The sequence below is a fragment of the Podarcis muralis genome, chromosome 5, assembly GCF_964188315.1.
Source record: "Podarcis muralis chromosome 5, rPodMur119.hap1.1, whole genome shotgun sequence".
NCBI lineage: Eukaryota > Metazoa > Chordata > Lepidosauria > Squamata > Lacertidae > Podarcis > Podarcis muralis.
In genome coordinates, this window is record NC_135659.1 from 33,879,738 (window position 1) to 35,033,170 (window position 1,153,433).

The following is a 1,153,433-nucleotide window of genomic DNA, read 5'->3' on the forward strand; positions in this document are numbered from 1 at the left end:
AGGGAAGTAATTAAACTCACTGGAAGACATCAATTCTACACTGTACTCCCCTTAATTATTGTGGTTGTGAAATTTAATTGATGAATATTGCCTTTGCCCTTTTCCTTCCTTTTAGATGAACAACGTGGTTATAGAACAATCCAGACCCCCAACCCATCATGCTAGAGGGGTTTGGGATGTGACAGAAGTGTCCCTCTGCCCATCCAAGCCTGGTTCCACCATCCTTCTCCACTGGGGAAGACCTGCTGGTGTGGAGCACCCCAGTTCATCCACCCAAATTGTGGGCAGTGAGAATCTACTGTGGGCAGCATCTCTACCACCAGTAGCCAGGGGAAACTTCCAAAACTGGGTTTCTGTAGTATTATAGACAAACGAACTTCCAGGCAGGATAATAAACCTCAAAACTGGGTTTTTGAAATTGGGTTTCTGTGCTGGGGAAGGGGGTGTCTGGGCCAGGACAGGATTTCCTGGATCCTGTGCCAACCTGGCTACCATCTTGTGACAGAATTAGGCCCAACCCAGGCCTCTTTGTTGCACCAGGCTGGGATATATATGGCACAGTGAAAGGCATTTTCCCCTAAGTCATTGCTGGGAGTGGTGATGATGTTGCATTCTAGGTCTTCTTTGGAAACAATGAAAAACACACTTAGAATTGATCAACCCATGATTACATGTTCAGGTATATATATCTCAGCATGTAATCTGTGGGTGATACAGAAATCCCTGTTCAAAAACAAAAGTGTCATTGAGCTGCTTCATTTTTGCAAGTTATGATGTTTAGGTTGTTGGGGAAGGCAGGTTTGATTATTGTGTGATCACTTGTGCTTAAACTGATAATCACATATATACTTTTTATTGAAGTGTGTTGCCTGCTAAATTGCCTTGAAACTTTGGTGTAAGGCAATCAATGATTTTGCTTCCTTTTAGAACTGAAAGGCAGGGTTGGGCGCAGAACCTTGTTGATTGTACAGTTGGTGACAAAGAGTCCTTGAAGTTCCTTACCTGACTGCGCTTGGTGTTAAGAACTCTCGTCTCTCAGCTGGTTTAGATTAACAAAGAATTACAGCTCACTTCAATGCAATTAGATCTAATGAGGTACATATGGAAACAACTGGGGCTACCTTGTAACCACATTATATAGACTCTGCTAGTTGGCATTTTAATCAATTGGTTTGACCTCTTCTAGCTTATACATACACAAGAGGAGGAGTTCAAAGCCATACTACCTAGTTACTTGATTAGATGGAGAGAGAAAAAGGCATTAGCCTTTGGATTAACCACCAATAGACACTTGAGCAGAATGGTTTTGTAAAAGGAAAGGGAAAAGGGAAAAGAAGGGAAGGGAAGGGAAGCCTTGCCTTAATGGCTTTGTAGCATTCAATGATATCAGAAGTGTAGTTAAAGCAATGTGTAAAACAGTTGCTTTCCGTACCCTCTGAGACCTTCTCCTTTCCATTCTATCATAGAGTTACTACACAAATTAAGCAGGGGTTGCGTTTCACCAGAAGCAGAGCACAGGGGTGTCAGTTTACCTTGGAGTAATGGAACTGTAACTCAGACTCCAGTGAGATTTCTGAGACTAAGCAGGCTCCATCCAGGAGAGTTGGCCTGTCTAACTGCATTTGAGTTTTGTATTAGAGCAAAGAAGGTGAAAATGTGGGGGGGAGGGAGCAATAATGTACATTATGGAGCTAACTTCATGAAAGATTATTGTATGCATGAACCCGAATCAAAGCCTTACTCACAATACACCCACTGAAGTCAAATAACTTAATTTAGCCATTATTGACTTTAGTCTATTGATTGCAATGGTCCACTCTGAGTATGACTTAGGCCACAACCTCACTATAAATTTTAAACACTATGATGCCATGCTAACAATGGCTCTCCTCAAGATTGCTATGGGTGCTGAGAGTTGTTAGGAGACCCCATTCCTCTCACAGAGCTACAATTCCCAGAGTGGTGTAACAATCAATTCCTCTTTTCAGGGAACTCTGGGAACTGCAGCTCTTCAGGGAGACTGCAAACAACTCTCAGCTCCCATAACACTTCCCAGGAATCTTTGGGCAAAGCCATGACTGTCAAAGTGCTTTAAATTTATAGTGCAGGTGTGGCCTTAGTTAATGATTGTCCATTGATTTGAATGGGTCGATTCTGAGTACGACTTAGTCAAATACAGCTCACACTCTCCTATGAAGCGGTTTATTCTACAGGACATGGAAGAATTTATCATGCCATAGGTCAGAACATAGGAAGCTGCCTTTTCAAAGTATTTGCCCATCTGGCTCACTACTCTGACTCACAACAACTGGGTGGGAATCTGGGCAGAGGTTTCCTAACTCTTAAGATGGGAACATAGGAAGCTGCCTCCTATCAGACAGGCTGTTTGTCCATCTAGTCTGGTATTGTCTGTTCTCCCTGGAGTCTCATTCAGTGGTCTTTCCTATCATCTGCTAACTTATCCTACTAACGGGCTACCAGGGAATGAACTTGGGAACTTCTGCATGCAAAGTGTGTGCTCTGCCTCTGGGTTGCATAATTCAAGTACAACCAAGGCTAAAATAAAAAAATCTGCATTTGAAGGTGAGTTTCCAAATGAGTCTTTCCCAGAAGAATATTTTTTTCCATACTAGGTCTTGAGAGAGGAGATGACTCAAATGTACATTTTAACAGGAATTGGTTTTAGATTCCTGGCCCTGAGTCACAATAAAGAACAATGTCTTCTTCCTAACCGGCTACACAAAATATAAACTTCCTTCTATTTATGAGCCCTTAAAAAAAAAAAAAGATTAATATCCCTTTGTGTCTTAAGAACAAGTTGTGACTTACATGCAACGGCCTTCAATCAAGCGGATAAGAGGACCACAATATTCCCAAGTCATTGTTTGAGTGGGTCAGACTGTGTTCACATAGCTATATTTATTCCATTTCATTTTATTAAAAAGCAAGCACATGTCTCATTTTATATATATCAAGTTGCTTTTGTAAATTCTTTTGCAAATATGTTAGATGTGAACTTGATCAGATGGGTTAAAAAAAATCAGCTGCCAGATATATGGCAAATGCAGGTGGGAAATGCAAGGTTGGGTTGCAATTTAGAGAAAAATCCAAGCCCAAGGTCCTCTGGGATGGGGGAGGCGTTAAAATAGGTGCGTCTCCAGCTGATCTGGCTGAGCAAGAGCTCAGCTGGAACTGCATTAACTGAACTTCCCCCATCTCCACACAGCTGGAGAGAGACACCAAGACAAGTCCCCAAAATTGGGCTTTCCAGAGGTGCGGAATGAGTGGGACAGGGCAGGGAAGATTCATTCCTTTTCCCAACTCTTTTCAGCTCAGTCCCATGGACTAGCAGCCCAGTGGGAAAAGGGTGGTGTAAGTCAAACTATTTTAAAGGCTTGTTCTCCCTCTGCTGGACTTGGACCTGGAAGGAGTTTAGAACAGAGATAAATTACCCCAGCATAATTTTCCACGGCATAAATTACACTAGCTTCCTATAGCTGGGATTGCTTTGTTAGAAGGTAATGCATTAGACAATGCTTCAGAACCTTCTATTTCAGTGGGACTTGGACAGAGTACCATGAACCCTCAACTGAAATAAACAGGTGGTGCTTGGGGAATACAGGCCTTACTTCTCAGTGCAGTAGCATTGACTTATTTGTATATTGTATTTGCTCTCGCATCACCTGCGGGTGAATTACAACTCACCGTTGACCACTGCTGTAATTTAGTTATTGTACTGTACTGTATTTGAAACCGAAAAGTGTGTGAGCACATTAAATAGATATGACATTTATGTGAATGAGAACATCCAGAGTTCAGTTAAAATATTTTTATGAGAGCCATAAACCTTCAGGCTTCAGGATACAAGCCAACTTTTTTTTCTGATGACCTAAGAAGAACCATTTCCTTTTTATACTCATGTTGGAGATAGGATGAGGAATGCACACCTCTGTATCCCTGTATTCACAATTTGCATTTTCTACAACCGGAAACCAAAATTCTGCACTGAAAATTGATGCATGGTCATTTTGTTTTCTTAAGTCGCTAAAGCAGCATAGAACTGATGAACGCACTGGGTGGAATTCAATATTGCTGTTGATAAACAGCATTGCTGTTTATCAGATGGAATATACTCCCTCTCCAATTCCCACCCCCATGTGCTGTTCTGTGGGTTTTCCTGACCTGTACCCGGTTCTTTTCTTTCTTTCTTTCTTTCTTTCTTTCTTTCTTTCTTTCTTTCTGGAAGTATTTCTTATGAACTTTTACAAAAAATATTCTGCATTTATTTCATTAAAAAGCAAAAATACGTCACTTTAAAAAAACAGCTGTCCAAGTGCATGTTAGGTAGGTTATCTGCTACCCTAATTCTTGCTTTTAAAAGTGAAGCTCAGCTGAGGACATTGTGGGGTTTTCAGGAAGCGTGGGCGCCCAGCAAGGCAGAATAATACGGACCAACAGAGTGAATGAAATGAAGTGCATGCACAAAGTCCCCCAGCCACCTCGAAAATAAAGTAAACACAACAGAAACCCAGCACCCATCTCATGAACACTGAAATTGCCCCTACCATTTGATAATCTTCAAAGGTAATTCCTTTTCTCATTCATTGATGGAGAACAGCGGGGGGGGGGGGGCATGGAAGGAATTTGTCTTAGTGCTAGCAATAACTACAAGCTTTATAAACTCATTTTGAAATAAAAATTGACACTCCGTTCTGTATTATTCTCAAACAACCATGCCTTCTTCAACCTAGTGACCTCCAAATGTTTTTGACAGGAATGATGGGAGATGAAGTCCAAAAATCTGGAGGGCACTAGAAAGATGTTCTGTACAATATTTAGAGCCCTTATCTAAAGTGAGCTGGGATCAGCTGCTGTTTTAAAATACAAATTAAAATGCAACCAACATTACCTAGAACTTAAAAACAATAATTCTTGGCTTTCTTCAGTAATGCTCTAGCTGAATACCAACTCAAGCTGAGACTAAACCCATCACTTGTATGGACCCTTATATGATCTTATCTTCTTATATATGAATTGTTTATTAAACAAGTTTTCTTACCCTATTGGCTGCATGTTATATACAATAAACAAGTATATGAAATCAGTGTTCTGTAACTGCAGATGTTGAATAAAGATTGGACCGGATTCCGTATGAATTAGACTAGATTACTTGATTCAAATAGGGAGACTGATTGGAATTTGAAGTAATTTCCTTCTTTTTTAGGAGGGAAAGGAGTCAAATACCATCTGTTTCCTGGTACACAATAGCCATGAAGGCACTGAGAAGACAAACATTTAATAACTTCCTTTAAAAATATTTCTGGGTGGGGTGGGGGGAGAATCCTTCCAGCACAGTAGCCATTTATCACAGAAATAACCTGCAATCTGTGTAGAACTCTACCAAAATATTAACAAATATTTCTGGAGTAAAATTTAACTCCTTCGGTTTCAGGGTCATAATTATGAAGCTTAAGATCTAAATAGACTTTGCAGGGAATGCTTGAAGGCTACTGACCCTTGTCATCCTACTTTTTCTCAGTAGCATCTATTTAAAGATATGTATCATAATCAGTATTTCAACACAGGCCCCATAATGCCAAGTTAGATCTTTAGAAAGCTTATGTTTTGAACAAAATGTACTGGGGGGAAATCTGCTTTCAGTTCCTTCATAGTTTGCTAGAAACTAAATCAATTAATGCAGGACAGAAGAAATCATCAGCTGAAGTTCTTGTGGAGCTCAGTATGTCCCTAAAGAGTGAAGTGTTTCAAATTTTATTGATAAACTAGGATACCTGATTTGTTTCAAATCACTATACTTTATTCAGTCATTGTCAGTCTACACATCATGCTCACTCTGTGAAGGCTACTCAAAGCATCTCCTGGGAAGTCACTGCTTCACACAACAGCTGTAAAGCATAGAGCAACACGGCGTGTGGATCAACCAAACAGATGGAGTTTCCCCATTCTAAGCAGCCACAAAGAAAATTCCCTTTGTGTTGTGGATATGTGCAGTGTTAAATAGGGTGAGTTACATGTCTAACTGGCCCACATATTGCGGCCACTGCATGAAGCAGTAACCACGCTGCAGCTGTTTCAAGTCGTCTCCTCCTTGGTTTGATTTAGGGTGATGGCTTTTTCATCAGCTGGCTTCTGCTACCAACCAGAGAGGGGAGCTGGCCTTATAAGCTCACTCCACCCTCTAAATGTTGCAGTTTCATCTCTGCTGCACTCATCCTCTCTCCCTATGCAGTATGGGCCCTGCTAGTCACCTGTTCAAGGGGCTAAGTAGAAATTTTGTTGGGAACCATGTCAAGTGGCCTTGGACTCTTCTTTTTTGCTTACTTCATACTGCTGGGAATCTTGTTTAGAAAAGGTAAAGGATCCCTGGAAGGTTAAGTCCAGTCAAATGTGACTATGGGGTGTGGTGCTCATCTCGCTTCCAGGCCAATAGAGCTGGCATTTGTCAACAGACAGCTTTCCGGGTCATGTGGCCAGCATGACTAAATGGCTTCTAGCACAACAGAACACCATGACGGAAGCCAGAGCACACAGAAATGCCATTTACCTTCCCACTGCAGCGGTAACTATTTATCTACTTGCACTGGTGTGCTTTTGAACTGCTAGGTTGGCAGGAGCTGGGACAGAACAACGGGACCTCACTCCGTCATGGGGATTCAAACCGCCAACCTTCTGATCGGCAAGCCCAAGAGGCTCAGTGGTCCTGGGGTGAACACCAAACTGCAAAGCCCCAGTAAGTATGCCAAAAACAGATTCCCAGGGTGTTTGGCACAAGGAGGAAGCATTCCTTCCAATCCTTTCCTCCAACAACACAGGCAAAGCCTGTCAACCTGTCCATGACTCATGAGGGAATTTAACCTTCAACTAGGAAGCTTCCCTACCCAGGCTATATTTTGATTTGGTTAACTAGGTTGTTGCTTTGCAGATCCTCAAGTTTTGTTGTATTTCAATAAATGTAACAAATTGCTGCAAATTGCTGGGTGCATTGGCCATGCGTATTCACATCTGGCTCTAAAGCCAGATCTAGTCACTTCAAGGTGAGTGTACTGGATGCAAAAATGTGTCTTCACTGGAATTTGCATATGCATTGGCTGTCCTAGGATACCCCCCTGATGAATCAGGATGACTCTGATTCTGCCTCCTTTCCAAGCAAGAGTAAGGGAGGGAAAAACTGTTGTCAAAATGATACAATTAACATGCTTTCAAACTCATTTATCAAAGGCAACTAATGAACTCGTTTGCTTCATTTTTTATTACATTTAATACAGCAGTGTGATTTTCTCACCAATCTAAACACTTCATTCAGGATCCTGACCTATAATACCATGAGTAAACAATACGAATGATGATGGATGAAAACTATCGTAATTATCTTGTTATCTGAAACTCATAATTTTGCTGATATACTTTGTCTTTGGAACAAATCATTGCAAACTAATACATCAGGAACATGTGCTGGGTAGTTTGATTCCAAACCAATTAGAGGAAAAAGCACAAAATAGCACATTACAATAAAAATATGACATGTCGTTTTCCTAGAGGAGATATTCAGTTTTTTGTTTTGAACAAATCCCTGAAAAGCTTTAGGGTTCTTAGGATACCAAGAGTCGATTTTGTGTTTTCCCCCATAGGGAATCTTAATTCAGATTCAACAAAACACTGAAAGAGGGAGCGCTTAGAGCTGTGTAGCTCCCTCATAGCTTCTTTGCATCAACGTGAGATCCCAGGTGGACAGAAGGAAGATGTAGTAAATAAAACGTGCTGTCTTGCAAATGAGAAGTAAGACAAACCAGTTAACATTTCTATACATTGTTTTGCAAAATAAGAAGGATTTATGCAGACTTTCATTGTTGTTGAGGAAGTCTCTAAATCTATCAGATATAGTATACTGTATAGTAGCAACAGGCCCATATAAAATACATAGCTGTAAATCCGACTTTTACATTTTTACAAATAATAAAAAGGAAGTAAAAGTAAACTTCAGCCAGTGTGGTGTAGTGGTTAAGAGCAGTGGACTCGTAATCTGGTGAACCGGGTTCAATTCCCCACTCCTCCACATGCAGCTGCTGGGTGACCTTGGGCCAGACACACTTCTCTGAAGTCTCTCAGCCTCACTCCCCTCACAGAGTGTTTGTTGTGGGGGAGGAAGGGAAAGGAAATTGTTAGCCACTTTGAGACTCCTTAGGGTAGTGATAAAGCAGGATATCAAATCCAAACTCTTCAACTGAAGTTGGTTCTTTCCCCCCTCTTCTTTCTATTTATTCAGAATAATTTAGATAAATAAGGATTGATAATTCATATAAGGGCCACTGCTGCAGCTGTATAGTCGCAGCTCTGTCTTCTCCATACTCTTCAGAGTGGGATGGACCTGCAGAAGCACCTGTGATGACAGTTGGAGCAAGTTAGGGCCGCAGTTGGGGATTATCCAATCTTCTTTCTTCTCTTCCTATCCATTTCATCAGCTGCCCTTGTTTATTACCCTGACAGTGTTAATGGACATTCTTTTCTGTGGTCAGTGATATATGAAAAAGGAATATACTCTATACCACACATGACTGGTGTTAGCTTGATTATTCCTAATTAGACTCAGGTGTAGTCATTCCCAGTACAACTGCACACCAACATTTCAGCCAAAGCGAATGTGGGGGTTCCTCTGTAGGCAAAACCTATACAGGTATTTTAAGACTAGGAAAATATCACCACAGGAAAGGAACTCACATTCAGCTGTGTGAATTGGGCCCCCATAGGCATCACCTATACAGTGGTACCTCGGGTTAAGTACTTAATTTGTTCTGGAGGTCCGTTCTTAACCTGAAACTGTTCTTAACCTGAAGCACCACTTTAGCTAATGGGGCCTCCTGCTGCCCCCACGCCGCCGGAGCACGATTTCTGTTCTCATCCTGAAGCAAAGTTCTTAACCCGAGGTACTATTTCTGGGTTAGCACAGTCTGTAACCTGAAGCATATGTAACCCGAGGTACCTCTGTACCTTTGGAGATGCTGAAATTATAAAATATGTGCATGTTACTTCTAATTTTGTGAAGAATTTCATGGACCACTCAAGTAGGTCTTTGGTTACCTGTGGGTCCTCCACCCTCCGTAAATGTAAACAGCAACACCAGTGCATCATCTAACAGTGATTAAAAGTGCCATTTCCATGTCACTACCTGGATCGCAAAAGCCAATGTAATATTCCTCTTTAATGTATTCAATCCCATTCTAAACATTGACAAAGGTACTAAGACATGAGCTTGCAACATGTGTCTAATAGAGTTTCACGGCAGCTGAATGAGAGATTTTGAAATCATGCGCATTACCTTCCTTTTATTCCTTAAAGCCTTTTGGATACTCTCTAAGTCTCCCACCTGAAGTATTTAATCTGTTGAAATGGAAATTGTAATGACGACAGATATGCAGGATTCTGACTTCCTTGCTGTGAGGGGGGAGGAATAAAAATGAGCAGGGGGCTGGGGAGAAAGCTCTTGTTTTAAGCATGCCCAGCATTTTAGTAACCTTTGGAGATAATGGTGTGCAAGGCGTTGGTTGTTCCTAACAGTACCAGAATGATAAGTAAGAATTAGTATGTGGAGAGGACCTGCTGCCTGACCCTTAAAATGCGATCCCATTAGATAACGTCGCATGGCAGGTTGCTATAAAAGGCTAGACAGTGGCTTCTTTCTGTGCAGGAGTTGGAGTCATTTTTATTCCCGATGATAGCTCTTCCTCAACTTGCCAAATGGTCAGAATTTATCATCTTTAAACATTTCTTAGAGTTTACACTAGGAAAAAAGCCCCTCTCTCTAAAAAATTAAATGGGCAATCAAAGGTTCTGTGGAGATGACAGCTTCTCAAAGGCTTGGAAGCATGATTGGAGAGCTATTACTGCCACTGTACATACATTCAGTGCGGGTGAAGATAGGCTTGTCACCAGTGCTGTTGTCATCTATCGGCTTGCATCTAGGGATGTCTTGTGTGAGGGTAAAAGCACCTCTGCTTCTGCAAGACAGTTTCTGGCCCCAGTTCAGAGTACTGGTTTTACCTTAAATGGCTCAGGATTGCAATACCTCCATGACCTTCTCTCCCCATGTGAATTGAAGTGGGCTCTGCAATTGTAATCTGAGGCCCTTCTTCATGGACCACCACTGTGAGAAGTCCGCTCACCTTCCCCGGTGGGCGGTATTGCGGCCGGGTATCCAGGACCTCTCAGTGATCTAGCTGGGGGGCAGAGGGATGCCGCCCCCATCACACTGACTCCCTGTTGTCCAATTTGTACTTCTGAAACTTTTGCAATGCAGTTCTCCAGAAAGTAACGTGTGCAAAGATGAATAGGCTAGGTTAAATATGCCTAATAACGCATGACATAATGGAAAATTGCCTGCAGAAATGTACAAATTAGGTAAAGCTGCATACAAAAAAATTGTTGGGTTTTTAAAAAATAAATTCACAGTAAAATGCTGGTGAATTTTCACAACAATTTGAAGTTCAGAGATGTGCAAATATTGAAGGATGGCTGTACTTCAGTTCTCATATTGTTTCAGAAAGTGTGAATTAGGTATGATTGCCTATAGATACTCTCTGAATCAAATTTCTCCTCCAACCTTAATACTCTCACACACAGGGACCATAGTCTTTCATTTCAGAAAGTGAACTCTAGTCAGTGAAAGTCTATGTTATGATGAATCTGTTTGACTTTAAGGTGCTTTAATACAGTTTGTTGGTTTTTTTGCAATGGATAAACCCTCAGGAAAATACTAAAGGATGGCCTGCAATAATTCACAAAGTGTTTTTTTTTTAAGAAGCAATTCTACAAAAATACTGTAAACAATTTTTTTTTAAAAAAATCCATCGTATTTTTTTCTCATTATTCCTTTTTTAATCTATGCATAATAGGCTACAATAATCCCATCACCAAGCATTTCTATATGTAACTGGATTTTTTCTTTTTTCTTTTCTAACTTCCTACATTCTGGGACCAATGGGCCATTTAGCCATTGTGTTAATAACTTCCTCTGGCACCTGCAAATTTCATCTTATCGCTGAATCATGTAATTTGGAGAGAAAATTTCACAGGAGAATAACTAACAGAAGATTTTTAACTTGACATATATAAATATATTGTTTTACTAATCCTGAGTGTGCCTCACCTACTTGAAACAATGCCTGCTGGCGACTCAATAATTCTTCTGTGTGGAACAAGAAACCCATTTAAATATATAAAACTAAATCACAACCTATCATGCATGTGATAAGTGAAACAGAAAGTGTATGCTACATACTGTACCACTAGCCTAAGGAGGCCAAGTTGTCTGATCTTTTAAGCTGAAGAACCTCATGCTGTTCAGATTCGTTTTTGCCTGCTCTGCATATCTCTGCTTAAGCACATTCACAGTGCTACCCTATGCTGGTAAGGGCCCATCCCTTCATAGGAAATGGTTCTTAGCATATACCAGAGCAGCCCTCACTCTAAGTAGGCACTATCATGGGAAGCAGCCACTGAGTCAGGTCAGGAAGACCAAGACATCAGTGCCTCATTTGCTTTGCATATGGTGCTGCTTTGAATTCTGCAGCCAAAACCAACTCTTGTGGCCTCTCATTCTGGGGTTATATAGTGTTCTGACACAGACTATGATGAAGACAAGGTGCAAGTCATTTTCCACAGGGCCGTGCTTTTGGTATGCCCATTCCCTTTAATCACAATTGGAGCTCCTTTTTGTGATTCCACACACACTCTCTATAATCCATATTATAGTTTTAGAGGTTCACAATTAATGGGACTTGTGATGCCCTGGATTCTATTATGATATCATTGCCTGCCTATAACAAGAAAAACACTTTTCATGGTAAGAAACCATGTGACTGGCCCTACCCACATGGTTTTCCAGGCCTTTTAGCATTACAGTAGCACATGGAGTGCTAATCTTGTGGGGAAACGGCTCATATTATGTATGAGAATGTCTCCCAAGATGTTGTCTCACTCTGAGAGCAAGCCAAGGAAAACATAGACGCCATTAAAATATGACTGCAGCATATGACAAACAAATTGTCCAGAGACCAATGAGTTCCAAGAAGTTGTCAATATGGAAGGACGAGTCCCTCATATAAGCTTCAAAAGGCTCATCTTGTGTAACGGCCAGATGGGATATCAGGCGAAAATCCAAAAGGAACTGTTTGGATTGTGGCTAGTTGTGTTCAGTTTCAGGGTGGCAATTTTTTTTCCTTCAGGATCTCAGGGATCCTCTAAGTGTTGGGAAAGAATCCCAAAAGTTTTGGCTTGAGAAATTAATTTGGGGAAAGGAGCTGGTTTGATGAACAGGTTGCCAAGTGGCATATTAGAAAGGGACTTGGTCCATCTGCAGCCTTACTTGGCAACAGGCACCACAGAACATTGAATGGCCATAAGGACCACTCTCTTCAAAAGGAGAGTCAAAGTCATCTGGGTGGAGTGGGTGGAATCTGGAAGCAATGATGGCTCCACTCCTGTCAGTCTGAGTGGATGATGAGTGACTGCAGGGCTTTTCTGCCACCAGTTGCACAACATAAAAATTTTATACACTGTGGTTAGTGGCTAAAACCATCACTCTGAGAAATGTTCCTTGTGACTCAAGTAAGCTATGAGTTACAATCCATGCTTCCCAGAAAGCCACATAGCCATAACTCTCAAGTACGATGCCCTTCACTATGATGGATACTCTACATTTCATTTTCATATTTTAAAGAAGACTTGCCTGTTCTCATTGGCATTGCCTGCACATAACTCTCCGTACTTGGAATGCAGGTGGGACTCTCCAAAAGTAAGATTTCCTCTGTGCAGAGTGATAGATGAGAAAGAGACCTGCAGTTCATCTCTAATCCAGAACTGATATCACGCATTCAGGATTCATCATGTAATAGCTGGATGTGTGAAATAGTTATTTTATTTTTTTATCGCAGTTATATCCCATCAGTACTCTAGCTTTACTCCAAGGAGCTCAAATTGGCTTCCCTCATGACAAGTTATTCTCACAACAAACCTCTGAGGTAGGTTAGGTTGAAAGACAGAGGGTTGGCCTAAGGTCACTCAGTGAGTTTTGTGGCTTCATGGGTCTTCCTGGTCCCAGCCTGACACTGCACAAGAATCTTTAACTGATTATGGTTCGTCACTTACTGCTGCCTCAACTGATCATGCTAATTTATTTCTGTCATTCTAAGTTGCTTTAAACTATCTTTAATATTGTGTTTTAATGTTGAAACCTGCCCTGGGACCTTAGGGTGAAGGCAGGTAACAGCAGCAGCAACAACAACAACAGCAACAACAACAACAACTGGCAGATCTCAAAACTGTAACTGAGAGGACAGGGGTTCATGCTGCCCAAAGCTGACAATGATAACTTCTGCTCCCACCAAAGCAGGGAATAAGTCTGTATCTTATTTCCTTAAGTCACCTCCTTCTATCTCAATAGAATTCAGAGCAATCTAGAATTCTTCATGTGAATTAGAGAACCATTTTGACACATGCATTCAATTGCTAATTCGGTATCCGTTTATGGAAATCAAAGCCACAAAATGCACCCAATCTGGACTTTAAATGCAGTTTAGAATCAGATCATGAGAGCAGTGGGTGTATAATAGTGTTTTCTGCCTCTTTCCATGCAAGGTTAATAATAAAATTCCATCAACAAAAATGCCTTTCATTTTAACAGGCTGTGCAAAGGCCTTCCTGTGTTCCTTCAATCTCCAAAATGCTAGAAGAAATTAGAGGTGCTAAGGGCCACACCCGTAACAAATATGATTTTTAGGCAATATTGATATGGTGCAGTATACTATCCTGTGGTTCTATTCAGATTCACCACTCCCTTGGAGCTCAATAACAGACACAGGGAGACTATGCAACTGAAGCTATCGCACAACAGAGCTAGCTTTCCATGTTACTAATACCCAGCAAGTACCCAATACTATAGCAGATCTTAATCCCATGGCAGTCACTTAGCAGCTTTCATTAGCAGCTTTTAGAAGGACCTGAAGTTCTTAGCAGCCTTGGAGACTGTTGGATTAGTTGCAGTTGTTTTAATTTTTGTATTATTTTAATCTGATGTCTGCTCCTCCTGGCCTCCTTCGGAAGGAGGAGCTGGATAAAAATCCAATGGATTACTATTATTTATCATTATTATTTTCACCCACATTTTTAAGACTGGGAGGGGCCTGAAGCAGAGAGACCTTCTTGGTTCAAGATAGGATTTGAACTGGAGACGACTGCCTGTTTCAAACCGAGCCATTCCCTTACGCCAGCCCCTTCGTATGATTAAAGGAAAGGATTCTCAAATGTACTGCACATTGGCAACATTGGCAAGGTCTTCCAGAGTCTCTCAAATGTTCAGTAGACTTAAGATTCAAGATACGCACACAATCAAAGACGACAAACAGCAATGCAGTCCCTTTCCTATGCCAAGCCATAGATATGCTTGAACAATCGTCAGGTTGTGTTCATGGATTTGTAGTAAAAGGTGAAATAGATCTGGAGTTAAAGTGATGACTTAATTAATACTGACTAATTGCAGCTTTCTGTGTAGCACAAGTTCGGGGGCATTGGATCAAAAAGAATGACTTGTCTGTTTCTGTTAGTCAGGAGAGCCCTGTGATCTTTCACCAATAAAGGTTTTGGATTGCGTTCAGTGCATTCCGACCCAACGTGCATTGTTTCTTTTATTCATCCTTTCAATTTGGGAAACTAAATATTCTTGGCTTCCCAGTTCCTTAAAAATTGGCACTTCTCTCTAATGTCGTGTCTCATAAAACATAGGCAAATAAAATCATTCCCATGAAGAGCTACAAAGGTGCAGGGAGGTTTTAGAGGGGAAACAAATTATACTAGGCTGCAGACTTCACTTGAGGTAGAAAAATGCCAGCCTATATAATGCAGTGCATCTGATTGATTTTACCTAGTGATGACTGTTTTAAAAAGAAGTAAACATGGAAGTGTGTACAAAGGAGCATAGAGAGATCCCTTTTACTCTTATCATTGGTCTGCCAAGTTCAGTGCTGTCCAGTCTGGCTAGCAGCTGCCCTTTAAGTACTGAGACAAATATTTTTGCCAATCTTTTCTTCCTTAGATGATGGAGATGTCAAAGAATGACTGAGGAGAGGCAAGGCACAAACCCTACTGCTGGTCAATGGACCCTCCCAGATGCCTGAATCCAGATGCTTCCCCTTCCTACCATGCAGAGAGGTTTACTATGATCTTTATAACAGGATCCAAAACTCAGTACTTTGGTCTTATGGTAAAGATAAAGTGTTTTATATGCGTTATAACACTGTGACACCAGATGGCGCTGTGGAGTCCAGCCCTTCTCCAACAGGATTTCCCTGTATGAAGTTTACAACGCATTTAACTGAATCACTTCTTTGATGTGTCTAGATCCGGCCATAGTGGCTGCTGAGACTTGTGCAGAAGACATTTCAGACAATGCAGTCCCATGGGAAAACTGTCCCATGTGCAATTTCCAAAGTTACTGTGTAATGGGCAGAACGGGGGAAGTGACAATCTGAATCAAGCCAAGGTTTCTTCGCTTCGTAAGGCAGCAGAGAACTTTCAATGGGCGATACTAAATGATGGAAATAGGCTGCACCAAGATTTATAGGTTTGACTCATGAGCTTGAAACAGTGGCGTAGCGTGGGGGGTGCAGGGGGGGCCGGCCGCACCGGGCACAACATCTGGGGTTAGGGCAAATCCACAGGTTAGGGGGCGCAAATCCACGGGTTAGGGGGCGCAAATCCATGGGTTAGGGGGCGCAAATTACTTGCCTTGCCCCGGGTGCTGACAATCCATGCTACGCCACTGGCTTGAAACACTGAGCTTCTTTTTTAAAAGCTGTAGGAATGCCACCAACTTGTTACCATGCTCTCTAAAAAAACCCTCAAAGAAAATAATAACTTTTGAGTCTTTGAGTCTTTGGTCATGTCTGTAATCCTGTTTGGCCAAGATGAGATGTTGCTCTTACTCAGAGCTGCTCCCCTTTCTTTCCCTTCCTGACCAACCTCTGACAGATGGGTGCAACATTTGAAAAGCATCAAATTCATATAGGCCCAGGTTGCCTATCCCATGATTTTACCAGGGATATGGAGAGTTTTTTTATTTATTTTGGGACTATTATTTAGGCAGCTATTAAAAACTGGTTTGTTTGTTTTTTAAGAAAGCTTTCCTTGCGGTGTGGTCCCTGGTCATTTTATAACGCATTAACTGTAGAAATGGCTTTTAGTTTACCAAGTCTGTTTTTTCTAATTTTATGTCCAGTGCTTCAGTAGCTTCTGGCTGTGAAACGGTTTGCAAATCTCCAAAATAAATAATAAATAATAGTCCTGAACAAGCACCCTACCCCAACCCCCAGTTACACTCGAATGGTACTCACACCTCTCATATTCAGTCCCCAGAAGTATCTCTCATGTTTTTAAGGCTGAATTTCACACACACACACAATTTCTTTAAATATTTTCACTCATGCCCCCTTCTTATATATCATTGCTACTTCCTCCCCCCCCCCTTTTTTTCTACACATCTTTGCTCTGCCAATACAGTGGCACCTCGGGTTAAGTACTTAATTCGTTCCTGAGGTCCGTTCTTAACCTGAAGCACCACTTTAGCTAATGGGGCCTCCTGCTGTTGCTGCGCCTCCGGAGCACAATTTGTGTTCTCATCCTGAAGCAAAGTTCTTAAACTGAAGCACTATTTCTGGGTTAGCGGAGTCTGTAACCTGAAGCGTATGTAACAACCCGAGCTAACACTGTAGTTTCCTCTTTGCTAACCATGGCTTCCTTCCTTCCTTCCTCTTCCTTCCTTTCTCTAGTTCTCTAGAACTCCTGACATCTGTGGGAACTCTCCTTGCAAGTGTTTAAAGAGTCTTTGAAAACCTGCCTCTTTCCCCAAGTCTTTGACCTATAATCTCCTTCCCCTTACATCTCTTTTTGTCCGCTCCCCTTTCCTTGAGGTCTTGTCTTTCTTTTTAAGACTGTGAGCCTGAAGGCCAAACTTGTTCTTTTAAAGCATCAACCATTCTACAATGCCTAGATTTTGAACAGAACTAAGAGGATCTTCCCTCTTCTATGGCTTTATCAGTCCTGTAGTTCTCTCTTGTCTGAGTTTCAGTTCAGCTAGTATTAATCCCATGGTTATGTCATGAAATTCTACTCAATATTGATCCAGAGTAGAACTGCGACGTATAGTTAGCAGAGTAAAAACTTAAACACGTTGCAGGATTCCCCAAAAATAGACCAGAGGCAATTAATATTTCATCCAGCAGAGCTTTAATTCTACTGAAGACAAATGAGCATAATGGTCACAAATCCAATACATTCAGGACTGGCACTGTCCATAAGAAATCCAGTTGCAGCAGACTTAACTTAAAACTTACAATAACTTATAATGAGTCTAAACCTTAACAATATGCATACTATGTGCAGAACACCACACCAGAAGGAAAAGAAAGATAGAAAGAGAAAGTGAAACCCAGGCTCCTTCTGGCCTTACTTTTATAATCAGCATGACCTTGACAGAAGAAATAAGAGCACCAGTTTAAGCCAACTGTACTCAGCTTCTCTGAAGGAATAACCCAAACATCATGAACCTTCTGCTTGTTTCTTTCACACAGAGAAGCTTCCAGAACCCTCCTGAATTAATTAGAATATCTCTACACATCAGATCAATACTTTCTGTACTAAGATATGCAAACTGACAGGCTAAGATGTGCCATTTGTTTCAGCCTTTACTTCCTTGCACCAATTTGCACCTCTCTCTCTCTCTCTCTGAGTTACCATGTATGCAATCATAAACCACTGATAAAACAAGTGATTATATACCCAAGTCTATCAAATTTCTTTTAGGATGGTGCTACCTATTGGCAGTAAAATTACCTATGACTAGTAGCCATGGTGGCTGTGTTTTGTAGGAGGCAGTATGCTCCTACATACCAGTTGCTGGGATTTCCAAGTGAGGAGAGGCTTCACAGAGTCACAGAATTGTGGAGTTGGAAGGGACACCATACAAAAATAATATTGATGCGGCCAGGTGTCCAACAAATTTCACTTCTCTACAAATGGCTGCTATCAATGCTTAAAATGCTATTCACACATTTCTTCATCTCAGTTGGCAGACAAACTTTCACCACACATTAGAATCCATTGGACTAAGCAAATCCACTGTGTGAGTTGGTCATCTGTAGTGAACCAGTGTAAGGGCAGGACTCTTCACAAATGTTGAGTCCTACCCCTTCCCCCATTGTCTATGTTGCTGTTGTACTACTGTTGTTGAACAGACATAGAAAAAATCATTTAAATAATTTGGCACCATTTCATTGAAAAACTTTCAACACCCATATGAACTTGCCTGGGCCTTAAATTTGACTCTCTGATTTGCCACGAAAGACCCAATTGGAAGCTCTTGAACCCAGAGCCTTCTCAGCGGTGGCTCCACACCTACAGAAATCCCATTCCAGATACCATCATCAGATACCCTCCCTTTCATTGCTCTTAAGCAGGTTCTACATACTTATTCCTGGTTTGTTTATTTTGCATTTAACATATTTTGTGAAGACACTATCCTAAAAAAGTCAGACACATTAATTAGAAGTCAGACACTTTAAATAAATAAATAAGTAAATTTTCTTTAAAAGTCACAATACTTGAACAACCGTCTATCTGCTAAACTTCTTGTGAGCTGCTTCAAATCCTATATTTATCTGAACTTGCAGTTCAGCTTTCCGACAATTGACAACAATCCCGGTTTAATAAGATTAGATTTCCCCCACACACCGAAGTTCATCTTTTTGCTTTGTGGAATCTTCTGATAAAACTAAGACATCAAATCAAGGAGAATGAGTAATAGAAAATCCCATGAGCTCTCACGAGATTATTCTTTTTCTTGAAAGGTGACTATGTCAGTTTCGGTCCACCTTCTTTGTATAGTTGGGCAACTTTAAAAAGTTGAACTATAAAGGCAAGATGTATCATTTCATAATTTGGTGAAGATGCAGTTGTGTGGGAGGAGGGGGAATGGAGGAAAATGCCGTACACTGTTGCACGCGAGAAAATCTAATATTTGCAGGTTAACATGGATAAAGAGATATTGCAGGTATGTGTCTGTCATAGACCACTTTTGAGACTGCTGTACAATTGCCATTTGAGATCAGCCTTGCCTCTGAAGTTTCAAAAAAGAGCAAAGACTTTCATGACCACCAAAGATGTACCAGTCGCTTTTGATTATTGAAATTACAGAAAGCTGCAAAGGCTGATATTGAGAGCAGCTGATTTCCTGTAGAAAGGATAGATAGAACCAGGAGTCTTATTTCTCCAACCCAAGTTCAAAGATATCTGTGACATTGTGTAATACACTCGGGGCTCCTTACATAGTTGGATTAAAAGTGATGTAGGCTGTTCCGTAGCCATCCCTTCTCTAAAATCAAACACCCTGCACAGTACTTCTCCTCACATTTTTCCAGGTCAGCCCTTCATCTCTTCTTCTGGGGGGAAAGTTGCTGCAAACTTGTAAAAAGGAACACGTTCCTCACTTAACTTGGGCTGCAGTGCTCAGGACTCGACTGGTGTTTTGTTTTCTCCACCAACTTCAGTCAGTGATGAGGAGTGACATTACGGAACAATACAGGGTGATGATGTACTGGAGTGACAACGTAAGTTGCAGGGGAAATGGGGGGGGGGAATGACAAGAGACTGAACACAGCAACTCAATATCTCATTCTGTGCTCAGAGCCGCCGGACTAGGTTTCAGCGCTGCAGTGCTACTAGATACTTGCCCCAATAGAGCTCCCTTGCTCTGCCACGTAAAATAATAAACATTATAATGGAACATGGAATATTTTCTGCAGAGGAAACATTGCAAACAAATTGCACAACTGTGGATGTAAAACTGTAATTGCAGATTTGGGACATAAGTGTTTCTATGGCTGTGGATCTGTGCTATTTTCTCTACCTTGGCTGGGCTATCTACACTCAAAACCTCAAAGAGATGGAGTAATAGCCTAAATCAGTGTTTCCCAGACTTGGGTCTCCAGTTATTGTTGGACTACAACTCCCACCATCCCCAGCTTGCAGGACCAGTGGTCAGGGATGATGGGAGTTGTAGTCCAACAACATCTGGAGACCCAAGTTTGGGAAACACTGGCCTAAATCCTTCTTCACCAACCAGGTTCCTTCCAGATGTTTTAGACTACAACTCCCATCAGTCCTAGCCAATGCAACTATGTTGGCTGGGGTTGTTGAGAGTTGTAATCTAAAACATCTGGAGAACCCTAGGCTGGTCCAAATGGTATCCAAAGTTAGGCCCATAACTCTTTATATTGTAAATGTCTGTCACTGTGATATATCAGATCAGAAAAAAATCAGATACCGATATTACTGAACAGCATACAACAATGAAAACAAGGAGGATGTGAATTATGAAATTGATGCTTAATCTGTGTTGATCTGAGATGGAGCACAGTGAACTGGTAAGGTGGCAGCATGGTAGAAACATAAAAATAAATATGCAGATATGAGCAAGGAAAGTCTCTGCAGGCTTGGAGGGCTAAGAAAGTGTGAGATGACATCATCCAGATGTTCCACATATGTAAACTACAGAAACTAAAATCAAAAGGAGCCTCTCTTGCTACAACAGCTAATAACTGTCTGAAAGGAATTTATAAAGAGGGGAGGGACCATGTCATCTCTCTCTCTCCCCCCTCTCTCCCAATTCCATATGGAAGATGTGAATAAACAGTTTCCAAACCATGAAATGTCTTCAGCAATCTCAAAGCAGGAAAAAAAGAGAGAGGTTCATCTGAATAATGAAATATAGCAATGCTATGCTCCTAAAGAAAAACAACAACTCTCGCTTCTTGGGAATTACCACCCTCCTTTTTGTTTGTTTCAAATGCAAATGTTTTATTTTTTGTTTGGATTACATCCAGATATCCTGGAGCAAGGTTGAGGATTATGAGGGCTGGTTTTCTGCCCACAATCCTCCGGATGCGCCACCTCTAGATCCATAACATTCCAGCATAAACAAGGCTTATAATCACAAAGCCAAGCCATATGAACACATGTACCTTTTTAAAAAAACTCTACTGCATGAGACCCTGCCAATTGCACAAAATCCCTAACTTTAATGAAATATCTTGATTTGCTGGACATCTATCGAAGCTGCTAGTTCACCAGCGGTAGAGCAAATACATTTTAATACACCTGATATGCCTGTGGCATTTGGTTTATCACATTGCATCCCAACATACCTCCATTTACAGAAGCTTATGTTTTCATTTAGATGAAATTTACCATTCTCATATACAACTCAGGGCACCATGGCAGGTGGCCATTGTAGGTTGATGCCAGGAGACAGGAGAGACACTTCAACAGCATAGCATTCCCCCTGCCCGTTTAGTCCAATGTTGTCTCTTTTTTTCTGGCACCTGCTCTCCAAGATCTTCAGTGAGGATCTGCTACCTCATCTTATTAGCTATAGATGCCAAGGATTGAACATACTTTTAGAGCAGTTGCCACATACCTACAAATGAGCAGAATAAAACTGCATAATACTTGAAGATTACATTTGTGTAATACATTTCTTGTATTTATTTTTTTCATGTCCTACAGCTATCGCTATGTTTCCCGTATGACTGTCTTGAAACAGACAATATCCAGTGTGTTAGTTCCCTCTACAGCTTCTAGGAGCACCTAGGTCAGCCGGTCCAGAAACCAAAACCAGCACTGCAGAGTCTAACAGTGCCGACAACGTTAAGCCGCCTCAATCAGATGCTGACAAATCCAAACAGTCGGGCAAATCCATTGTTTTAAATTTTTGTTTTGCTTTTGGGATTGTAGTTCCATTTGTGTTTCACAAGCTGGTCTCTGACCGTAATAAATTTCATGTCATGTCAGTGTGTTAGTTTTGGAAAAGCAAATTTTATATTAAATACATTGGTTTATAACATCCTCCTGTTCTGGTTTCAGAAGCAGAAATGCAGCAAAACTGAACAGCATGCCTGGCAATCAGGAAGTTTAGAACCTGTGGGGAAATCTTGGCTGTTTCAAAAAGTTAATGACCTTAATATCTATGTAAAGGAAATTGCACCAAAAAGAACCCCAGTCTCCCTTCACACTATCATCCAGGAAACTCTGGTTTATTTTGGACAGATTCAAAGCTCTGCAGACATAATTGAGCACTGAACTTGTGGTTTTCAGACCAGAAGTGTTACCGACCCTGTTCTTAACCTACTAAGCCAGGACTTCCCAAAGTTTTGTAAGCTGAACCCAACCTCAGGAGAATGTAGCCAGTCGTGTTTCACCTTCAGCAGATCTGAGGGCAAAACTCTTCCCATATGTTAGAAATGTTTCCCTGGAAAATGTCTCCTTCCAATTCTGCTGCAAGAGATTACATCTAAGTGCTGGAGGTTAGGAACATGGAAACACTTGGTAGTATAGTAGAATAGCAGAAATTCGCCAAATCTGAACAGGAAATAAACCAATAATGCCAATCGCCTAACATCAGAGAGATTCAAGGAAGAGTGGAAATCTATAGTCCTTTTCAGGCGCTATGCTAATGGTTAATTACCTCATAAAGGAAGCTGTGGCAATGAGTGCCTTAAATGTACTATAACCTCCACCACATTTCCTGTCACCTTCCAGAAGATCCAAGACAACTGACTGCGGCAAAGGGGCTCTTGTAGGCATAGAATCTCCTCACACATTTGGAACCCCGTAAAATTAAGGTTCCTGCTGTGGAACTATCCATTCTTTCACTTGCCTCACACCCCAGTTGTCAGGAAGAATAACCGAGTGAGTCAGAACTCAGATTTCTCTTCGCTTTCTGTTGACCTTTCTTCTTTCAGCTATGACCAATCTAATACTTTAAATGCCAACATGGTAAATGACCAATGTTGGCAGAAAGGTTAGCATTCTTCTGAAGTGAGTTTTAAAGATAGTTTTTTTAAAAAAAACCACAGCAACATACAAACAAAAAGGTACTATATGATCTAGACTAGAAATACATTTGTACACTTTGTTTCTTTGGTAGTTGTCGTTTTAAAAAAATGATATGGCCCTTAGCATAGCAATATACTAACTCTGATTCCCATTATTGACCCACCTTTGCAAGCATTTGCTAACCATAGGTGGTCACAGGCGTTGCTGCTCTTAAGCAAAAATGGCTCAAGCTGATATCATATACGATGATGCTAGGAACCTTATTTGTTGGTTCAGAAATAGCCTGCAGAGATAGGGAAAAGGAAGAGTAGGTAGATCATTGGATTGGTGCTTATGAGAAATGGTTGGAAAATAAGGAGGGGAAATTACGGAAGATAATTAAATTAACATTTCTTCCGCATTCTGCAGCCTCCCCAGCTGCCCACACTTCCTGATCCGAAAAAGCCATGAGAGGAGTTACCAGTCCTGCTCCCCACACTTTAATTGTAGTGGGAGGGAAGCACTTGGGATGGCTGTAGGCTGCAAACCACAGAAGAGAGGATTCAGAGATGAAAAGAAAGGACACTCACTAATATCTCTCTGCCACCTCAAAAGTAAGGTAAGAATGATTACCCTGCACTGCCTCAACATTTTCTCTTCACTTTGATGAATTTCTAACACGACCTCTTTTTGCATTAACCGTTGATAAATTTTTGGCATAGCACTAATCTAAACATTTTTTTAAAGAGCCATTGAGAAATATGCGAAATATACTCTAATGGATTCTGGATTACAGTGTGAAAGTTAAGGAGAAACACACACAGAGAGAAACAAATAACCCTGTTCTGATTTATTTCGTGGATCTGACAACACAACCAAATCTCTTGCCACTTAGCTCGGACTGAGGTAGAAAAAAGGGTTAGAATCTCTCTCTCTGTAAGACTGCTGAACCTGAATCTAAGGCTGCCACGTTTTCCTTGAATTTTATTACCTATTTATTAGTCTGTCATTTACAAAATGCATACTCTGCCTTTCAGGATTTCTGCTCCCAGGGTGTCTACCAAATAACAATGAATAATTAAAAACAATAAAACAGCATATCAAAACAACTGCTAAAAAAAAATATGTCAAAGCCAGCAGGGGCAAGAAAAACATTAGAGCCACAGGAGAGTACCACATTCATGTGACGTTTTAAAAGACTGCTGAAGTGCAGCATACTGAAACAGTTGTGATTCTTCCCAAATTCTTTTGCTCCACTCCCTTCCTGTCTAGGCAATGTGGAATATTCCCAAGAGAGCTGTGTCGCAAAAGTACCGATGTGTGTTTTTCTGCATATGTAAATTGAATCGGAGTACTGATTCACCTTTCCCGTTTTGCACTGGCAGAATTCTGGAAACTGGCTGATCCCAGCAATTGTGCAAACTCTGAGGAGAAAGGTAATAATAATAATAATAATAATAATAATAATAATAATAATAATAATAATAATAAATTATTTGTACCCCGCCCATCTGGCTGGGTTTCCCCAGCCACTCTGGGCGGCTTCCACAAAGGCCAAAAATACACTAATATGTCATACATTAAAAACTTCCTTAAGATGTCTTCTGAATGTCAGGTAGTTGTTTATTTCCTTGACATCTGATGGGAGGGCGTTCCATAGGGCGGGCGCCACTATCGAGAAGGCCCTCTGCCTGGTTCCCTGTAGCTTTGCTTCTCACAATGAGGGAACCGCCAGAAGGCCCTCAGCGTGTGCGCACACCTGTAAGCCGCTGCTGCCAGCTCAGATCTTGCCTGACTTCTCTGCTGCCCGCCCTGCCCTGCCTCATCCTTGTTCAGAAGAGCACAGTGTCACTGCAATGATGTCATGGCTCCCCCTCCTCCTCGGCCACCAACATAAGATGTGATATGATAGCCATCTTCAAATATCCAAAGGGCTGTTACATGGAAGGTGGAGCAAGCTTGTTTCCTTCTTCTCCAGAAGGGTAGGGCCCAAACCAATGGATTCAAATTACAAGAAAGGAGATTCTAAATAAACATTAGGAATAACTTTCTAGCAGTAAGAGCTGTTCAACAGTGCAATAGGCTGCTTTGAAAGATAGGTTCATCAGAGGGTTTCAAACAGAGGTTGGATGGCCATCTGTCAGGAATTCTTCAGTTGCAATTCCCGCATTGCAAGTGTCAGACTAGATTACCATTGGGATCCCTTCCAGCACTACAGTTCTGTGCAATTGTGGAACATGCCTCATGCAAACTGGAGAGCTGGCTGCATCAGGCGACATGGCTAAAAGGCCTCCCAAGACAGGCATAGCCTTTTTGAACAACCAAAAAGTTACAGGGTTTTCAAATCTGCAACCCTCATACTTCTCACATTACCATAAGGAGACTATAAAAGCTCAGCTAAACTCTATGCAAAATGCTTGGCTCATTATTCTGAAAATACCGTACAATGCGCTGTGCAAAAGGGAGAACCCAGATCCAAATTGTGTAGGAACAATCATTTCCTTCTTCCGGCACAATGGGAGAATGCTTACATAACATGCTAATTTAACTTAATATCATAATATATACATGCATTTGCTGTGGTGCCTTATAAGTGGATAGTTTCAGTCTCCTGGTGTACCATTTGCATTTCACCTACACTCCACTTAAATGCCAGTATTTTAATGGGAACGTTTCCTTGTCTCTTTCTCTCTCCCAGCCCCCCCCCCATTGCTCTCCAAAAAAATAAAGATTCCAATTCATACACAGTTTAGAGTAGCCTTAATGCTAATCTAGTTTGACAAATCTTCATGTCAGCCTCAACTGTGAATGGCCAAAGGCCAAGCGATTGTCAAATGGATTTTGGCACTGGATTAAAAATTAAATCTATTTTATTTCCTTTCTCTTATGCCAGACATACCCCCCCCCCCCTCACATTGCTTTTGAATGCTACAGAGCACAGACACAGCTTGGTACTACAAAGTGCTGTTTTGCTGGGGTTTGGAGGGTGGGTGTGATGGTATGTGTGGAGAAAATCTCTTTAAAAGCCTTTCTGCAGATCTTTGTTTGAAAACACTTTTTTTTTTTGTCTGTGTGTGGAAGAAATATGCCTTTTCCTGAATTATGAACAATGCCTGCATTTGTTCCACTTCTTTCTCTTTTTGAGACTTTTAGAAGTACGCTTAATTCTAGATTTAAGAGGAGGGGTGAGAACATCCCTGTTGGCTTTTCAAGGTATTTCATTTACTATTCCATTGTGAATTCCTTAGCAACACAAAGTGGGAGCAACATTGGCAACCACGGGAGGCTGCATCTTTCTAGATCAACGTCTGTGGATCATATGCAGGAATGTTCTGCAAAGTTCACAAATGCATTTTAATACAAGGAGACACTGAAGGGGGGCGGGGAGTAAGAGGAATTCAGCTGAATTATCTCTTGCACAGGAAACAGGCAACTTGGATCCCGAGCAGAAATTGGCCAATTAAACCCGAATGACCAATGGAAGTGGAAATGTCTTTCATTTTAGGAAGGGATATAAAACATATCTGCAAGATGTATTTACTCTTACAGGAAGGAAAACCAGAAATTAAATCTGTCACTAAAGCCTGGAGGGGAGGGAATTGATCTCTCCAAATCGGAATGAACAGAAATTTGCATTCTGGAATGATGACTTCCATGTCAAAGCAATCGGGGGCTTTCAACAGTAGCTACCCAGCCAGCAGTGGTGACTCAGAGTTGAAAGGTTATAAGCCACCTGCAATTTTTTAATCTATATAGTTCAGTGGTAGAGTACATCCTTTTCATCTCAGGTGCTGACCCGGGCATCTGTGACAAAAAAGTTGGTTTTGCTGGACAGGTTGGAACAAGTGTTTCTGTTTCCTTTCTTTCCCTGCCAGCAAATGGTTAATGAATGGCAGCCTCTGATTAGCCATGGTTCCAGGAGGGAGAGGATTTGAGGAGAGACAGTTAATTAAGGAGTGGCGCTGTGGTCTAAACCACAGAGCCTAAGGCTTGCCAATCAGAAGGTCGGCGGTTCAAATCCCCACGACAGGGTGAGCTCCCGTTGCTCGGTCCCAGCTCCTGCCAACCTAGCAGTTCAAAAGCAGTTCGAAAGCGTTTTCGTGCACTGTTCTGGTTCACCAGAAGTGGCTTAGTCATGCTGGCCACATGAACCGGAAGCTGTCTGCCGACAAACGCCGGCTCCCTCAGCCAGTAAAGCGAGAGGAGCACCGCAAACCCAGTGTCCATGACTAGACCTAATGGTCAGGGGTCCCTTTACCTTTACCTAAGGAGTTAAAGGGGGTAAGGGAGTTAAGAGGGTTGGAATTGAGGTTGGAGAGGTTGGGAGATAGGTAGGGAGACAGGTTGAGGTATAAAGAGTGAATGGGAGAAAGAGTTGGTTCTGAGGAAAAACAACTTCCACTCTGAGCGTATTGTGAAGGACTGAATGTGGTGTCCTGTAGGAGGAATAGACCAGAATTTTACTGGGAGGCAGAGGTTGAGCCAGGAGAAGTAGGAGCTGGAAAGGAACAGCCTACTTTGGACTCAAATCTATTCTGGAGGGGATAGATTCTTCTGAGGAAAAGAAGAATCTCCCAAACCCAGTGAAGGGAGTGGGTGTGGAGAGCCCTTTGGTCTATTACCTAAAGTACCTCAGGAGAAGGATTGTTAAATGGGGTGGATAAATGAAAGAAAGTATCACCTTATAAAGGAACCAAACCTATAATGCCAAAAACAACTGAGGCTGAATTAAAGTAAAATCACACTGTATTCTTGAAGTAACCTAAATTTAATCCATTTGTGTTATATACTATCTTGCCTTAAATAAATATTTATTGTTTATTTAAAGAAAACCTGTCTGAGACTCCAACTTACTACTTATCCCCTCACAAAGGTCCCTCGCAGGATACTCTGGGCTAGAATTTTAAGAGGAAAGGAAAGGAAATATTTGGGTAAAGAGATGTTCAGTGAGGTGGGGGCAATTTATCTGAGTGAGAGAGGGCCCAATGGCATGAAAGGAAAAAGTGCCACCACGCCTGTCGCAGCATCTTCCATTTTTTTAAATGGAATAGATAGACGGTTAGTCATATTATAGTAAATCAGTGAGTATGAACCATTTTGCAGCATGATTTAGTGGATTAGGCACCCGTTTTTAAAGCTTCAGCTTTTACTATGATTAATTTTAGTGACAGTAGCTGCATTCACATGGAATAATAATCCAGAGTTTCTGGATTATCAGGATTTATGGTGAACGAGTGGGGAGTGCCTGCCGATGCCCAAGAATATGAAGAACTCAAAACATTGTGTAGTTTGTGAGTTGGGGGGCTGTGTGCACACACTGGCATGGACACACCGACCCAGGGCTCCAATTTCACCCAGGAAACACCTGACCCACCCCAAATCAATTTGCGTGTCTGTGTGTGCATGCACTAATGTTTACCTATGGTTTATTTGGTCCACCATCTTGATTCAAAATGGCGCCTGGCATCCAAACATAGATGAGGGTCACCACCTCTCCCTAGGGAGTCCTCATGCTGAGTTGGGTGACAATATATTCAGAGGCATACAAATTAGTGCAGCTCACACCTTGGGCAATGGTATCTTCAGAGCCAAGTGCAAAGTCACACTTTGCAGTTCTCCAGCAAAGCAATATTGACAAAAATGCATATACTAGGGCAAAGTCTGCATCTAAATTCATGTATGTGTGGAAATAGCATGCAAGAAATATGTATATTAGGAAAATTGGATACATAAATGTGTTTTTATGAGAAATGTGCACTAAAATGTTGCTTAATTTTCAGAATGTGCATTTTTGGGGGTGGGGTGGGGGGGGACACCCTGTGTAGAAATGTGGAGAACTGAAGGTTGGATAAATGAGGATCAGAAGATCCAGAATTAGCAGATTTCCTGATCCTTACTATGCTGTCTCTTCCCTGCCCATATCAGTATATTGTGACTGTCCACTACTGCACTTTGCAGTACAGTATTGTATTGAAGGGACATCTTGTTCACAAGCACAATATGGCCAATAATGGCATTGTGCAGGCAACTGTCAGGAACCCCTTTTTTAACCCTGATCCTAGACGCTCAAGAGTAATGTTTCCAAGTCCTACGTTTTGCATGCAAAATGTTAGCAAAAATTGTATAGCAAATCAGAACCTGAGCCAACCTTTACCTTTTACAAGACTCTCAAGGCATTCAAAATGCCATCAGGCTTCTCAAAATTTCACAAACAACTCTCCTGTTTTCTGAAGATCACATCTTTCATGTAGGTCGCGGTTTAATTTGAATGGCTCAAGCAACCTATAAAACACAGTTAAGACGTGCTATTGTTATAAATCTTGACAACACTAAGATATGTAACCTTTACTTTTATTTTTTACTGCTTGTACAAATTGAAAAACTTTATTCAAATGTCAAATTCTCCAAACAAACCCTTGCAAGGAAAGCCAAGATATACCACTGAATGACACCCAATACAGAAATGATATTTAAACTTTCTTCCTTATAGAAGGGTTATCATAGTAGCTAAGAGAGAGCAATTAAGGATATAAGATGGCCAATTCTGAAAATACACACAGTAATGGAACATTTGGGCTTATTGTTCATTTTGCTTTTCAGTTTGTAATCCATATTAAAAATAAAACCCAATGAAGGTACGTTATCTTAATGCCTGCATTTAAACAGCAGCCTATTTCCATTTCCCCGATGTTTCACTAACTGTTAATGTCCACATCCAGGAAAAGAAACCTGTTCCCAAATAACACAGAAAAGAGTACTAACCTTATGCTATATTCTATCATATTTCAAGAAGAGGCTTTTATATATCAAGAGAAAGCTCGAATATAATGCAGAAATTAACAGTTAGGGAAGTGTCATGGAAATGGGGGGGGGGGACAGATTTGTGAATGCAGCCAGTATGTCTATTAACTCAAATTACATTCCTGGATTCATGTTGCAATTCAGGAATAGCCAACATGATGCTATTGGACTACAACTCCCATCATGCATGGAGAGTGGCAACTCAAAAATGGGCCTTTTCTGCAGTGGCCTCCCACTTGTGGAATGATCTCCCCAGGGAGGTTCAGCTGGCGCCTTCATTATACACCTTTAGGTGCCAGGCAAAAACATTCGTCTTTAACCATGCCTTTGGCTGATTGACATCCCATGGCCATTTAAAAGGTGTTGTGGAAGGGAAGATTGCTGATTTGCCTTCTTTTTGTTATGCATTTTGTGTTTTTGTTATACTGTAATTCAGTGTGGCGAACAGCCCTGAGAACTATGGACATATGGTGGTATACAAATTTAATTAATAATAATAGCATGGACACAGTCATAACAAATATCTGAAACTAGTCCTGAACAAAGGAGGTACTTTTAGAAATGATCGAAAAATGCTAAGTAACTGGTTCAAACCCTACTGCTATTTCAAGTTTAGTTGTGTGATGTAGCTATTGTGGATTATCCATTTTGGGGAAACGTTTTTTTAAGAAGAAGAAGAAGAAGAAGAAGAAGAAGAAGAAGAAGAAGAAGAAGAAGAGGACAAGCACATCTATATATCTATATCTCTAGTTGTTTTGATTTGTACTTAAGTACTTTGAAGTCATCGCTTAATTTTCTTTCTCCTGCTCTGTTTCTGACCGGTTCTGGAAAGAGAGGCTCTCCAAGAACGATCAAAGTGGAAGCAAGCATGCGAGCACATTTCTGAAACGACAGCACTAGGCAGAAGCTCTGCCACCTAAATGAAATATGTATTTTGAGACACTCTGCAGCGTCCGTTCCTTTCCAATAAATTCTTCCAAAAATCTGCTCTCGGTTAATGTGAAAGCCTCTCGAGGGAAGCTCGAAATGGGAGCATCAGCTGGATTCAGCAATGGTGTCCAAACAAACATTTGTCTACTAACCGTGCTAGTACACAATAGCTTTTTAAAAATACTAAACTCCATTTAGACGCCATGGGAGAGAGTACCTGCTTGCTAGCCAAGTGGGATATTATAAGCTTTCCTCACTGTCAGTATTACTAAGCCATAAATAATATTTAACTCAAAGTCCATCCTCAAGCCTACTGGGTTTTTGTTCCCATCCAAGTCTGGCACAGTTCAGCGTGCCTGGCAATGTCTGCTCAAGCTAGGGCAAGCTCCAGAACAGCAGAAGAGGTTGCAGGTCAAGGCTGTGATTCACTGGCAGCGTTGAGAGAAGCTGCTCTCTCCTCGCTTGCCTCCATTATGGCTGGCACTGGCTCCCGCCATCTATCGTTATTTCCATGCGCCCTAGGCTCATTCGAGATGTACAATATCTGCAAGGGGATTCATGTTTCTTTCTACTGCAAGCTAAACAACAGGATGCCTTGCTGACTCAAATCCAATTGTTACCATGGCCTGCACTGAAAACGGCCTTGTTCCAGGAGAGCCCGAGCAAAACCTGTACCAGAGAGGAAGAAATGTTGGGAAATGCATGATTTTCTTCATTTGTTGATGGAACAATTTTGTATTATTATTATTTTAGAATGAATTGATTTTAAAATGTATTTTAATTAATTAATTGTGATTTTATGCAAACTGTGTTACTTTTACTGTTGTTAGCCGCTCTGAGCCCAGCTTCAGCTGGGGAGGGTGGGATATACATAAAATTATTTTATTATTTTTATTTTTATTATTTTATTATTAGAACATCTGAGATATAAAACTCAGATCAAACAGTTTGGTTGCGCTCTTATACCCTACTCAACAGTCTGCTGCTGCCAATTCAAGGGCCAGTTCATTTTAGTGAATGCATGGAACCGAAGAACCTAACCAACACTCACCCTAAATCTTAGTCCCACTCAGGTGGCTGCATATGTGTTCTCTGGCCAGGATTGCAACAGTTGTGCCAAGAGGCGGGTGGCCCCTGGGCCAATCCTAAGGGCATAATATGCCCCTATTGTTCCCCTGCCCCAGGCCATTGGTTGCAGCTGAAATGTGTACAGAAATGACAGATAGCAATGTGTCCTATGCCCATTCATAAAAATGCAAGGACCCATTGAGGCTAGTAGGAGGCCAACAGTGTGTGGAACCAGAGTCAATGAGAAATGGAACTACCTGAATCTAGTTTTGCCACCATCCTCCTCCTTGCTGAGCTCAACAATGATAACACAGGCTGAGTACCTGTGTTGTAAACAAGAAGGCAGGCAGGTGGGGGTCTGCTAGTGAGGAAATGTAGGTTGGTGGGGCAGTACCACATGCAGTCTACTAGCCCATTCTCCACTCCCTGCACTTCTGAAAGGGTCTTGCATGCACATAACTTTGCATCCAGTTTAATAAATGATACAGCACAGGCAAATAGCAAATGCAGTCCTTAAATCCCAAAAAATGAATTATTTACTGCTCAAAATAATAAGCAATTAATTTGTGGGTTTTTTGGGAGGGTCTTTGTTTACTCGCTAGCTTTATATTAGCATTTATCTGTTAAAAAAATCAAGCTCCATTATCAGAGACAGACAGAATTTGTTTGGCATGTGCATCATTTTCAAGCTCCTGTGGAAAAGTTCACTGTGGCCTTTATTCAGATTTAATTACCACAGCTCAGGAGTAATACCTCGTTTTATTGCACTAAAGCAACCTTAACACTAGATGTAAATTTGGTATGATAACAGTGTGTACCTGGCTGTTTTAATTAATCTATCTAACCTGAACATGCTGCTTCAAATCTATAATGATCAATCTTTGAACTACCCCTAGAATGCTCATAATCATAGGCTGCTCCGCCACATGAATGTGTTTTCTATTGGAGATAGACAAAATACTAAAACATGCATTGGCCCAGGTGGGTATATCCAGCTCCTGGAGACACCATACTAAGTTTAACTGGGTTCATGCCGTAAATAACTTACTAGGGATCAATATGTGCAGCATGCTGCAGATGAAAATTAAATAGAAGATTAATATCACCCTTTATAATAGCTACGGTTTCTTCTGTTTGGAATTCACCACCTGCAGTTTGAATGTATGTGTCTGATTTCCTCCCAAGCCAATGTAGCTGTATTTGAAAGCCCCTTCTCAAGGCTTCGCCAACCAGCATCAACACCACCACCCTGGTCAAGCTGTAAAGCCAAAATCAGAAACCTCAGGTGCACAGTGTTACGTTTTAAAATAAGCTTCATAACTGCAACACAATAAATGAAAACAAAAAAAAATTCCTTCCAGTAGCACCTTAAAGACCAACTAAGTTAGTTCTTGGTATGAGCTTTTGTGTGCATGCACACTTCTTCAGATACACTGAAGAGTTTGCATGCACACGAAAGTGTGCATGCACACGAAAGCTCATACCAAGAACTAACTTAGTTGGTCTTTAAGGTGCTACTGGAAGGAATTTTTTTTTGTTTTGACTATGGCAGACCAACACGGCTACCTATCTGTAACAATAAATGAAAGAAGTAATAAAAATAAGGTGAAAAATCTATACGAATAGGTCATGCAATGGATGTGCCTGCTTCTGTAAAAAGGTAAAGGGACACCTGGCAGTTAAGTCCAGTCATGAACAACTCTGGGGTTGTGGTGCTCATCTTGCTTTACAGGCTGAGGGAGCCGGCGTTTGTCTGCAAGCAGTTTTTCCAGGTCATGTGGCCAGCATGACTAAGCCGTTTCTGGCACAATGGAATACCAACACCAGAGCAGCGCACATTTACCTTCCCACCGGAGTGGTACCTATTCATTTACTTCCACTTTTGGCGTGCTTTTGAACTGCTAGGTTGGCAGGAGCTGGGACCGAGCAATGGGAGCTCACTCTGTCGCGGGGATTTGAACCACCGACCTTTTGATCGGCAAGCCCAAGGCTCAGTGGTTTAGACCACAGCGCCCCCCCCCCCGTGTCCCTTGGTGGCTCCTGTATGCAACCACAAATCCACAAACACATTGTGGAGCACCTGAGTGAAGCTTGCAGATCATTGGTGCTCCCTGGACCATAGTTTGGGGACCCATTACCCCTGCAGTGCCACAATCAGCCAAGCAGGAAATAATGCTATATGCCCAGAACAGATAACTCACAATAGTGAGCAAGGCCACAGACTACAAGACAAGTCACACATGCACTCCAAGCAGTGGCAGAGCTTCATGCTCCAGCACCGGGGGCAAAGAGCAGACGGGGCGTGACTGGTGCATGCCCCAGGGGTGTGGTGTGCATCCTGGGGGCATGGCGTGCTGCACAGAGGGGCGTGGTGCGCCGCTTGTGGGGGCGTGGCGCCCAGTGCAGGGGGGCAGCCACGATGGCACCCCACTGGGATCGTGGTGCTGGGGGCAGTGCATTCCCCCCGCCCCCCTCTTCCTCCGCCAGTGACTCCAAGATGCAAGATGAATGCAAATACACTTCTTCCCTTATACACACAACATGAATAAAAGTTTAAGTTTTATCTTCCAAGTCAATAACATGGGTTGTTCATCCTCAGTAACAAAAGGTTTGGGCCATCTAAATTAAAATGTATTGCAATAGGTTTTTCAAGCTTTGTGATTTCAGAAATGGAGTACAAAGTTTTATGCCTAATGCTCCACCCCCAAGAGTTGGTGCGCCTGGCTGAACACCTCTATATGTCTCTGCGCATGTACAAGCTTTCGTGCGGGTGTAAACTTGTAGTTCTGTGCAGCTCAGCTGCTGTGTACACAGACTATACATTCGTTGAACCCTGCATGTGAATAACTGTACAAGTGTACTGCCCAACTATTTGTGTACATTTGTGAACAGATTGTACACTGAAATGCGCGAACATATCTCTCCAGAAGATGTGAGTGAATGAGTGCTCCTATTTGATGGCCTTTTCACAACACCTTGAAAAAGCTTCCTTTCATTGCTTTCCAACATATTTAGACAGCAACATGAAGAACCTGCCTGCGTTGTGAATCAAGGTGACATCTAAGCAGACCTTATTTTGCATCTCTGACAAATTAAATAACTTCATAGCAGCCTCTCTCATTCTAGTGAGTGATAAATAAATTGAACAAAAGTACTTTAATGATATTGATTTTTTCTGGCACTTCACTAATTACCTTTCTCTGCTCCTGTATGTTTCAGTCAGTTTTGTGATAACCTCTTCTCTCCCTCTCTCTCTCTCTCAAGCAGATATCTCAACCTGCTACTGCACACTTTCCACATTGCCTAAGCTACTTGATTGGAGGGATGGTATATCAATTTTGCAAATGATTCCTGTAAGTAGTGATTTTGGAAGATGTACATGCTGGAATTAATCCCACACAGACTTTCAAATTTTAACTAGCTATGACAACCTCAATCATTTACCGCATGTCAGCTAAGTAATAATAATAATAAATGACTGTAAATGTTTGATCCCCATTTTATATTTTCAGCTGATAAATGCCTCAATATTTTCAGTAGTGAGAAATGAGTATTGCAAAACACTTGGTTTTTGCAGCAACCCCAGCTGTAAATTAAGGGAAGTGGAGGTTCAGCCATCCTAAACAGTAACTTCTTCCTTCCTTCCCTTCTTCCATTCTTTGCTTCAGAGACAAAGATCAATGGGCGGAAAGCATTGTATAACTCTCATGGGCCATATAATTTATAACATGGTAACACAGTGCATACAGTCCTTGTTGTCATGGCTCCCTCTGCACTGATTTATACCATGAGTGGGAGGCACTTGAGGAATGGGAGGAAGGACAGGATGAGACCATGCAGCAGGACCCTCTTGACAAAGCCCCCTCCTTCCACCTGATGAGGTGGGAGAGTCTGGAGCTGCTCCTGCTCCTGGGACCTTCCACATGCACAATTCTATCATTGAGCTATAACACTTCCCTATAGCACAGCCTTCCCTCCACTGATTTTTGTTCTGCCACTGCTGCAGCAATTGTGCTGTCAGCCCGACCACTACTTTGCACCCTCTGCAATGCACAAGACTTTGCATTGTTCTGAGACACGATCGATGGTGGTGGAGATATATCCTCTCGGCAAGTTCAGCCCAGCTCTAATTTCCCTGGTCGGCACCAGTGTTATTTCAGAAGGCTCCAGGTGATCTTAGTGAAGGCTTGAGGTTCATTGGGACCATGTGGTCCTTCAGGAACACAGATCTCAATCAACAAATGTCAGCACCTGTGTTTTGACTTGTGCCCAGATGTGAAGCAGCAGCCAAAGAAACAGCTGGGGAACTAGAAAAATGTGTTCCCAATGGCCTTTTCCAGCTGGTTGCCTAGGTGCAGCAGAGTGGACTACCTGATTCCCAAACAGTCTCCAAAAGTAAGAGCAGGAAACTCTCCATTTACACACAGGGGTTACATTCTGAACCCCTGCATGCATATGCAAAATTGTGTAAATTCAGGAGTCACCTGTATCAGCTCAGCGGATGTGCGGGGAAGAACCTTCCCCATCTGTCAACTGCATGAGAACCACACTGTCCTTCTGCTCACATGCACAAGAAAAGGGACAGCCCTCGGGGAGGGCTCCTCCCTGCCCATCAGCTGTGCTGGTCCACAGAGCCGCACTGTTCTTCTCGCGCATGCATGTGAGCAGAGGGACAACCTGACTATCACACAGCTAATGGTTGAGGAAGCGGCTGCTGCTGCTGCACTGCCCCGCATGTCAGCTGTTAGGCAGCGAGGCCTCCTGCTTGCAAAGAGACCCTCCCCAGAGCCTCAAGAGGACATCCTCTGTGGTCTCTTGGAAGGATTTTTTCGCTAGCCAGGATTCCACTCCAAGGTGCTCCCCATTTCCAGGACATTTCTGGGATCCCAGCACTGCACGTTTGCATGGTTGCACACAAACAGAGGGAATGTAACCGGGGAGTTGCCTGTACTGTTACAAAATAACTGGGTGGGAACTGATGCTGGAAATTTCTTCTTTCTTAAATGTCACCTCTGGATAAAAGTCAGTTTTTGGTATGATATAATTTGTTTTTTTTAATTGCACCCACATACAATCCAACATACAGGGACACGGGTGGCACTGTGGTCTAAACCACTGAGCCTAGGGCTTGCCGATCGGAAGGTTGGCAGTTCGAATCTCCGCGACGGGGTGAGCTCCCGTTGCTCGGTCCCTGCTCCTGCCAACCTAGCAGTTTGAAAGCACGTCAAAGTGCAAGTAGATAAATAGGCACTGCTCTGGCAGGAAGGTAAACAGTGTTTCTATGCGCTGCTCTGGTTTCTCCAGAAGTGGCTTAGTCATGCTGGCCACATGACCCGGAAAAACTGTCTGCGGACAAACGTTGGCTCCCTCGGCCAGTAAAGTGAGATGAGCGCCGCAACCCCAGAGTCGTTTCTGACTGGACTTAACTGTCAGGGGTCCTTTACCTTTACCTTTTACTGTCCAACATTTCTCCAATGAAAATAGGGACATCCCATTCCATAATGATAATTTTACTATTTATATGCCACACATCTTAGTGGGTTGCCCCAGCCACTCTGCTCAGCTTCCAACAAATATAAAAACATAATAAAACATTAAACATTTTTTTTATAAAAAAAACCACAACACTTCCCTATACAGAATTGCCTTCAGACAGCTCGGGAGTCGAATAACTCCATACCCTCAAACATTTCTCCAATGAAAATAGGGACATCCTAAGGAAAAGTGGGACATTCCAGGATCAAATCAGAAACTAGGATGGTTTCTCTAAATCAGGGATGTCCCTGGAAAATAGGGATGCTTGGAGGGTCTACACCCATGGCTTCCTATAACTGCTCCAGTTCTTTCCTTCTATAATCTACTGTTGTTCTTGAATAGTTAAAACAAAAAACTAAAAACCACTAGCTACTACTTCCTGTAACTGCTTCAGAACTCTACAGTTTCCTCCCCTAAACTTGCAATTCTGGAGATCTTCAACTTTTCATCTGATATCACAAGATGTCCCACTTAATTGTACCTCACCACCTAGAAAATACATTTCCTTGTTGACTGACAGGCCCTGAAAGATTGTCACTTATAAAGTGCATCACTAGCATTTCCTGAGCTTGACAGGATACACAATTTGCGAATGCTGTAGTGTGTGTTTTTCTATTGTAGAAGCAGCACGGAAGTGGCACTTTGCTTTTATCAAATAAGAGCAAGGGACGCAGTGAATGTTCTTCAGTTGGATTAGATCTGCACCTGCGGTATTTGAAAGATCATCTTGTATGCACCCACATCAGGAAGGACAAAGTATTTAAGGGGGGAAATGTGTAAGGGCCGCTTTTCCCACTACAAACATAATTTGACTTATCAACTGAGCGGAAGTAAGGCAGTGTAGACTAAAGGTTTTAGCAAAAGTAGATGTATTTCCCCTCCTGCTATTAAAATATACATTGACTTGCATCCTAAGGGAAGGGAACTTATGGAGGTTTATCAAATAAAAGTTGCACATCCCATCTTCCCCTCTGCATCCTGCAAAGTGTCTTTGAAACACCCTAATGTGCCCTGGTGTATGGGACAATTCAGTAAATATTGGGGAAATTGCCTAAAATCTGATTGGATGTGTGATTAAGCCACTATTACTAGGAAGCAGAAACGCAACCTATTTTTTTAAAAAATGTGCTGAAACAGCAGCTGCTGGGGACTTTTGACCCCTGGAAACAACCCCCAAAGGTATTCTTTTCAGGGAACATTTTCCAACCTAGACAACCTCCTTCTGCACCAAAATGTTCTGCTGGCGTATATTCTGCTCAGCTTTCATACCGACCAAATCTCTTGGCCACGGCTGGGGCATCAATACAGTTTGATGTGAGCATATCCTCCAACATTTCTTTGATGAAAATAGGGATATCCTATTCAATCATCATCATCATCAGTGCTCCCCCCCCCCCAGAAAAATGGGTGCAGGTACTCACCATGAAGTTGTGCCACACTTTTTAACAATGAAAAAAGAGGTGCCAGAACTCACCATGAAGTTGTTACAGTAAGTGCCACACTTTTTAACAACAAAACGAGGTGCTGGTACTGTGTACCTTTGAATACCCCCTGGAGAAAACGCACACACTGATAATAATAAAACTCCACCCATCTGACTGGGTTGCCCCAGCCGCTCTGGGTGGCTTACAACATATAAAAATAGAATAAAACATTAAACGTTAAAAAGTTCCCTATACAGGGCTGCCTTCAGGTGTCTTCTAAAGGTTGTATCGTTACTTATTTCCTTGGCTCAAGAGTCTCATAACTCCATACCCTCTAACATTTCTCCAATGTAATGATAATATGGACAGATTAGCTACATACAAAAGAATTGCTTGTTGATGCAAAATAAGAATGGATAAATACGAAGAATTTTGGAACGAATATCTAAGTGACAAGGTGGATAACAGTGGGAAATAGAGTGGGGAGAGCATGGTGATAAACAAGGAGCAGGCATAGGGATATTACTGAATCTAACTTTGTGTTGTCAATTTGTGTTATTATTGTTATTATGGTTTTTTGTTGTATGTGTCTTGGTTTTTATACTGATTGGAAAAAGTGAATAAAAAGGGGGGGGGGAAGAGTCTCATAACTGCATACCCTCTAACATGTCCTAAGGACATTCTGGGATCAAATCAGAAACCATGATGGCTTCTGTAAATCCGAGACTGTCCCTGGAAAATAGGAACATTTGGAGGGTCTGTGTTCTTGAGGCCTTTTGACCTTTATAAGGAAAGCAATTAATAAAAGCATCCTTTATTCTGGAAAGCAATGAAAAAGCAGCAAATTCCTCGCATGTGACAACTCCTATGTCATATGTTGCATATCACTATTCCAACTGCATAAGCAAGGAATGGTAGATGCAAAAAGCCTTAGATCACACCCACACCCATGCATTTAAAGCACTTCAGGTGCAGATTGAAAAGAGAACTTAGCATTTGAGTTTGTTACTTAGATTTGTTTTTCACATTTCAGCCTGTTCTACTTCAGCTTTAATAAGCATATCTCTTCCATGTGTTATAGGGAAGGGGGGGGATTGGCTTCCTATGATAACATATGGTCCAAATGTTCATTATATTTCAGATCAGCTAATTTGAGCAGGCCTGTCACTCCAAAGTGTGAAGTGTTTGGGGATATCGACTTCATACTGAACTTTAAGGAAAATTAATAATATTTCATGCCCCGGGAGATTATTATCTTCACTCCTGGCATTCTTCTTATGTCTAGGGTGGAAGCTTAACTATCAGAGTTACTGTTTATCAGCATTTCAGTACCCTTCTTGAAAGATATTCCATCTGTCTATAAAATATTACTAGTAGATCGCAGAGTTACGAGCTCTATTTGCTTATAAGTTATTTGGATACTAATATTCCTGCCTTCGTGTCTGTAAACTTTCATATGCCCATCAGTGATATAACTCAAAACATTTCCCGCTATCTGAGGGTGGGGGGTGGAATTCAGCTGAAAAGTACATTGGGAGACTAGACCTCCTCCTTTCAAAATATATTATCTGGCTTCAGTTTTCTGGGTTACTTATTAAGAACCCTACTCTTTACTTTTACAGAACTGAGGCCCTCTTTTTCTTTTCAAAATAAAAGCTCTTGGCGAACTCACATGGGAACAGATCAATCATCCCCTTATTCTGGATTGAGAGAATGAATGAGACGACAAGCTTACGCTATAGGTACTAAACGGACTGGCTAATCCCTTGCCAATGAAAGTTAGCTCACAAATTTCATTCCATCTCATTTGTTTGTGTTCTAGTTGCCTGGATATTGATAATAATAATAATAATAATAATAATAATAATAATAATAATGCTTCCCCACCCATCTGACTTGGTTCCCCCAGCCACTCTGGGTGGCTTCCAGCATATACAAAATAATAATAAAACATTAAACATTAAAAAAATTCCTGATAAAGGGCTGCCTTCAGATGTCTTCCAAAAGTTGTATAGTTATTTATTTCCTTGACATCTGGTGGGAAGCCACTCCACAGAGAGGACGCCACTACTGAGAAGGCCCTCTGTCTGGTTCCACGTACACTTCATTTCTTGCAGCGAGGGAATTAGCAGAAGGCCCTTGGATCTAGATCTCAGTGTCTGGGCTGAACGACAGGAATGGAGACACTTCTTATGTGGCGAACCTGCATTGGATTTTGCTGCTATTTATTCTTTCTGCTTCTCAAAGACAAACGTGGGTGCAGGGCAGACTACAGAGTAAGGGGCCTTGCAAGCAGATTTACTGTTTTAAAAAGGTATGTGTTTATATCAAAATGTGATTGGATCTTTAAGGTTGTATCTAAGGTTGCATGAGTGGAGTTCCCTACCCGCAGCGCCCCACCCCTCTGGCTCTGGAGTGCCCCCCCAACCCTCTGGAGCAAATTTTAAGTGCAATGGTGTTCTTCTGCCAGTTGCTCGCCTGGAGCAAGGAAGGGAAAGCCATGGCCCTACAAATGTTATTGGACTCCAACTCCCAGAAGACCCAGCCAGCAGGGCCATGGGTTCCACATCTCTTATTTATAGCTCTGTGGAAAACGTATATAACTTAAGCCTGCTAATAAATTCCTTATAAAGAACCATAATTTCACTTCTTTTTATAGTAGCCTGGTGAAAATAGCATAAGCTTGAGATTGATCCCCTGCCGAAATAAAGATCCAGAAAGATACACACGTAGGGATAATATATGTATAAATGGGATTAATTTTGAAGATTGAAGCGTAATATATTGATAGAAGAATACGCTGCATTTTCAGACGTTATGTCCTGTTTAAAACTTGGTATAGTTGGCTCAGAATATGGAAGTCACCATCTAGTTACATCCCTCTTTAAATCCAGGGCCTTACTCTTTCATCTCACTCCATCCCTTCCAGCATTCGCAGAACAGGACTTATTTATAGGATGAAGTCTTCTTTCAGGTCCAGATGTCAGCCTGATGGGATGTTCAGCAACAATGAAAATGTCTTTCTGAAGAGACGTTTTCACTTGAGTTAGCAGGACCAAGATCCCGAAGAACCTGGCTTTAGATCCATAGCTGCCAGCTTCCTAAACCTGCCTGCTTCCTGAACCACAGCTCTTCTGGAACCTTCTTTCATCAGCTGCTGCTGTATCTTATGACCCCCTCCACCTCATACACTTTCTGCAGTTTATTTCTCTGGCACCCTTAGTAGTGAAAGGTGGGATTGAAATGACACAAATCATCATTAGGATGAGGTGGATTTGCCTCAGCCCGTTTCTGAAGAACATCTTCTCCTCTGGATGCTGAGTGTGACAGTTCTGTGGCCTGGGTACGCCGATCAGTATGGTCTTGACATTCTGACTCATAAGAAAGGCACCATCCTAAGAACCTTATTCCATTCCTTTGCTGCATCCCACCTTTTGGCAATATGGGCTTTGCCCATACTCAGTAGACTGAGTTGGAATTTTTTGGGTGCCCTCAGTTGGCATTTAGGGCACCTTTTCCCCCTGTTTCATGCTGTTCTGAGTTTTGATTTGACTCTCTCTTAAGGTGGTGGGCTGTTAACTGGTAATTGTTTTATTGGCTGGCATTTTCTGTGGGCAGGTAAGAGGCCTGTGCATGGAGCCAAGGTTAAGCACCTTGACACTGGGCAGTGAAGGGCATGTGACCTACCACCTTCACCTGCCAACCAGTTTGGCAGGACCTTGGGTTTGTGTTCTTAGGATCTCTCCTGTGCATTCTGCTAAATGGTGCAGATCAGGAGTGCAGTGCACAGGTATGGAACCTATACCCTGCTCCCCTAGCTGGAGAAGGGAATCTTGCCTCCCACTGTATGATGATGATGATGATAATAATAATAATAATAATAATAATAATAATAATAATAATAATTTATTATTTATACCCCGCCCATCTCTGGGCGGCTTCCATAGAAACCAAAAATACAGTAAAATATCACATGTTAAAAACTTCCCTGAACAGGGCTGCCTTAAGATGTCTTCTGAATGTCAGGTAGTTGTTTATCGCTTTGACATCTGCTGGAAGGGCGTTCTACAGGGCGGGCGCCACTACCGAGAAGGCCCTCTGCCTGGTTCCCTGTAGCTTTGCTTCTCGCAATGAGGGAACCACCAGAAGGCCCTCGGCGCTGGACCTCAGCGTCCGGGCAGAATGATGGGGGTGGAGACGCTCCTTCAGGTATACTGGACCGAGGCCGTTTAGGGCTTTAAAGGTCAGCACCAACACTTTGAATTGTGCTCGGAAACGTACTGGGAGCCAATGATAGCTGTGATGCAAACAAATTGGGTCACTTTGCCCTGGGTGGGAAAAAGGATGCTCCCTTTTGGTTTGGCATTGGCACACCTGCCCACGTATTAGATCTAGGATGACTGGCTGTGAATCCTTATTGCTATATTAATAAAAATAATCTTAATTCCAAATTGCCTATCTCCCAAGCTTTCTTTTGGGTGTTAATAAGTAATAACTATAACAATCAGTCCCAAACCCTGAAATTAAAACGAGCTCTTATGTAGCAGTCTTTTAACTATAACTAAATGGCAACTTGGTTTAACAGCTCTTTTGAACTGTGAGTACGTATAAAGCATTAATTAATTTAGCCTTGTTGTGTGCTCAGAGGGTGCTACTTAAAAATATACGATAGCCTGGAGAAGGGATTATGTGCTAGCTCTATTGTTTTCTGTCTCCTGCAGGAAACCAAAATGGGTGACCTTGTGGCTCTCTTGCAGGGATCTGGGAACTAAAGGAAGATCAAGTGATTACTGGACTGATGACCTAGCTTCCAGCTCACACTATTAAGTGCCTCAGCTGTCCCTTAACAAGGATGCATTCAGAACCGCTTTACAATGGTGCTATTGATTTTCACGACTAAGTCTTTTTAAAAGCTGGAATATAAAGAAACTTTAATGATTCATATGCTTATAAAAATGAATCTGGGGGAAAAAACTTGCTCTCCTGCTGGATCGTTTTCTAAAGTGTCGGAGAACAGTAATATTGACAGTCAAAGGTACCTGGAGCGACAGGAAAAAGAGAAAAGGGAGGTTTCCATCATCTTCCGCAGTCTAGCAGCCAACTGTTCTAGTTTATGTAAATATTAGGGTCCGCTCTTTTCAGTTGATCTTAAAATGGGGTAACTCTTTGTGCTTTGATATTTCCCATTCTTTATCTCCTCAAGAAGTTGCATAAGATGTTTCCATCTGTGTTCAACAGAGAAAGCTGAAACTATTTTTCAGCTTTGAACTGCTTTGAACCCTTATTGACTGAATTGATATTTTGGTTGCAAGAAAGCATGTTCTCCTTCATGGAGAGCATGTGTTGCGGTGGGGTCTGCTGAGCCACCCCTCTGTTACCAGGCAGGGTCTCTAAAGATGGCCTGGGGCAGTGATTGGTTCACTGGGTTGCTGGGGTAAATGTTGCAATTTTGGTGGGAGGGGTAAAATGTTTAAATATTCTGCACACAGCCTGGAGCTTTCTCTTTGCTGCGTGCAACGGATCACCCGCCCACCCGCCCTTGAGTAAGGGGTTGTTGCATTGACCTTGCTATGCCTGTCATGGGGTCGTCTGCCGTTGGGGCAGGGGCCTGGTAGGAATTTTGTCCATCTGGCAGATTGCCTGGGCTATTTGGTTTTTGCCTACTGCGTAGCAAATCGTCACAACTTGTAAGGTTGCGGTTAGGCATTGGTTATAAATTGGTGGAGGAGGGGTTAGGATAGGCTGGGCCTGCCCCTCCATGGTTGCTGCGGAAAGGGAATTCCGTTAAAGGAATCCTGGGGCTTGCCATCTTTTTGTCCAATCCCTGGAATGGGACTAGGGCCGGCAAGCCTTCGGGGAGCAGGCGGGTGAGAATTGAGGGTCTGTGACTCAGCTCCATTTCTCCCCGACTTGCTTCCCCCCGCACTGTCTTTCGGTGGTGCCCGGAAGTCAGTTCTGTCCCCAGGCGGGGGGACAGATAGTCTTAACCAATGCCTAAACAACCACTCACGGTTTTGTATTCAAATAAAGTTGTGGCCAAAATTATGCCAAAAACCTTAAACAAAATTTAAGTGTGTGTTGTGAGTTATTTGGGGGGTGGCTTGGGGACCTTGACACGCAAGCAGAACACCTGTTGGGATATGGTGGCTTCTGATGAAGAAGATCTGCACTGGCTATGACTTCTAAGGTTCGGCCAGAGTGAGGCAGCACTTTTGGGCAGCTGATTTTTAGCACCATGAAAGGGCAGCAGATTGTTAACTATTCCATTTATTAACACTGTATTTTACTGCCAAAGAGAGGGAAAGCCACTTGTTGGAGCTGTGTTCCTCGACTTGGATGGGAGGGAATGCTATTTGTTGCTTTGCTTTGGGCAGGTAAATGTCTTGGGTCAGCCATCCCTGGCAAGACGAGGAAATAAGGAATAACCTCATTGTGGTGCAGTAACCATATGTCTAAAAAGCAGGGTTCCTGTGGTCTATAAAGGCTCTCAGAGAAGATAGATGCACACTGCTTGTCGAATAAGGATTGAATGCCATAGAATTTTTCCACTAATTGCCAATACCACTTGACAGCAGCTTGTAGGGGAAATGGAGACCATCAAATTTACAGTGGGGGCGGGGCGGGGAGGGAATCTTACCAATCTAATATGGAACTTGGGGAAGTTAGCAGATAATTTTACAGTCACATTGGCCAACATATTTTGACACATTCCAGTGGCTTGTGAATTATCAGCAAGCAGATACAAGAGCAGATTTTTCATAGTGACTCATACCTTGCATGCATATATATACACACACACACACACACACACACACACACACATACATAGATGAGCTTCCAAAAGTTCCTCAATAATTATCCCGTGCATTTGGCTTAATCCCAGTGTTTTGAATCTTCACTGGATCCATTATGAGCAACAGTACTAAAAAATAGTTATCCTCTTTATTATCAAACAGTTAAGATCAGGCATAGGCAAACTCAGCCCTCCAGATGTTTTGGGACTACAACTCCCATGATCCCTAGCTAACAGGACCGGTAGTCAGGGATGATGGGAATTGTAGTCCCAAAACATCTGGAGAGCCGAGTTTGCCTATACCTGGTTAAGATGCTCACATCGTGGATGAACTAAACCTTGGTTAAGTTTTCCCAGAGCCAATACTTGAAAAGTGAATGCCTAAATGGAGGTCGAACCAACCTCAGCCTAATGGCTATTTATATAATGGAAAGGAGATGTTGGCTTATATATGAGTAGAGCTGGAACTCCACAAAGAGTTGAATAATTATAATTATTACGCATTATTAGAAAAAGAGGTGAGGGCACCAAACTTAGTGGCAGAATTTGTGCTTTGAATGCGCAAGGACTGGGTTTAAAACCAAGAGACCAGCTCAGGCAAAAGCTCTTCCATGAGCCCTGGGAGACACACTCTTGACAGCACAGACAGCATTCAGCTGGATAAGCGAATGTTATGACTTGTATAAAGCAGTTTCAGAAGTTTGCATCAAGTATCTTAGGCCTGGTAGAAACAACTAGCAGTACACAGCAAATATATATCCAGACACAGCCATTCTTCTCTCCACTAAAGCAAAGGCTGCCTTCTGAATAGTTCATAATTGCAGGGGGGAAAGTAACTTTGTCAATTCTAAAATGAATTGGTTTTCCATTCCCCTCTTTGTAACTTTATGTACATATGGAGCCAAGTTAATAAAGTTGTTGGAAACTTACATCTTGCCTGTGACTTTATATGACAGATGCATCTTTGTCTCAATACAGTGTATCTATGCTTGTGAACACACACAAAGAGAGATACACCATCTAAAAGGAAAAAGCAGTAACTTATGATATAGGGAAAAAATACTTCCCCCCCATTAAGACTCCTTTGTTGCTTTCCAACAACTATGGGGGGGGCGGGGGCAGCCTTACCAACTGCAGCTGGTCTCAACTTCCAGATGAATAGCCTAGCCAGCTGCAAAATCATGACTTCATCTGGTTTCCAGTCTTGCATAAGACTGAGGTTCTTGTTAGGAGACTGTATTTTATCCATTAAGCTTTTTAATATATAAATTTAAAAATAAACCCCCAATATATCAGCACTATATGAATCCTTGTTGCCAAGTTTATTACTCAAAGCATTTGCTTTTTCAGAATGCCTTTAATTAAAAAAGAGAGGAGGGGATTTATTTATTTTTTGGCAAATGTAGGATGCTTCTATAACATGGATTTGAAAAGGACTTTAAGTAGGAAGGAGCGTCAAGAGTGCCAAGCAGCTATCAAAGTATTACAGGTGGGTGAATAATGCACTTTATACTCTATATTTATCATTACACTTTGAAATGATTGACAGACTTAATCAGTTTATGGGGAAATAAACAAGTAGATGCAAGACATATGTTCTCCATGAACATGAGCGTTGTTAGATACGATGGTTTCAGCAAGGTGTTCAAAGCAGCCTGGGCTCTTCTTAACTTTATTTTTATTTTTATTAACTTTATTTTTCAGTTTCTAAAAACAGAGCAACTCATTGACCGATTTACACTGCAGTCCTAAGCATGTGTACTCAATGGGACTGTCCCCCAGGTAAATGGGAATAGGATTGCAACATTAGGCTCTGGAGTAAGTTCGATTGAATTTGTAGGGTTGCCATATATCTGTAATTTCCCGAATATATCCGGAATACTGCCATCAAAAGCAGTGTCCAGGTGGAAATCGCAAAAATGTCCAACAAAATCTGGACATATGGCAACCCATGCTGGCAGTGTCATTTTCGGCGATTTTCCTTAAGAATAGCTTCATTTTATTTTCCTTTTTGCAAATTTGCCAAAAAAAGCTCAACAACTTTTCTGATCAGAATTTCACTGTTTGAAATATGACAACCCTAGAATTCACTGATCCTTACACCTGAGTAGACATATGTAATATTGCTCTGTTAAGCTGTAAATATTTACCTGGAACATATATTTGTGGACATTTCACATCGGAATATATGCTCATACAATCAGGAAGACCTCCCTGCAAAATAAAATAAATGCTCAGCATGGTTGGCAACAAAGATAGGATGAACTCTTCCACTTGACTTGCCAGTTTGGTTTGTGCAAGCATTTTTTTTTCCTTTGGGGGAGCATTCAGACAGGTGGCCCCTGCCTCATACCTCAGGAAGACCAGTCCTAGAAAGCCTTTAGCACTTGATCCTGCTGAATATAGAAAAATGGGCCTGTGAACTATGTCAACCCAACAGATGCTCAATATAGACAATGGTGGCTGGTACCTATGGGACTGGTAGGCCAACAGTAGATGGAGCCAGAGCCAAGTACAGGCAGAGCCAGCAAATACTAGTTTTTGTGCCCATCTTCCTCCCAGCTAAGTTCTACAAGGGCAACACCGAGGAGGAAGTTGACAAGCAGTGGCATTGCCTGGAAGGGTTATAAGAAGATTTAATAGCCCCCCCCCCCCGAAAAATCCTACAGTTCTCCCATTACTACACCATGTTTTGTGTACTTTTGAAAGCGGAGAATGTGAATATTATTTCTTCTTCCTAATATCGGGCAGCAGTTGAAGAGTGGATAATTTTACCATTGGTGGCCTTCCGTTTTTTGGTTGCTCATTACTTCCACCATTTGATTGAGTGAAGTAGGGGCCAAGTTTACAAGATGGTGTCAAGAACACCAGAGTCACAAAAGCACAGCTGTGATTATGAGCTAGCCCTCAGTGAAACCCACAATGAAGCACATACAGTGGTACCTCAGGTTACATACGCTTCAGGTTACATACACTTCAGGTTACAGACTCCGCTAACCCAGAAATAGTTAAGAACTTTGCTTCAGGATGAGAACAGAAATCACGTGTCAGCAGCAGGAGGCCCCATTAGCTAAAGTGGTGCTTCAGGTTAAGAACAGTTTCAGGTTAAGAACAGACCTCCGGAACGAATTAAGTATGTAACCAGAGGTACCACTGTATTTGTTTAGAATTGGCGCAAAGGAGATCAAGGGGGCTCAAATAGCCTATATTCTAATAAAGTGGATTCTCCTGTCATTCACTTGTCACTGTGAGTAATGAAATAATTTGTTATTAAAGATAGATACGGAACAAGCCATGAAATCCAAATGTGGGCTTTCATTTTACAGCATTTGAAATCTGAATAGGGTGTGCGTAGATTCCTTGCTGGTGCAGTTCTACTCTCAAAATCTAAACCCTTTCTAGACTAAACTGTACTAAAAGATATTTGGGCCATATGGTATCACGAGGAATATATGTCCCTAGGACTTAATTATTATTTTATATGTGCTCTTTTATATATCAGCTGCCCAACAGATATATGGCATCTTTAGTGCAATCAGATCTCTTTCTTTTAATGGACTTGTTACCAAGATAAGTACTTTGCAGTGCTCTAAATTCTGGCAGTGGGTTTCAAATAATCATTAAGGGAGCAGTGAAACAATATAATCAAGCAGATTTTAGAGGACTTAAAGGTAGAAAATGTTGGAATAGTAAAACTCATTGAATTGGGGATGAAGTTTCATTTGTGTGAATATGTAGTTAAGACTTACAGTCCAATTATTCTTAAATGGGGCAATGTAGTCTGATCTAATCTTATCTATCATGTAAAACCATAAATCTGCATCTGTTAAGCTTACAGTAACTTATTCCGCCTTATTTGCTTTGATTCCAGTCCACAAGAAGTAGAAAAGGAACAAACAAACAAAAACACCTCTGAAATCACAGGAGGGGCTTCGGTGTATATAAAATAACTGCTCAGGCTACTGCAGAACTTAGTTTTAAACTGATAGATGGAATTATGGATGCAGACATTGCAGTTATTCCTGAAAATCATAGCATAACAATGTGCAAAACTGTGTCTAATGCAAATTAATGCGATGTTATGTACCCTGGTGGTAAAATATTAAAGAAACCGACTTGAAGGGCAAAGCAACCCAGCAAATGGACTATGAACTATGCATAAAGTTAATGATGGAGTTTGTCTCAAATGCACTGTGCAGTACAAAATAACAACATTGGTACATTAACTCTGCAGGCATGTGATGAAGGCTCCATGGCATCACGTGCTCTCTAATTGCAAATGTTGTCTAAAAGAAATTCACCCATGTAGGAATAGCTGAAAAGGTGACTGTTTTGGAACGAAGCAACCAGAATGGAATTCTGTAGCCCCTTGGTAAAAGAAATTAAAAAGGCAATTTACATAACCGGCTTCATTCACTGAAACAACAGAAATTGCTCTCCTGGTGGTTGGAGATTTTTTTGCACTTAAGATGCCAATTCAGCACCGTTGAGTCATAAGGCGTTTAGGTGCAGACCAAATTTCCCAGTGTGATGCCTCCTTGGACTGCTGACAGCCAATTCCTGATTGGGGCCTTCAAAATAACATTATGATTGTGTGGTTGGCCATCATATGATCCATATAATCATGTGGTTTGGCTCACATGCAGCCCAAATCTTTCATCTGAGTTTAGTCTTTACTTTTGTACAACTATTTACTACTGACCAGGAATGGGGATTTTAAAGGGAAAGAAAAGGCTCCAATTTTACTAATAAAGCAGAGGCTGAATAGTGGTGCCTTCATAAAATCTGGTTAATGCAATTTTACCAGAAAAGAAATAAATGCATTTTGCTAACTTATAAATTCAAGCAGAAAGAAAGAAAGAAAGAAAGAAAGAAAGAAAGAAAGAAAGAAAGAAAGAAAGAAAGAAAGCTCAATGGGACTTAACAATGTCTGTCAAGGGAAAGTAAACATCTGAAATAATCAAAATGCCAATTATTTGTAACAGTTTTAATGATAGCAAAATTTACAAACATGAACATTAAACTTTCAGGAAGAACTCCTAATTGGTATTGTTTTTGTTCACCAAATTGATCTATTAATCCCACAAGTATTAGCATAGGTATGATGATATTATGGCTCATTGATTTACAACACAACTTGATAAAGATTTTAGAAAGAATGCTACTTGCATGTTTATGTAGACCAGGTATAGTAAATGGGCTCCCTTCTGACGTTGTTCCCATCACCCCCAGCCTGCATGGCCAATGGTCAGGGATAATGGGAGTTGTAGTTCAACAGCATCTGGAAGGCCACTCCTGATTTAGACTATGCTGCCAGGGTTCAAAATGTGTTGTGTAATTATTTCAAAATGAGACTTTACAACATGATTGATGAGGGCAGTCAGGAATGCTAGCATTTGTTCAGTACTGAAAGACTGTATGGAACATTACAATTGATTGCTGTGGTTTCTAAATAATATTTTAGTAACAAAATCAGGAGAGGTGGGACAACCAAGTTGGGCCACTTTCTACTGAGCCTTCTAGCCACCAAGAACAGCCAATAGTCCTGATGTATCCAACCACAAATAATGAAACATCCAGAAGGTACAAATCTATGATGTATGGCACGGTCAGAAACTCATTCCGTTTTTTTGTTTCGTAAGCTCAATGAAAAAAGTTCCCTGCATATGCAGGCAAAAGGTTTCCTGCATGTGTAATTATTCCATTGTGATCAAATCAGATTGTGTCAAATGTTTTGGATCTGGGAAAAGAGAAGATTACCATGGAAACTAAAGCTGTTGACTGATTGATATAATGGTGCATCTAAGAGAGACTGTTGTACAAATTTACTTTCTTTGTACACAGAGAAAAGGGAGCAAAGAATCCATTGCTATGAGCTTATCTGATTATGTTTTCTCCTGCAGCCTCCAGAGTACCTTGAAGGATTCGAGATAGTCCACAGGTATTGTGTTTGCCTTTAATCTTCTGAAGCATATGGATCAGAAACCTGATAATTGCAGTATTATGAATTTTGTAACTAATACTGTGGTTGTGCTTTTTCCTCCACATGGTAGAGATTGCAGAATGCCACCTGACTTAGGGGCACAGCAGCCCTCCCAGGCTTACCTGGACAAGGCTGGGGTGGCACTGAGATTTAGCCCACTGCCGATCCAATGTTCCTGCCAGTGAACATTGTGAATGGCCTGAATCTCACTACTGCCTGCTCCACCCCACCTAGCCCCATTGAGGTAGGAAGCAGTAATAATGTGGTCAGGCGGGAAGCTGCATGGTCATACCCTCCAACATTTCTCCAAAGAAAATAGGGACGTCCCATTCCATAAAGCTAATTTTACTATTTATATCCCACACATCTTACTGGGTTGCCCCAGACACTCATGAAACTCTACTCAATATTGATCCAGTATTGAAGATCCATTATTGGCTAAAGCTTATTTTCTTCCCGGTTGGGCTGGCACCTTTAACCTTATTAGATACCTACCAATCCAGATGGAAAGCTACACTGCTGGGAAAACTTAAAGGCTTGGGGATCCCACAGCAGACCCTGATAGCGACAGGCTTCGAGAAAGCTAGGACTACAATTCGCCAGCGTATCTGGGACGTAGAATTACAATGCCACATGAGCGAAATGATCAAACATCCAGCAATAAGGGACCATGGGAGAGGTTTCTCTCCAGCTAACTATCTGTCAGGTCTTCAGGTACCCAAATACAGACGGTCTTTTACCCTCGCCAGATTTAACGTTCTCCCTTCTGCCTTACTTCAGGGCAGATTTGAGGGTAAACCATACACAGCACGGGTCTGTCCTTGTGGCTCGTTGGAAGTTGAAACTGCTTCACATGTATTATTACGTTGTCGTCTTTATGAGGATATACGTTTGACTTTTATCACACCTGTTTTGCATAAGTCCAGGAAAGAATCGGAATACCATAGTTTAAAACTACTGCTAGAGGACAAGAATCCCAAGACTACATTAAATGTAGCTAAATTCTGTGCGTCTGCAATCAATCGCAGGAAGCAAGTGGTATCCCATAATGACCAAACCCCTAAATGTTAATTACAGGGGGCACGCTAACAATTAATTTTAATTTTTATATTTAAATCCTTGTTATATTCATATTGTCCCTTGTATTTCTGATATTTTTTATGATCTGTGATATTGTGTGTGTTGACGCTGGTCTGTGACCGTATTAATAAATTCATTCAATATTGATCCAGAGCAGAACTCCAATGTATAGTTAGCAGAATACCAACATAAACACATTGCAGGATTCCCCAAAAATAGACCAGAGGCAATTGTATTTCATCCAGCAGAGCTTTACTACTACTGAAGGCAAATGAGCATAATGGTCACAAATCCAATACATTCAGGATTGGCACTGCCATTAGAAACCCAGTTGCAGCAGACTTAACTTAAACTTACACTAACTTATACTAAGTCCAAACCTTAACACTATGCATACTATGTGCAGAGCACCACACCAGAAGGAAAAGAGATAGAAAGAGAAAGTGAAACCCAGGCTCCTTCTGGCCTTACTTTTATAGTCAGCATGACCTTGACAGAAGAGATAAGAGAACCAGTTTAAGCCAGCTGTACTCAGCTTCTCTGAAAGAATAACCTAAACATCATGAACCTTCTGCTTGTTTCTTTCACACAGAGAAGCTTCCAGAACCCTCTTGAATTAGTTAGAATAGGAAAGATCTCTACACATCAGATGAATACTTTTTGTACTAAGATATGCAAACTTATGTTTTCGAGGTTACCAGCATGAGTCTGACCAAACTGCGGGAAGTAGTGGAGGACAGAGGTGCCTGGCGTGCTCTGGTCCATGGGGTCACGAAGAGTCGGACACGACTAAACGACTAAACAACAACAACACATGCAAACTGACAATAAAAACATAATAAAACATTAAATATTTAATAAAACTTCCCTATACAGAATTGCCTTCAGATGGCTCGGGGGTCAGATAACTCCATACCCTCCAACATTTCTCCAATGAAAATAGGGTAGATTCTGGGATCAAATCAGAAACTGGGACGGCTTCTCTAAATCAGGGACATCCCTGGAAATCAGGGACACTTGGAGGGTCTGCATGGTTTCAGTTCAGCACACGCTCCTTGCCCTATCGCCCCTTCCTGTGATTGGGGAAGGAGTATTGCTCTGGGATAAGGGGGGCTTAATCCACCTATACAAGAGAAGCAGGTTCATCATGACTGTATGGAAAAGTATTGTTCCAGTGCCAAAGTACAACCCTTCTGGGACTCATTTTTTTCAAGAACCGTACGATTGCTGCCTTCCCCCAGATGTCACTTATACATTTATTTGAAACTGGAGTTGTACCTATGCACGGAAGAGAGATGGTGCCCCATTTATTACTGGCCTCCAGGGCTATTATCACCAGGCACTGGAAATGTTTAAATGGAGCTACCCTCTTAGTACAACAAAGTGTGGGAGACAACCATATTGGGGGGAAATTACTTGTAGATTAAAAGTAGCAAGAGGACAAAACAAAAACAAATTCTCTGTAATAAGGCATGATTTTATTATGTAAAGGATGGCGATTTGCACAATTTGAACCCCCATCCAGCATTCAGAAGTCTATGGTTGCTTTTAGGAAATTATAGATAACAACCTTTCCTATATGCTCTGTATTTACACCAACGTAGACCTTCTTTTCTATTTACTGTGAAGAAATGTATAAATAAGCTACTAATTGATACCCTTCCCCTCCCCATCCTGGCCTTTTATTTGTTTATTGCATAATTACATATTATATAGTTTGTAACTAAGTGCCTTTAATATTTTTGTAAACCACGTTGTATGATTATTTTGAAACTCTGTACCTTTTAAAATCAATACATGCTTCTTTATCAAGAAGTAAGACTCCAAGTGCTTACCACAGGAGGCAGCATCCATCTCCATGACTGTAGCTGCAGATACAGTCATGGAAATGGTGGCTCATTCTCTGCACATATATATAGTCCTATACTAGCTGTGGCTGTTCCATTATAGGCAGCAGAACTCTGGGACAACGAAATGACTGCAGTGGTATCGAGGAGCATAGATTATGAACCAAACTAGTGGGCCACACGAAATATCTCTGAAATTTGAAAATCTCTGGAGAGCAAATTTGACCCTGACACGGCTTGGAGTGCTAATAAAATAACACCTGACCCAGAGGTTTTGCAGAACCCGAGAAAGCATTTTATAGCTACCTGAACTTATCTTCAATTAAATGCTATTCCAGAGATGGGATTACTGAGAGTGCCAAAGATGTAAGCTGTGCAAATACACTTGATAGGTTCCCACATTATCTGGTGCACATTGTGAGTGGCTCATCCCAGTTACAGATGTTCACACAGATCACTCTGCCGAAAGTTGCCTTTCCTTTAGAAGAGGATATATGTAAACACAGGTTTACCCAAACTGATGATTTAAATGTAGTACTGCATACCCATCCGTGTGTTGCTAAGGAAAAGAGAGTAGGTTGAGATGCCTAAAATGTTAACTGCCTTGGCCCCAAACAGCACATCCCTGATGATTCAGTGACCATCACCCAGGGTCTCATTCTGCATGAAATTCAACATGGAGTGACAAGATTCTTTGTGGGGAAGACGAATGTGAAGTCAGACAAGAAGCCGTCCCAAGTTCTATTCCAAAATGAGCAAAGTAATTAAACAAAACAAGTTCAATGGTGGGACAGATTTTCATGTATAGTTCAAAGATTTTTTTAAAAAAACTCATTTTGGGAACTATGGTCAAACAAACTAGTTCATCCCAAGTACTGGTTTGGATACAAATCGCCCACCTAGCCTAGTTTGGTTTCCTTGTAGTTTATACTGCTTTTATACTTCCAGATAACCTTAGTCTGTTGGAGTCTGTTGTCATTTTGCATTTGGTTCCAAGACGGCTTCCTCCAACCTGAAACGGAACTTATTTTCCTTTCAGCATGTTTGCCCCCCCTACCCCCGGCAACTTAATCTAAATGCAGAAGTCTCAAAGTATGGAATGGTTTGTTGTGTGTGGGAAGAACATGACACTTCAATTTTTGTTATTTTTGTCAGCGGACTTTCCCCCCCCATAGCTTAACTGCAAATAAAAGTATTGTTTGTTTCATACTAGCTGCAGTGGAAATAATAGTATGTAATGTTGCAACATACAGAAAGTGACAGTAGGTGGTGAGCAGCCTGTAACCTAGGTAACAAAATCTCTCCCCCCCCCCTTTTATTTGTGCACCGTGTTTGAGGGAAAGAACTGTACGTAGAACACATGTTTTGCATCCAAGAGGTTCCAAGTTCAGTCCTTGACATTTCCAGGTAGGGCTGGGGGGAAACTGCTGGACAGCCACTCCCAACTGGTTTCAACCATACTGAACTAGGTGAGCTTACTATCTGACTCAGCCCCGCGCTTGGGGGGAGGGGCAAGACCGCAACCCCCTCTCTTCCCCCATGGGGTCAGAAATGGCTTTGCCAAACTCATCAGATCTTAGGGAAGGCTTTGTAGCGCCTATTAAGGGTTGCAATTTTATTTTATTTTTAAAATAACTTTTATTAAGGTTTATAGAGAAAAATGCAAAGCTTAATATCCCCTTTTTTTAAACAACCCAAGACTTTTATCTAGATACAATAAAAACACAAAAAGGAGGGAGAGAAAGAAATAGAAAAAGAAATAAAAGAAAAATAGAAACAAGGTTAAAAGAGATAGAAAAATAAGATTCAGAAAGTAAAGAACTTCCGATTCTTCATCTGTCTGCTGTATAAAAACAATATTCACTTCGTCCAATCCAACATAACACCCAGCAAAGCCACTTTCTATAAATAAACATTATCTTCTATCCTCAAATCCAGATATCATTTTTTTCTTTTTCATGCAAAAAGTCCACAAGAGGTTCCCAATTTCTAACAAATGTTAACAATGACTTTTCTCTGATTAAACATGTCAATTTCATCATCTCAGCTAAGTCCGTCAGGGGCTGCAATCTTAAGTTCTGCTCTTCACATTTCTACATCAGTTCGTACTTTTTTCCTTTAGCAAACACCTCATGAAAGTCAGCACTTTCCTGTGTGTTTCTCCTTTTTGTGTATTGTTTCTGGGAGCGGCAATTAGATAGGTTTGCATTATAACATCACTCAAGGTGGACTTCTTGCCCGCCGCTGCATGCGCCAAACATGTGCCTGGGGCAGGGAAGCTGTTGTGTTTTTCAGTTGTGTTTTGTTGGCGTAGAATTAGAAGCTGCTTCTGACGGTTCCTTCTGGCCACCTGAGTTTCCAAATACAGTGGTACCTCGGGTTAAGAACTAAATTCGTTCTGGAGGTCCGTTCTTAACCTGAAACTGTTCTTAACCTGATGTAACACTTTAGCTAATGGGGCCTCCCGCTGCCGCCGCACGATTTCTGTTCTCATCCTGAAGCAAAGTTCTTAACCCGAGGTACTATTTCTGGATTAGTGGAGTCTGTAACTTGAAGCGTCTGTAACCTGAAGCATCTGTAACCCGATGTACCACTGTATTTGATAAAACATAGGAACATAGAAGCTCTCTTCGAAGGCCCATTTAGTCCAGCATCCTTGTCTCACAGTGGTCAACCACATACAGTAGCCAACCAGTTGTCCATGGGAAGCCCACAAGCGGAATCTGAGCATGACAGCAACCTCCCTACTTCCAACAGTGGAAATGGAATGTAGACATCATGGCTGATAGCCATTGAAAGGTTTATACGCCATGGATTTGTCTAATTCCCCTTTGCGGCACCACTTGTAGTACAACCCTCTCCCAGGCAGCAAGTACTAATAGGTGTAACAGAACAAACTCAAACAGACAACGATCTGGATTAAAAATGGCCACAACTTTATTGGCTACAGGTGTAGGTCAAATTTTGGCTCAGGCATTGGGTGCATATCCATTCCAGCCTCCAGCTGGAGAACTGAAGCTGCATCAGGGTCATGTGGGCTTCCCCCAAGATGTTGATCTATGGAGGTGGCCATCCTAAAGTCACTGCTGGAAGTTCTATGGCCTGTCTGCCTCCCTCTTGGTTTCTAGACAGAGACTTCCACTGAGACTCCTATAACGGGGTACCGTGTATATCTCTCTGGTTCAGGACATAATGCCCAGCCAGGCGGCAAGGCATTGCCCTACAGTGGGGCCCCTGATTGGCCCATTTTTATCTTGATTTTCTGGCTGGGGATCCTGCTCAATTCTGGCCAGGGAGTTCCCTTAATGGCTAACCAACACGTGACTTCAGCTGCTGGGGATGGTTGATGGGTCGGAGGTCCACAACTGCTGCCCATCTAAGAAGAGTGAGCAGCCATTCTTTTGTGTGTCCCGAATCAGAATGATGGCACTACCCAGAAAAGTTGCGCTTGAACACAATTTGCAGCAAAGAAGAGTGCTGTAAGAACTGTGGCCTTAATTGTGTGTTTGGGCCCAGTGGCTTTTCAAGAAACACCTACCTTTTTCTAGACTGCCGTGTTGTGACCGGAACCCAAAAACTACTGGCACTCGTGCATTTCATTAGGACAGCGCCAAAAATAAGTGGAGATGTTTTCCAAATCACAGCTAGTCTTGACTGAGCTGTGCATTAACCTGTCAACATAAATGCTTTGACACATTTAAAACACAGCCATTACCTAGAGAAACCCAAGCCCTACAAGACATGACTCAAATGTGAACATATAGCATTTCCCCACACTTAATGCGTGTATTTTACCAAAATGTTCTGCTAAGAAATATCTAAAATCATTTTAGATTCTACACATCTGTACTAATTTCCCCAAACGGTCCAGTTTTCGACTGGCTAGCAACCCGCTTCAGACAGGACAAAACGAACTGTGATTTTGGAAAAAAACAAAACAAAACCCTTTCATAGCCGATCAGCAGAAATGATCTCTTCCTTCTTTCAGAGTCAATTATGTGTCTTTCATTACCTTACCCCATATGTTTCTGACTTCAGTCAATAAGTTACTCAGAGCAGACGGTATTACTAAATGATATGTAAATGTTAGAGCTGCAGTACGTTAGATCCAAAGTCTGGCGAACAAGGCTCTGTTTTGTTCACCTAAACAAATCCAGGCTCATATCTATAGGGGGTTATGGTTTGGATCAGACTTACTATTTAAGACGGGGAGGGAGGGGGAAATCCTTCCTGTCTGTTCCTGAAGAATGACTCCCAGCCAGCCACCTGAATTCTGGAATGGCTACAAACACGAGGTAGTAAATGATCCGGCAACATTCAGGATTGCTACATGTCAACATGTCATTATAAGTACCACTCAACCATTCTACTACGTTGTTGGACGTTATTGTTGTTGTTTTTCCCCTATGTATAAAGCATTTCACTGTGGACTGCACATTTAATACTGATTTCACAGTTGACACAAGGCAGAGCACAGCTATTTTGTCATAAAATTGCACATATTTTAAAAATATTATGCCTTGAAAAGTATTTTAAGTGCCTCTTTATAGATTTACATTATTTGCTCCAAGTTCGTACTGGGGATGGGGGTGATGTTTGCATAACAAGGGGGAGACATGAAAATCGAGGGCGGCTGGGGGCCTGAGTGTTATTAGTACATAATTCCTCACCCCCTGACACACATGCTAAATCACAGCATTTGACAAAGGAAACATTTAACCTGCCTTATTTTGCTATTTTTTTCATACTACAAGTGATCGCCATACGTTTGAGTCCCATTTCCCCCCTCCCTGTTTGCGGAGAAATGTAGTGGAAAATCTGGGCCTTGGGTAGGTGGCATTTATTGTTTTTGTGTAAAGCTCTGAGAACAAATTAATGTTCTCTTTAAACGTATATATGTGTTAATTCATAACGAGAGGGAGTCTCAGTTTTGTGAGGGTTGTTACTGTCTAGGCAAAACAGAATTCGTTTCTCAGCACCACAGGTTAGAAGGGGGAGGGGGAGAGACAATCTTCCAATTTAATATCTTTCTTTAAAAAAGGAGACTAGGAGAAAGAGCTCACCTCTCTCTTAGTTCTGTCAGTTGCAAGTCTCACCTCACCAGCCCACTGCCATAGGCTAATAGCCTGGAACAAAGCTCATACTCAGAAATGTCAAACATAATGAAAAAAGGAAAATCAGAAGAGGGGAAAGTTGACCATGGGTGCTCCTCTGGGGCCTAGTCTTGCATGCTCTACAGGTCTATGTACAGCAGCCACACCTCAGCCTGGCGAGCCGTAGTGCTACCGGATGCAACCGAGGTGCCATCCATCAAAAGGAAACCTCCTGATAAACAGACGAGTGTCAATGCTTTTTGCTAGCCTGAGATAACAGTTTTATTATTGAAACTCAGCTGGAAACCTTGCCTTGCCTTCCCTCAACAGACCAAAACAGGGAAAAAAGGCTGAAAGATGGGGACTGGCTATTATTATTATTATTAAGTTTTTTGCAGCAGCTAATATCACTCATGCCCCCTACCTGATTTGAATAATAGTAATGGGCATGATAATAATAACCGGGTTGGGGAGGGATGACGACTCTGTGCATGTAAGACAGGCAATGTGGTAGTCATGATGGGGCAAGGAAAGAAAGATTAGACAGCAAAGGGGGATTGTTATAGCAGCGGAGACCAGGAAGGAGAGAGAGAGAGAGAGGTTAGTTTTTTGCCGTAGAAGTGCAGGCCATTTCCCCTAATGTAATGTTTACAGGACTGCAGTCAAGACTCCAACCTCAGTGAATTGCAGGGGGTTGGATTAGATGACCCTCAGACACCTTCCACCTTTACAGTTATGTGATTCATGTGTTCCTAGTGTTCATTGTTTTCATAAGCATACACTACATATTTTTATGTTATTACCCTCCCAAAATATGCATTTCATGATTGGAAAAATGCAACTGAACGAATGAATAAATATAAGCAAGCCTACGCAGATGTGTAAATTTGACATCTATTTTAATGCATGATTTTATTTTATTGTTACATTTTTTAAGACTAACTTATTTTTAACATCTGATTTTATCGGTGATTTTCATGTATATTTTAAGCTGTATGTAAACTGCTTAGACGTTTTGATGATTAAGCAATATGCACATCTTGACAGATCAATAAATAAACAAAACCTGCAGAATTCAGAGCCATTTGAAAGGATAGCTGCAGTTTGGTTCCCTCTAGCTCCCTACATTCAGCCTAATTCATGCATTACTTCTGACCTCAGCTATGTTCTTCTGTTTAAATCTATTTTCAAGAACCCAAGGTTGCAGCCCAATGACAAACACTCACAGATTGCTTATAGTGCAAGTATGATGATCAAGAAAGAGGTACTAGGTTGCCCAGGATTTCTGTGGGACCCTTAAAACAATTCTTCATTTTGGACTACCTGAAGAAGAAGAAAAAATTTAGACCAGTGTGCTGCTGCTACTCTGGGGTAATCCCATTGAAAGCAGTGAGCTCTCCATGAATGAAACAGTTTTATAAGTTGCAATTGGCATCCCTTAAGGCAGGCATTCTCAAGCTGCCTAGATCTCCATGCAATGCAATAAAAATTAAAATAAAAATAAAATTGTATCACCTGTAATTCCCTTATTTTCTCACAATCAGTTGCCTAAATTCCCATTATTTGAGCAATTTGGTCCACATTTTGGGGTCTCATTATAGTTATGGTTCTTTAAGTAGACAGCCTTATTTAAAATTATAGACTCATCCCGGAAAGTATATTTTATTTCATATCTAATAATTAAATCACTAGGGTCAATGAGCCCCAGTCAATTTCAGGTCATTATTAAGCGTTCCTTGGATACTTCATGGAGACAGCTGGAAGTGTAATCAGTATCATTTATCAGTAACCCAGTTAGCGGCTGGCTCGTTTCCCTTATTTTGCGCTTTTGGTGGTGTGTGTCCTTGTCCTTAAACAAAAAAAAGGGAAAAGGGCAAAGGGAAATACTCTTGGTCAAATCCTGATAAATCAATAACATAATGCAGTTAGTTACACTTACTTAGTGCACTTAATACAAAGAGCTGGTAAGAGTTTCCTTGTATTTACTTCTTTATTCCCACATCAGCTGTTAAAGAACATTCTCATTTTCCACATCAAAGCCACAGGAGCCATTTCATAGTACAAACCCAGCAGAGTGAACGCCAAAAGACTGAAGTGAATAAGCATCCAAGTGGTGCTTGTTTAGCTTGCCCATAGGATTTACATTTACATTTACCCTATTGAAGGTCCTCGAATAATTTAACTGCTCCCCCACCACCGCACTGCAGAAAAGAAAGCCTATTCTGTTTCTTGCCTCTTGAAATTGAACGTCCAAAACAACTTTCCCTGAATTAAGTAGCATTCCGTGTGCGGTAGAATAATCAGGCAAATGGCAAACTTTAAAGGACATGGATATTTTTTTGATGATAAAATGACATCAACGGGGCCTAAAAACAAGATTCCAGAAACGAAGGCTTCTGAAGCAAGTATGTGGAACAAGACATGAAGGGAGTCCCCATTGAACTGGAATACTTAAATTGGAGAGGCAACACAATCCAAACTGTTGGACTGGGACCTGAAAAGGTCTAGAATTGATATATGTGATCATATCAAGTGTCAGGGAGTTTACAGATGTCAGGAGAAAATCCAATGCTAAATCTATTCATGAGTTTAACACGAGACTATGTGGTGGGATGAGGAAATTCAGGTCTGAGAACCAATTGCAGCCCTCCGGCCTCTTTGTGTGGTCCCTGACACCCTATCCAAGACCTACCCCCTTCCCAGCCATATTGCTCACCAGTCCTGGTTTTCACACACACACACACACACACACACACACACACACACCTTGAGTATTTTGCCTTGCTGGAATCACAGAATTGTAGAGATGGAAGGGACTCAAAGGGTCATCTACTGACAGGAACAGGCCAGCAATAAACCACACGGAGTAAGTGAAGAAACAAGGCCTGCTCAGGAGGGAAGGCCCAGTGAATACAGCAATTCTTCTTGGTAGATCTTGGCCATATGAGGCAGTTGGGGGAGACTAAAGGCCTCCATCTTCCCATAGCTACCTAAGCCTTCTCCTCTCCCGGGTCTTTCCCAAGCAATCAGAGACTCTGCTTTTGTGCCTATCTTTGCTGATCCCTCTTCATACCTCTTCTGGTTATGAAAGACTGGGGGGAAGAGGAGCTTGTCACAGCAGGAGGGGCTTCTTCACCAGCCTGACTCATCTCTGCCTCTTGGCCTCCCTCCTCTCCTGCTTCTGCTTCGGACTGTGGACCACTCATTCTTTGCAGATAGCTGCATAAAGAAGTCCCTGCTGGTCTTTGTTTTATACACCAAGCCTTAATGCCTCCAATTCCAAATATAATCAAAATCTTGAGATCTTGTTGAACCAGGGATGGGGAACTTTTAATATTTTATATGTCACCAGACTACAGTGCTGATCATTGCTGATCATTGGGCATGCCAGCTAATGCTGGTGGAACTTCTGGTTCAGTAACATCTACCTCAGCAACAGGCTATGGGTTCTCTTTCCATGGCTTAAACAGTACAGTGGTGCCTCGCAAGACGAAATTAATTCGTTCCGCAAGTTTTTTCTTCTTGCGAGTTTTTCGTCTTGCAATGCACGGTTTCCCATAGGAATGCATTGAAAATCAATTAATGCGTTCCTAGGGAAACCGACTTCAGACCAGGTCCGGGGACAGTCTGTCCCCCGACCTCTTCTGAAGGCTGGGGGGGGGGACAAGGGCTTTTCTTCCCACCCCCAGCATTTTAAAAAACCCCGGGACAGCGGAGGGCTTCTCCGCTGTCCGGGGCGATCTTAAAATGCTGGCGGGCGGCATTTTAAAATCGCCCCGGACAGCGGAGGACTTCTCCGCTGTCCGGGGCGATTTAAAAGCCCCTGGGAAGGCAGGCAGGGAGGACAAAGACATTTGCCCCCCGCCCTCCTTCAGAAGAGGTCCAGGACCTCTTCTGAAGGCTGGCGGGGGCGAAAGTCTTTGCTCCCCCCCGCCTGCCTTCAAAAGCTGTCCGGCCAAGGCTTCGCGGACCTCTCCGCAAGCAGCGGCAGCGCTGCCGCTGCTTGCGGTGAGTTGCCGGCATGCCGAAGCCTGCGCGCGCTGAGATCCGCGCGCCCAGGCTTTGCGGACCTCTCCTGCCTTCAAAAGCCGTCCGTGATAGCGGGAAGCGCTTCCCTGCTATCCCGGACTGCTTTTAAAATGCTGGCGGTGGGGAGCAAAGCCTTTCGGCCCCCGCCAGCCTTCCTGGACCTCTTCTGAAGGCCGGAGGGGGGGGAAAGGCTTTGCTCCCCACCGCTAGCATTTAAAAGAGGTCCCCGGAGATTTCCCTATGGGCTTTCGTCTTGCGAAGCAAGCCCATAGGGAAATTCGTTTTGCGAAGCACCTCCAAAACGGAAAACCCTTTCGTCTAGCGGGTTTTCCGTCTTGCGAGGCGTTCGTCTTGCAGGGTACCACTGTATTTGGAAACACTGCTGAGACAATGAGCAAGCTAAAGCTATATACAGTGGCACAACATTTCGTCTAGCCGGTGGTGAAACATTTTCCCTTTCAGAAAAGAGAGTCCATTTCTTCCCCCTTGCTTTTTAAAATTTTGTCACAGTGTGGTCCCAGCTGCGGCACTACTCATTTGGTGAAATAACCGCCTGGCTCACCAAGTATGTATTTAAAACTCGTCTCTTTCCTTAGCTGTTTCTACATCCTGCCTCAGCATGGAGCAAATGCTATTAAATGCAACATTCTTGCATTGAAAACCATTTTCTGCTGTCTAAATAGGGCCTGAAGCATAAAGGTTTTGACTCCCCAGTGACCATTGCATTTGTTACTGGGGTTTGCCATGATTTTCTCCATCCCCTCCTTGAATATTGTTCTAACCTGCATACCAAGGTTCCTTTTCAAAGTTAACAATTGCACATCACAGTAGCATTTTTGTTTTTGCTTCCCCACTTTGATATTGGCAGGAGTCTATTCAAAGAAATGCTCTATAGCCTTCATTAGGAGAGTATGATACTCAGAGACTCTGGGCATGCAGCCAGGGGGAATCAATTGGTGAGAAATATTCAAAGCTAAAAGTGCAACCATCTCTTTTACATCAACATATGCCGGGGAAGGCAGCTGAAACCTACAGCTCCGAGGGATGGGATCTAAGTTTGTTACAGTCTCTCCTTATTTCCCAAAGTTCAAAATACCTGGTTTTCTTTTTTTTTATGCCACATTTTTTAACTGAGTTGATAAGACATACTAAGCCCCCTTTTCAAAGTGCTTGTGTAAAGTGTGTCTTTGGGGTTGAAAAGTTGGTGAATCATCTGCGGGAGCGACAGAAAGGATAGCAAGGCAGTCAGTGCAGAGGTGGGTTGTGCTCAGTGATGGAAAGAAATGTCAATTTTGGTTCTTGGGTTCTTTTCCAGTCTTAAATTTAGTTTTCCACATTTTGCAGAAATTTATAAAATTTATTTCATATGCAGTTTCAACTATTGTGCACATTTCTGCGAGCAGTTTTCCCTAATATAATGCATTTCTGCTTAGTTACACTAATAACATTTTTTGGACACTTTCTCCTAATATATGTAGTTTTCGAAACTCAATTCAGTTGGAGAACTGCATTGCAATGTTCAGAGAAGTGTGAATTTCGAAGGCTGTGTTAAGGTTTGTGTATTGTTTTGAAAAGTGTGGAATTGATAGATTCAGCATTAAATGTATGCTAAATTGTATTTCTCCTCCATCTGTAGCGGTGCCATAAATAGGGAGGGAGGAGAAATTGAATTCCATACACATTTAAAGGCAAATGTAACTAATTGGCACTTTCCAAAACAATATATGAACCATAAGGCAGCCATCCTTTGAAATTTTCAATTTTGAATCTTGCAACACAGTTGTCCAGCCAGCCAAGTAATGTGTACCAAAAATGCACATAATAAGGTAAGGTGTGCAGTAAAATGCATATATTAGTGAAGACAGCATACAAAAATATATTAGAGGAAATTAGACTTTACCAAAAAAAAATCTAGTGGGTTAAATTGCCTGCAGAAAGGTGTTAATGCATGGTAAATTGCTGATGAATTTTCATGAGGATTCTTAAAAGCAAATTCACAAACTGTTGTGGAAATATGTATAACTGAATTTAAGTCTAGAAAAGTGAGAAACAGAAACTGAAATTGACAGACTCACCCATGCCTTGCTGTGAATGCATTTATTCAGAAGGAAGTCCCCTGGGGTTTAGTGGGGCTTAATGATATAGAAAAGGGGGGAAATAGGGGGGCACAGCTTCAGGACTTTTTGGAAAGCAGTAGCAGCCATACCTAATTAAAATCTTTCTTCCACTACTGCCCACAAGCTGGTAGTCACCACTGAAAGGAAGCCCTTTGGCACTGGCCGGTATGTGCCAACAACAGACAGAAGTCTCCACACTGGAGAGCCAGTGTGGTGTAGTGGTTAAGAGCAGTGGACTCGTAATCTGGCGAACTGGGTTTGATTCCCCGTTCCTCCATATGCAGCTGCTGCGTGGCCTTGGGCCAGTCACACTTCTTTGAAGTTTCTCAGCCTCACTCACCTCACAGAGTGTTTGTTGTGGGGAAGGAAGGGAAAGGAGATTGTTAGCCGCTTTGAGACTCCTTAGGGTAGTGATAAAGTGGGATATCAAATCCAAACTCTTCATCTTCATCATCAGTTTGAATTCTGAGAACCAGATTCCTTGAGTGGTTTGATATACCCATTGATACAATAGCCCATGAGGCTGCAACCAAAGAGAATGTTCTTTTCCCAGGGTTATTGTTTTGAATTCTGTGCACAGCTGACTGTGCCTCATTTAGATCTTCCAATATAAACACAATATTTGGATTGCTTTCAAAGTAATAATGCCCCAAAGCTAAATTTAATATAGAAAACAGTGTTGTGTGCAAGTCAGTGCAAGAAGCTAGAAAATGTTTATTGCTTGGCGGAACGGCCAGAGGTTGCCAGATCAATGTTCCCCCCTATTCTGCTGGGTCAGTAGTAGTCTGTTGAGTGTCATTTTAAAGCTCTGTCATGCAAGGAGCACACTGCAGCATTCATCCTTTTATGAGTGACACAGTGCCTGTGAGGAATGATGAGCCTCATACAAACACATTTAATGGGCAGGGATTAAAGCTCTTTGAATGGAAATGGAAAACTGAGTAAGAGCATTTAGACCGGTGTTTGCAAATGCTTGCAAGGGTGTTCAGGGCCTATCAAAGCATCAGGGAAGTGCAGATCTAGAGTTTACAAGGCAGAGATTAATTCCAGAAAACGCTGCTAGACAATAAGTTTTTATAAGTGATGGTCAATAGACTGAAGCTGAATCCTGCTAAGGCAAAGACACTATACGTGGTTCCTAAGTCGTCACATTAGGAAGAGTGCTTGCATTAGTGTGAGCCTTATAACAACTACTTTGTAAGAATGTCAGCGCTGAACAGAGGTTGTTGGACGTTGTGCTAGAAATGGGTCAAGAAAAGTGCTGGAAACATCTAGAACTAACCGTTTCAGCAGAAAGTAATACATGCTTTGTACACTCCCCTGCTGTATGTCAGGCTTCATTTTGTGCACACTGCTTTGGGTACTTCTAAAATACTGGGTACTTCCCAGAATTATAGAAGCAATTCTGGTTTCTGATTGGATCCCGGGGTGTCCTGCTTTGGCTCCCATGAGATTGTGTTCTCCCACCAGTCACGTGACTTGTGCAAGAGCATGGCCCCAAAAGATGTGTATCCCGATTTTCCTCTTTGTCATGTTGAAGGGTGTGTAGGTGCTATATTTCTCATGGGAAAATGAATGAAAAATGAAGACAGAGAAAAGAAAGGTGATTGAAACTGACTGTTCTAGTTATCTGCTAAATGCCAGAGAACCCAGTCTCGCATCACCAACCCCACTTCACTAACTCATATTACTGCATTCCTTTTACAAATATTTTCTGGGCAGAATGCTTTACTCCCCTTAGTTACAGAACCAGGCTGGTATTGGCCTTTTGCAATTGTAATATAAGGTTTATAACTGTAGTGGTCTCTAGTCTGCAGAGCTTATGCCACAATGACTGCTCTCCACATTAAATGGAAGGTGCCCTTTGCGTGCACTCATGCAGCACCCCCAATCCTACATGACTCTCGGTAGAGCACTTAATAATAATAATAATAATAATAATAATAATAATAATAATAATTTATACCCTGCCCATCTGGCTGAGTTTCCCCAGCCACTCTGGGCGGCTCCCAAACAAGTTGTCTTTTAAAGATAGGATAGCTGCTTATTTCCTTCACATCTGAAGGGAGGGTGTTCCACAGGGTGGGCACCACTACCGAGAAGGCCCTCTGTCTGGTTCCCTGTAACCTCACTTCTCGCAATGAGGGAACCACCAGAAGGCCCTCGGCGCTGGATCGATGGGGGTGGAGACGCTCCTTCAAGTATACAGGACCAAGGCCGTTTAGGGCTTTAAAGGTCAGCACCAACACTTTGAATTGTGCTCAGAAACGTACTGGGAGCCAATGCAGATTTCTCAGAACCGGTGTTATGTGGAACAAGCTGAGATCTTACACATCCCTACACTGTGGAGGTGGAATTTTCCACTCATGGGAACTTAGGGTGCAAACCACAGCTTTAGTTTGCTCTCTCCTTTGTTCATTATGTATTTCAAAAGAACACATTCTGTACTTCTAAAGTAGCTACACCAAGTATTGAAGATGTGCGTGCTTGACACAACTCTGCCAGTTCATACATTATTGAAAACAACAGCTATTCAATAACTCAGTTGCCAGTAGCTTACTTTTTGCCTGGCCTGATTAACCCTTTCTTCTATTAAACAAGGGCTTACCCACCAGTCCACAAAGTGATAGACAAAGATAGAAGCATTAGTGCCAGAGACGACTGTGATTAAAGAAGTAGAAGATGAAAGGCCTTTCTTGATGCAAGAGAAGGAGAGTGGAAGTGCCCCTTATTATGCCTGCAGTCAATGCCAGGAGGAAAGGAATAGGAGACTCATAGAATTTCAGAGTAGAAAGGGACCATGAGGATCATCTAGTTCAACCCCCTGCAATGCAGGAATCTCTGGCTCAACATGGGGCTCAAACACAGGACCCTCAGATTAAGGGTCTCATGCTCTACTGACTGAGCTATAGCTGATATCAGCCATGTTCTAAAGCAACAGATGAAGTGGTAAAACTGTTTGGTCATTGTACAATTTCAGTTTGCAGGTGTGGGATCCCATGACTGAATGCCCTTTCATATCAAAAAGAAAAGAAAGCTAACGTTGCTAGACTCCTATTGTCTTGGATATGCTAGTTTCAAATGTACAGGATTTCTCCCCAAGAGATTATTCATCCCCATGTGCTCTCTGTTCAACCAGCTGGTTGACCTAGGCATGGCTGACTCTCCTAAGATCTGGCTTGGACTTTTCCCGAGTTCCCCACCCACCACCACCAAAAGTTAAATATCGAAAAACCCACAAAAGTAACTGAATGCTAGATGCTTTTGAATTATGGTGTTGGAGGAGACTCTTGAGAGTCCCATGGACTGCAAGAAGATCAAACCTCTCCATTCTTAAGGAAATCAGCCCTTAGTGCTCACTGGAAGGACAGATCGTGAAGCTGAGGCTCCAATATTTTGGCCACCTCATGAGAAGAGAAGAGTCCCTGGAAAAGACCCTGATGTTGGGAAAGGTGGAGGGCACAAGGAGAAGGGGATGACAGAGGACGAGATGGTTGGACAGTGTTTTCGAAGCTACCAGCATGAGTTTGACCAAACTGCAGGAGGAAGTGAAAGACAGGAGTGCCTGGCTTGCTCTGGTCCATGGGGTCACAAAGAGTCGGACACGACTAAATGACTAGACAACAACATCCTATAGCCCCCAAATCTATCCCTGCCATGACCAACAACTAAACATGCTCCCTCCTTTCCTTCTTTTCCTTCCTTCCCCTTCCACTTTATTTTCTTAGAAGTAGCAACAAGATCAGAGTGGCAAAAGGGATTCCCCGCTCCTTCTGTCTCTTTCCCTCTCTCCTTTCAATCACCATCCAAAGTAATACTAGATGCGAGTACACTCTGGCTACTCAGGACCCTGTGAACAAATTGCAGATCCCAGCATGGACTAGAGCAGGATCTAGCATCACGCCTTCCTCCAAGTTGTCCTCCTTGTCCTCCAGTTTTAAATCACCCTACTATCATAACCTCTGTCTTGTCTGGATTAAGTACCACTAGCTTCCCATATCTAACCTGTAACCATCTCCAAGCATCCTAGGTCTAAACCGCTGTTCCTGAGGTGGGTGCACGTAACAAATAGGGCTGATACCGCATTCCTTAATGCCAAACGATCTCTCTCGGCTATTAAATATAGATAGTTAAAATGCACTGGAGAGAAGAAAGACTCTTGCAGTACCTCAAAGTTCATTCAGCCATGCACTTTGGCATCAAGGAGTCAAGTAAAAATAGGATTGCTCCCACTCTGGCCCTCCAATACCCATTGATCTCAGGTGACAGAGAAGAATTTGTTGGTCTTTGCTGCTAAATGTCTTCAAGAGGTGTAGAAGAATGAGCGGCAGTTCACTCTCTCTTTCCTAGATGAAGATTGCTGAGCAGGCAATCAAGATGGTTTCAGTCCCAAAACCTTCCCTAAATTCTGATTAGCATGTGTCCATAACTTCCGTCTCACCCAAGGATACCTGAAGGTGCCACATCACTGGCCTCTCTGGGTTGGTTGGTTGGTTGGTTGGTTTGTTTGTTTTTGACCCCAGAAGGAAGATGTGAAATTACCCTGCTTTATTTAAGTCAGTAGGTCACACGAGAGCTATTTTTAAAAGAGAAATGGTTGGATCACAGCTTCCTTTAAATTACCAGCAAGTGCCCCTTCCTCCAGTGACTTATTTACCCAGGCTGTTAACAACAAATTCAACTTAGCCTGAGTTGTTTTAACAAGCAGCCATGGCATTGTTAAAACAACTCAGCCTAAGTTGAATTGCTGTTAACAGCCGTGGTAAATATCCATCACTAAAAGAAGGAGACTTTCCAAGGCAAGGATAGAGGCAGCAAGGGGTGGGTTTCAAATATTCAAGGATTTTGTCCACATAGCCTCCAGCAACAACAATTTAAATGTATCCTGAGGACACAAAACAGAACAAGCAAACGTTTTGGAATCCTTACTTGATCTGCAAAAACTGAGGAATCCATGTTGAAATGTCTGCAAGATTTTATCTGCAAAATGTTTAGCAACTTAGTCATGGGGGTGGGTCATGGGGGACATAAATTTCTGAAACTGGGGTGAAACTACCCTTTCACATTAAAAAAATAAAACCTTTCCTAGATAGCATCCAGCAGATATTATCTAGGGGAGGAAACAATGGATTCTTCGTTGCTCACATTATGTTTAAAATGAATGCAAAACAGCATTTGTTTAAACTGTTTTGGACAGATTCAGTCTTATTTTCTCTCCATCAGCAATCAAGCTTTTTCTGCTTGGCATCTTCCTATTCCATAGCTGTGGCATAAAACAAGTAGAAACCTGGGCCTGCTGCCTGAGGAAAGAGTGCTTAAGTGAGATTAGCCTGGACAGTTTGGACATTCTATTAACCACCCCTGATGGTGTTTCCTGCTTGGCAGGGGGTTGGACTCGATGGCCCTTGTGGTCTCTTCCAACTCTATGATTCTATGATTCTATGATTCTATTCCTCTGAAGTAACACAGGAATGGACTTCCATGAAGCTGTGCTCACCCCATCATTTCCTGACTAGAACTGTGAACAAACAGCATCTCAAAAATATCCACCCGATTTGTCAGCAGAGAAACTGAGGGGACCATTTCTCTGAATTTCTCCTTGGTGTGCAAAGAAGAATTTCTCCAAAAGTTTCTGAGGGCTGGGGCTCACCATCAGCAATGGCAGTAGAATAGCTTCTTTCATTATTCTCAAGGGCTTCCTGCTCCTCTGACCAGAAATGACAGTGGCAGCAGCAAACAGCACAGCACCCTAACCGCCATTTTGTATCTTCCACAATCCCTTGGATTTAGCACTATGTGGCGGGGGGGAAGGGGGTAAGATGGCAGCCACCACACATAAAGCAGTGGAGAATATTAAGATAAGTAGTCTCCTTTTTTTTCCCTAAGGGGAGGGAACAAAGAACAAATGTTTTCTAAGAAATGTTGGCTCAGCTCCTGCCCCAACAAAGCCAGAGAAGAATTGCTTGGTGTTCTTGAGTGTGGTGAAAATGTGATTCCCCTGAGGTAGAAGGTGTCTGGGGTCCTTGCACATTTAGCTTGGTAAAATAGCAGCTAACACCAAGAAAGGTCCTTGATTAATTTCCTCCTAACTGAAATTTACGGGCCTCCTCTTCTAAGCCTCGGGTTGAGACTAGATTTGCGTGCACATAGCTGAACTTTAAATGAAAATCCCCCTTCAATCACCCTTTAAGATGGCGGTTATTAAGATCCAGCTGCTATGTAGTGAGAATGCATCATCGCTGCTGCTACTGCTGCTTTGTTTTTTTACACGAATCACCTTGAACAACGAATAACAGTTGTTATGATAATGCCACAGACACAGCGGCATAAGCCAAAGGGCAACACAGGAAAATAACAATGTAACAGTGAATGTAAAGTGACATCCTTGATGCCCACACAAAGATTTTGTTTTCGTCTGGCTTCGTCTTGTACAGAAGTTTAAGGGCAACTTTCTCCTCCTCCTCCAAGATGTTTGAGGTGCAAATACAAGACAGCTGTGAAATCAGCTGGACCACTTGGGTACCCAGAGATAGTCATATGCTCGAAGCCCACAGCCGAGCCAAGCTATAGATGAAACAACACCTTACTCCACAAGCAGTCTCCTTGATGTCAGCAAAATTACTCATAGAATAATTCTCTGGCTCGTTGTTACGAGCTGGAGGAATATAAAAAAATCTGTTCCAAGGCTGAGGTAAGGTGAGGGCATAACAGGAGCAACAAAGGTATAACATGGCTTCTGAATGCAAAATTCACATCTTTAGATAAGCATCATTGTTCACACAGCAACGTGTCATTATAATTTGTACTGTGAGAAACAGGAAAAGTATGAACACAAATGGTTTCATTTATAAAACAGACATGAGCCTTCTTCAGGCATTCAGAGAAAATCTGGGGTTAAAGAGGAAACGTACAAGATTAAAGAGTAAAGGGGTTGGGGTGCACATCCCTGCCACAACCTTTCTATGTACGCAACTGGGGCATAAGGGACACAAGAGGACACAGTCCCATTTTTTTCTCCCAGGCATTGTATGCATTGCAATCCCACTGCTTGCCATTCATACCACTGGGCAAAGCTTGACAAAAAAATATCCTGGGCCGAGGGAAGAATCTCACCATTACTACTCACGTACAAAATGAACCCATAGTTTGCATTTCTGAGCTGGGGGAAAAATACAAAAATAGATTCCCATATCTGGTACACTGCTATACAGTACATGCAATACATATGTACTCTGGGTGTAAACCCAAGTGAGACGATGCACAATTTATTTAATTACTTAATGCAAGTCAGCGTATGATCCGAGTTTCAAAATTGCGCCTTAATACTGTGATGCTAAGAATGGATGCACATTTTCAGTCAACAGAACAGTTTGGAAAATTGGCAAACCCTCTCTCAAAGAAAACAAAGCCTCACATCAGGCAGAACTGAAGCAATTTAGTTGTTTATTTGTGTTGATCTGACTCCGTTAGAATCCTAAAATTATCATGCATGGGGTTGCCAACTATTTGAGAACATGCAGTTGTTATTCTGTTTTCTGCTAACAAGTTAACAAATCAATAATTGCTTAAATTGAACAATAGTTACAAAAAACTTAATACAGGTTTTTTGGGAGATACGGAGGCAAGTGGAATATAATTGATTAAAACAGCCCTGTCTAACTTGTCACCGAACAACCAGGAATAAGGACCCAGCAAGACATTGACAACCCCTTTATTTCTGAAGTCACAAGTACACATAAAACTGCCTTATACTGAAACAGACTACAGCCCCAGATGGGCAACAAGCAACAGTCATTATACTGAACCCATAAAATCTAATATGCATGACTGATAAACTGTGTTCAGCCTGATGGGTCATGGGTTGTTCGAGCTTGCGAAAAATAAAGCCTAAAATTAGAATATGCCCCCACCCATTAAAACTGGCTGATTAATCTTCCAAATAAACTGATTAAAATATACGTATAGTTAATTAGTTCTTTAAAAAAAATCATGCAAGCAATATCTGTGCTTCTTAATAACATTTGGTTTTTCCTGTGCTACAGTTGGTCCCAAACCAGACTATGTCTTATACTGATATTCATAGACTAGTAAATTGTTCAATAGGAACAAAACAGGAAATGCTTAATTGCCCATGTATTTCGAAGACCTGACAGTCAGTGTGGTATAATGGTTTGATAGCTGGACTAGTGGTTAGAGTGTTGGAGACCAGAGTTCAGTGGATGAGCTTGGGCCAGTCACTATTCTTCAGTGAAGAAGGCGGAGAACTGGGTATGCCACCTTGAGTTCTTTTGACAAAAAGATGGGCTACAAATACAATATAGAAATATTATCACACTATATGAAGGCTGGATGCGGGTGGCGCTGTGGGTTAAACCACAGAGCCTAGGACTTGCCGATCGGAAGGTCGGCGGTTCAAATCCCCGTGACAGGGTGAGCTCCTGTTGCTCGGTCCCTGCTCCTGCCAACCTAGCAGATCGAAAGCACATCAAAGTGCAAGTAGATAAATAGGTACCGCTCCGGCGGGAAGGTAAACGGCGTTTCCGTGCGCTGCTCTGCTTCGCCAGAAGCGGCTTAGTCATGCTGGCCACATGACCTGGAAGCTGTACGCCGGCTCCCTCGGCCTATAGAGCGAGATGAGCGCCACAACCCCAGAGTCGGCCACGACTGGGCCTAATGGTCAGGGGTCCCTTTACCTTTTTATATGAAGGCTTTCTGAATAGTTTGAGCATATTACACCAATCCTGGCCCGACTGTGCTGGCTGCCAGTTTGGGGGCTCAATTCAAAATGCTGCTTTTGATCTATAAAGTCTTAAATGGCTCAGGACCGCAATACCTCAAGGACCACCTCTCCACATATAAACTGTCCCAGACTCTGTCTTCATCATCTGAGGCCCTTCTTTGTGTGCCTGTTCCACATGGCAACACAAGAACAGGACTTCTCTGTAGTGGCTCCCTGTTTGTGGAATGCTCTCCCCAGGGAGGTTCGCTTGGCACCTTCACTATTTTAGATGCCAATCAAAAATGCTCCTCTTAAAGCAGACTTTCAACTGATTAATATTCTACAGGCTTTTAAATGTGTCTGTGGGGAGGGGGGCTTATTGTTTCACTGTTTTGTTTTACTTATTTACTTGTTTTTATCCTGTATTTTATTCTGTGAACCATCCTGAGATCTTATGACGAAGGGCGGTATATAAGTCTAATAAATTAAAAATACATAAATTGTTCATCTGAAGACATGCGTTGGGTCCTTTTAAAAACATGACTGTCACATCCTAGTTCTTGCATTTCAAACACTGACATTTAAGTGAAACATAAACACTTTGCATTACACTGAAATATCATGTATGTTGCTACTAAATATTAAATCATTGATACACAAGAGGTATTTCCATTCTGAACTAAACATTTATTTACTGCGAGAAGACAAAGGGAACAGATTCTGATGTATTGTCATATTGCACACCAAGTGCTTTGTGTGCACGTGTGTGAGAAAGAGGAAGAATCTAGAGAGCTGTAAACACAATTCTAGAGTCTCTTTCATGAATACTATTCTCCCACAATTGTACCAGCACTCTTAGAAAGACTTCAACCCATAGGCTTTGGTGAAACGAAGAAGGCATACAGTGGAAGGACAAGTACATTCCTGTGATAATTGAGCAGATCTGTGTGTGCTACCACTAGAGAAACGTCCCTTCTAATAGCAGGAGGAAACCACAGCACATCAATGATGAGACCTGCTGTGAAAATGACCCAAAGACCTTGGCCTAGTTTTACAGTGAATCAAACAAGAGATGTTAATGGCAACCAGCTTTCCCAAAGTGAGGAGGACGAGGAGGAGAGGAGGAGGAGGAGAAACCTGTGGTAACATCTGGAGAGCCACAGATTCCCTATCCGTAGCATATAAACTAGAGAACTTCAAAAGACATATTGCACTGAGTAATAATAGTGGTAGTTAAGGCAGAACTGAAAAGAACTGAATAAGAATGTGTTTACCGTATTTTTACCTGACTACTGGTCCTGCTAACTAGTGATGATGGGAGTTGTAGTCCAGCAAAAGCTGAAGACCCAAGTTTGGGAAATCCTGGGGTACCCTCTTCATGATGGGGTGCTTCTTCATGCTTCCAATGAAAGAGCCAGCATCTCAGTCACTTGGAGTCCTACTTACATGTGGATATTTGTATGCCAGGATGCATGTAGCAAATGAGTGTTCACAGATGTCAACTCCTAGGGGCCGAGGCAGTTTTGGCACCTCCAATGCTTTTTGAAGGGGCTGGCCCACCTCAATTTTCAGAGGGTGTTCAGCTCCACCCCTTGGCCCCTCACAACATTGTGTTGGGCCCCCTCAATCCTCTGAAGAACCTGGCACCTCTGTGTGTATTTCAATGCATGGATAAAGGGGGTGCTGCTTGTCAGCACCCAGAAAGTTCACTGGAGTAAGTCCTAATGTGTCAGATTTAGAGATTTTCATACTCACTAACTAGGATAGTTCTGTAATGTTGTATTATGGTAGGCAGTACTTCTTCAACACCCACTGAACACCTGTGCATTATTTCCAAACTGTGAAGACGGTTAGATCAGGGTAAAAGGAACTGAGGTGTAGATTTTTCAACTTGCGTAGCAAAATCTAAAGCTTAATGGCCAGGCCTAGTGCCTGGTGTCCAACATGGCAGAAACCTTCACTCTATCTTTCTCCTATGACATTTGAGGAAGACATGGTTACGATTTCCCCCCTTCTCTATCCCCATGATAAGAGGATGGTATCTGTTTAATAGCCCCTCCTGTGTTGCATATATTGACTTCCCTCAAAAAAACCCTTGTTATAAATGTCTTGGCAGTATTCCTCTGAACCGGAAGGTACATATCCATGGGGCAACTTTTCTTTATGAAGATGTTGTCACCACTAAGGGGTGGGGGGTGGGGGAGTTTGTGAATTGCTGTTCTCTTGTGAATTATCTCCAAGGAATGTACTGACAGGCTCTGTTTACTGAGGATCTCAATTTCCAGCCCTCTGAAGTGGTGGGTCAGATGAAACTGATTATTGCCATCCCCAGAATGATGACTCTCAATAACTCAGCAGCTTCACGGAACACCTTCCATTTAACCCCAAATGAAATTTATGAAGTTTGTGCAGCTGCTGGTGTGCTGACTGAGTCACTTCCTCATTATTAAAAGTGTGCTTTTCTAATCTTGCCTCAACTTGGTTCTCTATTTAAAAATGAAAATCAATATTCATGGCACAGAAAGCTTCTTCTTCTTCTTTTTCCTGCTCTGTTTTAAATGCCCAGTAAGGCTTCCCATCCTTTCCAGTGCATATTGTAAACAGCATGGGCAAGAGGCAGCCAACATTGTAAGTACTTTTGAGTCCAATTCGACAGGAAATACTTACACATTCTCTTAAATTGCCCATTAATCTGAATGTAACTTTAATTTTGGCTGGTGGAAGCCCACTGTTTTCCCCACAAACCTTCGTTGAAAGGAAGAACGTAGACATGATCCCGTCCATTTTGCAGAGGCATTGCTAGCTACTTAAAGGAGTTAGGCTATAGGCTCATGACACAAATCTGAATAGGATAATTGTTAGGTATCAGTGCCTGTAGGAAATTAAGACGATGGTGTTGAGTGGGGTTTCTCCAGTACTGAGCTTTGTGGTGCACCTCACTACCATATCTATCTAATTATCTATTTTGGCAGCCTCATACTTGGCATTGCTCATTAATTTGTAAAAAAATATAAAACCAAGAAAATCAGCACAGTTTTGAAGTAGGTGCTTAAAACCAGTGCAGTTTTGAAAGGTTCAGTCGGCCATCTTGATTCAAAATGGTGTCCAATGGTATCCAAACATAGATGAAAACCTGCTCTTCAATCTTAGGAACCATCATGCTAAATTTGGTGACGGTATCTTCACAGGTGACCAAATCGGTGCAGTTTGGAATGGTTTCACCCACCACCTTCACAACCTTTTTTTATGGAACGTTTTTGCCTGGTGCCTAAAGGTGTATAATGAAGGCGCCAGGCGAACTTCCCAGGGGAGAGCATTCCACAGATGGGGAGACACTGCAGAGAAGACCCGTTCTCGTGTTGCCACCCTCTGGACCTCTTGAAGAGGAGGCACACAAAGAAGGGGCTCAGAAGATGATCTCAGGGTCTGGGTAGGTTCATATGGAAAGAGGCAGTCCTTGAGGTATTGCGATCCTGAGCCGTTTAAGGCTATATATATATATATATATATATATATATATATATATATATGACAAAACAACAACAACCCCAAACCCACTTCACTACTAACTGGCAGATTTTACTTGGCTGGAATGCCTGCTATAACACTAATTAAAGAGAAAGAGATGAGTAGCACTTATCTTTGGTAGACAAGATAATAGTCATTGTAGAATTTCCCTCTTAATACATTATTGAGGTAATTGCTGAAGTAATATCTCGGGAGTAGAATAATGGGAAATTCAGACTTCAGAATATGTGAGACATCTTGCAAAAAATTAATAATGCTTATATACTGGTCATGATAGTATCCTCCTTACCCCACCCCAACATTCTAGACAATGGATCCTTTCAAAAAAAAATTACATGAAATAATGAATGAACACCCTCTGTAAAATGGTCAGTGAACTATTCTGTACTATACTCAGCTGTGATATTGCTATAGACAACTGGTTAATAGGGAAAACCGTTACAATCAGGAAAGCAAGGCTACTCCCTGTGTCTGTCTGAATGGAGAAGTTGGGAGGGGAGAGAAATAATTGCATTCGTTATTGTTCCCAACTTGTGGCTACGTGAATATTTCACAGAGTTACTTCAACAATAGACTCACTGAACAAAACAAGGTTGCAATAGTGTCGAAGGGATGCAAATCCATGGGTGCCATTTCAGGCTTTGGGGTGGTGGTAAAAAAATATTTCATTCAGTGGGGTGAGGGAAAAATTGAATGGAAGATTCCGTTGTTAAAAGCCTTGTAGCTCAGTTGGTTAAAGCATGGTGCTGATAATGCCAAGGTCCCTGTATGGGACAGCTGCATATTCCTGCATTGCAGGGACTTAGGCTAGATGTTCCTCAGGTTTCCTTCCAACTCTATGATCCTATGACTTGTGGAACACATGTAGAGGTGCTCTGGGTGGTGTTTAATCTTTTAAATTTCTTCCAGTTATAATTGCCAGCCTTAGGACTTGTTTTGAGTCCTTGTAATTCTGCGGAGTTGTGTGAATTACTGACCTGAGGTGAGAAACCTTCCTCAACGCGGTGTAACTTTGCAGCGTGAATTCATGGAGGGTATGTCTATCCATGGCTACTAGCCATGATGGTTACACTCTGCCTCCACAGTTGGAGATAGGATACTCCTGGATACTGGTTGCTGGAAACGACAGGAGGGGATGAGGGCTCTGCTTCTGAGGTGCTGCTTGTAGGTTTCCCAGTGGTGTCTGGCCGAGAATAAGATGCTGGACTTGAGAGGCCATTGGCCTGATGCAGCAGTCTCTTCTGATGTTTGCTTTATGAAGGCATACGTGTGTCTTTTTATATTACCTTTCTCCACATACTAGACCTTCAGATGTTATGGTTTAGGCACGTTTGCTTTCGGGATGTGCATCACATCTGATGAATCCCAAGGCAAAGAAGGATGCCTCAGAATTATGTTGGGTTTATTAGAGGTGAAGCAGGACACAACATGATCTCGGAAACAGATGGTGGTATCTCGGCAACCCAGTCCTCAAAATAATGCTACAGACAAGTGTCTGATGAAAAATGGTGTTGAGTTTTCCATAATGCCAGTGTGGGAAGAGGCAGGACAGGAAAGCAAAACCAGAGTAGGGGGAGGGTACAGTGGAAACACCCTCATTGTGGCTGCCGAGTCTCGCTTGTAACCAAAGGGAATGACTCTTCAATCTCAATGCATTAGATGAGGGATCAACTTCTGAAATTTGGCAGTCTTTCTTTCCTCATAAAGGACCGTGCCTGTAAATCGGGAAAAATTGCCAAAACAGGGAAAAGTGGTTCCCTTTTTAAAATGAAGGAATAATTTTAATAATAAAACTTTAAAGTAAAAAAATAAAAAAAATATCTGCCTGTAATTTAGTGAGCTTTATCCATTATGAAGGGGCCAATACACCTGCTCATTTCATCCAATTCTGTCAAAAGAAAAAAGTTATAACCAGTGCTTTTTTTCTAGAAAAAGAGGTGCTGGAACTCACCGTTAACTTCTCCCTTGTCTTCTATGGGGCCCACCTGAGAGGTGCCAGAACTGAGTTCTGGTGAGATCCGGCTGGGGGTGGGGGGAGCCCTAGTTATAACAATTCTATTTGTTTCCCAAAATGAAATAATGAGCCAAACTGGGCAGCATCCAAAGGACTTTGGACTAATGTGGGCTTCTCTCCAAAGTATGGAATTGGAATCTAAATCTTTGTGGTTGATGTGCATCCCTGCTTACTAACACACTTACCTAATATTCTGGAAGCACTAATAGCTAAATTTCGTTGGATACATTTGAAAAGTTCACAAAATACAATTGCTTCATCCAAGGAAACAAAGATAATTGTAGCTTGTTTATAATTCACTAATGGACATTTAAAACGTGTTGATGATTAAAACTTGGATGAAATGATATCCTTATCTGCTTTGATATTGTGTTATAGTGCACAGTTAAAATGTAGGCTAAGTTTCACAGTTTCCTGCCAGATAAAATAAATTAGACAGTGTTAGGCTCAGAACCATTTTGAGAATAGCATCCCTTTAAAACCCCTGTTAGTAGACCGTGGGATTAAAGGACTGTAATAGGATCAATGCCACAGAGCTCCACAAAGAAACAGAATGATGGGGAAAGGAGCAAGGAACTCTATACAAAAAAAGATAAGAGAGGTATGTATGGATAATAAGATTGTGATGATGGCTGATATAACCTGCCCATAATACTAATGTGAAAAATCTCCCATAGGAAAAAAATAATAATAGCTGTTACAATTTTCTGCTTCCAGGATCTTATTAGGAGCAAGTGAAATGGAAGCTTGGACATTGCACGGCTAATACAAATGCTAGCATCACTAAACAAAGAAGATTAGATATTCTCAACAGCATGAGAGTAAAACAATGACACATTTCCATATTAACATAAGCAAAAGCAAGCAAGCAAAAGTATCGTATATAGGAGGGAACAAGAGTAATTTTGTTTTGTGCATAGTTTAACTTTTTTTCTTACATTTTTTTTTAAAACCAGCCATATCCCTAAAATACTAGGTTCTCTCAGAGAAACAAATATTCCTTTGCAAAGACCAGAGTTCACGCTCTTCCTAAAACCAGGGGATCCAGCTGGTGGAGTGGAATTTCATCTCCCTCACGAGCCAAGTTTGCCAGGCGAGAGGGGCCAGATAAGGATCCAATTGCGAGGGCCAAAGCTCAACCTTCAAAGTGCTGACAATCAACTGATTCTCAGAGTCTGCAAAGCCCAGTCCACAAAGCTTCACAAGAGCTCACAGATGGGCAGGGTATAAATACTAAAATCATCATCATCATCATCATCCGTACTCCCCACCCTGCCCCCTGCATTTTATCTTTTCAAACTTTTTGAGTTTTGTAGCAAACTTCCCGGTGTAACTTGTCTAACTGAAACTGAAACTAGTTAGGACATAACAGAGGAATGGAAAATCTGTGGCCCTTGATATTGATTTATTTATTTTTACTACAGTTGTATGCTACCTTTATCTTCCAAGGATCCTAAGGTGGTGCACATGGTTTGCTCCCATTTCATCCTCACAACAGCACTGTGAGGTAGGTTAGGCTAACAGATGGTGACTGGCCCAAGTTCACCCAGTGAGCTTCATGACCAAGTGGGGATTCAAACACTGATCTCCAAGCTCCATGCTGGCTGAAGCTGGTGGGACTGATTCCCTGATTCCCCATCTCTAATGTGACATCCCACTTAGGCCCTTCTGACTGTGTGTGTGTGTGTGTGTGTGTGTGTGTGTGTGTGTGTGTGTTTTAAGTAAGCTGAATAGCTTCATCTCTGGATAGCTTCATCTCATTTTTGTGACCACAGTGGGCAGGCAGCCTTGTGGTATTATAAATATCTGTATCTGTTAGGAATAATACGCACTCATATGAAAGTCAATATGACATGAAAAGGGAATGATGAAAATAGAACAGGCATGCTGCAAAGTAGAATTAATCGTTCCGTTCCAAATGTCACACCTCAGTGTCATCTAAAGAAATTTAGCAATCTTATCTACAGGCACATCTTCCTCAAATGCCTGCTAATATAAGCCTATCATTTTGCCTTCACCTTTTTGAGCAGAGTCTTGAGGAAACATGTCTCGAAAATGCTGGCACTTATCAAAACACCGTGATGTGGGTGACTCACTGCTGCACATGCAAGAGACACCTTCATATTCAAATGGCAGCGGTGGCGAGAAATATCAAATCACTTATTTCAGAAGTCCCCCTGAAACCATTCAAAACAGCGCTGGAGTCTGCTGATCTAATTTTCTGGCTCCGGAGTTATTCTCTTTCCAAACGTGATTTTGGACGTAGGATCAGAATGATAAAATCCTCAGTGGCCCAGCATAAATTAATTTAACATAATAATAGATCCGAACATTCTGCGTTGTTAAAACTCATTTGTTAACAAATGATAAATCTGTGACTGAAAATTAAACATTACCTGCAGCCGACCTTCTTAACTCCTGCCAGTTCGATGGAACGTTTTCCTTGTGCTATAAACCCTGACTATGAGATTTGTAATAAACTGCTTTATTTCACTGTTACGAGGTCAGGAAGTATTAAGCTCAGTCAGAGGTGCAATGACATATAAATAATAAGGAAAAAAGAACCCTTTAGAAATAAGCCAAACGTCTTAACGGTAGGAGAAGAGGCTTGAGGGGAAATAAAGATGTTGGTCAGAAAAAAGGGCATTATTCCCTCATTGCTCTTCTGATCTTAAGGCACAAGATAGCAAAACCATAGGATCATAGGAAACTGACTTATGCAGTCAGGCTAGTGGTCCTTCTAGCCCAGTATTGTCTTTAGTGACTGGTGGTGCTTCTCCAGGGCTTCAAGGCAGGAATGTCTACAGAGCTACTTTCAGATATTTGCGATTGAACTTGAGACTTTCTGCATGCTTACCAGATGCCCTGCCAATGAACTATGGTCCCTGCTCATCACCTGGCATTTTCATTTACATCACCATTGTCATAGTTTTTAAATTAATTTAAATAGCCTATATTTAGGTCAATTCTGTACTCAGGGCAGCTGTCTACCAGCTCCATCTGGTACGCAGGCTGAGACTCTACCTGCCCACACCTAAGAAACCAGAGGCCTTCCTTTTGGGCATTGTTGGCCAAATGGTGCCAAGAAAGGACAGAACTTTCTTTATGTACGCAGTAACAGCAGCAAGAATACTTATCGCAAAGCACTGGAAGACACAAGATTTGCCCACTCTGGAAGAATGGCAGATGCAACTGATAGACTATATAGAATTGGCAGAAATGACTGGCAGAATCCGAGACCTGGGAGAAGAGCTAGTGGAAGAGGACTGGAAGAAATTTAAAGACTACTTGCAAAAGCATTGCAAATTGTATGAATGTTAGAATGATGCGGGATATAAAGATAATATGGTATTAGTGATATAGTTGAAAGGAGTATGTAAAAAATGGTTTACAGAACAAAGGTGAAGTCAGAATAATATTATGTCAAACTTAAATAAAATGAAAAATGGGGAAAAATTGGAGGCATAATAGTTGAAATGTATAATATGAAATAAGATTTGAAAGAAGGTGAGGCATTGCTGAATAAGATTGTGTAAAAAGGAACACAGAAAAGGGAGATGCGAGGGAGTCTGGAAGGAGGATTATGAGAACAATATCTAAGAAATTGGTTTCTTATGTCTTTTTTATGTCTTTTTTCTTTTGCTTTTTATGATGGGTTTTCTATTGTGCTTTTCTGTTTTTTGGATTGATTGTGATGGTGTTTTTTCTTTTTTCTTATCCTGTTTTGTGAAGTTTGTTTTATTGTTTAAAACTTTAATAAATATCTTTTTTTTTTAAAAAAAGAGAGACTCTACCTGCCCACAGACTGTCTCGCCAGAGTGGTGCATGCTGTGGTTATCTCCTGCTTGGACTACTGCAATGCACTCTACGTGGGGCTACCTTTGAAGGTGACCCAGAAACTACAACTAATCCAGAATGCGGCAGCTAGACTGGTGACGGGGCAGCCGCCGAGACCACATAACACCGGTCTTGAAAGACCTACATTGGCTCCCGATACATTTCCGAGCACAACTCAAAGTGTTGGTGCTGACCTTTAAAGCCCTAAACGGCCTTGGCCCAGTATACCTGAAGGAGCATCTCTACCCCCATCATTCTGCCCAGATGCTGAGGTCCAGCGCCAAGGGCCTTCTGGCAGTTCCCTCACTGCGAGAAGCAAAGCTGCGGGGAACCAGGCAGAGGGCCTTCTCAGTAGTGGCACCCACCCTGTGGAACACCCTCCATCAGATGTCAAAGACCTACCTGACATTTAGAAGACATCTAAAACTTTCAGGAAAGTTTTTAATGTGTGACATTTTAATGTATTTTAAATCTTTGTTGGAAGCCACCCAGAGTGGCTGGGGAAACCCAGCCAGATGTGCGGGGTACAAATAAATTATTATTATTATTATTATTATTATTATTATTATTATTATTATTATTAACTATCCCGGACTCTGCATTCATCATCTGAAAACGTTCCTCTTCAACCAGGCCTTTGGCTGATTAATATCCTACAGCCTTTTAAATGTACCTGTGGGAAGGAGAGGTTATTGTTTGGGTTTAATTGTTTTACTTGTGTTTTATCTTATATTTTATTCTGTGATATTTTGACGAAGGGTCAGATGTAAATTTAATAAAACAAACAAATAATATACTTTTTGGAAGAAAAGCAATGACAAACCTAGACAGCATCTTAAAAAGCAGAGACATCACCTTGCCAACAAAGCTCCATATAGTTAAAGCTATGGTTTTCCCAGTAGTGATGTATGGAAGTGAGAGCTGGACCATAAAGAAGGCTGATCACCGAAGAATTGATGCTTTTGAATTATGGTGTTGGAGGAGACTCTTGAGAGTCCCATGGACTGCAAGAAGATCAAACCTATCCATTCTTAAGGAAATCAGCCCTGAGTGCTCACTGGAAGGACAGATCGTGAAGCTGAGGCTCCAATACTTTGGCCACCTCATGAGAAGAGAAGACTCCCTGGAAAAGACCCTGATGTTGGGAAAGATGGAGGGCACAAGGAGAAGGGGACAACAGAGGATGAGATGATTGGACAGTGTTCTTGAAGCTACCAGCATGAGTCTGACCAAACTGCGGGAGGCAGTGGAAGACAGGAGTGCCTGGCGTGCTCTGGTCCATGGGGTCACGAAGAGTCAGACACAACTAAACGACTAAACAACAACAACAACCTGCCAAAATGCCTTCCAACCGGTTTACAATTATATCATCAATACGTAACTGCAATACACAATACACCACTTCCTTCAGAGCATTACAAATATCCATGGGAGAATGGATATATGTGTGTGTCCATGGAGCTCAATATTGTCTACCTGGACTGGCAGAGTTTCAGCTAAGGCTCTCTACAAGCTTTATCTGGAGATGCCAAAGATAGATCGCAGAGGCCTCTTCATTCCGGTGTGTGGGTTCTGAGTGGATAGGAGATGCCAGCATGGGTTATTATATCAAGGAGCACACCTTCACTGGACACCTTTTGCTACTCGTCAGTCCTGCACCTGCACAGCGCTCAGCTAATAGCTCCCAGGTCTCTTGCGATGCTATCTGAAAAGCATACTTAGTCTCCTTCTTTGTGCATCAGCATTCAGGAGAGGATGCTGGTGTCCTCCGGTTGAATGGTCTCGTGAGTCACTGCTATATTAGAGATGCAGAAGTGATTGTGAGAAGGGGCCCTTTCACACTGGAAGTATTTAATTTATTTAATTTAATTTAGCACCTAATGATTGCAGCCCAACTAGGTTCTGTATAGTATTTATTTAGCTGCCTGAATAAATCATTCTGCACATCCTCATAGTCTTTGTCCAGTGTAATTTGAAATGTGTAACCTATTAAATTAAATTCGGAGAGTGTGCGGTGCAAGTTCTTTAGACGGCCATCAATAAACGACATTAGAACAACCTCAGTGCTGTTGGAGAGTTGTTGTTTTTCTCGAGCAAGAAATCATCAGCTTGTAGAATTACTCATTATAATCCTATTTGTGTTTATTAAAGATCACCAGAAGCACTCACAAAAATATCTCAACTAATAGCTGAATGCTGCTTGCAAAAGCCTTTGTCTTGCAGCCAAATCTCATAAACATGGTATTATTAGTATTGACCATTAATTTGTACTGCATCAATTGAATTCTGCAGTAGCTTAGAGATAATATTAAACTTCCCTTAGGCAAGACCTATAAGCAGACAATTATATCCACTTCATATGCATAATTGATGTTGTGTATGCAATAACAAAGAATGAAATTATTAAAACAGGCTGAGAACAACAGCTGATAAGAGGGTGGTTTCTTCTCCTTTTCACTCATTTATACTGGTTCCAAAAAAACTCAGCTAATGGATGCTACAAGGATTAGCTGGGCTCCTTTCCCCTTCTTTTTGCATCAGAATTTGTTCTTTTCCTTTCTTCAGAGTTGATTGCCATGGTGACATTACCCAGCGCTTGATCACAGTCAGCACAGAGCTCTATCATTCCTGTAGTAGCCAGCTGAGGACTGAGATGCTTGTGCCAAAATTTCCTTTCAGGAATGGATACCTACGTACTAAATATATACATCTCTTGTCAGATTGGAAGGGTTACATGTGTGAAATTTGGCACACATCTCTTTAAAAGGCTGTGAAGTGGTAGCCATGGAAGAATAACCCTCCCACTATGACGCTTCTGTAATGGACAAATGCTTAATTTTATATATGTGCGCCCATCAGAGTGGGTGAGAGGTATATGTATGTTTTAAACTCACATTGTAAATTGGCCATGACTGTTCAGGGACGTCAGAAATCCATCCTCTGCCACAGTCTACTGAAACACTAGTGCTAGCCTTTGATAAAGGGCACCATTAGATCTAAATGGGGCGTCCTTATTGCCAAAGATCTGCTTTCTCTTTGTGAAGACTGACTCAAATACAGTGTTCCAGAAATATCAGGTTGAAACCGTGATAGTTAAGTAATATTTATTACTTAAAACACACACATGGAAAATGAACACTGGAGAACATCCAAAATCAGGCAGAGGGCAGAAATATTTTTTTCTGCAGAGGGCAGAAAAAGAGCAGCACACTAAACTCTAGAAGCATGCATTGGTTTGGTGTGGAGACTGAATGACAAGGCAAATCAGGTTGTTTTAGGGAATCTTCTCACCCCCAATCAAAGTGCTATGTCAATAAACATCCCGACTTGAATCAGGGGCCTCACAAAGCCACAGAGTGTTGTTTCTGTACTGCAGGATATAAATAAATACAAACACAGCAATATATAATATCTCTGTGTTTCTCGAGGTCCATGGCCTTTGCAAGAAATGAGACTGTCAGACATGTTGCCTGCAAAGCACTGAATAGCTCTGGATATTTTGTAGCTGAGGATTTCTCTCTCTCTCTCTCTCTCTCTCTCCCTCTCTCTCTCTCTCTCTCTCTCTCTCTCTCTCTCCGTGTGTGTGTGTGTGTCACATATAACAAAAATTTATATACCCCAAAGATATAGAGTATGGGCAGAAGAAAAGCAAATATATAACAAGTTGTGCTACAGCTAGGAGAAATTATCTAACCAAAGTTTATACATAGCTGACTGTAGAGAAGAATATTCATTATTTCAAGGTTAGTATGGCTGAAATCCTAGATGCACTGACCAAGCAGTAAGCCCCATAGAACTAAATGGGACTTACTTCTGAGTATTTCTGTAGCAGGACTTCTTTATGTTGTTATGATCCAAATATACTCACTGCCCTTTCTGCTTCTGTGGGTTCCCCCCCCCCCCCGCCGCCCAAATTTATTGAAAAAACCTAGAAACTAGACGCTCTCTTATGCCATCATAATTTGAATACTACACATTTCTTCTTTGACACTAACCTTCGTTTCCCGCTGCAATCCTCACTCTCACGCAGAGCTTATGTGCAAATTTACTTATATCCTTGCCTTAGTGGCATGATTTCTTCATTCCTGCTGGCATAGTGTTTATTTAAAGGCTTTTTTTTTTTTACATGGTGGCATTTGAAGAACGTCCTCCTCTACCTTCTGACCCTGAACCCAGCCATTCTGCACATTTACAAAGGGCACATTTACACACAAAAGGCATCGCCACCTGGAATGGTTTATACTGCGAGCGGATCCAGAGTTAAATAGACAAGACATGTAAAATGTGTTGAAATACACCTACCTTTATCAACACAACTTCTGTAGGAAGAATGCACAGTGAGGGGTGATAATCTCAATAGGGGTGCCTTAAGTGAGCCTAAAAGGTCAGTGGGGGCATGTCTTGTGCTTATAAACTCTACAGCTACACCCACCAACACAGATGCTAACGTCTTCCCTGCACCAACGTGTCTGGCCAGCTACAAATGGTACTTCCAGGCCCCAGCATTACATAACCAGAGGGGACAATATTGCCTGAAAAAAGTGTAGCATATAGCTCAGAACCTTATCATATATTTTGTTTAATGAGATAAAAATGTATACATGCACAAATGAATGAAAGGCATCTGGAATCATGTCAAGTCCAGAAATGTGAAAACAGATCGATGCTATTTATTTCATTAATTTATAAAATGTTTCCCCTTCATGGATCACTGCCTTATCATGGCGAAGGGGCTTGAATATCTCCAAGAAGCTATGAGCTATGCCATGCAGGGCCACCCAAGATGGACAGGTCATAGCTGAGAGTTTAGACCAAATGTGATCCACATGGAGAAGGAACTGGTAAACCACTGCAGTATTTTGCCAAGAAAACTCCATGGACATAAAAAAGGAGAAGCTTTGAGAAGAAAGAGAAAGTTTCCAAGGCATGCTCTGATTCATTGGGTCACGGAGAGTCGAACATGACTAAGAAGACTAAACAACAACATATAAAATGTTTAAACACTTCACCATTCAAAAATAGGGTAGTGGTGTACGAATAAAGAATTGAAAACCATCTACAAACTTAAAACAATAATAGATTAAATCCATCTATATAAACAAGCAGGTTAAAGTTTGTAAGAAAAATCTTAAAGAGGTACCCAAATGAACAAATTGTTAGTGCCATCCTAATTTCCAGGGGTGGGGGGTGGGGAGTGTACATTTTAAAGTGTGAGTGTAACCACACTAAAAGTGCTGTCCTGGATACTCAATAAACAAAATTCTGGAGTGCTTCGTGGTCTATTGGATAAGAAGGTCCTACCCCCCCTTTGTTGTTTTTTACAGCTGCTGTTAAACCTTAAAATTCATACCATCACCTGATCTCAATAATTAAAAAATAAGTAATTGTGGTGATCCTAAGCATGCCTTCTTGTCCTTGCTTAGTTTGTAATTGTTTAAAGAATTTGCATCCCAAAAAAGGGGAGCTGGGCTTTTGTTTCATGATAAAATATGCAAAAAGAAGAAAATAAAAGTGACTCTTTTCTTTATAATTAGGGACTTTCAAAATGTTCACTCTTACCAAATGGGAGCACTAATGGGAATATAGGGCCCTTCCTGTATCAGTAGGCTACAGTGACAACCTATACCTTGATGTTACCTAATGAGAGCAGGAAAATTCTTTTTGGACTAAGCAGCTATTTTCCTTCCCGATAATTAGCACTGGATCCAAATTTGGATGAGTACTTTCATGCCGAGCCAGCATCTGGTGTCCCAAACCAAAACCTCGATGATGATGCTCCATATGGGATAAGCCATAGGGGACCTTTTTAGCAGAGGTTTTCACTAGCTAAATGAAAGATTTAGGATTTAATTTCGCTTCAAAGGAGAGACGCCGACAGGAGCACAGCCTTCCCTTATGCCCGTTGGCTGACAACAAAATGTTCATCAGATCAGTGAGGTTCAGAGCGAAGGAAGAATGAGCTCTGGCCTGAACTTCTGCTGGGATGTTGTTGTTGTTTGGTGTTCTAAAAGGAAGGTGCTTGGAACTGCCAGCGAATGGGTGGCGGTGTTGTCATTGGGACAGATAAGAGACAAATGCACTGAAGCATGAAAAAAGACAAAGAATCAGAAGGAAATCAATAAAACATAGGAAGCTGCCTGATAGTTAGACCCTCCATTCCTAATTTCTTTTTAAATGCAAATCCAAGCCACACATTTAATGTAACATGTAGTTTGGCCCAGCTAGCACTGGATGAAAACAGTCATTCATTAACTCATGCTCAAAGAGGTGCAATCATGCAGAGTCCCTGGCTGCCACAGGGTATACAGGTCATGTCGTGCATGTGGCCTTTAGCGGTCTGGTTGATGGAACAGCATCTTCACAACCCATCCCAAGACTTGCCTTTGATGAGGGTCAATTGCACAGTGCTAGAGCACATGGTTTCCATTTTAAAAAGTACAGTGATCGATTCCTGGCAAGCATGGGTAAAAATATCTGAGGTCATAGGGTTGTGGACCTTCCAGGGATGCCATTGACTAGACAAAAAAGTGGCATAGCCACCCTGTTCACCTTGCTTTCATGCCGAGTTCTTAATAACTAGTAAGTGTGGAGAGCTTAATTGACGGTGACAGGAATGAGACACTGGGTTTGATTTATAGGCATCATAACTGTGAGAAGGGAAAGGCGGGGTGGGGGTGGACAAAGGCATGGCCAGGAGGGCTAGAGCCCTCTTGGGAGAGTGATGAGTCAAGCCCTATTGACACATTACTCACATGTAGGTTGCTTGTTTGTGAAAAGGTGGTTCTGTCCCTGACATCTCATCCCTGGTCTACCACCAGTTCCTGATGTTTCACCTTGAGCATGGACCTAGGCAAAGAAACAGCCATGCATGAACAGCTGCTTGCATGTTTGGGTTCCTTTTCATACATATGTGCTCAGTGCAGGGATACTGGAGACAGAGATAGTTCAGATATGCAGGTATGAAAAGGAGATGCAGCCCATTGGTAGACCATGTGCTTTGCAGGCTGAAAGTCCCATGTACCATTTCCAGCATCCTCAAGTAGAACTTGGAAGAGAGACTTTTTCTGCAGAGTCACGAGTAGATCCCAGATTATGGTTATTTCTCTTGTGAATGTTCTGCTTGCAAGTCACGTTGGATGAACTCAGCACCTCTTCCCATTTTGGATTAAAGGTTTTAAAGTGAAATTGGTGGGGTTTTCACCTGGGACTTTAGATTGAGGGTCATTATTTTGTTCTGGGGTTTGTTTTGTTTGTTTGTTTGTTTTTGCAGCTAACTTTTTCCCAACTGTTTACCATCAATGTTAGCGTTTGATAACTTTCAGGAATGGGCAAGCGAAGACATCATAACACCAGGGACTTCGTCAAATGGTCAGGGGTAGGAGCTGAACTAACTAGAGATGGAAAAAATATCCAGAATGCTGAAACAGAATTTCTGGAGAATAAACTGGCTCTCTCTCTCTCTCTCTCTCTCTCTCTCTCTGCCTCAAATGCTTTCATAATCTCTCACAGTAAAAGCCTGTATTTTCAGCACAAACCAGATTCATCCAAAAGCCAACCAGGTAGTGGAGCAGGCTCCAATCTGAGCAAGCTTCCTGTGGAGATAATCAATAATACAAGGGCCTCCTAGAGATCACATTGATATACAAATTAACAATGCTTAAGAACTTGCCTACACAGAATGTTAAGCAGTCAATCACCCTGTGTTTTCAGTAATAGGGCTTACTTAAAAGTTAAGCCCAGTTGGTTATCCTTTTGTTGAATTCTTAGGAGTTAACTACATGTGGTGCTCCGTTGTTTTTTTAAAAAGGAAAGTCAGTAAGAGGAAATTAAAGCACACAGAGATATCCAATCCTTTCCACATCTGCTGCTTGGCTACCCCAACTTTCATCCCCTCTATGCATTTTCTTCCTTTGGCATTCAAAATACAGTGGTGGGAGGGATTGGGGAGCAGAGAATTTTTGAGCAGAAAAGGGTTAAGCACTAAATTGCCACTTCTTCTAGCTACTTTAAAGGAGAAAGAGAGAAAGAGAGAGAATCAAATATTTGATTTGAACATGTAGGATTTATTCCTGAAACCACTCACTCTGAATTAGTCATAGGAACATAAGAAGTGTCTTGCTGGACCACTCCAAAGGCCCACCTAGTCCAGTTCTCACAATGGCCAACCAGATGCCCATGGGAAGACTACAAGCAAGAGATGAGCACAACAACACTCTCACCAGCTGTGTTTCCCAGCAACTGGTAATCAAATGCATACTGCCCCGGACATCAGAGGTAGTCCCAAACGAATAAATATTATTTCCACAGGAAATAACTCTACAGGTGCTTTAGGGATTTGACTGCAGCTATAGACAGGACAATGCATGCATTGTGGCAAAAACATATTTAAATTTCATGCCAAGCTTGCCCATATTCTTCAGGTAGCCTTTACAAATGGAAATGAAATGAACTAGAAATGTGCCTTCAAAAACACAAACAGTGTGCAGGCTAGCAGATAATTTCAAAATATATACAGCTGTGTTTACATATCATAATATCAAGGGCTTAGAAAGTGACCATTATTGTCTCATTGCCTGTTTGCCCAACACAGGGTGCTGAAATTCATAGATCTAGAGATGTACCCCATCTCTAGATATACTAAAAATCAACAAAACTGCCTTGTTGTGGCATCTTAAAAACTAACAAATTTGATTATGATATGAGATTTCATGGACTACAGTTAACTTCATGAGCTGCCATAACACAGTTTGTTAGTCTTTAATATGACACTAACTAGGCTCTTGGCTGATTTTGCTGTGAAAGACTAAAAAGGCTATCCCTCTGGAAATTTGAGTATGCCCAAGTCACCCAAGTAATGTTGAATGGCTCCCTTTTGTAACAGAGCTGGTGTGAGTAAATTGCTGCCGTGTGTTAGATCCCTTTCGGGACAAAATTATTGATGTCAAAATGTCTCTTTCCAATAGTTCAGTGTTATAGTAGTTTTGTCCTCTTCTTATGTGTATAAGCTATTCAGAAAGAGCTGGTTGCTGTAGCATCTCAGGGGCAGTGGTGCTGAATGTCCAACCATGACTGAGAGCCCAAGGTTCAAGTTCCCACATGGGCATGAAACACATTGAGTCTAGCCCACCTCAAAGGGCTGTTATGAAGATAAAACAGATGAAGAGAACCATATAAATCACACTGAGCTCTTTAGAGAAAATGTGCAGTACCGTATAATTATTAAGGTAAGGGTAAAGGACTCCTGGGTGGTTAAGTCCAGTCAAACTTGACTATGGGTTATGGCACTCATCTTGTATCAGGCTGAGGGAGCTGGCGTTTGTCTGCAGACAGCTTTCTGGATCATGTGGCCAGCATGACTAAACTGCTTCCGGCGCAACTGGACACTGGGATGAGTGCCAGAGCGCACGGATACACCATTTACCTTCCCGCTACAGCAGTACATCAGATTGTCCTTCTCAGTGGAAAACGTACTTTTCAGTTTTACTCATCTTTCCATCCCAGATCTAGCTCTGACGTCGTGGAGGTCAGTGATTATTCCCCACAAACACATTCGAATTTCTCAGGGGCTTTTCTTCCTCTTCAGTGGTGCATAGTAGTTGCAGCTTTTATACTTTGGACTTACTCCTCCACTGACTCATTCTGCTAAGCAGGCAGGTAGGTATCTTTGAGTTGTCCTCCAGGATCAGAAAAGGATCTTAGAATTCCTGGTATTGGCAGTTTGAAGCACTGTAACATGACTCACTAGTGTTGTGTGCCATTATTTTTTAGTCTGTGTTTGTACGCTACCCTGTATTCCCTCATATCTGCTCCTGGCCAGCACTGGGTGTGAGATTTCTCCACTTTCAAGTGGGGTTCTTCTCAGAGAGCTGACACAGAGGGCCCAGCACAGACCAGGGGATTTAGAAAGCCAATATGCCGTTTAATAATCTAAAATGTTGCTTACTCCTCTGCATTTTAGAGTTGTACGGAGTAATAGTTATGTTGCAGGAGAGCCATCAAGGCCAGTCAGCTAAACCCAGCTGCTGTAGACGATACAGCAGGCAGTCCTCCCCTCTGGTATGTTTATGTGGCTGTAAGCTTTATATGCCGGAAATAAAAATGGGAAACACAGCCAGTGCAAATCACCCAGCATGGTTGCCATTGATCCCCCTGGACAAAGGCATTGATCAACAGTGCTATTTGTTCCTACAATATGTCAGGCTATATGTAGATTTGTTTTTCAAGAGTACACACTAGCGAAACACATTACAACAGATGAATGACTACACAGCCATCATCACAGTATGAGCAGTAGGAAAGCTCTCACTTCAAACAAAGGCAATTACTAATGTTAATTATATTCATTCCTCTTTACCAAACTTAAATTTCAGCGTTTTTTGTGTGCAGTGCTGGGTTTAGGGTATGTTGTTGTTGGGGTGTGATGTGTTGGCTGCTTTGGAAGTATCACCCAGAGTAAGAAAGGGGTGTCATATATTCTGTTGACGGGAGGGGGGAATAAATAAATAAAATATATTCTGTTGACAAGCTGCTCCATTGCCATTTGCCAAATCCTTAATTGTCAAAATGTAAATGAAGATGATTGTGTAACACTTGCTGCTACACCGAGGACTGAAAGTGTACCTTTCACAGTTAAAGATAGACACTTGTGCTTAAGCTCAAATGTATAAAAATTCTATTACCCCATATCACTTCAGTGCACATGAAAGTATTCAAAGCCAATTATGTGACAGTTATGTCAGAGACTTTTGAAACTTGCTCCTGTTATCAGTGACACGAGGAGATACCTTTAGCTTTAATGCAATGAAGGCTTATCGAGAAGAATATATGTTTAAAAAATGATGCTGAACAACTCCATGTTAGATGAGGTCAGGCTGAATTTCTGCAAACTGCATTTCTCAATCCCATATAAGTGCAAGATGCTTTGTGGCTCAATATGTTCCCTAAGACCTTGATGTGGTCATCTTGGGTCTTTCTGAAGCATGGCACTCAACATCTTGGGGCGAGCTTTTTCCAACACAGGATTGGATTGGAAATGAGCTGAGCTATTTTGCCCAAAATTGAGAACTACTGCTGAAGGGAGCAAATGAACCACACCAGGGTTTCCCTTCCAGAGGCAGTTTCCACAGACTCATCCATTCAAAGCAGGTGGGAAACAGACTCACGTCACTAACTGCCCCCAGTTAAATATAGCAGACTCGCCTCATGGTACACCAATTGAATGAATGCCTAAAATTTACCACAGACGATCTGGTGGGACGCAGGTGGCACTGTGGGTTAAACCACAGAGCCTAGGACTTGCTGATCAGAAGGTTGGCAGTTCGAATCCCTGTGACAGGGTGAGCTCCCGTTGCTCGGTCCCTGCTCCTGCCAACCTAGCAGTTCGAAAGCATGTCAAAGTGCGAGTAGATAAATAGGTACCGCTCCAGTGGGAAGTTAAACGGTGTTTCCGTGTGCTGCTGTGGTTCGCCAGAAGCGGCTTAGTCATGCTGGCCACATGACCCGGAAGTTGTACACCAGCTCCCTCGGCCAATAAAGCGAGATGAGCGCCGCAACCCCAGAGTTGGCCACGACTAGACCTAATGGTCAGGGGTCCCTTTACCTATCTGGTGGGGGGGGTGTTGTGTGAGGGAAACTGTGAGTCTCAGGCAAGAGCTAATCAAACAAGGAAAGTTTAATTTACAAAACAACAACAACAACCCAAAAAAACAAAGTTGGGTTAGTAGATGTGTTCTTTTTGGTAGACGTTAACTTATTCTTATACTTAACCTAAATACAAGGATATCACAGGCTGAAACACAGCAATACACACACAGTATCTCTTAAGCTCCCTTTACTCAAAATCAGTTGTTACACTTCATTTCTGTTTCTCCTTTCTAGCTCCTTATGCTTAGTTTGGGCAGTTGCTTCAGGTCAACGCTTTTAACACGGTTTGTTAATTTGGTTCACAAGCAAAGGGACACTTTCTGTCAGTTGCCCACTCTTTTAAACAATTCCACTCCTGAGGTATTCTAATTAGTATAACAGACTAATTATAGTGGTAAGCAAAAAGTGTTGGCTTTTAATCTGAGCCAGAGAAGAATTCAGGAGCTTCTAGTTCAGCCAGAGAAGAATTCAGGAGCTTCCTGTTCAACTTCTTTGAACAGGACATTTCTAAGCCTCCAAAGCTCATTTCTTCACTTTAGCCCATAAAACTTCAACACTGGCTTTGTGTAAGATGGTAGTACCCACATGGGACCAGTCTTGGATAAAAGATGTGTGGATGCCGATAAAGATTTTAAATATTTCAGTGGTGCCTTCACAGGGTTAAGATGAATTTACTCAGCTAGTCTCCATCTCCTGAGGTATGTAACTAATCAGGCTCAGGTTCAGCGCATTGGCCAGGGCTTTTAACCAGACCTTTAATGGAACTGCTTTCTTCTCCAGAGCAATGATGCGCTTGCACGTACAGGTACCTGAAGGTAGCCAGAGGAAGAATAAAGACAACAGAAAGATACAAGTGAAGAAGTCTCTGTTTCTGGGGATGGGAGACTCAGCACAGAAAAGAGGTGTTTAGCTCCTCCCCCTCTGTCAAGGTGTAGTGGAAAAGGGAGTAGCTTGTGAACCTGAGGGACAGACAGTCATATTTCATTAGTTACTACAGTGAACTAAATACAAAAAAGAGAGGTTAGCTATTGTCAAAGAGTCAAGGTAGATTATAAAAGGACAGCGCCTGAGGTAAAAAGGGCTTAAAATAATTCTTTCTTTTTTTACAAAGGAGAAGCTATAGAATAAAACTTTTTTTATCTGAAAAGAAAGGAATGAAGATACAGTTTTTTCCCCTCTTTTTTTAGGCCAATGAAAAGGCTACAGACATTCTTCCTTTGAAAAATAATGGAAATGGAAGATCGAGGAACTTCAGGGTAAAGTGGGACCTCGGTTTACAAACTTAATCCGTTCTGGAAGCCCATTCTTAAACCAAAGCCGTTCTTAAACCGAGGAGCCCTTTCCCTAATGAGGCCTCCCACCACCGGTGCTCTTCCATGTTCGGCTTCCATTCGTAGACCGAGGTAAAGTTCGCTAACTGGAACACCTAATTCTGGTTTTGCAGAGTTCGTATACCAAATAGTTCATTAACAGGGCTGTTCTTAAACTGAGGTACCACTGTATTTTAATGCACATACAGCAGCAGCAACAGTCCACACATGCACTAAGGAAAAGCAGAACATTCAGAGCAATGCTGTGCCAATAATTTCACCTGCATTTTTTTTCAGCCATTCTCCACCAATCAATCCAAAAATAAAATGGGTTCAAAATCCAGTCCATTACCAAGGCAAGACAATGGTTCAGTACATCCACTGCCATATCTGCAGATGTAAAGGGGAGGTGGAGCTGTGTGTCATCAGCATACTGCTACATACACCAAAACTCCCCTTCCTGGTCACTAGGAAAGAAATCATTGCTGCCATGTACACACAAATATAAAAACCATTATGGGTCATGAGTTGTTGAGTTCATAAGTGGCTTGGTGCTGTGGGTTATCATTGGTATCGTTATTATAGGCATTGCTGTATTTCTTTTTAATGGGGAAGCATAATTTGGCTGTGAGTCCAGATTGTACACCTTGGAGGATTACCTGCATCTTGGGACATGACCCAGGATATTCAGGATACCTGAATCTAGAACCAGGATATCTGGTTTCCTCATAGCCTTGTAGGCAAGAAATGCTGGTGAAGTTCTTCTTAGAGAGAACAATTGCAGCGGCCTTTAGGAGAACTACCTGTCCCATGCTTCAACAGGTGTATTGGTACCCGTGCACCAGAGGAGCAACAGAGATGGAGGGAGGTTTAACATGAAATGGAGGTGGAATGTGTCTTGTGGGACAGAACTTCCAGGGACGAGTTTCAAGGACTGGCAGAAATGGAGGGGAACATTTCTCTGAGTCCTTAGATTGGCCCCTGGATTGGTTTGGAAAACCAATCCATGTTCTTCTGGACACGCCCCCCCCCCCCCCGCACCCGAATCATTTCAATCATTTCTGAGTTAATCAAAGATCATTCAGAAGAGCCTGCCCATCTTAGCGACACACCAGCATCCCTTTGGGGAAATAAAACGGTGTGTTGAGAGCACTGAGCTCATTCTAATGAGTCAGCAGAAATTGCTCCTAGTCAGATCTACCATCTAATTTCCCACAAGCTGATGATATACGGGCGGAAAATGAAATGAGGTAGGTAGCATCTGCTTTCTCCTCTCTTGTGAGGAGCCAGAAACTGCTGCACATCACCTGCAGCACTACCTGCCTGCCAACATCCTCTGATCATATATCATCACCTTGTTCCCCACATTTGGGGAGAAGTATCTGGGTTTGTGCCACACTTACAGCACAACCCTATGCATGCTTCCAAAGACGTCAACCCCGCTGTGTTCAATGGCTTAGTCGCATGAATATGTGCATTGAATTGCAGCCTTAAGCAAATAATTTGGCATGCAGAAAACAGTTATAGTAAAGGTAATTTACTAGTGATATGCTTTTGCTGATATTCATTTCTTACCCATGGTCAATGCATCTTGTTATATATTTTTTTTTAAAGAAGGGGGGGCATGCCCTCTCCTTCACCTGAAAATCAGTTTCATATAAATTATATTTCATTTTAATTTAATTACAAAACCTGAGTGTACCATATTGAACATTTATGATCTATGATACACATGTTTCTGCAGAACTAAAGAGAGAGACTATTAAATGCTTGGTCACCTTCAATAAGTGTTATTATCAATTATATCCTTAATTATTATGATCTGTCAGGGTAAGTTCTAAGAGTGAGTACAAGGCAGGGTTGAAGGGTTACGTTTCTGTGTCATTAATTTGAAACTTGAGCAAATGAGAAAGTGTTTGGGAAACGGCTCTTTTATTCTGCCTTTTCCTTTTAAAATGATTAATCTGAAAAGATTGCCAGGGTGGGAGATGGAGAGAGAAGGTGAAAATGGCCCAGTGCATAGTGCTAGATATTAGAATCATCAGCCTGGCTGAACTTCTGGCTACAAATAAACTCATACAATAAATATAGGCATAAATATTTGGCATTTAGACTAATAATAATAATAATACTTTTATTATTTATATGTTGCCAATCTAACTCAGTTGGCCCAGCCACTCTGCATGGCTCCCAACAAAATATTAGAAACACAATAAAACAGTAACCATTAGAAGCTTACCTCTTCAGGGCTGCTTTCAGATGTCTTCTAAAAGTCTGGTAGTTGTTTTTCTCTTTGACATCTGGTGGGAGGGCGTTCCACAGGGCGGGCACCACTACCGAGAAGGCCCTCTGCCTGGTTCCTTGTAGCTTTGCTTCTCGCAGTGAGGGAACTGCCAGAAGGCCCTTGGAGCTGGACCTCAGCGTCCGGGCAGAACGATGGGGGTGGAGGCGCTCCTTCAGGTATACTGGGCCAAGGCGGTTTAGGGCTTTAAGGGTCAACACCAACACTTTGAATTGTGGTTGGAAATGCACTGGGAGCCAATGTAGTCTTTCAAGACCTGTGTTATGTGGTCCCAAAGCCTGCTCCCAGTCTGGCAGCCATATTCTGGATTAGTTGTAGTTTCTGAGTCACCTTCAGAGGTAGCTTCCCTGTAGAGTGCATAGCAGCAGTCCAAGCAGGAGATAAGTGTTCCTGCAGTTACCACCAGATATCTCTGGGATGCTCACAAGTAGGAGCACTTTCCCAGTCATGCTCACAGCACATTACCACCCACAAGCCCCACATAAGAGAGACCACAACCCATTTATAGTCATGGGGGCATACCATACCACTCATGCATACACGCTTAAGACACACAAAGAGCGAACACTGAGAAACAGAGCCATAAGAGCCATTTACAATCTCCAGTTTCAGAGACAGTACAGTTGAATCTCAACTTACACAGGGGTTATTTTCTGAGGGTAGCGCATAAAGCCAAAATTGTGTATAGTCACAACACACTCTCCCTGCACCTCCAAATGCTCTCCCAAGGTAAGTTCAATGACAAATGGAATTGCTGATCTTTTATTTTCTAGATGCCATTTTATGTTTTTTGGCCAGGTGCATAAAAATGGAATTTTCACAAGTTAAATGTGTGCAAGTTATGAGTTACCTGCATGCCCCTCAATAAGAGTTACTGGGGAGACTATGATTGTCCTCATGTCCCTCTTATGGGCTTCTTATAGGCATCTACTTGGTCTCTGTGGAAGCAGGATGCTGAACTAAATGGACCTTTGTTCTGACCCAGCAGTTCTTCTATTCTTAAAATGCTATATAGATACTCTGTGTTTTTATTACCCGTGAATCACCAATTCACATTTCTGTGGGATTATGCAAGCTATCAAGACACAAAGGACTGTTCATTACACAGGCTGAAGATCAAATTATGAATTTCAATAAGGCAATGAAAATCCACCGCTTATATACATGTATATAGGTTTGCCTGCATTTCTTCTCCCCGCTTAATTCCAAAAACTAATCTGACAAATACTGTGTATCCTTGACTCATACTTGGAAAGATCTGTGTTTCCATGCAAGGTTTGGAGGAATGCTTCCCCCCTCCTCTGTCTGCATTATGCAGGTTTGCTGACATTATTAGCTAGCTCAGTGAATCTCTGACACCATAATGCATGACGACATAGTTGTTTCAATCCATGCTTAATGATAATTGAATTATCAAACCTGAACGTACCATACTGAGCATTTAAAATTATCATGTTTCTTTGAGAGGAAGAGAGAAAAGCTATTAAATGCTTGGTCACTTTCAATAAGTGCTATTATCAATTACTGCAAGGGATTATTATTATTATTTGTCAAGATCTGTGCTGTGAATAGAAAGTCTTCATGATATTCTTATATATACACATATTAAAGTATATGAAAATGTAGCTGAGAATGCAGGACCTTATTTTCAAATATTTATAACTCAAATCTTCCTGTTAAAAATAAATAATAAATCCATTTTTTTATCTATAAGCTGGCAGACTGGAAAAAAGTATTTAAAAATGTTTTGAAATCAGTGAACTTGCAAGCCTCCCATAACAAATAACCCCAATACTTTAGGGGTTTTGAGCCAGATTATAACATACATTCCAGTGGGAGAGGGGGTTGTATTTCCAGGATCCTAAAAAGTTTATCTATGCATAATGTTACATAGAAACTACTGCACACCTTGGGGCCCTTCTGTTTCTTCTGAATGAACTTATTTTAAATTGTACAGCTGCTAGGATCATAACTCTCCATCAATTTAGAGACTGCTTCGCGGCATTGAAGGGGTGTACCAGGTGAACCTGGTTTTTAAAATGGCAAGAACACCAAAGCAAGCAATGTCTTGCTGCTCCCCAATTTCAGGGATGCTCAGAGTACAGGTGCTTCTCTAGTCTAGACCTTCTTATTAAGCCTCCATCCATCTTTCATAGCACCGAAGTGGTCACAAGGCTATGTGTGGTCTTTATTGAACATTCGTAATGATTTGTGTATGGGTCAGCAATACAAGTGGGACGCGGGTGGCGCTGTGGGTTAAATCACAGAGCCTAGGACTTGCCGATCAGAAGGTCGGCGGTTCGAATCCCCGTGACGGGGTGAGCTCCTGTTGCTCAGTCCCTGTTCCTGCCAACCTAGCAGTTCGAAAGCACATTAAGTGCAAGTAGATAAATAGGTACCGCTCTGGCGGGAAGGTAAATGGCATTTCCGTGCGCTGCTCTGGTTCGCCAGAAGCGGCTTAGTCATGCTGGCCACATGACCCGGAAGCTGTATGCCGGCTCCCTCGGCCAATAAAGCGAGATGAGCGCCGCAACCCCAGAGTTGGCCACGACTGGACCAAATGGTCAGGGGTCCCTTTACCTTTACCAGTAATACAACAATGCACGTTCGTCTTAACTGGCTTGTGAGGTTGCTTGCACTATTAATCGTTTGTTCGTTCCACACTTTTTAGTGTATTTCCTCATCACTTCCCTAAGCAAATGAAGTCTCATTGTAGGTTTTTTAAAAACGTTTGAAAGTGTGACTGAGTGCTGTAATATACTTCAGTTAGGCAAACTTACATTTCCAGTGCAAAACGTTGTTTGGTAAAGTTTCAGAAATTGACGACAACGGGTTGAGCACAACAATGTAGAATATAGTGGTAGTTCAGTTGGATTCTTTCCATGTTAAAGTCAGTAATGTCTACATAACACTTTTTTCATGGAAGTTTTAAGGCCTAGACACACCTTCAGTGAATTTTTAGATATTCACCTAGCCAATGGCATAAAAACTGCATAAGCCGGAGAAACATAATATAGAGAGCCGTGCTCCCCTGCAATTTTTTTTTTGCAACACCATAAAAAGAACTGCTTCAGGTTTATTATTTTACTTTTCTTAGCCTGAATACGGAAGAATTTGGAGTTATTTTCCCTCTCTGTGTGGTGCATCCCACCACATAGTGAAGGCATGCTTACAGAGAAGGTTAGCCCATCTATTTTTAATAGTGTGACTCCGCTACTTTGAGAGCAAAAAGCAAGCCTGAGGCTGCATTTCACTGATGCTGTAAACAGAGAAGTTATAATTCCCATATATCTGTCTTAGGGGTGGAGCATCATGCGGAGAAAAAAGCAAGTTTTTCCATTGCAAAGCCACCCCAAGATATCTGAGAACTTGAGGGTTGAGTTCAGTTCCTCTTCCATTTTCATAGTCCTAGCCATGGGCTTTGTCAATAGTGAAACAGTAAAATGTGACTCGGGGATACACTGAACTGACTTATGCACAACACTTTACTTGAATTCAGTGGAACTTACACCCAGGTATGAGTCACACCTGGCCTGGTAGGACAGGACCCTGACTGACTCCAGCTGAAGAGGCCAGAGACCATGACTGGATCTAAACACGTCAAGGAAGTGATTCAGTTAAATGCGCTGTAAACTCATACAAGGAAATCCAGTAGGGAAAGATGGGACTCCACAGTGCCATCTGGTGTCACAGTGTTATATCACATACACAACACATACACTCTGAAACACTTTTTCTTTACTAATATACCTGAGTCCCATCTTGGCTGTCTCTTAGGTCATTGAGCCTGAGCTTCCACAACCACCAGCCACCATGAACCACCATTGGCAGGACTGGTAGCAACAGCAGCAGGTATGTTTCATGCTTAATATTTTATTTTCTTGCAAATTGTGCTGTTTTTAATGTGCATTCTATATTTGACTTTCTCTAATAATGTTTTCTTTTGAAAATTTTCAGATGTTGTTGTTGTTAAGTTTGCTGTGTTAAATGTGTATTCTGTAGTTGACCTGTATGTAATGTTTTATTCTGAAAACTTTAAGATAATATTTTAGTTTCCTGTTAATTATGTTGCTTTGAATGTATACCTTATATTTGACTTTCTTCAGTAATGTTTTATTTGGGGTTGTTTCAATGTGTTTCAATATTCTTAAAAATATAAAGAGGCATGGAAATGAAGTGAATATTATTAAAAATAATATAATACAGTGAATAAGTTTGGCATCCAGATGCAATGTAGATAGCACTTATATCTTCTTATCATATGTGCTACAGAACTCGAGGTGCCTTTCTGGTACTATTTATCCACACACATCCTTGAACAAGATGCTTTAATTTTCACCCAACTTTTTTAACCTCTTCCCAGAAATCAAGTGGTGGGAGGAGTAGAATACATAGGCATGTGTCAATATTCTGAAACCTTTTTTAATAATATAATTTTATTAATCTAGGTTTTCAAGATAGCCTACAAAAGAGAATAATAATAATAATAATAATAATAATAATAATAATAATAATATACCCCGCCCATCTGGCTGGGTTTCCCCAGCCATAAAACAAACATAAAACAGATCAAAAACATCAGAAACAAAAGCAGTTATGGTGAAACTTATTTGTGGTTCGAGGACCCGATCCCCGCATAGTGGAATGAAAACACAAGGACACGTGATATAAGGTTAATGGGCAAGAAAAGGCCACAACTTTATTGATTACAGCAAGTGAAAAGGTATTGGCTTAGGCATTGGATTACGTCAACTGACTCCACCCCCTCAGAGAGGGGTGAGTCTAAAACAGGGGGGTTTATTCACCAGTAGGTGGAGCCTGTTGATGCTAATCGAACTATAAGCTCTCCCCTGATGTCACCGAGGGTCGTGCCATGGCCACCCGCCACGCAGGCATCGGACAGAATACACGACCGCCAGATTCCTTTAATGGAATACCCAAAAATTGAAGGCATAGGCGATGGCCACACCTAGCCCTTCGACACACCACAACACATTATTCCAGTGCCTAACCTACCCACCAATACCACGAAAGTTGTGACGATTGCTACGAGGTAGGCGAAAAAACCAAAAAGCCTAATGCCAAATGGGAAAATTCCTACCAGGCCCCCCGAACAACCAGGGCGACCAACCTAAGGTCCATAGCAAGGCCAAAAGAAAACTGAAACCCTGCTCTAAGGGAGTGGAGGGTGGGTGACTCGCGACGGGACAACAAAAAGTGAGGGCTGGAGGCTGGCGCAATTTAGGCTGCTGTACACGCCCCCTTGAAGGCTCCTGGTTGGGTGTCTAGCCGTGGACACCAGCCAGGTGAGTGGGAGGCAGGGGGAAAACGCCCCCTGCTTGGGGCGGAGTCCGGCCCCAGCCCACAACCACTCCCCTCTCTTGCAGGAGGAGAGTCTTTATTGACAAGCAGCCCTTCTGCCTGTATCCAAACTCAGCTCTCAAAATGTGGATCTTTCCATAGCCCAAAGAGCACCATCAGTCCACAAAAGGAAACATCACTTGGCTTAACCCCAAAGTGTACAGAAAGGGGGGGAGGGCTAGGGGGGAAGCTACAGAGGTGTTTTGCGGGGGGTAGAGACTCAAAATAGCCTATAAAGGACTGAGTTGAAGCTGGATAACACTGTTCAGAAATGCTCACCAGCAGTGCTTTTGGGGAGGGGGAAAAAGGTGTCGGTACTCACCATAAAGTTGTTACACCATAAAGTGCCACACTTTTAACATTTGGTGGGGAATGTTGCCAGCACTGTGTACCCTTGAGTAGCGCCCCCACACACACCCAGCGCTGTTCACCAGATTAAGAGAATTCTTCCCAGAAAGTGCTTTGAAATGGCCCAGAACTTCCCCCTCCTCCCAGGTAAGCCTCCTCTCGCCGTGCTGTACTTCATGAGCTGTACAATATTTCACATCACCTTTGGTTCGCCGCAGGCATGGTTGTGATGACTTGCTTGTACTTACTTGTGCAGCTACAGGGCTGGGTTCATCGCTCGGTGATATAGCACCGTGAAACACGGTTCATTTTAAATCAAGCCATGGAATCGAGCTATCAGGTTGTAGCCTCCTTTGGGGTCGGTGACCCACTCTAATGGGTTTTTTTGTTTTTTGTTTTTGTTTTTTTACATCTGTAAGGTTTCGTTGTGTCATTCAATATATCTTATGGAGGAAAAGGGGAAGCAGGCCTTTGTCCATTATGGCCCAGGAAGTGCCTGGTTTATGAAGTGCTAACTTCTGATCCCACCTGCTTCCCACGTTCATGCCACTGCTTAGCCACAGAACACGCCGTTCGTTTCCCCTCTTTTCTCAGTCAAGTGGAGTGCCTGAATGCTTTTGTGAGCTAAACAACATTATGTTTAATTAGAATAATAGCCTGCTATACGATTAGTGAGGCAGGGACTTGAATGAGGCTTTAGTCTACAGGAGGACCTCTGGGTCAATATCGCAGCGATCACCGCAAATCTCTGCGTTTCTGCTGTGTGGTAAACACAATGCTTTGTCCTGTTTAATCAGTGGAAATGCTTCACACTGTGGTTATTTGCTGAAGTTCTGGGAAATAGGCTGTCTCCCCAAGGAGCTTTTCTCAAACTTGATGAGAGTTGTTTTTTTGTTTTGTCCAAACCCGGCTGGACAAGGGTTTAGTTTCATTTAGAAAATCAGGCAAGTAATTAAAATATTGTGAAATTGTATTTGAAGTTAACTCTGCTCTGCAGCTAATACAAAAGTGGAGAGGCGGGGAGACGCTGAATGTTTGTTAAAGGCCAGCAGAGTCCTTTTGTGCACTCTTTCTGAAGGGAGATGGCAAAACACAGTCACTCAGGCTCAAACAGCACATAATGTATGGAGCGCCATGGTTCTTCCCTTTGCATCTTTAACCCCTTGCGGACTGTGCACAGTTTTAATCTAAGCGAAGGTGTAGTGAGAAGAGGTTGCTTAATCCACACACACACACACAGACACACACCCAGAGGGTGAATCTGTCAATGTCACTTTCTCTCGGTTTCTCATTTTCCAGCCTTAACTTCACTGCTCATCTCCGCCTCAGTTTTTTCTTTTCTTTTCTTTTCTTTTCTTTGCTTTTCTTTTCTTTTCTTTTCTTTTCTTTTCTTTTCTTTTCTTTTCTTTTCTTTTCTTTTCTTTTCAAGGTACCCATTCAAATTCATCAGCATTCTAATGCTCGCTTCACCCTTACGCACCCACTTTTTGGGAAGCAGTTTTCCCTAGTATGCACATCACCTGGCTGGACAATCGTTTTGCCAATTCGGGAGAAGTGCCACTTTTGAAGGATGGCTGTGTGTCGGTTCGTGCCTTCTTTTTAGAAAGTACGAGTTAGGTAGGTTTAGTAAAAGGTAAAGGTACCCCTGCCCATACGGGCCAGTCTTGCCAGACTCTAGGGTTGTGCGCTCATCTCACTCTAGAGGCCGGGAGCCAGCGCTGTCCGCAGACACTTCCGGGTCACGTGGCCACCATGACGAAGCTGCTCTGGCGAACCAGCACCAGAGCAGCACACGGAAACGCCGTTTACCTTCCCGCTATAAAGCGGTACCTATTTATCTACTTGCACTTAAGGGTGCTTTCAAACTGCTAGGTGGGCAGGAGCTGGGACCGAACGACGGGAGCTCACCCCGCCGCGGGGATTCGAACTGCCGACCATGCGATCGGCAAGTCCTAGGCGCTGAGGTTTTACCCACAGCGCCACCCGCGTCCCTTGTTAGGTAGGTTTATAAATACTTAAATATTTAATTAAATAAAGAAATGCCAGGGCTCTCCCGTCAGGGGAGACAGCATGGGATTACAATAAACAACAGTCTGACCTTGTCGAAGGCAGTTTACCATGAAGCAAGGGACTCCACGTAACTTGCTACTTGAGCATAAGCGTGAGGGCTGTGAGACAGGAAGTCCCCACCCCAAATCTCACCTCATACATAAACGGAGTAGATGGCCTTAGGCATGCCTGTTATTTTATTCTCTCTCAGACACTCAGCTTGAAATTTGAGGGTGTTATTAATACCAGCCCTTCTTTGCTGATGGTTTCGTTAACTCTTCCTGCTTCTTCTGCTGCTGCTGCTGCAATGTATGCGAGGTGCTTTGAGCACTTAGGAAAAGCTCTGTATACAAGCATTATAATGGCAAAGATTATAAAATACTTCTAAAAATGTCTGGAAATCTTATTTGTGTGCAAGTGTTTTCCCTCTTCTGGGTGCCTCCTTGTAGTGTCGGAACTTGTTTTAAACATATGTTGCACACACACGAAAGTTGAATATCGGAGGCTATGTAGACCACATTTCAAATTGAAGTGAATGTGACACATGAGTTATTGCATACATTGCTGTAACAACAGCATTACCATCCAGAATGGACAAATGCCTTGAATACACTACACAGGAACTCAAGATTGTTTGTTTGCAATTTAGAAAGCCCGGCTTGAACTCCAAACACTCGAGTGAAATGGCTTGTAACTGTACAGTGATGTCCTGGGGTGGGGCTTCAGGGAATTGTTTCTTCAAATTCTGTCTCCAAACAATTTTCCTTTTTGCAAAATCCTTATTATTTTTGCATGCCATAAAGTCCTAGATGAGCATTTGGAGAGCAAATATTTTTGCCCTCAGGACAAATGCAATTGCTGCATGCTTGTTCATGGCATTCATATGTGATAAACCACTTGATTTCCTTCTGCTGTATCTTCTAGCATAGGATATAATTAGAAGACATGATATAATATAGCAGAATATGTTTTATAACATCGTATGATGTTATAACAACACTGCATCTTTCTCTTGCCATAAACATTTAAATTCTCTTTTCTTCTCATATACACTCGCACACTGTTTCAGAAGGAAGGCTCATTATATTTTTCAAGGACAAAGTTGATGTATCCAAGCCCAAGGGCATTTGATAAACATTTGCCCAATGCTGTCAGTGTGCTCTTTGACAGTAGTGGTGTGAAAGCACAATTCTGAATGTGTTAGTGTTGCATGGAATGTTGTCTTCTCTTTCCCCATTCATTTGTAGTGGTGCCCACCCTGTGGAATGTGCTCCCATCAGATGTCAAAGAAATAAACAACTACCTGACATTTAGAAGACATCTGAAGGCAGCCCAGTTTAGAAAAGTTTTTAATGACTGATATTTTAATGTATTTTTAATCTTTTGTTGGAAGCCACCCAGAGTGGCTGGGGAAACCCAGCCAGATGGGCGGGTATAAATAAATTGTTGTTGTTGTTGTTGTTGTTGTTGTTGTTGTTGTTGTTGTTGTTGTTGTTATCCCTGGCATCCGGAGCTGATCTCAAGTTAAATACAAAGTTTGCATTTGGAGTGGTAAAATAATGGTAGCTTACCATTACCAAGACAGATAATATTGAACTAAGTGGAATATGATCAACATAAGACAATGTATTTCTTCTTTCAGTAGGAGGAAGTGGCAGTATGGTACACCATTCTGTGCCAAGTTCAAAATATTGTCTTAGGCCACATTCACACCATACATTTAAAACACTATACCACTTTGAACAGTCATGGCTTACCCCAAAGAATTCTGGAAGCTACAGTTTGTTAAAGGTGCTGAAGGTCGTTAGGAAATCCCTATTTCCTTTACAGAGGTCCAATTCCTAGAGATCCCTGAGAAGAGCAATTATTAAACCACACTGGGAATTAAGGCTTTGTGAGGGGAATAGGGGTCTACTAACAACTCGGGAAAAGACCCTGATGTTGGGAAAGATGGAGGGCACAAGGAGAAGGGGATGACAGAGGACGAGATGGTTGGGTAGTGTTCTCGAAGCTACCAGCATGAGTTTGACCAAACTGCGGGAGGCAGTGGAAGACAGGAGTGCCTGGGGTGCTTTGGTCCATGGGGTCACAAAGAGTCAGACACGACTAAACGACTAAACAACAACAACAACTCACAACATTCATAACCTTTTACAGCTCCCAGAATTCTTTGGGGGAAGCCATGACTGTTTAATGTGGTGTCATAGCACTTTAAACGAATGGTTTAAATGTGGACTTAATCAGGAGAAAGTAATAACCCCACTGGATTCAAGAACGTGTACTGTGATCTTTTTCATACAAGGTTCCAGTGATTTATTCACATGACAGACACACATACACCTTTTAAGATTATACACCTTTCTAAAACTATACAATAATAATAATAATTAGGGCTGTATTGCAGCGATCTATGCAGATCTCAAAATGTTGCCTCCGCACATACATGGGCAAATTATTTGGTGTGCTCCAATATCTTATTTATGGGGACTCAGGTAGCGCTGTGGTCTAAACCACTGAGCCTCTTGGGCTTGCCGATCAGAAGGTCGGCAGTTCGAATCCCCATGACGGGGTGAGCTCCCGTTGCTCTGTCCCTGCTCCTGCCAACCTAGCAGTTCGAAAGCACGTCAAAGTGCAAGTAGATAAAAACATATCGCTCCAGTGGGAAAGTAAATGGCATTTCCGTGTGCTGCTCTGGTTTCAGTGTTCCATTGCGCCAGAAGCAGCTTAGTCATGCTGGCCACATGACCCGGAAAAACCGCTTGCGGACAAGCGCTGGTTCCTTCAGGCTGTAAAGCGAGATGAGCGCTGCAACCCCAGAGTCGTCTGTGACTGGACTTAACTGCCAGGGGTCCTTTACCTGTACCTTTTTAATATCTTCTTTTAGAGTAGCTTGAGTTGTATTTGTCATGAAGTTTCATTGCGTGTAACAAAACTTGAAACTAAATCCCCTGGAATAAAACTTGAAACTAAACCCAGCAGGCACCCTGATACATAAATACAGTGGTAACTCAGGTTAAGTACTTAATTCGTTCCGGAGGTCTGTACTTAACCTGAAACTGTTCATAACCTGAAGCACCACTTTAGCTAATGGGTCCTCCTGCTGCTGCCACACTGCCGGAGCCCGATTTCTGTTCTCATCCTGAAGCAAAGTTCTTAACCTGAAGCACTATTTCTGGGTTAGCTGAGTCTGTAACCTGAAGCGTATGTAACCCGAGGTACCACTATAGTAATGGGTCTTTGACCACCACAATCCCAGACCACACCACTGCTGGGTCGCCGTGTGGAGCCCCTACCCTGCTACATGCTGAACTGGGAGAAGGTGTGCTTATTTCTCAACTGCACAAACTGGAACTCCACCCTTAGTGAGTATCTGGACTGATCTATAGCGACACCGAAGGCTATCCAAATAACTTTTCCAGTATGCATTATTGAACACAGGGCTCCGTGATCCAAATTTTGGAAATTAACTGCTGATGGCAACATTAGCCTTCCCAGCCATTTGTAACCCATATTTCAATGGTCCTTCCATCATTGATCCGATACACACTTACAATCATTTCCACACAGACACACACACACACACAACAGTGTACTGTTTGCTAAAAGATCATCCTTCCTTCCAGACACGTCACTCATTCTGGATTTTTAGAATTCAGTTAGGGCATAAACAAAGATAGTGGGGAAATAGCCAAATAGATCAGTTTACAATAAATGATCTGCTGGAAGTTGGGGAATGGACAAATATCCAAAAAAAGCAGGCATTTAAGTTACAAACTTGCCCCAGGCAGGTCTAACATGCATGCTGAGTCACTGCGACTATCATAAACACCACACCACAGGAAACCACTAACACTACGCATGACCAAAAAAAGCGTCTTGTCTTTCCAACATTCTCAGTATAATTGCTCTAATGAACTCACACAGCATTAGGAAAGTTTCCAGCATACAGTAGTAATTCACTATTAAAAACAACTAGCCACATACAATAGGGCCCTGTGTTTTCATGCTATTAGGAAAGCATTTCATCACAACCTGGGCAGCGATACAGTATGGAGTAAATGACAGGCACATGCAGGTGGAAAACTATCTACAGTCAGCCATAAAACATGACATAACTCTTGTCAGAGACAGATTAAGACCACAAGGTCTACTTCATCCAGAATTCTAGGTCTCCCTGAAGGATTAGTCACCTAGTTTTAAGGAAAGCCATTTGGCAAGTCTTTTTGGGTTAAAGGCTGTTTCTGAACGTTTCAGCATTGCTGCTTTTCTAGAAAAAAAAAAAGGTGATTTAACTAGACATTTGGCTGGATATACGTTCATAATAAGAGGTGGAACCAACACCAAACTCCAAGTTTATAAATCTAATTTGAATTATCCTTACTGTCTGCTTACACCCACACTAAACATCTAAAAGGGATGCGGGTGGTGCTGTGGTCTAAACCACAGAGCCTAGGGCTTGCCAATCAGAAGGCTGGTGGTTCGAATCCCCATGATGTGGTGAGCGCCTGTTGCTCAGTCCCTGGTCCTGCCCACCTAGCAGTTCAAAAGCACGTCAAAGTGCAAGTAGATAAATAGGTATCGCTCTGGTAGGAAGGTAAACAGCTTTTCCGTGTGCTGCTCTGGTTTTGCCAGAAGCAGCTTAGCCATGCTGGCCACATGACCCAGAAGCTGTCTGCGGACAAACGACGGTTCCCTTCGCCTATAGAGCAAAATGAGCATGCAACCCCAGAGTCGTCTGCGACTGGACCTAATGCTCAGGGGTACCTTTACCTTTAAACATCTAAAGCACCCTCATACCACTTTAGCAGTGATTGCTTCCCCCAATCTTTCCTGCGAACTTTAACACTAAAAATTGCAGTTCTGCCCTAAGAAACTCCAGCTCCCGGGATTCTCTCATGGCAACCAACACTATTAAAGTGGTATAAGAGTGCATCCTGTGAATCTTGTCTTTCAGTAGTTTTTCTTCTGCTGCTGCAGTCTTTCACTGAATCGAAGGGTTGTGGTTTTAAATGCTCACTTTAACTTCTGAGAAAATGGCAATAATGCCTTCAATTGTTTCAGCCTTTGTTTTACAGATCAGCCTACAAATCTGATGAGTCTGTCATGAATTTTAAAGTAAGTCTTCCCTCACTCAGGTTTCACCTCTGCACAACTGACGGTGTAAACTATTATTGTAGGCAGTAACTTTGCTACCTGAAAGTGGATATAGTTCTCAAGTCAAAGGAAATGGAAAGAGAGGAAAGTAAGCAAAGATGAATCCCCAACACTTGCTCCTATTCCTGTCCAAGTTGGCCTGTTTTCCTTCCCAACTCCCACAGGGTCATCTACCACCAACTATCCTGTGGAATATCTCTTAGGAGAAAGAGAGAGACAAGCAAAGATAGCATTGTAGCAGTGGTAGACAGCAGACCCTCCAAGTGTCCCTGTTTTCCAGAGATGTCCCTGATTTAGATAAGCCAGAAGGTCCCACTTTTCCTTATGATGTCCCTGTTTTCATTGGAGAAATGTTGGAGGGTATGGAGTTATCCAATCTCTGAGCTGTCTGAAGGCAATTCTGTATAGGGAAGCTTTTTAATGGTTAGCATTTTATTATGTTTTTATATATGTTGGAGTAGCGGGGGCAACCCAGTAAGATGCATGGGGTATGAATAGTAAAATTATCATCATGGAATGGGGCATCCCTATTTTCATCAGAGAAATGTTGGAGGGTATGAGACAGAATTGTGTCTCCCGACAGCTCAGTCCCTGCTGCTAACCCAGGATGGCAGGGGCAGAAGTGGTGGGGAGGTCAGCATGGTGCAAACACAGTCACAGGAGCACTGGATTGGCTCCGCCAGCTCATAGTTCACTTCTCTCTTCTAAGGCCCCAACAAACTGAGCACAAGGGAGCCAACCAGGGCAGTGGGCAAGTCTCAACCCAGCCACCTCCATCATGTCCTCAGCTAGACAATTCTGTCTGATAACTCAGGCCAAGAAGCCCCTCGTTGCTTCAGCTAATATAATGCCATATGCAAGGCACAACACAAATACCTCTTAACTGCACATCACTGTCCAATTTTATAATAAACTTTGGAATCTTTATATATAAATTCCAGATTTGTTATACATTTATCTTTGAACTTTGACTTCCTGCTTTCCCCTCTGTGCTGTTCTTAATCCCATCCTGCTTACATACTAATAAATGTTTCACCTAAGACATATCTTCTATTTCGTATATTATCAGTTCTCTACGGCTGCTCGTATTTCAAATCTCGCTCGCGGCTTCATCTGATTATGATATTTTTCCAGATATTCCAAAAAGTGCTTCCATTCTTCCATGAATAGTCCATCATTTTGGTTTCTTATTTTTGCAGTTAGTTTCGTCAGCTTCACATAGTCCATTAGCTTTAAAATCCATTCTTCTTTGGTTGGTGTTTTCTCTTCTTTCCAGGTCTACATGTACATGTGTGAGATTGCCACACGTCACTGTTAAAAGGGAAGGGGTTTGGCTCTGTAGGAGAACCTATGCTATGCATGCAAAAGCTCCCAAATTCAATTCCAGGCATCTCCAGACAGGGCTGGAGGAGACCTGTATCAGAATCCTGGGCTAGACAATCCAATGAACTGGTGCTGTATAAATCTGCTGCCTATTGTACCTATGTTCCACATGTCAGTTGAAGAGGCAGCTATAATATACATCTGCTGTTCAAAATACCTTTCTATGTTTTCAATCAATGGGTGAAGGCAAGTAGGATGACACCGGTGTTTCCTCCCCGACTACTCTATCCCAAGCTCTGCACGTTGACCAGAACCTAGCAACAGAGCCTGAATGCATAAAGCTTTTGCCTGCCTAGGTCCTGTCCTTGTGATTAAGTATCCTGTTGGGTCCCTAGGTCCCAATTCACATACAGTTTTACTCATGGGAGTCTATTTTTCTGTTTCAGCCAACATGCAAAAGTTGAGGTCAGGCCTTGCAAGGTCAGGGAATGGGGGCATGTGCATGAACCCAAGTGAACAAGAGAAAAGGAATATTGGCTAATTCTGAGCATTGCAGAACCTTTCCCCTCCGTTTTATTTTTGGCATAGCTGCCAGTAGAGCACTTTGCGGCCTTAGAAGAAGCACTCTGGAGCGCAGTGGCCTTAAGCTGGTATCTTAATTCATCCTTATAGCCAGCCATTTGTCAGGCTTACATACCTTTGTCATAAGTATTAAAAAACCAACGGAAAGCAAAGCACTCTCCACTGCTTTGTGTCTCTTTTTACTTCAAATGTTAGTTTAATATGATCCAGCTTCCTCTAAAAAGACCGTTGAGGATTCTGCCATTAGATAAATGGCCATCATCAATTTATGCAGTAAGTGGAACAATTGATCTCCGAGGTAGCAGTAAATCACCGCCTGTATACCAAAGATAATATATGTTTATTTGGTCTCCTCTCCTCTCCTCTCTTACAGACTCCCTGTGACAACAGGGCTGGATTAATCATTATACTATAGACGCAATAGTGTTGATACACCTGCTGTGAGGAAATTATCTGGGAGCATTCTGGCATGAAGAGGTGTGCATGTTGCACCTTGTAAAATTCTCCACAGACTTGACCATGGTAGTGAGGAGCACATCAGTTTCCTTTAGAGGACAAGAACAGGAGCCACCTGTTGTGGTTGTTACACTTAGACACCTGTAGAGTTCAACACTTATCGTCGGCTGTTACATTTTACTTTGCTATTCCAGAATCAGGATGATAATAATAGATTTGGAGAGCTACAAAACACCCTTTTACTGTAGGCTCCCTACTGCGTTATGGGGTGGAATACAATCTTCCTTTTGCAGGTGTGAAAAATATTGAACAGTGAGGAAACTTTTCACTTTTACCTCTCCACTGTACTTTCTTACACAATTTGTGTTAGGGCCAATGGAGGCTTTCCTTCTGGGGCTGAGAGCAGGTGATTTTCACCTGGATCCCAAAGCATCTCCCCCGCATACTGTGCACAGTATTCTGGTTCGTCAGAAGCGGCTTAGTAATGCTGGCCACATGACCCGGAAGATGTATACCAGCTCCCTCGGCCAATAAAGTGAGATGAGCGCCGCAACCCCAGAGTCGGGCACAACTGGACCTAATGGTCAGGGGTCCTTTTACCTTTACCTAAAAAGTAAGTGCATTAATTGAATTCCATGCAAGTAATATAACCAGTAGTTTTGTCTATGCTTGAGTAAGGTGTGGCTGTGGTCTGCTATAAAGTCATTGTAGGGGTATAGTAAGATGCCTTATGAATCACTGGTCTATCTAGCTCACTGTTTTCTACACTGATCAGCAGTGGCTGTCTTGGTTTTCAGAAAGCTCTTTCCTGGCCCTCCCTTGAGATGTCAGGGATCAAACCTTGGACCAGCATACAAAGTGGATGTAATGCAGCAGTATCGAATAGTATTTTTGTTTTTAAAAAATACATTTATCATTTACTTTTCATCCATGTTGAAACCACTGTGGCATACGAAGAGTACCCAGCTCTTGTGTTCCTTTGTTTTGATTTATTCTTGCTGAAATAGTGACAACTGTTAAGTCTAATCTGTTTTAACAGTAGTCTCTACAGTAAAGGGGACACAATGAAGAAATGAAATAAATAGTTGCAGTGTGGAATCGTACCATTGCAGAGTTGGAAGGGGCATCCTGAGTTAGGGTGTTGATATTTAAACAAGGCCGATTACAAACTGTTCATTCTCAGTGGCTAAAAGTATTGCAGAAGCAGGAAGCTATCCTGGACCTTTCCCGGATCGTCTGCTTTTTGTATTTATTTATTCAAACGATGTTAATTTAAATTCATTTTGCAGACCAACCACACATATTTTTCTTCTTCTTCCTATAATACAGTTTAGATTTTCTTAGTGCTGGATATATGTGAATTAACATATAAATTTGCTTTTATTGATGGACTGGGACAGTGAAAACACACCATTACTGTTGCAAAAGATCCTCTGGAACCTAGAGAACTTCTATATGTTAAAGAATTAGTATGACAATCATTGCACATTTATTTGCAGCAGGAATATGCCTCAGTTTCTGGAAGGTGCAGCTATGGTTCCTAAAACTTCTGTCATCTCTTCCTTCTTATTCTTCCTTTTGTCTGTAGGTGAAGGTAAAAGCTGGTTATGTTTCCATCATGAGCTCACTTCAAAGAATCAAAATAAATAGAGGCGAAATGGAATTATGCCATGTGGATCTTATTAAATTTTGCAGCTGGAATTTTAATTGATCCCTGGCAGTAGCTTGAAACTGAACTCAGATTTCATAGCTTTAACCATCATGGCATAAAGCTGATGTGATAATTTTTTTTCCGGCTTCCTGAATGTTGAGAAATGAAACTTTCTAACTTTCACATTCACTTTCTTCCATGCCTCTCTCCCCAAATACCAATATTCAAGGGGTTGACGTATATTTTCAGAATCAAATAAAGACTAGACAATACAAAACACTTGTCCAGTTCACATGTAATGAGAAACCATAGTTTTCTGTTACGTGAATAGTGTACTTTCAGACTGATTTGCTGAAATGTTCAAGCTCGTGTGTGCCAACATCCTTCTCTTTTGCACACCAGAGTAAGATATTGGAAGCTTCCCCTTTCACAGTTAGGTTACTCACTGTTCCCTGTGACATTGAGCTCAGGTGACTGTAATTTGCTCTAAAATGTGGTTTTAGAATTTAACTTGGCTTGTTTTCATTGATCATCGTTTTAACAAACCACAGTTTCCTGGTTTTGAATGTCATATGAAACTGTGGTTTGTTTAAAATCAAAATACAAAACATCCTACCTTGTTATAAGAATAAGTGGAAAGGGAGAGGAAGCTTCTGGACCTGAAGCTTGACACATATAAGTATGCATCTAAACCAGTAGGATCACACCCATTAGCTGTGCCTTCCCCCACTTGTGTTTAGCATAACAGGACATTGTTCCCAGTTTTGTGTATCCAGACCTTATGAATGTGCAATTTGAATGTGCATTGACTCTATGCAGCTGTTATGCTGAATACATGAGAGGGGGGCAGAGGAAGCAAGTATGTGTGCTCAGTCTACACACAGCTCCTGTTTTTGTTGTTGTTGTTGCTGCTGCTGCTACTTGCAGTTATATTCCAGTGCTTGCTTTTCCACTACACACAGTTTCCCATTAAGCTGATGCTTCTTTCCTCTTTTAATAGCCACTTCCCCCCGTTAATCTTCATTTCTCTTCAACTTGCATAGTTATATTTAAGTTTTTTACATAGAATTTACATTCCAAGAGTTGTCGTTTTTTCACTTTTGGTACTGTATTAAGCAGCCACATCAATTTATCAGCATTTTGTCTTGGGAGCCCTTGACATGAATATACACAGAAAAGTGCTAGAAAACATAGCAGAAAAATGTTTGTTGGAACTGGTTGCATTTAGTTTCTCTGCGTGTCCTTAAGAGGAACATAATTATCAACCAGAATTTGCACATTTTCAATCATTTGCTGCTGCCACCGTCCTGCTATCACTTTGAGAAATGAGGAGAAATGAGTTGTGTCATTGATATTGACAGTATCAGTCACAGGACTGTCATCAAATTAAGAAGGACCATCTTCAAGAATGAACGATCCATGGCTGTCGATGTTCACTCTGCTTCTCCACATTTCACTATGACAAAGTGTCTCGTTGGACAGGCTAAAGTGGCATGGAATTATCTCTCCTGCGTTGGTCACCATCGAATAATTCATGATGAAATATCTGCTGAAAAAAACAGACTGACAGGCTATAATGGGAGATGTGATGAGATTTTCTCTTCCTAAATTAATTTATGTGTGCTTGTTGTCTTAACAGCTCCTAATGTGTAACCTGTACCCGCCATATACACAAGTTTCTATGTTACAGTGGTACCTTGGGTTAAGAACTTAATTCATTCTGGAGGTCTGTTCTTAACCTGAGGTACCACTTTAGGTAATGGGGCCTCCCGCCGCCGCACGATTTCCGTTCTCATCCTGAAGCAAAGTTCTTAATCCAAGGTACTATTTCTGGGTTAGCGGAGTCTAACCTGAAGCGTCTGTAACCTGAAGCGTCTGTAACCCAAGGTACCACTGTGCTGTTATCAAATTTAGTCTTAATTCCTAGAAGGCACATATAAACTCATTACCTTTGACACCTGTGATGTATATTTTTTAGGAGCCAAACCTTCTTGGAATTGTAAGTTTTTTGAACTGTTGCAATGTTGAATTTTAAGTTGTTGTAACCTACTCTGGGATATTAAGGTGATGGTGATGATTTACAAAAATTGCAGATGGTCATGTTGGTCTAGTAAAAAAAAAAAAGACAAGAGTAGTATCATGCTACCTTGATGAAAATCACACTACCCACACCAAACACCCAATGCACATTAAAAGCATATGACTTCCTGCAAAGAATCCTGGCTATGCTCTTGTTCTTGCATCCAAGCAAAAGTTTCCCAGGGTTGGCTGTTTCTTAGTGCTTTTTCTTGTTCTAAGTTGGCTCAAGCTCGAGTGCTAAAGGTCAAAGAAAATCCAAATCATTTCCACACACACCCTCCAAAGTCATTACATGGTATAATTAATATTATTAATAAATGGTCTGTGGCTTCAGCATTACTACCTCTAAGAATCCAAAGGACTGATATCTTGTGAGAGGGAACATACCTCCCCTGGCCAATTCTAAATTGGATTATTGCAACACATATTCAAATACTCTTGAAGATACATTTTTGCCTCAGCCTTCAGCCAAAACGTCTCCCAGGATGCCTCCAGATGACCTGTTTATTGTGCCTGCATTCTGATTTGTTTGCACAAAGTTGTCACAGAGGTTACACAGTATCCACTGTTTACTGAGCATTCATCCTTGTTTGTTTTTAAGGGGACTATGCAATTTCCCACCAACTGAGTGTCAACTCACATTTTCTAGTGTGCTTTTCTTCATTTTCCTTACAATAAAAAAATCTCTTTTTTTAAGATAGACCTGTTGCCCAAGAGTCCCTGAGTACTTTAATCCGCTTTAATTGCACAAACCTAAATTTGCTGCTGGGACGCGGGTGGCGCTGTGGGTTAAACCATAGAGCCTAGGACTTGCCGATCAGAAGGTCGGTGGTTTGAATCCCCGTGACGGGGTAAGCTCCCGTTGCTCGGTCCCTGCTCCTGCCAACCTAGCAGTTCGAAAGCATGCCAAAGTGCGAGTAGATAAATAGGTACTGCTTTGGCGGGAAGGTAAACAGCGTTTCCGTGCGCTGCTCTGGTTCTCCAGAAGCGGCTTAGTCATGCTGGTCACATGACCCAGAAGCTGTACGCCGGCTCCCTCAGCCAATAAAGCAAGATGAGCGCCGCAACCCCAGAGTCGGTCACGACTGGACCTAATGGTCAGGGGTCCCTTTACCTTTACTTTAAATTTGCTGCTATGTGAATGAACCCCCTATGCAAAATAGAGATGGTCTGGACAGGATTCTGGATAAAAGTTTATAACAGATCAATAAAGCCAAGGCTTACAAAGTAAGAGACACAACAGCAAAGGGGAAAGGGTCTGAGGATCTGTTGTCTGTATTCCTGCCTTAGGAATCAGCAGGGCACAAGTGGTAGTTCTTATAGAATGAGCAACTGGAATAGCAATGGCTCAAGAGAGAAGGAACCCTAATTTGTTTCAGAGAGTCGGGGGACATTCCAGAACAAGTGATGCAGCAGGAATGGGTAATCAGCAAAATAATAATAATAAAAAAATCACTTCCCCTGCCCTTCTGATAATGAAGGACTGTGCTTGATCAAAACCTCTCCTCTGAATAGGACTACTTCTAGTTATGGAAGGTCAGAATTAGGTACCAGTGACAGGAACGAAGGCCTTCTTATCATTCTTGACAGGGTGAATGCATTATTCAAATGACAAAATCTCTATTGACATCTATAATTTGGGGTAACACTCCCAGGGACAGTCTTAACCAGTTTCACCTGTTGCTCATTTGTAATAAATAATGGCCAAGAGCAAACAATTTAAGATATTCCAGCAGAGTTTTAACTGTGCTGTGATATCTAATAGATCTAATAGGTCAAAGGCTTTACTGAAATATTTAACTTTCCGGGAATCTGAAATCAGAATGTGGCAGTTTTAGGCTTTATAAAAATGGAGCTGACCCTTTTAACTAATTTACTTGTACTCTAGAGAAGGCTGTGAAATGTACACAAAGCATAATTCCTGTGGAAGGAGAGTGCTGTGCGTGATGATATGCCTGTTTGGGGAACACAAGACATTGTTAAAGTATCTCATTATCTGGGCATTTGTCATTTACCAGATTTTTACAGTTAGCTTCAAAGAAGGAGTAAACCCAGATCTAAGCTACAGGTTTTCCAGGAGCTCTCTATCAGGAACTTTATATCTCGGGGCCTTTAGCTAGTAATCTCTGCATGACCACGAAGGCTGAAATAAAGCCAGATTCTCTGGCTCACAATATAATATGTGACTAACTATATTTTAAATCTTTTATTCTGTTTTTAAGCCCTTTATGTCACTGGCACTTCAGAGGATTCCGCCGCCGTGTGTTTTGGAACTGGCGACGGAACAAAAACCACCTCTCAAATTCTGAACGTCTTTCAACTAAAATAAAACGGATCCCTAATCTGACCCAAATTCATTCAAGAGGTCAAGGTAGGGAGGGTTTGGGCTCGCAATGTTCATTTACGGTTTGCATTCCAAATGTCGTCTCCTCTGAGCAATCATTTAAACAGCATTTAAGCATGAAGCAAAGCCTTGATCACTTCCAGATAGCAGGCTGAAAAGAAAAGACCACCTGTTCATAATGCAGTTACCTGACAAATCCATAGCATTCAACACTTTTGTCTTCCATCCATCAGCCAGTCTCTCAAGAGCTTTTTGATTGTGCTGTGCAAATGCAAAGCCATAAAGACTTTCCCTCGCATCTCCAGACTGTCTGAGCAGCATAATGTTTAACAGACAGAGATTATGCTTCCTTCAATATTTATTTTAGATTCCAGCACAGAAATATATACCATTAAACAAGGACAGAAAAGCACCAGAGGTATAGTAAGATATTGCCACTCTCCTTCAGTATATTCCTTTTCAATATAATATGTTAAAAACAAATCACACCAGTAACAGGGTTGCTGGACTGATGCACTTACTGCCTTTGGGAATATATTCTGTTGTAGGCTAACTCTCAGTGAACATAGGTGAGCATAGAGCAAACCTTCACAAAGAATTACACTGGGATATCTTGTGTGTATTCTTCAACGTACCAGGAATCAAATCACTTTCCCAGAAAAGAAGAAACAAAATCTGCTTTTGATGGCATGAAAGAATATAATTTATTAATATGGTTCTACCAAACTTCTCTTCTAGAGTACAATATTAACTTTTGAAGATGATTTTACACAGCAAATTTGCTGGATCTCTGTTGCATGTTCCTTTGGAAATGTAGCACTGAGAGGGTTTGTGAGGTCCTGCTTTGGGTACAAAAGCTACATGAGTAAGAACTGCTATGGAGAGAGGCAGGATCCTTCCATCAGTTTTCCTGAGGGTATGGAATGAAACACACCCCCCCCACTATCAACAGTCCTGGTTTATAATTTCCCCTGTCTATTGACCAAAAGATAGGTGAAATCAGGGATCTCTCCTCCATTTCCCCTGATGTCTTGACCCCACTCTCCTGTTTAACTGCTGTGCTCTTTTACAGAGATTGTTCATTATATTGCATATTTTTTATCACGGACATTTGTATTTTAATGTTTTGATGAGATGGCTGTATTGTGTGTTCTCATTATGGTGCATTTTTAATTTTTCTGTATTTTAACAATATTGTACAATTGGCTTTCATGTTTTGTAAATGGCTTAAAAGTCATATTGACATTAAGCAGTATTTACACTAGTTAATTAAAAATGATACTTCTTTTGTGTGATATCTTGAGCATATGGAAAGGCTGCTAATTCATCGCTTTAATTAACAGGTAAATGTACAAACTGTAAAAAAATATATAAGGGCATGCAGTGGTTATGTGCCAAGCAGTGCACAATCGCAGACATGGCGTCCTTTTCAAATGCTAATGAATTTTCAGACATTGACTGTGTAAAGTGAGCCCTGAAATGAAAGCTTTAAAAGGCAGTCAGGGTGCAATATTAGCCACTCTAGAGCTATGGAAGAAGCACAAAATGCCCTTTCTGGTGATCTTAGTGATATGGGAACAGCCATCGCGGCTGCTCCCATATCACTAACGCTGTGTGTGCCCTACTTGTTGTCACCAAGCTTTCATCTATACTAACAACTTTAGTGCTTCACTATGAGCTAAGGCACTTTGTATGTCTGAATGGTGGGGACCAGGAATCCTAAAACAAGTTTCCTGAAATCATCTGGACATACCATTAGGAACTCAAAGCACAGGATGACAAACAACACACCTTTTAACTTGAATGGACTCTGGCGCTTCTACTATATCATTCTTCGTTTATTCTGTCTGATGTCTCCACCTTCTGCCTTTCATCCCACAAATGTATGATTGAGAAGATATTCGCATACAAGTAGAGTTGCCACTGACATTTTGCCCAGTATAAAAATTTTAAGGAAACCAAGAAGTTCCTCTTCCAGAAAAACAACCAAAATGGAAGCCCAATGAAATTTATTGAGTGGGTATACCTCCCGCAATTTTCACTGGATTTCGCTTACAATGAAGTTCATAGTGAATTTGGTGCCCCACTCCCCCTGACAAAATACCTGATGAATTTCAAGAGAAGCTTATGGTCTGCAAAATCTCCTAGGATGGTTGTTTTGGTATACAGGAGAAATCTAGAATTGACTCTTTGCAGCTGAAACTAACTATGGTGACCCTGTGTCCTCTGTTTGAATGAGATATCTATTTTTAATATATATATTCATTAAAGATTTATTGGTTTACAAAAGTATATGCAATGTCTCTTTTTTTCAAGTTACATTTTCTACAGATCAGTTTCATTTCTTGAGACGTTAGTGTTATTTGAAGGAAAGTTGGAAGATAAAGCACCATAAAGTTAAGAGCTGGGCCTTTGAACCTGCCAATCAACAACTAGAACCCAACAAAAAACTGAACAGGCATACGGGTCACCCGGTTGCAGTCACTGTGGTGAGATGTATTTCTGTTGTAAAAATCAGGTATTTCTCCATTTGGAAATAGACCTATACATTAGCACAGTGTTTCCCAACCTTGGGCCTCCAGCTGTTTTTGGACTACAACTCCCATCATCCCTAGCTAGCAAGACCAGTGGTCAGGGATGATGGGAATTGTAGTTCAAAAACAGCTGGAGGCCGAAGGTTGGGAAACACTGCATTAGCATATGTAAATTTATTCAAATTTCTGCTGGAGTGTGTGACAGATATCCTCTTGATAATGCAAAAGTGACCATCCTAAAATAGCCATCCTAAAACTGACCTTGGAAGATGGGCTTCAACGTTTCGCTCTATACAAAACAACAGTTACCCATTGTTTTTTCCACAGGCATTTTTTCCGAGGTAATTTTGGAGATAGCAGAACTAACAAATCAGAAGGCCTCAAGTTCAGATGGAAAAGCTGACATGGCATTTGTGAATATACTTCTTTGCTAAGATGATTGACAGTATGCCTGTTATGTGCATAAAATCACCTATTTCTATAAATGCTGACTTAGTTGTCAGGAGCAGTTTTGCCATTCTTTTTTTGCCTTGCGTCATGTAAGATTCCTTTAAACAACTTTATAAACACACACACCAAAAAAATAAATAAAACCCCAGCCATAATCCATTTGATTTTCTTTCTTCCCAAGGGGACATCTTTTGACAGATGATAAATAGCAACTGCTGACAATCATCAATGTGAAGCTATCACGCTTTTACATTAAATACAAAAACAGAGTTGTGAAGTCACTGGGGATGAGACTTTTGACACATAAGAGACAAATATATAATCCACAGAACTAAATCACTGTTGGGATCTAAGCAACTACAACAAAGCACAGCTGCTTTTAGAATCTCACAAAGTCAAACTAAAGCTAACTTTGATATTTGGAATCTTATGCATGATCTTGTCCAGTATTCCATGCTGTCAAATCATAAGCATGCCAATAAATACACATGTCTTCTGAGGTGGCTTTTATTTTTTATTTTTTGGCATTTAACTTGGGTAGAAGGACTTTTCCATAAATTGTCTTAGAGTCAACAGAAGAGACCCAGGCATATGAAGATGACTCTTTTTGCCTTCCTTAACAATTAGTAAATTTGCAGAACACGCTTTCAGACTTCCAAATGCACCTTTCATTCTCATTGGCAAAAGGATGATGTTGGAAAATGAAATGGGAAAATATTCCCCATGCAATGGAAGCAGGTAGAGGGATGTCAAATCCAGAATAGGATTTCAGTGGGCTTCTGACATGTAGCCCATTGTGCTCCCAATCTGGATTGGGGGTCCCACCCCAGCTGAATAAAAAATGGTCATCACATCTAGTTTGGTGCTGGAATTATCACTCAAAATGCAACTTGACATTCTGGACGCACTGCCAGATAGATGATCCACAACAATGTCTCTAATGGCTCCAGCCACCTGTTTTGGCTGAGTGATAGGACCATCTTTCACCAACAGCTGACCACCAACAGCACTGGTCAAGTGAAGAAGAAATTGATTATTCAACATGAAAGGAGGAGGCATGTTCTGTTCAAAGTTCTATGACCATTTGTTTATTTAGATCGCAATTGTACATTTACAGCCAATGTATATCTCCTTTTTGAGTTCAACACTGACATTATCTGCCTTTGGGGGGGGATAGTCTGCCCTTGTAGTTTCAATTATAACTTCTGAAATATTTTGCCATTTTTAAATTATTGTTATTTTGCAATTTTATTTGTTTTTAAATGAATACATTAAACATTTATCCAGCAGTACATCTAATAGTGTTTGTTTTATCCATTGACTCTAGATATTAAACTTACACGTTCAACATTCAAACATATTACTGAACATAACCTCTTCATTGAGGGGTTGGTATAACAGGGTCTTGATTTTGGCCATTAACATAGTTAAAGAAAGCGGTCCATGTTTTTTGGAAGGTGTCTCTATTCGTTATACCTTTAATTGCCCTCCTGCATCTGGTAAGATGCTCAGACATGGCTGCATAGCAGATATTATTTTCCCATATGTTCAGGGGTATTTCACTCTGGTTCTTCCATTGTTGTGCTATCGCTAATCATGCTGCAGTCTGTAAGAAGCCTACTAGTTCTCTGTGGGGCACCATCGTAGGAAGAAATCCTGGTTTAAGACAGGACTGACCTTAATAATTAAAACGACAGAAACTATATTTGGACATAGACTTGGTTTCCGCCATTTTTATTATTAAGACCAGTCCTATCTTAAACTGGGATTTCTTCCTACTATTGCACCTGAGAGGTCATCAGCTGCTCATTGCTCTCTATTTATGTGCACAATGTAAGAGAGCAAGTAAAGTATTTGAACCAGATGTAAATTGATACCAAGAGTTGGTTGCCTGTAGTTCTGACCAGAGTTTGGGGCTGATTCAAAAGTTTGAACTTCTCAACAAATCAAGCTTGTATATCATTGTTAGAGACTGTTCAATAGCTGCGCTTTATAACCCATTAGGGCTAGGTCCATAGATGAAAAAAACAAAACCCTGATACTGATGGCCAGAATTCTATCTAGATTTGAATTTACTTCTTGTGCCAAATTAAGGTAGGAGCCATAGAGTTGCATTAGAGCATTTGTTTTGGATGTATAAAGTTACAGGTTCAACTCCTCCAGCCTCTAGTAAAAGGCACTCAGGCAAGAAAACTGAGAAGGTTGTCTGCTTGAGACTTCAAAGCACATGGAGAAATTTGAAATAATCAGATAGGTTGTTGGTTGATCTTATTATCAGAAATGGAACTTTTTATTTATTTATTCAAAATATGTGGGGTATGAGTGTGACAAGGTGCAGCACCCATACTCCTGTCTTCTACCAAGTGTGTGCCTTAGCCTGTTTTTGACTCTCACCCCCATGCAGCACAGAAAATTCTCCCTTCCTTATGCAGCAACTTGTCTCCCCGGTAGAGGAGCCACTTTGGATTGCTGGGGGCTTGTCATTTTTGTAATGTTCCCTGACCCTAACAGCAATAAAAAATAGAAAATTAGTAGAGGATGCAGAAGGGTTCTAGTCAAACTACTGCCGGCTAGTTCTTTTCTAAAATAGACATAATATTCATTCATTCAAATCAAATTTAAATTTTATTCCTACATTGGATTCTCCATTATCAGTTAAACATTAATTACGACAATAATTTTCAGAAGCAGGTATAACTTTCTTGCTTGTGAAAAGATCAAACTCTGAAATACTGGTGTCCATCCCTTGAATCTCAGCAATTACTTTAATGCAAGGTGTAACCCTATATTATTATTATTATTATTATTATTATTATTATTATTATTATTATTATTAATACTCTGTCCATCTGACTGGGTTTCTCAGACACTCCAGGAGGCTCCCAACAGAATAATAACAATAATAACAATAATATAAAAAGAAATAAAACATCAGACATTAGAAACTTCCCTAAACAGGGATACCTTCAGATAGTTGTTTATTTCCTTGATATCAGATGGGAGGGCGTTCCACAGGGCAGGCACCACAACCGAGAAGGCCCTCTGCCTCGTTTCCCTGTAACCTCACTTCTTGCAGTGAGGGAACCGCCAAAAGGCCCTTGATGGGGGTGGAGATGCTGAGGCCATTTAGGGCTTTAAAGGTCAGCACCAACACTTTGAATTGTGCTTGGAAACATATTGGGAGCCAATGTAGGTCTTTCAGGACCAGTGTTATATGGTCTATGGCCACTCCCAGTCATCAGTCTAGCTGCCACATTCAGTTCACAGACAACTTCCTGCTATTAAATCCCAGTGTGGGGCTGAAATTGGAGGGTGGTGGGAGTGCTTCATTAACACTTTTGCCAGTGATAATTAATGCTCCCTGTTTCGTCCATTTTTGAGGGACTAGAATGAGATGAGGCTAACATGTTTACCAATCAGTCACAATGTCACATAGTCGCTCAGATTTGTCTTCAATGTTACTGAGGACCAATTCAGTTCAGAGTGAGACCAATGCTTCCTGAATCACACTGCCCTCACTCTGAACTAGATTCACGTGTGCTCATTGAGATCACCATCTCATTGGGTACATAGTGCCCTAACTTCATTACATTCTCCATACATTTTACAGTTTAGAATGTTTTATTGAGCACAGTTCTGAAAGTCTTTGGGCTAACAGTCTGGATATAGAACCGTGTAATAGATAAATAGCTCTTCGTTAACTGGGTTAGCTCCAAGAACAAGAACGCAGTAACAACAGCAGTTATGAAGAGGAATGAAAAGGGCATATTTAAGGGTTGTTGGTTTTCAAGGAACATCTTGCAGCTCTCCCAAAGCAATTTTTTCTCCCCCAAAAATGAAAAGGATGAATCTATAAATGTATAGCCTATTAAATTATGACCCTCCCTTACTTCTGCTTTCCCGACTTCAAAGCTCCATTCATCTTTTGCTTCCAGTAAATGCAGACCATCATACGTTAAATAGTTTTAACACACCAAATCTTTGCTTCCTTTGCCATATCCCTATTCATTATTGTGCTTTAATTTAGACAGGCTGTAGGATTATTTTTGGTCCCTCATCTCATTACCTTTTATTTCTTTGCATGGAAATGCATAAACTACTTAGCATCCCTTAAGCTTAATTCTATCCACATCATTATGACTTTGTTTGCTCTGCTCCTCCGTATTTACTACCTCTCAGTTCTGTGCCATCAGCAGATTTAGTCTTTTCAAAAAAAGATGTCCTTCGCAAGGTCACTGCTGCACAAGCCAAATCAGAAGAATCCATGTGTGAACAATTGTAATACTTCACCATATAGTCAAAGGGCATGCTGGCATGTAAGTTTCCTTATGTGCCCTTTAGAAATAAACCAGAAATGCAGGCAGCATCACTAGAAAATAGTGGGTATGTCTTTTCCAGGACTAGAGTCAGGAGTTGGCTTTGTAGCGCGTCTTCTGAGGTTTATATCCCATTAGGGGCTCCAGGGCAATTCCCAAGAGCAAGGATGAGGAACCTGTGGTACATATATTTCTGGACTACAGCTCCCATAATTCTTGACCATCAAGCCATGCTGGCCAGGGTAGGTGGTAGCTGAAGTCCAGCAACATCTTGAGAACCAGGGGTCCCCTTCTGCTGCACAGCCTCCTCAGGCTGTTGCTTCTCTTCATTGCTGTTGCTTCCAGTGTGGTGTAATGGTTAAGAGCGGTAGACTCGTAATCTGGTGAAACGGGTTTGCGGCTCTGCTCCTCCACATGCAGCTGCTGGGTGACCTTGGGCTAGTCATACTTCTTTGAAGTCTCTCAGCTCCACTCACCTCACAGAGTGTTTGTTGTGGGGAATGAAGGGAAAGGAGAATGTTAGCCGCTTTGAGACTCCTTCGGGTAGTGGTAAAGCGGGATATCAAATCCAAACTCTTCTTCTTCTTCTTCTTCTTCTTCTTCTTCTTCTTCTTCTTCTTCTTCTTCTTCTTCTTCCGGTTCTCCTGTCCTCTATGAGCAAGCAAGCAAAGAGTGGGCTGAGAAGCAGAAAGAGGAACTTCTGCATGCCTTGTCCTCTCTCTCTTGGTCTCAGAGGTGGTGCCAATGAGGCCCAGAGGGAAAGGCAAGGGAACGAGCAGAAGAAACAGTGGGAATGTTGGGGAAAGCGCCACTTCAAGAGGGGACACACTGAGTGCATCTGACTGAAGGACCCCTCAGAAGCTGGACTTGGCATTTAACAACCCCAGACCAACAGCCCTTGCACAGGTGGTACACCCCATGGCGATTGCATAATGTCAGAGCCATGGGACATCAATGTAGCCTCAGGCCTTCCCATCCCATCCTTGTCAACAACCCATGAGAACTTATCGGATTGCACAAACTGAATCAGTATATCTAAACCTTCTGCTGGTGCACCTCATCTGGGACAAGTGTAGGCAAGAGGCTGAGATATTACTTCCCAGGATACACATTCATATTTACAGCTTAAGGATGGCTGCAAAAGATTGAGCTGCCTGTGACAGCCAGAAGGCTGGAACATATGGCTGGGAGCAAATGAACATTTATATGCTGAACAAGGGACTTACCTAAGAGGTGCTGCCATTCCCAGAGGCTACCAAAGAAGGGCATTGATCTTTTGTAAATGTTTCTATGTTAATTCACCCAGATGGATGCAAACTTAAAATGGCCCTTTGCTCAGCACATAATGCTGAACCTCAGAAGCAAAATAGGCTTCTGCAAACTGGAGATGACGTCCCATTGCTGTGAAGCTGTGATTTATTTGTTTTACCATCATTGTGCAGGTGTACTTCACTATACAAAAAGTGCATTAGCATGGTGGGGGATCATACCTGCTGGGTGAAGAGGGCAAACCTAGAAGACCCATAGGAAGAATGCATGCGGTCCCAGGGTTCAATAATTAAATCTCCAGTTAAAGGGTGTTAGATCATTGGTGATGTGAAAAACCTACACATGAAACTTCAGAATGCTGCTGCCAGAGTAGGCCAGTCTTCTTCAGCCTTGTGTCCCCAGATGCTGCTTCACTACAACTCCCATCATCCCTGACTGTTGACTAAGCTGGCCGGGGATGATGGGAGTTGTAGTCCAACACCACCTGGGGACACAATGGTGCAGAAGTCTGGCATAGACAATATTGGATTATATGGAAAGGAGCAATGGTCAGACTCAATAGTAGGCATGTCAAACATTCACAAGGCACCGCCGGGGTTTTGTGCAGTGCAGTATAACCATTCAGTCTTTGCAATGAAGAGAATCATCTTCTGTGCAGCAATAAAGTGGAGGATTCTTACACAAAGAGTGATAAGCTGCTGAGGAATGAAAGCAGGAGAATAAATTTGGCATATCCATCTCCATGCATATGCGCTTATGCATAGAGTAGGCAGACAAGGAAAGAGACAGTGTGGCTATGGAGGGACAGCAGGAGGTTCATTTAGCTAAAAGCAAAATGAATTCTTTGCCTAAGCGTTCCCAAAAGAAGGGGAAGACAACATTCCAGAGATTGCAATACATTCTCCTTGGGGAAATGTGAAATGTTAAAAGGTTTTACCATCATACTAGAGCAGATAATTAGGCAATTATGACTATTAACTTTGACAGAGCACCGGGCTTAAATGCATTACATGCCAGCATTCTGAAGGAAATATCAAGGGAAATAGTAAAAATCTTGGGTGAATAATTCCATGAGCTCCTTTATGACAAGTTAGCACCAGAGGACTAAATGGTGTGAAAATAATACCCTCATTTGGGAAAGGAGCCAAGAACGATCCTGGGAAGAAACTATTGGCCAGTAATCCTCAACTTGGCATTAATTATTCCAAACATCTCTAAGAAACATGGTTGAAAATAATTAACACAAGGGAACTGAGCAAAGCACAATCAGCATAAAGCAACATTAACCTTCGTGTCTCAGCCTTAACTCTGGCTCCGCCCTGCAGTCCTTGGTAGTAGTTGTATGGCGGGATATGCGCTTCAGAAATAAATATAATTTTTTATAAGGAACAAAGGAAACTGCTGTATAATGAGTCAGTTCATTCATTAGCTCAGCATTGTCTGGCTCTAGTATTCAATGATTGGCAGCAGCTCTACAAGGTTCAGGCAGGAAACATGCCCAGCCCTACTTGGAGATGCTGGGGACTGAACATGTGACCTTTTACATGCAAAGGAGATACTCTACCACTGAGTTGCAGAAGACCTAGAACTGCAAGGCAGAGAACTAATGCAAGGGTGGCAACTCTTTGCGGTGCCGGATTCAGTATTACTGGGGCTATGGTGGAGTAAGGTAGAAGAAGAAGGGTGCAACTGGCAACAGCTCCGGGATAAATCCATACCTACAAAGGATGTTCATGATCTGGATTTAGAAGCCATTTCTATCAAGAACACTGGGGCATGGGTGAAGGGAGCTGCAAAAGAACTGGGATGGTATGAGACTAGAATGGCCAATGTCTAGCAGTGAGTTCAAGGAGCTGTGAGCATGCCCAAATCTAGCAAGGATCCATAAGGTGCTGGGAGCCCACATATTATCAATAACAATAAGAAAGTATCCAGCCCACATCACTGCCTTGCTATGTAGGATACATAAGAATAGCCTTGCTGGATCCATTCAGTGGCTCATCCTGTTCTCACAGTGGACAACCAGATGCCCTGGGGAAACTTGCAAGTTCATTGCTACTAGTGGAATAGGAACACCTTGGATGTAGGAGGTTTTCTGCTTTCCAGTAGAGGCAGTTGAAGACAGTTGTGGACACCCGAGACAGAAGTTTCTAATGGTGCCCCATGGTTGTAAAACTATTATAATAAATGAGGTAACTCACAACTGTATGACCTCCAGTGGTACCCTCCAAATCAGAGGCCTAAGGCGGGCTATCTTATCGTGCCTAATGGTAGGACCAGTCCTGTCTCAGGAGGGATTGAAGTAAGCACATGCACTCCTTAGCCATCCTTTATCCATTCTTAGGGAGAATGGCTGAAAATGAGCAGAAAAAGAGTGGATTTGGATACCCTGCATGAACATTGTAGGTTGAACCACAACACACATTTTAACTATTCATATATGCTTTCTTTCCCCTTATATTGCCTCATAAGGATGATCTTGATTAATTTCAAAGAGTAGAAAGTATACATTTCTCATACCATGATAGAGCCCTCGCACAGTATATCAAATGTTTGCTGTGATCTTCCTAACACTTTGCACATCCCTGCTCTAGAATAGCTTTTCCTATGCACAGTGAAGAATGCCCTCCCTGTTGAGATCAGGAAAGCATCAACTACAGGATGTTTTCACCATCAATTGAAAATTGTTCACAGAGGCTTTCCCTGGCCTTCACATTGGGATGATTTTATTGATAAGGATTTTTTAATGATTTATTATCGTGTGAACCATTTTGGCATTTCCTTCTGAATATGAAGAGTACAGAAATAATTTAATAAAATAAAAGAAATAGGGTAAAGGTTGTTCAGTCAAAATGGCAGTGGTTTGTTTCTCATCTTCTCTGATTGACTTGGGGAAGGGGGAGGAAATGGTCCAAATTCAGGGCTTTGCATGTTTAAGTAACTGTTGATATTGATAAGACATCGGAAATATTCTCCATACAAGTTCAAAAGGACTTGGTACCAGAGGCGCCAAGTTCCGCCCAACATTGGGGGACTTGTTACATGTGTGTGATATCACATGTATGACACACACATATGACATGTGTTGGATGGAGAGTGCAAAGCCTGGCCCCTCAAGGTTGGTGGGGGGAGGGCTCAGCCTCGTCCCCACATACTTTGCACCATAGAGATTGTGCCTACGCTTGGCATCCCAGTGCCACATATCATACCCTCAGATTCATAGAGCAGAAAGTGATCAGTTGCTACTGGTCACAATGGCTGTGCTTTACCTCCATGGTCCGAAATAGTAATGTTTCTGAATGCCAGTTGTTGGCAATCACAGGAGGAGGGAATATGGCTTGAGGGTCTCCCATAGGCTTGGCCTCTATGAAAGCAGGATGCTAAACTAGAGGGGTCATTGGCCTGATCCAGTGGCCTCTTCTTTCATTCTTATATTTGTTGCCAATTCTATCTGCAATTCCCCTTCAATTTTTCTGGACACACTGCAGAGAAATAATCTATTAATGATGGTGGCACTGTGGTCTAAGCCACTGAGCCTAGGACTTGCCGATCAGAAGGTCAGCGGTTCGAATCCCTGCGATGGGGTGAGCTCCCATTGTTTGGTCCCAGCTTCTGCCACTGCTGTCTGAAAGCATGCCAGTCCAAGTAGATCAATAGGTACCATTCCTGCAGGAAGGTAAAGGGCATTTCCATGCACTGTTCTGGTTTCGCCAGAAGCGGCTTAGTCCTGCTGGCCACATGACCCTGGAAAACTGTCTGCGGACAGCGGACAAACGTTGGCTCTCTCAGCCAGTAAAGCAAGATGAATGCAACAACCCCAGAGTCATTCGTGACTGGACTTAACTGTCAGGGGTCCTTTACCTTTACCTTTTAGCACCTTTTTATTTGAAGCATTTTTTAAAAAAAGCTTTAGAACATAAAGGTAAAGGTAAAGGGACCCCTGACCATTAGGTCCAGTCGTGGCCGACTCTGGGGTTGCAGCGCTCATCTCGCTTTATTGGCCAAGGGAGCTGGCGTACAGCTTCCGGGTCATGTGGCCAGCATGACTAAGCCGCTTCTGGCGAACCAGAGCAGCACATGGAAATGCCGTTTACCTTCCCGACGGAGTGGTACTTATTTATCTACTTGCACTTTGATGTGCTTTCAAACTGCTAGGTTGGCAGGAGCAGGGACTGAGCAACGGGAGCTCACTCCGTAGCGGGGATTTGAACCGCTGACCTTCTGATTGGCAAGTATTAGGCTCTATGGTTTAACCCACAGCACCACCCGTGACCCCCATTAAAACATAGGCCTTCCAAATAGCTAGGCAGTGACATCTCTCCATTTTCTATAGGCTCAATAGTATTTAAAACATGGGTTGTAACCCTGGTTTCAGTATATGCGGTCGCTATTGACAATGAAACAAAACACCAACTTTGGAATGCAGGACTGTGTTATGGAGTTATTTAAATGAGGCAAATGTTGACTGAGCAGTGAGCTACGTGAATAGTACCGTCTCATTCCAAGGTGAGGAAAGCACGTTTTTACAAGTTTCTGATGAAGCCAATCATTTTTTCTTTTCACCTTGAGTTTTCCTGAGGAAATGAAAAAGCATTCAGTTTTCACAGTTGAAAGAGAATTATTTTTGCATGGAAATATTTGTAAGGTGCAAATCAATTTTTGGACAGCTGTACATAACACACACAACAGAGCCAGCGATTTTTCAGCTAGCTGCATCCAAAGTGCACAGATGTTTTGGGGGCATTTTAGCATGAAACTCAGGGGAAGAAAACATGCACACAGAGAGAAGGGGGGAGATTCATATATATTTAAGTGGCCATAAGTCAAGCCTGTGTGAGCAAAGAGGGAATTTGATTCTGAGGACGTATTAATAAGACGAAATGGCAATCAGTTCTTCCCCCAAAATATTTGGCACAGTTGCAGATTTAGCCATGGAATTTGAGTAAAAATACTCTGTAACGGTGATGCCAATCATGTGAAGAAGATGGGTGGTGGTGTAGATCAATTGTGTGATGTGTATCTCTCAAAACGTTTAGAATGTGCCCCTTTTGGTCTTTCCAAACTTTCTCTCCTTTCTGTGACCAGACTCCCTACCAGTATCACTACAACCCCATGCTAATATCTGATGGCCGAGTGGGTAATTTCTCACATGCAGTTTCCCAGGGTATGAAGACACACAATGCAACCATCTTTATGAAGCTAAGCAGGTTGGGGTCCAGTCAATGGCTGGATGGGAAACTACTCTGAGTTCCACGGTGGGACAAAAGATGGGTTATAAATGCAGGAGAGAGAAAGAGAGAGATAAGAATATGAATAGCTATGCTGCAGATGACAGATACATGAGCAATACCCCTCCACTCTTCTAAGTCTATTCTAACTCACTTGCTCTTCAACAATGCCTACCAGAATGCATTAGACATAAGAATATCTATGCTGGATCAGATCAAGGGTCCATACAATCCAGCATCCTATTTCAGTTGTGACCAGCAAGATGCTCTTGGGTTTCCTTCAACCTGGTCTTGAAGGTGAGATGTCTCCCTTTTATGTCTTCAGCATCTGAAGTGTAGAAGTGTGCTAAAATATGGACACTGACATCAAAGACAGGGGCTAATACTGAGTCAGACCACTGGTCCATCTAGCTGAATATTGTCTACACTATGTGACAGAGGTTCTTCAGCATTTCAGGAAGGATATTCTAGCTGGAGATGCTGGGGATTGGAAGGAGGACCTTCTGCATGCAAATCAGATGTTCTACCACTTTGTTCCTTCCCCCAGTCGTCGTTTGTGGAGTCTCAAGCCACAATTTGAGCACCTATATATAAATTACAGTAAGAACTGTAAACATAAAGGACCTTTATGATTCAGGGCTGGGTTCTGCTTTTGGATTTCCCCACATCTTATGGATGATTCATTTATTTATACCCTGCCATGTCCCCATATGTCCCAATACTGATGATATGTTGACAGCACTGTACAAACGTATCTCTAGGTATGGACAATCCATTTCTGAAGAAGAAAACCAGCATCTGATGCACTTTACAGTTCACTAGTGTAACCTTAGACAGATCATTATCCTGTACCACATTTGCTACCTTCCTTGTGGAAGGGGTGTTTTGAACTGGGGAAGAGAAAGGGATGTATCAGTATTAAGTATTTATTATGTTGCTGTGTGGTTGTTAGTAAGCAAAGGAGAGAAAGAGAAAGAGAGAAGGAAAGGAAGAAAAACCAGCAAAACCTCTGGTAATCTATGAGTTACTATATGTTTATAAAATGATTTTTTTCTGTTCTGAGACATGCTGTTAAAACAAAATACTTACATAAATATCTGAACCTCATTCTTAGGGTAAATAATATACTATGGCAACAACTTCATTTAGCTCTTCTCTTGCTTCCAGAAGCTTGGCTAATCAGGGCCTCAGCTCTTGCTTAGCATTCACATTTCTTTCTTAGAAACAAGCATATTTTATTTACTGTATTCATTTCAGCTTTAGAAATGAGCTCCAACACTGCAACAGTGTGAATATGCCACAAATCTTAATGAATAAGCTCAGCGGTCCTTGCCACCTAATCTTCTATTCCAAAATTAAGGACCATCATTTCTGCTAATGGCACTACAACTTTACATATCTTTCTTGTTCCCCAAAAAGTCCACAGAGAATATGTATGTCTTCTAAAAAATTCTGCATAATCAGCTGGTTTCAATAGGCTTACCAGCTCACAACCCTCAAGTTTCAGGGTAAAATGATTGAATAGTCTATATTTCGTTTGATTTTATTTACAATACTTGTATCCAGGGCTTTTTTTCAGCAGGAACTCACCATAACTCAGTTCTGGCACCTCTCAGGTGGGTACCATCACCATTATAAGAGAACGGGGGGGGGGGCATTCATTGTGAGTTCCAGCACCTGTTTTTAAAGAAAAATAGCACTGCTTGTATCCCTTCTCTCCCCACACTGAGATGGCTTACAATAATTAAACTACATGTCTCTGGAGGAAGGCCCATAGCTCAGTAGTAGAATGACTGCAGAACTTCCATGTTCAGTCTCTGAAATCTCCAAGTTGAGCTATGAGAGACTGAAACACTGGAGACCTACTGCCAGCCACTGTAGAAAACACTAGGCTAGATGGATCAATGGGTGTGATTCAGTATAAAGCAGCTTCCTTTATCCTGATTTAGTTCCTTGCACAAACATTTTTTTGTGGATCCGTATCTTGGCAAGTAGAGGGGATTGGGCCTGCCACCACAAACATGATTCTTCTCTCCATGCATAGTGAAAAATGACACTGAACACACATTGAAGGTGACTGTCCATTAAACATCCAACTAGAGATGGAAAAATTCCCCTTGTATTGAACTGCAAAGGACTAAAAATTATAACTTGGTCAAATGTGATTTGTAGAGAAATTTAGACCACTTAAGGTCAATGATCTAAAGATACCATTGCGTTGTATTTATTATTACCCAACTTTGCAGTAAAAAGTATGGGATTGGAGAAGATTATAACAGTTGAATGAGAAACTTGTAGCGGCACGGGGCTACACCAAGAGGTTTTTCTGCCTGAGGAAAAACAAAATGGCGCCAACCCATTCTGCATACAAAATCTGACAGGACTGATATTTGAATCTTATTTCAACCCTGACAGTTGAGCAACATCATCCACTGTAGCAGACTAGTTTAGGGAGCAGGGTATGTCACATGGCACATGGCGCTCAACAGCTTTGACCTCTATCATCTCCCACAGCTAGTCAACTTCACTCTTACTAATGGTAGGGCTGTCCTGGAGTGACAGAAGGTGAACTCTTGCCTTGCCCTCCCTAAAAATATCAAGGAATATGCTTGCTGCTAGATGAATGTTCTTGATACCACATGTCATCCTCAAAGCCACCTATGAGGTGAAATGGGAGAGATGAGGGGATATGGGATATGGGAGAAGAAGGCAAGAGTAGGAACAAAGAGCTCTAACGACAAAACACTGTCAGCTTGGAACCACTGCATTTGACAGCACATATGACAGCCTTGCTAAATTCTATTAACCTGTTTGTTCAGGAGAAATAATTTTGGTATGACAGATGAAGAAAAAATTATTATATTTTTCACACTCATCCATCATCCTGCTAAAGTGGATTTGTGGCCAAGCAAATTTTTATAACAATTTTACTACATTTCTCTCCTTTACTTTGAAACTGCCTTGGTCTTTGTTCACTCTCTCGCTCTCTTTTTATAGCCACAAACCATCCCCCCCCCAACTCAAATATCTATAGCATCTCTATTTAATTGTCTCTTTCTCCTAGCTGTGTTGTCGTCTTATTATTTTTTCATAACTCTGCCTTACTATGGGGAGATACTTTCAAGTAAGTAGTCCCTCTTTTTTTTTATCTGAAGGGAGGGAAATGCCTTGCATATGTCAGACACATACAAGCCAAGAAGGCCACCTGGACATATATATTAAAGGCGAATTTTAATCAGTTATCATAAACAAGTGTAACATCCTATCTTATGTCACTACTCCCCCCCCCCCTTTCTGAAGAGAGCTTCTAAGACTACTTATGCAAGCATGAATGTATGCAATGTTGTTGGCAAGCTTAGATTTCCCCAAGGGAGTCGATGAAAAATGAAGGTGTCTCATTTTTTCATTGTTTTCCCTATTGAAAAATCCTAGCCTAGAGTCCATTATCAGTTGTTGGATGAAATAAGTGATGTAGAAGACTTTAGTTGATTATATCTGTCCTTGCCATTAGTTGTCTTTGTAACATCAGGGATAGAATAATGAATGTCCTTAAGAATCCAGGGTCTGTCCAAGAAAATATAAATGCATTTTCAAAAAAAGAAAAAAAGAAAAAGGAGAAGTAAATTTCCATCTAACATTGTTAGATTGTTCCTGCATTAAAATGTGTCAGCTGAAAGAGATGCTTAGGTGCGGTAATAATATATATGCCACTCTAAAGCCATCTGCAAATTAATCATGAATCACCAATTTATCTGTTTCTTGGGTCTCCAACTCGTTAATTATTTTCCCCAAGAAATATGTAGGTCACTTCCTCACTGCCTTTTATTATTACTATTCTAACAATAGCATAGTGATAGTTGTCTGGAGAAGATGAAAAACAATGAGAGAAAATGAGTGAGAAACATTAAAACCTAGAGGGCAGATATGGGGGAGAGTTATAGATTCGGAAGTTTTTGATGTGCCAGTCAGAATGGAAGTGCTACATCCTGCAGCAAACAATGAAACTATGCAAGCAAGAGGGAAATATATCCTTTTAAGATATATCTGGCAATAGTGCATATGTGAAATAGCCACACACACACACACACATGCACACACAAATAGACAGTAAGAATTTAATTAAACTTAATAAGAAAGACTGTGACTTATGGATAAATAAAATGAAATCCTTTGGGAAAGAGTAAATAAAACAGACTACACACTGAACTTAAAGCAAACTTTTCAGACCAGAACTATTCTGAGGAAAGAGAGGCAGAAATAACACTGCCTCTGATAATTAAGCAAAAGCAAGCAACACTTAAACTCGAAACAGCAACAGCAGCAAGATTCAGCAAAATGAATAAATGGAAAAAGACCGTGTTGAAAAAATTAAGGGTTGGAATAAAGAATTAAGAGGGGGAAAGAAGCAACAATTAATATATATATATATTCCATGCCAAAAAAAAAAAAAAACCCCACAAGATTAAATTTAAAGGAATAAATGCAGAGTGGATTGAATTAAGGGTTGATAGGTAACATATTGGGTTAGAATGAGGTGGAACACACTAGTGAAAAGAAAGCCTTCAAAGAGAACTCTTTTTGCATGTCGAGGTCCCCAGGTCCACCCCAATAACTCACACATCACACAGAAATTTTTGTTTAAGATTTTTGGCATAATTTTGGCCACAACTTTATTAAAATACAAATTTGTGAGTGGTTGCATAGGCATTGGTTGCGACTATCTGCCCCCACCATGGGGGACAGACTGACATTCCGCACAATGCGAAAGTCAGAATAGGGGAATACACTTCGGGGTTACGCAGAGCAGGGAACCTGCCCTCACCCCAAATGCAACCAGGAGCTCATTGCTATGGCCCGAGCCCCCTTGACAGAGTGGACAAGCAATAGTTAGCTCCCAATTCCTTTAATGGAATCCCTTGTAGCAGCAGCATTAGAGGGGCAGGCACAGCCAATCCATGCCCCTCAACCAACCAAACCATAAACCAATGCCTAACCGCGAACCTTACAAGTTGTGACGATTTGCTACGCAGTAGGCAAAAACCAAATGGCCCCAGCCAATCAGCCAGATGGACAAAATTCCTACCAGGCCCCCCGCTCCAAAGCAGACGACCCCATGACAGGCACAGGAAGGTCAAAGCGAACAACCCTATTCTAGGGAGGGAGGGAAGGGCAATCCGATGCACGGGCGAAAAAAGGAAGCCCTAACCACGTGCAAGGAGTTTTAGTATTTCTGGCTGTCAATCAATAAATGGCAACATTAACTTCTTCCCAACAACAAGGGAAGCCCCAATCACATCAGTGGCCAACGATCAATTAGCCCGCCCACCAACTTTGGAGTGTCCTGGCGGCCCCCACCACAACACGTGCTCTCCATGAAGGAGAACACGCTTTAACAATGTGACTCCTCAGGAACAAAACTAGCAAAAAGCAAGAAAGCATGTGAAATCAAAGCTGCTTATTTACTTAATCATCCCTCCCCCAAAGAAACACTGGGATTGGAGAGGTGTGGTGAAATCATTCCCTCTGGTTACAAGCTAGGCCTGCCAATCACAAAAGTGCTCTCCCTCAACCTTCTCTCCATTCTGCCGGCTTCTTTGTAGGGTCAGCTCATATACATCAGCTTTCCTCTTAGCAGACATTTGTCTGCAGTGTTAACTGCCGTCGAAATCACCAAGGCACAATGAAACAGTTTGGGAGTTCCTACTTTGGTTCGGGGAACCTTGAAGGCATCTCACGTCACCTCAGTCAGACCCCAAATCCCTCCAAAGTGCCCTGCTTTGGTATGGGATTTGTCCAAATGCCTTGCACAGCACCATAATGGATTTATGAGTGGGCACATGAAATCATGGCGTCATCTGGAAGCAGGCTAATTTGGCCACTCTTGCCACTTTCCTGAAGACAGGGAGAAGACTCCTCGCAGTTGCTTTTAAATGGTATTTCCATACTAAAGTGCATTTTCGGTCTAGGCGTATCCTGTTCATCTTCATGTGTTTCTTATCTGTAGGCAGATTTGCAGGTGCTGCAGCAGAGATATAGACTGCCTCTTCTGAAATACAGAGTAGTGTCGGTGGGATCAGTCACAATTGTAGATCAAGTGTTACAGATCAAGCATATCCGCTCCTGACATGATAAGATCTTAGCTCTGACTCTTGTGAAGGAGAGCTGGAGGACAACAATCAAGATGTAAGCGGTTTTGACAAGAGCAATGCTTCCACAAGCAGGAACCCCACTTATAATGATAATGAGGAGGAGGAGGAGGAGGAATACATTATCAGACTTACCCTCACAGCCCCATCCTATGTTTTGTCTCGTTCTCCAGATGTTGATGGACTCCCAACTCCCATCAGCCCCACTCAACATGGCCCAGGATCCTTTGGGAGAAAGAGTGGGATATAAATTTAATAAATAAATATGTAAAATGCTCACACCTCTTTATCACAGCCTGTTCATCCACTGCACGGAACAGACAGACATTCTTCAAAGCGACATGTATCAACGCTGAATGTGTTGATGCCCACTGATCGTTTTGCTTCTTTTCACATTTGGCTAGAACACTTTCTACATAAAAGGAAAATAGGAATAATTCTGGGATTTGGTGGGATTTGCAGAATTCTTTGTTCTGACCAAGACATCCACTCCTCCCCTGGACTTTGCTTCAGAGAGGCTCAGAGGGTGTCATAACTTGCTTACATTTGGCACACCTGATCTTCCTTGCAAGTTGGCACTGGCCAACTGCCCAGCTTGCCACCATCTGCTGCTGTTGTCAGTAGCGACTCATCATTAAGGGTGCAAGCGAGCCGCCGTCCCTCCCACCCCATCTGCCTCCCCCCACGCCTGTATGTTAGGAAGCCAGAAAGCTTCTTCTCTAACTTCCCACTTCAGATTATACAGCAGGAATTAAAAGTTGCTTAGGAACAGAGTAACATAGGATTTGTCCTCTTCTGTATCTGTATTTATATCTAGATAGATACACACAAACATGCAGCAGAAAAGGCCAGTCCACATTTCAAAATCAGAAATAGAATAGCACGTTAACTTGATTCAGCCTTCACATTTTCTATTCTATGTCACAACTTCTGGATGTTGCATGCCGCCATGAAAGTTAAAACACACCTCTTTTTCCCCCAGTGTTTAAGGAATTTTTATTAAAGCAAGAATTTTATAATCCAAATTATGGTTCTTTGCTCAGCTATCAATTCCTACTGTTAACTACAACAGTAGTGATATTCTGAGCATTTTCCACAGTAAATTACAAAATTAAAGAAAGGAATGCTTCAAATTTTTGTACTGTGCTGAAAATTCTTTTCCTGGGTTAAAGTTAAACACCTTTCTTGGGCACTGGGAAGTCTTGTCCTCACTGCATATCACATACCCTCCGACATTTTTCCAATGGAAATAGGGACATCCTATTCCATTATTATTATTGTTGCTGTGGTGGTTAATAACTCCACCCCAGCCATTCTGGGCATCTTCCAACATATATAAAAACGTAATAAAAAATTAAACATTTTTTTAAAAACTTCCCTGTGCAGGGCTGCCTTCAGATGTCTTCTAAAGGTTGTGTAGCTACCTATCTCCTTGGCTCGGGGGTCGCATAACTCCATACCACCCAACATTTCTCCGATGAAAATTGGGACATCCTAAGGAAAAGCAGGACATTCCAGGATCAAATCAGAAACTGGGATGGCTTCTGTAAATCCAACTGACCCTGGAAAACAGGGACACTTGGAGGGTTTGTAATCAAAACCTGGAAAGAGGAAGTCTTGGATTTGGCAGTAGCATTTCAAAGGTCTGGTGTTAGCACTGAATTTGTTAGCAGGGATGTTAGCACCCACCCCCAACAATGGCACTTGATAGGTCCATGCCCCACCTGAGCAATGCGCAGCTGAAATGCTTCCCTGCCATCTGCAGATTCAGTTAGAATCTAAAAGACCTTGGTGCATAGGACATACATGTGAAAAGCTCTTCCAAGTGCATATAACAGTATCACTCAGGAAGCATTTCCATTGAGTGTGGCTGTGATGGCATATTGACATAGTGCACAACTTTTTCGGGGGTTGAGCTGCTCCTGTTACCCCTTGCTCTACACACACACACACACACACACACACACACAGTCTCTCAACACTTCATGGCATTATGCTAGATATTTTGGCAATGGAGTTCATATTTCTAAACATCTGGGTAGACCCAAAACTGAACGAAGCAATCCTGTAGTTTATAGAAGTAGAACAGTGTGTGTCTTCTATTCTGCCTAAATAAATATCATAGGCTGCAAACAATTTATTTCTCGTGAGCTATATGAAAGACCATCTGATGGCTTCTTATGTCACGTTTTTTTTTAAAAAAAAATTGTAAGTGACATTTGTTCAAAGGGAGAATATCAAAGTATCCCTTTCAAGCCTTCGGAAAGGACTAAACTTCAAGAATAATTTTGAACTTTTTGTGAAGCCTTGAAGTGGGCCCAGGAGTTCTGTGCACTTAAAACTGACTTCTATAGTTCAGAAAGATTTTGGCGATTTAACATGATACTAAAAATGTCTTACAACTTCAGAGATTAAATAAAACACTTTTTCTTTCTCTCTTGGTCTGGAACAAATATAAACCTCAATACCATATGCTGTTCGTTGTGGGTGTTGTTTAATCTGAAGCACAATATTCTGCTGCAATGTGCAACATTCAATTAAGAAGATAACATTTGTTAGCACATTAAAATATACAGAATACAATATAGAACTGGGGCAAATGGTGCACACACCACAGACAGAATAGGTGGAATGACTCTTGCATCCTCTATCTATCTATCTATCTGTCATCTATCTATCTATCTGCATGCTTCAGAAAGGAACTTTACACAAACCTAGGGTTGCCATACATTCAGAATTTCCCGGACATAGCCAGCAATTGAACTTCAGAAACAGTATCCAGGTGAAAATTGCTGAAATGTCGGGGGAAATCTGGACAACTTTGGCAAAAACAAAAAACCCCAAACCCTACACTAACCCCTAGAGGACGGTATCTTTCCAATACAGACAACTATAGCCCTCTTCATGCATTCAAAAGAACCCATATGTGCATAAGGTGTGGAGGAAATAGGTGTGTCATGGTGGCAGATTTTGGGTTCTCAGATTTCAGCTGTGGAATGCTAAAACTTGGCACCCCCTCGCCTCTCACACTCTGTTCTACAGTTGTTGTGGTGTCCCCAGCAGTGTCGTGCCTAGTGAGACCAAACCAGTCACGCTACCCTAAAACCGCCCGTGTGTACCAGCGCCACCCCCAGTGTCCCCACTTGAATTAGACACATCCACACTTATCACCAAGCTTCATGCATTGGTTGGAAAGCAATGAAGGGGACTTCTAAGCACGTCCACCTGAACATGCCCAGATACCTCCTCAGAACAGGGAAGCCTACATCACAGAAAGTTGGTGGTCAAGTTTTGTTGAATAGGCTTTGTGGGGATGTGGCTATGAATGTGTGGCCAGGTGGGTTGTTAAGAAGATAAGAAGAATCTGATAACATGTGCTCGACCCCTATACCTCTAGTCTATTGCTATAGTTCAGAGGCATGTCCAACCGGTTGATCAACAACTTTTGGTATTCCTCCCCCACAAAAGCTCAACAACTTTGGTCAATCCAATGGGTAGATCACTGCCAGTTGTTGTATTTTTATAGTGGGAGTAGATCACAGTCTCTTGGGAGTTGGACATGCCTTCTATAGTCTATTGAAATAAAATGGTGCTTCCTTCTGGCAGTTCCTGTGGCCAGACTTTGCTGGTAGCCAAGAACTGATCTTGCTATCACCCTGCCCTGTCCCCACATCATCCAGGTAAGTGGCAGTGGTGCTGTTGTCAGGAAAGTGGTTCCATGACATTGTCCCACCACACTAAACACCCTACACAGAGCAAATCCTCATCTGACTACCCTCAAGTGACCAATTCAAAGCCCACATGGAGCTACCAATTGCAATATCTTTAGTGGAACAGCATTAGCAATAGTAATGATAGTAAAGGGAACTCATTTGGATTATTTTATTTTCTCCTGATATGGGAGTGAAGTGCATCTTTACCAGTGGTGGCTACTGCCCATTGGGGCTGGTAGAGCAAAACGCATCTTGGGGCTGAGTGTCGTTTCCTAATCTCAACATTGAAAAGATAAATCCCATGTAAAAGATTCCATTTTGAGCACACAGCCCCAGAATATAGTATGCCAGCAGCAGAGGTGTGTTTTGAATGATGAATTTATTTAGAGGAGATCAGATGGGGAGAACGAACCAGGCCCTCCATCAGAGGGGAAAGAGTGGCAGAGCAAGGCATGACAGCCCCAGAGTCAGCTGCAGTCTCTTTGCCAGACGGTTCCGGCAGAAATGTTGAAGGCAGCAGGGCGACAGGCAGAACATGTATGCAAATTGCCCAATTAGGTGTAACCTGCTATTGAAGGAACATTTGCAAAGGCAACAAAATACAGCAGAATCCATTCTGCAATGCAGCAGTGTCAATTCAAAATTTGTCCCAGATTATAAATATAGAAGACTCTTTTTTGTTTGTCTGTCTGTTTGTTTAGTTTGCATGCTGCAAATTATCAGGATCCCATGAAATATGCAGTTCTAAAAATGTCAGGTACCCTGTATACATAATAATAAGGGTGTGATATGCAGGAGTCCTGGTGAAGAACAAATGCTTCCCCCCGGCGCCAGTCACATACGAAAAGGTCAAGGTTTCCATATATGTAAGGCACAAGTCAGTATCCTAAGTTAATCCACAGGGACCTGAACTTTCAAGGAGCCAAGTGCTTTCTATGGCATGCTGAGCACACTGAATTTATGTTGATTATAGCAGGATGCCACTGAGACTTGAAAACACACACATCTCATTCTATCAACTGCCAAGTGGAAGGCTTGTTCCCCACCCCAGCCTGCCTTATTATTACATTTCACCTTCCTTGGAAAGTTAAATATTTTTAAACAGCATAGCCATCAGCAAGAGACTGGTGCAGGGTCAGCGCCAGCACCTGGCATTGTCGGACAGCTGCCAGAGACCGTGGCTGATGCCGACCCAGGGATCCCTCGCTCCCTTGTTTTGTTTACCAGTCTCATACTCCGAGCCTGCTTGGAGTGTGGTGAATCACAGCTAGGAAAGCCCATCAGGGAGCATGGTCTGAGGAGGAAGCCTACTGAGAGAGGGCACTATGCCCAGGTCTCCTCCAGACTGGAGTTGTCACTGTCCTGCATTTGAATTTGCCTTGGAGTAATGTAGGTTATTCTTTAGGTTGGATTCAGTAGCAGTCTGTGGATGGTGTGAAATTGTGTAGCAGGCACAAGCTGCAATATTTCAGTGACTCCGGTTCTTACAATCTCATTGCTGGAGGCTGCAATACTATAGCCACTTACCTGGGCCTAAGAACCACTGGGCTCAATGAGATGATAGATGGATAGATGGATAGATGGATAGATAGATGATAGATAGATAGATAGATAGATAGATAGATAGATAGATGATAGATAGATAGATAGATAGATAGATAGATAGATAGATGATAGATAGATAGATGATAGATAGATAGATAGATAGATAGATGATAGATAGATAGATGATAGATAGATGATAGATAGATAGATGATAGATAGATAGATAGATAGATGATAGATAGATGATAGATAGATAGATAGATGATAGATAGATAGATAGATAGATAGATAGATAGATAGATAGATAGATAGATAGATATAGATGATAGATGATAGATAGATAGGTAGATAGATAGATAGATAGATAGATAGATAGATAGATAGATAGATAGATAGATAGATAGATAGATGATAGATAGATAGATGATAGATAGATAGAGATAGATAGATAGATGATAGATAGATTAGATAGATAGATAGATGATAGATAGATGATAGATAGATAGATAGATAGATAGATAGATAGATGATAGATAGATAGATGATAGGTGATAGATAGATGATAGATGATAGATAGATAGATAGATAGATAGATAGATAGATAGATAGATAGATATAGATAGATAGATGATAGGTAGATGATAGATAGATGATAGATAGATGATAGATAGATGATAGATAGATAGATGATAGATAGATGATAGAGATAGATGATAGATAGATAGATGATAGAGATAGATGATAGATAGATAGATGATAGATAGATTTAGATAGATAGATGATAGATAGATAGATAGATATAGATAGATGATAGATAGATAGATAGATGATAGATAGATAGATAGATAGATAGATGATAGATAGATGATAGATAGATAGATAGATGATAGATAGATAGATAGATGACAGAAACTTTATTTGTATTAACCACTAGCCATAGCAATAAGATAAAATATACTGGGGAAAGAGCTAAATAGTTATCTCTAAGAAGCTGAACAATTTCAATTACAAGTTGCAATGCACTTCCTCTTCTCCCTCCTTAATAAAACATAGGGAGAAGCAGAACATACCCAAACTCATGCATATGAAAAACCTGTCGAAAATTAAAGAAACAGGAAGGCTTCCTCATTCAACCAACCCGGTATTGGGACCATGTGAGGTTGTTCTACAGATATTTCCATCTAGGGAACCCCTTCCTTACTGGGAGTCAGCATACTGGGCTAAACAACATCTGAATTTACTTTTAGGTTGTGCTGTTGGAAATAACAATTTAAAATCATCCAAGGGACTCTTTAACGATAAGAACTCAAGGAGACTTACTGAATAGACATGTGTAAGATTGCACTGCAAACATATAAAAATTTACCTAATCTAGTCCTCATCCAAATGTAGGCAACACAAACATTGATCAAAATATCACGTTCTAAAACTCAGAGTGCCGAGTTCTATCTACTCCAGGGTTGAGAACCTTTTCCAACCCAAGAGCCACATACCCTTCTGAGCAACTTTCCAGGGGCCACACGCTAGTAGTAGGTGGGCCAGAGGTGAAAGTGGGTGGAGCAACAAACATCAATTGTGCCTTTGCATAGTAGTCTAGTTTCTATGTACTCCTCTCCATCCTCCATCCAGACAAGCAAGAAGCATGATCAGAATTCAAGGATACATTTGAGACCAGCAAAAATATTTGGGGTGCAAAACAGTGAGGGGCATGGCCTGCAGAAACTTTCCAAGGCAGATAGTCCCTAGACCTGAAGATCCCCACCCCTGATAGATTCCGTAGACTAGTGTAAACATAACAACAATAAATCTGAGCTCTGCTCCTAGTGAAGCCCCTTTCCCCGACTGACTCAGAGGTGAATGCTAGATGCTCTGAAACCTAGTGGGTTAAGTGATCAGTGCTTCCTAGAGGATTGTGTGTCTCATGCCTTTAAGTGTGCATTTGTTTCCTATTTGCTAAATCATGTTCCCTTATTGGATAAATTGAATGGCTTAGGTATAGCATCATCTGTAATTAATTGGTACGCTTGCTACTTAAGAGGGCACATACAACTTGTGTTATTAAATGGTGTCATGTCAGATTTAATGGATGTCATTATAGGAGTACCTCAGGGATCCATCCTTGGACCATTGTTATTTACGATCTTTATAAATGAACTGACAACTCGGCATACTGAGTGCAGCGTTCATTTTTATGCTGATGACACAGTCCTGCGCAGGCGTTTGTAGTCATTAGCTGAACTTAAAGCTGACCTGCTCAGGGATTTCAAGCATTCAGCATTACTTTGGTGTCAAGCCATTTGCTTAGAGGAGACAAGGCAATGACACCCGCCATGTTCAGTCTGCAAAAGTTCAGGTCCGTTAGTTTTAAATTGTGTTCTGCGTCTAATCATTCTTTTGCACGTAAGAGAGCTAAGCGAGTAGATATCCCCAGAATACAATTTCCTGGCCGGTGTCTTTCAATACCTTCTGCTATTCGAGAATAGAAGTAGCTGAAGGCATCCCCATAGTGAGGGAACTACGGCTTTCTCTGACCAAGCCACTCAGCCACATCTTTCCTCAGCTCCACACCAGCTGTAGCCATGGAGATTCAGTGGTAGAGCATCTGTTTTGCATGCAGAAGTTCCCACATTCAATCCCTGGCATCTGCAGGTAGGGCTGGTAGAGGCTCCTGCCTGACATGCGTGGCGTAACAGTCTTTTCCCAGCTGCAACTAATAAGGCCAGGAAACCTGTGATTCGAGCGGTGACACGGAAGGTGCAAATGCTGAAGGGCTGGGTGATTGTGCACCCTGCCATTATGTTTGGCAAAGAGGCCTTGTTCCGTGATGATGGTGTACATCTTTCCAATTGGGGAAATGATGTGTGGTTGGTCGATGTCATTGAGGGCATTAGGTGTTGGTTGCAGGGGTGAGGGTATTGGCGGCGAGCTGTTTGGCTCAAGTGGTGGATAGGCATTGGTAAAACCTGGTTCATGGGAGGGGAGGTTGTGGCCATCACCTGCCCCTCCTCTTTAAGGGTATTCCGTTAAAGGGATCTGGGGGTGTGGATCTCATCCGAAACCCAGGTATGGGCTAGGGCCATGCCATGACCCCATTGGGGACTCTGGGGGAGCTCTCAGTTGATGTACTGGTGGTTGACCCTTACTGGACTACGTGCATGGCGCACAGGTGTCACATATAGTCAGTTCAATTCCAATGCCTAAGCCAATAACACTCACATTCTGTAGCCAATAAAGCTGTGGCCTTAATTAGCCCATTAACCTAAAATACTGGTGTCCATGTGTTTTATTATTCAGCAAATGGGGGAGGACTCAGGGCCTTGACATGCAAACAGTGTGCCTCTGAACGTCAGGTGCTAGAGATAAAAGCCATTTCTGTTGCTATTGCTCTCATGCCCTGATAACGAACCAGATCTTGATGTTTATAAAACAAGCCTATACACATCTACTTAGATGTTCAAAGGGACTAGTGTTGTAGTTTTGAAGGTACCTTTTGAAGTATGTTATTGATGCAATAACAGAGCATTAACGTTGGGTTTATACTGGACTGTCAACACATAATTCTACATTATTACTTGTTTGGCGATGCTTCCCCAGTGTTACCACATTATTGCTATCTAGAGGGGTACTCTTGCACTATGGTGCAGCAAAAACATCACAACCACCTACCCCAAAACATTGGTGGTATATAAAATTACAGGATTTCAATAGGAAGCTATGAGATGTTTACCTATCGTGAATGAAGCAGCATGCCCATCCGAAAGGTTTTACAGACACAAGTAGTAATGAAAGCAGGAAAGCATATAATTGCCATGAGGAGCATAAATAATCATGAAACCACAAAAACAACATCCAGGTAATTAATCATGATTATCTAGAGGGTCCCTATGGCTGCAATCCTATACACACATACCTGGAAGAAAACTAGGGAACTGCTGAATAGACACATATAGGATTGCACTGCTCACCTGGCAGACCTTGGCATCCTATTGGTGCTAAATGAATATTCAAAATATTAGTGGTCATGCTTGCTTGCTTGCTTGCTTGCTTGCTTGCTTGCTTACTGCAAAGGGAGCCGACACGGTGTCTTCCAGATGTTGTTGGATTCCAACTCTCATCAGCCCCAGCCATCATAACCAATGGACAGGTAAAATGGGAGTTGTATGTAGTTCTACAACACCTAGAAGGTACCGTATTGGCTATCACTGCTGTACAGTGCTACTACATGCCTCTCCCCATATGAACCTAACTGGCCCCTGATATCATCATGTAAGGCCTTCTTCGAGTGCCTCCTCTGTGAGGTCCAGAGAACAAGCCTTTTCTGCAGTGGATCCTGCTTGTGAAATCCTCTCCCCAGGAAACCTTGCCTGGCTCCTTTGCTACATGTCCTTAGGTGCCAGGCAAAAACATTCCTCCTCTCCCAGGTCTTTGGCTAATTAAGCAATCTATGGCCTTTTAAACTGGGGAGGGGGTGTTGTTTGTTACTGTGGTGTGTATTTTTGTGGTTTATGTTGTAAACCGCCCTGTGATCCTTAGATGAAGCAAAGTATAGAAATTACTTGTTGTTACTTACCCAAAGAGGCACAGAAACCAGTGTGTTATAGTGGTTAGAGTGTCAGACTAGGATCTGGAATAAAGGTAAAGGTAAAGGTACCCCTGCCCGTACGGGCCAGTCTTGACAGACTCTAGGGTTGTGCGCTCATCTCACTCTATAGGCCGGGAGCCAGCGCTGTCCGCAGACACTTCCGGGTCACGTGGCCAGCGTGACGAAGCTGCTCTGGCGAACCGGCACCAGAGCAGCACACGGAAATGCCATTTACCTTCCCGCTAGAAAGCGGTACCTATTTATCTACTTGCACCCGGAGGTGCTTTCGAACTGCTAGGTGGGCAGGAGCTGGGACCGAACAACGGGAGCTCACCCCGCCACGGGGATTCGAACCACCGACCATGCGATCGGCAAGTCCTAGGCGCTGAGGTTTTACCCACAGCGCCACCCGCATCCCTAGGATCTGGAATACCAGCATTTAAATCTCCACTTAGCCATGAAGCTCACTTGGTGACTGTGGTCTAGTCACTGCTTTTCATCCTAATGTACCTCACATGGGTTGTTGTGTGGATTAAATGAGACTGGGAAGAACCATTTATGTCACCTTGAGGTGCGATATGAATGCATTAAATAAAGAAAACCTATAAAACATTAAGAGACAATTAATTAAGTGCAATCAAATCAGCCACACAAGATAACTTACAAATATTCCAAATGCCATCTAAGTTTTTTTTTTAAAAAAAATCCAGCTTAAAACTAAGAGAAAGCAGGTTTAATCATCCAGCATAGTGAGTGAAGTAACATATTACCGGTATTAGGAATAATCTCTCCATTATAAAAACAGTATTGCCTTTTCCTTTGTGAAATGAGTGCTCTTTGATTTTGTGTGTTGTGTGTGTGTGTGTGTGTGTGTGTGTGTGTGAGAGAGAGAGAGAGAGAGAGAGAGAGAGAGAGAGAGAGAGAGAGAGAGAGAGAGATTCACAAACTGAGCATCTACAAATTTAGGCACCCCTAAGTGCATTGATTTGATTTTTTGGTTATGTTAGAAAACAAACCAACTCTTAATCTTCACATTAATTTTATGAAGAACCATGCAGTCTTCCATACAGGCTTGATAGCACAATGCAAGAGACATAGTCCTCAAGGCAAATGAAAAAGAGAAAATCATTTTCATTCTGAATCTCAGGAGACTACGAAAATGGGCTACTTCGTTCTTTTCCACCTCCTGTACATAATACCTTGTGTGGATGGCCTGCACAGTTATTTAAGGAATAACTGCAGTTGTTTTAACATGGTTATTGTAGCTATATGGTTTGTTGTTATGAGTTTTTATGTGGTCCTATTACTCGTATGCTAATCTTCAAGATATTGTTATACTTTGTTTTAGCATTACAGAGGTATTTGCCGGAACCATTATACTTAAGGGCCTGGAAGCATCTCTCTCAGCCCTTAAGCCCAACAAAGATTATACAGGGGGATATGTATTTCAAGTCAATTTGCTGAATATCAGCATATATATTCTGTGAACAGGATTGGATTATTTTGTTTGTTGGGTGTGTGTGTGTGTGTGTGTGTGTGTGCCTGCCTCTTTCCTTTCCTCTGTAGCTAGAGTAACATAAATGAATCTTTCCATTATTTTCACCTTGTTTTTAATTTATGGTATGCTTCCTTACTGTCTGTATTGTTTGGAACTCATTGTCCAAATATTTGCAATGTTTGTGGTATATATGTCCTTGTGTGCATGTGCTTTCCGTTAACAATACAGCATTGATCCATATGTATCTTATGGGCATCCCATTTGGCTAGTGACATCTGCAGAAACCAATGAATCTGCAAAGGGAAACCACATTTCTTAACTATGTCAACAGTTTATACAGTTTGGTACTTCTTGGTGCTGTTGCATGTCGTATCTCCATTGGATAATGCAATATGGGTTTTTGACAGGCTGGTTTTTTGTTTCAATGCTTGGGACTGGGGAGCTGATAAGAGTAGTTGCTATAGTTTGATTCATTATGCTGACGCATCCAAATGTAATTATTAGCTGTCGTTTCAAAGGCTCATATATTAAGAGTTGCAAGCTTGAGTTATCATTGCTGAGTTATGCTGGAATATACTCATCTTGTTTGTTTGTTTGTTTGTTTGTTTGTTTGTTTGTTTGTTTAAAGGACTTCTACACTACTCTTCATCCAGAAAGTCTCCCAAAGCAGCAGCCAGGCTTAGAAGCCAAAGGTAAAGATAAAGGGACCCCTGACCATTAGGTCCAGTCGTGACCGACTCTGGGGTTGCGGCGCTCATCACGCTTTATTGGCCAAGCGAGCCGGCATCCAGCTTCCGGGTCATGTGGCCAGCATGACTAAGCTGCTTCTGGTAAACCAGAGCAGTGCGCGGAAACGCCGTTTAACTTCCCACCGGAGCGGTACCTATTTAAGCACTTTGACATGCTTTCGAACTGCTAGGTTGGCAGGAGCAGGGACCGAGCAACGGGAGCTCACCCCATTGTGGGGATTCAAACCGCCAACCTTCTGATCGGCAAGTCCTAGGCTCTGTGGGTTAACCCACAGTGCCACCCGCGTCCCTAGAAGCCAAAAACCTAACACAAAAAGACAAAAGAATGGAAAGGGAGAAGGAAAAAATGCCAATTCTTAAAGTTCTAGCACTTATAGCATAGTACTTATAATAACCAGCTGGGATAAACAATGTTCAGGTGGAATTTCCATTGCTTGGTGACTTTGGGGGAACATGGACAGCCAAAAGCATCTGATCTGTGCAGAGCCAGTGAAATAGCCCCCTATTCCCTTTGCTTCACTTTTTCATAAAAGCTTTTCATAGTATTGTAAATGCTGTTGTTTTTAGTGTATCCATCCAGATTTTAGGAGGAAGTGATTTCATGTGCTTGGGCTCACAGCATGGCAGCTAAAAAAGCATCCTGAGCGCTACAAGTGGTCCTGAACCGTTCTGCCATAACCTTCCCAAACTACAAGGGAACATTGACTATTCTTCCTCAGCTCAGGGATAATAAAGGGCATACATATGAGTGGGGTAAACATGTAGCCAAGACTGAGCAATGGGGATGGAGAGCATGCTAGGACCACAGTCCTGGTGCTGCACCAGTGTTCTGGTTCAGAGAGACTTGTGGCACTTTGAAGGTGATCACAATTTGTGCAGGCTAAGTTGTCATGGGCCATTGCATATGGGCCAAAGCTAATGCTGCAATAAATGTGTTAAGTTTTCAAGGTGCCACCCAACTCTTTGTGGTTTTTGCTACACAGGTCTAACCCTCTCGGATGTTCTTATAGTCAAGGAAGGATTCCACAGTGGTTATAATAATAATAATAATAATTTATTATTTGTACCCCACCCATCTGGCTGGGCTTCCCCAGCCACTCTGGGCAGCTTCCAAAAAAAAAATATTAAAATCCTCTAATACATTAAACATTAAAAGCTTCCCTAAACTTTTACATGCAATGTCTTCATAGGTCATAGGTCAAGAGCCCATCCAATGGTGCTATAAGAGATGGAGCTCTTTCTGATCCTGGCTGGTAGTTTGGGCAACCCAAGTGACTTTAATGTAAGTCCATTCAAGACTCCTAGGACTCAGCTATACAGCATCAAATAAAACATTTTAAATGTGTTGTAAAGTGCAATATACAAGTGTGTCACTAGATGGCAAAAGCAAGCTATGCAAAATTCAATGTATTTTTCAAAACGTTTTTTAAAAAGCATTTTCACAATTTTTTTTGGTATGTGTATAGATTCCACCCTACAGACCTTTCAATTAGGCATGCCCAACTTGAAGCCCGAGCTAAACATGTCGGCCTGTCCAGCCAATGATAGCCAAGAAGCCATGCATGGCAACCTCCCATTGGTTCAATAAATCCTCTCTTTCTGCTGTTCCTTGCAGAAAGAAACAGTCATCAAATAGCTGGTGAAGTGCATCCTCTTTAGACGATTTGCTTTAAGGAGTTTGCTGTCCCAAGTGTCCTAACTAATCTGCAGCCAATTAATGGAAGGAAACAAAGTGAACCTAATCATTATTTTGAATCCTCTATGCCTGAAATTATTTGTACAGCAGATTTTTAATCTTCTTCTTCTTCTTCTTCTTCTTCTTCTTCTTCTTCTTCTTCTTCTTCTTCTTCTTCTTTCTTCTTCTTCTTCTCCTTCTTCTTCCATCATTGATCCAAAGCAGAGATCCATCTGCCCTTCTAGATAGTGTTAGACTCCAACTTCCATTGGCTCCAGCCATTACAGCCAATTATCAGGGATGACAGGGGCTGCAGTCCAACAATGTTCAAAGGGCCACAAGGCTTCCACTCCTCACCTAAAGAGGGACTAGCAATAACCACTTCACAGGTAAAGAAATGGGCTCGCTCGCTTTCTTTTTTCCTACATTTCTCCTTTTCATCTTTTGCTACAGCTTGTCAACATTGTGAAACCTGTAGAGATGGGGAAAGCAGGGGAGGTGCGCAATGCCTTTGCCAAAAAGAAAACACCAGCGTGTTTCCTGACATCATCGCCTTACCAAGGGAGAGAGAAACAAAGGGAAAGGACCGGTGATCGTAATTGCAACGGGCTTGTGAGAAGAATAGGCAGTGAAAGTTTTGAGAGTCGTTACAAAGTCAGAACTGGAGCCAGGGTGAGGGCGGATGTTGAACTTTGCTGCATATTTAGAGCAGAATTCAAACCTCTTCCACACAGAGAAATAAGTCAAATAAAAGTGGAGTCAGCTGCATCTTATTTGGAGGTTTTCCCTGTGAAAACTATCACTCTGAGCCAGGAGCAAAGGCAAGATGAGCTTTCTCAAGGCAAAGAGGTTCTGGCTGTTGTTAGTTTCCTTACATGTGAAGCACCCAGCTCAAATGCATCGTGCCAGCTAGACAAGGACTGAGCACTGAGCAACTTACTTTATGGCTTGCATGTTGAAGGAAAGACTTTACATTTCTTTCATGATAATGATCCACAACAGGTGTCTCTTATTTGAAGAAGCTGTCCTCTTATCCAAGGTCCCCTTAGCACCACCATTTTGAGACTATTGAAAGTGAGATTCTGTAAGCACCAGGGAACAGCATCAAGGTTCTCTCATATAGGTCAGTTGGTAGAGCATGAGACTCTTCATCTCAGGGTCATTTGAGCCCCACATGCATTGCAGGGGGTTGGACTAGATGACCCTTATGGTTCCAGCTCTATGATTCTATGAATTCTACGATTCTGCTGAAGGCAAGTGTCCAGAGCCTGGGGATTAGGGACAGATGGATCTCTCCATTTCCCTTGCTCATTTTTCCAATCCTGAAATCTCCACATTTCCACACCCATTAGAGGAAGTTATCATGAGAATTCGTCAGCATTTTAATGCTAATTTCTCCTAACAGAAACGTTTGTGTATGCAGTGTTTGCATAATATGCACATTTTAGCAAAGCATTTTGCACATCATTCTTCCTAATATATGCATTTTATGCATAGTTTACCCTAACATATGCATTTTTTTGTACACATTACTTGGTGTGCTTGGCTTGAGAATTGCCTTGCAAAATTCAGATATGTGTACATATTGCAGGATAACTGTGTTTCAGTTTGTGCACTATTTCGTAAAGTGGAAAATAGGTACGTTCACCTTCAAAATGCAGACCGAATCAAATTTCTCCCCCATCCATAATGGCAGGACAAGTCACTATTATAGCTAGTCCTGGCTGTTGGTTGTCTAGAAGTGGGTGAAGTAACAAAAGTTACATTGTGACATAACTGTATGGTAGCCTGAGTTTAAAAGGGAGTCACAGGAGGTTGTTGAAATAATGACTCATTTGTCTTAACTCTGTGAAGCCCAGAACAGTTTTCAAGCTTTCATCGTGCTTGTGTAAGTCTTAAAGTTACCATAAATCCATGCAGAATACTTGCTATTGTGACCCAATGTGTGTGTGTGCACAAACAAAATTGTTTCACCCCACCTTTCTGTTGCCTATGCTTATGCACCTTTCTGTTCCTCTTGGTACCTTTTGCTCTCATGTACATGTTTAATAAATCAGTACCAAACTGGAGTACCATGTTGCTTGCCAGTGTATTTTCAACAAGGGTGGTCGCACATTTTGGTAAGCTGTAAGTTACTGGAAACCAGGAGACCCCTACATCTGCAAAGTCCCCAAAGTCGATATCTCTGAAGCGTCTGTAACCCGAGGTACCACTGTAGATTAATTCATTTCTCCTTTGTGCAGACTCACTCCCCCCACCCCCAATATTTTGCATTTAGTGATAAAACCCAGAACGTTTTTTTAAGGTGAATGCTGGAATATCCACACATCTCTGGTATGCCTTCCTTCAATACTGAGATACAAACAGCAGCCACTACCTCTTTTGAAAATATGTTCTGTTAATGTGATCGTGTAAGCTGGCCGTGGTGAGACGTGTTCTGCAGAATACAATTCCACAAGTCATGATTGGGTTGTCCTATGAGGGTCTGTAAGCATCCCTCTCCCACTGTATCTGCTGTCTCCTCCAGCAGCATCAGAGCTCAGAGCCTGGCATAAGAGAATGAAACGAGTTTCCGTCATTTTTAATGCTTCCTCCTTAAAATGGGGCTCTGGGGACCATAACGACTCGCAGCTGCTTCCCTCTGAATGCTCATATCCAGTGCAGTGCAGGGTCAGAGTGGCCATTCTGGGCGATAGTATGGGGAGAGGGAAAGCTGTCAAGTGTGGCTATTACAGTAGTTCTTTGTCACTGGAGGTCTTGCGGACTCCAAAGGAATTGTGCCGGAGGCAATAACAGCTTGGCTTAGAACTACTTGGAGGCGCCAGGTCACAACCGTGAAGCGGCCTCTGTGCGCTTATCTGGTGTGATCAAAGTATTAATAGTCATGAGTTCAGGTGTTTATCTTTCTGGCACAGCCCTCACTCTCAAAAGATACCGAAGGGAGAACATTATCCCCTTAGTGGGTTAAAATGCCTATATACTATCATTTTTCTTTCGCCACGGAGAATTCAACAGAGCTGCTCAAATGAATTTTAGGGAGATGATTGGCTTCCCCTGTTGGAGTTACTAGCATATTTGATGCGTGTTTTGAGCTGAACCATGGCTAAATACTTGGCTTTTCAGTAAATGGTTCCAAAGATAAGAGTGGCTATTTGCATCAACCTGTTACTTAATCTATTGTAGCTCTTTGTAACATAATTTGCTGACTACCTGAGTTACGGTGTATTACTTCAAGGCAGCAATGCTTCTGCAAGGCGGATAAAAGCCTGTTCTAATGCCCATAAAGGCTAAGAACAGTAGGGATGTGCAAATCAATTTTAACAATGTAGCGACAAAACCAAGCCATTGCTTAAAATAATGAACTGGAAGGGTTTAGTGGATTTATGTTAGGGAGTGTATGCGCCCCCTCAGAACGTCTTATACTGTAGCCTAGACAAAGCCTGAAAACAGCATTAGCTGTTCTGCTAAAAAAATATTTATTTTATTGTACCTTATTTATATCCTGCCTTCCTTCCACTGTGCGACCCAATGTGGCTCACAACATACAATTAAAACAGATACAAGTACACACACACACACACACACACACACACTATGTAACCTTATTAAAACAACAATACAAAAAAACACTTTAAAATATTTAAAAGAATGTATGCATGCACACAAACAATACCTACTCAGCCACAACAGCCAGGTAGCGGCCAAACAAAAAAGTATCTGAAAAAAAAATATATTTGCCTGCTGATGAAAGGAAAGCAGAGCAGGTGCCAGCCTAGCCTCCTGAGAAGGAGAATTCCACCAATCCTCCTAAGGTTTTGCAGTCCAATGCACACATAGGAAAAACGCAAGGAAGTTCCAGAAATAAAATTTTGAAAATCTACATTTGGGAGTGATGTTGATGCATCTGAATGGAACAGCTCCATTACTCTTCACCAGAACTTGATTAGTAACTATCCAGTAGTAAACATCGCCAAATTCAATGAGGCTTATTATCGGGAAAGTATGTATAGGACTGCAGTGTAACCCAAGCAAACGTGGTTAGTTCAGAAGTAGCAACTTGGTGGGATGGCAGCAATTCCAGGCTCAGAACAATGCCACATGCAACCCACTGTAAAGTGGTCTCTCGTGTTACAAACGCTTCAGGTTACAGACTCTGCTAACCCAGAAATAGTACCTTGTGTTAAGAACTTTACCTCAGGATGAGAACAGAAATCGTGCGGTGGTGGCAGCCGGACGCCCCATTAACTAAAGTGGTGTCTCAGGTTAAGAACAGTTTCAGGTTAAGAATGGACCTCCGGAACGAATTAAGTTCTTAACCCAAGGTACCACTGTACTGAGCGAATACAGCACTAGGGCGTTAACATATCCTGGAGTGGCAGCTAGATGGCATTATGGGTTGCAAATTTAGTTTTTCTTTCTCTTTCCTTCCTTGCTTCCATTTCTAACATTGCTGACCAACTTAAGATAAAGAACCAGTTCAAAACCTTACATCTGCCTTCATTAGAATGAGACAAAGAACCTACTCTGCCGTACTTTTCATTCACAGCCAAATCTTGCATTTTGAGCAAAGGCTTTACTACTTGAAGAAGAGGGGTAAAATCACCATCGGCATCATGGGGAAGTTATGGCTTCTGCGAATGTATGAATTAATGCAATGGATGAAAATTCCATGTGCTGTAGTCTTCTTTCCTTTGCTGCTAGGTTTTAAATCGATTACTATAGGATTGCTTCATGCATTCCCCCCACTGCTGAGACACCACTTGCCTTTTATCAAAATTATCAACAAGCTCAAGATAGCCCGTTCATCTTCCCATCTGAAATGGTTTTTTTTTTAATTAGTTTTAAAAATAAATTTTTAAAAAATCCTTCTGACGTCTATCCTGTGATGTTTTTAATCCTGGACGTATTAAACTAAAATGGGATAAGTTCCATCTCCTGGATACCAGCAAGGCAGGGGAAAAGTGACTAGGTAGGATCCCAGATGATCCCAGCAAACCAGAGAGAAGTGGTGGAAAGAGCAGTCACTTTCAATGGATTCATTTTACACACACACACTCACACATTTAGATGTGCCATCCAAGCTTTGTGGAGCATACTATTGCATAGTTGAAGGGAGAGATATCCAGCTTTTCAGCTGGCATGGAAAGGATTTATTTAAATCTGCCATGCAATTGGCCTCTGCCAAAGTGAACACGTTTACAATAAAATTTGGCTTTCATTTGTTCAGCTTGACACAGCTTCCCACTCATATGACAAATTACTGAGAACGCAAATCAAACAATGTGAAATTTACATCAGTCTGTTGCTGCATGAAAGCAGAAGTGAAATATAGTACAATAATTAACTAGCTATTTAGCCTTTACCGCTCACAGTGTTAAAACAGAAAATAGTGCTGGATTTCATGCTTTAAGCAAAATTTTTATATCTAATCTTGTTGGAAGTTCAAAGAGTGTGACTTAAACATTTGGTGTTAACCTCTTAAGGGTATAGTTTCTAAAACAGTGGTTGTGAGCCTGAGCTCCGTACAGGCAAGAGGGTCCCATTGTCTTTGATGGGACAACAACTGTCCATTTTTACATGCAGTGAATATTCTCATCTTAAAATGAATTGATGCGATAAAGATAGTTTAGAGTAGGGGTCAGCAAATTTTTTCAGCAGGGGGCCGGTCCATTGTCCCTCAGACCTTGTGGGGGGGGCAGACTATATTTGGGGGGGGGGGATGAGTGAATTCCTATGCCTCACAAATAACCCAGAGATGCATTTTAAATAAAAGCACACATTCTACTCATGTAGAAACACCAGGCAGGTCCCAAATAACCCAGAGATGCATTTTAAACAAAAGGACACATTCTACTCATGTAAAAATATTCTGATTCCCGGACCGTCCGTGGGCCGGATTTGGAAAGTGATTGGGCCAGATCTGGCCCCTGGGCCTTAGTTTGCCTACCCATTGTTTAGAGCCACTAGATTGTGGGGGGTGTCAGGCTTTATGGAAATCTGCAGTAATCATGTTTCTATTCATTGCCTTCTTCATGTATCGGGGTTACACAACATGATGAACATGGATTGAGCAAGCAAGGATCAGCTGCACCCCTGACTAAGTGTGAGTGCTGAAGGTCTGCATTGAAGAGCCTGCTATTTGCACATGGGCTCCTCGCACCATTTTGAACCCTGAATGATGAAGGTCATGCCTCTTACTTCAACCCTAACACAAGGTCAGCGGTGGGGTCAGGCCATCAGGGACGCAGCAGAGGGAGCAAGGCTCACAGGATCACATCAGGGGTTGTGTACCCGATTAGAGCCATTTGAAAAGTACAAAGCTGCAGAGAAATTTTGTTTTGGATGAGGTCTCCTTCTGTCCTGTGGGTTCACGTTTCCCTAAATTAGACTCCTCCTTCTATCTAGGAGAATTTCTAAAACTGGTCCCAGAACTGGAGAAGCTTCAAGTTCCGCCAATTAATTTGCAACATTTCTCTCCTCTATGTTGATAGGTAAAGGTAAAGGTACCCCTGCCCGTACGGGCCAGTCATGTCCGACTCTGGGGTTGTGCGCCCATCTCACTTAAGAGGCCGGGAGCCAGCGTTGTCCTCAGACACTTCCGGGTCACGTGGCCAGCGTGACAAAGCTGCATCTGGCAAGCCAGAGCCACACACGGAAATGCTGTTTACCTTCCCGCTAGTAAGCGGTCCCTATTTATCTACTTGCACCCGGGGGTGCTTTCGAACTGCTAGGTTGGCAGGCGCTGGGACCGAGCAGCGGGAGCGCACCCTTTCGATCGGCAAGCCCTAGGCGCTGAGGCTTTTACCCACAGCGCCACCCGCGTCCCATCTCTATGTTGATAAAACACTCCAAAGAAAAGAAGCAATCTTGATATGATTGTATCTATGACTACGTGACGATCCCTTTCGCACATTGCTTTACTGAGGTGCATTTGCACTCCTGAGCATTGATGAAGCACACAGAAATGTATACTGATGCAACCATGCACACAATGTTGTTGTTTTTGCAACATTTTATCATTGCACATCTCCAGAAGCATCTGATTGGCCTCCATGAGAACTGATTGCTAGATTAGATGGACCTTTGCTCTCATGCAGCAGGACTCTTCATAAACAGTGCCAAAGACTTGCTGGAAAATAAGGGTCTTCCAATACCTGCAGAATACAAATAAAGAGGAAGATGTTTTCGCCATGGAGTGGCCAGTGGTGGCCAAACTTGGCCCTCCTGCTGTTTTTGGACTACAGCTCCCATCATCCCTAGCTAACAGGACCTGTGGCCAGGGATGATGGGAATTATAGTCCCAAAACAGATGGAGGGCCACATTTAGCCGCCCTGAGCCCGGCTTCGGCTGAGGAGGGTGGGATATAAATAAAATTTATTATTTATTATTATTATTTGGCCACCACTGGCCACCACTGACTCTGTGGCCAATATGGCGCCTTGAGGCTGTTGTTGGACTTCAACTCCCATCATCCCCAGATAGCAAGGTTAGTAGTCAGGGATGATGGGAGTTGTAGCTCAATAAGTAATGGAGAACAGCATATTGGCCACCCCGAATCTAACCTCTTGGGACTGTGAGATTGACATATGGAGTACTGCTACAGAGAAAACTCTCTCACCACCAAATGTATCTCAAAAGGCAATGGTACACCCAAGCAGGACACATCAGCTGATCTTAAAAAGTCAGCTGATTTCTTCAAACAGCTTGCTCCCGAGTTGTTTAGGGCCTTGAAGGTAATTCTCAACACCTGAAATTTCACTCAGAAACAATTGGCATTCAACACAGTTGAGTTGAGCAAAGAGTTGAGCACTGCAAGCTCAGAACCTCCAAGTTTCCCTATTTTCCAGAGACGTCCCTGATTTAGAGAAGCCGTCCCGATTTCTGATTTGATCCTTTTCCTCAGGATGTCCCTATTTTCATTTGAGAAATGTTGGAGTGTATGGAGTTATCCCACGCCCATTGTCTGAAGGCAATCCTGTATAGGGAAGTTCTTTTAATGTTTTATTATTTATATATATATGTTAGAAGCTGCCCAGAGTGGCTGGTGCAACCCAGTAAGATGTGTGGTGTCTAAATACAGTGGTACCTCGGGTTACATACGCTTCAGGTTACAGACTCCGCTAACCCAAAAATAGTACCTCGGGTTAAGAACTTTGCTTCAGGATGAGAACAGAAATTGTGCTCCAGCGGCGCGACAGCAGCGGGAGGTCCTATTAGCTAATGTGGTGCTTCAGGTTAAGAATGGACCTCCGGAACGAATTAGGTACTTAACCCAAGGTACCACTGTAGTAAAAATTATCGTTATGGAATGGGATGTCCCTATTTTCATCAGAGAAATGTTGGAGGGTGTGCAAACTGTGAATCTGATTCTTAAAGGGGAGTGCAATCCTACCACAAACAGACTGACTCCCAAAATCAGACTCAACTGATCCCCTTTCCAAAAGTACTTCCATTGATTAAACTTCACTTTCTTGCCCACATCCAGTTCATTGCTTCTCTCTGGAATCAGATAAGAATGAGAGAGAGAGAACACGTAGTGGTGGGAGGAAGAAGCTCCTTAGAAAAATGCCAGGAAAAGTCTGATTTGGGGGAAACTCTTCGAGGTTAACTCTTGCAATTTGCAACCCAATTAAGATGTTGCTGTTTCTACTGATTTTCACCCAGCTAAACTGGTAAGGTGAATTACATCTAAAAATTCCATACGAGTGAACTGATTATGACTTTGCTTCTTCATTGTCCAGAAATGGGAAAGGAGCAGATGACTGACTGGATCATTTACAGATGATGAGGGTCTGACTGTCTGGCCGTGCTTAGGCGAGTCTACGGAGAGCCATTTGCACTGTTAACTCATCATTTCAGTGTCAACATTAATGTGCCTTCCGCACTATTCTGTAGCAGCAACTGCTGCAGGGCTTGGCCTCCAAATGCTCTGAAGCTTCATTGTCTGACAAATTAGAGGAGGTAATACAATCTAAAAATGTTGAACTATGACTCCATCTCGGGAGATGACCCTGACTTTATCACCCCATCCCCAACCCCCAACCCCCATAGCTAGACTTGAGCACATTTCTCATAATGAGCATTACAACTTCCAACAGCTTAATAGCAACAGAAATGCATTATGGCTGACTCCAGTGCAGCCACAGTTAAGAAAGACCTTTGCAAATTGCCATAACATAGCTTGGGGTAGAGGACAGGGGAATGTGAGGTGGGTGAGGGGGAAATAGTGCTTCTCACTTAAAAGCTATCTTTACTCCCCCCCCCCCAACAGAACCACACTGTTAACTAAAAAAGCCTTTCTAAATTGCAACCGTTTTCAATGGCCTCGTTCAGCCTTTATAGCTTCCAAGGTTCTTGGGGGGGGGGGGGATGAGATTATTTATTCCACAGAGAGAGCAGTAAAGCAAGGGAAGAAATCACCCCAGTATATCTAGCCCAAAGGGCAACGCCAGAGGAGTTTTCTGAGCAACTTAACATTACTTAAAGACTGCGCGATTCACAGAGTACACAACTTGTGGCTTAATACGCCAAGCACAGAACCACTTTATTCTGTTTTCCTGTTGTTTCCTTACCTGATAATTTCCACATTGTAACATGGAAAATCGCAGGCGTTTTGCACTGTAGTTTCACTTGACGAAATCTGGGGTGGTATCCCAGCATGCAGTTCTTTTCCGCCATTTAAAATTTAGTGAGACATGGCAGTAGATCTATCAAAAGAAAGCCACAGTTCCATAATGAAATAGTGTAAAGGGGATGTTTGAAATCGGCACAGAAGGCCTAGAATTATAACCAGTAAAAAATAACACAATAAACCCACCTCTGAATGCAACCCTATTCTGAAAATGAGCCAAGCATAGGGCAGAGAACTGACTCATCTCCTCATCTTAATATTGCAGTTGCAGGGGAACTATTTCAGAGCTTGGAAGGTTGGGGAAAGAAGGAGATTACAGGGAGCAAGAATCTGCCGCAAACTTCAAAGGCATGCTTTGCATACACTTATTAATATATTGCACGCACGCACAAAGAGTATATTTTAAAAGCATTTGTTGTGGTTACTATTTATACCTCAGAACAACTATAGCAAGTGTTATCACTTCATTCTTCTTATGCCTTTGGCATGCATACTATATATATATATATATATATATATATATATATATATATATATATATATATATATTAGACATAGTCACTCAGGGTGCAGAAGAAATTATCTGTCCCTGGATGTAGGGGCTCCTGAAGACTCATCCCATGAAGTCTGGCACCCAAAGGAAAAGACTGCTCTTTTCTGCCTCCTCTGAGTTATATCCCTGCAAAGGTGACATTCTAATTCGCCATCAGGGGGAGAATTCCTTGTTCTGCAGATTCCTTGCTCTGCAATTGTCTTGCCCCACAATGAGCGGGTTTGTACTCCAAGCCTTAGCATGTTGTCTGAACCAGAGTACATGGTTGAACTCTTTCCTCCCCAAATGTGACGTGCAGCCAATACCTTAACCATGAGTTCCTAGTTCAGATGGCAAACTAAGCCAAACCTGAGCTTGGTGCAAGAGTGAAATGGACCAGAGAACAAGCCCATGCATGCCCTCCCTAAACAGAGGGTTAATTTACTGTTTAATGTGAACCAACCCACCTTCTTTTACCCATATTCTTTTATTTGGGAAGAGTGGCTGAAGCTTTGCATTTTCTCAAAGGCAAGTCAGATTTCTTGACCCAACACAACAGGGCGATCCAGAAGAGTTTCCTTCATGCATACAGCTGTATTTAGGAATGAGGTAGCTACTCAGCTTTAGCTCAAAGGGTAGTTTTTTTCAGATGCTGTGCCAAATGTGTGGACATGGGGCTCACAGATCTCAAGGCCGAGCCCAGCTGGCAGCTACATGCATTGGCTGGACATAGATATATAGATAGGGTGTCGTCTAAAAAACTCTAATGCCATCCATGAAATTCAGGTATCGAAACACCAAATGAAATCACACCTTACTGTTGAAGTGGTATCTTCATTTTTATGCCAAAGGAACATCTCCACCTGCATCATTCAGCCTAGATACTGAGGTCCAGCTCTAAGGACCTTCTGGCAAGAAGTGAAGTTACAGGGAACCAGGCAGAGGGCCTTCTCAGTAGTCATGCCTGCCCTGTGGAACGCCCTCCCATCAGATGTCAAGGAAATAAACAACTACCTGACTTTTAGAAGACATCTGAAGGCAGCCTGCATAGGGGAGTTTTTACATGTTTGATGTTTTGCTGCGTTTGAGCTTTTAATTTGTTGGAAGCCACCCAGAATGGCTGGGGAAACCCAGACAGATGGGTGGCATTTTTATTATTATTATTATTATTATTATTATTATTATTATTATTATTTGCCATATTCTGACAGCAAAAAAAGAGGGTGCTATGATAACTCTCATTTTAAACACATTTTTAACATTTTAAACATTTTAAATGGTGGAATAGTGAGGTGCTATATCAAGCTACTTATGATTATATGCATTGTGTTAAAAAGCAGGAATGGGGGGAACCTGTGACCCTCTAGATATGCTGAACTACAGTTCTCATCGTCCCTGACTATTGGCCAGGGGCGATGAGAGAGACTGATGGGAGACTGGAGGCTCACAGGTTTCCCTACCCTTGTCATACAGAGTTTGTTGTTCAGTGACAGTGATTAATAATGATGATGAAACTCCACCATTATCATGAGGCATCAATGGCAAATGAGATACGGATGAAATATGGGGATGGCGAGAACTGTGAATGAAGCTGCTGGACCCACAAGAACAAAGGTAGCATAACAGAAGAGGTGGAATTATCAAGAGGAGGGAGAAATAGGAAGAGACTGAGAGCAGACATGAAGGCAAGCTGGTTTGGCAGAATGTGTGGCATGCCAAGAGGTACAGAGGCAGAGTCAACGAAATGATGGATATTTGAGCGAAGAGGGAGCAGTGAAATGCTAGAGGCTTTTTCTTTAATTTAGTGCCAGATCAATATTGCTGGAGACTCATCTGCTCTGCTTTTCCACTCACCATGAAAAAACTGGGCAGCGATTCAACTCTTCGCTCTAACTCCTCCCGAAATCATAACATGCAGAGAGTCAGAGGATAGTGCATGTTCAGGCCTTGATTTGTCTGCTGAAATTACTATCTACTGATAGAAAGGTGGGTTTGCCAACACAGAGGAATCTGTGTGCTAAACTCAAACCGCTCACTTTGCCTAGACCACCAGAGGGCCTTCAGAAGAAAATGATTTACCCAACTCGTGTATAGTACTCTGGTATGAGAAGCTGAGTGGAGAAGAAAAACCATTTCATCAGTAGCATATGGGAAAGTATTTATTAGTTTTCGTTTTTGTATTCACACCACCCAAGAAGCTACTTTTGTTTGTTACCTTTGTATTCCATACACCCTCCAATAACCTTAGAGAAATATACATGGGGCTGTTGGACTTGGTTCCAGACCAGATGGGCAAAGGGCAGGAGGAGACAAGGAAGAAGAGGCCAGAAAACAAAAAGGCAAAGGCAACAGGTGATTTGTAGTTTGCAAAAACAGAAGAGTTTGCAGATGGCTTATACTATAGACATGACTTGACTTTGAAATGGTCTTGCCAGATTGTCCATTGCAAATACAAATCTGAAACTCTGGTTTGGTGAAAATGACTGGGGGAGAGTTGCAAGGGTAAATGGCAAGCAGGGAAAGGGTTAAGCACACCCAAGCCCACCTCCAGCTTATCTGCTGCAAATCAACCCCCTTCCGACTCCACTTTGCACAGGTATTATTGCAGTTGAATTTCCCTGCACAAGGCGACTGGAGAATATCTTATGCAAGATTCATGCAAACAGTTCTCGTCATTAACCATGCATTTACATGAGCCCTACCTGCACTAAACGTTTAAAGTGGTATCATGTCACTTCAAACAGTCATGGCTTCTTCAAAGAACCTTGGGAACTGTAGTTTGTCAAGGATGCTGATAGTTGTTCGGAGACTCCTGTTCCCCAGTGAAGCTACAATTCTCAGAGTGGTTTAACCACCACTCCCTCTTCCCAGGGAACTCTGGGGCAGTTGAATCAAGGGTTCCCTTCCGACTACTTGACTCCATGAAGCATAGTCTCATTTATCTAGAAATCCTGTATTTTTGTTGCAGCCTGAACGTACATTTATCCAGGCCTTGCAAGCAGAAGGTGACATTACCTATCATTATACCATTTTCCTCCTTTCAGCTGCCTTCCTAATTTCTTTCTCCATCTCAAGATAACCTTCTTATTTTTGATCTAGGGGAATTGCAGCAGGTGGTGACAGAGTGTGTCCCCAGTCCTCTATTACTTTGGGGGAGCATTATAATTTCAGACACAGCAATTCTGTATTTAATTCTTTGTAAACTTTCCGATTTGCAAGTCTCTATGCTCTCTTTGACATATGGGGCATGGCCAACCCCAATCCCCTTCACTATCCTACCTGTAGGTTTTATATTTAAGGATAACCCTATCCCCCTGGTTTTATTTCCCCCCTTCAAGTTATTACTTTGTGCCTGCTAAACCCAGGTTCACAAATGTATGCAGAACATCAAATGGGTTTAAGGTGGCTGAGGTGAGCCCATTTACAAAGCTGAGCAAATCTTCATGGCAAATTTAACCCGATTGCCATTCCTCAGCCATCTGATCCCATGGAGGGTCAAGGACAGGAAGCCATAACTGTATCAAATAATGGATGCAAGTAGATAACTTGTGCGTGATTCTGAGATGTAACTCACCTGAAGTGCAGCTTAACGTAGACCCACACTCTAAAATAAAAGGCACTTAGGCTTGTTGTCGTGTTTCTCCCCCACCCACCGTTGCAGGTTGCAATTTTCTTAAATACTCTGTTCTGTGTGATCTTTTCCCAGCCTCAAAATATTACATGTTGCTGTGCAGCTTGAAGTGGGCATTGCTGAGTTGTTTGTGATTACAGCTTTTAGCAGCTACTTTTTTGGCTGCGTGAATGGCGGCCGATAATTGAAAACTTGTTCATTGGCATCATTTGTTGGACTTTATTTAATGGCAATTTCTCTTAGAGAGCTGGTTCTTTGTTCTTCCAGAAGGCAGACCCCTCCCTCCCCTGCGCTCTCTCTCTCTCTCTCTCTCTCTCTCTCTCTCTCTCTCGTGTGTGTGTGTCTGCTTGGCATCAGGGAAGCCTAGCTCCAAGCAAATTGATTTGTAATTTAGATTATGCCGCTAGGCAATGGCTATCTTATCACCAGGTAAAGCTTGGGACTACTCACATGGTTGTTTCAAAGAGTAAGTCTCAGAACTGGAGTAAGTAACCACATGAAAGAATGAAGTATTCCCCCCCCCCCCTTTACTTTTTTTTTACAATGGATTCGACATCTGCCATCTGCTCAACAGCACCACTTGAAAACACAGACCACACTGCAGGCAGGCAGTTATTTTTTATAATAATAAGAAAAAGAAAAAGAAAAATCTTTAGTTTGATCAACACTGCTCTGTTTATCAAAGGGAACCCTTGTTAATTGCTTACATTTCTATTTGATCAAGTTAGATACAGCCTATACTGCTTTTGGTTCTAATTTGATTATCGCCTTTTCATCTTCTGCCCGCCTGTTATTATAGACTCACTCTCTACAAGCCCTGGGAGGGAAGAATGATCACAGAGCTACAGATTTCAGTTCCTTAGGTGTCTTCCCACTCTGTTGTTTTATAAATCTGTGTGCACGTAATACCTAAAGTTCTATCAAATTCTGAAGACTTCCCTGCCTTTTAAGGAAGACACTAGGTAAATGGTGATGTGGGGGGAGGGGGAGTTGAGACAAAATGCTCAACTTAATTTAAGTTTTAAGTGATTTTTTTTAAAACAAGATTTTAAAACAAAGATTTGGGGGATGGATGGTCAAAACTGAGCAGTGAACTCCAGATGGTTCTCTCCTATTTGACAAAGAGATTGTGATGTTAGCTGATGAGCCCAGATAAATAGACCATTTGTTTCTATATGAAAAGAATAATACATGCAATGAACAATTCATTTTATTGGCTTTTAAAGTTCATAGCAGCAAGCAGATTAAGGCTACAACCCTAACTTTACTTACTAAAACCCTTTGAATTCAGAATTTCATCTGCCATGAAACTCACTGGGCAGGGGAAAGTTGGAGAAGAAAGGGTTAAATTCTCCCTCCCACTGCTGCTGTGGTCCTAATAATTATCAGCCCCCTCTCCCAAGTTAATGCTATTTACTTTTTCTTTTTTAAAGGCTTCATATTAAATGCATTTTTTGAAAAGAACGTATTAGACATCATGCTTACTTTGGGTCTTACTGAAACTAATTTGGCTGCCTCAATATATTCCTGGTCCAAGAAAGAACTAACAAATGTGCCTTGACATTTCAGTTCAGGTGTTAAAAATTCAGGGGCAGCTCTCGTTCATTCCTTTCTGAGGTAGAGGCGGGTGAAAAAGACTCTGGTGAAACTTGAGGAAAAACTTAAGGAAATGAAACACAGAGCACTGAAATTGCATGTGTACAAACAAAGGATAAAAAAAAATTCTCCAGGGAAAGACGACTAAACTAACAATGCTCAGCAAAGGAGTCCCATCTATAAGACTACCAGTAACTAGTCCGTGGAGAGAGCTAACTTTTAAGAGTGTTAAGGTAAACAGATTATAGATAAAAAAGAATTAAGAAGCACACAAGCTTCACAAATAGTGTCCTTTCCTTCCCTCTTCGAATATGAACTGGTTTGTTATTACTTTGAATGGATCCCCTACTGATATTTAGCCTGTGGTTTATTTTCCCATCCACAGTTTGTGTGTGTGTGTGTGTGTGTGTGTGTGTGTGTGTGTTTAAAGGAGCCTGGGCAATTTTGTACCACTTAGTATCCTGCAGTGATTCATCCCTTGATCCAGTGGCAGCCTGTGATGGATTTGAACAGAACAGTATCCAGAGAACAAAAAAAGGGCCTCCATGCACCTCCCCCCTCACACACACACATGAAGAAACACTAGATGCTTGTCCTTTAAAGAATATTTCTTACTAATAAGCCTCCATTCTATTTGCATAGATATTCGATAACAATTGAAGACGATGGCAGCCAAAGGCCATCACTGAACTAGCGGCTCTTACGACCGTGAGTCGCGTCAGCTTTGTTAAATACATGTTCTTGATGTTAACCTCGAGTGTGTTTATAATAGAGCCATGTGCAGATGGCCTCTTAAAATTCTTCACCCTCTTTGCCGTCAAAGAAACTGGTGGGTGCCCATCTCACTGAATTTCTCAAGGTGAGGAATAATGCTTTAACAGTTTCATGGCAGTGGGGCTCCCTACCCCACCCCCCTTAGCAAGGGTAGTAGCACAGGTTTTTCTTAAACTCCCCTCCAGGTTTGTTTTTGCTGTCACATCAAGAGATAGCAGCAGCAGCTGTGTTGAAATTCTGGACTCCATTTTGCATCTTCCACAATGCCCCAGACCTAGGTCACATTCACGCCATACATTTAAACTACTACTATAACCAGTCAAAGGGACACGGGTGGAGCTGTGGGTTAAACCACAGAGCCTAGGACTTACCGAACAGAAGGTCGGCGGTTTGAATCCCTGCGATGGGGTGAGCTCCCGTTGCTCGGTCACTGCTTCTGCCAACCTAACAGTTCGAAAGCACGTCAAAGTGCAAGTAGATAAATAGGTACTGCTGCAGCAGGAAGGTAAACGGCGTTTCCGTGTGCTGCTCTGGTTTGCCAGAAGTGGCTTAGTCATGCTGGCCACATGACCCGGAAGCTGTACGTCGGCTCCCTCGGCCAATAAAGTGAGATGAGCGCCGCAACCCCAGAGTTGGCCACGACTGGACCTAATGGTCAGGGGTCCCTTTACCTTTACCTTTATAACCAGTCAACAGAATTCCCAGAGAATTCTTGGAGTTGTTGTTGGTTAAGAGGACTAAGAGTTGTTAGGAGGCCTCCTATTCCCCTCACAGAGCTAGAATTCCCAAACTCCCTGAGGAAGAGAAATTTGTTTTTAAACCACTCTGGGAACCATAGCTCTGCGAGGGGGATAGGGACCTCCTAGCAACTCTCAGCACTCTTAGCAAATGACAGCTCCCAGAATTTTCTGGGGTAAGCCATGACTGTTAATGTGGTACCATAGCACTTTCAATGTATGGCGTGAGTGTGGCCTTACATTAATTACATGGCACTGAGGGGGATATAGCAACTGTTTCAGGGGTGGGGGGAGATGGTGGGAAATAGTTGGAGACAATTCTGCAAAGTCGCCTTCTTCTTCTTAGGGAGTGAGGAAAAGGAAAAGCTCAGACATTTTATCAGGAACAAAAATTCTTTCTGAAAAAATGCTCTAGATGACAGCAGAGAAAGGCTGGAAGGAAACTACTAGGTAGAGTTCATAAACTGGCTTTCATAGTATGAACCTGCTAGATTTTATGTTTTCTGAAAAATTGGGGAATGGTCTTTATTGTTTCTTTGTCCAGCAGCCGACAGTGTAACTGAAATCTGTTTTGCTACTTCTGGCTACAATAAAATAACCTGCACATTGGCCCTGAAGTCACAGTCATATTATTTTAGAACTCAATTTACTCCAGAAGCTTTTCTTTTGAAACGACATGATTCACCCCAATGTCATTATCGTGGGGCATGACAAAGTTTGTACCCCACTGAAGTTGGAATCAGATTGCAGGTTTAATTACCAACTTGCCTGATGATAATGCTGTTGCTTCTGGGTTCCTAAGGCATGACTAAGTGCAAGCAACAGGGTACATGTCTCTCTGGAGCACGATATAGCCAATGAAAATGGAACTGTACATTTTACAGAACTACAACTTTGATGCAGAAGGAGCTATTTGCTTTAATTGAAGAATTTACAGCAATAACTCTGTTAAAAATGTGCACTGGGTGGTGGAAAAGAAGTCGAGAGGTGAATGTTCTTGGCATCCATCTGTTTTGAGAGACAATGGAGTTTGCCTCCAGGGGTGAAGTCAAAACCGCTGCATTGGCAACACTGAAGGGAGCAAGCTTGGGCAGTGTGTATGGAGGTCCGAGGCTGCCCAGACAATAAGACCCCCCTCTCAGCCAGCGGCGGAGCTAGCAGCACGGGCACACATGCCATGCACCATGGGGGTCGGGCAATCTGCCCAAGGGGTAGGGCGATCCACCCACATGGGGGCCATTCACGTGACGGTGGCGCAATCCACCCAGCCAGTGGGGATTTGGTCACCCCCCTCTGGGATGACACCTGGGGCTGCTCGCCTCCACTGCACCCCCCTTTCTATGCCCCTGCTCTCAGCCTCACTGATGTGGTCCAAGAGAAAGCAGAGCAATACATCTGCAGAGCAACAGCTTGGTTACAGACGTTGCTGGGATGAGTACAAGGGGCCATCCAACCGTCTTAGAAACTCCACTCCAGATTTGTGTGGGGTTTACTCCTTAGCCTTTTCTTCTCCTGAAGATATCCTACAAGGCAGCAGAGGTTTAGGATCAGAGTTTTCCTTCTCCTAGATGGGTTACCTTCCCAGGTTGATGAGCCCTTTCTGCCCCTCTGAAAATGAATATAAGAAAGAATTAAACCAGGAGTGGAGAACCTCAGGTCTGGGAGCCTAATGGCTCCATAACTTCTCTATCCAGATATTTATCTAAATGATATTGTGCATTTTCTGACTTTTCCTGTTTTCTTGAAACCCTTTTCTTCTCCTCACGCTACTGCACATCTCAGCCTCTGCTATGTAAGGCACTCCTCGCTTTCAAACCTGTGTCATGTCTCTAAACATCTGCAGATAAAAGAGGTGTCTATATTCTTCTTGCTGAGCATGTTGTATTTGCTGACTCCGACACTGGCACAATTCAGACAACACTCCAAAGCATGGCTTGGAGAATTGGAAACAAAGCCAGTTGGAGGGGGCATAGCTTGGAAAACACCATGAACTATAGTTAGGACTAAGAAAACTAAGTGGAAACCGACCTGTGAGGTGCAAGGGGGGACCATGTAAATGTGTGACTTTCATGATCTTCAAAAACATGCACACACATTCACACAGCAGGGGTGTAAAAGGTGATGAAACTTTATTCCCCAGCTAATTTTTTACCCTCAGACATAGCCTTTTCTCTGTTGGCCCCGTATCTTTGGAATTCTCTCCCTAGAGCTATGTACACACTCAACATAATATTGATCTGTTATGATGGCATGCTGGTTGATAGCTGGTGCCACATTTACCTACTTTTTCATTGTTTTCGTTGTATTTCATTTACAGTAGTACCTTGGGTTACATACACTTCAGGTTACAGACTCCACTAACCCAGAAATAGTACCTCGGGTTAAGAACTTTGCTTCAGGATGAGAACAGAAATCGTGCAGCAGCGGTGCAGTGGCAGCAGGAGGCCCGTTAGCTAAAGTGGTGCTTCAGGTTAAGAACAGTTTCAGGTTAAGACCTCCAGAACAAATTAAGTTCTTAACCCGAGGTACCACTGTATTCCTTCTTTTTGCTTTATGGAAATAAGACACATTGGGACATGTTTCTCCCCACCCCTGCAGCTGAAAGTTGGGGTACAGATTTATTTTTTAAAATAAAAGAGTGGAAAGGTGCCACCACAGATTTGATGGCAAGTTTTTTTGTTTTGTTCTGTCAAATCAGATTCTCGTCTAACACCTATCATATGTTAACTTTAGCTTTCAAATGATAACGCTTAATAATGACAAATGTATTCTAATATGAAAATAGATATAAATGCACTGCAGAAAATTTGTTTGTTTCACATGATATCCTTATTTTGTTAAAAACAACTGTCCACAGTGTAAGCAACAAAACATGACAGACTAGATCTCCCCAAAGCAGAGTTGAACATAAGCACAAGGATTCCAAACAGGAGGAAGGTATTTAAATGTCTCTCTAGGATTCACGCATATCAGCTTAAAAGCCTTCAAGTTGTAAATCTGAATAATACAAAATAAATCAAATTTGACAAACATTTCCTGCTAAATGCCTTCTGCTATGATCTGAGAGCCAGCTGTGTAATGTCTTCACATATTAAAAGGGTGGCAAGGCTGCGCTTAACTTCATCCCACCCAGGTAGGTGAAAATAGTGTTCTTGCCTCTGGCTGCATCAAGGTGATAATTAACCAAAGGAGGAAAAAAGTTGTAAAGATGATGCAACTGTTATATGGATTTACAATGTTGATATTAGGATGCCAGTGAAAGTGTGGAATTCAGTCCAGGAATTAAATTATTGGAAGTATTTCATATACTAGCTGATCTAGGGCATTTTTTGCAGGTGAGTTGATAATATTTCAGATAGAGAGAGGTCAATAGATGACACCAGTATAATCTTGGCATCATTCATTTGCCATTGGAATGGGCTTTAACTAGCCATGGTAGTTCCAATACCAGCATCTGAAGATCACACATAGGGAGAGAACTCTTCCACTCATGTCCTACTTATGGGCATCCCATAGGAATGTGGTTGGCCGTTGTGAAAATAGGATACTGGACCAGATGGGCCTGTTCTTATTTCTTAACTAGTGCTAACAAGTTATCCTTGGCTTACTTCAGAAAGGCCCCAGGGGAAAATGAGAAGAGGAAGAGGAAGTAGAAGTATTCCCTGGTCATATATTTATGTTTGGACCTCATTGTGCTCTCTGCGATGTCATCCTCTGGAGCCTTTTTTAATAACTGTTGCAGGGGGGAACTCCAACGTTCATTTTGAGAGAAAGGCATGGAGCAGAAAATGGATTTGGGGCAGATGTTGAGGAAAATAAGGTCTTCCTGGCACTGCCAGGTAAATCTGGACAGGAAAGTGTAAGGGTACAAGCTAGAGGGAGGCTCTCCTTTGTTAGACATTTTAAGTGGAGACTGGATGATCACTTTTCAGGGATGCTTGTAGTAGTGGATCTGCTGGGGGCTTGGACTAGATTGCATCTCATGTCTCTTCCAATACTATGGCTTCAGCTGCGCAGCACATTTAAAGCATCATTATACCACTTTAAGCGGTCATGGCTCACCCCAAAAGAATCCTGGAAACCATAGTTTGTGAAGGGGGCTGAGAGTTGTTAGGAAACCTCCTCACATAACTATTATTTTCAGAGTGGTTTAATGATCCATCCCTCTTCCCAGGGAACTCTGGGAAATGTAGCTCTGTGACAGAAATAGGGGTCTCCTAACAACTCTCAGCACAACTACACTTCCCATGATTCTTTGGGGGAAGCCATGACTGTTTAAAGACATGACACAGTAGTAACTTGGGTTAAGAACTTAATTTGTTCTGGAGGTCCGTTCTTAACCTGAAACTGTTCTTAACCTGAGGTACCACTTTAGCTAATGGGGCCTCCCGCTGCTGCCATGCCGCTGCTGCGCGATTTCTGTTCTCATCCTGAAGCAAAGTTCTTAACCCAAGGTACTATTTCTGGGTTAGCGGAGTCTGTAACCTGAAGAGGCTGTAACCTGAAGCGTCTGTACTAGTTTACATATATTGTGCAGATGGGAGCTGTGACTGTACAAGCTCACAAGTTTATGTCTCAGTCATGATTTGAACTTGGATCCAGCTCCTGGGTCACTTGCTTAGCTATATTCTATACCCATGTCTCTCAATAAATAAATAAAAACCACAATGGAACACCTCCCCTCCCCAAAGATTGCATCTGTTGGTGATTTTAATAATAGTTATTCAGAGACACTCCTGTTGTCAACAAAACTGCCTTGGGGCATTCTGTGATTTATTTTTAAATAAATGTGGTTTATTTTTAAATGTATTTTAAATGTAACAGAATATTGCCCAAACAGATGATCATTTCCTTTATAGTATCATTTAAAAAAAACCAACCACCTCCCCTTTGCTCAGCTTAAATTATTTCTCAGCACACAGTCCCATTTTGACGCATTGAAGTTTATTGTGAAATCAAAGCATATATACCTTTCCTATACCTTTTGATGAGATATTCATTTTGAAACCCTGTGTCAAGAGATGTACGAGTGTTATCTGCAAATGTGAAATGTATGCAAGGCAGTTGGCCTCATGCTGAATTTCAATGAACTTTTGGGGTTTTCAGCATCATGACGCTCTGTCAAATGTTAACAGAAATTAAAGGTAAGAATTTGGATGGAGCCTTCACAAATCACAGCCTTATCTGTCAGCATTTTATAATAACCTAACATCTATGATCTATCAGGATACTAAAGTGTAATTCTGAGCCCCAGAGGAAAGAATCATGACATTCTCAGACCACCATAATAATAGCTATATATATATTTCCATTGAGCAGAATTGTCAGCCTCTCCTTTCAAACTTCGCTCACTAATTGCATTTCAAACAAGTTCCATTGTGGATTCTGGGAAATAATAGACAGAAGAGGCACCTGGTGCATTAGAACTTTGAAATATTTTTCGATAACCAAGGTTCATGTTTATTTAACACTGCTTTCTTTTAGCATTTTTTAAGAATAAAACACTTATTTTAAATTTTTGATAAGGTAGCTTTCTTTATAAACACACACTGGAAAATAAAGCTCTCATAAATCTCTTTTAACAGTACAAATGAAACAGTAAAACATATTGAGCATTCCAATACTCTTTGTCTGTACTATTAAATTTCCTTTAAAAACGTCTGTGTCAGATAAAGCTAGGAAATGTGCAGTAATTCAGTTTTATATTCAATTACTAGGCCCTTTTAGTTTGTCAACTGGAACTGACTCTCTAGTGATGAGAATAATCCAAGGCAATTTTCCTGCTGCCTTGGCTACTATGACTAGTAGCCTGATTCAAGGGCTTGAAGGATAAACCTGCAGACACAGACCTACCTGATGAAAAACATTCCCTAAAAGCTTCCTCAAAAACACTGTTATAAGAAACCATTCTCCTTCCTCAAGTTAGGCTCTCAGATTGCGCATACCATGAAGTCTTTATTGAGTGGGGCATTTGTAAATGTAGCCAATTGCTTCTCACCTTAATGGACAATGTCAGAGCCTACTAACTGATGATGAAAAATTGCATTACTTTGGTTAAGATGTGATGTGGGACATTTGAAGCTTTCAGACCCATCCTGACAGTTACTATGCACAGTGCAATCTTCTGTTCTCCAGTGGCCTTAAGGGTCCTTGCTAGGAGACGGGCATTTGCCTCTCACAAGGCCTGACATTTCCATACCCTCCAACATTTATCCAATGAAAATAGGGACGTCCCATTCCATAACGATAATTTTACTATTTATACCCCACACCCATCTTACTGGGTTGTCCCAGCTACTCTGGGCAGCTTCCAACATATATAAAAACACAATGAAACATTAAACATTTAAAAACTTCCCTATACAGGATTGCCTTCAGACAGCTTGGTGGTTGGATAACATACCCTCCAGCATTTTTCCAATGAAAAGAGGGACATCCTAAGGAAAAGGGGAACATTCCAGGATCAAATCAGAAACTGGGATGGCTTCTTTAAATCAGGGACACATTGGAAAATAGGGACAGATTGAAGGTCTGCATTTCTCCCCCCCCCCCTTCTCCCCATGTGGAATAATGGAAATAATGTTCACCCTTGGTCAGAAGCAAGACATTTCTAAAGCTTTAAGCTCTGGATTCAGCTACAGGTTGAGACTGTGAGGGCAACATCTTTCTAGCGTTGTGCAAGTTCTGCCTCCAGATTTTTGAATGGACCTAGAGATTTCATATTAAAAGAACAAATTGTGGGTGGGGGGGGTTTAAAGAAAATACATAATAAAAACAAAACCAGAATTTATTTTAAGACAAAGTAATTATGTTCATTTGGGGGGGATAATGACCCATAATTTCCCTTCTGTGGGGTAATCACCTCTGTTTTTAGGATGACTTCAGGGAAGGACTATGCACCCCATGTGCCATAAGTTTAAAATCCTTTCTTATATTAAAGGAGGCCTATTTTACATCTGGTGATGATTTTCAACCAGATGCATAAGTGAAAATAAGCTCAGCAAGGCATCATTCACTTCAAATAAACACAATCTCCATTCCTTAATATAACATTAGTTACTTTTTGCTGTCACCACTTCCCATGGCAGTGATCAGGGAAGTGGGCGTTCTGAAGTGGGGCAAATGAATGAGGCAGAGGAGTGGGCCATTGTAAGCAAATTCCAATTCAAAAGACGAAGAAGGAGCAGAAGACGGAGCTCTGGGACTCCTCTCTCCTGTTACTTTCACTCCTAGAGAAGAAGACAATATGGAGAGCTAACCCATTTATCATCTTCAAGGAAAAGATGGATGTCCCAGTTTTGCTGCCTTTTGAAAAGAAAGTTATGTACGTCAGACAGTGACAAGCACCAGGAAGAATGTAATGCTAGTAACCTGTGTCCTATTCAGGTGTCCGTGCTTCAATGGTGTTTTTGTTTGTGGCACTTTCATAACACTACAATATGGGCAAAACACCACATTTTCTGATGTTGTGATCTAATGCATTGGATTGGGTAATATTTTCTACAGGAAAATCGTAAGGGATGCAGTATAAATTAGACTAATAATGTGTGTGTGTGTGCGGGGTGGAAGCTTGGTCACCATCTGAGATGATCATAATCATCTCTACTTGTTGACTGAACCTTTGAAGGTGAAAAAGAGAAAAAGGAACATAATCTAATTCTGAGTATTGTGAAACCTGACTTTTCTTATGATTGTGCAGGAGAATGTTCCAGCAAACTGTGCCCCTAGTCAGTTGCTAACCTGACAGCCTGGAAACCTCCCATTTTGACATAATTCAATCTGGGAAAATTGGCAAAAGATGATGTGAACCAGTCTTCAAAGAGAGAGAATGAGGACGAGACAATCAGGGTCCAAATTAGATGCTGGCTTTGTTTCTCCTGCATGCCTTGTATGGACAATCTTTTCAAATTGCCTTTTAAAATTAGTTTATGAGAATTTATAGATTAATTTAATTTCCTGGTTCACACAAGACATTGTACTGTAATGGGCAGGCTTGCAATGAGCTTGAACAGGAGAACAATACTTACATGCAAACAAATGAAAAGAGAGATGAATTTGACTGGCATCAAACAGCTTCTGAAATTTGTTTGTAAGGCCCAGACCAGCCTTTTCTTTTGGTGAAGTGCGTAATGGCCCTGCTGAGGTCCAAAGGGAAAGTAAATAAGAGGAGGGCAGAGAATGTTATATTTACAACAAATGGCTGGAGACACAAAAGATTATATTGGAATAAGAAAAAATTCATTTCACAGACTGACTCCAACTAAAGATGCCTAATGGGGGATGATAAAGGGGAGAATGAAGAGAAGATATAAAATATCTTTTGAATAGGGCAGGAGGTGTTTGTTCCACATCAAAGGGCTCCTTTGACATTTTGCACAAGATTGTCTCTTTGGTTCAGAACAAACAGCTGTAAAATTAATTTTTAACCATTTTTTTTTTCAAAGACACATACAAACCATGAATACCTCTAAGTCTAACTAGAGGATGGGTTATTTTCAAAAGCTACTTGGAAACTTGATTTTCCTGTTTCTACAGTTTAGTAGTATGAATAACTAGATCCCCTCTGTAGCTTTGAATCATTCAACCTTAGGAGAAATGTCTATAATTAGATTTTGCAAGGAAATGTCACCACGATTAGGGCTCTTCTCATATTTCCTTCCCAAGCCTGCATTAAGAAAAGGTTGAGAAGCGGTTCGAATATGTGTGGAAAGGTAACTTGTGAATCAGTTGAAACATCTCTCCACACCAATTCCCTGGATACACCAATTCCCCAGTCAGTCGAGCAAGTTCCAAAGGTATTAAACGCACATGGATCACCGGTTGGTTGCTAATTTACCTTTTCTCACATATTTCAGAAAATTTCTCACATCCATCTTAATATGTTGGTTGATCAAAGCCACATGGGAGGCGTTTTCAAGGAGACTTTAATCAAGGCACAAATGTAGCCTTGTCTTTGCAGAAGGACACTTAAGACCTCTCTCTACTTTACTTTTAGAAGACATGTGCGCACAGCTGTGAAAAATAATTTGGAAACGTGATGCAGGAGGATAACACATCCATTCACTTCTGAGAAAAGAGAAGAAACTTTCAGAATTCTCCTATCAATGTACCTCCTGTTGAAAATACAGTGCAGCTTGTTTAGAATGGACTCCCCCCACTTTCTTTCCCTTTTTTTCTTTTGCAAGGCCTTTTTGTCCATATAATCTGACTGCTTCTGCCTACCAGCAGACTATGAACCATGATCCTTGCAAGACAATTTAAATGTGACGGTATCCAACACAAGAGCCTTTTTACAATCTTCTGCTTTTGCTGAAATAGGAATTGACTTGGTTATATAGGGGTGGGTCCAGGTTTCACTGTCAATGAAGGGAAAGGCTTCCTTGTGTTCACAGAAGGCGGATCCCACTGGTGGAAAGGGACTCAACTTTTGCTGCAGCGACACCTTCCACCCTGTTTCAGAAGGTGCTCTAGAAGTGTTGCTGGGGTTCGCAGAGGAAAGGGGGGAATTGCCAAAAGTCCCCTCTACCAGTGAAACGATCCCCACAATGGAACTCTATTGATAGGTTGCTCCCAATGGCAGGAAAGGAATCTTGATTCAGACATTTATTTATTACTAGTATGCATGGAAGGGACACAGGTGGCGCTGTGGTCTAAACCACTGAGGCTTGGGCTTACCGATCAGAAGGTCGGCGGTTCGAATCCCTGCGATGGTGTGAACTCCCATTGCTCGGTCACTGCTCCTGCCAACCTAACAGTTCGAAAGCACGTCAAAGTGCAAGTAGATAAATAGGTACTGCTGCAGCAGGAAGGTAAATGGCGTTTCCGTGCGCTGCTCTGGTTTGCCAGAAGCGGCTTAGTCATACTGGCCACATGACCCAGAAGCTGTCTGTGGACAAACGCCAGCTCCCTTGGCCAGTAAAGCGAGATGAGCGCCAGAACTCCAGAGTCGTCCGCGACTGGACCTAACGGTCAGGGGTCCCTTTTCCTTTACCTTTAGTATGCATGGAATAAACACAAAACACACACATAAACACCAAAGATTAGTCAGCATGCGCAGTGCTTTATATATTTAAAGGACAATATAATCATTGCAAAATTAGAAGGTGTGTGAGTTTTGAAGGGTACATACACTTTTGTATGTGCAAAAATGCAAATATTAAAAAATGCAACCATTCATTAAAATAACACTATTACGCACACATGTGGGGAAATGGCTTACAAACATGTGTACAAAAAAGCTGCATACAAAAACGTGTTTATGAGGAGGAATTTACACTAAAATACAGAGAGGTTTACATGAGGATTTCATTAACATGGAAATTGCTGCAGAAATGCAGAGACTGACCTTAATACTGGGAAAATTAGAAAAATAAAGAACTGAAATTGACAGAACCCTGAGTGTTGATACTTCATAGAATCATAGAATTGTAGCTGGAAGGTTCCCTGAGGGTCATTGAGCCCAACCGCCTACAATGCAGGAATCTTAGCATGTTATCCCCCATCCGATCTGAAACCACCTTGACCTTGCTTAGCTTTTGCAAAAATGTGTTCACAGTTTGATTGCTGCACCACTAAGAGGATCCTTCATTTAAAGCCTGGGAATAACTCCGCCCATGGGTTGATTTTTTTAGATCATGAAGTTCAGGCAACCAGATTTTCTATTGAGGTAGGATAATGTAATAACAACACAAAATTCCACCATAGCTGACAGTGAGTCGAATAATGTCATTTTTGGCAGAAACCGAACTTCATTCAGCGGAATGAAAACAGCACTGCACGCGATGGATGTGGGTTGGGATGGAAACTGATGCCCTGTTGGAGACTCCACTGAAACAAAACCAAAGGTAATCCATAATGCAAAATGATGCTTTTCTTTTCTTCGTTTGGTGGGGGGTCTGTTGGAGATCCCTTCTAAAATGTAACCCAGCAGCTTAGAGGTCTGAAGAGAAGCTGCTCGAAAACCACGTCAGCTACCATGATGTCGGGTTTCTTTCATTAGTAAATCTTTAATAAATGACAGCTGTTAAGTAACATACCTTCTGCTGAAAATCCCCTCATCTTACCTCAAACATAATCAACAGAGAGCTGCGGATCCATTAAGTTCTTAATAATAGATAAAAGCGTCAATTGATCTTTCTGCTGTAATTTAAAATGCATGGAGGGGAAGGGGGGGGGGACAAACCCCCAGAAATGTAAAGTGAAGACTTGAGTTCCCCATCATCTATTCCACTCTCTCCTGCTTGGAGAGCAATGTCATCCCTCTTTGAGATCCATGGGTATAACTTGCAATTAGGAACAGACCACAGGTAATTCAACATGCTGCTATGGCATTCCAAAAGAAGTGAGATTATACTGCATATTTAACAGAAAAAGGGGGAAATTCTCAAGGAGTTAGAATGCTCCTTCTTCATACATCCCAAGCAATAACGTCTCTTCAGGCTTGACCCTTTTGGTCCGAGTGTCGAATGCGATATAGCCCATAAAGGACTCAACCATGAGTATCAAGGCTGAAATCTCATTTCCCTACATTCTTGACTATTCTGACACACTGTCAGAGCCTAATGTGTCGTCTCGAGGGAAATCCATTTAATAAAATGAGGGACTATTATGGTTAATTGTTATATATTCCCTGAATAAAATTGCCTTCCCCCCCCCGTCATAGTGAAACATATTTTCTCTTACTTAAATGCACTGCAACAATTATTTAAACTGATTTCAATTACCATTTTACTTTGCACTAAATTAACTGTTATTATGAACCCAAGGAAAGGAGCTAGACTTGACAAGAAGCGATTCGGTTCTCAGTGAAATGCAGTATCAAGACGATAAAAAAGAATTGTGCTGAACGGATGAACTGAAGCTTGCAAATGAGGCTTCATGGAAGTAGCTGAAAAGGGGAAATGGCCTACAGCTTAGCTAGAGGTCTGTGTTGCATCTGAATTGCCTTGTACAGGTTACAGCAATGTTGCACGTTAAAATTTGGGTTACTGCAAGGCAAATGTCATCATAAGGCACATTCCCCAATTTTTGCCTAACATTTCTGCATCTCAGGTTTCAGTGCAGTCCTTTTCTCTTTTTTACCCTGCAGTATTCAGATGCTGGGATGCAGGTAGCGCTGTGGTCTAAACCACAGAGCCTAGGGCTTGCGGATTGGAAGGTTGGCAGTTCAAATCCGCGCAACAGGGTGAGCTCCCGTTGTTCGGTCCCTGCTCCTGCCAACCTAGCAGTTCGAAAGCATGTCAAAGTGCAAGTAGATAAATAGGTACCGCTCCGGCGGGAAGGTCAATGGCGTTTCTGTGCGCTGCTCTGGTTTCGCCAGAAGTGGCTTAGTCATGCTGGCCACATGACCTGGAAAATTTGTCTGCAGACAAATGTTGGCTCCCTTGGCCAATAAAGCTAGATGAGCGCCACAACCCCAGAGTTCTTCACGACTGGACTTAACTGTCAGGAGTCCTTTACCTTTATTCAGATGCTAGCTCAATAAAATTTGGCCTCCTTTCTTTCTTCTGCAATGTCAACATAATCAACATAATCAGTAATAATTAATTTGTATGTTTCACACTCTCTTGTCTGGGTATGGCCAGTTCACTACAGAAAGCAGTTGTCCCTTTCTGAATAATTACATAATTTTTCATGTCACTTTATCACATCATCACTAGTTTGGAAGGCGGTCACACTCACCCTTGATTGTATATTTTATCCTTTGGGCTAGATCTCATTTTCAAGTTTTCTCTACATTATAATTTTTTTTTATTTCTTGGACCTTGGGCCTAATAGCTTCTTCACACCCACCCCACTACACATTGTTATGTTCTCTTCATCAACATATTTGTTCTTATGCACACTTTACCCCAATGTATGCGCTTTTGTGCACATTACTTGGTCGGCGAACTGCACTGAAAAATTCAGAGGATTGCGAATTTCATAGGATCTCTGTGTTTTGGTTGGTGCATTTTTTCAGAAGGTACAAATTAAGTAAGTTCACTTTCAAATGCAGACTGGATCCAATTTTCCCATCCCATCCCTAGCACTGGTATAAGACAGCTCCCTGCATTCCTATGGGTAATCATACTGCTCTTGAATTAGGATTCTGAATATTTTGGATTCATTGCAATACGATGCATGATTCTATGGATAAAGATGCACACACACACACACACACACACACACACACACAGTGAGAGGGGGGAGGGAGAAGGAGGGGGATCTACACACATGGGAAAGAACCACTATAAATAAGTCAGAAATTAAATTGTTATAACAAAAGGGGGGGGAAACTGCTATAGAAAACCACAAAGAATTTTTTTTGCTCTATAACACCATCTGGTGATGCATGCTTTTAAGAGCCAGTGTGGTGTAGTGGTTAAGAGTGGTAGTCTCGTAATCTGGTGAACCGGGTTCGCGTCTCCGCTCCTCCACATGCAGCTGCTGGGTGACCTTGGGCTAGTCACACTTCTCTGAAGTCTCTCAGCCCCACTCACCTCACAGAGTGTTTGTTGTGGGGGAGGAAGGGAAAGGAGAATGTTAGCCGCTTTGAGACTCCTTTGGGTAGTGATAAAGCGGGATATCAAATCTAAACTCTTCTCTTCGTCTTCTTCTTTAACACATTCAAAACACTGTTTTTTGACTAATGTAGCTGAGCCCAGAGTCAAAATAACCTTAGAAATGATACAGCATATGGCACAGCTAACACCATACATAGTGCAGGCATGTGATACATGATGTGCCAGAGGGGACAACATGCATCCCCAAACACCCAGAAATATGAAGTGGATGCACCCCCCAAAAGCACCAAATGGCTGTTCTTCTCTGGCAGATGCCCACTGCACATTTAGAGACTCACATCACATCTTCAAGCAGCAGCATAACTATAGTGTGAAGCAGCTCTAATCCATTTGTGAATGAAAATCATGTTTTTACAAGCCACCCAGCTGAGCACGCGGTAAAATCTGTTTTAAAGGATTTCATGTGCTGAAAGACCTGCATTCATGAGATGTGATTGTGCTGTCTGGTATTTAGCAAGCCAAGAAGCACTTGCCAGTTCTTAATGTGTGCTCTTAAAATAGCTCTTGCAACGAGTGAAAACTCCAGTTCTCAAGAAACGCATTCTGTGCATTGCAATGCTGGAGCCGAAAACCTCCATGCGCTGGAGATTCTTCCTACAATAAAAGGTATTCTAAAATCCGTCCATCACGCATACAGGGCACCTTAAAATCCCTTATTCCCAAGACTCGGGAGACCTTTAAGACAGGTTTGCAAAATGACAGAGGAATCTACAATTTGGAAAAGAATGGTGGGAGTTCAGGTATGTTCCTAGAATTACATAGGCCTAAGGCACACTTTGGATAATCCTGGCCCATATTACTTTTAAAAATGAAGTCTTCTTTCATAAACAGGATTGTTTGCCTGGGGATGGAGCGTTGTAGAATAGATCCCTCCTAATTGTGGATATGCCTTTATTTTCTCCATTTTGGAATGCTTTATATCCCCTCTGTTGTCCATGCCCCCCTTATTGTGAACACAATTTATATCTTTGGACATGTCTGCATGCATTAAATGTGTCTGTCTGTGTGTTTTTCCTATAGATGAATCACATCCACACTGTCGTTTGGCAGGAAGCCATGGAAAGAAGCTGCTACGAATGAACCATCGGTTTGGGTTTTTTTGTTTTGGTCTTGTAAGGAACACCGAAGCCCTGGTGATAAGGGTAAGATGGAAAACATATATAATCCATCTAGATAGCGGTGCTGTCTGCTTGACAACACCAATAGTGCATATAAAACAAAATAACACTGTAATAAATGATGGTGGGAGTGACATAATTTCCCTTCTCAGCAGTTCTCTGGGCCTAAGAATGGAACACAAAACCCGCCACCCTCTCCATCAATTCAAGGTGCAGTAGTGTGGGCAAGCAGTAGTGGGAGCTCTTTGCACTCAGTCCTATCAGATAAGTTGTTATTCATCTAGTCAACTGGTAGGCAGCAAGAGAATAGGGAAGACTGCATCCAGGTCTCCACTCCTCCTGAACAGCCAGCTGCTGCTACTGTTAGTTATCTGACTGGGTTATACAAAGGGCTGGGGAAGAAATCGGATTCAGTTCACACTTCAGCAAACCTACCTAATTTGCATGTTCTGACACAGTACGCAGGCAGAAACACGGACATCCTTCAAAATATGCAGTTCTCTGAATTTTGCAATGCAAGTTTTCCAGCCAGATAAATGCAAGTGTGCATATGTGAGTGAAAACAGTATTGTATTTGGGGAAATTGTATGCCAAAAAAATGTATATTTAGCAAAATTGCATATAAAAACATGTATATTAGGAGAAATTGACACTAAAACGTAGAGAAAAATTTCATGGGGACTTTAAAAAACAACAACAAATTGATGCAGAAATGTAGAGAATTGAAATATAAATTGGAAAAAATGATGAGCTAATAGAAAGCAAAAAAATGGGCAGATTTGTGTGTCCCTAGTAATGCATGTGTATCACCAACGACTATGTACTCCCTCCATTAAAATCTCTCCTTTTGCTGGGAAAAAACTAGGAACTACATTCTTATTTAAAAGATAAAAATAAAAATGGAGCAGAATTAAGGACTAGTGTCCCTGACAGAAATGTAAACATTAGTTTGCATCAAGGTTTGTGGGGGGGACAGACCTCATGCTGAGCAGGAGGAAGCCCAAGTACAAAGGCTATTAGTGGCTACAACCAACAGCAATGGTGGTCTGAAACACTGAAAGTTGTGTTACCAGTTTGGTTTTTTTTAATTTCTTTTGTTGCCTTTGTATTTTTATTCATTTCTTGGCACATATCTGATTTTGGTGTTAAGCTGGCAAATCCACTATTTCCCTGTAAATCTATATGTGCCATTCTTTAATTTGACAGCTCTTTCATCTCTCTAAAACCACAAAAAGTGCCCTAAATGTTTCTCCAAAGATAGCCTTGACTTTATGAATAAATAGATATATCCCATTTTCCCCATATAAATTGCCAATGAACGATAATGGTTGACTTGGGAATTGCCTGCTTCAGTGACACCGATGACAGCACAAATGAGAGCTGAAAGAGTATTCCTCTCAAATATGGCGTGCCAAGATGACAAAAGGCCCATCGTGCTGGATGAGACAAAGTTTACATTCTCCCCATCTGCATTACAAGATTTCCATGAAACAACTTCTGTTAGATTGGTAATGGCAAATGTTTCACAGGCACCAAAGCCTTCATGGCTGCAGAAGCTTAGTCAGGAATGATACGCTGATAGGCCTGGTAGGCTAATAAACTGGGCAGCATAGCTCTGCATCGCCTGCCATGGCTACCCCCATACTGTCCATGAATTGAGGTCATGACTGTGGAAAAGAACCCTGCCAAATGCATGCCAGTTGCCCCCATGAGCTGGATGAAGGACAGCTGACATGGCAGGCTTCCTCTTCGCAGACAAGTTCCCAATGTATGTAGACAACATACATTCCAATGCAAGGATTGTGTTTACTGTTCCCCATGACTTGCCATCATGGGGGAGACATCATGTGAATTTTCACCTCGGACATGAAAAGGCCTTGGGTCTTGGCCAACTTAATCAATCCTTCCTTCTGTCAGATAACTTTGCTCATGTGAAACATCCCACTGTTTGGGGATTGCAGCTAAGGGCTGCCCTACCAGTGGTAAGAGTGAGGAAGCCGCCTCAGGCAGCAGATGCTAACCGGTGTGGAAGAACATCGAGGCATGAGAGTAGGACACTGGTAGAGACACATGCCCGACTGGCATGTTCTCTCCCTCCTGGTCTTTCGTTCAGGAGCTTCAAGAGCTTTCTTCAGCTTGAACATCACAGCGACCGATGCCAACAGACATTGGCACACTTAGAGATCCGCAGAGTCTTCGCAACTTGCGTGGCAGACCTCAGCAACTCAGCATTTTGGCTAATCTACTTTATAAACACACACGGAGCATTGCAACATGACTCCCTCTCTCTCTCTAGTATCAGACAGCAAAGAGAAAAAGAACAAAGGACAATAGTCCTACTTCACTGAACACAGTAACACAAATACCGGTCTCCGTCACTTCCCACTCTGTGGAGTCAAAACATATAACGTCACGTGAAAGACAAGAATCCCATGACTGCAATCATGGAGCAGGAATTCTAACAGAGAGGGCAGAGTTGTCTTCTCTGCAACAGAGGACACTGTTCTGTTACCACTCTCGAAGTAAGACCCTACTGCCATTCCGGATAGAAGGAGGGATGGGTGTAATAAAAAGGGGGCACTATTCTGTCCACTTTGGGTAGCAGAGAGTCTTGGTCTGGCCCCAACGGTACAATCTTAGTTTTGAGTCATCCTGGAGACACCCCCCCATCTGCCAGCCTTGAAAATTCAGAATATATATATTCAGTCTCCGAATATGCCAGCTATAATGTTGCCTAGAGCCATACCCAACAAAACATCTGGAAAATATTTAAATTTTGGCAGGGGTAGGGGCATTCCACAGTTTTGGAGAAGGCAGGTGAAACCCTCTCTGCAAGCCTTCATTGCAAAGTGTTTATAAGTGTGTGGAATAATTAACCAAGTGTTCTTAGCCAATAAAAGAAAGTGCTGATTGATGTGGGTATGTGATATTTTGAAACTATAGTTGACTTTCAAGTTTCACTCTAATTGCTCTCTACCCCCCCCCCAAAAACCCCACCCTTATAATTGAGCTCCTTTTGTTAACTTAACCCATGTCATACAGAAAATATAATCTGTACTATAAATTTTCTTGCAATAATCACTATGGGTATATCAATAACACAGGGTTCAAGATGTGCATTAAGCAGAAATTACATTTTAAGGGAAAATCCTGTCATAGAAAAAGCATTAGGGTGACTTATAATTAGGTAATTATTAAGAATTCATGTACCTTTCAGCATAATTAATGACACTTAATACAGGAGTATGAGGATGGCAATCCATCTATTTTAAATTATGCTTCAAATTAGCATAGCTCACAAGGGAAAAAAACTGATCCTCTTGGTTTAATAGGTGCAGATGAAGCTTACATTTAAACACAAAGAGTCACAAAGAGTAAATAGTAAATATAAAATGGTGGGGATTATATCAGAGTGTAACTAACTGTGGGACATTTTCTAGAACTAATATTAATACTATCTTTGCTAACTTTTCATACAGAAAATGTGTTGTATAGGTAAACCCTGTATGAAACCTGGAAAGTAATTTATAATGAATTTGTACTAATGATCTCTAACAAATTTAGCTAAAATGAAAGCTTTTATTGCTCCAAGGAAATCACACAACCTTTGTGATTTGGAAGTAAATTTGATAAATAATATCAATAAAAATATGGCACGGATTTCCTTTGTAAAAATGAATTATTAACCCTCATCTAATAGTTAAATTCTTAAAATATTAAAATGTATCTCCTAAGAATGTTTAGGTATCAGTGCTACAATCACATGACATCTCATGTCTTGTCTGGTCTAAAAGTTTGTCTTAATAATGCATGTTACAGAGTAAGGACTGTATTCATAAATCAGACAATGAGCAATATTTTAACGAAAAGTTGTTGCTCTATTGCCTATTGAATCTACATTATGGCCCATTTCTTTAAATAAATTTTCAGGAACTTATGTTTAAGAATAGTTGATTGGAGCCATACATCTCTCTGACTGGTTTTGGCAGCTTTTGACAATTCCTACCTCTCTCTCCACTCTGCAACTCCACCTCCCACTCTGGAGCGGTGTGGGAATTAGCCCTGGACCTACAGAAGGAGGGCAGAATCAGCAAAACTTGTGTTCCTCCAGTAGAATTCTTTCACAGGATCAAAAGCTCTCTCTGGATGGAAGAAGCCTATCCATCTATTTAAGGCCTAGACAGCATCTTGAGAAGTAGAGACGTCACCTTGCCAACGAAGGTCCGTATAGTTAAAGCCATGGTTTTCCCCAGTAGTGATGCATGGAAGTGAGAGCTGGACCATAAAGAAGGCTGATCGCCGAAGAATTGATGCTTTTGAATTATGGTGCTGGAGAAGACTCTTGAGAGTCTCATGGACTGCAAGAAGATCAAACGCATCCATTCTTAAGGAAATCAGCCCTGAGTGCTCACTGGAAGGACAGATTGTGAAGCTGAGGCTCCAGTACTTTGGCCACCTCATGAGAAGAGAAGACTCCCTGGAGAAGACACTGATGCTGGGAAAGATGGAGGGCACAAGGAGAAGGGGGCGACAGAGGACGAGATGGTTGGATAGTGTTTTCGAGGTTACCAGCATGCGTTTGACCAAACTGCGGGAAGTAGTGGAGGACAGAGGTGCCTGGCGTGCTCTGGTCCATGGGGTCACGAAGAGTCGGACACGACTAAACGACTAAACAACAACAACATGGATCCACCCAAAAAGGTGTATGTGTGTGTGTTTTAAAGAAATATAGAAACATATACCATTTTATCACTATGATTATATCGCAATTATTATCACTATAATTTCCTTATTTAGTTAAACTATTTATATATCTCACAAGGTCAAAGATTTCAAGGTGGGTCACATAACTTCATAAAAAGAACAATATCAAAACGGTAAGATTATAGAATTACACACACACAAACACACATGTATATATTTCTATAATCTTATTGTATTGCTAATACAATTGGTTTTCGAACAGCTTAGTTCTCGGACGTTTTGGCTTCCGAATGCCGCCAACCCGGAAGTGAGTGCTCCAGTTTATGAACTATTTTTGGAAGACGAACGTCCGACTGGGCTTCCAATTGGCTGCAGGAGCTTCCTGTAGCCAATCAAAAGCCGCGCTTTGGTTTTTGAATGTTTTGGAAGTCGAACGGACTTCCGGAACGGATTCCGTTCGACTTCCAAGGTATGACTGTATTGTATTTTGCACTCAGCATGCCAAAAAAATATAGATGAACAGGAGAAATAGTTTCCAAAAGCCGGCATAAAAATCCAAGCAGGGTCTGAATAATATAGTAACAGTGTTTCAACAGCCACATTTCAAAGGGCAGGGAGTTCCAAAGCCCAGATAGAAAAAGTCTGATGTTTGGTTCCTAATGGCCTTCCTGGAAAATCTTAGTTCATAAGCAGGACTATAACAAGACAGGCTTTCCTTCATTTACTTTTATGTTTCAAGTCATACATCATCCACAAAACCTTGAACTCAGACCAGACACATATTAGCAATTATCATTATGCACTTTAAGGCTCTTTTCTTTCAATATAGGACAGAACAATAGAAAGGAATTACATTTTGTTTATTATACAGCCCCATAGTTTTATACACATATGGATACCAAATTACTCTCAGCATTTTAATAATATAAATTTTCACTTCTATCTCTTTTCAGATTTTCGTGTGGAATCAATTAAGTGTTGTGATGTCAAGATTTGTTCCATCAATAAAAGGAGGCTAATAGTATTTCCAGACTTCCACTATTAGTACAACCAATGTTCAGATGTTGTTAATTTACTGCATGGGATCCAGCTGCCTTCTGATGAAAAGAAAGAAAGAAAAGACTTAACTTACCCTTTCAGGCATATCACATTTAGCCAACTTTCAATTTATTGCTGGGGGAAAATGCACTTATTTCTCCAGCTAACATGGCTGTGGCAGTTTGGATGCTGTGCAGATTTTGCTTATCGGAGTCAGGGACAACTGTTTGGCAGGACTCATAACATCCAAGATGATGAGTGAGGCAACCTTCCTTCCCAATGCCATATTGCTGGACTTTTTACACCATTGCTCAGCCTACAAAGAGAATTCTCTGTAAGGTTTTGGAGCATGATAGCCTGCAGGAACTAGTACGTGCTTTGGTAGGAAGGTCCTACTGAGAGCAGTGAGGAAGCACTAAACCTGTATCTCTACAGGTTCCCACTTGTACAATGGGAAAGAGCGACATGTAGAGCTCAAACAGAAGTACAGTAGAGAGCCAGAAGCACAACCATTTTCATTCACTTTAATAGCACAACAACCACTTGACTGTTCTCCCTCCTTCCCAGTAACTCATAAGATGGCAGACTAGGAATAGCTTCCTTATTTCTTTAGAAATCCTTCCCACCTTAAATTTTCTGGCTGTAGAACAGGCATAGGCAAACTCAGCCCTCCAGATGTTTTGGGACTACAGCTCCCATCATTCCAGTCCACTGGTCCTGTTAGCTAGGGATGGTGGGAGTTGTAGTCCCAAAACATCTGGAGGGCCGAGTTTGCCTATGCCTGCTGTGGAACTATGATGCTGTCTGTTATGTATTTAGTGGTCTGTGTTTGTCTGAGCTTGAGTCTGGACTAAGGATTCTGAGCTCCTGTATTCTGATTTGATACATGATGTCCAATCACGGAACATTTCAGGATTTGGGCCTCTGCCATTGCCCCTTTCAACTCTGAGTCGTGATTCACAACTTGGAAGTTTAGACAGTCAATCACGTTGGAAGTGGTCCAGGCTCACAGGAATGTATATAAGCAGTTACTTTGCCCCTGTTTCCCAGTTATGTAGTTCAATAAAGGTTCTTGCTGTGTCTTGCTTCATGGGAACCCACCTACATTTCACTGTCCATGGACACCCAAAACAATAAAGTGTGAATAAGATAAGCTGGTGTTTTCCAACTCATGCATCATATCTGGAGATTTCTTAGCAAGTACTGATTTGACTTTGACTGCCTATTGAGTGGGTGTGCACCCAGTAGCAAACCCAGGTGTAAAATGACCCTTAGTCCATGCACAATATTCCTCAGAATAAAAAGGCAGATACCATGGTGAGATAAACAGATAAGTTGAGAGAAGGGGTGGGAAAACAGTGGATTCCAGATGTTGCTGAACAATCGCCCCATCATCCATGACCACCGCTCATGCTGGTTGGGGTGGAAGGGAGTTGGAGTCCAGCAACATTTTGAGGGTTGCAGATTTCCCAGCCCGGGTTTGGAGGCTAGCCATCAGTTAACCCTTCCTTACAGTGGTACCTCGGGTTAAGTACTTAATTCGGTCCAGAGGTCCGTTCTTAACCTGAAACTGTTCTTAACCTGAAGCACCACTTTAGCTAATGAGGCTCCCACCTCACCGCCAGAGCACGATTTCTGTTCTCATCCTGAAGCAAAGTTCTTAACCTGAAGCACTATTTCTGGGTTTGCGGAGTCTGTAACCTGAAGCGTATGTAACCTGAAGTGTATGTAACCTGAGGTACCACTGTACTTTGTCCATTTATAGCTTGATTATTTTTTTCTGTTAATTGTACCTATGGTGGGATATAACATCATGTTTGATTAGATATAATATCCCATCTGACTTCCACATGAGAATAATCCAATACTGATACTCTAGGTATGTAGGTAACAAGGTAATTTTAATAATAATAATAATAATAATAATAATAATAATAATAATAATAATAATAAACTCCTAAAGGGATAATAGGTTTTCATTCTGAAAATTCAGCACCTTTTAGATAATGAATATATTTTCACCAATATGGTGGCAAACTTTTATAATATCTGTCCTGGCCATGTTGACCCTTAAACTTCCTCAGTGTCCATAGAATAGAGGAAAAGTAAGGCATCAATTTGTATGAGGATAATCTGTTGAATTTCAGTGAAAATGAAAAGCCAGGATGCTCCAACAGGCGTATAAATTGTGTGTTATCTACTTCTTTAAGTCTATAAAATTGGTAGCTACAACAGAGAGATTTGACTGAAGAGGATATTTATAGAAAGTGTAGGTTGAGTTCATTAGAGTTTGCACTGAAAGCATACCTTTTTGCAATTTCATTTTATTTATTTATTTGCAAACATTAAATGCGGAGAACCCGATTCAGGCAAGCAGAGAAGTTTGGAAGAAAAAAAACAAAACCAGAAAATGGTGCTATATTTATATTCCAGTAGTCAGAATACAAGTAAACATCCTTGGTGAAAACACATCGCTGCTTCCAATTAAGGCAATATAATTGCATGCTTTGAAGTGGAACAATGGAAAAATCTGACAATCCATTGTGTTAATATGAGACACAGACTTCAGAGACATCTTAAAAAAAAAATCACATCTAATCTGTATAATGCATCTGCTACTATCTACTTTTTGCATTACATTTGGGCAATGTGTGCAAATACACGCTATGTGGATAAACAGATCGCCATGCCAATGAGTGTGTGTCACAGAGATGTATGAAATGTACAATAGTCCTTAGGCGTGTTTCTGAAACCACCCCGTCTTCTTCTAGGTTTTGCCTCTCTGTATCTACGAATATCTTTCAACTTTCCAATACTTTCTGACAGAAGAATATTTATATTTCATATTTCCTGAGTGAAAGATGTCCTTGGCATCTCATAAAATAATCTAAAAAAACCCCAAACCAACACAACGTCAGTGTGCCTGATACCTGATTAAACTTGGAAACACAGTTTCCAAACTACAGTAAGAATGTGTGATCAGTTGAGGAGACTGAAGTGCCTCTCAAACTCCTCCAGGCTCCATTTTTTTGGGCTAGGAGATGCAGTGTCAAATGATATTCTCTCATTGGCACAATGCAGATAGCAGGATAGCCATCTTTCTGTAGAATACATATTGCATGTTCAGGGATTTATGAGATTCCTCTCACCTGCAAAATGAAGTATTTCAAGAGCACATTCTGAAGACTGAATGAAGCCAACTTAGCTGAGATGATTAGAGAATGTTATTGACAAGAGATCTATATTGTTACATGCCACATTCTCCTCACACTGTTGGCCTTGTCTCTAGACATCTGTGGACTGATGTGGATATCTGTAGTAATTGGGAACAGTTTCCCACACAAAGGCTTACGTGGGGATCCCAATCAAGTGCCAAAACATGGGTTGACAGGGGTAGTGGCATGGGGAGTATATAACAATAGATAAAATATCTTCCAAAAACTTTCCCTGACCAATTCAGCAGGTACAGACACAGAAGAACTGACCAGTACATTATTTTTGTGTTAAGTTGAGATAATGAATAGATAACCATTCAGATATAGAGGCAATACAAGTACTGGTGTTCAACTGAAAAGGTTGGAATTGGGCTGGAAGCAGCCTAAGGTGCTGTGGAGATCTATGGGGAGCCCATAGCAGCACTTGTGGTTTAGCTGCCTGAGGTAGGTAGCCATTTGCTTTCAGCAGTCTCTGCTTGTGTGATTGTGCAGATAAAGAAATATTAGAAAGACACCATAAATCTCCAGTGCTCTTCCACTGTGCTCCAGACTCTTTTACCCTCTATTCCCTTGGCCTGGGGTGGGGGGTGGGGATTCTGCTGCAGGCCTGTGTTAAGACCCTTCCAAGAGGTTGTATAAAACCCTGTTAAAAAGTTACCTAAACATACACCCTTGTGCAAATTAATTGAAACAAACAATGTAGTATATTGTACAAAACTCACATAAACATGTACAAAACTTTACATTAGTAATGAATATGACCTCCACTATTTTTAAGCAGCATTTGAACATGGTTTGGCATGGAGTCTACTAGTTTCGAACAGTCACTGTTGATTTTTGGATCCCTGTACCACACTTGAATCAATGCCTGAATGAGCTTCTCCATAGTCGTACAGTCTATAGCATGGAGGTGACTTTTGCATATAGCTCACAAATTCTCAGTGGGATTTACGTCCAGGGAATTCCCTGGCCAATCAAGTACCTGTATTTGCTGCTCTATCATGAATTTCTTCACCACTTTCGATGTGTGACAGGAGGCTAGGTCCTGCTGCAATATCCCAGTACCCTCAGGATACCTCTTTTCCAGCTCTGGAATAACTCTCTTTGGTAGAACCTCAATATATTGTGGCAAGCGCATCCTTCCTTCTACTGGCTGCAGGCTTCCAACACCATAATGATCGACTGACTTTTTGTGTTTGTTTTGAGTACAGGATTACGAGTAAGATAGAAAACATGCTTTGTTTCAATTAATTTGCACAAGGGTGTATATGGGGCATGAATTCAAAAGCTAAGGTTAGGCACAGAACACAAAGATGATTGTAAATAAAATATGTATATAAGTAGTGAAATAGTGCATATAAATTAATTTTTTAGGTTTCAGTTATAAATTATGTCTTGTTATTACTCACGTGGTTCCCATGCAGAAATGGTGGTATATAAGTCCAAAAAAGAGAGTGCTTTTGTGCATTGTGACTCTTTCAAAAAGTTAATACAAATATTATGACAACTTTAAAACTAGCCACTTCGAGATGCTATTGCTGTTGTGATCTTTTTGTTGGGTTTTTTGCTCTTTTTGCTCCAAAAAAAGATATCAGCAATAAACTGTCCTTTAGTGAATGTATTGATCTGCTCACAGTGTGACATGGTACAGTGCCTTTTCACTGTTTTGGAAGGCAGCTTGCTAACAAAAATGAGTAATTGTTGTTTGCTGTGCCTTTTCTAACTATCTGAAAGTTGAAGCCACTTATGTCTACAATAGCCTTCAGCTATCGATAGAAATCAAAGCTGCTCCAGGCATTCGGGCTGTAGCCTTTGAATTAAGCAAGATAAAGTAGGTCACGCCATCTATTTAGAAGATGACTGTAGATGGCATTGACTCATAAGCTAGGAGTCACTAGAAGTGGCTGTCGCCTCCCTTTCTTCATAGCTGGTGAAGGCAGGCACCATGTTTTCTGTTGTTGCACTCTTAGGTGCCTTTGGAGGGCTTGTCTGCTTTCTTGACATTCTGTACAAAATGGAAAAGGATAAAGTGATCTGCTTGTTCTCAGGAACCGGCAGAAGCCCTGTAAACACACAAAGCTGTCTCATGCACGCTCTGACCATTGACCCACGTGCAGTTCGAGGGCAGGATCCCTTACTAGCCTTTGCCTCTAGACATCAGCAGGTCGGTCAGTCAGTTGAGCCACTGAGCACAGACTTTCCTTAATACTCCTCAAAATAAACAGCTGCCACCACCTACAGATTAGCAGAGTGCAGCAGGTCTCACCTTTAAAAACAAACAAGCAAGCCTAGACTACATAATTCAAAGCCAGCATATCAGTACATATATTTATTTATCAAAAATATCACCTGCAAGATGTAGGCTTTAATAAAGAAGAATAAATAGTTTCACTAGCCTCACTTAGCCTACTTGAGTTCTCTCTTTTACGGCTATAAGGCAGTATTCTACTAAACAGAAGAAGAAGAAGAAGAAGAAGAAGAAGAAGAGGAGGAGGAGTTTGGATTTGATATCCCGCCTTTCACTCCCTTTAAGGAGTCTCAAAGCGGCTAACATTCTCCTTTCCCTTCCTCCCCACAACAAACACTCTGTGAGGTGAGTAGGGCTGAGAGACTTCAAAGAAGTGTGACTAGCCCATTGAACTAAGGAGTAGACAGGAGGTCAGGTCCATAGTCAAAAGACCTATTTGCTTTTTGTTATAATGCTTTGTGTTTTGTTGTTGTTGTTGTTGTTTTTTACTTCGTTTATTATTATTTTTACTTGTTTTTTGTTCAGTTTTGATGTTTGGCTTTTTTCATTGTGTTTCATTGTGTTTTTTCATTGTGTTATGTATTCTCACCCTGGCCACCAGGGGTATCGTGTATATAGCTTTCACTCAGGTCCACGTCAGTTAATTTAGGCGGGAAACCCTGGGTTGTTGTTGTTATGATGTTGACAGCCGGCTGCCTATAAAGCAGGCCAGCTGAGCTGTTTGCTGTTCACTTCAGTTCCAGCTTACTTATAAAGAACTACTTGGAGAAATCTCTGTGTCATCTGCTATGTCCACCCACTACTTAATACATTGTGCATTAATAATAACAAAAAATTTAAAAAGAAACCACCTCACAATCATGGCATTCATATCATAAGTGTAAAGGTCTGAAGAGGAGCATGAGCACTCAGAGATGTTGCTTCAAGGTTTTTAGGCCTTTGCATGTCCAGGCTGCTGCTGCTGCTGCTGCTGCTGCTGCTGCTGCTTCTTCTTCTTCTTCTTCTTCTTCTTCTTCTTCTTCTTCTTCTTCTTCTTCCTCTTCCTCTTCCTCTTCCTCTTCCTCTTCCTCTTCTTCTTTTTGTACACTGCCTGTCTGACTGGTTTGGCCCAGCCACCCTGGGCAGCTTCCAGCATGTACAAAAACATAATAGAACATTAAACATTAAAAGCTTCCCTATGCAGGACTTCAGGTGTCTTCTAAAGGTTGTATAGTTACTTATCTCCTTGACATATGATGGGAAGGTGTTCCACAGGGTGGGCGCCACTGCTGAGAAGGCCTGGTTTCCTATAACTTTGCATCTTGCAGTGAGGGAACTTCCAGAAGGCCCTCGGAGCTAGATCTCAGTGTCTGGGTGAACGATGGGGATGGAGACGCTCCTTCAGGTATACAACTACTTGAATAGGGCTGTGCGGTCTTCCATTCAGGTGCTATTTCCAGACCTGCTTAGCTTCAAGCACACTTGCTACATCATATCCCTTCAGTCCATGCTCTGGGATGTACTGACTGACCTCTCCATCTTATCTATGCCAGTTCTGGTGTGCCTGTATAACATGTTTCTCTCCCGGACAGATTCTGCCAGATGTGTGATGCCTTCTATTATCAAGGATGCGTTCCCCATGCCTCCAACCATGTTCAGTATTGCTATTCTGAGCCTTCTTGCATATTATTATTATTATTATTATTATTATTATTATTATTATTACTATTACTATTATTATTATGTTATTTGAAAGGGGGATGGAAATACACAGAACGCTTGCAAAAATGAAATTATTGGGGCATTCTAAAAACTGTTTTATAGACAGTTTTTATTTTGTTCTCGTTGAAATGAAAAACAAAGGCAAAGTCTTTCTGGTATAAATGTCTGCATGAGAGGATCTTAGAAACTTTAAAACGTGCACACAAACACAGGCACATAACACCATTTGTTTCCTTCTCATATAATATCAAAGGATTTTATTCCAAGTTGTTTGTCATTCAATATTGCTCCTTTTGTTTTCTCGTGCCCAGTGTGCATTTGTGGAAGATGCTCCTCTTCTTTTGATGATTCCCCAATTATAGCAGAATGGATGGACCGTTGCACCCGGCCCTTTCAGCAGCGGGACTGCTAGATCACCGGAGAATAGACATTAAATATTTCTCTAATGAGCGGAGGGGTGAAAGGGAACAGCAAAGAGTCTTCATAAAAATGAAACATTATATAGATTGTAGCAGATGGGCCAAAAGCTGCCCTCAATATCATAACAAGAAAACAAAACAAAACAAAAATTCCAGGGAAAATACAAGATGTAAAATGAACCGCTTAGCCAAGATAAGATAGCGAGCCTGAAAACCTGCTAAATGTAATGTTAAATTTGAGCATTGAAGACCCAAGACTGGGATTCTCCTCCCTCCCCCCCCCCCTTTAAGTAAAAATAGATGGATTGCAATTGTATTTCCTATTGAAACCTTGGCCCAGCTATTTTTTCTGGAAGGTATCTGATTAAAATAACAGTTCTGAGGGGTAAAATTCAATGGGAAGGTATCAGGAGAGGAACAGGTTAAGCACCCTTTAACATAGCCGCATCCCCACCCCACACACAATAATTCCAATCTGAATCACTCTTTCCCATGGTTCCTTTTCTTGTTTCTTCTTTTCTTTTCTTTTTTTTAAATCACAGATGTCTCTACCTCCTATCTAGTTGCACCCTATGCCTGAGGAGCTTGAGACTGGGTTGGGATTTGAGGGACCAACATACCCTCCAACATTTCTCTGATGAAAATAGGGACATCCTAAGGAAAAGCGACACATTCTGGGATCAAATCAGAAACCGGGATGGCTTCTGTAAATCCAGGACTCTCCCTGAGAAATAGGGTAACTTGGGGGGCTGGGGCTGGACCAAGCTCCTTCTTATTCCCTATGGAATGGGTAGACTACAACTCCCATCATTCCTGACATTTGGCCAGGCTGTCTGAGGCTGATGGGAGCTGGAGATCAACTACATCTGGAGGACTACAGGTCTCCCACCACTGTTTCATTGTTTTGAAAGTAGCTGGGAAGCTTTGAAGCCCTAGAATGATTTTTCATTTCCACCCCTCCAAATCCATGATATGAGAAAGAGGGGAAAAAAGAATCAGACATTTCATGACACATTTTGGTTCATAATTCAGCTCTCAATCATCAAGGGGGCTGTGTAACAAACTGACAAATATTTAAATTAAAAATGCTTGTGTATATATCTATATAGCTATATCATCAATATATATTCTGAGTTGCCCTTAACTGACACCGTGTCTCATGTGGCCTAGTGGCAGTATAACAAGTGACAATATCCTGACCTTTTTTTAATTACACATTTTGAATCCTTCTGTGTTTTAACGCAGAGAATTGGGTGGGAACTTTGCCATAAAGTTTTGAAGCATGGTCACACTTGTGATTTCCCACTGCTAATCCTTTTTGGAACTCAGTGCTTTATTTATTTATTTTCCAACAAATGTGTGATAATTGACTCCTTCTTCATGAGCCGAAAACTAGTATTTTGTTGAGCGGAGGCAGAGAGATTCAACACACATTTGAACGACCTATTGTGTGTTGTGAGAGCTTTGTATTTAATTGGGAAAAAACATACATAACAGCTGCTTTCTTTACAGATATGCAAAACAAGGCAAACTGCTTCAACATGGCAACCATAACAGTCATCGTTCGCAGTACAGACATTGCTTCAGTATCGGGAGGGATATCATTATTGTATTTAGTGTTTCTGAAAGGTGCTGAATTGCTTTGAATACAAATATCTTGTGGTTAGCTGCAGAGCAGATGTGTTTGTCCATGTCCCAAGTTTACACACCCTATAGGAAGAAAATATGGTGAGTGGGTAAGGGGTGTGTGTGTGTGTGTGTGTGTGTGTCTGTGTGTCTGTGTGTGGTATTTTCTTCTGGTATCCCTGTGCCAATCAGGATGAAGATGAAGAGGTATTTTATGGCAATGACATTTTTCTAACTAGGCTGTGACCTTCCCTTTCCTTTTAAATTGGATTTAACAGGGGGTGGATGGATATCAAAATCAAAAAGAGAATACCAGAAACGTAAAGACCACCCAAAAGGTCATAAATCATAATCACTGTAGTTCCAAAACTGCTATGGAAAGTATTTGACACTGTTCATAAATTCCCCCCATTGTTCTATCAATGTAATTCATCTGTCCCCGAACAAAATATGGCAATTTAATTGAGAAAGAAAGCTAAGCTCCAAATTCTAAATGCGCCAATGATTGGTGCCTTTATCTCTTTCCATACTTTGGTCATCAGATGCTTTACTGCTGCCAAGAGATTAAGTATCAGTTTATTAACCCAGGTTTTAACACAACGAACCAAAAAGTCAGAGGGGATTTTTTTAGGTGGATTTGTTGCACTAAGGCAACACTTTAATTGCACAAACTTAAAGCCTTGGTATACCCTTGAATCCCTGGTGGAATCTACTGACAAGTGTGTGGGGGGGGTACCTTAAGTATTTTGTTATTTCGTATTTATATCCCACTCTTCTAAAATAAGTATGCAGAGCAGTTTACAAAGAGAAAAGTTCATATGTAAATTCATGAACATGGCCAAGAAGGAAGGAAGGAAGGAAGGAAGGAAGGAAGGAAGAAAGAAAGAAAGAAAGAAAGAAAGAAAGAAAGAAAGAAAGAAAGAAAGAAAGAAAAACACTAATACACTGGTACCTCGGGTTAAGAACTTAATTCGTTCTGGAGGTCCGTTCTTAACCTGAAACTGTTCTTAACCTGAGGTACCACTTTAGCAAGTGTGGCCTCCCACTACAGCCATGCCGCCGCTGCACGATTTCTGTTCTCATTCTGAAGCAAAGTTCTTAACCCGAGGTACTATTTCTGGGTTAGTGAAGTCTGTAACCTGAAGCGTCTGTAACCCGAGGTACCACTGTACATTCTTGTAGTAAAAATATTCCATCCAAATCTTGGTTTATCATCCGGTGTTCAGAGAGGTGATGCATCTCTTCTCTGGGATTCACATATCCTTCACAAATGCCCCTTAGGACAGACTAATCCTTCACTAACTGCTCATCTCTAGAGGCACCCTGTTGCTTGACCACACTATGTGCTGGTGACATCATCTCACAGTCAACTCTCTCCCCACAAACAAACCCATGTCTCGAGGCAATCTGTGATGGGCTGAAGTCAGGGACTAGCAGGACACTGAGGAGTGTGCACTGGGAGAAGAGAGAGCTGCAGTCTGGTTCGGGAGTGGGGGACAGTGATTTATGGAGAGCTGTACCAGCCAGGAGGCAAGAATCAGCGACAGGGAAGGATCAGAGCTGAAAAGTGGAGCACAGGCTGGTGAGAAAAAGATGAGGAAGAGGCCGCTCTGGCCAAGTGCTTCCCCACCCTCTCTTGCATTACTGTCCCTGCATTACTGCCTGCCATTTTTCCTCGCTGGAAGTCCCCATATGATGTGTCTTGTGCGCAACACATCATATGGGGATTTCCAGAGAGGAAAAATGGTGGGCGCCATGGCACTGACTGCCGCTGCCACCGCCACTGCCAAGAGGGAACTAGGGACGTCCAGCAGTACAGATCTCCTACCCCCTTCCCCCTTTGTTTTGACTTATCGGGGGAGGCTCAGGAGTTGTGGGCAGGTGTTGACCATTGTTTTTAAAACTCTGCACATTTATGTTTCACAGGGTGTGAAAGAAGGGCTTTGCATGTTTATACAATATGCATGTGTGCTTGGGCCCAGGGTCTTTTGCCTCACCATCCCCACTACTGAATCCCTGTTGCTACCCAGCTTAAAAAAAAAAAAAAAAAGTGTCCCTGGATTCATTGAAAAAAATCTGGTAACCATATCCTATGGCATCCCACTTCAGGAAAGCCCAAGCTGACCCACCAGGGGAAGGAAGGGAAGAAGGACACATGGACTCTTTCTGTCTTGCTCCAGCTCTGTAACTAGATGTTAGTGTATCCCACAACCCATTCTGGCTCAGCACCCTACGCACAGCATTATTCTTGCTCATGCAGAGAACAGTATAGGTTTTACATGTCAGCTAAGGAAGATGGATTCAGCACTGAGACAGAAATGATTACCTTGGCACGCCATATGCATACATATATCTCAGGATGGGAGGGCATTGGGGAGGGCCTGAGTTAAGTAATGACTTCTGAGCTACACTCCGGGAACAGGGAAGGAATTGGAGGTGGGAGCGGGGTCATGACCTTACATTATTGAATAGGAAAGACGGGGCGGGGGGGAGGCAGCTATGGCTGCTGGCCGGCTGGCCTTTCTAAAGATGAAGTCATGCAAGATGAAACATTTGCAAATTTGGTGCTCAGCTGGGTGACACTCCTTTCATCTCATCCCAGCAAGGTCACACAAGCAACGGATGGCAAAGCACATAAAGAGCAACAATTATTTCACTTCCTGTCCATTTCCAAGAAAACAACGGGCTTTTAAATTTCCAGGGCTATAATAAAGCTAGGCCTACAGCAATATAATTTTTTGTTGGTCAATTGGGGTCACATTCACCTGGCAGCATGCAGGGTACCCTCCAGAGAGGACCCTTTGCAGTAGAGAACTCTCAGGATGTCTAACTTACTATCCTCTCCATGTTTTGTGTCATAATTTCAAAAGCGGGATTGCATTCTTCATGATCCAAAACATCAATAATACTTTTTTAATTGTATATAAGAGGTTGAATCCAGAATTAGCCATGCTTTAGAGTCGACCACTGAAATCAGTAGGATCGTTAACTTAAATCCATAGATTTCAATTGGCCTGATCAAAGCATGACTAAGTCTGGATCCATCCGTTAAGATGTAAATCTCCATAAGTCTATTATGGTTCCTGGTGAACTATCCAAGCATATTTAATAGCTCCATTCTCTAAAACTCAAATGCGCCAAACTCCCAAACAGGAACAAAACAGATTTTGCAGAAAGCAGATTTTTTTTTTGTGTCTCCAGGTATGTTTCTAAAAGTGCCTCATTTCTGAACCTAAATGAGCTTTGAATACACAAACCCTGCAATTATCTGGCTAACAACACTGTCATGTAATTAGTATTACAATAAATGCGCAAAGCTGGAATTATTATAGAAAATACAATTTTACTGTAACAAAGGGCAGTGACAGCGAAGCACTGAACCTCAAGGGTTTGCTGAGATGATGTTCTTCAATCATACTCAAAGGAAGATGCACCTTTTCTTTCACAGAGAATTTCAAGTGGATCGTTTCAGCTGTGCAAATGTGAAGGAAAGATAGCAGAGTGTTGCATGAAAATGGCCAAGAACATAAAAAAAAACCCAGCAAGAAAAGCACAAGACATTTTCTCAACCACTAATGATATAATCAGGAGGACAACGAGACCTGGGGAAAGCTTAAAATGAACCAAGTCCAATCAAGCCCAAACTCATTTTAGTCATTTTGATCTGAGCTTGAGACAGTTCATCTGTCATTAGACTGCATAGAAAGTCCTTATGATCCACTGCACCATTCATCTGGAATCTGGGAGAGATGTGAGTTCAGGATCCCAGATCAACCCTGGACTGGGGCTGTGAAAAAGCTTTATTGCATATCCCTATTTCAAAACATCTTAAAACACCTGCCTCATTAAACTGTAAAAAATGGATACTCCCAAAGCTTTGTTTACAAAACTATGTTTTTACCTGATGTCAAAGGTAAACAAGGCCAGAAGCACCTTGGGGTGGAGTGTGTGTGTGTTTAATGTGAAAATTATCAGAATGTAAAAATATTGAAGTGTAAAATGTGTGTGTGTGTGTGTGTGTAGGAGGAGGAGGTGGTGAGAGGGAGAATGGGAGTTTTAAAAGCATCAAACAGCACTTCAGATGAATTTACCCTGAATCCTGGTACAGTGCAGTTAATCACATCAGAGCAGCTGAAGGTAGAAACAAAAACATTTTGCTGTAAGACTTTAATATCTCTGTTTTCTTAAAAAAATAAAATATTTTTTTAAAAAAATCAAAAAATCCTTCCAGTAGCACCTTAGAGACCAGCTAAGCTAGTTATTGGTATGAGCTTTTGTGTGCATGCACACTTCCCCCATAACACTCCATTTTTGGATGCTTAGGCAGACTACTGCCAGCAGGAATACCAGTGGCAGCAGCTGCCTGAACTTTCATAGGTTTTCTGCTCTGTCAGAGTCCAGACCCTCCAAGTGTCCCTGTTTTCCAGGGGCAGTCCCTGGATTGACCCTGAAATGTCCCACTTTTCTTTAGGATGCCCCTGTTTTCATTGGAGAAATGTTGGAGGGTATGCATAGGATGTCCCTATTTTCATCAGAGAAGCGTGGGAAGGTATGAGAGTCCTCCTCTGCCAGCAGACGAACACTTCTGCCTAATCCTTACCAGAAGTGGCGATTGAAGGTTAGGATTGCTCCAATACAGCCTGTTATGGACAATGTGTTTGCAGTCCCTCCAACTTCTTACCTGTTAATAAGCATACACCTTATTCCAGTTCTGTCTCCTAAGTCTTCTTTTGGGTGGGGGGGGCAAGGTTTCATGGTTGATACTGGCCACTTAAGTGATTACTTCATGCATCTGAGAAAGTAGGATCTCATCCCCATAACATATGGGTTACTCTTGGAGGGAACAGAATACCTTTTTTTATTCTGTAGCTGCAACAAATATGACTACTCTACAATGTTTTCCATTTCTTGTGGGATAACCGAGCATAGAAAATGTCAGCTCCTCACAGTTGTTTTAAAAATGTTCTGTTTGATACAGTTGAATTATTAGTTACATGCTACTTTGCAAGTCTACATTAAACATTCAGATTATTTTTGCAATGTTTTAGAGTGTGAGATAAAGGAAACAACAGGCGCAGTTGCACGGGAGATGAAAGCAAATTTGTTATAATCACAGAGAAACACTATACTGCCCAAATGTAACTTTTTACAAAGTAAATTCTGGGAACTGGGAACTGGGAACTGTGGCATAGCTTGAAGGTATTGTTGTTTCGTTGTGACTTGAATTTTCATTCATATTTTCCTCTGTATGTGGTTAGCTAAATTCTGACCCCTTTAGTTTTCAAGAAAGATCAGACTTAAACTGTCCATGAGCTCACTTGTTTCTTAAATTTCTTTATGCAGACCCAATAGTGCAGTGAGTTTATTGGGAAGAGATAGACTTGGAAAGGAACAAGGGATCTCACAGTGGTCTTTTGCCAGATAAGTGAGCATATAAAAAACAGTCTGTTTGCTAGGGGTGGATCAAAACACACTCCCTTCACTGCCCCATTTGCAGGTGCTGAATTTTTTTTTTTGGGGGGGGTGGCTGTTTTGGTGCCCTTTGAGAATGGGCCCCCCTGAAGTTGTTTTTCGGGGAGCATATTTAAAATGATGGTGTTAGCTTTTTTTAAAAAAATACTTTTCCTTTCTCCCCACCCACCCCCTACATTTTAAACCTGTTTCATTTCAGGTGTTTCCTCAGCCCTGATGCCCACTGAAAATGGGTAAACTCCTGAAGGAAAAGGTAAGGAAATCAGTCTGAATTGACACCATGTATGTCCATGGAGTTATTGGGTGAGCACAGGTGAAATATTTCCTCACTCTGTGTGGCACAATATTGTTTTGCAAATTGCATGCCCATCTATGCCATTCCTGGAGTGGCTGTATGTGTGCCACCTTTCCACCCCTTCTGGCCTTTAACACATGAATAAAGATTTTTGACCATGTTCTAACCATCAGCTGATCATGGCTAGAACCTTCCCTTTGATCATGAACCCCAATTGGATAGGAGGGCGGGTGTTCCTGTTGTGCCGAGGATTCTCAGTGTACTCACCTAAAAGTGATTAGAAGCTTCCCTTCAATCAGAAACCATGTGTTGAGTTCTGTGGAGAATTCTAACCTTCTTCAGCTAACATCATTAAAACCGCTCCGCACACCTTCATGCTCAATGCATGAAAGGTTGGACTAAAAAGGAGGCCAACTTGCACAGGGAAATTGCAGGTGGGTCTGGTGCAAACGCCCTCTCATCCTTACACAGCTTGCACCCTCACAAGTTCTTTTGAATGCCATAATTTCACAGCTATCAACAATATTCCCACCATGTGTATGAAGTTAACATTAAATATCTTCTATGGGTGGACCTGCAATAATTACAGAATTTGGCACTTTTGCTAGATGTAATGAGTTGCTCAAGATGCAGAGAAGGCAACCTAAAGAAATTTGCTAGGACCTCTCACTAAGCTGTTACAGGTATAGAAGTAGCCCAGCTTTCCGTACATATCATTTATCGCTTGACAAAAGTGTTGTCAACACATAACTTTGCATAAACCTCTTTTCTCCTTTTTGCCAGGAAAGATGTAAAGCTTTATTAGACATAGTATAATGGGCTGTTCATTCCATTTACTCCTTCACAAAGGCATAGTTATTTTTTTTAAGTAATTATAATAAATAAAAGTAAATAGAAAAGAAGAAAAGTGCCCAAGCAGAAATCTTACATAACAAAAGAATGTACAAGATTTTATACCTTTTCAATGCAAATGAGGGGAAAAGAGGTTACAAACACAACCAATTATGCCTTTATAATTCAGGAAACACTCTATATCCATTAAACTGATGGTTTTCAGAAAAAAGATATTCTCGCTTTTCCTCCAATAAATTGCAAAAGTAGAAAAACAAGCTTTTAGATACGAAAGATAGGCTTCATTCTTTAAATTGCTGAGCAACAGCATCTAATAACAGCTGATATTTCAAATGTTTTTGACATGTGTTTTCTTTACATTTAAATTCCCAAACAGAGGTGCTACCAGGTTTGAGGGCTGCCCACAGGTGAGATTTGAGGGACTCCCCTAGGTGAGGTGCACCCCCCCAATACCCTGGTGCCACCAGTGCCCCAATTTGTCAACCCTTTCCGTTCAGCAGGGCTGATCCTCTTCCACCTGTAGCCACTGCCCTTCTCTCACTAGCCTGCCACTGCAGTGGTATTTCTTTCCTTCTGCAACAGGCTGGAGGGAAGGAGCAGGCACAATTGCCTGCTTGGTCAGTGAACTAGGAACAGAAGTGCTGAAACAGAACTGAGGACTGCAACTCTACTACCACCATTTTAATTTAAAACATTTCTCAAAACGAAGAGTGGCAGTCAGCTCACCAATTCAGATGCCGCCTTTGAAACTGCAGGAGCTTGTAAGGTCACCAAACCAATAACGAGGAGGTCTGAGGTCTGAGCCTACCCTCTTGCTGTTCTGGGGTCCTCATTGGCAGGAAACACCCCCCCCCCCGAGGTGTCGAGTGATTGGCCACTCTCATTGAAAAGGTGGGTAGCTGCACTTTGCTATCTAGTTTGCTATATTACAGCCAGGATCAGGCCACTGGTGTACAAAGGGGGGAGTGGGGGACCGTACTGCCCCGGGCACCATTTAGGGAAAGGGTGCCATCGCAGCCGCCCCCCCAATGTCCGGCACACACCGCCCCCTCCCAGGATGCACACCACACACTACACAACCCCGAACATGCGCCACACCCCCATGCCGCTTGCCACGCCCCCACAGGCGACGCACCATGCCCCCGCCTGTTTTCTGCTCCTGGGGCTGCAGCATGTTTCTGCACCACTGGATCAGGCCCTGCATCTGGTTCTGCTGATGCTGCTGTTCCTGAACTCAGAAGCTATTGAACAATTTAGCTTAGTTTACAAACTGAGTTTGCTCCCTAAGACTGCTATTTAGGGAGCAGGTACTGCCTAATCAAAATTCCTCTCTTCTGCTCTATTTAATAACTTGATCCCATATTTCTGCTGTTGCTCATGCAGCAGAGGCACAGCCTGAGTGATGTAATGTCACACTATTTACTTTACAAATACCAAACGTCCCCTTAAGATAGTGATTTGCTTCTACAACATTCAATCGGTCTTAGTGGCAAGATGCCAGGCTGAAATATAATGGACTGCTGCTGTGACTCCACAGCTCAAGCCTCCACTTTGGATACTTTGGTCAGGGGTACAAACAAGGGGGGAGAGAGACCTGCTATTAGAGGTGGGCATGGATGGGTGACTGCCAAAGCCCAGGCAATGGTAGCTGGGAACAACCCTGGCCAGAGCCTCCACAATTTCTGCTGGATAAGTGGCAGGTGGGTGGATGATGACATGGAACAGCAATAGCAGTCATCGCACAATGCTGCTCTTGGTCCTAGAGGATGACACTAGATGGGGAGCCACAGATGCAGTTCCTTCTTGTCACTGCCACTTGTTACCTCCTTCTGGGCCCAGTTCTCAATCATGGAATGGTGGGTGGAAGAATCTAGGAGAAGCAATCCCCACCATGGTGAAAAGGAGAACAGAAACAGGGGTTACTTTCTACCCCACTGAGGAATGACTGGATGCCCTCAGCTGGTGTCATGGGAAAGTGGGTACAGGTGATTCCACGTTCTTCCAGCATCCCGTGCTCCTATTTTTCAGGAGGCTCATTGAGGGCACCTTCCTAAAAATCTGAAGTTGGCACTGCCAAGAGGTAAAAGGCCCGATCCACCTTATGAAGGTGCTGCCCCTTGTGCCTGCTCACAGACCTGTAAAAGTTCATGAAGGCTGATGATGTTATCAGTTCTTGCTGGGCCAGCCAATACAGTACAGGAGAAAAGCAAGCAACAGCCAACTTTTTGCCTTGACTACTGTTTTAACACAGATTGCCTTGCCTCTTTCTAGTGGCAGTGCAAGGTTTTTTCCGGGATTTGGGGAAACAGCAAGTACAGTGGTACCTCAGGTTATGGACGCTTCAGGTTACAGACTCCACTGACCCAGAAATAGTACCTTGGGTTAAGAACTTTGCTTCAGAATGAGAACAGAAATCGCATGGCGGTGGCATGGCAGCAGCGGGAGGCCCCATTAGCTAAAGTGGTACCTCAAGTTAAGAACAGTTTCAGCTTAAGAACGGACCTCCAGAACGAATTAAGTTCTTAACCCGAGGTACTATGTATATTGAGACATACCAGAATCTTTCATGGTTGTCTCAGCAGGGCTAGCTTGTGGGCAAAGGGATTAAGAGACAGAGAGAGTCGTGAGTAAAACCTGGATCATAACTTGAGATGGTAGCTGGACCTATTAAAGTCCAGTCCATCCCAGTTCTGCATGAGAAGAGGACCAAATCTATCCTGCCCCATTTCCATACAGATATTAAAGTGATTTTAAAAAATCCACTTGGCAATACGAAAAGTAAATAAATATATTTACAAGGCAGTTTGGGGACTGTAGCACTGCTTCTGCCCAGTAACAGGTTCCTCCCCCCCGCCCCCCGCCCCCGCCTTTTAAGAAAATAAAAAAACTGGTCATCCAGACTCTCATAGCCAAGAGTTCTTATCATGTGAGGCTCCTTGCTGCTACAAACTTTGCCTATAGCAGAGCATGTCCCTTTAGAGGCGATGGGACGTGTTAATGTTCCGCGGCTCTCAGAGCAAACTCTGACTGAAGGAACGTGGTAGAACTCAATTTTTACATGGAACTTTGGAGTCATAACTACTCCAGATTTTGATATGTAAAAATGCCAAGGAAACTTGCAGTAAAGTTCTAAACAGCTTTGTGACAATGTGCTTCCCCACACTACGTGTCATTATGTCCAATGTGTCATTATGCCAATAATCCAAATAATCGCTGCTACTGCCATCTTACTTTGCTGAAAATTCTGAGGAATAACTTGTGGGCTTCCACAGCCACTGGAAAACTGGTTAAGAATATATTATGTTGCCAGGGATTAATTCATTCTCATTTTATTGGTGTAAAATTGCCCTGCGGTCTTTTCATATCTACAAAATGAAAGAAATAGCAATTCTAAGAAGATTATGAAAATATCAATAGAATGCCATTTCATACAATTGAAGGGGACACTCTCTGGTTTTATGCAGAGATCAGTGTCCCTGCTGAATTGTGGAAGCACATCCCAACAGAATGAATAATTTCCAAACAAGAATGGCCCCACCTATTTAAGACCAACTTTGAGAACTATATCTAGGCACAGCTGAATGCCGGTTGTCTAGCCCATTATGAGTGGAGTGTGTTGATAATTGTCTAAAGAATGCCTTCCCCAGTTGTCTTAGCAAGTCCTCACAGGTAGATTGCCTATCTAAAAGCTTCTTTAGAAATCATGCCCATTCAAAAACAAAATATAGCTATTCACAAAAATAACCTTTTAACTGTGCTTCCGCACTAAGGGATTCTTTGTTCAGTAATTTGTTATGAGACACATAGCCTCAGATTCTGCAGTCAGTTCCAAAAGAAGTGCTTTTTGATTCCGAAGCAATGGTTCAAGCCATGCACAAGATTATATCATGGGGATATATAAAAAGGTCTAAAATATTGTCAACTGCCAAGTCAATAAATGTTAATTAAACCATTAGGATTGATGCAGAGAAGATCAAACAGAAGTCTGCTACTCTGCTCAAGCAATTGGGACTTCACATGCTTCTCTTCCCTGTGACAGACCCCTGCTCCCCACAAAACTTGCTGAGGGTCAAGGGGTCTTCTGGAAAGGTGTTGGATAAGGCATGGGAGGACTGCTGAATGAGCTGAATGTCAACAGAATTCAGAGGGGCTGCTCTGCATGTTAAAGTGCCTTTGGATTCAAGCTCATATTGAAAAGTTGGTTTTTGTTAAGAATAATTGGTTTCATTCACATTGAAACTGGAATGCCTGTGTGTATTGGTAACAAGCTTTAACATGGAAGATTCCATTGGTATACTATTCTTATTATCCTTATTTATTGAATTTATATACCGCCCTATACCCAGGCTAAATTAAAATAAAAAGGGCTCTCTGACCTGCCTTGATGGGTTGATAATCAACTGTTATTATTCTCAGTTAGAAATGACATGGTCTTTTAACCTTAGATCACATGAGCGGTATTGAATTGAATTTGCCATCTTGGAAGGGCGGTGGCTGGAGATCTTTGTTCCAAGGATCTGTGAGAGTAAGGATGTAAATGACTCTCCAGGTAAACAGCTCCAGACTAATGGAAGTTATAAAGAGAGAGACACCTTTGCTTATAGGTCTGTTTGGAGTATTTCATATTTTCTAAGATACTGAGCCTGTGCACAATGCGCAGCACAATGTCTTATGGAAATATATGAATGTATCTTTGATGTTTTTGTTTTGTTTTGAAGATAGTTCTGCAAATAAAGCTTTAATTAAACTTATGGGGCTTGACAATGTTTTATTTCCAAAAGGAGTCAGTTTCCATGCATCTAGTAGCTTCAAACTGCATAATATTTATCTCTGCAATAGGGTTTTCCTAAGCAACTTTGACTTCAGCAAGATTTGTCCATTTCTCAGTTCTTCATGCTAGAACAATGTTCATATCACAGCCATCTTTTTCTTCTAGAACTAAGTTTCCTATTGGCAAAAAAACGAGAGGTCACCTCTGATGGGGACACTTAAATTTGTACAATTTTTTATTTTTTAGAAACAAGCAAATAAAGTTATATTCACTAATAATCTGAAAGTGGGACATTTTATGAAACTTTTGTGGGTTGAGATGACAGGTAAGTTTGTTTTGTAAGTTTGTGTGCTATAAATTTTTATTCATGCATCAGAACTACAGATATACAGGTCACTGTCAAATATTTGTAGTTGGCATCCAATGTTCTCTTGTGTGTATTCTGCATGCTGCACTTATTATATTCAAATAAGATAATGATATGCAATGAGGAAGACTATGACACAGTAGCATTATGAAACAATGCACAGCAATAGCTTGTTAACAACATACAAAATATTACAGTAAAAAAGGTTGTCAATCCCTATGTTCTATTTTAAAGCAAAACAGTGCTAACCTCAATGGATTCAATTAGGCCATGATCCAAGGAACTCACAGAACAACACAAAAGGTGTTGAAAAAGAAAATGGCCAAAGAATCAAACTGTATGGCTTATGTAAAAGTATAACCAGGGAGTTGAGCCATGTTGCATTAAGTAGAAAAATAGTTTCAGTCTTTACTCCTTCTCTCTACACATTTTAGTTTAATTTAGAGTGAAAAGTGTCTAATTCATTAAAACAGCTCCAGTCAAATAGTCTCTTAATGTGATGTCTAAGAGAGCAAGTCTTTCTATTATTTGTCATTCCAGTCAGTTTCCACTAATCATCTGATACATGGGTCATTGTCAAAGAGCCATATCTCCCCCCCCACACACACACACTTTAATTCAAAATGCAGTTGTGGGGGCGAAGTGGCAAGAGTGTTGTTTACTCCCCTTCCTCCCCTCCCCCTCTTACACATCATCCCAGAATGTATGGATCCTGTCACAACTATTTATTGATTGAGAAGGCCTCATAAAGTAAGTAATAATACAGACTAAGAAAACTAGGGTTGTGATTCCCACAGTTTGTATGCAGCATTGCAGCATAGGCAGGTACAATTGACAGGCTATATATCTCTGCTAGGTAACTAGATAGATAAATAGATAGATATTGAAGAGCTCTGGATGACTGGGGCAGAAATGCATAGTAAGAAATAATGTGGTTTAAGAAATTGCTGCTTTCATCTCCACTTTTGACCCAACATAACCACAAGGTAGAGGGTTCCTCCCGACAGGAGCTTCCCTCAGAATGTATTTCTCGTTGGAGATTGGATACAGAGAACTTTAAGACCCTGCTTTGATGAAACATTACTGTGTGTCAGTACATGTGATCTGGCCTATCTCTTTCTGCCAAAATCTGAGGGTGAAACATTGTTTGGGACAACATCTTTGAGAAGTGAATGCTGCCACTGGGTGGAGAAGACAGCTGTGGTATTTTGTCTTTGAAACACCAGTCCTCAACAGTGTTGCTAGAACAGTGCTATCACCTGACCCATCATGGACCTCTCTGTACAGCCCCCCTAGCAATGCCCTTTATCTAGAACCAAGCAGTTTTGACCTGGCACATAGATAACCCAGGCAAACTGACATTATTGCCTTATTTTTTTCCAGCTGCAGTTCTGTTACACACTTTGAGGAGTAAGCCCCACTGAATTTAGGGAGACCTACTTGCAAAGAGTTTGCACTGCAGATCCAAAATTGAACTCGACTGTTTATATCCAGGAACTTTTTTTTTTTTAAGGCTGCCTTTTCTCTGAAATAATACTGTGCAGAAAGAACAGAGGAAGCAGGCTTTGCAATAACTTTCATTTGGCAAGATGTCTTGATAAAAGAAAAGGGGGAATATCCTTTGCCACCAAGCACTGGGTACATTTTAATTAGAGTGCAGAATATGGCTCTTCCCCCGCCCTCCCCCAATCCTCTTTCTTTCCTCAATTGTGTAGCATAAACAAGACAAAGTCTGCTTTGCTTTTGTACTTAATACAGATCTGGTTGCCATGTTGGTTCAGCATATTAAACTCAAGCCTTTTTCAACTGATAAGGCTGCTGTTACCTCTTATGTTCATTTCATATTATGTTCAAAGCAAATCTACATGATCTATTGTTTGTCCTTTATTTTATCCAACCCTATCTGTTTTTAAATTAGTAATTTTCACTTCTTCACACAATCTTCTAAATTACTTTTTTTTTTTTTTTTTTTTTTTGAGTACTGGCTATTAATATTTTAGGTGCCTTTGATGTTTTACTTTATAGTCTTCAATTTTATTTTACATTTCACAGGTTCCTAGTTGCAAATAATCCTACGGGCAATTTTCTCACATTGCAACTATTCCTTGAAAGATATGCTAATGTAAGCAGGCACTTGTGGTACTGGAGGTTAAGTTAATCACCCAAAATGAGTTGTATTACTGTCAGCGGTGTATAAAGACGTTCCATACTGAATTATGAAGCAGACTAGAGTCAAAACTGCTTTATAAAATACCCGGAGCTGAAGATGGGAGGAAACAAGTATTCATTTCAAAGTCTGTTGAGCTAAGGAACCAGTTGTTTGTATGTGTGTATGTGCTTTCTCACCCAACTCTTGAGGTTACCAAATACAAATAAAGGTACAGCAGTTTATTTGGTTACCCCCCTCCCCCCACAAAATATTATTGTGATAGTCCTTGTGAATCAAAGAGTCCTTGCAAAAGGTATGTTGAACAGGAGCTCATGACCTGTTCATCTATTATATATTCACGTGGCAGAAGCATGAGGAAGAGAATTTACGAATTGCTCTCTCCCTTAGAATGAACGCTGCCATTCCATTCATCAACGAACAGAAAACAGATGGGGTGTCAATATCCTTTATTTAACAGGCACCCATTAATATGAACAAGCATGCAGCTTCAGAATGACACAGAACGCTTCAGCTAGCAAAGTGAAAGTATCCAAGGCTAGTAGTTACAAATGTGTGGGTTTTTTGGTCACTTCAGATTATGCCCCACTCGCAGGGGCTGCAATTTTCCCTGAAGTGCCTTATTTTAAGGGCCATTTGAAGCTAATGATAGGAGACACAAGAACAAAAAGGCTGTGTTAATCTACTCAGCTGATCGTTATCTGGCTTTTGAATACAATAAAACAGGGTGGGTTACATTTCACTACAAATATTGGTTGTAGAGTTTGCTGTCTCCTGCACAGAACTACTTGGGATAGTTGAAGAGAAAGGGGAAGGCATTTTGGCCAGTTTCTCCTCCCTGCTGAAGCTCCCAGCACCACCATCCACACTGTTCCTTGATGTTCTCAGTGGCCAAGTGCTACAGGAGGAAAGGACAATTGCCAAAAATCACCTATTTCTCTTTTCTACTAGTGAGATCCCTTCACTGGATAAGAGGCTTTCCCAGCAGATAGAAAGAGTGCTTCCAGCACCACATCCAAAAATAAAAAGTAGGTAAAAGCTGGTTAAGGGAATTCTCCCTGTCTTAAAGATCTTGCCTGGCCCCCAAACTTATGATGTTCTCCACTCACATAATGGTCAGCTGACTGGGGGAACTCCTTTCTGAGTCACTCCCTTGACTTTCACGTTCCATTTAAATTTCTAGTATTTAAAAAAAAGAAAAGAAAAAAGAGGTGCCGGAACTCCCTTGTTCTCTTATACTGGCAATGGCACCCACCTGAGAGGTGCTGGTTCCAGTGAGTTCTGGCTGAAAAAAGCCCTGCGTCTTTCCCACTTTCTGTCTCACCTATTCCTAAGTGACGGAAACATTTTTTTACAGTATTACTTGTGAAAACACAATGATCCCTAATAGCAGAGGCTGTCTCTACCATTCTAGCATTCTAAATATTTGCACTGTCATGTTGAAAAATGCCCGCTCTCTAGCGTCTGTGGCGAATTGGGCCCAACGTCTGAGTCCAAATGCCAATCATCTGACACAGACCAACAGCCCTGTGTTGGGGTGATGATTTGATACAATTGGAATGCTCCTTCTATGTAGCCCTGTGCATCTCTCTTCTCCGTAAGATGCCTTTAGTTATGCAAATGTAAGGAGGCAGTTTGGTTCCTCTGCCAGCCTGGATTTTTCTTGGCTCCATCAGAAGCAATGTCATCATGTGGCTCTGCCTGGGTAGTTAGACAAGGATTTTTAGAGAGGTCTAATCTGTTCTGCCACAAACCTACTTTCTCAGCAGACAAGTCCAGGTGATGTTCTGGGCTGAATTTTAAAAGCAAGCAGCACTGCCCATTACCTCAGCAGAACTTCTAATCATATTGATTTCTCTTTCACATCAGTGGGAGGTATGGAAATGGACCAAGATTTAGTTATGTTAAAGTGATATGGACGTTAAAGAACCAAATATAAGTATATTTTGAAGAGTGCTTAATATACTCTAGCAGCAAGCAACTGTGCGTATGTGTGAGAAAGTGCTTGTAATGGGGTTTACATGGAACATAGCATTTATTTGCTATGCATATTTGATAGGAGTTCATTAAACACACAATAGTGTCAACATAAACCACAGTTTAGATCGCACTAATATTGATGGAGGGGAAGCAAATGGCATTGTATCTAAAGTCAGAAAACAATAAAGCAAACTTTATTTACTCCCATGCTATGCGATATTTAGTTCACGGTAATTAAATAACCATATACTTAACATAATTTAATTCGCCTTTCGTATGTGAAAATCCGAATCTCTTGTCAGCATAAGTGGCACTTGCAAATAGCACCCATGTGCTTCTCAATGGATTTTACTTCCCCCGTCCATTGACATTCAATCATTAACAATTATCACTAGCCCATGCCTAATTTGAAAGTACATTGTCAGCTCCACTAGACCATTGCCAATCTTCCAGACAAAGGGAGACAGGGGTAAACTACTTCAAGGGCTGTGTGTGTGTGTGTGTGTGTGTGTGTGTGTGTGTGTGATAAGTTCTTTTTTGACAGAGCTAAATAAAAGCAGGAAATACATTTGCTGTTCAAAGGTTTGCTCAGAAGAGGTGATTTCTTCTGAGTCTGAGGGTCAGCTCACACAACTCTAGAAGTACAATGCAAAGTAATTCAAGTAGACTGAGCTTAGGTTCCAGTGAAGTAAATAAGTGATTACTGTACTTCACTCACTGCATGATGATGCATCTAATAGTTCCCTTTACATAGATGAGGGCTGAGAAATCTGTGTGGCCCTCCAGATGCTATTGGATCCCAATTTCCGTCACCCCCAACCAGAATGGCCAAAGGTTAGGGATGCTGAGAGTTGTCGTCCCACAATACCTAGAGGGCCAAAGGTTCTCCAACATTTTATGATATTTCTATCTTAAATGGGAGTTCCCCTGTTTTAATTTGTTTATGATTTTTATAGTAAGTATGAAAAAGAATATTTTTATTTAATGATTTCCAAAAACCTAAACTGAAATCTGAAATTCAAGCTGCCTAAAAGAGCAGCTACTCCCATAGAAACATACCTTGTTTGTCTGTTGATCCTCTTCTCCAAGTGTGTCCCTCCTCTTTCCTGATTTCAAGAGGCAAACTCCCCAATTCTTGAACCTAGGAACCACTTACCCCTAGTTTTTCTGTCTTAGCAGAATTCAGCTTCAGTCTGTTGGCCCTCATCCGCCACATAACATTGAGCCTTATGCAGCTCCATATCAAAGTTTACCAGCTAACACAGGTGCAGGCACGTGGTTGGAAACTGAGCTTAAGATCTAAAAAATTGCAACAAGAAATGTTTAAGAACCAGCTCTGCTTATTTTAGGCTTCTCTGTACTTTGATATTTATCTGTTGTTACTTAGAGGGACATATTGCGTTTATTAATAAACTTTATAAATAAAAATGAAACATGTATTCAGATCTTCCTTTGGTACAAAGCCAATACTGAACCCACGGAAACTATTTTAGCTGTTTGCTTTGTTGAAGTGTATTTACTGTCTATAGGGAGTGACCCAGTAGTCTTGGGCTTCCTAAAGGAAGCCTTTAGCAAAGGCTAAAGCCACAGGAGAACCTTTGCCCAAACCAGTATTTTTACTGATTTTTCATTTTTGTTTCCAACTTCTTATTAGCCACTCTGCAACCTTTGGCTGAAGAGTGGCTCAAATAAATCATTAGCTCATGAATGGCTTTATGTGCAAATCTTCAGGTCTCCAATTGTAGCCTGTAAGATCATGGTGAAATGCTTACTGCACCTTCCTAATAAATGTTTTCATTGCAGTGAATGTCCAATGAATGCTAATGTTAACATTCACAAGAAAATGTTGACCATATCCAAGCAAATGTTGCAAATATCCAAAAGAGTCCCCCTTGTGAATGTTGTGTTGATCCACTGGTGTATACACCAAAATGAACCACAGCATTTTCTTCGATTTACAAAATTCATCTGGGATTACCAGTGTTCACCAAATTGTAGACATTTTGCCCAAATGCATAGATGATGAACATATTTTTCTCCTGAAGCCAGATATGCTAAAATGAAGAGCTAAGAATTTGGGATTATAACTAATTTTAAAATGGCACACTGTATGTATTGAGTTCATTATATCCTTCATTAAAGATTATAAAGATAAATGATTTAATAATAAAGTATGATTCAAAATAATTAGGCAACTAAATTAAATACTGTACTACATTATGAGATGATGATTATTATAATGGTCTTCTCTTTTCAGAGTGATGACAAGTTAGGAGCCCTTTGTAGGCTTCATTTCCTTCTGAAAAGAGAAGAGTGGTGTTTCTGTTTGAAAATAAAATGTCTGCGTACGCAACACTAGAGGAAAATAGATGATGAGTGCCAAACAAAAGATGAGTGCTCTCCACACACATGCCAGACAGGACCAGTACAATTCCTGTGTCATATAACCAACCCCCCCAAAAAAATTTTTCCATGTTTAACACAGCACATTCTACACATGGGCAGGAATTCAACATTGTGCTAATTTAAAGTCATATAGCAGTGTGCTAGTGGAGTGGTTTGTCCATGAGAAGGAGCAGAAAGCCCCATCAGTTCTCATGACTGGTTGTGCAACAGAAGTCCCGATGCTTCCTGTTGCACAAACCATTGCGCAACATCATCCCACCAGCGCAACAGTTGTGCGGCATTTCATGTTCTGCAACCTTTATTTTTGCCCTCACACTAATGCAGAAGCACTTGCACTGGAAGTCAGAGAACACTGAATCCAGGCCAAAAATGTTAAACACACCGTGGAAGATAAATGTAGCTGTTTGCTACATTACTAAACTTTTATTAACTTAATGTATGAAATTAATGTGTGACTTTCCTGGCTTCAACAGTGTGCTGCTGAAAGAGCAACATCAAAATGGTCTTCCTGTGGGTGGAACCACTCTGGACAAGATGCAAGGGTGTGGGGAACTTTATATATAGGTAATATGTTTATGGTGACTGTTGTATTCTGTACTTTATTGGTTTTTGTCAACCACCCAGAGGACTTTGGTTGATGGGTCATCCAGAACTGATCTTAGTATTGATTTTTGTACTCTGTTTGGGAGCCATTTTGGCCAGAGGGCGAGGTATGAATACTTTAAGTAAAATAAAGTGAATGTCTAATAATGATAATAATAAAAATAATAATCCCCAACATGTAATATTTCAGCCTGAAAGCAGCTTGTATCCTGAAGTTATAAACTAAACTGGTTGCTGATAATGGATGTACCCTCTTAATCTCTTCTCTGTGTCACTCATGCATGGCTATAAAATCTCCTTTCCAAGTGTCTCTGAAACTGTAATCTCTCCTATATCTTGCAAACTGAAGTGATGATGAAATGAAGAGATTCACACTGAAGTGCCTTAATTTATCTATACTGGTTTTTCACCAGCACATAAAGAGGTTGAACTCGAAAGTCACACATCTTGCTGCCTTGAACATGCTTGAGAGAAGGAAAATGAAGACAAATAGTCACCACACATACCCTACTGTATCCTATTCTCAGTTTCAGGATAGCATTCTTTTTCTTCTACTACCAAAGGCATAATAACAAAAAATATCCCTGATCTTTGGTAGCATTTTCTGTGGTATTTTCCTCTCAGAAAAGAGGGGGGGGGTATAAACAACATTTTTATGCCACTGGTTACAGCCTTCTCCCATTTTCTTTTCTGTTAGTTGTTCCAGATGCTTTTAGTGATGTGCCCAAAACAACCACAATAACGAAATAATATATTTTCAAAGGCCTTGGTATTGGTATTAACCTTCCTCCAGCATGCAACTCATTCCACTCCCAATCTGCTACACTCAGCTCAGTTCTCTCCCTGGGACTTTTCTCTGACTGCAACTACAGTCTGCCCCCTTTGTTCCCTTTTACACACATACATTACACATTATTTATCTGGGATGGGGAAAGATATGTCACCTACTCAATTCAGAAAACTTAAGGAAAATCTGACACACTTTCCCTAATCAAAGGAACACATGAACAGAGCTGGTCAACAGGCCTGACCAACTTTCTTTCTTCATTTTAAAACCCATCCACAGATAAGTTACAAGTTGGATCCTCCTAACAGAGGGTCCATGTTGTGCTCAGCCCTGAAACTCTTCCCTAACGGCTTGTGGGCGGGGCTTGCCCCGCTCGAAGCCAGTGGTGCCAGTTATGCCAATGGTCTTCAGCCAATCAGCAGCGTGGCAAGGTTGGGGGTTGGGGTATTTATTTGGCAGTGTGACATAGGGACCTCCTTTTGCTTCACGCTGCCGAACACCCGCCCACCCACCCGTTAATTAGGTCGTGTTTGGCCTTGCTTTGGACTTCGGTTGGTCACCTATTTTGGAATGGGGGCCGGGTAGGAATTTTTTCCAATGTGGCAGATTGGCTGTGGCCACTTTGGTTTTTGCCTACCTCTTAGCAATCGTCACAACTTTGTAAGGTTTGGCGGTTAGGCATTGGTTTAGGGGAATGTGGGGAGGGGAGGTGCGGCCATCACCTGCCCCTCCAATGAATAGGGTATTCCGTTAAAGGAATCTGGGGGTCTGGATCTCGTCCGAAGCCCAGAGAGGGGCTAGGGCCATGCCAGGACCCCCGGGAACCCCAGGGGTGAGCACCAGTCAATATACACTGATGGAGATCCCCCTGCTGGATGTTTACCCTTCCAGGCTTCCTGCAGGGTGGGGCAGGAGTCAGATATAGTTTGATACCAATGCCTAAGCCAATACCAGTCACATTTGTGTATTTTAATAAAGTTGTGGCCAAAATATGCCCATTAACATTTAAGCTAAATTCTGTCTCCGCTGTGACTTTATTTCCATGGGGGATGGGTTTGGGGGCTCAAAGCACAAGTGCAAAGATAAAGCAAATAGTTGAAATTTCACATCAACAGGGCAATAGTTCTGGGCAAAGAAACAGATCTTCAGTTATCTAGACAATATTGAACTTGGAGCAGAGCTTCTAGCACCATTCACCTTCCCTTGTCCAACCTCCTAATCCTACAACAGCATGTAGGATTGAGAGCCAGGGTAGTGTAATGGTTAGAGTATTGAACTATAAGCTGAGAGACCTGGGTTTGAACTCCCATTCAGCCATGAAGCTCACTGGGTGACCTTGGGCCAGTCACCATCTCTTAGCCCAACCTACCTCACAGGGTTGTTGTGAGGATGAAATGGGGAGGAGAACCATATATACCGCCTTCAGCTCCTTGGAAAGTAAAGGTGGTATACAAATGTAAAAATAAAATAAAAGTGTAGGGAGGACGGACACTGAGCAATTTCAACCGTTCACTGCCTTGCTGATCTTGGATGCTGTATTTTCCTGCAAATGGGTCTGTGCAGAATCTCCTGCAAAAAGATATTTGCTCATGTCCCACAGTGATGCATTAATTCCCATTTATTAGTCTCTGTCCTTTCCTCTCCTAGTGCCGAGTAGCCCACCTGACCAATTGTGTCTCGAAGCCACACAATTTGCCCTTGAAATGATTATAAACTCTGCGGGAAGTAGGCTCCCTCCTGCCGAGGTTATAAACGCAAAATGAGCATAAAGAGCTTGCATCCAAAGTTAAATCTCTCCACCGAGAAAGTCTTCTATATTGTAAACTTTTTTAATAATCATAGATATCAGCTAGTTAGTTTCACAGTGCCCCACATTAAGAAAAGTTACTGCCCTGCTAGCACATGAAAGCTTCCTTTTAGTTTTTTTCCCCCTTTGTGGCGACAGCCTCTGTGTCTTCTTCAAAGAAAAAGAGGCTAGAGGATTTCTTGTTATTAAAGCCTATCCTTTAGCACGGGGTGTGTGTAGGAAGGATTTTCACACTGGCAACCTGATCCATAATCATTACAACAAGAAATAATGCTCACATTGCACAATATTCAAGAACGGAGCGGGCTAACAGTGCTTGATTTTCCATCAGCAACTTATCTTCCCAACAGAAGTGGTTTAGATATTTTGCTGCCTAGCTCTCCTGCCCTTCTCCACCTGCCTGTGCAACTGATGCATGCTGCCATCATCTTTTAGGCCACAGGTGAGGAACTTTAGGCCTCGGGGACCAAATGCAGTCTTCAAAAGCTCTTTGTCTGGTCCTCAGGACTCTCCGCCAGGCCACACCCCCTCTGCAACCCCCCCTCTCCAGGCCACACCCTTCCACAGTCCTGCCCTATGGCCCTTCTCATTTTCAAAATGCAGTTTCTTTTCTCATTAATTGATGGACAGTAGCTTTTTAATATATATATATATATATATATATATATATATATATATATATATGGCAAAATAAACAAGCAGGCCTTCTCGGCACAGCAGCAGTGGCAACCTTGTACCCAGAGTGATGCAGAAGATGCCCTTCTGTGTTCTTAAGTGTGTCTGAGGAAGGGGTGTGGATGCAAACCTCAGATTGCCGCCGCCTGATGAATTTTGAACCAAAGATATCCTTTGGCACAACCTGCAATAAACCAAAATTGCTCAGCTTAACACCAATGCACTCTCTCCGTCTATTTCTATAATCGCCTGTAGCCAGGTTACATTCATTTCGTATGCATCATGCAGAACTGTTTAAGCGTGAGGCGAGCAACTGAAGGCCTGATTTCAGCGTTTGTGTGGCCCTTTTGGCCTGATTCTCTCTGAAATTACTGCCGATAATGCCAAGCTTTATCCTTGTATTACCTTCCAATTTACTGAGAGCAGTGTCTAAGCTGTCATGGTGCCTGGCTCAGACATCGGACTGAGTACCAGATGATTTCTTAACACCGTGGCTGAAAGAATTAATTGATTAGCCTGTGTGATTAACCACTTAATTGCTTCCCTCCCCCTCCTTCAACAGGCTAAAAATAACGATCAGAATAACTGGAACCGGCTGCCTGGGCTTCCAAATTGCCACATCTGAGGCCTAACTGGCTTCTCTGCTGTTTCCTTTGTTTTCAGTTGCTCTCTGCTACTCTTAAAACTGCAGAGCATCTGACTGTATGGCCATTTTGGTTAGGAATAGCACAGCAAGACGAGCAGCAAGTAAAAGACAATTGTGAGCGCTCGAGTTCTCACACATGGTAGTCGGGAAGAAGAAGTGAGTCTTTCTAATTTAGAGGCATGTGACAAGTATTGCTTTGAGTTCTGTTGCCATGTAGCGGCAGCTCCCCAAAGTCTCTTCAACGCAAGAAAAAGCAGAGATTCTGCCTCCCCCCCCCCCTTCCCAGAACACTGTCATCTATAAAAGGGTTGCAGTGAGAGTCTTTAGCATGGAGTTTTAAACATTGATTTAGAGGATCGATTAATTGCTTAAAGCCACACGGTGATTTAATTGGCTGACAGTCTTACTTAATTTCCCAAGGTTTCAGAGTCTGGGCCTGGAGCTAAGATACTCTTTAAGTGGCTACTTGCAGGTTGTGGGTTGAGTGGAGCTATTCTGAGGCTCAGTGAAGTCTTCTGACACAAGACAGATGCCTACCAGGACATGTAAAACCAGTGTGTATTTTAATCTGTATTTTTACCTTATAATGTATACTTTTAACTTTCAGTTTTATTCATTTTGGGCATTCAACTAAGTTTTACTCAGAGTATACCCACTGAAATTAATAAACGTGGCCACGTTAGGTCAATTAACTTCAACAGGTCTACTGTGAGCAACACTTAATCAAATATCATACTTGTTGTTTTTTTATACATCTTTCAAATGTTTCAAACACTGATTTTCATTGACAATTTTAGTGCATACTTTATATTCTTTGTAAACTGCTTAGAGGTTTTATTGCCAGTTAATTGACGTAAATAAGTGAAAATAAAATGAGAAGTCAGACTAGCAGAATTGTGGTTGTCCTCTCACTTAATTTGCAAGTATCCATTCATTCAGTGCTATTTTTCTAGAAAAAGAGGAGCTGAAGCTCACCATGAACTTCTCCCTTGTTTTCTTAGAATGGCAATGGCACCTGCCTGAAAGGTACCAAAGCTGAGCTCTGGTGAGCTTTGGCTGCAAAAAAAAACCCCATTTATTCATTCATCATGGCAGCTCTCAAAAATAATGCTGTCATGCACACTTGCTTTTGTGTGTGACATATATACTGTATTTTTCCGTGTACAAGATGATGTCACACCCCCATTTTTTAGTAAAAAAAAAAAGTAAAAAATTGGGGGTCATCTTATACACAGGTTTATACGGTAAGTCTGGGGTGAGCTGGCAGCTCCTGAGTCACCAAGTGCCAGACTCAGGAGCTTGCTGGAGAGGCGAGACATCAGTTATCACTGGTGGAAGCAAGGTGAAAAAGCTCAACAACTTTTTTGGGTGGTTTTCCAAAAAAAAAAAAGCTGAACAACTTTGAAATACTGATTTCTTAATTTTGGGCTCCCAAAAGTAGGGTTCATCTTCTACATGGGGTCGTGTAATACACAGAAAAATATCAGGTATGTCACATATATAGCAAGCTAAAGCATGCCAATGGTGATAGGGAAGCCTAGATCGCTATTAGTTCCCACCAACAGATTCCTTGCTTGAAGTTGGTCATATAACCTGGAGTCTTCTGGTGCTGCGGGCTGCTACTCAACTTTTGTAAGAGTTTGTAGGAGTCAATCTGACTGTTCCCTAGAGCAAAGATTATCATAAATCAAATCTCAGTTGATATGTATTCATGAGAATGCTAGAAGAATTTGATTGGAGAAACTGGTCACATTAGTAGCATTCTCCAAACAACACCTCTTCAGATCAAATCTCTAGTCACTATACTCGTATTTATGAGTTCAATATTTGCTTTCTCCTGTATTCACTTAAAATTCATTGTCTTTATTAACCTTTCCACAGATCGGTTTGTGTGCTCGCGCGTACACAAAAGGGAACACAAGGAGCAATAATCAGCAGTTAAATATTACCATGGGGCCCTTGAATAAATTCAGACACATAGATAAGGCAAGATTAGTTATAAACAATTATTTATTTTGGAAATACCCATGGAAAATATCTACAGATATTAGCGCTGCTCTAATCAGCAATTACATATAACAACAAAGACACAATTGCTATCCGGCACAGAGATATGTGCTGACAATATTCTCAACTATATCTATAAAACTGTTTTGCCAACACTCAGAAGAATAATTAAAGCTGATATTTCCCCCCCTCTCCTAATCTTAAGTAAAATATTAGGCTTCAGATTAGCCAGTCTACAAAGCCTCTTGCTTCTGTAAAAGTGGGAAATTACCACTATCTTTCTGAGCTTAGAAGGTCATTCAGGTATAGGCGCTTGAGAGGATTGTGGTAGTTATCTCTAATGATATTGCTATGGCCTGCATTGTGCAATACAGTTAGTAGTTATGACATAAAGCATGATATTAATACACACTTAGTGCTGCTTTTTAGCATTCCTGATTGAGTGTCAGAAAAAAATACTGGGCAAGTTTCAAATAGTCATGAACCTTGGGCACCTCATTGTCTGTGATACAAACACTGAGTGCGGGTTGTCCACACAGCATTGCCCTTAACCGTTTACCATCTTACATCCTGAGGTAGACATATTAATAAGTTCAGGGACAAAATTCAGATGTGGTCTTCGATTTTTAAAGCATTTTTGGGTCACCTTTGATTCTAAAATGCATGGACAATTTCTGGTGGCCCTGCTGAAAGTCAATAGAATTTTCCATGGCCAAAGGCTGGAACTTCAGTGCCACATATGTGCCTTTGCCCCATGAAAATGAAAAGTGTGTGTGTGTGTGTGTGTGTGTGTGTGTGTGTGTGTGTGAATTTGCAAAATACATATGCGTCATAGATTACCCATTCTTGACAAGGAATTTCTGCTTATTCAACTCAGGCTACATACATGCCATGTGTTTAAAGCATATTTGTTGTTTAGTCGTTTAGTCGTGTCCGACTCTTCGTGACCCCATGGACCAGAGCATGCCAGGCACTCCTGTCTTCCACTGCCTCCCACAGTTTGGTCAGACTCATGTTTGTAGCTTTGAGAACACTATCCAACCATCTCGTCCTCTGTCGTCCCCTTCTCCTTGTGCCCTCCATCTTTCCCAACATCAGGGTCTTTTCCAGGGAGTCTTCTCTTCTCATGAGGTGGCCAAAGTATTGGAGCCTCAGCTTCACGAGCATATAACTTTAAAGCATATAACTTTAAACTTTAAAGCATATAACTTTAAACTTTAAAGCATATAACTTTCCCCAAAGAATTCTGGGAGCTGTAGCTTCCTCAGGGTGCTGAGAATGGCAGCTATGTGGGGGTAAACTACATTTCCTAGGATTCTTCTGGGCAAGTCATGTGCTTTGAATGTGTGTTGTGCATACAGCTTCAATATTTTGATTGCTTATATATGCACATGCACACACACACAGAGAGAGGCCTGCCTAAAACACTTGGTCTGTTGTTCACCTATCAGTTCCTTGTAGGGACAGCTGAAAATGATCAACATCATGAAGGGAAATGAACCCTGATCGTTACAAATGTGCGGGTTCAGATTTCCTACACTGTTGCTCGTTGTGCATAGGAAGAGAATAAGGCCACATGCTTTGACTTGCTGTGTCAACAACACTGAGATAAACGGATTCCTTGTCCAACCCACTTACTTCCTCCCAGTTGTTAGGATAGCTCACAGCAGTTGCCATCCCAGTCAGTCCTGACTACCATCAGCCATCCAGTATTTCAATTCCTGACACACTTCTTTTGTCCCTTACCCAGATGTCTTCCGTTACACAGATAATTCCTGAAAACAGGTGCACCAATGCCTGGAAATGCCAAAAGAATTTCAAGGAAGGTAATCTGTTGGGAAGGATGCATTTATTTGTTTATTTTAGTTTGGTAATGCTTATAGCGAATTCCTTTAAAAGGCTTCCCTTTTCAGATAAACAAGTCAGACAGTTATTAGGTTTACTGTGCAGAATTTTGACATGAGGGCTGTGGACTGATATTCTGAGGCACCTGTCTGCATGCAAAACAATAACAGTTCCATGGTGCATCTCCTTTGGCAATGTCAAAGGTGAGATGAGTCATCAGAACAGGCCATGCGTCCTCTCTGGCAGGTTCAGAGAGATGGATTTCTCAGGCCCTCATGGGCTTTCCCACTCATTTAACCAGAGAGAGAGGTTCTGTGAACACTTTTCTACTTGGGTCTAAAGTATATGGATGGGGAAGAATGCAGAGGAGATCCGTTCACAAACCACAGGGCACAAGGGTGCACTTAAAGTGGAGTTAAGCCTAAAATTATATATTTCGGCACGAATTTGGCCGAGACCATGGAAATCATTAGTAGAGTAACTAGACTGTATTCGCTGTGTTATGCTTTGCAGCTCAAGAGGCACAGCGTAAATCTAAAACACTAAGAACAAAGAATCTTCAGGCACCGTAAATACCAACATATTCATTGTGGCATAAGCTTCTGCAGACTACAGTCCACTTCATCATTCAGAAAAACCTTCTGTCTTTTTTGTGAATGGTCATGGTTACTATGGCAACAATTATCACCATATATACTTTGCTGCATTTGATGTCCCTCTGACCACACTCGATACGAAGGTGCTCAGACCTCCCGCCGGTCTTCCGCCTTTTGGGCCGATTGAGGCACAGGAATGGAAAGCAAAATAATTGTGTAGTTCAAAAGGATTTTGCATCCAGGTTTCTTGGAGCAGGATGATCTTGAACTGTGATACGTAGGTTAGAACTTCTTTGTCCATTGTTTTCGATTGCCATCCAGCAACATTCCAGGATAGTAGTAGAGGTGAGAGTCATTTTGTCTCTTCAATAGCATCCAGGGCTTTCCCGGGGTCGTGGAAGATGCATCCATTGGATGGTGAAGTCTCCGGTAATGTGATTAGGGGCGCCACAGAGATTTCGGCGTGGATTTCAGTTGGGCAGAGTAGGGGTGTGTGTTCTGACGTGACCTGAGGAGATTCATATCCCGTTTTTCGCTCCAAGTTAGATGGGGTATTTGCCTCTTTTGTGGGCGCTAGGTCTTCAGAGTTGTGGAGATGGAGTAATAACTCATCTAGTCTGTCCGTTATCTCTGTTTGTTCGGCTTTTGGCAGATGGGAGAAGGAAACAAGTAACTCCTGCTCCATCGAATTCTCTAGGTGAGTAGCCTTTGATAGGAGGGGCATGGGGGTCTCTGTCCAACTAATTAAGTCTGAGGGTGGAGAGGTAGAGCTCATAGTAGGTGGGGTGCCCTCGTTTTTAATTGCTTTCCTTTTAGCTGGAGAGTAGGGTATAAGAGGGCAAATCTTAGTGTTGATAAAAACTCTTGTAATAAAAATTCTGACCACAGTGTTTACAAGTCTCCCCCAACCTCATTCAAGAACCAGTGGAGTAGAGTGGCTAGAGTGCTAGACTGGGAAGTAGGAGACCAGGGTTCAAATCTCTCTCAGCCTTATCTACCTCACAGGGTTGTTGGGGGAGAAAATGGGGAGGAAGAGGAGGAAGATGATGCACACCACCTTGATGTCCTTTGAGGAAAAATGGAATAAAAATGTAATAATAACAATACTTGCAACCTAGGATAATGCTTCATACATCAGATGAGGTGGAAGCTCATGTCATAATAAATGAGTGCTTTTATTTGGTTGCTTTTTCTGTAAGAGATTGACACAGCTACTCTTTTGTAGGATTGGGGAAAACCCCAGAACAGATTTAAAAGGGGAACAGGAAGCACATGAAGGAGAGGAAAGGGAATTTCGTTTGTGTAGTCAAAAATCCTTGCCCTAGTAGATCAGTTTAGTGGACTACTTCCCAATGTCATGGAATATATGTGGGGAGGAGCACTTGCTTAGACACTGCTGCTGGACAGAAGAATGAAGAGAGATGAGTGAGGAGGGCTGACCAGAAGCAGCTGACTGAGTAGGGTGGAGCAGCTATGCTAGCTTCCCAGAGACGAAGGGGTGATGTGGCAGAGAAGTTGGAACAGTACAGTTGCACTGGCAGAAGCACCATGGATTGACTCTACTGTTGTGTTTGCACCGCACTGACCTACCCACCACCTTGTCTTGCCCCAACTTCCTATCCTCCACATGTGGAGTCAGTGCTTCCTGCCATCCATGTGAGGAAGTTATGGCCTTTTCCTAGCTCTGAATATTCTCTCTCTCTCTCTCTGGAGTTCCTACACTGTAAATGAGGCCTTTTCAAGGCAGCTGTCATGGTTTTAATCATTCTAATCCTTTGTCTTATTCTCTCACTACCAAACACACTGCATCTCTATGTCCAGTTTGGCTCCTGAACAAGGGGAGGGAGGGGAGAGAAATAGCTCATTTGCAAACGGAGAACTAAAGCCAAGCCCACGATATTGATCTCAGAGGAGGGGGGAAGGTACGAAGGATAGTGGGAGAGATTTCGCTTCTGACAAGAAGGATGACTTCAAGGCCTCCAAAGATGCGGCGATCTTTCTAGAGCATGCATTAGTGATAATCAGTATGTGTTGCTATGGTTCAGTAGAAGTCTGCAGTGAACTCCACAGAACTCTTTCAACCTTTCGTCTCTAACTGGCTAAACATGAAAGAAACAATAAATCTTGTTGACAATTACTTCCACATCTATTGGCAGTGAGTCAGCGGCAGTGTGAACAGTATCGAGCACAATATGTGTGTGGTGCAGCCAACACCCATTAACAGCCTCCCTTGTTTCTCCAGTGGCTTATACAACATGTTATTTCCCCCCAGAGAGTAACTCTTCCAAATGCTGAATCGCTGATATTAGCACCAAACAATACTAATTTGTCAGCCAAGAAGTATTTTTTTTGTTTTTGTTTTTCCATGGGGCTCATAATAGCAAATGGTAGTTGCTATGCTGTGCAGCTGAGCGAAGATGAAAATTTCAAGGTGGATTTCCATTTAGATAATTGGGTTTGTGGCAAGGGGCGGGGGAGTTAGAGAAAGACAACAATGTAAGTATTGCCTGGGTTTGGGAACTTTCTGAGATAAGCATTGATAATTCAATTCATACTAAGACCAGAAAAATATATATACATTAGCATGAGCCGGGACTTGCCCAGTGGAATTTTGGGTTTTCCTCTCAAACTGAAAATCATCAACTGTCTGTGCCCCAGATAAGGTGCTTTTGAGAAAATCATTCAGTTTCCAAAGTGGCGAGGGGCATGGGAACTCCTTTTTAAACCCTCGACCATAGGAGCCAACTCCTAGGGGCCGTGGAGGCTTCAGCCCCCACAATAAAATATTTGAGGGGGCCGGGCCCCCAGAAACTTGATGGACATTCCCATTCAAATGGTGTGTGTGCACTGTGTCATGGGATCAGTTATGTGGGGCGGGGCTTACCTGGGCCCCCACAATATTTTATTCAAGTTGGCACCCCTGCTCTCGACAATGCAGAACCAATTTTTATGTTCTTTGGATCCCAACTGTAATACATTGTTTTCTCCTTTTTGGATAGTCGCACATACTTTTGGGATAGTTGCACATTTACCAAGAGGTAAGCTTTCAACTGCTTTAATTGGAACTTAGAAATCAATGGGCTTAGGGTGCTTCAAAGCATGCTCAGATGTGCACAGTGCTCTTTGAGCAAATGGCCAGTTGGCTGCATGACAGGTACCCTAGCTTTTCGATGTTAACAGGCATTGTTTCATGGATCATTAGTGGTGAAGTAAAGTGTGTGTCCCTTTTTTTTGGAAAAAGAACTGGAGGCTGTTTGTATGACAAAGCAATCCCACAACTGTTTTACTATGCACCAGAAATCACAGATAATACATCATCAAGCCATGTGTAATCCTGGTTTGAGAGTTGCATGAATTATTTGTTCTTCTCTTCAGAATAGTATCTGCTCAGTGTAACTATTCAGGTGTTAGTGGCTGGATGTCAGTGAACTAATTTATCTAGCCGGATGTGAGAAGGTGTCTCCTTCTTCCTCACATCCAAAAAAAACCCCACCAACCTCCTGTTGGGTGTGTGTTTGTGCGTTTTATTTTAGGGAGACAATAATCATGAGCTCTAAACTTATTCACACATATTCACTCAGCAAATATCTATGCATATAATGAATTCATAGCCTGTAGGAACTTCCATCAATATTAGTGAAGGGGAAACAAGTGCAGAATATGAAATAAAACATACTCACAGGTTGAGGGAGAAAAACATTATTCATAGTGTAGATTCAGTTTTATCACACAGTTAATGAAGGCAAACATGAATGATACAAGCTTGAGTCATCCACCACTCCTTATTCAAATTCACCACATCTCCCACATAAAACTCTACGCCAGTGCAGGCCGTCGTAAATAGTGCATAAGCTTTATCTAAATTCTGAATATTCGCTTCACCACTCAAATCTCCTGGTTTTTTTCGGGGGGGTGCAGCATTCAGCTTATAGACATCCATTGCAGAGAAACACACATCTCTTCTTACAAAGATTTGTCTTATAGAATCACTGAGTTTGGGTTCCAAGTGTTGCAAACTAGCATCAATTAGCACCATATTAATAAATTGTGCAGCGCCGAAGACCCACACTTTCCCCTTCCTCTGTGCTAAATTCACCAGGGGCTAGATGCAATGGCCCATGGCCCCACAACTGAAAACTAGAAGGGAAGATTGTGACATTATGTATGGTTAATCAAGGGGTTTAATCCACAGCTGCATATTATTATTTTTAGCCCGGGGGTTTAATCTACCCTAAGACTAAAATGTCTTTCCTTAAGACTGTGAATGGAGATCTTAAGCCTTCCACCATAAGTGGGTCTCGTGGGACATTCCCAAACAGTCTATTAAAAGAAGTAGCAGTCATGATGGAATAAGTCATGGGGTCCTACACTGCAGAGAGTAACAGCATGAGAGGATTAATGCTGCCTTGTGCTCTTCCTGGTAGTTTAAGAAATGTGGTAGTGGATTAGCCCTAAATTTGGATGCTGCAATGTAAGAGGGTGGTGGGTGGGTGGGTGCGTGCATGATCTTTTCCCTGGCAGCTGTATTATTATTATTATTATTATTATTATTATTATTATTATTATTTGCAAATAGTTGCCAATTCAGCTACAGAGGACTGCTGGTATGACTTTTTCCCATCCTTCTTTTAAATGCTTGCCATCAAAATATGATGTAGGAAACAGCTGCGTGTTGCATGTTCTTTCGTCATACCATATGAGAGCAGCAGCCAGGGATATATATGGTGCTTTAGGCATACTGTCTCTGTAATCTTTGCAATAGCCTCAATTGTGGGTCCGTATTATTGCACCCATATTGCGGATGGGCTGTTGACTCAGAGATCAACAAAACAGTGGCTTGCCTAAGCAAGATTTAGACCAGAGACTTCCCAGCTCACACTCTTAGTTACTGCAGCACACCAGCTCTTAGAGGGTGCCTCAGGGGTCACGATGTCATTATCAGATTTGCAATTAAGAATGGAGGGGGGAGGAATTCAATTAACTTCACATTTTAAGGCAAACCTACCAAATTAGCATTTACCAAAGCAATATGCAAACCAAAAAAAGAGCCATCCTTCATTAATTTGAACTTCTCTGAATTTTGCAACACAGTTCTCCAGTCAAGTAACGTGCACAGAAATGTACATACTAAGGTAATGTGTGCATAAAGAATACACATATTAGTGAAAATAGTATACAAAAATGCATTATATTAGGGAAATTAGCATTACAAAAATGTGTGCACTAGTCAAAATTGAATTAAAATTTGTGCTTATTAGGAGACACTGATGCTAAAATGCTGATAAATTCTCTTGGGGGTCCCCTCCCCTCTTTGCATTGCAAATTGTTGCAGAAAGATGGAGCACTGAATTTTAAGACTGAAAATATAAGAAATGAAGAGAACCAAAGCGGACAGATCCACTCTATTTGCAATTATGCAAGAATAAGTCACATATCTAGTGCTTTTCTTCAAGAAAAAAAAAGAACCTCGGGGGGGGGACACATTGCACATAGCCATGTGATCACAAGAGAACTAATGCAATGGCTTTGTGGTGTGAAAATGCTATCACTGTTCTTGTGGATAGGGGCCTCATGTTGTATGTGACAGTCAGAGCCGTCTTTAGCATATGCACTACCGGGGTGCAAAGATCCGTCCAGTGCCCCCAAATTTAGTTTAGCCCCAAATTAACTTATATTATGCTTATGTTAGGCACCACGCCTTTTTTAAAGATTTCTCTAAATGAATTTAACTGTAATTGATGAAATTAAAACACAATTTGCAATGTTTCACTCAGGGTCAGCGGCACCTTTGACACAACTGATCTCACGTGGTTTGCATGCTGCCAGCAGGCAGGCGGTGCGAGATCAGTCGTGTCAAAGATGCCGCTGACCCCGCTGCCACATAGCAGATCAATACAATACGTAACATAATATTTTGGAGGAGTTAATTTCGCATGCACGGCGCTGTGGAGAATGACAAGCGCCGCCGTTGACTCGTCTGACAACGCCGCCGCTATGAATGACAAGCACCGCCACTGGCGTGGCACATCTTTGGTAAAGGAGCGCATAAAGTCGAAAGTCCTTTAGTGAAACAGTAGGTATACATTTTGGTAATACCTAGGTATATTAGTATTTTGTTTTTCTAGCTTGATCAAAATTATTATTTCATAACAGGTAGATAGTTAAGAAGGACGCGGGTGGCCTAGGGCTTGCCGATCAGAAAGTCGGCGGAGAAGGGGACGACAGAGGACGAGATGGTCGGACAGTGTTGTGGTTCGAGGACCCGACCCCCGCGAAGTGAAATGAAGACACAAGGACACATGATATAAGGTTGATGGGCTAGAAAAGGCCACAACTTTATTGATTACAGCAATGAAAAGGTATTGGCTTAGGCATTGGATCGAAACAAGTAGGTTTATTCACCAGTAGGTGGAGCCTGTTGATGCTAATCCAACTATAGGCTCACCCCTGCTGTCACCGAGGGTCGTGCCATGGCCTCCCGCCAAGCAGGCATCGGACAGAATACACGACCGCCAGATTCCTTTAACGGAATACCCCTAAAAATTGAAGGCATAGGCGATGGCCACACCTAGCACTTCGACACACCACAACACATTATTCCAATGCCTAACCTACCCACCAATACCACAAAAGTTGTGACGATTGCTACAAGGTAGGCGAAAAAACCAAAAAGCCTAATGCCAAATGGAAAAACTCCTACCAGGCCCCCCGGGCAACCAGGGCGACCAACCTAAGGTCCATAGCAAGGCCAATGACCTAAGCCCTAACTCAAAGGGAGTGGAGGGTGGGTGACTCGCGACGGGACAAGGAGGAGAAATGAGGCCAGGGAGAGGCTGGCGCTGCCGCAAAAGGCCGCTGAACACGCCCCCTCCGCGGCACCTAGTTGGGTGGCCACCGGGGGGGCATGAGCGCCAGCCAGGTGAGCTGGAGGCAGGGGGCAACGCCCCCTGCTGGGCGGTGCTCGGGCTCCCGCCCACAACCACTCCCCTCTCTTTCAGGGAGGAGAGTCTTTCTCGAAGCTACCAGCATGAGTTTGACCAGTGGAAGACAGGAGTGCCTGGCGTGCTCTGGTCCATGGGGTCATGAAGAGTCGAACATGACTAAATGACTAAACAACAAAAACAACAAGCTGTGCTGAAAGTGGAATTCAGCGTGTGGCAGATTGTTTCAACACAGGCTTAGCACCACACTAACCTTGCCACTACCTCACCATTTCCAGTAAGCCACGGTGATGTCAGATAAGCCCCACCCCACTGACGGCTGATGGTGGCTTACATATTAGTTCCACCAAACTGTGTTGTATACCTTCTTTCCTGCAGTGTCCCATCACCTGGAGATTCTCAAAACCACACAATTAGAAAGCCTGTGCTCGTATATAATTCTTGGGGACAGTTTCCTCCTGAAGAAAAATAAGAGGCACAAAATGTCGCTTTGTTCCACAAGCCTTTCAACAATCCAAGATTATTGAAATACTAAATTACAAGCTCACAAAATGACTAGATGATTGTTTTTCTACATTTGCAATGCAAACAAAATGATGGATTAGAAAGGAAAACCCAGCAAATATTTCTCAATGTTATTTATGAGATAGATCTCAGCCTTATATGCACAAAAGAAAAGCCACAATTGGTGGTGATGGGGGAGAGGAGCAGGGCGGGAAGCAGGACACCGGGGGAGGGGGGGAGAGAGAGCAAGCGGAATCTCACCACACACAAAAAATTAAAAGCCTTTGTCAGGCTCAAAAAGAGAAACAGACTTAATTATTATTTTGTGTTTATTCCATTTTGGGAGCTTTATCTCAAACTATAACTTACAAAGAGCAATTAGGAACAAATGGCGCCCAGCATGAATACTTCTCTGGTGGATTCTCAGGGTTGATTGTCTTCATTTCGGCTCTTACATCAGCAGCATGATGCATTGCCCATTGGAAACCAGCATGACTAGCTGCAGAAAAAATGCAAGCCATGCGGTGATTTAAACCTATGACTTGCTCTCCGCGTTCCATATGGGACCTGCAACCTGGACCACGGTGTCATTTCATCCCGATAAATGGTTTCCTCCAACGAAGCCGAGCTATATTAGTTAGATGATCCTGTCATGTGAGCAAAAGGAGGAGACACATATAATTTCCTAGAATAATCCAGAGAATTACCATACGCCTCCAATATTGATCGCCTGGGAAATAATTTTAAAAGCATTTTAGAATATCTTCCATTTTCTATTATGAGCCTTTGGATTTCAACAGTTTGAAAGAGGAGGGAGAGAGAGAGACTGTGGCTTCAGAAAACTAATTACAAAATGTTTTTTTCCAAAAAAAAAAAAAACCACCACAAACAAAACACACACGCACAAAACAACTCAACTCTAATGGAATGAATCAGTGAGTGAAAAGATTTCCATACAGAAAGATCAATGTTTGGAAAGGCAGGCAGAGCCTCTTACCTAAGCATCTTTCCTCTCCACATCTTTGTTTTCCCATTTTCTTTGTTCTTATTCGCTCACTAATTAGCTGAGTTGTTTTTTTTTAATGCCCCATACACTGGGTTAATTTTGTCTAACTCAACAGCAGGGGTTTCTGTAATAATAATTCACATAGTGATGTCAATGATTAAAATCCTTTCATTACCATGGCACCTAAAAGAAAAATGAATTTGAAGCTTATACACAAGTCTTTGGGCATTGAAAGGCTGCTTTTCTTTTCTTTTTTAAAGAAAAACCCACAAAAATAAAATGAAAACAACTTGGAAAGATTAGTTGTTGCTAGCAGAACAAATGAGATCTTCGTTTGGGGTGTATTGCAAACACAAAGCTGTTTGAATCAAAGAGCATTTATTATCACTACAATCATGTCGTCTGCCACTTTTGACAAAAGCTTTCTAATAATGTACTTGAAGAATGCAAAATAGGCATTCAGAAGTGCTAATTTTCTGTCTTTTTTTGTCGACACTACTGTCAAGCCACAGATAATCAGCAGAGGGTCAAAGTGCTCTGAGCCGCCTGTTGTCAGCAATGTGGTGGAGGTGCTCAGTGCTGGAAAAGTCATTCGTCATCAGGCTAACTCAAGAATTTTAAACATGTTTTCATGAGTCAGAATACAAAGGGCTTGATGCAGCAATTAAGGATGGTAACTGAAATTTTTGCTTTAGAAGGTTTCAGTAAGCCATAGGAACAAATGAACCACTCAGCTCTTCACTCCTCGAGGAAGGGTTTTCTACCCAGAAATGCAGTTCATTTTGCTTATTACCAAAGATGAATGCCTTGTGAATTCACTCGGAATCAAGTCCTATCACTAATAGAGAGAAAGGTCTTTGCAACAGTGGCAAAGGTACTACTGTCAGAGCTGGCCTGAGCATTTGGGGACAATGATTTTGTTTGCATTTTAATGAGAAACTACTGGATTCATACTTTTTGAGTCTGAACTAAAAATTCACTGAACTCACTGGAGTGAATTTCAGACTGGGGAAAAATGAGAAATTGAGAGGTCCAAAATTGTCAGTTCCATCAATCCCTAGCCATGGGTACTTTGCACCTTGTTGAGTGAGAGATGCTCCTTGCTTCTCTGCCTCAGGAAATAAAATATATTGGACACCATGAATGCTGTTGACAAGACTCTGCTTCCCTGCTGTCCTGTGTGTTTTTCTGTCCTGCAGTTGTTTCAAATGGAGGGATGAGGATCAAGTCAGCTGTTACTCTGGCCAGATTAATATGACAAATTTAGTAATTTGTGAAAACTATACTGAAACCACTTTTGCAGTTTCAGGATCATTTTTTAATCCTTGGGGGAAAGGAAAGAGGAAGACTATTGCATTTTCAAAATAACTTTCAATAACAGTTTGCCCTGACAAAGAACTGTTAGAAATTGTAGAGTATACATCACTTGATTTGAGGGAGGAAATGTTAAGCATTTCAGAAATTTTGCCTGAAGTTTCCCTTTCCTTGAAATGCCATAATTTGATAAAACACTTTAAACTTTCAAACATTTGACTGGGCTCTGTCTGCTACATAGTGGGTCACTGTATTTTTGTGTTCAGAAATGGGCAAAGAGTCCAAACAGGGAAGAAACTGAAACAGAACACAAACCAACAGCTTCAATGTGTGTAATGGACTATCAGGAGCCAATCTGATCTAGACCTGAGGGAATCTCGTCTGAGGACTTCACAGAAGGCAGTAGTAGATGGTGGGTTCAGGCAGTAGCACTCACCTGACCTCTGGTCAGTCACATCACTGAAGCATACTGGGGTACAAACTGAACTGAATTTCTCCCAATCCCTCATCAACACACCTGTGCCCTTACTTTGATCTCAGTCTGCTCTGAGCCATAATATGAGGAACTGATCTCAGAGAGGAACTCAGGTGCAGTTCTTGAATAATATTGGGGCTTTCCAGTGTTACTAAGAAGTATCATTGGTTAAAAATGTGTGTGTGTGTGTGAGTGTGTGTGTGACATTACAAAGATATTGACTAGTATTTTTTAATAGGACACACTCGGAACATGCTCTGGAGAAAAGCTCTGCCAAGGTGATTCATCCATTCAAATAAATCAAATGGCCAGTTTAAAAAGGAGGTCAGCAGCAGGATAGTTAGAGCAAATGTGCATTGGGGTTGTGTCTGTTCTGTAATTTGCCTGTGGCTAATCTGATGGTTTTTTTCCTTGGGCTTTTTTTTTAGCTTGCTGCATTTCCCACTGCTCTCATAAGCACAAATAATTGCTCCCATTTTTTAAAAGGAAAGAAAGCAGAAGATAGCCCCCTAGAAAGCCAAGCCACTGTGCTAGCTTCAGAAATTAATATTGAATACTCCTAAGTAAAAGTTGCTACTGATAAAGACACTAATATGAAAGCTGTAAATAATAGCCCTATTTAAAGAAGGCTCTGGGCAAACTTTATGAGTAGTTTTCTTCTCTAGCTGAACGTTCAAGGATAGGAGTTTCACTGTAAGCTCAAACAGAAATTTGAGAGTTGATGCCTCAATTCTAGTGCATCTATAGAGACTGTAACCAAAGAGGATTTGTTAGTAAGTACCCACATAATGAAGTCAGCCTGCTTACTTTCTGATAGTTTGAGGAATAAGTGGGGAGAGCTGTTACATTCATGTCCTCCTTGTGGGTTTCCCATAGGTATCTAGTTGGCCACTGTGAAAACATGATGCTGAACAAAAAGTAGGCCTTGCCTTCTGATCCAGCAGGGCTTTTATTATATTCATAGATTCCCCTTGCTTCCTCTCACTCCAAAATCTAAGCTACTCTAAGATAGAAGGATCAGCAAGCCACCACATTTTTAAAGGCTGGCAAGACTCCTTCCTGAAAGCCTTTGTTTGGAAACTACAAACCAAACAAAATGGAAAGCCCAAACTTTCTTGACCTCTCAGACTTATGGGCACTCAGCCTTTATAAGGCTCAAGCCACACTCTGGTGTAACTCATTTCCTGAAAACCATCCACAGCAAGTTTTCAATTAGGCAAGGAATAAATCAAAGAACCTATTTTTCTGCCAGCACCACTGTAATGCATAAAGTGCTCACCTGAGTTACTGCTCTTCTTAACAGAAGGACACTCCTAAGTAAAGCAGAGAAGCTCTTGGGACCACACTCACCATGTGTGTTTTCCCTCACTCTCTGTCTTACTCATGACAGCTTTTCCTTCTTGGAATAGATGCTTTTGTCATCTCTGCTTCAGGATGTGTTGAGTTTTTCGGAGTCTCTCTCATTATGGGCTTTGTAAAGGGGACCTATAAGAAACAGCAAAGTTCTGTCACTGCCCTTATTGTCTGGTCTGGGATTTAATTTCAATACATCACAAACAACCAAGACAACCCTGGCATTGCAATTTGTCACACTTTTTTTATGAGCTATATCTCACCGAAGTGCATTCTCCCTAGCCTACTGCCATAGGCTACAAGTCTGGAACGAAACTCTCTAACATAGGGAGGTAAAAATCATACTGGGGGCGGAGGGGGGAATTAATGGCCACTACTCTACATTTCTCATTTCTGCAGACTTTCTGATTACGCTTCCAGCAGCCAAGCTCAGTAAAAGGGCTTCTTCTCCTGTCTGAACTTGTGAAAAGTTTTATAAATCAGATGCAGGGGGTGAGGGAGAGAGAGACTGCAATTTTGGTCACATCCAAACCATAGTTTTAAAGCACATTTAATACACATCAACTCTCCCCCCCCCCCCAAAAAAAAAAAATTTTTTTTTTAAAAGTCCTGGAAGCTGTAGTTTACTGCTCCCAAACCTACTGTTCCCAGCCCACTTAACAAACGCAGTTCTCAGGTTCTTTGGGACAACCCATGTGCTTTAAATATGATTAGATGTGGCTTGAATGCCTGGTGTGGATGTGACGTTTATTCTAATGTGAGTGCTTTAGATAGTTCCTGGATGCTACTGAACCCTTGAAAGCCTTGGATCTAGGGAATATTTGAAAATGAGACTGTGCAGTAAACTACTGACCCAACTTCAAGTGCTCTGTCCAAGGCACCATCATCCACACATGAACAAGGGTTCGCTGAGATTGCCGCCAAATTTTTGAATTCTGTTCAACTTCACTAATTCTGAGTTTATGGGCAGAAATTATGAGGCAGCAATGAAGGCAATATAGACCTTTTTAACAATTCAGGCAGCCTTTGATGTCTATGTTAAGTGAATTTATTTAGTTTTTGTCTTTAAACCCACCTACCCACCTCTTTTAATGTTCTGTTATACTTGCATGCTTCTATTGTCTTCCAAGACAGAGGGATGCCAACAAATTTCCATCTCTATGCGCATATGTATATAATCTCACTTAAGGTGCTTGCCTGCATAGAGCAACTCTGGATAAGCTGACTTACATGTCTGAAATAATGAACTGACTAGTTTGAATTAAGAAGAGTAGATAGGATATAGTTTAGTTAGGGTTCCCCATGCCTCCTTTTGCTCAGACAGGAACAGTTTACCAGGACAATGTGGCAGATAAACCCACCTCCAAGGGTCAATCATGGTGTGTGATGCCCATTTGGACTGGAAGGGCAGAAGGCTGGAAGACCAACAGCAGGTGGAGCTAGAGTCAATGACAGGCAGACCCAACTACTTAAGAGCTTTATCCCCATCCTCTCTGCTGAGTTCTACAATGGCAACACTCAGACTAAGGAGGAGGAAGCAGGCAGCCAGTGCTGGCCTCTGGACTGGCTGTAAGCAACAAGGTAACCAACTGGGGGCGGACTGAGGTTGGTGGGGCCTTGCAGAGTAGCCTCTACTGGCAGAGACATAGTTGATAATACTAAAGACTAGCAATGGGCGGAGGGAAAGTAAAGTCGCGAAACAGAACCAGGATTAATGGTCCTCTCGGGTTATTGGCCAAGGATATTGTGATTTTCTGCAAGATAAATATAAAGAATGTCCTTTATAAACCAAACATCCTTGAAAGCAGGAGTGTTGTTCAGGGGGGAAAATACTTGTTGAAAAGACAAACGAAGAATGGCAGGACTGACCGCTAAGTCAATAAAATATCTAACGTTTTAAGACACTTGAATACCACATTTCTTGCAATCTGGAAAAAGAGCTCAAGAAGATATTGACTCAGCCAAGAAGTTGGGATGTCTCTGTATTTCAGCCTCAATTCCCCTGCCCCTCAATATCAATAAATTGTAATAATCAGCCATGGAGTTAAGGAATAGAGCCCAAGACCCCTTGAGAAAACCAGCAAAGGGAATGGGCACACATTCATATGCATATATTTCTTTTATATCACATCCATCCTGCAACCTGCATAAATAGACCTACTGAAGGTATAATAATTATGTTACCATTCCTCCAAAAGCATATGGAGACATAAAAGTCAAAGCATTCATCATCTCAGGGTGGTAGGCAAAGTTTGCAGCTTAAAAAGAATGCCATATTTCTCCTTAAATAGTCGTGTCCGTTTGGGAAGGGGGGGAAAAGCCACTCTCCAAAGCAATGAAATAAGCCTTAATTTCTTTCTGGTTTGGGGTTTTTTTAAAGAAAATGTTGCCTTTGGTCAATTTGTTCCTCAAACCTTGGCTGCTTTGTATGGAAGTTAAAACAGTCTCCTTTTCTATTCAGTTATGATCAGAGGATGTTTTGATACAAAATTACACGCTGCTCTGTGGGTCTGTGAATGTTAAGTCTTATTCCTCCGTGTGATTGATCTATTTCAGATTCTTTGTAGCCACGCATCCAACTCCACATTTGATCCAAAACTGCCAGTATCAACACAGAAAAGAGAATAAACCCTCTCAGATTATTAACCGCTGGCTGCATTCTTGGGAAAAGGACATGGCTGGGCAATCGTCTAAGTGGCATCGCGTTCCTGTTATTTGCCATTGTGTTGAGGGATTTTTCAATGATGGACAGCAATGAAAGGATAGGAAACGACATACAAGCTGTCCCCCTGTGTAATATATGCAGAAGGGTTTCACAATAACAATTTGAGAGTCAACAGGGAAGCTTGGCACAATGAAGTGCCATGAATCAGGATGATCAAATGATTTTATTAGTTTACTTTAATTAGTCAGATCTATTACCATTTTTTTTAATATGACCAGGAAGAGGGGGGAAGGCAGGAAAAAAAAGAAAGTAATTGTAACTAGTTTATCAAATAAGGCCCTGGCAGAAACCATGCCACTGATAACTTGCTTTCATTCAAATTAAGCATGCTGTTGTTATTGTTTTTAAACTGCCTTCTCTGCAATAATTCATCTTTCATATGTTGGAATCAGAATATAAAGGATAGTTGTCATCAGGGGTTTTTATTCTGAATTCTGGAGAATGAATTCCAAGGGAGAAATTTGTCCTTTTAGAACCCTACATGGCAGGTGTAACATTAAAGCAAACAGAGGATTCTTTTAAAAAGAAAATCATTCATTTATCTTCAGGCTGCAGGGTGTATCTCCGCCACAGTCTAAGCTCAACCAGGATGTCTGGCCTCTCCACCATCTATGTGGCCTTCACCTGGAATCATGACATGCCCACTAGGAAAGAAAGCTTTCAGGCACCATGATAGCTATTTCCAGAGCTTCCTCTGTGCAAAGACGAACAATTATTATAAACTGTTGCAAATTACAGATGGTAGTGTCTGCAACAGAGACTACAGTCAACCAGGCTGGGGCAATTATCGAATGAAAGAAAATATTATTATTTTAGGAAACGGTAATGTTTTAATACAATGTGAAAAATGATGAGGGAATAATAAATGGAGAGCATAAAAAGAGCTAATAATAAAAAGAAGCTTGGTGAGGAATCCCGCTGTCATATTTGCATTTACCCTGAAACTAATGCTGTGCACATTTTGGAATGCAAATAATTCATGAGAGGAAGCAAAATGAGGATGTTAAATAATAATTTTCCCCTTAATGAGGAGCTGTACTTTGATTGAAGGCAGCTTTAAGGTAGCCCAAACTAGGCCTGACAAAAGAGAGTGGCCTTTTTTTTAATAAAAAAAAAAAAAAAGATTATTTAAAGGAATATGTTAGAATACTTATTCCATTATCTGAAATCCCCAGTATTAATACATATTTGAAATCTTATTTCTAGTTTTCAAAGATGCATTAGAAAGAAAATGAATTTCATATGTGACATCTTCTATTTCTCCTCTCCTCTCTCCCTCCCTTCGCGTCTCTTCCTCACAAAGCAGTACCTTTATGGAAACCATTCAAGATTTTTGGATTTCCTACTTCTTTGCTCTACAAAAGACTGTGGAACAGTCAATGCCTTGACCTAATGCTAAGGTTACCTCTTAATGCATGTATATTGTACCACCCACAGCAAGTCAAAAAGGGATTTGGAGACACTTGAATTATGAAAACTCACTCACCAGTTCAGAGTGCTGGTGTTGACCTATAAAGCCTTACAGGACCTCAGGACCTAAAGGACCGCCTTTCAACATACTAACCAACCCAGACCCCGCATTTGGCATATAAGGCCCTTCTCTTTGCCCTCACTCCCCAAGAGGTTCAGAGGGTGGCAACAAGGAAACAGACCTTTTTAGTGGTGGCTCTCCAACTGTGGAATGCTCTCCCCAGAGAGGCTCACCTGGCACCATCATTACATGGCAAAAACATTCCTCTTTACCCAGGCCTATGGCTACTAAATCTAGGACCTGTAAAAGTGTGGGGAGAGGACTGGCATGATTATGATTATTTTACTATTAGGCTGCCTGTCAGTGTGCCTTTTCGTATGTATTTATTATGTTTTTATCACTGATAGTTTGTATTGTGTTTCTAATGGGATCTTTTGATAAAGGGTGGCATATAAATTGAAATAGCAGCAGCAGCAGCAGCAACAACACTACAACCACCAGAGTTTTGGACAAACACTAAGTTTTTGAAATTTGTTTGAAATGTGTGGAAAAGATTTCACATTCTTAGGCAGGGTTTTTCATTCAGATCAAAGAATTAGCTACATTATATATGTCACTTAGTGATCAGCTGCCTTGGGCAATACTCAGTACAGTTATGCCCTAAGGCTACTCTCAGAAGTCGCATTGACTTCATGGCCCAGCATTACTAAAACATGCATGTTGTTCTAGTGGTGTCAGGTCATTTGATCTCGATAGTTGTGTAGATTTTTATTTTTTTTTAATGCGAGTACAATACGCTCCTCACTTTCTATGGAAAATACTTGTTTTTTATTGTTACACTAATATCCCACCTTTTCTCCAAGGCACTCAAAGTGCCATATCTGGCTCTCCCCCTCTCCATCCTATCCTCACAAGAACCCTGTGAGGTATTTTAGTAAAAATAAGACACGCAAATGAATTGTTTTATGGAAAACAGCTTGCAAAAATGTTCATAGTCACAGATTCTTCTTTTCTTCTTCTTTTTTTGCAGAGCACGGTTAAATTATGGAACTGACTTCCTCAGGTGGCAATGATGGCCACAGACTTGGATGGCTTTAAGAGAGGATCGGACAAATTCAAGGAAGATAAGGCTGTCAGTTGCTACCTGCCAGGAAAACTATGCTCCGCCTTCATCATTTGAAGCAATACTTCAGTATTCCAGTTGCTGGTGTTGTGAGTTGAGGTGAATAAGAGACAAGGACACAAGTATTTAGGTTAATAGGCTGAGAAAGGCCACAACTTTTATTGATTACAGCATGTGAGTGGTATTGGCTTAGGCATTGGATCAAACAACCTAAACATGTCCCCAGCCATTCAGTGGGGTGTCCAATGAAGGTTAACAACTAGTGGGAGGAGCTTGTTGATGCAAATACAACTGGAAGCTTCCCGTGATGTCACCGGGGATCGTGCCATGGCCCTAGCCACCAGCAGGGCATCAGACAGGATCCACGACCACCGGATTCCTTTAATGGAGGGGGCAGGGTATGTGATGGCCACACCCCGCCCACCAATACACAACACATATTCCAATGCCTAACCACCACCTGATCCGACGTCCTCCGAGCAGCTGAATGAGGCATGGAGGCTGCCGTGGCCACTTGAATGCTGCTAAGCCCTGCCCCCAGACCAACCCTATTGGCTGGCCAGCCGGAGAGTGGCGCAGCAGCAGGGCGATGATGCAGAGGGCTGAACACGCCCCACTGTCGACACAGGAACTGCTCCCACTTACAATACCTCCCCTCTGGGAGGAGGAGAGGCTTTACGGGAGCGGAGATGGTTCCCGTTCTCGTGTCCTGCTAGCCAGTTTCCCACAGGCATCTAGCTGCGAAGACACAAGGCTGGACAAGATGAGGCACTGGCCTGATCCAGCTATATTACAGTTCATGCAATATTGGGGAATATTCCACTCAAAATGTGTATAGTAGGGAAAACGCACCCTGTTGTTAGCAAATTTTTTGACAACTTTTCCTCAATAAATAAATAAATTGTGGAATTGGGACAAACTGAACTCAAGAGTGGAAAACTGAGATAAAAGCTAGCTTTGGGGGGGTTGGGGGGGTGCAAAGGATGCTGTAGTGAATCAAACACGTTCCCATGGTTTCAAAGGTTGCAAAAAAGAAGGATAAGTGTGCAACAATGGCAGGTAGAACAGCAGAGAAATGTGGAAAGAGGAAGCTGAGATGGTTTGAGGGGTAAGAAAATATGTGTGAGAGAGTTGGAGGTGGGATATGTAGCGTAACCCTCTGTTTGTCTATTCAAAAGTAAGTCCTATTGAATTCAATGCAATTTACCCCCAGGTAAATGTGCTTAGACTAGCAGGCTTAGAACAGGTGGAGAATGAAGAGAATAAGTAAGCAAGGGGGTAGTGAAGCCAGGACACTGAGAATGAATGGTGCAGCAACAATTTTTAAAGTGTTGACTCTAACAGGGATAAGGGCATTTGGGCCCCACTTCAAATAGCATTATATCAAACACTCACCCATACATTCAGATGTGAGATGTGTCTTAAAAGATTCAAATGGAACCGAGGTTGAATAATGGAATCATATAAATAGCTACAAAAGGACATGTGAAGTGTCTCTGACCCTTTAAAGAGCAAGATAAGTGATATTTTGCAGCTATATCACAATGGCAGAAAGAGTGATGTTTTGTAGCCAGGTTCTCTGAATATTAAGCCCCATTGAGTTCAATGGAACTCATCCCCAAGCAAGGTCTGCCTAATATTACAGCTTTTATCCTGGAACAGTATTTTTGAATTCGTTTTGAATATTTTAACACCTAAAGACAGTGTTTACCTTTTTTCTTTGTCACTTTAATTGTACTCGAGATGAGTTGGAAACTGCAACGAGAAAACAGAAGGTGAGATATAAATCCGGTATATTTAATTGTTTAATTTATACAGAGATCATTGTTAGAAAATGTACCGCTTCAGGACTGTATTGGACTAATTGTCCCTAAAACATAAAGTTGTAAAAGATGCTGAAAAATCTTAATTTAATTAGTTTAATTAAATTCATTAGAGCTTCTAAAGGAGATTTAACACTAATTTGAACCTCTAAAATTGAGAATTTAAATTGTTAATCAGTCAAGTGAGGTACTGGGTAACTCTCATCATTATGCATATGGATGGGAGTGCTTTTCAACCAAGAAGTTTGCCTCTGCCAGGCCCTGTTCACTGCAGGTCAGACTTCTCAGGGAATGAAAAGCTGTGTATTTAATTTAAACATGTTGCCATATCTGGTACCAAAAGACTGGATTTAAACTACAGCTGCCAAACTAGGAACAGAAGAAGAAGAAGAAGAAGAAGAAGAAGAAGAAGAAGAAGAAGAAGAAGAAGAAGAAGAGGAGGAGTTTGGATTTGATATCCTGCTTTATCACTACCTGAAGGAGTCTCAAAGTGGCTAACATTCTCCTTTCCCTTCTTCCCCCACAACAAACACTCTGTGAGGTGAGTGGGGCTGAGAGACTTCAAAGAAGTGTGACTAGCCCAAGGTCACCCAGCAGCTGCATGTGGAGGAGCGGAGACGCGAACCCGGTTCCCCAGATTAAGTGACTACCGCTCTTAACCACTACTCCACACTGGAAGAAAACCTCAGGCTCTTCCAAAGTCTTTTGGGCCTGCAAAAGTGGAAATGCTATTTGATGTCTCTTCTTATAGGCTATATCTTGGCTTACACGACACTGTTCTTGCTGTTTTTCTCACAGCTTTGTAGTCATCACACACAAACAAATTATTTTCATTTTCTGCCACCTTTGAAATTCAAGATCCAAAGGCCAATGGTAACAATGCAGCTGCACAGCGTTTGCCTTCTGCAGTTCCCAGCAATGGTGGTCAGATGAAACCAACAAAAACAATGTGGACACTTTCTGTTTCCATCAGTGAAAAGGCCCATGCTGGTGTCCACTGCTGTCCATTATTGATTCATCTCTGATTGCACACCCTCCAAGTATCCCTGTTTTCCAGGGATGGCCCCAGATTTACAGAAGCCATCCCAGTTTTTTTATTTGATCCCGAAATGTCCCACTTTTCTTTAAAAGTAAAGGGACCCCTAACCATTATTCCAGTCACAGATGACTCTGGGGTTGCTGCGCTCATCTCATTTTACTGGTCGAGGGAGCCGGCGTACAGCTTCCGGGTCATGTGGCCAGCATAACTAAGCCGTTCTGGTGAACCAGAGCAGCGCACAGAAACACCGTTTACCTTTCCGCCAGATCAGTACCTATTTATCTACTTGCACTTTGAGGTGCTTTCGAACTGCTAGGTTGGCAGGAGCAGGGACCGAGCAACGGGAGCTCACCCCGTTGCGGGGATTCAAACCGCTGACCTTTCAATCAGCAGGCCCCAGGCTCTGTGGTTTAGACCACATTTTCATTCCTTATTTTCATTCTAGAAACGTTTGAAGATATGGAGTTATGTGACCCTCTGGGACACATATCTTGTTTAGATTTTGTTTTACGGCTGTTCTGGGCAGTTGTTTTTGTGTGCTGGCTAAGTTTAAAGTGCTGGGGTGTTTTGATAAGTTTTAAATTCAGTGTTATCATCTGCTTTGTTTGCCAATTTGTGAGGAGATTCTCCCAAGAAGCAGGATTGCGATCCATTTAATCCTGGTGGCATCACAGAGCAGCAGTGAGGTGTTGGTGACCCAAACTGGGTACACCACACAGACTGCCCCAGCAGCCAGTTTGCTGTCCTCAGATGTAGTAGAAAATGCTGCCTTGTTTCCAGTGTTGACAGTTGCCAGTCCAGTCAGCTTTAATACATGGAATGAAGAAAACCATCTTGCCCTTCACTTGAGACAGCTTGGTGTCTTGTGCTGGTCCTCAAGCAGGTTGCTCGGCTTCACCGTACTGACCCATCTCTTATTATCTTAGGGACTCTACTTTGGATTTGTGTAGGGCTTAATCCTTAGCCTTTTCTTCTTCTGAATCCCACAAGGCAGTGGAGGTTTAGGATCAGAGTTTTCCCTCTCCTAGAATCATGTCCAAACTTTTTTCAAAGAGGGCCGGATTTGATGAAGTGAAGGGCTGTGAGGGCCATGTTGACCTTTTTTTAGGATTAAAGCTGTTGAGGTTTTTTTAGGATTTTACCCCGGGAAATTAACTACCACAGGGGTCAGATTACACCAACCAGCGGGCCAGTTTAGGTCCCCAAAACGGACTTTGGACATGCCTGTGCTAGATGGACAACCAGTTGAGGAGAGTGGGAGTGATTAAAAAATCAATCCTCCTGTAAGACTGGGAATATCCCCTCACTCAACCAGTTTAGAATATTCCACCATCCTTCAGCAGAGTTTCTTTTCTTTCAGCAAAGTAAGCAGCCCACATATATGTCAAAGCTTTAATAATAAAGAAAATTGTAACACAGTTTATCTGAGAGAAACTAGAGCAACATCATGAGGCAAGAATGACAGTTGGTCTCTCTAACTGAACTTAACTGAACACACAAAGGGAGGGTCTGATTCCAGAGCACAACACAAAAGCATCACCCACCAGATGCCAGACATTCTATTAATCAAATTAGTCCCCAGTGTTTTTCGTACACTACCTTGATTAGCCTCACCTGCCCCTCACTTTCCTCTAAAGCACATGCCTTCTTCACTATTGAACCTCTTATTGGTCTTGTCCACTCAATCAGCCGGGGCCTGTCTTTGAATGTAGGTGACGTCCCAAACTGGACCAAGGGTTTGAGACCCATTGGTTTGGATCTGTATACAGTCTTTGAAATTATCCATGATGGCTGTTTTTCACTGGAAGGGGCAGACGCCAGATTTTACATGCTGCTCATGGCAGCTGAAAGGTAATGAGTGAAGAACTGACAATATTTTAGGGGATTTAAATAGTTTCTCTCATTATTTTCTTCACAGCAGGCTTGAGGGCAAACATTTAGCAGGAAAAATACCGAGGGTTAAATAGCACTAAAGAGGAATTCAAATATATTTTAAAATATAGTTTTCTCCTGGGATTTATTTCAGAGATTGATTTGCATACTTGTACAAAGAAACCTAATGATATTTTTAAACTTTTGTGAGGATTCTTGTATCCCTTGCTTAATCTTTAACTCCTGACTTTAGCATTATTAATAATATCAAATATTAGCCTTTAGAATGTTAGCAGACGAGCAAATGAAGGAATGTGACTTGCCGGTATTGTTTCCTTTATGAGCAGAACTGCTGTTTTAATTTAAGTAGATAAAATTCCAGAGCTGGAATTCCGCTGGAGGTTAGGCCATTTTGACTAATAATGCTAGAAGAGAAACATTAATGGGCAAAATTAATGAAAGCGCTGGACAACAAGATAGAATGAGCACTTTGGATAGGTGGAACAGATTTCTTGGGCCAAAGTTTTTGTAGCATAAATCACAGGGGAGTAGTCTAAACCAGTGACAGAGAACTATTGTGAGTCTGGGTGCAATATTCTCTTCTAAACAACTTTCCATGGGCTACATGTGGGCGGAGTCAGAGAAATGTGGACAGAGAAATTAATGTCCATTTTACGCTATGCTCCATCCAGATAGGGTGTGGCTAGGGAGAGGGAGTGTTCGGGGGACTCACAAGGGCCAGTCAAAGAGACCAGCTTCTTTTTTGACTCCTGAAACTGAAGCAACTTCACCACTGTAGGGATGGTGTGCACAGGGTGGGGGCACCCCCCCATAAGACACGCCACAGCGTGTCTAGCCACCATGACCTATCCCTCACCTTTTGTTTCCTTTGCAATGTGCCGTGCGCTGTCCTTGACCTTTGTCTCTTTTGCAAAGGTTGCTGATTTCCCCTCTGATGAGAACATGATGTGGATGGAACAGGTTCCGCAAATAACTGGGCGACACCCATGGGGGGTCGGGATTGGAGGAAGGCAAAGGGCAAAGTCTTGAATGTGTCAGGTGTGTTTTGCATATGCTTGCTAATAGAAGAGATTTCTGTGAAGCTCATGGGAGTTTGGTACACAGCCCACCTGAACCAGCAACTCCTGTCTCGTTTCCATTCCTTCACACCTCCCCACATTCTTACATTTTCTTCAGCCAATGCAGCTTAACTCATCCATCAATTAATAATATTTAAAAAACCTCCTACTGTGAACCCTGCTTGCAGTCTTTTAACTACATTTCTTTACCATCTCTGAGGCAAGCATATACATATTTTAATTATCAAGCCTATGACTAATCACCAACTTGTTGGATATTAATGCTGACATATTCCCTTTCCTTTATTTCTTTGGCTATTTTATAGGCAATGTCCTTTTTTCTCAGTTATAGTGCTGTTGTGTGAGTTTATGATTACAGGAAACCAATAGTTTTGCAGTTTGCGGTGGGTGGAGGGGGTGATAATATGGTTTAGAATACTTCAGCAATTTTTCCTTGTTAAACGGATCTCATTAATTTGGAAAAAAGGACTGAAAATGTTTGATCATCTGCACCCTAAGCTTTGCCCCCTTAGACCACATGGTGCCATTTCAAATAATTAAAAGAAATGAAGCGCCAATCCCTGTTATTTCCATATAAATATGGTCATTAAGAATCCATTTGCCAATTTCATTTCAAAGAGATTCGTAACAGTAGGGTGGAATGGTTAAATGGTCATTTAAAATATTAATTTCTTTTTATTCTTGTAGAAATAATAATCATTAATGGGGGTCTACAATTCACAAAGAAGGCTCATAACTTGAATGCAACTAAATTGCATCCTACCCATTATATCTACATGCAGGCATGGTATTGTCCATATAGATTCAAGAAAATTGAAGTAGTGGTCTGTGATTTCTAGACTATTCTTGACTGGGGACAGATCTCTTGAGGAACTGAAGCACAATTTTGAAGTTTTAGCTTCCGTGTTTTGAATAGTGATGAGAAAACTGGCTCTACCATACATCATAATTTGCTTGTTGAGTTATGAATCCAATAGTAGAAACTCGGATGGAATCTCTCTCTTTCTCTTTCTCTTTCTTTCTTTCTTTCTTGGGATGGGGTTTGGGATGGGTCTTATGAATCTCATTCATTCCTTTCCCCACTTTTTCTCTCACGACTCAAGCACCATTTTCTCTTTCACCATCATTCGTAGCTTTGTAGCTTTCCAAGCGGTTAACAGAAAGAGATGGTAATAAAGAATAAAATACTATGGTAATCTGCAAATAGTGCCACCCCCCTGTCCATCAAATGTCTACTATACAGGGCTGGCCCAAGACATTTGCTGCCTGAGGCAAAGGACAAGGTGGCTCTCCCCATCCTCTGTCACAAACAGAAGCAAACCATTCTGGCATTTGAGTCTCATTTCAACACTGGCCACAGGAAAGCATATTCTCCTCCACCTGAAGCCATCAGGCTTGTTTAGGGGGTCCAGGGCAGATCCTGCAGAACACACAGTTCTGTTTGCTCCACACCCCTCAGTATCTGCCACCTTAGGTGGACATCTCACTCTGTCAAATAGTAGGGGCCGGCTCTGCCACTACACTTGTGAAGTTACCATTGCTATATCTACCATGCACAATAATTTCATGTGCTGTCCTTGAGACTTCTCATAATTTGCCTATCCACAGATTTTTTCAGAACTGCTCACCTAGAATCATCATAACGAATTCTCAGAAAAGTAGTAAAAAGCCATGGTGTGGTCTGAAACGGGTGTTCCCAATGTTTCCGTTTGTTATATCGGAAAAGGGAGAGAAAGTAACAGCAGGGAAGGTAAGCTGGTATGAGTCATTCATAACCTGTAGAAGGCACCAAACATTGTGTTTGCTCTTTGTGCTTCATTGTCTGTGTTCTCCTCACTATGCAAACTTTTATTTCCCTGATTGCTTGTTTGAGAAATAAAATAATTCTTTACTCAAAGAATAAACATTGTTATTCTACTCAGAAAAGAAGAAAAGTATTTATGAGCTATTGTCATTCACCACGCAGTCTTGAAAAAAATATTTTAATGTTGATCAGAAATGAGCTAATACACTTAAATCATCACAATTTGAATTCCAAGGTTATGAGAACAAAACTGACATGACTGGTGTCACAATTTCACATAACAGAGAAGCATACTGTTGTTCTAGAGCTATAACAATGTAACCATCAGAAAATCGATCCCTTATGTTCAAAGCAATTCTGTAGCCTTTCAGCAAGCTGTGATCTTAAAACAAAGAAACAGAATGATGATGATGATGATGATAATGATAATGATCATTATTTTATTTATACCCCGTCCATTTGGCTGGCTTTCCCCAGCCACTCTGTACAGCTTACAACATATCCAAAAACATAATAATAACCCCAATCCTAAAAAAAATTCCTTAAACAGTGCTGCCTTCAGATGTCTTCTAAAAGTCAGATACTTGGTTATTTCCTTGACATCTGAAAGGAGGGTGTTCCTCAAGGAGGGTGCCACTACCAAGAAGGCCCTCTACCTGGTTCCTTGTAACTTGCAATGAGGAATCCACCAGAAGACCCTCGGAGGAGGACCTCATTGTCTGGGTTGAGAGATGAGGGTGGAGACGAGGCCATGTAGGGCTTTAAAGGTCAGCACCAACATTTTGAATTGTGCTCGGAAATGTACTGGGAGCCATTGAAGATCCTTTCACCATTCTAGCTGCCCCATTCTGGATTAGTTGTAGTTTCTGAGTCACCTTCAAAGGTAGCCCCATAGGACCTTCACTGCCCTCACTGGTCCTGATTTGAAGGAGAGGTAGAGCTGGCTTTCATCTGCATACTGGTGGACACCCAGCCCAAACCTCCAGATGATCTCTCCCAGAGGCTTCATGTAGATGTTAAAAAGCATCTTTTAAAGGTGCTTTTTAAGGATGGAGCCCTGAAGCACCCCACAAGTGGGAGCCCAGGGGTCCAAGCACTCATCCTCCAACACTACCTTCTGGACATGGACCAGAAGGAAGGAGCAGAACCACTGCATATCAGTGCCCCCAGCTCCCAGCTCCTCTAGAACTTATGGGGTGCTGCAGCAGGTGCCATAACTATGAAGGCAAGAGGGGGAACACAACGAATTTTGGTGTTGCACACGGCACCAATGAAATTTGAGACGCCAAGGTTAGCAACTGCATGCTGTGATGAGTCTGCAAAGAAATTTGGATAGAAGCTCAAAATAACTGTTCTCAAGGCAAAGTTTATATTTATATTTATGTGTGTGTACATATATGAATTTTTAATATTCATTAAAAGCCCTGTTAACTTGATGGGGCCAAGGCAAATTTAAAAATTCATTAAACATTATACTGTACAATAACAAATATCTAAACACCTAGGTGGAATATACACACATATAAAAGACATTCTCAAAATGCTTTTATAAAAATGTTTTTAAAAATGCATTGAATTTTCCATAAGGCTCACCATTGTCATCTAGTGTCACATTGTATATTGCACTTAAAACACACTTCAAACCTTTTATTTGCAGCTGTATAGCTGAGTCCCTACAGGCAAGTATCACCCCAGATTTGGCCTTGAGAAAGGATTTCTCCAGAATTTGCCTCCAGACACTTTAGTTTCTCCCTAGCTGTGATTGTCATGCTTTGAAGTGTGCATGATAAAAAGAAATAAATCAAAAGGTGGTCTGTAAGGATTAAAATGTGGTAGGGGCATCTGAAACTGAAGGACCATTTTCTCCCACGTAATCCTGTCTGTGGCTTGAGGCCTTTGAGTGAGGTCTTTCTATAAGTTTCACTGTCCGATGATGTCATGAAGCTGGTGATCAGGGAACTGGACACTCAAGACTGTGGAGTCTTGTCCCTATGTCCTTACCTTATGTGCACACGGCTCTTAACTATTCAGTGCCAGTTAAAATGGTGTTATTTGCTCAGGCATTGCAATGCAGTGTTTTATTGTTGCTGCTGCCCTCTTTAAAATAAAAATTTACCTGGTTTTTAGTTGACTTCTGTGCCATTTTCAGTCTCCCTGTTGTTTTCGACCCGTTATTTCTTGGTTTGCTTTTGGCCAATATTGATCAGGCAGACCTCCAGAAGCCCCCTTGCTTTTACTGCAAAGTAAACCATACTGGAGCCATTTTAAAATTACCCAGTGTTGTCCCCCAGGCTCACATAGCTAGCAGCCTATGAAAACTTTTGCATTGGGAGCCAAGTTGTATGGCCTAAAGCAGACTGAGGAGCTCACTGTTTGCATCCCACAACTAGCATTCAGAATTATCTAGCCTCTATGGTTTAAAATATATACATTTATATAAACAAATGTGGCATTCTTTCGCACATAGGTTTTCAATTTCACAGTGCTCCAATTTTACACATACTTGGCATAATCTCACAATGCCAGAATGTTTTGACAAAACAATGACTGATGATTTGAAACAGGCTGATATCCATTTTAGAGAGCAACTGTTTCACAATGGAACGTTGTACCTTGGGTTTGTGTGCAGAAAACATATTTAGAGAGGAAGAACTTTCGCATAGGAACTGTAAACAGAACACTCATAGATGCCCTTTCTTGAAACACACACACACACACACACACACACACACAAATATACTTTGCCCACATGAAGTGACTGGGGGGGGGGAGTGAGAGCAGAAGAAAAGCACGTTGGCTAGATTCCGCCCACAGAGCCAGTCTGTCATGTTAGTTCAGCAATCTGCTCCAGATGGAGGACTCTGGGATGCCCAGTTGCACTGAAGTGAATGCCACAGCTCGCAACTTCAGGACCTCAATGGGAATGCAGGAGAAGTGGAATTCTGCTGCTGTCAAGTGACCCACCACCACTCTGACACACATCGGCAAAATGCTTCTGGTCACACATGGTAGAAGAAGAGTCCAAATGTACTTTAAGCATAGAAACATAGTATAGCCGCACCTTTATGGTCTAACGGAATCCATTCGAGAAGTCCGTTCGATTTCCAAAACATTCAGAAACTGAAGTGCGGCTTTTGATTGGCTGCAGGAAGCTCCTGCAGCCAGTTTTGGAAGCCGTGGAAGCCCTGTTGGACATTCAGGTTCCAAAAAACGTTCGCAAACCGGAACACTCACCTCTGGATTTGCGGCGTTCGGGAGCCAAAACGTCTGAGTACCAAGGCGTTTGAGATCCAAGTTTGAGATCTGTATATAAAACCACCTTCAAACATGGGAGAGAGGTGTCTTATACAAAGTCAGACCATTTGGGCCAACCTAGCTCAGTATTGTCAACACTGAGTGACAGCATCTCTCGTGTTTCAGCCACGAGTCCTTCTCACTCCAACGTGGATGTTGAACCTAATTCCTTCTGAATTCAAAGCAGAGGTCCTGCCATTGAGCCACAACCCTTACTCTAAGCAGCAATCTTTCATGGGAGGCAACTCTCAAGCTCTGGGAGATGACTTTTCTGGAGCAAAAAGGACTGCCAGTTCAAGTGTAACCCACTTGGGTATGTTCCTTTGATAATTCTGATAATTCTGCTCACAGAAGGAAGTTGAAGCAGGAAACAGACACCATTATGTGATGTGAGTATACAGTTATATCATCTTCCCCAGTCCCCAGTGCAGTGAAGAGCTGGTGGTTACACAAGATGGGACCCTGGTTACCTCTTTCCTGAAAACCTCTAGGAAGAGGGCGTGGAGAGTTCTATTTCTTAGGGGAACTATTGGCACTTGCAGCCATTTTAAGAAGGCTGCCTAAGAGATACAGTTTCCCCGATTGGTGGCCATCAAACCAAGCCTTCAAAGGAAAACTCTTGGTACTGAGAGAAAACCAAGTAAGGAGATTCTGTGGCAATAGTCGAAAGAAAGAACGTTTAGAAGCACAGTACTCCGATGTTCTATTACAGCATTCAGGTGCAATGCATACTGTGCATGTTTGCATATGATTATGACAGGTTATTTTTTGATGTGTTACACAACATTTGCTCTGCATAGCGTCTTCTCCTTCAGGGAGAGCACGTGTTGCGGTGGGGTCTACTGAGCCACCCCCTTTGTTGCTGGGTAAGTTCTCCAAGATGGCCAGGGGGCAGTGATTGGATTGCTGAGTTGCTGGGGGAAAAGTTATGTTGCAATTTTGGTGGGAGGGGTAAAAGGTTTAAATACTCTGCACGCAGCCTTGTACTTTCTCTTTTGCTGCGTGCAACAGATCACCCGCCCACCAGCCCTAGAGTAAGGGGTTGTTGCGTTGACCTTGCTATGCCTGTCATGGGGTTGTCTGCCTTTGAGCAGGGGCCTGGTAGGAATTTTTCCACCTGGCAAATTGGCTGGCTGGATGGTTTTTGCCTACTGCGTAGCAAATCGTCACAACTTGTAAGGTTGTGGTTAGGCATTGGTTATAAATCTGGTGGAGGAGGGGTTAGGATAGGCTGGGCCTGCCCCTCCATGGTTGCTGCGGAAAGGGAATTCCGTTAAAGGAATCCTGGGGCTTGCCATCTTTTCGTCCAATCCCTGGAATGGGACTAGGGCCGGCAAGCCTTCGGGGAGCAGGCGGGTGAGAATTGAGGGTCTGTGACTCAGCTCCAATTCTTCCCCGACTTGTTTTCCCACACTGGCTTTCGGTGGTGCCCGGAAGTCAGTTCTGTCCCCAGGCGGGGGGACAGATAGTCTTAACCAATGCCTAAACAACCACTCACGGTTTGTATTTTAATAAAGTTGTGGCCAAAATCATGCCAAAAATCTTAAACAAAAAGTTACATGTCCGTTGTGAGTTATTTTGTGGGGTGGATTGGGGACCTCGACACGCAAGTCTTTTATTTTGTGTGTGAGTCTCTCCAGAGACCCTGAATAGGAACACTGATTGAATAGTATAGCATAGTAAAAGTATTTTGCAGAAGGTTACACAAGGATGCAGTTTAAAAGCAACTCTGCATAAGCAGAGCACCTCCATGTGCAGATTTGGAGCTCAGCTATTGATCCCTTCCTATAAAACTGCATTGGGGTTTTACGTTTGGGTTTGGAAGTTTTGGGGGGAAACGTGGGATTTTTCTCTTCCGTCTAGCAAGCATGCTGCTATGTCACGGCCCAGTTCCTGGTGCAGAGTACGATCTCCAGCCGTGAATATAGTAGAAATAAGCAGACAAATGTTCCTGCAAGCTGGAAGAAATATGGGGCTTTTGAATGTAAAGACATTATTCATAAGGAAGGCAGATCAAGACACAGTAAAAAAATCAAAACCATATGGACCGCAAATAAAAAACAGCTTCTTTTCCCCCCTTCAGTGAATATATACCACTCCTGAAATATTAGTACACTTTGGCTGTTGCTCTTCTTATCTGTCACAAACGTGATAGAAACAGGCAGAGAGAGGAGATTTTTCTTTTGCTAAGGAGGTTGCAAATATTGAGCGCAACACATAGAACCAGGGTTATGTGTTTTTTAAACACCAGAGCTTGCCAAGCGGTACAAATTCTCCTAACTCTGCACTCAACTTGACACGTACCCTTCTGTTCCATTGACAAAAAAACACCAACCCATATGTCGTGTAAGCACATGCTTCCAATTAAGTCTGGTATTGGATGGAGGCAGTAGTCTTGATTTGAAGCTTTGACTTACAAAGGAGGTGGCTGCCGTTTTCAAAACACCTGGGCCAGTATGCAAAGAGCTGTTTTAGATGTACGCTCTAAAGACCGGCATCTCTGCTTTCTGAGGTCACATCCATACCATACAAATGAAGCAAAGTCTTCCCCCAAAGAATCTTGGGAACTGTAGTTTGCTAAAGGTGCTGGGAATTGTAGCTTGTTGAATGCTAAACTAGAGTTCCCAGGAATTTTTTGTGTGTGGGAGGGGGTTTAAATGGGCTTTAAAGGTATGCTGTAGATGTGACCCGGGTCTCTTAATACTCGTTAATTGTGCTACAATAAAATCATAGAGTTGGAAGGGACCCTGGGGGTCATCTAGTCCAACCCCCTGCAAAGCAGAAATATGCAGCTGCCCCACATGGGGATCGAACCTGCAACTTTGGCATTATCAGCACCACACTCTAACCAACTGAGCTATTTAGTGACATAAAGGTCGTTCTCTGAAGACTCCCTAAGTTATCAACTGGGTTGCTTTGGGAGCAGAAGACTCTGCACCCTTCTTGGGCATGAAGTTCCAAGCTGGCAATTATTCTTTGGATCTCAGCTCTGAAGTGCATTTTCTGGTTGGGAAAGTGTGTTTATAAATCTGATCACATTTTCTATTCCCCACCCACTCACCCGCATTATTAAAAAAAGAAAGAAAGAAAAGTTATGTTTATTCACAATTCTGAGAAACAGAAGTACAATGCTGGAAATGTTTAAAATAAGATTGCAACGTCCACACATTAATTCTGATTTTTTGGCACTATGTATAGCTTTGGCATTCAGCCACTTTGAAAGCAACCAGATCAATTTCTAGACGAGAGAGGGAAGGAAAGCCAGCATCCAAGCAGGGGAGTCTAATTCCAAACCTTTCACCTTTATGCCTTGCTTAGAATGAACCTGGAGCCTTCTTCACTTGTTCTGGCCATTTTGCAATGAGGGGGAGTGCAGGGTTGTGAATCTAGCAAGGAGCCTACATGAGTTTGGCAGGCTCTTCGCTGCAGGCCTTTGCTCTCCAATGCATGGGGGGAAGCAAGGCCAAGAGATGGGGATGCAACGGAGACACAGACCCATCTAGCACTTCTCCACCTCTCCCCTCATTCAATTCCAATTGCGGGAGGCTTTGAGTGCCTGCAAAGAGCTTCTGAGTTCTTCCAAATACTTTCAAGATCAAACAGTACCTGACAGAGCATTCATACTTTGAGATCATCTGGAAAGGCTCGTCTCTCCACTCCATCCCTGTTAGAGGTAAAGCAGGTGACGACCAGTGAGGTTGTCAGCAGCGCCATGCTGTCTATGGGATCCCCTCCCCTGTGTGTGTGTCATTCTCTTTAAAGTTTACATTTGCTGCTCTGTTCACTTTTGGTTCTGGTCCTTCTCTGCCCACCACTGGCATGTGTGCTGCCCCCTAGCCCATGAGGGTCGCCACCTTTCATGTATAATACAGTGGTATCTCAGGATGAGAACAGAAATCGTGCTCTGGCAGCAGCAGGAGGCCCCATTAGCTAAAGTGGTCTCCAGGTTAAGAACAGTTTCAGGTTAAGAACGGACCTCTGGAACGAATTAAGTACTTAACCCGAGGTACCACGGTACAGGATTGTCCTGAATTTCAATATAAAATGCTACATTCTGTATGGATACAGTTTCGTCCTGTATTTCAGGTCTTCTCTCCCCCCCACCCCCAAGTTAAGGATCCTCTCCAAATACATGCTTTTGAAAGGGTGTGGGAAAGCTCATGTATTTAAGCTCCGAGTAGCCAATCACAGACAGATTTATAAATTCATGTGTATATGTGTGCATGTGTACATGTGTGACGAATTCGAGAGGGGACATCCTGTAGGCTGCAATAGATTGTAGCGGGTTGCTTTGAAGTCAACCAGGCATAGTGCCTTCTCGGTAATGGCGCCCGCCCTGTGGAGTGCCTTCACATCAGATGTCAAAGAAATAAACAACTACAGTGGTACCTCTAGTTATGAACTTAATTCATTCCGGAGGTCCATTCTTAACCTGAAACTGTTCTTAACTAGAGGCGTGCTTTCGCTAATGGGGCCTCTTGCTGCCGCTGTACCGCCGGCACACGATTTCTGTTCTCATCCTGGGGCAAAGTTCTCAACTCAAGGTAATTCTTCCAGGTTAGCGGAGTTTGTAACCTGAAGCATTTGCAACCTGAGGCGTTTGTAACTCGAGGTACCACTGTATTGTATATGACATTTAGAAGACATCTGAAGGCAGCCCTGTTTAGGGAAGTTTTTAATGTCTGATGTTTTAATGTATTTTTAATCTTTTGTTGAAAGCCACCCAGAGTGGCTGGGGAAACCCATCCAGATGTGCGGGGTAGAAATAAATTATCATCATCATCATCACTTCAGCACTAGATGAAGAAGAAAAATTGTCCACCAACCGCCCTGCCCCACCCTGCCCTGCCTTTTGCCAGAACAAAGGTGGCAACTCTGCAGCCCATGGGCTGAAGAAAAGTTCTTCCACCCTTGCTTTAAAGAGTAGCAAGAAAGAAGCAAAAATCAGCTATCTGCCCACCAAACCTAGGTGCAAAAGCAATGGTTGCTGTGTCAAGGAAATAATATGCACACAGCACAAACGTAAACCCTTCTGGAAGGAGCAGGTTTCCCGGTTCATGTTGTAACACATTGAACTACTGGTCTGTGCAAAAGGAGAAACATACCATGCAATATGGAAAAGGACACGAGCATCAAAAGTCAATGTATTGCTGCATGAGCCAAACACACAGCTGCTTCTGCTCTGGTGTTGCTTGTAAGCTGCTGTTTGATTCCGGTATGCCATGGGCAGAAGATCTGACGAAAAGAACGCTTACTGCGGGGCACACCTTAAGCTTCCTGCCTCCCAAGTTTGTGCTACTGATTGAAAAGAACCTATAATGCAAACCCAGGGGCTCTTTTGAAGGGAGTGTGTTGGAGGAAACCCTGAATAATGTATAACCGGCAATGCATGTAGATTCGCCGAAGCCCAGATTGTGTCAATTATGCTCTGGCACATGCAGATCCACCCTGCTCCATGTGAAGCTCTGGAGCTCATCACTCCTAAGGCTGTATAACCATTGCTCCATATTTCTAGGGGGATAAGAAAGGGCTCCCGTGCTCTGTAATGATGCAACCTGCTCTCTCGACACTCAGTTCATTATGGATGTGATTCCAACTACCGGATCTCTGTTCCCTAGGAAGAGGGAAAGGATCAGTGCAAAGCAAAAGGAAAACACTCTAATAAGTACATAAGCTTCAAGTAGTCTTATTGTTGGTTTTGCAAGAGGGAGGGTAGGTTGATTGCTGTTGGCAATCATCCACTAATGGACACTTGGATATAGATATGTAAATTTTTAATCAATAAAGAATTTTTTAAAATGGACACCTGGGACTTGGTATTCTGAACGAGATTCACTTTTTTCTTTTTTCTTTTACACGTTAGCCATCGTCTTAGCACACTCAGAGTTGTTCCTCAAATGGCAACCTCACACAAGAGCGGCCCAAGGAATTTTGCTGCCTGAGGCGAAAGGCAGGATGGTGCGTTCGCCATTTGGCGCCAAAAAAGTGACCAGAGTGGTCGTTGGATCTTACTTCAGAACTGGGGATGGGAGCAATCCAACTTAGGGGTTGCAGGACAAAGCACGTGACACACCAAGAAACACTATTTAAAAACAACAGCAGCAGCAGCCACCTCCACAAAGAATTTGCCATGATTCCTTGTTGACACACACACACACACACACAGAGAGAGAGAGAGAGAGAGAGAGAGAGAGAGAGAGAGAGAGATTTCATTTTTTGTTAACAACTTTGCTCTGTGTTTCAGTGTAGAATTCAGGAAAGTATTTCCATCATAATGTTGGAGGGGGTCTGGTATCTAGGCCACCCCCTGTTCAACTCGTGAAATCCAGAGCTAGTGCTCCTATAACTTGACCCCTTTAGATCTAGTGGTATCATGGAATGAGTCTATGTCCTTTTCTATCAAACAGGCCTTCAGGTATATTCGACAATCACTGTCACAGGCAGTAAGCCTTTGTATTCTTGCTGCTGGGAGTTGCAGATGGAGAGTGCTGTTGCAATCAGGTTCCCCATGGTCATCTGGTTAGCCACTGTGAGAGCAACATGCTAGACTAGTTGGGCCACTGGCCTGATTTTTTGCAAGCTAAACCTTTGAACCTTTCTCCAGAGGACTTGCTTTCTATAACCCTGCAGTCTCCTTGTCTATAACTGCTCTAATTTGTCTGCGTCTTAAAAAAAAAATGCAGTATCCAGAACCGGATGCCAATTAGGTTCTAACTGGAGCCAGAAAACAGTGGAAAACTGTTCCTTCCCATGACTTGGATGCTATGGTTCTATTAATGCAGCCTAAAAACACTTTAGCAATTTTATCATTCACCTCACTCTGGTTCCAGTTTGAACATTCCTGACCTAGGTGAGAAACATCTGAGAGAAAATAAATACTGCAGATTGTGAGATAGATTTTCTGTCTTGAGACGTTTTAGTCCGTAATATTATGACAAGGGGGAATGTGTTCCTCATTGTTGCTCCCTATCTTCCCCAATGCCCCATCAATGCCTATGGATGAGCTAGCCACAAATCTCTTTCAGCTGGGAAGGCAGCAGATATAGTACTCAAGAGCTGTACATTTTCTTCAGACAGGCATTACCCAAACCTAGCAGTGTTCCCTCTCCCTTCCCAGTTTATTTACTTTGGGAGAAATCCAGGGGGCAAAACCTAATATGTTATCCAGGCAACATTTAAGGGTGGAAGTCGTCCCCCCGCCCCCAGTTTCTGCTTTCTGGGATGCTCCCTTAGGACCAAGCTGTTGAAATATTAAACACTATAGTTGGAAGGAGAATAGCTCAGTGGTGAAGAAATCCCCGAAAGCTCCAAGTCCATAAAAATGATACCAGTATATATGGTTTAGTCAGTGTACATTACCCAAACCAGCATTCTGCTTATGTAGATATGCACAAGTGTAAGCAGGGCGATGTAGTGATGAAACCCATTTTGCATTAACTTTTGCTGGTTGCTCTGCCAATGGCCCCGTGACTAACAAAACATATTTCCTGCTTCCCTGATTTAAGGAGGACTTAAATCAACTGAAGGAAGAGTGAAGATTACAAGAGCGGGAAAGCTTTCTCAGCCCAAGGTCCACATTCCCATCTGATAAACCTTTTTTTTTGAGGGACACGTGGAAGTGATGGGTAGGGTCAGAGGTAAATGGGGTTCTTGGAAATGTTACCTTTGTACAGTAGGCTAGTCTCTGAACACAAGCATGCCCCTTCTTTATTCAGATGACCAAGAGGCAACCCCACAATTCAATGACATATCCCAGGCAAGCAACAACAGCAAAGTTGGAGAGCAGAGCCAATGAGGAAGGAAGCCTGAGGAGAGTTCAGAGAGCCAGGCAGAGAGGTCTGGAGGTTTTCCACCACCCACAGTGTCCACATTATAGTGGGTTGAAGTGGGGACATACCTTTGTTCTGTTGAGGTCTGCTGTATGCCGGGCGCTTCTAGGATGTGAGTAGCCTTCTGAATCTAAGCCAAAATAAAGAAATCCTATACTCACCGTGTTGAGTTTGGCAAGCAGGATTATTACTCATACTTTGACATGATATTATTTATTTGCTTGCCGCATTTAAGAAGATAGCATGTGCGCGCGCACACACACACACACACACAGTTCCAACTCTCAAAAAGTCTCCCACCAAGCACATTTTTAACCCATAAAACTGTGAAATAAAATGCTACTAGAAGATTCCTGATTATTTGAATTGATTTTGGGAGCTGGCACCCATGTTGAGAAGTCGGTTTAGGGACATGTGGGAAGCAGACACACATCTTTTTTTAAAATATTTTTATTTATTAAATTTTCAAGAACAACAAAAGAAGCATTCCATCTGAAATTTACATCCAATTCTAATCTCTATACACATCTATCTGGACTGCTGAAAGCCAGTCCGAAGAGGCTGAATCTTTTGTTGACTAGATAATTTGAGCATCTCTCAGACAGTTAAAGTGCTCGATATCTTCAGTTAGGTAGCTGTTCAGGACATGCTGAAAAACTGAACCCTCCATATGGATTCTCCATCTGGTTCCCCATCACCATCACTTTCTTGTTGCCAGGAAGGTTATTGGATGAGCAGTTACACTGCAGCTTCAGGTACATCTGAAAACTATTTCCCCCCCCCCCCTTTCTTTTTTTGTGGAGTTTTGCCCGTCTGGCTTTTGGTGTTGACATGGGCCTCAGACTGCACTCGTGGTCTTGGTCAACAATCTCTGCCTGGAGATCAATAAGGCTAATTGTACCTTATTGATTATGTTAATTCTGTTAATTGTTCCTTATCGATTCTTCCCTATGTGGCCTTTGATACTGTTTATCATAAGGTGCTGGTGCTGCAGTGAAGAGACCAGGGAATTATTTGCAAGACTGCTCCTTTTGAGTGAACCTACTTACTATTTAGTACCAGAATGTAGTGATTGTTCATTGTTGCCCTGAGCTTTTCCTCTGGTATCACAGTAGTACACAAGTACTCATGGCAACTGGATGAGGACTTTCGGAGACATGCAAGTCCTGTTCAATCAATCATTCCTAAACTGCATCTGTTGAGGGAGTAAGGCACCATATGCATTGACCCCCAAACTGTCACTTGAGTCAGAAGGTCTAAGGACAGGATTTTAAGCATGTTCAGCCGAACGCAATTACAGTCTTCCCCATAATCAGGAACCTTGGTCAATCAAGGCTCCCACCCATAGAGATGATCATAAGAGTGTGCAGCTGAACATGCTTACAATCCTCCTTCAGACCATCCTGCTCAATAAGAGAAGGAAAGAGAGAGGGGGTGGCACAGGCAGCCCTATGCTTCCACCATGAATATAGTTTGCTAATGTCTTAATAGGCCTAGAGTTTGGCACCATCAATATTGTTGCACCCCACCCCAGTCTCTGAGCGGTGCAAGATTCCAGGGGTTCCAGGCACTTACCCAAGGTTTGTGGAGACTGTGGTGTCTTTGTGATATATGGCTTTGTTGTTGTTGTTGTTTAGTCATTTAGTCGTGTCCGACTCTTTGTGACCCCATGGACCAGAGCACGCCAGGCACTCCTGTCTTCCACTGCCTCCCACAGTTTGGTCAGACTCATGCTGGTAGCTTCGAGAACACTGTCCAACCATTTTGTCCTCTGTTGTCCCCTTCTCCTTGTGCCCTCCGTCTTTCCCAACATCAGGGTCTTTTCCAGGGAGTCTTCTCTTCTCATGAGGTGGCCAAAGTATTGGAGCCTCAGCTTAACAATCTGTCCTTCCAGTGAGCACTCAGGGCTGATTTCCTTAAGAATGGAGAGGTTTGATCTTCTTGCAGTCCATGGGACTCTCAAGAGTCTCCTCCAGCACCATAATTCAAAAGCATCAATTCTTTGGCGATCAGCCTTCTTTATGGTCCAGCTTTCACTTCCATACATCACTGCTGGGAAAACCGTGGCTTTAACTAAATGGACCTTTGTTGGCAAAGTGATGTCTCTGCTTTTTAAGATGCTGTCTAGGTTTGTCATTGCTTTTCTCCCAAGAAGCAAGCGTCTTTTAATTTCGTGACTGCTGTCACCATATATGGCTTACTTACACATATATACAACCTACAATGGAGAGGTTCACAGCATCAACACCCCAAAAAGCTCTTTTTTTCTCACAGCCTTGGTTGAAAGCAAGATCCAGCATGCCTCTCTTTTCCAGCCTGTTGCTTTTACATCCCGCTTCTAACTCACATAAAAAACTCTCAGCTTTTGTCCTTCTCACTATATGCAAGTTAAGGGAGGGTCACTAACAGTCTGTGCTGTGTCCCCTTAACCTCTGCCCCCCATACCTCCCCTACCCTAAACTACTGCAATTGCTCTACATGCTCTCACCAGCTTCTCTCTTCCCAGGCACATCCTATGCCCCGTGAATTAAAAACAAAACAACCCCCCCCCCCCAAAAAAAATTTAAAAAACCAACAGGTTAAAAACCATTTACAATATTTTAAACAGTAGGGGCAGCAAAAAGAATAACAGAGCCCCCAACAGAAACTCCTAGACAATTTATGATTGTCACAACAATACAATTCTAAGTGCGATAAATTATTCATCCCTGAAAAGGCACTGCCATGTTGCAATGTGGGGAAAAAAGTTCATTATTCCGGGGGGAAAGCATTATTCAAAATGTCTCTAAAGCTGTTCACAGCAGACACATGGATGATATCTTTTCCCTGGGAAGAAACTTTGACACCCTGTATCTTAAAGCATCTTTCTGATTTTAATTGACTTACCAAGTGCCAGCAGAATCCATGTGATTAACACCAATCTTTTGAATTTTAAAAGTGTTATAAGGTAAATGGCCTTCCAAGCCTTCAATCATGCCCTCATCCTTTTCAGCTCCCACCTACACAATCTGCTTATTATTGTTGTTTTTGCTCCGTATTTAATTGCTAAAACTTTGCAGTAAAGCAAGGCATTAACTCTGTGTGTGTCGGTGAAATCTGAGGGAGAACCGTTGAGGGGAAATATATGTTAGGGATAATCGCCAAATCCTCTTGGAGTTAGAGGCACTTCATCAGAAATCATAGCTTGGGACCAGGGCCAGTCCAAGACATTTTGGCACCTGAGGCAAGCCACAGAATGGCACACACACAGCGGCCAGGGAAGAAGGGTTGAGTGAAGATTTACATTGAGAACAAGGGTGGGAGAAGACCAGATGCACCTTCTATTCACAAAGAGGCCACCATAGAGGCAGCATTTGAGGAGCTGTTGATCAGGTTGCAGATCTGGCCTCTAAGAAGTGCACCGCAGCCATTACTGTCACATTCCTTGGAGGCTCAATCTGCTGCCCCTGTGAATCTTGCTGCCTGAGGCGGTCACTTCAACTTATTTCTGCACCACACAGATAAATTATTTCCACTTCGTGTAAATGCAATTCTGAACCAATGACTGCAGCTTCAAGTTTTGTTTCATGGAAAGGCTTGTATGATGTTAGAAGCTGAATCTATGTCCATAAGCAAAGCCTATTATTATCTCTTATAATCAAAGCTGGAGCCACAGTTTGTTAAGAGAGGTTACAATTGAATAGTAAAGGTAAAGGTAAAGGTACCCCTGCCCGTACGGGCCAGTCGTGTCCGACTCTGGGGTTGTGTGCCCATCTCGCTTAAGAGTCCGAAGACACTTCCGGGTCACGTGGCCAGCATGACAAGCTGCATCTGGCGAGCCAGCACAGCACACGGAAACACCGTTTACCTTCCCGCTATTAAGCGGTCCCTATTTATCTACTTGCACCCGGGGGTGCTTTCGAACTGCTAGGTTGGCAGGCGCTGGGACCGAGCAACGGGAGCGCACCCCGTCGTGGGGATTCGAACCGCCGACCTGACGATCGGCAAGCCCTAGGCGCTAAGGTTTTACCCACAGCGCCACCTGTGTCCAATACAATTGAATATAGGAGGCTAAACTTCTGGTTGGTAAACTGGGATCTTTTCATGGGAGAAACAGCTGCTAATTAGGACTATGGGGAATATGCTTTTCAACTTGTTTTAATCCAGTGATTAGCTGGCCAACATGGGAGGCTGATGTTTCTTGCACAATAACATGATAATAAATCAAAAATCTTTTGCTGATCATTGCTCTCTAGGTTCACTGTGTTCAGGAAATGCATTTCTGTGATTTTCATACGTAATCCAAAAGTGAGCATGTGCGATTTTGTGGCAATGTGAGACATATTAAGACTGCAGGAAATACTAATATGTTTCTTATCTTCATTCAGGGCCATGCTAGATCTGATGCTTCCAGCCACTTTGAAGTGAATCATGATAATGGTACTAACAGCAGGTATGTGAGAGTGATTTAGGAAATTAGGAAGCTGCTTTAAATGGAGTCAGTGTTAGAATTCCTGCTCCATGATTGCAGTCATGGGATTGTTGTCTATCACATGATGGTAAATGTTTTGACATTTTAAACATTTTAAATGTTTAAAATGGTCAAAGGCCTGGAAACGATGCCTTATGAGGAACGGCTAAGGGAGCTGGGCATGTTTAGCCTGGAGAAGAGGAGGTTAAGGGGTGATATGATAGCCATGTTCAAATATATAAAAGGATGTCATATAGAGGAGGAAGAAAAGTTGTTTTCTGCTGCTCCAGAGAAGCGGACACGGAGCAATGGATCCAAACTACAAGAAAGAAGATTCCACCTAAACATTAGGAAGAACTTCCTGACAGTAAGAGCTGTTCGACAGTGGAATTTGCTGTCAAGGAGTGTGGTGGAGTCTCCTTCTTTGGAGGTCTTTAAGCAGAGGCTTGACAACCATATGTCAGGAGTGCTCTGATGGTGTTTCCTGCTTGGCAGGGGGTTGGACTCGATGGCCCTTGTGGTCTATTCCAACTCTATGATTCTATGATTCTATGACTCCACAGAGTGGGAAGTGACGAAGACAGGATGTTTGTGTTACTGTGTTCTGTGAAGTGGGACTATTGTCATTTGTTCTTTTTCTCTTTGCTGTCTGATGCTAGAGAGAGAGGGAACCATGTTGTAGTGCTCTGTGTGTGTTTATATGTAAATAAAGTAGATTAGCCAAAATGCTGAGTTCCTGGGTCTGTTACGCAAACTGGGCAAACTCTGTGGATCCCTAAGTGTGCAGGTGTTGGTTGGCATCGGTCGCTGTGATGATCGGACTGAAGAAAGCTTATGAAGCTTCCGAACGATCGACCAGGAGGGAGGGAACATGCCAGTCAGGCATGTGTCTCTGCCAGGGTCCTACTCGAGTGTAGGCTGAACTCCGTTTAAGTCAGGACAATCAAATGGAGTCCCATTTGCTCAGTGCTTTCTCACCCTGGCTGGCTGCAGCTGTCCTGGATTTCAGACAGAGAATCTCACCCAGCCCTACCTGAAGAGGCCAGCGATTGAACCTGAGACCTTCTGCATGCAAATAAATGCAGAGCCACAGCCCTTATCAGACCACAGCTTGCAGAGAGGCGAGGTTTAATTATTTCATCCCCTCAGCATGGTCCCGGGGGACATCATCCCATGAACCTGTTCTTAATTTTTAATTGACAAGATCCATTAAAGTTATGTGGGATTTTAAAAATTGAGAGCGGTAGTGGGAACAGAGGGAGAACGTGGCTGCTAATAAGATGTTTGGTATTGTGTCTACTTTGGCCCTCAGATGAAGATTTCTGAATGGACTTAGTACAGTGTGGCCTTATGGTCAAAGTATTGGGTTAGGACAGGTAGATGCTGGTTGAAATTCTCTGTCTGCCACACACTGTACTGGGCGATGTTAAACCAGCCACAATCTCCTTCTTAATCTGCCTCACAAGGTTGCTATGATGATAAAATAGGAAACCATGTATGCTATCCCAAGCTCCTAAGAAGAAGGGCAGGATTGCTACCTGAAGTCTCTGTCCACATACCTGTTTATCTGTCTTTCATAGAGACCACATTAACCTTGCTGACTATAATAACTTGTCACAATGTGTATACAATCAAGAGAGGATCCAACCTTCTACTGAGCCCTTCCATATGGCAGGGAGAATTTTTGCGACATGTTTCCCATGATACATTAACAAGTTTTCAGAGACAAGAGAGAAAGGTAGAAAAAGTCTGCCAAGATCATTTTAACTTCGCTTCTGTATAATCTTTAGAGTTTTAATAAAATATTTTAGGTTAACAAAATTATTTTTGAACTGTTGTAATCTTTCCCCCAACCATTTTCATATTTCAACCTCTTTTTGCAATGCATAGGATTAAGACTAAGAAGGACTAAGTAGGTGAATTTAACACGCCCGTTCCCTGCTGAATGTTGTCACCTTGTATGTTTAAGCACATATGTTGTTGTTGTTGTTTAGTCGTTTAGTCGTGTCCGACTCTTCGTGACCCCATGGACCAGAGCACGCCTGGCACCTCTGTCCTCCACTGCCTCCCGCAGTTTGGTCAAACTCATGCTGGTAACCTCGAAAACACTATCCAACCATCTCGTCCTCTGTCGCCCCCTTCTCCTTGTGCCCTCCATCTTTCCCAGCATCAGGGTCTTCTCCAGGGAGTCTTCTCTTCTCATGAGGTAGCCAAAGTACTGGAGCCTCAGCTTCACGATCTGTCCTTCCAGTGAGCACTCAGGGCTGATTTCCTTAAGAATGGATGCGTTTGATCTTCTTGCAGTCCATGGGACTCTCAAGAGTCTTCTCCAGCACCATAATTCAAAAGCATCAATTCTTCGGCGATCAGCCTTCTTTATGGTCCAGCTCTCACTTCCATACATCACTACTGGGAAAACCATGGCTTTAACTATACGGACCTTTGTTGGCAAGGTGATGTCTCTACTTCTCAAGATGCTGTCTAGGCCTGTCATTGCCCTTCTCCCAAGAAGCAGGCGTCTTTTAATTTCGTGGCTGCTGTCACCATCTGCAGTGATCATGGAGCCTTAAGCACATATAGGGACCTTGAAGTTTCATTAATGATTTGGGGCACAAAGCAAGGTTTTCTAACAAGGTCGTTTAGTGGAAACGATTGCTTCCAAAGCCACTTTTCATTGAGGCATTTTTAAAAGAGATAAGGAGTGTTATAGGATTCTTCATATGTATGTCAGATAAAGCTCAGGAGACCACATTGCTTGACTTGTGCCCCATCTTACTTTGAAGTTGAGATTATAGTTCCCTTCTGGCATTGGTTCTTTCAGATTTCCTACCACAACTGTTTTAGTAAATGCATATAAATAATCTTAGTTGGTGTTGTATTTTGTTCTATACCCCATCTTGGTCAAATATAAATTTGTTTGCCCACAGAAAGATAAGGATTTAAAAAGTCTAACAATGTCAGTGTCTCATATTTCAACAGTGGGGCAATTAAAAGCTGCATAAGTCTTAATATTTGTTTAGAAGTTTGGGGTTATTTTCATATACAGGTTGTCTCAAAACCTCATCCTCCAAATGCATACACCTGGACCACATTGGATTTGATTATAAAGGCAGCCACACACAGAGAGGAAGAGAGAAAAGAAGGAACATATTGTTCATGGCTGCCAGTATTTACTGTAGGATTTTTATTCTTTTTTAAGGATAGTCATAGGAATGTGCAGAAGACCAAGAGGATGGCATGCGAAATTTGCATTCAATAAAGTAGCTTGATGATCTTGTATTTTTCAAATCTGCGAATGTTTTGAAATGGCAGTCATGGAAGGAAGATAATGCATGCAGGGAATAAAATAAAATCATAAAAATGGCACCAAATCATTCTCATAGTCATTAAAAGTCCAAAGAGGTGGTTTTTTCCTGAGTGTGTTTTTGCAATGAACCTGAGACTTATGGAATGAAAAAAGTGACCGGGTCCATAATTGGACAGAAATTAAACAGCAATGAATTTATTTGTTTAGGACCCCAATGCTGCGTGCTGAACAGTAGGGGGAAAACTTTCTCGAACCCTTTGTTAATTTGAAAACTTAACTATCAAGACTCATTGATGCAACCCTGTGGGCGGTTAACCTCATTCTGATACTAATTCTACAAGGACAGTTCCCATAGCAACCCGAGGCCACTTCTCATGTGGCAATAATTTTCTGCAATTTCCCCCCCAGAACATTTCTGAGGCAGTTGCACAGCGGCGATTAACCATGACATAATATGAATGTACCAGGCACTAAGCCAGCACATTGCAGTGGGCCACTTCAATAGGACACAGGCATCAAGTCCCACTACTGAATAGAAAAGACCTTCAGAGATTGACTCTGCATCTGTATACATGTTTACTCAGAAGCAAGTCTCACCGTGCTCAATGAAGCTTATTACCCCCTTAGTAAGAGTGCTTTGTTTTGCTGCCCTGGAGTCCATCCATTAGCATGAAAGTTCTACTTTCTGCTTTTTAGGGCGTACGGTGATAAGCTTATGCATGTTTTTTTTAAAGTATGCATGCTTTTGATGAACAGAATCAAAGCCTACATTAAATTTACACAAAGCTGCCTGAGTCAGGTAAGTGGTCCATTAGTCAAGTATTGCCCACTTCAGCTAGCAGATGTTCTCCAAGGCTTCAGGCAAAGGCCTCTGTCAGCTCTGTTAGTGAAGGCCATTTTAACTGGAGATGACGGGGCTGGAATTTGTGTCCTTCTGCAAATGCTCTATCATAAAGGGGTGATCCCACCCCTGCCTTGATTACTTAATGTGCCAGGACCCTCCACTATAAGGTCACTGACAAACTGGGACGTGTCCAGAGAAGGGCAACCAAAATGGTCAAAGGCCTGGAATCGATGCCTTATGAGGAACGGCTAAGGGAGCTGGGCATGTTTAGCCTGGAGAAGAGGAGGTTAAGGGGTGATATGATAGCCATGTTCAAATATATAAAAGGTTGTCATATAGAGGAGGGAGAAAGGTTGTTTTCTGCTGCTCCAGAGAAGCGGACACGGAGCAATGGATCCAAACTACAAGAAAGAAGATTCCACCTAAACATTAGGAAGAACTTCCTGACAGTAAGAGCTGTTCGACAGTGGAATTTGCTGCCAAGGAGTGTGGTGGAGTCTCCTTTTTTGGAGGTCTTTAAGCAGAGGCTTGACAACCATATGTCAGGAGTGCTCTGATGGTGTTTCCTGCTTGGCAGGGGGTTGGACTCGATGGCCCTTGTGGTCTATTCCAACTCTATGATTCTATAATTCTATGATTCTATAAGGATAGGTTTTAGTTTAGTTTAGGGGGAAAGGATGGGTAGGGGGGTACCTGGATGGTAGACATGTACAAAAAATATGTGATGTGGAAAAATTGGATAAGTAGATGTTTTTCAGCCTCTCTCATAATATTTGTTTGGGGTGGAATAGATTTTGTTAGGGTTTATAGAGAAAAATACACAACTTAATATCAAATATCTTTTCCTCTTTTTTGTCCAAATGAAAACTTTGATCTAAATACATTGAAAACATAAAGAGAAAGGAAGAGAAAGGAATAAAGAAAGAGAAAGAGAAAAATTAAGAAAAATAAATAGAAAAGAGGTTAAAAGGAGGGGGGGGTAAAATTCAGAAGGTAAGGGACTTGATTCTTCATCTGACCACCATATATAAACAATATTTACTTCATCCACTCCAGTATAATACCCAACAAAGCCACTTTCTATAAACAAACATTATGTTCAGTCTTCAAATCCAAGTATCATTGTTTCATTTTCTTTTTCACGTAAAAAGTCAACATGAGAGGTTTCCAATCTTTAATAAATGTTAACAAGTGCTTTTCTCTGATTAAACATGCCAATTCCACCATCTTGGCTAAGTGTTGGTTTTAACAGCCATTCTTCATGGTTGGTAATAATGGGTCCTTCCATTGTTGTGTATATAAAAGTCTCGCAGCCATAATTGTATATGGTAATGGCCTCTCTCATAATATTTGAACTTGGAGGTCATCTAATGAAGCTCCGTGGTAGTAGCATCAGGGCAGACCAGAAAAAGTACATCTTCACTCAAGGCATAGTTAAACGATGAATTTTGCTGCTGCAGGACAGACACTTGACAGGATCACTGTTTACTCCCCCCAGAATCAGAGACAGCATGCTGTGAATACCAGTTACTGTGGAACGGCAGTAGGAGAGTGCTTGTGGGCTTCTCAGTGACATCTGGCCGGCCACTGTGGAGCATGCTGCTGTCCCACATAGGCCTTGCACCAGCAGGGCTCTTCTTATGTTCTTAATCTCAAAATAAACATGCATGCTATTAGAGAGTTTTGTCTGTACCATGAAAACAATCCCCATCTCACCCACTCTGATGAAGGAAATGAACCATCTGGCACCCTACTTACTTCCAAGTAAATATTTTTAGAATGAGGCTGTTAGATATGATAGTTCTGGTATTGAACATTAAGATGACATTCTTTGCAGCTTCACACAGGTTTAGGTTTTTGTGTTGCGGGCATTTTATTTTAAATTTGGGCTGTAATCCATTACAAAACCAAGCTCCTTTTCAAGCCATGTCTTGCACAGTACTGGTACCCTAACCCCCTAAGTCATTGGGATACATAGTGGACAATTTTGAATTATATGGTTTCGGAATCGAAGTGACAATGGGATTTTTAGGCTGCAATTCTATGCCTGGCTACCCAGAAATAAGTCCCATTGCTCAATTGCAAGGTCTTTACAACTTTACAACTCTTAAAACTTTACAAATTGTTAGAACAACAAATGAAGGTTCATAAGAAAACTGCATAGCAAGGCTGTATATTTACTTGGGGGGAGGAAGTCAATGATGGTTTAATTGAAGCAGAATGTTTTATTTTGTGTCTTACGTCCCCACTATCAAGCAAATGTCGGCTTGTGGTTATTAGCTCCTGAACCTTACACAGGAAACATGATAAATGCCATAATGCCTGCCCTCTCTATGAACACTCAAGCATTGCCCTTTACTTTGAACTTCTCCTTCCCGCTTGCTGTTCATTAAAAACACAGTATTGATAATTACATAAATTTATTATCCTATTATTATTCAGAGATTTTTAAAAAACAAAAACAAAATAATCATTATAGCAAATATATTTCACCCTTAGATTTAGCTTTTTTCCATTTCTTTTTCTTTACTCCATGCATATAATTTGGAAAGTTAATGCCCATGCCTTCAGTTTGGGCATCTAACTTCAAGCACCAAATGAGGGGGTGGTGGGGATGCAGCGTTTCTGCTTATTTTCTTTTAAAGTTCAAGTAATGTGTGGTTTTTTATATTAAAAAACAACTTTTGTTTCATCAAAATAACTGAAGTGCATCCAGTCACTTCAAGAGGCACAATATTAATATCTACAAGAAGTCTAAGGTCATCACCTGTCCTGAACCACATCTGGCTGCAAGTCCAACTGGTGTACACGATTCCATGGCAAATACTAGCTCATAGGCTAACAGGTCCAAAGTCCAGTCAGACCAGGTATCTGCTTCTGCTGCTGATCCAGGAGTCTGCAGGTCACTCTCACACAAACTCAATCCCAAAGAGCTCCCTGGAAGGAGCCTCCAATCCAGGGGTTATTGGATCATTGTTGCCAACTTACATAGCTTGCCGTTTGTATAGGTATCCGTTAACATATTAGCCCCTAATGGGCAAAACCATGGTGCTTCTCACTTCAGCATCCATCCTGAGGTGTGGCAGCAAGGAATCCCCCATGGCATTGCTGTATGGAAGTATCTTGATAGATCTCTGTAATCAAGCACCAGAACTGATCGTTCCGGCATTTTGTGCATCTTTCTTTGGAATCCCTGCAACGGGGTCCTTCGGGGCATCAGTTAATCCTTTCCCACTGGTGTGTATTTGCCCCCCAGGACAAAACACCTGTGCAGCATCCTGACAAGGGTGCAAATTGCCCCTCCTAATCCACTTGAATATTGCAATAGTGGGCAGGGAGTGGCAACTCCCTTCTCAGATGATGAGTAGGGATAAATTGAGGAGGGGGTGCATTTGTGTGTTGTGTTTGAACTGACCAAACCCACTCCTGCCCATCTATCCACTAACCCATCTAGCCACTAGATCACAATGACTCTTAGTGCTTACACAGGACAAATACTACAACACAGGTAATTTTTATCCTGAATTCATCTTTCCATGTTTCTTGTCCTGCTGTGTAATGCCACTTTGTTCTCTTAAATATTCGTCCCTCCTTTTTAGATAGTGGCCCTCTCTTGTCTTCTGCAGGATATTACTACAGCTAAAGCCCTTGTTGGGATCTGTCCACAGTGCATTTCCATTTCCATCAATAACATGATTGTTCTACAGTGGTACCTCAGGTTAAGAACTTAATTCGTTCTGGAGGTCTGTTCTTAACCTGAAACTGTTCTTAACCTGAGGTACTACTTTAACTAATGGGGCCTCCCGCTGCTGCCACACCACCGCTGCACGATTTCTGTTCTCATCCTGAAGCTAAGTTCCTAACCTGAGGTACTATTTCTGGGTTAGTGGAGTCTGTAACCTGAAGGGTCTGTAACCTGAAGCGTCTGTAACCCGAGGTACCACTGTACATTGATTAGCAAAAGTCACAGTGAAAATGGTGGAAAGCACAGAGAGCTGCTTGCCATTTTATTGTTCAATGATTTCCAATTTTTGCTCTAATTTTCTAGTTCCAGAGCTCATCAGTCATCATACAATCCCAATTTGATTTGGGGCAACTAATAAGCAGCTGTGATAAATGAAACCTTTTTCATCATACATATATGTAAACAAAGTTACAGGGCCTGGACACTGACTAAACAGAAAGCACAACTAATCATTAGAACTCTGTGATTCACTTGCTTTTTTGTTAATACCTTGGTTTAGTTGTGTAACGTGGTGTCTCCAGGGGGGAAATAAAGTGGCACTATGTTTCAAATCTCACTTAAAGCCATTCTGTTCAGTAACCAATCTCATTCATATTTTTGGTTTGTTTGCCTACACAACCAATGAAATTAAACAAGATTATCAATTGTTTTGTAGAATCACAAAGTTGGTTCATACAAAACTGTCCCAGCTTTACCAGGCTAATGCCTCCAAATTTAAATGAAATGCTTCTGCAGGACCCAGAGCCTTCCACAGGATTCCCGATTCATTTATTTGCACACACAAGCACTGAAAAAAACAGACAAGCCTTTGCAATGAGAAAGAAGAAGGGCCTGTGAATCCATGGGGTTCAACCATTTAAATTTATCTTTTATACAATGATCTTGAAGGGATGCGGGTGGCGCTGTGGGTTAAACCACAGAGCCTAGGACTTGCCAATCAGAAGGTCGGCGGTTCGAATCCCCGCGACAGGGTGAGCTCCCGTTGCTCATTCCCTGCTCCTGCCAACCTAGCAGTTCGAAAGCACGTCAAAGTGCAAGTAGATAAATAGGTACCACTCCGGCAGGAAGGTAAACGGCGTTTCTGTGCGCTGCTCTGGTTTACCAGAAGCGGCTTAGTCATGCTGGCCACATGTCCCGGAAGCTGTACGCCGGCTCCCTCGGCCAGTAAAGCGAGATGAGCGCCGCAACTCCAGAGTCGGTCACGACTGGACCTAATGGTCAGGGGTCCCTTTACCTTTACCATAATCTTGATGCTCATTATCTTGCACAGAGACATTCAGTAGTGCCATGTAGATTTGAATCAAAAGGGTTAGGGCAATTCCACAAACATTCACATGCCATGAAAAGTACTCCCTTACAGCAGTACCGATTATGGATTGATAAAAGTGGCAATTCTCTTGAGTAGTTTAACAATTAATCCTTCTTCCTAGAGGAGTCTGGGAATTGTAGTTATGTGAAGGGAATAGAGGTCTCCTAACAAGTCTCAACACCTTTAAAAAACTGCAGTTCCCAGGATTCAGGGGCGGGGGAGAACCATGATAAAATTGTATGAGGCAGCTTTGATTGTGTGCAGATTGGGGCCTGATATTCAGTGTATTTTGGGTAGTGTCACTTCTATTCAGAAATCAACTACAATTCTACAAAAAAATAATAATACTAATCATCTGAAAAGGAGAGTAATAAAACTCAAAACCAATTGTGCTTCAGTTGTCTCTAGAGTATTTCTTCAATAAACTGTTTCATAACATATATTGAGATTTCACTTTCTGGTTGCCTCCATTTTGATTCCCCTCTTTTACTTCCTCTTGATTTTTTTGGACCATCAGTAGTGTAAGCATACGATACTTGCCAAATGAGTGAGCATATGCTTGCCAAAAGTGATTTCAATAATTTGGTCCCTTGATCCAAATTTCTGGCATCAGCATGTCAGGATGCACGAAACTGTCATCGTATCTCTGCAACGTTTCTGTAACATGTTTCTGAGGCAATTAGAAGACCTATTTTAATCAACCATTTGCTTACTGAGTCACTAAGCCTTAGGTCCGGGCCACTTATACCTATGAGCCTCACTGACATATTTAGACAGGAAAGTTCTCCTGGCTTGCTTCCAAATATTCCCATCTGAACCCCACTAAAGTCAAATGAACTCTTCCAAGGCTAATCCCAAAATGGCAGGTCATGGCCTAACATTGTAACTTTCGCGCCACTTGCTCTAGAGCAGTGTTTCCCAACCGGTGTTCCGCGGCACACTAGTGTGCCGCGAGACGTTGCCTGGTGTGCCGCGAGATGTTGCCTGGAGGGAGGCGGGCGAGTCGGGCAGCGAGAGGCGGGGCGGCGGCGGCGAGGAGAGGCCGCCCAGCGCGGGGCTCTCGCCGTCTGCCTGCCTGGCTGCCTGCGTGGCGCTGACATCACGGGGCTGTAACGTGCCCCACATAGGCACACGCGGGGCGGCGAGCGAGCTCCCTCCCACATCCCATCGCCGCTCGCTTCGGCCGGCCTACTGGGCTGTCACAGGCGGAAGGCCTGCGCATGCGCGAGGTTTTCGCGCCTTCGGGATTCCCTTCACGCCTTCCTCCTCCCGGGTCCTTGAGAGCGCGGGAAGCGGCAGCGCGAGACCGGCGTTGAGCCTGGTAGGTATTGCGCTTGCCAAGGCAGTCATTTGGGAAATGAAAACTTGCAAAGCAAGCAACCAGTTCAATCTGAAGTACGTGTATGCTTAATATCCTGTATCTGAAACCTGTTCTGCCCCCTCCCCCACACTTGGTGCCATTTTCATCTACACATGCAGCAGAGTAAGTTGACCCAGAATAGTACCAATTCAGATGGCAGATGGGAGAATGACAGTGCTGAATGCTTTCCCATGTAGAACAGTCCCTGCAAATAAAAACCTAGCATATTTGGAAGAGGGATGCTAGCCTAACCATTACCTTCTATGCTGTTACTATTTTTTTATTTTTTTTTTACATAAGTAAAAAGTGACCTTTCCCCATCTGGCATGGTGGTGTGCCTCGAGATTTTTTTCATGAAACAAGTGTGCCTTTGCCCAAAAACGGTTGGGAAACACTGCTCTAGAGTAGCAGCTGTGATTATCATTGGGATAAGTATGTAGAATTGTGGTCTTATTGCCTTCACGGTTACATTTTCCCTAACCTTCCCTGTATAGAAATGCTTCTCTCCCACCCCCCGCCACTTGTTATGGCAGAAGAAGGAAACTGCCTATTACAGAAGGATTGTTGAAACCGAGTAGATATAAAATGCTGTCAGAGACACATAGTAAAGACCCTGAAAATAGAGAAAAGTCTTGTTTTGTTTTCTCAACTTGCTCTATTGAAGTCATCTGAGGTGCTACTAGGAACAACAGCAGCTAAAGTATTCTCATATCAAATAGTGAGTTTTAAATGGATTCTATCCTTTTATATAAACGAAGTCCCCCCCCCCCCCCCGCCGCCCTTAGAGCTAAAAGTTAGTTGAAGCAAACAGAAAACTTTACACCGGGAGGGGAAATTGTTTACTGAAAATGGATAGATGCATTAAAGTATATTTTCTCGCTGGCTATATTTTATTGTATAATTCATTTAATAGCTGTCGTTTCTTGTCCTACTTTTCAGGAGAATCTCTTCACAAAGCAGCAAATGTCAGGGATGATAACAATACAAAGCACAATGTCAAATGTTAAAATTTGATGCTGAAAGCTCTCCCACCCACATCCACCTTCGCAGGTTGTATACCACTCCTTTCTCAAGGTACGCATCCAATCCTAGGCTACAGCCCCCAAAATCTCACCGCACTATGTAGAATTTCATAGTGCTGATTTTGCAATGCCAGTAACGACTGGTAGGGATGGACAGTGCCGTTCACCTGGCCTCCCCATCAGTGAAGATGTTGCCACTTAACATGAGGCAGAAGAGGAAGATCAGAGTTGTTGGAGCACACCAGTGGGTACCTCCTGTAGGAGGGGCCACACCTACAGGGACCCTTCAGCATATTTCTAATGCAACTACCCTAGAAAAATGTCTGATTGAAGTGGAGTTAAGGTGACATGCAACCATGGCTCCTTAAAAAGGAGGGGGAAGGGTTACATGGGACCTGCTTTATATATATAAAAAGCTCTCCAGATTAATCACCAGCATGTCTGGACACAGCTGGAAATGTTCCCCATTTTGAATCCTGGAGACCTGGTGTCAGTCAGCATGCAACAGATGGAAGCTGTGCATCTCCCAAGTGAGCAATCCCAGACACTTTGGGGCTACATCCAGACTGCGTGTCCATAGTGCTATGGGTCTGAGGGCGGGAAAGGATCCTCTGAAAATTCCTGGGTGATTGGTTCTCCTCGTAGTTTCTCAAATTAGTAAATGTGGGGTTTGATCAAGGGGTTTAGCAAAGCCTTAAAGAAGAAGAAGAAAAGTAAGTCAAGCCAGCTTCCTCAAGAGCTTGTCTTGGAGTGGTGGTGCCAAAGAACAAAGGCAGGTGATGGCAGAGTCATTACCCTGACAAAAGGTGAGACATTTGGCGTCAGACAAGAAGGTTCCTCCCTCAGCTGTGTGTGTATGTGTGTGTGAATTAGCAAAAGACAAGAGCAGAGTTGGGAGGGGGAGGTTGCCAGGGTAACAGGGGGTGTGATGCCGCCACAAAAATAACTGTGTCCTTTCAAACTGAGGTTTTTGAGCGAGGGTTTGGGGGAAGGATAAAAGGAACGGTCAGATGGCTAGGAGAGGCTGCACCAAAAGATTGGGGGAAGCGTGAGTGGCTGCTGCTTGATGAAGCTATGAGAGGGGCAACAAGAAACACTCTTGGGGTGTAACGTTCTGCATTCCCTCCATCAAAACCCAGGTTGAAAATATGTGTAAAATAAACCATATTCCTCAAAGGCACTCGTTTCCGCTGTGCCTCAGTCCAAAGGACATGGTTAAGTGTCATGACCCCTGGACCCTTGCTACCACTCGGCAGAGATTGGGGTGGCCTGTAACAAGATATACGTCCAACTACTTAAAAGCACCCCATGGTCAGTAGGAGGAGGATCTGAGTGAACGTCATTGGATAACTGTAGAGCTGAGCTGAAATTTATCAGTAAACATTTGTTGAGAAAATTCCTGAGGTGGACCCCCCCCCCCCATTCTCCCCATCCTGTTAAAAGAGGTTGCTTTGCAGAGTTTTCTCCAATTAGCATATTATCCACCATTTATTTTGGCTGCCACCCTTTCCCCCATGCAGAATGAGCCTAGATCCGGGGCACAGTGGAGGAGGCAAAATGGTGGCCAGGCTGGCAACAGGTTGTCAGGCAGCAGCATCGCACCAAAACAAAACAAACAAACAAAAACCTTAAGAGGGAAAAGAGAAAAAAGCTGTGCTCCTGACCCTGCTCATGGTGAATCACATCCCTGTGAAACCGTTAGGGAATTTCTCCTCAGCCCAGATAAATTTTGTGAAATGGTTCCCTAGTTTCTCTGCCCACAAATAGAGAATTTCAAGAGGCCAAGGAGTACAGTTCTGGTTAACTCTGACTTGTAAGCATAGGTGCCAACTCCTAGGGGCTGAGGCACTTTGGCCTCCCCCCAATGTTTTCTTAGGGGGTCAGGACCCCCATTGTTCAGAGGACAAATGCAGAGTGTGGCTCAGGGGGTCCTGTTGCTGCTGCTGCCACTGGCTGGAGGCGGTTTCCCCCAACTTTCCAATGTGTGGCAGGGGGAGAGGAGGATGGGGTCCACTGGCCGCTGGGGCCGTGCTGTGTTCAACTCTGCCCCGTGACTCCACATAAAGTCATGTGATGCCCTGCCTGTGACACCAGGATGTCGTGTTGGGCCTCCACAATGTTTTTGAGAAGCTGGCACCTCCGCTTGTAATTGCTCCTTTTTTAAAATAAAAAGAATTCTACTGATTCTGGACACTGTAGAAATGTATACCCTCCAAGAATAATCCTCCTGCTCAAGAAATCATGAAGACTTGTAGAATTTAAGAGCTATAGATTTTATATCAAGGGCAGGAAAGTGTTTCCTTTCATTACATTTACAATAAGAAATTAACCTCCAGGGTATCTACTTAATTTCATAATATATAGACTGGAACGCTAATAATGTGAGTCTCCTAAAATGCAATACGGAAGCAACTGACCCATTGCTCCTATGGGAGTTTTCTGGAAAATGTATCACCAAAAAAAAAAAAAAGTAAAACAAAGAAGATTTCGAGTTAACAAGCACCAACGTGTCACTAGCTCCAGTGCCCTGTGTGATTGGGAGCTCACAAAGGCGAGTGTTGGTAATTCTAATGCGGTTAGAGTTCATTGGCAGGACTCTCTCTATAGCACTTTGTTGGTATAATAAAGGGGTAAGATAAATCAACAAGGCAAACCCTTTTAGCGTAGAGTCCTAAGTCTGAAAACAAGGGGGGATTTTATTCACACCCAGTGGTTATGTAAAACAATCGAGAAACTTTGAGAAATGGCTACAGATATAATAAAGGACACGTCTAAAAATCAAATGAACATCAGTACCAAAACTTTGCCTGTTAAAGTGTGTTAAACTTATTATAAACCTCCCAACTATCTATGTGCCAATTATGTATTGACTGTTTGCAGCTGGAATCAAATGAGCTAGATTCTAGAAGGTAAGTAAAACCAGGCTAGGCGAATAAGGTTTGGGATTTGTTATCACTGGTTAAACTGACATCTTATCAAAAATAAGAGTGCTTTAGAGAGATGAGGGTGGGAGGATTCTGTTGGAACTACCACCACCTTCTAACCCCCAACTGACTTGCTTCAAGCAAAGCAGGAAATGGGAGGAAGGGAAGAAAAACACAATTCTATTATTTCTAGAAGGTCCATGGGATGCCATTTACTTTGCCAGTTCCTGGCCTGGTGTAGTTGAAGGTTGTTGTTTGGACATTATTAGTGGAACATGGAGACTTAAGATCCTGCCCCCCAATATCTCCTATCATGCCCTTGTTTGGACCACCAGCAGCAGCAGGACAATGACCAGTAATGACAACTGTGGCATGGACATTGCTAAAGGAACCCACCTTGGGCTAAATAGTTTGTGACAGCTGTAAATATCCTAGTTTCAAGGAAAGTGACTGAGAGGGTGGTGTCAGGGAAATTGCAGGATCAAATCAGCGTTGGTGGCCCTGTGGGATTGCCTTTATTGAGGAGTGTGCCTTTGCTTTTCCTCCTAGATCTCACTGTGCCTTTTGATGCCATCAACCATGGAATCCACCTGGACCAGCACTGTAAGATAGGTATCAAGAACATCCATTCCATAGAGAGTGGCCTTGAGGGATCTCTCTTCAGTTATGCTGTGGAGTTCCACAGGGATGATCCTGCTGCCAATGCTATTTAACCTCATATGAAGTTGCTGGGGGCAGTCATTTGGGGATTTGGAACATGATGTCATCAATATGCTGGTGACGCCCGATTCTGTTTCTCCATAACATCTGAACCAGTTGTAACTGTGCAGAAACTGGACTGGAGCCCGGGCACAGTGGTAGGCTGGACGAAGGCCAATAAACTGAGCTTGAATCCTAATAAAACAGAAACCCAAACGAACACAAAGCGTGCTTTGCTCCTTGCTTACATCCTTTATCAATGATGGCTTCTCCACAGGAATAAGTAGTTCTTATCCCATATGCAGTGGTGAATCATTTACGCATCTTCCTTAGTACCGCAACTAACAGGCACACACAAAAACGAGTATTTTAAGGCTATTTACAAGGATGAGGTGAAGTGTTACCTGCCGAAAGACAAAGGTGAAGAAGAGGTTCTAGTCCCAAATAAGAAGGTGCTTTAATATGGTTTGAGTGGTTTGAATTAAGTATATAAACTGAGCTTATTCTACCCTTGTAGAGGTAGGCTTAAGTAATAAAGGCATGGGTAAATAAAAATCTCTTAGCCTGGTGCTTAAATTGACAGTGACAATGTCTAACCACGTTTCCCCAGAGAGGCCATTCCACAAGCAGGGCGAGGGTGGGGCACTGAAATTGGCCACAATCTTGTGTCGCCAACCTCTGAAGAGGCATGCAGAAAAGGGGCTCTGATGAAAAAGTTTTTGCCTGGTACCTAAAAATGGATAAAGACGGTGGCAGGCAAGCCTCCCTGGGGAAAGAGCATCCCATAAGCAGGGAGCCATCACTATAAAGGCCCTTTCTTGTGTTGCCAACCTCTGAATCTCCTCCAGAGGAGGGAATATGGAGAAGGGCCTCAGATGACAACGACAGGTTCCAGGGTCAGTTTGTGTGGGGAGAGGTAGCCCTTGAGATATTGGGGTTCTGAGCCGCATAAGGCTTTACAAGTCAAAACAAAGCACTTTGAACTGAGCCCAGAAATGAATTGGCAGCCAGAGGCCATTGGGCCAGTGTTTGGTCTGTGTTTTGTACATTTGTAAGATGGGAAATATAATTTTTTTAAAAATGAAGAAGTAGTTAGGAAAGAAAAGATTGGGGAAACAAATGCAGTACATATTTGTTTATCTCAGCATCCATCTGGGTTCAGGAAGCATGTGCCAAGCTTCCCGTATTACCTTACCCTTTTATGCACTGCATTCTTGCCAGTAAGCAAACACCTTCAGTCTGTATAAATAAAAGAACAGCGAAGGATCCACTGTCCTTCCATTACCGAGAATACTTATGGAATCAAATTCATAGGAACAGTCTGGATCTGAGACATTACTGCTTTACAGGTGATGGAATTGCCATTCGAAAAAGGGGTGCCAAATCCATTCCTTCGTCAGTCAACTAAGGAAAAGCTGATGATCTAAACAGATCCCCTTTCTGGCTTGTTTGGATTGACCGCAGTGGGGTAGTTTTGGGATGCACGGCGTGTTATTTATAAAGCTACAGAGGCACTCCGTCTTCTACACAAAAGTCAGCTATTTACAACTCAACTGTGCAAGACCCCTTTGGAGATCTGCTGGAGCAGATGTCAAGAAGAAGCTGCCTGAGAAATGTTGAAAATGAGAAGCGCTAGAGATGGCTTCGGGGAGCAATGCATCACACAAAGCCTAGGAGAGCTGAGGTCAGAGAGTCCCCATGTATGGCTAGAGAAGCCATCCGACGTGTCAGGAAGACATTAGCTAGACGCAGAGCAACTGTAGGGGAACTCTTAAGAAAGGGTCAAAGGATCAGGTGAAAAGACGACAGACAAGAGCCATGGGATGCTGGAAGAAGTACAAAAGAAGCAGGAAATGAAACAGATATTATTCAAAATGAGAAAATCTTGCCTGGCTTCAGCAAGGAACCTCTCAGACATTTAAAGCAGCCAGGCTGAACAGCAATACAACTTGCTCGATATGAAAGATCTTGCATTTTTTCCACCATTCTATAACCCAGAGGCATCATTCTTGAGCAATCTGTGGACCAGATTGTCAGCCCTTTCTGTCAACTTAGTTTAACAGATTCCACGGAAAACACCAGATTCTGTATCCTTTACAATCTACCCCTGTATCCTATGCCTGTAGACAAGGTTTCTAGTCTATGTATGCTGCCTGTGGAACAGGGTCAGCTCTAGGCTTTGGTGGGCCCTTAGGCAAGATACTATCCATGGGGGCCTCTCCCCTCAGAGAACAGAGCAATTCCAGGAGATTCTTGGCATTGCGTCCCCTGCTGCGCTCTACATGAAAGGGCTTCCCATGATCTTCTTTTTTCAACGTGAATTTACTCTATGTGCAAAGGTCTCCAAAATGATTCTCATATCTTTCCCTCCATCACTAGCATTAAAAGACATTTTACTGCCCCTGTATCCTTCTGGATACCTTTCACCCCATACCACACAGCCAAGTTATATAACACGCCAAAAAGATTAGGCCACATTCCCATCGAAAGGGTACATTTTTTTAAGTGGTCCACATATCAGTTAAACTCATGTAATATGTTCTGCCATGGTCCCGTTCAATACATTATTACTTCTTCTTCTTTTTAAAGAGCTAATTTAATGTCTGAATACTTTGGGAATGGAGAATCTGTGGTCCTCAATACGTTGCTCCTCTCATCTCTAACCATTGGCCATGCTGGCTGGGGCTAACAGGAGTTTGAGTTTGGTAACATCTGAACGGCTACCTGTTCTCCATCCCCACTGCAGTAGCAGAGATCTTGGAAAGGACTTTTTCAAAACATTTTATTTGAGATAAATCCAGTTGCACTGATGACTCTTTCTAGCTCCTAGATAACCAGAGAGCAGCATAAGAAATGTTTAAAACAGATTCCCATTGCTAGTATTATTTGTATTTAGGGTACATGGTAGCACTTATGAGAGATGCGAACAATGAACTGGAAGACAATAAGAAGTAGAAATGTTGTTATCCCCAAAGTGACTCAGACCACCAGAAAAGAGAAAATGAGAGTTTTTTGCAAGCTCTGTTCCTTGGCAATATACGTGACTCCACAGATCTTTCAAGAGGCCCATTGACAGAAAGGTTTTTGAAAAGTGAACAGAACTATGAATGAACGCATCTGCTGGCAAGATAAGATATGTATCTGAACATTCATTCATTCATTCAGGTCCTGTGGGGGTAGAGATTTACAAGAGTCTTGTGAAATGAAATTATTTAGCTCAGGACAAGTCTGTCATTTAATCAGTTGTTAATGAGGAGATTTATGAAGTCTGGACATATTAAGTGTGATTCTAGGACATATGTGAAAACACACAACCAAATCCCATTTGTAGGATTTTCTTTTCAAAATCACTTCTTGGCCTTGTAAAGCAGATGGCAGCATTGACTGAAAGACTCCAAAATAGGTAACTGTGGGATCCTTAAATCTCAGTAGGGTCCCAGAGTGCTGGGGTATTCCGTGGCAAGCATATGGAACAAAAAGAAATTTATCAGCAGCTATTAGTCATGGTAATTAAATGGACCCTTCCTGTTCAGAGGCCATACATCTCTGATGCCAGATACTGATGGCAGACAATAGTAGGAATTGTTGTCAACCTTATGCAGGCATCTGATATGAGTTTCTCAGATGCATCCACATGGTCACAAATGGGCACACAAACACACACAAATTGGGGTTTAACTAAGTGGTGCCATTTGGGAAGGACTTTGGGGGCAGACATCCAGGGTCCCACTCTGAGCCACTCTGAAGGCCACCCAGAGCAGCAGGCCTAGGTCACCCACATGCTGAAGCAAGCAAAGCAGAGATGCGAGACCTTGCGAGCCTCATTTCACCCACCAGATCTCCCAATTTGGACCATAAGCTAGGACTACTGCAATGCGCTCTACTTGGGGCTACTTTTGAAGTTGACCTGGAAACTGCAATTAATCCAGAATGCGGCAGCTAGACTGGTGACTGGGAGTGGCTGCCGGGACCACATAACACCAGTCCTGAGAGATCTACATTGGCTCCCAGTTCGTTTCTGAGCACAATTCAAAGTGTTGGTGCTGACCTCTAAAGCCCTAAATGGCCTCGGTCCTGTATACCTGAAGGAGCATCTCCACCCCCATCATTCAGCCTGGACACTGAGATCCAGTGCCGAGGGCCTTCTGGCAGTTCCCTCCTTGCGAGAAGTGGGGTTACAAGGAACCAGACAGAGGGCCTTCTCAGTAGTGGCACCCGCCCTGTGGAACGCCCTCCCATCAGATGTCAAGGAAATAAGCAGCTATCCTATTTTTAAAAGACATCTGAAGGCAGCCCTGTTCAGGGAAGTTTTTAATATTTAATGCTGAATTGTTTTTAACACTCGATTGACAGCTGCCCAGAGTGGCTGGGGAAACTCAGCCAGATGGGCGGGGTATAAATAATAAATTATTATTATTATTATTATTATTATTATTATTATTATTATTATTATTAACGGTTATTTTGCCCACCTGCCCTACATCTAGAAGAGATGGAACCCTCTAAGATCATTTGAAGGGAAATAATACACATTAGCCATCTAAGGAGCCACCACTGTGAAGACCATTAATCCTGAGTCATCTAAGTGCACCTCTGAACTATCTTTCTGAAAACAATGTTTTGGTATTTCCAAGCCATTTCCATCACTCATAATGATATCATCGGCTCAGGGCCACAACACCTCAAGGACCACCTCTCTGCCTATAAACAGACTGTGGACTCTGTGTTCATACATAATCTGAGGCCTTTCTTCATGTGTCTCTTCTACGAGAGGTCCAGAGGGTGGCAACGCGAGAATGGGCCTTCTCCGTAGCGGCTCTCCATTTGTGGAATGCTCTCCCCAGGGAGGTTTGTCTGCTGTCTTCACTATATATCTTTAGGAGCCTGGTGAAAACTTTCCTCTTCAACCAGGACTTTGGCTGGTTAATATTTTACAGCCTTTGAAATGTGTTTGTGGGATGGGAGGTGTTACTGTTTTGTTGTTTTTAATTTAACTATTTGTGCTTTTACCTTGTACTTTATCTTGTGAACCACCCTGAGATCTTAGGAGGAAGGGCAGTATATAAATCAAATAAAAAAATAAACATTGGACACAGAGTCAGGTCCAAATCCCTTTTCCGAACCTTATGAGCAGCTATCCCTCCATGCAGTTCTGAGTGCAACCTCCTTAAATGGCTTCAGTTTCAGTGACACTGGTGGCGGCAGATGCAGCTGTTTTACTCCTCCTCCCATTATCTATCTGTAATAGCTGTGATGAGGGCTTGGCAGTGGCAGAGTTGACAGCAACTCAGGTGTTAGAATTAGCAGGAGAGACCTAACTTATACCTCTCCCTCTGCAGCCCTCCATTTGCCTCCGCCATGTAACAGGAAGTGGAAAGGAAAAGTCAAGTGGGGTGGCTCTTCTCTGGTTCAGGAGTCCCAAGAATCAAAACACTTGCCTTGGGTCTCAGGAACTTCTATGACATCTCAATTGGAACCCCTTGGGAACACAGTGTTGAGTAAGATGACGTCTTCTTATGAAGAGTGAGTAACTTAAATCAAGTGGGCCAAACACTTCTGAATGTTATCCTCAGTTTGGAAACTAAACAAAAATACTTGGATAGCAAGTTAATTGCTCTATGCCATGTGCCACCACCCACTGAGATCTGGCAAGTAAACTGATGTTAATCCACTGCAAGCAGAATCTTGTGAATTTATTGGCACTAACAAGCCAAGGTCATCATACTCAACCAGTACTTCTGCTATTTTGCATTATGCTTGCCCACTTTTCTCTATACTGCTTAATTGTTAAGAGAAATGACCAACCCTATTTTGATCTGAAGAACTACCAGCTCCCATATGAACCTGCCCACTCCCTTGGGACTGTAATCAGAATCTGTGCTGCAGGTACTACCATATTCAAAGGCGAACCAGGTAAGAACTGGAAAGGGAGCCTTTGTGGTAGCAGCTTTGCGACTGCTCAAGAGATGCTCAACTGACACATACTTTATGAATGTTCTGGTGCCCATGAATATGGTGCCAAGGAGTGTGGTGGAGTCTCCTTCTTTGGAGGTCTTTAAGCAGAGGCTTGACAACCATATGTCAGGAGTGCTCTGATGGTGTTTCCTGCTTGGCAGGGGGTTGGACTCGATGGCCTTTGTGGTCTATTCCAACTCTATGATTCTATGATTCTAATATAATTTTGTTCTCTGCACTTGTTAATGGATGACTGGCTTCAACCTTGTTGTTCTGCTTTGATTGCTTCTAGCTTGGATAGCTCAGTGGACAGAGGGTGCTTCTAAGAAAAGTTGAAAGACCATCTGGAACACAGTGAGCAATGGCACTGGGGTCTGTAGGAGAAAGTGGAAATTTAAAAAGAAAAGAAAAATCACCTCCACTCTTCCTTCAACAGGAGCCTCTGTTAGATCTCTGTCTCTTCTGTTTTAAAAAGGAGCCTTTCTGTTTGCTGAATGGCAAGTCTGGATCCAGCCAATTTACCTATATTTTCTAAATGAAGAGGCAGTTCTATATATACACACATTAATAAGACTATTCAACTGCTGAATTTGCAGTTGGGTCTTATTGCATTTTATCTGTTTTCTTGTTGGCAATAGTAACTATGTATGACTCCCACTCTGGAATAGTTAACCTGAAATCTGTCAACAGTATCTTCTGTTGCCAAGTTTGGATCAGGGGGAAAAATTGGTGAGCACCCAGCATGGTGCATGTCAGCAGGCCCGTAAAATATGCCTGGCATTGCGCTGTACGAACTCAGATTGAGTCATTGCAAATTCACATTGACTGCAGAGAAAGAGAAACAAATGCTAGATGGTAGCAAGGGCAGTAAATATTATCACCTCAAATAAAATCATTCCAATCTGCAGAGCTTTTGATCATCTCCTTCCAAAAGATAAAAGCCAAATGAGACATCAGTCATCACTTCCTAGCTTTCATTGGAAGAATGTGAAAACCACACAGGAGCAGCTGCCTGCCATAACTTGGGCTGAGCTTTGCCAAACAATAAGAACAACAAGCGAAGCTACGGTACTTAATTTCTCCACTCTGATACTGAACACGTCTGCTTAGACGTCCCATTGATTCCAATGAACAATACTTTCAAATTCAGCTGATCCTCTGTGAATTTTCATTGGCAGCTGAGAACAGCAACGTGCAGAAGTGATGTTGCAATGATCTGTAAATTACCTGGTTTGGTGTACAAACTTGGCTGGGGCAGAATGTTCAGTTCCATTGTGAATACTGATGGGTTTATGCCACATCCTCCCCCAGTTTTGATTCAGAATTGTATTTGGCAATCGGAATTGTTTAAAAACAAATGCATGCTGGAAAAAAGGTCGGTTAATTCAGACCCCATCACACTACTGATCAGCAGTGGCTGGTAACATTTTGACTTGGTAGGACTGCATTTTTTAAAAAAACAACAAGAACAACAACAATTTTTATTAAAGATTTTCTTGAATTACAAAAGAACGCTCAAGCTTGCTGTTTTCATCACAATAGGACTTGTGCAGCACTTATTTAAGGAAGTGTGTCATTACACATGTGCAGAGCGCCATTGTCTTCTCACACAAAAAAAGCACATATTCTCTGCACAACTATGGAAAGGGGAAGAGCTTCTGTGTAAGAGGAACCAAGTACCATTTTCAGAAAAGATTGACTCCATGCTTCTTATTTAGAAATTAAGCCACAGCATGACATAAGTTGTTGAACTCATGAATTTTGAATTCATGTCATTCATGTATTCCCTTGGTTATCTCACTCTGAGAACAGGATGATGAGCTACTGTCTTGATCCAACAGGCTATCCCTGTGTGATTAGCACTTGGCTAAAATGACTGCTTAGGGACGTGGGTGGCGCTGTGGGTTAAACCACAGAGCCTAGGACTTGCTGATCAGAAGGACAGTGGTTCGAATCCCCGCGACGGGGTGAGCTCCTGTTGTTCGGTCCCAGCTTCTGCCAACCTAGCAATTTGAAAGCATGTCAAAGTGCAAGCAGATAAATAGGTACCGCTCTGGCGGGAAGGTAAATGGCGTTTCTGTGCACTGCTCTGGTTTGCCAGAAGCGGCATAGCCATGCTGGCCACATGACCCGGAAGCTGTATGCCGGCTCCCTTGGCCAATAAAGCGAGATGAGCGCCGCAACCCCAGAGTCAGTCACAACTGGACCTAATGGTCAGGGGTCTCTTTACCTTTACCTTTACCTTTACCTTTACCTTAAAATGACTGCTCAGTACAAGCAGGGAGGCCCGGGGGAGCTACTTAGACCTTCAAGTTGGAGTTTAGCACCCCTGCCCAAAAGAATTTCTAGTCACAGTGACCTCTGAAGACAACTCCTGCAGTTTATAGGGTACTGACAAGAAAACACACACACACCAGTTTATTAAGCCAACTCATGAAGGAGGAAAAGGCCTTAAATACAACCTATTTCAATGAGTTTGTTAATTTCCTATCTTTCTTGTTTTGTTTCTAAAGTAATAGATTTTCTGACACCAGTGCACGAGTGACCAGCATGACTAATCCATGTGCCATTGTGCTACCACTGTGGAAATAGCTGTTTATATCTCCGATATTCTATCCCCCAAGGAATTATCATTAGGGGCTCTTATGTTCCTCTTAGCATTTCCAGGCATTTGTTCTACTCAGCAGAAACACTCTGCTGAATAATGGCAAAATATTTCTTATCACTCTTTTCAACAGTTCCCCTTCTTTACCTGTTTTCAACTTTATCTTTTCCTCCTTGCTGTTGAAGGGCAAAGCTAGGAGGAGAGCTTTATACTGTATAGCTAGAGAATTTCAGAAGCTGTAATTGGAAAGGGAATCCATATAAGTTGAATACTTGTGGAGTTATATCAAAAGAGGGAAGAGAAAAAATATGTTGAAATTAATTTCTGGGGCTATGTGGATTTTCATATCTCGGGAGTATAGATTTTCCCCTTTTAGATCACTGCCTGTCCCTGCAGTTAAGGGGGAGCGTATCTGCCTCTCCTAACCTGAGGCCAGAAAGGAGATGACATGGAGATCTCCTACTTGCAGGATCACTACCAAACGGTAGTACTAGGAGACTGTTGCTTGCCTCCATGGTTTTTGGGCTGTAGAGTCCCACAAGCATCCATTGTCGTCTGCTCAATTTAACGTCTTTATGAAACCATTGCACTTAATGATGATTGGACTTGGGTTCTTTTTATGGGCTTCCCATAGGCATATGGTCAACCATTGTGGGAACAGAATGCTAGATTAAATGGGCTTTGACTTAATTCAGTGGTATCTTACATTCACTCAACTCTCTTGGGCACTAGGCTTGGCAAGCAGTTTAAGACGTTGGACTGTGTAATATTGTGTGCAGACCCTCCAAGTGTCTCTGTTTTCCAGAGACAGTTCTGGATTTACAGAAGCCATCCTGGTTTCTGATTTGATCATGGGATATCCTGCTTTCCCTTAGGTCATCCCTATTTTCATTGGAGAAATGTTGGAGGGTATGGAGTTATGTGACCCCTGAGCCAAGGAGATAAGTAATTTTAGGAGACATCTGAAGGCAGCCCTGTATAGGGAAGTTTTTTAAAAAATATATAATTAATGTTTTATTATGTTTTTATATATGTTGGTAGCTGCCCAGAGTGGCTGGGGCAACCCAGTCAGGTGGGTGGGGTATTATGGAATAGGACGTCCCTATTTTCATTGGGGGGACGCGGGTGGTGCTGTGGGTAAAACCTCAGTGCCTAGGACTTCCCGATCGTATGGTCGGCGGTTTGAATCCCTGCGGCGGGGTGAGCTCCCGTTGTTCGGTCCCTGCTCCTGCCCACCTAGCAGTTCGAAAGCACCCCTAAGTGCAAGTAGATAAATAGGTACCGCTTTATAGCGGGAAGGTAATGGCGTTTCTGTGTGCTGCGCTGGCTCGCCAGATGCAGCTTGTCACGCTGGCCACGTGACCCGGAAGTGTCTTCGGACAGCGCTGGCTCCCGGCCTCTTAAGCGAGATGAGCACGCAACCCCAGAGTCGGTTACGACTGGCCCGTAAGGGCAGGGGTACCTTTACCTTTTTATTTTCATTAGAGAAATGTTGGAGGATATTGTTTGTGAGAGTGAGTGAGTGCACACAAGGTAAAGGTAAAGGTACCCTTGCCCGTACGGGCCAGTCTTGACGTACTCTAGGGTTGTGCGCCCATCTCACTCAAGAGGCCGGGGGCCAGCGCTGTCCGGAGACACTTCCGGGTCACGTGGCTAGCGTGACAAAGCTGCATCTGGCAAGCCAGCGCAGCACACGGAAACGCCGTTTACCTTCCCGCTAGTAAGTGGTCCCTATTTATCTACTTGCACCCGGGAGTGCTTTCGAACTGCTAGGTTGGCAGGCGCTGGGACCGAACAACGGGAGCGCACCCCGCCGCGGGGATTCGAACCGCCGACCTTTTGATCGGCAAGCCCTAGGTGCTGAGGCTTTTACCCACAGCACCACCCGCGTCCCTTACACACACTTGCTTACAAAAAGACAGGAAAGGGTAGATTTCATTTGATTTAGCTTGGTACCAGACCAGCCATTGTGAATGGCTGTGTCTGAGCATGTATAGATGATGCATGTATAGATGGTGTTCAGTTACACTGAACTCAAGGATGCCTATGCTGAAAAGCAACTGTTCATAGAACTGTAGAATCCCGTTAACTACTTCCCCAACATTGACCAAAAATTTGTGTATTTTGTTGAAAAGCACAACAACAACTTTCGGCTGATGAAGCAGCAATTAGCAGCTATTGTGGGTGAGAAGCAAAGCTGGACCACAAAAAAAAAGGCTTGATTAATCTAATTGCCTTTAATGACGCTTCAGTGCTTTCACAGTTTTTGGGGAAAGCATGCCACCCCTTCCATCCCAAAGCACAAGCAAATTGGCTTGGTTTTAGTTTTAAAAGAAGCACCCACCCTGGAAACATGGTCTTAATCAATGGCATTACATTCTCCGCCACAGAGCTTCTCTTGAGATTGTCTGGCTTCATTATTATCAGAGAGGGAGAGACAGGCTTAATCACTATGTAGCTCCTTCCTCGCCAAATTAAAATATTAATTACAAGATGCATAATTTTATCTTTCCTCCCGCTATTTTAAGTGGCTATTGGTGAATAGTCCTCTTTGTGCTGAAGTCTTTTCACTTAACAAAAGCATTCAGACACAGCATTCAGCTTATTCCCCAAAACCTCCCCGCTCCAGTCTGCATTAAGTCAGGGTATAAAGTGAAACTGCTTGAAGAATCTGTGAGTAAAAAAAAATGGATAGTGTTGTTATTATTATTATTATTTGTCTTGGAGATAAGTCTATAATTATGAGCTCTTTATCTAAAAGCTGATGACATGTGACCAGTCCCAAAAGGCAAAGAACTAATAGAGGGGGGTTGATTGAACGATGATTTTTTATTTTTAAAGAGGGCTAGGAGAACATGACTTTCGTGAACAAATGCAACTGCTTTCCACTTCCTTGAACAGTGAAAAGTGTAGCCTGGCAGCTATAGCAGGCATAGGCAAACTCGGCCCTCCAGATGTATTGGGACAACAATTCCCATCATCCCTGACCACTGGTCCTGTTAGTTAGGGATCATGGGAGTTGTACTCCCAAAACATCTGGAGGGCCGAGGCTGAGGAAGCCTGAGCAATAGGGTTCAGTTCCTTTAAATGAGAAAAAATAGGGAGGGCTAGGGTCTAGTAGGGTCTTTTTTTTTTGTAATACCTGTTCTATTTACATATATACAAGCAGAGCACAGAGGATGCAAGTAAGCATTTACTACAGCAGGCAGGACAATTGATCCTGCATTGGGATCACCAAACAGCAACCATATCCCAAGAATGCTTCAACTTTACCCAACTCCATTAATCCCACTTGATGACCTAGGGCTACTCACTGCCTCTCAGTCTAACCCAGCGGTTCTCAACCTGTGGGTCCCCAGATGTTGTTGGACTACAAGACCCATCATCCCTGACCACTGGTCATGCTGGCTAGGAATGATGGGAGTTGTAATCCAACAACATCTGGGGACCCACAGGTTGAGAAACACTGGTCTAACCTAACTCACAGGGTTGTGGCTGTATTTGCATATCCTCCAACATTCACCCAGTGAAAATAGGGATGTCCCATTTCATAATGAGGATGCAGGTGGCGCTGTGGGTTAAACCACAGAGCCTAGGACTTGCCGATCAGAAGATTGGCGGTTTGAATCCCTGCAATGGGGTGAGCTCCCGTTGTTTGGTCCCAACTCCTGCCAACCTAGCAGTTCAAAAGCACAAAGTGCAAGTAGATAAATAGGTACCGCTCTGGCGGGAAGGTAAACGGCATTTCCGTGTGCTGCTCTGGTTCGCCAGAAGCGGCTTAGTCATGCTGGCCACATGACCCGGAAGCTGTCTGCGGACAAACGCCGGCTCCCTCGGCCAATAAAGTGAGATGAGCGCCGCAACCCCAGAGTAGGTCACGACCAGACCTAATGGTCAGGGGGTCCCTTTACCTTTACCTATTCCATAATGATAAATTTACTATTTATACCCCACACATCTTAGTGGGTTGCCCCAGCCACTCTGGGCAGCTTCCACCATACATAAAAACATAATGAAACATTAAACATGAAAAAAACACCACATCTTACCTATACAGAATTGCCTGCAGACAGCTCGGGAGTTGAATAACTCCATACCCCATAACATTTCTCCAATGAAAATAGAGACATCCTACCATACCCTTCAACATTTCTCCAATGAAAATAGGAATGTCTTAAGGAAAAGAGGGACATTCCGGGATCAAATCAGAAACTGGGACGGCTTCTCTAAATATGGGACGTTCCTGGAAAATAGGGACACTTGGAGGGTCTGTATTTGAAATGAGTGGTTCACGAAATGCTCGTTATGTACCACTGTTTGAAAATGGAAACATCTTCAAATAAAGTAATTTAAACAACAACAAAAATGTAATAAAGGTGCATTTTTATTTTTTTTACAAATTTGTGAATTACCGGTACCAGCAGCTGAAAACACACTAGGTTGCATCCGTTTGGTGCCCTCTCTATTGCCAGAAGGCTCTTTGATCCAGGGAAGCCTTCCTTCAGTAGAATAGGATAGTCAGTTCATAGGAGCCAACTCCTGTGGAGCTCCATTCAAACAGTGCATGTGTGCCACATCTTGTGATCAGTTATGCAGGGCTTACTTGCCCCTCCACCCAAATTTTATTCAAGTTGGCCCCCTTGATTCAGTGAGTTCCCCTCTCAATTGCAACCTCCAAACCTGGTCTGGAAGATGGGGGAGCCCTTAAAAGCAGCTTGGGACCTGGCACAGGGACTCCCGAGGGAGGGGGAATCACCAAATGTCGCCTTGGTCTATGCTTTGCCATTGGAAGGCTCTGCTGCCTTCCTTGAGTGGAGGCACACCAGCAGGATACAAGAAACAGAATAAAAGAGCAGAGACTCAATGGTACATGCACAGCACTAATTGAGCTACCTTTTGGAATGGCACGAGCCAGTTTGTACCTTAAGGTATAGAGAAAATCTTCTGTGTTTGTGTGTGCTTTAAGAGAAAGGTGGAATGGCTGTACAGTGGTACCTTGGGTTAAGTACTTAATTCGTTCCGGAGGTCCATTCTTAACCTGAAACTGTTCTTAACCTGAAGCACCACTTTAGCTAATGGGGCCTCCCGCTGCCGCCGCACCGCAAGAGCACGATTTCTGTTCTCATCCTGAAGCAAAGTTCTTAACCTGAGGTACTATTTCTGGGTTAGTGGAGTCTGTAACCTGAAGCGTATGTAACCTGAAGCGTATGTAACCCGAGGTACCACTGTACAGTTGTATCTTGGAAGTCAAACGGAATCTGTTCCGGAAGTCCATTTGATTTCCAAAACGTTTGGAAATCAAAGCGCAACTTCTGATTGGCTGCAGGAAGCTCCTGCAGCCAATTGGAAGCCGCAAAAGCCCCAACGGAAGTTCGGCTTTCAAAAATAGTTTGCAATTCTTAACAGTCACTGTTTGCGACGTTTGGGAGCCAAAACGATTGGGAACTAAGCTGTTTGACTTCCAAGGTATGACTATACTCATAAACAACAACAGATGGACAAGCCCTATTATGTAGCTATACACAACAGCTCTAGAATCACTTGACAGTATGCACTTGAAAGCAGCCATGATAGTGATGCTGATGACTAAGGTATGACGCAACATCAGAAACTTTTATTTGCTTTGATGGGAGATCTACCTACATTTGAGCTGCAAAATATGACTAAAGGGGAATTGACTGCACTTGGAAATTTAAATTTTACAAGGCCTCTTCTCAAATTTATCTTAAATTAGCCCATACGTTCATGGTGCTGAAAGTTTAATTTGCATTCTTCATACCATGAACTGGTTTGTCAAAATAACTAAGCTTTTGAACTCCAGAACCAACCTTACATATGTGGGCGGGTTTAAATTCCCCACCTCATGATAAAACGAGGTAAAAATAACAGAGTTCAAAATTAAGTTGAAGACATGAAAGCAGAAATTGAAGTGACCTTGATTACAGCTTGTCTCTGCTGGAAATTTTATTTCAAATCACAACATTGCCTTTGACAATATTTGATTTGGCCAACAAAATTCTATGACCCTCTAAACCCAAGCAAAATGGAGGTGGGTTGAACACCGTGTTAAATATAATAACCTACCCAATTAAACGAGTCTCATGAAGGATAAGAGCATGGAAGGGTATGTATACTTTTCCTTAGAAGAGATGTAATTACCATTTTATTATTTTTATTTTTAAAGCTTCCAGGAAACCTATTCCTGACCTGTCTTGCTTGGTTTGCTACCCTATAAAATCGAATTTCAGAGTCCTCATGCACAGGTGCAAATGCATTTTTTTTTATAAGCTTCCAGTGTTTCCCACAACTGTTCTGAAAGCTCCATTCATAAACATGTGGTTAGAACAGAAATGAGTATTCATATACCAACCAATTTCCATTTTCAGAACTTGGATGAGGATTTATAAAAGCTAACAGGCAAGGTTGTTTTTGTTGTCTCAGCTTTGATAGAGAGACCATTTTTACAAAATGTGTGGCTGGGGTGATTTTCTTTAATAATTTACCAAATTACTTGCAGTAAAATGTCTTCACCTGCTCTTTGTTTCCTTAGCATTCACAAAGTCTGGATTTATTTTATATCCTTTCCTCTGGCGGTGTGGCTTCCAGACTTAAATCTCTTCCTGAAGTTATATTTGTGCTCACAGTTTTTATGAAGCATTAAAATTCTGACCTAATTTAACCCAAACAATCTACCACATTTGCTTTGTTTGGCTCTTTCAGTCTATCTGCTGTCATCCTTGCTTCGCTCTGTCACTTAATCTTCATTTTTTTTCTGGTGGCGGACTCTTTCTGTAGTATTGATTTTTTGCTGTTGTTTATCAGTTCAGCTTCCTAATTTGTCTTCTCTTTATGTAAGACTTTGGGTTCTAGCTAAAGAAAATAAGCTTCGTTAGAAACTAGGCCTATAAGATCCCTGGCCTTTCCTTGGCTTAATTTGAAGCCGTGCTATGAAACAAGCTCTATTCCAAGAACAGATGACCTCGCGAAGTGAAGCTGTGAACCAGAAGCCCACAGAGGACTTCAGAATTCAGTGGAGGAGAATGAATCAACCGAAACTCTGTCCTTTATTACAAATTTGCACTAGATTGCACTTCATTGAATTACATGTTTTAAGGACAGGCTAATATAGTATCAAGAGGGAGAGAAAGAAAAGAATTTAACACTCACTTTATCAATTAATTAGCCATGAAAATCTCAGACAAGTTATGGGTAGTAATTATACCCTGGGTGTGAGGCTATGTGGAGGAAAAACCCCAATATAAAAATAAAAATCAATCACCTTGAAATTAAATGGACATTGTTGCATTTATTCTACTGAATGTCAAGAACATGCATCTTATGGATGGCAACAGTAGTCATTTGTCAATTGGCTGCTTTCAGAATGAAATGTAAACAGGGCAGAGAGAAAGCAAGGCATCAGTGCAGGTTCTTTTAAAGACTGGGTCCACCCCAGCCTGCCAGATTACATGTGAAGTGGCTGATCGATCCCTTGAAGTTCAGCAATTTGTTAAGATCCTGGGAAATCCATTTCAGCAGTGGCAATGGAGGCAATAGGTCCACACACACACACACACACACACACACAATGCTTTTGCAGATGTGAAAAGTAATTAAGAGGCTGCCTTAAACTTCGCCTTTATTGATTATTAATAACTTACTAGCCCTTTAAGAGAAGCTAAAAGGAACTTAAAGGGGAGAAGGAAAGGGGAAAGCAGAGTCTCAGGATAGTTGTGTTAGAATGGTGAATGAGTACAGTAATCTATAAAGGTCTCTGCTAAATCTGACAATGTCTCCACAAGAAAAATTTGATGGATAGATTTTGTTGTTGTTTAGTCGTTCAGTCGTGTCCGACTCTTCCTGACCCCATGGACCAGAGCACGCCAGGCACTCCTGTCTTCCACTGCCTCCCACAGTTTGGTCAAACTCATGCTGGTAGCTTCGAGAACACTGTCCAACCATCTCATCCTCTGTCGTCCCCTTCTCCTTGTGCCCTCAATCTTTTCCAACGCCAGGGTCTTTTCCAGGGAGTCTTCTCTTCTCATGAGGTGGCCAAAGTATTGGAGCCTCAGCTTCAGGATCTGTCCTTCCAGTGAGCACTCAGGGCTGATTTCCTTAAGAATGGAGAGGTTTGTTCTTGCAGTCCATGGGACTCTCAAGAGTCTCCTCCAGCACCATAATTCAAAATCATCAATTCTTCAGCTATTAGCCTTCTTTATGGTCCAGCTCTCACTTCCATACATCACTACTGGGGAAACCATAGCTTTAACTATACGGACCTTTGTTGGCAAGGTGATGTCTCTGTTTTTTAAGATGCTGTCTAGGTTTGTCATTGCTTTTCTCCCAAGAAAAGCAGGCGTCTTTTAATTTCGTGACTGCTGTCACCATCTGCAGTGATCATGGAGCCCAAGAAAGTAAAATCTCTCACTGCCTCCATTTCTTCCCCTTCTATTTGCCAGGAGGTGATGGGCCCAGTGGCCATGATCTTCGTTTTTTTGATCTTGAGCTTCAGATAGATAGATGGATAGATAGATAGATAGATAGATAGATTTGCATCTCCCTGATTTGGAGGTATACATCTTCTCCCACTATTAAAATGAACAGGGCAGGAAAGGGAAAACCCCTTAAGGAAAAACACTATTCCCCCCCCCCCGCCCCCAGGATAGCTGGATTCCAGGGAGGAAAAAACACAAATTGTTTCAAGGGAGGTGGGAAATGTGATTAAAAGCAGAAAGGTGTTATGTGGTTGTGGATTCAGAGTGCCACCCTATGCAGGTTTACTCAGAACTGAGTTCAGTAGCACTTACTTTCAGGTAAATGGCCGAAGAATTGCAGCCTCTGTCATACATAGCTCTCATGTGAAGCCCTATTATACTGCAATCGCTGTGAAACGTTGCACTGTAAGCTGCTGTAGCTCCTGTAGACCAAACAGCTGGATAAAAATGTTAAATCACGTGGGAGAGATTTGAATGAGTTCAGGTTTGAAAGTGAACCTACCTAATTCATGCCTTATGAAAGAATACATAAGCTGAAACGCAACAAACCTCTCAGAAGGAACTGCATGACCTAGCTGGGTAATATACAGTGTACCAAGTTGCAAAGTACTGGAATGAGAGAAAGACACAGTTGGTTTGAATGTTTAAGGAAGAAGCTGTAATCTTCAACTAGAAAAAACCAAACTTATGTTTCGATCAGCATGTGGCTGTAAATACTTTGCATAAATTCTTCTTCGTGTTCTGCAAGTAAAAGTTGTTGAATACTTTAACAAGTGTTTGGATGTTGTTTTAATTTCAAGAAAAGAGTTGGTATTGCACATGATTTGGCTTCCTAGCTGAAATTTAGCTATTCTGCCAACATAGCATAGGTGAGAGAATAAGCAGATATGCATCGCTGTTCCTTGTAGGAAGGGCAGAATACATAACATATATAAATATATATATATATAGAGAGAGACACAGAGAATGGTAGAAAAACTGTGAAAGTTTTGAAGTGAAAATAAAGTTTCATGAAGAGAAGGCACAAGATTCTGAATGACAGTGAAATTATTTCTCAAGTTGCTTTTTATGTCAAAGAGAGAAAATAATCCATTATCACAATGAATATACAGCGCTTCCAGGTATTTTTTAAAGAATCATCTCCCATTAGGTTGCTATTATGGAACTTGCCTTCTCCTAGTGGTGATGCTGTTGCCCATGAACAACTCACAGGGCAATCACAGGCCATCAGGAGGAGCCTCCCCCCCCCACCCCAAGTTGCCACAAAATGGTTATCCTAAAGGGCCAGGCCAGCCATGTTAGACATGCCACAGAAGGGCCCCGAATGACAAAGCAGCAGCCTCCTGCTTTATGAGAGAGCAAGGGGAAATATTATAAATGACACTTGGTTTCCTTTTGCTTTTCTTCCCCTTTTTGCACATTTCCCTGTAAATGTCACACTGGAGAACGGTACAAGTTGACATGCTGAGCAGGGCTTAAAATGGATCATGCCCTAAAGAATGTCTGTAAGCTGCTAGTTATGACACGCGCTCAAAATGCCTAAAATGGCAGCTCCCTTCCTCTCTTTCGATACAAGCTCTAAATATTAAACCGGAGAGTCGTCACACAGCATTTGACTACTAGAAAAGACAGGCATACAGAGAGCTTTTATTATCTTACCCCGTACTAAAAAAACATCCCATTAGGACTGGAATAACCTCCCGATGCACTATCTACTTGGGCTTTAATGTATGTTTTCGTTACCCCCTACCTCCGAATGTTAATACTGTGTATAGTTTAATGGCTGGTAAATAATTTAATGTGCAGAGTTTTTGTTTTTTAAAAAAGTTATTCTGTATCAATGTGGAAAGATGTTCATTCAAATTCAAAACTATTTATTTATTTTGGGCACGATTCACTAGAAAGTCCTTCTGCAAAGAGCTCTATTAAAGTGAACAGAATTGTGCAAAAGTGCCAGGGTTCTTGCACTGCTCCTCTCCATTTCAAAGGGTCTTTTTGTGGGAGAGTTTAATTGGGGGGCAGGGGGTGGGAATCCTGCCATTTAGCTTCTGCCGTCAGCAGCATTCTAGAGCAGTAGTTCTGTGATACATTTGGTCATATTATCACGAGCATCTCTGAGCTCCAGATATATATAATATCCTCGCTGCTCATCCACAGGGCACGATGTACTCTCCATCATTACTGCAATCTGAATCATTGCAAGAGATGAAAAGGGTAACTGCCACTAGAAATCTGCAGAGAGTGAATTAATTAATGTGTTTCATTGTGTAAGAAGGAACTGCCAAAAGTTCCCATTTCATGTCAGTTTCAGAAGCACTGGAAATTAAACTTAAGAGAGGGACAAATAGAGAATTAGTTGAAGTTTCAAATCACACCATGTCAAAAATGGATCAGGATAAAGTGGGCTCTTGTTTCCCAAAGGAGGAGAGCAAAGCGGGAGGCTGGGGAAGCTGCCACAGCCAGCAGCACCAATAATATGTCAAGACTCAGGCTTGCCCCTTGCTCGCTCTGCCTGCCATTTCCCCCTACATGAACCGCCTAGAGCTTCTACTAAGTTCATTTTTCACCATCTCAACCCCTTTACCAAAACCGCTTCTCTCTAGGGTTGCCATCCAGCCCTTTAAAAAAACAACCAGGATTGTCCCATTTTTGAACAGTGGTGTCCCCTGTCCCGTTTGGGATGCCTTTTGTCCCATTTTCAAAGTCATGAAAATAAAATAAAATTGGCATTAAAGTTTCCTCCACTGTGCACTCACAGTAACTTGCCAGCAGGCTCTTCTGCGTTGGGCCAAGCTCCTGCTAATGGCTTCAAGAGGATGAGCAAAATGTTTCCTGGACCAGCACCCTCATTGCTATCTCTCCCCCCACTTCCTTTTTGGGGTAGGTTTCTACATTTATCACCCTTCTGGCAGGCAGAAATTCAGCAGGTGAGGAGCATTTCCTTTCAGTATTGTTGTTGGAATGTTTGCATTCCAACTTGCCCCCACATTACTACTTGCCCCCGTTTTCACCATCACAGAGATGCCACCATCACAGAGACCCCAGCCTCAGATGGGGTATATAAACAGCACTGGCCCTGGTGGGAAGAGAAATTGCATGAGTTCACAGCAACTGGACACTTGTGCCTAGAGTCCAAGACCTAACAGAAGCTACCTCTGGCAAGTGAGGGACTCTCCCACAAACTGTCAGATCTCTGCCTGGATGAATGACCCTGCAGAGCCCCAAGTCTTGACACAGCGAGTGATTTCTAATTAAAGAAGAACAAAGGGCTGGATTCAACTAAATAGTTGTGCTAAGTGCAGTGTTTCTCAAACACTGAGAACTGTGCAAACTGTTTCTCAGTCTCCAGGTGTTTTTGCACTACAACTCCCATCATTCCTAGCTAGCAAGAACAGGCATGATGGGAATTGTAGTCCAAAAACAGCTGAAGACCCACATTTAAGAAACACTGCGCTAGTGGAACTGGGCTGGCCCCAATCCACTTCCCTACCACGTACTGCCTGTGTCTCCTCAATCAGCTCCGGGTGGGGGTCAGGGGAACCTCCAAAACAACATGTAGGGGGAGAAAAGGAGAGATCATTTATCAGGCGTGCAGAAATGCTTGCACTGACAAAAGAACATCCTTAAGCATTACTTTGAATTTCTGTATTGCAGTCATTCCATTAGCAGTTCAGCATAATAACTCACACCTCTTTTTTATGCTCACATGAAAGAAAACATCTAGCATGTCTTATATATTTTATTTAAACTTCCATCTGTCCCATCCCGTGTTATTTAGGAAAGGTAATCTCCCCCCCCCCCCCCAAACAAACCAGCCATCCAATTTGAATTCTGAGCAAAATAGCTTTAGCCATGTTAAAATATACTAAAATGGAATTTGGATTTAAAATTACCTCGTTGCAGTGTAGGTTGGGCTACTACAACATTTGCCCGAACGAGGGGTTTCTATAATGCTTCCAAAATAAGCCTTCCAAAATCTAGATTGCAAAAAATTATTCTCCCTGTGCAGAATGGGTTCATGGGAAAAAGCTGTCCCATGAGCCCTTGCTGCAAAGAGGTGGGGGGGGGGGCCTATATAATGAGGGCTGCTTCCCTTGGAGCTCACAGCCATTTTGTCTTCCCAGCTGCAGGTGGGCTTCTATTCCTTGGTAAGTTAACCAGCAATTGCAGGGCAGGGCAGGGCAGGGTGGGGCAGGACCGTTGGTGGCCAATTTTTATTATTCATCTAGTGCTGAAGTGATGATGATGATGATAATAATAATAATAATTTATTTCTACCCCACCCATCTGGCTGGGCTTCCCGAGCAACTCTGGGCAGCTTCCAACAAAAGATTAAAAACACATTAAAACCTCAGTCATTAAAAACTTCCTTAAACAGGGCTGCGTTCAGATGCCTTCTGAAATTCAGATAGTTGTTTATTTCCATGACATCTGATGGGAGGCTATATGCTATCATTGGTAATATAAACTGAATTAACTGCTGTGGTGTGAGTTTATTCCAGTGTTTTCCAAACACATTCAATGCTTCTGGCTGCTTCTGTTGTTGTCTTAGAGTTGGCCATTAAAAAATAAATTAATTGCTTGGTGGTTTGGCAGCCTCCTAGAAGTGTGCATCTCCTGGTCGTCTTGGTTGTAAGGACACTATTGGAGGGGAGCTTGGGCCCCACAAAAGGTGGATGTGGCGCAGTGGCAACGCACCAAGGCAGCGGTGTGTGTTGTATTGGCACGGGGGGGGGGTAGTAATCTGCCACCCCCTGGTCAGGTTTAAGCTTTCAAACTTGTTTCGCCTGCACAGAGTTCACTTGTCATAAAGTAGCAATGGCATTTGGTTGGAAGCTCTTTGTTGGGGTCTTCAGGGTTGGCTGTGGGGGCAGGTTGGCGGGAGTTGGACTGTGGTAGGACTGTTGGACTGTGGTGAAAATGGCATTGGGCAGGATCAACATAGTATTTGGGGGGGGCTAAGGGGAAGATTGACCACTGCACCCCCACACTTGGGATATCGGCCTGTTAGGAATCTGCACCCTTGTTGCCCAGTGAGACTTCACTTGCTTGGATTGCACCACGGCAAGGTTCAACGCTGGCCGACACCCATGGAATGAGTTTGGGGCAGATCCATTCCATCAACATGGGCCTTGTGGAATGAGGAACTGATCCTGTGGCCTGATGCCATGCCAACCCTCACTCTGCCTGCTGCTGTCAAAGATTTGGCCTGGTTTTACCCTGTCACCATTGTGCAGCCTTTTTATTTTGCTGCTCTCATGGGTCACGTAATGCGCCTGCCTGGGCAAAGAGTTCAAGGTGGTATCCAATTAAGCAGTTCCATTAGCAATAGAGTTTCTGTTTGTGCAGGAGATAAAGTCCTCTCCTCCTGCCTCCCCCCCCCCACCATGAACTCTCCCCAAATCTGCTCCAGAGGATTGTGGGTAAACCCAGAACAGACTTGGGGAAGGTGAAACACACCCATCAGGTGAGGGCAAGAGGCTGAGGTAAAGTTTGTCTATGTGAAGAGATTCAGGTGTGCAGTTTGTGAAGAGACGGAAGGAGAATTCGGACAAACCCTTTCAAGCATCAGAATAATGTGTGAGGAGGCCACAAAGACCCACCAACTAGCCCCCAGCCCCAATTCTGTGACCAGGCAAAGTGACTCTACATGGGTTGACAGTGCCCTCAGAGCCCCTTTCATTTCTTGCCCAATGTTCATGCTTTTCTTTTAAAATGAAGGGGATGTTTGTTTGTTTGTGTAGCAGGGATTCCTTCTCTCTCTCTCTCTCTCTCTCTCTCTCTCTCTCCACCCCCCCCCCCCCCAAATCTGCGCTTTAATTGCTTTGGAGGTGGAAGTATATTTGGGGATGTTGTATCTGAACAATTCCAAGTTTTTCCGCTGGTAAATGGGTATTTTGTGGTGCTCGTGACAGTTTCTTTGATTTCCAAATGTGCCTCTGGACCTGAAAAGTTGCACTGGGTGGGGAACTGTTCATGTGATGTGTTGTTATTTTAACTGCACTATTTTTGGCATTTCTGTACTCTGCCCTGAAATATTACAATGTGAGTGGTCAGTCTTTTCCGATAAAAAGTAAAATTACAAATGTACATATATAGGAATCCTCCATGCAAGGTGGATCCTGATGTGACAAAGATCTCCCCTTGTGTGGAGGAGCCTAATGTGGTATTAACTGGCATCTGTCTTCAAAAAAAGTTGTGTTTGGCATAATCCTCATGCGTATGCTCAGTATTGGAACAGGGTCGAATGTTAAAGGTTTTGCTCAGTGCTAGGGATGGGTGAGAAATTCAGTTTTGTTTGCCTCTTGATAAGGAACAAGGTAACTTGCACTTCTCGAACCAAACATAGCTATTTTTCTCTGAAATGTGCATTAGTTCTCCAACCAGAGTGTTCAAAAATGCATATATGAGGAGAAAGCGTGCATTAAAGTGCACCTGTTAGTGAAAATAGCATATATAAACATGCATTATACTAGGGGGGCAAGTGCCAAAACCACCTAAAAATATGTGTTTATTAAGAAAAGTTAACACTAAAATGCTGATGAATTTTCATGAGGATTAGAATTTTTTATATATTATAATAATCCTCAAATTGCTGTGGAAATGTGGAAAACAGGATTGAAGATTGGAAAAAATGAGAAGCTGAGAGAAATGGAAATTGGCAGGATTGCCCCTTTCTAACTCAGCGCTTTGACAGGCCCCTGAAGAATGATTTAACCTTGCCCTCCACCCACCCCCGTTTATATTGAGCATCGTCTTTTAATTCTGCACTCTCTTTGAACATCCAAATAATTTTACTGCTCCACAAAGGTTGCTCTTGAACAGAGGTGACTTCAGGAGCAAGTCACTTACTTTAATTTCTAAACATCTCTGTGCAGAATGTACCACTGTGCCTATCTTCCTGTTCCTGTCCAAAACACATGAACAGCTGGTGTAACCTATCCCCATTTGATCAGTGCCTCCCAGTTTATTTTCCACTGCTAGTAAACAACCCCTGGAACATGTTTGTAACTAGAATGTAAAATTAAACCTTAATTTTGCCTTTCTGTTCCATAGCTGGCAGAATCCTTTAATTAGACACAGGAAGAATGTGCTGGGCATTCTCATTCTCCCCCCCCCCCTCTCTCTCTCTCTCACACACACACACACTTACTTTCTTTAACTCTCTAACAATCCCTGTGGAGGCAAGTAGCATTCAGGAAATAGACAAAGAGGAATCTAAGGTAACAAGCAGGTAATGTTAAGAGCAGAGCAAAAGTTCATTGGGGAGAAGGAGCAAAAGCTTTACCCCTTTGGTGAACAAATACTTTCAGACAGGTATTGATCTAAGTCGAGGAGGAAAAGTGTTCGCCTGCCATCATGAAATAGCGCTTATTAGGGGTGAAAAATGCAAGAACGAGGTTACAAGTGGTGAAGAGAGAAACTAAACATTTGTTTGTGATCAAGAGTTTGGGAGAGGGGGAATGAAAATATTTTTTCCTCGCTAACAGCGAGAAGGGCAGGAGAGCTCCTACGGTTAAGGCGAGCGGTAAAAACGGGTGCCGGTCATTATAAGCTTATAAAAATGGCATATCTGTAAGTCATTCTGCCCACTGCTGATGTAACAAGAAACAGGCACAGGGCAACTCACCAGAGCTTTCCTCTAGCAATACACAAAGGTTGGTATTTAACTAAACAAGTGGACCAATTTCCACTTGTGCAGTGGGGCTTTCCCCTCCCCTCATTACCCCATGTGCCCCCTACACCATCCGCAAATCTGCTCCAGAGCGTTGAGGGTCAACAGATTTGGGGGCATTAGCCTTACCTTGCTGTTTCTCAGCTTTGTAAAACTTGATCCCACATGAAATAGCCTTAATTCTGATCTTTAAACCAGCAGTCATTAAATCCATACTAGATTTTTGGTACCCGCTAAGGACATTCTTGTTATGCCTACCCAGATGCTTAGAAAGGCTGATGTGAATTATAACCTGTTTTAGTATTTTAACTTCCTGTACATTTTAATCTATTTTACATATTTCCTGATTCTGTCATTTTGTAAATCGCTTTGCGTTTTTTGTTTTTTAAAGAATCAAGGGGTGTATAAATTTTATGAAATAAATAGTAAATAAATCCATGCATCCGAACATAGGAATACAGTGGTACCTCGGGTTACATACGCTTCAGGTTACACACTCTGCTAACCTAGAAATAGTGCTTCAGGTTAAGAACTTTGCTTCAGGATAAGAACAGAAATCAGGCCCCCCATTAGCTAAAGTGGTACTTCAGGTTAAGAACAGTTTCAGGTTAAGTACGGACCTCCGGAACGAATTAAGTTCTTAACCCGAGTTACCACTGTATTGTAAAATATCGATTTTTTTTCCTCTTTAAATACTAAGAAATACACTGTGGGGAACATATGTCAGGCAGCCATGACTAATCACACCTCTGTGGCTTGTCTGCACTGTTTTGGTTTCCACATTGCATGGTCTTCACTGGAAACCTCAGGCATGTTGGGCATCTGGAATTGCCAAACATGACTTGTTCCAAAAAATGCCTTGAAGACCTGTTCGAGTGAAATGCTGGTGCAGGAGGAAGTCACAAGAGACAGCCAAAGGCTGCCCCCTCCATCACTTTGTCTTGCTCATGTCCTCAAGACACACAGGTCAGACATGTTAGCAGATGCAACCTTGGAGAAAAGTGTGTAGGTGTTTAGCTACATCATACAAGACCCACAGCTGTTTGGTGAAACTGTTTGGAAACTGCAGCTTGTCTAGCAGTTTTGGGACAAGGGTCGCTTCATTCATTACCGTCAAAGACTACACATTATTTTTTTAAGAATAGCAAACACCCAATTCTGGTGTGAATCAGATTCATGTTCTTTTTTTCACTGCACCAAAACATAAACCTCTCCTGGGGAGGTTGCAAAGTGCTTCCACAATGTATATACAGCTACACCACTGCTTCACCCACCTGAAGCATAGTGTAGAAATGAGCATGTGAGGATTTTCAACTTGTTCATATCTCTCCCTTGTGACTTGGGAACGGCCTCTCAGCAGATCTGCACACTGCAAATATTTCCTTCTGCTGCCACTTTGGCGCCACATCCGTATTGGTTCTTCTCAAAACCAATATAGAAACGAAGCAACGCTCACCCTTCTCCCTCCTCCCCAAAGTTCCAGCCACAAAAGGGTGTCTCAGACCAAGAGTACCCCAGAGCATGTACAGAGTGCAACGAGGGAAAGTGAGTAGAGAAGGGGACTTTGGGCTGAGCTCCCATGATGCATGGCTCCCCGCCATCCACTGGTTAGTGTAGCTGTCTCAGGCAGGAAAGTTTTCATGTATAATGCAGGATTTTTGGATTTTAAGCACCCAAGGACTTAAGCATTCAAGGATTCTGTTATGTGCATAGCGTTCTAGTAGCTTTATATGTACTATTTCCTCCTAAAGAGACAGCTGGTCAATAAAAAATCAGACCATTGGTTTGAAGGCAACTACCTGGAAATTTCAGCTAGTCGAAACCGCAGGAGCGAGATGACTAGCTGGGGTTACGTTTAGAACTCACAGAGGCCCTGTTTTAAAGCAGCTACCGTATTGGCCCGAATATAAGCCGTATCTTCAAAATTCAAGGGGGGCGGGGAGAGACAATACCTGAATATAAGCCGCTCCCTTAAAATTCTGAAGGCACTCACACCCGTTCCATTTTACCGTAAAAGTAATTTTTTGTAAGGTCGTGAATTAAAGCCACACTTTTAACTTTTCATGGTCGGAATTTGGAAAAAAATTCCAGTTTGGGGGCCCAATTCAAGATGCTCACATTAGTTTTCTGAAACCCCTGTATGACTTAGGCTCAAAGTATCTTGAAGACCACCTCCCTCCCTACAGACACCCTTGTGTGCCAAGATCAGCAGAGAGGGCTGCTCTTGATTGTTCCACCACTCTCAGAACTTCAGAAGGTGACAACTCGGGAGAGGGCATCCTCTGTAGCAGCCTCTTAAGTTGTGGAATTCCCACGCCAGAGAGGTTCTTCCGTCCTATTCATTGTACAGCTTGCATTATATTCTGAAGACACACCTCTTTACGTTGGGCTTTGAAACCTGAGATATTTGGACGCACCATATTCTAGTCCCAAACTGTCATACCCTCCAACATTTCTCTGATGAAAAAAGGAACATCCTATTCCATAATAATAATAATTTTACTATTTTTAGCCCATCCATCTGACTGGGTTGCCCCAGCCACTGTGGGTGGCTTCCAACAAATATTAAAAAATGTAAAAAATTAAAAAAAACTTACTTCTACAGGGCTGCCTTAAGATGGCTCGGGCATTTGGATAACTCCATACAATGTCAGCATTTCTCCAATGAAAATGTTGAATGGTCACTTTAAAATGTGAAGGTTCATTATTGCTTCACAAGTTGTGTATGTCTTTAAGGGCCAGGGCCAGGGCAAATAAGAGACCCAGTCTTACAGCTGTGAAACATAGCAGGTGCTGCTGAGTTGTGTTAATCAAGCTGTGTCAGCAATTGGGTTATAGTATATAAGGAGCAGCACCTAGCTCTCCCATGGTGGTTGGGTCTGGTTTGTTGTTGATGTATTTAGTGTATAAGGAGTTTTTGTTTTTGTTATTAAAACCTTGTTTAAGTTATTTTTGAGTCCCTTTTTAATGCATGGTCTCCCCAGCAAGCTCTCTGCAGCGCTACTAAACTGCAAATAGCCAACAGAAAATAGGGACGTTCTAAGGAAAAGTGGGACATTCCGGGATCAAATCAGAAACTGGGACTGCTTCTGTAAATCCAGCACTGTCCCTGGAAAATAGGGATACTTGGAAGGTCTGCTGTTTTTCATTTTGTAGTATTAAACTGCTGTGATCCTATGTGGGCCCTTATGGTGAAGAGCAGATAATAAATCGAATTATCGTACTAACAATGGCAACAAATTTTCTGAAGGAAGAGCACAAAACATGGGATTTGGACAACTTCGCCTCTGTTTTTTTGTTCCTGGGGCTGACTAGTTCCCACTAACCTTTATGTGGGAATTGACTGCTTCTGGCCAAGCCTCCCCCTTTTTTCTGCAGTTTTGGAGCTGCTGGGAGTAGCTGCCTGTGAAGTTGGGAGCCAGCTTGCTTACGTACCAGAAAATGTGCACAATATTTTGTCATTTTCCCCCAGCTGTTTTATCCTTCCTCACCTGTTGAGAGGAATGTGATTAGGCAATAAGCATTAAATTTACCAGCCGAGCTGCAGAAAAGAACACAGGGATGAGGAACAGTGTTTGCGGCGCGATAAGCTAATGAAACGCAGGGGAGAGCCACGGAGATGCGCGGTGAGGCCCAAACCATTAAGGTACAGAGCAGTCTGCCTAACTCTTGACTGAGTAGGTAGAGGATGAGAGGTAACTTTTTTCTGGATTGTATCTGGAAAAAGAGAGAAAAGGGAAGGATCGGTGTGTGAAGGCTCTTCTCTGACTTCCTGAGCTGAAGTTAAGCAAACTTTTGATGGAAGAACAATATGCTTGTACCTTCAGGGCTTGGGAATTCTTGCTTTGCAAATATTTTTGCAATGATCGCATTTGCAGTGACGTTATGAATTTGTGCTTATTTTTCCTTTGACCAGTGACTTGTTGTGGTTGTTGTTTCAGACTTAACTGTTGCCTTGTCCATGTCTTAACATGAATCTGGTGTATTAAAGCCTCAGTTCCCTTTGTGGCATTTTGAGTCCTTTCCCCTGCTCCCCGAAATGCGCACACAAAGTCTTAGCTGCAGATGAGCTCCTTTGCTGTTGGTTGACTTTCTGCTTCTCCCGAGGCTGCTGCTGGGAGTCACGGAAAGTTTGAAGTGTAAGGACAGGCATAGGCAAATGCGGCCCTCTAGATGTTTTTTAGGACTACAACTCCCATCATCCCTGACTACTGGTCCCATTAGCTAGGGATGATGGGAGTTGTAGTCCCAAAACATCTGGAGGGCCCAGTTTGCCTATGTCTGTGGGAAAACGGAAGTGCTTTTCTTCAGTTTTATGTACACACGCAGCCTAAGGAATTGGTAAATACAGTTGAACCTTGGTTCTCGAACAGAATCCGTTACAGAAGTCCATTCAACTCCTAAAAAAGTTCAAAAACTCAGGTGCCACTTTGATTGGCTGCAGAAGCTTCATGCACTAATCGGAAGCCGTGTAAGCTGTGTTGAACATTCGGGTTCCAAAGAACGTTTGCAAACCAGAACACTCACTTTTGGGTTTGTGGCTTTTGGGAGCCAAAACATTCAAGTCGCAAGGCGTTCAACAACCAAGGTATGACTGTATCAGGGGGAAAATTGAAAAGGGCCTTCTTCGATTGTGTTGTGAATAGGGATGGGTTTCAGTTTGCATTTAATGGTGAACTTGTATAATTTGCAATTTATGGAACTGTGTGTGAACCAAAATGTTGTCGCATTTCTCTGAATGCAGTTCCGAATGCTCCAAATGCATTTTTCCAGCCCAAGTAACATGTATGAAGATAAATGTACTGAGGTAAAGCAGAGGTTGGTTGGCCGCTTCTCATGGATGCTTTAGCTGAGATTCTTGAATTGCAGGCGGTTCGACAAGATGATCCTCGGGGGGGGGGGGGCAGGAAGAGAACTGAGCTGAGTGTAGAAGGGTCTGCAAGCGAGCCGCTTGTAGAGACACAAGGGTGTCTCTCTGGAGAGCTGAGTTGGGCAGTGGATTTTGCTTTTTGGAGTAGGTAAGCTAGTTTGCTCCCTCCTTTGCTCAACCTGCATATCTGTAAACAAATCTCATATGTTCCAAAGTGCCATAAGCCTCCGGTGACCTCCCTTAAAATGAAACCAATCCTGGAAAGCGCTGAGCCCCCAGAACTTCTCGCCACTTAGGAAAGGTGCCATAGCAATCTAACACTAAGAAGGTGGGTGCTCACACTTCCGTAATTGACCCCACATTTGCTCAGATACATATAACATACTTAAGGCTGGAGTTCATCTTGATAACCTCCAAGGGGTTTATAACGACCCCTCTGGAAGTCATAGAATCATAGAGTTGCAGGGCAAGCCCCTGCAATGTAGAAATCTCAACTGAAGCATCCATGACAGATGACCAGCCAACCTCCTTAAAAACCTCCAAGGAAGAAGAGTCCACAACCTCCCAGAGGAGACCGTTCCACTGTTGATCAGCTCTTGCTGTCAGAATCCTCTTCGGAATCTCCCTTCTTGTAACTTGAAGCCGTTGATTCGAGTCCTACCCTTCAGAGCAAGAAAACAAGCTTGTTCCCTCTTCCATGTGGCAGCCCTTTCAGATATTTGAAGATGGCTATCCTACCTCCTCTCAGTCCCCTCTTTTCCAGGCTAAACATACCCAGCTACTTCAAGCGCTCCCCATAAGGCTTCTTTTCCAGACCCCTGATCATGTCAGTTGCCCTCCTCTGCACACATCCTGGCTTGTCAACTTCCTTCTTAAGTTGTTTGTTGTGCCCAGAATTGGACATAGTATTCCAGGGCTTGAATTAGACACATCGAAAAAGCATTTCAGGAAAACACATTGTAAACTTCAAAGTGGGAAATCGTGTTGGCGAAAGACGGAACCCCACAGCGCCATCTGGTGTCACAGTGTTATAACGCATATAAAACACTTTTTTCTTTACTAATGTAGCTGAGTCCCAGGTGTGATCTGACCAAGGCAGAATAGAGTGGTACTGCTACTTTCCCTGATCTGGACGCTATACTTCTGTTGATGCAGCCTAGAATAACATTAGACCCCCCTCCCCGCCCGCTGCATCACACTGTTGACACATGTTAAGCTTGTGGTCTACTAAGACCCCTAGATCCTCCTTTTCACATGTACTGCTGGTAAGCCAGGTGTCCCTCGTCTTATATTTGTGCATCTGGTTCTTCATGCCATGTGCATGAAAAGCATATGCTCCCCTCCAGAGCTGGACTGCTCTCCTGAGTTTTCAGGCAGGTCTGTTTACCTGTATGCTGCTGAGCTCCTGCTCTTTTGGCTGTCAGACGGCCTTGAGGCCACTTTCCTCCGTGTTCCCACACCTGCAGGGTCCACTCGTGGCTTTCGGACATTAAAAGCAACGCTGGCCTTTTCCCCATTTCCTTGTGGCTCCGGTGCTGAGTTTGCTTCTCGCAAGCTGCGCTATGCCAAGAGACATGTAATGAGCTGTATAACTTTAATTCAACAAATTGAATACATAACTTGATGAAAGGCAGGTATTTTAATTTAATCTTTGCCAGGCTGAGCTCTTTATTTTACTCTGCTCTCCTGCTGGCATCTCTGTTTGCCTTGCATTCAATCCTTCAGAGCTGACTCAAGGGCAGGATGCCCCACGAACAGCAGGATGTCACCTTTTATAATGAATGAAACCCTTGAAAGGGTGACCTGGAAATGCTTTTGTTTTGCTGAGTTTCAGAATGGTAGCCACTTCACATTTGTATCCGTTAGACACATTGTAATTCCCCGAACAATAGGGCTGGGAGTTAAAACAGTGGAAGAGGTGGGTGGGGGAACCAAATTGCAATAAATCATGCTTTTATAAATCTGAGAAGAGAACCACACTCATGAATAAGTCCATCTGCTATCCATCTGCTTAAAGGTGAGGCTCGCCCTTAGCATCAACGGCAGAGGAGGGCATGCAGTCCTTCAGATGGCAATGAACTCCACTTCCCATCATCCCCAGCCAGCATGTCCAATGATCAAAGTTGACGGAAGCTAGAGGTACCACAGTCTGGAGGGTTATGATGCTTGAGCTAACTGGTACATGCACCAAGGCATGGTAACGAACTTCAGGCTTGCATAGCCTTCCCCACCAAACACTTGGAACCTTTAATGTGAACCAGGGTTTATGCCTACAAATATCCTGCTCATGCAGCCCTTCCATCACATTAAATAGGTGTGTGTATGTGAATGAGCTGATTGGAATGTCCTGGATAGCTCAGTTGGTTAGAGTGTGGTGCTGATAACCCCAAGGTTGCAGGTTCAATCCCCGTAAGGGACAGCTGCATATTCCTGCATTGCAGCCAGTTGGACTTAGGTGATCCTCAGGGTCCCTTCCAACTGTATGATTCTGTGATCAGGCTTTTGCCTATAATGTGTGCAGATTCCAGCTCTTATTAAAATGTCCACATCTCCAAAGGGTCAGGATGGATGAGCCCAAAGCTTTCTCCTCCTCCTGCCGTGGAAGCAACTTGCATACTAGGGTAACTAGTGGTTTTTGGAGAGGTTCACATCATGACATTTCAAGGCAATGCTGTTTGGTTTGTCTTGCTGTTTGCCTGCAACCCATACATCATTTCATCCCTATCAAGGTCCACAGGGAGGAAATAGTGTCCTATGTCACCTTGGTCATAGACGAAATCCCATGAAATCATCCAGAATATTGTAATGCTGCATCATACTTAGAAAGGAACATTAGGTGGAGAACAGTCTGTAACCTAGGCAATGAGAGATGTTATGGTCAGCAGGGAGAGGGAGGTTTCGGAGAGTGTGTGTCTGTCTACATCACTTGTGTGAGAAGTTCCGTTAATGAAAGCTGGCTGCTGGCATGCCATCAGAACAAACTCTGAGGTGAAAGTAAAACCTGGGATCTGAACTCTGGCTGAGGCTCATAAATGAAACGGAGGCTCAAACTGTGCATTTAAGTGGAGTGACATTATTCTTTCCTCTGCATTTTCAAACTCAAAGCAGCCTGGGCAGGCTCCAGGCAGTAAAAGTGGGCAGGCAAACTTAGTCCTTTCCCATCAGGCTCTTTTCCATGTCAAAATTGCACTCACTAAGCTGCCTTTCCATTCATAAATTAGCATGAGGGTGGTGGGATATGAGGACTACACATCTTCCTTTTTCTAAAGATGAAGTAATAGCTTGGGGAGGGTATTTTTAAATTAAAAAGGACCTAGGGGAGGTTTAGCAGCAAGCATCCCTAACCCTTTGAATTTTTTGTTATTGATTATATTCTCAATTTCTATGCTGGATACTGCCATGAATGGATTTGACCCTAAAGGACAGCCTACGATACTTTAAATAAATTTAATAAATATGGCCGGCAGACTCCTAATCCAGGTAACAATACCATATGTGTATATCTACTCAGAAGCAAGTCCCGTTGAGTTCAGTGGGACTTAAACCCAAATAAATGGGCATAGGATTAAGAATCATAATGTGCCGTTTTGAGCCTAAGTGTTTGTGTGCATTAAGCTTCAACAGGTTGGCAGCCTGAGGATGACTAATGGTGTTGTCTTTAAAGATGGGACGCGGTTGGTGCTGTGAGCTAAACCACTGAGCCTCTAGGGCTTGCTGATCAGAAGGTCGGCAGTCCAAATCCCCATGACGGGGTGAGCTCCTGTTGCTTTGTCCCAGCTTCTGCCAACCTAGCAGTTCAAAAGCACACCAGCGCAAGAAGATAAATAGATACTGCTGTGGCGGGAAGGTAAATGGCATTTCTGTGTTCTCTGGCACTCATCATGGTGTCCCGTTGCGCCAGAAGTATTTTAGTCATGATGGCCATATGACCCAGAAAGCTGTCTGTGGACAAACACCGGCTCCCTTGACCAGAAAAGCGAGATAAGCGCTGCGCCCCATAGTTGCCTTTGACTGGACTTAACCATCCAGGGGTCCTTTACCTTTTACCTTTGTCTGTAAAGACAACAGAGAACCTGCTGAGAAAATGGACTGCAACGCCCTTTGTGTGGAAGAAGCAGTGTAGAGTTTGGTGTGCTTGTCCCGGGCTCGTGACTGTCAAGTATAAACAATAAAGCCGCGGTAGGCAACCTAAGGCCTGGGGGCTGCATGCGGCCCAATCGCCTTCTCAATCCAGCCCATGGACGGTCTGGGAATCAGCATGTTTTTACATGAGTAGAATGTGTCCTTTTATTTAAATTGCTTCTGTGGGTTATTTGTGGGGCATGCCTGGTGTTTTTACATGAGTAGAATGTGTGCTTTTATTTAAAATGCATCTCTGGTTATGTGTGGGGCATAGGAATTCGTTCATATTTTTTTCCTTCAAAATATAGTACAGCCCACCACATGGTCTGAGGGACGGTGGACTGCCCCACGGCTGGAAAAGGTTGCTGATCCCTGTTTATAGCGATGTGGCTAAAAACTGAAAATAGGCAGGTTTGAATCTACGGTACAGTCATACCTTGGGTTAAATATGCTTCAGGTTGAGCATTTTCAGGTTGCGTTCCGTGGCAACCCGGAAGTAACGGAACGTGTTACTTCCGGGTTTCGCCGCATGCGCAGATGCTCAAAATGACATCACACGCATGCGCAGAAACAGTGAATTGCGACCTGCGCACGCGCAGACACGAGTTGCATTCTGCTCAGCATGCAAAGGGGATTCTGGAACGGATCCCATTCGCATCCAGAGGTACCACTGTACTAACCTTGTAAAATACATGTGGCTTGCATCCAACATAGCACTAAGCAACTGTCCTGCACTCCCCTCAAAATCTGTCCTCTGGAGCAATCTGGAGCAGAGTTGGGGAGGACATGGGGCGCACGCAGGCGGAGAAGAAGGGAGAAAGTCCCGTTTCACAAGTGGAAATCCTTGAGTTGAGAGGATGTATACTTAGCACTATGCTGGATTCAAGCCTGATATTGAGTACCAAGCTCAGTTCTCAGTTCTGTGTCTTAACAAATTTGAATAGTCTTGTCATTCAGGCAACCTTCTTGCTGGCATGTTGCTGGCAGGTATTTTACCGCCACACACAGCACCACAAAATCCACACAAGATTTTCACCACAAGAGGTTTGGAGAAGGGCTGCAGCTTAGTGGTACAGCTTCTGTTTGGCATGCGAAGGTCCCAGGTTCAATCCTGAAGAGCCACAGCCTGCATACAGCAGTGGTCTGGGCTCCTAAGGCAACTTCCAGTGTGGCTACCTTCTCATGTTTTGTACCCTCACAAACTCCTCCCTCCCAGATCTCTTTAGATAACAAAATATTGAATCTAGGATCTCATCCATTCTGTCTGCTCTATTGATTTTCTTCTTGAGGCATGCAGCCCAGTGGCACCTCAAGATCAAACCGTGCCATATTAATGGTCTCAGTACTGCTGCAGGTAGTCTGAAAGAAGAGATACAACTCATCATTGAGGCACTGGAACCTAGCGGATGTTTCCTAATCTCTTCCTTTCTTTTTTTAAAAAAGTGTTTTAAAAGGTAATGGGATAAGAGATTTACTTAACAGAAGTGAATGCCTTCAGGTTAAAGTTGTTTGTTAAGAAGACTCAATGCAATTTATTATAGTTTAGCTTGCTTAAAAAAAATAAAATCCAGTTATTCAACTATCATTACTGTCTTGGTAAATGGATAGCACAGAGGGGAGAATCCTGAATGAGCTCAATAACCTTTTCTTGAACATTTACCATCAAATGAAGCTTTTAAAAATGAACATAAAAGTAGCATGATTCGAAATTGAAGGATGCGTTAATAAAAACTCTTGACTCTAGAGTTAGTAGAAATAAATGAAAGAAAAGCTTCAACTTCTACAATTCAAGGAGCTCATCTGAAATGTTGGCTGTACAACAGCACCTAAACCCCGCCCCCTCTATTTCTTATTTTAGAAAATAATTATCAGTGTGTCCGTCCGTTAAGGTTAACAAACAAAGCTATGTTAGTTCCAAAACTAGCACAGGAAAAGAAAGCGGGAGAAGATGAGTACAGAAGACACAGCTGGGAAAACAGCAGATAAACTCTTATAGGCGAGAATCTAGATTGGGGAAAAGAGAAAACCTTCAATTACAGTTGCAAGGAATTTAGTGACATTAACAATAAAGCTCAAATCTGCATTCCAGGTTTGATCCAATATTATTAAAATGCTCTTCAAGGGCAATGAATGTTGGAGCTGTCTCCTTTCAAGAATAAGCTCCCTTGAGATACCCTTTCTAGAAAGATGCTTTCTTGAAGGCCCTGGGATTCAGGGCCTTTGAAATACGCTTGGCTTTGGGGGATCTTTCCCCCTGCAGAATAAATCCTAATTCAATACCAATTTGTAAGGCGCCTCCTCTGCTTGTGCTTCTCCATCCTAGGACCACTTCTAAAGGTAAAAGGTAAATGACCCCTGGACGGTTAAGGCGACTATGGGGTTGCAGCGTTCATCTCACTTTCAGGCCGAGGAAGCTGGCGTTTGTCTGCAGACAGCTTTCCGGGTCATGTTGCCAGCATGCCTAAACTGCTTCTGGCACAACGGAACACTGTGACGGAATATAGAGCGCACGGAAATGCCGTTTACCTTCCCACCGCAGCAGTACCCATTTATCTACTTGCACTGGTGTGTTTTCGAACTGCTAGGTTGGCAGGAGCTGAGACTGAGCAACGGATTTGAACCGCTGACCTGATCGGCAAGCTCAAGAGGCTCAGTGGTTTTAGACCACAGCGCCACCTGTGTCCCTAAGGACCACTTCTACGCCCAACAGCTGGCAACTCATGAATGGTTTCGCTGGTGGCTCAGTCTCACTGCTTCAGGGCGCAAGTGTATGACAGGCACCAGACATCTGACCTGGTACTGCATGCCAGTGGTGAAATATTTTATAGGGGAACAGTTAGGGCCTGAGGTGCCAGCTTGTGAGGGTGATGGGGGGACGTCACGTCTGTGAGGTCGTGACCTCCCAACATTGCACAGGTGAGCATAGTACCTCCTCTAAAGCTGGGCAGAAGCTTCCTAGATTTTGGGAAGAATGTGCAGGCTTTTAATACTCTAATTTACTGGGAACATTTAGGGGGCTAGCCTAGTCCCCCTAGTCCACTGACCACACACCACTGCTGCATGCAGATGTATTTCTGGTCACCACAATCCCTTAACTGTTTAGGTCCAGATGTTTGCCGCGGAACTTCCATGTCAAGTCTGCTTGGGATTGCAACTTACTGTAGCAAATGGAACCTGACATTCCCACGGCTGTGTGTAGTGACACAGTCTGCCATAACCCACATGCGATGGAAGCAGGTGCTAATTAAAATTGCAAGCTAGAGGGAGCATGAATTAAGGAGACAAAGAGCACAGAAGCCAGAACAGAATAATCTGTGAGCAAGTCGGCCTTGATTTTCTAATTCACAATCGCCCCAGAAATTGTTAGATGAAATGTACTTAAATACAGCATCTATCACTCCATAGAACAATCACCAGGACAGCATGTAATTAGAGCCCTCTTTAACTATAAGCAGCATGGGGCATTTTCTCATCTCCAGGCACTTGTCCCTGAAGTGATGGCGAAATCCCAGGCAATAGTGCGGTCTGAAAGATATGCTTCCTTCTTTACTCCTCCTTACACACACACACACACACACACACACACACACACACACAGACACAGACAGACATATATCTGACACACTGACACAGACACCATTTCATAATTTTGAATTTTAATGAGACTCAATCATTATGGCGCAGTTCTTCAGCCACACTGGGTGCATGAATCGTGTATTGGAAAAATGCGAGGCAAACACTCAGCGTTCCGTGTATTGTGAGATTCTACCGAAAAAGCACATTTTCACAATGTTCGACTTCCAAAACATTTCACTCTTCGTTTACCCCCCTCCCAAAGCGAGTTTCTAGCCCTCTTGGCGATTGCATAAATATTCTTGAAACAGTGTGGTTAATGCGTGGTGAAATATTGCTGCTAAAAAGAAAATATTCCCTAGTTAGGGGATGGGACTTTGTATAGCATATTAGCATTTCTAGTAACTACAGTGGAATCTCGGAAGCCGGATGCCTTTGAACTCGAACGTTTTATCTCCTGAATGAAGTGATTGTTCCAGTTTTTGAATGATTTTCGGAAGCCAAACATCTGACGTGGCTTCTGATTGGCTGCAGGGTGCTCTTGCAGCCAATTGGAAGCCGTGCCTTGGTTTTTGAACAGTTCCAGGAGTCGAACGGACTCCCAAAATGGATTAAACTGTCAAAAACCAAGGTATGACTGTAATAGAAGCAGAATGAATTATGTATAGAAGAACGTATGCAAAACAAGATATGAGAAATAAGAGGCTAGATCACACCAACAGGGTTTTGTTCCCACAATGGCTGAGCAGTTGCTTATGGGAAGCTGACAAGGACAGAACACCTTAGCACTCTTCTGCATATTCTCCCTAGTAACTACTATTCAGAATAATAGTACCCACCAACAAAGGTACTGGAGGCTATATCCATTGTGACTATAAGACCACCTTATCCTCCATTAATTTTGGGCTAAAAAGGCCCAAATATTATAACTCTTTCCCCCCAGACACTCGTTCGGTTTGGCGACCCCTTTCTGCATCTTTTCCAGTTCCACAGTATCTCTTCTGAGATGCAGCCACTGGAACTTCACACGGTTTGTATAAATGCGCTTATGAATTAACTGTTGTTGTATCTGGGGGGGTACCCTGGTGCCACCTGTACATTGATTGCAGGTGTGAATAGCATAGGTAGAAGGCAGCCTCTTTGAGAACCATTTTTAAATGCTTGTGCAAGCACACACAGGCAAACACAGCTAAGGTTGGTTCTGTTTCATTGCTTCCAACTCCTGTCAGTGATGCATAGAATCGCAGCCTGTTTTATGGTCCTCGGAGTCAGTAGCCTTGAGGAACAAAGTTTGTGTGAGGGGGGAATAGGTGTTCTTTTGTCTCAGAACATCGAAAAAGCCTTACTAAGGAAAATGAGGCATGGCGCATTGCTAAGGGAAATAGGGGTGAAAGGGGCAATTAGAACACCCGTCACCAATGGTAGAATTCATGTCATACATCGAAAGCACCACGATACCACTTGAAACCAGCAGAGATTGGATTGCCACTTTTCAAGGATGCTGTAGTAGTGGCATTGCTGCATCAGCAGGGTCTAGAGTCCTCTGACATTCCTTCCAGTGCTGTGGGCCCTTAAGCACTGTACATTTAAAGCAGCAGCATACCACTTTAAATAGGAATGGCTTCCCCCAAATAATTACTTCTCAAAATTGTTAAGGGTGCTATGAGTTGCTAAAAGACCCCCGTTCCCCTCTCAGAACTCGCAGTTCCCAAAGTGATTTAACCATCAATGCCCCTTCCCAGAGGACTCTGGGAATTGTAGCTCTGCGGTGGGAATAGGAGTTTTCTAAGACTTACCAGCATCCTTAACAAACTACAGCTCCCCAAATCGTTTGGAGAAATCATGGCTGTTTCTTTAGATATATGGTGTGAATGTGGATAATCTCAGTCTGCACTCAGACAGACCCCCCCCCATGCCTGTCTTTTTGCTTACAGCCAGCCCAAGGGGTGACCCTTCCACCTCCCCAGTCTGAGTTTTGTCCTTGTAGAGGGAGGCAGATGGGGTTAAATTAGTTGGTTCCCCCGTTATGGGCTTCTGGCTCTGCTGATCATTGGCTTTGCCTGTTGGCCTCCCTGCCTTCCACCCTACCAGTCCCAATGCGGACAAACCACCACCACTGCTTGTGTTGTTTGGGGTGCCCATACTGCTGCCTGCCATTCTTACAGCATTTACTAGAATGGGTCAGAAATAGGCTTCTGCCTCCTAGGCAACTGCTTTCTCCAGTTTGCATCCGGGTGTAAAAGTGCAATAATCATCCGCCAAGTCGAGGTTATAAACAGATGTTACCTCCACTGTGCAGGTGGGGAATGAAGTGTTCGACTCCATTAAGAAAGCTTACAGCTAGGACTGTCTATAGAATTCCTGCAAGACGTGTCTTGTAAAGTTTCATTCAAAAATCGCTAATGACCGATTGCCACACAAGGTGCAGGCTTTTAACACTATGAAAATAGAAATGGATGAAGAATGCTATTCCAAATAAATGGCAAGCAATCTTGCATAGCACACTGAAAGCAATCTGTGTGTCACTAATGTAGCCACTAAAGCCGCATTAAAAGGCAATTTTTTAAGCAAACAAAGACATCTTTCTCAGGGTTTCCATGAGGTCAAGGTCAGATCTTTCTGTTTCTCCAAAGCAGGTAGAATTATGCCTGTAGTAAAACGAATACTTTTGCACAGCGGGCTTTTGAACAGGCTTTTTCGCTCAATGGTAGACAGAAAAATACCTGGTTTAATAGCTGGAGTTCTCAGTTTAAGGAGAGTTCTCAGGTAGCGGGTGAGAGAGGCAAACCATACCTGCAACCCTAGTAAAGCCTTTCCCAAGCTGGTGCCCTCCTGATATATCTGATAACGTCCATCATTCCTTACCACTGACCATGCAGGGGTGGATGGGGTTTGGGAATCCAGAAAATCTGGAGGAAACAAAGTTGGAGAAGGCCGCCCTAGATAGCTGCTGCCAGTCAGAGTAGATAATATCAAGGTAGATGGAGAATGATTCTATCCTGGTCTATGGCAGCTCCTCTGTTATTGCCCGTTTATTAAAATATTAATGTGCCATCTTTTAGGAGTAAACTTCCTTACGGTGTCTTCCAATTAAAGACCTGAATATAATCACAGGTAAAAGAACAAAACCAGCAGCTAATGAGATGAGCAGCCAATCCAGAGTTACTGCAGTTTAACAGAAACCCAATCAACAAAAACCTCCTTCAGGCAATTAAGCCAAGGAGAAAAAGTAGATGTTCAGATCTTTCAATATTAGCCCATTGTTCCATTGGGATAGTGGCCTGTCCATAATGGTTGTTAGGGTCAGTGTTTGAAAAGAAGCAGAGACGTAATACAGTCAAAAGGGATGTTGGCATACTTTGGCATGCATAAAATACCTTTAAAAACAAAACAGTTGAAAGTTCTACGACACACTATAGCATAAAAGTACCTTACAATTCATAGCTCATTTAATCTTACACAGACTTGAGGTAGGGAAAGGTGAAGTGCCGCGCAATATTTTTTCTTTGTACCGAACAGCCTTCTATATCCATGGCCAGCCTGCACTGAAGAGAAAGGGCCCATTACTGGCTTGGCAAAGCCTGGGCGGTGGAAATTACTGGGGGAGCACTGAGTTGTGTTTGCCTGCCGCCTTGTGTGGGTGCAAGCAAGAGGCAGAAACAAAGCCTGTGAAATACTGTTCCCCAACCAAGCAATGGCAGTCACGGTGAGGCAGGCAAGGAGCTCAGAGAGGACACAAGCTGTAGTCAGATGGAAGTTTATTCCATTTTCACAATGCTTCCCTAACTGTTAATTTTCATGTTGTATTTGAGCCTTCACACACAGTGAAAGGCATTTTGGGAACTAATGTGGAATATATTGCAAGCGTAGCACTCATTTTCATACTATTTGCAAACACCCCCCCACAAGAAGCAAGTAACGTGGAAGTGAGCACATCATCTGAAAGCTCAAATATAATGTGGAACTTAAGTTAGGGAAAAGTTATGAAAAGGAAATAAACTGCCATGTGACTCCAGCTACAGTGTGGTTCATTTCCACCCTTCCGATTCTTGAGATGACAACCAGCTATAGTCTTCCTGCCTCCATGCTGCATTTATTGTTTGTTTTTATGCAATGTTGCTACATAACTTAGTTTTCCTTGTCTTCCCACTAAGTTAAATGATCCTGGTTAAGATTCCCCCAATTCGAGATATGCTGTGGCTATTAAGAGTTTTGCCTTCATAATAAGGTTCCATTCCATGGATGCTTTTTTCTTTTCTTTAAAAGGTGACAAATACATTTCATAGATTACAAACAAGATCTCGAACTAATGTCAAAGTCATTAGCAAGGAGTAGCTGGATGTCCTCGTCCTTTAACTACAATGATTCCTTGTGGATGCATACTCCCTCTTTGTTGCAGCGCTCTTGTAAGCGCTGAATGCTAGGTTTTTAAAAACCACACACCAACACACACCAAGCAAAGCAATATATCATTTCCTTACCATTTTCTGAATTTTAGTTGAGCGTTTTGTTTAGTTCCGAATTTCCTCATCCCAGCCCCATGGCAATAAATAAATTCTGCAAAAACTATAGCAGAGCCATTTTCTCGCACTATTTATCCATGGTGGTTTGTGTAATTAAAAAACAATAACAATAAGAATGTTGTATTATTTTAAGCACATCAGACTAACTGCAGATTTCTTTATAACAAAGGCGGCAAAAAGAGAGAAACTATTCAGTTAGTTAGCATCCTAAACAATCAATGAATAATAGAGCATTAAATAAGTGATCACCAAACGAACGCAACTCTTATGAATTAAATATGCCTGTAAATTCTGTTTGGTCTTATCTGTTTCCATCTGTCTTTTCCACTCTTCCTTTTCTGTTCTTTTTTGTTCATCTAGCTTCTAGCACGGATGTTTAACTCAATCTTGTTTAGCATCATATATTGATAATTTCTCTACATAATTAATAGCAATTGTCGTAATAAGAAACAGCTAACAAAAGAATTGTATAATTCTCAAGCCTTTATCTGCTCACTTCCTTTACATAGTTCTTTCGTTGTCAGTTGGTATTGACTGGTACAGCAGCCGTGAAGATTTGAATGAACGGTCTTTTTTCTCTCTTTTGTAGGCTCATGGAAACCAGCTGTATATGAGGTAAGTACACTTTATTTATTAGCTGGACTTTGTTGTTACCCGCAAAGAGCTCAGGGCACCTTGCAACACATGGCTTGTGGGAATTCATTCTGGTCAGTTCACAGGACCAGATCTGCTAACTGCATCATGTGCCTCTAACATTCTGCGCTAACGCTCAAACAATGCGCTACCAATTGCATTCCCCACATACCACAATATGGCAAAACTTAATAGCCATAGGTTGCATCTACAGAAAGACTTTATCATAATGAAGAAAGACTTGGACAACTGGTTGTCCTCCCAACAAAGATGTTCATATAAGATGCTTTGGATACTAATGATTCCCAGGGCCTTAAGCACAGATGACAGCTGTGTCGTAATTCTAGCTTATGGCCCATATTAATTTATGGTTTACCCCAGGGGTCAGCAAACTTTTTCAGCAGGGGGCCGGTCCACTGTCCCTCAGACCTTGTGGGGGGGGCTGGACTATATTTTGAAAGGGGGGAAAATGAACTAATTCCTATGCCCCACAAATAACTCAGAGATGCATTTTAAATAAAAGGACACATTCTATTCATGTAAAAACACACTGACTGTCCGCGTGCCGGATTTAGAAGGCGATTGGGCCGGATCTGGCCCCCGGGCATTAGTTTGCCTACCCATGGTTTACCCCATATAGCCACCAAGTACTTTGACTATGAAGTGCACACAGACGTAAGGATCAAGGAGGGTGCTTTCCTTGCAAAAAAATTAAGGCCAGGTGAGCTTAGGAAGTCATTCTGATCTGAAGCAATCGTGGGGGAACCCCTAACTTATGATAAAACTCAATGTGCATTTGCTGCTCCTTCCTTAGGCATGCATAGCAGCTATAAATCACAAAAGCTTTCTTTTGATGAAATCCCATTCATCAATATGCAAAGGCCATTGGGAAGTTGAGGAACGCAAGCCAACGGCGCTTCTGCAGAACTTCCTGTTGGATTCTACCAAATAGCTGTAATTAAGGAAAATGCTGGCAAAATGAATATATAAAAGTACCTGTGTGAATTTGATTTTTCTAACAGTCGGGGTTGCAACAACAAAAGTGGTGAGCAGGGAGGGAAGAATGCAACAATTTAGCAAAAAATCAGTATAATATTTAAATCCAAGCTTTTGCAAATGAGAACCCGGAATCTTGAGTAATCTATGGGCTAATAAATGAAGAAAGACTTGGACAACTGGTTGTCCTCCCAACAAAGATGTTCATATAAGATGCTTTGGATACTAGTGAAAAGGAATGAACAGACAGTTCCAAAGTAGTGCGTCTGAAATTAAATCCCGCTTCATGCTATAAAGCTTTGGGCAAAGTATCAGCTTCCTGCCTCGATTCCCCATCTGCTAATAGTAGTAATAACAGAAACGCTAATTTGCATATCACAAAAGACTGCTGTGATTTACCATATTTTGCTAGGCCCTGAATATTCACGGCACTCCTATAAATGCTGCAATATTAGTATTTTTTCTCTCCCTGCGACAAAAGCTTATCTTTATCACTAATTATAGCCATATAATTACAGTTGCCTGAAATATGACTGCAGAGTTTGCATCCTTTTTTATTTTTAATAAATCATATTTCTATTTGAATTTTTTTAAAAATCTGTTATGTAAATGGAGGAGGCTGCCGAACACTTTTGTAACAGAGCTCATGTTTCTGATCTTGATCATATGTGACTATGACTAGAATATCAAGTAGCAGCAATGACCTCTATTCAATAGAGATATATAGGCAGCTCCTACACCAGACCTCTCCATATAAATTGAGAACTGTAAGGGAGTGATGCTAAGCTGAATTTAGCCAGCTTACACGGTGAGTAATCGAGCTTATGACTCATATGTAAGAAAGAGCGTTTTACCTATTTGGAAAAAAAATTCACATTTATTTACTGTCAAACAGGTGTTAAACTTTACATTGGATATTAGTGATGGGCTCATTATTAACAGGTTTACACAAAGGGATTGGAAAAAAAGCAAAAAAAAACCCCTGAAACAACGTACATTTAATTAGATCTTTTATCATAAAATAAATTAATTACTAAATATAGGCAGGAGGAATATGGAAGAGTATTTATGTTTTCTCTTAGCTTAAAAAGGTCAGGCACCTTTAATTCATTAGTTTGTTTGAGATTCACTAGTATGTCTGTCCCTTTGGCCACTTCCCTTCCTTTCAGCCTTCCTCAAAGTTAAAAGAATGAAACGGGAAGCGATTTATAACCTGATATAGATTTTTCTTTTTTAAAAAACACAACAACAACCCAAATTTCATAGTGTGCAAGGCATGAAATTAATTGGCGTCTAAAAGAATTCTGCCCGGAAAAAAATATATATGTTCTTTTGGCAATAAGAAATTTAAAACATAAGAAGAAATACTAACGTCAAAGCAGAGCACTGTTTACAGTGAAAAGGAAGTGAAAATGGATAGAACTTTTTAAACATATTACGCTACTATGAACCAAGTGTAAAAGGGGGCCGGGGGGGGGGCGGGACGGACAGCTTGTAGCATATGTGCAACCAAGAGCGTTTTGACAATATTTTCTTCAAACTCTTTAAAATTATTTTAATGACAATTATATTTCTGTTTGGACACAAATGTATTTATTTATTTATTTAACCCTAGCAATAGAACAAAATATAATTTCTTTAGCCATTTTTTTTTTTCATGAGAACAGTTCATTGTACAGTTGAGGAAATATATGAAATAAGGCCTGTGGCTTGATTGCTAGTGGTTAGACAGGTTTTCAATCTTTTACCTTTATGGAAAAGATTTGCAGTGAACCGCAAACTGATGCAGAATCTCTCTCCTGCTTTTTGCAAGTCTTGTCAGGAATAGTAAGGTACAGTAAATTTGTCCCACAGGATTTTAGCGCCTACGTCTTGTATATAATACAATGCAGGCCTACAAAAAATGATGCAGCCATATTTACAAATTTAGTTCACAAACTGCTGCAGTAAAATGGCTGGAACGTTGTGTGTGTGTGTGTGTGTGTGTGTGTGTGTGTGTGTGTGTGTATTTCACAATCTCTTTTACGTCAGCAGCAAGATATCTTAAAATACCTTGATGGTATCTCTTTTTTTTTTCTGTTTGTAACAAATAATTCTTTTAGTATACTCTGTGTATATACAAAGCTTTGTTTTATAAAAATTCACAGAACTGCAAGGTCCAGTCGTCTCCTTTACACGGGAGAAACCACAGGGACAAGAGAAATTGTCGCTTCGAGCAGATATGAGGGAGCCTACATGGGGCCAATTAAGTCTGTTTAATACTTGCGATGTGGCCTTCAGTATTCCTTTGCTACACTATTAAAGGCTTGTCACGAGCTGCATTTGTCCTTCCCTAACGTCCCCTTCCGGAATACATCCTTCCTTGTTAATGGGAATTATATAGCCGTCACTATTGCCCCTGCTGATTTGATAGTACATCTGAAGCTGATGGCCAGCTCCAAGGTTTGGCATGCTCTTGTAGTAAATGTCCTCATTCTCGCTCCTCCTGGAGGGAGAGAGGTCTTCCTCGATGTCGGGACTGCTCTCCGGGTAAGGAGAGTCTCTGAGGTTGGGCATGCTTGTGTACAGAGAGTCTCTGTTGGGGGACTGGAGGTGGTCTTCAACTTCGGCCGTCAGCTGGGACACGTAGCTGTCTGTCCCTTCCGTCTTCACTTTCTTCTGTGGCTGGTACAGAAGGGAGTGAGTCCGTTGGGGAATCAGAGGCGCCTCGAGTTCCTTTTGGTGCAGCTCCAGGCCGGCGTTATCACTGTGCATCAGAGACGAAGCATCTGCTACAATGGCGTCGTCTTCGCTACTGCTCCCGCCGATCACAGCTTTGATTGGCAATGTGCGCTCGAGGTTGTGGTTCTTGCTGCTGCCCCGCAGGTTGTTGTGTACTAATTCCGAAATGATCATTTTCTCAAAGGCGGTGTCATTCAGGCTTAGCCCACAGTCTACAACTTGCACGCTGTCGTTGTAGTCTCCGTTGCGTAAAGAGTAGCTGTTGTTGAAATTACCATTTAGCGGTAGAGTATCCATGGCACTTGTATCCCTGGCATTGTTCAGTGAATGTCCTGAAACAGAAAAGGGACATCTTCGGGTTATTGCCGACACCAGAGCCCAACGTTCTTATTCTATAAAGGTCTTTAATGTGGTTCAGGACAAAGTTGTACTTGAAAGTAAGACTCGAGGAACGTGAGGGGGACGGGACTTCCCCAAAAGTGTAAGGAGTTACGCACCTTATAGAAGAGAGAGAGAGAATTTTACAGAGTAATACTGCTTTTCCGTGGAGCGTCAATGATACTTTGAATTTAGGAATTTTAAAACAAATGGAAAAGGTTCAAATGCAACAATTTAGCACCCAGTTGTATGGCTCTTCCCTCGAGGAAAAGAATGGTCACTCCATGCGCTTGCATACGTAATGCAAAGCAATTTATTCATCAACGTTTATATTTTTAGTGGAACACCATGATTCGGGGGGGGGGGGAATGAACGCAACATAATTTGTCCTAAACAACACTAAATTAAAAAAAGAAAAAAAGGAATCAGGTCACATACGAAACAGAAGGCAAATGTGTAACAATAAACCCACGTAACTGGCAAGCAACTATTTTAATATATAGCATTTCTAACATTTCCTCTCGTGTGTGTGGTTTTTATTTATTTATCTGAAGATGGAGTAAAGAAAAGAATGGAAAAAAATGGACAAGTACATAGATTTCATGTTAAGCACAGACAGCCACCTCTCACACTAACAGGGATTGAAGCCCACAAGCACCATCCAACAACACGGAAGACAGCAGGTGGAATGACTCACTTTGGACAACTCACATCATGTCTGTCTGCTCAGGCTATCTGGCCTAAGAGTAGCTGATATATAAAAGAAAGTAAAATGATTTATTGTAACATGATGAAGAATTACTGAGCTTCTCAGCAACTTAGTCAGAGCAAGGGTTCAGCAAATTAGATTACTAGCAATAACAGCTCTCTTTTTTTCCCCCCAATATGATTTTTGTTTTCTTCATTTTTAATTTTTGGTTGCGTTTTAATATTCTCTCTGCCAGCAACGGCGCCAGGCTTCAGGAGGTCAAAGTTCGCCTGCAGCTTGCATCAGTCACAGTGACAGCACTGAATGAACCAGAATAGTCTGTTAAAGAGTTAGGCCCACAGACATTATGGGCGTATGGAAGTCAAAAGCAGAAATGTCAAGGGTTTCTCTAAGCATGGGTCACAGAAATTAACCAAAGAAGAGATATTAGCTGTGGAATGGGAGGAGATTATCAGCCAGGGCCGATATCTTTCAACTGCTGGAGAAATGGAGAAATTGGATACATCTGCGGGAAAGATGAAAAGAAGTTTTGGAAAGAAGGGGGGGGGGCGACTGGAATTTTATGGCGACATGCTCTTTTTCTATACAAAGAAATTCCATTTTTTTCTGGAGACACAAAAGACATGTAAACTAAGACATCACAGTGCTTCCCAGGCAAAGAAGAAAAAGAAAGCTATGAAAGAAACTGAATGGCATGTATCATGGATAAAGTTAGATGGTTTGTTAGTGAACTTTTAGAAGACTCGCTTTTAGAATTCAAGAGCAATGTTTGGAGGGGGGGGGAAATTAAGAATGAAATACGGTTGTTGGAATGGAACTGACCACTGTGAGGCTGCTGCATCACATGCAAGGCTTGGAGTTGTTACAGAGAAATAAAAGATTGTGTGTGCCTCTAAGAACGTTTCCTGTTTTACTTTCAGACTGCACTTAAAGCTGCAGCTTAAGCAAGAAAATTCAAGTTGCTTCTATAAAGATAGAAAGATTGGGTTGATGCCCAAAAGTGACTTTTCTTTGGTCAAAGAATACTTTTTCTTTTTTTTTTTTGGAAGTGGAATAACTGCAGCTAATCTTGTATTGTGTTGTTCTAGCCATCCATGCGTACTGAATTAGTTAAAAGGATAGCAGTTTTTTGAAAGCCTCTCTAGGCTTTGATTAAACAACTTTTGTAGCTGGGTATTTTCATATATGTTCCTAGATCTTTCTTGCAAAAGCTTTATCCATATGAAACATATGGCATTTATAAGAGAGAGGCAACACTTGGACCACATGCCGGCATTAATTTCCCCTCTGAAGGCATTCTCTCTCTCTTTCTCTCTTTTTAATAATCTAATACTTTATCCTCTATTAAAGAGATATTGAAGCATATTTAATAATCCAAAATGAATTTTCTATGATATACTGCAGAGTTAAGCACACTTGAATGTACTTCAACCAGTTTTAAAGAGGCAAGTTTAGTTGCCCGTGATCAGGTAATTCACTTGAAGTCTTTCATAGCCTGTAGCAAGATTACTGTGGGAATGTGGAAATGTTAAGTCAATTATTAAGCATTTCTGCTCAACTGTGCTCTGGTTTTAAGCAGCAAATTATTTCAGCATTGGATAGCATAAGTTACCAATAGGGCTTGCTACAGACCTCTTGTGATTTGATTTTTGATTATTATTTTTTAGATTGTTCTCCGAAAAGCAGTACACATGTACTGTTTGAGCGTGGAAATATTTCATTTGCAAATTGTGAACCACTTGCCCGCTGAGTCTACTTCATGACCGCTAGTTATATTTTAATTGTGCCCATTAAAAATCATGCTGAAAAAATTTACATTTGATAGGCAAAGTTAAGTTTTACTCCCATACTTGTCTCTCTGTAGGTTGCTAGAGGAAAGCATAAGGAAAGTAAGAAAACACGAGAATGAACATAGAAACTGCAGTTCAGTTTTAAAGAATAAGGAACTTTGACATGTAACAACAGCTTTTTATATATAGATATATAGAACAAAGTATAAAATTCTTAACACAGAATTTCAATTACATTCGAGGCTAGTATATTTGATGGCTTATTCCACTAATAATTAATAAAGATGCATTAATTTTTGAACTGGCTCAGAAGTTAAGAAAAGCAGTATAGTATAGTATAACAAAGGTAGGGTTAGTAATAAAGCCTTGACATCCTGATGCTACCATGGCTGCCCGTAGCGCTGAATTAATGTACTGGCAACTAAATAATGCATCAGAGCAGTGTCAAGTTAGGAGACAGTTGCTCGTAGCAGAGCAGGAGGTACGCCCCATCCTAAGCACATAGTTGCTGGTGCAGCAAATACGTCTTAGGATCAGACTGTGCATCCCACATAAACGATGTTCTTCTAATTCTAGCCAAAGGGGGGAGTTTCTATAAAGCTGCACTATACTATAGTTTGCCTCTAAATATGACTCCGGATTCAGTTTCCCACACCAGGACGATCCGGGTGTCAATATGCCTCTTGGTGCGTTTAATTGTCTGATCGACTCCGCAAGCAGATTGTTTCTCAGCAAGCTTCAGATTAATTTTATATTGCATAGACATGATACCTCTAAGTGATATATATCTTGAAGATGGGCTCTCGGACCATGGAGTGTCAGTCCTGTAATAGTATATTAAGATTTATGCCACCTGTGTTAAAAACATGGGAGGATTATTGGCAAATACTATTATGGCAAAGGCATTATCACTATAATATAGTGCAGTTTTACAAGCCTGGCGTTATCAGCAGTACTCCTCGACGGAGAGAAAGAAATATATGGACGGCAATTCTAGGTCTCCGGCCAAATTAACCGACGGAGGCTCTGAGCAAAATACCATCAAGAAACAAAAGCAAAAGCAACATATCCCAAAGTGTGGGCACACCTGGTGAGTTAAACACAGGAGCTGAAGGGGCATTACATACAACGGTTTCAGCGAGCAATGTGTTATAAGGATTGTTAGTGCCGTGTGGTCGAAGAAGAGGGTTTGTTAGTAGGTAATTGCCAGTCATTCCTAAAGCAAAGAAACAGAAAGAGAGACATCAGCTCCTTAATTTGATTCTGACAGTTCCAATAAAGTATATATATATATTTTTACAAAAATGTCATCATGAGTCGTGTATATCTTGTCAAATTTGATTCAGCCGAACATTTCTGAATGTATTTGAACTACTAATTTGAAGGACGAGAGGGAAAATGTAGTTAGATTTCAGTAATTCACAGGTGCTGGCCAAATCCCCAAAGTAAACACCTGCTAAGAATGACATTTGCTAATTTATACAAAATCACTGTTAAAACAAGAATAGCAATTAAACGCAAAGACCAATGTTCTATTTCAAGATGTTACAGCTTAATGTCTCTAACCTTAAGCATGGGTAATAGGCGCCGTAATAGAGAAATCAAAATTGTGTTAATTTAGAGCCACGCCGGTCAATCTCGGAAACCTACAGGGTTTATTACTAACTTAGCCGGGGGGGGGGGGGGGGGGAGAGCAAGTGAAAAACAACCTCTTCAGCCAAAGGTAAGTGATGGCAAGCTGCATGAAGCCTTTCTTGTTATATGCAAAGGAGCGCATGCTTAAGGGGAGGCATGGAGGGGGTGGGAGTTGAGGGCAAATCATTCATAAATTCTTAAGGGAGAAACGGATTCATGCTGCAACGCTATCTGTTAGGATTTTTAAGTGGGTTATGTTTAAGTTATGTCTGTCCTCCCTGCAACAATAATCTTAAATGAACACACCGAAAGCTAGAGCAAACAGCTTATTTCTGCAATTTCAATCCCAATGCATCAACACTTTTTGCATATGCCCTCTAAAGAAGCCGAGAAAGTTTCTAAGCAATTTGTTAAAAACTAGGCATTTGAAAACCCATATTGATCTTGGGTATCTTAAATTAATACAGTTGTCAGGGGAGATGGAATTATAGTGCAGTCTTTGTGGGCCCAAATGCATCATATATACACAAGCAAGGCGAAAGTGCCGTTCTGTTGAGCAGTGTGACAGTGGGTAGGAGAGGTGGATGTTGTCTGAATATATTACATGTCCAGAATGAGATAGAGAGCAGCCAAAAAATTTACATACAAAATTTAAATTGATTAGGTTCTCATTGTGGCAATAGCAGCAGATATTACATTTTAAATATTAATGCCTTTATCACTACTCAAAATATTATTACTGTAGGTAGCAAAAATCCTGCAGTTCAGGGAATTGCTTTACTGACAGATTATGTTAATCTTATTTGGTGTTTGGTTTCATTTATTTGATTTTCACATTTTTTAAAAAAGATGCAATCTAAATACAAGAAAGTGCAATTCAAAGAATCTTCCCCTATGCTGCACATTGCAAACTTTACACCACATGGCAATTTTAGCTAATTACCATAATTCCCCACCTCTGTCTTAATTTCTGCGCTGTGGCAGAAAGACTAACGTTTCTCTAACTCTAGTGTGTTGGCTCTGAGAACTCAAAGGTCATGGTCTTTTTTATTATTATTAACTGAAAAATGCAGCACTGGCTACCTAGAAGTTCAGAGCACATTTCATAGGGAAAGTCCCAGTGCACAAAAACTCATGGAAATTAGTGGATGCTTCCAAATGGGATTTGCTGTTTTCTCTTCAAGATTGTGCCCAACTAGCTAGCTCAGTACAGCAGACCCTAGAATTGCAAGGAAACTGGAGGAGATGCTGGCAGTACAACCAGTCAGACAATGGACCATTTTCTACTTCTTCCAACAAAAAGAAGTGCTATATGTTCTATTCACACGCCATTTAAAATAAAAATAAAAATCTGGCTTGGGGCCTATGCAAATGTTGCTTGCCAGGGATAAATGTCAGCCAGCAGCTATTCTAGCTCCATTTCCTATTTCTTTACAGAGAAAGAAGCATCTGAGCTTGGTTGTACCATGATTTTGAACAAAAAACATTCTGGCTCCCCTACCCCAAAACCAATCCCTGAAGGAATGGAAACTTTCTATTGTGGCATCAGGGAGATACACCATTCAGAAAAACGTGGTAACAGCCTAGATAAGAGGTTACTTCCTTTGGAGAGAGGGAGGCTGTAATTGGGTTGGTTTTTTTTCCTTGTTAAAATCACAGTGGTCCCCTACCCTAGCAGCATTTTCAATTTGCTGGAAAATCTGGCTGTGGCTGAAGGGGTGATGGTTAGTTCAAAACATCTGGACAGCGCTAGGCTGGGGGTAGCAGATCTAGATTTATTCCAAGGTGGATTTCCATATCTGTCCCACTTTCCCCACACTCCCTGCTTTATGTAACTTTTGGCCTGGTGAAGAGTCAGGAATACGAAAGCTTGCTCACTATTTTCTGACATTTTAGTTGGTCCTAATAAAGGAACTGAAACATCCATCAAGACTCCAGATGCACGCCTTACAGCTAACAACATCAACTGTGGATTTAGGAATTTTCTTGTGGATCAACATAGATTTATTGGGCTTTTTTCTTTTTTGTTATTACAAACCACCAGGAAAGACCTCCCTATAAACTCAATTTGGATTTTAACAAAATAGATAATACTGCAGGTTTTGGATTGAGATTTTGGGGGGTACAGTGTTGTACATTAGTATTTTTTTGATAAAGTGTCTATTAATATATTAAGATTTGGATGAGAAGCTTTGGTTAGTTTACTGCTGGAGATGGCATGGGTAGCCTTCGTAATCATTTAGTATACTTCTGTGAAGAGTTTTCAATGCATGAGCACATTCAATCTGAATTATAGTGATAAAACTGTGACCAGACATCTTAAGTCTGTTCTGTGGCTTTCCCCTCCCTCCCTTCTTTTCAGGTTGTCATGTGGCAGACAAATGCTGTACGTTACAGATATGATCAAAACTATACTGTGGGGGAAACCCTATTTGCAGATGTCTTTTGTATAGAGCTGATGTCAATTTGATTTCACAGGCAAAATGTCCGCATATGGAAATCTTATGCATTTACAATGTCACTGTGCTGGTATAGTTCTGTTTCAGTTTTAGACTACAAAGGTTAGCAAAAGTTTAAAATTATGTTCTTTGCTTTTATGTTTAAATTATTGATGACTTATTTAAATACGATTTCCATGAATAAGAATGTCAGATTCAATCCTGAGCAAAGAGCATGAGGGAACTAAGTTTTAAATGTGTTCAAGACCGAGTTGAGCTATAATTTTATACATTTTGTGTGTGTGTGTGTGTGTGTGTGTGTGATTCCATTCCAATGCTGAGATATTTAACCTACCTACCCCAGAGCACATCTGCTTATTTGATTTATTTACTGCAACCCAATTCTCCTAAATTCTTATTTGAAAAAAATACCGCCGAAAGAACAAAACTAGAGTGTGATGTGTCCAGCAACTGACCTTGATTAAGTGTTGAAGTGCTATTGATATCACCTGAGATAAAGGATGATTCAGATTGTTTTCTCACAGTGTCATTCCACATCCTCCTTATTCGGCTCTGTTAACGGAAGAAATAGGGCATAGTTGTCACATCTTACATGGCAACCTGGCACATTTAGCTACAATCCTACGGAAGCGTACTTTGGAGTAAGACCCAGTAAACACAGTGGGGCTTACTTGCAAGTCAGCATGCACAGAATTGCACTGTTAACCAACTTCTCTGTCGTGCCTGCCGCGATGCATGTTCTTACGACCAAAGTATTGGAGAGGAGCATGGAACTGACTGTGGTACGCTTGGCTTCAAACTAGTTTCTGGTTCTTTGGTGGCCACTTAGGACATCAGTTGGTTCATGCTGCTGGGTATCTTTCTCTTCAGCCTGAGCACTTAGTGCTGGACAGTCTTGTGCCCAGGCTGAGTTGCAACAACTTCAGTCTCAAAGTGTAGAGGGAAGTGATGCACTTAATTTTTAAGACTGGAAAGTCATCTAATGCACGTTCTTTTAGCTGAGCTCTGGCATTGTTTTAGCTGCAGCATTTTGATAAGGGAGCTGGCCTAGGCTACATAAAGAAAAGTGAGGTTGAATGCATCTGTTGGTTGCTTCTTTAGTTGCATTAAAAATAAATAAATTTAACAGAAAGCAAATGTTTGGACTTCTTTTTCAAAGGAATGGTAACAATGTATTTATGTTTAGTGTCACTGATCAAACAGGCAGTCCAATCAGGCTACTATCTTTCTCTACTTGTAGTATTATTATGCATACAGGAAAGCTTCCTGAAAGTGGTTATATTTACCTTTGTAAAATGGAAAGTCATTTGTGAAACATGTAGTCTCCCGAACTGATTTATATTAAGCATGTCTCAGACTTACTGCTGACTATACACACTATTAAAAATCACATCTCTTGGCCACTTTCTGGCCATAGGTAAGCTCTAACTCTGCTTATGGACCAATAAGAGAGTTTGTTGTTAGTGTCTTCTTTTTTTAAAAAAACTAAAAAATAAATAACTACTATGAAGCTCAACCTTGAAGGAATGTTTAGAATCAGGCCCAGAATATATAAAAAAAGCATGCAATTGTCATCAAGGCTGTTATAATGAGAACACAATTAGTGCATCTGAATGGAACGCATCTCAGCGGGCTTTTTATAAGCAAGGTTAATTAAAAGATGCTGTCATTAAAAGGTTCTGTCAAAATGTTTGTTACCTGAGTGCCAGAGGAATAGCGAGCACTAGTTCTTGTAGTCGATGCCTTTACTGAACTGTGTGGGCTCTCTGTTGGCAATCCTCCACAGCAATACGAATGTCTGAAGCACTTGCCGTACTCCTTACGTACCTGTATGTTAACAACGATGCTCATAAATATTCATGCTTTCATTTTTAAATAATCTATTTCTGTATGTGTCTATCTGTATATTTCTAGCCTACCTGCTCCTGAGATCTGAGGCAGACAGCAAAGGTAAACAAGGCCTTCTGAAACAGGGCCAATTTTATATTTCCAAGAAAATTAAGAAAAATGTATTAAATTTTTACAAAATTAAAAGCATGTCAGTGAAGCACAAAATCCTCGCCTCCCTTATGCCTTGCAATTATCCTTTCTCTAGATCTTCCTAGCTGGGGAACTGCAGGTAGAAGGAAATCATAGACAAAATGTCCCCCATGATTCACATTCCAGTGTGGCTTCGAACCATGACCAGGTGGAGATTGCGTCTCGACTGGCTCTCCCAGTACACTGCAAACAATTCCAGACGAACTCTGGTGTGACCACTTGCGGCTTGAAGAGAGCCAGTCTGTGCCAAGCAGCTCTGTTGGCTAACAAAGTGGAACGAGAGCAATGAAGACAGCTGGGCACCATAGTTGTAGTGGCTTGGGAAATGGAACAGCAACTTCACCAGTGCAGCCGAGGTTTATGGGGAGCCCAGCGGTGAGGTTACCATGGTGCAAATGCATCGGTGGAGCCAATCTGGTGCTCCCACTGGTGCATTTCCATCATGCCCACCTCACTCGTTCCTCCACAGTAAACCTAGGTGATGGGAGATTAAGTAAGTGCTGCCACCCCCACTGACCACTACTGGGAGCTACCCTGCTCATTTCAAGGATACATATTTGGGATTGAATTTATTTGGACGGCACAAAGTTGTATTTCAATGTCTAGTGTGATTAAGTTCACAAAAAGGTAAAGCTAAGTGAATGGTGCTAATATCCCCAGGGAAATAAGATTAATGCTATGCATGTCAAGTCAGAAACAAGTCCAGTTCAGTTTAAATGGAGCTTACGCTCAGGTTTATATAGGATTACAGCCTAAAAGATTTTAATGGCCTTAGAAATTTAGGCCAGGGATGAGAACGGGCATAGTATGGGTTTCCTATATAAGCTGCAAAATTGTGTGTGTGTGTGTGTGTGTGTGTGTGTGTGACCAGCGACTGTCACCGTTTTTTTAATTCCCCCTGCCTCCCAAATACCACCCCCTGGGGCTGATTTTTGCCTAATGTCTATACTGCTGTGAATGTACATTATCTGTCAGTGCAGCACATTCCACTGTCATTATTTCTAAATTACAGCTTGTTCAAAACTGAAGGAAGTAACAGCACTATCATCTTGTCAGGACTAGAAACATAATAGTTTTCACTTTCACAATTCTATTTCTCTGTTCAATTTAGTGGCCAACTAGTAATAACAGAATAAAAAGAACACATTAGCTATGTATACAGAAGTAGAATGATATCCAGGGAAAGACACTGAAACTTTTTAAAGCTTAAACGGCAGCCTGAATGCTTCTTGCAGGTATGAAACATCTTGTGCGAAGGTTAAGCTTTTTCCACGCTCAACTGGCACTTAATATTGCTTCTGACTACTGCAACATAGTATAAAAACAATACATAATTCGAATAAGGAATAAAGGCAATGTGCCTTTTGATGTTATTGGGGTTTTTTAAAACAACAACAACATTGTTTTATAATAGCCTAGTCTAGGAAGCATTTGTATCTTGACTATTTTCATTTTAAAATGTTTCAAATATTCATTCCATTCCTCTAAATCAGAGGAAATACCTACTGCCCAACTGGCAATTCCCTATTTCATGACGCAAATCACTTTCCCTGTATCATAGCAGCCACACTCAAACTGGAGAGTATACCACTTGTAAAAAAAATAATAATGAAATGCCAACTTCATTTCAAATACAAAAGGCTACTTCTGATTCAACTCTTATCAAACTAGCAGCCAATAATCAGCATGCCTTTTATCCAATGATCTCAAATTAATGAAATGTCCTATGAATCAGGGATCCCAATGTGTGAACAGTAATTTGATTTTCACAGTTCTCTTTAAAATGCTGATTATAAATAGTATTTTACCTATATCTAAGTACAATCCTGCTCTTGGAGGATGGAAAAAAAAGAGCCCTGCTGGGGATCAACTTTTGCTAAAAGCTTCACCTCATAATGAACAAATCTACCATCAGCCAGAAAAATCACAAATGAAAAGAAAGATGTGCTACAGGGGTTGATCAATGGCTAACGGTGTCTCCCCATCCACCAATACTTTTCAGGGGAGAAGAAATGCAGTTACCCTGTTTTAATAGTTAAAACACAATATACTTATTTGTTCCATGTTGCATAACAGAGGCCATAAATGTTTGCTGAACAACAAAACCCATCCCTTTTTAGAATGGTTTCTGATTCCATTTATTTATTTATTTGCTTTCTTAAGCATGGGCATAGCCAGGCTTCATGCTAGTGGGGAAAACCTCTGTTAGTTGAGTATTTTTATTGATTTATTTGATTTGGGAGGGTAGCGCGCCCCCCCCCCCCACTGCTATGGCCATGTTCTTAAGTGGCTTTGCAGCTTTTTTTTAAAGATAGGCACATTTACATGTCTAGTTTATGGCCCAACTTGCCTTGCAAGTCGTTGGCACTAGGATTAGTAAGAAAATAGCCCCATTGATCTCATTTGAGATCTTCTTCGGAACAGACACATGTAGAATTCTGCTCTGATTGCCCCACATTAAACATGGTAACGTGGGACTAACTGCATCCAGACAATCCCAATTATTGGCGTGTGTTCACTTTCGTCTGTGACACTGCCACCTAGGGGGAGTATCGCAAGAATGCAGAAGAATGGCTAAAGTAACCTAACAATCAGGACTTCTAACAGCAATTTTGTTGGCAGCTGGATCACACGTTAAACAACAGAGCGCTACGTTCCACCTGTCTATGCACTATTGATATATAATGCCTTGTTTAAAAAGAGATACTGGAAATATTTTGGAGATACAGAGAAAGTGTATATGTGCAATGACTCACTTTCTTTTGGAGTGCACAATGAAAGATGAAAATAAACATTCCTTGGAAAGAATTAAATACTGTGAAGAGGTATGCCATCACAATGGTCTCATCGTTGACATAAAGCAGTCCAAAAGACCATGTTAGGCCCAGAAGACACAGGAGAGCAAATGCCCCTAGGGCCCAAGACCTGAAAAAGAAAAGCAATTTAAGTAACACTGCCGTTTTGTTTTGTTTTTTAAAAAATGCACATTGCAAAATTGCATATTAAAAGTTTACTTGCTGCAATTTATTTTTACTAGGTTTTTAGTCATATATAATGATAAATTATTGGCTTTAACCTTTTATCTATTATAGGAAGAGCAATTCCGTTTTAGTTTCCAATGAAAACAGCAGCGGTAGTTATTTTAAAATGCAATGCTCTAGTACCAGGTCCAGAAACCCCTTTGCTTTATCTGTATGTATGCGTGTATATTTGGAGATCTGAAAGTCTCTTTTAACCACTAATGGATGCCCATATTTTAACAATTGTGCTTGCATCTGACACACACATACACAAATAACACAAATACACAAAAGTTAAATGGCAGATCAAAAGCTGATAACCTAAAGTTTGAAGACTCTGCTAAACTAGGTAGTCTAACTTTCATATGAAAGTGCCTTACTAAAATGTGACAAATATATGGATTTAATCACAAAAGAAAGTCTTTGAAGGATATTTTGTCATGAATAGTTTCAGGGGTGGGGGAGAAATTGCAGAGGACAGCACAGAATGAAGGGGAAAGGGGTTTATTCAGTGCATTCCACATCTAACTAATGATCTTACTTGATAAATGGCTTATTATCTTCATAGCTAGAAAGCATTATAAGCAGAAAAGAGAAACAAAATCATTAGACAGAATTTAAATTGAAATTAATAAGAAAGCATTTTTAGTAATTTTATACAAAAATTAGTTAAAATTAGAAAATTCAAAGTGCAGACGCAAGCAGTTTAAAATAATAAAAAGCATATAATAGTTGGAAATAGTTTAGCAAATTAGATTATCTCCAAAGTTGTTAATTAAAATTACGGACAATCCAGAAAATTGTCCAAATTTGTAAAGTTTTGCTTTTTAAAAAAATAAAAATTAAAAAGTCATGCTTTAAATTTGTTAATGTAGGGTTCTATCTTACCCAGGTAAGTCCGTATTATAGTAGCCATCACAAACACGGTAATTACTGGTGTGGATGAGAAGACAGAAAGAGGAAGAAAAGGAAGAAAAGAGAGGTGCTAAAGATTAGCTCTCTCTCTTAACATGCAACATGCAATGAAGCTGATATTGTGACCTATCTAAGCAACTTCTAGTTTGTAATGCTAGCTTTGTTGCAAATCTGCCCTTGCCATATTCTGCATTCAAAGACAATTCAAGAGCCCACTACTAAGCACATTTCTCTTGGGAGCACCAATGACGTCAGTGGATCTGACCTCCAAGTAAGAGTGCTTATGATTAGGGGGGAAAGTCTAAATATAGAATAATCTAAAGCAGGGGTAGGCAATGTAAGTCCAAAGTGTTTATCCCACACAACCAACCCAAAGGCTTCCCTCCCAGAAATCTGTTCCTTCCCTTTACCCACATAATGGATGCTTGGGCTGGAATTGGACAGTGGAATCTTATCTTGCCTACCTCTGACCTAAAGCATGATCCACCACATTAAGAATATTAAGCCATTGCTCTACTTTCAAGAAAGGGAATATTGTGATTCTTGTGTAGTCACCGGATAAAAGTAAATATTTGTTAAATTTGCATGAAAAGCAACAGATAATCTTCAAGATAACAAAAGAAGTAGAAGCAAATTCTCTTAGGGGAGTGGGATTATGAATGGGGAAACCGCTGAGAATCACTAGCGTCTGAAAATAATTTAACGAAACATACTCAGCAGAACAACACCAGCCATGCAAGGAGGAACATCGCTGCATTTGAAATGCAAATGAACTTGCTACATTGCTGAGGAATCTCCATGAATGCACCAAAACAAATTCTTGGCCATTGTTACAAGCAGAAGTTATTTAATTTCAAGTGTTGCCTGTATCATTATAGCAACAAATATGACGAGAGCAGGATTGGTGCTGTTTACTTCTAATTGACATCTGTGGGTGCTGGGAAACAAAGCCTTGTGTTGCTAATGGAAAGGGGGAGCTTTCAATCAGTTGGAACAATCAGAAAAAATAATCACAGTTCTTGATTCAAACACAAAGCACTTACTTAATGTTTTCCAACCTGCTAGAGTCTGGTTTCAAAGTGTTTGAGTGCTTCACCATTTTGTACAGTGTGATCACCAGGAAGATAATATTCAGCTGTCAAAACAGATAGCAATGAAATTAAACTACTTCAAGTAACAAGTTAGGTAATGATGATGCTCTAGACTAAACAAAAAAAAGTAAAACAAAAGTGGTTATTTTCCAAATTATTCTGGGGCTGGTGACAGAACAGTCTGCACAAAGCGGCTGCAAAGAAAGATTAGATCAAGAATGGCCAAAGCCCAGCCACTCTCACTCAGTGCACATCTTGTAATATTGTTCATTTTGGTTTGACGTTTTGGTTTGAGTTTATTTGTGCTTCATACTGCCTAATGTTAAACATTCCTGTGCAAAAGAACGTTAGGAAACATATTTCAATGTCTTTTTAAATGTACACCGAAGATGCTTCATGTGTCCGTCTAAAAAATTAAAGTGTGAATACTGGCTACTGCTCCATGTTGAGTCTGCACTTGGTGGTGACGAGGTAAGCCATTGCCTAGTTTATGAAATGGCCCTTCAAGTTGGGAGTCCTGAACCCAAGTCTCCTACTCAGAGCAGCAGTTCCCCTCTAAGTTTAGTGCTTTGTGGATGAGCCAGAATGAGCACTGCGTTGGACTTGTACAACTGTGCACGCCTGCAATGCTGCCAGCAGAACAATGTTGAAAGGGTCTAGTTTCAATTTTGAAGAATCCTGGTGTGCCTTTATGTTTCAGCCAGGGATCCTGTTTTAAAACAAACTCTGGTTAGTTTAACAAGCCAACTTCTGTCACGGCACTGTCAGGCAAGGAATGTCAAAACTATACCTACAAGTTAGGAAAATGTGTGTATCGGTCCTGCATTTCTTAGCTACTCCTAGGAGTGCACCCAATGAGGCAGTTGCAGCAACAGAGAGGCCCCACTCATAGGGTTGCCATATTTCACACACCCCACAAATGTAGACGTATGGCAGCCCTACCCACTCATCAGTGTTCAGCCTGGCATGGTCTGAAATTGGCTACTTTGGAAACTTAGCAGAGCTTGTTTTAAACCAGATCCCCTGGTTTGAACTTAACAACCAACCAGGCTTCCTCCTTGCCATGTGAGAGAAGGAGAAGGAAGGAGGGGAGAACGCGGTCAGATGTTTTGCTTGGGTTCATTCCAACTCAATCATATAGCACTGAACTAAGCGTTACATATGAATGAGCCCTGTATGTGGATTCTTTACATGCCTGTGATATAAATAATGTGTAATAAAACAAGGAAATTCTGAACTAGCCGGGTTTTGAATAAGCCATTATAGATCAAGAGAATAGAAACTCAAGGTGAAATTAATCTGGTTCACATTAACAAACTCATCTCAAATGCTGGTGCTGTTATTATCACGGAGAAAGAACAATTGATTATAGTAAGCACGGGACACCCAAAGCAAAATAATAATTTCGGCATGTTAATGACCTTGTTTACATATGAACTACTTGACAATAAACTACAACCAATACTGGGAATTAAACTGAAGCCAGTTTGATCCCCTGTTGCAACTGCAGGAATTAGCAATGACTCAAAGACTGCCCTTTCCACTTCCCTGTAAAGCCATAGTGTAAATAATGCATTTATTTTGTACTCTGTGGCAACCTGGCAGCTCACAATGCTTTCTTTTTTTGTCCTTGCTGTTTTGCTGTGTATTCTTCCTAGCAGAATTGGCTATCTTTTCTCCCTTGCAAAATGGCTGCACCCTTACGCAGACAGTAACGCACATCTTTTATGTGCATTGTTATGAATATTAACTAAGCATTATATCAGAGGAAGGGACAGTGAGGCCATCGTCCTGTAGATTCTATATCCAAGCCTTCTACACTCTGGGTTATACAAACTGGCTGCCTGCTTTAACTGGAGTGGCACTGTTTGGTTCTGGCAAAAGGTGTTATGATTTCAGGCTGCTTCGGATTCTGTATTTTGGCTGCCTTGAAATCCAAACTCCTGCTGATGCTACTGTGGCTGCAGGGATCAGCTGCTGTCCTCCTAACTAGTGAGTCACGGATGCTTCTGAGACACAAATATCTCTTCCTGCAAGCATGCTCATGCACTGGGGGGGGGGGTTGGAACGGCTTCTGTGATAGCATCACAGCACCCCTGAAGTCACTATAAATTGCCTGGCTGTGACTGGTGTTGGTGCAAGATTTCCATGGATACTGTGGATGTGGTTGTCCATGCTGCTATGATAATATCTCTTGTTTATGTTGCCATAGCTTTGCTTTCTACTTTGCTACTAGAGTGTCCAGGATCATGACTTCATTACTTCATTTAATGCTGGAATGGTGGCCCTAATTGGGCCTTTAAGCCGTATGCTACTTCCAGCTGCATTCCTCAGTGGCAGGAGTTGAGGATTGCCATAGATGCTATAACATCAGCCAGATTCCTGTGGGTATCAGCTGTGGAAACCAATATGGTTTATGAAGCAAGCCTTCCTACCTTCCTACAGCAAACATCTCCCCCCACTCCCCAAGACAGCAAACACTATCCATAACTGGGGTCAATGATATCATCATGCTACTCATGCCAGTAGTCGGCTAATCAGATTTGAAAGTGGTTGAAAGTGCCAAAAGAATCAGCCCAAAGTAGTAGAATCCTTTGGGGGGGGGGTCATAAATAAAAACCAGAAAGATAAGGGCAACATTTCTGAATAGTGCCAATCCCTAGGGGTGCTGAGTAGAAGGAATGTTCCTAAATTTTGGACATTGTGGATTTTTCCTGGTCTGGAGCATACAGTGTCTTTGGTTTTGTAGCTGTGTGATTTGTGCTCATATTGTATTGTGATGGCCATTGGCTATAAACAATAAAATTTATTGATTGATATAAAAAATAAAAAAAATGAGTGTCTGCTTAAGCATAGAAAGTGAAAGAAAGAGAAAGGGTGGCAGAACAAGAAACACTGCACTTTGATTCAGCTGATAAAGGTCCTGTAATATGATGGTAAGTGAAAATGAAAGTCTCTTTAAGAATACAACATACTGTAGTTCTAAAGCAAAGCAACTAAGACATATGACAACAGAGCATGAGATACTTGTTCGCCACATCTCTCTGAAATATGATATAATTTAAAGCATCAAGGAAACCAAAGAACACTAGTTCGCTCTGTGAAAGCAATATTCAGAAGTCCTGGTTTGCCTATGCTCCAAGTACCCATTAGAAAAGTACTTTTTTGCTATTAAACACACACACCTGGTAAGAACATCACCATGGTAGGTGAGAGCTCTGGGAAAATGCATCTCCTCTAGATAAATCACCTCTAATCAAGGGGTAAACAAACTCGGACAGATTGCCATAATATCATGTAACACGGAAAGCAGAAAGGGGCAGAGCAGAGGAACTTGTTGAAGAGCATACACTTACAAGAAACGGCTTGTACTCACAATTTTTATAAAGAAAATATTTTGCTTATTCCTCACTCTCCCGATTCTTCTCATTGCTATCTAAGAAATCACACATATTTGTAAGGTGTGATTGGGTGATATATATATGACAGTTTAAATGCTTAATTTCTTAAAGAACATTAATACTGTGTGCGCCTTGAAAGCCACTGAATCGATTCCTTCAAGGAATTGATTCAAACTGACTCACGGAAAGATTTCTGCTGTCATAACACTATAAAATGATCTTGTAATTTTCTTGTGATTAATGATTCCAGTGTGAGAACTGTGGACCTATTGAGTGAGGGTGAAGTGCGTGGAGAAGGAGACTTCTGCATGCCTAGTCCTAGCTCACAATATGAGCCATGCATGAAATCCCAGGCACAAGAGCACAATACATATATTGTCTGTATTTTCTTTATTTGTAAACCACAATTTCCCAAAACAGTACACTGTTATGAACTCTGTAAAATAAAGTCAACAAAACCATTTCTACTACTGCACTATTATTATATGAAAGCCATCTGAAATACTAAAAGGCCCATCCGGTAGCACCAGTAGAACTGGGTGTGGTGTAGGATAGTGATATTTTGGATATAAGCTTTGTTATATTATACAGTGGTACCCCGCAAGACGAATGCCTCGCAAGACGGAAAACCCGCAAGACGAAAGGGTTTTCTGTTTCGGAGGCGCTTCGCAAGACGAATTTCCCTATGGGCTTGCTTCGCAAGACGAAAGCCCATAGGGAAATCTCCGGGGACCTGTTTTAAATTGCTGGCGGTCGGGAGCAAAGACTTTCGCCCACAGCCGGCCTTCAGAAGAGGTCCTGGACCTCTTCTGAAGGCCGGCGGGGGGCAAAAGTCTTTGCTCCCCCCCCCGCCTGCCTTCCCGGGACAGCAGAGACTTCTCCGCTGCCCCGGGCGATCTTAAAATGCTGGCGGGCGGGAGCGAAGCGTTCGCTGCCGACCCCCAGCATTTTAAAATCTCCCCGGGACAGCAGAGAAGTCCCGCCCCGCTCCAGATGGCCGCGCAAAGCTGCCTGCAGTCGCGGGACTGCAGGCAGATCTGCGCCACCATCCCGAGCGGGGTGCTAAGTCCCGCCCCGCTCGGGATGGTGGCGCAGAGCTGTCTGCCGTCCCGGGATCAGCGCAGCTCTGCGCGGCCATCGGGAGACGGGGGCGAAGCCCCGCCCCGCTCCAGATGGCCGCGCAAAGCTGCCTGCAGTCGCGGGACTGCAGGCAGATCTGCGCCACCATCCCGAGCGGGGTGCTAAGTCCCGCCCCGCTCGGGATGGCGGCGCAGAGCTGTCTGCCGTCCCGGGATCAGCGCAGCTCTGCGCGGCCATCGGGAGACGGGGGCGAAGCCCGCCCCGCTCCAGATGGCCGCGCAAAGCTGCCTGCAGTCCCGGGACTGCAGGCACATCTGCGCCGCCATCCCAAGCGGGGCGCTAAGTCCCGCCCCGCTCTGGATGCCAGCGCAGAGCTGTCTGCCGTCCCGGGACTGCAGGCAGATCTGTGCCGCCATCCCGAGCGGGGCGCTAAGTCCCGCCCCGCTCTGGATGCCAGCGCAGAGCTGTCTGCCGTCCCGGGACTGCAGGCAGATCTGTGCCGCCATCCCAAGCGGGGCGCTAAGTCCCGCCCCGCTCTGGATGCCAGCGCAGAGCTGTCTGCCGTCCCGGGACTGCAGGCAGATCTGTGCCGCCATCCCGAGCGGGGCGCTAAGTCCCGCCCCGCTCTGGATGGCGGTGCAGATCTGCCTGCCGTCCCGGGATCAGCGAAGCGTTCGCTGCCGACCCCCAGCATTTTAAAATCTCCCCGTGTCCCGGTGAGATTTTAAAATGCTGGGGGTCGGCAGCGAAGCCCTTGTTCCCCCCCAGCCCCCCCCCAGCCTTCAGAAGAGGTCGGGGGAGAGACTGTCCCCGGACCTGGTCTGAAGGCGGTTTCCCTTGGAACGCATTAATTGATTTTCAATGCATTCCTATGGGAAACCGTGCATCGCAAGACGAAAAACTCGCAAGAAGAAAAAACTTGCGGAACGAATTAATTTCGTCTTGCGAGGCACCACTGTATTGTGAACAAGCTTTGTGCCTGCATATGCAACCCCTTTCCTTGATGCAGTTAAAGCAAGACATCACTTACTTAGCCATAGTTTCTCATTGTGCCTGAACTGGTAAACCATGGTTACCAGGTACAGAAAAAGTTAGGATCTTAAACCAACTTCAAGCTGTGTTTTGAGAACTTGGTAACCATAGTTTTCCAGTTGAGATGTAATGGGAAAGGACAGTTGATTGAAGTGTTCCTGGTGTAATTGAGAAAGGGGCAGAGAAGAGGCAACGTGTGTGGAGAAAAGGCTTACAAAACCAAGATGTGATAAGCCCAACCTGGCACAATGTCATCTTTATGCTGATCACCTCTTCAGTGGCAGTAGTGGGGGACTAGTTTCAGTTCAGGGTTAGTTTCAGTTCTCCTGCTTCCACCAAAAGTGGTCGTTTTAATTTGCTATATGTCACCAAACTAATAAACAAGTGAATGGTGTATTGCTGACATGGCACCTGCAGCTATGGAAACATGTACTTGAATCACGGAAGTTTATCACATTATCGTGAATTCATTTTTCTAGGATGTGGTAAGCATAAAGTATTAGACATCCCTCTCCATACAGCTAGCACAAGAACTATGCCTAAATTTCTAAAACTTCCATTATTCACACTGAGGATTTGCCAATACTTTGACCAGTGGGTGAAATCCCAATGCCTATTATGCTATCGCTGCAAAGTTACTTTGTCTTGGATGGACAGTATCACTAAGGAGAAGTAATGTCATCTCTTTAGAGATCATATGTTTCCCTATTCATGAAACAGAACCACATCCAGAATGCTTTGGGTCAGTCATCTTCCTGCAGGCGATTCCTAAGGCTCATGAGAATCTCTCTCAGGAGCTCAACACAAATGACACGTCTAACCAACCTCGAACCTCCTTGAATTATATTAAAGCGAAAAGAGGCAAAAGACAAAAAATCAAGTGTGGGCTTTTCTGACCAGAGTTTGCCAGAGTGCACTGTTTGTTTTATTAAAGCCATCAAGCTGCTCAATTGAATTACATTGAGCTTAGCAGCTTAAAATTCATTCCACACAGCCTGAAGTGCTGACATGGATATGATAAGACAGAAGAACAGAAACACCACTCCGAGGTAACCTAGCTGAACTGCACATGTTCTGACCCTGTTTGTCCTCCCTGGAGCTTTTGTTACCTGGCAGAGGCAAGCTCTAAAATTGCTCTTCTATCTCGCAGATCCTTGCTCTTAGCCAAGCAGAAGCCTATTCCTCTCTGGGACTGGCAGCCCGAGAAGTGTTGTCTGAAGGAGCCCTTCGAAAGGAGTGCGCAAAGCTGAACTCTCCCTGAACTTAATTAATTATTAAGGATGCAGATGGAGCTGTCCAAATGATAAGAACAGCTCCTGACGTGTCATGATCCAAGCTTTCATTAAATCATTTCAGGCATACTAATGGCGTTCCACTGCTCATTACTCTCACACATGCTTTCTTCCATAGATACAATAACCCCGGTGCCCCGTAGTCTGAAAGGAAAGTCAACCGCTCTCCTTCAAGGATCCGAACGCCGCATGTTTCCTAAAGCGCCGAGAACGGGCAAGGTTATTTGGGAAGGCGGTCCTACCTAACCTTAAGAGGGAAAGCATCGGGTGGTTGGGTGTATGGCAAGGAAAGGGAGGGTAGTGATATTTACTTAAAATGCAAAAAACAGCAAGGCGTGCAATAAATAAAAAGGCTGTGATCAAGAAACACAGAAATACATAGTCAACAACGCAGTGCAGAGCTGCATGTGCTTGATCCCATTCAAAACAATGAGATCCTAATTCTGACCAATATGCCCAATTCTTATTTTTAAGGAAGGCAGAAAAGCTTATATAAAAATCGGTGTATGTATCAAAAATTCTGATAAAAGGACGAAGTCAATGGAACATCCAGTTGCAGATTTCCCCTTGAACACTTACTCTTCCCAAAGAACACAATTTTCTTCCAGTTCCTTTAAAACAAATAGATAACATTATACTGCCCATCTCCTTCCCTCAAATTAGCAGCCAATTTCAACAAGATCATGAGTGCCTAAATTTATATTAGATTATCATGGCCACAGAATCTTATCTGAGAATGTACTAAATAAATCTTTTGCTTGAATTACAATGGACTAAAGCCTCAAGATCATATAAATGCTGATAGCGGTCCATTAAATCACCGACACTCGGGCTTTTATTTTCTGCAACTTATCAATTAAGATCAGTATAGGCTATAATTTATCTAACTGTTCCTTAATGGGTGTATTAGTCTTTCCCCCAAAGGAGTCTACAATTTTGTGTATGTGGGCTGGAGGTGGGAAAAGAATAAGATCTCAAATTCTAAAGCCAGTAAATTAAAACTGTGTGATTGTTCTTAATTCAGTGTACACATCCGTGTTCTGTGTACACATGATAACAGTTATGCACAAGGTAACATATTGAGAGGGACTGGAAACACTTGACGAATATGTGGTGGAGGCAAGGGGGCGGAGGCGAACCCAGGAGAGGAGGGGCAGAGATTTATGGGGTTGGGTGCCACCCAGGAGCCAGGAAAGGAGAAGAGGAAGGGTCCGAGCAGTCAAGAGTTGGAGGTGGGCATGCAGGACAGGTTGGAAGTGGAGGAAGAGACTGCCCACCGTATCTGAGAAGGCCCAGGTTGCGTGTATGCACTCACGTCAGTCAAGGGTACCTAAGCCCAGACACAAACTTGGAAAACAGCTATGTAGACAAGTGCAGGTATCCGGTGCGCCTAAGGAGCTGCTTTTGTAAATAGAGAATTAACTATCTGCTGTTTGCTTTTCCTGGCTGGGTGTGCCTACATATGTGTAAGGAAGAAATGAGGGGTTGTTTTTTTGTTTTTCTGTGTTTCATACTCAATAGTGACCCAAAAAGCTTGGCACAACCTATAATGTAGAGTTTGAAAGTCCATTAGAAGTAGCTCACACATTATGAGCTTTTCTGTTAAGGACTACAAACACAAACTCCATTTTCAGTGCGCTGTATTTAACAGAGTCATACACAGTAGTCTACTTTCTCTATAATTTAGTTGAAGGCAGCCCAGTATTGGGCTGACTCTAGCATACTCTGCATTGAGAGTTGCGTTCCAGCTAACAAATATTCCACGATTATTGCAGCACATTGTTGGGGCTAAATAAATCGTTAAATAGTAGCAACAGCAACAGCTGTTGTTGTTATACAACCATCGCCATATGTTTGTAAAGATTGTAATGGTAAATTCTTGAATGGCGCATATACATTAATGTACACCCATACCTCTTCTGCAGTTACACTGTTCACATTACACTGTTCTCGAATCATTACACTCCCTTTTCTTTTGGTCGGTACGATTAGAGGGCAAAGCAATTGCCAGAGAAGAATTACTCCCAGGAACTGTGCAGTGATTGCTACCTGCTGTTTCATATTTTTTGAAGTTGGGAATACTGCTCCCAAAGGCCTTTCACTTCTCAGTCTAAATGATTTGCAGGAGGATAATAATGTCATGGCCGGTAAATAATAGTAGACTCTGACTGTACATGGTCAATATGATTAAATGTCCCTCACCCCGATTTTCACTCTGACCTGGTTATGAGGAAACACCAATATCTGCCTCAATGCCCAAGGCCCACACAAAGTGTAATGTTATTTAAAGACAGAGAAAGAGAGGGGGGGGAGAGAAAAACCCCCAAAGAAAGTACTGCTCACAGTAAATGATGCTGTTATTTTTGTAAAAAAAAAGAGGAAAGGAGACATACCAAGACCCTGGCTCACTGAACTTTAGCTCGCACATTACTTTCAGCCACTTTATTCCCACGCCTGTGACCAGTCCACTTGCAACAGAATTATGTGCAAATGAGGTGGCAGAATGGGCTAGTACTTCAGGCTGCAGGTAGGAGATGCAATTTTTAAATACATAAAACACCCATAGTCCTCAGCATTCTAAGTGTGCAATATGGGCTAGAAACTTTCTCCCTGGCGTACTGAAGTTCACTTGTTGGGATTATTATTATTTTTAATAATTTAGGAAGCAGTAGCAGACAGCATGGTGCCATGGCACCACTCACCTAACCTCTGGTTTGTTTCACCGTTGTTGCTTTCTGGGAGGTGGAGAGGAGGGATGAGGCAGCAGTGAGGCTGGCACACTACAGAGGCACTGGCGGGAGAACTGGATTGGTTCCTCCGGTGTGTTGGGCACTGTACCAGCTCACTGCTGCCTAACTACTCCTCCTCTGCCTCCTGGTAAGCAGCAGTGACACAGCCCAACTGGAGAGCAGGAGTGGTGGTGCCACACCGCAATGCCCTCTGCTACTGATGTGGCAGAACTCCTATTGCCACACTCCAGGCTTCAAACAGGAAGGGGAAGCATAACATGCAAGATTATCTCACCTTACTATGAAACAATCACATTTTGAAAGAAACGACTTGCCCCTTTGGAGAGAAAGGAAGTGGCTATGGCTTATTTCGGTGAGGTTCTAGCTTCCGTGTTGTGTTCCATGAACAACAGAAATTGTACCATGAGGAAAAGTGCTCAGTTGGATGATTCAGCCTGTAATGTTTCTTTCAAAAAATACCAAGGAGTCCTACATGCTGCTATACAGAATTAAAAGCTGCCATTTTTAATTATGATCTAAAAAGTCAGGAGTGGGAGCATCACTTCCAATATTATCTATACTGGCATATCTCAAATAAATTGCTGTGCCATGTTTCCTCTGCACACGCTTCTATCAGCCGTGTTGCTTGAGATGATGAAAGGAGAAATTTAAAAAAACGAAACACCATTCTTATAGTTGTGTGAATATGAATGATGTACCTGCTCTATGATGCACACTTCTTATATGCCAGTGAGAACTTCAAGAATGAAGAAAGAAATCCTGTTTAACCACAGGAGTATTTTACCTCCTGTCAAATCCTCAGCCATACTGTGAATTAGCTAGAATCAGATTTTGCCACCGGACTGCTATGTTGTGCAATCTGTGTATACCATATGCCAATGATCAAGCCAAATAGTTCTGTTTTTTTACTGTTCAACCATGATAAATATTGCACATACAGATTAATCTTCCTGATTGGCATGAGTTGTGTTGTAGGGGATGCAATGGCAAGGGAGAATTGGTATAAGTCACAAGTGATACTGATTCCCTCTGCACCACATCCCACACTATGCAAGAGGGGTCTGTCCCCGACTCTCAGGAGTGTTCTGCAATGTGGAGGAGGGGCAAGCCAAGCCACTGATTTCAATTCTGTGCATTATGTACAGTGTTTTTCAAAACATTTCAATAATGTGATTTACAGTATGATTAACACAATGAACATGATGGGGAAAATAAATACTATTTGTCTGCGTATAACGTACAGCTTTGCTGAGAAAAAAACTGCCTTCTCTGGACTCAACTGGCAATCAAGGATAAAGATTGGCAACTCAGTTCTACAGAATGACATTAGGTGCCATGGGTACGACTCAATACATATAGTGGCTTAAAGATTGAGACTGTAAGACTATTCCAAGAAGATAAATCTCTTCTTGAACAAGGCTGAATTTTGCACCAACACATCAGCTACAATGCAGCGATGTTTGGTAAAATGAAAAATGATACCTTCCCTCCCAAAAGGATCATTAGCATTTGTATCATAGAATGTGTGAGGAATAATAGTTTGAAGGCACATGATAACTGCTAAAATTAAAAGGGTCTTTTCCTAAACAAGTACATGGGTGGGACACCACCTGAAAACCATCTATACAAAGCTCTGAACTTCTTGGATGAAGAGCAAAGTATAATAAAAGAAAGTAAGTAAATAAATAAATAAAAGCCTATTAACAGAACTGCTTTTAAAACAGCACTGTTTTAGTTCAGCAGGTACAGAGATAATATTCAATAAATGATGATATGTCAGGGATACTTTAGCTGTGGTTCCTGCTTTGCGGGGGGTTGGACTAGACAGCCCTTGGGGTCCCTTCCAACTCTATGATTCTACAAAGATATCTGAAAGGCTCTGAAACCAGAAGGAAATACAGAAATCCCAAAAGTATCATCTCAAGGGGGGGGGGGGGAATAGCACTGTGCACAAATCAAAACTAAGACTTGTGATTCACATGCCATCATAATGGTACGAAGTCTCTAGTTGAAATTCGCCGATTTGTGTACAAACGACAGAGAGAGGTTTCCGTATCTCACAATACTGGAACCCAAGGTCATCCAGTTAAGTTGAATATTGGAGTGTTGAATACTGGGACAGTCAAAATGAACACAGTGCATAGTAGAATTTCCTGCCACATGATGTGGTGCTCCCCCCCCCCCCAACTTGGATAGCTTTAAAAGGCAGTTAGACAAATAAGACTTTCAGAGGCTAGAAGTTGTGATGGCTGTCTTCTACCTCCAGTATCAGTATCAGAGACAACCCACGAGAAGTGTGCTTTCCATGAGCATCTGGTTGGTGGTTATGGTGAGAAAATGATGCTGGAGAACATGGGCCTATGGTCTTATCCAAAAGCGCTCTTGCTATGACAGTTTCATAGCAAATATAACCTGACTTTCAAAGTATTTTGGTCATTTCCACTGTAATAAATAAAGTGGATTGGGAGAGAGGCAGGCAGATGGGCGGAAAGGAAAGTGAAAGTATTCTTACCAGAATAATGAAGGTAACAGGCCCAATGAAACTCCAGATAAAATAGTTGTCAACCTTGAGCCAGCAGCTGTTACAGGAAAATAAAAGAAAAGTGGTGTGAGAACAGCACATACACTCTATGTTACCAATGGAAAGTAGACATCTCTTAGGACTTACTCACATGGACTGGCTATGATGTGACCTTTTTTTAAGCAGTAACCCCATGTGGACATCCATATAAAACCTATTCTTGAAAATGGATGCCATACACACCTGGCTGTCTTGCTTCCTTGTAGGTATGTTATTCCTGAGCATGATTTGGAGTGCCAAGTGGGAGGAGATTAACATCGTTCAATGGCATGGGCACCAAGGGAAACGGCATTAGCACACCATAAGTGTTCTACGTTGAGAAAATCAGCCATGCAACACTCTCTTTCAGTTAAATGCATGGAGATGTAATTCTGAACACTAGCATATGCTTGAGAATGTGTCTGTTTATTGAGCTTTTTACTAAGGCTGTTCAACAAGACTTCCTTATGATCACCTGCTTTCATCTTTACATTCATTAATTGTTGCCTATCAGTCCATTTACTTCACACTATTGCAAACCACCTGCACGTCACACACACACACACACACACACACACACACACACACACCATTGATGGTGGTGCTATAGTACCTTTTACACTTTTCAAATCTGGAACCTATCAAACCTCAGAATGAAACTCAAGGCCACATCCATTTTCCTTTTTCAATGCTTCTCATTCAAGCTTATTTATTTCTCCCTCTCTCCCCCCGCCACTTCTTTTCAATGAAATGCAACAAAAAAATAGTGATGTTGCCACTGGTACTGCTCACCTTAGAATGGGGTCAACCAGCAAGTTGAAAAGCATCAAGCATTAAGATGATGCCCTGTGTGGTACAGCTAATCAACCCAGAGGGGTACCTGGAAGTACAGGGCAACCACAAAAAGCCTGGTATTTGATTAAGCAACTCTGCTTCCTTTTGGGTTAGTATTTGATATAGGCCGTGAACCCAGGCAAGAGTACAGATGTGGGTCCCCCTCTCCCCCCACAGCTTTTCTTTGTGCATTTAAAACATGCTTTTAGCTGTCCATCACTTGACTATCCCCAAGGAACGCCAACTCAGAAAATGATTAAATGTCATATTTCTTCTTCTTCTGCAGAGCAGCATAATGCAAACAAAATGCCTCAGCCCTACTGCTGCAAATTTAATAGTTAAAACAAAAAAACCCCAAACAGGATTAAACTAAATTACGCATCAGTTTATCGGGACTCACTTCACTTACTGATTCACTTTTCATATAGCACAGCTCCCTACGGAATCGCTTTCGTTTGTCTTCCATCAACAGCAGAATCAAGCAGCTTGCTTGTATTCCAGCAGTATCTGCCCATACTGTAACTAATTTCATCAAAGGACAAACTCTATTGGAAGGCACATTTATGCCTCTAGCAACATAAACCCTCAGAAATATATATATATATATATATATATATATATATATATATATATATATATTGGGGGGGTCTACCTTCTGTCACTTTGTATAAATATCCCTACTTTTTACAAATAGAAAACAGTGGGCTAATTTTAATCCGATTCTTTCCCGATAAATATTATCAAAGTGAACCACTGGGGCAGAAACACTGCACTATCATTCTCCAGAAAGAGAACTGACTAGAAAGCATGCTGAACAAAGAAATCTAATGAAGTGTTAGCTTAAAACTAGGGCAGGGGGGGTTAAAGCAAACCAGATACTTTTAAGTAAAGTAGAATTTTATTTTGTTTTATTTTACTTAATATTCATTGGAGGCCCAAAAAGTTATTTACTTTTTCTCCCAATTTGTTTCGGGTCAATCTTTTGTGTTAAAAAGAAAGGTGGTGATTTAGAATCTTGCCTCTCCAGGGTACAAATTCTCTGAACCTAGAAAATTACAAAAGACCTGATTGGAATTTGCACACAGCCTTGCCATTCTCGTACCAATAAAGCTTTCTGGTGCTATTTTAGTCTGTCAGGGGCTCTGACAGCTAACACGCTTAAAAAAAAATCAAAAAATCGCCTGAAACACTCAGGTCACTAGCAATTACTTACGCATTTTGTGCTCCATAGCTGGAGTAGTCGATAGCTGCCGAGACACCAACAACAGTGGCCGGAAAGAGGTAGCCAGCAACATAGTAGTACTTCTTCCTAGAATATTCACTTTCAAATACTTCTACTAACATGAGATAGAGCTGCACCCCTTCTAGGCACATCCAGGCAAAGGCTGCCAGGAAGAAAAAGTGTAAGAGGCCTGCAAATATTGGGCATGCAATCTGCAAAGAGAAAGAAACAATCAAATGCAAGGTGCAACACTTTTCAACCTTCCCACTTAATCTGATGTATTCAGAAAACGAAATAATGTGGATGTTAACAGCTTGGTTTGTAATGGCAGCATACTGTATATGAAATAATTGAAACCCCCCACCATACACACAATGCCCCCCCCCCCAAACATAAAACTTCATATTCATAACTACTGAAAACTGTATTGTGTTCCCAGTAGCTGCAGCTTCTACTCTCTTGCACTCTGTGAGTTAAGATATGGAAAGTATGTGCCTATTAGCATTCTTTGACGCAATGGAATATCAAGTGTGGCAAGCAGTCCATTAATTTTTGGTAGCGCAATGTTAACACTCTGCTGTAAGGCTTATATTGCAGATGATTTGGTACAAGAAGATAAAGAGCCCCAGCTACTAGATGTATTATTTATACCTTCTGTTGAAAATTCTTATGCCTCCGTCAGAATATTCCATTTCCCTTTAAATATCAAATATCGTTGCTTTTTCTATTTTTAGGAAGATCTGCTATCATATCACTAGCCACACTCTGTAGATGAGTGCAGAACAAAACCCTACCGACTGACTCAATTCTAAGGGCAGCTTATTTTAGAAAAACCATGGGTTCAGCCTCATGCCTTGAGATTTAGGAAAAGGCTAATCTGAAGTGAGAAATGAAGACACACAAAGGAAAAGAATTCCATAGCTTTCTATCTCTTAAGGATAGGAATGTATTATTTCTGTGTAACATTCTCCTGTATCTGGGGGCGCTAGGTACATCTACCGGACAAGAGGCAGGTTTATCTAAGAACCCACTGCAGCCAACTGGGAGTTAAGCATTTAACTGCTTCCTTAGTTCCATTCGTCCCAGTGGAGCTGCAAAATCTGTTTCACTGGATTACAATAAATGATCTTGAACAATGAACATAAATAACAGAAACTACCATACATCAATCTGAATTGTCATCACTTGTACACGTATGATCTCCCTCCCTCCCTAATACACACACAATACAGTGGTACCTCGGGTTACATACGCTTCAGGTTACATACGCTTCAGGTTACAGACTCCGCTAACCCAGAAATAGTACCTCGGGTTAAGAACTTTGCTTCAGGATGAGAACAGAAATCGTGCTCTGGCGGCCTGGCGGCAGTGGGAGGCCCCATTAGCTAAAGTGGTGCTTCAGGTTAAGAACAGTTTCAGGTTAAGAACGGACCTCCAGAACGAATTAAGTACTTAACCCGAGGTACCACTGTATTGAAGGAAAATCTTCTTGGTCAATAGGTGGCTTAAATGCTAAACAATACCTCACAAGAAACTCTCTGACAGGCTTATTAAGCTTCTACTCGTTCCCAACTTAACGACATTGAACAGGCACCTTCTATGGCATCAATATTTTTTGTTGTTTAATCTAAACGGGTGTAAGTCTTTGTGGCATAGTAAATTCTAAGCCATATATAGTGGTAAACTCATCTTCCCTGCAAAATCTCAACGCTCTCAAGCTAAATGAGATAGTTCCATCTTTGCATCTAAATGAGAAGTTTCAGACATTAGCTGTTCAACCTTTTCTCTGCCTGCCATTATTTCCTGAGCAACCTACCCGCCCATGGGGAAAGTGGCTACAGGTTGCATCGAAAAAGCAGACAACTGAGAAACTTCTTTTGGCCATCAAATACTTGACTGCTACCATTCCTTTCAGTGAGGTATCTTCAGATGTGTGTTAAACATAGAGGGCTTACCTTGTACTCCGTCTTATCGATGCCTATTAGGAAAATAAATTCTGCAATGAGGAGGTTGATGCAAAGGTTCTTGTGAATTGTGTTTCGGTCACTTTGAAGGCCGCGGAAGAAACAGAAAGTGAAGATGCAAATTGCCAGGCAGACAAGGGAAATGACAATCCCTACCCAGGTGATGACAGTGAGGAGTAAACCATGCATTCCATTGTACTGGAAATGATGAAGAGTAAAGAAAATTAGTGTGGTCACTGATCAATACAAAACTAAAATATCAAGTTTCTCGCTAACACTTAGAAAGTCCAACTTTGTTCAAAGGACAGCACAACAGCCTGTTCATTGACAGTTACAGAGATAAACACTGGAGATGAACTACCGGTAACTTTGGAAAAAATTATTATTATTATTATTATTATTATTATTATTTCCAATAACATGCCACGTTTTAAGCCTAAGGGATGTTTGGGAAGGAGGGCAGGGGAGGGAAAACATAATTTCTATATTCAATGCACAAATAAAGCATTGTTAAGGAAATTTAAGGAAATGAGAGATCTTCCGTATAAACCATATGTTCCATAAATGGAATGGATGAATAACTCTCATTGTGTGATCCAGTTAGAGTAGGTGAGGCTGTCAGGCTCCTTGGCCAGTGATACAGCTCATGGCCAGGTAAGAGAAAATTAACATCCTTTATTATCATTTCCATAGCTCAGTAGCATCTAGAAGAACTTGTACTTTATAGTTCTTGGTAGTTTTTTATTTTCCCTCAGAACTGATGCCATCCAGATACATATTACCTGGGTCTAGAGAATGCAGAGCAGAACACACACTTCCCTTTTAAGTATGCTTTTGAAAGGTGTAAATATCCATCCCTTTGTCAACAGTTAACCAGTCCCAATGTGAATTTGCAGGGTTTTCAAGTAATCAGCCTTAACTGCAATCCTATCAGAAATCTACAAAATGCTTTGAGAAAGCAAGAGTATGTCGGAGAACTTAAAATTGCCAGAAAGCAGAAAATATTGGTATATAATGATAGGGGGTGACTGTATATTTGAGCTCCTTTAATGAAATGGCATTCAGCATTAAATATAAGGTGCTGAACAGACACATTATTTTTCTTCATTTTACATCTGAACCTAAGGAACACAAAGGTCATATTTGGAATACTGTGAAATGAGATGTCCAGAAGGATCCTGAAATTATACTAACATCCGACTGTATAGATAGTTCAAACATAGAGAAGTTAAAGTGGGTTTTCTAAATGTCATTTGGTTGCCGATTAAAGGCATTGTTCCTTACCGCAATTCCCCTATGTGCCATGAGGATTGCAAAATTGGTTAGGTGGCTACATGCACACGTGGTATGCGTTTTATTTGTGTCAATCAGCTTGCATCCTTGAGTTGACCAATAGCCCATCATAGTCCGTTCAGAGTAGTTCCAGAAGGAACAATTTGCATTGAAATAATTCTTGGTCTGCAAAACACCAGGATGAAAGAAAATTAGAACTGTAAACCCAGAAATGACAAGTATGGCACAATGGGCATAGAATACAATTTGGATTACATTCTCCACATTTTTGTGGTTTGCTGTTTTGGAGCACAATTGAATAAGGGCCATAGGTTCATACACCATTAAACAGCAATTAAGGTGACCTAGGATAGACTGTGGTGGATTGTACCCAGCAGTAGCAAACCCGACAAGAACATGTTGAACAAGCCTACCACCTAGTTATAAAGTGGGTCTAATAGTTTAAAATATGCCAACGTGCAATCCACATTACTATAGATCTAATTTTAATCAATCAGTTTCCTACTTGCTGTTCAATGTTCATACTGTGCACTTGTGGCCATTTCTGCCGATCCTGCAGCAGTAGATTCATGAAGTTTCTCTAAAGGGCTTCTTGAATAATTGAGGATTTACTAACGAATTCACTTTCCTTTTCTCAATTTCCATCAAGTCTAAAGGATCACTAGACATAATAATTCAGATTAAACTGAACTGAAAAACTGGTCTGGGGAAAAACACCTAGATAGGGGATTTTTCCTTTCTTTTTTTAAGAGTCTTCTCTTTTGGTAAATGGAAAATCTCAGCTGGGAAAATAAAATCATAGCATTGGAAGGGATCCTGAGGGTCATCTAGTCCAAACCCCTGCAATACAGGAATCTCAGCTAGATCATACATGACAGATGGACATCTAACCTCTGCTAAAAACAACAACTACTCTAAAGAGTCTGTTCCACTGTTGAGCAGCTCTTATTGTCAAAAAGTTCTTCCTGATGTTTAGTCAGAATACTACCACCTGACTAGTTCAAGCACAGAGAAGTTAAGCCTAGTGTCAAGCAGAATGCAGAAAACAGCACCAGATTCCCTCGTTGACTAAAACCTATCTGAACGATTAGTGAATGGGCTCCAGCAGACAGAATGGAATTAAAGCAAAATGCTCTAAGTTCCATTAAAATTTTGCTGCATTAAGGAAGCAAAATCATAAGAGCTGGTGTTTTTCTGTCCTGCTGCTAAGGTAAGAGTTAATTTTCACTTAGGAACAAATTAGAGCCATTTACATTTTCATGTTGATTACCGAATTAGCTTTCATTAAGAATACACTTAAGTTCTAATAATCACTGAACCAGGCTCATTTAATTTTATGTTCGTAGACTTAAACAAACCTGTGCCTCTGACCTAGTCCGACATTTAAAATTCAAATTGAAAGATCCACCCCCGTCCCTTCTTTGCTCTTTGCTCTGGCTGATTTTATGACCTTCCCATTAATTCATTACCATAACTCACATCAATGTGTGCCAGGGTGAAAAGAACAGGGTCTGTCAAGTACACGCGACTGGACTCCTTGTTGATGGAGGCTGCAATGACGTCAGAGTTCACAGCGATGGTACTGTTCCTGCCAGCAAACTCTCCTCCCAGTTTGATGGTTGCATTTTCCGTACTGAGGAACTGGCCCAAGCTTTTGTAAATTATGAAAACCAGCTTTGCTAACCCTGTGAAAAGAAAGCTATTATAGTCACTTTAAATAACATGGCATGTTTTAAATAGCCTATCCCTCCCCAGCTTTAGTGCAGGAAGATTGATTTGAGTAAAAAAGAAAGAAAGAAAGAAAAATGGCAGCCTAATGTTATTTACAAATGAGAGCTATCGACTGGCTATTTTTAATGTTGCTGAGGGTGTATTATTATAACACAGCAAACCCTTCCAAAATTAAGTTGCTACAGCTGAAAAATAAATGGTTTGCAAAAGACATACCGCTTCTGCTGTTCTGCTTCACAGTGTTCGAAGAGAGCTGGATAGAATTGCCTCCCGCGTTGCCCTGGGGGAATTTCAAGTCCTGCACCTGTCCTTCTGTACTCAGCACTGCAACTTCCAAGACTAGGCGGACAAAAAGCAAGAAGAAGGTTTTTGTTTTCTGTGGTCAGATTTGGCTGATGTTTTCCTTTTCCTTTTTTCCTTTCGGGATGCTTATTTTCTTGCTTGTACATGACAGATGCATACCGGTAGCATTGGAGTCGTTTTCCTTTAAATTTTAATCAAACCCGAGTGCAGATGCACAAAAGTAACAGCACGCCAGTTCAAAGAACATGACAGCCAACCTGGTTTTAATGTGAGCCTAAGAGAGATCACTTCAAAAGTCCCAAGAGTTCTTAGTTGGAAGAAATCCTTAACTTTTGGAGACCAAAGCAGCCATGATGCATGAATTTTTAGTGTTTGTGTCCTACTTGCTATTGCTATGCCTAATCTCTCAGCAACAGGAAGCCAGAGGAGTAGATCATTAAAACTGTCAGAATGAGACTGAGGGCATCCAGGCTTAAATCTCTGTAGGGTGACCATGGCTCAGTCATTGTATTTTAGCCTAACCTACTTAAATTAAAGGGGTGCTGGAGGTAATAACAATGGGCACCACTCTGGGGAAAGGTAGGATATGGACAGTGCTTTTTTTCAGGGGTTACTCAAGAGTATGCAGTACCGGCACCTCTTTTTTGTTCTTGTTAAAAACTGTAGCAGGGTGAGTACCAGCAGCTGTTTTTCTAGGAAAAAAATGGGTATATATTCATAAACGTAAATAGATAAAATAAATATGAAAGAAATATGGTTACTAGATAGCAAGTAGTTGGGCAGGGGCAGGGTGTGACAGAGTGGTGGAACCCACCGCTGCATCCACAACTCTCACACCAGCCAGGGGAGATGGCTGGAGGAGGCAGAAAGCAGGTTGCTGCAGCAGCCTGGAGGTGATGCAGTGATCCAGCCAAGCTCAGGACCAATGCCAGCAAGTGAAGAGGTCCAGCTCAGCACCTCCTCTTTCCTGGAACATGGCTTCCACTGGTGGTACTTCTGGTCATTGTGGGGGAGACTCTACATGCTGACCTCACTCTGCAGGCTGATAGTGGCTGGCAGTGTGATGGCTGGGTGGCGGGGCGCTTCCAGCCAGTCCATCTCCCCAGCCCACCAGGCAGGCCTGGTACAAAGGGGATTTGCTTCACAGCCAAAGGCCCACTTAACCTAGATGAATTTACTTTGGAGTAGACATCCTTAGCATTCCACAGCTGATCATCTGCAAACTCTGCTTCCGCCTTTAGCAACAGAAACATGCACCACCTCATTCACAAATCCATGTACCTGACATTCTCCCATTCATAAATTAGTTCTTCCATTTTAAGGTCTAGCCTCGAAATGTCTGTGACATATGTGTGCTCTACCTCCTAATATGTAGACTGGTATAAGCCTCAAGGGCGCAAGGAGAATGGCATTTTACATCTATACACAACAACCTTCTTAACCACAACAAGATATACCTATATGTCCCTAATACATAATAGTTTTGTTTCCCTGCCAGCATTTAAATGATAAATTATGCTCAAAGTGTCGGTAGCTGTTTTGCAATCTGCGAAGCATGGCTATTTTGTATTGTGGGAGACGTGGCTCACTGAACACACTTTCACCTGAAGGCAGTTGTGTTTAATGCAAACATTTAGTCTATGTGCTATGTGCCCAAAGTTGGCAATGCGCTCTCCCTGAAAGTAATCTACATTCATTAGGAACCGATTATGTATAAAGGAGAAAGAGTTTCTACCATGATGACTGAAAAATATGTATGTATTTTCTATCATTTATGTAGCACATTTTTCAAAGTGTTCAAAGTGCTACATACACATTTTATCCAGAAATATTTACAATAATCCTTCAGAAGTAGCCCAACATTATTAGCTCCATAATTCGGATGAGAATAAGATAATGGTTACTTGCCCAAATCCTTTGACTTAATTTTGTTAGCCAAAAATAATCGAACTAGGAATTTTCGGGGTTACAATCTTAGTCGCTATTTGTTCTATAACCAGAACATCAATGTATAATGGTTTTCCAATTTTAAAATGCAGGGGTTTCTGTATTATTTCCACGTAATATATTTCTAATTGGGCAAATTACACTGTTCCATCTAATGTGGAATATATGGACATCCCAAACCACTGGGTTTGGTGGACTCTTCCCACGGTGTGATGCCAAGCGTTTCAAGACGTATTCACTTACCGATGTGATCTGTAGGCATTGCGACCCTTGTTGGTTCTAAGAGGTTGTCAGCCAAGACAAAGGCCCCTTCTTCCAGGGTATCAAGTAACATGGTTGCAGCATGTGCCCGTTCAGAGGAATTCATATCTCTCCAGGAGTCTAGCGCTTGGGTCCTAAGCAGGTTGTCCACCGTGTCAACAATAGCCTGCATTCAGTAGAAAAATATTAGGCCTTACTGCCTTAAGGCAACAGGAGAGAGTCCCTAACATGATCTGATGACAATTACAATATTTAACTGTCAACATGATTTGCAGTGATTTAAAGACCAAAAGGCTACCGCTTTCCCCGTATAACAAAGAGCATTGATATAAGAAGCCTTGGAGCAGCAGCGAAAAAGAATATTATTAGCATACTGAAACATATAAAAAGGGAACGCTCATGGATTTAATTTTAAAGTTCCTCCAGCCAGGCTAGAGCTATACTGGGCTCTGATGTGCACGTTAAGTTCGGCAGGAGCAGAGGATTTCCCCATTTATTCAGAACTGAGGAATGATCAGTAGCGGCCTGATCTCACATACTTACACTCACATTAAGATGCTCACAAAATAATATGCAATTAAGGAGGATTTTTTAAAGGATCTTTAGTGAAAACACGATATTCGTCAATTGAAGGGAGGCTCTTACGTTAACGCGTAATGTGGGTGATTGCTGAATCACCATGTCCCATTTACCTAGTTACAATGTGTCATTAGGCGCATATATCTATATCTGCATATGATTTGGCTGATTTCGAAAACAAATGGAAATGCAAGCAGGGTGCGCCACACAAATAAAAAGATGTCGCGCCCAGAACACTGCTCCACGCCTGAATGGATAGAAAAAAGTTGGGTCAGGACTATCTATTGTCAGGAGCAAAATTAATTAGCCTAATCCATCTTAATATCCTCTTTCTGTCTGAATTGTGAGTCTCTACAATGGCAGGTGGGAGATACTTTGGAGTGGAATGAAAGGATTTTCTTCCCCTCTTCTCTAATGGGAAATAGAAGAGTCAAACTGCTCACACTGATACTGCTTCAGCCATTAAATAGAGTGGAACAGAAATTGGTCTGCAGAGGCCATATTCATTAGTCACCAAGAAATACGGATCGGAGCCTCTGATCTGAGTTACAAATGAATCCTCTGTCGCGAAGTGAAGACTTGCTTCATTTGCATAGCATCAGCCGGCTTTCGATTTGTAATTTTAAGAGGTTTTTATTAGTCTTAGCCAAACTGGGAAGCTCATTTGAGACCTACTAAAAATGATCTCAGCGAGAAATTAAGGCTGCGCTGCAGTTCGTGTTGCGTGTATATACGCGTCCTGATGGCTGCATGCATCCATTAGCCCGATTCACTCCTTATATTTTTAATGTTGTCTGACTGGCTGCTTTTCTTCGGTCACATTAAAATAGTCAGCTCTTTAATGACACTATTTCTTGTCAAAGGTGGCTGGGGAGGGAGGTGGAGAGTTAGAATAAATTCCCAGGCCATGCCACAGTCCAAAGGTATCAAGGTCTTTTTGGTAGTGGTGTCGCATACACAGAACACCCTCATCAGAGAGGCTTGTCTGGTGCTCCCCTGCATTGTGCCAAGTGTAGACCTTTATATTCTTCCAGGACATGCACATTTTTAAATATGCTTAATTCCTTGCCTCCTCTCCCACACAATCGGGGAGATGTCAACCCTGACGTGTTCTAGATGCCCATCAAAAGCTTAGTTATTTGCTTGGGCATTTTTGACTGTTAATCTGCCCCCCCATGCACTCCTCAGTATTTTGTTTTAGCATTCTGATTATGGATTTTTAGTGACAACATGTATTTTCATCTTATTTGCATTCTAGCCTTACAGTTTTATGGATTGGTTTGTTTGTTTTTTATAAAAAAACAACAACTTGGTAAATTGCTTAGAGAGGGTTTTTTGTTTTTACATTAAGCTGCCTATAAATTGCTAACATAAATGTTTTCCCCTTGCCAGTTTAAAACTGATTTTGTGCTGCTGTGTTTGTGCTGGCTTTGGGGTGGTTTTACGTGCTAAGTTGTATTTGTATAATTGGATTTTGTGTGTGTGTTTAAACTGAGTTGTATTAAATTAAGTTTTACTCACGAGTAGGCACGTGGAAAGTAATGAACATGGCTAAGTTAGGTACATCAATTGCAACAGGAGTACTCTGAGTACAACATAGTTGAATACCAACCACTAGAGAACTGAATTCATGGATGGTATATAAATGTAGCAATAATAATCACGAAGGGTGGAGGGGGTGGTGTAGCAGATGTACACATGCCCAACCATTAGCATAGACTTCTGATGTGGGGTAGCCTACAAATGTAGGCTTCTCTGGGTATTAGAAGCCTATGTGTCCGGACATCCATGTGCAAAGGCTTCCCCCACCTCAGACATCCACACTTAATACATGGATGGCAGGAGTGGTGCCTGAAGGAGCCCCTTTCTACTCATATTTACAAGAGTAAAATGTGAAGGAGGCTTGAGACCCCACTGATTTCAGTGGAGAATATTTATGCGTGTGCTCAACCTCCTCATTCAAATAAATCATTGGGAATTAACGCCTCACTTAAGACCAGCTCGTAACCCTAGATTCTCGCCATCACAGTGACAAAACATTTTCAGTAGCAAGCACACACACGGTTATTACATTTTATCCAATGACATTTATCTTCAAAGGTGAACTGCAAATGCAACTGTAAAAAAGAAATCAACCCAATTCAGCAGACTTTGCTTTGCGTCCCTACTCACTGGCTTTAAAAGAGAACAGTTATCATGGTATAATTTAAGATACATGTGGTTTCCCCCCGCCCCCTACTCTCCTTTCCTTGCAAAACCGCTTGAAGCAACCAAACACACTTCAGTCTCCCCAAAGTTTTATCAGCAGCTGAATGTAAAACAGAGGACAAAATGTCATCTCGGCTGAGAGCAGATGTAACATGTTCCATGGTTAAGCAATCACCAGCCAGCCAAGGGATTGGGCAGGACCTTTCCCCGGCCTTTGGTAAGATGCATACCCCATAGTTAAATATTATGTCTGCAGCTAGGACTAACTGGGATGCCTGTTAACCCCAGATGTGAAACCATGGTGCAATTCTGCATTAAGTTCTGGTAAGCTCCAACCATAGTTGGCATTTCTGCAGATGTAATAGCTTTCATCACGGCCAGTTCCTTCGCGGAGTGAGACGATTTGTAACTCCAGAGAAAGGGATTAAGGAAAAGGAGTGAACAATAAACTGGTCCGCTCTCAGTTGCACAGTTGTTCTTAAGCAGTTGGACAACATTATATCTCTTAGAAGCTTTTTTATTATTGATTTTATTCTGTGCTGTTATGCTTCAGTGTTTTTTTTTTAAATTGCTGTTTTTAATACCAATTGGTAACATTGCAAAAGAAAAAACTACGAAGACATATGGAATGCATGTTTCAAAACAAATCAGCAGCAGGCTTTCGTTTTTCATCCAACATCCCACCACAGTTGAAAAACTGACATTAACCAGAACAGAAGACACATAATAAGACCTGCAAGACATTCCAAGTTCCTTAGTATCTTTATGCCTCTCCTGGTATATGGGAAACAGGATATGCTTCCAGGAGAATATGAGGAAAGTTTGCACTGTATCTGTAGCTCAAATGATCAAAGCTGGCTTTTGTTAACTCCACACACACACACACACACACACACACACACACACACTTCCCTGGTGTCACACACACAAAATAGAACTCACTGAATTCAAGAGTGCACAAAAATAAAATAAAATGTAGGGTAGTTTAACATGTGTATGTGTTGGGGTTTTTGTTTTTTCGTCATGCACAAGCATGGGATGTAATCCATAAGACACTCTTGCCACACAAACTCCACTGAACCAATGGAAGTCATGAGGCAGCAGTGATTAGTGGATTCCACTAGATATGGCTACACAGTCTTTGATACACAGATCTGCAAACACAAAACCCAGGTTCAAGGGGTACGGCTGTAGCTCTATGATAGAGCATCTGCATTACATGCAGAAAAGTCCCAACTTTAATCCCCAGCATTTCCAGGCAGGTCTGGGAAGGTCCCCAGTCTGAAACCCTGGAGAGCGGCTACCAGCCAGTGTAGGCAATACTGAGCTATGTGGATCTATAGTCTGACTCAGTATAAGGCAACTTCCTGTGTTCCCATGTCAAACAATTTGTGCCCATTGCCAGTTTTGTTTTCCTTCCACAGGCACGATACCACGAGGAAGCAAAACTGTTCTTATTTCCAATTCAGTTAAAAGCTCCATGGCTGCTTTTTTTGATAAAAGGAGGAGGAAAGGAAGTATCGATTATCGATTTATTATTTACGATTGGCTTTTTCTGACGGTATTATACCCGTGCAAAGCCAATACCTTTTTTTTTGGTACAATTGCTGTGGGGAAGGCACAGTGCACAATTATCAAAGACTGAAATACATAGGGACATGCAGCAGGAGGGTAAAAGCGTGGCAGCAGGTGACTGAAGCAGGGACGAAGCAAGGTGACAGCACAGGAGAGATACCTTAAGGTAAGACCTGCATGTCTTCTCTCGCTTTTGGAGCTTGGTAATAAGACAAAAAACACACATCAGAGGTTAGACATTATTTTTTTAAAGGGTAATAGGATTAGTACTACTTGATCATTGTTCAGACGCTTATATGCTAACCGGAGAAATAAGATCTGCTGATAAAATTAACAATCTTAAACTGTGTTAAAGTATCACTTCCAGGTGAATCTGCGGGTTTTTAAGGGAGTGAATGAAGCACAAGGCCATTCCAATGCACTAAGGTTAGTTCATGGTTTGGTATGTCAAATACTTCTAGGAGCCCAAATCACATTAGTAAGAAGGTCACAGCAAAAAATAAATAAATGAGTATTCATTTTCCCCTGCCGCAGTCCCCCCCCCCCCCCAGGTTGAGAGTTATAAAGGATCAAAGGACACAACAGGTCTGATTCTTATTGATGCCTTAATCATTGTTCTGTTTCAGGCTGCTGCTAAAGTATAATTAACATTATCCGTTCAATTCCTTCTGCCCACATGGGAACGGTCACATTCTCTTCTCGTGTACCACCAGCCTTTGGGGACTCTGACACAGCATCAGAATCCACGTCTCCATGAATTTGTTGGTTCCTCCCCCCCCCCCAAAAAAAACCCCTAAATGTGCCCTACTTCAAAGGACTGGTGCAAAATACAGGCAGATGTTTTGCAAGAGAAAAGAAAGAAAGCCACAAGGCCAGGTTGTTCTAATGCACACCAGAGAAGGCTATTCAGGTTGGTATCTACCTTGTTATAACTCCGTCCAGCAGAGTCCTTCTCGTTAGGCTTCAGATCTTGCAGCTGAGCATCAAGAATATCCACCAACTGTTCCATCAGTCTGACTGAAGAACTCACATCACCAGCATAGATTTGTCCTTTGGTATGTTTAGCCAGTTCATTGGCAAGGCTAGCAGCATTTTCTCCACTTCTGATCTGAAATGACAATTTAAATTATTTTAGTGATGCCCCCACTGCCACTTAACTCTTAGAACACTTTATTTCTAAATAGAAAGGTGGGTTATTTTTTGTTACATCTTTTTTTTATCTTTCAAAGTTCTTTTGTCCTTAAAAAAAAACAACAACTGCCCTACACCCACAAAAATGAGAGATATAATTATTATTATTATTATTATTATTATTATTATTTAGTATTTATACCCCGCCCATCTGGCTGGGTTTCCCCAGCCACTCTGGGCGGCTTCCAAAAGAATATTAAAATACTGTGATACATCAAACATTAAAAGCTTCCCTAAAAAGGGCTTCCTTCAGATGAGATAATATGCAACACTGCTTAGATTTAGTAAAGTGCTATATGCATTGATGGTGATCTATCTCTATCTATCTATCTATCATCTATCTATCTATCTATCTATCTATCTATCTATCTATCTATCATGTCAATTCCAAGCATTCCATTCTGCTTTCTCAATGCTCCATCACATTTTCAGTGTGACCAACAAATTCTATGCAGAATGGGGCTACGGAAATAGTAGGAGACTTGATTCTTAATCGCCAGGATCTGCAGGGCTAAGGAATGAGCCCCCTTTTCCCAAGTGCCTTCGCTTTCTTCTCCAGGAGTGAATGGCCACCATTCATCCCGTGGTGGGATGATAAAGTGCTGCATGGAGAACTCTGCATTTGCAGGGAGCAAAACCAACCAATGTCTGCAGGCATTTGAGATTTTCCCCCCCTTTGTGCTTCTTTGGAGGAAGCTGTGGGAAATGAGGCAGTTTGTTTGTGATGTTTCCTCCCACCCGCAATCTCCCAAGAGCTGGGTTTCAGCACAGGGCAGTCCATCTGAAACACAGATTCTTTTGTGGGGTGGGAAGTGTAACATAGGATATCTTTATTTGCTTTTCACCCCAGCAGTTACGGAGGCTGTCAATGTGGCAGGCAGAATGAAGAGCAGTGTCAGTACAGTACAGCTCAAATATTTAGGAAACGAGAATGGGATACAAGAGCTGATAGCTAAGGACAGAAACTGTCCATCCTCTCCCTCTCTTATGCATATTAACTTTCATAGGGATAACCTGCTAGTAAAACAGTGTTTTAAAAATTGCCCTCATTTTACTTATAGACCACCCTTTATTAAACAAAACAAAAATACAGAGCAGGTGCTCAATGAATGGCTGTTCCATTAATGTCTCCATGCCTGTGTCCCTTTGCTGAAAAATCCCTTAGCTCCAGCTAGGCAAAGATCAAAGCAGAGGAGACAGCCTTTTCCTTGGTGCAAATATGATGTGCATCGCCATTTCCTGTGAAGGATGTGGGAACTGTAGCTCTTGGAAGGAGAAGATGCTCCGTTGAAAGCTAGGAGAGCCCTATAACTGCCACATCCTCTGCTTTAACTTTCACCTGGCTGAAACCAACATTGTTTGCCTTGAGGCAGAGTAAGCAGCAGTTTGCAAGGTGAAACCACAAATGTGTTTGCCCCAACCCTTGAAGTGGGCAATCTCATGACATCCCTATTAAAGCCCTGGGATGGCAGGGCACTTGATTTAGTCTCGCGCAACGTTCCCAGTGCTTGTCATAAGCATCTGTGCTGGTAATCATGGGCATGGTATCTTTCAAAAATATTTTCCAACCCACCTTCTGAGCCAGCTGGTTTACCCAGTGTGAAGTACAGTTGCTAAGATCAGGACCATTCGGGTTCCATTTTCCAGTGGAAACCATGCAGAGGTATGAAGCTGTTCCTATATAAAAGATGAGAAAAATGAAATGGAGGTAAGAGTGTTCAAGCTGTACGTGCATGTGTACATATTTTTTTAATGTTTCGTAAGCACCTGGGAAATACTGGATTAGGGCTTCAGTACTTAAGTCGCTTTAAAAGAGACTAAGGAAGCCTGTAGGAAAATGAGGTAACAAAAGGCAATGATGTCAATTAAAAGCAATGCTAACAAAGCCAGGACAAAATATCAGACTTTATGCTGAGTAAACAGAGAGAAAAAGAAAAAGCTCTAGCATTTTCTGGAAACCATCCAAAGTGGAGTTCATAATGAGAAATACAGCAGAAAGCAAGTGTGGCTGAAGTCCTGTCTGTTGCAAAGACCTATGATCTGGAATCCTTGAGAAGGGGCTGGAATGTAATTCTGTACCTAGGCTCCAATGCCCTCTACAGCTTAAAACCTGAAGGTGCCATTTCCTTGCAAGCAGCCAAGATCATAAGAAAGATAGTCCGAGACTAAGGAAAAGAGGGTTCAAGATATAGACACCGGAATGTTTATTTAAGCTGAAAATCCAGTTTTAAGGTCTTACCACGAGTTCCTTTGGGACAGGGGCGTTCCACCATGTTTCCTCTTGGAGTCTGAGGCCAAGTTATATCCCTTTTCACCTCAAGTTCACAGAACCTCTCTGGCAAAGGGAAAAAGCTTGTAACAGGAGGAATTTTGGTCGTTGATACTGCTGGCGGTGGCTTGGGGCCTTTGCTTTCATCCCCCTTCCCCCCAGGTAATGTTGTGCTAATTGGAATTTTCTGTGGCGTGGTGCTTGTAGTTGACACAGTTGTCTTGTACAGCTCTGTCGAAGGAGTTATGGTCTCGGCTGTGGTAGGCACTGGGGAGAGAAAAGCAGTGTTACACAGAGAAGTACCCAGAGAAGTTGTTGTGAAAACATTTACACCTGTATTTCCCTTATAAAATTAAAGTTTCATTGATTCAATATATGAGAGAAAGAGAATGAATGAGGTTTTCTGGGGAAATGACTGGATGATAAAAATTATATGTGAGCAGCAGCAACGATGGTAGTAGCAGTAGTAACCTCGTCATCGTCATCATCATCATCATCATTTTCATACCACCTAGATATACCACCTAGCTACCAAAAGAGCCATTTCTGGCAAGATTGCGGAGTACACACTTTAGAATAATTTGACAGATATAATGTGACTTTTTCACCAATTCCACCTTACCCCTGCAGCCCCTATTGCTCCCTGCTAAATGCTTCTGAAGAGGACTCTCTGGAACAACATGGGGAATGAGTGGGAAGGAATCACGATGGCTATGTTCTATTTCCACTGCTAGGAGTGGTAAACCTCGGAATCGTAGTTACTGAGAATCACAAGTGGGGAGAACACTATTGCACTCAAGTTCTGCTTGTGGGTTTCCCATAGGTATCTGACTGGTCACTATCAGAACAGGATGTTGGATAGCCTGATCTAGCCGGGCTCTACTTGTGTCCCTGTGTTCTTAATCAGTGAAAATGATCTACCTGCCTTCTTCATCCAGCAGGAACCATTTCCTGGATACCCACTCCCTCTGCAAACGGAAGGAGCTTTTCCATGGCTGGAACACCAAGGATCCTAAGCATTTATACTAAGAAGTCTCATTTAGTTCAATATAGAGTAAGTGTGGACAGGAATGCAATCTCAGTATACAGTGGTGCCTCGCAAGACGAAATTAATTCGTTCCGCGAGTTTTGTCGTCTTGCGATTTTTTTCGTCTTGTGAAGCACGGTGTCGGGAATGTTTTGGAAAAGCTTCAAAAATACCAGAGTCTTCAAAAACCTCAAAAAAGGCTACCACACCGCGTGCTATGAGTTGCTCCTCGAAGTCAAGTCGCAACTGTATTAACAGTGTTAAGAAAAAGGAAACAAACTTGCAAGACGTTTTCGTCTTGCGAAGCAAGCCCATAGGGAAAATCGTCTTGCGAAGCAGCTCAAAAAACAAAAAACCCTTTCGTCTTGCGGGTTTTTTGTCTTGCGAGGCATTTGTCTTGCGAGGTACCACTGTACTGCTGGCAGCACATATTCTCACCCCCCCCTCTCTCTCTCTCTCTCACACACACACATCTACCAAATAGTTATATTTCTAAAGACTTCGACTCCCTAGAGCAGGCTTCCTCAAACTCGGCCCTCCAGATGTTTTTGGCCTACAACTCCCCTGATCCCTAGCTAGCAGGACCAGTGATCAGGGATGATGGGAATTGTAGTCTCAAAACATCTGGAGGGCCGAGTTTGAGGAAGCCTGCCCTAGAGGCCTTAATACTGATTTATTTCTGTATGATAAAATGTGTGTGAATACTTTTAAACAAAGAAAACATGGCAGAATCTACACTATAAAACTAAGTTCTATATTTGAAAAGCAAAACAAACAAGGAAGCAACAAATGAACAGATTCCAAAACGAAAAAGTAGGTTGTAAATAACCAGGCCGTTTACACACACAAAACCACCCTAACTTCATGTCATCCACTCTGCAACTTACAGCAAGATAATTACTGTAACATCTTCCCACCCGGCAGTCATTTTTGCTTGAGAGATTTCCAGCATGCCTGATTAGACCCAAACAGAAAAAAAGCCTCGCATGCATGTGTTGTTTTAGTGTTTCAACATCTCAGCCTTTAAACATTCCCCTTTCCCTATTTTGATAGAGCAGGTGTGAAGAAAGAACTAATTCAAGCCAATGGCAAGTACACAGACAGCTTAATCATCGATGTCAAGAAAACTGGATTTGAACAAGAAACTTCTGGTTTGGGTTCTGTAATTGGTAGTTCTATCAAGCTGACAACATTCAAATTAAAATACATAGGGTTTTTTTCACATACAAAACATTCCCATTGTACGTAAGATTCCCAAGAGTAAATAACCTAGTATATACCGAAGATTACACTGTTCCACTCAGGACTAATAATTATCACAACTAGACTTTCTATATACAATAATTAATAAGGCATAGAATCATCGACTGCACTTTAAATGGACTGAATGGGGGGGGGAGCCTCTGTGTGTGGCAAGTGGTCTTCTGTATGTGCTCACTCGGTCATATTACTCATTTTAACATGGCAGGAGTGACCGTGTTTTGCTGTTCCAGGGGAGTGGGGTGTATTAACCTGTTGCATCATATTTATTTTCTAAATGTATGTACCACCCTTTAGTATATAATCTACATGGTGGTTTATGGAATAAAACCAGCAAAATAATAACAACAGGGCAATAAATGCTAGAAAATGCCAACCATCAATAAAACAGCAGAAGAAAAGTCATTGTTTTAAAATCCCTCAAATGCTGAAAATCCCAAAGGATCTCAGACTAGGCTGCAAGTGTAACATAGGAAGCTGCCTTATAGATTCAGATCATTGTTCAATGTAGTTCTGCCTGCATTCTTTAGCAGCCTGTTGGATTTCAGACAGCAGTCTTTTCCAGTCCTGAGACCCAAGACCTTTTGCATAGAAAAGCATGTGCTCTTCCACTGAACCAAGGCTCCATAAATACACAAACACACACACTCCCAGAGAAGGTTCCACTCATTCTCACCAGCCACTTTACTTCGGATGGGCAAAATATCTGGAAATCAGCTATTGAATATTATCTTACTACATAAGCTGGTTGACATAAAAGAATCATTCTATCAGTTATCCCAGTCCCAAGCTGCAGAGGTTTTGTAAGTGCTTACGCTTTCTGTTGGAGTTGGAAAGGATCTGGTAGCAGTGGAACTCTCTAAATAATGGCACAATGTGTTCCCAATGACAGGTACAAATGAGCATCCTTGACTTTGTATTTTAGTCTATGTTTTCTTGCAGCCCCAAATACAATTGTTGAAATAGTCACGCTTAGAGAGAAGCGGGACCTTTCTAACTGTGGTGGCTAAGCTATCTTTGTCCAAGAAGGGATTTCACAATGGGAGTACCAGCCTTTGTTGATACTGCCTGGGTCTCAGCTGACAGGGTTGTATGTATGAGCATACATACCCTGAACTATAAACCTGCGCCTTTTGGAGGTGCACAGTTTGGTTCAGAACAAGTTGAACACCGCTTTCCTGAAAAGTACATGCACCTTATCAGAATTGAGCTCTTCCCTAGTCCACTACTGATCTCAAGCCCTAACGTAGCAATTCCTGGTGTAAAAGTAAGATAGAGGTAGACATAAACAGCTTCTGATTGCACTCAGCTCCAAATGACTTCATTCAACAATTTCAAGAACGTGTTTTTAAAAAGGGAGAAAATAGAACCCAGCAGCATTCTGTAGTATTAATGCCAAAGCTGTGAAGAATGGTTTCTCTCTGTACCACCCTCTGGAACTGGCCCTTCCAGGGAAGGAGCCACCAAAACACTGTAGTCCAGGCAGTCTAGAAGATTACCATGGTCAATAGTACACAAAGCTATTGAGAGATCCAGAAGGATTGATTACCAGCATCTATAAGTGCATGCTACCCATCAGTGTGACCAGGGCAGCTTTTGTGCCAAAACAGGGCATGGAAATGGATCCAGACAATCAGTTTTATCCAAGATAGCCTGGGCATCTACTCACTTGAACAGCTTGCTCAAGAAGAGGATATTCGCTGCTGCAAATTGTTAGAATCCAGTTAAACTCCACTCTTGAGGCAGCTAAGACTGCTCCCTTAGTTGGTGAAGCCACTTCTGTCAGATGCTATAATCTAGGGCAGGGTTCCCCAAACTTTGGTCTCCAGCTGCTTTTGGACTACAGTTCCCATCATCTCTCACCACTGGTCCTGTTAGCTAGGGATGATGGGAGTTGTAGTATATCAATGGAGATGCAAGTTTGGGAAACACTGATCTAGGGGAAGAATCGTGCAGATATGTACAGAGTGCGCTTCTCCAAACACTGGGGATGAACAGTAAGGATGAATGTGAAGGCTATATCCTTGTTAAACTGCCTCCTAAAGTTGCATTTTTGCCAGACTGTCTAAAGGCAACCAGAACATGATACCAGGACCACCAAGTACTTAAAGCACAATCCCTCAGTACAGTTCTTGAAGTTCTAGGTAGACATGGGAATTTAGGCCATTATTTTGGAGTGTGCATGCTGCTCTCAACATGGTGGTTATACAGGTCCACTTTATGTGTGTAAACATATGAAACAGCTGGAAAAGCAGGCACTTCAAGGGCTCTCTCCCTTGAATAATATATATAAAAAATTAAGTTTGCAGGACTGGGAGGCAGAAACCTGGGTTTTCCCATGTGAAATTAAGCTTTGCTTATCATAATTTGCAGAGACAGGTCTCTGATTTGATCCATCTCCGCTCTTGAAAAGCTTGTTGTAATTGTAAATAACGGTTTCCAGGAAAACTAGAGAGAAAAAACAAAATGAAAAGGAAAACAAAACAAAACAAAAAAGGCCAACCATCAAAGGGTACATTCAAAAGTGGCAGGGTAATCTCCTTCCAAAAAAAGGTAGAGTTGGCAAGCCCGCCTGTTCATTGGGGTATTAGAGTGCCGCTGGCTACAGCGAAATTCAAAGCAACATTGGCTAGTGGAGCAACACAATTCATTACTTAGGGTTTTTTATTCCATCATCTCCACAGGTGTGCCTGCCACTTTTACAAACAAAGAAGAGACAGGTCCCTGCCTGGAGGAATTTACAAACTGTGACAGGTATTCACTCCTTTCCATGTCAGGCCTTCTGGAAACAACTGGATCTGACACTTTTCAGGTTTAAAATTTTCCCTTTGACACTTATTTCCTAAAGGCTTATGCTTTCTTCCTTCCTTTTTTTAAAAAAAGCGATTTAAACCTCTTCTGTCTTTAGGCTAGAACTTATCAAAAACATATATTCTTGAATGTAAATTGAATTTAACCACAAAATGCAAACAAGGAGAGAGGCACCAGGCTGTCTTTTCAAAGAACTTGAAAAGAATGTTTCTTTCTTTTAGGAGAGATGGGGTTTCCAGTTCTTTCAGAGTAGGGACAAGGGTTCTGACAAAATAAAAGCCTAACATAAATCTTCCTGCACTCCTACAGTGGGCAAAAGCTCTAATCATCCCATCATCTCCATATACTTTTTGAGGGAAACATATTTCACAGAAAACTGAAGCACAAATCTTTCAGTGTGGATTTATTTATTATTTATTTTTAGGACAATGGGTGCCAACATGAGAGCCTAAAATGTCCGTAAGAATTTATGATTGCATGTGTTGTGTGTGGAACTCATTAGTTTCGTATATTTTATGTATATTCTAGAATGGTTCTCAAACTTTTTTTCCCTGGGTCACTTCAAAATTGCTTGGGGTCTTGGCAGACTACTTAATAACCTTTTTTCCACCACTGCTGCTGTTTTCCTATAAATCAAAGTACATACATAACTAGCATTTTAATAACCGTTGTCTTTCCTTTCTAATATAATGGATATTCCTGTTTTTGTGAGCAAAGTGGATGGATGTGGAGTCTGTTATTTGTCCGCTTACATGCAGCAGTCCAACCAGTGGGGGGTCAGGCTTGCACAAATATGAATACAATTTTGTTTTTCATTCCTTAATAGCTACAAATTTCTATTTACATCAAATACTGCAAGGAAGCCAGCATCAATTCCCCTTCCAAACAGGTGTCAAACTATAACCAATAGAAAACAACACACAATCAACCAAATTCATCCAATGAAAACCACGCAGGCACAACTGACAAAATGTGACCAGTTGTAACTATGGGATGGATCCACACCAACACTGCAATCCTGGCCATGTCCACTCAGAATTAAGTCCTAGTGAATGCAATGGTGCTTACTCCTGGGTAAGTGGAGTTGGTATTGTAGCTGTACTTCAACCCCACTGAAAATAACTTAAGACTAACTTATCACACTTTCAATAGGACCTAGGCCAAGCTACCTTAGTCTAAGTCCAGTCCAATGTATGTAAAGCAGTAAAGGTAAAGGTACCCCTGCCCGTACGGGCCAGTCTTGACAGACTCTGGGTTGTGCGCCCATCTCACTCAAGAGGCCGGGGGCCAGCGCTGTACGGAGACACTTCCGGGTCATGTGGCCAGTGTGACAAAGCTGCATCTGGCGAGCCAGCGCAGCACACGGAACGCCGTTTACCTTCCCGCTGGTAAGCGGTCCCTATTTATCTACTTGCACCCGGGGGTGCTTTTGAACTGCTAGGTTGGCAGGCGCTGGGACTGAGCAGCGGGAGCGCACCCCGCCGCGGGGATTTGAACCGCCGACCTTTCGATCGGCAAGCCATAGGCGCTGAGGCTTTCACCCACAGCGCCACCCGCGTCCCGTATGTAAAGCAGTAGGGTGACACTAATTCAGAAAACTTGCATATTTAACTTCTGGATGAAATCGAAGGAGGCACATATTTTTATTTGGCATGATAATCAAAAACAGTGTGATATTACAAAAATCAAGGGCCTGGAACCAGGTCCTCGTTAGATTGTTCATTAAATCCAGCAGTCCCTGGTCAAAACAACTTTGACTTCCATCATCAGCGGGGGGGGGGGGGGGCGACCCCTAAATCAAATGCAGAGGCAAGTACTCTTCCCTGTTCCACAATCTTTCTGTGGAGCATCTTGAGCAGAGCTTGTGGAATGCAGTCTAAGAACCTCTGCTCTAGATAGTAATAATTAATACAAACCTGGGTATTTTACCATGATTGTTCATAGCTGTTCCCTCTTTCTAGCTGAGTGCAAATCATAGTTTTCTGGTTATTTTCTATCTCAAACCAAAAACATCTTGAGCCTCACAGGGTTTTTTCTTGCCCCTAGTCTGAGTGAGTGCTGCCTGTGCACGATTCTGCTGAGCTGTTTTTTTCAGCCTAGCTTCTGGAAAAACCTTTCCAGACCTGTCTATCTTCTCTGCAAGTTCTCTCCTGACATCGTGTGAAACCTCGGTAATTTTATTCTGATTATAACGCAGCCAGGCTTTTGATGCTTTCTCAATTAACGTTTGTCAAAAGTGTCACAAGCACTTGCAAAAAAAAAAGTGTCAAGAAGCCACTACTGATTCAGATCTTGGGGTGTTGTGAGAAGAATCTAGGAAGTTTTTCCTTATTACTAAGATCTTAGACATTCAGTGACACCATGTGCTTAATTAAGACATTCCTGACGACATAAATCTGTACCAACAATAGTGCAATTAATACTCTCACAGATCCTCTTACTTTTGACAGCTTCTATCTCATTTTAAGCTACACTTGTGCCCTACAGCTTAACATCACTAAAAGGGATCACGATGGCTCCTTTCTGAGGTCCAGTTATGAGGTTAGAATCACAAGAGCATATAATTTCATCCACTACTCTAGATGCAGCTGTTCCAGTGCCACCCATGTGGCTATTAAAATCAATACTGAGACACATCTGCTTTGTCTGAAAAATGATCTGCATCTTTTTTTTAAAGTAATTTTGGGGGGGTGCCCTTTTTGTAAAATCGTTTCCTAAAAGCTCTGCGTATTTGCATGGAATGAGAAACGGCACCAGTTCAGCATTTATTCACCATTCAAAGGCTGAGTGGAGTGGAGTGGCGAAGTCCACACTTCTTTCCCTAAAGGTGGCACCACAGTCATCCAAGCAGACTTGGAATTGTAGAAAAGGAGAAAGGCTTGCAGGCGGGACAGAGATGAGAATCCAGGACTTCTTTATTTTAACGTACAGTATCTAACAATTCAATAAATTGGAAATGGGCCCACACTCGCTGTAGAAATGCTCCCAGAAAGCATCATTTTCCCTGCAAGTGGCCAGGAGCTGTAGTTTTGCAATGGTGTCTAGCACACCAAATGTCATAGCTGCGTCCAGCCTGCGCTGTAGATTAGAAGACAGACAGAATAACTCTTTTTTGGATTATAAAGTTCCCATCTGCATTCTGGTATGAAGAGTGTTGGCAAGGAGCACTTTCACGCAACAGCATTCCTGTTTAAGGAGGGACAGCATTGTTTCTCACATAAAAACAATAAGCATAGCTAGAACAGCCCTTACAGATATGTCTCAAGAATATTGCAGCTGATCAGCCAACCCGTTCAGCTTCCCACCACCATTCTGGCTGCACTTTCTAGCTATGTACCCCCCCTGGAAGTGCCAGATCACAGCTAAATAAATAATTATGGAACACACAGGGTGGAAATCCTTTCGTCACTTTTGAATTTGCTTTACCCCATATGTGCCCACTGGCACTTTTACAGGTGCTACTTAATACCCATACCATATCGATAAGAACTTGATTGTTTATTGATATCAGGCAGGAACCAAGAAGAATTCAGTGAAAGCAGCTGCCTGATATCAATAGGCAATTCTACCCAGATGTTTAAAAAGTTTGTGTGAGTTTTGATTTGTTTTAGTCTATTCTATTGTGGTTTTAACTTTATGCATGTTTTAAATTATGGTTATCATTTTTTAGTGATAATTTTATTGTTTTATCTTTTTGTAAACTGCTTTACTGGTTGTTGTTTTTTTCCACAATGAAGTGGTACATAAATTTTATGAAATAAATAAATGATAATTCAGTGGATTTAGCAGGATATCAGCTGCAAATCAGTAGAACAAAAGAGACAAAAAATTAGGTGATGATAGGATAAGGACTTTGGAAGCAAACTTTAATACATGTTTCAAGGGAAGAAGCTCTAATTGAACTGAGTGGAACTTATCTCTGAGAAGCTGTGGATAGGAATACGCTACAAGTATACTTTTCTCAAATCTGAAAATGTTGGCAAGTAGGTCAGCAGCTATCAGTAAATTCAGAAGAAAACTTTCAGTCATATTTGAGAAATGTACAGGATGAGATCCAAAGAACTATTTAGCTAGTTCTTCAGATGCAAGGGAGATTGAACTTTCGTTCCTGTAAAATCATCGCCTCTCCATCTGCCCCAAAACTTGATTCATCAAAACTAGGTAAGTTCAGGGGGGTGGGGTAAGTGAGCCTTACTCAGTGTGGGTCCAGAGTTCACTGCGAACTATCCTGGTGATCGTTATTCACCAGCTATATAAATATAGGTTGATTTAAGGGGAAGGGGGAAGCTGCGAACGCTAATGAAGTTTGCAACTGGATCGTCTCATGTATCTAACACATTGGCACGTGTTGAAAAGGTGTGCTGAAAACCCAGCAAATAAAACCGCGTCTGGTGTGTGGGCGCAGTAAATACACACAGAGGACCTTGCTAGACTGTGGCCACATTGTCTCCTTGTCATCACAAAGCAAGCTGAAGCAAAATGCAAGAGAGAACAAACCAGTCCCACAGTCAGCTGCTGTAAAATCAAAGACAATAAGATCCTCAAAAGGATGCAATGCAGAAGCATGCCATTGTGCCATACCTAACAGAAATACCTTAGCCCCTAAAAGGACTGGTTTGGAAACAGCATTTTATATGCCATGAAGGTATGCATGAAGAGTGATGGATATTGCACGCTGGGAGGGGATTGCAAAACCATGTTATAGTATAGTTTCAGCACTACAGAAATGGAAAAATCAAGGAGCCTCTTCAGACATGACATTTAAGAGTTCAATAAAGACGGGAGGGAGACTAGTGGGGACAAAGTGTTAGCCTCATCTCCTGTTGTCATTCCTGCTGCCTTTCAACTCGTGGAATGTGGAATTTCTGCAGTAGGGAAACTTTGGTATCTATGAAGGTTCATCTCATCTTTTAGAACCCATAAGAGGGCTAAGGTGAGGGGAAGTTCTGGCAACGCCACAGCCCCTGAAATATGGCGGACACAAGGAATACCTCTTGTTCTATCTCAGGAAAACACACGTTTGGGGTCAAGAATGCCATTCGGCCTTGGGAATGAAAATAACATCTAAGCTCAGGAGGGCAGGTCAGATGTATGTGACAAAGGACTTGTTTCACTCAAAAGGCGAGACAGTCTACAGTGTTTGAACCATTTTTAGGGTAGGAAGCTATGATGCAGTCAGGCGCTGACAAGGCAGAGAGATGAAAGACAGAGGGCTCATTGAGTAGGTCAACATATCATTACTGCTCCCATCACAAGTGAAGTGGCAAAGATTGCTGAGTTTTCCGTAATGGCCCCAAATTAGGCATTCCAACAGAAGAGGCCATGACTTCTGCTGCAGAGGCACTGACCCCATGACATCATTAAGCACTTCATGTTAGGGCAACTTCCTTTCCCCAAAGCAGAAAGGCCCAGAAATACTACCTTCATGCCCTCATTTTCAAATATCCCATCGCTCTAAGCAGCCTGTATAAACTCTGACTGCATAAATGATGATCGCAGAAGTGTTTTAGTTGATTTTCTTTTCCTTAATGACTGACAGTTCAGTTTTGCTCATGGAAGATGGAGGGCAAAATTCGAGATGAACTCTAAAGCTCACATTCTTACAATCCGTACCTTTTAAATCCAATTAATTTATCTAAAATGAATTAGAAAAATTCTCACCGTAATCTCAAAATCACATATTAAAGTATTAAAATCATTTAACTTTACAAAGGCACTGGATATACAGTGGTACCTCGGGTTAAGTACTTAATTCGCTCCGGAGGTCTGTTCTTAACCTGAAACTGTTCCTAACCTGAAGCACCACTTTAGCTAATGGGGCCTCCTGCTGCTGCTGTGCCGCCGGAGCACGATTTCTGTTCTTATCCTGAAGCAAAGTTCTTAACCTGAAGCACTATTTCTGGGTTAGTGGAGTCTGTAACCTGAAGCGTATGTAACCCGAGGTACCGCTGTACACATCAACAAGCTAACTATTAAAATATGACAAAAATGGAGCCATTTCCCCCACTGTTAAAAAAATATATGCAAGAATGTTCTCATAGTCTTAAACTTTTTTTTTTAATAAGAATTTCTAATGATGCATTCCTAATGTGGGGAGGGAGCAAAAAACCAAAGGTTCAACCACCATATCCCAAACACTGCATGATTTGAGTCATCAGGGAGTGTAGGAATGGCATTGCATTCCTCTGTCCGTTTCCTGTGTTTAATTTATTTTATTTCATTTTTTTAATAAAAAAAATGTTAATGCTTTCCTCTTCCCACTGAAACAATGGGAAAGAAATGAGAGAGATTTAGACACCATTAGAAAGTGTGTCTAAATTTCTTCCTAGTTTGGGAGTGCATCAAGGGACCAGAATGGTTTGGGATCCTTCAGGTACCAGCTGTTTCTTAGTTCTCTCTTGGCATGTCTCTGGCCCAGCTCTTTTTTTATCATATCTGATGTTTGGGCCAGGGTGCTAGAACCTTTAGTTGGGAGCAGGAAATCTGACATCAGATTTCTGTCTACAGCATTGGGAGTTCTGTCTCTCTAACTGAGGGATGATAACTGAGATATCCCATGGCCCACAGAACATCCTTCCAACAGTCACAGGACTACACAGCAATGGAATTAATTAGGTATATTCTTACTAACATTAATATGAATTAAATGCTCCCAACAAGCATTTAAATCATATTAATGTTAGTAAGAATCAGCTTCTGGCATTTATAGAGCATGTCTGCATTCCTACCGTATGTTTATATGGTCCTGTGACATGTTTGTTATATGGCAACATAGCACATTTACATAGTGCTTCTACATTACAACCACATAGAGACCATATAGTATTATCACATACAGTACTTCTGCATTCCTATAAAATACTTCTACATAGAATATTTCTGTATTCCTACCGTGCAGTCAGCCTTCAGTCTCCCGCAATGAAAGTAATAAAAGTTTGTAACAGTTGAAGAGAGATATCCAGTAATAACATGTGAAAAAATAGGTAACTAAAAGCAGCTTTGTTGGAGACTACAACCAAAATAACATTCCGGGAATGCAAATTGTTTTTAGTGAGCTTACAAGGGTGTGTGTGTGTGGGGGGGGATCTTTTCATAATTCCACTGCCAAAACAGTCTTCAAAAGCTACATCCTCTGTATTTAATATTTGTATGTGCACCCGCGGTTGTGCATACTGGAGACATTTCCTCAGTGATACAAGTTCCCAAATGACTACTCGTTGGCAGCTTACATAACGACGCAGTCTTTTAAGTAGCCATAGCTATTCTCAAATTGAATACACTGACTTGCATTTGCTCCACCAAGGGGAAATTATGGGATGTTCTAGCATGTTACAAAGATAGAGGCTAATCCTCTTTTCAGGCTCAAACTGCAGACTTGGAAAATGCAAACCTTTGCAGCATCCACGCTGAGAACTACTGCACCTAACTGCATCAGGTTCTTCAAACCACATCTTTCCCAGCCACAGGCATAAAATAGTTTTAAAGTGTATTCAGGACTAAAATCAGGTAAAAACAGCAATGCTAATATGCTTCTTATTCCAAATGGATAGATTGTCTTGAACCTAGTAATGTGGAGCTGAAACTTACCATTGGGTGTGTTGCTATGGAACAAGATGGCCCAGGTACAATTTTAAATCCATTTTTGTGTTTCATTTCATTACAAAACAGGTACTTTAATTGCCAAAATATACTGAAGGGTAGTTTCATTAGCAAGCACTCTATTAAAATAATCTAGTATTTAAAGAAATAGAGATAATAAAGAATGCTTACCTTGAGCGGGGTCAGGGGGACCAAACTCTAGAGAATATCGTAGGATGAAGTTGTTGTTCCACACATACAGTTGATTGTCTCTTGGATTGTAATCCACAGCAGCAATGTAATGGTACATGTTGGGGAAAGGGATATCTACATATTCTCCTCTGAATAACCGAGTGTTGTAAATGTAATCAATCGAGTTCTTGCCGGTTTCACTTTCATTGTCTTGGTATACGGACCGCACAACGTAGAGAACCCCGCATATCATAAAGGCGTTGGATGCTGCCCGTTTGTCATACGTAGTTTCCCACGTTGCCTCGAAACGCAAGGTATAAGGATTCAGTTGGCTAATAACTATCATCCCATTGTTTTGTTCCGTGGCGTAAATGACCCACAAGCCATTTTCATCAACTGCCAAATCAATGTCAGTCTTCCCTCCCCACCTGTAAGGGGAAGTGTCGTGGTAGTTGGCATAATTTATAATTGCCTCTCCACTCTTAATTCTAGTCCTCAAATCGAACTTTACAATGTTCCTAGTTCTTTCCTTGTTAAAAAAGACAGCACCATCGTATACCACAAATCCAGTACCATCCACTCGGTTTGGAAGCTTGTATGTCGTCTGCTGGCGTCCATTTTGGAAGTCCTCTAAAGAAGCATATTCTATCAAAGTATCAGTACGGTATGGAGTCCACGGCATGAAGTATATTTTATCCGCAGCTTGAAGAGGGTCCTTGCACCAGGCACCTGCCTTTTGTTCCGCTTCATATAAATTTGGGGAATCCACAACGGCTTTCAATGTCCCAGGGCAAACAAAAACTAGCAGTCGCAGAGAAGAAGCAAGACAAGATTAATTTTTTAAAAAACAATAAAATAAAATGTGCATGCTACCAATTAAAGTCAAGGTAAAAAAATCACAAGTGACAATAAAGAAGAAAAGATCCAATTAACTGGCAACAATACATTGTAGCTCATATGTAATTAATGCATGTATTACCCTTTGTCATCCATGCTTCTTAAAGTTACCATAGTAACCAGTATGTGAAGTGTTTTCGCTAATATCACCCAAGGTCGCATCTATGGCGCATCTATGCATCTGGAAGCAGATAACTACGCTTGCATTTATGATATTTATGATGAAGACAGGATTTATTCTCCAGACCTTTCCACTGGTGTACACTTCAATGGATTTAAACTCATAAAACTTGTGGAAACTTTAATAAACTGTGAGGTTGAAAACAACAGAGCCTTGATATTATATCTATATATACGGTGGAACCTTGGAAGTTGAACACAATCCGTTTTGGAAGGACATTCGACTTCTGAAACATTTGAATTCCAAGGCCTCTGATTGGCTGACAGCTAGGCTTTTTGCAGACTGGAATCCGTGTCGGATGTTCGGGAGCCGAAACGTTCCAAAACAGAGGCGTTCGGGAACTGAAGTTTGAAGTATCTATATAGATCCATAGATATATGCACTTTTAGTTTTGGGGTTTGTTTGTGTATGTGTAACCCGTGTGTGTGTAAAATATATACACAGATCTTCATTAGGAGCAACAAAAAAATAAAGGACAACCAAAGCGATGGATGAAACAGACCAGGGACCCCTGTAATTATGGCATGCTATGGAGTGGGTTCTGGAAGCCAAGCAAGATGAGGGTTCATTAACAAGATTTAGTCAAGGGTGAGAGAAAGACAGGGAAAGAGAAAGAAAGGGAGGAAGAAAGCAAAAGGGAGTGTCTGTCCCGGAGGAGGTACACCAGACACTAAATCCCGCCACCTGCTTTAAGTAGCCGAGTCAGTTCAGCAGCCCAGCCAGTTTACTGCAAAGTCGACTTCTTTATGAGGGGCGCTTATGAGATCCTGCTGACCACCATAGTTACCAGAGTGTTGTGGGGAAGGGAAGGGGTGGAGGAGGTTAACATCCATAAGGCACATAACAAGGAGCTGGGGGTGGGGGTTTGGGACTATATACGTTATTTACCTTTTTGCTCCACTTCTATTTCAAGCATCGGAAGAAAAATGAAAAAAAAAGTGCAAGGGAAAAAAGAAGAAGATTAACACAAATTGACTATTAGGCGGAGATTAAATTAGTTCACAAGATGTTAAACACAGGGAGAATAAGAAGTGCACTACATTGGATAGAGAGAAACAGACAACAGGAAAACCTAGCAGGAGAAAGATTCTAAAGTTACATAAGTGAACATGGATCAATCATTTTAGTAGGTTAAAGAGGCAGTCCTGAAAATGCTCGTATGTAGTTTCACTTAGTCAACCTGAATAAATAATGAAAGACTTGACTAATGCATGATATACCTATCCTTCCCTTTGCAAAGCCCCAAGCAAAATCCTGTCAACTTTATCTTTTTTTAAAAAAAAACCCTTCTATTAATATGATATGCACATATAGATGTATTATGTATGTCACTATATATACATTTTTTAAATAAGAAAAACCCTTTGGTTTAAGAAGAATGAAGGCTTCAACAAGTCACCCGTGCTCTAAAAATCATAGAAATCACAAGTTAAGGTTGATGCGTTAACTTTCTCACCATGTAAGTAGTAAAGATGTACTATCTCATAGATTGTTTACAAATTGCACACACAGTTCACCTTAACATTCAGGCTTAATTCTCTCTCTTCCTCTGCAAGTTGGCGGCAAAACAGATGTGGGAGGTAGTGCTCATAAAATATTTGCTCTTGAAAGGTTTCGAGTTCTGCTCATATTGAACCAAATGTAAAACCATCAAAGTCTGAACATTATAATAGAATCATGGAATCGTAGAGTTGGAATAGTTTTCCCCAATGTGGGGCTTGAACTGATTAAAGGTCTCATGCTCTACCAATTGAGCTATCTATAGTTTAATGCCCAAATCCTTACAAGACTGCCCCTAGCCTTATCTCTCTGTACACACCCTTCATCTTTCAGCCTTGCTGCATAACCTGTAAGCAATCCCAACTGGGTGGAATCAAATCAGTCCTCCTTGTCTTATGGTATTTGCTAACCAAGGAGGGGGGTGTATTGTTGATTTTGCCCCTGCAGCTCCCTGTTCTAGGGTATCGTCCCAAAAATATTTCCAGGGCTGCTGCTAGAGAGAGAAATTGTCAAAAATCGCTACACTCCTCCTCCTCTAGTGGACACATCCCATTGGACCCAAAGCCTTTGAACAGGCGTGTGAATTCAATACAGCCCGATATTGTAGGCTGTACCATACCTCTCATTTTGCTTACATGGTGCAGAAATTAAAGCGAAACTCTTACGTTTTCCATGCTTTTGCAGACCAGGAGTTATTTGTCACCTTTTACTCTTCTGCTAAACCAACCATTTCTTGTTTTTAGAGGTTCCTTTTAAAAAGGAAAGTAAAGAAAGCAACTAAATTAGATGATTTTTGTGTGTATGTGTGAAATTTTGCACAATGGACATCTGTACAGAGGCTCAGTTTAGGACTCCTTTCCTGTGCTTCCCTGCTTGGTTGTAAGAAGTGCAGCAGCAGCAGGTCCCTTGCCACATGCAAGCCCATTCACACATTATATCAGACCTCAGCAGGTCAACATCGAACTGTGTCTCAAGCACAAAGAAGAACAGAGTGCATGCAGAGCAGACAAGCATTTAGAAGACATCCTGCAAGACATTTTCGTTTTGCAGGTAAGGAACGCTGAAGTTGGAAGTGAGGTTCAAAATCACCTTCCCCTCACAGACACAGATTCACTCTTTCACTCAGATCTGCTCCACCACTGAGCTATGACACCTTCTATTACTTATTTCTACGGCACTACTGATTTCTCTCCTGCTCACATAAACTTCCACAACCAGGCTGATCCTCCTCCACTCCACCATGCGGGAGGAAAGATCACTTTTCCAGAATCTGCAGGCTGCCTCTTTTTGAAATGGCTGTTGCCAAATTAAAGGAAGCAACCTTCAGGGAGGTTACGGTATGCGATTTCCCTAGCTAAATGAGAAAGTGCTTTTTTCCTCCTCTCTTTCCTGAGTCAAATAGCTGGTTCCACAACTTCAGAGAAGAGGTTCCCCTCTTCATGTAGGATGAGAAGACTCAACCTGGCAGAGAGTGGAAATGTGCTCAGAGTTATGCAGCCAGCTCACACCCCAGGAGAGAATACGTTGCTTTCCCCTTCCTTTCAAGGGAAGGCTTTCTCCCATCTCCCTGACAGAACAGGAAAGCTGATTGGAGGAGCAGAAAATAAGCAGTTTTATAGCTGCCAACTAAGCTTCTGCTAACGGGAGAGTCCCAAGGGTTGAGTTCCATTCACAGGATTATCCTGAACTGATTTCCCCTTTAGCCTGCACCACCTTTGCCCGTTGAAAATCTGCTGCACTGCAGAATGAGGTGTGGCACAGGGGGCTGCAGGAGCAAGGGCACATGGGCAAAAAAGTACTGTTCCACTTCTGATGTGCTGGGAACATCTGATGGACTACAGTTCCTTCCACAAATGGAATGGGGATACTTAAGATCTAAGTCTCTGTTGCATCCTGGTTGAAGAGAGACAGTATTGGATGGGAAGCTTCCTTGTCTGCCCGTCCGTCTGTCGGTCCCTCCATCTCTCTCCCCACCCCACCCCCATCCACCTCTCTATCCTGAAACAGCATGGCTTCTAGTTTGCTATGTATGTCACTTTTAGACAATGAGGTTTAGCAAGCATTATATGGCACGCACTATATAACTTGTTCCCCTTTCCACTGATCGAAATGGAAACTTCTGAGAACTCGTAGCTTTAGAAATACCAAATGAATTTTCATCAAACCAGCAAAAGGGGGACCCCTGCAAATATTCTTGAAATGTTTGACGTTCGCTAAAGCACCAAAAGCAATGGGAAAGCAAGAAGAAAAAGAAAGAATCTCTTTGAAGGGGAGTGGAGGGTGGAGAGGGGAGGGAGAAAAGCCACCACAATTCACCATGGCTAGCTAAATAAATAAATAAATAAAGTGAGGGAGCATACCTTATTTATTTATTTATTTATTAACAAATCTGTATGAAATTTAATCAGTTGATAAAACTTTAAAAATAGATACTTTGTTCAGAAGTCACACAAAACAACTTGAACTTGTGTAAAACGGAGGTTTCAGTCTTTAGAACAGAGAGATGTGCTGAAAAACCAGGTTGTCTTAACTACGGAACTTCTCCTGAGGCTTCATAACATAGTAAAAAAGTGTTATATGTATATTATATTTCTTATTCCCACCATTTGATTGCGCCCTGCCCTTCTTTCTTATAAGGGGAGGTGGCTCATTTGTGTTATTATTATTTTTGCGGGGGGTGCTTTTGTAGTGCTGGATATTCATGAGAAATGCAATGACTTTTTAATCTTGACGTGAAACATCTGCTTAAGAGACATAAGCACAAAACTCTAGAAAGAAGAAACAAAGCACAGTAAGCAATTAAAAGAAGAAAAGTGAGCACCAGAAACTTAGCCCACTCAGAAATTCTTCAGCATACAATAATCTCAAATCAGAAGCCTAGTTTACAAAGCGAATCTTACCAAATATTCATAAATCTCTATGAAATCTTTGCCCCGCCATCCCAATAAAAGAAAAACGTGGAGTGGGGGGTTGGTTAGCTAATGCAACTTACTCAATTCCAAGGCAGGAGTATATTAAATACTTGTAGATAGATATCCCAGTACAGCAATCTGTTCTGGTCAAGGCAGTGCAACAAACGGAGCTGATTTCTGTGCACATAGGATTGCATGCACATAGCAGCTTTCTCCATTGAAATGAATTGGAAAGCTTGCCAGTGGCGTAGCGTGGGGGGTGCAGGGGGGGCCGGCCGCACCGGGCGCAACATCTGGGGTTAGGGCAAATCCACAGGTTAGGGGGCGCAAATCCACAGGTTAGGGGGCACAAATCCATGGGTTAGGGGGCACAAATTACTTGCCTTGCCCCGGGTGCTGACAACCCACCCTACGCCACTGAAGCTTGCACATTTATCAGAGTAAATGAAGGACTCGGCATTGGGATAAGAATGTATAAGCTAACTTTTGTCCAATAATGGCTAGCTATAAAAAGTGCATTATTTTGCTAAGGAGGAAAAGCATACACCTTGGAGAAAATGCTGGCCATGCCATTCTTTATGTAGCATGTCTCAATTGCAAGCTAATGTACACAATATTTTATAATAAATATACTTTTTAACAACGGCATTATCCACGAAACATTTTCCTGCCAAAGACATGACTGGTACATGAAACAATCATGTTGCATTGTGTCACATCATAATCCACCAATAAGAGGAAGATTGCACCTGCTTAGGATGAATAGTAGTAAAACAGTGGCATAAAGACAAGGATAACATAATTATTAGTGAGATGTCGGCTGTGAGTGCACAGTTGTACAACTGTGCATTTTCAGGGACAGATGGGTTTGCTAAAGTAAACAAAAACTGCAAGTTCAATCAGTGCAGCTAATGAATGGAACACTTGAATATTTCCCACTGAATTCCTGGGTCCAAGCAAGGCTTAAAATAAAATATCATGCACAGATGTAGGAAGTGGTGCTTCTGATGTGCTTATTAATCCTAAAAGGACTGACTTGGGTTATTTGAAGTATCAACATATATTGTGCAGTATAATTGAGAGAAATGTCAAGTGGGGTTCTCTCAATTCCTCTGTAATTTAATCAATAACACTCTTATTCAAGGAAAAAGCAATGCATTTTTAGCTTGATTTAGAATTCTCATTTTAGTAGCAATTCATCTACAGCAGCTTTCTTGTTGAAAAGGTTTTTTGGGGGGAGCAGGAACCATTGGCAGTAGACGGGATTTTTGAAAAAACGAAACAAATAGAGAGCTATTAGAACCCAAGACACTTAATCAATTGAGAAGAATCCTCGCAACAGTAATACATATCTAAATGCAGTCCATAAAGAAGCAAGAAGACAACAAATGATGCGAGGGTTTCGTATCCTGTATGATACATAGCTCTAATCATTTACCAAAGAATCCAATTACAGCACCATTCCAGGTTTCAGTGAATAGATGGAGTTGCAATGAGATTGCAGAACAAGTTCTGTTGATATTTGTTTCAATCATTTTAGGAAGGAATGCCACATCCAAAAAATAATGGAAATGTGTGTGAACACTGGAATGGCCAGCTACCATAGTCAACATTTGCCTGAACAAGTCTCTGGGAGGGCATGGTGTTACTCCATAATCCAAATTGCAGTTTTGAATTTTTAAGTGATGACAGGAATTGTGCACTGTGACAATGGAAGCACTTGAAAAGTCACCACAGTTTTTATCAGGTGGGTGAACTCTCCGAGACAGATGCCATGTTCTGTCCTGTTAAGTGACGGCAACAGAGAACCGAAAAGGCCAGAAGTGCTAAAGGAAAAGCAAGAAGAAGGGTGACTGCAGTTGTGCATTGGTGCTACTAGGTCCAAAAGACCAAGAGTGTGATCCAATGCATTTCAACTCAGATCTAAATCCTACTGGGCCTACTCCCAAGTAATATGGTAGAGAACTGCAGCCTGGTAAATCTGGAAGATTGCCCTGAAGCTGGTCTGCCGAACATGTCTTGGGATTGATCACACTCTGTAGTGACTGGTATGTTTTCCACATTTATACTGCCGCTGCCTCTGGAGAAATGCTAAATGGTAAATCTGGGTCTGACAGCCTCCATCAGTCCCAATTAGGAGACAATCAAAGATGATGGCAGGTGGGAACCCAACCTCATCTCCTGTTTCCCCACTCTTGTTGTAAAGTGTGATGGCAAAAGGCAATTTCTTTAACTGGCTTCTTACGGCAGGTATATTGACTATCTGGGAATGCATGTGCCCGCTTCACACTTAGATGCTTTCCACAGGCAACACTATTGTAAGTGTGACAGGCACTCCTATAGGTTACCATTAAAAACATATACCGGTAGGTATACAGAAAATTATGGCAGTGGCCCATAAACAGGCATTTTCTGTCATTGCACCTTCTCTTCTGAAAGCCCTTCCCTGTGCTATATACTTCACATGCCCCTTGAATACATACTGTTTTTGCTTTTCCCAACCATTAATTCTGGACCCTATACCCTGTATTCATTGACACTGTTATTATAGTTGAGGTTTTTTATACTGATGTTTGTTTATACTGTTTATATGTTGTACACTAAATGTAACACGGAGAGCATGAATTTACTACAAGGAGCAAGCTTTGGCACTCTGCCTAGTTCACTTTTCTTCCAATCTTGGAATTTTCCTCCCATTTCCTTAACTTTCCCCCTCTAATTTCCCCATCACAAGAGACTATTCGTAATCTGTACTGAGCTCCAAGGATTTATAAGGAGAAAAATCATTATTCTCTTGCTTTTATATGCAATCACTGTGCATTCTAGGCTATATGGCAGGACATAAATCACAAGTAAATGAATGCTATGGCTCCCTGAGATCTCCATGCTCTTTGGGGGGGGGGGGTGGCAGTGCTTCAAAGTATGCAACCAAGGAACCTTTCCTCACAATTTAGGTCCCTTAAGCAACTTTGGTTCTTGGGATGCTGGTTCACATGCATCCTTCTTAACACAAATGTTTTGCATACCATGGCTTAAGATGGCACTGTAGGGAAACAAACAAGGAGAAACCCAGATCTACTCATCACTCATGGGTCCCTTAGATGGAAGTGACAGGAAAAATGAAATGCTGTATGGGCGGAAGAGTCTAAAGGAAAAAAAATGTTCACCCACCAAAGGTCAAGTGTGGGTTAGCCAAAAAACAAAAACAAAACAAAAACCGAGGGGCTACAGACTAGAAACTGTGCAGTCAGTCCCTTCATGCTCACTAATCATGCTCAAAATAAAAGTAATTGACAGTGCAGTGTATCAGAGCTCTATTAGCAGAAAAGGAGCGCAGAAGATGTGTATTGCTAGACAAGGATGGTCTCTTCTCTCCTTGGCCTTGAACCTGAAACACATGATGGATGTAAGTGCATTAACTCAAGCACAGGGGAACAGAGCAGTGCAATTCAGTGCTTTGATGCAAGTACACAGGGTGCACAATGACAATTTCAGAAGCAGCGCTGACAAGGTTGTAGCAAAAGTGACACTAGGGCTTCAGATATTCCAGTAATTCAGACACTTGTTGCAGCTCAATAAGGACTGTTGCAAACCACTTCATGTAGATACAGAAAACTTCAGTCTCATTACAAAGGGAATGTCAACCTTAAAAGAAGAAGACCACAGAGAAGGATTGGGGTTTTGTACAGAGAGAAGAAAGCAGATTTTTAAAACAAAACTTCAAAAGAAAAGAGAGAGAGATTTAAAAGCAGGTAGTTACAGAAAAGCAGGGAGATTGAAGTAAGTAAATAAAGCTCATCTGAACATTTTGAGTGACACCAGAAATAAGAGGAAATTTACATGACAAATGTGTAGATAATATTGGCCTCACTCTTATTAGCCCCATTCTGGTGTTCAATCTCCTTGCATTTAAACAAGCCCATTAGGAGAGTGGAGGCCCAGCGCAAAGCCCCTTCTGGTGTGTCATCTCTGAACAGTTTAGAGCCCTTCACAACACTGAGTGGGGATTGCACAGATGTTCTGAGTGCAGCAGAAACCCTGAATCTCCTGCAAGAAGCATGTAGCTTTTCCTTCTCAAGGAGGTTCAGCAAGTGCCTAGCCACATTAGCATGTAACCCACTGAACCCGGATCAGAACTCTGTAAGGCTGAGGCAAAAGCAGGACAAAGAAGTAGAAGCATGTCTAACATCTACACCATGGAGGAAAGCCTTACTTGGTATCCAACCAGCTAACCCACAACATTAGACTGAGGTTCATTCAACAGAAAATCCTCTTCTGGGCCTAATGGGCACCAACATGCCTTAAGCACAGGGGCATCACATCCACAGATTACTGCTGGAGGTATAAATAGCTGCCCAGTAATCCAACGCTTCTGAAAGGAAGTACAGAGTTCTGGACAAATCCCTGTTGATAGGAGATGCCAACACAACAATTGGCTCCACACCGGCCAGGTGGAGGTTACCAAAAGGACAGGAATGATGGTTTTACTTTGGCAGCAAAGTGAATAATCCTTCAGTGTTGGAAAGGACATCATATGTGGAAAACTGGATGCAAGACCTCCTGCAACTAACCACCCATGAGAAAACTCTGCTCAAGTTTTCATGCACTGCATGAAAAGCTAAGTTTCCAATAGATTTGGAAAACACATTTCGAAATCTTCACCACGTTAACCCCCACGACTAGAAGCGGTGAGATGCAAAACACAGGGATGGAAATGTCCTCATCTTAATGGGTGTTAATCTAGGACTACTAGCAAACCATTGACACTCATTTATCCTAACCCTTATCTGAGCATGCAAATGCAAACCTGAGCACTGTGTACAATGCTAAACAACTGAATATCAGAGGTGAAAATACTGTAGCTAAAAAGAGACAGCATTAATTCAGAGGGGGGAGGGAAGCTAAGGGACTGTGCTGCCCTATTGTAATATTGTGAAACCCCTAATAAACCATGTTTTTCGTAACCTTTTGAGGGCTCTAAACTGCGCAGAGATGACATGTCAGAGCTGGAACAGTTTAACAGTATACTCACTTCTTTTTGCTTGTCTGCTTTCACATGAAAAGACCGAACACTCACATGTAGCTGTTCTCAACCTGGACAGTCATGAACTTAGATTTGAAGTATGCTGATCATTAATTTGGAATCTACAAGCTAAATACTCAGTGAAATTCACTATTTCTTCCTCTGTGTAGATGTGTCTGTGAAGAATTTTGAACAGACACCCACAGAAATAATTTATGTGCATGCATGTGTTTGTGTGTGCTTATGTGTATACGTTTGTAAGAGAAGATGGGTGCAGGTTTCGTCAAGCTGTCCAGTTACACAGTACTGCAAGGAGAGGGATTTGGTATAAGTCTTCTTAAAGACAGAGGGTCAAACTAAACATGACATTATTCATGTTGGAAGCTCATGTGTGGCTGGTTTTTTTAAATAAAGAAATAAACAGCTAGCTAGCTGGCACAGGGGTCCCAGAGGTGGGTTGGCTGTGCTGGGACGGGGATTTTTAACTTTTGTCCCCATTAGGGAATGAAACAGATAGTATACATCCCACCCCTGATTTGGAGCAAGACCACAGTGGGATGAAGACCTTCCTCCTCCCGCCCGATGCCACAGCCCTGATCTGGCTCGGACATCCCATGTCAGCCAGGAAAAAAATAGCCATACAGAGACTAAAGATACAAAAAAATCACATGTAGTTTGGCCCAAAGCTTGCATTGGAGGAAGTCTGTAACATGCCTGATAGATAAATCTTGACTCACGGGTTTGTCTTGTTGTTTTTGGGGTGCAGGACTATGGCCAAAATTAATTTGCTTCTTTAAATAAAGCATTATACATTACAAAGTAAGCATTATCATGTTACCTTTTCTTTTTCTAAGGGACTTGTAAATAGTAAGCCAGAACAAGAAAATGCAATTATCAACAAATATTCATATTAAATCAAATTCAAAATATGCTTCTTCAAATTAAGCTCTGAATTTGATTCATGAATCAGAAAAGACTCTTGATTCATTTCACTTCTGCACAGAGCAACTGAAAATAGCTTTGTAATGAAATGAGCAGTAAGCAATATACATATTGAAATACAGCTATTTTTAAAGGAGTAAAATTACTACATGTTAAAAGAGTTCTGCCTAGGCAGTGCTGTGCAGAGCATCCTTCTGTTAACTGCAAAAGAAACATTTTTTTCTCTGTAGATAGGAAAACCCAAACCAGCAGGGCATATCCACACTTGTCTCCCTAAAACAGCATGAAAAAAACGATCTGAAATCTGAAAATAACATTTGCATTTATTTTTTTTAACTACTGTCTTGTCCTACACGACCCAACGAAACAGAAACATTGTGGCTTTTGAATAGCTTGGAATTGGATTCACTGCTTCTTTCTGGGAATTTAGGAATAGAAATAGTGATCTTAATGTAAAGGTGACTTTATGAAACAAAGCTGTTTTTGTTAGGTAGGGACAATACACTCCTCCTCAAAGTGCCACAAGAAGGATGGTTTCAATGAGCCACCAATGACAGACACATGAGAACAGGGCACTAAAGCTCAGCAGACACAGTAGGATTCCAATTCCTACCCACGGCACAAAAAAAGAAAGCCACAACAAGCATCTGCTTCACAATGGCACAGGAATACATAGCAAGAATGGAAAGAAAAGATGATCTGTGTTCGGCCTTTAACTGATGCGCAGAAAGATCAATACTGTGACTCAGTATTGAGTACTATCCAGATGCAAACTGCTATATACATATACATACAGTGTTAAGTGCATTAATGGGGGGGGGGAGAGAGTTGGTGCTGCCTATTTCTGACACAACTGATTCCATCAATATTTTTTTAGTGCGCAAATGCTACTATTCCTATACCGTTCATTTCCTGTGTGTATGTTCCCTACGCCAAAAAGAATGCTGCAATTATTTTTAATATTTTAAGTTTGAAGATATTAAAAAACACTAACGTCACATTTATAACAAATGGAGGCACAATCAATGCATTGCTGAAGTTTACTGTTAGAAGCAACAGACTTCCTCTAATGGAAAATATGAGACCAAGGTTGACTTTATTTTGAACGACGGCATTATGGAGGCGAAAACAAAAGCTTTTCAGAAACTGGATGAATCAGCTCTTTAGATCCACGGCAGGCATTTCAAGGCTTGTCGACTGGGCTGCCAAAGATGTTATGCTCTGCTGATGAATGGAGACTCATCATGGATAGGTTGTTACTGTGGATGATGGGGTTATTTTGGGGTGGGAGTAGATACTGCTTATCTGCTGATTAGAGTATCACTTGATTATTATTATTTTAAGAATCAAACAATGAGATTCTGTACATTAAAAGAGAATGAATGTGTAATTTTACGGGAGTATTCATTAGTTGCAAAAGTTTTTTGTGCGCCTCCTTCACAAGAGGTCTGGAGGGTGGCAACATGAGAACAGGTTCCCAGTTTGTGGAGTGCTCTCCTCAAGGACTTATTGCATTTCTTTAGGCACCAGACAAAAATGTCCGTCCCCCCCCCAGGCCCTTGGCTAATTCCTTTTTGTGGGAGTGGGTTTATTGGTTTGCTTCTGTTTTATTATGTCTTTTGTGCTCTCATTTTGTATTTTTATGTTGTGAACTGCCCTGTGATCTTCGGATGAAGGACTGCTTACAAATATAATAAATAACAACAACAACAACAATGATCTTCAAACTGAAAATAAAAATGAAATAAAAGCAAACATTGTTGTATCAAGTAACTGGGGAAATAACTCCTGGATATTTCCACGGTACTGTATGGCTGTGAACCACTGTCACCACAGCAGGTAGCTGTTTCAAACTGTTGGGAGATTAAAATTGAAGTCAGTGGTTTCTTTAGAAAACTGCAAGCCAAGCCAATTTGTCAGGAACCGGTATTGGGCAAAAGTACAAATTTCTATCTCGTCTTTTGAATAGCTAATTCAAGTTTGTTTTTGTGGGGGGGGAGGGGCGGAATAAAACCCTAGTACCCTTAAAAGCCAAACACTTAAGAACACAGACAGCCACTTGGCCAGCATCACACGATGGCTCCTTTCCACACTTTGCTGAAGCTAATTGGAAGGCCTAGTTTGAAAGTGCTCTGCATGCATAATGGTTCTCAGGCCCGAAACCTATGCTCTTTTTGTGCATCTTGGACTGCCACAGCATCAATTGTGAAGGCTAGAGGAAGTGAACAAGAACAGCAACAAAAAAAGGCGTATACTTACTGTAAGGGACACATTCATATTGTACTTCGAGGTATTTGTATGTTCCAGGACAAGGATCAGGAAACACATCTGACCCGGTAACTACTATACACTGTGTTCTGTTGTTGCACCTGGGGCAGGAGAAGCAGAAGGATGTGTGTTAATTTCAAAATCAGAATTAATTTACAAAGTTCACGGCAACCATAGCCAGGGAATCAGGCAGCACTGCATTTGAATTAGACCACAAAGAGGTTGTGGGCTAGATGTATTTTTAGTTCAAACTCATAATAATTTTGCAGAACTTTCAGTAATAGGTACCAGAAGTAATTTCAGACAGTAAAGGCTAAAGGCTTATTTAAATTATCTTGGATACTGCTATAACCCCTCTCTCCATTCTGGCAACTTGCAGGGTGCCTTACAAGAATCCTAAAACAATGTAACAAATCTAATTAACAAAATATAACCCATCATGGTGGGGACATAAAAAATCCTAAACATACCTACTCAGACATAAGCTCCACCAAGTTCAATGGAACGTATTCCTATGTAAGTTATCATAAACCTTTGTAAGAAAATAATGCTTCTTAAATCAACTTGCTATAAATTACAGTAAAACAAAAGGGCTTCATCCAGCCCAAATTAAGCATTTTTTTAAGTTTCATTGGTTTTAATGAGTTAATTGCTCATGCTGAGCAGACTAGCACAATTCTATGCATATTTGCTATCACTAGCAACTTCCACAATGTTCAATAAAACTTACTCCCAAGTAAGTGTGTCTACAATTACAGCCTTCTTTTTAAAGTATTTAACAGACAGAGACAGAGAGAAAGAAAGAAAGAAACTACCTAATTTACCTGCTGTTAGAAAGTTGACAATCAATTTTTCATAGTTGAAAGCTACTGATTTGTACAGTTTGGCACTTTGCAAACAAATATATTAAGACGGGATTTGTATTTTACGGCTCGGTACTTTAAAATGGATTGATTTTGATCTGGCTCAAGCAGCACTAGTCAAAACCAAAAAAGGGGTTGAAAGAAAATGACTTTCAGCCTTTTTTTCCCTCTGAAAGCAAAGGAAGGAGGAAAATAAAAGGTCAGAAACAGTTTGGTGACTAAAAACAAGGAAAGCTTGGCTGATCTCCTGGGTGAGTTCTGTTTGTCAGTAAAGTGAAGGAAAGGAAGCCAGGTCTTAAAATAATAGTCTAGCCTTTGACTCCAGCCGTACATCAATCCTTGTGCTACTAGCACTTCCCACACTACTGAATACCCCTTGCACAAGTTGAAGAGATCTGTCTTGTGTCAGGGAACCCCTGACATCTGTCCCCTGCCAACAGGTGCAAGATCAAGCTGAAATTTCAGTTCACGCAGCTGGAAGAATATTAAAGACAGCCCAATAGTACAACTTGAGTTGTCCTTCCAGCAAATAAATCACGAATCTACTTTAATTTTTGGTTGGTAGCTTTGGAAGAAACATGCAGGAAATGTCAACAGCAATGGGAAGGACCCAGGTTCCATGCACAACAGATAAGATCATGGGAACCAAGTATTAGGCTGAGCAGAAAACTTCTGGTCTTTTTTTTTTTTTTTTACACCTTTTTTTTGCAATAATGTTGATGGCTGTCGGTTCTGTCCTAACTATTGCAACTGAAACTATTGTGTATTTTGAGATTCCTCACAAGTGCAGAAAGAACTGCATTACTGGACATAGAATTCAGCTTCCTGCAACTCCCAGCTTCTTCTTCTTTTTAAAGCAAGTTGCCAGCCTTTATGACACTATAAAATGCTTGAAAGTGGCTAGGGAATGGGTGATGAAATCTCAGCACTCAGAACGATGGCTCAACAAGGCTTCCAGTGGGCAAAGGGTAACCCTCCGTGGTAACTTGTCCTTTTATGCAAGAGCAGAATACATGATGTGAAATGTGAAGATATGTGTGATTCAAGTAGATCGCATAATTTGACTTTGCATTAAAAAAAAAAAAGACTAGCTGGAGCTGACAAATAGCTGTCATTGGTAGTAGTAGCTGCCTGTGGACTGTCCACTTCTATTTTTCTCAGTATTTTTAGACGACATCCTGCAGAAAATTACCGATGACAGCATTATAGTTGTGTATACTTCAGCTTTACAGCTCTGAAATGATACTTTCGTGAGAATGAAAATGCCACAGTATCTCATACACTGAACACACTCAGTAGGCAATGTACTTATTTCATAGCCTGCATATGAATTTTCTAACTGTGTATACTGGTTGCTAGTATGTGATAATTTGTATAAAATACTATCTTAACTGGGAACAGGATATGTGTGCCTAATTTTGAACATTTGCATGCCTCGTGAGTAAAAAAGAAACCCACAAAACAATTGCCAGCTGCCCAAGGAATTTCTACCGAAGCGTGGGACGTAAACCCCTGCGATAAATAATAAAATGAATGAATAATGGGAAATGTGGAACTAACTTGAATCTACATTTAAATCTCTGTTTTATGGTAAAATCGTATTCAAGGCAACTAAATCAACACTGAAATCAACAAACAGATTAAATTACGATTTGAAACAAAGGGCTGTATCCAACAAAGTCATTGTGTGACTGGAACTTCTTCTCCTTCTCCCCCTGCCCTCTCCCAAATCTCCTCCATGGGTTTCCCCAAAGCTCACAAAATGACTTAATTGGATTCAACAGAACGGTTGCTAGGGTCTTGAGCTTGCTGATCAGAAGGTCAGCAGTTCCAATCCATGCAATGGGGTGATTAGATAAATAGGTACCATTGGGGCGGGAAGGTAAACGGCGTTTCAATGTGCTCTGGCTTCCGTCACAGTGTCCCGTTGTGCCAGGAGCAGTTTAGTCATGCTGGCCACATGACCCAGAAAGCTGTCTGTGGACAAATGCCTGCTCCCTTGGCCTGAAGCAAGATGAGCGCTGCACCCCGTAGTCGCCTTTGCCTGGACTTAACCATCCAGGGGTCCTTTACCTTACCCTTACTTGTGTTCATCATATTGCTCACCACATCTCCCTAAATATTGACTGGGTTTCCTCACAATTCTCTAGAGCAGATTTAGGGGCCGTGTGGGAAAAGAAGGGGGGGAGAGATTCAATTTTGCAGCCAAAAGCACTTGCGTTAGCAGGACTGTTGTTTGTCAAATGATATACTAAAGGTCATATTTGTGATTTATTTTGGCAAAGAAACTTCTTGGTGGAAGCTTAATAGGACTTTATTTTGGACGGCACGAATGCAGCATATAATTGGCTATGATCCAAAAGTGTACAGGTAGATAACAGCCACTGGCAAATTATAATAAACCAGCACATATCGTTCATCTGTGGTAAAGTTCCTTTTTTCTTTTTCGTCTTCAATGGGACAATGTAGAAATTCTTGCAGTGTGTGCATGTGTTGGATAGGGTGGCCGGCTGTCCCTTATTCTAAGTACCAGCTTTTATTCCAGAGTAATTCAGCCCACAATTAACAGTCCTTCATTTTAGAAGGCTAATTAACTGATTCTGTCAAAAGCTGTAATTGTTGCACTTAAAATTCCTGTGCTTCTGAGATATATGTATACGGCTATTTGAGGAAGTAGAGGAAGTAGCGGAAGGGGCATGTAAATTGCCACTTATATGGAAAAAAGAGAGAGATAGGCATGTCTGCATACAAACCTCTCTTTCTGCTCACTTCCCACTTGTGAGGAGAATGCAGGAATATGCCTGTGCTTTTATGACAGTATTCACTGTCAGATAGCATTCTATTGAAGAGATAATGTAAGACCACAAATGTGAGAGAGGTGTGTGTGTGTGTGTGTGTGTTTTAGAATTTGCAATTCTTTTTACATCTTTCCAATATGTATAGCGACACTGAGGGAATCTGAAATCAAACGTGGCCAGCTAATTAACAGCTCCAGAGAGATGGTGAACTTGGCTCACCTCATTTGACTGATTGGGCAAAAGCAGGCCTGTGCTTTTTTGCACATCAGATAAAGAGAAGGGGGTGAGGGAGTCGAACCAATGCATGAGGCAATTTTTCATTTTCCTAACTCCTGTTACATGGGTCTGCTTCATGTTTATCCCTGTGTACTGTGCAAGTTTGTCCTCGTGTGCTTGGCTTTAAAAGCAGTCCTTGTTCTCATTCTAATTTGTTTGCGTTCCCGCTGTAATCTTGACTCGTACAATTCCCAACAAATTGCTTTAGCTCTTCTTTTGATTATCTTATGCTCATTATTACACTTTACCAAGTGAAAAGTATGGAGATGAGATTCCATGTGTAATCTATTTGTGTGAGGTGTTTTAATCAATAGTCTTGCTCTGCTGATTAAGCAGAAGCTTCTGTTTTGGCAAGATAACATTAGTTTCTCCTGTCATGCTCCAAAAGCCATTGGGGATCTTCAGCAGATCATTAGATATGCTACAATAAAGCTTTGGTACATTCCCTTTTCTTCCTTAAATTACTTCTTCACTGTCCTATCATTCCCCGTCACCATTGGCACTGCGTTATTATTACAGCTCCCCTGAAACTTGCACTAGAGCTATGTCTCCGGGCCATAGGATGCCATTTTCAATTGAGGCTTCTGCTTGAAAATATAAATTAAGAAAATTTCATTATCTCCTGCCAGGGGCCATTATTCACCACTGTTCTAGGGAAGATTAAAAATGCAAAATCTATGGTCTTGAACAAATACTCCAAGATTAAAATGAAAGGTTTGGTATAACATGACAAGCCTGGCACGCATAGAGGATCTAGATGTAGTACTGGATATGGAGAGGAAAACTGAACACTGGAGTGGTTAGAATACACACACACACACACACACACACACACACACGTGGGAAGAGATGGCAGTGGTAGATAAAGAGCAAACTCTGCTTACAATAGTCAGACTAATGACTGATCCAGCCTAACCTGTCCATTATACTGCCATTAAATTGGCAATACATGTGAGAGAGTTTTTGCATGGGCAGAGGATTGGTTGCGGAGAGCGAGAGATGTGGTTTGCAGTGCATGGGCCATCTACAGTGGCGTCTTGGGTTTTGCATAGGCTGTGGAGGGCAATGGGTGGATCAAAGAGTTAGGGGGGAGACTTTTTGTTCAGGCAGAAGCAGGTGAGACGGAGACTCAGACAACGTGTGTGTGTGTGCACGCACGCATGCATGTGTGGAGGCCTGGGTTGTTGTTTTTTTCATTGAATAAACCACTATAATCCCAGTGTGTCACTGTAATGGATTGCTTTCAAGTCATTTCTGCACCTGATAAAGTAATTTTTAGGGACCCCCCTCCCAATCCACCCTGACCTGTCCTGTATTTTGCCCAACCAAAGGTGGCAACCATAATGCACATATATGTAAGAAACCAAGCACTCGTGCACTCACACAGAAAAAGAGAGGTGCACATGGAATAGCAGCGAAGACAGCAGGGCCTGTGCATAAGCAAGCAACTGCAGGAGAAATGCGGATGCAGTTTTCCTTAAATGTTTAATAACTAATGATTTGTTGAATCTTATTAATTACTAAATAAACATAACATTAGGAAGCTAAATGTGGCACAATTAATATGGCAAAGAAGGTGTTTCACAGTAATGATCCCATTTGTCACAATTAATGTAATAAGTAATGCTTGTGGCAGTTATTTTTAAATGCGATACAAATAAAAAAAATACAACTATCTTCTATTTGGTTAGTTCTGTAAAATCAATCAAGGGATTCAAATTAATTTGAAAGTAAATAACTTAATTTAATTCTGCATCTATATGAATCCAATGAATGCAAATGGAACCCAATGGACACAATCCACCAAATATTACTTAGTGCATAAAGCCACCTTCAGGTTCCACTGTGAAAGGAATGACATGCGCACCGTGAAACTAGCTTCCCATCTACTGATGTGATATGCAGGACATGCAACAACTGCCTGTTACAGCTTAGTAAATCCACCAATCCATTAATATATCAATATGGGCAAAACAATAAAGATATAAAGCACAGAGAACAAATACATTCAACAATTTTAAACAAAACAAAACACTGGAAACAAAGTAGTACATGATGTGACAGTGGGTGACCTATGTATCCTTTCAAACTGGTGCCCTTTATAAATTTCAGACTACAACTCCCATTAGCCCCAGCCATTTTGACCAATGCTCAGTGATAAAAGGGAGTTGTAGTCCAGAACATCTGGACTACAGTAACTTGGAGAAATCTGATGTAAAGGCATGTCCCACTGAAATTAGTACACCATAAGGCCATAACGTGGACCCAGGTAGATCTGTGGTTGAGCCTCTTGGGCTTGCCGATCAGAAGGTCGGCAGTTCGAATCCCCGCGAGGTGGTGAGCTCCCATTTTTCGGTCCCTGCTCCTGCCAACCTAGCAATTCGAAAACACAGCAGTGCAAGCAGATAAATAGGTACTTCTCCGGCAGGAAGGTAAACGGTGTTTCAGTGTGCTGCTCTGGTTTTGGTGTTCTGTAGTGCCAGAAGCGGCTTAGTCATGCTGGCCACATGACCCGGAAAAACTGTCTGCGGACAAACACCGGCTCCCCCAGCCTGTAAAGCGAGATGAGTGCCGCAACCCCAGAGTCGTCTGCGACTGGACTTAACTGTCAGGGGGTCCTTTACCTTTACTTCCATCAGGTGTGCTCACAACTGGCATAAAAGAAAGACCCAGCAAATTTGTAGTAAACCCTTGTATGCCACTAATTATTCTTTTATTTCAAATGTCCACAAAAGGGTTACAAGTTTTACCATGTCAGAATGTTCTTACCGCTTTCTAGTTTTAATGTGGTACCTCAAATGACAACTTGTGCAAGGGTGTACACAAACAACAATATGTGGGATGTATTTTCTTTCTATAACATAATTTGCATAGATTTTAAATACAATTTAAAACTGCCTTTGAAAGCTCCTTTAATTAGCAAAATAAGCATATTTTTTTTAAAAAATATAAGACCAGTAATTTGTTAATAAAACCTCTGATATGTTAGAAGCCTTGATAATTCTGAGCAATTTTACAAGACCTTTGGGTCAGTTTAATGCAAATTAGGCCTGACTCGCTCAGAGTCTTATTAATCCAACCCAACTTTCTCGTTTGCAGAATTGCACATTCAACATAAAAGTGGCTTCATTTTAGGAGCAAAATAAGACATATTTATTTACGAAGCAGGCCACTGAGGCTCTCTTAATTTCAAAGGGTCATCATGTCTCAACATAATGCAGGGGAAACATTATTGCAGATACATACAGCGAATAAATGTGTGTGCACACTTATTTATTTAAGCATTTACAGGATGCCTACGGTTTCCAAACTTCTCGTGGGATAATTACAATGTATCTCTATATATTGGGGCCAGTGTCAATTAGGACCAATTACTTATGAAAACGTTCACCTACTGCAGTTTTTGCATACAGAAACAATCACTTTCCATTTTGACAAGGGAAATGGGAAATCGCTATGGGATGTCCTAGTTAAGATTTAAATTAGCAAGAAAGTTGTTACCAGGACATATAGAAGATGCAGCATAATAAGACATGACCTTGTAAGAACCTTGGAGGCTATCGGAATCTGCACCCTCCTTCCAAAACTTGTTAATTATCTGCAAAAGTTACCAGTCTATCTGTGGCATAATATTTTTCTTTTGGGGAACGAGGGATGAAGAAGGGCAGGGATGGACTTTTAAATATTTAATTAGTCACATGATATGCGGATAGCGGCAAGCATTTTGCTTCTTGAGCCACGCTCTTCCTAATTGCACGCTCGCATTTAGATTGGCCATCGCAAACCTCTGGTGCGTGCAATTATTTATTCCTTAAAGATCTTTCCATGGAGAAAAATATTTCACCCTCATGGCTCTGGGTTTGCCTAAATGACTCTCTTAGCCCATTAATTACACTCTCTGAGTATTTCAGTCACTAATGATGCAAATGAGGGGGGGGGAGTCAACACACAAACCTTTGTGTGCAGGATAAGTTGGTTCTTAAGAGTAAATACATTTCTTTCTTTCTTTCTTTCTTTCTTTCTTTCTTTCTTTCTTTTTTAAAGTTACCCCATGAATGGAGGGAACACAGATATCCCCCTTTGTTGTCAATGTGATCTGTGTTTGCATTATATTTACGGCTTATAATGGCACAGTCCAACATACAGCGAAACACTAAAAGCAGCCAATATAGCTGGCTAATTTCAAGCCATTCCCAAATGATCTAGATTACTTTCCTTTTGTTCTTTTCCTCTTTCTTGTCCTGATTAAGATTGCAATCTGAGACCAGTCTGAATCTCAACCCTGCCCCATACCTTTAGCTTCCCATTTATGGATTTTAAAAGTACAAATCTCAAACTGGAGACTAATAAGTAAATGAAAAGACTTTTGACTTGATCTTCCGATTTCCCTATCCCTTTCCCCCCATGTGGCTTAAAACTTGCGACAGAAGTGGTGTGCCCTTGGAAGGATCTTTAATCAAGTCAGTACCAGTGGTGTCATTTTCTATTAAAATGTATCTCTAAAGTTGGTGCTACAAGTGCTGCGTTGTTGTTCAGGTTTTTTCTTTCTTTCTTGAGAAAGGCTGGATGCCACAAAGGAACAGTTATTCACCAGCCATGGCAATGTCTGGGTACAATTAGCATCTTGAAAGTTTGTAAAAGCTTCTGAGTTATAACACTTCCTCTGAAAAATCATTACATTTTTTTGGAACTAAAAAGGCTTAATCTTGTACGGATTAGGAACATTACTTCTTTGAATGTGTTCTGCAAGAATCTACCTGACTCCTTCACAATGAATGGCAGGTTTGTACTATAATTAATATTGCTGCAAAAAGCCCCCTCCCCACTCCACAAGCAAGTTCAGATGTGCGAGAAACCTAAGAGATTTGAGGAGATTCACTGACTCACATTGATCAGCTCCCAGCTAATCTCTAATCAAGTTGGAAATATTCATAATCTAATCCTTTTATCAAATTGCCTACCACTGCAAAGGCTTCGTGTGTTTGCACAATTAAAAACTCCATGTTAGACATTATGCTGCATTACACTAGAAGCAAATCCTTCACTATTGAAATACGCACTGGTTGACAGCAGGAAGTGGCTGATAAGAGAGGCAACAAGGCATTTCTGATGGCATTCATGATAAAGGAACGCTACCTCCTATGTATTTAGTCTTACAGAGCACTCTCCAAAGTGATCCTTAAAATGTGGAACTGCACTGAGAGATCTTTAGACACAAAGATGAAGAAATAATCAAAGAACACTAAGTGTATAGCGTTAGTGACATCTCCTCAACCTATCTGTGATACTGGCAGTGCTCTGAAGACTAATACATTTGAAATGACATATCACCTACAGATCTACATATTTGTATCACAGAATTTACCACCTGAAAGTAAACATCACATGTGCAGCGGCGTGGGGCGTGTAGAGAAATGAGTCCAACCCGCCTCATTTTTGCACATATATGAACAATCCTTCACATAAACCCTAAGGTTGAGGACAGCGCTGTGATTTATGCTGAAACAATAGCTTCTCAGAGTTCATAAAATGCCTAGATTAAAGACATGTTCAGCATCATTACCCATTCTAGCTAGAAATCATAGCAAGAAAGCCATGCTGGAAGAGCAAGGTTAAAAGATAAGCTTTGCACCAACAGCCACTACTAAAATAATATGGGTGGTTTTACACTTACAATGGATACATCTCTGTTAGATGAAATATAGTCCAGTCTGGTGTACCTGCTTTCCCTAGTTTGGAAATAAGAATAAGGAATCCAGTGAGGGGAGGCTAGCACCGTAGTATAAAAGGATTTTTGGTTACACCATATAAAGGTTTTGAATGTTCAGGGACACTGATTGGAGTGCAAAGTGCTCTATTTTTCGCTCTATAAGATGCACCAGACCACAAGACGCACCTAGTTTTTGGAGGAGGAAAACAAGGGAAAAAAATTCTGAATCTCAAAAGCCAGAACAGCAAGAGGGATCGCTGCGCAGTGAAAGCAGCAATCCCTCTTGCTGTTCTGGCTTCTGGGATAACTGCGCAGCCTGCATTCGCTCCATAAGACGCACACACATTACATTTTAGGAGGAAATAAGTGAGTCTTATAGAGCAAAAAATACCGTATGCTTGTTTAATAAAGTGCCTTACACACATACCCAACCCCTGATACTTTCTCAAACCTAAGAAAAGCTTGACGCAGGATTGCAATAGCCACTGACTGACTGCCTTATATGCTTTCCCAAGTAAAGGGGACCATGCCATTAAAAAGATAGGTGCATTTATGGCGTGTCCCTGGCCTCCACAAGTTGAATAGACCTTTGGCTCTACTCACAAGGGGCTCCTCAATGTGACCAGGAGTCCCAATAACAGAGGAGTCAACGCCATGAGTACACTCAATGGGTGGAAGTTGGGTGTAAAGGTCACCAAGGGAGAACAATGAATAATGAAAAAAAGGTAATAGACCAGCGAATCATGTATCCTACATCTCTGATAAATATTATCAGCACCTTGAATTCTTTCGAAGTTCTGAGCATTTGTGTATGTAAATTGGGGGGGGGGGGAATATGCATGTTCCTATAATGACCTTATTTTAAAAGGAAACAGAAACTCTAAATTTGTGACGGTAGAAATCTAAGGCACACCCATCTGCAGAACAGTTCAGGCTATTGTTATGTTATCAAACAATCTGCCGTTAGAGCTTTATATGAGGATAATTTTTAATTCCCCACTGATGGTTCTTGCGGCAAGCTGAAACACACTGACTGAGCAGAGCATTCAGTCTACGTTACACTCTTAGACTGCATTAACTTCCTAGCAGTAACTTGCTTTATAGGCTCAGTTCATCATGACCTATAAAATGTTAGACTGAAATGCTTTAAATATCTGCTAACACCATGTGCAGGCCTGGGAGTACAAGACAGTGTGCTATGAAGCGGCAAAGACAGTACTCTTCGGAGAAACTAGCACACACTCTTATGTCACTGATATAAACAGGGTAAGCATGTTAAATAATGGATAACACAGGCATGGTCTTTACGAGCAACTGGAAGTCTGGTTGGGTCTGGTTTAGTTTCCTTTCCATTCTCTTCAAACAGATTTTCAGGGGTGGGGATGTAAAGATCTTCCTCTCCTTTGTGCCTATGAGGTTCTGCTTCATATTCGTAAGGGTCGTGTTCAAGTCTGGAGTTATTTAGGCTTTTTGAGTAATGATGACCAATTTATTAGGCAATTAGCTGCAACTTCATTAATGGAGGGAGAACAGATGCTCTGTTAACATCGGGCTATTGTTCTTCCCCTTGACCCTTAAGCTCTCACATTTCAGCAATTTCAGTAATGCAAAAATGCCATTGCAACATCTGATTAATTCAGGGCTGGGTAGGCTGGGCAAATACAAAAAGACCCTGTGAAGCACAATGGGAAAGGTGTCCCTTTCTCACACTCTGCTACAAAGGCCTAATGGAGCCAAAAATGTTAAGATGTTTAAAATTAAAACTTTGAGACAATTGTATGTGTGCCGCGGTAATTTTTTATCAACACAATCTGAGAGATCAGTGACTGTGTTGCATCCAATTTGATAGATCACTTTGCATCAATCGTTTTCCCAAGGAGCATTTAATTTAATTTAATTTGTTAACCCTTTTTTCTTTTCTCTCTCCCACCCCCTTCTTTTGGTAAACAATGTTGCTGTGTGTTGCCTAATGCTTAGGTCTATAAACTCTACAAAATAAAATTCCTTTGATGACTTAAAGGCCTCAGTATTTTCTTGTCCTTTTAATCTTTACAGGTTCTCATCTTCATGTCTGTTTTTTTTAAGTGTCAGTCCTGTTTACTACATGATATTCAACATATTTCCTCCAGAGCAATGAACCTTAACAGAAAGCTTTAAATTGCCTCACATAGGAAACCACATTACTATTAATTCCACAGCAACCGTATAATATATAAACTATTGCTTTGCAAACTCTAGAGCAATTAGACCTCTCGGCTATTTGACTAACTCTGCTTCATGATACCCAGTGCAGTTAATTATATTTTTTGATGTTAATAGTCTCTGTCAGTTTCAAGCATAAATCCTCTTTGATGAATATTTAAATTATATTTGAATAAAAATAATCTTGGTTACATTTCCTATTCAACAGTCATCATAGCTTAATAAAGGTCTGCTCAGCAAAGGGCTGAGATAAATGGCTCCATGATCCCATGTACAGGAACCCTAAATCCACTTTACATCTGATTTAGCGGCTACAGTGACCAATAATGTAATATAATTAGCGATGTTGTTATGGTGAAAAAGAATGCTTTCCCATTATAAATAACGGCATTATTGTAAGCTTAGCGTATGCTCATTTAGTATATTAAATGCAGCAGAACATAAATCAAGACAACCGATTTGAGCAGGACTGCTTGGAAGAGAGAAGGGTATATCTTGATAATGACATGGGCTGAAAGGAGCATGGCCTTTTAAAGTGTTAATTCTGCCTTTAAGATGTTAGTACCAAATTTCATTTTTTCCAAGCTGGGGGACGTGGAGATTTGCATTGGGCTAATATATTCTTTCAGGAGCCATGAGGCTTGGCACAGAACCTAACCTGCAACCCCAAGCATTTTTTTCCAAGAGTTCTTTTAAATATATATTAAACCCAATGCTGATTCTTACTATTCTTAGATGTGTGTCTGGCCACTTATTTTCAATCAAGGCAGATGTCCTTCATCAGCATGCATGCGGTCATCTGAAGGTTCTGGCCTTGGCGGCAATTTACTACACTACATCTCAGCCTAAGGTTGGGTGGAAAATATATGGCCAGCAATACTCCTGAAGGCAATGTAAGTCAAAGCTTAAATCAATACTATCAGAATGCTACACGAGAGAAGCTCCATTAAAGGGCATTGCACCTTGCATGCATTGAGTTCTTACGGAAAAGAATCCTTCACTGCAACTGATGCCAACAGGAAAGTATTAATGGCATGATTTGCAAGGAATCTACAAGTCTATATCATTATTTCCCTCCTCCGGTTACATTATTTGAGATACAGCAGTAAAAGGCTGTTGAGATTTATTTTTCTTATTTACTCAATTACGCATCAGTTTGAAATTCAACAAAACCACAGCAGAAAACCACACAATGGAAGCACGGATTAAAAATGTCCTCTGGCTTATTTTTTCTGTGCTTTGTTTCAGTGCAGTGTTATAGTGTGTTTTCCATTAAACAATGAAGTGACCCATCACTGGATTAATATTTATTTAAAAGTTTTTAAAAATTAAAACAAATTTAAATCTGGACTAAAAAAAAGCAAAGCTGCAAAGAAACTCTGTTAAATACCCCCCAAAAAAATGTCTGATATGATTTCTTGTACACTTTTCCCCCTGTCATGTGTCAATCATTCTGTGCCATCAAGACTGACAGTAATGAATCTGCATTCAGGTGGGAGATCATGTAGGACAGTTGCTAAGAGCTACAGATTATAAAAATAGTGAGTTTAGACAAACCGTTCTCAGTCTCAGTCCTAGCCTACCTTGCAGTTGTTAAGGAAAAAAGAATTCAATTATATTAACAAAACAAAACAAAAGAGGGTTATTCAACATGGTGACATTCCAGTGGTTTAGACTTCAAATCACTTTAGCCCCAGCCAACATGGCCAGTAGTCAGGACTGAAAGGAATTCTAGTCTAAAACATCTGGCAGACACAGCTTGCTTCCTCTGGTAAGTGCTAAAAACTATTAAATATTGTTCAGGTAAATGTGCCACTTCAGTCAGCCCTAGGACCTTACATTTCTTTGCTTTGAGGACAAAATGAAATCACCAAATGTGGTCAGTGTTAAAAAATGACCTTAAATAAAAAGAACTCTGCAAACACTCATCTGACTACAAATTTACTTTTTGATATGAGTGTGTCGAAAGAATGCCCCTGTCTGTGAGTCCGCTTTGATGTGAGCTCTAAATAAAGGAATGTCTAAGAGGAGAGTGTCTGGCTCTGATAATCATGTACAGTAGAGGTTTGTCAAGCATCTTTCAGACTCCTGCATTGAAAGCCAATGACATGCCAAAGGAAAATAAGGGCCTGATATCTGAGCTCAGTCATTTACAATGACAGCTTTGATGCACATTCATTCAGGCAATGCACTTGTCCCAATTGGTATCTGATATATGGCCATCAATACAATCAGTTTGGGGGGCAGAGAAAGAGCAGCAAGTATCCGGAATGCTGAGCGAAAGAGGAAAAAGGGGGGAGAAGTAGGTTGCAGTTGACTAGATGACACCTTTCACACAGAAGACCTTTCAGAAAATAGTACCGTATTTTTCGCTCTATAAGACGCACCAGACCACAAGACGCACCTAGTTTTTGGAGGAGGAAAAGAAGAAAAAAAATATTCTGAATCTCAGAAGCCAGAATAGCAAGAGGGATCGCTGCGCAGTGAAAGCAGCAATCCCTCTTCTATTCTGGCTTCTGGGATAGCTGTGCAGCCTGCATTAGCTCCATAGGACGCACACACATTTCCCCTTACTTTTTAGGAGGGAAAAAGTGAGTCTTATAGAGCAAAAAATACGGTAACTGCCACAAGCTGCAGAAGGAGCAGCAACTGGAGTCACATGAAAGCAGGAAAATGCCCACATCTAAACTTGGAAAAACTCTAACCCTAAAAGGCTTCATTCGCAGTAACACAGTGCCCTCTCTGGATGAGAAACCTGGCAATAAAGCACTGAACGTTAAGGACATTTTAAACTCATGTTCAGACATACCATTTTAACACTGTATTGAAGTATATTTTTTAAAGAGGCATGTTCTAGATACTGTCACAAGGCATATAGAGTACGATTCTCCAAAATGATTTTCTGTAGGGTGCACTGTAATGCGATAATGTAGTGGGGAAACCATTTTCTCAAACCGGTTTAGGTTTTCTACCCATCCAGACCTGAGGCTTAAGGGGCCTAAAAAATTCAGGATGAGATTAATCAGATGAGATGGGTGATTTCCCTATCCAACTATCCAAGACCGTGAGCTCTAGTCAAAGAATTTCCTTTATTCATTATCGTTTGAAAGAAAAAGAGCCAGCCTTGTTTTCACTTGAAAGGAAGCTCATCTGATATTCCTGCACTACTACTTCCCTCCCCCCCCCTTGCTCTGACAAGCAAGGGAATACATGCAATGCTCACAGGACAGGATCTGATCGGAAAGGTAATTTATTTTTGTTTTGCTTTTTTCAGCCATGTGTCACTCACTTTGACAAAAGGAATTAAAAACATCATTTGTCAGAAAGATACTTGAGTCCCAAAGAATATCTCCATTTCCTGTTGCTTTCTTCCCCGAAATAAATGGGCTTTTTCATCATTATACATTTAAGACAATAAAAAGAAAAGGAGATCTCAAATTAAAGGTCTAAGAATTTTGAAAGGCCTGCCCCTAACCTACAAATAGAAAGGTCAGGAGAGCAATGCAAGTAAACATCTCTTGTATTAAGCTTTGACTTCATTCACAGCTGTGTCCTGTGAAGGATAAATGAGTGGCAGAAATACGTTAAGGGGGCACTGCTGTTTCTTTGAGAATAAGGCATGGGGCGTCATCATTTACTAGCTGGGTACACCTAGTGAACGAGAATCAGTACACCAATGGAAATTATGCAGATTATTTCATTTCTTATGGAAGTGTTTTTAAATATACCCTTTGTATCTGGCTGGATAATATTTAAAGAGGTCTTTCTGTGCAAGTGAACTGATTTTGTGAATAGCCTACAGATGCACAAGCCCTCACAATATCAGCAGGTTTGGTGGCTTTTTAGTTAAAAGAGTAGACATGATAGAAGTTTATAAAACTATGCAAAGTGAGGAGACAGTGAGGAGAGAAAAGTTTTTTTCCCCCTCCTCTCTCATAATTCTAGAACTTACTGAAAGAAGTTGACCACATAAACTAATCTGAAGCAGGAGTTTCTCAGTGAACTCATTTTTCTAAATCATTTCCAGTTTTTTGATTGCAATGGACTTTATACCCTTCGTGGGAAAGTTTAGAAATGACCAGAATGACCAAAAACTTAATACACGTCATCAGTTTAATGACTGGTTGATTTCCAGAAATTTAAAATGAAGTGTAAATTATTCGAATGCAATACTGTTTTCAACTTCTTCTTTTTTTAAAGACCTATGTGGATTTTTGTGTGTGCGTGTGGTGGTGGGAAACAATAAAAGGTTTAACATACTGAAAATTGCATTGAAGCAAACGGATGGACAGAGTTTTAAGAAATATTTCCATAGTGGTTACAGAAACTGACCACTCTATGGTCGATTTACCAAAATAAGTAAATAAATGTTAAAACATGTTTCTAATCTGTTCCCCATGTTGAGAGAGGGAGAAAAAGTGGGGTGGCTTTTGGTCTGCCAGATGCCATCCCAGCCCATTTCAAGCACTGTAAATTCTGATAAAGGTTTATTACTTTCAACAGCGGTTATAAGAGTGGCTACTCCCCACCCAAAAAAGTTCCAAGTATAATTAGGTTTCTTTTTCACCTATTATGTAGGTGGGCTGGTTATTAATTTATTTATTGCATTAAGATTGCAATCCTGTGCTCACTTACCTGAAATTCTATGGCACTTCCTTCTGAGTAAATCTGCATAGGCATGTGCTGTTTAATTAGCATGAATATTTAGAAACTTCTTAAGCAGGTTCTCAGAAAACTTCTGAGTGAGATTCTGACCTCCCAGAAGAGAAGGATATAGCAACATTTCAAACAGATTAAAATGCTTCCGTCTCCTTGCAGTCACCTTCCTGCTCTCTTGGTTTTTTTATAGAGAAAAAACTTAAACCAGAAGATTCTCAAACACTTGCTAGTGGCTTTATTTCCTTAGCTTTTCTAGATTAAAATGACTGGGGTATTTGAATATTTTTTCCAGGATTTGGAGGGGGGGTTTTTTGGGGGGGGCGCTGAGGGGAGAGACTTGTATTGCAACTTTCTTATATGGATTCCTTTTCCGTAGTGAGCACTGCTCTTACCTTTGCGTCATAATCTTGTAGGCATCAGGGAGGAAACATTCTGTGTTCTCCATCTGGAAAGGGTCAGCATCGCAAATCTTGTCATCTGTCCGTCCATAATTAGCACTCTCTATCATAATGACATCACTTCCTGGACACCGAAGATCGATGGAGTAGCCCTCACAGGACAGTTCTCTCCTTACTAAACCAAATGGTAATGCTGCTCGACTGAAACCTAAAAAGAAATGAGAAAAAAGACGTTAAGTTACAAAGCTATATATTTGGGGGTGGGGGTTAAACTCTTAAGAGCCACAGCACACGTAATCATGGGGAAACTGTTCTAATTGTAACTATAATGGAAATGGTTATTATCCAGTGTAGGATGCATTAATGCATGTTTCATACTAAATATGGAAGACATAGCATGGAGAAAATAAACATCTTGTTCACACCATTCCCAAGTCATCCTTAAAAGTAACAAATGTTCAGAACACATTACCCTACAAATAAACACATGGTCGGAGCTCATGATGATTATTTTTTTAAGTTATAAACTTCAGAGTGTACAGGAAATGGCCAAGAGAAAACAGGGCCTTTCTCAACCCTACACAAGTCAAAACTCTGCAAGGACGATGAATGGAATTTTCACATTAAAGTGCGGATTGGCGGCTGAGTGGCTGGGTCACATTCTGGACAGCAGGTTTACAACCATGCTTACAGCCATGAACCATGCTTAACTAGCTGTACTTTGTGTTCTACGGCTGCCACAATTAAATTAAATTAATTATTTCTAGCAGATGTTTATGATTGGCTTTCTCTGTCCCTGGGACTGGGTCAACCGTTGGACTGACTTTATTTTAAAGTTGTGCGCTGAGCAATAAGTCCCTATTTATTTTCCCTGATCTCCCCTCCCCCCCCACAAGCCACTGAACTTAAAACAGCCTGCAATGTTTATATAGCAAGCCCTCACACAGCTTTCCTTACCCCCTGACTCAAAGTAACAGAGGGGCAGGGCACCTACCTGTGAAAAAAACAATAAAAAGTAACAGGCTTAATAAACTCTGAAACCTAAAACCAGTGTGGGTCTTAATCCTACTCCAGTTTCCTCCCTCCCCCTTTCTGCTCTTTTCATCTTGGGATTCCTTGTGCCTGTATTGTGCACTTTCACATCTATTTCTTCCCTTTGAAAATAATAGTGTTCCTCTGAAAATTATTGCCGATTTTATTAAGACAACAACAAGAGGAGGAGTTTGGATTTGATATCCCACTTTAGCACTACTCGAAGGAGTCTCAAAGCGGCTAACATTCTCTTTTCCCTTCCTCCCCCACAACAAACACTCTGTGAGGTGAGTGGGGCTGAGAGACTTCAAAGAAGTGTGACTAGCCCAAGTTCACCCAGCAGCTGCATGTGGAGGAGAGGAGATGTGAACCCGGTTCACCAGATTACAAGTCTATCGCTCTTAACCACTACACCACATTGGCTCTCCCTCCCCCCCCCCCCCCCGGTCAAAGGAAGTTGTGATCATTCATTTAGCTGCCTGATGTAACTTTCAATACCTATCCTGTAGAGCTACATTTTGACTCTGCATAACCAGTTCTGCCTCCTTCGAATGTGAGGGGCTCCACCCTCCTCTGACACTTGGTTGGTTCACACATCAAGCTAAGTGAAAAATGAGGAAAGGTGCTGGACTCACATACTAAATCCAAATGGGAAGGTTCAACAGTGATAGGGCTCCAAAATACTTGTGCCAGTCAGGAATCTCAGTAGTAGGCTAGGGAGATTCAGCTTAAAATAGAAGGAGTCATCTCCCCCTCCCTCCCTCCCTCCCTCCCTCCCTCTCTCTCTCTCTCTCTCTCTCTCTCTCTCTCTCTCTCTCATGATAGGAAGCAACAATCCAATCCAATGCACATCTACTCAGAAGGAAGCCCCTCTGAGCACTACTTCTGAGCAGACATGCACAGGGCTGCTCTCAAGATTGATTCAGCTAAGGCTTTTAAGATACCCACATGAAGGCCGTGCTTTAAACACTGTGTGACAGTACAATGGATAAATACATTCAGCGCAGTACACAGCAGGTTCACATCAGAGCCAAAAAAAAAAAAGCTGAGAGTAAGAGGATAGCTCTTTACGGATGTACGCATTATGCATTTCTGTAGCACTTTCTTATACGCGAAAAGATATGGAAATCCCTTCCTTATACAATCCTCGCCAACAACCCTGTGAGGGGAATTCGACTGAGAGGCTCTGGGTCCCCCCCCCCACCACCTCAAAAAAGCCACTTAATGTGCTTTGTAGCTCAGCCTAGATTGGAATCTTATCCTACATTAAAACCCACACACCATTTATTGTGCTGCATACATTCTTTTCATGAGATATATCAGAAACTGGGGGGGAAAGAAATTTTCTCCAAAGAGTGGCAGCATCCGAACAGGAACTGTGTAACTGCGTATTTCTAGAACTGGGAGAAAAGAGGCCAAACCAAATTCAGAATGCAGTGGTGCAGCATTTGATGTCTGGGTACGTGATGGTGGTGTGGTTTAGGAGAAGTAACCATCATCATAATTTAGAAACCAAATGTTCACATGTTTTTGCTCAAAGGTCTGTCGTTATCGGTTCAACTCTTGAATGAAAACTGCAGGAACAGAGGCAGCTGAAGGGGATCCAGGCCAGATCATCCAACCACCTTCTGATGACGTCACTCTACATAATATTGCCAGTTTGCATATGCAATACAATAGACGGCTTTTTTGTTCTTGCATAGAATCTAGATGTTCTCTAACATCTTGCAGCCTGTCTCTCTGACCAACCCCTCTTGATGTCATTCATCTATAGCTCAGTTGGTTAGAGGGTGGTGCGGATGATGCCAAGGTTGCAGGTTTGATCCCCATATGGGAGGGCTGCATATTCCTGCATTGCAGGGGGTTGGACTAGATGATCCTCAGGGTCCCTTCCAACTCTACAGTCATTTGATTCTATGTCATTTGTTGATCTGTTGCAGCATCAGTCTGGTGTCATGGTCCTCTCTGATTTTATTAGTTAAGTGCTCTGATGAAAATGCTTAGTATTTGTGCAGTGCTTTGAGGGTTCAAGGACGCAGGTGGCGCTGTGAGTTAAACCACAGAGCCAAGTCTTGCCGATCAGAAGGTCGGCAGTTTGAATCCCCGCAACAGGGAGAGCTCTCGTCGCTCTGTTCCTGCTCCTGCCAACCTAGCAGTTCGAAAGCATGTCAAAGTGCAAGTAGATAACGGTGTTTCCGTGCACTGCTCTGGTTCACCAGAAGTGGCTTAGTCATGCTGGCCACATGACCTGGAAGCTGTACGCCGGCTCCCTCAGCCAATAAAGCGAGATGAGCGCCACAACCCCAGAGTCGGTCATGACTGGACCTAATGGTCAGGGGGTCCCTTTCCCTTTGAGTGTTCAAAGCAACCCACACGACTTATCTAGTTGAAATCTTTTCAATAACCCAGTAAGGTAGCTATTATTATCCCACATATTGCAGTTAGGCAGACGGAGGCTGAGGAAGGGTAGCTTGCTTAAGGCTACCTAGTGAATTCATGGCAGAAGTATGAGTCTCGATTCATAATTGGTTTCAGCCACTATGCTGCCTCGGTTTCATGAAGGCTTTTTGACAAAATTGCTGGGAATCAAGGATATACTTGTGTCTTTATCAGGCTTCCTCAAACTCAGCCCTCCAGATGTTTGTGGCCTACAACTCCCATGATCTCTAGCCAACAGGACCAGTGGTCAGGGATGATGGGAATTGTAGTCTTAAAACATCAGGAGGGCCAAGTTTGAGGAAGCCTGGTCTTTGTGAAGCAGACTTCCAAGATCAAGGAGGAAATCTGCTAAATTCAGTTATTGTTGAACTCAGATTTCCATCAGCCTGAGCCTGCTGCTGCATTAAAAATGATCAGGGATGATGGGAGCTGTCGCCCAACAACATCTGGAAGCAACCTCTTTGGCTACCCTTGAGCACATCTAATTGGTGAAACTCAATCAGCAGTTTCGGAATCTCTCAAAGAAAACAAGTCAAGTGCCTTTGCTACTGGCAAAAAATAAAAAATACAAACTAATATTTTTTAAGAGCAGAAAGTATATTTTTGAATTCCATATCCATGAAGGACAGAATTACAGTGTGAATCAGGGGTTAGATAGTTCTGTCATCCAAATTTCTCCTATACTTTCCCAATAGTTTGGGAGAGGTTGTATAAAACAATATTGTTCCTACATTCCAAGGTTAATTCAAGATAAAACAGATGATAGATAAAGAGTTAACTATAGTTTTGTCCATTTTTAGCAACCAGCCACCTTCAGTTTAAATATCATTATTATTTATTAAATTTCTATACTGCCCTTCATCCAAGGATCACGGGTGGTTTAAAATATAAAAACACAAAAAAATACTCAACATAGTTTTTGCCTGGTGCAATACATTCCAAATGTTCTGTGCCAAGCCTTAATAGAAAATAAAAATCATAGAAGCTGAAATAGATAAAATGGAAAAAGGGCACACCAGTAAAAACAGTAAGTAGATCTAGTTTGCTTATGAAAAGCTGGAAACGAATTTGGAAACACACCAATTAGTTCACTGGTCTACTCAGGCGCAGAATACAGCAACGTAGGTGTTTTGGATGCAGTGAACATGGGTGTAAAAGATGGTGCGGGAAGGGTAGGTACAGTTCTACTCTTTAACCTACATTGCAGTCTGTGTTCTATATCTGGGTAGTTCAAATATAGAAAATAGTAAGGTTCAGGTCTGGTCAATTCCCTAGCAAGAGGCAGCTCCTTCCCTGCCTTCCCGCCTTTTCTGTGTCACATTTTGGAAAAAGACGAATTATGTGGAATGATGCAGTGTGTACAGCAGCAGAAGCAATCCCTCTATAAAATCTTTGCCATGTCATCACCATCATTAACATATGCAAAAAAGAACTGCTTATAAACAAAAGGTCTTCCAGCGAGCACCGTGATCCTTATATTTTAGTCTCCTTTTCCACACACACCCTTTACCGATAAAGGCAAAAATAAGCATTTCTAGAAGCAAAGTGTAATTCAATCCATCTTGCAACCCTGACAATAATAAAAATAAAAAAAGAACTGGTGGGAGGCCCTGTGAGCAAAAAAATCAATATTGCAGCTTTGTGCCGTGCAAATGTGAATACTGCCAAATAGCAGTGCTTAGGGTAAAATGAACTGCTCTGCTCCATTTTGTCCTCTCTGAACAAATGATTTTGAAAAGACAGCTTTTGGGGAGGGGAGGGGGAGCTATAAAATGTCAAGCAACAACTCCCTGTGCTTTAGGAAAACGCTTGGAATAAATACTTCCCGGCAACAGGTGCAGTGAAAGAGGACTGAAATATATTCACATGCAGGAGATAACTCCTGGTAAACAGATGTGTTGCTTCACAACAGAAATTAAGAAGCCCAATGCCTAGCTGCCAGTCCTAGTAACTGCACAATTTCAAATCCCTTCAGATGCTCAGCCAATACTTTTGGCCACCAAACCACTTTCTAGATGTATCACCAGCCGTTAATATTTTGAACACTCTGTTTATTATTATTGAGATCGTGTATGTCAACTGCGCTGAACACACCCAATGTCACATACATCATCTTTAGACTGCAGAGCAAAAGAAAACAGGTGTTTCTAATGTTTTTAACCAATTGTTTGGAAACTAGATACCGAAGGTACACTGATCAAGTTGGGTCTCCAGCTGTTTTTGGACTGCAATTCCTATCCTCCCTGATCACTGGTCCTGCTAGCTAGGGATGATGGGAGTTGTAGCCCAACAGGTCCTGGTCCAGGACAATCAGATATGACTTCTAGAACAGCTGAACATTGTCAAGTAAGATCCTGTTCCATGGCAGAATATGCTGCCATTGATTATATATTTATTTTGTGTATTATATACTGTCACTTATTTTACACACACACACACACACGTGAATTCTATTTCTATGTGTTAAAACTGAAATAAAACTTAATGAGAAAAAGAAATAGTGAGCATTCAACATATAATGCTCTCTTGCATGCTTTTTTAAAATGTTGCATACCCTACACTTCGTTCAATAAAATAAATAAGCTTTTTCACTCCCAACCCCCCAGCTCATTCTCTGAATTGCCGAAAACCTCCATAAAAAGACACTGATGGTGGATTATTACTTTGTGCTCCAGATAAACTTTTCTGCACAGCTCGTTTTTATTTAATAAGAGCACGTCCACCGAGGAAGGAAAAGGCGGCTAAGATAAACTGCTTTCCCACAGTAGACTTAAAATGAGCTTCATGATCAGTTAAAATTGTTCTCGGAGGTTTAGCAAAATGGCATGCTTTGTTCCATTTACCATCCCTCTTTGCTTTAGGTAACTAAATGGCTTGGTTCTCGGAAAATCAATAATCTACATTAATCAAAGTACAAAGGCGATAATAACAGCTTATGCCCTCAACCATTTAAACTGTGAATAGTAACAATAGGACCTGTAGTGAGGAGGAGAACTTTCACCTTTGGATTTCCCCCCCAGCAGAGACAAATAAAAGTGGCTGTGCTGTTTCAGGCTACCATCAATTTTGCTTACTGTTAACAGTGAGAAACCTTTGGGTAAAGCATAAATCACAAGAGTACCTCTTTTCTAGAAATCTGACATTATTCCAAAGGACATAATGCAAGTTACTGGAGATAGCATGAGCTCTATTGGAGGATAAATGCATACCTCTTCCAAGAATGAAACAGTGCCTGCTTCTTCTTTTATCTTTTTGCTCTCAGAAAAGAGCATTTGCAAATATCACATTCCCCACCCCCAAGAAAAATTAGAATGTTTACAGTTGTCTTTCTGAGAGTCTTTGGAAACCATGAAACATGATGACACAAGTTGCAATGGTACATGTTGGGCAGCGTTTCAGTTCTATTTGTGAAACAAATGAGATGCTCGTGAAAAAGGGTTATTACATTACCAATCACAACAAAACAAACTACAGGGAAAGGAAGGCAAAATGTAGTGTTATCAGTATCTATCTTTCCACTAGACAAAATATGAAAAGTGCAGCTTTTAAATTTTCAGCTCTGATGAGTGGTCATGTGTCCTAGCTTCCAGAGGGGAATCCTCTGTCTATCTGATGGGCTGTCTGGTTCTGGTTCAAGGCTGGTTTAAAAACAGAGCCATAAGAAAGGAGAGCAGGGGTCTCTCAGTTACCCACCAATAACAATTAGCATCTGGACACAGTCTTCCCTTTTCTGGTCATGTGCATTGTATTTTGATTTAAATTATTGTATTTTTTCATATTTACAGATACACATCTAATTAGCATGCACACGCAGTTTGTGCAAATAAATTTCCTCCCCCCCCCTTTTTGGTTCTTTTAGAACCATAGAATCGGAGAGTTGGAAAGGACCCTGAGGACCATCTAGTCCAGGCATCCCCAAACTCGGCCCTCCATATGTTTTGGGACTACAATTCCCATCATCCCTCACAACTGGTTCTGTTAGCTAAGGATAATGGGAGTTGTAGTCCCAAAACAACTGGAGGGCTGAGTTTGGGGGTGCCTGATCTAGTCCAAACCCTTGCAATTGTCCCATATGGGGACTGGATATGCAACCCTGACATTATCAGCACCATGCTCTAACCAACCAAGCTATCCATAAAAGGATAGCTTGGTGAACAGTAACTGGCTGCCCTGGTTCGGATTTCAGAGTAACCATCTTGGGTGATAAAAGCCCCAAGAAGGCCCAGGAAAGATGCCTCCTGTGTTGGCTCTATACTATATACTAAATCCCACTCTTGTCACTTATTACAGTCCTATGAGGATCCCATTCATACTCCACCAAAGGACATCAAAATTTATTTTTATCATACAGGAACTGCATGCAGAAGAGTAGAGAGGGCTGGAGGAGAAAGAACATCGCGCTCCATTACTCTTCTGTGCTCAGCACAGAAAACATGTGGGTTGCAGGAGAAGGGAACCCCCTTCATCTAAACCCATGCTGGAATACAGTGGGCTGGTGGTACAGATTTGTAACTGCTGTTGCTTTCTCTGCCAAGCCCCAGCATTACAGGGGGGGGGGGTGTCTGCAGGCTAGTAACTCTTATGGACTTATTTGCAAGGCTGGGCTACACTTATGCAGTATCAGCTTGGTTCTCCATGAAGCCAATAAAAAATGAATTAATATTTAATATTATTTAGATCCATTAACTTACATGAGATTAAATCAGAGGCTTACTGGTTCGTGGAGCAAGGTGTAACTGCTAAAAGAATGAAATAATCAGGGGCATCTGCAAAGGACTCTAAGAATGACTATGAAACAGTGATCTACCAAAAAAAACCCAACACCATACTTGACGATATTTAGGCTTGGTTATTGCAATGTGTTATACGGGGTGCTACCTTTGAAAAGGGTTCAGAAACCCCAGCTTGTTCAAAATATGGCAGCCAGGCTGTAACATTGAAGGGACCAGAATGCTAGTTTCAAAGTATTTGTCCTGTTGCTAGTTTCCTCCTGCTGGTTCTCTTTTTAAAAGTTATATTTACTATGTATTATTGTTCCTTTTAAATTGTAACCTGCTTTGTAGATTTCTTAAGTGGAAAGTATGTATGTATGTATGTATGTATGTATGTATGTATGTATAAATAAATAAATAAGGCTCTGTAGCTCTTATCACCAGAGTTGTGTGCCTTCCACAGTGCTATAAATGCATATGTAAGAGCAGATCTAAAAACACACAATATTTTAAATATGCTCATCCTGCCAAGTCATATGATGTCTGCCAAGTGGCTGCAATCCAGAGAACCACACATGTGCTCATTTAGGATTTCTTGCATTTTTTCTGGGATGGAACATCACCTTGCACATTCATAAATGGGCTGTCTGGATCATGGCCAATGAGGGTAACCAAGGAATCACAAGACAGGCCAAAATTCAACACATGGCTACAGACATTTGAAGCCCTTACTGAATTCAATAATACGGAAGTATGCAGAACTGCATTCTCCGATTTAGCATTTCAGAAAGTAAGTTTGGGCGCATTTCTCAGTGGGTCTCTGAGAGCTTCTGTTCATTTCATTCCTTTGCAAGAGCCTTCAGGAAGGAAAAGCTCCTGAGTTCAGAACAATATCAGAACAACTGAGACAAGGAAGTGCACAGTACAAACAAAGGGAGGTTTTGTATGTGTGTCATAAACAACTAAGTTGTGCACACAGAATAAAGTTTGCTCAAGCAACAGGACCTCACCTGCCTCTGCCCTACATGCCTCCCCTAAATCTGCTCTGGAGACTTAGGGGAACCCCTAAAGGAGGTTTAGGGGGCATGCAGGAGGAGGAGGAGGAAGGAAGCTTCACTGCATAAGTAGACTGTATTCTGCACGCACTTCCCCACTTAGCACTACATTGAATGCCACCCTTTGTGTCAACAGAATTTCCTGCTGCGTTGCTTTCTCTTAACAGAAGCTTGTAGCAGAACGAAAACAAAACCCACACATTTCAGGGTTGTTGTGTGTTTTTTAAACGTTTGTCAAGTATAATTACTTAATAACTGCTTTTGTTTTTGAATTCTCATGTAGTCCCTGTTGGCTTTAAAGTCTGACCAACCACAAAGCTGACAAAGAAATGGGAAATAAGAAAAAAAAATAACAGCAACAAAAAAGTCTCTCTCTAAGCAAGACTCAAAAAGCCACTGCTGAGTTCATAAACTAACAAAAAAGGGGGGAAGGGGTGCCTTTGTTCCCAGGCTTTACAAACCACATTGGCAGCAAAACCTTTCTGAATCATGAATGAGCATTCTTCTCCTTTCTTTCGCTTAAACTGGGGTAGATTTCGTGGGACATTGAATGTGGATGATAAATAATCTGCCCACAGAAGACCAAACAGCTCACAGCTTATATAGCATATTAAGACTTCAGTATATTCTGAAGACTGTTAGGCCCTAAAAAACAACAACGAAGTTGGGATATACTTAGTCTAAAGCCATGTTAACAGAGACATCTGCATCCCCTTTCGAGTGCTCTACACATTCCCAGAAATGGGGTAAAATCTAAAATGGTAGCTTCATGTTGCCTAGCACACCACTTAACTCGCTGAGTAAAGGAAGGAGGGGGAGGAAGCAAGACTCGGGGCAGAAATTCCTAAAGGTACTTCAGTCACCACTTACGCTAGATACACTGTTGTTTTGTGGTTTTACATTTTTGGAAGCTGCCTAGAATTCTTTGGGCGTGATTTAGATAAACAAACATATACACTTGAGAGGGAACTGCAGCTGACAGGTAGAATAGCAGTTTGTTGCCCTTGTGAGCCCTAGGATGAATTCACATAGAATTACAGAATTGTAGAGATGGGAGGGACCACAAGGGTCATCTAGTCCAACCCCCCCCCCCGCAATGAGGGAATCTCAGCTAAAGGATCCATGACAGATGGGCATCCAACATGATAGTACACAACTTGATATGTCATACGGAAACCCTGGGGTCCGTGGTAGTCCTCTAGGACAGTGTTTCCCAACCTTGGGCCTCCAGCTGTTTTTGGACTACAACTCCCATCATCCCTCGCTAGCAAGACCAGTGGTCAGGGATGATGGGAATTGTAGTTGAAAAACAGCTGGAGACCCAAGGTTGGGAAACACTGCTCTAGGAGGAATGTTCTCAAAACCAGTGAAGATACTGTCCCATCAGCTTACATAAAGGCACACAAGAGATCTAAGGTGCAAAGCGACTCTGCTCCTGAGCTGGTCTGCTTGCATAAGAACATGAAAAGAGCTCCATCTAGTCCAGCATCTGGTTCTTACTATGGCCAACATAGATTCCTATGGGGAGCCCCATAAACAGGAGCTGAGTGAAACAACACTCTCCCCACTTGTGATAATCAAAACATGGTAGAGTGCAGCCATCCTGTCTAGGATGGACAGACTTATCCTCCGTGAATTTGCCGAATCCTCTTTTAAAATCATCCAAACTGGTAGCTATCCCTACTCCTTGCGGGATCGGATTTCACAGTACAGTACTTTCTTTCGTGTGGTCCAGATCGTCTAACTTTCTGCTTTATTGAACCCATTGCAGGGGTTGGGCTAGCAGTTCTCAACCTGTGGGTCCCCAAATGTTGTTGGACTACAACTCCCATCATCCCTGAGCTCTGGCCTTGCTAGCTAGGGGTGATGGGAGTTGTAGTTCAACAACATCTGGGGACCCACAGGTTGAAAAAGGCTGGTCACGGTCCCTTCCAACTCTACGATTCTATGATTAAATACAGTGGTATCTCTAGTTGCGGACATGATCCGTTCCGCAGTGCCGTTTGCACCCCGAAAAGTCCACAACTAGCGCAGTGACTCTGAGCAAGTGCAGAGCGCAATAGAATGCTTCTGTGCATGTGCTAAGCGCACAGAACGCTTCTGTGCACGCACGGCAAAACCCAGAGATATACAATTTTGGGTTTGCCGCATTTGCAAACCAAAAAGACGCAACGTGAACCTAATGCAACACGAGGTATGACTGTAGTGATAATTTCTAGTTTTCCTGAAGTCACTACTGCCACTTTATCCTAATTCAAGAATCACAATGACCATTTCCCTGTAAATATTGAAACAAACAAACAAAAATTATCCTCTAGAATGGGTTGCTAAATCCTAAAAATCTGAAGTCCGCAGCTACCACTGCAATGGCTAACTAAGCACGTGTGCACATAGATCCTAAGATTAGAAGGCAACACAGAGTTACTGAACTCAAAAGGCATTAGCCAAAGAAAAGAGATTTCTGATAACAATGTGCATCCTGACCCATTCAAATTGCCCTAAAGAATACTATTTAGTAGGCAAATTGTATTCTTACACCACTTTGTCATTATCATAGCTCTATATTCGCCCTAAACGGATACAATTATGGTATACCTGGATCAAGCACACACATACCAACTAAAGGGTGGATTTCCTGAAATTGAAGACTACTCTTGCCAGCGCAGTGGAACTCAACTACAGTCAGAATTCCTACAATTGATACTCACTGCTCCCCATGTTAGAAGCCTAGGTTTCAAATTCCCAAAACACAGCACATTCATTTGCATGTTGCCCAACTGAACTGAACTGAAAATGCAAGTACTCATAGGAGCTGAAGTGTATAAAACGTGAGATTATCCAATAAAGCTCTCTACGGTGTTCATTAAGCCAATGACAGCAGCATCACTATTGTTGGGGGGTCATTATTGCAAAACACAGCATTTACAAAGTGCTGACTCAAGTTATGTTTTCAAATGGGGTCAACTTAACTCTTTCTGTGTGCACGTTCTTTCACTTGCATTGTTCCAAGCAAGGATCTTCCCTTTCCTTTACAACAAGTTTGACTTGCATGATCCATAATGTGACTATATGCCATTAAATCAAATGAGGTCATGTAAGGTATGGAATGTATGTATCTAAGATGTTATGATATCTACTAAAAGGCACCCTTGGTCAATTCCTATAGTTGGGGGGGGGGGGACAAACTACCTCGCTGCCTGTCACCTGCAGTTTTTCATGGCGATATAATTAATTATATGTATTGTGCTACTGGTGCCTAAAATGCCCACCCCTTGGCAATCTGGTTAACTTCTATTCTAGGCAGCATGAAGCTGCAGCTCCCATCAAAATCAGTTATAGGATGGTGTATAATTTTTACATCATTCTGTTTTTCCAGAAGGTTTTGTGAATGAGGAGGAGAAACTTCCTAGTTATTAGTAGGCAACAACCACAATCTAAAAGTGATATTAAGGAGCCTAGAAACACCAACCTTTCAGAAGCAGCAAGAAAACAATTTGATATATAGTCCTAGCATTAAATTTACTGTTATTACTTCAGCTACTGCACACTAAGTAGAACATACTTGAGAAAACAGAAAAGGCCTGCAGTAAGACTGAATTGGCCAAAGGCCATTTCCTAGTTCAAAACAGGGGGGGGGGGCAGTTTGCCTCCAAAACCCAACATTTTATTTGCTGATAAAATGATAAACTGCATATAGGCCGGGGGGGGGGGGGGAGGAATATTCCACTTTCTTGAATGGAATAAATCTGTATTCAAATAATTATTTGCCTCTCAGTCAGCACGCTCTGGATTTGCCATCATGGGATATTGCTCCCTGGAAAAAAAGTGTTTCCATAGATATCCAGGCTTGGCAGTTGTTAGCAAAGCATCTGAAGCTCAGTGTAGTCAGGTCCAAAGAGACTGACTGGAATCTTCAAAGTTCATCAGCACAGAAACTCCTGAGGGTTAGAAATCCTGTGACTTAAACATGATGACACAGAAAATCAGAAGTAGCGTGACAAGCATAATCTACAGTTCCTGATTCCCAGCACCACATCTTAATTAAAAGATCACCATTCCTCTAGAGACTCACATGCTATGGTGATACACGCCCTAGAAATATTTAAAACAAAAGACGCTGCTGCTGGGATTTCACAGTTGTGTGTGTGTGGGGGGGGGGGGGGGGAGTTGCCATAGAGTAGCATGCAGATAGCCTAGTTGGGAAGAAATAAAGGGGGGGGGGGGTTGGAATCCAAAACACAAATTGTATTGTTTTTGTTAAGTGTGAATTCACTAGTTCCCCCACCCTTCAAACATGCTTTTTATTTAACTTGAAAAAGAAGAAAAAGCAGAGAACATACTACAAAACGCTAGAGGAAGGGCAGACGTTTGCATATGCAAATAATTCCTAAGGAGTGTGCAGTTGTGAGAACATACGATCATAAACAGAACATCCATCTTTGAGAAGAACACAAAGAAAAGTTTAAAAACCGGCATATGAAACACGAGAAATGGATGTCACAAACAACGCACTGAAAATTTGCTTCAATGTTGTTATGGTCTTAGGAAACTGGCACTTCCTTATTATTATTAGTACTAACTGATCACTAGCAGTAACATCCTATATCGTCTGAATCACCTTCATCCTGTGGTTAATACCCATCATATTTTGTGGCTCTACCACCCAGTCTTCAGATGGTCTAGAACCTCCCGGAGGGTCAGGATTCAGTACTAATCTATAACAGGCATTGTCGTGCCAATGCTCTAACCTACCCAAGTTCTGCCAGTGTGCGGCTTATTTGCTTGGTTGTTTGTTTACCTTTTTATTTGTTTATTTAAAATGTATTTTATGCCCCTCTAGTACGCATTCAGTATTCAGTGCAGCTTACAACAATTAGGACTTTCCCTAAGCCATGACACCTTTGCCAAGCCCACACCCTCTGTCCCCAGGCCACAATCTTCATGGCCCTTGCTCTGCACCCTCCTTGGTTGCTTTGGCCTGGCTGGAGTTTGTGCTTCAATTGTAATAATGCCTTTTAGTTGCCAGGATAAGGGAGAGATAGATAGGTGGAAGAAGCAGAAGCAGAAGAGGTTCAGGACCACAATACCTTGAGGACCGCTTCTCTCCCTATAAACCTACTCGGACCCTGAGATCATCATCTGAGGCTCTTCTTCATGTGCCTCCTCCTCAAGGTCCAGAGGGTGGCAACATGAGAACATTTCTTTTCTGCAGTGGTTTCCTCTCTGTGGAATGCTCTTCCAGGGAGGTTCAGCTGGCATTATTATTATACACCTTTGGGCACCAGGCAAATACATTCCTCTTCAACCAAGTTTTGTTCTTTTTTTTACTATGTATTCTGTGTTTTTTATATTGTGATTTTACGTTGTGAGATCTACCAGTGAATGGCAGTATAATAATAATAATAATAATAATAATAATAATAATAATAATAATAGAAACATGTGACCTTTTCATGGCTGGCCTTCAGTCTACTGTACAAATACGAGAACTGCCTCTGGCTCTGCTCACTTCTGGTGCCCACAGAAGATTCTTCAGGAGAATGTGGTCCCTGGCTCTGCGGTTTAGACTGTACTATTTAAGAATGTAGGCAGTGGGGAAAACTAACTGACTGACACACTAACACTCTATTTGCGGGGTGGTATTCAAACATGATATTGCTCGCCTGTGTTTTAAAGTAGTACAATTTGCAGGACAGCACCACATACTATTTTTGACTCTCTGGTTTAGTCAAGGCTAACAATGGTATACGGGTATTTATTTCTCAAGGAAACCATGAAGTGTGGCAGATACGGCTGCTCTGCTCTCATTCCAAATAAAACTAAAGTTTTCTGCAGAAACCATCACATAGACTTCTGATTAGATACATTATTCAGGACTAACAAAGAGTAAGACTGTGTAAGAAAATCGGGGAGATGAGGAGGCAATTTCTGGCTTAGGCATGTGCTGTGGAATACTACAACTTCCAGTGCAATTCCCAGCAGGGCTGACTCCACGTCATTATTCTCAGGCAGATTAAATTCAATTCCTTTCAATTTACTGTGTGGGAGCCTCTTTAGATGGGGAGGGGGGCGGGAGAGAAAAACCCTGTCTGTTCTACTTACGCATAAAAAGACACCACAATGTATCAGTAGGCATGTATGAGCACCGTTGTTAAGCTTATTATCTATTTCTTTGTAATACGTTTGATTTTATAAGCCCGTTTTGTGACTGACTTCAAGCCTCTCATTATTTTTAGAGGCATTCAATCAGTCACCATTACAGCAAATTGACTTGATAATTAACAAAAACAAACCCGTATTTCCTAAATGACAACTTGCCTTCATGCAACATTGTTGAAGGGCACCAACAATAACTGTGCAGATTTTTAATATTCATTCCACTTTCACTTTTTTTTGAGAGAGAGAGCAATGACAGGTTGGGCAGCGTGGTGGAAATCCCTCATCAGCCATGATCTCATTAGACAGCCTCAGGGCAAGCTACTGTCCTGCTGATCCATAGTTCAGCAGGAGAGCAAATGCTCTTCCTGCAAAAAAGGGCGCCTGGTTCAAGCTCCAGCATATCCATTTAAAAAAGCAAAGCAAAAAGAACAGGTAACAGGTGACTGGAAAACTTCATAGGAGGCTCTGGGCAGCTGCTGCCAGTCACAGGTGCTTGGGTGGACCCAAACTCTGGTGCTGCAATGAGGCTTCTTATACTTCTATCTCTATATCCCCCACCTGCTATTTGAGGACAATAATGCTGACCCACCTTACAGGATTGTTGCAAAGCAGCTGCAAATAACTTGGTTCCAATTCCCATGAGTCCCGGTTAACATGGCCAATGATTATGGAGGGTGGGAGTTATAGAACTGTAAGTTGGAAGCAACCACAGGGATCATCTAGTTCAACCCCCTGCAAATATAGGACTCTTTTGCCCAACGCGAGGCTCAAACCCACAACCCTGAGATTAAGAGTGTCATGCTCTACCAACTGGAGGGTTCCCCACATTGCTCTTGTAAAGATAACTGAGGGGCATTTTGAATTCCCTGAGGTGGTGGTTCCCAAACTTCCCTCTGCCCTCTGGACCACTTGAAAATGGCTGAAAGACTTGGTGGACCACTTAATGGCTTTTCTGCCTGTAGTTTAGGAATGTGTTGTCCATGCGCTCTCTCTTAGTTTCTTCTGCTCTTTCTTGTTGCTTCCTTCATTTCCATGTCTTGATCCTCCACTCCTTTCAAGCGCCAGGCAGTGCTGTTTTCCTGCTCATGACTTTCCCACATCTAGCCTTCAGCTGTGGTTTCATTCGTCTCTGAGGAAGGCACAGCACTCCTTATTCCCACCCCATCACTTTTATTAAGCTCATGGACCATTGATGGTCCATAGACTGCACTTTGGAAACATCTGCCCCAAGTGTTTATAAAACTGCAAAATGTTATTCTCATAGCTCTGTAAAATCAAAGCAGTAGGAAGGGCAGGCAACCTATTTTTCATTCATTATTCGTTCCAGAAAAAGGTCTACAATTACAGCAAGAAGACTGCGACCTGGGAGACTGAGGTGCAAATTCCCACTCTGCCATGAAACACTCTAGGTGTGACCTTGGGCAAGTCACTGCTTCTAAGCCTAACCTACCTCACAGGGTTGTTGTGTGGATTAAATGAGGAGGGGGAAAACCATGTGTGGCACCTCGATCTCCTAGAAGGATGGGATTTAAATGCATAAAGTTGGATTTGATGTAGCACCTAGTTTCATTCCCCAAAGAGGTATTAGCTGTACATAAAACCAGACAACCTGACAACCGTAATTTCAAGTTAAAATGCTGGACCACTTTATCCAGTGAAAATATGTGGTCAGTTCCAGGTACTGAGGGTAGCTTCTGTATTCTTAGATCTCAGGTTGCCCTTAACACTAAGCCAAACTGGCTAAGTGAGAACAAGCAAACAGCACTGACTCCTGGGGGAGATTTCATCCACTTTGCTCCTGCCTGGTTGTCTGCTGCTTTCTCCACATTCTGCCTGAGCCGGAGCTTCCAAACGCTCTTTACAGGCAATACAACCATTGGTCTTGCTATTACAAAGGCATGAATGACTCTTGCTAAATCCAAGTTAGTCAGAAAATGGTGCCACTTCCTTGAGAAACAGATTTCATGAAAACCTCAGATTCTAAATCTTAATGGTGCCTTAAGCACAGAATCTAAAAACAAAGCCATTTGAAACACCCGAAAGGAAGACTTGTTTTTCAGCACTGAAGAGAATTTAGACGCATCACTTGTTGCAACCTGTTGCCTGCGAAGAATACTGATGTGTGTGGAGTTCAGGGGTGGGCAGGAAAGACTATACAAAGATGGGGAAAAGAGATCTCTATTATCCTTGGTACATTAACAAGCCGTCAGTCAGCATGCTACCCACTGAGTTTGAGCTGCGTCTTGTTCTATACTCACATTGCTCCTGGATGGGAGATGCCACTGCTATGCTAGCAGAATGGCCACCATATCCAATGCGTGCTCAGCCTCAAAGAAAAATACAGCTAGAAAAAAACTACGACATGAAAATCCCTGTGTAAATTCTGCCAGCACCCACCAATCAGGAACTATGCTGACACTTCCATACAGTTCTACACATGGAGGGAGCTGAAAACCTCAAAAGGAAGGGAACATGACCCCATACCTATCTACCCCTATTTTATAGCTCACCCATGGCACATAAGATGACACCACAGCACACGTAGTTCATCAGCAAGCCAGCAACAATTCAGCTAGTACCAGTCTCCAGGCATCACCACTACAGAAAATTTGAATCCCTCATGCTGCTCTTAAGTACAACACGCAAAGGAGCACTCACACAACACAGCACTCACATCTGCAGATAACTCACACAACCATCTAGGGTTCAAAGACCAACCCAGGGAGGAAAATACATTTTCCCCCCACCAAGCAGACAGGTGAAGGGACCAGGAAATTCAATAAGGGGAACCGCAAGCTCACAGTGACAGCACCTTCCTCCAGTGGTTCATTGCACAGACCATGGGGCTGGGGCCTTACCATTGAGAAGAAGGGGCCTGCTCACCTTTTGCATACCTTAGGGAAGAGTCATGTCAGTGGCAAAAAGGAGGTGAGCTCTTGGGCCTTGAAACCACTGCAAATTCCAAAGCACAATTTCCTAACTATTCAGTTGCAGCATCAGACAGCAATCAGACATATCATGGGCATTTCTCTCCTTCTTCTCGTACACAGAAACCAGAAACACAGGAATAGTCGGATAAGCCCTGGCCTCATGAAACAGCTCGTGTTTTACATGCTGGTGATCTTGGGCTGAAATAGAGAAGACAAACCCCTGGCTCAAATCCAGGGTGTGTTTATATTACTCCCCTCACCCTGTACACCTAAGTCAAATCAAAAAGAGAAATACATGGAACAATGGCCTGGATACAGCTTCTGCTAACCAGCCCATGATGGACCATCAGTTCTGGTGGCCACCAATTTGGAGGACTTTAAATGAGAGCTACACATAGAATCATAGAAATGTAGAGCTGGAAGGGACCCTGAGGATTATCTAGTCCAACTCCCTGCAAGGCAGGAATATGCAGCTGCCCCATACACAGTTGTGAACTACACAGGCCTTTAGCCTGATCCATTATCTCCCTGATAGGCCATCCCTGCCAGTAGGTCCAAATGCCTATTCACCTCCTTATCCCTTTCCCCACCAATGCCAACTGACTGCCTAAAACAGCCTGGCAAAAGTACTCGTTTCACTTGTGCAGCCTGAAAGGCTTGACACCCAGCGTTCGAAATTCTCCAGGTGCCAGGCTCACTTTGCACCTGGCTATTAGCCACTTGTCACCAAGTGAAGACGTCCGGGTACTAAGATGGTGCCTGACGTTTCCACCGTCTGCAGGTACATGCCTGGAGATCCTTGGATCAGGACTATTTTCACACACTAGCAACACATCCTGTAGAATTCTATCAGTTATATTTTATCTGCACAATCAGAATGAATTTTAGGAATCAAAAAATTCTGTATTGAAAAAATATGACTTTTGAGCTGTCTGGCCCCAAATGGCAACTAGGCATTCTGTTTTGGAGACTGTAACCCTGGTTTAAGGAGAGGTTTGGTGCCTGGCTTATATATCTGAGTTTCTAACACTGCTGACACCACATGGTACTATAGGGTACCCTAATGAGTGCCGAGAAAGGCAGAGCCACTGTCCATGACCCTCTCATTCCCCCTGTCTACCTGCTTCAGCATCCCATCCTGAAAAGGGGTGGTGGTGGTGAAGGTAGGAGAAAGGGACCCCCATCCACCGCTCCCTGTTACTGAAGTCACACTTCACAGCAGCATGTCTGTTGTAGAGGATCACACCCTAAAAACTACACGGCAATCAAATGTCAGGGCTTAATTTGTTGTAGTTTCTTGAGCAGCAGCAATTCTGGGCAGTCGCAAGCGCCGTCATCAAAACAGCACTGGGACAATCGGAATTTGGGAAGGGGCAGACGTATGGAAATCCCTCTCCCTAATTAAATCACAGAACGAGGGTTTGAAGTGGTAAATAATAAATCACAAAGAATCTGCAATCTGGTTGTCAAGGAAACTGGCATGCCTTTGCCATAATTGCTGTGAGCCCCATCTTGCCCTTTCTGACACCAAGCCTTATCAAGCATTCTGGTCAGAGAATGAGAAAGTTGCTTTTCTGTTCCTCTCAGGCAGCCATGTAACATGCATTGAGCTTGACTGAACAAGGCCATGCTACCACACACAAATGTTGCATTCAACAACATCCCTTTCTCTTTCTTTCTTTCTTTCTCTCTGTCTCTCTCAACTACCCCCCAGTCCATAGACAGTAATTAACTACTAAGCTCTACTATATTCGTAGCAACCCTGAGATTAGAAATGGCACTAGACTGTTTGACGGTGCTTTGAAAGGCCTCAACAGCTGTGTTTACTAGAAAGGTTTCCTCCATTTATTGTTGCTGCTGGGGGAGGGGAGGAATCATTCCAAGTATTTGAGGCCTGTTGCTAGACATGGGTTATCTCTGGAGGCTTTTCTTCTTCTTTCTGAACCAAGAAATAAATGGTAACAAGCAATAACAGCTTCCGTGCAGCTCATGAACCGGTGGTACTTAAAAGCGAAAAACAATGCAGAGAATGAGACATAAAGATTTTAATAAAGCAAGGCAGTGTGTGAAAATAGATACGAACCATGTGCCATTTACCAACCCCCATCCCCCCTCCTTTTCAAGTAGAAATATTATTATTTTTTCAATGTTAAATAAATTATATTACATGGAAGCGACTAGTATCACGTTCAGTACAGCATGTGCCTATGAAGGTAAATTTAGGGTCAAATGACATATTGTGGGGGAGAACTTGTAGATACCCGGGTGTTGTATTCATGGAGGGGTGCAAGTGGGAAGAGAAGGGATAAACTTCCCCATGTGTAGTGATCCCAGCAAGAATCTTTCTACCCCGCGGCTGTAATTAATTGAAGAAAAACAAGAAAGACATAGCTGATGCTACATATTTAGCATGGCGTGTAGTTTGATTGTGAATTTAGAGCCAAATACTTACAGAAGTCAAAAGATGCCTAAGGAGGTTCTGAAGAAGAAAACAAACTTATCAAAGCCTTGCAAAGTCCTGGACAGAAGCACAAGTGGGCTTGTATTCATTTTCTGTAATTACAATTATTCATGTTCCTTCGATCTTCCCGCTGTTACCAACACCTTATCATCTCTTTTACCAGGTGGGAAGAAACTAACTGTGGCATTTGTGGGATGATTACATACATGTGAATGGACGTATGCAGCACCTCTACTTTTCCTCTTTCCATTTTCTTGCCTTATCTGAAACACACTCTGTATAGCTCCAAAAGTTTCCTTTCTGTACCTAGCTTTCATAATATTAACATCTTGCTCCTATAGGCTACCTGTACAAGCACATAAGTTTACAATATTATATGGTATTAGGGTCCTTGCAATAGCATAAAGGTTTAACTGGTTTCTAATATTTGGCTCCAGCACTGGTCCAGAGACCATGTCTCCCCAGGGTTTTGCCTTGAACAGTGGTGATGACAGAGCATTAGAGGTTAGCTGTGATCATAGACCAATTCATCTCATATATTTCATTCTTTGTTTTCACCAACCATCAGAAGTGAGGGTTGATAACTAGGCAGCCCCAAGCCTATTTGGCAAACAGTATGCTTAAAACACTGTGTGTGTTATTTGTACTTCTGCATATTCTTAGCACTCACCAACCTCTCAAAATGGGAGGCAGAGCCAGTTAACTAGGAGAGGCACAAAATCACTTCTTCTGGTGTATGATAGACCAAGAAGTACAGCACTAGCTCCCTCCAAACAGAACTATTGCATTTGCTTACTGTCAAAAGCTGGGAGGAGGGTCAACAGGGCAAAATCCTCACTTTGGTCCTACCTCCCATCCTTTGCTAACCCATACAGACACATGCCAGCTTGTCCTTCCTCCAGATGAGGCTGAAACTAGATTGCTGTTGTTGAAAATGAAATCATGTATTTCAACTGGTAAAGACCCATTCTGCAAAGTCTGAAACACCTGGCATCCAAGCAACACTGAGCTGGAGACATTTGGAAATGTTGGGTGGGATCATTTGACCATGGGTTGCTTTGACATTTTGGAGACTTCTATAATTAGTGTGTCAGTTCCAATGTCTGGGCAAATAACTCCACCATGGGTGACAAGATTGGTGAGCCTGTAGTATCATGGAAATGTGATACAGTCAGTTTATGCTGTTGTTGCTTTTAGATACCTCAACAAGCACATACAATCACCTGGCAGGTGCATGCACATGCAATAGCTACAAACCAACTGTTACTAGCTATGGCAATATCAAATGTTCCAAATGCTCAAGGAGCTGTATCTGTTGAAGAGCCAATTCCAGCACATTAATGGCATGGAACATGAAATCACAGTTATGGCATGTGGCAGAATGGGAAAATTACTTAAATTACTTCCGTTCCTCCATTTATTTATTTAATACCAGACCCTCCTGTGCTCTCTCCTCTACATGTCTCCACCATCAGAACACAATCAAATCTAAATACCTTCTTCACAAAGCACATCTGCTGCAGCATATTTACAAAGGAAATGGAAGTACAGGAGGAAACAGCAGCAGCCACACCTTCTGGTTAAAAGCACCATGCATAATTATGAATAATTTCAACAATGAGTTACTTCTGTCATCAGATTCACCAACAAACGGCTGTTGTTGGTAGCTTATACAAAAAGTATGATGATCAAATAATGCAGAACGGGAGTGTTCTCAGAAAAATGCTTCATCCTACCTCTGGGTTACAAGTGCATAGCACTCTTTCTGTGATAGTTGCCTCCTGTAGACATATTGTGCTGCATATTTAAATACCAGATATAGGCACAAATTGTGTTCTTCTAAGAACATTTGTCTGGAAATTTGCAATGACATTCACATTCCTTTTGTATCTCCAGTCGCCCTTTAGAAAACTCAAACCCAGGAGACGATTCAACTTTCCAAATCGATTTATTATTTCCTCTCTTCCAAGGCTTCACATTCCATAAGCACCACACCAGGCACCATCTGATTGGTTTTCCTAGGCACACAACATGCCACAAGGAGAGTTCAAAATTATCTGTGCCTGCACTTCCATAATCCACTGTGAAAAAAGTACCTCAGACACTCCTGACAGTAGGAAGCTCTGCCAACCTGATACTTCTTAATCTGTACTGTTTTCCAGGTGGTCAATTTGATTTGTCAATGCTTTAAAATCTTTAGCGTATCATCTGTTAGAATAGCACTGAATCCATCAATCATAGTCTCCAGGCCTTCAGCTTTTCTCTTTCCCTCCTGCAATCTTGAACAGGGGCTTTCAAACTTTCTATCCATTTTAACACTTGAGCTTAAATTGCATCTAACCATTTACTAATATTCGCTGAGCTTTGGTAGACCATTGCTAGCATATACAGTAAGATGAACCCATCTCTCTTGATAGCATGATATCAAAAGCAGGTGGGACTATCTCAGAGATAGAGGACATAAAGGAAGACTTATCTGTGGTTTTGTAGAAATATGCACACTACCACCAACACTTCAAGCTTTCACACACAAAAAATTCAAAATAATATGTTGAAGCAGAAATTTACAACTTCAATTTTTGACAAAGCTTCCACTAAACAAAAAAAACACCACACAAATTCCACAGGAACATAAACTATTAATAACAAAGCATTAAAAATATTATATCAACTTTAATGACACCTACCCAATGGAAATAGGGACGTGGGTGGCGCTGTGGGTAAAAGCCTCAGCGCCTAGGGCTTGCCGATCGGAAGGTCGGCGGTTCGAATCCCCGTGGCGGGGTGCGCTCCCGCTGCTCGGTCCCAGCGCCTGCCAACCTAGCAGTTCGAAAGCACCCCCGGGTGCAAGTAGATAAATAGGGACCGCTTTATAGCGGGAAGGTAAACGGCGTTTCCGTGTGCGGCTCTGGCTCGCCAGAGCAGCTTTGTCACGCTAGCCACGTGACCCGGAAGTGTCTCTGGACAGCGCTGGCCCATGGCCTCTTGAGTGAGATGGGCGCACAACCCCAGAGTCTGTCAAGACTGGCCCGTACAGGCAGGGGTACCTTTACCTTTACCTTTACCCAATGGAAATGTTCCTTTTAATAATTGCAGAAACATAAAATATCTTGATTTTTCCCAAAGTAATCTCTCAGTCAAGATGAGAATGGTCCAAGAAAATAAACTGTTTTTCCCCATTACGTTTTTTTTAAAAAACACATTATCTTCTCCCCTGTATTTTCATAAATACATACTAAGTTACAAGGATGCTTTCTGCAATGTATGGTTTGGAAAACAGAACCTTGTAAATTTTAACTAGAAACTGCTGATAGCATGGTGCACATGCCTTTTTGAGAAAAGAATTGTATTCATTGTGTAGAAAACATCTGAGGCCCTATTTATTTAAAAATTCCCCATTATTCCATGTACTTCAGCTTTTAACCTTTTATATGACACTGAATTATTTTATAATACTAAAATACTTAAAAACAGAAACCAACAGCAACCTGTTAAGGGGGAAGGGACACATTCTAAAGTCTCTCTCTGGCCCTATGGTAATTTAATTTCTTTTTCAAGACAAACCAGTTGGAAAGTGACCATCTGCTAGTGGGCAAGTAGTATTCAAGCAAAATAATGAACAAAATATCCTCCATTTCCAGGCGGGGAAGGCTCATAAACTGAAAGGAATTCATGAAACAAAACATACGAGGTTAACAGATTTATTTGCCACAAAATTAAGTCTCAATTTCTTTGATTATTGTTACATCCACTGGTTGGAAAGAAGATGAAACATAAATGTTCTCTTGCTGGACATCATGCACCACATAAAACAACACAAGTAATTGGACCCTTTAGTTGAACAAAAGTTAGAAAAGGGTAATTCAGCTTCATTTGCACTGCTCAGTCTTGTACAAGTAATTGTTGGCTGAGAAATTACACAGTTTTGTTCCCCAGAATGAAGTTATTTTTCCAACTGTCTACCTTACAGACATTTAGTGAGTCTCAAGCTAAAGAAGAATTAGAGAAAAGCATTACCATACGAAACGTTACAGTTAAAAAATAAATAAATTGTGAGGGCAATGGGAGAGATTGATCACAACCAACTTAAAACGCAGATAATATATGAAAAGTGAATCAATTTATTTCATTAATATGGTTGCTTGCTCGTGACAGTATGCTAGAACCTAAAACTATAGAGGCTGCGGTTCAAACCTTTATCATGCCCAGTACTCTGTTTTTAAGGAGCATTTACAATTAAGCAGATGGAAGGGGTGAACGATTCCAGTCCATTTATGCCTGTTCAGTCATGCAGTTGACTGGGTTAACCTGGGCAAAGAGGATAACAAACGAAATACAATTTGCATGCTGTGCTACTCTATATACTTAAAATAGCATACAGTAATAACAATTAACAGACAGTCAAGTTGCAACACCCTCAGCTACAAATTAACCCGTTTCATCCAGATTATGAAGTCTGTTTGAAGTCACACACAGGGAACTAAGCAACCTGCCCTAGTCGCAACAAACACTACATACAGTGCTGTTTTTCTAGAAAAAAAGGTGCCGGAACTCACCATGAACGCCTTCCTCATTCTCTTATAATGGCAATGGCGCCCACCTGAGATGTGCCAGAACTGAGTTTCCACAAGTTCCGGCTGAAAAAAACCCCTGACTATATAAGAGAATTTGGAGTTACAGATTTGTAAAATTAAAACTCTTCTTCCTTGGGAAGAATAAGCATTCCAGATTACACCTTGAAGGATTTGTCCGAACAAACAGAAACAGTATTTTTTGACCCTATATTGTAAGTAAAATAAGCAATCCCTGAAGTATGTGCTATTTGGCACTACAGTAAAAAATTCCTCGCCAGTCATGATGCAACATAAAGGCAACTCAACGACAACTTCTACAGATGCAGTCCAACTGAAGTCAATGGAACTGTGCCACTGGAAGTGATTACTGAATCACCCCCATAAGTCTAATAACTAGGCTTCTTTTATTCATGAAATGATGTTAGGGTTTTTAGATGCCACTGCATCTTGCTGATTAACCATTAATGAAATGATGCACACATCCAGGTGTCTAATAAGTGCATGGATGTCGTGGCTTTCCCCTTCCTCCTTTTAAAACTATATTTCATAACAGCAATAAGGCACTTTCTACCATGTATTTCTCAGGGAATATAGCTCTTCTGGGACTGATAAAGTCACTCTGCCTTCATTCAGCCTTGTAACGCTGCGTGAAGTGCCATAAATGCTGGGATATGCAATGCTTGCTATGTGTCTTCTTACACATTGTTTCTTCCCAAGCAAACTGCTCTTATTCTTTCATTTAAAACAAAAAAACAAAACTATAAATGCTGCTTAAAGGGGCAACCATAGAGTTCAGGAGTTTCAAACAAACTCATAATTTAAGCAATGGTCTTAACTCAAATAAAATGTCCTGTGTATGCTGAATTAGGAAGCTCTTTGGGAACGGAATTGAACATGTTGGTCTCAGTTTGCTTCAATATATTCCATTTCTTTTTTGCCATAAGAAACATACTGTGTGAAGTAACAACAGTAAGAATGCCATTTGGATGCAAGGACTTACAGAATTCATTCCTTGACAATCATCTTTGCTACCTCCAAAGTTCAATGAGTTGGGGAAGAGCGATGTTAACACAAAGTCAAAACCTGGACATGTTTTACTCTCGTTCATTCATACCCCCTACATTGTTTTTGTATCCCACCTGTTTTCTGGGTGGTTTTCGTATGTGAGACACAATGCAGGAATGATGTTTCATGAAGCATACATGGACACATACATGTTTCTAGAAAACTGTGCTTAAGGGGTCACAGTGGTGGAAAAGAACAAACGTCCTAAATCTTTCCAATGGTAAGAATCCTTTATGTGCCTCAGCCTCTGTATAAGCTGCATAATGGGTTTTCCTAGAACGAGGTTTTCCAAGATCGAAACCAAATAAAATATCAGTGAGACTGAACTGTGTCTTGGCTGGGAATGGTAGTATGCCATGGTAGGCCAGGTTACCTACTTGCAGCACCAGAAAACAATTGCATTACAATGATTCTATTGCGTTAAATTTTATTTAATCAATAAAATGAATAAATAAAAGTGATTCTACTGGGCATTAACTAATTTTCGCATTAAAATAATATCTGTATGCTATGCACCTATGATAATTTAAATGGACGCCGGATACACAGGATTTGTGTGAGCATTTTGAAAGGCTCTAGTGTAAACATTTGGGCCAGCCCCACATTTCCACCAAAGGTGCCACAATAACTATTGGGGAGCTGTTCACTGTGTGCCTGTCACACTCCGTTAATGCAACTTTGATTTGCCTTTGTTCTGACAGTAGCAAACAGCTGCTTGTAAATGAGCCACTGTCCCTGGGCTGCCTCCCATTACTCCCTGCTTTTGTTTGACAAGGTCACTTGCTGAGGGGATTTTGGGGAGAAAGAGTGTGCAGCCTATAGAATCAGAGTTAAACCACAGGCAACTCAGTATGAATGCTCTTATTTTTTCCCCATTGCACCAGCAAAGCAAGAATAACAAAGAGAAAATCTTTTGCCTCTGCGAGCAAGTCAACCCAGTTGTTTTTTTCCTCTAGAATTGATTTCATAATCCTAACACTATCTTATAAAAAGCAAGTCATGTTTTCATAAATCCCCCTTCAATTCAAATCTGTATGAAAGTTATATAAAAGATGGATTTAATTACAAAACAGGATTAACCAAACCAGATTAATATTATATTATTCATTTGGCTGCCACAATACAACATGAGACAATGTGACTCTATCTAATGGTAACTATAACAAACAGTGTGTTGAGATACAATTGGGAAAGGCTACAGTGTTTCTGCTAGAATATTTATCTTTTATACAGGGCCAACGTTGGTCAGGGAAGGGGGAAAAGAGACCTCCAGTAAGAAGAAGAGTCTCATAAGCAAAATATTATTATACTAGCTGTTCTTTTAATGGATTCCAGACATTTCATGGGACTTGGGAGATATGGACTTTTGGAGTTAGTTGTTTAGAAAAGCAGGTCTCCTGCATAAGCCACTAAAAATGCAATGTTATAAAACTGCTCCCCAATTAGGGCCTCCTTCTCCCCACAGTTTGACCTTATGATCTCAAGAACAACAAAAAATGAATGGGCATTAAGGTACTGCATCTCTTTGTTCCAATTGTTGCTATTGAAGCCAGGCACAAAGCCAAGAAGGAATGGCAGATATTCAAAGCAATGGCAGATATGATAGTAAGAGACACCCTGTGGCATTTGCCTGAATGCTTTGAGAGTGGATGCAAAACAGGAGAAAAGGGAAGGGCTACTTTAAGCATTCTTTCAATTTCTTCACAGGCCACTCAGAACAATGTAAAGGTTTCCCTCTGTCACTACCGGTCTAATTTCAGAGAACATCCATGATTATTCCATTCTGTATCTCATCAATTTGCAGAATATTTTTGCTCTTTGTGGTATTGACCATTTGCATGAAAGCCAATTATCTGTTGAAGCAACATGGAAAAGCAAAGCAAAGTATGTAGACTACGGTTTGCAAAAAGAAGGGCGAAACCTGCTGTTTCTGCACAAAAAAGCAGTAACTTTCCTTTTATGTTTAGCTAGTCTGCCATCTTTAAGGAAGCCTAATGATGCTTTTAGCAGAATGCAACACAAAGAGAAGAACAATGTAAAACTTTTTGCAATCTCTCTGCCATGAAAGATTTCTTGAAATCTGAAAAACGAAATTCTATTGTTTACATGACCTTTAAGCCTCCTTTCCTTTTTTTAACAAATCTATTTCTCTTGTAGCATGTGAGTTTGTGTGCTTGTGTGTTTCCAGTGCTTGAGGGGGCTGGAAAACGTCTGCCTGCAAAAAATTAGCATCAAAGATAGGAAAGAGTTCCTCCTCGCACTTGGCTGTTCTTGTTATTTGCTGCTGTGGTTACTATTTTTGAAGATTTAGAGGTGCGACCAATATGCATGCAAGTCAATCGAGCAGAAGTCTTCTGCATGTAATCCAATGTAAGATCAAAAGAGGAGTATTGCCAGATCAGACCAAAGACCCATCTAGTCTGGCATCGATTTCTCGTAGTGGGCAACCAGATGCCTAGACTCGCAGGCACATTCAACTCCCAAGAGACTGAAATCTACTGCCAGTATAAAAAAAACCCTGACAGTGATCTACCCATTGTCATTGGAGGGAGGAGGAGCGTGTGTGGGAATTGCCCAGAGTTACTGAGCTTTTTTTAGAGGGGGAGTACCCAGAGTTGTTCAGCTTCTTTTGGGGGGAGGATTCAGAGTGGTTTACCTTTTGTGGGGGAGGACTGCCCAGACTTCTTGAGTTTTTTTAGGGTAGAGGGCCCACAGTTGTTGAGCTTACTTTGGGGGGAGGGTCAATAAGAATCCCGCGATCTACCAGGATCACCAGGGGATCTACCAGTAGATCATGATCCACCAGTTGTACATGCCTGGCCTAGAGGAAGCCTGCAATCAGGAGAGGAGCACAACACTCTCACCATCCATAAATTTGTTTACTATCCAAGTTGGTGGCCATTACTACATCTTGCAGCAGCAAATTATATAGCTTACATAGGTGCGGCATGAACAAGAATCTTCCAAGATTCAGCTTCATTAGATGGCTCTGGGTATCAGTATTATGAGAGACAGATAAAAATTTATCCCTGTTCACTTTCTCCAAAGCCATAATTTTTACACTTCTATCATGTTCCTCCCTCTCAAAATAATAATAATAAAATAATCATAATCTTTCCCAGAGGGGAGGTGCTCCAGTGTCAATCCATCCTGTTTTGAAGAACACATAAAAAGGCACAGAGATATGACTGGATGCCTTCCATTTTCCTCCTTGAGTTTTCTCTCAGTTAGTCTCTCCTGCTCACTTGTTGGGGGACCACCAGCATTTGAAGTCTCTAGGTCTGCTCAAGCCATAACTTTCTCTTCACCAGCCACTTTCAGTCAGATAACCTAATCTACCACCAACATCCTCCACCCAGTTTTCCCCTCAACTAAGTCAACATTACATGGCTGAGATATTCAATCCCCATTTGACAGTTTGGGGATCCTGCACCCTTAGAAAGGGTTTCCCCTCCTAAAGGTTTTCTATGCCTTGCAACCCTTTGGGTGTTCCCAAGTCTACTTACATACATTCCATATTGTGCATGGGTGGCACTGTTTTGGCTACATAATGATCAGCACTCACTCCAGCACTTTCCAAGTAGAGAGAATGATGTCCAGACCCCCCCCCCTCCTTCCCTCACATTTGGATCTTCCTTACCATCAAATAATTATTTGTTGACATAAATTAAGGTTAGTGTGCATTGAAACAAATCATGTTTGCATAATCCATAGGCACCGAATAGTTATGTACTAAAGAATGAACACACATTGTGTCAGTCCTCATATTCCTGTAAAGTCCTTTGAACATATACAGTACTCTAGTATATTCAAGTGAGAAGTACAGCCCAAAAAAGTCTGGTAGGCTGATTTGTATTCAAGGGCAATAATCTACTGAAAATTCATCTACATCTTCCTTACTTCCTGACTGCGTGTTGACAGCAGGTGGGCCATTGATAGTTCCTTTGAAAAAGATACAGAGTTTAAAATGCCCGTGTATTTCAGTTAAACACCACAAATTACAAAATACACCCCAGGCCTTAACTTTTGTGTTGTCTGTATGCAGGCTGCAATAAAGTATCTATAAATACAGTACTTTGTTCTTTTTTTAATCTACAATCCCAAAGCTGGCTCTGCAACATGAATTTAGCCAACGTAATCTTGTATGTTAGCGAAGAGAGATGTAGATTAAACCCTTTGCAGGTCTGATCGTGTGGCACAGCTGGCAGAATATGTCTCTTAAATGACAGGCGGCAAGGTGCCAATTTTCCTTCTTGTTCCTTTACTAGCACATGGGATGAACTTCTTAAGAGTGTCTGTTAAAATGATGAATTGCTGGTAGAAAACAAGGGGCTGGAATCAGGATTAAAAACCCAAGTCTTCAGCTAAAGTGCATTCCCTTTGTAAAATGAGGGCTGCTTGAAAAGTTCTGAGGAAAATCCTTTAAAAATTAAAGAACTACACAAGGGTTTCTTAAATACAGCATTAAGATCATTAAATTGAGCTTAGCTCCTAATTAATTCTTTCATGCTAGAAACAGCTTTCTGCAGTGCCAATCTCCCTGTCCAGTTGAGAACAACCGGCTGGACGAGATTAAAACCCTTGTATGAATCTGAGGACATACGTCTCCCATTATTACTGCAACCAATAGCCTGGTAAAAAGGCAGTCATACAATAACCCAAGTGTTTCCTGTCAGTCACAACCAACTGTTTGATACATTATGCAGGGTGAAAATCAAGGACACAGCCATTCCCACAATAATATTCAGCTAATATGCAGCTCCACTATGAAGAAAGAATGCAGCATTTATTTCAGAAACAATTTCTGGTAATTGAAATTTCCACACAGTCTTCATAGTCCCATATATTACAGTACAGGCATTGCCAGTTTCAGGCGTGACCGATATGTGCACAATCACAATCTCACACACACTTACACATACAGAGCCAAACTCGGAAGTGACTTGGGCATGTCATAAAAGACATCACTAGAAGGGTGGAGCAGGGGCAGAGCGGAGAGGTCAGGGTTTTTCAGGTGCACACGATTTCACACAAGTGTGTAATGACTTGGAAGACAATCCCTGTGCAAATCGGGGGTTGCATGCAGTTGATCCTGGATGTTACCAAAACATGGATTTCAATGGTCATGGAATCTCTGTTCATTCAAGCAAGAAGAAGAAGAAGAAGAAGAGTAGTAGTAGTAGTAGTAGTTTGGATTTGATATCCCACTTTAGCATTACCCGAAGGAGTCTCAAAGTGGCTAACATTCTCCTTTCCCTTCCTTCCTTCCCCACAACAAACACTCTGTGAAGTGAGTGGGGCTGAGAGACTTCAAAGAAGTATGACTTCAAAGAAGGTCACCCAGCAGCTGCATGTGGAGGAGCAGGGAATCGAACCCGGTCCACCAGATTACGAGTCTACCACTCTACACCACACTGGCCTAGCAGCCTCAAAAAATAAAACACACACTATGGCCTTTTGAGCCTTCATTGACCAAACTTGATCCTTTATGTGCATACAGCCCCAAAAACATACAAGCCATCTACATACACCTCCATCTTATCAGGTCTGAATTTCAGCTTATTGCCCATCATCCAGCCCGTTACTGATTCCGGACACTGGCTCAGCACTAGACGATTCACCAAATACCAGACTTTCACTTTCTCCAGACAAAGCAAAGGAGTGCATATTGTTCTGCTGACTTCTACAGAGAAAGAGAAAAGGTCTGCACTAATAGAAATCAATGAGTAGGACCAACATTTGCATTCAAGATCCATGGTGGCAACACGTATGATGCTCCATCCCCAAATCAGTAGGTTTCTTCTTACTCATTCTACAGCCTTCAGTTTTGACATCGCCATTCTCTGCCTCTTTTCTTCTTTTCTTTCCCAACTTCAGCCTCTTTGTTTCAGTGATCACTTGGAAAGTTTCTGCTGGACACATCTGAGATAAAGCCTAAGCTGAATCTGGTGCAACCAATTTGTGAATCAAGCTACGTGAGATAGAACTGCAAAATCCTACACATAGCAACTCAGAAATAAGTCCCCTTGAGTTCAAGTAGAGCTTACTCTTAGGTAAACAAATATAAGATTGGAGTCTAAAAGTACTATTTACTTCACCACAGCTACCTTCACATAGAATTAGTTACCTCTTGATAACGGATCAGGCAAATTAATGTGGCCCTGTAGACTATATGTCCCTGTGAAAGTGTTTCTTCCTTGATTCTAAATTCAATTTCAATTTATTGTTTTACACACTAGTGAAGCAAAATCAGATAGAAAGCCTTACTGCATTTCTTCATGGTCAGTAGTAAAACAGGTGAGAAAGCATGCTGCAGTGATAGCTGACCATGTAAGGCCTTGAATTCTTGGGTGCAATCAGCTTTATGGAATAGTACGGTCTCACAGACTGTACTCAAGAGGCCAATAAAATAAAACAGTGCTAAAGTTGGCGCTGATCTTGTGATGTCTTGCATGGTCACACAAGGTCTGCAGTTAAAAGTATAGACTCAGAAGCCAGCAGCAAAGTTTAACCAGAAGGTTAAACATGAGAAAAATGAGAAAATATTTAAATTTCTACAGGTCAAGAGTTATCTGTTATGAACTCGATGACCAAATCTCTTGACTTTTTGAAGATATAAAAGGCAAGTCGAAAGGGCTTTTGCTTGTGGCATGAATTGTAACTAATATTCCCATCAGTTTTATACCAGTTTTATTTAACCTTTTTTTTTAACTTTATGATGTGGTTTTGCCTTTGTAAAGTGATGGTTTTGTACCATTTCTCTGGTTGAAAGAAAGAGCAAGTGCCTGGTCTACTGCAAACGAGCCTTGAAGTATTTCCTTTCTCTTTTCCATTCTTTTCTTTTTATTGTAGGAGGGCAGGACTGAACTCCCTAAGCATTCATGTCCATCAAGGTGATCCCACACACCAAAGCAGGCAGATAGCTTTATTGCCACACCACAGATTCACTGTTGGGTTACCATTATGTGGGTACTCCATGAAGACAAGAATACTGGGCAGATTCAGATTCAAATCCCCCACTTGGGCTGTGAAGTCACTGGGTAACATTAGACCACTCACAATCTATCTCAGCCTAACCTTCCTCACAGGGTCGTTGGGAGGGTAAAAGAGACTGAGAAGAGAATTATATACAGCGGCACCTCGTGATAAGAACTTAATTCTTTCTGGAGGTCCATTCTTAACCTGAAACTATTCTTAACCTGAGGTACCATTTAGCTAATGGGGCCTCCCACTGCTGCCACCGTGCAATTTCTATTCTCATCCTGAAGCAAAGTTCTTAACCAGGGGTACTATTTCTGAGTTAGCGGAGTCTGTCACCTGAAGCATCTGTAAGCTGAAGCGTCTGTAACCCGATGTACCACTGTACACTGTCTTGAGCTTCTTGGAGGAAAGGAAAGGAACAACTGTACAGTAATAAACAAACAAATTGTGTACTAGACACTTCTAGCACAGTGACAATGGGTAAGTGACTTACCCAATATGTGTCAGATCATCTTGCACTATTCCCTTCCCTCCATACTATTCCACTATCAGGTACCTCTGGGCATGCCTGGCATGAGTACATTTCAGCCCTACAATATTATACACACTTACTTTGCCAGCAGCAAATCTCACTGAATTCAGCGGGATACTTTTCTGAGTAGACATGTATAGGATGGCACTGTTAATATATTATGTAGAAAGTTTATGATCAAAGCAAGTCCTATCTAGTCCTTAAAAACTAAATTACTACTGGTACAAACCAAAGGTGCTCTTTTCTCTTATCCATACCAATGAGGCTTAAAAGAGTGTGTATTTCACAATATTTATTTTTGTGGGGCTGGATGACTAGGTGGTGGAGTTATGTTTTACGTCTTTGGTTCTACAAAGAAAAATGAATACTCCAAAGCAAGGGAAATAAAGTCTAAAAGAAACTAATGGACAAAATAAAACAAAAAGCTGCCCTTCACAAAATATTTTAAGCAGCCAAAATTTTTAATTAAACGTGTTGCCCAAACAAGTGCCAGTATTAAGCAGGGAGGAACAACGAAAACAACATGACCAGTCACAGCACTAAAGTGGGACTATAGTTAAATAGCCATGATGATTTAAATTGCATCTTAAGTAACAGCCATGTTCATTCGATGATGGAGGGCATGGTCTTTAAAACAAAAATCTTTAAAAACAAAAATCTGAATAGGCATGCAACAGTAAGGAGATTGAAATTTCTGTCCACAGAAAACTTTTATGAAAGTATTTGCTTTCCCCCACACTTGTTAGTGATAGAGTAAAACAGAGAGGAACAGACTCAACTATTTAATCTAGAGCTATAGTGCTAGTTCTTAAGTAACCTTGTGTAATTGATTTGTAACTGTAGATGCCAATTTGTTTTCCAGCAACTAAAGCATTTTTGCCACTTTTAATGGTCCGTTACCAGATCAGCCTTACCAACTGTTCATTAATGCACAGAGCAAATGTATTAACTTGCATCAGGCAAGGTTCTCCAAGCACTTCTTTTGGCCCCCAGGTTAGCATCAGAAACATCCCAAAACTTCAGGGCTAGATTGCCCTCTTGGCTGCGTGATGAATCTTCCCCTTAATAGCCCAATTAATCACAAAGATATGCTTGCAAGGGAAGTTGAAATCTTGTCCGGATAATGAAGTAGAGATTACAGGATGTCTAAGTAGGAATTGTGCTGCAAAAGCACAAATTGTGCACGTCCATTATGGCACTACAATAAGCTCCATTAGGACTTTTGGAGGGAGCTGTAGGCTATCCAAATGTAATGTTTAATTTTGTTAATTAACCACAATGAGTAAGAAGCAAAAAAATGAAAAGTGATCTGAATAATTTCATACGGATGTAGCATCAGATATAGTTGCTTTAGGAAGTCATAACTGCATGCATACAGGAATGGCAACTGGGTCTAGCAGGTTCATTAGCACAGGAATTGGGATTGAGTAAATTGGGATTGGTACCAGGGGATTGGAGTTTGCCAACATACACAAGCAAAAATGGTGCAATATTCGCAGACAATGTATTATTGGCTATTGTACACTGACTAGTTCTTGTGTACAATATGGCTACTGCTACTTTCATGTGCCATGAGATTTCAGTAGCCTTAGCAAGCTCCCTTAAGGGTTGACTTTTCTTCTCAAGGCAGACTGGATGTGTACAGATTAAGCTGCTCTTCAAAATAATACCACATGTGCCTAGATCAAAGGCCAGCCTATGTTATTTTAGCTCTGCAATACGAACGCGTGCTGAAGAATTCACAAGGGATGTATCAAAATGTTAAAATGACACAAAACAAATAAAAAGTGTATACTGCCAAGTACAAATCAGCATTTTTTCCCATCAGCAAAATCATCAACCATGAGCATCAAACACAAAAGACACGCCCAGCCACTGAACAGTTCTTTCCTTCAAAACAACGAAGCTGAGAAGTGAAAAAACTTGTCCATGTCTATAAAAACAAATTATTCTGGCTATTGCTTTAAAATCATTTTTTACTATTTCCAGAGATTATTTTATGAACAAGCAAAATGAAAAGACAAAAATCTTTATTAAGAAGTCTTTGTTAACACACAAGAGCGAAATTTAATAGGTGACTTACTCAGAAAACTGAATCAAGGGATAATTATTCCTTTGGATGAATAATTGCCAGGAATGTTCAATTACTGATAACTGTGAGTGTTCCCTTAAGATGTTTTTTATTCATCTTGAAATTAGGATATTTGGATCTCTGATTCCCAAGGTCTGTCCAGCACTTTGAAAGCTTTGTTTATTTTGTTTTTGTTTCTTATGCCCCATGGCTTTTAAATTAAAATTTTTAAAAAACCAAAATGGTTTGGACAAAGGGTCACAGATAAGCAGCTATTATGAAATGTTAACAGCTTCTTTCTAAATTAACTAGAAATTATATATATGAAACCTCTGGGCCAACATAGGCAGATATATTCTAATAGGATAAGTGGTTCCAGTTGATGTGATGCCTTTACAATTTACATAAGGCTGCAATCCTATACACATTTACCTGGCTGTAAATCATGCTTAACTCAATGAGGCTTACATTTCAGTAGGCATGAATACGACTGTGTTGTTAATAACTTTGAGAAGGAATGTGATGTATGGGAAATGAATTCAGAATGGGGGGAAAGAGACAGAGATCTTTATCGTGTCAATATTAAAGGCTAATATTAGGCACCTAATAGTTAAAATGGGACGCGGGTGGTGCTGTGGGTAAAAGCCTCAGCGCCTAGGACTTGCCGATTGAAAGGTCGGCGGTTCGAATCCCCGCGGCGGGTTGCGCTCCCGTTGCTCGGTCCCAGCGCCTGCCAACCTAGCAGTTCGAAAGCACCTCCGGGTGCAAGTAGATAAATAGGGACCGCTTACTAGCGGGAAGGTAAACGGTGTTTCCGTGTGTGGCTCTGGCTCGCCAGAGCAGTGATGTCACGCTGGCCACGTGACCCAGAAGTGTCTCCGGACAGCGCTGGCCCCCGGCCTCTTGAGTGAGATGGGCGCACAACCCTAGAGTCTGTCAAGACTGGCCCGTACGGGCAGGGGTACCTTTACCTTTTAATAGTTAAAATGTGGCTTAATCTAGTGGTGGCTAACTTGGGATCTTCCAGATGTTGCTGAACACCAATTTCAATCATCTGAGACTGTTGACCATACCAGCAGGAGCTGATGCGAGGTGGGGTCTAGTAACATGTAAAAAAACAACAGCTTCTCACCTCATCCCTGTATTTAATGGGTCCAGAGTCATATCCCTATTGCAGAACCAGAATGATTTCAAGATCCTTCAGCATTCATTTTATAGGCTCTTTTTAAAGGTTAAGAAAATGGAGTGTGAGTGTGTAAGTGTGTATGTGTGTGCGCGTGTGCGTGTGCGTGTGTGTGCATGAAGAAAGCAGAGAACAGAGAACATGAACATGAACACACACACACATTTCAACTGTTCTAAAAATAAAAATGAAATGTTGGTTATTATCTGAGTGTCAGTTTATTTGCATCTGCTTACTTATTATCCTGGTAGGTCTTACCTGTTTGTAGTAAGATAATTAAAATGAACATTATAATAGCTTTGTAACTTTAAGAACAAGTGCTTGCTTGCTTAACTCTTTCCTCTCCGTCCTTTTCTTCCTTTTGTATCATGTGTTTAGACAGTAAATCTACAAACAGCTGGTGTTTTGTTTGTTATTGCTCTGGTAGCATTTTTGCTGAGGAACTACCTAGAAGAATATAATCACTTCACATATTTGTAGATTCAATTATTAGAACTTGTTTAAGTGACCAAAAATGGGTGATAAATGAGACATATATGTTACCTACAACCACATGATTGGAAGCTCATAGTGAAGTCTGAAGTATACCCCCCCCAAAAAAAAGTGAAAGTTGGAGAAATTGGGCTTCAAGGGAATATGATTTAATACATGTTAATATTTTACACTGGACTGGAAAAATCTACATTGCACTAATGACACTACAATAAAAATGCATGAGAACAGGTTGAAATTTTTCTTTGGAGAAGAAAATAATCAAAGAATCAAAATAATAATCAAAGAAATCATAGCACTTTCATAATTGAAAAGGTTATCTTGTTCAACATTATCTCTTGACTGGAAAATAACCCAGGAAAGATGTAATGTTGTTCTGCAGGCTCACGTACCCATAATGCTCCAGCCAATGAAATAAAATAACCATAATGCAATATAGTAGTACCATCAAGGAGTCTAGAATGCAAACATTTCCCCTTGTACTTTAATAAACCATTGTCTGGCTCATTCCATGAAGGAATATTCTGCATGGCTTAACGATAGTTGTTGAGGCACACAAAGGAAGTCTTTATGCTCCATCTAGACATTGCAAGGTGCTTATTCAATTTCTTCTGCACCAGGAGCAGTGTTCCTTACCTAATATGTATACATTTGCTGAGTGTTATTCAGCCTTTGTTGCTTCTGACCCTCACTTGGCATTTAATTCCCAGTCCACCGGGGTATTCATGCTTGATGGCACTGATGCACACACTGAATGCTTTATTTATGTAATGGCAAAGGGAATGAAGCTATATACTGTATTAGACAATATCCTGCTTAAAGATGCCAATGGCTGGTGTCACTGCACTGCTGACCCCTAAACATAGTGAGAAATATGTCACTAGATTTGAGAGGATAGTAGATAACAACTTGTCGATACAAGAGAAAAATGAAAGAAGGGGGCAGGAAGCTGCAGCCAAAATATTAACTTCATATGATCCTTATTAGCCATGGCTATACTCAAGGCTGTCTTAAGAATATGCGGTGCCAGGCTGCAAAGATTCGCCCCCCCCCCCGATTGCCCAGTCCCAGGTGCACAGGAGGGAGGAGCCAGCTGGCCGCCTCAGCATCTTGCTGCCTTGGTCGCCCTGGAACTCGCGGTTCAGAGCCACCCACAACAGAAGAGCCAGCCGCAGCACTCCAACCAACAGATGGACTCTTCCTGGGACTCAACTCTCAGGCCCTAAACTCTCAGCCTGGCATCCCTGAGAGCCGGGTGCCCGGGTGCCCCGCGCCTATGGGTAAGACGGCCCTGGCTATACTAGTGATAAGATTAACAATAGTGTGGAAAACATGGGTGAAAGGTCTTCTTTTGACTGGGTTGCTGGAAAACGTCATTGAATTGCAGTTCAATAAAATGAATCACTTGATACCAAAAATAAGCTTTCCATAAACAATTAATGTTGCAAGAATTAAAATGCAAGCAAATTTTACTGAGGGATAAATGTATCTGTATACAGAACCTCCCTATATCCCTGTGAAAATAAACTCGTACGTCAAAAACCTTAGGGTTGGGTGTCTAGCAACATTTGTCAGATCCAGTCACAGCTGTGAGCAAAGCAGAGACATTCTATGTGTCTGCAAGTCTTCATAATACTGTCTTCAGGAATACTCCTCAAACGTGGTGCAATGGATCAGCGCATCTGGCTGTTAACCAAAAGGTTGGTGGTTTGAGCCCACCCTGTGGGAAAGCTGTGGGAATGATTCCGGCATTGTTTCTCTACATTGCAGATACTATGAACCTATTGCTCTCGTTTAGTCCCATTTTTTATCTCCATTATGTTCAAATTGAACTAGATGACCCTCAGGCTCTACAATGCTATGATTCTTTCTCCTCAATCCAGAGATCTGAATGTGCCTTGATGCTCATGGGAGATGGGGCGTAATTGTGTGTGAAGGTTTCCTCATTCACTTCAACTGAAAGATTGAAAATACACATTCTTTGCACCTGCCTATTTCCTCTCTCCATAAATTAAACAGAGAAGATGTGGGTAGGTGTAGACACACACAACTGTGTATCTACATTCATCCTCATTGAATTCCTATGCCTGTTCTTTTGGGAATCAAGGAGGAAATAAATGCAATGATGGTGGCAGTGTGTTGAAATGCCACACAATCGTTTCAATTCATCATGCAGAATAAATGGAACAGTCAAGTGTAAATTTAAATCCTCCAATACAATACCAAGTAGGTTTGGCACAGAAGTTCCCCTGGGAAGGGATCTCACACCCGTAGCCTTTTCAGACGGATCCATTATTTACACCAATATGCATATATCAACCAAATTGACAATGTCTTTTCCTTGTTAAAGATAAATTATTTCCCAGCAGCACATACCATGTGTTATTCAAATGTTCCCTTTAAAGTGTCTTTTCATCTAAAATTAACTGAATGGAATTTAACTGAAATGCTCGGAATACTGACCAATCTAGACCTGACCTATTGACTTTTTGCCCCATTTCCTAAAGTGAAAGCACTGACTGAAGGGAAATATCACACAGATGCTAATAGATGACAACAGCAAGGGGTATTTCAGTGGGACTTAAATTATTCCGGAAGCCTAGAACTTAAGATCCATAACAGTCTATATCTTCTGTTGTTTTTAATTATGTCTTTAAAAAAGGTCCCCCGCTGTGTTTTTGAAATACTAAATGGCCTCCACAGCTATGTGACATAATTCATTCTAATTCATGATTACAAGATGTTTTCAAACTATTCCCTCTTTCCCAGCAGCTACTTAAAAGCAGGAAGGGGGGGGATAGAGAATCTTCCCCCACCCTTCCGTATTCTCAATTTATCCTTCACTTTCCAGGTGTACACTTTGCAAAACAGTTTATGAAAGATAAAAAACACAACATATGCTGACTGCTTTTAGTGTTTCCCACATTCTTGTTGAAACGCGTAATGAAAATCAGACACAAGCTGGGCTTTTTAAAAAGTTCTATATTGCAGACTTTAAATTCTACCCAATAAGCAAGATGGGTTCCAGCAAATATTTTATTCCTGTACAATGATGTTATCTTCTCATAACAGTGGGGTATTAAATCCCTAGGCTAATGCTTACCAGATACAATTTTGAATTGCATAGGATACATAGTGATCAAAACACGGAGACTCTTTTTTACCTCTCAACATTTGCAATCAGCAATAATTTCATTAACAGAATACTTATGCGTCTGCTCAGAAGTAAGTTCTTGGAGTTCAACTTACTCCCAGGTAAGCTGTAAAGGACTGCAACCTACATTTACTCTTCCCATACCTTTCAAAGGGTGAGTGGGAACTTGTTTAAAGTGGACAGGGAATTTCAAGCTGTAAGCCAACAAAGCCATTTGCTGTGAAAAGGAAAAGGAAAGCAGGGAGTGGGGGGGGGGGGGCTAAGAAGAGGTGAAAATGCACTTGCTGCCAAAATCCATTCCAAGTGATAATCTTCTAGAGTTCAATCCTGCTCTGCTTCGCCAGGATGCACAGGATTCAGTCCAAGTGTCCCAGAGCCAGTATAAGCTGAGACCAAACCCTTTCATCAATCATGCCTCCTATAGGACCACTGTGGATGAGCCTCTGTCTGATGGATTTGTTCCAGCTTCCTGGTTTCTGGGAACTGGGAAGAGCTAGAGAGGAAGTCTGGCTGCTAAATGTGTACTATGCAGCAAATGAAGGACTGTTGATTTCTGATAACGTAGGACTTTAAGTCTTTATAAAGGGAAATGGAGCATGAAGCTGGATTTGAACTGTAGCTGATCACTTGGAGGTGGTCCAGAATTCAACAGGGATTACAGGAACAGCCCTATGGGGAATTTGACCTAAATCATTCTGCTGTTATCTGCACTACATACCAGCAGGCTGGAGTTATAAGAGGCTTTTTGCTGTTGTTTTAAGTGTTTCATACCTGAATTCACTTGGTCTCTGTAATGGGAGATTTCCTAGTCTACCCATTCCAAAAATAATTTGCTTCAGTCTGAAGAACTAGTGAAAAAGAGAGATCATTTTCTTTTAAGTGTGCCAATGCAAACCAACCCTCTAGCATACTCTCAGTGTTACCACCCTGATCTTGCTGTTCACTTCAAAAAGAATTACAATAAATAAAGAAATACCTAAATAGGATTCATTGTTATCTGCATCCTTGAATTGTTCCTCATCATATCACTGAGAACAGCAGAACTCCATGGAGATTGTGGCAGGGAGGGGGCGGGGAGTAAAAGAAACATTGGTGTGCCCTGGGTCATAACAAGCGACAGGCCTTGAACAACAAGAAAAAAGCAGGTAGACAATTTTTGAATGCGAATTGGTTTTTTTTAAAAAATGTGCCAAGTGTGATACTTCCTGTTCCAAACTCCTTTTGTGCTGTGATAGCTAAATAAAAGGCAAGCTCACACTGGAAGAAAGAGCAGCCATCTGATTTTTGGACAGTTTTTCCGATATGCTGCAGCTACAGCTCTGTTTATCTGGAATAATGCTTGACAGCTGTGCGTCCCCCAAGCACATGCTCTGATACAATGCCCTGAGATGGGTGAAGCATGTACAACAAAATGATGCAACTTAAAGCAAGACAGCCAAGTCAACTAAAATCCATGTTTCACAGAGTCCTTTCTTGAGTTATAGACACAGGGACAGTCTCTCGGAAACTATCTGAGAAACTGGCAATTGGAGAGGAGTTCAATGTCATTCACAGCAATTTTCCTCCCTTTCGGGTGTGCGTGTGTGTGCGCGCGCCTATTCGAACGCTGAGTTTTAGCAGCACATTAAAAACAAAGCTGACAGAATCAATAGAATTTAAGATGCCCTCGTAATCTGGGTTTAACACCAAAGTAGCACCTTTAATCAAAGACGTGGAACCCTCTGTGATTTTCTGACATCTACATCTATCATCTGGATAACGCTGCTGCTGCTGCTTTTTTCGCTGAACAGAATTAGCAACTTTAGTCAAATAATTAAAACCTGCCTGCCCAGAAATGTCAGGAAAAAAATCAGTATGACACTTTATCATTCTTGTAAAAGTTTCATTTTAATCTACACACCACGCCAGCTGCTTTGTGGCGCTATAATAAAAGTCATCAAAATGCTACGGGGAATTCCCAGAGCACACCAAAAAATATTTCAGCACCGGCTGCCAGGCACATTTTGAAGTTAGGGCCAGTTTATTCCATGAAAATGAAAAATCAGGCATGCAGCATATTTGTAATAATGTGATAGATAGATAGATAATATTTATTACGGCCATAGGCCCATACAGGTAAAAACAACACATAAGTGGCAGCTTGTGCCGTGGGGAAAAGAAAAAACAGTCGCTAAAACACCACTATAACAATAAATACTATAAGATGGAAAGGCATGCTACGCCTTAATTAGCTTGTAGCGCTCCTTGGCGTCGCTTTTGGGAGAGGACAGCGACCAGGAACCTAGCCACTTTCAGGGTCGTGTGGGAATCCTTATCCTGCAAGATTTGGGCAAGGTGGAATTTTGGTGGGGTACCCTCTAGTTTCTGTATGATTGATCCCAACAAATTTGCCCGTGGCACATTGAACAGGGGGCAAGTGAACATAATGTGCTGGAGCGACTCCGGCGTCACCTTATCACATTCGCACGTGGCGGGGACTTGGCCCTTTGAGAATCTATGTCTCAGGACATTGGAGGGGAAAACGTTGAACCTCGCTTTGGTGAAGGCCAGTCTATGGGCAACAGTCGAAAGGGAGGAGAGGTATGATGGAACGCAATAAGTTAAAGTGATACCAATGTTCTGGGGCGAACAAACACCTCCCCCCAGCGTATAATTTTGCTGCAAGTCGATGTCATCCAGTCTTTGACGGATCAGTCTTTGAGCAGTGATTTGATCTAGTTTTAGGGAATCTGAGGGAGAGATTCCATAGCTCAGGAGTTTGGCATGAATTTTACTAGTCCAAAGGCTGGAGAATTCATCTCGCCATAAGCATTGGACAAGGTAATGATTTGGTAATCTATGCCACAATGATAACCAGTAATTGAAGACTTGCTTCCACAGGCAAGTTTCTAAGGATGCGATCTTCAATTCTAGTCGCATGGCTGCGTTGCTTACGCACAGGGTGAGCATTAGGAGCCGGCGTAGGAATTGGCTTTGCAGAGTCTCAAGGGGAGCAAGATCTGTCATCACGGCCCAGAGCGGGGCAGCATAAGCAAGCACTGCAACCACTTTTGCCTTGAACACCTTTAGGGCCGAGGGAACATGCAGAGCTCCGTCCCAAAAGAAAAATCGGAGGAGCGCATATGACAGGGTTTTGGCCTTGTTAAGTAGGTGTTGAATTTGAGCTTTCCATCCCAAGTTGTATTGAAAAATAACTCCTAGATATTGAAATTTTAGGACTTGCTCTATTTTTGCTCCACCAAGCTTCCATTTGTATAATCTCCGGCTTCTGGAGAAAATCAGAATCTTGGACTTAGCATGGTTGATGGTTAATTGGTTGAGTTGGCAATACGTGGCAAAGATCTTCAGAGCTCTGGTTAGTCCAACACGTGTATAAGATAGAATTACCGCGTCGTCCGCATATAAAAGGAGTGGGCAGCGGTAATCCGCTAGTCTAGGCGCGTGTGTACTTGGAGATGAGTTAACTAGGGGTGCTCGCATGTCGCTGATGAAAAGGTTGAATAGGCAGGGAGCCAATATACATCCTTGGCGCACTCCCTTGTTTATTGGTATCGAATTTGTGAGGTCGCCCGCAGGAGTAAGTCTCACTCTGGCAAGGGTACCTTCGTGGAGCTGACTTATGAGCCATAAGAGTCTTCTATCAATGCCCTGTTTCGCAAGTTTCTCCCAAAGATTATTTCTAGGAACGCTGTCAAAGGCTGCCTTTAGATCTAAGAAGGCAGCACAGAGGTTGCCCCGGGGAGGGGAGGAGTACTTCCGTGCCAGACGATAAAGAATTATTGCATGATCTGTTGTAGAACGTTTAGTTCTGAACCCTGCTTGTTCGTGGCCAATCTGGTTAGTCTCATCTACCCATCGCAATAATTTAGTCAGCAAAAAGCTGGCATAAATTTTCCCTATGATCGAAAGGAGGCTGATGTTGCGGTAGTTTTCCGGCTCCGTTGGAGAACCTTTTTTATGAATTGGTACTATAATGGCCTCCTTCCATATTTTGGGGATGAGACCGGAAGCGTTGATTGCATCGAAGGTTTTGGCCAAGATGCCGGCCCACCATTTTGGGTGTAGTTTGATGGCTTCAGCAGGGATCAAGTCGGGCCCAGGGGCTTTGCCCGGTTTCAGCTGAGCTATTAGCTTGGCTATTTCGTCAGGATCGGTGGGAGGCCAAATAGGTAGGTGGGTAAACAGATGCATCAGATGGTCGGAGGGAGCATCTGCCTGTGAGAAGCATTTCTTCAGGAACACTTCCCATGTCGGTGCAGAGATGACTGCCCTTGGGTATTTCCTCACCCTTCTGTTAATCAAAGACCAGAATTCCCTGGATCTGTGTGGTTTTGAAGCAGTAATCAAAGCCTGCCAACGATTATGTTGCCACTCATGCTTGGCGGTTTTCTGCGTGCGTTTGTAGACTTGCTTGGCTTGGGCATAACTAGCTGGCAGAGTAGATGCATCAGAGATCTTATATACATTATATATAGCACGGAGGCGCTGTCTTGCTTGTTTGCACTGAGAATTATACCAGGGGGCACCGTGAGTATACTCGATTCGATTTAAATTTTTGGGTGGTAACCTAAAGAAGGACGTAAGATCAGTCGTATGATGGTGGAAGCGCTTCAACACTATGCTATGCTCGTCTGAGGCAGAGCCTATGTTGGAATGGGGCCCGAGGATTTCTTTTTGAAAGAATTCCTGGTACCTTTGAGCCTGGGTCTCCGACCATTTGATTCCTCTTACTTGGAGAGATTCGTTGGTTACCATCTGGGTCGCATGTCTATGAGCCTCCGGCTGCCAGTTCAGGGAAAGCTTAGCTACAAGGGGAAGATGATCACTAAATTGTACATTCTCGATCTTAAAGGTGGAAATACACTTAAGTAGATCCCTAGAGACCAACTGGTAATCGAGGACGCTGTTTGATTTAACGCTCAGGTGAGTGAAATCCCCTGGAATATCAGGGAGGCATGTGCCATTTAAGGGCACCAAATTCAAACGGATGGCCATTTGATAGAGGAGTACCCCAGCCTCATTTGCTCTGTGGTCTTTAGAAGTTCTCCTCATGATATGTTCCAGGTCGTAATTATCAAGGTTTGGGGTAACCCACCATTTGGCTTTGGTCAGCGAGTCCCAGTTTGCTGCTGTGCGGGCATTAAAATCGCCACCTATAATGGCCGGGGTGTTAGGGAACTTAACATAGCATGAGAGCAAATGCTCTTCTAGCGAGCCCCATTTAGAGCCCAGTTCGAGGGAAGAACCCCCAGGTGGCAAGTAAACATTTGTAACTAGGAGCGAGATCTTTTCCCCCCGTAATCAGCCCGGTAAGGGCGTAGGGAGGCAAGGCCTGTACTAGAGTAAATTTAGAATGTAGGTTGAGGGAGATGCCTATTATTAGGCCCCCTTTAGGGCGGCCTCCTTTCAGGGAGGGGCAGGCAGGGAGTTCTAGCAGCTCAAAGCCATTTAGGACAATTTTCTCTACTTCCCACGATTCTTGGTTTGTAATAATGTGTTTATCAGTACAGTCAGAATCCCAGATAATTCCCTTTATTTTATTTTTTTAATGCAAGAATTATTATTGCTCTTTCTAGAGAGAAAAGCTTTCTTACAAAGAAATATAGCTACATTTCAGGGGCATGTTTCAAACATAACACTTAAGCTGTGGCTTATATAAAGTATGGCTAAAATATGGTTCGTTTGTCCAAACTCAGCCCAGGAAACTACCTGTGTTATGTTTTCTAGCAAAAACCCTCAATCCGAGGACATGGCTGGCTTACAAACCCTGGTTTGTTTTAACTTGATTTGGCATTATGTCTGAATCCAAAAGCCCTGCTTACTTGTGATTTTTTGCATCTACCCTATCACCAAGCTACAGAACCACAAGCAAGAGCAGCTGGAAAATAAGCAAACGATGGCTTGCTCAATCATCTACGACCACTGTTGGTTCATTGAACAAACCATGGTTATAATAAACCTTGGCATACCACTATGTGCAAATGTAGCCTAAGGTTGCCATATTTCAAACAGTGAAAATCTTGGGGGGGGGGGGGGGTGGAATTGTTGATCAAGAAATGCCAACATGGATTGACATACGTCTGGAATTTCCCAGGCATTTTCCTGATTTCTACCCGGATACGGCTGCAGACTGCAATATTCCAGATATGCCTGGGGAAATCCAGGTGTATAATATAGCCAGAAGCTCACCTAAGAATACTGAATGGACTAAATACAGCCATTTTCTGCATCTGTATGGTAAAACCACCCTTACTAGTTTGCAGGATAATACAGACTTACCAAGGGGATATATTCAAACTAAACCAAGTTGTGGCTTTGTCTCTAGTTATACACTTCTGGGGCCCCTCATAGGCCTTGGGATGATTATTTCAAGATAACTCTTTCAAGCCCAAAATGACTATGAACCACATTGGATACGGCTTCATTAATGTCTTTAACACATGGTCAAATATCACTATTTGCTTATTCATTCCATTGTAGCCACAACGTATCAGTCATGTGCTTAAATACAAACCCAATTCTTGACCCATGCACATACAAACATTTTTGCACAAGTGCTGTTTAAAAAAGGAAAGTGATTCACATGTCAGGAAAGATGGAAAAACCAATAATCTGTATCCACTAAGGCTTTAGTCATGCAAGACACTATTGCAGCAAGAATAGACCTTGATCGAAGGAAGTCCACTATGCAAAAAGTGCACTATGCAAGAAGTCCACTATGCAAAAATTTTGAATTATTATATAACTCAGTGTATGAAATGGGCATCATAGACCAAGCACAGCAAGAATTCTAGAATCGTGGACACAATAATATAATAATTTATTATTTATACCCCACCCATCTGGCTGGGTTTGCCTGGCCACTCTGGGCAGCTCCCAACTGAACATTAAAAACACAATACAGCATTAAACATTAAAAACTTCTCTAAACAGGGCTCCCTTCAGATGTCTTTTAAAAGTAAGATAGTTGCTTATTTCCTTGACATCCGATGGGAGGGTGTTCCACAGAGCAGGTGCCGCTACCGAGAAGGCCCTCTGCCTGGTTCCCTGTAACTTGGCTTCTCACAGTGAGGGAACTGCCAGAAGGCCCTCGGCGCTGGACCTCAGTGTCCAGGCAGAATGATGGGGGTGGAGACGCTACTTCAGGTACACTGGGCCGAGGCCATTTAGGGCTTTAAAGGTCAGAACCAACACTTTGAATTGTGCTTGGAAACGTACTGGGAGCCAATGTAAGTCTCTCAGGACCGGTGTTATAGGGTCTCAGTGGCCACTCCCAGTCACCAGTCTAGCTGCTGCATTCTGGATTAATTATAATGGACATTATACTTCTACAATGGCAATACATGTAGTTTTCCTTCTTGGAACACAAGCTAGCTTCCAAGAAACTCTGGGATTCTCAGATGGCCTTATCTCATTTCACCTTCTAACCATTCAGCCCATTAATTAGTTCAAACGAACATTAAAGTTTCTCAACACAGGCAAAATTTGAACATATTTAATTAAGAATACCATTGCCTCTTGACAAAGTCAAAGAGACAAAGCGCTTCTTATTGTAACAAAGTCATCCACACTGATTACCTTTTCACCAGAGGTTGGGGGCTTCAATTAGATACCAAGATTTAAAATCTACAATTAATGTCGTCGCTCAACAGACCAAATATTCCTAAAAGCGTATCAGATATACCATGTGCGGCACCGACCATTTCTATGCTTCGAAAGCGGTGTATGTAACAAATGGAAATATATCTATTTTCTACATGAAAAGGGGGTTGGGGTTCTTTTTGAAAGCATGGGTGGAACTCGGTTTGATGAAAACTGCTAAAGATTTGGGATGGAGACATGGGAAAGAGAAAGAAATCACTGCTACTTTGTTTTAATGAAAACGGTAAGCACAGGGGCAGCCTTGGCTGTTTCTGCTACCCATATTGCACAGAATCAGTTGCATTTTATTACATTATTACTGGGGTTGGTTTACAAGACCATCCCCAATAGGCCTGACCTTTGGGAGATGCAGGCACAAGTGTGGGGATGCAGGGGGGAGGGAGGGGGCAGAAGATGAAAGAGGATGCCGTCGCAGCAGCCGTCTTATGCTAAAGACTTGATTTCGAAGAGCAACTCATATGGCTGCAGCCAGAATAATTTGAGAGCTCACTTTTCAACAACCTACAAAAAAGGGAGTGTTTTGTTTCAGGACATTTTTTTAAAAACTATAGAGTTGGAAATGTGTCTATGATTATGCCAAAATTTTTAAAAAAGGAAATGATTAAAAGGAAAACACACAAAAAAACATGATGCCGTGAGGGGGGAGGCATTCTTATACTACAGCAACTATATTTTATTTCACAATGCCTTTATTCAGGCTTGATGTTGATGATGTATATCTTGATTTTATGTAATTTCCTCTCTTGTTTAATTGCTCAGATAAGCTCGGGGAGAAACCACAAATTACCTGAGCACGCAAAAGAAACATAATTATCTTTTAACACTGAAAATGATGTTTTCCCACTTTGCATATCTACAACCTTAGATGTATAGGAGGAGGTTTAGAAAGCCATGGTGGTCATTAGAAAACTTCGTGAGTTGGGTTTTGTTTTTTTTATGATTCTTTCCCTTAGCCACTTAAGCAAGCATATTCTTTGGACCACAAAATTTCGTGCCAAGAAAAGCAGGATCCTGTGGTTTTCTAGAAAAAGGGGAGAAATGCAAATTTTGCACAATTGACTATGATTTTTACTAGCCATGGGAAAAGGCAGGGAACCATGTAACCAATTCTGCCCCTTGAACTAGTGAAAATTCTGCTCAGAGCTACTCCGATACTTAGATTTCAGTAGTTATTATCCACTTTCAAGCTTAGCTCCACACCCCTATGAACGTTGACTTTTTAAAGAAAAGGCTTACATTCTCAGCATGCTCAAGTTCAATCCAGCTACCAAAATGTGTTTCCCCATACAACTCTACCCAGGAATATTGCCTTAGACATTAAAATAAAATTCTAGGCTTGAAATGTAAATTTAAGTGACAGTTTGTAGTCACATGGCTAATATTCCCTTTATCACATATAACCATTTTCCCAGCCCATCAGTCTGCACTTACAGAATAGGCATCTCAAAGTCCACTCTTCTGTTAATAATAATCACTGCCTACTCTATGAGCTGCACAAGTGGGGCTGCGATACTATTATACCATGCTACTGGGGGGAAAGGTTAGGCTGCAGCAAAGTCACCTCTTCACTGCCTTCCACTAGTGGAAAGGAAGATGGCTGCTGGAGATGGGGGAGCTCTGAAGCTGGTAGCCAGTGGAACGCCCCCAAATGGGGCATTTGGTGTTAGGGGAGAGGTTTCTCACCTGTGGGTCACTCTAAAGCAGCCTTTCTCAACCTGTGGGTCCCCAGATGTTGATGAACTACAACTCCCATCACCCCTAGCTAGCAAGGCCAGAGCTCAGGGATGATGGGAGTTGTAGTCCAACAACATCTGGGGACCCACAGGTTGAGAACCGCTGCTCTAGAGTCTCACAGATCCTCCAAGAGACATGATCTCCAGGACCATCAGCAGTGCCAGTCTAAAGCTGATGTGGCCACACATTCTGTACGCATCCAAAACTAACAATTTTCTTCACAGGAATCAAATCAAATGTTGTTGGTTTTGGATTTTTTGTTTTTACAGTCCTCATTTTAGCATTAATTTGTCAGCTATCCTTACAAACTACATAAATTATAAGCAAATCACTACCATGTGTGCTGTGCTAATTAAGCTCTATCCAACTTTAAAGGTGTTCTGTATTTCGAATTTTAAATGCAAATATACATACTTTTTAAAATAGATTGTTGATTCCAAACACACATCATTAAAAAAAGGAAGAAAAACAAACAGCAACTGCCACCTGAAGCCGTGCTTGCAATAAAAGCACACTGTACCTTTTCTCCACAAAATCCTTAGTCTCGTTAACAAAAGAAAGTGCATGCAAGTGTTTGCTTCCCTGTTGTTTTGTGGCAACCAGAGAGTGCAACAACGTCATAATCTGGACTCAGGGCCCCCCCCTGCTCACATCACGAGAGATTCATCCAGTGGCCCCCAACAAACTAGATCATAGGTTTTTGAGTTACGGGAGCATCTATGGTATTTCCTGATTGCACATTTCAGTTTCTAAGGATTGTAAATCTGTAATGTGAAAAATAAGAGTGCATGATACATACCAATCATGTCAATGAAATTCCTAGCCCCCCTCGGATATTAACAGTTGGAGAATGTCTTAGGTGTCCACGATGCTCTTGCCAGTTATTCATGTGTTATTTATGTGGCTACCTAATTGATGTTAATGCAGAGGCAAAAGTGAAAGAGAGGTATCTGTAATGTGAACTATGAGAATTCTAGCCAGCATCTGGCTATAAATCATTTCAAGAACTGCTTTATGCCTTGATGTATAAAAACGCTTTAATTGTAGTAGTAAGAGCCACCAACCACAGAATCTTGGCTTCCTTTTCTTGCAGCACCTTGTTGGAAAGTCATTATTTTTGTTCACAAGGAAAACCAGTGGTTCAGTTCAGGCGTCAAGCCAAAATAGTTTTTTGAGAACCTTAACCCAAGAGTTGGTGCAACATCAGTAAGTTGGCAAACCATATTTTACAATCAGCTGGCAAATCAGAAATTGTGGTTTGCAAACTATGGTTTGTCAGGTCACAGACCACTCTTGCCCACCTTACACAGTACATCTTAATGCGCCATCTCCAACTTCAAACTCAGGTGTGAAGTTTCTGAAAGCCACATGCTTTAGGTTACTCTTGTTTGTATGTGCCAGCTATTTGTTCTCACAACAGCATTCTCAATAAATCACTACCAGTTTGGGGTGCAGCCCAAAATTTATCTATGCAATTTCTATAAGAGAGGCACAATGCTATCTCTACCACCTCTGGTACTTCTACCACACACCTAAGAGGAAGGAAGCCTGCCTTGGTGACCTTCACTGACCAGTGGGTAAGCCAACAATGCATAGAAGGGTTTGAAGTCATAGGACGACATAGTCAACTGACTTGCCAGAAAACATAACATAGAGGAGGATTGTCTAGAACCTCTGAAGCTTACCTGGGCACTCTCCTATAGTTAAATTATAATAAACAGCTGGCCAACCACAGCAGCTGATTCCTTGGGGAGAGGAAAATCATGCCCTCCCAGGATAGATCTCCTTCTAGGCAAGCTGTGAGCAGTGGCATCACAAGCCAGATATCCTGAAAAGCAAAAGCAAGGTGAGACCAAGAGCAAGTCAAGACAGCTCCTATGGCTCAGGTCCACAGGGCACTGTAGCAACAAATGCAGCCAGCGGCAGCCAGCACAGCCAAATGAAGCAGTGCATTACAGTGATGGAAGCAACCCTAGATCTGCAAATGGAGTCTTCCTTTCCCCTGAACATGCAGTAGTAGATTGTGGTTCCACAATGGCAGACACAGGTGAATTCATAAGGCATAATTGTGACAGCAGAAACAGCACAGATCGGTCTTTATCCACAGCTTCTAGCCACTCAAGGTGAGTTGCTGAGCAAGAGCGTGGAGAGGCAACATAAACAGCTATTTAACTTGAGGTACAAAGCCTGCCCATCCCTGGCTTCAAATTAATCCTAAATTATGAGCTTGGAAAATGCTGAGACTCTTAGAAGAAGCACCAGCAGAACTCCACTCTACTCCAGAAGCATGCTCTCTACCTTCTATGTATTCAGCATCTAAGTATGCTTCTCTGTTCAAGCTTTCTGAAGACAGAACATCCCACTGCAGCCTCTTTCGGAGCCACACTCAAGTAGAGTATCAATTTCCATCTTCTAACTAGAGTCCACTGCTACATTTCACCCTCCACTGCACTAGTGAATACACACATTCTGAGTTTCTGAATTTGAAACAACCCTCAATCAATGAGCTCCTAACTCCCTTAAAATAAAATACAAACTAGACTAAGAATGAATCCAGTGGCACCAACTTAAGAACCTAAGAATTGTCCTGTTAGACCCTGGTTTAACCTCCACCACCACAAAAATACACAAGTTGATGATGTTCAAGAAGATACCCATTTCTAACAATATGAACTACTAGCAACACATACACAAAAGTGCCAGCTTCCACAGTCTCTTCCCAATCTGGGAAACATGCCTCTCTAGTTTACTACCTGTCAGGCAGATTTGAGGGACTCTGGAGAATGCACAGCCAAAAAAAAAGTGCCAAGCCACATCAGAAAGAGTGGAATTTAAAAGTACAGTGTTTTCAACACACTCCAGCTGGGTTAGGGGGCTGTGTGTAGGTCAACAGCATGTAATCTGAGCTGAGCAATGTAGCAAGCAGGAATCATCATGGGGAGGTTTGGGCCAGAACTGTACTGATTGAATACCTGCCTGCAATGATCTGTAGAAGATGCAGAAGCAGAAGCAGCTGTAGCTGAGCATTGGCAGGGATAGGAAAGCAGAGGGGTGGGGAAGGTGAAGGACTGGATCACAGATGATGCTACTTTATTCTATTATAAACCAATAACCAAATGATTAATTGTAGCAGAGCATAAAAATAGGTAAAATAATAAAGGAAAGCTCAACAGCCTTGTATAAACCAGAAACCTTCCCAAAAGCTTCTGAACTGAACGGAATTTTCAGGAAGCCTTCCTGTTAAAAGTACCGTATTTTTTGCTCTATAGGACTCACTTTTCCCCCTTCTAAAAAGTAAGGGGAAATGTGTGTGCGTTTTATGGAGCGAATGCAGGCTGCACAGCTATCACAGAAGCCAGAACAGCAAGAGGGATTGCTGCTTTCACTGCGCAGCGATCCCTCTTGCTGTTCTGGCTTCTGAGACTCAGAATATTTTTTTTCTTCTTGTTTTCCTCCTCCAAAAACTAGGTGTGTCTTGTGGTCTGGTGCGTCTTATAGAGCGAAAAATACGGTATATGGCCAATGATAACACGATTGCACACATGGCATCACTTTGCCAGTTAGGTGGCGATACAAAGCCATTTAGCATGGCATCCGGGGAGTCGTCGGAGGCAGGTGAACTGAGCGACAATTGAAGGGCGAAGGTAGGACATTGTTCAGCAAGTCAGTCTTGCTTTGCCTGTACATCTGGGCCATCAAACCACAGTTTGAATTCTAAATTATGATTAGCACAAGCCACAGAATGCTGTGATGTCATGAGTCAATGTTTTGAGAACCTCCATAAATAGATTAGTTCCCTCAGGCTCTTCAAAGCAATCAGAAATGCATACCCCCTATGCAAGCATTCAAAAAGCAAAAACTACAAAAAGAGCATACTTCCCAACTACCCACAACAAAGACAAAGCATGTGCCGCATTAGATGCATACTGGATAGCAATCAGACAGTGGAATGAGAATTTACGAAATGTCTTAGGCTGCATCTCATTAATTAAAAGACACAGAGCAGAGATAATTCATCTTTCTGGATTTTTAGATTACGGAACAAAAGAGAATTCCACCACCACCCCAGCTCAAAACCGACTCCTTTTTTAACTGTGCCATTTAGAAGTGAGTTATATAGTAGCAATTTTTGAAAGAACTATAAAAATGTTATCAACTCAGTTGTATTCTGCTAATGATTAACTCCAGCCCACAAAGAGCTGCCATGGCAAAAACCTCAGAAAGGAGATGTCTTTGTGTCAATGGCAGATCAAAGCAGCATTACTAAAATTATGTAAAAAATTCCTTCCAGTAGCACCTTAAAGACCAACTAAGTTAGTTCTTGGTATGAGCTTTCGTGTGCATGCACACTTCTTCAGATACCTTATTACATACCTTAAAATTATGTAATCCCTTTAAATAGGATGCTGAAGGAAGAAGGGGCAGGGGAAGGAATTCATATTATTCTGTGTGTATATATACCAAACCAATACACTCTTGTTTATTTTTTCACGTTTTTTTGTTTTTTTTAAAAAAATTGTTTAACTGCTTTATTTGAAGATTTCTCTAATCACAAGAGCACAATACATTAATCTGTATTTCACTGGCTGCTCCTTTAAAACATAACCAGCAATTTTGATTTCGTTTTCTCTTTTAAAGTTTATCAGTGACCAGCCCACGTTTCTCTTGCCATCCCTTCTTCCCACTCACTCTGCAATGTGGGGTTAATAACCCTGGCCTACGTTAGCAGGCCACAGGACTGGCGAGATCAAATATGTGATGTGATGTGAACATCCACAAAAAGTGTTCCATAAAAGTGGCTCTCTCTCTCTCTCTCTCTCTCTCTCTCTCTCTCTCTCTCTCTCTCTCTCTCTTTTTAATTTCTTTTAAAAATCTAACTTTTACAATGATTTCACCCCCCAAAAAAAACCTAAGGGGTGGCCATAGTTCCCTAAAAACCTTATTTAGTATGGAAACTTCAGCCAACTTTTCCACTTTCATCATCTGCATTTCATACCAAAGGAGGGAGGGGAGAACACCTGTGGCATTTTCTTTTTATAACAAAGGGCCTGGAGGGAAAGTACTAAGAGAAAGCTGGTGTAAGTCAAGAACAAGAGGCTCAACGATACCACTGCTAGCCTGGCACTTGAGTGCGTTATAGGCTCAAAGAACTCCGAGCTTAATAAAACAATTACACAGATGGATGCGGATACCAACGGCATTCTGTGTGCTGTCCTATCACTACACGAGCACCTGCAGCCTTGCACTGTCCTGCTAGGTGCTTTTGAAAACACCTGGGCAAGCTGTTTGCCCGAGATGCTAAGAGATAATTAGCAAATAAAACCACTCCTGGCACCCCTTCAACATTAGTGTCGAGCCACAGCAGCAAGCTGGCACCTGGCAAAGAGAAATGCTAGATGCGATAATTCCAATTTACACATTCAGCACAACATTCCATCTGTCTGTCATCGGGAAACAGTTTCATATTCAATGATAACACAGATACCCCGAAATAATACCGCGTCCAATTGCTGACATGCAGATTCTGTGCACAAAGCAGGCACCAGCTGTGACCACTTTCTTTGCTTACATGGTAAGGGTCATTTTCCTATTGTAATAAGATTTGGGCATTTGGCGGGGGGGGGGCAGTACTTTTAAAGGGAAGAAACCAGTAAGAAGAGCAAACCAACCAGGAAGACTCTGATCAAAGGCAGGTACTGTACGTCTCTTTAAATACACAACCTCCCTAACCAAGATATTTGGCCATCATTCCTTTGAGGAGAACAGAGTTGCATTCCTTCAACTTTTAGATATACAGTGGTACCTCGGGTTACATATGCTTCAGGTTACATACGCTTCAGGTTACAGACTCCGCTAACCCAGAAATAGTACCTCGGGTTAAGAACTTTGCTTCAGGATGAGAACAGAAATCGTGCTCCGGTGGCGCGGCAGCAGCAGGAGGCCCCATTAGCTAAAGTGGTGCTTCAGGTTAAGAACGGACCTCCGGAACGAATTAAGTACTTAACCCGAGGTACCACTGTACAATCACAGAACCCATTGTCAAGTTTACTTGAGATTGCCAGGCAATCGCCTTCTTCTTTAGCATCCCTTCCAGTCCAATCTCCTGGTCCCAAAAGGTGAGGCGAGCGCCTTCCTGTATCAGCAGCTATTTCTATTGAAGTCCAACTCCTTCTCTTAAAGCCGTAACATTATAAAATGCCTATTCTCCCTTCTATGTTGTTCTCCCTCCAGTTCCTAAGAAGACTTCATGGTTTTTGTGGTGACCAAGGAGATTGGTGTGATTCTGCTGATGTTAGTAGGCTGTATAGTGCAAGCTTAACCAGATACTCTCAGTGACTGTTCACACTCAGCTCCTCTTTTATTTTACCTTTATTATTACTTGGAATAAACTTTACATGATTGGGTTCCTGGCAGTGGCCTCACCATCAGGAGACTGGGAACTCTGGCTGACAGTTCCCCTACTTCTGTGTAAATGAGAGGCACATTTAACTCTAGCAGACTAACAGTGCAATTCTAGACATATGTGTGGTGGCAGCTATAGCGCCTCCAGGTATAAGGTGGTATATAAACTCAATAAATAATAATAATAATTATTAATATTTTTTAAAAAAACAACAGGGTGCATGTTGACAAGTCTTTCTCATAGGGCTTGTGATGAAACAATGGGTGCTGATCTGTTGCAAAGGTCAAATGAAAACAAGGACCAAAATTTAAATGAACCTGAAAGCATTTATACCAAATATTACACACACACACCACCACCACCACAACAACTTACAGAGACACTGCACAGATGTATGCATGGCTGGCATGCAATTGTTCCATTTCTTGTTCTTAGCCCCACTCCTCACCCCCCACCTCGAGGCATTGGTAACCAATATCATAATGCAGCAAGGCTTCTGCCTCCCAAGGATGGGGAAGCAACACTAAAGCTCCTCAACAACATCTGCATTCCTAACAACAATTTAATGGTGGTTTAGGAATTGGAGCCTACAAACCCAAGGACCTGACCTTAAATTCAGTCACCTCATCCAGAGATTTGGGTGAATTCTGATGGGCACCCTCCATTGATTTGTTTCATGTAGGAGGATTATCTTCATGCCATAGATCAACTTCCTTCACCAAGTTTGTCAGAGAAGCCATTTCACAGTTTGCGCATTCACTGATTCCCATGCCTAGAAAAGATTACTAAACTGAAACGGGAAGTGGTGATATCCATTGATTTCAGTGGAACAGACTTAGAAGTAAGAGTTATTAGAATTGGTGTGCCATCCTATATATATTAGGAAATCAAGTGAAGTTCTGTGAAGGATTTATCAGTTGATTTTTTATTTTATTTTTTATGTTGGTACCTCTTTGAGCTCTAAATACAAAATTCAAACCAACAGCAGCTTCAGACTTGTTTTATGAAGATCCAATAAAAGCCAGAGCTCTGGGATCCAAGTACATAAATTAGATTTATGTGTTTCTGTTGCGCTCTCTCTCTCTCTCTCTCTCTCTCTCTCTCTAAATATATATATATTTAAATCCAAGTGGCCCTAGGCAGCAAAACTTTTAAATAGTGAAATGTTAAGGAGCTGCTCCCCTTCAACATTTCCCCCCATTCAAAATAGCTTTCCCCTACCTAAGCTATCAAGATCTTTTCCAAAGTGGATAGGGTGGGTAGCTAAAAGGAGTGGTGATGCTGGAGTGGCAAATGCAGCCAGAGGCAAAATAACTGAGCAGCCTCTATCCTCTGGTCTCCTGGGGGTGCTTTCATTGTATGGGGGACGGTGACATTTGTGTATTATGTCCAATCTACTACTCTTGCCCGTGTTTGCACCACAATGACCTCCATGCCACATTACCCCTCTTCCTCCTGGCAATTAACAGCAAACCAGCTGGTGGGAACTACCAGAGTGGCTCCACTCCATCCAGTGAGCCGCTTCTGGTTCTGGGGCATAAGAAATGCCAAACATACTGCTCACTTACTAGAGAGAGTGCATAGCTTTGTTCATATAGCTGTGCACCTGAAAATGTGTGAATGCACACACACAAGCACTTCAGCATGCTATAGACCTGGACTGACTTCAGTTTTCTGCTATGTTTTTATACATATGGGACTTACTTCCTCCTAGGTGTGCCATAGGACCACAGCCTTAAATTATTGGATTATAGCTCTCCATTTCCAGTTGTTTGCTATCAATTTTATTATAGCAACCACAACAAAACCCTCTATTTTGCAGGGTAGGTGAATGGATAATTTATTTAGGATTATGTGATACATTAACAAAGACGACTTGGGCTCTCTACAACAGAGGGAGAGCAAACTTCTTTTTCACCACATTTGTTTCCTTGGTGCCATTTGAAGCAATTGTTTTTAGGTCCCCTCAAGGAAAGAGGTTTCACATTTTCTAGCCTTCCATTTAACCTGCCTTAATCAGCTGAACAAAAGTACTTTAGGTAAAATGATTCCTTCAGTTGCCTTAGCTACAAATCCCTATAGTATACTATAATTGAAATCTATTCACGTAAGTTAGGAATAATTAGGACCCTAAATTAAGCCAAATAGAAAGTTAATTCAAATAGTCAGCTGCTGTCATTTAAACGGTTATGGAGTTTTACTGTTGCTTAACATCTCTGAATGTGTTAAAATGCACTGCTGCACACTGATCAGCATCTCAATGGTTTAGTCTGACCAGAAACAGGGTCACCAATGCTCATCTCTTTAGCCGCACCCTTTCTAGCAAAAGGCTTCCCAGTTATCGCCAGTTGATCTTTGCTGTGAGTCAATTAGCTACTCTCCTGACAGAATGAAATATGGCAGGGCCATGGTAAATAAAGCAGATATCTGTCAACAAAAAAAGAAAGGAAAAGAAAAAGCAACAAAGGAAAGCACCCTTTTCAAAAAATTCTTATTCTAAGCAATATCAGAGTAAAGCAAAGTATTAAACGAGCCTCCTGTCATCTACGAACTGACATAAGAAAATTTTGGATGAAAGCATGCATCATGATGTAAACATACTGGACTGGGTTGTATATCACATTAAGCCAGACCTAAAATAAACCATGGTTACTGCTAGTGGTTAGTCAGGACAGAGCTTAACTGCAAGCCTTGGTTCAAACAACACACTAAAGTCAAACTTTGGTGGCTACAAGCTCCTCTCCAGGACCCTGTATGTTCGTGCGTTCACACTAAACTGTGCTTACGCAACCATAGTAGTTAAACCAACCAGCTTCATAAACCATGAATTGGTTTATGAAGTCATTTGTTGTAAACCAAAATTCCTGGTTTGCACATAAAGCTAAACGGAGATTATTTGAAAGTAAATTCAGCAGAAGCCTTCCAATCATTACAGCTCTAATCATTTAACTGATGAAGTTACTAAGCAAATAGTTATGTATAGATCTTACATGATGCGGTTATATTGTAAGAAAAGAGCTGGTGTTATCTAAAGTCCTTTAAAGATGCACTGTATCTCATAAAACCATTGTATGCAGACATACTCTGTTACGAAAGCTGAGGCTGCTGAAGAGGCCAGAGGCCATCATGGCTGTGCATCTTGGAAGACCTGCTCCCTGCCTTGCAGACTTTTTTCCACCTGGCCTCAGAAAGCAGGGCCCTGACTGACTCCAGCTACAAAAGCTGAGGCTGCTAAGCAGACTTGGATACTGTTTTAGGGGGCTTTGTTGGGAGTGAGGGCTGTTGCTGCTATTGATATTTATTTTAGCTCTTACGATTTATGTGGATATTGTTCAAGTCGGTTGTTTACTTTTTGATGTTGTGTTTATTGTTTACCTTATTGTTTATAGCTACTTTTGTTATGCTTGCAATTATGTAATTCTTTTATATGTTGTAAGCCACCTTGAGCATGGTTTTAACTTTGGAAATGTGGTGTACAAATAAAATGATTTACTGACTGACTGATTCCACAAACTATGATAAACCACATATATTTTTGACTCAAAAAGGCCTGACTTCAGATTCTGCGAATCTTTTAACATTTCTGTCTCACACTTACTTTTTAAATAATCCCATCATAAACAATGCATCCAGTAATTAACTCAAAACTGAAACTGAAGTTCTTTCATAATACACTTCACAACAGGTTGTAGAGATTATAAAGTGTTCACTGCCTACTATTTTAATAAATGAAATGATGTTTGTATTTACGACTTCATATTTTCTTTAACTGTAAACCAAACCTTGGGGGCACTGGTGAAAAAAGACTGGAAAATAATCATTTAAATAAAAATTAAGTTTTCAAGACTTCATCAGTCTTAATTGGCAATAACTTACATCACAGTTTGCCCCTTTCCACATTCCAGTCTGTATGCATGCCAGCTTCATCTGTTGCAAATTAAATAATGAAAACGGACAAGAAACAAGGGTACTTTTTTCTGTTTACTAAGAGCAGATTCATATCAAACCCACTGAAATGCATAATCAGTTCTAAATGGCCACAAAACCTCATTTTCCCAAACAGAATTATGGTGCCAAATATACATTTGAGCCTAGACTATATAATTAAAATTCATCTAAGAAACATCTTGTTTGAATAAGATTGTCATCTGATGACATAGTAAGAAAGCACACAAACACACACACACAGAGAGAGAGAGAGAGAGAGAGAGAGAGAGAGAGAGGGAGGGAGAAGGAGAAATTCCTCTGTTTGCACAGGGTAAAAAGATCACAATTGGATGCACTAGGAAGGAAATAAGAATATGAAGCCAAAGTGTTTCAAAACTTCATTTGTATCTCCACATTTCAAATGGAACACTTTATGTTCGTTCTAGTAAATCCATAACTGATAAGGAGGGCAAGCTGCTTGCAAAAGAAATCTATAACCAGTTGTTTCTACTATTAAGAATGGAGCAACATCTCAAGCTAGCTTTTCTCTGTCTCTTGGGGCTGTACTTGACAAACGGACAGCCAATCAACAATTTATTTTTATGCTCAAGATTTTAATGCCAAAAAATGCACACATGTCACAATCAATGCAAGGAAACCTTGCTGCTTGAACACTAAAGTAGTTTTCATAACTGACAGTACCCTAAGTGCTAAAGTTTTTTTTAAAAAAAGTGAAATAGAGGTTACCTCTTAGATTTGGACAAAAAAGAAAATCTCCAGGACAAGGACATTTCTTGTTCTAAAATACTACAGGTACAGGGAACTGTACAAAAAAAGTACATAGCTTTTCCTAGACTAGGCTTCTTAATTATGCAATGAGGCATTTAAATTATATGCGCTGTTTCCAGTAGAAAGTGCTTAGGAAACCAACAGGAACACATAACACAATTTGGTTTCCTTTCCAACACTGTTCCACAGTTGGGAGGGGGGGACTGCATTGCGAGAATTAATTTTTCACACCTCTTTGCCAACAGCAGGAAAGCATCTACAAAGTACCTTTTAACACAACCAAAATCACACCCACACACCCCTCTCTCTAGGATTGTTCAATCTCATTTGAAATTAGGAGATTCTCTATTTTCCTTCTGTTAAAAACAACTGCAGTATCTCTCTGGCAGAGGCCAATGATCTGCACGTATCAAAAAGGGTATATGCAGACACTCCTACAACTCTCTTTCAAAGAAAAGTCAGTGGGTAGCGATAATGAAATCACAAAAAAGGTTTAGCACAACAGAATTTTCATATTTAGTAGAGATGCTCAGGTTCCTTTCGGAGGCAGAGAAAAATTGACACCATCTCAAAATATGGTGTTGCTCTGTTTATTAAAGTGAGCACGGTTTCTGTCTTGCCATAGTCTCAGGATTACTGCTGATTTGCTTATCAATTGCCCTGTGATCTTCGGATAAAGTATGGTCTAGAAATTCAATTAATAATAATAGTAATAATAAATATATATATATATATATATATATATATATATATATATATATATATATATATATATAATTATTGTTATGTTACTCCCATTTGGTAAACTGCTAACAAAAGGTTTCAAAAACAAAATCAGGTGATAAACGTAAGAAAAGCAAGCAAGTTCATTATACTGTGTTTGACATCATAGCATTCTAAAGGTCAAAAACACCTTGCCATTCAATGAATCTGCCACGCTCGGATTTTACTGGGGGATAAACTAACGCTTCCTAAGAAGGTACAGAAGCGAGAAGGAAAAATAGCTCTGATGATATTAATTCCTCATTCCTCAACCCAACAAACACCATGAGCATTCCAAAATTCTAAAACAAAACAGTGTTCTAACCACTTTTCCTTGTGTACTGGAGAAACAAACCAACCCATTCTCATATGTAATTGCAGGGGGTTGGACCAGATGTGAACTAGATGACCCTTAAGTTTTCTTCAAACTCTACAATTCTATGATTCCGTGAGTATAAATGGGATGTTGGGCCACTCATGTAGGCTTTTGCCACATTCTGAAACCCGGATGTAGACAGATCCCAGCAGATGTCCATCCAAAAAAAGAAAAGAAAGGATTTCTGAAATGAGTTGCGCAGCACCATAAAACCTCAGCAGCGGGGGCAGAGATACAGCCACTCAGCCCCATTCTATGCAAGAAGGACTAGTCTGTTCATCTGTTTTAACAAAAGTTAAAAGGTAAAGGGACCCCTGACCGTTAGGTCCAGTCACGGACAACTCTGGGGTTGCGGCGCTCATCTCGCTTTATTAGCCAAGGGAGCCAGCGTACAGCTTCCGGGTCATGTGGCCAGCATGACTAAACCGCTTCTGGCGAACCAGAACAGCGCACGGAAACACTGTTTACCTTCCTGCCGGAGCGGTACCTATTTATCTACTTGCACTTTGGCGTGCTTTCAAACTACTAGGTTGGCAGAAGCAGGGGCTGAGCAATGGGAGCTCACCCCGTCGTGGGGATTTGAACCACCGACCTTCTGATCGGCAAGCCCTAGGCTCTGTGGTTTAGACCACAGCGCCACCCACGTCTAAAAACTACTAGATTTATTGTGGCAAGAGCTATGCAGTGTTAAGTTGTGGGTGAACATATCAGACGACACAGCGACTCTTCAAACAGCTCTTCTTTATTCAGAGGCCACAACAGAACTGAACTGAAGAGCTCAGTCGGCCTGCTTATATAGAGCTCCAGAACAACGTAACTGTAGCAACTTTCTAAAACTATCCAATCACTGAACGCCACTTTCGATCCTTCATTTGCATACAAACTATCCAATCACTGAACGTCACTTTCGATCCTTCATTTGCATAACTATCTACAGTATCCCCCTGCTGGCCCAGGGTGAGAACTTCAGTACATAACATGCATAATGTTTGAAGCTTCACAAATTCCACAAATGGTTTTATACAGGAGTAGTAGACAACAAATACTGTATGATATTGTAAAAAAAATAAAGTAACTATGCCCTAGCAAGCAACAACAGTCATAACATGATATATGTGACTTCCATTAAGTTCATCTGTTCCTCAAGGGTTATGCTACAATTCTGACTTATTCACTTATTATTTACTCTCAACGTTTTGTGACTTTAAGCTAGAGTTCCTTGCATTCTGTCCCGAATCCTTCTCATAAACTCATTTACAAGATACTATAGTAAATCCCTTCAACAGAACTTACAGCTCAATCAGAAACAGGATTATTCCAGTTTCTGGAATACTAATTTCTCCTTTTTTTTAAACAGTTCAAGGGACCCATCTGGAAAACAGGTCTCAAGTTCACCTCCCCAACTAAATCATTAAAAGACACATTGCTTGTTATGCTATCTGTAAGATTTGCCTATGTTTTTGTTGTTGTTGAATTTAAATTTATGTCTGTTCATTTCCTTTCTATTCTCCTCCCTTGAAAGTTACAAACTTCAACTTTGCACACAACTATTTTTTTAAAATATAAATAAATATTCATGTACTATACATACTGGGGTCCACTCCTTTTAAACAGGAGCTGTTAGGCACAAACCATGCGTAGGCGGTTGAAATGTAACCTCGAATCTTCAGGTAATTTAAAACAAGAGGCAACTACAGACTAAAAATGGCAATAAAGATACCTTTAACCAACTGTGTCTAACCAAGAAAGCTAAGCCAATTCAATCTAATCCTAGTGACTGATCATGGAGCTATTCTTTAGGTGACTGAACAAGGTTATCACAATGAAAAGTAGTAAATTGAAGCATTACTTTAGAGGGCTACAGAAATAAAAAAAAATTGGGCTGGCACTAGCAAACTATTCCTCAACCCCTTTGTTGGAAATTTTTCAACATCCTTTTATTCTTTGTATATGGAGCACCCAGAGCTGTTAAATGGCTTCCACTATCACAAATGTGTTAAGCAAAGTTTATAACCGAGTGTCTAACAAGGAACAGCTGAAGCTATGTAGCTCACTGAAATTCAAGATTTAGAATTACCTGAGTCACATTATGAGCAAAGTTGCATTAATATATACCTTGACTGCCAAAGGCAAAGACTTCTTAGTTAAGTTCCTAAACAATGTTTCCTTCAGTGAAGCACAACAAATGGCAATTCACAAACTGAAGTTGTCAGGTTTGTCTCTTATTCTACACCGCCTAGACTGTTTTTCCTCTCCTTTCATATATCCAGTTTTTGCAGGGCCATGTCTTCCTAGGAAGGAAAGCTGCAAAAGGAAACACACACACTGCATGCTTTCAAAATGGAAAGCTATGCACTGAGATCAGTTCATACTCCATTTGCAGGTTGATTATTAGCATCTGCAAATATCTGCACTTACCATAAAGATGGGATGAAGAAGTAAGCATTATGTCACTGCAGACACACAAGCAGCTACTTGAGCAGAAACGTGAAGGCCATGGCTGTCCATTTTCAGCTGACATCACCCAAGGAAGTTACTTTACTCACAGCCATCTCATTCTGTGTTATAGTTTCAGCCAGAGAAAATGGAGTATCTTGACCATAGCAAGTCAAATGAGCTCTCATCCTTCATTTGTTTTTATAATGGCTAATGCATCACTTTTGCATCTGAAGGTCACACTACATGTTATGTTAAAAACCTTACATGTTATGTTAAAAACCTTGCTTGGAGCTAATTGTGTGCTCCCCCCCCCTTACTCAAAAGTAAGTATGAGCCTGATCTGATCAGGGCCACAGCATATACAGTGGGGAACTTTCATTCTTCCATTCCCGTATGCAACCAACATAGATAGCTGTCAGTAGAGCATGGGTTTGAGCCCCGTATTGGGCAAAAGATTTCTGGATTGCAGGATAAAGGTAAAGGGACCCCTGACCATTAGGTCCAGTTGTGACCGACTCTGGGGTTGCGGCGCTCATCTCACTTCCGGGTCATGTGCCCAGCATGACTAAGCCATTTCTGGCGAACCAGAGCAGCACACGGAAACGCCGTTTACCTTCCCGCTAGAGCAGTACCTGTTTATCTACTTGCACTTTGACGTGCTTTTGAACTGCTATGTTGGCAGGAGCAGGGACCGAGCAACGGGAGCTCACTCTGTCGCGGGGATTCGAACCGCCGACCTTCTGATCGGCAAGTCTTAGGCTCTGTGGTTTAACCCAGAGCGCCACCCGCGTCCCTCTGGATTGCAGGGGGTTGGGCTAAATGACCCTCGTATTCCCTTCCAATTCTATGATTTGATTGGTGCCAACTATAGCTAATTGGTGCACAGATGTGAAGGGGTAGTGGAAGGGAAGCTGCAGGTGGGAAAGCAAGCATTTCTTTGTGTACTGGGGTCTCAGTTTTACCATCAGCTTTATTACCTTGAATGTGAATTAGAACAGCACATATTTTATTGTTTTCTTTTCTTTCATTGCAATGTTAGGCACTTGCTGCTTCACGTAACTTATTACCTTGGCTGTGGTTTTCAAAACAAAAACTGCTCATATTACTCCAATAAAAAAAAGAATAACTTTTAAGGAAGATGGAACATTAACGTCTTCTATTTTATTTCTTCACTTTTGAGTAGTTTCCTTTTTCCCCTATATCTTCAGACACCATTATCTATTTGCAACTGAAACAAGACTGCAATGTCCCTGTCAGGAAGCTCCTCTAAAACAGTATCTGGCGAATGCTTTATCAGGAGCTGAACCAGATGTAGATTCTTGCTATGTTTTTCTTCCATCTTCTACACAGTGTGTTATGCCTAGGTTTCTTTTTCTGGACACATTAGCAAAGAACAACATGCTTTAACTGAGTATGCACCTCCAATGCATTTCGATGAGACGTGGTTTTTATGCAGGGAATGCAGAATTGCTACTCATTTCTTGAGGAGAATCCAGATGGCATTTACCCAGTTAGGAAGTTTGTTCCTGTTACACCACACTTCCTTACACTCGAAAAACGCAGTGGGCCCCACTTGTAAAAACATTACTGTGGTAATGAATGTGGTAGGGACTGTGGTTCCCTTAACACTTAATATTACAGACACCTATGGGATTAATGGCTCTGAAACCACTGGAGTCCCTCCTCATCCTACCATTTTGGGAAGCTTAAATAACTTCCTCATCCAAGGATGTAGCACACATCTACTGATAAAAAGCTATCTCCAGGTCTACCCCAATTACAATGGAATGGGGATATAGCACCATTTGTATTCATAGCAACATGGGCTTTTAGAGCTAGTAATTTAGAAATGGTGAAATGGACTGTTGACTTGACAGATGATAATGCAGAAAACATCACTACCTTTCCTGAACCAGCACCTGCCTTTATAGCCCCCACAGTGGTTCATTTTTTCATTCTGTCCATTAAAACTACAAGTGCAAAGGGGATTCGAGCCTGTAGTAGAATTTTATTTAGTGATCTGGGATGCATCAGATCTCCCATCCCTATATATGACAAAGGAGGGCACCCCACACTAGCCAAGGAAGCTGCCTTGCACCTATAGTCCACAGCAGCTCAGGTCCCTTACCCATATAGAAGCTTTCATATCAGGGTTCCTTGATGATTTCAGGAACTAAAAAACTCATCTGGCTTGCTACAGTCGGTGCTCACTTTCTGCCTCACATTTACACCTCAACTGCCACACGTCCAAAACCCCAATTCTTCAGAAGGGCCTGTGGGGTGATAAACTTCATCTTGGAACCTCTTCTCCTGCCCCATACAACTCAATCCCACATTCACCTTTGAACCTGATGCTTTCCCACATATAGTTCTGCCTGGTACAGCACAGCTACACCTGAGCCTATTACATTTTTTGTTAAGCAGAACTTGCAAGACTATCCAATAAAGCAAGAATCATTTCCCCTGCTTTGGCTTGAAGCTACCTCCACATTAGTATTCCTTTCCAGAACAGAGAACCACAATATTTGATTTATTTTAAGAATTTGTAATTAATGTGGCTCCATTCCGTCTACTCTTCCCAATTTCTTTCCCAGTTTTCTTTTAAGTGAGAAATGTTGGGTTTTTTTATTTTAAAGAATTCAATTCGGTACTGAAGCATCAAAAATTGCCTCTGGCAACTGCTGGCAACTAAAGGCAAGAAAAATAAGAGATGAGAACAACATGAATTTGAAATGCTACAAATGGAAATGAAAATTAGCTTGGAAATGGTGGAAATTCATCATTTCACTTTTTCCGTCCCTAATGTATGCAGATGATGTTCTCCCCTCGAAATATTGCTTGTTAAACAGTGCTATTTGACATTTCTTTCTTCTCCTCGATCTTATCTACAGTACTGAGCTCAAATATTTATCAAAGTATCGCTGATAAAAGACAGGGGTGATTTTCCCCTTCAACTGTACAGTTTTAAAGTAAAAAATCTAACAGCATATCACCCCTATCCAGATATTTATTCTGAGATCAGGAGACTACATGAGCACCTTGAGATCAAGGGGCCAATGTAGCACCCACCAGATGCTGCTGGAATACATACACACACCCCAAATTATCCTTGATCACTGGTCATGTTGTCTGGGGATGAAGGAAGCTGTAGTCCAGCAAAATTCAGAGGGCATCCAGTTGGCTACCCTTGTCCATATGCAGACCATCTTCTCCATTCCATTTAATGGAAGGAAGTAAACTGCATCCACTGAAATGTAAGGGAGCCTATTATGATGTAAAAGAATAAAAGGAAGCCTCGAAACCTGTGCTATGCACACATGGTTTTCATGCAGAGGTTCCTAACACTGAGTTCCTGGAATTTCCTGTTAATAGATCACATAGCAGACAATGGGAAAGTCTTCTGGACTTGCTTGAATAGTCAATATCCCCAGACAGCTCAGTCAGCAGAACAGGAGACTCTTAATTCCAGGGTTGTGGGTTCAAGCCCTACGTTGGGCAAAAGATCCATGTGTTGCGGGGGGTGGGGGTAGACTAAATGGCCCTTCCAACTCTACAATTCTTTGATTCTAAGATTCTATCTTGGATAAGAGTCTAGAGACAGATTGCCTGATTTGCGCCCCATATGCACTATATCTTTAAAGCACTATCGTGCCACTTTAAGCAATCATGGCTTCCCCCAAATAATCCTGGGAATCCTGTAGTTTGTTAAGGGTGGGAGCTGTTAGGAGACCTCTGCACCCTTTAAAGAGCAAAAATTCCCTGAGGAGACACATTGATTGTTAAATCACTCTGGGAATAGGGGGTCTCCTTAGCAATTCTCGGCACGCTTAACCAACTGCAATTCCAATGGGTGGGGTAGACAAGACCGCTTAAAGTGGCATGGTTTTGTTTTAAATGGATAGCCCAAATGATGCCTTGCAGTAGGGAAGCTTTCAATGTTCCCAATACTTCTGCAGTATTTCCCAGGAATTTCTTATCACTAAAACAACCCCCGCTTCTTCTTTTTTAAAAAGGCATTGCAGTAATTACTCAGGGCACCTAGTGGTTACATGTAGACATCTAAGCTTCTCATTAGCATTTAACTTCTTTACTTCGTAAAGGTGGCTGCATAGTACATCACCTCTCATTTGTAAACTGCAGTTCCACAGGAAAATAAAAATTTAATTCTCTACTAAAGGCATAAAGGCCAGCTGGAGCACACGTATATAACAATATTCTCTGACAAATCACAAATTACCAACTAATGAAACCGCAACTGAGAAGAGTGCGCTTTTGGTCAGAGCTGGCCTTCAACACTCTACCGACAACTCTGTAGGGAGGCAGGGGGAGGTCTTAAAAGTTGGTCAGGCAAACCAGGTTTTCAAAGGGCAATATCCCCTGAGAGAGATTGCAGGTCTACCCTGCGTGAAATCTAAATTGGAGTTCCTACACGACACTTTTTTTTTCCAATTCAAGCCCATGAGCCGTGTCTTAGCACAGAGCCAACATTAAACTAAATAGATATAGAATGTTTTAAAGCTTTCGGAAAGATATTCATGGAAGTAAACAGTGGTCTTTATTGTTCAACATGTGGGAAGGAAGAGGGAGCTGGGAACACAATCCTTGGTGTTCAGTGCCTTTACCCTGTTTGCAGGGGTTGACACCTCAGCTACACAACTAGGCTCACAGGAGCATTCACAGATATGAAACTCCTCAATTCCCTTCCAAAACATTATCAGGAGAGAAGGGCTGGGATGAAGGGTGACTATTACCATGCCAACAGAAGAGATCGTAATAAGATCCCACACATAAAAACAGTGGCTACATTCACTCGCTACATTAACAATGCGGTCCTAACCCTAAGTTGGGTGATATCTGGTTTTCAACATCATGACAATATCACCAGCTAAATATCATGATATACCGACGTATTACAATGTTTGAAATAAGGATGGAGCTATGTAGAGGCATTGGCTGGCTTCACAGTTTTCCCCGCAGCATGATTTTTGCCAGAGCCAGCTCTTGTGATCCATTGCCCCGTGTTGTTTTTTTTAACACAACAACAAAATGTCTGTTGCAGCTTAGCTAGTTTGTTGCTAAGAACTCTTAGCTGATTTTCATGAATTAGAACTAAGATAAAGGAGATACACTGTATAATTCAATGGCATGCAATCTCCATTCATTTCAATGGGGCTTATATGGAATGAATGGAGGTTGGGCAGCAGCTTTGCTTGATTATCTATCCTGACAACCTGCTACACAAGCGTGGCACTGCAACAGTGCCAGGGGGGTGTTGTGCTAGTGTTGAAAGGAAATACGCTAGCACAAATGACTAGGTCTGTGACACCAGTGAAAATGAACATGACAATTTTATTCGAAAAGAGGGGGTGGGGAAGACACTTGTTCTTTTCTTTCTAATTTAAGTGTAGCCTTAGGTACTGCATCTAACAGTAGGTAAATAAATTTTCAAACAGCACTGAGATTTAAGTTGATGGTGACCCACTTTCAATTACACTTTACCCAGTTCTGAGATGTACAGTGCTGATTTTCCACTAACGACTTGCCACACTGATGTCAGTAAGACCAGTAAGTGAGAAAGCAATAGCCCCGAATGCACTTTCTCTTCCATCGGATCATACATATTTAAAGCTGCTATGTCTTGTGTTTATGTAACTTGCAGTTTGCTGGTTTTCAAGGACAGTGTTTTGAGATGGCTCAACAAGAGGAATCCAAAAATAAACCACCTGCCACTCAAGGACAGTCACCCCAGCACTCCACTTGCTAGACAACATATTCCATTGTCAGGAATCAATTAATCATTTACATTTTTAAAGAAGAGGCCACTTAGAATTTGCAGCAGGTGCTTAATAATAGTTAAAGCAAAGTTGGGAAGCTGTTTTAGTCATGTTCTTAAACATAATTTCAAGGACATAATGACTTAAAATTAATTTTTAAAAGGTATTCATAAAGAGAGGGGGAAAGGAATGGAAAAGCCACAGGAAAAATAGCTTCACCTAACCTAACAATATGCCATGAAAATGAAAAATATTATATACACATCAAGTATAACCATATTATGATTATACACATACACACAATATGATTATACACATCAAGTATAATCATATTGGTCAATCACATGTGGATACAGCCCAAAAGAATAAGCTCCAGAAGTTGACAAATATACCATCATATGCCAAAATAAGTTGTATCCCACTAGGGTAGGAGCATCTTTTCTGCAATAAATTATGTTGTCCTCTTGGACTCTCATGGTTTACATGAGCAGACACATCTCATCACAACAGAAACTTAAGATTTTAACTTAAGAGAATTTATCTTACCTTCTGTACACTGGAGGAAGCTGACTATCAGAAGTAGCCAAAACCTTTTCATTCTGCAATCAGAAGCCACCATTATTGACCCCCCTTTCTCGACGTATTTCTTCTTTTTATTCCTTAAAGATTCCAGTTATAAATGTCCAGCGTCATTCAAGTGGGTGGTCTACATCATTGATCTTCATAACTGGGGAAAGAAACGAAAATGGGAAAAAATAAATAAAAATCAACTCATGTTCGCGTCACTAAAACCTTTTCGAAACAATACGTAGAGATCAGACTATTGTTGATAAGAAAGCGGGCAAGGGATGCAGGAAGAACCAACAACTGGCTACCATCAAGTTTAAAAAATAAATAGCATTGTTTTAATGATCATCTTCCAACTGAGGCAGGAACTGTTAATGATGCTGGTCCTGTGAGAAGTGGTGAAGTCAGGGAAGTGGACTTCCATGAAGTCTCAAGTTAAAACATTGCGAGGCGAGGGAAAAAGAAAACCCCCAAACACTCATGCAAGGAAGTCAGGCAGCTGCCAAAAGAAACTAAGCAGGAGGTCTCTCCTTCACAGTTCCCCTGCCTTCCACTTGCATGGCTAGTGCCACCCTTTGCATTATGTATGGCTCTGCGCCCCCTCAGACAAAAAGCAGAAGCGGCAGAAACGATACAATCAAAATATCCATTTTTGCTGAAGCAGCTCCTGCCCCCCTATGACCAGCAGCAGTGCCAAATCCAAAATATGTCTTCTGCAGAGACATGGTTTCTGGGAGCCAAAAACAATCCATCAAAGTCTCGATGGAAACCGTTTGCCATTGGCAGCATTAAGGCAAGCTGCTGCTTTTAAGCCTCGGGGCTTAATAGCAGTCAGGCCATGCCAGCATATGACTGGCAGGTAAGCCTGAAAAGAGCATCCCTGAGAATGTGCAGAATGTCCCCTTCTCTATAGCCAATTAATTGTAAAACAAACAGATTAACATTTGGGATTAGAGTGAAGGACTTTCATGCCGGTTTGAGCCTCAGACCTTAGAAATTAACCAAGGAACCACTGAACAAAATGAGATTCTTCTTTCCTACAACAGGAGTGCACTGCACACACATTAGTGCAGAAGGTTTTCGTCCAAGAGAGCCATGCTGGAAAAGGGCGAAACTGATGTGCTTCCATTTGTTTTCCCTTCACTGAGAAGCAAACAGCTTTCTACAGCACAGAGGGAGGCAGAGCACTAGACATCTTTCGGAACTTTAATCTCCCTTTCAAAACATCTACTGCTAAGCCTACAAAAGCAACCTCCCAAATGCAAACAACTAAGTCTGCAAAGTAGTCCGCAGACAAAACAGCTCTGGTGGCCCTTGTTTTCCTCGCTGCCATGCCAAAGAACAGCAGAGTCAAACCAGCAATGTGAGCTCCAGAGTTTGTCTTTTAAAAAGAAAAAAAGAACCCTGCAAGCAACTAGAGGAGGGAAATAAAAATAATTCTTCTGCCAAATCCACCATGCTGCTGCTGCTGCTGGTGTCCCCAAGTCAGCCACATGCAACTGTTCTATCATTAGAAATTAAGACTACTATACTTCCAGTGACTGTGGTTCCCTGGACTTAAGGCAATGATAGCCTTGCAGCCATGAACCGACATGGCCACTTTGGCAATTGCTAACTCTTGTTTCAAGATTTTCAAAGGAAAGGGGAGAAAGCCATAAAGACAGAATATCTGGGCAGATGCATATAAAGGACAATAAAGCTCCCCCCCCCCCTTTTGGACTATCCCAGTGCAAGGGACCTATGGACTATTCCATAGGGGGGGGGGGACCTATTTATCAAAAAAGAAGGAGAAAGAAAAAGAAATCCACAACCCATTCCATTCCTAACCACGTTATTCAGAAGTACATGTCACTGTGATTTAATTCGCCGTAAGTATGCTTAGGATTGCGCTCACCAGCTGCTTAATAGCAATCTTTCCATTGTCAATCATAACATCTCCTGCACTTAACCCATCCTTCACTTTATTGGTGGGAAACGGTGGGTTTCTCTTGCACTTTTAATGCCCGATGGTTGCATGTGTGCACGCTAGGCACACAGAATCTACGATTCTGATTTTTATTTTTATTTTAGTATTGAAGCAAAGTAATCATTATTCTTCATGCATCAATAAATTTGGGGTTTAAAAGGGGGGGGGAATGAGAGGGCTGATCATGCGTGTGCAACTCTATCATTTTGAACAAGGCTGTAATAAAGGAGGAGACAAAGAGTCTCCTCTCTCAAATCCCGGCCAGCGGATGCTCGACTCTTGATCTATAACCCCTTACAAGTTAAATCTACAAGTTATGAATTCTCACCATCAACCTACCCTGTCCAGCCCTGAAAAGGACCACCACAGGTGGGTCGGGTTCCTTGCTATCACTGGAAGAGAGGGTTGCTTCTAGAGAAAGCTGAGGCTAGACCAGAAGCCAGTCATGTCACCTGTTCAGTTCAAGGAGATGTAGTAGATCAAACCAGGATTTTTATAGTAACAGGTACAAAAAAAAATCAGGGTTCTGGTCTGGCAGCAGAGGGGAAGGGCTGTAGCTCAGTGGCACAGTATCTGCATTGTAGATTCAGTCGCTGGCCTCTCCGGGTAGGGCGGATACAGAACCCTCTCCAAAATCCTGGAGAGCCACTACACTGTCATTGCAGACAATACTGATGGCTTGGTGGCTTATAGAAAGCAGCTTCCAATGTTCTTGTGACTACACTGCAGGGGGTTGGACTAGATGACCCTCTGAATCCCTTCCAATTCTATGATTCCATACTGACCCTCTGCTCATCACACAGACAGTTGCTATGCTGGACTTGGGAGTTCTTCCTTCCCTGTAACATGCAAATGCCGCCAACAAGTTCTGAACCAGCACAAGGCCAAAGCGATTCATATCATGACACAAAGGATGTTTCAGTGCAGGGCAGCCACTAAGGCATTTTCAGTGGCAAAGGGGAAGAAGTTCAGTGCAGACAAACAAAGCATAGTTCTCTCCCTGGCAGAAGCCCAAGCACCTAGAAGGAAAAAATAGATCCGTCACCAGTTAATCTAGTGGCGGCACATCAGCTGCAGCAGGAGTTTCCTGAAGCTGACACAAAGGAATAGTCATGTTACATCGCAGAGTCTTTCACCCAGAGTGGGGAGAGCTTTCTATGCTGAAAAATCTATAGAGGCTGCAAAGAAATGGTCTGCCATGTATAGCTGAAAGAATACTTTCCCTTCCTTTTGGTGAGATGGGGGGCGGGGGAGAGGAAAGGGGAGTTTATTCCCCAGTTAGGTAAACCCGTCAAGCCATTCAGTTAAGAATGGTGGACTGACCTGGGCTCAGGCACAGGTGCACAAACACGGAAGGACAGAAAAGTCAGATTAACTCTTTATCCGTCGCAACCCAGAAGAGTAATTGCCGAAAACATTTCACACACTTCGCAGAGAGTACAGTGCGAATTGACCTAGCCATTAGAATAATTTGAGCGCATGGCTGAGGCACATTAATGACTGCAAGGGAAATTAAGCCAGTCTTTTGATTACTCCCAAACCATTCAGAGGATTTTTAGATTTGCTGAGATTTGATTTTAATGGGTTTTTTCGATTTCCTGAACATAATGCTTAGACGGACTACTTAGCTGCACACATCAATATGAAGGAGGGGCAGAGGAATAGGGGGCCTTCGTGTTGTACAGTGACAGGCCTGTGTGCTCTGTCAAATGTCGCCTCGCTGGGTTGTGGTTTGTAGGAAGGCAGAAAGGAAGGAAAGACTTGGAACACAAGAGGGGTTTCAATACCACTTTACTTGGGAGAGGTGAGGGCAACAGCTGACGAGACAGAGAAAACAACAGGCTTCTCCCTGACCATAGATTCCATTTAGGTGTTTGGCATGACTTGAAAGTAGCTTGAGGATGTGTCTGGGACAATACAGAAGTAGGTGCCGCAGCAACAGCTGTCGGCTGACGGACAGAGCAAGCCAATATGTCTGTGTCAAAGAAAGTATTCAGAATGTGGAAGCTGGAAGCAAAGTATATCTTGATTCTTGACTATTGTACGGAAAGGCAAACCTGTAAGTCAGCAGTTGGGGCTTTATCGGATTATGCGTCCCTTGTGTTAGCACCAAATAAATTAGTATACAAGCATCTGTATCAAAATCAAAAGCTTTTGGGTAAAATTAGTAGTGTAGATCTTTGTATTATTTATTTGATTACTTGAATCTATCTACACACACACACACACTACTCTCAACAGCAAATATTAATGTACACCTTGGTTCCTGGTCTTCCCCCAAATAATCATCTAGTACATCACAAACAACACTTCGCCCCCTTCTTAAGCAATAGTATAAACAAACAAAATAATGCATCTTCAGCACCGGAGCGCAAAACTACTTGACATGTGATAGTGGTGAGGATGAGGTACCAACCTGGAGCCAGAGCACACTTGTGTTTGAAGATGCTGCTGACAGCCCTGTCTTTCAGACCCAATAATTGCTGTAGATAAGGAGGCAGAGTAACTCAAGAACAACAACAACACAACCCAAAACAGACAAACACCAGCAGGAAAAGCCATATTAGGTTACCTCTTAGCAAACAGCAAATGTAGTTCATAGTAAGTGGCTTTTCTGTGCAAATAGCTCACTTCCCTTCAGACCTTTTCTTCATGTGTTTTTTTTTAAAAAATAAAAAATAAAAACCACTAGTCCGTCATGATAATGGGGAAGGGAGACAGTCTCTAGAGTCAAAAGGCAGATTGGATTTCAGAGTGCAACCAAAGCTGCCTGGAAAACTCCCCTGGAAACTTAAATCCTTCTCTCTGGGAAATAGCATGGTCTCCTTCAGAAACATCCTGCCTTGGACAGCAAAAATGGTGTTTAAGGAGCTTTTTTGTGCATGAATTACTTAAAGACAAAAAGATTAGTTAGGTACAGGAGCAACCAACTTTCAGTCTTTTGTAGACAATAGGTAGCCCAAGAGAAGCTAATTCTTTGACCTTCAGTGCCCTGATTTACAACACTTTAAAGGTTTTCTGTTTACTAGGGAAGGAAAAAAAGCCGCCCGTTACACATTATGTCTAGGAAATTTGGAAAGACAATTAAAACCTAATCTCAGCAAAGCAAGATGGCACCCACCAAACACATCTCAAAATCTTGATGATGCCATTTTCGTATCTCTGTTGCATCCTTGACAACATTGGCCATATATCAATGTGTACTGGAAAGAAGAAACTAGGATTAGGGAGTACAGGAGGAGATGTTCACACACTCTTTCACCGGGTTGGAATTACTATCTTTGCTGTTCTCTGTAGGTCAGACAATGGAACACAACTAGGTCAAGACATCACCCTTCCTAATCTTTTCACAAAGGAAGGCCAAGAAGTGGTAAAGTGACCCAGTTGTCATCTTTTCTTCAAAGTTCTGAAAGATACCCCTTCTTTCCCTTTTTAATCACTGACAAACACAACCAACCATAATTTAATTTATAATGATTAGTATCAAAGACAATCCAACTGAATCAATAGGAAAACCTGACTTTACATCATAAGCATATTCTGTGTCCATCCAGCACAGTACCATAAATCTTTCACTACCATGCACAAACCGGTTGTAGCCGCTATGCTCTTCCCCAGTAGCCATGGGAAGAAATAAACCATGAATCCTGGGATCCATGCTTGTTTCACTCCCAACACAGTACAATCCATAGCCAAGATTGGGTTACTCACTGTGATTTGTTGGGAGAAAACAAATCAAAATCCTTGGTTCCATCCACTGATCATGGTTTATTTCCTCTGTACACTAGCAGAGAGAAAAGTAACTCAGAAAGATGCATTCATGGAAAACCATTAACTATGGTTTGCTGTGATGTGTAAACACAGCCACTGATGAAGAAGAAGAAGAAGAAGAAGAAGAAGAAGAAGAAGAAGAAGAAGAAGAGGAGGAGGAGGAGGAGGAGTTTGGATTTGATATCCCGCCTTTCACTCCCTTTAAGGAGTCTCAAAGCGGCTAACATTCTCCTTTCCCTTCCTTCCCCACAACAAACACTCTGTGAGGTGAGTGGGGCTGAGGGACTTCAGAGAAGTGTGACTGGCCCAAGGTCACCCAGCAGCTGCATGTGGAGGAGCGGGGACGCGAACCCAGTTCCCCAGATTACGTGACTACTGCTCTTAACCACTACACCACACTGGCTCTCCATAAGATCACCATCCTTCACATTAGTTAATCTGAACAAGTACCATTTACTGATTCTATACTCAAATGGCTATGCAATCATCAATAAGAATGTATTATGAAAAGTTGGGTAAGATTTAACATATTCACTATGCTTCATCCACCCTTGTTTCTGAATATGGTCAAAACAAAGGGGTTAATCCACAGGTTCATACAAAGCACATGGCAAGGCACTCTTAAATTGCACATGACGACATTCCCTGCATCAGAAAATATCTGCTGTGGAAATTTAGTGTCAGGAAAAGGGTCTGACTAAAAATTCTCCCTGATATGCCAGCCAGCTTTTCACATGCAGGGAGTTCTTGATATTGGAAAGAACATATGCATTCTTCCACTTACATTTTGAAGTGGTACAGTCTGACATGACATGTATCGCATCCAAGTAGTCTGAAGTATTGAGACTCTTCTAGATGGTAAATAATCAGTGTGTAACTTTCTTCTTCCGTAAGGACAAAATAAATGGCCAAAGCAGCTACAAAGAGACTGTTGTTCCATTAAAAACACTGCAGTGTTCAAGACCACCCTGGCGTCTTATCTCTAGGTCTGTACTCCACAGTTTCCATTAATTAACGCCTTGAATTTTGGATTTCTAACACAAAACATTACCATCTGAGTCAAACAGAAGGAATGCAGTATCAGGAAAGGGAATAGCACAGCGAGTAGGAGACCTGACCAAGGTGACCCAGTGTTACACTAAGAAAGTCATTTTTATACACTCAGCTGCTGCGTGCTCTGAAGTGATACATCAATGCTTTAGCGAAGCCTGAAACAGTATGGGATAAATATACATGTACCCTGAATCTAAGCCAAACGAGAGATCACAAAGCTCAAGTCCCACCGGACTGGATCCTGTGTTAATCACTACAACGGAGTTTACTCACAAAGGAGAATCTACCTGCGTGACAAGCAAAACACTCTACAAAAACCATTTCAGCTTTGCAATTTATCCTTCCCATCCGCAGCGGCACAGTGGTCTACCTCAATCATTCGCCAGGAAAATAAATGGGATTTGGGGGGCGGTGAACAGAAAGGGAGGGGAGGGAGGGAGATAGAAAAGGAAACTATTTTTATTGCCCATCATCATTCCGCTAGAGCTAAGCCTCCTTCATTTCCCACCAGTTATATGCTTTGTACATTTCTGCTTTTCAGACAGGCTAGTTCTACCCCTTCTTGTTAATGCAGGATGGTGTTTCGATACTCTGGGGATTTATCATTCACTAAGCCAACAAAGTAAACGTTTGCTAGTGCTAATAAGAAAGGTAGATTTTTAATAAGAGGGTGTGGGAATGTGTGTGTGTGTGTGTGTGTGTGTGTATGTGTACACACACACACACACACACACACACACACACACACACATATATGGCTTCCTGTGAGCTAACAGCTTGCCCTCTTGATGACTCCCCCTGTTCTGGGGGTGGGGTGGAGAGAGAGAGAGAGAGAGAGAGAGAGAGAGAGAGAGAGAGAGAGAGAGAGAGGAGTCTGCAAGTCAATTACAACTATTATCAGCTGTAATATCTTAGAGTCATGCTGAGCATGTTAAATATGCTGATCACTCTGTGGACACCAGAGGCACAATCTGAAGCTGTTTACCATTCCTTTCATTAAACACTCTTGGCCCGTGCGAAAACTGCAAAACAAATAGGTCTCATTTTCAATCTTTACGTAGGCTAGATTTTTATGAACATCAAAAAACAAAACAAACAAACAAGAAAATAATGAAGAGCTATAAAGTATGCATGTGCCAAAGACAGACCATGCTGCAATTTGAAAGACAAGAAGCAGAAGGTGTGGAGAGTTCAATAGCTTCTCCAACTTCTTGTGGAACAGGAAATCTACCGGTCTATACTGGTCCATGGAAAGTGGTCCCACTGAAACAAGAGTCACATCGGCTTCCACAAAATCGACCAGTTTCAATCCCTTTCCACTGAGGATGAGACCCACTCTGCAGGGTTGCTTTGCAGGCATTGACAACTACTACAGTGGTACCTCGGGTTACATACGCTTCAGGTTACATATGCTTCAGGTTACAGACTCCGCTAACCCAGAAATAGTACCTCAGATTACGAACTTTGCTTCAGGATGAGAACAGAAATCATGCGGCAGCGGCGGCAGCAGAAAGCCCCATTAGCTAAAGTGGTGCTTCAGGTTAAGAACAGTTTCAGGTTAAGAACGGGCCTCCAGAACGAATTAAGTTCATAACCAGAGGTACCACTGTATAGCAAAGCACTTTGTACTGTGTATTTTTTTAAAAGCTCATTATAATAATCAATTCACATCACCTAAAAAAAGGGAAGATCAGACCATAAGCTGAAAAACTGGTCATTCCAAAACTTTAGGAAGAGAAATCAGCTCTTTCATTTACTGTCAGTGCTGATAAGGATTTCCAGCAATCTATTTTTAACAAGATTGCTGCATTCGCTTGGTTAACTTCATTTGCCATCCAGGTGTAGTTATGTGTGTGTGTTGTTTTTCTTCATGCAAGTCAGAACATTTGTTTGAAGCAGAAGTAGGCAAACATCGTGGGTCTGTGACCAGACATGCCTGTAGCTCTGGAATGGATGTGTTACGTGAAGCTTCACATAGTTCACTGTGAGGAGTGTAACATACTTGATATGCATTATGACCTTTCTTTTCTTGGCATGAGAAAAACAGGAGGGGGGCGGGGAAGAGAATGAGTTTCAAATAAAAAGGAGGTTCACACATGCCACTCACAGCTGACATCCCAATCTAAACAGCATCATCAACCCAGGGCCCAACATCCACCTGACAAAATAGAACCAAGTCTTGTGACTTGGCAACAAATCAGCTTTGTGGGTTATACATACTTCATTGTTTGTTTAACCATCTTGAATAATTGGGTTAAATAAAGCCTTGACTTCCAGGGCTTGCGCGTTGCAACAGTATTTCAAATGGGCCTGGTGCCAACCTCGCTGCAATTGAATCCTCCCCACACCCTTCTGAATGTTAGGGGCTACCTGAGCCATGCACAAAACACTTACTTAAATTTGGTATGCTCTTTCCCCCTCCCTTCTTTTAAATGATAAATGAAACTAAAACTTGAAACACAACACCTCATATTGGACAGAAGGAATAACACCATGGATTTATAACACCATTGCATCCTAAAGCATTTTTTTTTTAGTCTGCATGAGCAGCTTTTTCCTTCTTCTTTAAAAAACAACCCCTATTTCTATCATAACCTACAAATAAACTATTTAACTTCCATAAGATCTACATACACACCATTCAACTAGACATCTCCTCTGTTCTGCCCCAGTGCTGATGCTCTCCAAAGCCCTCTGTCAATGACTATGGAAGTGTGACAGATACAACACACACTGTTTTCCTCCAGGACAGAAACAGCTATTATAAATTCTGAAGCCATCCGGGGTTGGGGGGGTTTAGACTGTTCTTAACACAGTGGTAGACAACCAGTAACCTTGTGTCTGTATCTGACCCAAAGATGGTTACTAGTTAGCCTATTTCTTACATAAACCCTTTTAGTGGCTAAAATGAATCACAGAGCCCTTGTCATACTCCTCCCAGGTCCTGTGGGACGGAAGTGACTTCTAGAGTTAAACAGATTACGCCACCATGCTGCCTGAAAATCCTATGCTCTCCCCCACATTTCCTAAGGAAAAACAGTGTGCTGTTTCTGTCCTTTCGGTTTCAGCTAGTTGACAAACTTTAGATAAGTTGAGAGACTCAAGTAAGTAAGGGTTATGATAAATTACAGTTTTCTCAACAGAGAAATCTTCAATCATGTTATGCAAACATTATGTTATTTTGATCACTTCTCTACAATGTTGGCCTGACACGCTAAAGGTTCTCCAACATGGTGCCACAGGTAACAGTGTGCTCACAGAAACCTGGTAGTGTACCTGCCAGGCTTTCGAGTCCCCTGTGCAGTGGATTATAAACTATAGTACTCTCCCAAGTACTGCCCACATTGTGTGCTTCGGCTCTCTATAGAACCAGTTTCATTTTCATAGGATGCAGCTGTCCCATATGGTGATAGAACCTGCAACCTTGTGGGTGTTGTCAGCACCATGCTCTGACCAACTGAGCTATCCAGGCTGAGCTTGGTTGCGACTGGCCAGCAGACTCGGAAAAGTGTTCTCTCTGATAGCGTCCGATTAGAAGCAAGAGAGCAGTTCTAATTGGATGTTACAAGAAAAACGAGATCAATTCTAACTGGATGCCTGGAGAAGGAAATAGTGCAGGCGCTGAAGAGATGAGATACCAAAGGGATAGCTGCAAATAAGGCCTTGGTGCAAGAAGGAAAGGTCCATAATAGGGTAAGAAAAAAAGCAAGCAGCCTAGGTTGGAGTGCATCTGAGAGAAAAGAGGGCTGAGTAGGAAGGAAACAGAGTGTAAGTGCATCAAAGCTCTTGTTTCTACCCCATCATAATGCTCAATAGTGAAGGGCCCAGACATTTTCTCAGAATTCCTTATCTGCCCATGGGTTAAAATTAATAATTAACAACAACAACAACAACAACAACAACAACAACAACGTTAGGAAGCTACACTATGCTACAGTCACAATCAGAGGCTTTCTCCACCATCGTAACCCTGCCAAACAAGCTCTGGCAAGTGGTGAATAAGGTGTGACGAAGAAGCTAGTTAACAGTGGGTCATTTTTGAGAGAAGCTAGTTAACAGTGGGTCATTTTTGAGAGAAGCTAGTTAACAGTGGGTCATTTTTGAACAGGGCCTCAGTCTAACCTAGGAAACACATACATTCCAGTCAAACCTGAACATTGGCCAAACTTCCTGGGTTGGAAGGCATCTGAAGTCAGAATTTCTGGAGGCCGCAGGTTCCCAATCACTGGTCTAAGCATAGTTTAGAGCTATGAAAGTTTACAAAATATAAACGCACTATGAGAGCTTTCATTCAATATGGAAAGCTTTCCATAGCGATGCTGTAACTTTGCCTTCTGTTACATATCTGAACAATAAACCGTATTTTGAGTATACTGTTGATGGCACAACGGGGAGGTGAGTTGCAGGCAGCTGTGGAACTGTCTGCTCCTTGCACTGTATTCAGAGTATATAGCCTGCTTCTTTCCTCAGCAGACTAACATGTGTAGATAGACATTCAGGTTTTGCAGTGCTTTTTCTCTCTATTGGCAGCAAAGCTATTTTGAAATAACGAACGTCAACTTTGGAAAATGTATTAAGGAATGCACATTCAAGTCCAGACAACCTCGGGAGGGTAGATTGGCAGTAACTAAGAGCGGTGACAGCAAATATGTTAAGGAAGAGGAGGAGTGCTTCTCTAGTCAATGTGGATAAACATGTATTTGCATTATCGATAATTTACTCTGCAATCCTGATTCTTCTAGAAAGAACATAGCTTCAGAGCTAATATTTGTGATATCCTGGTCTAATCACTGTGCAGCGAAATATGAAACAAAATCAATGGTAGCTCATAAGATGTAATCTTGCTACTCTATTTGGCTCACTGTGCTGAATTTCTAGCTCATAAATCATTGTTACTAGCCATTCAGTGAATCAATATTCAGATTCCCTCTTGGTCTATACATACAACCACTAAATGAAATAATAATGACCCAAGATCTGTCATATATTAGCTCATCAATACCACCAACAGAGATTCCTTGGCAACAATGAGGTAACTGGAGATAAAACACATCTGATGAGCATGCAAGCAATTATGAAAAATCTGTAACTATAGCAAGAATGCACCACACAGAACCGCACATGTTCATAACCGCAGTCCTGAAACCACTTACCCACTTGACATTTGTGAGACAATTCCTGAAAAACAGAGTAACTCATGAGTAAGTAGTTTAGGACCTAATAAGATCATGACCTCAGGCAATGTTTTATCATGGTGATGTAGTAATTCACATTTTAAAGAAAGCCAGCTTTTATGACAACAGTGATACTAAATATATTTAATTAGACTGTAAACACCCGATCGTTAAATGCTATCTTCTGTCTCATTCTGAATCCCCCTCCTCTCTTCTTTATCCTCTCTTTGTCTTTTAAAAGCACCATTAGTACATCTGTAAAGAGAATTCCTCAACTCCTTACTCTCATTCCGATAGCCCCAAAGCCCCAGTGGAGCAAAGATTAGTCCCATTAAAAACCAACAACAAAAAAATAAAATAAACTATTAGAGTGCTTTCCGTGAAGCCTTATTCCCCAAATGCTTTACAGACCATTTAATTATCTCAAGGTAGTGGAACGCCTCTCTGCAGACGAACATGAAAGCTACTGCAGTATCCCACATGTGGGCCGTGGTGCTATTTTAATCTCTAATGGTAATAATATCTGAAAGAGCTAGCAAGAGAAATATGTTGGCTGGAATGCACTACTTAGCTTACCAAAAGAGGGGGGGGGGGAATCAATAGCATGGGATCTTTAAATTACCACCAAAACAAAGCAAGAGAATCCATAGGGGGAAATCTGACTTGTGGAGGGAAGCTACACAAAACTATAAGCCAGCCCTTCACCTAACCTCACTATGCCTATCATCAGCAGAAAAAAAAGAAGAAAAAGGGGGAGAAACCAGTGCCTGCTGCCAGTCACTGACATAAAGCGATTTTCCAGACATGCCACTTTACGCAGCAGGGGAGCAGAACATTTAGGAGGCTTTATAATAATTATGTTTTAAAATGGGAGGGGTGGAAGAGAGAGAGAGAGTCTCTCTCTTTCTCCTTGCTTTATATCCAGTTTGCTCCCATTCCCCTTCTAGACCATTAAAAGATTTCACTTCGCAAACAACTAGGTTATAAAGCTGCACATTTAAGGAGCTCCCAAACGAGGAAACAGCTAGTGTTGGGGAGAGGTGTTTGTTTTGGTTTTTTTAAAAAAGTACAGGCTTACAATTTAGCCACGGAGCTGAGGCAAGTAGCAACTGCCCACACCACCACTACCAGGTGTAGGCAGATGAGGTGAGGGACAGGGGTCTTACGAGAGAAACAGCACCAGAGCATGGCTGTGTGGCTTTGCAGGCTAGCTTCCATGACCTCAACGTAAGAGCAAGAGAAACCAAGGGCTTTTAAATGGCATGTTGGTTGGTTGGTTGGTTGGTTGGTTTAACTTTGCATCCTGACTTTCCACCAAGCCGTGCTTAAAAGCTTTCTGAATTGGACAATGTGGCACCCCCCCTTCTTGCTCCCAGTATGCAGTCTCCAAAAGCGATCACTAAGGGAAATGAAGAAGAAATGAAGCTCAGTTCAAGGTACTCCCGAAGCTTCCACCATAGAACATGCTTCTGCCAAACTTCGTATCCATTGATTGCATATGAAGTGGGATGTTTGTTAATATGCTCTCTTCTCAACCATGTAGAATAAAGTGTGTGTAGACATGTGAGCTTCGGAGAAATTGCCATCTGGTTGAACAGTCTAGAACTGGCATAGCACACTGGAAAAGACATTGAGCTGTGGACCAGGAACCCAATCCCTCCATTAGAATGGTGCCTCTACATGGCATTATGCAAAGCACTCTCTCTCTTTCTCTCAGCCTCAATCCCACCCACAGGAACCACATTCTCCAGAGGAGAACACAACAGTATTCTGAATACTGAGTTGGCCTGGCCCCCTCAAAAAACATATCTGGGAGTCCAATACTGCCTCAACCCCTCAGTCAGTGCCTGTAGGCCCAGCATCTACAACATGGAGAGTAAAAAACTTACCGTAACTTACACGGTTGTTGTAATGATTATACCCAAATAAAAATGTAAGAACAACCTGCTGGATCAGGCCAATGGCCCACCCAGTCCAGCATCCTGTTCTCACAGTGGCCAACCAGATACCTGTGGGAAACCCAGAAGCAGGAATCGAGTACAAGATTCCTTCTGTGGATTTCGGCAATTGGTACTCAGACGTGTTGCTGCCTCTTGCTATGGAGGCAGAGCAAAGCCATCATGGCTAGTTCAGGATAGATGTGAAGTGCTTTGGATATACTGCTTCATTAAATTAGCCCCATGTAATAACAGCACTGCTGCCAATTAGGATAGAATTTGGGCGACATGCAGAAGTTAGTCTAACTTCAGGGGGCCTTACTGAAATCTATGGTGACTTTGCCCAAGCTGCTATACTTACTCATCTTAATCCTGCAATATTATTTGTTCCCTCGGGGATAGTAAAGGTAAAGGACCCATGGACGGTTAGTCCATTAGACTATGGGGTGCAGTGCTCATCTCCGCTTTCAGACTGAGGGAGCTGGCGTTTGTCTGCAGCTTTCTTCAAGGTCATGTGGCCAGCATGACTAAACCGCTTCTGGAGCCAAGGGACACTTCGATGAGTGCCAGAGCGCAAGGAAACACCGTTTACCTTCCCGCCACAGCCATACCTATTTATCTACTTGTGCTGGTATGCTTTGGAATTGCTTAGTTGGCAGGAGTTGGGACAAAGCAATGGGAGCTCACTCCATCACACAGATTTCAACTGCCAGCCTTATGATAGGCAAGCCCAAGAGGCTCAGTGGTTTAGGCCACAGCGCCACCCGCCTCCCAGACAGTAATGAAGGAACAATGGCTGCTGCATCAAAACATATTCCATCCAGCTCACTGTTATCAGGAGCAGCAAATCGTGGCCCTCCAACATGACCAACAGTCAAGGATAATGAGAGCTGTACTCCAACATTTAGGGGAAACAATACTGTGTTTTAGAGGCTCCGTCCCCACCATACACACACTAGTGGCATCCTCTCTACAAGGAGACCTGCCCAACGCCCAAAGTGAGCTTTTTTCCAGTGCCAAAAGACTTGTCTCTTCAACCAGACATCAAATTGTTAATGCATTTCTTATCCCTGTGACTGTCTTAGCTAGTAAATGTCTTATACCAGGGTTTCCCAAACTTGGGTCTCCAGCTGTTTTGGGGCTACAGTTCCCATCATCCCTGACCACTGGTCCTGCTAGCTAAGGATGATGGGAGTTGCAGTCCAAAAACAGATGGAGACCAAAGTTTGGGAAACCCTGTCCTTATACAGTTGAAAGGTGGTAGGGTTTTTGTCTGCTGCTTTTAGAACCTGTCAAATATTATTTGAAATATTATGGCAAAGCATGAGGCAAATGTTTCAGAGAGTGATTCAAGATGGGGGACTATCTCTGCTTCCAAACCACACATGTTTATGTTGCTGTTCTTTTTAAAATAAAAACATTCAGTGAGGGAAGAATTGGGACTACTGTTCACATTTTCTCTTTGGATGCTAAAATCCACCAGCTTTAGATGACAGAGTGGGAAAAGGTAGAAGCAGTGTTAGAAATTAAGATATTTGAAAGCTAGGAGCTAAATGGCACCTTAGACCTAGGTCATGGGCACAACAATGGAATTGTCTAGGTACGCTTTTCTATAACAAGAATACAAAGCTGAAAATGAATGAACTTCAGCTAAAATATGACGTTCGTTTTTCACATGGTCTAGTCCTTCCCCTGCCCACAGCCCTAATATTCTTAAGAGGGTCTCTTCTCCAGGCTTCAGAGAGCAGCTGGAAGTGGGGAGGCAGAAAAGGGTCCTCCTTTTCTTCCACTTTGCAGTTTTAATCTGAAATCTTAGGCACAGTACTGCGCCCAGAGATCAGAAACTGCTCGCGCTAATGAAATTCCCTGTTGCAAAATGTGCCTAGGACAATGGGAGTTTCAAACACTGGGTAGAAGTGTAACACACAGGAAATGAGGAAGGTATCCAATGCACACATTCCATTTATGCAACAGCTCTTATCCCAACGTATGCTACATGCCCCTCCCAGATTTCCTCTGGAAGGAACCCCGGAACAGATTTAGGGGGCTTGCACAGAAGACAGGGGGAAACTTCCATTGTGCAGCCAAAAGTATTTGAGCTGACAAACAAGTACATTGAATACACACACAGAGCTTCCCTCTAAACTAATTTTGATTGAATGAAAGTTTTCCAGAAATTGATCTCTCTCCAAGACAACTTACAAAACTTCAGAAAAATCTCCAGCAACTTCATTTTGAACCTCTTTGGCACTCTTTCTCACTTATACACAGAGTGGATGGGCACATTCTGGGTAGCTTTCCAAAGTTTCTTCTACATATACTAGCCTTCCCTATGTATTCAAAGCCTTTTACTGAATGCCCATACTTCAAACCAGCTTTGAAACTCCCTGTTGCTCAAAATTCCCTGTTGAACATCAAGTGAAACCCTGGTAGTATATTCAACTTAAGCATTGTCTTGCCAATTGTGAACATATTCAAATCCTCATATATTTCTGTTGCCACATTAATTATTCACCTTTTGAAATTTAATTCATATCATGATTTTCACACTCACAAAATCCTGCAGAATTTGATGATGATTGTCATTTGATGACCTTGCTTTTTAGAGATAGCTATTTCACAGCATGCAATATTCATTCTGTAAATTCCTAGCGCCTGCCCTGATAATTATGCTCATAATTTTGGCCTCGCTTGCTACACACATGCATCTAATACGAATTACATTTTTGAACCACAATTAACAGCACACTCAATTTGCCCGGTGATTATCAGATAGTAAAAGCGTACAGTAAAAACCGCACAAATGAAGCCAGAATTTGTCCATCAACCTTATTTATAAGTGAAAAGAGTGGAGAAGATTACAAAATTTTAATAAGAGCATTATATTATGGTAGCAATAATCTAGGTGTTTTACTGGAAGAGAAGTCGATTACTGTAAATGAAATTTTAAAATGTCCTTTCCATTTTGCAGATAACACAAAATGACTCCTTTCATGTCTCCTGCGATAAGGATACATTTGCCACACATTTAAATGGTGCCTTCACCCCATCCAACCCAATGTATAAATTAATAATTCAGTGACATTAATACAAGAAGATAAATGATAAAGAGGTTGGAGCACAAGGGCCAAGAGTACACACAGACTTCTTTGGGAAGAACTAATACCTCTCTGCCAATTACAGGCAGAACTTTTTTAACAGTTTTCAATGGCATTTTTACAATCTAAATAGCAGCTTATGCACACGCAATTTCACACAACTCAGGCTTAATAAATCTCCTGCTGGTACCAAACAATCATTTTAAGGGATTAAAGTGCAACATCTGCTGCCATTAATAAGCATTTTATATAGCCATACTTATAAAAGCAGTCTCTACTGAATTGTTAGTCTCTGAAAGAGCTTCTAGACCCAAGCACCAGTTTAGCATAAATTATACCTTTATCATTTGATTGGTGATTTTAGCTTATGACAACAATGAAGGGTATTACTACATAGCGGCTCCAGAATGAAAATATATGCTAGGTAGAACTATTATTTTCCAGTGTGGCAGTGTTCCAAATAGCTGAAAGAAAAAGCAAATTACATAGTCACATGCAACACTGACTAGTGTTTCTAGTCAGACTTTGCAAACATGTTTCCTTCTTTTGCAGAGGCAGAAATACATTTCTGATTATTTTTTGAGCGACAAACCTTATTAATGCTCTGACCTATTCACCACACTACTTCCAGATACAATCTCCTTTATTTTAACTGATACAAAAGCAGGACTTGGTTGCGCTATCACAACCATGGTTGTAAAGGCACTTTCTAGCGTCCTCTCACCAAGCTCAATGACATTTGAACACCTTTTGAGAAGTACAGTCCTAGGTTGTATGGTAGGATTTAGTTTCAGAATAAATTACTGCCTGTGCATGCACGTTCCTTGAAAGTTTTAAAAAAAATCAAAGAAGTTAATATTTCTCATCAGGGATTTGAAAAGTATAAATCCTAGTTGACAGGTCCTGAAAGTTCAGAAATGAGGGCCCCCATGTAAGATTGGCAGGAACCAAGAACACTAACTGCAATGGTACCTCGGGTTACATACGCTTCAGGTTACAGACTCCGCTAACCCAGAAATAGTGCTTCAGGTTAAGAACTTTGCTTTAGGTTGAGAACAGAAATTGTGCTCCGGTGGCACGGCAGCGGCAGGAGGCCCCATAGGCTAAAGTGGTGCTTCAGGTTAAGAACAGTTTCAGGCTAAGAACGGACCTCCGGAACAAATTAAGTACTTAACCCGAGGTACCACTGTATTGGCATACACTGCATAAACCTCTCAGCTCTGCACTGCCAAAAGAAGGCCAGTGCCTGCCATTCTGGACAATGGAATGCCACAGACCGCCAAGCATGCCCCGTCATAAAAGGAGATCGAAAAATGAGATGCCAACAAGCTCGCTTTCATTATTTTACTTTAGTTTCATATATTGCTTCCTAATCAAAAGAGCTGAAATGACAAAATAATTCTGCTGTGCTTTTATGGGTACCGAATAGGGGCCAGGGATATCCAGAGTTGGATGTTATTTACGTACCCAAACTTGTATGCCACGTCCAAGTCAAATGTTATTTTGTACGTGAACAAGGCTGCATCTTCTAGGAAACACAATATACGCACAGAATGTTTTGAACCTCTTCTTCGTTTCCAAAAACCAGCAACAACAAAAAGGATTGCAACACAAGGAAATATCATTGTCTGGCATAAACTTACAACCAGTGCCAATGTGTGACAGCTGACAGAGAGGTCGGAACCTATTAGCCATACTAGGCTTTGAACTATTCACGGCTGAGGCCAAAGCCACTCTTAGCCAAGGGAAACCAGCTGCTTGAAAAGAAAGAAGCTTTTGGCATTAAGCCAGGATGTAAGTAGATTTAAGCATCCCTACCCCCCCCCCTACTTCCCTCCACACTGATGGCTGCTTTCAGCTGAGAAACATCTCCAACAAGGCCCATATGCACCTTAAAAGCACCCAAGACTGGGGAGAATTGACATTTTGGACACCAGGTGTCACACTGCAAGTTCCAAGGCCATCGACTGGAATGTCAGCACTACCATGTGAATTGTCATGTGGGGTTCTGGTTTCCCTACCATGAACATAGTTTTTAAATGTGACAAGCTGCTCTGTACATGCAGGGCAGCGGAGAATGTAATGCCCAAGGGTCTGTTGAGGTTCGAAAATGGTTTTTACTAGCTCTAATAGGCAAGCCGAAATCTTTGGTTGCCTGGCTTCTGACCTTACTGTTCCCTGCAAGGTTTGCTCTGTGTGACTGAGGCCCTCTGGGCACTTCAGTTAAGCAGCTTACAAGGAAATACCCTGACTTTCTTTCCTGACCTGGACAAAGGAATAGGTGCAGGGGTGTTGCTGGGTGGTGGAGACCATGCCAGTTTGCTCTATATAGCCAAGGCACTCCAGACACTTTGGCCGCACAGCTGCTCAACAACCCTGGAGCCAAGGAGGGAAATAGCAACTGACACAAAATTTCTGCCAGCCATTCATCGTTCTGGACCAGCAAAGTTGTGGGAGCCTGATAATCTCTATTATACAACTTCTGGAACTGGGGTGGGGGAGAACATGCTTTGAAAACTTAACTTGGTTCAGCTGACACAACCCTCACCTGGGTGGAAGGCAAATTAACACAAAGCTATCTGAATCGCCATACTGCAGCGATTTTTCAAACTGTTTACACAGAAGGAATATTTTCCATGGTCTGCCACCTAACCTTTGGGGCACAGTCCAGCACAGAACCTCTGTTTATGAGGAGCACTTGGCAGGATTTACAGGGACCTTTCATTTATTTATTTGCACAATTTCTAGCTGTTCAAATAATTTCATGTGAGTTGGGGCATCAAAGAAGGCATATACAGAAAATCTTAATATGCATTCAGGCGGATACAGGGAGAAATGCTTCTTAAAGTGCCCAGGTCCCCGATTATTCAGGATTATCACTAGAATTGAATAGAAATGGGAAGCAAATAAGCAACCAATGCAATGCAGCTCCCTCAGCCGATGCAAACATGTTTCTGCTGGGCTGGACCACTTCTAATTCTGACAGCTGCATTGGGAACAAGCTGCAGCTTCCAGGCTGTCTTTAAGGGCAGCCCCATCTAGCAGGCAGAAGAGTAATCCATCAGGTGTTTTCCAGAAGATGGATTACTGTGACAAAGCTGCCTCCTTTAAGGATTGGATGGAGCTGGAAACAGGCACTCAATGCCACCAAACCACCTGGGTATCCAGTGACAAAGAAGCCTTCCCTGCTCTGTCAAGGGAATGTGTGTTACCCACATCTAGGATGGACTGTCGCTCAGTACCTGGGACAAAAGTCTACCAATCCATAGAGCCTGTGTCTTACTAGTATTCATTCTATTGGCCCTTCTGTAGCCAATCACTGAGCCCATCATTATTTTCCAATTCAGAACACAACTGATCACAGTTGCTGATATTAGCATTTTAAATTTAATCACCCTTATTGCAGCCCCTCCCCTCCTCTCCCCCCAAAATGAGGCCAATAAATATGAGGAGCTCATTTTGTATGAAGTTGTTAGGATACTTAAAAAAATAACAATGAACCAGTTTTATAATTAGAGTTAGTAAACGGTGTAATATATACGTCTGGGCATAATTTAGAATTTGCACATAGCACTCCTCAGACTGAACACAAAAGACCTGTTCTGGCATTTCACTAAATTAGAATCCTGGATTCCCACAGCAAGAAAGTGCATATGTAGAGTTTATTAATGCTTTAAATCAAGCTATTATTCAGTGCTGCATAATGAAATCTACTATAGTCTTACATGGTGATGACAAGGAATATTCTGTATTCCGGTGCTCAATTTCCATATGCAAGTTGCTGGAGCTGAAGCTTTTTGAAGTCACACCCGCACTCCTATGTAATAAGCCTTTCCCCTAAGTTTCCACTGTCTAGAACTGGCTGCTGTTATTCACATTCTCAGGGAAACTTGTCTATTAGGGGAGAGGAGGCGCAGCATTATAAAAACACCACTCAGGATCAGACCTGGAGTTCTGTAGTTCACATTAAAGCCACCGGTGTTGCCTTAGTAAGACTTTTACACTGACTACCGAAAAGGGACAAAAAATGGCAGGTCAGGTGGGAGAGTGAGTTTCTATAACTGGGCAACTAAAATACTGCTGATGTTTCACATGCATTAACACAAAACAAATGAACACAGCTGTAAGTAACTTGCAGGCTGACTTTCAAAGAACTCTGACAAAGCAAACCCCATTCAGAACCATGAGGCCTTTCTCACTTTGTTATTCTCACTGTCAGGATAACAAAGCAGCTTAAAAGGTAGTGAATGAAAACTGCTGATCCTGCCCTACAAGGAATTTTAGATGTGGGCTATGTGATAGTGATTGCCAAGTCAGAACTGGAGCCAGCTTCTTTGTGACAGTTTTTAAAGTAGCCCTCTGACCACTGATTTCCTCTACAGAGAGAGAGGGAGCGTAATTTGTTACATTTAAATAGTCGTCCCTGCAATAGGGAATCCTTCTGTTTACAGTGGAGTTCCTTCTCTGTGAATTAGACACTACCACAGGTGGGAACAGTGAAGGCAATTTTTGGCAGTCCCCAGCACTGGGCAAGGGAATCAACAACAACAAAAATCATCATTCCCCACAAGTAGCCAGTTTGCAATGTTTCCACTTTAAAAGCAACCCTTTATCTACTCATTTGTAGCCAAAACCTGAGAGTTAAAGGAAGGGGATCCTAACTACAAGGGTGGAAATGCAAAGGACTTTCCAAGTGTTAAATACTGAATGAAAGCAATGCCTTCGTAACAAAGGAGTCAAAATAACAGTAATATTATTAGGCAAGGACAAACAAACAAAACTGGCCAGGAAAGTCTATGGAAGAGGCAGCAGAACGACAAACAAATTGAAAACATTAACCTTACAACAAGCAGAATATTCTAAGCCTGTTCAGAACTGAAATCAATTAAAGTGGAACTGTAAATTGAATTGAATTTGAACCAACGACGAAGGCAGTATTTTACAGTTTCAAAGCACCTGGGTTATAACGCTGAACATTTTACAAGAACCATGTGACATATAATGGTCCTTTCAGATACACCAGAATGACTTGTCACACAGCATGGCATGCATGAAGAGAACAGAAGGACACAAATACATATGCAGCTACTTGGCAATGAATACAGGTGCTGACCTGTCTATGTCAGCAGCGAAGGGTCACTGTACAAACAGGAACACCCTGGAGCAGGATAAAGAGAGGCTTGTAGCAGAGCAATGAAGGCAAAGATGATGGAGGTGTGGTGTCCACTTTCTTATTGTTACAAAGGAATACAGAAGATCAGCTGAAGCCATGAGCCACAAAAGCTGTCTGCAAGATACAGCATAGCGACGCTACACAGGCCTTGCTTATGGGAGGTTGGGTGTAAGAAGAGTGGGTTGCAGGTCTAGACAATGCAAACAGCTGGTACAAGGGTCTTCTCTCTTATCATTAGCAATGTCACATTGTGGCGGAACAGAAACAGCAGCTAAGACTGGGTAGCAGTCAGAGTGCACCTGCAGCAATTTCTTAACATCACCTTATAATGTTGACCCAGTGGAAATGTACCTGCATGCACTGAGACTTCTAAAAATCAGTTTCCACACACCACACTAGATGACATAGAGGTATTAAAAATGCAGTTAGTTATTTAAACATTTCCAAGCAGGCTCTTTAACACCTCAGGGTGCCTTAAGCATTTCAATATCCAAGTGAAGTGTCTACAGCAGCCTGATACTCGCCAAACAGTTTTGGGCTACAACTCCCAACATGGTGGTGCTGGCTGGGGCCAATGGAAATTGCAGTCAAAAACATCTGGCAAAGGCTGGTTTACAGTGTATAATATTAAAGGTGCCATCTGTTGCATTGCCTTTGCAAGAGTTGCCATTGCACTGCAAAACTCCTAGCTGATATTTGGTTTGAGGGAGTCTGTTTTTACAGGATGCAGGAGACAGGGGTGGGGGCAGCTTTTAAATGATTTGCTGTTCAATAAACCTAAGCTCTAATAAGATACTAAAATAGATCTAACATTTTATATGTCAGCTCTTATTACTCTGTTTTCTGCAACTTCACCATGTGTCAATATACTTTGCCTCAAAAAGACTTTTGGATTTATTTTTAAAAATGCACACATTTGGTCAAGAGTTCAGTCAATGTTTCTTGACCTGAAACAGCTATTTTTGTCTTCAGATTTTCTAAGCAGCGAAACTACACAGCATATGATTAGCACTGTACATGTTTATTCTAAGTTTACAGCTAGCTATGCCATAACATTCCAAGAGCAGACCACAGTGACCTCTGTAGTATATGATAAAAAGACCAAAACTAACATTGTGAAAACGAGATCCGGAATGTTACATTTAAGCTTTCCCACAGAATTATCTGGACACACATAGGGTCTGGCTGGTTGACGAATATAACGCTTGTGGCCAAGAGGCCCCAATTCTGCTCCTACTCTTTAAAACTGAAATAGTATGAACACAGATTAATGCTCATGTGCTAATTCTCACACAATATGATCTCAGATGTTTCTATTTGCAAGTAATTTTGTTCAGGACACTTTACTTCCAAAAATATGTAGTACAAGCTGCCAGCCATACGAACATTCTTAGTAGTTGTGGAAAGCAGATTTTTAAAGAAAGTTTACAAATTATGCGCTACAAAGGAGGAATATACACATCTCCACTATGATGTGTGTTACATTTCCAAATGCATGTGCAACCTGTGCTCTTCCTGTGGGGAGAAAGGTGCAAGTTCTTCCTCCATAGATTGCCTAAAAGCACAGAAAGCCTAAAGCATCATTTGCACATCCGCTTTTGCAGATTATAATAAATTTTGCTTATTTAAAACACTGCTACCCTTATCTCAACACACTGCCAGCTTTCAAGAACCATCATAAAACATGCAACAAAAGTATAAAAAATAAAATAACCAAACAATAAAAAGAAAAGTAGCACAAATATTAAAAATAGCACTTTTTTTGTCTTGTAAATCTGGGTTTAGGGTAAGCTCTGTTTCAAAGCTTATCTGATGAGCTTCCTGAATCAGTTCCCTTCGTGGAAATGAACTGGAGAAGCAATTAACCTTATGTGGACATTCTGTACATAGCTAAGGACATTCTATACATGGCTAAGGTGTCCTAATGTACATCTCCAACTAAGGAGAGAGTCTTCACACATATGTAATCTCTTATTTCCAAAGTTATATTTTTAACCATCTATGAGCCAATATTTCTGCAACAACAGATTTATTTTTTTGTCTTGTTTCATTTTTGGAACTGGAGACAAGCTACTGTGCTGGTCACATTTCTAAATACTTTCAGCTAAACAGGCCCATTTAACTATGCAAATACACTGGCAAATGTTCTGTTCAGCTCTAAAAATTTATTCATCTTGCAACGATCAATAATGGTCTTGGCAATGAGTTTCCATTCCTTCCAACATCGAACCAGTGTGCATCTTAATTACTTTTGTGCACATAAACCACCAATTGTCTACGGTCCAGACTTTGCCCAAGTATTTTTGTTACATATTTTGCAGTTTGAGGTCCATTAAACTAGCCACAGTTATGCACAAACCATTTTTCTTTCTTTCCAGCTGTACTGGGGTGGGGCTAATTAAAATAGGGTAGAATATGCTATTGAAGGGCAACAGAGGCAACTTTGTCCTTCTACCAAAGACCAAGACATTCATTATTCAAGTTTATTGTGAAACACTATTCAACAAGGTAATTAATTTTTAAGAATGCAGAAAATAGAAAACGTTGCAAAACAATTAAAAATAGCAAGACCTGCCAGAAAAGTTTAGAAATCTGGAGTTTTTAAAGAAAACTATACCGTATTTCTAGTTCCAGAAGTTAACTTCCCAGAGGCCTTCAACACAACCATTTTGTGAAATTAATTTCACAAGTGCAGTGCAGGTAAGAATGGAATGATCTTCCCTCAAACTGGTGGCTTCCATGTGTTTTGGACCACAACTCCCATCAGCCCCAGTCACCATGGCAAATGGGACTGGGTGATGGGAGTTTTAGTCCAACAGATATGGAAGGCACCAGGCTGAAGAAGGCTGCTATGTATGGTAAAGGTAAAGGACCCCTGACAGTTAAGTCCAGTAACGAACGGCTCTAGGGTTGCGGCACTCATCTTTCTTTACTGGCCAAGGGAGCTGACGTTTGTCCGCAGACAGTTTTTCCGGGTCATGTAGCCAGCATGACTGAGCCGCTTCTGGCGAAACCAGAGGAGTGCACGGAAACACCGTTTACTTTCTCGCCGGAGCGGTACCTATTTATCTACTTGCACTTTGACGTGCTTTCGAACTGCTAGGTTGGCAGGAGCTGGGACCTTGCAAGGGGAGCTCACCCTGTCGCAGGGATTTGAACCGCCGACCTTCTGATCGGCAAGCCCTAGGATCTGTGGTTTAGACCACAGCGCCACCTGCATACCTGCTATGTATGGTACTCTTCCTTATTCTGCAAAGCTGTTCCAATGGTAAAGAAAACAGCTCCCTATACACATTCAACATGGCTTAATCACCAAAGGGTGATAAGCCCTTACTAAGATTAAATACCAGTTTAAACATTACCTCAATGGCTGTTGCCAGAAATCAGTTCCATGGAATAAATCCAAATGGCAGTACTAACAATTGTATTTGCTTCCCACATTGAATTGGTTTCCCCTTTTGGCCTGATTATGCAATAAGAATCTGCACCAATAGTACATTACTGCTGCCACACAGCCCTGAAAGCAGTAAATTAATCTTGGCAGCAGCTACACTAACCGAACTGAATCAGCCTAAAGTAAGAAAATGACTTCACAATCCATGAGTGCCCAGTTACTGCCAGTGATAATCTGACTGCAGCTTCAAGATCTCCAAGTATATAACCAATGGTGGGGGGGGGGGATAACACCCTGGGCTCCTTTGGGAGAGAGGGAGAGAAATTTGATAAAGTATAAATAAACAAACACCAAAGATAATACTAGTATTTCACCTTACATCTAGAGTGGGTGGAAGGTAGATCTTGATCTACTGGTAGATTAATGGGTGATTTGCTGCAAATTTGCAAGGGTCCAATTGTTTTAACACTAGACATAATAAAATGTCCCCTCTCCTCCCATTTATTTTGGCTGGGGATGGGAACCTGGTAGAAAGGGCTGTGAGCTCACCTTTGGTACTGAAGATAAATTCTTAAGGCTGGGTGTGCTAATTTAAAGTGTGCCTGTCCTTCCCCTATCTCTGAATCTCTGGGTTCTATGAAAAGAAAGGAGATCCACTAGCTTGAAGTCTGCTCATCCCTGAGACACAGTGTTCCTACGCATACATGTAAACAAACACACCTAGGTGTTTACATGATATACAGTCATGATTACTAGATTAACACCCACACCTAGAAGTTTCAGTTCACAAACATTAAAGATGCTTGACATCCACCCCAAATGTTCTTTCTTGTGGTTCAAGCAGCAGATGACCATCACTAACAACAAACATATTTATAGAAGTAATATAGAAATAACCTATATGATAATCAGCCTGCCACTCCTGAGGTCAGATAACCGCCCACTGAAATGAAGGAAAAACAGGGATTATTGTGCATGTTTAGGTAGACTCCTTGCCAGTTTGTCTCTACCAACTTGGCACTGCAATTCTATTTTTGGGAATCTTTGCAAATATAGGCTACCGGTGTTATTAATTCTGATCACGAGCATTGACATGACTAGCACAACAACCGTTATTAGCAGGGGCGTGGGAGCGCAGCAGTCATTAACATAGGATAGTGTTTCCATACGGAAAACTTCTCATATATCAATAGTAGAATGAAACAGCACTACTGCAAAGAATGCATCATCAAGAAACAGCAAGAATACTATTGATGTTATTCCCAGATGAGATATTAATTCCAAGACCCTCAGGAGCTGCTACTAAATTTGAGAGAAGAAAGCAAAACTATTCCAACACCCTGATGCCAAGAACCATTCCATGTGCAAAGGAATTCTGCCGTGTGCATCGCAGCACACATAGGTCTCTGAATTGAGATAACCATTTATTCCTACCTGATTACTTTCAAGAATATGTGTAAGAAATTTCAACACAACCAAAATGGGGGAGGAGGAGATACTATGGGCATTCTATTATCATACTAGAAGAAACCAATAATAAACTGATGTCCAGAATTGCTGCACTATATTGCAGTTGTGTTGTATTATTGTTTGTAAAATGTTTACTGAAATTTTACTGTAGAACTAGGTAAACAAACTCTGGATCTCAGACATTATCTTTTCTTATGACTGTGCCCACACAATACATTTGATAGGGAGGATACTTGATGCATTTAGTATCCGTGTTTTATTTCCAATGCCTCTATTTTTTGTCATGTAGCATGTAGTTTCTTTAGGACTATGCAAAGATTCTTATTTAATGCTACAGTTTATAACAGCTTGATCTGGGAAGTGGCATTTCAAGAAAATTTTAACTACCATGCTGTGCCTCCCTCTCTCACTCAAAGCAAACATTTTTAATGGTGAAAAGCAAATAGCAACAAACTCAGCCAAACCGAATGAAAACCACAACAGGGGCAAACAGAAAGAAAAAAGCAGTCATTTGCCACCCATTTCCAAATGCTAACACTTTTATTGCCTTTGGGCAAATAAAAGCAATCTGAAAAGGTAAAACATATTTTTCAACCTCTCTGTTCTTTGAAATGTCTTCATTAAAATTGAAACTTTTGACTTTTTGGCTGGATTATATTTTTAAAGGACAATCTTTAAATTGATGCCAGTATCTTTATTTAGAAGTAGTTCATTCTCAGAACCTAATGTTCTTTCAAATTATCATATTGTATTCCATGAAATGGCTGTTGCAGGCATGAAACTTTTCCTAATGCTGAACACTGTAGTTTCAGCCTCTGTTATTAACAATACCAGCAGAGCTATCCTAAATTTGCCTACTTGAAAGGAAGTCCTATTGAGTTCAACTGGGCTTAATCCTAGGATATAGGATTGCAGCCGATAACTAAATTATATATTTGCTGCGCTAGAAACAAAAGCAGAAACACCACCCTGGTTTATTCTATGCATATAGGGAGAAATCAGTGTTTTCCAAAACATGGCATAAGAATTAAACAAAAAATAGGCAAATACACATATGTTTTTCATTAAAAAATTCAGAACAGGATAATATCATGTGCTTTATAAATGACTGGTTAAAATCATTATCATTTTTTTAAAAAGGCAGTAATAGTTACACCACTCCTTCGATTGCTAACTAAATGGAGAGTTAGGTGTTACAAATCAATAACCACACAAACAAATGAAATGCAATTTCAGAAATAACTAATGATTTTGCTCATGTGTTTTGCAGTCCTAAACACATCTTTTTTCTAGAAAGCAACTTTTTACTGCAATTGAATAATGGAGACACACAATACTTTTAAGAATTTAAAACCACTCATATCATTTGTGCCCAAAAAGATACAGAAGTCGTTGAGAAAAGAACTAACCAACTTTGTGAAATAATAGTAATAATCTTAAAATTCAAACAATATTGGAATTTTCAGCTGAAGGAACATTTTAATTAAAATGAAGCAAATATCTGCACTAGAAATATCAAATCCCCACCCCAAAAAAACCCCTCTACTGGTATAAAACAAAACAAATTTATGAACTCTCCATTAGTTAATTATTGTCAAACTAATTGTGAAAACACTTGCAAAATTCACCCATTTCTCCTTGACTTCCATCAGTGACACAATCACTTCTGACTGTCAGTCCACTGACACTCTCCCCTTCTCACCCCAATGGCTATCACTGCATATTGTAAAGCCAGGACTTTTAACTCCTAGAAATACAGATGGTGTTCCCTTCCAGCCAAATACAAGAAAATGACACTCATTTTGAATGCCATGAGAAGTGAGAAAAACATGATGTGAGTAAGACATTGTGTCGGCAATTATACCCAAACCAAAACACTAAGCAAAGAGAGGCATAAAACAAAGCCACAAAAAAAATAATCAGAATAGAAATGCTAATCAGATAAAATGTAAAGCATTAATTGTCATTTTGTTAATCTACAAATCATTTCATAACCCGCTATGAGGCACCCCATTGCTATCCTGACTCCAAGTATCACGGTCTTGACATAGTACATTCAGGGAAAAAATGTTGTTAACAAAATACCTTGCTGTGTAGCAGAGAGATTTGTATTCTGTGCAGCTGACAGGTTAAAATGAAAAATTTCCATCCACAGGTATATTTCAAAGGCTCCACTGCTTTGATGTACTCTGTGCAGCAGGTTTTTCCATTCCTCAACCAATAGCTCCTGGTCACTTACATTCCATTTGCCAAATAGTAAAGTGTTTATTAGTCATAACCACACAGCTCTTCCAAAGGTAGAGAAGAAACTACCAAACAAACAAAAAGATCACTCCTCTATACACGAATGCTTTCCCACAGTGACTCGCAAGTAGGGCATCATCATTTAAAACGAACCGGGCCAGCGAAACGACCACAGCGCAGACTCACAACTCACACAGACAGATTTATGATCTCTCCAAAGAGGAGACTGCTAATTAAAAAAAAAAAAATCCAGCTCAGTTGTTGCAAAGCACACAAAACCCAAATGCAACTGAGGTAAACATCTCAGGTAGCCTAGCTTGTTTATTCTCAATGAACCACATACACAACAACAGCAGATAGCAGCCTGTACGTTTTCATAAAGTGTGACACAGTCTTCCTCTTATACTGCAATTGTAAAATAAAAATAAAACCTGTACCAGGAAGGAAGATTCACTGAGTTCAAAACAACACTTTGGATTTAAGCAAAAGATGTGTAATAAAAAGTGCAGCGGGAGATAAAGGACTGAAAAATGTCAGAAGATTACCTCTTGCTACCTTTAACATAGTATTGCATTTATTAGTCTAAACCTGCATTTTACAGAGGTTTCCCCCCCCCCCCCGCCTTCTGTTACAGAATTTCAATTGGGATCCCGCTCATCAATTCTCCTATTTAATTATACATTTCCTTATACTCCCTTAGATGTTAGTAACAGCATAGCATTATCTTTTACTAGGGATACTTGCATGGCACTAAGCCCCACTGAGCATACTGTGACTTACTTCAGAATAAACACACATATATCATCAGGTTGCACAGATTATAAACCATGAGTCTCTAGGCAAGCATCACAAAATGTCCTTTTATTTTTCAGAGATGTAGACATTAAATGTAAGCTCTCAAACCTAATCATGTATATTTCAGTGGTCAATATTATACATAGTATAATGGTGCATATAAAATGTGAGGACTAATTCTTATTACGTACGACGATTCTGGATTCCTAATCTCTGTAATAAAACTGTGTATCTATAGGTGATATACCAGTTACTGACAACTCATGTAAAAGGTAGCAGCTGACAATTTAAATGTTTTCGAAACATAAAGACTTTGGCCATCGCAAACTTCAAATAGATGCGATGATATGCTTACTAGAAGCCAGCCTGTAGCATGAAGTAGCAAAACTTTTAAACAAACATTTTCGAAAGATTGCAACTTTTTCTCAAATTTGTTTATACTTCCAGTCCTGCATTCAACTATCCATTTGTCATGGCACATCATACAAATCTGTCTGAAAAAAGGATACATGAGCAAGTCTATTTCTTCCTTCTGTGCAGCCAAGAGATCAGAAGCATCCCACTGCCTCTTTTAAACTAACCAGAGTTTACTATATGCAAGCTGTGGAAACCCTGCTTTAAAGTATAATTTGTTAATAAGTCAGGATGAAGAAAAAAAATGCATGTTTGACTGGGGTTTCAGCAAACCAGTTTAAATGAATAGTACCCCAGCCCCACCCCAAATCTGGGCTAGCTGAAGTGCTTCTAATCTTCCCTTTGCATCCACATTGAAGGAGAGGGAAAAGGGGCACACAAGTCCAAGTAGACTTGTTTATGCATGATTTTGGCATGACATCAAACACAGGCCAGGGATTTTAATTTGCCACACTGCGCTGCTGCATATCCTGTCCCTTGACACTGCAATATCAGTCCTACTTCGCAGGATTCTGCCACATGAAAGTCAGAGAGGAGGCAGATTAGCACAGCACATGGGTTTCTGCATGTTCCACAATGAAATATTGATCGTTACTCTGTTCTCCCATATTGGATATTCCTAAAGAATGCTCACCCTAAAAAAACCACAAAGTTCTCCAGGCAACTATGTCAATGCATGTCTGACATTGAGCGTGTGTGTGTGTGTGTGTTTAATTTTCCAGATTTTCAAATTTTAACACCTTTTAAATATTGTTATATTCATCTCTGGCCAATCTGTGTTTTCACAGTAGTTGGGTTAAGATGTGGTTTTAACCCTGCAATGTTGTTTGGGGCTCCCTCCTGTGATTATTTACATTTCTGTGCCTGGAATTTGCTACTTAACTAAGACCATGTCATTCTTTGTTTTGTTTTTAATTGGATTTTTTGGGCCACTACATTGTATAGTGATTGATGGCATTGTATGTTTCTTTAAACTGTTCTAATTATCTGTCACCCAGATAATTTATGTAGAATATCACTAGTAAAGAATTTATTTTATATATACCGTATTGGCCTGAATATAAGCCTCACTCTTTCCCCAAATTCCGACCGTGAAAAGTTAAAGTGTGGCTTATATTCGCGACCTTACGGTATGCAGCCAGGAGCGCCCGCCCCGTGCATAGTCCCCCATCCTCTCCCCCAAGGCCGGGCCGGGAAGGGAGAGAGCAAGGAAGGCGAAAGGTCGCCAGCAACACAGTGCGTCTCCCTCCCCCCAGTATGAAGCCAGGAATGGAGCGACTTATATTCAGGTATTTTTTTCTTTTCCCCCCTCCAATTTTAAAGGTGTGGCTTATATTCAGGTGCTGTTTATATTCAGGCCAATACAGTATATAATAAATATTGTTCACATTGGCTAGATGTTAATACATCTGAGCCTGTTTCCGTTGATCCTTCACGCTTACAACCCGGTGACCATAGCATATTTTTGTGTGCCATCATTTCTGGATCTGAACCATAATATTTGCATTCTGAGAGAGCACAGATGCTTTGGCTATGTAGTCATTATTAATTAACCAGAAATCATTCCAACAATGCTGATTTTCAATTATCTACAATTTATTTAAAAAGGTGCGTCTCAACTTATCCATGCCATCCACAGCTGGAAAAAATAAATTAAAAACACACCATCCTAGAATCAGCAGAATAAAATACACCACAGGGAAGGAATTAAACTTACTCTACACTTGCTTAGCCCTTAGCCCTGGCAATTAAAATACAGCAAAAACAAGCAAGTCTTTGCAGCATTTCTAAAAAAACACTCAGGCTCCAGTTTTCATGAAATCCTGGGAATGCGGGGAAGCCACTGAGAAATGTTCAGGCCCTAATGCAGGAATGTGGAATCTCTTCCCTCCAGATGCTGTTGGACCACTGAAAGCTCATTATTTTGCTTATAGTTCATATTTTGCATATTAATGGTTTAAGGCAGATACTCTCAGATGATCTTAAAAGATTGTGGTGAGACTTCGAGGTGGCCATTTAAGTTGATTTGCCAAGCAAGAAATTAAGAAATTTGACTGTAAATTAAGCCAAATGCCTAAGAAACGTACAAAAATAATGGGCTGGGTCCAGACTGTTTATGTGAATGGAAGGGCTCCTTTTATGGTCTCTAATGGATGAAGTAGGGGGAGATTACAGTGTCTTCCCTGATTTCCCCTCGCCTTGGCAGCCCCCACAGACACAATACCTTTTGCACTGTTCTTCCAGTTCAGCTTTTCAAGAGGGAATCAGAGATAGGCATGCATAACTTGCCCTGTGCTCTCTCAACAGTGCAACAGAGCTCTAGATCCAACCTAGTATGAATACAAATATATAATAGATGAAGTTACCTTTTACTGTATCCTCCCCAAATATTACAACACAATATTTAGGATCTAACAAAGCTTTAGTGGCAATCAGTTCTACTCATGCAAATGGAAGTGATTCTGGGGTTTTTTCCCATTCTCCCCTTCAGCTGCAAGACTCCAAACCACATCTCATTCCATTCTGACATATTTCCCAACCAAATAGGAGCAGCTTTCACGTGGTGCAGGAGGCAGCAGCAGTAAAGCCCTTCTTCATTTCATGAATGGAATTCCATTCATATTAATACAAGCAATATTCTCTCTCTCTCTCTCTCTCTCTCTCTCTCTCTCACACACACACACACACACACACACACACACCCCTCTACAATATTTACAGCAGTGGATTTTGTTTCTTTGTTTTCCATTTAGTAAAAGAAGTTGAAACAACAAAACAAAACTTTGCTCCTCTTATTTCTTCTTTTTCAAAATGGCATGAAATGATACAACTTTCATGTCCTGATATTTATTCTATTCAATTAATATATATCTATTTTCCTGAGCTGGCTAGGCTTTCCAAGAATCCCATCCAAAAAACAGAAGGGAAATGAATTCTATGTATTAAAAGCTGGTGCTTTTTAGGCATCTGAAGCTAGACAAGAATATGCAACCCTTGGCAGAGTCAACCCATTCATCCCAATGAAAATGCTGTGCAAAATCCAAGAGTGTACAGTCATTCATTCACTGAGAATGAATGAATTCTCAGTGATGCCCCCCTCCTGTACCACACGTAAGTCATCAGCTCCTCCATTTGTTATTTCTCCTTCCCTGGGACAAACAACTCTCTACACCCAACCACAAAGTTTCACGCAAATATATTTCAGAATTTACAATTTATATCCTAAGTAAGAAGGATGAAAGAAATATCTGACTTTGCATTATTAAGCAGATGAGCAGAAGAAATGTATTTCTGACACCCTTCATACTTACTATAGCCAAGGAGAGCAAAGGTGGATCGAACTTCAGAAGATCCGCAGCTCCAATCCAAGTCTGTCTAGGAGTATTTCTATATTCCAAATAAGTCTTTCTGCCATAATCCTATTGGAGTGTAATTGCTGTGGCTAATATCCTTACCCTGTTATGAAAATGTTCCACATAAATGTGGTACCAAGTTGTTATGATAACACATGATCATGCTGTGAAATGGTAATTCCTATACAATAGCCCTTGCCAATACCATAAATCTCTTTATTAGACAACATACTATTACAGGAGATCTACTTAACTGTTTCTCTACTTAAAGGGCCATTTGGTGTTACAACAACAAGCCGATTTTTTCACATTAGCAAGGATTAGACAGTATAAATAATGAATCGGCACCAAGATGGTGTACTTTTGTGACACCAGTAAACCTTTTTGCTAGTTGTTTAAAAGGATAATCAAAAATACAATAAAAGCCTGTGTTCTCCTGCACATATACACATTTTTAACATTACGGCATTGTAATAAACCTTCAGAAGAATCAACTCTCAAACCAATTTTCTGGGAGGATTTATGGCAAGTGAGTGTGTTTCTGAGTGCTGCTTCAGTTTTATGGAATGTGCAACTATGCATAATGCTCTATTTCATATTAAAATCACAGCAGATAGCATGCAGACTTATGAAACTACCTTAAATGAAAATAGAGCACCATTATTTTTCAGAGCTAAACAGTGCTTATTTCAATGCCATCTCCATTACCTTCTTTGTACAGCAAGCAATATATTAAGTCACATTTATTTCCCTAACATTTCTCTTGTTTCATGAAGGGCTTCATCATCCGAAAATGCATAATTCAAATTCTAAAACATGCAGGAACATCCTTCAAATTCCTGATACTAAACCTTAAAAGATGACATTCGCAAATGCAAGGCGCCCATGTCTTAGGTGATATTTATTTATTAATAAGCTCATAATTTGATATTATTATACCACCACGGCCTTTTTAAACTGTAAGCAGGGCTGTAGTTTATTTCACCCCTAAACGTTTTAATGCTGAAGGTTTAGCTGTTGAATGCATTACACTAATTTGTTGGCTATAGTACTAGTGATTTTTTTTGTAAAACAAAAACTAAGACTTGACCTGGCAACTGTAATGTAACCAACAATATAGATAGATAGATAGATAGATAGAGAGATAGAGAGAGAGAGAGAGAGAGAGAGACAGACAGACAGACAGATAGATAGATAGATAGATAGATGATAGATGTGAGAAAATATCCCATTGTCACAGCTTTCCACTCAGCATACCAAACACTATAGTTAAATTAAGGAAGCCCTGAAGCTTGTGAACTTATTTTTTTTTAAGGAAGGCAACAAATTATTTTCTGAATATTTCCTGATGTTTCGGTTGCCAATGATTCTTTACATCCACCCCGCCCCATACAGTTGCACAAGTATTACTAACATGGGAGTTTGCTTTTTAAAAACAACAACAACAAACCCTAATTTTAAAGCAAAGAGTATTTTCATCTGAAAAGGGAATGTCATTTTAACAGCCACTTACACTTTTTGCATATTAAATTTACAATTGTTTGCCAATGGCTATCAGCGATGTAGGCGCTTCTCAAAGCATACCCTTCAACACACTTTACATGTAAAACACTTCTAATCTGAGCAAAAGCAACAGAGAATGCTGCAACAAGCAGACATTGTATTTATGCTGAAAAACAATTGCAGTCCTTTTTTTTAAAAAAGCCACGATTATTCTGATTATCTCATATGCAAGCTCCCTCTGCAGGTAATAAGAAGAGTTAGCAAAAAGTATGCAGAAAATGCAAAAATTTAGCACTGGGAGACAAAGAAATGGACACTCTTTGAAAGGAATTCCCAGACAGCTAAGAGTTACCTGATATCAGTCACTCCTGAAGAAGGCACCCTGGCCATTTTTATCTCCTGCTGGCTCTATCTAGTTATCCTTGTCCTTCAAAACAGTTAAGCAAGCAGCTTTAGCTCACTGCATACGAAGATGTAAAAGCTGCTGCTGCTGTTCCCCCCCCCACAACATCACATTAAGACTTTTATGGGAAAGGGAAAACCAACACTGAACCATCCTGAAGTGGAGGGACCACCCAAAACAAGTCATCACTTCCAGGCTAAATCATCTCCTTAACCAAAATAAACAAGCACAGCACTGTGGCTCTGTTTAACGTCCCTCTGCCACATAAGCCAAAACCTATTCCTATTAGGATTAACTTGCTACCTCAAAGTTTAGTATCAATTACACTGAATACAAACATGGGTATTTTAAGAAAAATAAGCACATAATATGAAATAACGGGGGGGGGGACATTTACTAGTTGTCCTATCCTTGTTTTCATCCATCCTAAGAAAACCATTCTACTATCACAGAAAACACTTTTGGGCAAGCGTCGATATGTATAGCTATAATAAATGAACACACCCAATGTTTGATATAAACTCAGTAAGATTCAGGCTTTGGGTGGCTTCTGACTCGCGCTACAATCCCAACCATGTCTACTTGGCAGTAAGTCCCATTAAATCACTCTAAGGTTAAGTGAGGTGCGCAGACCCACCGAAATTAGTGCACAAGTTTTAGTCATTGCTGTCTTAAGTCCACTGGTGTCAACAGATCCACTCTGTATGTGACTTTGTCAGATACCATCCATACTGTGCCAGAGGTGCTAGCCAAAGTCAACCTACAGTTGGACTACAATTGCAAACCGAACCAACCCCAAACCCTTGCAGAAGGGCTGTAACTCAGCAGAAGAGTATCTGATTTTAATGAAGAAGGTCCCAAGGTTCAATCCCTAGTATTATATCCAGACAAGGTTGAGAGAAACCACAGTCCAAAACCCTAGAGAGCCACTGAGTCAGTGGAGACAATGCTGAGCTAGATGAACCAATAGTCTGAACTGGTATAGAAGAAGCTCCCTATGTCAGCATTTGTGAAGCTGGAGTGGCACCAGTTTTCTACTTTTTACCTTAACCATTTGTTAGGTCACTCCTACAAACAAGAAAGGCTTTGTGGTCTAATATAAAATGAACCCAAGGTTGATTTCAATGTCCAAGCTCAATTTCTCTGGGTTGTCATAAAATTCCTCTATAAACCAGGCAAGACCCTTTCAGAAATTCAATTACTAATATATAAAACCTAGAGATTTTGCCCTCCGGGGTAGGGATGAATTCACGAACTACAAGGTTAGGGGCGGAAAATCCAACACAGATGATGACAATACGGCCTTTGCCACCTGGGGAGGAAATGAAGTGCAGCATGCAGACCAAAATGCTGTTTCTAATAAATGATGATAGCACTGGTAAAAATGATAACCAACGTACATTTTTTAAAAATTGACGAGAAATAACTGAAAGGAATATTTAAAGGCAAAATGGTTAAAGCAGACTAGGAAAGGATCAAGAAATCACAATGTTTTTCTGAGCGAGCTTTCAAAAGCTTGTAACACAAGCATATAGGCAACTCTTCTCTGTTACAGGAAAGCCTCTAGTGGCCAAATCCATAGCCTGTCATCAGCAGGTCCTGTCTGGTAATCTTCAAACGATGTGGCCTTGAAGGCTTCAGGCACAGTGAGTGCTGAGAGAAGGAACACAGCATCCAAACTACACAAGTAAATACATTTAATTTTAAAAAAATTAGAGAGAAAAATCAGACTATTTCACTGTTTTTTTGCAAATCTAAGCAAAAAACAGAAAGGGCGAGTCCCTCTGTAATAACTCTGATTTCCTCTCCTCTCCTTTCCTGTTGTCTATCAACAAGAGTTTATTTCCAACCTTTCCTTTCTGAAGCTGAGCAAGATCATATTCAGTAAGTACACATGACAAAACTAGAGCCCAGTTATTCCATCCACGTATGCTAATATAGCTACACTGATTTCAAAAGACATCGGTCTAGTCCAAATATGCACCTGCACTCAGCACAAAGCGAATCAGGTCTTGTCAGTCAGCAAGGAATATTTCATCAGCAGCTAAATGCAATCACAATTATAGCTGAGCCCTCCAGACTACACATACTGGAACAGAAATACCTCTTGCAAGGAGTGGGGGGCGAGGGTTGTTTGTGGACCCATTTTATTTACCCAGATCAAAGAGAGTCTGGGTCATTAACTTGCAGTGTGGCTGCAAGGTCCTTTCATGCTATCCTGGCCAAAGAAAGGAGGGAAGGAATCTTGCATTAAGCTATGACACGGCAAAAACAATGGCTGACTCACGTCAACAATCATGTTCCATCATGAAATCCGGCTCATGAGCTTGCCAGAAAAGATGCCACCCAGCAATATTTTAAATGGAAAGAGGCAAGAGCTGAACAAGCTTGGCAGAGTTGCCTTCTCTGTCTTAATCTCTCACACATGTACAGGTTCTTATGGTATGCACTGTCCATGGGTGGAAGGAGATGACAGAAATTGTTGGCATGCCAGTGGGAAATGTAATGATTTTAGGTGCTGGCTGTTTCTTCTTTTATGCTACATGCTCAGGTGATTAATTTGGAAAAGCAAAACAAAGCAAAAGGACTTCTGGGACCTGGAGCTTCCTGAAAGACACCCTATGTCTGGTAGTCCTATGGCCTATTGCCAGAAGTGTGGGGTGAGCAATGATTATTTAGAGGGGGGAAACTATGAACACTGCTCCTCTTCAAAAGCACTAGGGCCTAGGGCCATGTCCTAGAGGTCTTAGTTGCTGGACTTAGCCCAGAGGGAGGTCTGTTTCCAATTAAACCTTGCTCCCACCAAGCCAAAGTTTCATCCCAGTTTCAACTCTCCATATACCTTATCAGCAACTAAGTAGAAATCTCAGAATTCTTTTAAAAAAAAAAACAAAAAAAAACAGTCATCCATTTCCCCAGCAGCAAAGAACAATTTTGGCAGTAATGGAAGTGAAAGTATTCCGCCGTCTAGAAGCAGAGCAATAATCATTCCGAGGTGTTGACTCATATGAAAAAATATCTACAGCAGACGCAACACACAGTTAAAAGAAAGAGTAAAAGCACCTATTTAAATATGGGGATGAATTTTGCATCAAGGGAACAAATCAAATGGTAAAAAAAATAGAGTATCAACTGGTAAAGCATAACTGATTGCTCAAAATTGTTATTATGTATTCTCCAAACTAAGAACATGCAGACAACTAAGTTTGCTATCCTATACCCACTTAGGATATTATTTCTGAAATACACTGATTTGCACAATCGCTCTTATTCAAAACTTTTGCAACTCAAGCAATATAGGTAACGACAACAGCATAAACATAGTGCCCAGTATTTTTTTTATTCAAAATAACAAATTTTAGAACCCACAAAAACGTGAATCCAGTATCAAAATAGCAGAATGTGTTCCCCTTGACTTAGAATCATTTCCTAATTTCTACATCCATATGCCAAGCATTTCTCTCCTGAACATGGCAAAAAATATTTAAAATATTAGAGTTTAGAACCAGTATTTATATTCAAACAATGTATTAATGTCCTTCAGCCTTACTGTTCTGAGAAAAGCAGCATCTGACAATGTTTACTACTCCTTCTCATTCACACAAAATGAAGCAAGAGGTAACAAGCCTCACATGCTGGGGTATCCTACAGCAGTTTTACCCCATTTATCCCCCAAAATCTCCTAGAAAAATTCTTGAAACGGACAAAAACATTTATATATAATTAGAAAGTAATGTAAAGCATGCAAATGTATATAAAAAGTATCCTTTTACCATAAACACTAGTCAAGCAGAATGAGAATCTGCTTGATATACTGGAATTATAACTCAAATTAATTCTCTTTTATAAAAAAACTGGAGATTGTGGGCAAAACATGAAAACTACAGTGCAAGGAGATGTAGTTTCTCCTTGCCTCTTGCAAAAATAAGCAACATTGTAAAGTGTTTTGTACACTAAAAGTGCTATATGTAGCTACTAAAGATTGGTTACAAAAGCATTTGGCTGCATTATGTCTTTAAAAATTATAACTTCGCTTCCTTTTGTATCCATGTACCTAAATACAAAATAACAAAAAACAAGCATTGTTTCTTCAGAGGCCGCATGGCTTTCCCTTTCTTCAAAAACACTGCAATACTTACAGTGGGGAGGCTGGATCCATTTCCTATGATCAGTGTCAAATATTTCACACAGGGAAAAGTCACAATTCACGCATCGCATTTGACACAGTGTGTGTGTGTGTGTTTCGCTACCCAGGTTTGTACCAACTACAAAATGTGCTTAAATAAGCTGTCCAGAGCAAACGCAATTCAGAACCAACATGCAATCATTTAAATGCCCAAGTATATTTTAATGTTTATAAGGTTCAAATTCTAGGCTGTTCGCCAGCAAGAGGTCCCCTTTTCTCCCTCAGCACACGTTCTGTTGTCAGGCCATGATTAATTCTGTGCTCTGTAGAGGGAGACATTACATCCGGGCTAAAACATACCTAAATTTTACCCTGAGGCAGAGGTCTGGTTTAAACATCTCCATTCAAAGTGGCATTTGTCTTCCCCTTTTCAGTCACTTTATTCAGAAATTCTAGCATGATGACTTGGTGACCTACAAATGGCCCACCGGTTTTAAACTGTTATGTTGCCTGCCCCTTGTAGCTGGCTGTACTCAGGGTAGCAAGATTGTGTGTGCACCAGGAAACTACACAGAGGCAGATGTTCAACAAATGAAAAAGACAAATTCTAGCTTTCTGTACAAAAGGCAGAGGCAATGTTTTCAAACTACAGTATTACAACACAGAGAGCCTACAGAAATATGCAATCATTTTAAAAACAGAAAAATATCACTAACACATCATCATACATATGTTTTATTTTAAAAAAGGCGAACAACTGTATCTTAAGTGAGTTTTTCTACGCTGGAGACATGAAATGGATGCTATTACTGTCACCCTACAAAGTAATGTACTTTTCTATATTTGGTCTTCATTCTTGCATGAAACACCTACTGAGGTTTTCATATTTTTTCCATTACAAAATCAAGGAAGATATGCAGGTAAAAAACAAAAAATGGGTGGCGTGACCATTTTCCATACTCAATGCAATCCTATACACGTCTATGACAAATATATACATTTACGCAGAAGCAAGCCCTACTGAGTTCAATGGGGCTTACCTGTCAGAGTGTATAGGATTGTAGCGTATATTCCATTTCTTTTGGAAAGTTAATGCTCTATTAGTTGACTTATCCACTTGTGCTCCTGCACAGAGAAAAGCAACAACCACCTACGGTAGAAAAATGTAGCAAAATTACATGCTATTGCATATAGATTACACTATATTCTTGGTGCATTAAGAGCACAATCCTATGTATGTTGACTCAGAAGTAAATCCTACTGTGCTCACAATGAGGCTAACTCCCATGTAAGTGGGCACAGGTCTGCAGCCTCTATATGGCCACTTTTGATAATGCTAGGGAATTCATACATTGCTGGCAAGATGCTACTTAACAAGGTAATCTCATTTCTGTGGTTTTTCAGTATAATTGATTTTCCCTCTTAGCTGCTCTGATAATTGAGCAAAATTATACAAGCGTGGTGGGATTTTACTTACCAGCGCACAACACATAAAATCTTCTACAAAGATGAAGTATACTACTTCATAAAACTTCATTTTTGTTGTAATTAAACAAATTGTATTTAAGTTTGGCTTGTGCTGCCAAAGCAATCAATAGTATTCATTTTATTTATTTATTTTGCAGCAGGCTGCACTTTTATCTGCAGGTGTCAGACCCTGTGTTTACTTTTAGTCAAGACTACAATGTTCTTGACTAGTGTGCCTTTCTGAATAAAATTTAGGGAGGAAAATAACAGGCTTCTGTACAGTTGGAAGCATTTAACGCCTGACAAATACCACAAGGGAGGAAAAATAATAGCACATGCAAATTATATATTGCTTCTTTGACCCATAAAATGCTCCGTTTAAGATAATGAGCGACAACCTTGCCTGCACTATAATTCCAGAGTCTGATCAACAATGTTTTTCCTTAAAAGACTCAACTGATAGTTTTAAGTGCATCAGGTTGTCGTTTATCTTTTAGTACTTGTTAAGGAATGTGTGTGTGTGTGTGTGTGTGTGTGTGTGTGTGTGTGGTGTGTGAGTAATAGAGAGAGGGAGAGAACTTCAGCAGTCACCACTAAAAATAAAAATAATGCTATAGGAAGCAATGAATTACCATGTAACTAAGCTGATATAAAAAATGATCAGCTTCGACAGACAATGTTTATGTAGGAGAATTCTTCAGAAAGGAAATGAACTAATATTTTAACTGATCAAGAGGAGATAACAGAATAAACTCTTATTAACTCCCAAATATCATCAGCTCCATCTGCCTGGAAGTTCCATTATAATGACATTTATCCTATTTTTCAACAATCAGAAAAAAAATTAAGCATGCTATGTTGAAGAGTGCACATGTGCTCCTGGGAAACTGAAAAGCTTACGCCTCTCTCTTCAAACATGTAGCATCAAATCTTCAAAATAAGAATGGGAAACAGTTCTGTGTAATGTGACATGTATAAGTAGCATGACTAATGATAATTCCGCTAAATTTCCTATGAAAAATAACGGACTTGTTTCTGCTCCTACGCACGAATTAAAAATTACAGTTGGGTTTAACTATTGCTTCCTATCTTTCATTTGGAAAAGTCATTAGCAGTTTTAGCAACTTATTTTTAACTGCCATCTTGCAGACATCCAAAACAAAATAACCCCCAACTCCTGAGACTTCCCTATAACAAAAAGGGCACCCACCCCCCACAAAGACAGATCCCACAAACAGCCATTTGACACTCCATTCAATTAAAGTCTGGTTTCTATGGAAAATCCATGTTGTTTAAAGGGGAAAAGGGCTTTTTAAATCCCAGGGAGCGGGGTTGGCTATTTTAAACAAAAACAAAACAGTAATTTCTGTGTAATTTCTTTTGCAATGCACACACCTGCTTCTGAAAGGGAACTTGTTCCAGTGTTAACTATATAGTTTCCCCAAAATTATACTTGCGTGAAATGTTTTACCAGGAAGTGCAATATATCCTTAAAGGGGGGGGGGGGGAATTATGCCTGTCAAATTCTTCAACGTTATTTGTTCATGTCAATTATGCTATGTAAAACAGATAAAACAGATGAAAACAATGACATGCCAGTTTGCAGTATTTTAAGTATGAATTGCACTGTTATATGTGGTTTCCTGACTGGATCTTACCCCATCTTAGTAACTTCCATTGCTGATATGTTGTCACTGAAAGCTGTAAGGGACAAATGAAACATGGCGGCAGCTTCTGAAGTGTTCAAATTATGGACTAACCGCTAAGCAAACTTTGCTTCTTTAATGCTCTCCTCTTGCTCATTTTAAGGAAGGAAAACACCCAGAAGCCTGGTGTTAATGTCTCTGCTGATTGTGAAAATTGCTGCAATAAAAACTCCAACTGCTTGCCTTAAATTAAGACTTCCAAGACTACATGCAACATCTATATCTTTGTATTGGTTTTTATAACATTTGGAAGCTTGGCTGCTTTCTTTGATGTTGGCCCATTAATGAATAGGGGAGCCAAATGTGGCAGAGAAAAAAATAACTGTTTATTGGAATATCTCAAGTCAAAACCTGCTTTAATTGCTTTGTGCTACCCCACGTTGATTCAATATCCTGATTTCTCCAGCTCTAGCTGCCAGAGCAACTGAATATCTATGTTCAGTTGCTGTTGCCAACACATAGTGACCCACTGTGATTGAAAATGGCAGCTGAAGCACGGCTGTAGCACATTAATTTCTGTCTAAGTGGTCCAATTTTGTCTTATGAATTGCTGAAAGTCTTCCTTCTGTGGCATTTTTATAGAAATTTGTCGAATTTCGAGATCACCGTCATTTAAACTGAAGTGCAACATTTCCAAGACAATTTTTAGATTATCTCTAATGGCTGTACTTCCTTTACAGCATGTAATGTACTTTCTTTACAGCACTCCATGTCCAAAGCAGACTAGTTAAAAGTAACTTAAGTGTCGTAATGACAACTGCATCAATATGTTCCATTTATACCACCGAAAGGTACTGCTATAAGCAACTGAAGGCATTAAGAGTAAATAAACTGGTGAAAATCACCTCAGTGTAATGACACCCCATTTGAGGACTGTTAAAGGATCTCCATCCACAAAACCCTGAACTGCTCTTCACCATTTAAAATTAGCAAATGTCTTTTTTTAAAAAAACAAACCCCTGCACAATTCATTGTTTTCTTCAAGGCTTCCAAGCAGCCCAGCTTCTTAGTGATATTAAACTAAAAATAGACTATTATGGATAGCAAAACAATTCTCCTGCTTTAACAACCTATTTTCCCCACCCAAAACTAACCACTGGAGCCATGGAAATAAAGTTACAATATCAGTAGAACAGATACATATGATTTACAGAAGAAGAAGAAGAGGAGCAACCAAGAGGTATTAGAATACATTGGGAAAGTTCATTTTGTTTAGCTTGATAAAAGAGACCTACCAAACTTCACCGCTCCCCCACAACCTATGAACAATCTACTGTTTGGAAAGCAGCCCAATTTACTGAAGGAGTGCTGCATTCTGCTTGGCTACTGGTCTGCCAGATTACAAATATTGATTTTTTAAAAAATAATGAAAGAGGCATATCTCTTTGCAAACAGGAAAAAAAAACCAGGAGTAGCTAATGAATCAAAAATTACGTAAATGTGGCAGCAACATAAACTGACTTAAAATGCAATGATGAATATTCTGCAACTACACTGCCAGGACCAGTCCTTGCCACAGCTATTTAAAGAATATGCATTACCACTACTTCTACTGAGGAGGACAACAATAGCAACAAAAGATACAGCACATGATTGTAGATAACCTATGCAAAACTGACTGGAGGCTTTTAAAAAATATATATCCAGGAAGGCATTTTAATTATTCTCTTATTCTTTGGAAATTAACCATAACAAATAAATAGAATGTTAAAATCTGTAACACACCCTATGGAATAAAAAAGATCTGCCATTCCTGTATTATGTATGAGAAGAAACGTGTCCTTTCTTCAAAGGTTTGCAACTGAGTGGTCTTTTCTTTCAAAGATTCATTTGTAGGGTTTTTTTTTTAAAGTAATTAGAAGTTCTTTTCCATTCAGGCCCCCTAATGAAATAATGTGCAGGCCATATCCAAAGTGTGAGTCCAAAAGAAAAGGCCTTGCAAATCCCACTAACAGAAAGGATAGAAGACACCAGAAACTATGAAACAGTGGCTGCCACGGAAAAAAAAGGTCACCCTTTTTTCCTTAGAACAAACCATTAATCAATAGAATATAATTGTTTGGCTGTTTGCAAGAGCCTGCAGCATACAGACTATGTTCTTCGCTGGCATAATTACAAAACAGTAAAAGTTCAGAAACATAACCCAAGCCCACCTCCCCCTTTTACCCCTTTACAATCCCCCCACTGCCCTTTGGGCCTCTGCTTTGGAAGCAAATGGAAGACAGGCTGAAGTTTTCTCAATTGAGCTGAAAGCTAAGAAACCTTTGATATGCTAATAGCCCCCTTCAAACGGTAAGAATTCACACTTGCATTAATTCAAACAATTTGTGCAGAATGATGTGAAATGGCACCTCTTTTAGTGACAGGCAACAAAAGGGAGGGAATCAGAGTGTCTGAAGAAACCAAACAACAGAACATTTGTTCTGCAGAATGCTCTAAGAACATGTTCTTAAGGGGAAGATAAACCACACACACCTGAAGCCCAAGATGAAGATCGGTTTGCCAAAGCAATTGTGCCCAAAACCCACCACTACCAGATTTATAAGAGTCTATTATTAATTACAAAGCAAAAATCCAGAGTCTTTTACAGGGTATCATCAACACACAAACACACACCTCCTTATGGAAGAAATCCCTCACACCTTGAGTCTAAGAGAAGGCGGCTTTTCAGGCTACCAGAACTGTATCCAAACACTTCTCCCACTTAGATTCCCACCCCCAAGACGCTACAATAAATCACAACTTTAGCTTACACTTTTCAAAAGCATCTTCCAACACGCCACTTGTCCCCAGGTGGTCCTAAATACCTAACAAGTAGAAATGGAGCACAGGTTCTCCTTTTTTTCCTCCCCTCAAGAGCCACAACTGCAAAGGATTATAATTCATTACTATTTGCAAGGTAGGTGGGTGGGTGGGGAGCTAGTCAGGCTGCTCCTCCATCCTTGTGCTTTAGTGAAAATAAAAGTGCAACAAGTCATTATTTACTTAAAGGGCTGCAACTTTTCCTCTCAGCGGGCCACTTGAATTCATGAAGACGACTTGGTAGGGGCCTGCTACACACACACACACACACACAGAGAGAGAGAGAGAGAGAGAGAGCGCGTGCCAGATGAATGAAATCAGCCACCAGGCTTTCTACTCTAAAAGCACCCAGAGTGAGGAGGCTGCCTGGCTGGTCACACACATAGCAAAGAATGCTGGAGCAAAGGGAAGAAAGAAGAGAAAAGCTTGCTCCAATAACAGGATCCAGATGGCTCTTGCTTTTAGCCAGAGACTTGCAAGCCTTCTTTGGAGGTTATTCCCCCCACCCACCCACCCCTAAGAGAAGTAGGATTCCTAAAGAAACCCCTCTCCCGCTCCACAAATCCACACTAATTTCTTTCCATGGGAGAAATAAGAGCTGCAAAACAGGAGACAATGTGTACACCCCAGCCCCAAACAGACTTCCAGTCCCAGGTCTCTTTACACCCACAAGTCTGGGCACACTCGCTGGTAAAGAAAGTCCTCTGGAATCCCCATAAAAATGCCCTTCGCGTTAAGTATTAAGTATGGCTTGAGCACTTGCTGCAATCCCACCTTGCGCACTTTATTTCTTTTTAAGGGGGACCCGAAGGCCAGTCAAATCAATACCAGAGCAACAGTCTTTCTTGAGGATCGGGCAAAGTTTAGCAAGCCGGGGGAGGTTTCTCTGCCTTCCACCCACCCACTCGCCCAGCATTTGAGCTGCTGGCGGTTCCCGAGGGAGCTTACATGCCACGCGGGGGTTTCGCGTGGCGGATGATCTGCGTGGCGAGCGGCCGGGGGGTGGGGTGGGGTGGGGTGGGTAGGGAGTTTAGACTGGAAGAGGGGGAACCCCGGGCGAAAGTGGCCTGCAACAGCCCGGCGGACTGACTGACCTCTCGCCAAAGCCCCGGGAGGAGCGCAGGTCCGCCCCGCTGCGCGCGGCGCAAGGGGGAAATCCTCGCGCGCGCTCTCGCTGGGTCTGATCACAGGCCCGCACAGCCCTCGGAAAAAACTGCCTCTGGTCGTCGTCGTCCTCCTCCTCCTCCAGCCGGACTCTCAGCCCTTCAAGAGGCCAAGGCCCTCCAGGATCGCCACCCCAGAGCCTGCGCCGCTTCACATGTGACTACGCTCTCAGGTCACCTTCTTTCCCACCCTCCACTTGCCCGGGAAAGACCTCAGCTTCAGAGTTAAACCCTCATCCGATCTGCCTTTGCCCAGGGAGGAAGATCTAGGAAGTAAAAGGACCATCGCGAGCCTCCCCATGCCTGAGTGTTGACCACCCCATGCCTCTCCCTTCCCATATACATTCACACACACACACACACACACACACACACACACACACACACACACACACACACTTTGGTTTATGCGGCGCGCACAGCTCTCTTTTTTCCAGGTGATGGAAGATTGGGGGGTGGGCGGTTTATCAGAATGCATAGGACGGAAAACAGTTCGATACAGATTTATTGGAGGAATTCCCTCCCCATAGCGGGAAAAGGGGGTTAGGGCTGAGGCTCTACAGCGCATTTCTCCCGCACCCCCCGACGCACATACACACACACCCCTCTCCTGCAAAGTAAGCAGTCCCCTTGCATGCAAATGGCTTGCAAAAGGGGGCGATCGAAGTAAGCGAACAGGTCCTGCAAGTGGAAAAGAAGCATCTCACCCACGAATAATCCGCACACACCGAGAGGGAGGGAGGGAGGGAGGGAGGGAGACGCTTACCTTTGGGTTTGCAGCCAAAGCCGGGCCGGGCTTCCTTTTGCATCTGGGGGTGCCCCGGGAAAGGGGGTACAGCGTGAGCCCCTTTCTGATCACAAGGTGGCGGTTGCTGTTGTTTGTTGTTTAAAGGCGATGTTTTGGCCCGGGGGGCGCGCGCCAGCAAACACAAAAGCCAGAAGGGGAAGGTGGTGGAGGATCGCCGGGCAAGTCAAGGAAAAAGCGCTGGGCTAGGTGGAAGAAGCGAAGAAAGGCGAGGAAAGCAGCTGGCTTCGCAGCTCGCTGGGCTGGGACAAAACGCACACCAGGAGGCTGCTCGTCTCCCTTCCGTCCAAGCAAAAAAGAAAAGAGCCCAGGCAGCCGAAGGGGCTCGGCGAGAGGTTAAGTCAACATTTCCCCCCACACACTCCAGGTCCCAACGCGCGCGGCTCCTTCCCAAAAACACGCTCGCACTCCTTTAAATAAATGTTTGGGGTGGAGGGAGGAGAGCGAGGAAGGAGGGAGGTAAAACAAAAGGAAAATCGAAACAATTATTTTGGTCGATCTGAAAGCACCACAACAAAAGCGCGCTAGGTGCAAGCACCGTCTTGGATGTGACCAGCCCTGGAGTCCTCTCTCTTTTCTCTAGGCGACTGGGATGGATAGAGGGGGGGAGAGAGAAGGCGACGCCAACAGGAGCAGCCGGAATCAACTCAATTGTTCGGCGGGGAGGCGAAGTGGGGAGAAGGCGCTGCGATTGCAAAGCACAGGCACACGCGCGCGAGAGGGGAAATCGGAAAGAAAAGCCCCTTTCTCTCCGTCGTCCTCGTCGGCCTCATTTACATCTCCCTGGATGGCATCCTGGCCTCTGGCGGGATCCAGTTCCAGCCTTTCTTCAACCTTCGCTTTTTTTCCTCTCCTCCTTGCTTCTCCTCTCTCCTCGACGCTGCTGCTGCCGCCGCCGCCGCTGCCCCGTGAACGGAGATCAAGAGCAAAGCTGGTCGCTCAAAGCAATGGGGAGAGAAAGGAAGAGAGACAGAGAGGGAAAGGAGGGCGGGGGGCGAGTGAAATCGCCCTTAAAAGAAAAAAAGAAAAAGAAAAATCCCAGTGAATTGTATTGCCAGCTCCCTTTCGTCCATGCACCTCTCTCTCAGTGTGTGACTGGGGATTGCGAAGTCCTGACACGGACTCTCCACTAGCTCTGAACTGGAGCCACCTCCAGCCTCCACCTCTTCCTCCAATCTCCACCCCCTCTCTTTCTCTCTCTTCTCCCCACCGCTGGGCTCAGCTAATCATATAAACATATTATCATGTATAGAAGTGGCGGCAGCCAAAAATATGGGGGGAATATATATTCTCTTCCCCACCACCCCGCTTCTTGTGTCTCGCCGCCGCCGCCACCCGCCCGAGCTGGTGGAAGGGGAGGGGGGCTTCTGGCAAATAAAAGCAGATTAGAGACAGCTAAGTACCAAACGTGAAGGAGATAATCTAAAGGCTCGATCTGCCACCACTGGCCATTTTCCACTCCATTTGAGCTGCTTGCGGCTGCACGGCTTTGGGGAGGAGAGGGGGAGGGGTGGGGGGAGGTGGGCTGGGGAGAGAAAGAGCAAGAAGCGGCGCGGGGGTGTGGGTGGGTGTTCGTGCAAAAGCTTTGGGCTCGATCTGGCGGCGGCAGGGAGCGCTGGGTCACTTCAGCCGGCGGGGGCTGGGAGCTTTGGGGCAGCCCCGCAGCGAGAGCAGGAGGCTCGGCTGCATCTCGGGGTCCCCACTGGGTGCTGTCCGCCCACTGGCAGAGAGGGCCTCCTCGCCAGCCCCTCCGCGGCGCCGCAGACGAGCAGGCGGCTTCGCCTCGCCGCTCGTTCCGGGGGAAGGCTTTGGCGGCCGGCTTCCCCTCTCGGCGCGCTGGGCAGGGCAGGCGGCGGCGAGCTGCAGCCCCGCGCAAAGTTTCGTCGCCGGCTTTTTGCCCCCCTCTCCCTGCCTGCCTCTTCCCTTTCTCCTTTGTGTGCGTAAAAAGCTGCCCGCGCCTAGCGCCGCCGACTCGGGATAGCAAAACGCAGGAGAGCCACCACCACCACAAACACACTGGGCGGGTGCGAGAGCCGAGCAGCAAGTGCGGCTCGCCAAGTGGAGGAGGAAGAAGAAGAAGAGGAAGGCGAAGGAGGCAGTTGTGAGGGGGGACGGCGGCGCAGGGAAGCCTCCGAAGTTGAACTTCCGAGGGTCTGGCGGGGACTGAGGGGGAGGGCGCAGGCGCGCGCGCACAAGACGGAGAAATGCAAACCCAACTCCGTCCGCCATTCTTCACCGTCTTCACGCGCCTCCGAACAATTCAGTCGACTTTGCGGGGCGTGGGATCAACTCGCAGCGACCCAGGGCAAAGGGAACTGGAAAACTGTTAACTAAATAAATAAAAATGACCAGATAAACCCCTTCCCCATATGCCGGGGGGGGGTATTTCTTTCTTTCATTTCTTTCTGCTTTAAAAGTGTTTGGCTCTCATTTGTTTGCTCCGAAATCCCTTCCCCGCGCCCGCTTCCTTCTCCATTTTCCCTGTTCCCAGGGCAGCAGGGCGACAAGAAAACAGAGAAATAGCGCTCGGGAACCGTATCGAAAGAAGGGTGCGAAACTGCCCGTGACCCTCTGAGGCGCAGAAGGGAAGCTCTTCTACTTTCTCTCCCCCCTCCGTGAAAATCCCCTCAAACTGCGAGAAGGGTTTCTCTCCCGCCTGCCCACTTCCCCTCCGTTCACTTTCCAAAAGGAAGAAAGAAAAGAAAAAAAGTGCTGTTCTTTTGTCTGGAATCCGAGGGCTTTCGGAAATTCTCGCGCCAGGGTTCGCTCACACGTTATGAGCATTTGATGGATCTCCCTGCCTGGCAGCTGTGGGGAAGGTTACACGGTGACAGGACTCCTCTTTCGGCCTCATTCAAAGATGCAATTTGAGGGGAAATGGAGAGGGATCCTGTAAACGTTACATCATAACCTATCGCTCCTAAAGGGTAACAGCTCTGGATATCAGAGCGGGAAATGCTCCTTTCCTAACATTCACAATTGCACAGGGGTTCTATTGTCCCCTTGGTTTTTAATAAGTACTGGTACTCTATTATAACACCCTCAAAGGATCTTGAGGCATGTCCTCTCTTTTATGCAAACAACAATCTTGTGAGGTAGACACACCCAATGAGCATGACTGCTGAAAAGGGATTTTGAAAGCAAGTCCTCCTTACCCAACACTGTCCACTACAACTGTCCATAAAATTAGCACCTCGCATCGAATGATCCATAGAAAGGACTGTATGAACTAAAAACAATTTTAAAAGCCCACTGTCCACTACAATACGCACACACCACAATTAAATGAGAATCCTTTGGGCTGCTTAGGTTTTTCTTTGTTACATAACTCATAGTGCTTTTGCCTGTATTAAGACTACAGTGGTTTGGCTTATTCTGGTTATACCTGAAGGCCCTGTACTTTTATAGCTTCACACACACTTAGGGCTCATCCACACTTTGATTTGGTCCATGACATCTAAGCATAGTGTAGTAGATTTTTCTTTTGTCCTGCTGCTTTCCCTGAGAAAACCCGCCACTCACCGCTGAATCGGAGCAAATTTGTTCCAATTCAGCGGTAGACAGTGAGTTTTCCTGGGGAAAGCAGTGGAACCAAAGAAAAAATAACAACAACTATAGGACAAAGGGAAGCCTGGATGAATGTACATAGAAAGAGTTGAGTGTACAGCACTGTTTGACAAATTTGATGCTTAATTTCCATCCAGAAATTGAGCACACACATAAACATTATCAATATAATTATGGTTCGGTTAATGTTAGTTTCTTATTTTGTCCACTTTATACCCATGCAGGATTTCTTAGAGTGTTATCTAAGTTCCTGTACATAAGTTATAAGTGGGTGCCCTGTGCAAACAGTTGGGGAGGCTGGGGATCCGAACCCCTCCCCAACCCCACCTCTTCACCAGACCTGACACCCATGTGTTCAATATCACATCTTCACTGAAGCCTACACTCATACATCCTATTGTGTGTCTGATCACACATTGCCCAGGGGGTCAGCTGCACATTTGGCACCCCCATGACAGTGGCAGAGCTTCATGCTCTGGCACGGGGGGGGGGGGCGGAGTGCAGGTGGGGGGGGGCTGGCACGCGTCCCGGGGGTGGGGCACGCTGCCTGCAGTGGCGGGGCCAGCCGCGATGGCACCCCACCGGGATTGCACTGCCAGGGGCAGTGCGCTCCCCCTGCACTCCTCTTCCTCCACCAGTGCCCCCTGAATTGGGGCATACATGTGTAGGACTTTTGGCAGAGAGGACCATCATTATGTAGGAGCACAGAGCTAGAGTCAGCAGGCACATTCCCAACCTCACAGATGGGGGCTAAACATTTCAGGCCACAGAGCTCAAGTCTTCCAAAGAATGGTGTTATTTTCATGCTGGTTCTGTTCTAAGTTTTTGTACAACTGTCCCAGGGGGGAAATATTTGGGTATAGGAGGGAAAGAAAGACTTGGGGGAATCTTCAGAAGAAAATGATGGGGAATCATTTGCAACTTTATCCAGCAACACCAAGAAGAAGAAGAAGAAGAAGAGTATGAAAATTTCAGTGACTGGCATATTATGAAGCATAACTTTATCTACTATGTCAGAACTTATAGTCATTACTGTTGGAAGGGGGTGTGGTCAGATTGGGTCATACTTTCACCTTTGGTGAGAATACACAAACATGAAGAAGTTTGGGAACATGGTTGCTGATTACCGACAGAAATTTATCCACATTGAACCTCAGATAACTCCCCAAACTATGCTTCTTCGTCATTTCAAAGCTAATGACCCTGGATTCGGGCAGAAAAGACCTCCTTAAGCAACTGTATGCAACTGCATACAGAGTTGTGTATAGCACATAATTGGAAGTCTCCAAAGCAACCACCTACACAGCAGTAGATTGCTAAAATTTGGGAGACTGTCATTATGTAGAATTTTAACCAGCAAGTACAGCAAGCAAATAAACCTTTTTTAAAACAAATAATAATAATATGAATATTTTTAAAAAAGCTATTATGGCTCCATGGCTTCCATTTATTTCCACTGCGGTAGTCCTTCATCTTCTGATCAGTTCAACTCAAGTCCATTTTTTTTTAAGATTATGAGATATGTAACCTGTGCAATATAATTAGTGAGCCAATTGCTCCATGAGCATGATAAACTAAGAACAATTATCAGCGAGTTTCATTATTCCTTTAGTGTTCTTTATTTGTGTGCATGTGTTTAACAGCCTGTATTTTTGACTGTGCAAAAAGTGTTCAGTTCTCGTTTTCAGCAACATCTGTACAGTTATTTATTATTTGCTGCTGCCTTTAAAATCCCACCTTTACTCCAGTGAGCTCAAGGTGGCACATGTGGCTCTCCACCTCTCCATATTATCTTCACAACAGCTCTGAAAGGTAAGTTAGGCTGAGAGTTGGTGACTGGCCAAGGTCTTACCATGAGCTTCTTAGCTCGGTTTGCATTCAGATTCTAGTCTCAATTTAATGTAATTTGTAGTTCTGGCCTGAGTGGGTATAAATTCTGTACCACAAGATTTCATGTAAAGGAAGATTCATGTTTTGTTTTTGTTTTTTAATATCAGTGGGTCTTAAACAAAAACAAAATTCTGGTCGTGTGAACGCGTAAAAATATTTTGGCTTCAGAGCTGCCTTTAGGTATGTGTATTAACGCCACGGGTACAAAATAATTGCAGCTCTGAGCACAGGTGATACAACCATATCACAACCACGTCCTCTTTTTTCTGGCCATGCCCTCTTTTTTTCCTCCTGCAGCAATGATTGCAAAAGGCTAAATTGTTGTTTAAAAGCCTCCAGTATTAGCTCTGTTGTGGCACCATTAATTGCCCTAGGGTCATTCTTCTGGAGTGAGTTATTTCAGCTTCAGGACCAGTCCTCCTGTATTAGCTCCATTGTGCCACCACAAATTGCCCTGGGGTCGCTTTCCCTGAGTGAGTTATGCAGTTCACACCAGAAAAATGGGGTTGTTCGATACTCAGAGAAACCTGCAATGAAAGCTTTTTAACAGTGTGAGCCTTCAGAGTTGCAGCCATCTTTCTGCTCTGTTGACACAACTGAGTTTTACTATGTAGAAAAACGGAGCAGCAGTTTTAAAATGAACTTATTTGAAGTACTTAAGAGGGGGATTTCCATTCTTCAGGATGTTATCATCCTTGATATTTTCACAGCGTTGAAGTCTTGGGTTTTAAGCATAGTCTGAAGCAGTTTAAGAGGTATTCCTTGCTTCAAAATAACATCCACCATGAAAATTAGGAAAGTGATTTATTCAAGAGTACTGCTTCTTATTGCTGTAAAATACTGCCAGCCATCTTCAGGTGTGTCCTAGCATCCAAATATGTTGACTGTTCCCACATGAACAATGAACCAGGCTCTGAGAAAACTGTTAGAATGAATTTACACTGAATATCCCATTTTAGGGGTCCAGTTAATACCAGATCGAAGTCAGGGCAGTGTCAGAAAGCCAAAGTTGAAGCCACAAGATGTATATATGATATTTGCCTAACATTTATGTTTTGTAACTGCTACAGTTATAACTTAGCAGCAGCATGTTTGCTTTCTGACTACAAAGGTTTGTTGTCTCCTCCATTGAATAAAATTATGTATCATTTGGAGAAAGTAGATAGACATTTTCCTCCATCTCTCAGAGTTGCTTCTTTACATTGAACATGGTTAAACTACCACAAGATCACCACCATCTTGGATGGCTTTAAAATGGGGTTAGGGACGCGGGTGGCGCTGTGGGTAAAACCTCAGCACCTAGGACTTGCCGATCGTCAGGTCAGCGGTTCGAATCCCCACGGCGGGGTGCGCTCCCGTTGCTCGGTCCCAGCGCCTGCCAACCTAGCAGTTCGAAAGCACCCCCGGGTGCAAGTAGATAAATAGGGACTGCTTACTAGTGAGAAGGTAAACGGCGTTTCCGTGTGCTGTGCTGGCTTGCCAGATGCAGCTTGTCACGCTGGCCATGTGACCCGGAAGTGTCTGCGGACAGCGCTGGCTCCCGGCCTATAGAGTGAGATGAGTGCACAACCCTAGAGTCTGACAAGACTGGCCCGTACGGGCAGGGGTACCTTTACCTTTTTAAAATGGGGTTAGACAACTTCATGGAAGATAAGGCTATCAATGCTAACACAATTTTTTTTAAACTGCAGAATATATGGCGTTTTCTTGAGCATTCATACTACAAAAAAGAGAGTAATGGTAGCTAAAGGATACATAGCCATAGGGAAATAGATATGTGGATTACGGAAAGAGTTCCTTAAGATATGTGATGTGGATCATGAAGGGGAGGAAAGGGAGCTCTACAGAGCACAGGCGTTCTCTGACTGCTAGGATGGCTCACACAGGTAAGTTACTGCTTCTAAAAGACTAGCAGGTAATGCCTGCACATTTTAAAGTTCGTCTCCAAAATACGGAGACCTAGAAACCTGATTGTTTCTCACCTTCAGTACAGAACACCAACTCTTGATAGATATAAATTGTTCAAAGAACATGGCAGAACCCAAAAGATGCTAGACACAAAACTGACTTCTTTAATTATTTGAAAACAATACTCAAGACAATACTGATTTTCAATAGCGTATTTCTCTAGGCTGAAACACTACTAGCCCTGTAGAGATTTCTCAGTCAGAGTCTGTATATATGAAATGATGGATCAAATACATTATGGTACCCATATTATGTAAAAAGGTATTCCTGGTTTCTAAAGATAGGTGGTAGTGCAGATAAAGAATCTGAAAAGCGCGTTTGCTGATAGAGGGGCAGTTTCTGACCTTTGTGCAGTCAGAGAACGGGAGCAAGACTGGGTCACAAACCTTGCAACAATAAACAGGGATTATTGTGTTTGCTTTTCTTTTGCTAGGATAAAGAAGAGAAATTCCTTCTTATCTATTAGCTGTCAAGAAAGAAAGAAAGAAAGAAAGAAAGAAAGAAAGAAAGAAAGAAAGAAAGAAAGAAAGAAAGAAAGAGGGTCAGCTCAGAGTGAAAGTTTTGCCTCAGAAAGGACTGTAGATATTTGTGTTTTCTTTCTTCCACAGACAACATAAGGAATCATTGCTTTAGAAATAATATTTCTGTGCCAAAGGAATTGTGTAATCTAAAAACCAAAACTATAGCTAAAAACACAGCTATAGCTAAACACTGTTAAGTCCTATTGAATTAGTGGGAGAGTTAAGCATTTTCAATCACTGCAACCTAAAAGTATATGTCTGGGTAGCTGGATTGCTGCACTGCACTTTTGGCTGAAAAACAGAGATATCTATAGAGTTACTTAATGTTGATTAAATCCTAGTTAATGGGATCAGAGCCGCAATAGGAAATGGGTCTTGGAATGTTTAAAAGCCACTAATTAGATATTTCACTAATTATATATCCCCACAATTTTTGCAATAAGTATACAAATATTTAGCAAAGTTCAAGTGTCATTTCCATCTGATCTCAGTTGCTGATATTGTTTGTGAAGTATATAACCCATTGTTAACATCATCTTGCTCGTGTTTGCAATATGTTATTTGTGTGTGAGAGAGAGGGGGGGGGGAGAAAGAGAGAGAGAGGGGATATTGATCTGGGATAAAATGTTACAGAAAACAATACGCACCAGCCCCACCAAAATAATGGTGAAATATATATATGACATGATATAATTCTTAACTAAAATACTTCATCCTTACAGCTTGTTATAAAACGGAAAGTGTTATATTTACTTCTCATATTTATTGCTGCCCACTTTTTGTTCCACTTGGACTTGACATTAGAGGTGATTTATACGTTACCCTGGAACTGCTTGCAACTTTTGTTTCTCTCTCACGTTAATTCACACAAGGTGGCCATTCACAGATTTCAGCCTCGGCAATGCCTGTGATCTCTGATGCTCCAAAAACGGATGCCAATCACAGCTGCTGCTTTAGTTTTCCGTGCGCTAAGGGCTGCTTGCACGCCAAATTGTTCATATGGAGGAAAAAGTAACCTGTGAAAAGTATCCTGTGAACTAGATACTAAGAGCATATAGATATTCCCTTTATCACAGAGTCTAGAGGTGATGTCCTGTTCAGACTTACACAAGTTGCCTTGACATAATAACCGTGCTTCATCATGGTATGATCCCAATTTTTATTTTTGTCCCATTTTGCCTGACTCAACATGCCACACTTCTAGGGGCATCACAACAATTTGGTAAAGTCTGGTTTTATTTGCCACGGGCCATGAGATTGCCATGGCACAGTTTAGAAGTACTGCAGAGTTCACAGACTCCGCAAAGGTTACCCACAGAGAATGGAAAGGCATAGAATGAATGCACACCCACACAAATAAAACAACCCAGTCGCCCTTTTTCACAGAGAGTGTAGCATGGGGCCAGTGAATTTCCAGCACAGGGCCATTTCAATCAAAACTATTGTGATGTGTGTGTATTTGTCTGGGTTGGGGGGGGTTTGGGGGGGGGAGGGAGGGGTAGAAAAATCCAGCTCACTTTCTCTAACACAATTCTATTTAATTTTAGGTTTTGTAACATTTCCCTTCATGTCTGCTATACATGCAATTCAGGTTGATCCAGTAGGAACAATTCAAATACCTACTGGATAAAGCACTTGAGAAGACTAATGGCCAATCGTTATGGATTATTGCCATGATTCTCAAGGAATTGTATACAACTTCGCTGTGTATGGGCTCTAATGAAAGGGTTCCTGACAACACTTTCAGCCAATTGTACTGACAGCTGCATTCTTGGGGAGAACACATTTCCAAAAGGTGATTGAACCTATCTGACAAAATGGGTCAAATTGCGCTCCCAGTTACAGCCACACAACACTCTTCCCTCTGCTAGACAGATAAATTGCTGAGTATGAGCAGCTACTTTGGGAGAATACATCTTGGTACATGTTATATCTCCTGCCATGTGAGCAAAAAATCATTAAAGCTTTTCTCCCGGAAGCAGTTGCAAGCATGAAAATGGACAGTGGGTGCAAATTTCAGCACCGGGAAAATCTGAGCGTTTATCTTTCATTTGCTTATGCAAGTTTCTAGTCCTTAAAAAAGGTTTGATATAAACTACAGCATGCCACAAATAGAAAACAGATTCAGTGCAGAAGAAGACATAGAAACAGCTCCAGAATGCTCCAGAAAAGAAGCCAATCTATATGTTTACATAGTAAACCAAAACTAAAAGGTCTCATTCCCAGCCAGTATTACCAATGATCAGGGATGATAGGAAGCATAATACAACAACATCTGGAGGGTACCAGGTTGAGAGAGCAGCTACCCCATCAGAATTTGGAAAATCCTCTGGCCATTTGATAAGTTTCAAGAGCTTTCAACACCTCTCCACCCTGTTCTGAAGCAAATAACTGACTTGCTTGATGTATTGCATACCACTCACGAAGGTTGTACAAATGTTGAATCACACTTTAATCCACTTTGGCTCTAAACCAAATTTAAGTGTCTTGTTCTGGCAATAGATCTTCCCAATAGGCTACTATGTCTGGATTCAGTCTAGTCTGATTGAATAATGCTTTGCTTTTGCCTTTGCATGTTGGAACAAAGACTCTTCCAAGCTTCAACTGCGCCCATGGATGAGCGAACCTGGTAAATCATTCTGTGTATACTGACTAAAGTGAAATATGCCAAGGATGCACCCTTAAAAGGCACACTAGGATTTATATATATATATATATTTATTATTTTTTATATTATTATTATTGTTATTATTATTATTATTATTATTATTATTATTAATCAAAGATATTTATATACCTCATAAGCATTAACATTTCCAAGCAGTGTACATAGAAATAAAGCATACAGAAAATAAAGCAATAAATAGCCATCACAAAATGAAACACTACCTTAAAATGCACAAGGCAACAAGAATGTCTTTGTCAGGTTCAGCCAGGAAGATATCTGTCTAAACTAAGTTGGGAGGGAGTTCCACAGGATTGGATCCACAGCACTGAATGCATCTGAGTCACGGGGAACCACCAACAGAAACCCCACCAAAGGTCTCAGTGAACAAGCAGGAACAAAAGGGATTGAGCAGTTTGTAAGACATTTGCAGCCCAAACTATTAACACCCTTGTAAGTTAATACGAAAACAATGAACCTGGCCCAGTAACATGTGGGCAGCCAGTGCAAGCTTTTTAGCATCAGGGTTATGTTCTAGTGGTAGTCCCCATCAACAGACTAGCTGTAGCATTTTGTACCAGCTGGAGCTTCCAAACCAAGCATCGTCTAAAGCACACTGTGATAATCATGTCCTGTCTTTTGCATCCAATGTTGATGCAATTGTTTTAAGTGGTGAGGTATGCATCAACAGAGTTGCATTTTCAAATGCCAATGCCAGCTCCGCTTGCATAAGATGTATTCAGTCGTGCTCCCTTCCGGATTTGGGCCACCTCCCCTTCATTGCTTCTGTCACTTCCCATTCATGTCCACTCCCTCTAGACCAGGCTCCCCCAACCTCAGCCCTCCAGATGCTTTTGGCCTACAACTCCCATTATCCCTAGCTAGCAGGACAAGTGGTCAGGGATGATGGGAATTGTAGTCTCAAAACATCTGGAGGGTCAAGGTTGAGGAAGCCTGCTCTAGACCCAATCTGTTCAGCTACCTAGAGGATGAGGTGAGTACTGTTCTTTCATCTAGTCCAGTCATTTCTTATTCACTTGAAGAGAGCAAGTGAACAGGAGAAGGATCATTGGGGCTCTGAGGTTTGGCATTGGGTCCCCTGATGGAGTGTAGGACTTGGCAGGTACTTGACCATAACAGCCCCAGCTGGATACTAATTACTGTTGAATTTTATTTGTTTTTTGGTTGAAAATGACCTTGGGCCAAAATATAGCTCTGTGTGTCTGTGTGTTGCCAAAGACCAACCAGAATTCAAGTTAAGAGAGAAATGTAAAGTTTTGAAAGCAGGGAATTTCAAGTCTGGCTCAAACTGCATTTCTGCCTTTTCATAAAGGCCCTGGAGTGTGTCTAACTTAAGTTGCAATTTTGGTTGGCAGAGATGATTTAGAGTTCCCATTTTTCATGGGGAAGAAGCTGTGAAATTTTCTGGACTCTTTCTGGAACGTTCTGTAAGACTCACTTAGTCTCAGCGTGCACCTCAAAATGAGTGACCAACTGTGCACATCCCATGGTGCAGCTGAAGTGAGGCAAAGCATTTCTTCCTGAAGCTTTGTTTTCCCAAAGGCAGAACATCCGATCAAGGGATTCCCGCTAAGCGTTCAGGAAGCCCCAAGGTTTTTGCCAGAACACAGTTTCAAAACCGCTGTGGTACGTTCTGAGCGGCAGACAACTTGAAAGGAACTCAGTACAGAGACTAAAAGGCACACTGGGAAAAGCTCTCTCAGGAATGTGACACTGTGGACAGGCTCCCAGTCTGAACCCCTTTTGCATAATACGTTAGCATATGGTGCAATCCCAGTGGTGTAAACCACAGGGATGGGACCTCAGGGAGCTGAACTCATTCTTTCTTAATCTCCAGGGTTTCACTAGCAGCACTGCATCAGATCAGGTGTCATGATCCTGGCCTACTTTACTGAATAGGTGATGTAATTGTGTAGTCGCCATTGTGTGGTTTCCAGAGTCTCATATTGCCAGTGCTTCTGGAGAGGGATTCCCTTTGCGCCATGCTCTTGCTTCCTCATCCCTGCTTCCACATTCGCTCCACCTCCAATACATGCCTCACCTCCTCAAGAGACACGGCCCTTTCAAGCTCCTCCTCCAGACCCCAGTCAGCCATTTTGCTATCAGTTTTTGAGGGACTTGATTGGTTCCTGGTTTCAGCCCTCTGATCTGGCCACCAGTCCACCTTGCTGCCTGCTTTGTGTTCTTCAACCCCAAGTCCTAACCCCTATGTCAGGGATAGCAAATCTCAGCCCCAGGGGGGTCAAATGCAGTCTCTAGGCCTCTTTATCCAGGCCACACCCCTCACTACCTCTGCTCTGTACCCTCTTCAAGTGCTTTGAAGTATGATAATTCATCTAGACCCAGGTTTCCGAAACTTGGGTCTACAGCTGTTTTGAAACTACAACTCCCATCATCCCTAACCACTGGTCCTGCTAGGTGGAGATGATGGGAGTTGTAGTCCAAAACAGCTGGAGACCTAAATTTGGGAAACCCTGATCTAGACATAGGTGTAAGTTTGCATGTATGTGAGTAAGAACCTCTGAATTTTGTGTAGTCTATCTGATAAGAATTAGCTCAGTTGCGTCACCCACATTTTGCTTCTGGCCTTCAGTGGGCAAGCAGCCCTGGAGAAGTTCTCCAGGAGCCAATGTGGACCTCAGGCTGAAAAGGGTCCCCTGTTCCTGCTTTAAACCATCTACTAATCTTATGATTCTTTGCTTAGCCCCACTTCCATTCTCATAAAAATGTAAACTGCTCACGCCCCATTTCCTTACACATATTAATTTTAACGCCCCCCTCTCCCTTTCGCAGGACTATAAAATTACTGTACGTATTCCACAACGGCCTTTCTTTCTAGAGTGCATTGTTCCTCTTATTGCAGTGTGTAACGAGGCTGTTGTTTGCAAGCCCTGCAGGGAATACCTAATTAAAACAAAATTATTTTCATTGTTAGTGAGTTTTTTAAATTCTCTAGCGTAACTCTATTAATTTAAGACTGGCTCGGATGCTGCATTTGGCTGCTTTCTCAGGTGTCTCCCTAGCATCAGAATCATGTGACACTGTAACATGTGAGCTGGGATCTCTGCCATGGCAAACCTCCGAGATCCCCAGAGCATTGGGAAATGGCATAAATTGCAAGAGCTGAGATCCATGAACTCTGAACACACAGCATTGCCTACCCAAATGCAGACGCCAGGAGGGTCACTATACATATGTAAAAGTGGGGAAATCAAATGTGCAAAACAGCTTTGAGATGTAGCACTCCAGACTTTTAAAAGGCAACGTGAAATATTCTTGTTTTTGGGTTGTTGTTTTTTAAAAAAAGGTGTAACGGGTAAAACAAAATTTCCAGACAAGTAATACTTTGCATTTTGTATCATACGGTTAGCTACACAAATCAATTTTAATGACTACTGGTCTAAAGTATTATTTAATAAATGGCAAAATCATTGAGTTACTCAGAATACTTGATAATTGTTTTCTTTCTCTTTTTTTCCAAAATAAATTCTACACATGACTAAGGAAACACCCATTTCCATTTGTTTTATGTTAAATCAACATCTAACCACTCTGGTGATTTCATTCAAAGAAAACAGAAGGAACGCATTAGCTTTGTGGTTAGAGAGATTGATGGGCTTCAAACATTTTAACATGGATGAGGACTCCCCCCTCCCCAGCCCTCCCAACTATGGAAGCCGATGTTTTTAATTTAAACAGATTTTGGTGAAATGGAGATCATTTGATTCAGCAAAGCTATTCCTCGTTCCTTAGGCAGAAATTAAGTTTAGTATTTTTAATTAACTAATATTCGAGAGGAACCTTTGTTTAAGGAGACAAAGAATACACAACAGAAACATTTCTGAGGGGAAAACCAGACATGACATGATTACATGGTGGGTGGGTGGTGTCTAGGAGCACATGAGAAAGGAACACTGCGTGTGTGCGTGCGCGCGCGCACACATACACACTGTCTCCCATCAGTATATTGCCCTAGTTCCGCCTTTCTCAACCTGTGGGTCCCCAGATGTTGTTGAACTACAACTCCCATCACCCCTAGTTAACAAGGCCAGAGCTCAGGGATGATGGGAGTTGTAGTCCAACAATATCTGGGGACCCACAGGTTGAGAACCATTGCCCTAGTTCCTTCTGTCCCTCTCGCCATTTCTTTCATAGCTTCAGGGAACAGAGCATAGTCCAAACTCATGATCTGCTGGGATTAGTGAGTTTGCAATAGATGGACCTTGGGCTACCACAGCTGAGCTGGAGATACACTGGCAACACTCCCTTAACCTGGCTGAGCCTGGGCTACACTAGCTCAGCAGGAGTTCAGCCAACAGAAATTAAACTGGCAGAATTTGTGCTGGCATATGTCCCCCAAAAGGTGGGGCAAGGCAAGGAGCAACTTCTGCCTATTCCAAACCCCAAGTCAAGCTATGTGACTTGGCATCCTGGCAAAATTAATGCCAGCAAAAAGGGTTGGTGTACATCAAACTATGTTTTGAAAGCTCATCGTCCCACTTCCAAGCTCAGAGCAGCTCAGCTGGCAGCAGCACAACAACTCCTGAATGGCATTTGGAACAGGGGTAATTTATGTCAGTTTAAGGTGTTTTTTTTAGACCCCTGACCATTAGGTCCAGTCGTGACCGACTCTGGGGTTGCAGCGTTCATCTTGCTCTATAGACCAAGGGAGTCGGCGTACAGCTTTCAGGTCATGTGGCCAGCATGACTAAGCCACTTCTGGCAAACCAGAGCAGCGCACGGAAACGCCGTTTACCTTCCCGCCAGAGCGGTACCTATTCATCTACTTGCACTTTGACGTGCTTTTGAACTGTTAGGTTGGCAGGAACTGGGACCGAGCAATGGGAGCTCACCCTGTTGCGGAGATTTAAACCGCCGACCTTCTGATCAGCAAGTCCTAGTCTCTGTGGTTTAACCCACAGCGCCTCCCATGTCCCTTCCAGTTTAAGTTAAGCCAGTGTAAATTCCACCAGATTCCTGTACTCAGGATGGCTCTGCCCCCATGCTAATAAGTAGAAAGACAGAAAGATTCAGTCCTCTTCCACCTGATATGCTTTCAACTGTTCCCCACCCACAGTGGTGGCTGATCCATTAGGGAGAATGGGGGCACTGCCACTCCTGAACCTGTCCTCAACCAGGCCCCACCTGCCTTCCTTCTTACTTCCAACTGGTCCAGGGAGGGATACTGCCTGTCACCTGCCACATCCTTAGCTGTCCTTGTAGAACTCGTCAAGGAAGAGGATGGAGAATGGAGAACTAGAATTAGTTAGCTCCACTTGTCAGAGGAAATGGGACAGGGGACCTCATTATTCTGGCTTCTGCCAGCACACTGCATTAGTTAAATTCAGGCTTTATTCTCATATGTAGTTTTCTGTCTGCTATTATTGCTTTCAGCACTACTCATAATTACTGGCGATTGTTATTTCATCCAAATTACGGCTTAGCACAAACGTACCAGCTTGTGTACAACCCAGGAGCACATTTCGGCTGTCTTGCTCCTCCACAGCTCTTTTGCCACTGTGCCATAACAAGCAAAGGCATGGCTTGGCTTAGCATGAGGGTAGCCAATGTAGTACCCTCCACATGTTGGTGGACTACAACTCCCATCAGCCCCAGGCCAGCATGGCCAAGAGTGAAGGATGATGGGAGTTATACTCCAGCAATATCTGGGGGGGGGGGCAGCAGCACCACTTTGGCTTAGAGCAGCGGTTCTCAACCTGTGGGTCCCCAGATGTTGTTGGACTACAACTCCCATCATCCCTGAGCTCTGGCCTTGCTAGCTAGGGGTGATGGGAGTTGTAGTCCAACAACATCTGGGGACTCACAGGGTGAGAACCGCTGGCTCTCCGAACTAACCGTGAGCCATAACCAAGGTTTGCTGTCGTGCCACGTTAAGCCAAGCCATGGTTTGGTTCAGTGTGGTGCACAAAACCAGGCCATTGGGGGAGGAAGAATAGCCCATGTTGTTTAATTGAAAGGAGGTATAAATGTGTTTAAATATATACATAAAAATGGTCCTTTCTCAGCTCAGGAACAAGATTGTATTCACTTCTTCAGTACGTGTCTGGTAGTGAGTCCCTCATGCAATCAAACCAGGAATGAAGCCCACTCCCACTTCAGAGCAAAAAGCCTTCTAGCTGACATTTTACCATGCTTCTGTCAAGCCACCTGGTGTGAATCTAGCAGCTGCAAGAGCTGTCATTTTTGTTTCAACAAATATAAAGGTCTCTGATTCAGTCGTTCTTCTCTCCCCCCCCCCCCAATTACAAATACCTGAAGCAGAAGGGTATTAATATCAGTAAAGTATAGGAAATCAAAGATATTACATTTCCGTCTTCTCCCCACTCTCCTTAAATAAGCATTTGCTTTTAAATCTGTTGGTTTTTGACAAATACTGCTCCAGTCTGATTGAAAGCCCGGTTCCGCCTTTCTAAAAACAGCAGTCAAAAGAGTGATATCAATGCCATGCTACTGTTGCAAAGAACATCAATCACATGCCTAATAGTAGTTCTAATTATATACTCACATTAAATAATTCATTAAGATGCTATTGAAGATTTCCAGTACAAGAACTGTGCTGCCATTTATAGTCTAATTGACACCCCAAATAAAAAAGTTGCAGGGAAATGGTATGAGGGAACAGGTTATTCTCAAATGTGAGGATGCAAGAAACACCCATTGGCACAAGCCTGATCGTCTATTTTGTATAAGTTTTACAAATGCCATGTTAATGGAAGAGTTGCGTGGGAATTGTTCCTTTTCTGCTTAGCTTTGCTCTCTATGAAATTGGAATAAAGTCCATAGGCATCTTGTGCAGTAAAGCTAAAGGGACCCCTGACAATTAAGTCCAATCACAAATGACTCTGGGGTTGTGGTGCTCATCTCGCTTTACTGGCTGAGGGAGCTGACATTTGTCTGCAGACAGTTTTTCTGGGTCATGTTGCCTGCATGACTAAGCTGCTTCTGGTGAAACCAGAGCAGCGCACAGAAACACCATTTACCTTCCCACCAGAGTGGTACCTATTTATCTACTTGCACTGCATGCTTTCAAACTGCTAGGTTGGAAGGAGCTGGGACCAAGCAACAGGAGCTCACCCCGTTGCAGTAGTGCTGGGCAATATAGTGATGTATCACCCAAAACCAGTTTGAAGTCCATATTGTGATATTGATTACATAATTTTTTGACCTGGCAATATATCACAAATCATGATGTGTGTGTGCGCTATGCAAAAAACACAATGTGGGGGAAACTGTGAAGTCATCCAATAATTCTCTTGATTTCTGCAGCCCCTGTTAAGTCTGCTGGCTCAGCTCTCACCTGCCTCATGCAGGGGGCAGTGAATCACAAGAGCAGGCGCCGGCAAAAATCACAATGCAGGAAAAACCATGAAGCCAGCCAATGCCTCTACATAGCTCCCGCTATCCTTATTTCAGACACTGTGATATATTGTGGTATATCACAATGTTTAGCTGGTGATATATCACAAAGTTGAAAAACAGATATTGCCCGGCCCTAGTATACAGATCCTACTGCCATTGCGTGTTGACAATAGGACTGATCCAGGGCTTTTCACTGCACCAGCCTGGGAGATGCCCCCAATTCTGGTCTGGACAAGTGCTAGGGTGGTGAGGTTGCTACACTCTATCAAGACCCCACCATTGGCAGCCAGGAGTTAAGACTGCAGCCTAAGTATTCTTGTTCCATGGACTTGGTGCAGGAACAGTCAAGCAGGTATTCCAGTTTGACCTTTGACATCATAACTAAAATCAATGCCGAAATAAAACAAAGAAGCATGGGAGAATAAGTATGTAGGTCTCACAATCGCAGAGGGATACTGACTCAGTGTGTTTCAGCATTGCATATTTATGTCTTTGAGGCATAGCAGCATGCTGGATGTGGTAATGATTAAGGCAACATATTTTTTATGCTTATTTACACCACTCAAAGAGAAGAACTGAGCAGCTTGCACAGTATCAGCGAAAAGGAATCCGCAAATAGTGAGGAACTGATCTCTGGCCCCCTTAGCTTACGTCCATTCCCTCCCTTGGAGCAATTTCCTTAGAAATCAGATCATTCTTCATGAACTATCAAAATGTTGGCCATTATCGTTTTCATGAATGCCCATTTAAATTAATTTGCAACATGCTTTAACCTTGGCACTTTGCTGCAATTGTGTTCTGAGTTTACTGTAGCATTAATCATTAGAAATCTGTCATCACACAGTGGTTTATCTTGCTGCCAGAAGCACTGACACCAAGTCTTTTATTATCACGTTGCATGTTAGAGTAAAAGAGCCAAATTTCACTCTGACCATTCCTTTAAGTTGTCTTTGCTTCGAAGAAAAGCAAGTAACCAACCCAAATTTTCTTCTGTGGGCCTTCGTCCTAGAATAGGATCTGTAATATATGATCCTCATAGATATAGATAACAGGGCTAAGCCTGTTGCGGTGCAAATTCATGAATTGTGGCTAGGATCCATAGAGCTACTTTAGGCATGCTGACAAATATATTGCTATTATTCATAAGTAAATAATAGCATATTCTCATTATCCAGGAGCTGGAGTCAATCCAATCTGTTTTGGACGTGGTCAAATTCCCCTTTAAAAATGTTCACGTTGTAAGGGGGCTCTGTGATCCAGCCAGGCTTCCATGCCCTCCAACATTTCTCCAATGAAAATAGGGACGTCCTCTTCCATCATCATCATCATCATCATTTATACCCTGCCCATCTGACTGGGTTGCCCCAGCCACTCTGGGTGGCTTCCAACATATATAAAACATAATAGAACATTAAACATTGTTCCCTTTACCACGCATGTATGCAAGTGCTGAGGGACCTGCACTGCCATTTAGCCATGGAGCAAGTTTTAAGGTCTTGTTACATATAAAACCCTACATAACTGGACCAGGCTACCTGAAAGACCGACTTCCCCTCCATTGCCCAGAAAGGACATCAATAAGATCAACAAATGGATGGAACCCAGTTAGTCTTGCCACAACCTGACAATTATCGGCTTGTGTTAATGCAATGGCGGGCATTTTCATTACTAGCACTGGTGTTAAGGAATGCATTTCCTACTGAAATAGAAGAGTCACTATCTGTCTTGCCATTCCAGTGCTTTTGAAGATGTAGATGTACCATACCTGTTATACAAGCATTCCCTTTGATCTCTTGGCCTGAGTCTCCTGTTATAATTGCTGTGTTGTTTTAATGGGATTGGTTTTGTTTTAACTATGCATGTACATATTGTCATGCATGTATATATTAATAGGATGGTTTTGTTATGGATTTTAATATTGGATTTTATCACTTCATGTTGGCGTAACTGTTGTTTATATTTCATAAAAGGGCTTAGAAGGCTATTTTGGCACTAAGCTGTGCATAAATTAATAATAATCATACAGGGGCAGGGCCTCCTCTGTGTGGCACTCTGACAATGAAACATCTTCCCAATGGAAATCATTGGGCCTCATTGCCTAGGATGGACTTTTCCCAAGCGGCTTTTAAAGGTTCTATGTCTAAAATTTCAGAAAACTGCTTTTAGTTTGACCATATATTGATGAAACTGTGTGCATGTGCGATCCCTTCATAATTATCTGTGTCATGCCTTTAGTAAATAAAAACAATTCTAAAGAATGTCAGGATAGAAATGCTGAAGAAAAAAGGAATAAATGATTTTTTAAATCCTAACTCCAAGCATTACTCAAGGCTATAGAAATATAAAATTGTGGTATTTATGTGGAGTCAGAAACTTGCAGTTCTGGGAACTACTTTGCAAACCATGGCTTGTGTTAATCACAGTGAAGGCAGCTAATCCACTTTTCCAGTATTTCTGCCAGCAAATTAATAAGCAGTATTTTTTTTTTTTTACGAATGTCATCCTATATCTGCCATCGAACCATACAGTTTAGCAAGTGAAGCCATGACACACATGGGATCTTAGACAATGTTAAGACAACGAACTATGCTTGTTGTTGCTTTGCTATACATTATACTTGTACCCGACCAGTAGTGAACATATCTTGGTTTACCTTTGCTCTGAATAGTATGAGTGTATCAATTGTGTTTTCTTAAGAGCATAATAGTTCACTCATTTGCGGTAGCCACAAAGCATTTCTTCTTTGCAAATGGACTTCCACTACTATTACATTGAAGTGTTTTGGAGCAGCTTTGTTTACAGAAATGAATTAAAACCACACAAATTTCACAATGGTTATGCCATACGTTGTTTATATATTTCTTAGGAAATGCTTAACATTTTCTTCTAATCTATCATGAACAACACATTTTGAAGCGGGGGGAGGGGGGGAGCATAAGTGTGCCACAGACATTTGCAAGTTCAGTTAGTGGTGCTGTACTGTTTCCAGCAGATGTTAGCTAAAGAAGCAATGCACAGCTGAAATGCAAACAGTGAGAAAAATCAGCTAATATATGGTGGCTAACTACTGAGATATGGAGTCTGTCGGCATATTTTGGGTGAAATGCAGCTAAGCACAACTCATAGAAAAGCTTCTATTTTTTCCAATGTTCCAGTTGATGAAAGTCATGTTTAAATGCCCTGTAGTTAGATTATTAACTTCTGCAAAATAGAAACAGATGTGTGTCTTAGTATGCCATTAAATTTATGATTTACATAGTACCCTTGAATGCATCAGCAGAGGCCAATGATTCTAATTTGCTCTAGATTTACAATAACCTGATCTGGCTTGTGTAAGTACTGCAACACTTTAAACAAAATTAGAAAGCCATTGCATTTTGTTTGATTAAAGATGCAGTTCTCATCGGGCTAATGAGAAAAGTTAGAAAATGTTTCTTCCTTTATGGATGTTTCTTTCATAAACACAAGCGCTATGTTTTATACATTTTTTTTGCCACTATTTCCTCATTTTAAGGATAACGTAAACCAATTGTGTTATGCTGGAATCTATCTGATATAATGCCAAAAATGAAACAAAAATGTGTAGCAAGTTTCCTTAAGGGGGGAGTAGCACCCTTTGTTTTCAAGGTTTTAAATGATATACTTTAAAAATTTCTTTCCTTGAAAATATACAGTTTGGAGCTTGCTCAATTACTTTATGATACAACCATGTGCATCTTAACCATGTTCAGTCAGGTTTCCAAATTCAGTGGAGCCTTGGTTGTCAAACATCTCCACTGACGCACGTTTCGGCTTTTGAACGCCGAAAACCCGGAAGTAACTGCTCCGATTTTCGAACAATTTCCAGAAGCCGAACGTGCTTCGCTGCTTCTGTATTGAGTTCCCCTATTGTATTGAGGCTTCCGCTTTCAGTTTTTGGTTTTTGAATGTTTTGGAAGTTGAATGGTCTTCCGGAATGGATTACGTTCAAAAAACGAGGTTCCGCTGTACAGATATAGAGGACTGCAGCTGCAACGCACAATGTTGCTCCACTTGCTTGAATGGCGCTGTTCAGCCTTGTTTTGTTGCATCTAATATGGCTGCAGATAGCCCTCAGCCAAGTGGCTTTTTTGATAGTGACACCCCAGTTATGAAATGTCTTCCACCATGTTTGTGGTCTTTTCAGCACTAGGTGAAGACTTTTTTTGTTTACCCAGGACTTTTAAATAGCCAGTGTTTTATGGGCTGCTATTGTTTTGTTCTGCAATTTGATTGTTCTTTAGTTTGTGAGATGCCCAGAGAACTTGTGGTATGGGAAAGCTACATATCAGAAATGGTAATAGTAGCAGAATATTAATGTTGTTGTGATGATGGTGAAGGGGTAAACAAAATAGGTTAACAACTTTTCAGCCAGTGAAGGGCTGATTCTACAGGTATCTTTCTCCAGTAGTTGATATGTGGATCACAAGCCAGGAATCTTCCTTTCTATTTATCCAAACTAGAATGTGCACATCTTCCAAGCAAGGCAGCTATGGAAATTCTATTTCAAACAAGATGGAAACATGGAGGAACAGGAATCACAAGTTTTCCTCTGCATCAGTCAATGTGCATTGCTAATGCTGAGCCAAAGCACAATGACGCCTCTATTTGTCAAACTTTCCATCTACACACCAAAGGGCAAATATTAAACACCGAAGCAATATAATGATTATATATTTTATATTATAATGTGAAGCAGATGCACTTTAAGGGGATATTGGCTCTGAACATCAGTGTGGCCTGCCATCATAAGCATCGTAGAAGTGAACAAGGGCCTGGTAAGTGGATTTGACTTTTCAGAACAATTAATATTTCAGGAATTTAATTATCAGTAGGCACAAAAATGTTAGGCTGGGCCTTTAAGTTTTCAAAAGACATGTCAGATAGCAATGTCTAATACATATACTTTGTGTGTGTGTGTGTGTGTGTGTGTGTGTGTGTGTGAGAGAGAGAGAGAGAGAGAGAGAGAGAGGAAGTATTGTTCTATAACATGTCCTTTTGATTTTGCTTAATCTCAGATGAAATGTTTATTAATTTCCCTAATCCTCCCATTTTAATTATATACAATTAAGCATAATTAAAACTTGAATATTTTAATTTTAATAAACATTTAATCATACGTACACTCTTTCTTTCTGTTTTCCCCTTCAAACACTGGTGCATAATATAAAGCCCGTACAACAAGCAACCTGCCAAACTAAATACAGCTCACTAACCAAACAAGTGGGCTACTTATAGGAATGACTGCAAACTTTTTAAAGTTTAATGTGTCAAAAGTTGTGTTGGTTTGGCATAATAGGATTTGAAATTTGTTGTTCACCGTCTAGAAGACCCCCAGTAGTTAGAGCTGCAGAATAGTTTACAGTTGTACCTTGGATCCCGAATGTCTTGGCTCCCGAACAAATCTGCTCCCAAATGATCAAAACCCAGAAGTGATTGTTCCGGTTTTTGAACGATTTTTAAAAGCCAAACATCTGGTGTGGCTTCCACGGCTTCTGATTGGCTGCAGGATGCTTCTGCAGCCAATCGGAAGCCACGTTTTGGTTTCTGAATGTTTTGGAAGTTGAACAGACTTCCAGAACGGATTCCTTTCGACTTCCAAGGTAGGACTGTATTTGTTTCTGGTCAGTGAGAGATCACATGCTTTGCATGAACAAGTCTCCAGGCTCAATCCTGGAGAGTCACTGCCAGTATCAATCAAGCTTGATAGACCAGTAGTCTGACTTGGTAGCTTCTGGTGTTACTATCTCGTAGTTCAGGTCTGGGAAACATATAGCCTTTCAGATACTGTTGGACTCCAATGCCCCAGCCCCCATGGCCAATAATCAGGGACGACAGGCTCCTTGTGTTCTCCATTTTTATAAGAATTTTGTTGCTCTTTTAAACCTTGTCTACATTTTTGCAGTCAGTGTACAGTTTCCAGGTCATGTCCCACCCTGCCAGGATGCAAAGTATGGCAATTCCTGGATTTTAGGGGGTTGGATGAGATGATCCTCAGGGACCCTTTCAACCTATGATTCTTTGGAGGACCAAGATTGTAGCATAAATATGCATTTAGAACCAGTCCTGTTTTTGTATGCTCAGGTTGCACATGTGAACCAAGGCATTTCCCATCAACTGCAGGGCACCAGCTGTGTCTCCCCCTTGAATGATGACTTCACCACAGTTATTCACAATTTAGTTTTCTTCAGGTTAGGTTACTACAATGAGCTTGAAATGTGCCTGGAAGCCACAGCTGATTCCAAGTTATCTTGGTGAGGTTATTATAAACATCAGTGTATTATCCAGGGGTCCAGTGACTTTCAATACTTAGTTCGAAGTGCTAGTGCTGGTATTTAAAGCCCTGAATGGCTTGGTATAAGGGTATATGAGGGATCACATGCACCCATCTCTTCCTGCCCTTCCACTGAGATCTTCATCCATGTTCCAGGTGTCTTTACCTTCAGAGGTTAGGTAAGCCGCTACTGAGGTCAAAGCAAATCCCTTTTGGTTGTAACACTACCCCCAGTCAGTATGCTTAGTTCCTTTGCTAATCTCTTTTAGGGGCTGAAAGAGAATGCCTTTCTTCTTTGAGCTGTTTTTTATTGGTTGTATTTGTGTTCATTGTTATATTTCATGTGTTAAGATTGATCCTGTGGTGTAGGTTGTTTTACGACGAGATGTTTTTAACGTGAGTCACCTTGGAAAATTAATGGGGAAGGCAAATATATAAATGCATTAAATAAAAACAAACAAAATTAATGCAAATTTGTATGCCCTCAAATTCAGAAACCATATACAGATTTACTCTTAAGCAATTCATTATCTTAACTGAGGTTAATGAGACTATTCACGTGTAGACTTTTGGTAAACTGGGACATGGAACTCCGGAAGAAGAATCCACAGTATAAATTAAGTCAAAATGAACAAATCTTTTAAGTTGAGTAAGTTAGACAAAGGATCCCTTTCGGCAATTTTTTTAATGCACCTGAGTAACTTTTACAACCCCCAAACAATTGTTCAGATGGAATATACAATCAAGTGTTTGCAGAAATAGAGCTTTAAAGTCGCATTCTAGTGCATGTTTTTAAAATCCTTAAATCAAAGGAATGTAAATGAGTGTTTCTGGTTGTGACCTATTCACTTTACTGTATGTTCTATATTACATCCTTTAACCTGTAAAATAGGGTGGTCATGCTGGTGGGGCAATGATTTCAGCAAATGCTAGTAATGGAAGAGGAAGTATTTTAGTATCCATAGGGGTTGTTACTATTGATCTATATAAATACACAAAGACACACACCCACCCACACACAGACACACCCACCCACACCCACACCCACACCCACACCCACACCCACACATGATTTGTTAACTGCTGCTAGAGGTGAAGGATTCATAGGACATGATGAAAACAATGAAATATATGCAGATGTTTCCAACAATTTCCGGAAGGGTAGCTGTGTTAGTGTCCGTCTATTTCTTTTTTTTTTTTTATCCAGGCTTTCAGAATTTTTGATTTTAATTTTAATGGCATTTTGGATGAACGTTTTGCTTGCTGCCTTGAATACTATTTTGGAAATAAAGGATGTAAAGAGAAGAAGTACTCTCTTGCAGCACAAACAAGGTTGTAGAACCTTAAAATGAACACTTTATTATAGCTTATACTGTTTTATGCACTGCTTTTTTTTTCTTTCTAAAAAAATGTTTAGGGGTACTCTTCATTTTCCTACTCATATTGAAATACTGCCCCTCAATGAGGCCAAACATAGATTCACAAAATGTTTAGGGGTATGTGTGCCCCTGCGTCCCCTCCAGAAAAAAGCACCGGTTATATGACATACTCTATTCTATTCTATTCTATTCTATTCTATTCTATTCTATTCTATTCTATTCTATTCTATTCTATAGCTTCTGTGCAGTGCAACCTACCATGAGATTCAGGAAGCATGAGATGGAGCATATTATACCTCTGAGCTCTTGACTCTGCCCAAATTGATGAAGATTAAGTTTTTGGAGACCAATGTTTTAACTTTCACTGAATTCACTGAGCACTGGTAGACTCTCCTTCTTTGGAGATTTTTAATCAGAGGCTGGGTGCCCATCTTTCAAGGATGCTTTAGCGGAGATTCCTGCATTGCAGGACGCTGGACTAGATGACCCTTGGGTTCCCTTCCAACTCTACAATTCTATTATTTTTCCATCTCAGTTTTGACATCTGTAAAGTGGAATGGCAATGCTCACCACAGGTTTCCTGAAGTTGCTGCACCCAGAAAGTACAATAATCTTTTCATGCCGCTTCCTGTTCGTAATCATGTGAGTCTTAAATGAGAATGAAGAGCTGTTGGCACCATATTATTGACTTCATTGTGAGCATGCTGAGTTGCATTTTATCTTAAAGAGGTTCGTTATTAATGTGTATACAATTTACATAACTCACTTTCCAATAAGCCCTTTGGCACAATCCTGCTCCTATTGAAGTTAACAGAGCTCTTTCCACAAGCTTCAGAGGATGCTGAGTTTGGCCTCACAAAGCTCCGCTTTGACAAGGCAAGGGAAGCTTTTCATTAGCTATTTGATGTTAACTGTCAATTATCTTCAAATGGCATCAGAAAACGCATTTCTAATAAAAGGGGGACATGGATACGCTACATGATTATATAAAAGTCTCTTTTAAAGCATTTTTAGGTTGACTTTCTGCAATTAAGAAGAAGATGGAAGAGCCAAACGGCACTTAATGTTTGCTCTTTGCTCTTTATTTTATTTTTTTAATGTATAATCATTAACATGGGGCGGGATTCACCAAATTAATTCCATCAGTGGACTCCCTGTGCAAGAGCTTTTGCTTGTGTAATGGGGCTTCTCCCTCCTTCCCTTGTATGCCCCCTGAAATTGGCTCAGGAGGGGGGCATTGGGAGAACCCATAGAATGCACAGAGAGGGATAGGAGGTCATTCCTCTCAAGCTGATAATATTTGTGGGGACAGAACCTTTGCAATAGTATGCTGTTGAATTCCATTTCTAAAAGAAAAACCCCTGGATCATATAAGTTTCTTAAAAAGGTGTGAATTAACCTGGAGACTTGAAAGTGGGTTTTGTTTATTCCCCCCCCCCTATAATATACACTAACTAACATACAGAGATACCCTATCCACAAGCCAGTTAAACTGACTAAAATCAGCTTCATGGAAATGGCAAATCAGCTTCAATCTACATATTTCTACTTAAGTGAATTGTAAATCAAGCTAAGCGACATTTAGGTTTCCCCAATCCACTTTATCACCTCGGTGCAGGATGAAACAAAGCTAGCAGACTGAAATGCCCACTAACATTATTATTATGGCATATTATTTATAAACTAATGTAAAGCCACACTAGCTTAACCTACTGAGCGTTGTTGGCTCTTAACCATTAAAAACCAGCACAGCCTGGTTGGGGGGGGGGCTACATGTCTTAGGACGGGCTTCCTCAACCTCGGCCCTCCAGATGTTTTGAGACTACAATTCCCATCATCCCTGACCACTGGTCCTCCTAGCTAGGGATCATGGGAGTTGTAGGCCAAAAGCCTCTGGAGGGCCGAGGTTGAGGAAGCCTGTCTTAGGACATGACTCCGCCTAGGAACCACCCATCCTCCTCACCTCATTCACCCATTAAGGTCTCCATTCAGCCCTGTTGAAAATTCCTGGAGAAAAAGGACGTGAGGACTTCTACTGGAAGAAGACCTATATTATGGTTTCCATGACACTGTATGTCTTTTAAAAAAAAAACCTAAACAAAGAAGAAGAGTTTGGAATTGATATCCCGCTTTATCACTACCCTAAGGAGTCTCAAAGTGGCTAACAATCTCCTTTCCCTTCTTCCCCCACAACAAACACTCTGTGAGGTGAGTGGGGCTGAGAGACTTCAAAGAAGTGTGACTGGCCCAAGGTCACCCAGCAGCTGCATGTGGAGGAGCGGAGAAGCGAACCTGGTTCACCAGATTACGAGACTACCGCTCTTAACCACTACACCACACTGGCTCCAAACGGGATAAAAGTATTTTTAAAGCTCTATCATTTTTAAAATAAAAAAATATGCTATCAAAATCGTAATAGTCAACTCATGAATACCAAAACAAGCAGCAGAACACGGCACATACCGGTACTTCCTCATGCCCAACAAAGCAGCACACAACTGCAGGAGTCATCCTCCCCAAAGGCATCCCTCGAAAGCCACATCTGAACCAAGCAGTGAAAGGAAGCCAAAGATGAAGCCTGGCAAATAAGCACTGGAGAGGATATTAGCAGTGGGCCTAGCAAGCTGGGAAAATAAGCTACCCTTGTGTGTTTTATCGTGTTGCCTGTTTTTATTGGTTACCGTGCTTTTAATACATTGAGGATTTTGTTTCAATTGTTTTATTGGATGGCTTTATTCTTGCTCCTTTGAGACGTGAGTCTTTCTTTGGAGAGGCAGCCTGAGGATTTTGAAACCAAACAAAGCAATCAACCAACCAAATAAATAATAAAACTCTTACACAAGCTCTTACACAATTTTTAAAGAAGCGACTGAAGTTTGGTCAACCTCCGGGAGCCGGGGAAAGAGTTCCCTCTCACTGGCTTACTTCCAGATCCCAAATGGCATGCTGGTCAGTTACTAGTTCTGAATCCAAAAGAAAGTTTTGAGCAACCTTCACCCTAGGAAAGATTTGATGGTTTTCCAAAAAGCACTGAGCTCAGTGGCCTCAATTATGCTTCGCTGCAACTCCATAATTAGAACTTTCCCCTAATTTCTTTCACATTTACGTACACATGGCTTTTATTACTGACATGGCAAAGCCCAAAGTAAATATACATACATATATATATATAATAGCTCCCCTACTGGGTGAAGAAATATCATCGTGCCCACCAGAGAAACAAATTTGCAAAGAAACTGATGCAGTTCCCTGAGTGCTGGTTTAGAAAAGATTTGATACTCTGGATGTGAACTGGTTTAATAATGATTCCATCCTCTCAAGGAATCTCAATAAAGCAAAGTTGCACTTTCCCATGACTGCTGTTCTTCCCATGCTGTTCTATATGGCAAATGTGCAAGCCCATTCATGGCATCGTCTAGAGCTTTAACTCACAAGGAAGGCCTTTGACCAACAGTTTTGGCGCATGCATGTACAGAATGAGAAAAGATAGCAGAGAGAGTGGGAGGTGTGATTGAGGGAGGGACAGAAAAACTACTCAGATACAGTCTCTCTTCCCACAAGAATAGATGGCAAGCATTGAAATGGCACTGAATATACATGACTTAGAGCAGTGATGGCCAAACGGCCCTCCAGCTGTTTTGGGACTACAACTCCCATCATCCCTAGCTAACAGGACCAGTGGTCAGGGATGATGGGAATTGTAGTCCCAAAACAGCTGGAGAGCCAAGTTTGACCATCACTGACTTAAAGGGAAGCTAGCATTCAAAATGCCCCCATCTAGAAGCACCCATGTTTCCAAAAGAATGTAAAAATCCACCTACCAAGCAACTCAGCCCAAATTTTTGTTACTGAACTTCCTAGCTCCGACAAAATCTTTTGCTTTTACCAAAGCAAGGTCCCTGTTGAAAAGTTTCTACCTTCATTATTTAATTTCTCTTTTTCCCCCTCCAGAGCATGCAGCCAACACAATCAGTTAGAGTTCTTTATTTAGTATGTTTCAGAGAGAAGAACACCTGCTGGCTTCTTTAATAACGAGTTGTCCTTACTTGAGTTATATATGAAAACTATAGCACAGAGGGGAGTTGAGAATAACCTTTACACATTAAAACTGTATTCCATTTTTTTGATTATTTTTTTTTTTAGAAAAAGTCTAGCCTCCATGGTGAAGAGTGCCAGAATAAATTTGTTAAAGCTTTTTTTGGCAGAATAATAGATCATTTCTGTTGTTGTTGTTGTTGTTTACACACACACACATATATACACACACACTATACAGAAAAAGTGAAATTCAATTTCAATCTTGGCTTCTTGAAAAACGAAATGCTAATGTTATTGAAAGGAATGTTTTTCAAGAAGCTTTTAAATAGCATGTCTATGGGACAGATTTTTTTGAAGTGTTTATCTTAACCATGTTTTCTGGGAGTTTCTTTGAACATACTGCTCTTTTCAAGTGAATTGACTAAAGGATAGTCATTTAACAGTTGGTAAGTTCCATAGCTTTGTAGGTATTAATAAAGGTCCAAAGTCTACACTTTGAACTGATAAAATCTGGCCTGGGCTGAATGGAAAAGTTTCTTTATTCATTCTGCAGGCTCTTTGCTCGACTCAGGCACAAGACAGATGTATATACCTTGAATGGAAAGTCTAAGCCACCTCTTTTAGGATAGCTCTGTAAACTGAAAATTGCATCAAAACCAGACGCAACTGGTTTTTCTCAATTTCCAGGAGAAGTTGACTATGTCAAATGCCAATTGGCAGGATTTTTTGACAATCATGAAGACACCTCCTCTCTCTTTCCTGTGACAGTGATAAAGTTTCAGAGGAAACTAGGTTTGGCCACATAAATACCCAGGGTTTTTCCTCCCTTTGGACTATAGAACTAGACAGTAATTCACAAGACAGGACTATTTAGTTTATATTACAAAAAAATGAACATTCTGTGATTTCATGGTTTTCATCTAGGAAGCTGCTTTATATAGGTTCTGACAACTGGTCAGCATGGGCCTATATAATCTCCTCTAGCAGACAGTACATCTCTAATGTATGAGGCAGAACTTTCCAATACCTTACAACATTTCTCCAATGAAATTTGGGATCTCCTATTCAACAACAACAATTGTATTTATACCTTGCCCATCTGACTGGGTTGCCCCAGCCACTCTGGGCATTTTCCTAAATATATAAAAAATAATAAAACATTAAACATTTTTTAAAAAACCTTCCCTATACAGGGCTGCCTTCAAATGTCTTCTAAAGTTTGTATACTTTCTTATCTCCTTGGTTCAGGGGGTCACATAACTCTATACCCTCCAACATTTCTCCGATGAAAATAGGGATGTCCTACGTGAAAATGGAACATTCCAGAATCAAATTTGAAACTGGAACGGCTTCTGTAAATCCAGGACTGTCCTTGGAAAATAGGGACACATGGAGGGTCTGGAGGCCTGAGACTGAACCTGGGATCCTTGGCATAAAAAATGTTTGCTCAACTATTAAGCAAGATGAACTTTTTCACATTTGCTGATGTTAGGTCATTTCTGGTGGCTGGACCAACATTGCTCAATGGTGCCAAAAGACCATTCAGCTTTGCAGCTTTCTCTATATTATTCATAGAGAAACTAAAAATGTGCATGTGTTGTGTGTGGGGGACCCTCCTTTGCTACGCTTGGGTTTGAGAACAGCAATGTCTTTGAAACCACACACAGACAACAATAAGCAGCACCTATGCAAAAATGCCAACCTAGCAGTTTGAAAGCATGTCAAAGTGCAAGTAGATAAATAGCTACCACTCCGGCGGGAAGGTAAATGGTGTTTCCGTGTGCTGCTCTGGTTCGCCAGAAGCGGCTTAGTCATGTTAGCCACATGACCCGGAAGCTGTACGCTGGCTCCCTCGGCCAGTAAAGCAAGATGAGTGCTGCGACCCCAGAGTCATCCGTGACTGGACCTAACCATCAGGGGTCCCTTTACCCTTCACCTTTATGCAAAGAAATGCCTGTTATTCCCATGGACCACACAGACCTGAGTTCCCCACTGTCATTTAAATCACAATGGATAACCAGAGACAGGAGCAAGCTCTTTGGAACTGCCAGGATTGAAAATAATGTCTCCTATTAGGATTTCCAGCAGCCGGTTGTATTCCAGCCAGCAACCCACAGCAAACAATAAGGTGCCACAGACAAACACAGACTAAGTGGCAGTCTCCATGAGCTTGTGTACTTTTATCTCTCTTCACAGTTGTGCAATGTTTACATTTTCATTTCGGGCGCCGTCTGGCTACCAAGCCGATGGGTGTGGTGTAGAAACTTAAATAGAAAAGAGAATTCCTTCAATGGCACAGGAGATGTAAAAGCGTCTCAGTGTAAAGATACCAGTAAAGGTTGGTCACACTGGGGCTGCCCAAACTATGCTGGATTATGAGCCTCGCCATCACCTAAAGAAGAAAAGAAAAAAGAAAGGAAAGCTCTTTCTGAGCCTCCAAAAGCACAACTAAGCTGGCTAAACCAGTGTGGTGCATATCCTCCAACATTTTGCATTCCACCCCGATCACCATAATTTTATTACCGGTATTTATACCCCATCTATCTTGCTGGGTCGCACTAGCCACTCTGGGTGGCTTCCAACATATATAAAAACGTAATAAAATATTGAGCTTTAAAAAGTATTTCCTATACAGGGCTGCTTTCAAATGTCTTCTAAAGGTTGTACAGTTGCTTATTTCCTTGTCACATAACTCCATATCCATACCCTCCAACATTTCTCCAATGAAAATAGGGATGTCCTAAGGAAAAGTGGGACATTTCGGGACCAGAATGGCTTCTGTAAAACCAGGACTGTCACTGAAAAATAGGGACACTAGGACGGTCTGGGAAGCAGCTTGTGCCTTACATACTATGTGACCATGGCTCTGTTGAAAGGCCTGCCCACACACTTTGAGCAGTAGTTGCAATGCATTGTGGGAATGCTAGTGAAGGAAAGGAGTATGCCTGTCTTTTATTGCAAGACCTTGGATGCCCACAGCCTGCCACAAATGGTGGCTAGTCCTATAACAACCGGCTAATTATGGCTCCATGGGTGTCAGTAGGACCAACTAACTTTAAGCCCTGGGAAGGAAGAATTTGTGTGTGATTAAGGCTGCTATCCTATACACACTTACCTGGAAGCAAATCCTAATGAACTCAGTGGGATTTATTTCTAAGTAGACATGAACTGCATAAGGCATTCTAAATCTCCCAAGCTATAAAGATTTCTGGGATTGTTCCATTATCAGGTAACATGGCAAGTTGGGTTGGTTTATAGATAAGGCATATGCGTTCAATTTCTGGCATCTCCAGGTAGGATTGAAAAAGAGTCTCTATGTTGCCATGTTTTTGTTTGTTACCCAAGACTTTTATTTGACTTCCATTTTCTTTTCTTTTCTTGACAGTTGCAAGACAAGCACAAATTTAACAAGTAAACATTTTCCTGTAACAACAGTATCTCCCTACCAAGGCAATCCCTGGATGTAATCTAACCAAGTAATTTGTGAAATGCACAGGAGTCCAACTAAGTTAACAGCCTAAGTTGCTGCAGAATGTTTCTTTCTACCTTGTCCTTATCCAGTTTGGTGGGTGAAAATTTATACTTCAAAACTGACCCTCCCATGTTCACCATTTTCTCCAAATTTGTAGGGTTCTCCCCTGTCCTCATTATTAATTATGCACTACAAAGGTTACTTTTGCATGCCATCTTGTATTCTGTGCCCCCTTTCTTCTCTATGCACTATTAAAAGTGTGCCACATGATTGGTTTTTTTTCTAGCAGAGGAGTGAAGAGATGTTTACATTCAATTTGACTCAGCTTTAAAAAAAAGGTGATGATCTTTTCGATCATTACTGACAAAACTGTATTTTACTGGAGAGAAAACAAATGATTTGACCTTGCGAGCCACATAATACATCTCAAAAACAAATCTGCAGCGCCTTCTTTTTTTAATAGTTGTGATTTGCATAGCTGAACTTTGAATGCACGAAGCCATAAATAGTTGTGGAGCTCAAGCTGGCATATAGCCCAGCTATGGTAGGGTGCCAGACAATTGGGGCAGCCGCACATCAAGTAAGCTATTTGGTCGAACAAGGTGATGTCTGACAAAGAGGTTACAAAGCTGGAGACAAGAACTTGTCATTTATCGGGATAATCTACAGCTGATAAGCTGCACAGTGAGTGAACTACCTCTTGAAAAATAAGAGGGAGAGAGAGAGAGAGGAGCCTATCCATCTATTGTTTTTACTAATTAAGATGAATTTCATTCCTTAAAAATGAACTGAACAGTTAAGTGACACCAGCATCCCCTATTTCTAATGTATAAGAAGAAATATAGATATTTTACATTTCTCTGAGAGGTAAAAGCCACAATCTAACATGGTTTGCAGGAATTTACAGACGTTCCCATGAAAGTGATATTGTTTATTTATTATTTACATAGCAGCGCTAATGTATATGATATTGTTTCAGTTAACAACAACAGCAGCAGCACCCTGTTCTGAGGATCTTACAATCTAAGCTGTGTGCTGGAATGCATGTGGTATATGCATGGACCGGAGAGCATGAATGGAAGTTTTTAACCTTAAAAAAATAATAATATTGCTGATATGTAATGAAATTCTCGGCAGTATATGGTCTGCATTTAACATTTACAGGTATCAGATCATTCATTAGCATACAGAGTGCAGGAAAAACGTTTTGATTAAAACCTAGAATGCTTTGACTATTCATAGTAATGTGCATTTAATCTTTATTCATTAAGCACAGCAAGAGGTGGAAATGAGAAAGAAAGTGTGTTTTGTTAAAGGTGCAGATTAATTACATTCCACAATTTATTTTCTTTGGCTATCTGACATTTATCACCCTACATATGATCTAGAAACAATAACAACAACAAAAAAATCCCTTAAAGCAAAACATAAACACTCTTAACTACATCAATGGAAATGATATGGGTGAGTTCAGTTTGGGTTTTATTATGTGAAAAAATATCAAACGGGTGGTTTAATGAACCTGAACACAAGTCCAGAAGTGAGAATAAATGAGAAATTGACTAACAACCTCATTTTAATATTCAGTGTTCTGTTAATGAATAGAAAGATTATTATTATTTGGCAAAAAAAACTAGCACTTTGTCCAGGATTCAGCCTCAGAAGTAAAAGGTAATCATGCAAAGTCTCATTCTTGCTCACCCCACCCCAAACACTAAACATCATTCTACCCTGCCACACACTAATAACTGTGGTCTTCTTGGTTTATCCGCTCAGAGTCAAACTAGCTGTGACCAGATCTGTGATTAAGATTGTGTATGTATGTATCTTTGGGGGTGGGGAACCTAATCAGTAGCCTCATGTGGCCGCTTTGAAAGTTGGGAACATGACGTGCTGAAAAAGTTTGTGGAATTCTTTTCTCCCTTTCCCCAGTGTAAATCCTCCCCCCATTTGTTGCCGGGGGGGGGGGGGGAATCTCCGCATAGCGCCTCTTAGATCACATCCATACCATAAAGGTAAAGGTAAAGGTACCCCTGCCCGTACGGGCCAGTCTTGACAGACTCTGGGTTTGTGCGCCCATCTCACTCTAGAGGCCGGGGGCCAGCGCTGTCCGGAGACACTTCTGGGTCACGTGGCCAGTGTGACATCGCTGCTCTGGCGAGCCAGAGCCGCACTCGGAAACACTGTTTACCTTCCCGCTAGTAAGCGGTCCCTATTTATCTACTTGCACCCGGGGGTGCTTTTGAACTGCTAGGTTGGCAGGCGCTGGGACCGAGCAGCGGGAGCGCACCCCGCCGCGGGGATTCGAACCGCCGACCTTTCGATCGGCAAGCCCTAGGCGCTGAGGCTTTTACCCACAGCGCCACCCGCGTCCCATACCATACACAGAATCAAAGAATAATCTGAAGCACATTTAGCACACTTTTATAGCACAAGGCTGACCACAAAGAACTATAGATTGTCCAGGGTGCTGGGAGTTGTAGCTTTGTGTGGAGTAAGGTACAGTTTAAATGTGTGCTAAATGCACTTCAAATGTACAGTGCAGATCTGATCACAGTGCTTACCTGTTCAGTTGGAGGCAAAACTACATATTATCTCAGCAAATGCTTATTCCCAAACCTGTTTGTCAAGATGCCTGAATGCAGGGCTTAGTGAGTTACAAGAGAGAGTTGGAAAGCAGGAAGGAAGAGGTGCTTAATCACACCAATGTCCACCCAAGATCATTTTCCTTCATCGGGTAGAGACTGAAAGGAAACCTAACTCAGGGGGAGGAGGGGGGAACATTTAGAAGCATTTGTAGGGGAGAGCGGTGGGCATGGGAAAGGTTAAGGATCCCACCTGCCTACTTTTTTCTGTTCTTCCCTGTACTAATGCCATTACAGCAAAAAATAGGTTTGGGAGCATATGTTTGCTACAATAGCATGTGATTCTGTCCTCAGTAAATATACTTCTTGCAAATGCCCTTCCCCACATGAGTGATATTGGGTAGAAAGTGTTGTTGTAGTGACCAAGGCCTGGGGGAGATGAGTTCGAATCCCCACTCAGTTATGAAGCTCACTAGGTGATCTTGGGCCAGTCACTCTCTACTAGGCTAACCAACTTCACCAGGTGGTTGTGCAAATTAAAGGGGGGGGTGATGGTGGGCTGTGCAGATTGTCCTGAGCTTCTTGGAGAAAGAGTAAGACAAAAATAAAATAAAAACATAAAATTACTTTGTAGTTCAGCTTCATGCTTCTTAGCAAACTGTAAATATTTAGCAAATAATAAAAGACGATGATGCACATGATCATGTGGAAATGAGGACTACCGTAATTCTTTGTTCCAGAATCTGTAGGATACAATGAGAGGAATGAACAGCTCAGCCCTGCTTCCTTCCCCTGGCCTGGAATGAGCTTCTTCATGTGGACACACCTTCCATTGTTTGAGCAAACAATGCTCACAGAGCCAGTTCTTCTGTTTCTCTGGCTTATCCTGCACTGCAGGCAATGTGGAAGAAGGAAAGATGTAAAAAGAACACCCTCAATGACCTAGATCATCTCGGGGCCAGTCAGAAACTGTCATCTATGCCCTGATCATTCCTGGGAGCTCTAGAACCGCACTGCAGGAGAACCCAAGCAGCATCTGAAAGCAAGATGGAGCCACAAGTTTAGAGTGAAGGTGATCTGAGTGAGTCAGTGAGAAGAGTGGGCCTGTTTTCTGGTTCAGGAAGTGCTTCATTGAAAAGTGCCAGGGCGTGCGAGCCTTTATCCAATGGGAAGCTGCTCAGTGGTGTGGGAAAGACAAGGGAACCTGTCTAGCCTCACTCACCCACTCGGATTGCGAATAATATTGATATCTTCCGGGGCCAAGCCATAAAAATGAAATAGCACCTGTGGCAATGCCTTGGGAAGTCCTGCCTCAAATTAATTCTTGCTTCCAGAAATGGGAGAAAAAGGAAGGAAGTGGGGGGTCATACTGAAACGTGTGGTGGGGGTGAGCCTGGGTCTGGAAGGGTAAGCTACAAAGAATAAAGCATGGAATGGTAAAGTTGTAAGGGACCACCAAGGTTCATCTAAGTCCAAATCCTTGCAAATAGGTAAAAAAGGGTAAAGGTAAAGGACCCCTGGGTGGTTATATCCAGTCAAAGGTGACTATGGGGTTGCAGTGCTCATCTCGCTTTCAGGCCGACAGCTTTCCAAGTCATGTGGCCAGCATGACTAAACCGCTTCTGGCGCAACGGAACACCATGATGGAAACCAGAGAGCACGGAAATACCATTTACCTTCCCACCATAGCAGTACCTATTTATCTACTTGCACTGGTGTGCTTTCAAACTGCTAGGTTGGCAGGAGCTGGGGCAGAGCAATGGTAGCTCACTCTGTCACGGGGATATGAACCGCCAACCTTCTGATCGGCAAGCCCAAGAGGCTCAGTGGTTTAGACGACAGCGCCACCCACATCACACTTGCAAATGCAGGAAACTCAACACACAGTTCCCCATCCGCTTTGAAACCAGACCCTGCTTAGCTTTGCTAATGCACTAGCAAATTTATTGCTAGCCCCTACACAGAGCAACTTGAATAGTCACCAGAAATACGTGCTTTAAGATGCTAGTGACCTCTGGGTGCCTCAGTTTATGCTCCCCGGTTTTCAGGACAGAGTGACAATTAAGCTTTGCTTATCGTTTGTCTGCCTCTGTACCACTTTGAATAAAATGTCCTTTGGAGTTTTTCATACGGCACTGGGTGCATCTCTTTGCTGATTCATATTCTGTGATAGTCTCACTGAAACGATTCTTAAGTGTGACACCCTTCTCTCTGAAAGTCAGCCTTGGCACTACACCTACTGACCCGGTTCTCCCACTTCTTTCACCATAGGAAAGCTTTGGCAGCCAACCAAGACAATGAGACAGCTCCTTGTTTTATATATAGTCCTCAGCCCTGACATGGATAGAAGTGATTCATTTTGCACCTAAAGACAAAGGATTCTCTCGTTCTGTACTGTTCACCCCGAAAAACCTCATGCGTTGCCAACATAAACAAAAGTTTCCAAGGATGCAGGGATAATAATAATAATAATAATAATAATAATAATAATAATAATAAGCCACCCATCTGACTAGGTTGCCCCAGCCACTCTGGGTGGCTTCCAGCAAATTAAAACATCAAACATCTTTCAAATGTCTTCTAAATGTCAGATAGTTGTTTATTTGATGGGAGGGCATTCCACAACTGAGAAGGCCCTCCACCTGGTTCCCTCTAACCTCACTTCTCGCATTAGGGGTGGCTTTTACAGGTGAAGGCATTATATGATCTGTATTGACAGTTACCTCATGCCAATATGCCCATTTGTATGCAAAGGATACAGGGTCTTTGACAGTACTCAAGGTGAGGCATAGCATGGGGCAGAGGATACTGAGATCACGGGTGGTGTGTGCTATCTAAGAGTTAGTTGGGCTCTGTGATCACATTTTGGACTTCCACACTACAGTCTCCTGGGGAAGCACAATATATTGAGTCAGTCCCTACCACAAAAGCTCCCTAGCCTGTCTTCAGTGAATCAACAAAGATATCTTAACTTTTATTTCACACACACACACACAAAACTCCTCCAGTCTTGAAACCATGTTATAGGTTTTCTTAAATCTCATGAACGCCTCTGCTTTTGTATCAAAGACAACAGAAAATCAGCTTGGCACACGTTTTAAGCCCTCCATTGTTTTAATGCATCTTTGCATTAAAGTTCTTGAATAATTGCCTTTTTTTTGAAAAGTTTCTTCTGGGATTAGACAGGAAAGCTTTCAGCTGTAAGACTAAGAAGAGGTTACATTAGTGCTTGGAAGAAACTACTTTTTTCCAGCAATATTTTTTCCCCATTGTCAAAACAGTTCAAATGCATGATGGCTTTATGTTTATTTCCAACCAAATGTTTGAGGAATGAGATGATGTTGAGGTGGGGAATAGAGGCCTATTTCAAGAGCTGTTGAACACAAGTCTCCTTAACAGTTGGTTTATCTCATTCAGGCTCCTTTTCTATGAAGTCTCATTTTAAGGTGACCTTTTCACGTACAATATGATGAATTTTTCATTTTATTTGATTGCAAAGATGCTATGATCAAAGAGTAGAATAAATATTGCCTTTTTCCCAGTCTTGGGGTAGTGCTGGGGAGAACCTTAGAAAATATCTGGGTGTTGTTGTTTTTTTACAAAATGGTAGCATGCAGCTTTTACTCAGGATGTGGTGTCTATATTCTGAAAATATACCATTTTAAATTCACATATGCAGCAAAACCCTGGTGGAACATAAATAAGGATCAATTTTTATACAGTTCAACACAGTAAAACATTATATAGGCCTAACCCTCTCTCAATCTAAAGCAGAGATACAATTCCTCTCTCAACTGATAGAACGTAAACCATATTTATGTGTGTGGGTATGTATATATTACAATAAATTATGCAGCAAAACACATTGGCGAACACACCAGGTTTCTAAAGCATTTCCAGCAGAGATGGTAAATCTTTATGTTTCTGTAGAAACAACAACCAAACATACTAGACAAAAATTAGATGGGAATTTTAAAGATGGCTTTACAGGGTTTAAATATTCAGATGTTTATAGCTGCATGAATAATACCCTTATCAAGTTGCATATTTATTTTTAAGTGAATTTTCATTATTTTCAAATGACAATTTTGCTTGTTCTCCTTTGTATTCATTGGTGTCAGATACAGAAAATAGTTTTCTGCTTACCATTCTGGGGAAGATGAAATTTATCATTGTGCCAAAAGTACCCTGGAAAGCAAAGAAATGTTATTAGTTATTATGCCCTTATCCATGGGGAGCCTAACTCCCCAAACATCAGCATCCACACGCACAAATGAAACAAACCAATAGCTAGAAACACAAAACAAAGCAAAACACAAAACAAAGTGTCTCCCAGAAACATCCTATATCTATTTAGGAAGCCCTAGTTAAATTCTGTGGGTGCTCAGGGCCCCTGAGAGTAATCACAAAAATCAGAGTATACATTATATTTTATATTATTATATATTATTATATATTATTATATTATTGCTTTTCAAGCAGACTCCACAGAGTGATTTACATAGAAATAGCCACAAATAATCATCAATTGAAATGACTGAATGAACAGCAAAGAGAAGTTTCAAGGGTGAAGGAGGACCAAATCTAAGAGCAAAATGGTTCTTGAGCAGCCACGAGGTGTGGCTGTCAGGGCTGGATGGCAGGGAAACCATCTCAACTGGAACACCTGGAATGAGAGGGTGGGCAGCTCTCCAGGCTGTTCCATCATCTCCCCCCACCCCGCCCCAGGGCAAGATGGTGTTTGAGGAAGGAGATGCACTGGGATGCCTTCCATCTTTTAAAGTTTTTGGTGAGCTTTCTCTGTCTATGGACTTCCACATTTGTGCAAAGACAGGCTAACAAAAAGGCTAGAACCCAGTTTAACCACGTGTTGCAGCTTGAAGATGCCATGTTTATCATTTGATTTATACCCCACCTTTCATCCAATGAGCTCAAGGTGGCATACTTGGCTCTCCATGTCCTCCTTTTGTCTTCACAACAACCCTGTAAGGTAGGTTAAGCTGAGAGGCAACAACCACCCCCAAGTCACTCAGTGAGCTTCATGGCTGAGCGGGGATTTGAACCCTTTCCCCTCAGGTCTTAGTCCATCACTCTAACCATGGCACCATACTGGCTCTCATTACGTTGCTAACCATAGTCATATTCACAATGTGATGAGAAGCAACTGGGACCTCGGCTGAAAACATTCACAAGTAAAGGATCCACCTGGGCATCTGTCAAAGGACAGCTGAAATAAGTCACTTAAGGGGGGGGGGGTATGTGTGTTCAGAGAAGACATTATGGTCATGCGAATTTGCCCTATGTTGAAAATCAATGCTGCTGCTTTTTGCATTAGATTGAAGCCATGGCTATGAATCAATTTGTGGACTTTCCATTCTCCTACACTTTTTAAAGCCATTAGTACTTCAGATTCATTTGTGTATCATATATTTATTCTATTCTTCCAAAGAGCTCAAAGCAGTATATATAGGATTGTCCCTGAAAGGCAGGTCAGGTTAAATAGTGACTAATAACCCATTGAGTTTCACGGCCAAGTGGAAATATGAACCTGAATTTGCTACATCCAAGCCCAAGACCCTAGCCATTATTAGACAAACAATGGCCCTGTTTTAAAATTCCTCCAGATTGCACAGAGAATCTGATGTTTTATGTGACAATGGACTTAAGGCAAAGGTCCCTTTCACTCTAGCTCATTCAGTTAATCACAGCTCATTTAGCACCACCAACTTGGTATGATACAGTAGAAAACAGAAAAATTATGCTGTCTTTCTTTAACCAGCTTACAGTATATATGGTGGATCAGACAGGGATGCAAAGAGAAATCTGTAGCTGAAACTGAACAGTGAGAAAAGGGAAGTCGGTCAGTAGAACAGGAACTACTAGACATTCTCTTGGTTAGGTGCAAGTTTGTGGGTGGCCGCTTAACTTACTTTTGAGGTGACTAAGGGTGCATGTGAGTAAGGGAGTTCCCTTTCTTTCATTCTGCAAATCAGCTCAAACCAATGGTTGGTCTGGTACTTTGTAACCTTCCCAGTTGCCCACACTTCAATTAAATTCCGGGGAAAGGGATCATGAGGTAATATCTCTCATGGGCCTTTTTCAGATCAGGAAGCATGGAGTGTTGGCTGCAGGGTGCTTGAGAAATGTTTACCGGAAAGAAATTCATTCTCTCTCTCCCTCTCTCTCTCTCTCTCTCTCTCTCTCTCTCTCTCTCTCTCTCTCTCTCACACACACACACACACACACACACACACACACCCTTGGCTATCTTGCAGCAATAAGGTGATCTCAAAACTTTGTGCTCACAGAAATTCTAAATAAACTCTAAAGTTCCTTGAAGATGAGGCAGAAAAAAATGGAGGCTTCTTTTGTGAAATTGGAGGACAGATTTGAAACATGGAATCCAAACACCACAGAGACCAAGAAAAACCCACATTGTCTAACTGTAGTTGTTAAGCATCTAGGTTTGTTGAGGCAGTTGCTTTCATTTCTCCTAGTTTACTACTCAGGTCTTGCCTAGTGCATTGGCTATCAGCTAGGGACTGTGGGAGCAAGTCACTGCGTTCCTTATAGGAAAAGGAACCAACTAGGGTTGCCACCCATCTTATAAAAAATGGGATTGTCACACTTTGCGGCCACAGTTTCCCTTGTCCCGTTTGGCCCCCAAACAGGATGCCTTTTGTCCTGTTTTCAAATAATAATAATAATAAATAAATCAGCATTTGTGTGTCCCCCCTACCTTGCTTGTCTCATGCAGCCTAGCTTGCTGGGTGTCTAGGAAGTTGAGCCCACCCTCCCCTCCAAAGCTGGCTGATTGACACTCCGGGCTAGGCAACAGGGGAGCCAGCGCTCAGTGGAAGAACATGTGTCCTGCATGCAGAACATCCCACGTTCAATTCCACAAGTGACTCACTGGGTGTAGTGGAACAGCAACACCAGCTTCCCAGTGGGTGGATTAATGTTGCTTACCTGGAAGGGGAGGGGGAAGGGCAAGGTGGCGATGAGGTTAATGCAGTGCAAGGAGTGCCCAATTGGCCCTGCCACTGCATTTGCAGTGCACCAATCTCCCTGCCACTTCACCTTTCTCTCCCAGTAAACAAAAGCAACCCACCTGCTGGGGAGCTAGCATAGTGGATCCTTCCTCGCCCCTAGTGATCCACTTCTGCTGACATCTCCAGTTGAAATGCTCAGGTGGCAGGTGATGCAAAGACCACGGAGAGCTACACAGAGATTCAGAATATAATACCAGATTAGATGAACAAACAGCCTCTTCTGATAATAATGCAGTTTCTTATGTCCATGACACTGCAACTGGTATCAGTGCACCGCACCCAGTCTGAGTACATCAATTCCAAACTTAGAAATGCATCATCATTGTTTTGCTGATATTACCTGTGTAGCAATGGCTACTGAATCCACATAGGCAGGTCCCACCCTGCACTAATAACACTGGAAAGAGAGAGGTCACGTAGCCTTCTCCACCTGTATTGCACCTGCCCAAAGGCGGTGGCAGGGTAGGAAATAACCACAGCCTCCACCCATCCAATGTGGTTTCGCTGCTTCAAAATCTTACTAACCTAGAATGTAATCCGGCTACACTAAAGTGGGAAGCACACTTTGCAAGTGACCTTGGTTTTGTTTCTTCTTCTTCTCCCTAAGATAAAACATGTAATTAAACTAAATTCCTTTCTGAATTTAGTCTTGAATTTTAAGGCGCATACTGCTTGACGTCTCTTGTGACATTCTGTGCTATAAATTCTTTGGCACTTGGGCTACCTCGCCACCCTAGAACTCATCACGCTAAAGTGCTTCACCGGGCTGCCAATTATTTTCTGGAATTACTAGTCCAACCCCATGACAACATTTTTAAAAGTTGTTGCTTTCCAACACTTTTTCTTCTTCTTCTATTAACATTTCAGCCTGACCAATGTATGCTAGCTTACTGCTCATACCACTAAATGCAATGAACTCCCTGCACCTTATAAGCCTCATAAGGTCACATTTACTCCTTGCACTTCATAAATCAATAAACACATTCAAAAGTTCTTGTTGTTGTTTTTCAATCGACAGTTCCTGAAGAGGGCAGTACGTTCTAGATATTATTGAATCATAATCTAAGACGTGACAGCCAGGCTTTACTGTACTGTAAGTAAGAGAGTGAAAAAACATATAGCTGGATATTTTGTGTAGCAGTTCCCATGGAACAATAAACCAGATCAGGCTGTTACAAGCCAAGGTCAAAACTGCATCCGATTATTAAAGGGAGCATTCAAATAAGGGACCTGAAGCAATGCATTTAGCAAAGGGAACAACAACAAAATCAACAAGAAGTTGTACTTTCACAAGGAATGGGTTTTATCTTTAATGCCAGATATAACTCGTCCCCCCTCCTTATTGGCAGTGCATAGACTGTCAAAAACTTCTAAAGGGGTTAGATTTAATTATCTCACTCCTTGCACATTTCATCTCGATTGCTATGGCAACATGCGGTTGCCTCAGCAGCAATGCACACTTTAATCAGATATTTCCTCACTCATTTCTCTGTTCGCCACAGCAATGCAATGAAATTTATAGCCAAGCCCTGATACATGTCACTACACCTCAGAGGAACCGGCGGAGTCCCTTCCGACAATCCCAAATGGGTGCGCATATCAGCGCACCGACATGTACGTGCAGAGCCACCTACCCAGATGTTTTCAGAGAGTTTGGCAGCTGGATGACATGTGGAGTGCGAGGAGATGATAAGTAGGTGTGCTTAGAGCACATTTCAACTTCATTGATTTCTCTCTCTCTCTTTTTTAGCCTGTTTCCTTTACCACTCCCTCTTTACAAAGCAGCCATCCACTTATTCAGGCAGCCCAACCCTCCAAGCTAATGGGCAGCACCCCGGGTTTCTGCAGGAACTCTATTTAAGTGTCGAGAAGAGAAAACATAATAACCGGCCAGACAATATCATTTCTTCCACTTCCACCCCTCCCCAAAAAGCTTTTTGTTTGATTACTCATCCCTTGATTAAACACCTCTCAGAGGATGACACGGCCTCTTTCAACTGCCTGACTGAGAAATCAGGGACAAACGCTAAAACAAAAATAATTAGGGGCAGCGAACCAGCAGCAGGAGTGCAATTCAAACAGCAGACAATGTGATCATTCAGACAACTGCAACATGGGCATACAGTCTGATTACAGGAATGTGTAGCATTTCCAAAGCAGGAGAAATGTATGAATCAGAGGGGAAATTGCAAGCAATTGAGCATGAAGCAAATGGGATGTCTATGTTTCACACATGAAGATAAGGCTAGATATAAAAACAAACAAAACAGATCTGGATGGATAACACTTGAAGTAATACAAAAGCACTGATTGTGATTTTTCTTCTTATTCTTTGTGCTATTGCTATTGCTATTACTGTTCTTATTTACTTTAGGAGAACAGAATCTGCAGTTCCCAGAATTAATACCAGTTCTTTGCCTCCATTGGCAATTAAGTCCTCTTGGCTCAGTATAAGGGATTATTCCTATACTGGCCTCAGAGTATGGATCTGTGGCACTGGAATGCAGCCAGGGGCTGTAACAGTAAATATAAATATATAAACAGTGTTATAACTATCATTGAAAAATTGGCTGTGCCTGTGAAAAACCCAGGAGAAAAGCATCTTTTTAAAAACAATGTCTTATTTGTTTTTAAACAAATGCAAAAACCATTAAACCCTTATCCAGCAGTACATCTAATGATGCCTATTCTACCAGGAGAAAAGTCTTATGAGACTTGAGTTAAATTGTTCGGAAGACCACACTGGCCTCCATAATAAACTCAAGTTCAATTGCCTCGTTCTGAATTAAAAGGATGGATTTTGGTTGTTGTATTTATAATTAACTTGAGGACCTTTTTCTCCACGTTTGCTGAATGTATGGAAGGAGCAGGATCACACCATTAATCCTGCCCCTTTAATGTTAATACTCTTGCTGACCACACCCCCAGGCAGCCATGCTTCTAATGCTTTTAGACCGAATGGAGACCTATGCACATAATGTTGAATGCCTCCACCCTACAATTACTAGAGTGGTTTAACAATCAATCCCTCTTTCCAGGGAACTCTGGGAATTGTAGTTCTGTGAGGGGAATACGGTTCGCTTAACAACACTCAGCACCCTAAACAAACTACAGTTCTTTGGAGGAAGCTGTGACTGTTAAAGTGGTATAGTGCTTTAAAGGTATAGTGCAGATGGGGACACAGATGAAGAAGTATCTAAAACATCATGCTTTGAAACCACAGTTTACAAAGACAGAGGCATTGTGGGTAAAAGATATCACAGAGCAAATCAACGGGGTTATTTCATCAGTAGGGACTGGCTGAGAAAGAACGCAGATGGTTTATGAAGAAGGAGGAAGATGGAATTGTGTCGTAAATTCTTGGCTACACTTGAAGGAAATATGGGGAGCTTCAGGAGAGATGTTTGGGCAGAGTGGAGGAAACAGAATCATGTGTGAAGGAAATAAAAAATAAGGTCTGTTTGCAATTTCTACCTATCATATATGCAGCATTACTATTTTCTCACATACATCCCTATCAAAGGAAACATTGATTTCCCTTCCCCCGCTGTGATGCCTAATAGCTCTGAAAATGATTCTCTGAATATAAGTTGAAAGTAAGATCTTTGTTTTCCTTGCATGTCGTGCAGAAGAACAGAGAGGGCATGGATAAAGATTTGTCAAGAAAGTGAAGCGATTTGCCATAGAGACACAAAAGCAAAACACACAAACATGACTTCATTGCCATTAAACTTTTCCTTATGAACATATGCTACACAATGTATAGGCACTCAAATGTAAACATTTCAACAGAGTAAGAGGTGGTGGGGAACCCCTGAAAAGTGGTTATAAATTACTATAATTACTACAGACAGAAATGCATTCATAATCCTATTGTAAGTGCATAATTTTACTCGCACCAGCAATCTTTCCAATTCCATTGGTGCAATCTAGTAAAAGATGGTTGCACTTAAGTTCCCTTGAAATCAATGGGACTTAAGAACACAGTGAAGCACTTAACATCCAGTCTTGCCTAATTTTTCCCAGGTTGTGCCCAGTGGATCAACATGTAGAATTTAATAGGGCTGGAAAGCAGCTGAAGTTCCTCTGCTCCAAAGCAGCTTGTTTAAACTGGATAATCAATGTGTCTGAGAGCTAGCTCACTCTTTCTCCACTCTAGAAGTCTTGTGCATGTGGCAGGGCCAAAGTGAACATCTCCACTGAGCGCATGCACTCAAGTGCACATACCTGATCTCATCATTCTTCCACCTCCAAAAAAATAATAACGGATAGAAGGATCATGGCTATCAGATGCAGCACACATACACTTATCTGTGTCAACACTGCATGTTCAATTTACGCATGACATAATATGCATGATGCATGGCAGTGGATGGACACGCAAGCATACAGACTACCATAATAGTGTGTGTGTGTGTGTGTGTGTGTGTGTGTGTGTGTGTGTGTATCTTTGGAAACTAGCTTTGGCTGAATCAGACTGTTGGTCTGTCTAGCTCAGAATTTTCTATGCTGACTGGCAGTGACTCCCCAGAGTTGCACAGTCCTACCTGCAGGAATCCTACCTGCAGGAATGGCTCACCTGGTGGGAAAGAGCCACAGAGCATTGCTGCCACTTATTGGGAGGAAGCAGAACATAGGCAGTGAGGGATAGTAAGTATCTTGTTTACCAGCTCCTCAGTTAACTGGTAAAGGTGACCAGCGAAGTGACCAGCAAGCTTTTCTAGATCAAGGGCTGGGGAAATCCCTGGTCCCTGATGCTATTGCTTTGCGAAATGGTCACCCCAGGTAGGTTCATCTGGAGCAGGGGTTGGCAACCTAAGGCCCCTAAGGGGTCGTATGACCGGCCCATGGATCCTTGCTGGCCAGTCAGAGACCCCTGCTGCCCAATCGGTCAGCGCCCGTGCACCGCACTAAACAGGCACAGAGCAGAGCAGGGACTGCCTTCCATGATGCTGGCCGGCTTACCATTGGCTGCAGGAGGCTCCTGTAGCCAATGGGAAGCTGCGTGTGCCTCCTCCGCTCCAGAAGGAGTGCCAGAAATAGCATTTGCGCATGTGTGTGTGTGTGCGCACACTCTGGCCCACTATGGCATCTGCGGGACCATAAACCGGCCCAAGCCACAAAAACTTTGCCAACCCCTGGTCTGGAACCTTTATTATATATCTTTAAGCACCAGACGAAAATGTTCCTTTTCAACCAGGTCTTGGGTTGATTAATATTCTGTGGCCTTTTCGCGGGAGGGTGTGTGGGTGTTGTTTTGGTTCTTTTTTGTGCTTTTATTTTTCATCTGCCCTGAGATCTTTGGATGAAGGGTGGTATAAACATTTAATCATCATCATCATCAACAACAACAACAACAAAAGAGGCAGGTTGGCGGCAAGGTCCGGGTTGCACAGATGCATAGCAGTCCCACCTCTGAATTTATGCAGCCTTGACTTCACCACCATCTCACCCCTCTCTTTGTCTCTCCCAGTAAGGGGCACCCAGGTAACGACACCACTTTTTTTTGGTTCACCCCCTGCCTAAGTCACTTCCTCCTACTCTGAGTTGTCAGGGACTGAACCTGGCATGTTTTGCATGCAAGACATGGACAACGAAAGTAGATCCTGTAGGCCCATATGGTTGCAAAGTGACTTATATTTCAAGGTTTGAAAGACCAGTGCCCACCATCCTAGTACTCAGTTGTCTGAATATGTTACAGTCTCCCTGCTTTTAAACACATGACCTAGAATGATTAATCTCATTTAGATACCTTTTTGGACAAACAAACGGCATATATTAATGAACATGTTTGAGTTAAGATTGAAGGAATATTCTTATTGTTAATGTCAGCTAGCAATGTTTTTATCTCCCCATATTTCCTTCTGTTATATCTGAATAATAATAATAATAATAATAATTCAACTAAGCAACTAAGCTATGGGCTTCAATCCAATTTGTGGCTAGGCTAAATCACTTATCCTGCAGCAGTGTACAACTATCCAATTTTGTTTGTAAGAAGAAATATTTTACTGTGCAACTTTATCCCTTCCTGTAAACTGATGCCTCACAAACAGGGGATAGTGCCGCAAGTGCTCACACAGCATCCTGAACAAAGCATTCAGGGCATGTCCGCCCCACCTTTCTCTAAAATGCTGAAGGAAATACCCTTATTTTAGTTTCCATCTGATGCTTGTTAGGCTAAGTAGGCATCTAGAACTCTGCAAGGAAAACGGATAGTGGAAAGAGGGTTAAATGCCATTTCTGAAGTTAGGCATCATTGCTGAATTTGCTCCCCTACTCTTTGTGCAAATATAACATGTACAATGCCATCGTTTACAAATCTAAGCCCCCTCCCCAAAAACCAGCCTTGGTTGATAGATATTAGAGAGACAACGATAATAAATATATTCCTGAAAGCTCTGCAGGATTATGCTTTGTTCTTCCCAATTCAGTTACAGCAGCTCTTCAATGAGAGGTAACCAGCACAGCAGCTAAGCTTCTAATTTCTCCTTCTTCAACCTTGAAAGTGTTGCAGGATATCACCTGACCATTAAATAGTGAGGAGGAACTTGTTAAGAACTCCTGCCTGGCTATATATTTATGGACTTTATGCATACTTTTATTATAGCACTAACATTCCCTGAAGGGATTATTAAGTTGTTAGACAAATTAAAATTAAATAAGAAGGAAAGGTGCACTTGAACTAAAAACTGTTTAAGCATGCCTAAAGGCAAGGACCAGAGCGAGCAGCAGGAATGTCTCCTCCTGTATGTCTCCCGCAGCTCTTTGCCAGCTTCAGTGGTTCCTTCTGCTGCCAACTTCCGTTTCAGAAGACTTTAGTGAGGGCAGTGCAAATAGCAGAATTGTAAGCTGACCATTTATTTATTTCTCTGTGAAGGTTTTCTGTACCACTAACATTAAGGGGGGTGGGGATTATGGCTGTGATGAACAGCATAAAACCAGCACTGAAATGATATTCAGAAAACAAGGGTGAAATACATTTAAAAAACCCCAGTAGCTCAGATTTATGTTGTTGTTGTTTAGTCGTGTCCGACTCTTCGTGACCCCATGGACCAGAGCACGCCAGGCACTTCTGTCCTCCACTGCCTCCCGCAGTTTGGTCAAACTCATGCTGGTAGCTCCGAGAACACTATCCAACCATCTTGTCCTCTGTCGTCCCCTTCTCCTTGTGCCCTCCATCTTTCCCAACATCAGGGTCTTTTCCAGGGAGTCTTCTCTTCTCATGAGGTAGCCAAAGTATTGGAGCCTCAGCCTCACGATCTGTCCTTCCAGTGAGCACTCAGGGCTGATTTCCTCAAGAATGGATAGGTTTGATCTTCTTGCAGTCAGCTCAGATTTATACATTGGTATAACTGGATCGGCCCTCAGGGAAGGCCTGGGTGAACAGGTGAGTTCTAAGCAGGTGCTTAAATGCCATTATGGTAGTTCCCTTCATTGGGAGAACCTGGCAAAGGCCATGTTCCACCACACTCAATGCACACTCACTTATTGGTAGAAATAAGACAAATCTCAGAAGCATCTAACACTACTGAGAGTGTCTCTCCCAAGGATCAAAGTGCCCAGGCAGTGGGAACCAAGGTGACCTGCTCCCAAGGTGTTCAGTGCTTCGTGTGCTCATAATATACTGTAGCCCCAACATCACTTATTTTTAGGGACCTCTCTGATAAAATTATTCTTTGCCATTCCCAGCCATCACATTACTTTAGAACGCTGGGACTTTCCTGATTTCAAGCCATCATACCCTATCAACCTATGAAATAAGCACCATAGCTTAAGAATGTGGCACATTATTTAACATTTTTCAATGCAGCAAACTTAAATCCAGGTAAGCCATCTGCAAAAACAACCTAAGCACCTGGCTCTCCTTGCACATCAACATTTGACACTGAGCTTTGTTTGTTTGTTTCTGCTCATGCATAGGGACAAGGTCATAACGTTTGAAGCTGGCACTTATTAGAAGTCAGGCATATTTTTCAAACTCTTCCTGTGAAATTTATATCATATTTAATATCCCACCTTGAAATGACTAGAAATATTTATGGGGGGGGTTCCCCCTCCTTATGGTGTGCCCTTCCATCTCCCATTCCCCTTAAGAGTTTAGTAGCATCTGGAGTCACTGTATGGTGATCAATGATTTGAACTATGCAGTGTTCAGCCATTGATCACACAAAAGACAAACGTATCTCACTGGCAAGCCATGGAGAACAGCTGATCCTGCTTAGTCCGTGAACTTGCATCCCCCGCAACCACCTAAGATACAATAAGGATCGGGGGAAGTCTGGAAAAGGGTAAGGAAGAGTGCTCAATTCAGTCAAAGCAGTATCATTTGCATTGTGATGATTTGCTTAATGCTACATTACTAAGTCTTCACACGTATGAAGCTAAAAGCAACGCTTAGTTCCTAGAAGAAGAAAAATCTCTGCAGTATGGTCTTAATAATAGTTACAAACCTTTCAGGACGGTTAGGATTATTTTACTGCAGGTAATTCACTTTGCAAATTGCAAAGTGCACTATCAATGTTATTGGAATCATATTCATTTACAGGTATTACATGGATGTACATAATAATTTCTATGTAGCAGTTCTTTAAAGTCAAGTCTCTTAGAATCATTTTTTTAAATGTCAGCATACACTATTTACAACTTATTTGATATATATATATGTGTGTGTATGTGTGTGTGTGTGTGTGTGTGTGTGTGTGTGTATCCCCAACTATAAATAGCTACAGTTGAATTTGTTCTGGTTCCATCATCCCCTTTGTTTCTCCAGCACACAAAGTTCCACTGGTATGAGTCCAGCACCATTTGAGAGCGGAATCTTGTAGAGTGAGTTGGCAATGACAACCCCATTTAGGTTTAAACAGGTGATGGGGTTTGAGCCAGATGGGGTTGTCCAAGACTGGACCTAAGGGCATCTGAAAGCCCTACTTTCTCTGTGCAGATTCTGAGCCTGCAGTCATTCATTATATCTTGCTGCAGATCTTAAAGCACTTTAAATAAAGTTGAGAGCTTTACACCTATACTGTAAGTCTTCACTCTAGGAGTGTTACTGGGTCTGAAATCCTGGAGGGCCTCTGCCCATCAGTGTCAACTGTCCTGAGCTAGATGGAGAAACATTCTGACTCTGTAGAAGGCAGCATCTTATGTTTTATGATGTACTAGGCATGCCCTTCCATGTTGCTTGCTACCAGTTCCAATTACACATGATCATCACAAATACATGAGAATGTTTTGCACCCATAAAACAGCAAGCTCTGCTAATAATCCATTAGTTTGTATTCTGGATTTTGACTTAGGTTTGTTTAAGTAGTGTTAGAAGCTTCTGAGTTGAATTTGAAATTGCCAAATTACTTATTTTAATTTCTCCCAGTTAAACAAATCAGCTATTCCCCCCTTTATTATACACCTACTAAAATATAATCGCCAAGAAACAGGAGGATGTGTTGCAAAAGCTGGACTCATTCAGCTACAAGACAGAAGAAATATCCGCAATCCACGCTGATACATTAGGTGTGTGTTTGTAAGCTTATTCACACAGCAGCAACCAGATATTAGCAGGCCTGGTCCTCTGCCTTTTGCACCTTCTGGGACCATTTAAGCCATAAAAATAAAGGTAAGATGAAAACAATGCTAAATATAAAAGGTAGGCATTAAGAGTCTCAATTTTTGCTCCTTTATGAAGGTGCAAGCAGCTGAGTTTCAAGACAAAGATTAATCCTCTCCCTCTCTTTAGAAAAATAAATCCTCAGAATTGTGGTGTTGATGATCCTTGAAATTATTAAAGTGGAAAGGAAATTTTAAACTTAATAGATTTTGCCATTATGGAAAATGCTAGCAGTTTAAAATCAGCTTGGAAAATAGAACTAGGCAAATCCGTTTTGTTTTGTTTGTTCCTGTGCTCAGGCAAGATAAGACTTTTATGCTCATATGCAACTGAATTCATTGCAATTTGGCACAAAGTCTGGGCACCCAGAGCTTGAATTAAGACAGGCATTGTACTCAGTGTAGTCAGCTCAATTAGGTATTCTTTAAGTTCCTTGTATTTCTGATATTCAGAGGTGAGTGCTGCTGCTTATGTATGTAAATGGCAACCAAAATGATCAAGGGGGTGGAGAAACTCTGCTTTGAGAAACTCTGGTTACAGGGAACCAGGCAGAGGGCCTTCTCAGTAGTGGCACCCTCCCTGTGGAATGCCCTCCCACCAGATGTCAAAGAGAAAAACAACTACCAGACTTTTAGAAGACATCTGAAGGCAGCCCTGTTTAGGGAAGCTTTTAATGTTTGATGTATTACAGTATTTTAATATTTTTTTGGAAGCCGCCCAGAGTGGCCGGGGAAGCCCAACCAGATGGGCGGGGTATAAATAAATTATTATTATTATTATTATTATTATTATTATTATTATTATTATTATTATTATTATTATTGGCGTATGTAACCTGAGGTACCACTGTATACACTTAATGCATTTATAAATTTTAAATTTATTGTTGTACATTGCTTTAATTGTTTGTTTTCCTTCTGGGACTGTTCCCCCGTGTGTGTTTTATAAGCTGGTCTCTGACCGTAATAAATTATCTATCTAAGAGGGAGGTATCAGCAGACTTGGAAAACTTCCCAGATTTGTAGAAGTATGAAGGTTCTTTAGGCCGGGGGGGGGGGGGACGGGACACTAAGGAAGGTAGGATTCCAAAAACAACATAATGAGGCAGTATCTTGAAGGAAGGTATGGCTGGCTGATTGGAATATTGAACAGGAGTCCTCCATGCTGCAACATTTTGTTGCGGGTACTGCTGTTTGAAATAGGTTTGGATTTTGACTTTAAAACAAACTGCAAGTCCACTATAAAAATGCAGAGCTCAAGTGATCTCAGCCCAAAAGACTTGGGTTTCAAAGGAACATACAAGCATAACAATAGGCCGCCTTAGGAATTTCCCCCAACATCTCTGTTATATGGGGGCAGCAGAGACATTCCCCCAAGCACTTGTTTTGCAGCCACCTTGGAATAATTTGCATATGGAATGTAAGCAGGAGACTTTTGTATTTGAATGCTAAACACTGCCGTGTATGGATAGCCATCAGCCACCATAAACTTTACCCAAGTTCCTCCTTTGTAATGCCCTTGTTCCTATTGATCTTCATTGACAGTAGGCAACCATCCCATTTTGATTGTTTTGTTTTGTCTTGTTGCTGTTGTTTTGTTAATTATATGGCCTTTTGGTTTTGATGTGCCCAAGAGTTTCCTTTGATATTCTACGCTGTCCTGAGTGCACAGGCAGTTGCTTGATAACAGCCATATTTTTAGAGGTGCCAACACAAACAATCTGAGCAATGTTTGTGTCCAGGAATGGAATCTTCCACGGGATAGCAAGGGACCCTGGAAAGTACCTTTGGGTCACATAGTGCTGTTAGTTTGAAGGCTGGTGAAATATTTTGGCTGACAAGCTTAACTGCCTTGAAACTGTAACCACATAGCAGCACAGAGTGTACCTCTCTGCATTTTTTGGCCTGTGTATCATTTCCACCCACCCCACCCTATCTAAACTATCTATCTAGGTAGATTAAGAACTCACAAATCTGATGAACTGGGCTCCTATCCACACACACACACACACACACACACACACACACACACACACGTGTGTGCCATGTTTGCTGTAAAATGGAACTTGCTCCTTTGTGGATATTTTGTGTCTCAAATAAGAAAATAATAACAACACATGTGTTAAATTGTAGCTGATAAAATTGCAACAATTTCTTGCATTCTTTTTGGCCTCTGCTACATTTTCCTGATGTTTTCCGATCTTTCCAAAGCCACACATTTCCTTTGTACGTGTGTGCGTGTGCGTGTGTGTGCCTGTTGTTAGCTCCCTGTTCTCCAACGTTGTGCCCTTATGTTTTTATAACACAGAAACTGAAGCACATCTTTCCCCAGGACCTTTATGGGAAGAGCACTTACCTTATCTTATCTTACCCTCTTTTGCAGTTTACTTCCTGTTCCTTTTGGAGTCAATGCCGATCTAGGCTTTTGGCATGAAAGTCTGAAGTGGGATTTTAAGTGCAATTGATTGAACTTGCTAAAGTACCAACAACAACGTATTTATACGCTGCCCATCTGACTGGGTTGCGAGCCACTCTGGACGACCTCCAATACTTCCTGTGGTTGGGAACCCTGATAAAACAAGGTTTGTGGTAATGGGAAGGATGGCAAGCATGTTCAGCCAAACACACCTTGAATCCCTCCTCACATTTTCACGCTGAATGTGGGAAGCTCAGAAGTGGAGCCAATATATGCAAACAGTGCTGGAGATCACCACGAACTTCTCTCTTGTTCTCTCAGAATGGCAATGGCACCCACCTGAGAGGTGCCAGAGCTGAGCTCTGGTGAGCTCCGGCTGAAAATAAAACCCCTTCATGCATGGATATGGGGGGGGGGGGTTGCACACACACTCTGCCCCTCCCACAAACTTTTGGACACCCTTTCCACTCACTCACCCAGAAATGCCTCAACAGGGTTCCTTAGTTCAGTCAAATGAACGAATGCTTGGTCCCTCTGATTTTCTTGGGAATTTATTCAAGCCATGAGATTTCCTACATTGCAGGCACTGCTGCCATTATCCCAACACCTCCAGATAATGCCACTAACCTTGCTATAATCAAATACTATTACATGCCCTATGCTTCTCTGAACAAGATTGGGAAAATTCAGAAAAAAGCAATCAATAATATTTTTCAGATACAGTTTAATCAATGCCAAAAATCATAGAAGCATAGAATTGTAGAGCTGGAAGGGATCCTGGGGGTCATCTAGTCCAACCCCCTCCCCAATTCAGGAATCTCAACTAAAGCATGCAGGACAGATAGAATGGAGAGGAAGGGGGAGGGGAATGTTTCTTTTAATTAATTGTCACTGTTACAGTTGCTTCGTAGAGCCATGAAACTTTGGGCAACAATGAGTGGCTTCATTGATCGCAAAGGTCAATGAAGGGTTTTTGTTGTTGTTGTTTAATCTGTTAACTGCTTTTTAATATGATTATCATGATTATCATTTCAAAGATTAATGTTTGTGAATATTTTACAACATTTTGTAAGCGGCGTTATGAAAATAAGGCCTTAACTATTAAATTTGGCAAGCAAAATTTATATACTGTTTTAGTATACTGCTTGCTAAAAACTTCTTTTAAAAAAATTCAACAAGCCTATCCAAATATATTTGATTCTGTTTGTTGATTTTAGATGTATATTACTATTTTATATTTTTTTATGTACACTGCTTATATACACACTATCGTGAGGTAGATGGGTATAGGATCATACCAGTTTCCATTAATTTGAAAATGCCTCCTCTGGTATACAAAGGCTGATTAAAATGCCACTTACATTTGATTTGTAATCAGGTCATTTCACCTTCTTCTTCCATAATACTAAATAGGTTTTAAGATTCTGTTTTTAACCTCCAACGTGCTGCTAATATGTGATCTTACCATTTACTATCTTACATTGGGTTGTTCTTGTTCTTGTTTTTATTATGTATTTTTGTGGTCTTATCTTGTGGTTTCATCTTGTGAACTGCCCTGAGACCTGTGGGTATAGGGTGGTATACAAGTTTAATTAATGATAATAATTACAAAACTAACTTTTTTCCTTTATTCATATTTTGCTTCCTTCTTCAGCAAGTTGTGTACTGACTTTCCTATTCAATTTTCTAAATATTTCCTTCTTTCCTTGGATAACAGACTAAACAGAATGCTTCATTTTAAAAACAGAAGCAAAGTATTACTTTCCATAACTGTAATTTTTTTTAAAACCTCTAATCTTATTGCAATATTCTTACTGTAGAGCTTTCTCTGGTGTGCTTTGTGAGTTTGTCAAGGATTCTAGGCTTCTGTTTGCTTTGTTTCATTGTCATCAAGATTTTCCTTAGCGTCTAAAGCATTTCCCAATTTGTTATGATCACAGCAAATTAAAAAGAAAAGAACAAGAATTACACATAATTTAGTGGGACTACAATGGGAAGGAACAACTTGAAATTCTTCATCTGCACCAATTTACTAACCAAGCATTTACAGCCAAGATGCCTATCTGAAGCTTGATGTTTTTGTAACCCAGACTTCCAAGGAATGCAAGGAGAGCCTATTAAAGCACTTTGTCAGAAAGGGGAAAATATATATATAAAGATTTAGGGCAATACATCAGCAAGATAAGGATCTCACATTAAGATGACCTTTATGTGTGAAAAGCAGCTTTTCTTGCAACCAGCTGCCAAACCTGCTTTGACCTGCCACAGGTCCCAAGGCTATGCAGATATGATGTATTAGTTTCTTTCTTGTCTCAAGCAATTCTCAGAGTTAGTGCAATCAACTTGTATATTGCCACCTGCAAAGCTGGCTTTGGAGGAAAAAATCTGAGAAGGGCAAAAAAACGCACAAGACCATTCTGCGTATGTTTACTCAGAAGTAGGCCCTAGTGAGTTCAGTGGGGAGATCAGGGCAACATTGTGTGTCTCCTCCCCCTTTTCACCCTACAACATCCCTGTGAGGCATGGAAGGCTGACAGACAGTGAATGGGTCAAGGTCACTTTGTAGTAAGCTTTGTAGCCGCAAACTTGGTTCCCTTGGTTTAACCACGCATACACAACACACGACATGTGTCCATCCCTTTCATGAGGCTTGATGTTCCTTCTTTCCATACATAATGGAAACAGAAAGTAAAGCTCTCCCACCAGTCCTAGGTAAAGCTAAGGGAACCCTGACCATTAGGTCCAGTTGCGGACGACTCTGGGGTTGCAGTGCTCATCTCGTTTTATTGGCCAAGGGAGCGCGGCATACAGCTTCCGGGTCATGTGCCCAGCATGACTAAGCCGCTTCTGGAAAACCAGAGCAGCACACAGAAACGCCGTTTACCTTCCCGCCAGAGTGGTACCTATTTATCTACTTACACTTTGATGTGCTTTCGAACTGCTAGGTTGGCAGGAGCAGGGACCGAGCAATGGGAGCTCACCCCATCGCAGGGATTCGAACCGCCGACCTTCGGATTGGCAAGCCCTAGGCTCTGTGTTTAGACCACAGCGTCACCCGCATCCCTCCTACAAACCCGTTAAAGCACATTCCCCCTCCAGGAATCCTGAGAACCAGGATTTGCAGGGGGAGGGAAGTGTTGCTTTAAATGTGTGGTGTATATGCAGACAAAGTCCTATACTGTCTATGATTTACTTTCTTTCTCCAGTCTAATCTAAAGCCACAAACGCAATCTATGGCCTTGGGAAAACTACCCATCCTGCCTATAAAATAATCCCTTTGAACAGCACCAATATTCTGTCAGAACTGAGCTAGACTCGGTAAATAAATTAAACACAGGGGTGTGTGAATGTATGTACACACACACACACACACACACAGGCATTTGAAAAATGTTGTCAATGAGGCCCACCAAAGGGCCTTTGAGGAGTGGCTAAATGCAGGCTCTAGGCACAAGGCATGTCAGACCTCTCTCACTCCCCAAGCCAACACCATCTCAGACCTGTCACTCCTCTGTTAATGTCTTGGATGGGGGGGGAGGGAGGGAGAGGGGGTGGCAGTGAGGACTGGGATAATGCTTTTTTTCTTGAAGACAAAAGGAGGCTGCCCACCTGCCTGCATAAACCCCTGACTGATTGTTTTTATAAAAAAAACGACCAGGCAGACAGAAGGAAGCTGAGGAATATTTACTAATAAAACCGTCTTTGTTTGCTGAAGAAAATGCAAATATGGGGGTTAAATTAAAACACTCTGGCTCTCACACACATACACGCTGGACCTTATTTAAGAGCCAATTCCACAAGGACATTGCATCAGTAGGGTATGTAATAAGGGTTAATTCGCTGTGGGTTAAATCACAGAGTTTGCCAATCAGAAGGTCGGCAGTTTGAATCCCCGCAACGGGGTGAGCTCCTGTTGTTCGGACCCATCTCCTGCCCACCTAGCAGTTTGAAAGCACATCAAAGTGCAAGTAGATAAATAGGTACTGCTCCAGCGGAAAGGTAAACGGCGTTTTCGTGCACTGCTCTGGTTCGCCAGAAGCGGCTAAGTCATGCTGGCCACATGATCTGGAAGCTGTACACAGGAAGCTGTACACCGGCTCCCTCAGCCAGTAAAACGAGATGAGCGCCGCCACCCCAGAGTCGGCCATGACTGGACCTAATGGTCAGGGGTCCTTTACCTTTTTAATTCATGCTATTTCCTCTTAAGTTTCTTTTCCATCTAGGGCAGTCTTTGCCACCCTGCTGTGCTTCGGATGTCATTGAACTGCAATTCCCATCTTCTCTGACCATTGACCATGCTAGCTCAGGCTGATGGGAGTTGTTGTCCAATAATATCTGGTGGGCTGCAGACTTTAATTAGTCTAGACTGAATGGGAAATATTCCTATTTAGCCTGCCACCTACAAGCCATCTTTCTGATATGCTTATGTTGGTGTGTGTTGCCTTTCAATCGGAGCACACAGTGCAGCATTCAGACAATGGTATTTTTCTATATTATATCTGCTTTGGGATGAAAAGAAAGTGGTTGTATAAATGGTTCCCTGGTGAAAAATAGGCAAATGGAGGCAGCAGCTGTAAGAGACAGATGGGGCATACATTATACAACTTAAAACCATTTCTGAAGCAGATCTGAAAAAAGTATTCCAAAACAGCAACTAGGATTGCATGCATTCTGAACTCATAGGTTCAGACATTTCCACTTAGAGGATCATTTATGTCTTACTTCGGTACAAAAGAGTACAGTTAATAATGGATTCTCTTGCAAATTGTGTCACGGAAATAGGTGCCTTTGTTCATCTTTGATCTTTAAAATGTCAAGCTATTTTTAGGAACTACACTGTAAAAAGCCATTTAACATTTTGGATGTGGCTGCAGAGTTAATACTTATTACAACTGGGAGACCTATAGCGACAAGCTTTGCCTTCTGGCTGACATCTCGTTTTCTACATGAAGGATGCTCCGTAAGAGGGTTGGGGGTATGGATGAGCATTTCACCATCTGAGCCTCCACCTGATGTTTAGTGATATATAACCTAGGTTCCACTAGGCACAGGTTCCACCTCAGGAAAAATTCGGCCGAAGCTTTTATAAGCCAGGTCTCCATAGACCAGACCCTCCAAGTGTCCCTATTTTCCAGGGACAGTCCTGGATTTACAGAAGCCCTTCCAGTTTCTGATTTGATCCTGGAATGTGCCGCTTTTCCTTAGGATGCCCCTGTTTTCGCTGGAGAAATGTGGGAGGGTATGGAGGATGCCCTTATTTTCATCGAAGAAATGTTGGAGGGTATGGAGTTATGTGACCCCTGAACTATACAACCTTTAGAAGACATCTGAAGGCTAGCCCTGTATAAAGAAGTTTTTAAAAATGTGTAATGTTTTTATATATGTTGGAAGCCATCCAGAGTGGCTGGGGCAACCCAGTCAGATGGACAAGGCACAAATAATAAATTTATTATTATTATTATTATTATTATTATTATTATTATTATTATTATTATTATCATGGAATAGGATGTCAGTACTTTCATTGGGGAAATGTTGGAGGGTGTGTTAGAGCAGCCTTCCCCCCACCTCCTATACTCCTGTGGTTTTGGACTACAATAGTCATGCTGCTTGGGGAGAGTGTTCTTCCATTCAGGTCTTGCTTGGGCTTCCCATTGGGGCATCTGGTTGGCCCCTGTGAGAAGAGAATGTTGGACAAAATGAGCCACTGGTCTGACCCCGAAGGCTCCTTTTATGGTCTTATGATGGGGAATCCTAGAATAACTTTTTTTTAAAAAATGCCAGTCTCTACTATAGATTTGTTAAGCAGAATAACAGCATTTCACTATTTGACATAAGTGTAACATGTGGATGAGGATAAATATCCTGGCTCTTTGGATGCTGTGGGAATTTCGTTTTTTAGGCATGCATTCCATTTTCTGGCAGTACTCCTGTACAGTGGTATAACACGCCCCCATGTATAAGATGGTCCCTATTTATTTGAGACCGCAACAAAAATAACTTGGGGGGGAGGGCAATTTGCATTGCCAAGGCCACCAATTGTTTGCACACTCGCCGCCAAAAGCCCACCTGCCCACTTGACCTTGCCGTTGCCGTAAATCGACCGCCCATGTGCCGAAGCCGCAGCCAATCATCATCAGACGTTGCCGCAGCCACCAATCACACGCCCAATCGTTGCTGCCAATCTCCTGCTGGCTACTGCTACCAATCCCCCCCCCCCCCGCTATCTGTGCATAAGACAACCCACAATTTTGGTCTATTATTTCTATGGAAAAAATATCGTCTTATACACGGGAAAATACGGTACCTTGGTTCTCAAACTTAATCCATTCCGGATGTCTGTTCAGCTCCCGAAAACCAAGGCACGGCTTCTGATTGGCTGCAAGAGCTTCCTGCAATCAAGCAGATGCCGCGTCGGACATTTGGCTTCTGAAAAACATTCGCAAACCAGAACACTTACTTCTGGGTTTGCGGCATTCGGTAGCCAATTTGTTTCAGAGCCAAGCCATTCGGGAACCAAGGTACCACTGTATTCCTCTATCTCCTAATTAACTTCTAGGATACTAGTTGATATATGACAGTTGTAGAAAAAAAGCCAGTTCTCTAGTACGCGTTCCTATGATGCATTACGTATTTTGTAGTAAGGCACCTGGAAAAAAATATGAGAACTTTGCACCCCTAATCTAAAATTGAAAACCCCTTAGAAAAATGTCTGTTTTGCATGTGTTGCTGTTTGTTGTTTAGTCGTTTAGTCGTGTCCGACTCTTCGTGACCCCATGGACCAGAGCACGCCAGGCACTTCTGTCTTCCACTGCCTCCCGCAGTTTAGTCAGACTCATGTTTGTAGCTTCGAGAACACTGTCCAACACTGGACAGTGCATGTACATGGTCCCAATTCCCAGCATCTCAGGATAGGAAAGACACCTGCCTGAAATTATGGAGAGTCTGTGTAAGCAACAATAAGTCAGTTGGTCAGTGTAGACTGAGCTAGATGGACCAATCGTATGACTCAGTATAAGTGAGTATCCTATCCTGCCTAGTTCTTCCCTCTCAGCAACAAACCATTGCAGGGGTTCTCCACAAATCCTGGTGCAGCTGTACCATCAAGCTCTGGTTACATCTATACAGGTGAATTGTTGGGATCTCAGTTCCACTTTTACTGTCTATATTTCCGGCATGCCATGTGCACCAGCATTCTGGACTGCCCTGGTTTTGACAACCTTTTCTCATCCTTCCAGTTTTGCACCAAAGAGCTAAAGCAGAAGCCCAGGGAACCCCCGGGGGAAGGGGCTACACCTATGGCACAATCCCCTTGGAAGTGTTCCTGCCGAAATCCTATTCAGTGGCATAGCGTGGGGGGTGCAGGGGGGGCCGGCCGCACCGGGCGCAACATCTGGGGTTAGGGCAAATCCACAGGTTAGGGGGCGCAAATCCACGGGTTAGGGGGCGCAAATCCACGGATTAGGGGGCGCAAATTACTTGCCTTGCCGTGCTGACAACCCACGCTACGTCACTGATCCTATTGGAAAGGATGAGAGCTACATCTCAGTGGGTGCTGTGCAGGAGGAATCCTTTCTGGGGCATCATACCCCAGACTATCCAAAAGGTTAAAAAGACCTAAGGTAATTACCTTGTATTTACTATAGGAATAATCATACAGGGATATATACATATATATATATATATATATATATATATATATATATATATATATATAGGTTTTGGATGGAGTGCATTTTGCTGCAGGCATGTTTCTAACAGTCCATCTGAATATTTTATTTGCCTCATGATCCTACTTCCCTACATCTGGCCATCATGCTGCTTTCTCATTTTTCCTCATATTGCAATATAAAATCTGGCAGGGCTTTTGGTTCTCTCGCAGCTCATTAACACTGTGTCCACATCATCAGCTTTTTCAGGGCCCCAGCCATTTGCGTCTATGCAGTTAATGCTTTTCTCCCCAGAATCTAATATCTCTTTGAGAGCACTGGAAAGATGAAAGGCATCAAAAGTCTTGGAATGCATTGTACTTTTCAGTGGTGGACTGTGCCTGTCTGTTCTTTTCTGTGTGCGCGGTGAATAGCTTGTTGTAGTTCTGTTCAACAACAAAGCGATAGGTAAGAGAGACATTTCCCTCCCTAAACGACTAATGTGCATGTTAAGCGTTCTGGAAAAGGAACTTTTTTGCAGTCTTCTTTAAAAGATAGGCAGAGGTGGTCTCAGGTGGGGATGTTGTTGTGGGAGAAGTTTATAAGAGGGGGCTAGTACTGTGAAGTCATTAAGGCTGTTGTGGTACCAAGAATCAGGCTGGAAGCTCTTGCAGAATGGCTCTAACACTGTTCTCCAAGTTGCCTAAAGCAAGGAATGCAGCCAAATAAAAGGGATGTCAGAAACCAAAACCAGAGACATTGGGAACTAACCAAAATTTGCCTGGATCGCAAGCATGGATCTTTAGGTGACAGGAACAGGCACCCTCCCTTTCAGCATTAAGGAGAGCCATGAGCTTCTCTCTACTAGCTCATACTATTTTGAAGGGCATAGATCCAATAGGCATGTCACTGCATGCATTGTTGAGAGATCCCTGTCAGCACTTGAAAATGGTATGCACCACAACAGATCCAAGCAATAATGGTTTTAATGACACCCCTGGCTCAGACTGTACCCTGCCTGGCACTGGGATAGCCGTGTTGGGCTGGATGTGAGCAGACTGATCCACAAAACACCCAGCAGGCATGTTCAGTGGGATGCAGAGGACTCCACCTTTGCCATACCCTATGGCTACAAGCAAGCAATATTTATAGGGTAGTTAGATCACCTGATTTGCAGCAAACGTTCCTAAATCTAGTGACACCAGTCACTGGCTCATAGCAGGCAGAATGAAATATTTCCCCCCTCCATTGTTTTTGAATGTTGTACATTTCCCCTAAAATATCTATACTACCTAGTGTCAGAGACAGGACACTGGGATAGATGGCACACCATTCTGATCCAGACACCTCTGCTTATTATTTCCATTTATGTCCTGTCTAAAGCTGCAGCTCCACAAGCTAATTTTAATTTTATATCAGCTGGCAATTTATTGCCTGCTATTTAACAGATCTTCTATAATCCAATTATAGTAAGAAATCAAAATACCAATAGAATTGTAGCAATAACAGTAAAACACTGCAGCAGGGACCGATTAAAACCAAGAAGCAGCAAACAAAAAATGGCAACATCATTATAAGGCAGTATGAAAAGGAAAGTATTAACTTTTCATTTCAACACCTCCCTAGCTCCTATATCTGCCACAGACAACTTGGTAACCTAGGGGCTACCACCGAATAAGACCATTTGATGAGATTGCCAGCAAGGCTTCATCTCCAGAACTCATCTCTAGAACTTCCGTCTCTAGAACTCAAGGAACAAGAAGACAAACCCAGAAGACTAGTGTCACATACCCACCCAACACTAATCTGCCCTTTATAGCTAATGGTGCCTGCATGAACATTGACCTGGTCTGGCCAAGGTGGTGCTATCTAGACAACAACTGAACAACAACTCCCATCATCCCTAGTCATTGGGCATGCTGGCTGGGACTGATGGGAGTTGGAATCCAACATTTGGAGGGGACCCACTTTAGCCACTCCTCGCTTAGCCACTGTACCTATCCAATCTACTGTTTTGTTCTTGCTGTGATAGCATTTCATCCAGTGTAGCCAAAGTGCTGGTTTTACACACTGTTCCGCCATGCTGAAAGCACCTTGGCTAAGTATTGAGCATAAAATGTGGGTGGAACTCCCCGTGAAGTTCACAACCAGAAGTAAAACTAGCAGAAGCTTTGAACAACTGTTTCAAAATAATCACAAATATGTTTCAAAGGAATGGCACTGAAAGAAATAAGGGAGCTGGGCTCCCCCCTCCCCATACCTGCCATTGATGTTCCTCAAAACACTGATTAAGAATACATATTAAAGCCTCTTTGAAGAAAGGGTTAATAACATAACATTCTGAAGGCAGCATGGTGTCCCATGGATTCTCAATAATGAAAATTCAAATGTTCATTTTATTTTATTTTTTTCAAAAAACAGCCTTTCTGTGTCCCTTTTCCCAGCTAAACCAAGATAATTGGTTTTTTGGGGGCTAATTTCTACAGCGCTTTAATAACACCTCCTGCTAGACGGCTCATGTAAACTCAGCAAGAGGAAGTGTCCAGTGTAATAGAAAGACTTCTGCTCATTTTAAAGCTCAAATTCATACTTTTCTGAACAAAGGAGATCCCTGCTGTTTGAGTTTGGCAACTGCCAGGCCAACTGCATTGGGGAAGATTGGATTAGGAGGGAGGGCTGGCTGTGCAGTAAAGTCTCCCTTCTCCAGCTGGATTTTTATGTAAATTCCACTACAGCCCTTGCTTTTTGGAGATAATGAAATGGATACAAAACACTTAGCAGTTTTCAAGTCAGCAAAATAATGAAGAGGGCAGGCGGTTAGCTGATTTAATACATTTTTTAAAAAAACCATTTGGTCACTTGTGCGACTAAGGATTTCTATGTTACAATGACTTTCTCTGGTGCATGGGATTTTGATGTAACACTTCAGTCAAAGAGCTCACAGCTCTCTAAGTTATTAGTGATGTGCGAACATCCCCTATCAAGAGCTTTTCATGTATTAAACTCCAATAAGCTGCATAATTTGCCTAGCACTTCCTTGAAGGAACGGAGTCAACACTCCACAAAGGATATCACTACTCAGTTGCTTGTAGGAAAAATAAATCCTTAACTTTACAGCTTAAACTTCACTGGGATAAGAAATACATGATTGGATAACTGGATTCAAAGAGCTAAGGATCCACAATGGCCCTGGGGGACAACTGGGCACAGAATCTAACTGAAGTGTGTATTATTTCCATTGTGGTTGTACTGCTATGAGGGTAGAGAAACAGAACATTTGGAGCATCAACATTTTTTAACTTAACTGTAAAATTGTGGGTTCTTTCACATTACGTAGTGATCAACCCTACACTACCACCAAGGGCACACCTAGAGAGCAGGACTTTAAAAAATAGCTGTTTGTAGCATTCACACTTGATATTTTTATTTGTACCCTTGAAAAAATCTGCATGGGTGTACACCTAAAACAGACAGGTATAATATGTGAAGCAAACAACAGATTACAAGGAACCATTTGAGTATTCTTTTCTAGTTTCTTATGTTGAGAGTCAAAATATTGGTTTAGAAGACAAGGAGTTCCACATGAAGCTAGCTGACCTGTTTCATTGAATTCAATGAGAACTAAGTTCAACTAGCAGTGTGGATTCAACTCAATAATTTTATCAGTGGTGGCTGGTGACCACTGAGGCTGGTGGGGCAGAAAGCAGGGAGGCCAATAACAAGCAGAGCCAACTAAGTCTAGTTTTGCCCTCCTCCTCCTCCTCTTGTGTTTTACAAGGGCAACACCAAGACTAAGGAGAAGGAAGCTGACAGGCAGCGCCACCCCAGGACCAGATGTAAGGAAGAAAGCAGGTGGTTGAGGGAAAACTGAGCTTAGTGGGCCTGCGCCCCATTCACCCTCATTGACCAGCCTTCACTGAATTTGACTGAGTAGTGAATCATCAGATTGGAGATGAGTCTCTAAGCAATCTGTGGGTCCACCTAAACTCACAATAGATGATAGATAGATAGATGATAGATAGATAGATAGATAGATAGATAGATAGATAGATAGGCACACACAGAGATAGATCTGGAGAGACTCAAGATCTCGGCCTCAGATATAGATAGAATGAAGTCATAATGCAAGACATCTGGTCACCTCATCTATTGAGTTTGGCAGCTGAATCCTAAACACATTTTACTTAGAAGCAAATCCAACAAATTTAAACGGCATTTACGTCTGATTAACAGCTGAGCATGATTTCCTAGATGTAAGTCCCATTGAACTGAGGTCATCGTGATTTCTTAGACAGAAATCCCACTGAGTTCAATGGGGTTTACTCCCAACTAAGTGTTGCAGAATTGCAGTGCAAGACTGACACACTTCCCTGGGAACAAGCCCCACTGAATTCAATGGGGCTTCTTTCCGAGTAGATCCATATTGCTTCACTCTGCCAGTGTGCTTAAGATCACAAGCAGAGAACAAGAGCGCAAGACTGCAGACATCAGATCTAGATAGAATGAAATCGCAATGCAAGGCACCTGGTCTTCATAGATCAAAAGGAATTGTCAAGTTCTGAACAGCCAAGGAGCTGTGCCTCTCCAACTGTTACGGTTTATTATGATGATTTATGAGGCCAAAAGGGGAATGTATGAATGAAAGTTTACAAGTTATGTTGTTTAGTGAAGTAAAATGCTTGAAAGCTGAAAATGTCAATTTGTGGACCACAGCTTTTAAAAGTTGTTTAGATCAGATGCCTGCAAAAAGTTAGTTCCATATTGTATCATTTAAGAATAAAATGTAATAGGGTTATTTGAAACGAACAAACAAAAAATGAATGAAAACATTTGTGAACAAATGGGATATATAACTCCAGAAACACTTGGCATCTCTCCTCTAAATGGAGAAGCTGTTTTTTCTCCACCAAAGCCATTGTTTCAGCTTTACTTCATACTTAGTGCTCTCCTGTTTTCCAAATATTTCATTGTTTTTCCTGTTGAGATTATATACTGTTTCTCAAGTAACCAAGTGTTACATCCTTTAAATGTGGGGCAGGGAACCCCTGGGCCATGGGCCAGATCCGACCATGGCCTGATCTCATCCAGTCTGTAGCGTCTTTCTTGGCAGTGGAAGAGGCAACTGTACACCATCAGGGCTGGTGCTGACTGGGGGAGGGGGCAGTGGGGAGGAATGGAAAAGAAAAGGAGCAGCCGTGAGTGGCAAGTGATGTATTGGCAGAAGCCCAGGGGCAAAGCGTGATGAGGTGAACCAGGGCATGTGTGAGGAAGTGGGCACCTGGAGGAGAAAAAGGAGCGCATGAACTCAAAGCTTATCATGAGCAGCACAGTGCTTTGTAAGCTCGGACAGTCAACTTATTGTCACCACTTCCAAAGCCCAGTGCACTGTGCTTTGACGACCCCAACCAGAAATTGATTGTCAGAAGTTGCAGTCAATGGTGCCTGCAGATCCCCTTTTGGCCCAGCCCTATTGGAAGGAAGGAAGGAGAGGATGGCAGAAAGGGGGCGATCCTGCTTACTTTTGACTCTAGCTCTGCACACCATCACCTCTGGCTCCCACTTGGCTTTTCCTCACAGAAAACAGGTCATAGAGTTATAAAATTATAGAGTTGGAAGGTACCCCGAGGGCCATCTAGTTCAACCACCTGCACTGCTTTAAATATTTAACAGCAACGTGTGGCACTCTAAGTATCTCTTTACCTTTCGTTGAATAGGCGGGGTTGGGAAAGAAGAGGACATTCATATGTGGCTCCACCTATAATCAGAGCAGTGCATGCTCTTTACCGGGGTAGGTAACCTAAGGCCCATGGGCCACAAGGGTCCCACGGGGGTCATTTAACTGGCCCCCAAGCTGCCCCCGAACTGAGCCACCCACTCAGAAAGTCCCTACGTGCTGCGCTAAACCGGCGCAAAGCAGCACAGGGACTCACTTCCGTGGCACCGGAAATCGCATCTGCACATGCACAGAAGCCGAAAATCACGTCTGCACAGACACCAAAAATCGTGGGCGTGTGCACTCACACGTGCGCACAATCCAGCCCACGGAGGGATCTCTGCTGGAGTGAACCAGCCCAGGCAAGGTAAACCTTGCCGACCCCTGCTCTTTACAATACTGCAGTGTTGAAAATGTCACTGCAACATCATCTCTTCCACCCAGAGACGCCACCTTCTTTGGAGGATTGAAGGGGCCAACGAGCAACACCATACAATGTCCTGACGTCATGCTCACAACACCACATGGTGTCCTTATATTGCAATGGGGCCCTCTGAACACTGAGGAGGGGGGCAGCCCCTTCCAAAAAAAAAGTTTGGGGAGGCACAGTGCCTCAGCTCCCAGGAGTTGGCACCCTTGCTTTCACCACAAGCAGGGACAACATTCACATATTATGGGTAATAATAGTGTCTTCGCTTGCATTGCTCTGTAATCTTTCATATACATAGGGATGGAATAATAATAATAGTAGTACTAATAGTAATAATAATAATAGTCACAATCATATATATTTTTAAATCCCATGGATATTCTGCCTCTGCTCCCAATAATTATTTAGCATACTACTGAAGCCTAGTCTGCAGAACAAAGTCCCAGACAGTTCTCACCATGGGTTCTTAGTACCGTATATATTGCTGAGCAAACAGTTCCTTTGGGTTCTTTCACTCAGTGGGATCAAAAATTGTAGACTCTGGGCAGAATCTCTCACAATAAAGTATCCTTTGGTACTTTATTTCAATGGGGCTGGCCTAGTGAGAAAAAATATGGCACACTGTACCCAGAGATACTTGCATTCTGCATGTGAAGCCCTTTCTGGATGAGGAGCCCTTTTGGATAATGTACACAAACAAGGGAACTGTAACATCTCCTAGCTTACCCAAGCTTGTGTGGTATTAATGCTATGAGTTCCTTCTGTGTGCCCAAAGGAGGGACCATAATAGGTTGATGATTACTTGGCTCTTAATTTGTGAAGACAACCTCCATTTAAATAATGAGTGCACGACTGAAGAACAGAAACAATTCTAGCTCAATTTTAAATCTATGAAAGCTAGCACACCAAACTCCAGCTATGTGACGTGCACAGCTCTGCTTATTCAAGATTTTCCTTGGCTCAGGGTGGATTTTTCAGGATCACTTTCTTCCTAAAGTGATCCTAAATGCAAACATAAAAACACACATGTCCTGCTAGCCACTCTTATAGTGCTTAGAGCATGATTCTTGAAGAATAGCCTCTATCCGAAATTACCCATTAGTCTTTTACCTTATGTTCACAATTGGATGGGCTAAGAGCAGGCATAGGCAAACTCGGCCCTCCAGATGTTTTGGGGCTACAATTCCCATCATCCCTGACCACTGGTCCTGTTAGCTAGGGATGATGAGAGTTGTTGTCCCAAAACATCTGGAGGGCCGAGTTTGCCTATGCCTGGCTAAGAGGGTGTTACAGATTGGTGAAGACTTAAAAACATGCATCTGAAAGCAGCTCCCCAAACACACAGTTGAGCCTACCCCACACAGATGTAGATCACCTAGAGTTGTGGCCACTCCACCTCAGGTGGCAATTATTTATTTACATTTCTTTCCCACCTTTCCCACCAAGGAGCTCAAGCTGGCATTCAGGGCTCTCCCCTTCCTCATTTTCATCCACACAACAACCCTATCTTCCCACTCCTGCTACGATCAGCTCCCCTCCCTACTGGTCTACCAGCAGAACCCAAAGAGGTATGAAGATGGCAGAGCATAGACAAGCAAGATGACTGAGCCTCAGATTGCTTGGGAAGGACGGGGTGGGGGGAATGGGATGACTTAGGGAGCTGTGGGAAGGTGAGAACTTACACTCCTTACAACTGCCTCATAGCAGCAAGCTCTAGGAGGACCTGTTGTGCTCATTAGACCTGGTCTCCTGGGCTGTCTTGTTTCTTTGAATAGTGTGAGTTGTTGCTGACCTGTTCCTGGCACCTATTCCTGCCAACTGCATTGCTTTCCCAGTAATCCACTTTTTTGTGTGTCTCTTTCTCAAGCCTGCCCCACTCCAAAAACAGAAACAACAGAAACCCAGCCCCAAACCCTTCTAACAACTTCTTGAAAACTTTGCATCCTCTTTTCACTGGAAGTTTGTAGAACAGCAGGTAGGGAAGCCAAACGTGAGATGCCACCAAAGAAAATGATGCGCTGTATGTCTTGTGCAAATTCTATTAAAATGCAGAAGCATCTGACTTCTGTTTGCTAACTATAGTATAATACAAATTAGCCGGCAGGCTGTATGAGTGCTATACCCTGCTTCCATGCCAGCATTACTTAGTCCCAGCGTATTAATGAGCAAGTGCAAAGATTTGAACAATCAGCATTTCGGTATTTGCATGCAAACTCTCATGCTGCGTAATTATACACAGACCTGGCACTCACATTAATTAGAGCTGATTTCTTTGTGACTGCAAACTGGTCATATCCTTAGCCGTTGCCATCATATGAAGTCATCAGCCTACATTCAATGTGACACTTTATGTCCCCAGCATTCTTAGCAATGCTAATAGGAAACAACTGTAAATAAGGCGATATTTTACAGAACAAGCTGAAGCTGGCTGTTGGTGGTGCAGTTGCTGTTGCTTGGTTGTGTGTGTGTTTTAATTTGATGCTGCTTTGTGTTGCAGAGAAAGAAACAAGCTATTTCTCTGTGTTTGCTTTGTAATTATCTGAAATAACAATGTAAACAAATTACTATACATTGTTCCAATGGATACCCGTCTACATTTGATTACAGATTACACAAAACTTGCTGCAAAAAAGAGGCAACTACAATGGAATGTTTATTTGGTGCTAACATACAATTAGTCTCTGACAATTTCAATGTTAATTAGAACTCTCTCCCTCTCTCCCTCTCTCCCTCTCCCTCTCTCTTTCATTCTCTCCCAATCTCCACCTTTCTGTTCCTACCAAATAGCTTTCCTTTTCTAAAAGCACATCTCCCACAATTCAACCACAAAGAGTTTGGGTTGGCAGAGCAAACAGATTGCTGTTTCATTTGACTAAGATATCAGGCCAGAGAACACACATGCCATACTGGCATGCCACACATGCCAGCAGCCATACTGCCATGCCCCAGAGACATAAAATGGCGGACATCACCAGCAGCATTTAGAATAGCCTTTTCACTGCTCCTGGCACAGGCCTACCTCACAGTAAGGCAGGGATGGGGAACCTGCCAGATCTTGTTGGACTTCAACTCCCATCATCCTTGATCTTTGGGAATGCTGGCTGGGTCTGCTGGGAGTTGGAGTCCCACAACATCTGGAGGGCCCAAGGTTCCCCATCCATCCAGTAATGGGTGGAAAAATGAAGTGGTGGGCCCTCAGGCCCTAGAAAATGCCCAGTGATGTCAAGCCTTCTTCCTGGGCCTGTCCACATTAAATACCTCAAGTGGAAGCACCTTATGGCTAGCTCCATGAAACAACAGGCACTCTTGATAGCAACCACCTCACTGCAAAGAAAGAAAAATGGATTCCTTCCTCACCATCTCAGAAGTCCTAAGAACACCAGAGCCTGAGGCCATTTAGGAGGTGATAACTTGAATTCAAGCAGCTACCGGTAATTCCACTGGATAGCGTAAGTGAATGAACTGTCCCTGTAATGCTGAACTATAAAAGGAAGGAAACGTTAATGTGGAAGTGGGCTTTACAGTGATGCAAGACCCTCAAGACCATTTGGACTGCAGAGCCCTTTTGCTGCGTTAAACTAATATAATAATTCCAGCATAATAACTTTTCAGGGAACTAGCACTGGACTCTGCAGATCAATAATGAAATATCCCCAACCATTCACACCAAGGTACTGGAAGCCTGAAGGATATTGACATCCTAAGCTGAGCTTGAATATCTGAGCTAAATACATCTTTCCCCCATAAATTTGCCGACTCTGAGCTTGGAATACTTATGTCAATAAGCTGTTGGTGATGGTGACTCCTATACATTTAATGTGGCGCTAGGCACTGTATAATTAAGGCAGCAATCCTATACACACTGACATAAGACTAAGACCACTGGAATTGATAGGACTTGTTTCTGATACACAAGACCACACTATTAAAGAAACCTCAAGTCTCTCCCAACAGAATCTGATTTTACAAAGCTGTTCTTATTAATATAATTACATATGCAACATTAAAATCTCATATGCACCTGTCACTTAAAAAAAGAAGCCTGCATTGAAAAGCATATCCCACAATTGCAACCACTGAGACAGTTAAGCCAAGGACCATTCATTTGAAATTCTCTGTTTAATGCATATTAACAAGTTGAAACAAAGGCAAGCTGGGCATGTAGCTAATAAACTGTTTGCAGATCACCAGCAAATGCTCAATGGACCATCAATTCAGCCACCACATTTCAAGCCAGTTTGTGGCAGCTGGGAACCAGCATTGCTATGGAGTCTGTGTTGCTATGACAAAGGCAGCATGCATTTTTACACTTTTAGCCAGGGCTTTCTGGCTAAGAAAAAGAGGGGTGGGGAGCTCAAAACAAATGGGTGACTCAGCTTCCCTGCTTTTTCCTCTATGTGTGTGTTTGAGCATATACATGCATGTAAGAGGCCATGCATGTTTGATAGTCCTTCTGGGAGTCTCAGAGTTGAAAAATCTCATTCATTAGTATAAGTGTGCAGACACTGCACTCCAAACACTCACTTTAATGAGCTGTTTTAGGACGACATCTCCATTTGTCTCCATCAACAAAAACATTCTTAAATAATGTGTAGGGAAAAGGGGGAGAGTGTGTTTGCTCCTGTATGAAAAATTAGTCGGTTAATTAGAGGTCTATATGCTTTGCTCCTTTCTTCTCCCATCTCTCTAACCAGATATGGCAAGTCTGGTTGCCTGATAGAGGATGCAAGAATTTACTTCATCCACTAGGTGATTACCAATTTGCTTCTTAATAGTAACAATAATGAGGTTTATAAAGCCCTCTTCGTCCACAAATCCCAGCGAGCTTTGCAATTTTTTTAGAGGGCATCCACCTCTGAAATCCAACAGCTTCTGTGGCAGAATCCAGCAAGACTTCAGGGCAGAATTAAGACCTTTAGAGGCCCTAAGCACTTAAAATATTTTGGTGGCCCTGTATATATCTAATTCAAAATATAAACAACAAGAAACAGTAAAAAAAAAATCGAAATGAAACAGCCTAAAGTAAAATGAGAAACGTTTAATTTTTTTGTATACTTCCACTTTATTTATATTTGAATTTTTCCCCTACTTTTTCTAATCGCTAAGTCTTTCATTAGATCTTTAAAACTAATCTTACATAACACATGTGCTTCTATAGTTAGTAGAGATAAGGCATCCCACCTGCCTTGTTGCATAGTTGTTCTGTTGGGATTTTTAAAATATACTTCAACTGAGAAAATGAATGCTCAGCCAAGCAATTTGTGACCATTAATGTTAAAAATCCAGCAAAGGAAAATTTATGTGGTGCCCCCCCTTCCCTTGATGCCCTAAGCATGTGCTTATTTTGCTTAATCATAGAGTTGGGAGGGACCACAAACATCATCTAGTCCAGGTATAGGCAAACTTGGCCCTCCAGATGTTTTGGGACTACAATTCTCATCATCCCTGACCACTGGTCCTGTTAGCTAGGGATGATGGGAGTTGTAGTCCCAAAACATCTGGAGGGCCGAGTTTGCCTATGCCTGATCTACTCCAATGCAAGAAGCTTTTGTTCAATGTGGGGCTTGACCCCAAGACTCTGAGATTAAGGGAATCATGCTCTACCAACTCAGCTACCCTAGACCCTATGGTTAATCTAGCCCTGGTTGTAAGCAGCTTCAATACCAGAGACTTGGGCAATGGTTACGGCTGACACTGCCTTCCACATATTATTATTCATACACATATATTTTTTGCATTGCACAAAATTGCACTGTTACACTGCCCAACAGCTGAGATATCAAGCAAATCACAGTCTGAACCACAGTTTAACAGTTGCGACCGTAAGATCGTAAGAGTTCTGCTGGATCAGATCAAAGGCCCATCTGGTCCAGCATTCTGTTTTTACAGTGACCAAGTGGATGGTTATGGGAAACTTTTAAGCAGGACATGAGCACTACAGCATCCATCCCACTTGCAATTCCTAGAGGCATCCTCAGAGGCAATACTGCATAGCAGTAGTTAGCACATAATTAGGATGTGATCAGGTACTCAGTGAACCGCCCAGATTTCACTCCCCTTGTAGGAGTAATAGTAACAGGAGCAAAAATTTTCAAGTACCTGGCAGAGCACAAAATGTTGCTGGTTAGGGGTGGGGGTGGCAGCAGCATGTGGATTTAGCTTTGTGGGCTACAAAGTGTACAGAACAGACATACTAAGTGTGTTTACTTGCAAGAAAATTCAGCAAATGTAAACAGTACTTAGTCTTTCCAGATTAAGTGTGTTTAAGATTACAGCCTTTGTACCCAGACTTGGATTAAGTACAGCCAGCTAAATCAAAGAGTGCTAAGGTCAATGAGCTCAGTGAAACTTTAGAGTTATGAAAGTAATGGCCCACATTTTTTTCACAGATCTGTTACTGTCTGCCATTCCCATTTGTCCTGTCCATTGCACAATCACCTGTGGGAGTTCGGAACATTCAAAAATGAATATTAACAATGTTAAACATTTTTTTTTAAAAAATGTATCTGTGTTTTAATGCTGTTTTGACTTCCACAGTCTATTGATCTAGTTGAGATGTATGATCTAGTTGAGATTCCTGCATTTCAGGGGGTTGGAATAGATGACCTTTGGTGTAGTTTCCCACTCTACAATTCTATGATTCTATGGAAAGCTTATATGGCCAATGGGTTTATCCTTGCTAAGATAATGCAGAATCATTTAATTGCAGAGTTATTTAATTGTACCACTTCAGCTTGGTGTGTGGGTCATTTCTGAATGCTTTCCCACTTTCTTTTCTTGTTTCTTTTAACAACAAAAGCTCAAGTTTTGTGCGTCAAGACCCCGGCGCACCCCCAAGGGTAAATAAATACACAATGACACAGAATTTTAGTTTAAGGTTAATGGACAAAATTTTAGGCCACAACTTTATTGATAACAGCAATGTGAGTGGTATTGGCTTAGGCATTGGCAATAACTATATCTGATTCCTGCCCACTTTGCAGGAAGTCTGGAATGATAAACAACCAAACAAGGGAGCTCCGTCGATGGCAACCAACTGAAGCTCACCCCAGGGTTTCTGCTGGGTCCTGGCATGGCCCTAGCCCCTCAAGCAGACTTTGGACATGATCCAGACCCGTGGATTCCTTTACTGGAATACCCTTGTACCTGGAGGGGCAGATGATGGCCGCACATTCACTCCCCCCACATCACAATAAGCCAATGCCTAACCGCCAAACCTTACAAAAGTTGTGAGGATTGCTAAGAGGTGGGCGAAAACGAAATGACCACTGCCAATTTGCCAAATGGAAAAAAATTCCTACCCAGTCCCTGTTCCAAAACAGGCGACCAACCGAAGTCCAGAGCAAGGCCAAAGCAGGCACCTAAAATACAGGGTGGGTGGGTGAGTGTTCAGCGCCGCGAAGTCAGGTGAATCCCCAGAAACACGTCACCACCTTTTGTGCCCCCATAATCACACCATCGATCTCTGATTTGCCAATAGGCCATGGTGTGATCGTGGAGCCATTGCGTGGGCTGGGCTCAATCTCCCACCTCCTCAAGAATAGTCGGGTGGGGCACCTTGGGCCCGTGCGCAACGCAGACCCTCAATTAGGAGGATCCGATTTAGCGTAACCGTCTTTTTGGAATCCTAGCTTATTGCATGCTTGGATATTTTAAAATGGAGGTCATCCAACCCACTCCTGTACTTTGAAATAGTATACTTGAGAATTCTACCGCCTCATTCTGTCCCTTCATTCTGTATTATGGGTAGAGCAGTTCTCAGTACTTTTAGTCTATGAAAAGGCTGTTGACATGATATTTCAGGCTATTGTTTTCTCTTAGTTCATAGTGGCCAAGCTAGTTCTGCAGTTTCTGTTAGAGGAAAGATGGCCTTTTTCAGTTACTAATGCTGAGTCGTTCTTCCCTATGTATCATCCTCGCCCAGTGATTCAAGACTTTCCATCTTCAAGCCTATATTTTTGCAATAAACTCTACCAGGTTAGTCAGTAACTGAAACTAAGCTGGGATGTAATGGCCTGATGGCCGTCCTCTTTCTAACATGCAATCTCTAGCTCTCCACTGATTGTATGTGGGTTGAAATATAGAATTTAAGAAGTCTACAGCCAGAGAGGGTGATTCCCAAACAGTATTTTTCAGAACTGATAACAGCATTAACAAACTGAGGTGTAGCCTTTACTTAGCAGCATTGGGACGCGGACTCTATTTCTGAGAATTCTATTTCTTCCTCTTTTTCAGAATTCCTAAATGACCTACAGCATACACAGCAAGACTTTATAGTCAGTTAGGATGTAGCCCCTCATCTCTTGCCGTTTCTGCAGGGCCTGGTTTCTCTCTCTTTTAGATCAAAAGAAAATGATTATGCTGAAAGTTTTGATTTGAAAATAGTGACCAATGAGAATTGGGATAATGGAAATTTACCTTTACATCCTATACATGATTACTGAGAAGTAAGACCCAGTGAATTCAATGGGACTGGATAAGTACACACATTATTTCAAATTTTGAAATTTTGCAATGGAAGTCTGCATTTTACTTTTAATTTTGCTGCAATATACATTGGCAGTGGAAGAGGTCACTGTATAAAGTGCATTCAAAATAGTTCTCTATTATATTTATACACATGCACCCATAATTTAATCCAGAGCAAATGTCTCTACTCAGTTTAGGGAAAGCTGAGATCTGGAACTCCTTGCCACAAGGGAAACTCTTTGGCAATTTCCAGAGATGGATTAGATAACAGTAGAAAGGGAAGTCAGTAATTTTCTGCTGAATATGCCAATCTCTGTCACCACCTGTCATCTCTTTGTGAATACATCTGCCCCTGTACGGTTCTTTTATGACTGGTAAGCCTCATTAGTTTTCAGCCATCTCGTGGGCCTTGGGGGTAAAATGCGCTAGCTAGAATATTTCCAGAAATGACCTTTTTGTGAACCAATCTTTAGAATTCATTGAATCTGTACGATGATCTTGCCCTCCGGATGTTCTTGGACTCCAACATCTATCAGCACCAGTCAGCATAGCCCATGGTTAGGGGTAGTGGGAGCTGGGGTCAAGCAAAATTCGGATGGTCACAAATTTGGCTGCAGTTGCTGGCCCTCCCCACTTCCCCAGCACAGTCTTGAATAACTCTTAAGATGTTTTGTTAAGATGTTTTAATGAGATGCTTTTTATGATTAAGATCATAGCTACACTCTATTCTGGCTAGGATTCAGCCACTCAGAGGCCTAAAGCAATAACAAGAGTCACAGTTGTTTAAATCGTGAAGTCCTTCTAGCTTTTCTACAGTGATCCATGAACTCTGCTCTCTACAGCTCTCAGCTGGCTCCCAAACTTTGAGCATATTATGCAGAGCAACCAGTGAATCAGCAACTTTTTACAGTAACGTATATATAGACTCACGCAGTGCACATGCATGTCAATGAACTTATGGAATAGCTAAAAAAAGGTGGGGAGCTAGCCTTCAGAACTGGGTGCAAAGGAAACAGAGTGAATGTATCTCCCCCTCCTTTGGATTTCTAAAGGAAGAATAGATTAACAAAGACATTTTTAAAATATTCTGTAAAAAAATATTTTCCATTAAACTTGAACGATTCTACAAATATTTGTTAAGCTGGCTTTCATCCTCCCGTAGCTTTTGGTGTTTTTAAATTCAGTTAACTCCTAATCAATCTTCCTGGGTTCTCCCATATTAGTGACATGTTCAGGAGAATTTGTAAAGATCCCTCAACAAGAGCTGGCTCTGATCTGAGCCAAGGAGAAAGGAATGTTATCAAATCACCAGCGCTACTTCTAAGGCTACATGACCTGTACAGACTTGTTACAGGGCTGATGCTTGTTTCTCTAGGAGTGACGAATGCCACAATTTCCAGGACTACAGCCAAACTAGATATGATGTTCAATGTGTATTTGCATTTAACATGCAGCTTTATATATATATAAAATGTAAATAGTACCCGCAGCTATGGTAGTGGTATAATTATCAGCATCCCAGCAGGCCAGAGAGGGGATTTAACTCTTTCACCTGTTATGCCCCTGAGGAAGATGACTCCTCTGAAGCTGGTATTTGCTTTGGAGAGAAATCCACCATGAGATCCAATGGGGACATCCTTCCCAATGCAGATAGCACCTTTTTAAGCTCTGGGATAACAGGTTAGGCTGGTCATCTTCACCCAGAGGCAAAAATAAAGCAAACCCATTTGGTCTACCTGCATGAGCTAGAAGGAATGCAAGTGGCTTTCGCCCTGCAATACTTCTTTCTGTAGGCTATGCTCAGGGAATTTCTGGCTATGTGTCATATCCTTAGAAATGGTCTACGACACTTGTCTTAAATAGGTGGGTTGGGATGCATTAGTGGGTTGATCCAAGGTGGGTCACAACAGGAGTGCTACTGCCATGCAAAGGTAAAGAATTAAGAAACATGTTTGGATGTTTCTTATCTATGCATGTTTGGGTTAAAAGGGGGCCCTGGATCTGAAAAGGTTGAAGATACCTGGTCTACAGCAGGGCTAGGTGAAAGGTACAGTAGATGGGAATCTCCTTATAGATTGCAAAGATGGTTTCTAGTAGAATGACAAGGATCTCAGACTTCCAATTGTTTTACAGTAGCAACCACAAAAGTTACTTTTGTTTTCTAATTTAGGTTGTTAGAATCAGTGATCTGTAGTAACCTAGATGTAGTTTTGCAAGCATATAAGCAGGCCATCCGAGGGTATGTAGTAACACAGATACAGTGGTACCTCTGGTTGCGAATGGGATCCATTCCAGAGCCCCATTCACTATCTGAAAGGAACTCAACCCGCGTCTGCGCATGCACAGGTCGCGATTCACCGCTTCTGCGCATGAGCGTGATGCCATTTTGCACATCTGCGCATGTGCGAGCGGTGAAACCAGGAAGTAACCCTTTCCGGTACTTCCAGGTCGCCGCAGGATGCAACCTGAAAAGATGTAACCTGAAGCAAATGTAACAAGTGGTATGACTGTATATAGATATAGGCTAGGCAAGTTGTCCTACTGTACACATAGCTAATTAACCCTCTAAGCCATAGTTTTGCATTTGGCTCCATTCCCAGCCAGTATCCAGTATTCTGTACTAGTATCCAGTTGATAGATCTTACAACTGTAGTAAAACAAAAACAAAGTCCATCCTAAAAGCCTACTCCTGATATACAAAGCAATGCATATTTTACAGCAAGGCCAGAACAAGGTTTCAAGGGGCTTGTTGGGCTCTGGCAGCAGACAGTAATGGTGGAAGTCCAGCAGCGGCTGTGACTTGAAGCACTAGAAACATGTGACCGGACTTCCCAGCGAGTCAGTGAAAAGAGCTATTTTCATTTCCCCACAATGCAAAGCCCGGGAGTCCAGTCACACAGTCTCAAAAGTCACTTCAGTACTGCTTCAGGCCTGCCTAACAAGGCTCCCAAATGTGAGAACATCATTGCTCAGTGCCGGGAATACTAAGTGTGTCATGAGGATAAGGAGGGCAGAGTGGCACAGCATGTATAGAACAGGGCCCATATGTACTCTGGAGTGACATCTGTCATGCTGGGATATCTTGGTTGTCTGTACAACCCTGACTAGTGGTACGGAAGGTTTTGCCACACATTGGGGTATCACAGCAGAGCATGTGGTTATAATAGCCACCTGCATAGTTTGCTTCAGAAATGCCATTCAAACAGAACTTCAAAATATAACAGTTTTGAGGGAGCTGAATTTGCCCACCCAAAAATGGCAACTGTGGGTTGATTACTCCTAGCTTCAGACAGATTGGCATAGGGTGGCCAACTTACTGTCATTTAAAAAAAAATGACTGTAGTTCCAAAGTCACGAGATACCCTTTTCTGGGAGGTTCTTCCCTCTTTGTTTGCCTGTATTGGCAGCTAACAGCTGGAAGTGTCCAAATAAAACACACCAAGTGGGCAGGGAACACGCTGAGTCTGTAGGACGCATACATATTTTTTGTGTGCTTCCCGCAGTTCAGTTCACCCCACAAATCCTGGATGTGTAGGAGAAGGTGAGTTGGCCATAGACTCACAAGCCACCTACTCATCCCAGTGCTGTCAGTTTTCTGAGGAAGCAGTTTCATGAGGTAAACTAAACACCCCTGCTGTTCCTTGAAGTAAATTCAAATGAGCCTTGCTAATTTGCTCCAAAGAGTCCAAGTCAAAAGCGAAATGAAAGAGTAGCATTCTGCTGAGATCCCTACATTGCTTCACTAAAGAGGCAAAGATTAAAGGGCAACATTCCCTTTGCCCTCCTGGTAAAACTCTTATTACTAAGGCAAAGGTAATCAATCAAGGAGCAGCTCATGAGCTTTAAATGATTGCTACAGGGGGGCAAGAAGGAATTGTTTCTTCCCCAATAGCTCCGTGCACTTCACTACGCACTGGATGGGACTGTGGTTGGCAAACTGATTGATTGATTATTGAAGTGTTTGGCTGTGCTCCTCGCCATCACTCAAAGCATGGCAGGCACTGGTGGGGGGCACTGAGGGGGGCTACCACTTGAGACTGCAGGTCTTTTTGTGTTTTGCATTTTTGAATAATTGAAATGTGTGTGTGTGTTTAAAGAAATCTCGCTATACTGTAGTGTGAAGTGGGAAAAGCCTGGAATTCAACCATCCCAGGCTATCACTTCATGCTGTGTGATGTATATAGAATCATAGAACCGGAGGCCACATAAAGCTAAGCCATGATGCTTGGTTTATTTGGTCGTACTGTGCAAGAGCACTCCCAACTCCTTTCCTCATGTGAGCAGGTGCACAACCCACAAAGGAGCTAGCTTAGTGTTAACTCTGGGTTTAGTTGGTCATAGCCAGCCTTAAACTAAAACACTAGCCAGCCTTAAATCAAAGTTTCTTGTTGGCTTGCAAGTCAGTTTGTTAGGGAAAAGCAAACAAAAAACCAGGGTTCATACATAAGAGCAGTGGTGTCCAGTGCCCATTGGCTGAGCTGGCCCAGCCATTAGGCAGGGTGAGGACACTGCCTCAGGTGGCAGAAGCCCCTTTCAAGTGGATCTGTTTGATGTTGTTGTACTATATGTTGAAAACATTTCATTAAAAAGTTATGGGACGGGGGGGGGAGAGAGAGTCCTTTACTTTGAACTGAGGAGGACACACACAGGAAGGGGACAGTTGGAGCAGGGTGGTCCCTGCATGAAAGGCAGGGTAGAAAGGTGAGAGATTGGGGGAAGAAGTAAGCTGAGAAGTAAGGTGAGATGATGCAGATGATATAAAGGGCCTTATAGTTATTCTCTCTCTCTCTCTCTCTCTCTCCTCTCTATTTTTTCTTACTTTTTAATTTATTGCTTTTTTATTATTCTTGTTCTGTAGACTAGTCTGGTTTTTATTGTATTTCATGTCAAAACACACACACACACACACACACACACACACACAGTCCCTCACCCCAGTGGCATTCTCACAGGCTCCCTGTCTGTCCTGCACCTTTGCTGGCGGCAAAGTGGCAGCGCCATTGGTGACCATTTTGGACAAGATTGTGTCAGTTCTAGGCAAGATTTCACCCAAAAGCAGTGCAGTTTTGTCTGAAATTAGAGCCGTCCAGCACAGGCAAAGTGTGCAGTGGCAGGTTTGGTGGTGGGAGCAGTGGCTATAGCAGCAAGGCAGGGTGGCACTTCCCATTTTGCCTCAAGCAGCAGAACAGGACACGCTGCCCCTGCCCATTGGGTCTGGTAGGGTGGAAGGCAGGGAGACCAAGAATGGGTGCAGCTAGGGCAAGTGACAGGTAGAGGCTGGCTGAGGGAAGGCTGAGGATGGTGGGGCATTGCCTCGTTCATTGCATGGGACTACCATCCCCTGCTAGCACCATTCAGAAGCTCAAGCTCAGTATGCCTTAACAGACCAAGCTTCATGGCTTTGTGGTAGCAGCCAACTTTGAAAGGACCTCATAGGTCGTCTAGTCCAATGCCTGCTCGTTGAAGGAAACCCAGAGCTAGGGAGCTCAATTCAATATGTAGCTTGAATCAACATTAAAAGCTGAGATTGATTCTGTGCTGCGTCTTTTATGGCCAAACAGATGTATTTCTCAATGTTCCTTCCTCCCATTCATTAGCTCCTTCTCTCTTATATTTAGAAGTCACTGCTCATTTCCTGAACATTTTCCATGGCATTGCCTTTGTGCCACATGTGAGTATCATAGGTTACAGACTGTTCCATTAGGTCCATTAATATAATAAAAAAGACTGCCTGATTAATGGCATATATAATCTCCTTAAGCGCGCGCGCACACACACACACACACACTCACACACATGCAGTAAAGTAAACAACTTCTTGTCTAAAGCTTTGCTGATGTTATGGTGCTGTGCCGATCACAGGGGAAACAATTCCCCCTCTTTGAGACTGAACTAAAATTAGGCCCCACCTGCATGATGTTAATAAAGTCTTCCACAGCTGCATCCTACATACAAGTTCCACAGATTGCTTTTTGGAAAGCTGCGTACATCTTGAAAACAGAGTCATTAAAAAAAAATTAGCCACCTTTTTGCCAAGCGCACCCCTCCCAATGCATTATTAATGATAAATAGAAATTATTATCGTTTTAATCATGCTGACGAGCAATCCCAGAAATAGATCCAGTTAGAACCTAATTTGGTGCCTGCATTGCTCTGTATTTAATCACTTCGCCCCCCAAATGTAGGGGGCAATAATAACCCTTAAAAATACAGGACAGGATTATATCCACACTATTTCTCCCCCGAGCGAAATGATCTCGAGACAGAGAATGAAATCAGGGAGGTATCCAATAGAGATGAAGTCATAGTACGGGGTGACTTCAATTGCCATCATGTAGATGCAGTAACTGCATCTTCTGGTTATGACAAAGAGGTAAAGTTTCTAAACAACAGCTTGTCATGGAACTGACCAGACCCTGGTCTTAATCTTAAGTGGTGAGCGGGACTTAGTGTGATATTTTTGTAACTGGAGTGCTACCAAATTCAAGTGGACAATTTTTTAATGAAATAAATACAATTGCTGAGAGCGTCCAACACAGTCACACTTGACTCGAAACGGATAAAATTCCAAAAACAATGAGAGGACTGTTAGGTTGAAAGTAATGTCAAGTGGGTCAAATCTCTCAAGAGTGTACGGGTATTATTCCAAATCACAATAATAAAAGCTCTGCTATAATGTATATCACAGAGCAGGAAAGATATGACATCCAAAAGGATGTATGTGTGGTTAATGTGCAAAGTCAAGAAAATGGTTAGAGGGAAGTCTTCCTTTGCAAAATGGAAGTCTTATCCAAATTAGGAAAACAAAAAGGAGCACAAACTTTGTCAAAAGAGGTGCAAGCAACTAGGGATGCAAAGGGGTGGGTTAGAAGTATTTAAGGACCATAGAACCATAGAAATGTACAAAATTGGGTTGATCCAGAAGGGCATGAGTAGAAGGGACTTTCCTGCCCACTGCTCCCCTTGAGCCTCTCTGAAAAGTCTCTCTCAAGGGTTAGGGACCCTGGTAAATGGGGTGGGCTGTGGTTCAGAAAGTACAAGATAAGCAGCACCCATTATTTTGGCACCGGAGGCAGAAAATTCCACAAGTTGCTCTTCCCTTCCCTAGCACAGCAGGCATTCAATCAACCAATAAAAAATGTATTCCCAAATCAGCTGTCTGAAGTGGCTACCTCACTCTATCTAATGGTAGGGCCAGTCCAAACACTATTGTTTGTGGTGCATTAGAGTAGAGCAACATAAACAGAAAACAGATGTCTGGGTTGGGGAGCTTATAGACTACATTGTGACAGCGAGAGGCAAACACCAAAGTCTTGTGTCTCCGAAAAGAGTAACAAATTGATTTGGTACATGCAGGTTTCTTCCCTATTACTCTACAACACAATTGCCAGCATAGATGTCTCAATACTGCACTCTTTCTTGCTTTTGTTGCAACAGGACTAACACAGATACAACAGTGGAGGAAATGGCAAATGGAAGCAGGGAAGGCACAAAAGCGAGAGCCAAAGGTAACAAGGAGATGAATATGGGCAGATGAAGGTCACCTCCAGACTGTCAGCATTTCACAGAAGGAATTCAAGCACATACTAGAAATGTAGATTTGTGCAACTAAAATGGATTCGAACACTCTGTTGCCCTAGCACAACAGAACCACGTTTTTTTAGAATTAGGAAAGTGAGGGGGAAATGCATTGTAAAGTGTGGGATGAATGACTGATTAATAGGAAGACATATGAGCACTGCACAAGCAAGTCAGGATGAATGTTCATTGCCCTGCAAACAAATCAAAACGAATGCTCGCTAAAGGCCAGACCTAGTCCAAGCTTTGCATAAGCTTTGAGCAAGTGAATCAGGATGAATGCTTGATAAACAGGTCATCTGGATCTGGCAGCAGACATCATATGCACTCACGTGCATAAATAGGGGGAAGAGGAATAAGGGGTATTTAAAATCCACCAGCCTCATAATGGAACAGAATGCTGGATTTATAACATGAGAAAGAACTGAAATTTCTGTGTTTGGTCTTCTTCACCTACCCATGTGTGTTCTCTTAAAGCATTTCCAAAAATTACTTTTCTTCTTTTTTCCATCCCTCTTAGCAAGCCCATTATCATTTAAACATAAAACCTGGACTGAATGGCTATGAGATGGTTAAGTTTGCAAGAATGAGACATAAAGTGCAGAAATATGTGCAGGTCAGGCACTGGACAGCTGGTTGTACTCAAAATTAAATAAATGAGAAAATGTGCTCTCAAAATTAAGTCTCTGTGATTTGCAGTCTCATTAATTATCAGCCTGGCCTAGCTGTAAAGCAATGTAATTGGTATAATTTTGTTGGTTGTTGTTAAAAGGGACTCAAGTTTGACCCCCTGGTTAATGCCATAATTTATTTCCCATTTTGGGATATTATAGCATGTCAGTAATTTAATCAAAGAGGACTACCAACTGGCATAGCTCAAACAAACAGTTTGTTTACTTGTGCTGCCCAATTGCTGCTGTCAATGAAAGAAAGAAAGAAAGAAAGAAAGAAAGAAAGAAAGAAAGAAAGAAAGCGCTTAAACTTCAATTCCTAGACAGTGCCTGCCTCTCTCTCTCCATTGCAAGCCATTAAAGACTTGACTGCTTTCTGAGATGGAGCAATTCTAGAGCACAATATCACAAAGGATTCTGCACAGCAGCAGGATGGGAGGGGACCCACTTAGATAGGTTTCACTCACTGGTAGTAGCCCAGGGGGAAAGTGCATCCAGCCAGCTGCACAGGCTCACTTCATGGTATAACTTTACACTATTTTCTCTCTAAGTCGCTACTAATCCCCTGGGTTTACATGTTTTTTTGGGCTGCATCAGAGAAAAGCAGTGTGAAATTGCCTGAAAGCCTCCTTATAAATAAGACTTATGATAGAGACTAGGTTGGTTGATGAAAAGGCTGAAAGCAATGCCCCCAGGGATCCCCAAAAACTATTTTACAAGTCTCCCGCTGCGATTTTTGGTCTCTATCTAATGACTGATAACTTAAAGAAATAAAGGAAAGGACAGGGTAGAGGAGGTGGGAGGCCTTTTCTAACTAAGTTAAAGTCTCCATGGCCCACTTTGGTTGAACTGGAAATGATGTACCCAAAAGAAAATACCTCCAGGTTTAGTGTAAATCTACGTGGCCGCTGACTAACACAATACTTTCCCTTTTAAACACGGTGAGATGGCAGGTAATAGTGCTAGGTAGGTGTTTTATAAGTGCTAAGCAGGCAGAAATTTCCTTCTGCTAATGATAGGGAGTGTTGTTGTGCTGTTTTGATTATTTGGAGGTCTCAGTGTTAAGAGATGCTTCCCATTTCCTGGACTGAAAAAGGCACTGAACTAAAAATATAAGCCCAACCATCAAACCTGAGTATGCTACTTCTACAGATGTGAAAAGGGTAAACATGCTGGATCAATAATTGCAGATTATGCCAGCCCTCTTGAAGTGTGGCCCTTCCTCCACCCTGTCCTTGTTCTAATGAAGATCTCCCTGTTAACATTAGTGATATGGCATTTCAAACAGTATTCAACACTTGTAAATTGGCTAAATGTCTATTCTGACAAGTTTAAAACACTCGTCATTGGATTAAACCTTATTTCTTTTCCCTTCTTCTAATGACATTTATCAGGTCCACTTAAACATCCTGACAAATCTGTTTCCTGCTGAACTGCAACAAATGAGCTATTTATCTTAAGCTTGTTCAGTTCATATTAGCAGGGAAAGGTAGGCATCCGTTCAATACTTCAGATACCATATAAATCAAACAGGACGTGAGCAAGTGCATTTGGATCATATGCTAACATTTGAATTGAAGTGATTTTTGTTGGGAATCTGAGGTGAGATACCCACATAGCAGAAGTTGCCCCCAGTTCCAGTCACCACACAGAGGGAGCTTAAGATCCAAAATAGTTTACTGCTGCAGAATATAAGACTTCAGTAATACAGTACAGGATGTTGATATATACGTACAGCTTGTAGGCTTTGCAGATACAGATACAAGCACAAAGTATCTGTCAGAGCCGTCTTTCCTATTGGGCTTACTGGCGCGTTGCGCCAGGGCGCTGGCCTCTCAGGGGTGTCTCAGCGAGTGGGGGAACTGCGCAGCTTTGCCGGTGGCCTCCCCTTTCCCTGCACACCCGCCAGCTGTGCCCTGTCAACCATATGGCTGGCGGACGTGCAGCTTGCCTCCCAAGCCTCTGCGGGAGGAGAGCAATCCCTGTAGAGGCTTAGGATGGAAGCTGCGCCCTACCAAATATATGGCTGGTGGTCATGCAACTTCCTTCCCAAGCCGCTGTGGGAGGAGAGCGATCCCCACAGAGGCTGGGGAAAAGGTCAACAACTATGGGAAACGGGGGTGGGGGTGGGTGCCTGAGGGATCTTTGCACCATGGCGCCGGATAGGCTTAAGACAGCCCTGGTATCTGTGTTGCTCCAGCTTCAAGATCTAACACAGACTTCAACTCACTGACTGTGGACTAAGCCCAGACCACTGAGCTGATGTGTCTTAATCACTTATATAGACGACATTGGGCAGTTGCCACAGCAACTGGCTTGATTGATCATGCACCAGTTGGCTTATCTCAGACATGGGGTGATTTGTGCCCATGAAATAAATTAATCCCTTCCTCCATGCCCACTTCCTCCAACAATGTTCATGTTTGGATTTTTGGTGGGTGAAGCCAGAAACACCAAATTATCCAATCACAAGCCCTGTTACTGAAAGGGTGCAATCAACCGGAAACTTTATTTTTTAAAAAATATAATTTTTATTAACAGGCCAATCAAACCACATTAATTCCAAATCACATTAGTTCCAAATTATACAGCCAAATTTTTTGTTGGGGGTACCCATACTTCAAGCTCCGAAAGGGATCCAAACTTCGCTCTTGCTGCTGCTGCTTTAATTAAACAGTTCTATCCAGTTCTGTCCAGATAGTCTCTTTGTTTTTTTCCTCATCTTCTTGTTGTTATCATATATTCCTTTCTTTGTGATCTCTGATAATCTTCACAAGCGGGTTACAAACAAACATATTCTGTGTGGGTTTTACACTCTCCAATAGTCATATCCCATAAAGGACAAATGCCATTTCCACATCTCCGTAAAAAACATTCCCACAGTCTGTCCGTTGATTTCTACAGGCTTGTCAATCTGTGTCTCAGGGGGACCTACCAGGTCAAGATCATATTCCGATAACCATACATTCACATTCCGTTGACCCTGGTCCTCCTCCCCCTCGTCCTCCGGAAAGCCTGTCTTAACGGAAGTCCATTTTTAACTGCGTCATAGAACTTTCTTTCCATTCCCCGTTGTTTCCACCAGTCCTCTTTGATCAGTAATTCATTTCCACACAGTTCTTAGTTCCTGCTTGTGATTAGTAATTAGCAACGATTCTTCTCTCTGGAGGGGAGGGTTATTGGTACTCACATAAGAAAAAATAAGAAAGGTTTTTTCCTCCCCCCCTTTCCGTTTCACTCCAACATACCAGTCTTTTAATGATGATTCTTCACTTGATTTATTTGTCCAACCCGTCACTCCGCACGCAGAGATCCCATTAATCAGCAGTCTTTACTCCCGATCTTCACTTGATGTATGTGCATTAGCTTCTTTCCAATTATATATTTCCAATTATATGTTTCGTGCTAATGCGAACCAGTGCACGATTAGAGACAGCATCAGGGAGAGCCGACGTCACTCGAGGGCTTTGTGCCAAGTGTCCTCACCCCCTTCTTTCGAATCCGGGGGTGAATTATGGACATAGCTGGCAAGGCAGTCCCCCCATTCCCTTGGGGGGGCAGGGAGGCTGCATACTCCCATCACAGCCTCTTAATTATCTCGTGTGGGTCGGAGAGATGTTATTGTTGGCCATCTTCCAATGCGCCCCCTGGTGGCCCCCAATCAACCGGAAACTTTAAGGGTCTAGCCCAAGGGTCAGCAAACATTTTCAGCAGGGGGCCAGTCCACTGTCGCTCGGACCTTGTGGCGGGGCCCCCGGACTATATATTCTTTGGGGGGGGGGAATGAATGAATTCCTATGCCCCACAAATAACCCAGAGATGAGTTTTAAATAAAAGCACACATTCTACTCATGTAAAAACACCAGGCAGGCTCCACAAATAACCGAGAGATGCATTTTAAATAAAAGGACACATTCTACTTATGTAAAAACACGGGCCGGATTTAGAAGGCGATTGGGCCAGATCTGGGCCCTGGGCCTTAGTTTGCCTACTCATGGTCTAGCCAGTGTGAGCACAGGAGAACCACTATCTAGTATCCTGATTATCATTAGCGTTGAAAAAATATATATTCACGAAGGAGAATTTGGGTTCTGCTGGCTCTTGATTTCAGTCCCTCTGATGTGCTTGTTTTCATTAAACAATTTGCTTCCCTTTGTTATGCTGGAGTGTCTGGAAGGGGTTTTGTTTTATGTCATGTACCTGTCCTCAAAGCTGTAGAGAAGGAGAACAATGGCATAGCCTCTAGCACTTTGTTTATAAGAGGTCTTTTGTTGTTGTTTAATAGAAAGGCATTTGCTCTATGCAGTGCAAGTTGCTTTTGACATGCAGATCATGCAAAACTTGCCAATATGTGCCCCTCCCTTTTGAACATTCCACTCATGCCATTGGTACCCTCTTGTAAAGAGGTCTCTATCTTACCATGTGCCATTTGGCACACATTCCTTGGGCAAGTGCCAAAGCTGTTATCCCAAACAATCCTTTTTGCTCTTTTCCTCTCCTGCCCCAGTCTCCACCATTAGAAACACTCTTCTGTTTACTTTCCCTTGCTGTCAATTAACTGCTATCAGAGTCTCTCCTAATCTCTGCAGGGATTTGCAGGGATCTATTTGAACAGAGAATTAATGGGGGGAAGTCACACCCTTATTTGGCCATGTATCATGTCCCTTTCTCAGTAAAGAATGATATGGTGCACTTGTTGAGACTTCTGCTGTGTATTCTAGGCAGGTTAAGGTGATGGAGAAAGAGCAAATTGAGTGGAGGAAGGAAGGAGCACAGTAATTAAAGCTATTTCTTTGATATGCCTTTAGCCATTAGAACCTCTAAAGCATGTAAGCACAGGATCTGCATTAGTTACTAATTGTAACTAGCTCTTTCTTAAACCCCCAACCGAGTCCTGCTGCAACTGAAGCAACAAATTGCTTGGAGACGTTTCTCAGCTGGAGTGTAAAGAACCTTAACTGGGTGGTTTGATCTTATCCAACATTTATTAGCATTAGTCTTGTTGCAAAGAAGTTGAGAAAGCACCCCACAATGGGCAAGCGCTGCCCATTTATTTGTGGTAGTTGTTCACAGATCCTTTCAACAGTATTGTAGTGGTTGGATTCTCTCTCTCTCTCTTCTTAAATACTACTGCAGACTATATTTGGGACTGTTCTGTTGATACAACGGCTTGGAGTACCGCTATACAATGATGATGATGTGAATAATATGAATATACTAATAATTGCCATGGCGGCTTCTAAGCAGTCTACAAGTATAAAGCCAATTGCAAAATCCTTTAAATGGGCATAATTAAAACACACAATAAGACAATTTAATCAAAGCATTAAATTAAGCACCTGCAATTAAAATGTACAATAAAACAACCCCATTAAAACAGCATGGCAATTAAAAGAGTTAAAGCAACAATTAAAACAATCAAAGCTGGAGGTTCAGGTTAGGAGATCAGGGGAACGCCAGGCACAAAAATTTGTCTTCTCCCAGGCCTTTGGCTAATTAAACAATCTGTGGCTTTTCAAAATGGGGGAGGGGATTGTTTTTGTTTGTTACCATGTTATGAATGTTTCTGTTTTTATATTGTCAACTGCCATGACACCCTCTGATGAAGGGTGCCATAGAAATTTGATTAAAAAACAATTAAACATTTTTTAAAAATAGGTGCGTCATCAAGAGCCAGCAGAATGTCGTTACCGAAGGGGCCTCTTATATTTCAGCAGAGAGAGTGTTCTGCGACATAGGTGTTCCCAGTAAAAAAGCCCTCCTCTGTGTTAGGATAAGCCAATATTCATCATGAGGTGTGGGGGCAGATCTATCCTCCTACAAAATGCATCTATTGGCTGCAGACAGTGGAATGAACTCAGTGGAGACATGTTATGACTTAAAAGTGGGTAGACTTAGTGAAATAAGCCCTTTAGTGAAAAAAGCCATGCTTAAGTGGCAAGGCTATCTCAACTGGTAAGGCTGCAAGACAAAACTGCTGCCTTCCATCATATGGCAATAGAATGGGAAGGGGCCATTTTGTCTTTGCCTTTCCATATCAGGAGACATGGTGGTGCAGCTGTGTTTCCAGACCTCACAACTGAAGCACATGCTTACTGAAAGAATGGTTGCCTGATTATGCCAACAGACTGCAGTTAGGGTGACCATCCACTCAGGGGCCTCCCAAAGGTAAGTGCTCCCCACCAAACCAACTGTGTAGTGGTGACTAGTCCTTAGTGAACTGTGCATCTGCTGGTGCAGTCCATAACACCATGTCTATAACTGCTCTGCGATATGGTGAATATGGGTCTCCGCAAATAAACCTGCTGACCCAATTGCTCTGTGATTGAGCATGGGGAGAAAGGACAGCTTCGCCAAACAACAAGAACAAAAACCTACCAGACAGGACGTATATAATCCATATACTTTCTGAGTACCACTTTCAAGTCAGCCATAGATTTAGTTGCAGATGTCCTTCCGCTTGATTCATCATTCCTTGACCTCAGTTTCAGTCTATGACTATCTAATCACTGCCCAGGCTTTTGCAGCACACCATGGTGATGACAAGAGTGGTGTGGAAGAATATGTTTTGTTTCACAGTTCCATTCATTTTCATTATTTAAAACGGCATTCATTTTGTTATCGTTCATTTAAACCCCATGCGTTTCATTACTCACATTTCTTATAATTGTTTTCAAATCTCTCTTTAATTTTGTGCTCTTTTACATCACCATCAAACCTCTCCCTCAAACATCATCATAATGAATAAAAATGGAACTGAATGGGTCACTGTCCTTCACACACAGGTCTAATAAATAATGTGCCTGTTTGACTGCACAGGTGCTATGCTGTAGCACAACAGTTTTACTGAGCTTGATCCTTCTATATGTGTCCTGTAGGGTTGCCATATTTCAAGAAGTAAAACTTTGGGAAAGTTGTTTAGTTCCCACCAGGAAAATCTGGACTTATGGCAACCCTAGTTTTGCCCTTGGGTAGACTGCACCATCTGATCAGAACCAGACTTTGCTCATGCTTCTTCCTTTACTTGCCTCAGGAATCCCTCATATCCTTTAATGCGCTCTCCATCACTTCAGACTTTATTGGGGATATAGGAGAAGAAATCCTGTAGGACTTATGGGACAATGATGTTATTCATCCATTGGATAGGCTGTGCTGCCAAACTGGCTCCCGCCAACCCTCTGAAACAAGAATACACTAACCTTCTGTGCTACAAGAAGCTGAGTGCAATGTCATGTTTAACTTCACAATGTTTTGTGCAACCTAAGCTTTCTGAGCAGCTACCGCTATCAAGCAATCACTATTCCCAAAGCTTTTGTTCTCATTAATCACCATGCAGGTGCACAAGCTACAATGCGGCCTTTCATCATAAGGTGCTCAAGAACCTAGAATTGTTAAATGCAAGAGATATATCCATTTAATCTCATTTCAAGAAATAAGGCGGGTAGAGGAGAATCGCATGATATCCACAAAAGAGAAAAGACAAAGCAGTTCAGAGAACAATAGGTAATTATAATAGTAATGATGATAATGACGATGTATTGAAAGAAACTTAAAGAAACGAAGTGCATAACCGAGATGGAGTGCCACAGTTCTCATGTGGATCCTAGCAAGGTGACCTTCAGTTTGAGAGACTGCTTTGGAGAGGCTAGTCTGAGCGGTTTGGTCTGCTTCACAAGAACAGTGGCCAAAACATGGTGGTATGTAGCCAGCATGCTGTTGAATCTTGGTCCTGCAAGGCCATTGGTGCTCCTTTTGCTCAGTAAAAGAGGGCAAGTCCTGTTTCTATGGCAGCTGTGATGCTGGTGCTCTTGACAGGGCCCCTTGTGACATCTGCCCTCAGCAAAGATGGGAGAAGGGCAACATGACCAAGTCTGGTTTTGAAAATTAAACCTTGCTTAGGTAAAGGTAAAGGGACCCCTGACCATTAGGTCCACTCGTGACCGACTCTGGGGTTGCAGTGCTCATCTCGCTTTATCGGCCGAGGGAGCCGGCGTACAGCTTCCGGATCATGTGGCCAGCATGTTAAAGCCGCTTTGGCAAACCAGAGCAGCACATGGAAACGCCGTTTACCTTCCCGCCAGAGCGGTACCTATTTATCTACAGTGGTACCTCAGGTTACATACGCTTCAGGTTACAGACTCTGCTAACCCAGAAATAGTGCTTCAGGTTAAGAACTTTGCTTCAGGATGAGAACAGAAATCGTGCTCTGGCAGCAGCAGGAGGCCCCATTAGCTAAAGTGGTGCTTCAGGTTAAGAACAGTTTCAGGTTAAGAACGGACCTCTGGAACAAATTAAGTACTTAACCTGAGGTACCACTGTACTTGCACTTTGACATGCTTTCGAACTGCTAGGTTGGCAGGAGCAGGGACTGAGCAACGGGAGCTCACCCCGTTGCAGGGATTCGAACCACCGACCTTCTGATCGGCAAGTCCTAGGCTCTGTAGTTTAACCCACAGTGCCACCTGCATCCCATAAACCTTGCTTAGTTCCTGTCTAAAACAACCTGGAAATCAGGAATTTCCTATGTGGTAGCAAATAGCATAAGCCTGCAGCAAGGACTCTTGATACTGGGGTTTCCTGTGACAACTTCTTCTCTGAGGCAGGATGGAAAACTCTATTTATACAAATTAGCACTCAAAGAGGGATAAAGCTTGATGGTTCCACTATTAAAGGCACAACACTTTCTGTCAGAAACACTGTTTCAGGTTTAAACAAGAACATTATAATTCTTCTGTTAAAACTATCTCCTCCTCAAAACCTTCATCCCGTCTGTGGTATGCTCTCCTCGGGAAAGTTCACCTGGCACCTTCACTATACACCTTTAGGCACCAGGCAAAAACATTTCTTTTCAACCAGGCCTTTGCCTGACTCGATTTACATCCTATACCCTGTTTAAAAATGCTGGCTCTTTTGGAGTTTTTTTTTTTATTGGGTTGTTGGTTTTGTTTTGACTTTATGTATTTTATATTTTATGTGAACCGCCCTGAGACCTTCAGGTATAGGGCAGTATAGAAAACAATAAATAAATAAATAAATAAATAAATAAATAAATAAATAAATAATAAGTAAATAAATAAATAAATAAATCATCCAAGTCATTTATAAAGAGGTTGAACAACAACAGGCCCAGGACATAGCTCTGAGGTGCTCCACTGGTTCCTTTTTTCCAGGATGATAAGGAACCACCTTAGGAAGCTCTCTTTGGGTTTGATCAGTCAACCAGATGTAGATCCACCTAACAGTTACCTTGTCCAGCCCACATTTTACATAAACAAGGAATCAATTAACGATTTAATTCAGTAATTAATGATTAACATCTATTAAATTTCATGTTAGTATTGATAGCTTCTTCATCATCCAGACTGTGATATTTATTCAGTTATTAAACCATTCTTCGAGTGAGAACTTTCAGAATGGCTAGTGATGCAATATTTGGTTTGTTGCACAAGGAGCAGGGAGATCCAGCCACAAATTTCACCAGGGACCTTGGGCCAGTCTTGACCTAACCCCCCCCCCCCAAAGGGTTGCTGTGAAAATAGTATGGGAAGAGGACCATGGATGTTTATGTGAGTAAGGGTGAGATAAAAATAAGTCCTCTCTCTGTCTCTGCCTGCCTTTCTCTCTCTGTGTGTATATATATAACACACACACACACACACACACACACACACACACACACACACACACACACAATTCACAATATTCACAGAATTGTAGAGTTGGAAGGAACCCATTTTATGCACATACAGGTCCAAAGCTCTTCATTTTGATCAAATTTAGTACTCCTATCTTGAATTAAATTAACAAGAAATCCTCTTGTGTCTCTGAATATCAAAATAGCATCCTGTAAGAACCCAAAGGAAGATAAGACATTGCAACATCTCTGATAAATGAATATGCGAAAAGGAAGGGTGTGGGATACAGTTGTCAAAGGAAATGAAGCATAAGTGGATGATTTCTTCCCATCAAACCACCCCCCGAACCCTGTACGAAGGTTGATAAGCAGGAAGCCACCTTTTTGTATTTCACTTCATTTGAAGGTTTACCTTTTCATATAGCATTTTAAAAGATTTGAGGGTTTATTTGTGGTTGCAATAACACTGCAAGGGAAGCTCTCTGGCAAGGTAGCAGAGCCAAAGCTCTTCAATTAAAAACACAAACACACATGCAACAAAGTGAAAGTAAGAGGCACATGGAAACACTTTTCTGCAAATAATCTTGCAATTATCAAATCAAATCAATCCACCGGGATGGTGCAGCTTCACCTTAATTAAACTGAGAAAGATGTTTCTTTTGGAAGAGAAGAATGAGTAAGAAGATGAAGGAAGACATCTATCATTTCCCCACAATCTTTCATTTACCTTGTCTGTCTGTCTGCCCCAGTCAGCTTAGAGCTCATATCTGCACCTCGAGCTCCACTGCCAAAGGTGGAACCAGGATGAAACCAGCATGCATGTACCCCCACAACTCCCACTGTTTCTTTTTTTTGGGATGGAGTGTGTTTTCTTTCTTTTTAAAACTACTCTGTATATTCCATGTCAATGTTGACAACCCATGAGTATACAGGAACCCACCTTGGGGGGTCTTTCTTTCCCTCAATTTTCTTGCTGAGTACATCTATGGAATTCTTATAACTTCTTATGTATGGACACTCCAGTGGTATGGGCATTCCTAGAAGTTCAGTGACACAAACACTTGTGTGATTGTAGCCTAATTTTCTCACAACACTGGAACCTAAGAACACCATCACATTTTGTTTTTAAACCTGCCTCAAAGGATAAAAAGTCAATAGTGTGTTGAAAGCTAACTGGGTGGCCATCTTGCCTGAACCACAGAGTCTTCTGTGACTGAACCCTGAAGTACAACTAATGGATGGAAAAGCTGGCACCATCCTCGCTAAAAACCCTCCAATATTTCTCTAATGAAAATAGGGACGTACTGTTCCAGAATAGTAGTAGTGGTGGTAGTAGTAGTAGTTATTAAATTTATACCCCACCCATCTAAATGGGTTGTTCCATCCACTCTGGGTGGCTTCCAACGTATATAAAAACTTCCCTATGCAGAACTGCCTTCAGATGTCTTCTAAAGTTTGTATAGTTAATTATCTTCTTGGCTTGGTAGTCACATAGCTCCATATGCTCCAACGCACCTCTGATGAAAATAGGGACGTCCTAGTGAAAAACGGGACATTCCGGGATCAAATCAGAAACCAGGATGACTTCTATAAATCTGGGACTGTCCCTGGAAAATAGGGACACTTAGAGGTCTGTCACTACCCTGGTTAGCTGCGCTTTCTAGTAGTAGTAGTAGTGGTAGTAGTAGTAGCAGTAGGAGTAAATGAAGCTTATAGTTGCATTGAAAGCCCCAACAATTTCTGATAAAAATTCAGGGGAATGCTGGATTGGGTTTGAGCTAGCAATAGAGGAAGAAAGCGTGGGAGGGACTTAAGAGTCCTGCTAGATCATACCAAAAAAAGGGACGCGGGTGGCACTGTGGGTTAAACCATAGAGCCTAGGACTTGCCGATCAAAAGGTCGGCGGTTCGAATCCCCATGACGGGGTGAGCTCCCATTGCTCGGTCCCTGCTCCTGCCAACCTAGCAGTTCAAAAGCACGTCATCTGCAAGTAGATAAATAGGGACCGCTCCGGCGAGAAGGTAAACAGCATTTCCGTGCACTGCTCTGGTTCACCACATGCTGGCCACATGACCTGAAAGCTGTCTGCGGACAAACACTGGCTCCCTTGGCCTATAGAGCGAGATGAGCGCACAACCCCAGAGTCGGTCACGACTGGACCTAATGGTCAGGGTTCCCTTTCCCCTTTACCTTAGATCATACCAAAGGCCCATCTGGTTCAGCATCCTGTTCTAACAGCAGCCAACCAGATGCCTATGAGAAGCCCAGAACCCAGGACCTGAGTGCAGTTGCCCTCTTCCCACCAGCAACTGGAATACAGAAGCATACTACATCCAACAGTGGAAGTAGAACATAGCCATCATGGCCAATGGCCATTGGTATTCCTATCCTCCATGAATTTGTTGAATCCTCTTCTAAAGCTGTTCAGGTTGGTGGCAAACACCACAACTTGTGGGCGCAATTTTTGTCACGTAAAGAAGCAGTGTGTTAAGAGGAAGTAGCATATGCTAGACCGCCTCGTGAGGTCACACGGTGCTGCATGTTTGATTCATGAACCACTACAGCTAGTGCTACCCAGACAGCCAAGTTACCTTTAAATAAAGCAGGCTAACGACGTACACTTTTGGCAGCTGAACTGCAAAGCTCTTCCAACATCCATGAAGGTGGAAAATGAATAAACAATAGATAGGTTTCTTCAAGGGAAGCAAAGCAAAATATGAAACTTGAGTGCCCAGATGTAAAGGGTGGAGAGGGACTATCACTAGAACTCTCCTGACATCTGAATGTGTGAGTCAGGGGCAGTCACATTTTGACTGAAACTAAGAAACAAAGAGAATAAATTTATCCTGTTGACAAAATATACTGATTCCCCCCCCCCCCACCAAACGCAACCTGAAAGAGACCACACAAGTTCTTAAACAAAAACCAAAAAAAGCAGGAGGAGAAAAAGAAATAAATGAAAAGAACTGGCAGTCAATAAGTCGGTGAATACTTGAGGTTTTATTACATTCCCCTCTGAGGTCCTAAGTCATGAAGTTTATATTATGAGCCAGATTTTGACCCACCCCCTGCTTTCTGCAGATTAACATAAAGGAGGAAGGGGGTCAGAGATCAGTTCAAATCCTATGTGGCTCAAATCCTAAGCCTCTGAGGTCAATCACAGTCTGAAGCAAAGTTACTGAAATATTCATATTTTTACATTACTACAACAACAACTACTACTACAATTAATTTAATAATTCTAAACTACTGTCAGAAGGAGATTTACATGCATTCCCATTATCTTCCAGTCATAATATTCATTGCGGTTTCACTACTTTCCATCTGCACCTGTAGGCAGAGCTTGACAGAAAGTATCTGGGCTGTGCTTTTTTCCACTCTTCCAAATCTCTCCTTCCCTACCTTCCATTAAAACTTTTTTCTATTCTGGGCACATGCAAAGGTATTTCTGTAGCTGTGCACAACAGCTTAAAAAAAAAAAATCCTCAGGAAGTGAACAAGGGCAAATGTTACAAGCCCCGGATATCCAGTTATTACATTTCACAATTTGGATAATGACGGCTTTGACTTGCGTGTGTGTGTGTTGGGGAATATCCTTTTTTTAATACCATGGACCTATACAAGACCGCAAGGATAATTAAGATAACTCATATACTCTCTGCATATTATTATTATTATTATTATTATTATTATTATTATTATTAATTATGCCTGTGTGCTATAGACAGGTAGCTGTTTCAGACTTCACTGTACACCTTTGACCAGTCATGAAATGGCTGACCTCATCCAGGATGGATTATATAGTGTATGCTGAACAGATGGTTAAATGGGGCAATCGGCTTTTATCTGCACACTTACTATGCTTCCAGTGAGATTTTTTATAAATGTACAAATAATGAATACAGGTTTGGTCACCCTGGATGCTCACACCTTACAGTGAACACAGGTACAAGCTGTCCATAACACATACATGTTTTTGTATGAAAGTTTACACACTTGATTTGTAGAGGTCAACTACTGCTTACACAGGCACATGTACACCCCTATTGTTTCAACACAGAAAGCCCCATATTGCTGAAACCTGAGATTCATTAAGGCGTGCCTATAGCACTGAGCCCCCCCCCCCAACTATGGTAGTTAGATGGGGAAATGTGAATCCCTGATTTTAAAACGGCACATTTCAAGACCTTTGTCTATATGAAAAATATTGCCTTCTGATAAAACACAGGCTGCAACCCTGGCTGCGTGAATATAGCATGCATTAATTTCGTTGGAATTTGCATGTTGGGAACTGTGTGCAGCAGAATTGTGGCCATATTTAGCATGTAATAAAGGCCTCTGATTAAGAGCGGCAAGAAATCACGTAGCCACTGTGGAACAAGAATCGGTTCTGTACAATGTAGCATTTGTGGCTTATACAAGAGCTGTTGATGGAGGAGAGACAGTCCCTAGAAAGTTGTTTGACCAATAGCAGCTGTTGGGTGCTTGTATAAAGCAGCCTTTATAGAAAAACTTTTATTTTTACGGTTCCTTGTGCCCAAGATCAAAAATTATATCTATGCAGGAACATAATTAGAGGATTAATGGCCAAAGCTGGTACATAAAGGGAGAGATTTCCCAGGGAAAAAAATGTGCTATAAGCATTTTTATTTTTAAACAGCCAGGCTTTTAAAAACAAACTCAAAATATAAAGACAATAGTTTTCTTGTTATACCGAAAAGGCTGCATTAAACAATTCCATGCTCGTTTATCTACCTGAACCAGGAACAGGTTTGACCGCATGGGCCTGCCAAGACTCTGATTTCTGCTCAGTTTGTTGTAGTCCTGGATCTGATTTCTTATGTCTTAAGAATTAAAGCTAATTGAGGGGAAAAGTTCACTTGCATAAAGCAGGATCCTAACGTTGAAATTCTGCATATGCAAACCAATATATTTAGTTACAGAACCTTCAGGCTTATCAAATAAACAAAGGGTGGCAACTCAAATGTTCCACGTGCTCATTTTACAGCTACAGAATATTCCTATTAGTGGGTAGATTCACACAATTTATATAGGATAAGGTGATTTAAAAACACAGCCGCAGTAGAGATCCACATGATTTTCAGCCTTGGAAGTGATTCAACACCTTTTTCCAAATGTGATACAACATATAAACTGATGCTTAGAACGATTATGTAGTCCAAAAGAGCATTACACGTGAACGAAGTCAGGATTCAAGGTTCCTAAAATGCCTTTGGGGTGTCCAGAATGCTTCAAACACGTGACCTTATTTCCAACTGAGTTTATGGCAAAACCGTGATTTGAATGAGAGAATTCCTAATTCCTAGCTCAATCTCCTAGTCACTGCTGCTGCACCAGTTTCATACACCAGTTTCAAGGAATGTCACAACCACCCTGGTCAGAAGTTTCTTTATATTGCACGTGGGGGCAGAGGTGGAGAGGATAGTGGCTGGACCAGGGGTCAGTAAACTTTTTCAGCAGGGGGCCAGTCCACTGTCCCTCAGATCTTGTGGGGGGCTGGACTATATTTTTTTTTCTTGGGGGGGGGGGAATGAACGAATTCCTATGCCTCACAAATAACCCAGAGATGCATTTTTTTTAAAAGCACACATTCTACTCATGTAAAAACACCAAGCAGGCCCCACAAATAACCCAGAGATGCATTCTACTCATGTAAAAACATGCTGATTCCCAGACTGTCTGCGGGCCGGATTTAGAAGGCGATTGGGCCAGATCCAGCCCCCAGGCCTTAGTTTGCCCTACCCATGGGCTGGACTAAGGCTGTGTATGCATTGCCCTTTTCTCTGGCTCCAGTGAGCTCCCACTGCTGGTGTTTCGGAGCCATGCATGCATGGCATTAGCCACAACCCCTATCTAGCCTGTAGTTTCTTGAGAAATGCGGCAGTTCAACCTGTTTTCCATCGAACTGGAGTCCATCTGATTCAATAACATAAACCACAATCACTTTGCAGTCAATGTGAGATGTGTACATCTGTGACATGCGCCGATGAAGACACAGGGAAAACAAACAATGTAATGTACATTGGGTGATGACATCCCTGACCCATGCAATGTGATTGAAACATGCGTGGTGGGATGAGAGAATGACCCTGCTGCTGTGTTTTAAGCCGCTAATGTGTACCTAGCCAAAGTGTACTTTGTGGCTTGGGTGCAGAAGGACAGCACAAGAGGGAGCAGCTCCAGGACTATTTTTTCAGAGCAGGAGCAATGATGTCATCTGCTTAAGGGGGATTCTCTTTGCTTACGCAACTTATAAGGAGGCATTCTGGTTCTATTGATTGGCAAAGAGTAGCATGGAGGAAGTCAAATTAAGCAGATGCTGTAAACATTTTTCCTTTCTTCAGTGGGGTGCCTCTTTCATGCTAGCAAATTAAATGGTACCACTTTTTTTTGCAAGATAGCTTTCATTTCTAGTTAAGACTGCATTTCTGCTGGTCGAAGAGCTTTTATTAAAGCTCAGCATGTTTTACAAGTTTAACCTTCATTCTTGTAGTATCTATATATTTTTAAACAGCTACCTGAATTTTTGGATTCTCCTTGGGGGCACAGCTGTGAGGCCTGTCATGATGAACTCCTGTACTTCAAAATTTACCACTGTAAAGCAAAAAAGACAAGAAGTGAATTACAGCCTCGCCCAACCAGTCTTCTGGCCACTGCACTAAACTAGCTCTTTAATACAGTACAGAACGTGGAAAAGACCAGTTCTAAATTGACGATACATTCTAGTTAATACATGTCTCACAATCAAATTACAGATGGAAAATGGAAATGAACTAAAGAGACAAGCTTGATTCTCTGCAAACAAAGTTATTCTTTGGCTTATGTACCCACCGAGTCCTAAGAGAAATACTCTTATTTCCAACCACAAAACAGAAGAAAGAGAAAATAGAAAGAGAAAAGTATTTTCAGGCCCAATTCCTCTTAGCTTATCCCATTAGCTGCTCTTGAACGGGACGTTATCATTTAATTGAAGAGAAGTAAAAGTGGTGGCGGGGTTGAATTAACCACTCCCCTTGTAGGTGAACTGATATGAAGAACAAAGGATTAGGCCTCTGGGATTAACCATGGAAGGCCTTCAAGGAGCATCCAGACATTCTGCTTTGTAACAGATAGTAAGCTCCTGTGCTCAAACTGTGTTGTCATATGTTTTATTCATACTCCATCATAAGGGCCGCCAAACAGATTATCATGTTTACATCAGGCCTCCTCCGAGAGATAAATTCTTTAATAGTTGAACTGGCAGGGTTAGTCAGTACTGATATGCCTGCCAGGCAACCAAATAATAAATAAAAGAAAGAAAAGGGGAGAAGGGAGAGGAGAAAAAATGAAATCAAACACAGAGAATTTAATGATGTCCTTCAGCAGCCACCAATCAATACGTTTTATCCCTTGCTGGAAAGGTCACATTAAGGTCCCCCTTTTGTTTTAATGGCATCGTCCTCTCCGCCCCCACGTAGCGAGCAGTTGCAGATGTGCATGGAAAAGGAAGTCAACAAACAGATCGCTTCATTGGAGTTGACAAACCCTTACAAATACCTATTTGTGATGTTGCATCTCTTTAATGCTTTGAGTTCCTTGTATAATCGAAGTGCCACAAGGAGTTTTCCAATCAAAAGATATTTTAGCGAACACGGCAGTCTCTCCTGTTCTGGAGACTCTCTTAGGGAAGATGACTAAAGAAGTAGAGTCAGCACCTCTCTTCATTTTATTTTGGGATAAAGGGCAGCTACTGCCTCTTTTTGCCTTAATGCCTGTATGAGTACCAGCACTTATATTGTACCCTCAACTTCTGAGCACTTGCAATGGTTTGACCGAGCCTCATCATTGAAGATACAGGAATCCCGTGGTCACGCACAAGGCTACTGTCAGCAGATATTGATCACAACAGATTAATTCAAACACCACACTAAACCATTGTAGCAAATGACTATGTAGGATGTCTGAATTAACAGAATCATAGCTCATCTTCAGGCATTTGGGTGAGCACCCGAGCACTCAAACTGTGTAGGGTGCACATGAGTGCATGGGTGCTAGCCCAATGTTCATGCAACCCAGGACCTTACTTTCCTGAACATTGCACATTGAGCATGAAGGTCTGCAGAGAGATTCTAACCTACTGTAGGAAGCAGACTAAGAGATGCAGAACTGAAGTGGTTTTGGTTTCTTTTCAATTGATTGGCTGATTTTATTGTATACCTTTGTTCTGTTGTTATTTGAATGTGACACCCCCTCCCAAGGTAGCTGAATACAAAACTTTTATATAAATGAATGACTAAATAAATTACTGTGTTCAGCTGAAGGTGGTTAGGCTCCTCCCTTTTATCAGCAACTCTGATCATAGGAACCAAGATCATGGGATGGTTCTATATACATCCAGGTGTCCCACCCCTTATGCATAGTTTGAGCCTCCCTGTGTTCATGTAAATGCTTGGAGAGGTCTTTCGATGTTGGCACTACACAGAACCAGCCCACCCCAAGGCAAATTGAAGAAGCTGTCTCAGGAGGGGGAAACAGAAGAGGTAGCAGCCCTGCGGGTGCCCTGTCCACTATACTGCCACAACTACAAAGCTCTGCAGAATTCCTTTCCTCTCACTGAGTTGGCAAGATGGGAGGTGTTTCACCACCCAAAAAGGAAATTCTCCCCACTGGACAAAGTGGTGAGCTTTTCCAAGGGAAAGGAGGATCCCACACAAAGCCTCACCATCTGCCAAGAAGGGAGCTTCAGAAAGCACATGCCCCATTGTGGGGGTAGTATGGGGTGTTTCACCCCCAGGTGCCAAAACATTTTGGGCCACCCCTGGCACTTCACTTTTAGAGGGGCATGCACCATAGGAAGGGGAATTGCTGAGCAGGCAGAAATTGAAACCAGATTTCATTGGGTTTGAGTGTGATGAACTCAATCTGATTATGGTGAGAATTAGAATTTGGATTTACGGAATATGGCCTTTTAGGCACCACTTCATAATTTCCCCTAACTGTTATGATTGAAGGAAAATCTCTGAAAGCATGTGTCCTGTTTTTGCTACTTGTTTATATCCCAAATGTTGAGTTTTGATCATTTTTTGAAAATAAAAACCCTGTATAATTTGACATATTCTAATCCAGAACTGTATTACGGTAATCTTCGTGCAGAGTGTAGGTATGATGGAAAGCTTTACGAGATTCTTGTGTGCACTGATTCCTCAGTGGTAAATGTGGAGAGCTCTCCTCCATTTCTAGAAAGGAATGGTACTTGTATTTGGAGCCCCATGGAAACTCTTATGTGTAAAACAGAAGTGTTGGGTCATGGCCAGTGCTGAATTTGCACTACTCTAAAATCAGGTCCCAGAAGAAGAAGAAGAGTGAGATAGAATCAATCCCTTCCTGAATTATGCAATGCCAAACTTACTTGTTGACCTCCAAATTTGGAAACTCAAAAGCAAAGGCAGGAGTGAAGCATTTTATAGTTGTGGTTAAGTAGAAGTATGACACCGTGGGATGTGGGGGATGACCCACCTTGAAAAGATATGGCCATCTGTCTTATGCCCTGTCATTTCAAGAGCAATGAAAAATGTTTTGAAGCTTTGTATCTGCCCCTTGACTTGTTAAATTAAATCCTTATTATTGTCAGGGAGCAGTAAAAAAAAAAAAAAAAAGAGGAAAAAACATACCCCAAGGTAGTAAGTTACAGATATTAGTTTGGTTTTGCTGGCTCATCCATGTGAACAAGATAAAATGTGTTGCTGTAGAAATGTACTTCAAAAATGCCAGGGGGCAAAATGTTAAACTGTTTGCATATTTTTTCCCCTTTCCTCATAAACAACATTTTAAAAGCAATTTTGTAAATACAGGACATCTGTTTTATTGAGCTCAAAACCCCTAAAAGATATAATAGTGCCACTTTGGACTATTCTCTGCTCACTTACATGCTATATAACTTGTATTTTTTTTCCTTTTAAAAAAATAAAGACACAGAGCACATCCCTTGCATTTAAATTATGCACTGTCAGTGTTTTACCCTCTTCTAATCAAGAGTATCCTTGAAAATATAGAATAACTGGGTTGCCACATTGAAATATGAGAGAGTCAGTCCTTGATGCTACAACTCCAAATGCCTGAATTTATGTGTGTCTTCCATGGATTGTCTCCAACTAGGGGCATTGAAATTAATGGATCTAAGTTACCTCTGCCCATTCATTTCAATGGGTCTACAATCTGAAGAATACTAGCATTAGATTCACATATCTATCCCATATATTTGGCATGGCCACACCAGCCTGCAGGGCAAATTCCACTGACTTCCTACAAAAAGATGCTTCCTACCTGTTTCTCATTTGTATAGCATTTTCCTTTGAAAAAGGGGCTGGTGTATTAAAACGCGGCATTTGAGTGAGTCAATGGTAAGTGGAAACGGCCTCGGAGCTATGTTCCATAACTGCAAAAAGGTTCACAGTAGGTAACAGTTCATTATATCATACATCTCCACAGCTGTAGTTCCATTGCTGAAAAGCGGGTTGAGTCTTCCTGCTAGGCCCTTGGCTCACTTTAGTTTTCCAGGTGTAACATTTAGGACGTTGCAATCTCTTGCCTGCGTCGCATACCATATGCAATTATATATCTGTTAATTATGAGTTTCAAAGAAAAAGAACCATGCATGTCAAATGCACTAATGAAAAAGGATATAATCTATCTACCATCTATCTATCTATCATTCTCTCTCTCTCTCTCCCCCTCCAGACACACGTAATACCTGTATGCCTTCTTCCCAGAGAAGGCATAAGAACAGCTTGGGGGTAATTTAAATTGGGAAACCAGTGGAGAGTGAAAGGATTAAATTCCCCTTGCCCAGTGCTGCTGCTCTGATCAAAATTGGAGCTCCACTCCCCACAGCTACTTTACAGTTAAAATATTGGGAGATCTCATCACGGATCCCAAAAACGTACATTTGTTACATCCCTCAAATAAAAATACATTGTCACCATGCCATTAATTATCTAGTACTTTCAGACAATTTCTTGACTTTTTACAGCTAAGCAAAAACAAACACAAACAAAAATATTGTAGCGAATTGTACCCCATCGTCAGTAGGCTTTCTCCTCTTGATGAGCAGTCCACCTGGGCACATGAATTCGGCTTGCCACATGAACAATTGCATTCTCCACAAATCCACATGCAATCAGCCTTGATGTGGCATCTTCTTTACTGTGTGATTTGAAGTGTTCACCACCTGCTTATATGTTGTGGTTCTCAGTTCCTGGCCGTGGTGACTGCTGCCCTTTGTATATAGACAGAATGCAGAGAGACCAAATGTAGGTGGAGCCGGAGCCAGTGACAGGCAGAGCTGTCATCCCCAGCCCCCACTGCTCGTAAGTAAGAAGGCAGACTGGGGGAGGCTGTGGGCAGATTGAGGTTGGTGGGGTACTGCCCCTGTCACCCTCCACTGGTTCCGGGCTATATAAGGCTTGGCTTCCTCAAAATCTGAAGCCTCTAATGAACTTACTTGTTCCTAAATAATTTCGTGCCTCTTTGCATTCTCTCCCTGCTCCCTGCCACTAATCCAGTCTCAGGTTACTGATGCTTGTTTAATTTGTCTCTTACTTTTGAGCGCTTCCCTAAAGCTGATAAAACTGTGAAAAATCTAAGTTAATAAATAAACAGCAAGGAATGTGGTCCACAGTGAGACTCTTATGCTTGGCAGCTCAGAAGACTAGGTGCATGCATGATTCCAGCAGTGTGTGTGTGCGCGCGCATGTGTGTGCATGCTGAGTAGGCTTGGTGGGTCCACTGGAGGTGTGAAGTTTCACACAACCCAAAATACAGCACCAGTTTGTGATGATGGCTGAAATATTCTAATCCAAAATACAATTAAATGCAAGGTCTCAGAAGGAAAAATTGCTTTTTGGACAGCATCAACGGAATCTACAAAGAAATATGAGTTGTTGTTTGCCTAAAGAGGGGGGCAAAACAAACAAATAAATGTGTGCAGTAAAATGCAAAACAACCTGCCTTGCTTAACCATGTAATTGAAATATTTTGAAAAATAAAGAGCAAATGTGTTGGATTTTGAACATGCAGCATTGAATTCTGCTAAAATATACCAATGTAGATCCACTGAAATAAACAGATTTAAGTTAGCCACATCGATTGAACTTGGGGGGGGGGGGAGGGTGTACTCTGAGCATGACTTGGGCAGCGCCAACACATAAAGTTTCATGTGTCAGCTCTAGTCTAAGGTTCTTGTACTCTAAATATATATAACAATATTCGTCTGTAATGAATTTTTAAACAAGGAAACACTAGTCGCTGCAATGACTGATGGCAGATGACAGTTACTTAATATTATGAATGTCTAGGACCATTCCAAAAGGGGACAGCCACAGGCCCCTATCACTTCTATTCTGGCTGCCCCAAGACTTTAAACTTCTTTTCTTTCAAGATCAATTGAAATATTAATACCAGGGGTGATGAAAGGCAAGCTAAAGAAATGGGCACGGCATTTGTCAATGCGTGTTTCTATGTCCCCAGGCGGGCTCATAAGCCTGATGCTATTTTATGGGACTTAATGATTATGACTGAAAAACAAGAAGACTGCAGCTTCCGAGGGGGTGAGGGAAAGAATCCATGTGGACTGTTTGAACATCTTTTTAAGTCTGAGTTCCTGAGGAAGTGCTACATTTCTCTTTGAAAACACCTTCCTCAACAGCATTGTTTAAATATGTTACAATGGCTTTTTATGACTTCTCATATATTGCAAAGTATAGTCCTGAACAGATGGCTGGCGAAGGTATCAAGGGACTATTCCCACCAGAGTGCAGAGACCAGGGTAAACATGCTACAAGGCAGGCGATTTTCTGGATCAGTCTGAAGCTCAAGAATGCAGAGAGGCATTTAAGAGGCTAATGACAGAACGCACCACTTTACTTACATTCCCTCAGAAGCAATCAAGGAACGATTGTACAGAAGCAGAATGGGGAAATGATAGAGGTTTGTGACCTTCATAGAGAGCTCTCTGAAGAAACACATAGATTGGGAAAGATGCTGAGGAGCTGGGAGATGAACCTAACCTCACGGCCAGCTGCAGGGGCAGCATGGGTTGGAAATGAGGACTAGTAAACAACAAATGGCAAGGAAATGTGCACACTTGCTGAAGAGAAGCTGTGACAACACTGTAAGCTTTTGAAACTCCTTCCTAGTTGAACAGCTTCTTACAATGCAAGCCTATGTTTTATGCAGAAATAAGTGAAATTTACTCCCAGGTAAGTATGCACACATTGCACAGGACTCAAGTCTAAATTCTCAGACGACCATCTTACTGCTTGGGAACATGTGTGTATAGCTCATGGGGTTTTTTTGGGGGGGGGGGTTGTGTTGTGTTTCACCTGTGCAGAGTACCACTGGGTTTGTTTGTTTTTTGCTGCCCCGGCAGCCATTTTGTGCTGGGACCCACAGCACTTTTTTCCATATAGGGGTACCATCACCTCAATTTTTGCACACACACAAAAAGCAGTGGTATGACCAGGAGCACCCCTGTTCTTAGGCAGGGTGAGGTGGCTACTTCAGGAGATAGATGCTGGAGGAGGGGAGGACAAGGAGTGACAGCAAGGAGTTGAAGGACATAACAGTATGGCCTCCATGGCATGATCAGTTTGCAATGCTTTATAGAAAAGTCACAAGTTTTTGTCTAGATCTTCAGATCATGATTTATCGTAAATACAACTAGCCATTGTCATTACAGAATATGGCCTAATTAGAATATTTATTGCCAGATTTTATTTAGAGAGAGAGAGAGAGAAAGAGAAAGAGAGAAAGCAAAAGAGAAAATATAGACGTTTGTCCTTTGTCTGATCTACTAAGATCTGTACGCTTTAAAGTTTACCATGGGTCTCCACTCCTGCACCACCATTAGTTCTACTGGAAGACAGTCTAGGAGCTTGTAATTAAAGTGTGACTCAAAAGCCTAAGACTAGGAAGAAAAGTAGAATTTGTGAAAATGCCATTTAAATTTTAGAGAGGATTGCCAGCTTGTGTAAGGGCCACTTTAGCTGCGTCTTTAACAGCCATTTGATTGAAAACAATTAAGAGTTGATAATGGTTCCCTGCTGACTTAGGCATATCAAATGGTTGTGAATGTAAAGGCATAACAGCAGCCCAGCACTGTCCCTCACCCTTTGCTAGTTAGGGAGGCAACTTTCGTTTTACAGAACTTCAGATCCCCACTAACAGAGGAAACACAGAACTTTATTTTGGGCTTTTCTGTGGGATCATCACACGAGGACTTCTGGAGTTGTATAGCTCAGGGTTGAATGCAGATAGGTTAGTGGAGCTGTTCAGTTGCCTTTCCTCAAATATACATCTATCAAACATATCCATGAGGTATGTAACAATCTAAAGAAGCGTTGCAAAGAATTATAGCACCAGTTTCCCATAAGTATACAACCCAGGGATCACCATTAGAAACCAGTCATCTGAGTTCTAAACATTACAGCCGAATTGGCCTTGTGTCAATGTCATGTGCTTTGTCACAGATTGTGCAGGTCTGCTTGCCCACAATTGGCTTGCATCTGGGATTTCTCTCTATTATTTATTGTATTGATATCTAGGAACTCAATGTGAACTACAGAGGGTTCCCAAACTGCCTTCCATCTAGGCATTGACAATACTCACACCTGCATAGCTTCAACATCATGCACTCTCACATCACACTCTAGGTTCAGTGCCAGAAGCTCCCAGCTTAGCTTGATTTGTTAAGCCAGAAAAACATAGGCAAGGGAGTGTTAGTTTAAAAGATCTTGGTATGATTTAGCAGTTTTAACTATTTAGTTATGCTAGGAGCTGCTTCTGGGTGCCACAATTCAAGGAAGATGTTGATATGCTGGAACGTGTGCAGAGGGCAACCAAGATGACCAAGGCTCTAGAAACCAGTCCTTATGAGGAGGGATTGAAGGACCTGGGTACTGTATGTTTATCCTGGAAAAGAGGAGACTGAGAGGAGATATGATAGACATCTTCAACTTTCTGAAGATGGAGCGAGCTTGTTTTCTCCTGCTCTGGAGGGTAGGACTTGAACCAATGGCTTCAAGTTAAAGGAAAGGAGATTCCAACTAAACATCAGGAAGAACTTTTTGACAGTAAGAACTGTTCAACAGTGGAACAGTCTCCATCAGGAGGTTGTGGACTCTTCTTCATTGGAGGTTCTTAAGCAGAGGTTAGATGGCATCTGTCATGGATGCTTTAGCAGAGATTCCTGCATTGCTGGGTATTGGCTTAGATGACCCTAGTCTGTCATCTTCACCATGGGTAACAGGCATGGGCACAAATTGATGTGTCCAGGTAAAAGCTGCACAAGGGACAGATGACAATACAGTCTGGGATTTTGACCAGTGGCCTAACTGTTTTCTAAACAAGAACTCATCTGCTTTAGGCCAGCCCTCCCCAATCAAGTGTCCTTCACATGTTTTTGAATTACATCTCCAAACATGCCATTATGACCATTGGCCACACCGGTCGGGGCATCTAGAGGGCACCACGATGTGTTAGGCCATGTGTTCACAGACATTGCCAGCATTTTGTAGGCCTGTTGCTAGGAGTCTAATCCAGTGGTTCCCAAACTCCCACTGCCCCAGACCATTTGAAAATTGCTGAGGTTCTTGGAGAACCACTCAGTAGTTTTTTCTGCTGGTTACAGCAGTTGTATCACACTGCGTTATGTGATTATAATAGTATTTTTTCAGGTATGTCAAAGGGCACATGAAGAGGTTCACAAACCACTGGTGGTTTGGGGACCCTTGACCTAATCACTGATAAAATGTTGAAATATTTTTGAAACTTTTACTACTATTTAAATAATAATAATTTCGAAGACTTTCTAAAACAGGCCCTGAAAAGCCCAGCGACTGTCCTAAACAACAGCATTTCCCCTTCTATGTTATGTAGTTATTTTTCAGCATAATAGGTCTCCCTAGAAAACTGCAGACAGTGGGGATTTATCTGAGTTAAACTTCACTTGATATGTTTATAAAGTATCTTGGTAACAGCACCTAAAAGAATATTGCAGAAGAAAAAGAATGAAATTTTAATACGCTCTTGAACCACACTGGGAATGTCTATTTTGAAGGAGTAAGACAGCTTATGACTAGACCCCTGAAGAACAAAATGAGTTTCACTTTTAAAGGCTCAGACTTGGCAGGTCTGCAGTTTTCTTATATAAGGGAAATGCAGCTGCTAAGGTACCATCACCTTGAAACCTGACAACTTGGCAGTAGCAGTATTTATGCTACCTAGTGAGCCTATTCTTTTTTCATTAACCCTAAAGGGTAAAAGCTCTAATGTGCAAAATGCGTATTACAATCCATAATCTTAGTTGCTAATGGAATTCCTTTCCCCACGTGCCAGGAACCCCACACCTGTAATACGGGACAAACTGAATGCTACACATTGCATGAGAGCTGCGAGCAAGATTCCTGCAGGTGGTTTTGTTTTTGCAATGTTAGCAGTAGCTTTAAGAATGGGAATAAATGATTTTTTGGGGACTCGGGTGATAGGGTTGACTTTCCCCACCTCCACACTGTTTTCACAGTTACAATCATATCCTAGAAGCTGCTATTTGCCCTGAGGGTCCAAACATACAACTAAATTTAGGATTTTAATTGTGCATGGGCGAAGGCATTCTCTGCCAGCAACATGCCAGCAATCTGGTTCCATTCCAAATAATCTGCATGCACACACATACATACATACATACATGGGAGATATTAATGGTTGCCCATGTTACGTAAGGTTTGGTGCCAAGGAAAACATGTGGACTGAAGAGATTTCCCCTTATCTTGCTCCAATTTTGCTTGCTAGTAAGACAGGAAATGCAGAGGTAACGGTTGTGCTGGAGTTGCTTGCTTTGCCACTGAGCTGCTATGCCAGGGGTCCACAGCTGTTTGGGGCCCAAAGGCAGAATTGGAAATGTGAGGAACTGGTATAAGCAAAACAGGCAATTCCGCAGAAGAAAAACTGGTAGTGTTTGAATCTCCTCCCAAACATGGAAGCAGGCAAAACGCTTAATACTGCAACCTCTCACAAAAATGAAATGAAACAAAAAGACACACACACACCTAGGGCCCAAGGCCTTTGGGGGAAATGGTGGTAAGAGGGATAGATTTTGCTTTCTAGTTAGTTGAGTGCCACCCACAGCAGAAGACAAACAACTGGGAGGAACAGAAGGCCTTTGTGAGTGTCAGCTGAGGTATCTTAGGCTGCTGTGGTACGCCTGGAATTACACAGGGGCCCTTCTCTCAAAAGCATTGGTTTTAGATGATTCATCATATGAACAACATTTTATTTATTTCAAAACACACAACTTGCTTCACTTTACCACAGAAGAAAGGTGGAGGTCAAAGGAGTTTGTTATGTGAGGCAAAGGCAAACTAAAACGACAACAATAACAAAACCTCCCCAACCACAGTAGCATCACACTTTCTTGGCTTGTGAACCACCTGTAATTTCAGGATGCTGAATTCTACAATTCCTCAAGACCATCTGAGTCCACATTTCCTCAATACCAACATTATTCTGTCACAGGAACTGAGGTCAAATGGGATTCTGGGACTAATGGACTTGATGATGAAAACATGGGGATCCGAGAAGTATGTTCATGACATTTTAGGGGCCATGATCCAGTATATAATGCAACCAGTTGTTCTTATTTATACTCTTCTCACAAGGTTATTTTGTTACAATAACCACTATTCTCATTTCTGATATTTTAAAAAAGCAGCATCTTGTATAAGCCGCCATTGTGTCAATTTTTATGAACACTTCATATGTGGTTTAGAGGTTTACCCTTTAGAATCCATGTGTGTATATTTTTTGCCTATATGTCCTATAAAATAAGGTTTTCCTAAGCTGGAAACAAAATAAAAACTGCCTTATGGGCCTTTTTTTTTTACATTAAGGATTTTAAATGCTTACATTACATGAAGGTTTATTCTACTTTATAACGGTTGGATCAGAAAGAAACACGTTGAATACAATAATAAATATTTCCATGTATGGTTTACAAAGAAAAATGCAAAGTTGTATTTATATCAAAATGGCAAGCGTTAACTTAAATTTACTATATCATAACCTTCATTAGAATAAATCTTGTTTATTGTCACAATAAAAACAATGTGGCAGTATAATTAATGTTGTCATTCCCTAAATGCAAATTAACTATTATCAGTTCTTATTACCACTAGAGGCTAACTTGATGGGTTTGGTTAAAATGAAGGGGGGAAATGAAGAAAATATTCAGAGTACATAAGTAGCGCTGCATGTTTTATTCATGAAGTGCTGATGTGCATATTGTCCAAATTATTTGTTAGGTGAAAGAGTCACTTTTGAAAGATCTGGGAGTGATTTGTTTACAAAAGTATGAATAAAACAAAGATCCTTTTTGCCCTTTTCTTCAAACTGAGATTGGGAAAGGACGTTTCTCTCAAAGATATAGCCTTGAAATTTAGGGGCATGTTCCTTTTTCAACACTGTGTTCATGGGGGAAGGACAACAGTGACAATGTATGAGGTAAACTTTAGCGTTCCTGTTATGATAGTCAGATTTGTTCAGACAGTGATCCATGAGTCACCTGTGCTGGGCATGAACTGTATAGTGATTTAGGCAGAGATATGTTTTTGCCTCAGAATCCTGGCAGAGCTACTGAACAGCAGCTAAAGAAGGACTGTGTGTTGACGTTTGTTAATGTTGCTGCTAATTGTAGTTCTGTGAAGGGAAAACTACAGTTCCCGTGAATTTTTGGGGAAAGTCATGTGCTTTAAATGTGCATCAGAAATGCTTTAAACGTATGGCTGTGTATCTTCCTTGTTCCTAACTGCTAGGACCTAACTGGATCACATGGACAATAAGCCTACTGCTAAACACTATAATTAAGGAATAAATTCTCCCCTCCTTCCACCCCCACAACTTTATTCATATTTTTGTGCTCTCTATAAAGAGCCATTATTGTCTATAATATACATCAGTACATCCCTCTACAGTTGGAAACAGCATACCAGTTGTGACAAAGGTTTTTACAGAGTTGATGTGTTTTCAGAAATGGTAATATATAGTGCTCTGCTGAATTTTGCCAGGCTTAGGTTTCTTTTAATCAAGCTGCAAGAGTATTAAAAAGGTTTTCATGCCCCAGCCTAACCAACCTCACATGGTTGTTGTGTGGATACAATGAGGAAAGGAGAGCCATGCCTTGAGCTCCTTGGAGGTGGGAAACAAATTCAGTAAATAATTGATTCATTTCTCACATCCTACAATTCCCATCATCCTACAATTCCCATCATGCTCTGCCCTCTCTTGCAAAATTTCCCTGCAAGATCATGGAAATATTGCTAGAGATCTCTATCCAACATTACAGATGGAGAGTCTATAAGAGGATTTCAGCCAGATGGAACAACCCCCCTCCCCCCCCATATTCCAGGGGTTCTCGCAACCCCATTGAGTCAATTTTGGAGGGCACAGGGCGGCACAGTGGGAGCATAAGGGGAAGCTGTGTGGGCAAGCGAAAGCCCTGGCACACAGCTTGTGCCGAATCCTACCCATTTATTAGGAGATTGGAGGGAAGGGCAAGATGAAAAGAGGATACCGTAAGTTCTAGAAATAAAATTATCACATTAGGTCCACTATATTCACAATGCATTGGGCATAGCTTTAACCATGAATAATTTGATGTTGCGTGATATTATGACATGGAACAATATTTTACGTTGCTTAATCCAGAGCATGGAATTTTAAAGCAAAAAACATTACTCTAGAGAAGTGGTTTGGAGACCTTAACCATTCATTTTCATGAAACTACTAATCTAGTTGATTCCAGAGGGTGGCTATGCTAATATTAAAGGCAGTTTTTGCTGTAGAAAGTTATCAAGCTTTCATTAGCTGGCAAAGTAATATAAAATCTGGAATAAATTGTTCTAGTAATGCTAGTTATGATGAAAGGATGTCTGTTCCTTCTTGTGGCATACCTAGGTCTTTTTTCACCTCCAATTGCCCTCATTCCTTGGAATCTTCACAGTTGCAGAACATTTGGAATTCATCCTTGAGTTGTAGACATCTTTAGGTCAATGACCAGTTTTCCACCTCTCAGGCTTGGCTCATTTCCCAGTTTGGGAGTTACATTCTTTTGACACCCCTGGGAAAGTAGAAATGTTTCAGACCTATACCTGCTCTAGAGAGCTGAAAGTCAGCATTAAAATGTTGTCTGGGAAAAGTTCTCCAAATCTGCAGTGTCGTGCAAGCAAATACGCAGAGCTCATTAATCTTGCAGACTAATACACGGACGCATGGTATATGTTAATGTCCTTTCAATACCAGCTAGAGGGGAGACATTTTGAAACCATAATCCACCTAAGAAAATTCAAGGAAAGTATTTGTTTTGAGAAGGCTACAGTCATATGATATTATGCATTTTGGAATTTCTGAAAGCTTCTTATAATATTTCACATGGCAAACTCCTGCTTGAGATTATAAAGGGAAAAAATCCAAGGAACAAACAATGGATTTTAATTTTTGTTGTTGTTCCTGAAAATATGGTGACCCCTCTATTGTCTGAAATGAAGGTCTCTAAACTGCGACAAACTCCAGTAATATCAGGAAAGTTTGACAGTAGAGGACATATTCTGACATTAATGAGACAAACTTCACACTCAATTTATATTGTACAGCCATTTGTTTATGAGAAAAATAAATTCAAATAAGCAGTCAGATGCATGCAATAATGATGAACCAGTGCTGTATGTTTGCTGTCCAGGTTAATGGTAAGAATGTGCAAAATTGTTCCATTTATGTACACATATAAGGTAGGTTAAAGGTAAAGGTAAAGGTACCCCTGACCGTTAGGTCCAGTTGTGGATGACTCTGGGGTTGGGGCGCTCATCTAGCTCTATAGGCCGAGGGAGCCAGTGTTTGTCCACAGACAGCTTCCGGGTCATGTGGCCAGCATGACTAAGTTGCTTCTGGCGAACCAGAGCAGCACACAGAAACACTGTTTACCTTCCTGCCGGAGCAGTACCTATTTATCTACTTGCACTTTGACGTGCTTTCAAACTCCTAGGTGGGCAGAAGTAAGGTAGAACAAAAAAAAATTCTTTCCAGTAGCACCTTAAAGACCAACTAAGTTAGTTCTTGGTATGAGCTTTCGTGTGCATGCACACTTCTTCAGATACTCTGGAAGTGTGCATGCACACGAAAGCTCATACCAAGAACTAACTTAGTTGGTCTTTAAGGTGCTACTGGAAAGAATTTTGTTTTGTTTTGACTATGGCAGACCAACACGGCTACCTATCTGTAACTAGAAGTAAGGTAGGTTAGGTTATGGTTATTAAACAGATGTATTGCATCCCACTACCAATAGACCCAAAGTTATTTACAACCCGAGTAAAAATGCAATAATAAAATTGCATAGGCATGTTGCAGACATCCAATCTTTGGTGCTGCCCAGGTAAACAAAAAGAGACTTTGCCTGAAATAATGATAAAGTTTGCACCAGGAGTGTCTCACTGGGGAGGACATTTCACAGATACGGAGCTACTACAGAAAAGGCCTGTTCTCCCATTGCTACCATCCAACTTCCTTCCGAAGTGGCATGCAGTGAAGTGCCATAGTGTCAATCTCAGGGCCTAGGCAAGTTTATATGGGGAAAGGTGTCCTTTAGTAATTGGGGTCCAAGTCATATGAGGTCAAAACCTCCACTTTGAATTTCTCCTGGAAACTAATAAACAACGGTGCAGTTGGAAGACTGGTATTTTATATTCACACCTTTTCGTCTCAGTTAACAATCCAACTGTCATATTCTGCACAAGCAGTAGTTTCCAGATCATCTTCAAAGGTAGCCCCACATCCACACTTCGCAGTAGTCTAACTCGGAAGTCACTAGAGCACAAACACTCTTGTTAGGTGTCAAAAGTATATAAGTGAAGCTACATCCTTTCTAATTTTTAATGTAGAACACTGGTATGCTACTTGCTAAGTTGTTCAGAAATAAAATGTTTGTCTGAATAATCCTCTTCTAAATTAAACAGTAAATGAACCATCTACATTCTTTATCTTCTTTAACACTAATGTATTCTGATATTATTTCTTGTGATGCATCTGGTTTTCAAGTATAGTTCAAATGGTGCCAATGGCCCAATGTGGATGACCATATATTGATTTTATAAGCTGAAATATTAACAAGACTTTTGCCAGAATGTGCTACAATTGTACATATGCCACAGTTAAACCAGGAAGTCTCTAATTAACCATAGTTGCCCAGTTTACTGAAAATGAGAACCATAGTTATCAGTTTCAGAACACGACAGGATATTAAACCATGCTTTGAAGTTGATTCAGAAGCCAGTCTTGTTCCAGAACTAGGAACTATATTTTCCCAAACCTGACATAACAGGAAACTATGGTCAGTTAAATATTTCCTAGTTTAATCATGGCTCACATGAAGGGAGGAGCAAAGGAGCGGCATGTACAGCCAAAATACCCATTCATCGCTCCACTTATCAAACTGAGATATGATTTTATGAATATGGCCAATGTAGAAAAGTATATCAATGGAAATCACATTTCTTAATTAGATGTTCCTTCTGCAGCTGCGGTATGATCATTGTGTCTCATATAATAACCCCTCCTAAATAATACTTGGGTTAAGCAAAACATTGGGAAGCATTTTTTAATCCATAGGCTGAATTGCATACTCATTGCTTACTATACAAAATAAGACTCTGTTGATTGTCAAGAAAAGAGAAACGGAAAAGAGAAAGATGGAGGGGGGAGGGCTCAAAGGAACTGTCCTGTGTAGGGTTTATAATGAGAGAGCATAAAAACTCTTGGCCCAATTCTCTTTTGTGCAAAACAAACAAACACATCAACAAATCAGCACAAATACAGAACAGATGTTTGACTGAAAAGAGATTTAACTGAAGCTAGTGGGGGTCATTTCTCGGATGTTGGCTGTTTTGAGAAAGTCATGTATAAATCATATCTGATGTCTCTAATCTACAATAAAATCTACATAATAGAGCCAGAAATCAGCTAAGCAATGATGATGTTTTCTGATGATACAATGCTTAGTGGAATGCTAGAGCGATCAGGATTAATTAAAGAATTTTGCTTTGCTGTATAACTTGGCTACTGCTTAGCAAACAGAACTGTCTGCATGTTGTAAAAAGAGACCTATTTGTTTTAAGGGAGTAAAGAAATAAGAGTTCCTTCATCTGACAGCTGGTATAGCACAGCGAAAAAGAGTGTGAACAAAGAAGCGGGGGCTCCCCAGTTCATAGTATTCATAGGTAAGCCACTATTCTTTCAGTCTCAGCCTGCCATCTGGCCCACCTTGCAATGCTGTTGTACAAAGCACCCAAATAGTGTTTGCTAAGTACTCTTGGAAGAGTTAAGTAAATGCTAAGCATCATCATCATCATCACAATCATGGTGATCCTCATCATGACTGCTCAGGGAGAGGAAGTATAAGAACATGCCACTTAACGAGCCTTTCTGGTTCATCCAAAAGCCCATCTAGTCCAGCGTTTTGTTCTTTTGGTGACAAACCAGGTGCGTATGGAAAACTTGCAAGCAGTATTTTCTGCACTCGAGATGCCCAACCACTGGTATTCAGAGACATATTACTTCTGATACTGAAGTACTACACAGTTATTATGGCTAGTAGCCACTGATAGTCTCATTCTCCAGGGATTTGCCTAATCCCCTTTCAAAGCCATCCAAGTTGGCAGCCACTGGCACAACGTGTGCTGTCGGAATTCCAGAGTTTAACTAATGTGCTGTGTGAAGTACTTCTTTTTGTCTGAATCACTGGATGACTCAGACTTTAGTATTGTGGAAGGAAAAGCAGGAGAAAAGCTTTTCTGTATACACTTTCTCTCCCCCACAAACAAATTCAAACACTGCACTGTTTCATCATAGGGCAGTTGCTTGATGAAGATGTAGATATCCTATATGCATATTGATATACTGGAATTTTGAATTAACAGAACATTCTTCCCCACCTCCCAAAAAAGAGTGTGTCCAGATAAGCACTGCTAAACAAGACTAACCAGCGACAGAGCATAGACCTTTTGTGGCATGCTAACATATCTCCTTCTCCCTCCCTCCCTCCCTCCCTCCCTCCCTCTCTCTCTCTCTCTCTCTCTCTCTCTCTCTTTTTTTTCTCTCACACCAACACACATGCAGGACATACCCTTTCTATCCAGAGAATGCATGTATGCTACTGAAGCATCTAAGTATCAGTAGCATAGTACATGCCGTTCCAGCAGGGGCATCTTTTCAGAGGTAAGTTTGTTCCAATTATGAATAAACTGAGAATACCAGGATCGCAGCTAGTTCAAACCACAAGGGTTATGTGAAAGTGACGGATCCCCTGCATTTCCCCCTTGAAGTCCATTCCACAAAGTAATCTCCCCCTCTCAGATTGGGATCTGATACCAGATTTGAGCCTAGCTTGTGACCAAATCTGCTGTATTTACAAAAGTAACAATGGAAGTTATTTGCTAAGCTCTTTTCATTTCAAATGAGTGAAATTCCTTCCAGCATAGTCATCTGAAATGACCGCAGTGACACCACTAGTGATTCCAAGAGAAATCCAAATGAAGTCCCCTTCCGTCCTCAGACTCACTTCCATCACTCTTTGGAAACTGGAATGGGGCACTCTCATTTCAGTGAGTGGGGGGTGTCAACAACTCATTCTTTTTTCACACTGTCCTTCAAGCTGTGTTGTATTTAGGTAGTTTGCTCCTTTTGGTAGTTGCCGGTGCTGTTTGATGAGGCCTTTAACAGTGCTCCTTTAAACTTTCCACTGTAGCAATTTGAGAGAACATTTGGGCGCAGCTAGAACACATCAACAAACAGCAGGTATTTACTGTTTACTCAGGACATTGTATTTGCAACACATTTGGCGTAGAACAGATGAGGGAAGCAAGGTAACATTGACACAAATCCCTTTGTGAACAAGTGGCTTCCTGTTTTTTCTTTTCTTTTTTTGCATTGCATTATGGGATGGCAGATCATACAGTAGAACATTAGCCACATTTAGGTGCCTCCCTGAATATGTGAAATGTATAAAATTGGGGCAAGGGCAGAAACACAACCAACAGAAGGTGCTTCCAAACCCTCTTTCAGACCTTGGTATTGAAGAAGCATAATACTGGGGTGTGGCCTGTGTGCTCAGGGATGTTGGGGTGGGGCTTCCATGTATTTGCCCTGCCTCTGTTCCCATTTCAACATCTGGCATGGTCAGATGAATGCCTGAACTTAGCTTTTGTTTTGACAGAGCTGTGGAAAATCCACAGCTTTTAATTACTATTGCTGGTAATGTGAGTGGGGAAAGTGAAGGAATTTTATATTGATTGGGGAAGATAGCAATAGTCATAGGTTTGTATCCAGTGAGTAGACCCACTGAAATTCATGGAAGTGGCTAAAGCCCATTAATTTCAATAGATCTACTCTGAGTAGAACTTAGCTGGCTGCAATTCATCATCACTTAATTTGTCTACCAGTTTTCTTTAAATATTACAGTATAAGCAGTTAGCAACAAAGCATGAAGACCAAGAAACAAAACTATAAATGCATCAAGATTGGTGCATTTTTATCTACAGTATCTCTCTGTGAAAGACAACTCAAAATACTTTCATAATAGAAGTGTGATTTTTTTGTTTAAAGCCCACCTCAATAGCGACATATCAATTCATTCATTCATAAATAATTAGCAGCATGAAGAGAGTGAAACGCCCTCTCTGACCCAGAAGGCAGTAGGCAGCAAAATGATCCCGTTCAAAAAGCTGCAAAGGGAGATGGGGCCAGTCCTACTTCCCAGGTGTTGACAGGAGGAAAAGGGTGAAACACCCTCTGGTCTGAGATGATAAATGACAAAAGCTTCCTTCTCTGGCATAGTGGTCAAATCAGCAGCAAACAGGAGGAGCGGGTGGTTTGGTTTTTTTAGCCTTGCAAAGGGAGGTAGTCAGTCCTCAGCCGCACGATGGCTCACATTATAGGAAGTTAACAGAGCAATCCTAGCATGCACATCCCAGTGATGATGGTGGGGGGTAAGAGGGCACACACCTGTTTCTCTGCCAGTCTACCAGATGAGTTCTTGGTGGCAGGAACTAGCCCTGCCATGGAGGAACCACCAGCTCTGTTCAAGTGCACCATAAGTGCACTCTTGCTAGCAGCGGCCAGCATAAAGGCCCAGAAACTGGGTATACTGGGTCAGGGTGCCAGTGCCTTTGGACCATCTCCTCAGACTCCTCAGCTTTGTCACCCTGGATCAAAGAAGCCATCATCCCAACCCCCAACCTAGTTTAGCAGGAGCCAGCAGGGCTTGGGAGGCAGTAGAGGATGTGCCACTCTTTGGCCCCTCCTTAGGATTACTCTGTTAGCAGAATTAGTGTGCTGATGTCAGAGACTGGCTGGATCAGGAGGAGTGGTGGGAGACCCCAGCCGGAGAACCCCCTGGTGAAGCCTCAAAAGAAGGCGGCTCAAACACAGGGGAGTCGTGGTGGGACACAGAAGACAAAACAAAGGAGGAAGTGGGGAGGGGGAAAGAATGGCTGGATGCTGAACTAGCAACAGGCTTAAGTGAGAGAGAGGCAGCTGAGGGGGAGTTGGGGGCTGAGGCTGTAACAGGTTCACAGGAGCCTGCCAGTCCCACTGTATTCAGCCCCCCCTTGTCTCCAAGGGCTTTTTCTTCTGACTGAGTTTAAGATTGCAGCTGGACAGGGAAGTAGGAATGCCAGACGGTCAGTTCTGTCAATTGCTGCTGGAAGCCACTCTTGCCCCTAGGTTCTCTGTTTGTATTCTATTTCCCTGAATAAAGAATCGACTTTAGTGCTTGTCTCTGTGCTGACCTGTAGCTGATCCAGCCCAACTGTCAGAAAGAGCAAATAAAGGCATTAGTTGTGGGCATGCAACCTTGTAAGAGTTTGTATCACAGACGTCTCTGTGCCACAACTTGGGTAGTGTCGTGGCCTTGAGCTCATAGTCAGGGGAGCCAGCTGTACCACCACCTGGGTCACAAATTGGATTGGGTACCTGATGCTGGTGATTCTGGAACCTACAGAGCCTGAGTCAGGGACCTTGTAGATGCTGCCCCATGTGACTGACTCAGCAGAGAAGTCAGTGTTTTCCTGTGCTGCCACACCTACACCTAATGATGCAGGCATTGTGCCAATCAGGAGGCAACAGAAAAGTGAGTAAGTGGTCTTCTACAAGCCCGGGGACTGGCTCTTTAAGAGCTGCAGTCTTTAAGACAAGAGGGTGGAGCTTGGGCAGGTGGTCTGGAAGAAGAGGTTTATAATGCCTCACATAACCTCTGCTCTTTGTTAGAGCAGCCTGTTCCCTCACAGCTCCATGCTTTCTCAGCCATTAGGTGCAGTGCCAGATTTACATATAAGCTAAACAAGCTATAGCTTAGGGCCCCACTCTCTTGGGGGCCCCCAAAAAAAAATTAAAGGAAAAAACCCCTGGATGTACATTTCCAAAATATAAGATAAAAAAAACAAATAAAATAAAACCTACATACAGCAAAAGTGTTTTGTGTTGTGTAGGCTCCTAATTGTTATGTGCAAATGGTTTTAGATACCTATTAGTTACATAAATTACCATATAGCATATATTCAACACAAAAAACAGCAACAATTTGTTGTTGACAAAGGACAGCTGGACATACAAAGAGCCCCATTACCTTCAGTAGCTTAGGGCCTCATCAAACCTAAATCCAGCCCTGGGTACCTGGATCAGAAACATCCACTGACATGCAAGCCAGTCAGTTTCTGTCATGAAGAAAACACAATAAACTCAAGAGATTTCTTCTTCCATTCCAAGGCCCAGTTCTGAGTTGTGGTTAATACTACAGAACCACTTGTATGTTATGTTATGTTTTGGTTCATTCATTTATTCCTTTGTTGACCAAAGGCCTCAAAAGCAGCAAAACAGCATACTATGCCAATTCTGAACTGCATTGCATAAAATCCATACAATGAAATAACCAGCATATATGAGTATAAACACACACCCAAGTTACTGCAGATCAGGGATCTGAACAATCTAAAACTGGTCAGCTGACCCACACAAAGACCTGGTCAAAGGCAACTGTTCATTTGCATGTCTTATAGCACGGAAGGAAGACTGATTAGCAATTAGCACAAGGCTATGGCATAATTTTTTTAATTTGCTATTATTAGCTTATTAGGAGTCAGAAACATTTCCTGGTTTTTTGTTGTTGTTTTTTGGTTTCCTTCTTAATGGGGAATTATGATTTTTTTAATTACATACATTGATTTATAACACAACGAATGCCAAATAAAATAAAAGTAGAAGGGGATATCTAGAAGTGAACATGTAAGAACAAATTTCCATACCAAAATCAAACATAATAAATCAATACCACAATATTCCAAGGAACACAAATGGATTTGTATTATCCCGAACCTCATTACACCAGTATATTATGAAAAGACTCAATTTCTCAATAAATACATGGTCTTATCCCGATCTACTGCAAGTTGCCCATATATCTACCAACAGATTTACCTTTTCCCCATCCCTGGCCTACCCCTGTGCTGCTAGGCGCAGAAATTGACCATATATGTCTGGTGATCCATGTTATAAAATATTGTCATCTGTTGCTGCTGCATCCCATAACTTTATCAGGAGGGAGAGGTTTCAGGGAATCAATAGGGCTATAGCTCAATAGCAGAGCAACTCCAGCAAATCCAGGGAGGGTTGAGAAGACTCCCTGAGCCAAACCCTGGACAACTGCTGCCAGTCAGACCCTTCAAGTTTCCCCATTTTCCAGGGACAGTCCCAGATTTACAGAAGTCATCCCAGTTTCTGATTTGATTCCAGAATGTCCTGCTTTTCCTCAGGAAGTCCCTATTTTCATCAGAGAAATGCTGGAGGGCATGCAGTCTACATTCAGTTCCAAGAACCAGTTCAACTCTTCTGAGAGAGAAGGCATTTCTGAAGCAATAGAGCATGCTTCAAAATCAGCATTTCCAATGTAAGCTGAGGCATATGGACCTCATATGTGATGATATCATGTGCTCATTATGACAGGATGAATCTTTCCCTGTTGCAGATATTACGAGCAAAAATTGCCTTGACCACACGGCTTTGCTGTAGAACACCTGAGTCTCTAGCACTTGGCTAAATTTTGTACATATATAAATGTTTGCATCAAAAATCGTGCATTCTCATGAACTTTAGGAAGAGTACATTGAAAGAACAAGCGCAAACTCCTCCTCAAAGGAATGTTCCCATTTTGACAAGGTCTTGCTCTTTGCCGATACCCTCCGAGGTCAAAGATCGCACAGACAAAACTCTGGCCCCCTTCTCAAAGATTTTGGGCTTAATGAAGGATCAAGCACCCCTGCGGGGGAAACGATATTGTGCAGCCGCTCGGAATGCTATTTGGAAGCTAGGGGAGAGAGGGGGAAAAAACACCACACTCTGTATTATTGACACCATCGGCAAATTAAAAGTCTCACTAAAGTTAATATTCCCACATTATAGCAACAGGCCTTTCATAATTTATTAAAACCACTAGAATTTATTATCCTGTCCAAAGCTGTAAAAAAAAAAAAAAAAAAAAAAAAGGAACATGCAGAATCACAAGCCATTTTGCTTAATTAATGGTTTGCTTTTTCCCCATTTTGCTTTTTTTTTGCCTTACCCAGGATGTGTTGTGGTTTATAAATCACTGCGCTAAATCTTAACATTGCTTCAAGGGAGAGCAGTTTACTGTCCTTGGCCTTCGCTGAGCTGTGGATGGCCTATGGAGTAGATGCATTAACATTAGTCCTGCAGGAAATGCCTTTACACCAATTCCATTTGCACTCCTACAATCACTGCTAGCAACCACCTTGAAAAGATGGGAGGGGAAAAGGAGGGGAAGCAGACCCTGACTTAATTTGTTAGGTTATCTTCATTCCTACTTGACTGGTGCTTGCAGACCTAACAGGCAGGCAATGACAAGTCGTTTCAACATGTTTATTTCTTAAGCAGGTACCCTGGGAAGAGTTTTAGGTAGCATTTCAAGGGTTATGAGGTAGGTAATTTGATCTGTCTATCAATTTGCTATTCAATCCATCACTTATCTCTCCATCTAACATAGTGGTCACGTTTAATTTTTAATTTTACTAAAACTGAAAATTGGAGGATATAAAGCAGCTATTGATTTAAGTGTGACAATATCCACTGGAATGTTTCTTGGTAGGCCATATTACTCCTTAAGAAAAAAACCCCACTTCTTAGCCATCAGGTTTCAAAATCAGAGGTCTACAAGACCACTTGCTGGTGTCATATTGCCATTTCACAAATCTATGGTGTGAACACATTAGCGATACTGTGTACAGTTCTGGGTGCCTCACCTCAAAAAGGATATTGTGAAGTTGGAAAAGGCTGAGAAAAGGGCAATCAAGGGCGATGGAGCAACTGGCCTATGAGGAGAGGCTGCATCATTTGAGACTTTTAATGGCATTATTATACCAGCCCATGCCACAGCTGTACTACTGCTTTGTGCTAGCAGTCACAACAACTGTATCAAATATTTATTTGCTGCTGGAGCTGCTCATGAAGTTGAGCTGCACGAAGATGCTGACTACAAATTTCATTAGGCCAATGGTCTGCAACATTTGGCATCAGTTTTATTAGATCCATTTATATAAGCTAGCCCGTCTAGTCTGACACTACATATTCTAGCAAGCCAATTTGGGAGCCTGGCTCATAACCGTAGGCCACCTGGGCCTGGAACTAAACAGCAGAATCCATCCATATCTCCATGGCCCAAGGCTGACCTGAGAGCTAAATGAAATCTAGAGTTCATCGAACATTGTCATACCAAGAGGTGATTCTAGAATTAGGGCCTGGTTAAAATCCAGAGAGACCCGCCGGGCCAGAACATATTACAGTTCCACTGAACTTTCTTTGTGGAATTTATATTGCGAAGTTGTAGGGGAGGTTCACCTGACAGAAGCAGGTTCACACCCAAGTCCCATGTGTTGATAGAACATGGGAAGGGGACCTTGGGCTATGACACTTGCCACATCACCTGCAGATGCGACCTGCCAAAGAAATGCTTCTATGTCTTTTACACCTTTGGCTGGTATAGGAATGTGCTTTTTTGTGCAAAGTGATGTATGGGCACAAGAATATTAGAGCAGCCTGCTGGCTTATGCCAATGGCCCATCTTAGTCTAGCATCCTGTTCTTAAATTGGCCAATCAGTTGCCTGTGGCAAACCCACAAAAAGGATTTGAGCACAAGAACCCCTCTTGAGTTTTCCAGCAACTGGTATTCAGAACCATTACTACCTCTTTCTGTGGAAGCAAAGCACAACCATCGTGGCTTGCAGCTGTCCATGAATTTGTCTAGTTCTCTTTTAAAGCCATCCAGGTTGGTGGCCACCAACGCTTCCTGTGGGAGTGAAGAAGGCCTTTCTATTATCTGTCCTGAATCTTCATTGGATGTCCATGAGTTCTAGGATTATGAGAGAGGGAGAAACACTTTCCTTCTCCACTTTCGCCATGCCTTTCATGTCGCTTCTTACTCGCTTTTTCTCCAAAGTGAAAAGCTCCAAATGCTGCAACCTTGGAGTTGCGCCATCGGAAAGGGTTATTTCCAGGTTTCGCCACACGTTCATGCACAGACGCACAAAATGACGTCATGTGAATGCGCAGAAGCGGCGAATCGTGACCTGCGCATCCATAGACACTGGTTGCGTTCCTTTCAGGTTGCGAATGGGGCTCCAGAACGAATCCCGTTTGCACCCAGAGGTACCACTGTATGTGTGGTGGCAGGGAAGGGGAGACAAGTCATACATCTTCCCTGAGTAACAATCTCAAGGTAAACATTGTATCCAAAGAAAAGGAAGGTTTTGGTGTGTGTGTGTGTGTGTGTGTGTGTGTGTGTGTTTTAATTACGGGCAATGAAGTTACAATATCTGTTTCAAGCACAAAAAGCTTGCACTGTCACAACACTGTAAATTATATGTTTCTTTGGCTTGAGTTTTCTCCCTGTGTTAACCTTGGTGATCTGCCTCAGAGGCCTTTCTGGCTGAAAGGCAGCATAGAAATAAAACCCTAAGTAACCAACAATATAACATGATACACATTTTCAGACAGACAGGCTCATCACTTAGTGGTTTCTTAAGCACGGTTTTGTCTCATTTTTTAAACACCCACCTACTTTTGAAGAGCTAAGATGGAGGGGGAGAGTGAGTGTGATGGGTCCCAATCTGAATGAATCTGACAAAGCAGTAGCCCAGTGTTAATACAAAGCCATGTGTGATCTTTGCCAGACACTTGCATCCTGACAATCTGAGTGACGCAGCTATGAGTGAAAAATGTCTTAACATTCCTTGTTTTATTTTTTAAAAAACTTCCCCGAAATATAACTTGCAGTGAGATCCCATCTAAGGCGGTGCACCAAAACTCCTACATTTTGCTCTGCTGACTTTTTTCGAGCCCTCCTAATATCTAAACATGCACTGCATAAATTCCTTTGAAATCATTAGAACAGAAATAAATTACTGTTTGTCTTGACTTCTCTGAGCAATGATTGCAAATAACAATAGATTCTTAAGTAGGACCCCAGAGGTCTCCTAAGTATTATTAAGCCTACAGAATTATTGGGAATGCACAGAACTACAAAGGTAAAGAAATGATTTCATCTGTATATGATTTTAATCAAGCTTGGCTTGCTGTTAAAAGGCTTGTTTAATGAAGACTGCCTTTCCCTCCAGAGGGAGGCTGGAGCAGGCAGCACACCATCAGCCAAGCAAGGCTTATTGCTGTAACAATAGCTAGAGGGGGTTACCACAAAAATGTTTTCCTTTGGGTCTGTTTCTGATCACATATTGAGAAAACAACAGCCAAACAAGGGGTGGGAGTGGGGGGGGGGGAGAGAGAGAAAGCAGGGGAAAACCAAGTATGTAGCAATTAGCATGGAGAAAATGCTACTCTACCAAACAATATAGAAGACTGGAGTCAAGACATTGCTTGGAGTTGCATGATTTTTTTTTAAAAAAATGTTCTTTAAAAAATCCCAGTTGTAATGAGAACAACCAGTTCACCCGTAATTCTCCCCCCATCTCCCAGAACATCCCATCAGACATGGGAATGCCAAAGGAATCTATGTCCCGTGGCTTCCTTGAGCAAAGATATAAACATACAACAGACCGTTAGATGTTGACCCTATATACTTCTATGTTTATTGATGAAATTTAGCTATGCGGTCAAAGGTCAAATGGGAATAAGAAAGTACATGATGTCACCGGCGATGTTGCTAGCCAGGAACACTGGGGCTTTGCTATGCTATAATGAATTAAGTCCCCCCCCCCCCTTCCTTCCTTCAGATTTTTCAAACTGTCCTGTTCATCTTTCAAGTCTGTCCATATTAATATTCCCATTTATGGCAATGGGACTAGCTAAAGGAATTTTCATCGTATTCTGCAAACCTTCCCAAGGGAAAGAGCCCAAGGAGACTACAGATGTGAGTAAGGACCACTCACTTGGGGGGGGGGCAGCGTGTTGATTCTGTACTCCGTCCAATTGCCAAATTTACTTTGCTCGTATTTATACGAGAGCCCATTTTGACACATTTTGTTTAGTTAAGCGGAGGAGCCCATTTTTAAAAGAACTCCTATTGCCAAAAATATAAACAGAGCGAGCGTTGATGAATATAAATATTTGAACGGCGGAACATTTTGTTATATCTTATGGAAACACTCCTGATCGGGCAGATGGGAGTATACCTCATGGATTAGATGAATCAACTGAAATATGCCTATGGTGGGCAATTTTAAATAATGGATGAATATCCCTGGATGGGCTGAATGGATCTATTTCTTAGTGTGCACTAGACGGCTCAAATGGACGTTCTGTTCATTTCCAGTTCGGCAGGATGTTACTTAAAGTGTAAACCTCTTTAATTAAAAAGGAATCATTAAGTTTACTCCTATTGCCTCCTCTGAGGCTGATTTGCTAATAAGCAACCGGACAAGGGATGTGCGAAATGAATAGTTGAAGGGAAACTCCGACAGCCAAAGAAAGGTCTAGAGGGTGAAGTTAGTTGATTAGGCACCGTTTGTCATGAATGGGTCCACAGCACGTACAATAGTAAATCCCACTACCTTAGAAGATTAATTCTGAAGGAGGCACTCTTGGGTCAAAGTATACATAGGCGTGTGCCTAATCTCAGAGAAATCAGGCTATTTTCTCACAGCAATTAAGCAGAGGTCTAGGGTTTCACCCACAGTGTATTTAAACACAGGATACAATTAAACCCCACAGTATTAATATCTTTGCTATGCAAAATTGTCTGGGAAATAGATTTTGCCCTCTTTTCAAATGGAAAGCAAGGCAAATTAGAGAGGATGACTTTATTGGGGATAATTATTCGGCTGAGACAAATGTCAGGTGTTCCTTTGAAACTGTTCCCTGTCACCTTCGCGGCTGGTGGAGAAATTAGTCGAACTTGCATAAAGGACTTATAATTTCACCTTGTGTTGGAAAACAAATAAAAGAAGAGGAAGAAACACACCTAGCTCATTCTAAAGCATATCAGACATTGACTTTCCTATTTCCACGACTGTTACTATTTGAAGAATAATGTTTCAATCAGAGCAGCCCATGACTAACCAAAAAATATATCCTTCTTGACTTGCAATCTATAAGACTTGGGGAAAGGGGGGCAACCGTAACATCTTATTAAGCTATGAATAGTTTTGAAAGATTTCTTTCCGCCATGTTGTCTAAAGATTTTATAGTTACATAAGCAAGGAGCAGGCAGTGTGACTCAAAGAAAATGAATTCCAATTTGAAACAGTACTTGGAAAAGGGGGAACGGACTTCTCAGTTCACAAAATGCTATTGGTTATATATTGATCCAGTGGAGGCAGGGATATTTTAACAATTCAAGAATTTTATTAAATAAGCCATCTCTTTCTTTCGCTCTCCAAATAAATATCCTTTGTGAGTCAGTGGACTTTGCAATTCTCTCATATAGTGTTGTTTTGCTTTTGTTTACGTGTCGGATCTATAATCCACTTTAGAGCCAAAGCAGCTTTCTTTTCTCCTTAAAAGGACAATCAAAATGTAGTTATTTATTTGTTGCATTTTGAAACTGCCCTTCAACCAAATTTCCCATACAAGTTTCCCATACAACTCTTGAGAATAATAATGGAAAATGTGGAATAAAGCATAAAACCATAAAACTTCAACTTTCATTTAAAAATAAATAAATGCAAAGAGCACAGCATTATCAATAGTTCCCTTCCCTTTTTCATCTATACAGATGATTGAAATTTTCTACTGAGCAATAGTTGGTACACACACTGCAAGGTAATGTGAACAATGGGGAGAGAAAAATGTGCTGCCCGTAGTGTTTCTTATATCATATTGCTGGGGTTCAGCTAAAATGATGAAACATATCAAATAGAGATGAACAGTCTCTAAACTCTGCATGCTTACTTGGAAAATTAATCCCATGGTGTCCAGTGGGAATTATTGCTAAGTTAGCGCACACAGATTTGCAGCCTAATTCCACGTGAAGAACTTTCACTGATTCCTCAGCAAGCAAGAATAACCTGATGGAAGTGTTCAGAAATGCAGTTAACAGTGTGAACCTTTTAACCACCAGATCTATAAACCAGTTATATCAGAATAAAGCGAAGAGAAAAGATTAAATCTCAGCTCCACTGTTGTCAGCTCAAATCCTCTTATTTGTGGATGGAACTACGCTTGCAATATATACAGCAAGGATGCTAATAGATGCCTCACATTTTAATGAAAAATGAAAAATTGCAGCTAACTGTTCTAAAACACAGTCAATGACTTAGTTTTCGGGGACACTGCCAGCTATTTAGACTCTCTTTTTTTAACCTTTCAAATTGCAGCATTTTTCTCTTAAACAAGTTGCTTACTAAATACATACGCACTCTCTTCTTCTTCTTCTCTCTCTTTTTTGCAAAGGAAACTGACCTTTTAAATGATTATCTTCAACACTTTCAAGGAAGAGCATTTCACCTATCATCTTTACATTTTCAATGCGATGCAACAAATGAACCCCTAACCTTTCTGGCAAAATGTATTGTACTGCAGGACACAAAATCACTTGCTAACTTTAATTAAGTTCCTTTAGAAGAAATGTAATTCTTAACCACTGGGGAGATGGAAGAAGAATCTTAGAATCTTATTTCGCTATAAAAAGTAAAACAAAGCAAGGCTGCTCCAACTCATTAATATAATCAGTCTGTTGTACCTTCACATAATCCATTAAAATTGGTTTGTGATCTGCTGGCAGAAAACTTAAACAACAACAACAACAACTAGAACGTTCACATAATACAGTATTATTAGAAACAATAAAATGCCTTTAACTGGTAATTAGTGAGGTCCTAATTTGTGGTCTGTTAATGTTAATGAAAAGCACCAAACTAACACGATATTTCCCCCCAGTTCATGATATGATTTCAATAATGTTCTGATCATCACCATCATGTTTTGGATGTAGATGTGATCAGGAAATTTCAGGATACATTCTAAACAAATTACCCCTTATAAGACCTTACAGGACAAAGTTAAGGGAATCATTTAGGGGGAAAAGATACTGCCAAGAACAAATAGGTCAATTCACAACAAAGCCAAAAAGACGCAGAACTACCAAGGAAACTTGACCATGGATGAGAGTTTTTCTATGAAAAATGGGGCAAATTGACCTGAGGTTAAATTAATCATGATGGAGATTTTCCCTTTTGCATTACAACTGTTGGATGAGCATAAAGGAATCTGTGGTTTGGAGGTGGCAAAGTAATTTATTTGTCTGAATGTCACTGGATCTGTTTATACCTTAAGCCTGATTTAAACTTGCTCCAGGTCTTGCCAACGAGATAGGGTAAACCTTTAACCAAACAAATCAGCACTCTGTGCTTCTAACCAAAATTGTATAAAATGATAGAACACAATTTCCATTCACACTACACACTGTGTTCATATACAAAATGTTTGTGTGTGTGTGTGTGACTGGTGCAGTTTGTATCCATCTCTGTTCACCGACACCAATGTTTATATAAATATGTTTATATAAACATTGGGGTGTGTGTGAATGTACACAGATACAGTTTCTACATCCATCATTTGTGTACACGTACACACACACACACACACACACACACACACACACACAATGTGCAGTTACAGATAGTATACAAACAAACCTATATCAGGCATTGTCTATTGCGGTTTCCAACTTTCAGAGATTGCAGCAAATATCTGACAATTATTTGTCACATGTTTGTTGTTAGGGGTTTGTGAAAAAATGGTCTATGAAAAGGCAGGGGTCAGCTTATGGAAGCCCCTGAACGGTAGGATGGCATCGGCTTTATATTGCTCTGTCCTCACAATCCACCATAGTAAGACTCACTGAGCCACTGAGAGCAGCCGAAGGGTAAGGAAAACATGGGGGAACATGTCACTTCATCAGTTACTGTTGATTGGGAAGAGGAGATTTCACCAGCTTCTCTGTGCCGAAATGCTATTACGGTCTCTAAAGTGCAAGGGGGGGGGGGACCTACAACAATGTCAATAAATCAATTTTGATCAAATGAAGTACTGTTAAAATATGGAGGGGGGATCCAGGTTTGGCTGAAAACCAACTTCTTCAGAAGTAGTTATCCAAAATAAAATTATCCTATAAAGTTAACATCTCCCTTGATAAATAATAATAATAAATTTATTAGTTTTTATTTGTATCCCTCCCTCCCTGGCTGAGGCTTCTTAGCACCTTTTTAAAGCCCTGCCTCTTATTTTTCATTATCTTGGGACTGTGTGTGTGTGTGTGTGTGCACTGCCCCTTCTCTCCCCTCTCCTCCCACCAAAGAGTGGCAAGCAATAGGAGCAGTCTAGCAGGGAATTTGAAATTCAGCCGCAGTCCCTCTGAAGCTATGCAAGCATTGTTCCTTAGTTCCCCCAGTGGCTTCCAATACCAGATAAACCAGTGATAATTGCTACTTATTCAGGGCTAACTGCCATAAGTACGTACTTTAAGCTTGACACTGTTCTGAGCATTGGGATAGCTGGTTAGGTTCAGGCAATAGCAAAGCATCTGAGAAAGGTGCTGTTGGTACCTTTTGGGCATTTGATGGTGGGGAAAACATCTAATTATAAATCTGATATTTGGGGAAGGATCATAATTTAGTGGCAGAGCATTTGATTGGCATGCAGAAGTCTTAAGGTGCAATCCAGGTACAGCTGGGAAACCCTGAAGAGTCACTGTGTCAGGGACTGGGCAGAGGAGGAATGGTGGAGATTGCCTCCCCAGCCTGACCCTTCCAGGGAGGAGGAAGAGGGAGACTGTATAGATTTACAACAGGGATTCGAGGGAGGTCACAACTCAGAGGCAGATGAGGGGGAAAGTTGGGAAATCATGGGAGAGCCAGAGCAACACCCAGCTGACACCTTGTCATTGAAAAGCATTCCAGACCCTCCATCTCCCAGAACCCGGCGAGCCTTAAAAGTAGAAGAGCTAAGAGCTCAAAGACAGAGGGCATGTAGCAGCACCCGTAGAAGTGATGAATGAGGAAGTGGGAGAGACGAGGGGTGGAGATTCACTCGGGACAACGCCATTATCCAAGAGACTGGGTTCTATAGCTTCCCTCTGTAAAGATTGAAATAAAAATGGACTCTAAGAAACTTTTCCTTGTCTTTATAATTTGCTGGGCAACCAGCCAGGAGCTGCTGACAGCATCCTGACACACTGTGTAGATGATGGACCACTGGTCTGACTCAGTTTAAGGCAGATTCCTGTGTTCTTATATGTGCCTGTGTTCCCACACATTCCTGTTTAATAAGAAAAATAAAATAACAGACCTTTCAAGTGTCCCTATCTTCCAGGGATAGTCCTGGATTTACAGAAGCTGTCCCGGTTTCTGATTTGATTCCAGAATGTCCCGCTTTTCCTTTGGATGTCCCTATTTTCATCAGAGAAATGTTTGCATGTATGGAGTTATGCGATGCCCCGAGCCAAGATTATTAGTAACTATGCAACCTTTAAAAGTCATCTGAAGGCAGTCCTGTGCAGAGTGGTTTTGTAATATTTAACGTTTTATTATGTTTTTATATATGTTGGAAGCTGCCCAGCGTGGTAACCCAGTCAGGGCAGGGTACAAAGAAGAATTAGAATTAGAATACAGTGGTACCTCGGGTTAAGTACTTAATTTGTTCCGGAGGTCTGTACTTAACCTGAAACTGTTCTTAACCTGAAGCACCACTTTAGCTAATGGGGCCTCCTGCTGCTGCCGCGCTGCCGGAGCCCGATTTCTGTTCTTATCCTGAAGCAAAGTTCTTAACCTGAAGCACTATTTCTAGGTTAGCGGAGTGTGTAACCTGAAGCGTATGTAACCCGAGGTACCACTGTAATAATAATAATAATAATAATAAGAAGAAGAAGAAGAAGAAGAAGAAGAAGAAGAAGAAGAAGAAGAAGAAGAAGAGGAGCAGAAGTAGAAGCAGTAGCAGCAGCAGCAGCAAGAACAACAATTTTCATCGGAAAAATATTGGAAGGTATGAAATAGCAATGTGCTAGAAGTTTTTAAATTCCTCAGTCTGAAAATTAACATATACCCCCCCACCCATTTCTAATGCTAATTAAGATAGCATGCAGTAAGTATTCAATGTTCTAGATGTAAACCTGCAGTCAATGTACCTCAATCCAAGAAAGTTGAATCACAGGACGGAGGGGGTGGGGTGACGGAGAGGGAAATGTGCATCTCTGCCGCACTTCCTACAGCTTCTTTGAGACAGAAATCTGATTGGGCGCATAATCGTGTCATTTAAATGGAGAGCAATAAGGCAAAATTGACTCCCTGTCATGTCGCCCTCCTGTCCTCGAGTGCTTATTATGTGTACTAGCGGCAAACAATGCAGAAGAGACAAGGAGAGGTAGTGAATCAAACAAACTTGCCACAGTTTACATTCCTATAAAGCTAAGTATTTGCACGGCAGTAAATGAATATTTATGCTAAGTGCGTACTTCCCCTCTCCTGAACGCTTTCAACTCATCCAACATCCATCCTGCGTAACAGGCGGAGGCAGAGCAAACAGGAACGCTGGAGCATGGCAAGGGACTGGTAAACAAGACCTACTCTGGGCTAGCGTCAAATCTGCTGTTGTTTCCTTATGTTCCCCATCCACAGAGCTTCAGTTTTGCACTTGCCCTTCAAGGCAGCCTGGTCCAGAGAAACAGACGGACACTTAATTTAGCACTTTATCAATACACAGTTATCCGACATGTGCTTATTTCATTGTGGCTGCAGTGGGGAGGGGGAGCGAGCCGCACGGTTACTGCGTCGAACTTGTCTGTGTGCACAGAGAACACTCCGGCCACAGATGTGACTGGTTAACTGTACAAGCAAGGAGGATAAATCCACACAACAATACTTCATTCAGCAAGGAAATCTGCAGTGGATTACAGCTTCTCTATGGTTACGTCTGTTCTTAATTTACTGCTTTTATTCAGTTTTCAACCATAAATGAGCCCCTTATGAGGCATTCACTATGCAGAATTGACAACTCTTTTTATCTGCTTGAAAAATATTTTTGGATAATAATTTATGGTTAGGAAATATTTTAAGCAGTTTCAATAGTTACATTATATTCATTCAATGCTTAATGATGCAGTGTCTCACTGGCTTTTTTTTTTATTAAATGAAATCCAGGGCAATCTGGTAATTTCATGTATTTGTAACAAAAAAAGTAACCTGGCTGTACAGGAACACGATCTTTTAAAAGGCATATTTCACAGGAACCATGATATGTTTTTTCTTTGTTTTTCCCTCCCTTCTCAGTTTTGTTTAATACTATTAAGCCACGTCTCATGAGAAAAGGTTAGTCAATAATTTTTAACCAAGTTGGTGTCTACTAGAAATCAAATTTAGGGGGAGGGACTCTAGGCAGGCATGAATATTTTGTTTTTGTTTCTTTAAAAAGTATTTAAGGGGGGAGGGAGTTGATAGAATTTGATTCTAAACAGTCCAAAATAGGGAAGATGTGGAAGATTTATGTTGGTGCCAAAATAACTAGGTAGGATTACCATACTATTTCTGTATCCAACTAAAAAGTGAACTTCAACTTCTTCTTCTTCTTCTTCTTCTTCTTCTTCTTCTTCTTCTTCTTCTTCTTCTTTTCTCACAAAGTGACCCCAAAAGACTTACTTTAAAATCAATGAAGACCATCCAATAGAAATATAAAAATGCCACTATACAGATAAAAGGCAGGATTTAAAAGATCCCACTGCAACAACATAGGTCACAATGCCACCTTTCAAATTAAGGTCCAAAAAGCAAGGTAAAAAGAAGTCTTAACCTCACGCCAAAAATTAAATAGGGTGCCAGGCATGTGTCCCTGGGGAGAACATTCCACAAACAAGGGGCCACCACTGAAAAGGCCTGATCTCGTGTTGCCACGCTCCAAAACTCCCATGGAGAGAGTGATGATTGCAGGGTTTGAGCTGGTTCATGTGGGGAGAGGCTGTCCTTGAGGCACTAGGGTTCTGGGCTGCATAAGGCTTAATAGGTCAGAACCAGCACTTTGAAATAATAATAATAATAATAATAATAATAATATATTTTTTAAACAAATTATACCCTGCCCTCCCCAGCCAAGACCGGGCTCAGGGCGGCTAACACTTGATATAAAAACAATTGATTGAAATACAACTTAAAAGCAAGATTAAAATACAACATTAAAACATTAAAATACAGTCTCATTTCAGTGGAAACTCAAATAAAAAAATTGGGGGGGGGGGGGGGGATGAAAACGTCAAGTTGAATTGAGCCCAGACAGAAATCGGTAGCCAGTGCAGTCATGCCAGAGTTGGTGTTATATGTTCATACCGTCTTGCCCTGGTCAACAATCTGTCCAGTGACTTCTGCACCAGCTGCAGTTTCCAAATTGTATTTGAGGAAGCTCTGGAGTCACTTTTGTAGATGCAGAGGAGTTGTGGAAGGCACTAGCTGGGGACCCCTCAAGGCAACCTCCAGGAGAAGCTTGGGAAAGGCGCTGGAGATCAGGAGCCTTGGGGAGTGGTAGGAAGGCGGGGACCTTCAGCCCTTGCAACTGCTGTATTGGGGCAAGAGCTACTGGGAAGAGTTGCTGGGATCACTAGACCTGCACTGTTTTGGTTTCTTTGAAGAGCTAATTTCACGGACACCATGTTTTTTGTTGCTGACCTATGCTTGACTCTGACAAAGGGCTTGGCATGCGCCCAGTGATTCTGATCCCTGATGCTATCCCTTATTCCCACTAAAATGAAGAGGCCTTAGTCTGCATAACCAGATGAAACACTGTGGTTTTAATCTGCACATTGAATTAATGGACGTGTTGGGACAGGTTGGCGCTTAGCTGAAAGTGATGCTCTTGGAAGGAAACTGCCATGCAGCTTCTGGATATTTGGAAGTCATCACCATGCTGCAAAGAATTAAGCGCAATCATATATTTCTGTGTCTCTCCCCCCCCCCCATTTGCTTTATTGTGCTTCCTCAGAGAGATGCCATCCATTGGTGTCATAATTGGCTGCAGAGGAGAGAAGTCGTGTCAATGATATGGAACACACTTATTAATTGAGACAATAGTGACGAGGCTGTAAAAAGCCTTCCAAGATGACAAATTCCCCTTTGCATTATTTTAGATTAATTTAAAGTGCTGGCACACAAAGCTTTACAACTTTATTCTTGGCAGAATATGAGCACTTTCAGACTCATTGATACTCAGGGATTCTTTTGCTATTACAGAGGAAACTCCCAGTAGAAAAACAAAGGGAAACATTTCAATGAGGTACTTGCCGTGTTTTCCTCATTAGCAGCTACAGTGTCTTGAACAGGGAACGAGTGTTTGGGGAAAAGTTTTCTTGGCATTAACAAGAAAGGACATTGCTTTTACAGGCAAAAACACGTTATGATTTTCTGAAACATCCTATCATGGAACCATATGAAATTTGATTTCTTAAAAAAAAAATTACAATAAAAACAAAACTAAGTGCTAGAGTGGCTTTTTTTCTTTAAGAAATGTCCATCTATTTAAATATAATCCTATACACTGAACAATTTTTAAAGGTTATTTTAAACTAAGAATGGTTCCATTTTATGGCTTCCAGGTTTCCTTTGTTTTCAGTTTATAGGTGAGTAGGTTTGATGTATTTTTAAAACAGAAATTGCATTGTTTTGTTACTGAGAGTCCTTGTTTCTGTCTCATTGATACCTTATGACCATGAACAGAAGGGGAGAGCTTTTTCCTCGTTTCATCAGAGCTTTTTTCAAAGCTGTCAGATAAAACACTGAAGTTGACCCTAAGCCCAGCCTCTTGAGTATTGATTCCAGTTTTGCCACTGGGAAACTGCACTCCTGCCTCTCAGCATTTATTTGCAAGATGTGAATGGCACTTGGCAGCAGGAATGGGGAACCTGTGGCTCTTGGAGAGGAAGGACCAGAGAGACATCAAGTTGCCTCCACAAAACCATCACACTTTGGCATATTATAATCTGCCACCTGTTCTCTATGTGCTCCTTCTTTATACACATTCATGGTAGAGAGTATCATCGAAGGAGGTGCTGAGCAGGATATTTCCTTGGAGAAGGTCTTTTGGCCCTTATCCCCTAGTGCTTTTCTTTCTTAGGGTATTCAAGAGTATGCACCATTTTGCCTAAAGACAAAGCACTGGTTAAAAGTATGGCATGTACTATAACAATTTCATGTTGAGTACTGGCACCTTTTTTTCTAGATAAGCTCTGGGTGTAGGGCTTCCCCACTTTGCCAACTCCTCTTCGATCAGTATGATTACAGCGAGCTTATGTGTAATAATTTGCTATATTCTCCTCCTCCCTCTTGCCAAAGCCCAGTTTCCACATTTCCCAGGTGCACCATTGAACAGAACACGCTCTGGCAAAGGCACTGCATCCATGATTTGTAATTTGCCCTAATGGCACTCCGGGGATGTAAACTTGAGTTACAGATTATTTATCATATCAGTGGGGGAGAAAGTCTAATTCATTACACCTAGTTAATCCTACCAGATAGGCTACAAATAATAACACTGACCTATGTCACTAGGCTGCTCTAGGGATTACAGAGAAAATCTATGCGCAGTGTTACTGTTGTGCCTGCAGGTGCACATGCAACCACAGGGCCGCCTTCCCCACCCCCATGGAAACATGTGCTCTAATGTCACCAATAAGTAGCTTTTTCTCTTTGTGCGGTGTCCATGGCATTTCTCAGTTTTGAAAATTTGTCCATGGGCCCAGAAAGGTTGGTGACCCCTTGGGGTAGCATCTTCAAGAAATGCACTAAGTGTTTGATATGTTTCTATGCAGATAGAAAGGATTCAGTCTCATGGATTGGCAGAAGTGGTTAGTGGATCAAGCACTGCTTTAGTTATACCTTGAGTGGTCTTGGCTCCTGCACCTCTTGTCCTTTACATGCCAGCCCTTATATTGTAAAGTTGTCCATGACACTGGTTTCTCTGAAGTCACGGCTAGCAAGCACACCAGCAATGTTGCTGGGGCAGTGAGGTTGCAACAGAAACCGGAGAGCTATATGGAGCCCACTATTGTGAATAAGTTCAATATGTGTTTGTTTGTCCAGCCACCATAAACACAGCACACCTGATTTTTGATCCTTGCCTGATGAGTGGTGGGCAAATCACATCTTAGAACCATTAACAAAAATAGGTTTTACATAAACTTCCACTATCAGGCAACAGAAAAATTCCCCAAGGGGAGAAGCAGCTGTGTAAATGTACCCTTGTATTGTATCAATTGCCTTTCAAAGAGACCAAAGCTGTAATTACCATCTTAGCTTAAACACATGCCCACTCAGACATAGGCACGCACAGCCAAGAATATAGAGCGGCATCTTATAGGTGACCAAGGGATTGAAATCCCATTTTTCAGGTATGTACTGGGACATTTTCAGGGGCCCCCTTTTCATAGCAGCTCCTTGTTCCTCCTGAAAAGCCAACCGAAAGCGCCATCCGAAACACTGATGTCTATTTGACCACTTCAAAGAACTTATTATTGTGAGCTAGGAAGTTTTCCCAAAGCAGTTCTGCTTCGTCTTCCTTAAGTAAAAAGAGGTTGCAATATTTTGAAAAGAAAACATGCAACCTTGCTTTCCAAAGAAACATCTCTAGGGTAGCTGCATCACACACACATCCAAAAAAAAGGACAAAGGAGACACAGAGTTACATAAAAATGTCATATGCTCATTTATAGAGTTGCCCTTATTACTATTATTTCAATAGGGTAGACACACAATACATCTCACATTAGTGGGAAAGGCAGGGACCCAAGTGATATGTGTATCTGCTCAGTATGGTAACGTCAAGGCTGTGTCTTCTTAGGGTTCTTTGTCTGTAAACCAGATTTGGACTGCACAGATCTTCAAACAGTGAAGATGCTCTCAAACAGAGGACCGTCTCAGGTAAAGCAAGACATCTGGTCACCCTAGTATTTCAACTTTTTCATAAGAAGATCCACTGGCTAAGAGAGAAAAGAAAATACCTGTGCTTCAGAAAGCAGAAAAGTACCGCTAGACCAATGATAAATATCCTCAGTGTATGCAGTTAAGAAGGAAAGTAACAATCAGCAATCTCCTCTTTCCCCTTTTGGGGCTATAAATTACCTGAAGCAATTTCTCTAATGGGACATGATATTTGTACAATGATCCTGCACTAATTTTACAAAGCAAAACCTCAGTTCCTGGTTGAAAGAGTACAGCAGAAACTTCGCCTTCCGTTAAAGATCTTCAGTAGGTTCACATAATTAAAGGAGAACATGTCATAAGGAAGCTTAAAAAGTCAAGGTAGAGTACCTTTCCTACCCTGTCTAGGCTCTCTCCCTCTCCCTCTCCCTCTTCCTCCTTCCCTCCACCTCTCTATATATAGCCGTAACAAAGAATGCAATTGTTGTAAGATATTGCTGCCCATCTAAATTAGTCTGCCACTGTGATTACGGAAGGACATAGATTCAATTGCACTTTCTGTGTGCAGAGCTACTGGGAAAATCCCCAGCTTCTTGGTACTTGTCAAATTATATCCTTCCTTATCTCAGGAGCAACAGTCTAGTAGGTGCACATTGCAACTCTAGGGTGAAACACATGGTACTCTTATCTCAAGAGCACTTACAAGGACCTCACAAAAGTTGTTAATTATTAACCTACCTTCAGGGCTTACCCTATTAGTTCAAGTCTGACTTTTAAGTATTTACTGTTTAAACCCAGGCAAGTATCAAACGCTTCCTTCAAGAGGATCTGCACCACTACATTCTCGAATGTTCCTATGCTTGGCTCTCATATTAGACTACTTCAAGCCTGCAGAGTTCAATTATGTGTAGCATTTGTATGTTTATATTATATTTGCCAAAATGGACTGGGAACATGCTCAAGGCCCTAAGTTAATCAGAAATTCAGATAATCAAGAATGCTGTTTGCACAGGATTATGATAATGCCAGGATACCAGAAAGACAAAGTAAATTTCGATAGCAGGGCAATCTGGCTCATTGAGGCTCAGATAAAGGAGATGCTACTGTAGGTAATAAAAGGTGTTCAATGTATCTGTATTGCAGGTTCACAATTCTAGCTTTCTTTTGTCCAAAAGGAATAGGAGTTGTTATTAGGAATATATGTGTGTGTGCATACGGAAATTACATAGGTGGACAAGCAACGTGCACAGAATGGAGGCAAAATCAAATGCCCAGTTCATATATTACCATGAAAGGAGATATCTTTCAGCCATCTCCAGCCCACCCTATTATCATGGGGTTGGGGAGCTTCATTTCACAGTCATCAATCAATCAATCAATCAATCAATCAAGGCAGGCAGTTGGTCCTGGCAATGTAAAGTGACAATACAATCCCGTCAAGCCAAAGCATGGCTCTTGCACAGTTTATTGCTGCGACATGGCATGCTCCAACCAAGTAGAAAGTGATTTCCAGAGGCTACATACCAAAGAAGCACTGCTATTGTATCTGTTTTCAAAAGCTGAAGAATGGCAACTAAAGAACCAGGCTCAAGTCCGTAATACCAATTCCTGTTTTAAAGGTCACCACTTGCCTTAATCCCAGAGTCCAGCAGTGATCAGGGCATGGAATCAGAGGCTGGTTGAAGAACTGGACCAGCATCCTGGATCTGGTGCTGGAGCTGAGATTGGCAAGCAGAAGCCTTCTGAACTATGTCCCAGGCTACCACATCTGGGATCCTCAAGCGGGAGGGCCATAGCTCAGTGGCAGAGCACATGCTCTGTATGAAAAAGGTCCCAGCTTCAATGCCAGGCATTTCCAGGTAGGACTGGGAAGGACTGCTGCCTGAAACCCTGGATATCCATTTCCAATCAGTGCTTCCCTTCCTCCCCATATACAGGATTGGTGCAAACCTACTCCTGGAATAGCTACACTAGCAATGCAAGGATCTTTCCCTTGCTAACTTCTTTGCTGCACTGTGAGCATCACATCATCTGACGTACATTGGTACGTCTGGGAAAGACTGATTGATCAGTGCTCTAACTCCACTTGGTGTGTGAAAATAACTTTACATTCCTGTGTTAGGGAAATTTGATATTAAGATGTGCAGCTGTGATATTCTGCTCTTCTGCAGTGGAAAGTGATGTTCATATAGTGTATAACATAGTGTTACATTTATGCCCAAAGTAGATTGTCAAGAGGTTCTGTACCTTGCATTCAATTTCATCGACACAAGTTGATTGATTTTGTGTTTGCTTGATAGTGATAGTTTGATACTTTAATAATGCTACCTTACCTTAGGAGTAAGGAAAAACAAACAAAAACCCTGCTTATATTATTATAGGCCTTGCATCTTCCTTCATACGTGTTCAGTCAACTTCAAGTGCTTATAATGTGTGTGCAGAGTGTGCAGAGTTATTTGTCATTCTGTCTCGTTAGGTTGGTCAAGCCTAGTTTAAATCTTGATGCCCACCCCATTTTTTTTTCTTTTTCTTTTTGGAAAAAATCCATTGTATGCTGCAGATGTAATTAATGGAAAAGTAATTTGCTGATATCTCTTCAGACTTGCTTTGTGGAAATGTACAAAACTAATCTCACCAAACAAAATGCAAAACAACAGTTGAAAGTGCGTCCTTTAACCTTTCAATGAATTTTAAAAATGCCTATTGGAGCTGCACATTAATAAAGGCTGTTAAGCTCAGTAGAGTACTTTATATTCATCTGTGCTTCATCAGGCAGGTTCATGGCCTCTGCAGAACTGCAGCAGCTCCCTCTGTTCTGAAAACAGTATGGGGGAAGAATGGTAAGTACCATTTGGTAATTAGAAAATGTTACTAGAATTGTTACGGAGAAAACAGCTAATGCTAAGTATGCTTCCGGAATGAAAATATGCAGCACTAAAGATTGCAAGAGGGACAGAAAAAGAAAGAAGAAAATGTGGAACATCTTCATATGAAGTCTTATTCTATCGCACATGGTCTTCCACTCAGTGACCTCACCCAGTTCTGTGTCCACTGAATACCTGCATCAGTCAGTCAAAAATTTAACAATTAAAATAGCATGGGTTGGACAGTAAAGGAAAGGGTGAGCCCAATGTCACACAGGAGAGCTCTGTAAAAATGGAAGACCAGTGATTTACACCAGTTGGTTTTTTTTTATAAAAAAGATTACAATGAAAAGCATTGGGATTGAAGTGGCATTTCTGATGATGTCATTCAAACTACAAAATGCTAACATTCAGTGTGTTTTTTCTGATCGCTCCCTCTCAAAAAGCATATCATAGACCTGGAAAGAGTACACAAGCATCTTTTCTATGAGGATAGGTTGAAGTGGTTGGGTTTCAGCTTAGAAGAAGAGTTTGGATTTGATATCCCGCCTTTCACTCCCTTTAAGGAGTCTCAAAGCGGCTAACATTCTCCTTTCCCTTCCTCCCCCACAACAAACACTCTGTGAGGTGAGTGGGGCTGAGAGACTTCAAGGAAGTGTGACTGGCCCAAGGTCACCCAGCAGCTGCAAGTGGAGGAGCGGAGACGCGAACCCGGTTCCCCAGATTAGCAGACTACCGCTCTTAACCACTACACCACACTGGCTCTCATAAAAGAGCTTAGGAAAAAGGGTGACAGGAAGGCCAATATCCTAGCCTCACTTGTTGGGTGAAAGTGATATTGAATTCAACAGTGCATACTTCTACATATTGTTATTACTGTTACAATTTATTACTCACCCACCCCCAGGGCAAAACTAGGTTTTATTTCACCCAGGTCAAAGACCCAGTTTGGCACTCCCCCATGTGCATTTGTGTAAACAAATACACAGGCTGGGCACCTCAGTGGCACCTCTCCAGAAGCTTCACCAGGGGCAAAAAAAAACCAGCTGCCCCTCGCCTGTAGCTATAGCACTGTCCCCCCTCCTTCACAATAAAAACACAAAATTAAACACAGTTTAAAATTACTTAAGAGAGTAGACATGGTTAGGATTGTGCTGTAAAGCTGCAATAGCATTGTCATTATGAAGGTGTCTCTGGGGCCATAGGATCAGTTGGTCCTCTTCTGCAATGTCAGAGATGGAGCTGTGAGGAAGATCCAATGTTGGATTCCGCTAATATCAAAAGGTCCAAAAAGGGAGGCATGCCAGGGGAAGACTGGGGAACAACTTGGATCTGAAGGATCCAAAGGTTTCCCATGGCTGGGTTAAATGAACCCATTCTACTAGTGCAAATCAGCATAGGGACTCCCACTAGTGCACTCCCCACAAATCCTCTTGGGGGTCAGGAAAACCCCAGAACAGCATGTGAGACAGAATGACCTCCTTAGCACTCTGCTGAATTCCTCTCCGACATGCACACACCCCTAACAGAAATATGGACACACTCAGGAATATGCCTCAATCTTTCCTTGCCCTTTCTTCCTCTTGCTTGTGGGATTTCTAAATTAAAAAAATAAGCCATCAAGGAAATCAAAAGAGGAAGACAAGAGCATCCCCCTGCCCTCACTTCTTCCACCCTGTTGCTTGATGTAGGAACTGGTTCTTGGAGTACCTTGTGGTGCTGCAGTTCATCGCCTACATCCAACACCCAAGAGCACAGGTAGAGGTGTGCTCATTAACTCCTTCATATAAATAATTTCTTTCCAATCAAGAGAATGGGAAATAAAGAAAATAATGCCACCTCTAGGGCTGGTGTTGTTTAATACATACACATACACACCACTTGGGACATGCTAGAGGAGCCACTCAGGGCCACCTCAGATAGGATATAGCCATTGACGCAAGATCTAGTGATGACCACTAGTTTAAAGGTACCCCTGCCCGTACGGGCCAGTCTTGACAGACTCTAGGGTTGTGCGCCCATCTCACTCAAGAGGCCGGGAGCCAGCGCTGTCCGCAGACACTTCCGGGTCACGTGGCCAGCGTGACAAGCTGCATCTGGCGAGCCAGCGCACCACACGGAATGCCGTTTACCTTCCCGCTAGTAAGCGGTCCCTATTTATCTACTTGCACCCGAGGGTGCTTTCGAACTGCTAGGTTGGCAGGCACTGGGACCGAACGACGGGAACGCACCCCGCCACGGGGATTCGAACCGCCAACCTTTCGATCGGCAAATCCTAGGCGCTGAGGCTTTAACCCACAGCGCCACCCGCGTCCCATTGACCACTAGTTTAGATGACTTCAAAAAGTTCAGATAGCTGTTCCCTTAACTTTCCCGGGGCCACATGCCAATGGAAGGTAGACCTAAAGGGGGAAAGTGGGTAAAGAAACAGATGCGGCTCTTACTTTTGTTTGGCTGGCTGCAAACTGAGGTTTGTCCAATGGGAGCTGTAATTAACAATATCCCTAGTACATCTCCTGTCTTCCCACGGAAGGAGCGATGAAACAGTGAAGTTATGTTGATATTTAATTAGTTGTCATGATATGTGAGCCAAATATAAATATAAGAAAAAGAAGAAGTCAACGGGCAAGTGTGTTTGAGTACCCAACAGCTACGGTGTTTCATTGAAACAGAAATCCCATAAAGTTCCCCGCTTTATACCCAAGCAAAGGACATAATTCTCCTAGATTTATTCATAGGAGTAAATCCTTTAGAATGGTGGAGATAATGAAAAGAGACATGATTTGAGCGTGTTGTTGTTGGTTTTTTATTAGAAAATCACAAATGTTGCATACAAATGGGCTGTAATATTGCAGTCCATTTGTGTACAACATCTGGGTATTTCCAGTTTAAGTCAGCAATTTTCTCCTGCTGTTCTCCTGCGGTCTATTCTATACCATCCAGACTCTTAATGGATAGAAAATACTTTCTGTAGCCGGAGTACCAGTTTTCATTGACATGTGAAAGCCACATAAATAGAAAATTTGGTTCATGAAGCTCCAGGAAGAGTCCCCTTGTCTATATTAATTGACACTTGTCTTCAAACTTTCCATGTTTCAAGACATATGCCAGGAAATAGTGCTGGTGTAAACAATAAAGGGACTCAATTTTCTCTGAGCATTACGAGAATGCACAGCGACAAAGATCTTCAAATCAGAACCACCACCGGAATAAAACGGTCAACATTCTTTGCATTTTAAGTTGCTTCATAAATAAAAGTGCCAGGGATGGTATAATTTTTACTTAGAATAACATTTTAAAACCATATTATTTTGTTGCTTAGCAGATTGTTTGAATTATCTGTTCCATCTTTAATCGAGGGGATTACTCAACAAAACCAATGTTCATTCAACAACATTCAAAAAATCTGTTGTGGATTACCAATATCATCAGTTAAACCTGTTTCAAATTTATTGCTTTCATTCAAGTTAAATTATAAAAGGGTCCATTTGTAGCACCACATGTATATACATGAATTCAGCTTTCATCATTTCCAACAAGTTTAATCCAGTGATTTATGCTTTTGACACAGTTTTGGGGGGGAATTTGTTAAGGAAACTCAGACAGTTTGATAGAAGAGTTAGACTGGATTAATGTGCTATGTGCCAAGTTAAAAACCAGCCCATTAAAATTGTTTTGAGGGAAAAAAACGTGTTGGATTTTTAACAGTCTTGACTTCCTTGCTTTTCCAATCATTTTAGCAACTTTAGTAAAGGAGTTATGATAGGTAAGTCTGAAAGACAGTGATCTTTATTATTAGAAAAATGTTAGAATAGAAAAGAAGCAAAAACTGCCATTCTTTACCCACAGCAGGAAATAATACTCCTCGGATTACAGTGTTCTGATCTCTAAAGAGCCAAGCCAAATAACTGCATGCTTACTTATTTTGCAAATTATCTTTCTTTTAAAACTCTCCCCATTTATATCCACATTAAAAAATATTTTAAAAAACCTAATACGCATTACCAGACAAAGGAAAATGAAATGTAAAATGCTTATCTCTTACGTTTCACATCACAGGTGGAAAATTCCAATTTAAACTGAAGGAAAAGGAGGTCAGGATGACTTGGTGTTGGTGTTGTTTTAAATGGGATGTCAAGCGTTTCGTCTTTAGGTTATTTCTTGAAAACCTGGGAAACTTATTGAAAGTTTCTCTATCCTGTCTGCCTCCCACCCCCCGCCCCCACCTCAACCCAAGAGAATAAATTTACTCAGGGAGACCCAGTCACAGAAATTAAACATAGCATGTTTGGTTCTAATGAAAGAGACACAGTGGCAACAACAGTAGAATCTCTGACTAAGATCAACCCTAGGATATATAGCCTCCTGGATGGGGAGTATTCCCACTGTATCAATGAGAGATCTCATTGATGGTGACCACTCTGCAATCAGTAATGTGGATCTTTCTGTTGAGCTGAGACATCTCAATCACACTGGACTCCTTCTTTGGCAATCACTCATAGCCGAATAAGATTGTCTTCCATAAACATGGTTTTAACCATGAGTCCGTAAGTGACTGTGGAGGCCAATTCTGGATCCACACGTCCTTCCACAGTGGAGATATTGGTTTTCGGGCAGGAGTTGATGATGGTGTGGATTTGCCAAGTGTGCCTTCCCTCTTAACATGTTTCTCCCTTGCGTCCTGAGTTCGAGTGTCTTCAAAGCCCATGACACCTTTAGTAAAGGCTGTTCTCCAATTGGAGAGCTTGCAGGCAAGTGTTTCCCAATTGTTGGTGTTTATACTACATTTTTTAGATTTGCCTTGAGACAGTCTTTAAGCCTCTTTTGTTGACCACCAGCATTACGATATCCATTTTTAAGTTTGGAATAGAGTAGCTGCTTTGGAAGACGATAATCAGGCATCTGCACAACATGACCAGTCCAATGAAGCTGATGTTGAAGAATCATTGCTTCAACACTCATGATCTTTGCTTCTTCCAGTACACTGGTATTAGTTTGCCTGTCGAGTTGGAGATGGCATTGGACTGCAAGAAGATCAAACCTATCCATTCTTAAGGAAATCACCCCTGAGTGCTCACTGGAAGGACAGATCCTGAAGCTGAGGCTCCAATACTTTGGCCACCTCATGAGAAGAGAAGACTCCCTGGAAAAGACCCTGATGTTGGGAAAGATGGAGGGCACAAGGAGAAGGGGATGATAGAGGATGAGATGGCTGGATAGTGTTCTCGAAGCTACCAGCATGAGTTTGACCAAACTGCGGGAGGCAGTGGAAGACAGGAGTACCTGGCGTGCTCTGGTCCATGGGGTCACGAAGAGTCGGACATGACTAAATGACTAAACAACAACAACAACAACAACAAAGCACTTTCAAAATGACATTCTGACCAAGGGCTGCATGCTATGGCAGAATGATCCCAAGTTTTGGTGATGAGGTGGGTACCAATTCTTATATTTTTGTAAACATTATTTGTTATAGAATATCCACACATTTTAAAAATCAATGAAATAGTGTAAACATTAATCCAAACCTCCTACTCCATGCTGCTGCATAAATTATTTGCCATTTTCTGCAGCCTTGACAAATTTTGTTCCAGAATGAAAGTTCTGTTAATTACTGAAACAAAATATATGATTCTTTATCAATTCAACAGGATATCTTGTTATAATAGCCTCTCTTTTCTTAATATGGACAAGACATTTGCATTTGAAAGCAACAAAGTTAGAAATAAATAAAAAGTTGTCCTCCTACAGCTTTCTATTTTTCATGAAATTAATGTTAAGTAAATTAGATATTAAATATTAAATTATATTTTATAGGACTTATAACACTCAGGAACGTCATGTGAAAGGAAAACTGTCTTCTGCTGACTTTTATCTAGAACAAATGACATTCAAGTGGAAATTTAAAAAGAAAGTTTAATTGATCAATGTCCGTTTTTGTAGTTAGTACCGAAACTAACTGGGGAGGCGGGGAGGGTTTAGACACTGAAGTGTCTATCCTAGTTTACTTCAGACCATACATTCAATAAACACCAATCCACAGAGCTCATCTTGGTACCTCCTCCAGCTTTACCTTCCCCTAAGACTGGCCTCTCCTTTGTTATTGATTGGCTCAACTTCCTGCAAGTGGGAGACGATGAGTTGTTTAGAATCTAGAAAGGTGACAGGCACAAGGGACTATTTAAAGCAGGAGCCTCGTAAAGCAGCAAGTAAAACAATGAAATGTGGATACAGAGCTAAAAAGGAGGTTTATTTTAGGCAGTATGCTTGAATTTAGTTTAGCTTGGATATGAGTGAGAGCTGGACCATAAAGAAGGCTGATCGCCGAAGAATTGATGCTTTTGAATTATGGTGCTGGAGGAGACTCTTGAGAGTCCCATGGACTGCAAGAAGATTAAACCTATCCATTCTTAAGGAAATCAGCCCTGAGTGCTCACTGGAAGGACAGATCGTGAAGCTGAAGCTCCAATACTTTGGCCACCTCATGAGAAGAGAAGACTCCCTGGAAAATACCCTGATGTAGGTAAAGATGGAGGGCACAAGGAGAAGGGGACGACAGAGGACGAGATGGTTGGATAGTATTCTCGAAGCCAACAGCATGAGTTTGACCAAACTGCGGGAGGCGGTGGAAGACAGGAGTGCCTGGTGTGCTCTGGTCCATGGGGTCACGAAGAGTCGGACACGACTAAACAACGAATGAGGAGACTTGAGAGGAGATATGATAGCCCTCTTCAAATATCTCAAGGGCTGTCACATGGAAGATGGAGCAAACTTGTTTTCTCCTGCTCCAGAGGGTAGGACCAAAACCAATCCCTTTTTTAGAATGCATAAGAACATAATAAGAGCCTACTGGATCAGGCCAACTGTTCACCTAGTCCAGCATGTGTTCTTACAATGGCCAACCAGATCTTCTTTGAACACAAGATCACTCTCCTCTCCTGTGATTTCCAGGCATTACCCATACCCTTCAGCCCAATTTGGTCATGGTTTCCTTATTCAAACTGTATGGGGTCCTAGGTGTATGCATTTGCAAAGACTTCCATTTTGTCTGGATTTCTAGATGTGGGGGAATGAAATCAGATGAAGACAATCACAGCTATGGACCTCGTTACATTTTAAGCTGGTAATGCGTACACAAGCTGAGTTGGTTTTCTTCTGTTTCATGTTTTACAAAGTTGAAATGAAAAGCAATGAGAAATGAAACAAAGTAATAAAAAAGAATTCAGGCAAATTAAACGGCTATGAATTATAAGAATATTTTTTCCCAAGCAGCGAATGGAGTGTGAATATTCATCAAATTAAAAACGCCCTAGTCATTTCATCTTTAATTTCTGATATGGGTGGAAAGAAATTTCTCAACACTTTTTTTTTTTAAAAGAAGCATTTGAAACAACAACAACAACAACCTCTTGTCAATGTACTAGGAATTGAGGACTGGAATGCACAGCCTTGGGTGCATATTCCCACAATTCATGTGGAAAGGATATTTCAAGTAGCAACTTTTATCTTCAGCAGCAAATTAAGACTTTTAAAACAATTCTGTCTTGTTCAGTGTTCAGTAAATATGCTTTCCCCCTTCCTCCAACAAGAAATGAATAGCCCAAAGCTTTGAAAAGGAATGCTTTTGTTTCCCTTGATATTTGATTCATGCTATTTCAAGTTTTGCCTAACTAGAATTTTTCTTCCCTTCTAGACCTCTTTACCCTGTAATCCTTATCAGGCTATGTGACCTTGAACACATAAATTAAAGCATAACAAGAAGGAATGCCTTGCTTACAACAAGGATTCTGAGGCAAGCATTTGGCCAGTCAAGTAGAAGCCTGTGATTCAAGGTATCTGTGTTTTGTATGGGTTTAATAGCTTTTGCTAGCATGCTCCTAGTTTTAGTCACTGTAAAGTTCCTTGAGCTTGAGAGAGGAAAAGATACAAATGCAATGTAGACAGACAGCCATAAGACAGGAGTTGGATGACGACTGAAGTCACACTCATTACACACTCTCAGTAACAAGACTTTGTGTTTTACACAAGAGTAGTACATGGACTGCCTCAGTGCTATTTTTTTTCTAGAAAAAAAAGTTCTGGAACTCACCATGAAAGTCTCCCTCGTTCTCTTAGAATGGTAATGGTGCCCACCTGAGAGGTGCCGGAACTGAGTTCTAGCTGGAAAAAAAAAGTCCTGGACCATCTCATAGGGGATAGTTAAGAGAATTTGCCTGCTTTACCTAGTTAGGAAAGTGTGTGTGTGTGTGTGTGTGTGTGTGTGTGTGTGTAACGTTATGAGTTTTTTGGGGAGGAGTTAGGCTGAATGCCTGGGCACCCTTATAATGCTTGGAATAGCCGTGCTAGCTTCCTGCTGAGGTGATTAGCCTTTAAGGGGAACAAAGGAAGTGGCTCTGTGAGAGACAGCAAATAGGTGGTGCCCCCTCCCTCAACTTGCAGGTAGTTAGAAAGACAAAGCCAGATTTGAGGGTGGAGGGTTGGGAGTGATGTGAGCTAGAAGAAAAGCAGCAAACTGGGAGCTGAGAGAGACAGAGTGATGTTTGATTTCTGTTTGAATCCCAGGCTCTGGCTATGGGAAAAGCAAGGCCCTCTTGGGGTGATAATGCTGTGAGCCTCTCCATCATAGGCTCCGGTTGTATATATGTGTAAATAAACCACAGATTATAAAGACACCACACTCTCTGCTGTACCTCATTCCAAAGGAAACACAAACTCCGGGTAAGCGTCTGGAATCTTACATCACTCAGAGATTGCAACAACCATCTCACTGCCAAGTCTCCCAAGGCAGTTTACAATTTTAAACAAATTTTTACTTTAAAAGAACAACAACAAACTCGTGTCAACAGATTGGTGGTCAAGTCTCCTTGTAGTAGGTGCATGTCAACCAACCACAAGATTCAGCTCAGACTCCAATTTGGCACTTTGTGAAACTGCCCATTTCCTGTAGGACTAGGGATGGGTGCATGTCAATTTCAGCTTTCATCGGTTTCTAATTGTTCCAGTTTTAAGTTCATTTATCCACATTTCAGCATCAGTTTAAAGCCTGTTTTGTTTCCTCCAGTCTCATTCATTATTTGGATTTTTAAAAAATGGTTATAACAAAACAACACAAAACAAAAAAAACCTGGCCAGAGTTTAAGAAATTTGCAGGCCAGGTTGCCGCTTCTGAAGACATGACTCCTGCATCAGAAACTGTTACTGTTTTGGAGTGGGTAAAAAAGGAACCACTTAAATCTCTCCTAGTGTTCTGTGAGCAGTTGGTTTGAAAACTTCAGGCATGAAAGAGGTGTTCCTGGATAAAGGAATCTGTCAAATTGCAGACAGATAGGACCAGGGGTTTTAAAGTTGGGATGGGAAGAATTAAATGAGGATTTGCTTTTGAAGTGAAAGCTAAGAAGCATTCAAAGTTACCCGGCACCCTTTCTTCATAAGGAACTTTCCTTTTGCTGAGAGGAAACACAACATTCCCATGCCAACCAGCATGTGAATAAACCATTGTTCAGGCATTCAGCTGATCACAAATAATCTTAAACTGCGAACTGCAACATACACACAAACTCCACATCTCCAGGTATGATGGTCACTCTTGATATATATATATATATATATATATATATATATATATATATATTCAATCAGTAGTGATGTATGGAAGTGAGAGCTGGACCATAAAGAAGGTTGATCACCGAATAATTGATGCTTTTGAATTATGGTGCTGGAGGAGACTCTTGAGAGTCCCATGGACTACAAGAAGATCAAACCTATCCATTCTTAAGGAAATCAGCCCTGAGTACTCACTGGAAGGACAGATCCTGAAGCTGAGGCTCCAATACTTTGGCCGCCTCATGAGAAGAGAAGACTCCCTGGAAAAGACCCTGATGTTGGGAAAGATGGAGGGCACAAGGAGAAGGGGACGACAGAGGACGAGATGGTTGGACAGTGTTCTCGAAGCTGCCAGCATGAGTTTGACCAAACTGCAGGAGGCAGTGGAAGACAGGAGTGCCTGGCATGCTCTGGTCCATGGGGTCACGAAGAGTCAGACACGACTAAACAACTAAACAACAACAACATATTTGCAATCAGCATGAATGTCTAAGGAGTTTTCATATATGCTCAGTTTAATGTGCATAGAAACCTCTCCATGTGTGAGAATCCTAGCTTATGAAAGTTCCCAATTATGGGGAGAGTTTCTACCCGCATTCAGTTGAACTTGCTTAATCATCCAAAGATCTCAAGAGTGACTGGTGAACCTGGAGAACCTGGGTCTGAGCTTCAGACATTACAGTTGTACGGGCTCTGTGCCTGTAGTGGAGTTTGGAGTTTACAACAGCAAACAATGTACTTATGCCCTTTATCTTTAGAATATCTAGAGTTAATCAAGGCAGCAGCAAGGTGATATACATATGTTCAGAGTAAAACATGAGTCCTGCTTCTGAAGGGCTTGTAACTATGAGACTGCAATCTGATGCATGCTTACCTGGGAGTAACCCGCTGTGTATACATGCATAAGATTTTACTGATAAATCTCCCAGTCAAACCAGAGACAGCAAGGAATTTCGAGTCTGTTGTTCAAATCTGAACTCGAAAAACAACCCCGACCAAGTCACTGTATCTCAGTCCTGGTCCCTGCTCTGTCTAACAGTCCTAACCAAACTGCCATTTAGAGATTTTAACAATTGTAAAGTACTTTGAAGTGCTGGATAAATAAGGATTATGGTTTAGCTAAGCAAATCTGATAATTTAGCCGGGGTTTGTAAAAGACAGCCAAAGCAGACAGGTTTCTTTCCAAAGTGCAAGGTATTGTTCCTGCTGCGCTTCAACCAAATGCCTAATCCAAAGGGAGAGCAAGGTAAACCAGTTGTCTCCAACTCCAAGGATGAGAAGGGATTAATGACTAATTCAGTTCAATCTGTGGAGTTTGTTCCTAGTGCATCATCAATAACAAAAGATCAAAAAGTTCCATTTGAGGACAAAATTATCTTCCTTTAGGGAGAAAATACAACTCAGTGCATAGCTATTCATACACCTCAACTGCAAACTAAGCTGTCTTCAAAATAGCTGGTGTCCATATCAGCTCTGTAGCATCCACCTTCAGGTATTACAACTGTGAAGGGGCACAAAGAGGCTGTGGCTCACACATTTAGACCTGCCTTTTCCTGGAAAACCAGGACTCTTTAATTGTATGGGGAGTTTCCACAAGTAGAAACGACTCAATGCTGCAGAATTTACACTAGATTATGGAGAAGCTGGGATGCGGGTGGCACCGTGGTGTAAACCACTGAGCCTTGGGCTTGCCAATCAGAAGGTTGGCGGTTCGAATCCCCACAATGGGGTGAGCTCCCATTGTTCAGTCCCAGCTCCTGCCAACCTAGCAGTTCGAAAGCACGTCAAAGTACAAGTAGATAAATAGGTACGGCTCCGACAGGAAGGTAAATGGCGTTTCCATGTGCTGCTCTGGTTCGCCAGAAGTGGCTTAGTCATGCTGGCCACATGACCCGGAAAAACTGTCTGTGGACAAATGTCGGCTCCCTTGGCCAGTAAAGCGAGATGAGCGCTGCAACCCCAGAGTTGTTCGCGACTGGGCTTAACTATCAGGGGTCCTTTACCTTTTATGGAGAAGCTGGAAGGGTGCATGTGATGAGAGGGACAGGGCTAAAGACCAGTTTCCCTTTCATGGCTGTAGCTCCTGAAGAGGACTTATTAACATTTCCAATTGTCACATCTAGATTGTTATAGTCTGGAACATTGCAATTATTCTTCGGAAGCTCCAACCCCAGCAATCTTGATCTGTGGAGTTCAACTTTTAACCAGGGTGGGATGTTTCAATTGTAAACACAGTTTACACAGTTTACACAAAGGGAGAAAAAGGATGAACCATCTCCTCCTTTCAGGGGTTGTGGTAGATGAAGAGATCACATGGTTATGGAAGATAGTAACTTGTTGCTTATTTAATCTTGGTGTTATTTATGTCTTTTATGAGAATGATTTTAATGTTTTTTGTTTTGTTTCATTTTCTATTTCCTTATTATTTAAATTGCCCTGTGATGATTTTAGTGAAGTGTGGCACAGAAACGACTAAATAAAGACATAGGTAACTTCCATGTTGCCCTGATTTCATTCTTTCTGCAATGAAAGGATGCAACAGGTGTGTTGCACATGAATCCTTCCTTTTGCTGGTGCTTTCCTTTCCCCCATATTTACTGCTTGACCTCCTGCTTCCATATAAGATAACTCTCTGCCTTTGGTGCCTTCCCTTTCTTCCCGCAACAGGAATGAAGCGAATGGTTCAGGTAAATCAGAACAGGTGTTTAATCTGTGTAATGTATGTCAAGGAAGTAGCCTTTGTTGCTCTCTCACTTTGTTCCCAGGAATGGAATTTATTAAATAAAAACACAACCAATATTCAAGCAAGACAATACCCTTCTTTACTGCAGTAAAGGACAGTATCATAAAGTGATGCAAACTGTAATGATCACAGGGTTTACACAGCCTCTATACCTTTCCGCAATTCACAAACTAATCAAAACAAGCCAAACACACGCATTATATTTGTAATATAATTGCTGTCATGTTGTCTATTATACATCAGCTATGCCTGTGACATGGCATCTTCACCTACTGGTCAAGTTAATTGTGCACGTTGGTCAGTACAATACACAGACCTTCGATCAGAACAGTCAACAGAAGCAGATTACACAAAAAGTTAATCTTTAAAGCTCCACCATCTCTGTCTGATTTGTGTGAAAGGACCATCCTTTTGAAATAAGGGAAGGACCTTTCTGCCTCCTCTGTAACTATCTTCAAGATAATACAGATTCTGGGGAATACTGGGGTGCAAAGACATTCCCTTCTCCAATTAAACACATTTCTATCACATGTATCATGGATCCTTTTTCTGGAATGATGTGTCAAAAAGGAAAAGCCACTATTTTTAATCTTAAACCTTCAAATTATTTTATAAATAATAATTACAACTGCAACCCCGAGGTGGCCATTGGTAGTTGTCTGAAGCAAGCACATTGATAATGGGTTTTATTTTGTTTTTTACAAAGTAAGCAAAGTAACCACAGTCAACACATTTCTGTCTGTATTGCATAATCTCTTTCAGTAAAAAAAAACAAAAACCTTACAAGTTGTACTGCTAATTATCCAAAATTAGCTTTTCTATGAATACCTGTGTAAAGTAATATTTACATATACGTGTGTGTTGACCTGTGAGAAGATCTGGGAACAACTCAGCTAACATGGTTCAGTCCAGCACCAATACACATCATGGCTTGGGTTCCTAGGCTAAATGCAAGATTCCTGGGCCAGGGAAAGTAAAAAATCTTCTTGGATATTTTCAACAATTGAAGTTGTGCATTCCAGCACCAAATCAGCTGTGCAGGAAGCTACTGTCAGGATATATTGACAGTGTCTGCAGCTAAAAATATCTATCTGAATATTGAACAACTTATTTTACCTTCTATATGAAACGCTATAAAGTATAGGGTTGTGGGAGGATACTGTAGATACATAGATAAAAGTTGGTGAAGAGCTTTAATAAGGCCTAGAAACAAAATGTCTGGTAATGCTAATACATCTCACCACTTGGTCTCCAGCAGCTACACAGCTTTCCTGAATAGATGGGAATATTCACTGTGGGGAAGCTACATTTTTAAACAGATGGCATCGATGCATCAGGCTGGAAAGAAAGAATGACAGAAAAGACAGACAGAAAGGAAGATATTTAATAGACTCTGCCATTTGCCAGTCTTCTGGGAATTTTGAATTGCTTCTTGGCATCCTTCATCACTCTGGCCTGCTGAGAAGAAATGTATGTTTTGAAAATCTGAACGCAGCTTTGAAGCAAAACCTGTCTGTAAATCTTTGACAAATCTTTCAGGACATAAACGTGCAAGTGTGGTTACTAGCGTTAGCTAGGAGAGTCTTAATGACAAGGAACAACCATTTATCATCCATACTCTGTGCATACCATTTACTGAATAAGGTACAAGTCCAAGCGTATGCAAGTTAAATAGCAATCTGCCCAGCTGTTCTTATCAATCTGACTCACAGTTCTGGAGTCTCTATTTCAAATAGTTCAGCAGAGAATCAGAGAGTGCCACCTGCCTTTGACTTCTCACTGGTACAGAAGCCAAAGTTATCTGGTTCACGCATGGCCTGGTTCAATTGGGCCGCCTTTTAAAAGTTAATGATGAAGCCATCCATACTGATGTAACATTAAACAATTTGTAAGAGGCTCGGGGGGGGGGGAGTTAAGGTAATATGGATCACTGGATGTCGATTGTCGGCTAAAATAAAAGGAAATTTGCTCAGAGTCTTCAGTGTAAGCCAATGTGTGCACAAACACTCTCTCTCACACTCATTGTGCTAAATCAGCGAACTAGAGAACTGAGGCTTGAGGCTTGAGTCTGCCTACTGTTGAGGCCTTTGAGGTCGAATTTCCACCATGGGAAGCCAACATTTTGTTCAGGAAAGGAGGACAATTAAACTGAAAGCAAGCTTGCTTCATAGGAGACTGCAGCTAGAGACTACAGGTTTCATCAGCTAATGCAAAGCAGTGTGGTTGCTTTCCTGCTGAAGTCACAGGATGGCTTATTTTGGAGTAACTTGTCTGTGCTAAGATATGGCAGGTCTGCGTAACTGCATAAATGTTATTTAAAAATAATGGCACCATAACCATAAGACACAGGGTCATTTACTATTATAGCCTTTCCTGAAACCACCCAAGATCTTGAAGAACAAATGCCATTGTTAGAACAGACACAGAGCCACAGAGCCACTTCTTTGCATATTTATGTATCAGATATTTTTCCTCCAAGGAGCTCAAGGAACTCCTTGCGTCTTGACATCAGAGAGGTGCCTTCACTGTATACTTTTTGGCGCCTACTCAAAACTTTTATGTGTGTGCTTAGACAAGCCTACTTAGACATGTAGAATGTGGATGTGTTTTAATCAGTTTTTAGTTTATTGCTGATTTTACCGTTTGAAGGTCTTAAGAGTAGTTTTAGGGTTTTTACTGATAATTTTATTTGTCTGTTCTCTTTGCAGACTGCTTTTCAAGCAGTGCATAAATTTTATTAAATAAAAAAAATGAAATAAGGTAGTCTACATGGTTCTCTCTAATTTTATCCTCACAACAACCCTGTGAAGTAGGCAGAGAGATTGTCGCTGGCCCACGAGCTTCATGGCAGAGTGGGATATTTGAACCCCATTCTGCCAAGTCCTATTCTGACATTCTAACCACTACGCCATACTGTCTTTACTCATTATTATCTACCAAAGAAAGACAGCAGTTCTGTCCAGGGAAACAACTGCCACAAATCATTCACACTTCCACCAGCACCTTGTTTTCTGTTCTTGTTGGCAGACAGAAAGGATGGGTGCTGTTTTGATTCGTTTTCTTGACTGTTGCTTTATCCTGCTTTTTGAAACCGCAGCATATGGCAAAGGAATGTATTCAGGTTTAAAAGGCACAGATGAAGCAAAAAAGGTTGACATCACAAACACACCCGCTGCCTTCCTCTCTGGCTGCTCCAAAAAAAGTGAGGTGCCACCTGAAGATTAAACAAAGAGCAGTGGCAAAGTTTGCCACAACCTCAGGGAAAGGAGAAGCTGGAAGCCAATGTCAGGTTGTGCATACTCTGCAGCAAGTTTCAGAACCAAAAGCTGCTAAAGGTGCACTGGGGCACATGTGATGTTTCATATAAAGCTAATGTGTGTACAGGATCAGTTTCAGACTATCATAGAATTGAAGAGTTGGAAGGGTCCAACTCTCTGCAATGTAGGAATGCTCCACGTGGGGCTCAAACTCACATCCCTGAGATAAAGAGTCTCATGCTCTACCAACTAAGCTATCCAGTATTTGAAAAAAAACAAAAACTATCAAAGTGATTCTTTAAGGATGACATTGTTGAAAATTTGCTGCTCTCCAGGGGAAATTAACATCGCCCAAGGCTGAAAACTGCCACATTGTTTTTTCTTATTTTTGTAATAAAGTGCCTTAATACAACCAACTTTTTTACCTCTCCTTCCCCCCAAAAGACACCTCAACATTTTGAGGACTGCATGAAGAAGAACAAACTGGTCCTCTTTATACGGCCATGAGAATGACATCTGGAAGAATAAAACAAAACAAAAAAGAACACGAGTGTGCACTTTATTCCAAGCCTATATGAATACATGAAGAATACAAGGCATATGTAACAAAGCCATGTTTACCACGACTGACAATTTCTGGAATGTGTGATTAAATTTCTGAAGAAAACAAAGCCCCCTTTATTGCATGCCTTTTATATTATTTACTGGCTTTATCGCAGAAAACTGCATGGATCACAGCTGCTTAATAATGATGTTCTTGTGCTCGTGCAAATCCCTTTGAGTTTGTTGCAAGTTTGCAATAACTATAAACGTGAATGATAAGTCTGGCCTGCTATCATTTGTAATTATCTGGATTCTAATGGCTGGGCCTGTTCTGAATCCAAATATCTTCCCCTCTACGGTTACACACTCACTCTCAGTTGTTCCACAAAAGCAAGAAGAGTCAGAGGAAAACGTTAACATTCCTGTGGTGTATTGAGAGAAGATATTGACAGGAGTGCTCCTGAAATAGATTATATCAAAACACCAAATATATTACCTTTACCTCAGCAGTAAGCTTTTGTAAATTGAAGTCAAATATGTAATCGTTGAACTCTGCTATGATGATAAAAGGAACAAAGAGAGAGCTTTAGGTGGTACGGGTTTATGGATGGAACTGTTCCATCCATCCCTTCCTCCTAAATGAAATTTCAAGGTGTACTGTAAGAATACTTCTATTTGGTACACTTTTCTTGCCTTGGATTTACAAATGGGAGGTCAGATACTGCACAATGCTTCCAGTGGGAAGAGTCCCATGGGAACCAATGGAACCTCTATCTGTATAAGGTCAGTGGAATATTCTGAAAATGTAGCGTATAATGTTGAGAATAGGCTATGTGGAATGCTTTGAGCCAAACTCTATAGAAGTGATAGTAGAAATATGCAACGGTTAGGACATAATTAACGATTCACTTAGGATGGTGTGCTTCCACTTAAGCCACATTATTTGCACCAGTAGAACTGCATGTAATGTCATTGTAACGCCCATAGAAAGCAAAGTATATATAGAACAAGGGTAGCTGACCTATGGCCTCCCAGATGGACTGCAAGTCTCATCAACCCTGACCATTGGCCATGTTGGCTGACGGGAGCAAGAATCCACACTGTGAAGCAGCTTTCAGGATTCCAGTTGTACTGACCTCAACACAAGTTCAATTATGCCATTTTATGTGGCTTCCGAAAGCCAAGCTTAAGATGATGTGAAAGGCACCTTTGCCTTTGAATCACACCTATTATGCATAAAAGTCACAGCCTTTTTCTCTTCCATTAAGCATTTCTATTTTTCAACCTCAATTCCGTGTCTGCAAAAAGGGAAATAAGTGGGTCATAACTCTCAGAGTTAAGTGGGGGGGGGGGGAACTATACTGGGAATAATCCAGCTAAAAAGAAGCATTTTTAAGTCCCATTGATTTTAACCAAAATTATACGTGTAGGCAACTCCATCCTGTGCATGCTTACATGAAAGGCAGTTCTACTGTGCCCAGTGATGTTTACTGCTGGGTACACATGCACAGGATTGCAGCCAGCCAGAGCAATTGTACATTGTTGGTGCTGGGGAAGAATCTGTGGCACAGCTACAATAAGTTCCTATGCTTCTCTGCTTGCTGCAACCTAAGTGAGGGATGGGGTGGGGGGGTCATGTTTCCATCCCCCCCCCCCCAATTTCCATTTTTATTTTCTCTCTCTCTTGTTGAAGTCAGTGGGATGGGCCACAAACAATGCCAATTCCAGGGCTGGAGTAGTTTTTGGCTGGGGGGGGGGATTTCAAGGAAATGAAGGGTTTTTTTGGATCCTATGGAAACAAGACTGCTCCCTTCCTCACTCACTGGCAGAATGTTATGAGTGGCTCGTCTGTGGCCATGGAGCTTTCCACAGGTATGCTGGGATCTCCCAAGGGGTACAGACCCCAGCCCATGGGTGGAGCTCCTCTCCATTGGTTAAATAGCAATTAGGCATATTCCTAATGCCCCTCCACCAACCGTTTTGTAGCCTAAAATGCTTAATTTGGATGATATATATTGCTACTTGCCCAAATGTGAAGACAGATTTCATGTAATACTAAATACACCATTTCATTTGTACATCCTTAGAAAATATCATTCAGATGAGTTTGTTCTTGCATTTATCTCCTTTCTAATCTATTTCCCCTCTAATCAGTTCACTCTTCTGTTACCTTATCTGTACAAGCGAAACTATGACACTATTTGTGCCTGAAGGAAATGAGAATTTTCAAGATGTTCCTTAAATATTCGCTGTCTACTGGTGCACAAGCTTTGATCTCCGATGACATTTCTTGACATTCTGGTGACACCTTCTTGACCCACCTTTCCTCTATTGAGGGTTTACGAAATGAAACCAGTTAGAGGACTACCTTAGGAAGCCTTTCCCTTCAAGTATTTCCTGCTTCTGTTGTCACGCCACTAAAGCTTTCTTCTCAGCAGGTTGTGTCACCTGCTTCAACTCGGTCATGAAGCTCTCTGTGAGACAAACGTATCAGGGTGACTTTATTTGTTTGTTTATCTTTTGCGCCTTTTCTCCAAGGAGTTCAAGGTGGCAAACATGGTTCTTCCTCTCCTCATTTAATCCCTGGAAGTACCTTGTGAGGTAGGTTAGGCTGAAAGGCAGGGACTGGTCCAAGGTTACCCTGGGAGTTTGATGGGCAAGTGGCAATTTGACCCCTGATCTCCCAGGTATTAGTCCAACACTCTAGTTCCTATAACATCAGAAGTTGTCTTCAGCTCATGCATGCTTCAAAGGACTCAAACATATCTCTTCCTATTTTATCTATCTTTTATGCATTTTAATGGAAAATCAGGGAGCCTCACCCATACTGAAGACAGGTGGCAGCAGCAGCTGAGCACTGGTCTCCACATCTGTTCACAGGTCAAGTAGTGTAGAAGGACTAGTTCCTGACCACTACTACGATTGACATTTAAAGGAATGTCATTAGAGGGGTTGCATATTTGCAGCAATCGGTAGCAATCACAAAGGCAGGTCTTTCAATTCTCATCACTATGGGCCAATTGCTACTTGCCACTGGTGTCTAGACAAGCAATGAAATAAAAGCTGATGATTAATCTACTGTGCACCCTGGAGTCAGGCTAACAGATGCCTATCTCTATTGTGCATGCAGATGTTAATGCAAAATTGGTTAACTATTTGTTACAAGTGGCAAGGTCAACCCCTGTTGGTACTGTTTCTTCCCGATGTCTCAATTCTTCCTGAGTAAAGAAACCAACAGTCTGAGGCTTCCCTAGTGTAACCATCAAACACAAACATCTTGTAGAGTTCATTGCCACCCTGGTCTGGATCCAGTGGCAGACGTTGGGGTCTCAAATTTCAGCAGCGCCCTGTGTGATGCCAAAATTTGGCATACACCTCCTGCCTCTCATGCTCCATTGTAAATAATAGTTGTGGCATCTCCTGCAGTGCCCCTGAGGTTTCATGCCCAGTGTGACTGAACTGGTTGTACTCCCTTAAATTTGCCTCTGCTGGATCCATGTGCATCATTCAAAAATAGATGGAACATAGCGGTCTTCAATTTTTTTTAATTAAAAAGGGGGATGCTTGCTGTCACTGAAACCAAGGCTTAGGGATCAGCAAAATTCGGCCTAATAAATAATGGTGTGTACAAGACTAACCACTTTGTCACTAAGCAGAGATTTTAATTTTGAATTTTGGTGCTGGAGGAGACTCCTGAGAGTCCCATGGACTGCAAGAAGATCAAACCTATCCATTCTTAAGGAAATCAGCCCTGAGCATTCACTGGAAGGACAGATCGTGAAGTTGAGGCTGATGTTGAAGAATCATTGCTTCAACACTCATGATCTTTGCTTCTTCCAGTACACTGGTATTAGTTTGCCTGTCTTCCTAAGTAATGTGCAAAAATTTTCAGAGATACCGTTGATGGAATCGAGTTGGAGATGGCATTGGACTGCAAGAAGATCAAACCTATCCATTCTTAAGGAAATCAGCCCTGAGTGCTCACTGGAAGGACAGATCCTGAAGCTGAGGCTCCAATACTTTGGCCACCTCATGAGAAGAGAAGACTCCCTGGAAAAGACCCGATGTTGGGAAAGATGGAGGGCACAAGGAGAAGGGGACGACAGAGGACGAGATGGTTGGACAGTGTTCTCGAAGCTACCAGCATGAGTTTGACCAAACTGCGGGAGGCAGTTGAAGACAGAAGTGCCGGGCGTGCTCTGGTCCATGGGGTCACGAAGAGTCGGACACGACTAAATGACTAAACAACAACAACAAGAAGAAATTTTAACTTGTATTTAACATGCCCAACCCCACTTAGTGTACTGCATCATATAAAGGTAAAGGTACCCCTGCCCGTACGGGCCAGTTGTGTCCGACTCTAGGGTTGCGCGCCCATCTCGCTTAAGAGGCCGGGGGCCAGCGCTGTCCGGAGACACTTCCGGGTCACGTGGCCAGCGTGACAAGCTGCATCTGGCGAGCCAGCGCAGCACACGGAAACGTCGTTTACCTTCCCGCTAGTAAGCGGTCCCTATTTATCTACTTGCACCCAGGGGTGCTTTTGAACTGCTAGGTTGGCAGGCGCTGGGACTGAGCAACGGGAGCGCACCCCACCGCGGGGATTCGAACCGCCGACCTGACGATCGGCAAGTCCTAGGCGCTGAGGTTTTACCCACAGTGCCACCCGCATCCTCACTGCATCATATATGTTCAGGTAAACACCTGGGGATAGGGACAGAGACACATCCTCAAGCCCCAGCCAAACCTCCTCATATGTGTCTTCCTCACTCAGACGGTTCCCAGACAGTGAGATGATTGAAAGGTAGGTAGCTCTACCCATCTGTCAGAGTCATTCCACAGATCCTATTCCTCACCCCAACTTTAAAAAGAATACATACAGCATAAACAGTTCTCTTTTATTGAAAAAGAAAAATGGCACTCCTCTGGAATCAAGGGTGGCCATGTTTCCTCTATAGAATCCTCTATTTGTAGGCATCCTTTGTTTGAAGGCCTGTCCAGTTTAAGTCTGGTTTAAAGATAAAGAACTTTAAGGATAACCTTGAAGTTATCCATCAGCAGTTAGCACCTCCACAGCAAACTGAGTACATCATATATCACTCCATCACGGCGCTCCTCACAATGATGAGATGCAGTGTAGTTGTGCTATTTCTAAATGTGCATCTATAAATATAAATCAAGATAAGCAACTTTTATACAAATCTCTGCCCTCTTTTTCTGAGGATGTATTTCTTCTGTTTTAGCAGTTACACTGCATTGGAATCTGCCATCTAGGTAAAATGACTAGGAGTGGAAAACCAGCTTGGTTAACCGAGATTTTATACAGATCTACCTTGTGTCTGAAACGTGTCGTTCACCATACGTACAATGTGCATATATAAACATGAGCATAAAATAACATGTTGGCAACTTTTCAAAATATATTCCTTCTGGTTCAGGTCTGTTCTTTTTCACTATGTGGCTCATTCTGAACACAACAAAGTCAAGAGCTAATTTGGGTATAGCCAATGGTTTGTGCAGAACTGGTGGAATGCCAGTCTTTTCCCCTTTGAGCAGTAGGACACCTCCCCCAATATTCCAAATCAAAACTTGGTTTTGAAATACCCTTCAGTTTCAAAAGACACTTGCCATGTACCACAGGGGGGAATGGGGATTCTGTCTAAGGAAAAAATCCCAAGTCCTGTTGTATGTGTAGAAATAGTTATGTGGCTCTTTCAACAGAGGTTCAGTAAAGAGACTTATGTGGGATCACAATTAACTAAACAGTTGTGCTAGCGGAAACTGGTGCAACAATTCACAGTAGTGGAACTAGACTTTCCCTTAACTCCCTCCCCCCACCCCTGTGCCTTCTCCAAATCTGTTCTGGAGGAGCTAGAAAACTCCCAGAACAATGTGCAAGGGGAGGAAAGGAGGGATTGTTTCACTGGGCAAGCAGAAAGGCTTGAACTGATGGAAAGTTTTCATTAGCACTACGATGAACACAACCCATGCTTCATAACATATGGTCAGGAAAATACATTACTATGTTTGAGGTCTTTTCGAAGTCAGATTTGCCCATCAGCTGGAAAACACTGCAGTGTTCAGGTCTCTGTTTACCAGTGGCCATTTTATGAACTCTAGGCAAGGCACACAACTGTGGATGGCAGCATTTGCAGCAAGCCTATGCATCTGTTTTGGTTCCCCAAAAACCTCCTTGCGGCAGGTGCACCGCATAATGTCAGTGCTTTACAGTATCTATATGCACTATTTTGAAAGGTTTCAGATTTATGTAAGTGAAATTTAGGGCTGTTTATTACTGCAGTCTTTCTGCTTTGGGACTTTGGATAGCTCATAAAGGCCTACTTGGGAATTAAAACCACTGGCCATCATATCAGCCTCGGTGCTACCATGGGAGATTTGGTGAGTGAACATGAGAGGCAAAACTTAATTTGTAGCAGGTATGCCCATATGATTTTCCTTTTCTTGGCCAGGAACTGAATACACTTTTATTTTAACAGGCTTTTAAATTTGTAACACCTGGCTTGATTGTTTGAAGTGTTGACATATATAACATTTTTACTCTTAAAAAATCATAGAATCATAGGGTGGGAAGGGGACAAAAGGGTCATCTAGTCCAACCCCTGCAGTGCAGGAATCTGAGCTAAAGTACCCATGACAGATAGTTATCCAACTTCTGCTTAAAAACCTCCAATTAAGGAGAATCCACAACCTCCCAAGGGAGACTGTTCCAGCGTCAAATAGCCCTTACTGTCATAAAGTTCTTTCCAGTGTTCTTGCTGCTGATATGTTTGTAGTTTGCTTTGTTTTAAAGGTTGCTCACGTTTTCTTATCGCTTTTAGAAATTTTGATCATGTACGCTGTTCTGGGTACTTTTAGTCAGAGAGAGAGAGAGAGAATGTTGTGACGTTGTACTGCAAGAAGAAAAGGAGGACGACAATGACTATTTGGTTGGGGTGTGTATGAGTGAAACATCAGAGCCTGGCATTATCCACTACTGAACTATGGTCCTTCCCCATTTCATTATTTAAATATGAAATAATGCAGCTGCTATTCCTCCTATACCTCTATACTATACCTCTTGCACCATTTGGGTGGAAAACTAGAGTCTTTATTACTACAGCAAGTGGGAAACGTGGGTGACTACTAGGACTAGTGAACAAATGGTGCAGCAGCCAGAACAGCTGCAGGACCTCCTCTCAGAGCATTGAAAGATACAGTGGTACCTCAGGTTAAGTACTTAATTTGTTCCGGAGGTCTGTACTTAACCTGAAGAACCACTTTAGCTAATGGGGCCTCCTGCTGCTGCCACGCCGCCGGAGCACGATTTCTGTTCTCATCCTGAAGCAAAGTTCTTAACCTGAGGTACTATTTCTGGGTTAGCAGAGTCTGTAACCTGAAGTGTATGTAACCTGAGGTACCACTGTACTGGTAAATCACTGCTGAACTAGCCTTACTAGAAAAATTAACCAATAAACTGAAACTGACACGGGGGCAAACCGAAGAAGACGCTTTTACCCCAGTATGGCTCCCCTTTATCACATACACAGCCCAAAAAGACAATGACAAAAATCCACCAACAGCATACAAATCAATATGGCTACCCTGATCCAAAACACCCACCCACCCCCTCTCACACACGAAAACAAAGATCACCACAGCCAACCCCAACCATACCCAAGGCCAACCCCAACCTCTCTCACCACCAAAGGAACACAAGCGAACCTGCACGAGCAACGCTGACACCAAACCCTACATAGATTAAGTAAAATAGAAACACTGCCACCCGACCCCACCCATCTCCCCCCTCCACCATTTCCCCCCTTTTCTTCCTAATGTCTCAACAAATGAAACTGATTTTCAAAAATGTTACATGGTAAAAATACGAGAGAGAGACATTACACATACTTTTGTAAATCAAGAAAATATTTAATAAAAAAATACATTTTTAAAAAATTACTGCTGAACTGTGATTTGAGCTTCACGCAGAGAACACATAGCCAGTCGTGAGTAAATATTCAGTATTCTTATTCCCTCATTAAAAACAAAACAAAACACTGCTTGACTGCACAAGATCAGCAGACACCCCCCCCCCCTCGCTTCAGTTGTGGTTCTTATGGAGGTCGGCTTAAGTCCAGAGACTAAAAGTGAAGTTCAAAATTTAACGCTAATGTGATCCAGCACTTTTCGGTACTTTGTTATTATACAGGCCATAGAATTATACAATTGTAAAGTTGGAAGGGAATTCAGCAATCATCTAGTGCAACTCCCAACTCAGTGCAGGATTCACAATGGCTGAATTCACATGGTGGTTTTTTCCGGTTCTCCCAGACCTTCCCCTAATATAATTTTCACATTATATTCGAGCTTCCACATGATATATAAGCCATTTCTGAAAATATAGCGGAATACAATGCGGGTTTAGTGCTCATTTCTGTGTTACTTGTTTCCAGAAAATATTTGTTTGCAAATAACATTGGAACCAGCACTCAACTTGCATTGTTTTCAGCTATATTTTTGGAAATGGCTTATACATCAAGTGAAAGCATGTAGAAATTAACAGTTGGGGCAACCCAACTGTATGCAGTATGCAGCTGTAGTATCCATGAAAGACGGCAATCTGTATGGTAGTACGTTTGCACGTTGGCTCAGTTACATTTGCACATTTACATGATTACACAATGACCATTCTCACGGTCACTAAAGCTTTGCCGTCATTTCCCTAAAATCATGTGTGTGTGTGTGTGTGTGTGTGTGTGTATCATTACTTACTGTAGATATGTGGAAGTTTACTACCAATAAGAAATGTTAGTACTGTTTATACTGAATAAATTGGTCAACCCCTGGACTGGTCTGTCGGTAGTAGAAGCATTTGTATCCTGTGTCCTTTGCTTACTTGAGGGGGTGGGGAGTTTGACCAATATGCATTTGGTACTGAACTTTGATGCAGAGTCCATTGTAATAACAGTAAAGTTTAATGATGCGTGGCTTTGAGAGACTGACAAATTCCCAGCCAAAGTATTGATTCCTAGAGAATTTATGAAGCACATGCTGTATTCTGTGTCATTATAGTCCATTTTTGGCTGAAAGAATCATGTAAAATAGATTTTTAAATGAGTGGTAATAGCCAGACATAAAGAAGGTATTGATGTGTGTCATGAAGGGTGAAATAGCATGCCAGGTAAAGGCATATAACAAATTGAAAACAACAGCACTGCAACTCCCTACAAATGTAAATTTGTTTTTAGTTTTTGTTTTTTAATCAACTCCTTTGTTTCAATGCTTGTGGATTCTGCCACACAGAACCCCCCCCCCCCCGCTTTTAAACTAAATAATTATTTACAGCTTGATTTCATGCTTGACATTTAAATACATGTCTCTAAAATGCATCTCTCACTTACAGACATATTAATCAATATGAATTGTGTATTACATTACCAAAAAAAATAAAAAATAAAAAATACTACCTCTGAGTTTATTAGGAAAAATGTACAAAAAAGGCATAGTTCTGCTTAGTTGAGCAATATGTGAAAATTAATAACTCGAGTTTCCAGCAACAGTGTGGCGGTCTCCCCCACAACCCTACTTTTTTTTGAAGGGAGGAATTAAAAATCGAGAGCTCCTATAATATTAAAAAACATTCTGTGACAAGGTAAATCACAGTTTTAGGGCAGGCGAGACTTGAAAGAACACCATGGCAGGAGGGAAAGGGGGCGGGGGCAGGAGCCGAAAAGCTCGCACAAAGCTGGAGAAAAAGGGAGAAGACAATAACTGATTGGGTTGCTAAGGTTTTACAGCAAAGTAACGCTGCATTTTAATTGCATTCCAGCAGTCTCTTTTTGAGCAGATGAAAAAAAAGAGGTCACCTAGGTCTAGCAGTGTTATGGCCCCGACACAGACCAGACATAAATATATCTCCCACACACCCAGGAACACCATGAGAATCAGTTAAATCCTCCTCTGAGCAGCTGCTTCCCAACAATTCAAGAGTTTATCAGCCTAATAAAGGAGGAGGAGGAGGAGGAGGAGAAGCGGGTGGGGAGCAAAGAAAGGAAAGTGGACTTGTGAGGCAAAAAGAGGTTGACAAACTCAATAGATTCTTCTGTGGCCTAGCGAGGCCTGAAGAGCCCTTCATGGCTTTAGTCATCGCAGAAGGGAGGCCTTGGAACAGGTTCGCCCCACTTTCCCTGCCAAAAAAGTAGCACGGCCAAGAGAGTGAGGTTGTTCTCTGAGTAAACATATTTCTAGGTTGAATTCGAAAGGTAATCTGAACCCGGTTCCAAGCAACAACGAAACAACATTTGGCTTGGTCCTGGAGCCTCTTTGGAATGGCAGGACCCAGCCCTTCACTATGCCCATCTGAGCATGTGCAGAGTGCATTTTTCACGACTGATTAATACACAGTGCAGGCACTTGCTCATCTATCACAAACTGGGAAGGACTTAACACGTCACACGACAACTGTCGTGTTGCAGGATATGTTCCAAAGGCAAATGATACCTCCAGCCTGCTGAAGCCCAGAAGGTCTAGGTCTGGTCAGCATCTGGTCAGCTGCCCAGGTATTACAGGTGTGCTGCCTAGGGTTCTATGGTGGAAATAGTTGTGAATGTAATAAAGTAAATACCGTTGTTGTGTTTTTTTTTTTGCACCATAACACTCACTTTTTTCCTCCTAGAAAGTAAGGGGAAATGTCTGTGCGTGTTATGGAGGAAATGCCTACGGGTGGCATGCCTACGGATTTTCCTCCTCTAAAAACTACGTGCATGTTATGGTCGGGTGCGTGTTATAGAGCGAAAAATACGGTACACAAAAATAAATAACTGAGCAAGGCTGCAGCTAGAGAGGGTAAAACTTCCCCTTCCTCATTTTTTTTAAAAAACCCCAAACTAATGAAAAGGATCTCTGGGCAAGATCCCCTGGACCTCCCCGTTCTTCCTGCCACTTAGTCTCCTTCCAGAAGGAGCTTTCCTCTGATATTTGAGAGAAAAATGACAATGGGGTGAGACAGTGGGTATTAAGCATCAACACCCCTCTTTAGCTCCCCCAAACTAGAGCTGTCACTGTTTGCATTAGATGGGACTGGGAATGATCTAAGTCAACATGTCTTTTCGTCACAGATCCATGTGGCATAAGCCTCATTTCTTAAAGAAGACTGGATATTCTAAGCAGTAGTGTGCCAGTGGTGGAACTCTCTCTCAAGAAATTTAGGTTGGCCCCTTCATTGATAGTTTTGAGGGGATTAGTCAATATTTTTATTTCACCAGACTTTTAATGGGTCATCGTTACATTTGCTAGACAGTTTAAACAAAAACAAATGGTAGGGTTTTTGTTTTTTTGTAGCAATTCTATTGTTCTCTTTTTTTATTGTACTGTACAAAGATTGCGTTTTACTGCCTCGGATGTGTGTGGGTGTGCGTGTGTCCCTATAGCCACAGTAAACAAATGTTTCTACAGTATAAGTAAATAGGAAAACTCTTGCCTCATGCTCAGTGTAGGAAGCACATTGAAGGGACAGTCCTGACAACCAGTATGAATGTGTAGCTTGGTAGCTTCCGAGCTTATATGGTTTTTCGATACATTGTTTTATTTTAAAATTACAATTTCACAGGCCATTTCCCCTTAATTCAAATCTGCCTGGATGTTGCCAGCTTTAGACAGACCACCTTGCAAGTCTTTGTGGCAGGCTCTGGTGTGTTGAGATATGATCATACAAACATCACACTGAGAGGTGGGTAATTAGCAGACCGGACTGCAACAAATCAACTAATCAACTCCAACAGAACTGTCCCTTTTATCAGAACATTAGCAGCTGAAAACAGAGAAAAAATAGTCAATTTAATGGTGTAGTCGACTTAGAAAATAAGCTATTCCTGCCATTATTAGCTCATTTGATGACAGGCATTCAGGAACTACCTTTGATCAGTGACAAGGCCCCACAAAAGAATTATATAAACTATGATAAATACCTATAATTAATATACTCAAGTTGTTTCCGACCTACAGCAAAAGAATGACTTCATATGGTTCAGAATTTTTCAAGTTGTTTACTTACCAGACCCTGCTGCTTGGTTGTGTTTTCAGGCTTTTCGCTGTGTGAGTCACATTTTTTCCAGTGTGCCAGTGTACAAATGGTACATATAAAAGAGTATTTGTAGCATGAGTGGTTAGTTTTTGTGCTTAAATAATTACAGCAATCGGAGATGAAGAGCAGGTAACTGCGCAACAATAATTGGCCATTTTTGCATCTCCTTTGGGCACTTTTTTGGCAGTTGCAAGCTAAGCAATTGTACGAAGTAGCAAATTAAGCAACAAGTAGCAGAGGAAAGCATTTCTCTTGGCTCTGAGCTAGGAAATGCTTCATGGTTTGTGTTCTTTAATACAAAAAAGAAGAAGCAGCTTTTTATAGCAATCATACCAGCTCCAAGGCTATTGCTAAGACCATAGGAAGTATCAGTTGTATAAAATGGTTCTGAAAACAGACAACACCTTGTAAATTAGTCTTCTTCTTCTTTGCTGCCTGTCAGCTCATCATCGCTGTGAAAACCTCCTATCGCTTTGTCTGTTTGAAGCAATAATTGCAAGGAAACCACAAAAAGTCATTTAAGGTTTACTCAGAGGTTCTAATGCAATGAACTATCAGAACAAAAGATTCATTAGATGTGCTCATTCCAGGGCAGGGAACCACTAAATCAGGGATGGGGAAATTAAGGCCCTCTAACTTCCATCAGTCCCAACCCATGTGGCCGATGTTCGGATGGGAGTCATATTCTGACTTGGTCGTCTGCAGTTCCCCATCCCTCCCTCCTCTAGATTGCATTTTGGAGTTAACGACATCTAGTGAGCATCCATAGGGGAGCTTTCCAAATCTTGGCCCAGTCTTTCATTGAAGGTTTATAAGTACAGAAGAGCTCTATGCATCATTCTAGGTCTGTTTTCCCCAATAATAGCACGAGAAAGCCAGGTACCTGGATGGCAAGGCCCATAGAGCATTTCCATTGTTTCTTTTCTGAAATATGAATTGATAGCGGCCTAACAACCATGGGCAAAAACCTGTGTATCTAAACTGAGCAGCTTGGCTGTACATTGCAGTCATCCTCTCACTGTTGGACAGTCGTACCTTGGAAGTCGAACACCTTGCGAGTTGAACGTTTTGGTTCCCAAACGCCGCAAACCCAGAAGTGAGTGTTCCTGTTTGTGAACGTTCTTTGAAACCCAAATGTCCGACAAAGGTTCCACAGCTTCCAATTGGCTGCAGAAGCTTTCTGCAGCCAATCAGAAGCCACACCTTGGTTTCCGAATGATTTGGAAGTCAAACAGACTTCCAGAATGGATTCTGTTTGACTTCCGAGGTACGACTGTACTCTTAAAATGCAGGAGTGTTTGAAAGAAACATCCTTTCTTTCAAACGTCCGTCCTAGCTAGTGTTCTTCTGTGCTCTAACTGAAAAATCCTTCTATTTTAAAGTATTGCAGAACTTGCATTTTGGTTATCATGTTATTTCTTTAGAGAACAAGCATTAGAGAATACTCATTCCCCTATATCTCATTCATCCAGGCCACCCCGTCCATAGCTTCTCAGAATCTGCTCACACGCTCCAGTCCTTCCACACTCATGTGCCATCATCTCTTCATTTGACACCCTTATCCTTCCTAGAACAGCTCAACCATATCTTCCACACTTGACAATTTTGTCACCTAAAGCTTCACGAAGCATTCGTAATAAAAGCGGGGAGCGTCGCCACTTAGTTTTGCCCAGATTTAAAGGACAGTGGCTGAAAGCCCAGTTTCTACAGCTACTAAAAATCTTCTCTAATATTCTCAAGTGTATCAGTGTGGAGGAAATGAAAGGTTGGTTTCTAATCTCAGCCACAGTCCTATAAATTCAGAGCAACTCTAGTGACTTCAGCCAAATTATCTACAATTTATTATGGTATAATATTGGAATATGTCGCTTCACTGTTAAAACTCCTATTAGTCTCAACACACAAATATGTCAAAAATGCAGTACTTTCAGTGAAAATGTGAGCAAGATAATAATTAAAAATTTAAAAACACTGGGGGAAATAAAAGACAGTACTTGTAATTAGCCAACTAACATTTCTAAGAATCAGTTACACTTAATGGTGTTCCCTGTGATTTAATGAGCGGTTTGAAAGGCATGTCACACAAAAGATTTCCTTTTAAAATGATTTTTGACATGTATTTGCTACATTTCCAGAGTATGTTGGCTATCCATCTCTAGTGTGTGTGAGTCACTGAGTATGTGGGAAAAGCAGTACTGACTGACAGGAAGGGAGGTGAGAGCTCAAATGGATAAACCAAAAATATGCAGTAAATAAAACACATATGGACCCAGTATTTTAAAAGTATATCAATTAGTATCATACGAGACAGCCCTATCATGAGGCAAAGTGATCTCAAGCAGTTGATTTTGGGTTTCACAATATCCGCCCCCTCTATTGTATTCTCACTATAAGGGAGTGAGGTGCTTGTAAGATTTTCTAACTCAGGTACCGAAACAACTTGCGTGGCCTTGGGTATTATGCAGCTTGACTTGGTGTGGAGAGCACTGTTTGCACCGGACAGCTAAACTAAATGCTTTGGGCCTGCAAACAGAAAGAGCGTAAGAATCAAATCAGTGGGCAGTACTCAACAAAAGATTTCCCCCAGCTTGGTATCTCCTTCGCCTCCTCCCTTCCGCCACATACCCCATAGTACTATCCCCAAATCTGCTCCTGAGGGCTGTGGGGAACTCCCAGAACATATTGTGCAAGAGGAGGAGTGGGTGAGAACCTTCCACTGAGCAAGGAAAATTTCAGGCACTGACAGTGACTTTAGTGCTACGGCGAATACAACCCAGTGGGTCAGCCCAAGAGGTCCCTTGGTGATATCTCTTTAAGATGCTTATTATGTTTGAGAAGTTTAGGCAGGAGGGTGGAGCCTTAGGCAGGGGAAGACAGCAGGTGGGAGCTGTATCTGACGCAGCTAGCACCGAATAGGATTGCCATGAATTTTTGTTTTTATTTTAATTTCCCTCTGATGGGAAAATAAACAACATTATATTGAAGAAACCTTTACTGGTGCATCTGACAGAACACCAAACGTCCATTGTTCCTAATTTCATTTATAAGAGTGGGCAATGAAATAAAAATGTTATTTGTGTCCCACCACAAGTGTGTGTGTGTGTGTGTGTGTGTGTGTGTGTGTGTGTGTTTAAAAAACCCATTGCAATTATGGGTGCCTCCAGACTGTCAGTGCTGAGCAGGAGCGATTCAATTTAGGTTTGTGCAATTAACGCGGATTCAAGTGTCATGTCACCCTAGCACAGCAAATCCGCTTTTAAAAAAAAGCTTTTTGCAGCTAGGAAAGGTGTGGGGTGAATGCATGGTTGCCCCACAAGCAAATCAGGATGAATGCCCATTGCATAACCTCCCTGCAATCAAATCAGAAAGGAAGTTCCACAAAGCCCCAGACATGTAGAAGCTTTGTGCAAGCAGCTCAGAATAAAAGTTCAATAAACTGGTCATATGAAGAAATCCTGCATTTTAATTGCTTTGCATGCTAATTTGTGGGCCAAGGAGATTACGGGCTTTGACATCGTTTGTGCTATTACTTCATTCTGAATGGGGCGGGGGATTGTGTTGAAAACAGCTTGTGATAGTGAGGTTTCACTCGTAACGCATTCAGTTTATGCATTCCCGTCCCCCATTTTCCTCTGTTTGATCATAGTTCTCCGTCTTGCCAAACTGGATGAGACACTGATTATTGTGTTCAGATCTCTCACAACTCTAAATTTCTTTTGAAAGCAGCTGTGGGGTGAGGAGACTGGGAATTAGGATTGGTGACAGCGTTTCAGGAAGCGTGTTTGACCCTTTCCTCCAGCACTATGTTCCTGAGGTAAACTACCCATCTTCCGGCTGTTATATGCCCCCATTAGGGAAAACATATGTGTATCCTAAATATGTCACCTATTACAACCAAGGGTGGATGTCCTAGCAAGTAATGAAATTATTGCAACTTATTGCACCACTTGGCAAATGAATTGAGTATCATCTGGAATGACAAGGGCTCCCTACGCTCAGCATTACTATAACATAGGAACAGTATTATTAATAAATAGATAAACAAACCATGTTAAGATTTTGTGAGAGTGTATGGCACAAGTAAGTGACTAGACTGTGTACGTCAAAAATAACAATTATAACAATGAGGAGTAAGGACAGATAGCAGCTGTTCCTTGAAAATCTATTTGCACTCTCCTCCTGTCCTCTCCCAAGTGCCCCTTGGCTGCACACAAAGATCAGAGCCACTTTGCCATTGTGCCTTGACTGCAGAATATGAAAAGACAAGGGCGAGTGATTCCTTTTACCGATTCCTTTTACCGATGCCTTTAAATTAAGACTTCCATCTCCTTGTATCACTCTGCTCCTTTCCCAAGCAGACTTACCTCTTAAGGCACTAACACAGAGCCTATTAGCTTAGCAGAAAATTGCAACAGTTGTCACTGCTGGATCTTAGATAGGCATGGATGATAACATAAGCACTGAGATAAAATGGCTGGATGACTTAAAAAGCCAATTTAATGGACTGTGACTCTGTGTTGCAGGGCCATTTTCTGGAAGAAGGAAGCACCATTTAAAAACAAGTTGTAGACTGGGGTTGAAACAAGGTCTTAAACAGGCACCAAAATTACTTTAGAAAATGTAAGTTAAAGGCACTTCCAATTGCATACCTGACATAATATGCATGTTTGAAAGGGATAACAGCCAGCATTGTCCTTAGGCAATACTATGTGTGTATGTGTTAAAGGAAGTGATGTACAATGCAATAGTATTGTGCCACATGTTGGAAGGTGCATTATAGCCATTCTCTATAATTTCCTGTTTTTAATATAGAACTTGGTGGTCCCCTGCAGCAAAATGGGTAGCAAAATGGCTCATCTGCTGTGCCCTTAGTTGACATTGGCAAGAATGCCCATGGAAGGAAGAGAAACAACAAGCCCACTGAGATGTCCAGGATTTCTCCAATCTCATTGGGCATGTGAGACCAATGCCCAGATCCAGCTACTTCCCTGAATCAAAGGGAGTTCCTCTAGTGCTGAGACAATCAGTCCCTTTGTGGCAGGTGAACCCAGAGACATCTTCCTTGCTTCCTTGAAGGAGAAACATGAGGCTGAGATTCCTGGGAAGTACCAGGAAGGCAAGCTGTCCCTATCAGAGGATGGAGAACAATGGTGTCACTTACTTTTTGCATACCTCTTGCTGCTGACTCCCAAAAAAGGGGTGTGGTTCACAGGCTGTACTTGAACAATCATAGAATTGTAGAGTTGGAAGGGACCCCAAGGGTCTTCTAGCACAACAACTTGCAATGCAGGAATCTAAGCTACATCATCCATGACAGATGGCCATCCGACCTCTGCTTAGAAACCTCCAAGGAAGGAAAGTCCACCACCTCTTGAAGGAACCCGTCTCACTGTCAAACAGCTCTTGCTGTCAGAAAGTCCTTTCTGATGTTCAGTTGGAATCTCCTTTCTTGAAACTTGAAGCCATTGGTTCGAGTCCTAGGCTCCAGAGCAGGAGAAAACAAGCTCGCTCCATCTTCCATGTGTCAGCCCTTGAGATATTTGAAGATGACTATCATATCTCCTCTAAAAGGTAAAGGTACCCCTGCCCGTATGGGCCAGTCTTGACAGACTCTAGGGTTGTGCGCTCATCTCACTCTATAGGCCGGGAGCCAGCGCTGTCCGTAGACACTTCCGGGTCACGTGGCCAGCGTGACAAGCTGCATCTGGCGAGCCAGCGCAGCACACGGAACGTCGTTTACCTTCCCACTGGTAAGCGGTCCCTATTTATCTACTTGCACCCGAAGGTGCTTTCGAACTGCTAGGTTGGCAGGCGCTGGGACCGAACGACGGGAGTGCACCCCGCCACGGGGATTCGAACCGCTGACCTTTCGATCGGCAAGTCCTAAGCGCTGAGGCTTTAACCCACAGTGCCACCCGCGTCCCCTTCATATCTCCTCTAGGTCTCCTCTTTTCCAGGCTAAACATACCCAGTCAGAATGCCTTAGCTGGTGGTAACAATGCAAATGGAAGGTGAACTAAAGAATCCCATAGAAAGTTAATTTCTATTGTTTATTTTTATCACCAAACCTGCTGCTTGGATGTTGACTGGATCATGGATTCTACAAGAGAGGAATTCAGGGTTCCCCTCCCACAACATGGGATCACAGCACCCTCATGCAGTCTGCCACATTTCCTTATGAAATTGCATATGTGCTAAAGCAGGGGTGGCCGACTCTCGAGAGACTGCAATCATTGGGGGGGGGGGGTAAAGGCAAGTGTTAAAGGGAAAAATCACTCACAATAATATCGCTTTGAATGAAAACAGCCACAGAGGGAAAACTCCACCTCCCCTTTCTCTTATCAGCAGTGGCGTAGCGTGGGGGGGTGCGGGGGGGTCGCAACATCTGGGGTTAGGGCAAATCCACGGGTTAGGGGGCGCAAATCCACGGGTTAGGGGGCACAAATTACTTGCCTTGCCCCGGGTGCTGACAACCCACGCTACGCCACTGCTTATCAGACAATAATGGGGGGCTGGGCGAGGGGGCGGGGCAGGAGTCAGTTTCAAAGACGCTGAGGAAAGGCAGCCAGAGATCGACCCGCGATCTACCAAAACCTCACGGGGATCTACCAATAGATCATGATTGACCTGTTGGACATCCCTGTGCTAAAGTATGCCTATTGCTCAACTGCTCTGAGTTTTTTTCTACAACCAAGTGGTATATACATTTTATGAAATGAACAAATGGAAATCTTTACTCTTGTTACAATCTGAGTGCTCCAGCTGGAGGAAGAATAGTGGGAAGAGAACACTGTCCAGAGAAGGAAAGTGAGCCCAAGTGTGTAAATCTGAACTGCAAGATGAAGATCACGAGTCAGGCCAACACCACAAATCATAGCAGGCAAGCATTAAGGGAATCAGTTTGTGGGACCTGAGATAGGAAAATCTTGCAGGGGCAAGAAGAGAAGGAGGATTGGGCAAGAGTAGGCAAAGGGAGCAGGGTGTGCAAGAAGAGCAGTGGCTTCAGGCACCAGGTCCCAGCATGTCCACAAAGGCCAAGGATCTGAGGTCAATCCCTGTTGCTGGTCCTAACAATCATGCTCTTCAGTCGGTAGAGGGATCTATTTGGCAATGTATGAGTTTTGCTTTGTTTTTTCTCTTCAGTTTCAGGATTGCTAATGCCCAACCAAAAGGAAAGGAAAGAAAAACTTAAATGGTCAATTTAAATTGTAACAAACCAAACAATTTCTGAAAAGACCCAGCCATGAATATTTTGTAAGGGAGAAGCTTATTTACCAGCTATAGAAGACAGGCTGCAGAAGTGGTATGCAATGGCTATTTTATTTATTGCAAGGCTGTTGGAAGCCACCTCCCCAGCCCCAGCCTTAATGCTCTTAAAGGTTTTAATGCTAATTTTAATGCACAGTATAATTTTGCATTAATTTATTTAACGTTATTGAATTCTGCTTTTCCATATTGATATGCATGATTCTAGAAAAGGATATTTCCCAAAGGATTTATTCTAATGAACCTGGATGGATATAAGTGAACTTATAACTTCAGAAGGAAGAGCAGGTCAGAGCTTACTTAAAATTGGAGCCATGGGGAATAATTACTCAAGCCTTGACTGGTTTTGCTTTATTTGCCATATGGTTTGTCCTCACCATATTGGAATGCAAAATTTCAGTGCTGGGGTAATTGTATCTTTGATTAGATCACTTAATTTCCTTTTTAAAAGCCTATCGTTTTAAAATGGGCCAGCCCCACTTTCCTCTAATTCAGCATAGACTACCAAACACTATTTTCATTTCAACAATCACCCACATCTAAACACAAATTGTGCTCTTCACACAAATTAAGTTGGCACCTGGGCCAAAATTCATAACTTATGGGAAAATGGGCGGATCAGGACTGGCATCATCACCTGGCATAGACTGGGGCCATGTACCTTAAGGTAATCCAGTTTATCCAACATTGGCCTCTTATTAAAAAAAAAGAAAAAGAAACCGCCTCCCCCAGCTTAAAAAAAAGTCCAGTGCTTTAAAAAGAAGTAATAGATGAGGCAGTTACAGGTACTGTCACCAAGATCCTTTCTTCTCACTATTGCCTTTGTGTTTGTCCTTGATGTGAGGAAAATAATAATAATAATAATAATAATAATAATAATAATAATAATAATAATAATAATAATTTATACCCCACCCTCCCCAGCCAAGACCAGGCTCAGGGCAGCTAACACCAGATATAAAACAATTGATTAAAATACAACATTAAAATGCAGCCTCATTTCAGTAGAAACTCAAATCAAAAACTTTTTGGGGATGAAAACATCAAATCTTCACCAAGGCCAACAGAGAAGTGTCTTTGCCTGCAACACTCTTGAGTGAGTGGCAAGTCCAATGTAGAGCAGGCAACTGTGCTTCTCCAACATTGCCAGCCATAGTTTTTTTGGTGAGTGGGGGTGCAGGGAAAAAAATGAAGGAAACACACATACCACAAACCAGACATGAGCAATCTTGACTACGGTTGTATGAAAGTGACAGCAGAACTCAAATTGCACCTCCACAGGGAGTGGAGGCAGAAGTGCTACTGGGATCATACAAGTGCAGCACCAAACACTGGTACTGTACAGTTTGTCACCAGTGGCTGGGGGACCATTCTTGTGCCTCAGAGGACTTCAGTTCTGTAACCCCTTTGAGTTTGAATGCTCCAAACTCATCCTTTAAAAAAAAAAAAGTGATCGTATAGTGGAGGTTAAAGTTAAAACAGCGGTGTCTAAATGATCATTGCCTGGTGTGGTGATCACACGGGGTCCCCAGACGTTTGACGGTCTATTGATCCCTGTGCCACCACTGTGATTGCTTTCCCGCTGCCACCAACCCGTTTCTCTAGGGTACACACAGAGTCCAGACAGTTGTTAACATTAAATCAAATAAGCAAGTTTATTTTATAAGCCTTAACAAGTTTATGGTTTCAGATAATTTTTCTCGTCAGTTTCTTAATCTTAGTTTCTATACCGGCCTATACCTTTCCTAATAACTGCTAACTGATTATCCCAACTGTCTATCTGACTCCTCCTATCAGTTTCTCTCACTGTCTCACATCAAAACTAGACCAACTCACAGACTTATCCTCCCTCTTCCTTCTCCAACTCCCAACTGACTTCCACACAACTTCAAATCTAACTCCAACTCCTCCCCTTGGGTTCCCACTGGCCAACCACCTCACACTCATTTAACCCTTTCCTTATGACCCACCTAGGAGGGCAAACACCACACCTGGGTTCTTAAATTGACCTCTTAAAAACACAGGAAGCTGTGTTGGTCCACCAGCAACCCCTGATAGCTCAGTTGGTAGAACACGAGACTCTTAATCTCAGGGTCGTAGGTTCAAGCCTCACACTGGGCAAAAGATTCCTGCGTTGCAGGGGCTTGGACTAGATGACCCCCATGGTCCCTTCCAACTCTATAATTCTATGAACTAGCTCAGTACTGACCTACAGCCCTATCTGTAGATGCTGGGGATCAAACCTAGAATCTTCTGCATGCAAAATTGATGCTATGCAACAGTGCAGGTTAGGATAAGAATCAGATTGCAAGCAACCAATGCACACATTCATTGCATCATTATGAGTGAGGGTTCTTGGTAGTGATTTATGCTGACATTGGCTTTGGTGTGAAAATATTTAGCGCCAGAAATTAAACAATGTATTAATCCCACAGATGGTAGAATGTTCAATACTGTAGATTATAAAATATTAATTGAAGCATTTTGTGTCTGTGAGCAAATAAGCAGGCACTTTCCACAAAAATAGAACCTCATATTCTTTTGTTCTCTTTTCAGAAAAAGGCACCTATTAGAAGGGCTTGCTGTGATCCAGTTTTGTAAAATGACTAAAATTAATGATGTAAGACATATCCCATTTATTTTGAATGCCCTCAGTTGTATTTTTGCATCTCTTTCATTTTTTTATGAATGCCCACCCCCTCCACCTTCAGAGACATACTTCACAAGTAAAATAGCTAATACAGTTTCTCCATATATACTTATTCCAGAACCCAATAAACATGTAATATATCTGTATGGGCCCCAGTTGTCCTGTCAGATGCATCCTCTCCAGAGGAAAGTAAAGTGCCTTTTGAATCAGAAACTCTGGAGGACTCCATGGCTGCATTTCAGCACACAGGTAAGTTGCTTAAATTCCATCATTCAAACTAATTTACCTAGTGCAAGAGTGGGGAATCTCAGGCCTAGAACACCAGACTTCTGTATCTGGCCCTCGAGACTTGAGCGGCTTTGCCTGGCTTGAATGTGTCCTTGAACTCTGATAATTCCTCTGGTGTGCAAAGGTAAAATGTGTGTTTTACCCACCGTCTCCAGGTATACCCACCAATTGCATGTGGCTCCACAAGATTGGCAGAACGGAAGATGGCCTTCAAGCTGAAAAAAGTTTCTCCACTCCTGACTTAGCACTAAACCATGACTTAGCAATATGTCCAAACACAGCCATCTACAGCCATGATCTACTTATGTCTGGTCCAAATATTCTACTGCCATAGCCTAGTTCTGTGGAGCTGTTGTATCTCATTACTGTCAACTGCAATATTGTCAGCAGTGACGGGCAGTAGCTGTCCAAGGCTGAATGTTTCCCAGGTCCTATATATAGATATATATTTCATGACTGAACCTGAGATCTTCTGTCTTCCTTTCTTCACCTGGTGTTCTCCAGATGTTATATTCTGCAACACACATCTTCCCTAGCCAATATGACTGTGCTGGTTTGGGTGGGTGGGAGTTGTAGTCCTGGGAGTCGCCAGGTTGAGAAAAGCTCTTGCAGGTGGAAAGAACATGTCCTGTCATGCATCTCCTTGGAGCATGCCAAGAAGCTCCCTTCCTTCAAAGGTCAAACTTAAGTACCTTCTAGAAATGAATTGAGACCTTTTGGGGATGCACACCAAAGATTTTGTAAGTGTAGACTTTTTCAGCATGTCTGAAGCAGACATATTTTTGAAACATAGGCATCATACAGATGCACTCATCAGAGAGCAAAGATTGACTACAGGCCCCTGTTGAATGTATGGTGAACGACAAACCTAGGTTTGCTGCTATAGAATTAGTCACTGGAAAAGGAAATACCATGCACACTTTTTTGGGCAGCAAGATGCATAGGAATCAATGGCTCGCCAGTACACATTTTTTATAGATAGGGCCATCCTATTTTATTTCATATGTGCAATGCAACTTTTTGCCCTTCCTATTTGGCAATGGCTTTATTTTTGTTGAAAATAAATCTGAGGCCTTGCAACAGAGAGCCAGTTGGTGGCTCAGAACTGCCTGAAATGAGGCACATAGATAGCTCAAAGGGTTTGGAAGCCAGCCACTTATTAGAATTACTCCAGTGAGTATTTACAATATTGTGCTCTTCTGTGGCATCTGGAAGATGAAAACCACCACTTGTAAAAATGCAAAAACACCCCAACCCCAGCAAAATAAAAATACCCCCCTTATTTCAGACCAGATATCTGAAGCCAGTGCAACTACTCTGAATTAATTGGTTTGGAAATTGGAGCCTAAGAGAACCCAGACCAACAGGGGGTGAAGTGGAATGGAGAGGCTATAAAGGCAAAAACACATCTCTCCCACAGTGACCCTTATATGGGGTTGATGAACGAGGGCATCAATCTGTGCCATCTATTCTGAATTATACAGAAAATGTGAGTGAATTAAAAGAGAAGGTCAAATGAAAAACCATTTAATCCTACTGGGCCATATCCTGTCCTTGTTGAGTGCCTGAACTCCTACTGACTCCTGGTACTTTATATGCAAAAAAAGGATTTTTAGTCTTTACATTTCTCATGCCCCCCCCCTCTCTCTCTGTGTGTGTGTGTGTTGCTTTTTTAAGGGTTAAGTTTTCTGCAATAAACTTGAGGAGAACGCAAGAAAAGGATCATTTCCAGCTTCCCTGAGATTTAAGAGACAAAGTATAAATAGTATTTCTCTCGTCATAATAACACACTAGTTCAACTGTTCTGAAACATTCTAAAGATATCAGTAACAATATAAAGATCTCACTAACAGTAGCTTTCCATTATGTTGAAGAAAAGATAAAGAGATGAATCCTGGCAGCCTTTGCAACAAACTTACAAATGTAAAAGGTGGAGAAAGCAAGGATTTAGCAACAACTAACCCCGAGCCAGTTTTTAGAGATACAAGTTCCAGACATTAGTCAGGGACCTTGACAGTCTCCTGGCTTCTCCACGAGGCATCCATCCTATCTCAGAGGCCCCATCACGACTGCACGGGAGTTAGACATGCATAAAAAGTTGAGAAACCACCACACATCAACATGTTATTAATAGCTATGCTTGTCTATCAAGCATTATTACAGCTGGTTTTTTTTTTGTCACATTCCTCAGCTTCTATCTTAAAATGCACTCATCATTCTGAGGGGGGTGGGACCTATAAGGTATTCCTAATAATATTCCCTCTCCCTCTCCTTTCAATCCTAAGGACTTCTTCAAACACAAAGGAAGAACATGATGCCCTCAAATGCTCCCCTATAGTTTTGTGCCATTTCACGCCACCCTAATCCCCAAGATGCCAGGCGCTCACCTAGGGTTTGTGTTTCCCTTTGGAAATGATGCACAGTGGAGACTTTAGGTGTCTTTAGGATATATGGTTTCTCTACACATATATACAACCTGAGCCCAAGATGGAGGGATTTCACAGCATTAGCAGCCCCAGAAGGTCCTGATTCTCTGACAGCCACAGCTTTGGATTCAAGCAGAAATCAGCCATGGCACTCTCTTGCTCTCTCTGCCTTTCCAGCCTGCCAGTTTTTTCTCTAGGTCACATCACAGCAAACTCTGCTCTCAAACTCAGGCTCTGTCCTAACAATCCAAGGGCTGGAGGAATATTAAACAGGAGTGGCCAGTGTAGAAGAGAGGTGCTTCACCACTGCCCTGCCAAGATGGCCATTGTTGGCACTTATTGGAACTGGACAGGGTTAGGACAGGGTAGCAGTGACGCCAGGGCTCCTTAGGTGCACCAATGGAGCCAATCCAGTTCTCGTGAGCTTGCAGTCAGCTTAACTCCTCCACCCACACCATCCTGGTAAGCAGCTGTGATTCTGCTGTCAGGCCATCATTTTCACCACACTGCCCACTCCTGTTTCTATGACTTAAATACAAAAAGAAATAAAAACAAACAAACAAAAATTTAATACAAAAAGCCATCTCTGAGCAGATCACACAAATTGGGAGGATTAAATTGAGAGGGGAAGATCCATGCATGTCACCTTTTCCTCCTTAGAGGGCAGGTGATATATAAATGTCATAACAAATAAAACCAAAATTTGCTTTGTAAAAGCATGAACCTTTTGATACTTAACAGTATCCTTAAGATGTAATCCTGCACACGTGGACCTCGGGATTAAGTCCTCTTGAACACAGTGGGGCTTACTTCTGAGTAGACATGTGTAGGATTGCACAGCAAATGACTCTGAATTCTTCCCCAAACTAAATGTTAGTAATTTCTCTGTGGGGTTTCCAGTTTTGCAAATAAAGAGTAAGCTCAAATCTCCTCACTGCCATTTTGTGAAATGTGAATCTCCACTCTGATTTAACATTTGTTAATTAAAATGTAATGTAACTGTTTCTGGCAAATGTTCGCATTTGCTAATGATGTTGGGTGCAATCCAATCCTTACTACATTTGGATATCTCTAGAATAGAACATTTCATATATATATATATATAGAGAGAGAGAGAGAGAGAGTGAGTTCTTGTATATATCTTGATGCCTAACTGGCAATTCAAAGTCTAGTTCTGGCTTTCCAAGCAATTTTATTTGGCCCTGAATAGCCCTAACAAATTTTAATGGAAATGTAAAAAGTTTCATTTATAAGATTTAAAAAAATGTTTTCAAGTTTTAAGAATTAGAGATAGTGCAACTTTAACATAAATATCACTTTGGAAGTTGATAATGTTATCTAATGCTAACTGTATTCAGAGTGTTACAACTTAGCTGGATATCGCATTATGAGTGTATGTATTCCATCATTGCGTAGCCTTTACTGCTAGATGTCCCCATTTTTGTTATCAAGTCAGATCATTAGTAGAAGACATCCATTGGTGTGACAAGATATATTTCCAGCCCTTGGACCACTATCTGCATAGTACAGCAGTCCTAAGAATAAACAAGCTGGCCATGCCTGCCAACCATTAGACTTCTTCTATACAACGATTTCCGCATAGAAATCTGCTTTATAAAACAAAACATATGCTTCCAGCCCTTAATGCAGCCTGCAGCATTTGTCAATTTCCCAGTGCCCATTACTCAGTCAGTTTCGCTCCGAGGCTTATATAACCTGGTTTCAGAAACGGGGATATGTTTATTCCTATTGAACACAGTGCTGAACCCAGGAGGATGACAAATGCCCTTTTATTTCACAGCCCAGACATTCTCACAGTGACTCGTTACAAAAGCAGCTCTTGCCAGTTCTGAGCAGAGGGAGTGTTTCATAACATCGGAACAATGGCCGCATAATCTCATTGTCTAGTATCAGCATAGTGACACCACACTGCCACACCACCGCTTTGGCAACAGACAATTTTTCATCAGTTTCCTCACTCTCCAAGGCTCTCAAATTGAGCAGCAATGGGGAAACACTGGTGTGCCCTGATGACATCACAGCCATTGGCAGGCTAGATGAAGAACGGCTGTTTCTTATTTAAGCAATCTTTGTTACTCAAGCTCTCTGGCCTCGCAGGATAGACTGTGATGACTGTGAGTGAGTATAGAACGTATTGTATCCCCCCCCCCCCCAGCTCATGGTCTCTTAGGTCAGTTGCATGAGCTACAAATGAAGTGAATTTTGTGCTTGCCTAAATCTTGTATAGTGCTCTGAAGATCACACTTCTATCTCCGAGAGTTGAGAAATATGCATCCTAAGCATCCTTCCTCAGTTACTATTTATTTTTATATACATGATTCTCCTCCTAGCCATTTAATCCTCACAGAAACATTGTGAGGTAGGTTAAGCCAAGAGACAGTGACTGGGCCAAGGCTACCCAGTGAATCCACTTAGGATTAAAACAGTAGGGTGGTGGTTGCATTCTGCAAGGTATCCATGATTAGATCTCAAGAGATATCTGACTAGGATTAAAAACTGAAGCCAATGCTGATAGCGTGTTCCTGCTGTGAAGGTAACCTGGTCTGTCACACAATCTTGGCTGGATGATAAAAGGTAAAAGGCAAGGAAATGTCCAGTCAAAGGCAACTATGGGGTGCGGTGCTCATCTGGCTTCAGGCCGAGGGAGCCGGTGTTTGTCCACAAACAGCTTTCCAGGTCATGTGGCCAGCATGACTAAACCACTTCTGGAGCAACAGAACATTGCGACAGAAGCCTGAGTGCACGGAAACGCCGTTTACCTTCCCGCCACAGTGGTACTTATTTATCTACTTGCACTGGTGTGCTTTCGAACTGCTAGGTTGGCAGGAGCTGGGACGGAGCTCACCCTGTCGCACAGATGCGAACTGCTGACCTTCCGATAGGCAAGCCCAAGAGGCCCAGAAATTTAGACCACTGTGTCACGTGCGTCCCTCATACACACACACACACACACACACACACACACACACACACACACATTTCCCAAGGTGGAAACTACCTGTAGGGATAGAAAGAGTTTATTCTGGATCCCTGTAGAATAGGAGCAGCTGCATCTGGGACGCTGTCTTTCTATTTTGTTTAACAGTAGATGCTACATATGTTCCAGAAGCCAAAAGAGTGAAAAGACTTTCTAGAACTCAGCCCAGGTGAAAAAACACTCTGGGTGCCTGGTTACCACCATGTGGAAAACATAACATTTGTACAGTTTTACCGCCGCTCGTTATATTTTATATCACAGCGAAAAGATCCACATGACTTTGGCATGTTCCTCTATATACAACACTTGTCACTACACCATGAATTTTTCCAAGAAATTATAAAGCTGCAGTTCCATTTGCCAGAATGGGTGGCCACTGCATAGTTCTTCTCTGAAGTTCTGGGAAAATGTAGAGTTCATTTTGAGACGAAAAGAACCTCTTGGGCAAATTCATGTCATATCTGAGCAACTTGGAGATTAAGTTCTCCCAGCGATTTACTAGTCTGATGATGTGGGGGGGGGGGCTCTACGAACAGAATAGCCTTCCCTCCCTTAATAAGGTCACCCTCCAGCCTATAGAGAAGTGCAAATAAGTAATATACCAGAGGCATGGGGGATTGCCTGCATGCCCCCCCCCCCGTTCACATGATTATCTTCACAAGAATAAACTGAACGTTTGAATAGGGCTAAAATGGGCAATATAACCCCAAATGCTACTCACTCTTCCATGAAGGGTAAGGCAAGAAGTATTTAACTTGGGTTGCTTCCAGACTGTCATTATTTTCTGCAAAGAATTCATTCACATATCAGAAATTTGCATTTGTGCAATCCAAGTGTATTAAAGTACTCTGGTGCAACAAACACACAGTTTTAAAAAATAGAAAAATCCAGATTTTTTGCAGGTAGGAAAGTGACACAAGCACGCTAATAAGTATGGGATAATTGATTAATTGGTGGGAAGGTTTGCATAATTCTAAACCATAGTAAATGGCCTGCTTTTTCATCTACTGAATATGTGTACAATTCAACACAGTTAATCTTAAAGGGGAGGGGGAAGCAAGTTAGCTCTTAATACTTATTTTTTTCTTTAAAGTTAAAAAAGTAGTTAAAATGAAGTTAAAATAATAGGTCAGTAAGAAATATAAAGAAAATAAGAGAAGCATACTGAAAACTAAACATTTAAAACACTGGCCAAAGTAATTTTTTACAATTTAGAACACTGTGGAAATATTGAGAAAATTAGTAAGTGCTTTTCTCCTCGCCTCCCAACTCCTCAGCTAAGCCGTACACAGAGTAGACCCAAAAGGACGATCTTTTGGAGTCATGAGCGACTTGTCCACTGCTATCAATGGGTTTTCTCTGAATATTGCTTAGTCAGGAACCACCCCAAGTACCGGTAAATAAAATAAAACAGAATGTGTTGGAACACAACCACAGGGTTGTGTGAAAAAGAATCCATGTTCATGGATTGCACAAAAATGTGTAATTATTATAGGTATTGATCTACAAACCCTCCCGGCCCCACAGATATACTTATCTGGTTAGGGAAGGGAAAGAGTCCTCATTGAGAATCTAAGTCAGGGTTGAAGAATACTATGCACAATCTTTAAAAATGCATTATGTATATTTTAAAAGGCTAATCTTTTCTCCTTCCATATCTGGTGCCAGGATGGACCTGGCATTGAAAGCATTTTTGCTATTAGCAGACAGTGGGGACTCGGTTTTTTTAAATAAAAAAAAAAAACAGCCATGAGAAAGCAATGATTCTGATTAAGTAAATTCCACTGAACTCTTTCTAGTAAGCATTATTCAGGTCATGAATGCTAATTTGTCCTGCAGGGGGCTGTGGGTAATTACCCAGAAAAACTATCAGCTTTATTGAGTTGCTACAAAATAGTATTGCTGAATGGTGCGCACTTTAAAGGAAGACAACCTTGATATGTGAGCCAGTATGAGAGGAGAAGCTCTGTGGTGGTTGTTTTAAAAAAAATGAAATAAATTAAAATAATTAAATTAAAGACTTCACAAGGCAAACCCGAAAGAAAATAAGTGACCTTTTCCTTCAGAAAAAAAAGAGAGAAATATTGCAGAATAGTTTTGTTTCATAGTCAAATAACATTTGCATGCAAAATTATGCCTCACAGAAGCGCCACTGTGACACCTACAGCAAACATAGTTTCTGCATATTTAAAGTTGCGTGGAATCAGAACCATCTAAAAAAAAAAAATTGAAGCAAATGTGTCACATTGGCTGCATTCCAGCAGCCCCACAGAACTGCTGACATTTCTGAAATCGAGATAATTTAATCCCATATGGGAATCCATACCACAATTATATTGTCCCTGTTCCGACACAGTCCTGATTTTGCACTTCTTTTAAGCTTGGCTTTTTATAATTTTAATTCCCTTCACCAATAAAGCAATTTGCATTCACAAGAGTCTTCTTGGCTAAGTGAGACAGAGGGAGGCAAGGAGGAAGAAGGAGAAAAGGGGGTGGGGAGTAAAGGAGAGAGAATGAGAGAGATCTGCTATGTGACCTGGGTCCCTTTACATTTGATTACAAGGAAACAACCTCTACTACAAAACCATTTTGCTCATCTGTTTTTAATTGATACAGAGCATTGTGCTACAAATCACGAGAGGACTAAAACATCCAACACGCTTGAGGATAACCATTCTTTTCCTTTTTAAGGAAGGTTTTACATGACAAACATAACATGTACAGACAATATCTGTATATGTACATATTAAGCACAGAAAGGAACAGCTTGTGTCAATAACTCTCTTAGGAATTAATCAAAAAGCATTCAGAAATTTATTATTTGCCTCTGCGAAACGAAAACCAAAAGCTGCAATCAGAAGAAGCGATCAGAATATGGCGTGAGTCAAAATAAAAAGGATTTGGGCATGGGTGGGAAAACCCTTAGGCTCCTGCAGCTGTTGGAAATTCTCACCTTTGTTGGAATCACATTTTTAAAAACTAAAAAATGACCTGCCTTTCAAACAAATGTTATTCATCATGTAATTAACATCAAGTATACACAATGGCTCTTTCCCCTTCAAAACACAGCTCATCCCGTATTAGGAATGGGCAAGTGCAGAATCTGTAGCCTTGAAGAATATGCTCCCAAATAGTTACAATTTATCAATGGGAAAATGAACCATGAGTCAGAGTGCAAGTTCATGCATTTCATATTTAGCAATGTGGGTTTCAACAGCCATTACAGCAGTTGTATTAGATGATGATAGTGATGATGATGATAAATCCACGATTGCTTCAGAGTTCAAGTTCACACATTACAGTTTTAGCAATCATATTTGTAGCAGTAGATGGTGATGAATTGTAACATTTACAGAGTTTGCCTTCTTAAAGCATTTTGCTGACATTTGTACTTGTAGATAAGAGCCAGGGTGGTGTAGTGGTTAGAGTGTCGGACTAAGATCTGGGAGACCAGGGTTCACATCCCAACTCAGCCATGGTGCTCAGTGGGTGACCTTGGGTCACCTAACCTACCTTGCAGGCTTGCTGTGGGGATTAAATGTGCAGCAGGGGAACTATGTACACTACCTTAAACTCCTTGGACAAAACGTGTGATGTAAGTGCAATGATGTCATGGGCTGGCTGGCTGGTGGGATGAACCAGCAGAGGAACCATCACAGGAAGAAGGGTCAGAGCCTGGGGAGTGGTGGTGATGAGTGGGCAGAGGGAGAAGACAAGGAACAGGAGGTGCCGAAAGCTGAAGAGGGAACAGGACTAGAGATGGGAAGGCCTGGGGGAAAAAACCCTGGAAAAATTGGGGGGACAGGTATCCCCCCCATTTCCCCCAGGAAAAATGAAAAAAAAAAAAAAGTTTGATAAAGTTGAATATTCCACACACACTCCCCACTGGAAAAAATGGCCAGTGTGGTGTAGTGGTTAAGAGTGATAGACTCGTAATCTGGGGAACCGGGTTCGCTTCCCCGCTCCTCCACACGCAGCTGCTGGGTGACCTTGGGCTAGTCATACATCTCTGAAGTCTCTCAGCCCCACTCACCTCACAGAGTGTTTGTTGTGGGGGAGGAAGGGAAAAGAGAATGTTAGCTGCTTTGAGACTCCTTAGGGTAGTGATAAAGCGGGATATCAAATCCAAACTCTTCTATTTTGGGGGGGGAACAGAAAAAAACCTGTCCCCCCAAAAAAAAAAAATTCCATCCCCCCCCACAGGCCTTCCAGCACTCACACTTTGGAGTTCCCTCTCGACTGACACCAGGCAGGTGCTCTCACTGTACTCTTTCCATCAACTTCTCAAAACATTTTTGTTACGGCCAGCCCATCTGAACACATAGAAGCTGCATGCAATTTACTTCCTTTTAACCATTGCTGACTTTAATCATCTTTTGAATACTCTTAAATACCTGCTTTTAACTGTGTTTTATCAATCATTTTTATGTTCTGTTGTATATTTTTCTAAACTGTTTAGAAGCTCTCTTACCATCATGGAGTTTATAATATATAATAACAAATTCAATTTAAAACACACACACACTCCTTTTCCTTTCCAACAGAGTTTGAGCCTTAGTGCAACATACTATTCAGTAACTGGATGCTGGTTCCTTCTGGGCCTGGCATGCAAAAAAATTGCCTTATGCTTTGCCCCGGCTGTCCTCAAGTAGAGATGGAAAGGCCTGTGAAAAAACCGGAAAAATTGGGGGGTGAGAACAGGCTCCCCCCATTTCCCCCCAAGGCCATTTTTTAGAAGTCCGTGAGAAAAATGACAAAGAGGAAGAGTAAGAAGAAATGGAAAATGATAGCAGAAGTTCAGAAAATGAGATAGAATAGACTGTATGTATATGTTGTGTCTTCTGTTGTTTTTTTAAAGCAGAACTCAAAGGGTAGACCTTCTATGGAGCTTTAATATTGAGGTGGACCTTAACTTTATTTGCTGTTGGTGCTAAGGGCAAATCTGATTATTATTTATGTTGATGGTTTCTTGCTTTTTATTTTTGGTTGCTTTTGAGGGAAAGAGGGGTGGTTACCTGTTTTATTGCAAGCATAATACTTTTATATATACCGAGTTTCAAGCAATTTGTAAAACTACTCCTCACTGAACTTTTTTTCAATTTCCCCCAAATTTACATTTCCCCCCGGAAAAAAGCAGGGGGCGGGGATGATGTTTCTCCCCCATAGCTTCAAAATTTCTGGAAATTTTACATCTCTAAACAGGACCTAGTGAGCTGGGAGAGGCTGTGGCAGAGAGAAGTCCAAAGTCAGAGGCAGAAGATGAAGCAGATGAGTGCAGTGGCGTAGCTAGCAGCTCAGGTGCCAGGTTGGTGTGCATGCCCTGTGGGCACACTGCACATGGGGATGGCACTACCTGCCATGGGGGCAGGGCTAGGTGCCCATGGGGGGGGGGATGGAGGCCAGGGTGCCCTGCAGGCTGCGGCCATATGCATCCAGCTCAGTATTTTCAGGCAGTGCTGGGCCTGTCTGCTGGAGGGCGCCCTGCAGCCCCAGTGCTTCCCGTGACCCTCTGCTCCCCCTGCCCCCTTCCTCCACTACTCGATGAGTGGGAGCTAGAGGTGAGTCAGGCTGGTGAAAAGTCATGGGTGCTACAAACTCCCCTCCTCCCTCCTCCAGGAACCAGAAGAGGGCTGAAACAGGTGGAGCAGCGGCAGGTTGCACACAGGCACAGTCTCCAATTGCTTGGGAAAAGCCCTGGAGAGGAGGGGACAGAGACAGCTGTGGGGAGGAGGGACTTTCAGCCTTGGCAACTGATTCATGGGGCAAGACCTACTGGGAATAAGCTGCTGTGCTCAATAGGCCTGCCACAGCCACTACTGAGCAGATTGTGTTTTTGCTAATGAAGAGTTAACTCCATCCTTGAACAATGTGATTTACTGCTGGCTTGCTCTTTGACAAATAATCTAAAGAATCCTTATAGTAACTTCAGAAGTTTGAAGTGAGCCTCACATCAAGACTGCAACTGCGACATGAGTTCATGCTGAGATGTGATTTGAACAGGGAGTTCACTCCTTCTTCACAGTACAAACCCTAGGGGCGCAGGCATGCAGCTCAGGCAATTTCCAGCTGAACCTTCCTTGTTTTCAGTGGAAACACAGCTTGTATGAAATTGCTAATATGTATCCCATGTTGACTCTGGAAACCAAAGCACCCATGGCTGACTAGAGATTTAGAACCCGTTTTGTGTGTGTGTTTAGTGGTGGAAAAGCTACTTAGCTGCTTCCCTCAGAACTGAAAGGGAGAAGGGAATTACTCCAGAAATGCAGCTTCAACCAATAACATGGGGAAGAGACTTCTTCAAAACCTAATGACGTGAGAAAATAATACTGTCACGCACCAAATCTGAGCACAATTTTAAAATGTTGTTTTTGTTCAATGAATGTGTACCATTCGCTGCCTCCTGCACACCATTCAAAGTTTTACTTTAAAGGACTGAATAAGATTCTCCAGAACTACAAGGCTATCCTGGTTGGCATTTATGTGGCAATCACATAACTGTTGCAGTGCCACTCACATCATCACAGCAGCATAGGTGTTCCCTAAGTACAAATCCTTACTCTGAGCCTTGAGTTGGTGTGAGGTCGGACCATCAATTCAGACAGAATATTTTTTTCTTTTTAAAATCTGAGCATCATGTATATGAGATTAAGGGCGCATTCCAAGTGCACTTCAAAGCTTCATCGAGTTTAGTGGAACTGTAAACATGCGAAATATTGCACTGTTTATGGTGTCTTCTATATATTTTCCAACCAATTTTTTTTTGGAGGCGGTCATTCTCTCTCTGGTTCTTAAATGGAGGGGGGAGGACATATGGAAAGGACAATCACATTAAAACAGTTAACACTGACTGGAAGTAAAGCAGCATTAGTGGCGGCATGTTACTTTTTGAAATCTCTGGAGGAAGAAGGGTATTTAATATTCAAGCCAGCTGCATTTATTATAAAGGATAGGAGAGCTTCTATGTAAAGGAATACCAAGCTGTGACAATAATTCTAATTAATCTGAAGACCGGTTCCTCTTCTTATGTCTGCCTTTGCAATAAATTCTGACCAGTAAGGAAATACTGCTATTGAATTCAATGATGCTGTGGATTTCCACAAGCTAGGGACAGATGGCTGCCTTTTCAGAGGGCTGAGGGTGGTATAATAGAGGGAGCCTTGCTCAGAGTGTACACCAGTTTTGTGCATTTAGTTGGATACGCTTCTTGTGGACATGGCATTCTTTCCCCCCTGCTTCCTTCACAGAAAGCATGAGAACTCTGCAAAAGTTGTGTGTGTGTGTGTGTGTGTGTGTGTGTGTGTGTGTGTATGAGAAAAATAAATATAATATAAATCAAGGAGCATGTGTGTTCATCTTAGGAGTTTGGAGCTATAAGTTTAAGAAGGGGATAAATGCTTTTTTTTTTTTTTTTAAGCCCTGAATGTGCTCTTGGGAGACACTGCAGGGTTTCCTCACAAGATCATGTGACCATGCAATGACATATGGTGACATGAACTTCCCAGGTAGCCCTGCTTGGAAGGGATCTTGCGTACAAAGAGTCTGACACTGCTGAGAGGGCACGAAAATGTTTTAGACCAGCCCAAGCTGCCGAAGAAAAGCCAAAGACTATTCAAGAACTTTGCATACACTCCAAGTAACGTGTCAAATACTCAACCAAAACTGCAGTGATGCTAATCAAATCAAACCAAACTATCCATGCTTCAGCCCTTTAAAATCAGTGAAGAGCAGAGCTGATATTCAAAGTCAAACGGCCAAATTGTATGCTGACTGTGTGGGCCGAGTTTACTTTGGCTATCTCAGAGTTCAATGGCTTACTGGTTGAGTACCAAACAAAAACATACAAACTTAAGAACAAACAGCATGCTAAACGGATGAGTTCAATCTAACTTGCTCAGCCAATTAAATATGGGATTTTGCTTAAAGGAATTTTGCTTATATTATACCTTAACCCCCGCCCCCATCAGTGAAACGTGTTCTTTTTTCCTCCTTTCAATTCTTGAACGCAGCTGAGAGATGGCTCTTGATTTATCTCATTATAGCAAAATCCGTTGGGATGTTCCCCTGTGCAAGGCCTACTAAAATGTATTAAAGCCATGCAAGAGTATTACTGTCTGCACAGGAGACCATGTTGCTGAATTTTGCGCTTACGTTGTTGCATATTTCCTGATGACACAAAATGAGCAAGGAACTCTTTCCAAGTCCATGGTCATCATACACTCTGGAAAACAAACAGGCAGACTTCCCAGAATGTATGTTCTAAGTATCATGACTACCATGAATTGTTCTGAGAATTTGAAAATGGGAAAGTCAGGGACAGTTTGCATTATTTTCTGAACTTTATGATAAAATAATGCACAAACAAAACTCTGGAGGAATCAATTTCATGTCTCAATTTCACTTTTGTCATAATCCTGCTTTCTAACCATAATCAGCTGGAAGCTTTATTTTCTTTTTTTAAATCGATAGGCTCAGAAAGACACCTATCCTCAAAATCTATATTTTTTGGAATATATAAAAAAAATCCTTCATGGTTCCACTTAAAGAGAAAACGAATAGCATATGTATTAGTGGCAGGATGTTTGTCAAGTTAACACTTCTGTTTCCAATAAGAGTTTCATTTTTCAACAGTTTGGTGCTCTACCCTGTTGGAGTTGTCATGAGGTGCACTTGATTCTGTTCTGAGATGATGCAAAGGCCCCCAGGAAACAGGACTGTGGTTATATATTCAGCACTGGTGGCAAAATGGAAAAGTAAACACTACTGGGGTTTGTAAAACTTGACAACGTTAAACCTGGTCTACCTTTTGCTCCCATAAAAACAGGGACAGTTACCGGTAATAAGGTATAGGTATGCTCATGGATGGGACGCGGGTGGCGCTGTGGGTTAAACCACAGAGCCTAGGACTTGCTGATCGGCAGGTCAGCGGTTCGAATCCCCGCGACGGGGTGAGCTCCCATTGCTTGGTCCCTGCTCCTGCCAACCTAGCAGTTCGAAAGCACGTCAAAGTGCAAGTAGATAAATAGGTACCGCTCCGGTGGGAAGGCAAACGGTGTTTCCATGCGCTGCTCTGGTTTGCCAGAAGCGGCTTAGTCTTGCTGGACACATGACCCGGAAGCTGTACGCCGGCTCCCTTGGCCAATAAAGCGAGATGAGCGCCACAACCCCAGAGTCGGTCACAACTGGACCTAATGGTCAGGGGTCCCTTTACCTTTACCTTATGCTCGTGGATATTGACATGAAGGAAAGGGCAAACATCATATTCTACTTTGCACTGGTAGTATTCATGATCAATCTGGGATGTGTGTGTATTTATATATTGGGCTCTAGCAACAATTTTTCCTATACAGCTGCTCACTCCAGGCTGTGAAAGGCTCATGCTGATTATTATTTTTTTAAAAATCAAAATCTCAGAAACAATGGTAATGATAATCCATAGTTAGATAGATTTTAGCATATCCACATTTTATGTAATCTGTAGACTGCTCCTGAAGAAGGAACCTGTGTTCCAAAATGCACTGAGCTAAAATAAATCTCATTAGCCGGCAGTCTTAAGAATAAGTTTCTCCCCTTTTGCATTTCTTCACAATTATTTAGGCAATCATTTGTGCATCAAAGCAACAGTTTATTTGTAGGGAAGCAGCAGTTTGTTCTGCTTGAATTAGCAGCTTCAACAAGCTTCATGTAAGAGTTACTTGGCCAAAGAACAGGCCAAGGAAAGAAAGTTTTACCTGCTGGTGTATATAAACCATTCATAGATAAATGAGGGCGAGGTCTTGTGTACCGAATAAAGTGAAACAAAGCTCTTTCAGAAGATTATAAGGTCTGGGTTTGATTCCATTTGCACCGGTAGAGATCGGGATTAACGCCATGGAATCCCGCAGTGTGTGAGAGACATTAATCAGGCTAAACTTGTTCCTATTGAGAGCTGGATTAATGCATTCTGCGATCACAGCTTAAGTGAATATTTCACCTTCGAAAGGTTATGTCAATAACAGACATACGAAGCAAGTGAGGTAACCCTATTCATGCCAGGTGAACAGAATATGTCTGCATTTCCCTGACCTGTCAGAATATATACAGCTAAGCTTTAAAATACTCATAGGTGAGAAGCCAATTTTGATATCCAGCACAATTCAGCTTCTTGGCTTCTCTTTTGGATAGCTGCAGTTGTTTTCTGTTAAGGGACTGGTAACCCCTAAGAATCTGAAGCTGACACAAAAGGGGAGCCCTTCGTTTATTTACAGCCTGGACAGCTATAAAAGTAGGCAGTTTAGGTGTGAATCTTCTGGTGACAGTCCCACTCAATAAATATATGTTCTCTCCTGCTAGACCTCTTTCTCTGCAGAAGTGACAAATGATTCACTCTTGGTGCTTATTCAGTTCTGACCCTCACCTGAACACATCAATTTCAACAAATGGTATAGCATTCAGCTGGTCCCCACTGGTTTCTTTATAGAAACTGAGGAGAAAGTGGCTTCGAATCCTAAAAGTTAAGTGCTGGAATTCTTTTGTCAGGTAGGCAATCCTACCCTTTTTAATGGACTTATTCAAGATGGGGTTTTTTTTGGGGGTGGGGTGGGGTGGAAGAAGGCAAGTGAGAAGACAGAGTGTCAAACAACAATTCTTTCGGGTTGGGACTTCACATGTCCATATGTGCTCTTACAAGGAGATGGTATTGTGGAACGTGACGAGTTCAAACATTATCACCAGGTTTGTCATTAGAAGGTCACATGAGGCATGTTCAGGCACTTGCCTGAGCACACACTTGGTCCTAATTTCCATGAGTGTATTTCTTCCCTATTCAGTTCCTGACCTTCCCCTGTGTTAAGCAAGGAAGGACCTGCTCTGTTAATTTGTGATTGAGCTCTCATCAGCTATTGACAAACCTGTTAGAAGAGCCTTGCTGGATCTTAGAAAGAAAGGCCCACCTAGTCCAGCATCCTACTCTCACCATGACCAGCCAGATGCCTATCTGCTGCACCAGCCTGGGTGCTGGTATAGTAAAATTACAAGACTTTCCTGCCCCCACTCCCTCTGCCCTGGCTGGCAGCGTGGCAAGGCAGCAGATGTGGCAGTGGCCCCACCACTGCATTAAGCTGACCACCACTACTGCCCTGAGAGGGTTATGATTCAAGCTTCAGTTTCATTGGATGATTCTAGTTTCCAGTGTGCTGAGAGAGGGAGGGAAAAATATATATCCACTTGCACCACAATTTCATGCACCTCAAATATGTACAACCTTATGTGTGTGTTTTTCTAAACTAGGCAAAGGTAAAGGTAAAGGTACCCCTGCCCGTACGGGCCAGTCGTGTCCGACTCTAGGGTTGTGCGCCCATCTCACTTAAGAGGCCGGGGGCCAGCGCTGTCCGGAGACACTTCCGGGTCACGTGGCCAGCATGACGAAGCTGCTCTGGCGAGCCAGTGCAGCACACACGGAAATGCCGTTTACCTTCCTGCTATAAAGCGGTACCTATTTATCTACTTGCACTTAGGAGTGCTTTCGAACTGCTAGGTGGGCAGGAGCTGGGACCGAAAGACGGGAGGTCACCCCGCTGCGGGGATTCGAACCGCCGACCATACGATCGGCAAGCCCTAGGCGCTGAGGTTTTACCCACAGCGCCACCCGCGTCCCCACAGCTTTTCTAAACTAAAAAGTCCCAAATGTTGTAACCTTTCCTCACAGGGCAGCCCCTTCTGCTGACAAACAGGAGGGGAAAATCAACAACAGAAAGTGAAGCATAGATGTTCCACTACTGGAGCGGGAGCAAAAGGAACATGGCAGGGACATGCCAGCACTAGATGCGACGATGAAAGCTCCTTTGTTTCCCTGATATGCCCGCCAAAAATAAATAAATGGTGGCACTCTATACCAGGCCTGGGTCTGACATAGTTAATTTCTGCCCATTGATCGCAATGGGAGGGATAAAGGTAAGAACTGCCTCCTTGCCCACAGCAAGATGGCAGGTCAATGAATGTGGTAGTTTACTCCACCAGCAGATTACTCCCCCCACCATAAATGAACATTAAGATTGCTGTGTCCAACATATTTTGCATGGGTATCCTCAAACTACCGTACTGCTCCCACTGATTCTCCTTGGCTTGCAACAATGAGTTTGTCATTGCACAGCCTCCAGATGTTGCCAATATGGTGCCTTCCAGATATTGCTCCCATCTTGGATCATTGTCTATGGTGGTACGGCTGATGGGAATTGTAGTCCAACAATATCCAGAGGGTACCATCTGGGCTACTCCTCATACAAAAATATGTCCATCAATACATTTTGCTTTGGCAAAAGTAAACATAAATAAAAGTATATAAGGAGGCCAAATGGAAAGGAACATTAAAAAAAATAATACACTTGATTAAGTAGCATAGGCCTTCTTCAAACAAGCAAGAAATGAGCAGTTGCTAAATAGCCTACAATCACAAGGAGGGCCTGAGCTGAAGGAAGGATTTAGCCTGTCATCCTTCATCTCAAGTGCAGCCTTCATTTTAATCCAGTTGTCAATAATTTGCTTGCGCGCTTGACAGTTGTTACATAAAGTCAGTGATTCATACAGTTTTAAGTATTTTTGCACATCACTTTGTTCCGTGAAAATACAAGCTCAATGAGAAACAAGAGTAACCACAATTCAGCAAAATAAGCCTGCTGCAGGAAAGACACATCCAAATGCCGTGGGAAACCATATAGGCCTAACTCAGGGGTTGGCAACCTAAGGCCCATGGGCCACAAGCGGCCAACGGTGGTCATTTAACCAGCCCATGAGCCGCCCCTGAACCGAGCCGCTCACTCGGCGAGTCCCCACGTGCTGTGCTAAACTGGCGCAGCGCAGCACGGTCAGGGACTCACTTCTGTAGTGCCGGAAATTGTGTCTGCACATACACAGATTCTGGAAATTGTGTCTGCGCAGATGCAGACACTGGAAATTGCAGGTGTGCGCACTCACACGCGCGCACAATCCGGTCCACAGAGGGATGTCCATTGGAGTGAACCGGACCAGGCAAGGTAAACCTTGCCGACCCCTGGCCTAACTGAATGATACACCTTACGGCCTGGAAGCTAGCATGTGAGATTGAGCTAGGAACTTTTTTTTAATGAGCTAGGAACTTAGCATGTCACAAAGGAAACCTCCAGACTAGCTTTGGCCCTGTCATGCTAGTTTTCTATGGGCAGGGAGCTGATGGTATGTGTGTGTGTTTTAATGGAAACAGATAATTCAGAAATGGCATACCTCATGTACACTCTCCAGTGATGAAGCTCCCAGAGTGCTTCACTTAAGGATGGGGAAGAAATTCAGTTCCGTATGCATTCAAAACTGACATAATGTGCACTTTCCAAAGCAATACGCAAATCGAAACACAGCCAGCCTTCCAAATTTGCACTCCTCCAAGATTTGCAATGCAGTTCTCCAGCCATGGTGTGTGCGTAAAAACACATATACTAAAGTGTCCCTAGAAATGCATAAAATAGTGAAAGAACATTCTATTTTACCCCCCCCCCCCAAATGCATTATATTTGAGGGCACTGCTTTGCAAAAATTAGTATATTAGAAAAAAATGCACACAAAGTGTGCATGTAAGGATAAATTTGTATTAAAATGCTGGTTAATTTTCAGAAGGACATTAAAAAAAAATCACAAACAGATGTAGAAACATGGAGGAGTGAACTCAAGATTGCAAAAGTGAGAAACTGAAGGACAGGAATGGTCAGCTTACCTGTAACCTATCCCCAGACCCCCCATGTTACTCTGAATATGTAGAGGAATAATGACATAACACACTATAAAATTTCTGCACTTATATATGTGAATCACAGCATTTAACAATCCTATGGTGCACATACACACCCACAGAGGAATTGTCTCAAAGACTCCCGTGATTAAGTGGTAGCACAAAACAGCACCTCAGTAGCTAGGAGTGTGGCAGCCAACAATGCTTTATTAGGCCGCAGAGTATAATGCTGTAATGTACCTCTCTAATATATGTCATGTTCCTTCTTATTGTTTCCTTTATAGAATGAAATACGTAGGCAAGCTTCATGTGTTATAGCCTTCCAAAATTAGAGGGTAACAAACTGTCCTTATTATCCAATGCATTGGATATACAGCCATAAATCAAAGAAACCATTGCAAGTGAGCATCTGGTGGTTTCTTAAGTCAAGGGAAACCTAACCTCTTCGTGTACCTGCCTGCAGCTATTCTTGAACAGAACAGCAAGACAAAATTATTACACTTCCTGCCCTGGCCATTTTTTATTGTAGGGCCCTAGCCATTATTTTGTTGCTTATTGACAGGAAATGTGGGATTTATAGAGTCTGGCTCAATGCAAATATTTAGAGATCTTATATATATATTTTTCCTCTCCCCGCACCTTTGTTCAATGCCCCCCCCCAATCTCTAAGCTAGAACAATCGTAGCCAAATCAAATTTTTGATGGGGTTGTTTTCCCTTTGAAAACTGGAATTTGTGGCTTTCTTCCAGAGGGGAGCTACACCGGTCACAGACAATTTATGAAGAATAGCTGGCTTGTTTGTGAAGCAAATATTTCTAATCTGATGAAATTATTAATGTCACAATGTTAACTCTTGTTGCATAAATACAGTTAGCTGGACTGACACAGCAAATGCATTCAAAGGATCGGCCTCTTTGTCTGCTTACTCAAACTGTCAGTCCAATTTGGGGGAGGCAAATTTCAGCAAAGACTTTGATAATGAACAAAATAGGTACAAAAAGAATCCTAGACTGATTAAACCTTGATGAAAGATTCAGTGATTCCAAACTCTTGCCGGATTCAAAGGTTGTGGTTTTATTCTATTTTCAGCCAGTATTCAGAAATATCCCACTCGCTACAGCTTTAAGGCCAAAGGGTTTCTGCACAAAGTCCATTTAAATGAATGGGGCCCTTGCAAAAGAAAAAGGAAAAAACCACACTGCTACATTCTTTGTGAAATACCCATTCATTTCAATGGGCTCTGTACAGAAGAACTTCCCCATGGATTGTGCCCATGTTCATTTTGTCTACAGTCTATATTATGTGGGATTTAGTTACTACCCATCTTTTCAGGAACATAATTCTTTTTTTATTAAGTTTTATTAAGACTTTTCATAATAAATTACAGTAAAAGACCAACTAATCTAAACAAAAAACATAAGCAACAAAAAACAAAACAAAAGGAAAGCTAAAAAATACAAAGCCCTCTTTTGCAGATAAATCTCAACTTGTTCCACACAGAGAAAGGTGAACCCTCCCAGCTCGCACCTGGGAGATTTGTCTCCAATCCTCCCACCCTGGGAGATCTTCTCTTTCCTGCATCTCACACACAGTCCTTTGTCAACTATCCATCACCTTCATCTGCAATGTTAAGCCCATCTTTAACCCTGAATAGAGGACCACAAAAATGACAAAAGACTAGGAACAAAGTTCTTAAATCCACATGTAGAGTGGAATTGTGGTTGCTCACCTAAAGAAAGGAGATAGACCACTTTTGATCCACTGAGGGCTATCCCATGAAGCCAAATGTTGTAAGATTCAGGACAGACAAAAGAAATGACTTCATCACGCAGGACATAGCTAGACTATGGAATTTGCTCCCAGCAACTAGTAATGATGGCTATGAAATACCTTCAGTAGCAAAGAAGGTATTCCTGTACCTGTTGCTGGGAATCAGAAGGGGGGAGAGTGCTGTTGCAATCATGCCCTGCATGCAAATTTCTCATAGGCAATTACCTGGGAACTGTGAGAACAAAATGCTAGCCTATGAGGCCCTTTGGTCTGGTGCAGCAGGGCTCTTCTTACGTTCTTCAGGTGAAGACCCAAAACTCTGCACCCTGTCCTTCCCTAAGTTAGAAATGCCAGTGTCTGCATTGCTGATTCCGAGTACAATCCTATGCACGTCTATTTAAAAGTAAGTCCCACTGAGTTCAGCAGGATGGCAAGCTTATGAGAGTCCACTGCCAGAAACTCACTAGAGCATGGTTTCCCAAACTTGGGTCTCCAGCTGCTTTTGAACTACATCTTGCATCATCCCTAGCTAGCCGAAACAGTGGTCAGGGATGATAGGGTCCAAAAACAGCTGGAGAGCCAAGTTTGGGGATACCTGAACTAGAGGATAGTTTGCCTAGGGCCTTCTTAAACCTGGAACCAGTCTTGACCCTTCCATTTAGAGTTCTGTGACTTGTGTTCCCACACAAACAGGTATGTTGTCCTCTCAGTCTGTGTGTCAAGTTTTGAATGACTGAATTCCTTAGCAATGCAGGTTAGCTAAGCTGAGAAAGAAGGGGAATCCCCCCAACTTCAGAAAAGAAGTTTTAGTTTCTGCTGGAGATAAACAAAGGGCCTGTTAGTACAAGCACCTCTGGCAGAGGAAGCTAGTACACATGTTGACTCCAGTATGTGGAAATAGTTGTTTGACATCCAACTCTGCCTGCATTCCCTTTTTGGCATGCTGTTGCCAGAGGGTCAAGACACCTCTCTCATGACGATGTTGCAGAATATCCTCGGGTGCATTTCTGTGTTTGTCAGGAGCTGGCTATTCTGGAATCGGTGAGCAAGCTGAAACTCAGGCACTGCTCTTCTGGGGCTTAAATTGTGCAACCACTGAGGTGGTTTTCCATGCGGGCATTGAATTCTCAGGTGCTGCAATCTATGCAGCCACATTATCAGAAATAAAGAAAGAGCCCATCATGGCACACTGAACCATTTGGAGGCCCCAGTTATCACAAATGCCGCACTACTTGTCCAGGAGCTCAGTGGCATCTTCTGAGAGGCTCAAGCAGATGCCATTGTAAGTGTGGCTGTTTATATATAGCCAAAAAAGTTCAGGCTGTAGGATTTCTTCAGCACTTACCACTGGTCCTGGCTTCCTGCATTTATTAGTTGCAGAGTATAGAACTGTGTGAATTGTGAGGGTACTTTTTTCCCTTTGATGATGGAATGGTAAACCTTGTCAAGTGCACAGACCTGGGGACAGGCAAGCACAGGCGGTGGGGGGGAAACAGACGGCAGCTAGGATGAAGGCTGGCAGTCTAAGAGAGGACCTGCTGAGGTTCCTCAGCTGGTGACGCTGCATCATGATGATCACACTGTTGCCACCAGACAACCTGATTCTGAGCCAGTGAGATCACAGGTTGTGACATCAGTGGCCATCTGTGAATGACTCCTCTCCTCTATCAGGAGTCCAGGTGGCACAGGGAATAACTGGCCTCCCATTCAAGTCTGATAGTGCCTGAAAAATGTCAAGTGACTGGTGCTTGCATCATCCAAAAATTTCAGAAGACAGTATAATTATAGTTCCGGCATTGCAGTGGGGTTGGACTAGATGACCCTCGGAATACCTCCCAGCTCTACAATTTGATGATTGTATGAATATCTGAATGTTTTGAAGATAGTGTTTGGAAAGGAAATGACAGTACTTTCATTGAGTAACCTTGAATTCCTGTAATTCCTCTCCTAAGCAACTCTCCTTCCATATATTCCCCAACCACTCTGGACGGCTTCCAACAGATATAAGAACACTATAAAACATCAAACATTAAAACCTTCCCTATACAGGACTGCCTTCAGATGTCTTCTAAACATTGTATAGTTATTTATCTGCTTGACATCTGATGGGAGGGTGTTTCACAGAGAGGGTGTCACTGTTGAGAAGGTCCTCTGCCTGGTTCTCTGTAGCTTCATATCTCACAGTGAGGGAGCCACCAGAAGGCCCTCGGAGCCCTACCTCAGTATCTATGGCCATGGCCTCCAGCCCACCCTCCTTACGAGCTACCAGTTCTGTTAATACACATTTTACACAATTTTGTGCTGCTATTTCTGATTACCAACATATGTAGACCTGTTGGCTGAGCTGGTTGTACATTTGTGTACCGTATGTACGTAATGACAGGCCACAATTTACCAAACTGCAACCATGTTGGAGGTACAGCATTGTGGCACCAGCACTGCCCCTTTCACCTTGCTCCAACATGGCTACGATTCCACCATTTCCAAAGGAGAATCATTGCAACCATGGGTTCCTCTGAGATCATATAGGCAGGCCTGTGTCCTTGTTGAAGGAATGCTTGGCTTGAATTAAAGCCTCAGTCATGGAAAATATAAATACAATTAAAAAATCTCCCACATAAATTAATCTACGGGATAAAACCTTGAAATATATTTCTGAAAGCTTACATATCATTCTGAGATAGATCAAATGATCTAGGCTTGTTACTTGGGCCTGTATGTAGTTCCCTCAGATAAAGGTAGCTAACATCAATCCTAACTCAAGACATTTAAATAATAATAATTTCTCTTTTTCTCAGGCCTCCACAATGAAATCAAGATTCACCACATTCACATTATGAATGGGGATTCCACTGCTTGCTTATTTATTTCCAACATTACCTTTGAACTGCTACATTCTGACCAAGATAGATGGGATATTTGCATGCTATCCATATTTATAATCTTCCATTCCTGCCTCAGCCTCAAATCTCCCCATTTGTTGCCTTGGAAGACATATACTATGTGTTCAAAAGGGCTTCACTTTTTTAAAAAAGAGAGAGAGAGATAAAGAGATGGATAAGAAGGCTTCCCTTTTCAAAACTGGGCAGAATAGGTGGCCACTAGGTGAATTCATGCTGTTGAAGGGCTTAGGAGACCGAAACAATCCTCATCTCTTTTCTGTGTGACAGAAACTGTAATTAATGGTTTCTCCTGTTGTGGCTAAAGAGAATGGGGAACGATGGAGTTGACAGGCATTTTATTAATGGCTTCTGCCATCTTTAGTATACATAAAAGGCCCCCTTTCTGGCTCCAGTACTTGGTTGAAGGAGTGTGTGTGTGTGTGTGTGTGTGTGTGTGTGTGTGTGGAGGAAATGTTGAAGATGGATGGAAAATAAAGGCAATCTGTCCATGGCTGCTGAAAGTTGGGTCTTCAATAATAAAATTAAAACTATTGTGACAGTTCCTATTGTGCCTTTTAACCATCTGCCTCCTGCTGGTCCAATCAATAATGACATCTGCAGGGATGTTGTCATCCTTACCTAGTCCCTCTCTATTTAACAACAAAACCTGTCAATATTGTGTCTCATGGCTGCTTCGCCAAGAAGATTTATCATCTGGCTAGGTGGTGGTACATATTTGAGTGACTGCTGCCCTGTTGTTGTACTGGGAACCTATAGGGGATAGATATTCAGCATGTGGCACAAGGAATTAGACATGCATCACCCAGAAGTGTCAATGAGTCGCCGGGCTAATCCGTAGAGCACAGGACTGGAAATTTACTCAGAGGCCTTGGCTATGCTCTGGAAATTAAACTGACAGAAAAGGAGTGCCAAATTCAATAGGACGTGGCTCCATAAGCTGTGCTAGCAAATTATTCCATCCTAAAAACGGTATGCACATCTCTTACTAATGAAGAAAGGATGGAAGATTATTTCCAAGTATAGCAGGATGTATAACAGAGCAAGGAAAGATAAACAGATTCATCAATATGGACAAAGGCACTGGAACCTCAGACATTAGCCAGCATGTGAGAGATAAGCAATAAGAGGCCATCTCTTGAGAACTGACTAGGAGGAATAAAACCCATCGAAAAGTGATGGCTGGGGAAGAGATACTAGCCTAGATGATGGACAATCTCCCCTCTCAGAGCCAACAGCACTCAGAGGTACATGCTGGCTGCAGGCAATGCTTCTGGGTAAAGTTCACTTAAGTTTCTCTACAGCACAAATTTGGACTTCCTTTGCCCAAAAACGTGGGCTATTGGGGCTGATTTTTAAGTAACAAAGATAGCCAGGGGAATGGCTGGACACACTCAATAGCTGGACAGTGACTTCAAGCAGGCATGATGAACAGGATCTCCACTGATTGATCTTTTCCATATGAGTCACAAAACTGAGCCCAGAAATCCCAGGAGAGCTGGATGTAGTACCTAATGGTTATGGCTGTATGAACAAGCCATCACACATCAAACACCATAGATAGAAACTGATGGAAATGTCCTTTTTTTAAAAAAAAAAAAAAAAAGCTTGTCAGTGGAATCAGTTCACACGTTCAGCACTGAGTGAGAAGAAATTAAGGGATGTACATGCATGTGTGAACTGGCGCCCAGTCTCAGACCTTCTTGGCATCAGATTTTTGTGACTCTGAAAAGTTCCTTATGGCACTTCCCACAATTCTGCCTCCCCAGACTTCAACAAGCATTCCGTCTCCGACTTTGTCTGTGCGTCTGGGTGTGTACAGAATGTTTTACTTTGTCGCTGGTGTATTGTTGATTCAGTGGTTTTTGAGACTCAGTTAGAATGAAAGCACTTTACCACATGGATTCACAATAATGCAATCAGAAAAAACATGGGGTCCGCTGCAGCTCACATAATCCTCTATTTAAAAGCAAACAAGATATTCAATACCAAAGGTCCCAGTGTTTTATTGGAAGCGCTGCTAGGATTTCCTCTCCAACAAGGAACCTTTGCTACTGCACGCTGTTGTGTCACAACTGGAAACCTTGACAGATTTATTTGCTTTAGTTCATTAACAAAACACCCCTTAACCCCCTCCTGCTCAGGATTTCTGATCCAGATTTCAAAAATTTCCATTTCGGAAAGCATCCCGAAGCCACTGGCTTGGAAGGCAGATGGAAGTGTGCTGCTTGTGCACTGATCTTCCAGCGACCATTTATTGTCCCTGGGATTTTTTTCTTCTCCTTTTTTTAATGTAAGCTTCCTTATTGGGAATATGCTAATGACATCCGCCATGATTAGTGATTTTCTTTGAATCATTATTCCTCTGTGGGCAAAGCAATCAGAAAGGGAGAACAGGAGATTTACTTCTTCCTTGTGTGCCTTGCTTCAGCCATCTGGTCTACCCTAATTCATTTGAATAAGATCTGCAGTTTGAGGTTCTTTACTCTGGCATTCCGAGGCATTTTAGAGCTTAAAAAGGAGTTAATAGTTATCTGTCAGTGTCACCACTGTGGCCCTCTGATGAATTTGGAGACAAAACTTGTCCTCCCATGGCTTAGAGGGCCAGATTATTTTTATTAAAATGAACCAAAAAGAGGCGGCGGGAGCAGGGAGAGGAGGAAATAAATTTAAATGTTCCTTAACAGCTTCATTATTTTAGATGCCTTTGTGGGGATGGTTATTATCTGGAACCTAAAAGCTGGAAGAATGCATTTAAAGAAGCAACAATAATTTTTAAAATGGAGATTGTTGATCTAAAATACTTGGAGAGAAGGAAAGAGGGGGGAGAAGAGTATGTAAGAAAAATATTATGCCCTAAATATGGAGAAAAATAACAGTTTCTCACTTATGAACTATAAAGAGAGGGAAGAAGAGAAAGAGGAGGTTAAGGAAGTTGTTTTGATTGTAATAGCTGTTACCTGTCTCTATTCCAAATCCAATTAAATTTTTCCTCTCCGTTTAAAAACCTGCCTCTCACAGTGAGATCCAGCTCATCCAACTTGTAACGTCGAACAGTTATGGACAGAATGTGCTGTTTAAATGGGATGTCTGTCTTCTGCTCTTTTTACATCTACGAAGCAGGTTCAAAACAACACTGCTGATTGATTGAAGCCAGTTTTACAAAACAGAGGCAGCAGAACGGGGATTCTGACAACCGAGGAAGAGAAGCCTAACAAAAATCAGCAGCTGTCGGGCAAAGCTTTCGCATGACAAGCAGCCCAATCCCACCAAGGCATGATTGCTTGGAGGTTCAATCCCACTGATTTACTCTGAGTAGGCTGTGCCATTATTGTATTTTTTGCCATTATGGAACATCAAAGCATTAACAAATATCATTAATTTAGGATAATGTGGGCCTTTTCTTTCTTTTTTCTCCTCTAAACACCTTGAAACAACATTTCCTAGACAAACGAAAAGCAAAACTGTATTTGAAGGTCTTTGTTTGTGGGGGCACATTCAGAAAGCGGTCTTGCAAGGGACCTGAAGAATTCTGAACAGAGAGTACTAGGCAAATATTTCTGTCCTATTCTTTTTGCTTTTAAATAAAGAGGATTGGCTTTCCTGCTTATGAAGCTGATTCAATAACATGTAAGAAGGAGCAGCCTAGCTGGCAGAGATGACTTGGAGCAAATGATCTGTTGTCTTGACTGGTCAGCCCTGCTGAATGCAAAAGCACAGCCAACTGTTTGTCCCTTCTCCCCTCTCTCCCCACCAGTCTTTCTCCAGCAGCTTTTATTGATTGGATTCCTTTTCCTTTCATAATGCACGCCTATTATCAGCTTAATAACCAAGCTGAAGCCTAAACCATAATGGGCTGAGACAATGCGCAACAGAGCCAAATGGTCTCAGAGCAACTTTCAGTATCTCTGGCGTTGTCCCCACAAAGAAAGCCTTGGTTACACAACTCCTTCCACGGATAACTACAAAGGACTTTATTTCAGCTGTATGCTCCGGGATATAAATTCCAAAGGCTCTTATCTTTAATTTTTTTGTTAGCAATGGATTGAAAACAATGCCTTAGTTTTAAGTTTTGTTAGCCACAGATCTGAGCTGCAGTAACAGGGCTCAGTTTGAATGATTAGATGGGAATTCAGTTTAAGACTTTGGTTAAAGTCTGTTCTGGTTAGGCTGCAACAGTTATACTTTCAAGCTGGATGGGGCTGAAATTTATCTGTCATCAGGTGAGTTATCGCTCATCCATCTTTTCTCTTTTAACATCATATTGCCCTCTTCCTCAGTTCCCACCATGCTTCTGAGGAGCAACTGGCTTGTTTCCAAACTTCTTGCATTTTTTTTCCTGTTTAAATGTTTACTTGGCACTTAATTTAAAATAATAATAATAAATTAAGGGCTCCCATAAAAAAAATGGGTAAGGCAAGGAGTGGATACAAGGTACTGACGCAAGGACCAGCCTACTAGCACAAGGTTCAACCCTGCTATAAATAGGGAGAAAGTGGTCTAGTGTGTTGCTAGTATATTATGGACTGGACCAAATCAGGCTTGGAACGCATGACATTTCCTGCATTTTTTCAACCAGAGAATCAATGAATCTGGAATTCATGCTTTGAGCCACTTTGTAAGGCTCAGCTACACGCGGAGCTATCAAGACAAGTGTTGGAGTTTCCTAAAAAGTTGAAGAAAGTCATTGTTGTTGGGGTCAGATTCGGGAGTTGGCAGACCGCTTGAAGAATTGCCCAGTTATACGGATTGTTTTACATTGTTTTAATGCAGTGTATGCACAAAGCCTTTTGAGAAACACCTAAAAATAGATGGGCAAAATGAGGCCTAAATATTTCATGAGATGAAAGTCTTAAGAACTCCAAATTAAAGATAGGCAGGCAGCCAGTGAAATATGGAAGAGAGGTATTCGTAGAAATAGCCAAGCATTTTGATGGACAGGGAGCAATCTCTGTGTGAAGACATATGTGTTTAGCTGCTCAAACGTACTGCTGTAAAAGGTGTGTCAGTACGCTTCTCCCTACCTTGTCCAGCCTCAGGAACAAACCCCCAATAACAATTGCTATGAGTTGCATCTCATTTTAATGCATCTTATCAGGGCCTCAACTTTTGTGTGAAATTCAGTGCCCCATTATGTCCCTGGTGATGTCTGGACAGAAATACTACATCTCTCTCCTTCCTACCCACTGCACAGAACTACTCAGCAAATGATCTACGGCATTCTTTGCACGTGCCTTTAAATGTGTGACTCCTAAGTTCTTAATTTCACACCATGTTTCTGTTTTCCTCCAGGAAAATGCATAACCAAGCATGTAACCAAAAAAATACATGATAAAGGGTTACGGTAGTGCTGTCAAAAGTTTTAGAAAAACTGAGCTGTTTGTATTGTCAGATGAAGTGATGTGAAAACAAAAACTCCTCTGAAATATTTGTAAATAATGGAAATAGACTTATACTAATAACCAATATGTAACTTCAGCTAGTTTTATTTTGTAAAATAAAGACAAGATTTGCCTAAATTGTCCTCCCACACAACTTTCTGCATCCACCCACCCCACTCATTCTGCGTTCACCGAGATCAAATTCTGGCATTTTCCTAAGGATTTCGGTTTCCCCAGCAGATCCTAATTACTTTAAGCAAGGGTAATTTCTCTGCCTCTCAATTTTCTTCCTTATTTTGCTTCTCAGAATCTGGTGTCATGGTTCAAGCTGTTTTACAACCTTCTACTGGGGAGCTGCCTAGCAGTGAGCAATTTCTCAAAGCCCCGGCTTGCTGATAGACAGGCAGCAGAATCTCGCTGCAAATATCCACTCACATGGGAGGGGGAAGGTCTTGCTATATATAGACAGTCATGTTAGTAACAACTTTGAAATTAGTTTTTATGATTTGAAGCTATATTAATAATCATTCTAAGTTTGTTTTTAGCAAACATATTTTTTCAAATAGTCTTGTCGACTTCAGTGTGTTGTTTCTATTCTAAAATTACTCTTCCTATGTAAATCTTACATTTGTATCTCTAACTTTCTGCAATGAGGTCATGGTGATTGTAGATAGGGTAGCCCTTTTTTATGTCCTAAAACAATCTTCTGAGGTAGATTGTTTTACAGGCTAATTTGCCCAAAGACCAATCACTGAGCTTCATGACAGAGAGAAGATGTGATCCGCTGTCTATTGAATCAGGTAAGCTTTGTCTTCCTGTGCGAGACAAATGTTGTAACAGGCAACTGTAAAAATAAGCAGTGATAACAACAACAACAACAACAACAACAACAACAACAACAACAACATTAATAATTTATTATTTATACCCAGCCACTCTGGGCGGCTTCCAACAAAACACTAAAATACAATAACCTTAAATTAGTTTTAAAATGCCTTCACTACAACTATTGCTTAAGCTGAACAAATAGCCAACTTACCTTTTAAGGTGCAAAATTCAAATGTGGCTCAGGCGGCTACTGGTTTTACTCAGCAGTAAAGAGAAAAACTTGAAAGTGTCGTTTACACAGTACTAAATCCTTGTAAAGTCTGACTGAAACAAGCCTGCTATGTGACCCAGCCCTTAGGGCTACTTAAACACCTGTGGATTTATAGAGTTCAGATGTCTACAAGGTCTCTGTTAACGTTCATTTTCAAACCTGCACCCCAAGTGACACGCATTGCTGGTATGGTTATGCAGTTTTTTGTTTGCTTCTTGCTTGCAAGGTGATCACGTAAAGATATATGAACAGCATTTATCATTATGCCAAAAATCTTGCAACACAAACAGGAGATAAATTCTGAATACTGGGGAATTTATTTTCAGAAGCCTTGCTAAACAACACATTTCTTTGAGTCTAACTCCACAGCTACTTGTGTATAGAGGAGCTTACAACACCATTGACTTTCCAACAGCAATTCCTTTTAGCTTTAATGAGCAGTTCTTCTTTTCTTTTCTTTAAAAAAAAATGCATAATAGCAAAACATAACCAGCAGAGAGAAAAGGCAAATGAAATTCCTTATTATTGATTATTTACATGACTTGAAAAAAGAGAGAAAGATGCCAAGGGCTTTGCAATCTTTAGTTCTGCTTTTCTTCACAACATCCCAGTGATGTTTTAGAACAATGGGCACTTTTGCTCCCATGCAACAGATGGAAAAACTGAAGCTGAAATATAGTATTTGCTAAAGCTACCGCAAATCCATGCCTGAGCAGAGGCCATGAATTTAAGCTTTCTAAACTGAACACAGGATGTGGGTGGCGCTGTGGGTTAAACCACAGAGCCTAGGCCAATCAGAAGGTCGGTGGTTCGAATCCCTGTGACGGCGTGAGCTCCCGTTGCTCGGTCCCTGCTCCTGCCAACCTAGCAGTTCGAAAGCACATCAAAGTGCAAGTAGATAAATAGGTACCACTCCAGCGGGAAGGTAAACGGTGTTTCTGTGCGCTGCTCTGGTTCGCCAGAAGTGGCTTAGTCATGCTGGCCACATGACCCGGAAGCTCTACGCTGGCTCCCTTGGCCAATAAAGCGAGACGAGCACCGCAACCCCAGAGTCGGTCACGACTGGACCTAATGGTCAGGGGTCCCTTTACCTTTTTAAATTGAACACACTCTTCCACTCAACCATAATCTGACATAAAGAATTCAACCCAAATCAGGAGTGGCTAAGCTACACCTCTCCAGATATTGTTGGACTACAACTACCATCATCCCTGATGATTCACCATGCTGGTTATTGCTAATGGAAGTAAGGATCAACAATATCTGGAGGGTCCTAACACTGGAGTTATACAATACACACACAGAATAATAATATGATGTCCATAATGGGGAAGGGCCAATGTGCAGTGTAAGAGCACACACTTTGCATCAAAGGAACATTCTTCTACATGGAGATGCCAGTGACTGAGCAAATGCTTTACCACTGTGATAGCCCCACTTTTGTAACCTAGAAAGCTGCTTTGTACCAAGTCAGACCATGTGGTATAACTCCTACCTGGAGGTGCTGGGAATCTAACCTGGGGCATTCTGCATTCAAAGCAGATGTTCTGCCGCAGAGGTATGGCCCTTCCCCTTTTGCATCATTCATACAAGTAAAGATTGGTTTGGAAAGGTAATGTATATAAAGGTATCTTAAAAATATAGGTAAAGGTACAGGGACCCCTGACCATTAGGTCCAGTCATGGCCAACTCTGGGGTTGCGGCACTCATCTCGCTTTATTGGCTGAGGGAGCCGCCGTACTGCTTCTGGGTCATGCGGCCAGCATGACTAAGCCGCTTCTGGCGAACCAGAGCAGCACACAGAAACACCGTTTACCTTCCTGCCAGAGCGGTACCTATTTATCTACTTGCACTTGACGCGCTTTCGAACTGCTAGGTTGGCAGGAGCAGGGACCGAGCAATGGCAGCTCACGCCATTGCGGGGCTTCAAACTACCGACCTTCTGATTAGCAAGTCCTAGGCTCTGTGGTTTAATCCACAGCGCCACCCACGTCCCTTTTAAAAATATAACCTTCTTTTAAAAACTAGCTGACCCCAAACCTCTTGCAGCTTGATGATTCTCAGATTCCGTTTAGAGTGTCAAATAGTTGTATAAATATATTATTTTAAAAAGGAAACCCACATGATTAATATCTCTCACTCTTTTATATTCCACTCCATATGGCTTCCCGAACAGGTAGGTGTGTGTAATAAAGCAATAGCATGCCTCGTCTCTTGCTGATCTATCTAAATTTACATGCAGCTAAATCTTTTTTACTGCTCCTGACAATATGTCGTTCCTTACTTTTATATCTGAACTTATATTGCTTGTGGTACGGTGTTATCATTACAATGCTGAATTGCCCTAAAAAAAGATGTATCTGTTTATCTGGATCATATACATTTTCATGATTGTCAGTTTCCTCTGCTCCCTTTTTTATTCGCACGGCTTTCTTTCTTGATGCACTTGAAAATGACTGTCTGCCAATATTTCATGACCCATAATTGGGTAAGTAAGCAGAAGTTGCTTATTTGTAGCCTCAGCAACAGGTGACACTTTTGCAAATTGACTTTCTTAATTAAGTCATTCTCTTAGTTGTTCACTGCAGAGACTTCATTTGCAATGGGAATGGGGGAAATATAAATCCATGTAGATGCAATATTGGGGTTCCTGCCCCACACAGCATGGGCTGTGTACCACACTTTTAAATTGCATGCATCTTTCCCAGGCCTTCTTAAGTATATCTGGCACAGTGGTGCAATGATCCCTCCGGCGCCCCCCCCCCCTGTTTCCCAGAGTTGCCAACCTTTTTACGGCACTGCCGGCAGCTTTGCAGGGCTGGAGGAGGCGGGCAGCGGCTGGAGGCCGACTCCTCCGGCGGGGAAGAGGCACCGTACTGCTTCAGCAAGGTGGGCAAGGGAAGCAAACTGATGCTGGGAGGCACTGCGCCCAACCTCCGCCTCTTCCCTGGCGCCCGTGCCGTGGTGGCCATGGCAGGCAGAGGCTCTGGGCACGGCGCTGCTTTGGCGCGGCATGGCGGAGGCGGGTGAGGGCAGTGAGCTGATCCCAGGAGGCGCCACGTCCAGCCTCCGCCTCTTCCCTTGCGCCCTTCAGAACTTGGCACCCTGGCAACCCACACCACTTGCCTCTATGGGCAAGACGCCCCTGATCTTTCCAAACATTTTGTCTGTGGTACTTATCAGCTTTGACTTTTCTGACCACTGTTTGGGAGGATGGCGAGGCTGGTGGTTGACTCTCCTTTACTGAGGTCTGTAAACAGAGGCTGGATGGCCACATGCCAGGGATTCTTTAGCTATGATTCCTGCATTGCAGGCACTGGACTTCCAACTCTACAAATGTATGGTTGTGTTTGGCATTGGGCACAAAGCTTGCTACTCCACGCACGGAGCTCTTGAGGGGGGTTCACATGCTGCATTTGACAAGTGTACCACCTGTGTTCACAACGGTTGAGCTGCATACTTGTTCAGTTAATGAAACAAAATGTGAAATGAGTGTTCAGGCTGCATACTTGTGCATATTAGTTGAGCTGTACAAATCAACGAGTACACACTCTCACACAAACACTTGTACACGCATAGCGATAGCTTATACCTGTGTTTAGTGCAATGTGCAAACAAGCCTTCAGTCAGAGTCCATTGTGCTGTTCAAGAGAACACCAGAAGGGCCAAACAACCACAGGAATGTGGGAAAACATATAGCCAATGTGGGAGGAATCTGGCTTACAATAAAAATCTAGTGGAACTTATTTCTGAGCAAGCATGCTTAGGATTGCATTGACATTTTTACCAAGGAAAAAAAATCTAGCAGGGAAAAAAACAGGTTGGGTGCCACTTCCTGATCCCAGTTAGTGGAGCTTGCCACGGCTGAGAGTTTGGATTGGTAGTGGTTTTCGATACTTACAATAGCTATGATTATTGCTTCACGGATACACACCAACTAACGTGAAAACTGCCATGACTAACATGCATATAATAAGGGGTTTGAGGGCTTTTCTCTAGTGTCTTTGGGTAAAGGAATAATGAAAGACCACTTCCTCCCAATTAAAATCATTTAGCAAGCTGCTGAGTTTTCCCTTTTCCTGTTTCTCAGGAGAAGGTCATCAGTCAGTGAACTTAAAAAGGAAAGAGGCATGGATGTCTTATGAGGGTTCAGAAAGATGGAATAATAAAAGCAAAGACATTTTTGATGGATCGATAATAATAGGATGTTGCCATTCCCAAGGAAGGTGTATTACTATGCATTTGCTCTGAAGTAAGTCCCACTGTGTTCAATAGTGCTTACTCCCAGGTAAGCATGCATAGATAGAATTGCTTCCCTAATTATCATTCCACCTTATTCATTCCAAAAACGTATTCGTTCAGTTAAAATAGCCATTAAGTGAAAGTTAGTTTCTTGCAGTATTAAGTCATTCATGTGAAGAAATCTCTGAAAACGAGTAGCTGACTTACTCCCAGACAATAGAAGCATGAAGTCCCTAGGGGAGATATCAGACCTCTTTTCCTTGGACCACATTAGCTTTTGGAACTATTAAAGTTTTCCTTTTTCACTTTCCTCTGACAATTTAGTTTCCCTTTGTGAGGTGTTTCCTACTCTGTGACAAACATACTGGGAAAAGCCTTACAAGTCCTTTGTCAAAGAGCTAAAGGGTAGTTATTTTTAGCGATTTTCCTCCAGTTTTTGCCCACAAATACGATTACAATTTTGTATGCTGTTCTAAATTTTAATGAGCAGCTCCAGTGATAATCACCAAGCATCTATATTTATAGAATCATCATAAACGTGGAACTGTATTTTTATATATGCCAGAGTATTCCATATGTATAAATTCAGTGTGTTAAAATCTTTAGCAATAGATGCATGAGAATTTCTACAGAAAAACTAAGCTAAACAAAACCCCATAATCCTATTTCTCAGAGTGTAAAATTAGACATATACCAGCGTATTTTGATTCAATTTGAGATCTTAGATCTAAATGATATGTTTAATTTTTCCTTCCCTGGAGCTACATAAAGATATTTTTGGTTTGATGTCTATATTGCGGGGGGAGAGATTCTTGAAAGCCAATGGTCCTATGCAGACAGCACAAAACAAATAAAAAATGTAATAGAGTGTATAAGAATTTTGTATCTTATATCTAGGTGTCTAGCTTCTCTTTAAGCTTTCACCCTTGCACACTTTGTATATTACTTTCTGTTCTTGGAAACTGAATTTGATTAATAGATGAATACCCATAGACAGTATGAATTATAGTTTTGTGAACATGTATCTATATGCTGTATCTATATGCAGTTTTGCCAGCTGGGACTTGAACTTTGCAAACTACTGTAATCCTGGTATCAAGTCAACTATCATGATATTGCATGTAATTCCCAATGAGTTCAAACGTCTTCTACAAATCTTGCTGCTTCATTTGATATGAGATACCAGATTCCAGTTGGGTATATGTTCAGTCCACCAGAATCAACACTTTCCATTTCAAATCCAAGTGATGCCCACTCATCTCCTTCTTTCACACATTCCTAGTCGTCTAAAATTTACTTTGATTTTCCCAAATTCTTTTCAATTTTTTATTTTTTTTTTTTTGTATTTAGGGCTGCTCCTAGACAAGGGTTTAACTAGCATATGGGTCACTGAGATATCACAAACAGGTTGTTGGCAGCAGGTATATTTTTACTTCTCAGATTTCCCTTGAAAAGGGTAAATCTGGACTGAATGGGGAAGAGATACAAAATCCTACTCAGTCCCCTGAAGGGAAACTAGCAAAGCTCATACTGCTGCAGGGTGGTTAAGTGGGACACTGCAAGTAAGAAAAAGGAGGTGTTGGAGGTGGTGCCTACCTTTTAAGACATGGATAGGCAAACTAAGACCCGGGGGCCGGATCCGGCCCAATCGCCTTCTAAATCTGGCCCGCGGATGGTCCAGGAATCAGCGTGTTTTTACATGAGCAGAATGTGTCCTTTTATTATTTGTGGGGCCTGCCTGGTATTTTCACATGGGTAGAACGTGTGCTTTTATTTAAAATGCATCTCTGGGTAATTTGTGGGGCATAGGAATTCATTCATTCCCCCCCCCCCCAAATATAGTCTGGCCCTCCACAAGGTCTGAGGGACAGTGTACCGGCCCCCTGCTGAAAAGGTTTGCTGACCCATGTTTTAAGACATAGTGCCAGCCTCTTTCCAGTTGGCTCTTTAGGGGCTGAGGAGTCCCACTCTTGCCCCCTCTCTTGAGATTTCCTCATCCAACAGGGATGGGGCAAATCGCTCCCTAACCACCAATCTCATTGATGGGAATGGTATTTTGATGGCAAATTTTCAGTGATCTGCACCTTTGTACTCCAGAACATGTGCTTGCTGAGCTAAGGCAACGAAACATCACATTAACCTGGAACATATGGAAGAAAGCACTGGGATTGCTCTCATTTTCAGTGCAAATTATATAGCTATTTAAAATGATACGCACCACTTCAAACTTCATGTACAATTCTGTTTGCCACTGCTATGTTATTTTCTCCTTATTAAAGCCGATAAAAGAAATATTCAGATTTCATCTGGAGCCGGTAGATGTTCTAGTCTTAGAAAATGTGTGCAGGAGTCAAGGTGGAAATATTAGCTTTGGCATGGACCATTCGATCAAACACTGTTTCTCGTAACCACACTTCTGAGAGTGCCTGTCCATGAAGAAGCAAACTTGGAAATTACAGACTTTTCTCTAGCCTTCAAACACGAACTACAGAATCTTCTCTAGTCATTCAACATAATGATGTAGAACTTGAGGCCCTTCCACATCTGTAATCCCTGTCTGGTCCCATACCCCTCACTTTCTCTGCTTAAATGTATGCCAGTCTCTGTACTGCTCCAGTACTTATTTCACACGCCATTCTCCATTCCTTGGGGGAAGAAATAAATAAATCCCAAACTTTAAAGAAAGGAAATGGCAAGATCTATCATTTAGAATAAAGAAAACTGTATAAAGTTGCACACACCTCCGAATGTGCATATAATAACTTGCTAATAAATATGACTTTGGAGTCAGAAGAAATTTTTAATGCATGATTTAATTATTACTTGAAATAAAAATAATAGGCCCTGTCAAATCAAAAAGGTTATATCTTCACCCTGACAGAGTAATAAAAAACCCCATAATCAAATAAATTTTAAAGTTTATGGATTAGAGACATAATGAATAATTTCCCGTCATTAAAGTTTTATTTTGTGAACAATAAAGCACCCTTAACATTATGCATCGGCTGCATTTCCTAGCAATTCTTTCATCCAGTTTTGTATTTAGAATAACAATAAGAATATGAAGAGAGGGTGGGGGTTGAGGATCAAGCCAGAAGGAGTCTTGAATCTATTTTGCTTAAGATTGCCTTGGGCTAAACACCAGGGACATGAAACAAACTATTCTTATCACCTTTCCCCAAACCTAACGATTTACATTGACAATGAAAAGTGCCAGCGCCAGCTGCACTTTAAGAAAGCACCACATGCCTTGATGAGCTGCAGGAAAAATGGGAAAAAAGCCCAGTTCAAGCTGGAGGTGTCAACCTCCTCTCGCCAGCTGGGTGACACAAAGCTAAAAGTGATGAGGTGCTAATTAGGGGCTGATGAGCAGAATCTTGGAGTGGAAACTTGTCCAAATAGCCTCTGTACTGAATCACAGGCTTATAAGCCATCTCTTATCTCCCACTACAGAGCCCTGACAAGAGATGAAGAAAATTAGTGCAGATCTTTATAGGTTCCTTTTTAAAGCAGTTTTTGGGTTCACACTCTTATCTTCTGGAATTATAATAAAATCACTGTGTGCCATATGTCAGGGCAGTTGTACAGCTTACCTCTAACATGTGACAGAAATAACAGGAAGAGACATTTTCATAGGATCTAAAAGCATGCCCTGTCAAATATTTTTCCCCTTAGTATGATTCTTAAAATATATCTTCCTCTACGACACACAAAAAACGAGTTTTCACACCTTCAGATGGAAGTTTCTATTGCCACTCATCCCTATATGTATATGACATTCCGTTTTCAAAAAAGGAAAATGTTCTGGGGGGAAATGTGTGTGTTAACTATATATATATCTGGCATGTTAGGGCTAGATTTAGGTTAAAATAATCTATTGAAATCACAAAAAGAAAACACTGGGCGATTATGAATTTCTTGGCACTTACATAGGCTGCCCAATACCCATGTTTACTGGGTGACTCACAAACATTGAAAACAAAGAGTGTTGATGTTACTCTCCAAAGCCTTGAGCAAACTGTTTGAAACATTGTCTGCATGCCTATCAAGCAGTCTGCACTCTAAAATGGAGACCATTATTATGTGCCCACCACCTAGATCAGTAAGACTAGCAGGGACAAGGGAGAGAGTGTTTTATGTGGTGGCTCCACAGCTACAGAACTCCTTATCATTTCATCTCAAAAAGGCTATCACACTCACTGAAAATCCACCCCTTTCAGACTGCCTATTCATGACTGATATTCTTTTGGCTAGGATCCTTGGCTGCTGTTTCAAAATATTTCAAATCGTTCAAAACAAATCCACTTCTTGGAACATCTTATTCTTTGGGAATTGTGTGTGCTGTAACTAGTATGGCATACCCTATTGGAATAAATGGTTTGGAATGCACTCCTGTGGTAGAACTTCCTGATTCATTGGTTTGCCCTAGGCTTTTGACACAGGAGAACTTTCCACCAAGCACTTCTCCCAACTTCTATTCCAAAAACTTACAGCTGGGTAGAGGACTGTACCACATGAACATCTGGTCGTTTATTGCCTCACACCCTGAAAGGAATTCAAAATTGGTTTATCAGCTGCCCATCCATCATCCTCTAGGTAGGATCTCAGTTGGGCTTTTTGACAGAATGTGTTTGTTAGTCTGATGCTGTGCTTTTCTTGGTTGTAATCTGAGTATATTAAAATCCTAAATATATGAATTGCAGACCTTTGTGTGCCAACTGAAAAGGGAAAAATGCTAGCTTGATGAAAACTTGGCATAAATTAGTCACAACACATTCAGGAACTCAGCCTTATATCTGAAGAGTGCACAAGATCTGCATAAAAATCAGATGTAGTGATTGTTTCATCTAAAGAGTATTGGATTTAGTCTCTCATACTTTAAATAATACAGCATAATAAAATATGAAATATGCTTTCCTGCACATTTGTAATTTTATTCAAAGTAGTGTGTTTTTTCCATATGTTTTCTCTCTCAGCTTCTGCAGTGATGGTGGAGATTAATTGTTATCTCTGAAGAAGTACAAGGAAATCCTGTCTTTGGAAAATATTAAACCCTCCCAAATAATGATGTTTATCTGATTTCCCCCCTCCTTTTTTATTAGATTTGTATAATTCTGTACCATCTTGGTAGCTTTGATGCCACACAAGTTTAAATTGCCATGTATGGCAATATAGAGGTATACTGTTCATTTGAAAGAAAAACTATGTATTTTATGCATGCAACTCTTGCCAACATCTGTGGTTCATTCTAAATATTTACAGCCCATCATAAATGACTAGTTAGAATATGAACCAGTTACTATAATAATACTGTGACAGTCCTGCTTTTGGGTGCAGTGGGGGCAATTACAGTGAATGTCTAAACTTTGGTGAATGTTGCCATTGACATGTGAATGCTCACAATTCCAGATGAATTTTGTGAATGCCCCACCATAGAAATATCTCTTGCTTCTTTCAATAAACACATTTAGTTGACTGATACTGTATCACAGAGTTTCTGGACATGCACAAAGTTTGTCTGGCATTGTTAATGTCAGTCAACAAAGGTGAGATATTCACTGTAACTCATCCTAGATATCCAGTTACAGATGGGAAACTCTGGCCAGTTGCTATCTCCCATCCGAACTTACCTCACAGAATTGTTGTGGCAATAAATTGGGATATCCCCCATGGGTGCTGCTCTAAGCACTTTGAAGGGCAGGCAGGATAGAAATGTGATTATAATTGAATGAATGATGAATGGATGGATGAATGACTGAATGAATGAATGAACAACAATTAATGAATGGGAAATGCTCCCAGTCCATGGCCCCATACAGAAATGTATGAATGAGACAGAGTTGAGGGGAAATAATCTAAACTGACAGATCTGAGTGTTTTATAACAACATTCTGCATAATATTTCTTTTATGTCACAGTTTGGGGAATGCAATGTTCTCAATTGATATGTGCATAAGAATACATTGGCTGAATTTTGGCAATATTATAAAAGAACGATCACTAATATAATATGCCAGTTTTTTCCACAGAAGCTCCCATCACCCCAGTTTCCATTGATTTTGTTTTTCTCTTTCATAAGTATCTCAAGGATTTAAAATAAATGACAACTGATTGCTCTCGACAAACGTAAATTACACTTTTGCTTGAATCAGTCCTGGAGTGGCGGAAACACAAACCTGCATTTGAATTCCTAATGATTCTTCCCATTGTCTCGCTGCCGTTAGAACCTGTCAATCACTGATGAAAAGTACTAATCACTCCCAGAAAATCCCAGTCTCATAGACAAAAGTACCAGTCAGTAGAAAATAATAATAATACCAATTGGTCAAGGATGGAAATGGAATCTCACTAGGGATCTAACTACACAATGGAATTTATTAAGTCCATTTTGTTTGAGTCTAGCTCCTCTTGCATCCAAAGGGCTGAGACTTTAATTTCTAAGTCAGCTAAAACCCACCAAGGTAACTTATATTCATTAGCTGGGCTCTGCATGTACTGCTGTGAAATCTCTTGGCTGTGACAAGGGCTTTTGGCTTTCAGCAGCAGTGGTAGCAGCCCGGCTTATTTTCATTTCTTTCTCTCTCTCTCTCTTTTTTTGGGGGGGAAAAGTAGATACAGTCAGAAGTTGGTGCTTCAAAAATCCTTAATTGGCTCAGATGCTCTTTTGCAGGCATTTCCAAAGTTGGTTCTCTCAAAAATTCTGACTAATTGTATACATTAAAGGACATTTCACAGTTAATGCTCTGCATCACAGTGGTCCCCCTTTGTGACAAACCCCGTTATGTTTACTACAGAGAAGCAAAATCAAGAAGTACAGGGAAGCATAATAAAGCACTGTCACTTCAGGTCACCAGGGGTGCACAAAAGAGAAAAAAAAACCCACAGATTTTTGTTTAGGTATTAGGTATTATAAAAAGCTAATTCAGAAGCCTTGACACATACCCAAACCTTCTGCATCTTAAAATTATTCTGAACAGTTGCACTGAAAGCATAACTCAAAATATCTTTATTCATTCTTAAACGCTTGGTGTTAAAATGATATTATAAAAGAATATGCAGCAATTGCCTTTATGTTAGCCTGATAATGATGACCACCTCTGGAACTGACCAGGGAGGACAGGGAACGATCAACAACAGCACCACCAGCAACAACAAAAAGAAGCTACATCCACTGATTTAGAGGCCACAAGCAAGGTGCTTCCATTACTCAAAATTGCAAAATTAGGCATGTGTACACATCACCAGCTTAAAGTGCAGCTAGGTCTTTCTTTTTCTCAATTCAGATTGGTAGCTGGGTGGAGGGAATGCACAAAACCCAGTATTTCATAAGAAATGATGGTATGGATACAGGAGAGAGGTGGATCCTGTGTATATTATTTGTATACTGCTTCCCAACCCTGCAATGGGAGTGCAATGGATTCCAAGTAAAGGGAATGTGTTTCTAAGCCGTTTAACTGGCCCATGAGCCGCCCCCAAACCGAGCCGCCTGCTCGGCAAGTCCCCGTGCGCTGTGTTAAACCGGCGCAGTATGGAGCGGGGACTCTCTTCTGTGGCTCGGAAATAGCTTCTGGCATGCCCAGATGCCAGAAATCACGTCTGCACATGTCTGCGGCGCAGGAAATAATTTCTGCGTATGCCTAGATACCAGAAATTGCACCTGCGCAGAATGCGGTTCCACTGGTCCGGCCCACGGAGGATCTCTGCAGGAGTGATCCGGCCCATGCCCAGTAAGCCTTACCGGCCCCTGATCTCAGTCATAGGATCTGGTTTCTCTGGCTACATATCAGAGTAGATGACAGCTGCAGCAATGACCTGGGAGTAAGCCCCCATTGAATTCAGTATGACTTAACACTGAGTAAACATGGATAGAATTATATCGTTTAGAGCAGTGTTTCCCAACCGGTGTTCCGCGGCACACTACTGTGCCGTGAGACATCGGGTGGTGTGCCGTGGGAGGGAGGCGGGCGAGAGGCGGCGGCGGCGAGGATCCGGCGGGGGTGGGGGGAGCGGGGGCCGTCGTGCGCAACCGAACTCACTTGGCGCGCTGCCGGCTTGTCCTCCTTCAACCCGGGTCGGGCCAGGCCTGCTCACGTCCCCGGATCCCCTAGCAGCAGCCGCACGCTCTCCAAAAGCGCAACGCTGCGCGCAACCGCTCGGCCAGCTGGTGCTCTGCGACTCCGCCCTTTCCCCTCCCAGCGCCGGAGGGTTCGCGCGACCGCAGCTGTTCCCTTTCGCAGCGCGCGGGAAACAATTCCAGGCCGATTGCCTTGTGCCGAAAAGCACCGCCTCTCCTTCCAGCTCAGGCCCGGGCCGCCGGCTCCCCGAATGACGTCACGGGGGCGGGGCTTTAATGGTGGTGTGCCGCGAGATTTTTTTCCGGTAAACAGGTGTGCCGTTGCCCAAAAACGTTTGGGAAACACTGGTTTAGAGGAACTTCGTGAACAGTTATATACAGAAAGACATTATGTATTTTGCAGCTGTAATCATGTTTTATTTTGTGGGGCAGTTATGGTTGCCATATGTCCTCTTGTTCCAGGAGAAGTCCTCTTTTTCATGGGTATGTAAAACGAGAGTTGCCATAGCGATCCATAATTAAAAGCAGAAGTCAGCAAATGTGTCCCTTTCTTTGCTCTTCTAAATATGGCGACCCTATACTGCCCTCCACGGCCAAGGCTATTGCTTCCAGATAAGTATCTCCTGCATAACCTCTCAAAGTAATCTGCATCTCAGAGCCTTAAATAAGAGTTTTATATACATTTTGTTTTTTCGTCTGGCCACAATTTGGAGGTGTGAAATCAGAAAGATAACTGCATTACAATGTGCACACTTAATCCAAGAGGCAAGCATCAAGTCAGTCAGTGCTGGATTTGAAAAGAAACTAATTCCGCAAATGGCTATAGAGATGTAGGAACCAACTACTTTCAGGCATGAAAGACAATAACGTTATCCAGCACAACCTCGTGTGATTCAGGGTTTTGTATGTAACTGAAGCAACATGGAACAAGAAGCATGGAGGAGCGAGAGCTGTCACATACTTGAGTAACAAGAGTAACACAAGTTCACAGGCCAGGACTGTGTGCACATCACATCCCTAACGCACCTTAAAAGCAACCCCTGCCCTGGCAGAGAACAGCTCAGTTAGTAGAGAATGAGACTTATCTAATCACTCCCAGAAAATCCCAGTTCCCACACTGAGCAAAAGATTCTTGCACTGCAGGAGATTGGACTAGATCAGTGTTTCCTAAAATTGGGGCTCCAGATGTTTTTTTCAACTACAACTCCCATCAGCCCTAGCTAGCAAGACCAGCGGTCAGGGATGATGGGAATTGTAGTCGCCAAACACCTGGAGACCCAAGTTTCGGAAACACTGGATGAGATGCCCCTGATGGTCCCTTCCAGATCTACGATTGCATGATTCTAAGAATAATCGTGGGAACTGCTGTTTATCCCTCACCTTCCACCCTTCACAAACTACAGTACCCAGGATTATTGTGCTTTGTATGTGCTTTAAAGGTGTGGCGCATATGCTACCTAGGCCTGCATTACTCATGGCAGCCTGCCAGCCAGACAGTCCCACTTCAGGTGAAAGCTCTTCTTTTGAATCCCTTCTGTTGCTGACTCTGGTGACAACAGACAACTGCACTTACTGATTCTGGGGATGTAATGAACCTTAGTGAGCACTGGCGATAAAGGAATCATTTTTATTTCCAGTAGGTATCAGTTTCGCATGTTCATTCACAAGTCTGTTCCAGCCATTCCACTATTATTAGTATTTATCATGAAGAAATGCATTTTAATATGCATTTTACCCAAACACACACATTTTGGTTCTTTCCTTTCTTTGAGCCAAGAGCTGTAGTACAGAGAAGTGCAAAAACCGATGCATATCTATGCCCTCATCCGCATAGTAGTCCAGAAAGTGTGAATCAGGATGGTTTGCTTAAAAATGCAGACTGAATAAAAATCTTCGGAATCCCAAGTGGGTGCAGGACAGAATTCAGTGACTTGAAGCTGCAAAGCATTATTGGCTGTTCAATATTGGCTTGCAGGGAGAACTCGGAGTGGCTTTCAGTACAGCTTTCAATGCGTTGTAAAATTAGTCCTATATTTGCCTTTAAGGCACAAATGCACTTTTTTAATTATAAACAATGGTTTCACAAACCTTAAAATCAGTGGCATAATACCACCAAGCTGGCCTGAAAACCTGCTGCAAGTCAAATCCTGCAAACAGGAGTACAGCTATTAGTGCAGCCTGTAAGACTGCATTTTGCAGTCATTCTGGGGATGAAGAGGAGGGGGAATGTTGGAATATTTTCCACGTGAATATGCTTTGCTTCTGTGATACAAGCCCTGCAGGCACATTAATCCTCAAGTATATTAATCCACAGTGCCATCTAGCCACCTGTGTACATTTAGTTAAACCTGGACCAAAATAAAAGGGGTTTTTTTTATTTAAAAAAGGTAAAAACATCCTTACTAAACTGTAAAAACTAATTTTAAAAAATTGTCAGGAGTTGCTGGCCATAAGGGAAAATTAATGGCTTGCCTGGGTGGTTTTGCCAACAATTGCTGACCCAAAGGAAACCTGTAAACCTTTACTATCACTTTACATTCAGCTGCTGCAACTCAGAACATTATAAACTGGATATTAGTTCTATTAAATCATAATGAACCATGCTGAATTTCAATGAACTGTTCTGTAAACACCTGCTCTTATGCAACACAACACTCTTGCTTCCAGAAAAGACTTCCCCTCATTTTCCTTCAGTCCCTTTGCCGTGTAACCGATTAAAAAAAGAAAGAAATGTGTTTAACAGCAGTTAAATATAAAACAGTTCTGAGATCTCTGTAGGGCCCTATAACTGTAAAAATGAAGTAAATAAAACAAAATGATAGCCAAATTAAACCAGCCATTAAAAAGAAGCCCTTCAGTTATATCTTAACAGGACAACAGAAAAAAGGGTGAAGATGCTGATAGCCTACTGACTGCAGCATAGTATGATGAAGGGTGAAAACTTTTGTAATTATAAGGCACCGTGTTTTAATGTTACCACTGCAGCTGAGAAGGTATTTGAACAAATCCACAAAGATCTAGCATCCAGCTTCCGTGGAGCAGTTCACATTTCTGTTTTAGTCATTGTATAGGAAGCATCTCAGTGTTTCAGAATGGCTTACTAAAATGCACAGGTGGCTTCCGTCATAGAGTTCAACATTGGTGGTGTAATAACTAAATGAGAAATCTGACTCAATTCTAGTCCCCAAGTGAATAAAAATTATTTTGTTTTATTTATATATGCCATTTCGACTCAAGCACACAGAGTGTACAAAAAAAACCCTAAAGCAACGGCAACGTATCAAATTTTACTAAAATACACAATTGATATAAAAATGTTACACTAATAGAAAATTACTAATCCATATAAACCAATAAACAACCATTGTGTTTTAAAGCATCCCATGGATGATAAGGACATGTTATTCAGTAATGACAATATTAGATATAAAGATTCCTCCTTTCTGTTGGTTTTAGGGGGTCACGTTGTCACATACCCCCATGTAATAAAATGTATGCAGTATGTGTATGAAACAACATAGAGGAAGAAAGGTTAGCGAGGGTACACCTGCCCCCGAACACTGAGATGGCTGCTGGCTTCCCTCATGTACAGCTCAGTAACAGTAATCTGGTTTCAGTTCCTTGGTCTCAGTATCATGAAATATTAAGAGTTGGACAAGGAATTCTTGCAGGGCAGGGTATGAGGTGTGTATAGCCAGTTCATAATACAGCTGAGCAAATTCATATACCAAAGTGGATAACTACAAATATTGGTAATGAACACTAAAGCTTTATTCCCTTACCCACCCTTTCCCTCTTCCCATATCCTTTCCATTCTGTATGTTAACGAATAAAGTCATGACATTTCCCAAAACACTACAGAGAACATTTACAAGCTGCAGGAACAATTGGAGCAGAGGCACAGTTTCACTACTAGCTGTCAGCTTGTGAAGACCACACAATCCTCGGTCACTTGGTTTATCTGCAATACACAGACTCCAGTGACGTATTCACAACCGCAAGTGGTCAAAATCCAGCTAAGGAAGATCTCCTTGCCTCCCTCGATTCCAGCCAGTAATTTTCTATTTGTGGAAAGTATAAAACTAAAGGCATAGGAAATATTTTAAGAGAGTTGATTTGGGAATGGGCATCTTTCTTAGAAGAACAGCAAATTTTGTGGAAGACAGAAGACTGAACTTTTAAGGAGCAATGTGACAATATGCTGTTATGAGTTTGTGGGTGCTATCTATTTCTCCTGGAACCAGTAAGTGTTAGAATTTAATCAAGCCTCTGGGTGTGAAACTGAGTGCTAGACTACACGAATCCCTGGATTTAACAAGTGTCAAAAGCAACTTAAGACAGGCTAGCTTCCCCGTGAGGTGATTGCCTGACCATTAAGAGAACAAGGCATCAAAGAGCTTATGTTAGAGGAACCACAACTTAATTTTCATCCCATTGGTAAAATGGGGGTGGCAAATTATCTATGCCAGCTGTGGTTTCCAGCCACTCTGGGGGGTGGGGAGGCTGGTCTGAAGGAAGCGGGGGTGCATAGGATTCTGGCTTTAGACAAAAACCTTTTCTATGCCTTGCTGTAGGTGAACAGCAGAGCAGTTCTGCCCAATACTTTGGCCTATTTCATATGTACTAAAATCCGCCAAGCAGAACAGTTCCAAGGGCAGAGCTGCATGGAGGAAATAATGTATGAGCCAAGAAAACCACACAACACTTGCCAGGGATTCGTGCAAATAAGGCAGGAACATCTACTGGCATATTCATGTGAACTGCTCCCGAGTAGCTAGCTGCATTATATTGTCAACCCATATATTTCTCCCTCAAAGCAGCAGCAGCAGCAGCCACTAGGTTGGACCATGTGTGGGACATTATCATACATAAACTGGGCAGCAGTAACTGTTCACAGAGTACATACTGTAGAAATTGAGGGGGCTATAGGTGTTCTCACCAGTAAGAGGGCTGAATTTGATGTGACATTATATACACTCGGAGCTTTTTTTCAGCTGGAACTCAGTTAATGCCATTGGCATTATAAGAGAACAAGGGAGACATTTATGGTGAGTTCTGGCACCTCTCTTCCTAGAAAAATAGCACTGTATACACTTAAAGAAAATGGTTAATTGTTAATATTATTTTGGTGAAAATTCATTGATGGACCCCATATTCCACAATGTGTTCCTGATCAGATTGTGGCCCACACTAATTTCCTGCTGATAATGGTTATAATAATAACAATAATTTTATTATTTATACTCTACCCATCTGGCTGGGTTGCCCCTTCCTTCCTTGGCTGTACTTTCCCCCCAAAGGTCCTGGTTACTGCACTCACATTGGGGCCTACAACTGGTTTTCCTCCCAAATAGAAGTGTTGAGCTTAAAAATGTGTGTGTGTGTGTGTGTGTGTGTGTGTGTGTGTGATAACAACACATGTTGTTTGGCCCTTATGAGCGCCCCACACTTTTTGGGGTGGGTGTGTCTAGAATGCGCCTTTTCAAATAGAGTTAAAGTGGTACAGAACACAGAACTCTCTCTCTCACACACACAAATATTTCAACCCACCAGAATATACTATAGCTTTGACATTTATATTGCTAACTCTGGAAATGCAGCAGCCGATTTAAGAGTCACTGTTGAAAACAGCCTCTGACAGAAAGAAAAAGAAACCCAACGCAAAAAGAGCAAAAGGCAAACGAAGCACAAACTGCTCCAAGTAAAGAAAATAACAACAATAAACTCTTCCCCTCCCTTCCCTGAACTCAACAGCCTCAATTCAAAATGTTTCTTGTTAGCAATGGCCAGATTCCCAGTCCTCGTTTGGACCTGAGCCCAGGTGCTTGCAAACTCAACAGACAAGGCGACAAAAAGGCATGCTTTTTAATGCCTCCACTGTAAAAACCTTCTGAAAGTTCTGTAGGTAAGATTCCCCCTCCTATCTCAAGTCCCTTGTGCGCTATGTATTTAAAGAAGCAATCATATGACTTTTACCAGCTTGGTTCCCCTGCCCCCAAATAATCCTTGGAACTGTAGTTTTTAAAAAGATGCTTAGAGTTGTTGAGGGACTTATCTGGATGGGAGTAGCATGGTATGATAACCAGTGTTAGAAACTGAGATATGAAAGCTAGGAGCTAAATAGCACCTTAAGCCTAGGTTATGGGTGCAACAATGGAATGTCTAGGCACACTTTTTTATATATATAACAAGAATACAAAGCTGAAAATGAATAAACTGCAGCTAAGTATTTTGTTCATTTTTCACATGGTCTAGTCTTCCTCTGCCCACCCCCCTAATATTCTTAAGAGGGTCTTTTCTCCAGTCTTCGGAGTGTAGCTGGAAGTGGGGAGGCAGAAAAAGGTCCTCCTTTCCTTCCACTCTGCAGTTTTAATCTGAAATCTTAGTCGCAGTACTGAACCTAGAGCTCAGAAACTGCTCACGCTAATGAAATTCCCTGTTGCAAAATGCACCTAGAGCAATGGGAGTTTCAAACACTGGTGATGCCAGAGTTGCAAGGCCACACCAGCGGATAATTTTGATTGCAATTGTTTGTATGGTTTTAATAGATTTTTTTTAGTGTGTTGTTGATATCGAATGGGGGGAGGGGTAAACCACAGAAATTAATAAATGGTAGGATTCTGATTATTTGGGATATGAAGGAATAAATACAAGCTGCAGAGGAATTCCTGAGCTAGCCTATGCAAAATGACTGGCCAAGCTAGGGCCATTAAGAAACAATAAAGGGCCATTGAGAGCCATTGGGAATGCAAGAGAACTGTCTTCCCCACTTGCGCTGAGGTGTGAGCATAGACTGGGTGTTGGAAGGTTGCCCGGGTAACTGGGTGTCAGGTGACAGGAAAGAGAGTTTTTAACAGGGTGTTAGGGGAAGAAGGGAGAAGAAAGACTGGTATCCATCTTGGGCAGATTGGCTGAAGGCAGGCTGCACTGCTGTGGGGGGCAAACCCCTCTTGAAATGACTGTGCTGTACGATCTGGACTCCCTCACTCCAGACTGTAGATGTAAATAGGTGAATAAACTATATTTCTTACAACTATAGCAATCTCTACTGTGTCTCAATTCTCCAAAGGAACACAGACCCTGGGTGAGTGCCTGGAACCTCCTAGGATCTTGCTGTCACTCAACAGAGAGTGGGAGTAGCAGAGGTCTTTTGTAACACACACACACACACACACACACACACACACACACTTAAAAATGCCTCTGCAGGTGTGTTTGTAAAGCCCAACCCCACTGCCATGCCACCCCAATCCAGCCCCATCCAGGTAAGCTGTAGCAACCTCAGTGCCACCAGCCACTACTGGCTGTGCCCCAGGAAATAAGGGAACATAGGAAGAGCACTGCTGGATCAGGCCAAAGGCCCATCTAGTCCAGCATCCTGTTCTGACAGTGGCTGGTATACAGAGGCATACTGCCTCAGACAGTGCAAGTAGAACAGTGGGTGTAGAAAAGAGGGAGAGAGAGAAGATAAACTCCAATGGCAAAATGGACCAAGAGTCAATGTACCCCACAGCAGGCTTCCTCAACCTCGGCCCTCCAGATGTTTTTGGCCTACAGCTCCCATGATCCCTAGCTAGCAGGACCAGTGGTCAGGGATGATGGGAATTGTAGTCTCAGAACATCTGGAGGGCCGAGGTTAAGGAAGCCTGATGTACAGGGACACTGGAGACAGAGACTTTATTTTCAGCCAGAACTCACCAAAACTCAGTCCCGGCACCTCTCACTGGGTATATGAACAAAATATGTCTATTCCATCCCACCCACCCCCATCTACAGGGCCTCCTAGATATCATGATGTGCAGGGTTACACTAATGCACAGCCTGCACATGGAAGATAGAAAGCACCAGTATCCTGAGACCAGGGGCCACCACAGCAGATAATTTCCAGGAACCACAATATTTCCCGTGAAACATGCAAACTGGCCCTATGTAACTAACTGCATAGTTTTCTGAGCTGACTCTTTCTGATCTATCATTAGGCAGTTGTACCCTTGTCTTCCCACAAACCTTCTTGAACTCTTGCTTTCATGGGCCAGCACAAAGGGAGGGGGCAATGGGGGGGGAGAGAGGCACTATTTACCAACTCACAATTACAAGCCACCTCTCATGCAAAGGTATATGCTAATGTGGGGCCTGCACAGAAAGGCCGTCGTCACAGCTGAAAGGAAACAAGCCGCTTGTAAAAAGCAAAGCGCCGCGCAAGATGCCTTATAGACTTCGCCTGCAGGAACTGTATCAATTAACGACGCTAAAAGCCCCAGCGTAAGATGGGCACTGCACACAGCATGTCTGCCAGTGTTTTATTATCAAGTCCATTATGATGAGTTCTTGTCCCAGACAAAGGAAGAACAGAAAAAGAATTCAGGCTGACAAATTAGACTTGAAATCAGTTTCATTTACATAACGACTGGAAGTTCATTAATAACAGAGTTTTAATTATTCATGCTCTTGTTTCACTAGATACAGCAGTTTTCCCCCTGCTGTGCTAGATGTCTGGATTAGCTAAAACGAACCATGGCAAACTGATGGGCTGCCCAGATTTCTTAGATTCTTTTTCTGCATTCAGCACTACAAAGAGGAGGGTAGCAAAAGGGAAGTGTGTGTGTGTGTGTGTGTGTGTGTGTGTGTGTACACTACTGTTTCTTTCACCCGAGTTTCCAGCATGCTTGTGCTTGTTAAAGAACTGTTTTGCACCGGGTGGGAAACTTCCCATTTGAATTGGAAAGCAGCCTTGTGAAGTGTTAACGGTGTGAGATGTTCAAGCTTTGCATACATTTGTCAATCAATAATTTCTCGCATAAGGAATATTGCACTTCTGTGAGAGGCTTGTAAAAACTGTTGCTTGCTGTACATTTTCTTCCAAATATTTTTAACGTTACTTTTCTATCCAGTGCAAAACACAAAGTGGCTGTTAACAATGAGGACTAGGCTACAGAACTTGAATCTTGTATGGGTTATGTAGGACCGTTTCTTCCTCTGTGTACATATAGAATAACTCAAAATGAAGATGCCTCTGAGTGTGAGCAGAATGCCAAAATGTTACCACTGAGCTGCTATATTTCTGCAGTGAAGATCAGGGAGCCTGAGTCAATTGCAGTTAAATTTATCCACAGATGTATAAGCTCATTGAGCCAAGTCTGGAATTCATAGGAGGGCAATCAAAAAGATGCCTACATCATGTGTTATCACCACCTGTTGTTACATATATGTTGCACACACAGAAGAATCATCCTGTCTTTACGCATCCACTCTTTGAGTTTGAATATAAAGATCTCTGACAAATTTATACAAAGTAGTTTATCAGAAGTAGTCCACACAGATTTCACTCAGCTTTACCAGAGAGGATTTTGCAATACTCTTTGCTGTTTACTGAAAATTTGGTAATCACTGCAGAATACACACAACTCTAATTTTCATGAAAATTGTGTGCATGTGTGTAAAGGAGGGGGAATTGGTGCTCATATCCTGAAACATTAGATACCCATCACACTGAATTAAAAGTAACATGCAAGGGTGGTTGATATCTCCAAAAACTGGAAGGCCACTAAAATAACAGCTGGTAGACAACATGAGAATTCTTTCTAAATGCTGCAATAATGTAAATTATATCCAACAACCTATTTCATTTCAGCACCATTTAATTAAAAGGTAAGACTACTATGTCTGATGCATCCACACTAATAATACAAAGATAAGAACATGGGAAATTCAACAATGTGCTTTCCATTCATCCTAAGACATAATGTTTTCTTTATAGTGTTTTACTTCGAGTGTAGCTTGCCTGTTTCCAAATTCCCCTTTATTCACTCTCCCGCAATGTATATAAAATTACCATACCTAAGGAAAATGAAAATACTTCTTTTTTCTTTAAAAGAAAAGGAATGGAAAGCCTGTGCAGAAAAGAAGACAATGCAAGAGACATCTGGATAATGTTTGATCTGGCAGCACCATTCAGAGACCCCCTCTTAGCTTGCTGCTGTGGGCAAACAGGAGGGTTCCCCCCACCCCTTTTCCTCTGCTTACATTTGATGTCCAGGTGCAGATGTGCACTCACCTAAATCCTCTCCAGATGCTGCCACACATCTGTATAAATCTCCGGCTTTTGTTTTTATGAGCTGAACACACCAGGCTCACCTGACACATGCATATTGTATTATATAGAACGTCTCGGCATTCCACCCTACAGCTCTCCACACAAAAGTCTTAGGAGACAAAAAGAAGGGCACAGAGCAACCCATTTGGACCTTTTCATTCCATTCAGACTTCATTTGGAAAGAAGAACCTCCTACTTGGATAACATTACCCATGCCTTCTCTATATGCGCTGTTGCCCTGGTCTGGTCAACAAAAGTAACCGTAGGCCTTGTTTTCTGTTAAACATGTGGAAGGCTACTGAGCCATTCTCATTAGGACCTCGTTTTCATTCAGTCTGGTCTGATTTAGAATCAGATGATGCAAAATGGGAGGGGGGGGAAGAGAGCTATTGAAACAAAAAAATTATTTAAGCACAGATGGGTTGGGCAGGTCCCTTTTCCTCCTTATGCTTGACTAGATATAAAAGCTGCATTGGTGTGCTTGTTACCTTTATTGTGCGGTTAAAGAACTGGCTAGAATTAAAGCAACTGGCTAGAATTAAAGCACTGGCGAGAGCCAGTGTGGTGTAGTGGTTATGAGCGGTAGTCTCGTAATCTGGGGAACCGGGTTCGCGTCTCCACTCCTCCATATGCAGCTGCTGGGTGACCTTGGGCTAGTCACACTTCTCTGAAGTTTCTCAGCCCCACTCACCTCACAGAGTGTTTGTTGTGGGGGAGGAAGGGAAAAGAGAATGTTAGCCGCTTTGAGACTCCTTAAAGGGAGTGAAAGGCGGGATATCAAATCCAAACTCCTCCTCCTCCTCCTTCTCCTCCTCCTCTTCTTCTTCTACATTTTCCAACTTCTTTCTTGCTAGCTTGCTACTGGGCTTACCAGCCCAGAATTAGTTCCTTACTCTTTCTTCCTTGATTTGCAGTCTCTCCACTTTCTCTACTACCTTCTCTCTCTCTCTCTCTCTCTCTCTCTCTCTCTCTCTCTCTCTCTCTCTCTTTTTCAGATGTAGATCCTTTCCTTCCCCTCTGGTCTCTTTCCACATCTCTGTAGCATCTCCTATAGACCCCTCAGCAGCCTGCCTCTCATGCAGCTGCTCTATGTAACACACCACAGCTGCTGTTGCCCTGCCCTGCCACTTCTAACTTGACTGATTTTTTGCCTGAGCAAGCCAAGAGAGGAATGATGTGGGAGGAGGCTGCCACCACATTCTCCCAACAGAAGCCTTAATCAGAGTGAGGATGGGTAGGCCTGCTGGAGAGGCACTGGCCACTTTCAACAGCAGCATTCCATAACTATGCAGCAAGCTTGAGGACCATCAGCCACAGCAGACTAGTATGAAGCTAGCTGCCAGCTGCAGTGGCAGGCAGACCCAAGGGGATATAACCCATCACCTCCAGGACAAAAGAATATCCCTGCTGGATCAGGCCAAAGACCCATCTAGTCCCACATCCTGTTCTCACAGGGGCCAACCAGATGTCTTTGGGGTGCCCACAAGCAGGACACGAGTGCAATGTCCCCCTCGCCAGGTGATTTCAAACACATGGTATTCAGAGACATAATGCCTCCTGCATAGGCTTGTCTCCACTGGAGGCTTGTGTCCCACCAGCACAAGGATTCCAGGTTGTGTGGAATGAGACTTTCCCCTTTCCCTACTCAGCCTCTGCCATAAATGGGGAGCAGGCTTGCTTTAGCTCTCCAAACACAGTCTAGTAATTATGACTCATAACCTTAATGATACAGAAGGTATTGTAATTATGCTTATTTAGAATGCTATTTTATGTTTCTTTTGACATATTTTGCTTCAACAAATTTTATTACCATTTAACAATTCTGTGTTTAATCCTGGACTGTTTAAATCAGGGAAGTGCTGCCGAGATCTTCAAAATATGTTGCATTTACTGTAAAACAGGAAAATGTGTAGGGGGCTGAAAATCCACCTCTATTAAATAGAGAGGGTTTGCGTAGGGTCATGACAGCACATTCATGAATATCTTGTAGATCATCCGAATCACCTACATATGCCTAAAGGATTGAAATCTGCCTGGCAAGGATATGTTGAGGAAGACTTAAAAGTCTGTCGAAAACGTTTATGAGTTGTAACAAACCTATGAAATCTATAATAAAAAAAATTAAAAATTGTCCAGTAGCACCTTAGAGACCAACAAATTTGTTCTGGGTATAAGCCAGGGGTCGCAACCTTAACCTTGCCTGGGCCGGTTCACTCCTGCGGAGATCGTGTCTGCACAGATGTGATTTTTGGCGTCTACACATGCGCAGACACGTTTTCCAGTGTCTGTGTCTACACAGATGTGATTTCTGGTGCCGCGGAAGTGAGTCCCCGCTCCGCCAGTTTAGCACAGCACGCAGGGACTCGCTGAGCAAGCGGCTCAATTCGGGGGCGGCTCGGGAGCCATTTAAACAACCCCCATGGGCTGCTTGTGGCCCATGGGTCGCAGGCTGCCAACCCCTGGTATAAGCTTTTGTGTGCATGCACATGAAAGCTTATACCAAGAACAAACTTACTTGGTCTCTAAGATGCTACTGGACATTTTTTATTATTATTATTTATTTCAACTGCGTCAGACCAACACAGCTACCTACCTGAATCTATGGGGGACTAACCTGTGGCCCTCCAGATGTTGTTGGACTACAACTCCCATCATGGCTGCCCATTTAGCACTACTAAATCAGACCAAAGTTCCCAAACGCAAGCACCGACAGGTAGAGACTTCCACACTTAATGCCAAGGTTCTAACACTAGCAGTGGGTACTCATATGGAGCTTCCAAAGCACAAGGAAACAACACACTATGGGCTTTTAGAACTACTGATAGTGAATATGTTTAGTGCAGGTAAAATTAGGAGACATATCAATCCATACGAGCACATTTAACCCTCTGAATGAACACTTAGCCAGACTGTCTTTTGCCTGACAGCGGATGTATATTCATTTATGGTTCTAGGGAATCAAATGATTTAGGGCTGGGAGACAATGATAACCCAGGATTTAAAGGCTTATGCAAAACAAAACAAAACAACACAACACACACACACAATTTTAATGATACCAATCCAGCTATCTGGATTTTTGAAGTGTCTTACATTTCATAACACCAGGTAATTTCCAGTTGCATACTCAAAACTTTCCCTTTAGCCCCAATGAGTAAACCTTCAGGTAGGTTTAGTGCAGAAGATTAAGACTGCATTAAGATTACGTCTGAAATGTTCTGCTACCAATTAGCCCTCTAGTATTTCTGTAAGCCTTGAATTTTTGATGCGATCAATGACACCAAGTGGAGCCATCTTCAGTGGAGAGGTTATTAAAGATATAAAAATCAATGCAAAGATGATACTTGGAAATCTATATCACGAGATAATGAATCACCATGAGAGCCGACTAAGGAGGAACGTCAGCAAAGCAAACAGAAGGTTTATGCATAAGAAAGTATTTGATGCCAGAAGAATTTGAGCTAAATTTTGCATGAGACAGAAATCTTCAGGCAACACTTATGATACATTTGCATGGCAACGTTTTAATGAGATGATGACACAAGCCCAACCAAGCACAAAGATTTTTTTGTGTGTGCATTAGAGAGAGGAGTTGGGATGTGAAGTGGGGGGAGTGAGGGCTAAGCTCAACAGAATGCTTTCACTTACTTTGCTCCATGCAAAAAATGGAAGAAAAGAAATACCTTTCTGGCAACCCAATGTGCCAATGGTGAATGGAACTCAACACAGCCTAATAATTTAATGCATGTTTTTCTCTGTTAAATCAGAATCACCAGTGATTTGTCCACCGATGTCAACAATTTCTTGTTTTCACATGTTAAAAACTGTATACTAGGCTTGGCCACTACACTACCATTGTTTTTTTAAAAAAAAAACAAAAGAAAGAAAAGAAAAAGAAAAAAATCTGGTATAAAAATATCAATCCATCAATTAAATCATCTCCAGGGCACACAGGATTAAGACAAAAGGACTGTAACTTGACTTTAATGACAAAAATATAGCACTGTAAATGTTCTGTGGTCTGTAATCCTCACTCAATTTCTTCTAAATGAAACATTTGCCTGAGCTTTAAGTGCAGGTTGTAAATGGAGTTACATGCTGGAGCTTCACAGGATATTCCAAATTTAATTTGAACTGGGGATTGATTCAGATGCCTTCAAAGTCAGGTTTCTTCCTTTCCCAAATTGAGCTAGTGCATGACACGGCAAGTTCATTTGGGTTTTACTACTTGACACAATTGTCTTTGACATTACCAGCATTTATGGCATGTTCTGCCTTGCATAATAACACCTGATTTTTTTAAAAAAAGAAAAAGAAGCGGCATGTACCAGCAAATTTACTAGGTTCTCACCTTGAAAACAATTCTACTCTCTGTCTCACTTGCATTCAAAAAATAACAGTGAGTGACTTTTGCATAAGCCTCTGGTCCTCATTTCCAGTTGCACTGAAGTCTAAGAAAAGCACCTGTAGTTGCTCACTTTTATCCCTTGTTCACACCTGTCCTCTCCCCATTCCCACCCCGTCCTGTAAAGCTTTGGCATGAGGACATATGTGTGAGAGTGCTTATGTTTCCCTGAAAAGTCCCATGAATACCGATAGCATAATAATGGGATGAGACAGGATGAAGGCTGCAATACTAAACCCACTTACCCCACTGAATTCAATAGGACTTCCAAATACAGTGGTACCTCGGGTTACAGACGCTTCAGGTTACAGACTCGGCTAACCCCGAAATAGTACCTCAGGTTAAGAACTTTGCTTCAGGTTGAGAACAGAAATTGAGCGACAGTGGGAGGCCCCATTAGCTAAAGTGGTATCTCAGGTTAAGAACAGTTTCAGGTTAAGAATGGACCTCCAGAATGAATTAAGTTCTTAACCCGAGGTACCACTGTAGACATTGTTAGGATCGCAGCATCAGTCATGCTCTGAGCAGTCTCACTGAAGTCAAGAGAAGCTGATATCTCATTGCTTACTTAAGTCCCATGTATTTGAACAGTCTACTCTAAACATGACTCTGAAAACAATAATTATGTCCTAAATGACACTGGGCATGATCTGGCAAAATTAAGTAATGGACGCTTCACTGATTTCAGCAGCAGGGTTGATACAGTTATAAAATAATATGAGACAATGTAATCTTCTTCAGGCAAGTTTGTGGCATTTGTGGTTGAGGGATCCAAAAACTGGCCCAGTTAAAATGTCATGAACTGAGGTCCATAAATGATGAGGAAATAAATCATAGGCCTTCATGCTCCCTCCTTGCTTCTCTTTTTTTCCTCCCATGGGCACATGGTTTTGTATTGTCTTCCGTAATGATTTGTTAAATCAGTTTCTTGTAATGTCGGTATTGGAAACTATAATATCCTTCCTGCTTATGAACCAGGATATAAAACCAAGAGGGAAAGAGGCATATGGGTTGCTGTCAGACAAACCACGGTTTATCAGTCCAAAATCATGACATCTGACACTGCGTCTTTCGTAAATGCTATACTTTTATTCCAACAAATGTGTCATTCTCTAGAACCTGCTCAGCTTTAATTCTCAGGTAATTCTTGTTGTCTAGCTATGTACAAATGCAATGTTTTTCTTTTCTTTTTAAAAAATCTGTATTGCTACTTTTCACTTTTCAGAATTATCTAATTCTACATTCATCAGCATCAGGACACTCAGTTTTCACAGTTCACTGTGGTACAACAGTCCTAAACGCTATTTCTCCTAGACATACCATGCTTTTACATTTGCAGCTGCCAAGCAACAACATTCGCAGATAATCACACTCACAATCACAGCCTATTGTTCTTTTTAACAGGACGCAAACTGCAAGGCGGGTCTGCTTTGTTAATCAGGAGCTTGCTGTTGATTTTTATAGATAGGCACAAGCAGCTTTGGAGATTTCTCTTTTTAGCATTTTTTGAACTACTGGGATAAAGTAAGCCATAAAGGAACACAGTATGTGGATAAGGGGAGGGGAATCATACTTGCCTAAATCATATAGGATTTGAAAGTACATTGGGGTACCATCACAGTTTCAGTCAACATAGGTGAGTTTCTTTTTTGCCTTTACACCTGCTAGCAACAGTCAGTAGGCCAAAGGGTCCTGCTGTGCAACCCACACTTTAGATTTGTTTGCATGAGTAGATGGCACACATGAGCAAAAGTCCAGCACAATTATTTCAAACAGAATGGATTCACATACACGTGTTCATGCACAATTGCCGACGTCAAGAGATGCAAAAGACCCATCACAGAGTACAGAACCCAGAGATAAGCAGAGCTTTCCTGCCTCTCCAAACAGAATGGTATTCAGTGGGCTACAGATTCATCTGGGAATCCCATGACTAAGGTACGATGCATGTGTGGATCCTAATTTTGAAGTCTCAGGAACTTCGAATGACCATGTTCTCTTCAGGTGCTACTAGATTGACCAGGATCATGTGTTTATCTCTACACCTGAGGTGGTACAAATTCTCCTGGCTACTCTAGTGATACGGAAGAATTTTTGCACAGGAACTTCTCTAACTATGGAAGCTCCCTCCATGAGGTCAGCAGCTGTCTTCACTCCCATAATGCCTGAAGAGAGAGCACATATTCACAAACTCATGCTAAAATGTCAATTTATTATCTAATTTCCTTATGTGTGCATGCATGTGTGCTGCATGTAAGTCTTCATATTAGGTATTTGCTTTTTTATATGTATTTATTTTTCTGAGCACTAAGAGTAGCACACATCATTTCCCTCCCCATTTTATCTTCACAACAACCATGTGTAGCAAATAATGACTTAGGATTACCCAATGAGTTTCATCAGTGAGGGGGGATTTGAAAGGACTTCTGTTCCAGTCTTCTTCAACCACTCTTAACTACTAAACTGCACTGTTCCCTTTATACAAGGACAGAGAACAGAATACCACCAATCTGACACAATCATTCTGCAGAAAAAGACAAATAGACTATGAAATCTTCCTGCAAGGTCTATGAGGCTATCACTCAGCTGCATTCTTAAATGGACACAGCTGGATTTTTATGGCTGATTAAGATTTCTGCTAAACAACGGGCTACTTTAAATTTCCTTGGACTCAAAATGGTAACAAAAATTTATCAATGGCTGGAACAGGTGGCTCCTAAACTACATCGTTCCTTCAGCGAGGCAAATTGAACACTATGCAGGCAGTGGAGTACAATCAGTGTATTTTTCAAGAAGTAATTCTAGACATCTCAGCAAGAAGCATTTAAGATGCTTTCCCACAAACAAGCAACAGCAGCAGCGTACGGTTTCCCCATGTGCTGCATTTCCTTCCTGTCCGAGGCATAAGTTACGGTCTCCACTCAACTAGTTTTTACTTACAGGTCTTTCTTCCTGCAAAATTTCATTGCTAACCGATGGGCAATGGAGGATTTGCACATATTTATTGACTGCTTATGTTATTCATTAAATTTCTATACCACCTTTCATCCGAGGATCACAGGGCAGTTTATATATATATATATATAATATATATATAGATAGATATATAGATATATAGATATTTGCTTTCGTAGATTTTCACGGGTACAGGAATGCAGGTTTTGGTGTCCTCGGGTGTCTTCCCGTGTAAAAGTTGGGGTGTCTAGGCGACGTTTCGACGAGGTCTCACTCGTCATCTTCAGGCTGGTGCTTTCGGCTTCTTGTTACTGGAACAGAGCAGGATCTCAGTGTTTGAGTTCCTATAAATACTGTTGAGGTGTGGTGTATAGCCTCCAATGTTCTGGGCAGAGAGGAAGTTCCCAGGCTAGTGTGCCTCTTCTTCTAGAAGAAGAGGCACACTAGCCTGGGAACTTCCTCTCTGCCCAGAACATTGGAGGCTATACACCACACCTCAACAGTATTTATAGGAACTCAAACACTGAGATCCTGCTCTGTTCCAGTAACAAGAAGCCGAAAGCACCAGCCTGAAGATGACGAGTGAGACCTCGTCGAAACGTCGCCTAGACACCCCAACTTTTACACGGGAAGACACCCGAGGACACCAAAACCTGCATATATAGATATATATATATATATAGATAGATAGATAGTAACAAACAAAAATAACCACCCCTTCCTACACAATTTGAATGGCAATATGTTGTTTAATTGGCCTATATGGCATCTCCACGGCCAATGGTGTGAATGAAATTTAGTTTGATGTGGTCGTGTATCGATTAAAAAAAGCCACAGTTCCATAACACATCAGGTAATGCATTGTAATGGAGTTAGAACCCAGCACAGAATTGGGGAAACAAATGCAGTAATCCCTGCATCCAAAGGCACCCTAATACCAAAAGCTAAGTAGGCTGTGTTCATACCTTATCAAAAGTTGATCCTAAAATATTGTTTCAAACAAGTCATACTGAAGCCAGGCACAGCCAAAAAACCAAAAAAAACCTGGGACAGGAGACTGCTTTGGAAAGGTGGGTGTGCAAAGTTAATGGGAGCCCAATGTGACTCATGGGGCCCTGTGTAAACATGTTGAAAATGCTGCTTTGCACAGCATGGTGCTCTGTCAATGTCAGCATTCATGGCTTGTTGACCCAGTCAAGATACAGAGCAGGAGTGGGAAACTATTTTTTCAGCTCAAGGGCTGCACTCGCTTGTGGGCAAATTTCTGGGGATGCCATGCCAGAGGTAGGCGAAGGTCACAGCCAAAGGTGGACACAGCAACAGATGACCTTGCAGCTGGCTACATTTCAACCATGCTGAAGTTGGAGCTTTCTACACTTCCACCACACACATCTCTTGATCCTCTTGATCTTCTAAGTAACAGGGACTATTGCACTTCAAGTGCCTATTCCAGCCAGGTGAAAGCAGAGTGGGGCTAGGGTCCATCACAGAGTCCTGAGGGCTGGATAGAGAGGGACACATTAGATCTGGAATCCCCCACCTGATAGAGAGGATATTAGGTTTCTAAGCTGAGATGACAATGTACAAGAGACTCCAGGGTATTTATGCCACTTCCTCTTTATTACTACTTTGGGTCATTTAAAGTGACCTGAGAGCACATCCATCATGTTTATATAGCTAATCTTCAGAGCTGGCAGCTAGTTCTTTGTGGGCCCTTAAGCATAGGTTGCCCATGGCTTTCATCCTGGCTCCCTTATCTCCTCTGCCATCTACTTGCTCCTTTTGGGATCTGATTAAAGAGCAGATTCCTTGACAACTGCCTTGTCGTACCCTTCCTATCACAAAATGGGTGCTTCCACTAGACATCTCTGCCATGCTGTACCAGTCTGGCATGCTGTTACTCTGCATTCCTCCCACTGAGAAAAGGGGAGATTGTCCCAGCATCATGGATTTGTGGTGGGCCCTTTGCCAAGTTCTTGCCAAGTGTCTGAATGTGCTGCTGCTGGTCCCATGATTCTTTTCTGGGAAGACAGACATGAGTTAAGAACCCCAGATTCTGGAAAAGGCCTGCTAGCATATTCCTTTGATCCACTTCCACCTTCGATTCATTCCATCAATGTCTAAATAAATCAAACGGTAAAATGAGATCAGAGGGTGATATCACAGAACGGGTTACGGAACCAGGTCCTTTCTTGTGACTCTGCTCCACAAAGAGGCTGCTTTTGCATGTCTCGCAGCAACCCATCTTTCAGTGGAAGCAAAAGTATATGTCAAAAGAAATACAAGGCTATTGTTTTAAAAAAACACCAGGATTTCCATCATTCTCCCAATTAGGAAACTGCAATATGAAGTGACTAAATTGTAGCATGGCTTATAGCCTGTACTCATATCATTATGTCAGTTGTTTCTCTGCCTTCAGTCCATAAAATTGGCTGGGGTGGGGATTCACACAGTGCGATGACACTGAGACACAGTGTAATTGCAGGACTCACAACAGAATGGGAGAGAGCTCAACGTGTGGCTTCCCATTTTAGATGGTGTTCATTTGCATTTTGTTCCATTTCATTCCACACAGATCCTGTGCTACAACCTCATACTGAACCATGAATGGGTTTACTCAGCCTTAAACTGAGAAAGTACATTAGTTCATCTAGTTCAGTATTGTTTACACTGACTGGAGTTTCTGACAGAAGACTTCCCCCCAGGCCTACCTTGAGATGTTGGGGGCTGAACATGGGACCTTTTATGTAAAAACTGTGTGCTCCAAGAGGGCAGGGAAGTGAGCACAGTGTTGTACATTTACATGTTGTTTTTACTAGGATTTACATGCCTGCTTGCTCTGCTTGACAACTCCTCTACCATTCCCCCCACAGTAACCCATAGGGCATGTTGCCACCATCTATGTGCATATGTGCTTCTGTTGCCCCATGATTCATCAGTGAAAATGGTAGAAAAGAACTGCATGCTGGAATGTCTTCTCAAATTTTGTCCATGAAAACTACAGTGTGAAAACTCCTGCAATTTTCTGGGTTAACAGTTTTTTCCCCCTCCACTGGAGGCAATTAGCACTGAAATGAACATTAGATTTCCTCTAGATTCCTAGAAGTGGCTTTCGTGTTGTGTGGAAGATCACAAAAAGCATGGAAATTATCAGGCAAGTGAATGTGGGGGAAATGTTCTGAATGCAGTATTATGTGTAAAATGGAGAAGGGCTTGTATCATATATTCTAAGCCTCTTTTGTTCAGTATGTTACATGCTGTTACCAATCGGAGGGGTGGGGCATTACATTGAACTTTCTGCTGAACACTGTCAATGCCCATGTCCCATCTGAGATACACTAAGAAAGATAGAAATAGCTATGCCAATGAAAGCAGTAGTAGCATAAGGTATCATAATGTCTCTCTTTGCTACTCTCTACTTAGTTACTAGTTGAAAAGATATTATACTAGTTTTCCCCCCACAAGATATCCTCACTCCAAAAGCAGCCAGGCTAGTGTCTCTGGAACATCACAAGTAGGATGCCAGTTGCGTCAAGCACTTGCTAAGGTATTCTGCTTCTAAACATGGATGTTCCATTTAGCTATATTGCCTCATATGTCCAGTCTATGCTATAACTAACACCTTTGTACCAAATTGCTTTGAGGGGTTCCAAGACAAGCATTTTAAGAAGACTCTTTCCTAGCCATTGAGCCATGTGCAGCTACTGCACCTGAAGCCTGCAGAAGGTCTACTGGTGTCTCGAGCTTTCAACAAATGAACATTTTCCCAGCTAAGAATGTTTAGAAGCCTTAAGAGTCTCTGAATTCAATGGCAATTCATTTATGTAGTGATGGTTCCAAAACATTTTCACTTAAAAAGACACAATAAAGAGGTGTCAGAACCTCTTTTTTCTCTCTGCAGCAAAGATGGTTGTTGTCGTTTTTTGCCATGCAAGACAAGTTGCGTGCAAGAGATCTGTGTTTTATCACAGCCAAGGCCAATTCTCATTGCTTTATACTGATTGTCCATTTGCCTCAAAAGCCTTTGGGGGCAGGAATGGAGGAGGGGGGAATCACAGAATCTTAGAATTGGAAGGGACCCCAAGGGTCATCTAGTCCAATCCCCTGCAATGCAGGAATCTCAGTTAAAGCATCCACGACAGATGGCCATCCAACCTCTGCTTAAAAATCTCCAAGGAAGGAGAGTCCACCACCTCGCTAGGGAGCCTGTTCCACTGCTGAACAGCTCTTACAGTCAGAAAGTTTTTACAGATGTTTAGCTGAAATCAAAACTGTGGCGACCAGTTAAAACTCTGCAGGTATGTCAAAGCTGCTCTTGTGCTTTTGAACAAACAAACATTTTAATCAAGGAATGAAAGGAATTCGTATTGAAAATGGAAACCTTGATTTCCGACTCTTTTATGAATTCCCGAGCAGAGAAATGGCCCACAAACATAACTATTACCCTTGTGCAACAATGGCTTGTCATTCTTTCCTAACTAGCTTAAGAGAAAAGGACTCCAGCTCATTGCCATAGCAAGTAAGTGTAGGTGCAATGTACTGAGTGCTCAGTCATCACATGTGAGTAATCACACGCCTCCTTTTAAGATACAGTAGCTTTCTGCAGGCTCAGAGGTGGAAAGCTGGACACTTTCTTCAATATTTTACAAATGATACACAGGGGACAGAAAACTGGCCCCACACACGAGACCAGCTTTGCTCAGCTGCTGTAATCAACATGAGAGGAGAGGGAGGGACAAACTTGAAAGCTCCTTCCCAACACTGTGAGCCCCCTCTGCAGTGACCAAAAGTTGAGCAGGACCATCCAGAGAGATGAAACCTGTGCCTGTCAGCTGTCATGCAATCCAGAACCCAGTCACACAGGTTTCCAGGTCACGTGAGCATTGCCTTTGTATGGCTCTGCTTCCACAAACCTTGCTTCCTTTTATCGTTCAGAATCTTGCCATGGAAATCAATAAAGCTTTGCGCAACGCGCCAAACCAAAAGAAAAACCTGAAGCGCACGAGCTAAGCAGTGTAGGATCAGCGCTCAGATTAGGACAGCTAAGTGATGTTGAAAAGGGAAGCTTGCTGTTTCTACGAAAGTCACAGAACCATCCTTTCATGTCCCCAGTTAATAATTTAATACCGGTAAGCATCCCTAGAGCAATCTGCAAGTTGTTTTTTTACGAAGCGAAATATCTACGTGGGACAAAGAGCTTGATCTGGAATCCAGGTAAGTCCCTGCCATGCTTGGTGCTTTAATAACTCACTCCAGTTACACGAGAAGCAGCAGCCTTAGCATCTAAGGGCTTGTTGTTTTCTTCTCTTTTTGTTGTGTCTCTCAACATCCAGAAGATGAACAGAATCAAAGCTGTGGGAGAAGAGCTCATTGCGATGGGCCACCCTGCTGATCTACTAAAATAATAAGTTATCAAGTGTTTTATCTCTGTGGCAGCACCATCGGGTTTTATTATTGTATCTTGTTTTACCAGCAAGCATAATTGCATATGACAGTGGCTCTCCACAGACCACAATAACAGACTTTTTTCTTTCTTTTTTCTTTTGGGTGTTATTCTTCTTCTGAAGATCTGGGAAGGTGGTGAAGCTGATCACTGGAGGAGCATTTCCTCCCAAACCAGTTTGCAGCATTTATAAGTCTAGGGACATCTCTGGTTGATGGTGTTGTGTATAAATTTTAATAATATGTTTCATTCCCTTCCCAAGAAGGCAAATATAATTGCATCTTTCCCTCAGATCTAGAATTGCAAGATTTTTTTTCAGGGAAGGATCCACAGCCTTTGAATTTGGTTGAGAGGCAATTGTAACATTTGAGGATGTCGCTATAAAAAAATATATAACAAAACACATTATGTGTGAACATCGGTCTAATGTGGTATATTGGTTAAGAGCATGAGTTTTGAGTTGGTAGTCCTCAGTTTAACTCTCAGTAAAGGCCTGAATACCCTGTAGGCATCAGACAAGCCATAATATATCCCAGACATGCACATGTTATGTGTGTTTAGAGCACCACACACGGAAAAAGAATTGACAATCAAACCTTATTTCCCACTGTAAGATTTTTAGTCTAAATCACAGGCACTGAGCAACATCTAAACAACCCTTGCTTAGCACTGTCTGAATAGGATACTGCCTCTTGAAACCCAAAAGACCCAATAGAGGCTGGACCATCCGCTATGCTGAGGTATGGGACATTATTATATAAGAACCAATTATTGGAAATGAAAACTCTGCCACAGTGGGAAGCTATGCTAGTGTTCAGAAATTACTAAACACTTGACCTTTCCCATTTGCTCATTCTACTTTATACCACATATCTTAAAGCTTTATTATAGTCATCCGACACTGCTGAAATGTGAAAAAAGCTTCATAGTAAACAGAGAAAATGATATTTGCACAGTGCAGATGCTTATGGGATTCAACCACAAGAATTCCATGAAATATAGACACATGTACACTTGGATTGAAGGAGCGAGAGCCTCAGCTGCTTTTTCCACATCATTTATACACAAATACATAAAGGTAGAGAAAAAGATACAAAGACCAAAAGAATGCAGACTGCCCTTTGCCTGGAATGATTCTATTCAGGAGGCAGACACTTTGCTTGTTTACATTCTTTTAATTCAGAAATCTGATTGAGCATTGTCATGTTTGGGTGATGTGAGCTGCACCAAAACCTCTGAGCTATAGCGCATAGCATGGATTAATGTACTTCCTTTGCACATTTTGGATATAAGGGCAAGAAAAATGTAAATCTGAGTTTCCATGTCCGAAAAGGTCATAGGTGCTCACCCTTTATTTATTTCAAACATGTAGATTTTGTCTTCCCACATTTGCTCAAGGTGGTTCAATCATGGCCTTGTAAGAGTAAAAGTAAAAAGCCCTCCCTCCTGCTACCCAAAACCCTTTGTAGAGGGATATACCATATAGCAAAGAAGAGGAAAGAGGATTGCTGGACTACAATCCCCATCATCCTTGACCATCACCCATGAGTCCAGCAACAGCTGGAGGGCCACCGGTGCCCCACCCTTAGTTAAACTTTCACCCTTCCCCCAGCAACTGAGTCTGTTCCAGACACAGGGAGAACCTTGGCCCAAGCAGGGTCAACACACTCCTCTTGAGCAGAGAAGCCCTCCTTTTATATGTTAGTGTCTATTCCCTTCAAATAGACACCAAATGCACAACCACCAGGAGACATGGGTGGGGACAGCTGTTATTAATGACAGGACCAGCCAGCACAACCCCATTTCATGTGTTTTCTCAAAACAAACCACAGTTTATCACTTATTCTGAACAATAGCACTCTCCATCACTGAGTTAGGACCTGCCCTCTGTATTTAACAGGTACAGTGTAAATTGGCCCTAGCAAACAAGAACAACCTGATCGAGAATTCTGTGCACACTTCTTGCATATTACTTAAAAGGTAGTTACGGATCACTTACCCTAGCTTCAGTTCCATAGTTCCCCACACCAGATGATGGGATGTCCTAAAAGCTGTATACCTAGGTGGAAAAAAAGGGGGGAATACATGTTTTAAAACAGCCATTAACAACAACTGCTAAACAAACATATAATGCTCTCAAATAAACAAATCAAGATCAATTAAATCTTTTGCTAGTGTTAATCTTTGAGTCTATATTTATCTGACTGAGGAAAGGCATGGGAGAATGCTTCTTCCTTGATTAGTCAAGACTGAGAAAAGCCAGACGGATTTTGCAAATGAGAAAGGAAAGGTGGATGGCTGCCTGGCTGCCTCTATGGAATAGGATAGCCGAGAGCAGGTGGAAGGCTGCTGATACCCCTCCCAGAAGAGGGAGGGGGCTAATCAGATAATCAATTTTCAATCTTCTGCCTTTCTTTAGAGAGACCATTGTTGGCACCTGTTTACATTGACTGGGTGGAAACAGAGAATCCCTGGGAGGAAAAAACACCACCATCTGTATGCATCTTCGAATTTATTTATGTATTTATTTTAAATGTTGAGATGATTCCTAGAGTTTTCATTAGCACCTGCTGCTTCCATATGAGAAGGTCTTCTCTGATGGTGCAGTAGAGCTGGAGGGAATTTTGGTATAGGAAAGATATATTTGATGCTTTGTCTCTGTTTTTGCAGTTCTTAGCTATTTGCTTAAGTACATTGTTTGGAAATATTTAGTTAATTATGTGGCCGATCTGTGATCATAATAACAATAAAGAAAAGAAAGTTAATTATGTTGCTCAAAATGTGGAACGATGGTGATTAGTAATAGTACTGTTTGGTTTAAATGTGGATATTAAAAATTGCATTTCTTACATTGCTTCCTTTTTGTTGACATATGTAAAAAGCTTTAGAGATTTCTGCGGGAATCCAAAGTGGTATAAAATAGAACCACAAAATCACAAGACTGTAGTGTTGGAAGGGACCCAAAGGGTCATCAACAGAGGAAGGGACCTCCACAGGCTGTGGCAGAATCTCCTTCCTTGGAAGTCTTAAAGCAGATATTGGTCAGCCATCTATCTTGGATATTTTAGTTGTGATTCCTACATTGCAGGGGTTTGGACTAAATGACCTTGGGTTCCCTCCCAACTCCACAATTCTATGATTCTATGAGTGTGTATTTTGCCACTATGATGTGTGCTTTAATCACTTTGGGTAAGAAAAGCATATGGATAGAGAAAAAGGACTAAAAGGAAAAATTGGATTTTCTTTTTCTGGAGATCATTTTATTTTTTTCTACTCTACGTCCTCAAAGAAGAGATGTCTAGAGAACAGGGCACAGGGCAATTCAGAATGGGCGAGCCTGTGGAAACCACTTTGCTCAATTACAAAAACAGTATGATGTCTTTAAATGAGGCCCAATTTTGAATTGGATACATGAAAGACTTAGGTCACTGTTGACCTAACAGGTAGCTTAGTTTATTGTATTTTTTATAAAAAAAAACTTTCAAAAGGGCATCAACATTCTGCATATAATTCTGCAGGGATAGACAAGAGATAACAGGAAAGAACAAAGTTACAATATGCACTTCATTTCAAAAGAGAGATGATTTAGTTTGTAGCACACATCACGCAGAAAGCTACTTCTGCCAAAAGCTTGGACATCTGCAGCTTACAAATAGCTGCTTTTCAGATATGTAAAGATTAAACTGTCATTATTCTGCTCAAGAAATCGCTGTCTGCAGCCCTTTTTGGATTATTTAGGTAAGCAGCATGATGGCCTCTATGGAAAGGGAAAGAAAATGATAGTGTCCTGTTTTATATTCTTGGAAACGGTAACAGCTCTTCTCCTACAGATAATTTAGATGCACTGTCACACAACACACACACTCAGTTGGTGCAGCTAAGAAGTAAGATGTGAAGCCCTTAGCTCAATAGGCAAGCCAAGGACAACAGCTTGCCTAGGTCTTTCTGAGGCGTAGGTAAGAAACATGGGAAGGAAGGGAAGCACAGCACATTGCTCTCCATATTCTATTGGCCTACAGGTTACCATGATCTCTGAACACTGGTGATGTTGGCTGGGGTTGATGGGAGCTGCACTTCAACAACACTGGAGGCTCACAGGCTTCCCAACCCTGCAGTAATTGGATATTACTGGCCTGTGTGGCAAGGCTATTGTGAAGACTGTAAGAAAGCATCAACCGTAGGATGCTACTATGAGGATGTCTGCAATGTACACTTCCAGCACAGGCTATGTTCACTTGAGATGCTGCAAGGTCATTTCCCCTCTGCTGCATTTCCAAGTCTCTTTCTGTGTTCTCAACAGAGTGAGAGCAGAGAGGTCTTTTGCCTGATTATTTCTTCCCCGGCGCCAAACTCCAAGCTGATGACACTTTCACCACCATCTGCACATGTGCAAAAGCTGCCCGAATTGTTCACACCACAATGAAATGACAGTTTGCATTTTTGAATCGCATTGAATCTGATTTGAGGGAAAGTTCATGAAAGAGGAAAGGAGTACAGTATTTCTCTAAAAGCAGCAGGATACAGATGAGTTGTGCCTCATGTCATATGAACCCGGCTCAAGAAACCACCCGTGGGAGCAGGCTGGAGCTGCAGTAAATGGTAATATGAACACACCCGCATTAATCTGCATGGCAATGAAAAAGCTGTCTGTTCCGTTTACATAATTTGGGCCACTATCTGATAATAGAAAGCGGAAGGCAAAATGCTGGCATTTTCATTCTAAAATGATGAAATGTAATGCAGTAATCATGAGGGGTGGGGGAAATCTCCCAGGAATGTACTGCATTTGTATAAAAGGGCAACATGTTTTTTTCCCTTCCCACAGGAACTGAATAGAAGATTCCAGTTGACTTTTTGAACAAAGAACAACCATCAAATTAAGAACAACCATCTCTATTAAACTGTAAATAGGAAGAAGTAATTGATAGGGCATTTAGTTCACTGATCCTACACACTGATATAATAGTAATTAGAAAACCCAGCAACTTCAGCAGTAGAAAAGAACAAGGAAACCCAACCAAGAAGTTCAAAGGAAGGATTTTAGAGGCTTTGAAGAAAATACATAGGTTCGATGGACTTGAGAGGATACATTCCAAAGAGCTGTGAAGTGAAACAGTGTGTGAAACCCCCTAATGTTGTAATTTGCACTTGCAGTTTGAACAGAGCTTAGTTTGATCAGAGGCTCAACTGGGCTTAGCTCTACAACCAGCCCTCAGTATCAGGATGCAAGCCTGGCACCTTGAAACGATAAGAGAGTGACTCTGACCATGTGCAAAGTGCCCTGCTCTCTCCAGCAAATAACTCCAAGCAATCTCCATTGATTTAGAATTAGGGATAAGGCTTTCCAGGAAAACCACAGGTTCTTTGGGGAAGCTTTTTCTCAACATTTATTTATTGCAACTATATTCCGCTTTAACTTTGGGAAGTGCAGTACTGAAGTTGCCAGTTTTTCCCCCACTGGTCACTATGAGACGGTGTTTTCAATATCAGCAGGTGATAATGTTTCCATGCTGTGAAATCTTCACCTACTGATATATGCTCACAGAGTTTCTTAACAGCACAAGGCAAAGTCACGCCATATTGCTTTCTGGTCAGTTGGCAACCTCCCACACAGGCACCAACCAGGCAGAAACCTGCTTAGCTCTTGCTGTGAAGCAGCTGCCAAATGGCTTCAAACCATTTGTGTGTGCGCGCGCCTATACCAGGGTATTCTCAAAACTAAATGGTGCATGTTGTGATATCTAAGCAGAAATTAGCCGGAATAAAGAAACCATCTTATGTCACTCAAAGGCTTCCGGTCAGGAATCAGATAGCTCATTTAGGTAAATATGATGAATCCACTTCACAACTAATGCTGCAATCCTATACCCGCTTATCTCGAAGTAAGCCGCCATTGAACTCATTAAGAATTACTTATGAATAGAAATGTATAGGACTGTGCTGTAAGCAACCATTTATGACTTATGTGATTATCTAATTCCTTTCAGTTCGGAGGGGAGGAGTCACACGGCACATTACAGCTCCTTCCTTCACTTTCTTCATTGGGATGGAACAGCCAGGGACAAAGAGCAAAAGTTTGTTTGGGCTATAGTGCCTCTCTGGATTTCTGCCAGATTTTGATTTGAAAAGGGAGGATTTTGGCTCGCTCTCCTAGCCTCAACATTTCCAAAGGATGCCACTTTTTTTGACATCTGCACTATTTCCTGACAGCTGTAGTGTGCCTTTAACAGCTGCAGGATAGAAATTCAGTAGGTTCATCTTCTCCTATCCTGGCATCATGATGCCGAACACAAGCTGCACCTGTTGAATTTCTGCCCATGGCCCATCTTTGTGATATTGCATGCAGAAAGCCTCTGTCAGGGAACAGCAGCAACCTATAAACTCCCAGTCTCTTCCCTCAGTAACTGACTCTAGGTATGACAACAGGATTTTCTGTTGGCCCAGTACACTATATGTGGATGTACGTATATCAGCTTAGCCTAGACTACCTCACAGGGCTGTTACAAAGATAAATAGTGGGTGATGTACACAACCTTGAGTTCCTGGGTATAAATGCTAGATATAAATATATATCACAGATTATTCAAGGGGGAAAAAACCCACCATATACCTTGCTTTAAAGGCAACATTTCATACTCCTGCTGTTTACAGAACCCACCAATAAGTTTGCCAACATGGATAAAGAAGAATAATCAAGTATTTCACAAATTTGGTGTCTGAACTATGAACTACGTAGCCTAGCCTACCAGATGGGGCTGCTGCAAAGATGAAATGGGGGACAATATACTCAGCCTTGAACTCCTGGGAGGTAAAGCAAGATAAAAATAAACAACAAGAAGTAACAAAATATTTACACACGTGCAGTTTCACAACTCTGAGCAAAACTCACTTACACACATGCAGTGGTACCTCAGGTTACATACTCTTCAGGTTACATATGCTTCAGTTACAGACTCCGCTAACCCAGAAATATTACCTCAGGTTAAGAACTTTGCTTCAGGATGAGAACAGAAATCGTGGAGCAGCTGCAGGAGGCCCCATTAGCTAAAGTGGTGCTTAAGGTTAAGAACAGACCTCCAGAACGAATTAAGTTCTTAACGCGAGGTACCACTGTACAAAGATTTCTTTGCCAAATTTGACAACAAAAAAAGTATCCTTGTGCTAAAGTCTATAGGAATTTTAATTTGCTCCACAGCTGCATGATGATGCTATGCTTGTATCTGCTAGTTAATGTTGTATTTTATATGTTTGTATTGTAGCTATTGTATATTAAATAAATAACAGCCCAGTGAAGACAAGCATAATACTAAGTACTATTAATAAGCAATTAAAACAATAAAAGCACAAATTCAGTTCAGGAGAATGCTTGCCTAAACAGGCGTGCCTTCGGGAGCTGGTAGAATGCCAACATTGATGGCAGCTCTCATATTTCAGCAGGGAGGGCATACCACAATACTGGTGCTACAATTGAAAAAGCCCACCTCCATGTCACCACAAGCCGATAGCCATGAGGCCATGGCAAAACTAATTACTTTATTGCAGTGCCCTTACCAGGCAGTGGAGATTAAGATATCTTTTCAGGTAACCTGGTCCAGAGTTATTCAGGGCTTTGCATGTATCTTGCAGAGGCTTAGAAGGAGTGGCTGTGTGGGAGATATGAAAAATGGCGGCAAGGGGGAGGGGCGGCACTACATTATCACAATTTTTTTGCCAGTAGAAAGCAAGCCTCATTTATTTCCAAGACTCCCTTCTGAGTAAAACAGACCAAAGTCCTGTTGTGGAAGTGGAAATCCTCGTGTTGAGTGAACATGTAGTAGAATACCCCTACATTTAAAGCACATTCACCCCACCTCCCCCCAGAATCCTGAGACCTGTAGTTTGCTAAGGGTGCTGGGAATCATAGCTCTGAGAGGGGTAAATTGTCCCCAATATTTTTGGAGCGAAGCTTTATGTTTCTAAAATGTATGCTGTGTACACAGCCAACATTTCGGAGGTGCTGCTTGAGAGACTCAGGTACATTACAGTGGTACCTCGGGTTACATACGCTTCAGGTTACATACGCTTCAGGTTACATACGCTTCAGGTTACAAACTCCGCTAACCCAGAAATAGTGCTTCAGGTTAAGAACTTTGCTTCAGGATGAGAACAGAAATCGTGCTCCAGCGGCGTGGCAGCAGCAGGAGGCCCTATTAGCTAAAGTAGTGCTTCAGGTTAAGAACAGTTTCAGGTTAAGAACGGACCTCCGGAACAAATTAAGTACTTAACCCGAGGTACCGCTGTACAGGAGAACTGGAACATGGTAACATTTGGCTATTTACCGTAAAGTGGTTCCTTTTTAGTGTTGCCCTTAAAAAAATGTTGCTGCTCTTTCTTGTGCATTTAACAGCAAACAGTCTGACACATAGAAATTAAGCAAATGAAGTGGAGCTTTTCTTCTCACCAATTTATCTCTGGGTCAAGAAAACTTCACTTCTTTAAATTATGGGTGCTAGCTGCTGCTTAAAGGCATAAAGAGAAGGCCAGTAAAAAAAGAAGGGGGGGGCTTGTTAGCCTTTCCTTTGCCAAAGCAGACACCTACTCATTAGACCAAGGAGTTGGTGCTCCCTGAATCCAGAGTTTGGGCAGCTACAATTATACGTCACTTTAAAGTGTGAAATGGGGAATTGGCATCAGACCAGCTTCTGCCTGACAGGGTAGATTGATTCTTTTTGTCCACCATCTTCGGTTACACCCCCAAAAGGCTAATTTGAGCATTCCTGTTGGGTGTGTGTGTGTGTGTGTGAGAGAGAGAGAGAGAGAGAGAGAATTAACTCTAAGCCCAGGGGGACAGATGTTAAAGGAATGCGACCATTCAAAGGCAGAAGATTGAGAGGCATCCCTAAGATGCCACTGTCTGTTTGTATGTGCAGCGAGTGTGGTTCAATGTAGTCACATGGGTTTTGTTCAGTGCTTGTCTTTCTACCAAGCTCAATGGGAGCTAGATCAGGCCTGAAGAGAACTAAATACTTGACAGCTGTCAGGGCTGGTTATGGTCTACTGTGAAACCCCCAATGGCAGCCTTCCATCCCAGAAACCGGTTCTCTGTATTGCAAAGAGGCAACCAACTGAACCTGTGAGATGCTGAGTCACATTGGCTTCACATCTCATTGACATTAGGGGAACCTCAACTCTTGATGGGGAATTATTACCGGTCCCCAAACTAGTATGGTGTGAGAGATGCAGCAAAATCAAAGCAAATTGTCACCCTCAAATAATTCTGGGCACTGTAGTTTGTTAAGGGTTGCTGGGAATCATCACTCTGCAAGGGGCAAACTACAGTGTCCCGAATTCTTTGAGGGAAATAATAGGATTTAAAGGGACAGTGTCATTCACATCTGCACATTCCCTGGAATGAATGAGCAATGATTGGTTGAGAGTAGAACTGGGCTGTATCAGAGAGAAAAAGAACAAGAGTATTTGTAAAGTCCAGGGACTACTTTGTTCACTGATCAAAGCTTGAAGGTTGTTCTTGGCTTGTTGTGGCCCTAGGCAGCAATCACAGCTACTAGAATCAGCCATATGTTGCCATGTTGCAGCTCTGCCGCTGCCTCTAGCTGTCTCTCTCAAGCAATATTTTGGGCATTATACAAGTTCAGAATCTCCACGTAGCCGGTTGTGTTGATTTGCACCACTGCACCCAAAATTCAGCTCAGCAGTCTATAACGTAAGATAAATTGTATCAGTTTTGGTGTGTGGTGCAAATAAATTTCCTGTAGTTGCTGAGCCATTCTGAAGAAAAGTGGGAAAGTATTCTCTTAAATACAAAATATGCAACTCTTTCCACCTTTGAATTGATTATAATTTAGCCATTTTATCCCTCAAAAACTATTGCAGATTTATCAGGAATTCTCTCGTTTGCTTTTTTTATTTGGAAAGAGAGAACAAGGCTATTATACACAGTTTAGACACTATGTCTTTATGCAATGACTGCCCCACACTTCCAGATCACATTTACCTGTCCTAAATGCACATACAAATCCATTGTCCTTTTTAGCTGTGGCTTGGGGTGGGGGACAACGACTCTTGTGCAATGGTGTAAATCCACAAGTTGGATTCGCATAAGTTGCTGGCCAAACTCCAGCACTGAGTTAAATATTCTTGTCCATTGTAATAAATGGGATTGAGTTGCCAACTCTTTGTTGATGTGTTACCAATATGTACTGTTTTCACATTAGCGGCACACAGATGTGGATTGGCTAAGGTCAGACCTTGACTGCTGGATCGAGCCTCTTAGGAAGGTTCAGGTAGAATCAGATCTAGATGTAGTCAATAAGATTTTTACCTTAAAATATTGATATACTGCTGTTTATCTGAGTAATACTAGAATGGTTCAGAAAACACAAATAAAATACAGTAAGATGCAACAGACATTAAAATGTTAAGCCACTGCAAAACCCCACCCACTGCAGCCAGCATGATATCTTACTTCAAGCTGCAAAGTAGGAGCCAGCTTGAGTAAACAGGTATGTCTTAAGCAGGCTTTGAAAGCCCATCGCAGTCAATGCCTGCTTTATTTCAGAGGGAAGCAGCTTTCAGAGAGCACGTGCTACCACAGAAAAGGCACTGCCTTGGATTGCTGTATGATGGGTCTCAGCTAACGGCAACATGCTTATGGTCAGTTTCAGGTTGTGCAACTAAAGTTGGTTTGGTGCTCTTGCACAATGAGCTGACTGAAATTAATGGACAACAACTAATTTAGTTCTATTAATTTCAGTGGGTCTCATTTGAGTACGAACAACACTGGGTACAACTCTCCGATGTCAAAACCTGTTATTGTCACCATGCTAGGATTTCCATTGTCATATAAACAACAACAAAGAACCCTAGTATGAATTCAGTTGAGACAAACTGTGAAACAGCTGTTGTATAAGACCATACACTTTTTACCTTTAAGAGTTTGATCAATGTTTACTTCTGCAAACGAGGGCAGAAGGCCGAGTGGCATTTTTACACTCTCTTCAGCAAAAGTCTTTATTTGGGGGTGGGGGGAACCTGAGGTAAAAGCTTCACAGCTTGTTAGTTCTAACAAGCAAATCTTATTTATTTGTCACAGCAGATGGGGAAGCAAATTGTAACGTGTTAAGAGACGTTAAACACTGTTTGTGTCCAATCCCAACCCTCTCCCTAAAGAAGTGGCAACACCTTCCTTCCACAGCTCTAAATAGCTGGCCATCTCTTAAGAATTAAGCTCCATTACACAATCAAGAGTCTCCAAGAATCCACCCACAACAGGATACGCAGCAGCAACATCGCCAGTTAATATTAAGTTACAAGCTTTGCATCATGAGACTGACTCGCAATAACTAATAACGCAGTTATTATGTGCATGCCACTGTTACCTTGATAATTACGAACACCACTGATTAACTCTGAGAATGTTTCATCTGCCTCACCTACAGGAAGGAAGCCACCAATCTAGGGCACTATTTATGTTGCTATAACAAAAGTTGCCATTCCAGGTAGAAAGTGGCCTAATGAAAGGGAGACGGAGGGAGGTTTGGCAACCAGAGCTGACAAACAGGAACAGCCAAGGCTTACAGGGAACAGGGAGGAGTGACGTTCCCTTTTGCAAAATAGGGTTTGGAGAAACCCTACGCTTCAAATGCACCCCACTCCCAGCATTTTGTGCAAATCCCCCATATGGATTCATGTACTGCTGCAATTCAATTAGAATTAATTGATGGTAAGTGAGGTAACATGCCATTCTCTATTTCCTAGCAGATAGGGGCAATGTAGCTTGTGCCAGGTTGCTTTTGGGTTAGGGTAGCTGGCCAGAGAAAGTGCCCTTAACAAAAAAGCCAAGCCTTTTCCCCGAGTACAACCACATTGAGGAGGGCTGCATGCTGCTGGAGTCACAGAGAGGGATAGTGTGTCAGGCAGCATATGCTCTGCAGAAGCAAAGAACTGTAGGGAATGCTCAGCACAGCTGGTTCACGTGCGCTCTCACAACCCTTTGATTCCTATGGAGCGATGCTGACAGATGACACAACTTGGAGCAGTGTGTGCTCACACTGGTTTAGTGGGCTTTCCTTGCACATGGTTTAAAGGCTGAGGATGCAATGTTTGGTGTAGTGATGTACTATCAGTGCTTGATAGTGAACAAGAAATGCTGCCATGTATGTATGTACTGTATGTATGTATGTATGTATGTAACAGTACTTGTTGTATGTCTCAGGTTCAATCCCTCAAATCTTCAGGTAGGTCTGGGAACGTTCCCCATCTGAAATCCTCTAAGGCTGGTGCCAATTGAAATTGATAATACTGGGTTAGGTAGACCAGCGATCTGACTTTATAATATAAGGCAGCTTCCTGTGTTTCTGTCTCCCAAAGTCATCTTTATTCTATGGCATGTCACCATTGCCACCAAATCGAAACATGGAAGGACTCGTTTAGTCTGGTCATATGTGGCCTTGAAAAATAAAATAAATAAATAAAATAAGGCACGGTAAACCAGAACGTATTGAGTCCTCTGCTGAGGCTTCCACAACACAGGACTTTATCTGTGCTAGTCCCAAACTGTGCTCAGTTTTGTATTTTTTATATATTTATATACACATTTACTTATATACATACATCGCCATTTGTATGCTGCTCAATTAACAATGCCTCCTGGGCAATTAATGCTAAAAGTTAAAAAAATACAATGCAATTTACATGAGCTCTCAAAAATAAACATAATAAAACCAACATACAAAACCAAAGCCAAACAAACAAATAAAAAAGCAACAGTTAAGGATACATTAGCACGGCAAAGCTAAAAACACTGAAGATCTTAAAATAATCTTCAAACGCCTGGGAAAATATTTCTTTACAAAAGGTTCCTGGGAGAATCTTAAAAAGGCCAAACCTTGGTGCCAAAAAGGCTGCAACGGAAGCGTCAGTTTTACAACACATGCATGCTGAAGTGTAAACAAGCTGCGTCTTCTACACTAGAGCATTATTGCTTGGTTTGTCATCAGATGTGTGTTAACGCATAACTGTCCTGTGTACATTGCCTTTCAGATCCCGCTCTTAAGATAAATAAGCCAAAGTGTCCACTGAGAGGGAAGTCGTGCCAATGGCCCACATCCTGATTCACTACAATTCTCTCACACACTGCACTTGCAGAGGTGTTCCTCCAACGAGCCCAAAACATCTCTGCTGGCTTCTGCCTGCAAAGTGACTTCTACAGTCTGGCTGAGGTTAGAAACACTCTGTTAAGGCAGGGATGGGGAACCTTAGCGCATCGCCCCATGATGTTGCTGCACTACAGCTCCCATCAGCTCAGCCAGCATGACCAATGGTCAGGGATGATGGGAGTTGTAGTCCATCAACAGCCCGAGGACGGTCAAAGGTTCTTGGGACTGGGCTGTAAACAAAGCACAGAGTATCTGTAACTAGATCAGTCCAATTAAATCCCCCCACTCTATGCTGACCAAAGAGAAAATGCTTTGTTATAGGACACACACACAGAGAGAGACCCAAAAGCAATTCTATACATATTCAGTGCGCTAACATTGGCTCATTCTGTGTGTGGCTTGGAAATGGCACTCAGCTGTGGGTAAAACTAGCTTTTGTGTCTTTTGCTGATGGGTAGCGATGAAATTAAGCAAGCTGACTTCTTTAACAACACTTCCCACACTACCGGGACACCTTGCTGTTCTTTTTAGAGACACGCTTTACTCATGCCGGAGAACTTGGAGAAGTTCAAGTGTTGCATAATTACCCAAAGCAGGCCTGAAAACAAGAATATCCTGTTTGGATTCCTGTACGCTCCCTAGGGTAGCTCATCTGAATCTCTGACAGCCTTCTAGCTCCATGAAGAAAACATTAAGGCTCCTTCCTGATAGCAGCTTTATACCTAGAGTTCCTCAGCAGTAGGGCTCTTTAGTCCCAAAGCGTCCTCAGACAATCGCCCCATTGTTTACTTGCTAGTCAGATGAAGCGTTATGCTTTCCCTCACTCTGTAGGGCCTCCATAATCCTAACAGTCATGTTCGCTCAGCAGTAAGCCTAAATATATGCTTCCCAGAGGACTTTCAAAGCCAGGCTATGTAGATTAACATTGCTGAGGTCTGATGCTATCTGTGACAGGTTTCTAACACCATTAACATTTTAAAAAATAAAATAAAATGTGGCCAAGGCTTAAAAATGATTTGCTCCCAATAAATACATTTTTTAGTGGGTCAATTATTAGAATAGCAAGGGGGGGGGGGAGTGATTGTCGATGGGACAGGATCCCATTCAGAATTGGTCTGTCAGCCGCACCTCATCTCTTTATGTGTCACCATGCCCCATTTTTTTGATTAAGAAGAGAAAAGAGGAGAGAAAGAGAGAGAGAGAGAGAATAAGAAGCTCAATTGTATATGGGTGAATCAGGAGACTTCACAAACATTCAAGGAACACACATGCCACTACAAATTAACCATTAGCACTGCACGGTATTCATCTTTTCTGTCACACACTGTGGGAAGCATGCCTTATTAGCATGGAACCACGGAGTAATAGTATCTCCATCGACTTAGCATGTCCTTATCTTGGTGGTAAAAAGAGGCAGACAACTGCATATGCAAGCGCCCAGCAGACCAGGCCACTTTCCAACCCCCCCCCCCTTTTCTCCCACACATCCCTGGAATTACTCCCTGCAATTTACAAAGAAGAATAAAATAATCCTCAACCTCATGGCCTTTTCGACTGTTCTCGAGTTTGCCCTGGCGTTTTACTCCGCACAGTGGCGTTTGCATTTTTAATCAGCCATACGCATAAAGCAAACAATGACCCCAATTGCTGCGTGGCTTCCCTCGCCCCGTCCCCAACTGCAGTTTCTCATTGGCTTTGAATTTGAATAGTACACGGGGCCCTTCCTGGAACCCAGATGTCAAATTATAGGCTCTGTCTTATTGTGTGGGGTGGTGGTGGGATGTTTCTGTATGGCAGTGAAGTTCATTGTTAATTCCCACCCCCTTCCCCTCGCTGTTGTGATCCAAAAAAGCTGCAAAGGAATCCCCCAAGTTTCATTTGAATGTGAGTCGGTCTTGGTGCTCCCCCCCAATAAGCAATTAAACTGTTAAAAAGAGAAAGAAAAACCACGCTACATACGTGGTCTTAAAACGAAGCACTTTCAAGATCTGTGCTCAGACTGAGGAGGCAGCTCTCATTTGATGCCTGTGCAGTCTATAAAAGGCTTGAGAGGGGCCCGTTCCCCCTACCTGGCCCTCCTTACATGCTGTTTTATTTAAGAAATCAAGAGTCTATTTCACAACCACTTTGCCGTATAAAAACCAAACTTTTACAACATAAAAGTGACTTTCAAGGGGAGGGAAAGCTTATTGCTTGTTTCACTAGCTTCTTTTAGCATATACTTGTAAAAATAAAATAAAAAAATCTGAATGCCATCCAATTTGGTAAAATCTAATGTAGCAACAAACCAGAGCCTCCCACTGAGCTAAAAGCAGAGCTGGTATTTTAAATGTTATAGGGCTGTAACCTAAGCACTAGAGGTAAGCGTGGGGAGGGGGGCAGAGATGGGGGGGAATGTATGACACAGTTGTAACCCAACACGGTGGATTCCCCAGCATAAACAAAATCAAATGGGAACGTGGGGTGGTTTGGCCTTCCAACAACTCCAGTTTCAAAATAGTTACAGATTTGTGCTCCTAACTGAGAAACAAGACTTCACATGGAACAATGGGACAACGCAGGGCTCGACTGAAGCCAAAGTTCACCGGTGCTGAATCTTGTGGATCCAGCTTAATGATGGAATGAGCCCAAGACATTTTGCTGCCTGAAGAGGACAAAATGGCGCCTCCCCCCAGTTCCATGTATACAAGCCAACTGGACTGGCATTTGTGTCTTACTTCAACACTGGTTGATGGGGCAGCACCCTCCATGACACCAAACAGCAGCAAGTTAGCTTAGGGGGAACAAGGCAGGCTATTTTGCACACCTAGCACTGTCTTCCATGCCTCGCCATGGAAGACGCGCGCGCGCACACACACACACACACACATCCCACACAGGCACCTGCTGCCTGAGGCATCTACCTCACTCTGCCTAATGATAGGCCAAACCTTACTAGGAATTAGCAGGGCATCCAGAAGTAGGCCTCTTGTATAAATTAACTGCGGGGAAGATGTGAACCTACTGAAAGTCAGAGTGATAAGATGCCTAGCATCCCTCTAGATCATGGAAAACTGATGCTTGGGGAAAGTTCAGTCTTTGCTGCAAAATTATACACTATTAAGGATGCCTATCTTGAGAGACGAAGGAAGAATCCAACACCATTCCTCAAACTTTTTCTGCCTCTGAACTAGAATTCTGACATTTCTTCCAGTGGTGCTGTGTACTACTCCCATAGAAGCTTCTGGAAAACTGTGATGAGGGAAGGCTACAAAAACAAAATGAATAAAACAAGCCATTGGCCAGCCAGCACAATTGTCTTTTGAAATACGAATGGGTAAGGCACATCTCTGTTATCCGTTGCCTGAAAGATGCAGGCAGACCTTCACCATGCTTGCTGTCATGAGCATATGTTTGACCATATGCCTAGCGTGCTGTAATTCACCAGCCACTTCCAGTTCCCTCAGCCTGCTTCAAGACAACATGGACTACAAAACTTCACTCCATCTCACGTAACTTCTGCCACCAAGCAGCGCTTCTCGTTGAAAATTCCCTGTCAGCATGCAGCCGCGATAAAGTGCTGGTTTACTTACAAGCCTTTCTGATTTTTCACCACGTTGTTTTTGCTCAGACAAAGGAACTCTCCACCTTTCTGCTCCACCCTTGCTAAATATGCTGGTTAAAGGCCACCCGATGTAACCTCAAGTATTAAAAAATGGACAAGTTATATTGGAAGGAGAGGGTTGGTTGTGACTTGTGACGAAGTGGGCCCCCCTTTTATACCACCTCAGCCAGCTGCTTCTATAAACAGCCTTCTCTACCTGCCCTTTGAGCAGGCTGTTTTATTTAGGAAATCAAGAGGCTTATTCACAACCACACTGCCACATAAAAACAGATCAGCACGCCAGAAATGGATTTGCGAAGCAGAATTAAGGAAGCAGAAGGGTAGAGTTTTACTAATTACTGGCACACTTCTTAAAGACCAGAATACACAAGATGCAGATCTGTGAAAGGAGGATAGTTAAGAGAGTTTAAATTCAGCCATGGCACATCCTGAATTGGATTGGACCCCAGAAACTGGAGCAGGGGCGATTTAGCAGCCTTTCCCAAGTGTTACATCACAATTTAAATCACCTCGCCTCTCAACAGCCTGCTGTTAGTCCTACTGGGGCAGTGGGGGGAGGGGGGAGAGAAATACAATACAGGCTACTTAACTTGAGGTGTGATCCTATGCACACCTACTCAGACATGAGGGAGGACAGTCACAAATAGGGCCCCATTCTGCCACCCTGATCTGCTCAGGTTGTGGGGTGCATTTGTGGCCGGCTTGGCCAAGAAGAGACAGTCTCTAATGCAATCACATAGAAATCACATAACTGTAAAGCTGAAAGGGACAACAAGGATCATCAAGTCCAACCCACTGCAATGAAGGAATCTTCTGTTGTGGTGAGGACTGTAGGGTCTGCTCCCTCTGCAAGGCCTCTACCATCTGGCCTGGGGGACAAGGCTGGACTCACTGGAATGAACTCTTGGGGCAGTCCGTGTGTGTGTGTGTGTGTGTGTGTGTGTGTGTGTGTGTGTTTGCTATTGTTTCCCTGTTACAAGTGTCTAATGTGTTTTAAAACATTCTTATGCAGCTTTTAACCTTTGGGGCTTTAAATTTTAGCAGCCTTGTTTTGTTTTAGTTGGGTTGGGGTTGTTTTTAATGCTTGGGTGGGGCCGGGGGTTATTTAAATCTGTCTCTCATTGTAAATTGCGTTTCTTTTTAAAAGCAATTCTATTGGCTTATTGATTTGTTTATGGTAGTTTGTATAAAGTTGCTTTTAAGTTGGGGACTGCCCCGGGAGTGGTCCCTAGCCAACAGAATGGCTGAGGCAGGTTCCACTAGGGGGGATGTGCTGGGACACTTGATCACATGCAGCTTGGAACCCTAGAACATTAAAACAAAATTTTAAAACATTTAATATATTTTTTAAAAACCCTATGTGGCATACAACTTAAAAACAGTTAACAATATCATTAAAACAAAAACATAATATAAAACCAGAAAAGCTGTTATGTAAAAGCATATAAAACCAAATAAAAAATGGGAATTCACATAGACAGAAACAGAGTCTGATCTTATGAGTCGGACTTTCCCTGACCCATTGGTCAGGCAAAGCCTGACTCCTAAGACCAGGCCCTTTTTTGTCCGTATGAATTTCCTGAATACCTGCTTTTAATTAGTTATTATTTTATTTATATTTGAGGGGATCAAATAGCCTGCAAAACCAGATACTGTGATGGAGAGAGAGAGAGAGAGAGAGAGAGAGAGAGAGAGAGAGAGAGAGAGAGAGAGAGAGAGAACACACATATTATGGACATTGTGGCATTGCTATACTTCCAAATATTTGAAGAAAAAAACCCACTATTGTGAAGTGCATATCCTTACAGTGCAATCGTATACATGTCCACTCAAAAGTAACTTGCATCAAGTTCAATAGGGCTTACTCCCAGGTAAATGGTTTTACAACTGTAGCCTTCATGTCATTGCAAAACCACTGCTTTTTAGCAGAGCTGGAGAACTCTTTATGACCTCTCTAGTCTAGCCTGTTCTTGATTTGTGATTGTTTATAGCTGGGCAGCAGCTATTACCAGATCTTTCTTACAAACTGATTTCTGAGACAGAATGGACAAGCAAACACTGCCTGGGCATTCTGAGCGATAGCCCATATACAACCTGTATATACTAATTCATTTTTACATTTAGGGAATTTGTACCTTCCCTTTCCATTCAACAGAACACTGGAGGTTGTTCACAAACTCAGCAAGAAAAAAGAACATGTAAATGCAATATGCATAAATTATAGAATGTGATTGCCAAGCAGGCTTGAATTTCAGTGCATCTCACTTTAGAAATGCAGCGTAATAATAATCAAGCTACTGCAGTAGAGAATCCTGGTTTTGAACAAGTTTGGTCTTACCACGAAGCAAAGTGAAGCAGCCATCACTGCCTACGGATCTTGAGCGACGCCATTTTGTTTTCTCCACATCAGTGTTTCGTGAATAGTAACAAGGCACCATTTTAACTTTTTTGCCTCATGTGTGAAAATGTGTGAGAGGTTTTTGAAAACCTCACTGTTGTCCCATAAAAATTCAGGGAACAATTAAACCACCAATACATGTGTTGCCCCTTAACGGTACCTCATCCTCTGCCTCATCTGTGGAAGGCCCAACTCTGCCATAAGGCCTGCACATATATTGAATATGCTCAGCCTAGGGCTTGTTCCTGTGCGTAAATGGAAAGGAAAGTGTGAATTGGTGCCCTAGAGATTCTCTCTTCGATTCTTTCTGAGACCTTCGCATGGAAGGGGCATTGGTACAATGGCACGACAGCATGTAGCTCTCAAGCATATGTGTGGAGAAGCTGATGAGTGATTATGGGTTAGAGGGAGAGAGAGAGGTAGCTGGGAAGCTTTCACAATGCTTCAAAGCAGATTTGACTTTGACCCCTGCATCACTCCACCACCTATGCTTCTCATTTTATGACCTTGCCATGCTGCGTCTCTTTTGGGAGGCCTCCAGCTTATGAGATGCTGCTTCGCAAGCAGGAGAGACAGATGGCAGCTTTATAGATTTGGGGTAGGGTGGGGTGGGGGCAGGGCACTAGGATGAACGAAGAGTGATCTGCCCCCCCCCCCAAATAGGCTGGAAAGAAAAATATATCAAGGTACTCTTTTGTTTTTGTTTTTTTGTCTGCACATTCCAAACAGAACTGGTTTGCGTACACTAAATCGTTTGTTGAGTGCAGATATCCAACATGGAAATAACCCTTGCCACTCGCAGAGATAACAATGGTCTTATTCACAGAAACCTTTTGTCAAGTCTTGTTTTCGAAGTCTTGACAGAAGGGGGGGGGGCGTGTTGAGAAAACACCCATGCAAGGTATTATTGGGAAATAATTTTCATTTAGGGGGAAAAAATCTCTCTCTCTGGGCAATGCATAAGCAGCCATAAGCACTCATCCAAGACTAACCACCCCTGCATTAGGAATTCCTAGCCACTGCTTTTAAACTGTGCTGTAGTTTATTGTTTGCTCTAAATCAAAGCCGAATACCACTGTGTCTGTTAGAAAATCATTACAGTGCCATTAAAGTCGGAGTCGCAGGCCTAGCAAACATGGAATCCCCCCCCCACCTGAGTGGGAGGTGGGTCTGCAGCAGGCTGCCTCCTCGCCTGATTATGTGCAAACCAGTTCTGGTCAAGAGATACAGCTGTCACAAAGCACTCAACAGATGGCAGTTGCCGGGTGAAGGCTCATCCATATTTGGGCGCTCGGGTGACATCTGAGAGTCTGTGTGTTCCATAAATGCTCTCATGCAGCCTTTGCAATGCAACGGAAGGCTTTGCAATGCAGAATGGCAACATTCATCTTTCCCAGGAATAGAGATAAATTGAACTGCCCTTATGAAAAAGCACTGCATAAAATGCTCAAATTTATTGTCCTTTAAAACTTTTAACTGTTATGGAGAGAGGTGGCTGGAAAAATGGAGAGGCTGACAAATTGGGAGATGGATCCCTTTTTTACAGAGATGAAAAACAGTGGTAAATTCGTATTTTAGCCTTAAAAGGTTCTTTAAAGATTGGTTTAACTCACAAAGAGCAGCAATTTCTCTCCTGATGCAGGAAACTGTGAGGAAGTAGAGAGCTTTGGAAGGCAATCGTACTGATCAATTCCTTTACAAAGAAACTTAAAGCAGCCAAAATAATACAGAGTTTCTTGGGGCTTTTCATGCACTGTAAACCTACCTAGTGGCTTTATTTTAAATTAAGTTTTAAAGTTAATTCATACTGGAGTCTGGATGCTGCTCAAACAAATGCCTTGTATCAAGCAAAAGAATTGTGCTGTTTTAAAATGCCTCTCTGTTTCTTTCAGGAAAACCCTCTGCCTGTGTTGGACTAGAGCCTGGGAGAGCTGTGTTCAAATTCCCACTCAACCATGAAATTCACTTGCCAATCTCAGGTCAGTCACTGTCTCTCAACCTAACCTACCTCACAGGGGTTGTTGTGAGGATAAAATGAGGAGGCGAAGAACCACATAAGGCACCTTGAACTTCTAGGAAAGGTGGGATATAAATGTAATAGGGACACAGGTGGCTCTGTGGCCTAAACCACTAAGCCTCTTGAGATTGCCAATCGGAAGGTCAGCAGTTCAAATCCCCGTGATGGGATGAGCTCCTGTTGCTCTCTCCCAGCTCCTGCCAACCTAGCAGTTCAAAAGCATGATAGCGCAAGTAGATAAATAGGTACCACAGCCACGTGAAGGTAAATGGCATTTTTGTGCATTCTGGCTTTCGTCATGGTGTCCCGTTGCTTCAGAAGCGGTTTAGTCATTCTGGCCACATGACCTGGAAAGCTGTCTGTGCACAAACGCTGGCTCCATTGGCCTGAAAGCAAGATAAGCGCCACACCCCATTGTCACCTTTGACTTGACTAAACTGTCCAGGTGTCATTTACTTTATTTTACCTTAAATGTAAAAATAAATAAATGTACAGAAACGCCTGCAAACGCCAGTGCAATGTTATAAATGTCTACTCATACGTTAGCCCCTTTAAGTTCAACGGAGAAGGACTGAGTGGATGAGAACTGCATCCTATATTGGATATGACATTATTTGTGTGATTGGCAAATGCTTTCTTCCCATGCCAATTTATCTGGTTGACATAGTTACCGCAAACCTGTCCTGGCATGCATAAGACACACCAATGCCAAAGGCTTATGCCCTATATTATACACAAAGTGTATCCTGCACCTAAAAGGTAAAGGTACCCCTGCCCGTACGGGCCAGTCTTGACAGACTCTAGGGTTGTGCGCCCATCTCACTTAAGAGGCCGGGGGCCAGCGCTGTCCGAAGACACTTCCGGGTCACGTGGCCAGCGTGACAAAGCTGCATCTGGCAAGCCAGCGCAGCACATGGAAACGCCATTTACCTTCCCGCCAGTAAGCGGCCCCTATTTATCTACTTGCACCCGAGGGTGCTTTCGAACTGCTAGGTTGGCAGGCGCTGGGAACGAGCAGCGGGAGCGCACCCCGCCACGGGGATTCGAACCGCCAACCTTTCGATCGGCAAGCCCTAGGGGCTGAGGCTTTTACCCACAGCGCCACCCGCGTCCACATCTTGCACCTAGTACAATATATTGTGGCCTCCACTGTGTAATAGATGAGACACCCATTTGCAATCTCAGGGCATGGATGAAATCAAAGGAATATCTCCCCCCCCACACACACCTTTCATTTCACACCTAGACAATAACCACTTCCTTTTACACGTGTGTTCTTAAAATTCCTTCCTTCAGGAGGAAGGGTGGGATATAATCATCATCATCAAGTGTTCATACATGTTGTTTTGTTCAGAAACAAGGCTCTAATTTGATAGCTTTGAACTGAATGAAAAAGCCTTAAGGCATCTCCTTCCTCTTTATTCTGCCCAAGTATTGCTTCTGCCCCAAAATCCTGCCCTGATGGTGCTACTGCTGCTGCTAAATCTGCTCCAAAAAAAAAAAGGTAGAGCAGGTATTTGGTTTTTCTCCAGTGGGTGGTTCTGCATTTCCCTCCTGCTGTTTCCAGAAGAACCTGATCTTGAAAGAAGTGCTTTCAGAGGCTAGTTGTTCTGTGGTAATCCTCTTCCTGCCCTGTCCTGAAGAACTTGCTCCAAAAGTATCACTTTCAGAAACATGGACAAGTGGTGAGTCAAAATGACATCACTGTTTGTTTATTTGCACAACTACATTTTTTTGAGTGACCACAAGCAGCAAGTATAGCTAATTAAAGCCAGCTAGTTATTTAATAAATTCTTTCCCATAAGAAGTTCCCATAAGCTGCTTCCTTCATAGACATGCCCATTTCCCAACAGCCTCGTCTTAAGGTCATGGGAACCTTCAACCACAACGCCTACTTTCCACTTTGGTAAATGATTAAGTGGCTTCCAGTTGCTTCAGGGAAATGGCACCCCAAGTGTTCAAATGTAGTTTAATTCCAGGTCACCTTTTGGCTGTTAGAATGTTTGTTTGGTGCAGGGTTATGAGGCTGAGCTGTGAACCAAGATAACACTAGTTCTAATCACACCCCACACACCCCACCACAAGTCCATTAGGAATGAATAGGCAAGCCACTATTTTCATCTCAGCTCTCCTCCATTCTACAATATTGGTCCTACCTTACAAGGGAGTTGTAAAGATAATTACAGGAAACACTTGCTGAATTCCAAAATCACTAAATAAATGCTTAAAGAACCACCCAATACTGTTTGCTTGGAATAAGCTGCAGCATGTTCAATGGGATTTGCACCCTAGGAGGTGTTTTTAGATATGGAGCCAAAGTATTAATGTATTTGTACCAGGCATTTGAGGCAACATAATTCACATAGATGCATATGGTTTTCTCTTTTACACTGTATGTGGTTCTTTTGTTTTGTTGTGTTTTTTGGGCGGGGAAGGGGAATCATACAGTTTATCTTTAAAAATGACAAATGTTGGGCACCGCATACCCATATTTCTCACTGTCTCCCTACAAGCTCTATTGCTTTGATCACAGTCTGATTGTTAGCACCATCAGATCAGTAGATCTGATTGTTAGCACCATTTTCTAGTGTGATCTGAAAACTAGATACACCAGACAAAAGTATTACTTCATGAAGCATATACAGCCTGATGTATAATGTAGGGTCAGTAACTAAGGTTAGAAACCTGCATGTTTCATGACAATACCTCATCAACTGTAGCTCTACCAGTCTTCAGACTGGAATAAAAATGTAATGTTTACTTCTGAGAACTTTATACTCGACAGAAGACCGGCATGTTAGACAAAGGATATTCAGGCCATGCTTGGATATCACACTAAATCACAGGGTAGTATTCAACTAATTTTTACTCTGCAGACCCTTTGAAAGTAATGAACACCCACTAATTATTATTATTATATTATATTATTATTATAATATTATTATTATTATCCAATGAACCCAAGGTGGTGTACATGTTTCTCCCTGCCTTGTGAGGTAGGTTAGGCTGGGAGACCGTGACTGACCCAAAGTCACCCAGTGAACATCATGGCTGAGTCGTGATTCAAACCCTGATCTCCCAGGTGGTTTAGTGTGACATCTGAATATAATTTCCGTTATTGTTCTGTGCAACTCTACAAAATAATTTCAGAGCTGCTGCTAGGGTGGGCAATAGCACAAAAAGCATCCAGACCCTCCAAGTGTCCCTATTTTCCAGGGACAGTCCTGGATTTACCGAAGCTGTCCCTGTTTCTGATTTGATCCCGGAATGTCCCACTTTTCCTTAGGACGTTCCTGTTTTCATCAGAGAAATGTTGGAGGATATGAGCATCACATAACAAATTGCCAGTTCTTGAGCTGGGTATATGCTCATCATCACTTACTGTCTGATGAAAGCCCAGATTACATTTGTTCAAGTTGCTGCTGTGGCTTTAGCCCTAGCCCTTCTGTCAGCGTTTTGCTGTGTGATTGTAAAGAGCAACCCTACGCATGGCAGAAGGCAGATGCTGGCGATTTAAGCAGGGCAACTCACCACAGCGCTTTTACTCAGCTGATCCTTAATGATTTAGCATTTAATGCAGTTCATCTTTCATAATGCAGAGTTCAGAGAGACACAGCTGCTACTGAGGATGCAACAATATTGACCTCCCAGCCAAGGGCAAAACATGGCTTCTTTCATTGTCTTTGCCCCTGGAACCATAGGACCCCTCAGCTGTGCTCTGAAGCTGAAGGAGACTACAGTACTAAAAAATGAAACAATTAACTTCTCGTCAATGAGTTCTTCCCAAAGAAAAACTGTAACTCTGATTTTGATACAATTAATTTTCATTAGAAACTCAGCCTCCTTCTCAAACTGTGGAAAGCAATCCATGCTATCCAATTATCCAGACCACTTTCAGAATTAGCCAGAGCATATGGCAAACCATGCTGATTGGGAATCAATTTCCTGAAGGTGTCATGGCCAGATCACCTTCTGGTGAGCTTTTGACTTAACGATGGCCTCTGCCCACTGCAGAAGTGGGTGATCTATTAAGATGGTTCACCCCAGAGACTAATGGATCCAACTAGTTTTCAGAGAGCTCTGAGCTGTTTTCCATCTGGCTCATCAATTAAAGCACTGGTCAATCTTTGGAACACAAAGATGAGCCAGGTAGTTGACTTGAGTGCACTGAGCATCCTTTCCTGACTGGCAGAGTTCAGAAATCTCTGTGGTATACCTCAAAACTAGGAGCAAGGAGTAAGACGGCTTGAGTACAGGTGAGACAAACTTCCTAGTGAATGTCACCAAACACTGGCATGCACTTACTGGTACATTTGAGCCTACTCAGTGGTAATGAAAGTGTTGAAGAAAGCTTGCTTCTCCACTGTGTCCTCATCTGGCTGTCCAGCGGAGTTGTTTAAGAGTGGCTAATATCCGCCCTCCCTTCCCCACAGGTGGGCGGGGTTTGCGGCACCAAGCGAGGCTCACCTGGGCGGGTGTCACCCACCTGCTTGAGCTGGCCTTTGACCCACCCTTGGCCAGGGAGGACAATGGACGGCCAGCCGGGGGTGGGCCTAAGGCCAAAAGAAAAGAGGCTGACTCCTGGGCTCAAGCCTCTTTTGCCGCCCACTTTTATATGTTTGCTAAGCATTTTGAGAAGAAAACTGTTTCCCTCTCCTGGGATTTAGATTACATCATTGGTGCTGATGAAACTGCTGAGTGCTTTCTTGTCCCATCTTGCCTGGGAACATAGACATGGCCATGGACAAGAAACTTGGCCAAGTTCATACGGCCACTTGTGGCTAACCATTGCCCCTCATGGGTTCTAACATCTGGCAGGAAGGGGACAGCAGGATAGGCCAGCAAAGTAATTAATGCCTCACTTCAACAAAGAGTGGTTCCAAGCTGCTATCTTCATAAATGCTTCTCCCAGCATTAACCTACCTGGACCCTTGGACCATCATCCAAGGTCCTACTCTGGGTCCCTCCTCTGAGAAGGTGATGATAAGGGAGAGGACCTTTTCAGCTGTGGTTCCCTACCTGTAGAACACTGTCCCCAGTGAGGTCCAACTGGCACCTTCACCGACATCATTTTGGCATCTGGTAAAGTTCTACCTTGTTTCCAGGCCTTTCATGGATGGAGTTGATTTTGTTTTTATTTTTGGGGTGCTGTTAATGCTTCCTGTCATGCTTTGGGTGGGTTTTTGTGTTTGTTTCATTAGAAATTGTTAATGTTCATATGGAAACCCCCCCCCCACACACACACATTTGTGGTGTGAAGCAGAGATGTTTCTAAGACATGCAAATGGAGATCTAGGCCATGGCTGCAGTCTGAAACACACTGACTTGGGAGTAAGCTTCACTGGATGCCATGGGACATAAACACTGATAGCATTGTGATATACAGAACTATTTTTCCTTATATTGAACTCACAATATAAAGGCCAATTTAAAGGCAGCTGAAGAGAGAAGGACCACCTTAAAAATCTGCTTGACCTCCTGTAACAATGTCCAAAGTTTTTCTTCATAGTTACTTTTCATCAAGTCTGAGCATATAAACAGTAAGTTGATAGGTCGAACAGCAGAAATATTATCAAATTGGTTGCTTTTAAACTCTGCTCCCCCACCACCCCCACCCCCACATCACAACCACCATCCAAAAGCCTTCCTTAACGCAATAATCTTCTGTTTTCATTTTGTGCTAGTGGAACTCAGGCAGAAAGTAGATTATATAGCAAGAGTGCATCTACCTCGGTTTCTAACAACATCTGTAAATTAGGATTTGAAAGAAAAAGAAGCAGATTATATGAACTTTCATTACAATTACAATGCCACAGAACAACTGTTGCCTAGCTATGATTATGGCTAATCCCTGGACACTCTAGCAGAGATTTTAGGTTTATAATGTCTTATTCATAAAAAAGAGCAGAAGACATGCATGTTCATTTGAGTCTCCAATGGAAAAAGAGACTCAACACACTATTTGATCAAATCCAATGAAGCAATGGCATGCCTTAAGAGGGGAATCTAAAGATATTTCAGAAGCTCTATTTTTAAAAATGGACATATCCCACTGAAACCACCATTTCTAAGGCACCTCCAGACTGTCAGTATTTTGTGGAAAGACCTCAATTTCATATTGGGAAATTTAGATTTGCCCAATTAAAGTGGATTAAAGCAATCTGTTGCCTTAGTGCAACAAAATGTGAAAAGTGTGGCACTTAAAAGTGTGGCATGAACAAACTATTAAGGGGAAGACATATGAACGCCCCATAAGCAAAACAAGCTGAATGCTCATTTTCATATATTCTTTCCATGAACAAGTCAGGATGAATGCTCAAGAACGACCAGATATAATCCTGCATCCCTGTAAACTTTGTGCCAGCAAATCAGGATGGATGATCAATAAACAGGTCATGTAAGAGCCTCTGGATTGACCAATGTGCTAGTGGCATGTAAAGAATGACAAACTATGTAATACTTTCCCCTTAGGGTATTCTATTTCACCTACTTTGGTTCCATGATACCAGGTAGTGTGGGATTGTACTGCCTGGCCACACCTCTGTCATTCATTGCATGCCCTTGTGGCCTTGCTCCTTTTACACCTACACATTATGCACAGTGTCTAAATAGGAACACAACATGTGTGCAAGCCCAGATGTGGTGGCTACTGCCACACAATCATTTCTCTGTTATCACCTTCCCCCAGAAACTATTAGCCCTGTAAGTGAAATGCAGGGATATAAGGACAAAACCTGAAACTCTTTGATACATGCAAAACAATGATTCTATTCCTAGTATGAATGTTCTCCATTCACTTTGGACTGTTTCCACTGCAGCCCTAGCCAGTGAGGTGTTTGGATAGGTGAAAATGTGGGTAGCCATGGTATGGCAATAGAGGAAGGGAGAGGGTTCTTCACACTTACTTTTCACAATAGAAAGCTGCCTGCATCCATCCTTGGTCAGCTCTCCACTTTGCATCCATGCTGAGTTAGCTCTCCACTCTGCAACTTGCACTCACATGGTGTTGCATGTGGCAGCCCCAACCTCTATCACAATATAAGGTCTCAGCAATGAGAAGTAAAGACAGGAGCACTCTCCTCCTCTGTTGCTACCCTGAGGCTGTGGGCAATTTCACCTAACGAACCACCTCTCCAGCTGCCATCCATATCCGTGCAAAGCTCTAGCCAATTGCCTACAAATCACTTGCAAATATTCACATTTTGCATTTTAGAAGTGAAAACTAATACACATGAGATCAAGCAAAGAAGTGACTGCAGAACTGGAAAGAACACCACTGACAAGTGTGGGGCGGGGGGGGGGAGGCAAGGAATTACAGGTGCTTGAAGAAAGTTTTATTTCAGGCCAGATACATTATAATCCTCCTTCAAGGGACACTTTTGGTATAGCTGTTTCCATGAACCACTATAGTAACTGATTGGGCTTATAGACATCCAACAGACCAAATAAGTTACAGCTTCCTTCATGGCTTTTTCTTGTTCTAATGAAAACGTAATTTTCGTATTTCAAATGGACTTTGAGGAGATCTCAAAGATGTTACATACTGGGCAGACAAAGTCTGGGGTTTAAATGGTTAACCCATGTATGTGATGCTCACTACAGGTTTAAGGCAGAGAAATGAATCTTGTAGCCTGAAGAAAATGAGTTAGACAGTTTGGGAGGTAGTATCTTATGTAACCATATTTCACATATCTTTGAAAATGTAAGGAGGCTCCGTGGCTCCTACTTCATCATACTTGATTGTACGTTGAGCTACCAGTTAAATTAAAATGCAGCTACCTAAGATGGCAGGTCAGAGATAGGAAACAGTTCTTGCAAGGATGTTGATCAACACTGCCTTCGTTTTCATTATGCAGAATTACCCTTCCTATTGTTTCTGCTGCGACTTGGTCTGGTTTCTATGTGTGGGTGGTAGAACTCACTAGAAGGATTATGAAGTCTGCATGCCAGAGGAAAGGAGCAATCAAAAGGCAGGGACTGAAACCCTACCACGAAGCTACTGGCGCTCATGTTGGTGCTCTTAGCCAACAGGGCATGCATGTCTCCACCAAAGGATGCAACCCACAGACCCCTCGAGGCTGTGTATTTGAAAATGAATTGGTTAATCCTACAGAGCACCGCAAGGAAGTAGGTTAGCTGGTTTGTTCATTAGCTAGATGGGAGGCACCTGCTTGTATAGCAGCAGAATGATGGAATTAAGACAGAACAGCTACATTCCAGAGACAAGAGGCCCCTGCGACACAGCAAAGTCCATAATTTTGAAAGCAGAATTAACTAGGGCATATTAATTTTATCAATTGTGGGGTGTAGCTTTCTATATATATATGCCCAGGGTTGTCAATATATCATAGGTGGATCAAACCCAAATGGACTGAAGGACAAAATTCCTCACCTCAGCCAGCCTAGGGTGTACTTGTACTTTTGCATCCTCAGAATGCCAGTTCCAACTCAATTTCACTCATACGGAAAATAGCAATGGCACTCTGTCTTACCAAAGCTCATGCACATTCCAGAAAGGCAGATGTCAAATGCCAGCCTGCCTCTTGAAGGAACATTTCAGGAAGTCAAGGGTTTCATATTGGTTGAATGCATTGGATTCCTAATTTTCAGGAGGATTTGGTCATTTGTGTGGAATGCACAGGTTATGGTTGTGGAGTCTGTAAATACCAGCTCCAGGTCTGACGAGTGCCCTATAGCAGGCCTCTCTTATATTACTGGGTTCTGGTGAGTTCACCAGGTGGCGGCAACAGCAGCAGAGTTGTGCAACTTGGACCCAGCATTATTAAATTTTCCACACGTCCCCAGTGCCTCAGGGCATTGTGGGTGATTAAAATGACGTCCTTCCCAAGAGAAGTTTCCAAACCCATGATAAGCAACAGCAGTGGGCCTTAGGGGGCCACCCATTGCCTGAGGTTGCTGCATGTTGATACCAGGCCTCTGTACAGAGCCTGATAAGGCCCTCAGCCTTAGGTTCAACACTCCTAGCTTTATGTTTACACACCGAGTTCTGTGCCTCAGCAGTATGGCATTCATATAATTCCTGGAAATGGAATGTGATGGGGGAGTGGAAAGAATTCAATATATCTTTTGTGTCATTTTCCCCCCCAAAATATATATATATATATATATATATATATATTAGAGAAGAAAAGATAGGGGGAAATTGAAGCAAGGAAAGACTCTGTTCCATTACGAAAAAAGTTCTTGAAGTTTAAAAGTGCCTGAAGCCGTTATAGAATGCCATTCCTTTGAGGTTTCCAAAGAAAGAGATTGACAGGCTCTCTTGGGGTTACTATAGGTATAAGATACTCTGCCTTAGGACTAAATGACCTATTGGCTCCCTTCTAAATCTTCCATTCAAACATGTAACAGCATTCTGAATAACAGCAGGCTTTATTCTCCTTGATTTATTTACTTCCATAGAGTTTTTAAAGCAACTCCCCTTAAATTTTAACTGGTTAATATTGTTTATATTCCTATCCCTACCCCCTTGCTAATCCTTCCATGTTCGCCTTCTTTGGATATCTGACAAGTACTCTCATGTTTAGGCTTATCACCTAGACAGTCAGTCTCCAGCTCCCTAACAATTGATCTTCATCTTCTTTGAACTCCCTGCGATGTGCCAATAGATGTGTCTAGCAATAGGGTGTCTAGAACCGATAACAATATTCACAGTGTAGTTGCATCAAGGATGCACACAGCACAATAAATCTCCTCCTGTGATGTAAACTGTGTTGGCTGTGATAATAGCATGTTGCATGCTCATCTAGATATATATTATGGATCTCAGAGACTTTTCTCAATATATATTTGAATCATGCCATGGACACTGTGGAAGACTCATCTGTTTTCAGATGACCTCTATGAGTATGGTACTGCTCAAGGTGTAGAGAACCTTTGACCCTCCATATGTTGCTGAACTACATCTGCCATCAGCCCTGGTAACTGGTCATGCTTTCTGGGGCTGATAGGAGTTACAGTGGTACCTCGGGTTACAGACGCTTCAGGTTAAAGACTCCGCTAACCCAGAAATAGTACCTCAGGTTAAGAACTTTGCTTCAGGATGAGAACAAAAACTGTGCAGTGGCGGCAGCGGGAGGCCCCATTAGCTAAAGTGGTACCTCAGGTTAAGAACAGTTTCAGGTTAAGAACGGACCTCCAGAACGAATTAAGTTCTTAACCCGAGGTACCACTGTACAGTTTAGCAATGTCTGGAGGGCCATAGGATACTCACAGCTGGACCAGCCAGTTGCTAAGTGTACTGTATACTAACTTTTAGCAAGCATAAGTGGCAAGTGTAATTCCATGGTGTTGGTGCTGCTGGTAACAGTCACAGGTGCTTCTACATTTTCTTCTTACTTCTGGGTTGACAACTTCAAAGGCAGGTGATACTCATCAGCAGGTTCAGTTTGACCTACAGTTGCCAGCTGCTGATCCCTATCACAGAGAGTTGTATATAACTTCATCATATGAGGATCAAATGCAACAAAATATATCCCCTTAATTACTCTTGAAGATTTAATGTAACAACAACAGTCCTCTTAATTACTATTTCTTCTAAGTATTTCTAGGAGCTGCCTGTTTCTTATCGGTTTCAAAAATAAAATAAAATAAAAGTATTGTACAATTAGGTCTGTGAAACGCTTGTTTTGTAATGAGGTCTATACATTAGCCATTCATTTCTTCTGCCCAGCTAATAGGCCACACCTTCAGCTGAAAGGACAAAAACATTATAGAACAAGTTGAGTGAGCAGCTAATTGAAAAATGTGCGAATGTCGGACTGCATAATTACAGATGCAACAGGTGGATACAGGAATTTCACTGGAAGCAATGGATAGTTAAGCAACGAGACTGAACAAATGGTGGTTAACTATTTAGGTTAACCTCAGCCTGCTGTGTGGCCTGTTAGGTTCACTAGTGTTCTATGGCAAACAGAAATACCTGGAATTGTCTCTTAATGATCAATCACAAAATATTATGGATCAATGTCCCCTTGATAGTGCTGCCCTTCTTTATGTATGCAGCACTGATGATCGCAGGAGCCTGAAGTGCTATAGTCTGAGTTATATCTTCTAAAACAGAGATGATATTCGAGTAGGAGAAAGTCAGCTATATAATTTTCCATTCATAGATGGCATGGGGTTGCCTTGGAGATATTGCAATGCAGTAAATGGATCACTGGACAGTGGAATAAGAATAAAGAGGATGAGATTGCCAGCCTGATGTTCTAAAATGGCTCTCTGTGTTTGTATGTAACAGTATATCCTCTGTATGCGCATCAAGCATAAATCTAAGGCATGCATCCTTTTTATGTCAAGTGTGGGCAACAATTACAATTCTTCACTTACTAGAATGCCTTTTATCTTGCAAGATCCAAATCACTTAGCAAAATCTATCTAAAGATCTCTCCACTAGTCCCAAGGAGCAACATTCAGTATTTGAAATTCAGCAGCCCCATATAAGTGGTAGTTACGCTACACCCAATTTAGAAAGGGAAAGCAGCCATCCATTTGGAAGTGCTTTGGAGGACTTGGGGATAGAGCGAGTTTAAGTACCTAAAGAATTTGGCTTGGACACCAAGGTGTCAAAATATTTAGCTTGGCAGAGAAGTAGGTTTGACTGCAATCCTATGTAATCAGCTGATCACTATAATGTTCTGATCCATAAGTGGACTGCAATAAAGAAGTTGTTTGTTCAGTTTCCTGAATTTTTCAATATGCAATTCCCTAGCTTTTGCAAAAAAAAAAAAAAAAGGGTGGGAAAGCATTTATTTATGGGCTGTGTCACCCCCTAAAGATGAAAATCCCATTTAAAGCTGAATACAATTCAATCAGATTAAAATATCATTAAAAGTCATTGCCAGCTCAACTCTAACCCCCAAAGTCTACTTAAAGCGACCTCATAACACTTTTGAATAATGCTTAGTTTTACACTTTGGTGGGTCTCCAATGGAATGGAATTCCATAATTGGGGGCTGGAAGTCACTGAGAAGACATTTCTGTGGACTGCCTCTGTCTGAACCTGGTACAAAGGAAGTTTTATTTAAGAAAACACCCTTGCTTGATCTCAGAGATAATACTGGGACATGAGAGAAGAATCTATGTCGGACACAAGTTTTTCAGAACATTTCAGTTCTAAACCAGTTTGAATGGAGAATTGATATCCAAGTCATAATACTGATTTAATTGATTCCAACTATTTCTTGGAACCGGGGAATATATTCTACAACTTCCAAGTTTCCAAATGGTCTTCACATGCTTTTGCACTGCACAAAGCCAGCCAACTGGGTGATACTTCCAGATGCCACATCTGCTGACAGGACCTAACAACTGACACCTGAATGCCCTCTGCTGGCCACACAAAGCAAACAAGAAGCTGGCTGTTCTTCCTTCCCTCCCTTGATACATAACAACTGCCCAGCCTAACCCAGTATAAGCAAGATCCACTTGCTCTGCCTATACTGCTTATCTGTGGCCTGAAAGAAAACCAGGCAAATGCAAGAAGTAAAGAGACACTAAGAAGTCTTCATGAGTTTGTGTGACCAGAGAACATGGAAAGCACATGGGGGGTTGTGTGGGGGGATGAGGCACCTTGAGGTTATATGCAATGTGAGGTGGGATGGTTTGCATGAACTGAGAACACAGGAAGACTACAGGTGAATGAAAAGAGTGCCATCGGAGGAACTGTGAGGTGAAACTACACTGACCACCTGACCTTCCTTGGGTCCATCACTGTCGCATGGAGAGGAAGAGGGGAGTCATCTGTGAGGTCAGTGCAGTGCAAATGCACCAGCGGAGCCAATCTGGCTCTCCTGCCATCATGTCTGCATCATGTCAGCCTCACCACTACATTGTCCCTGTCCCTCTTCGTCCCAGGACACAGCAGCAACACAATGTGAGAAAGGTGAGGTGAGTGACAGAGCCACACCATGTTGTTGTTTAGTCATGTCCAACTCTTCGTGACCCCATGGACCAGAGCACACCAGGCACTCCTGTCTTCCTCTGCTTCCCGCAGTTTGGTCAAACTCATGCTGGTAGCTTCGAGAACACTATCCAACCATCTCGTCCTCTGTTGTCCCCTTCTCCTTGTGCCTTCCATCTTTCCCAACATCAGGGTCTTTAACAGGAAGTCTTCTCTTCTCATGAGGTGGCCAAAGTATTGGAGCCTCAGCTTCAGGATCTATCCTTCCAGTGAGCACTCATGGCTGATTTCCTTAAGAATGGATAAGAATGGATAAGTTGGATCTTCTTGCAGTCCATGGGACTCTCAAGAGTCTCCTCCAGCACCATAATTCAAAAGCATGAATTCTTTGGCGATCAGCCTTCTTTATGGTCCAGCTCTCACTTCCATACATCACTAGAGCCACACCATGCTGTCTACTAAAAGACAGGTGATTTCTTTTTCTTTTTTCTTTTAGTAGACAGCATAGAGCCACACCATGCTGTCTACTAAAAGAAAAAAGAAAACAATCACCTCTACATTTCAACAATGCTGTTTGTCTGCCAAGTGCCATTAGCTGAAGGGTGTCATGTCTCAAAGTCAGGCGAGACAAATTTCCAGTCATTAACGCCCATTCAGGTTATATCAACCAATGATTAGCCAGCTTAATGGATGATGATTCAGAAGCTGTAGCAGAGTTGGCTCAATCAGAAACCAAACCTGGTTATTATATAGATGAAGGCGCAAAAATGTCCTAATACGAGTTACTTGATCATCAGTGCAGTCAGAGGACTTGGCTTTCAACTCCAATGAAGTAGCTGAAGACATCCCTTTACTTTTTTCTATCCACATATTTATGGAAAATAGTAAAGTTCTGTTCCAAGCACAGTACATGATGCACTGAAGGCAGTCTTCAGCACCAACCCTGGAATTCTTTGGCTTAGACTTCTTCAACAGGAATCTTTCAAGGTCACTGCAATGCCCAGGTTTTAAGCCAGGGATGGGGAACCAGTGGTTATTGGACTAGAACTCCCATCACCCTCAGCGATTGGTCATGTGGCTGGGACTGATGGAAATTGGAGACCAACAATACCTCAAGGACCACACATACTTTTCTACACACGGCGTTTCTAACAGTCCTAAAAACAGAAAACACCCCCCCCCATACACAAACATACAAAAAGGACTTAATTATCTTGTAATAACTGTGTTGAACCTGGTGAAGGGCCATCAAGTGACAATAATAATATCTGAATCTTCACACCTTGGAGTGAATGCAAATTTGGGATGAGCCTCTTGTAATTATATTAAAAGAGCTTAGACCCAGAGCGCTTCCCCCTTAACTTTTGGAAACACTTGCAAAGGCGTGCTTACCTCTCCTGCCCCACAGGGCATAGCTGAACGCTTCACCCTGCTGCCTCTCAAGCGGAGATTGCTTCCTTTTCACGCCCTGCCTCTTGATAAACGCTGCCGTGTCATGGCGGAAACAATCACAAGTGACAGTGACTGAACTGTACAAACATGCAGACAACTGATTAAGCAAAAATAAAACAAGAATCAAATAGCTCTTCTGCATAATTCCTAATTTGCATGCATAAATGAAAAGGTGGCAAGGCTCCAGGACTCTGTGCATTTCCTAGAGCAGCCTGAATAATTTGGTTTTGACAGGAATTTCAGAGTTGCCTGCCCTGCCCATGTACAAAGAGATGGGGTAGAAAAATGTAACTATCATCCCACGAATCTCGAAATCGTCCCTTATTGCAGCAAACAGGCAGCATGCATAGCCAGCTGTTCTTTCACACGCTTGGTGCCAGAAGATGTAGCAAAAGGTGATGTGAATAGACAGCAGAAAGCCCATGTGCAGAATACAAATAAGTCAGTTACCAGGGTTTGGGTGACAAACTGAAACTGATTTCAAACTGGTTTGAGTGCCTTGGCTCCCATCACATTATGGGACTTTGAAATGTCATTTTGTGACACAGCTGGGGAATGCTCTGTTAGGATGTATATGCAAAAGGCCTTCCCATTATTCCATATTAACCAACCAACCTCTTCCTTCTCTCACCCACATGGATTAGATTAATCACTCCACACATGAAACATGTTCACATATTACATCAAACACAGGCACAAGCTGTTTCTACACACGTGTTGTGTGAAAGAGTGAAAACTTGTGAGGGCGATGGGGGAGGATGTCATGCGTGTGACTTCATGACATTGTGTGTGTGATGTCAGGATGTCGGGAGTAGCTGGGGGTGGAGTCGAATGTGGCGACTGCTTGACTTCAATGGCTGGAGGCTCTTCCTTCACCTCCTTCTGGTATCGCCACCGGCCAGAGGCTGCTTCAACCCACCTTCCCCTCCGTAGCAAGAGAAGGAGGAGGAGCCAGCCACTAGAGCTGAACCATGCTTGACTCTGCACTTTGCCTCTGCACATTTTGGACATTGGGGGGGGGTGGCCCCACCTGAAAAATATTTGGGTGTCCAAAAGGCTCGGTTCCCAGGTTCTGGTGCCTGCTTGTTGATTTGCACAGCTCATCTATCGACTACACTGTTACTTTCAGTGAATGTTGCAGGCGAGGGTGCAGCTCAATTATTTGCATAAGCAGTTTATATACATTGTATGCTCATTAAATGTAGCATGTGAATATATGGTAACTCTACTGAAATAAGAGAGGTGTGTGTGTGTGATATATTCACAGATATGACATGACATGTAGCTCCTGAGAAAGGACTATTTTAGAAACCAGATTGGAAACTACATTTGAAGCCACTTAAGGTCAAAAACAATAACGTCCCCACGTATAGTAACTAGCATGGCAGGGAACAGGCTAAGGCTAGGATTCCACATGCAATACCCTACATGCAGTGCCGGATTTATGTATAGGCTAAGTAGACTGAAGCCTAGGGCCTCTAGATCTAGGGGGCCTCTCCAGCCCACCCGCTCCCCAGTGGGCAGTCTCCCCTCTCCCAAAATTGCAAACCCAAGACTTCATGTGAGGGCAGGGCACCTCAGGCCTCTAAATCTAGGGAGCCTCACCAGCCTGCCCTCTCCCCAGTGCCACAGTCTCCCCTCTCCCCAAATTGCCCTGATGATTGCCCTGGTGCGAGGGGCCCCTTATGAGCAGCACGCGGGGCCCAATTTGGCCCAATTGCTCCAATTGCCTTAAGGTCAGCCCTGATGAGACTGTGCAGGGGTTGGACTGACAAGCCCTGCACTTTCTGGGTCCCTGGTGTCACTATTCAGAGTACAGACTCAAGGACTTGTTATGGAAATAAGGGGGGGGCACTTATTGGAAATCAGTTTTGTCACCTCTCCCCCCCCCCCCCGAAACCCCGAGAAAATGAGCCCAGCCACCTTTTATTCACAGTCACATTAGCACAGCAGCAATGGAGATTTATGTTACTGCTTTATGAATGAACACTGTGTTTTATTAATGGAATCTGTATTTTGTGAATTAACTAAGAGCCACCAACAGGGAGCTCTAGAATCTGAGAGCTAACCAATTGGGTACGACCAAACAGTGACACCTCCTGCTGAAAGCAGGTAACCAGCAGGGAATGCTTCAGCTCAGCCTTTGCACTGTTGACTGAATACCCCCTGCTGTGCAGATAATGGAGAAAGCTTGTAAATTGTACCCCTTCTGGCATCCTGGCCAACTCTATTATGCTGGTGTAAACCCTGGTGCACCAGAAGCCCAGAATAACAGCAAATAAAATCTGCTCATACATCAGTGACTGATAAGACTTGTCAACCAGTTCTTCCATAGTCTTACTAAATTATAAAGCTCCAAAATGCAGACCAAAAGAGAGAAGGTCTGGGAAGAGCAAGGCATACAATGGGCACCACCAGTGAAAAGGCCCTGCTCCGTGTAGCTCCTGCCCTGTCATTTGATAGGGTGCCCACTTGCCCTCCTTCTTGACATGGAATACTCTCTATTGGCATCTCCAGGTCCAGTACAAAGACCACAAGAAGGTAGAGCAGGGACCAGTTCAGTTATTGCAAAAGTCTTTCAGTGTTAATTTTATGCATTTTTAAAAATCACCATGGTATTTAACAACAATATATTATGTCCGTTAGAGGAGAAATTATGAATTGCAGAATTTTAAATACCTGTCATCATCCTTGCCTTCACTCAGTTTTGTTTATAGCACTCTTCCATTTTCTTCTAGCTGTGAGGGTGGGGGCCTCACAAGTGGAGTAGCCTAGGGCCTCTCTTCATCTAAATCCGGCTCTGCCTACATGGTTTCTGAAGCAACATAGTCTAAGGATGCAGGACTATCTCTTTGTTGTTCTGAAAGGGGTGTGATCTTTCATGAATGCTCTGCAATCTCCAACACTCCCTCTCTCTTTCCATGCTGCCCCTCGGCCATTTAACCTTAATCTGGCAGCAAAAGAGACAGACATGGGTGCTCCATTTCCCTGGTGAAGGAGGACTACACACGTTCCAGAATCTGTGCCAGGAAAATGACCACACTGAAGCGATCCGCTTAAGTATGCCACAAGGGAAATATTGGACCAAGTCTTCCTTTAGCATGTCCCAACTTTGCTAGAGATTTTCACTGAAAGGCAGAATCATGCTATTTATAAACCAGAAAGGGTTCTGGCATTCTGCATATTTTATGTTATACTTTCTGAGTGATATTACATGATATGGAAATTAATGTTCCTCTAAATTAACATATCACAGTGGAGTGATTTAGCGATTTGTCATTATGAAACCTGCCAATGCCAAGAAAGAAATTTTGGTAGTGTTAACCTCATTAAGCAAGAGGCTTCTTGTACAGTGGCTATCAAGCCATGCGTTCCCTTCATGATGAGAATCCAGTCTTCTTGGATTGCAGTATACCATGTGGCAGGGAGACAGTAAGCAAAGGAAGCTGCCTAATACTGAATCAGACCACTGGTCCATTTTGCTTAACCATGTAGCTCAATATTGTTCTCAGTAGTTCTTCAGGCTTTTCAGAGAGGAGGTCTCTCCCAACCTTACGTGGAGATGCCAGGCTTTGAACCTGGGGCATTCTCCATATAAGACAGATGTTCTGCCACTAAGCTACAGCCTTTTACTTGGCACCTGCAGGTGCAGGACAGCACATATTTATCTGCCACACCCTTCCCTCCTACCTCATATGCTTCATTTCGCATCCTGTAATCGAGTACAAGGTCAAAAACATGTGGATGATGCAGACCCCTTAAGGCAGGACTGCAGCCGGATTTAAATTCCACATGCATTTAAAACACAGTATAGCATTAGTCAAACTCGGGTCTCGGGGGTTCTTTTCATCTCACCAAGATTATCTAGCTATCTCCCATATCTAAAACCTGTTTACAGTAGAGAAATAACAACAGAGCTCAAAGTCAGCCTGCCATTGTGATTCCTTGGCCATCCCGGCTATGGTTGCTACCAGCGCTGCTAATTCATTCATTCCTTGCTCCCTTTCACGAGCATGGGAATGTCTTTTTCTGTCTCCCTGCCACCACCACCACCTCCCCAACCTTCTTCGCATTAACATGCTGCAGCTCTAGCAATGGCAAGGGTCCTGGTGCAGACTGCCTGCCAACATTTTTATAGTGAACTGGGCAATGGTTAACAGAATCTAGACAAATAAAAAAGGGATTCTGAACATAAACAGTGTGCAGCAGGGCATGGTGTCTTTACCACCCAGAAAGCTGCGAGTTCCTTGCCAATTGAAACAGTTAACTTCTCTTGTGCAAGAGAGATGGATGTGCACACACTCTGCTTGGCAGCACACAGGGGCGTGAATAGAATAAACCCAAGACAAAGGAGGGAGGCTAATCCTCCTCGCTAGGCAAGGCAGACTATGGATTAGGGATCGCTCCTAAAATAGGCTCACCTAATCTCCCTTTTTAAAAAGGTCCCCCCCCCCGCTTATTCCATAGCACTTGAAGAAACGTCACTTAGGCAAGTAGTATCTTTGGTGCCATGCAGCCGGGTCCTTCATACTTTCTAGTCCTGTGGTTGCTGGTTCAATTCAGGATGGAACTTTGCCAGCAGGAGAAGGGAGGCTGTCTTGTTAGGACACATGGTAGAGTAAGTGCTTTGAACAAAAGAGCATACAAAAGAGCCCGGCTGGATCACATCAATGGCTCTTCTGGCTCAGCATCATGTTCTCACAGTAGCCAACCAGATGCCTTGTGATTCCCCTCATTTGGTATAGAGAAGCTTACTGCCTCTCACAGAGGAGGTAGAATAGCAGCCATTGTGGCTTGCAGTCACATCCCCTCCAACACTTCTCCAATGAAAATAGGGGCATTGTTTCTACACCAGGAAGCTTCCACCATGTTTCATCTCGCTGAACATACAGACATCATATACGCATCTACATCAGTCACCCTGAGCCAATTGCAACCTCACCACCGAACCTACGTCAGAGGATTGTTGCAAAGAAAAATGCACAAGGGACGGGATCATGTACAACGCCTTCCACAAATAGAATGAAATAAAATTTTAGCTGTAAGCTGCCTTGAGTCCCTTGTCCAGGAAAAAGGTAGGATATTGTAGTAGTAGAAATAATAATGGAAACTATGAGGATGCTCAGGAACATACCAGAGAGTAAATCCTATTGAACTCAGGGGAACTTCTGAGTAAAAATGCTTAGGAGTGCAGTGTAAGGCTGCCCAGTCTTTACCCAGTTACCTGGGAGTAAGCTCCATTGAATACAGTGGGATTTACTTCTGAGCAGCCAGTGTAGGGGTCCGTTTCCAATAACCAACACTCCCTGTATTTCCTAAGAAATAGTTGGCTGCTGAAGCATTGCAGTTAAAGAATTTAAAGTGGATTGGTGACCCTTTCCTTCAAAATTATAGGAAGGGCTTCGTATGCCAGTGTCACCATTTCCTTCATTCGGTGCAGGTATTTTATTTTCAGGATAACGGTTGCCATATGTCCTCTTTTTCCAGGATACAGCATCTTTTTCATGGGTACGTAAAATGAGAGTCGTCACAGCGATCCATAGTTAAAAGTAGAAATCGGCAAATGTGTCCTCTTTTTTGCTCTTCAAAATATGGCAACCCTAAACAGGACTCTGTTTTTGCACCTACACACATACACACACACACACCTCTTTTAATTGTTCTCTGAGATGTGGGGGGGGGAGAGGAAAACCTGGACATTCTGGGATCAAATCAGAAACTGGCACGGCTTCTGTAATTCTGTAACTGTCCCAGGAAAATAGGGGCACTATGCAGTCACTGGGGATGCGGGTGGCGCTGTGGGTTAAACCACAGAGCCTAGGACTTGCCAATCAGAAGGTCGGCGGTTCGAATCCCTGCGATGGGGTGAGCTCCCGTTGCTCAGTCCCTGCTCCTGCCCACCTAGCAGTTCGAAAGCACATCAAAGTGCAAGTAGATAAATAGGTACCGCTCCGGTGGGAAGGTAAACAGTGTTTCCATGCGCTGCTCTGGCCACATGACCCGGAAGCTGTACGCCGGTTCCCTCGGCCAATAAAGCGAGATGAGCGCCGCAACCCCAGAGTCGGTCACGGCTGGACCTAGTGGTCAGGGGTCCCTTTACCTTTTTATGCAGTCACTGATAGCCTTATCTTCCATGAATTTGTCTAATCCTCTTCTAATCAATCCAAGTTCGTAACCATCACTACATTTTGTGGGAGTGAATTCCATAGTATGCCCTGCATGAAGAAGTGTCTCAAATCTTCCAACATTCAGCTTCACTGAATGGCATTGAATTCTAATATTATGCAATACCAGACCTTGGGTATGCAAGGTTCAATCCTGAACATCTCTAGGTAATAAGTGTCAGGAGCTCATCCTACACTCGAGTAGGACCCTGGCAGAGACACATGCCCGACTTGCACGTTCTCTCCCTCCTGGTCGTTCATTCGGGAGCTTCAAAAGCTTTCTTCTGCCCAAACATCACAGCGACCGATGCCAACAGACACCAGCACACTTAGGGATCCGCAGAGTCTACACAGTTCATGTGACCGACCTCAGCAACTCAGCATTTTGGCTAATCTACTTCATTTACATATAAACACACATTGAGCACTGCAACCTGGCTCCCTCTCTCTCTAGCATCAGACAGCAAAGAGAAAAAGAACAAAGGACAACAGTCCCACTTCATGGAACACAGTAACACAAACACCCTGTCTCTGTTACTTCCCACTCTGTGGAGTCAAAACATATACCGTCATATGATAGACAAAAATCCCATGATTGCCATCATGGAGCAGGAATTCTAACAGGCTTCCATAATGAGAAAACGCCTTCTGGAAACTCTGGAGAGCTGCTAGTTATCAGAGTAGATGGATCAGTGGTCAGACCTGGCATAAAACAACTTTCTATTGACTCTGATGGCAGTACTGAAGTGGGTGTGAGCACAGGCCATTGACTGAATTCACTTGGCAACTGATAATGGTAAGTAATTTTTTGGTGATAAAAGGCAATGGTATTTAACTTAAGATGCCCAACTATATACAAGCTAGTCAGATTGTTAAACATAATGCATACATCTTTGGCCAATGGATAAGGTATAGAACAGGTTCAGAGTAAGAACATTTTTATCACTCTTCTTTTGGTGATTGATTGAGTCACTTCTTTTATGATTATACACCTGCATTTAATACATATAGAAAATAGCATATAACCTACACCACATATGTCAATGGTATGGCACTGCATGTTTACTCAGGATATACATTTATATCTATATATCTATAGCTGTATCTGGGAATCTGGAATCTAACCTGCTTTCCTAGTTTGTATTTGTACAACACACTAAGATGATCTATGCACTGATTACCTGCTACTTTTTCTAAAGAAGGGCAGAATGCCTTCTCTGTAGGAATCTCACCACGTGTAAAGTGATCCTGGCAGACCAGATTTTGCATCAAAAGCCACCCCACCCACCCTAGTTCAAGATTTACAATTGTCATTTTTTAAACAACATAAAAATAAATGGATTAAGCACTGCCATAAATGCTTTTATCAGCAACGTGACAATTTCTGAATGATGGCCACTTAGGAAAAAAGATAACGATGAACAGAAGGCTTGAGATAAAAGATAAGGCAGCAAATGTTTCCATTAAAATGAATACACACACCAATCTTTAAAAGAAAAGCCTGTCTGTTCAACATGCACCAATAAACACCTAATGAATCCTGATTCCTAGATTTCATGGCTACATGCACATACTCAGGTCTGATTACCTATGCTGACACTTTAGTTTATATATTTAATTAGCATAAGATCTTTCTAGCTGTGGCTCCTTCCCCCACCCCTTATCTCTATTATCCAAATGTGCAAAAGACATTTAGAGCAGATTGGTAACAACCAAAGGAGCGGTGTTGCATGAATGATTAGAGAGGAAAAAAATATATTTTCCTTTTTTTTTTCGAAGGGGAAAATGCTAGTTGCTCAAGGAAGGAAACAAAAAAAATTTTTTTAAGAGGAAAAGGTGTTTTGTCCATGTACACAACACATTCATTAAAATGGAAAGTGACTGTCTAATTTGGATTGGAAATTTTGAACTTGCAGATCTGAGAATATGCAAGATTGAGGGGTGTGGTGGTGAGGGGAAGAGAAGACATATTTTGCTTTGATTAGCAGGTCTAAATCCACACAATCTGTTATTGTTCCATTTTATTTGGCTGAAGGGAATGTATGATTGAGAACATACTTTGTGACTTGACATATTACATACTTAAATCCCCTGATTTGCATTAGGTAACCCTGGAACACATGACTGCAAGTTACTGCTGACTTTGATATGCTGCCTCAATATCTCCACCAAGGCCAGCAAAGGCTTCCAACTATTATCAAATGTCCTTGGCAAATGTGAAAGTACATTTTACATGTACTCAAACAGGCAATCCCCCCCCCTATAAAGTAATGACAGATTTTGGACTAATGATAGTCATTTTCTTTATTTTCATGCAAACTTTCAATGACTTTGTTTGTCAAGCTATTTCTCTTATCTTTTTCCAAACAAAAAGCTGGGGGGGGGGGGGGATCTTTATGGAAGTCGACAGAAATCTCTTTGCTCTGTCTAAAGAGTTGTTGTCTCTAGGGAGTAAAATACAGACTAGGAATTCAAAGCAACAAAAGGTATGTTAGAAATGTTCCATTATGTGGATTTCACAAAAGAAGCCATTATATTTAGTCATTTGGGATCAATAGCATACCTCAGTTCTGTTCTCATTTATTAGGATAAACTGAATCACTAGTCTATAGTTAAGGTGCATCCTCATGAGTTGTTGGCTAATTAAACCAAACCCACTCTAGTCTTCTGAGGATGACCTCTATGCAAAAGCCATCAACACTTTCAACACTTGCAGGTATTTCTCACGTAGACAGAACTTGCACATGTACATCTTTTATCTCTCTTGAGCATGCAGAAGTTGGAGCCAACAAATGTAATTCTAATAGGCTCCCTCCATGATTTTACTGCTTTTATATGCTTTTACTTTTATTCCCTATGAAAACTATTTGCATGTTCAGACCTTTAAACCTCCCCCTTAAATAAATTCAGACAAGACACAAATTTTGGTTTGGTTTTTGGCAGAATTTAGGCCACAACTTTATTGATTACAGCAAGTGATTGGTTGCATAGGCTCTGGTTCGACTAGCTCCGTGCACCGTTGCAGGTAGCACTGACCCAGGGCATCAGCATAGGTGTGAACAGCTGGATAAGCGGGAAGCCGGGAACAGGCTATATCCGCCACCCAAATGCCCCCCTGGACTCAGGCACGGGCACAACCCCCTCACAGGGGTTGACCAAACCATTTGAGTCCTTGGATTCCTTTAACGGAATACCCTTCACATAGGGATGGTGAGAGTGTTCTCCCATCCCTATCACCTGAACCACAGCCGATCTGCAACCTTACAAGTTGTGATGATTTGCTACACGGCAGGCGAAACCCAAAAGGCACCAGCCAATCAGCCAAGTGGGGAAAATTCCTGCCGTGCCCCTGTCCCAATGACAGACAACACACAACAGCATACCAAGGTCAAGCGCACAGCCCTAAATATAGGGAGAGGTGGGTGGGTGTTCCAATGCACGCACCGAAAGAGGAAGCTCTGGGTCACGTGCATGGGCATAAATAGGTCCCTTTATCCATTTAGCTTGCATCCCATTGGCCTGATTAAAACCAGCATCAAGCGACCTACCAATTGGGTGTTATCAATTAACCCACCCACAACACAGGGTTTGGTTGCCAGGTCTCACCGCAACACGTGCCCTCTTTAAGGGAGGACCCAATTCATATTTTTTTTTTCACTTGATTCCAAATAGAACTTCTAAGTGGTTTACAAACTTTGGCAAAGGTTCAGTCTTTTAAATTCATAAATCCATGTTTATCTGATTTTACATTAAGGAACTTGAAATGTGCTTTCTTTGAGAGAACTGCAGAAATGAACAGTGCTGACTAGCAGCGTGTTTCAAACCCATAATCCGCTGTGCTAGATGAGGTCTCAGTGGGGTGGAGGTGCCCCCTTTGTCCAGGCTTGCCTTGTGCTGTTGGCCTCCATCAATAGCGAATTTTAATCTCATGGTCGTGGGCTCAAGCCAAAAGATTCCTTCATTGCAGAAGGTTCGACTAGATGACACTCACAATCCCTTCCAACTTTAGAATTCTATGATTCTGTGTAGAAGTTCTATTTTGTTTCCCCAAATTGTGAAGCCAAATAACCAAATACGCAACAATAATCCATGCTACGTTACACTATCGGGAAAGAGGAGGCCCCTTCAAGAATACAGTGGTACCTCAGGTTACATACGCTTCAGGTTACATACACTTCAGGTTACAGACTCTGCTAACCCAGAAATATTACCTCAGGTTAAGAACTTTGCTTCAGGATGAGAACAGAAATAGAGCGGTGGCGGCACAGTGGCAGCAGGAGGCCCCATTAGCTAAAGTGGTGCTTCATGTTAAGAACAGTTTCAGGTTAAGAACAGACCTCCAGAATGAATTAAGTTCTTAACCCAAGGTACCACTGTACACACATCATACCCTTCCTATTCCCCTATTTATAAAATTGGCACAATAACCTTGCTTGGGATTGCTGAGATGAAACAAAGAGCAAAGCATGATATGTATGTATCCCTTTATTTATTAAGACAATTATACACTGGTACCTTGGTTTACGAATTTAATCCGTTCTGGAAGTCCGTTCTTAAACCAAAGTGTTCTTAAAACAAGGCGTGCTTTCCCATAGCAGTGGGGGACTCAATTTACAAATGAAACACACTCAACAGGAAGCAAAACATGCTCTGCTTCCAAGGCAAAGTTCACAAACCAAAACACCTACTTCCGGGTTTGCAGCGTTCTTAATCCAAGTTGTTCATAAACTAAGCTGTTGTGAAACCAAGGGACCACTGTACCACTCATTATTCCAGGTTGGTTTGCAACAGTTCCCATAAAAACCAGTAACATGAAACCAGAAAAATTGAAAATTGAAAATAGAAAAATACAAAATGCTGAAAGCCTGGCAATAAAAAGAAGCAAGTGCTTAAGTGAATCACAAAGGGTGGAGAGTGCAAAAATGATTGCTCTGTCATTGCAAGCCTTTCTGCTTGCCTGACAGAAGGAAGTTCCACACACTGTTTTGAGGTTTCTCCAGAGCAGGTTTTCTGGAGGCATAGTGGGGTTGTGGGGTTAGCACACAGGGGAAGCAGGGGAAGGAATGCCCTATAGTGGGAGTCCTTGTGCTGGAACTAAGTAGCCAAATCCGGCCCAAAATGTTCAGCAAGAGTGCCCCAAACTGGCCAAGGTTGGTACTTGCCTGACACCTAGAGGAGCTGATTCTGAAAGCTGGGTGTCACTGTAGAGAAGGCCCCCTGGTTGCAGACCAGAGTGACAGACCTCACCATCTCAGTGGGTGGGCAGGACTCTACAGGAAAAGGCATTCTCTTAGTGAACCTAGTCCCACGTCGCTCAAGGCTTCATACATCGACTACATTACTTTGAACTTGACCCAGTAGCAAGTTGGCAGCCAGTGCAATGCTTGATGTCACGTGTGCAGCACAGGAATAGGAAGATCAATGTTCTTCCAGGGGAGTGTCAATGGCAATCACCAGGGTTTGTGAACAAGTCACAGTTTGCAGCAAATCACACATTCGATGCTTTATAGTTTGGCCTAAAAAGTTTAGGCACTAGCCTTTGTATGTGTGTGGTAATTCAGTCCCTTGTTACTGACAGCACTTTCTAATGTTAAGCACCTGTTGGTTGTTATATTTCCTCAGAGCGCATTCCCATATTTGTCTGCTTGCTGCTCAGATATGCTCCCCACATCTTGTAATCATTATTGTACTCTGGAGAGAAAGGAGGGGGCAAAAGGACGGGTTTCAAAGTATGTTTCTGCCCAATTCATTTTGACTCTGTTTGGAGACCAAAGCAAAGCTTTATTGAGGCACGTCCTTCCTCAGCTATTCATCACAGCTAAGCTGAGATATAAGCAGCAATAATATGGCTTTGGATAGATTAGCAGAGCCATCTCACTTGTCATGCCTTGTTTTGGCTTTGAAGCTTCCTTCGTTATTTGTCATGCATAATCCCCTTCTGCAGCTACCCCTGGGCCCATTTTCACTGTCAAGGGAAAACCAGGGGGGGAAAAGTCTCACTGTTTCAGTCATATCTCCCTGGAGACCACAAGTGGGAGATAAAAGCCCTCTTCATGAGCCTGTGTGAATACATGGGATAAATTTGGCCCCTGATGCTGCCACACACAGCAACCATGCTTCCTTGGCTGAGTCTGAAGGGGGCAATTTTCACTACATGAAGGGGTTCCTGGTTCAGACTCAGATGCCCCCCTTCAAACTCAAGTGCCCCCCTTCAGAAACAGCCAATCATGCATTGATTCAGGAGCATGACCAGCACATGGATCATCAAAAGTGGTCAAAGCTTGTCTCACTGATTCCTGCAGGTCCCCAGAAAATGTCTGATAAGGGTTTTTATCGCATGAGAACATTATCTTACAGAACAAGTAATTGCCATTGCAATTAATATCCATAAGTCGATGTTGCATGCATTCTTCCTGGTCACGCTAAGCCTCTCATGTGTGCACATCCTAGCATGAGCATGCTTGGAATTCCCATATCTCTCTAAGAGAGAAGCACCCTAGTGCCTCTTTCAACAAATTGTCATTATAGAGCTGCCACTGTAGTTGCTTGGCTGAAGAACCGGAGGCCGGGGTGAGGAGGAAAGTTGGAAGATAGCAATTTCCACAGCTATTCCCTGCTCCTCTATGTAGCCAAAGCCCAGTTACTGCAATGCAAAGGGAAGATGAAGGTATGCCATGCAGCTCTAGACAACACCTATCATCCCAATTCATATTATCACATGCTTCATGCAGTACAGTGGTACCTCGGGTTAAATACGCTTCAAGTTACATGCGCTTCAGGTTACAGACTCCACTAACCCAGAAGTAGTACCTCAGGTTAAGAACTTTGCTTCAGGATGAGAACAGAAATCGTGCTCCGGCGGTGTGGGAGCAGCAGGAGGCCCCATTAGCTAAAGTGGTGCTTCAGGTTAAGAACAGTTTCAGGTTAAGAACAGACCTCCAGAACAAATTAAGTACTTAACCGGAGGTACCACTGTACAGGGAACACATTATCAAATGTTCCATACGGTAAAGACACTATGGTTAGTTAGTCTCATAGCAATATGGTACATTAGTGCCACAGCTTCTGATGCCAGCTTGGGGGGGGGGGGAATCTGAACATATGAAATAACTGTACTGCAGGGTACAGCCTTGTTTGCAATCTGTTGTCCATATGCTCTTTTTATAGGCACATTTCCTCCCCTGGTGCATTAAGTTTTCTATATGATACAAGCAACACTCTGATACATTAATGCAATATTAAAATAAGCTTTCTAAAATGCTATTTCTCATTCTTTTGAAAACCTTCCGGGTTTTCCCATTGTCTGATATTTTTTACCCCGGAACCAAGAAATGATCAATAAACAACAGAGAAAAGAACGCTTAAAAGTTATTTGAATTAAGAGATGGGGATTTTGCTGATTGCTAGTACATGATGAATCTCATAATAGATTTCTATAATCATGATGCATTTTCATAAAAAGAAAAAGACAGATAGCTTCAAGATTTGCTCATTACAAATGTGCTCTTCATCATTTCACTCATTTTGTTTCGCTTTTTTTTTTTTTACTACCTGAACAGATTTCTGAGTGATTGCCAGTGGTTTATAGAGGTTGTATCCCAACAGGCCCTGTTGCCACCGCAGTATAGCAAGTGTGGTTTCTGCAGAATTGTTATAAACAATGCTGAAACGAGGAAGATGTCATGCACCAGATACAAATCACAGCCAGTTGCAAACATAACAGGTTTACATTTCTTTGGAGTGAGATGCGAACACATGATAACGGGGTGTGTGTGGGAAATCATTCATCGTCCTTATTGCAGTGTGTGTGTGTGTGTGTGTGTGTGTGTGTGTGTGTGTGTGTGTGTCTTGGGCCACTGCCACACTTGTCACAGAGAAACAAGATAGGCATAGAATGTGCTGACACCAGAAAGGGAAAGGGAAATCAAAGTTGATACGGTTTTGCATTCCTACCTGTTGCAGCCCTGCCTTGTCTAAGAATGTGCTGGCAACTCTGTGATCACGTATGGCCATACTGAAAGCTGCTAGCTGGTTGCCAGGCTGCCTCTTCCCACTTTTCCTTCCAGTGTTCATGCTACACATTTTGTCTGCATGTGGTTTAACTTTTCTGAACACACAGCAAGATTGGGCCCAGACTACATTTTGGGATGGTTTTTATGATGAGTGTGTCTCTGTCCCCTTGGACACACTCCTTCCATTAAACATGCTTTTGTTATTGACACCATAAGAATATATCCCTTGTATTCTGAAATGGGGTAGCTGGCCTTGACATGAAAGCAGTGACATCAGGTTGGGGGGGGGGAGTAAGGAGCAGAATAAAAACAGCTGTTATCCACTTGTACTATTCCTCTCCTCCTTCTTTTCCTCTTAAGAACTGTAAGATAATGATGTGGAACAGTGGGTTGCCTCCAGCCATAAGAGCTTTTTCCACAAAACTGAGTTGCCATGTGTTTGAATCATGACTCTTCCCCACAGTCCCTAATGTGCTCATTTTGGCTCTCCTCATGGCTGCTGGTTGTTTAGTGAGGTGATAAATGTGAAGGAGGAAAACCACCTTTGATAGATACTCAATTGGACACGCGAGTAGGCATGTCTCTGGTAAGTAACCCACTAACATTAGGAGCGATGGCTGTAGGCTCTTGTTGTGTGATTTTCTTCACTGGGAACAAGTAATAGCTATTCCCCCATATCTAACTAGAGAGCACTAGACTGGTCAGAATTAATCAAGGCACATTTAAAACTATTACAGCTGCCTCAAAAGAACTTCGCTTGGGATAACTTCTCTTGGCTAGGGAATAAGAAATAGCCACATTCTGACAAAGGAGTCCCGTCAAGAACTTGGGGCTTTAAGGGAAGAGACTGATGTTGTTAGAGAGCCATGGGGGGGGGGGCTTTATTAGTTTAATTTCCATTCAGCCTTCCCTCATCCCCAGACCGTTCCCAAAGATTTCGCTGCGTTGGCCTGGACTGACAGGCCTAAACTGTATGTAACTCCCAGAGGCCTCTGTTCATATTGCTGATGTTGCCAAGTGACTATAGCACAACTCATCCATATCCCTTCTCCCAGCCAATGATTTATGGGCTCAAGATGGATCAACCAGTGGAGGCCATAACTCCCGTCTCTTTGCAGGAGAGAATGGCCATTTCCTCCTTTTAATGAATTGCAATTGTTAGTGGATAATGCTTAAAACTCTCTCTCTCTCCCCCACTCTCTTTTTAGGAGGAAAAAAAATCTATTCTAGAAGTGTGCTGAGGGCACATGTATTGAAAAATGCTCAAAACATCAAAAGAGTCATTTTCAAGTAAACCAGCATTTAGCCCATTATCCTGGCTTTGTTTGTGTGGGGCAGGGAAGCATACCCCCCTTAGGGCTACAGCACTAGAAATCCAATGAAAACAGACTCTTCCATGGAATCTTCTTGGTTTGATTATAAGGCAGAAAGAAAAGGTAGTTCTATGACACATTTGCACTTCTCTTTCTGGCCCTTTATGGAATGTGCAGGTGCCAAAGCTTTTTTTTTTAAAAAAAATCAAAAACAATTCAGTGAGCAATTTCATTTGAATTCTAAGAAAGGTCATGGACTGATGCTGATTTATGGGAATTGTCTTGCTCAGCACTAATACTTGGGAGTCTTTGTTAATACTTGAATCCTGAATGCTGCCAAAGATTTTATCCAACACATCTGTTTGTTTCTATGAGGCTGTGAAACTGAAGAGCTCCAGGGCAAGGCACAATGGAAAATATTAAAGGATTGATGAGGCAAGCACTGATGAGCATTGATTTCCCTATGGATATGGATATATAGGGCCAGTCCAAGACATTTTGCTGCCTGAGATGGACCAGATAATGGTGCCTGGCTGCTGCTTGCTCCATCACTGCTGTCTCCTCCCCATTCATGCAGCTGGTATCTGTATCTGCAGTGACTATGGCTTGCTCCTCCTCTTCCTCTTTCTTTTCCTTCTCCTCCATCCCCAATGGGGCAGCCATTGCATCCCACAGTGCCTCATTTTGCTGAGGGTGAAGGCTGCAGAGAGCCATAGGTAGGGAATGGGTGAATGCCAGTTTCATTTCTCTCAGCTTCTAATCCCCCCCCCCCCAGTCTTAAATTCAGTTCTTCACAATTGCATCCCAGTTTGCATTAAAAAACAAACAAACTTCTAATGAACGTCAGTAGCATTTTTGTCTGAATTTCTCCAAACGTACACATACATACATGCAATTTTGTGCTTAATATAAGTGTTTTTTTGTTACAGTATTCATTAATACAAAGCACTGCCATGATATTTCTCCTTTTTGGGCTGCCATGGCTGCCACTTTGTGCTGGCAGCCACGGCCCTTTCATCAAGATATGAGTACCAAAAAGCACTGCTGATTGGCTTCCCCAATCACACACCCCCCCCAGCTGGCACCTCTGTCACAAACTCTATGCAGCACTTTTAAAATGTAAGATTTTAATTTTTTTTTAAAAAAATTGCAGCTACCATCTTGTCTTCAGAGGGGCGGAGGAAGGGGGTGCGGTGGGTGCGGACTGCGCCGGGTGTCACCACTGAGGGGGGTGACAAAATGCTGGGCAGCACTCACCATGGGGCCTGCAGCGTGCCCGAGCCACGCGTCTCTCCTGGGAGTGACACTGTGGCTTGAGCGCCCGCAGGCTCCGCGCTGCCCCAAATGGTCCACCTGCGGCCTCCCCCTCAGCTCTAGGGCGGCTGAGTGGGAGGAGGCAGGCAGACTCCTCGGAGGCCCCACAGAGCATCCTGCCCCGGATGGCCTCGCCCCTGGGTGCAGGGCACGTACACCGCCCCAGGCACCCGAACGGCTTGCTCCACTGCTGTGTCTTCATATTCCGTCTGTCACTTAATGCATGAGGCAAACTATTGTGTGGGATGGGCCATACCTCAGTTGGTAGAGTATCTTCTTTGCATGCATTCCAGGTTCAATCCCCACTATCTCTAGGATGGGCTGGGAAGATCACTTTCTGGGGAGTCAGTGTAGGCATTACTATGCTAAATGGGCCAATGGTATGACTTGGTATATGACAACTTCCTATGTACTTATGGGGTCTATATTTAAAAAAATAGCCTTCAGAATAATTTAAACCCTTCCACCATCCTTGTATAACAACACATTCTTTGTGCCACTGGGAAGGCATTCAATGTTTACTGCACACTGTCATCTCAGTAGGGGCCACCTCAAGCTCCCTACGCAAGTCCATTTAAATGAATTAGATGGTGCACAAACAGCAACAAAAGTGTTACTCCCTGTGTTACCCTTCTGTGCTAGACATTATTTCATTTATTACCTACACTTTTGGAACTCCCTGCCCATTAATATTATTCATTTGTTTTGGTGCCTGCTTAAAAAAAAGCATTTGTTTCAGCAAGTCTATCCATGCAATTGTGTCGCCTGATTTTACTAGGTATAAGTGTTTTAAAACGGCTTATTTTATATTATATTTTAACCTTTTAAAAAATGTAACTAGTTTTTAAAGTTTGTTTTATTAGCATTTTAAATCAATATGTTAGACTTAGAGGTATTTTGTTCCAGTATACAGAATGTTAAATAAATAAATGAAATAAATTATGTTTGTATCTTACTCTTAATTTATAAAGCTCAGAGCATCTTAGAGCATCTGTTTCCAATGGCCTCCCAGACAGTCACTGATCAGGTCCACAACTTATTAGTTTCACCATTCCTTTAGGATTAGGAGCTGCAAGACCAATCAGAAATTGACAAAATGCTTCTTAGAAGGTATCTGAAATAATAGGTATGTTGAAGGGAAGATGGAGTAAATCTTCTACTGCAAATCTACATCTGGGATGTTTAATAGCTACTATCAAAATCAAAGATGGCATTCACTGGAAACTGGGATTTGCTCTGAAATACCAATTTAATATAGATAATTCTTTGTGATTTCTGGGGGGGGATTTAATCAAAGTATTATCAGCCAAGCTTTGTTAGCATTAATTGGGTCTTCTGGAATTTGGGAGTATATGTTGGTGCAAATAAATGAGCTTTGCCTACAGAAAATCCTTAAAGGGGTAAGGTTATTATTGGATGGCCAACGACGAACGTACGCTCAGCCCAAATAGTATTAGACTTGGTGATAAAATATTCTACAATAGTTTGATAAGGAAATATTAAAATTCTTTGAAACCTGTCGTGTTCTTTGTGAGTTGTGGCTAAGGTCCAGAAATATGGCTTTTAAGATTGGCATTATGTTTTTATGTTGCCTTATTGCTTGGCTGTGCCGTATTTTATATTTTTTTGTCAGGTGGGGTTTGTGTTTGTTAGAGATTATAAATTTCTTTGTGAAGGAAGTTCCTTAAAAAGGGAACTGAGAATGTGTTAAATGGTTCCTTAAAAAGCAGCATATCCATTTTATATACACTAATAATGACAATAGTAATAAACGCTTCTCGTCCTTGATTTCAGTACACTGTGACTCAATTAAGTCTATGACTATGATCCAACTTTCTAAAAGGGGGAAATGGTGGCAGTGAAGAAAAAGGAAACCAAATCACAAAAATGGGGAATGTCTTGACCATTGGAGAGAGGGATGCTCTTTGAAGCATAGGGAGAAGTTTGAGAGAAAGCATGGAGGGAGAGTGGGGGCTGATAATATATGGGCTGTGCATAATGGAAGGAGATATAAGAGAGAAGATGTTGTAGTCTGAGCAGAGAGATTGAGATTGCACGGAGTTGGCCCAGATGACCCATGGAGTCCCTTCCAACTCTACAGCTCTATGATTCTATAAGTGTACTAGAACTCCACGTAGTAGTAGTAGTAGTAGTAGTAGTAGTAGTAGTAGTAGTACTTTATTATTTGTACCCCGTCCATCTGACTGGGTTGCCCCAGCCACTCCGGGCAGCTTCCAGCATAGTGTATTTGGTAGGTAGGTAAAGGTAAAGGACCCCTGGATGGTTAAGTCTAGTCAAAAGCGACTATGGGGTTGCGGCGCTCATCTCGCTTTCAGGCCAAGGGAGCCATCATTTGTTCACAGACAGCTTTCTGGGTCATGTGGCCAGCATAACTAACCCGTTTCTGGTGCAACAGGACACCATGACAGAAACCAGAGAGCACGGAAACACTGTTTACCTTTCCGCCGCAGTGGTACCTATTTATCTACTTGTACTGGTGTGCTTTCGAACTGCTCAGTTGGCAGGAGCTAGGACCGAGAAATGGGAGCTCACCCCGTCACGTGGACCCAAACCGCCAACCTTCTGATTGGCAAGCCCAAGAGGCTCAGTGTATTGCATAGTATATTTGGTATGAAGATTGTGACTGTTACGTTTCATATTTGCCATGTCTGGCCCATGTAGGTTTATGGAAGCACTCCAAAACAACTATCTATTTTCAGAGTGTTATCTCCAGAGGATGGGCAAAGCACAGATTGCACAAAAGTAATTTATATGGCTTCATATTTTATTTTGTTTTAAATACAACTAACCAAATTCATCTTGTCTTGCATCCCACTCCTAGAATTAGCTCACCAGATAGAACACTGAGGATATTGTGACAGACATTTAGTTGTAAAGGAAAGTGATATTACTCTTTTTTTTAAAAAAAAAGGACAACACAATTTAAAAGATACTGTTCAGAGAGAGGAGGAGGAAACATTCATAGTTAATAAAACAAAATAGTATTCCTAAACCTACAGAGGGTTCCATACAACGGCTGCCATCGTTGAAAATCTTCCAAAGGCTTTTGTCTGGAAGCATTGCTGAAAAGATCAATTTTAAATAGCTCTGGCTGTAAACAAGGCATCCACTGTTTCTTTTTCAAGCGAAAACCCTTCTGTATATTATCATTATTTCAAGGCTTCAGCAAACAGGTTGCTTAAAAATATATATCCATGTTCAGTCATAAAAGGCAGGTTGCAAACGTAATAACATTTTTTATGTGAAAATGATTGCGCTAACTTCAGCTATTTCACTGCACAATATGCTTTTATGAATGATTTTACTATTAGAATCACTGTCACCAATAAAATAGACTAGCGCATTAGCTTTATAAAGAAAATTAAGGTGATTTTTCTTTTAATAGCAATCGTCAGGAAGAAGGGCACCAAAAAGAATGCCAAAAAAGCAACCCTGCTCTGATTTAATAATATCAGTTTCCATAAATTTTTATATATATTTCCCCCCTTTCCCTCAGATTCTGGTCGTGTGCCAAAGGATAATTTCCACTACACCAGTTGTGTTCCATAAAAAAAATGGTAAAAATCAATTAGAGTCATATATTCTTGAAGAGCACCTAAATATATGGAAATGTTATTAAGTTAAAGCCTATTTTGTTGTTTCTGGCAATGCTTCTCCAAATTGTGTCCAAACCACTTTGTTTCACTGCAGAATAAAGGAAGCTATGTGTTTTCTTTTCTTGGCAGGTTAGGGTAGAACTAATACAGAGAGGAACTGCCTTGTACAGCATGGGGTGCCGCGGAAGCTGGTTAACCAATGACATCACCCCCACCACAAAGGCCAGTCTCCAGGCTTTGGAAATCAGAACAAGCTGCTGTCCAGTCACGGGTGCCATTGACTGAAAGATATATACTGTTAACAGAGCAGGGGGTGGGGGAGAAGGTATGTAATTCTATAATGAAATTTCACCTATGAGCTTATACACACTGTATGCAAGTTAATGCACTGCTGAACAATACAGCTCAATAATACTTTGCTATTGAGTATATCTCTGGTCCCACGGATATTAATGTGCCTAGATTTTTTTAAAAAATACAACCCTGGGTATAATTTCAGATAAGGTCTCATGTAAATAACCATTTTTGCATTGTGAGAATGTGTATCCAGCAAACATAGGAGATGGTCTCCTTATGGAGAACTGGGCAGCAAAGTTTCTAAGAGTGAGATAAATGGTGGTGCTGGTTACAGAGACTCTGTTCTGTTTCAAGTACTGAGGCAAGACAAGGTACCATGGACAGCTCCCTGCCCCTCAGATTGGCTACTTCATGAGAACATACTTTGTAAACCCTCTCAGTTGTTGTTTCAGCAACAGTCAGCCAAAGCTCTGTCTCAATAGCTACTGTATCTCCACCTTCACTGAAAGGAGTCTGTTCATTTAAAGGGACCCTGTTAGTGGAGTAGGAGAGCTGAAAAAAATTCACATCTGGCAACCAATGAGCCCCTTTGGTTTCAGATAGTACATGGGTAGATGAGTCTAAAAAGCTCAGAGCGCACATTTTCTCTGTCCTCTAGCGGTTATGGTGGCTCATTTGCCAGTTGTATTTAACATTAACTCTGAAAGTGTATACTTGATTCTGACCAAACTAAGCCTCCTAGAGCACAATATACATCCAGAGGCTTCGTCCGGTCAGAATCGGGTATAAATTTCCAGAGCTAACACTAAATACTTTACTTCTGGTAAATGACCCACCAACCGCTAGAGGGCCATGAAAATTTGTGTTCCAGACTTTTTAGGATCATCTCCTCGTGTACTATCAGAAACCCAAGGGGCACATTTGCACCAGGCTTTTGAGCTGGTGTTCTCTAAGGAGAGTGTCCTCAGGCCAGAAGGATACTGGCACCATGGACTCTTCTTGTGGAAATGCTTCCTTTTTGTTGAGTGCTTCTGGGACTGGCCCTCAAGATCATTCCCTGAATCTCTGAGCTCATCTCCTGAAGGAGAGTTTGACCTTAGGATCACAACTGGCTAAGCTGCAATATATGTATAATGTGCAGTGAAGGAAACTTCAGCACGGGCCTAGCATATCCTATCTCCAGTCAGTCCCTTCATCTCCCCTGATGACAGAGGTTGTACAGTCATAAAAGTTAATGCTTGCACTTTTTCTAAGTGCTCGAAGTTCCTTACGTAAGTTCTCCAGTGTTCATTACAGGAACACAATAATAGGTAGTCCAGTATTTATGATCCGCATATTATAGGTGGGGAGTGAGACTGAGAAATAATGGTTTGAATAAGGTCACCAAATGAGATTATGGTTGAATTGACATTTGAATAATGGATCCTAGGCTCATAGGTGATGCTTTTAATAACTATACTTCACCAGGTTTGAGGCCTGATTCATGGGCACTTGGAAATAGGGCATCTGAGAGCTGTTCAATATGCAAAGGACCTGTGTTTTCTACTAAATTTTCAAGAAAAAACCCAAACCCCTTACCTCTATATAAGGAAGTCATAGACTCAGTTCAGAAATCATGCCAAATCATGGCTTGTGAGTCGTATATTTTGCATCCCGAACCATTTTTGAGCTTCCAAATGCATACCAATCGTATCATGGTTTAAAACTATTTGCTTTCATTCCATTTCTTTCCTCTCAGTAATCAGCTTCAAAAATTCATTCCTTCTCCATAGTGCAGAAGCACAGCATGGAGGGCCAGCAATGGCCATAGCTATAGTCAAGCAATTCAGATATCATGCCAAACCATAATTAGCAAAAACAAATAATGGTTTGTAAACCCTCTTCAAACCATGGTTTCTGACTCTGGTTTGCTGGCTGCACACAAACCATGATTTGGCTGTGAGTCCTAGAAGACCTTCTCCCTGCCTTGTATGCCATTTTTTCCCACTTGGCCTGGGAAGGTGGGGCCCTGACTGACTCCAGCTACAAAACCTGAGGCTGCTGAAGAAGCCAGAGACCATCCTGGGTCTAAGTGCAGACCCAGGTCATCAAGCCTAAGCTTTCAGAGCTGCTACCTGTCATGAACCACCATGGGCAGGATTGGCCGCAGCAGATATGTTCTATGCTTATGATAATATCTTATTCTCTTGCTGATTGTGCTGTTTTAAATGTGCATTTTATATTTGACTTCATTTAGTAATTCTTTCTTTTTGAATGTTTTAGATAAAAATATATTTGGTTAACTTTGCTACATTAAATGTGCATTCTGTAGTTGACCTCCTTTGCAATGTTTTATTTTGAAATCTTTAAGATAATATTTTAGTTTCCTGTTAATTATGTTGCTTTGAATGTATACTTTATATCAAACTTCTGCAGTAATGGTTTATTCTGGATTGTGTTATTCATTGTAAACCGCTTTGAGGTTTACTCCCTTAAAAATATAAAGTCGTATAGAAAGGAAATACATAATAGATAAAATAAAAATTGTTTATCAGTTCAGACATCACACCAAGCCATAGTTAAGGTTTAGTGTGAGTCAGCTCATAGTTTCTTTTGAAGTGTAATGAACTCTTGTGAAATACGAAGAACCAAAAGTGCAGAAACTTTGGAAAGAAGGAAGAAAACAAGAAGGAGATAGTTCAAAGCAAGTTGTACAGAGGTCATTAGTGTGAAGCATACATGTGAACTTGATGATAGAGCAACCAAAATAATGTATCCGCTCTTGTATCGGCCCTGTCCATTTCAATTGGCATTGCATAGACTCCATATGTCCACAATGCAGAGTCGAGCTCTGAGAATGCACCAGTTGCCACACCACACCTCTCTATAAGCCTCTGGTATAGTCTGGCAATGTATTTGCATCAATATGGCTTAACACCTAGAGATGCTTTTGTGTGAATGGACAAGAAAGCACATGGACTTCCTTGCGCAGAAGCCGCTCAATAGGAAAATGGCGTTTGCTGCCCTGTTTTAAGGCAACTATCCCACCTGCACTTCCTTGGGAGTAAGTCCCGTAAGTGAACATAATAGGGTTTACATCCAAGTAAAGATACTTAGAACTTGGCAATGCATGAATGCTTTCTTTATACACTTAGGGTATGGAGGACATAAATCAGGGGAAGTCCTACCATTAGGTAGAGTGTGGCAAGTGCCTCAGGTGGCAGATGCTCAGCAGCACCAACAGCCACCACGTTGTGATCTTCCTGATCCTCCAGACATTCACCTCTGCTGCCACATGGCCTCTGGGCATTCTTATATAGGCCCAGATTTGGTGGATGGTGTTATTCCACCACTAATGTTAAAGTAAGACGCGGTTGTCAGTCTAGTTGGCTTATAGGAGTGAAGATGGAAGAGGCACCCATTTTGTCCTTCACTACAGGCAACAAAGCACCTTGGGTTGGCCCTGATTAAATTGTAATATCAGGGCAACACCCACAGGCTTCATTGGATTACATAATTACTTTCTGCTGAAGGAGATGAAGAGAAAAATCCACTGACCATCAATCTAGCAATAAATAAGTTATGATCTGAAAGTTTATACTGCAACGAGCATTAATGTTGTTTGAAAGTCCCTGGCATCTTCCTCGGGATCCTCTTGCCTATTTATATATTTTATTTTTTTGCAATGCCTGAAGTTAGCGTTTCAGTATAAATGGCAACATCTATGCAAATTTTACATTAAATAATTCATACCCCCCAGGCTTCCTTGCTTTGCAGAACGCATTGCCAAATCAGAAGGCAAACCTTTAATTTACTGTCTTTCTGCACTGGTCATGCGCTTGTGTGTTTGTTTGTGTGTGTGCGCATGCATGTGTACAAGTGTGATTGATCGCCCTTGGCATGCTCCAAATATATTTTGAAATAACTGTACGTTAATTCTATTAGAGAGAGAACAATAAAACAAGAGTCTTTGGCGTTAGTTCTATCTATCATGGGAGTGCTGACACTGTCAACTGTAATTCCAGTGACTTTTGCTCTTAGTAGCAATAAAGCTATTTCTTCAGATTATTCTATCCTGCCCTCAGGGGCACTTATCCTGAAGTATAACCTTTTTCTCACACATGCTACTAGCAACAAAGTCTCCACAGCAATTACGTATCTTCTTCCCTACCAGTAGCAATGTCGCAGGCTGAAATGCTTCTTTCAAAGAGTCCGGATGAGCACGCCAGTGTTTTATTCCATCAAACCTTTGACCTTGCTAAGAGTTCTAATGTGTCCCCTCGCTGGTTTTGAAATCTTGTTCAGCTAAAACTCCAAAAGGACGTCAGAAATCTGAAAGCCAGTGTTCTATTGGAAGAAGAAAGGCTTTATTTACATGCACAGATATGCCATTATCTTACTTAGCATCCAATCATAGCACTGTTTCCAAAAAGTATACCAGTGTAAGATATTAAGCAGACTGCTGGGCTACTAGCATCCTCCCTTGGTATTAAGTCCCCATTTCAGCCTGCTGATGGGTGCCATGTGCCCGGGCCAGGTAGCACTAAAAGGTGCGCCAAATACTAGGACTGTATTGTTTGAAAGTCTTCAGGATTCTGTCATTTCATTTTATTTTTGCAATGCCTAAAGTTAGTGTTTCAGAACCCTACATTCAGTTCCAGACATGGGATGGATAAGTAAACATTGGCAATTTCTGCTCCCCTTTCTCTTTTCACTGGAATTCTCTGACATTGCTAGTTGTGATAACTTTGTTGAACTGAAGAAAGTGGCCAAAATGTAGGGTTGCTATATTCTGAACAGGGGTTTTTTTTTGGGGGGTGGGGGTTGAGCTTTTTTGGGAACATCCCCCTCCCCAATTATGTTTTTGGGGTTTTTAAAGCATTTTTTATTTTTTTAAAAAAATTCGCCCAGACGCCATTTTGACAGCCCAATTCCTGGATGTGTCCGGAAAACCCGGACATATGGCAGCCCTACAAAATGGCCGTCTTGAAGCTCCACACATGCACACTATGATGTGAAGCTCTCTATACTGAGACTTCCAACCTGGAAGTACTCCTGACGATGCTTTGGAAAGAACAAAACTTTAGAAAAGCTCAATTTGTGCTCACACTGCCGCAGGGCCCTTCATACGAAGGCTTCCCATCCGGCAGGACTTCCTGGAGTGACCACGTGACCACAGCAATGGCTTTAAAAATTATTAGATCTCACTGAATTGTGCCCCTTGTGATTAGAAATATATGCGTCTCAATTAGTAGAGCAGATTAATTACAGGAATATAAATTCTCCTACTAATTAAAATGAATACCCATAAAAACGCTATTGCTGACCCCAATAAAAACATATTGCAGAGTATGTAGAAAGGTATGTATCCCTTGCAGGGTTTCTTCAAAGTGAACCACAGTTTGCACCAACATTGCAGTTAATCATTATTAAACAGTGCTGGGATGTTTTAATGCAAAAAATGAAGGGTACTGCTGGAAAAAATAAATGGTACAGTTTTAGGTGATGGGGTGAGGTGGGGGAACAAGTGTGTGCTATCATTTTTATATTATTTCTTCACTTTTGCTTGATGATGCAAAGTCATAATTCTATCATTTAATATTTTATAGACAACATTTTTTAAATGAATAAATCTCTAAACCAAAAGTGTAAACCCATTTGAGTTAGTGGCTGAGATCATTTCAGATTAAATTTTGGTCATGGAATCCTCTGTGAGAGCTCACAATCCCTGCCAAAGACACATTTGTTAACTTTAAATGCCAAAAAAGCAGAGTATTAGATCATCAGAAGTATTTTACTTCACAAATAGATGTTTTGATACAACATCTGATCTTGCAGTACTGATTATGTATGGCAGATTCCATCTATCGTGTAGCTGAAGTAAAACTAGATTTCACTTGCGATCTGATTACCATCTCTGGCTACAGTCCTTGAAGTATGGAATTTAACAATACAACTAGGAGTGTGTCCCCCCCATCTCTTGGCATGCCTTAGTTATAGCTTCACATTCTTTTTACCTTTTTCAATTATGGTGGTTTCATAAAGGCAAAAACAAAATGAAATTAAAACAATGGTTGCGATTATTTTAAAAATGCCTTAAAGAATACCCTAGGGATTAATTCAGAATGAAAATGATAAATTACCATAGGAACACCCAAAGCAGGCTTGCATTAATACATATTTTTTATGTCTAGAAGGCCACACAATATTTCCCCAGCATATGTGACAGCATAGACCGCCCCCCCCCCAACTTGAACAAAGGTAAGGCCCTTTTCATTTTTGTGAGATGTTAAGTAACTTTAGTACTGTAATGCTTACAGGTCCACTGTTCCTTTTGCAAGGGAGAAGGATAAGGAGAATACCAGAATGAATGGAGTGCTTTAGGAAGAACAGCCACTACCCTTGACACAGAAGAGTACACTGAGGTCAATATTAGTCCATATTACAAAACATTGGAAACATGAAAGCTAATAACAGGCCTTTTTTTTCAGCTGGAACTCCATTCCGGCACCTCTCTGGTAGGTGCCATTGCCATTATGAGAGAACAAGGGAGGCGTTCACAGTGAGTTCCAGCACCTCTTTTTCTAGAAAAATAGCACTGGCTACTAATAGTTCAGCCTCTGTTTGCAATTAATTGTGAACATCAATATGTGCAGACTTCAATGAGGGGACGCCCACAAGCAAGGCAGTAAGGTTTCCAATGCATTAGCTCAGAGACAGCCCTCTTGGTGTTTTGAATTACAACTCCCATCAGCCCTGATCAGCCTAGCCAATGGTTGGGGGTGATGGGAGTTGTAATCCACAATGTCGGGGGGGGGGGGCAGAGCACCGTGATATGCTGGCCAAGCTCCATATTTATACGTCGCAATATAAAACGATGCATTTTCAAAGTTATGGAGAGATATTTAAATTTGAAGCTTTCAGCTGGAAGAAGAAGAAGAGTTTGGATTTGATATCCCGCTTTATCACTCCCCTTCAGGAGTCTCAAAGCGGCTAACATTCTCCTTTCCCTTCCTCCCCCACAGCAAACACTCTGTGAGGTGAGTGAGGCTGAGAGACTTCAGAGAAGTGTGACTGGCCCAAGGTCACCCAGCAGCTGCATGTGGAGGAGCGGAGACACGAACCTGGTTCCCCAGATTACGAATCTACCACTCTTAACCACTACACCACACTGGCTCTCACCAATGCTTTAATTCTAGCCAGTTCTTTAAAGGTAACAAGCACACCAATGCAGTTTGTGCTGACATAAAAATCACGTCAATATCTAGCATGATTGTGGAATATAAAAGTAGGTTTGCCACTAGGATCCAGAGCTGCGCTTTATCTAACAAATGCTGAGTCCTGCCTGCCTGCCTGCCTGCCTGCCTGCCTTTAAGGGAAAATGGACCGTACAAGATAGAAGATGCTGATTTCATAATCCCCCCCCCCACTTTTTGTTTAATATTTATAGAAAACTTGGCATTTAGGGCTCCAGAGCAGAAATAATTTACATTGTGCACAGGGAACAGCTTGGGCCCCTGGCACAGGAGCCAACTCCTAGGGGCTGAGGTCCCTTCAGTTTCCCCAATAAAATAATTGATGCCGCCCCCGCCCCCGGGTTGTTGGGCAGTGCCATTCAAATGGTGTGCATGCACCAAGTCATGTGATCAATTATGCAGGGTGGGGCTTACCTGCCCCCCAATATTTTATTCAAGTTGGCACCCCTGGCCCCTGGGCCACTCCTAGCCCCTTGTAGCATCTCATCCATAAAGATAGGTTTATTTATCCCCAATGTGATTCCTTCTTGCTTAGGCCCTGCACCACATTCTTACTTGGTGTCATAGATAGCCAGCCTATGCTTTCTCCCATATGCTTTGAACTACAACTCCCATTGGCTCTAGCCATCATGGACAATGGTCAGGAATGATGGCAGTTGTAATCCACAACATCTGGAAGCCACCACATCGGCTGACTCTGTTCTATATGGTGCATCAACACCTCTTTTTCATGTTGCACAAGCACAGCAGAAATTAGCAATGCAAGAATGCCATCGATTATAAAATGAATGTAATAAAATGCAATTTACCATAATACAACTTGAAAATATACTACTTAGAAAGCAGCACAGCACAGGAAACTAAGAGTATATTTAATGATGTTTTTTAATATATATATATATTTTTCCCTAATTTCCTAGGGATCTAAGCTTCTTTAAGGACAATTGAGACTCATCATTTTGATCTTGAACAAATGTGCATCTGAATCACTGAGTAATTTTCCTTTTGTGCCACTTCATAAATCAAAACAAGTCTGTGGATTAAAACAATCTTTTCTCTGTGAAAATATTTGAAACTGTACTGCCAAATTGCATGCAGGGTTTTCAACGTGATATGATTTGAAATAGCCAGGAGAGATAAAAGGCATGAAAATTGGGATTTATTAATGAATAGGGGAATAAAAATACTGTCTCCTGTAATACGGAGAGGAGATAAACATTATGAAAAGAAGTATGTCACATACTTAGTGGCCCCATATCTCAAGTGAGGAAATGCATGTTTCATTCTAAAAAATAATAATGAAAAGACAAAAGCTGAATCCTAAGTTTTAGAGCACTGACTTCTGATGAACACAGATGCAGTAGACAGTGGATGCACCCAGCACCTCACAGGATTAAGTTTCATTGAGATTCCTTGATGTCATTGGTAAAAAATCAGGCCTTAGTGCTCCAGGAAGGCACTTAAGCACGTACCTGCCTTGAAGTGGGTCAGTAGTCTCAATGAAATCAATGGGACTGGTCACATGTTTTAAATTAAGCATACATTTTAAGTGCTTTGCTGGATTTGAGCCGACAGGCTCTTACTGTTTCTTCTGTGAGGAATTGGCAAACACAGGTTATACTGATTCCAGTGTGTGGAAGACAGTCCCTTCTTCCTTCCTTCCTTCCTTCCTTCCTTCCTTCCTTCCTTCCTAGGGTGAATTAAGGAACATTTTCCAAAAGATTACCATGGTTCCTCAGACCTGGTGTTCACAGCCAGTGGTGCCTCTTTTGAAGTCCTATGGGAGACTTTGTCTCCACCTCGTATTTGTTTTTGTTTCTTTTTCAATTCAATCTTACTGGCTGTTTAGTTGCACAGGTGTGCTTTTATAGTAATGACATCATCATTGCATGATATGGCCAGCTAATTGCGCCCATCGCGTTTCACAGGCAGCATCAGAGTGTGTCGAGGGAGGAAGGGAGTAGATAGAGGATCCTTTCCCCACTTTACATTATCCCCCACTTCCAATAATTGTACACCTGGGCGTCAGAAGGCTTCCTCATAGTTTCCACTAAGTGGAAGATGCTCCATGAGGCTGTGTGAGATATGTAAGAGTCATATTACGTATGGTGCCAAAGTGGAGTCTTTCCACACAGCAATTCCAATCTGTACCAAAAGCAATAGCTACATAGATCCACTATGAAGAGGCAGCTTCCTATTGTGGCCACAGTGTGTTATGTTTATGGTCTAACATGCAAAGCAATAGCTCTGAACTCTTTTTTTGAGTGGGTGCAATTAAAATGGGCAAAAATGTATTTTATTTTATGGCACACCTCCCACAGCAGCCAACATGTAACACATAATCTCTCTCAAAGATTCCAAACGGTCCAGGAAAATTGTTACCACTTGGGCTTAGAAGGTTGAAGTTACTCTATGTTTTTCTCCAACCTCCCCATTGTTCCCACTGGGACCAGTCTATGTGCAATGAGGATGCTTATTGCAGTTCCAGCACCTCTTGAAGCAGCAACAAAGTCCCCCTCCATCTCTTCTTTAAGGCCACTGGTATACTACGTTAGGGGAAGGGGGATGGGATATTATGGGAAGGGTAGTAACTCTGGTGGGAGACACATCATGCTCCCTCTGGGGTAGCTTGCTCACCTTTGGTCTCCACCCAGCATTCAGGTCGCACCTGTGGCACTGAGAAGCTGCCAGCACAAGACAACGGCCACACCTCAGAAAATGGTTTCAAGTGGCCGGCTAAACCAGGTGAGGGAAGCCGATGGGTCTTATGGGTCCTCAGTGAGTTAGGGACTTTTCCTGCATGCAAAGACAGGCTCCAGGGTATTGAGCAGATGAGACCAATAGTGGGTCCAACAGTCAAGAAGGCAGTTACTGCATGTGCTGTAGAGGGAAGTAAGGGGCAGATGGGACTCGCCAACCTGGGAAGATAGCCATTCCAGGAGAAGGAAAATTCTGATCCTGGACTTCCACTGCCTTGTGACTATGCCTATTAATGAGAAAAAATTGGGGGTAAATTCCAAGGAAAAATCTGTATCTGCTGCCTTGAGGGACATATTAAGGAGAAGAAAAGGCTAAGGAGTAAACCCTACAGAAATCCGGAGTGCAGTCCCTCAGATGGCATCTTGTATCTCTCCTTCCAGCAAATCCTGCAGCCAAGCTGGTGCCAAATGTATTTCTATGCTGTCCTTTGGACCACTTCAGTTATGTCATCTGGGCAGCCCAGGACCTCCATATACACAGCTCAGGCTTGCACCCTGGAGTGGTCTTTTTGGTGCTGCTAGTGCAGAAAAAACAACGCGGGAGGCAGCAGTTACCAGTTTCTGCAGCCAAAACAGGTGCTGTGATTTTTGAGTGGTTTGACTTCAGCCCTAGAGGTGCACTCCACAGTCTCTCCACTCTTGAGACAGACAGATGCCAACAACAACAACAAATATCACTTGAACATGAACGGCTTCCCCCAAAAGAATGTGGGAGCTAAAGTTTGCCAAGGTTCCTAAAGCTTGTTACGAGACCTGCATATGCCTCAAAGAGCTACAATTCCCTACATGGTTTAACAACCAATCCCTCTTCCTAGGAAACTCTGAGGAATGTAGCTTTGTTGGGGGGGGGGGGTACAGAGATTTCCTAACAACCCCCAGCAACTTTAAAGAACTGTAGTTCTCAGACTTATCTGAGGGAAGTTCTGACCATCAAAATGGTATAACTTTAAATGTATGGTGTGGATGTGGTGTAATAGAGAGGTGGCAATGCTCTGTTTCCTCGCCTCTGTAATGGTAAGCCACTCTGCCCCTGAGAAACATTCCAATTTTGGCCAGCCTCTGAAAACTGCAAAAAATAAATAAATAAATAAAAAATAAAAATACATGGAGGGTGTGTGCCTTTTGCTTTGAGTGTATGTGTGCATTTTGTAAGGAAGTATAAGGAAACGCTGAGTATAAGGACTGGGCTTGTAAAATGAGCTGTTTCAGAAGCTGAGATCATAGAATCATAGAATCATAGAGTTGGAAGAGACCACAAGGGCCATCGAGTCCAACCCCCTGCCAAGCAGGAAACACCATCAGAGCACTCCTGACATATGGTTGTCAAGCCTCTGCTTAAAGACCTCCAAAGAAGGAGACTCCACCACACTCCTTGGCAGCAAATTCCACTGTCGAACAGATTCTTTACTGTGTTCCACTGTGGAATAAATTCTTGCACCCACCTCCCTCTACTCCATCTTTATTTTCAAAAAGAAAAGAAAATTCACGGAAACAGACCTGAAAACAAACAAAGGATGTTTGCTCAGTGAAAAAAGACAGGTATTAAACTGACAAAGTGGTGACGGAGAACAACAAAAACAGGGCCGTTTGCAGATAATGGAGAAAAAGTACCTGTTGGCCCATGTCATTTGCTCTGCGACAGCTAATTATCAGAGCAAACCTCCCTTTACTGCTTTCATGGACTGCACTCTGCTTTTGTCTATGCGTTCAATTGTTGACACCTCTTTCTTTTCAAGTCAGCCATGGGTTTAGGCATTAAAGCTAAATTCCTTGGGGATGGTGTTTGACATTCCAGAAAGTGTCAGAGGCACCCCCATATCCCTGGAGGTGTTATAGACACAGCATGGAGGGGAAAGTGGTGTTTTCTAACCAGATGAGGTGTTTTGATTCACTAAGAGGCAGCATGATCTCCTGATTAAGGTTGCAGGATGAGTTTCCAGAATGCTTCACATTTCCTGGCCATGGCCACAAACACAGTAGCAAATAGTCACCAAAGTGGTACCCTAGGATTTTCTTTTTTTTGTTCCTAATTTCAGATAGTGGTGGTGGACTTAGCTTTCAGTTAAGCAGCATGTAACACGGAAAGCAGGCATTTGAAATTTGAACCATCCCCTTCATATGGTACGTATCATTTCAAATTATCTGGTAAATAAACGGATTCCGTACAGACATAGACTTTGTGTGGATAAATATGACAATATTTGGAATGTAAAGGTAAAGGGACCCCGACCATTAGGTCCAGTCGTGGACGATTCTGGGGTTGTGGCGCTTATCTCGCTTTATTGTTCGAGGGAGTAGGCGTACAGCTTCCAGGTCATGTGGCCAGCATGTGACTAAGCCACTTCTGGCGAAGCAGAGCAGCGCACGGAAACGCCATTTACCTTCCCACCGGAGCGATACCTATTTATCTACTTGCACTTTGACGTGCTTTCGAACTGCTAGGTTGGCAGGAGCAGGGACCGAGCAACGGGAGCTCACCCCATCGCTGGGATTCGAACTACTGACCTTCTGATCAGCAAGTCCTAGGCTCTGTGGTTTAACCCACAGCGCCACCCGCATCCCATTTGGAATGTAGTAGGCTATTAATATTTGCATATGTATTAGGATAATAATATCAAATTTAAAAATGAATGTATGGGTTAGGGTATTTTTCGTATATTGCATGTATTTCCCCCCCCCCCTACATATTTTTGTGCCTTTTTATTTTTCCTTCTTTCTTCTCTTTTTCTTTGCATCCCTTTATTTCTTTATAACTGAAACCTTTTCAATAAAATATTAATACCTAGTAAATGAACATTTGCCCTTTGCAGACGGTCACATTAAAGAATCCCCTCTTTTATGTCTGTTGTTTGAAAATATTTCTTAACTGCCCCTCATCAGAACATTCCAGAGTGTTGTACAAAAATCCGCACAACTGAGAAATATGATCTAAAACCAACAAATAAAAATTCAAGAAGTCTTGCATGTGGATATACGCAAATAATGTGTCACACACACACACATTCATCAGCATCTCTGAATGCAGGAAAGTTTGCTTCATTATTTTCTGTTTCCTATTTTCTGTCCTTCTAAAAACTGCTCTGCAAGGAAAATGGCTGCTCCTTGTGAATTTCACTGGATCATGGCCATGGCTGTAAAATGCACAATACTGGTTACTGAACTGATTCTATTTTATTTATTTTACTAGAGAAGCACACTTTCTCTTGGGAGGATGGCTAATGGCATCTTGAAGAAGATTATGGATGTGCCAAGAATGTGGAATGTTTGGATCATCATCATCATCATCATCATCATCATCATCATCATCATTGGACGCCTAGACTGCACGCAAGGCAAAAGAAGGAGACAGGAAGCAGAAGAGAGGAAATATGAGGCTGAGAACAGAGTATGCAAGGTCTATCTCATCCAACCTTCTGTTTACCAAGGTGGCCTGTCAGATGCTGTAGAATGACCACAAGCAGGTCAATGGACCAAGCAAGGAAGACCTGGCTGAAGGTGCACCAAACATATAGACGTCCACGTGGAAGGCCCAGAATAAGAAAGATAGCCAAGCAAAGGGCTTTTTATATCTAATTTGGCAAGAATGCAAACAGTCTCATTAGACTGGTTGCAGCGATAGTCAGAAGAACTAGTGAAATAAGTATGACAGGCCAACTTAGAGACAGCTTTAAAAAAGGTACAGACAAATTCATTGCCAATAAAGCTATCAATGGCTACTATACTTTGAGTCCCCCCCACCACAAAAAAGCTCAACAACTTTTGTGTCCATAATTTTACTTCTAGAAATGTGGCAACCCTACATTTGGGGAACACCAGCGGAAGGATATTGGTCTATTGCCCTGCTTGGGGTCATTCGATAGCATTTGACAGGCCACCCTGGCAAACAGAAGGTTGGATGAGATAAAACCTTTGGTCTGATTCAGGAGAGCTCTTCAGTTGTCAGTGGACAGATGAAAAAGACAGTGAAATCAACTAAGGGCTACAATTCATGTGCAGTTCCATCTAACTTTTTCTGTTTATTTTGTTTCTAATGTTTTAGATGGCTGTTCGTCATCTAAAAACGACCTGAAGGTCCATTTCTCACTATAAGGTGAAAAGAAATAAGCTTTCTTTCTTTCTTTCTTTCTTTCTTTCTTTCTTTCTTTCTTTCTTTCTTTCTTTCTTTCTTATCTTCACTGCCAGGGGAGAGAGCTGACCATAAAAAATAGCCATAGGGAAAAAGGTTAAGTATCCAACCTTTTCCCACTCCTGACTGTAATCTCAAGCATCTGCATTTATTTATTTTTATTTTTATTTATTAAAGATTTTATTGTTTTACAGAAGTTTGTGTAATGTCTCTTGTATTTTTTTCTGTGTAACATTTTTACAAACCAGTTTCATCTGTTGAGACATATGGGGGGGGTTGGGTGGCGATTTCTACTTTGCTTAATGTATGTAGGGTTTGGTGTCAGCTTGTGCAGGTTCTCTGCTGTTCATTTGTGTTTCTTTGGTGATGTGAGAGGTTGGGGTTGGCCTAGGGTGTGGTTGTTTGTTTGTGATTGGCTGTGGTGATCTTTGTTTTCATGTGTGAGTGGGGTGGGTGGGTGTTTTGGATCAGGTTAGCCATATTGATTTGTATGCTGTTGGTGGATTATTGTCATTGTCTTGCTGGGCTGTGTATGTGATAAAGGGGAGCCCTACCAGGGTAAAGGCGTCTTCTTCTGTTTGTCACTGTGTCAGTTTCAGTTTATTGGTTAATTTTTCTAGTAGGGCTGTTTCCCATACTATTTGGTATCATTGGTCCATGCTTACTCCTGACAGGTCTCTCCAGTGTCTGGTTATGGTGTTTCTGGCTGTGTGGTCTAAACCCCCCCTTTGAATCCAAATCAACGAAAAGAAAAGAATCTGCATTTTACTTAAAACAACAACTGCTCTACTCCTGTGGTTTCCAGCAATGGGTATTCAGAAGCATTACTAGCACCAATTGTGGAGGCAGAGCAAAGCCATCATGGCTCGTAGCTATCAATAACCTTCTCTTCCGTGAATTTATCTAATCCTTTTTAAAAGCGATCTAGTTTGGTGACCATCGCTGCTTCCTGTAAGAGCCAGTGCCCAGAGTTTAACTGCACCTGCTTGTTACTTTTATACTTTTATATGTCCAGAATCTTCCAACATTCAGCTTAACTGAATGTCCATGAGTTTTAGTCTTAGGAGCAAGGAAGAAAAACTTTTCTCTATCCATTTTTTCCACAGCAGGCATACTTTTATAAACTTGCCAACACTTACTCACTTTTCCTCTAAGTCTAAGCTAAAAAGATCCCTAACACTGTAACCTCTCCTCCTAGGGGAGTCACTGCATTCCCTGGATCATTTTGGCTGCCCTTTTTGAACTCTACAGTATCATTTTTGAGGTGAGGTATTTCCAAGTTCTGAAATAGTAGCATTTCAAAAGTGTCACCTTTTATAGGTTTATTTCATTAGAACTCTGATGGTCTGGGGATCAAGCAGGCAATTGTTTCCCCCCCCCCCAAAGGTTTACTCTCAATTTTAGTCATCTGTTCATAAAAAATGTGGATAATAATATTTACTTGTTCTATCCTGCACTATCTGGTGAGGATTTCCCACCCCTGCACGCGCTTTTGGGGAGGCAGTGAGGGAGAGAGGGAAGGAGCCCGTCTCCTTCAATAGATATGATGAATGTTTAGTACAATGGAGGGGCTGAGATCAGCAGGAGCCAATGTAGATGCTGCCAGACTACAAAAATAATCACATGGTGAATGTGGGATTCTCGTTTTGCTGAGGCCTTTGGGCTGGGTTAGATGTGGGCCTCATTTAGCATTAATCCCTGTGGTTTTACATTGATTTTGCTTGCTCTCCTTTGTTTCAGACTGAACTCTTACATGCTTTCAGTGCAATTTTCATTGTGCAAACCCAAATGTTCTGACTGAGCAGACTCACTCTCTTTCCCCCATCTCTCCCTGGGCAGTAGGATGGAACAGAAGAGAAATATCTAGTAGCTTGTTTTCTGTTGTTTTTTTTTTAAAAATTCAAACTATGCCTCAGATGAGGTTTGTACTAGAAACACCCCTCTTTCATTTTTCTTTTGAATATGCCGTTTTTGTTGTCATGGGAAAGGCCATACTTTTAAAAAATCAAAGTAAAACAAAACAAAACCCACACACAACCCAGCAAGAACACAAAGTGAATGCATTATGGTTTCTGCTATTCTGAACAAGAATCATTACTCAAACACATAAATCAATGAAGCACACTGATGCATTACTTTAATTATCATTTCTGCTCAGATGGTTGGTTTATATAACATAATTGTTTACTGCATCTGCGTCTTACGCAAGAGTTGCATAGTTGGGCCTCTGATGTTAAGAAGTGCAATACTTTAGTAATTTATTCTGACTCTGTTCTTAGGGCGAATATCAGGCTAGGAGAAACATGACAACGATCTCTGATACAGCTAATACAGAACATATATTGATATATTTTCAAATTTTATATTTTCAGATTTTAATGTTATAATTCTATTCTGAAATGTCACACCTGGCTTTAGAAATAGAATTTTGATATTCTTGCAATTTGCACGTTAGAAGACAAGTTGCTTGACTTACGTTGTTTAACTGGTGTGAATACCTTGAAAGTCGAACAGAATCTGTTCTGGAAGTCCATTTAACTTTGAAAACGTTCGGAAACAAAAGTGCAGCTTCTGATTGGCTGCAGGAAGCTCCTGCAGCCAATTGGAAGCCGTGGAACGTCAAACGTTCAGGTTCCAAAAAATGTTTGCCAGCCAGAACACTGCTTCCTTAAGTACTCACTTCTGGTGCATGCCACTTGTCAGATATTGCCAAAAGTTGACAGTATTGCACACCAAAGGATGTGGTGCTCTCTAGAACACTACCTAAGCCATGCTGAGAGAAACCTGCACCTCAAGATCCTATATAGCTTATCCATATATACAGTGGTGCCTTGCAAGACGAAATTAATTCGTTCCGCGAGTTTTGTTGTCTTGCGATTTTTTTCGTCTTGTGAAGCACGGTGTCGGGAAAGCTTTGGAAAAGCTTCAAAAATCACCAAAGTCTTTAAAAACCTCAAAAAAGGCTACCACACCGCGTTCTATGAGTTGCTCCTCGAAGTCAAGTCGCAACTGTATTAACGGTGTTAAGAAAAAGGAAACAAACTTGCAAGACGTTTCCGCCTTGCGAAGCAAGCCCATAGAGAAAATCGTCTTGCGAAGCAGGTCAAAAAACCCTTTCGTCTAGCGAGTATTTTGTCTTGTGAGGCATTCGTCTTGCGAGGTACCACTGTAGTCTATTCATACAACACTTTCCCAAACATCTGAAGGAAAAGAAAGAGGATATTTGGAGAAATGGAACTGGGCTGAGGCACAATCACCCAATGCTACTCTTTGGAACTGAACTGGAACCATTGCAATACAATGGCTGAGTGGGAGGAGGCAGGCAGACCCTTTGTAGGCCCTGTGATGGCGCCGCCCCCGGGCGCCACCCCAGGTGCCCAATCGACTTGTTCTGCCACTGCCCTCTCTTTCCCCATCCTCTTCTGCACCCGACAGAGCCAATCTGCCTGAAAGAAAGCATGTTTACCCCCCCCCCCACAAAGTAACCAAGAGGTGTCTTATGCCTTTGTGAAACCCCAGAGACAAATCTTTTTTTCCTCTTAAAAAGATGGTATAGAATGAATGCTGCAACAGTGTCTCTTTATAGATCAGAGATTTTGCTGGATTTACCATTTTCAAGAAATGCTTTTCTTAAAACAAGTCATTGTAAAGTCACAAAGTCAACAGGATTCAATATGTGGATTCACCCTCATGAGCAACTGAACACCCCGAGTCAAACGGTTTTCTATTGGAAAGTTCATGCTGTGTAAAATGAACATTGACAGAAACATTTTTAATATACGTTTTAGGCTGCTTTCACATTAAACACTTGAGGGATTTCCTTTTCTTTTCTCTGATTGCTTGCCTTCCACAGTGGAAAAAGGCATAGTCCTTGTATTATTAATTAGCCGCTCTGCTCAATTTCCCAGCATTTGCAGTGGCCATTACTGTATTTATCTGTTAATATAGTAATATCGCATTTTGTAATTGTTTACTGAACATCATAAACTTCCATGGTACGACACCATAACATAGGGAGACGGAGGCTGATTCCTCTGTATGGTATGTCCCTCTAGAAAAACACTAGTCAGGTATTATATATAGAACAGCTATGTGAAATGTGTGGATACATCAGCAATGGACTAGGGACACAATCCATTTCTTCCCATGCACATAGTTCATAGATCCCAAGGCAGCACAATTGGTCTTTTCTTCCTACCCCACACAATCCTTCAGCATAAGTTCATTCACTGTTACGCATACGGCCATTAAAGCTGCAATGGGAAGTTGGCAAATCATTGGCTCAACCTGCTTCCAAGACTTCTTGATTGCACAAGCAACACAAGCAACAGTAGTGTGGATGGTAATGAAACTACACAGCTTTTAGAAGACAGGTGAATGCATCCATGTATTGGGAAGTTTTTAATGTTTGATATTTTATTATGTTTTTATGTGTGTTTGAAGCCACTCAGAGTGACTTGGGCAACCCAGCCAGATGGGCAGAGTATTAGTATTATTATTGGCAGTGACTTATGCCTCATAATCCCTCTGTGTTGTTATGAGGTGTCCTGAGTGCATCTCTTAGATTGTGCTTCTTGGTATATTCCTTGACAGATATTTTCTATGGGCAGCAGATGTTAGAATCTAGGGCAGATATGTGTAACCTCCAGTTACTGTATAGATTTTCTACAAAAGCGAAGGGTACTGTAACTCATCTGCAATGTAGAATCAAACAGGTATTGTTGAGGAAGCTTTGTTCTGTATGGTCTTTGCTATCCCTGGGCCCTTATTTTCAACATTACCTCCAGATTGGTGGTGCATTGTCACCACAAGAATAGAGCCACTTGCCTTAACCACAATCACCCTGAATTTATGGCCAGAGTTGAATCTATTTAAATTCAAGTCAGCAGACGATCTCTTCTGCAAGTTTATGAATGATATTTTAAAATCTCTTCCTGCATAACTCACATTCACTATCCCAATGCCGTTTGAATTTCAAAAGTTATCGGGAGATTGTGCCCAACACAATGGAGGCAAGAACTTATTTCTGGCTCTTTTAGAAAACGATTTAATAGAGCATTGCACGAGATAAGGGAAAACAAAACAAAATAGCAGCACGAGAAGCTGCCTTTTCAAGGAAAAATATAACATTGTAATATCATTGAACTTATGTGCTAACAAATAAACATTTGACATTTGTTTCTCTCTACTCACACGAGTCAATAGCTTTTTTTTCTGGGTGAAAGAGAAAGCAAGCACACTCTGTCCCACCCCTTTCTGTTTATTACATTCTCCATTCCTAAAGACAAGACACAGAGAAGGCCAAATTTGTGCATTATATTTTTGTCATTTCATAAAATGCCACTTGGTCTCATTCAGCCAGAGGGATCACGAATGGTAGCATTAGAAGTGTGTGACAAGAAGAATTTGCAGGACAGAAGAGAATGCAAGCAGACTTTTAAGAAAAGCTTTCTCCTTAACTTTCCAAAAACCTAGACTAAAGTTCATTAAATGCATTTCCTCCTGCCCCTCCCAGCAAGTGCATTTGCAGCTGTTCAGCATGCTGCTGTGGTGAGGGAGTCAGCTGCAAGCTGAGGATTTGCGGTGCTGATTTCCATGCTGCCCATCATTAGGGAAAAGCAACTGTTCTGGACAACCAGCAATTCAACCTCCAGCTCCCAGGACAGAAGATCCTTCTTTCTATGAAAGCTGGGGACTGGCAATGTGAATAGTGAGCCAATAAGTCTCTAGTTCAGGGGTTGGCAAAAAAATTTTAGCCGTGGGCCGGTCCACTCTCCCTCAGACTTTGTGGCAGGCTGGAGAAGTGGCATCGAGGGGGGGGAGCTGCAAGGAGAGGTGAGGGTGGCAAGTAGTCCTCCTCCCCACCCCTCAGCCCCAGCCACTGCGCTTACCTTCCCTGGGGCTGCTGCTGCTGCCGCCGCTGCTACTACTTCTCATGGGTAGGCAGAGTGAGCTTGTCCGCTCCGCTCTCTGGCCACAGGAACACCTGGGTGGCGGCGGCGGAGGTGCGAAAGGGCTGGCTCCAGACAGGGGCTGCTTAAAATGGCGCTCAGCCAGTTCAGCCCAACCCCCTTCCTCCTCTAGGCAGGGCGGGGAGAAGCGAGGAGGAGGGAGGGAGGAGGCGCCACCACGATGTGTGTGAGGGAGAGGGGGGAGGGAAATGGAATGGTGCAGGGGGGGGAAATGGCGCAGCCCGAACGAACAGAATCTCCATGCCGAGACAGTCTGCGGGCCGGATCCTGAAGGCAATTGGGTCTGATCTAGCCCATGGACCTAAGTTTGCCGACCCCTGCGCTAGTTCAAGCTCACTAGATGATCCCTAGGCAAATTCTTTCTCTCTCAGTATCCTGTTTACAGTATGGCAACAATGTCTTGAATTCAGCAACGTCACTGTGCAAGTGAAACAACTTCTGCTCATACAACAGAACTCCCTCTTCCTCTCCTTCCCCCATGTGGCCCCTACATTCCCCCCAAATCTGTTCTGGAGGGTTGGGGGCAACCGCAGACCAGATGTTTTGGGGAGATAATATGGGGGAGGAGTGGTAGAGGAAGTTCCACTGCGAGGGCAGAAGCCATTCCCTCAGACAATGACTTTATTGGATACAAACCTATATCACAGGGTTGTTGTGAGGATTACTGAGATAATGTATCTGGAATATTTTAAATCCTCAAACTGCTATATAATCACTATTATTTGTTGTAACTTTGGGTTTGATGCTACTATAAAAAAAAATATTCTGAGAGGCCAATCAAGTCCTGAGAAGATTAGTTCATTACTTAAAATGGGACCACATAATAACCAGAAATCTGAGAAACTTCACCAGTCTTTTGCCTCTCCTACCTTCTGAAAACTCTAGCTTCAATAATACTGTCTTTTTCAACAGACACAGAAAAAAATTTAAAAACATTTCTGTTACATAAATGCTTGCTCTTTTGAGCACCTCTCTGGTGTCACTTTATTTTGGAAAATGTAAATTTACTACTCTAATCACATGGTATTTGAATTCAGCATAGGTTTATGAAACTGTCTTCAGCAAATCGTTTTTGTTTTCCTTCCTCAATAGCTATATATGATAATTTATCTTCATTACGTTCATGAGCTAAGCATTTCCATGAGTCATTTTCTAAATGAAGATTATGGAGAAGTAGAAAGGCATTCTAAGTAAGGAAAAGTCATTCCTTTTCTCCATTTCATACAAAACTACGCTGCCTGTATATTGTGGATTAATTATGAAAAGGGAAAGAAAGAAAGAAAGAAAGAAAGAAAGAAAGAAAGAAAGAAAAGCAACATGAGTAGAATTGAAAATTGTAAGAAAAGCTGTAGCTGAGGGAACATTGTTCTTTTCAGGAATGAACCAGACATGTGCTAAATAGAGATGCTTTTGATGGTTGTACTACTATTTAAAAAATGAAGAAGAAAAAACCCTCTTTGAGCAAACCTAAAACTGTGCTATTGTTTCCAGTCCTTTTGGATGTGACTCCCAAATCATTATTTTATTTGAAAAATGTATTAACTGTTTTGAAAATTTCTAAAACACCCCCTCTATCTAAAATATGGCCCCCCAAAGTGGTGTACATAAAAGCATTCAATAAAATATTAAAACAAATCTATTTTTTATTTAAAAAAACACAAAAAACTAATAAACAATAAACCAAAACTATTCAAGCTACGACAATGGAATCAGTAGCAAATTTCTAGGCCCTATATGAATTAAGCTCAAATCTCCTGTAAAGTTTGAACCTCAGGTCACATCCACACCATAGGCTTCAAACACTATTATAACATTTTAACATTCATAGCTTCCCCCAAAGAGTCCTGGGATGTGAAGTTTTTTAAGGGTGCTGAGAGTTGAGAGGATACCCCTGTTCTCTTCACAGAGCTATAATAATAGTAATAATAATAATTTATTATTTGTACCCCGCCCATCTGGCTGGGTTTCCCCAGCCACTCTGGGCGGCTACAGGTCTCAGAATGATTTAACAATCAATCCCTCTTCCCAGAGAACCCTGGGAACTGTAGCTCCCTGAGGGAAATTGTGGCTTCCTAAAAAATCTTAGCACCCTTAAGAAAATGCAGTTCTCAGGCTTGTGGGAAGCAATGACTGTTTAAAGTGCAGTGATAGTGCTTTGAAATATATGGCGCTGATGTGGCCTAAATAATAATGGGCTCGCTGCTACCTTACCTTGCCTTCCCAAGCAAAGCTACCCTTGCAAGAACAGGGTGGAGGAACCAGCCAGCAGCAGTTGGGCTACTAGTTACCTTTTAATTTTTCCAGTGCAACTGTGAAAATAACGCAACTGTGGTTTCTCTCTATGCCAGCTGTCCACCCCCTCCAAAAAACAAAGCCCAAGTGTAATTGATAAAGTTCTGGCTATGTCGCACAGCATGTGGAGGAAGAGAATTAATAACAGCCTGGGGAAATCCACCACGCCAGGAAATGTAAAGGTCTACGTATGTGTGACACTTTCCAAACTAGCAACTCTAAGCAGGATGGATACTTGGTTAGTGACAGGAAAGGACTTGTCCTTAGGGTATAGATATCCTTTGCCACCTGGGGCAGGTAGTTCTGAGTTGCTCGTTGAGGCAACTCAATGGATCCAAGGAGCAATGGGTGAACTTGACCATTCAAACTTTAAGAACTTTCCTCCCCTCACAATGATAGTTTTGCTTAGCAAACAGGGAGGCTGTGTGGTGTGCTTCTCTGTGTTTTACCTGACGTTGTTGTTGTTGTTATTTTGAGAGCCCTGCTCTTAGGAAAGCTCTGTTCCTTCCCTTGCCCCACCAAGAATTTTGGGAGAAAACAAGGACAAACAGAGGTAATTTCTCAGCAAGCCAAGGGGAGCTCACTCATCTGTACTCAAAATGGTAATTTTGACACGTAGATGGCTATAGGACTAGGTACACCAGGCTACATGCTAGATTTGGCATTCAGGTAAAACGGGTACCCATATTTGAAAACTAGATTACTTACCTTGGCTGCAATCCACTAACTGAATTTTTCCTCCGGAAATTAAAAAGTGGGGAACTAATTAATTCAGGAATGTAAAACTTATTCTGAGCACCATGGGACTCTGTTTATTGGTTGGGAACTGGCCAATCATTCAGCACACCTTGGCATCATGGCAGAGCTAATGGCCAGACTCATTCCCCCATGTGGCCAGTATTTTTGCACCATCTGACGAGTTTCTACCAGAAGGGAAGAAGCCACATCGTTTATTCTCTACCAGAATTTCTCAGTCTGGGAAAACCAGATCTCCTCTGAAACGATGCATCCCATATATGTGATGGTTTTTCCTTGTGAAAGCTTATACCACAATTAAATGTGTTGGTCTCCAAGGTTCTACAGGGATTCTTGCTTTTGCTCCAGCAAGCTAACATGACCAGTCTTTTGTAACAAATAATGTGTTCTAACAGCCCAGAATAATCTCAGAGAAATCATACTGACATCTCTGAGAGTGTTTCAAGCCTTGTTCCAAAGTATGTGGTTTCTGGATTGCAGCCTTTGATCACATTTGACCACAAGTCTCCTCACCAATGAAAACAGAATTTTTTCCTTCATCACAAACCTCCTCATGTTACATCTCACTAACAAAACTGGATAAATTTTTCCACTATGTGCTATTGCCTTCCAAAGAAAATGGGAGGTTGAAGCTAGATGTCTTTTAATCTGCTGTTGTCCTTTGTGGCATCATTTGGTTTTCAATGGCCTATTCAAATATTTCTTCAAAAGGCAGGCCAATAGACTTTAAAGATATGCAGTTGAGGAGGAAGGAATGCAGGAGAGAAAGGAAGTATTGCAAGAAGAAAGGGGAATGAAAAGGAGGTTGCACTCCAAAGGCTTGGCCGTGATAGGCTGCAGAAGGATGTGAGCAGGAAAATGTTTTCTGAAGACCTCTGGAAAGAGTTCTATGATGTGCATGGTTTTGCTCAACACTTTCCTCCCAGAAAAAAAAAATTGCTTATGGCTCTGTACTGCCCCCAACTGCCAGTTATGGCTACTCAGCACTGTCTAAAATTTCACAAGGAAATAAAAAGCACACACACACACACACACACACACACACACACACACACACGAGGTCCACCTAAACTTCAGCACTACTTCTTGAAATAAGTGGAAATAGAAACATCGGAGATGACAAATGAAAGAAAATCCGTTTCACAGCTGTCATCCTTTCTACAAGTTCATGCCTCACATTTTCAAAAAGACATTGAAAGGGCATTATGAGGTCAATTTAAGTTTTCTAAAAGCCTAGATCACGGCACTCTGAGAAATGGGAAATGACTCAATTCATTTTCATTGACCAAGAAAATTACATTTCAGTTTTAAGCTAATGTAGCTGTGCAGGTAAGGGCCATAATGTATAGTGTGCAAGTGAGCTTGGCTCTAACGATATCCCCCTTTAAATAATGGTTAATTCTTTCCATGATATATCATTTTAAATCCTTGCTCCCCAGCCCACTAGATTATTGTGGCTGTCATGGAACTGAGAAATTAATGGCAGTTGCTAGTGGGATAGAGCAGAGCTCTTCATACACCACTCAGTTACAAACGCAGATGAAAACTGTATTTGCAAAGCATGGTTATTCACACCAACCAGTGCAACAGTTCCCTTTCATTTAATCCGGCCTCGCGGCATGAGACATGCTGCCATTTCCTGAAGCATGTTAGCAGAGCTCTGGCTCCGAAACTTTGATGTTATTCCATCATCTTATAGAACTTGCCTTGCATCCCAGGCAAGAGCAGGCAATCGTGCTCAGCAATGTGATGAATTTGTAATGTGTACACTTTTCTTTCTTTCTACTAATCACTTGAATTAGTGAAGGTAAATGAATGGTGCCTCAAAAAGAAGGGATTCAGATTTTACAGGTCTGCTTTGACAGTCTGGAATGACCACAAATGGATCCATTTTCAATCTCTAGGAAACTTCCCAATGTACTTGGTTATGACTATCATATGTCCTCTTGGTCACCTATTCTCCAAGCTAAACATACCCAACTCCCTCAACCGTTCCTCATAAGGCTTGGTTTCCAGACCCTTGATCATCTTGGTTACACCCCTCTGCAAACATTCCAGCTTAACTTATGACATCCAGAACTGGACACGGTATTCCAGGTGTGTTCTGACCAAAGCAGAATAAAGCAGCACTACTAGGTCCCTTGATTGGGACATTATACTTCTGTTGATGCAGCCTAGAACAGCATTAGCTTTTTTGCCTCTGCATCACACTGTTGACATAGAACGCAACTATTTTATAATAGGATCATGGGCCATCCAAAATCATTCCCAAAATATAATTTTAAATATAATTATAAATTATAAGTACATATACAAACTCAACGAGAGATGTGAGCTTGTAGTATCATTTGATGCTTTTGATTACATTTTGAAAGGAGATCTATTATTCATTCATTCATTCATTCCCTACCCATCTGGCTGGGTTTCCCCAGCCACTCTGGGCGGCTTGCAACAAAAGATTAAAAATACATTAAAACATCAGTCATTAAAAGCTTCCCTAAACAGAAGTGCCTTCAGATGTCTTCTAAACATCAGATAGTTGTTTATTTCTTTGACATCTGTTGGAAGGGCATTCTACAGGGCAGGTGCCACTACTGAGAAGGCCCTCTGCCTGGTTCCCTGTAACTTGGCTTCTCACAGTGAGGGAACCGCCAGAAGGCCCTCAGCACTGGACCTCAGTGTCCAGGTTGAACGATGGGGTTGGAGACACTCCTTCAGGTATACCGGGCCGAGGCCTTTTAGGGCTTTAAAGGTCAGCACCAGCACTTTTAATTGTGCTCAGAAACGTACTGGGAGACAATGTAGGTCTTTCAAGACCGGTGTTATGTGGTCTCGGCGGCTGCTCCCAGTCACCAGTCTATCCATACAATGCAATTTTATACACACACGCACACAATACTATACAACACTGAAATGTTCATATGTTTCCTTCGATTGTCCCTGAATCTTCCTGCTAAAATTGCTATCCTCTTCTGCTGCCCTTTGAGAACCACTGGTATAGACAATATTAACTTAGATGGACCAGTGATCTGATTCATTGTGAGGCAGCTTCCTATGTTCCTATATAGAGGAATAAGAAAATAGCTCTGTATATTGATGAAAGCATTTCATAAAAAGTATTATTATTATTTAAAATAGATATATATATTTTTCACAAAAAACAGTTATGGTAATTGTGCATTCTCTGCAATTGCTCATATAATTATCCCATGGAAATATTGCGTATAACTCCACAGAGGATTGCAGACAACAGAAGGTTAGAACCTAATTTGAAGGAACCAAGTTATGAACCGCTTGCTGTGCAGCTGTTGTCACAATGCAAGTCCATATATATTTGTCTACTCAGAAGTAAGTACCATTGAGTTGAATGGTGTTTCCTCCCAGGTAAATGGGTATAGGATTGCAGTCGTAATCCCCCAAACGGAAGGAGAAGTAGATATCTGTAGCACATGAGTTAAAAAATCAGCTGTGCGAACCCAAGAAAGCATGGTAATATTTTTCCTATGATGTGCTGAAAAACTATCAGTTAACTGGCACGGCTCAGTTACATTCAAACTATGCTATCAATTAACAGATGTATATGTCTCATTTTCCTGAGATACTATTTTTATGACCCACAAGAGTACTGCAAACATTTTGCTGTTAGCAAATTTTCTCTGTGTTCATCCAATATTCTGTGACGAAGCCTCCCTATTTTTGTGTTCCTATGTGCTTAGGCAGAAGTATGGAGATATGTTTGGAGCAGTGAATTTCATGAATTACATTTGGGCATGCCTTTCCCTGTATATATATGTGATGGGAGAATAGAAAGGGGAAATAGGGCTTAGGGCACATATTGTATAATATGCATAAAATCTGTAGAAACATGCACTAAACATCTGCTTCACCACACAGCCTACACTGACAGAAATTAGGCTGATTTTCCTTTTGGGTCGATGGGATATCTATCCAGCAGACCTGGTATTATCTGGAAAAGGAATTTAGAAATGTTGTTCAATTTACAGCAATTCCACTGATAAGTGGCCTCTGTGTATCAGACCCTCCCACCCTCCATAGACATATACAGAAAATTGAGGAGGGATTCTTCCTCTTAATCTTCCAGGGATGCTCTTTTCAACCCACAGCCATGCTACAAATGATCAATACGATTTGGTTAAAAATGTCGGCTCAGCTCCAGTTTTCAGCCTTCAAAACTGTGAATATATATTTGAAAATTTGTGGGCAATGCTGCTTGCATAGTCAAAGACGGGTGCTTGTTGAGCAGGAATGCCAGTGAATTTGGTGGAGATAATTTGGCTTGCATGTTTTCTAGTAATCCTACCCCCTGGATATCATGCTGCCTGCTCTGTTAGCACATAGATGCCTTACAGAAAGATAGCACAGAGAGCAATGCAACCTACGAGGAATGGGGTTTTGCATATCTGCTGGAGTAATTTGAAAAGGAGGGTATTAACCAGGAATGTGGCACCATCCTAAACATCTTCCTCTTGATGTCATAGGGACTAAATCAGATCAGCTTGGTTTAGTCTCTTTGACATCAACAGGAAGAAGTGGACTGTGGATCAAAGCCGTACTCAGTGCTAACTTCCCAGAACTTAATATTTTTAAAATAAGCTTACAGTAATATGCCATAACATCAATAAACCACGAGGGAATATTCACAATGCATCATTTCTGATTGCAGGCTACCTCTCCCGAATACAAAAAAGGAATCTCTTATAGTGAAGATATGGGGTGCACAGCCTTTACAAGGATTCTTACAGATATAATAATAATAATAACAAAATCACACTCCTCATTTGCATCTACAGAAGGACTAGGCTGTAAATTATACCCATTCCTTTTTAGAATACTGATTTTAAATCAAATGCACCCACAAAGACAACTGTGCATAAACTGTGTTTTTAAAACAAACAAACAATCAAACAAAAACCCCAAATGTAGTTACTGTAATTAAATGGAGCATTTTACAAGCAACCAGGGACTGCTTTGGATAGATGAATGAAAAGTACTCCGGCACAGGCTGATTTTTGTTCACACCTCTTGTTTCCAAAGTAGTATTGTAGGACAAATCCTGACTGGGATTCCCCCCACAACTTGATACCACAACTTGATTAATAATAATAATAATAATAATAATAATAATAATAATAATAATAATTTTTATTTCTACCCCGCCCTCCCCAGCCGAAGCCGGGCTCAGAGCGGCTAACATCAAATGATGCATTTTAAAGCATTTTTAAGCAGGCAGACTTTTGAATATCTCATAACAGATAGAGGACCTGAGAAACCCCTTCCCCCTTTCTTTTGTGGTTAGTTGCACATTCTTTCATTTGTAGCAAAGTATAGCTAAGTATAGTTAAGCAGTGCATGCAGGGTTTTAAAACAATATGGAACATCATTTATAAAATGCATAAAGCACTGCTTTGATAATGCAGGTCACTGAAAACCCCAAAATCTTTTTCTGAATTGAGAATAAATTATAATCCAGGGAGGCCATTGGGTAAAATATTCCTGCATTGCAGGGGGTTTTAACTACATAAGACTTATGGTCCCTTCCAACCCTATAATTCTTTGCTTCTATGATCTGGGATCTGCAAGCTATTATATGGAGGGCGTTTCAAACCCTCTTCATGTGTCAGTTCCATGTTGTTTCTATCTTTGGGTTTTGACCCCGCATATACCTTGCTCCAACAACTCTGCAAGCCATCACAAGCTCTATATGGTAACCATGTGGGCTGCTTTAAAAGACAACCACCACAACAAAAATACTGAACAACATCTCGATAGTCTACATTCAACAATTTAATGGGAGATGCTCTTTTAAATAGATTTCATCCCCACACAAGTTTCTTTAAACTATGCAAGCTGGTGCAGTTTAGTTCAGCCTCCCCTTCCAGATATTTTGGTGCGCATTAGCCGGATTGTTGGCCCTGCTGCCTGGGACTGATGGAAGTTGTAGTCGAAAACATCCGAACGGCACCAAGTTGGGGAAGATTGTTCCATTAAATCAAAATAAACAGGCACTTTAACTTTTATACAGTTTGCGGTGGAAGAAAGTGGGCAGGAGGCAACTGTACATTTCCTTACTCTTGAACTTCCTATCAAGAGAGGGAAAGCAGAAACAAAAAAGAGAGGGAAAACCCACATGTATGTTGTATACAGAGCAGGATCTTCTCAAGAGGTTATCCTCTTGGGAGAAGGTCTATAGGGATATCTATAAAGTATGCAACAAGGAAGGAAATGTAGTATCAAGGAAACAGAAGGAAAAGTTGTGGTAAAGAAAAGTTCAAGTGCGACATGCTGGGTTAAAATTGCTGGCATGTATGGCATACTTTATGGGCAATAATGTGCAAACACTACAGAATCAGTTAAAAAACTCCAAAACCAACAGCAACTAGCTCTTGATTCTGTGTGTTGACAGGAGCTTGATCTTCAGTTGCAGATAATGCTTGTCTAGCTTCATTTTTCATTTACCATATTTTTCACTCTACTAGACCACAAGACGCAACTAGTTTTTGGAGGAGGAAAACAAGAAAAAAAATATATTCTGAATCTCAGAAGCCAGAACAGCAAGAGGAATCGCTACACAGTGAAAGCAGCAATCCCTCTTGCTGTTCTGGCTTCTGGGATAGCTACACAGCCTGCATTCGCTCCATAAGACGCACACACATTTCCCCTTACTTTTTAGGAGGGAAAAAGTGAGTCTTATAGAGCAAAAAATACGGTACTTTGTTCTCTACTGATTTATGTAGCTCAAACTGCTGTTAAAGAACAAGATCAGGCCAGAGCATTCCCCTCCCTTTGCTGATCTTTGGTGCACCTACTTTAGGCTCCACCTTGCTGAGTAACTCTCGCAGGTGCATCAAACCTCTTTGCTGTTTTAAACATATTAAAAGGGGCCTGGTGGTATCTCTTACATGGAAATGGGAAAAGTCATTAATTCACAGCGGGGGATGCAGCCACAGAGCTGAGCAGCAGAACTGTAGGTTCCCCGTTTAAAACACTTAGTATTTTAGAAAGGAAATAAGAATGTTTGCATTTAACATCTGTCAAAATCAAAACAGCACTGATTAGATGCCTGTTTGAACAAATGTATTGATGACTAGAGGAGCAAGCCTAGGCTGTCTACTCAGAAGTCAGGATGGTCCCCAGAAATGCACAGCTATTCGAAAGGTTTGAAAGAAAGACGCCATGGTGGCTGTCACCCCAAGAGGCTTTTTCACTGAAAAGACTAAATATGAAAGGAAAATGGTTGACCTATAGAGACATGTTAATGGAAGAGAACAATGTAATTAAGATCAAACCATATGAGGAATTGAAAGATAAACTGCAAAGTTGGATGGAGTACCATCAAATGGGTGATATCTTCTCAAAGGATAAGAAAACAAGAGGGTTTGAAGAAACAAAATCAATATTAGAAACTGCAGTACTACAAAATAACAAAACAGCACTGTCTAAGGTCTATGAGTATTTATTAGAATGGCACACAAAAGATGAAGAAATCAAAAGTGTCATGATTAAGTGGGCAATAGATGTAAGCCACAACATTGAGTATGAAAAGTGGATAAAATTATGGAATACCGGCCTAAAATTTACAGCATGTACATTGTTAAAAGAAAATCAGTTAAAAATGATGTACAGATGGTACCTCACGCCAATTAAATTGTCAAAGATGTATAAAACAGGAAGTAAAAATTGTTGGAAGTGTGGGGTGAAAGAAGGTAGTTTCTTCCACATGTGGTGGACTTGTGACATAGTGAAAACGTATTGGGGAAATATATATAACGAATTAAAGAAGATTTTCAGGTATACGTTTTTGAAAAAAACAGAGTCATTCCTGTTGGGAATGGTGGGAGAAGACATTGACAAGAATGACCAGGAACTGTTCTTATACACAACAACGGCGGCGAGGTTATTGCTGGCTCAGGTATGGAAACAGCAAAAATTGCCTATAATAGAAGAATGGCAGTACAAAGTTATGGAGTATGCAGAAATAGCCAAATAACAGTAAAAATTCGACATCAGGGGGATGAAACATATCAAAAAGAATGGGGAAAATTTATGTTATATATAGAGAAGATGATGTGAAATAGGGAACCAGTAGAATTAAAATAATATCTCATAACGGGAAAATACAAGAAATTTATGGGATAATAATATCATAATGAATTAAAAATGTATATTAGGACTATTATTGAACAATATTTGTAAATGAATATAGACAGACAACAAGAACTTGTATATATAGAAAGATTTATTTGTTTACGGACATTTAATGGAAAAAATGAAGAAGAACAATCTTATCGAAAAGGGACAAAGACAATGCGAAAAGTCAAAGAGGACATAAAAAAGCCAGAAGAAGGAAGGAGGCAAGTCAGCTCGGGAGAGCAAGAATAAATGTGAAATATAATGTATGTGTATGTACAGTATGTAACTAAAATTTTAATAAAGATCATCTGGGGAAAAAAATGCACAGCTATCCTTCAAAATTCTAATTTCTCTTGAGTTTTGTGATGCTGCTTCTCCAGCCAGAAGCTGTGTGCAAAAATGCATATGTTAGTGAATAATGATATGTGTTTGTGTGTAAATTGCATACAAAATGTGCACTAAAATTTCCATGAGTACCATAAAAAAATTATTGCAATTTGATCTGGAAATGTAGAGAACTGAAAAAATATGAAAATGAGATAATTCAAAACTGACAGATTCACCCATCCCTACTCAAAAGTAAGTTCCATCGAGTGCAGTGGGATTTATTCTCAGGCAAGTGTGCCTAGAATTCTAATTATCCTTTTACAAACACACACACACACAATATTACAATTACTGATGAACTGCATCTCGCCTAACCCCCGATTGAGCATTCAACAGTATCTAAAGGGTGAACTGAAATATAAAGAATTTAGTATAAAAGAAGTAGATAATGAACAGGAATGAGTCCGATCACCTTTATCTAAGGCTGCTGATGCTGCTTCTGTTCTGTTCAAGAAAAAGTCATCTTTGCTCAGTGGGGGTTTCTGGTATCCTCTGATCTGTGCAGTTTAGAGATAAAAGGAGCTCAGCATGGGCCAATAGTAAACAAAGGGAAACACATAAAGATATTATTAAGACAGGTCCAGGAATCGGAGTCATGGATTGTATCCACGGGGTACAAATTGGACTGGGCTGCTGGCATGGAAACAGCTTGGGTGTTCAGTGCCTCTCAAGAATATATACCGGAGATTTCAGCATCTCCTGTGGGTATGGCTCTATCTCAGCCTCAATGACCTATGGCTAGGGTCGTATTAATGCGCATCATGAGAGTTTCCAGTTCAAACACAGCATGAGACACAACATCTGAGGGGGGGGGAGAGGGTTTCAAAATTTAATTCATATAATGCACTGCTGAAGCAGTGAGCCAGGAAACATCTCATGAGCCACAAAATTATTAAATGGTCTTAAGGCAGGGATGAGGAACCTGTGGCCAGATATTGTTCAACTCCAATTCCCATCATCCCTGACCATTGCCCGTGCTAGCAGGAATTGTAGTCCCATAGCATTTGGAGGGCCACTGGTTCCCAACCTTACATATTGATCTATGCTACAAATATCAACTGCTATCATCAGCAATCTCGGGACAACAATGCTATCCTGATTTACTTACTAATATCCAGTGTGCCTCTCTGAGCCAAAGACTCTCAAGGCAGCCAACAAAAGCAATGAGCATATTAAAATGATGTGCTTTTAATATGTTTATTGCTTTTAACATTTATAATAGCCAAAAGGTTGTAAAAGAGGAAAAAAGTAAACTTCTTGGCGTTATAGAACAATAAAGCAAAACAACAACAACAAAAAAAACCCCATCTAAAGTCAGTTATCTTTAAAAGACAGAAATAATTAAAAATGTTATTATCTGTCACCTAATACATAGGGAGGGACGTGGGTGGTGCAGTGGGTTAAACCACTGAGCCTCTTGGGCTTGCCAATCAGAAGGTCGGCGGTTCGAATCCTCGCGACGGGGTGAGCTCCCGTTGCTCAGTCCCTGCTCCTGCCAACCTAGCAGTTTGAAAGCACATCAAAGTGCAAGTAGATAAATAGGTATCGCTGTGGCAGGAAGGTAAATGGCGTTTTCATGCACTGCTCTGGTTCGCCAGAAGCGGCTTAGTCATGCTGGCCACATGACTCGGAAGCTGTACGCCGGCTCCCTTGGCCAGTAAAGCACGATGAGTGCCGCAACCCCAGAGTCGTCTGCGACTGGACCTAATGGAAAAGCCAACTTAACCCGGAGCTCTCTATGGGACTGAGGGTATGTGCATTTTCTTTCAAATTAGTCAGGAGCCTTGAGGAAGCACAAGCCAGTGTTATCCCAAACATAATTTTTTAACCTTATTAGGAGAGTTCTGAGGGGCTCAGGCTGCAACTGGACTCAAGGGCTCCCTGTGAAGACCTTCAGTCATCGCATCACTGATTGAGCCTACATCTTTTGGGAAAAGTAAACCAGCATGCACCCTGGTTTTCAAACCTGTGCTGGGTTTCCCCAGCACAGAACTTATCTCCAGTTGCTGCTCCCTGGGACTCAGCTATGACATTGGATCCTCAGGGCACAATGAAACTTGGAGGCCACTTCTCTTCACTCTGTTTCTTGGGACAGGTCATTATCAGTATCTTCTGCCTTTTATCTTTCTAATATTTCTAATCTTACTGCCTTTGAAACTTGTTAGTCCAAACCCAGTCATTTGCATTTGATTCCTCCACCCTGTGCATTTCAGACCCATACTGCTATTTTCCCTAGCTGCCTGGCACCTGTTTTCATCCATATAAGGGCCCCGCCCCCACCTGCCTGTCTCTCTCTCTCTCTGCAATGGGAACTATTTCAGCTTATGATCCATGCAACCTGGGCTTGAGTGCCCTGTGCAAGCTGCAGGAATTAACCACCTTGCTATTTTCTGTTTCTCTCCTGGTGCTTTGAGCCACAAAGCAATGCTTATTTACTGTCTGTGGTCTGGTGTAAATAAGCATTTCTATTCAAGTAGATTGGCTTTTATTGGTTTTTGCTAATTTCCAGCCCAAATAAGCAAGGCAATACTGTATGGGTATTTACAGTATTGCATTTCCAGAGTAATTTGGTCCACTGCAATAGCATCTGCGGTTCACAGTTCTCGAAAGAGAAAGGAGGCAAGCTCCGGTGCTTCTCGTAATCAACTGTTTATTTAGTTCAATACGTTGAAAGCTATCAACGGCAAAGATCCCCAATATAGTACCTTCAGGAACAAATGTGTAAGATGCAGTGTCTTTCTTTGTGTGAGTGTGTTTGTGTAAACACACAAAAAGATCTGGTAGAAAGAGCAGACACTTCTTCTAGTATCCTGGGTATTTGAGCTGCACTTAATTATGCTTGGAAACAAATAGGAACAAGCACTGGCAGGATCATTCTCTCCATTTCTAAAGTTCAGAGGTGCTTCACCATGTAGTCAGAATAACACCATCCATGCATAAGAAGCTAGAGTAACGCCACCAGATTGTCCAAGTGTCCCTATTTTCCAGGGATAGTCCTGGATTTACAGAAGCCTCTCCGGTTTCTGATTTGATCCCAGAATGACCTCCTTTCCCTTAAGGTAAGGTAAAGGGACCCCTGACCATTTGGTCCAGTCATTGACCAACTCTGGGGTTGCGGTGCTCATCTCACTTTATTGGCCGAGGGAGCCGGCATACAGCTTCCGGGTCCTACAAGAACCAGGTGAGCCTTTGAGAAAAAAAGCAACTAAATTACAGGGTAAAGGTCAAAAAGCCTTTTTGTGGGGGAACAGGAGTGCTGATTTGTAAGCAGCAAACACAACCAGCTTGTTTTGGGGTTTTGTTGTTGATGTTTGATGATTTAAATCAGGGGTCAGCAAACTTTTTCAGCAGCGGGCCGGTCCACTGTCCCTCAGACCTTGTGGGGGGCTGGACTATATTTTGAAAAAAATATATGAACAAATTCCCATGCCCCACAAATAACCCAGAGATGCATTTTAAATAAAAGGACACATTCTACTCATGGAAAAACACACTGATTCCTGGACCGTTCGCAGGCCGGATTTAGAAGGCGATTGGGCTGGATCAAGCCCCTAGGCCTTAGTTTGCCTACCCATGATTTAAATTATCTTTCAGACTTAGATGGCTTTTTTAAAAAAAATCTGGTATCAGCATTTTATTGTCACGTTTAAAGCAGGCTGACCAGCTAAAACTCCTTGAGCCATTGTTTTGACAGGGATAGTTCTCAGCATAGACCTTTATAATATCTTAGCAAATTTGTGTTCCCAAACCAGTAGTGTGTAGGTTTTCCGGAAAATTTTGAACTGGGAAAATTTTCTTCTAGGGAAAATAGTCAGATAGCCTAAATCAATTGCAATCAAATTTAGAATGCTTGTCTTATATTTTAGGATTTTAAAAAAAGAAATCACAACTGTAAGCCAAGCTTGCCGTATTACTTTATTTATGTGTGTTTGTGTATGCATCCCAAAGTATTTAAAGCAAAATATTTCATTAGGAGGAGAGAGGAAAACAGAAACTTTCATATGGTTTAAAGGTTATATTTAAACGAATAAACACATCATTATTTGAAAGCTATTTTTATGGGAATTCTTGTAGTATTTTGAAATATGGCAAATTCCTTACATAGTTCAAATTTTAAGAAAAATAATGAAGGCAATAAAAACCGTTAACACACTAGTTGTAACCCAGCTAACAAACTTTACACTCATGCTTTCTGTGTTACTTGGGAAAAGTTAATTATAACTTCGAACTTGTCCAATTTGACTGGGATTGTACTTCTCCTTATGTTATTAATTTCCATGGAAGGTTTAAAGAAATAGAATGTTTTTTGCAGAAGAAAATGGAGTATTGGGAGAATTTTTTTGCATAAAACACACTGCCTGACATACATGTCCTAAAAACCTTCTTTGTTGCAGAAATACAAATGAAGGGGCATTCAATGTAGGGAGACTGAGATAATCTGATGAGGCGCTTGACCCTCCCATGTTCATTGATGGGGGAGAAATTCATTTCAGAACCTTTCTAAGCTGCACTTTCTGAAATAATGTAAGAACCAAAACACAGCCGTCCTTCAAAATCTGCACTTCTCCAGCCAAGTAATGTGACCAGAAATGCACGTGCTGGTATAAAGTGTCCATAAAATGTATACGTTAGTGAAAATACAATGTTAAAATGCATTGTTTTAGGAGAAACTGCTTTGCAGAAATGTGTCCATTAGGCAACGTGCAAATGTGTGTATGTTGGGAGAGAGTTGCTCTGAGATGCTGGTTAATTTTCACAGGGACCTTAATAAATTACAAACAGGTGTAGATATGTGGTGAACTAAATTTAAGACTGGGGAAGTAAGAACCCGAGAGGAACTGAAATGGCGAGATTTTCCAGCAGTACTCATGCTTGCTGATTTGTCCATTTGTCCATTAAGCCATTTTCTGCCAGCTGGGCTTTCGGTCTTGGAGTGCACCTGTGATTTAAAAACCAGAGCAATCCAGAATGGAGTCAGCCTAAGAGGCATGTCAGATTAGAAAATATTTGCATATCCCAAATGAGTCATGCATAGGACAAAACAACAACAACAAAAACCACTTGGAGTAAAACCTTCTTCCCATTGAACTTTCCCATTGAACCTTCCTTTAATTAGAATAAATTGGAAGCACACCTTTTAAATGGTTAGCATGCTCTTAGATGGGTGACTTTAGCAATTTCACCTTCAGCAGACAAGCCAGAATGCTTTCCAAACCTAATTTCATAAACATGTTCTAAAAGCATGGCAAACACTGAAAATTGAGACCCTTGTGAAAGTTGGAGCTTTTATAACAGCCTTTAAAACGGCATGTGATTAAAGCTCAGGAGTCAGCAACACTTGGTAGGGAATTGAAATAAAAGACAGTAAAAATATTATTTCCCCTCATTCCCTAGCAAAAAAACCACAAATTAATAAAATAATGCAACAATCATTTATGCTTCTGCTTCAAAAGTACTAATTTGGGTTGTATTCAGAATTAACATCCTGAGTTGCTGTTTGATGCTGAACTACTAAGAATAAAATGAATAAATTTTCCTTCTTTTTTTATATAAAAAAAATCCGCTGCTGCCCCAGTTCTTCTAATATCCAGTGCTGTTTCCTGATTTGCCTCTAAATCTAGCTACTTATGATAGTCAAATATCTAATAAGAAATTTGTTCTCTAAATACAAATCTCAGTTGATTTTTGTACCTGTACATTATTATTGTACCTGATATTTTATTCTTACACTCACAAGGCTGCTGTGAAGAATGGAAGGGGTGTGTCACAAAGGAAATTTGCAAATAACACATATGAAAAATGAAATTTTGCTTGACACCCATGAGCTCTGGAATGTAACGTTTAATTGTTTTGTGGATGTTGATTTGTTAATTGTATAGTTTATTGTTTAAATTCTGCCTGAACCCCTAGAGGAATGGGCAGTCAATACATATATTCAGGCAGAGAGACTATCCATCAGTAGTCTTGGTTAAAAGTTCCCCACACTTTGCATTTATGTGATGCTGATACCTGGCCATGCAGAGAAGTGTTAGAGGAATTCATTTTTAGACCTGAAGGATAACACTGCAACACTTCAGCATAACACTAAGACTGAATATTTGACCTGTTTTGAAACTGTATCTGTTACTGTGCAGCTTTTCAGAACTTTAAAAAGTTGAAAAAGTGAATGACTTGTGAGCAGATCTAAAGCCTTTTAAAAAAAAAGTTAATTGCCAACACCTATTTCATGCAGAACAATTATTGTGGGTCTTAACAGTGTATTTAAGGTTCTGACTTTCAAGATGTAGGACACAATTGAGAGACTGAAGCCTGCCTTGCTCCTATTAATTTTGATAAGGCATATGCATGCTTAACCCTCAATTTAATGAAACAACACACAATATTTTCTGGAGTATGTCTGTCCATAACTCTGCTTATCACCCTTGTCCTCAGATGGCTATATTCTGAGCATCTCACAAATATTTCCTGAGAAAATATCGTGGCTCCGAAAACCACTTTCCCCCCTTCTTTTTGGCATGGATCTAAGAAGTAACAATAAATCACTACCCTAATTTTGATTAATAGGAAAATTGGGGCAAGAGCAATTAATAATAAAAGTACATGGGCGGTCAATTAAAAAAGACTTAAACAAGCAGTTGAATACTATTCTTAGATTCATACCGAATTTCTTATTGTTAAAGACCACACTTGAGGCATTCAATTTTTATAAAGTAAAACTTGCTCTAGTATTCGTTTCATTTAACACACATTTGTGTGCCTCCTGATTAAAACTTAAGCCATTCTCCTCTGTTTTGATTTTAGGAATCAACAGCATAAGCACAAGCCTACTGGGTGATTACTTGGACGTATCCAAGTTAAATAGGGCTTATTCCCAGGTATTAATGTGCACAGGATTGAATCCTAATAATTTCATTCATGACAAACATTATCAAAATCACTGAATGCATGAGATCTAGGAATACAAATATATTCACTTATTGCAACAGAAACAAGTAGCAGATTTTTTTTGGGGGGGGAGGAGGGAGAGGAGAGGGCAGGGAGCTTGACTCCAATTTCAGAACCTAATGTAGGAAGTGACCCAGAATGCTGTGTTTAATTTGTTAACTCAGTACTCCTACTTACCCTGTGATAAACCAAATCATATGAACAAACCTGTACAGCTAATCAGTTGGGCCTTTTTTAAAAAAAAACACCACACGAATCCTGACCTTTAATCTACCTTTCTCTCCTTGATTATGAATGACAGTGACCTTTATCTAATCAAAAACAGATCTTCTGATGCAAAAATATGCAAACTCAACATGTAAATTCTGAATTAATATGGAGACGTGCACATTCTTCTGGGAAGAAATTATTTGAAGGGGAGGGGAATTTATTAAATTCAATGCCATGGAGGAGATGGGAGAAGCGAGGAACTTGTCAAAAGAAGAATGGGCTTGGAGGAGCAGATGCTTAAAAAAACCCCAGTCTGTTTAGCACCTTCTTTATTGCACTTTGAAATGTCAATATAAATACCAATTTTAACTGAGCTGTTTAGCATTGTACGCAGCTTACAAAATGTTAAGGATGCAACACAATCAAACAAACATTGCTTGGGTGAGGGTTTAGGAAATAAGGGGTCGGGGGACATTTCACCACTTGAATTTTTGTTTCAAATTAATTGATTCCTGTCAAAATTGTGTGTGTGTGTGTGTGTGTGTGTGTGTGTGTGTGTATTAGACCTGCTGTATCAGAAGGTTGTGTTTGCACTGAATGTATTCTTCTGTTTTAAATCATAATCTCCACCAAGCTTTGTGCCTGTGGTTTATTTCAGTTGTGATCCCACCACAAAAGTCAGAGCTGCGATACTTGGTGGGTTTCACATCCTATCATTTTGAAGCATGTCGTGCATATCACTCAGTAATTCATCACCAGATATATGTGTATATATATATAGATAGATATATATTTAAAAAACAACTTCTGTAGACAGTGGCCAACGACGAAAAGGGAAATGTCATTTCCTGGGAAATTCTATTCCCGCCCCCAAATTGCACCTTTGTAACCACATTCACCCCTTGCCTGAAACAAATGAACAGCCATTGACAATACTAGCAACAAATTCAGGCACATGTGCAAATGGAACTTCAACCTAATCCTCTAATCCACATTTTCTGCTTTCCCACTATTGTTTCCTATGAATAGCTGCGAATTTAAGAAAGAAAGAAAGAAAAGATCTGCCCATCAATTCTTCAGGTTTTTTTGGTTTTTTTTTAAAAAAGTATCTGTTACGGGGAGGAATGGCAGGGCTAACTGACAATAACTTCACCCAACGAATTGATGAGAGTTTTCTTTCGCCCTCCCCAAAATCCTACCCAACAGGACCTGGCATATGCATGTACTTTCACGATTAACAACAGGGGGTTGTCAGACTGCTATTTCTGAAATAAACAGATTTATCCTGACAGATAATCAGCAGTTTGCACTTCCTAATACATGTTTATCATCTAGCGCTGACATCATTATGCTAAAAGCACGCTTACTGTAATCTTTCATAGGAAATTAAACAGAGTTATATATTTAAGATGGGTCCTTTTTTGTTTTTGTTGCATTTGTTAGGGCTAGAATAAAGCATGATGTACAAGAAAATGTGCATACAATTAATATGAGAGTCAAAGTAATTGTCTTGTTTATGTGAATCTCTTTGTAAAGGGGGGCAGGATTGAAATATTAGGATATCAAAATTAAAACGATTAAGCAACACTGTATTAATGTCCTATAGTGTTTTTCCCCAAACAGTGCTCAAATAACTCTTTTGCGTAAAACCTGAAAGAAAGGGGATGGGCTGTAGAAATACTAGTTATTTCACAATAATTTCCTTTCAAGTGTGTGGCACTGACATTGAAGTAGGAATCGATAAAACAGTGCAATTCTGCATATGTTTACTCAAAAGTAAGCCCTATTGAGTTGAGTGAGGTGGGTTAATATTGAACCATGTTGTCTAGGATTGCAAGCTTGGTCACAGTTTACTCATGTTATTTTATTTATTTGTTTTTTAAACTACTTGCAGTCAATTATTTTTACACTGGTTTTCAAACCACTCTCAATACAGTTTATAAACATTCTAGTATAATTTTTTGTTTTGTTTTCAGGTTAATACCAGTTCATAATTTGCTACCGATCCTGAATGATTTTATCAGGCACTAATTGTTTTCAGTTAATATGGAATTATCTTACATTACGCTGTTGTAGCAATGAGATAAGTAACTTTATGCATGCCGTATATGTTTTAGTTACAATATTAAAGTTAATGTCTCTACCATCTAATCCAAAGGTAACAGCATAAAACATTAAATGGTAATTACTCCTGGAAAAGTGTTCAGATTTTGTGCAGATTTTGTTCATTGAAATAAATGAGGTTGAGGGTGCTGAACTCTGTTAGATTGTGGCCAGAACTATTTTATACACCAATTGTAACAATAATTAATTATAAACTGTTTTTCTTTATTTAAAAAACTGCCAAATTGTTTAAGACTTTAAAACTAGGATTAAATTGAGTACATAATTATTTGCTAATTTGTCCTTATATTCATGGGCTTGAACGGAAATTCTTAAAAGATGAAAAGTACAGCAATGATATTAACCAGACCTTTAAAATATATTAATATATTTAGAAATCTCAGTCAATTTTATATCTGTTGCAGATAATGCTTCTAATAAATGAATATTTACTGACCGATAATTTGGACAGACCAATTTATATACATAATAACAAGTCAGACAGCATTCTCTTGTTGGGTACAGGAGGGGAAAAAAGAAAGTGTATTATTTTTAAATCAGAACTTGAAATGCATGCCTTATTTGAGAACAAAATTTATCATGTCTAAACACCAATTCTAAAAACCTGTCTCTGCACTGATCTTTATTTTAAGGGACAGGACCTGATATCATTTGCTATTAAATTATGAATATTCTTGCCCCGTTCTCAAACCTTGTGATGTCCAGTTTAGAGGAAATAGGATATGGCATGGCTTAAGTAAAGGGGAGGCGAGGCAGAAAATATTATGCCTTAAAAAAAAAATATACAAGAAACTTTCTCAAAGTTATCATGCTGGTAAATGAGGAATGATGAAATCACATTCCAAAATGCAATATTTTATTACCTGCAACAATGATTATAACTATTAATGGATCCCTTGGTTCTTGTCAGCCAGAAACTAAAATGCAAATATATTATGTACCTTAAAGATTCGTGAGCATAGGTGTCTCTCAGACCCAGCCTCTACTATACATTTAAAGCAGTATATACTACTTTAATCTGTCATGACTTCCCCCAGAGAATCTTGGAACTGTAGTATACTAAGGGTGTTGGGAGTTGTTAGGAAACCCATATTCTCCTCACAGAGCTACACTTCCCTGGGATGAATGACTGATGGTTAAACCATTCTGTGAGGGGAATAGGGGTCTCTTGACAACTCTCAGCACCCTTAACAAATTACACTTCCCATGATTCTTGGTGGGGAAGCCATAGCTGTTTAAAGGGATATAATGTGGTTTTAAGTGTTTGGCACAGACATGCCCCCAGCTTAGGACCTGTTTTCCATAATCGCTTGTGGTTGCAGCTTTTCGTTTTGAAGCAGATGCAACTGTGCACCTGAAGTTGAACTGAGCCAGAGTCAGCATCTGCCAACACATCAGCTTCATGCTTCTCCAGTATGGCCAGGCTAACGGCAAAATGGCTGGCTGAAAACCCATAGTTTCCATGGGTTGATATTATCTTTTTCTCTCCCTTCTACTTCTGTATCAGTGCCCCCACTCCACCCCTGGCAAGAGGCATGCTCCAGATATCACCATCTGGGGCAGAAAGATGAATCCTTCCTTTAGCTTTGTTTCCCCACTGGGATGAATCTGTCAATTAGGTTCCTCTCAGTTTTTCCAAACTTAAATTCAGTTCTTCACATTTCCTCATCAGTTTGTGATATATCTATCATGAAAATTCACCAGCATCTGAATGTAAATTTCTCCCAATATTCATATTTTTAAAAAGCGATTTTCTCTAATATATATTTTAAAGTTGTTTTCACCAGTAAGTGTATTTTTATGAGCACTTTACACTCGGCTGGGGAAATGCAAGATTCAGGGAAGCACAGAAAGCGAAAGATGGCTACATTTTGGTTAGCATATTGTTTTGCAAAGTGTGAATTAGGTAGGTTCCTCTTTAAATGGGAACTGAACTGAATTTCACCCCCATCCCAACTTCCCACCACATCACACCTGTTTTCATTACCTTATTGTATGAATATATATATATATATATATATATATATATATGCTTTCGTAGATTTTCACGGGTACAGGAATGCAGGTTTTGGTGTCCTCGGGTGTCTTCACACATACACACACTGTTTTAAAAGCTAACAATTTTTCAGAAGGATGCCCTGTCTAAGGAACTTGCAAATGTTCATGGTTTGTAGGTGAAGCAGTAGTGTCTTGCATAAGATTGCTAAACTTTCAGGTATAAAGCTTATTCCTGAGCTAAAGTTTCTTCTGCAGAAGTTAATCCTAATTCAGAAGATAGCTCTGATAATAGTGATTTCCAATAGCAGGGAGGGAGGGAGGGAGGGAGGGAGAGAGAGGTTGGTTTGTGGCTGGTCTATTAGAAATTTCAGCCTTAATAGTTTTGCTTTGCAGAAAAAAATAGTTTAAGATAGCACAACAAGATCCTAGGTTACAGCAAGGCATGCCGAGGTGAAGAAGCAATGGATGTTGTACTTTTGAAAATATTAAGCCAACAGTTATCTGGAGCTATCCTCAAGGATAGAAACATATAGATCTCTTCTTAGGAAAACAGCAGAAATGAAGAAAAAGATTCTTATTTTAACAAAACTGGAGGTGTGATGACCAGTGACATGCTGTCTGATTTAATAATCAACAAATTAGGCAGGGAGTTTAAGTTTCACAATTATCGTTTTTCCTTGGTTAGACGTAATTCTCCTTTAACTCTGGAAGCTTCCTTATATCTCAAAACAAGAACAGGAGAAATGTGTACTGTGTACTGTGTTCATGTGTACACTAACCTCTGAGGTAACTTTTTAATGAAAATTTTAACTCTATCAAATAGACTTTGAAGTCAGAGTGAGGCTCAAGCCATCAGTTCCAGGAAAAGCTGAATGAAACACTTTGAAATATTTATATATCCTACTTTTCTAGGTAGCACTAGAAATGTGTACTTTTAATTAATCTCACAGGTAAGTTTCAGATCAGATGTTATTTGCATGTTGCCTGAACATTTGCCCATGCATTTCTGATCATAAAGCTTTTTTGTGGCAGCAGGCTGCCTTTTTCCATTTCTCTCCAGTGATATTATTATTTTGGCAGCCTGGGTAAGTTGAAACAGCGGTTACAGGATACAGTTTTGGAAATTTCATTCACACTAGCATATGTTTATGTGAATCTCTGAGACTTCTTTTAAAGTGTCGCAACAATAACAGAGTGATGGGAATGAAGTGCCTTTGTGACAAATGCAATCTTCTTACCAAAAAACATATCTGGCAGTGTAATAAGGAGTTTAACTTGATACAAAATTCTTATGAGGCAACTGTGATGCCCTTTTCTTTTTCTTTTCTTTAAAAAAAAGCATTATTTCTCCTTCTTCATTGCTTCAAATGCAAGTCCTTTAAAACATTATCTTTGCATAACCCAGACTCAGGGCTACTGGAATAAATCAAGAGTTTGTGCACTTGATACTTAGTTTATGGCTGTGTGGGTTCAACATTGTGTGTAGTGGATATTCCTGCAGTCTAAAACACAAGAACACCACTGTATATGTAGGGACTTGAGTTTGGTGGTAACATAAATCTGAGGCATGTATCAGGGTCCTTGGTTAAAGCCTTGGCTCAAATAGCAGATGTAGCATCTGATGTAAGATGGGAAAGATTTTATTGGTTAGTGCAAGTGTCTAAAGTAAAAGGGTAGTCGGACCACTATGGAATAAACCTAAACATGTTTTACTCTAAAGTAATTCCTTTAGTGGGTCATACTCCTGAGTAAGGATGCACAATATGGCAGCCTGATTCTGACCCAGTTTAACACCATTCTCTCTTATTTCTTCTTGTTGTTTTTTAAGAGATAATGTTACAGAAGACGAAAGGATTCTATGGGGTATCATCGATTGAGGGGGGTGTAAATTTGCTTTGCTCCCTCGCATTCCTTGCATTCGTTATGAAATGGGGTGACATTTTATGCTGACATTTTATGTTTTATCCCCAATGGATTAAAGATCACAGCTTTCGCATCAAATTCCTCAAAGAAGTTAAGTCTCCCTGGCAGGAAGACAATTGGGGGAACTTTCCAAGCTTGCACAAATAAACAGACAGGAATAAAGCAACAATTGCTTCTTCCTCCCCCCCTCTCCCTATATGGACCTGCTCTTGTTCATTTCTCTTTTCAAGATAACACTTGCTGACACACTGTCAGATAACTGCGATCAGCGTTCCACAGACTAACCATTCAGAGATGCATTTGCACTCTGTATATTTTCCTTTATCTGGTCGTCTGCTGGTGCATTTTGTCTTGGCTAAAATTGTCATTGATTCTCCAAGAAAAAACAACAGTTGTTGGGAGAGAGCGAGAAAGCGGGGGGGGGGGGGGGGTTGCAGTGCCATTTTTGAATGTCTCTGGAAATCACAAAGCATGCGATGACATGACAGAAGCAAGCAAGATTCTGATGAGAACAGTTGTTTGCATAAAATTTTTTAACTGTTACCAACACTTCAATAAAGTTAGAAGGAGAAACAGATAGATAAAGCCCCAGGTTAATTTCCATCATTACCTAGCACTTTATACCCACTGAAGAATTCCAAACATATAAAGGAGTGTCAATCTTTTTTCATGAAACAGGAGGTTAAAATAAAAAAAAACCCTGAGAAGAGCTTCAAAGGCTGTCAGTAGGGAAGTCAGTCAATTACAGATCTGATTCACTTCTTAACCCCTTGAGGTATAAGGAAGCCTTTCCTGCAATAGCAATCATTTTCAGCATTCATTTGGATGAAAGGGCTGAAGTTTGCAACCTGATATCACAGTTATATATACTGGTGCACAAGGTAATGAAAGGAGTTGTAAAATGAGAACAGGATATAATCAAGTATGTAAATTGATGAGAAACCTAAGGGAACATATTTTCGTTTCTGGCTGCTATAGGCCATCTCAGGTGGCAGCTTCTGCTTGATAAACTTGTAGCCAATTAAGTTCCTTTTCCTACTAATTTTTATAAGGCTCCAGTTTGTGAAATAATCTGTCTTATGGCCATATATTTCCCTTCTTGGTATGTCAAAGATTTGTTAAAACCTAGGGAATTTCTCAAGGCACAGCAAAGCAGAGGATTGTTACCAGGCTGAACCTTTTAAGAACTTAAATGGAATGTCAAAACAAAAAAAATTCCTTCCAGTAGCACCTTAAAGACCAACTAAGTTAGTTCTTGGTATGAGCTTTCATGTGCATGCACACTTCTCTCGTACAGAATCCTTTAAAGATGACCATGTGTCTTTTTATAAAAGTAGTAGAAGAGATCCCAATAAGACAGTGCCAATTTGAAATATATATACATATATTATACTTGCTTGAACATTTGCTTGCTCCAGTACTGAATCTGAGTGTACATATAAAGCAGTAGAAACAAGGGACAAAAACTACATGTAGGGGAAACATGAATATTGTAACTCATGACAAATCAATCAGTTTGAAGCTGGACAGTAAAGTATAAACTTCGATTCTTGCAGAGGTCTCTGAGCGGTGGACATACTTATCATTTATGAAGAGTTTAAGACTGATGAAAGAAGCTAAAGGCAGGTACAATATGTATTTCAGGTGACTGCATTCAGACCCACTGCTTTGAAATTATTCTAAAAAATGCTAATGAGCAGTCACTGAAAGACACATTTCCTTACCTGCAAAACTCTGGGCATTTGGTAGAGTTCAGAAGAGCGGAAGGAAATCAGTGCATATTACTACTATTCCCCCCCTCCAGATCTCCTTTTGAAATGCCTTTCATCTCCTTTTCATATCTCATACGAGTGAGTCATCTAATTTCACCTCACTTTATTGCCAAACTCCAAAGGGATCATCTTTAATCCCCAATGTTATTTGGGCCACAATTCCATTCAAAGAAGGAAACTCCCTCGGTCTTTCTTCATAAACTTCAATGTTCTTAACTTAAGATTTGTTTTTACGACGCGAGTAACCAAGTGTATTTATTACTTGCTGTCAAGGTAAATTTCTTGCACTCTTGCATGAAAAGCTCCCTTTTCATTACCATTTGGTCCCCACAAGTAAGAGAGAGTAAAAGGTTGTCTCCTGATTCTTTCCCTCCGTAAGCAAGGAAGGGAGATGCATAAGACTGCAGATGAATGTTGAAAATCCAGACCACTACCCTTTACGCAATTACAGAATCTTAAATCCCATTGAGTTATGAACTACAGTTGTGCGCAGGAGTGCAGTTTAAGAAATTGCAAACATATGCAAACCTGACTGCTTCTGGGCTGCCCCCCCCCTAAAAAAATCTAGAAAGGAAACGCAGTTTCTAAGAGTGAAGAGTCTTCAGACGTTTTGAAGGGTTTTCTTGTTATTGCACATCACTGCAAAGCTTACTTGTTTTTCAACATTGGTTCTTAGCAGGCTGGCCTGCCTACTGATAAGATCCCCTAAAAATGCCCTAGAAAGATTTCACCCTGCAAAACAGAACTTTCCTACTGGCTTCTTTACTGCAGAAACAGCAAGACACACTAGTTTTCTCATGTGTTACAAAACAGCAGATGCCTTAGCAAAAATCACACCACAGTCCAGATGTAAAAGATACCTATACTTGGGGATATAGGATGTTAACATATCAAATCTGCAGTATACTCATGCTGTATGTTAAACCCTTTGCATGTTTACTTCCTCTGTGTTTGATGGAGGTTCTTTTCAGGAAAGTATGTATATAGGATTGCAGCCTGCAGTAACTATCATTTATCTTAAATTCCAGCTGCAGAGAGAGGGGAGAATACTTCTGTAAACTTCCTCATTCTGCATACTTCCTTATTAATTGTGGTCATGTCTTTATACTTTCTCTTTGAAGGTGGATACGCTTTGCCCTTCCAGACCAATTCTCTTGAAGATTTTGGACTTCAGCAGGAATTACTGGATCATATTATGTATGCAAGGACTTACTGTAATAGATTGACATTCGTGCAATGTATTTATTTCAGAGCAGGTCTGTGGACCGATTTGGTTTCTATGCTGTGAGTCAGACATATCCCAAGTTTCACTGAAGGTGTTACTGATTCTCCTGGCACCCACTCGCAAGGAACTATCCATGGTAGGTTTTTGGATTTACTGTATAATCTGCATGTATCATTGAAAAATGCTTGTTTCACATTTCCCACAGTACGTGCTTTGTCTGAGACATTGCTAAGAATACATCTGATTTCCCATTTTAGCTGCAAAACGAATGACTGCTATATAGCTGCTGGGCTGTTGTATGTTTCGGATCATTTTTATACCTCAGTTTTGTTCCTGTACAACCATGTCTAACAGCAATGAGTCAGGGCCTCACTCTTCGAAACACTGTTGGCATTTCTATTAAATATATGTTGATCTAAGGGGTCTGCATTTATCTGACAGGCCTGCTTGTAATGAGGCCTGTAGGTTCCTTGTTTACCAAGCTTCAAAGAAACAAAAGGTGACCTTATTATACATATTGCTTTCCTGTAAAAATATCAACAGTTTGTTCTGCTCAAGGGAAATCACCCTTAACAAGATCCAAGGACAGAGGCAGACACTTCTGGCAGTTTCACTTTCAGGAATCAACCACCAGCACTTACTTTAAAAACATCCTGGTTAGGGAGAGAGAAACATACTGTTTTATTTTATTTTTATTTTTTAAGGAGGAAAGTATTTTTTTAAAAAAATGTGACTGGAATGAAGAGGTTGCAATTGCAACACTACCTGATACAATCTCCCTTGCCATTGTGCATCAGGATAATAGCTGGCTGCATCACTATTAGAATAATAGCCACTTAAACAATTGTAACTGGGCATATAAGTAACAAAAACATTAGACACTTGGCGTAGCACTCTTAAGAGGCTGATAACAGTAAAGCATCATTTATTGCACAATCTGATAATGAGCAAGGAGTAGAGGTATTTCCATGACTTTAGAAGAATTCAGACTTCCTACCTTTCTTTGCAAGATAGCTGGAAGGTATGTCCCTCTTTAAAGAAAGTTGTAAGTAAAACCAGGTAGCAGTTGCAGTAAATTGAGTCCTTTTCAGTCAGTGTGTACAAGCAGCAGTTCTGCTGGAAGGGGGAAAATAGAATGGGAGGAGCAGCTGTGAACGAGTGACCTCCTGAAGCGGAGTTCTCTTTGTGCATCGAGCACTTGGGAGCCAGTGGCTCTGATTTGCATGGATTATCTCCACTTGAACAGATACATTTAAATTTATCTGGCACAGTGGCAAAAGATGGAAGAGTAAGTGAGTGCGAGAGACAAGAGAGAGAGAGAGGGAGAAAGAAAGAAAGGGAAAAAAGCAGACAAGTGATCGGAAAGCTTGGCTGGGGAAGCTAGTTCAAGCTGAACTAGGCATGTGTCTGAAGAACCACAGCTCCCTCTTCATGTCATACTCATAAGAGGAGAATTGATGTCATAAAGGACTGCTTAAATGCAAGGAGGAGGGAAGAAAACGAGACGTTCTCTTCCATTAGGTTAGGTTTTTTTTAAAATGAAGATTTAAAAGTAAGAGTTACTGTTAGTAATCACAATAATGCAACTGCTGTTTAGCCTTAATATGAAACTTCAGAGTGTTAATCAAAGTGTTCCACATATATTATCTTGGTCGTCCTTGCAACAGCCCCGTATAGGATGCTTTTATTATTCCTGGATCACGAGGGGATTGCTTGTGCTGAGAGACAGCAGCTGGCCTAGAGCCTGGTACTCAGCGGCAAGCAGGGCAATGTTGTAAGGTGTATGCAGAAGTAAGTCAGTGATACTGGGAGTTCAGTGATACTTACTCCCAGTTTAGAATTTAGGATTGCAGATGTGCAGTGCAATTCTTTGCATGTTTGCTAAAAAGTAAGACTCCATGGGACGCGGGTGGCGCTGTCGGTTAAACCACAGAGCCTAGGGCTTGCTGATCAGAAGGTCGGCGGTTCGAATCCCCACGACAGGATGAGCTCCCGTTGCTTGGTCCCTGCTCTTGCCAACCTAGCAATTCGAAAGCATGTCAAAGTGCAAGTAGATAAATAGGTACCGCTCTGGCGGAAAGGTAAACAGTGTTTCCGTGCGCTGCTCTGGTTTGCCAGAAGCGGCTTAGTCATGCTGGCCACATAACCCAGAAGCTGTACACCGGCTCCCTTGGCCAATAAAGCGAGATGAGCGCCGCAACCCCAGAGTCGGCCACAACTGTACCTAATGGTCAGGGGTCCCTTTACCTTTACCTTTAAGACTCCATTACATAGAAGCCAGATCCTAGGGGCTTAGGTCCCTTTGCCCCCCCCCCCAATAAAATATTTAAGGGGGACGGGATCCCCAAGGTTGATGGGCATTGCTATTCAAATGGTGTGTGAGTGCACACTACATCTTTTGAGTGATTATTTATTCAAATTGGCACCCCTGATCAGTGACACTCCCAAGTATGTGAGCAGAGGATTGCAGTCTCAATCAAAGAGCACAACAAAAATAAGGGCAGGATGATAACATGTGTTCTTAAACCCCTCAGAACACCAGGAATATGCACCAATCAGAAGGGCATCAGGAGACACCTTGCTGAAGTGAAGCAGGTCTGCACCTGGTCAGTGTCTGGATGGAAGAACCTCCATATATATATATATCTCACCACATTGGAAGAAAAGTGGGATATATATATATACTCAATCAATCAATCAATCAATCTCAATGCAGATCCTACCACTGCACAGGCTATTACAAGGCACCCCATACAGGTAACTGAGTGGAGGATCCACCAGGGAAGGAAAGTCACTGCCTCAACACAATCATCTCTCCCCACGCCTGCCCTCAAGCCCTCCAAGATGTACAGGACACTCAAACCCAATAGCTAAAACACGAATCCCTCTTCCTCCTAAGAGATGTAGACACCGTGTCTTGGATGAACAACATTGCACACCAGGTTGTATCAAGGTCACCTGCCAACAGGATTAAGGGAAAGATGTATACTGCATGTGGTGAAGGTTGCAAAGCCCTAAGCTGCCCTCTTCTGTGCCAAACCATCTACCTCAGCCCTGTCTTTGCTGACTGGCCACAGGTCAGCAAAGACCCTCAAGATGCTGGTGGTGAACCTGGGATTTCACCATGCAAAACATGTGCTCTGCCAATACACGATGGCTTTTCCTCAAAGGAAATGGGAAGCAGGGTCACCTTTTCTGGGAAGGAAAAAGTGTTCCATAACATGCCATGTTAGTCATGGGAAAACACACAGGCAGACATGGTGCATTTTCTCTGTAGGTTCAAAGACAGGAGAAATATTGGCAGAATAAATTTTAGCAGATGACAGACACTTCTTACCATGGATGTGTGAGAGTTATCAATGTCAACATAAGTCATACCTGCACTATCCATTCAAAGCTAAATCATGCCACTTTAAACAGTCAAATTCTGGGAGCTATTGTTTGTTAAGTATGCATAAAGTTGTTAGGAGACCCTGATCTCCTTCACAGAGCTACAGTTTCCAAAGTGGTATAGCAATAGTCTGTTTCACAGGGAATGCTGGGAATTGTCACTCTGTGGGAGGGGGAATAGGGGTTTCTTAACAACTCACAGCATATTTAGTGAACTACAGAATGCTTCAGGGGGAGCCAGGTCTGTTTAAAGTGGTATCAAAGTGCTTTAAATATATGGTGTGAATGTAGCCACTCAGCAGATGAAACCCCTGTCATAGATGCTATTGTAATGACTCAGTCAATGCACTTTGGAAATGGAGGCACTTTTCTCAACGACGATTCTCAATGGCCACTCACTCCCAGGCTGCAATCTATTATACTTTAGTATCCTTGTGTTTCTCTGTTTTCTCTCCATAGGCAAAGAGGCAGCCATCCAACAGGATGCCATGGCAGCAGAAAACTAAAAATCTAATACAGTTAACCCACCACATGATCACGAGAGAGGACACTCAGAAGTCTTGGAGGCTAAATGTCACCCAAGCACTAAGGAGGAAACAAATTAAATCAACACTTGAGTGAAGCCACACAACCCAAACTGCCTCGTGAGATCCACACAAATGCTGGTCCACCTCAGAAGGCGAGGCTTCACTCATCCAGCAGTATGTGCTCTAGAACTCAGCACAACTGGGGTTACAAGCATGCCTTTGCATATACATCTGTATGTTTGTGTCTTCCCTCATAGGAAAAGCACCAGCATGGCAGATATTCTCCCATTGCATGTTATCCCATAAGTTCAAAAAAGAGAAAACAACAAGCGCTCATTTTTTCCTCCCTTTTCAGTACTTTATTTCAGACATATGAATCTGCTCAAGCATATGAATGTCCCAATAAAAATTTGAATTCCTTGTGATTACGTGAACTCAGCTGTAATTATAAAGCAACTGCAGCGTCTGTATAACCATCAGAAACATTTAACAACCCCTTTTAAATGTTTATTTGCTGCTTCTCCTCTACAAGTAGAGTTCAGCTTTTCCCTGTAAAGAGCCATGTTGACTGATAGTGGGGAACCAAAGGATCATGCAGTATTTACAGGGGCGGGGAGTTTATTTGTGTATGACCTAATACCTTCGATGATGGATCTATCTGCACCAGAAAAAGCTATGAGTACTTATACATAACTCAGCCATGAATAAATGCTTCTTAGAAATAATCACATTTTACAGTAAAACCTCACATCAGATAAATGACCAATTAAGACACTGAGGAAAGTGGGGAATATATTTAAATTCCATAATAATTGCTCCGTGACTCAATAATTAGTAGCTGTCCATGTGCTATAAACAACATCTGACTAATAAAGATGCATTTAGTTTTCTTAAAGAGGAGAGGGTGAGGGTGAAAGCAGATGTCCACTATCCACGTGGGAAACACTTTACAGCCTGGTTGCATTTTCTCTAACTGGATGAAGAAGCAATTGTTTGTACCCTGCAGCCATGATCCCTTAATCACATAGATCCAATTGATACCTTAACACCGAATGATACAGTAGACCAAGAAGCTAAAAATCAGAACTAGAGTGCTTTATCTTGCAAGTGTGTATGTGTCTTCATATAAAAAGGTAAAGGTACCCCTGCCCGTACGGGCCAGTCTTGACAGACTCTAGGGTTGTGCGCCCATCTCACTCAAGAGGCATGGGGCCAGCGCTGTCCGGAGACACTTCCGGGTCACGTGGCCAGCGTGACATCACTGCTCTGGCGAGCCAGAGCCGCACATGGAAACGCCGTTTACCTTCCCGCTAGTAAGCGGTCCCTATTTATCTACTTGCACCCAGGGGTGCTTTCGAACTGCTAGGTTGGCAGGCGCTGGGACCGAACAACGGGAGCGCACCCCGCCGCGGGGATTCGAACCGCCGACCTTTCGATCTGCAAGCCCTAGGCGCTGAGGCTTATACCCACAGCGCCAACCACGCCCCTTGTGTCTTCATATGGGTTGCTTTAAAAAAATACCCCACCCACCCATTGGAAAATAGTACACATAATGTCCTTTGTGCAGCAAAGCAGAACATTTGGGGGTAGGGATCTAACACAACTATATCTTTAATGTGCTAGTTCAGCACACAAAGAGCTTTTTACATGGGGAAGCATGGAGGCAGAATGATCCTCCTAAAGGCATGATGCAGCCCACCAGCCTATGCACTTTTGTATAATGTGCAGAAGCTTTATCTCATAGAATCGTAGAGTTCGTTTGGACCCTGAGGATCATCTAGTCCAGGCATGTCCAACAGGTAGCTCATGACCTACCAGTAGATCACTGGATGTCTGTGGTAGATCACTGGTAGATCATTGGCTCCCCCCAAAGAAGCTCAACAAGATTGGCTTCCCTAAAAAAAGCTCAACATGTTTGCCCTGCACCCCAAAGAAGAAGCTCAACAACTTTGACCTGAACCCCCCCCCCCAAAGGGGTAGATCACTGCCAGTCTTTAACAGATCACAGTCTCTTGGGAGTTGGCCACCTCTGATCTAGTCCAACACCCAGCATGCAGCTGTCCCATAGAAGGATCAAACCTGCAACCTTGACATGCTCAGACCATGCTCTAACCAACTTAGCTATCCCCCTCCAGACTGGTTCTCCAATATCCTGGAAATCAAGAATCATAATGCTGCATGTCTTTGCCAAAGGTTGCTGTCTCTCCATATGTCCAGTGTGTTAAACTTCTGCTATGTAGTCAGTGGACAGAGTCAGCCTCACAATCCAGTCTAGTTTAGAATCAGAGCTGTAAGAGCGAATTCAGGAATGCAGGGTTCTGAACTCAGTAACTGCAACATCAAAGTCCTATTCAAGTCTTATCAGAGTGATCAATTGCCATTCTTCTGTGGCTTGGCCCTGTATTTATCCAGTAACACTGGCTGGATCTGATTGCTCTCTGGATTACTGAATCTGGTCTGGGGACTACTATCAACATGTGGTACTGGATCTGAATTTTTACCAGAGCAGGATGGGATGCAATCATGGGGAAGTAGTAAGCAATTAGTCCCACTGAAGGAATGCACAGGCCATGCCTGTGAGCAAGATAAAAATGAATCCAAATATGCAAGATGTTTTGGATTCATAAAGAAAATGAAAACGTTGTGCAACTGCAGCTGTACAATAAGGCAGCATATGAAAGAGTTTTATTTTTATTTTTTTAGGAAAACCAGTGATGGACCAAAAAGTTGTGGGGATTGTTTGTGCTTAGGAGATGCTTGGCAAACAGCTGTGATGAAAGTCGGATCAAATACATATGAAATGAATGAAAAAAGCTGACAAAATTGTAGCAGAAATTGAATGCTAATTTATGGCACCTATTGAAAGAAACAGGACAGCAGATTATATCTGCATATAAATGGCTTCAAACTAGTGCTCAGTGCCAGCCCATTATCCAACTGAAAGGAAACAAAACACATTTTTACTGGACTGGGAGAGGTAATCATCGGAGGCTTCCTTCAGACTCATTAGTTACAGTGTAGGCTTAAGGAAATCTTGGGATAGTGTTTAAAATAAAAGCAAAACTCCACCATTGTATAAAAGCAGAGGGTGAAAGAAGAAATCTGCAATATGTATGATCAACCCAAACGTACAAAAATCAATGGTAACACACAAAAGTGAATCTCAGTGGTTACTGGCAAAACATAGTTTCATAAAAGAGATCATCAGCCCTAAGTAATCTAGAGTATTAGTAATGATCAGCTCACATTTTTACTTTTTATACCTGGGTGTAAAAAAGAAAAGAAAAAAGGATCAGGCCAATTTCAATTCAATACACAAGGGAAATTTCATTTGTTATCAATGATGCATTTAAATAGTAATGTCCCCCAGTAATAAACATGGGATGTGGGACCCGATCCTTTGGCACCAAACTCTTCTGTTGTGGGAAAGCATTAGCCATAAATCTGCATGCACCATTCATAATTGCCCGTTTTTGTTATTTAAATTGAGGCAAACTTTTGTCACCTTAAAAAAGGGAGGTAGGCTTGGGTGATTTTATTTATTTTTCTAATTCCACCTGTGACAAAAAAAGTAACTGGGTAAGAACTTTTAAAAAAGCAAAAGTCCATCGATACAAAGGTAATTTTATATGATGCATTATTTCCTTATATCCCAGCTCTTCAGTAAGTTGCTCGAGAGGACACTCTAGCATGGCCAAAGGCTTCTTTATCCCAGAACTGACAACCGTGACTGGCAGGAGGTCTCCATGGTTACTGGGGGAAGGCATTCCGTTCAGCTGAAGACTTGCTGCACAATAGTTCTTTAATTGAAACATAGTAACTTTGTGGGGAGAAGAGTTCCTGTTTCCACCCAAGGCTCTTCCTTGAGGTCCCTCAATGAGGAAGTGACCGGGGGAACCCCGTTGATTTGGTCTCCCCTTTGCGTATTTAAAATAAGCGCATTGGCAGAGGCTAGGGCTGCAGGGAGTTGACGGGGCAGAGACTGCCCGAGAGAGCAGTTAGGTTGCAGATGTTTGGGAGTGGCATTTTCCAGCAGTGGCCTTGGCCTTACCAAATCCTGTTCCTAGAAACAGAAGGCAGGATCTGACATGTTTTTAAGTGGACCCTGAAAACACATTTTCTATCCCCCAGAATGGTTTTATTTTGACTCTGCTGAAAAAAATTAAAAGGTTTTTGCTCAGATTATACAGCACTGGTATGTTTATAGTGGGTTTTTTTTTAAATTAAAAAAAAAAAGCAGGGACATTCATGTGATCTTTCTCTGGAGCCCACAGTGCCTCTGCGCCCTATGATTAGGGATGATGTGATCTTTAGTTTTAAGCAGATAAAATTTGGCAAAATCAAAATGTGCATTCCTCCGCTGACAGACGCTGGGCCAATCATCTCCTTTCTTTACTAACAGCTCGCAACAAAATTATAATTAAAAAGGTAACTTGGTGCATCATTCATTTACTTCAGAGGTAGAAGCTTCAACAAAAATTATTACGAGTGCTGAAAGTCTCCTAGCCGTTTTGAGAATTATGGTGACCTGGATGAACATCAGAAGGTTTACATATTAAAATTTTCAATTTTCAATTTGCCACCTGGGTGCTGTATGTTATTCAGCCTGGTTTACACCATCTAAAAAATGTCTCCCATTTCAGGAATCTGAGACATATAAAGCAAAAGAAAAGAAGAACTTGTTTAGCATTGGAATTCAGACAACCCTCACATTTATGGATGCAACAATTCTGTGGGGTGGGGAGAGCACGATGCAACAAGGTTGAATTTAAGCAGCATATTTAACCTTTCCAACTGTGTTATGCAATGCAATGATATTAGTTCATGATGGGCATGAAGTGCACTTAAGTTCTAGTTTATCTAGTCATGCTGTGGTTGAAATGGCCCATGACACTATGCTCTGTCTTGTTATTAATGTTTATTTTTCACTGCAGCAGGCAGAGAAAGTAGGTGTGAACATCTGTGGGGTGTAGGCTGTGCTGCTGTGAGGTATGAGGAAGCCACAGGGCTAGGAAGCTAAGAAGCTTAACCAGCACATAGGGTTTGTCTAAGTCTTCAATCATATCCAAAGCCCTTCTGTTTGCATTGATTGATATTTTTTTATTTAAAAAATCCATTCTATGTGAAACTGCTTTCAGCTGAGTCAGATCCTTAGTTCATCTAGTGAAATATTGTCTAAGCTGGTATATGGTGACAGGGCACAGCTATTTAGGGTCTCAGCCATGTTCTATCTCAACCTAGTATCTGAGACCCTATACCAGTGCCGGATTTACATATAAGCTAAACAAGCTATAGCTTAGGGCCCCACTCTCTTGGGGGCCCCAAAAAAAATTAAAGGAAAAAAACTGGATGTACATTTCCAAAATATAAGATAAAAAACAAATAAAATAAAACCTACATACAGCAACAGTGTTTTGTGTTGTGCAGACTCCTATGATGTACATAATGGGCCCCGCCTGCTAGCCTGCTCCCTAAAATATCATTGGTTTGCTCATTTCTATATATAAGGTGCCTACATTCTGCATGGGCTGGTTGCATGGTCCATATAGCATATATTCAACACACACAAAAACAGCGACAAGTTGTTGTTGACAAAGGACACTTGGACATATAAAAGGCCCCATTACCTTCAGTAGCTTAGGGCCTCATCAAACCTAAATCTGGTCCTGCCTATAACCAGAGATGACAATATTTGAATATCAGACCTTCTGCATCCAAATCATTTGCTCTACCAGTGAGCAGATGAGCCTAATCTACTTTTTCTTCAACCAGCACTGACTTGAAAGGAACTTCAGAAAAGGGCAACCCAAGTGATCAAGGAGATGGAGCTATTCCCTTATGATGAAAGATTGCAGCATTTGGGACTTTTTAGTTTAGAGAAAATGTAAGAAGTGACAAGTCATCAGTTTATAAAATTAAGCATGGCATGGAGAAAGTGTCTAGAAAAAGGTTTTTCTCTCTGTTCCATAACACTAGAACTTGTCCAATGAAGTTGAATGTTGAAAGAATCAGAACAGATAAAATAAATTACTTATACCTCCTACAGGAGGCAGTGGTTGTCACCAACTAGGATGACTTTAAAAAAGAATTAGACAAATCCGTGAAGGCTATCAATGATTACAAAGGAAATAGTCCCCCCCGTAGCAATGCCCTAAAAGACGAGTCTGTCTGCACTTAGCCCTGAATTCCCCTATCCTAAAAGCTCTGGGGGAAAGTGGTTTGGTCTGTATCTTCCATTAGCCCTAGGCAGTATATCTGGAGAGCACCAGGTTGGGGAAGACTGTCATATAAATGTAGATAAAACTAACACATAACAAAAAGACCTGATTAACCAGAGAGCAACAGGTCAGCTAAAACTAACAAGAAAATAGATCAGCTTGGAAGACCAATGACTTGTTTAAACAAAAAAGCCATTGGAAAAGCCATCAGAGGGGAATCAGTGGGCCTGGGTAGGGAGTGAGCAAAATTGCACAAAAGAATGGGGCCAGTTATGATCACACACACACACACACACACACACACACACACACACACGGGTAAAGTCAGCATACTGCAATAAACCTGCAAAACGTAGTTGGGCCACCTTAGTGAAAAGTAGAGAAACCATGTTCTATAGCACCATGGCACACCTAAGGGAGAGGCCTAAAATAGTTCCGTGGATCCATGAGAAATGTTAAGTCTTTCTCTGGCAATGAGCTAACTTCAATATTTGTAGTATTCAAGGTATTTCCTACAGCTTACATGGGATAGACAAAAGAACACAGCCAAGAGTTTCAGTTCTTATGAAGTGATGAATGCCTGTCTCCCTTTAGGGTCAAAGGGAGTTTAGTGTGCTATGTACTTCAGTGCAGACACACTCAGCAACCTCTGAAGATGTGTCTTGTGCTCAGGATCTATTTATCATAGGTTTAACTAACAAACCGTTCAATAGCCATTTAAAAGAGCAGGCGAGACAGAAAGGCTATAGGAGGGGAAAGTTAGTTCTGCTATCCTAAGCAAACAGCTCCATCAACATCAATAGAATTCCATGGAACAACAATAAAGTCATATTTGCCCTTTGCTGCTAATGCTAGTCGTAAGGTAATCTGACTGGTCTTTGAAGTAAATATGTCAGGTACGAAATGGTCTAAAGCTAAGATTGGCTTATTGTTTGTGGCTCAAACACATAAATGGCATGGATTGGTGTGTGTGTATTTTTCCTTTTAAAAAGCAGTTATGTGAAGTCTGTGTGTGCCAGACTAATATTTGTTTCTAAGCTAAAGAATCTGGCATCATGCTGTTGATTTATTCTTTCTGCTGAATGAATGTTTCCATTGCCGTTGTGATTTGGCTATACCCTATGGCCATTGTGACTGCCCCTGGGAGTAAGGGCAGCTCCAAGAAACCCGTTTCCATGGAAACAGACTCAGATGGCGAGCCAACATGGCTGATTTCATTCCCGTTGGGGCAGCATTGCAAACAAACATACCAACAGAGAACGATCCGTCCATCTTGTTGCATTATCAGAAGTCGGCACAAGGGCTTCCACTAGTGCAATGTGAATTCCTACTCTCCACTCCTGCACCATATGCAAATTTGCTCTGAAGGTTTGAGGGAAATCCTAAAACAGAATTAGGGTTTGTGCAGGTGGAGTAGAAGAGGAGAAGTTTCAGCTGCAGAAGAAAACGAAGGAACCTTGCTATAGCACTATGGTGAATGCAAGCCCTGGTCTTTATATCTAAGTGTGCTGACTTACTTTAGCACCAGCAAGTTGTTCTATAGGGGAGGGAGAGCTGCTGTCATCTACTTTGGGATTCCAAAGGGTCATGTACATGATACACCTGAGAGATCTCCACCTCATGCTTCTCCTCCATTCAGTAAACCTTCATCAAGCTAGGTTCTCCTAAAGGCCACCATCTCCACTCTGAGATGGTTTGTCTAGGCAGCAAAGGAACCACCTTTGGATGAGGAAAGTAACTGGTACTACGAGAAAAACACATACCTTCCACAACAGAAGTGGAAGCTCCAGGGCATTGCAGGGCTGTATCACATGCTTCCTTTCAACTGGATACTGTCTCCAATATACTCAGCCATTACCACCCATTATTACTTCTGCCTAAAGCCTCTCATGCTTTTTTCTCCACTCTCTCAGATGCCCTGGACCATTCTGGTTCCTCTTCTGCACTTCCAGTTCTGGTTCGGCCTGTTGTTGCCCCTCCATCTTTACCTTACCAAGAGCGCTTGACTGGATGTGAGGGGCGGCATCCACTTCTGCTACGACCTCTGGGGCCGCATGGGCTCCATTGCCATATTCTGCGTGTTGCAGGAGAATGGACTGAACATGGTGACCTTCCCTGTGGCTCTGATATCCATGCACTGTAGAAAACTTCAGTATAAGCTAGGATAAAGTTATTGTTTGTTGATCAAATTGGTACCCAGTCTTTCCTTTAAGGGTTGTATGGATACAGTTATTCCATTTTATAGCACCTCTGAAAAATGAAGTTGAACTGAATGGCTGAACTTTTCAAAGACCATCCAAAGCAAACTGCTTCACATTTTATGGTGCTACACAGCTCACAAGTGTTTGACACAGCAAACATGTCATGAGCGAAGGAGAGATGTGCATCCCAACACATCCAGAGACATGCTAGGAAGCAGCTTTGGCAATGATTTGGCCACAGTGGTTCCCACACTTCACCTTCCCCATAGACCACTAGAAAATTGCTGAGGGTCTATTTTTTTATGTTGAAATACACTGTGCTAGATATTGCATTATTTTAATTGTATTTTACAGACATGCCACAAACCCCCTGAATGAAGCTTGCAGCTTAGGAACCCTTGGCCCATGTTTAGAGAGGGCATCTTTCTGGTAGACACTTCACATGCAGTAGCTTTGAGCTCCACGGCTGTTCTGAATTTGAATCACTCCATTCACTACGGTACACTAGCACACTACACTAGCCTTTGCCATAGTAAATGTTAGGGGGGGGGGAGAGATAATAGTTTGCTACTATATGATCATGGGGCACACAAAAAAATAGAGTGTGATGAGATCGGAGAGTATGGAGCTCTACCACAACTACCTCCCAGCTGTGAGTCCTCAGCTTTTCTCTGGACGCCAAACAGAGAAACAGCTATGTACTCTGCAGGACTCCATCAAGCCACCCAGCCACAGGACACAAATGAATCTCAAATGAATCTGGTGACATGTTTAATGCTGGACACGGTTACGAAAATCCTACTGGACCCCTGCTGGTGATCACTTTATACGCTGAAGCATGTGATGTGATTATGTAGCATTCTGCAGATCAGAGAATGCCTGATGAGAGGGGGGAAATCCAGTTTGCAGAACATCCCTGCGACAAAGCAAGCAGAATTCTATCACAGGAAGTATCCCACAGACCTGTCCATGTAAGCCTACAATTCTAACTCCTAATCTCCCTTCCACATTTATTTTTGGGTCTTCCTTTCGTTTGGCCCTTAGAACGACAACTACCAAGCACTGCTCTTCTGTGAACCTCCTAAACTATCTTTGACCAACCCCTTACCACCATTTTTTAAAAACCTTTTGCCTTACTCAAGAGTTATCTGTAGTTGAGAAGTCAGCAGTATATTAATTCTGGTATGCCATGCTGAAGGTAATACAGTTTTGCCCCTATTGCTACTACAGTGGGGTTGTGTGTATTTTGTTTTTGTTTTGTTTTACTTTGTTGCTGAGAGTCCAAAATAGCAGGACAATATGGCTTTCCACAAGAGTCCTTCCACATGGGAGGTGTGAGAGAGTTGAGTGCCCTGGTCCCACCCCCCAATGCCAATATGCTTCTGATGGCTCCTCACCTTTGACGTCTTGTTAATTCAAGTGAATGTTTGAATAAAGAGCCTATGTGTGTACAGTCATACCTCATGTTACATTTGCTTCGGGTTGTGCGTTTTCAGGTTACTTCCAGGTTTCGCCGCTCGTGCATGCGCAGACACACAAAATGACGTCACACGCATGCACAGAAGCAGCGAATCACGACCCGCGCACACACAGATGCGGGTTGCATTCTGTTCAGGTTGCGAACGGGCCTCCGGAACGGATCCCATTCGCAACCAGAGGTACCACTGTACAGTTAAAGATGCATAGATTGTTCCATGTAATTGGGAATCCTGCACAATTGGGGTTCCTTGTCATGTGGATAAGTCGGCATGTCTACAACTATATATGTGTAAGCTACTTGGTTAGACCTTCTGCCACAGGAGCAGGGGCACGTGGAGTGGAGTCAGTCAACACATTGATAATGTGGTGGGCAGATTTATGCACTTAGCATAATGGTCACTGGCATAATACGACCCGGAGATGGTCCCCTGGCTCTGTTGCTTATAACATAACCACAGATATCCTGACATCTCCCACATCCAGACGAAGGCACATGAGGATTCTTGTAATGCAGAGATATCCAACATGGTACCCTCCAGTTGTTTGGACCACAACTCCTAACAGTCACAGTCAGCATCGATTATGAGATTTGTTGTTCAACAATATATGTACAGTACCATGTTGTCTACCTCCGTTTTTTAGCCACAAAATTGGGAAACCTGAATATTTCAGCTTTTTTTTTTTAAAGAAAAAGTGTATAGCTTTGAAGAAGGGGAAGAAAGGCAGAGATCATGATAAAAAGAGGTGGTGTGACCTAAGGTTGAACAGAGTGGGCATTGGAAGGTCACCAGTTTAGACCCAGGTGATTGGCTGTTTTGAACTCAGCTTGGCAGATCAAAATATCAAACAATATCAAGGGACATATTTGCAATGTTTTGACTGAAATGTGGAGCACAACGATCTGCAATTGATCCTTTGCCTACTGTCTTGTGCTAGACACGGTATTGCATGTCACTGAAGAAATTGAAATAAATCCAAACCTAATTACGTTTTAATGGTGTTTTAGTATCTGAAAAGTTGCAAACATGTCAAAGAACTTATGAGCTATATGAAAGATTGTGAAGGGAACAGGAGGAGAAGTTTATAGACAATTGCCCTTTACTCATTATTTGCATTAATTTTAAATATTGTATTCATTTTTGAAGGTAATGCTACTTTGTGTTAATTAAATTTGAAACCATTTAAAGTTTCAGCTATTCAGCACTGTATGGCATTCAGTGTTTAAGTGTGTGAAGCGGGAAACAACAGATACCCATAGGGTTCAAAGGGACTGCAAGACTCTGCGATTAAAAAACATCAGTTCATGATTTTTTCAAAAAATAAATAACATTAAATGTCCTCACTATTTAATGTGCATTTTCCCCTAATACACATATTTTTGAAACCAGTTTTCCTAATGTTTTGGGGAATTGTTTTTATTCATAAATGCATTTTTATGTACACTTTCTCCCAACATACGCATTCTTGTAAAACTTTTGTTGTTGTTGTTGTTAGAGAACTGCAAAATTCAGAGGAGTGAGTCTCTTGTACAATATTGCTTCAGAAGGTGTGGGTGACATAGATTCTCATCAATGTGTAAAGCAAACAAAATTGCTCCTCTATTCCTACTTGGAACTCATGGGAGACAGATGTTGCAAAATGGGATGGAAAGCAAGAAGCATGCCAACTTGATTGTGAGCTTTTCGCTGCCTGCTACAGTGTGCAAAGCCTCTTCAAAAACGAAAGTACTAAGGAACTCAGTAGGTTATTTCTTTAAACAGGGGCAACTAATGTGGCTCCAACTCCCACCATCCCCAGCCAGCACAAACAATGGTCAGTGATTATGGGAGTTGCAGTCCAGCAACATCTGGAAAACACCATGTTGGCTATTCTTCCTTTAAGCCCTCAGTCTATGTCCAGACCTCCACAGAAATTTCAGTCTATGTCCAGACCTCCACAGGCAACTGATTTTTTTTTTAAGCTTACTAACTTTGAGAGGTATCTTTCTTATATCCCTTGTGACTTATTACTTAGTGTGCAAAGGAATTGAATTCTTAACACTGCCCTTGATGATCTTGTGCAATCTTTATACATTTTGATAAAAGGAACCCATGGCAGCACTGTACTAAACAGAGTGAATGTGAGGGATTACGACTTGCAGTAGGTTGGAAAGGAAAACTCTTTGTTCCTGGATCCAAAACGTTTTAGAAGTACAAGCAGAAAGCTGCATCTCTATCACCCAAACATGATATGGAATCATGTTTTCCTTTCTGTCACACGCAGAACGTGCTCTAGATTTTATCTGCATTGAAAGCTATGGAACCGGTTGCCATATAATACATTTGTAAAGGTGAGCAATATTTTAACCTTAATCTGTGACCAGAATCACAATGCCAAACGTTTCTTCTCAATGAGGCTCAAAAAAAGAGCTTTTATTTAGATTTTAATGCACATCGCAGTTAGAAAAAAGCCCATGCATATTGTTGCAGAGCCCTTGAAATGCACGGACTGAAGACATATGTAAAACTACACCATTGCAAACCTTGTCAATCTCTCATCCTTGTCATGGAGCTGTGTACTTGCAATCTGGAGAGATTAAGCCATTCTATTGCTGAAACTGTCACGGAGCCTTGTAAAATTAATAAATAATAGCATCAGCCACATTTTTCGTTTTGATAAAACTGATATTGCCAATTGTGCATAATGAATAATAATAATAATAATAATAATAATAGAAAGCCACAGAAGCATTAGTCTCTCCTCTCTCTCTCTCTCTCTCTCTGTACTCCTTAAAATAAAAAAGTGTGGGGGAGTGACAGTTATTTGAATACTAAACCTTGTGCTTTGTCAAGCAGGGAGAGGGGGATAAGACAATGTGAGTAAACCTATACACTTAATTACACGTAAGTTTCAGTTTTTGCAATGGGGTGACTAGTGCATTAGTTGAAGCTTGTTCGAAAGCTGGGCTTCAAAAGGCTTTCAGGCATGTTAGCTCAAGCTGAAAGGAAGCTCACACTAAAAACTAGGGACATAAACCAAACCTCCTCTGAACTTACCAGTATGTTGTTTATATAAGTCTTTAGGCTCTGAACATGCTAACCAATGTTTTATGTCATCTGTTTTCAACAGAGAAAGAGAGGGCTGGATTCTATCCTCTCCAGCATTAAAACAGAAGGTGCATTCTATTAGCAAAGCTGGCATGACTATTTTTGCTCTTCTGTTCCAATTACCTCCCGCCCCTCCAAAATCCTTGTGTCTTAGTACATGATGAACAGCATAATAATAGCTTATTAAATGATCCACAGTTGAGTGGAATATTATTTTCACATTTCTTATGTTTTGCAATCTGCTGAAACGGAAAATGCCGCCTTTATCAGAAATGCATTCCGTAATGGAAAGGGCTTTTTTGGTGGCGGCACCCCAGTTGTGGAATGCCGTTTCTAAGGGAGGTCACCCTGGCACTTCTGAAATTGCAACTGGTCCCATGCCAGGTCCCTAGGCATTTCCTTAGTATTATTTTTCCCCTGCTGCTGTGTGGTTTTTAACTATTGCCTCATGTCATTGTTAATGTTATATTTTACTGCATTGCTTTGTGATGTAAATGATTTATAAGTTAGACATATTGCTCAGCGCCCTGGAATCTACCGGATGATACAGAAGAAATGCCACCCTTCGAAACTGTTTCTACAGTTTGTGTGGCGGATGAAAGTAAAATTTCTTGAGCATGACCCTGGAAATAGGCAACATTAACCCAGCTCTTCAGGTGCCAATTCCCTCTGTGCACCTACTTCGAAAGTTCAGCAGGCAGGACCCTATATAGTTATCAGCCCAGCAACAGAACCATATGTGGATGAGAGCCCTCAGCAAATGAACCCTACAAATAAAAGGGTTTTTGTTTTGTTTTTTTGGTATGACTAATCCTCTTCCAAAAGAGGACCTAAACTTGGGGCTTTGGTTCAGGGCTCTGCTGCCTCTTTTGCATCAGGGAAAGACTGGTCAAAATTAATTGTCTAACCTTATTTCAGCCTATTATAATCTAAAAGCCACCGATCACTGCATACACACAAACAAACACACACACTTTCTGAAACTATTCCCCCCCCCCCATATGCATGGAATTCCATTGCTCTGCTAAAAAAAATAAAATTGTTCAATTTCCTGCATGTTACACTGCAGCAATCCCTTTACAGTTAACACAGTGACAGTCTTTCAGACTGAAAGCAGAAACTGTCATTCTTATTCAATGGTAACTGTGGAATTGATAGTTTGATTTAGTTTTACTTAGTATAGTGGAGCATGTGATTTAAATAACAATGCTCTAAAATAAGGCAAGAGAGAAAGAGAGCGGGGGGGATGGGGGGAGAAAGAAAATCTCAGGGTTTTTATTTCTATAACCATAACTAAATATACTACTTCTGGCTTATTTTGGCATTGGGTCCTTTTAATCGGAACTGCAAGACTGGTTGCTGATTTAATTAGTACACAGTTTCAACTTTTACCTTTTCCCCTTAAAACAAGGCTCCAGAAAGCATCTGCAGAAGTCTTGTTTTGATTACCTCTTTATCTTTCGGTCCAAGATTAGGATCAGGACCTGCTCCTTCCCCCTCCCCTCCTGACCATAATCCATTTTAGAAAATAGTAGGGGAGACGGCAGCGTAACTGAAGGTCCACATTACGTTTGCAATTATCCATAGGATTTGCGGAGCACAAAGCAAAAATGCTCGCTTGAAGCGGGACATCTGCTATAAATAAAATGATACCATAAATTTTAAAGACAACCATCGCCTGCTCTGTTGTTGCAAAGGCAAAACATTCTGGCTTGTCGGAGCAGGTTCTCATGTTCATCCTTTTGCCAGTGAGGTCAATAGTGTTTACTTTTGGGCTCTTTATACACACTCTCTTCCCTCTCTTTAATGAAATTAGCATGTAATGCTTTCGACGCCTGCATATATCAACTTTCCTGCTTTGGGAAACATGTGAACATCATTAAAACACACTTCTAACTCTTTATTTTCCAAAACATTTCCCTAACAAACTTTATGAAACTCAAACCAAGGGGCTCATTCCCGATGCTATCTTTATTAAAGCTGCATCTGTTGGATGCTGCTTCAGTGTGAGCATCCGTCATCACTTCTGCTTCAAATCCCCATGTTCCGAGAGCAAAAAAGAAAAAAGAAAAGGGGGAAAAAAGACATTAATGGGGGCTAATATTCAGCATAAAGGGTTCTGACTCCGAGATAAGATGCAATCTCAATTATGTTTTTAAAAACCAATCATCGAGCCTTTTCTTTTGAAGACAGGAGGAGGAAATATAAAAAAAGTAGTGGGGAAAGAAATCAGTTTCCATAGACAGGCCAATAATGAGAATGTAACTTGTACCAGGCGCATGGGGGGGGGGAGAGAAAAAAGAACACCCCCCCCAAATTAAATATATATTTGAAATATTTAATTTTGTGAAATAATAAAAAAGTGAATACAGACATTATTCCTGCTATGTGTTTCTGCAACGACTGGGCAGATTGATAGAAAACAGCTTTCTCAAGAGTTATTAACTCAACAGCTAAATGGATCTTCCAAGCCAAGAGACCATAGACCAGGTCTAGGGAAACTGGGACCCACCTAGTGTTCCTATGCTATGATTCCCACCGTTTCTGGCCATTGGTCATGCTGGCTGGGGGCTGGTGTGAGTTGGAGTCCAGCAACATCTGGAGGGCCACAGGCTCCCCATCCCTGCCTCTGGATGCCAGATGCTGGGGACAAAGTGTGGGGAAGGGTTCTTGGCTTCATGCCCTGCTTGTGAGCTTCCCGGAGGCATCTGGCTGGCTACTGTATGAAAGAGGATGCTTGATTAGATCAATCCTTGCTCTGATCCTGCACGGCTCTTCTTATATTGAATAGCATGTGCACATGGCTAAGCAGGAAATATGGTGTACTTGAGCCAGCCCTGCCATAAAACAGAGTAAGCAAATGGTTATGTTGCAGGAGTGCAATTATTTTGTTAGGGAGTACAGGGCAGATGATGATGATGACGATGATGATTAAATTTATTATCTACCCTTCACCTGCAGATCCCATGGTAGGATACAACCATTTACAATTTAAAACAGATTCTTCTTTTTAAACCTCTTTTCTACTCATTTTGAAATGTGTTTTTTCCCCCTTCTCTAGCTGTCTCCCCCTTTTGTATTTTTATTGAATCTAGATAAAAGTTTTGAATCGGTTAAAAAAAGGGGAAAGATATTAAGTTTTGTGTTTTTCTCTATAAACCTTAATAACATTTTTTTATATAAAAATAAAATGGAAATTTAGAACAGATTACAGGCCCAGGAATAGGGTGGGCCCTGAAAGCATACATTTCAGGTACCAAAGGATAAGGTTAAGAGTTGCATCTTCAGCATTTGCTAAAAGCTACAGAGCGAAGAAGGGACGCAGGTGGCGCTGTGGTTTAAACCACAGAGCCTAGGGCTTGCCGATCAGAAGGACGGCAGTTCAAATCCCTGCAACGGGGTGAGCTCCCGTCGCTCGGTCCCAGCTCCTGCCCACCTAGCAGTTCAAAAGCACGTCAAAGTGCAAGTAGATAAATAGGTGCTGCTCTGATGGGAAGGTAAACGGTGTTTCCGTGCGCTTCTCTGGTTCACCAGAAGTGGCTTAGTCATGCTGGCCACATGACCCGGAAGCTGTACGCCGGCTCTCTCGGCCTATAGAGCAAGACGAGCGCGTAACCCCAGAGTCGTCAGCGACTGGACCTAACAGTCAGGGGGTACCTTTACCTTTACCTTACAGAGTGAAGAAGCCAGACACATCACTGTGGGGAGGGAATTCTATGACTTGGGGGCTGCCACAGAGAATGTCATCTCCTGCCTACCAACCTCTGGTGGAGGTGGAACTACCAAGAGGGCCTCTTCTGCTGACCTTAATACCCAGAAGGGTCTACAGGGAAGGAGGGGGACTTTCATGAGACACACAGTATAAGATCCACTACTCCTTTCTCAGGATCTGCTCTCTGAACTGACTATCCCACTCTGCTTAATGGGAGCAGGAGCCCTTTCATAGAGAGGATAGTGCCCAAAGTCCCCATAAAATTTAGAACCAGCAGTAGAAGAGCTACATGTCCTCCAAAATTGCTAATTTCCCCCATTTTGATTATTTGAAAATTTGGCATCTTTTGTTCGTCCTTTCCCATTGTCTAAAACAAAGCATGTCATCTTTCTATCCAATCTTATATAACTTCCCAAATTCATGGCCTCCACTCATCAGGGAAACTTTTCCTTGTGTCCCCAAAAGTGCTAAACACTTCCAAGTCCACTTTTCAGACATCAGGCTGGTTTCTTGAGCAGGGACACCGCCACTCCTTTCTTGTGTGCACTGTCTAGCCTACCAATGGCACTGAATAAATATTAAGTAGTAGTCGCAGTGAAATACATCTGCCCATTAGATTTTACGAGATACAAAACCTTCGACAAGGCATTATTTAAGCACTGAACATTAAATCCTCTTAGCTGTTAATTTCTTGTTTTGGAAAGGATCCAATCTAATTTATGAGTGCTCTGCAGCTGATACAGAACAGAAAGAAAATGCATTAATTTTAACACCTGAGAGATAAAAATATCTCATGAACTATGGGCAACAAATATTAGCTAAAGGTGTGGGTGTCAATCTGATAATAGCACTGCTCTATAAATGATTTGGGGACTGTGAACTGAAATTGCTGAGTGAGAGGGCTGTTGTAAGTTATTGTAGAGGAGCAGAGGCTCACATATTTTGAAGATAATTCTAATCTTTTCGTTGAGCGTTGTCCTGAAGGTGAGATGGGGTGGGCGGGAAAGCTATGTTGCTTATACTGCCATAAGTATTTAAAGAGAACCCTGATGTATCAGACTAAAAGTACATTTAGTCAAGCATTATTTTCTTACAGTGGCCAGCCTAAGGAAATCTACAAGCAGCACATGAGTGCAATAGCATTCCCCTATCCATTATGCCCAGAAACTGGTATTGAGATGCATGCTGTCCTGGAGATCATATAGCCATCATGATTGGTAACCCATGAAAGCCTTATGCTCCATGAATTTGTCTAAGCTACTTTGCCATTCTGGTTAGTTATAATAACAATGAAAGTCAGATTCAGGGCATTTCTGCAAAGCAATGGATGTTCTCTTGGGGGCTTGCAATGCACAATCAGAAGGACAAAATGTGTACCTGGAACTCTGTGGGTGGGATCCAGGTCATTTGTTGTTGTTGTAATTATTATTAAAATTCGTATGCCGCCCTTCATCCGTAGATCTCAGGGTGGTTCACAACATAAAAATACGAGATAAAGAATACAAAATACATAATAAAAACAACAAAAACAAACCAATAACCCCCCCAACATTAGTTGCTTTAATGTCCCATTGAAATCAGCAGGTGGTGTTCAGTTAGTGTCCCTCTGCTGATAAAAGACATCTGTCAGTGAAACAGGGGAAATGGCCAATGACTCTTCTTCTCCAACCCACATACCCAGTGCAGATTGGGTGGAGAGGGAGTCGCAGGTAGAGAGGAAATGGCTCCATATTGCTACCTTCCTCAACAGGAGGTCCCCAGAGAAGGTGCTCTCAGTTTCCACCCAAAGGCAAGAAGGGCTTCAGAATGCATTGCAAAATGTAAGATGGCTTACAACTTGTTCTACCAGAAGGCATCTTCAAAACACCAAAAGAACGACAGACCAACAATGTGAAGACAACTCAGTGTGAACACTGACCCCAAAAATCATCTGTGGAAGGCAGCAAAGGCACTTTATGTCTCTGTGTGTAGACCGCTTGGTCTGTGCTTGGCTGTGGCTCACCAGTGTTTCAGACATGGTGTCCTCTTTGTACTACCTGGAGATGCTGGATATTGAACATGGGACCTTTTGCAAGCAGATCATGTGTTCTACCCAGTGGTGGAGGAAGCAGCTCGGGCACCTGGAGTGGCAAGCATGACGTGTCCCCGGGGGTGGGGCGATCCTCCCGGGGGTGCGATCGGTACTGCGCCAATCCGCCTGTGGGGGGCGCACCAAATGTCACCCCCTTCAGGGATGACACCCTTCCTCTCCCCTGCCTGTCTGCCTTCCTCCTCCAGCTGGGATCATGGGCAACGGTGCGCGCCCCCTGCCACAACTCCCAAGCCTACAGAGAGTTGCTTTGTTGGTGGCCCCGGGGCTGCTGCTCACTGTAGGCTTTGTAGTCGCGGGCGAGAGGGCACACCAAATGTTACCCCCTTCAGGATGACACCCGGGGCGTGCCGCACCCCCACCCCACCCCCTTCCTACGCCCCTGGTTCTACCATTAAGCTATGTGGCTTTCTCACTCCTAAAATGATAGGCCATCTTCAAAATACAGTGGTACCTCGGGTTACATACACTTCAGGTTACATACGCTTCAGGTTACAGACTCCACTAACCCTGAAATAGTACCTCGGGTTAAGAACTTTGCTTCAGGATGAGAACAGAAATTGCACTGCAGCGGCGCAGCGGCAGCGGGAGGCCCCATTAGCTAAAGTGGTGCTTCAGGTTAAGAAAAGTTTCAGGTTAAGAACGGACATCCAGAACGAATTAAGTACTTAACCCGAGGTACCACTGTACAAGACTGTGTGCTGATGAGTTTTCTAGGCTACAACCTGGAAATTGGAACCTCAGAACATAGGAAGTCTATCTAGCTCAGTGTTATTTACACTGACTCTCTGGAATCTCAGGTGTGGGATATTCCCAACACTACCTGGGGTTGTTGGGGATTGAACCTTGGACCTTTTGCATGCAAAGCAGATGCTCTACCACTGACCTACAGCCTGTCATCATCATCAAATACTTTATTATGGTCATAGACCAACATAGAGCCTGTCATATTTCACAGCTCAGCAAAGTGTGTACTTTTCTCTATAAAGCGTATCCAACCACCAACACATAGCTTCCCCCCATTTACCAATTCTAATGATTTCCATCCTTTCTTTAAACATTCCAACCAGATTTGCTGGCTTCCACCCTGGCCTCTTGCTTTCATTTGATGGTATGTACGTTTATTTGCTATTCTGAGCTTGTAGCATCTTCCGTTGTTAAGTTTTATGTTTTACTCTTTTAAATGTCCTCATTTTCTGGGCTCTTTCTTGGGAAGAACTGGGAGAGAGAGAGAGAGAGAGAGAGAGAGAGAGAACCCTCAACCCTCTTGGATTAATGTGGTTTGCATTTTCAGCTCAAGTGTGTCTCATTTAAAAGCTGGTGTTTTTGTGTTTTCTCTCTCTTCCCCTTTGCCATTTCAATATCTTTATCTCCTCTCAAATAAAATGCAGTTTCAATTTATGGACTGCCTTTCACATCAAGCAGTTCCAAGTCATATATAAAAGGAGGGAGGAGGACGTGAAAGCTTACTAGTGTTTGCAAATAGGAAAAAGGCTTGATGTAACCTCAGATAGCATTGGGGCACTCCGTATTTTAACATGTTTCTCCCTTTACTCAAATTTTGAACTCTTTGTTTTACTCCACGGAGAAAATTATACCTGATGGAGTTTGTGTGTGTGGATCCCTTTGGTTCTTTAGCTTGCTGTTGCATTAACCTTGTAAGTATCATGTTTTGTTGTTGTTACTACTTTAGAGGCCCCAGAAATTAGTATTTTAAGTGTCCCTTCTATTCACAAACAGCTTTCAGTCCCATACATGATCCACCGATAGAAGGAGGGGAGTAGCTTTTGCTCACTGTCCTTCTCCCTGCAGCCCCCCTTCCCCATTTCAAGAGGGCCCCCAAGCACCAGATTTTCAGAAGCTCTATGGGAAATTGGAAAAAATAACCTCATTTTCTTCCTTCTGCGAATAGAAGTATCCCATGTGCAGAGCTACATTTATGGGGTGCTGCTTCTAGCTGAAATATTGACAGAGAGTTATATTCACTGCAGGTAATACATGGTCCCATCAGTCCCACCAAAGCTTTCCCTGTGGAGAGTTTTTGTCCCATTACACTTTTAATGATACAATGAAGTAAAGCTGAGGCAGATAATGCGGATCTTCCTAATCTTCCAAAATCTACATGAAATCTATTCTAATCAAAACCTCATTTTGCCATTTGAAGTTTGGATATAGATTTTCTAATCTGAAATTCAAATACCTATTTGGATGTGAAATTTCATCTTGGTATTTCTGATTATTCAAGCCCTTCAGGCTCATTGCCATCTCTATTTATTTATTTTTGAGGAGCAGGTATCAAATGTAAAATCTACTTTAGAAAGCTACCAACTTCAAAATATTGTAAAACAAACAAACAAACAAACAAACAAACAAACAAACAAACACATTCCCAAGCAGCATTGCATGCTATCTGTCAAATGCTATCAAATACTAAATGCCAACTAGCCAGAGGCAGCGAACTGTTGAATAGGTTTGCATGTCAAGCATAAAAATACTGATATGAAGTAGCTAAGTAAAATATCAAATATCAAATCAAGTATCATTCAATATACATAGCCAATACAGGTATCAAACACAGATAACCATTATTTAGGGTATATTTGACTGACGTTGAAAGAATAGTTGTTGAACATAAGCTGGTGAGAAGTTGAGATAAATGGGTTTGTTTGTTTGTTTTTTAAAAGTCTATTTGGAGGTTAATTAAGAGATATACCCTTACATCACATGGAAATGTATGGAAATGGTCACAACAGTGTTGTTCTTTTCTTTCTTTTTTGGGGGGGGGGCGGAAGCTGTAATGGAGTTTTAGCAGAGCAGCGGCAGTAGATTTTTTTTTTTTCATTTTAAAACTATTTTCCCACTGATCTTTTCCCTGTTCTAAATCCTTCTCCCTCCCAGTTGTTTTTCCTTCATAAAATTTCAAACCACATTTGAAGGTGCTTTCTGAAGGCCACTTGAGGTCAGTGGCGTAGCGTGGGTTGTCAGCATCCGGGGCAAGGCAAGTAATTTGCGCCCCCTAACCCGTGGATTTGCGCCCCCTAACCCGTGGATTTGCGCCCCCTAACCTGTGGATTTGCCCTAACCCCAGATGTTGCGCCCGGTGCGGCCCGCCCCCCCTGCACCCCCCACGCTACGCCACTGCTTGAGGTGGAGATTTGGAGCAGACGAACAAGGAATTCATCCTCTATGACTTCTCTGTAAGATCTTCCTTCAAAGATTCAGCATTAGGATTCTTGTTATAGGATTTTGCACAAAATGGTTCATGATTAGCTCCTTAGATTCCAAATAAACTGTGATAAATTGTTAGGAGTTCCACACTACGAAATAAGATTAAAACCACACTGTATGTTGGCTACTGTATTTTTACTCTAATTTCATTCCCAGCCTGATAGTTTATATGGTTAACTTCATTTTGAAGACCACGAAGTCAGAGAAAGTGCTAAACAACTCTATTCTGCCTCCCCGTCTTTAAATTACTCATGAAAACAACAATATGTTTTCTATAGATCTTCAACGGTTCAGGAGTGCTGATAAGGAATAAACTATCTGAAGAGACACCATAAAAACAGAACATCTCACTACTGCTAATGAACAAGAAGCTACAGCTTTGTAGAGGCGACTCTTACATAGGAATCCAATGCATGTCTACTCAAAAGTAAGCCCCACCACATTCAACGAGACTGACTCCCATGCAAGCGCATATAGGGTTGCTGTTTTTAGTCTCCCTGTGCAGAAGTATTTTAGCACAGAGCAATATATTGTTTTCTGTTCTTATTTCTAAGCTAAGCTCTTTTATTGGCAAGGCATTTTCATTTCCTCCCCTAGCTAGGTCTCCTGTTTCTTCATCCTGAAGTTATATTGATTTCAGGCTTTGTAAATTCCGCAGCAATGGGGCTTGCTTGCACCACTCCCCATTCCCCTGATGAGTCTGGCCTGGCTCTTTCCTGACAGGTTTGGCTCATTCCTTTCTTCTTCAGTGGAATCATCCATCTCCATTGCAAGTCTTTCTGACAAGGTTGGCTCACTCTGCTCTTCCCTCTGCCAAGCGACGCTGACCTACTTCTCGTCTCTTGTATGGAGCCATCCTGTTCTGCTCAGCCAGAATTGGCTTCCGATGTCCCCTTCTTCGATTACCTTCCCGCACCCATTTCTTTCATCTGCAATGTGTCTGTTCCAACTGTGTCCTCCACAAATGGTCTTCTGTAGTTACTGTGTTCATCCTGTTGTTGTACCGATTGAAGAAACCATAAACCCCAATTCCTGAGATTTCATACATGAACCAAAAAGGAGGATTTATCATAGATACAACTGAACTGCAAAGCTGGAAGAAATCAGATGGTAACATAACCAATGTGGGGCTTGTGTAATATCTGTCCAACTATAATTCTTTATTTCTAAATAAATAAATAGCTAAAATTTTAGGGTTGAAGATGAAATTAAAAAATAGCAAGTCTGGAAAAAGGGGCCCTTTGAATCAAAATAAGAAGCCCATGACATTTATTCTTGTCTATGGATTTCTACCATCTGATTGTTAAAAATGCAGCATTGAAACATTTTAAAATGGGAAGCCTAATGGTGGCTCTTTGTTCTTTTGGTGAACTATTACTTTGGTGTGAGCAGCATACATTTTAAACAAATGTGTTCCTTTGTGCTACAGTGAGGTTAGGGGAGGAAAAAAACACACACCTGACATCATAAATCTTTTATTTCTGAGTGACTGATGAAAAAGAAAAGGTCTATAAAGCAATGAATATCTCTTCAGGTAAAAGATGAAAGAAGGCCCCATCAAAAAATAATTGATACTCTTGTGATCAGTGACAGCAAATTAAAAACCTGCTTCCTTTTGTGAAATCATTCTCTTGTGTGAGCTATGCAAAGGTTTAAAGTTGTGAAATATTTGTTTTCCAAGAGATGATTCTTGATCAAATCCTTTGAACGTGATGTTCTAGGATTTGGCTGTGTGGGGGGACGATGACCAAACATTTTGGTTGGCATGTATTGTTCCTTGACATTCTACTTCTTTATATTTTTCATTCCCTTCTGGCCATTCTTTAAAAACGAACCTTTGCAAGTTTTAAGCCCTTGTCCAGCAGTTAATTACTTCTCTTAGATACCAAAGCATTTGATTCCAGCACCTTCTCTCAGCGGGTTTTCCTGACACAATTTAATATTTGTATGAGCAGTTCATGTTGTTCTTGTGAAAACCATAAAGACCATGTAGAGGGCCCCCAGGAATAATAAAATATTAATTTGATGGCAAAAAATTAAGTGGCTTAAAGAAAGAAGCTGTTGTCAATCCCATGAGTGGCTTTTAAGACATTGATGTCAAGCTTTGAATGTCTCTATTTTTAGCCAAGCAAACCACATGTAATGAGACCTAAGTAACTATCTGCCTTCAATCAAAGAGCTCACTGATGAAAACCACCAATTTCTCCTTTCTGTTGGACCATCAGTGTTAAAACTGCTGCTCTACCTTCCTAGTTTAGACAACAATATTTGGGGATAAAGGGATTCACTACATTTCTGTTAACACTGGAGAAAAAAGAAAATAATCTTCCTTCAGGATTTGCACATGCACACCCACACAAAGAGAGAAAGAGAGAGTTGTGCTGTTTTTATGCCAGTTACACTGCCAAGTAGGGACCCTGGCAAATCAAGGGTCTTCTATGCTTTGTTTTGTTTTAATCTGGAGCTTCTAAATTTGAAGACAAAAATTCTACCAGGGGGCAGGCAGGAGAAACAGAAAGAAAGGGTACTATGATATCTTAGGTTTTGCAAAATCAATTGTGCCATAACCTTTAGTGGACTAGAGTCTGCCTCAGTTCTATGGAATGGTCAAGAATGTTGCCAGGTTTTGGATAGTTTAGATTTTTTGTTAAGTAGTTTTCCACATAGGACTTAAAAGATGGACAAAATGTGATAAATGGCATTTTCACCATTTTTAGATTTTGTCAATCTTTTGATCCTCTGTGTAGGTTCCTTTCAAAGACTCAGACCAGACATTCAAAAAATACACCTCAAGTTTGCCCAGGGTTGAAATTGCAGAAGATTTGGGCATCCACGTACAATCACAGAAGAACAAGAGCCCATGCTTTGCATGCAGAAGATCTGAAGTTAGAGTCCCAACATCTTGATGTAGGGCTGGGAAGAACTCCTGTCTGAAAATCCAGAAATCTCTGCCAGTGTAGATGTTACTGAGCTGGTTGGACCCAAGGTCTGACTCAATATGAGGCACCTTCCTTAGTTACATACTCTGCCAAATATATACATTGCACTCAGTCATCAAGTTAACAAGAAATTCATGAATGCTTGCAAGACATGGATGCAGTAGCCTGGTTCCTCCTAATAAACTGAGAATGTGTGCTATTTATGTTCATAGCATGTCTTGCCTGTGTACACTTCTCTGGAGAGGATGGGAGCTACACAGATGGCAAGGACTCCATTCAGCGCTAAGCATGCCTATCAGCAAAGAATGAGGAATGATTTGAGACCGCCAATGAACATCATAAGGACTTTGTACCATGTGCATAGCTTTCTGACTTGTGCATGCAAAACAGGGTGGTTCGTGCCCATTACCCCTTTAAAAGAAATGTGTTTTAAAAAATACAGCCAGATTACTTTGCCCCAGCTGAGAATTTGGCTCACAAGAAATGTCCATCACTAAACTGTGTCTTGGGTAGCATGCAGCAATGAAATTGATAGGGGAGCCAATGTTTAACATGTGTAACAGAATAGGCACTTTGGGTTTCTGAAAACCGTGGATGGGGCGAAAACTGATTTGTTTTGAAACTGATTTGCAATCTGAATATTGACAGAAAACAACAATGTTTTTAACAAAAATAATTGCCAGAAATGCCTTTGAAATGGTTTGTTTTATTCTAACTAATAGGTTTAAACTGAATCTTCCTGCCATATTTCACAGACACATTTGAGTCATCCTGCTGTGTTTTAAATTGTAATGGAAATTAAGACAGCCAGGCTAAATCAGAGGAGCATTGTCTTCTGTTAGGTTTTCAGAAGGAAGATAAGAGAAAGGCAGCTCTTAATATTGTCTCAACGTATAGTTTGATGAAAGAAAGGTGTGGCTGTAGATAATATGGTAAACCCAGGGGAATAGTAGAAATATAACAAAACACAGATTGCAGAACTTTTCTCATGTTATAATTGTGATAGGGATGATAGTTGTGAGATAAATTACAGAGCCATAACAACTGTGATAACAAGCATAATTCAAAAAGAACGAGGCTGCAATTCTATGCACATGTTCCTAAGAGGAAGTCTCACACTGAACTTAATGGGTTTATTTCTGGGTAGACAAGCATGGATTACACCATTAGCTGTGATCCTGTGTATACATTTGAATGAAATGAGCACTCACACTACTGTGGGTGCCTTTTGCAGGATCATGTGCAGTGCTACAGTTCCCAGGGAACTTGCTAGTAGAAGGGGGCTGGCCTGCTTCTCAGTGTATTATTCAGAGGTTCACACCCAGCCTCAGCTTTAAGTTTTGTTTCCTGGGAAGTGGGGCCAGACCCATTATAAATAGGGGGAGGAGCCAGACACACAGCTCTGGAGATTCACCCTCCCTACCCTCTCTTTGTTAAAGTTTCTTGTTTACAGGTTAACTTTTTCTTCCTGTTTAGCAGGCGCTGCTACAGTCTTTGACTGGTTGCTGTTGAAGGACCGGGAAGAAATTTTCCTGCATTGGCAGGTTTTGTCTTTCCCATAGCAATTCGTCACAACTTTGGCAGTTATGGCCTTGGGTGGAATCCTTTAGTCTTTTCTTCCCTATAAGGGGGGGAGGAGGGGTGACTCACCCCCCTGCGGTGGTAATTCCCACGTCCCCACTGACCATACACTGAAAGGTTGTCAGTGAACTACCCTGTGTGCTCGGCTGCCTGCCTACACTTACGTCACACAGAGTACCCCCATATCCCATTTACCCTGATGTGCCCCAGTTCCCCAACTGAGGGGCTGGGAGAGATACACACTCAAGGCCTAAGCCAAGGTCTTCCTACATTCGGAAGTTTAATAAAGTTGTGGCCTAATTTTAATTCCATAACTTTGTCAGAGGCTTTATTTCCTTTCCCACATTCCCTGGGGGCTGGGGCTGTCGCGCCTGGTCACGCAATAAGCTATGTTGAAAGCAAATGGGTTCACTTCTGAGTTAGAGAGGTATGGAACCATTAACTTCTGCGTCATACAAGTTGCACTCGGGTATGGGATTTAGTTCATCTCATATCTCTGCAGATTTTAAAGGGAAATTCCTTAAATGGCTGCATCACACTATGACTATTCAGAATGAAGGTTGGATTGCTCCAGCCTTTGGACTAGTGTCTTGGAGGTTCTGCACCACAAAGTTAATGTGGTATTATGGCTTTTCCCCAAGAATCCTGGGATTGGAATTTGTTAAGGGTGCTGTGGGTTGTTAGGAGGTCCTTATTCCCCACACCGAGCTACATTTCTTAAAGAGGTTTAACAGTCAATCCTTATTCCCAAGGAAATCTGGGAACTGTAGCTCCGTGAAGGGGATAGGGGTTTACTCTCGGCACCCTTAACAAGCTACACTACCCATGATTCTTTGGTGGAAGCCATGGCTGTTTCAAGCAGTATCATAATGTTTTAAATAGATGGTGTCAATGTGGGCACATAGTCTCATTCAGCAGATATATATATATATGTGGATATAATTGTGAATGCTTAAATGTGCAGTGTGGGTGGGACCAAAGACAGCCTTCCAACAGCAGCCCAACCTACACTATCTCAATAACAAGATCCACGAGATCTGGAGGCTTTCAAGTTGTTAATCAAAACTCGTTCTCTCAGAAAACATCTAAACAGACTCTCATGTCAATATGTGGTGACTATTTTGGATTCTGTGTATTGCTTCTGCTGCTTGATGCTGACGTAGTTATACATGTTATTATTGTTATTTCGGTTGTCTGTTCTTTGACTGCAATAACGATAAAAGGAATAATATATAGTAGCATGATCTGTGCAAGGTCCAATTTTAATTTAAGCAAAATGTAAGCTGACACTTGTTCTGTCTTGCACCCGCACTGGAGAATGGGAAGGAAAGAAACATTTCGGCCCAGTCCTCCACTTTTATTTTTATTTCTCTAAAGCACATCTGTCTGGTTTTCATATTTTACAGTCCCCTGGAGCTGTGTGATTCAAGGACTGCCTAGCCAAGCAGTTGGAAGTATATTCTGCTGATTCATACCCCTGGTATGCACAGCTCATCAGCACTCATGATCCCCACAATCAGTATTAGCATTCCTATTATTATTAGAAAGATAGCTGGCCTCCGAGTGCAAATCTATCACGTACATTTCGCTTGAGCGCGGAGGCCATGTCAGGAGCAACAAGGACAAAAAGAGAGCCAGTTGTTATTGCTTGGCTATTATTTTAGAGCCTTAGCTTTTGCATGTGCTGCTCAGTTTTGTCGCATGGGCATAATGGGTTTTGTTTTAATTGCTTTAAATAAAGAAAAATCTATTCTGTTTACTCCCCCCCCCACCTTTCCTTGAGAGGAGACAGTGAGTTTTATTTTAATTTCTCCAAAGCGTTTCAGCTTCCCATTAGCAGTCCCATGAGATGTCGGTCTGGGGTGGAGGCGTTTGTGTACGGGGGAGAGGGGTAGGCTAGGCTCACGTTTTGAGTTTCTACATCTGGAATTTCATCCACCCACAGGTAGCTGCGACTGCCAACGGCAGAAGTGGGAGAACAGCCTGGAATCAGATCTCAATTAAAGCTACACAGCATCAACAGACTATGACTCTAGGGAGGCATTCTCTACTCTATATCTGCTCTGCAAAACCACCAAACGCCTCCATCTGACAGCTTTTCAAAATAGTAACTTTTGGCATCACTTCTATGGGCACAATATGTCCTGGATAATTTATTTCATTTTTGATATTCAGCTATTCCCCCCTCTAATTAACTCTCTTGTTTCTGGGAAGGAAGGTTTCCTGCGCTAAGATAAAGGTATATTTCAGAGCAGTTCTCGTGGTGAAATTGTTCACACAATAGGACAAACTTTCCATCATGCACATTCAGCATCACAAGGCCCAGATTTGAAAAGATCCCAGGCAAAATAACACGTGGTGGGTCTCCATCAGCAATACGTGGTTCTCTTAGCTGCCATGTAATCTCCTGCATGACCCTGTAATAACATTGCTGTGTGGAATTGTGGGAAATGCCCAGTTGCCTTCTGCTACTTAGAACACAGGACATTATTTTTTTATGGGAGGGGCATAGCTCATGTCAGAAATGAGTTCTACCAGGTCCCTGGAAGCTACCCAAGAATGTTGTTGGAGACACCAGACCTGAGCCTAACGTAAGGGCAAAAATACAAAACTGGGCTCTTGGCTATGCCAATCTGCCTGCTATGTGTGGCCGTGGCTGTGTACACACTATTCATAGCACATTCCCCCAATGGAATCCTGGGAAGTGTAATTTACAAGCTATAATTCCCAGCACCCTTAGTCAATTTTGAATGTGTGGTGTGTATGCAGTCCACATTCTGATTTTCAATTCCTCCCACATTAAGGCACCACCATTACACCTCTTCTTTCAAAATCCTTTGATAGAAGGGTTATATGATTGAGGGGAAGGAAGCTACCAGGGTTTGGATGCACTGAAAGCAACCACATTGTTGCTAGGTAGTGCACATATCAGTGCTAGTCTAACTGACAGTATGGGCTGGTTCAAGCACCTGTGCCTGTGTGTGCCTGAGCCAGCAACACAGAGATAAAACAAGACAGCTAGTATTTACAGTCCACTGGTCACTATTCCTTCATTTAACAAGATCTGTATACTGCTTACCAGTAAGGTAAAAAGATAAAGGTACCCCTGCCCGTACGGGCCAGTCTTGACAGACTCTAGGGTTGTGCGCTCATCTCACTCTAAAGGCCGAGAGCCAGCGCTGTCCGCAGACACTTCCGGGTCACGTGGCCAGCGTGACAAGCTGCATCTGGCGAGCCAGCGCAGCACATGGAACACCGTTTACCTTCCCGCTAGTAAGCGGTCCCTATTTATCTACTTGCACCCGGAGGTGCTTTCGAACTGCTAGGTTGGCAGGTGCTGGGACCGAGCGACGGGAGAGCACCCCGCCGTGGGGATTCGAACCACCGACCTTTCGATCGGCAAGTCCTAGGCGCTGAGGCTTTAACCCACAGCGCCACCCGCGTCCCTTGTGCTTAACAGTAAACAAAACCTCTAAACGGTTTACAAACAATGCATGTCAGTGGAGCCAGACTATTTATTTGGTTATAAATCATGTTCAGAGCAATCAAGTGATTTCCTTATGTTGGTATACCAAATATTTATTTTACTGCTTTTATATCCCACCTTTTCCTCCAAAGAGTTCAAGGTGGTGTACATAGTTCTCCCTCAGCTTCCATTTTATCTACAGAACAACCCCATGAGGTAGGTAAGACTGAGAGGCAGTGACTGGCCCAAGGTCACCCAGTGAGTGTTGTGTCCAAGTGAGAATTTGAACCCTGATCTCCCAGGTCCTAGTCTGTCACTCTAACCACTGCACCACACTGGCTTCTAAGTGCAGAATTGCATGACTTTTTAAGAGATTTTTTTTCTTACTTTAGAATAATAAAAATAAAAGCACATTTCTATTCAGATACTTAAAGCACTTGATTCTTTTTTTTACAGTTACCGAAACATGCTAGGTATCACTTGATAAAAGAAAGAAAAACGAGAAAATGATTTGTGACTTTTAGACATTCCTGGGTTTTTTAAAAAATGGGACAAGACCCCCAAACTCTTTAATTCATATCCTGAGACTGAGGCAACTCTTTGTTCCCCTGAATATTTATCATGTGGCACGTCTCAGTCCTTTAAAGTCTTAATACAAAGCCCGCTGAACTCAGAGAGAGTCTCGTTCATTACACAGGGCTTTGTAGAAGGCCCTAAAAACTTCATTGAGAATTTCAGGGATCTTAACCCAAAGTACAAGGATTTACGGAGCGCAGTTAGCTCTGAAGGAGAGGAAATTGAAGATAAGGCTGACATTGTTTTGCTAGGCTCTGCTTCCTGCTTTAATAGCCAACATTTGCTAGGAATTGCGGTGGGGGTTGGGGAGGTGGGAGAACCCAGAAAGGTGTGGAAAGCTTTCTGTGTGTTGAATTTAGGAACACCTGTGGAAAAAAGTTGAAAGGCAGCTGCCTTTCCACCAGATAATATACCAAACTGAGCATAGCAGCCGAGGAATTGCTTGCATGTTCAAAGGCAAACCGTCTCAACTGAGATATCTTTCTTTCCTTGGTAAAAGCTAGCCTCCATGAGGTGAAAATTGGAAATGATATATGAGGGATACCATAAGTAAGGCAATGCATATGGGTGTGTGCCTTTCAGAAGTGATATATGAATGCCAATCACCTTCACCCTATTGAGCTAAGGCAATAGTGCATGTTAGGATGTTAGTGAATCATTAGACCTTTTAAAAAAATCTGTGTACATGCTTCAAAAGCCCCATTTAAAATAAATATTTTTTTTAATGCTAAAGGTTACATGACTAAAACTTCCCACAGAGGAAACCCAACTGAATCCATGACAGTAGCTCCACATTTCGGAGAAGCTAGTTTTATAACATGCAGCTTGGAAGTCTAATTATAAAACAAGGAATCCATCGCTAGTCAGTTGGAAGCATCTGATCCTAGAGAAAAATCAAGGAAAGGGATGGAAACCAGGCATGTGTCCCTAAAGGGATAGTTCCTTCAGCTCTGTGTGCTTCAAGGTAAGAAGAAGAAGAGTTTGGATTTGATATCCCGCTTTATCACTACCCAAAGGAGTCTCAAAGCGGCTTACATTCTCCTTTCCCTTCCTCCCCCACAACAAACACTCTGTGAGGTGAGTGGGGCTGAGAGACTTCAGAGAAGTGTGACTAGCCCAAGGTGACCCAGCAGCTGCATGTGGATGAGCAGAGACGTGAACCTGGTTCCCCAGATTGTAAGACTACTGCTCTTAACCACTACACCACACTGGTGTAGGGATGCAGGGAGAATCAATGTAGTACATGTTTAAAGGTGAATCTATCATATCTGCAACACCAAAAGCGATATGAGGACTGAAACACAGCCAACATTTTTGTTTTTGTTTAGGCAAGCCTCTTCAGATATGCAGAATGTTGGCATGTGTTTTAAGCAGGTTTTTAGCTTATTGTTGATTTTAATTATTTTTAAATAGTTGTTTTAAACTGTTTTCACTGACAATGCCAGTGTTTCATTCTTTCTGTAGACTAGTTTTAGGTTTGTTTGCTTTTCTAACACTTGAGAGCTATATTTTTAATGAAATAAATACATTTTCTAAATTCATAGTTCTCTGAAGTTTGTGATGCAGTTTTCCAGGCAATGTTTACCAAAATGTGTATATGAGGGAGGAGAGTGCAGAAGAATTAATATACTAGAGAGATAAGAAATATGGAAAGATGGATTCTTTTAGGGAAAACTGCTTGCCGAAAAAGTCTATATGTTAGCCAGACAAAAATGTGTTTATTGGGAGAAATTAGCACCATGAGGATTTTAATACACATTCACAAATTGTTGCAGAAATGTGGAAAGCTGAATTTCAGTTTGGAAGAAAATGAGAAACTGAGAGAACCAAAATGGACCGATCTTTTCATCCCTACTCTGGCATTGACACTGTTCTCATGCCTTTTGTGGAGCATCTACATGTCACCATCAAACCAAATATATTTTATCTACGCTTCACTGTTTCTGTTTCTTGTTTCTTTGGGAGAGAAGGACTCTTTGTCTTCTTTAAGAGGTGCAATTTAGGTGTGTGAAATGACATTTGGAGTTTCTGAGTCCTACTGCTTTCATTTCAGAACACCTTTGCTAACAAACCTCAATGGTTTTAACTGATACTAATACTGTAGTGATACTTGGTTTTATGTGTTCCAGCATAGCACAAATGCTACCTTCGAGGCCCACATAGCTATGTTAATCCACTAAACCAAACTCCTCCCCCATCACACACACACACACACACACACACACACACACACACACACACCCTGAGCACAGGAAGAGTTCTACTGGTGCATGTGGGAAGCCAACCATACGGATTATTCTCTGGCCAGCTCTGTACAGGCTGCAGGAATGAAAATAACATGGCTATATTAAAGCACAAGAGAGAATCAAGTTTTTCAAGTTTACTTGTATATTAACTAAAACTCAAATGACTGTTGCAACAAAACAAAACAAAAACACCAAATAAACCACAACTATGTGCTTGTACAAAGACGTCTAACTGATTAGCCTGCTTATAGAGAGTGAATCAAACAAACAATGATCAGGGGGGAAAATGGGATAAAAGAGGGATCAGTGAAGAGTGATGCAAGGGGGAAAGTTAGGCTCTAAATCTTAAGCTGCTAAATGCCAGCAGGTTCATTGTTCCAGCAAGAAAGAAATCGCTCGTTCAGCAGCTCAAATGTACCTTGCCCCGAGTATTTTTGGCTATTGCTGTCTCTCAGCAGCATTAGTTTAAAATGCATGGTTGTAAACTAATGAAAGCGAACAGGAGACATGCTGAGCAATTGAACTGGAGAGCTCAACCCTTCCAGAGGGTGCAGAGTTTGCAAATATTCGAAGTCCCCAGCTGCAATGGAACACCTTGACTTTTAACAGTGTGGATGCCTCTATGGCTTCTGCCCAGATATCCCCAATCAGTATGTTTAGTCTTTGTGCAACCAATCCAAAAGTGAAGTTTCCCAGAAGATAACGGAATTGGGTTTGTGTGCCAGAAATAATAAAATATATCAACATCTTACCAAAAGAGAGACTTGGCACATTTTACTTTGACCGGCCCACATCGTATCTGGCTCTGCCCCAGCTGTTTTCTTCAAACCACTCAGTAGCAATAACACTGAGAACGCTACCACACCAGCTGGAGAGCAGGCATACCCAAGATCTCTCTCCTGAAGGCTTTGACGACTAATGTCTCATTCATGCCCAGACTCCCCTGCCCCCTGCTCCAAAGTTTACTACAACGAGGATTCCAATCTTTTCAGAAAGCCACTGAGATTTACAGTTATGCAGATCTGTGCGAGATGATGATAACAAAGAGGCAACATGATAGAAACTGACAAGATGTTAAGCTCCCTGCCCAAGTGTGGACAGCTGGAAATGCAAGGAATAATAAGCATTTTACAGACAATGGCACCACCACGGAAAGAGAAAGCTGTGCTAATCAGCGCAGTTCGCCAGCCGCTGAATGCCTACGCCTGCTTCTTCACAAGTAAGTCCCACCGGTTTCAAAGGGACTTACTTTCAAATCAATACTCTGACATTGCAATCCTCCACGTGGACCCATTCAGCGGCACTTACTCCCTGGCAGAAATGGGGTATAAATCTGATTCAGTCCATATTTAATGGCGAATGGACCTAATTTGTCCTCTCTGATACAATATGCGAACCAAAACGCAATTCACACTTCCCCAGATTTTGCAGTTCCAATGTGTACAAAAAGACACATACTGGGTTAAGGTGTGCATCAGAATGCATATGCTGGTGTAAAAAATATATGCAAAAGGCATTATATTAGGGGAAATTGTTTTGCAAAAAATGAGCACAGATGTATATATTAGAAGAAAATTGCACTAAAATGCTGACAAATTTTCATGAAGACTTTAAAAAAAACACCAAACACACACACACCGTGCAATCCAATGTGGATATATGGAGAAGTGAACTTAAGATTAAGGGGGGAATGAGAAACTAAGACAAATCATGCAGGAAATATAAAAAATAAATGTAAGGAACCACAGAAAGAGGAGGAAGGAAGTTGGGGTTTTAAAAGTTAAAACGATTGTAAAACTACTGAAATGTATGTAACTGAAAATCACAAATAAAAATTTAAAAAGAAAGAAACTAAGACAAATTAAAATTGACAGATCTATCCATCCCTACTCCCAGGTACGTGGGTATGCAATTGTTGTATTAGCATTGCAGTTTAGATAGCAATTCGGTTCACATTCCCTTACCTAGAAGTAGGTCTTACTACACTTGTGGGACTAAATTCTGAGTAAACACACACAAGCTTGCTCTAAAAGGCTGCTGACTCAGAGAAGTCACACCGAGTTTAATTCTGAGTAACACTGGGCTGACATTCTGCACTTGTCTACTCAGAAGTAAGCTCTTTTATTTCAATTGAATCATCCCCAGATAATTCCAGCATCCTCTTGTTATTTGCAAATTGCCACCATGTCTCCCCTGAATTTTCTGTTCTACAGAACAAAACATGCTTAGCATCCCTCATAGAACTTCCTTTCCAGTCCGTTTACCTACCTGGTTACCCACCAGTGGACACACACCAAAGTTTGCAGAAGGGTCCTTGATCAGTGATCTCAGATTCAATCCCCTGGCAGGTAGGACTGGGAGAGAGGCCTTTGTGAAATCCTGGAAAGCCACTGAACTAGATGGTCTATTGTTCTGCCTATTGTTTAGCAGGTTGCTATGTTCTTATATTCTGCTTTAAGACTGCTGGTGAATTTCATCCTTGGGACTCCTGTCTATATTCATGCCATCCTAGAGCCCTGTGGTCATTAAGATCTGGGGAAGAGCTATTCTTCAACATACCTTCTTGCATTACTTTGCAATGCCGCACTTAGTGCATTGCAGCGGCACACAGACGACGTTGCATGCAGAAGAATAAAATGAGAAACGGCTTTGCAGAAAGTGCTAGACTTGAGCCTTTTCTTAGTCATGTTCCATTGTGGACACAATATCCTTTCTGTAACAGCTCCATAATGGAAACAAAAATGCCGCTGAGAACGTAAGTTGTTAAAAAGTAACTTATCATAGAAGAAAAGTAATTTTCATTCTGGCAGTATTTACTTCAATCTCTCCCAATTTCCACAAATAATATATTTCTCCGTAATACCCCACCATATGCTTCTCTGATTCAGGGTATATAGCCTGGGATAAGAATGATACTGAAATAGTTTATAATACAATGTCAAATGTACTAGTCACAGCTACTTATCTGGACGCTGAAATCTTCATAAAGCTTTCCACATATATTGCTCTTGAAATAATTTGATTTTGGACACATTCTTTTACCTTTCTACTTAAAATACGTAGACTGAAAACACAGATATAATGAGGTATAATAATTAAGCTGGCTGGACTGTGCCTTTGTACAGAAGGCATTTAACTTTGAAGGATGGAGTGGATATTGAAAATACAGTGTTTGGGGCGAGCCCATTCTTCACAAGTCAGCCCATTTGAAAGGCCTTAATCTAATCATTCTTGTCCCTTGCATCTCCTGATTTTACATAATTCAAATGACAAGTTGAGCAACCTTAGCTAGTGCTTCCTTGTAGATTATTCAGAGCCTGCATAGGACTCCCTTCTGTAGGCTGGAAAACTAAATGAGAAAAATAGATGGGCAATCCCACCAGAGAGAGAGAGAGAGAGAGAGAGAGAGAACAAAGTGAGGTTGGGAACAAAATGATTTGAAATGTTTCACATATTCCAGATGTTGAATGGAGCTTGTTTATTGTCTTTTACATGGGAGAGGAAAATGAATATTCTATGATTTCTGATGGTGCCATAGAAATAGTCCATGATACCCACAACAATCTAATGAGGAATGCTGCTGATGCAAGATGCCTGGGGGCTTCTTTGACCTAAGGGCCCAATGGCTTCTCAAGTCTGCAGAATATTTTAGAGTAGAATAATTGTATATCATAAGCCAAGCATTTGATTTTTCATTCCCTTCTCCTTTCCTCTGTCATTGTAATCTTCTCCACTCTATGAAACACCATTTCGGAAAATAAAATAAAATCAGAACCAGTGCAATATTATAGGTAGACTGTTGGATTTGTACTACAGACAATAGTTGCAAATTATTTTGTGCTGACCATATAAGATAACAACAAGAAAAAGATACATTATACAACTTTGTGGGTTTTATTATATGGCCATATAGCTACACAGTTTTCCCTGTTCCAGGAAGAGATATGTTCAAACTCCTTGCTCAGCTGTAAAAGTCACTGGTGCCCTTAAGCCAGACAACATTTCTTAGATTACCCAACCTTGCAGGGTTGTTGCAATGCTAAAATGAGAATGGGATAACATCATATACTCCATCCTAAGCTCTTTTGGGAAAGGGCAGGATACAAATGCAGTAAACACATAATAATAAAATGCCAGGACATGAGATAAGGGTATTAAGAGTCTAACTATATTAATCCAATTTATATCCTATCCTATTATATCCTATCTAGTAATATGAACTTGTTCAGGAAACATTTATAGATCTTTCTGCAGCCAACAGTCAATCCTCTATTAGTAGGCTTTGGAGTATCAGCCAATATGACCCAATAATTTTATTTTAATCACCCTATTTTCTAGCTTGATACACACACACTCCCTCCCCAACACCATTAAATAGACAACAGGGTCTATAACACCTTGGGTTTATTTTTGTTGTTTGTTAGTTTGCCTTGCTTAGGTGCTGAATGTTGAATGAGAGTCTGCAAAGAACTGCAATTTCTCATAATATATTGGTTACCAGATATTCTATGTGGATGCTTACTTTTCTTGAATTGGAATTCTACCCCTGCCTGTGTTGTTTTATTTCAAGACTTGGGGGTGGGGGGAAACACAATGGCTCAACTCTGTGGCTATGTGGCAAAACTACTGATTACACAGGATCAGACTTTATGGCACCTTCATACAGTTGCTGGGGCCCCACCAGCCCATTTGGTGTGTTTGGCGTTGAAACGTTTATGAAAGCTGAACCGAATACTGGATCTATTGCTGAATCAAGCAGACATTACCCTGTATATATAGTCACATTGGTACTTTGGGATTTTGGAAAATAATAAAGCTACAGTTGTTGCAGGAAATTCATGCTTGCTATGAAAGATCCTAGATTTAGCTAACAAAGGGGGAGATGCAACAAGCCCTGCTTGCTCTTCTGTCTTGGATGGAGAGAGATCCAAATTACTTGTCTCCTCTTCATGGAAGGCTGACATGTTCTTGGCTGACATGGTTTAGCCTGGTAAAGCAGCTAGCTGTAGATCAGAAGCTATAGGTTCAAGCCTTTCTTTGGGCTGAAAATAAATCCCAATCAACTGATCTTTTTACTATGGTCCATGATCAGTATTCAAAAAGAAACTTTCTACACATATGTAAAATAGTACCAACCAAATCAGAAAAAGAGAAACATGTCAGAAAAATGCCCACTAGCTACATTGTGCTATAGAATGGCAGGCATAGGAAACAAAACTACAGTGGTACCTTGGGTTACATACGCTTCAGGTTACAGACTCCGCTAACCCAGAAATAGTGCTTCAGATTAAGAACTTTGCTTCAGGATGAGAACAGAAATCGTGCTCCGGCGGCACAGTGGCAGCGGGAGGCCCCATTAGCTAAAGTGGTGCTTCAGGTTAAGAACAGTTTCTGGTTAAGTACGGACCTCCGGAACGAATTAAGTACTTAATCCAAGGTACCACTGTATGAGGCTGCTAAAATCACTCCCTGGAAAGTTTTACATGCAGCAGAACAATAGTTAGCCACCCTGGAAGAAATGGATGTGTTCTGATCTGAAAGGAGTGGGGAAAAAAGCATAAAATTCACCTGATCGCCCTGGATATTTCCATAAAAACATTTCAATGAAAATTGTACAGGTAACAACAGCCTGTGAGCAAGGAAGTCTCATGGATGGGAATAAACAGGTGACCCAGAAATGAGTGGTGCATAGAAGCCTTGTCTTTTTAAGCCCACTGCCTGCAGCAGGTCCAAAATCATCTTTCTCAGGAAACCAATCCTCATAGTGAAAGTCGAGAGCACATGCTATACACCACTATCAAACGGGAACTTAAAACACAAAAATCAGGTATTGCTTTCCCTCCCTATTTATTCAACATCCAGGTTCCATGGGGTCAGTGCAATCAAGGCAGGCAAGAGTGCTTAGCTTTTAATGGATGGATAAAATGTAATGAAAAGAGAATCAGCTTAGCCCCAGCTGCCCTGTGGGTTACATTGTTTTCAAATAGCTTTCTGTCTGGAACTTTTCCTCTTGCGAGAGTGTTCTACAATATTTCAGCAATTACCTCTGGAAATATGATGGGTAAGAAATGCACCCTCTGATAAACAGCCCATAAGTGGGGCTGGAAATTGTGCTTAAGAAATTGTTTATATTGTACTCAATAAAGCCAAAACACACTACCAAGATCAGTTTCCTAGCAAAAAGCATTGCAAGCTCTCTCACTCTCCTTTTTCCAATAAGGAAAGTGGTTCGGAACTGATCCACTAATGCACTCTCTATCCACCTGGCTTCCGGATGAACAAGCTAAGATTACAGCAGATATAATCTTATGTTCCCTTGGGACTTAGAGTCTACTTTTAAAAGGTTATCAACAACTGCTATTTAAGGATTCCAACTCTGTGAGAAATTCCCACTTTCCCAACATATGCAACATACACACTGAGTATTCGTGCCCCCCCTCCTATAATTAGCATTGAGAAATAGGATAAACTACCTGTTTGAATTTACTGGTGGAGCCCCATCACCCAGTAATTTAGCATTGTCTCCTAATAACCACATCCAGAACATCTCTGTCACCTAAATACATTAATAATGACCACTGTCTCCTAATATACAAATGCTTTTGGTGAATTTTGTAACATTAAAATAGTATTATGATTATGATTATTACATTCATTTCCTGCCCTTCACCTTAAGGACCCAGGGTGGGTTACAACATGAAAACTTTACAATGCAATTTAAAAACAATTCCAAACAACTTACAATGAAACCTAACCTGAGGGTTAAATCCTCTCATGAAGACTGCTAAAAATGTACAACATGCACAGGAGCAGCAAAATTATAGTTCTCTTATGAACATTAACATGTCCTATTTCCATATTTTGTAAAGACTAGGGCATTTCTGAACAGACTTGCTAGAAATTTTAGTGTGGGACCTTTCATTTAAAGGTATTTGTTCAGATAAATTTGTACAGAGAGCTTTTGTCTCAAGAAGCAAATGTATACATCTCAGAACTGCTTTGAAATCAATGTGAGGTCACCATTTGGAAAGAGGGGTGGGTACCAGGAAATGGTCTCTTTCATTGGCCAAGAGCTAGCCAGTTGGTACCACCTCTTTCCCCGGAAAAGCGAGGCTGTGACCTCACTCATTCTGTCTCCAATTTCCCCATAAGGGATGAAAAGAAAAAAAGGTTCCAAGATAGCAGCCTACCCAAACTATGTGCTTGGTAAGTAACATTCTCTGGTATTTTGATTTTAGCCAGTTGTATTCCTTTGAGTTTGGTTGAACTAAAATGCATTTCAGTCCAACCACCTAACTTCTCAATCACAGTCAGTAACCCCAAAACTTCCTGGATTCGAAACAGTTCAATTCTACAACACAATATTTTTTTCTTTCACATATCTCTTTTTGTACAGAATTCCCACTTTCTCCAGGGGTGCAGCCATGTATCAATATTAATTTTTATTTTTAAGAGTTAAAATGAACCTGAAGGTCATGAAGCCTGCCTGCATGCCACAAGAACAGAACCATCTACCTCACACCACCTATAAATCAATCTTATTTGGCTTCAAGTTAAGAGCAGGTGTTTCTGCAGATAGCAAATAATAAGTGAACTGGATAGACACAAAATATCTCCAGATTACTAATCAATCTGACTTGGAGGAAAATGTCAAACTGGCTTCTGATCTAGACATATAGCAAGTATGGAGCATAAGCAATATGCATTGTATTGACTGAGGTAAAGTGTAATCTTATTGGTGTGCAGTAAGAAAATAATTGGTATCCACACATTTCCAGTTACTGACCACCCAGAAGGCATATATGGGGAGAAAAGATTCATGAATAGCAGGTGTAGGGAAACTGCAGCCTTGCAGATTTGCTGGGTTGCAACTCCAGCACCCTTGGCTTTTGGCCATCCTTGTTGAGGCTGATGTGAGCTGGAGCCCAACAAATGCTGGAGGGCCATAGGTTCATCATAGTAATATATATATATTGTGTTTCTGCATGCTCCCCGATGCAGTAAGATGCCATGCTAGTTTTGACATGACTGGAATCTAAAGGAAGACTCGAAAAAGAGGCTATGCAATATTTGGTGCAGATATGAAACCACTTTCAGTCATTGTAATATTGTTTATAACACAAATACATCTATGGAAGCAGAATTCCACCTATGCCATCATACCTGCACTTGAAAATTTGTGTTGTATCTATAGGTTCCCTCCCATCTATCCAGCTATCCAGCTACAGAACACAGCTACATCTTTGGAAGCAGAATTCCACCCAAGCCGTCATACCTGCATTTGCAAATTTGTGTTGTGCCTGCCAACCAGATGCATCAGAGAGGAAGCGGAGTATTCGATCCACATATGCACCCCACTCCCTTTGCCTTGGAAAATCAAAGGAAATGTTACCTTTTTAAAATGACCCTACAAAATATGCAGCCATGCCTACTCCATGCATGCTGTGTTAGATCAATGCTTCGGACTGGAAGCATACATCTCCTTATGATAAATACACTAATACATAGGTAGATGGCCAGAAGCAATCGCTTTAAAAAATCATTTTTTTAAAGTTTTTAATATAACAGGATGCTGTCTTTTTTGAATGAACTAGTCCTAATGATATTTTATTACAAAAAGTGTTGTGTTCAGAAACAAGAGAGATGCTTCCTCCAGTAAACATCTAAAAGAGTCTCTTATCTTTAATCCAGGGAGCATTAAAAAATCCCCTCTCTATCGCATTTGCACATAGAATCACCGCCATCAGTTTCACCATCCTAAGTAATTTGCTTGTACAGTTTTTGATGGTCTGGTTTCTTCCATATATTTCTTTTCTTCATAGCATTGGAAAACAATCACTGGAATTACTTTAGTCTTAGAAAATGAATATACCAGTCCTAAACGCAGCTAGGATAAAAGCTGTGTGTGATTGGGCTGTTGCAGTTATTTGTGTCTTCCGTTTGGTAAGAATGGTCTCATTAAAAACAAGCTACAGTTGGGGTAACTCAGAGCAGTTAGCAAGAGACAGTCAGAGAGGTGACCTTCTGCATCTGTTCCAGGTCAGGAAACTCACGTCACAGAGAAAGAAAAAACAGTTGATCAGTTTTACCAGACAAATAAGCTTTGCAAAGGATCTCTTTTGTTCTGAATGTTGTTTGTGTGGTGTGTGTGTGTGTGTGTGTGTGTGTGTGTGTGTTACTTATTATGAAAAGTGAAAAAGTGAAAAGTTACCAAGTTATCTCATTTATGTAATGCACTCTCTGTGATTCAGACTTACTGGAAATGACCGTGAGAGGATTTTTAAAATATTGGGACAAATGTCCCTTTTCCACACACACACCCCACACCCCTATTGGGTCAGGAATCTCAAGTTAACCAGCTTAACGTGTTCTTCATGCAGGTAAGTCTATTTCTTCCCCTAGATTTTCACTTTATATTTTGTTAAGATGAATAACTTTAATGCTAACAACTTGAAACTAAGTCACTAATTGAAAGAGAGGTTTGAAAGAAGCAAGTTAACAATCTTCTGGGAATGGGACTCCAGAGGTAATTTTCAAGGTTACTTTCTCCTTATTAAAAACTCGGCAAAATAATAATGAAGTGAAAACTGCCTCTCATTAAGGAAAGAATAAGATCACTCGTCAATTTCTCTGCCTTTATCATCTGATGTTCTGTTGGTAGCGGAGCAGAGCAGCAATGTGTTCCTTGAGCCCTCCCCCCCCCCCAGCCCCTGAACATTCACTGTAAACACAGAGGAGCCATAATTATACCATATTTGATCCTTATCAAAGCAACTGATCCATGTATCGATTTACATAAGGGAAAGCACATAAAACATGATTGCTTTTCACCTTTACTCTTCCCTGCTCGAAGGAAAGTTTCTCTTTGCAGACTTCGTCTGAATATAAAAATCTCCGGCTGAAATTTGTGATGTTAAACAAACCATACCACTCATTCAACTTTTTAATTAAGGATTCAGTGTTCCGTCCCTTTTCAGACATTAAAATTCAGGTGCAGTCATTAATCTTTCTAAACGAATTCACCTGTGGCTAATACTGATGTATTTTCTATGAGGCTTGTCATGGACTGCACACTGCATGCATAACCACTCCACAGTTAATTACACAAGAGATTATCATTAATGTCAGAAAGATAAAACCTTCCTAGAAGCATTACAGGGGTTTAATTTTTTTTTAAAAAAGTAATGACTTATTTTATTTTTCTTAACAGCTCCTCAAGTATTTAGAAACAACAGAAATTTGTTTACAGCTCATGAAAGTTGCCAGTGATCATCGGATGCCTGATGGACCATGACTAAGGAGAGACAGTCTGTTGCTGTGTCTTTATTGCTTAAGGGTGTGATTGAGTTTAAAAGTTCAGCAGTTCAAAATGTACAGGTGGAAGCAGCAATGAACAATTGGAGTCTGGAAAGTCCCTCATAAGGTTTCAGCCAGCTAGCCAGCCATGACTTTTCAAAAGGACACCTCATTCTGTCCCCACTGGTTCCTTCTCTTCTGCAACAGCAGCCACTGAGTATGTTAAGGCATCCTTGGGCTGATTTTCAGCAAGGGTTTCCCTCCTCCTAATTTTCTCTCCAAGCCCCCTATAAATATTTTCCAGTCTTCTACAAACCTTGAGGTTCCCTTGAGGCTGCTGAAGTTGATGGATCTCGCTTGTTTGTGGATGGCACTATTTTGGCTACATACGAATCTGTCTTGAGATGATGAGATTTTGTACGCAGAGTGCTGATTTTCATCAGCGAAACGTAATCACATTGTGACTCCCAGTGGATAAGTGCAATCCTAAACATATTTACTCAGAAATCAATCCCAATGGGATCCTACTTGTTCGTTTGATTGTAAGATTTTTTATCCATCTGTCACCATAAGATCTTAGGGTGGGTTACAACAAGGTAATAAGCAGTGTTTGTTTCTTAAAAGATAACATCATTACAGTTATCTTTAAAAGTAAAACCACCCTAACAAAAAAACAGAATACTGAAGTATAGTAAGTGTGTTTAGGATTGCAGCCTAGGTGTGCTTAACTTCAAACACAGGAGTGGCAATTCCTGTATTTTCAGGGTTTGGGACTCAGAATGGCATATCTATCTATCTGTCTATTTATTTATTTATTTATTTATTTATTTATTTATTTTATTGTAAAGCATTTATATACCACTTTGTATTTAACAAATCTCTACTGTCTTAAAAAAACCAAACACTAAATTAAAACTAATTAAAACACTAATTAAACATTAAATGAAAAAGAAAAACAGAACTAAAAACCAGTGAAACAGCAACACAGAACACATAAAAGCACATAAAGGCAAATAAAACAGAAATCCAGAGGATCCAGACATATGCAACAGGCTCTCATCTTACGGGTCAGGAAAAAGCTGGGCAAAAAGTTGTCTTTACAAGATGTCTGACGTTGCTGCCTCACATATGGCAGTGGGCAGAGTATTCCACAGTATAGGGCAAAAAGCAGAAAATGTCCAATTTGGGGTCCCCCCCTATGGTATTCTATAGGCTGCAGTGGCACTAATAGAATTTCCCTAGAAAATTCTAAGTGATCTTGCAAGCCTATAGAGGGGACAGGCGGCCTTTCAGGAATCAGGTTTATAACTCTCCTGTGACTAGAATTGGGATTCTCATTTTCTCTGCTCCTAAATAATGAGGAAAACTACCTTAAGACTCTTGTAGTTAGAAAGAAACTCCATCTAGCTACATAATAAACTTGGCACCATCTAGCAGTGACACTTTGGGCATTTCCCAGATGTTCACAGCCACATATCTTAAGTGCTTGACTAGTGGCTTATACACGGCCACTGATTTGTGTTCAGTGGACAGAGAGGTGAGCAACAACTGCATTTCCTGCAAGATCCACGTCAAGATGCAGATTGGAAATGTTATGTTTTGAGAACGCACGTAGGCTCCACAGTGAGGTTTTATGAAAGATGGGCAAGTGTTGAATGGTTCTTGTATTTGCACTTGTTAAAAAATAATAATGAAATTTAGTTTTTAAAAATGGACTTTGACTGGAGGAGGAGGATGCTAGGGGAACGGACCCAGTGTTCAGTGTTCAGACTGCTGAAGCGGCATAGCTTCATAGGGGTTTTGCCTGACAGGCTAGTGCTGTGTGCTGGGTGCTGCTGGAAAAAAGCATAGGTTGGCTAGAATGTAGTGCTAATAATGTCAAGGTTGCAGGTTTGATCCCTACAGCCACATATTCCACACATTGCAGAGTCCTTTCCAACTTTATAATTCTATGCCTATGTCAGACAGCTGATCCATCAAGTGCTCTACCCTTGGTGCTATATGATGCCCACCATATGGATATTGGATTCCTTTTCCATCAATTGCTGCCCAGTGGTTGAAGTTTCTTACTTCCTATTAGCCTCCTTACTGACCACTGCAGATTAAAGGTGGACTTCTATTCCCCTCCCATTTGAGTCATAAATTTAGTAGGGCCACTGACTGGGAAGAGGAGCGATAAAAAGGCATCTTGGCACTGGATCTGGTCCATGACCTGGCAGTCTAAGTTGTTCTAAACCAGTTAATTTTATTGATTCTTTATTTTAAAAATAGAAACCCAGAACAAACGAGAAACTGATGCAAATGATCCCTTTAAAAGCGGATACACAAAGCTTTCCCCCGCCCCCTTCTGAAAAGGATGAATAGCACAGCTTATGGGAACTGAAATTTATAGAGCGATGGAGAAGTCTGTTGGGAAGGCACAAGTTCAGAGGTTGTAAAGTAATAAAGCAATCTGAGAATAGTCAAGCAGTGCAATTTATAGGAAACTTCGGGAAAATTCTGCTCGCGAGGTAGCTGGTGTTCCAAAATAAACACAATATAAGAGATGGGGAAAGAGAGGTTTGTGTTGATACTGGAAGTGGATAGATAACTAGCTAAAATGTATTTTTTATTCTTCATTCATTTATCACTGAAAATTCTTTTTAAAAAATATTTAATTTCTTTACCCAAACAGGGAAAACGTGCGGAAAATGATATGCTGGATATGTGTCAGACTGAATTTTGTGACCAGTCATAGGAGTTTGCATCCGTCATATGTAGCACTTCTTATAAATGATTTTTTTAACACACACAAGTACATAAGAGAGAGAATGAGGTAATTCACTATATAGAATCTATCTATAGAGGGGGGGGGGGAGTGGTGGAGCAAGCCATCAGACACAATGACTAAAATCCAGAGTCTATTGTACTTGCAGAAATGGAATTATGTAAAGGGGATCTTGCCTATGGAAATATTCAAAGTGCATCCAGAGATTATATATTGCATATGAGAAAGCCTTTTCACAGATCCTCTTGCACAGAAAGCTTGTGGAAGAAATTGTACATTTCTAAGATCTTGGAGGTGTTATCCAGCCAATCATATATACATTTAATTCCCGTTAATAAAGTTAGTTAAATACCTGTATTACTGTCCTTGAAATCAATGGGACTCAAAATGCTTAGGGTTAAGGTTGCCATATTTCAAAAAGTGAAAATATGGACACAAAAGTTGCTGAGATTTTTTGGGCAAAGTTGTAGCTTTTTTTTTCTTTTTTACAAAATCTCAATAAAGTTTTTGAGCTATTTTTAAGGAAATTCGCCAAAATCAACACCCAACATGGCTTGCCAAGTGCCTAGATTTTCTAGGACATTTCAGCAATTTCCATCTAGACACTGTTTCCGAGGGCGAAATCCTGACTATGTCTGGGAGATTCCAATCGTATGGCAATCCTACATGGTGATACACCACCTGTTTTTATTTTCCATTGACAGGACCCCTGGATCCTGACACATTTGCATTAGTGAGTTGTTTTTAGATTGAGTCCTGATTTGCAGTAGATGAAGAAGAAAAAAGTAAATCCAGGAAATCCAGCAGGCTCCATTTATATTAAAAACCAATTAATGCCTTTCAGGCAGAATGAGAAATACAGATTGCACACCACACTGGAAACTGAGACAAAATGAGTTCCAAAACAATTATGAAAATGATATTTACATGTACAGCACTGTTATTGCACCAGTGGATCAAAATGAGAGGGACAAAATGGATAATATCACTCAGGTCCAATTAATCCACCTTCTTAACCACTTTTTGTATGTGATAAATATGGCAATGAATGCAACAGCATTTGCCCAGTTAAAGGAATGTTTTATAGCCCCCTATGCACCCCTAGTTTAAAATAATATTCTGCTATTACTTTTCAGTCAATAGCATTTTTAGTATGCATGCTAAGAAAACCAATCAACTTGTTTCAACTTCAGTGTGATTTTAATAACTTGGTGTAATGTGAGGAAAGACTTGTCCTAGTTTATTGCCATCCACATTTCCTGTATTTTTGAACACCTCAAAACCAAGAAGGGCTGGAACAAAAGTACCCACTTCAAAGCCATGTTTCACACTTTGCTTTTCTGTCTGTTCAGTCCCCAAAGCCAGGCTTCTATAAACAATAGCAGATAATGAGTTTATGCATGTAATTTGATTTAAATGGATTCTAACGGCTATACACTGATTCTGTGGACATCGCGAAGCACGCCTCTGAATAACTTTGTACCAGACTTATTAGTTATTTCGCAAATAAATTGATCTGGAAATGTTCTTGGTTAGTCAGACATACATAATTTCTTTGCATTTCCCCTTCTTCCCGCCTCCCTACAAGAGGGTGACAAATATATTAGGTCCTTTTGAAATAGATACCATATCCCCAGTGGTTTGTTTTTTAAAAAAATAAAAAGCTAGACTGATATTTTATTTCACATATAAATATGAATAAATCTTAGGAGTTGAAAGGTTGCAACTTTTGGAGGGGGAGTTGGTGTCCGGATTTTAATATGCATGTTGGAAAATGTAAGATTTATTGTATCTACTATGTTTTCCACTAAAGCAACGCTCAGGAGAAAGTGTGGAATGTTCTCATTCTGTGATCCTAAGTACATGATAAATTCCTGTAAATCTACTCAAACTGGCAGTCCTCCTTTCTCTAATATGGTAAAAACATACTTTAAAATGCTCTGCCAATATTCACCAGCAGGGCAATCCTGTGCCTGTTTATTCGGAAGCAAGTCTCTCTGTTCTCAGTGGTGCTTACTCCCAGGAATGTTGTTATATATTGAAATTGAAATATTTTATTGTCACTTGTACAACTTGTATACAGTGAGATTACACGAGCACCCCCCACTCAGCTCTCTTAGTCTTAATTCCCCTTGTTTACTGACGCACACCCACCAAACCCAAAAGTCAGTTGCCCTGTTGTTATCTTTTCATTCAGCAGCCGAACAGCCCATGGATAGAAGCTGTTCTTTACCCTGTTGGTGTGACTAATCATGCTTCTATATCTTCTGACTGAGGACAGGAGATCAAGAAAGTGCCGGCCAGGGTGTGAATCATCCCTAAGAATTTTCCTCACTCTCCTGAGGCAACGTTCTTCTGCTATTTCATCCAGCGGATTCATGGGACAGCCCATGATGTAATGTGCTGTAATCACCACCCTCTGTAGGCAATTCCTATCAGATGATGTCAAACCAGCGTACCACACCATGATGCAGTATGAAAGGACACTTTCTATTGTTGACTTGTAGAAGGAGATAATAAAATATTGACTGACATCGTTCTTCCACAATACTCTGAGGAGATGGAGTCTCTGTTGGGCTTTCTTAACCACATGGGCTGTATTTATTTTCCAAGTAAGGTCTTCACTGAGATAAACTCCTAGGGATTTAAAGGAAGAGACACTTTCCACACAGCCCTCCCCGATGTACAGCAGGGCCAGTTCTCCTCTTAAGTTTGTCTGTGTTTGCAACACAGGGAATTTCTTTTGTTACACAAAGACATCCCACAAGGCAGCGGAGGTTTAGGATCAGAGTTTTCCTTCTCCGAAATGGGCTACCTTGACAGGTTGATGGCCCCGTCTGCTCCTCACTTCCTTCTACAGTATGTGCAGAAACAGCCTTCTTGACCATTGGTCCCACTCTTGGTCTTGTCCACTCAATCTGTCAGAGCCTGTCTTTGCACGCAAGGTGATAGAAAAACACAGATCCTCACCATTCTCTTTATGGTGAGGGAACCAAACTTGGGATGTGTTAATTTAATTTGACCATTTCTTATGAGTAAGTCAGAACCTGCAAAGGGTGTGGATCAAACATATTTGTCCATCCGCTGTGACTACCTGTCATTTACTGAGGAGCAGACATGTAAAGATTTCCAGCAATTTTAAGCCCATGGGTGGCGGTGGTGGAATCCACCTTTGTTTCCTGAGGGCAACACAAAAGTCATCGTACCACTCTCTCATCAAACCTAAGCTTGCTTTACTACTTCAAGAAAATGAAATGTATTATTTATAACTTAACACATAAAATTGTACCATTTGGTATAGTTATGAAATGTAAAAAAGTATAACTGCCGGTTAATTAGTTTATTCATATATAATTAGAAATATACCCAGTGTTAAAGATGAGTTGCAAGCTGCTGCATGCTAAGGAACCTCTTCATCGTTGCCAGGAAAATATGGAAAAGGGAGGAGGGAACTGAGGGTGGGGACAAATAGGATTTGATAATAGAAACCGCCAACACTGCATGCAGTAAATCAAAGATTATCTGGCTCTGGCCTAGTCACAAAGGGTAGTATCCAACATAGCACTAGGTTCTGGTTCTGTCAGCACTATTTGCAGAATGTGACTTCCCCTCTCTCCTTCTGCAACACCTTAAATCTGTTCTAGGGGTTCCCTCAACACTTCAGAGCAGATTTTGAGAGGATGCAGGGCATGGAGAGGGGGAAAGTCCCATAGTACAAGTGGAAATACTCATGCTAATTGGATGCATCTGGGTGTTACTGCCCAGTAAATGTGGACCTCAGGATTATCATGCAAAAACCAAAGAAACATCTAGAGTAGAATTTAATATAGTGCCAAGTGAGATATGCATGCATGGGCCAAGGTTGCGGTCTTCACTTTCCTGCCCCTGTGCATCCCTTAAACCTGTTATAGGTCCCCCCAACCATGCAGAGCAGACTTAGGGGGCTTGGGTATCATGTGGTGGAAGGAGTTGGGGGGAAAGTCCTGTTGTCTTTGTGCAACTGGTTGCGTACATGCAACAACTTGGCTGAATCCCACCAGCACTTTCAAGAGAAAGGGATTAGGAAATAGATGCTCCAATAATGTAACTAGGTAGCATTTTTCAAATGTATTGTACAGAATTGGGTTGCCATATTTCAAAAAGTAACATTCCTGACACCCGCAAAGTTGTTGGAAGATGCCATTTTTACACCCAAAAACCAGGACATATCAGGAATTTCCCTGGCGTATGGTAAGCCTAATATAGAATGAATAGAAAATATATTTGGGTATTGTTGAAAAAGAGTTTGTGAATGTCAGGAGCCAGGGTCAGGAGTAGGTCAGCAAAAAAAACCAAAACCACAACATCGATGTCAGTGGTTAATTCTTTACAGAAAGATCCCAAACCAGTGCAGGCCTAGAGATCCCAACCAGTCTTCTCAGTAGGTCTTGCCCCAATGAGGCAATTGTGAGGACTGAAGGACACCGCTTCCCACAGCCAAACTACCTATTACAAGATAGCACTGTTTCTTTCTTGCAGTGGGTAGTTCTGCTGCCTTGAATCTCCCCACTTCTTTTCTGAAGGGAGTTACCGTATTTTTCGCTCTATAGGATGCACCCGACTATAGGACGCACCTTGTTTTAGAGGGGGAGAACAAAAAAAAAATTCTCCCCCTCTCTGCGCAGTGCCCCTTCAGCGAAGCGGCAGGAGAAACGGAGCCCCTTCCATTTCTCCTCCCGCTTCGCTGAAGGGGCGCTGCGCAGCTCTCCCTCTCTGCTGAAGCCAGGAGAGTCTTGCTCTCCCGGCTTCAGCAAAAGGAACCCAAAGCCTTTGGAGCGCAGTGCGAGTTCCCACTGCGCTCCAAAGGCTTCAGGCAGCTATCCCTGAAGCCTGGAGAGTGAGAGGGGTCAGTGCACACCGACCCCTCTTGCTCTCCAGGCTTCAGCGAAAGTAACGCGTAGCCTCCGGAGCACGGAGGGAGCGCTCCCTCTGCGCTTCGGAGGCTTTGCGTAGCTATAGCTGAAGCCAAGGAGCCTGCATTCGCTCCATAGGATGCACACACATTTCCCCTTAATTTTTGGAGGGGAAAAAGTGCGTCCTATAGAGCAAAAAATACGGTAGATCTTGAGGATGTTGACATCCACGTGAACACATTTGAAAACTTTCACAGGTTACTCCAATTTCTGCTCCTTTGCCATTTTTGCCAAGCAATGACGCCCTGTGGAGATAATTCCTCTGCTGAAGGTTGTGCACATCTATATAGAAAACGTGTTACTTATTCAGTGTTCTTTGGTTCCCGAAATCTAAATGTATTGGATGGTTGGAGGGGGGAAACAAATCAGGTATTCAAAGATAACTGTCTTTGAGTAGGGAATGAGTCTAATGTCCCTTTGCCCTTTCAGATTTAATACTGATAGCAGCCACAATCCAAACTAATAATAATGAAAATCTGACTTTCTGCTGCCGTCCTGCTGTTCTAATCTGAAAATATGCAAATTATATATTGGAGAGAAACAAAGTGTGTGAATTTTAATGCACATTTTGTTCTTTCCTTTCTTTGATCAAGAGTGGCCTGAAAACATTCCCCACTTTCTTTGCAAGCTTCTATGTGACTCACATATACAAACAAAAAGAGGTTTCAGGAATATTTCTGAAATAATAATCAGGCATCATTTGCTTAGCAGTGGCATGAGCTTAGGCACCTGGCTCCTACTGCAGCCAGTAAACAAGACTGCCCTGTCTTCCTTCTGTTTCTATATGAGAATCATTCAATATAGGAAGCTGTGTTACACCAAGTCAGTCCACACCACTGTTCTTCAACCTTGGCTCCCAAGATGTTGGAGTCCAATACCCATCATCCTTAACATTGGCTAAGAAGGCTGGGGTGGTGGGATTTGTAGTCCAACAACATATGGAAACCCAAGACTGCAGAATACTGGGTCTACTCTGACCAGCGTCAGGGACTTGCCAGCGATAACTGGAAATACTGGGTCTATCACATGAAAAGCAAGTGCTCTACTATTTGAGCTATGGGCCCTCTTTCTGTTTAAACTTCTGGTTAGTTTTGAGCCATGCTATATAAAGAACCAACTTCTTTCACATAACCCTGCTTGCTCAGTTAACTGTTGGAGTCCCTACATTGCGTCCTATCGCTGGGGATGGATGGATGGATGGATAGATCTATCAATTTCAGTTCTCTCTGAACTGTTTTTCCAATCTTAAATTAGCTTCTCCACATTTCTGGCTGAAATTTGCCTAAAAGCACGCACACACATATTTTGCAAGCAGTTTTCTCAAACACCTACTTCATTTTTATGTTATTGTCATTAATATATGCATTTTAATGCACATAGTACCATAGTATATGCATTTTTTTTGTCTCATTTGGCGAGAGGACTGCATTGCAAAAGTCAGAGGTGTATGAATTTCAAAAGATGGTTGTGTTTTGGTTCACATATTGTTTGAAAAAGTGTGAATTTGGCAGGTTCACCTTTTAATGTGAACTTAGATCAAATTTCACCTCCATCCCTACCCATCACTATCAGAAGCACTGTTGGTGAGACATTAGACCTGGGCCTTTTCAGTTATGGCACCATGACTATGGAAACCTGATCCTGGGAAGTTTGTTCAACCCCCTCTAGTGATAATTTGGCATGTGGCAAAACAATATTACCTTATTTGCCATGCTAATGGACTTGTTCTTCCATTCTTGATGCTGACCTTATTAATAACATGTGTTCTTGCTTTATTCTTATTGCTTTATTGCCTAGTTTATTGACTGGTTTTGCCTGTTTTGCCTAGTTTTCGAATCCCTTTGGGGAAAAGCAGGAAGTATTTCAATGAACAAATGAATGCATGAGTGGGCAAATGAGGTTACCAGGCAGAGAGGAATGTTTATATTCAAGCACAGTGCCAAGAGGTGCTGTCATCTGTCATCAAGAGCACTTTAGGGCAGTCAACTCTAGCACTCAGCCCGCAGATTTGGGTTGTCATTTAAGTGTGGGAAACAGGCAATTCATTTACTAACTACTATATTCTTAATACAGGGGGAGTGTGTGGTTTAGAATGGCTTCCTTTTCAAAATCGGTCTGACAAAACCAAAATTTAGAAAAGTATTCAATGAAAAAAGCAGCTGAAATGACTTGAATTCCTATTAATACAACTACTCCTGCCAAAGACTTCTCTGGACATGCTACAGATAAAAGTGGTATGGATACAGACAGAGTAAAAAGACCTTGCACCAACTCAGTAATGACTCCAAGCTTTCTTTGGATAAGACAGCCTCCACTGACCATCCTCTGGCCATGAGGTTAGCTCCTTACTGCAGCAAGATCAAGGGACTCATGTCTGTGGACCCTGTAATGTGATTTGGGCTCCTGGAAGATGCTCAAGCACATCGACTCTTGATGGCAGCCGGGAAGCAAATACAAAAAGCTTGCCTTTCACCTTATTATGGGCATCTCAATGTCCCTGTAGGAGTTCCTTCACAAGTACTTTGTAGCTGTCTCCAATGAAGAGGAGCCAAGGAAGTGGCTACCAGGTGGAAGTGTACAGTCACAATATGTAAGAATTAGGACATGTTTGCAGGAGCATCTATGATAGTGGTCCTTCTATTTTTGTAGCTGGATTAATATGTCAAGTCCTATGTCTGTGACTTCCATTGTTACTTCCTGTCTCTTGTTAGTGGCTAAGAACCATTTACACAAGAAGTACTATTAACATATTTGGGAGATTTTAGACATGCCTTTAATACATTTACACAAGTTGTCCTGGTGAGCTTCAGAGACGCAAACAGCACTAGGCTTCAACTCAACTGACAACGTGTTGCAAAGCCTACTTTGCATTTTTGGACATATGTTCAATTTCATCTCATGAGCCAGGGACTTACTGGTCTGATACACAAGCTGCAAAAGGCTTCATTCCCCCCCCCCCTCCCCACTCTCGTTTCTTGGTTCAGCAACATGCCTTGCAGAGTGTATTTGCAAGATGTCATTCTAACAAGCATGCAAATACCGTATTTTTCGCTCCATAGGACGCTCCTGACGAAAAGACGCACCAAGTTTTTAGAGCAGGAAAACAAGAAAAAAAAATCGGACTCAAATGTTGTACTAAGCTATTTAAAACAGCAAAGTGTGTGGCTCCTGTCCACTTTGCTGCTTTAAAGCGAGCCACGGTATATAATGAAGAGAATGGAAAAAGGAAAGACATTCCATTATAATGCAGCTGTTTTCATTATCACTGGGAAGTCAGTATTGGCAGCAGTCACAAAAACTAAAATTTGAGCATTTTACTGTTATTAATCAAGAATATTAATAGTCAGGGAGAGAAACCAGGGCTGTGCAAATGAGAAGTGCTTGGAGTATGGAGGAACAGCAAAGAGATAAAATGATTGCGCTCCAGTTCCTAAATCTCTGAAGTTTTCTCAAAACAGGCATGGTTGTTTTGAAAGGAAGATTCAAAATGGAGTGACTGAGCAAAGAACAGAGGAGGAAAAGAGGGCAGATAAATAGCTTCCATTCAATAACAAGAGAACACAATGTTTTTGGTTTGGTATAGGTGGACTGTACTTGTAAGAATTTGTATAATGAATTATAGATTTGGAGTGGAATATCAGTGTCTCTTTTCAGCAATAAAGATTAGCTGCTAGGAACATGGTCCACACACAAACACACAGGATGTCTGGTTATAGTTGTGCAGTTTAAACTGTTCCTGAGCCAGATGCCTGCTCAGTTGTAGCTGAGCTCACTATTACTGGTTTGTGGAGATGCTTTGCATGTATTTATGACTATTTCTGCAAAACTGCTACTTGAAGAAATCCCCAAACTTAATATTTTTAAACTTCAAATGGAGCTCAGAATCCTGTTAGGCAATCCTCTGCAGTTGAATAAGGAGGCACTGAGAGACAGCAATTTGCTGCTCCCCACCAAGCATCCCAGGGGTGCAGGGCAAAGAGCACCCCAGGAGCACACAGCCTTCCCTCTGCATGCAAACCTTGTCGGGACTTCAGGGGAAAGCAAAGGCTGTAGGCAGAGCAGTGTGGCTCCTCCCCCCCCCACCCCAAAGAGCACCCCAGGAGCACACAGCCTTCCCTCTGCATGCAAACCTTGTCGGGGCTTCAGGGGAAAGCAAAGGCTGTAGGCAGAGCAGTGTGGCTCCTCCCCCCCACCCCAAAGAGCACCCCAGGAGCACACAGCCTTCCCTCTGCTTGCAAACCTTGTCGGGACTTCAGGGGAAAGCAGAAGCTGCAGGTAGAGCCGCGTGGCTCCTCCCCCCCACCCCCAAAGAGCAGCCCAGGAGCACACAGCCTTCCCTCTGCATGCAAACCTTGTCGGGGCTTCAAGGGAAAGCAAAGGCTGCAGGCAGAGCAGTGTAGCTCCTCCCCCCCACCCCCAAAGAGCAGCCCAGGAGCACACAGCCTTCCCTCTGCATGCAAACCTTGTCGGAGCTTCAAGGGAAAGCAAAGGCTGCAGGCAGAGCAGTGTAGCTTCTCACCCTCACCCCCAAAGAGCAGCCCAGGAGCACACAGCCTTCCCTCTGCATGCAAACCTTGTTGGGACTTCAGGAGAAAGCAGAAGCTGCCAGCAGAGCCGCGTGGCTCCTCCCCCCCACCCCCAAAGAGCAGCCCAGGAGCACACAGCCTTCCCTTCTGCTTGCAAACCTTGTCGGGGCTTCAGGGGAAAGCAAAGGCTGCAGGCAGAGCAGTGTGACTCCCCACTCCACCCCCAAAAAGCACCCCAGGAGTGCGGGGCAAAGGCGCACAGCCTTCCCTCTGCTTGCAAACCTTGTCAGGACTTCAGGGGAAAGCAGAGGCTGCCGGCAGAGCCGCGTGGCTCCTCCCCCCACTCCCAAAGAGCAGCCCGGGAGCGCACAGCCTTCCCGCTGCTTGCAAACGTTGCCGGGGCTTCAGGGGAAAGCGGAGGCTGCCGGCAGAGCACCGTGGCTCCTCCCCCCACTCCTAAAGAGCAGCCCAGGAGCGCAGGGCAACAGCGATTTGGCTCCAGGGACCACACATTCGCTCCATAAGACGCACAGACTTTTTCTCTTACATTTTAGGAGGGAAAAAGTGCGTCCTATGGAGCGAAAAATACGGTAGGCTGTGGAGTCAGAGTCAGATTTCACACAAGACAAGATTCTTTCTTTCTTTTTATCTGTGGGCTTTAGTGCTAAGAAGCCCAGCGGGATCCATCCAGTTTACAAAAGTGCTTCCTTGTTGCACACAGTGTGTGCTCAGAGATACCATCCCTCATAGAGGGTCTCCTCCCCCTCTGCGAATTGTCTTTCTGGCTGCTCAGCTCATATTTGTCACAAGTTTACAAAAACCAGGGGCTAAAGAAAGCACACACCCCGTTTGCATCACTAATCTCATTACAGTAACAGCAAGAGAACTGGCTGACAAAAAAATGTAGCCGGTAAGCTGGCTACTGTGTACACACATTTCCTTGCCATGCACAGCACGAGCCCCATCAAAACATGCGTAACGATGGCCTCACTTCAACAATGGCAAGTGTCCATTGTACCCAGTTGATTCCTCATTACCAGTGAAACCCTTTGGCCTACCTTACAGACAAGAGAACAGCAGACGCAAAGATACTGCCTCATCTTTCAAATCCAAAGTGTCATGCTTTCCCCCCCACTAGAGAAGGATTTCGAGTTTCCTCATGTCCCTCTGCCTTTTACACTTTGATGTATATGGATATAAATCTATGGGAATCAAAATTATATCGTTGCCATTATAGCATATTGCAGATACATCACCACTACTGACATTTACAGGACTGCAGCCTCATGATCAATGTGGCTTTTGCAGCTGGGTGCCTGGTGCTATGTATCTGATGCAATCCTATGCATCTTTACCAGAAGCGGCTCCTGGGGTATGGCACTGCTATGGCAGGTGGGTCGCTGTTGCCTAAGGGAAGGGGGAGGAGTGAGGCAATGGGGAGGTCAGCACAGTGCAAATGCACTGGCGGGTGTGCTTGCACTGCGCCAACCTCCCTGCTGTCTTGCTACTCTGTCTCTGGCCCACTTGACAAGCTGCTTCTGTCCCACTGACTTCAATATTTCATTGACCAAGTAAGTGTGTATTGGACTGCAGCTTTTCAGTTAATTGTCACCCTTAAAGATAATCCCCATACACTTCCAGTTTATGGGATTGGATTGACTTTTGTATGGGGTCAGCTGGACTGCCAACACACTTGCACATATACGCTTCTTCATTGTGCTCCCAGGTCTTAGGTTCTCCACCTTTGGTCTAGACGGATCTGAAATTTTGCACAAGTAAATAATGTGCCATTTATGGACCAGAGATGGGAATTTGACTGGATCTACACTTACCATGTCTCAGAGAGAGAGAGAGAGAGAGAGAGAGAGAGAGAGAGAGAGAGAGAGAGAGAGAGACACAGAGATGGAGATAAAGAATTATTCTTATTTCATTGCTAAATTGTCTGTTCTTAATTCCTGATTTTAGAATCTGTACTCTCTCCTCTTAGGTTGTAGCCCAACATTTACATTTTTATTTGTATTTGGTGTTAGGTATTATTGACAAGATACTCCAATGCTTTAAATTAATGATTATTATTTTTGTTAAAACAGATAGGAGCCACTTGATGCTCAGTTTACAACTTTAATTTAAACAGTGAAGCTAGAAGTGTGATATTCAGCCTGCCACCAAATTTTGCAATGTGCATTCTATTTATAATAATTGGGAATTATTTGACACTTTTCCGTATTTAAACCTGACTTTGACAGGAATCAAAGTCAGATTTATAGTTAATGTAGAACATGCTGTTCAACTGTTGCAGAATAAACACGAGACGCATTTAGAGTAGGAATCAGATTAATTGTCTTGATTGGCTGTCATGCTTCATTCACATCAAAGGCGAAGTACATCGAAACAAAGCCTCTTCAAATATATTCTCTTGCCTTTGAGAAATGTTTCAGCACCTATGGTAAGAAAGACTAATATTTTTAAAGTTGTGCTCTTGTGCACACTTAAGTAACTTTTTAGTTCAGATGAAAATTGAGTAAGAAGTGACATGAGAGAAGCTTTTAAAATTATACATGGCATGGAGAAAGTAGATAGATCCCCTCCCCCCTCATAAAGTATGGAACTCACTCCCACAGGAGGCAGAGATGACCATCAGCTTGGATAGCTTTAAAAGGGGATTGGAGAAAATTCACGGAGGATACGGCTATGAATGGCTAGTAGCCACAATGACTATGTTCTGCCTCCATCATTGGAGGCACCAATGCTTCTCAATACCAGTTGCTGGAAACCACAGGAAAGGAAATGACAAAGGTAAATAGAGACAAAGACTTGACTTTAAAGCTTTCCATCCATTCATTGGCCATTGCACTTCACATATGCAGATAAAAGCATCATCTTACCCCCTGCAACTTCCTCATGAAAGCCACATTGGATTGGCATTGACAAGCAGAGTAGTGACGGTCTTCAATTCAGCTTAGGAAATGCCATTTAGGACTGTCCTTGGATGACGGATGTGGCAGCGAAACCATGCTTCTTTCTCTAGCCTTCCTACTTTGATTATGGACAACCCTTCTCTTCACTGATACAAGTTTTTATGGAAGAATGAGTCAAAGATTCCATTTCCTTTCACCAGCCAAAGAACTTCAAATAAGTATGATAGCATGGCTTATGTAGGTTTTCTTGTGATAAATAGTAAATAAATGTAGGGTCCCCCCCCCTTTAAAATATGCTTATTGGCATGAAATTTAAGGAAGCAGGACTGCCAATATGTACAACTGTCATATTTTTACACATTTCCAGCAATTAAAACATTTACTGGGCCCTGAAAATGCAGCTGAAAGTGGCGGCGGCGGCGGGGGGGGGGGGGGCAGCTAAGTAAATCTGTACAATTAAATTAGCCGGACACTTGCCATGGATAAACTGAAGCCATAGTTATTTCTTTATTGCATAGTAAACAGATCATCCCAGGAGAATCACTTCTCTCTTCTGAAACAATAAAGACCTTTGGAAGAGCTTGGCTCAGATATACTCTATGTAAGCTCACAAATTTATGTTCTCCCTTCAAAAATGTTCGAGCCAAAATTCCACATTTGTCTTGGGTGCAAAATTGCTGTTGGCAAACAATAGTTTCACTGTATGATAAAGAACCTCTGCTTGTTTCAGTCATGTCTTATACATGGATAAAAACCCTTCTGCTGGGAAGTTTGAATTTGCTCACAAAATCACTAAGTATAGAAAACATTTTTTTTTTTAATGGAAATGGTTGTACATTTGTTTTTGTTTTAGTTTGCTTGCTTTTGCCTTTGTAACAAATAAACAAATGTCTCTCTTGAATAGGTGCAGCAACACAATTGCCCCCAAACAGTAAAATCACACGGTTGATGTAGTCAACCAGTGATGATCCATTAGCTGATGAAGGAAGCTTTCATTTTTCTTTGAGACTGTGCTATGAGAATATATGTTTAATGTTTTGTTTGTTTGTAACAGAGGTGTGTCAAGAGAAGAAAAATCTAATTTGGATTTTTTTCTGAACTTGCAGTATGTCAAGTTGGGTGAGGGGGTGAAAGAGATAAATCTGCTTGTTTCCTCTTCCCTTGCAATCCATTTTATTTTTGTGTCGCACCTTTTTATGTTGTGATTTGTAGCCTGCTCTTGGAGCTCTATTTTGGCTGAAGAGCAGCATAATTGCAAAAATAAAAATAATAAATTTTGATGCTGCTTTGAGGATGACACTAGCAATCTTTCTAATTACTGCCAGTCACCTAATCCCATAACAGATTATTACAGAGGCATTACTGATGATCTTATACTTAAATACAGATATATATTAATATTGTACAATCAATGCCACTTCTGAATATATTTGTTTAGGACTGAAGCACAAATCTTCCTTCCATTGTGGGAAAAGAAAGGAAACAAAAGACCTTTGGATTTTGGGGACTAGGCAGTCTTTTACACCTTCATGTCAACCAATAATAAAGGTTTGTGCAAAAATGGGAAAAGGACAGAAAATCTGGACCCAATGCTTGGGTTGTTTCCTATGTGTACTTCTCAGTAGAGATCTCGGTCCCTGCCGATTCTGCCCATTTGTTTCAATGGAGGAATGCATCACACATGGCACCCTCTGTGAATGTCAACTGGATTCATAACCTGAGTAAGCGGGAAAATCCGTGCACACAGAGATCTGTCCACATGCCATTGATTGATCTGGATAATAGGCTAAATGCAACCCACAATTTCACAGTGAATTTAAAATCACTGTGAAACTTAAAAGACAGACAAGGAAAATAGAGTTGTTTTCCATTTCCCTTCTTTTTGCAGCTCTTGAATGCAAAAAAAGAGAGTTTGGGATATATATGTAAAGAAAGAAATAGATGCAGCCTGCCCGAAGATTTACCTATACAATAACTATGAAATTACAGCATCATGTTTATTTCATGCATTCAACTAGCATCTCACTCTCTTCGTCATCAGATGTGACTACCCTGCTGGGAAACATCACTTTGTTTGCTGATCTCACTGTGAAACGTTCAGTCACACTATTTATGGCCAATAGAGCCTGAAAAACTGCTACAGAGGTTGCAAATGAGTGGCTCTAGAAAAAATTGTCCCTCAAAGCTTTTTGAAAGTTCATTTTATCCAACCACATATTCTTATTTAATAAGAATTTTTGCTCTGAGGGGTCATAACTACTTATAGTTGTTTATCATTTGAAAAAGAAATAACTTCTGTACAAAAATGAGATCCCCTCTCCCCAAAGCATTGTGTAGAGGAGTTTCTCTTTGTAGTGCCCAAGAAAATAAGGAAGCAAACTAAACTGTACCTGGTTTTAAGACCACAGTTTCATAATTGGGTTGGCTTCATTTTTCCTCACTACAGTAAATTTTATGAGAGAGTCTTGTGATTTCTCCGGTTCGAAGGCAAGTAATGTGGCCTAAATTACTTTCATTTAAAAGAATGTCCACACACTGTATATGTAATTAGGTCAGCTATTTACTTACAAAAAGTTATTTCAGGCCTTAAGATAGACTAAACTGTGAAAAATGCATTAGTCTGCCACATTTGTTTGTCTGGAAGACAAGTGCTCCCAGCAAGGGGAAAGGACCTGGGCCCCTTGGCTACTAATGAGTTATCAGACAGCTGCAAAAACAACATATTATAATCTGCCATTTTTAACATGAACAAAACTTTCCATTTTAATGAGAAAAGTTTCTGCGTTTATATAAAAATAACCAGAAAGCTAGGAATGGGCAGAAATGACTGAAAATGAGAAAAGAAAAGAAAAAGCCCCACAGACCAGTCTTTTAAGTTGCTACTTGCCAAAGACCCGTATACGAATGACTTCTTCTTTCAGACTACAAATCAAGTGTGTTTGATTAGCTAAATTGCTTTTGCTCTTATGCGTCAAAAACAGGTAGAAATAAAGCCCTCAAAAGCTATTTGCTCCAAGAAGAGGTGGGAAAGAAACTTTCTTTCTAGGGAAAGAAAATCTGAAAGCAAGTATCCAATTTATGGCTAAATTAGGCAAGGCAAATCCCATAATGTTTTCTGTTTTTAAAATATGGAAGGCCCATTGAAACCTATCAATATGTTTGATGGTGGCTGGACACCTGCACTCTCTGTTCCAACATCCAAGAATGATGCAGTCCAAGGTCCAACAATCAATTATAAAATTCCTGTAGATGATGTAAAAAGGGGTGGGAGGAATTTTGTAAGCCGATGAATACATTAGGCATATCTTCTCTCTCTTTAACTGCATTGGACTCCAATTCAAGATTGGAGTGAAAGTTAAAGCTGGGATCCATTTTCTTTAACCTGCTTTACCACTGTCTCTCCAAAACATTAGAGCAATGCATTGTTTGCAGACATGATTTTCTGACTCTTCATTTTGAAGTCCACGATTACTGGATGTACTAACCATTGCATAGAAGATATTTGTGTTTTTTGGAAAGTGTTGCCGGTCCAGGAACAGCAAGAACTGATTAAGCTTGTTTTCTCTGTGGATTAGGAGAAGTATCAAATGATTCTCTCTGGAGATTTAATAACACGGCTAAATACTTTACACCTTTTTGAAAGCATGCAATGCTTTGGTTTGCATCGTAAGTGCTATCATCATGATATATGTTTGTGTGTGTGTGTGTGTGTGTGTGTGTGTGTGTGTGTATAAAATTTCTTTCAACAATTCTCTTCTAAAATATGTATTTTGACAGGGTTTAATTTCAGGTTGCTCTCAAACAATGCACGTTCCAAAAGAAAGCAATTTAATTTACACAATGATAAGAGTTGCACATTCATTTTAATTGAAGGATCTGACATTCTGAAGGGAGAATGCTTTTCATTAGTAATTACTCAAACAAAAGAAGCTCTCAATCTCTACCTCATTCATTCATTCATATATATATATATATATATATATGCAGGTTTTGGTGTCCTCGGGTGTCTTCCCGTGTAAAAGTTGGGGTGTCTGGGCGACGTTTCGACGAGGTCTCACTCGTCATCTTCAGGCTGGTGCTTTCGGCTTCTTGTTACTGGAACAGAGCAGGATCTCAGTGTTTGAGTTCCTATAAATACTGTTGAGGAGGTGTGGTGTATAGCCTCCAATGTTCTGGGCAGAGAGGAAGTTCCCAGGCTAGTGTGCCTTTTCTTCTTTTGTTCCTTAATTGCTTGAGGGATATCTTGAGTGATTTCTTGAGTGATATCCTGAGTACCACTTAGGTGGGTCATTAGGTGTGGATTAGTTGCTAAAGCCTTTGTGTCTTGACCTCTTGAACTTTGTGAAGAGTTTTTCTGAGAAGATGGCTGTACTGCACTTAGTTGTGCTCTGGCTTGGCTTCGTGTATAGGGGCGAGCTGTGGTTTTGTGGCCTGTGCCAGCCAGATCTGTGTAGGGATTGCAGGGGGGTGCAGCATCCGGAGGTGCCACCATGGTTTGGCTACTGGATGGTGTCTGTAATTTATCTGTGGAGAGGGTCTGGGTTTGGGTCTGGTGTGGTTGATTGGTGATGGCGTTCTGTGTGCCTCTGGATCTGGTGTCAGTTTTTGTGGGGAGGGCTAATTTCCAGATGTCTGGCAAGCGGGATGTGTCGTCACGCTTGTTCATGTTGTGAGGGTGTTTCTCTATCTCGATGGCTTCCATGATTATTCTCTTGTGGTGATGTTCCATGTTAGAGAGCAATTTGGAATTTGCAAAATTAATTTCGTGTCCTGTTTCTTTCATGTGTTGGAAAAGAGAGGAAGTTTTTTCTTCTTTTTTGACGGCATTCTTGTGTTCTGCGATACGTGCATTTATTCGTCTGTTTGTTTGTCCAATGTACGTGGCTGGGCAGACTTTGCAGGGTATTTCATAGACCCCTTGGTTTTCCAACTGGATTTTATCCTTGGGGTTTCTGAGGATATTGGCTATTTTTTTGGTTGGCGCAAAAGGCTGTTTTGATATTGTGTTTATGGAGGATTTTGCTAATTTTATCTGTAGTGCCCTTGATATAAGGAAGGAGGGCCATGCCATTGTTTTCTTCTGTGTCTTGGTTTTTGGGGGGTGTTTCTTTTTGGATTAGCTTCGTAACCCTGTTTTGCTGGTATCCATTGGCAATTAACACATTTGAGAGATTCTGTAACTCAGTTGTCAAGTGGTCTTTGTCACTTGACCTCCCCACAAAAACTGACACCAGATCCAGAGGCACACAGAACGCCATCACCAATCAACCACACCAGACCCAAACCCAGACCCTCTCCACAGATAAATTACAGACACCATCCAGTAGCCAAACCATGGTGGCACCTCCGGATGCTGCACCCCCCTGCAATCCCTACACAGATCTGGCTGGCACAGGCCACAAAACCACAGCTCGCCCCTATACACGAAGCCAAGCCAGAGCACAACTAAGTGCAGTACAGCCATCTTCTCAGAAAAACTCTTCACAAAGTTCAAGAGGTCAAGACACAAAGGCTTTAGCAACTAATCCACACCTAATGACCCACCTAAGTGGTACTCAGGATATCACTCAAGAAATCACTCAAGATATCCCTCAAGCAATTAAGGAACAAAAGAAGAAAAGGCACACTAGCCTGGGAACTTCCTCTCTGCCCAGAACATTGGAGGCTATACACCACACCTCCTCAACAGTATTTATAGGAACTCAAACACTGAGATCCTGCTCTGTTCCAGTAACAAGAAGCCGAAAGCACCAGCCTGAAGATGACGAGTGAGACCTCGTCGAAACGTCGCCCAGACACCCCAACTTTTACACGGGAAGACACCCGAGGACACCAAAACCTGCATTCCTGTACCCGTGAAAATCTACGAAAGCATATATATATATATATATATATATATATATATATATATATATATATCAAAAGCCAAATTAAGCTCAGTGTACAGTGGGCCGTTATAAAATTTGCAGAACAAATGCTGAAATGCATTTTTTAAAAGAGTTATACCTCAACATTCCTCCAAGGAATTCAAGGTGGCATACATCTGTCCACCCCTTCCCCATTTTATCCCCACAATAACCCTGTGAGCTGAGAGATGGTGATAGACCCAAGTCACCCAGGGAGTGGGGATTTGAACTCTGGTTTCCCAGGTTCTAGTCCAACACTCTAACCATTACACCAGCTGAGCAATCCAGTCCTTTGATCCGGCACTTATGAGATGGAAACACTGATTAGGACTTGCATGCATCCCCACAATGCAGTAGAGCAGAACTTTTAGATCCTAAATAATGAAAGGACCCTTTGGGGCTGTGGGATTGTTTAGGGAAATTTATTGTCACTGCTACTATTGATATTATGTTTTTGTATATTTGTTTTAGATCTTATTATTTATTTGGAATTTTTTAAAATATTTTTTTAAGGTTTTCATCGTTAACATCATTCAAACTTAAATTCAACAATATTTATACAACTGCGGGGTTCCCTGAACCCCGGGACTTCCCTCCTCCCCCTTCTGGTTTTCCACAGATACATTTTTACTTTTACTTTTAACTGCATCTAATTCATATATCCAACTTTAATTGAATCCTTATTTATTCCTTTACCTATTAAAAAATTACAATTGCTGTATACCAGTATATATGATATGTTTTATATGGAAATTGTTCAGTTTGGTTGTGTACCTTTTCATTGTTTATGACTACTTTTGTTATGTAGGCAATTAGGTATTTTTTTATACACTGTAAGCTGCCTTGAGCATGGTTTTAACTTGGAAAGGCGGCATACACATTCTGGCAATCTGCACAGAATTTTGCTTAACGGTTGCCATCAATTTGATTTTAATTAATTTTTATAATGAAATGTTTTTAGAATGTTGGATTGTTTGATTGCTGTTAGCCGCCCTGAGCCCGGCTTCGGCTGGGGAGGGTGGGATATAAATAAAATTTATTATTATTATTATTATTATTATTATTATTATTATTATTATTATTATTATTATGAGGCTTTCTGCTGGGTCCTGTGTGTACCCTTCTGTCATCGCGTAATGGCAATGGACTCAGTCCAGGTTGTTACGAACATAAAATGGGGTGAGGGTTCTATGTTACATCGAGCTCCTTGGAGGAATGGCGGGATATAAATGTTAATAACTAAATAAAGGCAAGTTTTGCTAGGAGATATTGAAGCGGAGATAGGAACAAGATACAAGGCTCCTCCTGTTGGTTAGGAATTTACTGTAATATGCATTTGGGTGGCTAGATGGGTAGTGTCAGCTAAAGGACATTTGCCAAGCTTGTGGTGGTGATGGTATTTGGCCTCCAAGAATATTGTCTGTCTTGATCTCTTATGGAACACGACAAAGACTTTAATTCTGGATAACTCTTTCTTCCCTTGAAAGTGTGCAGGAATTTCTGCATGTGTCTGAGTCAAGGAAAAGAACTGAAATCCGTTTTAATCCATGTATATCATAGAGAGGTTTTTGTGTGAGTGTAGCAAATGTGTTATTCAGTGGAGTTTTTTTCTTCCCTTGCCATCCTACATTGTAGGTGTTAACAAGCTAAACAGAGCCATTGAACAATCTGAACAATGCACCTCAAGACTCAGCAAGTCAGCAAGGCCTCAGAGGTTGAACCAATGTAAAAGTCAAGTAATTAAACATTGACTACTTACTGTAAAAAAAAAAATAAGACTGCTGGGAAAGTTTGGATTCCAAAGGTCTAATTTCACACAGAAGATTTCAGTGGAAATAAAGCCTTTATATTCCACTTGACTTGATCTGAAAGCAAGGGATAAGAAAAAAAGATTAGGAGACCCATTCAACGCTTTCTTTCTGCGGTTGAGCTTCGGGAGGTGACAAACAGTTACGGGTAATTCACTCAGTAATCTTTTCCCCCAAATGGTATTTAGGAGCCTCCTCAAAATTTGGCTGAACATCTATGGCGTCATTCTTCTCACAAAACACAAAGCCACATCCTTTATGTGTTCTTGGCTAAGGATTAAATGTTTTGAGTTCTGGGACATATCTAAATGAATGCAGAGTTTGCAAACACCACGAGGACCATTTCAACTCATCCTGGTACATTCTTCTTCACAAGGTCAAAAGATTCTTCCTTGAGACATGTGCTTTTGACTTGTTTCCTTTTCTTTCTTCTCTCTCTTTTTTTTAAAAAAAATGTTTTATCAAAAGTTAAAGAGTTTTCCCTTCAAGCAATCTATCACTCCAGAATGCTAATAGGAAGAAAAAAAGCTGCATACTGTCAGGACTAAAACTATCCCCCATCTTCAACCATCAGCAACCTCCTGTGCCCAGGAGCGGCAGAATGAGGCACCTGCCTCAGGTAGCAGACCCTGAGGATGGGGGTGGTGTCAGTGAGGTTTTGGAGGACAGAGCTATTTAGACTACGTGGTTTGTCCTCCAGCCTCTAAACCAGACATCCCCAACCTTCGGCCCTCCAGATGTTTTGGACTACAATTCCCATCACCCCACTGATTCTGTTAGCTAGGGATCATGGGAGTTGTAGGCCAGAACATCTGGAGGGCCGCAGGTTGGAGATGCCTGCTCTAAGCTGTCCTACTGTCCACAGAATGATGCTGACCCACCAGAAGTGCTGAAATGAGATTCAATTGCTACTCTGAAGAGTTTCTGTATGTGGAATGGGAAAGGGCAATATCATAGAATCTTAGAGATGGAGGGAACCCAAGGGTCATCTAGTCCAATCCCCTGCAATGCAGAAATCTCAACTAAAGCATCCATGGCAGATGGCCACCCAACCTCTGCTTAAAAACTTCCAAGGAAGGAAAGTCCACAACTTACTGAGGGAGACTGTTCCACTGTCGAACAGCTCTTACTGTCAGAAAGACCTAACCCTAACCCTAACCCTTTCTTGTAATTGAAGCCATTGGTTTGAGTACTACCCTCCAGAGCAGGAGAAAACAAGCTTGTTCCATCTTCCATGTGACAGCCCTTTTGATATTTGAAGATGGCTATCACACCTTCTCTCAGTCTCCTCTTTGCAGGCTAAACATACCAAACTCCTTCAACCATTTCATGTCTTTTAATGGAAGAGCAGATCCACCAAGTATATTCCCCTTCCACTGAACTAAATGAAGAAGGTGCTTCATGGTCAGAACAATGATCCAAACTATATAAGCTACTTAAGCTGTTCAACTGTTCCTCATAAGGCTTGACTTCTAGACCCTTGATCATACTAGTTGCCCTCCTCTGCACATGTTCCAGCTTGTCAACATCCTTCTTAAATTGTGGTGCCTAGAACTGCACAGGGTATTCCAGGTGTGGTCTGACAAAAGCACAAAAGAGTGTTATTATTACTTCCCTTGATATGGACACTATACTTCTGTTGATGCAGCCTAAAACAGCATTCACATTTTTTTGCTGATGCATCACACTGTTGACTCGTGTTAAGCTTGTAGTCCACCAAGACCCCTTGATCCTTTTCACGTGTACTGCTAGTAAGCCAGGTGTCCCCCATCCTATATTTGTGCATCTGGTTCTTCCTGCCTAAGTGCAGAACCTTATATTTGTCCCTATTGAAATTCATTTTGTTAGCTTGCACCCAGTTCTCTAATTAAGGTCATTTTGAATTCTGATTCTGTCTTCTGTGGCATTTGTTTCCCATTTTGGTGTCTTCTGCAGATTTGATGAGCATCCCCTCAATTCTTTCATCCAAGTCGTTTATAAAGATGTCAAACAACAACGGGCCTAGGACAGAACTCTGCGGCAACCCACTTTTCACTTTTTCCCAGGGTGACGAGGAACTATTAATGAGTACTCTTTGGCTTTGGTCAGTCAACCAGCTACAAATCCACCTAACAGTTGCCTTGTTCAGCCTACATTATCCCAGCTTTGTGGTGAGAATATCATGGAGGACTTTGTCAAAAGCCTTACTGAAATCAATATGCACTATGTCCACAGCATTTCCTTGATCCACCAAGTTTGCTCATGGGTGTCCCCATGCTAGAAAGAAAAGATTCACCACCTCTGCACTAAACCATAGTCTGCCAGTAAATTAATCTACATATTTTAGTGTTACATCAAAGCCAGACCTGGATCTTCACAGAAAAAAGTTAAAGAATTTACTGAGGCTATGCAAGCATTCATTTCAGTAGTGTTTTGGCTCCTGGCTCTTGCTTTCAAAACAAAATTCTTTATTTTTACATGCAAAAACTACTGCATGGAGGAAAAGGTGCCCCAAATTTCTGGGCACTGAGAGTTGGTTTGTTTTCATGTGATCACACCTACTGAAATCCAAACACACTATTGCTTCCATTAGATACTTCAGCAAAAACATCCATATTGCTGGAGGAATTTTAAGCATAGCTGCTGTGCTATGAGTTAGATAAATAAGACTTTAAAATAATTTCTCACTCTCTTTTCAAATGTATACTCTAATCTCTGAAGGTTAGAATCTTGAGAGGAAATGCAATATTTAACAATTTGCACAGAGATTTCCCCCCCTTTTTTTGTTCCTCACTCAATCATTAGAGTACCGCTTTTTCCGGAGTTCACTGTTGATGTAATTATAAGGTATTCAGAAGGTGAACAGTGGCTTGGGAACAAGAGAGATTAATTCTTAGAACTGTATGCTGTGTTTTGACAGTTAAATTTAAGCTATTTCAAATATAAAAAATAAGCTGATTCATTATATAAAAATGGATCTACAAAGAGGTTATCTTTGCCAAAAGGAAATTAAAAAGAAACAGGGATGTGGAAGGCATTATGAAAATTGAAGGTGAGACTATATCAAGAGGAAGGAAAGATGGTGTGTGGCTACCTCATGGGTCTCAGGGGATTCCAGTTCAATTTTGTGGTGAGATGTACACATCCTCTGTGACCTTGGTCAGTTAACTTACAGATTCAGGCCTGCAAACTGGAATTCATGCATTTGTAATCTCCAAACTTGACTACATTAAATATTCCGTATGTAGTCTTGGAAGACCAGTCATCGTCTACAGGGCAAATAGTTGAATTTCCTCTGAGAGGAAGGTGTTTGTGGAGCACTGGAGTGTATTTGTCACACCGTAGCATACTGGGAACAACAGGCCAGACATCACTCAGTGGGTGAAACTTTCAAAACATGGGATCCACACTGAGGTAGCTAACTTTAGGGAATATTTTCAGTAGGGGGAAATGGTGTTGCTTCATGCCTTAAGGGAGAAGAGAAGTGGCTAGCAGGAACTCAGTTACACTACACAGAATGTGGCTGGGGAGGCCTGGGTCTTCAAAGACATGCATGCTCAGCCTTGACCATGGCAATGGCCTCTATAGTGGATGGGAGGTGGGACGTCCCCTCTCATCCTCCTAAGACCATTGTCATAGGAAGGGCCAGAGGCAGGGGCAGATTTTATTTAAACCAGGGCATGATGAACAGGTGGTGATGGAGTGGATATAGCCACTGAATGGAAGAGGAGGGGAGTTGTGGAGTGCCACAAGAGTGAAGGCTGACATGATAAAAATATGAGGCCAATGAAGGAGAAGAGCAAGGGGGTGGGAGAGGCACTGAGCCCTCCTAGGCAGCTTTCCACATGAGGCTAACTTTGCAGTGAAGGAAGCCACACTCGTCATCCAAGACAAAGGCTGGCCCAGCTCCAGTAACAGATATCAGATGGGCAGGATTGCAGAGCCTGCAGAGAGAAACTTTTTGGAAGCCCTGCAATATACGGTTTCCCTCTCCAAATCACACCTGCCTTACCAGAATGAGAAACATGTTGTTAGTTTGATAGATAAGAGGGTTTCTTTTCCCATTTCCTTTGTATATTAGAAAACCTTAAAAACATGTTTCCTTCACTTTTGTTTCTTTGTATTGGTGTTAGTTTGCTAAATTGGGGGGGGGGGAACAATCGTAACTAATTGATTGATGGCATTTGGTAGAAGAGGGGAAGGGAAGCCAAAATCCAGTGGATTGTGACTATTCAATACAAATACATCCGCTTACACATGTTGCTTCCAATTTTGTTTCCAAATATACAAAACCAATTGTAACTGTGGTAACAATGAAATACCCCCCCTTTTTTTTTTACAACTTTTCTTATTCAGATGAATTTTGTGGGTTTCTGTACACCGAAATCCAAGCCACCTTCCTGCTTCTCTTTCTATTCAGTGTGTGTGTGTGTGTCCCCATCTCCAAGTCACTGGGTGTGCCATAAGCTAAAGCTTTTTAAAGTTCACAGAGGAACAAAGAGTTTCCTTCATATAATCATAATGAAGCGAGGGCAAATGGTATGAAAATAAACCTCTGCTTCAGTATTGTTGTAAACTCATGGCAGGATTAAGGGTGAAGAGCAAATGTTTAAATACACACAGACACAATTAGCAAAGGCAACAGGAGAAATTATTAAAGATAACTAAGAGAAAGTGGGTGCATGTTTTAAAAAAGAAAAGGGAAGGCATGCTGGCTCATATGAAAAATTAAAAAAACCCACAATAGGGCAATACCTTTATTAGGCAAACTAAAACCTCACAAAAGAATATGAAAGCTTTCATGCTTTCCAGAAGTATTCATCAAGAAATGTTTCTCCACTGCTTCTTTGCTTTGTTTACCCTAATGAAGATTTCTAGAGAACACACACTAGACTCTGCACACTAGACTGGTTGGCCTAATAATAAATACATCTACTGTTAGGGTGGGAAAGATTATCTGAAAGCCTTGAGTGTGTGGGAGGAATCTGCCAGCTCCCTACGTGTTCTGACTGAATGCATGCCCCAAGTGACTGGAAGGGACTATGGATGGGAGGTACTGTAGATGTGGAAGAGAAGCAGCAGTTAGCTTTTGTATGCAATGCTGAATAAATATTTTCATATGACAACCTAAAATATCCTACAGCAAGGGCATGCTGCTGGGTGCTGCAAGCTACCATCTTGCTCCCATATGCTATTTACCATCAATGTGAAGCCATGGGGAAAAGTCATTAGGAGATCTGGGGCAAGGTATCATAAGTGGGATATTGAACGCCAAGAACTAACAGTAGCAGCAGAGAAAACATGTTCCCCTCTTTATTTTCAACTTTCTTGGGCACATGAAACTAACCACAATTACCTTGGATTTCTGCTTAACCCTCAAGAAAGAAGGGCATTTTCACTGGCCTGGTTTAATTCAAATCTATCAAATCTCCTTTGGGGAAGGTTCTCACGCAGGGTGGAAGGAGAAAGAACTTGCCCATGTGAAGACCACCTGGTGGAAACCCTTACACATATGGTTCTTAGTTGCAAACTATATGCTGATCTCCGCCAGCAATTTCTAGATCAACTCTGTATCCCCAAATGGAAACCATAGTTGGAGGTCATACATTTTCTATTACTGGGGAATGATCAGGAGCTCACCAAGTTAGTGGCTAAATATCTCTGTTTGGTTTTTTGTCATCGAAATACACTGCAGACGTCTGATCTCCCTGCAGACCTAGAGATGTGACGATAGACTACTCTGCCTCCTTTCTTTTAGCAAATGTTTTGTGCCGCTGGGGAAGTGGTAATTCTGTATTGATTTGTTTTGGATGTTTGTATGTGATGCCAATAAAAGGTTTGATGATAATGATGAATTATAGAATTGTAGAGTTAGAAGGAACCACGAGAGTCATCTAGTCCAACTCCCTGCAATGCAGGAATATTTTGCCCAATGTGGGGCTCAAACCCATGACCCTGAGCTTAAGAGTCTCATACTCTACTCACTGAGCTATCCCAGCTAAATATGGGATGGATGAGGGTCAAGTAAATGAGGTGCTGTGGGCAAGCAGTTCCTAGGTTCAAATAATTGGTCAATTGTTAGCTTTGGATGGAGTCCTCCTCTCCCTGATAGAGCGTATTTGTAATCTGAGTGTGTTCCTAGATCTATCACTAGATCAAGAGGCCCTGGTGTTGTCAGTGGCTAGGAACTTCAGGTGGGATAGCCAAACCACTAATGCACTAGTAACTTCCAGATTGGACTGCTGCAATGTACTCTTTGTGGGCTTGACTCAGAAGGTTCAGCTGGCGCAAAATGTCAGTGTTTCACCACTTACTGAAGCAGACTTTTTACCATCATGTTACACTGCTGTAGAAGGAACTGCATTGTCTGCCAGTTATCTATGAAGGTAAGTTTCAGGTGCTGGTACTGGTTTGTAGAAAGCCCTATGAAGCTTGAGACCAGGATACATTAAAGATTGCCGCATGCCTTACGTGCCCAACCAACCACTGTGAAATGCAGGAGGGGGGCCTCTACAGATAATTTCCAAATGATGTAAGAATCAAAGCTTTAGCTTGCGGGCCTCCTGGCCTCCTCTCATTACATATTACACTGGCTCCATCTCTATTGTGTCTCCAGTGCTTATTTAAGATGTTCCTTTTCCAACAAGCCTTTTAAGTGGACATTTTTTCATCCCAATGCTTTGGATCTGAATTGTTGTTATGTAGGAAATTGCTTAAATTGCTTGTATATAGGGAATGTTATTAATATAGGAAATGGTTGGGACACTGTGAAATATGTGCATGTTTTTCGAGTTTTCTCTCCTCACACATCCACCCACATGCTTGTGCTTGGCCTACATGTATCAGCAGGAGTTTAGTAGTTTGAAGAGGTACGTGGTGCCAAGGCGTCCTCCCAGAAAGGGGTATCTGAAGAAGCCACAGAACTTGCTGTGTTTCGTATACTGCCATTGTCTAGCATTTGTGCCAGAATAAGTTGGCTTAGCAAACTTGTGGAGTAGGCAACAATCCATTTCAGCAGATGGAGGAGAGAACAGGACACCAAAAGAACAGAGCATGCAATTCCAATGTGACTGCTGAAACAAATTTGCCATTTGAGAGTTCGGAAGTACCTTCTTGTCCTTTTTACTAAGCTTGTCTGTTTATCTCCTTTTTTAAAAAAATCCCATCCTTTCTCTACGGAGCTGAGGGAGCATTATAAGATTCCATTCTTCATTTTATTTCCACAATAGCCCTATGAGGTAGGTTGAGCTGAGACCATGTGACTAGCCTAAGCTCACTCAAATCAACTTCATGGCTGGGTGGGGGTTTGAACCAGGAACACTCTGATCCGAATTCATCACTCAAGCTGCTGCACAACACCCACTCTCACCCTTTCCCCAAGGCCACCTAATGAGCTTCATGGGTAAGGAGGCGTTTACTCCAAAGACTCATCCAAATATGACTGAACATTCATGTGAATGTTTTAATTAGATAGCAAAAATTAGCAGTGGCTGCTGAGGGCTCAGAAATTGCTGGGGTCCTTGGGCAAGAATTCCAATGGTCAGTGGCCTAAATTCTTATCTCTCTTCCGAATGGCCTCATGCTTATCTTTACTACACATGTCATAGTCCAAATACCCCACATCCAGCAAAATGCAACTTTTGCAAAGAGCATACATTAGATTAATACAGTATATTAATGGACCATTCTTCTGCGTCCAACCAGTCCATGACATCTCCCCACCACATCTTTTCCATACAGATGGATACATGCATGTGCATCACTCAACACCTGAATCCTTTTCAGCTACCAAAAAGTGAGTGAATGAAGATGAGAGTGAACTAGTCTGTCCCTCACCTATCAATTGGCTACTATTCCTTCTTAAGAAGAGCAGATTACAGTGCCCTAATTTAGAGTTCTGGATGTGATCATAATAATGTAAGAAGGGCCTGCTGGATGAGGCCAATGACACATCTAGTCCATCATCCTGTCTCACAGTGGCCAAACCAGGTGCCTGTGGGAAACCTGCAAGCAAGACTTGAGTGCAAAAGCATTTTCCCCTCCTGTAGTTTCCAGCAGCTGGTGTTCAGAAGCACTGCCATCTCTAAAATATGCTTTGACTGGTTTGAACATGGAGGCTGTGCACAAGAGAGCTTCACCATTCTCATCAGTAAAGGCGGCAGCTACATTAAAATAGACCTGTGTCCACAAAGTTCCCCAACCCAGCTGAAATTAATGGGAAAGCTATGTTTACAAACTGGAGCCTCTGTCTCCTCAAGGGAACCCTTGGAATGGAGGAAACAAAATCCTTTGTGTTCACGCTCAGCCACTCTGATGCATATTTATCAGATATATTAAAAAGCATAGAGTTAAAATATCAGGTGAGCGGGGTAATTGTGATGATCAGGTTCCAGAATTAGAATCAGGTGTTTGCAAATGCAAAAAAAAAAAAAAAGTGTTACTGGAAAGATAAAAGTCTGGGTTTGGTGGATAAAAAGAAGAAGAAAATCCTCTGAAGTATTATCTTTTAGCGTTTCGAGGGGGGAGAAAGTCCTTGCAGGAGTGGCTGGGTGGGGGGAAGTAGTTTGCTTTTTAAATGAGTTCAGGTGGAGACAATGACATAGCCTATAGCTCCCAGTTAGGAAAATAACCGAACTGTGATGCATATCTGCATTATCAGTAAACAGAATACCTTTCTTATCATAGTCTGCAGCACAATTCTTTGATCTTTGCTACTTTTGTTAGACACACCACTGTGGTCTTGGTTAAAATATTTCCACTGTTTTGAAAGTCTTTACTGCTTTAGAAGATCTTGTGTAACCGCGTAGAAATATCCAGACTGACCCAAGCTTCAGTTAATGTAGCACTGGGGCATATTTTGATTAGTATTTAGTTCAGAAAAGGGGAAAAAAAGGAAGTAGAGGGGAGAAGGAGAAATCTGTGGGCAGAAACAATATTGCAAAGAGAGAAATTTGTTTCATTTGAATAGGCTGCTAAGGGCAGAGTTTGTAAATGAAAACGTACTTCTCAAAATGCCTAAGGGCTTCAATCACCGCCTTTGAATAAGGATTTAATGCTGTTCTATTGAAATCACTGGGAGCTTTGCTGCTGACTTTAATAGAGCCAGGATTCATGGAATGGTAGCTTTAATCTTACGTCATGGAGGTAGCCCTGGATTAACCAATGGGAACTGCATGGGGCAAATTTCATGAATTTTGTACTCAATAATTCTATGTCAAGAAAGTGACCTAGTGCTGAAGATATCACCAGAAAGTGGTAAAATTAGCTTGATATAGAGCCAGTCCTCAAAACAGGGTGAGAGACCTTTAATGTAATCCGATCACTTATCATGGATAAGTGATCACCATACGCCATGTGGATACTTTTCATCTGTTGTTTAGTCGTTTAGTTGTGTCCGACTCTTCGTGACCCCATGGACCAGAGCATGCCAGGCACTCCTGTCTTCCATGTTGGCAGCTTCGAGAACACTGTCCAACCATCTCATCCTCTGTCGTCCCCTTCTCCTTGTGCCCTCAATCTTTCTCAACATCAGGGTCTTTTCTCTTCTCATGAGGTGGCCAAAGTATTGGAGCCTCAGCTTCAGGATCTGTCCTTCCAATGAGCACTCAGGGCTGATTTCCTTCAGAATGGATAGGTTTGATCTTCTTGCAGTCCATGGGACTCTCAAGAGTCACCTCCAGACCATAAGGAGGAGGAGGAGACTTTTCATCTAGTCTAATATATTAAGAAAAAATAATAATCCCAAGGAGAATCTTCAAGGAATTACATATGAGGATAGAAGAGATCTCAATGCGTTATACTATACCAGCCTTCTCCAACCTCGCAACCTCCAGATGTTTTGGACTTTAAACTACAACTCCCGTAATCCCCGACCATTGACCATGATAGAGTTTGTGGAAACTGTAGTCCAAAACATCTGGACAGCAGCAGGCTGGAAAAGGCTGCTCTACACTAAATGATCCATTTAGACATTGGACCTACCTTACACTGAATATTGCAGGGCATTTCTAGTAAAGCATATTGCTCCATGATGTCTGGGAACTGTGACCCTAAATCACAGGACTGAGCAGGGCAGGGCAGGGCAGTTGAGGAAGTCCTCTCCTGCTCCAGCAGTAGCCCCATTGCCACTTACTGGGATGGTATGGGGTGTGGGTCTGGTAAACAGTGTCAGCCCAACAGCAGGTGCACCAGATTAACTCCACCAGTGTGCCCCCCTCCCCATCTCACTGTTTAAAACATTTTCTTCTTCAGAATCACCATTAATAAATTCCACAGATGCTTTGTTGGAGATACATTTGTTAAATGGACGGCTGATTCCAATAGTACATTAGAAGTCCCAGGCGAATGTATAAAATGCAGGGGTTTCAGAAGTGGGAAAGTAATTTCTACTTTTCTTGTGGACAAAAATCACATTGCAGGTGTTTTTTGAAGTAAGAAAAATGAACGAAACCCATTTCCCCCCTATTTCTAATTATCTTGTTATTAGCAACAGCTTCCAAGATTCAACAACCTGCCAATACAGGTCTCCTAATATTTAATATGATTCTGCTTTCATTTATGTCTCCCTGGTAGGTAGGCACTTCAGTTTAAATGAGCTCTTCCGAAGAGACGGGCTCAAAGGATTATATACATGCACACAAGTGTTGAAAGAAGGCATATCCTAACCTTTAATTATAAATCACACACTAAGATTGTGGCGATGGGGGGGGGGGGAGCCTAGCAGCGCAATCCTATAAATATCTACTCAGAAGTAATTGCGTCGACACCCAGAATAAAAGTCAAAACACACATTGCTGGATTGAACCGGGGCCAAAACTTTATTAACTTCTAACAGCAAGGAGATGTGCAACCAAATTTAATGAAGAGCTTAACTGCACGTTATCTTAATGACATGATTAGCAATCACATTGTGGGTTTGGTTTTTTTTGAAATTAAATACCGGGTCGGGATGGCGGTGGTGGTGTCATCATCAGCATCACCGTAACACATAGGAAGAAGAGGTTTAAAACCTTTCTTTGCCAGTCACAATCTCATTAAAAATCAACCTACCACCCACCCTTGTGCCAGTAAGCATTACGAAAACATCTTCAATTGACAGCCAAAAACACCTTCAGTTGCTAATCATGTTGTTTATGTAGCATACCAGTTGGAGCTTCAAAGTGAGCAACACCCTAACCTGCCCAGCACCCCAAATTACGGGTGAGTTTGCCCTGACTCAGAGTCTGAGAAGCAGTGCCTAGTCCACTCCTATTAACAATGAGAGAGGCTTCTCCCTTTTCACAAATCCCAGGTGTCTTGGAACTCTGAGTGTGTCATGCCAATAAACCGCAGAAGTATTTCACTCCCTGGATCCCAAAGCTCTGAACTCCAGGTCTGTTGCAACTCTTTTCATCTTCGCTGTGCCCCTCAGTGCCCACAATTAATTTATTTCTGCTCTGTATTAGTTGTGTTTGGTGATGTTTAAAAGTGGGGATGAGAGCAGGGGTGTGCATGCAAGCCCCCACCAACAGGGGTCCGTGGTTTGGCTTTTGAGAAACAGGAGGTCTGCTCTACTTAGCTAATTGCGAATCACTGACTTAAGAAATCATAGCCTTTGGGTGGAGAATGGGAAATGCGAAGAACAACAGGGAGTTTGGGCCTTTGGTTTGTTACAGAAGGTAAACTGTGGAATTGAAACAGGAATGTTTGGTTACTTTAAATGTCACATGCCAACCCTAGTTGATGAAGATAGGCAGAGGTCACTTTGTTAAGAATAAGCTATCATTCTTAAATCTTTTGTTTCAGTCTAAAGGGAAACCAAATCCCAACTCTGTAGTTTTTGCCTGATCATATGTGGACATAGATATTCAATTTCCTACCATGTTTATGGTAAATAAGATAAATGACTACTGTGTACACAGAATTTGACTTTCAGATGATTCATCAACTCATCGTACGTGCTAAATTCTCCTTTGATCTCAACTCAGGTTAGTGATCAAGGGGTGGGGGGAGAAGAGAAATCATTTATATTGTTAGCACACAGAATAGAAGCCCGATAACTAATGCTCAGCACTAGAGTATTGATGTGTCTCCAAACCAATTCTGCCTGGTTTTGCTCTGTATTCCCCACCCCTGTGTGTGTATTTGTGTGTGTCTGTGTGCCGGTTATCCTCCCCATGCCCCCACTAAAAATCCATCAGGGTCTAATTTCCAGTTTTTCCTTTCCAGTCTTGACATTTGCAATATTCATATTCATTAAAATAAAATACCCTTTTGCTGGATTGCTTACCATTCCCCTGTGATGTTGTGCACCTCCATGTTTGCTTTGACTACAGAATAACCTGGTTACAGCTCCTTTTTTCATCAGTTGCAACAAGAGAACCTGAGCTCTATGTTTTGCTCCCCCCACCACACACACCCTGAGAGGTGGCAATTTGGGCTTCTTTTCAATTACTTGCCAGTAGGCCTTAAGTGCCATTTGTGAAGTCATTTTTATTATTATTAAGGAGTGATGAGAGTACTGGAAATCTTACCTAAAGGACAGGCTCTGCTTCTCACTTTTTTATTATTTCACACACAAAAAGAACTGCAAAAAGGAGGCGGAAAAGTAAAACAACAACAACATACCCCAAACCCTCCCCATAGCTAACTACATTGTACAAGATACTGAAGCCGGGCTTGTAAGGGTAACCTGTTCCCTGATCTCTATCAGTTCTTGTATTTATGGCTGCACTCATTGTTCTCCTAATGCATTAGTATTTGCAGCAGTTGTTTCCCGTGGCGACAAGACTCCCATCTTGCCAACATTATTCCTAGGCTATGTTTTTTGGCACGAAATGAGCTTTTTAGACCAATATTTCCCTCCCTCCCCCTTTTTCATCCTTCCCCAATGGCAAAAAGCAACACACTAAAAGGGATTATTTCACCTAATAGCTCCCCGCCTCACAGGGCTGTTGTGAGAATTAATTAATGTTTGCAAAGTGCTTTTGAGAGCTTGGGTGAGAAAATAAAAATAAAACAGAAGGGCAAAAGCACTGTTATTAGCGCTTTCCCACTTTATTACAAGCCTATCAACGGAATGAAAAGGCTTCCTCTGCATTTCATACATAACTGGGATAGGTGTCCTGGCTGTTACAAATAAGCATTTTGTAGCTCTTTCATTGAGTAATGGAGGTTTTTGTTTTATATAGTCTCAGGCTTACAAGGCTTCTGCATACTGTAAAAGGAGCCAGCATTAGTAAAATGACTAACTTAGGCTGCAATCCTATGCCTCTTTACTCCTATTGAACTCAATCAGATTTATTTCAGAGTAGACGGTGTATAGGCTTGCACAGTTAGAAGGTATTTTATTTTTGAGGCAACATTGACAACAATAGTTGTTGTTGTTGTTTATTACATTTCTATACCTCCCTTCATCTGGGGATCACAAGCTGGTTTACAATGTAAAAACACACAAAAAATAGTAGCAAACAAAAGCAATACACTTGCCGCAGTTTAAAAAGTCATGGGTTGTTTAATTAGTCAAAGGTCCAGGAAAATAATAATAATAATTTATTACTTACACCCCGCGCAACTGGCTAGGTTTCCCCAGCCACTCTGGGTGGCTTCCAGCAAGAGATTAAAAACACATTAAAACATCAGTTATTAAAAACTTCCCTAAACAGGGCTGTCTTCAGATGTCTTCTAAACATCAAATAGTTGTTTTTCTCTTTGACATCTGATAGGAGGGCGTTCCACAGGGCGGGCGCCACTACCAAAAAGGCCCTCTGCCTGGTTCCCTGTAGCTTTGCTTCTCGCAATGAGGGAACCGCCAGAAGGGCCTCGGCGCTGGACCTCAGTGTCTGGGCAGAACGATGGGGGTGGAGATGCTCCTTCAGGTATACTGGGCCGAGAAGCAGTATGTTGTGTAACAGTGTTCTTCAAAATAATGAATGGCATCCAACTAGGTCATAGTGAGAGTTGGTTAAGGTCATGATTTCAAAAGATCTACTTGGACTATGACTTAGATGTCATCCAATAACACCTCTTCCTTCAATAATATTCCAGCAATTCATAGGACAAAAATTAGACAAGCAAAATATTCTGCAGAAATGTGACAAATCCTAACATACTAAAGCAGCATTAATAATCGATGCAGTAATAGGAGTTTCTAAACATCTAAAAAGCTCCCTCAACCCAGGCTGTCTCCTGTGTAGGAACATGTTTCTTTATACCATTATGTGCCTCTTCATATGACAAAACAATACATATGTTCACCTTCAGAGTTGGTTCTGCCACCAAAATAATCCCTCTGCAATTTACAGAAATGCAGTTACTTGGTTCCTGCCACATAGGAACATGGCTGCCACCAGCACCAGAGAAAGAAGCAAAAACTAAGTTGGATTGCTTTGAAAGTTCATTTAAAAAAGAGAAACTAGGTGTAGTTCAAATTCATCCTGTCTAAAGGAACCTGTACCAATTCCAGGCCAGCCTTCTACCAACAAACTAGTTCATCTTAAGTTCATACTCAGGAAAATAGCCTGCCTCAGTTATTTCAGGGTTCTCGCCTTGAGATTAAAGCTACACTTTGAAAATGATGGGACGCGGGTGGCGCTGTGGGTAAAACCTCAGCGCCTAGGACTTGCCGATCGCATGGTCGGCGGTTCGAATCCCCACGGTGGGATGAGCTCCCATCGTTCGGTCCCAGCTCCTGCCCACCTAGCAGTTCGAAAACACCCTTAAGTGCAAGTAGATAAATAGGTACCGCTTTATAGCGGGAAGGTAAACGGCGTTTCTGTGTGCTGCTCTGGTGCCGGTTCGCTTGAGCAGCTTCGTAACGCTGGCCACGTGACCCGGAAGTGTCTGCGGACAGCGTTGGCTCCCGGCCTCTAGAGTGAGATGAGCGCACAACCCTAGAGTCTGTCAAGACTGGCCCGTACGGGCAGGGGTACCTTTACCTTTTACCTTAAAAATGATGATTATGATAATTTTAATATTTGCACCCCACCCATCTGACTGGTTGCCCTAGCCACTCTGGTGAATGAATGAATGAGTAAATTTAATAAATTTTAGATGAATAATCACAAGAAAGTAAAAATCTTTGAATTCATATCTGACTTCAGATATGCCTGCAGTTTGAGACACCTGAGGAAACCGACCAGCTATAGTCAATCATTAGCAAAATGGGGGAGTGAATGTAGTATTATTTGAAGATATAAAATTTCCAATACTCTTGCACTGTTTTTAATTTCTGCTACTCCTTCAGTATGAGGCATGCCATCAAGATAAGTTAAACAAACAACCTCTGGCTACAGATTAAGTCAAATATCAAAATCATTGAAGCTGACCATGAAAGCTCCCTCATGCTGAACATTTGGGGGTTATCAGGATCAAAAAGCCACTGCAATATTTATCGAAAACATAGCCCACCGTGGTTCAGACTTCATTAACTTCGTATGTATTTGAATAACTCAACAGAGCTCATGCAATCTGATTCTCTGCAGACTGCCTCCCTCCTTTGACTTAGGGAAAAAACACCATTTATCCTCTTGGAGAGATATGTATCAGTTTGTAAATGTTGTGAAAGGGAAAAAATAATATGAGGCTCACACATGTGATTGGCTTTTCTGAATGCAATAAGCTCAACAGGGACACATTATGCTTTGTACATGAAGAGTCAAGAATGAACTTGTCATTTCAGCAATACAGGTAAAACTTATTTCACATATAATAGTGCATCCTACTGAGTTCCGGTTGATACATTTTTTTAGCTTGATAAAAAAATATTTAAAGAAGAAAAATGAAAGAATAGGATATTATTTATTTAAAAGCATTTTTAAACCACTTAAAAATTTAAAAGTCTTTAAGTCCTGTATATGTATATGTACGTGTGTGTGTGTGTGTGTGTGTGTGTGTGTGTAAAAAAAACCTAAAGCCTATAAAACAGCAATATAAAAGTATATAGAACAGATAAAACAATGATTATAAGATTCAAACACATATAACAGGGTCAGATCTTATAGGCTAAGGAAAGGCTGGGGAAAGAGGTAAGTCTTGTCTAAAACAACTGCTGTGGAAAAGGACATTCTGGGGAAAATATATGGGGGAAAGGGCATTCTGCAATACAGGGTTTCTTATTTATTTTTTAAAAAAAGGATTTATATTTATATATTTATTTTAAAAGTAGAGTGGCAAAAATAGCTCTGTTAACCTGGAGAACCACTTGCACAGGTTTAATCTGAAACAGGGCAACCAAGACAACAGGAGCATTGTAGGATGAGACTCAAGGTGGCAGTCCCAAAGCTTTATTTACCCAAATCTGCTTAACACAGGGCTTATGAGAGAAGAGGGAAAACTTAGAGCTAATCCGAGAACCTATGACTGTGCTCACACAGGAAAGGGTGATGACACACAAACAAAGTCTAGTTGACCATATATAGAAGAGAGATGTGAGTCTTTATAGGAGTCAGGTGCTACAGACGATTTACCTCAGATGTGGGACGCTGTGTTGCTTCTCCAAAATGCTGTTAGTACTGGAGCGTTTTGTACCTCAGCAGCCCTCTGGTGCCAGCGTGCGACAGAACAGGAAGATGTAGCCGTGCTCAGAACGTTCCTTTCCTACCAACATGGAGGTCATCAAACCATAGTTCTGACTTCTTCACACCCCTTATGTCTTCCAGCACAACTTACTATTCAGGATGTTTTCTTGACAAGTGTTACCAAGACAGGGCACTGCACCATTTACAAACAGGTTGGGAAGTGCCCTAGCACTGTCCCAGTGAAATCTTCTGCTATGCAGGATCATTAGCCCTGCAGGCTGAACCATCCCAGGGACTTGTTTCCCTTTAGACCTCTCGCCTGTTGTACTGCTGGCCTTCTCCTTGCTTCCCATCTTGTCCGTGGTCACCCTTGGAAAAAAAAAACACCAAGTTGTCTACAGTCTCATTTCAGGCGACTAACATAACATAGCCTCTCACTTGCACACATACCTCTAAGCTTCCTTTGATATGCCTTAATTGCTATTTCTATTGACAAAAGTTTGGTTGGATACCATTCACAACGAAAGCTGCGTGGTGACAATACAATCCCTAAATTGCTGGCTGATGCTGTTGTCTTTATAAAAGGGCGCAGAAAGACATATATAGAAGAGATTACATATAAACGTACATTGGCAAAGCCTCTCCTCTTCACAGAGGGGAGGGATTGTGAGTGGGAATTGCTTCCCATGCTCGCAGGAGGGGTGTGGCTGGGCCCCCTGCATCACGGAGTCCTGGGCCCACGTCATGTCCCCCAGGCAGCTAATCCGGCTGGCTGGGGGGGGCATGGTTTAGCTGCATTTAAACAGCTGCTGGCCCATGAGCTCCTCCTGTTTTCTCCCTCTTCTTCGGATGGATCTCCCTCCCCCCCCCTATGTCTTGCATTCCACACCTGACCTTGCTATGGATCTTGGTTCGCCTTGGTTGTCCAAGAGGCCTGGTAGGAATTTTTTCCACTTGGCAGATTGGCACCAGCCACTTGGTTTTTTGCCTACTTCGTAGCAAATCGTCACAACTTTGTAAGGTTTGGCATTGGAAAATGTGATGTGTGTTGGAGGGGAGGTTGTGGCCATCACCTACTCCTCCCCTTTCCGATGTCCAGGTGGTGGCTAGGGCCATGGCACGACCCTCCGGTGAAAGCTTCCAGTTGATTTGCATCCACAAGCTCCCCCTACAGGTTGTTAACCCTTGTGTGACTCCCTGCAGAGTGGGCAGGAGTCAAGTATAGTCGGTTTGGATCCAATGCCTAAGCCAATACCACTCACATTCTGTAACCAATAAAGTTGTGGCCTTTTTTTAGCCCGTTAACCTAAATTACTTGTGTCCACGTGTCTTATTTCATCACAAGCGGGGAGCGGGGCCTCAATTCACAACAGGCAATCCATTGTCAAGCATGAGATGTTCACTGTGTTATACAAAAGATCAACGCTATTAGACTGCTGTGTTTGATCCAAAGCGATATGTTCTAGTTACAAACAATACTAAGAACGGAGATGGAAAGCAATTTATATACATAAGTAAGGAGAGTTACACTCCAAGAGTAGTTATGTAGTTACTTGTCATTCAAGGGTGCAATGTCATTGCAGAGTTGGGGTAATTTCCAAAATGAACCTTGCTGGTTTTTTCAAAATGGTATTAAAACTGCTGTTATAATTGCACAATGCAAAGATATTATATAGAAATATAGGGATATGTGTTTATAATGTCACATGACCTGCACAGGCATGATAGTACATTATGTAGGGATCGACTCTGCCATCTCGCCAATATATACAATACCATCTTCCCTCCCTTTCTCCCTTGACCTACTATGGATAACTCTCAAAGAGATGAACAGTGCAATCCTACGCTCAGAAATAAAGCCCACTGAGTTCAATGAAACTCACTCCCAGATAAGTAGGTAAGAGGATTGCAGCCTTAGAAGTCTATTCTCCAGTGATGGCACAGTAGCTATTACATTTTTCCTTTTCCTTTTCCCTCACAAAATGGCTGAGTGGACTACGCTTGAAAATCTGTTGTGACATGGATAATAATAGCAACAAAGAACCGCAAGAAATACAGTCTCCTCATCTGAGACAAACGTATCATTCACTCACAATGGAGGGTGGGTTTGCGGGGGCTGTGATTCATTTAGCTCTACCTATAAATTAAAACCAATAAAATGCAAGTAACCCAGAAATAATCAGTTAGATACTTCCTCCTTAAATACAGAGCCGCTCTTCCATCATGATGATGTCCTCAAGGTTTGATTGATTTCAGAAGCTGATGCATACTTCTAATAACTGTTCCATGTTCATCAAGCAAAAAGTATGCCAAAAGTATACAAAAATAAGCATTATTTTTCATCCTATCGTAGGTTTCGTTTCATTTTGAAAAACAACAAAATATGGTTTATTATTGTATTGCTTATATTTTGAATTAGATACATATGGGGGCACCAACATCTCTCAAGTGCTTAGGGCCTCTAAAGGTCTTAATCCAGCCATGTTTCTGTGTGATTTTCATTCTGTAAAACTCAGCCGGGAGTCCTCAGTGAAAAGCAGAGTAAAATGAAGAAAGGCATAAATACTGAAAGCTGCACACACACACACACACACACACAGAGAGAGAGAGAGAGAGAGAGAGAGAGAGAGAGAGAGAGAGAGAGAGAGAATATATATCCACCAAACTATTCTGGACATCAGACTTTATTCAAGTTTTGAAATCAAGTTCAAGCTTCTCGTCCATCCCCGACAGAGGCCTCAGGGACCACAGTCCCTGAAACTGTTTTAAAAACCAACTTTAAAACCACCTGTGGTAATAAGAAGGTGGGCCAAGCACAGGTGGCACATTATCTGAGCTTTCCCCCTATCTGCCTTCCACCATATCCTGTCCTTATTTAATAGGTTTCTGGGAAGCTTTAGGCTCTTCTGCAGGAGAAGTGAGGGAAGCTGCATGAAATGAAGAACATGAAAAGCACGCGACACAGCAAAACGGCCATCTGCTCGGCTTTGGAATGGGAGCATTGCAGAGCTCATCTGTGCATTAGTACTGCCATTTAATGCAGTTCCTAACAACAACCCCCAAAATAAGTTAATAAAATTCATAGCTGCAGCTTACTCACATAATGTTCCGCTGGAAAAAACCAAGCTTTCCCCCGCTCTGTGGGGCTGTGCGTGGAATAGTAATGCACGTTGCAAAGCAAGTGGAAAGGTTTCAAGGATATATCACTGCAAACAGAGGATCGGTTACTGTAGGTCAGCTGGAAGATAGCAAAATTGCCATCAACAAACCACCTATCTTTGTGAAACATGCCATAACAGAAGGCATCCCTAGGCCTTTAGACCTAAGCCCATTATGCTTAACAGCTATGAAATAAATAGTGTTGTTGTCCGATTATTTATAGCACTATGTTGATCATCAGTGTTCAATAGATAAGAATATTAATGTAAAAACCTCAATAAGGATTTTGGCACTGGAGACTGATGGATACTTGCATTTATGTTATATGTTGCAACAGAGTCTGGCACTACTATTCTTGATCGTGTCACGGTTGCCAAAATCTTTGTCTCTCCTTTCCTTTTGTGTAATTAATACAACTGCTGCATTTATGCTAAAGTTAGTACAGGTCATACTGTGAGCACTGTAGTAAGGTTAATTACTTGCATGTAGAAAATGAAGGTGCTAATGGCAGCCACTGTGGTATGAATAGACCAATTTAGCAATCCACCTTACAGATGATGGAATGGTAGTAATCATTTTCAGTCTGTCAGTCATATATCCTTTTCTCTAGTCCAGTAATAGCAGCACTGCCTTTCAAATGCAATATTTACTAGCAGATGGGTCATTTCAGCTTCATTTACATTATTTAATTAAAATGAACAACAAACATTGTCAGTATAAGAGCTGATTCCTCTTTTCCCCCTCTTCAATTGAAAGCAAGTGCAGCTATGAATTTCCTAAAGGGGAAATTGTACGGGGGTGTTTCTTGTTGATGCAAACATCCAGGAGCTACAGACAAGCTGCTTGGACAGAGTTACACCACAATGAAACATCACAGTAATTGTGCCTTAAATCCATTGAAAGCAATAGGCTTAAAGGATCTTAATTCTGCATTGGATTGTGGCCTTGGCTTATGGGGTGCGGTGAATATCATCAGCTTTAGCAGACAGGTGGCGATTTACAGCTTGTTTGGATGCTGTAAATGTTCAAAGGGCGGCTTTCCCAATAAGCTCTTGGGTACCTATTAACAATCTTGCTGTGATATTGTGGATAGAATAATGATTGAACTAAGGGAAATCTGGGTGCCAAATCAGTACTTTAGAATGAAGTTCATTAGCTGATTTGGCCATCTCTCACAACCTCTCTGCCTGACATGCCCTTCTTCAAATTTTGCCTTCTGGGAATAATAGTAACAAAGAATTGTAAATTGTTTTAGCCGAGGTCTGCCTTAGGTTATCAAAACAGTAAAAATGTTTGCAAATGAACATAAAGCTTAATAAAATTAATTCAAGTGGATTTGGCTCATGTGAGAACTCACTGGAAAATGAAACAAAGTGCCCATTCCTCATGTACCTTGAGATCTTTCTTGTGCTGTCCTACCTAGCAGTCCACAAATGGTCTAAATTAAAAAAGACAACTTAGACCGGGTGACCCTGAGAGGTCTGTGCTACATCCCAAGAGTCTGAGATCCTTCAATATCTTCTGGTTTTTGTAGCTACTGGGTAGGACAGCGCAAGAAAGATCTCAAGGTACATGACTGGCTCTGTTTCCCCAAATCCCTTGCATGTTCCCACTTGAAACCAGATAGTTGATAGGAAACAACATTTTTTCAAGGTGATGACACTTATTTAATGAGATTTTATTGCATTTTTGATACTTTTGGGGGGAGGGAAGCATTTATGCCATTTTCTCTCTCTCTCTTAGAAAAATTCAAGAACCACATTGTGGCTTAGTCATAGCTTTTAAATACATCAAAACATATATATAAATTCTGTCAGCTATGCAGATGAGTTTCTAAAATACATTAATATTCTTGGCATTTCTCAGTAACTGATGTGGCTAATATAGTTATTTTCATCTCTGTCTAGATGGCAGCTTTTCCCTTTGGAAACAGACTTTGCCACAGTAAACCACACATCATTGCCAGACAAGTTTGAATTAACAGCTATTCTAGGAAGACAAATGGTGAGGACTTCTACTCGATTTTATTTGTGTGTGTAGATAGTACTAACTAAACATGGAAGGTAGTCTGCTGTTCATGTGTTTGATACATACAATGCTGGGTGTAAAGTATAGTTTTGAAATAAGAAGTTATGAAACTGTAGGCAAACAACAGGCAGCAGGCAATATTATACCTCTACCACACACTTCATCTGTATGATTAACACCTAACACTCAGCAGCTGTCAGGAGCTGTTGGATTTGTTATTCAGCTCCTCCGTGTGGTGATCCACCAAACTGTAGCTGGCAATTTCTAAATGAAATGCCTTCAGGGCATTGAGTGGCTCCACACACTCAGACCCTCCTGGGCAGGCTCCCTATTCCAGTTAAGCCTTGCATGAGCAACATGGTCTCCCTAAGCAAAGTCAGCCCTACAATGAGGCCAAGGGAGACAGCTGCCTCAGGTAGCAAATGCTGAGGTGGAGGAAGTGACCAGAGCTATGAGTGCCATGTGGCCTGCCCTATACCCCCGCTCACTAGCCTGCTGCCCTCAGTTGCAGTGGAAGACACTGCCCTTACACCACTACTAGAGTAACATTCCAGTCCAATTGGCTTCTGAATGTGTTTTGGGGAAGGGCGCCATCTTGTCCTTTGCCTCAGGCAACAAAGTGTCTTGAGCCAGCCCTGTCCCTGAGCTGTGGTGTGGTGTGTTCCTACATCTTATTTCCCGGTCCTGAATTTTAGATTATTCTTTGACCATGTTTGTGGTTTATCCTTTTGTCCTGACTTGCAATTTGGTTCTTACTCCTGGCATGTTCCATGGCTTCTGTTTCCTGGCTTACCTAAAGACTGCTGTCCATGACTCAGCCCCATCTATGATAGCCATGATTTGTTGCCTTAGCTCTGGGCTCGGGTTACAAAAGTGCAGTGTGCTAAACACCCGTCCCAGAATGGTGAGTAGAGGGAGAGGCCAACAAGACCTGCCTGTCACCTTGCTAGTGGAGCAGTTGGACAAGTGGTAGAATGGCCGTAGCTATGCTTGGTTGAGTCCAAGTGGAATGCTTAATAACCATGGTTTGCATTTGAACCATGGCTGGTAGACAATCCTGAAACATAATTTTAATATGCAGATATAATAGCCATTTCCACATATTCCAGAAGAGTGAAATTAATATTTGTTGTGGTGGTGGAGCAGAATTGTGTCTAATAAAGGTATGTTGATTAAAACATGTAGAGCCCCTACGCAGATAAAGCGTGTTCTCCCTCATGGAGAGCACGTGTTGCGGTGGGAGCTGACAAGACACCTCACTGTTGCTGGGCAAAAGAGTTTGGCCATCTTTAAGCAGGGGCGGGCTGTTACTGGGGAGATTTATATGTTGCCATTTATTGATTGACAGCCCTGTTTGTTAAATATACTGCATGCAGTGACGAACTTTCTCTTTCGCTGCGTGCTTCGGATCACCCTCCCTCCCTCCCTAATGTTAGGCCGTTTGCTTGACCTTGCTATGCCTGTCATGGGGTCGTCTGCTTTGGGGCAGGGGCCTGGTAGGAATTTTGTCCATTTGGCTGATTGGCTGGTGCCATTTGGTTTTTGCCTACTGCGTAGCAAATCGTCACAACTTGTAAGGGTGCGGTTAGGCATTGGTCTTGGAATTGGTTGGTGGAGGGGTATGGATTTGGCTGTGCCTGCCCCTCCAAAATGCTGCTGCTGCAAGGGTTTTCCATTAAAGGAACCCAGGGGCTCACCATGCTTTTGTCTGAACCCCCTGGCAAGGGGCTAGGGCCACGCAAGAGCCCCTGGGAGCATTCTGGGGAGAGGTGAGGCATGGTTCCCAGTCCCGTCTCTCTCCCCAGGTGACTTACTCTTTCTGACTTTGCGGGGGGGGGGGGGTGAATGTCAGAGCTGTCCCCGTGCGGGGTCAGTTAGTCGCTACCAAAGCCTAAGCAACCACTCACATTGCTGTATTTTTAATAAAGTTGTGGCCAAAATTATGCCAAAAACCTTAAACAAAAATCAAGTGTCATTGTGTTCTTATTTGGGGTGTCTTGGGGACCTCGACGCACAACTATTCAGGCAGAGTGCTCTCTCGCTCGCTCGCTCTGATTGCTAACCTTGAAAAGTCTTGATGTTAACCTCGCTTGGTCTCATTCCTTTTCTTCTACCTCTTTTTTAAAAGAGTTCTGACTCTTACTTTTATCACTAAGTGTCTCCGTTCTCCTGGTAGCACTGGAGTTACAAGTATCTTTGAAAATTTCTTTAATGATTTGTAACTTTATACTCTGAGATTTCATGCACTCATTCCATGTTTTTTAATATGAGCAAGAAAAATAGACCTGGTAACTTATTATTCATATTCCTCTGAATGGGGGATTGGGAAATGAAGCTTTATTTGAGGCCTCTCCTAGAGGCAGTGCTAAGAAATGGGGAATGCACATTCATTTTTCCCAGAGACTAATTACTCGGTGTCTACTCTCTCTGTCTGTATCACAGGACCTCAGAGTCCCCAAGTCTGCCCTCAAGTTAAGCCCATGCAATCTTTCATTTCAAAATAGCATCTAAATAATTTGCTTAGACTAAAATAATAATATGTGGAGTAATTATTGGAGGGGATTAATAAAGAATTAAAATGCCTTGGTACCATGTGTCATATTTTATCCTACTAGATCTGGCAAGTTTTTAGTAATTGACTGCATAAGGGCATATGCAAACTGAAGTGATGTTTCCTATAATTTCCTACCCCATATGTGTATCAGAATCAGTAGCTGAGGCACATAGTTGTTTAATAGCTACCCCAAATAGTGGATAATAACCCAATAACCAGTAGCTTAAACCATGTGTTCTACTTGGTAGTTGGACTGGATAAAAAATGCAAAAAAAATATAATGCCCTAAATGGTATTGTAAAGGGAAACTTGGTTGCAGAGAAGCTGGATAGAATCAGGTCCTTATGAAAGAGCTATAATTTAACTGAGCTCTAAAGCCTCCTCAAAAACTCACAATAGAGAGCTGACATTTCCTAGGTTCTTATTCAAGCCTCTTTAGAAAATGGGGAGATGATAGAACCTACCCTTCATTCATTTCATTTATTTCCATACACATAGTCAAGGGTTGTTTTTGACAGTGGCAACACAGATGAAACCAAGGATTCTGACCCATAGCAAAGATAAATTTATGAATTGTTTACAAATCAAAGCATCCAAGGACTACAACAGCAGCAGCACAGCATGTATATAAGAAATCTAGGGGATTTGAATGGGAAAAAGGATCTTATCAGAAAGGGAACGGTACTACACAGCGAGTTTGCAACAAGCGGCACAGTGGAACACACACACTGTACTGGAAGAAGACCTCAGAACAATAGAGGTACACGTACAAAGAGATGAAAAAGAAAGGCATTGAGTTTGCAATCCTATCTATGCTTACCTGGAAATAAGTTCCATTGAACTCAATGGGAGAGGCCTAGAATTGCCTTCTTAGAAAATGAAATAACGGGGGAAAGGCAGAAAAGGTCATGATGAAATGGGCTCAGAAAGCATAAAGCCAAGGAATTATTAAAACCATGCAGTATGTGGATACCAACATACTAAGCTGATTAAAACAATGCCCAAGAAAAGAAAGCTGAGAACAACAATAAAATAGTCAGGAAAGCATGAAGAAAACATGCAAACACTATATATGTGTGCTATAACATACACAATGTTTTTTCTCACTCTGGGGATTGCAGCTCTTTAACACAAGGGCCTTTTGTGGAAAAATCTGAAATCCCATCATGTTTATGGATATATATATAGGTGGCACCTTTATTGCTAGGGATGAACATGGTTTAAAGGAAATGCTTAAGCCAGTTTTACAACATCAGCAGAGCAGCAGCAAAATGTGTGAGAGCCTGATGACAGAAGTGGAAGAAGACAAAGACACGGGCTGTTGAGAGGGGCATTCCAGATGATCCGTTGCTGAGCATTCATCCTGGTTTGTTTTCAGGGAGATTGGAGAATGTTGGCTATTTAATTACCATTCATCCTGATTTGTTTGTGGGGAGGATAGATGACTGTGGCATAAAAGCAAAGGATAACTCACACTTCTCAGTGCATTGCCCCATCTCAAAAGAGAGAACCCCCAGAGAAGGGGGTTTCTTGTGTAACTTTCCCAATCGACTGCAATTCTGCAAATGGAATTTGCTAGTACAGTGGTACCTCGGGTTAAAAACTTAATTTGTTCTGGAGGTCCGTTCTTAACCTGAAACTGTTCTTAACCTGAGGTACCACTTTAGCTAATGGGGACACCCGTTGCCACCGCACAATTTCTGTTCTCATCCTGAAGCAAAGTTCTTAACCCGAGGTACTATTTCTGGGTTAGTGGAGCCTGTAACCTGAAGCGTCTGTAACCTGAAGCGTCTTTAATCCGAGGTACCACTGTATGTGACTTTGAATCCTACCTAAAAAATAGCAACACCTGTACTGCAGCCATTCTTGGTCACCTTTTGAAGAACACGGCACAAGGCAGGACCGCCCATTATGCCCTCTTAAGAGGAGATGAACGGTACTGTAGGGATGTTTATGTGAGAGCAAGATTGTGAAAGGAGGAGCCCTCCAGTGGTGCAATGTGTAATGCCTCGGTCTGTTAACCAGAAGGTTGGTGATTCAAGCCCACTCAGGGGCAGCTGTGGACAGCATTCCTGCATTGCAGAAGGTTGGACTATATGACCGTCAGAGTCCCTTCCAACTCTACAATTCTACGATTCTATTACTTTACTGTTTGGTTATGCAACCTTAATGTGAAAGCATATTTTCTGTATTGATGGGCATGCCTGCTTCAGCTTGATAGGATGGTGGGGAATAAGCAAAACTTTTCCAGGACAATTTAGCATATTGCCAGAATAGGCACTCCTGATTTCCACCTCTTTATTCCAATTGCACTTCAAAGTGTTCTGCATGCTGGATGAGTCACCAGCTGTCATCTTGTAAAAGAAGCAAGATTTAACAGAGAAAATAAACTGAAAACTGAAACAGTATATGAATTCTACTTCTAAGAAAACAATTACACATTTTGGAATCTCTCTGTGCGTACACTGCACACCCTTAAAACTGCAACATCTCAACTGTTTGGAAGTAAGTCATATACATTTTTGTCTACCGCAGGGTTTATGCATGGAATATCAGCATAGTTTCAAATCAACAAGAGGAACATTCCAGATCTATTTCAAAAACTGCTGCTTCTTTGTATGGCCTACCACAAAAATTCTGATATTGGGTAACTGCAGCTATTCCATGACACAGAACATTTTAAACATACTGTTTCATATTGCAAGAGTGTGTTTGTGTTTTCAGAGTTTTCCTTAATTGAAGCCCCTGCAATTTTAGTCAGAATTCACTGGAGTGTTTCCGAACATTAGAACAAGTTTATTCTTCCCTGGAATAGATCCCTATTTATTTTTAACAAAATCAATAGCCATCTGCAAGGAACATGAGAGTCAGGTGAGACTGAAAGCATCAACCTGTTATGGCTTTGGCCATCCTCATCTGGCAGAGTCTGGGGCTATTTGCCTCAATAACTATGGAGCCGGCAGCCACCTATTCTGTTGTGACAAAGTGACCCTTTTATTTTGTCCAACTGTCACAGAATACTATGCATATTAATCCACCAACCCCACCCCACATTAATTGAAGTTAACTAAGATAATCATGCAAGCACAGTTCAATGTTTCCCATTCAGCAATCTGGGAGAAAAGGCTTCAATTTCATAATTGGTCTGCAGTCGAGTACATTCCGCTCTCCATATCAAAAGGGAGTGAAGTATCCCTCTCTTGTAGCTATTCTTGAGTGTATAATGAAAGATCTCTAGCAGACGGTTGCTAGTTTTGTTGTGAAGGGACTACACATAAAATGGTTCCTTGAGTCTCGGATTTTCTCCTTTCCCCACACAATTCCTTTATAATGAACATCAGTGAGTCCCAGGCAAAATGCTAATTAGTTGCAAAGGAATGAGTTGGCGCTGCATCTCTGGGATGCGATTTACTATCATCATCCATTGCTGGAAGACCCACAAGACTGGATGGTGTAATACTACTGGCAACACCTTACAGGCTTGCCCTCCCCCCCTCCACTTCAGAAGAGCTGTCAAATTATTCCTTCCTTCCTTTGTAAGATTCTCCCTCGAGAGGGATTTCGTGCGCGTGACCCTAATTAAAATACTGCTTCTGAACGGCACTGTCAGAAGATGTGCAGGTCTCAATTATGGCATATATTTAGATTAAATACTGTGATTCATAACTAAAAAGAAACAAAAATAGAACCACCCGATTCCTATTAATGGAAACAACACCGTTTATTGCTGCATCTTGCCTCAGCTCTTCAGTGTTAAATGTTCACAAGAATTCACTGACAATAGGATTCATTGCATTTAAGGGAATTGTCTTCTGAGAAAAGAATGTCTTCAAGCAAACAAGAAAAGCTGCTGGACACCTAGAATGAAGCAGTGAATTCCAATATGTAGGGTGGTGTTGGGACATTAAGACCAGAAGAGTTCAGCGGGGTGTTATTAAAAAGACACTTTCAGCTAAGGTTAGGGGAGAAATTTGCTTCTGTCTACATTTAAAGGCAAATCTATCTAATTGGTACTTTCCAAAACAATACATAAACTGAAACACAGCCAGCCATCAAAATTCACACTTTCCTGAATTTTGCAGTGCAGTTCTGCAGCCAAATGATGTTTACAACAATGCATATACTAGGCAAACTATGCGTACAAATGCATATCTTTGCGAAAAGAACACTGAATTGTATTAAATTTGGGGGAAACTGCTTTACAAAAAAGTGTACATTTGGTAAGATTGCATTAAAGCATGCCTATATTAGGAGAAATTCACTGTTGAATTACCATGGGGGGGGGGGGGGACACAGATTGATGTGGAAATGTGGAGAACCAAACTTCAGATTCAAGTTTAGAAACCGAGAGAAGCAGAAATTGGTGGATCTGCCTATTCCTTACTTTCAGCCTAATTTTGCACATTGGGCTGTTGTGAGAATGCATGAAAAACATTGTTGAATGTCTTGTGCATGTGTGCATGCACTTGAACAAATAAACAAACAAATTCAATGGAAAACATACATTTTGAAGCTGTTTTCCAGGTCATCTAGTATTATCAGAGCTTTGGGCATCAAGGCCCTCATAGCAAAAGATAAACATAAAGACCTACAGTTATGATGCACTTTAAAATGGCATTGCTTAGTTCATTTCAATAGGGCGTTGTCACTTAAGAGGCAAGTACACTCTCTCAGGAGATTTGAAGATAACTGATTTTTAAAAAGCAACAACAATAAATGACTTACTATGTACAAGTCCTGTTACCGGGCTCTATGAAAAATGCTTCTGCATTGTAAATTCTCTTCCCTAGCAGATATTAAATCCCTTTAAAATTGCTCCCTAGACCCATTTTCAAATATGAACCACATCTGATCGAATGAGCTTAAACATCTGTAAGTATGAGTGTACAATTGATCATCTGGATAGATGAAGTATGACTATTTCTAGACCATGGTACTTCCACATGTGTTCACTCCTAAATCTATTTCATCCCATTTTTGCATTAATCTGCATTTTAAAAAGAAGAAGAGTCTACATAAAACTGGCATTGAAGTATATATTGGAACTCTTGAAGTTCTAAAACATTTATTTTCCCCCCAAAGTTGGCATTTCTAAACATATTTACTATTGCAATGCCCTTTAAAAAGTGCATTTTGATACCTTTTCAAACCAAGAAGTTTTGGGAGGTTTGAGAAGTGCAAAATATGGGTGACAGCCAAGCTCTAAAGTAAAGGTAAAGGGACCCCTGACCATTAGGTCCAGTTGCTGTGGGTTAAACCCACTGCTGTGGGGCTTGCCGATCAGAAGGTTGGCGGTTAGAATCCCCGCGACGGGGTGAGCTCCCGTTGCTCGGTCCCTGCTCCTGCCAACCTAGCAGTTCAAAAGCACATCAAAGTGCAAGTAGATAAATAGGTACCACTCTGGTGGGATGGTAAACGGCGTTTCGGTGTGCAGCTCTGGTTTGCCAGAAGCGGCTTAGTCATGCTGGCCACATGACCTGGAAGCTGTACACCGGCTCCCTCGGCCAATAAAGCGAGATGAGTGCCGCAACCCCAGAGTCGGCCACGACTGGACCTAATGGTCAGGGGTCCCTTTACCTTTACTTTAGAGCTTGGCTGTCACCCATATTTTGCACTTCTCAAACCTCCCAAAACTTCTTGGTTTGAAAATGTATCAAAATGCACTTTTTAAAGGGCATTGCAACCCACACATTAATCTAGGAGACACAAATCAGGTCAGGTCATATTTTGAAAAATCCAAAAGACTGAACCTTTCATGCATTCCTACATCAAGTCCAGCATTGTTTCTTTAAATGTGGCCCATCAGATTTTGCAGAGAAACGTACGAGCCTGGTACATTGAAAATAAGCTCCCTTAAAATGGCTTTCCTTCAGAACATGACATAGAGGTAATACCAAATATTCTGTGCTTGTGTAACTGTGTTTGGGATCTTTGCTTGGGATTCATAGTGCGCGTAACAAGTCTTTCTGTCATCCAAAACATATTTTGACAATAGCACAGTAGGAGACACCAACAGTTAAATCCTGCCTATGTTCTGCTAAGATTTTACAATAGGATTACAACCTACAGGCAGAACATACTGGCTTGGCCCAGAGAGAATGCTTCCAATGTCACTCAAAATCGCTGTGTGCACTATTGCAGTTGCATATCTCGGTGCCAGTATGTCAGAACCCAAAACCCTTTGGATAAAAAAAAAAAAGAGGAAATCTTGAATGTTCTTCATTCTGTTCTTCAGATAGCGGCATAACAGTGGCTCCTGGGTGTAGCCAGATGCTTAGCTGTCAACAGCAGCTGCTATATGCTGGTGCACAGAAAGTGTTTCCTTCAATGAGATGCAACATGGCATGTGCTTCAGGTTACACTGTATCACATGAGACCACAGTCTGATGAAATTCAAAGCCTCAAATGCTTTTGCAGCATTTTACAAATTTAAAGAAGTGGTGTCTTTCCCCCCCCCCCTCAGAAGAAAAAGCAACTATTTACAGCAACAACAACCTGCAAGCCAGGACACGTAAATAAAAAATAGCATTTATGTATTGATTATTATGAGTATAAATTCTAATATAATATTGACTGGATTTAATCAGGCAACAGGAAAAGAAGAATTTTATCATTTATTCATTCTTACATTTGTATCCTATGTCTCCTCCAAGGAGCTGAGGAGGGTGTACGTAGTTCTCCATTTTATCCTTGCAACAACAACCATGTGAGGTAGGGTAGGCTGAGAGGCTGTGACTGGCCCAAGGTCACCCAGTGAGCTTCATGACCAAGTGGGGACTAGAACCCTGCTCTCCCGGGTGCAAGTCAAACACTCTAGCTACTACACCACACTAGCTCTTTGGTTTCTAGAATCTTCTTGCCTTTTCAGTCCCCTTTAAAAGGTCATAAGGCAAATTCATATGCTCCATTCAGGATCAGAGGCAACATCTCCCTAAATACTAGTCACTGATGAACAACAGCAGCAGATCGCTCTTACCCTCGTGTCCTATTTGTGGGTTTGGCATAGGCATCTGGTTGGCCATTTTGGAAGACAGGACTAGAACTAGACAGAAGGATTCTTCTCATGTTCTTATTACTGCCACCTTCCCCAGAAAGACATAACACTGGACTATAATAAATAGGCTTGTGTTCACAGATGGATTTCTTATTTTCATTTTCCCATCCTTTTCCAATTAATGTATATTCACAGATTAATTTTCAAGAAGACATATTTTTAAGGGGGTGTGTGTTCCTGACAACTCACCTAGTGCCATATGAAAATATGCTTCAAAATTAAAACATGCATCTCGTTTCGTTTTGCTTTTTTGTTCTTTGTCAATCTGCTGGTGATAAGCCCCTTCATCATCCAAACTGTGAGCAAAATGTGCAACAGTTCCCTTTCTGTGTAATTTTATTTCCTCACATTTCACTTCTTCCAGCCAATTTAGTTCAGTTACCTGCCATCTGCTGTCTCCTCACCTTATTTCTTGGCTATAATGTTAGCACAGTATGAGGTCTGCTATATAAGTCTACTAGTGGTAAGTGGCTGTGGACTCTGTTATATACACCTCCAGAATCCAGAAATACTATCTCCTTTGCACACTGAGCAGTGCTTCTGAAAGGAGAACTGCCACAGCTCTGTCTGTAAAACCATGTTCTTATTGTCCCAAGACAAAGACGGATTTTGGTCACCGAGGAGTGCTGCAAAATTACCCTAGCCCTGGATAGGGGCTCTTTCCTTTATTTGAAATATTCCAGGGCTAGCACTTGATACTGGAAAATATTCTGAGGCTTAGTATCTAATAGAACAAGTAGATGATGATGATGATGATTAAAAATGAATAAAACAAACACGCAGAAGCACCAACTTGTGACAGAGAATGAGAGGGCCTGATGTTGTGTCAGGTTGGAGGAGTTCAGAATGTTGTGGCATCACAGCTTCAATGGCTGGTAGATTGGATCCTCCTACCCGAGGGTCCATGTTGCGCCTCGGGACTCCCTCCAACCGGTGATGCTGGCATCAGTGATGCTGGCGTGATCGCGAGGTAAGTATATATATGGCAGCGTGACGTGTGCGTGTCTCTTGCTTCGCACTGCCAAACACCCACCTACCCACCCATTGTTCAATTGGTGTCTGCCCTTGCTTTGGACTTCGGTTGGTCGCCTATTTTGGAATGGGGGCCAGGTAGGAATTTTTTCCAATGTGGCAGATTGGCTGTGGCCACTTGGTTTTTGCCTACCTCTTAGCAATCGTCACAACTTTGTAAGGTTTGGCGGTTAGGCATTGGTTTAGGGGGATGTGGGGAGGGGAGGTGCGGCCATCACCTGCCTCTCCATTTGATAGGGTATTACGTTAAATGTATCCGGGTGTCTGGATCTAGTGCCATGCCAGGACCCTCGGGAGCCCCAGGGGTGACCACCAGTCAATAGCCATTGTTGGAGCTCCCTCTGCTGGTAATGTACCATTTGCAGGCTCCCTGCTGGGTGGGCAGGAGCCAGTTATAGTCATTAGATACCAATGCCTAAGCCAATACCAGTCACACTTGTGTATTCAATAAAGTTGTGACCTAAATTTGCCGATTCTGTGTCCATTGTGTCTTTATTCCATGGGGGCAGGTTTCAGGGCTTGACATGCAACTCCTTCTCCTTCTTCTCTTTCTGCAGGAGGAGAAGGAGCCCCTGGCCATTGAAGCTGCACTGGTGCCATGTTCTTGGCTCCTCCAACCTGACACAACTTTTTTAAAAACATTGGGTGGTTTGCCCCCCAAAAAACTAATACTGGGGGGCCCAAAAGGGTTCAGCCCCAAGAGTTGGTGCCCCTGCAAATGTGTAACATGATTCTGGCTGTGATTCTCACACACAGTTACCTGGGAGTCAGTTCAATGGACTTACTGAGAGCCAGGGTGCTATGGTGGTTAGAATGCCCAACCAGAACCTGGGAGACTAGAGTTCAAATCACCACTCAGGGATGAAGCTCACTCTGTGACTTTGGGCTAGCCACCTCCTCTCAGCCTAACCTGCCTCACAGGATAAAATGGGAAGGAGAACTATATAAGCCACCTTGAGCTGCTTGGAGGAAAAGTGGGGTACAAATATAATTAATAACAGAACTTTCTTCCATGTGGATATGTTTAAGCTTGCTCTGCCTCCTTTTAGAAATCAGAAGACGAGCATGCGGCCAGTAGAAAGGAAAACAAAAAAGATGGCCCGGATTTTTGTTTGCTTTATTGAAAGAGAAGTTAAGTTTGTTCCAGCCTAAGCAAGTTAAAGCGCTAATGAGGAAGAGGAGACAAGAAGAAAAATGCTAGTTGCAGTTATACTGCTTCTTTAGCTTGGTCAACAACAGAAATTAATTGGATTTCCCCCACCCGCAGGCTCTCTATTTAACATCCGCTAAACTGAAAAACAATGTTGATGTTGCAGTTTATTGAGTATTTGACAATTCTCCGAATCCCGTTTTTTGGTTACATAAAAAGATCTCGACAATTCAAATAATTAGCACCAATGGTAGAAGGAGAATGCAGAGTGCCATTCCAATTCTCATCTTTTCTTTGAGATTCCTGTTGGCACTGATCACAATGGGCAAAGTCACAAGGAAGCTACAAGCTATGAATTCAGATATTAATAAGAAAAACCTCAGCCCAACAAAAATTAATGATATTTTTGGTCAGAAAGATGGCTTATACTGCAGATTGTGATGTAGATGAGGTAGTTTAATCAGCAACATAGGAAATTGCCTTATACTGAGTCAGTCTACAATGATCCAGCAGGTTGTTCTTACATTTGTTATGTCCACTGTAGTGAACTGGCTTTTGTAAGTGAGGACCTGAGTATGTTCAACAAATCCTTGATTGAGCAGTAAATCATCAGATCAAGGAACATTTTTAGAATAGCTGCACTGGTTCCCAGTATGTTTCTATGGACCTATGGACCCCTAAATGATTTTGGTCTAGGTCCAGCTAAAGGGCCTCTTCCATATTATTTCCCCAAGGCCCAAGATCTGATGGAGACATCTTCTTTATCATAGGCTGATGGACATACAACTTGGGACATGTGACAGGGCCTTTTCTGTGGCTGCATATCAGCTGTGGAATTCCTTTCCAGAGGAGGTAAGCTCCACCACTGGGTTCAACTAACCCCTTCTGGTTATATTTTCTGCCATAAATATCTCTTTAGGCAAGCTTTTCATAGGCCAATATAATTTCTCTTCTCTTTTAAATGCTGACTCTGAAGCTTTTAATTATCTGCCTGTATGGTCAGATAAACTTTATCATGTGTGTGCCTGTCTATATATCTATTTCTATCTTCCAGGCTCATAAACTGCGCAGGAAGCTTCCATGCATGCCAAAAGTTGGGCCTCAAACATGTGGAAGGCTGCATGTCTGGCTATGGTAATTTGACTCCTGCTCTCCCCCATCATGTGACTGGACAGCCACAGGGGTGATGCTTGAATAGGGCAGTGCAGACTCTGACATAACCAATAATTTCATTGCATCTGTGAAATGGCTACCATAGCACTGCCTTTTGGGCAGCCACACACTTTTAGTTCCTAAGTAGAAAAATCCATTTTCTGCATCAGATATATTCTTGTTTTCATTTGTTCTCTGCACATAATGAAAAACAGAAGTATTTATGAAGTGTTCAGCAGCCTCAAAATTGACTGCATTTAAATCTAAAGGAAAAGAGCTGATAATTATCCATTAAGAAAACTACCGGAGGCTTGTTTCTTTCACTCATGTGGCACCTTTTAAAGCCTTGCAAAGCCCTTGTTAGAAATTAAAAGAGCAGCAACTTGAAGATAATGAAACTGATCCAGAATTATCTTGCCGAGGAGATCATATTAACAGAAATAATCTTATCATTATTAGTGCAAACCTTAAAACATGATGGATAATTTAGAAGTTTAAAATGCTGTGATGTGACATTTTAAAGTCTGACTACTTAAATTAGAAGTATGAAGTGGCTATAAAGTACTTCAGGGAGAAATAAATATATTAATTTTGCTTGCACACCAGGTCAATTCCCAACATGCTTTTCCAGTACAAATCTTTCTTTGTTTCCTGCAATGAACTTTCCAATAGTGAGTGATTTCACTGTCGACCTGTATGTTCTTGACAGTGGTCAAATATCCAGTTCTAAAGATGTATATTTAAAACTAACTTAGGCAGGAATACCACACACCTTTTGCAGGAAGGTCCCATTGAACTCAGTGAAGCTTACTTCTGATAGACATGTATAAGATGTATACATGTATACAAATCCATGGAGGGTGAAGCTATCAGTAGCTACGAAACCTGATGGCATCTGGTTGGCCATTGGTCTCGTTCAGAAGGCTCTTCTTATGTTCTTAAGATTCCAGAGGTTCTTGCTTTTGAAAAATGTTATTTGTTGGTCCCAATGGAAGACATTAACTGCACTAGCTTTCAGGGGAACAGATCACCTTTGGATCCAGCAGATCCTAGGTTGCCTTCACCCAAACCCAGAGCACCATGTTTTGGCACACTTCCAAAAGAAACACAGCTGGCATTATAATGAATTCCACCGAGCTTTCTGTTATGTATTCCGTGGTCTGTGTTTGCCTGAGCTTGAGTCTGGACTAAGGATTCTGAGCCCCTGTGTTCTGATTCGATACGTGATATCCAATCACAGAACATTTCAGGATTTGGGCCACTGCCAATGGCCCTTAAACTCTGAGTTATGATTCGCAGCTTGGAAGTTTAGACAGCCAATCATGTTGGGAGTGAGAGTGGCCCAGGCCTTCAGAAATGTATATAAGCAGTTGCTTTGCCCCTGTTGTCCAGTTCTGTTAGTTGAATAAAGGTTCTTGCTGTTATAACTGTGTCTTGCTTTGTGGGAACTCACCTACACTTCCCTTTCCATGTGTGTATCAGGGCTGCTAGAGTGGGGCTTCCTCTCCACCAGTTGAGCACTGTAACCAGAAAGGCACTTTCAGCATCTTAGGCCATTCCAGTCATTGGTTAGGATTGTTCTGTAATTAACTGATGACTAACTTCCAGTGCGCGGGACGCGGGTGGCAGTGTGGGTAAAACCTCAGGGCCTAGGACTTGCCAATCGCATGGTCGGCGGTTCGAATCCCCGCGGCGGGGTGCGATCCCGTTGCTCGGTCCCAGTGCCTGCCAACCTAGCAGTTCGAAAGCACCCTCGGGTGCAAGTAGATAAATAGGGACCGCTTACTAGAGGGAAGGTAAACGGCATTTCCGTGTGCGGCTCTGGCTCACCAGAGCAGCTTCATCACGCTGGCCACGTGACCTGTATGGGCAGGGGTACCTTTAACTTTACCTTAACTTCCAGTGCAGACCTTATGCTCAAGTTGCCACAATTCTGAAGAGGAAACCCATATATCTGACCTTTAAATGAGTCCTAAAGGCATTTCTTTTTAGCCAGGCTTTATTTGATGGCTTTATTTATGTATCTATTGTAATTTCGTGTGTGTGTGTTTAAATCTATTGTTGTTTTAATTTGTTTCATGCTGCCTTCAAAGACTTGCCCTGAAAGGCATCTTCTAAATCTTTTAAGTAAGTAAATGAAATAATTATGCTACCTGAGCTGAAAGATAGACTCTCCAGCTGTAGCTTATGCTTCTCTGTGTGTGGAGCTGTGCAAGTTTCCTCTTGACATGGCTCTGGATTTGTGAAAAGCCTCTTTCTCTATCCTATTCCCCAGCAGGAATCAAAGCAGCAGTCCCAACGTAACTAAAGCTAGAGCTACTCATTACCATAGCCAACAGGTATTTCAAAAGCCCCGTTGTCTAGTAATGATAGTGGTGAGAGGTGAATTTGTGGGTGAGAGGAGGAGAACTTAACCTGTTCTCCGATTGGTGTGTTTCTCTGAAGCAATTCCAGCCAGGTGTATTTTTTATTCTTTATCTTGTAACCAGCCTATATGGGTAAAAATAACCAACCTGAGACATAGCAGGGGGGAAGGATTAATTCAACCAGTGCTTTTTTTCCTAAAAAAAAAAAAAAAAAGTTTAGGGGTACTCTCATTTTCCTACTCATTGAAATACTGCCCCTCAATGAGGCCAAACTTAGATTCACAAAATGTTTAGGGGCATGTGCCCCCCTGTGTCCCCCCAGAAAAAAGCGCTGAATTCAACTTCCTAGCTACCTTTTCAGCCTTGCAAATCCACACCCTACTAGTGTATAGTGTATACAAAATGTATATGTATCACAAGGTATAGTTCCTGTATGTAGAAAAGGAGAAAGAAACATACGAAAGAACTAATTCAATTAATTCAATTGCCACAACGGGGGAGGGGGATGCATTATGCTTTTCCAGCTGGATGAAAAAGTATCTGCCTTAGGTTTTTATTTTGCATTGTTATAAAATCAATATTGGGAGGGAACTTGTACTTTGGCTTTTTTTGTTTTTTAAAAAATATTTTAGCTGTTTTTTTGGTGTTTGTAAATCTCCTTTATGCATATGTAAAAGGTGATTTATCATCTGAAATGTATGAAGCACAGATGGGTGAATTACAGCTAGAGTAAGATTACAAAGTAGTTTGACCTAGAAATTCATCTATGAATATTCCTATCCATTCATGGTCACTGTGAAAAAGTTTCAAGCAATAGTCTTTCTTGGGCTTCAGGGTTAGAATACCAAAAGACAGGACCTATCTGGTTGAGCTACCTAGAAACACATGTACTCCGAGCTCAGAACAGAGTCAGGAAATAGACACAGTTAACACTTAAATTAACAGGCCAGAAGTGATGGGCCTCTAAACTGTCAAAAAGCTATTACTATTAGAAAGTTAGCCTGTGGTCCTACCTGTTCTTTTCTCTAGAAAGTGGTACAAAAATTCTGTCAATTCAGAGCAAAGAAAGAAATACATGACTTCTGTTTTCTAAGCATGATTTCCAGTAGTGCTAGCGGTCATCTCATCTCACCACAGAAATCAACTGCTCAAAGCCACATACCATTTCAGCAAGACCAGGCCTGGCTAAGGTCTTAAATGGCCTGGACTTCCCTTGACATAGGACTAGTTCAGGACTGGCTTCTGAATGACCATAGCTGACACAGCTCACTGACTTTGTTGAGATTATGTCCGTGAAATGAAAGTTCTGTTTGCATTGTTTTATCTGTGATGGTCTACTCGGCTATTCACTACATGACTTCAGCATCCTTTGATAACTATGAGATGAACAAGATGATTTAGGAACAGTAAATGCATTCTAAAAAACAAACAAAAATAAGGACATGTATTTAGATGACAGCTTGTGCTTAGCCTGTTAATGCTTTTGTCGGGTATTTTTAAAATATTTAAATATCACAACCATTGTTGTCAAGGGATATGACATCACTGAGAAAGGGACTTGATTTCCATCTTGTTTGGGCCTGTTAATATCAGCATTTGAGAGGATAGTGTCTCAGAGACTTAAAAAAGAATCTATCTAGAGAATAGCTCCATTAATTAGGACACAAGATACATAATCACTGCAGAGCATGATTTGAATCAATATAAACCAGAGCCCAGAAACTCAGCGTTAATTGTGAAGGAAATGAGAGAGAAGAAGAAGTGAAAACACTTTCCATGAGCTCATACAAGATATATTAGACTCCAAGCAAAGGTTTCCATTTGGGAAAATTGTCAAATCTGTAATATGCTGAGGAAAACTGACAAGGACTCAGAATTTAGGCTATCTCTCAGTGCTCCAAGAGAGTGACTTTCTATCATCTTGCACTTGCTGCTAGAGAACTAGTGTTGCGTGCTGAGGTCCCCCAAAACACCCATACCCCAAATAACTCACACATTACACATGATTTTTGTTTAAGGTTTTTGGCATAATTTTGGCCACAACTTTATTATCATACAAATTGTGAGTGGTTGCTTAGGCATTGGTTATGACTAGCTATCCCCCCCGCCTTGGGGGATAGCACTGACTCCCGGATTCCAGCGTGAGTCAGTGTGGAGGAACAAGATCAGGGCAACTGGGGCTGCGAAACAGGCCCTTCAGTTCCTCCCCGCATGCTCCTTGGGGTCTTACGCGGCCCGCACCCGATTCCAGGGGTTTGGACAAGGGGATGGTAAGCCCCAGAATTCCTTTAACGGAATTCCCATGCAGCAGCAGCATTGGAGGGGCAGGCCCAGCCTATCCATACCCCTCCACCAACCAATTTAACCAATGCCTAACCGCCAACCTTACAAGTTGTGACGATTTGCTACGTAGTAGGCAAAACCCAATTGGCACGCACTAATCAGCCAAAAGGAAAATTCCTACCAGGCCCCCGCACCAATGCGGACGACCCCATGACAGGCAATAGCAAGGTCAAAGCGAAAGCCCACTCAAGGGAGGGCGGGCGGGTGATCCGGTGTCCACAGCAAAAGAGAAAGGAATTTCTGTGGACTTAGCTTAAATAACCTCTGGCCACACCCCTAAATTAGCAACATCAAATTTACCCCAGTAACACCAGCCACCAATCTGAGCCAAGTCTCCTGGCTCAACCTGGCTGGCAACTGTGGGTGTTTTGTCTGGCCCCATCCGCAACACGTGCTCTCTTTTAGTGAGAACACGCTTTGCGTGCTGAGGTCCCCCAAAACACCCATACCCCAAATAACTCACACATTACACATGATTTTTGTTTAAGGTTTTTGGCATAATTTTGGCCACAACTTTATTATCATACAAATTGTGAGTGGTTGCTTAGGCATTGGTTATGACTAGCTATCCCCCCCGCCTTGGGGGATAGCACTGACTCCCGGATTCCAGCGTGAGTCAGTGTGGAGGAACAAGATCAGGGCAACTGGGGCTGCGAAACAGGCCCTTCAGTTCCTCCCCGCATGCTCCTTGGGGTCTTACGCGGCCCGCACCCGATTCCAGGGGTTTGGACAAGGGGATGGTAAGCCCCAGAATTCCTTTAACGGAATTCCCATGCAGCAGCAGCATTGGAGGGGCAGGCCCAGCCTATCCATACCCCTCCACCAACCAATTTAACCAATGCCTAACCGCCATTCGAGCCCTTACGCTCGCCGCCAACCACTCACACATCAAACCACACCCTCAACTTGGACCTCACTGAATCCAGCCACACATCATTCCCAACCAGGGAAAGATGGACCCCATCAGTCCTGTATAATTCAGCAGTCTTGAATGAAATCAGAGGGTGAGGAATGACGAATCCGCCCAAGCCCACCACCAACTTGCCTGCTGCGGGATTAATCCGCTTCCTAGCTCTCTTGGCAGTCGTTGGGCTGGGACTACCACGCCAAATGCGGCGTTGCAGCAACTGTGACCAAATCAATGTGGAAGTGGGTACCATAGCCGCCAAATCCCTTAGGTCCTGCAGAATAGCATTACGCAACCCATAGCAAGAAGAGGAAACCACATCATTTTCCCCAAGCTGCACCATAATCGCCGTGGGAGAACCAACCAGGCGGACACGCCTTTGCATAAGTGGTAAGAATTCCTTCCACAGCATCCCCCTTCTGGAAATCCAGGACACCTGCACGTGCTGCGGAAGGCCCAGGCCATCTTCCAATCCAGACTGGCGAGCTCTGACAGCAGCCCAATGCACAATACTGTGCCCCACTATCCAGATACGGATAGTGTCCGGACCTAGGGTTAAAACAAAGATGTAAGTACACAAACCACATTATTTCCGCACATAAACTTTAAACGCATCCGACCTCCACCGACCCAAGTCTTTTATCCGCTTCACAGATAAACCCAAATGAGCAGCTGTCGTTGCAGCACCAATCCGGAAGGAATGAGGAGCAAATTCTGCTGCCTCAAGGCCACATGCCGCAACAGCTTTACGCAACACCTTAGTGAATTGTTGCCGCACCAAGGGGTGCCCATTTTCGTGAATAAACAGGGCCCCTTCGCTCGAAGGTCGCAAAGCCAGGTGCCTCCTAAGATCCCTTACCGGACAAGGGCCAGCTTCCCCAGTTGCCGGGCGGTAGGCAAGCTGCAGGCTGCAATAACTGGCACACGACGTGAGCAATTAGATGCCTGTCGAACTGGAACCCATTTCTGTGCACTAAGATCGAGCCAGCCCCCAGGGGAACGAAAAGCCAAATATTTCCAGTATCCAATAACAGGGCAAGGGCCCACCTCACCTGTGAATGGAAGCCTGATGGTGGCAACCCTGCTCACTAGGTCTGACTTAGAGCTCCAGACACTTATGACAAGCTCCAAAGCAGATAAGGAAAAGTCCTGAGGCAATAAGCCTCCCAACTCTCAGCCCGGTGCTGGCTCCAACACAATTTCCCCAACCCTCAGTACACCAAAATTACAATGGAATACTGAAAGAAGTCTCATCTTGATCTTGAACCAGCCGACAAGTCTTAACTTGTTGCGGATACTGCATAGGTCAAAGATTGACCGGCTTCCTGCCTGCTGTCCTGTGAAGGTTGGAGCCTATTCCAACCCTCCGAGACCCTGCACGAAACACTTTTAGAAGGGTCTCTGAAAATTTAAAGCTTTACTCTAGCAGACATTGCAGCGGACTGAATTCTGATAGTTTTAACAGTGCATCCGATCTGCAGCAGGTGGGCGAATTACTGCAGGTCCTGCTCGGAAGAAGGGGGCAGGTTCCTCTGAATGGCCGAGGACTGCCAGCTAAATTTTAAGAAATCAGTCCAGGCCTTCTCATAAAACCTGAAAGCGGATGGGGAAACGTAAGCTACTACTCCTCATAATTATTAATTGTTGCCAAGTGCCACAGGAGCTCCGGAAAAATCCGGCTATAGCTGGGCATCCAGAACCCAGGATCTGAAGCTCTCCAACTGAAAAAAAAAACAAAAAAAACAACCGGGATAGAGCGACAGCGAAAACATTAGATGATCCCGAAATAAAGAGAGCAGAAACGCAATATTAAACCTTAAGCAGTGCGAAGACTCTGCCAGAGCACGAGGACCATTTTGCCAGGACTCTCACACTGCTTGGTTATCAGACCAAGACAGACCTGACGGTCCCTAAACTCCTCAGTCCAGATGTGCGCTGACACTACAATGGAGAAAACTCAAGAAAAGTTAGGTCACATGTGATTGCCTTGCCCTACCAAGCTCAAGGCCACTGTACATGATGATGAAGGGACCCCGGGCCATGAAACCACCTGGTCAAGCAGGAATGGAAGGGGCAGCCTGGAGCAACCACCCTGCATGCAAAATTTAACTGACCTAGGAATGATAGGATCTGACAAAGCAACACTTGCTTCAGAGGAAGTATTACAAGAATAACGTCCTTCAAGGCAAACAGCTTTTCCACAGGCAAGCAGATGTTTGAGCAATGGTATCCAGCTAGCCCCCAAATACGTTAAAAGGGGCAGTAGGACCCACTGTCCTCCACTGCCAACAGAACACCCAGCTCCTCAGGGAATAAAGGGGCGTCCAGTTAGCCTAAGCAGTGGCTGGTGTCACATGAACCAGCCAGTAAAATAATCCACATAACAATACCCCCAGTTAAACGAGTCTTGACTTGCAATGTTCAATCCAGAAAGGCGCTAAAGGACTCAGTGCTGCACAGCCTATTGAGCAACCCACTGGCATCGCCTTATCAATATAAAGACCATCCAATTAAAGCCTACTTAAAATCTTGAGGGTGAACCGGCAGCAGCCTAACAGCCGATTCAATATTGCATAATGCCAACAAGGCACCTCCTCCAATTTGTTGGTAAGCTCAACTGCCTGATCCAAAGATGCATATTTCACGGAACAATTCCGGAGGGATAGCATCATTCACTGAGGTGCCTTTGGGGTGCGATAAATATGGATCAGATGGAATTATATGGGGCTTCCTTAGGGACAATCCCCAATGGGGATAAATGAAAATCGGGACTAGAAGGAGAATAAAGGGGATCCCACCATACGTCCCAATGCAAGCTGCTTCCTAACCTTCTTTCAGGCTACCACCAGTAGCTTTCTAACTGGCTTTTGAGTTGCTGTATTCCGAGCCACTGGCTGAAAAGCCAGAGGAATCCCAAACATTGGGAAAAACCCTTCCCACAAGCACAAAGCCACTGACCCATCTAGATAACCTTTTAGCCAGGCTTTCAAGGAGATATTTTTATGGAAATATGGGCAAGAGGTATTGAGTTATTGCTTGCCGGCTCCCGCTTGGGCAAGATGCCCTGCCTTGTGTTGCCACCATGATGTGTAAATTTACAGGGCCAACGCTGGCCAGAAACCCTAAAGAAGTCCCAACAAATCTGCCACCGGGCCAGCTTCCTGCATACCAGCTTCAGGTTCTATTGCTCAGGGAATTTCCATTTGAAATGTGGAGCTGCGCAAGTGGTCCACATGTCCCCGTCCCTGGGATCCTAGCAAGCTGAGGGGATGATGGCAGCCCTGCGTCTAACATTCCCCTCATAGTGAATTACCACTTATAGAATAGTGGGGTTGGAAGGGACTCCAAGGATCATCTAGTCCACTCTCCCACTTAATAATAATAATAATAATAATAATAATAATAATAATCTATTTGTACCCCGCCCATTTGGCTGGGCTTCCCCAGCCACTCAGGGCAGCGTCCAATAAATAAATAAATATTAAAATACAGTAGTGCATCAAACATTAAAAGCTTCCCTAAACGGGGCTGCCTTAGATGTCTTCTAAAAGTCTGGTAGTAGACATCTGGTGGGAGTGTGTACCACAGGGCGGGTGCCACTTCTGAGAGGGCCCTCCACCTGGTTCCCTGTAACTTGGCTTCTCACATTGAGGGAACCACCAGAAAGGCCCTCGGCGCTGGACCTCAGTGTCCGGGTAGAGTGATGAGGGAGCATGCAGCTGTCCCATACAGGGACCAATCCTGCAACCTAGGCATTACCGGCACCATATGCTGACCAGCTGAGCTATCCAGGATGATCCCTAAAGACCCGGAACAGCCTCACCCTGACCCCTGAAGAGGTCTAAGGTGATGTCTGCATCATCATCAGAGCCCAGGGATGATTTACCTGCAAGGAGGTGTAAGCATCATCCCTGCTCCGCTTTTTTCTGCCTCTGAAGACGCTTCCTTCTGGAAGAAGGCACTTGGGGCATCAGCAAGTCATCCTCTGCAGGAGAGGCAAGCTCTGGAGGTATCTGCAAAGGCCCTGTCATAGTCTGCAAAAGAAAAAACCTAAACAATGTGAGGAACAGGTGAAACCAATGTTTTGTGCACCACATGGGGACGCTATTCAGGCCAGAAACGCTGCCAGAGGCCATCAAATTATAGGGCCAAGTGGGCCAAGACCTAGGATCACCTGCTAGGCCAGACAAAAATGTTTCCAATGAGATAACAAACTTGAGGCAGCCCGCCGCCTGTCCAGGTACCCCTGCTTGCCCTTTAGAGGGAAGCACTTCCTCAAGAAACCCAAAGTTCATTTTGGGAGCAATATCACAAATGGGCCAAACTACCCAGCAACAAAATAGTCCAAAAGGAGCAGCTTGTTTTGCTTTGTTATAACAATGGCTAAGTGGGGGATATGAACCCTGTCTCCCAGGTCCTAGTCCTGCGCTCTAGCCACTAAGCCACAATGGCTCATCTCTAAAATGGCAATTGCCACTATCAGGGCAAAACAAACTTGAAGAAAATAAACTTGTTCTGAAACAGCATAGTTAAAGAGCATGCAAAGAGTGCTCATTGGAGGCACAGAGAGCCTCTGGCTCCACTCTGTCTGCCTAAGATATACATTAGCAACAAGTGAGCCTGCAAACAAGCAGATAAATTCTTATAGAGAGACTGAGTCACATGTCACAGTGACTTAACAATTACTGTACTGCTAACTGTAGCAGGCTTAGGCTTGAAAGATATGTGCAGGCCGAGCAGGCCGTGAAGGCCTCCCTGCTCTGCTCTCTGCCTTTTTTGTCTCATTGCAATATTAAAGGAACTCAATATAGTGCTCCCACCCAAGGCTAGATTAAAATTCAGCCAACAGCACTGCATGCACCCAAAATAAAGCCAACTTATGAGGATACTATAAACGAAAGTGATTACAGGTAAGCTGGGAATTTACTGTACTGCTAACTGTAGCAGGCTTAGGCTTGAATGATATGTGCAGGCCGAGCAGGCCGTGAAGGCCTCCCTGCTCTGCTCTCTGCCTTTTATAGTCTCATTGCAATATTAAAGGAACTCAATATAGTGCTCCCGCCCAAGGCTAGATTAAAACTCGGCCAACAGCACTGCATGGACGAAAATGGGGAAAACCTTTTTGCAAAAGAAAGCCCCTAATGGGGGCTCTCTCCCTATTGGGAAAGGCAAGCCCAGGAGGATTATGCACAGGCAGCACTCACAGGTACAGGGAGCATCTTCCCAAAGGGCAGGGTAAGGAGTGGGGTGGGAAATCAAACAGAAAAAAGGGGGGGAATTAAATTAATTAAGGGACTAGAGAAGACTGAAAAGAAGGGGAAAATAAAGAAATGTAACCAGACAATGAGAAGATCGCTCCACTGTCCTCCAGACAGTCCAAGTGCTCCAGGTGATCCGGTGTCCACAGCAAAAGAGAAAGGAATTTCTGTGGACTTAGCTTAAATAACCTCTGGCCACACCCCTAAATTAGCAACATCAAATTTACCCCAGTAACACCAGCCACCAATCTGAGCCAAGTCTCCTGGCTCAACCTGGCTGGCAACTGTGGGTGTTTTGTCTGGCCCCATCCGCAACACGTGCTCTCTTTTAGTGAGAACACGCTTTGTGACTTACTCACCTGAGAAGAAGGAGGTCTCTATGTAATATTCTCTCTGCTGTGAACCCATACCATCTGTCAACTCCTGTTTCGTTTACCATTTGCAGTATGGGAATATCATTCACCAGCCCTACAGGATATTTCGAAGGGTTACTAAGATAGTACATGAAGTGCACTGAGCAGTCCAGAGCACTGGCAGGAAGAAGATAGATCCATATTTGTTGGCAGATCTTTGGAGGATTTGTTGTAGATCAGTAAGGGTCAGAAACTGGCTGTGTGCACTGAACATACAATTCAGTTTGGAACACAATTCAGAATATAGTCTGATTTTGTCCAAATCAGTTCGAAAGCTTCCCAGTTTGGCTCAGAGTACAAATCTCAATCCCAGTTCAGAAACATGAAGCTTTGGGGCTGCCCCACTCACTATTTTGGGGAAATAAAAAATCCCAGCCATTTCTTTTTGACAGAAATGGATGAAATTTGCAGGGATAGTAGCTCCTCTTGAGTAGATGAAGCCTACCAAATTATATACACATAGTCCAAGGGTGTGTTGGAGATATTTAGATTTTAATATATATTTACATGAAGCATCTATAACTTTTTTTTTGGAAGAAATAATAGATGATCTTTGCATACATGGTAGCCCTCACTTAGAGAATGAATCCTGCCACATCAAGAAGGATATTTGCAGGTTTCCCTGCCCTCCTTGCAAGGACAGCATGTACATTTTTGGTATTTTTTTTAAAGGATTAACCTATTGTCCCTATTTTTTGTGGACAATTTGTATGAAACTAGCTCACATCAAGTACTCCTAGGTAAGAAACTTGTCAAATTCCATAGGGATTGGTGCATCTGCTTTGTGCTAGGAACCTTCAAAGTTTATAGGGACAGGAGAGAGACCAAAAGAGATTTGTTTCCCTCCCTGTGGTTTGGGAACATGACTTTAATATAAAAATGAAACTTCATTATCCTTATGCAAGTAATTTGCAGAATTTCATGAGAGGTGCATAGGATAGAGAGTTAAGATGGACATAGGGAGGGGGCACCCACTTTGAAGCTTGGCCCTACACATTGCAGAAACTAAGTGTAAACCTGATTTGGCAGGAGTGGATGTGTGAACATGTGGCGGGGCAGAATGAATGCACATCCAGAATTTATCAACCAAGCAGAACTAGTCAAGAGAACAGAATATGCTAAATGGAACACTATTTCAATATCCCTCCTCCACAGCACATTCTTCCCAATTAGAAACTAGACTTGCCAGTCAAAAAAAAATTAGTTCTCCTTTCCCCTAATTTTCCTATCCTGGTGTTTTCCCTGCATGCATGACAGGCTTGGGGAGAAATATTTCATTTTTTGCGGAGACACTGACTGCAGCATTTTATAAACATCAAATTCTCCAAAGCACACTAAAGAGCTTTAGAGATCCTTGATTCAGTTCTGGTTGCTTTGGAAAGATGCTGTTTCCATTCATACCATCCCCAAATCAGTCTAAAAGTGCCCACTTTGGTGCAGGATTCATCCAAAACCACACAGAACCCTGTCACCCGTAAGTTTAACAATATCAAGTTAAACTGCAACTCTCTACCATGGTAGGTCTTCAGCTAATAATGTATTTTCATGGTGACAGTTCAGAGGCATCCTAAGTGCATGGTGGTGTGAGGAATTCCTCAAGGTGAACAAATAACTAAATAAACTTAAATATGCTGGTATTTCTAAGGTATCAGAGTAAGGCATGCCATTTAGCCGGGCACTCGAGGAATTTGTAGTGTTTGATTAATATAGCCCACTTGGATTTTAACGTCTAGCTCTGAAGTATAACCACTTCACTCTCTATGTTTTGGGTGTCAGAGTGCATGAAACATCTCTGCCTGCATGTGAATGAGTGCCAGCTGGGAGTGAGTGAATTATTAGCATTGGGCATAGATCCAGTGCTTGACATTTCACTCATTAGAAAGTCTATTGTAATTAACGTAATTGAGATCTATTGGGTGTGCCATTGATGGATATGCCTGTCTCTAGAGTGCTTTCCAGGAAACTCATTGGTGAGAAAATGATGTATGCTGTGTATTAGCGACATAGAAACTATTCCTCTAGAGGCAAAGATCTTTTGTTGTATGGAGCCTTCTCTCAACAAACTTAGTGAGAGATAAATGACGGGGTTGGAACTCTATCAATCCACCTAAAATTGTCTGTAAAAAGGGAATTCTCACTTTATGAGATGTACTCAGTTGTGGTCATTGTAACAGAAAATAGAGTGCAAGTTCACCCAAACAAGTGAATGGCAAAGTTTTGCAAATAGATTTGGGCACATCACACAATATAATCAGAAGCAAGGATCTACTGATGCTTTAAGGAGACACACATCACACATGCTATTCATACGTGATGGTTGCGTATGTGCATTTCATACCAGAATAAAAGAGGTAAAATGTTAAAATCAGCCCTAATGTTTAACATTGTTTTCAATAGGTCTACTCTGACTGTCACTTAGCTAGATATCATCCAATGTATGTAGGATGATGAAGGATGCTCCAGAAGATCCACCCTCCACACATAAAGCAAGTCTAGGGAATGTCCTCCCAGCTGAAGTTTACTTTGCTCCAACTCTTATTTCATTTTAATGCCATCTTAAAACATACCTGTTTTCTTGGGTCTTTGTAGGGGTGTTAATTTATTCAGTCAATCATCCAGCTTTATGGGTGGTTTTATGATTGTTTGTTAATTGCAGAATTTTCAACTGCACCAGTTGTTTTATGAACAGCATTGTTTTTACTTGTTAATTTTTATGTCATTGCAACCCACCCTGGGATTGTTTGATGAAGGGTGGTCTAGAAATATTTTAAATATATAAAATAAAATAAAAATATAATCCTCCCCTCCAAAAAAGTATCAATACTCTCTCAAACCTTCATTCTTATAGTAGCTAAGGGCTTGAGAAATGATATGCCCACAGAACAAATGACTCTTAATAAGAAATAGGTTTAATCTGTTGCGTGGCAAGACCTCAAGCCGAACCCCCATTAGGCTAAATAAATTCACACAGACAGAGATATTTTGTTTAAGGTTTTTGGGCAAAAATTTGGCCACAACTTTATTGATTACAGGAATGAGAGTGGTATTGGCTTAGGCATTGGCAAGCCTATATCTGACTCCTGCCCCCTTTGCAGGAAGTCTGTAAGGGTAAACCACCCAGAGGCCTGACATGACCCTCACCCTTCAAGCGGACTTCGGACAAGATCCAGGCCCTGGATTCCTTTAATGGAATACCCTTGAACAATGGAGGGGCAGGCGATGGCCAACCTCCCCTCCCCCATTCACCATAAGCCAATGCCTAACCACCAAACCTTACAAAGTTGAGACGAATGCCAAGAGGCAGGCAAAAACCAAGTGGCCCGTGCCAATTTGCCAAATGGAAAAAATTCCTACCTCGCCCCCGACTCAAGCCGGGCAACCAACCAAAGTCCAAAGCAAGGCCAAAGGATCTAAATTAAAGGGAGGGTGAGCGGGTGTTCAGCAGCGCGAAGCGGGAGCCAATCACATGTCGCGCTGCCGCTTTTATACTTTTCCCCACTATCACCCTTTGACATGATTGGGCAACAGCCCTGGGTGATTGTGGTGCCACCCCGGTGTGAGGGCGATAGCTCCACCCATGCCAGGGTGGGGGGGAACCAGGTTGAGAGACTGCCCACAACTTGGATCATCTATTAAGATGATCCCATTTACTTAGGAAGTTATCAACCTGCTATGGACATGTTCCTGAGTATCTTAGTAACACATCTGGCTGAGAATGACCTGGTCCAGTGGGTGGTTTTGCTTCTCAGCCATGATGTTAGGCAAGACTCTTGAACTGGGCTCCAAACCTCCTTGTGGTTTGGCCCAGGTTGCTGTAGCAGTGAGACTGGAGGCAAGTGTGACACCCTAACAAGACTGGCTAGGCTCTGAGACTGGTCAATGGAGAGTTAACGAAGTGGCTATTGCAGGCAGGAAAAACTTACATCACTCCTCACCTCAATGGTATAGAGTGGATAGGGTCTAGCACACTACAGAGGGGCATGACATGTGTTTGGAAGACTTATGCCAAGGTCTTGTGAACTTTCCTCAGGTAGATGGAAGGAGGACATCTAGCTTCAGCTGGCTGCCTCTGGGGGCTTTTAGTGTAGGCAGGTAAGTAGACATAGCACCTTGCTTCATGTTCAGTGGAGGGTACCACACTAACCGCAGCTTGGAGGGGACCACAGCTTGATGCTCTTGGGACCTGACATGTGCCATCTTCAGAATGTTGAACAGTGAGGATGGCTGGCATCTGTCAGGTCACCCACCCTTTAATGGGAAGATGCTATTTCTAGGAAGATCCTCCAGCTTGAGCAATGCAGTTGATCTGGGGTGGTTTAGCACTTAGTAGCAGGGAAGAGATTTACTACCAGCCTATGCAGGCTATACCTGCCTGTGTTTGTTTGATGTGATTGGCACAATTTATTCCTTGTTATATTTTAATAAATATAGCATATTTTTGCCAGCTCCTGTCTTGTTGAGTCTTCAGTCCAGGTGTGAGATAAATGCAGACATACGTATTAATTTGTTTTTTATTAATAAATCACCTACATTGCCATATCAAAAATGAAACGCTTAACCCCAGAGGCATATAAAGAATGCCTGCGAGAAGAAAAAATATTATGGGTAACACATGAAAAATGGCTTTAATGGAAACGTTGCAGATTAATATTTACACACGGGATATTTTTGGTTATAAAACATATGTAATACAGTACAGTGTGGTTAGGCAGAGCTGCTAAAGGCTATAACACACATGTGAGTCATAGACTTTAAAAAGAATTGGTGGCAAAAAAAAAAGTTAAGCATAAATAGGAACATAAGACTTAATGGGGCATTAGGGAGGGGCCCGTTTCTGGTTGCATATGGCAGGCTAGGTCCTAACATGCGGATTTTGCCATTGAGGGGGAGAGTCAAAAATCCAACACCTATGATCATCTGGCCCTCTTCATATTGTATTTATATACACAACTTTTTAAATAGTGCTTGGGAAGTTCATTTAAAAACAAATCTAATTGTAGGTCATACTTTTACAAAATGAACTAGATATCTTCTGCTCTGTTGTCATATTTGCATTTTTTATCTTTGTTTGCAGATATCTGATGATAATTTATTCAAAGCAAAGGTTTGAGCTGGACATTCTGTCAAACTGCATACCTTAAGAAATTCGTTCTGAACTTTTTGATCAATATCTCTTCAAACTAGCTTCAGACTTTGACTCTTAAGAGGATTTCCCCCCCTTGAGTATTTCCCCCTGCCCATATGATGAAGATGTTCTTTTTGGGTTGGTTGGCTGGTTATATTATGTTGAACTAATTTTGCACTTATTTTGTGCTGTCTTATGACCATTTTTTGTTTTGGGTTTAATTTTAATATACAGTTCATGTTTTATTAGCAGTATCTTTTTCAAGTGTTTTATTTCGGCATGGACTATTTGCTTTTTCAATTTCTTTTTGTCCAGTTGGTACTCCATCAGCTGTTTTGTATACTAACTTCTGCTTAGAGACTGCCTTCAAGGGCTGCCCCAAGTCTAACACATTATAGTAGTCATGTGTATGATTTTATATCAGACAATAGCATAGGATTGATTGACCCTTTGATGTCACCAGGTCAAAAATCTTTCTGGAGTTTTGCACACACCTCCCCTAAAGTTCCTGCCATTTCCTCTGATCAGCAGTCCTAGTGGTGTGGGGAGCCAGTGCTAAATCTCCAGGGCTCCTCCTTCAATCTGGGACAACCACCACCATAATAATGTGGTATTGTTTTATGTGGCAAAGCAACCATGAAACTTCTTTTCATCTGCAACAGTGCTCTTGAAAAGTTATGTTGAGTTTTCCAAAATCATATCCACACTGATATGCTGCCAATGAAAACTTGGCACCAGAGCATGTAACTGAGTATTAATTTGTTATTGTAGGGTTTTTTGCCCCTCTTAATAATGAGAAAAATAATATTGATTTTGGATGTATTCATGAAAGAATGATGATTAAAAATTACAGAAATGTTTGGTCCCGGCAAGGTCCTCATAATACTCATGAAGTTTTGAACCTGTGCTCTTTTATTACCTCACAAATCATTATTTGTAAGGCAGCAGTAAATTGTGGAACTGGCACATTGCCCAGCAGAGCACCAAGATCAAGCCTCCATTTGCTTGTAAATTGGAACCCAAGTCTCTACATCACAGGTACACAATTTATGGAGGTAGGGGATGTGCGGTAATCTTTCACTTGCCCTTTGTTTTTGTTTTGCTTCTCTCACCTGGCTGGCTTTAAAACTAGGTCATGTTTGGAAGTTATTTGTAGCATCAGAAATGAAAGCACTAAATTGACCAGTCAATAGCCATGAAGACTGAGCAGTGCTGGCTAAAAAAGGACCCAAGAGTGGTGCTGGATGCCAAAAATGCAGCTCTAGTTAAATGACCCATGCTGAAGGCTGATGTATGGAGACAGCAGCAGACATCTTCCCTGAAGCTCCCAGAGCTCATTGCTATACTAATTTGAGATACAACAGCCCTATGACATTGAAAGGTCCATGAGGACTGTGCCCGATATTTATTTTAATGGTTAACTTAGGGTTTTTTTTAATGCAATGAAAATAATAATCCCAGAGGATCAGAGTCCAGACTGGATTTGGGTTCGGTTTTAATAATTTATATAGCTTCTCTCTTCTTCCACTTCCCCTTTGGTTGGCCTTATTTAGGAATAAGAATGCTATGTTTAATTCAGGGACAGGGAATCTACAGACCTCCACATGCTGTTGGACTACAACTCCCAACTTGGCCATGGTGGCTGGGGCTGAAGGAAGTTCCACTACACAACAACTGGAGAACTTCAGGCTCCTCGTCTCTAGTTTATTTGATTGATTGATTGATTGATTGATCTACTCCAGCTCAATTAGGGGTGTCCTTCATTAATTAGACAGAAGAAAGTCATTAATTATTTTTATTCCAAGTACTTCTAAAACTGCAGGTAGCAAGTACCATCGTATGAGGCATTCATCCATTTATCTCACACTGGGAGGAAGAACCATGTATGCCACCTTGAGTTCCTGGGAGGAAATAGGGATATAAATGTGATAAACAAGCAAACTAGGTAGTGCTTTAGATGGGGAGACTGCAGCCATGTGTCAATGGGCACCAATTCACACTGTCAATAGTGAGGAATGATAGCAGTTACTCCATAGTATCTGGAAGATGACAGCTATGAAGGAAGGAAGGAAGGAAGGAAGGAAGGAAGGAAGGAAGGAAGGGATGAATGAGCTAAGTATTAAGTTTGCAAAATGTCATTGTGTGCCCAGGCACCATGAACCCACCACCACCGGGTCGTATAGGCAAAACAAGGTTATAATTAGGCCATTTTGGCTTGACACTGGATAGTTACCAACTCCTCCAGCTCACCTGCTAGAGGGGTATCTGGGGTCAGGTGTGATTCCCACAGACTCGCTGCACTGGGGAGTGCTCAGATCCTGATTGGGTGTATGGACAGAAGCACCTCCCCATGGGTCCCTTTAATGGGACACCCCACCAAGGAGTGGGGAGCAGACATGGCAGAGTAGGTGCCAGGCCGCAAACACCATGTCACTGAGGAAGGATGAGTGGATATTGTTGGTAATTAATCTATAAGAATAGGCCCACATGGGATATTTTGCTAAAAATCTTCCCCACCCCTGAATTTGTATTTCACCACACACAAGTAGTGTGGAATTTCAGTCACAACTGTGACTCTAGCATTAATATTGTTTAATATTATTTTAACATTGTTGAGGGAAGCAGTGGGCTTGACCTCTATTAATTCTAGCCTTCCTCTCTTAGTACCTTCCTTCCTTCCTTCCTTCCTTCCTTCCTTCCTTCCTTCCTTCCTTCCTTCCTTCCTCCATCAATATGAATCAGAAGCACTCCCCCCCCCCCCGGGGGGTACTCAAGCGTACACCGTACCGTAACTCTTTTTTGTTGTTGTTAAAAAGTATGGCAATTACTTTAACAACTTCAGGGTGAATACTGGTACCTCTGTTTATAGGGAAAAAAATACTGTGAATTAGTATTATAGTTTCATTAAGTAATAACTGAGCAAACACCTTTCAGAAGATCATTTCCAGAGAATATTTTGTGGATTTCTTTGCAGGGGCCTGCATCCCCACACCCAGCCATTCAGGAATCCCATCTTACTCCTGCAGAATATTTGGCAAAAATGGCATTCTCCAATTTAGCAGGCTACAGATAGGATCAGAAACTTTTGGACACAGTTTTCAGTCTGCCCTGACAGGAGCTGGTACCACAATTTTTAGGAGGTTTGCATTGAAAATGGTGGAGAATTGGGGCGAGATTCACCTAACGAGTCCTGCCAGTGGAAGCCTGTGCAAGGACCCCTGCTAGCAGCTTGGGGCTTTTTCTGTCCCTCAGATGACTCTGGATTGTGTATGTCAGAAAACCCCCTGGAACAGCTCACAGGGCAAGGAGAAGGCAGATTGTTCCATCAGGTAAGCAAAAACACTTCCATTGATAGAGCTATCTGCTTTGCACTATGCTGAATTCCTCCCTTGCTTTTTAAAGGTGTGTGTGTGTGTGTGTGTGTGTGTGTGTGTGTTGTGTTGTACTTACATTGCAAACCCCCAAATCTTGCAAAGCATTTGATATTCAGAGTAATCTGTGATAACCAATGCCAGAAGCATGCAGCACTATTTCTTAACCTACATCTGAGTGGCATAGAGATTGGCGATACAAATGCACATGCACAATCATTTCAGGGAACAAACCCCAACATTTTGAAATGCAAAAATCCAAGCAAACCACCCCGTTTATTATCTTCCATAAATATAACTTGAGCAGCAGCATGTGTCTCTATTCTGTATCAGCAAAAATGATGGTGTTGCCCAGCAGTTTAGAGCTGGAATTTCAATCAAAAGCAGTGATAAAATGTCCTTTGATCTGAACGCATCCATCATAAAAACAACAACAACCCAGTTCCTGCTCTGTTATCTTACACAGAATTCTGTAAAGATATTCTGTGATGACAGAGGGGGAAAGAAAATTATTTCCTCAAAGTACTGAAAAATGCACACCCAGAGACAAAATGTGCCTATCATAAAGCAGGCTGTTCTGGGGATGTCTGTTTCGGAGAGGTAAATCAGCCTTTCATTAGGGTTCCAATCCCTTGGTAATTTTGGTTCCACTTTTCTGAAACCTTTTCAGCCCTACAGTTTTCTTTTTGAGATGAGGTGACCAGAATTTATTTGCAGATTCCAAATATTTCACAATAGAGGAGGGCAACCAAGATGGCCGAGGGTCTGGAAACCAAGCCTTGTGAGGAATGGTTGAGCGAATTGGTTATGTTCAGTACAGTGGTACCTCGGGTTACAGATGTTTCAGGTTACAGACACTTCAGGTTACAGACTCCACTAACCCAGAAATAGTACCTCGGGTTAAGAACTTTGCTTCAGGATGAGAACAGAAATTGCATGGTGGTGGCGCGGCAGCAGCAGCGTGAGGCCCCATTAGCTAAAGTGGTACCTCAGGTTAAGAACAGTTTCAGGTTAAGGACGGACCTCCAGAACGCATTAAGCTCTTAACCCGAGGTATCACTGTATGAGTAAGAAGTGACTGAGAGGAGATTTGATAGTCATCTTCAACTATCTAAAGGGCTGTCACATGGAAGGCACAGCAAGCTTGCTTTCTCCTGTTCCGGAGGGCAGGATCCAAACTAATGGCTACACAAAAGTTACAAGTTGAAAAAAAGAAGATTCTGAATGAACCTCAGGAAGCACTTTATGACAGTAAGAGCTGTTTGACTGTGGAATGGACTCCCTTGGAATGCAATGGACCTTCATTGGAGGTTTTTAAGCAGAGGTTGGATTGCCATCTGTCAGGAATGCTTTTGCTGAGATTCCTGCATTGCAACTCTCCAATTCTATGATCATCATGAATTTGTCTTTAATCAGGATTTAATAGCAAGCCATATCAAACCAGAAGCTGTTTTCTGTTCTTGATGGCCAAGCTATATTTGATAGCAACATACAAGATTACTTAAAATCTGTGGTGGATCTCGAAGTACTACCTGGGAACTAATGACCTAAGGAACTGACTACGATCAGTGCTATCTCATACCCTCGCCTTTGCTCTTTAGCACATCATCCACAGATGAACTCTTTTTCACTCTAAGACTACTTTGCACTCAAGGAGAAAAGTTCCCACACCTTCAGTTTTTGTCCTGAGCAATGTCAGTTTGCTTGAAGTGACTTCCTTGCAAAACATGTGGAACAAGCTTGATATATGGATCATTCCCGTCATGTGAAGAATTTTCCTCTGCCATTGAATGTTTCTGGAAGCATCTGTTACTGGGGAGGAAGTTTCTCCATAAGATTTAGAGCAGGGGTAGAGAACATGTGGCTCTCCAGATGTTGGACTCCAGTCACTGTCAATCCCTGCCAGTATGGCCAGCGATGGGAGCTGGAGTCTAGCAACATCTGGAGGGCCACATGTAAAAATGGGAGAATCTGTCAATTTCAGTTTCTCTCACTTTTTTTTATTTCTCCACATTTCCACATCAGTTTTTGATTTTTTAAAAAAACTTCATAAAAATTATCAGCTTTTTAGCGCAACTTTCCACACACACACACACACACACACACACATTTTTGTCCGATATACATGTTTGCAAAGCAATTTCCCTTCATATGTTATTTCTTCTAATATCTGCATTTTTATTCATGTTGCACCCCCCCCCACATGCTTTCTTTAATTTGGCTGGAAAACTGCACTGCAAAATTCAGAGAACTACAAATTTTGAAGGATGGCTATGTTTCAGTTCTCATGTTTTAGAATTAGGTAAATTCACTTTTAAAATGAAAACTGAATCTCCTTCATTCCTAGCCACAGGCATGTTGCTCCCACCCACACCCGCCACAATTTACACACAACAGGGACTGACATGCTAAGTGTTTTAATAGAACAAGAAAGTCACCATATGGAAACATGGTGTCATGAGGATACATTAACATGGCCCTGACCTCTTTGCCCATGTGGACCAGCAATTATGTGAAAGGAGCTGCAAGAAACACACCAGTTTCTAAAAAGATGTGAGGGCCCCAGAGATAAACATAGGAATGGCTCCCCTGATGGCAAGGAGCTGCAACAATAGACTCTGGGCAGCAGTGTCATGGCCATATACCTGAAGGAGTGTGTGTTTGACATGGTGGTGGGGTCAGGGCTGTGGAGATGCAGGAGTGCAGGATTGGCTCCACCAGTGCATTCACACTACCCCCATCTCATCCTACCCCTCCTGGTATACAACAGTGATAGATGGTGTCTGCCTGCCAAATCATAGTCAATTCACACAAGCATTGGGGCACTGTTCCACTAAGATGAATGGAATTGTGGGTAGATGGGCTGGGATTTTTGTATCCTGCTTCAGTCAACATACAGCTTAGGTGAGGGATAAAGAGGAGAAAACTGAAGCTGTCTTCGGCACAGCACCTTAACAATTTGTGTCAGGGATTTTTTCCAAGCTCTAACAATCTGGGAGAAAGGTTCTAAGGTCATTTCAGTTTTAATAAATTCTGCATTTCCCTTTAAGCGCTTTGAATTTTTTTAAAAAACCCTGAAACGACTTATGTTGTTCATTTTGCATTTCATTATTGAGAAATGACAGCATAGCCAGGCTGCAAGCTGTCCTAAGGAACTTCACATAAGTTTGTAGCTTTTTCAGAGTTAATGTTGGCAGACATTTTGGCAGCCTCCTCCTTCTTAGGGCAGCTTTTGGTCCCATAACATTAGTATATATTGGATTTTAATTTAATTTAACAAACTGAATTCACACCTGATTAATTCTTTTCAAGTTAATAGAATTGCACTTGCTTACATGGAGTCTGGAGTCAACTAGGTATAATTATTTCAAATATTATCGTAGGACAAGCCTTGCAAAATGTTAGCTAGAAAGATGGTGATATCAGCTCATTGGCTTCTTTGAAGTCTAACATATTCCTTGGAAGTCATGGCCATTAAAATGCACATATTTTCTATGTTTCTTTTTGCAGATGAAATAAATTAATTCTCCTGCCCAAATTCATTGACTCATTAAAAAGTTAATGGAGTTCTGGGATTCCCCCTGCCTCCCCTGTACAGGAGTCAAGTCTATTTTAAGAATTAGATTTTGCTTACACAATATCGCCACAGGAAAGAGTTTCATATATTATGATTACAGAAATATTTTTGTACCACCCCACAACCATAACAACTGCTAGCAAAAATAGAAGAACAAGCCACTGAATATCTGAAGAGGTTTAGACAATTTGTGTACTGTCTGTAGATGGTGAAGCAGGCAGCTTCTACAATGCTGCAGTTAGTTTCTAAAGTGGGGGCCACCAATATGGCTCCCTCAGGTCCCAGTGTACCTATCAATACCCAGCGCATGAGGCCCACAAAAGATCACAGTACATATCCCCTCAAAACTTCATGATGCGTGAGAGGTTGTTTGTCCTTCTTGCTTGGTTCTTACCTGACACTGGTTTGGCTTCTCTGATCACTGATCACACCTCCTTAAGCGTGTCCACATTTCAGTGGATGCCAGGACTGGAGAAGAGGAGGAGGAAGAGGAGTTTGGACTTGATAGCCTGCCTTTCACTCCCCTTAAGGAGTCTCAAAGTGGCTAATAATCTCCTTTACCTTCCTTCTCCACAACAAACACTCTATGAGGTGAGTGAGGCTGAGAGACTTCAGAAAAGTGTGATTAGCTCAAGGTCACCCAGCAGCTGCATGTGGAGGCACTCAGTTTGCCAGATTACGAGTCCACCGCTCTTAACCACTACACCACACTGGCTGGTACAAAGGTTTCTCTCTGTGAGTGTGCCCATTGTTGATGTAGAGGCCTTTTGTTTCAATTGATGGTGGGTGGTAGCTGATGAGAGAGGAATGTCTGCACCATTTTGTGGCCTTCTCTCTTTCTCTGCTGTTTTAGACATGGCAGTCATTTTGTTCTCTCTCACACACACCCCAGCGGCAGCCCTGTTATGACTGGTGCCCATGACACTTTCTCAAAATGCCAAATGTGCCCACTGGCTTAATATGCTTGGTAACTCCTGCATTCTAAAGGCATAATCAAGTGTAGTTTCCCTATGAACAGCTTCACCATGAGCTGAGCTATGGAGTGGGGAGCCAGGAACCAAGAGTTCAAGCCAGGAATCACACCCATGGAGTTAGAACCAGCAACCAAGCCAAGAGTCTAAACCAGGAAAAATGAACAGTGCCCAGACAGAGTCCCAACATTCAAAGGACCCTTTATAGGTGCTTCTGTCAACAAGAGACTGTGGTCAGACTAACTAGGAAGAAATCACTCCAGTATCAGGAGCCCACCAGCTCAACTTGTACGCTGGTGCTTCACCACTGTGTACCATCGACTTCCAGCTTTATTTCTGGTAACCATCAAATATCAAACCCATGAATTGAAACTATTCATATTTTCACTGCAATAAACTGCTTTAGGTCTATGGTTTTAAGACTGACATTCTTTTTAGGGTTTCTCTATCAACAGTTTCCCCAGCCAAGCTCCAGAATCTGCAAGACAAATCAGCACTCTTTCAGTGTTAGCTTCAATAAGTTGCGGTGTCAACAAGTCCTTTGTCTTCCATTTGGAAAATAATTCTGAGCCAACAACTGAATTTGCAACTACACCTGAAGAGTAGGTTGGCTCTTTAAATTTCTTTGATGAACGTTTGAACTGTTTCAGCCTCAGTGAATCCAGGTAGGTATATCGGTAGGACAATCCCACAAAATGATAATGCTCAGAACTGAATCATGCTGAAATGAGTTTAATGATTTGGAGTCAGCTGCTTGCAAAGGTAATGAAAAATACGGTATAAACAAATGAGATTCTCTGAAGAAATAAGGGTATTAAAAGAGAGAATATCATCAAAACCTGAGTGAGAGTCTAAGGAATGAAAGGATGAAGATGTATATATTTCAGAGATGAATTTCAAACCCTTTCGCGAGAAAAAGTGTGGCTTAAAATACACCGTCTCTGGGATGCTGTGAACATTAAGAAGATTTAAAACAGTTCTTCAGGGGAAATGACATAAGATTATTTGGAAGAAGACTGGGAAGAAGTGACCCTATCTAATTCAGTTTTCCTTGAGAGCATGATTAAATGTATACTGCAGATTATATTTCCAGATAACCCTATGGGCACTCAAAGTACATTTGGAATATCAAACAGACAGTGAACCTGGGCATTCATTCTAAACAGTCTACTTATTACAATTGTAAGGCTCATTTTAATAGTATTCTATATATATGTATGGCAAAAAATGTAAAATCATCTAAGTGTTGGGAATCAGAAATGGAACATATCTGGGCTTAATTATGGATGAACAACGTTTTGCAGAAATTTGAGGGGGAGGGGGAGCAACTAGTTTTTGAAAAATAGTGTGTGATTATATGGATTTATTTTGTGAAAACCTCAAAGGCTTGACAAGATACACAAAAAAATAATAAATAATAAATTAGACAATAAAATGATTGCATGTGTATACAAGACATGATCTGATTGTGTAGGATTTGATTTTAAATACAGAGCGCCTTTAAAAGTAATAATGGTAGCAGATTTTCCAAGTAATAGCGTCAGCAAGAAGTGCTATTTCCTTCCTTCTCGGTATTAGATTCTATAGGAGCTTCTCTTAAATTAAATTTAGCCCTCAGGAGCTTGAGTGTGTGCAGTTATACACCAGATTAGTAGCTAGAATGTGCAGGAAGTGGGACATTTTGAAACCAATTTAATTACATCAGGGAACTAAACAGGATTGCCACCTTTCTTTTGGCCTTATTGCTATGGCTACTGAAAATTACGCAGAAGATTCAAGTGGAAGATACAGATTCTCTGGTGTGTGTGTGTATGTTTGTGTGTGTGTGTCGGGGGGACCAATTTCAGTTATTGCAAGCATCAATACAATTGCATGCTGATGATATTCTATTATTCATTTTAGAAGCAGAACAAACTGGAGAGAAATAAAAAGAATGGTTGGGCTACCAATGCTGCTGGTAGTATAGGCAATGGCTGGTTGGCGTGGAGTGAGGCCAAGTAGGAAGTTTTGCTTGTCAGCTTATTGGCTTTACTCCCCCCCCCCCCCACTCTGTATTGGCATAGTGGTGATCGAAGAGTCAGATTTAGAGGAGTGTGGCCTGTCGCACTGGGCACAGAGCTTTGGGGGCCCCACAACTATGACGCAGAATGCAAGGCAAGAGGTGGGGACTCCAAATCTTGGCATCACACAGGGTGCCCCTGAAATTTGAGACCCCAAAGTCCTCCACTGGTGAGCAGATTTAGCAGGGGTTGTGCTTAAATTGGTTAATTGGTCACAGTGACAGGTAGGTGTGGGAACTTATGATATAATTAAGTTTTGGTGAACACCCATAAGCCTTTTTGAAGGTGTAGACCCAAGACCTGCCTTCAGAGCTTACTAGCATGGTTAGAGAGCACATTTGGTGCCAACCTGCAACATCTGTATGGAGTTGTGGGAGGGGGTGTGGCAGGAAGGCCTCCCTACTCACTTGATTGGGTGGTGCTTAAGGAATGGGGTAGAGGAAGGCCACTCCTGGACCACTATTTGGTTATTAGTCAGATCTCACACTTTACAGATCAGTTTGGGGTTTAGATGATAGATAGATAGATAGATAGATAGATAGATAGATAGATAGATAGATAAGTGATAGATAATGATAGATGATAGATATATAGATAGATCCCAGTTCACCCAACCTTTTGTGTCTTGCCTCTATGTGTGGTCACAAATAAGGCTGCAAATCCATGGGCAGAACACCAGTGTTTTTTTGAAAAAAAGAAATGTTTTCTTTCTTTTAATAACCAGATGGTTTTAGTGAGGGGTGCTTCAAGCAATGCAAAACCAAATTCTTAAGTTAAAGAGGATATTCATGCTAAATTAATATGCATGTAACTGTCTGTGCCCATGCATTATAATGGTTTATTATGACTTTCTAAATTGGATCAGATTATAAGGTGTGTGTTCTTTGTTGTGTATTTTGTTGCTGTAAACAGCCTACTGTATAGTAATATAGAAAGGTAAGGTAAAGGGTAAAGGGACCCCTGACCATTAGGTCCAGTCACGGACGACTCTGGGGTTCCGGTGCTCAACTCATTTTAATGGCCAAGGGAGCCGGCGTACAGCTTCTGGGTCATGTGGCCAGCATGACTAAGCCGCTTCTGGCGAACCAGAGCAGCGCATGGAAACACCGTTTACCTTCCCGTTCGAGAGGTACCTATTTATATACTTGTACTTCATGCTTTCAAACTGCTAGGTTGGCAGGAGCAGGGACTGAGCAACGGGAGGTCACCCCGTCGTGGGGATTCGAACCACCGACCTTCTAATCGGCAAGCCCTAGGCTCTGTGGTTTAACCCACAGTGCCACCCGCGTCCCTATAGAAAGGTAGTATACAAAGTGAAATGGGGGGAAAGGATATGCAGACGTTAACTTTCTCTTTGTTGTGATTGTCCTTCCCGACTGCTTCCACCATTTTGCCCCTTTTTGCCCGACAAAAATCAAGAAATGATCAGTGATCAGAATGACTGTAATATGGCATAGAAAGTTCTGAGCTGAAAGTTATGCTTTCATTTTCTTTTGTAGCATATTTGTACTCTGAACTTAATAATACTGCAATTTGCATTGGTACATGTAGATGAGGTACAATTTTAAATGTTTTCTTGGATCATTGCTGACATTAATTTATCTTGCAAAGCCATACTGGTCTGCACATTTGTGCCACCTTGTTCCAATTATAATTTACATCATACCTTACCATGCTGAGGTATATAGACATGGAGAAGGCCATAATGTTACCATGCAGAGATTCACTCTTCAGCAAGCAAGCTTATATATATATGAAAAACATTATGCAGATTAATTTTCCGTGTAGAGCTGCAGACCAAAAGGTCTACTTAGTGGAAAATGAGGATCAATATTCTAGAGAAAAGACAAATTAAATCACAGCACTTCTTCAATTTTTAATGGTCCTAATGTTGGAGATAAATAACAAAGTTCTTTCATATTGTTTATTGCTGGATGTTCTAATTTCTGTGCTCTCTACATTATTATTTTTTGCACCATTTATTGCTGACATCAATGCCATGCAGCAATTTATGTTGAATAGGAATATGTTACACATACAAAGCAAAAGTAGTATGTGTGACAAATCTTTTAACCATCCATTTATCTAAACATTCAGAATGACAGATGCTCCATTATGCAAATTATGTGCAGAATTTATATTGATGCTAGCATTTTCTGTTATCATGCAGATGTCTGGCATGACTTACACTTTATCCTCATATTCTATTTCATAATATGCAGGGTGGGGGAAAGGATTATTGGAGTAACTAGGTATCAGAAGGAATGGGCTAATTTTGTAAGATTGGCTATTATGCCATTAGAAATCTATTCCCTTGATTCAATCACACAAAAGCACACTGAAAAATATTGTGTTGCAACAAAACCACAAGGCATAAAGATGCTGCACTCATCTCCATATACGAGTTTAACAGAATGCCATGCTTTTTCTCTTTCAAAAAAAATTTTTTTTAATGGTCCATCTATTAAAATGGTCATGGCTGTTGGCTCACACTGGAGAGATGGAGCCTTAGAATGTCAGATATCATTACTGGTATGGCCATACATATCTCACCACTGGTCTTGAGAATTATTCAGTGTTGGCAGTGTCTTATTTGGCCAATGACTGATGCCCATGACTTCTAGAATGGGTGGCTAACTTGGCATTTAAACAGTAGCTCTAAGTCATCTTCCCCTTTCTAAGAATCATCAGAGTAGCTGAAAACCTTGACATCTCTGAGTAGAGTGTTAGGATCCAAATCTAGGGAAGTAAATTGGGTCTGTGGTGGCAGGCCAGTTTTGTACTTTCCAGAATGAAATACACTATCTTAACTCATGCCATCTTGCTTTCAGCTTGGATATGGAATTAGATCACTCTATTGTTTATTTCTCCCAAAGGAGCCCAGGGCAGCAAACATCAAGATGTTAAAACATAGCAATTTGAGATAATAATAAAAAAAATCAAAACATTTTTTTAAAAAACAAACAAACATAAACCATATAAAACATCTAAATATCCTCAGTTATTACTTTAGTGACCATGGCCAGAAACTCTCAATCATCAAATGCTGACTAAACAATAATATCTTTAAATTTATGTGAAAAGACAAACACATCTCCCCTGGTGTGTGTGTGTGTGTGTGTGTGTGTGTCCCCACAAATGGAGAACCACTACTGAGGTGGTCCAGTCATGAATCAACATCAAACAGGAGACAGTAGAGGTGGCATCACCAACAAGGCCTCCCCTACTGGTTGTAGGGTCTGAGATGGTTGATACTGGGGGGAGTGGCCCTTATGAATAATTCTCATCGTATGAGGTGGTTAACTCTTCTCCACTATTTCTTCTAGATTTAGCAGTAGTTTCTGATCCTATGGGACACCCAAAATTATCAAATCAACTTCAGACACAATGATATAAATGGGACCACATTATACAATTTGCTTTGGCTCTGAAGGGTCTACCAAAATAAATACCTTAGGAGATGCATGTTCCATTCTATAATAATTATTGTATGGTGCTTGTATATTTCTCCCCACCCTTGTAGCATATAGCAGCTTTAGGGGCTCAATTTAAATTTAGGTTTCCTCTCTCCAACAAGCAGATAAGTAACTTTCCACCGTCTTTTCCTCATTGTAATTTAATAGAAATAAACAGCTTGCTCAACACCTTGTTCCCGTAATGAGTAAGCAAACAAATAATAAGCACTCCTCCAGTACAGCAGATATATGGTTTGTCCCTATTGATTTTTCAGCAAAATGTTTTGAAATATTTCCTCCATCTGATTATATATATATATATAAATTCTTCAAAAAAAAAATAAATAGCAGCACATTTTCCATTCATTATGACCAAATTATGTTCTAAATGCTTTTACATCGTAGCTTAATAGCTTGCATGTTTGGGGAAATTAATTCAATCAAATGCTTATTGATTAATTACCGCATGGTTCATCCACCAACGTGTAGGTGATGCCAAGCGATGGCTCTGATGCTGTTTTGAAACAGTTGCTCGTTTGGGCACACATCACTATGTCTTATTGACACAGACGCTCCTCCAGCACATGGCATCGCATCCACAAACTGACATTTGATTTCCCTGCCTGCAAAACCCACCAGAGCACTCCAGAAAACAGTTTCATCATCTATCTCCAATTTGGAGTGTGTGGATAAGCTACAGAAGATCAGCTCTTTCCAAGTTATGCATATTTCTACAGATGGATCGTTTTGATGATTTACCCACCCCCCCACCCCAGCCACAAATTGCAATTAACAGTTTCTATTGAATCAGTCAGAAACCAAGTCTGCATGGGAAGGGCAGCAACTGATAAATCAGGATGCTTTCTTCCCCACAAATCTTTCATGTGTTTGTCCACAATCAGACTCAGATGTTTGAGGCAACCTTCAAACAGAAGTCTGCAGTTTCATGCTTTGTGTCTCATTCCTAAACCAGGTTTCTTTTAGCACCAGCCGTAATGATGATGCGGCTGCTTATTTCAGTCCTGAAATTTCATAAAGTGAAATCCTATTTTTCATTATTTGAAAAGATATCACAAACATCTCTGCCTCTTTCAGAACTTCTTTAGAGAACCTGTAGAAAAGTGGAAAGAGAAGAAACTCTACCATGTCTGGGTAAATAGAAAAGAGAAAGGCGGGGGAAAATAATTTAAAGTGCACGAAATAAAAGACCAGAAATTCAGAAATTGATATCAAAGCAAATGAAACCAGCAAGTAGAACCTGTTCACAAGCTAAATCATATAGCAGATACTGAGCTTTGACGAAGTTCAAAGGGTATGCATTGGTTAAAGTAGGGTTGCCATTATTTTGAAGAGCAAAAAAGAAGACACATTTGCCGACTTCTGTTTTTAACTATGGATTGCTATGGTGACTGCCCATGAGAAAGAGGAGGTGTCCTGGAAAAAGAGAACATCATAAGATCCTGTTGGATCAAGTCAATGACCCATCCATGTTCTCAGAGTGGCCAACTAGATCCCCATGGGAAAACCTCAAAAAGGACCTCAGTGCAACAGCACTCTCCCTAGTCATGATTCCTGGCCACTGATATTCAGGGCATATACTCTCCAGAAGCAGTGGTAGCACTAGCACTAGCTTAGGCAGCACTGTGGTTTCTTGCAACTAAGCCACAGGTTAAGTCTAAACTGTTTATTATTAGAAACAAAACATGTACAACAATCTCCCATCGCATCTGTCTCCATTGCTCCTTGATTGCATCTCCTGGGAAGCGGCGCTTCAGCAATGCATAAAGTGTAGGCTATTGTTTCTAAACACAGCACAATGGTGACATGCTGCATGTTGCAGATGTTAATATTGTGCAGTGTGAAGTGACTGGAAGCGTAAGAACTAAATCCTTTTGGAAGAAGTCATTGTCCAGGTCCATAAAAAATATTATTCAAACTTTTACTTGCAGAGCTCTTCAAAAACAGAACATAAGCATCAACAATACAACCAAAATGTCCATACATTGCATTGTGCTATCCAGCACAGGCTCAGCATCTTGTTTGAAATAAAAGATTCCAAAAATCCAGACTGCAGTGGTGCCTCTGGTTATGAACTTAATCTGTTCCGGAGATCCGTCCGTAACCGGAAACCACTCATAACACAAGGTGCTCTTTCCCTCTGCTGTCGTGCCGCCGGAGTGCGACTTCTGCTCGCAACCTGGGGCAAAGTTTGCAACAAGGGGCATCTACTTCCGGGTTAGTGGAGAGTGTAACCCAAAGCATTCGTAAGGGAGGTGGTACGTAACACGAGGTACCACTGTATTTCTCTCCACCATTCCAGCCTGCATTCCAGCCTCCATTGGCCTTAGGCTATGCAGGTCTTCAGGATCCATTTATATGCCTTGTTTTCCCTGTAGCATTCAGAGAGACTAACAGCCACCACCCTTTCAAGATGGTAAATTTGCAACTCAATATCACAGTATCATAGGTTCACTCTCGGCACAGAGTAGCAAAACAACCAACAGGTAATCATTAACTAGTTACAGCTCAGAGAAAGCTCTTTTCGCTTTCAATATAGCCTCATGGAACGCCCTCGTGTTAAACCTTTTCACCGATACACACTTAGGCATTCTCATTTCAGTGTCAACGACACCATTATATTTAACAAGAAATGGTTCAACTCTGTGCATACAGTTTATGCCCCCACATCTAAAAACACAACACACTGGCAACTTGCTACATTTAAAGTTGCACCAATCATATGGAAGTGATAATTTTTTATAGCTAAAGAGACACAAAGTTGAGGAATCTTGCTGCCTTCTCTTCCAAAGGTTTACATTCCCACAGATTCCTTCCCAATCCCCCCCCCCCGGTATGATTATCAGTAAGTACCTTGGTTAAACTTGGGGGGTACATAATTGTGGAGGGGGGGAAAGGTTATAATTATTAAAATATAATAACATAGAGGACCTGCAAAACCAATTAACCAATCGACCCACAGCAAATGAATAGAAGGAACCTCTTCCTCCTTGCTATAAAAACTTTGGGTATATCGCCTGACAAGCACACTGTGGTCCTACTGGCCAATATTCACTTTGATGCATATGTCAAGCCTAAAGGTGCCCCCTCAAGGACACCAAAAGCCAAGGCAGTGGAAGGTGACCGAAGAGTGCCCTTAACCGAATCATGCCTCAGGTATTTACCCAACTGGTTCTTTAAGACCACCTCTCCTGCCTGGGCTAAAAGCCAATTATAAACCAACCAGCAAAAACACCTCTCAAAACAAACAAGAACTTAAGTAGTGTGAAGTAGATATAAAAAGAAGAGTCATCACGCCAAATAGAGGCTCCCCCTAAAGAAAACCCTGCTCAGCCCCCAAATAAGCAACTAGCAAAGACCACACTGCAAAGGGAGAGTTGTTGCTACAAAGGCAAGTGGAGAATTTGAGGTGGAGCCATCTTATAAAGCCCGGTTCCTAGCCTTTCTTAAATGGACAGTTGTCCACCATATGCCTGGCCCCAATTCCACCCTGGGACAAATCAACCTGAGTCATCTTCAAAGCAGAATCAGAGTGCGGCCAATGCATCCTCACTCATGGGTGGCAGTGCCAGTCTCCAGAAGTGGATTTAGGGCAGTGTGACTACCCCAGGTGCACTGCCCCTGCACCCAAGCCTAGTTAGCACTTGCCCAGCTTTCTCAAGGAGGCTCTAGGACCTTGCCAAACCCTTGTGCCTCCTTCCCAAAGGAAGGCACCACAAGGGCAGGGGGTGGCTTTTCAGTTTTGGCCTTGCACAGGGCGTCATGTTACCATGGTCCACCCCTGCATTGTCACCTGTTGCTATTTAACTTAGGTTGATGCCCAGCTTTTGTATAAGGCAATCCCATGCTTAAGCAAAACGAGATTCAGAACACATTCAAACCAGCGTGTTTTTCATAACAATAATTTGTCCCATAAAATGCCACTTCAAAATCTTCTCTGTTTTTCCGCGTTTTCTCTTTCTCTAACGATTCTAACACAGCTAATTCAAAGAATAAACCTGAAACCTAGCCCAGTTGGCTTGCGTTAAATCAACTTCTTATGCCAAGACATTTGTAGACATTTCACAGCGCTGTGGTACATGTATTATACTGCAAGGCAACTTTGCAATGCTGTGACTCAACAAGAAGAGATAAAGCGAGAAACATTTTATTACTGGCTTTACATTTCCATGATACGGTTAGCCTAGACCCTTAATTAATTGCAGGGTGTCCCCCCCCCCCGTATGGGTCTGAGAGATATTCTACAATTCTGCAGTGTAATTTTTCATCTTTGTCTCAGTGTGGCATTGAACTAGCCAAGAATAACAATTGGGTGTTTAACATGTCTAGCTCTCACTTGAACTGGAATGTAATATCTGCTTTGCAAAGAATGGTGACAACATCTTTATTAAAAGTGAAGACTCATTCCACACAAAGGGTCATGGACAACAGCAATAAGTCAAGTCACTAACCCATTCCTTTTATTATCAGCTATCAGCACTGAGCAAGGACGTACCACTCATGGGAAAAATGCTTATTTCAATTCTTTATCGTTGTGGCCTGTGCCTTTCATAATCCATTGTGCACAGAAAATTCATCCCAATGGTTTTTCTTAAAAAATGAAAGTAATTAACCTTTACATTGAAAATGAGCCCAAGAATGCTACCATTCAGGTAAACTTAAGAACACAGAAAGACCCATGACAGGATTTAGCCTAATCAGTGTATGGAAAATTAGCTAATTGTCCACCGGTGTATCTATTTAACAGTGTTCACTTGTATTAATTAATACGTATGTAAGGTAAGTAAAAAAAGGCATGGCAGGGTTCACTGTGGATCAAGTGAGGGATCCTTCTGTGCCTTTCCTTTCACTGAAACTTTTAAAAGCCTTAGCAGTTCATTTCTGAGCCAAAGTTAAGCAAACTTTCATGACACGCCTAATTACAAGTCTAGTGATAAATTGATTTTAATCTAACAGGGCACTGAAACAAACAACTCATTGAAAAGTCTGAAACATCTTAGGTAAATTGTAGAATCATGTAATGAACATATGATGCCAACATATGATGTACTGACCTGATATTTCCCTGATATTCATTTAATATATTTTTTAAAATATTTACAGATTTCATAGCTTGTACTTTGAGACTGGAAGGATAAATACCCTCTGTCTACTACACAATGGTGTGAGGACCTCATGGCCCTGACTATATTTGAACATGTTTCATATAGATGTCAAGTTTATATGGCCAACTAGCTGAACTTTTGAAGTGCTGACATTATCTTATGTGTTTGACTTAAGATGTATGTACTGATAGTTATTATGGGTGAGGTTTTTTTGTTACTATTAGTATTGCAGTATATACTTTATTTTACTGTACTTAACAAAACAACAACAACAACAACAACAACTATTCTTTCTGCCTGCCTCCGCCAGCCAGTTAAATCAGAGATCATTTTAGCCAAACATTGAATCTTGTATTTTCTGCATATGGAGAATTTCCCCTCCTACTGAGATATGGTTCCCTCTATCCACTGAGCATTTTGAAGAAGCCAGATGTTCCAATTAATAGGTTCCAAATCAAACTTTATATTTCCCATAATATACTTAAAGTGTAAGGATCTTTCATTTTAAAATATAATTTTGCAGCATGCCAGTAATAGAAAAAACAAAGGAACAAATATTATGCAGGATTTTAATTTTCCTTCAGCATCTTTAGAAAGGAATGAAAGAATTTCCTGTTCCTTAAGTTTGCATCATAGCATCAATAGACAATGAACATGGGCTTAGAGCTGTAATTAAATATAGGCAAACTATGAACTTTGCTGCCATGTGAAGTGGTGACAGCCATAAACCTAAACGTTGTAGTCTCATTTCTGAACAACAACATGCAGAGCTCAGTAGAGTGGGAGGCCAGCCAACTAGAAGAGTCTTTGAGATGCACTTACCTGGAGGCAGACTCAACATCCGAAATCAGGTCCAGTCCTAGGGTTGTGCAAAAAGCCATCCTCGTGGGCAGACAGGTCAGGGAATCCATTGATCATGGGCTCAAGGTCAAGACCAGCAAGAAGCAGCAAGGTAGAGCCAGGAACTACAAACATTGCTACCAGCTTCTGGGAGTTCTGCTTAGGAAGGCTGAGCCCAGCTGGTTCTCATCAGTGCCTTCTCCTCTGTGTCCTTGATGGCTGATCAGCTGCAGGTGGAGTCACTCTGCCTTCTCCCCCTTCAGGCTGCTGTTCAGTGGTGAAGCTGATGGCTAGCCCATTTAAAAATGGATGAAAACATGGTGGATAATGCTAGCAGTGGCTACCAGTCAGGGGAGCTGTATGCTCAAAAGGAACATGCTATCAAATGCTGCTGACTGTGGTCCTCATATCCTGCTTTTGAGCTTTTCATAGGCATTTGGGAAACAGGATATTAGAACTTTGGCCTGAACAACAGGGTTCTCATTAAGAACATAAGTTTTAATTAGGTTCCTTAAGATGGACTTCGCTTAGGGAGTAACCCCCAATAAACACAGTGAGATTTGCTTCAGGGTAAATATGCACAGCATTATACTACAAGTATTCCAGTCATTAAGTAGTGCGCATATATGCCCCAGTCCTAATCCTGCGAGGAAGATCTACTGAGAAAGCAGCCTAAGGCATGCAAAAGAAATTGTTTTATTATGTATTTTGCATTCTCATTTTGCATTTTTCTGTCGTGAACTGCCATGGGATCTTCAGATGAAGGACGGTATACAAATCTAACAAATAATAATAATCTGGTGTTCATTCCCATCATTATGTTCTATTGAATCAGCTGTGGATTTATGTCTCCATTTGGAATCCCTACTTGTTATCCATGATTTGTTGAGACAATATTTTTTGAGACAATAACCTGATATGGGGTCATCTGGTGCAGTAGTTCTGATCAAATTTTATGCCATTATAGGCAAATCACAAACTGACTGCTAGTCTATGTGGCTTGTTGGAGAAGCATCATAGGATGAATTAATTACAATAATAAAATTCTTTCCAAAGCAGCTTTATCTGCTCTCAGATTTACAAATATACTTAAAATATACCAAAAAAACCTATAAAACAGCTTGCAGTCCTACACCATTTGTTACCTATACAGGAGCAACAAGTTGAAAATCATGTTATTCTGTCAAAATGGTAAATGAGCCTTTATATTACTGGAAACAGAATATATTTGCAATGGAAAGATCCATTGGGGAGGAATTTTAAGTACAGAAATCATTGGTGATGCTGCAGGTCATTTGAACCTGATTCAAAGCAAACTCCACAGGTTCAGAAGGCCTGCCTCAAAAGTGGAGGAAAGTTGTTCAACCCTGGAGCTTCTTCACCTTCCCCACTTGAATCAAAAACAGAGCTCCTGAGAGAGGAGGTTCTGCATCCTCGACTGATACTTTTGCCTACCCTGAAGTGTGTACAATTCTGAATGGAACTGTTCCTGTGTAGATTCTTGTGTAGACCAGCTGGGAATGGTTCCCCATGCCTAGTATAGAGTTTCTAGATGTTACATTGAATGATCTTTTGCATGTGCATGGAATCCTCCCACTCTGATTTAGTACTGTAAAGACAGTACCATGAGATTGCCATTATATATGCTAATGTATGCACATCTGTCTGTCAGTCCATATAGCATTTTTAAAATAATAATAATAATAATAATAGTTCTCTGGTTCTCCTTTTAATCTCAGCCTTAGCATTGGCATCAGGTCTTTTCTTAGTGGTGCAGTTTCTATCTCTTTGTCAGATCTTAAAGGCCTTCCTTTTCTTGTCAATAATGTGTTCAGTCTCACTGTCATTCTTATCAAACCAGTCCTGGTGTTTCTTGGTTTGGTATCCAATAGATTGTTCACAGGCTGCAATAATGGATGTTCTTAGCTTGGTCCAGTGTTCCTCAATGTCATCAGGGAACTCTGAAGGCAGGTGGTCCTTAAGAGTTGTTTGGAAGCAATCCCACTTAATAGGATCTTGAAGGGCTTGGGTGTTCATTTTGCGCCTTGGTTTCCTTCCTTGAAGCCTACGTTGAGGTATAATCTTGATAGCCATAGTAGAACATAGTAATCAGTGATCTGTCCAGTAGTTGTCGGCACTCGTCACCTGGTAAGGAGCACATCACGATGATCTTCAGCTCAATTACATTGTCTAAGTGGTGCCAGTGGTTCGACTGAGGCTCCATGATGTTTTACATTATTTTATTTTGTCAAAAGAGTATGTTGGTAATAGCAAGGTTGTGTGCTGCACATATTGTCAAAAGTCAGATTCCTTTCTGGTTGCTGTTGCCAATTCCTTCTTTCCCAATAGTCCCAGGCCACAGGTCAAAATCTCGCCCAACTCTTGCATTAAAATCATCCAGGAGTCTCTGATAGGATGGCATCGAGCTGAGAATAATTTTTTTCTTTAATGTCTTCATCAGCTTCCAGTGTTGGTACACAAGTGCTTAGAACAGTAGCCTGTTGGTTTGGGGCAAGTTTTATTTGAATGGTTGCACAGCCAGTATGTGGGTCTGAAATTAGTATTCACTAGGAACACACATGCACAGATACAGTGTCCTCGTCTCTCTCGCTGTTCTCCCACTCAAGGTAGCAAACGCATTGCTGCTGCACCACCTTCTACAGATATCTGTCATGAAGGACTAGGAGCCAAACCTTCTCAGTTAATATTCATTGACAGTGTTTTTGTGCTCTCCTTCAGCAGGCACCCCTATGTGCACACATGCACACACATAAATCTACACTATGGCTCTTTCATTACATTATTGGACCTCTTCCTTTTTTGGTTCACTGAGAAATTCACGTACAGTGGTACCTCGGGTTAAGAACTTAATTCGTTCTGGAGGTCCGTTCTTAACCTAAAACTGTTCTTAACCTGAGGTACCACTTTAGCTAATAGGGCCTCCCACTGCTGCCACCATGCCACCACCATGCAATTTCTGTTCTCATCCTGAAGCAAAGTTCTTAACCCAAGGTAGTATATCTGGGTTAGCGGAGTCTGTAACCTGAAGCGTCTGTAACCTGAAGCGTCTGTAACCTGAGGTACCACTGTATCTAGGTCTTTAAAAGCAGATGCACTATTACCAACAAGTCATCTATCCATCCATCCATCCATCCATCCTTCCATCCATCCATCCATCCATCCATCCATCCATCCATCTGCAGTGGAATGCATTAGTTGGATAACTATTGCATCAGGTGTGCTAAGTATAAACACCTTTTTTCCATTTCTGCATATTTTAAAAGAAGGCACTGCTGGAACAATAAAATTAAGATAACAATTTCACGCTGGGCTGGAATAATTTTAAACACATTTATCGTGAATGTGTGTGTGTGTGAAACACCTTCATGTTCAAAACTAATAATTATACTGCTTTCACCCTCTGCAGCAGCTCATTTAAATAAAGACAAATAAATGAAACATAAAGTCCCATTTATTATTTTTAAATGGACTTTCAGTCAGGTTTTTTTTAAAAAAAAAATGTGGATGAGTGCCACAAAACAATGTTATATTTCAAGCGGAAAACAAATTTTAAAACGAACAAAGCCCATGATAAATATACAATAGCATTGTCCATTTGTCATTGATGATTCTGTGGAAGGAATGTTCAACATTAGATCCTGGCAGGGACAATTATTATCACTGCAAATTACTTTAAGCTATTAAACTGAACATAATTCAGAAATATCATTAGCAGTCAAATCACTTTAAAACAAACTTGATTCTTTCCTCCTTCCTTAATTTAAACTTAATGTCTGCTTATTTCCCGCATAAGCAGAAAATGCTGATAAATAATTCCAGCACATGCCTAAACATCTCCCTTCACAGCTAGCTCCTAATTTGATCTCTGGAGACCCTCCTTGGTAGCGGAATATTTTCATTCATTTCAAGAGTACCTATATCACTATATAGTTCTAATCTCATGTTGCTTGCTAATGCAGCTAGATGAGGTCCTCAGCAAATCATTAGACGCGTTCAATAACAATGTTATGAACCACAAGAGATTCTCTGTGAGTAAAACAAAAGGAGGGATATTTTTTTTAAGTGGGTGGAACTAATAGGTTAACTTTCTTTTCTAGGGTATTTCTCATAGTATATTTGGAAACAGAGATAGAAACACTTGGTGCACATCAATATACAGACCCACAAATGCTGTCTGATATACTTACTCATGCAGTTCTTTGGCACAGAGGCTGACCTCAGTGGAAGTGACAGCTTGATATGTGCAAAGGAGCACATGTATACGACTGTCCCCCTACGAACAAATAGTAATAGAGAAGCAACACCAGCAGCAATAATGGTGATTTATTTGCAAGCAGTAGCCAGCAGCGAAATGGGGGAGCAGCACCAGTGGCGTAGCGTGGGTTGTCAGCACCCAGGGCAAGGCAAGTAATTTGCGCCCCCTAACCCGTGGATTTGCGCCCCCTAACCTGTGGATTTGTCCTAACCCCAGATGTTGTGCCCGGTGCGGCCGGCCCCCCCTGCACCCCCCACGCTACGCCACTGAGCAGCACGCATCTGACTTGACAGGGGAAGGGCCGTAGCCCGGTGGCAGAGAATCTGCTTTTCATGTAGAAGGTCCCAGGCTCAATCCCAAGGATCTTAAGATCCCAAGGATTTTAAGATCCCAAGGATCAGATCCCAAGGATCTGATGTAAGAAATGGGCCCCGCCTGCTAGCCTGCTCCCTAAAATATCGCTGGTTTGCTCATTTCTATATATAGGGTGCCTACATTCTGCATGTGCAAATGGCTTTAGATGCCTATTAGATCCATAAATTACCATATAGCACATATTCAACACAAAAAACAGTTGCAATTTGTTGTTGCCAATGGACAGCTGGACATAAAAGGGCCCCATTACCTTCAGTAGCTTAGGACCTCATCTAACCTAAATCCAGCCTTGCTTCTGGCACATGAAACATGATCATTATATGTACTGATCCTGTAATCATCAGTTCACACTGTATGTGAGTTATATTGACAGACACATAAGTAGGTAGATAGTTTTATAGTTATATATAGTTATAGTTATTTCTGCTCATAAATAAAATAATTTTTTTCAAAACCCCTGAAGCTAGTAGTTGATTCATATGATTTAATATTCAATAAACTGCTTAAAAAACACAAAAACCTGGACTGTAGTCTGCCCATTGCCAATGAGTCATATGATTGAAGTTTATGTGATTTTATTTAGTGCTGATTACCTAAATTATACACGACACAGTAAGGGAAACATCCTGAGCAATATTAAATAGGGTGCTCATAGAAATGATCAATGACAAAGATGGATTCAAAGGTGATGCTGTTAATAGTCTGCTTCCATCTCAAGAGATAAGCTGATGGGGGGGGGGGACACTCAGCATGTCCCTGAATTTCACAATGTATGGACAAAACAGCATTGGGGGCTATTTTTAGAGCCAACTTAGAAAGTGTTCTTATATATACAGTTATATATAGCAAACCGTAAAATCAATTGAATAATTCATGTGCTGCTTATAAAGTACTCAACCATTTTATATAAACATATGTATGAATAAAGCCAAGCTGAATACTTTATAAAAATATGAATTATTCAAATTAATTTTGCCATTGTTTGCTAAACAGTGCATTCAATGAATAATATTGAAATGGCTCATGTGTGTGTGCAATTAAATTGAAATAAGCAGGTACCCACACACTCACACTGCCTCCAACCCCAAATATAAGTGTGGTGCTTCAGCAACTGAATTCTCAAGCTTAATTGAAACCCTGATTCCAGGCAGAATTTCAGTCCAGTCCTAATGCACAATTATTGAATGCATCAGCTCATTTGGGCAGAAAAGAGTTACCATGAGCGAAGCTTTTCAAAATATGGCTAGCATCCCTTTTTTAAAAGTTCCAAACTATGGAACCAACAAAGCTCTTTTCTTACATTGGTCTGTAAATGCTCTTGGAATTGCATGAGACTTGTCAGACTTTTCCGGGAAATGCCAGGTCGTCGCAGCATCCTTCCAGGTTTCCCCTCGTTACTCCCTATTCAAGTGCTTGATTCAAATTACCCTTTGGTTCCATGAACCATGGAAACTTTACTAGCATTAAACTGCCCAGGTTGCTTTTCATACATCTTGCCTCTTGCCCATGTGTGCAGCCATTGGTTCAGTTGAACTTTGTCAGATGAGCTTCTGCTGCCTCTTGGTGCTCTCCAGGACTCTGCAATAGACCAGCTGCCAGTTTTGTACGACTCATGTATTGGTTCTGTTAGTGGTTGTCCTTTGCACGAGTGTGGTACTCATCAGACTTGCACAGGCTGAACCTATGAAATACGTTCCAGTGGGTTTCACAACACTTACCCATTAGAAGGGGAGGAATTCAATCAGATCACTCGGTCAGTTCAAGCATGGCTACTTGCCTGATGGAATGATTTCCCCTTCTGGGGCTTCTCCCAAGTCAATGGAGGGGAATGGGGGGCACATGGTGGGAGGAAAATGAGGAGGCCTTGTTGTGCTAGCAAAAGCCCTTGCATGCATGTCAGCCAGCAGGACTCATTGGTTGAATCCAGCCCCTTGCACTTCAGCTTTGATGTCAGACTCAACAACCAAAGTTAAGGAAAAACTCCCACATATACGGTGATATTACTTAACCTAGTACTCCACACATTACCTTACAGACACACAGCACATGTTTTAGGAGTGTAGAAGAAACAAAGAGAAGAAATGGAACTAATCACACAAAAGGGTCAAAGGAGGCTAGGAGGAGACCCAAAGTTGCATGTGATTAAATTAAAAACAGAAAACTATAATATAAAGTTAATGAGTTTGTGTCAGATGGGTAAGTTTTAACCAGTTTAGATAAAGGTAAAGGCACCCCTGACCGTTAGGTCCAGTGGCTGACAACGCTGGGGTTGTGGTGCTCATCTCACTTTACTGGCCGAGGGAGCCGACATACAGCTTCTGGGTCATGTGGCCAGCATGACTAAGCTGCTTCTGGCAAACCAGAGCAGTGCACGGAAATGCCATTTATCTTCCCACCGGAGTGGTACCTATTTATCTACTTGCATTTTGACTTGCTTTCGAACTGCTAGGTTGGCAGGAGCAGCGACTGAGTAACAGGAGCTCACCCCATCGCGGGGATTCGAACTGCCAACCTTCTGATCAGCAAGCCCTAGGCTCTGTGGTTTAGACCACAGCACCTCCCTTGATTTAAATAGGTCTACTGTAACCTAATTAGCTATAATACAATATGTCCCCCACTTCCCTCCAGAATAATTAGACAGGATCATAGCATGTGTAACTGTGTTCCTTCCAAGCATCTCCTTCATTTGTGGTTATCTGACTTCCTCAAATGATACAACTGTGTCCAGGGTCCAGTGCATATGCAGAATGGTTTTGTGCTGAATAAACTGCGATCTTCAAGTAAGCAAGGAGAGTTTTTATTTCTCTAAGGATATAATGTCATTGTGAGGAAGCTATTACTAGGTCTAACTCTGATGCCCCCTGAGATAGCAGCTTATCCTGTGAGGGATATTTCTTCATGTGGACAAAGAAATACAGAAATCTATTTAACCGAGACAATCTCTCAATATTCAAGTGTCTATTGGCCATAGATTGAAATGGCTTGAGATTTCTCAGGTGAGATATGCTATGAATCCAGCCCCATTCCCAAAGTTGTTCTCTTGGATCTTTGGTATGTATATGCGTGTGTTTATTGCACAATGAAATTTCATTGCAATTTGTGCTGGGCAATCAATGAAATTTTTGATCTTTTTCTAAATAAATGCATCTTTTTCTTTTTCTAGAAAAAACCCCCAACCAAAACAAAAGCCCAAGACTCAAGATAATGGAAGATAACTGAAACAAGTGGTGTTGTGAACCAGTAACGATATAAAGGAAAGCTATTTCTAAGGAGCACTTACTAAGCTGCCAGCCTCACCTTTTTCTTTGCAAACTAATTAGCTGTGTTCTTTCTGGTTTGTTTTTAATGTAAAGAGTAATTATCTGAAATTGCTTTGCAGCAATTCCGTCCTTTGCACAGTCGTTATCATGCACTATTTAAACTGAAACTGGCTAGTTAAGCTTTAGTTCAGACTCACCACTCTTCCTTTTAATTTAAAGTGAACCCGGAAAGTGAAAGTGAGGAAGGCTTTTGGATTGAGATTCCCTGTAGTCAGAAATGGCAGTGTGCTGAGCTCTGGATCCTAGGCATGTTACAGAAGTTTATGGCATCTTTTAACATTTGCTATTATATAGCCTATAAGAGGGCCTGCCAAATGAGAATCTCAGACACGAGGCTGGGCACCTAATAACGTTTGTCTTGGAGGTGGAAATGCAGAAGCTGCTAATTAGGCTGTTTGCATCCACTGTGCATAGGTTCCAAATCCTGCAGTTGGAAAACTGTACGTTTTGCCTTTATGCCAAATTGGACTCCATATGAGCATCTAATTAATGTCAAGCAGCCTAGTAAAGCAAGTTGTGATTTAATCTGGCCTTCTCTTCAAGCAAAGTTTAAGTAGGGCTATGGTAATCAATGCAACGCACTTCAGCTGAAGTGTGAAATGACCTCTAGTCTGGACCAGAGCTGGAAGAGCGAAGGAAAAGGAGATGGAGACAGAAGGTTTAGACCAGGTCACAGATAGAAACAGTACAATAAGAATAACAACACTATCACATCTGGACTGAACATGACTGGCAAGGGATTTTATGAGTCACTGCCTAGCCTTTATGTGAAGTACTACAGATGAAGGAAAGAAGAGATTTGTGGTTCAGGTCTCCTGCCTCACTAACAATTTTGCAGAGCAATCCTAAATCTGGGAAGCAGAAGGTTGTGGAGCACCTACAGAGTCTCAAGCCCTATTTGCTTGTGTTGGCCAGAATGGAAGGGGGGGAAGCAATGAGGGGAATGTCTTCAATTTGAAACTGGCACAGCTGAAGGGCCTAATAATAAAAACCTTGCTCCTAGGGGTTGCTGCCTTCTCTCCATTTTTTTATAGTGCTTAGAGCAGACGTCCTACAACTCCCACGATCCATAGCTAGCAGGACCAGTGGTCAGGGATGATGGGAATCATAGTCTCAAAACATCTGGAGGGCTGAGTCTGAGGAACCCTGGCTTAGAGGCACAACCCAAAAAGAAAGAAAAGAATACCATGTGTGTACAAAGGTGGTGGCTTCCATGGACACATGGTGGCTGGAGAGTAGGAAGTCACTGGGTAATTCCAGCTGGGAACAACAGGAGATGGGGAACAAGGAAGTTGGAGAAGAAAAGGAGCTGGAGGCCCAGAAGACTAGTGGGATAGGCTCAGCTACCCTTTTCTAGATACTGTCTATTGAGAAATAGAACTTCGAAGACAATATGATATAAAGGTCTTATGGATGGTAGTCCTTCAGGAAAAGAATAATGTAAATAAACAATGCTAAAAAAGAATAAAGCATGTGGCAGACCTAAAAAACCTGATGCCATGTTTTATGGATCCATAGTTGCCCCAGTTTTATAATCCCAGGCAAGCTATATAAAAACAAACAAACCAGTGGCTTCATGTAGCATTTGGTGAGCTGGTGGCTGTTTTTTCTGGGTCTAAACTGAAGCAGTACTTTTATATGTTGATTGTTATGGGGAGGGGAGACCCTCTGCCGAGAGAGAGAGAGAGAGAGAGAGAGAGAGTAAAGCCACACACAGTATAGATGTCTCTTACATAGGGCACAGACAGGGAACACATGATCTTCCATGTATTGGACTCCAAATCCCATTCTGGCTAATGGTCAGGAATGATGAGAGTTGTACTAAAACATATGGAAAGCCACAGTTTCCTTATCCTTGATACAGCCACTTTCACTAAATAGCCTCTACTGTAATCCTCTTCTGCTACATAATTTCATATTTCTTCAAGTGTACATACAAAGCCCATGGATCTAATCTGTTTCAGCAAGGTTTTTTTTAATCATTATTAAAATCTTGGGCTGAAGGAAGAAAGAACATGGAATAACAGTTTACTGGAGAAGTTTTTGGAGGCTAAACTTCTGGTGAACTAACAGCATGAGAGACTTGGGGTGCTATTCAGAGCAGATCCATTGAAACGGATGAACATAACTAATTAGGCCCATTAATTTGAATGGGTCACCTCTAAGGAACACTCAGTTGAAGCTGTTCTTGCTGCACTTTCATACCTCCAAACTTACACATGGCTGTCATGTGCCTCTCTCCTGATAGCTTTCCTTTCCCAGGAGACCACTGCATTTAGAAATGACAGTGATGAACAGATTAAAAATTAAACTGTAAACCATGGCTTGCCTGTATTTTTATTGTGATCTAAACCCTGGTTTCTGCAGTCCATGATATGGGATGATATCTGAAATGAGCTTCTCAGCTTGATGTGCTAAAGACATGTTACAGAAATGTCAAGTTCTCATTTCCTCACTTATGTGAAACAACTACAGTTATTTTGTTTGGTCTTTTGGTTTGCTAATTAAGTTTTCTTTTGCATTCAAGCTTCTTCAGTTAATTATGAGTTCTTCCTTTCATTTGTGTTTAAGGCTTTTCTGAAATTAGAAACTTTGCATTTAAAGCTACAAAGATGATCACTAGAAATAGTTCTAAATCTGACTGCGTGTCAACACATCTCACGGCATGTATGAGGAGGGCTAGAACAGTAAGTGTGGCTTCTAAATTAAGAGCAATGAATTAGCAAATTACATCTCTGATTAATATTGGCCAACTTTGCAGAGGTAGTTGTTGGCCTTCTGAGCTTCTTCAGGAAGGCCCTAATTAGTGACTCCGTAAGTTGGATTCATCCATGGTAGTGTGAAGTGTTTTGCTAGGGCTGTATCTGAAGATAAGAGTGGTAAATCATCAAGGAATCTAGAATAGTTAATAATACACTCTCCACACACCCCAGAAAATTTATGCTAGAAGTATTTCCCCCCCCCCCCCCGCTTTCATTACACAAGATAAGAAAATACAACGTATAATCAAACTCCCAATGTTTCATGTGGCACAATAAATGTTACCATTCAATCTGCTTACTTTTGCAGTTAAACATTTTATACTGCTCAGTTATGAACAGATCCGTTTGTAAGACAAAATTCAGGGTGGTATTATAGACCACAGTTCTTTTCCAGTTTGTTATGGGTGAATTGTAGGGGAACAGAAGCACACATGCAGATAAAGGGTGTGGGGAGCAATATGACCGAAAGTGTCTGCTGTTGGGTCACACCACACCCATTGGTGTGAATGACATTATCATGACATGGCGGTCTATTGATCTAAAAGCCTCAGTTCTATAACCAAACAGGTTGTAGCAGTGTAAAAGGACTGTTAGAAAGTGGGCCAGAAGTGCTTGAAGTATAACCAGGAAAACCAATACTATAAACCCCATGTCTACATCCCATAGTGGTGTAGGAAAGCCACAAGACATAATATTGGCCACATAATTCTGATCTCCACTTTAAAGGCCCCTTTGCAGAATGTGTTCTCAATTTCTATTATATTTGCATGTTTTTTATTTATGATTTTTTTGGGGGGGATGCATTGTATTATCAATGTTGGTAATAGGTTGGGAACAAGCAGTCTTCATGTTTGTAAATCATGTATACAAATTTTGGACTGTATTCTACTAACCCATTGCACTAGCAGAAGCTAGTAGAAGAGTTCTGGCTGGTGAAACAGAAATTACCCCCTCTTCTCCCCCTGTGTATAGCCCACCCTTTCTTCAAATAATCTCTGGAGGGTTTGGGGAAATACCATAACTGATATAGGGGGTGGGAAGATTGGGCAGGTGGAACTTAAACATAGAGCTGCATTCCATACAAGTCATTATTCTTTGCAAAATATAATGCTTCTGTTGGTTCAACCAGAATCATACTAAAGATTTCTAAAGTCATGCTTTCAAAGTATGGATATAAAATTGGATCTAGAATTCCAATGAGTAGAACTCTGCTCATGAGGTAAAGGAAGTGGGAGGTGATAGCTGCCAAAATGCTGCTTTGGAGAGCTGGAGGACCCTCAAACTAGGTGGCAGGTGGCATAGGGTGCCACAGGGGAAAATCAATGAAAATTCCTCTTCGCTTTCACCAGCAGGAGTTTCTGCTGAATCTCACGCCCTTCCAAGAACAGAATGAGCTTTCCTGTTTGCAGAAGGATCCAACCTTTTAGGATTTGATTAGAAATCACAAGGGTTGACAACAGGAACATGGGAACTGTGATGATCTACTGCCATTTCACTATCAATAAGTGCTTTTCCAAAAATTGTGTGAGAGTGTGACTATATATTTTCTTCTAGCTTAATCACCCGAACATTTCTTAGAGCTACATAGTTTTAGATGCCCTAGTTCTGGTCCTCCAAGGTAATAGATATAGCCTGATAATAGATATGGCTAGGCCTGTCATTGCTTCCTTTCTTTTATCTGATGCCATGCCTGCAAAAGAGTGCTGAACTTCTTCTAAGGATAGAAACATTCCCAGTGGCAACATTAGCAGTAGATTAAAAGACTTTCTGAGTACCTGGCTTCAGGATGACGATACATCATGGAAAGGCTAGAGAGTGGTTTGCAGTCACATTTATTTATACTGCTTAGGCAGTAATCCTGTGCACACTTCCTTGAGAGTAAACCCCACCGAACACAGTGGGACTTGCTTCTGAATAAGCATGTATCATTGTGTGCTGTTAAACTACATTTTTTCGTTTGACCTTTGGAAATAGCAAAGCAGGAAATACCATTAACTGATCAAATATGAGCAATGTCAAAAGCAGAATAAGCACTCAGAGAAATATTTCATCTGTTTAAATTTGTGAAGAGACTCTGACACTGTCTTGGATTCCATTAAGCTTAGACACTTTGCACAAATATTCAGAGATAAGTGTGATGAGCAGTCTCTTTCAGCATTATCCTCCTTAACTAAACCTGCAGTTGAAAGATGATCAGCCTGGCCAAAAAGCTCTCTAGCCCACCCCCCTCTGTTCAACATTTTCAGTTAATTCATCATTGTTCCATGATCCAATTGTATCCATTATTATCAAGAAAGGATCAAACATCACTTAGAAATTAACTTGAAAGTTTTCAACACCTACTTAGGTTATGCCCCACATTTAATTTTATTTTATCTGAACTTCTCTTTCATTTGTCCCACATAATCCTATGGTGTTCTTTTCATATTTCAGTAGACACACCAAAAGAGGAATAGAGGAGGGTAAAGCGGTTATGCAAGGACATATATTGGAGGCCCAGCAATCTGGCCAGTATATTCCTGCTGTGATTTTCTTTACCACAATGACATTTTTAAGAACCTACTGTAGGTTGTTGTTGCTGTTTAGTCATATAGTCGTGTCCAACTCTTCATGACCCCATGGACCAGAGCTCGCCAGGCACTCCTGTCTTCTACTGCCTCCCACAGTTTGGTCAAACTCATGCTGGTAGCTTCGAGAACACTGTCCAACCATCTCGTCCTCTGTCGTCCCCTTCTCCTTGTGCCCTCCATCAGGGTCTTTTCCAGGGAGTCTTCTCTTCTCATGAGGTGGCCAAATTATTGTAGCCGCAGCTTCACGATTCTATAGATGTCTCCAGACAATAGCTGGTGATGTTCGGGAGCGTTTATCTGTGTAAATGAGCCCTGCCAACACTTTCACACAAACACACAGCCCATATTTTCTCTCTGTGCTTGTGCACTTGGTCAAATGAATACTATTTGTTTGTGTAAACTGGATCTCATTCACTATACAGGACATAGCATCATACAGCAAACGAAAGGATAGCCTAAATATTATTTGCCAAATTAGTATAAGCAATTAGTAATTTCACCTAGACTTATGGTGATATTCACCTAGCATATTCAATGGAAGTGGTCAAGGGATTCTTTTTGTGTAATAGGGCTTTCCCCCTTCTTTTCATCCTAGGACTCTGCAAATTGGCTTGGGAGCGGTTGGGAGTACCCCTATAACAGTGCACAGAGGAGGGGAGGGAAATCATTCCATCTGGCGAGCTGATATGCTTGCGCTGTGGTCTAAACCAGTGTTTCCCAACCTTGGGCCTCCAGCTGTTTTTGAACTACAATTCCCATCATCCCTGACCACGGGTTTTGCTAGCTAGGGATGATGGGAGTTGTAGTCCAAAAACAGCTGGAGGCCCAAGGTTGGGAAACACTGGTCTAAACCACTGAGCCTCTTGGGCTTGCTGATTGGAAGGTCGCCGGTTCGAATCCCTGCGATGGGGTGAGCTCCCGTTGCTCTGTCCCAGCTCCTGCCAACCTAACAGTTCAAAAGCACGCCAGTGCAAGTAGATAAATAGGTACCGCTGTGGCAGAAAGGTAAGCAGCATTTCCGTGCGCTCTGGCACTCGTCATGGTGTCCCCTTGCGCCAGAAGCAGTTTAGTCATGCTGGCCACATGACCCAAAAAGCTGTCTGTAGATAAATGCCGGCTCCTTTAGCCTGAAAGTGAGATGAGTGCCACAACCCCATAGTTGCCTTTGACTGGACTTAACCGTCTAGGGGTCCTTTACCTTTTACCTATGCTTGCGCAGACACAGTATTCAACATAACGTGTCACTGAATCCCACCCCTTGGGAATGTTCTCACCCTTAGCAGATCCATAGATTCTGAATTTACAGCAAAGAATGGTTTTATACATCTTAGGAGCATTCACTACATTGCCTAGGTATCTTCCCATGGAAATAAGTTTCACTTGAGGCTTAGAGCCAGGGGCTACATAGGTTGCATCCAAGGATACTTCAGTACTCATATGCTCCCTGTGTGAACCAAATGAATAAATGCTGAAGTACTTCCCTTCCATTCTCGCTATGTTCTGCTGAATGTAAATCTTGGCCTGGTTGGGGACGTGATCCGTTTCATATTTAAAAATGAGGAAACTAAATTGATATAACCACTAAAAAGTCTAGCCATGCTAGGAACAGGGTAAGCTGAATGCCTGCTGGGTACATGTCTAGGTTCAATTTTGGCAGTGGGAAGGCCAGAGGGTAGCCATTAAAAATGAATGGTAACTTGAGGGTATTTTAATAACAGCTGCTTCTGTTTTCTTCCTTACAGCAGTTTTAGTTTCCACTTCTGTACTTTCTTCTTGATGACATGGCTATTATTTTATAGCAGTTTCAAGCAGTTAATTAATGAACTGCACACAAGTGACATGACACCACCTTGCCCAATTAACTCTGGCATCTATTTTTATGGTACGAAGCTCTGCCGCTTTGTGAATTGCCTCGATTCACAAATTGGCTCTGGAAATAGTTATTTTAACAGCCAAAACAGTGCTATGGCAGGGCTTGAGGGGTGACATGCTGCAAATGCAAATGACTTCCCTCGACTTCAGGAAATTCACCAAAGCGCTTTGAACTGTTTCATGACAACCTCCCTTTGCTCTATTCAAGTGTACGCTCCTCTTCATCTTCTGCGGAACCTTGTCAGATTTCATAAGAAGTGATTGCTGTGATAACAACCATCACCAGCTTTGTCCTGAATGTGGCGGAACATCAGATAAAAAAGGGCCTGTTTCACAGAACAACTAGCAAAACCACCAAGTTGAATATGCATGGCATGCTGTGGCACATATGCAACAATTTTGATGTACAATGTACAATCCGTAGTAGTGTCTAAAGCACCATTTGCTCTGATGCTGCTGGGTGATTTTGAGTTGGCAGGGCTGAAGGATGGGGATGAGATGTTGGGTGAGGTTGAGCCAACCACATGCTTACTCAACCCTTGCTTCTGTTGCCTGATTATATCTGGCAAGGAGAAGACAAATGGTTGCATCCAGAAGGCAAATTTCTTTTTCAGAGATGGAGTGGTCATAGTCTCCATAAAGCTTTCACTGGACCTGGAAGAGCTTAATATGATTTAGCTGTGGTGACCAGATCCAGGTTCTCTTGAATGAGACTGATTTTCTCAGTCCATTTCTGACCCTTTGGGTCCCTTCCAACTCTACAATTTTATGATTTTTATTGGGGTTTACGCTTAGTTTTGCCACCCAAACAGCCTTGGTCATGATTTAAAATGCAGATAGAGAAAAATTACCACTCAGCCCTCTAGTAGTGACCAGCGTGTCATGCTGGGAGACAGCGAGGGTGGGAGGCAGGGTGTGGCCTCCAGAGTAGAGGTAGATGGGGAGGAGGCTGCCCCATATACAGGGCCCTAAAGCCTGCCCTCCCCAAACTTGTGCCACTTTTTGAATGCAGCAATAGGTGTACTGCTGCTTGGTGTGTTGTTTCTCATGGCCGACAGGCTAAAAATGCACCCTGCCAGGAACTACCACTGTGGAATTGTGATGGTACGGCCTTATACTGCTATTTGTAGCATGTAGGATATTGCTTTATTCTGTTCTTTTTATATTTTACAACACCTAGAGAATTTATTTCATGAGGTGTCTCATAGTTACAATAAACAAACAATGAATCCCAAAGTGATTATGGGGAGATAATACAAAAGCAAATAGTTGATAATATTTTAATCTCCAATTTGTTAAAAAGGTGGGATTGTTATATGAGATTTTTAAACCCAAACATCTCAGTGTTCAAATCCATATTAGATATTAGTTATGGATGGAAGATTCAGCAAGTATGAAAGAAATACTGTATTCTTCTTCCAGATATCCAGTTTTGATAATTCAGGATAGCCCGTGTATTCAGAAATCAGAATACATTCTACCTGTATTTTCAAATAAGATAAATAACAAATAAATATATTAGAGCTAACTAAATATTGACAGACTAATGACTTCCAGATTCACACACACATGAGCAAACAAATATGAAATGGTCCAAAATCTTGAAAAGAATATCCCACTGGAAAAGTTGTTGGAAAAGGCACAATAATAGGATTTCTTTAAATATTGGTATAAGGGGGAAATGCCTCAAAAGTATGATGCAGTGGTATAATCCTGGAGATAGTGAATCAAATAAATAATATTTGTCCAAATATATGACTGAAACATCAAAACAATGCTTAACATATATGTAGGGAGTGTCAGGTAGGGAAAAAAAACACTGTATTCGAAAAATCCAATTCATAGGCATTCCATTTGACTTTGTAAGATCCTGTTGGATCCAGTTATCGCTTCATCTTATTTAATTACAGGGAATATTTCTTAAAACAGGAAGATCGGAACCAAAAGCCATTCACTGCTTCCCGCAAACAAAGGATGGCCTTGAAATCTTCCAACTTGCCTATGTAATATATTATAGGAAAATTGTAGCACTAGCTGGAGAAATTGATGTGAGTTAATCTATGAATCAATACATTTTTGATGTTTTGTTTACAACTTTGATTCTCGCTTGCCAATATCTAGAATAATTGGATAATGTTTCATAGTTATCTTTTTCTGATCTTGGCATTGCATGATTAATAATGAGCAATATAAAAACATGTCTTCCACTGGTACAGAATAGATACCAGCTCTTATAGCTGATCCACTGCCTATAATGTCCACTAAATGCAGACAGGCACCAATTCCAAAATAATGTGAAAATAAGTGTCCCAGGAAAGCTGTTTGGATTAGGCTTGGGTGATGGATTCAATTTCTCTACCCAACTACCGTGCAGTGGCCAACATCTGGGGATGCACATTGTAGCAGAAGATTGGCACAGACTATACTTTCAGGCAATGTGGATGACCTTACTAAACTTATCAACAGGGATAGATTTCCTTTTTCTTTATATTTTCCCTGTTTGTATCTACCTTTCCTTCAAGGAGCTGATGTAAGGATACAAGGAGCAATGAACCCATTAGGTAAGCTCATCTTGCCTTACTGGCCAAGGGAGCCGGCGTACAGCTTCTGGGTCATGTGGCCAGCATGACTAAGCCACTTCTGGCGAACCAGAGCAGCGCACGGAAACGCCATTTACCTTCCTGCCAGAGCAGTACCTATTTATCTACTTGTACTTTGATGTGCTTTCGAACTGCTAGGTTGGCAGGAGCAGGGACCGAGCAATGAGCGCTCACCCCATTGCAGGGATTCGAACCACCAACCTTCTGATCGGCAAGCCCTAGGCTTTGTGGTTTAACCCACAGTGCCACCCGCATCCCTATTTCTCAGAATACTTCTCAACTAAACAAACCCATAGGAAGTCTTCCCACAATCACACCCAATGTTTTTGTTTGAAAACCACTGATACCACATAAAAACAATGATTGACATGAGACAGAAGACTGACCAAACTGGAAAGCTGAGCAATGAATATGGATGTGGGAGGAAGTTCCTATCCTTACATGCTTCATTACAAGAAAATTTCCTTATAAGAACTTCTCTATTTTAGGATCCAAGCCATTCTGTGTACAATGTAGATACATTTTTTAAAATAAAAAATAGTAACTTTAATGGAAACAAATGAGCTCATATGAAATACAAATTTACTATTGTTCTTGCTTCATTTTGGAAGGCATCTGTTGGCAATATTAATCAGAAAGTAAGTAGCTGAATGATTTAGCCGCAGGAGGAAGACTAAAGGAGAAAGAATATATCTATCAGATCCACTCTTTCATTTCTATCTCTAGCTACACTGGTTGGATTAAGGCAGAGAAAAATAATCTGTTTTCTGTAAAGAATAAAGATATATATCTCTATCTATCTATATATCTTTAAACTCCAACTCTCCAAAACCTTGGAAAATGTTAAAAGTCACAGTTTCAAATTATTCAAGTTCATCCACTGAACTGCTTAGATAAGATCAACTGGATAAAAACTGTGATATTTGTCATTTCTAATTCCAGTAATTAAGTGCTGTTCTAATTCTACTTGAGAAGGCCTCAGTGGGATTATATAAATGGCATAATGATGGAAACAAAGACAAAGAAAGGATCAGAACTGTTAGAAAAAGGCAGGATGTTGAAAAATTCATGAGAGGCAACCAGTGATTGTCTTGAAGAGGTTAGCCATTGCCAATAATAATAATATTACACAGTGTCGCAGGAGAATCTCTCTGCTTCCAAAAGACTCTAGTGTAATATCTGAACACTGTGCTGCAGTCAGTCATTCGTTGACATTTATGGACCCAAAATGAAGCTCTACTGGGAAGGCTCTCCAGCGTATCCTGACAACATTTATTGAGGTGCAATTGGCTGGGACACATCATAAGGTGTTCCTTTAAAATGGTTACCACTGGCATTTTTCAACATGGAGTGGCAGAGTCTAATTATTTTGATAAATAAATAATTTGCTGTGACAAAATTGTTCTGAATTTATGGTGTGATCTACAACCCCACTGTGTGTTGCTATTGCCATCTCCCTCTGGCTTCAGTTATTTTTGCTGTTTGTTTAAAACCCACTGGAGTTTAAAACATAAATAGATAGGAAGGAACATAGTATCTTAAAATAAATATTAGTTTGCATGTGATTTATACCTGCACCAAGCAACTCCCGTCTCTTGTGGGGGCTCAATTAGTGCCAGTGCCTTCTGTCAAGAGCTTGGGTGTCACCTTTGACACCTCCCTTTCCATGGAGGCGCAGGTTGCAGCCACAGCAAAGGTGGCATTTTTCCATCTCTGCCGTATTAAGCAGTTGGTCCCTTACCTTTCTCGCCCTGATCTGGCCACTGTGATCCATGCAACAGTCACCTCCAGGCTTGATTATTGTAACTCACTCTACACAGGGCTGCCCTTGAAGCTGACCCAAAAACTCCAGCGGGTGCAAAATGCCACGGCAAGGCTCCTTACGGGGTCACATTCATCCAGTGCTTTACTAACTTCACTGGCTCCCAGTGGAGTACAGGGTCAGGTTTAAGGTGCTGGTTTTGACCTTTAAAGCCCTGTGCGGTCTAGGACCCACGTACCTACGGGACCCCCTCTCCTGGTATGCCCCACGGAGGACCTTAAGGCCCACAAATAACAACACTTTGGAGGTCCCGAGCCTCAAGGAGGTTAGATTGGTTTCAACTATGGCCAGGGCCTTTTTAGAACTGGCCCCGGCGTGGTGGAAAGCTCTGTCACAAGAGACTAGGGCCCTGCGGGACTTGACATCCTTCCGCAGGGCCTGCAAGACAGAGTTGTTTCGTCTGGCCTTTGGTTTGGACTCGGTCTGACCCTTATTTTCCCTCCCCTTATGTTCTTGATTTATCAGCTATTTGAAAATAAGGCTGCATTTTAAATTGCATTTTAACCTGTATTTTAAATTGGTCCCCCCCTCTCTTTTCCCCCTATTATGTTGGAAGGCAGAACATCTGTTTTGTATACAGATAATTCCCAGTTCAATATCTGGAATTGCAGTCCTTCAGTCTGATGCCCTAGAGAGCTGCTGCCAATCTAGACAACAGGGAGCTAGATGGGCCAATGGAGTGACTTCCTATGTTCCACTTAGCCTTGGAACTTCCCAGAAATCTCTGGAAGTTGGTCCAGTTGGCTTGCAGCTGCTCCGGTGCCATCCTCTTGATCTTCCAGCAGTTGGAGGCAAACCTCTGAAGTGGGGAGACTCCTGTACTCATGGGGTTTCCCTGCTTGAAATCTGGAAGACCAGGGTTCCACATTTCAAGGAAACCCACTTCAGTTTGTCCTCCAACTCAGAGATGGTGACAGGACAGCAAGGAGAGTTGTCTCTAGCATGCTTGTTCCTATTCTCCCTGTCATGTGTTCACTTCATACGTGAATAGAACCTGTGAAGAAGACTTGAGTCTGGCCAGCAAGTACTATCTAGGTTCAACAGGACTAAGCCACTTATTATTTGGAGCAGTGGAGGAACATTCTGCACCCATAACCTTACGGTGTGTGCCTGTATATGCATGTGCGAGTGTATTTGTAAATAAGAGCAATAATTCTCTTACACTTTCTTGTCTTCTGTCATTCCAGGCTCCTGTGCACAAAAAGAGCTCCTACTGAGAAAGATGGCTGCCCAGAGCCCCATTCATAACAATACAAGAAGCAGATCCTGAGTAGATTTTCTCCATCCAGCAAAATGAATTAATGCTGGCAAGAATGTGTCTTTTACTACCTCCTTTGCATCTGGGAAGAGGCAACTGAGCAATGTTGAAGGGGTGGGAGGGGGGGAGAGCACAGGTGAGAGGAATTTTCCCTAAGTTTCCAGGATACTTAACTGGTGACAACAGTTCGTTCTTCTTTTTGTCCTGCTACCACCTCTTGACTGCCATCTACAGGTGATCATTTTTTATTTTGTGAAAATATCCAAGGGAATGATGCTACAGCAGTGTCATTTTGAGGAACCTTCTGGAAAGAAAACAGTGGCCATCATTGGAAGAGTTCTGTCACTGCAACAGGATAAGGATCCCCAAATATTTGGGTCCATTCTTTCCTAGATACCTGAATTTACCTATTTTCACGAAGGAATGTTTGGTTCAGAGCCTATACTACCTCTTTCACCAGCTAGTCACCTTATTTTTCTATTTTTCCCCCACTTGTATTTTAAACATATCCAGACTTATGTCTGTGGAAGCTTTGTTATGGTGTCATGAGACTAAATAAATAAAAATGTGGGCATTCTTTGTGACTACCACAAATCTGCTTTCTATATAAAGGTAAAAAGGTAAAGGACCCCTGGATGGTTAAGTCCAGTCAAAGGCAACTATGGGGTTGTGGTGCTCATCTCGCTTTCAGGCTGAGGCAACTGGCATTTGTCCACAGACAGCTTTCTGGGTCATGTGACCAGAATGACTAAACAGGTTCTGGCACAATTGAACACCGTGATGGAAACCAGAGCACATGGAATTGCCATTTACCTTCCCGCCACAGCAGTACCTATTTATCTACATGTACTGGCATGCTTTCGAACTGCTAGGTTGGCAGGAGCTGGGACAGAGCAACGGGAGCTAACCCCGTCCTGGGGATTCGAACCACTGACCTTCTGGTCAGCAATGATTGCTGAATATCCCCTATTTCACAGGACAATTGGGTGACATTCTGGGAGTGGGGTGGTATTTGGCTACAATGGGAGCAGAAAACTTTTGAACTCAAGATTATCCTGTGAATTAATTTATGTCCTGACACAGCATTGTTCTCACTGACAAACTTTTTCAGAAATAAAATGCAGCCAGGAGTGTTACTTAAAAGCAAAAGTATTTTTGGAGGGAGGTGGAGGGGGGTGACAAAGAAAAAAGAAGGGAGAACACATCCACCTCATATTAAAACATGACAGAAAATAAATAAAATTACCTACTACCCAAGTTGTTTAGATAGAATATTTCACAAATCTACACAATTTGCCTGGACTGAATATTTTGGACAGCACTAGACCTATCAATGTAAAATTAGGAATGCAGAATCTCTTGGGTGAGAGTCACAGACTATCAACATTTCAGAGAAAACAAATTAAAGCTAACTGGATTAAATAGGTTAACATTTGGAGACAAAAGTAGTAGTCGTTGTCGTCCCCCCTGCTGCCACCTCGCCCCTGGTTGTTTCCCAGAATTATTTGTTGAATGGGAAAACATCATTTAAACTTATCTGCCTGAGGGTGTATACGTTTTAAAAAATGCAACTGTGCTGCTGAGATGTGCCTTTCATTAAGTTTTTGTTTCAAAAAACCCCAAACCTCACTGTGCTCTTTTAATGCGATGACATTTTTCTAGCTTGTATGTTTTTCAGTGGTGAGAGATGGTTATGATATTAACCCTATTTGGGCATAAAGAGTTGCATTCAATGTAATGTAAGGAGAACGTTCTGTCAGCACAAGGATTTCTCCTTGCACAATTGAATATTCTTCCCCTTCTGGGGAATATTCTGGGTGCAATATCCTGTGCACCCAGAATGCTGGATTTACATATAAGCTAAACAAGCTATAGCTTAGGGCCCCACTCTCTTGGGCCCCCCCAAAAAAATTAAAGGGAAAAAACAACAACCTGGATGTACATTGCCAAAATAGAAGATAAAAAAACAAATAAAAGAAAACCTACATACAGCAACAGTGTTTTGTGTTGTGTAGGCTGCTATGATGTAAGTAATGGGCCCCGCCTGCTAGCCTGCTCCCTAAAATATCACTGGTTTGTTCATTTCTATATATAGGGTGCATACATTCTGCATGTGCAAATGGCTTTAGATACCTATTAGGTCCCTAAATGACCATATAGCATATAGTCAACACAAAAAACAGCAACAATTTGTTGTCGACAAAGGACAGCTGGACATATAAATGGCCCCATTACCTTCAGTAGCTTAGGGCCTCGTCAAACCTAAATCCGGCCCTGTGCACCCCCCCACCCCCAAATATGTTCTGGGGATTCCCCCAATCCTTCAGAGCATATTCTGGGATGGCACATGGTATGTATGAGGAGAAAGAGTGACACAGAAGCTAAGGCAGATGTTTTTACTTACAAATGAATTTATATACTTTTGGAAAGAGGAATGCATTGCTATCTCAGCTCTTTAAAAAGGGTGCTTGTTTGTCTTATTCCTAGAATTTCCATTACAATATATGCATATTGTCTTCCAAGAAGCACACTGCTCTAGTTTAAAAAGAATAAACTTCTGGTATTATATACACTGTGAGATTCTGTGAACAGTCAGGAATTATGGAGCAAATGCTGGGCTTGTAATTGCATTTTAATTGAGCAATACCCGGCATAAGAGATAGCTGCATATGGACTGTCAACCTAAATAATATATCCAGGTTCATCTTTTAATTTTACTTATTTTATTGTTACTGTTAACAGTTTCAGAAAATTTCCCCACAGCTTGTTTTATTTTGCAAAAATAATTCATCCCACAAGCATGACGGTAGCAGTAAGCAGTCTGCAATAAATCCTGATGATCATTAAACACATGTAGTTAAATGACTGCTGTGTATCCATACATGTTTTGTTTCCTTGGGTTCTTTTCTCCTCTCCTCCCTCTTATTTTTTTCAGAGTTTATGCTTATTGGTGCCATATATCAACGTTTAACACAAACGAGATATGGAGAACTCAACACATGCCTTATGCCACCCACTGATGCAGCAACAGTTTTCTGAGTCCATAAAAGTAAACTTTGCTTATCACTCCGTTCCCTAATAGCTTCTATTCTAGGCTGTCAAACAAAACGTGAGCATGGGGGAGCACTGTATCTGATCCTATGCAATGCAACTGCCACTATTTGATGAGGGAAATTTTTGCTGTTCCCCAACTCCCCTCCAAGGAAGACTCAGAGTGGTTTAGCCCTGGGGAGGAGATGGAGAGTATCGATGTGAGGAGTGGAGCCAATCTGCTATGGAGAGGCAGCAAGCTATTTAATCAGACATCTGCTCAAACCCTCCCTTTGCATCATGGGGTTTTCAAGATGACTGTTTAAGTGATTGAGTAGGACTTTTAGGGGAGAGCCTTTGAGATCCACTTTCCCCACCTACTCCATACTGTTGGAGTGGTGTTTTTTATTGGTTCAACTGGCCCAGACAAGATAGTAAAATGTAATATATGTCTGTAAAATCTGAGGCATTATTGGGTTAAGGACACTCTTTTGGTTTCCCAGTGCCATCCTGGCTTGGGGGCCTCCATGCTTGGAACACACAACAGGGTGAATGCCACAGGGCCGTGTCACACTTGTTGAGTTCATATATCCAAGGTTCTTGAGGTAAAGAGAGAGCTTTCTTCTAATCCTTTGCTTTGAGGCTTCAAGACGGGTCTGTAGACTTGCCCAGGGATGGAGGAAGGATTTTCTTCCTCGTCTATAGGGAATTTTCTACCCAGACTATAATTTTATTTGGTTTAATTCTTGGAATTGTTTTGCAGATCCTCTGTGTTGTATTTGGATAAATATAACCTTATCCCTGTACAATGTTTCTTGATTTATTTATTTTTGGTGGGTGTCCTGACAAAATCCTATTGTAGCCTGCAGCACCTTGCTATGTTCCGTACAAATTATTGAATAGTCATCAGTTTTAGGAAGCTAATGTCCAATTCACCAAACTTGATAATCAAAGGAAGCAAGGTTATCCTTTTTTAACACATGGGTTTCTACTTCAGGGTGAAATCACTTCCTCTAGCATTCAATGTGCTGCTAACAGGTGGCTATTTCTCCTGTAGCAGGGATGAGAAAACCTCAGCTTTTGTACCCAAACTTCGCTGACCTCACTGTTGTCCTGCCCCCCTCACTATCCTGGTACACAGAGCAATGGCAGTGCTGCAGGAAGGCAACATTAGTGGAACAACTCCTTCCTGCTGCTTCCTCCTGCCTCCCATCAACTGAAGTCAACATGACCAATGGTCATAAATGGTGGCTGCTGTAATACAACAAGATCTAGAAGGCTACAGATCCTCATCCCTATATTATAAAGTTGGCATTGCCTCTGAAAAGATTTGTTAGATAGAAGTGAGTGACTGTGTGTGTGTTTTCATCTCCACCAACTATCTGTATTGGCAAAAGGGGGAAGACCATAGAGATTTTGAGGAGTTTTAGCTGGCATAGAACAATGTCCCTTAAATCCCTGGATATCCTGTGGGTCCTGGCACCTTTAAGTGGTAAATTCTGTTTATATCTAGCTTTTCTGTGAAATATACTATTCTTTCACAGTTAGCTACACACTGAGATGGTACCCTCTGATAATTTTAGCATCTAAATAAGTCTTATCAGGGTCACACAATAGCACCTGGTAGGAGGAGCATTTGCTAGCTTCCTTTATATATGCTGGCTGCTTGCCATATGCTAAGACTCCTTCAGTCTTTCAAGAATGTATTAACATTGTCAAAGCCACTCACAAGTAACCCAAGTGTGATTTATTTAACCTTAAGAGTTTTTAAGTCCCAACAACACCTCTGTTAGTTGGATGCAGACCTGGAGCTGGCAAGATGAGGCATGCTGGCTGCTAGGGGCCATGTCTGCTACCATTCAGAAGAGTTCCTGACTGGAAGGTACATAAGCTCTTCTGCTTTGTTCTTTATTACTTCATCCTATTAGAAGAGCCTGTTTATTTTAAGAACAGATCTGGTGTGCTTTGTGCCTTGTTTGAATCCAGAAAACTGCTGATCCAGTGGGTATGATTGGATTTTGCTGGTACGTATGTATGCTGATTGTATCATCTATTCTTACCTGGTTTATTGTTGTTGTTATTATTATTATTATTATTATTATTATTATTATTATTATTATTATTCCTGGATATGTTTTATTTCATTGGCTTTGTTTGCTTGTAATGTTGTTAGGGACCTATCCTGGGATCTTACAATGACAGATGGGCTACCAGTAAATAAATAATTCTGTTCCAGCTTCCTGTTGCTTCCTTTGTGTATCAGTCTTGATCATTCTAGCTTTTCTTCCATGGCTGTCATAGGGTAGCGCTAGCAGCAGCTTACATCAGTCTGACTGTCATACTTCTCCCCCACCCCCACCAAAAGAGAATAATGGAACTTGTAGCTTTTTTTGGTGAAGGGTTGAGTATTGTCTCTTAGAAATCCTTAGCTTCCACTTCATAGAACTAATATTCCCTGGCTTCCCAGGAAAGAAGCAATAATGGTTAAATCAACTTAAAGTCTGCAGTATAGATACACCCAAAGGGACACTCCATATGGGCAGTTTATTGCAGAAGAAGTGTGCATTTGTGTCTTGTTTGTTCCATACAGTCCTCGTGTTTTTCCTCAAGGCTGCACTTCTGTTGCAGAGACACCAGATTTCTGAAGCACTCAGACGGTAATCTTTTTTAGCTGCTAAAGTGAGATTCTTCACCCAGATGGCAAATTAATTGCAGCTATGATTATTGTGGGGGAACTTTGGTTGCATGTCATCAGCCTATTAATTTTTTATGTGTGATATGGTGATTGGCACCATTTCCTCACATCCGCGCCACACCATTTTTTTCTTTAAATGCCCTCTGGGATGCCATGCGCTTCCTATTGTGTGATCATTTGTCAAACCCTCAGAACACGCTCGGATAATATGGGAATGGGACCAGAACGTATTTCGACATCAAGTGCAAATTTTTTATACTAGGCTGCAAAATGCTCATTTTCAAGGTTACTGATCAAATCTCCTATGTGAGAATCCCATATGTGGGAATGTGGCTGCAGGTGTGAAGTGCATCTTTGCAGTGTATGAACCATGAAAGGTTAGTCTGAGACACACATCTGGCAAAGCTTCCAGAATTTTTTCAGCTCTCCACACATATGAAATACGCCTCAGGAAAGGGGGCAGTTATATCCAGGCAAGCTTCACATTAACAACACTTCGTTTGCCATCCCATGGGGAAGCTTACTCATGCAAGAGCTTTGAGTGCACCTCAGAACTTGCGCAGGATTCCACACTGGGGGCATGAGACCAATATCTCCTAATAAGTGTTCTTCAGCCAATATTAAGCACCATTTGAAATACAGTTAATTTTCACTCAGTTGAGTGAGGGCACAGTGTGTTCTCCCTCATGGAGAGCACAGGTTGCGGGTGGGGCTGACAAGACACCTCACTGTTACTAGGCAAATGGTTTGGCCATCCTTTAAGCAGGGGCGGGCTATTACTGGGGAAATCTAGATGTTGCCATTTGCTGATTGGCAGCCCTATTTGTTAAATACAATGCTCGCAGCGAAGAACTTCCTCTTTTCGCTGCTTACTTCGGATCACCCGCCCTCCCTTCCCTAATTTTAGGCTGTTTGCTTGACCTTGCTATGCCTGTCATGGGGTCGTCTGCTTTGGGGCAGGGGCCTGGTAGGAATTTTGTCCATTTGGCTGATTAGTGTGTGCCACTTGGTTTTTGCCTACCGCGTAGCAAATCATCACAACTTTTAAGGTTTGCGGTTAGGCATTGGTCTTGGAATTGGTTGGTGGAGGGGTATGGATTTGGCTGTGCCTGCCCCTCCAAAATGCTGCTGCTGTTGCTGCTTCAAGGGTTTTCCATTAAAGGAACCCAGGGGCTCCCCATGCTTTTGTCCGAAACCCCCTGGCAAGGGGCTAGGGCCACGCAAGCCCCTGGGAGCATTCTGGGGAGAGGTGAGGCATGGTTCCCAGTCCTGTCTCTCTCCCCAGGTGACTTACCCTTGCTGACTTCGCGGGGGGTGCGAATGTCAGAGCTGTCCCCGTGCGGGGGCAGTTAGTGCTACCAATGCCTAAGCAACCACTCACATTGCTGTAATTTGAATACAGTTGTGGCCAAAATTATGCCAAAAACCTTAAACAAAAATTGTCAATTGTGTTTTTCTTTGGGGGGGGTTTCTTGGGGACCTCGACGCACAAACATATTTGCACCCTATGCTATAGATCATGGGTGTGGATGGTATTGGACTACAAGTTCCATCAGCCCCAGACAGTAGGGCCAATGGTCAGGAACAATGGGAGGAAGAAGCATGTGACAACTAGCGCTGTGTTTATTGTTTGGGCAGGAGCAGTTTCCGTTCTCGAGGCAACAAACTGCTTTCTAAATTGCTCAGTGGCTTATCTACTTGGGAGGAAGAGCATAAAAAAGCAAAACACCAGGTGTGTGGCTCGTTCTCTCCCATGCAAAGTGATCATGTCATTATAGCACAGCCACTCTCCTTACGTGAGTACCCTGCAAAAAGTTAAATGCGCCACAAATTTTCTTCTTTTCAAACCAAACAGCTATGAATGAGAATTGTCTTATTCTGCCATCTCGAGCTCAGCAGAATCTCAATGGGCTGCAACTACTTTTTTAGCGTTTTTGCTCATTTTCCGGAGTGTCAAAAAGCATCTCTCATTTTGATATTTCGGGTGAGCATGTTCAAGTTAATTCAATGCTGTTCGGTGCTCATTTGTTCCCTTGGCTGCTGCTACTTCTCAATGTCTTTTTTTCTTTTTTCTTTACTTCTCCTCTTTCTTCCCTCCATTGTTCTGAGGCTCATTTGTTGTCAATGCTGCTTAATCTTTAATTTGCAATGTGATTTTGCTGATAGTGCCTCTGAAAGCCATACCATCAAGTGAGTTGCCATGGCTTAATGTGATTAAATGGCAGTGATGGCAAATGTGGTCCATGGCAATGATGGTAAAAGAGGACATGGGAGGCAACTGCCAACATCACAACAATCCAAATGTTCATCAAAGCTATTATCTCCTTTGCACTGAGCTTGGCTATGTCAAATATGATTCAGGGCAGTCAATGTAATCCATGTCACACATGTAAAGCATATGACTTGCCCCAAAGAATTCAGGGAACTGTAGCTCCTCTCAACTGAGCTCCAATTTCCAACATCCTTCACAAACTACATTTCCCAGAATTCTTTGGCGAAAGTCATATGCTTAAAATGTCCATTTAGTTGTGCTTTAAATGTAAGGTGTGGATCTGTTCATAGTTGAAGCAAATAGTATAACAGGGGTCACATATGCAGGGCCCGATTTAGGTTTGATGAGGCCCTAAGCTGCTGAAGGTAATGGGGCCCTTTATATGTCCAGCTGTCCTTTGTCAACAACAAATTGTCGCTTTGTTGGAAGCCGCCCAGAGTGGCTGGGGAAACCCAGCCAGATGGGCGGGGTACAAATAATAAATTATTATTATTATTATTATTATTATTATTATTATTATTATTATTTGTGTTGAATATATGCTGTGTGGTAATTTATGGTCCTAATAGGTATCTAAAGCCATTTGCACATAACAAAATATGTATTTTATCAAAGTAATTGTTGAATTGAAATACAATTAAGAAGAAGTATTTTAATACTGAGATAATTATTAAGCTCTAACTGTAAGTTTTATTTTATTTGTTTTTTATCTTATATTTTGAAAATGTACATCCAGTTTTTTCCCCTTTAAATTTTTTTTGGGGGCCCCAAGAGAGTGGGGCCCTAAGCTATAGCTTGTTTAGCTTATATGTAAATCTGGCACTGCACATATGGAATTTTGAGAAAGTACTGTGGGTGCCCTTCACATAATGACTGTGGCAGAGCAGGGGGGTGGGAAGTGACACGAAATGGCAACCACATCTGAAAGGACTGGAAGAAAAAATTATTTCCTCAATCATCTCCACCCCATTAATGGGGGGGGGCAAATACATTAGTCACCACCATGATTCCTCATAGAGAGAAGCTCTTTGCACCTCTCCTCTGTTCAGAAAGGATGGGAGGGAGGGTGTCAGATCCTGGAAATCAAGGAACTGTGGGTCTATTTAAAGAGGTGTGTTCAATGAAGGACAGATGAAACTAGTGCAAACAGGAACTGAGCACACCATCTCTTGCACATTGTGCTCTTCTAAAAGGATATTTCTTAAGACCTTTTGCAGGTGCCACAAGAGATACTGGCAGACAGAATGGCTAAACCAGTTGTCCTCTTCCACAACAGTCCATCACATATACCCTTCAGCATGTTCATTTCTCCCCACAGCAGGAAGTCATCATGCTGTGACCAGTCTGCATGTTTGGTACTCACTGGGTTATTGTTTTTTGTGGTTGCCTCTTGGGTGGTTGTTTTTGTTGTTATTTATTATTATTGCTGCAAACACTGAGGTTCTCCCAAGTATGCTGTCTTGGTTATCAATGGCTGCTTTGGGCTACAATCCTGGTGACACTCACAAGGTGAGTTTGCTATTAAAAGGACTGATGCATCACTCTTCGACAGCAGAATGAGAAAACACCATCTGACATTCAACTTCATTGCCGTCCCCAAACTCTGCAAACTTTTTATTTTTTATCTTTCATTTCTGCTGAGGCGAGTCAGTCATAACTATATTGCAAGTGACAAAAAAAGGGGGGGAGGCATGAGCTATTTCTACTTTGACAACATTTATTGTGCAGTAATTTGTTCTAAGACAATTGGGGAGATGTAAATTCTGGAGAGGCATATTAATCTGTAGGTCAAACAATAACAAAATATTGAAAAACTGTCTTAATGATTTTTTTCCCTTGCAGTTGAAAGGGTTTGCAATTCCATGGAGGGATCCTGGTGATCCCATAAAGCAGGAGAATAAAGTAAAGTGGTTTATTAAATGCCACCAAGGTACTGAAATTGAATTTGTTTTATATCAAGCACAAGTCTGGATGGGGTTGATTATTTACAACATGTTCATTTTAAAAAGGTCCCTGTTCTGATGTTCGGCATCTTGCTTTTCCTTCAAAGTTTTTGCTTCTTCCCCCTCTCAATTTTAAGTGTATTACCCAGGTGCAGTTCCACTGGCAGCTGCCTGAGATATTGCCATTCATTTACAAATTTTTACTCGGGTGTAAGTGCTTTTCATTTCAAATGCAAAGTGAAATGCCATTCGGTGTAATGGAAAGCAAGGTCACGCTGTATGCCTGGCAGGTGATATTTCATAGATTCAAGTGATAGATAGCTGTAACATTCAAATGACTGACACATGGCTTCATCACCTCCCATTGTGGGGACTCCTGATTTCAGTCTCTTCTGCTTCCCTTCAAGGTCTTGCCTGGTCACATCTCTTCAAGATTTGGAGGCCCGCTAAAGGCTTTTCCAGAGCTGTGTATACCTCACAGTGAGGGAAACTTGAGAGAACTGCTATTGTAATTGTGAACTTTATACATGCCAGAATACATTGGATACTGCTAGCATAGAATAACTGGTAATGCAGGGAGAAGACTTTTACCAGATCAGATTGTTGGTCCATGTAGGTCAGCACTGCCCACACTCTACACTGACTGACAGCTACTTTCCAGGCTTTCTGACTGAGGTCTTTGCCAGCCATTTTTGGAGATGCATCATTAACATCGTCATCATCAAGAACAGTGATGGCCACCAATTGGGATAACTTCTAAAGAGGATCAGACAAATCCATGCTGGCTAAAGCTGTCAACAGTCATAGTGGCTGGTAGCTATGTTCTGCCTCCACAGTTTGAATACCAGATGCTTGAGATCATAGGAGGAGAAGCTTATGTCTTGCTAGCAGGCTTCCCATCAGCATCTGATTGGCCACTCTGAGTACAGGATGCTGGACTAGATGGGCCATTGGCCTAATCCAGCAGGCTCTTCTTATGTCCTTAACATTAATACTGCTGTATCCATTTTAATCAACAACATCAATGCTGGTGTATCAGAGAGAAATTGCCTTACATCGAGACAGATCTGGGATGAGTCTGTAGGGTGGGCTGGTGACACACCACCGCGCTCCCAACAGTGGCATCACAGGGACTATTGCTGTGAGTTTGCTGGGATTTAATGCTTCTTGGGAGGGAAAGAAAGGCAAGAAGCCTTCCTTCAAATTCTTATAGCCTATAATCCCTGGTGGTAGGGATCCTTTGGGTTGTTTTTAAACAGTCATCTGCTTCCTATGTGTGCAGTTGGAAAGTGTATTCTGGGTATCAGACCCTCTTCTGCGATCGATCTTTGTTGCAATCCACAAAATGTGGTTGTGCAGATCCCACTGAGTAAATTCTTCAGCAACTAAATAACCCGCATGTAGCATTGTTACCTTGATGTACAGTAGGAATAAATCACACATGGTGTTTTCTGGCAGCAGATCTACCAACCTTGTTTAGCCACAAGGGGGTGAAAAGTTATACATCTAGCCCTTAAGGTGTGTGCAGGTGAGGGGAGTAGGTCTCATGCCAGAAAAGCATGAATGTTGATCTATGCTGCATCTTACAGAAAATTACCATTTGGCACAGTAACAGGACATCAGTTCTAATTCCAGGAGGAGATCTGAATTCATTTGAATGGGACCTGGATATATCTCTGTAAGTAAATGTGTTAATATTTAATGGAATAGCTTTGCATTGTGAAGGATTGCTCTTTTATGACATGTGCATATGTGTTTCTGAGAAACAATGGCCCGACAGTGCCTTATTAAAATGAAGAATTGCCCGTTCACATAATTACAAGCAAGAGAAAGTCTGGTGGTGCCCTTTTTGACTAAATTTCTCTGACCTCTTAGAAAAAGTCATAATTATTTATTACATCGAAAGGACGGACCTTGTTCTCAGCACACATGTTAATAGTTTATTTTCTTTCCCTTGGTTGACGTACAGAAAACTAATAAATAGAAGCCTAAACTCTGGCAGACAATCCCCTTTAGGCTTTCTTGAAAAAAGTTGGAAAGTGTTGCCATTCTCCTGTTGGGATATTGTTCTGTGTTGCTTGGTGAAAAACAAGAGATTTCACTTCAGTGTGATTTTTTTTTATCTGATGATGTATTTCACAAGGCCAGAAACCTAGGTAAATATTTAGATACATGGCTAGAAAAGAACACTTTGGATTATCAAGGCTTCTTTTGACTCTCAGTGGAATCCAGGTGGTGCACTCATGCCCCAGAAGGACTTTTCATCCCATGCAAATATACCCTAATCGAAGAGGAACCGATTCTTCTCCTTTTTTCTGATTCCCATTTCCCCCAAATACCACCTTCCACTCAGTTTTGGTAGTCTCCCAACTCCGATGCTGATTTCTGGTTGCCCGGGAGCTGCAGTGAGGATTGAAAACCAATCGAAAGCACCTCCCCAACACTTCTGTTAATAGCACTTACACTTGTGCTCATGAAAGGGGTTTTGACTAAATTCCAGCCAGTATTACTTTCACATATAATATAGAATATATTTAGATATTCATAGGTCTCCATTCATAGGTCTCCATGGTACAGAAAAGGGTCTTGCAGGGGCAAAAACTTTACCTGGTCACAAAAGAAGGATTTGCTAACTTCAACTCTAGTCTCTGCCCTTCCCTAATCTTATAGTATGGACAAGTTTGTTTTGTTATGCATATTGTCCTCAGCACCATTCTCCCTAAATTCTTCACAATGGTTCCAAAATAAAAGTGACCCCCCCCCAAAAAAAAATACAAGTTCCACACTAGGTTTTAGCTGCTTAATTATAGCATAAACTATTATTTTTACACCTTTTGTTATCCCATTGTTTTCCTTTATGAAACAAAAAAATACACCAGTCATTTAATTCCTGGTGTTCAGACTAAATTTTCCATTAACTTGACCTTTGCATAGCCCATTATGAAAACTGAAGTAGAAGAAAGCAGGAAGGTCAGTGCTTTTCCCTTCCCCTGACTTGGCCCTTACTCCCTCTCCATCTGTGTGTATGTGGGCAGGATTTGCTGCCCCTATACTCTTTTCCCTTCCCAACAAAAGCCCTGCCTATAAATGTGGGGCTTCTATCTAAGGAAGGCTGGCTACAGAACTGGGTGATATTTAATGTGTTGGTTAGAGTAGATCCATGGAATCCAGAGGGCTTGAGTCCATTGATTTCAATGAGTCTGCTTTGATTAGGACTATAATCTGTTAAAGGCCACCAAAAACAACACTTACAGAAAATTGTGCTTCCAGGTTTTAAACAGAGTGTTCAGCTGGCTGTCCAACACTCCTTGCCCCTATTGGTTTAAAACACTTTTGAACATTGGAAAGTGTGTGTGTGTGTGTGCTTGTGTGTAATCCTTCTACTCATGGAATCCATCTGTTTTTGCTCCCCTCTTATAAATTGCCACACACACTGCAAACAATCTTTTCTTTTAAGTCATCTAGTTCATCCTCATGGGTGCTTGTTGCTAATGGAGACAGAAATACCATTCTAGCCAGGATTTAATACATTTCACACATAGATCCATCAAATGCACTATTTTCTCTGCAAAAATAGAATTTTAACTTCCTTTTTTCCAGCTCTTGACACATCATCACTCATAATGGGGACTGGCTTCTGGGGGAACATGAGCATACTCATGTGCAGAGATTGGTGGTGTCTTGTTTACAAATCGATAAACAGACACTATTTATAGCTTTCAAGAAGCAAAAGGCCCAAATGGAATCATGTGAGAACTATTGCAGCAAAACTGCTGTTGCTGATTCTCTGCACACCGATACTACTTCTTGTGACTTTAGAGCATGCTAAGTTGCTCTGTTCCTTTATATATTTGCATATATTTATGCAAGTATACTTGTATATATTTAAATAGGTAAAAGTGGGGGCATAGAAATATGACTGCCCCCTTACTATATTGTGTCCTCCCTAAAAGAGGGTATGTGTTGCGGTGAGACCTGGAAACCGACCTCCTGTGTTGTGGGTGGGTAAGATTCGTCAGCCACAACACCCGATTAGTAGGTCCCTCAATGTTGGGTTCAATCTGGCCAATGCGGCGCAGTCCAAATGGATTGAGGGACCTATATATACCCATGCACATGACCCAGAGCTTCCTCTTTCGGCTCGTGCATTTGGAACAAACTAACAGTGTGTCCTCTGTGCAGCCAAGAGATTTACCTTCAACGGAATGTCCTGGTGATTTCTTTCTATTATCCCCTTTTCCCTTAACTCCTTCCAAATTGTTTCCTCACTTTATAAGTTTATCCCATCCCCGTCCTTTTCCCTCCCCCTTTTCCCCCTAGAGGGGCTTTCGCCCCACAGGGCTTTCAGCCCCTGAGCACTCCCTGTTTCAGATCTTGCCGCTGCCTGTTTAATTCTTGGCTATGGGGCGCCTTTTCACAGTGGCTTCTATTGTTAATTCCAGCTGCAGCTGGAGTTTCAGGACCTTATAGCCTAATGTTGCATTGGGGCAATTTGTGATTTTTGCTGTTTGGGCTGCTCTGTCCAGCCGGTTGCATTGTTTTTTCCATATTGAGAGTTCCCTCTCCATTAAGACAGTGATTTCTCTTTGCCCATTTTGCTTAAAGGCCGGTTGGGAATTTCCTAAGGGCGGGAACCCCCTCCCCTTAGTCCAGTGGCCATTTTGTGTTCCCTTCTGAGTTGGGGGAGGTTCAGCCCCATCTAGTTTTCACAGGAGCACCATCTTGTTTTGGCGGAAGCACCATTTTAACTGGCGTAGTGCCATTGTTATTGTGGGAACGTTGATTCAGTACCCCGCCCCGCCCAGTAAGGTAGAGATTGAGATGCCTATTAAGAGGAATCCCAGTTCTGCTCTCCCTTCTAAGCGGGTGATTAGAGGCCCATCTCAGTTGCTGCGTTCAGAGCCGGCCCCCGTGGTTCCTCAGCATACGCTGGATTGCTTGGGTGCAATTATGGCTGATATTGCTTCAGACCCTGGGGCCATGATAACATTTAATACAGAGCTTGAGACGCTGACCCCGATTCTCAGCCTGGCCCCTCCACGTTTTCCACTGTTTTTGAGGCTCATGGTCCTTCAGATGTGAGTGAAGGGAGCGAGGCTTATGACCCTTCTGGGGCCTTGCTCTCCCAATTCCAGCCTTCCAGGATCCCAGTCCCAACTAGTCCTAGGGGTCATCCTAGGAGTATGAGTGCTATGATTCAGTGAGCATTTCGCCCGCCTGGGGATGGTCTCTTCTTGTTCCACAAGGATGGGTCCCTGTTAAAAGAGCATCGATTTGCTGCAGTGTGTAAGGCACTCGCAGCATGTGGCCTGCTGGCCAGTGATTTTGCACCTAATTCCTTCCATATTGGGGCAGCTGTGCATTGGGGCCTGTCCACTGACAGGATCAAGGATCTGAGCTGCTGGAAATCTGAAGCATACAGTGGTTATGTTCGGATGCTGCGCTGAAGTGCAGTTATTAATGTTGTTTTGTTCATCCCTAGGTCCGCCTACGCTGCACATCTGGATAGTCACAGCATTGTCCACTGGGCCGGCAGAAGGGTGGCGGAGTCTGGATTCGGACGCAGGCTCAGACTCCCCAACCACGTGTGTGTCTCCTGGGTGTCCAGACAAGGAATGCATTGGGAGGAGCTTCTCCCAATGGTGCGGGCAAAGGTGTCTGTGGAAGGCACGCCTGCGGCAATGGTGGTGCAGCTGGGCGAGAACGATTTGCCGGAAGCTCCCGGCTTGAGCCTGTGGACCTGCATGCAGGAGGACTTGGAAGAGTTGAAGGCAGCTCTTCCTGGACTCAAAGTTTTTTGGTCACAGCTGTTCCAGCGATGCGTGTGGCATGGTAGCCAATGCCCAGCTGCCACCAAGAGGGCCAAGAGGTGCGTCCAGAGCACAGTGGCCAAGAAGGTTCTGACCTTGGCCGGAATGGTTATCCGTCACCTGGGTATTACCTTCCATGATGCGTCCCTTTACAGGCTTGCTGGGGTTCATCTGTCTGTAAATGGGAATGATTTGTGGCTGACCACTGTGTCAGCGGGGTTAAGGGATTGGTTACAGGTATGAGTGGTTGGCGGCAAGTGCGGGTGCTCTTGTGGCATATAGGCACTGGTTTAGATGATAGGGATGGGAGAACGGTCTCGCCATCCCTATGTGAAGGGTATTCCATTAAAGGAATCCAGGGACTCAAATGGTTTGGTCAACGCTGCCTGCAAGGGTGCAGGGAGCTAGTCGAACCAGAGCCTATGCAACCACTCACTTTCTGTAATCAATAAAGTTGTGGCCTAAATTCTGCCAAAAACCAAACTAAAATTTGAGTCAAGTGTGAATTTATTTAGGGGGGAGGTCTCTGGGTCTGAACGCGCAAAAGCTTTTTGCTCAGACATTTTTTGTTCCATCAGGCATTTGGGTTTATATTGTTTTTAAGTATACACGATGAAAGACTGTGTTGCATAAAACAAAGTGGTGCAAGGACTTTTGTTTGGGCAAGGAAACTCTCCCCCCCCCTCCTCTAACCATGAGCCTCCCATGCCCTCCTCAAATCTGCTCTGTAGGGCTGAAGGGAAATGTGAAAATTGAAATGCCTTTTACTGAAGTAATGCAGTTGGTCTGAACAGAGCACATTATTAACTGGGCAAAGACTCAGGGGAAAGATCTTTCATTCAACAGCCTCCTTACTTCAGAAGACAAACACTGGATGCTTGTGGATCACTCCAACAAGCATCTAAAGAAGATAGTATGTATATTAGACACAAAGTATAAGGCCATAAGGATTGGGGGGAAGAAACTCAATATTGTATGGAATAGTGTGCTAAGGAAAGAGATTAGAGCTTTCACCATGGTGCACCAGGCCAGGTCAGAGGCTTGAAGAGGATCACCAAGATGAAATAACAAACTAAGTAACCCTGTGAATCTGTGAAGTGTGTCCTTATAGAATTCTGTGATGTTTTGAATTTAGAAGCATCCCTTTGATACCTTCCTCAAAGGAGATCAGAAGTATAATTTACTGCCTCATCCCTAGAATACAGCCGCACAACTTCACATTGACGGCACATCCTTTCCGTACCTGGGGTACTGAGAGTTTGTCCCAACAATCCTATAGAGAAAAGTAATTTGTTGTTTTGAATTTACTCACACGCTGTAAACCTCAGGCTATATCTCTTTTATTATTATTATTATTCATAGAGAGCCATCAATATGAACAGTGCTTGAGAGTCTGCAAGAGGACGGCCCCCTGCCCCAAGTAGCTTACAATCTAAAACTTCACACAGGGCAAGCAGTGGAGGGTCTGAAAACATGGCAACAGGGCATAGCAAGAGAGCAATATGTAGTGGTTTCAGTTTTGCATGCTTAGGCTTAGCTATCAGCTGAGTTACAGTAGGACATGGAAACTAGGGGCTTGTGCCAAAAGGAAAAACAATTTTCAGATTTACTTTTTTAAAAAAAACAACAGCCTTTTTATCATGTATTAATTGCAGTTATACAGTAATGCACAACAGGGAGAATAGCATGAAAAAACAAATAATTAAAAATTACAGAATAACTAAGAATTATTATTTGTCTTCTTGCAGGGTATGATGTAAAGGCTCACTGGGAAAACCATCCTATTTATGCAGCCCCTGAGTGCTGTGTGGGGCAGGGGCTATTGGTTTTGTTTGTTATTGTGCTACGTATTTTTTGTGTGCTTTTATATTGTAAACAATCCTGGGATCTTCAGATGAAGGGCAGTATAGAAAACAAACAAACAAACAAACAAATAGAAATTATATGTCTCGCTGAGTGGTGTATTATCACATTTATGGGCTAATTGCTGCCTTTTCGGCTCCTATGTATGTAGGACTTGTGATTAGCATTTCAAAACTATCTCCTTGTGAGTCTCCTCATGGGACAGGCAAAGATATGCTAAGAAGATGCTGGAGTCCTGACATATCTGTGCCTGACACATGAGTAGATATAGCTGGAACTCTTCCCACATTCATTATTCCGGAAAGCAGTTTGGTGATATGGTCCAAGAGCTTCACAAAGGGGAAAGCTGCTAGGGCATGTGCGTTATTTCGCCCCCAAAGCTTCAGGTCTGCCAAATCCCCAAGTAAGTGATGGATGAATCTGTGGATTTTGATTCTCTTTGTTTCTCATTTTTCCAACCTCCAACTCCGTTCTCCACATTTCTGCAGCAATTTGTATGTTTCTTCTTTTTCTTTTAAAAATAAATCATTGAGATCTCCAGGAAGGTGATTTGACTGTGAGTCCACCCTAGGAGTTGTAGCTCTGTGAGGGGAATAGGGGTCTCCTAACAACTCTCAGCACCCTTAACAAACTATAGTTTCCAGGATCCTTTAGGAAAAGTCATGATTCTCTAAAGTAGCATGATAGTCCTTTATATGTATAGAGCAGACGGGACCTTTTTCAAAGCAGAATGTCGACTGCTGGAGCACTAGAGTAATTGATGGATCCTACTTGCTCTGGCAAGAGAATAAAGTAGTAACAAGGCTTTCAGCTTCCTCCTTTGATTAGGTTTTCATTTCATGCTAACTGTTTAAATGGCAGCACTTCTTTATGAGAATCGTTGTGTTTTTAATCAAAAGTTTAAGGAAACATTTAAACTGGCTGAATGTCTTTTGTTAAATCTCAGTGTGTTCTACAAGTTGAACCTATATGTGGTCAGAAAACTACTGAGCTCAATGGAGTTTGCTTCCAGGTAACTTATACACAGGAGCCCTGTTTTAAAAAGAAACTTAGTAGACAATTTTGGTGTCTTTCAGTTTCTCATTTTTTTTCTACCTTAAGTTCTCAACATTTTCACATCAGTTTGTGATTATTATTATTTATTTAAACCTCATGAAAATTCACCAGCATCTTGATGTGAAATTCTCCCAATATACACATTTTTGTTTGCAATTTTGCCCAATATGCACATTTTTTGTAAAGAACATTTATTTATTATTAATATTTACCCCTATTATATAATGCATTTCTGCATGTTATTTTAAAATATATGCATTTTTATACACACTGTACCTTAGTATGTATATGCAATTTTGCACACCTTCATTGGCTGGATAGCTGCCTCACAAAATTCATCCAGTAGAGTCAGTTTCAAAGGGTGATTGTGTCTGGGCTGTATGTTGTTTTGGGGAAAGCAAATCAGGTAGATTCCCTTTCAATGCAAAATGAATTAAATTTCCTCCTCTTCCCTAGTTAAGAGTAAAAAGGGGGGAAAGCATGAGCCACTGGTGTCATTCAGGTGGCAGTATAAAGAACATATCAAGATGTATGCTTTTGGCAAAATAAAAATAGGACAGTCAAAAGTGTAGGGATATCATGCTCATCACTTTGTCCATTGTATATGAATAATATCATTAGTAAATGGAAAACTCACCCGGATTTCTTATCACACTTTTACTACAACTGACTCACACACTGAGTTTGTGAATTGGAGTTTTCCCCAAAATAATAACAGGAAGATTGGTTTTTGAGTGATAGGTTCTGAACATCTGTGTCTTCTCAACAAAATTTGACCGTTAGGGATCTACAGTTTCTCTGTAGTCGCTGAGAAAACAATGCTAACTCACGCCAAGAATCAATTAAGCCGAGGAGACAGTTCCATCTCCTTGTTTCCTGGGAAGAGAACAGGTGCTTAATAATTTACATAAATTATGCAAAATCCAAAGCATTTACAGTAACTAAACACTTAGCAACAGACATGAATTGGAAGGTAAGTTGGCTGATGATCTTCTGCATCACAGCGGCGCCTGCTACCATTTCCACAGTTATGGGTCTGTCGGGCTTTCCATTATGCACCCATTTCTTCTTCTTCGCAGAGAATTACAATTCAGTCCTAATTGAATTTTCTGTTTTGCATCTGGTGAACCAAGATCATTGGCCGCAACCGGATTTTTGAACAACAACAAGAAGATCAATGGCTTTAAACTCTTGTTCAACACAATCTGCCAGGATGGTAAGCAACTGCAGCTTGTTTCTGTCAAAAGGTGCTGCCTTCATATGATAAGACACTTTTGATATTTCCTGTGACTTGTGACGATCATTGCAGGCTTGGCTGCTTAAACCGTAGATGCTTTCAAATCTCATAAGCAGGGGCCTAGGAATTATGTGTTTTTGTAAATGATCAAGTAATTGGCTAAGGGTATCGGTGAAAGCATTCAAGCAAAATGTGAAAATAGGAAGCTTCCTGATTCCATCAGACCATTGGTCCATCGAGCCCAGGAGCATCCATTCTGAGCAGCATGAGAACATGAAAAGAGCCTGCTGGATCAGGCCAATGGCCCATCTATTCTGGAATCCTGTTCTCACAGTGACCACACAGTTGCCTGTGACAAACCCATGAGCAGGACCTGAGCATGAGAGCACTCCTCTCCTGCTGTGGTTTCCAGCAACTGATATTTAGAAACATTATTGGCTCCAACCATGAAGGTCAAGCATAACCATCATGGCTAGTAGCCATTAGTAGCATGGCAGCAGTTCTCCAAGATTTCCAGAGAGAGAGAGAGAGGTTTCCAAGCCTTGGTGGTTTTATGAACCCCTAGGCTGGAGCAGAACTATGTGCACTGGCCAAGCAACACAAGTGTTTGTTGGGGTTCACTGTATTTTTAAGGGAGCCACATGTATACCTGAAGGAGCATCTCCACCTCCATCATTCAGCCCAGACACTGAAGTCCAGCGCCAAGGGCCTTCTGGCGGTTCCCTCATTGCGAGAAGTGAGGTTACAGGGAACCAGACAGAGGGCCTTCTCGGTAGTGGTGCCCACCCTGTGGAACACCCTCCCATCAGATGTCAAGGAAATAAGCAGCTATCCTATTTTTAAAAGACATCTGAAGGCAGCCCTGTTTAGGTAGGTTTTTAATATTTAATGCTGTATTGTTTTCAACACTCGATTGGGAGCCGCCCAGAATGGCTGGGGAAACTCAGCCAGATGGGCAGGGTATAAATAATAAATTATTCTTATTCTTATTCTTATCATCATCATCATCATTATCATTATGAAACACCATGTCTCCTTACATTCCTTTCAGTTTTCTGGGGGGTGGTCAAGACTGTGTGTATATCAAACAGTGAATAAAATAAAATAAAAACTCTACAAGTTGGCAAACCAAATTCTGAAAAAGTGGAGCACTAAAATTTTACGACTTGCATAAAATGATATAGCCTGCATAAATGAATCAATTAAAAAAAAATCTTCCAAAGAGCAGTTGCCTTATGGGAAAGGGGTGTAGCTGAGAAGGAAGAGCCATGGCTAGGTGGCAAAGCATCTGCAGATGGTTCCAGATTCACTTCCCAGCATCTCTGGATAAAAGCTAGGAAAGCTGCTGCCTGAATCCCTGGAGAACCACCCTGTCAGTCAGTGTTGACAGTACTGAGCCAGGTAGAGCCGTGGTCACCTGGTGAAGCAGCTTCCTTGGTCCCTCTATTGCTGCAGGAAAGGCAGCAAAAGGTACAGGGGTGCCTCACAGACGAACCGTTTTCTTGTGACATTAAGAATTCATGAACTAGAATCTACTTATTCCGAGTTCTGCTTCTGCTAGGAGTGTTACAAGGCAAGGAAACCCCATTGCCCACCGCTGGAAATCTTATTCAGCTGCTCAACCGAGCACCAGCTAAGCTATGCACTTTAAAGCCTATCTGTAAAACCGTAAGGCAAAAAATAAATAAAAGAATTCTACATTTATGGTATAGATTTGACCTGTTGCACTTGGAGAGCCTCCGACGATTACCTCCTCAACTTAGGAAGATTCACAATGACACTAGTTGAGAATTTGTTTCCAAGGGTCAGCCCAAGGTTCGGCTGAATGTTGGTTGCCTCAGCAGTTCGGCATGAACTGTTTATTAGATAACATTGGCAGAGGTCCAACAGGCCAAGGAAAGGCTGGTGGGCCCATAGGCCCGCCTAGCTAATGCAACATTCAGGAGGATATATGAAGGGCATTTACGCTCATCTAAACAAACCTACAAAGGCCAATGATAATATTAAGAGTGAGTGTAGGAATGTTTCTTTTTTAAAAAAATAAAAAAAATAAAACCCCACACATTTCTAATAGTAATAGAATGTGTATACAATGAGAAAAGCAGATAATCTCAGCAGGTCCTAATGGAATTCTAATGGAGATTTCCTTGATTCCCCTACAGCATGTTGCTGACTTGGCAAATCCCTAATTGCAGGCCCTCCAGGCAAATTGTACATTTTAGCTTTCTCTACTACAGATATATGTGCATGTATAATTCAGTTTTTCCACCCAGGATTTTAAAAAGGGGGCAGCAGTAAATGTCATATGAATACTAACAGGAGAAAGGAAATATCTAGCTGGGACAGATGGCATTCAACTAATCTGCCCTTACTTCCTATTCTCTCCCTCCCTCCCCCTTCTCTCTCTCTCTGTGTATGTATAGAATTAGTCACTACAGCTTTTATATCTATGCTATATAATAATCCTTACTGGTTTGAAGTACTTATGATGTAGTAAATAAATATTCCAAAAATCTGAATTGCCTCATGTTACTGAATCATGCAGGTGAAATGGATCTGAAGAAGGATGCCTGGATAGCTCAGTTCATTAGAGAATGGTGCTGATAACACCAAGGTTGCAGGTTCGATCCCCATATGGGATCCGTATGGGACAGCTGCAGATTCCTGCTTTGCAGGGGGTTGGACTAGATGATCCTCAGGGTCCCTTCCAACTCTACAGTTCTATGATTCTAATAAACCAAGAGAAGTGTGTGTAGACCAATTGAAAATTGCTGGGAGTCTTGGAGGACCATTTAATAAACTTTTTCTTGTACTGCATATCAAAGTACATATATAACTCACATTTTTCAACAGTATTGGTCTCATCATCAAAATGAATGCTGGGTTAAGAAACTCATGTGCCTCAGAGTCCATCATCTCCTGAGGGAATCTATTTCACTGTCTAACAGCTCTTACCACCAGAAAATTCTTCCTGATGTTTAGTCGAAATCTCCTTTCTTGTAACTTGAATCCATTGGTTTGAGTCCTACCCTCCAGAGCAGAAGAAGACAAGCTTGCTCCACCTTCCATGTGACAGCCCTTAAGATATTGAAGATGTTCATAGTTTTATATCCATAATATTTGTGTATTTATTTATTTAGATGTCCTTTTATTTGTTTCCAGTCAGTTAGTAAGCATGTCAAAAACTATTCCAACAACCCTATACTATTATCTCCATATTACAGGTGGGATAGGCAGATCCGGAGTACACAATAACTTAATTAATCTACCCGATGAAAAGATGACTGAACTGACATTTGAATTATGAGTTTTCAGCTTGTACGGCTCCTTCATAATCACTGCACCTTATCATCGCTGGCAGATGCCTTCAAAACCTGCGGTAAATTCTGTGGGGCTCTATTGAGAGGTGGGGAAGAATGCTTCCTCATATGAAACTTTGAGGGTATAGTGTCTGCACAAATGCTGGTCCGGATCAGATGAATTAAAATCTGGGCACCAGCAGCATACTCCATGTGGTCAAAGATGCTAACTCACAGAGGGAAATTCTGAATCCAAAACTCTGCATATTATTTATTTTGGGGTTCCCTGTCCCGCTTTAAAGCACAAAAGCTAAACCAGGAACCCAGGAGGCTCCAGTCTAGATGTGACCCTATTCAGACAAGGTGCATTTACTCTCTCATCTCCCTTTCAGTGAAATGTAGTAATGATGGAACATCTTGAATGCTTTTGTCATCCACAGGGATTTTTTGTGTTGCATATAAGATGAAAAAGAATGATGATAAATGACATGCCTGCGAGCCAAGCTAAAATATTGTTTTAATCTCATTAATGTGCTGCTTTGATGACTCCCCTTTACACCTGTTGAGAGAAGAAACGCAAAATTGGCATGTCATGGGTCAGATGGTATTGTCCCACACTTGAGGGGGGTGGAATTACACCCCTGTAACTTTTGCTTGTTTAAATAATGCAGCTCCACCTGTGATTCATTGGGGACGACCAATGCATAATGTGCAACTCTGTAACTACAGGAGACTTATCCCTGACATGCCCAGCCATACCATTGAAAGATTTATTCTGTTATATTTCAGTGCTGCAGCCAACAAAGTCCACATGAACTTTATGTAACATCACATACTCTGCTAGCTCCTTAATTCCCTCCCCACTGAACTGTTTTCTATCAAATTTCATTTCAGCTGGAGCCACAACATGGAGAGATTATGGTGTCAAACTTCTCCGCTTCAATTGGGAAACTGCACACAGGTTTGGGAGCGTGTACCATAAAGTTCCCAAAAATAACTTCAGATACAATCAGGGATTTACAATAAAGTAGAAGTTAGTTTTGTATGTCTCTTAGATTCCCGATAATGGCTCAAATCAACAGACTTACTGCTGATCCAGTTGCGGAGGACTGCATTCATGTAACACTGATTATATTTATATTTGTCAGGTTACTAGCATTTGGAGACCTGAGAAGAGGAGGTATCAGCAATAACTTTTGTCTGCTTCTCAGCCCATAATCCAAATGCAGTCTAGAAATTTAGGATAGGCTAACACAAAACTGACTACAGAAGTATTTTTCATTATCGGGGCCTTGATTTTCCAAATCTTTCATCTTCCTCTGTTTGTGTCACTGTAAAAGCATTTAGTCCTGGATGCCATAAATAAATAGAAAATATCCTATGAGTTGTACGTGTGTAATACTCAAAAGCTAGTGTGGGATAGTTTCTAAAAGATGGGGCTAACAGATCTGAAGATGTGCTTCAAATGTCTTATCTAGTATAAATTTGCTAGGTTTGCAAGCTACTACGATTCACCTCTTCCCATTTCCCAGTTCTGCAGTATGGGAGGGAATAATAATCTTGACCTATACTAGAGGGCAGTTATAAAGATTTATAAGATTTATTGTGTTATTGGGCTATAATTTCAGTGGCAAAGCCAACGCTTTTGCACAAACACGAACATTCAGGCAAGGTTGGATTACTGCAATGCAGTCTATGTGGAGCATCCCTTGTGAAAGGTCTGGAAGCTGCAGTTTGTGGGAAAGCTGCATCATGGTTGTGCTTTCACAACTGTAACCCTGGTTTAAGAAGCCATATGGTGGCCAGCTTATATATCTGAGTTTCTAACACTGCCGGGAATGTCCCCTGCCTGAAACCCTGGAGCTCCACACTCCCAGCCAGTACAGCCAGTACAGAGGTAAATAGACCAATGGTCTGACTCAGCCCAAGGAAGCTTTCTGTGTCCTCAGCAAGCATGGCTGATGGGTGAAAAAGTCCCTCTGTTTAGTACTTTGCTAAGGCAGCCACTGGAAGCTGAGAAAGGGGCCAGGGCGCCTGTACCTTTAATAGCCATGAAGAAGAGGGAATTTCAGCAGAGGCAGTTTGCCTGGCAATTCCTGTCCCTCCTTTCCACCAGGCCAGTCTAGCCTTGCAGCACTAAGTTCTGCTGGTTTGGGCTGTTCTTGGCTGATTTGCCAGCAGAAAACAGTCACCACATTTAGTTGTCCAGTTATGGTGAAGAGTAAGAGCTGTCACCTGCACAGCTTAAAAGCAGATATTACCTCTGTATAATTTATTGGGAGGGGGTGGAGAATTGTGCCAAAATGACACGTGTCAAGAGTCTAATGTGCACATATGTGCTTTCTGCAAATAGAAGCCAGGCCAGTCCCTTTCAGGACAGCAGTTCCCCTGGATTACTTTGTTCCACTTGTGAAACACAGTGAGGGACACTGCTAAACCACTCTGGTTGCAGAAACCTGTATTTCCACCAGAGCAACTAAAGCAGGTGTGTAGGGCCAAGGCTTTCCAGAAGGCATTTTGGTTCCAGCATTTTGTAACCTTCCGAAGCAAACTCATTTTGAGATGAAATTTCTCAGGCTTGTTTCTTTTCCCAAAGGCGAATTGCTTGGGAAAGTTTATATAAAGTACTTTTGGTGGTTGTTGAAAAATGTCTAAACCCTGGAGTATAAGGGGAGGGAGCAAGGTAGGTTTCCCCAACTACTGCCTTTGTTATTTATGTCATAAGCTCTTCTGGAAGAGAATTTGGTTTTATGTTTAGTGTATATCTCACTGCTCTGGAGTGCAATGTGCAGTTACAACACTATATAAATAATAATAATAGTTTAATTTTCCAAAAGCTCCCAATCCCACCCCCCGTATGACAGGATGACTCAGCAGTTTGTAGGTATTAAATGTCAACCTTGTTGTGGGCTGGTGTCTTCAGGGAGGTGTTAAGAGTTCATTTGCAAAAGCCTAGTTAATATGCATTTCGAAGGAATGGTTCCCAGAAGCCAAGCATCAATTACCCAGAAACTTTTAGATACCTGAATTCACTGGAAGGCCCCCAGTGCTAATCATGACATTCTCATTTATCTGTGCTTCTGAATACTTCCTTCCCCATCAACCATTTCAGTAGATGAGGTTGTACTTTAGAGGTCTGTAATCTATCAAGCTGATCAGTTTTAAAGTGGCTTTGATTTGTATTGGTGACCAGCAATCGCTTCTCAGCAGCTGGACTGAACACTTTTAAAACATACACTGCTGCATTCTGGGATCCAAACACACATTTTCAAGCCCAGTTGCAACTGTTCTTCCTGTTATGATTATGTGTGCACACAGGAAGATTTCTTTCCTTTGCTCTGTTAAATTGATGTCCAACCTCATCTGAGGAACAAAATGATGCGCCGAAGGCATGGTTCCCTCGTCGGGGCCCTCGTGGAGCCTCTGCTGTCCTGCAACACTGCCACACCAAAAGAGGCGAGCGGATTTATAAACATGACTTATATTTTTGAACCAAATCATCATTCTATTGATGATGGAGATTAATCTAAAAAGATTTTTAGGCTGTGTTGCCTGACAATGTCTCTCCAGGCGGCACTTAAAAACAAATACACAATTTAAACACACAATTGAGGAAAACCCAAATTACAACAGCCAGTGATCAGTAGCTGTATAAGAACATTAGGAAGTGCCCCACTAGAGCAGACCAAAGACCCATATAACCCAGTATCCTGTTCTCACAGTGGCCAATTAGGTACCTATGCTGGGAGGTAACTTTCCCCCCACACCATTCTTTCCTGGAGATTTTTTCAACCCATCCCCTATGCATGAATTTTCCTATCCCATTGCATTTAGTTGGAATCTCTTCCAGGTAAATATGCATATTATTATAGCCTAAATCAAGAAAAAAAAATCTAACTTATTCATTTAATGTTTTACAGATACCATATGCATTTATAGCATTCCAGTCTGGAATTTGGTAGGAATTAGGTAGGAATTTGACAGATATATTTAAAATATTTTGCCCTTTAATGTAGTTCTTTTGCATTCAAATTGCTTTAGTTAGTGGTTTCTGTTTTTAATGACTACCTTTCCCTATTCCAATGTGAAACTACTGGGGTTTTGAGGATTTATGATCTTGGAAGAAGAAAGAAGCCCAGAACTTCTTTCCTGGCTCTGCTCAATAGAATGAATTGGTAGTTCACAGGTAATTTATGACTTCCTCAGTCTGTGCTACTTTCCAGAAGGAGTGTATGTGAGCGCAATTCCTGTGTATAACTTCAAATCTCCAAACCCTTCTTCCAACAAAACCTTCTCTCTTGTGTAAATATGTTCAACTCTAGAAGCAAAGTAACCCTACTAGAGTGAAAAACAGTAGCAATGCTTATTCTAAGTCTACCATAGAAACAAGTTTAACACATGATGGCATTTGGCAAAAAGGCAAAATTGTAGCTGACAAACCATAACTAGAAATAATAATAAAAAATACAACATATCTGTAAGGGATTGAATGTAATGAGTAATATGGCTCTTGTTAATATAACCTTTCTTACCTAGCAATTATTCGTAGCTAATTACTTCTAGGCATTGCAGAAATAGTTGCATGGGGAGACAGGTGTTTCAATCACTGAGAAAGAAATCTTGGTCAGGTGGTAGCAGGAGGCAGAGGAGGCTAAGACATTCCAGGTGCAGCTGAAAGTAGACATGGGAACATGAGCATTCGAGGGTTATTTTGGAAGTGAGAAAGTGTATTAGTGAAAGTAAGTTTTGGAAAACTAATTCAGCATGCAAGCCCTAATGGGACAGGAGAAATTCACAATGGCAAAATAAAACTTCTGAGAAGAAAATGCCATTAACCAAAATATGGATCCATATCTACGTTGGACTTGAAACACAGGAAACATGGCCGGATGGCTCTTTTAATGTGTCAAATTAGGCAAAGATAGACACAGCTCACATAAAAGGGCTGGCAGGACTCCATTTGTTGAGTTCTCTATGAAGAGAGGTTCATTTGGTCCTGCCACTGATAGTTTACAGCAGGCTTCCTCAACTTCGGCCCTCCACATGTTTTGAGACTACAATTCCCATCATCCTTGACCACTTGTCCTGCTAGCTAGGGATCATGGGAGTTGTAGGCCAAAAACATCTGGAGGGCCAAGGCTGAGGAAGGCTGGTTTACAGGAAGGCAATCCATGCATTTTTGTTACCCCGTGCGCTTATTGAGTTTAACCATTAATGGTGGCTACTTAAGCTGCCTTTATGTTTGAGAAGGCTTTCCACGAAGTGTGACCCAGTCATTTTATGGAAAATTTAATTGTATAGCTATAAAAATAGTTCTGTTGTTATTAGTGTTTGTATCTTATCTTACTGTACACCACTTTGATAGTTTTTAGCTGAGAAGCAGTTTACATGTCTGAAAAAGAATAGCAATAGCAGTGTGAACTTTGCTGGTTCTTGCTTTTTATAGTGGTTTTATTCATTTGTTATTACATACAGATTGGCTTGTCTCCTTGTGAACATCCTTGGACCCCTTTTAAGAGCTGAAACACAGTATATAAATCTTTCCATAAATGACTAAGCAAGCTAACAAACATTAGGTGAATTGTGCTGTATTAAGATTCATTGATGGCATAAGCCCCCACTGCCTACCAGGAGCCAGATTCTGGCCTGTACCCTGCTTTGGCAAATGGGGTTGCAGGCTGGGACTTGGGCTGTGCCAGGGGGCAGAGCCGATGGAGCAGGAAGGCTTCCCTTGCCCCCCCCCCCCGGCCATTTAAGCAACCTGCACCTGGGGCATTACCTGCTTGTTCCCTCGTTGGGTTGCCCTGCCCACTGACCCTCTGTTTAAGCTGTTAGTCAAGGACTTTGCTGTGGCTATGGTGGTCGCCATTCTTTACAGGGCCAGGTAGGAATTTGTCCACTGGGCAAATTGGCTCTGACCTGGTGGTTTTTGCCCACCTCATAGCAGTCGTCACAACTTGGTTGGGCATTGGGGCAATCTGTTGTCTTGGATGGAGGGGAAGTTGTAGTCTCTGCCTGCCTCTCCAAATGCTGGGGTATCCCATTAAAGGGTTCCGGGTGGAGTGGTCATGTCCATGTGCCCAGGCAGGGCCAGGGCCAAAGGCACTTCCCCAAGCGGCAGTCCCTGTGGGGGTCACCCTATTTGATGTAAGTCTTAGGAACCCACTTCTGGATTGACCTAAATGTCACTTCTGGTGGGCCGGAAGTATTTCTATGGCCCCGTGCCCAAGCCAAACCTCTTTCATCTGTATTCAATAAAGTTGTGGCCTGCTTTGATCCAAATCAGTCTTATTGGTCTCTTATTTGTCTGGGTTGGGGACTGGGAAGCACAACACCTGGTCCTGCAAGTTCAGCTATGAAGGAAGGCTTTGTAACCTAACAGGACCAAGAAGAATGGAAGGCAAGAAGAGGCTCCTTTGTAAAAGTGTGAAGGGGATCTGAAATAACAAGGGAAATCATTTTGATATTTTGCAATGGGAGTAGAAACTGTAACTACATCAACTTGTTGAGAAAGAGATTATGCCAGTACTCAGGGAGAATCTGTTTCACACTCTTTCCAAGCCCTTAATGATCTTGTTAAGTTGCCAAGCACATTCTCCCATTGACTTCATCGAAGGAAGTCGGGCTGTTCAGGCACAAAGTAGTTCACAGCATGGGGCCCCAATATGTGATGCTTGACTTAGCCACGTTGCCTCACTAGAAAGGGAGGGGGAATGCATTTTGTATATCTGCATTGAGATCTTAGCCTCAGTATAAGACTCTCTTTGCAAGCATTCTCCACAATGAAATATTCTTTTTGGGGAGTGGGAGGGGAGTGAGATTCAATTACTTGAAATGCATAGTAGGTTCCCTCTTGTTACGACACCTGCTAATAACAGAGAAAAAGGTTTTGCTCTCAAGAACAGTGATACATTCAGGGTGGCAGGTATGTTTGTTTATGAGGTGTAGCCCTTGGTTTGCGTGACATTGTTCCATAAGTGTTATGTCTGTCTTTATTAGCTGTGAAGGCTAAGTCAGTAGTAATATTTTCACAACGTTATGATTAATCCACCGGAAACAGCCACTGAGATTTTCCAGTGCTGAACGGTTAATGATACAAGGGACTCAACTAGCTTCAGCATTCAGGAAGGGACTGTTACTGAATATTCCCTCCTTCTTCAGACCAGAGTTAAATATTTTATCCAGAAAATTAAATTTGCCAACTGAATCACTGGCATGTTCTTATTAATATTGTTCTTCAATATATGATCTGGATCTCTAGGTTAGCCCTTAAATCATACTTCTGCTCTTTCATAGAAATTAAAGATGCCTGTCAGAAATAACAAGCAACATTTTGACAATTGCAGTTACTTTTTTTGCTTAGTTAGACTATTAACCCACAAAGTACTGCTCCTGTCTGAGCCACACTGAAACAATATGCAAAAGCAGAGATTTGTTTCTCGTTCTTTCAGATGGACATCTACTAATGACTAATGTTTACTTTCCAAGACAAGGCATTCTGGTGTTGCTGGTAATCTGAAAACCTTGTTCCCCATCTCCAGGTATGGGGTTGTGTTGCATCTTGCATTCAAGGAAATCTACATTGTGCACACCCTCTCATAGTACCAGTACTATCATACTGCACTGCCATTTCAAATTACTGGGTTGAACTATGAGGTCAGATGAAGCCCTGACTGTTCCCAGAATGCTGTGTAGTAGGTTTTTGAATGTGTTTCAAATGGAGAATACAGACTGGCTTATGACAACAAAGACTTCCTGGAAATGAGGTCTAGAACCGTACAGTAGACTGTGTAGTTGAACTGTCCTTTCTTCTAGGTGTAAGATATGCTTTTTACATGAAGGAGGGTGACAAACACACTTTACTTAGAACTAACTCAAATACACATTAGACACATTAGGCATAAGGAAAGTACACAAGAAATCTCCTTGGCTGTATCAGGGCCTAGTATCCAGAGCTCCAGAGCTGAACCGGATCTGCTCCAGACTCTGATGAACTGGAACATTAGAAAAAAAGGACATAATTCAATTAACATTACACCCAGGATATGTACTACTTCTCTCTTACAATTCACGTTTTGTGTGCAATTCAAGTTTTGGAAGCTGCCATCTTAGAATTATTGTAATACTTAAGTGATACCGCACATAAACACTTCCTTATTCTGTTCGTATTCCCTTTTTATCAAACCCCCGCACCCCAAACAACTGTTGGCACATTAGCAGAAAGCTTATAACTAGCTTCCTATTTTGCTTCTGCTAAGTTGTTTTTTTTACTTATTTATTTTGCAGATGCTAGGATTTTATATGTGTATATTTCACATTCACGTTATATTTAAAGACAGCTAACAGTTTTTTGTTAAATTACAGTGGCTGATAGAAGGCATACAGAATGATCTGTATGATTTGCTTTATACAGGATACTAGTCATAGGGATAAAACTTCGCTTGATGAAATAGACAGAATCTAGTACTGCTTTTTGTGGGTTTTGATTTAAAGAATGCTGGTGTCTACCGGGTGCCAACAGTTCTCTAAAAATATTCCATCTGGTCTTTAGTATGTTGGGTTCTGCTTCCTCTTTACTCATACAAGGTTTGGCTTTGCACTTAAACTGTTGACCTTCCTTCCACCAGCCATGGTATGTCCAGCTTTTTTTAATTGCAAGAGAACTATAACTTCACTGTTTTCTGATTACCTGAAACTGAGATCACGGCTGGTACCTAATAAATCCTCCTTCTCACTGCTAGCATTGTGCAGCCATGTGGTGACTATGAAAATGTTAGTCAAAACATATAAAAGATAAAAATGTACAGACCTTTCAACGGGGGGGGGGGGGGGGGGGAGGAAACTTTGACTGGTTGTTATGTTCTGATGCCATGTGATCAAGTATAGAGTCAAACAAGTGGCTTATGTGATAGCTACATTAAATCCAGCCTTATGGGGATGGAAGCATTCATAGAGAATGTGTCAACATGCTATTAGAAAACATCCCTTCTGTAGCTCTGTGGCCAAATGGTAAGGACTGAAGAGTTCCAGTGCTGACCTACTACATATCAGCTAATATAAATAAAACTGCATAAATATAATGTGAGTATGGTTTTTTGTTTTTTGTTTTATTAAAAGAGTTGTTTATCTCCAAATGGTAACTTGCTTGGCTTTCTGAATCCATCAGAAATATCTGTTTTGCATCCTTTTAGACATGGAACTATTTTCTAGCATTTTTTTCTCTTCCTACTCCTTTATTGTTGGAAGTCCATGGGTCCATTTTGATGTAATTCTGCCCAGTGCTATTTTTCTAGAAAAAGATGTGCTGGAACCCACCATGAACGTCTCCCTTGTTCTTCTATAATGGCAATGGTGCCCACCTGAGAGGTGCAGGAACTGAGTTCCTGTGAGTTCCTGTGAGTTCCGGGGGGGGGGGGGAGAGCAAGCCCTGATTCTGCTTGATCACTAACTCTGGTTTTGGTGATGAGTGTTCTACATGCTCTCTCCTCCTCTCCTCCTCTAATGCTCTAATTCATTCATTCCTTTCCTGATGTTCACTAATCATAGTGCACAGTGATATTTGAGTAAGCCAACTGAGATCAGAGGAGCGGTAGCCAATATGGCAGCCTCCAGTTATTTTGAAATATGACTCCCATCAGCCCTATTCAATAGTGGCGATTGTCAGGGATTATGGGAGGAGTTACAGTTTCTGAAGGACACCATATCAGCTCTTCCTGGAGAAGAGCATGCCTAAAAAACATGGTTTCCACATCTAATTTTTGTCTGGCTGTGGGAAGGGTCATACTCAGTGGCAGAGCCATACAGAAGACCCCCAGGAACTCCAGGTAGTGGTGGGAATTTTCCTGGTCTGAAACCCTAGACAGCCACTGCCTGTCAGTGTAGATAGTGCTGATATAGATGAGCACCAATGTTTGACTTGGTATAAGCCTCGTTCTGCACCCAATAAACTTGGGACAACTTTGCCCAGTGGTGCTGTGGCCCATAGATTGCAGCAAAACACTGGACAAGGTTTTGCTCAATGTCTTGCCTATGCAATGGGCTCATGGGAAAGAGTTATCCCATGAGCTCTTGCAAAGGGGAAGGGGAAGCCTGTCACAAGACTGCTTCCCCTAGAGCTCAGGGCCATGGTGTTGTTGTTTTTTTGTGGGGGGAAGCAGAGGGAGGGAGATCAGTGTATGAAAAGAAGGAAAGGGAGTCATGTGTCTATACCTGTAGCATTCTTTTAAATCCATTTTTTAAAATTATTATTTATTTTCATTAGTCATCAAATGTGTGTTTTGTAGTGACTACACCATTCAACTTCATTTGAAGATGAAGGATACAATTTTTGCTGTTTGTGACATTTACTGAGTGACCATAGGTCAGTCATCCTTTCTCTCTTAGCCTAGCTCAACTCACAGAGTTGTTGTGAGGCTCTGATAGAAGAATCTCTCTCTCTCTCTCTCTCTGTGTGTGTGTGTGTGTGTGTGTGTGTGTGTGTTTGTGTGTGTGTGTGTGTGTCCCTGAGCTCCTTGGAGAGGTCTGGAATTAAAATGTAATAAATGTAAAAATGTCATAAGATAATAAATGTTGCTGTGAATCACCTAAATAGCAGTGAAGGAACACGTTCTATACCCTTGAATAATGTCGTAGGATTCCTCTCTCAACAGTATTTGAATTAAACAGGGAAACTACAACTGTTGGGATTGAAAATGTGTCATCATCTGTAATTTGATAATATGTTTTCTAGCTACAAAATGCACTACTGAGATTATTGTTCTGGTGCCTTTCCAGGACCAAACAAGCTCAAACTGATCTCCTGATACACACAACAAAGGGGACCGATCATGTCTCCATCTAGTAACCCTGTCTAAAAATCCTGAATTTGCAACTAAAGCTTGGCAATAAATGTTCAGGACCACATACAATGGGAAGCCACCCACGTGTGCTGTGACATTTATTATACATGGGAGAATATGCAACCCCTACTTGAACCCAGCTGAATGGTAACAAAGACTCCATGCAATAATATGAGTTGAGTTTCTCTGGTATCAGTCCACTGAGAGATAAAACCAAAGCCAGAAAAACATCTCTTGCATAAAATCCCTGTAATATTGCAGTTCACATCCCATTTTACCCATTTCTGTCTGGGTCTGTAAAAGAATTAGTGTGTGGAGAAGTCATACACCAGTGTTCTGAACAGACATATAGATAACCTAAATTCAAAATACATGTGAAATAAATAGGACTCCATCCCAGTTTTGAAAATAAAGTTGCTTTTTTAAAAACACACACACACATTTTAAAGGTTAACTTGAAAGTTATTGAAATCCCAGACAAGTGGCAAAAACAGGTACCTTATTATCTCTCTGAAAGAGTAGGGTTTGGCTGGTCGATTGTGTTTGGTTTGGCAGGTCAGACATTTTGTAGGCCTGGATTAGAATTGAAAGTTCACAGTACACATCACTCTCCTCCTTTTGTCATTGTGGCAGCATGGGAACTGTAAGAAGGGGCTCAGAGTTTGGCTGGTGACAAATCTACCAAAATCAAATCAAACCACACTGCAAAAGATAATGATGTCCATCTCCAATGCCATCTCTCCACACCCCCTCTTCCTGCATAGATGAGTATCACACATAGTTTACCTCAGGGCTTTTTTGTAGCCAGAACTCACCGGAACTCAGTTCTGGTACCTCTCAGGTGGGAGCCATTGCCATTATTAGAGAATCTTCTAGGGATAGAATTCTAGAAATGCCTTTGTGCAAAAGACTCCATTCCAGTCATGCAAAAGTCAGAGGTCTCTTTACCCTCACCACTACCACTTCTCCCTATCTTCTACACAGGGAAACAAGAAGCATTGTCACAGCTCACAGTCGAAATCACTTGAGGAGGATGCTGAGCAGAGCTAGGGAGGCATGTGGCCTGCAGAGTAGGTGTGACCTAGCAAGACTCCAGTGGTCTGGATATATATAGGCAGCCCCCAGGCTTGAGGTTCTCCATCCCTGGTCTGTGCAGATGCTCATAGTCATATGATTCCAATCACATGAGAGGGAAGAGTAGGTCTGCACTTGCTGGGCCCACACCCTCTGCCATGTTCCTGTTTCCATGTGCTACTGATGAGAGGAGGTTTTAACACTCAACGTGTGAGGATAAAGCTCGCCATACTTCTTCCACACTAATGTTGAACAGTGAATATTTGAATGTTGGACATGGGATAGTGAGTGTTCCTATTACCTAAAGCCATTCAGGTCTCTTCCTCTATGAGACTCTCAGCTGTGTGGAGCTTTGTTAATGTTCCTTAGCCATATACCAGGAACAGGAGCAAGTGAATTAATTTTGGCCTCAGCCTAATCCCCAAAGCTGTTGCAGGAACACTTCCACTTTGATCCAGTCAGGGCTGTGCATGCAGAAAAGGTCAGTGTTGGTGCTGACATTTAAAGCCCTAAACGGCCTCAGTCCAGTATACCTGAAGGAGCATCTCCACCCCCATCGTTCTGTCCGGACACTGAGGTCCAGTGCCGAGGGCCTTCTGGTGGTTCCCTTGCTGCGAGAAGCCAAGTTACAGGGAACCGAGCAGAGGGCCTTCTCCATAGTGGCGCCTGTCCTGTGGAATGCCCTCCAATCAGATGTCAGGGAAATAAACAATTATATGACTTTGAGAAGACAGCTGAAGACAGCCCTGTTTAGAGAAGCTTTTAATGTTTAATAGACTATTGTATTTTAATATTTTGTTGGAAGCCGCCCAGAGTGGCTGGGGAAACCCAACCAGATGGGCGGGGTATAAATAATAAATTATTATAATATTATTATTATTATCTTCTTCTAAAACATAGCACATTGCGTGGACAGGCAGAGTCCCCAGATCCCGAGCGGTCCCCCCCATCATGTGGAATAACGACTCAAGACAACGTGCTATGGATTAGATTGGCCACAACTTTATTAAATTTCAAATGTGGGTAGACCTTGGCTCAGGCATTGGGCGTTCTCCCTCCCCAGTCCCCAGCCGGGGACCTAGGGAGCTTCAGGGTTATCCAGTGTGTGGGGGAGGGATGGGCCGGCTCTGAAGAACATATGTTCAAGCAGAGATAGCCGCCCCTGTTACGCCACCACCGCAGGGGAGAACAATGACGACCTTTCGGCATACGGTCAAAGCCTCTCTTCAGAAACCCCTTTAACGGGGAACCCTGGTATCGCTGCCACAAAGAGGAAGATGGACTAAAGGATTCCGCCCAAGGCCTGATACCGCCAAAGTTGTGACGTTTTGCTACGGGAACGGCAAAACCTGCCAATGCAGGGAAATTCCTTTCTGGCCCTTTAACAGCGACCTTAACATAGCAGCGCCCGCATACCTGTGAAGAAAAGTTAACCTGAAAAACCTAAGAAGAAAAGTTAACCTGCAAAAGAAAACATTAACTGAGGGTGGGTAGGGTGGGAGAAGCTCTGGAGCCAAGTGAGGATTCCCAGGTAAGATCCTCCCTCTATTGTGTGGGCAGGTAATCCCTCCCCTACCTGGCCTGGTCTCCTTGGCAATGCTTCCCCCAGGTGGGATTGGACAACTGACTGAGGTAGGCGGAGACCTCCAGGTATCCCACCTGAGGGAAGGCAAGGCCAAGCCTATGCTGTTGGAGCCACTCCAGATCTAGGGCTGCGCGCGTCCACGCAAAGGGCGCCCCCCGTTTTAAGCGGGGAGCGGTCACTATCAAACACAAGGTGCATTTGCACTGATCAACTGCTGGGGAGAGATGGTGGGATACGAGGATTAGCCTCACTGCCCCATCTTTCTGTCAAACTGCTGAACAATGATTTCAGTTTATTTGACAAGGGCTGGATCTACATCTTTAATATAACAACAACAACAACAATCCTTTTTCAATTTTCAGCCTTAGCTTCCTAATGCACAATTTGAAGACTGCATTAGGCGTCGGAAGCCTCAGAAGCCACTTTTTCCTAACTTCACTTTCCTCTTTCAAAATAATGATGTAAGAATTTTTAGCAACACTCTATCAATTCAGTGTATTTAATTGCACCATTTCAAACCAACTCCAGTGAAAAAGGAGCTATAATAATAATAATCCAGTCCAATAGCAAGTCTGTGGTGGAAAATAGAATTGACCTGCACTTCTAATACCACAGATCTGCATTGCTGGAAAAACACATGCTTGATATGTTATTTGTAAAATAAAGTGAATATTCAGGATTTGGAACTCCCCACAAGCATCTGTTTATATGTGATATGATATTATCCTGAAACCTTAATGACTATTTCTTGGCCTGTTTTCAGCCCTGGCTTTAACTCCATAAACAGTATTTACAAAGTAGTGATGATATCATTTTATATTGAACAATGCAGTGCATTTTCCCTAGAGGCTGACATCACATTGCTTTTCTTCACATCCTCATATTATTTTACAGGGATATGATGAGACATAACTGAGTTCTTAGCATCTAAAATATTTCAAGTCAACTGGTGATTGTAGAAGGCACCAGACCAGCAGCTGTATTAATATGAGGGGAAAGCCCTCTTGGGATAAAGTGCTAAAAAGACATGTCTCACCAGCCGTGTGCTGATGGATCGTGGCACGAAGACGAGAAGTTCAGTTCCCTAGTTTAGGTATTCCTTGTTCTGCATGCTGCCATTTCATCCTCTACTGCAGTCACCACATTCCTCTTCCCACCCCTAGGCAAATCATCTGTACTATCTCAACTCTGAGTCTGCTCTGAAGGAAAGAGGGGTTTGATCTGTTCTCTAAGGCGTCTTATGATCCTCAAAAGGAGGATCAGAAAAAGATATGTAGGAATAGCACTGCACCATGTAAAAGGTGTAGGTTGGAAAATATTACTAAGAAGCTAATTTACCAGGAATAATGCAGCAGAGGGGGACTGTGTATGAAGGACACACCCTCCCCAAAGGCTCTTCTAAAGCAGAATGGATAACCTTTAGCTCTCTAGATGCTACTTTACTGGGAAGCCCATCATCCTTGACTACTGGCCATACTAGTTGAATCTGATGGAAACTGGCATCCAACACTATCTGGAGGACCACAAGTTAACTATCCTGGTCTACATACTGTTCACTGTACATATGATCCATTGGTACCCTGAGAAAAGGGCCTGCATTAAATGAATCAATTACCACACTTCTTGTGATTCCCATGAAGTGAGTGTCTCGCTGTGCAGCTGGAATTTTGTTGTTAGTGCCAAAGCTCTCCATAGGTTTAAGCACTCTTCAACAGTCTTAAATTATGTTCTCCCCATGCTGAGAAGCATAGGTCACCACAGGTCAAGTTTCACAGCACTGACCACTAAGTAGCTAACCAGCGAGATTGATGCTAACCTGAAAGATTTATTGGTTGTGAGTCCACAGAAGAAAAGGAAGTACACCCTGAACATATGATCTGAATTTATTTCATTGTTTCTACTTATCCTGACATTTCCTACTGGTGCTATTTTCAGTCTTTTATCAAAATACAGGATTTACCTCAGAAAAGTCATTGTATTTTTGATTAACTTTTTAACTTGGGATCCTTTTTTCCCTCCCTCCCTCCCTGCTTCCTTTCCCATTAAGCTTTTGAATTCTCAGTGTATAAAAATGTACCCTTCCGTGCGACTTTCAAGAACACAAAATCATTAGCACATTTCATAACAAAAGCTTGCTTTGTCTGCCTGTCATTACCACTGATGATGTATGAAGCAATTGCAGTGAACCTAAAATGCCAAGGGCAAAGAAACAGCAAATCTTTGTTGGGTTCCCTTCCACTCTGCACACCAGCTTGACTACTGTAATTCGCTCTCAACTGGTTGCCCCTATGGCCAAATGTAACACCTCTTGATTGTGCAAAATTCTACTGGTTGTTTTGTCACAAAGCCTTAGAGCAGAATGTCTCACTTGTGTAGCTAAATTTATTTTGGCTCTCTGACTGGGGAGCTTTGCAGATTTTATAATTTCTATATACCAGCTGCATCGTTGCATCTGTCTTTGAGAGATTCAGCTGTCTGTTGGGACTCCCTCCATTGAATGCTCCTTCATATGTGCTTAACTGTTAAAGTTTAAGTTATGTTCCACTCCCCCCAGCAACAGTGTCTTACTAGAGAGTGGGGGGGGCGGGCTGGCATTATAGAAGTCAATTGCAAAATCTCAACAACAACAAAAGAAGCCAAAATCTAGACTTCCAACATGGGTTGTCATACGTACAGATTTTCCTGGTCATTTCATTGATTTCCACCCGGGCACTGTTTACAACTGCTGTATTCCAGCTATGTCTGGGAATTTCTGGACGTATGGCAGCTCTAGTCTGAGGGTTCTTCCAGACCATTGCTATGTTCAGGTGAGATTCAGTTCCATACTAGCAAATCCAGGTTGTAATTTTTTTTTGATTGGCAGATCTTATGCCACAATCCCATTTCCCTAAAAGAGTGGACTTTTTGGGCTGAGGATAGTGGCAAGAACAAAGCAAGTGTAGGGTAACACTCAATTTGATGCAGCAGCATCTGACATCCCCACAAACAAAACAGAATGAATTTTCATTAAATTTTCAACTTCCTCTCATCTCCCTGGAAACAAATCAGGGTCAGTCTAATAAACAGGTTGCTTGGAAAGCACACTGAGATTACCCGTTCCTCACTCTGCCATAAGAAGTCATTTCTGGCAGGGTGAGGTATAGGTAGCAAGGTTGGAATTATGTCAGATAGCAAGAGGAGGCAGAAAGAATGGGTATAGAGAAGGGGGTTATTATTGGTTAAAACTGGGCAGGGTGTAACAAGGGATAAATTAAAAAGACATTTTACAGGGTGATGTATACCTGAAGGAGTGTTTCCATCCCCATCGTTCAGCCCAGACACTGAGATCCAGCGCCAAGGGCCTTCTGGTGGTTCCCTCACTGTGAGAAGTGAGGTTACAGGAAACCAGGAAGAGGACCTTCTCAGTAGTGGTGCTTGTCCTGTGGAATGCCTTCCAATCAGATGTCAAGGAAATAAACAACTATATGACTTTTAAAAGATATCTGAAGGCAGCCCTGTTTAGGGAAGTTTTAAATGTTTGAAGTTTTATTCTGTTTTTAGTGTTCTGTTGGGAGCTGCCCAGAGTGGCTGGGGAAACACAGCCAGATGAGCGGGGTATAAATATGATGATGATGATGATGTGAGTTCCCTTTGTCCATTTAAAGAATGCTTGTGGGCAATAATGAATGTAGGAGATGTGAATGCCACTAAAACCCAATTTATTTACATAAGATGCTCTACGTCAACCTTCCTGCACTGAGTGGCAAGGCATGCCAGATTGACTCTGCTGGTTTTTTTGCATTGTGCTGACTTCTCTGCCCCTACATCTCTTCTCTCTCCCTTGCAGTAAGCAACAGAAACACACCCACCAGGAAGCTAGTACAACAGCTGTGCCCCACCCAGCAAGCATCTTCTGCTTCAGAGATGGTTTTTGAACTGATTACATATTATTATTTTTTAAATGTACTTGACATTGTAGAACAGGTATTTGATAACAATGCATAGTATACTTACATGCCTCTTCACATCTAATTTGTATGTCTGGTCCTTGTAAGGAGTGTTTGCTGTCCAACTAGAAGCACAATATATGCCCCCCCCCCTTGGAGAAAATATACTTTCCTCCAGCAGGTAAACTACAGAGCAGATTTTTTTTTTTTTTAGTGATCTCATGGGAGAAAGGAACTGAAGCTGCAATCCTGCTTAACTGGAAGTTAGTGTCACTGAATACAGTGGAGTTTACTTCTGAGTACACATGATTCAATGATTCTGTGTATAGACGTGCTGTAAGGCTGTGGCGAGTCCCATGGTGAAATCCAGTACAAGTGGGTGTCTGCTTGAGGAATGAGAGTTTCCCTTCCTCTCCTTGCCCTGTAAAGGGATGGGGTATGCTCTGGAACAGGTTTTGGAGGCCCATAGGGGATGAAGAAGGAAGAGGAGAAATCCGAAGTCCCATTAAACTGATCTGTGTTGCATAAGCAGGCAGATTAAGCCCATTGAACACACTAGAACTCGCTTCTCAGTATACAGTCATAGGATTCCCCTGCAAGCACAGAGTTTAAACTAAACATTTGTTTGTTTGTTTGTTTATAGCATCTGTAACACACACACACACGAGCCCACCTTATAGGGTACTCAGTCGCTGAAGGGGGCTTACAGAGATCTATCAGGAAAATAAGGAGATAAGAAACTTACAAGCTATTAAAACAGTAAGAGTTGTTCTCCATTAAGTAACATGAAAAATAACGGCCTCAAGCTGCACAAAATGACAACTGCATAAAGTTACAACTGCACACAGTGTGTACTGGGACTGTTTTAAGTGTCCATTAATTAAATTAGGGCTAATTCTGAAAAAGTGTTGGATTCTTTGGGGGAGGATGAATCATGGATAGGGAGAGAGGCATAATGTTGAGTATAGAATTTGCATTCCCACATTATTCCCACCCTCAAACATCTATTAAAGATAGCAGTTGCAAATGCATGATTGTGAAGTGTAGTTCAATATAGTCTGTCTATGTTACGGTGATGAAACTATTGTGTTGTGCCAGTTCTTAAACGGTGCCTTATTTACTGTTATTTTAGTGTTTTTATCTTTTTCTAAACTGACTTGGAATCTTTGATAAAGAGTGGCGTATACTTGCCTCTAAAAATAAATCTATCAGTGAATCAATAAATCAATTCAATGAAACAACCAATCCTTGCATTGTAGTTTGAGGAGAGAATCAACAGTCCTATTCGTTTAGCAGGAATGCATATGAAAAGCTCTTCTCAATTTGATAACAGTATCATAATAGTTTGGTTCACTTATATGGATGCATCTGTTTTTTTGGGGGGGGAGTAGGTATAATATGTCCTTCAGGTATAAAATAGATCAGCTTTTATACCAATAAAAACCAAAACATGAAGACACATTGCATCATTATCATTCCATCATTATTCCAGAATTTTGCAGTCATTAAATCAATTTTTCTGCTATCGTTTTTGTGAACGATCTGGAATGGTTACACAATATTTTCACTGTGTGGAAAACGTTTTTGCACAAATTCCCATATTTTGTGTGACATTCAGTATACATTACTTATTATCATTTTTATAGAATCATTAAGAACATTTTACCAAGCAGCATACATATCAAGTCTTATTGGACTGTATTTATCAGTTGTGTATATAAAAAGAACATAAAATAAAAGTTTGTCACTAGAGAATGTGTGTGCATGTGTATTAGGGTTGGACTAATTTGTCAATTAAGGTCCATATAGTAAAAGCTATGGTTTTCCCAGTAGTGATGTACGGAAGTGAAAGCTGGACCATAAAGAAGGCTGATCGCCGAAGAATTGATGCTTTTGAATTATGGTGCTGGAGGAGACTCTTGAGAGTCCCATGGACTGCAAGAAGATCAAACCTCTCCATTCTTAAGGAAATCAGCCCCGAGTGCTCACTGGAAGGACAGATCGTGAAGCTGAGGCTCCAATACTTTGGTCACTTCATGAGAAGAGAACACTCTCTGGAAAAGACCCTGATGTTGGGAAAGATTGAGGGCACAAGGAGAAGGAGACGACAGAGGACGAGATGGTTGGATAGTGTTCTCGAAGCTACCAGCATGAGTTTGACCAAACTGAGGGAGGCAGTGGGAGACAGAAGTGCCTGGCGTGCTCTGGTCCATGGGGTCACGAAGAGTCGGACACGACTAAACGACTAAACAACAACAACAAATTTGTCAATTTCAATTCTCAGTTTCATTTTTCCAATTTTAAATTAAGTTCTCCAAATTTTAGTTAAAATATTCCTCATGAAAATTCATCAGCATTTTAGGGCAATTTTCTCCTAATGAACACATTTTTTTTGTATGCAGTTTTGACTAATATGCACATTTGTTGCTCACAGTTTTAAGTGATATGCAGATTGTCTGTTATTTTCACTAATGTATGCATTTATATGCACAATTTACACCAGTATGTGAATTTTTGTGCACAATACTTTCCTGCAGAAGTGCATTGCAAAATTCAGAGAAGGGCGAATTTCAAAGAGTGGCCCTGTTTTGGTTTGCATCTTGTTTCATAAAGCGTGAGTTAGGTGAGAACAGCTTTGAATGTGAACTAAGTCAAGTTTCTCATCCATCCCTCGTGCGTCTTTCTGTACCTCTCCATTACTATTATTATCTCGCCCATTGTCTAAGATGCCTGAGGGGTGTGTGTGTGTGTGTGTGTGTGTGTGTGTGTGTGTGTGGTAGTAGTGATGGATGTTTCACATCAATACTTAAACAGAATATTTCAAAAGAACAGAGATTATTTAAGAAAACTGAATTGTCACCTTCATTTGCAACACTGCAAGTTAAAAATGTCTAGTGCATAAAACTGTTTTCCTCACTCACAAAAGCTATTTTTAACTTCCATGAAATCATGAACACTGTATATATGCATAGTCAGCAAAGGAAGGACATGAAAGATCACATTTTTCTCACTTTCTGTGTCATCAGGGAAGAAGGGAGGGACTCTGATTTCACACATGCTTTTAATTATTCTTAAGATTCATGGTGATTTTGTCAGTACATGTTACAATTGTTTTACCTTCCACCCCGCTCCCGTTGGGAATGAATGGGTTCTGGAAGCCTTCCAAATGTAGTAGTGGAATGTACCGTTGCAGCCATACGTCATTTGATAAAGGTTTCTGAATTCTTGATAGCTAAAGATGCCCAAATATTTCCTAGCCTATAAACTGTTCTGCCACCCCCGCCCCCAGCACTAAACTCAGTATGTCATGGTTGAAAATGGGCTTTGATCTCTAACCCCCTCTCTAACATGCAGATATTTATGCAGGCATGAAAGGATCTCTGTTCAATGTTTTCTTTTCCTTATTCTTTTTCGCTGACAGTAGAGTGCCACTTTTCTAGAAACACTGTTGTAGAATACAGTGACAACATTGTGCAGTTGTGAAATTCATCTGTGGAAGACTAGAAGAAGCACAACCTCCAACTTACACCAGATAGATCAGGTTTTGTGAGTGCCTTGGTTGAGTCTAGTGGCAGAATGCCATCTTGTTCTGCTTTACTCTACCAATCAGTCTACATAGACCGGAAGTCAATGAAATAGCAAGAGGGATGCCAGCACTACCAACAGGCAAAAGGTGGCAACTGCCTCAGGCAGTATATGCTGGGAGGAAGTGACAGCAGCTACTTGGCGATTTCTTATCAGCTGTTTGGAGTCCTTTCTCTTTGTTGAAGGACAGACCCATGTATGCTACACAGCATCTTAATGGAGTGAGGATGTTACCCCATCACCAGTGTTGTAATACCATTCAGTTGCCAGTCAAGATGGCATCTGTGCAGGGAGTAGGGAGCTGGCACCATTTTGTCTTTGCAATTGTACATTATAGTTTCGATAGATATTCACCCACCCCCTCTATTCTCTATTCAGGCAAGGAAAAGGCACTATCAGAGTTCAATGGCACATTCTAACCAGGCAAAACACCAGTTAGTGGTGCAGCTGGGTGAAAGTCTCTAAGGAGAACCCTTGAGGGCTGTATTTGTCTCCCAGAGCCCCTTCCCTGAAGAAAGCACGTCTTCTCTTGATACCCTGTGTCAGGAGCCCAGGCTGCCATCTTGATAACACAGCACACATGTCGTAATTAGCTGGAAGATTTATTGCAAAACAAACAATCAGTCTCGGACACTCTATCGGAGCTTCCGTACCTTACGATTCAGTTGACCCTTCTGAGGAGTGCTTCCTGGTTCTTCAGAATACAGTGGTACCTCGGGTTACATACGCTTCAGGTTACAGACTCCACTAACCCAGAAATAGTGCTTCAGGTTAAGAACTTTGCTTCAGGATGAGAACAGAAATCGTGCTCCGGCGGTGCAGCAGCAGCAGGAGGCCCCATTAGCTAAAGTGGTGCTTCAGGTTAAGAACAGTTTCAGGTTAAATACGGACCTCCAGAACGAATTAAGTACTTAACCCAAGGTACCACTGTATCTTGAACCTATGACCCTTACATTTCTGGATTTGTTTCCTGTCTAATACTGTACCTTTCCCATACATCTACTCCTTGGGCTCAAGGGATTAATTGCCTCCTCTTCCGGTGAGGAAATGCAACCCCTCCTGCTTTCTGAGCGTGCCTGTGCTTCTTATGTGAGTGGGCTTCTCTCCATCCCACTCTCTGCTAACGTCTTATCAACATCCCATCCCATTCCATGTCAGGGGGAGGGGGAGGAGACAGCCAACTGTTCCCAGTTGTCTGACTGCTTCCTAAGTCATGCTGTGCTTCTGTACTTGGGGCAGGTGTGTTCATGACACCCTGTATACTGTAAAAATAAATAATTATGAAGACTACATTTGAGATCTCTTTTTTTCTGGAGACAATGGTCCTTGCATAAATTCAAGCTTAGACTACATTATTTTTTTCAAAATCGTGTATCATTCAAATAAAACATGTATAGTCCCTGGTCTTGTACAGAGTTGTAAGTGGTTCAAAATGTATGTGTTTAACAAATATTTTAGACACAGATGTGACTAAGGCTTAAATGGTCTCTGATCTCAGATGAAACAGCATAAGATAGTAATTAATAGGTACTTCATAAAGAAGGTGTAATTACTACTGATTTATATGGCCTGTGAAGTTACAATCATTAGGGCTGACAGACTAAAATTCCAAAAATAAGTGACATAATTGAGTTGTGCAATAAAGCTGTAGTGGTCTGAGATAAGGGACATCCATTATATTTGATGGATTAATGGACATTCCTTTAAAATAAGAAATGCTCTTTAAAGTATGGGAATCAGGCAACCTTTAAGTGTAATAAAACTTTGTGTTCAGGCCTGCTCTCAAAGGAGATTTTCTTGCATTTATGTAGCAAATGCCCATATCATGTAGTATATTAACTTTTGAAGCCCAGGCTTGCACTAAAAAAATAGCTTAAGTTCAGGTTGTATATTCTAGAACAAACTTGGAACCAGTAATATATCAAAATTCTCAGTTTTTATAACTAACATCAACAAATTGTCAGTTTTTATAATCGGCACTAACAAATTCCAATGCTTGGAAGCACTGTTTTCCTCTCAATGGGTGGAAATTTAGAAACACATTTGGGAGATGTGCTATGGAATGGAATTCTTGACTAATGAAACTGTTTAGGACAGGAGAAGCTTGCCTTATAAGAACTGCAACTTCATGACTATTATGCTACTTGTGAAAAACACCAAAAGAAAATAAACTGCAAATGCTATTCTGTGTGCAAAGAAAACAGACTTTGTAAATTCCAGTAAAAGCAAATGTCTAGAACTTATATTTGATGTACAAAATTTAATATATATTTTGAAAAGTTTTGTTCATTTGGACACCTCTTAAGATAGCATAACCAAACTTTGCATGATGGTTTCAGAGGTCAAGAATTGGGGTTTGTCTAATTTTTTTTAATACAATTGAACACTTTTTTGAGTCAATATGACATGCTGAACCTTTCAAAACTTCCCTGATTTTATCCACTAATTTGAAAACTGCTCTGATTTTTTGGGTGTCTTAGAATTCCTGAGCAAAAGTAATAATTTGAAAAGCTTCTCTCTCTCTCTCTTTAACTTTATATTTCTGCCATTGTATTGTACACTGTGGTATTAGGCATCTGGGTTAAACTCTAGAGCTTACTGGATTTGACTGTGGTTTCCCCTGTCATTTTTAATCTTTTAAAAACATTGGCAAAGCAGATACTGTAGAATATTATGCATTCTAGTTTTCTTCCCCCTGCTGAAGCCAATCCTCTTTTCCTGTGCTGAAAAAAGGTGAACAGATATGTATCAAAACTTGGGGGTGGGGGGTGGGAGATTATTTGTGTGGTGTTTGTGATTTGTGATGTCCAGTCTAAGTTATGATAAACATGAGATTTCTACCCAGCCAGGCTGATCCGGTCATAAGGCACACACTAATTTTCAACAGAGATGTTAAATGCCATATCTTATTCCTTGCAGAATTATTATGCCAGCTTGTGGCAAAGACTGCAATGTGGGCAATCATCCATGGAGGGGGCAGGGAGGACATTGGATCTGAGTTGTCGTTGAAATGCACTTCCTGGGTCTTGACAAAATCAGAGCTTGGTCTTTAGGGTTGTTTTAATGTTAGGTAATGACATTTTATGCCTCCTAACTGAGAATCTGCAAGTGATATATGTGCAAGACTTCTCAGTCTAGCACAAGGAAGGGGAATGAGGAGGGTTGTTTGGTGATGAGTGGAAAGAAGACATTTAATCTGAAGCTTAATGCAATGGGCAAACCACAGCTTCTTAAACTGCCATTATAATTTAAATTAAGAGAAATCTTGGTTTATACATCACATCATTGCCCTGCAGTGTGTACCCTGTTTGTTATATCCAATGGGCCATCTTAACCATAGGCTATGATAATGTAATGTACACAAACAAGGGGGGGTGCATGAGAAAGTGAGGTTTTTCTGTTCAATAGGTCATGAAAAAAACTGGCTGAAAAAAATTATGGTTAATCTAGACATTATAGCCTATGGGTAAGGCTTAGCTATATCTGTATTCATGCAAACAGTAGCAGGGAAATCCTGCCCAAATAGCAGTGATTGAAGAAATGATCTGCGTCTTGCTGTATCATATTAAAATGTCACCCTATACTTCCTGCTTCTTTCCTGTAACTTGTACACAACATATCCCCCATTATGCTAGTTTTGTCAGATAATGCTATCTGCTGATAAATAACGATAGTGCATAGCAAAGGGGCTTGAGAACAGATCATGGTTCCCAGTTAATTTGCAAAAAAACTCAAGGGTAAAAGTGCTACCACGTTTCAATAATCTTAGCACTGCAGACACTTGCAAAATGGAAGAGCTGTTAGGAAGGATGGTGGAAAGTTTTCCATGAGTAGCACTGGCTAGGAAACCATGTGGCCACAAACAACATTTGTGTGATTTACTGATGCTAGTGCAGGGCTGTATGTGGCATTAAGGGAAGGGTAGTACCTCTGGTGAGGGACATGTCATGCTCCTTCTGGGGTAGTTTGTCCACCTTTAGTCCCCACCCTGCACTCAGTTCTCACCTGTGGCTCCTAGAAGCTGTCAGCATGCAACTGCAGCCACACACAGGAATGGCTTTGACTGGCTGACTAAACAAGATGAGGGTAGCCGATGGATCTCAAACCTTTGGTGAGTTAGAGACTTCCCCTTGAAGCCCTGCCAAGAACCACCTGGGATTAAGCAAAAGATAAGAAATTATCCACCTTATCAGCACGTGTCTGAGAACAAGATAAGAAATGGGCTAATTCAAGCATCCCAGATCCAAAAAGAAGGACTAGGATGAAAGGAGTCATTGTAATACACCACTCACACCTTGCAGTACAAAGGACTTCCATATTTTCATCACAACCAGCAAGATAATGTACAACACATCAATAAAAAAGCTTCATAAAATACATTAGTGCCAACAATTGTGCAACATGACTTTCCCCTCTCTCTTCCCCCCTGCACCATCCTGAAACCTGCTCTGGAGGGATTCCAGAGAAAACCCTGGAACAGATTTAGGGGCTTACGGAGGGAATAGAGCGCGAAAGTCCTGGTGAGTCAGGAGAAGATAATTGTAGCAAGAATGAAGGGATATTCGAATCCAAAACAAGGGGAAAAGATATTAAATTGTATTTATGGAAAGTTATTTGCAAAAATGTTTAAATGTAAATGCAATATTTTTGGAGTCCATAGGAACCGATACATTTGTGCCGTTTGTCAAGCAAATAACACCAGCAAGAATGTGTGAAGTGCCACAAGGAATTTCTTGACAATGTGCTAGGATGAGAGGAGACAAAAATAGTCCATGGAATGTGACGATCATATGCAATCAGGGCATATATTCTTGTTGATTTTGTCCCTAAAGTTTCATTTGCTCTAAAGAGCACGGCCTGCTCTGAAGAAGTCCATGGATGACTTGGGTCTCGTCTATACCATTACAGCGTACCTCGGGTTAAGTACTTAGTTCGTTCTGGAGGTCCGTTCTTAACCTGAAACTGTTCTTAACCTGAAGCATCAGTTTAGCTAATGGGTCCTCCTGCCGCCGCCGCACGATTTTTGTTCTCATTCTGAAGCAAAATTCTTAACCCGAGGTAATATTTCTGGGTTAGTGGAGTCTGTAACCTGAAGCGTATGTAACCTGAAGCGTATGTAACCCGAGGTACCACTGTATTGTAAATGGACTGAAGAAAATGAACCTGTGTTATGCTGAGTCAAACCATTGTCTTATGCCTTATGTGGCCTTATGCTGAGTACGTCAGCTTAGTGTTGTCTACTCTGACTGATGAAAGGCTCTCCAAGGTATTTCATAACTGTGCTACCAGAGATCCCTTTCAAGTGGAGTAGCTGGGGGTTGAACCTGGACCTTCTGCATACAAAACAACTGCTCTTCCACTCATTCCAACCTTCCTGTATTTTGCCATGGCCACCTTGAATGACCAGGCTGTAGATATGATGGTGGCTTCACACAACTCCATGGGGGTTTGGAGTGACCACTCCCCACATCAAATGGAAGCGCCTTTTGCGTGGTTGCGCACAGCCCCCCGGATCCCAGTGCGACTCCTGGTAGTTTGGGCTGGCTTCATCCTCCCCAGGCTGGATACCTGGAGGTCTCCGCCTACCTCAGCCAATTGCCCAATCCCGCCTGGGGAGGCGTTGCCAGGGGATTGGCCAGGTAAGGGGAGGGACCTTAAATGACCAGGCTGTAGATATGATGGCAGCTTCACACAACTCCATGGGGGTTTGGAGTGCACTTTAAGTCTGTTTAAACCAGACTCCTCCTCCATCCCAAGAGCTATATTTTCTTCTTTTTCTGATTGTGGACATTGAGCTGTCTCCTGACGCAATTACCCTTGTGTATCTTAAGCCTTCACATTGATGCCATGTACTTCTGCTCCTTTCATTTTTTGCTCAATCAAGTGATTTTCATCTGGTTCATTTTTTAAAACACACACATTGCTCAAAAACATAGTGAGATGATGGAACAACCATCAGACTCTGTTATGGACAGGTTGAAGGCAAGCCAAGCCCAGAAGTAATAAACTTTGAAATGGTATGGTCAAGGAGCTTTAATCAATAGTGAAGAATGCAACATGGGTTTTCGAAGGCAAAGTCAAGGAGATTCATGGTGGCAGAGACAAATTGTTTGAACCAATCTGCACTTTCCTGAACATCAACATGACAAGTGACAAATTGTTTACACCAGTCCGCAGTTTTCTGAATGTCACCTCATTGCATGTATTTGAGCAGAAACATATATGATGCTAGACATGGGGTGGGGGAGAGGGATGAGGGATGTTCCTATCTTTCATTCGCAAAAATTATATCTTGATTAAAGTTCGTAGGATGAGCACGGGAGGTAGGGGACAGCTATGAGAAGCTTCATGTTTTAGTTTTAGTAGATTAACACTTACTCTTTAGTAGATTAACCTCTACTCAGTGGCATTTAGAAGTGACCATTGGCAGATACAGTACCAAAAAAGTGGGATTATGGGCTATTGGTCTGAATCTGTTAGGCTTCTTTTATCTCCTTTAAGATACAGTGTTAAAATAGATGGCAAACATTTGGATCAGATAAAAGCCTGGAGCACAAAGTGAGCACTACCAATGAAGTTAATGGCAACACAAACAAGATGGAATATACCCAGTGGTGCTGTAAGGGACTGTTTTATTTTTAAGAGTGACCTGCACTCCGGTCGTTTTTTCCAAGGGCAATTCATGCAAAAGGGGGTGGGCTTCTATCTCTCTCCCAATAAAATTAATGGACCTTACCTTCATAAATGTAGCTGTCACTGGAATGTTAAATTTCCAAGCATATGATTGCCATGAGGAAGATGGTATTTAGATGCCCATATTTTTCCCATTGAAAATCAATAGCCATTAGGAAGCCTCTATATCATTTTTGGCCTTTGATAGAACACTTCCTTAGGCACTTTTGGAGGGGTTTCATAGTCTCACTTTAGTGATAGGTAACTGTGTAACATGTTGGGCAGCTGGGTTGTTGTTGTTTTCCATTTTTAGACCTTGTGTATGATGCTGTTATATAACAAGCAAAACAACATTTTATACCAGTGGTAGCAATTTCGTCTCTTAAAATTCACATGTGCATTTTTTTAAAATTTTAATTGACTGTTTAATATAAGAAAATGGAAGGAAACAAGAAGAAAAGAGAGAAACCCCTTTACATGTATCTCCCCTTCTTAAATGGAAATTACAAGTGCATTGTAACTGTAGTTCAATTTTTCACCTCGCTCTGTTCAGTATTTACTATTGAGCCTGTCGTTCTAAATAATCTCCCAGGTTTCAGACAGCCTATAGATTCCTTTCCTTTTAGAGAAGGTGGTTGTGCGCTGAGAAGAGACTTTGCTATACCTTTGGGTCCATAGTTCAAATGCATTACTCTTTGTTCTGCTAATGAGGTCAAAACACCTCCATCAGTAATAAAATTCCCTAGTGTACAGTGCCTCTGAGACAATGCACTGTGTATGATGAAGTCAAAGAGAATGATAATTATAGCACTGATTAACACTAAACCATACAGCCGAGAATATGTGAGCTACATTCTGAACACTTGTATGACTGTCAGGATGTAGGTCATGCTATTGACAAGCATCAATTAGACTAAGTAATCTAAATAACATTTTTTTCCCCTAAACGAGCCATAATGTGGGATTTGCTAATATCATGGCAGCTAAAGTGTGGCCTCTATTCCCTGGTCTTGACCTCTAAGAAGTAGACATGGGGGAACTACCCAATTCTACCTTTACCTCACCCAATTATGTATCATTTTTATTACAGTTTAGGGGTAACTAGGTAGGAACTTTCAGTATTCCTAGCTCTGCAAGAGCAGAGAACATCTACAATGGTATAACTCTATGCTGGCATCATACCATCTTGTACACCAGGACTGAGCTTAGGTACCCCAAATTCAGCAAGAGCTGAACTCTTCAGCTTGTATATATTATACCAATTAGGTAAGTCTGCTCACATATGCCTATCTGAGTCTGATGTAAATAGGACAAAGGTGGTTGAAGGTCTGAGACCACCTCCTGAAAAAACTTCTCAAACCCCTTTAGGCTTTTGCCATTGCCAACATACATTTAAACCTGTGTGGCCAATTTGAAACTAGAAGGTCCAGGTTTTAAAGAGTAAGAAGCTGAAATTTTCAGCATGCTGAATTGTGCACCAGGTCCCGTGCTTGAACAGTGAGATCATGGAACCTCCGTGTGGGTTGTATCCAATACTGCAGTTCTGTTTGTGCAGATCAACTTCCCATTCATCTTCTCTGCAGCCTCCTGCACAACTTGAAGATATGCTTATGCGGGTTTGGGGACTCTCAGGAGCAGATGGGGGGAGTATGTGAAGAGAAGAGGAAGTGGAGGTCCCATTGTGCAAGTAGGAGTCTATGCACACAGCACTGGATGCAACCCTATATTTGTAGTCCTGGAAAATGTAAAACAAAGTGCATCCAAAACACCGCACCTGCTTCCCTTGAGCTTCTCAAAAGAAAAGAAAGGCCTACCAATCCCACTTTATATAAAAACTGAAAATAGATAAAATAAATCCAGCCTCTGCTTTCATCAGGGTTAGGAATGCACCAAACCATGATGGTACATTGGATGAACCCAGCCTACTTTTTAGCCACAGCTTTACTGTGCTAAACTGGAACCAAGAGAAATCAAAGCAAGTGAATATATTAATTTTGTCTCTTTAAAAAAAGAAAGAAAGAAAAATAATTTGTTGTTGTTGTCATGAAAGTAGATAAATATTCCTTGGAATCACAGCAATGAAGGACCTGGAATCTTGACTGGCATGAAAGTCTTGCAGAGACAAACTCAGGGTCCAGTTTTGATAGTCTGATTCTGACAAGGCTAGTTTTCTAACAATTTACAAAACCAGGACAAAATTCACCCCAGCCCCCCAAGACCACACACCTTGTGAAGTCGAAGGGGAAACCTATGCATTTTATTTGGCCAGACAGCTAAATGGGTTGAAAGTGCACTTAATCAACTTGAATAGTTCCCATTAATCAGGGAGTCCCCCGTTGAATAACTAGAGTTCCAAGGGGAGGGTGTAGTTCACTGTTTCCCCCCCAGGAAGTTCTTGTCTGGAGACCAGTTTGTTTGCTTGACTTGAAAGTACAAAATGAACTGGTAAAAAATTATTTTAAGCTATTTGGCAAATTATGGCATGCTAGAAAATCATTGCAAAACATTTTTTTCCTACCCTGTGTCACCAATAAAGCATGCCTAGGTGTGCTGCGTGCTCTTTTAGGCCCTTTATTTTCTGCTGAATAAGGGAGTTCACTGAGACCCTGCAGGTCAACTCTGAGGCTGCATCAGAATTATTTATATAGCTGACTTACTAAGCGCTGCCTGTCAGGTTTTCCTAGTCTGCAAGGGGAAGTTTTGTAGCTTATTGATAGGGCAGCTGCCTTACATGTTATAGGGCCACAGGTATAATTCCTGACTTTCAACCAAAAAGAAGAGATGCGTCAATACTGAATACTGGATAAGAAGAATAACACAATAGCCAACACTTCCTGGCATACCCTTCCCTAAGTTCTATTCTAATATATCACAGTTTCCATTCTTGAACTGACTGAATGGGGTAAATGGTTGTTTTGTGCCCTGCCCAAATCAAGAAATACGCTGGGAGTGATTATGGAGAAGTTAAACATATTTTAAAACTCAATGATCTAAAGAGGTTTATAATCTCCTGACTTCATCAAGGCAAACACTGGGGGAGATTAGAGAGAAGGTAACTCCATGTTTAAGAATAATTGGGCTGAAGATGTCGAGCTCAGTGGTGATATTAAGCTGCCTTCCCAGAATTATAGACCAATGCTGTGGTGATGAAAACATCTGGACAATTCCTCTGTAGTTCCCTTTGGCTCCCTTCTACTGTTTTCTATGTTTGATTTAGTTTTTGTGTTTTATACTTGCTGTCATTTCATTCATTTCCATGAAAGCAGATTCTTAAAAGCTGGTAGCATAATAGCAATAAGAGGAGCATGGAGCTGTTTTACAAGCCAATAATCTGGTACTCTTGTTGAAATACTCTAAGCAGCCATCGGCCTTATAGTTTATCCACCCGGGAACCAAATTATTGCCTCATAAAACAGCTCGGCACTTCTATTATGGCTTAAATATAATTGTATTTAAAGACCTTGTTGGTTCCATTTAGGAAAAATTAGCTTTTATCTTATTAAATAAAAAGGAGCTCCTAATAACTTTAATGATTTTTGTATGAATTAATGTAATATTTAGAGCGTCATGTGCAAATATCCTCAAGTATGGTAATGAAAAACAAAACCCCAAACCATGAATTGTCTTTCAAAACTATTATTTGATTACCGGAGTAAATTCCACCAAGGCTGCATTTGAAAACTAATCTATTGACCTTGACCCAAAAACACAAATCTCTCCCTGTCCTGTGGCTTCACTGTTCTTTCATAGGGTTTTGAAAGTAAGGGGGACATGTGCCACAGCCAGGGCTTTGGGTCATTTCAGATATGTACACAATGCACCAGAATTTTATTTATGGATGTCCTGTTCTTTTAGATAAAAACGTAAGAGAGATTCTGCTGGATCAGACCAAAGGCACATCAGGTCCAGCATCCTAGTTTCATAGTGGCCAACTATATGTCCATGGGAAGCCAACAAAGAGGGCATGAGCACAATAGCCCTTTTCAACTCATGATCCCCAGCAAATGGAGGCAATGTTGCTATCATAGCTACTAGCCATTTAAAGCCTTATCCTCCATGAATTTGTGGAAACCCCTTGTAATGCCAGTCAGGCGGGTGGCCAATAAATTCTGGAGTTTAATTATATGCTGAGCACATCCTCCTTGTTCATTTTTTCCAGTACCACAAGAACATCTCATGTCCTGCTCCAAAAGACATCAAGTTGGACACTTTGGGAACAGAATGAAGGACTAGATAATACAGCAGAGTATGGTTTAATCTATCTTAAACTTAGTTTACTGCTTTAACAATACTTCATTTATAACTTAGCATATCGGCTTATACTATGGTTGGCAGCATTTTGAAACTGATGTCAAGATCCCAAATCCCAGGATCCATCTCCAAAATGATCATAGAATCATAGAGTTGGAAGGGACCCCAAGCATAATCTAGTCCAACCCCCTGCAATGTAGGAATATGAAGATGTTGATGCAATATTGTATTGTTTGTTTGTTACCTTATACTTTCAGATTGATTTATGTGGGATGTACTTGTATAACCTGCAGGTTGACTGCATCTGAAGAACTGTACACACACCTGCTGAGATTAAGACTTTGACAGAATACCTATGTGAGGCAAGAGAAAAGGACCAGGATTCAGTACTCTCAACCAACTAACCAGGTAATCCATGTTGTTTACTATGAGTCATCTCAGGGCATGAATGAGAAACCTCCTAATGGTGTTTGATGCCAGTTCCCATCAGTACCACAGTTAGGGAAAGTAGGAGTTACAATCCATTAAAATCTGGAGTGCCATAGTTTCTCCATGTCTTTCTTAGGATATACATGAACTGATCGCACATGCAAAAGTGTGTAATGCTAACACTCCACAGCTGAGGCCCAAACCGCCAAATTTGATGAGCACAGCAAGCTGTAAAGAGACACACAAACATTTTGCATATGGAACCCAGTCTAGAAAGGTATCTAGATGCAGACTTTTTCCATGTATTGGACACTTCAGAGATAGGGATAACTGATGGTTTGCACTTCTAAAATTAGAGGTCTTGTCTCCCATGATTTCTCCTACTTACTGCCGTACTCATGTATGATTGATACACTATGAAATTTATTCCACTGAGTAGTAACAATGTGCTTCTTTATGGTTGTTTTGTTTCTTACAATCTTGGGGATACATGAAAAGTACATAACCTTATGTTCAGAGCCCTCCACCCCATAGCATCTCCCTATAAAACATTGCCAAGTTCAGACATAATCAGCCTGGGATCTTTCCTGCTTTCTGTCTCTGAAAACTGAGGGTTACCAAAAACCTAACAAAAAGACATTTTTGGTTTGTTAAAAAGTCAGAATTTGACATTATTTCTATCCTGTTTGTTTGCCATGCTTCTGTGATGCTAAAATGCTTTTCAGGGAATTCCCCCCCCCCCCCCCGATCAAGCTAAAAATAATTCTATAACCTTATGAATTCCACCCTAAAGTGACAAATAAGATCTGTCTCTTCCCTCTCCTCCCACCACTCTGGTAGATGCCCATGGTACACTTGTTTTAGATGTATAGGTATAAATTGGATTTTCACCTTTTGTGTCTAAAAACTGCCAAATAAAACAGATGATCTCTGCTGACTCTGATGTGAAATTGCAAACATTACATCAATAAACCCACTTCTTAAAGGAAATCTATTTATGTTTAGTCTGAGACTGCTCATGTTTCGATCATTTCTATTATGAATGTCTAACTCCTTAAAAAAACAAAAACACAATATGAATCCTAATGCATAAATATATGCAGCAAAGCAGAATATTCTGAGGAAATGTGCCCCCCATGCATTCTTAAAGGGGTGTGAAATAGCCATATGGGTGGGGAGGAGAAACACATTAGTCCTCACTGGGATTCCAGTCATTCTCCAATGCATGGAGGGGGATCACTCAAGGTGTATGTTGTGGGGCTCTCCATGTATTTGAGAACCATGCAGCTACTGTCACAGACACAGTCACAAAAAACAGTGAAGACACCGGGCCAGCTTCTCATGAGTGACGTCAACATCTCCAAAAGCTCTGTGGGAGGACATCCCTGGTAAAGTCATTCCTTCATTGGAAGCCAGAGCTATCGGTCAACAAAATATACTACCTCCCCCCGTCTCCCCACCCCCCATGTTTTACTTTTATGTGGAGCTTGTCTGTGGGATAACCACAAGGCATCAATTTTCTCTTAATGAGCAACTGCTCCCCGAAGCTCTAAAATGGATTCTGGGACAGACTGCTTCACTTCTGACTCCTTTGGGCAAGACCAGCTTTGCTTTGGGAGAAGGTCTGAATAACTCAGAAGTTGGCCTGTTTCAGTTTGGCATTCAGGTTATCCAAAGTGGACCTACACCAGTTCTTTAACCCCTGTATTTTAAGTCTTGCAGCACTGAAAAAAATAATCCCATTTTTTCCCCTCCTTTTTTTTGAATTCTTCATCCATTAATGAGAAAAGAAATTGCCTTCTTTATCCATTAATGAGAAAAGAAATTGCATTAGAAAATTACCAAAGTGGAGACAAAAAAATATTGAAATTCTCATGGGTGGGGTAAAGGGCTCTTGTGTTTATCTCATTTACCAGGTGTCCAATGGGTGTTTGTGATTGGCCTTTTTTTTATTCTACATATCCTCTCTCTAGTGGCCTGCACTCTGCAGCTTTCCTGGGTGTTTCCTGAAAAACCCATGACATCCAGTACTAGCCAATCTTCTTGGCTTCCTATGTTTCAGTTAAAGCCGAAGATGCCATGAGGTAATTTTTCTCATGGGGCTTTTTGAGATCAGGAAGCACAGGTAGCCAGGAAGCTTGCAGAGTACAAGGGAATTGCTTAATAAAACACACAACATCCTGGCTGCTTCATAATGACAAAGTAAGTTCAACCCTACTCCTACCATAATTCCAATGATTTTCTTTTCATTATTTCTTTAAAAAAGTATAATGAAACAAAAATAACTAAAGATACCAGGTTGTGCAACATAGTTAAGAGGTATATAACAATGGCTATATACATCTATGTACATTTTGGTACGTTATATTTCTGGATTAACAAAAACATTACCACGAAAACATTAAAAACAGCAGTTCCTGAAGTTCAAATTCTTATGTATGCTTCCATGACTTTTCTGTTATTCTCCAACTTGTTAGCGTGTGCAATAAATTGAGACCAAGTGGCTGTAAATATGTTTGTGCCCCCGTCCCCGTTCAGTAAAGGCTTTGGATATGTTTTCCCAGGAAGCCTCTAAGGAAATTCTAAAGCACCTTGAGCCTGAGGCAGAAAGTAAAAGAAAACTCTCAAGAAGTTTAGATGGCAAGTTTCAAACACAGCACTGGTTTTAAACATGGGAAAGTTCTGTATGAGACTGGATAGGAAACAGCAGGTGCAAAGTGTAATCATTAGAACTGTCACCCAAGTCAACGTGATTTGGAACAAAACTGACAAAGTAAAAAAAAGGTTGAGTTTCATAAGAATACTAAGATACATGGATTGAATAGCCCATGAGGAGCTTGTGAATCCTGTAACCGTTGACTTGCTTCAGATATCAAGATTTGCTCGCCTATCACAGAACTGCCAAAGTGTGCCAAATGGTGACCATAGCTGAGTCACTGGTCACCATTGTAATGTCTGTATCATAGTACAGTAAGCCTGCAATTTATGCACATTTAACATATGTGCATCTAGCTTTGCATGTGTGGCGAAAAATAGAAAGGGGACAGAAAATGGGGTGTGTGGGGTGTGTGTGTTTTTGCTGGAAAAATGACTTTGGCAATCCCATGCCCCACTGAAGCAAATATGTCTTGACTATATATGACTTTGGTTTTAGGCATGATCCCCAAAATATATACCCTGTGTATGTTGCAGGCTTACTGTAACGCCTATGCATGGGCTGATATCGTTTCTAGGATTTAATAGAATCTAAATAGAAATTTAAAAGGGATGCGGGTGGCGCTATGGGTTAAACCACAGAGCCTAGGACTTGCTGATCAGAAGGTCGGCGGTTCGAATCCCCGTGACACAGTGAGCCCCCGTTGCTCCTGCCAACCTAGCACTTCAAAAGCACGTCAAAGTGCAAGTAGATAAATAGGTACTGCTCCAGCGGGAAGGTAAATGGCGTTTCCGTGCACTGCTCTGGTTCGCCAGAAGTGGCTTAGTCATGCTGGCCACATGACCCGGAAGCTGTACACCGGCTCCCTTGGCCTGTAAAGCGAGATGAGCGCCGCAACCCCAGAGTCAGCCACGACTGGACCTAATGGTCAGGGGTCCCTTTACCTTTACCTTTACTAAATACAAATTTAAATATGAAATTTCACACATACTTTTTTAAAAAAATTGCAGACTGATGTAGAAATGGGATGGAACAGATTTATTAATAAATGTATACAAAAGGGTCATGGACCAGAAATAAGCTTCCCATCACTAAGCTAGATTGGATTCAGAGAGAATTATAAATCTATTTTATAAGACCTTATATCCCAGTCAGAAATGATGAGCATGTTGCATCCGTGTGACATTAACATTGGCAACTGCCCCTCTCTGTGCATTTCCCAATTGTTTTAGAAATGTTTCCCACATCTCTTTTGCAAACTATCAATATGATTATAATTTTACAGTCTGTGCAAGCAGATGGAGGATGTGAATTGGGAAGAGAGGAAGCTTTTTTCCCTGACAAATTATTACTGCAAGATGCTTTCAGGAGAAGAAGTTAAATATCAAGGCTGCAGTTCGCGATAAAAGATTTTGGAGTTTTCTAGTCAGTTTATTATGTTAAAACTACCAATTCCTGAATGTTCTAGCAGTATAATAATACTTTTTTTTTGCTGTTTATGTAAAAAAAGAAAAACTTTCAGCAAGAAACAGAGATAAATATTTCATACTGGCAAAAAAATCAGGGAATTCTCTTCCTACACTGTTCACTACAAATCACAGAGAGCAACAGTAGAGCTCTGTCAAAGAACCTGTGATTCTGAATATCAGCTAGCTATTGTCATCATGATTCATCCAGAAACATGTTTAATAATGCTTTTTTTCCTTCCCTGCATCATGGAGTGCACTTATTTGTTTACTGTTTCCTAGGTCTCTTTCACAAAGTTGTGGCTTCTTTGAGCAGGTTAAAATCCTCTGTCTTTGACTCTCTCGTTTCTTTCATTTCCTGCCTCAAATGATTATTGCATTGATTGAATACAATGAGTATTGTCGGCTTCAGATCTGAAGACTGTGGCTGCAAGGATACAGCTTGTAATGGAATCCAAAGCTCCAACCTTCTTTTTCTTTCGGAGTCACTGCTTCTGCCAAGAATTCTGTCCTTCCATAATGGAAAGGCAGCTGACTCAGCCTGAGCCTTAGCTTTGGGTAAATCCACAAGATAGCGATTTCCCTGAGTTCATCCATCAAGCAGGTAGGGAGAGGAGACATTTCCTCAAGCACAGCTCTTAAGGTTGCTTCAACGAGCTAAACAATGTGTTAAGTATCACCAGCTGCGTGCATGTGCAGAATATGGAAAGCCTAGGGTGTTTTCTGATCGGTCACTTGCTTCCCTCTCAGGTCTATCATCACTCCCTTAAAAAAGCAACAGGAAAACAGACAGTTAGAACTTGTCTTAATCTTCATTTTGCCTGGGAAAGCCTTGTTTGTCCTGCTTCAGGACGGAATCCATGGCATCAGTGCATAGCTAGTGAAGCTAAGAGAGCCACTCAAACTCTCCTTATGCTAGGCTGTGGTGTGTGAATGTTTCTATTTCTATCTTGTATCTGCATGGCATCCAGTCTGAACCCAATCAGCAGGAGCCGTGAGTTTGTCACACCCAGCACTCTTTCTGTCCCCCTGCAGTTCGTCTTCTACCATAAAGGATGCTATTGATTTCTGTCCCCTGTGATGAATCACGCACATTATACAATTTACAGTGGTGCCTCGCAAGACTAAATTAATCCGTTCCGTCTTGCGGTTTTTCCGTCTTGCGAAGCATGGCTATTAGCGGCTTAGCGGCTATTAGCGGCTTAGCGGCTATTAACGGCTTAGCGGCTTTAAGAAAAAGGAAACAAACTCGCAAGAACTCGCAAGACGTTTCGTCTTGCGAAGCAAGCCCATAGGGAAATTTGTCTTGCAGAACGACTCAAAAAACGGAAAACCCTTTCGTCTAGCGAGTTTTTCGTCTTGCAAGGCATTTGTCTTGCAGGGCACCACTGTATGTAAATTGCAATTTCATTACTTTATTCTGCACCATTTCAATACAAGGGGAGGGGAAAACACAGCATATTACATTTGTGGACTCAACAGTGAATACTGCTTGTCTTCGCTGGATTGATCCCTGTTCCGTACATGGCACAAATAAACAAGCATTGGAGACTTCTCCTCCCAATTTCATTTTCACTGGAATCCTCAGGCATCTCTACCTGCATTTTCTGCTGTGATTACGATAAGCAGCAGTGATGGTTCCATTGCTCCTCAAAGCCCTGACTGTCAGGTGTGGGGGTTGGATTGCAATCTAAGTTTAGAATCTATGTCAAGCATAGTGACTTAAAATAAAATAAAATACTATTTCTATTTTAATTAATCCTCTGGTTTCTTTTACCAACTTTCTCTGGAAATGTTTAAAGGGCTTGAACTAGAACGCTGGAGTGATTTAAATTTATTTCTAATGCAGGATCTGTCTTGCCCCCTGGCCTAACCTTTGCTCATCAGAAGGTCAGCGGTTCAAATCCCCGTGATGGGGTGAGCTCCCGTTGCTCGGTCCCTGCTCCTGCCAACCTAGCAGTTCGAAAGCACATCAAAGTGCAAGTAGATAAATAGGTACCGCTCCGGCAGGAAGGTAAACGGCGTTTCTGTGCGCTGCTCTGGTTCACCAGAAGCGGCTTGGTCGTGCTGGCCACACGACTCAGAAGTTGTACACCAGCTCCCTCGGCCAATAAAGTGAGATGAGCGCTGCAACCACAGAGTCGTTCGCGACTGGACCTAATGGTCAGGGGTCCCTTTCCCTTTCCCTTTAAGAAGATGCTTCTATGGTAAAGGTTGCTACATGGAGCTACCACAGTCCAGAAAGCAGGAGTATAAAACTGTACTACAGTATCTGTCAGGGGTTCAGGAGCAGAGGGACAGGAGAGGGAGGAAGTAGAGACCGAGGGAGAGGAATCTGAGGGAGAAGTCAGCGAGGGTAGCCATCCGAGGTCTCTAAGTCTCTCCAGTGAATCAGAGGATTCACAGAAAGGGGCCCCAGTGGTCAGAGCCAGGGGGTTGCCAGAGGGAACACCCCAGGAAGGAGGGGCCAGAGGGGACTCAGAGAGCAGCAGCTGGAAATCGGGACCAACTTTCCCACCGGAGAGCAGTAAGGGGGAGGAGTCCCAAACATCGGCAGCAGGCAGCCTTCCGTCAGCGGAAGGACATGAGTCAGGGTTAGCCACGCCTGCATCAGAGAGCGAGGTAACGGTCAAAAGGAAGGTCAGGGGCAGCGCGCGCGCGCCAAGTTCAAATGTACAGGAGGGGGGCGCAATGGGCAGTCCGGAGAGAGAGCCGGGTCCCAAAGCCCGCCGGAGAGAAGGGGAGGAGTCCGAAGGGTCCGCTTCCGAGGCATCCCGGAAAGAGGGCACCCAGGGGGGTAGTAGGACCCAGAGGAGGAAGGAGAAACGTAGAAGGTGGAGTAAGGCTAGAGTCTTAAGCTGGTGTACAGGGGGCGGAGACTCAGACGAGGCTTCGCTGGTCTAGGGTTTAGACGTAGAGACGCACGCTAGTGTTTGGAAATGGAAACTAAATGCCAATAAAGACTTCTGTACAGTTCTAATGGCTAGCGTTGGTCTTCTGTGAGCTGAGACCGGGAGGCAGTCTCCGACAGTAAGCCTCGTCTCAAGTTACCATCGGTTTTCTTCGCCTCAAGCATCGCTAAGGAAGCGAGGCAGGGAGGGTGGAAGACTGGTGCCTTGCGAGCTCACAAGAGTCAGGCAAGATGACTACAGAACAGAAAATAGCTTCCCTGCAAGAAGCGGTGACGCTACTCAACGCTGAAATAATCGCATCCAGGAAGAGAGAGGAAGAAGCGGCAGCTGCATGCAGAGATCTTCAAGCCAGGTTGGAAGGGCTTGTAAAGCAGGGGATCCCAGCACCCAGGTCCGAGGGGATCGGTTTGGGGAAGAGAGGAGGCAGCATTGTATCTCATTTTGATGGGGATTTGCAGCAGTACCCCAATTTCCGAGCAGATGTGCTGTTTGCGCTGCAGCTGCTGGAAAGAGACTTTAGAGATGAGAGGGAAAAAGTGGGGTTTATTTTGTCTCATTTGCATGGGGACGCGAAATCATGGCTGCGCAACCTATGGAGAGATAAGGATCCGGCGCTCCAAAGCGCAGAGGCGTTCATTAAGGCGATGGACTCCTGTTTCTTATCCAAAATAGACCTGGACATTGCCCGGAGGGACATATTTGGGCTAAGACAAGGGAAAGCCAGCGTAAGGCAGTATCATTCCCGGTTTTTTGCATTGGTCAACGCGCTGAATTGGGATAAGGATTCTCCGCCGATTAGAGACCTTTTTTGGGAGGGTCTGAATGCACAGATCAAGGATGAGATGGCAAGGGGTGAGAGACCCACCACCACTCAGCAAGTGGTTGAAAGAGCGTTGTCTATTGGGGTGAGGCAGGAAGAACGTCCGTGGAGCAAAGAAGAAGGGCGTTGGGGACGTTCACCAGCGAGAGTGCCCTCCCTCTTGCCCAGAGAGGCAACGCGTGCGCAGTCCACGCCTCCACAGGGAGGGAGCGAGGAGCAGATGGAGATTGGCGGTGCTAGGGCTCACTCAGCTACCAGAGCCTTAACGCCGGGAGCAGTAAAATCGAAGCTGCCTAGAAGGAACAGGAAGTGCTATATATGTGAGAGTGCAGAGCACATGGCGAAAGAGTGTCCCCAGAGGAGTTTCAAGCACACTGCAGCTTCAGTGACAGTATTGGAAACAACTCAGCAGAGAGCACCACAGCAGGGAAACGACCAGGTCTGGCTGGAAGAGGAGGCACTGGGGCCCAGCCAGACGAGTCAGTGAGGAAGTCCCCAGAGATTTTGCAGCCCACAGACCCCCTCCCGCCCAAGCCAGTGGTGCAGCTAACCGCATCGCTTCAGCTGCCCAATGGACTCACCTTAGAAGTGCCTATTACAATTGACTCTGGCAGTAACGCAGACTTTATAGGATTGGAGTTCATTCAACAACACAACGTAGCATTACTGCCAGCCACACTGCCCCTGAAGGTTGTCACGGTGGATGGCAGGGAACTGCTAGGGGGGCAGGTGGTGCAGCAGACGCCGCCTATGGTGATGCAAATTGGGAATCACCGGGAAGTCATCAGTTTCAATGTCACCCAGCTGTCCGACACGCCTATAGTATTAGGCATGAGTTGGCTGCACAGGCACAGCCCAGCATTGGCGTGGTACCAGCGCCACCTGACTTTTGGCTCCTCCTACTGTGCAGAACACTGCATTATACCCAGCCCGGAAGGGGAAGAGGAGGACCCGCAGTTGCAGTTGGGCACGCTGCAAGCAGTACCCCACAAGTATGCGGAGTTTTTGGAGGTGTTCTGCGAGAAGGAGGCGGACAAGCTACCCCCTCACAGACCCTATGATTGCAAGATTGACCTCCTGCCGGGGGCGACGCTGCCTACTGGGAAACTGTACTCCATGTCTGAGGATGAACTGCAAGAACTCAGGGAGTTCATAGATCACAATTTGAAGCGTGGGTTCATCCGGGAGTCGAAAGCAGTGGGGGGCAGTCCCGTATTCTTTGTGAAGAAGCGGGATACGCCCCAAAAAAGACTGGTGGTGGACTTCAGAATCTTGAATTCGAAAACCAAGCCCTCAGCTTTCCCCATGCCCAAGATAGACGACTTGCTCGCGACGGTGCGGAAAGGACGCGTTTTCACCAAGCTGGATCTACGTGGCGCGTACAACTTGATTCGCATGCGCGACGGAGACGAGTGGAAGACGGCCATGTTCACGCCACTGGGCACCTACGAATACAGAGTTATGCCCTTCGGATTACAAAATGGCTCTCACACTTTCCAAGCCTTTATGCATCACGTGCTGGCGGGGCTCCTTTACAAGAAGTGCGTATGCTTCCTGGACGACATCCTGATTTTTTCAGAATCGCGAGAGGCGCACGAGAGGGATGTCAGGGAAGTTCTGCAGAGACTGAAGGAGCACAGGCTGTACGCCAAACTGGAGAAGTGCCAGTTCGACGTGACGGAGGTGGATTTCCTGGGCTACAAGTTGTCGGACAAGGGGCTCGCCATGGACAGCGCCAAGGTTCGCGCAGTTTTGGACTGGAAGAGCCCACGCAATCGGAAGGAAGTCCAGCGGTTTGTCGGCTTTGCCAACTTTTACCGCAAGTTCATCAAGGGATTTGCCATGCAGACAGCGGCCATCACCGACACGCTCAGCTCCAAGAAGAAGAAATTCATCTGGACGGAGCAAGCGGAGCAGTCCTTTCAGAAGCTCAAGCGTCTCTTCGCGTCTGAAGAGCAGCTGCTGCATGTGAATCCCAGCAGACCCATGAGGGTGGAGACGGACGCCTCAGACAGAGCCGTGGGAGCTGTCCTGTTGCAACAAGACCAGCAGGGGGACTGGAGGCCGTGCGCCTTCTACTCGCGGAAGCTCAGCAAGTCGGAGCAGAATTACACTATCTGGGACAGGGAGTTGCTAGCCATACATGCAGCATTCAAGGCATGGAGGCACTTCCTCATCGGAGCCAGACATACAGTGCAGGTCCACACGGACCACAAGAATCTGGAGTACTGGCGCACGGCTAGGTTCCTCAACCAGAGACACATTAGATGGGCAGAGTTCTTCGCGGACTTCGACTTCAAGATAGAATACATCCCAGGCGACAACAACGTGATGGCGGATGCATTGTCCAGAAAGCCGCAATACCTGGAGGAGGCGGCACCGTCGGCGGCCAAGCACATTTTCGCACCGGAAGCGTGGGCATGCGCGTCGGCAACCGTGGACCTGGACGCCGTACGTCGCGCGCTGCGGGAAGACCCCTTCGCACGGGCCAAGATGGAGGAGGTGCACAGGGGCACAGCGAGGGCCGACGAGTTCCAGATCCGCGATGGGTTGCTCCTCCACAAGGGAGCACTCTACGTGCCGGGAGACGACCTCCGCGCAAGGGTCCTGCAGCAGCTACACGACGCTCCCACTGCAGGGCACTTTGGCAAAGAAAAGACTGTCGAACTCGTAGCCAGAGACTTTTGGTGGCCCAAGATGCGGGGGGAAGTAGCGGATTACGTCTCGAGATGTGACACCTGCCAAAGGGCCAAGTCAGTTCACAGACCGCCGGCGGGATTGCTGGAACCGCTGCAGACACCGTCTGAACCGTGGGAGAGGGTGGCCCTGGACTTCGTCACGGATCTGCCCAGCTCGAGGGGAAAGACAGCAGTGCTAGTGGTGGTGGACATGTTTACTAAGATGGCACACTTCATTCCGTGTGCGAAGGTAGCCACGGCAGAGCAGACCGCCAAACTGTTCATAGACCACGTGTTCAAGGTCCACGGTCTGCCACGGTCTATTCTTTCCGACCGGGGGCGACAGTTCATCTCGAACTTCTGGCAGAAGCTGATGGGCATTCTGAACGTCAAGGTCAATTTGGCGTCGGCGAGACACCCGCAGACCAACGGACAAGCGGAGAGGGTCAACGCCGTCATGCAGCAGTACCTAAGATGCTACGCCAACCAGCAGCCCACGACATGGGTGGACTACCTGCCGCTCGCCGAGTTCGCTTACAACAATACGAAGCACGTGTCGACGGGGGTGACGCCGTTCTTCGCCAACAACGGGAGGCATCCCAGAACCTTCCCGGGTTTAGAGAGAGTGGGGGAGGGGGAGCCACAGGCAGCGGAAGCCTTAGCGTCAGAGTTGCAGGAAGTCCACGAACAGCTCAGGAGGCAGCTAGAACTAGCAAAGCACGCATACAAGGTGCAGGCCGACAGACACAGAAGAGTTGGGGAAGACATACAGGTGGGTGACTGGGTCTGGCTAGCAGCGCAAGCAGTGCCGACCAGATCATTAGCTAAGAAGAAGCTAGGACATAAGCAGCTAGGACCTTACCAAGTCCAGGCGCAGGTCAATCCAGTAGCCTTCCGGTTGGCTCTTCCGGAGGGTTCCAGAATGCATCCGGTGTTCCATAGATCGGTGCTCACGCCCTACAAAGCACCTCATAGGTTTCAGGAGCCGGACACAGCACCAGACCAGAGCAGTGAAGGGCCCAGAGTGAGGGGGCCGCCTAGGAAGGGACACATCAATGAGGTCACAGAGATTTTGGACTCCAGATGGGGGGAAGAGGGAGTAGAATATTTTCTAGCCAGAGAGGGTACCCCGGCCAGTGCCAACAGCTGGGTACCGGACTATGCCTTGGAGGAACCGCTGCTCAAAGAGGAGTTTCATGCCCTCTACCCGCACAGGCCCATGCCAGCAGAGTATTTCGATGACTGGCTTTTCACACCCACTCTTTCAGCCAGCACATTCCTGGGGTTCGACTCGGACGAGGAACAGGCACCAGTCCCCAGCTCTCAGGTGGGTTCGCCACCGGGGTCTGCCTCAGACCACTCGTATTGGTGGGACGATCAACCAGAGGAGCAGTGGCGCAGGAAGTGGCTGAGGGGTCCTTGGATGGGACCACCCGAAGAGGGGGAGAGGGGCGAGACGGACATGGACGTGTTGGGGGACAACGTGGGGTTCGAGCATGAAGACAGAGAGATGGAAGCAGAGGAGAGCGACGTTGACGAGTACATGGGGGATGAACTGTATCCGGCAAGCACCCCCGCGACGACGGAGCACCCAGTACCCGCACCGGAAGGAGGGGAGGGGGGAAGGGGGGGCTTCGAGGGGGGGATGGATGTCAGGGGTTCAGGAGCAGAGGGACAGGAGAGGGAGGAAGTAGAGACCGAGGGAGAGGAATCTGAGGGAGAAGTCAGCGAGGGTAGCCATCCGAGGTCTCTAAGTCTCTCCAGTGAATCAGAGGATTCACAGAAAGGGGCCCCAGTGGTCAGAGCCAGGGGGTTGCCAGAGGGAACACCCCAGGAAGGAGGGGCCAGAGGGGACTCAGAGAGCAGCAGCTGGAAATCGGGACCAACTTTCCCACCGGAGAGCAGTAAGGGGGAGGAGTCCCAAACATCGGCAGCAGGCAGCCTTCCGTCAGCGGAAGGACATGAGTCAGGGTTAGCCACGCCTGCATCAGAGAGCGAGGTAACGGTCAAAAGGAAGGTCAGGGGCAGCGCGCGCGCGCCAAGTTCAAATGTACAGGAGGGGGGCGCAATGGGCAGTCCGGAGAGAGAGCCGGGTCCCAAAGCCCGCCGGAGAGAAGGGGAGGAGTCCGAAGGGTCCGCTTCCGAGGCATCCCGGAAAGAGGGCACCCAGGGGGGTAGTAGGACCCAGAGGAGGAAGGAGAAACGTAGAAGGTGGAGTAAGGCTAGAGTCTTAAGCTGGTGTACAGGGGGCGGAGACTCAGACGAGGCTTCGCTGGTCTAGGGTTTAGACGTAGAGACGCACGCTAGTGTTTGGAAATGGAAACTAAATGCCAATAAAGACTTCTGTACAGTTCTAATGGCTAGCGTTGGTCTTCTGTGAGCTGAGACCGGGAGGCAGTCTCTGACAGTATCAAACATGCGATGTTTTCTCTAAACCAATCTATTTGCATGTTAACTTTTTTTTTTACTTCATTTTATCAAGATAATTTATATGCAAACAAGTATAAATATAAGTGTAAATATATCTTCACACATCCAGTCACAAATATGTTACTTGAAAAGATACACATCTACCTGTGTGTTTATTTACCATCTGGCTTTAGTGTATCTCAGACTCCTCCACAATTACTTAAGTGATGGCTGTTTCACACAGCAAAGCAATTTTCTAGTACCACAAATTAATGGGATTTCTTTCTACCTGTTTTTTGTCTAGACAATCTTCTGGTGACACCCTCGTTAATTAAGTGCTCATAACACAAATCAGCTTCTTAAACTGATGAGTTTATTAGTTGGACAGTATGTGTTTAAGATGTCTCCACTATATGTAAATGAAAGCAGAAGGGTGAGGTTGCATGGATAAATATTAGAGCTGCCATACATAGTAGATTTAAAGATGAAACCCACAAATCAGTAAATGCAGAGCTTTGTTACGAAAACCCTGAACACTTTTTTTGTAAAAAGGAAAACAACATAAACACATAAAGAGACAAATCATAACTGTCAGGGAGGGAGGGAGGGAGGGAGATGATTTTTTCTGTTTTTCTTTTTCTTGGTCACACAGAAGACTACAAATCAGTTTGGCATCGCAAGCATCGCTCTTTTATTTTCTGCAATGCAGACACATCATCAACCTTAATGATAAAAACCTTCCTCCCCCCAAATAATTCTTAAGCCTTAGGAATAAGCACCTCTTTGCCACCCAGAGCAAATATCCCACAAACATCATCAATCTCTTTCTGAGCATGATTTACAGCCTCTCCTTTTGGCCAAATAAAGACATTCGTGGGCACGTCCCTGCGGCACCACATTGGGATTCTCCCCCACTTTGCCCTCTAAATGCAGACCAGCAGCCTGGCATGAACACTCCATTGCAGAAGCACACACAAAAAATTGGGAGATGGAGGAAGCTTGTACAAATTGGTCATATTGGAGGTATCTGCCCAGCCTCTCAAAAGTGGATGCAATTTTACATTAGTAATGCTGAGCACATGGGGTCAGTGTAGTGTAGATGAGAGAATGGGTTTCCCTTGACCTATCTGTTCCACAGGCAAAATAACAGGAATAATTGTTCAGCCTGGAGGTGACCATCTGGTCCTCCACTTTATCCCTTCTGGGTGGATGCCTAGGTGATATCAAAGAAGCAGCAATGGAGAAGTACAGGCATTTAACCACAGTTCTGGATTACCTGCATACTGATGATACAGTATTATGCCTTCCTCTGAGATTACCACAATACTCCCCACCACCACCTGTGTGGTACTCTGATCCATGGGAAGTGAAGTGGCTTTCCATTAAATGAATCCCCATCTGTCTTCAGCAGGTCTGGCTACCCTAGTGGGGTATTAGTGTTGTGGTGGTTGAAAGCCCTGCAGCCTGCTGAAAATTTGGGCCACATTTCACAGCTGTAGAGCATACAATCTAGCCTTTCTCCAAACTGATTTAATCAGCAAAGTTGCCATTTATGTCCGGGTTGTGTTAGTGCCCATATGCAGAACTACAGTGGGGAAATTCCAGATGATGGGCCTTTATTTAATTCATAGACTTTCAAGAGCCATATTCTAATTTAGTGCATTATGCCACTGTAACTGTAAACTCAAGTAATCCATTAGCTTACAGTTGAATATTTAAATAAATCCTAAACATTCTTACAGTTCATTTATTTAGAATAAATTATATACTTCAATCAGATTCCCCCCACCCTCAATAGTTCAAGCACTTCCCCCAGTAATGGCTGTCTTCATCAGTTCTGCCAGACATGCAAGTATCTACTATTTCACTCAATATAGACATCTTAAAGATCTGTCTATGTTTCCAACTAATCATAATGTTTGTATGCTTTCCTGATGGAGTATAGTTTTTCTGTCCTTGATCATGACTGCAGGTTAGGTACGATTAATAATGTATGTACATCTGTTTTAGTAAGTGCATGGAATAAGACTTTCTGGAGTACATTAAATGTCTTCAGCTGCGGTTCACAGATTCTTTTCCTGAGTGTCAAGGAAGGCATCCGGTAAGAGTTCATTTATCAGGCAGCCAGGGAACATCGCGTGGCATCAGATGAGGTTGTACATTCAGGATCAGACAAAGGGGGCTCCATGTTCTTGCCCAGAATTTCACCTGGACAGTGAAATGCTGCGACCATTTTTAGAAATCTCCTTTGTGTGTATGCGTACACACGCTGTTCTCCACTTCAGGAGGTGAAAATATAATAATTGAAGTGGGAATAATAGGCCATGGCATTCATATCACTGCATCTGGGAGAGTGGTTACTCATTATATTGTTGAGGCACAATATATTAAATCTAGTGATGCATAAAAACAGCAACAACCACAGAACTAAAAACCTTCCAGCCACCTGCCTCAAAGGTCCATTGTCTGGTAATTGAAAAATTTCTTGTCCTCCATTTTCAGCAGCAAAATGTCTTGGGCTGGACTGGGTTGCACAGCTGGATATGTGCATGTTTGCTTAGAGAGAGGAAGAGACATACAGCAATTTCACTCCATCCTTAGCTCACTTTCCTGGAAATCTGGCATATAAGGCTTCTCTTGAGATATGAATAAACTGGGATGTCTGCCAGCTCTTGAGAGCTGCCATGGGATGACCCTGTCACAAGAAACAGCAGTCACGTATTGCTGGAGAATTCAGCCATAGCCATCAGGAGGCACATTATCCATGACTTCTTGCTGCACTCCATTAAAGTTAATTCACATTGTGTTAATGAGGACACATTAACACTTAACTCCTCATTACTACCTTAAGCCCATTTTTATCAGTTGGAGCAAGGACTTTGCATATTGCTCAATGCTCAGGGGCCTGATTCTGGTTCCATTATTCATGATAAGCAATGCAAAAGTATTCTCTTTGAAATCACTGTGGCTGCAAATTTTGGAAACGGCTGAAAAATGCGAGAAGAGATAATAGCAAAAAGATCCATCATTTGCACAGAAAATTTGGCTTAGACTGTGCATTATGGGCTACAGAGACTGCACTTCGCTTGCATTAGTAATCGAGCTGTCACCTTACACGGATAAGAGGTCACCCATGTATGGGCCAGAGACTACTCTTAATTCAAAGTTCCATATGTTAGGAGGTCCAGGCTACCTCATGCCTAATGAAGGATCAGAGGGTACAGCAGCCAGATCTCTCAGGTTCATTTGGAATTGTCATTTAGAAACTTTAAATAAAGGCATTATTGCAATGGCATTTGAATGATAACAACTCCTATCCCTGCCTTTATTAGCAAGTGTTCTTTGATTTCTAAGTATTACAGAAGAACACTGTTCTGGTCTAAGAGAGGAACAAAAGCTTAGAAGTTTCAAAGTCCTTAATTCACTATATATTGGAGATCTGGAACTTTTCCTATAATATATATATGAAAAGCTACCAGGGTGGGTTCAAAGACCACAGAGATAGCAAATGTTTCCTTGGGTGACAGCATGGTTGAGGAAGAAATGTCAAAACCCTTACTAAAGAAACCAAGTCTCATGGCTCTGGGAGCAATTGCTATCTAGTCTCGATTCTTATATTTTTAGGCAAGATGTTGGAGATGGTGGTGACCTCTCAACTCCAGGTGGTTTTAGACGAAACAGATTATTGGGATCTGTTCCATTCAGGAATCCACCTTGGTTTGGAGACAGAAATAGCTTTGTTTGCTCTGCTAGATGCATAGCTGTCAACTTACAGATTTGAAAATAAGGGACCAGCAGCCTTGAAAATAAGGGACCAGCAGCCAAAATAAGAGACCTGCAGCCTCACCTGTTCCAGGCACTCCAGTCTTCCTGTCCTCCTGCAGTCTGGTCAAACTCATGCTGGGTAGCTTCGAGAACACTGTCCAACCAACTTTGTAACCAGAGGTTCAACTGAATAGAATCTGAATCACATGCACCACAAGGCCTATGCAGCCTCAACTTAAGATGGCTCCCTGGCCTGGCTTTGCACTGCAAAGTTTGCAGCAGCACGTGCGACAAAATGGCATCCAGCATTCAAAAAACCCCTCAGCTTGCATTAACTAGCCACACACAAGGCATGCAAGCTCCACCCCCCCAGTCGTTCTTAGACTTCTTAGTGGGTGAGCAATACAGCCAAGCAACACAGTTGGACAGGGAGGGAGGGAGAGGAGCTGCTTCCTTTGAAATTTAAGGGACATCATTTAAGGGACATTTAAGGGACATCCATCAATAAGGGACAGCAGCGGGACATGGCGCTGGAATAAGGGACTGTCCCTTCAAATAAGGGACACTTGACAGCTATGGCTAGATGATCTGCATCAAGGAAGGAATGCGAGGAATCCAACCGTTCTGGCTCTGCCAGACCTCACAAGCTTCTTATACCACCAACCATGATATCCTGCTGGAAGATCTGGTTGGGTTGAGCTTAGGAGATGCTGTGTTCTTGTGGTTCTCATCCTTTCCAACAGGTGATGTTGGGGGATATCTGTTCCACCCTGGGGTGTTCCCTCTTGTTCCCGATGCTATTTAACATCTGCATGAACCAGCTGAGCAAAGTCATTCAGAAGTTTGGGCTGTGTTGTCATGCAGCTTTACCTCTCTTTTCGATCTAAAAAACCCAGGGCAACTGTACAGTTCTTCACTGTTGTCTCTAAAGGTCCAAGTGGTGTCAATGGCCAGGAATACTTTTTGTTAGCTTAAACCAGTGTGCCAGCTGCATCTCTGTCTAGAGTAGTTGGATCTAGCTTCAGGTAAGGTAAAGGTAAAGGGACCACTGACCATTAGGTCTAGTCATGGCCGACTCTGGGCTTGCGGCGCTCATCTCGCTTTATTGGCTGAGGGAGCCGGCGTACAGCTTCTGGGTCATGAACCAGAGCAGCACACGGAAACGCCATTTACCTTCCCGCCAGAGCGGTTCCTATTTATCTACTTGCACTTTGACGTGCTTTTGAACTGCTAGGTTGGCAGGAGCAGGGACCGAGCAACAGGAGCTCACCCCGTTCTGATCGACAAGTCCTAGGCTCTGTGGTTTAAACCACAGCGCCATCCGCGTCCCCTAGCTTCAGGTACTAGTGTCTTAAATGGGATTGCTATGAAAATGATCAATTGGTTCAAAATGTATTATGTATTTATACGTGTGTTTTTTTTGTAAGATTCCTATTCCACTAGCAATTCTAGTGCCCTGCCTTGGCTTAAAAGCTTGCTGCATGGGTGAATGGATGAATTGTTGGAACAACTTCATAACTCTCATATGGTCTTGAACTTCTTGTATGCAGTCTTGAATTCCTGAACCTTGTCCCTTGATCCTAGCCCAGGCTTTTCACCACCATCCAGTCTCTGTAAGGGGCTTGGGACTGCTGAGTCTGTACCACTTATCTGCTTAAATAACAGTATCTTCCTTACTTATAAGTTACAGCCCCTGCCATCATATTTTGAGAAGGAGCCAGGACATGATGGCCCTTGGGGGCACCATCTTCCACCATTGGTGGTCTGACAACAATAGGGAGAAAGTGTTCTTTCTCCATTAGGACAGGAAAAATGCACCAGCCCTTGAACTTTGACTTCAGCTGTTTGCTCACCTCCTGCTCTAGTTGATATAAGCCCTTAAAGGCATAAGAATTAGCACGATCTATGCTCCAGATTCTCTCTCCACTGCCCACCATAAGATTCTCTGCTAATATACCCAAAGAAATAAAAACCATTGGACATCTTTGCCCTCTCGGTTCTTATTTAAGCTGTGTGGCAAGCCTGTTAACAGTCCAGATCAAATTCTAGGTGCAATTCGCCAGAAAATCTTCCAACACAAACCCAAACTGAAGGGAATGGGAGCAATACAAGAACACAGTCATTCTGTGGAGCTTGTTCAGAAGAATGATCTGGTGGTGTTTTGCGACAGTCTTTGTTTTTTGAAACAATAATAGCCATGAAATGAAGCACTTAGAAGTGCTAATTCTACTGAGTACTTGATATTTACAGATCAGCCCCTGTTGCTAAATCGTTGACACTTCTAGGTTTTACAGTGCAGTGTTGTGTCAAGTTATGTGAGTCTTTTCTCTTAGATGCCTCAGTTTCATTATCCTCTGATCTGTGTGTGCTGAGGGTGGGAGAAAGGAGTGATCCTGGAGTGGGAGCTCTGAAGAGTTTTTTGTGTGAAGCATGCCAAAAATGTGATGCACATATATTAATTTTATGAGGCATAATCATCTCTAATAGTTCAGGAAACCCAAAATTTGCGGTGTTGTCATGGAGCCAAAGAAACTTCCATTTGTGACAGCAGCCGTTAAGAGCCTATTTGGGCCATAATTGAGTTGCTATGCTTTCCTTTTAATTTCACTACCTGATGATACCTGAGAGCAGTAGAGTTTGCTTCAGAATCCCATTAGGTACCATTATGAGATCCTATTTCCTAGGTTTAAAAAATCTAATTGTCAGTCAATGTGTTACAGCAAGCCTAGCTTTTGTTTGACTCTCCTGGTGATACACTGTGGGAAAGAACACAAAAGGACTATGCTTCATCATTCTGTCAAGGAGGTTTCTTAACAAATTACCTTTACCCTCAAAAGAAAACACAGAGAGACTTTTCTGTAGCTTTAACAATTCTCATACTTCATATCTTCTTTTCCAGGCCATTCAAGGGAACAAATATACAATCCCAGAGCACAGAGAGATACTGAAATCAATAGCTTTAAAGACTTATGAAGAAATCTAGATGTTTAATAAAAAAAGTCACGTTGCTTAATAAATCCTTAGTTAACCTCCATATCCCTCCCCCACCCCCCACTCAAAACTGTTTTTGTGGCAATTGGTTTTTGCTGTCCTGGACTGACTGTAAGGGACTGTTGTCTATTATATAGGAATAGATATCTTTCTTGTTGGTTTGCTTAGGGCTATAGGAGAAACTGGTGAAACCTGCCCTACCATATAGCTCGATTGTGTATGGGTGAGAGATGGCATGTCTCTTGGCTGAGGGTGGGAATGTTAAAAGTTCTGATGCTTCCTGATGCCTAGGATCTGGGTTTCAAGACTTTCTGTTGCCTGTAACCTGCTGGGAGGGGAGGAGCCTGTGTTGTAAAGAAGACAGGCAAAAAGAGATTATATCTAGAGGTAGCCAGCCTGCAGAAGTATATAGAGTATATCTAGTGGTAGAAAGGCTAGTGGCAGAACTTGGCATGAGAAGGAGAAACTTTGTACATCTGGAAGAGAGGCAAATAATGAAGAATAAGAGTACTTAAGAGTAAGATTCTTCTGAGAGTCTGGTAAGGAGTAGAACTGTTTAAGGGAAAGCAGATGACATTTTACTATACTTTATTTTGTTATTGTGCACTATTGGGGAATTTGCTGATTTTCTGTAATATTTGCATATTGTTTTTAAAAACCATATTTATCCCATCTTAGTAAACTTTTAACTTGTTCCATGAACTTGTTTCGTCTCAGTTTATTGAAAACACTCTCACTCCTGGAAGCCATAACCTGTGCTACCTTGAGAGGCTTCAAGGAGAACCCAGGAATGTGTTTAGGTGGACTGATAAAGACAGCCTGGTAGAGAAATTCCTTCCTTTATCCAATGGCAGTGAGAAACTTAGGTGAGGATGGGTGGTTGCAGGAGATCTTCCATAGCCTGCAGGGAAAGTTCCTAACTCACTGAGCGTTTGAGACCCATTGGCTACCCTCACCTGGTTTAGCTAGTCAGTCAAAGCTGTTTCCCGGAGTGTTGCTGGCCGCTATCATATTCTGAGAGCTTCTAGGAGACACAGGTGAGTGCTGAGTAGAGACCAAAGGTGGACAAACTACCCCAGAAGGAGCATGGTTTGTCTCCCACCAGAGGTACTGCCCCTCCCCTAACACCCCATACACCTCGGTTGAAAACTAAGCTGCCCAGTTCAATGTGGATTATTTCTTTGCAAAACAACCTAGTAATGGTAAAAGTTCATTTCTTAGTTTAGATCAGCTGAAAAAGGATAACGTGAAACTGATTCTAAAGTTAGCACTATTTGCTGTAAAAGGGAAAGGGAAAGTGCTTTGTCAAAGGGGTGGAAATGCAATTACAAAATCCAGCATGTGCTTCAGATTCTACCTAAGCCTTTCATAAGCTTCAATTTGAAGAGGTTTTATGAACCTTAAACCTTCCAAAAGTGGCTTAATTGATCCAAAGAGCTATCAGTTCAGTTCAATGGAATTGGGAACAATGTTTCTCTTGCGCAAAGTGTGGTCATCAGAGCTGAGGGGCGACATTTTTTTTGCATCAGTCAATGCAATCTCGTCTCAGACCATACATCTTGTAGGGCAGGGCTGTGAAGACTACAGTATCCTAATTTAGAGCAAGAGAAAATGTGGTGGTTGCTATTGTTAAACAATTGGGAGCTGGGAACAGCACCATATCTTGGGCTGCTCCTGGACAAAATTCATAATTCCCTAGTTCACAGTAGGAACTTTGGCAGGTCTCCTGCTCCCGAAGCAGGCATTACGACAGCTGCAAAATGAGATGCAAGAAAATATGAATGGCCAAAATGACAAAGGCCTGGCTAAAATCCAATTGCATTGCACCTAAACAAACAAACAAACAAACAGTTGTCCCCAGTCAATAGTAGACTTCTATAGATTTATGTTTTTTAAAATAAATTGGGATACTGCAGAGAAGCCATCTGATACATTCTGCAGCACTATATGACACTTCCGATCATGGCAGCCATGTAATGTCTTCGTGCATATGTGGGGTACATAATCTTCAACAGCTTTGTATGAAATTTAGCTTTGAAGCACTTTGGTCACAGATGAGATGATCACTGTGGTGAGTCCATCTCCAAATGTATCCAGTAGTGCTGACTTGAATGAGCTGTTGGCTTTCCATCTGGAAGACAGAGACGGCATTTCAGCTGTTCTTTGTTAGCTGTAGGTTAATAAAATATAGATAATTTAAAATGAAAATCTCTGTCTCTTCTCTTTCTGGCCTATAGCTACTCAATTTCATTCCCTGTTTTTGAGCTATGATTAAATGCATATGTTTAAAGTTCACTAATCTCACTTTGCTATCTCTCCCCTCCATTTTGTTGTTTTTTATTCACAGCCCCAACTGCTGTTTATACATTCCAAGCAGTATTTTTTTGCTGTTTGGTTGGTGACTTAGCATCAGTGCTACAAACTCTACAGCTTGGAGCGTGGCTTCTGATCTCTCTCATTTATGGGGCCAACTGCAACATTCACCGGCTAAACAATTTTTTTGTGGTGATAGATTTGCTAGCCCATACAGTTCCCAGAAAAATAGAACACCCGTTCTCTCTTTTGCCTGGAAAAAAAGACTATTAACTCACCTATTCATCAGGCAGAGAAAAGCCAGATACACAGTTGTTTAAGGGCAAAATCGTCCCGTTCGATATATGTATTGATCTAGCCAGAGGGACACAACCACTGGTTGCACTGTTTCAGCTGCACTAAAATCCCCAAGGCTTTAAAAAGCTGAGCCAAGGTCAGATAAGCCTGCTGATTGTGTGTCAGGGTCAGTAGCAAATAGATCCCTATAGCAAATGCTCCATACCCTTTCCCCCAGAAATCTAAGGCTGCATTTCTGTGACACAATGGCCTGCACTTGCAAGACGAACTCTCTATCATCTCATTGCTGCGCGTTTGAAGAACTCTAACATGCAAAAACAACTGCCTTGCTCACAGGCTTTTCAACATTTCTAGGAACTCTTAACCCCTGGAAATGCAGATTGGAGGTGATGGGCAAAAAAGGCAATTACAGTAGCTTTCTCTTATTCCTAGACCTATAGTTACAGGTTAATCACATAGTGGGATCCTTGCGGTCAGTGCTTTTTGGTGTGTGGTGGTCCTCACTGGTATAGATGACCATCATTTCACTTTTTGCTGCCTATGGTAGCCATTGTGTGCTGGCACCTATAGCACCGTACCACCCATATGTTGTTGGGCTCCAACTGCCATCATCCCCAGCCAGCATGGCAAAAGGTGCCGGATCATGGGAGTTGAAGTCAAACAGCATCTAGAGGAACACAGGTTCCTCTCCTCTGACATACATCATCTCAGAACTCCAGGTCCTTGCTGTAAGTAAGTGAAAATGGGACAAATATCTGAGGATGGAAAGAACAGGCAATTTAACCTTGGAAACACTCCTTATGATCACTGTTTTTATATGCTTGGGAAATGAAGATGACCTTCTTGAATTATTTAATTGTCTTTTCAGTTATGGTTGAAAGTAGGAAGGTTAAAAATGGGAGGTAGTTTTCTTATCTTTGCAAGGCCCTGTTCGTTGTGGATGTATTGAGGACTTGAGCTGGAGCTTTCATAATGGGGTTGTGTTGAACTATGGGGCTTACTTAAGAGCTAACCTATAAGAAATTCTTACAAAGTATTTGTTTTGGATGCAGGAACATTCCAGGTCCAGCCCCCAGCATCTCCAGATCAAACCCTGGAGAAAGCCAGTCAGCCAGCATGGAGAATTCTGAGCTAGCTTTGTAGCGGAACCTCTAAGTGGTTTGCAATAAATGTTTAAAATAATTAAAGTTCATGGGTGAGCCCCTGTGTGCCTTGAGGTGGGTTTGTTTCTTCTTTGTTGTCCCCTGGTCTGGAAGACGGAATATTCCATTTCCCGCTGCCAATGTCACAGGCTGGCCAACCATATGCTATTAAATTTAAGAATATATATTTAGTTTCTAGACAAACAACTCTTACAAAAGCACATTGCAGCAAAATTGGATGTCACATTATGGAAATCCCCCCTTTTTTGTATTATAAATAAAGATTAGGAAGAAATGCAGAAATGCAATAGCTCATATTGCAGACAAAACCAGACAATGTGAAGATGCCAGGTAACCTGTCCGTTAATGAAGCTGGCAGTTCAAGTTGGAAGTCACAGACTTTCAATCACTCAAGTAATCCCATTAACTTCAAGTACCTATGATCTCTCAGGATTGCAGCCTATGTCTTATTGATACTGCTCTGGCAATGCAAATAGGCTCTAAACTGAGTTTTAAAAGTGTTACGAGTCACTAAGATTTAAAAAGGCAGTGGTGTTAATGAAATTGGTTTCAGATGCTCTTGCATTAAGTCAGTAACAGGCCAAAGAAAGACCTATGACCGCAATTGAACATACTGATTTTTCTCTTTCAGTTTTACACACGTTTTGTTTCCTTAGGTTTGAACTCAGTTACCGATAAAATGCTGGGCTCAGGTATTAGTGCCGTACAGACTATGTTTCCAAGGTGTGATAATAAAAACTGTTGCTCCACAAAGGCGCTGGAGAAACTCTTGCAAGGAATATGAAAATGCAAGCAATGACCAATTTTTATGGGCAACTCTCTGGATGAGTTTACCAGCAATGAAAGTGGCATTTGATCAGCTTCGCTGTCATCAGCAGATGTCACTGCAGCCATTAGTAACTAATGAATTGCTCAAGAGGACGTAATGGCTAATTTGTCTGGTCAAAAAGGCAGTGGCACAACCTTTGAAAACTGTGTTCTTATTTAAGCTGTGAGAAAAAAAGACTCCCTTATCGTTTAATTTTAAAATGGGCTAGGTTCCAAATCAATTAAAGGCCCTGGACAAATTTCCCTGTGAATTTGCAGCAACTAAAGGTTTGTCTTGAGTTGCTGATGGAAGAAGATAGGCACAGCAGAACAGCCGGCGGACCAATGAATCAGATAAAGGAACCAGAAAAGAGATTTATATCCTCTTATTATGAATACGTTGGCTCCCAAAAGGCCATTAAATAAGACGTGTTTGTCTTCTTCAAAAAGCTCCCAGTGGTTTTTAATAATGAACACTTATATTTAAAGGCTTGTCTTTTCAATACTTCTCTGAGTGGCTAGAAAGTATTCAGGCTGCTATGGTGTAAGTTTGGATTTCCATTACTGATTCCCGCCCCCCTTCAGTCTACGATTGTATTCTTTAGAAGAAAATCAGATTGTTGCAAAGACTTTTGCCCCTTCATACTTTACGTTCCTCCTCCTCCTATAGAATCATACAAAGGCAATATTAAAAGCAGCCTGTCAAAAATCCACCCCAAGCAGAAAGATCTGATGTGCTGTTACGTTCTCACTAGGTGACTTGCATACTTCATATAAATAAAACAACTTGATGGCAGAGTATCATGCACAGAGAATATTAGGTTCATGTACCAAAAGAGAACTGGAAAGTTGAGGGTCACAAAAGCTTGCAGTGTAACATGCTACTGAAGAAGGGGAAATAGTACTAAATGCAACAGAATGTGTCTCTTAAAAATCTGAAGTCCGTTTTAGCAGTGAATGATGAGCATGTGTCAACTGACAAGGCAGCAGCTGCCTTTCTAGAGTTCTTGCTCTGAGAAATACATACTGTGCAGGTGCAAAGCTTTTATTATTTTCAATCTAAACTGCAAACAGATGACCATTTTCAAGGGTAAGGGCATTTGCACAACACACACCAGGTAATTTTGCATTGCAAGCAGATACGATTAAACTTAAAACAGCATGCATAAGTGCTTATGCACAGGGGAGTCCACACAGCATAGTAGTGCTTCAGCATGAAACTGACACATATGTAGATTTCTTGGTATAATTCTGCCATGGATTTAGTTTAACTTTGCCAAATCAAGACCCATGAAGTAAAAGCGCCAGAAAACATCTAGGGAGCATTTATGCAATATCCAGTCAGACACATGTGCCACTCAAGAGGGCCAGCTCTCTACCCCACCAGTCTGTCCGGCCCCAAGGGAGAGGCGAAGCTTACCTGCACACCAGTGAAATATTTTCTAACTTAGATGATGGGAGCTGTAGTTCAACCTGTATATCCTAGGACATAGCAGAATCATAAGCTGCAAATGGCACCTTTGGTTCATGCAGTAGAGTCAAAGCCATATTGTGCAGGCATATTGGGCTAGTGGGATGTGTGAGAAGAACTGGAGTGGAGCCTATGTGATTTTCCATAATACCCCTAACCCTAAGGGCATGCTGTGGCACTGCATTGGTGGTATAGCTGAAACAAAGTACAGCTGTACCTTGGTTCTCGAATGTAATCCATTCCGGAAGTCCGTTCGACTTCCGAAAACATTCAGAAACCAAGGCGTGGCTTCCAATTGGCTGCAGGAGCTTCCTGCACTCAATCGGAAGCCACGGGAACCGCGTTGGACATTTGGTTTCCAAAAAAACATTCGCAAAACAGAACACTCATGTCCGTATTTGCTGTGTTTGGGAGCCAAAACGTCTGAATACCAAGGCGTTTGACAACCAAGGTACAAATTAGCGAATGGACCAGTGTCATTGATTTCTGTGCTAATTGCCTCTGAATAGCATTGGGTGTTCTTTAATGCCTCCTAAGAAAATACCATTTTTTTGCTCTTCTAAGGGACCTTTCAGATACAAGGTAGTTTTGAGGGATCCATTATGCTCTGAACATGCGATCTGGGTTCACGCCTTTAAGTGCAGCTATGTGCAGAAGTTCTGATCACTTCAACAGTGCAAGATATTGGCAAGGAATGGGTGTCAGAAATGAAGAAAGAGTATGGATATTTGCTGAAACAGTGACTTCGAGTGCAATCCTAACCATATCTACTCAGAAGTAAATCCTATTGAATTCAATGGGGCTTACTTCCCGGTAATGAGTTAGGATTGCAGCCTTATATGATCAAACTTTAGGACCCTTCAAGTGTTTAAGGTAAGCCAGCATCTATGTAAAATTGGTCACTGGAATTTACTCACTGGTAAGTCTAAGCAGGATGAAGGCCCAGATCACTTTGGCAACTGTCTCTGTTGCCCCATATTGACAATACACTGCAAAGTTTTATTGTCAGAAATTAAACTCTCTGATGCAATTCTTAAATTGCTCTAGCTAAAATTGTAGCTGAATGTTACAACTCCTAGCTGAGCTTCACACCTGTATTGGTACATGCTGTGCTTAGAGCAAATGTAAAAAATTAGCTCCCAATAGATTCCATAAAGAAAAACATTTTTTTTCTCCTGATTGCAGAATACAAGAATTCCAGCATGTTGCAACCATACAAAAGATGTTGAGATGTTCATATTGATCTCAGCAGATCTGTTTAACAGGACTAAAATGTTCATGCTAATTTGATGAGATTGTATTATGATAATGATCACTATCATGTCAGCTGCTGAAAGCTCCCATAAGTGAACATTATTCACTTCAACTGTTGCAGTCTAATACAGTATGCAAAACAGGAAGAATAGTCAATTGACTTTGGAGTAGCTATCAAAACCAGTGAGTGAGCAAGTTATATTACTCTTACTCATGGACCACTGTACAGACACAAAGGCACAGAAATAGGTATATAGCAAAACCAGTGATTTTGGCTGTCCGACAATGCAAAAAGACAACAACCCAGCTTCCCACATGAAATATAAAGCTACATTTTGCTATGAACATGGTTCTGTCTGTTAAGTATAATTGTTTAATTGCATGTTGAAATGGAGAATGTCTGTATGCATTTTGCTGAAGGGTTTAACATTGGAAAGTTCAGTTGAAGCATACTGAAGCTCTCTGAACTCTAGCAGGTTGATGATTAACTGTTGATGTTCTATGCTAGCATTCGCTTGGTGTTTAACTTTAGATCATGTCAAAACAAAAAAAATTCCTTCCAGTAGCACCTTAAAGACCAACTAAGTTAGTTCTTGGTATGAGCTTTCGTGTGCATGCACACTTCTTCAGATACACAGAAGTGTGCATGCACACGAAAGCTCATACCAAGAACTAACTTAGTTGGTCTTTAAGGTGCTACTGGAAGGAATTTTTTTTGTTTTGACTATGGCAGACCAACACGGCTACCCATCTGTATTTAGATCATGTGTGTAAGGTATTCAGTTGCAAATCTCCATCTTGAAGGGAGTTGCCTGTTAATCTTTCTCTGGAAGCCACAGAGAATGAAGGATATGATAATGGTGCCTCTCCAAGAGCTACGTAGCTTTAGGTTGGATGCAGGCTAATGCAGGTTATAGGAGAGACAGAGCTTTGTTTTTTTGCTCTGATTGTAAGAAGAAGAACCTATGCTTGAATATGCATATGCTTTATACAACTTTCTGGATGTTTTGTAGCTGTTTTGAAGAAGTTCTGATTAGTAAAGCTTTGAATCATATTTATGGATCTGGGCAATTTTTATTCAATGAGGAGTCAGTTTTTAAGCATCCAATTGCTTCAAACTGCCCTATATTAATATCTACAGTACTTTCTACCTAGTATTTGCTTTTAACTTTCAGTAGGAGTTGATTACTCTCATTTCTAGAAGTTGGGTTTTTTCCAGGTTGGATTGGGGCCACTGCAGAGTGCCAGATCATATTTCAATAGACATGTAGAGTTTGCTCTTGATTTTATGCTCCAAAACTCTTCTCTCATTTTTCATTCTTTGTTTTTAAGAACAGATTAAGACATCCCATACCAAAGAAAAACAAGAAAAGAAAGAATAAAAGAATAAAAACTCAGAGCATGTATTTGGTTACAACAAACATAAGGGCAAAACAAGGAGACAGCAGAAAATCTTCCACAAATATATCCATAACACACAAACAAACTCTAAGTGAAGCAATCAGGGCATCACCATGGAAGAAATTAATTACCCAAGCCATACATATAAGATTTTTTAAAAAACAAACAAAAAACAAACCCACAGCCTATAATATCACTCCATAATGCTGCATGAGTTGATAGAGGAAGCCAATCATGCTCCGTGATTGAAATATATTTATTTTTTTTAAAAAAATTTCACATAAAACATATTTTGTCTCCTTGGATTCTCCTTTCCCCTCAGTTGACAAGTAAGGTCCCTCTCACTTATAAAGGTCATCAACAAAATCTGAGAATCCAATCCGTCCATCAAATTAGCTGCTACTAATTTCCAGTTTCAGGATACCATAACATGATATATTTGCCCACAAATAGAAAAGTAAGCTCTCCCTCCCATGCCAAAACAGTACATTCCCTCCACACTTACGCGTATATTTAACTCATTATGACAGAAGACAGATGCAGGTATTCGGCTGACATAATTTTTTGGTATAATGTCCTGAGGATGATTGTGTTGCCTGGAGATGGCGGGGTGGCACTTAAAGGATGAGATGTTGTCAGGCAGACTTTCTTTAGTGATGCTATAGTTAAGGTGAATTGGTTTATCTCATATAAGAACTGTCTCCAGTGACTTAAATATTCAGGGTTTTTTCTCTTTTTTTAAAGAATAAAATAAATAAATCTGAAAGCATAGTCAGCACGTATTTCATTTCCCCGTGCTTCCAACAAGCTACCTTTCTAACCCAGACACTATTGCTCAGAAACAACAAGCTATCAACACACCCTTGTCATTTCAATTTTTCACACATTTTCTCAGCTTGTGCGTTCTCTATCTTAGCAAACTCTTATCTCTCCAGTCCACTTGCCACAGGCTTGTGGTATATAACAAAGCTTCATCTCAGCAATGTCAGAAATAATGAAATAAAGGGAAAGCACAGAAGAGAAATTGGCCACAGCCGCTCCTGCAGATCTAAAGCTTGTAGACCTTGATTCATTGGAAAAAAATCTGAGTCAGATGGTTCTCCTATCACTTCAGTTGCTGCTGCGCTGCCCATTGTCACCAAGCTACTGTCCAGCAGTGAACATGTCTTGAAGAATAGCTTAGTTTCTGGGCTGTCTGGCAGACAGAGTAGGGAACAAAAATCTCACTGAACAATAACAAAGGATCTTTCTTTCTTTATTTCTTCACCTGCCAAGCAGACTTTTCAAATGTCAAGACATATGTTGAAGGGATAAGAAGAACTAAAGAGACATACTGGTTGGTGAATATATTTATGGACTGGAAAAAGGAACTTTCTATTGATCTGAAAGGAGGGGGTTGGGAGAGGGAGGACAAGAGTGGAAAGATCAGCTTTACAAAATTCCATCTTGTATTGAGCGAGCATTGGAACCTTTCCCTTAAAAAAAACAAAAACAAAATCTGAAACCCCCAAACTATATGTTTATTTAAACAAAAACAAACACAAAGGCAGATTCACCCAGTCCCTCAAAATGGCTTGCAGTGTGCTTTGAATGGATGTGTATTGGGTTTCGTGAATTAGGAATATGTGCTCAGCACTTCCATGAATCAACCCACTGAACCGACACAAGCTAACTCACAGTGGTGGTTGCAGTGGCACTTATAGAAAAACCAACTGCATTCAGGTATTCTAAAACAGATGTTCCTAGTTTCTTTTGAGTCTGTGCATTATCAAATGATATGTGTACCCTGGTCGTAAATGTCTGTGTCGTTTCTAATGTTTTTGTACCATTTCAGAGAAATCTGTTGGGGCTAGTGAATGCAAACCTAACTGAAAGGTGACTTCAAATGAATGTGTATTAGGCACATGTAAATACTGGGATTTGTAAGTCTTTTGCAAGATGCCAGAAAAAGGCCAGGAGGCCATCACTGGTGAGCACCCAACTGGAGACTTAATGTTAGAAGATCTGCCATATCTCCTCTTCTCGGGAGAAACTGGCCACTCTCCAGGCACCCGGCATGATCTCCTGGTGACCTCCCTGTCTGCATTGCCTGGCAGATGCAGGCAAGGTCTCGATCGGCGATCCTCCTCAAACGTGAGAAGAACACACCACTCTTCCCTGCCCTCCCCCAGGCAGGGGAAAGAGAGAGACAGAAATGTATTTACATGCCTTTATTTCTGTCTTTGCAGCATTACAGAGAAACACGTCTGCTCTCATCAGAGTCCATCACAAGAGAGAGAAAAAAAACTCCTCCTCCTGTACTTCCTGTACAGGTCACTCTGAGCTATTTCCGGTGCTTTGCACTGAAATAAGACTCTCCCTCTGTTCCCACGGAACAGTTCCAACATTCCCATTATGTTTTGCTTTCAAGCCACCTGCTGCTTGCGGTTGCATTGCATCCATATCGTAACACTTAAGACACAATGAATAAATTCTGAGTTTTAAAAGAAAATAATGGTGAAGTGATCAAAGCTAAGTGCAAGAGAAACAAAGGTGATACCATGCACAGATTTGTATACTTACCACATGATATTTCATCTCAGGCTTTCTATTCTTTTCTTAAAAGGGTGATGGAGGACAAGTAGCTGTCTGAAACCCAGTTCAGAACCAGGTAGTCATGGTCTGACACTCCTCACATCCTCTGATGTTATTTTCCTGCTGAAACCTGCTCCCCAATATGCTGCTTGCATCCAAGGCTTCCTTCCTTTCCTCCATTGTCCTGGTGCCTGCTTTCCCCATAGCTGCAGCTGAGGCTAGGCTATCTTAGTATGGCTGCAGCTGGTAAACCAGTCTAAACTGAGCATAAGGGCTCCTAGCCACAAAAATAACTTGGGACTCCAGTGAACAGTGAGAATCTAGGAGTACCCACTACGAACCAGTTTCTTCAGAGGGTATGCAACTCCTTCCAGGGCAATGCTACAGTTCTATCATTCTATGAGGCCACCCACCTAATTCCTAGACATGGGGCCACCCATGTGAAATGTGATTCAGGGCAATGCCTTCTATGGCATTGAAAGTGAAACTAGGACTAGGGGCAGACTAAGGGAGGATTAAGGAATGGTTTTCTTAATGTAGATGGACACATTACGTTCCGCTTTTAATGTTCATAATGAGATATAAAAATGTGTCAGCAGAGGGTACTGCAGAGCAACCAGCAGTAGGGAAACAGTGTTTTGAACAGGCATACGCAAACTCGACCCGCCAGATGTTTTGAGACTACAATTCCCATCATCCCTGACCACTGGTCCTGTTAGCTAGAGATGATGGGAGTTGTAGTCCCAAAACATCTGAAGGGCTGAGTTTGCCTATGCATGGTTTTGATGGAGAAAACAAGGTAATAAACACTTTTTATTTACAAGTCTGCCCTGTGAAATTTTAGAACAATATAACTAATATCGTTCTAATAATGTTAAACAGGTCACTGTAGATCCAGCCTAGGACTGAAACACTGATGCACCTATATTATTATTATTATTATTATTATTATTATTATTATTTTCATTTTTATACCTCTTTATAATTTTAAGAATACAATCTCAAAGTGGTTTGCATTGAAACATCAATTAAAGCAATCCAGAATAAAACATTACAGAAGAAAGTTAGTCATAAAGTATACATTCAGAGCAATTAACAGGAAACTTAAATATTATCTTAAAGATTTCAAAATAAAACATTACAAAGGAGGTCAACTACAAAATGCACATTTAACACAGCATAATTTGCAAGAGAATAAAATATGTCTGCATTCTGAGTTTGTTAGGGCTGCCCTATAGTCACTTCTATACAATATGTCAATGTTTACCTACTGCCATCTCTGGCATTCATTAAACTCACAGCACCTCCATCTTATCAGGATTCAGCCACAGTGCATTGTGCACCCCTCAGTCCATAACTGCTTCCAAGCAGTGGTCCACCAGACAGGCTGGAGAAAACTGGTAGCAAAGCTGTGTTGAAGAAGGGACTATCTTTCTACAGATACAATTAGGGGAGCAATGCAAATAGGGCCATGTGGTTAAATTAGTGTGAGATACTTTATGGATGGTGGCAACCATCAAAACACACTTTATTTCCCACTGAGCCTTTAGGGTTGAGTACCTGGCCCATGTTGCAAATAGCATAGCTGCTGCTAGACTCCAACATCCATCAGAACAAGTATGTATGGCCAATAGCCTGGGATTAAGGGAGTTGCAGTCCAACAACATCTGGAGGTCCACATGATCCTTCATCCCTGCTTTAGATCCAAGCCTTGAAGCCACAGAATTCCTGGGACAATTAAATGTGCCAGAATCACTCCAGAATGTGTGTAATGTCAGAATCTTAATATACAGTACTCAGAACTCAGAAGGGCAATGGGATTTTCTCCCACCCAGTACTGCTTTAAGCAAACACCAAGTGGAGAGACCATCAGACATAGCAATAATGATAACATGGCTGATTCTGAACAGAAGGACAATTGTCCTTTAAAGGCCCATGGAAACATCATAATCAAAGGGAGAATTTTGAAAACAAATGCTGGGAAAATAAAGCAAATGATACTACATTAAATTGCCATCTGGCTCCGAAAGTGGTCTGAACTGCCATTTTACAGTGTGACATTTGCTAGAAAATAAGCAAACAAGAAAAATAGAGGAGTTTTGTGTAGTATATCTGAGAAAACTAAACATTAAGTAAAATTATTGTGTATTACCTTCTGCTCCATGGAGTAAAATATCGCTACATACTCAGTTTTGTTTCTCCATCATGATTCTTAACATTGTGAAGAAATGTATACACCATAAATGTATTTATCCATGAAACATTTTACCACTGATGTTTTGAAGATTAGGCTCTTAAATACTTTCTTTCTTTCTTTCTTTCTTTCTTTCTTTCTTTCTTTCTTTCTTCTGCTGTTTATATTGCATTGCCATTTTTCTTCATCCAGAGATAACCATTCTGAATGCTTGAATTAAGACCAAGGAAAAATGGAGCATCTTTTTTTAGGGAAATAATATATAAGCTTATTTATTTATTTATTTATCAAATCTATAGACTGCTTCATGGCATAAAGCCATTGAAGCGGCATGCACAGTAAAAACAGAATAAAACACTGAAACACAAGCTCTAAGAACAATAAAACCAGCTCAGCAAACTCTAAAACTCTAAAAACCATCCATACAAACTCTATACATAACAAAACCATTCCAACAAATATAAAATTGATTTTCCATTAATACAGCTATTCATTTGCTGCCTTTGAGAGACTAGCCCACTCCATATCTTGCCTGTGAGTCCTGGAAGACTTGCTCTCTGCCTTGCTGGACTTCCCTTACCTAGCCTGGGAGGGTGAGGCCCTGATTGACTCCAGCTACAAAAGTCAGACAATTCGCCCATCTCACTCATTCTTGCCCACTGGCAGTAGCTTACCAGGATTAACATAATTACAAACATAACAAAAGTCATAAATAAAATGTATCAAAAGGCACGCAGCCAAATTCAAGCAAATTCCACATATATCATTATCATAAGATCTAAAACTAAAGATACAAAAATTAATATCAATAGCAGCAGCAACAACAAACCTGGACAAAGCACCCTAAGCAATGTCACAGCCCGAGAGTTTGTTCAGCAGCCCAACCATGCAAAATACCTGAGTGAAAAAGAGGGAAAAGGTGACATAAACAACACAAGAATCTGCATCATCAGACCACTTCCATCAGCACCAGCCAGCCTAGCCATTTGCCAGGTAGGATGGAGGCTGTAGTTAAACAATATATGGATTGCACCACTTTGGCTGACCTGGACACCTTTGTTTGATGGCAGTGAAAGATTTAGGTCAGTTTCCCCAGAACCTGCCTTTGCTTTTATGAGAGAAGTTCTCATAGAGAGAATTGAGTGAGCCCACTTCACGACCAATTCCAGGCCATCACACTTTCACAAACCCTGTCAGACGTATTTCCTGAATAAGCATGAGAAAGATTGCAGCCCAAATGAAAAGAAATAATAATAATAATACTCCTGAACATTCGAGCCTGTGCCAACCTGCCAAACTAAACACACAACAAATTTTTGAGCTGTTAGGCAATCTGCCCAAAGCCTAAATTGGCAAAATGAGAGAAGAATTAATTTTCTTTCAAATAAACATTTCATAATATATTTAATCTTTCAGCACTGTACAAAGGAATATTATTCAATGTGGAGCTGAAATAAGCTTCGGCACATTACACTCAGGCTGAAATATTGGAGCTGTTCATTTGCTTCAGCTTTGTAACCATGAAAGGAGGGAATGCTAAATGCCGGGGGTCTTCAGGCAATTTGGTTCATCCTACTTGATTTCCACTACAGGAACCATTGCAGAAGTTTCCTCTGCTACATAAAGATTCAAACAGCCTGAGCTGCAAACCAGAGCTTTGCCACATGAGTTAATACCAGTTTCACGCATATCACAGAAACTGATGGTGCAACCTACTGCGGGATCGAGAGACAACATTTTGTAGAAATTAGGGACCTGGTCTTGGAAACTAACAGCTCAATGCTATGCATGAGTTGATAGCTCAGTTGGCTAGAGTGTGGTGCTGATAACACCAAGGTTGCAGAATATGCACTGCATTGCAAGGAGTTGGACTAGATGATCCTCAAGGTCAACAGTGTGATGCAGCAGCAAAAAAAAATCTACGGCTACTCTAGTCTGCATCAACAGAAGTATGTTGTCCAGATCAAGGGAAGTAATAGCACCTCTCTATTCTGCCTTGGTGAATTCTTGCCTGGAATACTGTGTCCAATTCTGGGGTGCCACAATTTAAGAAGGGTATTGACAAGCTGGAACGTGTGCTAAGGAGGACAACCAATATGTTTCAACATATTGTACATTTTCATGAGAAGAGTTTAGAGATTTATGTTTTCATTCTCTGAGAGCAGTCTTTGCCAACCCGGTGCTCTCCAGATGTTTTGGATGACAAATCCCATCAGCCCTTGCTAGCATCTACCTTTGCTATAAATTCACTGGGTGACCTTTCACAAATGCTTAATTTCCCCCAAATCATTGCCTTCTCGTGCCTTCTAAACAATTTGGAAATAAATACATTGGCATCATTTGGACGTAAGCACAATGCCAACCCAAAGTAGATTATATGGAAGAGGAAATGAAAGGGAAATCAGGAGTTGCCTTGCAAGCTGCTCCTCTTCAGTTTCACTGATTCATTTCCTTATATTTTTTCCACCTTTCTTCTGTCCTGCAATCCAAGATGCCATACATGTGGTTCCCAGAAGGTCTCCCCTCTAGGCACTGACCAGAACCAGACCCACTTTGTTTTGGCAGCTGTGCCAAAACACAATTTAGCTCTTTCTGTGGCCAAAACTGCACCACCCATACACTAGAGGGAAATGTCAGCAGACTTGGGGTTTGTGGAAAGGTAAACAAAGAAGCTTTAGGAAGAAACCCAATGAGGACTGAGAATGCTCAAAATGCTGGCTGAATAAGAAAACCAAGAGGAAGAAAGGAGGTCATGGAGGGTTCTGGAAGCTGATATGCTTCATCGCTGAGCCTCAGTGAGAAGGACTAGGGCTAGACATGGAGAGTCTGTGGCCATTCAGATGTTGCTCGAATAGAACACTCAGTATCCCTGACCAAAGGTTTACCACCCCTGAGCTAGGTCCTCATTGGCCAATTTAGCTCCCTATCTGCCAGTTCTGTTTCCTCGCCTGCCTATTCTTTGCTTTTCCCTATCTCAGACCATTTCAGATGACTGACCAGTTCAGTTCAGTGAGCTACACCCTTCATTTTGGCCTTTTCTTGCCCATGGAATTTGTAACAGCCTGCCACATCTGTCAGTCACCTGAAGCCTTCTACTGCTCCCACAACTATGGATTTAGGACAGAGTACCTGACGTCAATGATTTTACTTCTTCATACAAGCACATGTATTTGGGTGGTCTTTCATATGCAGCTGAATGATTAGATTTTTTTATATAAAAAATACTTTTTAAGTACAATATTACTGAAATAATCTTTTCACAGAATCATTTTATGTTCTGAAAGTCTTTACAAAATGGTGTAATTTGAGTTAGCAAAGCTGATTTTCCAGGCATGCCAGTATCTCTTGAGACATTCTCCAAAGGGGCAAAGATCATATTCAGCTGCTGTGTCAAATTCTACACAAGGAAACATTTACAGTATATTTGTCACTATTCTGGCTCAGACCTGCCCTAGGCAGAAATCCTTCATGCATTTCTTAAGAGAAAACATAATCCTTATAGAAACTGGGCATAAAAGCCATTGCTAGGTTAGGGAATCAATTCAGAAACAAAAGGACTATAAACTTGAATGTGTTAGTGCAATGTTTAAAATTAAGTACTGGTTCATAGCAAGCCAAGGAATTCTTGCCTCATGTATAAAAACGGATTTAAAATGTTTGAAAAGCTCAAACACCTGCTGCCTATGGATGAAAGACAATTGGATATAACATTCTTTATCCATCACATTGGCTGGTATGAGGGACAAAAAACAGAGCTCTACAACGTTATGAATCTCCATCTCTTCATCCTCAAGGGAACAACTGCAATATGCATTCTTTGTGAGGATAGTAGTTCACCCAGGTGTGTTGAAATTGCTGATCCATAAAATCAACTTTGGCTCTGTTCACACATCTCTATCCTGCCGCCCAGTCCAAAGCAGCTAGGATACTGGGTTTAGTGGGGTGGGGTGGGGTGGAGAGGCAGCCTTTGAAACCATCCTGGGATAGGAAGTGGAGTGATGCCAGTGCAATACTTATCACGCTAGCATTGGGGAAGGGGCAATGCAGGACTATTTAAGCACCTTCTGCTGCCTCTTTGGATTTTGGCACCTTCCTTTTGCTTAGTGGAGGACTAGCCGGTTGGATGTGTGGCCAAGGAGCATTTTTGCCAGCCAGCAGATTGATTCTGGTTTCCTCTCTTCCATAAACATGACCGTAGCAAAATACATCTCATGTCTTGCCTCATTTTCTCTGTGTTACAGTAACAGGGCTATTTCTTTGTTCAATTGTTATGCCACCCATCATCATTTAAGATCCCATGATCCACAGTTAATACAGTGCATTCGTTTCTTTAAATAAAAACCCTTTTAAAACTTTAATCATCACTTTTCAACAGTTCACTTCCTCATCCCTAACACAGGCGAACCAAACTATGCAGGGTTGAGGAGAATGCAAGCAGGGAGTTGTGATGTCATTATTGACTCCAACATTCACTGCAGGTGAAATAAATTTAAAAAATTAAAAAAATTGTTCAGGAGCACCTTAGAGACCAACTAAGTTTGTTCTGGGTATAAGCTTTCGTGTGCACGCACACTTCTTCAGATACACAGTGTGCGTGCACACGAAAGCTTATATCCAGAACACACTTAGTTGGTCTCTATGGTGCTACTGGACAATTTTTTAATTTATTTCGACTGTGTCATACCAACATGGCTACCTACCTGAATCTAGATTCACTGCAGGGTTGGGGAACTTTAGGCCCCAGGACTGAATGTGACTCCCCAGGCCTCTCTGCCTGTATCTGTGGCCCCCTCCTAGACTGTGCCCCCATTTCAGCCCACAGACACCCCTCCTCAGGCTATCAAGTACCTTTGATTTGCTGGTATCTGTTCTTGAATAGTTATAATGGTATGCAATTCTCCCGGATGGAGGATGGAAAGTGTGCATATAAATCTCAGACCTTAACATGGATTGAATCTTGCCTTTGGTAAAAATATAAGAGTCCCATCTGTTATTCCGTCTGCTGCTTTAAAATATTGAACCGGGAGCATAAACTGGGACATTTTACCATGCATCTATGGGCAAAATGGCACTGCATTTCCTGAGTGTCTTATTCTGGTGTGCTGCAGTTGAGCAGAACTTTGACTGGCACAGAGATTGCTTAAACCTCTTATACCTACAAAACAGTGTTGTGTCAGAAATGCAAAATTCAGAGTCCCAATTTAAAACCTTTGTGCACATGCAGAAGCTAGTATAGTACCTAGCAGAATATAGGCACCATAGAAGTAATAATAAGTCATTAAAATTATAACTCAAACCTTCTATATAATTTTGGCATTGTAATAGAGGAATGTTTTACATATGGATGGTGATGCAATGGAGAAGAGGATTAAACCACATAATTTTACAATACTTAAACATTGATAAAATATGATGACTTTAGCAGGGGAGCAGGGTGGAAAATGACCAGCTGTGCTGAGTATGTGCAGGGAGGTCTGAAGTATAGCTGGCACAGAAGGACATGTGATGTTGCCCCTTCTCACCTTAATCCCATATGTGTTACCCTGAATTCCTGTGCAAGGCTAGTATGCTTCTGGTTTGGAACATGTTCATAAATTCTCAGAAGTTTGGCTCAGATGTTTTGCAGCACCTATCACAATGTGCAAATGAGGATATATATACTTGGCTATTTCAACAGAAATCTCCAAGCAATTTGTGGGAATGTTTAGGGAAGCAGGGGAGGATATATTGTCTAAGATATCCTATCCCAACTTGTCTTTACAAGTTCAACAAAATCAGCAGAGTTAACATGCCCCTTTTTTAAACACACGCACAGCAGGTAGCTTGCTTAGACTCATTTGAGTCTCTGTAAATAATTCCTGGTATTTTCCCCGTTTAATCCCTCCTAAAATAAGATGCTACACAGTCTTCTGTAAAGTATAAAATGTTTACTCACAAGTAATCATCTGTTCACACAAAGGTTCCCAGAAGGCAGACTAAAAAGGTTATAACATAGTTTAAATGTGGTGACTATCTCCTTATAGGAGAAAGCCCCCCTTTTCTTCTCTTGGCCTGGAGCCAAGGGTGCATTTTAGTAGTGCTGTTGTTAAGATGGCATCAATAGAGACAAGAGAGACAAGATGGTCACCAGCCTGTGGTTCTGGTTCTTTCTGCTTCAGGAGAGGTCACGCCCATCTCAAGTTACACATAGGAAGTTTCGTCTCAGTCCTGGAAAGCAGGAAGTTCCGGCTGGAGGACTGAGATAACCTTCATGTCTACTCTAGCCATGTTGTGTCTGACTGCACCTGATTCTTACACCCCACACAATTTGCAAATCCCAACAAAAAGAAATCAATTCAAGAAATATGATACCAGTGCTGCCTTCAAAAACCAAAGAATGCTCACCACCAGCTATGGATTTTGCAACTAGCTAGTACAGCAATAGCCGAGAGGTTTTCCTCCAACTAGTGCTGGCCCATGACCCTCATGGCCAATGGTCAGGGATGATAGTAGTTGCAGTCCAACACAATCTAGATTACTGTAGCACGTGTTGTTCTTTTTTAAGGGAGACCCTTATAGACATGAGGTTGATGGTTGCTTCTTGTGAGGGTTCTTTCAACATGCACTTGCAGCCGAGTCCTTGGAGACAAGCAACCTAGAGCTGTCCAAGTTTGATTGCTTGACCTCCACAGGATGTTGTGGTAGCTGTTAGGATAGATTGCTCTTTGTGCCACGAGCACTATAGTGTGGATTGATCGAGCTACCTTCCCATTTTGATTCAAGTAGTCATGCTGTACCAGTTGGTAGTTCAAGCTGAAAGTCTTCCAGTGTTTACACAATTGGTCTCGAGAGGGTAGCTGGAGGCTAGTAAGAACTACTGCACTGCCGAATGTTTCCTGTACTGGATCCAAAATAAACGACTATATTTTCCCGCAAACAGTGATTGAGAAGGAGTATGGCAAATGGCTTACAAATATCTGAGGAAAGCGTGAGAAAATTGTAAAAGGACTCTCCAGATGTGGGAAAGTCTTACAGCACTGATATTAAGAAGGTGTAATTTTGGACGACAAGAAGGAAAAATGTTCTAATGCTGCGCTTTATTAAACTATAAAATAATCCCCTTTAAGAAGTGATGGAAGTCTCACCACTTGAACTTTTTAAAAACGAGACTAGACAAATTCCCAAATTACACTTATGGGATTATGAAAAATTCTATGCTGGCTGAAGAACATACCTTTTAGCAAATTTACTCCATTCCCCCTCATCTCTAATTTCAGTGGAGAAGGACTCTACAAATAACCAGCTTTCATCAGTGTAGCATCTGGATTAAATATTTCCTCATTTGTCATGTCAACACCTCACTCCCATTGACCCTACTTCAGGAAGATAAGATACTGAAAACCAGGTAGAGACTGATCTTGTAGCATGTACTAATGTAATTCAGGAAGTACTGTCATGACAATGTCAGATCTGGATTTCTCCAGGGGATGCAAAGAAAAATTCATGTTTAAAGTCAACACGGCAAGATAGCCCACTGTGGAATTGTGTTTGAAGGCTAAAACAGGAAAGTGAGCATATATTTCATAGTGGATGGGATATGCCAGGCACACCATGTTTTCATGACATTTATGTTAGAGCCTGAGTGTATGAGTCTCATCAAGAAGACCCTATTTTGTTTCCCCACAACTTTTCCTTCTGGCTTTGAAGCATTAATTCTGATCCACTTTGACTTTGGGGGACTTCTGCAACTGACCTATCATTTGATATGTGGAATGGTGGTCAGGAAGGAGCAATCATTTAAACTAAACAGGTGTCAGGCCACAGCAGCAGGCTACAGGTTTGCATGTTCTGAGACGTGAGTGAGGTTGGCTGGCAGTCCCAGGAATATGGTCCCAAACAGGCAGGTACCTTGAGCCCAAAGGAAGCAACAAAAATCAGATAGGCTGTCAGGCAGGCATAAGTCATGAGGCAAGGCAGCAACAAAAGGAGATACACAACCAAAGCCGGGCAGTTCAGGGTCCAAGGCAGCAAAGGAAAAGGAAAGGACATATTGAGGAGCAAAATATAGTGCTGACATAGGCAGGAAAAAGTTCTCCTTGGGAGGGTTAAAATGGCGTAGAAAGTGAGCCCAAGTTTAAGCCGCTAAGGCAAACATCACAGGGAAGTTCATATGGGGAGGGGATGCAATTCTAGTTTTTCCAAGCTATTTTGGGTTTAAAAGTAATCAGTGAAGCTGATCAGAGTGGACAGCTCCCATCAGAACTCTTGCATCCAAGATCAATTGTAGCATCTCTGTGGTCACATGTAAGGACCAGTCCCACATTAGGTAATCTAACTTGGAGTTATGACTGACCGTGTCTAATTTCTCCAACCAGACAGACTTGGTCAAAAGTGCTCCTGGCCACTGCCATTTCCAATGTGTCAAGCTGCAAGTATGGGTTCCTGGTGAGTGTAACCCCTTCCAGAACAAGATTAATACCTAGTTCAAGTTCCCCAGAACTCTCTACCAGCAATAGTTCTGCCTTGTTTGGAAAAGGTGACCGACATCATAAAATCCAAAATTGTCTCTGGATATCCGTTCAGAACTTCCACTTCTTCTGCGTGGAGCGGAAGCTAGGAATGAAAGAGAACATAGCTGTCAACTTTCAGATTTGAAAATAAGGGATCATCAGCCTCACCTGTCCCGGGGACAGTCTACGGGATATCTAACAATCTGGGATAGCAGCAGGAAGCAGTGGGAAACAGCGCTGGAATAAGGGAATTTCCCACAAAAAAGGGGAAGGTTGACAGCTATGAAAGAGAGAGATTGGTGCATCTTGCGGCAACGGTTCAATGTTCGCTTTTCCAGACTCTGCCTACTGAAATCAATGGAGACATGAAGTCTTGCTTGTCATGTGAGGGAAAGATCAAAACCTCCAGGAATTTGCAAGAAATCTTGACTACTGCTTGTAAAGCCTTTTGAGGTTTTGTGAATGGCTGCAGAGAATGTTCACAATTTGGTGAGGCAAATAGGCAAAAACTCATCTATCTCTAGGAAGTGGTGTAAAAGTGTTTCATATTCAAAGTGTCTAAAAGAACAATCAAAGCTGCATTTTAAAAGTAGTATTTCCTTTATGAATTCTTTTTCTTTCCTTCATTAAAAAAAAATGGTATTGGAGATCTCAGCTGAGGGTAGGAGATTGATAGACTTTCGAATAAATAAAATACCCCCACTCCCTGATTCTGTATACATAACTGTTGTTTAATGGTTAAAACAAGGGACAAAGAGTCAAGCTTTCTGAATGATATTGTTTATTTCACAACCAGCTTCACTGTACAAACTTGAGACAGTCTCTAAGAAAGTGTAATATTAAAATACATCTCACAGATACTGTGAATGCTAAAACTGCGATGAAATCCTTATGGAGAATTCCTATGGAAAAGGCATTGTCCAGAATATAATAACAAATTATACCATTCACCATGGTTCTTAAAAATATGAAGAGGATATATCTCCATGAAATTCTGTATTATTTTAAAGGATCTGCAGAAGCTCAAAGTCTGTAGGCTTGTATCTATTTAATCAATATGAATCCCTTTAAAATAATTTCCTTAAACTTCTTAAAGATACAGTTTTTTAATGCATTTTTCATGAGGTCTTGCATTATGTGTATCTGTAAAACACACACACACACACACACACACACACACACACACAAGTTTAGTATTTTACTAATGCCCTAATGATTACAAATAATTAACTTTTTACTAAGGACTACTTCAGATGAATTTCCTACACTGAACTTACTTCAGTGGATCTACACTAGTAATTAATCACATGTGGTAGATATATTTTTTGCTGTTTGTACATGTAAGAGGAAGCTTTCACTGATGATGCCCTGGCTTCAAGACCCATGCACATAGTAGAAAAACAGATACACGTCTGTTCAAATCATGGAAGCAATTATATATAGGATTCATGCCACTTCATACATGATACCATTTAAAATGTATAAAACCTTCCTTATGAGGTGCAGGCTTTCATTTGAGAGGGGAAAAAAATCTATTTAAGCCAAAAAAATTATACTCCACTGCTCACCATCTGGATTCCAAAGTGGCTTACAAAATAAATAAAAAACCCAACAATAAAAAAATTACAACAGAAATTAAGCACCATAGCTTAAAACATCAAGCATGTACTTCCAGTCTTCACTATTTCTTGGCAGCAAAAGTTCCTCACACTGTTGAGTAATTTTATTAATTTATTTTGTTTAACGGAGTTTATATACTGCTTAATCAGCAGCCACTAGGTGGCTTACATAAAGTATTCATTAAAATATATACAAAAGAAAATGCTAAAAAAAAAAAGTTTATAAAAATATTGGCTTGCCAAATCAAGATTTTGTTTCATCAGGCATCAAAATCAATACAGTTCATGCACCTGCCTAATATTAATGGCAAGTTTAAAAAATAGGTGCTGCCACACCAAAGGATAGATACCTTGTGAGTGATAGACAGTCATTGTGTGCCAGCTGTAAAAATGCCAGTTCTGAAGACTGAAGGGGTCGAGTGGGCACAGAGGCAGTTATGTTATTGCCTCATTTACGGCAGCTGCAATTCAAGCTACTGTAGAGCTATTAGTTGTGAAACTAAGAAGAAAAAGAAGTTACCATGAAAACAAAACTTGTCAGCAGGAAGTCTGTAGGAGCTAGAAAGATTTTTTTTGTTTCACCATCACCTTTGGCATGATACCCTTGTCCTGTTCCTGCTGTCTGGATGAGAGACGTGCCTGATGCTGATATATGTGATTCTGCTCTGATTCCAAAGAGTGTTCAAGGTAGGATAAGGTACATCAGCTAAACAAACAAATCATAGTTAGTTAAGTTCCTGGGGATATTGACCAAGGTAGAATAGAGCGGTACTATTACGATCTGGGCACTATGCTTCTGTGAATGCAGCCTAGAATTAGCTTTCTTAGCTGCTGTGGGACACCACGGACTCATGTTAAGCTGATGGTCTACTAAGACCTCTAGATCCTTTTCACATGTACTACTAGGAAGCCAAGTGTCCACCATTTTATATTTGTGCCTCTGGCTCTTCCTGCCAAAGTGTAGAACCTTACATTTGTCCCCACTGAAATTCATTTTGTTAGCTTGTTAGGTCTCCAATCTGTTAAGGTCATCCTGAATACCAATTACATCATGTGCAACATTAGCTACCCCTCCCAGCTTGGTGTCATCAGCAAATTTGATGAGCAACCCCTCAATTTATTAATCCAAGTCATTGATAAAGACATTGAACACCAGCACAGGCCCAGGACAGAAGTCTGAAGCAGCCCACTTGTCACTTTAGTGGGCACTATTTGGGTTCAGTCAATTAATCAGCTACAAATCTATCTTATCCAGACATTTTACTAGCTTCTCAACAAGAATATCATGGAGACTTTGTCAAAAGCCTTACTGAAATCAAGACACCCTACACCCACAGCATCCCTGTGATCCACCAAGCTCATTAACTCTAAGGAAAAAAAGTAAAAGAAAGAAATGAGATTTGTCTGGCATGACTTGTTTTTGAGAAACTCATGTTGGATTTTAGTAATCACAGCAACCTTTTCCAATTGCTCATAGATCAACTATTTATCTGTTCTAGGACCCTTCCTCATATCGATGTCAAGCTATGTTGATATTGGTCGGTAGTTACTTGAATGTTCTTTCCCAGCACTTTATATATATATATATATAAAATGGGGACAACATTTGCCCATCTCCAGTCCACAGGGATATCCTCTGTTCTCTAAGAATTCTCAGGGATTGTGGACAGAAGCTCTGAGATTACATCTGCAAGTTCCTTTGGTACCCTTGGGTACAGCTCACCAGGCCCTGGTGATATATACAGGCAGAGTGGCAAAGGCTCAACTCATATGAGCAAACAGTGGAGTGGTGACTGTTTAAAATACAACCTCAGGAAGACAGCTCATTGTGGGAAGCAATTTGTGCAATATGTCTCCCCACGGCAAAGTCTGCGTATATGAATTGAGCATGAGTGATCGTCAGACTTTCACCTCTACTAATTCCAGAAATGTAACAGCAAACCAATGGGATTTGAAAGTGCTAGCTGAAATGAAACAAGTTAGATTTGTGGAGACAAGTTTCAATTAGTGAAGCCCTATAGATACAGCTATAGCTATAGATGTATTGCGGTGGTGTTTAATGCCAACTGGCCTTAAAATCTATTCAGCTTACAAGTTTTAGTGTTGGAACTGCACAGCTACAAATGCTCATTTGACCCATTTGTGGTTGGCATGTCAGAAGGTTTATGGTTTGTTTTTGTTTCTTTGCAGGCAAATGATGAGAATTATAACAGATATGCAAGGCTGTACATTAAGACCAATAGCAATGTTGGCCTTGTTTAATATATTCGAGGAAGATATCACTAATAATCTGAAAACCTCAACAGCAAGCATGTTAATAACAGCAAAAACTGTTTGGGCTCAGAAACATCCACAAGCCCCGTCCATTACGGAAGATCTGCCAAAACGTCTTGAGGTGGCAGAAATGAACAAATTGGTTGAAGCAGTTCAGAGGTGAAATGGCCATTTTCAGCTTGATAAATTTGCAGAGAGATGGGCTTGTTTTATCAGTTCGTGGAATGGAAACTATGGAAAGGCAATCATTTAAAGACATTTGTTTTTGTAAACAATGGCCAATATGACTTAATGAAACCATCTGGTAAAGACATTTGGAAAAGAACACAAGATTCCTCTGTTGTGGAATTTGATAGCTCTTGCAATTTTGTTGTATTAAACAGGTCTGTAAGTAGTTCCTCTGTATTAACATATGGCTGTGAAATTAATAAATATTTTGTCCTTTAATTATCCCTTTCAGCTTCTTCTGTACAAAGAAAGTGCTGCACTGTAATGGTTTTCATCACACAGTATTTGCACCCTGATTCTTGACAGCTCGTGTATAACCAAGTAAAATGATATTGCATGGGAATTTCAAAACAATTGAACAATTTTTATTAAAAATAAATGCTTTTCCAGGGAAGATCACATTCAGTACTAATATCAGGATGCAAGGTTCCACTGCAAACACATAACTTTACTTAAAACAATCTTTTTGGCTATAAGTATTCACTCAGATAGCTACAAACCCCGGGGAATTCTATCAAGACAGGGTACTACTCATCCTATTGTCAATTTCAGCTGACATATTAATCCATCTCTCCCCTGGCTACACCTATACTAAGGCAACTATGTTGTAATAATCAGATGGAAAGAACTGGATATGCTCTGTTTAGGAAGAGTGTGGGAAAATGCAGTCCTTCAAATTTAATGAAGAATAACTATGCCTTGGACTGAAGAATTGTTATCGAGCTATGCAGTATGTGTCAAGTAGACAAGTACTGAGCTTTCAAAATACTGAATTCTTTCCAAGATATGGGCTGAAATATGGGATTTTTTTGGTCATAACATTTTAAAACGCTGTGTTAACCAGCGTCAGGACCACTCATAAGTATGTAGTTCCATTGATGGATTGATTGTTTTGGTGATTATACGTGGCTTAATACCGCAGTTTCTGAGAAGAATTCTATAGGGATACAGTATGAAACCAGAAGACCAGCAATGACCATGCTGGATTCTCCTCAGCTGCCTCATCTCACCATTACCTTCTTGCCCTTCAACTCCTAATTTTGCCCAATGTATAGGACTGTGGAAGCCAGTCAGCGCTTCCACAGTCCTAGACATGACTCTCTACTTGTGGCTTCGGTAGCACAAAGAGAACCAGGCAAACCCCATGCAGTGTTCCAAGATAGCAGTTTGCTTTCCAGCCCCAGCTAGACTTGATGCTAATGTATGAAAATAGAGTTTTCTCTGTCCCCTTTTCAGAAAGTGCCAGAAACCCTAAAGGGAGAAAGAGAATGTGTGGCAAACACAGCCTAATGCGGGTCAAGATGGCGGAATTGGGTCTGGTCCAACTGTCAATGTCTAGCTCACTGGATCTGGCTCCCCTGTTGAAATTCTAAGGGATCTGCTGTAACTATCCACCAGAGGTTACAGTGAGCCGCTTTGAGGTTCATTTGCAGGTGTGGTTTGGATTCAAACTGCACCTGCAAATGGAGAATTTTCCCTGTACACTCTGTACTTCAGATATCAAAGGGACTCATGGTGCATTTTCAAGGGTGCTCCCTGACATCACTGAACAGAGAGTGAGTCCCCCCTCAGCTGCTCAGTATTGTCAGCAAGCCTCATCTGCAAAAGAATAACCGAAAGCCCATTTCAAGCTCCGGATTCTTCCTTCATAGCAGTGTGCTTACTGTCCCGACAATGGATATCATCAGACCTGGGGGTTGGAGTTTTGCCTCCCTCGCCCAAGATGTCCTTAGGCCTGTGGGCAACTATCACCAGTGCTTAGCTAGCTATATAGCCACTTAAGTTATGCTCTGGTGCTCACATAAAGGAAATTGCATGCCCTCCAACATTTCTCTGATGAGAATAGGGCCATCCTAAGGAAAAGCAGGACATTCCAGGGTCAAATCAGAAACCGTGACAGTTTCTGTAAATTTGGGACTGTCCCTGGAAAATAGGGATACTTGGAGGGTCTGAAATTTTTATTTATTTTTTCCATGTATTTTTATATCTCTTGTTCTGAAAGCATCTCAAGGTGGATATACAACAAAATCCATTAAAACTACATTAGCAACAATAAAATAAATTCTGCAGTATTAACAGGACACAAGTGGTCAGCAAAGACCCCATCCCCACTGTACATTTAAGGCAGTGCCATACCACTTGAAACAAGTGTAGCTTCTCCCAAAGAATCTTGGGAGCCAATAGTTTGTTAAGGGTGCTGAGTGTTGTTAAGAGACCCCTATTCCCCTCACAGAGCTACAATTCCCAGAATTCCCTGTGAAGCCCTCTTCACAGATTGTTTAACCATTCTGAGAACTGTAACTCTGAGGTGGAATCCACACACATATAAAAACTGTTCTGAAAATGCTTTTTTTAAAAAGCATTTTTAAAAATGTATTGAATTTTCCATAAGGCTCAACATTGCCATCTAGTGTCACATTGTATATTGTACTTAAAACACACTTAAAACATTTTACTTGCAGTAGTATAGCTGTGTCCTGAAACTGCTTTAAACGTACAGTGCAGAGGAGGGCAATTTTTTATTTTTTATTTTTTATTGCATGTGCTGAAACTGCATCTCAGTTAGCGTGCTTACTTTATTTCAGGGAGCTATTCCAGAGAGTGAACACCACAGCAGAAAAAGCCTTCCTGTTTGCTACAAGATAAGCTGCTGCAGGGCCAAATTTAGGTTTGATGAGGCCCTAAGCTACTGAAGCTAATGGGGCACATTAAATGTCCAGCTGTCCTTTGTCAACAACAAATTGTCACAGTTTTTTGTGTGCTTATTATATGTTATATGGTAAATTATGGACCTAATAGGTATCTAAAGCCATTTGTACATGTTGCCATGCAACCAGTCCATGCAGAATGTACGCCCTCTATATATAGAAATGAACAAACCAGTGATATTTTAGGGAGCAGGCTAGCAGGCGGGGTCCATTACTTACATCATAGGAGCCTACACAACACAAAACTCTGTTGCTGCATGTAGGTTTTATTTTATTTGTTTTTTCATCTTATATTTTGGCAATGTACATCCAGGGTTTTTTTGTTTTTTTGGGGGGCCCCAAGAGAGTGGGTCCCTAAGCTATAGCTTGTTTAGCTTATACGTAAATCCAGCACTGAGCTGCTGTAGGCTGAAATACAACCAGGAAAGCTTCAGTAGGAGACCCCAGCAGCGCAGCAAGCAGCTTCATTTGTAAAAGATGGCCCATTTCCTGAAAGAAAACAATTTCATTTTGGTAGAGGTACAGAGAGTCAACTCATAACCTGTAGTTCAGTTGGCAGGCTCAGTCTGTCATCCTTTCAGTCTCTTTATGGTTCCAAGGCCAGCCTCTTTATCAATATATCTCTCCTTCGTGGAATTCCCTGCAGATACATAGATCACAACACTCCAGCTTTCTAATACTGCATTTGTCACCTAAATAATAATGGATGTGCAGTCAGAAGCCATGCAGAGCACAGGCCTGATAGATATATAAAAAGCAACCAGGAAGTTTGCAATATAAGCAAAACACATACAGTGCTCCATAATGTATCTGCTTAGCCTGATCTTATCCATCTGCCCCAGTGGCATCACCACCACCACATTTATTAGCCTTGTAAAATAAACAAGGCATTCCTCTGCAGCAGGATTCCTATGCTCTGCCCCCAAGTCCCATAGGATTCTACAGAGTGGGAACTACATTGCCAGAGGTGTGTCTTGTCGGCAGAAGGGAATACATGATGTCACAAGAGTGTCAATTGAATACGGGGTGCCACAATAATTGTGGGCCCTATATGTAATGCATTCTTATCAAGTTGATGGGGACAGGGCGGTTATTTATTGCTTTAAACAACAACATTAAACACTATGTTGTATTGTTCTTAGAAAGTGAAGCCTCTGAAACTGGCTGAAGAAGCATGGCACAGACTATTCCTTCACAGAATGTAATAGGTAAAAGGTAAAGGTAAAGGACCCCTGGACAGTTAAGTCCAGTCAAAGGCAACTATGGGGTTGTGGCATTCATCTTGCT

General features: G+C 41.9%; 1 protein-coding gene and 2 long non-coding RNA genes across 27 annotated transcripts; 2 read left to right on the plus strand and 1 right to left on the minus strand.

The window, feature by feature from the left end:
* Positions 1–327,486: 327,486 nt before the first annotated feature.
* Positions 327,487–888,046, minus strand: ADGRL2 (adhesion G protein-coupled receptor L2). Of its 24 annotated transcripts, XM_077928532.1 has the most exons (26): positions 887,911–888,046; positions 784,771–784,830; positions 575,391–575,432; positions 487,629–487,809; positions 416,371–416,584; positions 399,462–399,571; positions 385,748–386,548; positions 372,850–373,146; positions 372,184–372,287; positions 370,342–370,527; positions 369,580–369,618; positions 365,040–365,223; positions 362,763–362,885; positions 362,295–362,500; positions 360,807–360,980; positions 359,514–359,720; positions 357,550–357,770; positions 355,455–355,521; positions 343,340–343,431; positions 342,270–342,314; positions 341,923–341,949; positions 341,118–341,286; positions 338,020–338,148; positions 336,777–336,873; positions 333,315–333,443; positions 327,487–329,682 (listed from the first exon to the last, which is right to left on the minus strand). In XM_077928532.1, exons 4-26 carry the CDS (start codon positions 487,699–487,701, stop codon positions 328,928–328,930), a joined length of 4,449 nt encoding a protein of 1,482 aa, XP_077784658.1. In that variant the 5' UTR covers positions 487,702–487,809; positions 575,391–575,432; positions 784,771–784,830; positions 887,911–888,046; the 3' UTR covers positions 327,487–328,927. The 24 variants fall into 24 exon arrangements, with proteins under 24 accessions (XP_077784658.1, XP_077784659.1, XP_077784657.1 ...); XM_077928533.1 differs by lacking the exons at positions 575,391–575,432; positions 784,771–784,830; positions 887,911–888,046 and adding exons at positions 528,564–528,673; positions 535,428–537,461; XM_077928542.1 differs by lacking the exons at positions 575,391–575,432; positions 784,771–784,830; positions 887,911–888,046 and adding exons at positions 330,426–330,478; positions 535,428–537,461 and having other exon boundaries at positions 329,543–329,682.
* LOC144327775 (uncharacterized) lies at positions 569,211–620,839 on the plus strand. 2 transcript variants are annotated; one of them, XR_013392881.1, is made up of 3 exons: positions 569,211–569,343; positions 590,286–590,484; positions 620,017–620,839. It is a non-coding gene; the product is annotated as an uncharacterized LOC144327775 (long non-coding RNA). The 2 variants fall into 2 exon arrangements; XR_013392882.1 differs by lacking the exons at positions 569,211–569,343; positions 590,286–590,484 and adding an exon at positions 597,835–597,940.
* Positions 803,207–841,353, plus strand: LOC114598821 (uncharacterized). Its single transcript, XR_013392880.1, has 3 exons — positions 803,207–803,491; positions 803,823–803,909; positions 838,871–841,353. It is a non-coding gene; the product is annotated as an uncharacterized LOC114598821 (long non-coding RNA).
* Positions 888,047–1,153,433: the final 265,387 nt, after the last annotated feature.

Bases quoted from the DNA above. Each gene is read 5' to 3' on its own strand.
- ADGRL2 (XM_077928532.1), bottom strand. From the start codon at position 487,701: ATGGTGGCTTCTGATTGCAGAATGAAAAGGTTTTGGCTACTTCTGATA. The intron at 355,522-357,549 runs GTAAGTAATTGC...TTCCTGTAACAG, and splicing joins AGCTATGGAGCACAAAATGC to CTGCTGGCTCAAGGTTGACA. The intron at 342,315-343,339 runs GTAAGTGCTTTG...CATCCACACCAG, and splicing joins AGCAGGTTGGAAAACATTAA to TAATTACCGTGTTTGTGATG.